Source organism: Notamacropus eugenii, chromosome 5, assembly GCF_028372415.1.
Source record: "Notamacropus eugenii isolate mMacEug1 chromosome 5, mMacEug1.pri_v2, whole genome shotgun sequence".
NCBI lineage: Eukaryota > Metazoa > Chordata > Mammalia > Diprotodontia > Macropodidae > Notamacropus > Notamacropus eugenii.
The window spans coordinates 38,727,639-39,848,764 of NC_092876.1; the positions used below are offsets into that span (position 1 = coordinate 38,727,639).

General features: G+C 43.0%; 3 protein-coding genes, 2 long non-coding RNA genes and 1 pseudogene across 15 annotated transcripts; 3 read left to right on the plus strand and 3 right to left on the minus strand.

The window, feature by feature from the left end:
- Window positions 1-11,453: 11,453 nt before the first annotated feature.
- Window positions 11,454-13,724, minus strand: LOC140504085 (uncharacterized). Its single transcript, XR_011966958.1, has 2 exons — window positions 13,393-13,724; window positions 11,454-12,658 (listed from the first exon to the last, which is right to left on the minus strand). It is a non-coding gene; the product is annotated as an uncharacterized lncRNA (long non-coding RNA).
- Window positions 13,725-18,293: 4,569 nt separating this feature from the next.
- PRDM16 (PR/SET domain 16) lies at window positions 18,294-653,369 on the plus strand. 7 transcript variants are annotated; one of them, XM_072608625.1, is made up of 17 exons: window positions 18,294-18,469; window positions 233,711-234,060; window positions 337,742-337,792; window positions 560,407-560,541; window positions 582,118-582,220; window positions 594,168-594,366; window positions 597,554-597,701; window positions 600,383-600,536; window positions 606,940-608,341; window positions 615,808-615,895; window positions 620,381-620,550; window positions 622,052-622,129; window positions 634,294-634,463; window positions 635,969-636,143; window positions 641,861-642,091; window positions 644,491-644,665; window positions 647,239-653,369. In XM_072608625.1, exons 1-17 carry the CDS (start codon window positions 18,433-18,435, stop codon window positions 647,371-647,373), a joined length of 3,801 nt encoding a protein of 1,266 aa, XP_072464726.1. In that variant the 5' UTR covers window positions 18,294-18,432; the 3' UTR covers window positions 647,374-653,369. The 7 variants fall into 7 exon arrangements, with proteins under 7 accessions (XP_072464726.1, XP_072464727.1, XP_072464730.1 ...); XM_072608626.1 differs by having other exon boundaries at window positions 615,811-615,895; XM_072608628.1 differs by lacking the exon at window positions 18,294-18,469 and adding an exon at window positions 155,459-176,414.
- A 15,741-nt stretch (window positions 653,370-669,110) lies between these two features.
- On the plus strand, window positions 669,111-741,335 carry ARHGEF16 (Rho guanine nucleotide exchange factor 16). Its single transcript, XM_072608638.1, has 15 exons — window positions 669,111-669,213; window positions 688,147-688,717; window positions 699,266-699,311; window positions 701,677-701,846; window positions 708,765-708,821; window positions 710,422-710,582; window positions 719,144-719,296; window positions 722,220-722,349; window positions 725,224-725,298; window positions 726,207-726,299; window positions 731,855-732,006; window positions 733,134-733,322; window positions 737,337-737,410; window positions 739,783-739,884; window positions 740,387-741,335. The coding sequence occupies exons 2-15, from the start codon at window positions 688,178-688,180 to the stop codon at window positions 740,524-740,526; spliced, it is 2,082 nt and encodes a 693-aa protein (XP_072464739.1). The 5' UTR covers window positions 669,111-669,213; window positions 688,147-688,177; the 3' UTR covers window positions 740,527-741,335.
- LOC140504093 (uncharacterized) lies at window positions 694,066-699,192 on the minus strand. Its single transcript, XR_011966960.1, has 2 exons — window positions 699,102-699,192; window positions 694,066-694,251 (listed from the first exon to the last, which is right to left on the minus strand). It is a non-coding gene; the product is annotated as an uncharacterized lncRNA (long non-coding RNA).
- LOC140504090 (septin-7 pseudogene) lies at window positions 696,492-697,891 on the plus strand (annotated as a pseudogene).
- Window positions 741,336-742,057: 722 nt separating the features above from the next.
- On the minus strand, window positions 742,058-1,102,378 carry MEGF6 (multiple EGF like domains 6). Of its 5 annotated transcripts, none has more exons than XM_072608633.1 (38): window positions 1,101,858-1,102,378; window positions 1,078,629-1,078,763; window positions 1,053,867-1,053,976; window positions 1,019,427-1,019,531; window positions 918,753-918,875; window positions 836,794-836,916; window positions 803,565-803,687; window positions 799,754-799,876; window positions 798,721-798,858; window positions 798,475-798,594; window positions 797,756-797,878; window positions 795,823-795,993; window positions 794,220-794,351; window positions 791,496-791,624; window positions 790,403-790,531; window positions 788,588-788,722; window positions 788,316-788,450; window positions 777,418-777,543; window positions 776,378-776,509; window positions 776,130-776,258; window positions 775,211-775,342; window positions 773,954-774,082; window positions 770,746-770,874; window positions 770,039-770,167; window positions 769,692-769,820; window positions 768,350-768,478; window positions 765,657-765,788; window positions 764,851-764,979; window positions 762,859-762,990; window positions 762,516-762,644; window positions 758,483-758,611; window positions 754,400-754,528; window positions 752,510-752,638; window positions 751,449-751,577; window positions 750,256-750,384; window positions 748,626-748,754; window positions 744,089-744,136; window positions 742,058-743,069 (listed from the first exon to the last, which is right to left on the minus strand). In XM_072608633.1, exons 1-38 carry the CDS (start codon window positions 1,101,947-1,101,949, stop codon window positions 743,005-743,007), a joined length of 4,719 nt encoding a protein of 1,572 aa, XP_072464734.1. In that variant the 5' UTR covers window positions 1,101,950-1,102,378; the 3' UTR covers window positions 742,058-743,004. The 5 variants fall into 5 exon arrangements, with proteins under 5 accessions (XP_072464734.1, XP_072464736.1, XP_072464735.1 ...); XM_072608635.1 differs by lacking the exon at window positions 1,101,858-1,102,378 and adding an exon at window positions 1,081,232-1,081,294; XM_072608634.1 differs by lacking the exon at window positions 773,954-774,082.
- Window positions 1,102,379-1,121,126: the final 18,748 nt, after the last annotated feature.

Sequence of the window (1,121,126 nt, forward strand, 5' to 3'; positions counted from 1 at the left end):
ACCAGTGAAAAAGTCAGAAATTCTGTGATTATCTTTTTGCATGAAGGATTCCTTTTCTCTGATCTTGGTGCCTGAGACCGAAATCCTCTTCTAGATGTAGTGTATATGTTGTGGAAGCCACATTCCCTTTTCCTTTGTCCATATCTCTATCCTTGGTGACTTCACAGGGATTGGGATTAGATTTGTCATTTCACTGTTTCAGGGAAACTTCTCTCACCAATTTAGGGTCTCACTTCTTCTGTAACTTAGAATCTCAGGGCACTGAGAGTTTAGGTTACTTACCCAGGGTCACACATCTAGGATGTATTAGAAGGTTAGATTTGAACCTCAGCCTTCTTGACTCAAGAGCCAAATCTCTGACCTCTACTCCACACTGTTTTATTCCAGCAAGGAATTTATGGAGCCCTTTCCCCAAGCACAGGGACAATCATGGGTCCAGATCTAGTTATGGAGAAAGGTATGAATTGTGAGCTAAATGACTTTTAAATTTAACCATAAAATGTTACCTACATCATTACTATTATTTAATCTCCTCTTTACAACTGTAAGGGTCCTTAAAGGGCTTGTAGCCCAACTCCTCTCATTGTATAGATGAGAAAACAGACTTAGAGTGGGATAAGCCTTAAAGTGAACTAAGGAGTGCAAGAGACAGCAAAACAAGCAAAGAATATTTATTAAGCACCTTCTATGTGTCAGGCAGGAGGCAGCTGGGTAGTAGAGTGGATAGAGCACTGGACTTGGAATCACAAAGACTCATGAACTCAAATCTGGCCTCAGACCCTTACTAGCTGGGTGACCCTGGGCAAACCATCTAACCCTATTTGCCTCAGTTTTCTCATCTCTAAAATGATCCAGAGAAGGAAATAACAAACCACTGCAGGATCTTTGCCAAGAAAACTCCAATCCTGGGATCAGGAAGACTCAACAGTAACATAATGCCAGACACTATGCTAAGCACCAGAAACCAATCCTTAAATCCTATGTCAGGCACTTCTACAGACTCTGCAATTTGAAGTCTTCCCTACCTCCTCATATTGCTTTAGAAGACTTCATCTGGATCTGTCCTTTATCCCACTATACTCTATCATGTCTAGTACATGAAGTGTGTCCTCTCTAGTAGATTATAATCTTCTTGAAGGCAGTAACTCTGCCATTTTCCCATTTTTACATCCCTACAATAACCTGTGGATTGCTACCATGATATGTGTTGAGTTGAATGGACTTGTTTGATCTTGTCAAGGAAGGAGGAAAATGAAAAAGTAGAAAGAATGCTGGACTTTGAGTCTGAGGACAAGGGTTCGAATTCCAGCTTTGCCACTTAGTGGCATTGTGTTCTTGATCAAGTGATCGACACACACACCCCCCTCCGTGGGTCTCAACTTCCTCATCTCTTAAATCAGGGGATTGTCATAGATTAAGTGCTCTTAACTTGAGTCCTATGAGTTCCCAAGGGGTGAAGTTGGATATGGGGAAAAAATACATCTTTATTTTAATAAACCTGTGATTTCCTTTGTAATCATAAGTGATTTATTTTATGTATTTAAGAATATTATTCAGAGTAGGGCTTTATAGATTCTGACAAGCTGCCAGAAAGGTTCAAGATACAGAAAAAGATTAAGTATCCCTTCCAAAGATGATCCCTAAAGTATCTAGTCAGCAGGTTCACTAAGAACCCTGCCTGCTTCCATTGGCATTGCAATAAACTTTGTCACTTGACTGGAAGATGGTTTGAATGTGTGAATTCATTCCAAATGGATGCCACCCTGTACCCTAACATTCTGGGGTTCTTAACAATCCCAAACCATATAAAACTTTGTCACTTAGAAAGAGGACTTTTCCTGAGAAACTGAGTTGAGATTTTGACTCTCTCCTCAACCTAAAACTTCTAATTCTAACCCTTGACCATCTCTGGGGCCTGCCATACAAGAAGCTGATGATCCACCCATACATTGGAATTTGATCAGCATGTACAATGACCATAGGCTACAACCCTAACTTACCACCAGTTTATAGTTGAAATGGACAGAAACTGGTCTGGCTGACAGAGAAGTCAGACTTTCTCCTTCTTGTGCTCCCTGCAAGCTATGGCCTCTTTGAGAATCTCATAAAGAAATGACAAAAGTCTACTAAGATTGACTCCACAGTGTTTACACCTTGTCTTATGTTAGACACACAGTGTCTGCTCTGTCCTGATATGAACATGCAATCCCAGTTCCTTCTGTCTGCCTCCAGTGAGCTATCTTGCCCATCCTTTAGACAACTGCTATTTTTCCTAGAGGGGCAGCTAGGTGGTGCAGTGGATAGAGCACCAGTGCAGGAGTTAGGAGGACCTGAGTTCAAATCTCACCTCAGACACTTGACACTCGGCACTCACTAGTTGTGTGACCTTGGGCAAGTCACAACCCCAATTGCCTCATCCTGAGCCATCTCCAGTTGTCCTGATGAATATCTGGTCACTGGATTCAGATGGCTCTGGAGGAGAAGTGAGGCTGGTGACCTGCACAGCCTTCCCTCAACTCAAAACAAAGTCAAGTGCAAGTCATGCCATTATTTCTCTCATGGCGTGGTCTTCTAAGCAACGAAGGACAAACACACATTTTCCCTAGACTAGGTAAAATAAGACCAAGCAATCAGAACATCTTCAAGTTCCAAGGACAATAAATGAGAGAAGCAAGAATGATGGCATCTCCCTTCCCCTACTGGCACACTTGCGTAGCTATAACATGCCAGGATACACTGCACAAAATCTAGGGGATGCTCCCAACATTTGGCCTGTATCTTTGGAAGATAGAATTGTCTCCTCCCAACTGTAGGATGCTCTTCCCTTATTTTCCACAATTAAACGTGTATGGAACTACTTTTTAAAATATGTCTAGTCCTTAAATTCTACCTGGGGCCAGATTGAAGTTGTAGGATGAAGAAGGATGAGTTTGGTCACGTGATTCAATCAAGCATTTTTTGAGTGCCTACTATGTTCTAGGTCCTGTATTGGGCACAAAAAGAATGAAACCATCCCTACTTTTGGGAAACTTTCTTTCTAATGGAGGGGGGCACAAGCATATGCAGACATATTTGCATACTTATGTACATGTGTGTATATATGTGTATATGTATATATAGTATAACCTATATATTTATTTATAATTAATAAATATAAGGAAAATAAATACAAATCAATATGTTGTTATTTAATCACTTTGTGACCTCATGGACCATGGCACACCAATCCTGTGCATGGGATATTCCAGGTAAAGATACTGGAGTGGTTTACATTCCATTCTCCAGTGGATTAAGGCAAACAGAGGTTAAGTGACATGCCCAGGGTCACACAGCTAGTGAGTGTTTAATGCCAGGTTTGAACGCAGGTCTTCTTGATTCAAGTCTTACTGACTCCAAGTCTGGCACTCTATCCAACCCCATCATCTATCTTCTCTCTGTGTCTCTCTCCATATTTATACATATGTATTATATATACATATACATATATATGTGGATATATCTACATATATATGATGTGGGTACATATGAGTATATATATATTTACAGAATAAATATAAAGAGAATAAAAACAAATCAATAAGCATTTACTAAATGCCTACTATGTACCGGACACTGTCTTAGGCACTGGAAATAAGACAAAATGAAACAATCCCTGCCTTCAAAGGGTTTATGTTCTAACAGGGGAGAATAAATGTATAGGAACATTTGGAATAAACATAAAGAAATAAACATTTATTATGTGCTTATTATCAGGTACTGGGAATACAAAAACAAAATGAAATAATCCCTGCTTCCTTACATTTTCACAGTAGAAACAAGTAGTGCACATATAAGTATATACAGAGTAAATGTAAAAAGAATAGATACAAGTAAACATAAATAATCATTTATTAAATGCCACTTGTGTGCCATGCATTGTACTGGATACTGGGATATAAAGACAGAATAGTGTCTGTCCTCAAAGAGGTTACATCCTGAAAGATAATAATTTGCAAAGTCAAGTTCCTAGAATTGTTCTAGATAAAGGGGACAGAGGGAAAATGGCAGGCTACAGATCACAGAAGCTAGCTGAAGCCTTGAAGGATAGATGCCTACCTCTTTTATTTTCTCCCTGAGGCATCCAGGATCCAACGGATAAAGTATTTGACAAGAAAAACAGTAAGGGAAACTTGCCCCCTCCCCCTCCTTCACCAGTGAAGTTGCGCAAGGTTATAGTTTGTTGAATGAATGATTAACCAGCCATATCCTGCTCAGTCCCTGGCCCAAGGGTCTTGAACATTTTCAGTCCTTAATGCTTCTCTCATTTGTGTCATGTCTCCAGATCCAGGAACACGGATTGTCTCAGCTCTTTTTAGTTCAATGAAACAGCACGTCTAGGAGGTTAAGATCTATACAAATAACAGTAAAGCAAAGTAGAATGTGTGAGTAAACGCAAACTGACATTCCTGTCGTGCTTTAGAGTGGTCAGACTCTTTTACTACCATTATCTCATTTGGCCCTCAAAACAACCTTCTGGGGTGCCTGCTATAGATAATATCATACATATATTGCTGTTGTTTGGTCATTTCAGCTGTGTCTGACTCTTCGTAATTCCATTTGGGGTTTTCTTGGCAAAGATACTGGAGGGGGTTGTCATTTCCTTCTCTAACTCATTTTACAGAAGAGGAAACTGAGGCAAACAGGGTTAAATGACTTGCCCAGGGTCACATAACTAGTCACACACATATATATGATATAATATATATATATAAGATATATCTCATGTAGAAGGTATATTTTCTATAAGGCATACAATATTTTATAATGTAGATATAGAGTAGGTAGACAGATATAGGAGATGCATGTGTGTATACATGTATGTATGTATAAATACATTATTTCTTTATTAATTAGTTCATTTATTTGCTTATCTATCTGTTATTTATTTATTCAATTATTCATTTATTTGTTTGTTTGTTTATGGGAAATGGAGGTGAGAAGGGTTAGGTCTCTTGTTCATGGTCTGAGTAGCTAAGAAATGTCAGAGGTAGAATTCGATCCTAGGGCTCCCTGACTCCAGATTCAGCACTCTACTGTATCACACATGGGAGCTCATGAAGAGAGAATCCTGTGGGTTGGGGGCAATCAGAGAAGGCTTCACCGAGGGAGTAGAATTTGAACCAGGCCTTGAGGAATGAGGTAGGAAGAAATGCTTACAATGGAGAGAGGATGACTAGGGAGGGCAGCTTGAACAGAAAATTAGAAGAGAAAGAGAAGCATTTGGAAGGTTGCTTGTGTAAAATAAGACTTCAAGCAGTTTGGTGTCCAGAATTAGCGTGAGCTTCAGACATTTACTTGTGAGACTTTGGGTAAATCATAGGAACCATAGCTCTACAGCTGGAAAGGACCTCAGAGGTCGTGTAACCCAATCTCCTCATTTTACAGTTGAGGAAACTGAGGCCTGGAAAGGTTAAATGACTAGCCCAGACTCAAGAAGGTAGATGGGACTTGAACTCAGGGGTTCCTCCGACTTCAGAAGGAGAGTTGTTTCCCAGGCATCTGGCTGCCCTCCGATTGACCTCTCAGCCCCTCAGTTTCCTCAACCTTAAAATGAGGATTATCGTATCTTCACCTAGATCAGGCTTATCTCAAGGAAAGTGCTTTTATCTGGAGGAAAGTGCCTTAATGCCCTACAGAAATGGAAGTAATTATGATTGTTAACCTTACAACCCTTTGGGGGAGGAGAGGAGAATCAAGCCTTTGTAGTTGGGGGTGGGGGTAAAGAGGATTTGGTAGAGATAGCGGCAGGGGTAGAAGGGCACCCTAGAATACTGGAACTGTGCTCTTCGGTGGCACTGGGGTTCCGGAAGGCAGTGGGTTCTTGGCTGCCCACGAGTTAAAATCCCCTCGTCGCGGCTGGTTTCCCTTCTGGGCCAAGATCTCTCTTTCTCTTTCCCCTCCCCTCCTCTTCTGTCCCCCAAAGACCTAGAGAAGCCCACGGTTGATTAAATCACCTTAAGGTCATGGAAAGGAGAGGTAATTTTTTTCCCTGCCCGGGGCAGCCCTGGTCTCTGCCCTTTTTCTGCTGGCTCGACGGATCCGCCTTTCCCATCGTCCCCTGCCTCAGGCAGGTACTGATTTAACATCCACCCAAGCTAGACTTGCAACCTGGCGGCCCGAACACGGTGTCGACGCGCCTGCCCCCTCTCCGAACCTGAACCTAAGGTTCAGGCAGCTCTGGCAGCGGGAGAGAGTGAAAGAGAAGAGGGGAGGGGGAAGCGGAGGAGGGTGAGAAGGAGGAAGAGGGGAGGGGGAAGAGAAAGGGGAGAAAGAGAAAGGAGGAGGAGAAGAAGGTAGGAGAGGAGGGGGACGGAGGATGGGAAGAAGAAGAGGGAGGAAGAGAATGGGGATGCGGAGGAGGAGAGGGAGAAAGAGGAAGGAGAGGGAGAAGGAGGGAGGAAAAGGGGAGGAGGAGGGAGGGAAAGGGGAGGAAGAAGGGAGAAGAGGAGAAGGAGGAGGTCCCCTGGGAAGGAAGGCCCAGAAATCTGCTCTCTGCAGAGCCTCTCTAGAGAGAGAATACTAGGCTGGGACGTTAGCGAGCATTTTAGCTGCAACAGGGACTTCGGGGCTGCAGGAGCTTTGAAGCGTTGAGGAGACCTGGCTTACTCCTTTATAGTGCTCCCATTGAAGTCGGGTAGGGGGTGAACTTGCGCCAGGGTAACCTAGTTCGGAAGGCGGAGATATCCGCGTATAGACACACATTTGCACTTGCACACAGAGACATGCACATACGCGCGCTAACACACACTCACCGGCTTGGAGTCGCGTACATAGACGCCACACACAGACTCATATTCACACTCAACACACTCATACAACTTGCTCTGAAACTAGACAGAATAGCACAGAGCACACAAACAAGAGCACACATTCACAGAAACCAACATTCGGAATAGAAATATACTGAAGCCAGAGACATGCAAAATACACACGCAGATACACAGGCGTGCACATTTTCGGAAAGCAGAGACTACAGAGAAACATGAACACGCTGATAGACATGATCAGAGAAAATATGCACCCAACACACACACACACACACACACACACACACACACACCCTGCACTTGAACAGGTCCATACATACACCTAATCTGTCACTCAAGTTCATACATGAACATAGACAATGCTCAGGAACATTTGAGGAGGCCAGATCGTGGTTCAGTCTTGGGAAATGAACCTAGAGTTAGTGGATCTGAGTTCAAATGCTTTCTGTCATTTATAGCGTCTGATGTCTTCCAGAGAGTGCTTGTAGGTGTCGGGTGTGTGTGCGTGCGTGTGTGTGTTTGTCTGTCTGTCTGGATATTGTCTGGATATCGTCTGGATATCTGGATAAGTGCTCCCGCTTGCCAGTATGGTGGGTTGTCCTGTTGGCAGCACCTGCCTCACTCTTGAGGCGCCACATCCAGCAGCAGCCCGAGGATTTCCGGGCTTGCAACTCGGAGACTCTGTTCACCTTATCTGACTCCCGGGGCTGCGCTCCTCCCACCTGGGCTTCTGGAGAAAGACGCAGCCTCACCTGGGTCCTGCCTAGAGCGAAGGGCGTCACTGGAGGAGAGCTGGGTGGGAGGGGCCGGAGCTGGGCCGGGCGAACTGGAAAGTGGGCGGGCCCAGCTCCCAGGGGCCACCTGCGGGAAGAATCAATCTTGGGGCCCTGAGACCGCGCGCAACGCATGGGCCCCGCCCCACCAAATGCTGGGTGGCATTTAACTCTCGAACTGCTTCCAGAACCCTCCTAGGGATGCCAGGACTTCCGCTAGGGACTTACATGGAGAAAACTGGCTGAGCTCCACTGAAGGCCAGAGCAGAGTCCTGTCTTGGTTCTGAGAAGCGATTTGGGAGCGACCTCACGGGCTCCCAGGTCCTTGGGCCAGAGAGGACAGGTTTTCCTGGGAAGGGAGTTGACAGTAGCAAGGGTTCTTGAACCCACTCATTCTTCAATCTCTCTCAGTTGATCGCTAGGCTTCAGTACGTCTCCTTCCTGGCCAGACACTGAGCTATAAGGTGAAGTGCTTTGAATTGGGTGGCCTGTTCTAGCTCTGAGCCCATGGCCCTGATTCCGTTTTACCGCCTCTCCTCGCCCCTTACCACCGCCCCTACAACATCTAAAAGTAAAACACGTAGCCGGGGGAAAGGGGGAAGACAAAAATCAAGATAACCAGATGCCAAGGTAGAAATCTAGTTTCTCCTGATCGAAATCCGTTTACTAGGAGCAAGGAGCAGGAGATGTGAGCCAGAGGCCTCTCTGTACCCAGGGCTACCTGGTTCACCCATACTCAAGATTAATGGATACCAAGGAGTATAGATGTCTCTGGAGCTCGTTTCCAGCTCCCTTTACACTAACTCCCGACACACACCAACTCCTTGTGGAAAGCGCTTTGCAAACATAAACAGCAGCCTAATATGTTTTGTTGTTGTTATGAGTGTCCAATGGAAATAGTGTTTTATCGTCTTACTATTATCATGACTGTTGACCATCAGGACAATCGCTTCCCCTTTGCAGGTGTAGACCACCTTCCTGGTCGTTTGACATCCCGCTGGACTGTCCATCTGGCTGAAGCTTCTGGTTCTCGATCAAGCTAGATTCCCTACACTAATGGGGCTAGTAGGCTTTCTGCTTCCAGCGTGAAATCGTGATCTTGGGCTCCAGAGTGATTATTGGAGCAGGCAAAATCGTGAATGACTGTCTGCTAAAGGAAAGAGGAAGAGGATGAAATCTGCCCCCTGGCTCTGTCTACTTACTCCTGCTTTTGACAACTTTTCCTCCCACTAGAACTTCATCTACATACACCACACCTCAAGATAACTAAACAGGAACGCATAAAGAGCTCGCCTTCCCTCCCTCCCCTTACTAGACTCCAGGATTCCCTGAGTTCTTCTGGTGACCCAAGTGGCTTCTCACCAGGCTCCTGGGGGTCCGAGAAGATAATGGTCAGGCTGAGGTGGGGATGGTAGGACTAAGAATAACTCACCCGAGTCTCAGCCTCTTTTCGATTCCAGAAGAGGCAAAGATGCACCTTATGTGTGATCTCTCTCCTTTGCGTAAAAGAGTAGAGGCAGGTGGAAAGGCAGGTGGTGTTGTTTCCCCTAGTATCCTACCACCACCACGTGCACTCACACGACCTCTCCAGGGGAACCAGTCATCAATTAAAGTTGCTTCTGTATATTGAAAAGGAACCAAAAGAGAAACGGAGAATATATACTGGATTTAGTGCCAGACCGACCTGGTTCGAATGTCAAGAATCTTTCACTTGCTCTCTGGCTAACCTCTCCGGACCTCTGTTTCCTCATCTGTAAAATGAGGGGCTTGGTCTAGACGATTTCTTAAGTCCCTTGAAGCTCTAACCTTTTTTATTTCAATTTAAATTCTCTTCCTGGCTCCATTACTAACTTGTAACCTTAAGCAAATCAGGTCTCCTCTGGGCCTCAGTTTTCTTAACTGCCAAATGGGGAACATAATTTCTGCCCTTCCCTGTCAGCCCCAGGATATGGGGAGGCTCAGCTGAGGTCATGGTTGCAAGGTGCTCTGGGAGCTGACCTGGACTGGGCTGGTCACAAGCAGAGGCTAAGTCATTCTCTCGGGTGGTTATTGTCAAAATTGAACTTGAAGACTTGGCCGGACTTTGCTTGCAGGCACTGGCGCCTGCGCACGCGGCCCAGCCCTCCAGGTTCTGGAAAGACTTTGGAGACTAAGATAATACGCGCCACAGGAGAGGCATTTGGTCTCGCCTGCGATAAACAAAGAAATGCAGGATAGAAGCCGCTGCCTTGCGAGGGCTCAGAAAATTCCACGGGGGAGAAGAGCAGAGGCGCCAATGCTCTTTGGTTGGCGGGCTTTGAGTGAGCTCTCTAGGAAAAGTTGGACGTGGGCATCTACTGGGGAGGGGAGATATGGGAAAGAGGAAGGAAGAGATCCAGTATCTAACCGGGGATCCAGAGGAGATAGATAGAAGGAGTTCTGGTCCTAGACCTAGAGTTCTACCTACAGCTGTGGATCCTCTGTGTTTTTGTTTTTTAAACGCTTCTGTTATTAAAGATTGGAGGGCGCGTGGTGCCTCCTGGATAGACTCAACCCCAGGCTCTAGAAACACAAGCAAACGAAATGTTGTAAAAAATAAAATAAAATAGCTCCGTCCAATTCAATTGCTCTCTGAATTGGAAAGTCACGCATTCGACTGGCTTTGGGCAGCCCACTCGATTGGAGAGGAGGTCGATCGATCTTTGGACAATAACTGGCTTTTCCATTAATGCTTTAAGATTTACAAAGAGCTTGACAGTCATGACTGCGTTTGAGCCTCACAACCACGTTGTTAAATGGGTGTTATAAATATCAGCCCCATTTTAGCGAGGAGGAAACTGAGGCTTGCTCACAATTATAAAGGTAGGTATCAGGGCCGGAATGCAGATCCAGAGGGCTCTTTCCATTACCACACCGCGCTTCTTCTGTAGCTCTTTCTGGTCAGTCTGAACCACTTCAAAAACTGTTTTTGCTAAGCCTGAGAAAGGGAAGATTTTCCGAGCGTGGAGAACCAAGCCTCCTTTTTAGGGTGTAAGGAAAATAGATTCGATTGGATTCACATTCCTTAGGGATAGAGGCGCTATAGGAACGTACCCCACAAAATGAGGCTCACGGTGACCCGAGAGGAAGAGGTTAAAGGAAGAGCTGGGTGGACAGGATTGCGGAGTGGGTTGAGTGTATGAGACCCGGGCTCCACAGAGAGCTGTCCAACCCTTTTCTTCCAAGTTCCGAAGAGAGACATAGCCGGAGGCAAGACTTCGCTTAAATCTCTCAAGAGAGAAATTCAAATGTGCTTCTGTTGTGTGTGCGTGTTGCTATGAGTGTGGGCGTGTCTTTGAGAAGTTGCATGTATGTAGTGTGCATGTTTGTAGTGGGTGCGTGTCTACTGTGTATCAATTTGTGTTGTGTAGTCACGGTATATCTATGGTAACAATGTTTGTGGTATGTATATAGCTTGCTTGATCGTCCGTATATCAATCTGTCAATGTGTGCGTGCGGAGTTGTGTGTTCTTCAGGTGTGTGTGTGCCTGTTGTATATTAGTGATGCATTTCTGTACTGTGCATCTGTATGCCTAAAGCGTGTGTTTCTGCGTATGTCTGTCGAATATGTGTATGTGTGCGGTGTGTCTCTAGTGTCTCTGGCGGTGTCCTTGGTGTGTGTGACCTTATTGTATATATGTGTATATATGTATATTGTACAATGCGTTTCTGCAGCCTTTGCCTCTGTCTTTGTAAAACGTCTGTATCTGCGTGCCTCAACCTGGGTCAGTATTTCTTCAAGGTTCTGATGATTCCATCCATCCCTCCTCAATTCCCCTCCCCCGTCCACACAGTTGTCCCCAGAGCGGTGGTTTCTCCACACTTTCCCCAAACCGGACGACCCCCCCAGAATGCATAGGAGAAATCTTTTCTCACTTTATTTTTTGCCTTTGCTGCTTGCTCTCTCTAACCAGACAGACTGGCAGAGCTTAACATCTTCGTCGTCGTTATCATCAACGTCACTATCATCATCCCTCGGGTGGGGATAAATGGTCAGAATTCCCCGTTTTCATCTGCCTAAACCCACTCGTGGCTCGTCAACTAATCAACCCAATACAATTTGCACTGGGCCAGGAGAAATGGGCCCTAGGAAGACTCAACCCGGCGTCCAGTCTTTGGGGAAAAGAGGAGCAGAAGAGTCCAGTCTTTTAAGCCCCCAGAGGAGAGTGAATGTCAAAGGCAGCAGGGCTCGTTCCTTCCCCTATAGTAGATAGAGCCTTGCTTGCTTCCAGGCCCCGAAGTCTCCCCAGTTCCTCTGCACACTCTGACTGGTCCATGAGGCTGGTGCCCTCTCCGAGGCATCTAGGTCTTTGGGGTGCTGGCCTTTAACCTTGGAGCATGTCGCTTCGGGGCTAATCCTGGGAGTCGGAGAACGCGCCGGCACAGTGCTACGCTCCCGGAAGAAGCTCCTACCACGTGCCGACCGAGAGGCTCTCCCCGAGAGCAGTTTGGGAGGGCGCGTTGTCCCTCTGGCTCACACCTGCTCTCATCCCCATATCACGTCCTGGGGCAGCTAGAGGGGAGCGGGAGAACACAGCAACCAGAGAATAGAGGGGAAGCAGCGGGCGCCATCCGAGACAGATTTCTCGGAGAGTAAACTGAGCAAGGAGTATCTCGCTCCGCGTCTCCTTGCACCGACTGCAGGTGGGCTCGGATGGGTGGCTTAGCATAGGTTCTCCCTGGGTCTAAAAACAGCTATGTCATTCCTTCGCTTTTTCCTGGTTTCTGACTTCCCACTCCAGCGAGAAGCCCCTAAATCGTTTGAAGGCAGAAATGGACGTCTCTGGTTTTTTTCTCGTTCTCTATAAAAATGGTAACTGCCAAACCTCTCCCTCAGGTTCCAGAGACTCTTAAAGACACGAAAAGTGGGGGTATGCAATAATTCCTGCAACCTAGTTAGCTCTGTCCTTGGCCACGAAGGCCGCGTCCGCCGGGACCACGGTTCCTTTCTCTGACCCTCTGGTTCTTGGAATCATAGAGGCTTGAAGACCCTGGCCAACATTCCCCGGACAGAGTTGGTACATCCAAAAAGTTTGGGGGGAGAGCACTGGAGTCCAGGGGCTGGGAATAAAAGGCAGCCGGAGCTAATTAAAAGGGCAAGGCTGCTGAAGCTCTATGCCGCCTCTCTAAGATTCGGCCAGGCTGTACATCCCCTCCCCTTGACCCCCACTCTGAGGAAAGAAGGGAAGCTGACTCCTATTCTATCCTGTCCTGTGCTTCTTTTCTGGCTACTGGGACCACTTCGCACGGGAGATATGCCGGGGAGACACAGAAAAGAGTTTTACCACTCACCCACCCCTAAATTAATCAAGTCTTCAGACTCTTGGGCCCTTGTTGCCGGGCATAGCCAGACTGGGTCATGCCTGAAATACTCATTTTGGTTTTTGCTCATTAAAAAACAAGTCTCCTTTGGCAGAATTACTGTTACAAAGCTCTTGTAGAACGCGGTAAGCTGAGGGTCTCCAGGTCTCATAGCAGGTGGGTGCATTATCCTGCGGAGAGGTACTGGGGCCGGCCTGAAGCCCAGGTCCTTGGTATCTCGCCTCTCGCAAATTGGTTTATTTGCATTAAGTAGGTCTGGTCCAGGAACCTATCGCGAGGTTTTCAAAGAAGAGTGTACTGTTCTTGGAGAAACTGTGGCTATTGGGGGGGTCGGGGGGGGGTGTCATTCTCTGATTCTCCTGTCCCTTCCCGCCCCTCCCCTTTCTTACGCCCAGGCAAAGCACCTAGAAGCCGGTCTTCACAGCCGTTTGAAAGGCAATTAATTACATTCCCAAGGGAAGTCGGATATTTACCGGGTTTTTTCTATGGCAGGTTTTTGCTGCCACCACAGACTTATGGCTCCGTCTGCTGGCATCCCAGGAGGAGAAGAGGGAGAAAGAAGAGAAGGGGAAATTTTGGGGAACCTTGTGAGGATATTAATGGTCTCCAACAAGGCCAGTGGGTTCCTGACCCTTAGACACTTTGGCAATGGCAGTTACGCCTTTTGGAGTCAGAGAAACTAAAACTCTTCATCCGCTTCTTACTCTGCTTCCTCACTCCCACCCAAGTCGTCCAGAACCCTAGAAGGGGAGTCACCACAACGAATTTTGGTATTGTGGAGGATGGGAAACACGTGGGGGCGGTTGCCCTACCTGAGTCTTCCTTTCTCTCCTGCTTCTTGTCCACCAGCAACCCTCTCCTTTCTCCTCCTTTGCCAAAGTGAGCTGATAACAGGACTGGAGCTCAGCCTCCTACCTTATCGGACAGGTCCCAAAGGGACACTTTGGTTAAGACTCTGTTTCCCTTCTGGATTCAGAGAAGCTATCCCCCGCCAGACTAAGCAAAAACTCAACCTTGCCTTCGCCCAGCCAGCATCCTAAGGACCCATTCTGTTAAGGATTTCCCCCCAAATCCCAGGACTCCGGGGATCCCTTGCACTGCTTCCCTGGAAAGGTCCCAGACTGATGCCGAGAACCAGAAATCCAAAGAGTCTGAATTCACCCCACAAGATTTCTCTCTCCCCAAAATCAAAGCCGCACACCAGTTTACACTTAAGCACAGTAGTCTCAAGGGGGTAATCGTGGCCTCTCAACCACCTTGACCCTGCTAGGCAAAGTTGGAGGACAGAGGCACCGAACTGCAGAATGCTCACTCCCCTGAATATAAGACTGCCCTTCTTTTCCTTCTTCTCCAGAAAGAGAAATCAGAGAAATAGATGGGGAGATCTGGGGACTGGTCTGCCTCTGGTCTGACTTGTCACTCTTGCTTCCTGCCCTACTGGCCTCCGGCTGGGCTTGGCCCCATTGGGGTCAGGGAGCCCACAGATGGCTTAGATCTCTGCCCTCAAGCTGCTCCCTCTCCCTGTTTTGCTCCATTAGCATATCCTAAGTCTGTCCCCCGAGTGAACTGATCTGGGCTACACTTCCCAGGGCACCGGGACGTTGAATACACGGGGGTAGGGGGGAAGGTGAAGAGGGGGGGTAAATTTACTAATAGCAGAAGAGCTGGTTAGAAATGGAGCTTGACTTTTCTTGGGTCAACCTCTGGGGCCTCTAGGCTCAGAGCAGACAAGAAATTCTGCCCGATGGGGCCACTTTCTTCAAGGGGGAGCCAGAGGACCCAGTCCAACCTCCGGAAATTTTCTCCTCAATCACCCGGCTCCTCCGAAATCCGGGCCTCTTCGATACCTGCTTGTCTCCTGCCCATGTCAGGCCTTTCCCTTTCTAGAGTAAAACTAAAAAACCAAAAGCTCGGAATTTCTGGGCACTGGGGGACATTTTCGTTCCTCACTGGTATTGTGAAGCTGTCTGAGGAAAGAACATTAGTGAGGGTCGTAGGGTAGGGGTCAGTTTTCCCTGGAAGAGATGACCCCCTTCCCTCATCCCCTCCGGGAGTCATCTTTGCAGGGATCAGGCGACCCTGATCATACCAGTTCAGACAACCCAAAATCTGGTCATCTGACTGAGGAGCTGCACCCCTGGTCCAGTGGGAGCCTCAAGCATGGGGGGAGGGGGGCAAGCAAAAGGGCTACTTTCTCCTTACTTTCCCTACCTCTACTCCCAGCTTCTTTCTTCTTTTCTTATGTGCATTTCTTCCTCCTCATTGTCAACAATAATTACTTTTATTTTCTTTTGTGTGTGTATGTGTATGTTTTGGGAGGGGGAGGACAGGTGGAGAGAAAACTGTAGTTTCCTCTCCCCTTCTCCTTTATCCCTGTCTTTCTGTTTCCCGTGGCTCCTGAGGTTTCTGCCAGGGTGAGGGTCAAAGACAGGGCTGACAGAGAGTGAGACCCGAGGCGCTGACAGGCTTTGGGTGGGGGTAAAGGCTGCTGACATGGAGCAGAAAAAAAAGGTGAAGGCCGCTTAGTCCAGGCTAAGAGCAGGCCCCAGAGGCCAGGTCCAAAATTAGACGCCTTTGGAAGGAGGCTTTCTCAGCCCCCAAACCCTCTTCCTTTATGCCTGGGGCTAGAAATCCCAGGGTCCTTTCAGGAGAAAAGTGCCAAATGTCTATCTGCGGTTACCTTTCTCCCAAGACCCCTTAGGCCAGTCCCCATTCACTCATCCTCCCTCTGAGGGCCTGATCTTGAGGGAGGATTAGGAGAACAGGGCGTCTGCCTGGTTTCAGACCTCAGTTCCACTTGCCTTAAGGAGTGGGCTCAGTTATTTCCTCTGCCCTCCCCAGTTTATGTACTCCCGAGGACCTGGAGGTTGTTGCCTGGAGGAAAGAGTAAAGAGAAGGAAGGAAAGGCAGAGCGGACAAGAGCGAAGGTGGCCCTGATTGTCAGCAGCCCACACCATCAGGGCCCTCCACCCTCCTTTCCCCTGAGCCCACCTCGTGCCCGGAACCTAGCGCCCCCGCTATTCGTTTGCCTGGGCTGTCGTGAGCCGTCTCTGATCTGGGGAGTGAACTCTGTGTCCAGGAGTAGGGGCTTTAGTTTGACATCTATTTGGTTCTCCGTGATTAAAACTGAGCAGGATTTGGAAGAAGGGGTAGCTTTAGTTCCTGGCACAACAAATGGGACAGCGCGGATGGGGAAGATCCTGGTTTCTGTGGGTTTAGGGTTTGGGGGATTGAGGGTGGTTTGATGGGCGGCGTATAAACCCGCTGAGCCTGGAGAGAAAAGTGCCCTAGTGTACAGTGTCTGTATCGCGGTTCCCTTGGGAGATCGGCCTCTCCTGACCTAGGAAGCTGGGGTGAAAGGAGCAGGAGGAGGAGGAAGGCCGGGAGCCCTTAAGGCTTCACAGACCGAAGTCTGTTCCAGACTAACTCCCTTTTATTCCCAGTTCCTTCCCCTAGGAGCATTTCCAACAAGGGAATACCAGGTCAGGACATACGTCTCTTCCATTCAGGCCAAGACCCACGCTCAGCTCGCCTAGACTGGCTACCGAAACCACCGAAACCCAGCTGATGCCGGCGGGACCGAACCAGGCCCTCCCACCGCCCACCACCTCCTCTCTGAGGCAGCCCGCCTCGGGCCCAGCTGGGCTCTCGGCGCCGGCAAGAATTAGGGACTGAGAGAGTAGGAAGAAACACAATTAAGACAAATCCACCCACCTTCCTGTGGGAGCCCTCCACCTGCTGGCCTAGCGGGGAGACCCCCTCTTCTTCGTTCCTCAGCTCGCCCTGGACGAGTCCCCTAACCTTACCGGTTCTCTGCCCCACAGCCTCCAGCTCCTTGCTTCCCCTGAGCAGGTGTGTGTGTATGGGGGGAAGGGGGGGAGGGTAGAGTGCTCCCGCATCTACACACTTGCCAAACTGACCCTTGCCCAGAGCTTCTCCACAGATTTGTCCTCTCCTAAACACCGCCGCCCCCCACTCCCACCCCCTAGTCTGGTGCTCACCTCCGCTGGATAACCCCAGCAGAGAAGCCGCAAGGTTTCGGAATAGTTGTGGAAGAAAGAATGAGGAGGACTGGGGCAGTCCCTTCCTTCCCGCCTTGGTCCCAGTCACCGCCAAGAAGCAAAGGTGCTAGGGAGAGCTGGATCTGAAGCCCTGAGGCACCTGGAATCAGAGCTGGGCGGTGTAGAAGGGTCCCAGAGTACCGGGGGGCAAACAAGAGCTTTCAACCAACGACAACCCTTTCTCACCCCAGACTTCTCTGAGCTTTGCTGATGCATCCCTTCGGTGTCCCCCCAGGTCCTCGGCGCACCAGAGGTTCTCCAACGATTCTCGCCCCTTTCTCGTCCCGGTCCCTGTCTCCCCTCTCCCCAAAAGACCTCCGCCCGGGCCTGGGGTGGCAAGCTCAGCAGCCTGGAGACTAACAAAGTAGAGTCGTTCTGTTTATGTTTATAACGCTGAGGAAGGAAGGGGGGCGTCCCAGTTAGGGACCACTGGGGTTGAGGAGGAAAGGAGGAGATTAGGCAAGGCTTGTGGGGCCAGCCGATGTTGGACGGAGTTGATGCCGGCACGCAGCAAACCAGCAGCGGGAAGGTAGAGAAGAGGGGTTCGAACTACCCGGGTTGTGAAAAGGACGGGGTAAGACAGGGCAGGAGAGGACAATCGGGCAAGGCAGGACGCAGCAGGACTACCCTCTAGGCTGGGAGTGGGTGGAAGTACAGATTCTTAGGCACCCGCCGGGGAGTGGGGCGTCCTCCAAGAACCGGAGCCCTAAGAGAAGAAAGGTGGCGAAAGCCGTGGTGGAGAAAGATCATTGTAACATTTTTAATTAGGAGGGGGAAAAAAATCACATCAACAAGCCCGCGTTTGCAGAAAGACAGGGGGAGGGAGAAGCTGGGGGCCAGCCGGCGTTTATTCTCCCTTCACCCCACCCACCCACAACCCACGAGAGGTCCCTTGACTAGAACGAGTCCCGCGGGAGCAAGCCCCGAAGGGATCCAGTCTGGTGGCCCCATCGTTAGTCGGAGTCACCTCGATCCCGGGACAGTACCTTGATCCGGTGAAAGCGCGTCCAGGCTGTGGGGCCGGCCGGGGGCAGGAGCGCGGAGAGAGGACGGAATATCCTCTTAAAGGGCCAGTCGTGAGAGGCTCCGAGGTGGTTGCGAAGGAGGGGGAGGGGGAAGAGGGGAGGAGGAAGGGGGGGGAGATAAGTGAGGTGAAGAAGAGGAGAGCACCCCCCCCAAAAAGAAAGAAAAAAGAAAATGTCCCCCCAAAGCAATCCCACCTCCAGCCCGTGCTCAGCGCCTCCGCCGCCAATGATGATGATGGTGATGATGGTGATGGTGATGATGGTGAATACATTGGAAAGTTTTTTTGGCCCCGGCGAGGGGTGTCAGATTGAAGGCTCTGTGCGCATGTGCGAAGGTGTCCGGAATTGACAATGCTGGGGAGATGAAGATAGCGTGTAGCAGCTTCGGGAGTCAAGGAGGAGGAGAGGGATTCAGCAAGCCGACAACATGAGATCCAAGGCGAGGGCCAGAAAGCTAGCCAAAAGTAGGTCTCTACCGTTCCGCGCTTCCGCCCCCGGGGCTCCGGGCCCGCGCTCCCGGCCTGGTCTCCCCCTCGACCGTCCGTGCTGGACTTGGGGGCACAGGGGAGGGGGGTGAGGGGCTTCCAGAGGAGTGGGGTGTTGTGCGTGTGCCCCGCAACCCAACGCGCTGCTAGCTCCCAGGCCACCTTGTTGGGGACTGCAGAAGGGTGGACTGGGAGGGCTGGGGGGGGGGGGGTCGTCTCTCTTCCTCTTTCTCTGCTCTCTTTGCTAGTTCCCCCCACACACCCCCCGCCCTGGTTCCCTGCCGAGGAGCCGGGGCACCGGGATTGTGCTGTCCCCGAGGGTTAGTCGTCCCCCCCCGATAAAACCCACCCCCCAAAAACCTTCCCAGTGTCAGGCGTTCCTCCGGCTGAACTCAAGACGCGGGGGAATGGCCGGGGAGGGAGGGGGTGAAGAGGAGGGCGAGGGGGTGGAGGGGAGAGAAAAGCGAAAGTTAACCAAAAGTTGACGAAAGGGGAGAACAACTTTTTTTCCTTCCTCACTCACTTACACACATACACACTCCCTCTCCCTCTTCCTTCGCCTCTCCCTCTCTCTCTCCCTCTCCCTCTTCCTATCCCTCTCCCTCTCTCCCTCTCCCTCTCTCCCTCTCCTTCTCCCTCCCTCTCCCTCTCCCTCTCTCCCTCTCTCTCCTCCAGTGGTTCTCAGTCCTGGTCAAATCCTATACCGGGCTTTTGAAATAGTGGGCGCTAGAGCACCGCCTTTGGCATCCAACAGACTCAAGAGGGGAGAGTTAAGGCTGAGAAGGGTGGGGGGGAAGGGAGACCGAGAGGGGAGGGAGACGGAGAGAAAGAAACAATCCTCCAGCAAGTCCTCCAGCAGGACAATTATTAAGGAAAGTTGGGGGGGGGGGGTGCAGAGAACTGGTTAGGAAAAAATGGAGACGTTTGCTTTAGGTTGGAATTTTTTGTTATGTTTATTCCCAAATATAAAGAGAGTGAGGCTTGTAGAGTGAAAATTTGGTAGTTCTGGTGAAGAAGGAATGGGAATTATTTTGGGGGTGGTGAGATTTCGATTTAGTCCTATGTATTCCTCCCCCATTTCTCTGGACTCTCTCTCTCCATTCTTTCTCTTCTCTCTAGCATATGCCCTCACCCCTGCCTGTCGCGATCCAGCCGTGCAAAGAGTCCGGGAGCCTGACTAGTTAGGTTGTTGGAACTTGGGATAGAGGCTGAGAGTTCTGCTGTCAAAGCGCCCTTACTTTCTGTTTCGCTCTGCCTTAGGGAAATGTCCCAAGATTTCAACCGGGAACCCTGCCCGCGGGTCCTTCAGTGCCCCCCACCCCTCCCAGTTTAACTCAAGTTTCCGCCGACAAGTTTTTGGCGTTTCTGTGGAGAAACCTATTTCTCTCCCTTCTCCGCCATCTCTTTACAGCCACTCTGCTCCCTAGCCCGGAAGTTTGGGACGCAGTTGGAACAAAGCTGGGCTTGGTATTTCTGTGTTATCCGTACATAGACAAGTCCTCCCACGGCTGGAGGGCCGAGGAGTGGGAAAGTAGGGCAGGTGCGAGGGGCAGAAGGGCCGGGGCCAGGTGAGTCCGGCTCCTGCAGTCTGGGCTGTACGCCCGGTTGGGGCGAAGGAGGCCCGGAGTTCTCGCTTCGGCGCTGACGCTTTCCCCAGCTGCTCTGGCCGGCTGCGATGTCCCTGGTTTCGGCTTCTTTTCCAGCTACTCTGCCCGCGTGAAAGGGAGGCAGGTCCTTTCTGCTTTAGTCTTCCCCCTTGCCCTGGTCCTAGGGTCCTAGCCCTGGCGGCTGCCTTCTCCTCCGGCAGCATGGCCTTGGAGGTTGCTCATCTCCTCCGACTGAGCTCCGACCCGTGTCTGATGGGGGCTTCCATTTGGATTTTTCTCGCTCTTCTCTTGATTCCTCCAGGGGTCCGAGACCAGTAGGCGAAGCTCTAGGCAGGGAGCCCGGGGGCCCTTGGACACGGTGCTGATTCGGGCGCGCTTCACCCTGCTCTTTCTTCGTACCTTTTTTCTCTGACAAGCCCCATTCTCTGCCCTAGGGTGGGCAGAGCTCTGGGCCCTTGGATCCTCCATTTATAAGAAGCGGGCTTTAAAGAGGTCGCTGCTTTTGTAGGCACAGGGGCCGACCTGGAGACCCAAGCACGCTGGCCCCCGAAAGTCCCTAGCCCAGCTCCGGGAATGAGCGGCCCCGGCTTGGACGTAGCTGCAGAAGGCAGTAACTGCAGCTGTGGAAAAGACCTTGGGTTTAAAGACAGTCTAATGAATGTTCCTTCTACCTCACACACTATTCCTGAATAGGGTGCTGAGGCTGAAGAATGACCCTGGTCAGCCTGCAGCTTGGCTGCAGCGGAGGCTGTTGCTGTTGCCTCCGCGGATCCGGGCCTGGGGCTTAGGGCTGCAAGTGTCCGAGTGTAACAAGCCGCCAAGAGACGGCCTACCTAGACCCGGCCACCCGGCGAGAGGCCGGGTTTATGGCGCCTGCTCGAACTCCCTGGAGCCACTGGAACTCTTTGGCCCTTTTCTATGCTCATTGACCAGCACCAGAGAAGGTGTGCTGAGAGTTTCTGACTCTGATAGAAGCAAGGTGTATGTTCTCGTGAGTTTGTGTGTATATATGCGGGCGCGCCTGTTTCCGTGTGCATAATCTGCTTCGAGGGGACATTCTCAAGATTTTTCCACTACAGAAAAACCCAAATACTCCCCCAACTCAGATTCGTAAAAAGTGACTGAAAAGATGGACAAGTCAGCGAGAAGCCTACGGGGTTCTTTGGAAATATGCTCAAGGCGCAGTCAATGTCCTCCCTAGAAAGGGGGTCTGGTGTCCAGGCAGGCGGCAGAGGTCTGAGTCTGAGTACACTCTCCAAGTTGGCTGCAGCTAGCCACTGAACCAAGAGGGAAGGCGTTCTTCTTCGCCGGTAACTTTAACTTGAGTCTCTGTCTGCTCTGCTGGGCCCAGGACAGGAGTTTCTCTTGTCTCTGTCTCTGTCTGCCTCTCTCTCTCTTTCTCTCTGTCTCTGTCTTTCCCCCCTACCCCAACACATACGTATAGCACACACAGTGGAAGTACTGTCTCTCTTTGGTGGGACTAAGGTCTGATTAAGATCAGGTGTTTCATACAAGGCAAAAACTCGCCGGTTTATGGGGTCTCTGCTGAGGATTTCAGGGATAGCTATTGCGAACAGTAGCTCAGAGCGAAGGTTCCCCTCTCCCAGGAGTATTTCTGTGAACAAGCAGACTGGCCGCGTGTGCGCCTCTGTAGCGAGGGATACATTACCCAGACGTACGAACACACATCCCAGTTTCCCGATGCACACTCGCGCAAGCAGCGTGCCGGCTCCTAGCGTCCCAGACCAGGCCCCCTACTTCTACTCCTACTTGGACACTGATACAGCCTTTGGGGGTTCCACCTGAGCTGTGCTTGGGACACGGAGAGAAACAAGGTGGTAGAGGCTAAGGCAGGAATGTGGGGAGATTGGTGGCCGCGTTCAGTTTATACCCTACCGTAGAAATCCAATTCATTGGACACTATTTTGAGCAGATGTGGAGGTCCCCAGGGACCTGGCTCCATTATCTGATTTGGAGAGGGTTGAGCTAGGTAACTGGAAAAAGGAAAGAGAGCAGCTTGCCCTCCCCGTGCTCCTATTGCTTCCTCTCCCCTTGCGCCCCCCACCCTCCACTCTGTACCGCCACTTCTTGATCCTCGACCTCTACCCAAGTTGGTGGAACTGACCCGGTAGGAGTTGGAGAAAGAAGGAAGGGGGAAGCAGGGACGTGCATCACGAGTGGATGGCGACTGCCGTCGTGGCAAAATCCACAGCTTCGGCAGCTGCCTGTGCAGATAGAGGAGAGTTTCTGGGTGTGTGTGCTGGGCCTGGGCCTACACCATCCAGGTCTCCTTGACCCCACTGACCTTTAGGACTTCTTTGGCGTACTCAGATCTCGGTTTCCCTAAGGGTTTTCCAAAACGTCACCTCCAACCCCAATTTCTTTCTCCAGGAGAAAGAATTGAGGGAGTTTTTTTCCCCTATCATTTTTATTATTATTTTAAGTGAAGGCTCCATTTGCAGCAACCGAAAGGTTCTGGACAACCTCAAGAGACAGTAGCATCTGCGTGCTGAGGCCAAGAGACCCGCGGGAGGGGGAGGGGGGGAGAGAACACAGGGGGATGGGCTCCAGTAGCTGGAATTTCGTTTCTGTTTCCGAGAGGGGGACCCCATCTCCTGCAGAGTTTATTTCTCAGGGGTCTCCGTGGCTTCCAAGGAGTCCTTTTGTCCAAAGGCTGAGCTCTTGGCCCCCAAGGGTGAAAACTCCACTCGGTTCCCCACCTTTGACACCTCCTCATCCCTTTGAAATCATTTAGTCCAAGCTGAAAATTTATTCCTTCCAACTTCCAAAGCTGACCCATTTCACCCAACCCAGAGCTGGGACTTAGCTTCTTCTTCCTTGCGACCTCCAGGGTGGGGATAAGAATACAAGTCGCTCACTTCCTGGGGCTGTTTCATAACTGACCTGTCCATATCAGTCCCCAGCTCCCAGTCACAATCACAGTAACTCTGCCTGGTGGATCGTCTCTTTGGGGGTGGTTAGGGGAAGAAGAAAAGGAAGAAAGCCCCACTTTGGGTGTCTTCTATCCGAATCTTTCTGATAGTGCTTAGTTGGAGATTCCGGTTCCATATCCCTTGTTAGGAGAGCTGGGGTCCTGAGACTCTAGCCCGAGCCCACATTCCCACGGGGCTAACCTTCTCCCCCTCCCCAACAGGCCTTTTCCAGACATTGCAGGCCTGGGTGGGCTCCGGGGGAAAGGGTTTCCGAGGGCTCCACCGTCTCCTCTCCCTCCTCCTCTGGGTCCTTAGGACTGGCTGGCTCCTTGGGGCTCTTTCTAAACATTCGCTGCCGCCCTGCTGGTCTCCTAGCACTTCCTCCAAAGCTATTAGAACCTGGGGGCCAGGGAACAGGCAAAAAGGAGAGAGAGTTGTAGACAGAGCTCGTGTGCGTGTGGAAACACCAGCCAACGTTAGAAAACTTGGTAGCAGACTCCTTGGGTCCCAGGCACCAGGGATGCAAAGATGTGCCTTCTCCGGGAAAACTCTCCGAGCTACCTCCCTCTTAGCCAGGAACCCAGAGTTGATTTGAATTGGGCACCTTGTTCACTCAGGAATGCTGGGGTCACAACGGTTCCCTCAACTCAGTGGAACTGCCTGGTCGCCTGTTCCAGCGGGTCCGCACGTTGCCCCCTCTTCTCCCAATCTCATTTCTCTTTCTTTGCACCGAGTCTCTGAATAAACTGCCCCTTGGCGGCGCCCCCCACTCCGCCTTGTTCCCTCCAGGAGACAGCCAGGTCAGGGGGAACTGCTGTCTGGCGTTGGTGGGCTGTGTCCCTCGGAGCCCGGTTAGCCCCGCTTGGGACGAAAGGACTCGCGTTCAGCGAGACAAGCTGGGGGAATGGGACCCAGGACCAGGGGCCAGTGCAGGGGAAAGGAAGGAGAAACCGATCAAGGTCTCTGCCAGCGTGCGATCCAACGCTTTAAGTTACTTCTCCACGGTCTCTGCCCAGCTCCTAACGTGAGACTGCAGTCACAGGACTCGTTTTTAACAATCGCGACAAGATCCGTCAATCTTTTTAGTTAAGAAAGATTCCTCCAGGCTTGGCAGTAGAGTGAATGATTCCAGGAGAGCCCCTTTTAGGGTATCAGCGGACTTCGAGGGTCAATATTTTCCCTTCTATTAACTTCCTCTCCAGGTGGTATGGGAGAGCCCCAATGAGACACTGACCCACATGTTTCTAGGGAAGTATATAGGAGTAACCCCTCTGAGTCAGGGTGTAGGGAAGTTAGAGCTTATGTAGGGGCAACCATCGGGGGTTCCTTAGGATCCGGAATCTCCACCTCCTGGAACCCCAAACAAGTCAGGCGCTTGCTTCTGAATAAGAAGTTAGTAGAAACGATAACCCTTCTTTCTGAGGTTTTGTAGTAGAAAGATTTTTGTGCGGAGGGGAAAGCAAAAACGATTCCGGGGGTTCTCTCTTCAGCTGGAAGCATGCAAGGATAATTGGGCAGGTGTCTGACCCTTGAGACATTTTGAGGTTGTCTTTCAGTCTCCCTAGTTCCTATTCTTCCGCTGGAGGGCACGGGACCTGGTCCCGCACCCAAACCCAGCTCGGACCGTTCCCCTAGGGATAACCTTTCTAGTCTTCTGCCAGGAAACCCCATTCTTGACCACCCCAAGAAGGAATGGGGTCCCATTTGAATCTGGGAGCTCTAGAGAGTAACCTAGATCAATGGGACTGAGGGATGTGATAGCGAAATATTTCTTCTCTTGTGTGTTTCTCTCCTGGTGTGGTAGGTGAAGGAACTGGTGGCCAAGCGAATTTCTGTCCCTTTCAAAGAAAAGCCCCCAATTCCCCATTATACAAGCATGGTGGCGTTTCCGCACTTTAGATATTAGGTTTTTTTTTTTTTCTCGAATTAGGTTCAGTTGACCGTTGTTCTCCGTAAACTACAGTTTTCTGAAGGCCGCTGGGTTGGGTGGGGGGGGCCAACGGCGAAAAGAGACTGGTTTGGGAGGGGGGAGTTCTACCCTTAGGACTGGGGCCGGAATTAGCTTTGTGAATCGAGACTAAACCTCTTTCTTTCCTCCCTCGCCCCAGCACCAGCACCAGCTTTCCCCCACCCCACCTCTAATCAGCCCCCTCGAGGGAGACCTGGCCAATATCTTTCCCTTTCTATTCGGTGCCTGGCCGCTATTAACCCCCTGTTTTATTCAATTAGGCAATTAAGGATCCTTGGGGGGCTCTGATCTGGTAATTAAGGTGATGTATAATTAGAGTTTCAACAAAAATTATCCAGGATTAAAAATCTTTTGAACAATTTAGGTGTTTTTTTTTAAATTTATTTCAAATAGCTCTAAATACAATTTATTAGGTTTTGACTCAATCTTGCTCAAGAAGTCAGGGGCAGCATCCCGATGACAGGCAAAGAAAAACAGAAACAACTACAGTCTCTTTTATCCTTTTTTCCCCTTTTTTCTTTTCTTTTTTCTTCTTCCAATCCAAGAAAGGAACTTTCGAAAGTTAAGGAAATCTGGGTTATCGGGCGACCCTGTGTTTCTCAGCATTTGTTCTCCCTCTGGCGGGTGGGCAGGCCAGGCGTCACCTGCCCGGAAAAGGAGACCCAGAATGGAAACTGTTCATTGTGCGATCGAGAGGAGGGAGTTCGGAAAGGTGTAGACTAGGACTGAGCTTTAGGATTTCACCAAAACGGACGTTTAAAACCGAGAGCCGATAGAGGCCAGTGAGAGCATCCTGATCCGTCTTGTTGGGCCCTGAGGCTCACATAATGCTGATCCCTGGGACTGGTAGGGTGTGGGAGTGGTGGGAACATGGATTCACCGATCCACAGACACGAGCGCACACACAGAGGAATGGGCACACGCGCACACAAGTCTACACTTCTACACGTCTAAGTCCTTCGGGAATACAAGCAAAGTGAGCCGGGATGGAGAAACTTTTTAATGTAACTAAAGAATCAGCACTCAGTCTCAGTTTAGACTTACCGAGAGGAAGAAAAAGAAAGAGGCAGTGCTAGATCCCCCAATCCTCCCTCACTCCGTCACACACACACACACACACACACACACACACACACACACACACACACATCTAGTTAGGGGTTCTGGCCTCCTCCTGCCTCCAGCTATTCTCCAGGATCAGAGAAAAGATGTCAGTCCCCAAGGTCCCCTCCCGCCAATTCAGTTCCTCAGACCCGACGGGGCGGACTTGGGCTAGGCTTCTGCTTTGATTCTGTCAAAGCAGCTCATCCGAGAGTCCCAAGTCGGTCCCGGAGCCCGGCGGAGTTTTGCTTGCCCTCGGTTGCTGCAGAGATTGACTCAGAGCATCTGGGTCAGAACATGCAGCCCAGGACGCAGGGCTCGAGGTCCCGAAGCCTGAGCGCAGGCAGCTCAGGCTAAGCCAGCGGCCACCGCCCGCAGACTCCCGGCTTAGCCTGGCTCCTAGCTCGCAGGGATGCAGGAATGCGGCGCGCACAGTCCACACCTGCTCGTCCAGAGCCGTAGGTCTCCAGCTCGCTTGATTCCTTGCTCACTTTCTAGCACCCAGGGTCCAAGCGGACTCTGGATCTCTCCTTAGGAAAGAGTCCATAGAGAACGCTGGGTACAGGGAAGTCTGCTTGCTTTGGATCTAGCAAATAAATCTACGCGGTTTTACGCTTCACACCGATTCGGCCCGTACAGCACCAGTTCTTCTAGGACTGGAGACTTCCCCCTGCCAGGCCTAAAGGGTAGGGAAGGGATGGGCGCCACAGGACCTGGGCGAAGAACCCAGTCTACAGGATGGGGGTGGGGTAGGGGAGTGGGAGCAGCTAGGCAGGCAGTCGGTTCTGAGAGATCAGGTGAGGCGCTAACCCCCGAAGGCAACAATAACTTGCCTGTACCCTGTGCCAAATACCAATCTCAAAGCTCGTGGATCTTGCAGTCTGTGCAGGTCAGAGTAGAGGGGGCTCGAGAGGTGAATGTGACTGAATGAGTCCCAGGTTCAGTCTGCAGTCTCCTCTCGGTGAGAGCTTCCAGTTCATTACCACCAGGGCAGCTTTCTCCTTCTACCCTCGAGCAGACATGATCTCAGTCTTCCCCACAATATCATCAGAAAACGTTGAAGGCAGCCATCTCCCGGTTTTCAAGGTGAGAAAATTCAGAAACAGAGAAGTTAAGTAAGTTGTCCAAGGCCACACAGCGAGTCAATGGGAAAACCGGGTGTGTCAAATAAAGAAAGACCTCCAAAGGGCTTTTTACCCACAAACACATCAAGGCCTTCCCCTAAGGCCCTTGGGGCAACTTTCAGACATCATTTCTGGTGTTTCACACTTCCAAGTTCAAACACATTTACCAACTCAAATTCCCTTCATGTATTAGGTCTGCCTTAACTGCACCCCCCCCCCCAACACCTTCTAAAAGGGGAAAAAACAATCCCTGACTGAAACATAATTGCAAAACTTGAGTGAACTGTATTTTGCAGATTGAAATACTAGACCAACCTCTGGCATAGTCTTGAGTCTTTGAGATGCCCCTGGCCTTTCTTTCTATCCCCTTTCAGAACAAAGGCGAGCAGATTGGGAACCCTCTCCCCTCATCCTACATGAATTTCCCTCCCTTTTCTTCTTTAATTCTCAAACTGCCACCTAGAATAAAAGAAGTCTGCTCTTGCTAGGTAGGAAAAGTGAAAGTGACCTTTAACCAGGGTTAGGTCTCTTGGGTTGGAATTTTTTCTCCCCTTGCTTAATGGTTGGCATGATGTATGGGGAGGGGGGGCGGCAGGGAATCAAAAGTATTGGAGACTTTTGTAGCCCATTTACCCTGATCTTTTTCTCTTAATGGTCTGGCATTCTTTCTATCCCTTTTGCCTTGAGCGTTGTACTCGGGAAAACTTGGTCAGGATTGGGAGCTCACTGCTAACATTTCGACTTTGGGTCACACAGACAGAAGGTGCTATGGCTGGCACCCGGGAAATCAGCTATTAGCTACTCATGGCTGATTTTCCATCCCTCCAATTAGAGTAACTTCCAAAGGCCTTCTTAAGGTCATTTCTGGCCCCATGTGTGTGAATGTCCATCATCTCTCTGGACTGTCATTTCTACTCTCTCCACCATTGCTGTCTTTCAAATGAGACATTGACAGGGTATCTCTCCAATCCCAAGGAACTTTGAAACCAAAAGTCCCTGAAGAATCACAGAACATTCTAGAGGGTGCTTTCTTTCCCCCTGCCCCCTGTCAATTCTCTTACCAAGATTCCAAGAGACAATACCCTGGCATTGGAGTTATATGCCAATTTCATCATCATTCTCAGATAAAACTGTCAGTTCCATATTTGTATAATAGTTAAGATTCTGTGGGGGAAAGGGGGGGGCATAGGGGAGGGAAAGTCCAAGTCTGGTGAATGCTCTGCTTACTTTATATCCACTATAACTATTTCTGTCCATGAAAATTGGCTTAATTATATCAATGGAATGTTTCTTTTTCAATTCTGTATGCAATTAGTCCATCTTGCCGGCTGCAATTTATTTTAATAAAAAAATAAACCAGTGGTGTGTCGAGTTCCTCGTCCCCTGGGGACAAATGCGATTGGTGTGTTTAATTTCATTAGCTACAATGCGGCCTACTGGAAAAATGTATAAAATCAGCTTTCTACAGCTTAAACACTGGCATTTGGGACAAATCATTATTGCATTAGCTGTCACACTGGTAATTCTAGAATCTAAGGGAAAAAAATATATTATGGCTGTTTTTATAACCCTTTTGCAAACGCCCTGCTCGAATAATTCATAATCATTTTGAAACATGACTTGGTCCGGGAGAATATTTTATCTCCTCTAAATAAGGTTATACATTATCACATGGCCATTCTGCATCTTGATTCATAAGCTGTTTTCAATTCTGAAAACAACTGCTTTCCAAAGTTGAGACAGAGAAAGTCTGTCTTCAGACAAATGTGATTAGTAGAGGGCCATGCTTTCTATTGACAGAGAACTCATGCCTGTCCAAGGTGGAAGGGCCAATAAGGTAAAAGGTAGAGGTATCTTTGGGAGAAGCTGAGCCACTGAGAGCTTGACATTGAAGGTGAACTTTGCAAGGTACCATTATAGAAACCATTCTGTTAATAAATGTACGATTGTTATAGGATTGAGAAGGGGTGGGGTAACATCAGGGGAGGAAAAACATTTCCAAAGGAAATATCAGAGAAAGAAACACCAAACTCCAAGTGAACAGAAGTAATTAGCCTGCACACACACATTTTATCTCTGTTAAATCTCTGATTTTTATTATGGTGGTTAACTTGAGCTGATAATTTTGAGTTCCGAAGTTATGGTTGATTTTTGTCATGTAGGAGTTTTTCATTGGAAATAAGGGAACATTGCACTTCAGCCAAATGTGAGGAAGAGCAAAGGAAAATAAGCCTTAGAAAATCCTATCATTCTTAGACAGGCATTTTCCCCTAGGAGCAAAATATTTCTTTATGTCTTTTCAATAAAAGCTAGTACACCTAAATTGAATTCTGAGTTATTGTAAAAAAAAAAAAAAATTCTGGATCTGAACTGATGATTTCAGATTCTGTGCAGCGAGGAGTTTATGTTTACCCTGGATTTGTGATGATTTACTTTTAAATATTCTTCAAATCACATACTCAACTTCCAGCACCCCTGACTGACGTCTTTGATTGACCAAATGAGTTTGCTGTCTGAAAGGATCCCACACTCTTTGGAGAGGAATCAGTGTGGAAAGGGAAATATTGTTCTCCAACCCTCAGCCACAGGACCCTCAGCCACAGGACCCTAAATGACAATCTCTTTCGTCTCCCTTGGATTAAGGTTCTATTATAGGAAGAAGTGGCTCTACACATAGTCCTCTGCTATTTCCTGAGGCATAGCCAGAGGAAGGTGGTCATAGATACATCATGGAGATACCTAAGATCACTGTCTTCATGAATCCCAAAATAACCAGATGGGATGGATAATTGAGGTAGAGAGAATTACCTGGTTAATTCAGAGGAAACAGTTTTACTCACCCCCTCCCTTCAGTACACTTTGGGCATTTCAGGCCCAAATTAACATGTCCTCATGCTTCCAGGAGCCCTCCCTACCCTCATCCTAATCCTTTTCCCCTACGTATATTACTACAGTTGTATAGACAGCCTTACAAGTTTTTTCTGTCTGATGAAAATATTATGCACCTTAAAAATGTGTGGTTGCTGATGGCTAGTAGCAAGGGACAGTGCGCAGAATGTCTCTCTGACATTAACTTAGCTGTGTGACATTGGACAGGTCAGTTTTCTGGGCCTTGCCTTCTTCCATGAAAGGTTTGGGTTAGATTGGATTCTAAAGTCTCTCTCAATTCTAAAAACAAAACAAAAACTCTGTGATACTGTGGGATTAGAGGAGGAAGACAGAATATGAAGGTGGAGGAAGGCATCTCTCCAAGGCTCTCCCAAAGCAGGCTCATTTTGTTTGTGTTCCTGAAGACAAGCCAGGCCAGCCGGGCTAGTTGGAAGGTAGTAGCTCACATTAGGGAGGAAGGTCTGCTTTTCATATGTTCAACATCCTTCACTTCAGTCAGAGGGAAGGGGCAGGATGGGGAGGGATGCTGGTCATCAAATTGTTGCCCTTTTATGAAGTCTGGTGTCACCAGCTTCCAGGGTCCATGGAGTCAGGTGTCATGTTGAGGACGTCAGCTCTCTGGACCTGTTAGTTTGCCTTTTAATCTCCTTTGCCCATGGCATGAGGAGTGAAGCAGCTTTTGTCATGTTTCCTACTTGAGAAAGAATAACAGTGCTAGAAAGGCCATGGAGACATCAAGTCCCTGCCTGCAACTATCTGAGGAAGGAAAAAAATAGCTTCCAATGGAGATCTCTGTAGAAATGGGATGTCAACTTGGGAAGGACTCCAGAAGAGGCCCTTTTTTACAGTCTGAACCCACACCAACCATTAGGAAAAATCATCAAAGACCAATCCTAGTCAAAGCAAGAATTTTTTTTTACCTGTTTAGTCATATACATACATATATATATGTACATATATATATGTATATATATATATATATATACATATATATATATATATATATATATATATATATATATATATATATATATATATATATATATATCTTGTTTTTTAAACAGTCCTCCTAAATGCGTAGGCATCCCTAGCAAAACCCTGAGTCTTTAGCCCTTTCCCTGTTGCCTCAGTTCTGGGCCTTCTGGGTGATCAACTGAAGGCTGGAGGGCCTGACGTTCTCTACCTGTGGGCACCAAGGGTAGACTTCTTTTTTCCTCTGGAGGAGAGAACTAATAGACATCAAAGAATCAGAGTAATAGGATAAATAATGAAATCATCTGCCAAGGTTATAAAGGACTTTAAGGTATGCAAAGTACCTTGTGTATGTTATTTTATTTGACCCTTAAAACAGCCCTGTGAAATAGGTGTTATTACCCCACTTTACAGATAAAGAAACTGAGATTAAGTGATTGAGACAGGATACGAATTCAAACTTTCTTGAATCCAAATTCCTCTATCAGAAGTGGTTAGTTAGCACAGTGCCAAGAATCAGGAAAATCTGAGTGTAAATTTGGCTTCAAAGACTTACTAGCTTTGTGACCCTGGGTGAGTCACTTAACCTTTATCTGCCTCATTTTCCACAACTGTAAATGAGAGTGATAATAACACCTCCCTCCCAGGTTAATTGTGAGGGTCAAATATAATAATATTTCTTTATAAAATATCTGGAACACAATAGGTGTTTCATAAATGCCTGTATTCTTCCTTCCTTATCTAATCTCATTTCTAGAGCTGGAAGGGATCTTGATGACCCTAGTATTATAGAGTAGATTTAGAACTGAAAGAGGCTTTTAAAGTCATTGAAATCCAACCTCTTCATTTCACAGAGAAGTTGACAGAGATTGAGAGAGGTTGTTACTGGTTCAAGGTCACACAGGTAGGAAGGGATAGTCAAACTTAGTTGTTTCCTGATTCCAAGTTTTATACATAGGTTTGTTCTTGCATGAATCTGCCTGGGTATGCATATGCAATCTGTTCTGTGTGTATCTGTATGTTTATGTTCTCTTTATACTACCCCAGCCTCAAGCTAGGACTGAGCAGGGTCTGAGAGGCAGGTATACTTTTAAAATGAAAGTGAGGCAGCAGGATGGTCAAGGGTTGGGAGCTGGAAACTAGTGAGGAATCTATCACTCTACTCTCTCTGATGGGTAGTCCCACGTTTCAGTCACTGGTGTTGGAGGGGAGAAGCAAACAGGCCTAGAAATCTTTGGGTCATTCTTGGAGTTTTCTTGCCTTCCTTACTCTCCGATATCTCTCTGAATCAATCTTGTTTGGGTGGGTTGGGTTGGGTTTTGTTCTCTAACATTTACCTTCATTACAACTTTCTGGAGCTCAAGGAGCCTTTGTGATCAGGCCTTTAGGGCTCTCCCATGCGATCCAAGTTCAGTAAATCACACAAATTGCAGTAGTTAAGGTTCCTACCATGTCATAAAACAGCTTTAGCAAAAAAGAAAAAAAAAGAAAAGAAAGAAAATCCAGTTCTGTTCTCAAAAAGTACCAGTTTTATTTTGTACTCTGTAGCCAGAACATGACATAAAGGACACGGTCGTGTGCTCATTATGTCATTTCATTTGAAAATTAGAAAATCGGAATGCAATGATCTATTTTAAATCCCATTATGACATAAATGCAGGGACATAAAGGCAGTGGCTGGGGATCTGTGTTTAAAGAGCAGTTAATGGTTTATGCAGACTTCAGACCACTTCAGCTGAGATAACTGTTTTTGTAGCACTCAATATTAGCTATTTTCCCCTTGCCTCTTTTGACTTCCCTTCTCTCTTCTTTCTCTTCCCCTCCTTCTCCTCTCTTCTTTCTCATTCCTTTTCCCTTTCTCACCCCTTCTCCTCTCCTTGCTTTTCTCCTTTTTCTCCACTATTCCTCCCTTTCTTCTTCCATCTCTGTTTTCTCTCACCTCTCTTTTTTACTCTTTCCTTCCATCTCCTTTTTCTTCCTTCTTCCTGCTCTTTCTTTCCTCTCTCTCCTCCTAACCTCTCATTCCTCTCTCTCTTTTCTTTTCATTTTTTCTCTACCTCCATTCTCCATTATATTGCTCATTTTCCTTCCTTCCTCTCTCTTCCTCTCCTCCTCATTACTCCTCCTTCCTTCCTTCTTTCTTTCTTTCCTTCCTTCCTTCCTTTCTTTCCTTCTTCTTCTTTCATAAAACTTTTGCTATTTATATTAAAGGAACTCTTGATTTGTCAGGGGGTTAGCTTCTGCTTTTAGGGGAAGCAATAGGTATCTATGTTTCCCTCAGAGCTGAGTTAGTCCTACTGAACACAGGTAAGAAAAAAGAATTGTGCACTCAGATATGTGGGTGGGGCAATGAAAGAGAAGAAGCCCCTGGCCTGGAATGAAGTTTCTCTGAGAGAGACAATTGCTTGGGCCACTCAGTGAGAAAGAAAGCTGGCTGGCCTAAAAACATCAGGCAGCTTTTGGATGGCCAAGTATGGGACATGGGCTTAACATCTTCTTAATAGAGCCATCCATCCAAACCTCCTCATCAAACCCCATATATAGGGGTTAGTGGTGGGTCTCTCCAGCCAAACTGCTCCAGCTTGAGGATCTGCAAAGGCAGAGCACATTTCTTTCAGACCCCTGAGTTAGAGAAAGCTGATTCTTGCTCATTAAATAAAATAATATTCATAAAGTGCTTAGCACTGTTCCTGGCACAAGGGAGTCATTACATAAATGCTTATTGTCTTCTCCATCCCCTCCTCTTCCTTCCTCTTATGTTACCAGAGTCAGGCATTCAGAGGACCCTCTGTTCTGTTTTTGCCCAATTAGCAGAGCCAAGCCAGGGGAAGAGAGGCTTACTTATCTGTTCAGTGATTCTAAAAAAAAGTTTGGGACTTCTTAATTTTTCAATGCTGTAACAGGACAGAGTGGACTGTGGAATGAGTTCAGTAACTCTTTCTGGTGACATACTCCCATTCACATATCTATATTCAAGAGATGAAAGGTAGGTTATAGTCTATCTGAATGTGAATTTACATAATAGACTCTGAATGCCCTCTTCCATTTCGACCTCTGAGGGAAAGGGTCCTACATTTTAAAATATATTTATTAATGGGTATCTGACCAATGGAGCAGAACTGCCTTTTCAGAGGGATCCAGGCATATCAAAGCTATAAAACCTTTAGACCAAATCTGAAAATCACATCCACTAGAGAAGCTCAAATGATTCTCTTAGGAAGGCCACTGAAGTCAAATGGGCATCTTTATAAGTCTCTGAGAAAGCAAGAAACATTTTTCATCCTGCTCTTATCCCCTATCACTTAAGAACAAAGATTTAGAGCTAGCAGGAATGGAAGGTCATCTAGTTCAATGTCCTCATTTATTGGAGAAAGAATCTGAGATTCAAAGAGAAGAGGAAGTGACTTACTCAAAGTTATTCACTTAGAACTGAGTAATCGAGTCAGGATTTGAACCTGGTCCCTTTGACCTCAAACCCAGCACTGTTACCACTGTTCCATGCTTCCTTCCCCTAGGTGGGTAAGTGGCAACTTGAGTAAGTGACTTCAGGTCTCAGTTTAGTCATCTGTTAAAGGGGTTGGATCAGATGGCTGTTGAATACCCTTTCTAGCCCTACTTTCATTTCTACCCTGGAAGTACCCCCTCCAAGCGAGGATGCTCCAGAAGGAACACCCATACAGAAGCAAGTCTTCAACTTTAAAGGGTCCCCACACCCCTACAGCACTTAGAGAATCTTCTTCAATCTCTGGAAGAGCAAGCTTGAAATGACCTTCAGTCATTGAATTGAGGGACTCAGGACCTCAAATTGGAAAAGGGACAGCTGATGCACCTTCCTTTCCTGACACATTTTTTGTATATGCCCATGTAATGGTGCAGGAATTAGCCCATTTAGCTCTGCATTTCTGGGTCTTTTGTTTGTTTATACGGCATATTTCATGCTACTTAAATGTTAAATCACAGGGGTTTCATATGTAACATATCTGACTATTAGCATGGAATAGAGTGCCATGCTGCTAGGGGTGCTGGGGAAGCTCCTTTTGTGAAGGGAGACTGTAAACTAAGTATGGTAGATTAGTTGATGCCATCAAAAGTTGTTCTTGTTTAGTCATTTTTTACCTGTGTCTGACTCTTTATGACACCCTTTGGTGTTTTCTTTGCAAAGATACTGGAGTGGTTTGCCATTTCCTTCTCATTTTACAGATGAGGAAATTGAGGCAAACAAGGTGAAGTGACTTGCCCAAGGTCACACAGCTAGAAAGTGTCTGAGGCCACATTTGAGCTCATGAAGTTGAGTCTTCCCTGACTCCAGGCCTGTTCCTCTACCCAGAGCACCCAGGGTGTTTAATCTTCAGCTGTGTGTAGACTAGTATCCAGGATGCACTCACTGAAATATACATACATACTCAAATGTCCATTATCATGAACACGTTTGAAAAGGACCACTGCTCCAGTAGGTGGCCCCCACCACTCTGAGGTCCTGAGTGGGGCTGCTAAGGGTCTTGCTAGAGAATCTGTAGACTCTGCTGCGCCTGGTCCCAGGACACAGTCAAGTGAATCTGATTCTCCTTTTTTTTCTTTTTTTGCCAGTGAAATATTTTAGTTTATGTCATGAGAAAGTGAGAAGTGTGAGAGGGATCTATTATTGAGTTCACTTTGGGGAGATTTCAGGATTGATCCTGGTGGAGTTCTATCACACAGTGGTATTTTCACTCCCATGTGAACACACACAGATAATGAATACAGTCTGAATGATAGGATCATCCTTCATTTCATTTTCTTAAACTACATAAGGCCCAGCCCACTTGTACTTCTCAAACAAACAGCAACAATCTTTTTCTTTCTCTTTCTCTCCCCTCTTTCCTTTCCTTTCTTCTCTTTTCTCCTCCCTTCCTGCCTCCCTTTCTCTCTTCTCTCCTTTCCACTCCTCTTCTCTCCTTTCCTCTCTTTTTCTTTCCTTATAAAGTCCCTTGGAACAAAACACAAACAACACAAATAACCTATAAAAAGTCCATGTCTGATACTGTATGCAAAGTCTGTCCCCATAGTTCCCTGGGCAAGTCACTTAACCCTGTTTGCCTCAGTATCCTCATCTGTAAAATGAGCTGGAGAAAGAAATGACAAACCACTCCAGTATCTTTGCCAAGAAAACTCCAAATGGGATCACAGAGAGTTGGGCAAAACTGAAAAATGATAAAAACATTGATATAGCACTTTAAGGTTTGCAAAACTCCTAAGAAATATTATCTCATTTTATCCTTACAACAATCCCAGAAGGTAGATGCTAATAGTATCCCCATTTTACAGCTGAAGGAACTGAGTGTGACTTCCTTAGATTCATGCAATTAGTAACTGTTTGAGATTAGATTTGAACTCAAGTCTTTCTGCCTAAAAGTCCAGGGCTGTGTCCCCAGTAGCACCTAACTAGTTATTATTCATTTACCATTTGGCTTCCATTTTTTTTTTTTTGTGGTCATTATTAGGAGGATAATTATGTACTATGTATGTATCGTTTTGTTTCTTCTTATTTTGCTTTGTGTTAGGACAACTGAGCCTGTAGAAGAAAGAGAGCTGAATTTGGCCTTGCCCTTATAGTCACTACCTCAATACCCTAGGCAAATCACTTGAACTTCTCTCAGCCTCAGTTTCCTTATCTGAAAAAAGGAGAATGTTGGACTGGCTGAATTCTAAGATGTCTCTCCTTTTAAAATCTATGATCTTAAGTCTTTCCATACTTCTCAGATTTCCTCATTTCCCACTTCTTAGGATTCTTCTTAGGGTACAATAATATCTCATTTCAGTTGTACATCATCATTTATTCAACCATTTCCCAACTGATGGGTACCTATTTGTTTTCTAGTTCTTTGGGATCACCAAATTATATATACATACATATGTATACACACATACATATGTATGCATATATACATGTATATGTGTGTACATATGTATATATGTATGCATGCATACATATACATACATTAAATATGCATATATGCATTTACATAGGCAAACATTTTTATATGGACATATATGTAGACATATAAACACATACGCATACATACACACATATATTTTATATATATACATTCTCTCTATATCTATATCTATATATATGTGTGTGTGTGTGTGTGTGTGTGTGTGTGTGTGTGTGTGTGTGTGTAGAATATATATATAGCCCTTTATGTGCAGAAGGGTCTGAGGCAGGATGGGAATTTAGTTCTTCCAAATTGCAGGTCTAATGCTTTATATAGATAGCTATGGTGCCTAGCAGCATGCTGGTAATACCACTTGGCTTCAGGCCATGGCTAAAATGGTGGTTCATATCATATCATATCATGCCGATGCTGACATCAAGCCCCAATCTCAGCCAAAACTGCAGTGGGCTGGCCAAGGATATTCTCTACTTATAGGAATTGGAGAGTAAAGGGTTAATAATAATAGCTGATATTGATGTTGCAAAGCACTTTACCTATGTTATCTCATTTGATTTTTATAATCGCTCTATGAGGTAGGGGCTATTTTACAGCTTAAAGAAACTGAGGCTAAGAGATGATGAAGTAATTTCCCTAGGGTTATACAGCTCAGAAGTATCAAAAGTTTGATTCAAGCCTATGTCTTTCTGACTCCAAGTCCAGGGAGCTAACCATTGTATCTCACTGACATTCATGAATGTCTATTGTCTTTAATAGACAACCTCTGAAACAAGAAATGAAGTGGACTGGGGGAAGGGGTACTGTTTGGATAATCTTGTGCCCCAGCGATCATGTTTAGAAAAAAAAATAGGCCTTCTTGAAAACTTACAGAATTATCGTCCTGGTGTCAGATTCCCAGATAATGATGTGTCTGTGTGTGAAAATATTAAATTGCAATAACATTTAGGGTGACTGCCTTTCTGAATAGAGTATTCAGTTCCCAGCCTGGGCTAAGGAGAAAGCTAGTGAGTGACGGATTACAAATGGTGTCAAAGCACATTGGGAGAATTTACAACCAGACTTTGTCTTCCCCATCTCCTGATCTATCTCCATATAGCTAGTCACTTGCCCTCTCCCCTTTATTAAGGAAACACCTCAACAGTAAAGCTGTATCAGAAGAAAGGGCTATCAAAATTGGATATTTTTTTAACCTGAAAGAACTTTAGTCCCTGAGAAGATCTTGTTTTCATAAGGGACTTTAAAAAAATGAGATCTATTGGAATACCTTGGGAGACATTTTGCTTTTCACCAAATCTTTCATTTTTCAGCAAAAGAATTGAAGCAAACAAAAAGGAAAATGATTTGACCAAGGTCACACAGCTACAGTTAGGATTTGAACCCAGGATCTCTGACTCTGAATTCTTGAAAACCTAGATCCAAATGCTTCTTTAGCATTGTTTGAGGGAGCTAGCAGATCTTGATTGCAAACTAGTTTCTGTCATCTGCGTGATCTCAAACAATGCATTCACTTGACCTCCTTGTACTCAGTTTCCTTGTGACATAAAATTGAGGATAGTAGACTAAATGATCTATTACTAGATGTTCTATTACCCCTACTGTGCATGACCCTGGACAAGCAATCCCTTAGTGCCTCAGGTAACACTAAATTAAGAGTGAATCACCTGCAAAGATTAATAGAGAAAGTTTCCAAACTTAGGAGGTATCCATAGCGATAAAATCAGATGTCTGTCCCTGCTTCTCACAAAGTAGAATATGTTAGATTCTCTTTCCAAAGCTCTTGGTTTTTTCATATGTCCTCAAACCTTAGCCTCATGTGTAAGAAGTTTTCCTTAATGTATTGCTGGACCCTGTGAAAGTGAGGTGGTGGCATCTTCTAGGTAGAAAAATGGTTACGCTGACTGCTTTTACTTTGCATCCCCAAATCTTGACGTAGTTAGTTGTTGTGGGCAAGTGGGATGGGTCGTTGTGGGCAAGTGGGATGGGTCATTGTGGGAAGACAAACGAGAGACAGGTTACTTGCTTGGGATGGGGAAAGTGACTTCTTGTATATTCTCAGACAGAGGGATGTGTTCTATTGCCTCATCTAAGCCACAGTAAACTGAGCACTTAGGATTCCATTTGTGATGGGGATATAACATACATACACATGAACATATACATTATATATGTTTTGTATTATGACAAAACACAAGGTAACTTGACAACTCTGAAATGGAATTTCTGAGAGGGTGCGGGATATCTTTTCCCTAAATACTCAAAAAACATTCTAGTGTGTGTGTGTGTGTGTGTGTGTGTTTAGTGGCTACATAATCTCCTGTCCATCCTAGTGGACAAAAGATAGAAAGAAAGAAGGGGAAAAAAACTTTATAGTAGAAAAAATGAAAGTGTATAGAAATTCCCAGCTTGAGCAGAGAGTCTACCTAGGAGTGGCTCTCCTGTTTCATAGATGGGAATTCCAGAATCACCAAGCCAAAAGGGGCCTCTGGGTTCTAAATTTTCCCCCATCGAGGTGTTAATCTTACCCTCCAAAGGTTAGGTTGAGCTGCTAAAAGCTCCTGTTTGTTACTGAATCTCATCTGCTAATTACTGGGCTAGACGTGGTGTTCTGGGGCCATCCCTACCACACCACCTGAGACCTCTCTGCTGGCAGCTTTGATAAGGAATCATTCTCCCAACCCCCAAGCCCCCATCTCTTTTAACTTCTCCCTTTACCAAGGGGTTTTAAGTTGCCTCCCGACCCTGACAGACTAGCCTCGTTCAAAGGGAATCAAGGAGGAGGTTGGGGGCTAGAGTGGGTATCAGAAGTGCATTACCAGGGGCCTGAATTCTGCCAGCCCCCTAGAGAAATCCCCCTCCTTGGCCCACCAAACAGAGTGTTACATTGTAAGAGAGACTGGGCGCGAGAAAAGAATTCTGCCTCACTCCCTTGGACAAAGAATTCTCAATCCTTGATCCACCAGAAAATGGAATAATATTTCTTCTCAACTTGGGGGTTGACCTGAAAGCCAGTTTCCCTACCTCCACCCCCACCTCAGCTATCTTAGACAGGAGACTTTTCTGATGGCTTTCCCATTCAATCTAGTCCCACAGTATTTATTAAATTGACTCTGGACTAGGCTGTTAGAGATACAAAGACAAAATGAAATTTTTTAAAAAAATGATATACCCTTTACCCTCAAAGAGCTTAAATTTTACTAGGCTTTCTGTTTTAGGAGAAGCAATTAAGAAAGTAGTGAGAAGAACTGGAGTTGACTTACCAGGCATTGGCTGCTACTATCTAGATACTGGGCAAGATAAAACTATGAGCCAAAGGAATGATTGTGAAAGGATTATAGTCCCAGCCCTGAAAGCGTCGTTGGAAGCTACTTAGTCCAAACTCTTCATTTTACAGATGAGGAAACTGAGGCCCAAGAATGAAGTCACTTGCCCACGGTTACACAGTTAGCTAATGGAGGAAACTGGAGGCAATCAGACACAGATAATCCAAGAGGAGGAGCTTCCACCATCATCTTGGAGAACTATCTGGCTTCATTTCCCAGAGTTGAACCTGAGTCCCCTTAACTCAGTTTAGTCTATACCACTGATACCTTATGAATCCAATTCCAAAGGACCAACTTTCCTCTAGTTTTCAAATACTGACTGGGATGATATGGGGAGAAGCAGTCTGGGGCGGAGGTGGGTGGGGTATGAGGTCTTTTGGAACCCTCTTTTTAATGTAATCAGCCCTCTGGGTTTAGTGTGGGTAGAAATTCCAAGGTGGTCTTTTAGGGGAGCTCAGAATTTCTAAGGTCATGACATCATGGGAAATTCTGATATATCCCCACCTGCACTCCTTGGCAAGAGGAGGGATCATACCTCCCATAAGTAAGGGATGATGGAAGCAAGGTACTGTTTTAGCCCCTGGGTTTCCAGGAGCAAGTAGGTTCCTTAAATGTCTGTCTGGGAATGAAGAGTCTAGATTGAAGAGGAGAATTTAGCTCAGTGCCTTCAATCATTGTGTATCTATCCACTGCATTTTATTCCAGGTTTCAGAAACCTGCAGTAGGGGTAAAGAGATGTTGGTCTGTTCTGTGGACAGAGCCTCTGACCTGAGATGGGAGAGGAATCTTGGGGCAGTGAGAGACTGGACACCCAGAGAGCCCTGAAGCTTATCTCACTGAACTGGCCAGGGCATGTAGAAAAATGTAATCCTAGGCTGAGGCTGGACTTGGGGATTAGTGAGGCTGTAATTCTTGTTCATTCCCAATCTTTCCAGTGGAAACTGAACTTTGACCTTGCTGAATTCCCTATCTTAGGGTCACAAGGAAAATGGATAGTGCCAGTGACCTTGTCCAGCTCTTACCATCTGTCACTGAGAGTTTCCTTTATATCTGGGCAGTAGCAAAAGAAGCAAGCCCCTTTGGAAATCTCTTCTTTCTTCATTCTCCTAGAATAACCTTTCTGAAACGGCTTTAGATCTAAGAGAAAGCGAAGAGACCCAGACACCTGGTGATGAAGAGTCGAAAGTCTCCCCAGAGGATAGAGAGCTGAGTTTTGACTATTAATAGAATGTTAAGTCTCTTGTCTTTCCATTCCCAGCAATGGCTGATATGAAGAATCAACTTAATAATTGTCAATTGCATTGAACAGACATGAGTCCACCTCATGTCTCAAGTCTGAAACTAGGGTTGGAACTGGTTTGCCCATATGAAGAGGTAATGTTAGAGAGGCAACTAGGGTATGGTGGAATATAAGCCAGCCTTGAAGTCAGGAAGTCCAGGGTTCAAATCCTAACTCAGTTGTTGACTAGGTCCATAAAGGCTGGACATACCACTTAGCCTTCCTGGGCCTCAGTTTCCTTATCTGTAAAATGAAGGGGTTGGACTAGCTGGCCTTTGAGGTTCCCTCCAGCCCTTGATCAATGAGTCTATTGATTTGGTGATGCATACCCAAGGGCATTCAGAGTAGGTGGACCAGGGTATCCAGTTGGGCTATGCCTGTCATTTGAGGACATTCACTATTGTGTATGTACATGTCATGTGCAAACACACAGCAGTTGTTCCATGGGTTTTGTGTGTACACAGATAGGGAACTGAAGGCCTTGGCAGCTCCTTGACTCTCCTTGAGTGCAAGGCTGCATTTAGCATTGACAGGAAACCATATTCTGCCTCGAACTGGACCTGATTGTCTGAGGGCTTGACTGGTGGAGCTGAGCTATTTTTATGACCTATGCAAATATTTTTATTGGATTGGGGGGAAGGGGGGCTTGGGAGGTATAACAGCCTGGATTTCCTCACCAAGTTTCCATGAAGAGACCCAGAACAAATAGTCATGGCCCTCTCCTTATTAGTAATAGCCCTAGGTTGTGTGTGTGTGTGTGTGTGTGTGTGTGTGCTTGCGCATGTGTGCACATGTGTGAATAGGGGGGGTGTATCCTGGCATTCCCAATGACATGACCTTCTCCAATGGCAACAGGGATGGAAGGAAATTGCTCAGGCAGAACCTTCAGTGTGTGTGTGTGTGTGTGTGTGTGTGTGTGTGTGTGTGTGTGTGTTTTTACTTGTATATGTGTGTATATATATATGCATATACACATGTATATGTTTCAGGGTTTGGGGGGAGGGTTTTGAAATAACTTTGGCTAGAGAGCTGTTCAATAGGGAGAGTCCAGAGAGAGATACACTTGGGCAGTTAATGGAACTCAGGAGATAATCTAGATAGGTCATTTTTGTCTCCCCATCTTCTAATCTATCATTTTTTCCTGGGAATCATAAATTTAGAGCTGGTAGTTACCATAGAGATGAGCAGTGTCCATTGAAGCCCCTCAGTACCATCTTTTTACATGCATGATATAAAATACATAAGATTATAAAGGAAAACAAATGCATTCAAATAGTTACTTATGCACTTATCTATGTATCTATCTATCCACCTATCTGTCTATCTGCCTATCCATCCATCTATCCACCACCCATCTATCCATCCTTCTATTATGTATTTGAATAGGACGAATACAATGTATTTGAAGTCAATCCCTCCTTAGCTGAACTTCCAACTGAAGAAAAGGTTTTGAGGACCATTAGGCTCCTTCCTTGTAGCAAAGCACCTGGTGCTGATTCTATTCCAGTTGAGATTTACAAGGTGAGGGATCATTGCTCATACAAAAGCTGATGGAAATTTTCCAGGTTATATGGCAAGAGGAGGTTATCCCTTAGGAGTTCAAAGATGCCTCCATTGTCCATCTTTATAAAGATAAAAAAAATAGTTGTCCTGCGACAATCATAGGCGGGTCTCTCTCTTAATCATTGCTGGCATGATTCTTGCTAGAGTCCTCCGTAATAGGCTGATCCTTTACCTGAAAGATGGTCATCTACCTGAGAACCAGTGTGGCTTCAGAAAGGACTGAGGAACAGTCAATATGATGTTTGCTGCCTGTCAGCTCCAGGAGAAATGCCAAGGGGCAGAACAGAGGTCTGTACGCAACGTCTGTAGATCGGACCAAGGCCTTTGACACTGTTAGTCGTGAAGGCTTACGAACAATTACGTCAAAATTTGGTGCCTGGAGAAGTTCATCAGAATTGTATGTCAGCGTCATGATAGCATGTTTGCCCAGGTGGACAAAGCTCTCGTGCCTTCTCAGTTACCAGTGGAGTGAAACAGGGCTGTGTGCTTGCTCCCATGCTTTTTAGCATGATGTTTTCAGCCATGTTGTCAAATGCTTTTCAATGAGGATTAACCAAGCATCAAAGTCAGCTACCATACTGATGGTAAATTCTTCAATGTGAAAAGGTTACAAGCCAAGACCAAAGTGGAGGGAGTGTTGGTGCATGATTTTCTGTTCGCAGATGATTGTGCACTCAATGCAGCCTCTGAAGCTGAGATGCAACAAAGTATGGATCAATTCTCTGCTGCCTGTGCTAATTTTGGCCTAATAATTAAGGCCAAGAAAATACAGGTGCTCCATCAGCCACCACCACACCACATATACACGGAACCATCTGTACAACAAATGCAGAAGTTTTGAATGCTGTGGATAAGTTCACTTACCTTGGTAGTATGCTTTCCAGGGGATGTACACATTGACAAGAAGGTTGATGCATGGATTGCCAGAGCTAGCTCAGTGTATGGAAGAGAAGAGATATTAGACGGACTACCAAACTGAAAGTCTACAGAGCTGTTGTGCTGACCTCATTGTTGCATACCTGTGAAACATGGACAATCTATCAGTGCCACGCTTCCATTTGAACTGTCTTAGGAAGATTCTGAAGATCATATGGCAGGATAATGTACCAGACACTGAAGTCCTTACTCTAACTAAACTGCCAAGTATTCAAACTATGCTTCATAGAGTGCAACTCTGATGGGCTGTCCACATTGTCCGAATGCAAAATGTATGCTTGCCAAAAAGACTATTTTATGGAGAAATCTCATGGAGCAGGCAATCACATGGTGGCCAGAAGAAGCAATACAAAGATACACTCAAGGTCTCTCTCAAGAACTTTGGATTTGATTGTGCGACATGGGAAACATTGGCACAGGGTGGCTCAGCATGGTGTGCCCACATCAGAAAGGGTGCTGTGCCTTATAAGCAAAGCAGAATTGAGACAGCACAAAGTATACGTAAGATGAGCAAATTTGGAGTATCCACCCCAAATGTTCACATAGACTATCTGTACCCAACCCATGGTAGAGCATTCCGAGCTCATATTGGTCGGATCGACCACAGTTGGACACAATGAAACTTGAGTTTATCATGGTGATGTCATTTTGATCCTCTTTGAAAATGAAGGACAACAATCAATAAATCTACCTGTCCATCCATTTATCTATCCATCCATTATCTATATATCTATCCATTCATCCATCTATCCATCGATCATCTATTTATCAATATATCCCAAGTTCGGAGAATCCAGGGTAAGAACCCTTCTTGTAGAGGGACACTTTCTGAAAAGATCTTAGTTGTCATGTTATACCATAGACTCCTAGAATAAAGAACCTTAAAGTTCAACTAGTCCAATATTTTCATTTTACAGAGAAAGAAACTAAGGTGTAGATTAAGGTCATGCATATAAGGGGTGGAGGTAGGTTTTGAACTCAGATTCTCTTACTTCAAATCTCACTACACCATGTGGAGGGAAACTAGGTAGAGTTGAATCCTGATTTTTTGTTTTGCTTTGGTTTATTGTTCTTGTATCATAGCAATTTTCCAAAATAATCACCACACTCCACCTCTGCCCCAGAAATGAAACCTATTAGGAAACAAAGAAAAAACAGTTAAGCAAAACCAAGTGACAGCTTGGCAGCCAAACAGATTGACTGAGTTTTGCTTATTGTGGAAAAAAACAAAAACAACGGATGCAGCAACCAAATCCAACAGTATATTCTGCATCAACAGATCCCCACCTTTCTTCCAAAAGGAAGGAGGCATTGTAGTAATTACATCTTTTCCAGAAACATGCTCATGGCAGGAGAATAAAAACCTGCCAGCAGTGATGCTAGCAGTATATCCTAGTTCTGCGTGGTGTTGCAGAATGTGGAGCAATGTTCTCCAAGGTTGCATTGTGTATTGCTGTCCTGATTTCCTCTGATGCATAAAGCAGTGGCTTCTCTTTCTACTTGATGCAGTTCCAAAAGATTTGGGATGATGAGGATGATGATGATGAGAATGGTAATGATGATGGTGGTGATGACTGTCTCGCTTCTATGGTGCTTTAAGGTTTGCAAAAGAGTTTCCTCCTAACAACTCACCGATTTGGTGAAAGTATTCTAATTCTCATTTTTAAAGATGAAGAAATTATGCCCTGAGAGGATTAGGTGGCATCCCTATGATAATAATTCCTAGCATAAATCCAGCATCTTAAGTTTACCAAAGCTCTTAGATGACTTGAAAGGCATGTTGGCACATGGGAAAGAGCAATGAATTTGGGAATTGAATCTGCGGATTCAAATCCTGACTGTCATTTATTAACTATGTGACCTTCAGTAAGTCCTCTCTGTAAAATGAGAGTTGGATTAAATGATCCCTTCCAGCTTTAGATACAAGACCCTATGACCTTCGACAAGTGACTTCTCTGTGGATCTCACTTTCCTTCTCTGCACAGCAAGGGGGTTGGAATAGACTAACGCTGAGATCCTTCAAAGCTCCAAATCCTATGATTCTCATAATTCCTTGGAGGTCTTAGTGTTATCCTTATTCTAGAGATGAGCAAACCAAGGCTGTAAGGGGCTAAGTTACTTATGATCATGTAGTTTTGGAAGTATCTGAAGGGAGATTTGAACCCAACTCTCCTGCCTCCTAGTCTTGACCTCCCACTGCATTTGGATGGAGTACGGTACCTTGAATCAGACTCAGATGTAGGAGGAGACAAGGACAGCTTAGAGCTTTTTCAAAGCAATATCTAATCTGAACCTCCTCACATCCCTTACACACACACACACGCACGCACGCACAGACACACACACACGCACGCGCACACACATGCACGCGCACACACACACACACGTGCAACAAAATCAGCTCATATAAGCTCAGGAGAGATGATTGTTAAATTGTTATTGTGATCACTTATACTGCCAAAATAAGCAAAGAATACACATCAGGGCATGATATATTGTATTGATTATCTAGATGAAAGGAAGTGATAGAAAAATGTTAATGAGGCAGATTAAGCATAAAAATGCATTACACAAGTCGTATATATTCTCATGCACATAGTGAAACACATGGATGCATATATACATGGGCACATAAATACATGTGTACATGCATGCAGACACATTGGATATATGTATCTATGATACACAGATACATACATGTATACAAATAGATTTATGTATGCCTGCATGTATGTGTAAAATATCTATTAGTTGTACATGTAATATGTGTGTTTTAATATGTATGTTTAATCCTCAGTGTGTTGGCTCAGACCATAGACAATATTAGAGGGTGTCTAATAATAAATACAATCTTTCTATATGTATATATAGTTATGTATTATGTGCATGAAATTACATCAGTAGTAAGTGACAGAGCCATCAATGGAAGCCTGGTCTCTAGATTGATTTGAAACAGGACACGTATTCTTTACCCCCTAAATCCGGTTCAAGGGACTGATACATAGAGATGCATGGCTCCTATTTGTCCACTCAGAGGGTTTGGAACAGTAACTAAACAAACCAGGAGCACATCAAAATCAAATCCTCAGTCTTAGGAAGGCTGGAATCCAGTTCTCCCCTTTTTAGCTGGCTCTTTTCTATGGCTTCTTGCTTTCTAAGATGTCCTATTTGAAGGAACAAATGATCCTCATCTTAATTTGCTTGTGATTGTCTAATTACGTACATGCTTCATAAAAGCAGTAAATGGTTTGAAAAAATGTACTCCTCGAGATTCATGCAAAAATCGAGAACCCTACTGAAATTTCCAGTAGCGAGACAATTAAGTTGCGGAATTCCACAATCTAAAGGCAGCATAATTCACCTCCTTATAAAGGGGAGGGAGGAGGCAAGGGATATGTCAGCAGGGCAAATGAGCGAGATCCCAGAGCCCAAGGCTGTAGAGATCCCAAGCTCAATCGCCTCAGTGAGAATGCAGTGGGCTTCTGCTGTCAGTGATCCCACTCTGTTTTCCAAAATGTATTTAGGATCTCCTGTTCCTCCTCGTTACTGAGCTGTGTGACCATGAGAGTCCTTTTCCCTTGCCTCTTACATATACCCTGACCTGAAGACCCATCATGATCCAGCTTCAACCTGTTCAGGTCTCATACACGACCTTCTGACCCTTTTTTTGTCCTTTCCACACTGTTCTAACTTTCTGTTCTTCAGATATGAGAAGCACGTTTCCTGTTATACCCCCTCTCTCTCCACAGCACACACCTGGCATTTTCTCATACTCTTTCTCAGTGCTGAGGAAAGAGTGATGGATTCAGATCCAGAATCAGAGGACTTGGTTTCAAATCTTATCATTGTCAGGTATTCCCGGGTAAATCCCTGAACTTCTGTGGGCCTCAGTTTCCCCCCTGTAAAGACAAGCAGGTTGGACTATAGGATATCTGGGGTCCCTTCCAGCTCTATATACCCTTCCAGCTCGATATACCCTCATCCTATAGACTCTTGTGATCTACCAAATGAGAAGATTGAACTAGATGACTGCCCTTCCTCCTAGTTCTTTTTATTATTATATTATTTTATTTGTTTTCAGTGTTCTACAACCACTTTCAAATGTCTTAGATTTTTCCCCTCCCTCCTCCTCTTCCTCCTCCCATTCCCTCCCTGAGATGGCATACAGTTTTATATAGGTTCTACACATACATTCCTATTAAATACATTTTCACCTTAGTCATGTTGCATAGAAGAATTAAAATGAATAAGAGAAATCATAAAACAAAACATAAAACAAAAGAAAATGGTCTGCTTCATTCTGCGATCAAATTCCATAGTTCTTTCTCTGGATGTGGAAGGTGTTTTGCCTCAAGAATCCATTGGGAATTTTTTAAGTCCTTGAATTGCAATGAAGTACTAAGTCCACTAGAAAAATTCCTCGCACACTGTGGTTGTTGCTGTGTACCAAGTTCTCCTGGTTCTGCTCCTTTCACTCAGCATCAGATCATTTAAGTCTTTCCAGGTCTCTCTGAAGTTTTCCTGCTCATCATTTCTTATAGCACGACAGTATTCCATTACATTTATATACCACAATTTATCCAGCCACTCTCCAATTGATGGACATCCCCTTGATTTCCAGTTTTTGGCCACCACAAAGAGAGCTGCTATAAATATTTTTGTACATGTGGGACCCTTTCTCATTTTTGTGATCTCTTGCCTCCCTCCTAGTTCTAAGGCTATAACCCTATGAAGCAATGACCTCTATGGTTTCTTATAGCTCTGAGACTCTATGGTGGATCAGATACATGGGGTTCTAAGTTGGATTATTATAATCTTATCTATGTATGTGTATATATATGTATTTGTATACATATTCATATATACACATCTATTATAAAATGTATAGATAACCCCTTATTATGCATGCATATATATACAGATATACATGTGTGATACATACACATACATGCATATGTGTGTGTGTGTGTGTGTGTGTAGTAGAAAGAGAACTGGCCTCAGACACTTCCTACTATGTCATTTGACCTCTGTTTGTCTCAGTTTTCTCATGGGCAAAATGTGAATAATAAGAATACCTAATAATATCTACCTTGCAGGGTTGATGTGAGGGTCAAATGAGGTGATAACTGTAACGTGTTTAGCATAGAGTAGGTGCTATCTAAATATTAGCTAATAGTAACAGTAGATAGCAGTCATCATCATAGAAGTAGTAGTAGTAGTAGTGGTGGTGGTGGTGGTGGTGGTGGTGGTGGTAGTAGTAGTAGTAGTAGTAGTAGTAGTAGTAGTAGTAGTAGTAGTAGTAGTAGCAGTAGTAGTAGTAGTAGTAGTAAAATCCTCCATAGGATAAATATGCACATATAAATATATGTTCATAGAAAAGCAGACTGGTATAGTAGAAAGAGAGCTAGTCTTGAAGTCAGAAAGTCCTGGGTTCAAATTCAGTCACAAATTGACATTATATTGGCCATGCGACCTTAGGCAAGTTAATTAACTGTTCAGTACTCTAGGCAACTAATCATAAATTGCAAAGAAAGTGTTAAACTTTATTGGTAAAGGTAGTTTTCTCACCTCAGAGTTCTCATTACTGATAATTTCATAGGCTTAATCCCTGTGTCTGAATGTATGTGTATACACATAGGCATATGTACACAAGCCTGTATCTGTAGCTATTCACACATATATGTGTATATACACATATATAAGTATACATACAGAAGTATATCTATGTATATCTACATACTTTGGGGGCATCATTTATACGCATATATATATACATATGTGTGTATGATATACATTATTACTAATACATATGTTTAATCCTCAGTTTATCCTCAAACTACAGACAAGATTAAACGGTTCTGAATAACAAATACAATTTTTATTATATTATTAGCAATACCAATAATAGAAGCACATTTAAGTAATGCTTCAAAGTTCACAAGTGTGTCTTATATTCTTTATCTCATCTCATTTTCACAACAGCCTTGTGAGGTCGGTATTATATCACATCCATTTTACAGATAGGGAAAATAGAGGGTGAAAGAGATGAAGTGACATGTCCAGGGTCACAAAGGTACTACGGGTTCAAGGTAGATGCTGAACCCACATCTTCTGGCTTCCTCCAGAACTCTGAAGTTTAAAGGGTCAAAATTCAAGGGCTTTGGAGTCCGTGGAAGCTGAAAATCTAAAATCAAGTTTCTTACTTTCCATTTTCTGTTATTGAAAAAAAAAACCCTTGCTGGATAACCAATCCCTTCTGAACAATAAGAAATCTTGTATTTGAAATTATATCAGCAGTACTCAGTCTTGGTCAACATTCTGTCATCTCTCCTAGTGTTTGGTTGAACAGTAAGCAACAGAATAAGCAGACAGGGGCCCTTTCTGGGCTGATTCTATTATTCTTATAGACAGAAAGCTTCCTGAATTAGGCGAAAGTTATCTCAAATTAAGGTCAAAGGGTAGGGTGTCAGTTCTTTGCAAACAGTTTAATTCCTAATAATAATATTTCATATTCTTCTCAGAACCTTCTGAGCTAGTTTTTACTAGCTCAGTTTTTACTATTAATCCTATTTTGCAGAAGAGGGAAATGAGGTTCAGAGAGGGTAAAGGATTTGCCCAATCATAGCTTGTACATGTGTGAGGCGGAATTTGAACTTTGTTCTTTCTGACTCCAATTCCTGTGTTCTGTTCCCTATGCCTAACCTTAAGAGGGAATCTACACATTTTTTTTAAATGTTGGGAAGTAGATGATTTCCAATAAACAAAGAAAAAATTCTAAATAAATTCAGAATTGTGTGTATGTGTATGTGGGGCAGCTAGGTGCAACAGAGAAAAGAGGTTTAGGCTGGCATCAGGAAGACCTGTATTCAAATCCAGCCTCAGACGCTTGCTAGCTGCGTGACCTTAGGAAAGTCACTTAACCTCATTTGCCTGTTTCCTTATTTGTAAAATGAGCTGGAGAAGGAAATGGTAAGCCCCTGCTGTAATTTTGTGTGACCCAGGGCAAGTCATTTCACCCCATTTGCCTCGATTTTCTCATCTGTAGAATGAACTGGAGAAGGAAATGGCAAACCACTCCAGTGTCTCTGCCAAAAAAGACCCCAAATGGGGTCATGGAGAGTTGGACACAAATAAACAACAATGGTGGGTGTATGTATCACTGATATCCTGCCATGACAGACTTGCTTTTTTTTCCTTTTAATCACCCTTGAGATGATTTTGGAAATCAAATTCCAGGTCATGAACACATCAGTTTTCTGGGGAGCAGCCCGAGCACTATATAAATGCTAGCTAGCCTTTCTCCAAGTTTAGAGCACCAGAGTACATTTGGCCATTTCTGGTTGTGCAAAGATCCAGCTAGTATTTCTCTCCAGTTTGGATTTTGCTCCAGCCCCCTGGGGGATTTCACTGCCCTCTGGCCTTCATCCTGCTCTTTTTCTTCTTTCCTTATCCCTCTCTGTCAAGTTATTTCTGCCACCTCTTTATGCCAGATGACATGAGCAGAGTGAGGGATTATAATGTTTCAACTTCAGCGTTACTCTGGCATTCACGTATTCATAGCATCCTTTTGACTGGGGACGTTCCTCCCTGCTTTTCTCTTCCCAAGGTGTATAATCTGTTAGCTGCATTTAAAGTTACTTTTGGTTTATTTTCATCTGTATTAATACTCTCCCCTCCCAATCACTTTTGAGCATCACCTCCATGTCCTAATAATCCCTCCCTCTCCTCTATCCAATAAGCCTTCCCTTGTAACAAGCATTAAATGTTTTTTAAAAGATGAGTCAGTCAAGTCAGCCAACACAACGACTGTGTCTGATGGTGTTTACAATATTCCACATCCACAGTCCCCAGTGTCTACAACAAAGGATGGGAGGTGCGTTTTTTTCTTTTCATTTTTTTTTTAAATTGGGTCCTCCTGAATTTAACAAACACCAAGAGACATGATCATTTCCACAAAGAACAGAAAAAGACATTTGCTAGGGAAAAAAACAAATAAAAACAATCCACCTAAACTCCCACTACATGAAGCTTGCTTTTCATAAGTATACATCTGATACATTAGATTCAAAGTGTCTTGCTGGTCTGTGTCTCTTTCTGAATTTCCTTCTGTTTTCTTCTGTGCATAAAAAATGTTTCTATGATCCTCCTTTCTTTGTTTTCTACATTTTGAGACTAGGATTTTGAGAAAGGTCTGAGAGGTAAGAGGGACAGAAAGAAAAGAAATTGTTTCTAAAATTTGTTTTATTAGAAATTAGGTGTCCAGCAGGACAATTATGAGTATGAGAAAATGAAAATTCACCATTCCACATACAACTATATTTTTGAGTTTGTATGTATGTTTATATATTTTTTTGATGTTTAAATTCAGGATAAAATATTTTTTTAAAAGAAAAATAAAGAAATTAATGGTCCTTAGGCTTTAGAAGGGATTATCTGGTCTAATTCATATTCCATTTTACAGACGAGGAAACTGAGGCCCCAAGTAGGGAATGGTCTTGCTCACAGTAAACACAATTTCAAAAACCTAGGAATATTATACTTTTGATCTAACATGTCAGAGGAAGGGACTTTAGAACAGGGAATTTCCAAACTGGGAGGGCCCTAGAACATAAAATGTGAGATCTACAAGGAATCATCAGCTCTACCTTCCTCATTTCTTTAAGAATTTGGGTGTTAGGAGGACTTGCCCAAGATGCCCCAGGCTGACAAGTAGAGCAGGGATTGCAGCCCAGATCAACCTTTCTGCATCCAGACCCCATGTTCTCCTCTTGAAGCCTAGATCCCTCTTGGTTCTACTTAGAAGATCAAGCTTTTTAAAACCCCAGAAAGGCAACCCACCCCACCTTACCTCCATGCGTTTTCTCGACCTTCTGAATTTAATTCCCATTCACTCCATTCACCCACCACCAGTCTCTCCTTTTGTTTAAGGAACAAATGTTTTTAACTTCTAACCCTGCCTCTGTATCAGAGAGAATAGGGACAGGAGAATAGGTTGTACCTGGAGTCAGGAAGGTTTAGTTCCAAATCTTGCTTCAGATACTAGTTGCATGACCCTTGTGAATCACTTCCCTTTTCTGGCGCTATGTTTCCTCACCTGTAAAATAGGAAGTTGAATTACATGACTTCTAGGTCCTTTCCAGCTCTGGATCCATGACCCTATGTCCATCTGAGCCTTAGTTTTCTCATCTATAAAATGGAAAGATTTGACTCAGTTGCCTCTAGGGTCTCTCTCCATCTCCTACAAATGCATTTGGCAGGCTGTGTATGGGGAATACAAGAATTAAAATAAAGCCTCAGCCCCTGCCTTCAAGGAAGATATAGTCCAAGCCTCTGGTCCTTCCTTTCTTGCATTTGATCCTTGTACCTTACTTGAATGCAGTGAATAGGCACTGAGACATACATGTGGTCTTCCCCTGGTTACTGTTGTTCTTGTGGATGAGAATTCTCCAAAAGGTTCTATGGCTACAGTAGCTCATCATGGAAGATTTAATTATATCTAGACAAAGACCATTCTTTTTGTGGAGATGGGGATGCTTCTGATCACAATGTTCACACATCTATTTCCAGTGGTAGATTTTTTTCAGTAGAAGGTGAGGCAATCCTATTAGGAACCAAGAATTCGACTCAACTAGAAATTGTAGGCTGGTTTATAAAATTGGTGGTATTTATTTTTTTGTACTCAGGACTCATTCTTCTAGAAAGCAACAGCACAGTGACTTAAGAGCTGAGAACTGATTTTTAGACTTGACTTTGCTATGTAAAGTCGCCCCTAGGAGACCTTGGGCAAGTTCATTCCCTTCTCTTCGGAACCACATTGCTCATACCTAAAATGAGGATATTGAAGCTGATGATTCCTGGTAAAGCTTATATTTTGTGTTATAGTGCTTTCTCAGCTCTGACAATCCCTGTTCTAAAGCTCCTCTCAGCTGTGGCATGACATTCTAAATTCTCATCAAGCTCTCTGTCTCATGGACCTCTCAGGCTTGGTTTTCTAGGAAAGATCTTCATTCTAAGACCTGTTCCAAGCTCAACATGTTCCATATTCAGTGTCCTTCCATTCATCTTTGCATCATAGGGCTATTGATGGAGATTTGGGGGATCTGATCTGAAAAGACAATTCCTTCAGGAGCAAAGTTGTATGCTTTGGGGTGAGTGGGCATTCTGGCTGAAGTAACTGGAAAGGGGAAAAAATAGTTCTGAGTCATGTTTGGAGGACATGTGTTTTCAGCCTCCTAACATATCCTGGGCCATAAAATGTGTATTGTTCAATCGCCGCTGTTCTGCATGGAGATTTCCTAATTCAAACAGAAGCACACCTGGGATAGGACGTGGGTGACAGATTGTCCTTTCTTTATCTGAGACTCTGTGTTTGGTCTGGGGCTCATTTGCATAGAGGAAAGAAAAATAGGAGGGAGCATGGCTTCTGACGTCCTGCAAAATCCCCCTTTCATTGTGGTTCCACTGAGCTATGTATAACCCCTGGAAATTTTACCTTTTGGTTTTGTTTTATTTTGGTTTAATGAGCTACAAATAGGAACTCCCTAAAACTATTCAGTTTGCCTTACCTGAGTCTACCTTCACCTGGTCAGAAAACACTCCAGGGCTGGTAGAGAAAAGGGCACAAGTGAGGTCTTGGATTCATTTAACAAGACTTTATTAATAACCTACTATATGCAATGTCATAAATGGGAAGTTAACCTCTAAGTCAGGAAGACAAAAGTTAAAAAAAGTTCTGCCTTTGGCACGCACTAGTAGAGTGACCCTGGGCAAGTCACCGCTCCTGTAATAACTAAGACTATAAATTGGAGAGAAGGCTCTGACCTGTGTTAGTGGTAGGAGTTTTCTCAGGGAAAATTCCCACACTAAAGAAATAACAGGTCTGGTTTAAAAAAATTTTCCAAACATTATGCAAGTTATACCAGACACTGGTTATTCCAAGAAAAAAATGATATGGTTGTACCCTCAAAGAGACTACACACTTTTTGGATGAGGAATTATGTTGAACTTACCAAGCAAAGGAGAGAAAAGTAGATTAATATAAATAATTGTAATATTAGCACTTTAATGGATTCATATAATTTATATTTATAGCATTTATTGATTCATATACTGTTATTTATATACTTACTAATTTACTCAAAGATTTATCAATTTATTCATTTTATCCTCATATTCATTAATTTCATTCATCCAAAAACACTTCTCAAGTGCCTACTATCTTCTAAGGTTTGTAGTAAGTACTAGGAGAGATGCAAAGTTTAGATATAGCATGGTTCCTGCTCTCATGCAACTTTTGCAGTAGGCTTAGTAGAGGAAGGTTTGCTTAGTCATTTCTAATCCTGTCTGACTCTTCTTGATTCCATTTGGGGTTTTCTTGGCAGAGATACTGGAGTGGTTTGCCCTTTTGTTTTCTGGTTCATTTTTACAGAGGAGGAAACTGAGGTAAACAGGGTGAAATGACTTGCCCAGGGTCATGCAGCTAGTAAGTGTCTGAGGCTAAATTTGAACTCAGGTCCTTCTGACTCTAGGTCTGGCACTCTGTTTTCTATACCACCACCTAGCTGCCCAGCAGAGGAATAAGATAGATGAGAGATGACGAGAGAGAGAGAGAGAGAGAGAGAGAGAGAGAGAGAGAGAGAGAGAGAGAGAGAGAGAGAATACCAATAAATCATAATGTTACATGATATGTGCCCCGGCTACTTTCAAAAGCAAGTACTAAATGATATCCAAAGGGCAAAGCCATTGCTTACCCAGGGGATTAACAGAAGTGTCACCAGAGAGGTGATATTTGAACGCTAGCTTCCTCACCTGTAACATGAGGGAATTGGACCAAATGGACCCTAAGGGTCCCTTCCAGCTTTAAATGCTAAGATTTAAAGGACTGTTAGGTAAGACAGGTGGATGCTAGTGGAGGGAGAGTATTTCTGGCAATTATCGAAGGGTGAGCAAAGCTAGGGAGATAAGAGAGAATAATGAGTTCAGGGAGGCAGGAATGTCTATTGCTTGGAGCCAGATAATGACAGGCTTTAAATGATGAATTGAGGGACTTAGGTGTTTTATACTAGAGGCAACAGGGAGCCTTGGAAGGTTCTTGAGTTGAGGGGTGTCAGGATCAGACTTAGGCTTTGGGAAGCTTTATTCTTTTTTTATTTTTAAAAATTTTTTTTATTAATTTTACTTATTTTCAGTGTTCTGCAATCACTACCACATAACTTAGATTTTTCCCCCTACCTCCCCTTTCCCTCCCCTAGACAGCATACAATTTTATATAGGTTCTACACATACAGTCCTATTAAATATATTTTCACCTTAGTCATGTTGCATGGAAGAATTAAAATGAATGGGAGAAACCATAAAATAAAACAAAACGTAATACAAAAGAAAATGGTCTGCTACATTCTGCGACTGAATTCCACAGTTCTTTCTCTGGATGTGGAGGGCATTCTGCCTTAAAAGACCATTGGGAAATTTTTTAAGTCCTTGCATTGCAATGAAGTTCCATGTCTATCAGGAAAAACTCTCGCACACTGTGGTTGTTGCTGTGCACAAAGTTCTCCTGGTTCTGCTCCTTTCGCTCAGCATCAGATCATATAAGTCTTTCCAGGCCTCTCTGAAGTCTTCCTGTTCATCATTTCTTATAGTGCAATAGTATTCCATTACATTCATACACCATAATTTATTCAACCATTCCCCAGTTGATGGGCATTCCCTTGATTTCCAGTTTTTGGCCACCACAAAGAGAGCTGCTATAAATATTTTTGTTCATGTGGGACCCTTTCCCATTTTTAACTCTTGGGGATACAGTCCCAGAAGCGATATTTCTGGGTCAAAGGATATGCACATTTTTGTAGCCCTTTGGGTGTAGTTCCAAATTGCTCTCCAGAATGGTTGGATCAGCTCACAGCTCCACCAATAATGAGCTAGTGTTCCAACTCTCCCACATCCTCTCCACATTTATCATCTTCCTGTTCTGTCATGCTACCCAATCTGATAAGTGTGATTTGTTACCTCAGAGTTGTTTTGATTTGCATATCTCTAATCAATAGTGATTTAGAGCATTTTTTCATATGACTATAGATATCTTTAATTTCTTCCTCTGAAAACTGCCTGTTCATATGCTTTGGCCATTTATCAGTTGGGGAATGACTTGTATTCTTGTTCCCCTCTTAAGAAGGGGAACACACACCCCCTCTTAAGAATGCATTTTCTAGACTTTCTTCAACAATCTCAGGGCACATTTTCTCCTGTAGGCAAAACCTCCTCCTTTAGCCCATATTTTGCTGAGAGATCCAAACAGAAACCCTCATGGATCAGTCAATCAATCAATCATCAAGAATGTTTAAATACCTGCTTTGTGCCAGGCACTGAGAATACAAATGTAGAACAGAAACAGTCTTAGCTCTTGAAGGGTTTGCCATCCCTTAGTATCATTGGATCGTTGATTTAAAGTGGGAAAGAACCTCAGATATTACAGAACTCAACCTTATTTTATAGACCCTGGATATAAAGGGGGAAGATATCGCAGAAGCCATTTAGTTCAAGCCCTTTATTTAACAGATGAGGAAACCAAGGACTAGACAATCTAAGTGACTTGTCCAGCATTACAAAACTGTATCAGATGCAGATACATCATGTATCAGATGTGAGATTTGATCTCAGGTCTCACTGATTTTAAATTCAGGACTCTATCAATTATTTCAACAGACCTCTTTAGAAAGAATTTCCCTTTAGGTAGGCCTAAGGGTACATGGCTGTACCCTTCCAAGAAGACTAGAGAACACCCTCTTCTTAGCCACATGAGAGTTTCAAATATTGTCTCCTAAGACGGTTCCTTGATCCCCAATCACCTAGGGGGCCCAGGGTGTCTTCAGGCAGTACAGCTTCCTAAATGGGAGCTTGCTGCCTGGGATTTGGGTCAGGAGCCTGTGGTTATCACCCAGTCACCTCCTGTGCTATCATTCTGTTTTACTAGTGTTTATCCAATTCTCTCCTGAAATCCTTTACTGGCCTTTTGAGCACAGGATATCTCCACCCCCAATTAAAAGATGATGGGTGCTTCCCTTCACACAACACCATGCCTCTGAAGAGAACCCTTCACATCTGACTTCAGTTTACTGAAATAACAACAGATGTTTATCTTATATTGTATGGCACAAGACACTGGAGCCTATAAATTGCCTCCTGGAGCTGAAAGTAGAATTTCTCTGCCTTCCTTTAGACACTTGCCGGCTTCGGGTTCTCTGAGGAGTGTTTTCCTTTTTCTGGGGTTTAATTGGTTACCAAAGTATTTAAAAGTCTTGCACTGTGACATGAGGATGAGCTTTGGAGGTTACAGGCCTTCCTTTTAGCCACCCATTGGGCAGGATGCAAAGCATGGTCCTTGCTGGGAATCCTGGTTCTTGAGAACATAGAGTCAGTGGGCTAGAAGGGGCCTTGGAGGTTACACACTGCAACTCTTGGATTTAAGAGATGAGAAAACAGAAGCTCCAGGAACTGAGATGATTTGCCCAACAGTCATATGACCAAAGATTAGGAGCAGGAAGGAACTTTAGAAGCCACCTAGTCTGACCTTCTCTCTTATTTTATAGAAGAAAAATTGAACACCAGGGAGGTCAAGAGGTCCCATAGGTGGTACATATCAGAGCTGGGATTTGAACCCCTAGCTCCTGACTCCGAATCTCATGCTCTGCACCATGCTGATTCTCTTCCAGTCATGTGGGTCAGCTGCCATGGATTTCTGCACTAACAAGAAGTAAGGTAGTCAATAGAATATACACATATATATATACATATATTATACATACATATGTATATTATATATATTGCTTTTACATAATTTTTATTTCTGAATATCAGAATATGACCCTTTCCCCACTGGTTACCCAACCAGTAACAAAGAACCCCCTCAAAATAATTATTTTTTTAAAAAAGCATTTTAGGCTCAGATTCAATCTAGCTTAGATTCTATCTGACCCACTTGTCAATACAAGTGTCACAAATGACTAGGCTCCTTAAAAGTCAACCCAATATGGTGGATCTTTAATAAACTTTGCTTTCACTTTGGCTAAAAGAAAAAAAAGAATTTTCGAAAAACCATCCAACTTGGTAGAAGTAATGACTCATGTCCATAGTCCCCCACCTCTGCACTGATGGGAGGACGGTGAATTTTCTCATCTCTTCTTCATGACCATCATAACTACACAGCATTCTTTGGATTGTTGCTATTGCCATCATCATCTTTTCCCTTTATGTTTTTGTAGCCATGGAATATCTTCTCATCCCACCTCTGTGCTTCTGCTTTCTTTCCTTTGTAACGGTTTACATAAAACTGTCTATGAAACGATGTTCATAAGCTCCATGTTTGTTGTTTCTGACAACACAGTAATATTTCCCTATCTCCATGTGTTGAAATTTGTTTAGCCATTCTCCAGCAAATAGGTATCTACTTTGTTTCTAATTAAAATGCTGACATGAACATTTTGATATCTTTGAGCCCTTTCCCTGTCTTCTACCTTCTTGGGGCATATACCTAGAAGGGCAAACCACTCATTTCATAGATAAGGAAACTGAGGCACAGAGAGATTGTGAATTGCCCAAGGTTATACCTCAGGTAAGTGGAAGGACCAGGATTCAAACCCAGATCCTCTGATTTCAAATTCAACACTCTTTATTACTCTACTAAACTGAAATCAGCTGAGGATAAAATGTAACCTGCATATTGATAGAATAATAAAAGACTCTTCTTGACAGGCAGAAGAAGACAAATCCTGATACATCACTAAATGTTTCTTTAATTGAATTGCCCCCAGATTCACAACACAGGCCTCTCTTCGATTGGGATTGGTCCCTGAACTGGGGATGCTGTATGAGAATTACAATCGATCTAAAGGGAATTCATTGGTGGTAGGGCTGTGGATAAACAGGTACAATCATTCATTGCAGAATTATAGACTTGCAGGATATTTCCAGAAAACTTAGGATGAATCAAGAGTTGACAATGTTAAATTTTGCCTGGTTTCAAAGTTGAATAACTCCACAAAGTTCAGAACCACAATGAGACAGAGAGAAGAAGTGTTTATCTAGAAAGTAAACTGATTAGTTAGAAAGAATGATGACTTAGAATCAGATGAAACTGGGGTTCATATTCAGAGGCCAAGTCACATGACCCTTCTCAGCCTCATTTTACTCATCTATAAAATGGGAATGATGGTATTTGTAATACCAAGTCTCATAGGGCTATTGTGAGGACTGAATGAGTACTTCACAAAGGTTAAAACACTCTATTAGAGTTGTCATTTGCTACTGTTTGATTGGCATTTCTCTCCTTTATAAAACATGTTTCAGGCTATTTTGTTCTGTTATTAATATCAATAGTTTCCCAACATATACTCAATATCCCCATGGATCTGTGATCTCCTTCATTTCAATGTTGCCTCCAATGATTCACATTTCAATCCATCCATACTGGCCCATCCTTTGAGACCACTGACCATCTCTTAAAACAAGTACTCCATAGGGACTGTCTCCACCCAAGGAGCCGGAGCCCTTCCTGTATTTCCTAATACATGTCCTTCCTCCCTCCCCCAACCCTCATTTAATACTCTCTTGTAGCAAAGTAAAAACAGTTAACTGCAAGGGATGTACAATGATCTGCAAATGCTCTGTATATACTATGCCACACCAGTAGTCCCCCATGTCTCTGCTGAAAGGATGAAAATGTGTTTCACCATCTCTCCTCAGGGTTCAGGTCCGATTATTCTGACGGCTATTTTCTCTTATTCTAATTCATGTCAGGGTTATAGTTTTGCCAATAACCTTGAAGGATTGTGTTGTTTCTTTCCCCTGTAGTTTGGTTGTACTTTATTCTCCATTTCCAGATTTATTCTCTATTGTTTCCCAAATGTTTTTAAATTCAGAAAATACATGCACCTCAGCAAGGATCGGTAAACATGAGACAGAAACCAAATGCAGATCCCTGAAAGGAAGGATTGTGTTTTCCTTGTTTTAAGCTCTCACTTATTCCTTTAAGATGCTGGAGCCAGCACGTCCAGGCTCCAGTAGTTCCCAGGCCTGCCTTTGGCAAACCTGTTGCCCATTATTAAGTGCAGCCTTTCCCTTTGCCTCTTGTAGGGAGTTGCCCAATGCAGGATTTCCAAACTCCAGGGGGTAAGGGTGGGGAGAAGGGTTGGAACTTTTGCAAGAGGCTCTTCTCTGGATTGGTTTCAGGAGTCAGGGTGATAGAGCGGATAACACACTGATGTTGGAGTTTAAAAAAACACTGGAGATCAAAACCTTCCTCTGATCCATACCCCTCTGTAAGTACCAAGGAAGATCTCTGAGCCTTAGTTTATTCATCTGTGAAATGGGAACAATGATGCCTCTAGTATTCTCACAGAATTGTTGTGAAGCTGTAATGACATGATGCATGATAAATCACTTTTCAGCACAGCTGTGGGGGCATGCTATATTGGGACCTGGGTTTAAATTCTGCCTTTGCTAACTTGGGCAAATTCTCTGGGCCTCAGTTCTTTTTTTTTTTTATTTGTAAAATTAAATGGGCTGGCCTAGTAGACCTCTAAGGTCCCTTCCGATTCTAGACTTATGGTCTTTAAAATCCTAGAGAAATATTGGATGCTATTATTATTGGAGAGCAGGTGCTCTCAAAGTGGTTGAAGTTGGGTTGATTTGGCAAAAATCAACTGGTGGGTCTCCACATTTGGTGATCTGGGCAAATTGTAGTTTAGATTTAATTCAATTAAATCTAACGATATTTATTAAATACTTTCTAGATGATAGACACTATACAGGGTGCTGGGATGCAAAGACAAATACAAAAAAATCTCTGGCCTCCCTGCATTTATATTCTCCTGGAGAAAGAAGCTTGTTAAAATTGTGAGCTCAAATGAAAATGGATCTGTATGATCTTGGAAAAGTCCCTTCTCCTCTCTGGACTTCAGTTTCCTCAAGTTGAAAATGAGATGAACTAATGATCTCTATGGTTTCTATCAGCTCAAATCTTCTAATTCTTTGGGGTCAGAAGTTCCTGAGGGGTATTTATTGTTGTTGTTTAATAATTAGACAATTGATAAGCATTTATTAAATGCTTTCTATGCTTCAGTCACCATGCCAAGCACTGAAACAGAACTCTACACTTTACAGGCTCTGTTCCATTCTCCTTTTTGAGAACGTAGATGACGTTTGCCCTTCAACAGGCTTGTGGTATCTTCCTAACAGTTGGAGCCATCCACAATTAAAATAGGTTGCTTTGGGAGGTGGTGGGGTGCCCCTTATTGGACGTTCTAGTATAGAATCTGTCAGGTATGTCATGGGGAAAATTTCTATCCTTCTATTCCACTTTATGGAAATATTCTATTTCCATCTGGATGCTATGCCTTGGACCCAATTGGAAACAAAATCTGCAACCACCTGGCCACCAAGAAGGGTCTACACTCATTAATATATATAGATGTTGGGTGAGCACTGATACCCCCGTCCAGCTCTGAAATTCTTTGGGGCCTAGAGAGGAGCAATAGGTCATATAGAATCAAATACTTGGAGTAAATTACTATATAGACCTGAGAATAAAGGATCCTAGATGTACAACTAGAAGGGACCTCCAACGTCATCTAGTTTTATACTCTCATTTGTAGATGAGGAAGGTGAGGCAAAGTATTGCCACCCACAGGTAGTGTGACATAAGAGACTGGATTTGAATCCATGTTCTCTGATTCCATCTCTTTCCATTATACAATACAATTCCCCAAAACTATTTGGTCATATTTCCAAGGTGACCTTAATGGTTTTCAAGGGTTCCCTGATATTTCCAGAAAAAATTCTGGAGACAACATTAATTTTAATTGTGAATGAGAAAGCATGCCACAAAATTCTTTGATTTCTCTGACCCTCCTGTCTTCCCACATGCCACATCCATTCTCCACTTTCCCCAACGTTAGAATTCCCTATTAATCAGAATCAACCCTGAAAGATTCCTTACTATAGATCCTTATGTACTTCTCTTTGAACTATATAGGGAAATCTTTTTGGCCTCCAGGAAATTCATAATGGCTAACAGAGAGCTAAGGAATGATTTAATTAAGATCTAAGGATACTTGCATTCCTGTAGTTCATCACTTATCACTCCAGAAGTGTCACAAGGAGAACCCTGTTCAACAGGGAGGAACTCCCCCTCCTTGCCTTTTTAGTGTCCCCACTCTCAACTGAATATAAGAAACAAGCAGAATCTAATGGCTCTTCAAAAAGATTGATGTCTAATACTAATGCCAGAACATTAAGATGTTTGTCAACATCTGGGTGACTGACAGATTTCCCCACTTTCCATCTGGATGCTATGCCTGTCATGTAGACCTGCAGCCTTGGACCCAATTGGAAACAAAATCTGCAACCATCTGGCCACCAAGAAAAGTCTACACTCATTAACTAATTGATTAATTAATGTTTCCAAAGCCCTTGGGGATCCTTGAATGAAGTGGTCTATAGAAGTACAAAGCATTATTGTTAGAATAATCACCATTTTATTCCCCCATTCACCACTTCAGACCCTACAGAATACCCTAAAACAAACGCCACTGGGCCCCGAGGCATTGCGGTAATTTGTCAATGCCATTTGTTCATGCCATGGAAGATGGTGATCACAGTGCCCATCAAAAATATTCTTTAGATTGAAGAGTCCATAGGAATGTGTGTGTTTCATATATATATATATATACATATATATATACACACACACACACACACACATATGTACACACACATATATGTATATATTTTTCATATATATAAAACTACTATAAGAAGGGGAAGGACAAGGTCTAGGCTTGTAAGCTGGGTAGCAAAACAGAAACCTTAGATTGAATAACATTCAAGACTTGCAAGGTGATTGTTCCACAATCCTTTACCCTGTTTAGACCTCATCTTGAGAGTTGTGTTTACCCCTTCCTCCCACATTTTAGGGAAGTTTTTTTAAACTGGAGGGCACCCAAGAAAGGATAACTAGCATTTGAGCTTTGAGATCATAATCTATAAGGATCATTTGAGGGAATGGGTCATGTTTATCCTGGAAAAGAAATGACTTGGAGGAGTAGGGCATGGGAGTTATCTTCAAGTATTTGAAGGGATACCACATAGAAGAGGGACAGAACTTTGCTTGTCTTCCACAGGGAAGATCTAGAAGATCTAGAAGATCTAGAACGGGGAAGAAGAGTGGGAATCGCAGGTTTAGTGGAAGGAAAACTTCCAAAAAATGATAAAATAGACTGTCTCAGGAGACAATGGGCTTCTGTTTATTTGAAGTGTTCAAGTCAAGGCTAAAGGAGCCCTTCTTGGATATTTAGGAAAATAGATTCTTATTCAGATATGGGTTAGAATACATGGTCTCTTCCAGTTTTGTGTTGTTAGTGCTTAGATGGTGCTAACACAGAGCTTGGAACATAGTAGGTGTTTAATAAATGTTTCTTGATTAGTGACTTAGAGATTCTGTATCCTAGAAACCTTCATTTACTTAATAGAGAGGTCTATGTAGAATTTGGAGAAGTCCAAATATCAGGGAGGTGGAATTTAGTTTAATTCAGTTCAATTAAATTTCTTCTATCATCTACCTTCTCCCGTAAAAAAAAAAAACATTTATAGATAACATGCATATTAAAAACATATATATTAAATGTGTACATATATAGGTATGTATGCATATTTTTTAAAATCTCCATATTCTTTCATTCATTCTGTACTATGAGTCCACGATTTCTCTTTCAGAAGGTGGGTAACTTGCTTCATCATGTCATTTGTAATTTTGGTTGGACTCTGCATTAATCAGAGTTATTAAGTCTTTGATAATTTAACTTTATAAATGTTGTTATGTAACGTTTGTAAAATATTCCCCTAGTTCTGTTCACTACATTCTGCATCTGTTCACATAAATCTTCCCAGGTTTCTCCGAAATCATATATGCAATTAATTTTAGTCGTTCTTCTGTCGTTTCATCCATCCCACTTCAGAACCATCAAAAAACCAGAATGAGGTTTCCGAATTTACACAGTTTAATGGACCAGTGTAGATAAGCTTATAAACATAATTAAGATTTGGGAATAGGGGACAATCTCTCATGGGTATGGAGATAGTGATGATGGGGCTAGGATCGGGGTAGGGGCTTTTATTAGCCAGTAACAAAGCTTCTACTGAGAAAAGAGCAAAGCAAAATGAAATACATTTTGACCCAGATAGAGAAATGATAAGAATGTGTGTGTGTGTGTGTGTGTGTGTGTGTGTGTGCCCAAGCACACGCTCATGCTTAAAAATCCCCGTGGGAGTATGAACTTCTGTGATTCTGTGGCATTGTATGTGGTTAGGTGTTTAGGGAAGTTTTAAGTAGAAGTGGTAAAGGTGGAATTGCCTAGAAGATCAAAGGGTGATAAAAAATAAGAGCACATCTCAATGGAGGTAAAAGGAGAGTTCTCCCTCAGGCCAATACTATGGCAGTCAAGGAGGTGCTGAGGGTTCTGTTCAATTTAACCCAGTGATTAGGTGCCAGGCATTGAGCTAAATTCTGGGACTACAAAGATAACAAAAGAAATAGTCTCTACTGTCTAGGAACTTACTTATTGGGTTGCATAATCATTTGATGAATTTAGAAAAGTGTAGACCGATGTGTATAAACTTTGATTGCTCCCAAACATCCCAAACTCTCAAAACATCATCTGTATTTTTGTTGAAAAAGTATTAATTGGGGGGATTATATCACCTTAAATTAAGTATATATGCTGCATGTGTACATACTACATAGATGTGTATGTATATGCATAAATTTATGTGTGAATGCATGCATGTAAATGCACATAAATACATAAATGTATATATGCACACATACATATACTACCTTCTCCAAAGAGTTATCCCTTGGAACAAAGCATAAGACAGAAAAAAAGCAACTCAACAAAATTTATCAACACATTAGTTGAAACCAACAGTAATGTGCAATGTTCCATACCCACAGTCTCATGGAGAGGAGAGAAAAGAAGGAAAGAGAAAGGGAGGGGAAAGGAGAGCAGAGGAGAGGAAAGGGAGGTACCTACTGAATTCCTGACTCAAAAGTGGCTCTCTATCCACTACTATGCCATGCTGCCTTTCTCTAAGAACATATTGTTTTGAATAGATTCATAGTTTCAGACCAAGTCATTGAATGGAAAACATCAGATATCTCAGCGTCTAGGACTTAATAAACAAACATTTGGATGCATTTGTCTTCTTTGAAAAGCTAAATACTTTTTCCTGTGCTCATTCAGACGAGCAAAGTCCAATTTGGAATCTTTCCCCTGATTTCAATATTTTTCTTTACCTACAATAGGGAACAACTAGCTTGGAAACACCCTCAACCAATACTGATGGGCATCTCCATCTCATGGCTTTAGAGAATTGACTAGGGTCATTGAAAGCTTATGTGACTTAATAAATACTTGTTGATTGACTATCTGACTTGCTCCTGGTCTGATAGCCCATTTGTCAGAGATAAGACTTGCTCCCAGGTCTTCTGCCCTGCTACCCTCCATCTCTCAGAGCCACTAGCTTCCTTTACAGCTCAGCTCATGCCACTTTCTTCCTGCAGGGGACTTTCTTTCACCCTCCCCACTCATATTTCTGTGTTTATTTCTCTTTTCAAAAGTTATTTTCCTAAGTTGAGTGGAAGCCCCTTGAGGGTAGGGATTGTTTCATCTTTGCCTTTTCATCCCCAGCACCGTCACACAGCACTTGGCACATAAAGTGCACATATTTTAAGTGAAGGGTTAGACTGAGTAATTTTCAATGTTCTTTCTAATTCTATGGGACAGTAAGCATTCTGGGCTTGGACTCTGGAAGATTCATCTTCCTGAGTTCAAATATGACCTCAGACACTTACTAGCTAGCTAGGTGACCCTGGGCAAGTCACTTCATGCTGTTTACCTCAGTTTCCTCATCCATAAAATGATCCAGAGAAGGAAATGGCAAGCACTCCAGTATCTTTGCCAAGAAAACCCCACATGGAAACAATTTAACAACAACTAGTTCTAAAGCTATGGTCCCCTGGAAAGACTTTGATACATGCTTGTGGAACTGAATTGAATTTCCAATTCTATGGTCAGCCCTCGACAAACCACTGCTTCTCTTTACTCTATTTTGCAAGACCTACATTCTAGTTATTAATAGGCTGTGGTGCTTAAACAGAAGTCGGATATTTCAAGGAGTAACTTCTCCCCTTATCCTTGTCTCAGGTAAAGGGTCAGTATGCCCATAAAGATGAGGAGAGTGAATTTCCTTATCTAAGGATTCCGGCATGATGTCCAGACTGGTTGAACACAGGTAGTTAGACTTGACAATTTGGAGAGATTCCCTAACCATCAGATGCTTCTCCTCTAATCTAAGCATCTTGGATAATTCTTTGAAGACCAGTTTATTCTACCAGTCCAACTATCCTATGAATCAACACTCAACTATACTTTTCTCATTAAAATCTTCTTTTCTTCTCTAAAAATTCAAGAAACATGTTTTAAGCCCCTGCTATGCAACAAACACTACTCTAGGCAAAGAAGGGGGATACATAGATTACAACATAATAGTCCCTTCCCTCAGGAGGCTTCCATTTTACTGAAATAGAATCTCAGTTCTTCCTCTCCACAAGTCTCTCACTTTGCCTCCATCAATAACTGGACTCCTGCATTGATCAATGGTTGTTCATAGAAGTCTGTAAACCTCTGAGTCTAGTGAATCCCCAAGTCACCTGCTCAAAACACATAGGAAGATTCATAACTAAGGTGGATTAGATAGGTCTCTGTCTCAAGGTATTGATATATAGAGTAATAATACATATACTGTATTAATATGTAGTACCTACATTCCTTCAAGAACATTGAAACCATTGGACATAGCATTTGGCAAGCAAAAATAATTAGCTAAAGTAAGAGGCTACCAGATGATTCATCCCTGCATCCTATGTGAGCTCATCTCTGGTCTATTCCCAGCTGTACCCTGCACCTATTCCTTTCCCTACCACATACTATCCTTAGGGAAATCCTCCCCTTGGTGACCTCCAGGTGTCCTATAATCTGTCTATACCACAGCTTTCAATCCCAGGCATATTCTATGCTGCGTGTCTAGGTCGCGCAAATAGAGCCACTGGTTATAAAGTGTAATGACAGGGTTGCTTACTGGGAGAATCTGTGAATATATACATACATAACACATACACATACATATATGAATGAATGTATATAATACCTATAGCTAATACCTGGGAGAGTGTATACATATAGAAATGCATGGATGTATGTATACATACATATACATTATATTTTGACTGGAAAATATGAAGCTTTCTGATTAGGGATGGAAATCAGTATTTTCCACCTAGTCTGTGGCCAGACTATTGCATATGTCTCTGTTTTTCTAGATATGTTTTTAGTAGGGGAGGGAAGGCAAAGGATTAAACATTTATAGTGACCTTACTATGTACCAGGCACTGAGCTAAGAGCTTTTACATGTTATCTCAGCATAATGACTCCCCTATGTCATTAACTTATCAGATGTAATACTAGGTAGAGAAAGGTATGTGGTAAATACAGAGGTGACCCTGTAATCATACCATCTTTATGGAAATGTATGACCATAGTCTTGTAGGAAAGCCAAAATATCTTCCAAGTATTAGCAGAAAGAGAGAGAAAGAGGCTTTACCACATAGAAGTGAGGTAAAAATGGACCATGCTTTCTTGACTAAATCCCAGTATGGAGGGGCTCCATAATTATCACGTGGGGGTATAGTAGGTCCCAGAAAACCAAGGGCCATTGAATAACTTACAAGAGAAGTAAACCTGAGAGGCAGTGTATGGAGGGGAAAGCGTACTTAATTGGGACTTCTTTGTCGTTGTTGTGTCTGATTTTTCATGATCCCACTTGGTTTTGTTTGGTTGTTTGGTTTTTGTTTTTTGGCAAATATGCCAGAATGGTTTGTCATTTTCTTCTCCAGTTCATCTTAGAAATGAGGAAACTGAGGCAAACAGTGTTAAGTGACTTGCCCAGGGTCACACTGCTAGTATCTGAGGCCAGATTTGAACTCAAGAATATGTGTCTAGACTTAATGAAGGCTCAATTGGAGTCATAAAGCCTGAGTTCCCATTCCAGATTTTCCACTGACTCAGTATGATCTCAAGCATATCACTTAGCCTCTCCAAGCCTGTTAGAGGGGGCTAGACACAGTGACCTCCAGGGCCTCTTCCAACTCTAATTAATCTGTGACAATCCAATGGTGACAATAATAATGAAGATGCAAGTCTCTGCTCTCTTAGGCATGTGGCCTTGGGCAAATCATTCACCTTTCTTGGCATCAGCACCTTCGTACGGATAGGGGTTGGGCACATATATATGGTAGAGCAGAAGTGCTGGCGGTGGAGTCAGAGGACTTGGGTTCAAGTCTTCGTCATTTCTTAACTGTGTATCATTGGTCAAGCAATTTTCCTTCTCTGGGTGTCAGTTTCTCTGTTTGAAAAATAAAGAATTGCACTAGAAATTCTAAGTTTCCTTCCATTTCTAAGTCAATGATCCACTGGATGGGGTATTTATTTTAGTGATAAAGACAAACATCGCAAACCTGACTTAATGGCTTTCTTAAAATCTAGAGTTACAAGGGACACAAGCACCATTTAAGTCAATAACCATCTCCTTCAGCAAGTTTTTATTCCAATAATTTATATTTTTTTGTGTCTCCTCTCCATTTAGTCATATGTTCAAAGGACCTGTTCATATTTTGAAGCAGGATAAGCTGGGACCAGTTGACAGTGAACTCAGATTACCCTCAAAAAGGGCAGCTCTGGACCCGATGCCAGGGAATAACAGTAAGGATGGAGACGGAGAGGGCTTAGTGTTGAGTTTGGGGTCTTCACAGGGATGACTTGTGTAGCAGTTAAGTGAGGGATCTACAAGACAAAAGGAAAAAATTCTGACAATTGAAGAAAACATGAGAAAATAAAATGGTTGATAGGATGACAGTGTGTTCATGTCAACCTCAGATGGGCAGTTCAGCATTTCCTTGACTACAGTGTCTTAAGATGAAAAAACATACAGGAAGTTTCAGTATATATCGTTCTATGACCCATTTTTGTCTCTTTCTGTTTGTTTCTCATTCTTATCTTTTCTCTCTCTCCCCTTTCTGTCTGTCTTTCTGCTTCTCACTCTATTTCTCTTTGTTTCTAAAGCTCTCTGCCTCTATCTTTGCCTCTATCTCTGTCTCTCCCCCTCTCCTTCCTGTCTCTGTCTCTTTCATTCTATCTGTTTGTCTTCATCTCTATCTCTCTCTTCCCTTTTCTGTTTCCCTGTCTCTGCCTGTCTCTATCTCTCCTTTTCTCTCCCCCTTTCTGTGTCTGTCTTTCTGCTTCTCACCCTGTCTCTGTTTCTCTATTTCTGCATCTATCTCTATGTCTCTACCTCTATCTCCGTCTGTCTCTTCCCTCTCCTTCCTGTCTTTGCCCATTCTACTTTTTTCTTTGTCTCCATCTCTATCTTCCCTTTCTGTCTATCTGCTTCTCTTCTATCCCTATTCTCTCTCTGCCTCTGTCTCCCTCCCTCCCCCACCCAACTCCTTCAACCTCTCCCCCTTTCTGTCTTACTTGATATGTTGTACTTTCCTGAATGGGAATGCAATTTACTATCTCAGTTCAACAGACATTTATCAAGTGACCACTATGAGTGAGGCTCAATGCTGGAGACACAAAGATTAAACGTGTCCCAGTCCCTGTCCTTGAGGACCCTAATCTATTAGGTAGGAAAACAACACCTACACAAACTAGTTTAATACGAAGTTGAATATGATGGGGGGAGGGAAGGGAAAGAGAGGAGAGAAGGGAACAGTACAGACAGTGACCTAGGAAAATGCAAGGAGGACAAGAATAGTTTTTAGCTGGAAGGTCAGTGCAGACTTCTTCAAAAATGTAGAATCTAAACTGTACCTTAAGAAGGAGAAAACATTTAACTGATGGAGAGGAGAAATGATTGAATTCCTGAGATAGGAAATTAACCTCCATTGATTCACATAGACCTAACACAGAAGAACATAGCTGAGCAACAGCTAAGAGTAGACTTTGGCTGAAATGCCTGACACAGAAAAAGGGGTGAGGAATGAAATCAGACTAGATTGGTCTTTGGGAGCCAGGAAGTGGAGAATCTGGATTACCAGGCTGACGAGTTTGCTTTTTATCCTGCCGGCCATGGGGAGCCAATGTAGATTCTGAGCAGGGAGGTAATGAAGTCACCCACACTTGGACTTTAGGAAAAGTATGTGGGGGATATAAGAAGGCTGGATTTGAGAGGGAAAAGACTAGAATCAAGGAGCCCAGTTAGGAGAAAAGAGCAACAGTCCAGACAGGGGCAGAGGAGTGGGTCTTGGGAAGTGACCTTGTGAGTGGACAGAGAGGGGGCGGAAGGGAGAAGAAATGTTATGGTAGTTGAATCAATAAGACTTGACAACTGGTTGAACACAGGGTTATGTGCAGAGAGCAAAGAGTTAAGGATGACTCCAGGATTTTTGAGCCTGTATATCCAGTTCACCCTGTCAGTCTTGTGGTCCCAAACACCTCCAAAGAGTGAGAGAACCTTTTCTCCTCCGAACTTGTCTCTGCCAAGCAGAGTCTGGGCAGCAGTGCCATACTGTGTCTGTGCCACATGATGCCATGTTCCCTGTCTATTTGAGGCGTGGAGGACACTGAAGGCTTAGAATGTCCTGGAATCACCGCCAAGGGTGTCTCTCCTGAGCCAACAAGTGAAAAATGCCTTGGTTTGTTTTTGTTGTTTCCATATGTGTTCCCTGCCAAAAAAGTAGACTGTTCTCCTTTCTGATTGCATTATTTCCTTTCTCCTTCCATCTTCCCCCTCATCCTCTCCAATCAATCCTTGTCTAATAGAATTTTCACTTCTTAGAGACAAATGGTTTCTGCCTGTTCAGTTGAGAGTAGGGGAGGAGGGAAGGAAGAAGGTTGTAGAAACAGCCTTGGAGGCCAGGATTTGCTAAATTCCGTTCAATGACAGTCCATCAGTGAATCAACAAGCATTTCTTAAGTGTCTACTATGTGCATGGCAAGATGCAGCTAGGTGGCTAGGGCCTGGAATCAGGGAGACTCCTATTTCTGAGTTCAAATCTGACCTTATGTGACCCTGGGCAAGTCACTTTACCTTGTTTGCCTCAGTTTCCTTATCTGAAAAATGAGCTGGAGAATGAAATAACAAACCATTCCAGTACCTTTGACAAGAAAACCCCAAATGGGGTCATGAAAAGTCAAATATGCCTGAAATGACTGAACAACATATCCTTGGCACTATACTAGTCCCTGGAAATATGAATACAAAATTGAAGGAGTCCCTGCTTTTAGCAAGCTTACATTTGATCAGAGGGGATAACATGTACATACAAAGGCATATACAAAATAGATTCAAGGATATTAATTGGGAGGGGGAGGGCGCTAGTGCCTGAGAGTGTCAGAAAAGGCTGCAGGCAGATGGTGTAGGCACATTTTTAGGAGGGCCTATTCCGTGCCAGGCTCAGGGGATATAAAGACAAAAAAATGAAACAGTCTCTGTCTACAAGAAGTTTACATTCAATTGGATGCATATCACTCTGTGACTTTGGGTAAGTGAGTTTCCTTCTTTGAGACTCAATTTTCCTACCTGTTAAAAAATGGAGTAGGACCACATGATGTTGAAAATCCTTTCCATTTCTCCCATTCTGAGCTTCCATTATTTTCCCCTTATTTTTCTCCCTTCCAGCCTCTTTCTCTTACCTGTCTTGTTCCTTCTTTATTTTAACTCCATAGCTGGCCATTGCCTCCAGCTGGATCTTCCCCAGCCTATTGCTTCATTTTTCTTATGCACACGACCCCTTCTCTCCTATACTGCCCCCACCCTCAAGATTTTCCCCCTCTTTTAAACTTTTCTGGACAAGCTGGAACCTGTGTTTGAGAAGAACAAGCTCATAGAAAGAGGAACAAGCTTAGATGGAGGGGTAGTGGGAAAGAAAATGGGAGATTCTGTTTTTTAGAAGCCAGACTCCTCAGTTAAGGTATGAAAAGTACTTCATCAAAGGACTGCACTTCCCCTACCTTTCATTCCTTCCCCTCTTCCTCTTTAAACAAATCTCTAGCAACAATCTCCCCTTCCCTTCCCACAATACCAGAGTTGGGTGAAGACTATGTCATTCTGAAATTTTGCAAACTGATCAGAACCTTCCAAGAGGTTAAGCTTTGACCAAAAGGTACAATTGTTTACTAAGAAAGGAGAAGGTTGGGATAGAGTTCTTCCTCTTCGGTGAAACTCCATCTAACTTCACTTGCCTTCTTGGTGGGGGAAGTTAGGAGAGAACTTTAAGACAAAGAACTCCTGAGATCCTCAGGTTCTCAGCAAGCCACTGAAAATCTTCTCAGATCACCGAAACCGATTGTCCTTTGTCTCTGATTAGATATTGGATCTGGTAAGTAGATTCTCCCTTACCCTTCCATTTTGATGAGGAATTGAGTTTTGCCAGGACCAGGTGTAGTCCAGTAGGAAGTATCCTGGTTTTTAGAGCTAAAGAGCATGAATTCAACACCCAGTTCTGATTTTTGCTAGTTGTGTGTCCTTGGGCAAGTCCTTAGTAATCTCATAAAGGGAATTGGATTAAACAATTCTGAAGATCCCTCCTTGCTCTAAATCTACCATCTTTTAATTCTCCACTGGTGGATGACTCCTTCCTCTGTATCTCCTGAGATGTTTGGACAGAGTGATTGCTTCAGGGGAGGAGAAAATAGGGGGAACTAAATTTTAATCAATTCTGAGTTAGCTGGAAACCCAGTGACAGACAATTTTTTCCAGAAAAAAAACAAAAGAAGCACGAGGAGGTCATTCAACTAATCATTGATGCCTTTGGACATCCTCCCCACCCCCACCCCTGCCTGCCTGTGAGAGGCATTTCTCAGAGGGCACTGTCTGGAGTTTCTCTCAGGCATAGAGACGTTCAATGTCATACCGAATTGAATTGAAGGCAAGGTTCAGAGGAGTGCTTGAGTTTCTTTTAATGAGCACTTGGAAGAGCCACACCTCCAGGGGATCTCTGCAAGGTAACCTGGATTTCCCCACTTCTGAGATTACTTTGTAAATATATAAGGTGTCTATGATACAAATATTGCATCCACATATGTATATGTGTGTATATGTATAGATCTATGCATGTGTGTATGCATCCATGTTTAGATTTATATGTAGTGTCCCTCCCTCCTAATTCAGTGGAAAATAATCTCTTTGAGGTCAGGGGCTGTTTCTTTTTTTTCTCTTGATTTCCTCCACATCTACCAGAGTGTCTGGAAAATAGTAGGTACTTAATAAACACTTGTTGGATTGGGTTGGAGTGAACTTTCACTGGAGTCTAAGCTGTAGTAAGCAGTGACTCTGATGATAAGTAGTCAATAGTATGTTCCCTTGCTCAGTATCTCAAATGTAGACAGAACCATGGAAGTTAATATTCTTTACATACCAACCAGCTCCCTCTGCCTTCTCTTTTCCTAGAAACTTTTCAAACTAATTCTCTTGAAAATCCATTTATCTTAATCCCCTCTGATGCCTCTGAATGACTCCCATGAGCTGAGCTCCTCTGCCCATGGAAACATCCAAAGTAACCTGGATCAGACCATTTGTTTGACATGAGGACAGTCTGAGCCCCCATAGCTGACCTGCCAGGCCCTTTGACGGATCAAGATGTTGAGGGCTTTTGGACAGGGTAAAATGAAACTATGGAAATACAGGAGCCTGGCATAAAGAATGGAGGAGGTCAGAAACATGGGCCCTTTGAATGCATGATTTCAGTTTATTTAACTGCTGTCCTTTCAAATGAATTGTTTCTGTGAAATCAGGTCCTCCATGAAAAGCTAGTGAACCCCAGCATGCAGCGAAGATATTAAGTGGAAGGATGGATGTCTTGGTAATAGCTCCCATCGCTTCACCTGAGGGTGAGAAGCTAAAGATGCTTGTGAAGAAAATCCATTAGGAAAAACACGGGTGACTGTCTGTAACAGTCATCATGTCATTGAGTAGCTCTGGGCAAAGACTGGTGAAGGGCAACTGGCTTTTTATTTCCTCTGAAAGGGCTTGCAGACTTCTGTCCCCTCCTTCCCCATTAACAGGGATGGGCTGCAGATGCTGACCATGTAAGGCCCAGCTTTTTATAAGGCAGAGACAAGTCAGAATGGGGGAATCATAGACCTGAGTCCCAAATGAGTGAGGCCTGCATGGCCTGTTTGAAACAATTCAGCTACATCCTCTTCTTTAAAAAAGAGATGTTTTCTCAAAGGGAATGTATCTCCATGCAGAGTCGAATCCTTAAGGGCACTCTTGGGAGCAGGATCCCAGTAAAGAGAGCAGGGTCTTAGTCGAAGTCCCTTATTTTATAGAGTGCAGCATCATAGATTGAAAGCTGGCAGAGACTTTCAGGATTCTTAACCTGGAGACCATGAACCTTTAAGACATATTTTGATAACTATAATTCAATAAAATCAATTTCCTTTATAAACTTATTAATTTCATTTTATGTAACTAAAAACACTTTCTCCCTGTGAAATAGGATCTAAAACACAAAAAAGGTGAAGAACTCCTGATCTAGTCCCATACCCTCATTTTGTAAACCACAAAATGGAGGACAAGGGAGTTTCTGGAATCCACTCAAGGCATCATTCACAGCTAACAAGTGGCAGAGTGGAAATTCGAACCCAGATCTTCTCATTCTAACCTCAATAATCTTTCCACTGCATCACAGAGCCTTTCTAGCCCAATGCCCTCATTTTAGAGATTGCGAGATTAAGTTTAGAATCGGAAGTATTTTGGCAATCATCTTGTTGAATTCCATCCTTCAAAAAATATAAAAACTGAGATTCAGAAAGGGGAATTGGACTTCACCAAAGTTATATAAATTGTAAGTAACAAAGCCAGGAAACACACTTGGGTCTTATAGTTACAACCTATCTGTCTTTCTACTGGTGCATGGTACTGTCTCTGGTTGCCTGCCTGAGAGTTGATTTCTTTCCTAGGAGTAAACCTTCTGTAGATTGTCTCCCTAGGACTCATCTAGAGCATGGTGAAAAACATTGACTGTGGGAACATCTGAAGGTATATGCCTGAATTTCAAGACCCCCGACCTTCATGGCACAAAACTCTTTCTTTCATTATTTGAAGTAGCTCTCGGCAATTTCTCTTTTGCATCCCTCTCCTAGTTAATGTATCGTCTGAAACTAGGCAACTTTCCGGTTCTTAAATGGACAGACTATAGTCGTTGAATGTCAATATTTTGTGGGCTTAGCTCTAGCCTTCATTACCCTGACATCTTCAAGCCTCCTGAACAAGCGGTCCTTGAGCCGGTTAAGTGCAGCTGCTGAATTGCTTAGGAATAGGCGTTCTAAAGCAAGCTCCCCTCAACAAAAGGACACTTGGCCCAGAGCTGGCAAATACCTTTTCCAAGTTCCCTCTCTCTCTCCCTCCTTCCTAACAGAGGAATCCATTTCTGTGTCTGCCCTTCCAACACAAAGAGGAAAATGGGGTTGGGCTGGTGAGCCTATGATGTTGCTTCATTCTTCCCAAAACCTCCATGTCATTTTCCATTGTGTCAGGATAGTTGCTGCCTTAAATGTGGACTCCACTGGAGTTACAGAATTATAACTTAGATGTGTGTTATAACCTAATCTGTGTGTGCATGTGAGTCTGTGTGTATGTGTGTGTATGTGTGTGTGTGTTTGTGTATATATACATATATGTATGTGTATCTATGAGAGAGAGAAAGAGAGAGAGAGATGAACAAGGAACATGTCATCAAAGCACCCAGAGTCCATTGGGCGTCCTCTAAATGGATCTTGCTCTATTTCTGAATTCCATGGGATAACAGTAATGTTAGCCAATGTTTGTATAATGCTTTAAGGTTTGCAAAGCATTTCAGAGGTATTATCTCACTTAGTTTTCGAAGTGACCCTAAGGAATAGGTGCTATTATAAGCCCCATTTTATAGATGGAAAGATACTAGGGACATTAGAGGTCATGTAGTCCAAACCCCTCATGTCCAAGAAAAGAAAAAAGGTATAAAAAGGGGGAAGTAGGTGGCAGAGACTACAACGTACCAGCATTTATTCTCTCTGTGCCTTTCTCCGTCTCACTATTTCTCTGTCTCCCTCTCTTTCTTCATCTCCATGTCTTTCTTTCATGTTTTTGAAGCAATCAGGGTTGGGTGACTTGCCCAGAGTTACACAACTAGGAAGTGTCTGAGGCTGAATTTGAGCTTGAGTCCTCCTGACTCCAGGTCCTCAGTGACACCTACCTGCCCCATTTCTATCTCTCCATCTCTGCCTTGTTCTGCCTCAATTGCCTTTCTTTGTCATCATGCACCATCTCCACTGAGTGACAGGCATGACTGCATTAAACCCACTAGACCTGACCCACATTTTGCTGAGTTTCTGACCACAGTTGGTGGCTTGTCCCTTATTCAGATCCCCCTGACCTAGAAACCTCTGTTCTTCCCTCTTCCCTTTCAACCTTAATAATTCACATTTATAGGGATCACTTTAAGGTTTACAGAGCATATTCCTAACCGCTGTCTATATCCCTGTTTTGCAAATTGCAAATATAGAAACTGAGGCTCAGATTACAACTAAGTGTTGGAGCCATGCATGATTTGTATGGAGAAATATAATGCTTCCCTTGTACTCTTCTCTGTCTTGTACTATGCTCAACATGTTAGTAGCTACCTTTTCTTCCCCCTCCTCTCACACCTGTAAAAAAATATCCTCTGTCTTGAATGGACTGTGAGATCCCAACAGAGAAGGCAGAAGTAAGAACAGTAGACTGAGGGTCCTCACTCCTGGCCTCTCCCTGAAGACGTAGCTTGTGCACGAGCCAGGATCACTTAAAGGCTTTCCCAACAATCGCTATTTCATTTGGGATAAATGGACACCACTTTGGGGGCATATCTTGCCAAGGCTCAGTTATCAAGTACAAATAACCCAGCTTTTACTGGGGATGTTGAACACCACACCAAACCACATACGTGAGGGTTACCTGTCAAGCAGAGGAAAGTGAGAGGCTTGATCATAGCTTTGGAAAAAAAAATCCTAAGGAGACTTTTGTGAGAAGATAACAACCACTTCTCTTGAGGGTTGAGCTATGGGATTCCCAAAAATATAGAATAACCTATAAAAATGCTATGATGTAACAGATCAAAGATCCAAGTTACAATAGTGCAGTATAGTTGATATAGACTGCTAGATTTGGAGGCAGGAAGATAGGTTCAGATCTGTCTTCTAGAGTTCACTGTGTACTGGGCAAGTCATCTCCCATCTGTAAAAGGAAGGGGTGGGGTACACACAGCTAAGTGGTGCACTGCATAGAGCATCAGTCCTGGAATCAGGAGGACCTGAGTTCAAATCCAGTCTCAGACACTTACAGATGGGGAAACTAAGAGCCAGAGAGGTTAAGTGACTTGCCTACAGTAATACAAATACTATCCTACTATGCTATTACAGGGATATAGTCTGTGGATAGGAATATGCTCTGTAAACCTTAAATTGATCCCTATAAATGTGAATTATTAAGGCTGAAAGAGCAGAGGGAAGAACAGAGGTTTCTAGGTCAGGGGGATGTGAATAAGGGACAAGCCACCAACTGTGGTCAGAAACTCAGCAAAATGTGGGTCAGCTGTGTGACCCTGGGCAAGTCATTTAACCTTGATTGACTCCAAGGTCCTTAGTAGCTCTAAATCTACAATCCATGACATTCCTAGATCTCTGTTTGTTCACTTATAAAACAAGGGGGTTGAAAAATAATGACTTCCAAGATCCCTTCCAACTTTAATCCTATGAACTCTATAGCCTCAGTTGCCTCATCAGTAAAATAAAGAAAGTGGACTAAACCATCTCTAGGATCCTATGACCATCTATTAATAAGAATTCATAAGCAGTTAGAAAAGCTGGAGGAACTAAGTAGCTTGTACCTTGGAATAACAAAGTCTTAAAGAGGATCAGATACTTATCTCTAAGTACTAAAAGTACGCCATGGGTGCAGATGAAGAGATAAGGTTTGTTCTGCTTGTCCCCAAAGAATAAATTTAGGAGCCATGGATGGAAGTTATGATCTAACAATTAGAGCATTCTGAAAAAGCCATGGGCTCTCTTGGGAGGCCATTGGAGGTATTCAGAAGGAGGTAGGAAACCCTTTGGGGATGCTGTTGAGAGGATTCTGGACCAAGGACCAGGAGAGCTAAATGCGCTCTGAGGTTTCCCTTTCAACCTCCATGTAATTGTGGCCTGTCTGTCTCAAGGTCTTGAACTGGGTCAGGTCATAGCAAGCGTATCTTAAGTTCCTCTCTCCCCCTTACTGTTCAAAAAAGGGAAATGGAAGCATTTGGGAAATTCTGGGTCACCTCTGCCTCGTTTCCTCATCTCTCTAATGAGAACATTCCTGAAGAATTTCCAAGGATTAGCTAGGGTTTCAGGGAATATTGAAATCTTCGGCAACTTGAGGTCAGTGCTGAAGCCGACCTGATCCCGGGTGGAAGACTGTCACTCCCAGGGGCATAGTCAATTATAATTCTTTTTAAATAGGGATAGACAGAAAGGACCTCCCATAGTTTGAAATGAGACCACAGACCAAACAGAGCACTATTTCTGAAGATACTCACTCTCTTTTTCAGTACAGTAGAAAGGGTGCTGAATTTTGAGTTGATGAATCTGGGTTCAAATATCAAATCTGCTATTTAGTACTTGTATGACTGTGGGCAAGTCACTTAACCTCTCTGGCTCTCAGTTTCCCCATCTGTAAAATGAGGGATGGGGGTCTAGATGGCCTGTGAGGACCCTTTCAACTTTAGATCTAAGAAGAAACATTTTTTCATTCCTAATAATAACTGTTACATAGTATTTTGTGTTAAGATTCATAATAACCCTTCTAGAGAGGCACTAAAATTATTTTATCTCCATTTTATACATGAACAAATGCAGACCTAGAGCTTAGGTGATCTGCCCAGGGTCTCATAGCTACTATTACAGAATAGATTGGAAATCAGGTCTACCAAATTTCAGTGGCAGTGATTTATCCTCTGTGCCTACTTCTGAGAGTATACTTCTGAGAAAGGTATGAGACAGTTAGTGGTTGATAATGCTTATTTATTACAAAAGAAGCCTCCTTCCTATTTTATTTACTGAGAAACTGAGGCCCGGAAAGGACTGGTGACTTGCCTATTATCCAATAGATAGTAAATAACAGATCCTAAATTTCACTCCAGTTTTATTTTAGATCAGATCAAGCAATTCTTTTTCCTATAACACACTGCCTTTCCTATGTGTTTTGTTGGTCACAAAGAATATCCACTCCAAGAAGAAAAAAAGGATATTCAGAGCATCCATTTGGCATTGGCCAAAGGAGCAGGTAATAGGCTAAAATAATATAGGAAGAACAATCTGTTTATCAAACTCACCAAATCCAAGATGTTTATGGATGTGGTTGATGTGGAGATCAGCTAATATCTATGTTCATCACAGTTTGGATTTCAAAGTCACGTAGATGAAGACGTAGTATATCTACAAAAGTATAACCACATTCTGTCGATAGAGTGATTAGCACAGTACTAGGCATTTAGTAGATGCTCAAAAATTCTCATGAAGTGAGTGATTAATAAACCTAGGGAGGCATCTTGGTTTCTGTACTGTCTGTCAGTGTTATCTTCTGCTTGGTGACTAGGGATTTTATTTGCCTAAATTTATCATACTGAAAAATGGAACCTCAAAAGGCAAGTTGGCTATTTATGGTATCAGGAATGTTGAAAATGTAATCTCAGATTGTGTTTTCAAAAAGAAAAAAAGCCTACACACACACACACACACACACACACACACACACACACACACACACACACACACACACACCCCAAACCCTTGAGCTACTAAAGTGTGAGCAATTGATGGAGAAGTGGGTCTGATGGGATCTTGACCTTTCTTTCAGCAACTCCTTCCAAATCAGGCTGACTGAATAACCAGAAAGCACCTATAAAATAAAAAAAAAGTCAACAGGAATTAAAGGAGGAAGATTATTTTTAGACAAACAAAAGGTATTGGTTTTTCTCCCTTTCTTATTTATTTTAACTCCTCGGCTCTGGAAAGGATTAGCTGGAAACACCTGCAAGGCCATTGGAAACACTGATAAAGGCATGTCAGGAACCAGCCAGAGGTACCCTGGGAGAGAAGAATTCTCCTCTCATGCTATACAGAACCACAGATCTAGGGACCTAAGAGGTCTGACTCTCACTTTAGAGAGGAGAAAAATGAGCCTGGAAGAGGGGAAGAGATTTGCTCAGGGCTATAGAGGCAGAAAGTTACAGAGTTGGAATTTAATCAAAGTTATTTGAGCTTAAATATAGCACTTACCAGGCTGAAAGACAGTGTTTCCTGGGATAGAAGGTGAGGACACTTCTGCCTGTGTTTGTGAGTCCATTCAAATCCGTTCATTTTTTTAGGTAAAAAAAAAAATTCTGACAGGTGCCCAGTGAAATTTCCTCATGACTGTCAATAAAGATGTAGGAAAGTATTGGGTTGTCTTTTCTTTCTTCCTTTTTTTTTTCCTTCTAAGAACCCTGTTATTAAGCAAGGCTATCAGATCTCCTGGGCCACCTATCTATGGTTTCAATCACAGACAGGATGGGGCGTTACTCTATTATCCCTCGATTTACCAAGGATTAGTCCAGGCCTTGGGACTCCTTCCATTCTAGCCCCTCTTTTTTCTCCCCGCCCCCCAGCTCACCCCCTTTATACCATGGCAGTTCACAGTGGGGATGGTCCTGAAGAATGATGGGAGAGGGGGAGGAAATGGGGACTGATTTAGGGTTGAGGGTCGTAGTCTTCATTTTGTGTTTTTAAATGTGTCTGGTTATCTCATTTTTTACATTAGTCTTTTAGCTAACTCCCTCCCCCTGACCAGTTATCACCCTCCATCCCCACCCCATACACACATAGTAAGTAAATCTTCCCTCAAAGAATAACAGTTAAGCAAAAGGGACTGATTCAGAGATCCCGTCTGATCATACGTGCAACATTCCACATCCATAGCCCCCCACCTCTTCAATAATAGAAGTGCATTTCTTCCTCTTTCTCTTAGGCCAAGTTAGCTTCTTTTGCTTGATCTGTTCTGTCATTGATGCAGTCCCTGGATATATTCTTTCTCCCCTCTCTCCACTCCTTCTTACAATATTTTCAATATGTGTTTCTTCCATCACCTTTCTCAGAATTGTTCATATCAATCAATCAATCAATCAACAAGCATTGCCAAGCACAAAAAAACTTAAATTCTACCAAGATGATGTATGTTCATAGATAAATATAAGACAACAAAATAAACATACTTTGATTTATGGGGGTAGGGGGAGGCAGAAAAACCTGGATTAAAATCCTGCTTTAGACACTTGCCAGCTAGTACAAGTCACTAAAATATTCTGTGCCTCTATTTCAGAGGTGGCACAGTAAATAGAGCACTAGCCTGGAGGAAGACCAGCTTTACCAGCTGTGTGACCTTGGGCAAGTTACTTAGCCTTTAGCTACCTCAGTTTCCTCATCTGAAAAATGAAGATAAAAAATAACATTTACCTCCCAAGGCTGTTGGGATATTTGTATATAGTGCTTGGCAAACCTTAACACAGTATCTAAATGCTACTATTATTATCTGTAAAATGAGAGGGCTGAACTATAAAGCATCTAAGACTCCTCCTGGCTTTGGAGCTATAATCCTAGGATTGATTGATTAGGGTATATGATCAGGAGAGAGCAGTTTTCACTTTAATTCCCCCTTCCTTTTTATTGCCACAATATGGGGCAACAGCATCTTTTCCTCCAAAGTATGTGTGTGTGTGTACAAGGATTTTTAGGATGTTCTCTGACTTAAGTAAAGGAGGGAGAGAAGCAAAGGGATTGGATCCTACCCCTGTGTTTGTAACTTGGCACCTGTTCCAACTTGATTGTCATATTATGATTTTGTAGGGGGAAGACGAAGGCTAATGTAGCTTAGGTTGGCTTTAAATTGGATAATCTTGGGCAGCTAAATTTCAGGAATTAGCACAGGATACCTTGGAGAGAGAAAGGAGGCCCAAGCCAGAAGTAAGTAATCTCTTCTCACCTTTTGTTAATTATTGACATAGCGATCCCTTCCCCAAACAGAAACCTCTATGGCTCTACTCCCCCTCAGCCATCAGGGCTCTCAAATCTACCAACTGAAAGCCAGTTTAGGGAGAGGGACTGTCCCTGTGGATGGTTGGGTGAATGGTGAAGATGTTTGCTTTTGTGCGGTCTGACGGGCCAGTGAAGGATTGATTCACCTCCTTTCTCTCATCCTCTCTCTTTCCCTTGTCTCCATCCAAAAGCACTTTTTAAAAAAGAAATCCTATTTCTCTAGTGTCTCCATGGGTGTTGTTCACGTGGATAGTTCTGGCGGCATGTATGTGTGTGTGTGTGTGTTACCTGTCTCTGTAATTAATATTCCACAGAGAAACTGGGAATCCTGACAGTTAAACTCAAAGGTGTGACTATCCATCTCCAAAAGGGTGCAAAATGTTGAAGAGGGCAATATGGGGAGGGGAGGAATGATGTATGAAGTCCAAATTTGTTATGATTTTTCAACTGGTTTGTCTTTCTCATCAACGACTTGTGGAATGTGGATAAGCAGAGATCTGTAGAGTAAGAGGCTAATGGTGGTGGGGTGGGGGAGATGGAGGCAGCCATTTCAAGGAGAAAGCATGCCACTTGAAAGTCAGCACTTGAGACAAAGTCCCATTTGCCACACCCTCGTTAAGGTACTGGCAAACTACCTTTCCTAACCTGTTGAAATAAACAGGGGTTCTATCGGTGACATGAAAGCTAGTCCTGAAATGGAAGTCTTGCTGCCCAGGAGAGAGATTTCACTCACACATGGACTAGAGGCTTAGAGTCTTGTTTTCATTATAATCGAATTCCTGGGCTGTAACAGACACAAATACCTTTTTAGTGCATCCAAGGCTTCACTGCTAAGTATACTGATAAAGCAGGAGGTGATTTAAGATTAGGTTCTTGTAACTAGAGAGGCAGCAATGGTAATGGTAACGGTACCGGGGAGAGTGGAAAACGTGTTTTATTTGGAGTCAGAAAGAACAGAGTTCTAATCCAGTCTTTTCTATTTACTACCTTTGTGACCTTAATTTCATGAGTCTTAGGTTTCCGTATCTGTAAAAAATCAAGAGTTGGGCAAAACATACTCTCCAAAGGTCCCTTCGAGATCTAAATTTATATTCCTGTGATTATAACCTATCAGGGCTGAGCCGTACTTCTACTTTTCATTAATTGGAGATACTCAAAATTATTTTGTTTGTAAGCCAAAAAAAAGCAAACAACAGTTCTTTTAAGGTGGTAAGACTACCTTGACACATCTGGAAAGAAGAACTAAGACATCCCAGCAATCTCCCTAGGAACTGGTCCCAGGGAAAGGATGTCCTTTCTTTAAGGCTCAGTTTTCCCATCTGTAAAATGAGGGGATTGGACAAAATGATTTCTCAAGTGTTCTCTTACCTAGGCCTTGCGACTCTGATGATTATGTTATATAAATATTAAACCTTATCCACTACGTCTGGAACCTTTTCCAAAATGTTTGAGCCAGTACATGCAGTCTTAAAATTCTAGAAGGGAGTAGTGTCCTTTAGGGCAAGATATGGAACAGAGGTCATATCTGTTGTTTCTTCTGGCTATAGTTGGCTCCACTACTTTCTACATGTACTACCTTGGGCAAGTCTCTTTTTCTCTGTGTGCCTCAGTTTCCATATCTGTAAAGTGAGTTGATTGTCCCGTTGAGTTCTAAATATGCTCATATTCTCATATATACTGAATAGCCATCTCACAGTTAACAATATTCTATGATTCAATTCCTCTATTCCCCACTAGAAGGATAAGATGGCCTGCCCTTAGAATATGAGGGAGTCTAGAGGGATGAGGGAAAGGAAAAATTCTGTACCAAATTCCCTTATAAACCTGAAGAATTTGTTCACTTATTCATTCATTCACTTATCCACTCCCAAAACAAACATTTTAAAGCACTTATTATGTGCTAAGCAATGATGATACAAAAATAAAAGTGGAAGCTCCCATTCCATACAAAGTAATATTGGCCCGCGGGAGGGAGGAGCATCTAACTGGAGGAATTGGACTTCCTTACTCTTGGTGTCTTTAACCCAGTTACTCCTCTCTAGATTTGGGTTACTTTTTGCCTTGGAAGTGAGGAGAGCGCCACAGTGCCCCCCACACCCAACCCACCAGGATCACTCATCCAAGCTGTACAAATGTCCCACTGCCTGAAGGATAAAATATTCCAAACTCCACCACCTTCATTGCCCCAGTAGGGATAGGAATAGTCCAGCCCAGGTGAGCTTGGAGGATGTAGGGAAACAGTTAAGGGGCTTAAGGGTTTATACTGATTCACACATTCATTATCCATTCTATGGGTCATAGAGTATGAGTTTTTTCTATTCCAACTCTTTCACTGGCATTTTTTTTTGTCTCTGACAGAAAGGGATTTGACAGCATTTTCCTTTAGTTCAATCAAATTGACCTCCCACCCACCCCACCCCCCAACAACACAACAAAATACCTATTAAGGGAAGAGTGTGCTCTTCTCCCATCTCTGCAGAAACCGGGATGGGAGTTCTTGGCTTTCTTCAAGGCTCAGCTTATGTGGAAGCCCTCCTTGGTCTTAGTTGTTAGGGATCTCTCTCTCTTCTTAAATATCTTGAATTTCCTTCTCTGTGTAAATGTCCCCCAGTAGAACATAAGTGTCTTGATGACAGGTTTGTTTGTTTGTTTTCTCCTTTTTATCCGCATTGCCTAGCATGGTGCCTTATGTATAGTAGGTACTTAACAAGTGTTTATTGAACTGAATTGGATTGAATGAAGAAACTGAGACCCTGAGGAGAAGAACAGATCTGAATAAAGTCATGCAGGTAGAGCCCCAATGTCCATAGACTCTGAAGTCAAGGATCCCAGGCAGGTAGCCTTCCCTCTCCAATGCTCAATCTGGACTTGTTCCTTTTACTTTGGAGAAGATTTGATTGCTAAAATGGCATTAGTCATTTTCACCTAAGTGTGAAAGAGTTTAAGACAACCTGATTCAAAGATACTTGTATTTACATTTTAATAGGGGGCTTTGTCTAATCCAAAGGAATGAATAGTGACCTTTCAGGTAAAAGGAATAAGCCTCGGTTAAGTATTGGAGGGCAGGATTTGAAAGCTGTAAACACCGAGAGAAGTGAAAGTAAAGGTGGGGTGATGCTGAAGGTAATTTTAGGATTTATTGGGGGCAATTTTAGAATTTATTGGATTGTCTTCATTCAGCAAACATTTGTCAATGTTGAAGGCATTGTGCCACTGTATTTAAAGGACAGTCTAGAAGAAATATGCATAGATGACTAAAATTGATTATCTTAGGAAGGGGGGAAGGGATAGATAAGAAGTAGACATATAACAACAATTCCCACCAGCGTGCTTGCCAGAAACATCAGGACACCAATACAAAAATTCAGGGGAAGGAGGGTTACCTCTGCCTGGGTGGACTCAATTGAGTTTAAAACAAAGAGGATTTATTAAGTGCCTATTATGTGCCAGGCACTCGATCAGGAGATATAAAGGCAGAGTAATGCCCCCCCAAGGAGACCCCTGGATGGGTTTCTCCCCAAGTTAAGAAGACAGAAGGCAGGTGTCCTTTAGGGAGAGGAGGCTTCCTAGCTTGGCAAGAGGCCACTTCTAGCTTTCATAGGCTCATTCTTAGTAAGATCAGACGTTCTTGAAATGAATGGTGTCTCCTCTACAGGCTCTCACTGGGAGCTTCCTGGGTGACTCTCGGGATGCTTCAGGTCAAGTTGGCTGCTGGGCCATCCCCAAATCAAGGCCTCTTTGGCAGGCGGCTTCTCTCAGGCAAATAGACATTTTGCTCAGATGAACTCAAGTCTTCCCTCCTCTCCTCTTCTTCCCAACTCCCTCCCTCCTTAGCCCTTGACAGAAGCACAAACATTCTTCAATGGGAGATAGTGGCTTCTCTCCAATGCAACCTCGGCTAATCACCACACATCGTGGGAAAAGCACAAGATGAGGGCCGAGAAACAGCCCATTGTCTGGGCAAGATTAAAGCCCCAAAAGCCGTATTGTCTAGTGAGGGGATAAATCTTCCTGCCGTCACTCAAACACTGAATTACATTCCCCTTCATTTCTAAAGGGGCTTATCTGTACTGAATAGGCTGTTGCGCCACAAGCGTAAGGGGCCGTATTAAGTGAGCTCCTGTCTTAGGCACCTCCAAAAATAGATGGAAAAAAAAAAAAACAGGAGCAGATCTGGAATAAGGGGGGGAAAAGAGAGAGAAGAGAGAAGAGGGCCATGGACTTGGGAAATGAGACATCTATTGTGGCAGATGGGTGTTGTAAGTTAGGGAAAAGAAGTGGTCTGATGGCTCCTATGGCCAACTGGTCATAGTTGAATAAATAGTATTTGGGAGCATTTTCTTTATTTTCTTTTAGGGCCTGAGAGAAACTTTTGCAAGGTCCAAGGCAATTTGAGAAATGATCCAAGGAAACTCTGTTAAGTCACAGAGCTGTGAAATATCAGAGCTGAAATGGGTCTTAGAACATGGAATGTCAGAGTTGGATGGAGCCTTAGATCATAAAATGTCTGAGCTAAGAAGGGAGCATAGAACACAGTGTTAGAGCTGAGATGGACCTTAGTAAAGAGATGAAAGGACCCATAAAACACAGAATACAAATGGTTAGAGTTGGGAGGGAGAACAGAATGTAGAACCGAGACAAGCTGGAGAAGCCCTTGGAACACGGAATGCCAAAGTTAGAAGGGAACATAGGAGACAGAAAGGAGAATATCAGAGCTGGAAGAAACTTTACAGATGATTTATTCCCATCACCTTCATTCCATGGAGAAGGAAAAGGACATCCTTTGAGCAAAGTCCTTATTCAAGTGAGTGACAGAGATGGGATTAGAATGGGAGAAGTTTGATCACAGGCCAACATAGGATATGAAGCCTTATGAAATTCATCTAGTCTAACATCTGGTCCTTATAGTTAAGCCAAAAGCAGAAGAAACTTGGGACAGAGTCACACAATTAATATAGATCAAGCATAACCAGGGCTTGGGAACAGATAATTTTCTATCACACCCCTTGTCTACCAGTCATCACTGGCCCACAGTTATGACCTTATCATAAGGTTGTCAGATGAGCTTGGTGACTCCTCCCATCCATGGAGTTCCATGCTTTCAAAGTGTTTGAAACACCCCATGGCCATAACGCAACCCTGTCTTTGTGTAGCCCATAAAACAGAAGACTGATGATGGAGGTACAGCCAAGACAACCCAGGCACCCCAAGGCAATTTCCTCCAGGAAGAAAGAGGCAGACAATCAGCCAAAGTCCATCCTATTAAAGTAGGGGCTTGATACTGTCCTCAGATCTAACCATCTGCACAGGGAGTGCAAAATGGCCCCATATCTTCCTAATTTTGACATGGAAGAGAAACAAGACTCTCTAACTAAAGAAAGAGAGCAGCCCTTTGTACCTGTGAAAACTTTCACATAGGCAACGTCCAGCCACCAAACTGATGCATGCCCAGAGGATGGAAGAAGTCCCACAGCAGATGGGTTTTTCTGGCACTGTTCTATAATTGGTAATATTGTGCTCATAGGGAGCTAGAGTGGGTGGAGTGACAGACTTGGATCAGGAAAAGACTTAGGCTTGAATCCTGCCTTGGACACGAAACATAAGCTATGTGATCCTGGGCAAATTGCTTGATCTTTCTGAGTCTTATTTTAGTCACCTGCCATAACTAGATGACCACTTGCTGAAGATGAGTATGCCATCCATCAGTGGTATCAAGTGCAAATAGGTAGTAGGTGGTGAAGTGGACAGAGCTCTGGACCCAGAGTCAGAAAGACCTAAGTTTAAATTTAACCTCAAACACTAGTCATGTGAACCTGGGCAAGTCACTTAACTTGTCTGCTTCATCTGTAAAAATGGGGATAATAATAGCTCTCATTGTTGTTCTGAAGGTCAAATGAGAAAATATTTGCAAAGCACTTGGCACAGTACCCAACACATAGGAGGTGCTTTATTAATGTTAGTTATTATTATTAGCTACTAAATAGAAATGGGAGCAGCTAAGCAGTATATAAGGATCTCTGCAGTGATATAGTGACTTAGAAAACCACATATTAACATTATCTATGTTCCATTACATTTTTATTTATTTTATTAAAATATTTTACAATTGCATTTTAGTCTAGTTCAGCCCCCACTTGAGAGTGCTACCTGCTCAGCATTCTTTTATATAGAAGGGAACCTTTTTTAGGGAGAGATTGGAGTAAGTGGGTTTCTGTGATTCCTTCCGGATCTGGGATTCAGAGACTCTAAAATTCTGGACTCTCTATAAGCTGTTCTTCCTTCTATAGTAATTGGTGAATTCCAAGTGCATCCATGCCAGTCCATTCAAAGAATCTGGCTTTTCATTTTCCTCATCAGAATCATTTCTGGCACTCACCATTCTTAGAATTTCACCCTTGAGAACTTCCCATTCAACTCATTCTGGGCAACCTCAGCACTTGGAACATAATTGCGATAGGGCATCAAAGTTGATAAACTGATTTCCTTATGATAACACTTTGAGGGATGGACTTAGGGAATGATTATTCCTATTTTTCAGATGAAATTTGTCAAGGGCGATAGATTTGCCCATGGTCAGAAAATTAGTAACTTTGGGCAACAGGATTTGAACCTTGGTCTCCTTTACTCCAACTCTTGTGCTCTTACTGCTGTACACAGTGCTTTGCTGAATGACTGACTCACTGAATGAATGAATCAATCAATCAATCCACAAATGAATGAATCTCTGAATGAGGCATCTTATAGCCAGATGAAATGAAGATGATTGAGTATAATGCTATTGTTGATGAAGTACGTACTTCTCTAACTCCAAAACTTTAAATCCAGAGATATCTGGAGTTACAAGTCAGAGGAAGGAGGCTCCTTCTGATAATCTGTTTACTGCCTGAAGCTATGAAAATGATCAGTACTAATTACACCCAGCATAAAGCCACCAGTTATTGCCAGGGTTAGGGGCCATGAAGAGGATGTTTCCTTTGGACCTAGTCTATTGGATTAATCGGATACTGCTTTTAGGATCTGGGACATTTTAGGAGGGAATCGCTAAACAGGATTTTCTGCATCATATGTGAAGTTTCCCCCTTGTTGGTGGGGTCTTAATACGCTCTTCTACAAGCCTCTGGCTGTGCAAATACCTCCCATCTCCCCCTTTAGCTTCCCAAACCATTGCTTAAACAAGTGAGCTTACACCTTCTTACCAGATTAATTTAATTAGCTGAAAATAGAATGAAAAGACTGGCTTGAAAACAATAGCATAGAAAGACAATCCCCTAGCCCTCTCTCCACCGTCATACCCCAATCTGGATGGAATGGGTCAATGGAGCCTGGTTTAGAAGAGTTCTTTTTTTTTACATTTCAGGGAATACATTTTAATTGCTTCTACTTCCCTTTTTAAAAGGGAATCGGCAACAAAAAAAAAATGTGAATCAAAGTAATCATATTTTATACTTTAGCAAAAATATATTTTTTAAGTATTTTTTTAAATCATCAAACAACTAATATATTTTAGAGGCACGTTTTGAACACAGGTTTTCCTGATCTCAAGGCTGGCTCTTTATCAGCTCCCATGATCATTGTTGCCATGACCACCATAAAACATAGATAGATAGATAGATAGATAGATGATAGATAGATAGATAGATAATATATATTCACAGTCTCCAGTCACATTAAACCCTAATTGTATATCACTCAGACTAGCATCACTCTCCTTTTGCCATTGCCCTCCCTCATTTGAAGTAGTTGGTGGTTTTGAATTTAAGGGGTTGTCATTAATGTAAGTGTAAACTCATTATCTTTTCCAAAGGGGTTCAAAGAGAGATGGTCTTGGGATGAGTCAATATTTGTCTATTACTCTTTTCTATTTAGCATTGATACAAATAGATAAAACACTGCTTTCTGTAGATCCCATAAAGTACTGGGCTTTAAATTCATCTTCAGCAGTTGTACTAAAAGCCTTCTTGGTACAACTCCAAAAGAAGGACAGCAGGGATGGCTCATGGGACTCATCCTATTCCCATATGAATGTGATCTCCTCTGCTATGTCTCTCAATTTTAAAAGCCATATAGCTTAAAGAATATAATCACTTGTTATAATTTGAATTTTTCTATTGTGGATAGAATTATTATTATATTATTAATATAATAACATTATATTAATATTATTAACTATACATGACCCTGGGAAAGTCACTGAACCTCTCAATGCTTTAATTCTCTAAGACTATAGGTTGGAGTTGGATTTCTAGTTTGTGATTGGGGAAGGAGTGTGCACGTTAGGAGTTCCCAGTCCCAACAAAATCACAGGTGTGGACTTAGAAAAATAAAAATCATCCCCAAATCCCATTCATTTGCATTCTGATTTCCTATTTTATGAAAGCAAACTGTTCATGGCTTGTCCAATGGCATGAATAAATATGTATGAATCTCGATGTCTGGGTCAAAATTAACCTATGAAAGCAGAATTACCTGCCCTGGGTTCTGACAACCTCCACTGGCTAGCATGTTGCCAAGTTGTAATCAACCAAGGGAAAATTCCCCATCAGGACCATTGCCTTTATTTGTTACTGACACTTTGAGTATTTAAGAAGCAAAATATTGCCAGGATTGTTTTCTGATATGCTCTTCTAAACATGATGTTGGAAAGTACCCGATCACCTCACATTTCATTGAAGGTAAGATGGGAAATAGCTCTCTGGGGAAGCAGAGCTATCAATCCAGAGGGGGAAAAAAAGAAAACAATTTGGAAATTATGATCAGTATGTCATGAAGTGAATTATACAGAGAATGGAAGATGATATTCAATTAGCATGAAGACCTGTCTCTGAAAGACCAGGTTGGCACCAAGAAAGAATTCTTGCATTCTGATTTCTGGGACCCTGCTCAGGTTGCATGAAGCTGAGGAGGGGCTGTGCAGGAGGAACCATGGAAGTGAGCCCCCTTTGCACAACTAGACCTCCTCAAGATGATTCCAATGAATTCACACAAAAGGGTCCCTTGGCAATCTGCAGAGGGCTACTTTCAAATCAATTTCACTTTTTAAAAAAATAAATAAACACCTCCATATATTTCCAGATTCAAGGGGCCATAGCTACCCTGGGATATTTAATGCTTTACAGATTTACAGTATTTAAAGGGGGAAAAACACCAGCAGTTTTCCATAACAAAAGGGGAAATTCACAAACAAATTGCCTTCTTCCTCGGGAAGTCTGTGCTCCTTGGCCTAAGTGCAGGTTTGTTGATAACACAGGAATAGTTTGGTCACCATTGAACTCTAACTTCCCATGGAGAAGCAGGTCTATCGGAGCCATAGGGAACAGCAGGGCTCTGGGACCCCCATGCCTACAGATTGGTGCTCACCATCCTGACTAGCCTTTTAGGATAGCAGCTTACAGTTGCATTGTGGGAAATCAGGGAGGCAGTTTTTAAGAAAAGAAAAAAAGGAAGAAAGGAATATGCAGAGGTGACTTAATGAATATCCTCAGCAGTTAGAAAGCTGACACCTTCGCTTGAAATGCTGCTGGCAGTTTTAATGGAAAATATTGAGAATTATATTTTAATAGTGCCTTCTCAGGGACTCGAACAAGAAATGAGGTATGAAGGTTGGAGGGTTGAGGGAAGTCACACAGGAATCTATGATCACAAATGCCCCTGCTTTTTTTTTTTTTTCCACTTATTTTTATTTACTGTAGGACCCGCTGGATAATGGGATGGGGAGGGGAGAGGAGGCTGTATTTAAATTTCTGTAGGCTCTTTAAGCTTCTGAAACCTTTCCCCCAAGAGAATGTAAGCCCCTTGAAGACAGGGACTGTTTTCACTTTTTACTTTGTATTCTCAGCACCAAGCACTTAGGGCTTGTTCACAGTCAATCAATAGGCATTAGATAAAACTTTGTTGGGCTGAACAGAACTGTGAGGTCTTTGCTTGTTGATACAGCTCGGGGCTCAGTAGGAGCCCGGGTAGTGAAGGCTAGCTTCTTTGGTAAAGTGTTGTCCCCTGACTAGTGGGTAGGTGAGATCACATTCTCCATTTTAGCTGCCAGAGTTCTGTGTCTTGGGGAAGGGTTGTATGACTTCCTGGGAATTCTATCAACAAACAACCTTGTCCTAACTACTTTTCCCTTCTATTTTGTTAACCGTTACTCTCCTCACTGGCCCCTCACCCCAGGCAAATAGCTAGAACTGGATGGAATTCTCCTGGAAAGAGTCTGAGAGGTATCCAGCTTTGTCAATTTTAACAACAGCTGAAATTAATGTGGTGTTTTTTTCATAGGTGATACAATTTGAACTCCGCAACAACCCCTGATATATTAATGTCTAATGCTACAAGCATTATTATCTCCATGCACTGAGTCCCAGTGTGCAAGGTCACATGGGAAATAAGTAATAGAGACAGAATTGGAACCCATCTCCCCCTGGCAGCAAAGTAGAAGCTTTCCCTTTCTGTCATTTTGTTTTGTTAATCATTTCACTGGTATCTGACTCTCCGTGACCCCATTTTGGCTTTTCTTGGCAAATGTAATAGAATGATTTGTCATTTCCTTTGCTGGCTCATTTTACAGATGAGGAAACTGAGGCAAACAGTATTAAGTGACTTGTCCAGGGTCACATAAGTACTAAGTATCTGAGACCAGATTTGAATTCAGGTATTCCCGACTCTAGGCTTTCTATCCACCATGCTACTACCTGCTTTTCAAAAATGAAAGGGACTTTAGAGATCATGTTTGCCTGATAAATAGATCCTTCATGCAATTACTAAGGATTCACATTTCTACATTGCTTTAAGGCTGAAAAAATTTCTAGCAGTTCTGGGAGACAGGCAGCACAAATATGACTATTCCCACTTTACAGATGATAAAACCGAGGCTAATTACAAGTTAATTGACTTATCCAAGGTCACAAAATTAGCAAGCATCAGAAGAGGGATACAAATGTCAAATCTTCTGGCTACAGAACCCCTATTTTTTTTTTTTTTTTGGTAACCAATTGTCAATTGTAGCTTTTTTTATTATTTTTTTTTATTTTTAATGTTCTACAATCACTACCATAAAACTTAGATTTCTTTCCCCCCTACCTATGCCTCACCACCCCCCTCCATTCCCAAGACAGCATACAGTTATACATAGGATCTACACATACTTTCCTATTAAATACTTTTTCACTATAGTCATGCTGTGTAGACAAACTAAAATAAATGGAAGAAATCATATAACAAATCAAAACATAATACACACACACACACAAATGATCTACTACATTCTGCGATTGAATTCCATATTTCTTTCTCTGAGTATGGAAGGCATTTTCCCTTAGAAAACCATTGGGAATTTTTTTTTTTAAGTTCTTGCGTTGTTAAGAAGTTCCAAATCTACCAGAAAAAAAACTCTCACATACTGTGGTCGTTGTTGTGCACAAAGTTCTCCTGGTTCTGCTCCTTTTGCTCAGCATCAGATCATATAAGTCCTTCCATATAAGTCTGAAGCCTTCTTGTTCATCATTTCTTATAGCACAATAGTATTCCATTACATTCACATACCATAATTTATTCAGCCATTCCCCAATTGATGGGCATCCCCTTGATTTCCAGTTTTTGGCAACTACAAAGAGTGCTGCTATCAATATTTTTGTACATGTGAGACTCTTTCCCATTTTTATGATCTCCTGGGGATACAGTCCTAGAAGCAATATTTCTGGGTCAAAGGGTATGCACATTTTTGTAGCCCTTTGGGCATAGTTCCAAACCGCTCTCCAGACTGGTTGGATGAGCTCACAGCTCCACCAACAATGAATTAGTGCAGAACCCCTATTCTTTCCATGACACCATGGGATGGACATATTTCTTGTGGTTTCTCTTCTGCCCTGAAATGTCACCAACAAGCTCCCCTAGAAATAATGTTTTCATTTTAGACTCAGAAAAAAAAAGATCTTTCAAAAATTCCTTGTTGGAGAGAAAGAAGGAGTTGAGACTCTGAGTTCTGTGGTTGGGTCACAAGCTTGCATAGAGAGGGACGGTTCTAATCATTTGCCTGAAATTTTCCTCAGAAATTTTCCAGGTCTTTGGACCTGAAACCAAAGAACCTGACTTTGAATTTGAGCTTTGCTTCCCATTACCTATTGGATCCTGGGCAAACCATTTTCACTTCTTTGAGCTTCTGGGTCTCGTAATTGAACTCTATGCTAAAAAGAAACAGCATTTTTACGATGCTTGGAGATTGCCCTCTCCCTTCACATACTATCTATTCTTGAAACAGCTCTGCTGGTGGAGTGGATATTAGAAGTGTTATTATATTATCCCTATTTACTGATGCAGAAGCCAAGATTCAGAAAAGTGAATTAACTTGTCTCTGGTCACAAGGTAGGACAGTATATATGGCAGCATTTGAACTCAGGCTTTTCCTGACTCTCCATTCAATTGTGTGTTTTAGTCATGCCTGACTCTTGTGACCCAATTTGGAGTTTTCTTGGCAAAGATACTGGAGTAGTTTACCATTTCCTTCTCCAGATCATTTAATAGATGAGGAAACTGAGGCAAACAGGGTTAGGTGACTTGGCCAGGGTCACACAGCTAGCTAGTGTCTGGGGCCAGATTTGAATCTAAGAAGATGAGTCTTCCTGACTCCAGGCACCACCAGGCTGCCAAGTACATTTTCCACTAGAACACGCTATGCTTCAATGAACATGAAGGTCCTTTCCAGCACTAAATTCCTTTAACTTTATCTTGTGAACTGACATTTCAGCAGTCAGACAAAGGAGGATTAGAGGAGGAGACTGTGTTCTGGTGCAAGGAGACCCTCAGTCAATCAGAGAAAAGAGGGACCTCTCTGGGCTGATTAGGACTAGCACTTTAGATCTGACCATTAGAACCTCCAGTGGGTCTGAGTCTAGCAATCAGTGGGCTGCCTTTGGTCTTCAAGTGGTTTACTTTGTCTTCAAGTAAAGGGGGAGAGAAAGGGGGAGAAAGAAAGATAGAAGAGGGACACACAGAGAGAAGAACAAAGAGAGAAATACACACTGACAAAGAGGGCACAACACAGTGGAGATACAGAGATACACAGAATGAGATGAGAGAGGCATAGGGAGAAGAGGAACTGAGAGAAATAGAGAGATGTATAGACAGAAAGGTGAAAAACAGAAGAGAAAGGGAGAAAGGGAAATAGCAGGAGAGACAGAGGCAGGGAGAGAGAGACAGAGAAGAGAAGAGAGAGATATGCACACAGAAAAGAGACACAAAGAAAGACACACAAAGAGAGAGGAGATAAGAGATATAGAAATAGAATGAGATGAGAGACAGAGGAAGAAAGAGAGATAGAGAAATATATATATATATATATATATATATATATATAATTTTGTATACATACACTGAAGAGAGGAGGGAGAGAGTACAAAAGACAGGGACAGAGACAAAAGACAGAGAAACAGATATAAAGCAAGTGATAAAACAAACATGAAGTGACAAACAGAGAGACAGAAGAGAGAAAAGAGAAAGGAAGGGGAAGACAGAATCAGGGAGTGACTCGAGAAAGGAACAGTCCCACCAGAGAGAAGCAAAGAGATTAAGAATGAGAGAGAGAGAGAGAGAGAGAGAGAGAGAGAGAGAGAGATGGAGATAAATAAAGAGAATGACAAAAACATGAAGAGACAAAGAAACAGGGGGATAGAGAGAGGACAGAGCTGACTGAGAAAAGAGAGGAGGGAAGAAGACAGAAAACAAAGAGGCAAAAAGAGATTGAAGAGAGAGAAAAACAGAGGCAAAACCAGAGAGATGCAAAGAAATTGAGAATGAGACGGACAGAGAGGAGAAAGTCACAAAGAAAGTGAGACACATACAGAGAAAGAGGAGAGAGAAAGAGAGCTTGCTAGTTTGAGTTCTTTAGACAGGTCACCATACTTCATCTGGTCTCCAAAGGGTTAAAAAGCAAACTCCAGAAATGCCTTTGTTCACTGGAAATCTAATCAGATGTTAACCTACAGTCTATATCCAAGCAAGCAATCCTTTCCTTATGATGGCGATTAGAATTACTCTGAGAATGAATAGGCTGAGTCGAGATTCCTATGGTAACCTTCAAAATGCATTCCTCCGGCCGGCTATGCCTACTCACAATAATTACATTCTTAACTCCTCTAACAAACAGCATGCTAATTAGCTGCTTAACCAGCCTCAGCTCATTATTACTAGAGTTGGCCTGCTTGAGAATAGTGAACGGTGGGGAACAGACGCATTGCTTCAAACCCATCCTCTTTATCATGGGCCAGAGGAAGTTCGTCAAATATCCTGGGGGTAGCCTGGGCTATCCAGAAACTCAGGGAAAAACAAGTAAGGTCAGAGAGATTGGGGCATCTCCAAAACCCAGCCAGCAGGTGGATTCTGCTTTTGGTTTCTTTTCCTTTTCCAAGTGGACCATGTCCTTTGGGCACTTGACCTTCCTCTGTTCCAGTTCTGAGAATCACATGCCTCTGTTTGGTTGGGGAGCTGCATCATCAGCCAAAAGGCACGTGGGCTAGGATCATAGATTGGAGCTGAGAAGGACCTGTGAGTTCATCTAGTCCAAAGGCCTTGGTTGACAGTGAAGGAAACAGAGCCAGAGAGATAACATTCCATCTTGAATGGTCTCCTAGCTTTGTACACATTTCTATCCTCCAATTTACTTCCTCAGCTCTGCCTCATAGAACCGCTCCCTTCCAATAAAGCTCATGTTGTTACCTAGTACATAAGACCTTTCCTGAGTCCTCTGGTTCTTAGCAAACTTTCCCTCTTGGGACTATACTTTATATATTCTTTTACTTGTGGGCATGTTGTCTCTCCCATTAGAGGAAAATGTGTGGAAGGCAGAGACTATGGTATTTTTTTTTCTTTCTTTCTTTTTTCTTTCTTCTTTGCAACCTCAGCACCTAGTAGAGTCCTTGGTATATAAGAGGTACTTGATAACTATTTCAGTCATTGCTTTTATTGGGCCAAGACTACACTGCAGTAAGTTACAGAATCTAGTTTCCAACTCTAGTCTTTAGACTCCAGACCTAATGCTCTTGTCCATGGTACCACTAGAAAGAACCAGCCATTGGCTGGCAAGAATCACTTCATGTATTAAGCTGACAATTGGTTTCTCCCCATCCTGGGTCCTCAATGGCAGTACCAGCCCCCTTGACAATACTGGACAGGTGTGTAATACACAGTAAGGTCTCCACGCAGGTGGAGTGTCTAATGACCACAAGCTATGCAGATGCTTTTGTCCTGGCCCCATTATAGGGAAGAAAAAGGGCAGAGCCTTATGTATTATCTGCCTGCGTCCTGGGCCGTTTCTCCTTTCAGAGTTAGTATTGAAGGAAAGTAAATTGTAAGTAAGGAGCACCTGAGAGGGCAGGTGTGGCCCCTGTTCCCAGGGTTATTGGAGTTCACCTCAGGATGCTGACGAGCTCAGGTGCACAAGCTAGGTCCAAGATGATGAGGTCCCATGGGCTGGGGCTGAATTTTGACTGAGTTGGTTAGATGGCATCCATGAATGGGACCTCCTGGTTCACTGCCTTATAAGTGAGGTCTTTAATGGAGAGGGACGTTGAGTCATCCTGTTTCTTGGGATCTTTCTTTCCAGATGGATTTCCCATCTTCACTCTCCCCACCTCCTGCTCACACTTTACATCCCTTGTGGTTGCCTGTGTACAATATTCTTTCTCTGGCTTCATGACTCTTCACAGTCTCTACCTTGTAACTGGAATGCCTTTTCTCCTCAGCTCCACCTTGTAGAGCTCCTGGCATCATTCAGGGCCCATATCAGGTACTGCCTTCTATACGAGGCCTTTCCTGTCTTCCTTCATTAGTATTCCTCATTCATTCACCCCAGCCCCCAAATGATTTTATATACACTGTATATATATTTTAATTGACTTATCAAGGTACATATGATCACAGATTTCGACTCAGGAGAGAAGTTATGTTGGGCAACCTTCTCATAGTGCAGAAGAGGACTCTGAGGCCAAGGAAAGCTAAGTGACTTGCCCAAGGTTCATTTCCCCGCAGTAGAATATAAGCTCTCTGAGAAATAAGGAATTTTATATGCTTATTATAATATGCTAGCCTAAAACCATACTTAGCACATAAGGCTGCACCTAGAATCTACCAAATACATGTCATTGCATTGAAGTGACTCAAGGAATACACAGGCATGTGTATGCTATGCCAAGGAAGTTATCTAACTCAATTCAACAGTTATTAAGGACCTAATATGTGCTTGAGAGGCAGTGTGACATTGTGGACCAGAACTGGGCTGAAATCCAAGAAGACCAGGATTACAGTAATGCCCCCAATCCCCCCCCCCCCCCCCCCCACCTTCTGTGACCCTGAACAAACAAGCTCTTAACGTCTCAATGGTTTAGAAAGTTCTGTAAGTTGTAAAGAAAGTGCTGACTGGCATTGGAGGAAGGAGTTTCCTCACTTGGGAGTTCCCTAAAAGCTCCAGTCCTTACTCCTCTCCCTATATATAAGGCACTGTGCTAGGCTGTGGGAGGAATGTATAAAGAGTAAAATTTACAAAGGCACAAGACTACAGAATTCCAGCATCTCAGGATTGGCAGGGATCTTAGAGGCCAACTAGTCCAACCTAGACTTCATCAATAATTCCCTCTATAATATCCCTGATGGGCATCCAGCCTTTTCTTGAACATCCATGGCTGAGGAGGACCCACAGCTTTCCTGAGAGAACCCATTGCACTTATGAGTAGCACTGATTGTTAGGGAGCTACATCAGATTCTCAGGTTAAGGGAAACTCCCTTCGATGTTGCCAGCTAAGACCTTCTCTACAACTTACAGGCTTAAAGAGCTACTTAGAGCTGAAGTGACTTGCTTGTGCAGGGTCATAAAAAGCAGATATGTGCCAGGAGGAAGATTTGAACCCAGATCTTTCTGACTTTGAGGACATTTCTACAACCACAATGCCACATAGCCTCTCAAGTGTAGAGTAGGTCCTTAACAACTGCTTGGTGAATTAAACTGAATTGATTTTTGCATCTCCTCCAATACCTACTCAGGCACACAGTAAGTACCCAAGGAATGCTAGGGGAATTGTTCAATTCAATCTCTTGCTGCCTCTCCATTTCTTCCACAAATCAGCAGGTTGACCTTGAAGGCCTCTCAAGGTCACTTGGCCTGACTTCCTCCACAATGCCTGCCTTGTACTTTATCAGCCGCCTCTAATGACAAGTTCTCAATGGCTCACTGGTCTGGTGGGACCCACCCCCTTCCTCAGCTCTTCTAGATTCAGTGTTTGTATTTGGCCTTGGGGCAAGTTGATGTCCCAGAGTTTTAAGGGCCCAGAGTAGGAGCTGAGAGCTGGTAGAAAGGTTCCTAACGAGAAAACCTACCTGGCTTCCCGTCCTGGCTCTTCTCCTTAACACCTCTGGCTGACTTCCAGAACTTAACCTCTTAACCTTCCCCTCACCTGGAAAAGGAGGGGACTGGACTCTGATGTCCCTCAAAATCTATGCTCCTGGGCAGGGTTCCCTTTACCCATGTCCACACAAGATCCCAAAGAGCCCATTGGAGCTTGGATGATTATTTCACCCAGGTGAGCTTACACTGTTTTGAATGCTTAGTGAAGGATTACCAAAGCTGGGGATTTGGAAGCCCATAGTTCCTGGGTGTCAGTCTGAAAAACTAATTCCTATGTAAATAGAACAATCCTTTAAGTATATATCATTTAATGCCCAACAGTGATACTGCTGCTCTGCTAACACAGAGAGGGGTCTCTTCGATTACCTTCTCTTTTCTTAGCCCAGCTGGAAGGTGAATCCCATTTCACTGATGGCCTGGTATAGGTGACATAGTCTCTTGGGGTATTGTGCCAATGATCGGAAACAACCCTCATTGGATTTAAGCCCTCACACCCCACACACACCATTGTCTCCTGCTGCTGCCCAGAAAACCTTGGAGCCAACTTCTCTCCTGAGTAAATGCCTATGCAGGCACACAAGTTAGCTACTTTATAAATGCTTGCTGATGGATGAAAGGGAGATTGGCAGGAAGGATTGGAAGCTGGTCTTAAGAGTCCTAGGTTCAAATCCCCTTCTGACACATGGTGGTTGTATGGCCTTGAGTAAACCCCTTAACCCCTGAGGACCTCAGCTAACTCTTTAATATTAAAAGATACAGAGTGTTTGGTGATTTGCTTTGGTAGAGTCATTTCCCTGGGATTTCTCTGAATCAGTGTCATCACAAGTTTACCCATCTCCCTGAATATTCAGAGCATTGTAGAAAATGCCAATAATAGTCATATTTATGTTGCGTTTTAGGGTTTACAAAGCACTTTATGCTTATTCTCTCATTGTATTTTTAAAATCAGAAGCTGCTGAACCTGGCATCAGGAAGACCTGAGTTCAAATTCAGCTTCAGACATTTCCTAGCTGTGTAGCCCTGGGGAAACCACTCAACCTTATTTGCCTCAGTTTCCTCATCTATAAAATCATCTGGAGAAAGAAATAACAAACAACTCCAGTATCTTTGCCAAGAAAACCCCATACCGGGTCGTGAAGAGTTGAATATGACTGAACAACAATCCTGAAAACAAGCAGAAAAGAATACTTGGACTATGATCCCAGAGTTCAAATTTTGGTTCTGCCCCATGCTTACTGGGTAACCTTGGGCAAGTCATTTGACTCTGAGTTTTAGGTTCTTTCTTCATTTTTTTGTAAAGCGAGGAGGTATGGACCTTGTTCAGGTAAAGATTATAGCTTTTCTTTTAGGGCTGGAAAGCAATTTTTAGAGGTCACCCATTCCAAAGTCGTCATTTTACAGATGGGAAAACTAAGGCCTAAAAAGTTTAAGGAATTTGCTCAAAGTCACACATAGTAAGTGGCAGAAGTAAATTTGAACCCAGGTCTTATAACTGACCTGTCTGTATTCTCTTTTGGACATTACTCACCTGTGTTTTTTAAAAACCATCTCAGTTCAACTCAACAGATGTTTGGGGTTGTTTTTATTTTTTTCCGTATAAAGCCATAGAGTACTCGATATTTTAAGTCTGAAGACAGAAAATGATGTAGTCCCTGTCCTAGGATAACTTACAATCTCCTGAGGGAGAACTGTGTCCACAGAGGGGAATGATGAATGGTAGGGTGCGAGGGAGACAGAAGACAAACCATAGTACTCCAGGAACTCTTGAGAGAGAAGGAGCAAGTTCACTTGGGGATCAAAGGAAGCTTCTTGAGAGTAGTGGCATATGAGCTGAGACCCAAAAGAATTCAAAGATTCCAGCAGATGATAAAGGAGTGCATTCTGGGCATGGCGTCCAACCATGAGCACACAGAACTGAAGGAGTCTAGGGAGCAGCTATTGGGCCACATGTCTAGCAGGCAGATTTTAGAGATGGCAATAATGTGAGATAGGGCTGGAAATACAACTTGGAGCCAGATTGCAGAGGGTCTCAAATGCCAAGCTAAGGACTTCATAGTGTCCTAGCAATAGGAGGTCAGTAAAGGTTTTTGAGTAAGGAAATCACAAGGTCGGATCTGGGCATTAAAGCTAGTGTTTTGTAGCTGGGCTAAGAGGTTGGATTGACTGGGAGAGGTGGGCGACTACAGGTGCATAAAATCCATACACTGTCCAATGAGGTGGCATGATTTACATGGAACCCAATAAGTGTGGGAGTTGCTACAGCAATGCTCACTAACTCAGCTGGCTCACTCCCATGGTAGGAGGGGAGCAATTCTCCCTTCCAGGATCCATTTTCTCTACTGTCAGCTTCTGAGGGTTCAGTCAGGTTGCCCCAATCCCTGTCTGCCCTTTGCGTACCCCACCTTGCAGCTGAAACCCATCTAACATCCGTGGGATAACATCTTTGTTTTTCTCACCATCTCTCTGTAGAAGTCCCAACACAAGTCATCTCCAGTGGCTTCTTTGTGTTTCTAGTTCCTGAACGTGTTTGCATAGATTATTTGCTGCATTGCTTTCTGACCAGATGTGAAAACAATTAGGCTGCCCAGAATCTCACAAAGTCCAGCATCTTTGAATAGCAACAATGATACTGCATGTTCTCAGAATTCTCTACAGGCAGGTCTATTGAAGAACCAAATATTATTGGGCTAGAAGATGTTGCCAAAAAAAATTAATTGAGCAGTGATTAAGGAATGGCTACACCCTTGGGCCATGTGCTTTTATTTCCATGTAGAACTTGAGGTTGGGAATAAGACAATACTGTGAAACAGGTGCTACCTAGGAATCTGATTGTCCCCATTGTACAGATAAGGAAAACTGAGGCTCAGAGAAATTCATAAGATCCTAGATTTAGACTTTTAAAGGACCTTAGGAGTCATCTAGTCCAATTCCCTAATTTGACAGGTGAGGAAACTGAGGCTCAATTTAAGGGATTCACTAAAGATCACACAGCAAAGAAGTAGCAGAGATAGAATCTGAACCCAGGGCTTCTTAACTCCCAGTCCAGTGCTCTTTGTATGACAATACGATGGAACACTTATCAGGAGCAGAGAATTCATTTGGGGGCTGAAAACAATCAGTTCTGGGAGAAATCAAGTTAGGATGGGACACCAAACAAACATTTGGGATTTAGTTAAGTTAAAAAGGAACAAATCAGAAAATCCAATTCCCAAATGCTGTTTAAAAAAGCAGAAGTCTCCAAATATATTTCACTCATGATTTAGATGCTTCAAGTGTCTGTGGAAACATTTTGTTGGGTCCAAGACTCCCCTTGTTACAAGCTGGTAATCAGTAGTGAGATTCTATCCTCATGGGCCCGATTCAATACAATCCATCTGGTTTCTGCTCCATGAAAACCTCCACCAGGCTGGGGAAGCCTTTTGCCTAGAGAGTGATTTATTTCACTTTGAATTGGTCTTCACATTCACAAACTCAGCTGGCTAGCTCCCACGGTAGGAGGAGAGCACTTCTACCTTCCAGGCTGGCCAGCTTTGTCTCTATTGCTATCTCCAAGTTCCCTCAGAGAACTTAGGGTCAAGACCCTACAATGGAATGAGATGATTCCTGGGGAGGAGGGGGACAGAGAGAGGACTTTGTCTTCTTGGCACAGAGAAGGAAGTCCTAGGTGCACTGGGTGGACTTTCAGCTATACCAAAAGGGAGTAGGCTGCTTCAGTGATGATGGGTTATCTCCCATTAGAACACAGATCAGATGGCTAATTGTTGGGTTGTGTGTGTGTGTGTGTGTGTGTGTGTGTGTGCCTGCCACATAGGTATGGTCAATGGATTCTTGTTCAGGTGCAGCCTGGACTATATTCCCATTGAGGTCCCTTCCAACTCTGAATTTCTGGAATTCTATGACTTCAGAAGACATCTGACCTTACCCATCCTGGCACCAGAGGATCTGACTTTAACTCCTAGCTCTGTCATTTGCTACCTTTGTGATCTTTAGGCTGGCGAAGAGAAAACTGGGGTGGGAGGGCAGTGAAGAGGGTGATAATTATCTTCCAATAGAGAGCTACTGGACTTTTTTTTCTTTGTTCTGGAGGGCAAAAAAAGAACCAATGGGTGGAAATTATAAAGAGATAAGTTGAGACTTGATGTCAGAGGAAGCTCCCTATAACAATTAGAGCATTTCCAATGTAGAAGGGTCTGCCTCAGGGAGGTGATGGGTTCCCTTTCTTTGAAAGTCAAGGTTGGAAAACCTCTTGTCCAAGATGTGGGGCTGAAATGTTGGGAGAAGGCATTTATTGTTCAACCACCAAGGTCCCTTCTAACTCTGAAATTCTGTAATTCTATAGATGTTATAGATGTTAAGAAGGAATGAGAGAAAATATGGAAAGAGTCATTGTCCAGAGTAGATTTCTCTGACCATGACTTCATATCCTCAGACAGGGCCAGTGTCCATTTGTTCTACAGGTAAATGATAAGTTCCGCTTAGCAGTCAGTACACAATGTATTGCTGGTCAGTCATTTTTCATTCAGGTCTGACTCTTCATGACCCCATTTGGGGTTTTCTCGACAAAGATACTGGAGTAATTTGCCATTTCCTTTTCCAGTTCATTTTGTAGATGAGGAAACTGAGGCAAACAGAGTGAAGTGACTTGCCCAGGGTCACGCAACTAGGAAGTGTCTGAGACCAGATTTGAACTCATGAAAATAAATCTTCCTGATTCCAAGCCCGGGGCTCATAGTGTATTCATGAGCATTTAATGCTGATGATTTTATATGTAGTTAGCTTATTCAGTATAGTGGATCCTAGATTCAGGAAAAACATATTCACTGGGTAGCCCTATACAAGTCACCCACCTCTCTGAGTAGCCCTATACAAGTCACCCACCTCTCTGAGCCCCAATTTGCTCCTTAGTATAATAGCATAATGGCACTGACCTCACAGGGTTGTTGTGAGAGCCAGATAAATAATTTTTTTAAAACATTAAAGCCCTTTACAGGTGCTAGCTTCTGTTATTTTCTTGTTCTCATCTTTTTCAGTGGGATTCAGAGAGAAACAGCCCTGGGACAATTCATTATCCCAAAGAACTATTGTTCGTTGATATTTAATAGTCTCCTTACCATTGCACAGGTGAATAAAACTACCACTCTGTTTTATCATCATCTATATTTCTCTAGCCCAGCCTAGCTATAATATCCAAATAAATGAGTATCTAGCCAATAAGGCTGTGAAACTGCAAAACTGGGTCTGGACATCTTCCTTCAAAGTCAAACAAATTGGAATTTGTTTCTTGAATATTCAAAATTAGCTTAGTGGCTGTTTCCTTTCCTGTCTGCTAGGTGGACGTCTGTGAGTACTAACGTCCTAAAAGTGACTGATTTCATGACAGTACTCCCTTGGTGCTTGCCTGCTTGGCTGGCATCCCAGCATCAGTGAGGCAGAATTGAACAAAAACTGGAGAGACTGTTATAGGGCCTTGATCATTCCATCAATAATTGGCAAACATTTATAGAAACAAGAGGCAGCTCTGGGGTAGTAGACAGCAAGCCAGTCTTAGACCCCGGAAGACTTGAGTCCAATACATATGAGCCTAGACAAGACATTTAATCTCTCAATGGCTCCAGGAACCTTTCTAATACTTGAAGTTACAAAAGAGGGGCTTTAAACACCAGGCTAAGAATTTTGTGTTTTATTCTAAGGGCGATAAGGAGCCATTGAATATTTTTGAGCAGAGGAGCAACATGAAAAATGGAGAGGCTAGATCACAGACTATGTGGAAAGAAATGAGATGAAAGAAAACAAACAGAGTAGGAAGGGGGCAGTTATTAAGTATTTTCAAAGCCAAACGGAGAATTTTATATTTGATCCTAAAATGTTTAAAATGGGGTAAGATGGTAGCACAGAACTTGATTGTAGCAATATGACACAGCAAAAAGAACACCAGAATTAAAGTCAGAGGACTTATGTTAGCAACAAACCCCATGATTAATAAGAATTATAAATAATATTAATACTAATCAATTAATAAGACTTACATAGAGCTTGAAGCCTTGTAAAGTGCTTTTCACATATTATCTCAGTTGATGCATACAATAATCCTGTGAGGGAGGTGTTATTATTATACCCATTTCACAGAAGAGGACATAGAAATTGAGAGAGATTAATGAACTTGACCAGAGTCACAACCAGTGAGTGCCTGAGGCAGGATTCATGCAGATTAAAAGCTTTTTCTGTTACTTACTGAGCAATATTGGCCCCCTCTGTTTTCTGATCTGTAAAGGAGAGATGTCAGTCTTTATACTATGGACCCACAAAGTGGTTTAGGAGAAATGGGCTGAGCTCTTGTTTGTAGAATGACTAGGAAACTAGAAATGGCAGAGATTCTGAGACAGCCTGATTTCTCCTGAGGTTTTTTTGGTGCAACTCTGCAGGCTGCCAGAAAGCAGTTAAGGGTTTCTATGCCTTTTCCCAGAGTGGTTCTGAGGCCCAAATGGGGCCCCCTCTCACTTAGCCTGGTCTCCCAGCAGCTTTGGGGATTGGATGCTCCGATCAAGGACCAAGAGAAGCCAGAGAAAAATGTGACTCTTCTGGCTCTGTGAAAGATTGTCATTCTCCTCCCCAGATGGGAGCAGCTGTGATATTGAACCAACCCTGGCTGCCTGCAGCCTGGGCCAAGTATGTGCTTGGAGAGACTGTGTGTGCCCTTCACAAATATAAGTTTCATTGTTAACTGGGAATGGGCCCAATTCATTCCCAGATGGAGGAAAGTCCCTGAGCTTCCCTGTATCTCTCTCTCTCTCTCTCTCTCTCTCTCTCTTTCTCTCTCTCTCTCTCTGTATGTATGTATGTTTGATCTATGTATGTGTGTACATATGTATGTGTATGTATGCATGTATGTATTTTATCTATAAAGAGGGAAGAGAGAAGTAGAAAGCTACAGAAGACAGAGATAGAGAAAGAAAGATGGAGGAGAGAGAAATAAAGGAGAGGGAGAAATGCAGGACAGAAGGAAGGAAGGAAGAAAGGAAGGAAGAAAGGAAGGGAAAAGAGAGAGACAAAGAGGGGAAGGAGATACAAAAGAGAAAAGAGGAGGGAGAGAAAAACTTGATAGTACACAGGAGAGGAGAGAGGAAGGAGAGATGAGGGTGGAGAGAGACAGATACAGAGACAAGAAGGGTGAGAGAGACAGAAGGAGGGGGCATAGTGAAATAGAGACTGAGATGGACAAAGAGGGGGAGTGTGTGTGTGTGTGTGAGAGAGAGAGAGAGAGAGAGAGAGAGAGAGAGGCAAAGACAGAGAGACACACAGAAACATAGAGAGAGAGAGAGAGAGAGAGAGAGAGAGAGAGAGGCAAAGACAGAGAGACACACAGAAACATAGAGAGAGAGAGAGAGAGAGAGAGAGAGAGAGAGAGAGAGGCAAAATAGGAAGGAGAGCAAGAATGGAGTAGCAAGAGACTGAATGAATGAAGTTGTAGCAGAGACAAGATAAAGAGGGAGAGAACCAGGGAAAGGGGAGAGAGTAAAGGAGAGATAAGACAGAGAAAGAACTTGGCATGTTTACCCTGGAGAAAGGAAGCCTTAGTGGGACATGCTTCAAGTTGGTCTTCAAGTATTTGAAAGGCTATCTGTCATGGGGAAGGACTGCCTTGCCCTGCTTGAGGAAAGAAGATAAGAGGTAGGGGTGATGGATAGAAGGGGCTCAATGTAAAGAGAACTGGATAGAGTATTGAGTCAGAATCACTACCACTTTTCACTTGTGTGATCCTGAGCAAGTCCCTTCCTGTTCCTGTGACTCAGTTTCCTCATCTGTAAATTGAAGGGTTTGAGTAGATAGTTTCTGGGATTCCTTCCAGTTCTCAATGTATGATTCTATGGAAGGATGACAGGAGTGAAAGAGAGAAAGAGAGGGCGGATGGGGTGAGAGGAGGAAGAATGAAATGAAAAGAATAGAGGGAAAAGGAAGGGAAGAAAAAGGAGGGAGAGAAGGTAAAAATGGCGAGAGAGAAGAAGGAAGGGAGATGTGGGATGAAAAGAGGAGGGAGGGGGAAGAAAGAGAGAAGAGGAAAAGAAGGGAAAGAAGGGAGGGAGAAGAGAAGGAAAAATGGAGAGAGGAGGAAGGATGAGATGAAAAGAGGGAGAAAGGGACAAAGAGGCAGTGAGAGCCCTCTCTAACTTGGGGAAAAGGGGGCTATGCCCTGGCAGCCTCGAGGAGTGCCGAGCCCTGTCCCGAAGGCGAGCCCTGGCTGCGGGTCTTTCCCCCAAGCTTCCCGGCGCGCTCCTCCCCGCAGGACGCATCTCCAGGGCGCACGGGAGGCCGAGCTCGGGCTGACCAGGGCTGCGGGGGTAGGGGGGAAGCCTGGCCGAGGGGAGGGCATGGGAGAGAAGAGGAGGGCAGAGGTGGCCGCGCCGGCATGTCAGTGAAGGGCCGGGCTGAGGTCAGTGCGTGGTGGCGGTGTCCAGCACCTCGCCTCCATCTCCCCCGAGTCTTCCTTTCAGGTATCCGGCCCTTTGTCTGCTGATATAACGCTTGCCTGTCAGGCCCGCGGTCAGAGGCCTAATCTTTTTTTCTTCCCCGGCTGAAAAGGCCCCAGCATCACACCAGGGCAACACACTGGCTGCCTATTCTCTCTCCCGGCTGAACGCAATCACTGGACAGCTCAGCTATAATTCACTCCCCGGCCGCGCTTTGAAAAGGTGGGCTGCCTCGGCGCTGTTAGCCCAGCGAGATAAATCACGTCCTCGAAATTAACTTCCATTGAAAGGCCGGGCAGGAAGAAAGCGGCCGGGCCAGGCGGAGCCCGAGGAGAAAAGATGGCTAAGGTTGATAAATGTCAAGGCGGACCATTTGGGGGCTGTGATTAAGATCTTATCTAGGTAGGAAGTAAATAGAAAAGACTTAATAAAACTCCGACAGGGCATCCATGTTTATGAACTTGCGAAGGTGGGGTCCTTTTTTTTTCTTTTCTTTTTCTAAAATAGGAATACCAGAAAGATCTTGGTTAAAGGAAAGTTAGATTTAAGGCGTCACTTAAAAGGATTAAAGAGCCTCTGGTGAAAATCAAGAGGGTTTGCTTGGGGATGGGGAGGGTGGCACAAAAAGTAGAGGCAGGGGCATGGAGGGGACCAGGCTTTGTCTCCAGATTCCCTCCTAAAAATAGTGGTGGCGGTGGTTTAAATCCCGTGTTCGGGACAGATCGGCTATCCCCACCTATTCCTACTCGCTCCCACCCTGAACCTTGTTTCTCTTTTATTTGGTCACGAACATTATTTTGCTGTTGTAAAGTTTTCTTCACATAAAATGCGACCTAATCCGCCTTGGGTACCTGGGAGAATGGGGAGGCCTGCTAGCTCGTAAAAGAACACAGACTTACTAGGGAGGCATAAACTGCCCCTTTGGCTCACCAAGTGTATGTGGGGGGTGGGGGGAACCATCCATCCATCCATTCATACATACATACATACATACATACATACATACATACATACATACATAGTCATTCATTTATTTATTTGCAACCAGTGACTTCAGCCCGAAAGGAAAGAAGTAGAAAAACTGTTTCCAACTTAGCTAACTTCGGTGAGTTTGAGGACAGGGATCTGACAGTCTTTGAATGAATTTTCCACCTTTGTACAGTGGACTCCCTCCCCTGCTCCCCACTCTTCACCTCACCACCTAACTTCTAACCAATTGGTACAATAATGTACCAAGTTCATTTCCAGCTTGAAAGGCACACAGACTCCTTAACAGCCGTGCAGCTGTATGGACTTCTGTTGGTTAATGAGAATATGTACAGTTTTTATGGAGGGACATATCCTGAGATCTAGAGTGAACCTAATCCAAATCTGCATGGGGATGAGGGAGCTCGCTGGTGGGGTTTCATGAGCTCTTGTCCCTGACAACTCTTAAATTGTCCTTTGCCCAGTCCCCTCCTAACCTCCAAAGCAACTGGATGGGATATCTGTCTAGAAAGTAGGTCCCTACAAACACATTGGCTGGTCTGTCTAACCCAAGCTGGTCATACGTAACCAGGCTGAATTTGGGACAGATAATTTTTGTTGTTTGTTTTGTCTTTCCTTGTATCCCCAATGCTTAGCACAATATCTTGGCATATAGTAGGTACTTAATGATCCTTTGATGATTTCACTTGGGGGGAACAGGAATCAATTATTTCATATTTATTTACTGGTAAAGTGGGAGTTTTGTGGCAGAAAGGCTCAATTCTCAATAAATAATATTTTATAGGATCTCATACACTTTTAGCTGCAAAAGTCTATCTGATCCAACTCCCTGATCAGAGAGCTGGGGAAACTGAGGTCCAGATAGTTTAAGTGATTATGCATGCAGTAAATAGCAGAGCTAGAATTCCAGTCCAGGTCCTCTGACTCTTTCTACTTTGTCTCTCTGGTCACTTGAACACCAGTTTCCTCACCTATAAAGTAGAGATAGTAGTGCACTGTGTCCCCTGTTATGATGACAGAGAATTTTACATGTAACAGCCACTTAATTTTTAAAAATTGAATTGTAAAGAACTATAGAAATGTGAAGTGATCATGACAAAGAGAGTAATGATGAGTTCATATCTAGACTCAGACACTTCTAAGCTGTGTGACCCTGAGCAAGTCACTTAACCTTGTTGCCTCAGTTTCCTCAAATGTAAATTTGAGATAATGACAACTTCTTTGTACTTAGGGATTGAGGAAGGAAGGAAGGAAGGAAGGAAGGAAGGAAGGAAGGAAGGAAGGAAGGAAGGAAGAAAAAACAAAGTTTGCTCTTTCATTCTTTTTGTCTGTGAAAACGTTTCTTTCCCTTTCATTTCCCTTTCTTACATCTTTCTCTTTTTTCTCTATTCTTCTTTATTTTTCTCTCTTTGTTTCTCATTTCCCTCCTTCTTCCTTCCTTCCTTCCTGTAAAGCCTTCTAGGAAGGGCAAATACAAGCATATTCCAAAGTGTGAACCCTCATTTGGCTGGTTCCCCTACCACAATAGGACTATAGATTTAAAGCTAGAAAGGGAAAGAGAATAATTGCTTATTAAACACCTACTATATGCCAGACACTGTGCTAAGTGCTTTACAAATAGTATCTTATTTGACCTTCACAATATGGGTGATTGTTTTTATCTCCAATTTACAGTTTAGGAAATTTACAGTTTAGGAAACTGAGGCAAATTCAGGTTCAGTGACTTGTCCAGGATCACACAGCTAGGAAATATCTGAGTCCAGATTTGAATTCGTCATCCTAACTCCAGGTTCAATCCTCTATCCACTACATCATTTAGCTACCTAGGGTGGGAGGTAGTTGGGAGGAGGTGATTCCCAGAGAGTTCCTTAGGAATTCAGGGAGTATTATGGAGACTAGAACTCTGGAGCCCTTGTTGGGGTCCAGGAGACAAATAATGAGGTGAAGTTTGACTACCATCCTTCCTGGGAATGCGAATGGTAGAGGTGATAATGGAAGAAGGAATGCTTTTACAGTCAAGAAGATCTGAGTTTTAGCCCTCTACCCCAACCCCTCTACCCCACCCCTCCCCAGGACATACAAGGTTTTGGATTCTTGGGCAAGTCACTTAAACTCTCAGCATTACCAGACAACTAAGACCATGAGGTGTAAATGACTAATTTCCATCATTGGCCAGAGACTTTTCCTCCTCAGGAAATCATAGATTTATACAAAATAGCTATACTGTCTATTCTTAATTATGGTATAAGAGAAATGGAAATAAATCAAAAGACTTGGCTTTAGATCCTGATGCTGCCACCTACTATCTGTGTAACCTTGCAGAAATCGGTTAATCTTTTGAACTTCAGTTTCCTCATCTATTTAATGAGGGGGTTGGACCAGATTATCTCTATGGTCCGTTTTAGCTCTAAATCTATGCACCCATGATCTTTTCAATGAAAGACATTGTGACATAATAAATGGACATTGCCCTGGCTTTGGAGTTTAGAAGACACAAAGTCAAGTCTTTCATTTTATATACCATTGGTGACAATGGGCAGGTGACTTCATCCCTCAGTAGCCCCACATAACTCTTTCAGACTAGGTTGCAGACAAGTTTCAGAAACACACTAGGAGTTCCCTACAGTGGTGAAATCCCAGGTGCCAGTGATAACTTCCAGAAACAAATGAGCTGCCAATAAGTCTTATTTTTTAATTTGAGAGTATTCAAATTGAGTGAAACATCAGGGGGAAAAAGAAATAAACTCTCAGCCCCTTTGGAAGGGCCTCAGCCTTCTCTCGTATGCCACCAGCCAGGTGTAATCCCACCTTAATGGCTATGAGAGAACGGTGGGGCCCACAGCCTTCCCACTGGAAAAAAAAAAAAAGACTATAGCGAAGATTGGAAAGTGACAGATAAGGCAAATAAACGCTGGCTCCTAAGTAAACACCGTAGGACAGGAGAAGATGACGAATGATGGGATTGTGTCAGCTTGAGAACAGATTGGACTAATGGCACGCTGGACTTTGCTCTCTGGGGGATCAATATTCTATCAGGCAGGAGAGCCTGAGACCTTGTGAATAGCATTTATGTGGACAAAAGAGAGATCTGGCCTGATAGTCTAGGCAGACAGGGCCACGGGAGCCTGGCCTTTACTGTAAACTTTAAGTGAAGACGAGGGAGGGAGGCAGAGGGAGTTGGAACAATGGCCCGGGGTAGGGTTCAGTCATTAGGTGGGAGCAGGCACTGTGGGCATTAGCAGAGGGAAGTCAGAAGAGAAGACTCATCAAGGCACGGAACTGACTGGCCTCATGGGGTGACACAGCACTTGCTACAAACCTTTTTCCCAAGATGCAGGCCTGAACTAGGGTCTTTGAATTTAAAAAATATATTTAAATAACTATATTACACATATAAGCCTTTGAATATTTATGCAAATATATAATGTCGAACATATAATATATAAATTGAGTTATATGTTTATAAATAAATTTTAGACATTTCAGTGTAGTTTGTCTACTTTGTAATCCTGTGTGTTTTATTTTATGCTTCTAAAAACATAATTCTGAGAAGAGGTCTATAGGCTTTACCATACTGTTACATAGGGTCCATGATACACATACAAATTTGATTTAGGTTAAATCTTAAACTTTCTGATAATATCCATATATATGGGAGTTATTAATCTTTCTAGTCATAATTTGTATTAATCCCTTTTATTCATTCTCAATTCTGATCAAACTGGCCTCCTAGATGTTCCTTGTTCTATTTCCCTTCTCTGTGCCTTTGTCCAAGCTGTTTTCCTGTCCTGGAATGCCCTCCCTGTCCACTTCTTAGAATCTCAAGCTTCCTTCAAAGCCCTAAAGGGCCATATCCTGCACTAGACCTTTGAAGATTCCAATCCATGTAGTGTCGTCTTCTTCTCCTTCTCCTACTTCTTCTCCTCCTCCTCCTTCTCCTCCTACTCATCTTTCTCCATCTCCTTCTCCTTTTTCCTTAACAATCTTAAGAAGTAGTTCATACAATTATTATTGTCCTCATTTTAGAATTAGAGAAATTGATGCCCAGAGAGGTCAAGCAAATATCCTGAGATCACACAGTAAGTAATGTCGGTTCAGGGTCTCTCCTGGTTTCAGGTCCACTATTCTTCTCATTAAACTATACTGCCTCTCAAAAATAGAAATATGCCTTCCTCCAAAAGTGATATTAATTTATTTTATCTTAGATCTTTATTTAGGGGTGTCTATGTATGTGTGTGTAATTAACAAAGAGGAAAGATTGGAGTGAAGTTACTTGGACACACACACACACAAACACACACACACCCTATATACATTTGACATTTCAGAGAATTTATTAGTATAACTGGCATATACACACACATATATATGCATACATATATGTAAATACAATCCTACATGCACATAGTATGCACAGACATGTATTGTACCTATACATATATACCTGGACCCTGTGCATATATGCATATATGTATATATTGTGTGTATATACACACATGTGCATATATATGCCATGGTTATATTAATAAACTCTCTGATATGTGTGTTATCCCTAAGCTCTACATATGGACCTTTCTTTTAAAACTGAAATTTGCTGATTCTTGAGGATCACAAATGCTACCTTGTCTCTGGACTGTCTTGTTTGGCTAGTGCATACTACCCTCTTTCTCCTCCCTCCATCTTATAGATTATCCTATGAAGAGTTACAGAGTTCTGAGGCTTCTGGATGTTATTCTAGGCTTTGCCTTTCCTTCCTTCCTTTAACAGGGCGGTCACTTCCCCATGGCTGATAAAGACCATGCATGGGAGGCATGGCACCAAGGGTGGAGGGCATATCAGTATCAGTGACTCTCTGGTCCAGCCAGCTACAGAACTCTCAAGATCATCAGTTTAGAGCTAGAAGAAGCCTGGAAAGTTGCGTGCCCTTTATTTTACAGTTGACAAAACTGAGGATGAATGAGGAGAAATGACTTGCCTAAGGTCACATTGCTACTAAGTGTCTGAGGTGGAATCTGATGGATTAGTAGAGTTTGGCCTTCCTGATTCCAAGCTGAATCTTCTCCCCTCTAAACCACACTATTTTAGTATGGAGTTCTAAGGATTGGCCAGCCTCATGCTAACCATTACCTGGATCTCAGCCAGACCATAGTGAGGAGTAGGCTGAAATAATGCTAATACCTGTAATTTAGAGATTGTTTTAAGGTTTGCAAGGTATTTTTCTAGAAATTATCTCATTTGAATCTCAGACTATGAGACAGGGTCTAGAGATATTCCCATTTTGCTGGTGGATAAACTGATTCCTAGGGAAATTAAATGAGTTGCCTGTTGCCTGTGCTTTGCCTGTATGAGCTCCATGCTATTTCACCTCTCTGGACCTCATCTGTAAATTGAGGTCCCTTTCAGTCCTTAATTAAACTAATAAGATGACTATGAGCATTAGTGGTTCTAAGATCCAGAGTTCTTCCTGCAATCAAGAATATGGGTTCAAATCCTATCTCTTCTACTTTCTATCTTTTTGACCTTAGACTTGTTGCTCAGTCATTTCCGTTGTGTCTAACTCTTTTGTGACCCTATTTGGAGTTCTCTTGGCAGAGATATTGAAGTGGTTTGCCATTTCCCTAGTAAGCGTGTGTGGCCAAATTTGAACCCTCATCTTGCCGAGTAGAAACAGAGTGCTCTGTTCACTGCACCACCTAGCTGCCCCAAGTAACTTGATCAAGTGACTTCATATCTGGGCCTCAGTTTCTTTATCTGTACAAAATAAAGAGGTGGAAATGCATGACCTCTCAAATTTCTCCTAAATGGAGGTCTAAAATCCTCTAAGGAAAGATCTGAACCCAGGTCTTCCAGACACTGCATCTAGCATTCAGTCCAGTAGATTGCTTCCCTTTCTGCTGAGCCTTTGCCCCTTCCATCTGGTTCCAAGGAGCGGACCAGACAAACACCATGCCTCCCCATCTCCATTTCCCTGCTCCCCACCTCTATAGTTCCTGAAGCTAGAAACTTTTTCTGGACTCAGTTCTGTTCTTTTCCTCACCTTGTATTTGTTCACTGCACTCAGTGCCAAGTGAATGTTACCTATGGATGTCCATGAGATTTTATCTCCTGGAATTGAAGAAGAAGAAAAAGAGTTTATTTCTTTCAGATTAAATCTTAACACCAATCCATAGTAACCAGGCACTCTCTACCAGTGCATTTTAGAAATAAAAATAATGACTAGGTAATAGAATACAATAGATGGAGAACCATTCATCTTGGCCAAAGAAGGAGGGGGGACAAACCCAGACTAGAATTTTGGACTCTCTATTTCAGCATCACTTATACTAAAGGAGGGATCAAGTGATCGGGGACATTTTCTAGTAGAAGAGTATAGAGGGCGAGTTTGAAATGCCCCACTTTGTAGTCAGTGGAGACCTGCCCTACCTGAAATACATACTCTGGGTAATTTAAGTTGGTTCACAGGCCCCAGTGGACAAGTGGACAGGTAGGGTCGAGATGCTTGCTCTGTGTACTGATTCAGCATTAAAGCCTTTTCAGGGAGAAGGGAAGGGGGGCTGAGAAAAATGTTTGCGAGCCCTCTATGGTTTTCTGCCATGACTTTTCTCAACCCTTCAAGTCCCCCTGCTAAAACAGCTGGAAGCTTAAACAGTGCTGGGGGCAGGAGGTCCAAAGAGTGAAAAGCTTCTGAGAGGTGATTGTGAATCCTGCGTGGAGCCCGATTGCCAAGAGGACTTTAAGGCAACCTTTTTGCAGAAAATCAGGGAAATAAGATGCAAAGTGTCCACGGGGTAGAATAGGAAAATAAAGCCAGGAGGAGAATAACACTCGGTAAACAACTTATCAAATACAGCTTTGGGGGAAAGTGGGTGATTTCCATTTAAATTAAGTGCCCTGAGTTTTTCCTGGTAAGAACAGTTGGGTGGATGGTTATGCTCTCCAGTCCTTCATGGTAATTCCATTTAATCCAACAAATGTTTATGAAGCTCCTACTAAGTGCAATGCCTCATAGTCAGTGCTGGAAAGAGAAAGACAAAGGATTCCATTGCATTAAAAAAAATTATTTCTTACGAGCCTCTATAGAGTCACTGAATTTGAGAATTGAGAGGGATTCAGTGGTATCTGATCTCACCCATACACATCAGGACTTGTTCAAGGCACTATAGTCCTTAGTGCCAGGACAGAGATACAAACAAAACAGTCCCTACCTTCAAACAGTTTACGGCTGTAGATTTAGAGATGAGTGGGCCCATTGAGTTCATTAGATCCGCCCCTCTCATTTTACCATTGAGGAAACCGAGGTCCATGTAACTTGTACAGGGTTACATGGTAATGGTTAGAAACAGGATTAGAACATGGGTCTTCCTGACTCCAAATTCAGTACCTTATCCAATAGACCACACTGCCTCCTGTAATTCAATAAGAAAGAAATACAAATGAAATATAAAGGAGATACGAAGAAATACAAAGGAGATAGATACAAAGTAATATGAGAAATAGAAGGTGCCAACAATTTAAGGGCTGTGCTCACAATCCAGAAAGGCTTCTTTCAGGAGGTGGCACCTGAGTTACGCTTTGAAATAGGTTAGGGATTCTATTGGGTATAGACGAGGAAAGATTACATTTCAGGACCAGAAGAGCTCTTGTGGATTGGCAGAACAAGAGGCTGTGTACAGGAAACAGCAGGCCACAGTGACTGAACCGGAGAATAAAATGGAAAGGAAGGTGGCAGTCAGAGTGGATGCTCGAAAGGCCAGACTGAGGAATTTGTATTTTTATTTCTATAACTATAGAGACAGTATGGAAGAGTGGAGAGAAAATAGTGGATAGAAAAAAGCTACCCCACTTCCTGACAGAGAGGTTATGGAGAATAAGATGCAAAATTTTTAAATGCATTTTTGGGTGTAATCAAGGTGGGGGTTTGTTTTACTTGACTGCTTATACGAAACAAGTATTCTTGCTTTTTTCTTTCTTTTCCTTTCTTCTTTTCCTTTCTCCCTTCCTTCTTTCCTTCCATTTGTTCTTCTTTCCATTCATCCCTCCTTCTTCTCCCTCTCTCCCTCTTTCTCTTTCTCACTGCTTTCTTGTTTTTCTCCTCCCTCCTTCCTTTCCTCCCTCCCTCTCTTCCTTTATTTCTTTTTTCTTTCTTTCCTTCTTTCTCTTCCTCTCATTTCTCTTTCTCTCTCTTTCTCTCTCCCTCTCTGTCTTTCTTACCAGTATGGGATGGGGGGAGAGAAAGGAAGGAAAGAAACAAGTATTTATTAAGCACCTACAATGTGCCGGCCACTCACGTTAAACACTTTACGTATGCCCTCTCATTTGATCTTCCCTCCAACTCTGGGAGGTAGATGCTATATTATTCCTATTTTATAGTTAAAGATGCTGTGGCAAAAAGACATGAAGTGAATTTCCCAGGGCTACACAGCTGGTAAGTATATAAAGTAGTTTTTGAACTCGGGTTTCCCTGACTCCCAGTCCAATGCACCACTCTGTCACCTAACTGCCTTTATGAATGTTTCATAATTGACTTCTTTTTTTATTTAAATAGTGCGTAAAGACCTGACCTTGGAGTCAGAAACTTTGGGCTCAAGGTTTACTCTGACAAGTGATGGCTGTGTGACCCTGGGCAAGTCACTTAACCTCTTAGTTTCCTATAACAGTGATCTAAAACAAGTCACAAAGGTAACAACTGGCCTTGGTAGAGAGAGAGTTCAGGAGGCCCCTCCATCAATGAGACCACAGATCCAATCCTTATCACCTAACACAGTGCCTTGAATGCAGTAGGTACTTATAAATAAATTGAGTTCAATTAGATGTGAAGCACAATTGTGGGTTTATGTTTTACATTTAGGACCCAAGGCTAAGTCCAGGGAAGTATAAGTATTTAGATTCTGATATGGAGGTGGGGATGGGGGCAGGGTGGGGCATTCAATCTTCTCCCTGTCTGCTCTCATCAGAAGGCTTTCTTTGCCTTCAATTTTTATCTGAACCAATGCTGACTTTAGAAGAATTTTAAATGACTTTACACACTTACTTTTTTGTGTGTGGTTTTTAGATGTTTGCCAAAAAGTGCTCCATATTTACCCTTCATATGTCTTTAGATTCACAAATCTTAGGAGATCATCAGTGCTTCCCCATCATCAAGGCCATGACTAGGCCAAAACAAATGGGGCTTGGCCATAGGGTGTCACAATTTAGAGGATTCTGGCAGGGAAGCTTCCAAACAGCACTCTAACTGTGAGTTGTGAGCATTGTGAACCCTCTGAAGGTGAGCTCTTCTGCCCACTACCCAACTTTCATGCCTTTGGAACTTTGCCCAGTAGTATTTGGGAATGAATCTCCTGCTGCTTACCTGGACTCATTTTATACTACTTTCTCCAGTTAGAAAAATGCCTAGCTTTGTAATCTATCTCTGTCGAGATTTAAATATTTGAGCTAAGTAGGGTTGTGAATATTCACACATACACAAATATATATGGGCACTCCTCATTATGAACTTATGTTGAGTTATAATGAACTCTGTTGAACTCATAGGGTTATTAGAACTCTATTGAGATAATCTATCTGTATAAAGTACTTTACAAAATTTAAATAGTCATATAAATGAATTATATATGTATATACAAAATGCCTTATACATATACATGCACATTATCTAATACAATATGCCTGTATGTACAATGTATATATATGTGTGTGCACAACACACTGTACACATAAGTATACAGACATATGTATGTACATGCACGTGCATTCAATATAGAATGCATATGGCACACATACATGCATGCACACACAACACACATGCATATACCCATGTGTATACATGCATGTGCATGTACTTTCATATATACATATCTGCATGCATGTACATGCACTTTCATATATATGTGTGCATGCATGTGGATGCACTTTCACATGTTCATATATACTGAGTGCATGACTATTCTCTAGTTAGAAACAGTCCATATTTTAAATGACTGACTAGCCATTCTTGCATGCCTGATTTTCTATCTCCCACATGTAGACCTTTTCCCAGGTTGTCTGGAATATTCTCCCTGTTCTCCTCCATCTCTGAGTTCTGATTTTCTTTTGCTGCACTGCACAGGAGCCTCCACCTGCACAAAGGCCTTCCTGGCTCTGTCTCACAATTGTATCACCTCCAACAAGATCTCCTCTCTGTACACTAGGTCCATTCCGGCTGCTTTTCCTGTCTTTGTTCTAGTTCATTCATCTCCCCCCTCCACAAGCACCATGGGGATGGTGATGTCAGGGTCCAAATGAGGTGGTGCCAGCCATTAGCAGTCTCTACCCCCTGGAGAATATTCTGTCAAACTCTGCACATGCTTCCTGCATAGTTAGTGGCACACAAGCCATCTCCCCTCCAGCCCCGACTTCACAAAACCTCCTCAGACTTAGAGACTGACCTATTGTTATCTTCATATGTCCAGTGTCTCGAACACACTAGGTACTTAAAATAAATGCTTGTCAAATTGAATTGAGTCTATCTGTAACTATCGATCTGCTGTGGATTCAAGGGAATCAGGTAGAACAACTCCATAGCACAGAGAAAATGCAGCCCTCCTGAAAAGCAAGTTTAAACTTGATCCCCATGCCAAAAAAAAAAAAAAAAGTCATCTAGAAGGTAAAATAACATGGGAATTGTGGCTGTCCCCAAAGAAAACAATTTAGGTTTCTGATCATGTGGCCACCTCCTACCACCTCCCCTTTCCACTTGAGTGAAGGCCTAAAAGAATGGTCTCCAGGAGAGAAATTTCCACCTTAGAGGCGGCTGCTGCCCTTGGTATTTTTGGATACTTTCACAGCTGCTTTTTGGGAGCCAAGTTGGAGCTAAATCAGATAGGGGGTGGGGTGGGGAAGCAGCTTGGCCTCAGTGGTGTCTGGTGAAGGGAACGTTTGGGTATGACGTCACTCCCATTCTGGGTTGTCAAGCCTGCTGAACTCTGAGGATAATGAAACTGACATGGGCAGACCCAGGGAGGAGGATGGGGCTGGGGGGGTGGGGGTGGGGGTGGGGGAATGGAGAGGAGGCAGCAATGAAACACGCTGTTAAGAGAATAGTTTTAACATTTTGTTCTCAGCCAGGGTATCTTTAATGTCATCAGTTTTTGGAAGGTTCTCAATTTCCCCCCTTTATCATAATTTTGTATAATGTGTCCACTGAAATTAAAGGGATATAAGATGAGTTGGGAGGGGGGGAACAGATCATCTCCTCTAAGACCTGCCCCTTCCCTTCCAATTCTTCCTTGGCCTGGCTGCCTCTGTGTCACATAGGCTGAGGTTCTGGGGCTGAGGGGTTTGAACTTTTCAAAGATCAAGGAATGTTCACTGTTTTGTTTTTGTGTGTGTGTGTGTGGTTGTGTGTGTGTGTGTGTGTGTGTGTGTGTGTACACACTTACTCAAGCACTTACACTCTTCCAAAGGGGGAGGAAGGAAGAGATATGTTCACTGCAGTATATATATCTACTGTCCATATTGGGTATTACCATCCTTAAAGTCTGCAAGTGGCTTTTCAATTCACTTATTAATGAGGAACTGCTAAACTCATTTTGTGGATCGATTATAAATGCATTGGCAAAGTCACCTGTGTGACTTTGAACAAATTACTTCACTTTTTGGATGAATATAAAATCCCCTCTTTGGCATTCAGAACCCTCATCACCTGGTCCCTTCCTACCTTGCCAATTGTCTTACATCTTACACACACACACACACACACACACACACACACACACACACACACACACACACACACACATCATGTACTCAGCTATCCAATTGACAATGACCTCCATACTGTTTCTCAAACAAGACACTCAATCTCCTGACTCCAAGAATTTTCCCTAACTGCTCCCACGCCTGGAGCTCCTTCCTTCCTCATCTCTACCTCTTGGCTTCCTTCAAATCTCAACTAAGGTCCCACTCTCTGCAGGAAGTCTCTCCCTCCCCTCTTTAGTTCCCGTACCTTCTCTTGGAGATTAGCTCCAATGATCTGGTCTATATCTCTTTTGTTGTTGTTTTTGCTTTTCTTTGCATCATCCGTAATGTGTAGCATGTGCCTGGCACAACATAAGTAAATAATAAATTCTATATTACTGACTGATAATTGGGCTTCAGTTCTTCATCTGTTAAATGAGGGGGCTGGATTTAGATGGATTTCAGCTCTGGGTCTGTGATCCCATAATTCTAAGTGAGAGGCAGTGATGTTGTTGGCATGGGTTCAAATCTCACTTCCAATACTTCCTCACTCGGTGATCCCTTACAAGCTAGCTTGCATCCTTGAGCCTCAATGTTCCTACAAAATGCGTGAATTAATGCGTGCGTTTACCTTTTCTTCTAGTGTTATTAGAAGGATAAAATAGGGTAATATCTGTAAAGCATTTTGTAAACCTTTAAGCACTATATAAATGATATATTATATAAACACCAGCTATCAGCATCCACTTCTCAGAGAAGGATCCAATGAGTTTTCCATATGTGACCACTGGCCAGATAGTGTACTTTCCTGAGCCCCAGTTGCCTCACTTATAGAATGAGGGTATCGATATCACCTACCTCATAGGGAAAGACCAATAGATACTTTGCAAAAAGAAGCTTAAAGCACTCCCTAAGTATTAGCACTTATTTTATAGGTGCATTAAAAGCATTTCTTCTATGGCAGCAAGAAGTAGAAATACACCAGGGTAAGACCAACTCTTTTCCTCCTTTCCAAAGAAAGAAACCCTGGAAAAGAGACTTCAGTGTATTGTCCCACTGCTTACCTGCAGACCAAGCCCAATTACCTTATTACCTTAAAAGTCTTCTCTCCGTGAAGGAATCTGAGGCCACTGGATTTGACAAAAAGACAGTGGATGAGTGCATCCCAGTCATTTATCTTTATTGTGGTTCTAATTGGAGTGGAATCGGGAGCAGCTGAAGGGATGAGGTGCCTAGAAGAGAAAAGTGAGGGATGCATGGAAATGCCCACCTTGGTTTAGTCTACCCTATTAAACCCAAGCCATAGAGTTCCCTACCCACAGTGAGCACCAGTTGGTACAGTAAGTACTGTTCCATGCCTTGGTTCTCTATCTCCTCCTGGTTTCTAGTGCCCCCATCTTATCAAAGTCAACTTGCCTCATGTATTTTATCCATTTTATAGGTGAGAAAATTGAGGTTTGGGTCTTGAATTGTCCTGCTTGTATCTCCAAGTACCTTGTTTAATGAAAGAATGAATAAATTGATGTCCCCGTGGTCACAGAGCTAGTAAGGATGAAAGGAAAGGTGGTTCAGTGGAAAGGGTCCTAGATTTGGCGTTGAAGAACCTAAGTTCAAATCCTATGTGTACTGCTTACTATCTATGTTATCTTGGACAACTCATTTAAAACTCTCTGGGCCTCTGTTTCCTCATCTATAAGAGGAAGGAGTTAAATTGGTCATCCTCTATTGTCCCTTTCAGGTATAAATCAATGGGCCCATCAGAGGAAGGATTTAAATGAAAATCTTTTCTGACTTCAAAGTCAGTGTCCTTTCCACTGGGCTGCATGGTTTTCCTCTTACTTTACCAGGATTCTGCTCTTTGACTAATTCTGAGGATTATACAGTGGGTTGGGTAGGGTTGGGGGAGAGTGTCATGATTTCTCTAGATATCAACCAGGAGAGAGAAGTGTTTATTTTTTAAAAAAAGAGGAAATTAGGATGCTGGAAATGCTTTATTTCATATGTGGAAACAACTCTCTGTGCCAAATGTTTGCTCTAGGACAGGTAGCAGACTTTTTTTTAAGTCCTGGAGTTAAGTGTTTGAAAATTGTCCCAGAAGTTCAGAGAGTCTTACAATTCTGGACATTTGGCTCATCTCTGATTAAGCATCTGACAGGGCCCAGCTGTATAATGCAAAGGAGGAAGGCAGCACAGAAACCCTTTTGGCACCCAACTGAGCTCTAGTGTGTGAAGACAAAGAGAGAGGCGGTTTCTCTTGGGGTCTGTGGGGATCTGTGTCTGAGAAAGGTAACTTAGAGGGGTGCCTCCAACCAAATTCCCATAATTCCTTGGGTTCATCCCCCATAGCACCTTCTCTTCTCTGATCAGAGAGAATAAGAGGATGGCTCTATTTATATGTATTGTCTTCATTATTAGAATATAAACTGCTTGAGGACAGGCACTATTTTGTCTTATTTTTGTCTTTCTGGCCCTTAGCACAATGCCTGGCACATAAAGTTTTCTAAAAAGATTGTTGCTTGATTAATTAGTTGGTTGCTTAGCTCCCCTTCCTAGTCTTATTATCCTGTTTTAGAGAAGCTTCTAGTTAATCTGGATTTGGGACCCTCCTGAGTAATCACTTCATCTCCCCTTTGTGATTTAGCCAAGTATCCTCTAGAGTTGTAAGTATGTTCTGGAGTCAGCTCACATCAGCTCTCAGAAGCTGATTGTAAAATTTTCAGTTTGAGCACCTACAACTCAGAAATTGGCAAATGCTATAAAGCAGGACTTGGTTTTTTTGTTTTGTTGAATGTCTAGAATTAAGAAAATGATGGAGGAAAAAATGTTAATTCAGTATAATATTAAACTATGTAAGAACTTTTTGTGGGGGTTGGGGGGCAGCCACTTGTTAAACATTTACAAGAACATCAGTGCAGCTAGAGCCTAAACTTGTTTGGAATTAACCTCAGAAGTCATATAATCCAACCTATAATTTTTTTTCTTGCTAATGAGGAAACTGAGGTCTAAAGAGATGATATGACTTGCTCAAAGTCATGGAGTTGGTAAATATCAGCAGTGAGATTTGAATTCAGCTCCTTTCATTCTAGAGTCAGTGTTTTTAACTTAATCCTAGGATCATGGGATCATATATTTATAGTTTAAAGGGATCTCAGAGACCTTCCAGTTTGTCTCCTGTCTGCCATCTCCAGCACCTAGCCCAGTGCTTTGCACACAATAGGTGCTTAATTAAGGACTGTCAAATGAATGAGTGGAATTTGAATCTTGGCCTATGGGATTGTGTCAGATAGAGGGATTTTAAAATTCTACTTCTTTGGTCAGCTTAAGAACCCTCTTGACCATTAAGAGGGAGAAGGAAAGGCTAGAACCAACCAGGACTATGCTGAGTTATCATTTTGAAACATGAAAACCGAGTAATTAAGGAGAGGGATTCAATCTGCCAGACATATCTTGCTTGTCCCAATGTGTCTGATTCTATAAATATCAAATGTCCATCCCTTCTCTCCCTCCCCCCATTAACCACACCTCCCTTAAGAATCCAGGAGTAAGGCAGGGAAGGAAGTCTTCCAATACACAAAAAGTCTCAGTAATCTTCTCAATTGATCATATTAACTTATGGGCTTTTGATGAATGAAAAGGGACTAAATATGAAACTAGCCCAGGCAACTCTTCAAAATTCTGCAGTTCTTAAAGGACACTCTTGATGTTGAGCAAAAGTTTAGACAAAAGTGGGATAGCAAACACGTGTCAGGGCCATACAGGAGGGATGCTCCTGACATTTGTTTTTAAGGGTTCCAGGCATAGCTGTTTGGATGTAGGGACGTACAGCAGCATCATTTTGGAATAGGGAACAGGGTGAGTAGAGAAGGCTTAGCAGTGTCCCTCTCCCCCAATAACTTAGTTTCACAGAGCCAGGAGACTAGGGTTAGAGAATGTCCCTTTTCAGGTCATAGACCAAATGGTTATGTTTAGGACTGACTTGAGAATCCAAAGCAAAGGTTTCTTTATCAGCTGCATCTTTTCTTTTAAAAAAATCCCCTTTTCTTGCCCCATTCTCTTCCCTCCTCCCTTATCCCTGAGAATGCAGTTCACCATGTGGTTTCTGGCTTGGTCTCTTTGGTTGGTATTACTTTGAATATAAAGCTGAAAAGGTCCCCTAAACCAAGGGTTTTCGTACAACCATCAATTTTTAATGAAGGAATGAGGAAGCATCTCCAATATCAATATAAAAGATACTATTAAACAACTGTACTGATATGTTACATACATTATAAAACATATGCAGAAAATAGAAATGAAAGAGAAAAAATGAAATATTTTAAAGTGGTCAAAAATAAATGAAAATAAATATTCTAATATTTTCTTCCTATATGCCAGTCAATCATTTTACAAACTCCCTCCTTCCCTATCTCAGGGTGCAAGCAGACCACTTTAAAGACCACTAACCTTCACAAGTAGCTCTTCTCTCCAGTACCCTATTTGATTCAGCTTCATATTTTGAGCATTTTGCTGTAAAAGAGGATCTTATGCTATTGTGAGGTTTGCTTCTTTTTTTGTAATTTTATTTTTAAATTCTGAAATTATCAAAAAACAAATTAAATGAACATTTCCATAAATTAAAAGAGAGAAAGAGAATTATATCGCTCTTATTAAATATAGTTTGCTTTTCCTTTAAAATATGTAATAATTCAATAGGTAACTTTCAAAACTATCCTGCTTGTCTGTGTTTCCTTCTCTTCTGTACATTAAAAAAAGTTTCAATGATACTTTTCTTTTTCCTTCTTTTCTCTCTTCCTTCTCTTTTTCTTTTTTCTTTCCTCTCTTGTTTTCTTCCCTTTTCTTTCCTTTCTGTGTCTCTTGCCAATCTATCTCTAGTTTTATTCCATCCCACCTGAATTAGAAAAAAAAAAAAAGAAAATTAAAAAAAAACCCTTGAGACACATATATAGTCAAGAAAAAAAAACATTCCCACAATAGCAAGTTAGGTAACTTCCTCCTCCTAATTTATGTGTGATCTCATTTGCATCTCGCAGCAAGTCAATGAAGTAGGGGTAGCCTCATTTTATAGAAGAGAAAACTGAGATGCACAGAAGTGAATTGATCTGTCTGTGGTCATAAGCATCAGGCATAGGATGTAAACCTGGGTCTTCCTAACTCAAATAATCTAATTCCCTAATAATAATCTATCTAATAATCTACCCCCTATAAAACACTACCTCTCAACCTGGAGATCCCCAACTCGTATTGGGGGTGCTACACAAAAAATACCCCGAAATGCAAAAAACAAAAACCAAACAAACAAAACACCAAGGCCATAACTAGCTGAAGGCTGTGGGCATTTGAGAATGAATAAATCCAGCCCTAAGAGAAACAGGTTTACTGGCCCCTTCAGCCAGGCCTGCGAGAAGTTGATTTTCTGTGTCGTGTGTTTAGATTAGAAACAGGATATAAGAAACTTGTTAACATGTCAGACTCTTGTGTTGGGACAACATAAGTGGGTGTTTTCTCTTCTCTCATTTCTCTCTTGTGCAGTAAAATGCTGTAATTAGTGCGTTGCCTCTTGAGGAAATGCTGGAGGGGAGCGAAGCCGAGCAGACATAGCAGTGGATGCCCAGGGCGGCCTCTTCCTAATCGCTAGGCCGGCTTGCCTCCCCCTAGAAATTCAATTTTCCACAGTGTGTTTGTGGTTTTCATTTTCAAGTGGGTAAAATACTGGGGATTTTAAAACCCAGGTAAACATACGATGCCAAGAGGTTGTCCAGGCTTAGAGCAGAAAATGGAGATGTTTGGGTGCGAATTCTGGCAGGGAGAGTATAAGCTGCTGCCCATCATGAACTGCCCCCTCCCTGCCAAGCCTATAAACATGAAAGTTCCATAGAATGTAGTTGTCACAAATTAAATTTATCTTTGGGTGGGGGTGGGGGGGAAGTAGAGAAGTTGTTCGTTAAACAAAGTCCTTTATTTGGAAAAAAAAAATACTCCATGGCTCAGAGAAAGCTAAAAGAACTATTTACAGTAACTAGTTTAAGAAAAAAAAAATCAGATCCTAATTAAAACAAAACAAAAACAACCAATACAGGAGAAAAGGGGTGTGTGTGTGGGGAGCTCTCCAATCCCAGGGAACAAAAACATTTCTGTTGGGAACTCCAGAGAAGTTGGAGTCCTGTCCCCCAGCTCCCTCCGTCTGTATAGCCTCTAACTTATTCAATAAGTGAAATGAAGCCCTTGGCGTACAGCTAGGAAGTGTAGGACAAAGGGCAGCGGTGAAAAATGAACACCGATTCCAAAGGCTGAGAAACAGATGTGAATCCACACTAGTGAAGAAGGAAGGGAAGGTTATTATGGAGACCCAGGGCAGAACCTAAAGCTGCAAGACATTAAACCAAATTGGGAATAGGGAGGGGGCCAGTGGTGACCAGCGGTGACTCCATTTTATGGGGCTGACCGTGGACCCGTTTACAGAAAGCGCCTCTTTATTATCGATAATAGGATGGGGAGTGGAGAAGGGGGGCTGCCATGCATCAACTGATTCCTCAGAGGAGTTTGGAGGCACACTGAGGGTTCTGCCAGAGGGTGAAGAGGAAGAGGAGGAAAGAGGGGGGATATCAGTTGTGCCCCCAGACTCCAGTGATGTATGGAGTGAAACATTGTGAAGAATGAAAGCAAATCCCACTCTAATCTCCCCTGAACAAAAGGCTTTCAGTTAGAGCCGAAAAAACGCGAGGCAGCGGGTATCAGACATATCTTTTGTATTAAAAGTGTACTGGGCAGAATATGGATCTTATTAGAGGAAACACCATTCCCCTGAAAGTCACTTTCCACCCATCACCTCCAGGTTCCACTGGGGAAAGTCAGGCAGGAGAATGGCCCCCATCTCTTCCCACCGGGACCTAGGGCTAGGCCTCGTTGGCCTGAGCTCTGCCTGGGAACTCTCAGGCTGCTGGGCTGCTTGCCCACTCCGGGGCAGGTTTTACCCACTGGGCCGCAGCGTAAGTCACTTCCCTTGGCATTCCTCCTTTCTAGGAGAAGTTAACCTCAGGTACGGCTGTTTTTGTAATTTTTAATACTCACTCTTTCTAATCGACTGATAGAATACATCGGCCCTGTCACTCTTTATCTTTGAAGATAATGACCTATGGTCTAACTGTGGCAACCTTGGTTCCCTGAAACCGTAAAATATGGACCAGGAGGTTAGCTTGCCCTGAGCCAAACTCAAATAGGCAGGAGGAAAATAAAACTCAAGACTGGTTTTTTTCCTCCCAAACTTTAGCTGTCTGACAAGATACATCATTTTTCTTTTATTTGTGTGAGTTAGCTTAAGTATAAAATGATGTCTTTAAAAATCAACACTCTGTTCACAAACAACAGCAAAAAACAACCAAAAGACATCTTTAGCACATAGAGTTTGGCATGGTGGTGGGGGGGGGGGGGGTGCTTTTGCAGTCAGGAGCAGTTCTATCTGGGAACTTAGAGCTTGGATAGCATAAATAAAACTCAAAAGCCTGGAGTTGGGGAGCTAGGGAAGGGGTTAGGGGAAATACACAAGGGAAGGATCATTATATGAGCAGAAAAAAAGAAATTAAACGTCTTCATTCAACAAATGCTACAAATCCTTCCTTTCACCCGTCTCTCCAGTTACTGACAGCAGTGCATGAAAGGAAATCAAATGTAAGGGTTTCCATTAATGACCTATTTTTTTTAATTTAATAAGGGATGGAAAGTTGCTTGATTTTTATTTTATTTCTACTTTGAGCAGGTTGAATCCTTCCTGTAAGTCTATAGGAATACGGATGCTTAGGAATGAATACCAGCCCTGTAAGGGCAAATTCAAACCAGGAGTCCAAGAGACTTAGAGGATTTAGTTTGAGAGAAAGAGGGAGGGAGGGAGAGAGAGAAGCAGAAAAGGGGGTGGAAGAGAGACAGACGCAGAGACAGTAAGAGAAAGACAGAGACAGAAAGACAGAGAGACAGAGACAGAAAGGCAGAGATAAGGACAAACAGACAGATACAGAAAGAGAGGGACAGACAGATACAGAAAGAGAAAGTAAGACTTTAGGCAATAGAGAGAAAGAAGGGAAGATGAAAGGAAAGCAAGAAAGAAAAGAAGAAAGGAAGGGAGAAAGAGAAAGAAATAAAAGAAAGAGAAAGAATGAAAAAGAAGAGAAAAAGAAAGAGAAAATGGAAGAAGGGAGGAAGAAAAGAAAATTGAAAGAAGAAAAGATAGAACAATGGATGAAAAGAAAAATAATAGAAGAAAAAAGGGGGGAAAAGAAAGAAATCAGAGGAGTTTGTGCACTGTTTAAAATGTGTGTCAAAGTGTATTGGTTAGTCTGGTACAAAATAATCAGAGCTGATCTGAGGGAAAAGATTTCTCTATCAATCTTGTTATGTCACTTCAGATAAATCAACAAATCTTAATTAATTGCATTCTTTTCATGCTGAGACTTTAAAATTGATGGGGGTGTGTTTTTGCCTGTGTATTGCTCATTAGCTGCCGGACTGTGCACTGAATCCTCCCTCCATACTTTCTTTCTAAACTCCAAGAAATGCTCTTTGCCTGTGGTCGGGCTGCTGGAGCTGATGCTAGGGCTAAGACTGAAGTAGAGACTGTTGCCAGATGAAGAGTTAATGCTCCGAAAATGCATATGAGTGAAATCACACACATGTCAATTCATTCATGCGAAGATAATAATCATGAGCAACCGTAATGTAGCGCTTTGTGACTGGTAAAAAAAAAAAAAACAGCCTACATACATCATCTCATTTGAACCTCAAGGCAACCCCGTAGTAAGCTCTGCAGATTGACTCTCCCCCCATTTTATGGATGAGGCAGCTGAGGACACTGTGCTGTGTTTGGTCAGAATTTCAAGTAATTATGTAAATAGAAGTAGTTGGGGTTTTGATTGAAAGTTGTATAGGGCTTTTCAGAAAAATGGGGATAATTTGAGTGTTGCTTTATGTTTCAAAAGCTGGGATATTCATGTTCAGTGTCACATCAGTTTAGATGTAGCCCATGCTGATAATGTCATTCATGGGTTTGATATCCATGCCTTCAACAAACACGGACATTCAACAATTTTTTTTTTTAAAGTAAAGGTCTTCTGCTAGGCTGTGGAGAGGGAAGTCTGTCATAGGATCTAAGTTCTACTTTCTAGCACAGTGCATGGCCCATAAAAAGCACATGATAAAATGTTTTTTTTTTCTTTCTCTCTTCCTTCCTTCCTTCCTTCCTTCCTTCCTTCCTTCCTTCCTTCCTTCCTTCCTTCCTTCCTTCCTTTCTTTCTCTCTCTCTCTCTCTTCCTTCCTTCCTTCCTTCCTTCCTTCCTTCCTTCCTTCCTTCCTTCCTTCCTTCCTTTCTTTCTTTCTTTCTTTCTTTCTTTCTTTCTTTCTTTCTTTCTTTCTTTCTTTCTTTCTTTCTTTCTTTCTTTCCCTCTTCCTTCCTTCCCTTCTCTTATTTAAGTAAAAGTAGAGACAGCTTGGTAGTGAAGTGAATGGAGTACCAGGCCAGGATTCAGGAAGATCTTAGTTCAAATATGGCCACAGAAACTCACTAGCTGTGGGCAACTCACTTCATGCTGTTTGCTTCAGTTTCCTCATCGTAAAATAAGCTAGAGAAGGAAATGGCAAACCACACCAGGAGCTTTTTCCAAGAAAACCCCAAATGGGGTCATGACTGAAAGGAATGAACAATTCTAAGGTTGGCAAATTTTCTGTAGGCACATTGAAGCTGTCCTGGTTACAAATGCAGGAGCATGTAGGATAAGGGGGATAATATGAGTCTGTCTACTTTGCTCCCACATAATTTTTTAACCTTCTCTGTTAGATTTCTATATTTTAATAGCTTTTCATTGCCTGTACCTTGAAGATTGTTAGTACTTGATATGGTGTCATCTATTTTTAATTTTTTCTTTATGTTTTTATTAAGCAATGTTATATTCATTTTGTCTGTGATGAGAGTTGTTTTCCAAGGCAGCGTCTTGTTTGAATTCATGAGGCTATTTTGAGGTCTGTATTGGTTGCATGGGGATTTGTTATCTGTCAGGGTAGGAAATACAAGGAGATCATTATCACCATCATCACCATCATCCTCCTCCTCCTCCTCCTCATCATATGGTTAACAAATGTTTGTTGAATGACTGACTGGATGAATACTGAAATAAATAAAGTGAAGGTCTCTGCCCTCATTGGGTCACATTCTATCATTAGAATATAATCCCTATACAAGTAACCTGTGTGTATGACCTTGAACAATTCACTTTTCCCTCTGGACATTAGTTATAAAATGAGATATTTGTAAAGTGCTTAGCACAGTCCCTTTCTCACACCTTCCCCTTAGTCTCCTCATCTGTAAAATGAAAAGATTAAACTAGATAATAGAATGAAATTTCTTTTCCTTTACCATTTTTCATGTCTATCTTTATATCCTCAGTACCTGGATGAGCCTTTTCACTTTAAGTGCTTGTTGATTGGTTGATTTTGAGTGAGAACAATTCCATATATTTTCCATGTTTTTCTTTCCTTTTTTTCTGGTCATTGATGTGCAGTTTTGTCCAGGACTTCTAGGCATCCATCATGTCTGTGGGCTGAGTGGTGCCCCTCAGTCTCTCCTCTCTCTTTCTTCCATTGGCTTCTGAGTTTTCTTAGCATTGACTAGCAGAACTTTTAATAAGACCCGAGGATAACTCAGGATGTTAATATCTCTCTTGGTGTCCTATGACCTTCCACAAGCACTAAGAGATCCAATCTGTAATTCTCTTCCTGCTTCTTTGGGGGAAGAGGGGAGGGACCAAAGTCAACACAAGTTTTGGTTACTCCTGGACTTTGGGTTTTTGTTTTGCAAAGGTATTGTGTGTGTCTGATTCATGAAACTGAGGTCTCCAAAGGCAACAAAATGCCTAGTGATGAGGAAATTCCTAGAGGCTGCAGCTAATTGAGGAGGGGGAAGCCTCAAGTTCTCATGTCTCCCTGTGTCCTGCCTACCAGAATCACCCTTTTGCTGGGTTCTCACTTTCTTCCATCAACAATCTAAGGTACTTATAAATTAGTTTCTTTTTACAAACAGTCAGCATAATGCAGTGGATGGAGAGATAGTCCTGAGGCCAGGAAGATCTTAGTTCAAACCTTCCCCCCAGACTTGCAGAAGCAGTGACCAGGGACAAGCTAATTCATCCCTCTGGACCTTGGTTTTTTTTTCCATCTGCAAAATGGATTGGATTCAATGATCTTTATGCTCTAGGTGTATGATTCTATTTTAGTATGAGGTATAAATAGCACAGTTTACTATCTTGAAAAGAGAGAAATAGTGTAACTGAAAGGCATATATACACACATACATATAAATATATACAGGCATATGTCTGGCATATATGTGGGGGATGGGGGGGTGTATACATACTTACATAGATGTGTATGTATATATGGGTATGTGTATATACATATATGTATGTATATATGGTACCTTAATGTTTGCAAAGCATTTCACCTGGAGCATCATTTCCTACTTATAAATGAGGTAACTGAGGTTCAGGGCAGCTAGATGGCACAGTGGATAGACTGCCAGGCCCAGAGTCAGGAAAACTCAACTTCCTGAGTTCCAATTCAGTCTCAGACACTTATTAGTCCAGACCCTGGACAAGCCTCAATTTCCTCATCTGCAAAATGAGCTGGAGAAGGAAATGGAAATCCATCCCAGTATCTTCGTCCAAATGGAATGACAAAGAGTCAGAGACATAACAGAAAAATGATTAAACCACAAAACTGAACATCTAAATGGTTAAGTGATTTCCTCGTCTGCATCACACAGCTAATAATTATCTGAGGCAAGAATTGAACTCAGACTTTTAGCTTCCAGTTCTAATACTTTATCTTACTATGGCACAATCATACCAGTGACTTCTTAGAAACCTAAAATGTCAGACCTGGAAGGTTTTAAGACCACCTTCCCATTTCCCCTTTCCCCTCCTTGTGGAAGGCGTTTTTGACAAATCACCGTAGTTTCAGTAGTGATTGGATCAAAGACTTAAGAGAGCAAAACCTTATAGGTCATTTCATCCAAATGCCTCATTTCACAGAAAGGGAAACTGAGGCCCAGGGTATACTCAGACATCAGGATAGTAGTGATGAAATTGGAACTGTAAACTAGATCTGACATTCAACATTAGACTCTTTCCATTATTTTTCTACTACCGAGGCAACTAGGTGATGCAGTGAAGAGAATGTTGTACTTGAAGTCAGGAAAACCACACACACTGACTAGCAGTATGAATCTGGGCAAGTTATTTGTCCTGTCTGCATCAGTTTCCTCTTCTGTAAAATAAGGATAATAATAGCACCTCCTAGGATTCTTGTAAGGATCAAGTGAAATAGTCTGTATTCAGTACAAACTTTAAAAGGCTATATAAATACCATTTATCATCATCATTATTAATATTGTAATGATTTTTATTTTTACTATGTCTGGTCACTAGTCATCTAGGAAGTATTTTGGGCAGGGGAGAAAATGATGTATTTTTCACTGGTTTTACTCTCTTGGGATTTCCATGAAGGGGAGTGAGCTGGCTTGCAAGAAATGAGTCAACACTAGGTTAAATCAGTCAAGAAAGCTGATGAATGCTTAGACTACACTAAATAAAGAGGCGTGTCCAGGAGTAAGTGGATAGTTGGGATGGTGGTTCTATCAAACTCTCTCTACATCTAGAATATCATATCCATTTATGAGTACTACATTTCAAGAGGAATGTTAATAAAATGGAATTTGTCCAGAGAAGGCGAAAAAAATAGGGAGAGGACTGGACTGTCTAGTATCATGCCTGGCATATGGAAGGAGCTTGATCCATTAGATTATAAGTTACTTGAAGGCAGGCACTATTTTCTCCTTTCTCTATATTTAGGCACTTAGGAGACACTTCATGAATCCTTCTTGATTTATCGATTGGTGGATTGGAAGCTCTGCAGCACTGACATCAGTTAAAGCAACTAAATCAGAGATTTAGTGAGGGGAGTGGGGCACAAAGGTGGGGCATGAGATCTGTCTTCCATCATCTCAAGGACTACCATGGAGAAAAGACTTCTTTTGTTTGGACCTAGAGGGCAAAACTCAGATCAGTGGGGAATGTTGAAAAAAGCAAAATTAACATAACACAAAGAACGCAATTAAGGATACCCCAAAGTGGAATGGATTGCCTCAGAAGGTGCTATGTGAAGACCTGACTGGAGGTCTTATAGTTGGGACTGGATGCTCACTGGTTGAGATAGTTCAGAGAAGACTGAGGAAGCCACATTGTCCATTGATTATGGTGCCTAGAGATGGGATAAAAAGGATCCATGGAGATAAAAATGGATGAGGCAAGGCATGGTTGGAGGGTTCTAGAGTCAGCTAGGAATCTCATTGATCAAAACAGCTCAGCTCTAGGAAACAGAAGCTCAGAGAAGACTGACCCAAGGTCACATGGAAAGTAAGCATCAGAAGCAGGATTGGAACCCCAGGCTTCAGACTCCTGAGCCAGTCTTCTTTCTACTGCACTCCAAGGCTGAATCAAGTGCCTCAGTCTGGTGGTTCTAGGCTGCTTAAGTCCCGCTTTGCAAAGGCCTACTTGACCTGATGCAATTCAGTTCAATGCAGACCCACACTCAATCAGTCAACCAGTATTTAAGCACTACAACATGCCAGACATTGTGCTAAAAGCTGAGGATATAAAGGTAAAACACACACACACACACACACACACACACACATTCCCTGCCCTCAAGGAGCTCACAATCCAATGAGGACATCAAACATGTAAACAACTAAGAGTATGTGTGATGATTTGAGGAGGGAAAAGACCATGGCCCCAGGCAGGGCTGGTAACATGGCAGCCCAGGAGTGGAGAAAAGTCTAGGGCCTCCCAGCATTGGCTTTGCGGCTGCGGAAGGAGGAACCCAGGGGCTGGGGCAGAGGTCAGGCTACAGGCCATTTTTCAGTGGCCTGGTACATTCCAGGGGCTGGCTTGCAAGGAAGGGGCCTTTCTATGCCAGGTTTCCACATCAGGACCCAGTTAAACAGGGCTGATCTGAGGAAGAAATTGGAGTAACATGTGGGGAAGTGGGAGAGACAGACAGACAGACAGACAGAGAAAGAGACAGAAAGAGACAAAAAGAGACATACAAAGACAGAAACAGAGACCTAGAGACAGAAAAAAATAAATTTAAAAAAGATAGAGATAGAGACAGACTCGGGGGAGGGAAAAAGAGAGAGAACAAGGAAGGAGAGAAGAGAAAAGGGAGGGAGAAAAAAGAAAGAGAGAGAGAGAAAGGAAAGAAGGAAGGACAAAAGAAAGAGAGAGGGAAAGGAATGAAGGAAGACAAGAAAGAAAGAAAGAAAGAAAGAAAGAAAGAAAGAAAGAAAGAAAGAAAGAAAGAAAGAAAGAAAGAAAGAAAGAAAGAAAGAAAGAAAGAGAAAGAAAGAAAGGAGTCATCTGAAGTTAAACAAGAGAAAGACTAATTATAGCCCGTCTTGTCCCTCCCAGGATGGTGGTGAATCTCCCCCTCTACTCCCCACCACTTGCAGTCTCTGGAAACCCACCCTCTGGGGGCTCTCAACTCCTCATCGTGCAACACCTTGGAAATCTGGCCACATTCTCCAAGCTCTGTCCGTTGCCTAAGGACCTTTGGCATAATCCACATCGGATTTTTCTTAGAAAAACAATACTCTCAACTCAAGAATCTTGCCGCAGAGGCCGGTAGGGGGAGAAGGGGGAGTAAGACGAATTCCAAACCAATGAGTTGCTCAGCTTGGCCAAAGTGGTTAGAGAGGCAGAGTCAGAGTCAGGAAGATAAGTGTTCAAATTCTGCCTCTGATTCCTCCTAGCTGTGTGTCCCTGGGCAAATCTCAGGGTTCAAGGCCATTTTCTGAGAGTTGCTGAGTAAGCACCAGACTGTTGGTGAAAGATTCTTCCTCTTTGGGGCCTTCTCCCATTGCTTCCACAGGTTCCATGTTTAAAAAAATAATTCCTGAAGCTTGTGATCCATTAGATTGTAGGTTCCTTGAAGGTAAAGACTGTATTCTTTCTGTCTCTGTCTGTCTCTCTGTCTCACTCTCTCATACACACAAACACACACACTCTCTCTCACACACACACATCTTTAGCCCTTCATAAGGTACCTAGTAGGAGCTTAGTATATGTTGACTGACTGATTAATGGATAGAAAATAGTCATGTTTACTTAACTGTTCTTTTCCCATATTATTGAAAGAGGTTTGAACATGTTTTTATGCTCTGGAAGATTTAGGATCAAAGATTTAGAACTGACAAAGACCTCAGAGGTCATAACTTTCAACTGCCTCATTTTACAAAGAAGGAAACTGAGGGCCAGAGAGGCTAGGTGACTTGGTCATTGTCACAAAGATCAAGAAGGAGCAGTTCCCCCGGTCCTCTGATTTCAGATCTCATGACCTTTCCCATTTGATCACACTAGAGCATGGGTAGATCAATGTAATCTGTTTTCCCCAAGATCACACAGGTAATTAAGTAACAAAAACTAGAATATGAACTCAGGATGTTCTGATTTGAAGTCCACTGCTCTTTCCATCCTATTCTGCTTCCTCCAAAGAGATATGAATACTTTTATATCAATGAAAGACCAGACAGAGGGCCTGCTTGTTTTTCTTCCTCAGGCAAAAAACTAGCCTCCCCCTGCCCTTTGGCACAATCCTTCTCCCTCCCAGAGATACACAATCTGCCACTTAACTATAATGACCAGGAGATTCTTTTGGGGGGAATGGGGTGGAGGGAAAGAAACTAGATCTCTCAACTAAGTCTTTATACTCAACTTCTGGAACTATGAAGACCAATTCTAAAAACTGGAGGTGAAGGTCAGCTAGGTGGCTCAGTGGATACAGCACCAGCCCTGGAGGACCTGAGTTCAAATCTGACCTCAGATATTTATTAGCTGTGTGACCCTGGGCAAGTCGCTTAACCCTGATTGCCTCCATCCCCCCAAAAAAAGAAACTGGGGGGGACTGGAGGGAGTCGGGGCAATGCTTACCCTAAAGAAGAGTAGACTTGAGCAGGGAGCAAGACATGATATCTGTCTTCAAGTATTCAAAGAGATGCTACAGAGAAGAGGATAATATTAGACTTGTTTTGCTTGGACCCAGAGGGCAGAACTGGGAGCCATGTAGGGAATTTGCTAAGAGGCACATTTAGGCTGGATGTCAGGAAAAGACTTCTGAACGATGAGAGTTGTCCAAAAATGAAACAAGCTGGTTGGGGAGATGGTGAAGTCCCCATAACTGGCGGTCTTTAAGCAAAGACTGGACAACACCTTCATCAGGGATGTTGGAGAGGAGATTTGTTATTCAGACCTGGCTTGGCCCCCAAGCTCCCTTCCAGTTCAGACATTCTGTGACTCAGGGAAAGAAGGAGGAAGAAGGGAAGAAATCTACATTTCACGACTGTTTTCTGGGGGCAGGTACTCAGGAGGTAGGATCAGATGCTAAAGTTGGGGAAGTCACATTTTGGAAGGATTTAGACTATTGAGGTAGAGCTGATGGAGCATTGTATTTGGAGACACCAGACCTGAGTTCAATCCTGGTTTAGCTAATGTAGTTGTTCAGTCATTTCAGTAATGTCCAACTCTTTCATTTTGGGGTTTTCTCTGCAAAGATACTGAAGTGGTTTTGCCCTCCTCCAGCTCATTTTATGGATGAGGAAACCGAGGCAAACAGGGTGAAATGACTTGCCCAGGGTCACACAGCTAGTATTGGAGGCCATATTTGACCTGATGTTTTCATCATTTCAAGCCTGGATCTCTATCCATTGCACCTAACTACCCCCTTGCTAATGTAGATCTTTGAATAAATCATTTATTCTCTTTTGGACTTATTCTCTTCTGTTTAATGACAGGATTACATGACTTCTAAGGTCCCTTCCAACTCAAAATCCTGTGAACTACTAACTCAGTAACTCTCCTTCAAAAAAAGAATCCATAGAACTGAAGGATCTGGGTTCCAATAAATCTTCTGCTCTTTATTGTATGATCCCAAGCCACTCACTTCCGTTCCCTGGGCCTCAGTCTCCCCCTCTGTCAAATGAGTGGCTGACATGACATGACAAGAATTGATCCTTTCTAGCCCTCAGTTTCCTTTTATTGAAAGCACTGGCCTCGATGTTCTCCCAGGTCTCTTCCAGCTCTAATCTAGAATATGACCTCACTCCTCCTTTCTGAGCCTTAGGTTCTCCTTTAAAATGAAACGCATGGTTAAAATGACCTCCAGCCTTAATCTTCCTTCAGTTCCCTTCTCTGAACTTCTGAATCTTCCTCTGCCGAGTCCAATATGTTGGACTTCAGCTTCCAAGGTCCTTCAAAGCTCTAACTCCTAAACTCCATCAAAATGTCCCCAGCAGCCTAGGCGCCCTTGCCTGCATCCCCACCCCCAACTCCAGCCTCCAATCCCACCCCCAGCCCGGCCAATCCAGGCTTTGAATGACTGACAAGGATCACGTCAAAGGGACTTGAGAACCCAGGGACTGAGGCTTCTAAAGGTTGTGAGGATGTTCTGTTGGAGGAAGCAATTATGCGAGCCCCTTTGACTAGGGCCCACATTCAAAGCCAGGGCAGAAGAAAAGGGAGAGAAAAAACTTAGCTCTCCATTCAGTACTTTTGCTGTCTCTTGTAGTAAGTGTTGAATATTTGTAACTTGCTTCTCCCCCCCTCCCCTTTCCCTCTCTGTGTTCCCCCCACTGAAAGATTATGAAATGATCCCACGAAATCCCTCACTCTTAAGGCGCCGGGCCAATGGCCAGTTCGAATACCCGGCATTAAGCTAATTCATTAAGTGCTGGCTGGAGTCTTTGTTTAGGGGGAACTTGAAGCCCCATGGCTGTCAGGGAGGCTGTTAAAAAGCATAATGACATGGCATTAGAGACCCGAGAGCAATTAACAGGCTGCTTAATTAGCAAAAGGAATTAGAATTTGAGTGGGTGATCTTTGCTTAAAGACTTGTAAAAAAGCCGGAGCAGTTATCTGATTATGCATCGATCAGAGCCCAGGCCAAACCGTGCTCTTTAGGTAATTCTCCCCCCCACCCCCATCCCCACTTCACACACACACACACACACTCACACACACACACACACACACACACACACACACACACACACACACACACACACACACTCCCACCCCCACCCCCCTTGGAAGCTTTGAATATACAACTGTTTAAATATTCCGGACCGTCTCAATAAACAAGACCAGAAAAGCAACCCATTGTGACCCAGGCTCGTACAGCCCAGTCTCTCTTTCCTGTTCTTTTGCTCCTAGCCTGTGAGTCCTCTCCCCGTCCCGCCCCCCCCCCCCCAACTCTTCCCTCCCAGCAGCAGGTACCCGGGGGCCTTTACAAGTTCATTTTCCAAATGGTCAGCCTCAGCCTAGAGCAGAACAATACCCTTTCCAGGGACACCGTCAGCCTAGTTAGAACCTGCAGTGTGCTTTCCCAGTGTACAAATGATACTTTGTACTCTTTCCTCTTTTTGGGGGGCGGGGGGCGCTCTCTGCAGCTCTGGGCAAAATTTAGAGACACTGAAGGGAAGGACTGGGAGGCAAGACTGCAAAGCTCCCACTGAACAGATGGGTGCACTGAGGCTCTGAAGGAACACATTGGATCTAGCTTCAGGGAAAAAAGTTCCGGAAGTTAGATGTCAGTTTCAGAGCATCCACTAGGAAGCAGACTGTAAGCATCCAAGATGCCAGGGTGGTTGGAATGTGTGGTCCTATCCACAACATTTATCCATTCACTCATTCTACAAAGCATGTATTAAATGTTATCTATACCTACCAGGAACAGGACTGGGTGCCCGTGGTATAAAGACAAAAAAAATCAGACAAACAACAGATATGGATGTAAAACAAACAAGCAGAAAGAAAACCAGTTCCTTGACTTCAGGGAGTTTACTTTCTGTGGCGGAGGAGACAATTTGTAGATTGAGCATCTGAGACAGAGAAAGCTGCTAGGTGGCGCAGTAGATAGAGCATGGAGTTTGGATATTGGAAAGAATCATCTCCATGAGTTCAAATCCAGCCTCAGCCACTTGTTAACTGTGTGACCCTGGAGAAGTCACTTAACCCTGTTTGTCTCAGTTTCCTCATCTGTAAAATGGAAAAGGAAATGGTGAACCACTCCAGAATCTTCCAAGAAAGTTCCCCAAAAAGGCATCACAAAGAGTTGGACATTACTGAAACAAGTGAACAACAACAAGGAGAGGGAGGGAGACAGAGACATAAAGACACAGGAGACAGAGATAGAGGCAGGGGAGATAAAGGGAGACAGAGAGGGACCTACAGAGCATAAAAAAGAAAAATGAGTCAGCAACAGTCCTCTAGGAAACTTACTTTCCATACAAAAATTGTGGAAAATCTGTTCTGAAAGAATGTTGAGGGGAAGAGAGTGTCTCAGCGTCAGGAGAGGAATAACTTCAGAGACCTTTTGGCCCTGGGGAGAGGTATCAGAGAGTTTGGAAAATTCTCAGATTGCAGACATTTATGAAATGCCTACTTTGGGCAACGTAGTATGGTATAGTGACTAGTGAGCAGGCCTCAAAGTTCAGAGGACTTGAGTTCAAGTCTTATCAACATACTAACTATGTGATCCTGGGTAATCACTTGACCTCTCAGTGTCCCAAGCAACTCTCTAAGACTATAAAGTAGAGGGAAGGAATCTTTTCCCCACTCCCTTCCCCAGCATAGATGAAGTTTCAGCTCATAGGACCATCACCTAGTCCGACACCTCCATCAGGTTACAGATGATGAAACTGAGGCCCAGAGAGGTCAGATGACTTGGGATGCCTCTTCATTGTCTAAGAAGGTGGTCCCTCTCTCCCTGCCTATTAAATCCAACCAGCAGTGACTTTCTCCCAAACAATAAACAGTGCTAGATGTGTTGGTGCCCATGATGGTCCCGGTGAGGGACGGAAACCCTGTCTTGTGACAATAAGGCTTGGACCTTGGAGGAAGAGTGGGAGAAGATTTATCTGCTTAAAAAATAAGAAAGAAAAAGGAAAGGAAAGAAGAAAGGGGGAGGGGGAAAGAGGCCCAGACAGTCTCTTGTTTTTTCAAAACTCAAAATAGACTTCAATCCTGGGCTTTTTAAAGCAGCATCTCTGAGCTCACAGTCCGATCCTGGCTTGACCTCTCGTGGATTTTGGCAAGGGGGCCTTGTTACTATTTGGCATCAAGTTATGTAAAACGCATAACAGTGGGGCGAAGAGTTTGCCAAAAGCTGATATATGTTTGTCTCTTGAACTTTGCTGTCTCTGTGTGCTACATCAGATATCATCTTACCCAGACGATGCACTTGGGAGAGCTTTCCCCTGCATCCCGATCCATCGCCCCCAGCCCCTACCCCCACTTCCACTATCACTCCTGCCATAACTTTTGGGGGGGGATTGTTTTATGTTCTAATATTATTTTTCTTATATAGCAAATTTCTTTCATTTTATTACTGGCATAATCTGTGTGACTGGGGGAAAAGAAAAGGGTGGAGGGAGGAGAGGAAACTTCATTACCAGAACTGAAACAAGTCTGGCTTCCACAGTTACTTAAAGAATCTTTATCTTAGCCCAAGTTGATTATGCCTGGTTTATGATTTCATTTTGGAAGCTTTGCTGCTAAACACATCCATTCAACTTGTAAAATGATACAGATGCTGAAGGCCACCATTGTTTACTCTAGGGTTTCTCTCTCTCTCTCTCTCTCTCTCTCACCCCTCCCTCCCACTGCCCTACAACATTAGATCACCCTGGGTTGGGTTGAGTAATGGAGGCTTCCTCCTGGGACACTGTTCACCTATTTAGAGTTAGGGTACTCATGTGAGGATGCAGCTAAAGAGACAAGGAAAAAAGCAAGAATCATTTCAAGGTTGGGCTTCTATGGGTGAGTTATCCAGAAGATGTCTGCGAATTATTCTTAAGTTGTATTCCTGAGTGTAACAGGCCACTCAATACCATGCCAACAGGTCAATTTATTAGTAGTGATTTTATAGGGAGTTGTTTCCTTTTGGAACAACATTGCACTCTTGGCCAAGGAGCATTTCTCTAAGTTGGGTTGTGCCTACTGTATAACACTAAACATAGCATAGAACTAATGTGATTAAAGATAGTGGAAGCCTCAGGGCTGGAGCAGGGTCAGACTGTACTGGGCTTTCCTTACAAAGCCCCTGGCATCTGCAAGCACTTCCTCATCACCTTCCTGTTTTCATTATTTATTCCTGTGGGAGTGAGTATTGGGGCGAAGGGACAACAAGCCAAAAAAAAAAAAAAGACAGGAGGAAGGAAAGAAGAAAGAAAAAAGGAAAGAAGGAAGAAATAAAGAAAGTAAGAAAGAAAGAGAAGAAAAAAATCTGAAACTTGTCCAGAAACTTCTGAAGTGGGTTCGAATGAGAATTCTTTTCCTCTTGGGGCTCTTCCACTGTCCAGATTATCCCAGGGACAGATTAGAATATTTAGAGAGGTATACTTGAAAGGCATACTGGCGTGGTGGATAATTAGCATCTGAGGCAAAAGAAATGGGGTTCAAGAAGTATATATAGACATGCTGTGACCCTAAGCAAGTCATTCAGTGTCCCAGGTGACTAATTCCCTAAATTGAAGGGATATTCTACATTGGTGAAGGGACTTTTCTCACTGGGATTTCCTCAAATAAATCACAAATCTGAATAAGTTTGTCTGTCTATACATCTATCACCTATCTACTATGTGTCTCCTATTCATCCATCCATTCATCCATCTGTCCATAAGTCTATCTATCTTCTATATGTCTCTTTCCTTCCATCCATTCATCTATTCATCCATCGATCTGTCTGTTTATCCTTCTGGGGGTACTGAGAAGTTACATGACTTAGGCACAGAGTCAATATGTGTCAGAGTTATATCTGTATCATCTATATTTATACACAGGCACATACATTTGTACCTACACACATATGTGTACATATTTACAAAGCCATTTTTACAAATGGTTCTGTTTTGCTTTTTCATTCATTCATTACTATGGTATATGACAAGAAAGAGAGAAAGTGATCAAGAAGGAAAAGAAAAATTGAAAGACAGAACTAATCAAGAAAAAAAGATCTAGAAAGTGATAGAAAGGAAAGAGAAAAGAGAACAAAAGAAAGAAACAGAGAAAGACAGATGCAAAAGAAAGTAAAGAAAAAGAAAGAAAATATGAATGTTACTCTTTGGGGGCATCAATAGAAATATTCACTGATGTGGAAAGAATGTCCACTGCTTTCAACTTTCTGCTTCATGTCTTTTGCGATTTAACTCCAATCAAATCAACTTTTGCTCCGTATTTTAATCCCAATTAAAATGGAATTAAAAATATTTTTAGTTTGTTAATGAACAGAAAAGCTGAATACAATAATTCACATGCAGCCTATTGGAAAATGAAAGGAATGTTATCAGGCAGGACAAGTCCCTAGGAAGTGTTTCTCTTTTAATTAAGTTTTCTTTTCTCTCGTGGCTCTGGCAACACCTGGAGAGCTTCCCCTTGGGCTTTGGGGCCGAGTCCTGGAAGATTCCACTGAGTAGAAGCTGAGTGACATTGACCAAGTGCAGTGTGGGTTGAGTGGCCCTACAGAGCCTAACCATGAGCTAAAAGTGACAGAGGAAAGCACATCATGACTCTATAGACCAAAGAACCTCACATGGCTGGAAATATGGCGTATGGGAGAGAGTGCTGAGCATGGACTCAGGAAAAACTGAATTCCAGTCCCTTTGTCCCTTACTAGCTGTGCCCCTGGGCAAAAATGACCTTGACTTTTATTTTCTTTTTGGTTTTTTGGGGGGAGGCAATTGGGGTTAAGTGACATGAGCTAGTAAGTGTCAGGACAAATTTGAACTCAGGTCTTCCTGACTCCAGAGGCTGGTGCTCCATTCAGTGCTCTACCTAGCTGCCCTAACCTTCACTTTTCACCTAGGTTCCCCAATCTTTTTACAACGTTTGCCAGGTCCTCATGGGGTGTAATGAGATTCCAATGAGATAATATATGCAAAACGCTATACGAATGTCAGGTGTTTTTAATGGGAAGCAGTGAAGACTTCTCTCCCACTCGAAAGAGTCCTTGTGGTACCCTGGCAAGAGCACTGGGTCTAGGAGTCGGGGGACCTGGGTTCAAATCTGATTCTCCCATGTACTAGCTGTGTGACCATTTCCCTTCTCAGCTTCCATACTTGACCTCTGGGGTCTCTTCTAACTCTATGTTGATGATTCCTCGATTCAGTGAAGCAGGGGCTGGACTTAGCTCTGCTGATTTCAAGCCCAAGGCTCTTTTTTCTACTATGAATAAGCAGCTTCTCTGAAAGTAGGTGAAGATCAAAGATAATTCAATTCAACAGGCATTTATTAAATACCTACTATATTGCAGGCACTGTATTAGGTGCTTGGCTATTATTTTATTCTCGATAGCCTTTAGAAGACACGATTTCATTTGATTCTCACAATACCCACGTGAGAAAAGTACTTTAAATTCAAATGTATTTTAATCTTATTTTATTTATATCTTTGTTTTCAAGCTACCTTCATTTCTGAATATCTTCCACACACTGCCCTCCCCAGTGAGCCATTTCTTATAATGAAGAGTTTTCTAAAAAAAAGTGATGGGGGGAGGAGAGAGGGAAGTAGTTCAACATAATGCATCAGGACAAATCAACAAAAGCCTATTGGATGATGTATGTGATATTCCAGGGCACTAGAGCTTCACCTCTATAAAGAGGAGAGTTGGGAGATGACATTATTGTCTGTTTTACAGATAAGGTCAGGTGACTTGTTCATGATCACACAGCTAGTAGATGGCACTGGCAACAGAAATGACGAACTACCAATCAACCAATCAACAAACCAATGAACATTATTAAGCACCTACTGTGTGTCAGACATTGGGCTAGTCCAGGAGTGGAGACCTGTGGCCTCAAGGTTATATGTGGCCCTCTAGGTCCTCAAGTGCAGCACTTTGGCTGAATCCAAACTTTACAGAACAAATTCCCTTAATAAAAGGATTTGTTCTATAAAATTTGAACTCAGTCAAAAGGTCACACCCAAAGACCTAGAAGACCACATGTGACCTCGAGGCCACAGGTTCCCTTTCCCTGACCTAGAGCATTGAGCTGTTAAGTGACTTGCCCAAGATTACACAAGCAGTATGTGTCAGAGGCAGTCTAGTTTAGCAGGAACTGGGTTGACCTGGAAAGCCAGGAAGACTTGAGTCTGCATCCTTCCTCTTGAAATTATTGATTAGGCTTTTTAGATGAAGAGGCTGAAGAATCTTTAAATGTTTAAAGGTATAAATATATGAATAGGTTTTTTTCTTTAAAGGCAATTAACACATACAGAGAGAGAGAGGGAGAGAGAGAGAGAGAGAGAGAGAGAGAGAGAGAGACAGAGAGACAGAGAGACAGAGAGAGAGACAGAGAGAGAGACAGAGAGAGACAGAGAGAGAGAGACAGAGAGAGAGAGCACCTTTCACAACCACTTCCCACACTATTATTTGTCAATATCACTTGGCTAGTCTATTTCTTTATAGACCAGAAAGCAATGCTGTCCTCTGATTGCTTGTGCCCCTAACCATCCACTCTGTCCTCAATTCCTACAACACTCTCCCATCAAATTGCCTCTTCCTGGCTTCCCAGTCTTCCCCGTTTTCCTTTGAATCTCCGCTAAAGTACCATCTTCTAGAAAAAGGCCTTTCCCAGATCTCCTTAATCCTATCACCTTCCCTCTGAGACTATCTCCAGCTTAGATTATCTTTATTTTGTCTTTACGTAGTTGTTTACATGTTATTTCCTCCATTAGACTATGAACTTCTTGCTAGCCACCAATATGCATGTATGTATGTATGATATGTGTATATATATATGCATATATACATATACAGGAGAGAAAAGAAGAAAGGAAAAAAAGAGAAAAAAGAAAAATAGGGAGGGAGGGAGGGAGAGAGAGAGAGAGAGAGAGAGAGAGAGAGAGAGAGAGAGAGAGAGAGAGACCTTTTTTTTAATCCCCAGCACTTAGCACAGTAGCTGGCACACAGTAGGTGCTTAATTAAAGCTAGCTAACTGACGGATGGATGGACTGACAGGCTGACTGGCTCTTCTCCTCCCAGCCTCCTGCAATCCAAGAGCTGGCTGTAGGATGTGATGTAACTTCCCTCCCACAACATGCAAGTTTAGTGGGTGTAATTATGCGATTAGCATGGCTGAGTTTCAAAGATTGAGGCTACTGTGTGGGGAATTTCCGAGGTGGGGCCTAGAGAGTTCTCTGCTCTCTTCTTTTTCCAACGATGCCACCCCCATCCTTTTCTGTTGTGCTTCTCATCTTGTGCGTTGATAGACATAATTAGCTGAAACCTCAGCCCAGTGTTGAAGGATGGGCTGATAACCACGGGATAAGGCTCACCATAACCTACAGGCATCAGAAGCATTATTTGATTTTTTTTCCTATTCCTATAACCTTTCAGCAGGCACCTGTGGCCAGGTTGTGCTATTATCATAAGGACGATGGGAATGACAAGCAGCTTGGAAAGAAAATCTTGTCCCAGGCACTTACTAGCCAGATGACCCTGGGCAAGTCCTTCCTCCTAGCTTAGCCTCAGTTTCCTCATCTGCAAAGTTGTCACAATAATAGTGGCTATCTCATGGTGGGAATAAAATGGAATAATATAGTTAAGGCTTAGAGCCCTATTCAAAGACGGTCGCAAGTGGATAGCTGCAGAGCCAGAAGCAACCTCACAGGCCAACTCATCCATTCCGAGGCCCAGGGAAGTTTAAGTGATTTGCCCTAGGTCAGGTAAATACTTAGAAATACTAAGAATCAGAAACAAGATGTTAGCTCAGGTCCTTTGACTCTAGGATTAATGTTCTCTCTTCTTTGCTGCATGTTTCCTTCAGGAGATTGAGGGACTGTTCTCAAGGCTGACATATTTTAGCAGTAGGTACCAGCCATCCCCTAATATGGTCAGGGTAATCCTTTCTGTAATATAGTGGGAGTACAGGATTGGGAATCAGGAGCCCTGGTTTTGAAAATTCACTCTGCCGCTTTTCAGCTATATGGGTAAAACATTTCACCTTTCTCAGCCTCAGTTTCCTTATTTGTAAAATAGGGATATTGATCTATGCACTTAACAGAGTTGTTGTGAAAAAAAACTGTTTTGTACTTAAAAGGAATATAGAAATAGGTGATGTCATTATAATTAAAAGTCATGTTAACTACCTGGCAGCATCTTCTATTACTAACCTTTCTCTTGTCATAGAGATTCGTCATCTCTTGCTTATCCATGACACAGTTAGATGTCTATGAATAGGCTCTTCTAAAAGTATATAGACATTTTAATTATTTTTAAAAACCAAGTAATTCCAAATTGCTTTGCAGAACATTTGGATTAATACACAGTTTCACCAATACTGTATTAGTGCATCTGTCTTTCCTCAAACATGAATTATTTCCATCTTTTTTTGATCTTTTGCTAGTTTGATGAATGTGATGTATAGTTCTCCATCTCTGTCTCTTCCTCTCTTTCTCTCCCTCTCTCTCTCACTCCCCCTCCTCTCTCTCAAACATTGTTATTGATTTAGATTTTTTTCCAAATGGTTATTAAGAGATTAAATCTTTGGAGAACTGTTTGTTCACTTTGGCTACTTATCCATTGGGGAAAGCTCTTGGTCTTACATATTTGTTTTAATTCCCTACATATCTTGTGTATATATCTTGGGCCTTTTTCAGAGAGATTTTGATGCAAAGATTTTCTTTTCCACCATCAATAACTTCCCTTTTTATGCTAGCCATACTGACTTTTTTGCAAAAGCTTTTCAATTTCAGGTTGAAATGATCTATCTTATCTTTTGCATTTGTCTCTGTCCTTTGTGTTAATTTAAAATGCTATTGTAAGCATATCTGTGAGAGGGAACTCATTTACTCCTCTTTTCAATGAGTATTTTTTTAAAACATAATTTAATTTAAAGAAAAACAATTGACAATATGAAACAACAATTGAAGGTCTTTAGTTACTACTCCTATTCTTTGTTTGATGGGGGTTGGGAGAGAAAAGGAATGATATATTAAGTTGACCATTTTGTGGCTTTTATTTACATAGGTAGTTTACATCCACTCAAGTGTAGAGAGAATATTGGACCGGGAGTCAGGAATCAGAGATCATGGGTTCTAGTCTTCTCTCTGCCATACTAGCTAGGCATGTTTTTCCTTTCTCTAGACCTCAGTTTGCTTCCCGGTAAAATGAAAGGTTGGGACCAAAAGATATTGAAAGTCCCTTCCAAGTTTTCCCTTTGAGTGTCTATTTGACTTCAGGGGGACTTTTTGAGATAATGGAAGGTAGCTCTTTTGTGCTTAGGTGCTTTCCCATCCATAAAACTCTAGTGCCTAGTGGTCTAAGAGTGCTTGATATCCTGGTACATCCCGAGGCCAAGACTGCCATTATTTTTCCCCTTTCCCTTCCTCTTTCTTCTGTCATTGTTATGGTAGGGTGTGTACCTAGGGCATCTTTCCAGGCTCACATATGCTCACCTGGTCAACCTGTTATCAGCAATTTTGGCACCTGTGGCAAGCAGAATATAGCATATCCTCAAAGCAACTTAACACTGATTCATTTTGAGGTGGGGACACAAGTCTTTATTGATAAAGGGACCTTGAGTCACAGCTAGACTTCTGAAGAGGCCACTCTGGGAGTGGGAGAATAGCATGTTGGCTCAAACTAGGAAGGATCTCACCTGGAACAACAGCTGCCAGGTGAGGAAGCCCCATTTGCCATCTTTCTGTTTTAACTGATTATTTTTAACTAGATGCTATAACCAGTTGTCTCTAAGGAGCTGGGAGAAATGTGTTGTCAGTGACCTCCATATTTTTGCACCCTAGTATATAGCCCTTTCCACTCCACCTTAGGTATGTTCATGCCTCGAACCAGGCAAGTCTCTCTCTGTCTCTCTGTTTCTCTGTCTCTGTCTCTCTCTGTCTCTCTGTCTCTCTCTCTGTCTCTCTGTCTCTGTCTCTATCTCTGTCTCTCTCTCTCTTTCATTCTAATCTCATCTGGAAAATTCTACTTTGCCTAATTCTAAACAGAACTAAGCAATTCATTAGGATGCTAAAAACAAAACCAACATTTCTTCTTGTGGCCCCATCCCCAAAAGATCAGTCAGGAAAGGGAATAGTAGGGTTTGGCTGAAGTTTAGAGTATGTGCTAGGCAGTAATTTGAGATGAGTCTAGAAAGGTAAGGAGGCATCTGGTGGAAAGGGTCTTAAATCCTAGCACTGCTTGCACATACATACTTTACCAGCTGAGTCATATTGGGCATCCTCTGAACCTCAATTTTCTCATCTCTAAAATTAGGATAATGACACCTGCTCCACCTACCTCCCAGAACTATGAGAAACATATTCTCTTCTCCTGGTGAGACAAAGTCCCCTGGGAACTGCCAAGACTTTGTTCAACAACCACCCTCCCTCATGGGCTTCTGTTCTTGGGTCCTACACTTGCAGATAAGCCAGCAAAATTAGTTCCTAATGCTTAAAATGCTACTCAGTTTAACAGATAAACAATGACAATTTTTCCCCCTAAGGGTTTAGTATTGAAATGAGTTTAAAAAAAAAAACCAGCCAATTACCCCCATTTAATTTGGAGGAGAGAGTCCTTTATGTGCTAATTATATAGCTGGGAAATGAACAATCACCCGCACAATAGAAGCATTAGAGGCACTTTTTTTTTTTAAGGTTTCAACTTATTTATATTAGTTTGGGATTGGGAGTTATTTTTTTTAAAGTCTGTGCAGTCTGAGCAAATTGGCCAATGCAAAGGCATGTGCAATGTGGTTTCTGGAATAAAGACAAGGGAAGCATGGCAGACCAGTTGGAGAGGGGAAAGGGATCATTCTGTCATTTTATTATTACAATTAATATTTATGAAGTGTCCGTAACTAGAAATGGGCAGATTACTCACAAGCTCAGAAAAAGGACAGGGGAAGGCAATTAAGAGAGGGAAACACTGGAAGACCCAGCCAATATTTTACCAGTGAGCAGCCAAGGGCCATGGTCAGATTGGAAGAGGCTTCCAGTAGCCTTCTTGGACTAGGAGCCCCATGTCAGTGACTCAGTCTTGCAAATAATCACCAAATGGTTGTCAGCGCCAAAGATGATCATTCCAGTTCCCCACCCCTCCTCTCTGGGGATTTACGACTAGGAAAACTGTATGACTAGAGTGACTGTAGAATCTCAGAGCTGGAAAGGACCCCGAAATCTATCTAGTACACCCAGAATGGAAGCAGGAATGCCTCTCTGCTTGAAGACCCCTAAAAAAGGATCTAGATCTAGAGGTAGAAGCCAGCAAATCCAACTTTTTCATTTTACAGAGTAGGAAGTTGAGGTCCAGAGTTGGAAGGGGTCTCAGAAGACAGTTGGACCAACCCCATTATTTTACAAATGGGGAAACTGAGGCAGCTCCTCATGTATAAGATGATTGGATTAAGTAACCTCTGAGTTATATTCCCGCCCAAAACCAGTGATACTTAGGCACTCCTGGCATGGCCTATTCCATTTTAGATGGCCCTCATCCATTGGAAGGATTCCCTTTGCCTCACTTCTGCCCCAGAATCTAAAACTAATTGATTACAACTTTATCCTTTTAACTCCTCATATTGCCTTCTGGGACCAGGCAAAAGGAGTCTGGTCTTCTATGACAACTCTTAAGATATTTGGAGACAGCAACTTTTTATGGACCTACTCTTGTGACACTCTCCTTTTCTCTGGGAGAACAGCAGGTTTCAAGGTCAGATTCAAAGGAAGCTGAATGATCAGTTAGCCAGGTTCTCCCATTCCATCTCCCTGTTTGGGATGTCTGTTCCTGTCTATTGTGAGAGGATTAAAAATAAAGAATCTGTGTGGAGTCTTGGCTGACTGCAAAGGCCTCTTCACCCAGCCTTGGGAAGCCTGGCTTCTTTCCCTTCCTTCATTCCCCGTTAAGCTCGATGGATGGCCCCCTTCATCTCATGCCCAGCAACTGGGAGGAGAAGAGGGCAGAGCTGAGTGTGGGTATTTCATTGGCAGAGCTGCCCTGAGAGCTTTTCTGGGCAGGGGGAAGGCCCTGGATATTCCAGGAGGGGTGTAGAAAGTGGGCATTTCTTAAAGCATTCTGTTTGGGCTCACTTTCCTTGACTTTCATTTTTTTCTGTTTACCAATGTTGTATCAGAAAGTAAACACCTCTCATTTCCTACTGGGCAAGAGCTCTTGCTTTAAAAAAAAAAAAAAAGAACTTGATTTGGGGCCTGTTGAAAGACTGTTTGACTTCACCCAAAAAATGCAAGGGGGCCCCACAGCCATCATGGGGAAGCTTCAACTCTCCAATGAGTTTCTTTCAGAAGGTTGGACAGACAGAGGGTGAATTCTAGGAGAAAGGAGAGGAGGCTGGAGTGCTTGGTGGAGCTGTGTGGTTTGAAGTGGAGCCAAAGAAACATTTTGGAAACCCTCAGCCTCTTTCAAACACAAATACTGCACTTCCTTCTTCGCCCACCCCCAAACCTATAGAAAACGTGTCTGTATATTAACACCAAACTGCATTTAACTGCTAAGGGAAAGCAAATATTGACTCAAAAACTACAGCGTGTTAGCTAGAGAAGGGTCAGGAGCAAGATAGGAGCAGAAGGTGAAATGGACTTCCTAGCACCAGAGGCTTAACGATAATATATGTGATAGATTTTTTTTTTTATCACTCATAAAAGAGGCAGTGGGGCATGGTGGATAGGGATAGCCAGCCTTGAAGCTAAAATGGTCTGGGTTCCAGTTCTGCCACTGGCCAGTTAAGCTTTCCTCCCCAACACTCTGACATTCTGTTCAGAGAAGGTCAATTCCAAATTGGAAGAGGGAGTTTCTCCTCTGAGAGTTTCCTAAAACAATGGAATCATGGATCCAGGCCCTTCCTTTGTCCTTGCCCTGATGAGAAATAGACAGTATAATAACAACTGGAAGATGAAGGGCTGGCCTTAGGTTCAAATTCAACCGCTGACGCATGCCAAGTATGTGACTTGGCCTCTCAATACCCCTAGCCAACAGAGGAGGTGCTGCTGCATAGCAGAGGAAGAATTTTCCAAAAGAGGAGTTCTTTCATAAATGAAAACATGGGTCACTTGACCTTTACCTCAGTTTCCCCATATGTAAAATGGAAGTAATTATAACCCCTATCTCTGAATGTTTGTTGTGAGATGATATCTGCCATCTGATATCTGGTAAACAGTAAGAGTTATGTACATGTTATCATTAGAATTATTATGGAATAATTTTATGAAACTACTGAAGATTTTTATTCAGTAAAATTGCATATTTAGAGAATCAGAGTTGAAGAGTACCTCAAAGGCCATTTGGTCCCATCTGTTCCTGACTGCAATATTCCTAAGAAGTGGGCCACCAGTCTTTGCTTGAAGATCTCGAGGAATAAGGAGTACTCTCTCTCCCAAGGCATTCCATTCCACTTTGGGGTAATTCTACTTATTAGGAAGTATTTCCCAACATCAAGCCTAAATTTTCCTCTTTCCTTCTTCCACTTGGTGTGGTTCCTAGTTCTTCTGGTTATGGCCAAGTGGAATAAGTTTAATTCTTCTCACAACAGCTCAGCAAATACTTGAAAGCAGCAACCTCCCAACATTCACCCCTCTCTAGCCCCCAACTTTCTTTTCTACAATTTAAACATCTTCAGTTCCTTTCAGTCATCCTTACATATCATCACCACTCATCATCCCACTTTCTCTTCTCTGAAGTCTCCAGCTTGTTAATTTCCTTCCTCAAAAAATGGCATCCAGAATTGACTTTCTTTTTTTCTCCTCCTGTATGATGGGGACAACAGAGTTTATAGGCATGAGGAACAAGAAAGAATCCTGAAAGAGTGAGAGGACTTGATTTAGAGGTAAAAGCCCCAAAGGACTGCTTTCTAAACTGCTAACAGATTGGAAAAATTACTAAGGGGGAATCAAGCTGTTTTAGGACTGAATTCCTTGATTCCTAAGTGGGAGCTATATAGGGAACTCAAAGAAAGCTGTTGTTGCCTTCTGGAGCTTTGCTGGAAGAGGAAATCATGGGGTTTAGAGCTAGAGGAAGCCTTGGGAGCCATCTCTCCCAACCACCTCATTTTATTATAAAGGAAACAGTCCCAGAAAAGTGAAATCACTTGCCTGCATCACATAGGTAGTAACTGGGAGAGCCAGGATTTGAACTTATGTTTTCTGACCCAAACTTCAGGGTTCTTTCTATTTCACCAAGAGTTTCTTTTAGTGGTTAGATCAGAATAGGGTCCATATTATAGTGGATTCCATGCTGTACTTGAAGTTATAAAGATCACAGATCTGAAAAGGAACTCAGAGTCCAGTTAGCTCAACCCTCTCATTTTACGAATGAAGAAAACTGAAGCCCAGGAAAGGGAAGGAACTTACTTAAGGTCTCAAGGTAATGCCAGAGGCAGGATTCAAACTCAAGGCTTCTAAATCACTATGTCCCAAGGCCTTCTTAAATGAGGAAAACCTGGGTTCCAATTTCAGATCAGTTATTACTATCTGAATCAACATGGGGAAGTTATTTAACTCCTCTGTACCTCCATGTCCTCATCTGTAAAATGAGGTTACAATACCTATAGTTCCCATCTCATAGGATTGTTGTGTGGTTTAAATTAGATAATTGTATAAATGCATTATAAAATTCAAAGTGGTTTAAGAATGTCAGCCATTGTTATTATTATTAATGCTACTTTATTATTATTAGTGCTACTTTCTGAAGGAGAATCTTTGGAATCTGAGAGACTTGTCCCAAAGGAACTTTCCATCACATAAAAGAACCAGTCATGTTGACGTGGGTCCATGGTCATGATTATCTCCAGAGACCAAGGCATTTCTCCAGGGAGGGTGTCAGGAGATGTCCTGTTTGCCTTTATATAGACAAGTCTCCCTGGACAAATACCTCAGTCCCCGAAAGGAATGATCCATCGAGATGGGGTGGTCTGGAGACCATGGAGAGACTATTATATGTTTACCAACACAAATGTGAGTTATTCACTAAGACCCAACTCCAAGGTCTTAGTGAAGGATCATATATATCACCACATCCACAGGACACCTAACTTTACACCCAAGAAAAGAAAAGCAAAAAGAATTTTCAAAAGCTAGTAGGGTCCCACTGTTCAAAGTAATCTTGACCTCATTAATCTAATAGAACAATCTGCATCTCGGCCTGGAATTTTCAAAAACCAAAGATTAAACTTGAAGAGATTAGACAACTTTTTTAAAAATTTCTTTTTTCCTCCCCCTATCCTCCACTGCACCCCCTTCCATGATATTAGCTGTTTAAAAATGACAAAAATGTCCTTAAGCCTCTCTGAAGGCAGGGCAAGCAAACAGACAGTCTTTTGTTTGGCAATGGGGCTTGGCCACCAGAGACTCTGCTCAGCACCCAGAAACCCAACTCTCCAAACGCTAGCTAAGCAAATCACGATGAGGCATTGGTGGGGGGGGGGGGGTTAAAAGTCAAGATTTCTGGGGCAGCAGGCAAACATCTGGCCACCCACAAGGTGTCCTGAAATCAGAAGTTACCTATTCTCTTGGTGGGAGACAAGACAATTCTAGGAGAGCCTAGGTCTATTGTGGGGTGGTGTTTCCATGAAATGGAATTTCCCATCCCTTTCTTCCCTTGTATTGTCTAATTTTCCAGACAGTAAATGGGAGGCAGGTGGAAGTGGATTTAATTTCCTTAGGCCTCAGTGTCCCCATCTGTAAAATAAGAGCATTGATGGTCTAATGGGTAGGGTCCTCGTCTTGGAGTTAGGACGACCTGGAGTCAAATCCTTCCACAGCCTCTTATTAACTGTATGATGTTGAACAAGTAATTTTAACTTTACTGTGCCTCAGTTTCTTCATCTGTAAAATGTGGGAGTTGGGCTTTATAACCTCCAAGGTCCCTTCTAGTCTACATCTAGAAACCTAGAATGTGTGAACTATCCAACAGTTCTAAATCAACGATGACTTTCTTGCTTCCTGGAGGCTTTGAGGTAGGTAGCTTTTAGTTCTAAGTACAATTCAATTTTATTCAATAAACACTGATTACACAGCTAATATGTGTAGTGGGGATACAAGAACAAGACAGTTCCTACCCTCAAGGAGTTTATAGTCTAATTGGAGGATGTAACAAAATAGAAGTTACATAAACTAAAGAATGAGAAGGAACATGAAGAGGAGGGGCCCAGTCAAGGTATTCTGGAAGGAGGCTGAAGCTACCCTGGGCTTGGGAGGAATGTAGAGATCTGAGGAGGTCAAAGTGAGGATGGAGTCCACAACAGGAGGAACGTTGGGAGAAGGCAGTGGAGATGCAAGAAGTGGTGGTAAGAACTCAGAAAAGCTGCCTTTCCCTCCCTCAGCTGTCTAAATTCTTCCCATGTTCTACACCTGGAGAGAGGGCTTTCCAGTGCCTCTGCATTTTCTCAAGAAACAAAAGCTAAAACCCTGCTTTTCTTATCTTAGAAAAAAAATGATGATGTTTTAAATACACATCCAGTGAAGACCTTTTCCCTATCATGTTCAAAAGGTGTTTGGGTAGTTAAGTGTCTGAGGGCAGTTATAGAACAAGGCCTGAAGTAGACCACTGGGCTATTAGTTTTCCGTTGGTCCAGGTTTCGTCCTGGAAACTTGGCTGATCTCTGTTCACTTGTATTGGGATTCCTTTCCCATAGTAGGTCTCCAGGATGACCCCAGCTCCCTTCTACCAGCCATTGTGGCCCACAGGTGACATGACAGCTGTGAGATCCTGTAACCTGAACTGATTTGATGCAATGGGCCATGGGGGATAGGAATAGCCATGAAAGGGTCTTGTCAGCCCCATTTCCTAGTTTTCTCATTGTAGGGATGGAGCACACCCACCTGGGTGCTTATGCATAATTATAGGGTCATATTACCCAAGAGGAACAGGTATTTTCATTGTTTGGACAAAACACCCATCCAAAAAGCCAAGGCCTTCTAAGTCCACTATAGGACTTCTGTTTTCCATTATCACTGTTTCTTCCATGTTATTTTTCCCTCGGACCTTTCCAAGAGAGCTTGTCCCTTCTCCCCTCGCCCCCTGCCAGGGACCTGGGGCCAGGGAGCTTGGGTGATGCTTGCCATCCGCTGGCACCATAATTCAGAACCTTTTTCCTCTTCATTTTTTTTTCCACTGTCTGAGACTCAAAGACCAGGTGTGCCAGGATTGTTTTGTTTCCATTGTCCTGAAGTCATAATATCCTTGGATTCTGGGGGAGGCCAGATGGAGGGGAGGGGGTGATTTCTCAGCAAACAACAGGGAAACAGCCCTGGGAAGAGAACATTCTTGGTTTGCCTGACGAGCTGAGAGTTTAGTTTAAGGGAGACCCTCAGTCAATGGTACTGGTTTTTAACTAAGAATTGTAATTCATGTAGGGGAATTGGGCTTTGTCCCTGGACACCAGTGGGGACAAGTAACATTCCTTCCTACTGCTATCTGGGAGCTTCTATAAGTCTTCACTTCAGTGTAGAACAATTATCCTTGGACTCCACTGTCTGCAATAGATGTGAGACAAAATGTCAGACAAATGAAAACATTACTAATTATGAATCTAGTTCAAGTAAGCAATTAAGCAATTTTTAAAAAGAGGGTCGTTGATGGTTTAATTTCTCTCTTTCAACCCAATTCCTATGTTTTCTCAACCATTGATCCTAGAACTGGAAGCACTACCTAGAACCTACTATGTACCAGGCACTGTGCTGCACACTTTTACAAATACTATCTCATTTCATCTTCTGAACAATTTTGGAAGGTAGGTGCTATTATTATCCCCATTTTACAGATATGGAAACTTCCTTTTCCAGCTCATTTTACAAATGAAGAAACTGAAGCAAATAGGGTTAAGTGACTTGCCCAGGGTCACACAGTAAGTAAGTGCTGTACTCAAGATTTGAACTCTGGTCTTCCCAACTCCAGGTTCTATCCACTGTGTCACCTAGTTATCTCAATCTCACCTCTTCTTTTGGCAGATAAGGAAACTGAGGTTCAGAAAGGAGACATGTCTTTCTTGAGGTAGGCAACATCAGAGGCAGAATTTGAAAGAGAAGAGAGTTGCTTCCCTCCCATTAATAAGTAAGATAATGTTGGTGTTTATCAACAGTATCGTCATCGTTAAATAATAGTGATAAAACAGCTGACATTTATGTAGCACTTCAAAGTTTGTATTATGTTATATTATCTCATTTGAGCCCCACAACAACTTTGTGAGCTAGATGCTAATATTATACCATTTTTCAGATGAGGAAACGGAAAACCAGAGAGGTAAACTATTAACACGCTCTCGATCTCCTCAATCTCTCTTATATTATTTGTGATCCTTCACCTCTACTCCATTCCCTCCTTTTGAATATTAGCTTCTTGAGGGTGGGAACTGTCTCATTTTTAGTCAGCACCTGATGAGGTTGGCCCTTATGTTTACGAAATGTACTGTAATGGAAAAGAATTGGCTTCAAAATCCAGGGCAGAGAAGTCCCTTTGCTCAGGTCCCTGTGGGGATTTGGTATTTTTCTTTTCTTATTCAGATTTCAATGGCCAAGAGGAAGATGGAGCTGCTCACCCCAGTTGCTGAGTATCTGCAAATGTGTTTGCTTACTGGTGATTAGCTGGGGAGCCCCCTCCTTCCAGATTTCTATGCTCTGAGTAAACACACACCTCGTACTGCAGGTGACCTGGTAGGATTTTATACACTCGCACACACCCAAACACACCCTTTTTTGGTTGAAAACTTTCCATCTTCATTCCTCCCCAGATTCTAGGGAAGTATGCTTGTTAGCAGGCAGCTCAGTTGATACCCCCAAATCTTGGACTTAGCCTGTTTTCATGTCCTGTTTCCACTAGTCTCCCAGCTTGAGCCCAAAATCCTATGCTAAAATGGGGTACTTGTTTGCATTTTCACTTTGGAAGCCAACACCACTAAAGTCTGGGCATCAAGAATTTTGGGGTCCAAGAATCAGAGCTGAAAGGGACCTTAGAGGTGGCCAAGGATGCTCCCCTCACTTTTCAGACAAGGACTGAGGCTCAATTCAGTGAGGGGACTTATTCAGGGTCACAGGTCTTCCTGGATCCAAGACCAGAATTCTAGACATTGTAACATGACATGTCTCTAGTCAGTGGTGATGATGATCTTGATCATTCAATGCAGGAATCTGGTGCTTTTAGATAGCATTTGAATTGCTTAGTGAATTAAAATAACCAACATTTATAAAGCCCATTTGGTTTTGTATCTGTCCCATAGTGTCCAGCCCATAGTAGGTAGTTGTGGAATGAATGAATGAATAGTGCTTTAAAAAGTGCAAGGTACACAACAGATGTTGCTATCTTAGCTTCATAGTAACAGTCTGAGAGAGGTATGATAGCATTATGTCCATTTTATTTTTTTCATTATCCCCATTTTATAGAGAAGGAAACTGAGCCTTAGTGGAGTTAGTGAGGTGACTCACCCAAAGTCTACCAAGGATGGGATTCAAATCCCAACCATCCTGACTCCAAGCCTTACCCCCTATGCCATACTTCATAGCCCTGCAGAGTTCTTCCCATTTCCAAGGAATCAGGGATGAAATCTCTCTCTCCAAACTGAGACACACTCACTCTCCTTTACCTAGTCAGGTCAGACAAACCAAACAAAAATACCAACAGAGGGGGTTTTGCAACCTGCCAGAAAGGGGCCACATTAACCCTGTTCTCTTACTTTCCCACTTCTACCCTCTTTGACCTTCCCAAGGGCCCAGGCCAGACAACCAGCAAGCATGTGAGGTGGGTCATATGGAACAGATTTAGATAGAAGCCCCTATCATCCTGGGAGAGGAATGCAAAGTCCCCCTCATTCCTCTCACAAAGCCGCATCATGTGTGTGAGATAAACGCTGGGGACAGAAAGGGGGGCCACCAGACAGGTTGGGAGGGACAACACCCTTGCTATCTCCAACCACAGAGCCCCTGAACAGGGATCTGCCACTTCTCAGCATCCCTACCACGTGCCTTAGGTCAGCCCTGCTAGCTAATAATCAAAATTGCACCTTTCCCTGGGTCCCAGAATTTTTTTTTGAGTAATCACAGAGGATGCTGTTTTTGGGGGGGAGCTAATGGTCATAAGTCACTTTCAAGTTCACAAAGCACTTCCCATACATTCTCTCTAGGCTGACAGGACAAGCACTCTTGGTGTTAAACCCATTTAACAGATTGAAGATCTAAAACTAGAAAGAACCTCAGGCTGAACCCTCTGATTTGACCAATAAGAACAGTGATGCTTGGAGAGATTATATCTTGCCATAGTCACACAGCACATTATCAGAGCTGGAATTCAAACTCAGGTTGTCCTGGTTACAAATCTACTTACCATGTCATTGGCTGGTGTCCCATTAGTTTGCTTTCTATAAAGCCCTGTACTAAGTTCATTTGGGCACATTAAAAACAAAAATTAAAAGGACCTGAAGAGAATGTACAGTGTAGTTGGAGAGATTTGAACAGACACACAGGCATTAACACATGGAATGGGAGAATATTTACAAAACACCTTGTAAACACATGTGGATTAAGCATAGTAAATCCTAAAAGGGAAAGGATTGGGGCAAGTAGAGAAAATGCCTGTGTAAAAAGAGATTAATGGAAGCATCTGTTCATACAAGTCTTCCCACGATTCTCTTAATTCTGCCTATTTGTTGTTTCTTTGTTGACAATAATATTCCAGTCTTTTCAGAGACCACAGTTTGTTCAGCAATTCCTCAATCTATGGGCATCTGTTCAATTTCCAGCTTTTGTCTTTGTTTTCTTTTGCTGTTGGGCTCTGTCCAGAAAGACCAGGCTTTCCTGTTTCGATTTGTCTTAGGGAGGAATCAAGCCCTCACTTAGCCCTAACTTGAGTCCTAAAGTGAATGCAAGGAAAAACGTCTCGAGGAGGTGTGGTTATAGTGGATGAAAGACTAGATCTGGAGTTAAAAAGAACCGGGTTCAAAATTCCTCTTGGGACACTAGCTGTATAACCCTGGGCAAGTCGCTTAATTTCTGTCTACCTCGGTTTCTTCATCTGGAAAATAGGTATAAAATAGCACCTATCTCCCAGGATTGTTGTGAAGATAAAAGTGAGATAATATTTGTAAAACATTTTGTAAAGCCTCAAAGTGCTATATAAATTTCTCTATCTGTTATTATTTGCTGCATATAAGATTTTTAAAAACCAATCGACAATTATTTCTTAAATATTTATTTTGTGCCAGGGTGTACAGAGAAAAGGAAAAGAATACAATTTCTGCCCTCAAGGAACTTATATTCTATCAGACAGACTATAGGTATACTATTTAGGTATGGAAACTACTACTACTACTACTGCTGCTGCTACTACTGCTGCTACTACTAGAAGCAAACATTTATTTAGCACTTACTGTATGCCAAACAAAAAGAGTGAATGAATAAATGAATGAAATGAAATTTCTTGTGTACTTACTATATACCAAGAAGATATGCCTGCACAGTCAGAATTGGTGACAGCCAAAAGACATATTGACCTTTGTCATGGAAAAGATACGCCCTCCTTTCAGTCTCTGTCTGGAACTTCTTCCATGGGCCACTCTTGATTTTCAGTGATACTCATAACCAGTTTGTCATCTTCTGGGAAAGAAAAGAGAAAAAACTAATGAAAAACCCACCATCTGCATTTTTCTGTGTTTCCTAGAGTGTGCTCCTACTCTCGTCCTTATAGACATCCCCTGACTTAGGATGAAAGAAGCCTTCATTCCCCAGACCTTTGAAGGAGCTAGGGGGAAAGCATGGAATTATATTCTTCCTAATCAATTAGTATTTATTAAATGCCTACTGTGTGCCAGGAACTGTGCACAGTAATGAAAATGTAAATGATTAATGAAATTAATTAATTAATGAAAATGATTAGATGAGATTTTGTAGAATAATGCAAAGGCTAGTTATAAGTTCAACAATATCGACAATTTGGTTTTCCTCTTCCCCTAATCCATCTTCTGGAGAACTAAAATTTAGTTATATCCAGGAGCCATTTATTTAAGGAAATACTACAGTGTGCATTGAGACTAGAAGTCTTAAAGGCATATCACTTGCATGCATGCATATATATAGTTCACCTTACATAGCACTTTAAGGTATGCAAAGTACGTGACATCCATTATCTCATTTGAGTCTCGCAATGACCCTGTGACACAGATACAACAGATACCCTAATTTTCTCCCCATTTTACAAATGAGGAAACTGAGGCTCTGAAGTTAAATGATTAACCCAGACACACACAGTTAGGAAAACATTTGGAGCAGGATTCTAACTCACATCTCTCCTGCCTCCAACTCCTGAACACTTCTCATCATCCCATGCTACTTTTCTATTGAACTTTACAGTTTACAAAGTGTTTTATGGGCATGCTTTCATTTTGGCTACACAATGGTGGGAATCTGTACTTGGACTCATGATTTCATTTTATTTTCATCTTGTCTCTTCCTAGATAGGATTTTCCTTTCTGCCAAGGAGATGTTCAACTCTGACCTTTATTATGAGGTCAGATGGTCTAAATTCTCTCTTGTGCTAGTAGGTATCTGAGAGAGGATTTGAACTCGGGTCTTTGGCCGCCAGTTTCAGTATTTTTTTGATCACTGTTCACTCAAAGAAAGTAACAAATTTCTCAAGTGTATTTTTTTTTTTTAGCTGAGAAGGAGAAAGGAGTATAGTGATGGATTTAAGTTGGAAGGGATCTTAGCGATTATCTACCTTAACCCTCTCATTTTTTAAGGAGGAGGCAACGGAAGTCCAGGTAACACAGGTAGAATTCAGCAGAGGCCAGGAGTACAGTTTCTCTTTCTCTGTTCTCTTCATGGGCACAGGATGTCTTGGAAAGCACTTGGGAGGTTTGATGCATTTTCACTTAGGAGCATAATCCTTAGAGCTGGAAGGAACCTTAGACACCATCTAGACTAATTCCCTTATTTTACAGATAAGGAAACTGAGGCCCACAAAAAAGTGGCTTCCTCAGTGTTATAGAGTTACTAAGTGTTACAGGCATGTGTAACCCGAAGCCAGACACTCTGCCTCCCTAACGCAGTATTCTTTTCCACTGACTGGCAAAGTTTCTTAGAAGGATCAGAGCCTCCTTCGTCTTTTTTCCCCCTACCCATAAAAACACAAATTATCATTATAATAAAAAGTTATAGACTAATGCAGTCCAAGGAACACCTACCCTGCGAGGTGAAGGTGGGGGATGTGAAGAGCTTTTGTAATCACTGCCAGTGTTTTACACTAGATAATATTTAAAATCTCTTTCAGCTACAATCACATCTTCCAGAGTGAGGGGGCCATGAACTTTCATCAGGCTCATTCCATTAGAATGGGAGCTCCTCAAGCACAGGGACTTGCATTTTGTTTTAGTATCGATCAGCACTGGGCACCTTGCCTGGCACATAGGACACCTGATTCTTTTAGCAGTCAACCAACAAGCATTTACTAAGTACTTACGAGGTGAGATATACCATGATAATTTCAAAGGACAATAATGGTACTGCCTTCATCCAAAGAGAAAAGCAGAATAACCAAGATGCAGAGAGATATAGAAGGAGAGATAGCTGGATGGATGGACAATAGATGGAGAGGTGGATAGAGATAGAGAAGGATGGAGAGAGGGAAGAGATAGAGAGATGGAGTGACACAGAAACAGAGAAAGGTAAGATAGAGAAAAGAAGAGATGGGAAGACATTAGAGAAGGAGAGAGAGAGAGACAGACAGACAGACAGAGAGAGAAAGAGACAAAGAGAGACAGAGAGAGAGACAGAGAGAGAGACAGAGAGACAAAGACAGGGAGAGACAGAGATTTTGCCGATGAGGGTATCCAAGCCCCCAGAGGGGACAAAGCTTCATATTTTCAGCTGAAAAGGTACAAGAGCCTTCCGACGCTACTCATTCTTCATTCCTTTCGTTTGGTGCCAGGTTCCTCCTGCTGCTTTTGCCTTAGGATTGCACAACTCTGACCTCTAACATCTGTGCTGTGCCTTTAATTCTGACTGCTAGACAAATATGTCAACTCCCACTTACTTTAGCTAACAGACACTATGAATCTCTCTGCGCAAATGGACAGGGAGCTACTGAGTTTTGACAAAGTCATTAGCCTGAGCAGTACCTTTTTTTCTTTTTCTTTTTAAGTTGCACCATTATAAAATATTCTCTGGAAGGTGTCATGTTGTATTTTTATTTTTTTCTTCAATTGGACTCCAGCAGCCCTCCAAGTGGCTTTCCTATGGCCTTGGTGACTCTCTAAAGCTGTTACATGGACCCATATATCTTTGTTTAGGGACCCTGGTTTTTATTAAATGCAATTGCTTCCTTATCTAGCCTTAAATCAAGACTGACTTCAAAACAAGGACAGCCTCAATTTAATTTAATTATGCTCCACTGTGGCTCGCTCCGTCAGAGATAACGGCTCAAATTGGGAAGCACCATAGACAGGATCAGAGATTTGAGACCTTACAAAGGCCCTTCCAAAGTCCCGAGCAGGGTGGAGGTGAGGGGGGTGAGGTCAAGGAAAAAAGGCGGGACATCGGAGGCATCCCAGGAGGGTTCCCATTTTCCCTGTCTCTGGATCAAGGTCAAAGAACTCTCTATTTGCTATCCATTTCCCTTTTAGGCCTCTGTAGGCGCTGGGTGGGTGCCTAAGCTTTCCCCATCGATCTGTTTATTTTTCATTTGCCATTAAGACTACACTCCCTACCCATAGGAGGGGGCTATTCATTAAGGTCCACTTGCATTATGAGGGTAATATATTTGTAGAAAATCTAGTGCAAGGAATCAGTCAGACAACTCAGCTACGTAGAGAAACAGGGATACATTTGTCTATTGGTGATTTCTATACCTTGGGTGAGGGGAGAAAGAGATTCTTAAAAGGTGCAGATGTTAAGATCTGCACCCCACCTTTGAGGCTTTAGCCAAGTAGGCCCTGCATCACCTCCGTAAAAATGTACTTGACCATGAACAAAAGAAAAACCCAAGCCAGACGGAGATGGTAAGGCCCAAATGAGGGAGTTTAAGCTCAGGCCTTTTCTCTGAATATTTATCCTCTTTCTCTCCCCTGGCCCACCCCACCCATGGAAAGTCTGCGACAAAGGCCCCATTCCCTTCACATGTTTTATTAAACACCACTGATGGTGAGAGCGAAAAGAAGAAATCCGTCCTGGATGTCTCCGCTTGCTGGGACGTCTGAGTAAAAACATGAAGACGGATTCCAATGATTTGTTAAATAATAGAAAGTGTTTTCCATTTTCTGATTTCCAGTTCTTGCTAAAACCATCTTCTAGCTGCCGCTTCTCATTCCTTAATATTTAGACTTATGGGCCAATTTGAGAGTATTTTCTCTTTCTTCCATGATTAATGTTTCTATGACGCCATGTCATCGCCAGTCACCTACCTGCCTTGTCAGTTTGGCATCAATCTCAGCTGGGCTGGGCGGTAATTTATGACTGGCTCCCATAATTTGCAAACCTAATGTCGAGGAGAGTATGAGGATCTGAGATTTGAATGCTTTCTTCTGATTTAGTAAGTCTCTCCCCATTAGCAAAACAAATGGCACTGCGATCCGACATCATCTCCAAGGCTCAATAAATATTTTATCAGCCATAATGGAAATTGTCAAATTGTCTAATTGTACAATACGTTATCAGCCAGATATCAAAGCAGAATTGTGCGGCCTCTGCCCTGGTCACGGGGTGGTCGGGGGCGGGTTTTGTCCCTGGGAGAAGAAGTCAGAAAGTGCAGAGTTGATGACAAAATCATGTAAATAATACCCTCGAAAAATAGTCACTCAGAAGATGATGAATTTTGCAGGAATAAATAGCCAGATGCCAGGGTGCTTTGTCATTCTTGGTTTGTAGATGCATTTTCAAGCCTTTGTGTTTATTTGTGTGCTCGCACATGCACAGTGTTCATTTATATATGTGTGTGTCCACGTGTGTACACACACACGTGGACACATTCCTGCGTGTCTGAGTACACATGTATGTAAGGGAGAACAGGAATGGATTAGTTCCTAATATTTTGACACTGAAGGGTCAGATTCTTTCCTTGAGTCAATTTCACAGGATATATGGATTCCAAGCAGAAGACCAAATGGACCTTTGGTCTTCCATGGAAACATATGCCAGTATATTGAAGAGGGCATTGTTTTTCTGGCCCTTAGTGTCAATGAATGAATGAATGAGTCGGTAAAGGTCTATTAAGTGACTGCTGTATGCCAGATACTGTGCTAAGTGCTGTCAGGTACCAAAAAAAAAAAAAAAAAAGGTAGAAGACAGTCCCTGCTCTCAATCTAACAAACCCAAAGGTGTAAGGCTATGTCTAGGGTGAGAGGGATGAGTGATATTTCCCACCTCAAGCCACCTATTTTTAAAACATCCAGAAACATAGCCTCCATGGGCCACCCAGAGGTTGTACCATCTTCTGGGATGGAAGGTGATTGGAAGAATGTCACTGGGACAGAAAAAGTGGAGGCTCTGATGGCTAGAATGATGACCTCTTCATGGTGGTTATGTCCTGAGGGAGGACCCTTTGATTTCTAGTATAAATATTATTCGCTTTGAATCTCTTGCTTAGCTGGAAGTGGGAACAGCTGTGAGCATACTTAATGCACTTCAAATGAGGAGGGCCAGGTGGCTAATAGGTGTGACCTTTTCAGTCATTTGTCTATATGTATTTCTCAGGGACATACTGAAGTATATCCACCATATAGAGGTTCATCAGTTTGTAGCTGGGACTTCCGAGACCATCTTATCCAACCCTCCTCATTTTACAGATGAGGACACTAAGGCCCCAAAAAGTCATGTGAACTTCCCAGTTACACATATAGAAACATAAAATCATAGCTCTAGAGATGGAAGGGACTTCAGGGGTCATCTAAGTCCACCCCTTCATTTTACATATGAAGCAACTGAGGCACAAGGAGGTGAGATGACTTGCCCAAAGTCATACGACTAGTATGCAGTCAAGCCAGGAGCATGGGCCCTTAAGTTCAGCTCCTTCTTCAGGGTTCCTTTTAACCTTTGTAGAGTTATTCTCTAACTGTACTTTTATAGAAGACATGATTTGATTTATCACTGGGCAAGTCAAATAGACTTGATAAACTCATAGAATTAAAGGAAGACTCAGATATGTGGAAGAATTAATGTGAAACCAAATAAAGATCTTCTATCCTTTAAAAAAACACCTTGGGCCTCCCTGGACCTCAATTACTTCATCTGTAAAAGGGAGTTGGACCAGACCTCTAAGGTCCTTCCCAGTTCTAAATCTTTAACTGTAGAATATTCTTTCCACTGTTATCACATTGACTTTGTCTTCCAATTTTCTATAATCCAGCAACATTGACCTATTTATCATTTTTCTAACATGACTCTTCATCTCCCACCTGCGGGCCTTTACATGGCTGTCCTCCATGCCTGGAATACTATCTTTACTCACCTCTGCTTTCTAACTTCCCTGAGTTTCTTTAAACTTCAGCTCAGATTCCACTTTCTACAGGAGACCTTTTCTGGTTCCCCCCTCTCCTTACTTTATCTCCCTCAGCTCCTAACATCTACCCTTTCAGACTGTTTGTGATTTGCTGCAGTCATGTCTGACTTTCCATGACCCCATTTGGGAGTTTTCTTGGCAAAGATACTGGAGTGGTTTGCTATTTTCTTCTTAAGCTCATTTTATAGATGAGCAAACTGAGGCAAACAGGGTTAATTGACTTGCCCAGGGTCACACAGGTAGTAAGAGTCTGTAGTTGGATTTGAACTCGGATCTACTGCACCACTTAGCTGCACGTGAGCTTTGCCTAGGACCCTCATTGGGTAGCATATATGCTAGAAACCAACCCAGACAGGAAGGATGCACCTTGGTGCCCTTGGATCCATGTATCAGAACAGATTGGAGATGGAAGGTCCCTTAGGGACCATCGAGTTCATTGTGATGTGAAGAAAAGATCACTAGAATTAAGTCAGGGGTCTGGGTTTGGGCAAGACCCTTACCCAAGCTTCCTATTTCATTGTGTGAAAGAATTGGATAAGATGTCCTCCTGGATCTCTGATCCACCTTCACCCCCATTTTATAGACATAAAGTAGAGAGACTGAAAGAATGAGTAAATGAAGAGATAAATGAAAAAGACATGAATAAAAAGGTTAAACATCTACTACGTGCCACACTTACTATGTGCCAAGGCTTGAGAATATGATAAGAAAGCATAGACAGCCCCTGCCCTCAAGGACCTTCCATTCTAATGAATGAGACAATACATCTAACGCATGCAAGGCAGATGTAAAGGACCCCTTGTAATCCTGCTACAAGGCAATTGATGGACAGTGAAATTACACAGAATCTAGAGTCACAGGACTTGAAGAGGTACAGGTTAAATGGTGCCTCAGAGGAAAGCACTTGATCAAAGTTCTACCAAGGTCCATATGCCGTGAGATCCTCCCACCTGGAGGAACCCCTCTCCAGACGCACTACTACTTCTCTTTCTTCATCCTAAAGGAGGCTGCAAGTCTGTCAGCATCATTTTCCTGTTAGGGAATCCTAAACATTTTTGTTGTGGGTATTGTCAACTTCACGCTGATCTCATTAGATCACATGGGTCCTGGAAACACATACAGATATGCCCACTAGAAAGCCCAAGTGAGATATTTATGGTTTTCTGTCATTTGAAAGGAAACATGAGGATGGAAGATGTAGGGTCTCAATGGGGGTGTGGAGAGAAGCCTTCTGTTAGTGAGTACCCTACCAGAGGGCATGTTTAGTGCAAAAGTGAATCAGTCTTGTCTTCTATAACGCAATTTCTGTATTATGATAACATAATAATATTAACTATAAATAATGCATCCCTTCCCAGCTCTGTTATTCTCTGTTCTGACTTTCTATGATTCTGTGACCCTTGAGTGCTAATGATAAGGCATAGAGGTCATGGAGTTCCATTTTCTTTCTTTTTTTAAAAAAATGAATTTTTATTTATTTTGTTAAACATTTCCCAATTACGTTTTAATCTTCTTCTAGTTTAACTTGGGAGTTGTATGTTCTAAAAATTAGATCTAGACCAACCCCTCCAAAGATCCAAAGAATTTGAATAATTTCTATAAGGACTAAGTCTGAGTTTCCAAATTTGAACCCAGGTTTTTGGTTTTTTCTCCAGAGTGTTATTTTCTAAGGAGAGGAAATTATACCCCTTCCCCAGATTCACATATCTGTATCTCTATATAGAAGATATAAAGTCTCTGTATCTAACAGGTTAGGAAATAGGGCTTCATGCTCTAGGTATGCTTACTTATGTTTATATTTGGAAATAATTATGTTATATTTTAAAATATTTATACATTCAACAATGAAAAGGACAGATACCTCATGATTTGCTACTGCTTGTTTTTAGGAAGGTCAGCAATTTAGCCATTCATCCTGATCCCCGCAATCCAAGTCTCTTGTATATAGGCATTTGGCAGGAAGCACCCCGGATAAATTCAACATCCCTTTCTTTGGCTTGGTTTTCCTGGTTACCATATAGGCACTACTAAGTGTAATGTTGAAATTTTCATGCACAGACTTAGGGGATTTGAAATAAAAGTATAAATTACAAATCGGACAATGGCCCACAAAACCACAGCTCTCAAAATTCTAGCCTTCCTTGACATGGGATGGCGGAGAGGCTTTTCAGTTTATTGTATCTGAATGGACTGTCTTCCGAAAGCTGAAATCCCAGGATCAGGAAAGCCCGGCCCCCTGGATCCTGGGAGTTTCAGGTGGTTAGCTAAGAGGCTCATGTTTGCAGTAATCACTGATGTCTGTGATGTCACTGGCTCTGAAACATTAGAAATGAAAAGTAAAAAAAAGTGGAAATTGATTTTAACAATTCTTTTTTTCTGGGGTGGGGGAGAGGAAATCCCTGGAGGGTTTAAACACAGGGGCTAGGCATAGATCCTTAAATGAAACCCTGTTCCCTTCTAGTAACAACCCCTGGCATTTATATTGCCCTTCAAAGTTGGCAGAGGACTTGATATACATTATCTCGTTTGACTTTTGCCATGACCCTGGGGCCTATTATTACTCCTGTTTTCCAAATACAGAAACTAAGACTCAGAAACATTTAATGATTGCCTGTAGTCAAAGGACCATCAGGCAACCAGCGTTTATTAAGTACCTACTATGTGCCAAGCACTGTGATAAACGATGATGATACAAAGAAAGGCAAAAAATCTCTGTTCTTGAGGAGCTCACAGTTTAAGGAGGGAGATAGCATGCAAATAGCTGTGCCCGAATAAGATTTTATCTGTATATGTGTGTCTACATACATATATGCCTATTCACACAAATATATAAATTTATATTAATGTTTGTTTATGTATATATGTCTAGGGAAGCTAGGTGGCACAGTGGATTGAAGTGAGAGGCCTGGAGTCAGGAAGAGCTAAGTTCAAATCTGGCTTCAGACCCTAGCTGGGTAACCCTGGACAAATCATTTAACCCTGTTTGCCTCAGTTTCCTCATCTATAAAGTGAGCTGGAGAAGGAAATAGCAAAGCACTCCAGTGTTTTTACCAAGAAAATCCCAGATGGGGTCATGAAGGGTTGGACATGACTGAAAACAACCAAGCAGCAACAACAAATATACATGCGTGTGTGTACATATATACATACACACATATATAAGTTTATGTATATACACATACATACATATGTATGTATACACATATAAATAAGAATTATATAATACAATATTATATATGCATCTAGACATACAAGATTATATACACACACGAGGGTTAAAAGATGGATGGAAGGCCATTTGGTGCAACACTCCTCTCCCATTTTACAGATGAAAAAATTAAGTTGAACTGACTTCCCTGGGTCACCTCGGGAATTGGCATCAAGGGCAAAATTTGAACTCAGTTCCTCTGATTGTGCTTTCTCCTATGGCATGGTGATTGGGAATAGTAATGGGGGGAAAGGGGATGAGGGTTTGAAGGGGTGAGCCCAGGCCTAAAGAACCATCGCAAAATCTAGAAAAGTTTGTTTGTGTTATTCCGGCCAGCTTGTTAGAAACAAGTGTCAGAAGTGACTTATTAGCTTCATACTGGAGATTTGCAGTTGGTAGTCGCCTGGACGTCAGCTTGTTGTGAAGAAGAAAGGCATTTATACCAAGCTAGGTCTTTTCTTTCCCACTCCCCCCAAGCCTTGCCTCCCTCCCTCCTCCCGAGACTCCCTCCCTTTCTTTCCCCACAAGATTTTTATCTATTAACAACACTCGGTCTTAAACCCCCCCCCACACAGTGTTGTTAGGAAGTGTTGAGTGTCTGGACCAACAATAGCCCAGTCCTAGACAAGTTACTCCCTCCTCTCTCTTATAGAAAGGAGAGGTAGACTACACAGACAGTGAGGTCATTTTTATCCACTCTGGTTTCCTGATAACCTAATTAAGAAAGTGCAATTTATCTAGCTTGGTTCCATTTAATTATCTAATTTGTCTGACTTGAGTGGGGACTCGCTATGTCCTCCTGATACCTGGGAGTTCTCTCACCCTCAGGACTGGTTCCTGCTCACACACCCTCCAGGTGAGGTTCATTCTTTTGACCTATAGATGCAGAGATAGATCAATCTAGACGGTGTGGGAGTAGCCTTATTGAATTCCTATATTTCATCATCTCCAGGATTTAGAGTCAGAGCTGGAGTGCCCTGTGAGTAATCAGAAACCAAACTTTATTAATAATAATGAAGGTTAAAGAATAGGATGCCACTTAGCATAATTTCTACCTTCCATTCAGCTCCCCTCTCCCTACATTCACCCAGATTATCCATTTTGCAGATAATGACCATTTTGCAATTCTGGTTTGTCTGACAAAATAATTTCCCTTACCCTCTGTGGGGAATGCCAAAAGATAAAGGTAAAAAAAAAAAAACAATAACTTGGACTTACTATGTGCAATGAGAGTCCTCTTTCTAACCAATACCCAGCTGGAACACGTTACGGGGTATGTTTTAGTGAGAATCTCTTCTGAGTTTGTGCTAGACTAGATGGTTTGTGAGGTCCCTTCCAACTTTAAAATTCTGTGTGTGCTAGATAGATAGTTGGCAGATGCATTTAGGATGAACTGAGTTCTAGTTTCGCCTCCAATACCTAAGGCTGTGTGGCTCTGGGCAAGTCGCATAAAGTCTCAACTTTCTATGACTACGAAGTATAGAGAGAGCAGTTTCTGATTCACTTTGATCAGTCAGGATTTCCTGACTTGGAGTTTCCTGCAACAATGAAATCACAGGTTTTTCTGGGGGAAAAAAATCAATATAAACAAGAAGAACCAGCAAATATATCATTGAAAGCATTTGAAAGCAAAACATAAGTGATTTTAAGGTGTTTGACTCCTGGCTATGATTCTGGTCTCAACTCACCATCACTGTAGCATGAATAGTATACACAGGATAAAGGTTTAGAGCTAGAAGGGATAGTAGAAGCCATTGACCTCAACCCTCCTCCCCAACATACACCATTTGACAGATGAGGAAACTGAAGTCCAGAGAAAGCCAATGACACACTTGAGGTTACAAAGATAATGAGTCCGATACCAGGAATTCAAACTCAGCTCATAGGGATAGACACTAACCAATTTCATTAGTACTTGCAGAGCGCCTTCCTTCCTTGGGCCAGGGAACTCCCTCTCCCAAAGAAGACTGGCCCAGTCTTTCCAACACTTAATTTTAGAGAGTTGCCTAGAGCATCAATGAAGAGGTTAAGTGGCTTGCTTTGGGTCACACCCTCTGTTTGTGTCTGAAGCAAGACTTTCATGCTGGATGTAGAGTAAGGAAGACCTGAGTTCCAATCCAGACTCAGAGGCTTTCTAATTATGTGACCCCAGTGAAGTCATTTAACCTCTGTCTGCCTCAGTTGCCTATAAAATGGGGATGGTGATAGCATCCATCTCCTAGGATTATTGTGAGGAAAACGAAGTAATATTTGCAAAGTACTTTGCAAACCTTAAATGACTATGTTGTTGTGGTTCAGTAATATTTGACTTTTCATGAGCCTATTTGGAGTTTTCTTGGCAGAAATACTGGAGTGGTTTGCTATTTCCTTCTCCAGGCTCATTTTACAAATGAGGAAACTGAGGCAAACAGATTTGTCCAGGGTCACACGGCTAGTAAGTGTTTGATTTGAACTCAAGTCCTTGTGATTTCAAGCCTGGGACTCTATCCACTGGGCTGCCTAGTTGCCCTTCTATGTAAAAACTAATTATCATTGTTTAATCATTATCATCTTCATCATCATTGTTATTAGCTGACTTCGGGGTCAGCTCCCAGTTATGCCACACTGCTTTCTTATATAATACATAGAGACTTTGTTGCAGTAGCTATTTCTTTTATCTCTGTCTTGAATAATGAGGGTCTGAGTATTCACAAATAGAAAGGAAATAACAATGCTACATTTTTTTCATAAAAATATTAGACCTAAACACTTGTTTTAGAAAGAGAGACATCCAGCAAGGAGTAGACTAAATCCACTCTGGCCCAGGTACCTTGCCCTCATAATGCTGGACAGTAGAATTTGATGCAATTGAGATTGACTAATATTTTATAGGGTCCCTATTGCTAGCAAGGCCCTGAGCTTGGAGTGAAAGAAGAAGCAATGACCTAGCTTCTACATTCAAAGAGGTTAGAGTCAAATGGGGACCATCCCAGAAGAAGGATTGCAACCCACTGAATAGAATGATAGATCTAAAATCAGTAAGGCCAAGGTTTAATTCCTACCTGCAACACTAAGGTACGTGACCACCGAAGCTTAATTTTCTCATCTGTAAAATGAGAATAAGAAGATCTGTAGCCTCTCCCCTCGAAGGGTTCTTGTGTGGTCAAAAAGAGATAATTTATATCATGTACTTTACAAAACCAAATGCCACCAAGATTATATCTAACAGCGTACAAACAGTTCAATGTTGTAGCCTCACACCTCTTTATTGAAAGGTTGGGGACGAGGATTGTATCTCATCAATTGTTTTCTGGGCTTCCCTGTCAGTTTGAATTTGAATAAAATAACATTATTTATGGATTATGACCAAAGAATGGAGGGAGGGAATTCAACCAGCAGCACATAGGTAAGAGAGCCTAGAAGCATGATTTGTCAGAGGTTATCTATCTCTCCCCATGACAGATAGAATTCTGGTCCATATTTCCTGGCCTCAAACAGAACTTCAAATGGTAGGCATGGGATGAGTAGGCATGTGTGACTTCAGTGAAGTAAATCTATCAATTTAAAAAATCTGGACATTCTCACTCTGCCACCACCACCCCCTCATCCTCTTGTGAAATCTCATTAGACCATAGTTGCCAAGACACACCCAATGCTTAGGTTCTGCCCTTATGTAAGACCTTTCTGCAGCCCAGTCTCAAAGTCCTGGAGCAGTCAGGCAGGAAGCAACATTGATCTCAGAAGTCCCCTAGTCCAATCTTCTCATTTTACAAAGGAGGAAACTGAGGCCCGGGGAGGTTTAGTTGACTTTGGATGATTAATCTAGAGCAGACAGGGACCTCAGAGACCATCTGGTTCAATCTTCTTATTTTACAGAGCAGGAAATTGAGGGACTTGCCCTGGGTGGGTAACCTATGTAGCAAATATCAGAAGATATTTGAACCCTAGTTCTCTGAGTGTGTCACCTACATCCTTATTATTATCTTTTCTATTGATTTTATATTTTTTTCTTTTGAAGGCAGTTTTAGTTTCAAAATTGTCATGGCAACTGATGAGTTAAAAGTCAATGATAGGACTTAGAATTTCCATCAAAGACACCAGAAAGAAAAATAGTCTGAGGATAAACTATTCCAAGCCCATAACTGGCTGGAACATCCTTCTCTTCTTTCACTTCAGTGATCTGTATTTGGAATAAAACCCAACAAATGGTGGAAATGCAGGAGGAAAGTGAGAGATCGAGCAGACTGTTGGACCAGTGAGCCTTTAAGGGAAGGAAAAAACCCATCTTCAGTGCAGTCTTCCATATCCCAAGGGTCAATTTCACTCTCTCTCTTTCTCATATCATTTCACCCAACTTGTCCTCCATGGATGCCTGTGCCAGCCCTTTACTAAGTAAGGCATGTGCTTTGCATCTTTGGCAGAGAGGGATCAGAGCAGCTTCATTTAACCATGACCCTACCCTGGGGTTATTTTCTTTGTTTGTGCTCTCTTGGAGAATGGAGCAGGTGGAAGAATACCAAAGAAGGACATGGTTCTGTCCCTCAGTTCTCCTCTCCCTCCTCCCAGAGGAGAGAGAGATGGGCCATTCTCGGGTATTTGGTAGGGTCTGCCCATCCAGCTCCCACGGCAAGATGAGTTTGGCGGTCCACCCACCTTCCAGAAACCTACTAGTCCAAGGAACAAGAACTGTTTGTTTTACTTCTAAAGCCAAAACTGTCTACAAAGATATCTGGACCCCACATCTCACCATCTCTTGGGCCAAGAAGCCTGGTCTTGAAACAACAAGGGAAAAAAAAGTACTTCTCTATAACAGTAATTATTTCCACACGTCCTGCTATTCTTTCTCACTTCTGGTTGTGTGAAAAGGTGGAGGAGATAGGGTTAGGGCACCTTGGATTGATGCCCACCAAATAATTTGGGTGTCACAAATCTGTAATGCCTTTTAAAAAGAATTTTAAGAGGAGAGAAGCTAGCCAGGATTTGCAAGCACAAGAGAGGATATAAAGTCTTTTCGTTCAAAAATTTTTCTTCCAATGATCTTGAGAAAATTAAAAAAATAAACATGCTATATAAACCTTAACTATTATTACTATTAATTTCTGTCATTATCGTTACAGTGGGAAAGGACCTCAAAAGTCTAACTCATTCATTTGACAGATGAGCAACTAAAATATAAACAAATTAAGTGACTTGCCCAAAATCATACAACTATTAAGAGGCAGACTCCAAATGCAGATATCTTTTCACAACCCGCTGTGACTTCAAGCTAAGCCAGAGCTCTGAGAACTCTGAGTCATTACAGTTCCTTCTTAGTCCAGACATGGAAATTTTGGTCTCTCTACACACCCATCCTGATAGGGACCAGGAGGATAAAGAGTTTTTGGAAGAATGCCCTATAGATACTCTCTGCTAGCTTCCATTGTTGCAAAAGACAAAACATTTAGAATACCTTGGAAGCCATCTCTGTATTACTCAACGCTTCTCAAAACAAGGCAAGAAAAGGCGACAGTGGAGAGAATACTGGGTCTGGAGTCAAAGAACTGCAGAGGCCTCTGAGCTAGGAAAACCTGGATTCGAGTCTTGCCTCTGAAACAAACTGGATGGTCCTCTAACCCGACTGTTTCAATATTTAGGAATCACAGGATTCTCCTGAAGCCAGACTTAAACAGATAGGTGGCACAGTGGATAGAGCATCAGGCTTACAACCAGGAAGACCTGAGTTTGAATCCAGTTCAGATACTTTCTAGCTGTGTGACCTTGGGTAAGTCACTTGACTTCTGTCTTTCCTCAATGTAAAATTGGGATACCAGCACCTACCTGGAGTAGTTGTAGTGAAAATCAAGTGAGGTAATATTTGCAAAGAGCTTAGCTCGCAGTAGGTACTATATACATGCATATTCCCTAGTCCTTCCATCTTTCCTCTCCCCTCCCCACTCCCAAACAGGGAATTTGAGTTTAAATGACTTTAAAACTAAGAATGCTGCCCTGGACCACATGTCACCTGAGCCGCCTGTACTTGGGAAATTACACAATTTTATGGCAAGTATGTTTGCAGTTAATGTCAGTGACTTGGTTACATGTGACTGTCAGAAAGTCATGCTCTGAAAAAAAAACATGCTGGAGACTTATCGGTGAGATCTCAGGGAAAACGAGTTAGAGCCTTGGCAGGCTGAAAACACAGAGGAAATCGAAACTGTCTCTCCGAATTGAAAGAGGGTTTTCTCTTTAACATCTTTGAAAGGCGAGACCATTATTTGTTATGGTTAAATCGACCACTCACCCATTGGTGCACATCATCTCCTACAAAGTTTATTGCTGGATTCCATTTCCCTGGAAATGGAGAAATGGAGACGTTGCCTTATCGGTTATCTTGCCTCATCCAATTAAATCATTCCTAGGGAGACAGGGGGCAAGGGGGAGTTCCTTAGGGTTCAAGTCACAACATTGTCATCTGGCTGACTGCAGCCAGGTTTCCCCTGTCCTGGACCCCTCTATCACCTCTCTGGGCTATCGGAGCTTTCTTGACACTTACTTCCAGGCTTTTGCAAAATGCCTTCCTTGCCCATGGGTTCAGACTCCAGCATTCTTTGGAGTCAGAAGCTTGGCTCTCCCAAGCAATGTATGGGCTTTTGTTATTGGACCTTGGTACAGGTTGGTGCTTCTTCTGGGAAGAAAAGAGGCCCACAATTTGTTCATGGAGGACTCAGAGGGCAGAACTAGAAGTTTCAGGTGGATGTATAATGTCATGCTGGAATGGCTTTAAAAAAAAGGCCCTATCTACAGACTACAGTTCAAATCCCAGATCAGCCTGCTGTCAAATGAATTCTCTGAGCCTCAGTTTCCTCTCTTGTTACATGACAGTGTTGGATTAGATGATCTGTGAGGTTTCCTTGGTCTAAGATCCATGAGCCTCTGGTTCCTTCCATATTTAAGCCTTCCAAGGGTTTCAAGGGTTCAGGGAGAAGGGGACAGGGGCAGAGGTATCATTGTAGAGGATGCTGAAGGAATCTGACTCTTACAATTCTGGTTACATACACATGCTTATTATCAAAAATCCAGAGAATTACAAGTGAATGAGAAAAATGTCACCTTCTGTCTTTACCCAAGTGTCAAGGTGTCAAGAATACCCTTTGAACTTGAAATGCTTTAGTCTGACTTTGGAGAGACTGAGAAAAATTAAGAGACAAGTTTGGGAGAGATTTGGAGGGGGAAAAAATTCCCTAGGAAAATTTTAGTTTCAACTTGCCTGTTTTTTTTCTCTCAACTGATAAATTAGGGGGCTTATTTAGATGTCAGAGCATAAATGGGGAGATAACAGAGACAAAGGAGGTCCCTCTCTCATGTTACATGAAAAGTTACCCCCAGGTAAAGTGATTCAGTTGTTCAGAAGTTGACCCCCTGACCCTCTAATCACTGGGCTTTTTCTATCGTTTTCATTATGCACTGTTACTAAACAGCCTAATTTCCTCTTTACTGGGATGGCGGCCGATGGAAATGGCCAAATCGTCCCTTTTCATCAGCCTTGATGAGGGCCGTGGAAGTGTGTCCTCTGTACATGTGGCTGAGATGTGGAGATGGGGAAACTTCTGGTGAGGGATTGGGTCTGTCCCTTTTAAAGAGTCACAGAACTTTAAAAATATATTAAGACTGAGGGGACACTTCAGCATTGCATTTGGGTTTTTCTTGTCATGTTGGAACAGTCTCTGCTTGGCCACTAATTTGCTGTGTTAACATCAGGCAGGTTACTCCCTTTCTAGTCATCACTTTTCTCTCCTATAACATAGGAAGGTTGAAATAACTAATGTTTATAGAGCACTGTAAAAGTCACATACAACAGAATGATTCCCTGTTTTTTCTTTTGTCTAAACCTATAATTTCATAGGAACAAGGTGAGGGAAATTCCAATAAGGAAACTCTTCTATAAATACAGATTAGTTAGTAACTGTTCTGGCAATTAAAGTCTGTTTGGGGGAGCTGAGAACTTAAATGACTCGTCCAGAGTTGGAGGACACCTCTATCTATTATGCCACACTTTCTCTCCTCCTCATCTGCCTCAGTTTTCTCATGTGTAAAATGAAGGGGTTGGATTCGTTACTGATCTAGGACTTAAAGGGGCCTCTACTAACCTCAGAGTCAGAATTTTGGGGCAGGATCATGTTCCTACACCACCACTTAAGAACTGTATGCCCTTGGTCTATTCACTTACCTTTGTAAGCCTGAGTTTCATCTCAGTAAAATAAGAATAATAGCTCGTAGAGTTGTTGTGAGACTCAATACAGAAAGGATTTTCCCATAGACGGATTTCTGATGGCTGGACCCAGAGTCAGAGAAGCAGGATTCACATCTATCATTCTCTCTCTGTTAAGTTAAACAAATTAAGTCCCTTAAGCTCTCCATTCCCCAGTTTCCTCAAGCCCTAAGGACCTTGAGCTAGATGCCTCTGAAGTCCAATACAGGTTGGCACCATTTCTAAAATGGAAACTTAGAGACTGCCCAGGGCTCCAACTTGCCCAGAATCCTTCAGGCAGGTCAGAGATGGGACTTATGCATACTAAATGTCATTGTTTCCACCTTTGCCTTTTAGCTTTCATGCTGCATAGGACAGTTCTAACCAGGGGTTGAAGCCAGGTTCGGTGTGAGGACCGCAAATGAGTTTGGAAGGAGATAAAGCACTGGGGCTGGGAAAAGGGCCAGAAGTCAGGGTGGGGCTGACAAGAGGTCACCAGAGCCCAGGCAGGGGTGTTTTGTTAGGGGTTTTTTTCTCCTCCCTCTAAACTGCTGGGTTGCCTGTTCTAAGTTCCATTCCATCGCCTTTCAAGGTTGGTCAACATACATTCAGGTGAATGGAATGTTACAGCAGGGACAGAGGAAGGACAGCCTTGTTGGAGTCAGATACAGAGCTTCCACTCGTGCTTAGCCGAGGCTGCAGATGACAGCGTGCAGTGTATGTGAGTCTGGTTGAGTATCTCAGACTCTCCCCACTAGTCCCCAAAGTCTGTGCTGGCATGGAAATACACCTTCCACTGAAGTGAAGTATGAAGGACAAGGATCATCAGGAGAGAGAGGGTGGCTGAAAACTGTTTTAGTGGAAAGAGGACCATAGTTTGAATTCCAGCTCTGCTAGTAAGCTACCTGTGTGACCTGTGCAAGTCATTTCCCTTTTCAAGGTCTCAGTTTCCTTATCTGCAAATAAAGGAATAGGGTAGCTTGGTGGTAAAGTGGATGGAGCATTAGGCTTGGAGTTGAAAGGGTTCAAATCTGGCCTCAGACACTTATTAGCTGTGTGATCCTAGGCAAGTCACTTCACCCTGTTTGCCTCAATTCCTCATCTGTGAAAAGGGCTAGAGAAGGAAACGACAAATCACTCCAGTTATCTTTGCCAAGAAAACCCCAAATAGGGTCACAAAAAGTCAGACAAAACTGTAGTGATTGAACAACAACAAAAAAGGTAATTTAGATAGAGAGATTGTATGGTGTAAGTAAAAAGGAATTGTATTTGATGTCAGAGACTAGGGTCCAAATCTTAGCTTCACTTTCTGGACCTTGGGCAAGCTATAGAAACTCTCTGGCTGTCACTTTCCTCATCTGTAAAATGGGGGTTGATATAAATAACCTCTGAAGACTCTTCTCAGATTCTTTGAGAAGGAGCTATGCCCTCATGGTTATGGTGAGGTGTATTCGTCCTTCGTTACCAAAGAAGACCATGCCATTACAGAAGAATGACATGACTTCCACTTGACTTTGTTTTGAGTGAGGGAGGGCTGTGCAGGTCACCAGCCTCACTTCTCCAGCCATCTGAATCCAGTGAGCAGATATTCCTCAGGGTGACTGGAGATGACCCAGGATGAGGCAATTAGGGTTAAATACTTGCCCAAGGTCACACAGCTAGAGAGTGTCAAGTGTCTGAGGTGAGATTTGAATTCAGGTCCTCCTGACTCCTGCACTGGTGCTCTATCCACTGCACCATCTAGTTGCCCTTATGGTGAGGTGCAAATGAGTTGAATGTCTCTAAAGCACTTAGCAAACTATAATGTGTTGTATAAATGGCAGCCCTCAGTTGATGAGAGATAGCACGGTATAAAGAGTACAGAGTTGTCTTTGGAGTCAGAAACTTCTAGCTTCGACTTCTTCCTCTGACAGGTCCTGGCTGTTGGGCCCTGAGCATCTCAAGTGCTGGTCCACTTGTAGGGGGGATTTTCTTCTCTGGGAATGTGGACAAAAAATAATAATAATTATTATCTCATTCTTCTTATCTTGTTATATGGACTTCAGATAGTTCAGATCATACAGAAGTGGTGCAGTCACAAGTTACTATCCTATTATTATGTTTAATCTTGTTATTCAGTCATTTTCAACTGTTTTCAGTTATGTCCGACTCTCTGTGACCCCATTTGGGGTTTTCCTGGCAGTGGTTTGCCATTTCCTTCTCCATCTCATTTTACAGATGAGGAAACTGAGGCAAACAGGGAAAAGTGACTTTCCCAGGGTCACACAGTTAGCAAGTGTCTGAGGCTGGATTTCAACTCAGGTTCTCCTGACTCTAGGCAGAGCACTCTATCCACTGTGCCACCTCATTGCCATACTTAATCTATTGTGCGTTTTTGTGAAAGTGAATAAAATGATGTTTTTTTGGTAGCTGGATAACCATTGGGAACAAGACTAAGAACTCTTCCTCTGAAGGATTGTGGGAAGCTCTGTGAGGACAATTTTAGCAGGAGGAAGTGGTTAGAGATGGCATGTACAGAATCTTCTTCCCAAATGGCTTTGACTTCTGCTCTGCTTCTACCTCCTCCTTCCTCCTCCTCCTCTGTTTTCTCATTCTTCTTATCCTCCTCTTCCTCCTTCTCTTCCTCTTCCTTTCCTCCCCTTCTCCTTTTTTCTACTCCTCCTCTTTCTTTCTCCTTCTTCTCCTTTTTCTTCTCCTTCTCTTTCTTCTCCTCCTCTTTCTTTTCCTCCTTCTTCATTACTCTTACTATTCTTTTATGATTTAGATGATTTCACTCTGAGAACCCTAGCATGTCAGTAACTCTGTTTCTACAACCAAGCTCTAGTACTGAGCAATACGGCATTTTCTCTCTCAGACATGACTTCTTGAGGAACCCTGATGCACCATTTTTGAAAAGGCAGCCCTGTTTAGATTAAAAGAAAAAAAAAACAGCCAACCTCCTGAGTAGGGCTTTAAGTAAGGGTTTCAAGTACAGATTTAATTTCTAGCGATTAACAATCATCCGCTAAGTCAACACCAGCTGAATATTAAACTCATGCCATTGAGAAGCATGAAATGCCGGTAATATAGAAAACTCAATAAATATAATGTTGCCACAACTGGTAATTATATTAATAACATGCAACACTTGTCTTATGGAATCGAAATTAATATGTGCACATGGGCCCTGAGATCCCTAGTTGGGAACTTTTAATTTAACATATTAGCAGGGAGTTTTCTTTTACAAGACTGACTTTGATGCAAACAGCAGCTCTGAAGGCAATTATGCTGATAAACAGGAAAAAAATAATGACAATAAAATAAATCCAGTAATATACACATATATATTTTCCTCCAGTTACAATCCAGTCTCTCAATTTATGAATCTCTTTTGTTTGCAAGAATTTTTAAAATATATTTTATAGCATCTGTGCCTCACTGGGATCTGCCACTGTTTGCCATGATGTGCCACTTACTGTTGTCACAGTGAACTGCCCCCACTTCCCAGTGATGGGCCATTATAATCTGTCACCGAGATCCACCACTGTTTCTCTCAAATGTGCCAATTCGATCTGTCACCTTACATTGCATCAAGGGAGAATGACACATCCTGATGGCTCTCATCATGGTGTGGTGGATGGTTACTATTTGCTTTAAAAAAACACAGGGAAGGGGATCTCCATCTAATCCCTGTTAAAAATGAGAACCAGTAGAAATTTTGCAGCCTCAGAGACAGAGCTGAAAGAGATAGTAGAAACTAAGTCTCTGACACTAACTAACAATATGGCCTTAGGTGAATAACTTAGGTTCTGAGGTTTAGAATCAGAAGGGACCTTAGAAGGCAATTGAGCCCAATTCTTATGTTTTTACAGGTTAGGAAACTGAGTCACAGAAAGTCAGGGTCATAGAGCTAGTAAAAATGTCTGAGGTGAGATTTGAACACGGGCCTTTCTGACTCCAAGTCTAGTGTTCTTTTCACTATATTACACAACCTATCAAATTAGTTAACTTCTTCAGTTTCCCTCAACTGTATACTGAGGAGTTAGATTAGATGTTTCTGACAGCCTGTGGTCCCACTGAGCTTACATACTCAGTTTCAGGCTTATCCTCAATGACTGTTTCCCTAATTTGGAAGCACTTTCCTTCCTTCTTTCCTATTCCTCTCCTGCCCCCTCCCCCATGGCTCCAGCTATGGTGCTGAGTCTCTAAGTATTGGCATACCAATTAGGGTCTATTGGGCTAATTGCTAGATCATTCATTACCAATATGAGGGAAGGGGGTTGGGGTGTGACTGGTTGATGGATGAACCCATTGAGTCATGGGAGCTGAAGTTAAGATGTTCACCTCTCCCTTTACAGACCCCCAGGATCTCTGGGAGGGTATTTTTGATTGGCAAAAATTAGCAAAAACAACCTCTCAGGGGGAGAGCTAATAGACTCTGCTGTTGATCCATTCTGGGTATATCGAAAGTGCAGGGACTTCTTTCTCAGTGCTAGTTAAATGGCATGAGTCATAGGTCTGATTTTCGAAGGGACATTTGAAGCTATGTTATATTCCATGGAAGGGAGTGGACATGGCCTCAGTCACTTATTGATCACAAATTAGATTTGGAAGGGATCTTAGAGATCATCAATTTCAAACTGCCTCATTTTACAGAGAAAGAAACTGAGGTCTGAAAATTTGCCCAAGGCCATCTCACTGTAAGTAGCAGAGCTGGACCTTAAATTTCTGACTTCAAATTCAGTACTCTTTCCAATGCAGCATATTGCATCTCAATTACTTTTCTTTTTATTAATGCCTTTTTTGCATCATATCCATTTCTTTGTACACTCCGCCATTTCTACGCAAGCCATTCCTTGTGACAAAGATTTTAAGAAGGGGCTGGGGGGGAAGTAGTTCACCAGAGCAACCTATTCTTCTACTGCATCTGACCAGATATGTAATATTCCACTCCCATAGATTCCCACTTCTGTAGTGAAGGGACAGAGATGTTCTTCCTCACTCTCCTTTAGGGTTATGCTTGATCTTCGTGATTAGGTAATACTAAGTTTAATGTTCTTGTTCTTTCTTTTTAACATTGTAATAAATGTGGACATGGTTTTCCTGGTTCTGCTTACTTCAATGAATCAGTTCATATTCTTTTTTCCTGTGATGTTCTGAATTCTTTCTATTCTTAATTTCTTCTGTTTTAGTAACATCCTATCACATTCATATGACACAATTTGGCCATTTCTCAGGTAATGGACACCCATGTAGGTCTTTATTCTTTGCTCCCACCAAAAAGTGCCACAATGCATATTTTGGTCTATAGAGATCTTTTTTTTTTTTTTTATCTTTCTTGTATCATATGCCTAACAATGAAATCTTGAGATCAAAGGTCAAAGGGAAAAGGATATTATAGTCATTTTTTGAGTACAATTCCAACTAGTCACATATCAGTGAGCCTGTCTTCTGACAGCTTCTTCAGCATCTGCAATTTCTATATTTTGTCATCTTTGCCAATTTGCAGGGTGAGAGGCAGAACCTCCTGCTTTTTTCATCAACAAATCTCTTACTAGTGATTTGGAGTGATCTTTGATGTGGTAATTAATAGTTTGTAATCTTTCTTCTGTCCATATCCTTTGACCTAAATTATTTTTTAAATGATTATAGTATTGTAAGAAAGAAAAAAATATTTTAGAACTGATCGAGTTTGTATTTTAGGGGAAGGCTTGATTTTGTTTGAGTTGACTGATGCATTCTGGTCTAATCTGAATTATAGTAAGCATTTATAGAGCACTTTAAGGGATGCAAAGTACTTTGCAGATATTATCTCATTTTTTCTCCTTACAACCCTGAGAACTAGGTGTTATTATTATCCCCATTTTACAGATAAGGAAACGGAGGCAGGCAGAATTGAAGTGACTTGCCCAGTCTCATATAACTAGTAAGTGTCTAAGGCAGGATTTTAAGTTCTTGACTCCAGGTCCAGCGCTCTATCCACTGCTACTTAGATGTCTGCTATACTCAAGATGGTATTTCTGTCATCTGTGAGTTTCTGAAGGAAAGCAGCAGTTCTCATACTCCACTGAGTTTTCCTGTCACTTGGGTAACATCATCTGTAAGGACTGCTGTGTGGATCCAGCTAGAAGAACTCTGACTTTTGTACCACTCAAGTCTCAGAAGAAAAAAAACAGGTTGTGGGATATTCAAGTCCTTTCAAGCCACTCAGGGGACTTAAAAATAAACGAAATAAAACAAAGGTGAATAAAATAAAAACCAATCGTTTGCACTATTGGGGCTATACCAGCGACTGACTGATTAACATCTATTATGGAGAGGGCTCTTGGTCTGGGTTCACAGAATTTTTTCCCTGTTTTCTTTGTTGTGTGTATGATGTCGTAGATGGATTTTCACGGTGGTGTTCTGTTATTTTGAAGAAAGAGGACCTGCTACATTGTTTCAAATGCACTTGTTCCAATTCTAAACACTTTCCATCTGTTTCCCTTTTTCCTTTCCTTTCTGTATAAGTAGTGTTTCCTCTACTTCTTATTTCACTGGGGAGGGAAGGTCAAGGGTGGGGGGGGGGGAGAAGGATACAGAGCAAGAACAGAAAAAAAGCATCTCTCTGCTACCATATCACAGATCATGGGCTAAGACGTAATCCTGGGTCACCGGGCTGCAATAATGAAGTCTCAGCAACTACGTCTTTTCTTCTCAGTGTAAAGTGTGGCTTGGAGAGCAAACATTGTGCCTTGTGTATATCGTGTGTGGTTGTTGCTGTTTTTTAAAGGATATTAAAAGAAAATGTCCATACTTGAAAGACTTAAATGATGTGGGAAACCCAATCCCCAATTCAAATTGATGAAGCGAGTTTTTTTTTTCTTCTTTTCTTTCCCTGACCCTCAAGTCCCATAAGCATGCCTGTGATATCCTTGTCTTCCTCTTCAGAGCTGTATGGGGTAATGGATTTCTTTAAATTAATAATGCGTAGAAAGAGATTTACAATGCCTCGCTAAAATATTGTCTGCCTCTTATTCGTGCATTTGTCACTGTAGTCTCTAATAGAGGTGCTCTGAGAAGGGATAAATAATCAAGGGGGGTGAGAAAATTCTGTCATAATCCTAGACCATTTGCAAATTCATCACCAATATTCTTTAGGAAGGAAAGACAGAGAAATGAAAAATACGCAGCCACACTAATATATCTCATTGATTTCCCTCTCCCATTTATTCCCGAGAACCTACTTTGAGTGGTGATAGAATGAGACCCAAGATTCAGTCATTCCTTTCTAAAGACAAGCTGGAGCTGCCCTCCAAGCAACAGATGGAAATGTGGCAGGCAGGGCTCAGCAAGAGGGCGTTTCAATGTAGGTGCAAGGCACTAGCCTTACGTTTTATTATGATGGATTTGGATTTCGGTTACTTTGGGGCAAAAAATTATGGCTAAGAGGTGGGGAAAGAGAAGGGAAGTACTCACATAACTCCCTGGCCGACAAACTTCATGAGTTTTTCTTTAGTGAAAGAAAATAGAGCTTAGTATATTGTTCTCCTAGCTGGATTTTAATGAGGATGACTGTAATAGTAATATATGTAATCTATATACACATATATTCTCCATATATTATAATAATGAAAGATTCACAGCAGCCCATAAGCAATTTATAGAATTCTCCTTTCCTTTCCTGAGAGTCTCACCTTTTACCCTGGGTACCTTTACATACCTCTAACCTTATAGTACTAGTTCACCACCGAGGGTGTAGATTCCCCAGAAGGAAAATGAATTTGGGGTTGCTAAAAAGTTAATCTTTCCATTCTAGCAATTCCCATTTTCCAACCTTGTGATCCACATAGGCCTCCAGCCTTATGAGACTACTCTATAGGTTTGGAAATTCCCCAGAAAGAAAACAAATTTTGGACTGCCAAAGAGGCAGCCCTCAAGTCTGGCCTTCCAGTGAGTCCCACCTTCACCCAAGGGACTTATATACAGGACGACAGCCTTATACTTTTACCCTAAAGGTTTGGATTTTTTCCAGAAGGTCAGCAAACATGGGGTTGCTACATGCAAGCATACATTTATGATTGCATCTATATAGTATTTTTTTCATTACATGAAACTCATTTCATTATGGTCAAATGCAACCTGACACACTCCCAAGGAAAATTCTTTTTAAAGTAATTTTCTAGACCACTCTCAAAGACTATAAAATACCAGCCTGTTTTGGTAAAGGGATTTTTTTTACCCCCAAATTCCCTATACCAAAAAAAACATAGTCACAGTCCCTAACACATAAAATACCAATGGTAATGATATTAATAATATAGCATTGATCCATAAAAATTTAAGAACAATATTTTTAAAATTGTGTTGTATTTTGTTTTTACTATCACCTTTATCTCCTTCCCACTTCTCCCAAAGAATCATCCTTTATTCATAGCATAAAAAAGAGAGGGGAAAGAAGTTCAGTAAAAAACTCAACATATAAAAAAAGTCTGAAATGATATACAGAAATAAAAATATTTTTGAAGTATGATGCCATGCCAGATTACTCGAATCTCCAAGCTACATAGATTGAAAAGCTTTCCCAACAGAGAGAGACCTAGTAGAGAAGGTCAAGGTCATGTGGAAACAGGATGACAAACACATCATCTTGTCACTTTGGTTGCTATTTAGAATCATATGGAGGATTCTCAGTGAATTTGGACAAGATAAGCTCACATTTCAGATTTTTATTCAGTGAATAAATGCAATTATTCTGTTTAAGCAGGTGGTAGTTCAAGGAGTGTAAAAAATGAAAATCATCAGGATAGCATTTTAATCCAAGACCATCTCTATTAGAATCTCTTCCAAAAAGATGAGAATAAAATGATGATAATAATTCAGCTTGATGAGAATTAGGTAACGATAATGGTACTAATGATGATAATGCTAGCTGTCAATTATAGAATGCTTCAAAGTTACAAAGTGCTATATGTGTATGTGTACATTTACATATATGTATGCATGTATACATACACATGTGGATGTACATATATCTATATCTACCCATACCCATGTCTATACCTATATATATATGTATATATGTGTGTATATTTATCTATGTGCATACATATACTTTTAGCTCTTTTGATCCTTACAACAACACTTTGATCTAGGCACTGTAAGTAATGTTCTCCTCATTTGACAGATGAGGAAACTGAGGATCGGAAATGTATAATGGCCACATAGCCAGTAAAATTTGGACATGCAGTCTGAGACCAGCTCTTTCTAGATTCCAGGTCAAGCTTTCTTTCCACTATGTGGAAGCAAAAGTCCAGATCTATGGTATTTTTGTTTTGTTTTTGTATTTTTTTTCCCATACTGAGTAGGGGTTTTTAACTTGGGGTTCTCTGATTTTTATAAAATATTTTGATAAATATATTTCAGTATAATTAGTTTTCCTTTTAATTCCATATATTAATGTCAGGGCATTTAAAAACTTGATTCTGAGAAGGGGTCCCTAGACTTCACCAGACTGAGAAAGGGGTTGCTCCTTGACAAACAAAACAAGGTTAAGAACCCCTGTCTTCGAGCATATGTCTCTCTCCCTGGGAAGCGGTTAAAGAAATGGCAACTAAGTGAACATAATGTACCTGTAGCATTGTCTATCCTGGCAGAAAGTGGAATTTTTTGTGGAAAAGTAAAAACAACTGTCCTCAGGAGATATCCAGACCAAAGAGGTTTGGATCCATTCAGAGAATCCTAGTTCCTTAGCCTTCTGCAGGAGTTTTGGGTGACCACACGGGTCTCTGCCAAGCCCAGGAAACACAGTCAACAAACCAGAAAGTTTACCTAGCCTTTGAGAAGGCAGTGGGGAAGAGATGATCATTTTCTGGCTGTGAAAGAAAACCCCTGGCAGCATGTACAGGTTGGAGCCTATGCCCACTAATGCACTGACCTCCCACAACAATCAACCGAGGATACATATGAATACTGGTGGCTGGTTTTATTCTGTCTGGTCCTGCTAGCTTTGGAAAAATCTAGGCATTCTTGGTTGCAATGCCAACTGCCTTGGTCAATTTCCAGCCTGCCCCAGCCTCTGGATCAGAATAGCAACAGAGTGAGTGCCCTTGGGATCCCAGCAGACTTTGAATTAACTGGTAGTTAAAAAAACAGGGCAAACAATAAGAGCTAACATGTATATAGTATTTTGAGGTAACAAAGTATCGTGATAAAGAGCTGTCCTTGAAGCCAAGAAGACCTGGGTTCAGTCCCACTCTGATATAAACTGACTATGTACCCCCAGGCAAACTAGTTAACCTCTGAGTGCTCTAGGAAACTCAAAAGATGAGAAGTTTCACAAAAATTTCTGGTAGAGAGCATTTCCTGGCACTGATACTGATGAAATTATGGTCCTAGGTTCTAGCCTTAGCTTTGAGATTGGCAAAATGTTTTTACTGTGTTAGTGTGTTTGATATTCACGAGGTACTGTTATCCCCATTTTAAAGATGAAGAAACCAGAGCTGATGAGGATAATTAAATGATTTTCCCCAAGGTCACACAATCGCTAAGTTATTTAGGTAGAATTAGATGTCAGGTCTTCCTGATCCCAAATCCTACATTCCATCCATTATGGAATCCATCCACCTCCATACAATGATGGGACTTGAAACTAATCGCAACATGGAATTGGTACAAAGTATGCGATCCTGGCTGGGGATGTAGGAGGTATAATAGGATCCTAGCTCCAGAGCTAGAAGCAATTGAGAGGCCATATAGTTTGATTCCCTTATTTTATAGAGGAGGAAACTAAAGCCCAGGGATATGCCTTATTCAAGTTCACACACACACACACACACACACACACACAGATATCTTGGTGCCAGACATGGGATTTGGGCTTGTGTCCTCTGATTCTTTTCCCACTAATCATATCGTACACACATACACGCACATACACACACATCTATATATACATACACACATGTGAATATATGTGTGTATGTATATGTATATGTATATGTATATATATATATATATATATATATATATATATATATATATATGATCTTAAAGTTTGCAAAGTCCATCATGTTATCTCCTTTGAACTTCACAACTACTTTCTAAGTTGGAAACTATGAATGTTTTCATAACCATTTACAGATGAGGAAAATGAGGCTTAAAGGTGAATTAATTTGCGTGTGGTCCCCTAGCTGGTAAGGTTCAAAGGTTGGATTTGAACCCAATGCTTCTGAGTCCAGCATGCTATCTAATGCACCATGCTGCCTTACTGAGGAGATGGGAGAAAAGAACTGCTCCTGAGATTGACTATTAACACTCTTATAGAATCTTAGAATTGGAAATGATCTAGGTGGCCAACTAACCCATTTTATTGATGACGTAATTGAAGTCCCAAGATAGAAAGAACCTTGACTAAGGTCACACCCATAGTATCCATAGTAATGTCAAGGTTGGGACCCTGGTTTGTTGACACCTAGTCAGCTATACTTACTCTCCATCATACCATCTAGTTCCATGCTGTAGGACCATGTGATGAGAGGAATCATGTCCTTGTGTGAAATTGCCCATATCCTCCTCTACCCTTCTCTACCCTCCTCTGAGAAGGACCTTGCTTTTATAGGAAATTCTTGCTGTGGTAGAGAATTGTAGCAAGGCTCTGGTGTAGATATATTAAATATTCAACCCAATTCTCCAACCCACAGATTGGAGGCCAGGTTGGTCCATATGGGGGAGTCCTCTGAAGGTCTATGTAGGGTGGTGAATTTTGGCTTTCATTCCCCATGAAAACAGAAGCAGATGGAGGATTCTGGAGGGCATGTACCCAGCAGCCAGGAATGAAAGTTTGGGTCTGATTGATGTACATGACATATTATTAAAGAACAAAGATATTTTTCTTTTAAAGTTGCCATGTTTTGATAGCACTAAATGAAGATTCTGATGGCTGAGTAAGCAGAATCCAAATTCAACAAGATGTCTCTCTGGATAGGACTTTGGAATTACAAGAGTTAGCTAATAAAGACAAATGCCAGTATTTGTAGATCCTGGTACCAACTTAGAGAGTATCTTACCAGGTTATTCATGTGATACTTGCCCAGTTCTTCTTCAGCCCCATCCCAAAGGGATCATTTTCTCAGAGTTCAGGGCCTACCTTAGGTACTAGCTATGGGATGTGGGGCAAGTCAATAACCAATTTGATGAACAATTTCTTCATCTGTAGCACCTACATCACAAGGTTACTGAGAGGTTTAAAGGAGATAGTGTATAAAGAGTACTTTGTAATCCTTAGAACGATTTACATATGTCACTTATTGTTATTGTAATAATGGTTATTTGCTACCTGTTGATAAGTATTCTGAATCATTTATAGTCTTCTACTATTACTAATCCAGTCCAATAAACATTCATTAAGCACGTATGTGCTTAATAATAAGGCACTGTGCTAAGTGCTGGGGATATAATTAATAAAAAGGAAGACAGTGTCTGACCTCAAGGAGCTTACTATCTTAAGGTGGAGGCAACATACAAAAGAAGGCAGGAAGCACTGGGGGAGAAATGCAAAACGTACCCAGTATGGAGGCGTCTTGGTTTGTGGAGTTGAAACCCAGGAAAGCACAAGATGCAAAGAGTAGTGAGCAGAAAATCCAGTTTCTTCCCTCCCTGAAGGAAGGCACCGGGAGGAGTTTGGTCCTCTACTCTCCAGCCCTCCAATTAGAAGGCAGTGGAGTTGAGGGAGATGGTGTCAATCAAGACTTGAGTTAGTGTGGTGATGACATTAGAGGTGATAAACTTCACCTGGAAGCTGAAACCAGGTGGAGTAGTAAGTAGATGCAAAGTGGAGATAAATCAATTACAAACAGGGCTTAAGGATGTACTATAGGACAGGCAGAGGCAGCTTGGTGACTTAGCAGATAGAGCTGGACACTTGCAGCTGTGTGACCCTGGGCACGTCATTTAATCTCTGTTTTTTTCAGTTTCCTCAACAGTAAAATGGGTATAATAGCAGTGCCTACCTCCCAGACTTGTTGTGAGGATTAAATGAGATAATATCTTCTAAGTTATTAGCACGGTGCCTGACATACAGTAGGCTCTGTATAAATACCTGTTCCCTTCCCTTTCTCCTTCTTCCCTTTCTGTATTAGTAATTAGTAGTAGCAGTAATAGTAGTAGCAATTTTATTATTAAACTGAGCCTTTAGCTAGACTTAAAACTCTAACTTATAACTAGACCACTTACTACTTTGTGCTCTTTTTTTCTGAAGAAAATAAGTGAATAGGTCACTAAAATTTAGGCTTTTTTTCCTTCTTTCTTTTTCATCCTTCCTTCCTTCCTTTCCACATTTCTTTCCTTCCTTCTTTCCTTCCTTTCTCCCTCTCTCCCTTCCTTCCTTCCTTCTTTCCTTCCTTCCTTCCTCTCTCTCTTCGTCTTCTTATCTTCCTTGTACTTTTTCATACCTACCTGGGGCCATTGACTCGTTTATGTAAGTCTGAGTGCTTCCTTTTAAATTCTTTTTTATTTTAAGAGTGAAAAAATTCCATATTTTTGAACTTCAGAAAAGACTATGACTCAGATAGAAGATTCATTTTATAGGATTCAACTGACTCCTTCAGCTTGATAAAGACTGATTAATTTTTTCGTCTTCATTTTTCTTTTTCTAAATGATCCTGAGAGCCAGTCTCTCCATTTCCCACGATATGGATGGGAAGGGAGAAGGCTGGCTAGCTAGAAAAAATCCACAGGATAAAGTGTGAAGGGCCCCTATCTGCAGCCATACCAAACCTCTAGCCCAAGTCAATGTGGAAACAGGGATTGGAGAGAGAGAGAGAGCCCAGTAGCAACAGTAGAAGAGCGAGAAGGAGGATGAAATGTATCAAAAGATAATAAGAAAATAAACCATTAAAATGCTCTGTTTCCTATTATCATGTGGTTTTATGTTAATGAGGTTGTTCCAGGCCTGCTTGAGCTTAACTCAAGCAGGGGAACATAAGTAATGGGAAAAGTATGTGGGGATGAAGCCCCTAAGTTAAAAAGTCTGTTCCGTGCGTTTCCCCAGTGGGTTACAGAATCTCTCTTCAGCAGAAGAAGGGATATGTGGGCAATCTGGTGGCTTTAGATGCTGCCCTGGAGAGCTGCAGCAGGAAACATGGGTCTGAGGCCTTCACAAAGGGGTAGAGAGAGGACCAGATCCTGAGATTTGGACACAAGTCAGAAAGGGCCAGTGGGGGATGTTTTCTTAGCAAAAATGTTTTGAATTGAAAATTTCAGAAACAGGACAAGACCCTCAAAGGGGTCAGATTTTAAAATGGGGCTATCATGTTAGATTGGTGGTCACCTAACATTAAAACAAGTTCTCTGGAGTTATTAGGAGTCTACCCATCAAAAATGGTCATTTGGGGTTTTTTTGGCCCCATCCAAAGGCAAGTTCTTTTAAAAGCATGCTTGAATTATGAAGGTTATGATACTTATATAACATTCTAGTAATAATGCCACTTGTATATAAAATATATATATATATATATATATATATATATATACATAATAACAAGGTTTTCAATGACACCTACAGATGGTGAATTAACATCCTAAAACTTAGTCAACTGCAAAAAAATCAGTTTATCCATTTATGCAAGAGGCCATAGGATGTTAAATACAGAACAATAAAGACCTTCTTCTGTTCCTCATTGACAGCAATTTCCCATGCCCATGCCTTTTTACCAGACATCTATCCCATGTAATGGGAAGGCATTGAACTCCCTCCAACCTTAGCTTCCCAGAATCCTTCTTTTCCTTCCTCCACCTACTTTTTCATCACCCTTTATAGGAAGCCTCCCTTATTCCCCCCCCCCCCAACCATTAGAGTTCTCCCTCTCAAACTACCACATGTTCCATTTATTTTCTTTATATTCATACCACAGATACTTACAGGTATGGGTCATCTCTCCAATCAGAACGTAAGTTCATTGAAAATACTGATTGTTTCATTCTTTGTACTTGCATCTCCAGTACCTAGTCAGTGCCTGGCACATAGTAGGTCCTCGACTGATCATCTCATTGATTAAGAGTAGGAATTGTCTTATCTTTCTCTTCCTATCCCTGGGGTTTAGCACAGCATTTTGCACATAGTAAAAAGTTTTTAACTAAGTCATGCCATAGAGATTTGTTTCAGGACTAAAATCTTTTATCTGAACACTATTGAAAAACATGAGTATGAGTTCAGTAACAGAGAGAATAGCAATAGCTAACTCACATTTCTTTGGATGGTATCTTCAAGTAAATTATCTCACCTGGCCCTCAGAATAGTTCTGCAAGGTAAGCACTACTATTCTTAAGATTCCCATTTTACAGTTGAGGTTACTGAGACTGAGAAGTCAAATGACTTTGTCCATGGTCACAAAACTAGAGTTCAATTTGTTGTTGTTCAGTCATGTCCAACTCTTTTGGATCCCATTTGGGTTTTCTTGGCAAAGATGCTGGGGTAGTTTTCCATTTCCATCTCCAGTTCATTTGACCCCATTGGGTTTTCTTGGCAAAGACACTGAAGAAGTTTTCCATTTCCATCTCCAGTTCATTTGACATATGAGGAAACTGAGGAAAATAGGGTGAAGTGACTTGCCCAGGGTCATACAGCTGAGGTCACATTTGAACTCAAGTCTTCTTGACTCCAGGCCCAGTTTTCTATCCACTGTACCATCTACTTGTCCCTAGTGTCCAAGGAATGTGTCAAACCCCGGCCTCTCCCAACTCCTGGTGATCAGGTGATCCTGGTGATCTTTCCAATACTCCATAATCCCTCTCTGAATTTGTAACAACTTTTATTCAGTGATGTAGTTTCTCAATCAATGGATCAGAGAGTATAGTTTCTATCATGTTAGGTTAGAAAAAGTTGTTGACATTCAAAAGGGGGACATCATCTTGGAAAACGTTGATTCCCTCTAGCCATCTGTGACAAGTAGTCATCCAGTCTTTGCTTGAAGTCATCTATTGAGATAGAGGAACTCAACATCTTCCAAAAAAGGTTCTTCCACTTTGGGATGGCTCTTTTCACTAGGAAGTGGTTATTTTTTTATATATTGATCCTAAGCTTTTCTCTTAGCAGTTTCCTACCCTTTCATTCCCAAATTAGTCCTGGTTCTAACCTAGGAGGCTAAACCCACACAGAATGAAACTAGTCCCTCTTCCATGTGGTTGATGTTATTTCTCATGTATATCCCAAGTCATCTCTTCTCTAAGCTAAATACTCACTACTCAGGGTCCCCACCCTTCATATTTTGTGGCAGCCTATGTGTTTTCAGCAAGGACCTCCACTTACTATGCCAGTTGAATGTGGATTTGAAAACTGAGTGTGGTCACATCTTCTCTGTCTTGACAAGAAGCTGACCTCTCTAAAGGCAGAGGCCTAGAGGGCTTCCCCCACTCTTTCTCTGACAATTTAGTTTCTCCAAGCACTTAAGTGCCTTTTGCCTCAGTTATACCAATAGGCCTCAAATTGTCAGATTATGCTTCAGGCCTGGACTTAGGAAGAACTAACCTATTGGATAAGAGATTCAGATCCAAGAAAAGTCTCAAAAGTCTGGCATGTTGGGAAAGAGAAAAGCAACATAGTCCAATGGAAAGAACATAAAACTAGGTGGTATCAGACTTAAACTCAAAAATAAGCTCTATGTAATTTTGGGGGCAAATCTCTTCACCTCATTGGGTCTCAGTTTCCTCCTGTGTAAGATGACAGAGTTGCACTACATGACTTTGGAGATCCCTTACAGCTTTATGTCTTTAAGCCTAGGATCTTAAAATGAATAGAAATGAAATTCAATAATGATTAATGTAAAGTCCTACAACTGGGTTCAAATAATAGCTTACAGAAATTACATAATAGGGGTTATTGTCAAAAGTAGCATATGTGCAAAAGATTGAGGGATAACTAAATATTCTAGAACCTTCAACATTAGAAGAACTAGGTTCACCAAATTACACAAATTTTTTCTTGGTCCTTTGATATATTCTAAAATTTCAATCATTCTTAAGAATGAGGAACATCTCATCCAACCTCCCATCCCATCCTGTGACTTCATGCCTTCATGAGCAGCACAGTAGCAGAAAAATAAGGCAATTAGATGGCGCATCTTCCTATGTTCAAATATGATCTCAGACACATTTGCCCCAGTTTCCTCATCTGTAAAATGAGCTGAAGAAGGAAATGGCAAACCACTCCAGTATCTCTGCCAAGAAAACTCCAAACAGGGTCACAAAGAGTCAGATACAAACAAAACAGCAAAACAAACCTCGAAAATGTTGATGCCGCAACTGAGCAGGCTGGGTTTTGGTAGACCATTGGTAGACATGAGCTCTGTTAGCCAACAGTAGTTTCTAGTGAAGTATTGACAGGCAAAGGAGGGCTATCTATGTTATCAGGGTGGAATTCCCTGATTTATCTTTTTCTTTCTTTCTTTTTAAGAGATGATTATCGCTCTCTTTTGTTTCTGCATCCCATCCTCTCCCCTAGTCAGTGAGCCATCCCCTCAAAGTAAAGAATCAAGAAGAAAGTGAGAAAAGGTAGTTAAGCAAACTGATACCTCAACCAAGATCTAGAGTATATGCAATGTCCCACCCCTGTTAGGAGCCTGCCCTGAGCCTCCCTCACACACCTCTGCAAAAAAAGGGATAGAGTTTCATTTTCTCATTTGTTTTTCTACAGAGATTAGCTTAGTCACCTCTCCTCAAACTGCAGTTTAGAAAAAATCTATTTTATTATTTTAAAAATCAGCAGGGATTGGCAACAGAACTGCCCAGATCCATAGAAGAAAAATACCTAGAAATAAGTTATTTAAAAGTTTATTTTGTTTTATGTGAAAAAACCATAAGCATGGGTCCACTCACTGTCCTTTGCTTGCTGGTCGCTGCCACTCTGAGGGAAAAGTTTCCCTGCTTTTTTGTACATCTTAGCAAAAAGGGTTTACTTATCCCTTTTTTCTCTCCAAGTCCATCCGAAGGTCAGGGCTCAAAAGTAAAGAGATGTGGATGGGAGGTGACGATAGTAATCATGAAAATCATAACAATAATAAAAGATCGAGGTCAATTTGGAGAACCTCTTTGTGGATGGATTGGGAATTGGAAGAAAATGAATAGTTATAAGCTCATTTCCATAGAAACTGTCTCATTACCATGCAGGCTGCAGGGAACGGACAAAGTGAGGCTTCTTGCCAGCTAAGGATGGGGAGGTGGGGAGGGGCTACAATCAACTGTCCCCTCTGCTTGTCTGACTGCAGGAAATAATCAGGTCAAGAAAGATGGGCTCTGCATCGCACCAAGCCCCAGGCAAAGAACGCACCGTCAATATATCTTCCCCTCCTTGAAATATCCGACATCTGTGTAGGGATTTTATTTAGCAATAAAAGGAAAACTCAGAGAAGGAACCACGTACTTTTATTTTTTAAGTAAGTGTGGAGGAAGAATTTGCGCCTGTATTTGTAAATGTGTTCTATGTTCTCACACGTGTGGATATATGGATCGTATAAGTATACGTGTATACAAGTGTGTGTATGTACACAGCACAAATATGTGTGTGTATAGGTATATGTGTAGAGATAGAGATAACGATAAAGAGAGATAGAGGTAGTGATAGTGATGAAAACCGAGAGAGAGGTAGATATAAAGATAGAGATAGAGGTATGAGTATAGTTATAAATATCCATATCGATGGAGACTTCTATGAATTTGGGGTTATGAAATATTGGCAGACCAACCCTGGGCTGCCTCGACAACAGATAACAAAAGAAATGGGAACAATTAATTTAATCTAAAATCACTTCCTGAACCTTTCCCTATTGTATTTAGAGTTGCCCAGCCGAGCCTTTCAGCTCCCGTAAAGCAATTTGTCACCGAAGCTTCCAGCTTCCCAGATTTATTTGAATGCTCTTAAAAATATTGTTTGTTGCTTTCAAGGCTGGACTCCAGTGGCGTTTCAGCATCCCAAGTCGCTCCCTTTCCTCCCTTTCTCTGAGTTTACAGGAGGGGATTGGTTGACTCTCTTTTTTCCCAGGGCAAAGATTTTTTTTGTTTCTGGATTTTTTTTTTTTTTTGGTGGTGATGGTGGTGGGGAAATACTGGATAAATCACCATGAAGGGTTATACAGCAGGGTTGGAATGCCCCTCAAAAAGTGAAAGCAGGTGTCTAACCTGAACTAAGAAGAGAGAATCTTTTTTTTTTTTTGAATGTAGAAAAATACAAATAAAAGATAAGATGAAATACTTACGGAATTTACCAAGAATCCTTGAATGAATCAAGCACTTAGGGTTTTAAGATATTTCTGGGCCTTGAACTCAGATTGTATGGGTCATTTGAAGAATTTGAGGGATACTTAGCCAGGACCAGAGAAGACTGGAGGAAGGGGAAAGGATGATGGAATGATGTGTCTTCAAGTATGTAAAGGAACCTCTTGTGGGAGAAGGAGGATTACTGGTGCTCTCCTTGACCCTGGAGAACAGAACTGTAGAAATTTTGAAGAGACAGGGTGGATGTTAGGAACATTCTTTCTGATGTTTTTAGAGCTTCCCCCAAATGGAAGGGTTTGTCCTGTGTTGGAAAGGACTGGGTTTTCTCTCACTGGAAGTCTCTAGGCCAAAACAGGAGGTAGGGATGGTTGAAAAAGGATTCTTGCTCAAGGAGAGACTGGACTCCCTTGGAAGTTGCTTCTAGCTCTGAGACTATGATTCTAGGGATCTGGGCTAAATTCAACTTCCTTCTTTTCAGTGATATCCTTGCCCTTTTTGACATGCAGAGAAAAGTAACACAGATGCCCTTTTCTCCCACCATCTTTCTTGCCTTCTTCATTGTCACTATGAAACACTTCATCTGGACCTACTGACCTAGAGTTTTTGAACTCATCTTACATGATAGTTAAGAAGCTCTGGGGTATGGTAGCTAGAGAACAAGCCTGGATGTCAGAAAGACCTGGCTGTCTGACACATGCTGACACTTCTGACACATGCTGATTGTGTGACCCTAGGCAGATCATTAAATCTCTCTGTTCCCAAGGCAATTCTCTAAAACTAAGTTCAAGAGCAGAGGCTCACCTGCACCAATAGACAGAGTTTCTTTATCCAGGGGTTACTTAAATTAAAGAAATCACATCTCTATCCCTCTCCCTGTGCAGCACAGAGGGGGGCATAGTACAAATGGTCCCTGACCTTTGACATTTGATGATGATAATAGTAATACAGTGCATTCATATGGTGCTACAGGGTTTTCAAAGTGGTATACAAATATTTCATTTGACCCTCACAACAATTCTGGGAGATGCATGCTACTATTATCCCCATTTTACAAATGAAGAAACTGAGGCTAATAGAGTTCAAGTAACTTGCCCAAAGCCACACAGCTAAGACATCTGAGGCTGAACTTGAACTTGAGTCTTCCTGATTCCAGAATCAGCATACTCAGCACTCCTTATGTGGCTAAACATGCAGCTGAAAGGGAAGGAAAGAAAAGTATTGATCAACCTTGGAGATCATAATGTTTAGATGGGAAACAATTAAAATTTAAGGAATCAAAATCATGATCTTGGGAGTCAATCCAATTAATTCAGTTCAATTCAAGAAAAATTTAGTAAGGTACAAAGCACTGTATTGAATCATGCTGGCACAAAGATAAAAATGAAACAGGCTCTGTCTTCAAAAAGGTTACTTTTTCTTGGGGGTGGGGCAGAGTAAGCTAGGATACATCCATGGATAAACTAACACCAAGAAAATGTGAAACATTTTCAAGAAGTAGTAAGTATTAAAGCACTTGTGTGAAACTTGCAATGAAATTGGGGTCACTAAGACATATAGAAGGATACCTGTTGAGCATGTATTGAGTTTTTTTTTTATCACATATTAACATTATCTACATCCTTTTATGTTTTTTTTTTTAAATATTTCCCAATTACATTTTCCTTTGGTTCTGAGTTACACATAACTCAGGGTGGTGATTCTGGTCCTGGTGGTGGTGGTAGTTCTGGAGTTGAGGATCAGAGATGACTTTATGTTAATTGAGGTGAACTTTGAAGTAAGCTAGGAATTCTATAAGATAAAGGTGAGGATTAAATTCATTCTAAAATGAAGGACCAATTTAATAAAGGAATGGTGGCAAGAAGAGGAACCACTTGTAGGCCATTTTAGGCTACAATGGAAAAGGTAAATAAAATAAAATAATGAAACAAGACTGGAAAGGCAATTGAAAGTCAGATGGTTGATGGTCTTAGATTTGAGGCTGAGGATTTTGAATTTTACCCATTGAATATTTTTGACTACAGGAGCGACATGGTAAAATCTTTGTTTTAGGAATATCAGTTTGGCAGTTGGATGAAAGATGAATTGGAGCCAGGAGACACTGGAAGCCAGGACACCAACCATAGCATGAGTTTATATATCCCTTGAAGTTTTGCAAGGCAGTTTACAAATGTCAACTCATATGATGTGCTGATAGTATCATGGATGAGAAGTGATGAGATTCTGAATTAGAGTGGTAGCCATATGAGTGGACAAATGGGGATGGATGTGAAGGATGTTCTGGATGTTGACGTCGACAACACTTGGCAGCTGGTTGGCCACTAATGAGAGAGAGGGAAGAGTCATTCTTGACTCCAAAGTTGTGAGCCTGGGTTATTGGAAGGATGCCCTGCCTCAGCTTCCTTAAGGCCTGATTGAGTTACTGTTGGGATGCTTACATCATCTCCAGGCCCTGGAGGTTTGATGATCATTATTCTTGGTGAATAATACCCGTTGGCTCTGACTGCATTATGTAAATTTCCCTGGGGATTCAGCAGTCCTCTGCCCTGAGTGATCGTATTTGTATGTCTAGCTTGGTCAGATTAACCTGTTAATTGGGGAAATTCTCCATCATTTTTTTCTTATGTACAAATGACCATGTCTTACAGAACCTCTGAGATGGGAGAGACCTCAGTGGTTACTTAGCCCACCCCAAATGTAACCAAGAATTCCTTCTACAGGGTCTCATAAGTTCACATTCATCTACCGTCTGAAGACCCCCAGAACTCTATCAAAAGGGAATCTATTCCTTCCAAAGGCAAATTACTTCACTTTGGGACATCTCCAATTGTTAGGATTCCCCCCCTCCTAATGATTTAGAGCCCTTTAATCTGCTACTCTGCAGCTCCTATCTACTGCTCCCCATTCTTCCCTTTGGGGATAGAAGAATGAAGTTATAGGGCAGAGTTCTTGAGTTGCAAAATCAAAGAATTAGAGCTAGAAGAGAATGTAAATATAATAAAGTTTAGCCCTCTCATTTTACAGATGAGAAGACTGAGTCTCAGGGAAATTAAGTGACTTGCCCAGGGTCTAAGTTTTATAAGTGACTGGGACAAGATTTGAACTCAGTTCTTCCTGACTCCAAGTCTACCCTTCTATCCACTATGAGTCTTGGGTTTGCATCTTGCTTCATACGCTTACCTTTGAAAATGAAGGTCAAACAACAACAACCATGATAAAAAGGAACATTTATCTAGAATTTTAAGGTTTTCAAGTGCTTTACAAGCCATCTCAATCAATTTTCACAATTACCTTGTGAGATAGATGCTACTGTATATGATCTTGGGCAATCATTGAACCTTTTGGAACCTCAGTTTCCTCATCTGTAAAACTGAAGGTAATTTTGGCACTTACAAAGTAACTATGTGCATCAAATTAGATGTGTTATTGTTTTCATTGCTGTTTATTGTTTCAGCAGTATCCAACTCTTCATAACTCAATTTGGGATTTTCTTGGCAGAGATACTGGAGTGGTTTGCCATCTCCTTCTCCAGCTCATTTTATAGATGAGGAAACTCAGGCAAAGAGGGTGAAGTGACTTGCCCAGTGTCACACAACTAACAAATGTCTGAGGTCAAATTTGAATTCAGGTATTCTTGACTCCAGGCCCCTCTATTCGGTGCACCAACCTAGCTGTTGGGAAAGAAAAACCTATAAAATGCTTCTCTTCTTTAGTCTAACAACTTTAGTTCTTCAATAAAACCTAACTGGTGTTCCCACTTCTCTCATCAACCTTGTTACCCTCCTCTGAGCATACACAAGTCAGGAGATCTGACTGTCAGGGTCCTACTCTGGACTCTTCTATACTGGTTCTCTGACCTTGGGGAGGTTGCTTTCCTTTCTCCCTCTTAGAAATAACTTCAGCATTACATTGCTGGCCCCACATTCTCTTGGCTTCAGTATGCTTGGAGAGAATTCAATCCCCTTACCTACTCCCATATAGGAAGCCAGCAGGGAGGAAGAGCGGTGAGCCTAGGCACATTGGGGCTTTCTAGCTAGACTTTTCTCTTCTCACTCATGGTGCTCCTACAGGTTACCCTGAAGTTTGCTTTCAGCTCTCAGCGCTCAGCTGACTCACACACCGACCTATGAATTATATCCCACTTAGAGATCTGGCCAACAGCTTAAGTATAATGTATAATAAACAGAGGAAATCATTCCGTTTTAGTGGTTTTCTAAGGTTTGAAAAGTGATTTAAAATAATTTTAGGTTGTCCGGGAGTTGGTGAACAGTGTAATAGGCAATCTAAGAGGACCAAATTTTTCATCTAAGGCATTTTGTCTTTTTCTTTCTAATTTTTAGAAACCCGATTGGTGTCAAGGGGTGGCGTTTCCAGGCCAAAGGGATGGCTGTCATTGTTTTCACGTGGGCCAGGGGACAGGTTGAAGGCTTAGGCAGGTTGTGGGCAACAGGGTTTTTGAGCACCATGCTTGTATGAGTGAGGCTTTCCTAAATTGGAAACCTACGAGTCAGCTTTGGTTTTGCAAACACTTAATCCCATAAGTGATGGGGAGTTGTTGCTGATTGGACAGAAAACTTTTTTTGATGTGTGTTTCTGCTAAGAGTGCTTGCAGGCAGTGGATCTGAAGGATGAGAAATTGCTGGTTAAGTGCTGTGGGCAGCTGGATAGCTTGGAGAGGTACGGTCAAGCAAAGGGACCTGCAGAGAAATGAGGTCGCTGACAGCTTTACATTTTCTCCTGAAATGGAAGGGCTTCTTTAACTGACATAATTCGGGAAGTAGGGGTAGTGGTAGTAGTGGAGAACTGGGATAATGGAAGAAATTCCCTTTTTGCAACTCGACAGCTCCCTGTCGGCCACTGGTGACCTCCCACCTCTATACCTTTGTCTGTATCTGGCAAGCATACCTTCCTCACCTCTGCCTTGCACAAATCCCTAAATTTCGTTAAAGGTTCAGCTGAAGCACTACCTCCAACATGAGACCTTTCTCAATCTTTGCACCTAGTAACTCGTTCTCTTTATTGAAATAACATTGTATTGTTTTTCATATACGTTTCATTTACCTATCACTGTATTACCTACCTATACCTATCAAGTCACTGCATTCCGTTGGAGATCCTTGCCCCAGAATAGGGACTAGACCTATAATTTCATTTGTGTGCAGTACTCCAGGAAGAAGAAACTCCCTCTACACAAAACTGATCAGAATTAGGAGTTGGACCCAGGTCTTCCTGGCTTTGAGGCAGGGTCTCTGTCTACTGCACAACCTTGCAGTAGACATCTTTGCAGTCCTAGTGCCTTGCCTGGATTTTATTGTTTGTTGGATCTGGATCAGCGAATTCATTGGTATAAAAATTCTGGGTCAGGAAACTCCTTCTACTAACAGTTTAATTTTGTTATTGTTGTCCAGATATTTCAGTCATTTCCAACTTTTTGTGACGCCATCTGGGGTTTTCTGGGCAAAGAACTACCTAATGCTTACTAATCTAAGGCAGAACAGCAACTACTCTATACCTTAGAGTAGTCTTACTACGCTAGTTTTAGAGGGCTCTCTGGGATTTGAGAGATGAAATTACTTGTCTAGGGTCATATCTCTAATACATGGCAGAGGTTGGACTCAAGTCTTTTTCACTCATAAGCTGGCTTCTCTCTTCACTATTCCATGTTGCCTTTCACCTTACATATAGTAGGTGCTTAATAGATATTTATCCAATTTAATATAGACTCATTTAAAAAGGGGTAGACTTGGGAATGCCATAGTATAGTGCCAGCTAGAACTGTAATAGCTAACAGTTTGCATTTATATAGCATCTACTATATCTTAAGTACTTAATACATGTGTATTGACTGACTGACTGTTATGTGCCAGGAACTGTGTTAAGCATTTTTCAAAAACCTCATTTGGTCTTCACAACAACCTTAGGAGGTAAGAGCTAATATTATCCCCATTTTACAATTAAGGAAACTGAGGCAAGCAGAGGTTAAAGCACTTGCCCAAGGTCACACTGCTCGAAAGTGTCTGAAGATGGATTTGAACTCAGGTCTTCTTGACTCCAGGCCCAGGATTCTGTCTATTCTATCCACTGTACCTCCTAGCTACATTTACCTACCTCATGATTTAACATTCCTCTGAAATGGATTGCTTTTTTTATGGGGAGTCTGGCATCTCTCTTGACTTGGCAAATGATGCTAAAACTAAGGGCAATCATTTTCAAATTCAAGCCAAGCTTTAAGGAAGACATGCTTGAGACCTAATTTTTTCAAAGGAGAAAAAAAGAGAAAAACATTTTGCGGGGAGGTGGAGGATAATTTTTCCCACTTTACCATGTGTCCCAAGTCACAGATGTATTCCATTTCCATCTTGCTATGGTGTCAGGCTTGTTTAAAGTGAACCACTGAGAGCCAATGACCTTGCAATGAATAGTCTCCCTTTCTCTCTGAGTTCTACCCATAACTCTCCTTCATCTGACACAAATTCAAGTTTTCAGATTTCTTTTTGGAAACAATTAAATGAGCTGCCATTTATTGAGGGTTATGCCATACTATATATGGCAGGAAATAACAGACAAAAAAGCTAACTTTATATGTTTGGTGCTTTTTTAGTCCAATTCAATTCAACAAACATTTATTAGTCACCTACTGTATGCAACATCAACAGCTAAGAAAAAAAAACAATGTCACTTGCTGGGATGACAAAGATCAAATGGAAAACAGCTCCTGCTCTCAAGGGATTTCTATTCTACTGGATTACAAACACATAAACAGATACTTGTATGCAAAATGATTTGAGGATGTGTAACAGTCCATTACAAGTCAGAGGTCCACAGTTTGAATCGTGGCTTCTATGGTCTTGAGCAAATCATTTCATCTCCCTGCATCATAGTGCCTTTATCGACATAGGGTTGTTATAAGAATTCAGAGATTTGCAAAGTGCCTTGTATCTATTGTCCCATTTGATTCTCACAACAGCCCTTCAGGGTGGGTGCCATTATCACCCTCCATTTTACAGATGTGGGAACTGAGGCACAGACCAGTTTTATAGTGTAGAGGGGAAGGTACTGAACTGGAAATGACGAAGACTTGAATTCAAATCCTACCTCATTGACTTAATAGCCACACGACCATCACTTTACTTCTGTGTACCTTAGTTTCCTCCTCTTTTAAAATGAGAGGATTAGATGTTCCCCAAAGTGGCTTCTCACTGTAAACATATGATTTTATGATCCACTATACCATCTAGCTGCCCATATAGGTCTAGAATCATAGATGTCAAGTTAGATGGGGCCTTAGAAGCCATCCCTGTCAAATCTCTCGACCCCATTTTTAGTTGAGGAACCTGAAGCCTTGCTGCTGCTGTTAGATCCTTCCAGACTCTCCATGTTCCTCTTTGGGGACTATTAAGCATCTGAGGTCAGGATTTGAACTCAGGTCCTCCTGATTTCAGGGCCAGTGCTCTATCCACTTCACCATCAGGCTGCTCCAGTTGAAGCCTGGGGAGGTTCATTGACTTGCCCAAGACCATTCTGCTAGTAAGCCTAAGATTTGAATCTACAAGCTCTGCCTCCAGAATCCCTCTTCTTTCCACTGTTCTAGATCCCTCTACATCTCATGGTTACTGAATCAGTTCAGTTCTAGGTTCTGGGGAAGCAAAGCACAAATGATGAAAAAATGCTGGTCTTCAATGAACTTAATTTGTGGGCAGTAGTTAAAAATAATAAAAACAAAACTGAAATACATAGAAAGTAAATATGAAGAAATGGGATCAATGCTAATTACTCTAGGCCAGGCCAGTGCTTTCCAGTATACCTCTACTGGATCAATCAATTAATCAATAACCATTTATTAAGTGGGAATTATGTAGTGAGGCAGCTGGGTGATGAAGTGTATAGGACTCCAGGTCTGTTAGGAACACTTCTCTTCCTGAGTTCAAATCCATCCTCAGACACTTACTAGCTGTGTCCCCCTGGGCAAGTCACTTCACTCTGTTTGCCTCAGTTTCCTTATCTGTCAAATGAACTGAAGAAAGAAATGTCCCAACCCTCCTGTATTTTTACCAAGAAAACCCTAAATGGAGTCACAGAGAATCAGACACAACTGGACAAACTGAACAACAGCAGCAAATTACATGCTAAGTAGTGTGCTGGAAATTCAAAGACAAAAAGAAAATAATTCCTGTTCTCACCGTGCTTATATTCTATCAGGTACTGGAGTGGGGGTACGGAAGAAAATATATAAATATATACAAGATATATGTGAAATAAATGGAGGTAATTTAGGGGATAGAGGAAAGTACTAACAGCTAGAGGAAATCAACCAACTTTTCTTGGGAAGGAAATTCAAATGGAATTTTGCCTAAACCATGTTTGAAGAAGTGCTGTTTTTTTTTTTATTGTTGTTGTCATAGTCATTGTTGTTGCGTATGTGTTTTAAAACCAGACCCCAAAGAACTCTAAATGTTAGGAGAATCCCCTTCCTCTCTTTGGGGAGGATTGTGTTTTGACAAGACAGAAACAGACAGGCATGACATTCTGCAGAGCAACTCTCTGCCTCTCTCGGGAATTCCGACCCCACCGTGAAGATTGAAGATCATCCTTTGGCTCCAAGAAGTTTCTGAAAGGCATCCCAACATTGGGGTACATTTAAATCCCAACCGTGGCCTTGAACGTTTAAGCGGTTTCCCCAGTAATGGCCCGAGCCCAAAGCGACTGCTAACTCTCTGGGAAATCAGTCTTCCCGAGACTTTGAGACTGATCTTAAAACCAATGTGGTTTGGGCCAGCTTTGGAACGAATGAGGAAGGCACCAGTTTCAAGGAGCCCAAAACAAGAGGAGATAAAGCTATTTATCATGAGACGAGTTTTTCATACATCAGAGATTTCAAGTTGGAGAGGGCACTAAGAGTAATATAGTTCCAAACCTTTTTATTTTTACAGATAAGGAAACTAAGGCAAAGAGCTGTGATATAACTTGGCCAGTAACAGGTATTAGCCAGCAGAGAAAGGATTTGAATCCATTTCCAAACCAGAATTCTTTCCACCGACATGCTTAGTTGTTCAATAAAGACTAGAAATACAGAAAGTCTTGTAAGCAGCAGCAAAAACCATAGAAAGTGACATCTTTCTCTACTTCCCTGTGGAAAAACTGGTACTCAGATGACAATGGTATCTTTTCCTTTGTTGAAAATATGTAGCCCCCAGTATCAGGCAGTCATGCTAAGTGCCTTTTCCTACCTGAATGGAAGAAACAAGAGGCAAGAGTGGAGTAACTTATAAATCAGTCACTAATTAGTAAAATGAGAAAATTTCCATTGGCCCAGAAAATTGGAAAGAATACCGAAGGAGAGGAAAACTAGCTGAGTTTCTTCACATGTACACGCCACCTCCACCCTCTTATTGGCCTCTTTTACCCTGGATTAAACTGTCTTCCCAAGCCCCTACTTTTCCCATTTCCTCGAGCTGACCACAGGTTTAATATGTGTGAGAAAGGGAAAGATGCCAGCAAAGAGTTAAAATATGTGAAGCAAAATATGTCAAATATGTCAAACAAATGAACATGTCAGTATGTCATCTGTATCCACGGTGTTATTCGATATTATACATATATACATATAAATGTATATAATATAATATAATACATATCCAAGTGGTTGGAAACTTACATATGTAGAGTTTCAATGAACCACTGAGCCCAAGAGAGGACAATATTATTTTGTCTGCATCCCCCAGGTCAGTGGTCCATCCCATCAGACCAATTCTTTCAAAAAGAACTAGTACCTTGGTCTACAGACTGGGAATGAGCTGAAAACACAGCGGGGGCGCGGGGGGGGGGGGTGAGGGGGGGGAAGGGCACAAGAAAATGTGGCTCATGTTTGTGGGTCTTGGAAGGAAGAGCTGGCCCTGTCAGAGTCACACTAAGGAAAAGAGGGTCTTCCTTTAGCATAAAGAATGATCCACAAAGTAGTTTTACTGGTCCTTTGAATGGTTGATGGTTTCTGGTCCAGTTTTAAAAGTGAAGAAGCGGAGGGGGGCTTGAGGTGCTAGAAGGATAAAGTAAATAAAGAGGGAAACTCTCTTCTCCTCTTCTCTCCTGCTCTCCCTTCCCCTCCTGTTTTCTCTTCTTTGTCTTTTCTCTCTCTCTTTCCCTTCTCTCTTCTCTCTCTCTCTTTCTGTCTCTGTCTCTCTTTCTGTCTCTGTCTCTGTCTCTCTGTCTCTGTGTGTGTCTCTCTCTCTCTCTCTCTCTCTCTCTCTCTCTCTCTCTCTCTCTCTCTCTCTCTCTCTCTCCTATCTCTTCTTCCCTCCCTCTATTCCTCCCCCCCCCCCGAATTCCACACCGTTTTTAAAATAAGAAGGGCGGGGGCATGGTTACCTGCACCTCCCTCTCCCCGGCCCCCCAGCCCAAGGCTGCGCTGCACCGGCCGGCCGGGCCGAGCCGGGCCGCGCTCGGGTCAGCCGCCGCCGCTGCGGCTCCTGGCAGGGTGATTAATAGCGCTGGGGATTGTCGTTAATTCACTGGCTAATGACTGCAGCACTGGCCGCTCTCGGAGTAATCGGGTGATGTATGTGGGGAGCGCGCACCTCGTGGCAGAGGTGAAAATCATTTCGACAAGTCAAATATTGTCACAGGGAACAAATGGCTCTCCCTGTTAATAAAAATTAATGCATTTTTTTCCCTCTTCTTACCACCACTGGCCTGCTAAATGAAGCTGGCTAGCGGCCGGCCGAGCGCAGGGGACAAGCCTGGCCGACTTAAGCACTTTATTTCACGGTTAAAACGATACACGTCTTTATTAGGGTACAGTGGCCCGGGGTAAGGGTTTTGTGGGAGCCTGGGAACCAGAGGCAAGGGGATGCCTCGGTCCTCGGAGTGCGTAGAGGGAACGCTCCCGGGAGAGAGCAGGCAGAAAGAGCATGGGGGTGGGCGAGAGTGGGGACTTCCCTCCCACCCACCCCCACCCCATCCCACCCCAGAGGGTTTCAGAGTAAAGATTCCTGCCTGTAGACTCAGAGAACCTAAGTTCAGATCCTTTCTCTGACATTTACTCCCGGTCTCATCCGGGGCAAATCATTTCAACATCCTGGATCTCCGTTTACTCTTATGTAAAATGAGGGAGACCGAATAGTATGTCCTCTGAGGTTTCTTCTAGTTCTTAATTTAGGAATTTATGAAAAAGATAAGGATGATGATGATGATGATGATGATGATGGCCAAATTGCTGGGTGCTCCCAAAGTCTTTAGTTCGGTTTCATTAAAACCTTCAAGAGTTTTTGATAAAAGTCATTAAAGAGAACACCTTTCATTCACCTTTGCACTATCAATAGAACGCTAATTTTGGAAATTCAGGAAAACCTGGGTTCATACCTTGCCTCTGACAATCGCCAGCGATGTGACTAGGGCAAGATCCTTCAGCACTTTAAAGCCTCAGTCTCTTCCGTCTGGAAAATGGGCATAACAATATCTCCTAGAATTGTTGCATTCTAGTGGATCTGTGATTTCCATGTGAGGATGCCCTCCATGGATGCAAAACTCCATCTTCTAATAGCCAAACTGTACCTTCTTATGTTGTATTACCCTAAATAGGTTTTAAAGCTATGTGATTATTGGCAACCTCTGCCTCCTATGTGGCCACCTTCACTCCAAAAGCTGAAAGGGACCACTCAGTACTGAGAGCCTTTATTTTTTCTTATTCAGTATTGTCCTGTATCATCCTGGTCTAACCTCTATGAACTTCAGTTCTTTAAGATATAACAGAGATTTCTAGGCTGTAGAATGATGGCACCATACTTTGCCTCAGCTTCCTCACTTGTAAAATGGGGAAGGGGTGTTGGACCAGATGGTCTTTAAATCAATCGTGCTATGATATCTAGGCACTGGTGGGAAAAGAATAAAATTGAATTTTGTTTTCTTCATTTTATGGACTCTTCTGGGCCTCTAAAAATAATGTATGCAAAACTTTTTGCAAACTAGAGAAAGAGACAGAAATGTCAGATGTCATCATTATGAGACCTAACTTTGAGATAAGGGAATTGGTGGGATCTCATAGCTAGGGATTATAGAGCAAGATTTGAATCTAGAGCTTCCTGACCTCAAGACCAGATTTCTATCTGCTCTTGCATGATTCATCTCCAAAAACAAAAGTAATGGCTGGTGGAAGCCACTCAAGATTCAGTCAGCACAGGTTTTTGAATCACATGCAGCGCAGAGAGAATTGTACCTAGACCTTTGTGCCCCTGACAAGGAGCCAAACATTGCCACCCACTTACCTATTCCATGGAAACATTAGTAGAAAGGATTTCTTTTTCTCCTTTGCCTTCATCTCTCTGGTAGCTTTTTTAGACTCTGGAGATATTAACCCATTGGCCTAGCAACAAGGAAGGGAGGAGGGAAGAGGATTTTCAGCAGCATCTCAGTGGGGGAAGATGTTCTAAAGTCTGTGTGAATATATCTGTCTAAAGTGATCAGTCAGCTCTGGCGTAGTGTGACATTCTGGGTCGATTTTGGCTGGAGGGGATCCACAACCCTTCATCTGAGTAATTGGGTGATGTATGGGGAAAGCTCAGACCTCAAGGCTAAAACTCACAGGTCCTTCCAACAGTGTCTTAGGTGAAAAGCGAGGCTAAACCCTTCTGTTGTTCAGGCTCATGGAGTTAGAGATAGAAGGGACCTAAGAGGTCATATAGTATCCAACTTTCTTATTTCAGAAATAAGAAATTGAGATCCAGAGATATTACATGATTTGCCCAAAGTTGTAAGAGCTTAGATTTGAACCCAAATCCTACTGGGTTCAATTGAAATTTCCTCTGTTGATTGTAGCAAATTTATTCTGTCTGTATCTTTTCTGTATATAGTTATTTACATGATGTCTCCTGATTAGATCGTGAGTTCTTTGAGAGCAGGGACTGTCTTTTATATTTCCTTGTATCCCCAGTCCTTAGCCTAGTGCCAGGCACCTGGTGTGTGCTTGTTGACTTGTCTTGAGGCATTCTTGATTCTTTGCTAATGCTGCTTTAGCTCAATCCAAAATGTGAGCTGCTGTCTTTTGTTTTTTCCAACATTTCATAAACTCCTCCTCTATGCAAGGGCAGAAGGAAAAGACTATACAGGAACAATACAGACACTTGTAGAATAAATGAAGGATGAAAGATTACTCCCTAACCCACTCTCCACACTTCTGGCTGTATTCTGAAGCCAAAATGAGAATGGGAAAGCTCCAAGTTCTGGTTCAAGGAATCATATTAATGTGAGATTTAGAGCAGAAAGAGACCTCAGATATTATCTAATTCTTATCCTTTCTTTCACAGCTTAAGGGAACTGAGACATAGAGATGTGACTCAACTTAGCTGTGGTCATACAAGTAACATAGCCAGGATTTCCAACATCAAATCTAGTGCTTCTCTACCTCAAATCTTTTCCTCTCTGAAGGATCTTTGGTGATCAATATTTCAATCAAGACCCATTATTTATTAAGTGCTTAATATGTGCAACACACTGTGCTAGGAGCAGGCAATTAAAAAGACAAAAACGCAAGAGTCCCTGACCTCAAGGAAATTACATTCTAACACATACAAAGCATGTATAAGGGAACCCTACAGGAGAAGACAGTGGTAGTATTAGGGGGGCAGGAAAGGTCTTCTGAGTGGCGCTTGAACTGATTCTTAATTCTGAGACTCAGGATTCTGAGACAGAGGTGAGAAAGGAGAGTATTCCAGGTCTTGGAGAACAGTCAAAGCAAAAATATGAGATGGAGGGGCATGTAAAAGAAAAAGTATGTGGAGGAGAGTAGAATACAAGTAGCCTGTGATAGGACCAGGTAGCAAAGAGCTTAAAAATGCCATACAAAAGTGTTTACATTTGATCCTAGAAGTGGTAGGATACAACTGAAATTCATTGAGTTGCGATGGATGTATGGATATACTGGGGAACTGAGAGGAGTGATACTGTCAGACTTGTACCTGAAAAAAAATTCCTTTGAAAGTTGAATGGAGGATAGATTGGAGTGGGGAGAATCAGGGATAGGAGAATGATTAGGAACGTTACAGTAGTCCACTCAAGACATTATAAGTGCCTGAACGAGAGTTCTAGGCTGTGTGATTGGAGAGAAAGGGTGTTCATGAGGGATGCTGTGAAGATCAAAGGATTTGTCCAGTAATTGAATTTGTAGGATGAATAAGAGGGAAAAGTTGAAGATGACACATAGCTGGGGACTGGGATAGTGATGGTGCCCTCGATTGAAATAGGGAGGTTTGGTAGAATGGGAAGTTTGAGGGGATAGATGAGCTCTGTCTTGGTTATGTTGAGTTTCAGCTATCTTGGTCATTCAATTTAAAATGTATAACAGGCGTTGCAGGTTAAAGTTCAGGAGGAGAAACTAGAACTGAATATAGAGATCTGGGAGTCATCTGTCTGAGATACTAATTAAACCCACAGGAGTTGAAGGAGTCATCAAGTCAAAGAGGATAGAGAGAAAAGGGAAGAGCACCTAGGACAGAGCCTTAGGGGACTCCCTCAGTTAATGGGAGGGAAATGTAGGGATAGGAAATGGAAAACAGAGAGAAAAAAAATTTAATGCAAAAAGAGTACTCTAATGAACTGGACCTCAAGGGCTGTTATTCCCCAGCCTCTGCACTTTCTCCCTGTGCTCAGAAAAGAATGGTCAAGCCTTTTCTCAGCCCCTCCCTTGTTGTGACCACCATCAGATACCCCTGGACATATAGCCTCAGTTCAGCTCTCCTAAAGCTAAAGCAAATGAATGAGAGAATCAAGCCCCATACAAAGCAACTTTCACTGTTCTCCTAAAGGCAAAAATTTCTTCCCCTCAAACTTCCTTAATGCCCTTTAGCCCCAGGATGAAGCTAAAGATGGAGTCTTTTCTTGTTTTTGCTTTTCCATCCTCTATCTCTTCTCCTATTGTGATTTGAATATATGGGAAGGGAACAGACCTAGTATATTTGGCTGGTGGTTTTCTCTTCCACTGCTAGAGCCATCAGTGGTGGCCACAGATCCAGTTGGTATGAACTGAAAAGATTAATATGTCTATACATAGTTGAGGGGTGGTTATGTGCATGTTTGCATAGTTTTTAACCCTCTGACTTGCACTAAATAGAACTGCCTCCCAACAATGAGAGTCCATTTTCTTTCCCATAACGCAGCCTGGCTTGAAGCAAGCTTCTCATCTTGGAGATTAGGTTTGGAATGTGAGCCTGGTGGATTGGCTGGCAAAGTGTGCTTTGGTAGACTCTAAGTGGTTGTCTTGTCTGCCTAGCCCTCTCCGCATCTTGGGGCCATCTATGCCCAGAGGGTACTTCATGGTTTGGGGCTTGCCCACTGATCAGTAGCAGGACATCCTCCTACTGTATCCTCAGAGTGTAATCAGACATTCTGCTGATTCCTATAAGACCCAAAGGGAAGGCTCCCAAAGTCTAGTCTCAAGAAGTTGCGTGTTTTTCCCCAAATTGGCACAGAATCCATGCTGGGCTTGTATCTGGCCCTAGCTCTCTTTTCCTAGTCTGTTTCCAAACCTCAGCACCAAGTGGAGTCAATGTTCTCACCACATCCTTATCTCTCTTGCATCTTCCGCACATATGTTTTCTTGTTCAACTCAGCATCTCTGAGCCTTCCCTTCAACTTTGGCCCAAGGGTCCTGGTATGGAAGGAGCCCAAAGCTCCATATTGTCCCATTTCCTTCATGAAATGAGGAGGGAGATCAGAGGAAAAAGGGATGACCCTACCACCAAAGCCTCCATCATGAGACCAAGTTTTCATTCATGTGAAAGTTATAGAGATACAAGTAGCCTGAATAACCCATCGATGGTCAAGCACTTTTTGTCTTTCTAATCTCCAGAGACTGAATGGAGGTGCAGTAGGAAAAGCCTTCTACTGGTAAACTAGAGGGGCATTCAAATACTGACTTCTGTGAGTCTCCAAATTAGATATTTTTAGAGATAGAAGGAGCCGCAATGACCTATACTCAAAAAAGAATGTTCACTCCTCCATTCCCAACAAGCAGTCATCTAATCTTTGCTTAAAGACTTGAAAGCAGGGGAAATGTCCTCCACATGCAACTCCTTCTACTTATCATAATTCAAATTGTGGTTATATTTTTCCTTACTTTCAGCTACAATTTGCCTCTTTCCTCTCTGACCCATTGCTCCTGCTTTTGCCTCTCTCTGGGGCTAAGCAAGATAAATCTCTTTACTTCATTAAGGCCCTTAAAATATATGAATAAACAGGATAAACATTCCCAATTCCTTTAACCAATTCTCAAATAACATAGACTCAAGGCCGTTTACCATTCTAGTTGCCCGCCTCTGGGCACTCTACAGTTTATCAATGTCCTTTCTCAATTGTGGTTTTTAAAACTGAACATAATATTTTTAGATTTTATCTGAGTAGGACAAAGTACACAGAGAGACTATGGACTCCATTTTTCAATCAGTAAATTAATAAACATTTGTTAAGACCTACTACTAAGACACTAAGAGTGTAACAACCCCCCCATCTTTCTCTCTCCTCTCTCACTCTCTCTCACTCTCTCTCTTTCTCTCTCTCTCTCTCTCTCTCTCTCTCTCTCTCTCTCTCTCTCTCTCTCTCTCTCTTTCTCTCTCTCTCTGTTTCTATCTCGCTCTCAGCTATGCATCTTAATGTATCTCAATATCCCATAACTTCTCTGGAACTCAGTTTCCTCACATATAAAACAAAAAACTAAATTAAACTAATTAGCCTCTGAGGTCGACACAGAGAGATGATATGAAATATCCATTGTCTAGAGCTAGTCAGTGTCAGAAGCAGTATTCAAACCCATCTTCCAGACTGTTCTTCTTCCGCCCTCCTCCTCCTCCTTCTCCTCTTCACTTCTGCCAGGTATACTCCTTCAAACAATGCACATTCACAATTATTTTGCAACTTATAGCCTTAATGAGTTGCTTGGGCCACTGAGAAATAACGTTGCTTGGGCAGGGTCACACAATCAGTAGTCAGGTCTCCTGACTCTTAGCCAGTTCTCTCTTCATTTGTCCATATTGCCTCTCGTGTTTATGTTTAAAGACCTAACTCAAATCCTATCTTTTCACAGGACTGACCTAGGCCACAGTGTTCTAAGGGCACTAACTGGCCCCTTAGTCTATCCTGCCATCCATTGCTAGTCACTCATTTGTGCATTTTTCTGGTCTCCCCAAGCACATCACCAGCCTGTTAATGGCAAGGATCACATCTTCTAGATCTTTGCCATAGACTTAGAAAAAATAACAACAATTATGATAATAACAATTGAGTGGGGAGGGAGAGAATTTGGTGTTCAAAATTTTTTAAAATGAATGTTAGAAATGTTTATGCATATAATTGGGGAAAATAAAATATTTGAAAATTTAAAAAAGAATATGATGGAAAAATGTTAATTATTCAGATGAAATTTACAAAAAATAATATAAAAGAAAAATAATAATGATGCTAATAGCTAGCATTTATACCAAACTTTAAAGTGTGCAGAATTCTTAATGAAATATTATCTATCTCACTTGATCACATGCGGTACTCAATGTGTATCTGAAGATGATGATTTAATTTTCAGCAAGTTTATACACAGGCTGGATGCTATCCTTGCTCTCTCCACTGAAATCAGTCAGAAGATCCTTGGAACTATTCTGCTTTCTCTTTCAGTGAATTTTGAATTAGGAGGTACGCAGACATACAAAGCTAAAATCAATCCCGATTCTGACCAAAGCTAAGTGCCCTTGGTTTTCCTAGAACCCTGAAATACTATGGGTAACTAGGGCTGTTTATAGGAAACAAATGTCATTGTATTGGAGTTCTTGGCTGGGAAAGCTTGACTTATGTTGCTTCTATCCTTGGTTTCATGATGGGTTCACACTGAAGCCTAGGAGGCGGTGCAGGTTTCCTGCATCAGCTCTGTCTCTTCACTGATAAGAACTGATCCTAACACAAATACTTTCCATCATTAGCATCTTGTCACAGTGGAAAAGGGGCTAGTCTTGGAGTCAGAGGATTCACATCCTGGCTCCACCACTTAATGTCTGTGTGACCTTGAACAAATTGCTTCACCTCCTTGAGTCTCAGTTTCTCAATCTGTAAAATGAGGGGGTTGAACCAGAAGACTTCTAAGATTCAATCCAGCTCTAAATCCATGACCCTAGGCTATGAAGAATTCAGGAAACAAAGGGTTAATGTGGAAATTAAACCTCCAGTCCAGACTGCCAGCTTAGATAGTGCTTTTGCATGGGTCGAGGAAAAAAGTCAGTTGTGATTTAGAAGAAAAACAGTGAGATTCGAGCAATTCCATGGAATACCTTGCTTTCCCTCAGGGCACGTGGAAGTGGTATATTAACCAAGGAATCGAGGAGAGGAAGAAAAAAGGCCAAATCGCATTTCTTTGAAACAAAGAGGCTTTTTACCAGGAACAAGCCTTGATAAAAATTGCAGTGGCATCGCAAGGCATTCACCCGCAGCGCCTGGGGCTATATTAAGGGAGGGAGGAAATCGGGGATGCAGCAGCCCAGAAATACAAATACTGCTGTCCCAGGAGCATTTTACATATAAATAATCCTTCTTAGAATAATGGATTGGCTTTAAATAGGGCCAGGTGGTGTGTGCAGCACCTAAGAGCTCTCCAATGGTGGTGTCAGAGATGTGGGCTCCCAGGGGGCTTTGGATACCCCAGCAGCGTGCCTGGTGGCTGATTTCGAGGGGAAGTGGGACTCCTCAGTCCTCAATGCTCCCCCAGACAACTGACAAAAGGCGTCTTAGGGCCTCTGCCTGCAGAGAATTACAAGAATGTCTTGAATGGGTGGCAGGGGTGGGAAGGATGAGAGGCCAAGATGAGAAGGGAAGGGGATACGCATTTCTACAGGGACTACCATGTACCAGGGACTATGTTAAGCTCTCTTACAAATATGATCTCATTTGTAAAACCCTGGGAAGGAGATAATATTTTTAGTTCTATTTCACAGTTGAGGAAACTGAGGCAGAGGTAAAATGACTTGCCCAGAATCATGCAGCCAGAAAAGTATCTGAGGATGGATTTGAACTCAAGGCTTCCTAACTTCAGGCTCTGAGTCCCACCTACTGTACCAGCAGCTGCCTTTTGAAAGGACTCCATTCCAAGATTAAGCTGAGACTTAATTACTTGGCATGCATGTGGCAAGGTTTGGGACCCAACTCTAACATCATTCTGGGCTGGGAAGTTTCCCCTGGAACCCACAAGCAGAAATCATCCCTGGTTCCACCACTATTCATTTTAAGTTTGAGATTTTTTTCAGTCGGTTTGCTTCATATTTGGACTAACTTGTATTTTGAAGATTTCCTTATGGTTCCTGTTTGTTTCGTCCAAGGCTCTGAAGCCCCAAGAATATCTGAATCTGGCTCATTATTAGCTCTTCTCTTGATATCTCAGGATAAGCTAACAAATTGTAGAACCCAAAACAACTTTATTACAAGCACCAAAGGAGAGTTAAGGAATTTGTACTTGCATTCATAGAAAGTCAAGGAATTTTTTTCCTTTAGGGACCCACACACCTTCTCCAGGAAGACTTACTCACATTCCAAAGCTTGTCAGGATAATTATAATCCAACACAGCAAAGATTAGTAATTGCTTCAGTGTGGATATCCTTTCTATCAACGTAAATCACAATTTCTCGATGGTTTTGTTAGAGAGTCTTCTCTTTTGATAGGGCAAATGTGAGATAGTATTTGTAAAGCATTTAGCCTACTATCTGGCACATAGTAGATACTTAACAAATATCTCTTCTCTTCCCCCCTTAAGAAATTTATGCTCTCCTCCCAACTTCACTATCCCGGGCTATATGGTCATTCCACCACCAGGTCCTTTCCAGCTTGGTGGGGATTCCTTGTGTCCTGTCTAATTACCTCCCACTCATGGAGAAACCTCAGAAAAGGACTTTTATGGAGGAATGCCACCACCAACATGAGCAGCTGACATTTACACAGAAAACAGCTTTGCAAAGAACTTTTTACATGGTTTGAACCAGCTGAGGATTGGAAGATTCACTGGCAAGAGATTCCTCGCAATACATTTGCTATCACTCTCGTTGCCCTGTTCTGAAGGTTGGACTGTGTTTCTGTAATCTCAAAGTTCAGAATCATTTCTCTGAAATCACCCCCTGCCTTCATCTTCCGAGTTGTCCTTTGTCCTTGGTTGACAGTGAAATAGGCAAGGACTCAATTCTAAGGGGCAGACAGGAATTAAGAAATTCTCGTGTCAGATGATAGGGTTTTTTCTTAATCTGGCTTGGATAAGACCGGCTGAAATTAGATTTGGGACTATTTACTCCATTAAGAATAAGTATCCAATGTTTCTGCAGCCTTCGTAGGCTTTCCCTCAGTTGTGTGTGGTAGCTGTAAAATTTGGGAGCTGAGATATGATCTGAGGCCAGCCCAGAACTTCTGTCTCCTTTTGGCAGTCTGTCCCTTCTTCTGAAGACGTCTTTCCTGAGGCTGAATCTCAGGCCCTGAGCTCAATTCCCTTCTCTCCGCTTTGCAGCTGATGCCCCTTCCTTCACTAGTCCCCGGGGGTCATGTCCCAGGTTCGTATTAGGAACTATAAACTGTTATTGATTATTATTAATATTTAGCATGTTTGTGAAAATGTCTTTCCCCCAGTGTTATTAATCTGCTGTGTTAATAATACCCAGTCTCCTGTTCCAAGCTCTGGGGAGTGTCAGTGAGTGGAATGACAATGAGACCTGAGGCCTGAGCGGGCTAGCATTTGTCAGGAGATGAGAATGTGGAATTCAAGGCGTCTTTTTGGAGTCCTTTCTCTGTGTTACCCATGCTTTATTTTCATCTTGCTGCCAAGGTCCAGGTTTTCAGTAAGACCTGACTTGGTGGGTTTATTGGGGACCCAACTTTAGTATGATTTTTATTAGAAATCAAACAATAAGGATATGAAGAAAGGAAAAATACAAGCAATAGTGACCAAATTTCTCTTTCTAACAAAACTTTCTATTTTATTTTTTTCAAGAATTAGGTCTGTAGGTTGGACCCTTCTGCATTTCCATGAAAAAAAATTTCCATTGACTTAGGAAGTTTTTCCATGCTTTATCAAACTTGACAGCAAAGTATTTGTACAGAAAATACTTGGCTAGAAGAAAAAAGGCAATTATACGTTTCTTTTTTTCTGGGAATCTGGGCTCTGCAAGATGTTGTCTGGGTTGACTTTTGTCATGACAGTGAACTGGGAGCAAACCAAGGCAGTTGACTCTTCCAAAGGGGAGTCCAAATCCTTGGGGCAGTACTATAAGCCTGGAGGCCCACATAAGACCCCATGCAGGAAAGGTGAAACTCACTGAAAGGTTGGAGAATTGCCTTTCTAGCCATTTCAAGTTCATTTTCCATTTAGGGGAGCCCAAACCCTTAGGCCAGGAGACTAGTAGACAGGTCTATGGGGTGGCAGGTGGGATTCAGCTAAATGTGTGGGCAGGAGAATTGTCATTTCCTCTGAGGAATTTTCCTTTTTCAGAAATCTATTATCCTATGATCCAATTTTTGTTCAAGGGCTACTACGAGCCCTTTGTGTTGTTTTCACTCTTTCTGTGGGCTGAAATAAAGGCTATCCTGTATTTAAGATATATTGTGAGCTGAGAGTCTGCCCAAGAATGGAAGGCCCTTTGAATCATATCTGCAGACACCAAGACACAGGCCATAGCCTCACTTTCTCAGAGGAAATTCGTGGTAGGGGAAAATGAGCCAAATTCTGAGGTTCCCAGGGAAACCTGAGTGGGGGCAAAATGATGCAGGGAATAGTTTTTGTTTTTGCTATTTTTTTTTTAAAGAAACCACTCAAATTGAACCTGTTCCATGTAAGCCTAGAGTCTGAGATTCTGGATTATGGATTATATATTTCTTCAATAGGTTTCATTTGTGTTTTTTCATAACTTATTTGGCATCTCCTTTCCCCGTCCCTTCCTCCCATTCCCACTCACCATTTCCTCTACCAAACTTCCATATGTTCAGTGACTTAGATGGTCTTTGTGAAATTCTCATGAGCTATAGATTTCTATGTGTTTCTTTGGAGGGGTTTGCCATTGAGAATTACCTTCAGCCAAAGTCTGTCTATCTTTTATCTGAAAAACGTAAAAGGCATAGCTATCCTCCAGGACTGACCTTTTTTTAGCTGCTTTTACTATATAAGAAGAACATTGATTCTGTGTCTTTTCATTGGTCATAGGGCCCCTTAAAAAACCATTCCGAGCTTGACTGGACTCTCAGACTCCACCTTTTTCTGTCTCCTCAAAGTATTGGGCATTGTGATTGGCTCAAAAGTGAACCAAATATTGCTTCCGGAATGTTTTAATAACTAATTACAGATGCTAGGGATTCCTAAATTCAGTTAGATACCACAAATATTTATTAATTAGCTACAATATATAAGGGGTTGTGTTGAGCACAGTGGATACATGAATGAAAAATAATATTGTACCAGCCCTTAAGTAGCTTACATAATAAAAGATAAAATAATAACATAATAAGTATACTATAATAAACATAATATAGGAGATATGAGCCTGTGTGACACATTACATTCAGGTTTGCATCCAGGGGATTCTTTTTAATTTAAGGTGAACACCTATTATTATTCATTTAATTATAACTATCTTAATTATAAATGACATTTTTTATCTATCAAACTAAATGAAATTTTTTATTCCTCAAACAAACTAAATAAATAAAAGCTTGGTTATAACTATTCTTACTTTAAATTGACTACGTAAAGATTGAGAAACAAACCATCAAAAAATTTTAAGACATTAGGTCATACTCTAATATACAAGACTGGATTTCAGTCCCATCTCTGTTCTATACTATTTGGGATTTGATGTTAGATTTTTATGACTCCATGTTCAGCTAGCTAACCACTGTACCACACTGCCTGCTCGAAAGGGCTATCATGAGAGGTGGTGGACTCTCCCTGAATGGGAATCCTGTAGCAAATGCTTAATAATCACATGCAGGTAACTCTGAGATTCTGTGATTTTGTGACATGGACAAAAAGCAGACGGGTATCAAAGTAGAATGTGATGAGGACAAAGGGCAGGCCAGGCAAGGTTCTCTAGAAACATTTGAAGAGCTGAGGATGTCAGGGAAGGCTCCATGGTGGAGGAGGAATGTGACTTGAGCCTTGCCATGTACTATGGTGTCTTGGGTTTTGTGCGACTTTTCTCTTCCTTTGCTATAAGTCCTTCTTGCTCCCTAACCCTCTCCCATAAATGATAAAATAGCACAGTGCCTGGCACATAGTAGATACTTAATAAATGCTTATTCCTTTTCCCTCCCTTCTCTAAGACTCAGTGAGAAAACTTGGAGTACTGTGAGATGGAGCTGATTCAGTCACTACCAAGGACAAGGAGTGTGCTAGAGGCAGCTCGAATTAGTCCCTGAGAGACATTTGGTAAATTTTCAGAGTGAGCATTTTCACCCTGGAAATCAGCAAATGCTGTCAGTCAGGGTTTGATTTGTTGTTTACTTGATTACCTAGACTTTAAAAGGTGATTAAACTTAGAAATGTACTGTGCTTTTTTCCTTTTTTTGTTTTCCTTTCTTTCTCTTTCTTTCTTTCTTTCTTTCTTTCTTTCTTTCTTTCTTTCTTTCTTTCTTTCTTTCTTTCTTTCTTTCCTTCTGTCTTTCTGTTTCTTTCCTCCCTCCGTCCTCCCTCCTTTCTTTCTCTCTCTCTCTTTTTCTTTCTCTCTTTCTCCCTCTTTCTCTCTCTCTCTCTCTTTCTTTTTTTTGGTGGAGAGCTGTTTGTTAAACATTTACTAACACATCCCAACCTCAGTCATATCTGCACAGTGCACAGAGCCCTAGGTTGCCACTCAGTCACTGCTACTATTTAACTAGAAACCTCTCCAAGGACTGTTATCCTTAATGAAATAGTGCAAGTGAGAAACCCATTCAGAGAAGTCAAGCTAGCTGTGGACAGCAACCTCCTCATTGTAAGTCTGATGCTAATAGACTGTTTTGTGAAAATATTTCTGGAGCTCACCCCGCTAACCTTTACTTTTGCGGGAAATATGACACATGAATTGAATAAAGAGCTACTTGGACATAGCTTTTATTAAGGGAAAGACATGTTAAGAAACATTTTGAAATGTTTCCCTAGGCGTTATTTTTTCGTTCACCCAAAGAAATCCTTTGTTAAAAGAGAGCAGCTAATTGTAAATCTAAAAAGAAAGGTCCTTTCCAGCCTATAAGTCTACATAGGGAAAAGGCAAGTGGAAAATTAACCAGGTGAATTCAATCAGTTTGGTCAGTCAATTTAAATAATTCATGTTTTTGTTTTCCTTTCAAGTGACTTTTTGAAACCTTGTTTGGATAGCTGAGGCATCTAGGTGACATAAGTACTGAACTGGGGAGTCAACAAGATGTGAGTTTGAATCTTGTTTAGACACTCATTTGCTTTGAGACCCTGGGCAAATCATGTAACTTCAGTCTGCCTCATTTTCCTTGTCTGTAAAATGGGAATAATAAAAGGTGGGGAGGTGAGAATAAAAGCACTCACCTCCCAGGTCTACTGTGAGGATACATGAAATAATATATGTAGACCTTAAAATGTCATATAAATATTGTTATTTTTATTAGACAGTTTAATTTCTCTGAAACAGGAAATAACAGAAAAGAGCTTTAGACTTGGAGGTAGGAGAGATCTGTGTTATTAGCTGATGGGTAAAGTTACTTAACTTCTCTGAGATGTATGTCCTAAACAGAAATAAAATGGTAGACCTAGCATTTAGAAAACCTCAGGTTCAAATCCTAATTCTGCCACTTACTAGCTGTTTGGTTTCAAGCAAGTCATTTCATCTCTCAGAGCCTCAGTTTTCCTCATCCATAAAGTGAGGACTCGATGAATACTAAGGTCACTTCTGCTTCTAGAATATCTCTAGCATGCATTGCCTATCTCATTGGATAGTTGGAAGGTGATGCCGAACCCTGTAAGTTGTGGTTATTACTATTGTTAATAGTAGTAGGCATAAGTAGTCATCGTCGTCATCGTCATCATCATCATCTTTGTCATCATAGTAGTATAGATGCACCATAATGTTTATCTTGGAGAGGAGCTTTCCATTCAAGTTCCCTAGAGGTCCATTTTCTTTCAGAAAGATATTTTGAAAAGTCATTTTCCAATTAATTTTTTTTAAATTAATATGAAGCTCTCTCTGTCTGTCTCTCTTTTTGTGTGTCTCTGTCTCTGTCTGTCTCTGTCTGTCTCTGTCTCTGTCTGTCTCTGTCTCTGTCTCTGTCTGTCTCTGTCTCTGTCTCTGTCTCTCTTTCTCTCTCTCTCTCTCTCTCTCTCTCTCTCTCTCTCTCTCTCTCTCTCTCTCTCTCTCTCTCTCTCTCAGATCAGCCATAAATTGTGGTGGATTTTTATCTTTGGTCACAGGACAAATTAATGAGTTGGTTTTAAATTCTTGTGACTAATGTGAGCTACAGCTCCATTGAGAAATAATCTCCAAATTTTCAGTTTCTTCTATAAAAAACAAGTTCCTTTGGTTGTTTTTTTAAAAAAACTAGTATTGATTCTCCTCTTTGGCATCCTTATCACAGATGCCAAAGTTTCTGGTGGGGGTAAGATGGGAGAAGTGACATAATGTTATATAAAACTAATTTATAATTATATAATTATATAAGAGTAACTAAGGAAATGAAATAGGTTGTGCAGTCCAGAGGAAATAGTTCAGATTCTATTAGATTAGAGGACATGAATTCAAATACTCCCTCTAGCGCATACTACCTGTATAACTTTGAGCAAGTCTCCTCATTTCCCTGAGCCTCAGTTTCCCTCACTTGTAAAGTGAGAGAGTAACACTAGATGTTCCCTGGGGTCTCTTCTACCTCTGAATCTGGGACCACTGGTTGATGATGCTGTTAGAAGTCTAAATGAGTTTCATCACAGGCAATGCTTCTCTATAGGTTCATGGCTAGGCAGAATGGCTTGTGGGAGCCAAAGGTATCTAAGTTAAAGGGATCCTTGTTCAGGGAGAGATTGGACCAGACGGCTCTTCTGATCTCTTCCAACGCCAGCATTTGGTGATGTTGTGATTCTGTTTGGTAGCAAGGCAGGGACTTCTTATCCTTCCTTCCAAACTTTTATTGTTTTTCTTTGGTGGGATGGTAGCATGTGCCTGATTTCTAGCCCACAATTATAAACCAATCCAAACAAGAGTCTGACCCAAAATAAGCCAGGAATACTTCAGGGAATTTGGTCACATTCCATAAAGTTGGAAAGAGAATTGTTGTGTTTTCTTACTAGTTACAAATGAAGATTGTTTATTTTCTTCTTGTTGTCCTTCTCTGGAACAACACACAGCATTTTCACTTGTACTTACAGAGGAGGTAACATTGCCTAGCAGAGAGTGGGCTGGACTTGCAATTAGGAAACTTGGGTTGAATCCCACTTCATTTACTAACTTGTGACCCTGGGCAAACCCCTTAAATTCTCTAAAGCTCAGCTTCCTCATCTGTGAAATGGAGACAATAAGACCTGATAGGGTTGTTGTGAGGAAAGTGTTTTACAAACCTACAAGTGCATTAGAAATGCAGTCCCCATTATTATGATTCCTTCAGTGGTTCCTGTGGGTTTGGTTGATGCCACTCATTCTTGGCTGTTTGATTCCTCATTTCATTTAGATTCTTGTTCTCCTCAGTTATTAAAGGCAAATTGATAAGCTAGCTGCTTTCCCCAAATCTTCCTGTATGGCTTTAGGGAGATTTCAGGCATGGGGCTGTTCAGAGGCATGTGAAAGGCACCACTCCAGGTAATATAATGATGTCCACTGGCACCTTGCTGACCAGCATAAAGAACTCCTGATGATTGCCTGACTACAGCTCAGAAGGGACACTTGTCAGAGGTGCTTCCCCCTCTCCATAGACTGACATGCCAGTTGGCCCTCCCTGGGACTGGAATGGTTACCATGGGGTAGGAAGCTGCCCTGAAACTTCTGAGCAAGTTAAAGATGTTCTTGAGAGTAGACTTCCCCAGCTTAAGAACTGTACATTACAGGTACTTTATGGAGACTTCAGGCACTTCGAGGTGAGGCAGGATAAAGAAGAAATCAGCCCTCTTGGGTTAGACCTCCAGAAACAATCCTGAGAACCCAGAGCCATGGGAAGGGAGAAAGTTTTTGGCCACAAGCTCCAATAGTAATAGCTTTCACTTCTGTATTGCTTTGAAACCTATAAAGTTCTGGACTTTTGCATCTGACTTGCTGCTAAAACTTTCAATATACAGTGTCTGTGAAAAAGGTGAAATGATTTGTCAAACAGGTAGTAAATAACCTGAGGCAAGATTTGAATTCAGGTCTTCCTAATTCCAAGTCCAGTGCTCTGAACATCACTATGATACAATATCCTTGTGAAGCAGGTTAGGTAGTGATAGAAGAATGATTTTTTTTCTCATTATACACAGCACTAGCAACGTGGCCAGTATAGTTGAATAGAGTTTTTAGAAATGGACTAAGAAAGACGACTTCAAATCCTGCTTCTCACTAGCTGTGAGACTAAGGGTTACAGTTAGGGTCCAGTACTTTATAGATTTCAAAGTAATACAGAAATGTAAGCTAATGTTATTGGAGCCCATGATCTAAAACCTGGAGGTTCAGGTCACTCTCATAGACTTAGCAATAAAGTTTAAGATAGATCAGAATCTGTTTTTGTATTTCATTCATTTACTCATGGACTTGGTATACTGACATGAAGACTGCTGAGTTAAATGACCACATAGCTAATAAGTGTCAGAGGCTTGACTCAAATGCAGGTCCCTCCAAGTTAAGTCAAGTCAAAGAGCAGTTATGAAGTACCTACCACATGCCAGGACTTGTGCCTCTACCCTACCTCTCAGAGAGCCCTTTTACATTTCACTCCACCAAAAAGAAAGCCCCAAATTCACATTTGGACAAGATGCCATGGAAGGTTCCTCAGTGTTCCCTTCTGTTGTCATTCCCCCACCCACAGTTCATGGAAGTCAGGCGGAAACAACCAGCATCTTGTACCTACATCTGGTAGCAGCAGCTCTGTCGCCTAGCTAGCTCAGAGCCCTTTCTCAACTCCTCCGTTGGAATTAAGAGGCTAATCAGACGGCATGCAGCAAAGCATCTGACTTGCTAATACCAGAAGAGAGCACATTTACAGTAACCACAAGTAGTTTCAGGATTATGGCCTATAATACTTAGGAAAGCTTGTTTCTGGGGTCATGTTTGCGTAAGGAACCCGCTGTACTTTTTACTAGAGGAAACATGTGTAAGTTACAGCAGACAGGCGCTTGTAAGTTACAGCAGGCACTTGTGAGTTATAGCAGAGAATATGGGGGAAAAATTGGAAGAGGAAAATTTGAGGAAAGCAAGATTCCTCCTGGAATAAATTAGTTTTCTTTGGGGAAGGGGTATAAGAAAAATCTCTCTGAACTTTGGAGTAAGACATGAAGGATATAGCTAATGTTATTAACTAATTTCTTGGCTTTGGCCATGAGAAATGTGTTTCATGATGAAAATGGTCGTTTTTGTGGGGTGCTATCCCCCCATTACATCACAGGTCACTCATTAATATGCACTGTGGGAGACCCTCTCAGTTCACTGGGACCCACAATGGATCGTTTGTTGTCTTTATTACGATGGAACATCTAGGGCTTTACTCCTCAGTCATATTGTAGTGCATTTAACTGCGAAATCAGGTCCCAAAATTCTGCTCAGGAGGCTTGGGGAATGGGAAATGTGCTTTTCTGTCCTCCTCTTAATCTCAGGGGGCCCATGAGAGTAGTAGGGGACTGAGAGATATCTCTACACCACCCTGCAAGGGTCGAATCTCGGATGAAGATTTTCCACTACTGGTTCTTTGTCGATGAATTCAATTTAATGAGCATTCATGAAGAGCCTAAGGCATCATGCTAAGGTAAAGACAGATTAAACGAAAACGTAAACAATCCCTACCTTCAAGGAGTTTATAATCCACATTCTTGCTTTTTTTTTTTTTTTTTTTGCAAGGGCCTAAGGAGACAAGCATTTCTTAAATACTTACTGTGTTTCTTAGATACCTGCTACAGGATGCTATTGCGTTCTGAACTGTCTCTGTAAAGCCACTAAGAGAAAGGTTCTTCATCTAGTTTGTCATGGACCCTTTGGCAGTTAGTCTGGCGGGACCTCCCGATCCTTTCTCAGAATCATATTTTAAATGCAGAAGATAAAATAAATAGGACTTCAAAGGAAACCAATTATTTTGAAATAGTTTTATATATATTAATATATACTTACCTAAATACAGTACATGCACATATACATGCATATAGGTATATTCATACATATACATGTGATGTACATGTGTCTCTGTATAGATACATACTCACACATATGTATATGTGTGGTTACACATACATATACATGCATACATATGCATATACACACATACACATGCATACACACACCTGCCCCTCCTCCATATCTATCTCCCCAAGTTCACAGACTCCAGTTTATGAACCTTGGCAGACAATAAATAAAGAAATACAATAAGTTAGAGGCTAACTCAAAACAAACAAGCCAATAGCAACCAAAAAAACCCTTCCTGCCTTGGTGACTCAAGATCACAGGTTTAGTGGAGTCTATGCTTTGTTCGAGTAACAGCCATAGAGATGACAAGTTCAAAAGGCAATGCATTGAATTTCCTCTCCGTTTTCAGCTTCCTCATCTCTAAAATGAGGACAGTTATAATATTATACACATATATTACATGCACAAATATATCATGCGTAACATTTGTACTATATCATTGATATATCACACGCAGAGACATATATGTTTATATTTGTATATGATATCATATATAAACTATAGGATAGATACTATATGTGATATAATATGAAATCATATTTATTATCACACACATTATATAATAATATATACATAACACAATACATATTATATAAAACATATCTACATGTAATATAATGTTTACATGTTATACATAATGATATATTATGTTATGTTATGTTATATTACCATCATATAATACCATATTATTTATTATATTATATAATGAAATTATATTTTATATTATAATTATAATATACGTTATATTACATTGTTATATTACATTGCATTACATTATATTGTATTGTATTACATTACATTATATTATGCATACACAATATAACACATAACACTATATTATATACATATAATTATACATATGCATACATGTATGTTTGTATAATTATACATATATAATAAGTGTGTGTAAATATATCTATACATATCTGCATATACAGGCAAACATATATTATATATGCACAAATGCATATTCACATATACATGTATCATTTGTCAAAGTGAGCTGGCTTTTGAGTTGGGAAGATCTGCATTCAAATTTTTCTGTTAACTCATACAGACTTTATGAGTCTGAGCAAGTCACAAAACCTCTTGGTGCTCAGAGAGAAGGTGCCAATCTCTCTTGGTAGAAGAGACTGCCTTAACTGGGAGAGGATCAAATAAGTTGATATGTAAAGAGTTTTGCAAACCTTAAAGCGTCATATAAATACAGTTACTATTATTTATACCAATGAAATTATCGGTCTAGCTCCTCTTCACCTATGTATGTCAGTATATACATACATAAATCCCCTCAAATTTATAATATGTAATATAAAGTATATGTATATACATATATGCCCTTATACAATTTTTTCTCATCATAGAATGAGATTTTCTCTCATATTTTTTTTATCTCATACTTCACAGACATCATCTGGTTTGAGCCCCCAAACAACCATACGATGTAGGTATGATAGGGATTATTCCCAGAGATTCAGAGTTGAAGCTGCTTGTCCATGATAATCCAGGTAATAAATATGAAAGGGAAGACTTGAACCCAGGTTTCTCTAGTGCACCCCAGCAGCCACTCTGATACAGTAGCTCCTGTTAACTCTTGATAAGTAGCTCTCCAGATACCCCTTTGCTGACCTGGTTACATTCACCCTGATGGTCAGAAATATCACTTTGATCCTTGCCTAAGCATGACACTGGGTAGGATTTGGAACTGGGTACCTCTTGGTGGAGTTGGCCAGGGTATGGGAAGGAAGCAGACAGAGACCCTGAAACATTAATCCAAAGATTCTTTGTGAATGTAAAAATCCATTATCACCTTAAGCTGGAGGTATAGAAGACCCTCAAAGAGAAAGGCAAGGCTATGTGGTCAGTCACTGAGAAGGAACTGTAGAGACATAATGGAAACAGTGATTAAAAAAAAAAAAGACAGGCTGTTGCAGTAAATAGTGTGGTGGCTGTGGGATTAGGAAGATCTCCATCTGAATCCTGCCTCAGACACTTACTGGCTATGTGATCACGGCTAGTCTCTGAATCTCAGGTTTCTCATCTGCAATATGACTTCCATAGTCCCTTTCAGCTCTGAAGCTATTATCTTAGAATATTATAGAGGAGAAGGTGCCCAGTTGAGTTGAGATGGCTGAAAAGGAGTCTGGAACAGGACTTTAGTTATAGCATCTCTCAGGGGATGAATGTATAAATGAATCAGTCAATCAATGGATGAATCAATGGATAGATGAATTAATGAACAGCCTACGCATTGCGGATCCAGTTGGATTTCTTAACTTCCAAGCTCTGTGCATTGACTGCTAACAATTTGGGCTGTCTATGACACATTTCCCAACAGAAATTCAGCCTGAACTTAATAAACCAAACAAAGAATGGGTCAGAGGATTCTCCCACAGGAGGAAAGTCTTATAGGGTGGGTTATTGCTAATAAGAAATGAAGAAGGTTGGTATTTCCTGGCAAGAGTCTGGTTACGGTTTCTCCTCTTCTTCCTCTTACCCCTTCCCTTTCTATTTCCTCCCCAGCAACTTTATTTTTCTTCTATGGGCAGGCCTCCCTGAAGGATTCTTGGGAAATGGCCCACACAACCATGATCCCATAACCTGAAACAACCACAAAACCCAAATAAAAAATTTCAGGTTTCCTTACAAGTAAATAACATAGAATTGTATCATGATGATTTCTAAAGTTGTAAAGAGAGAGCGGGAGGAGGGAAAGACACAAAACCTGATGTTGTTGGCACTACCTTCTGCTGTGCCAGAGAATAGTGACCGGGGATACTCCGGCCATAATTGAAGGCTGGTTAGCAGTGATTGTAGGCCTGCCTTGGTATTGCAAGCTCTAGTGGTACTTTAACAAATTACTCTGAACTTAGTCTGTCCACGTGCTGAAAATTTCCAACCAGCCTTGTTTTAAAGAGGTGTCTATTTGGGGGTGATGCCCCATATGCCTCTCCAAAAGAGTCTGATTTGGGTTCTTTCACTGAAAGAAACCAGTCTTTTAAACCTAAACCTTACTGGTAGGCATACCTGTCTATGCCAGAACTGCAGCCTGGACGTGGGGTATCTGACCCATTTCCTTCTGCCTTACCTGATTACTAAACTGTGTTTTTCCTAGTGTTGTTTGTTACACCCAAAATTCAACCATACTAATTAAGCATCTCAGCCAATCTAGGGAGTAAAGCTGATTTCTCACCACAATTACAGGGGATGAGATGGAGATGCAGAGAGGATAAGCGTACCCCACCAGCCAGTCAGGAGAGCTAATGGAGGGACCATGCTTTAATCAGCAGAAAATCCTTCCTCCCTCCCACGAATCCTTTAGTTGCTTGGCTCATAGATTAAACATACCCCCCTACCTCACTCCCCCAAAAGTGCTGACTTTTCAACACTCAGTGATAATTTTATTTTATTTTATTTTTGCAAGTCAAATCAAGAAACAAAGAAAATTTAAAAGCTCTGAGAAGACTCTAGGCTCAGAGATTTAGCTCAGTCAGAGACATCAGAAGTCATCAAACCCCCTCATTTTATAGAAGGAAGATACTGACATTGGTCCCTGGGATGTGCCTTGCCCTACATCACACAGGCAGAAAACAGAAGAGACAAGATTTAAACCCCGTTCTTCAGACATCAAAATACAGCCATTGTTCTACTGAACCATAATGCCTTTTACTCAACTTTTGGGAAAGTTTCCTGACTTTTAATTCTAGCCTTAGCTCTCAGAAATAATCACACATTCCCTAATTGTACTGGAAAGGGGAGAAAAAAAGGGGGTCCACACCCTTCAGGATCTGAAGGAAGTGCATTGTACAGACAGCGAGTTCCCCAGCCTCATTTTGTTTGTTAGCTCAGTGCAGTTACCAATTCCAGATAATAAGGTGGCATGTTAATTACCCCCTCTCATAATTTACCTCTATTCTGCAGGCATTCCGTGGGGATGTTTTATGGGGGTGTTCTTTGAAACCTAAACAACTCCAGATCCTTAGGGTGGAGGGAAGCAACAGCTGTAGTTTTTGTTGTCGAATTTCTGAAAGGATCCTAGGAGTCAATTAAAAAGGAACCGTTGGCCACTTAAAATGTAATAATTACTTCTGTGAATGCCGCTAAATTAAATAAGTGTTATCCCCATGATTCCCCCCCCCCCCCCAAGACTTTGGTTGCTTTTGAAAGAAAACATTTTGCTAGTCTTTGAGTGAATCTGTTAGCAGCCAGTGTGTGAAAATATTAAATCTGTTTTTTTTTCTTTTTTTTTTTCACTCTGGGGCATGAAAATCATCTTTTCCCTGGGACTTTGCTTTCCACAGTTTTGTATGAACTAGGACACAGGGAATACACCATTGGCAGTAGGGTGGTGGATGGGGAGAAAGAGGGTCAAACTGATTATGTCTTTGGATTATTAACTAGGCTAAAGTGATTTAGGCAGGAATGAAAGTGAAGTGAATGTCCCTCCTTTAATTTAGTACCTCGTTCTCCAAGTTCTCCCTTTTCCTAATTCTTTCCTTTTCCTCTATCCAGTCCTATCATCCCTGCTTTCTTCTCCTCATAGTTTGCTAGCTTCTTCAATCAATTTATACACAGTCTTTCTTAAGCCCCTTTAAGGGCAGGCACTGGGCTAAGTGGTGGGGATACACCAAGGAAAAAAATGTAACTGCCTCTGTCCTCAGAGTTTTCATTCAATTAGTTTGGCACAACATATGACTATGTATAAAATACATGTAAGATAATTGTGAAGGAAGCACTAGAAACTGGGGGGGGGGGTGAGGAAAGGCTCCCAGTTACTGAGGTGAGCTTTGGAAAAAGTGAGTTTTGGTTAACATGGAGATTTATCTCACTTGCTTACATGTTTGTAATGAGGTTGTTTTTTTTTTAATTTTTCACATGGGGAGGGCAAGGGAAAGGTGCGTATGTGTGTTGGGGGAGAAAAGTAATAGCTAAAAATAAAATAAAATTTAATTTAAATAAAAGAGAGTGTCTACAAGGCAGAAGTCAGGAAGGAACACATTCTGGGCATGGGGAAACATCTCTGTGAGAAAGGATGTTGTGGGTGCCTTCCAGTGGGATATCAAGGTCTAGCTTGAAAAGAATCTATCTCTTTGGCATCTGGGCCTCAGAAGTTGATGAAATATATGGCCAAAAAATGTTTAGAAGTTAAATGAGTATTGGGTTTCCCATCATACACATGATTTCACCTTCTGTCTCCAAGGCCATGAATAGTCAGAAGCTTTTATTTAACTTCTTTTAGGATCAGATAAGAGGAAGTGAGCCTTAATTACAGTGTGAAGGCTTTACATTAGATAGAAGGAAGAACTTGTGCATAGTGATGGTTGAAAAGTCTCGATAACAGGAAGAAGTTTTAGAACCCCATACTTGGAGACCTTTAAAAATAGGCTAGATTTTCCTTTGTCCAGAAAGATTTAGGTGTGGTATTGCCAGGAGACAAAAGGATATGTGAGATGATGACCTTTGACTTCCCTACAAACTCAATGAAATCCTTCCCTTTCCGTCTCATGTGCCACTCCCCCTGGTAGACTTCCTCATTCCTCCCAAGAATAAAAAATGATCTGATGTCAGGAAAAAGTTCTGCCTCCACAGCCAGAGGACCTGGGTTCAAACCTTGCTACTTTTATGACCTTAGACAAGCCACAACCTTCCTAGGCCTCCATTTCCTCATTTGTAGAATGAAAGGGCTGAACAAGATGACCTCTAAAGGTCTTTTGAGACTTTGAGCATCCCAGATTCTGACATTTAAAGTTACCCCATGATGGGATGGGATACCTCCAGAAGTGGTGAGCACTACACTTCAATGGAAGTCTTCAAGCAAAGACTGGATGACTACTGATTCAGTATGATGTAATAGAATCCTTTATGAAATATGTGTTGGACAAGATATCTCTTGTGTCCCTTCCATTTCTGCTGTTCCATGATCCTTCCTTCCCTTCCAGGATTTCCTTATAGCCTTGTCCCGAAGGTTTTCCTCTACACTCTCCCCCCCTCCCCCCACACACACTCTCTCATATTTACTTAGAAATGGATTTCTCCACTCTCAAGTGGTAAAGGGAAGATAGAGCTGGTGTTCGATCTACCTTTCATCCACACCATCTGAAGTGGTACCTTGTAGATAACAGGTACTTAATAAATGGTTACAGCACTGAATTAAGACCTAGTTTTTTTTTTTCCATTTTGTTGATAATCCTTCCTTTCCCCAACTCATTTCATGACTTCTCATGTTGTGGGAAGGGTTTACTACTCAGCCTAAAACCCTTCTTTATTTTCTCTAGGTGACAGCGATATTGTAAATAATATGTATGAGACAGACCCGGACCTCTTGGCTGGTGAAAGTGCAGAGGAAGAGACCGAGGACAGCATCATGTCTCCCATCCCCATGGGACCACCTTCCCCCTTTCCCACCAGTGAGGATTTTACCCCAAAGGAGGGTTCACCTTATGAGGCCCCTGTCTACATTCCAGATGACATTCCAATCCCACCAGACTTTGAGCTCCGAGAGTCCTCAATTCCAGGAGCCGGACTTGGAATCTGGGCCAAGAGGAAGATGGAAGTCGGGGAACGTCTGGGGCCTTTCATGACAGTGCCCAGGACCACGCTGAAGGAGACAAACTTTGGATGGGAGGTGAGAACTCTGAGTATGATTGATCACCCTCATTTGTCTTGCGCTCAATCTATTTATAAATCGGGGGATCGAGCCCACTCGGCTGCCCTGAGGCGGGAGGCCGTGGGTAAAATAAGTTGGCTAATGTCACATTTCTCTGGCTTATTTTATACCCTAGCTTCATGACGCCATTCAGAAAACATCAGAGTTTCTCATGGGTTGCTCTGGGCCCCAGAAGGTTGTACTTTTTCTCCTCCAAGAAATGTATCTTTAATGACCTCATGTCTTAAAGAATCCCATGCTTCCCGTATGGCTCATAGGTGGTAAGGCTATATGGTCAAAGTAGTGTACAAAAGATTAATCAGATGACCTATGGATGAGAGTTAGTACCATTTGGAAATGTTTCTGTAGCTAAGAAACTTGAATCTCCTCTAGCCCAAATGGAAGCTAGCCGTTAAAAAAAATCTAGTAGCCCATAACATTCCCCAAATACTTGACAGCCATGAGCTATAAAAAGAAAGCTGTAGCTCCTTCATCCCCCAATTATCAAAGGCTTTGGGGTTTTTATAGGTGTCTGGAATGCCCAATTCCCAGATTAACATTGAGCAGAAAAGAATGAGAATTTCTACCTCCTACTCACCCCCCACCTCCAGAGCATGTTTGTCTTTAAAAAAATCACTAATGAGGTCCAGCCAGAGGTGGTCTACGGAACAGAAGGACACTGGGGCAGGAAGTTGGCTCAAATTTGAGGGATGCAAACTATAGTTACCTGCTGGGATAACTGGAAGGTAGAAGCAATCAGAAAGTCTATAGACAAGGATCTACTGGGGGCTTGACCTAGATCTTCTGAGATTTGCAAGGTAAAAACTCAGGGAAGGGGAAAAATTCTCATAAAACAGTTTTCTTTTCAATTGTCGCTGGCCTTTACACTGTACACAGAAACTAGGATTTAGGCAATTTTTTTTTCAGTAATGATCTTTCCCAAAGAGAAAAGAGGGAATTAAATCTTTGGTTGTTTTATAGCCTCTGCAAGGGTTGGAATGAAGGAAGCTCCTGGAGGAGAGACATAGAATGGAGAAGAAGGAGAGGGAATCCAAAGGAATGGCTACCCCTTTTGGAAACAACCAGGGTAGAGAACCGAGTTAGAGGAATGAGGTCAGAAACAAGTTATACAGTCTCATTTTATCTCTGCTCTCAGCTCTTGGATCAATAGACATTTATTAAGTACTTAATATATGCTAGGCATAGTGCTAGATCCTTATCAAAAAAAGGCAAAAAATAGTCCCTGCCCTCAAGGAGCTCTGGTCTCATCACTTCTGAAATATCAGAGTTTAGTTCTGATGCCATATCTTAGAAAGAACATTGATAAGATTGAGATTGTCCAGAGGAGAGATATCAGACTAGTAAAGGACCTTGAGTCTGTACCTTGTTGTTGGGTTATTTCAGTCATGTCTGACTCTTTATGACCCTATTTGGGAGTTTTCTTGACCAAGATACTGGAGTGGTCTGCCATTTCCAGGTTAAAAGGATGAAGATGGTTAACCAGGAGAAGACTCAGAGAAGAACTAATACCTGTGTTTTGATATCTGAAAGATCTTCATGTGGAAGAGGAATTTGACTATTTGGATCCAGAGGGCAGAACCAGGAGCAATGGGTGTTGGAGTAGGGGTGCCATTTGTAGAGAAACAAATATAGGCTTTTCTTAAGGAAAAGAAAATAAAAGAATCTTCTAACATCTTGAACTTTACTATAGTAGAGTGGACTTCCTGGGAGGGAATGAATTTCCTCTCAATGGAGGTCAACAGAAGCCAATCAATTAAGCATCTATTAAGCACCTACTATGTTCCAAGCACTGGTCTAAACCCTGAGGTAGCAATGTTGTAAAAGGGATGACTTTTTCAGGTATGTGTTGGACTAGATGTCCTGAGGTCCCTTCCAGCTCAGAGATTCTGAGAATGAAATGCCTCCAGTTCACCACTTCTCGATCAAGGGGAGTTTTTGGGAGAGGTATGCCTAAGTCACTCCTTGGTGATGTCAGCAGCTTTGCTACAGGGATGTTGCTTCTTTCAGGAGATTCAGGAGCATGTTTTATGATCTTAACCTTACTATGCCTTTTGCCATGTGTGACTGATTCAAGTGTATTAAAGTCACCCTCTTGGCCCTAAAGAGTTAATATGCTTTGCAAGTATGCTTTGGAGTCACTCAGGTCCTGGAAGACTGACTTATAATTTCTTTCAGAAGGCATTGCCTCCTAAAGAGAGGATATGTCTCCCATTAGAATACTGGGAAATAGTCAAGATTCTTTAGCATTATCAACAGTCATGGTGAAATGTAGCCCCATGATCCCAGATTGTGCTTTGGGTATGTTGCTGCGAAATAGAACAAAGCAAAAAAAAAATGTCAATACAAAAGATGATTTTCTCAAAGAACAGTAAATAGTCAAAAAGCATTTATGAGTCTCTTACTCTATGCTAGGAACTCTGCTAAGTGCTAGAGATATAAAGGAAAAAAAAACCCCATAATCCCTGTCCTCAAGAATCTCTCAGTTTAATGGGGATGGGAGGTGGGGAGAGAAATACCATGAAAGAACTCTACATATACAAGCTTCCTGCATCCAGGACACACTTCAGAGGAAAGTCACCAACATTGAGGGGTATCAGGAAAGGCTTCCTATGCAAGGTGGAATTTTAACTGGAATTTGAAGTCAGCATTGAGAGATGAGCAGCAAGCATTCCAGACATGGGGAAATACAATGTGCAAAGACAGAGTTGGGACATGGAGCATCATGTGCTTGGTTCAAAATGATGTGAGTCACTGTAGGATTTTAATGTGAGAACCTAGATGAATGAATGAGTATTAAGCTGAGTGAATCAGATTTATTTATCCTAGAAGATATTAGAATTCATTTTGTCCTGAGTTTATAATAGAAGTGGATTTTCATCTATTCCTTCTTTCTCATCGACAATATTTATTGAGCTCCCAGTATGTACAAGGTGGATTATGGGTCATACAATAGACCTAGAAGGTACCTTAGAGGTCATTTAGACCAATCTCTTCATGAATGGTTACATATGAAGAAACTAAGGTCTAGGGGAAGTGACTTATCTAAGGTCACACAACTAGAGTCTAAAGCAAGATATGAATTCAGGTTCTGTGACTTCCAGTTTGCACACTCTTTCCACTTTATATAAAGAAAAAAGCTTCCTGACAATTAAAGTTAACACTACCATGAAGATATCTGCAATATATTTCATCCAATGCAACATGAGCTGGTGGAAGGATCAAGGTGAAGGAAAGAGGAGGCAGGAGTTTAGGGGATCACAAGAATTCTGATAGTACGTTAAATGTTTTTCTAGGAGGTGGCAGACAGCATCATATTCAGCGAAGGCATATATTTTTCCAATGAATTAGATATTTGCAATAAATCAAGCACTTGTTGTTCACTCATTTCAGTCTTGACCCTATTTAGGGTTTTCTTGACAAAGACTGAAATGGTTTGCCATTTCCTTCTCTGGCTCATTTTACAGATAAAAAAAACTAACGCAAAGAGGGTTAAGTGACTTGCCCAGGGTCCTATGGCAAGTCTGAGGTCAGATTTGAACTCAAGAAGGTGAGTCTTCCTGACTTCAAGCCTGGCACTCTGCACAATGGCACCTCCACATGAGGCTGCCCCCTCATGTGCCAGTCATCATATGTACTAAGTTCTGGGCACAGAAAGGAAATATTAGAAATCCAGCCTGGGAGTCAAGAAGACCAGAGTTAGAGTCCAGTTTCTGATAGATTTCAGCTGTGTGACCTGGGCACTCAGTATCCCCCTAAGGATGATAAGCTGAAAAACAGATGCCCCTCTGTCTCGGCAGAAACGGCTACCTCACTGGGAGCAAACACCAATGAAATCATAAGCCTGGACCCCAAATGAAAAAGGCACATGATTTTTTGGCTGTGAAATGATATTGACTTGGGTAGAAGCTATTTGCCCTGCCCTTCCATGCCTGGCATTGGGACAAGTAGAATCAAAGGACAGATAGGTCAGGAGCCCTCCCATGAGTAGGTGGATTGGGGATGATGAAGGGTATGTGAATCTGACGATAATCTTTCTCAAGACCTTCAGGGGACTTTGTTCTCATCTACTGTGTCCTGATACAAGTTTCTATTTGCTTATTTTTAAGAAATGGTCCATATCTACATTACTCATTGAATGCCAGAGCTGGTACGAGCCGTTTCTGTTATCGGCCCTATGTGTTGACTCTGTGATATTATTTATTTTGGGTCGGACGTGCGAGAACGTTCTCCTCGGATTTCTGCCCCAGTCTTTTGTTCCCTGAGCATGACCCGACAGCTACCTTTCATGCCAGCAGTTGGAAATATTTGCCCTCAATCCAACGTCCTCAAACAGAGCTGCAGACGCACCCCGGCATTATCTCTTCTGACCTTGTTTTCTTTGAGAGTTCAGCCCTGATTACCTACCCTTCGTGATCCATCTTGTGCCTTTGTTACCATGTGGCCATCCATTAAAGGGGCGAGTCATTGCTGTCATGGGGTGGAGAGGCCCATTTGGAACTGGAGAGGGAGCATCTACACATAGCAACGAAAGGGGAAATTGGAGTTAATAATCCAGATAATGAAGACCAAGCCAACTTTCACTTGAAATAGTTAATTAAATTATGGAAGGGTAGGGCTTTTTTTTTTTTTTTTGAGGGAGAATTAGGCGAGTCACTTAACTGTTTAGATAGAGACTTTAATTCTCCACACCTGGGTTGTGTTCATATAAATAGTTTAATTTGCCAAGTTCACCAGAAGGCTTTCATGTTTATACCACTGATCATCAAATAAGTGTTGACTATTACTTTCATTAGTACTACTAATAGCACCTAACATTTATGTAGCCTTTGAAGTTTGCAAAGCACCTTACAAATATTATCTCACTTAATCCCCACAACAATTTTGGGAGGTGTTATGATTATCCCCATTTTACAGATGAGGAAAACAAGGCCAACAGGGCTTGTGACTTGTCCAGGGTCACATGGCTAGCAGGTATTGGAGGAAGGATTTAGACTCAAGTCTTCCTGACTCCATCCAGGGGCAGCTACGTGACTTAGTGGATAGAGTGTTGGGCCTGGAGTCAGAAAGACCTGATTTCAAATCCAGCCTCAGACACTTACTAGTTGTGTGACCTTAGGCAAATCACTTAGCCCTGTTTGCCTCAGTTTCCTCATCTGTTAAATGAACTGGAGAAACAAATAGCAAAGCATGCCAATATCTTTGCCAAGAAGACCCCAAATAGTGTCATACCTAGTCAGACATGACTGAAATGCCTCTCCAATAGCATCTGTGAGCTAGTGCAGTCAATAACTGTTGGACTTAATCCTTCGGTGACTGTGTGGTCATAGATAAGTCACCTAACCTCTATGACCTTTAACTTCATCTTTAAATGGGGCTTTCTGTAGTTCTGATCTTACTACAGGCACATTATGGGGATCAAATGGGAACATTTTGTAAATCTAAAACATCTGAAATGGTAGCTATGATCATCAACATGATTATAATAAGTTGAACTTTTAGATTTTACAAAGTACTGGGGATGTGATTTAGGGTTTACAAGGTACTTTTCTCACAAAACCCTCTTGATGTGAAAGTGTGGGTTCAAATCCTTCCTCAGACACTTATTAACTCTGTGGCTCTGGGCAGGTCACTTATGATTTCTGTGCCTTGGTGTCGTTATCTGTAAAAACGAAGGAGTTGGATTTGCTGTGCTCTTTATCAATCTGGTGATTGAATTACTTACCGTAAGAATCACCAACTTGATAAATCCCAGGGCTGGGAATGTTCAGTTCTCACCCACTGCAAGCAGACAGGTGCTTGAGGATTGCCTGATCATATATCCTCCTTTGCCCTCCACTAATGACTTTTTTTAATTCATGGGTTTTCTCACAACTTGATCCATCAGCATTTCACTCCATAATAGAAAATATTGAAATATAAAAATGTAAAATGAAGATATGAGAAGTTATAGTCCTATTTCAGAGGTAATAGGATTACAATTTAAATAGAGAGTTAATTTCAGAACCAGAAAGACCTGGGTTCAGGCCCTGCCCCTCATATATGCTGGCTACATGACTCTGGATAAGTCATGTGACCCTTTATCCTATCTGCCCCCTTCCCTAAATCTCTAAGATTCTAAATCCCCATCAGAGATTTATATTCCTAGAAGGGAGTTTTCTCACTGGGGTTATCTACAGCAAGGAAATTACAGGTCTCAGAAAAAAAAAGAAAAGAAAAAGTTTCATTGAATTTTCCATGAGTCACTGCTCAGAAGAATGAAGTTGGAGGCAGGGCAGTGACAATACTGTGTATAGAGCATAGGATGAAGAGGGAGGTGATTTCTCAAACTCTGTCTACTTTAGAGTATGACCTTGTAGAGATCAGAAGAGGTCCTAGGCCTTAGAGACAAATTTATTTGAAGATATCATATTCCTTGAGTGTGTTTGGAATATGTGGATCCACCCTCACTGGTAGTGTTCACGCAGAGGCTGCGTGCCCATTGGTCAGGGGCTTCGTAGTGTATCCCGTTGTTCAGCTAAGGTTGTGCCCATTGGACTCTGGGGTCCCTACTCACACTGAGATTCCATAATAATAGTAAGAAGATTTTTTTATTCTGCTCCATCATCATCAGATTATTTACTTAAACTAGATTTTTGTGCAGCATGGACAAAGGGTGAGTCTTGGAGTCAAAAAGATAGGGGTTAAGGCCTGTTTCTTACATATAGGGTGTGGGTGACCCTAGACAAACCACTTAATCCTCTGTTACCCTCAGTTTCATCATCTATGAAATGGGTGTACTGATAGCACCAAATTCTCAAAGGGTTGTCTATGAGGATAAAAATTTCTGTGAGACTTTCCTTCCACTTCACCTTTGACCTAACTGAAAGCACGGTGCCCAAATGAATTCAAACTGAATTTCAGGTGGAGCCTGTTCCCTGATTTCCAGTCTAATAGAAACCATGTCTCATTTGAGGACATTCAAACATCCCATTCACCAAAACGTAAGGCTTGCTCATTATAACTCAAATAGCTTAAAAGATCAAATAAGACTCATAGAAGGCTACCCAGGACCTTGAAATCAAAGACAGTGCACAATTATTTACTCTGAAAACTTTTCCTTGAGCCAAACAGGAAGAATCATGCTTGCCTCATTTACAAAATTCTCCTTTTAGCTAATTTATTGCCTTTGCATGCTGGCTTCCCTACACAAACTGCAGACTTCTTTTTTTTTTTTTTTTTTGAGTCTTATCTACCCAAACTCTGCTTTAAAATACAGGGAAAATATTCAGACCACACTTCCATTCCATTCCATGGTTGGGTCAGGGTGGTATTTTTTTAGGGGTCGTGGTCCACAGGCAAAGTTATTCACCCCTGTTTCAAAGGGGGAAAACGTATCAGAGTGTTTCCTATATGGGGGAACATATGTGGGCATTTGTGTGTGTGTACTGAGTGTTAGTCTGCGAAGTGAATTTCTTTGAATTCTTGGCTTTTGCTTCTCCTCTTTGGAAGAGGATGCTTCTGAGAGGTCCTTCCATGGATACTTTCACTAGAAGCAACAGAAAAAAATCACAGAATATTGGAGCTGGAACCTTAAGAATCATCTAGTACATACCAACCTAAGCAGAAGTCCCTTCTCTAATATCCTCCAAAGTGGGTCATCTACCCTCCTCTTGAATACTCCAAGATTTGGAGGATATTAGATATTGGGGGATTCACTACCCCCCCAACAAGGTGTCCATACCATTTTTTTGGAATGCTGTAGTGGTTAGGAAGTTATTGTTATTGTTTTTCCATATATTGATCATAAATTTGCTTTTTCCTCCTTAACATGCCTAATTCTATCCCCCAGAATGAAACAAAACACATCTAGTTCTTCTGAATAGCAGCTATGTACAATACAGTGAGACCTGGGTTCAATGAAGCCCCTTTGACAGTTACAAGCTGTGTGGCCTCAGGCAAGTCATTTAACTCTATAAGCCTTGGCTTCTCCACCTGTTAAAAGAAGAGGCTAGTTTGATGATGATGATGATAACTAATATTTATTTTTATATATTTTATCTATGATATATTTTATATACTTATATATTATGTATATTTATATATCTTATGTAACATTTATTACATGCCAGACACTGTGCTAAACCCTTTACAAATATTATCTCTTTTGATCCTCACAACCACCCTAGGAGGCTGGTACTATTATCCCCATTTTACAGTTGAGGAATCTGAGGCAAACAGGGTTAAATGATTTGCCCAGAGTTACACAACTGGTCAGTATCTGAGGTTGGATTTGAATTCATGGTTTCCCTACTCCTGGCCCAAATCTCTGTGCACTGTGAAGCCCTCTAGCTGCCCCACCTTGGTCCTACAAAAGGAGGCATTCTGGCACAGAAAATCATTTTTGATCCATATTGTCTGTGTGACTTGGGGGAAATCATTTCACCTTCACAAATCTCTGTTGATTCTTCTTTAAGAAGAGAATGCTGAACTAAGTGGCCTCCAAGGTTCCTTCCAAACTTAAAGCTATAATCCTATGATGAAGACCAAATTCTTCTTGGGTTTCACTTTCCTGAACTGTAAAATGAAGCGATAAGGTTTGATGACCCCCTAGAACCCCTTTGTACTGTACAACTATGACCTTGAGTGTTGGTGGTAGAGTCAAAGGACAAGATGGATTTTCATCCTGGGCTCTGCCATTTTATTCCTTTGGTGAGCCTAGGCCTCAGTTCCCTATCTGTAATTTAATGTCATTGCACTAGATGGACTCTAGCTACCTTTATTAGTATTACAAAGGGAAAGCTGAGATGAGGACTTTGGGGTTCTGAGTCCTCCTCCAGCAAATTTGGCAGCGTGCCAATCTCTGATCGGGGAAACACTGTTGTCTGACTCAGCGCAGGTAATGGAGACAGGGGAAAGGAATAGATGACCTCTCTCTCGACCTCTCTCTCTCTCTCTCTCTCTCTCTCTCTCTCTCTCTCTCTCTCTCTCTCTCTCTCTCTCTGAAGGTTTCTTTCACCTCCCTGATTCTGAGAGTCTGCAAATCCCATGGGGATCCTTTCCCAATACACTTCTTGTTTTAAGAAAGAAAAGTGATTAAGACATGAATAAAAAATATGTCGTATACCAAAACGTTTTATTATTGAGTTTTCAGAAAATCATATCATCTTTTCTCCTTGTCCCAACCCACAACCAGAGAAGATTCTGGATAAAATAAATGTGGAGGTATCTTCATAGTGAGAAGGAACAGAATCCAATTCCAACCAAGGGGGACTCAGCTGGTGTCTGAATTTCTGAGATGCTCTGCCATGCTAGAGTAAACCCTAATGGCCCCTGGGAGGGGGTGTTTAAAGGATTTTACAAAGAAGCTATGATGCAGAGAGAAATACACGGTTCGTAAGAACTAGCTGAAAGGCCTCAGAAAACATTCAGGAGTCCCAGGGGTTGAAATGGAATTGAGTCAAATTGGATGAAGGATTGGAAGAGACTTGGTCTAGAAATCATGTCTGGGCCCAGGCTCAATGAGCCACCTTATATCATGGAAGGAATGAGGATCCCATCCCTATTGCTGCAGTAGAAAGAGAACTGGACCTAAAGTCAGCAGAGACCTGGGTTCAAATTCCAACTCCAATGCTTATGACTACTGTTATCCTTTGCAAAGTTTTCTCAACCTTCTTGGTCTGAATTTTACCATCCGTAAAATGGGTACGGTAATATTTGTACTTCCTACCATCCAAGGCTACTGTGAAGATTGTAATTCATAGGATAAAGAAACAAAGGAAGGAAGGAAGGAAAGAAGGAAAAAAAGGGAGGCAGGAAGGAAGGAAGGAAAAAAGGGAGGCAGGAAGGAAGGAAAGAGAAAGAACCATTTTATCACATAAGTACAGTCATGCAAAACATGTTCTCACATTGGTCATGTCTAAAATACTATAATAGAGTCAGGATATCCTTGTTTATATCTTGGCCCTGACACTTAATGGTCCTATGTTGCCCTGACCAAGTCAGTGAAATAATATTTTTAAAGTGCTTAGTATAGTGACTGGAATATAGTAAATGCTTAATAAGTGTGTTTCTTTCTTTCCTTCCTTCCTTCCCTCCTTCCTTCCTTCCTTCTTTTAGCTATTCATCTATAAAATATGGATAAGAACATTGGCACAGTCTATCTCACGGGTTATCAGTTGACCCAACCCATTTCTGGAGCAGGAAAAAAACCAACTAGAGCCCACCAAATGGGTTCCTCGTTCATGGGACTTGGGAGAGTCAAAAGGATCTCACAAGAGGATGCTTCCCACCCATCTTTCGTTTATTTAGTTTTAGATTTCTTTATTTATTTTTCCCTCCATCATTTGTTTGAGAAAAGAATGCCATAATCGTTAAAGTGCTACGTAAATGTAAGTTATCAGAAGGATGGTGGGGGAAGAGAGAGAAGAGGGCAAGAGTAAGGGAGAGAAGGAGAGATGGAAGGAGGAAGAGAGAGAAGAGGTACTGATCTCCGTTGGTAGAAGGTATTTTCTCATTGGGAGTTCCCTATATCAATGAAATCATATATCTGGTCTAAGAAAAAAAAAGTCATCCCTCCTCACACTTTCTCTATTCTTATATTTCCTTTTCCTTCTTGTACATTCTGTTAGATCAGTCCTCAATGGATCCCTAACTGAGAACACCAGTAAATGCAGGGGTGTGATCCCTTGCCCCTGATCATTAGTCATGGGTGTGGTACGGCACAAAATAGCTAATATTTCTTCTAAACCTTTTCACCATCTCCCCAAACCTTCCATGGTTCCCCTTACCCCACCTTTTTACCTGAGATCTTGACTTCATATTTCACTGAAAAAATGGAGGGCATTCATCAAGAGCTCTCTCTTCTCCCCTCTTTCTTATTTCTTATCACTGATATGGCTTCTGCCACTCTTACCCTTGTCCTCACATGAGGAGGTGGCCTTACTTCTTACCAAGGCTAACCTCTCTAGGGGCTCAAGCTATCCCATTACATCTTGTCTCTTCCAATAGATTGCCCCCTCTGCCATCCTCACTTTATCACTTATTTTCAATCTCTCTTTGTCTACTGAATCCTTCCCTACTATCTACAAAGAAGACCATGTCCACCCCCCATCCTCAAAAAGCCTTCGCTTGCTCTTCATCCTGTAAACTGTCCTCATATTTCTTCTGACTTTTGAGGCTAAACTTCTTGAGAAAGCTGTCTATAAAAGGTGTATACACTTTCTCTCTGATCACTTTCATCTTAATCTCGTATAAAACCTGGCTTCTAACTTCACCATTCCACCAAAATTACTTTCTCCCAAGCTATCAATGATCCCCTAATTGTCAAATCTGCTCACCTAGATATCTGTTAGTTAATATGCATTTATTAAGCACTTGCTGTGTGTCAGGCACTCTGTTAAGTGTTAGAGATACAAAGAAAGACAAAAAGAAAACCACATTGTCGGCCCTGAGGGAGCTCATTATCTAATGGGGAGGAGATGACATGCAAAGGAACATGTTCAAACAAGATATATGCAGGGTAAGTTGGAGGTAATCTCTGAGGGAAGGTACTAAGCTGTAAGGTTAAGGAAGAGTGGGAAAGGCTTTTTGCAAGAGGTGAGACTTTTGCGGATTCTTGAAGGAGCCAGGGAAGCCATGAGGTAGACCATCACTGTCTACCACATTTATGCACTCACTGAGAGGGCCAAGAAGAGGCCAAAGAAAACACCAGCTGAGGAAGAGCCCAAGATCAACAGGGCAACCTCATGGCTCAATGTGTCAGGAAGGAAACCAGTATCCTCCAGGAAAAACAAAAACAGTGCTGCTGAATTGGTTTTGGACAGTCAGGTGTTTCATCTTGCTACTAGGACGCTAAAGAGTGGGGGAAGACCTGGAAGGCATTGGGTTCATTTGGTAAACTGGCCATGGGGACCTTCCTGGAGAGGCTAACTCAACTCCTCCAGAGCTGTTAATAGCCACCGATGTCATGGCCTTTTCCATTCCTTTGCCATTAAAATGAGCATGTCTTGCCCCAGGATAAAGCCTGGCTAGGAAAAACTTGGCACTGAGCAGAAGAATAAGCCCTTCCCTGAAAAACAGGGCTGAGGATGGCTCTTCCCAAGTTGTTAGAGTTCTAGCGATGCTTAGAGTCAGGGAAGCTGAATCTAGCCTTCACCATTTATTTATTAATTCTATGACCTCAGGACAAGTCACTTCATATAAAATGAAGGGGATGGATTAGGTTCACTCTAAAGCCCCTGCCAGATCTAAATCTAACATCCTATTTCTTCTGATTCTAAATATCCATAGGAAGTTGGGGAAATATCCACATTAACAAACTACTAAGAAGTTCTTCCTCCCTGTTCATCCTATCCCCTTGACAGTTACAGACCAGAAAGTCAGATTAAAAATATTTTTAGATACATGAGTGAGTTTCTAAGAGTTTGAGATTATAATTCTGAAGGGAAAAATTTTGGGAAAACAACTTTGAAATAGACTGCCTCCTTCACCTGGAGACTCTGAGTTGGAAGAGAGGTTAATGGATTATGGATTATGGAAAAAAACAAGGGTCTCCCCAGCTTTCCTTCCATTAGCCATCAGCTCTTGGGGAGTTAGGCCCAGGAGACACAGACACAGACATTGTTTAACATAGTCAAGGATAGATGGAACATAAATTTCAACTTTATGAGAATTATTTTTTTCCTCCTATCTTGAACTTGGTTCCAATAGCTTTTGTCATATCCTTGGACTGCTCATCTACTGCAGAATAGCTCTTGGTCTTGTATGGTTGTATCAGCTCCCTCTACATCTATATATCTTAGATATCACATTTTTATCAGATACATTTTCTCCAAGTTTTTTCCTAGTTAATGTTTTCTTTCTCATCCTAATTGCATTAATTTTAGTTGTGCTGAAATTTTCCAGCATTCATTGACTTCCTTTATCTAGCACGCACGTATGAGTGCATACCCATATCCAATTCTCCTCTGAATTTGGGGCTTTCATACATAAAGGATCTTTGCAGGATGGAGGTAGTATTAATAATGTTAACATCTCCTTTCTGTCTTTCATTTTCCCCATCCCCACTGAGAGCTCAGAGTTGCAGAGACATCTGACTACAGAATATTCTTATGGATAGAATGATCTTTGATACTAAGTGGCCAACCATCTTATTTTTATTTATTTTTCTAATTAAAAATCAGGAAAAAATAAGAGGAACACGTGGGGGTGTTGGTGGGAACCACAGATCTGAGTAGTGGGGGGCAGAGGAAGGAGAATAACTCTAAAGATATATCTGTAGTCTGGTTCTGCTGCCATCACTGATGTGTACGAGTTATTTGAAAAGCTTTTTCAAAGACTTTTAAATCTAACAGCAGGATTTCCCCTCCTTCATTCTCCCCACACAAAGTATTATACTTGGGAGAAAAACCTTTCATGATCCACTGTTCACCCACATAAATTCTCTATCTTAGGGAGTCCTTATACCATATGGTCCTTTGCTACTTTTCCCCTCTAAGGCAAAGACAAGCTTGATTTCAGCAGCTCAGCTTGGTTCCTTGCTCCCCGACTGCCTAGAAAGGTTTATTTTAGGCTGAAGACAGCCATGGGCCTGTTCCCTAATGAGACCCCGATAGCCCTCTCTCCTTGCCATCTTATCTGAATGGTGATGTTGGAAGAAGGGAAATCAGAGGCGGGGGGGAGGTCACTGATGAGATATTATCCAATGAGCCATCAAGATAGGCTTCTTTTTTCTCTAGCATTTTAATTAAACAAAACCAAATCCCAGACACTTTTCTTTATTTCCCCAAAAATGTCCCCTGACATCAGGTTAGACTTTTTTAGACCACAAATACCATGAAATCCTGTACTATCTTAGGCCTAGCTCTGAAACATGGGTATATAAGGAATTTATTTTTTTTTTAAGGAGAGAGAGGGAGAGAGTGACTAAGAATACCTCACTGATATTTCTCCTTTATTTCCTTAAGGGGCAATAACCCAGTTGCAATGCGGCAGAGGGTACTTTCTTTAAATAGAACATTCTGATTCACAAGCACAAGAAGGAAATAAATATTTTCTTTTCATTTTCAAGAGACATCCACGAATAACCCCGTTTTTTAAATAGTATTTTATCATCCACATTTTTTTTAAAAAGAAAAAAAACTCATAGGAACCATAAGAAACCCACCCTTCAACCCAAGAATGGTTTACTTGTGACCTAGATATTTGAAAAATAGCATTAGGTTTGTCAGAAAGGATGGAGGGAGGCAGCCTACTGTCTTCCTCTGGAATGCGAGCTGGCTCCCAGCTCCTCCCCAGGCTGCCTCTGGGAACGGAGGGGCTCAAGAGACTTCTTTTCGAGGAAACTGATCAATGAGGATTATACATTAAGGGAATGTAACAAAGCCACCTTTAATCCTTCTGGCTCACCCCCTTGTTGAGTCTGGGCCTGGATGGGGCCGGGATGGCCTTGTCCCCCGGCTCCCCTACCTAGCTAAGGAGACTCAGGATTTAAAGGGCCATTGGGCCAGGGTTTTCCATTAGGCTCTCTGCTCAACGCCCTGAATCAGTGAAAAGAACAGGAACCCCTCCCCTCTCTCCCCTCAACACATGAGAAGTGGTCTGAATAGGGAGTATCTGGGGTTGGTAAAACCTATCTCCTGCCCTAGAAACTCTCTAACTTGGGTAATGTCCTGGGCAAGTCCCTTATGGCTATGTCTCCCCCACCCCAATCCCCTTAGAATACAAGTTCTTGTTTTAGTTTATTCGTTGTTTTCTCCATCTTACAGATGAAAAAAACTGACATAAATGAACATGTTATGTGATATAGTATATGTGGGATATATATACAATGAAGATGAGGTATTTCCAGAGGGATGGTCCTGTAAACACTAATGGGGGCATCAGAGAAGGTCTCTTGTAGAATGTGGTATTTGAGTTGGGTTCTGAGAGATAGAAGTCCTAGGCATGAGGGAGAGCTTGTGCTGCCCTTTGGATCCAAATAGAAGAAGTCTATGACAATCCTTCAAATAATTAATGGTAGCTATCATATTCATAGGGCTTCCATCTAGTCATTTAACCTCTTGGAGCCTCAGTTTCCATATCTGTTCAATGGGTTTAATAAGATAATTGCCTCATATACCTTAAAGTACTAGGTGTGTGTGTGTGTGTGTGTGTGTGTGTGTGTGTGTGTGTGTGTGTGTGGTACATCAGTTATTTCATGGGTGGGAACCTAATAGTAATCAAAGGCCCTCTACCAAAGAAGTTCAACTGAAACTTACAGGCTTGAAGAGTTGTTTGAAAGGCATCAAGAGGTTGACCGACTTACCCAGAGTCACACAATTGGTACATGGTACAAGGCAAGACCCAGATCCAGGTCCCCCTGCCTCCAATGCTGTCGCTTGAGTTATTATTAATGCTAAATGTGGGTTGTATTACATTCTGTCTGTTTCTTGCTGTTTAGTTGTTTCAAGTCTGACTCTTCATGACCTCACTGGAGGTTTTCTTGGCAGAGAAGCTGGAGTGGTTTGCCATTTCCTTCTCCAGCTCATTTTAAAGATAAGGAAACTGAGGCAAACAAGTTAAAGTGACTGATCCAGAGTCACCCAGATAGTAAATACCTGAGGCTGGATTTGACCTCTCAAAGATGAGTCTTCCTGACTCTTGACCCAGTATTCTATCCACTTAGCACCTATTCAGTTGCTCCATCCTCATAGAGGTTAGGTGAGTGTAGTCATAAGACCTGGGTTTAAATTCCCTCTCAGCCACTTTCTCTCTCTGGGCCTCAGTTTCCTCATCTGTAAAATGAGAGAGTTGAACTACATGACCCATTCCAATCTATGTTCCTATCACCCCTAAGCTGACACTAGTAGCTACAATCATTTTGGTGGATCAGATAAGTCGTCCATACTTTCCAGGCCAACTCAGGGCTCATTAAGTAATTGTCCAAAGGTCTGAATTGCAGCTCTTCCTTAAGCAGAGACCAAATTCCACCTCTCTCCTCTTCCCTCCCTCCACCCACTCCCAACACCAGTCCATGCTTATCAGAAATTCTTTTCTGTACAGAAGTTTTATGATCTGTCACCTTCAAAACTCATAACTTGCCGCGAGTGTATTACAAATCACAGTGTAGTGGAAAGAGTTCAAGATTTTGACTCAAAAGACCTGGGTTTGAATCCCAGCTTTGCTCCTTATTCCCTGTGTGACTTGGATGATCTGTTTATGATCATTCATTCTGTTTTTCTAAATCAAATTCACAGGCTCATCAGATCATAGATTTTGAGTTGGAAGGGACCTTAACAGTCATCATTTTCTCTCATTTTACAGATGAGGAAACTGAGGTAAACAGAGTTAAATGACTTACCCAGAGTCATCTAAGAAGTGTCTGAGACAGGAGTCAAGCCTAAATTTTCCTGGCTCCAGGCTCCATTCTTCCATATGCCTTCTCTGAATCTTGGTTCCCTTATCTATAAAACAAAGAAACTGCGGTAAATGATACCTAAGGCCCCTTCAGCTTGAAATTCTAGAATACTAGAGAATATTTCTATAGCACTTGCAAGTTTACAAAATCCTTTCTCTGCATTATCTCTCTCGAGCCTCATGACACTGCAGTGAGGCGGCAGATAATAGTAATCTCATTTTACAGATGACAACGCCAAATCACAAAGAGGTTTTCCACAACTAGGATACGTCAGAGGCAGGATTTGAACCCATATAATTCAGATTTCAATTCTGGCATGCTATTGATTACACTCTGCCATACTGCCTCACCCAGTGTAAGTTTCTATGTCCGCATTAGTAAAGGGTGGGGGAAAGGGAGGAGGAGAGGAGGTATGAGAGAGAGAAAAAGACAGAGAGAAACAGGAAGAGACAGAGACAGATGGAGACAGAGAGAGAGACAGAAGAGGAGGAGAGATGAGAGTACATTCCTATATGGTATCCAAAAGCCAGTTTTCACTAACCAACCAATGACTCTCCAGAGGTATCTTTGCATCTTCCTGCTGATTTTCTGTGTTTCATTCTCTTGGAGTCTCAGTTTCTTCATCTGTTAAATGGGCATAATAATAGCTACACTTTGGGACTGTTGTGAGGAAACAGTTTGATACACACTTTAAAGCATTGTAAATATATAGGATTCTGTATGTTTTGCATCTGCATATATGTGTGTATATATACATCCATGCTCACAACATACATATGCACACACACATGTGCTTATGTGTGTGTTTAATATATCTGTTATTTCATTTGTGGGTTACTTCCTAGTATCCAAGTCCCTCTATCAAAACAACTCAGGTTTCCCAGATTTCCCAGGAAGCAAGCAGGTCCCAGGACTAGTGGGAAAAGTCAGGGTAGAAGGTATGCAATTGGAACAGGAGAGATAGAAGAAATTCCCAAATGGGAACCATCCTGAAGAGTTTCCTTCCCTTTGAGGTTCCCTTTAGGAATCTTGAGGCCAGATACTGTGTTTTGTCATTCTTTTTTATCACCTGGCACTTAGCCCAGGGCTTAAACATGTAAACACTTAAAAGATGCTTGTTGACTGACCGACAAACAGACTTCAGTGTGATTAGATTGACAGACTCAAGTAGTGTGTGGAAGTTAAGAAGGAGCATGTTTCCTAGACAGAAATCCGCTTATGTGTACAATATAAGACACAGAATAGGTTCATCAGTCAGTCAATTGCCTAGCATGGTAGTGTACTCCTGGAAGGCTTGCTACTGAGGACATTGAGGCTGGTAGATCTCTCGAGCTTGGGAGTTCTGAGCTACAATACAGATAAACTAATCGGTCATCCTAAATCTGGACTATGGGGAGCCTCTGGAAGCAGGGGACTATCAGGCTACCTGAGGAAGGATGTATAAAATGAGGTTGGAAAAAGAGCAAGGAAAAGCTGCCACAAAGATCAGTACTGGGATTCAACCAGTCGGGGTGAGGTAGGAACACGTAGTCTAAAAAAAAAAAAAAAACCCTCAGTCAATAAACATTACTTCTTATCATCGTACTAGGTACTAGGATACAAAGATGAGATCTTGCCTTCAAGGAATTCACCTTCTACTGAGGGAACAAGTCAACACTTTCTGTGGCCCCTGGAGGGCAGGAATTAGACAGGTACAAGAATTATGATAATCCCATCTACTGCCTCTTAAATCACCCCTGGGAAAGCCATTGTTTTAATTCTGTGCAAAATATTTTTGAAATGCATTTACAAGCCAGAGTAATTCCAAAACCCACAAATGGAAGTGGGACAAACAGCATTAGCCTACGTTGTTTATTCTATCTCTTGCTCCTCAGCTGAGAATTTCTCCAAAGGGTGTCTCCCAAACTTCCCCTTTGAAACTCAGAGCACATTGTTTGGAATAACACAATACAGAAGAAATCGAGTCAGATCCCATCAGCAATGACCTGTGTTTTGCTGCTTTATAACCCTTGAGCTCATGGGTGAGGCTTGACTCTGGGAAGATAACCATTGGATTTTCCCCAGCCATGGTCAGGCTGGGGTGGGCAGAACTTTTCTTTCTTCCTCAGCTGATCTGGAGAGGCATGTTTCTCCACTCCGAGATAATGCCGGCTTTAATTGTACATCTCATTGTGTCATCCCTGCTCAGTCTTGTTCAAAAATACCTACATCCACTCCTTTCCCATTTAGGTCTTACTAAAGTCCTTTCGAGCTTATCAGCACAGTAATTTCATGAGCAGAGCTAAGATTTCTCCCATTTAGACCCAGGGCATTGTCTGTCGCAGCTGCTGCTGAGATAAACCCTCACCCAGAACAAAGTCGAAATGACCTTTTACAAGTAGAATCGGCCTTGTTTCCCTCCAGACTAATTTATCAGCCTTCATTTCAGCCCAGGAGCTCAGCGGAGGCCTGAAAGAACATTATAAAGACCGTGAATGGACAGAAGGATTAAGATGCTTGCCTAGTTTCCTCTTTTTTTTTCTTCTTCAACAGACACCTTCTGGATTTACTGAGATGTAAGCTTTAAATGACCCTAAGTAGGGACCCGACATAAACTTGGGGGGGCAGTGGGGAGAGAAGAAAACAACCCAATATCTTCCACTCGGGAGAAGATCTGGCAAAAGCCCACGAGGGCTCCTCCTATGCCAACCTACATCCGGATACCACAGCAGCACTCCCTCCTCTCTTACAACTTCTCAGCTCATCCTTGCCTCCTTGGCAGCAGACAGTGCTCAAGCAATCTCTGGGAGCAAGCAGGAAAGCTCCACTGACAGAGGAGCATGCTCCCCTCAACAGAGAGAGATAGGTAGAGACAGGGAGCCAAAAGAGATAGAGACAGAGAGACAAGAGAAAGACAAAGAGAGAGAACTGGGGGATGGAGGGAGAGAAAACTAGATAAAAACACCTAGAGAAAAATAGACAGAAACAGAGAGAGAGAGACAGAGACAGAGAGAGACAAGAGAAAGACAAAGAGAGAGAACTGGAGGAGAGAGGAAGAGACAACTAGAAAAAAACACCTAGAGATAGAGGGACAGACAGACAGAGATAGAGAGACAGAGAGAGACAGAGACAGATAGACATAGACACAAAGAGAGACACACAGACAAAGACATATTAGGAAAAGGAGACAGAGGAGAGGAAAAGAGAGGAGAGGAAAAGAAAGGAAAGGAGAAGAGAAGGGAGAAATAGGGAAGAAGGAAGTAAGAGAGTAGGGAGGGAAAAACAGGTAGAACTTGTGAAGAGGTAGAATTTAGGTTTGATGTCAGGCAAAACTTTCTAAGAATTAATGCTTCTTTAATAAGTACTTTTTGACTTAAGTAACACTAAACTGAATTAGAACCATCCCAGATTGTAATGAGATATGATTCAGGAAGTAGGGCCCCCCCCTTTGAAGGTCTTCCCAGGAGCGCTAAGCAACAATTTGTTGGGGATACTGTAGAGGGAATTGCTTTTCTGTTCAGACTGCTAAGGTCTAAAATTCTGTGATAATGACTTCTGGAAATTGTAGCCTAGTCCCAAGCTTGGTTCACATTGGAATGAGCTGTTCTCTTTAATTGCCAATTGGAAACACTTGCATCTTAGGGAAAGACACACACTTATATGACTGGCATTTCATGAATTATGATGTTCAGGGAGGATGCTGGGCAGAATATTTTTCAGTTTGGGTTAATTTCTTTTCTTGCTTCCAGGTGAATTAGCTAACTACTGCCCCATGTCACACTGCTATATGATCCTACCACCCTGTTCTTTCATAATTTATTGAACATGGGGGAAAAGGAGGAAGGAAGTCTTTCTAATACTGACTTATTTATGCCATGTCATTTCTCAGAAATTCAGTAAATAATTATTACTCATGCCTTGACTTTTAAACAAGAGCTCAGAAGACATAGAAATTACTTGAATGATATAATTACAGATGTAAAGATGGACAGAACCATGATACACGTCATCACACAGCCTCATTTTACAGCTATGGAAACTGAGACCCAGAGAAGTTAAACAAGAGTAAAATGTGAGCTCCTCCAGGTCAGGGGACTGTTTCTGATTTTGTTTGTGTGTCCTCAGCACTTTCACGGTCCCTTGCACATAGTATGTGCTTAATAAATGTTGTCTTGACTCAGATGACTTAGCTAAGATTCTATATCATAGAGAAGAAAGAATGCTATAGTGAAGGAAGCACTGGCCCTTCAATTAAAGAACCTGGATTTAAATACCATCTTCATTGCTTACTATTTGTGTGACCTCAGGCAAATCTCTTAAACTGCCTGGGCCTTAGTTTATTAGAAAATTGAAGGGATTTGATTAGATGCCTCTCTGGTCCCTTCCAACTTTAGCTATGGGATCCCATGGGCTGGGCCTCAGTTTCCTCATCTGTAAAATGAGGGGATTAGTCAAGATGGCCTCTGAGGGCCCTTCTAGCTTCAGATCAGTTGTTCTTAATCTGGGGTTCACTGATTCCCCAGGGGTCTATGAACTTGGGATTTTTAAACATGTTTTGATAACTATATTTCAATGTCATTGGCTTCCCTTATAATCCTATTTATTTTAAATTCTATATATTTAAAAACATAGGGGTCCATGGACTTCTCCAGACTGCCCAAAAGACTGAAGAAAGGGCTGAGATATCCTGCTATTTATCTATGATCTTATGATTTGGGGCTGGGAGGAACCTTCAAGGTAATCTAATCCAAATCCCATATTTCAATTGACAATACTGAGTTCATGAGGGGTTAAGAAACTTGCCCAAGGTCTCACAGATAATAAGGTTTTGAAGGATTTGAACCCAGAACATCCTTCTTCAAATCCATCATCTTTCCATTACACCACACCAGCAACAATAGCTTGTATTTTTCTGTTTTCAAAATTACTCCGTGCTTTTACCTAAATCACTCCCAAGGGAAAGTCTGTATCAGGATTATTATACCCGTTTTAAAGAAGAGGGAATTGAGGTCTAGTGAGGTGATCCACACTTGAGTGTGTGATTCAACTAGTCTGCAGAAAGAGAGACTTCATATCTCCTCCGTTGATGGCCTTCCTTGTCAGAGTCAGGTAACTGAAAACCTTTAAGACTTTCTGCAGCTGTCTGATCAAAAGTGCTGCCCCAGTCTCCCAAATCTCCTCCATCTGCAGAAGGAGATGATGAGAAAAAGGCATTGTGCCAGACTGTCTTCCCCCTAAATGAAAGATGGAAGCATTGCTGTGTTTATCTCCTTTGGAGATTCCTGACTGTCTCTTAGTCTAGCTGAGTTCAGAGACCACACAGTGAAGACAGCACACTGTCTGAGGTTTCCATGTGTCTCCCTGAGATGCCTTTGGAGGCAGATCCATATAAACACGGTGAAGGTTCATTTTCAGGGTGGAATGAACAAAACAGCTAAAGGAATTCTGTGCTCCTTCTGGGACTGTTGCTTGAGGGAAATACTAGTTAAGGAGATCATGGTATCTTAAGTCTAAATTTAAGAAGGGACCTTGGATGACATTTTACAAAGATAGAGACTGAGATCTGGGAAGATGGAATCACTTGCTGAAGGTCATAGAATCATAAATCTAGGGCTAGAAAGAATCTTTGTTCCATCCGTCGGTCGTCTGACTCTTTGGGACCCTGTGGAGTTTTCTTGACAAAGGTATTGAAGTGGTTTGCCATTTCATCTCCAGTGGATTAAGGCAAATACAGGTTGAGTGATTTTGCCCAGAGTCACACAGCTAATAACTGTAGGATTCATATCTAGGTGTTATTGACTCCAAAACCTTCCTATTATATCTGCCCTGGTCCCTATCTGTCATAGAATCATTGATTTAGAGCTGGAAGAAAACTTAGCTTCCATTTGATCCAACCCCCTTCTCGAACATATACCTACCTACATAGAAATTTATCCCCTTTTTCCCACTCCAACTGTCACAGTCCTAGAATATGAGATTTAGAGACATTAGGAACATAAGGTCATAAATTTAGAGGGTGGGGAGTACTTTAGAAGTCACCTAGTCCAATCCTCCTGATTTTATGGGTGAAGAAACTAAGGGTCAGGGAGACTGAGGGACTTGCCCAAGATCATCCTGGTAGCATCATAGGACCAGAGTTAGACCTTGAACCAAGATTCTCTGAACCCAGAGCCAACATATGTTCTGGGTTATTATTCTTTCAATTGCCAATGAGCAAAGTCAATGAAATCCAGATTCTTCCCAGCTCCTTTGGGAAGGAATCTTATTTACTGCGGCTCTTCTGATGGATGGTATCTATATGACACCAGATGGATCACACCTGGCAGGAGCATGTGATGAAACTTATACACACCTCTAAATCTCAAGAGAGCTGAGACCCATCGAAGCAAATTCTTGCATTTTAATTATCCTAGGTTAATGCCTCATGCTATCAGTCTGGGTGGGGGGCAGTTTACATGGTATGATTCATGAAAAATATCCGTGTCCATACTACAAATCCCAGGTGAGTTTTTTGAAGGTTTTTATCCTCCTCCTCCTCCTCCTCCTCCTCCTCCTCATCATCATCATCATCATCATCTTCCTCCTCCTCATCATCATCTCATTCTAATTATCTTGTTCTATGGAATTCAGATAGAAACAGACCCTGGGTAAGTTGCTTTCCTGCTGTTATTAAATTATATTTAATATTCTACAGACTATTGAACTAGTAGGCAAAAACTAGAAGTCTTTGTGGGGAATTGAATAAAATATCAACATCTAAGCTTATCCTCTGAAAGGTCACAGAAAGCATCCTTGGTGCCACTATAGGAGCAGTAGCTAGGACGACAAGGAGAGCATGCAGGTGCTTCTTGCTTCCACATGATCTTGACTCTGCAAGTTCTCTGTATTTTGAAACTTTTCATTCTCTATAGCATGGAAGTTAAGAATATTTGATTTTTCTATTTTGGCTAATCTGTTTAAAAAACATTGGTTTTTTTCTTTCAAATGTAGTTATTTATTTTCAATTTTCAACAGTCACTTCCATAAGTTTTAAGTTTTCTCCCCTTGCCTCCCCAAAATGACAAGTAATCTTTTGTAAAATTATTTTATTTGTTTTCAGTTTTCTAAATCACTTCCAAATAGCTTAGATATTTTCTCCCTTCCCCCCTTCCTTAACCAAGACAGCATGCAATCACATATAGGTTCTACACATACATTCTTATTAAATACATTTTCACCTTAGTCATATTGTGTAGAAGAATTAAAATGAATGAAAATAAAATGAAACCATAAGCAAAACAAAACCAAACCTAACACAAGAGAAAATGGTCTGCTTCATTCTGCAATCAATTCCATAGTTCTTTCTCTGGGAAATGGCTGAACAAGTTGTGGTATATGAATGTAATGGAATACTGTTGTGCTATAAGAAATGATGAGCAGGAGGACTTCAGAGAGGTCTGGGAGGACTTATATGAACTGATGCTGAGTGAAAGGAGCAGAACCAGGAGAACTTTGTACATAGCAACAACCACAGTGTGCGAGAAATTTTTCTGGTAGACTTAGCCCTTCACAGCAATGCAAGGACCTAAATAATTCCCAATGGACTCTTGATGGCAAGTAATCTTATATGGGCTCTACACATATATTATTATTAATCACATTTTCACATTACTCATGTTGCATAGAAGAATTAAAACAAATGGGAGAAAGCATGAGAGAAGCAAAATAAAACCAAGCATCACAAAAGAGAAAATAGTTGCTTCATTCTGCCTTCTGACTGCATATTTCTTTCTATGGATGCGGATGGCATTTTGCATCATGAGTCTTTTGGAAATGTTTTAGGCAAAAAAAAAAAAAAAACCACCAACGTTGTTTTAAAATTTTATAGACCAGTGAGAAATATAGCCAACTGTTCTGTCTGGGATGATGCTCTGGTTCTGAATCAGGTTTATTTTTTGAATTCTTAAGGGTATTTGGAGTTAATTGTAATTAATATGAACATTATATAGGGGAAAAGGTATATCTTTTATTTCTGCCTTGAAAGATACAATACCATGGAAACAACACTGAATTGAGGCATCACGAGTCCTGAATTCTAGTTCATTTACATGCTGTGTGACCTTGGACAGCTCCCTTCCCCTTTCTGGGAAATTTCTAAGGACGCTCTAGATAGCTGTGAGACCTTGAACAAGTCACTTGCATTTCTGATTTTCAGTCTCCTTATCTCTTAAGTGAGGGGCTACATGGAGTGATGCGCACCTACAATCCCTACTATTGTGAGCCAAGCTGCAGCCTTGAGGGCACATAGGACCCCCTAGGTCCTCAAGCATGGCTCTTTGATTGAAGCCAAACCTCACAGAATACAGAATTTTACTCTGTGAAGTTTGGACTCCTCATCCCTGGTGTAGACTAAAGCTATTAGATTGCATGAACCTGGAAGTTCTGAACGGCTGTAGGCTAAGCTGATCAAGTGTCCATACTAAGTCCAGCATCAATATGGGTCAGAGAGGCCTAAGGAGAAATGAATTAACACAGATCAGAAATATAATGGGTCAAAGCTCTATCAATAGTGAGAGAGACTGAGAGCTCCTTGAGGGTGGGGAGCCTTCCTTTGCACATAGTAGGTATTTAATAAATGTTTATTTATAGACTGACAGATTGGACCTGTGAGTGGTCACTGCACTCAGTGAAAGAGGGAAACCTAGTCTCCAAAAACAAACAAAAATCTCTAAATTGAGAAGTTCAAATGATATCATCCCTAAAGTCACTTCCAGTTTTGACATTCAGTGGTTTTATATGAACACTGAATAATGTTTAAGGTCACTTGGAGGAGTAAGCAATGGAGAGCTCATATGAATTTAACTGAGGACAAAAGGGTATTTCTCTTCCAACCATTAACAGTTTTCTGATTTATTCTCGTCTATCAGCCTAAATATTCTACAAAAGCCTTTCCTGGCTGCCCCATCCGTGCTAGTGCCTTCTCTCTGCTAACCATCTACCATTTATCCTATATATATCTTGTACATAGTTCTTTTTGCATCCCGTCTCCATCCTTGAGAGCAAAAGGGGACTGCCTCTTGGCAGTGTTTTTTTTTTTCTTCTAATTTCATTGCTTAGTACAATGACAAGCACATGGTAGTCACTTAATAGATGCTTGTTGATTAATTGATCAGTTAATTGAAACATTGAGTAAAATTTAATGCTTGTTCTCTTCTGTCTCAGGGTTTTTCTAACATCAAATAATGTTTTTATGGGGACCTAGCACTGTCCTCTCCCCATCCCTCACAAATCTCTCTTTGAAAAAGACATGTTTGTGAATACATTCCAAACAACCAGAAAATGGATACTGTGTAGTCACCAGGGCAAGGTCTGAAGGAGCTTTGATTCCATATATTCCTTTATAAGAGTAGTGCCAATTTAGCAGAGAGGGTGGCAGCACCCAGATGGTAAAACTGGGATCACATGGATTATAATTTATTACCTGTGTTAGTCATACAGATAATTTATCCACACTCTACATTTTCCATACTGCTCTCTCTCCTTTCTGGGCTATGTTTTCACTAGACTGGCATTTTCCTACTCTGATGAATTAACTGTCAATTGAAGTTACTGAGATAAATCAAAACAAATGGATAGTGTGCTCCATATTGACTTTCTCCCCCCAATGATTCTCAAAGCCACTTTCTGAGACCGGGGCTGCGGATGGTGCCTTCCCAGGGTTCTAAAGACATTTATAAAGAAGAGGGAGGGACTGTGGGACATAGCCATCAGGGTGGTAGGCACTTATTAAATAATTTGGCTTTAACTATCACATCATTTGAGTAGCCAATATTTGAGGGAACTTTTCATTTCTGTAAGGGTTTTCTAATGGACTGCATTTGAGGGAGGTGGCAAATATTGGGCAAGTGCATAATGAAAGAGTTATAAATCCAAGTCACCAAACCAATGACAAGAGCTATTTCCCCTGCTTAAAGTGTTTTAAGTTATTAGCCCTCAGAGATCAAATATATGCACATAGTTTATTACAGGTAGGTTGGAGAAGAATCAGAGAACTTTGGAATTTCCAAGTTGGAAGGGCCCTTGGACACCATGGAACCCTGCCTATTCTTGAAAAAAGAATTCCCCTATCGAAATAGGACATACAGGCAATGGGGTATAGAAATCTATCTTTCCCTACAAGAAAATAGAGGAGAAGGGGATGAGAGAAGGGAGGGGTGTGATAGAAGGGAGGAAAGATTGGGGGAAAGGGTAATCAGAATGCATGATGCCTTGGAGTGGCCAGAGGGGAGAGATGGGGAGAATACTTGGAACTCAAAGTCTTGTGGAAATGAATGTTGAAAACTAAAAATAAATAAATTCATTAATTTTTTAAAAAAAGAATTCCCCTATGCAACATGTCTGAGGTCATTTAGCCTTTGCTCAAGGATTTTGAATGAAGGGAAATTCCCAAAATTTTGAAGAAAGTCTTCTCCTTTGAGTGAAGTTCTAATTATTTGGAATCTTTTCTTTATATATCAAGCCCAAAATGCACCTATTTGCAAGTTCTCCCTGGTTCTGCCTCTTTGCGGCCATGCAGAACTAGTCAAATCTCTCTTTCATAAGAAAATGGTGATACTTAAGGACAGCTGCCATATCCCCCTCAAATTCTTCTCTTCTTTAAGACAGCTAGGATAGAACACTGTACCTGGAGTCAGAAAGACTTGAGTTCAGATCTGACCCCAGACACTTATTGGTTCTGTGACCCTAGGCTCTGTTTGCTTCAGTTTTCTCAACTGTGAAACAGAGATAATGATAATAGCGAAGATCAAATGAGATCATATTTGTAAAGTGCTTAACATGATGCATGGCACATAGCAGGCTCTTAATAAATGCTTGTTTTCTTCCCTTGTTCCCACTAGGTTGAACAATTCCAATTCTTTTCATGTGTCCCCATATGAAATAAATGTAAAGCCTTTTACTCTCCTGGATGCCTTCTTGCAGATGAGTTTCCACATTGATAAATTTTGTTTGTCCAGTTGTGTTAGTCATGTGTGACACTGTGATTTCATTTGGGGTTTTCTTGACAAAGATATTTGAGTGACCTGTCATTTCCTTCTCCAGCTCATTTTACAAATGAGGAAACTGAGGCAAACAGGATTAAGTAACTTGCCTAGGGTCACACAGCTAGTAAGTGTCTGAAGCCAGATGGAGTCCAGGCCTGGCAATCTATCCACTGTGCCACATGGCTGCCCAAATTAATTAATGTCTATCTTCAACTGTATTGCCTAGAACTGAACCCAGTGCTCCAGATTTGGTAAGCCCAAATGCCACCTTGTAAGGGATGCTTTTCTTTATTATCCCAGGTGTTCAAACCTCTCTTTAAAGGTTATCTTCCTCCTATTCTGTCTGGATTCTTGATGTACCTGGTTGTTTATTGCCTTTCCAGTTCAAAAGTGAGTTCCTTAAGGCATTAGGCTAATTTTTTTTTTGTAGCTCCCATGCTTAGCACAGTGCACAGCACATGACAGATACTTAACACGTTATTGAATTGTGTTGGATTAGATGGGACGACCAGCTCTTTGCTTCAGGGTGCTAAATGCTGACCTTCAGTAGTTTAGTTTTCTTGACTGTCACATCATACTGTTGACTCTCTTATATTTGTAACCCTCAAAAGTTGATTTAGATTGGGAGGTTCTGAAATCAAATCATGACTCCTCTACTTATTATCTGTGAAAATTTGGCCAAATCATTAAAATTTCTCTGGATTTCTTTTCTATCTTTTTCTCTTTCTTTTTCTCTTTCTTTCTTCTCCTCCTCCTTCTCCTTCTCCTTCCCCTTCTCCTCCTCCTTCTCCTCCTCCTCCTCCTTTTTTCTCCTTCTTCTTCTTCTCCTCCTCCTCCTCCTTTCCTCCTCCTTCTCCTTTTTTTTCTCCTTCTCCTCCTTCTCCTTCTTCTCCTTCTCCTTCTCCTTCCTCTTCCTCTCCTCCTCCTCCTCCTCCTCCTCCTCCTCCTCCTCCTCCTCCTCCTCCTCCTTCTTCTTCTTCTTCTTCTTCTTCTTCTTCTTCTTCTTCTTCACTTTTGTTTAAGTTGTGCCTTCCCCATCTTGTACATGTGAATTGACTGAAGTAGACAGAGGATTGAGGATGCCTGATATTGTGATTAGAAAAGAGAGCCCTTTGAAATGTAAATGTAGCAGATGGATTCTCTTTGCAGGAATCATTATTTCCAAGGTCCACTGGTTCAGTCCATTCATTGGACCAAGTCGAGGATAGCTACTGGACCAGAAGCAGTGACATAGGACAAGAGAATAACTAGTCCAAATTCCATATGCAGACATATGTATTAAAAATAGAGCTAATAAAAATGTGCCAGAGGATTTTTTTTGTTATGGTTAGCATTTTTGTCAACCCCAAAAGGGACCCTTCCAGAATCACAGAGATGGATTCCAATTTGACCTGAGCACAATCTCCCCATTTTGATTTCATACAGACAGAATTTCCCATTTATCCTGTCCTCCATGGCCTCTGTGGTGTATGCAATACAGTAAACCTCTCAATTAAAAGAAGGGTTGGCAAGGAAGAACAGGATTGGATGTTTACTCTACATGCGTTGGGAAGGGTTTTTTTTTTTTTTTGGTTGCTGTTGCTCTTTTTTATAATTGTGTGTTAACCAAGGGAAAATGATTTGAAGATTAAACAATATAGTTTTTCCATTTTGACAGGGGAAAAAACTATCAGTTCCCAAGCAAGACCCCAAAACAAAGGAACTTGAATAAACATGTTACAGTGAAACAAGTTCCATTTGGGATTAAAGGGCTTGAGCCCAGAACCTTTCTCTGTCACTTACTACCTGTGTGATTTAATTAAGTGACAATTTCTCAATGCCTCAGTATCCTCATCTGTAAAATGGGAGAGTTAGACTAAAAGGTCCTCTCCATCTCTAGATCTACAAAACTGGGGCATATAAATAGATGACCTGCTTAGATCCTCTTGCTTTAAAGCTATTATCTTAGGAAATTTCCAAACTAGTAGGGTTTTTTATGGAGAAGAACGGGGAAGTAGAGCATAGTCTAATTAGAAAAATAAATTCCAGTTGTCATATCATTATCAAAATGTATTTGCAAAACACCCACTATATGTCAGGCACTGTGCTAGACAGTGGGCGTTCAAATATCAAAAAACAAGCAAACAAATAAACAAATAAATGCAATCCTTACTCTCATTTACATCAGTAATATTTCTGTATGTTACTGGTTATTAAACTCTAGTTCTGAGGCAGAACAATCATAGATTTAAGGCTGGCGTGGACCTTTAGGGCCTCGTTTTACAGAATTTGAGTCCGGTTTGAGTTTCTGTTCAGCCTGTGACATATATGAATTTGTGACCCTGGACAAGTCACAACCTCTCATTGCCTCAGTTGTCCAGGATCACACAGCTAATAAGTATGAGGAATGGGAGTCACACCCAGGAATTCCCCACTCCAAAAACCAGCCATCTGTGACATATTTGAAGTAAGCCCTATCTATCATGGGATCATACGGGTAGACAGGTTGGGGACTAGGTGACCCCAAAGATTCCTCCCAGTTCTATGCCTCTGATCTTCATTAATGCCTTTGTGCTCCTAGCTCTCAGCCCCATGCCCGGCAGAAAAGTGCTGACTGAATTGAATTTCAGAAGAATCCTAGGCCAACCTGGTATTTTTGGTTAGTGCCTGGGGGTTGCAGTCCCCAAAGCCAGACTCAGTGACCTCTGACACTGATGCCGCCTCACCTTGAACAGCCTGAAGAAAGTTCCATTTGAAAAATAAAAGGTTAAAAAAGGAAGGGAGGGTGTCTAGGGAAAGCGGATAGAGAAGGCCAGCCTGCTCAGCAGTAGGTTAATTGGAGAAAGGAATACCAGTGTCTGTGCAAGACTACAGTTCCTTGGGACAATGTCCTAAAGAGGTCCCAGACCAGGATTGTTAGTGAATTAGCTGAAGTCAGAAACCCCCTGAATGAAGTAAAGTGGAGGGGAAATGAAGGTTAGGGTATAATTCAGTCTCAATTAGGTGGGCCATTCACTGGGGCTGAAAGGTCTCCGAGCTTCCTTTCTTGAAGAATGGGGAGGGAAGAAAACTTTTGTTTGCCTAGGGGGTGAATGGCTGATTTTTTTTCAGGGATAGATTTACCTACATCCAGTGACATTAGGAGAGGTGGGAAAGGCAGAATTGAAATAATCCCCATGTCATGAGCAGGAATGACAGCAGACACAATGCGGGGCAGTGTTGGCAAGATCCAAGTCTCCTGCTGCAAATGCCTTAGGGACTCTTGGAATATTTCAGTACTATGGAGTTAGTCCTCTAGATTTAGTTTATATGTTACATATGGAAGCTGCCGTATGTGTGCACACATATACAAATACATGCAAGTATACATACACATGTGCATATGTGTGTATGGACACAAAGATTTGTCTATACACATGTATATCTGTATATAAGCATACATGCAAATATACATTGTGTATGTATGTGTACAAATGCATATATGTGCATGTATCCAGCCTTTGCTTGAAGATTTTCAATAAGGGAGAAACTATCACTTCTCATATACACATGTGTGTGTATACGCAGACAAAATGTATAGATAAACACATATTAAATACATATATAATATTTAACCCCAAATTTACGTGTGTGCAGTATTTATATAGTACATATGACATGCAATCTCTACGTGCATTCAGGTTTATGGACGAATTATAGAAACATTATGTATTACCAATATATTATCAAAAACATAGACATGCTTGTCTTTGCCAAATAGTACTAGTGCTCCCTTCTACAATGAAGCCCTTCCTGCCCCTACCCCCCAAGGTATTAGTGCTCTCCCATCTTCACCAAACTATTGGCAATATTTTACACTGTATATGTATGTATGTATGTGTGTATGTATACATATATATGTGCGTATATATGTATATGTATTTTGTATTACCCTGGGTTCATGTTGTGTTCAGTGTGACTCACTTGGAAGATCTGAGTATAAATCCTGCCTCTGACACTTACCAGCTGTATCACCTTGGATATTACCTTATTAGCTTAGTATTACCTTACTCACTGTGTTACCTTGGACCAATCACTTAGTTTTCTGATGATGACTTGCCAGGAACCCTGAGGTTTGGAAGGTGCGACAGGGAACTGGGTTGAACTAGAGGGCTGCTGAGGTCTCTCTCAATTCTAAAATTCTGTGATTTGGGGAGTCAATGAGTGAACTGATCAAAATCAAGCTCGGTTAATCCATTAAAACACATAAACACACATAGATACACTTACCCATGTAAACACACATACATGCACAAATGAACTCATATACACACACACCACACAGATGCAACAATGACAACATGAATCAAAACATCCTGAATCCCCTGTAGTGCTATTTCTCTGCAGTCACTGACAAGGCTGCCCAACATAGCTCACTGAGTATCCCCAGCCCTCCAGCCCCTCCTTCAATGACGTGGGGCAGGAAGGGTGAGAAATGAGTAAGTAACTCCCTGAGTGGAAAGGTTTGGATACCGTCCTGAAATGGCCAGCCCAGAGTATCTGATTTACTATTTCTTAAAAAATCACCTACTCTGAGGAAAAATCACTTTCTCGTCTCTGCTCCTCCCCATGAACCAGAAGCCAAACCACGGGGGACTTCCCATAAGTCAGTCAATCAGCAAACATTCAGTAAGCGACTACTATATGCTCTCCCACTCTGACTCCCAGACACAATCAGAATTAAGCCTTTAGCAGGCTCCCAAGATCCAAAACCATTCTGTAATTCACCCCCTCTAGTGCTGTGCCTTTTTATTTGGTTTTCTCCTGTGCTTTTCTGCTCCCAACTGAACTCTCTAATCTGGAAGTATAATTATAATCCAGATCTGAGATGAGATACTAGTTGGGGGCTTGGTCTGTGTCTGAACAAAGAAATCTAACTGAATTTACTTATTTCGCCTGGGTCTGAGGAGATCGGCAGAGACAGAGACAGAGTTATAACCAGGGTAGGGTGATTGGTATCTGTCCCAGAGTGCCAGCATTTGCAGTGGCCCAACGGTATTCTACTCCTTCAGTGGATAGACCCAGCTGAGTTTATCATGCAGTTAGCGAGAACAATTAGTTAAAATAGGAAGCTACCAGATGGAGAATTTCCTCCTTTCCTTATGTCGATGTGAATCATTGTTGTCGTTTCTCATCTCTCTGTGTGATGAGATTCAGAAAGAAATGGTCCTGCACAAGTCACTATCCCATTATTGTTTTATGTTTAATGTTCTGCTTAATATTGCGCTGATAGATTAAATGCCTGCTTTCTGGAATTGAGTGAAAATTTAGGGATGTAAGCCCATCTTCTATAGATTTTCTCCATGCTTTTCTGGGACAGTTCCAGCAGCTGATGGAACCATGGAGATCCTTAGCTACTCCCTACAGTTCTCACGTGGTTTTGATTTCTTCTGCTAGATCACTGAAAGCTTTTCCTTCTACCTAGTTTGGAGGTACAGAATGTGTGGCATGACAGAATCTGTTAAAAATGTTGTTTTTAAATTTTTTGTAGATCTATGTTTTATTTTACTATTATCACCTTTATCTCAGTTTTCTCATCTTTTTAGATGGAGTTCAGATACTGTAGAAATAGGACCAGGACAAGTGACTTTCCTGTTGTTTTTTTCTCTTATATTTAGTGTTCTATTGGTCATTTCACAGGTAGAAAAAAATAGCAGCTTTTTTGCAGTTGCATAAAAGTGTTAGGATCTAAGATCCATCTCTGCTGGCTCCCTGAAAGCCTTTTTGGTACGGCTCTAACAGCAGACAAGGCAATAGGGAAGACACATACCTAAATTCTGACCCCAATTGATATTGATCTCTTTTAGTTGGGGTAGCCAGGTGGCTCGATGGACAAAGCACTAGGCTGGAGTCAGGAAGAGCTGAGATCAAATCCAGCCTCAGACAATTCCTAGCTGTGTGACCTTGGGTAAGTCACTTAACCCTGTTTGCCTCAGTTTCCTCATTTGTAAAATGAGCTGGAGAAGGAAATAGCAAACCACTCCAGGATCTTTGCCAATAAAACTCCAAATGGGGTCATAAAGAGTTATTAATGACTGAAAAATGACTAAAAAAAATCTAATGTTCCATGTAATTTGGAGACTATTTGTCACAGTGGTATTATTATTATCTATGTTATTATTTTTGGAATAAGGAGATGGCCTTAGAGTCAGAAAGACCTGGATTCAAGTCCTAACTCTGATACCTGATGGTTGTGTGACTCTAGGCCAGGCACTTAGCTTCTCAGACCTCCCCCAGGAAACTCTTTTAAGACTCTAAGGTACAGGAAAGATGCCTGCCTTGAGATACCCACCCAGTATTAGATCACCCACTTCAGATACAACATAAACCAACAGCGATGACATCAACAGCATGGTGATAAATATTTAACCACCTGATCTCCGGGAAAAAAATTATTCACAGTCCACACTTGTAAGTTTAATCTACATTACTAAAACATTCTCCATCACTTTCTTAAATCTAGATAATCAACAAAACAACAAACAAAGCCCTGGTTTGTAGAATTTGTGTGTTTCTGAGGTGTAAATGCTCATATTTTAATAATCAGCTCTTAGAAGCCAATTCCAGATGTCTCCAGCACAGCCCTGAATGATATATCTGTATTTTTAAAGTTCCATGGAATCTGGAATATGAGTATTTGTTAAAGCAACTAGTAGAGTGAGTGTCTGAGTCAGGATGCAACCTAAAGTCACCCTGGAACAAAGTATAGCCACTATATTCACAGCATGAGATGTGATTTTGTAGTCAACGGATATCTGGGTTTAAATCCTACCTCTGATACTAATTTACTGTCACATCATGTCTCAAATGCTCAGTTTTCTCCTTTGTAAAAGGGAATAAGAACTCTAGTTTCTACCTGACAAGGATTTTTTGAGAATAAAATGAGATTGTGGATGTATTTTAAAGTGGCATATACCTGCCTCCTTTCCTCTCTCTCCTCTTTCCCCTTCCTTTTCTTCCTTCCTCCCTCTCTTCCTTACTTTTTTCTTTTTTTCTTCCTTTTCTTTTCTTTCTTCCTGCTTCCTTTCTTTATTTCCTTCCTTCCTTTTGTTCTGCCTTCTTTCCTTCCTTCCATCATTTTTCATTCAAATAATTATTAAGACCCTACTAAGTATAATGCCCTATGCTAGTCACCTTGGGTAGGTGGTTATATGCTAGATGACTTCTAACATGTCCTTTTTATTCTAAGATTCTCTGGTCCAATGACTCCAGTGCACTTTAGACTCCTCACTCCTAGGTACTAGACTGATCAGAATGATGGGTATGTTTGCTTCAGAAATCAGAGAGGTGGGATTTAGGGTGGGGTTGGAGGTGGGCAGTAGAGAAATTGTTCCAGGTTTGGGCATTTGCTATGGAGGAGCATCACGCAGAGGATTCTTATCCAGCATGCATCGGACTCAATGGCTTCTTCAAACCCTTACAGTTCTAGGATTCTGTGGTTCTAGATAAGAAGGAAGGCAAAGGAGCCAAAATATGATTTCAGGGTCAACAGCTTTTGGCTCAAAACAAGCTGGATGATGCAAACTTTTTTATTCTTCAGTCATTTTTCAGTTGTTTACACCTCTTCATGATCCCATTTGAGGTTTTCTTGGCAAAGATACTGGAGTCATTTGCCATTTCCTATTCCAGCTCATTTCACAGATCAGGAAACTAAGGCAAACAGAGTTAAGTGACTTGCCCAGGGTCATACAGCTAGGAAGTGTCTGAGGTCAGATTTGAACTCAAGAAGATGAATCTTCCTGCCTCCAGGCCTGGTACTCTATCCACTGCATCACCTCGATGCAAGTGTTAAGTTTCTTTAACATGGAATTTCCACAGCACAGTGGAAAGGATGCTGAATTTGGTGTCAGAAGACCTGAGTTGAGTTCCAACTACAACACTTAACTAGCCACAAGACCTTGGGCAAGGTGCCTTCACTACAGGGGCCTCAGCATTCCTGATATGATTATCAAGACTTTGGAGATTTCCAGTGAGGGAGAACCTATCACCTCTCAAGCAGCTCAGTCCACTTGGAAAGAACTTCCATTCTTATAAAGTTTTTTCTGACATCAACCATCCATTTTCCTCTTTGTAATTTCCATTCCTTATTTCTTCTTCTGCTCTCTGAAGTCAAGCAGGACAAGACTAACTCTGTTTCTACATGATAGTCATTTATGTGGATATGGAGATGGCTATCATGTCCCTCCCACATAGCCTTGGGCAGCCCTCATACCCTCCAGTAAGTTATTTAACCTGTTTAGATTTCCATTTCCTCATCTATAAAATAAGAGACTTGGAAAAAATGACCTCTATGTTCCCGTCCTCCTCTAAGGTTCCTGTGATCCTAAATCTCCAGGCTTAGGAGCTCCTCAACTCTTTTCACCAATCTTTATGCAGCTCTGCCTCACTTAACTCCAATGCAGGCACAAGTCAAGCCATCACTCTCATGATGTCATTGGTCATATTGCTTGGACTAAAGGCTCTTTATCATCCTGGCTGCCCTCCTCTGATTCCCTCCAGTTAGTGAATGCCCTTTCTAAATTTGTGGCTTTCAGAACTGAAACTCCAGAAGTGGTCTGACTGGGACAATCAATCAATTAATTCATGAACATTCACTAAGTTCCTACTATGCTCCAGGCACTGTGCTAAGAATTGGAAATACAAACAAACAAAAAAGGTAAAAGACAGTCCCTGCCCTCAAAGAGCTTATAATCTAACATGGGAGAGAATATAAAAACAAATATATACAAAGCCAGCTGTAAAATAGGAATATATGGTAAGAAATAGGATAAACAGGAAGTGATTAACAGAGGGAAGGCACTAGAATTAAGAGGGGACATAGAGCAGAGGGAGGGGGACCATCACCTTCCTCAGCTATACACTGGAGCCTCTCTTAATGCTGCTGGAGACCACATGACTTTTCTTGGCTGCTGTTCTACAGAGTTGATTTACTTATTGACTCTGCACACTGTACACATTCTCGGGCTGACTTGAAGCCAGACCAAAGCCAATTTCTTAGAACACATTTTATGGACCTCCGTAAATTTGGCCTCGATTTGTAGCAATGATAACTTAAGTTATTGCGTTATAAAACACCCCTAAAGAGTTTAAATCAACAGATTTATATTGAAACAAAATATATTTGTAATAAAACATTCCCAGGCCAGAACTAATAAACCAGATGATGCTATTCTCAAATATTCGCTGTGAAATTCATAATTTATACATTTGTGGGCAGCACCTGGGCACTGTTTGACTCTAGCTCACTTTCTTGGCAACCACCCATCCTGCTAAAATAATATGTTGTCTATTCCATCATCATTAAATGTTTGAATCACCAATTAATATCAGTTGAGCCTGATATTCCCATAGCATAAAAGTGAGACTTTGTGCACATGTCCCCTAATCCAACCAATTATTAGCTACTGACCTGCTATGGAAGAACTGGATTCCCCAGTAGTTTGAAATTCAATGTGATCTCAGGTTATATTTGGAGAGGTGGTGACTCTGGAGGTAATAATCCCATTACACTTTATCATGGTCACACAGTACATGAAATAATATATTCACTTCTGGTCATCACATGTTAGGAAGATGATACACTGGAGGCCATTCAGAGGATGGCAACCAGGAAGAAGTTTGTCAATTTCAGACCATATGAAGTTGAAGGAACTGGTGATGTTTAATTTGAAGTAGAGAAGAGTTGGGGGAGGGTGGGCAGGGTCTTGATAGCTGTCCTTGAGCATGTGAAAGGCTGATATACAGACGAGAGATTCAGCTTGGTCTGCTTGGTCCTAGAGGGTACACCAAAGGGCAATGGGCACAAAAGAGATATCATTTAAGGAAATATTCTCAAATAATCAAGACAGGAATTGAACCTGGGATTTTATTGGTATTGGGAACTCCAAGATGAGAAAACCCCTTCAATGTAGGTCAGAACCTTCTCAGCAACTTATACTGTCATATAAGACTATAAGTTATGTGTCTTATAAGATATATATACACATATATAGTCTTACATAAGTTACATATATAGTCTTACATAAGACATATAAATAACTTATAAGTTATGTCATATGTATAGTCTTATGTAAGTTATATAACTTATAAGTTATATATATAGTCTTACATAAGACTACAAGTTATATGTCTTATAAGTTATATATAGTCTTATGTAAGTTATATAACATGTTATATATGTAGTCTTATGTAAGTTATATTAGTCTTATACGTTATATATATAATCTTATATATGCTATATAACATAAATTATATAGTCTTATATGTTATATAAGTTATAAATTATATATATTATGTTACATAACTTATAAGATATATAATATAGTACATATGTATACATATATATAGTCTTATATAAGACCATAAGTTATATAATCCTTATATAAGACTATAAGCTTATGGTTAGGATACTGAGAAATTAAATGGTCGGCCTAGAGTCATACAACCAGGCTAACCAGTACATATCAGAGACAGCTCTTGAATCCAGATCTTCTTGGCTTCAACTCTGGCTGCATCCCCATTATTACATACTGCGAAAAAATATCATTGGTTATTGACTAAAATGTCCCTAAATGTTTCCCTGGAACATCGTAACTATAGCTGCATTAAGATAGTCAAACTAGTTAGACCAGTTTGGGAGCATGTGTAAGTGTGTGTGTGTGCATGTGTGTGTGTGTGTGTGTGTGTGTGTGTGTCTTTTCCCTCCCTGCTCCTACCTACCCCACCCACCCCACAAGTCTAGTCTCCTGTGTTATCTGATTGGCAGATAGAAAGAAGACTGATGTCTCTGAGTTTAACTTTAATCACCCATCAATTAACCCTAACCATGCACTAGGATATACTACTAAGGGTGAACCCTCAGAGGAAATGAGACTCCACTCTCCATTTTTAGCCTTTTTAAGGGCTCAACCACAAACCACCTTATTACTCTTATTTTTGCCATAGGCAAAATTGTGTGACTCCAGAGGGATCATGGACTCCTTAAGATGTAGAAATGGAGGTGGAAGGGATATTGGATGACTTGGAGGTGAGGTGGGGCTAGGGAACCTCCAAAGTCAATTTCATCTCTAAGATGCCAAGTTTCTAACATTCTTGGATTCTGAGTAAATATAGTACTCTATCTTTTTTTTCCCCTTCATCCTCTTTCCTTCACATACCTCCTCTTTCTTCCCTTTCCCCAAACTACCACTTCCTCAAGGCAAACAGTGGTTTGCCCCCCAAAGAGAATATAGGTTCTTTAAGGTTAGGGATTTTTTTCTTGCTTTGTCTTGTTTTGGTTTGTCTTTGTGCCCTGCCCCCAGCTTAGTGCAATGCAGATACTCAAAGAATGCTGATTAGATTAGTGATAGAGTTGCCAGTGAATAATAACTGGCATTTGTATGGCCTTTAAAGTCTGCAAAGTTTTTTGGGGTTTTTTTTTTTATGATTTGCCCAGTGTACCCAACTAATATATGTGCAAAAGAGGATTCAAACTCAGGTCTCTTTGACTCTATCCACTATGCCTCACCATTTCTTCTAGCCCTTAATGATTAGGTCCTTGTCTTATGACAGAAGTATACAGTTCTTCCTCATATGTCTTGTTAAATCTCTGTGGAATATATATATATATATATATATATATATATATATATATATATATATATATATATATATATATATATATATGTGTGTGTGTGTGTGTGTGTGTATATATACATGTATATATATACACATATATATATACACACAAATATATATGTATGTATATATAGAAATATATGTGTATATATAGAAAGATGAACATAGATGATACAGACAAGTATAATAATAGCATTCATATAGAGTTGTAAGGTTTGTAAAGCACTAAACAACTAGGAGTACTTTTAATACAACAACTCTAGAAGGTAGGGGATATTATTCCGATTTTACTGTTGAGGAAACTGAGGCACAGTTATATGAGGTTATATATGGTATTCTCCCAAGTATTATGCTGTCTGTCTGAGCTTCCCCATTGGTAAAACGAGGATAATAACAGCACCTACCTGCCAGGGTTGTTGTGCGGATCAAATAGATCCTACTTATAAAGCACTTTACAAATCTTAAAAGTGCTATATAAATGCTAGTTATAGTTACCATTGTCATTAGATATTATTCTTTCCCAAATGGAACCTTCCCTAGTCTCCTAAATTATTAATAACTCTGTGGTTATTGAAACACTTGGTTTTCACTTATAAGAGTACATGTTGCATCCTTCCCACCAATTCCCTTCCTGTTCTATAAAATGAAAGTTCTTGAAGAGATTTTTGGTCTTTGTCTCCACATCCTCATCACCTAGCACACTGCTTTTAGAGTAGCATGTACTTAATGAATGTTTACTGAACTGAATCGAATAAGTGACATTTTAATTACATTTTCAGGTTGGCAAAGCAGTATACATTATCTATTTTGAACCACACAATGACTTTGTGAGGTAGGCACTATTGCTAGTATTATTTCCATTTTATAGATAAGAAAACTGAGGTGCAGACATGGTAGCTGATTTGTCTAGGATCACACAGGTCTTAAGTGTCATGAAGGGTCATGATTTGAACTCAGGTCTTTCTAGTCCTAAGTACAACACCATACATCTTAATTTTTTAGTCATCTGCCACTCTTAGAATTCAGAACTCTACCAGCAACACAGACCCAACTTTTTTTTCTGGAGGCTTTGGCAAAATGGTAAAATGACTATTCCCTATAACAATGCATAGCTCTGATATGCAATGTATCCTCCAAGGGGATGCTTACTCTTGGTTTCTGCCTCTCGTGGTTCTTCTACAAGTCTGAAGTCAAAGGACGTAGGTTCAAATGCTGCCTCTGATTCTTATTACCTGTGTAATCATGGGATAGTCACTGAATCTCTTTGGTCCTTGGTTACCCCATATATCATTGGATTAAATGGCCTCTGAGGGTGCTTTCAGAGTTAGATTTAGGAAATTTTCATCTCTTTCAATTGGTCCTACAAAGAAGGTGAGGTCCTTGAGAGCAGGAAGATACTTAGTAAATGGCTTACCAACAGATTGATTTGTATCCCTAGAGACTAGTACATAGTAGCTGCTTAAGAAAAGTTTGTTGACAGACTGATTTGTATCCCCAGTGACTAGTACATAGTAGGTGCTTAACAAAGTTTGTTGACAGATTGATTTGCATCCTCAGTGATTAGCACAGCCCTGGCACATAGTAGGACCTTCATAAATGTTTATCAACTGAGTGACTTGGGAAACACCCCAGCCTCCCCCTTCTCTGCCCCATGGATACACAGCCTAGCCTGCCCACTTCAACTTGGTCGAGCCAGGACTGAGTGAGCGGAGTGAGTGAGTGTGTTGTTTCATTCTTCTCGAAATGCTTCACCACAGTAGGCAAAATGGATGAAACATGAAAAAAGGGGGAACGATAAATAGTTTCCTAACCTTGCTTTGATAATGGAGAAAGTTCTTTAGACTTATTAATCCTCATTTTGCTTTTGGACTGTCAGCTTGGGAGTGACAGTGAAAAAGCTTCTGACGACTTCGCCTAATTTGCACTCCATTCACTTTCCCATGGAAGCCCATCAGGGCTGGCGAGGAACAGCCCTGCAATTGAGCTCATTCAATGGCAGAGTGATATACTGGGAAGCGGGCCAGTTTTTACAATGCCCAAAAGAGCAAATTGGACGCAAGCTTTGTTCTTCTCTTTTCTCTCTTTCCTTTTTCATTCCAGTCTTGCACCAGTTAAGCTCCTCATTTGCTCCCTCCAGAGCTCTGGGGCTCAGGTCACCCTCGGGGGCGCCTTTTCAGGTGATCTCCATGAACTGGCTGCCCTGGCCAAAGCGAGGGATGCTGGGGGTAGAAGAGCTCTGGAAGACCTTGGGGTGCTGATGACCCAAAGGGGGACTGGGGGAGGGGGTCCCTGGAGCTAGCGGACCAAATGCTGATGGGAAACACTCATTTAATTTGGGAATGGATATAGAGGCTAACTGGAGAGTACAACAATTTAGCAAGCTGGGGTTGAGGGTGCAGAAAGAAAAGAAGGGCTAGCCCAAAAGACAGTTTCCTTGGGCAGCTTTCTCTTTCTTTCTTTCTTTCTTTCTTTCTTTCTTTCTTTCTTTCTTTCTTTCTTTCTTTCTTTCTCTCTTTCTCTTTCTTTCTTTCTTGTTTTCTTTCTTTCCCTCCTTCCTTCTCTCCCTCTCTCCTTTTCTTCCCTCCCTCCTTACTTCCTTGAAAAGTAACTTTTATCAATGCTTTTAAAAGCAAATAAACAAAAACAAGACAGTAATTTCAGGACATTAAAATTTTGAACCCTCCCTTTTAATGGAGAGAGAGAATAAAAATAATCCATTCAGTAATTATGTGCTGCAATGTATACACTATTCTAACCCTGCCATCCCTTCCCTGTTTGCTGACAGGAGTGATGTATGTTTCATCTGCTTTTCAGGACCCATAGTGGCTCTTATAAGTATTCAGACTTTGGCTTCCTCGAGCTCCTTTTCTATCCAAAAAGAGTAAGAAGCAGTGTGTAGGGATTAGGTAACTAAACATAAGACACTCTAGGTTGGGAGTTCATCTGTCTTCTCAGGGCATTGCAAATCTGTTCAGTGGAGGATACAAAGCTATACTTGGAGGTTTTCTTCCCCACCCACCTCTATTTCTTTGTTGTTTTATTAGAGATTTACAAAAAATAATGAAACAAATGCCCTTTGGGCCCCCATCCAAAATCTCTCTTCTACCGCCCCCCCCCCCAATACATTGCTACTCATGTTTAACAATATCTTATTTCCTCTCTTCTCCATGTCTAATTTCCTGCTTGCTCCCTTTAAACAGCAGTATCAAAGAAAGAAAGAACCTTTTTCAGGTGCATCCCACTTAATTTTTAAAAAAGTAGAACTAACAACTTTTTCCAGGGAGGAGTAGGGAGGTGAGAGGGGTAGGAAGCCTCTGTTCAATGACTTTTTCTGTAAAACTGTACATCCATTACGTAATACTGGCTGATATTTGTCAAGAGTGCTTTCAGGTTTACATCATCTCATTGGATTCACACAACAACTCTCTGAGCTAAAGGTATTATTCTCCCCATTTTATAGATGAGGTTCAGACAGCTTAGGTGAATGACCTCCCACAGCTAGTCTAAGTTTCAGAGATGAGATTCTAACTAAAGTTTCTCCTGATACCAGATCCAGAACTCAAAAAAAGATTTTTATTGACATGTGTATGTGTTTTCTACATTGTAATCCTTTGCCAATTATCCTCCCCTGACCCTACTCCAACCCTCCCTAGCAACAAAGTACAGTTAGGGTGAGGTGAGAAATCATCTTTTATAATGATCTATCATTTTTTATGGAGTATACTTAATTCAGCACCTGTACTACATCACTTATCTTGAGAAAAGAGAGGTAATTTTTATCATTAATCCTCTAGAATCAACATTAGTTATTGCACCAACAAAATTCCCTTTTTTCAGTATTGTATTGCTTTCTCTTGTGGTCAATGGGTATATGGTTCTTTTGGTACTTTGCTCTGTATCAGCTCATACAAGTCTTGGATCACTCAACCAGTCAGTGAGCATTTATTAAACCCCAGGCATTATGTTAGGCTTTAAGTGATCTTACCATCACTTCAACTTTCCTTCCAACATGGACCTTTTCATTGACTGGTGGCAAAACTCTTCATAGTCGTGAATTTCCACCGCTGGATAGGGAGGTCTTCCCATATAATTCTCTATCCCAAGGAAAGTCCAACACAAGGAGCTGGGCTCTGACTTGTTAGGCAAAATTCAAATACACATATGTGGAAAGAGATCCTCATTCTGCAGGTGGTCCCTTCCACTGCAGCCATTTAGGACTCACTGAAGTTCCTGTAGATCATGTTATATATCCTAAAACATGTTACCAAAGGAATTCTATTGATTTTTAAAGATAGCAATCCTCTTCCCCTTGTCCCAAATGAATAACTAGTTGTGGTGTCTCTATTATCAGTGTTGTTGCTTGTCTTTCATTTTTTAAGAGGACCAATGACATCACAACATATCCTACACATTGAAGGAAAGGGATGGGGTATCATTTCTCAACTCTCAAGGAATTAACATAGGAAGTTCTTTCCATCAGAGATGAAATGATTTTGATTTCTTGGAATGGCAAGCCCTAATTGTGTGTGGATATGTGTGTATGTGTGTGTGTGTGACATAAAGAGAGAGAGAGAGAGAGAGAGAGAGAGAGAGAGAGAGAGAGAGAGAGAGAGAGAGAGAGAGAGAGAGAGAGAGAGAGAGAATATTGCAGAGACGTGGTTAAGGTCCTTTTGTTCTCTTGCTGTAATTAGAGACACTCCAGAGAGCTGTAATTTGTCACTCAACTTTGTCACTGGTATAGTGTTGTTGCTTGTGTTATGTTTGTTAGTTGTATTGTATTCCAACTTTGGAAAGTTAATTGCACATGACAGGTTCGTGTGTGTGTGTTTTTAAGGACAAAAAAAATCTGTTTTCGTTTAATTTGGGGCTCAGGTGTCTGGAAGCTGTTTTCTGTAGGCATCTCTACGGTGCATTATTGTTGTGGAAAATGGCATGTGTTAATAGAACTTGGAATTGAGAAAGTGTTTCTTCCTGAGAGTTCAAAGTAGCTATGTTCTTGTACAGAGGATCATTGTAGGACTCAGATTGGGATGGTGGTCATGGATCCACGCTATCTTTGAGTTGTAAGAGACCTCAGAGGCCATCTGGTTCCAACTGTACATGATACCTCCAGCAAATAGTCATTCAGGCTTCGCTTGAATATCTTCAGTGATGGGGACCCAGTTACCTCCCGAAATAGCTCCATTCTACTTTTGGATAGTTCTATTTGTTGAGCAACAAATACATTTATCTTTCTGCAGTTTCCATTCCTTGGCTCAAGAGTTTCAAATCCTTGAAGACTATATCATGTGTCCACTCCTATGCTCTGCCCCTATGCTTTTTCTTCTCCAAGATCATAACCCTTCATCTTTCAATTGGTCCTTCTATGGCATAATTTTAAGGTCTGATTCTGTGTTATCCTGGTTCCTCATCACTGATGCTGTCCATCATTTCAGTACCTTCCATATATGTATATGTAAATGTATGAGTGATGTCTTTGGTCTTTTGATGTCTTTTGATTTGCGCATAAATTGGATTTTAGTAAGGCAGAGTTGCAAGAAGTCGTCAGCCTCACTCTCTCCTCCAGAGTCATCATAGTCCAGTGGCAGGACAGAGTCAAGGTGGCTGGCAATGGCTCAGGATGCAGTGGATGACCTTGGCATCTTCCGTGTCTAACCAAGCTCTAAGCATTCTGCATTGCCTGCTTCATCTCCCTTCATGGCCATTGGAACAAATTGTTCTCATCTGCCCATTCCACCAGAGGAAGTCTTCACATGCTTGAGGTAGACACCCCCCAACTCACCAATGGGTTTGAGAACCCTTGGTTACCCTGAACCCAGCCTGTCTGCTGAAATGGTTTACCAGGGTGTGGCCACTGCCCATGCTGCAGCTTCTTGGAGCCACAGGTGAGAGAGTTAGGTGGAACAGGTGGACACTAAAGGTGGAAAGAGCCCCCAAAAGGGCTCAGCAGCCATTACACCAAAGGTACTGGTCCTCCCTGAACACACCCTACACCCTTATATATATGTAAATGTATATGTATGTGTATGTGTATATGCATATATGTGCATATACATATATGTGCATGTACATGCCTATACATATATTGTGTATATATATACACATATTTGCGTGTGTATAGGTGTATGTATATGTGTATATGAATGCATATTATATTGTATGTATGTATGTATATGTATGTATGCATGTATGCATACATCCCTAGCACTTGGCACATGATTGCTAATTGATTGATTTATCTAAATCTGTAGTACCCTGAACATACTTCTGATCTCAGAAAAAGAAAGAAAAATTAGGGCTGAGCTTGGATAGTGCTGGGATGGAAGAGCACTTGGGAGTCCCCATACTATAGGCTCTTACTGACTGTTTAAACCTGGGCCTCAGTTTCCACATCTATAAAATGAGAAAGATGGACTTGTTGATTTCTAAGGTTCCTTTCAGTTTCAAAATCTATGATTCTATTATTGATTGATTCCTGAAACAGAGTGTGACAAAAGAGGACATCCATTCCAGTTTGGGATGGCTCTCCATTTTAGGCCACTGTGAACAGCACTCCATTCTGCATATTTCCCTTCTCTAGGTGGGATAGTCGAAGCACAGAGGCAAATATGCCACTGTCCAAGGTCATCCAAGAAGCCAAGGGCATTGGCAGAACAATATCACCCCAGGTTTTGCATTATGAGGCTAGGCTTTCTTCCATCAGACCACACCACCTTCCATGAAATCTGTCATTCCAGATCATTATCGATGTAACAAGGTCTGGACCATTAACTCACAAACATGCCTGTGGAGAAGGCCACTGGTCAGTGAACCCAAGGAAATTGCACAGGTGGGCAGTGACCAAACATACATATGTCTGATTTTCATTTGACCGCTAGGTCAAGTCCATCTGGAGTTCCACAGGTCTTGCTGTATAGAACTGCCATTGTTTTCTGGAGAGGACGAGCTCCCTCCAAGGAGATCAGTGTTTCTCTGTGGAATGTGTGTTTTTGCCATTAAAAGGAAAAAAAAAACATTTATGGCATCTAGCTGAATGAAACAAGGAAAACATTTTCCTTTTCTAAACAGGCATCCGTTTTGTTGTCTGCTTTTTAAAAGTCCTTCTTATATACTAAACCTAGGATCATAGATTTAGAGCTAGAGAGGACCTTATAGGGTCCAACACTCACATTTTACAAGTGAAGGAACTGAGGAGAGAGAAATAACTTAACCCAGGGTCACACAGATAGTAAATGTCAGAGGGGGGATTTGAACGCAGATATTACTGACTGCAAATCCAGAGCTCTACATTGCCTCTCTATAAACTTGCTCTCTCTCTCGATTCCCTTAGAAATGTAGGATCTGCATTTCTAAATCACAATGCCAATTGGCCGAGCAAATACATACCAGCAACATATGTTTCAGAAATAGTCATGATAATAGCTTGGATATCTAGAGTGCTTCAGGAATGGTTTTATAACAACATTTCCTCACAGGACCCTTGGGAGGAACATAATAGGTGATGTTTAGTATAATTTAGCATTACTGTTCTCATTGTACAGATGAGAAAACTGAAATGACTTGACCATAGTAACACAGCTTAATTCCAAGTCTAGGGCCTTTCAAATGCTGACTTTTCATACTCTTTGGCCAACAAATACTTGGACAGCATTTTGAAGGAAAAGTTAAAATACATCTTATAGAGCAAAGCATATTAATAAGAATAAAAGCAATAATAAATGACATTTCTATAGAGTTTTAAGGTTTGCAACAAATTCTGTGTTATCACATTTGCATCTCACTACAATAAAGTGTGTAAAGTAGATTAGCACCAGCATTATTCTCCCCATTATAGAGATGAGGGTGCTGAGCCTGAGAGATGAAGTGATTTGACAAGGAGCCCAGAGTTAATAGGTATCTGAGGCAGGACTCAAACCCAGGTCTTCCTGATTCCAATTCCAGAATTTCATCCATTAAACCACACTGCCTTTTATGAGGATAATTTGGATTCAGGGCTTGTTTGTAGCTCTCATGTCTTAGAAGCTTGATATGTAAGACATACAAAGCATGGTCCTCCCAACTACTGTGGGAAGGAGGCAGCCCAAATATTATCACTCCCATTTCATAGCACAGACTTTCATAGCCATAGAGTTAGAGAAGTGACTTTATTATTTGAGGAGAAAGTGAGACGTGAAAAAATGATAATAAAATAATTATTGATGGATAACACCTTAATATTTTCCAAGTGCCTTCTTATATTTACATACATACATATGTATGTATAGATATAAGTATATATGCATATGTAAACATATACACATACATATATAAACATATATACATACATACACACATAAAGAACAGCCCTTTGAAGTAGACTATTCAGCTTTATTGTCCCTACGTGATAGATGGTGAAACTGACATTTGGAGAGTGTAACTCACCTGCTCAGAGGTAGTTAGCACAGAGGTTATGAAAGAGGCAGGATTCAAACCCAGATACTTCTGGGTTTGGGTCCATCACAATATTCTTTAAGCCATGCTAACTAGGTGGCATAGTGGACAGAGTGCTGGCCCTGGAGTCAGGATGATCTGAGTTCAAATCCAGCCTCAGATATTTATTAGCTGTATGACCCTGGACAAGTCACTTCACCTTGTTTGCCTCAGTTTCCTCATTTGTAAAATGAGCTGGAGGAGGAAATGGCAAATCACTCCAGTATCTCTGCCTAGAAAATCCCAAAGAGGGTCGTGGAGAGTCAGACACAATTGAAATGACTCAATAACAATAACTTGATTAGTCACAGTGACTGAAAAAAATGTAGAAATTAGACACTGACAAAGTGGGTCCTAATAGGGTTCAACCGAAAAGCCTCTTTCTTGCTCTGTCCTCTTTTCTGTAACCTTCTTTCTCTAGGAGAGGCATCATGGCCAGGTGGAGAACAGCATTGTATAAACAGACATCAAACTTAGAGTCAGAGGAGCAGGATTCAAATTCCTCTTTCAATATTTGCCCATTGGGCAGGTATTTCAGGTAAATCACTGGGGGAAAGTCAGTGGTAGAGATGAGCATTGACTGGGCAGCCCACTAGGTTGTCTCTCAAGAGAATCCCCAAATTTCAGAGAATGGGAAAAGAAGTCAAAAGATCATAGAGTCCTACTTAGACCTGGCTTCAACATTATCAACAATTCTCTATCAAAATACCTGCCAGGAAGCAAGCCCACCCCTCATATGCTAACAGATTTTCCTTTTGGGTTCTCTCTCTCTCTGCCTCTGTTTCTCCCTCTTCTTTTCAATATTTGTATGCTTGTATGTCAATATAATCAGTTTGCTTTGTAATCCTATGCGTTTTATTTTATGCACTTGGAAACACGATTCTGAGAATCAATCCCTAGGCTCTACCAGACTGCCCAAAAGGATCCAGTACACAAAACACTAGATTTTCAGTGCTGGCATAGTGTCTCTAGGACTTAGAATAAAAAGAAACTTACTCAAACCCTATCTCTGATGTTACTCACTTCATGACCCTCGAAAAGTCAGTTTGCCTCAGTTTCCTCATTTGTATAAAGGGATGATAATCAGTCCAGCAGTAAGCAAGCATTCATTAAGCATTTATTCTGTGTAGGTGCTATCCTGAGCACTAGGGGATATAAAGAAAGGCCCAAATATGATCCCTGCCCTTGGGAGTTCACTTTCTAACAGGAGAGATAACATGTAAAAATTGTACATGCACATAGTATAACTAGAATATAATACACATGGTACTTTCCCCACAAGCTAGTGAGATGATATTTGTGAAGTGTTCTGTAAATCTGTAATTTTCTCTGGACAGCTAGGTGGTACAGTGGATAGAGCACCAGTGCAGGAGTCAGGAGGACCTGAGTTCAAATCTCACCTCAGACACTTGTCACTCACTAGCTGTGTGACCTTGGGCAACCCCAATTGCCTCATCCTGATGAATATCTGGTCACTGGATTCAGATGGCTGTGGAGGAGAAGTGAGGCTGGTGATCTGTGTAGCCCTCTTTCACTCAAAACAAAGTCAAGTGCAAGTCATGTCATTATTTCTCTGATGGCATGGTCTTCTTCGGCAATGAAGGAAAAACACAATTTTCTCTGCTAAGAAAGAGTTGAATTGAGTTTCCTGATCTCAGTAGTGTTTATTCTTTGTTGAAATTAAGTCCTATTTACTTCTCTGTGAACAGATTAAAGGTGTGGAATTTCCTTCTCCTAGTGAGGAGGATGTAAGTTCCTTGAGGGTTCCTTTTGTTTATTTTCCCTTTGTGTTCCCATTGCTTAACAAAGTGGTAGACATGTGGTAGGCACTTTCACTAAGTGTATAACTAACTCACAGGTCATTAGCTACTTTGGAGGAAGCCTTACATAGGAGAGACACCAAGATGCCTGCCAGACTGGGAGTCAGGAAAAAACTAGGTTTCATCATATTTGAGTAGCTCACTAGCTCTATGGACCTCAGTTTCCTTGTCTATAAAATAATAAGAGCTGGCATTTATATAACACTTTAAAATTTGCAAAGTACTTTACGCATATTTTCTCATTTGATCCTCACAATAATCCCATGAGGTAGGTGCAATTATTATCCCCATTTTACGATGAGAAAACAGAGAGAGATTAAATAAATTGCTCAAGGTCGCACTGTGTTAGTAAGGGTCACAGGATGGATTTAAACTCAGGTCTTCCTGACTCATTGGATTCGGTATTCTATCCACTGCACCACGTAGCTGCCTCTGTTTGAGAATAATGCCTGTGTTACCTAACTCACAAAGTGAGATAGGTATAATTCATATAAATTGTTTTGATACCTTAAGCACCATATAAATCTGTTTCCATGTACTGACCATATTGTGAGTGGCCAAGGGAGACAGGGATGATTATTGAGAAAATTTCAAAACTTATCCAACTCAACAACCATTTATTGAATGTTGGTAATATGCCATGCACTGGGCTAGGCCATGGGGACACAAAGGCAAAACAAAAATCATCCCTACCCTCAGGGAACTTCCGTTCAGGTAATCAGAATATAGATAGAGATATAGATAGTCTTTGGAGAATCTTAAAGATCCAGAGCAGTCACCTATACTCACTGAATTCTCTCAATATACTGAGCTCTGTATTTCTCCTCTTCTGTGTATTAATCAATCAGCAATTATTTATTAAGCTCCAACTGTATGCCAAACACGCTCCTGTGTCCTGGGGGCACAGAAAGGAAACAGACGTTTCCTTTTGATAGTTTACATGTATTAAATAGAAGATGATTTTGTGGAGTGGGCACCAGAAATCTGGGATATCAATACTGATCTTACAAAACAGGTGGCTTTTGAGTCAAGCATTTAAGGAACTTAAGAATTCTAAGGGAGCAAGAATGAGGAATGAGCATATTTCAGGCATGGGAAGTAAGAAGGATGGCCTATGCAAAGTCCCAGAGAGCAGCTGGAACGCTGTGTGGGGAGACAGCAAGATGGCTACTATGACTGGAGAGTCCTGTGTGAAAGGGGTTAGCATGTAATACACCAGGAAAAGTGGGTTGATTCAGGTTGTTAAGGCTTTAAATGCAAAATGGATTTGGTATTTGGTCCTAGAGGCAGTAGCTAGCCAACAAATCGTCCTGAACCAGGTAGTAACACAGCTCTGTAATCGGGAAACATCACTTGAGTAGCAGAACTCATTTTGCCTCTGCCAGAACTCTTCTGACCCGCAATGGACAACAAGTCCCTCCCATTCTTCCGTCCCTGCCACCCCAAGAAGCCCCGCGTCCATATTATCCAGTGCCCGCCTCGGGTGGATGGCCCCAAGTGACTGCACTTCCTCTCCGTGTCCTCTCCCTGTCTGACACAGAGTCGCTGGCATCGCCGTGGCCTCCCTTCTGTGATCTTTCTGCCCTCCTTCTTCGGGTGCCCTCAGGTCTTCCAATTTCCCCTCCTCTCTCACAGATTCTGCCCAAGTCCGCACCCTCATTAATCAACGTCAAGGCACGGAGTGCACAACAAGGCCGGCTTTCTTCGGCTGCCCCCTCCAGCCCTCTTACATCCCATTGTTCCTCACGCTGATTCACATGGCCAGAAACAGCCGAGGCAGCACATAAAAGAGATGAGACAAAAATGAAAAGAATCGAGGGAGAAAAAAGAGGAGGCATTTTTCCCCCTGAAACACTCGAATAAATACTCGGCAATGATAATTTAAATTATTCATACATTTATGAAAACATCCATTGAAGAGTGGACTGTGTGATGGTCTTTGTCTCCTTCTTCTTGTCTCTTGTTTGGGATTAACCTTTACTGTAACTTGGGCCGGCCGGCCCCGCTCACAAAGACCACACTTTCTTTCCATGGGAAAAATGTTTCATCATATCCAAAGGAAAAGTTAAGGGGAGGTATTTGTGCTGATGCGGCACTTACAAAGCATTAGCGATGCAGACCGATCCATGTCCCAAATAGTGTCTGTTCAACAGAAATGTACAAAGCCTGCTCTCAAATGGTCCATCGCCTTGACGTACCCATGGACCACTATGGCACCATCAAGTTGGGAGATGCCAAAAAGCCTTTGTTGTACTCCTTTCTACAAACCACACTATTCTTCTACAGACAGGAATCCAATGGGGCGTCCACAGACCCCGAATGACCTGCTTCCCTCTTGTTGCCTATTTTCCATCCTAGTTTTAGTCATTTGCTTGCAGTTGTATTTCTAGCATTAAGTGCAGTGTCTAACACATAGTGGGCACTCATAAATCAAGGCTCCTTGGACTAAGTTGGATTAGACTTATAAATAACGGCTCACTGGACTAAATTGGATTGGACTGGATTAAATGGAAATTATTTTTAAAATGAAAATTGTTCTCAGCCCTGGGCAGGTGGGAAGAAAATGTCCTGACATTTGACTGAAAAAATGTGTGACTGAAATCAGTTTGGTATCCAACATGGCTAAACCCCACATGGGTTTCCGTGCAATTGAAAAAAAAACACCTACTGTGTGCAAGGTCCTGGTGGTACAAAGGCAAAACCAAAACAAACCCTAGAAGTAAGAATTTTATATTCTAAGAGGGAAGAGGGGATACAATAAAAACACAGATAAGTCAATACAAAGTATATAGGAAGTAGTTTGGAGGGGAGCATAATTAAAACAGAGTTGGATCAGGAAAGGTAATTCATTGAAAATGTATTACGCTTGTGTTAGGCACTGGGCTAGGAGCCAGTAATATAAAGACAAAAAGCAGTCTCTCCTCAGGGAGTTTATATTCTACTCCAAAAGGGTCATACATTAGAATACGAACTTAGATTAGCAGTTACAAAATATGTATGAAGTAATTGTTTTTCTTTTTATCTCCAACACTTAGCACATTGTTTGACACATAGTCAGCACTTAAAAACGTTGACTGATTAGCTGATCATTATTGGGAGAACATTAATAAATGGAAAGATCAGGAAATCTTATTCAACTAATCTTATATATATTACATAATAAACATATTAAACAATATTTCAAGTAGAATTTCTTAATCAGTAAACACATACTAAGCACTTACTACATGTCAGGCACTGTACTAGGAGCTAGGGACAAAGACAAGACTGTCCCTGCCCTGGAGGAGCTTATATTGTAACAGATGAGACAATGTGCAAATATAAATATATATATGTAATATATGTATGTGTATATATACATATATAGTTAAAGAAAATACATACGAAGCATATTCAGGGTAATCACCAGGATTGAGGAAGGCATTAGGAGATGGGAGACTAGGAAAAGGTGATGTACCTCCCCTACCTCTTGTGAAAGGTGAAGCTTCAATTTGAACCAGAGATTCTAAGAAATGGGGACAAAGAGGGTGAGCATTCCAGCTCCCAGGCTCTATGCCAGGTGGCTGGAGATAAGAAGACATTCTCCCCCTGCTCCCCCCAAAAATATGATACTTACTATCAGGGAAAGATTTTGATTGGGAGAAACCTCATGGTACTATGGGCAGCTGGGTGGCACCATAGAGTACCAGGCCTGGAGTCAGAAAGACTCATCTTTTTGAGTTCAAATCCAGCCTGAGACACTTACTAGCTCTGTGATCCTGGGCAAGTCACTTTACCCTGTTTGCCTCCATTTTCTTATCTGCAAAATGAACTGGAAAAGGAAATGGCAAACCACTGTAGTATCTCTGCCATGAAATACTCAAATGGGGTCACAAAGAGGCATACACAACTGAACAACAAAAAACCATGGTAAAGTGGATATTTACCATCAGTGTGACCTTGGACAACTACTATCACTTCCATGAGTCTCAGTTTCTTTATCTGTCAAATAAAGTAGTTGGATTAAAATTGCACATTTAGTAGCCCACAACACTTCCAAGAGTGGCCTGAATCAGATTAAAATGTATTTGTGATGTATTTGACAAAACATATTAAAATACAATAAAACACAGATAATATTACACTTTAAAACTAAATCAATATGCAAGCCTCAGAGATCTTTATATATGGTTTAGTGCCCCCCCTTCTATTGTCTCTTAATTAAATGACACAAAGTAAAGTCAAGCAAAGTAACTTCCAAAGAAAATACACTGAAAACTGGGGAGGGGGAGGGGGTTGAAAGGCTTCATGTAGGAGGTGGTAACCTGCATTGGCTGTGGTTCCTATCTTTGTTCCCAATTGCCATCCTCCCTCCATGTTCCAGGGGTGCAAGGATGCATCAGTTTGAACTTTCTCAAGTGTGTTTCAGAGGGAAAGAACATGTATTTGCAATTGGAAGATCTAGGTTCAAACCCTACCTCTGTCACTTACTGGTGTGACCATGTCTCAACTTCTCTGTGCCTCAGTTTCCTCATCTGTAACATGACAGGGGTGACCTAAATGGCCTCTGAGGTCATTTTCAGCTACAAATCTAGAATCCCTCATTCAATGGATCTATATTGGTTTGTTTGTTTTTATAAGGGCTAGACAAAGTTTGGTAACCTACAAAGCAGATTGTTGGACAGTTATTTTTCTGCACCTTCCTTGTCATTCTTCTGAACTGGCTCAAAGCTAAAGTGACATATTATAAGCCACTCTCACTTTATTTCCTATAACCAAAAATCCAGGTCAGATTTTTAAGGAGAACGAGATTCCAAACCGTAGGGATACTTTGGAGGACTGTGTTTTTGAAACATTTCACCATCAGTTCTGCCCCCAAAGATCTCTTACCTCTCTCTACTTTGCCATTTCTGCTTTCATCTTCCTTCATCACACTCACTCACCCTGCCTCCACCACTACCCCTCTTTCCATTTCCGCCTCATTGTCTCCCTAGCCATTTCTTTGACAAAATACAGCCGAAAACTGGGTATTATTTTAAGTCCCCCACCATTTAATGAGGCCTGGTTTGCAGCAGTGTTCCTGTTTGGAATGTTACAAGGGCAGAAGAAAAAAAATACATCCAGACTTGTGTCAGAAATGTCATTTTTAGAAAGTATTTTCCCCTCCCTCCTCCCTCTCTCTGATCAAAGGGGTGTTGTATGTGTTTTTAAGGTGCCCTCATTCCAAAGGAGGGAGGGAAAGCCCAAATTCACATTCCCCATCCAATCTCAGGACTGGATAAGGATTTGGGGGACCTGAGTTTAATCCTTCTGCAGAGATTTTTTTTTGAAAGACCCCAGACTTGTTTTGGCTTTCAAATCTATGGTGCCAGTAAGCCAGAATGGGTTCTTTAAACGCTTGGAGAATAGCAACTGTAGGAAATGGAGAAAAGAGAATGCTCCAAGATACTGTTTAGTTAGGGAAGGTATCCAGGGACATTTTTTTTTGGATGTTTCATCAAATTCATCCTAACTTATTTGGTCTGGGAGAAGAGTTGAGAATCCCATGAGAGTAGCTTTTCTTGTTGGATTTACGAGCCTTCGTGGTTCTGTCTAGGTCAAAACCCAGTGAGGAAAAGGAAGAAAAAAGCAACAAACCTCTTTCTCTCTCTCTTTTTCTGCTTCTGATCCCAAAGGGAAATGAGAGTTAAAAAGTAAACCCAGAGACCAGAAATATACACTTTGGGGAATGAGATGAAAATTTGGTTTGGGTCAACGAAAGTTTGGGGATGAGAATTTCATGTGATCCAAACAAAAGTTATTCATCTATCCCTAAAGGGAACCCAGAACCTTTAAAAATGAGCCCTGCCCCCTCCCTGGGCTGGTCACATGGGTTTGATCTGTCACTGGTTCCCCATTCAGGGCACCCCTGGCACTGAATTTTTAAAAGCCTTCTTTTTTTTTTCTTCTACAATTAAAAAAAAAAAACAACCTCTCAGACTGAGTCATCGACCAGATTTTCAGAGAGCTCTTGGGGACTGTAGCCCTTCTGTGTACCACCAGATTTTGGGGGGACAGTTGTGAGATTTCTGTCACATCTCCTTCCATCCTTCCTTGCCCATACAAGGGAGTGAGATGCCTCAGTGATGCTGTAACCTCCCTCCTCTTCCTCCTCCTCCTCCTCTTCCTCCTCCTCCCTCCTCTGCCACTGATGCTGGGGTCTGGGAAGGTAGCCAAATGCCACGGAGGACACTGGAGTAATAAATCATGCCTCTCCAACATCTGCAGGCCCCGAGGGCTAGCCCCTTGCTGCTGCTGATCTGCCCACCCCCAGCCCCCCACCCAGACCCTCTCTGACAAAACACCTTTTGTCGTGGCCTGAGTGAAGAAGACTCCTTTTTCCCTTACAAAGGCTTTCTGAAGCCAAGTCGTGGACTACTGAAGAAGATGCCTATATCTCTGCAGGGAGCCTAAAGCTCACTCTTTTTTCCCCCTCTGGTTCATACTTTTCCTCTCTCACGGGGGTCACCCAAAGCCTTTCATTCTGGCTTCATATTCACATAAAGACATCAAGAAAAAAAAAACTCAGCAGAAAGAATTATTAGGCATGCCTGTCAAATGCTTTATCAGAAAAAAAAAAAAAAGACTGAGGGAGGAGGTGGGGGGAGCATAGTAACTCTTTCTGTGCTGACTTTATCATCAGAGCTCATGTACAGCTGAGGCGATCCTGCCCAGGACCAAACCATAGCCCTCCAGAACAAGGGGGAAAGAGGGATCCAGCTGAGTTCATTTAGACCACAGGGCTGGCAGGTACTGTCCCTAGCCCTCTGCCTGGCACATAGAAGAAAACAGTCCACCACCATCTCAAACATGAGAAAATATTTTTAATTGAAGGTGGTTGTTGTTGTTTTAATTGACGGGGCTTATTTATAAGCTGTTTTTGAAAATGCTCAATGAAGCAAAGGGACAGCTGTATGCGAAGGTCACTGGGAACACTTTTGCTTACTTACAGATATTTTGCTTCTTGGTTTCTTGCAGTTTGAGGGTCTTTTTTCCTTTTTCCCTTGGTTATTGATGATGATACTTTTTCTTCTTCTAATTCATAGGAGTTAGCTCTGTCTTCTCTTGGGGAGGGGGACCTAGGAACCCCTTGGTGCCATCTCTTTCAGGTGCAAGGGATGGGAAGGGGAATCTTTGGTCTAGCTCCTCCCCATCCTGGGCCTGAGGATGAAACCAGCAGCAGGAAGTAGCAGAAAGGGTTCTGCTGACATGGAACTGCACTGGGAGGGGGTAGCAAGTGGCTCCTAGGTCACAACCAAATCAGGTGGCATTTGGAGAGGCAGCTTAGGGTGCAGATGAGGGTGGGCTGACCTCCTTGTTCACCTCTCTCCTGACTTTCTGTATCCTTCTTACTAGCAGAAGTCTGGCCTGTCATGTTTCTCAAGTCTCTCTTGGGACTCGCTGATGACTCTGAGGAAGCAAAAAATGAGCCTGCCCAGATGACCAGGTCCTTCCCCAGTCCTCTCCCCACCCCCTGTTGTTGAGGATCTTCTCCATCTTTTTGTTTCATTTTTAAAATTTCATATATACATATTAATTTCATACATACATATTTTTAAATTTCATATATACATATTTATGCATATCTATTTCCACATACACAAATAAATGCAAACTAGAGATATATTTATATATTAATATGATAAGACATAATAGGAAAACATAATATTATAAATACACACACACACATATACATACACATAAGTTTATATGATTTCTGTGTACATGCTGTTTCCCTGCAGTAGAAAGCAAGCTCCTTAGCTTATCTCTTTCTCTCCATCCAGCACTAAGAGCAACACCTAGCACATAGGAGATATTTAATACATACTTGTCAAATTTCCAAATTGCATTACTTATAGGATCCTAGATTTAGAGCTAGAAGAGATCTCAGAAGCTAACAAGTCTAATTACCTCATCTTACATATAAGGAAACTGAGGTACAGAGAAGTTAAGTGACTTGCTCAAGGTCACACAGCTAGCAAATGAACCAAAGTCTTCTCCTCCTTCCTCCTTTCTTTTCCTCCTACTTCTTCTTCCTTCTTCCTCTATATTCCCAGTGCCTAGTCCAGTGCCTGGCACACAGTAGGTGTGTAATGCATGCTTAATGCAATGGAATGATCCGGTCCCCACCCCTACCTCAAGGGAAGTTGTCTGGGAATTCTAAGCTCCCAGCTGTACCTTTGGGGGAGGACGGCTAGGGAGATGCTACTGCCAAGTTCACGCCCTGTAAACAAGTCGTTAACTTTACAGCGAGGGAGCATCGAAAGGCGGGAAGTGCCGGTGGACAAAGTTTAAAGCATCCTCGGAGAAGCTCAGGAAACCCGAAGGCTGCATTCCGACAAACGAGTCCCTCGGCAAACATTTTTATTTCCAATTAGCAAAAGAAAAATTGCTAATTTGCTGCAGTTGGACCCGGCTGACGTCTCAATCTGCAGAGTGTCACCACAGTGAAAGGAGATGTTTCACACTGCGCTGGAGAGAGCGAGCTGCTCTAAAGAGGGTCAGGGCAGCGGGCCCAGAAACCAGATTGACTGGCCATAGCGCTAAATTACTCACACAAGACACACATTGTCTATAGTGCCAGCCCGGGAGGACTTGCCTTCTCATTCTTCCCTCTTTGAGTCGGGGGCTTCTGGGAGGGACCGGGGGAGGAGGGGAGGAAGGGAGAGAGTGTGAAGGAAGGGGAAAGGATGGGAGGGGGGGTCTGGGGGCGGGGGCGGGGGCTTGGCATGCGTTTAGTATGCAGCCTCCTCCTCTGCCATGGGCTGAAAGCTGAAGCTTCTACTTTGCTGAAGCCAGGTTAAACATTACCCAGCCTCGTCTGCTGCGTTCAGGCACCGGCAGGTCACAGCCACTCGGGATTGCACCCCGCAGATTCAGTGTGAGATAATGTCTCTACAGGAGTTAATAACTGAACAGGCATGTAAAGAGGGTCACATTCAAAAGTGGTGGCCCAAACCAGAGGAGTTGCCGTATACTATTTGAAAGCCAGCATGGCAATGTGGGAGAGCATCATTCCAAGTAACTTGGAATCCTGCCTCTGACACCGACTAGCCCTGTGACCTGTGAGTAAGTCACTCAACCATTCTGAAACTCAGTCTCTTCATCTGTGAAATAGGAACAGTAATACCACTAATAACTAATTCGCAAGGTTGTTAAGAGGCGGAGAAAAGACCGTCCATATACCGTTAAACACTGTAAAACTTTAAATAGATGAGTTGGATCATAAGTTTAGAGCTGGAAAATACATTTGAAATGACACCTTTATTTTACAGATGAGGAAACTGAGGTCCTGAGAGATTGAATGACTTGAATAGTACCTAACAATTGTTATTGTTATTTATCATCTGGAATAAGTCAGAGCACGTGGGTTCAAATCAATCAATCAACAGGTATTTAAGTGCTTGCTATTTTCTGCATAGGAAAAAGCCCTGTGCTAACTCTCTCTCTCTCTCTCTCTCTCTCTCTCTCTCTCTCTCTCTCTCTCTCTCTCTCTCTGTCTCTCTCTCTGTCTCTCTCTCTCTCTCTGTCTCTCTGTCTCTCTCTCTGTCTCTCTCTCTCTGTCTCTCTGTCTCTGTCTCTCTGTCTCTCTGTCTCTCTCTCTGTCTCTCTGTCTCTCTCTCTCTCTGTCTCTCTCTCTCTCTCTCTCACACACACACACACACACACACACACACACACACACACACACACACACACACACACACACACACACGGTTTTGCCATTTGCTGCTTAGATTACCAGAGCTACACAAGCTCAGAGATCTAAACTTCAGTCTCTTCGCCTGTAACCTAGACATACTGGTAGCATCAAGTTAACGGGATTGTTACAAGGTTCAGATTAGTTGGTCTCAAGAACTCTGTAAAACATTAAAGGCTAAATACTAGAATAACAGATTTAATACTGAAAGGATCCTCAGATGTCAGTCTGCCTACCTCATTTCATAGATGAGAAGACTGAGGCAAAGTCAGTCAGTTATATTAATATTATTACTATAATTATTAATTATAACAATATTATGCTTACTACTTATTAATGTAATGAGTGAGAAGCCCTGGATTCAGATTCTGACTTTACCTTTTATTGCCTATGGGACTTTTGTGAAGTCACAGACCCTCTGGGCCTTGATGTCCCCCTGTGTCAAATAAGAGAGCTAAAATAGATGACTTTCAAAGTTCACTTTCATGCTGAATCAATTACCTCGTACCTGATAGAGTGCCAGAATGATGAGCATCTTCATTTTGATCAGTTTTCAGGTTCTTTTAAATCAAATGTGTGGGGGCCCATCATTCACAATAAGAATTGGGTTCTGGTCTTCTTTGGTGTAAGCTATACAGAGGAAGCACCCCCAAACTAGGATACTTGCTTAGCACGGAGCAGATGTTTTTGCTAGAGGTACAATGTGCCTTAGAATACTTAGCTCTTCATCCCACCCTACCCCCAACCCACTCATCATCTCTTCTGAAACCAGGAAGTGGTAGAGAGGGAAGAAATACTAATGATAAGTCTTTTGAAAACTTAACCAAACATTTCCAGACTTCAAAAGCCATCAGAGTGGGTGCTTAGTCTATCCAAACAGGTCCTCCAACAAACACAGACATAATTTTCCTTTTAAAGCAGACATTAATTATTAGAGAACTAGGTGGCCCCCAGGGTCAACCCTAGCTAAAACAAGGAGATGACCCTGAATTCACAAAATTTCAGAATTGGAAGGGACCTCTGAGACTATTTAGTTCAGTTGTAACTAAGGGGAAATCTCACCTCTAACATTGTCGATTACATAGGAGCCATCCATCTTATGCCTAAAGGACCCTGTGATGAGGAGCTCATTTCTACTTCTTCCTGTTGTTAGTCATTTCTGACTCTACCTGACCCCATGGACTTTGGCATATAGGGTTTTCTTGTCAAAGATAGTGGATGGTTTGTCATTTCTTTCTTCAGTGTGTCCCTATTTTACAGAAGAGAAATTGAGACAAAAAAAGATGGGGTTAAATGTCTTGTCCACTACATGCAAGGCACAGCAAGTAAACCCAGCCTCAATCTGTCTCTGCTACTTCTGCCCACTGTTTCTAGTTATACCCTTTGGAGCCAAGCAGACTTCCTTCCACGTGATGATCCTTCAAAGACGTGGAGGTGGCTGTTATGTCCTCTTTTCTTGGCTACTCATCCTCAGTTCTTTGAACTGACTGCTCGTTTTTTAGGCTTCTCACTATCCTGGTCACTCTCCTCTGGATGGTCTCCAGTTTGTCATCATTCTTCCTGAGATTTGGAACCTAAAGTATAGTGTTTCAGATTTGGTGTGACCAACAGTGGAATTGCTGCCTCCCTTCTTTTCCATGCCAATCCTCTCTTAATGCAGCCAAAGATTACATTGGTTTTCTTCATGGCCACATCACACTACTAAAGTCCATCAACAACTCTTGATGGTTTGGATTTTTGGACAAAGTGTCATTTAGCCATGGTTAACCTGTGCTGTACTCATGAGGTTGATTTTTTCAAATCCAAGTATAAGGCTTCATAGGACAGCTAGAAGGGACAGTGGATAGAGTACCTAACCTAGAGTCAGGAAGATCTGAATTCAAATCTGGCCTCAGACACTTCCTAGCTGTGTGACCTTAAGCAAGTTACACAGCACGATGCCTCAGTTTCCTTATTTTTAAAATGAGCTGTGCCTTTGCCACTCCAGTACCTTTGCCAAGCAAAGTCCAAATGGAGTTCCTAAGAGTCAGACATGACTGAAACAATTAAACAAACAAATGTTGTTCAGTCATTCTCCAACTCTTTTTTACAGATGAGGAAACTGAGGCAAACAGGACTGAATAATTTGCTAAAATTGAGTCAGAAAGAGTTGGACATAACGGAATGACTGAACCCCAAACAACTTTGAGATAGCACTTTAAGTAATGTGTTTCCCATATATTATCTCATTTGGATTATTTCATTTCAATGAAGTACCTAGAGTCCATGCCACACGAGGATCAATTGAAAGAATAGGGAACTGGGTTGTTTAGCCTGGAGAAGAGAAGATGTGAAGGTTATCTTAAAATATCTGAAAGACTGCCATGAAGCAGAAGGCTTATCTCTATGCTGCTTCACCCCAGAAGCTAGAACTAGGAGCAATGAACAGAAGTTCCAAAGTCTGATTTAAGCTGGGTATTAGGAAGACCTTACTAACAAAAGCTACCCCCAAAATGGAGTGGGTCATCTTAGAAGGTCATAGAGTACCCGTCCTTGGAGGTCTCCTAGCAAAAGCTGGCTGACCGCTCAGTCCAGATGATAGAGAGGAGATTCCTGTTGGTATAGATTGGACTGGGTAGTCACTGAGGGTGACTTCCAGCTCTGAACATCTATGATTCTGTAGATGTCTCCAAGCACTGGATGATTTTGTTTTTCCATTCAAGCCTTCACTCTGTGCAAGAACCTGGACCTAGATAGATTAGGTGATGGGGGTGAGGAGAGGAGGCCACACAGTATAGCCAGAGAGTGATGGGCACCCAGTGCCAGAGTAGAAGGAGCTCGCCAGGGCCCTTACCTCATCAGACAGCTTCTGGGTTTCTTCTGACTGATAGTCCCATCAGACCTCTGTCTGCCGATAAAGCTGGATTCCAAAGAAGAAATCTAAACACATTAGGGGCTCCCCTGCATCTTCCTATCCTCTCTGGAGCCCTTAAACACTGCTTAGTGTTTCCTGTGCATTAACCAGAGCAGATTCCTGCCCTACCCCTCAGTGGAGGGACCCTTCCAACCATCACAAATAGAACTGATAGGAGGTCAGAACTGCCATGATAACACCATTAACATTTTCAATGTGTCTCCCTCCCTCCATCCTCCCCATCCCTAGACATCTACACCTCTTGCCTGGGATAAAATAAATTGCTTTCAAATGCCATTTTGCTATATTACAGGGTCAATTAAGACCTACACTACGTATTCTGGCTTCAGTGCTGACGCCCAGGTATAGTCCTGACTGGCATCTCTTAGCTTGTTCCTGCCATCCTCCATCCATCAGCACTGCTTTACCCTATTTGAAAGGGGAGAGAGGGGAAAGAAACAGGGAATGCAGAGATAAAGAAACTTTAGATTCCTGTGCAAAAATGGACTAGCTGGACTCTGAGATGCTTCCCAAATCTGAGAGCCAACACAATCCCAGCTTGTATAAGGAAGGGCAGGATATGGGTGGTGATGATCCTGATGTATTATGCCCTGGGCAGGTCTTACATGGAGTAGTGTGTAGGTTGTGGGTGCCACATTGTATGGTGGAGACTGATAAATCAGTTATTAAGTATTCACATTGTGCTGGGCTAGGTATTGGGCTGTACTAGGTATTGAACATACAAAGGGAAAAAAGTCACATAACAGTTATTTCTTCCACATCACAGCTTTCCCCATGAATATATGGTGGGTCGGTATAAGAAACTACATGGGAATTTGGGGGGAGTTTTGTAGAAGTCGTAGATGACCTGGGAAGGTTAGCAGATGACACAGAAAAGATTTAGAAACTCAGAAATGTATGAAATATATGTATAGTATTGTAGAATATCAGCCCAAATTTTATAATAAACATCCCATAAAAGAAAAAGGAAAAAATCAGGCTAACTTTGGTTTGAAGGGGGGCCAAAAAGATTTACACAGATTTTCCAGATCATGGGGGCTGGGGATGGGTACCATGCCCCTAACCCTTTCAATGTGGAACGAATAACTGTAGAAGACCATACGTTTAGAGCTGCATGTGACTATTTTGTCCAATCCCCTCATTTGCAAAAAAAAAAAAAAAAAAAAAAAAGTACTGACTTTCCTTTAAAAAAAACTTCAAATTTTATTTTTTATTAATTAAAAAGCACTAATTATTTCTTCCTCCCACCTTCGCCCCACTGGGGGTAAAAAAAAAAATAACTCTAGTAATAATTAAGCAAAATAAACTCTTTACATAGACCATGTTGCTCTCATTCTGTCTCTTGATTCTATAACGTCTCTGTCAGGACAACCCCCTCACTTCACAGATGAGAAAACTGAAGGTCAAGGAGATACAGTAACTTGCCCAAGGTCACCCACAATCTTTCCCCCTTAGGGAACTTACATAGCATCAGGAAAGTATAGATTTGAATCCTGCCTCAAATACTCAAGAACTGTATGACTTTATCTCTCTGAAACTTAGTTTCCTCATTTCCCGTTCCAAATCTTTGAGTCTGTGAAACAATATCTATACATCTATATATATATATATATATATGTATGTATATATATATATATATATATATACATATATGATTCACATACATATAAACAAGTTTCCTCTAGGAAAAAAAGTAAATGATTCTCCCCCATAGATTTTTTTTAATGCAAAACCAAAAGTTTTAGGAAGAATGTTATGAGAAATGTCCTTGAGATGGATGATGGTCATATGCTTTTTTTTTGCATGGAACTGACCAGACCATATGACAAGGCAGGCAGTTTCCATGATATGTGCATATACATATATATGTGATTCACTCCCCCCTTTTGGGTGCCCAGAGCCACTCCTGAAACCAATCTAAGAAAACATGAAGAGATTGTGATGTATATCAGGCAGGAAATGCCATATAGTGATCCATTCTTGTATCCCTTCACCATCCCACCACATCTGTCTAGATTCTTAGTCATATTCTGCTGAGGTCCAGCATACTTTGACCGCGCAGGATCCAAAAATAAGTTGGAATGGCATATCCCAACAAGGTGAATCACCCATGTCCACATGTTGTGAATGGTACTAGAAAAGGATGCCCGAACTTGGAGTTGAGACTCAGGTTTAAGTCATATGGCTGGCACCCGTTGTGGTGTTATGTTGTATATATATTTTATTTTTTTATTGGGGTGTGTGTGTGTATATTTGTATACTATATCACCTCTAATAGAGAATAATCTCCTTGTAGGGAAAAATTGTTTCATTTTGTCTTGTTATCCAGTACTTAGCACTGTGCCTGACCCAGAGCAGGCACTTGGTAAGTGTTTATTTACTTACAACTTAATTGAGTTGAATGCAGATTGTTTCCAGAAAAGCTTGCCTGGCATGGAGCCCCAGGTTGGGCGTGATCACTTCCTGCGTGTTTGTTGTTCAGCAGTTTTTCATCCATGTCCTACTCTTCAAGACCCCTTTTGGGGTTTTCTTCTCTTAATGTACAGGGCAGCAAAAGCTTAGCTGGAGATGTACCCAACTTGGCTTGGAATACACTCAAGTTATCTGTGAAAGCAACACCTTTGGGGAGACTATAGAATGGGCACTGTGCCCCGAGTCCCAGGTTTGCTGGGTTAAAAAGCACAGTGGCTTCCTGGGATGCCATGGGAATTCTCTTTCCACACACCTGGCCAGCCATCTATCCTTGGTTCCAAGATGACTTTGTAAATTCCAAATCTCCCTGGGGGGGTAGGAGATGGGGGTGGAGGGAGTGAGCTCCCTTTGAGGGTAGGAGGAGAGAATTCTGCAAAGAGGGGGCTGATTGGTTTAAGGAGTGTTCTGAAGAAAAGCTTAGGAGACTGGACTGGGCTAATTTTAACCTTGACACAGCTCATAAAAGGCACTGATTAGCAAGAGACTGCCGTCTCTCATTGGTGAAGAAATGTCTCATGGCTTTAGAAACCCTGTTATCTAGGAGTAATAAAAATGCAACCAGCGATGATGAGTGGAAGTTCATCTTTTGTCTCTACTGTTGAGGTGGTGTTCAGAGATGCTATCCCTTTGGCTGTGGGGTAGACGTATTGTGGCGATGTATCGATCGGGGCATGTGCACAGCATAAGAACACAATCCCTCCAGGATACGGGCACACAAGGCTTTTCTTTGTCACGCTTTAAGAAATAATGATGAGAATAACAGGGAGACATCAAAATGTGAAAGTCTGGACAAAAATGTTCTTCTTGTTTCCTCTGAATTAAATTTATAGGATCATAGGGTTTAGAACTGGAAAAGACTTAAGATTATCTAGTTTCACCCCCTGATTTGACAGAGGAAAAAGAGGCCTAGTGAGAGACTTGCCCCCAAGGTCACACAGGTAATATAATCAGCAGACCTAGGTCTTCTGACTCCAGATCGAGTGCTCATTCCACTTCATCATCAGAATAATTTCACATCCTGAGTGGAAAGGGATCTCATAGATCACCTAGTCCAAATCCACCTCCATTTTCCAGATGTGGAAACTGAGGTTTAAAGAGAGGAAGTGATTCGCCCGAGTTCACACTGATAACTGGGTCTTCAACCAAAGGCATCCAACTTCAGGTCCAACATTCTTTTCACTGCAAAAAGGAATTTGATCATTCCTAATATTATTTGAGACTACCCCAGGAGGTAGACAGGACAGATCCCAGATAATGTAATTCCCATCATCCTAAGGAAGAAACAGATTCGGGCTTAATGACTCACCAAGGTCACATAGCTAATCCATAATAACCAACATTTACATGGCTCTTTAAAGTTTGCAAAACCCCTTATAAACATTATCTCATTTAAGCCTCACAATGACCCTGTAAAGCAGGTGTTGGAAGTATTATTATCACCATTTTAGAGATGAGGATACTGAGGCCAACAAGGTCACATGACTTGTCCAAGGACATACAGCTATTGAGTGTCAGGAATGAAATATGAACCCCAGATCTTTCTGCCTCCAAGTTCTGCTCTTTCTCTGTCTCTCTCTGTCTCTCTCCCTGTCTCTCTGTCTCTCCCTCTTCTCCCCCACCCCCTCTCTCTTCTCTCTCCTCCACCACCTTGGTGTCTCATCACAGAAGTCAGAGTTAAGATGAAAATTAGAAGCAGGGCATCTCAGATATTCTTCTGTAGCCTGGTAGTCCTGCCATAAAGCCAAATAGTGAAGAGCTGTTAATATCAGATATCAAGGTCATAGCACTGTATGCTGCGTGATTACTATACTGCTGCTGTAACTTGGTCTTTTTCTATGTCCCAGATAAGTAATTCTTCCATAGTAGTAGCAGTAGCAGCAGTAATAGCATTAGCAGCAGCAGCAGTTACATAGCACTTCAAATCTGTAAAGTGCTCTACACATATTAGCTCATTTAATCTTGCCACAAACCTATTATTAACCCCAGCTCGGTAATACAGTGGATAGAGCTCTGGACCTGGAGTCAAGAAGACCTCATTTCAAATCCCATCTCAGCCATTTACTAGCAGTATGACCCTTGGCAAGTCACTTAACTTCTTCTGCCTCAGTTTCCCCAACTGTAAAATGGAATAACAGTAGTTATTTTGCAAAGAGCAAAGGAGGAATAATATTCATACAGTATTTTGCCAGCCTTAAAGCAATATATGAATACTAGCTATTATGAGAAGGATGAGATAATGAGATAGCATTATTATTCTGAAGGACCATGGCATACTTTGTACATATCTGTCTATATGTCACTCCCTTTCAGTAGAACATAAGCTTCTTAAGGGCAGGGACCATTTTCCATTTGGTTTTTCAGTGCCAGGCTCTAAGGAAGCATGGTATCTTACCCAAAGCAGGTGCTCCACAACTGCATGTCATCTTGAATTGTTGGAGCAGATCAGGATTGTTTACCTTTTGAAATCATGGTGTCCTATGGCTCTCTGGTGAAGCCAACAGACCCCTTCTCAAAATACTTTTGTTATTTTCATTCATAATTATAGGAAATGATAAATTTCAGTTAAAGGCTAGTAAAAATAAAAGCCATAACCATTTTTCTTGTCTAAAGTCGTGGATCCTCCAAAATCTATCCACAGGAGGTGCATGGACTCCATGGGGTCAAAGGTCAGGAAGACCCGAATTCAAGACTTGTCTCTGACTTCTACTAGGTGACCTTGAATAAGTCATTTAACATATTAGTGTGATATAATGGAGAGAACATTACATTTATAGCTAGAGGTCCTGGGTTCAAATCCACTTAATGCCTGTGTGACTTTGGACAAGTTACCTAACATCTCTAGGCTCCGTTTTCCATGTTTGCAAATACGGAGGTTGGAGTAGATATCCTATAAGATTCCATCTACCTGTAAGTACATAATCCTGTGATCCTTTTGTGCCTCAGTTTCCTTATCCATAAAATGGATATAAGATGTTGTATGGTATAATGGGATAGTGTTGGCATAGAGACAGAAAAACTGGTTGTGGAACTATGGGTCATTCATCTATAAATTATATTAAAATAAGTATAAATTACAAAAGAGGTGGTAAACTGTATCAGTGAAGGGAATTTCCATTAAGGAAGCTCCCCACTCTAATGAAATCATCACCCTGTACCCAAATAAAAAGCAAAAAGAAAAGGGACACATTGTTACCCATGTGCACTCCTGTTGATCTTACAAAGAATATTTCAAACCATCTCAGGAGACAAAAATGTTAGGAAGGGTATATCTTAATTCAAAATGTCAGCTCAGAATATATGTCAGATGCTGACTCTTTCTGCTTTACTCATTACCCCTCACTCTGATCTTCTGAATTTCCCTCTTTGAAGTCTTGGCAACATCCCCATCAGAAGCAATCCTGATTTTGGATAAACATGTATCACTTTGGAAAATTTGAAATTTAATAGAAAATCCATCCCGCCAATCAAAGGATTTATCTTTCAGGGAAGCTATTGTGCTCGGTAAAGAGACAGCAATAAATCACCCTGCTCTGCCCCTCCAATAGATAATCAATTTCAGTGGAAACATCAATAATCAGAGCTGGACATTTATTGCCCTGCGGATGGTTTATCTTTGGGAGTAGGGGACAGCAGGGCCAATGATAAATACCAAATCTGCCAAGGAACACAATTAAATGCGGCGAGGATAAAGGATTTTATATCGGGCCCCCAAAAGCAATCAAATTCATAATTGAATGCTATTGCCTGGAATGGGTCAGAAATAAATATCACACCCAAATGCATATGATGTGAGAGCTGAGTGTTATAGGTGAGCGGATAATGTAGCAAGTGGTCCATTTGTTTATTCTCCTTTCGAGGCCTTCTCTTGCTATTCTCACAAGTGAACAATGGGGCAAGTCTGCCTCTACTTGGTTCCTCTCCACTGCTCAGGATTTCTCTTTTTCTCTTTCTCCTAACAAAAGAGAAAATATTTTTAAAGGGCTGAATTGCTCCGGGGCTCAGTTAGCTAGAATTGTGTGTTCACCTGGTCCCTGGCCTGATACATTCCCCATATGTTAGACCAGCTCTAAGCCAATGGGAAAAAACGCAGGATCTCAGAAGAGGCATAGCCATGTACCTCTCCAGAAGGGACAGAGTTCCTTTCTTGGCTGGAGTCGTAACATGAAGTTGTCCAGGGAGGGCAGAGAAGAATCCCTGGCTCTTTGGGGCTACTTCTGGTATCACAGTGGTGGATGACGACGGCTCTGGAAGCAGTTCAATAAGGTCAGATATCCAACCTTGAACATATCTTGACATGAACTCTTCAAACTTATTAGAGAAGGGGGCAAAGAAGCTATAGCACCTCACTGGAGAGTAGAACAGAACCACCCTAGGATAAGGCCATCGAGGCTCTGACCCAGGGGACTAAAATTAAGAGGCATAACAATAGCACTTTTAGTCCACAGATCTAGATTTGAGATGGACTATTGAGGTTATCTCCTCAACTCCCTCATTTTACAAATTAGGAAACTGAGGCCCAGAGAAGTTAAGCAAGTAGCTCAAGATCACATAGGTATTAGTGGTTGTTAATTTATTGCAGTTAGGTGGTATAGTGGAGTTGGAGAGACCTGAACTCAAAACCAGTCTCAGACACTTACGGACTGTGTGACCCCGAGCAAGTCACTTAACCTGCCTCAGTTTCCTCATCTGTAAAAGGAGGATGATCACAATGTCACCTACCTCCCAGGGTTGTTTTGAGGGTCAAATGCAATGATGTTTATAAACTATTTGACAAACTTTAAATCATTCTGTAAATTCTAGTTAAGATCATTACAGTCAAGTACCTGTGAGTCTGTATTCAGTGTTCTTCTATTACGCCATACTGCTTCCTAGATCTCAGTGCTCCAGTCTTTTCTCTAAAGTAATAAGGTACAGTTGAGTGGTTTACCACAGGGTCCTGGTTCTGGAGTTGAAAGGGACCTCAGTGACTGTCATCTAGTCCAACTCCCTCATTTAACATAGGAGGGAACTGAGGTCCAAATTCACACAGGTAGCTGGTATTTGAACCCATCGTAAACATAGGACCATAGATTTCAAGCTGGAAGGGACCTTAGAGACCACTGAGTATGATCCCATCACTTTACAGATAAATAATCTAAGAGGATAAGGAACTTGCCCAGGGTGATAGAGCTACTAAGTGTCTGAAGCAGGATTTAGACTCTCTGACCCCAAGTGCAGGATTTACCGTTCCAGATCTGACTCCAGATCCAGTGTTTGTTCCACTGTCTCATTAAAAAATAAAACAAAATAACAGTCCTGAACTTATCATCTACTTAATAGGAATTATTACGGTTGTTAAATAGGAAGTCATTAAATGGTAGTCCCTTCTCTACTGGTGACCAGGACCCTAGGCAGCTGTTGTTCAGTCCTTTTCAGTCATGTCTAGCTCTTTGTGACCTCATTTGGGATACTGGAGTGGTTGGCCATTTCTTTCTTCAGCTTATTATACAGCTAAGGAAACTGAGGCAAACAGAGTTAAATGACTTGCCCAAGGTCACAACCCTAGGAAGCGTTTGAGGCTGGATTTGAACTCATGTCTTCCTGATTCCAAGACAAAAACTCCGTCTGATGCACCACCTAGCTGCTTCTATTTTGTTGCATGAGAAGGAACACCGTTGGTTGCATTTTAGATCCACTGGGACCACATCAAGTTGAATTTTTTTAAACAAACTTGAAACTTTCAGGGTTTAAGTTCATTGAAGCTTGGCAAAAGAAGGCCTTCCATTTCTAAGAAAAAAGGCATAAAAGGGGGGCATTTTGGACACCAAATAGCTCTTTAAAAACAGCATTTTGATGAGTTAAGTATAAATAAATCAGAAACACACGGATTTCATTTCCTTTAAAATACCCATGGGCTTAAACACTAACGGAAAATGTGCCTGGCAAAAGGTGGTTTGGGATCGTGACAAACCCAAATATTTTGAGAAGGTTTCTGAGATGTTTGCACCCAGGTTCTCCTCTCCCTTACATTTTATTCTCCCTGATTCCTTTAGGGAAATAATCGAGCTTTTTGTCTTTTGGTAAAGACACCAGTTCAGAGGGGGTCTTCATCCTGTCTGGTAATCTGCTCACCAAATTATAATGGGAGGGGAGGAAGCAATGAAGTGATAAGGGGCAGGGGATGGGGAGAGGGAGAGTAAGAAGAGAAGCGGAGAAAGAAAACAACTCTCAGATAGTAGGTCGGGTTTTCTGAACCTCCTGATTCTAATCTTAGCCTGGATTTTATTGCAAAAAGCCAAGTGAGAATTCAAATGGAGAGAAGTTAGGGTCGAGAAGGAGGTTGGGGGGGTGGAGCTTAACCTTGATTCCACTTCAACCTTAGCTTTAGGCTGTGTCTACAGGGTACCCAAACATACAGATGTGCCAGACCAAGAGAAAACCCATAAGCTACTCATCCAGATGTTTGGCACAGGGATGACAAAACATCTGGATGGGTGCACCATGCCAAAACATCTGGAGATGTTTGTCAGTCAGACATAGCCTTTGGTACAGATGGTGTTGGACCCAGACAGACTTCTAGTTGGAGAGTTGGTATTCCCCTTTCATGTACAGGTCAGAATCTTTTATCATTGAGCATCTTTATCTTTTTCTTTCCTTCCTTTCTTCTTTCCTTCTTTTCTTCCTTCCTCTCTCTCCTTCTTCTTCTTCTTCTTCTTCCTTTCCTCTTCCTCCTTTTTCACTTTCACTTCTGCTGCTGCTATGTCCTTTAAGGCATAACTCTTGCACAAAGAGCCCATCCCACATCCCAGTTGTTTGTAGTCACTACATCCCAGAACTTCTTTCTAATTACTTTTGTTTTTATTTCTCTGGGTCCATGTTATCCTTCTGTCCTTCCCTTAGTAAAATATAAGCTCAATGAGTGCAGAGACTGCTTCATTTCTCATACTTGTGTTCCCCTGTACCTAGCACAGTGCCTTTTATGTTGTAGGTGTCGGATGAATTTTTGGTGAATTTGTCCTTGAAATTAATGGGTCTATTTCTAAGATTGAGACTTGCCTTGGAGAATGTCAGGAGAAGAAAATGGGACATGTTTTCTGATGGAGATAAATATAGGGGCAGGGGGAAGTAATGAAATACAGGCTCCCTTATTAATAGCTTAGGAAGTCTCCAGAAGAGAGACTTTTGAACTAGGGACTCATTAGAACAGATGCTCTCACAGGCATAATTAGCAATTCTGGTGGCACTCAGGGTAAAACTCAGTAAGACATTATGAGACAAGACTGTGTAAGGATGTTGCTGGGAAGGCCACCAATCAATAAATTAACAAACATTTATATTGCATCTCTTGTATGCCCAAACTGAAAAGCATGGCATAATGGATAGAGTCAGAAGGTCTCAGAGTCTGGAAGACCTGAATTCAAGTCTAGCCTCTGATGTATACTAGCTATGTTACTCTGGACAAATCACCTAGCCTCTTGGTACTCTATAACACTCTCTAAGACTATCAACTGGAAAGAAGGTGACAACCCACACTGAGAGAAATCATTTCCTCATATGGAATTTCTTTATGTCAATAAAATCACATTCCAACCCCAGCCCAACGTGCCAGGTCCCATGCTAGGGACTGGAGATAGCAAGTCAAGATCAAAATGGCCTGTGTCCTCAAGGAGAATGCAATCTATTTGCAGAAGGCACGAACATACAAAGGCATGCATAGTATAGACACAAAATTGAAATTAAGTGGTCTTAAAAGGGAAAATATTAGCAGCTAGGGGAAATCAGATTAGCCTTTATGGAGAAGGTGCTGAGCTGAGCCTTGAAAAAAAATGAGAGATTCTAAGAGCTGATGAGAGAATAAATCCTCAGCATGGGGGAATATCAGAATACAGTAGTCTGGAAAGGAAAGAGTTTATCTGGAGTATAGCCATTGTGGAGAAGAAGAAGCTGACAACTTAAGCATTCTAGCTAAACAATGCTGAGTTCAGTTTTTACTAACATTCTGACTGCAAGTTTCTTCATCATCTGTAATTATTATTGCCCTAAACCAAAGGCCTGATTGCCCTGCCCTGGTTATACCTCTGGGTCATGGGGAAACAAACGTGCTTTACTGTCTCAGAAAAAGGGAAGAGAGAGAGAGAGAGAGAGAGAGAGAGAGAGAGAGAGAGAGAGAGAGAGAGAGAGAGAGAGAGAGAGCTCATTAGTTTTGATGAGCCAAAAAGCTGATCCCAGTAAGTGCTAGAAAATTTGATTCATTTCCATGAGCTGAATTGCCATTTCCCAAAGTTATATGACATAGGAAATTCATGGGAGGGGTTGGGGGGAGGGAGAGACAGTTTTAGTAACTCAGAGGAACATATGACTCTAAGAGATGGACTTGCTGAGCCCTCCTCCCTGCCTAATCACACAATACCAAGTACTGGTTCTGTCCAAAGCCAGATGTTACTTGCCTTGGGCTGGCAGAAGAAATTTGCTCTTTGTTAGCCAGCTCTTAGAAACAGTTTCAGGAAACTTCATCAGCAGCATCTGGGCCCACTCTGGCCTTCTTGGGGTCTCAGAAACACCACGGTCATTTAGAGACATAAACAGAAATGTTGTTTGGCAAGTACCGGCATGGAGACATCTTTCACCCACAATGTTCCTCTTGGCCTCTGATGAAAAAGAAAGGGCTTGCAATCAGGATCCAAAGTTGGATTTCCCGAGCGTTTCTGCAGAATTGGGCTTGGAGTACTTAATAACAAGTATCACTGCTGATCTGTCTCTAAATTTATAATAAAAATAAATATTCTCCCCTTTTGATGTGGAAGGGCATGCCAGCTTCCAAAACGAGCTGGGATGGAAGAGGGCATGATTAGGTTAAATTCCCTTAAATGCCATGAACTTAAGGTCTTCTACATCGCAGCAAGGCTCCCAGTTCCTCATTCTCCATTTGCTAATTCTGGGGAATGGATTCGTTGGGGGCTAACCTCCAGGATCCCTTTCTAATTGTACAGAGACCCAATCCAATCAACGTGGGAAGCAGTTGTTGTCTCCCCCTCCCCCACCTTGAAAATCAAAACAAAACTGGAATTGCTAATTACACAGATGTGGCATCTTGGGTTAATTAGACTGGTTAATGTTAGCTCATAAAGCACTTTCCAGGATACCCAAATGTGAGATGAAAGGGGCAATTCATAAGTCTGAAAATAGGATAATAACTGCTATTAATTAATAAGAAGGAGTTCCTGCCTCCTGTAGTCTGTAGTCCTCAAATTTCCAGCTCTTTTTTGAAGAGAACGATAAATGAATGCTTTGGAAACAGCCAACTGGCGCCCTCCGCTCTCGATCCGCCGCAGACACTTTGCCTTTAGCGTTGGCTCTTCTGTACATGTGTAGAAACCAGGAACAGAAATCGTTTGCTTCTCTACTGCCTGTTTGAAGACTTCCGTCGCAGGCAGGCAGCACTCGGCATAATGCACAAGACAGCCTTGGAGTCAGGAAGACCCAGATTGAAGTCCTCCCGCCACTGGCGTGTATGGGCTTTGGGGCCCTGGGCAAACCCCCGAGGCTGGAAAATATATTTAGGATCATATATTTGTAGCTGGAAGGGGCCTGACAGGCCATCTAATCCAAATCTCTCACTTTACAGATGAGGAAACTGTGGGGCAGAGTGTCTCTTGCCCTGAAACTCAAAAGTGGTTTGATAGGGAGGGAAAAGAGAGTTGAGGGGAGAAGGAAGACAGTCAGAGAGGAAGGAAGCACACATTACATAGTATACATATGTGTACTATGTGCCATGCATTCTGCTAAGTTTAGATAATAAGCTTGACCTATTCTGGTAGATAGAGTTCCCCACACTGATGGAGAAACAATCACAGTGAGTGGTTGTTCAGTTAAGTCCAATTCTTCGTGACCCCATTTGGGGTTCACTGATGTGAGTGTCATTTCCTTCTCCAGCTCATTTTAGAGATGAGGAAACTGAGGCAAACAGGGTTAAGGGACTCAGCCAGGGTCACATAGCTAGGAAGTGTCAGAGGTCAAATTTGAACTCGGGTCTTCCTGACTCCTGGTCTGGGCCTCTAGCCACTGGACTACCTAATCACAGCAGGAGAGATCCCTATATGCTTTAGATAAGAACCAGGACCTGGCCTTCTAATTTGGAAATCAAAATATGGATACTATTTATACTGGTGTTGGTGGGCAAGTCACTCCCACTCAACTCAAATGGAAAAGCTATGAAAAAGCTGCAGCCTCTCAGAATTCAGATGAGACCATGCAACCAGGATAGGACCGAATCATTTTCATTTCTCATTCCCTCTAAGAAGTATGGAGCCAGGGCATGGAAAAGGCTGAAAAAATTATTACCTTGTTTTCCTAAATGCCTTTGAGGAAATATACCCCTGAACAATGGATGGATCTAGGGTCAGTGCCTCCCTTGACTGAGGTTTAGCAGAAAAGGTTTCTGGGCTTGAGCTTAACTGACCAGTGAGGAATGGCCAGTTGCCAGTCACCAACAGTTCATTTTCTTTGGCACTGTGTTAACATGGCAGTAAAGTCTCTGATGAGAGGCATCCCAGCTTAATGGACATAGCTCTAGACTTGGAGTTGGAAAGTCCTGGGTTCAAATCCCTCCCAATTTTTACTAGTCATGTGATCATGGACAAATCACGTAATGTCTCTGAATCCCCTGTTCCCTCATCGTGACCCTGGTCCTCATTTCTTCTACCTGTCTCATAGATTCCCTGACTTTTCTCAAGGCTTGGTTCAGGTACCACCTCCTTCAAAAACACTTTGTAGGATCAGAGGGATCAGATTTAGAGCTATACAAGATCTTAGAGACCATATAATAGAATGCCTTTCTTTTTACAGATGAGTCCCAAAGAGGTTAAACGACTTGTCTGGTATCTTTAAGTGGCAGATTCAGGTTCTTTGAATCCTACCATAACATTATTTCCACTCTACCATCTACCACCTGCCCTGATCTCCTCCCAGCTATTACTATTCTCTCCCTCTTGAAATCACTACTTTTTTCTATGTACATTCATTTTATTGACTTACTTTTGTACATGCTGTATTCCCTACCCCTCGAAATATAAGCATCTTGAGAACAGAAACTTTCTTTTTCTTCCTTCCTTCCTTCCTTCCCTCCCTCTCTCTCTCTTCTTTCTTTCCTTCCTCCCTTCTTTTCCCTCCTTTCTTTTTTCCCTCCTTCCTTCCTTCCTTCCTTCCTTCCTTCCTTTCTTTCTTTCTTTCTTTCTTTCTTTCTTCCTTCCTTCCTTCCTTCCTTCCTTCCTTCCTTCCTTCCTTCCTTCCTTCCTTTCTTTCTTTCTTTCTTTCTTTCTTTCTTTCTTTCTTTCTATCTTTCTTTCTTTCTTTCTTTCTTCCTTTCTTTCTTTCTTTCTTTCTTTCTTTTTTCTTTCTTTCTCTTCCCTTTTGAACCTCACAGTTGCCCTGTGAGCTTAGTACTGTAGATACTATTGCCTCCATTTTATAGATGGAAACTAGGTCCCAGAGGGATTAAATTATTTACCCAGGTTGAACTGGGAATTGAATCCAGAGCCTGCACCAGTCTGTAATCCATGGAAACATTAGGGAATTATCTGGAGGGACTGAGAAGTTAAATGACTTGCCCAGGGTGACATTGACACATTTGTCACTGTAGAGAACATTTGCCTCATATTGTCTCCCAATCAGTGACCAAATGGGTTAAGTAAAACACTTTGTAAACCTTAAAGTGCTATAGAATTGCCAGCTATTATCATTACTTATTGTCACTAATGCTATTATTAATAAAAAATAAAATTACGATGCAATTATATTGTAATTACATTAGAATATACTTCGATCGCAATTACATATTACAATGTCATAATACGATGTAGTTATAATGATCTAGTTATAACATATTAATATAATTATAATATTATTAAAATAGTAATGATAGTAGTAATAAACCATAGGGAGGGCTTTTTGCTGTTCAGACATGTCCGATGCTTCATGACCCCAAGGATTCTTGCATGCTCCACTATCTCTTAAAGTCTGTCATTTTTGTTCATCTTTGTTGTTTCCATAGCCCCATAGGCAGGTGCTTCTTGGCATTCCTTCCTATACCCTCCCCCCTTTCTCCTGCAGCACACTGTACCTTCAGATTCACTTGTGAGTTAAGAAAACACAAACCCAAGGTCCTGCTTTTGAGTTTTGCCCCTGGAATGCAGAGAGAAAATTGCAGAGTCAGGGAAAGGCCACCCATCCAGGCTGTGTCCCACAGGCTAGGCTGAGTCCTCATTTGAGAGAGAAGGCACATAGAGCATCATCTAAGACACTCGTCACACAACCTCCCTCCATTTTATTGTCTCTGCTCAGCCCTGGGGAAGCTCACTCACACATCTGCTAGCCTCCTGCACTAATGGGGGTCATTTTTCTCACTCCATCACATGGACAGATGGCGACCCTGTCATATTAAAGTGACAGTCCTGCTATGTCCCTGTGACGAGTTCCAAACTGCCATCTCCCATCTCTGCCATTAGGGACTTCAGGCAGAGGTAAAATCCAGGCACCAGCATCAGAGGATGCATCCCAGCTCAGTTCAATCCATTCACCCTGTGGAGAGCTGAACTCAGTTGTTCATTCCAGTGCTGCATTTTCCTTTTCAAAGCCCTAGAGAAAATCCAAAAAGGGCTGGCTAGCCCATTCCTAATTCTTAAAAGAATAAGAGCCAACGGTTGTTCAAATGTATCCTGAGATATTTACCAGAAAGTTCATACATACTGGACCGGGGCAATGTTTTTGTCTCCCTCCCTGATTTCTGGATTCCTCCCAAAAAACATTGACGAAATCTTGGGGGAAAATATTAGGGAAAATTTTGGACTCCATAAGTATGTTAGGAAACCATAAATGATACTTCTAACAGTATAAAAGAGCATTATATTTGGAGGCAGAAAAAACAGGTTCAAATCCTGGCTCTTCCACTCACTACCTATGTGACTACACAAGTCAGTTCGCTTCTTAGACCTCAGTGTCCTCATCTGTATCATGTGGTGGTTGGATTAAATGACCTTTGGGGTAATTTCTAACTCAATCTATGACCCTGCAATCTGATCCTGGAACTGGACCAAAAGGAGTCATATTTTGGTGGATAGGAAGACCTTTCTTGGGGTAAGAAAGAACCTGGATTGAAGCCCTTCCTCTGATACACACATTGTGAATGTCACCCTGGGCAAGTCATTTAATTTCTCAGAACCTCTTCCCCATAATTTCCCAAGTTTTTTGTTGTGTGTGTTGAGGTAGAGGAAGTGAATGACCTTGGATTTTGCTTATTTGGGCAGGAAAAGAACCCAAGCAATCTAATGCTATCTAGAGTTGCATTAAGAGAGCCATACATAGCTCCTAGGTATAAGGTGGTGACATGATCCTCTTACTTACTCCTACCCAAATCACAGCCAAAGTATTGTGTTTAATTCTCAATACCCCAATAGAAAGCTGGAGGATCTTCCCAATAAGAAGATGAAGGAACGTCCTCCAGTTTACTCATGCCCATTTTAACTAGGATGTTCATTTCTGTACATGATACCGCAGAAGGGTAAAGTATCTCAAAATCCTGCCTCATATACTTATATGAGGAAGGAACTGGGAATAGCTATCATGGAGAAGAAAAGACTGAAGCATGGGGTGGAGGATGGGGGAATGATTATGGCTGCCGTAGGATCATAAAATCACAGATTTCCAACTGGAATATGCCTCTAAGTCCAGACGCTCCCTCCCTCATTTCAAAGATGAGATGACTTGCCCAAGTTCATCCAGCTAACAACAAAAATAGGAGTTTTTGCCTCAGTTTCTGACTCTGAAGTCAAAGTTCTTACCACTGTACCACACTGTCTCTTGCCCAAGCCCTGAAAAGCTTTCTCAAAAGAAGGACTAGACATTTTCCACTTGGCCCCAGAAGCAGAACCAGGTTTGATGTATGGAATTTATAAAGAGGTTACTACATATTTCCTACCAGGAAAATTTAAAAAAAAAAAACAAAAAAGTTTTGTTGGCTTGCCTCTGGAGATAGTGGGCTCCTTTTCCCTGGAGATTTTTAAGCAGGGGGCTCTAGCTTTGCAGGTGGTTCCTATGAAAGGTGATAGGATAGGGGCATTTTGGATTTCTGAGGTTTGATGCCTAATTGAAGCCTTCATACATGAGTGTGTGAACTGTCATTGGGTATATAGGAAAGATCTACCTTCACAGACACAGAGAGAGACAGAGAGAGAGAAATAGAGAGAGGGAGAGAGAGAGGGAGAGAGAGAGAGAGAGAGAGAGAGAGAGAGAGAGAGAGAGAGAGAGAGAGAGAGAGAGATTAGAGGTAATTTAAGAGGAAAAAGCACACGAGAAAATTCTACTCTAATTGCATAAAAAAGCGGTTGGGGGATTGGGAGAAGGGGAGTGTTGTTTTTATTAACATTCTCTCCAATTCCCTAGAAATGTCCTCTCTTGGTATTTTGTCTCTGAACTAAGGCTCTGATTCAAATCTCCCTCCAGCTGTCTAGGATTCTTGGATGGCTGATATACAGTCACAAAATGCAATCAATAGAGGGTTGACATCATCAAGAAAGGGGGTAAAGGCAGAAACCAGCTCAGTCTAAAGGCAGATTCTTGGCATGGAACTCTTTTGTAGAGGGCCTGGAGAGGAAAATCTCCACTTCATTGATCTTTGCTCTCTGATTTCTGGCTTTGCAGCTGGTTCCTATGAAAGGTGATGGGGTAGGGGCATTTTTTATTTCTGAGGTTTGGGGCCTAATTGAAGCTTTCACACATGAGGACATTGGTTTCCTGACCTCCTTAGGCTTGCCTTGGTCCAGGGTTCAATTACCACTGCATTCCATTGACATTCGGGGTCAAAGACAGAATGATTGGGTGGACAGCTCTGTTGTCAAACAGGGGTAGCTATCAAATCATTCATTTCAGACCAGGAGAAAAAGGCTTCCTGCCTTCTCTAAGGCGATGGGGTTGGGGGGAGGAATACGCAAATAGAAAAGATATTCTGGCTAAGAGACAAATAAGGGATTTTGAGGTTACTTCAGTGGACCCTTTCTGATGTTCACTTTCATTGGGAAAATTAGGAACACAAGAATATAGCTCTTTTACAGGTCCTCTCACCTACCCCTTTGTTTTACAGGAAAGGAAACTGAGACCCAAAGAAGGGGATCATAGGCATAGAACTGGACGGGACTTTATAGGTCACCTAGTCTGGCCATCTCCTTTTATAGAACAGGAAACTGAGGCAGATAAAACCCTAGATCGCACAGATTATGTCAGAAACAGAATCCAAATTTCCTCCTTCCCAATCCTTCCTTTTATCTAAAGCAGATTCCAACTGATAGGTCCTTTGTTAATGGGCTTGGGGGTCTACTCAATCAATCAATAAAGCATTTATTATGCCTATTATGTGCCAGGCACTATGGTAGGCACTGGGGACAGAAAGATTAAAAAGAAGAGGGAATGGCCCCTCAAGGAATTTAATGTTACAGGGGACAAAGCATACACTATACAGAAGGCGGTTAGTTTGGACAATAGATAAAACACTTGATCTGGAGTCAGGAAAACCTGAGTTCTAATCTAACCTCAGACACTCACTAGCTGTGTGAGCCTGGGCAAATCAGTTAACCTCTGCCTGCCTCAGTTTCCTCAGCTGTAAAGTGGAGATAATAATAGCAGTGCTCTCCTAGAGTTGTGAGAATGAAGATAGATAGCATTTGTAAAGGGCTTTTCAAACTTTAAAGTGCTATTTGAATACTATCTATTGTTATATCTGGATTTATCCATATTTATACATGTTTTCTGCTCATTAGAATTTAAGCTCCCTGAGGGCCGGTACTATGCCTATCTCCAATGCCTAGCACACTTGTTGAAACACAGTAGGCCCTTAGTAAATGCTGGTTGGTTAATCCCGACCACTCCAGGGGCTGCTGCCATTCCTGTTATGTCTTGATGAGCCAGGTGGTGTGTCCATTTCCTAGATAGGCAATGGTTTGCCGACAAAGATACCCTTCACTCTCTCTCTGCTAAGGTTAAGAGGCTCTGCCTTGTGCTACTAACTGCTAAGTGTGCCCATATGATGTAAGCTTCTTGAGGTCAGGATTTCATTTTTGTCTTTAGGTCCTTGATACTTACTACAATACCTGGCACACAGCAGGTATTTAATAAATGCTTGTTGATTTATTCATTGCAGGGCTACAATAGAAAAAAAAATAGCCACTTGGGACTCAGGAGATTGGGGTTTTATACTGGTTCTGCCTGTAACATATTTTATGACCTCTCTGGAATTTTATTTCTCTCTCTGTAAAGTGAGGGTAGTAGCTGTTGTTCAGTTGTTTCAGTTGTGTCTGACTCTTTGTGACCCCATTTGGGATTTCTTGTCAAAGATATTGGAGTGGTTTGCCGTTTCCTCCTCTGGCTCATTTCACAGATAAGGAAACTGCGTGAAGGTAGAGGGAAGCTAAATGAGATAATTCCTAAGGTCCCCTCCAGCTTTAACATTCAAAGTGTCCAGGATTATTCCATGAACAGGCTGATGTCAAGAGAGTAAGAGTTTGGGTAGCTTTTGGCAAATGCTAATTTCTTAGCAGACAACTTTAAAGATGTTCCAGGAAGCATGTACATCTCCAGAAGGCTCAGATGTCTCCTTTGACTCCTTCCTTCAATATCTTCAGTCCATTTTCTCCTTCTATTCAGTCTTCCCCCAGAAAAAGATAAATTGTAGCATCCAGTATTTGGTTTATGGAATGGAGCAAGAATTGAGGGGGGAGGCATTGGATGTGGGGTATAAAATAAGTTATAAGTTAGAGACCCCAAATAGGCAGTGATCTAAGTGTCCCTATGATTCCTGCCATACCCTGAGAGCTAAAATCCATGAAGTGGACATGCCAGGTTTAAACTACAATCCCATGGATGTTGTGGGATTCTGAGCCAGGCAGATTTTCACAGTGGATGGATCAGTGTGGAATTCCTCAGCACAGATGTTTGTGTAATCGGGGCCCATTAGGAAAGTGTGCAGGCCTGCTCAGCAACTCCCCTCCTCTTGTCTCTGTCACTCCACGGGGGTCTTGGGTTACTACAAACAACTGTAATCAAAACTGAGGAGCACTGATCTAGACACCCCCTCCAATGTGAAGTTGTCCTACCCCTCAGACTGGAAACAACATTTCTGAGAGATGAGGCAGATCAGTTTCCATCTTTCTGTCTTCTCTGTCTCACTGTCAAGTTCTCCAAATGGGTCCATTAGTTTCTATGGGATTGGTCTGATGACGAGTGGCTACAATATTGACACACTGACCTCATTTGGTTTCACTGCATTGCAACCAGTTGTCTTAACATTTGTCCTGCCTCTGGACTTCGATGACTCTGGAAGAGAGAGTGAGGCTGATGATTTTGTGCTACTCTGCCTCACTTAAATCCATTTCATGCACAAGGCAAGATATCACCCCAGTGAAGTCACTGGTTCTCTGTGCAAATGTAGGACAAACAACTATAACAACTTTAAAGTCTGTAGAAGCTAAATATTAGGCATTTACTAACTATTTTAGCACATGGATGAGTGAATGATTCAGTGAGGAAAGAAAGAAATGAATGAGCAAGAGAATGTTTATTGATTAACAGGCAGTGTTCATTAGCAAACAGCGATTAACAGTAGAAAGAACAAAATTCCTCAAGTCAGGGGACCTGTGTTCAAATCCTCTTTCTGATACCTGCTTTTCTTAGTATAGCCTACGCTTAGCACAGTACCTGGCACATAGTAGGCACTTAAGAAGTGTTTAGTGCCTATAGTTGCATGACTTTAGGTTAGCAATTTAAACCTTTCTGGTCCTCAGTTTCCTCATATGTAAAATGAGAAATTTGGGCTCCATGGCCTCTGATAAGTCTAGATCTGTGAGCCTATGGTTGGCCCTTACAGCATCCTTTTCTCACTCTCAAAGTGCTACATGACCTTGTTGAGTTTTTTTAAGTGAATTAAGATAATTGCATTTTAAGAATTTTGGTGAGAATTTTATGAGCCCCCTGAGATGACTGGGACACCCCAGGGTCACCAGACCAATGCTAGGGACCATTGCAGAGGAAGATGAATGATAACCCCGGTGGGATTGAATTCCATCTCTGAGTATTGTTTCTTCCTGCTGAATCATGAGGCTTTAATACTTTCAAACTCGTGTATGCCAGCATGGCCATTACTGGGATATTTATGGACCCTCCTTATCCACTTACGATATTAAGGATCATCTTAACAAACCAGTTATCAATACATAAGGTCAAGCTGAAGTGCATTTATATTATTCTGTCAATAGGGAGGTCACTTCTATAACTTAAAAGGGTTGGGGATCAAAGGTAGATGTGCATAGAAGACAAATCATTGACTGAAGTGATTTATTTGCCCTACTATGGAAAGCTCACTTCCTTCTCAGGGGAGGCAGAATTATATAGCCAACTTCTGCTCTTGTGAGCTCTCTTAAGTAGACATTAGCTGAACATTTCAGGTTAGGACCCTCTGTGTTTAAAGTGTCCTATGCTATTTCTCATTCCCAGGATCAGAGTTATTGATTGATTGCATATTGTGCTTAGGAAGATGTCTCACATTCAGTTCCACTGAGCAAGCATTTTCTTTTTTAAGGGTTTGTTACATTGAACTCTGGGATGAATGGAAATGGCTTCTGATTCTGTTTTTCACTCCTTGATTTTGGGATATTGTGGAGTAGCATTTATAGTAACGAAGGGAGTGCTTGGCATCAATAATGAAGGAGTGAATGAAAAAGGATTTATTAAATGCTTTCTGTGTGCAACTTACTGTCCTTGGTGCTAAGAATACAAATAGAAAAAAACAGAAAAGCAAAAGTCCCAGCTCTCAAGAAGCTCCCATTCTAAAAGAAGAACTCAATGTATATGAGTCGTTTTAACTGCAAGACAGATGGAAAAGCTCCATGATCCTTAGGGTGCAGATGCAAAGCAGATGGGAATGTCCTTTTTTTTAATGTCATTTCCATTAATAAAAATAGATCAGCTTCTTGTATTGAATCAACAGTGCCAAGTCCTTATGTCACAAACTTTCTTTTGTGGGTTTGAAGTATGAAGTCAACAATTCAACAAGCCTTTATTAAGCACCTACTACGTGCAAGGCAGCGTGCTAAGCACTAGGGATATAAAGAAAGGGAAAACAACCATCTCTGACTTCAAGGAGTCTGACCTACAAGGAAAGACAGCATTCAAACAACTGCACAAAGAATTTATATGAGATAAATTGCGGATAATATGAGAGGAAAGACATTGGGATTAAGGAGGATTGGCAAAGGCTTCTTGCAGAAGTTGGGGTTTCAAGAAGGTAGAGATGAGGAGGGAGGTTCCAGGAAAGAAGGACAGCCAGTGTAAATACTCAGACAGGGTATGTCAGCAGACCAGAAAAACTAAAGAACATATGAGTTCAAATCTTGCCTCTGGTACTTACTTGCTTTGTGAATCTAGGCAAGTCACTTAGTCACCATGTGCCTCCAAGGAACCCTTCAGGACTTATTTAGAATCAAAGGATCTGAGTTCAAATGTCAGCTCTAATACTCCCTTACCTATGTGACTTTGGGCCAGTCACTTAACTTCATTTCTTCTCTGCAGAATTAAGAGGTTTAGCTAGGTAGCAGCTGACATCCCTTGTATGGGTTTCCATGTTCATACTTTGCATGGACTGGACCCCCTTCCTGAATAGCCCTCCCTCCTTACCTCTTCCTCTTTGGAGGCCACTTCAAGCCTCAGCTTGAATATCACTACATCCAAGTTACCTTCCTGATTCCACCAGTAATTTATATTAAATTAGTTTGTATTTATTTGTATTCATTTAGTTGCACATGTAACCTTTCCCCAGCTCCTGTGGAATATAAGCTTCTTGAGGAGAGGGACTACTTGTTCTTGTCTGTTTCCAATCTGGCACCTGGCACAGAATCTGGAATGTAGCCAGTGCTTCATACATCCTTGCTGAAGGAATCAAATTGTTTCCAGCATTGCTACACTGTAGGCATGCTATGACCCACCAGGAGTGGAAACACTTCCTGAACAGGAGATCCAGACACTCACAAAATCAGCGATGCTTCGAAGATGCCCTTGAATGGACAAAGGGGTTATCTGCCTGCCAATGGTCTCTTCTCTGAAATCATTACTTTGCATTAGTCGTTTCTTGGGTGAATTGTCAGATCTTGGTCTATTGCCCAACCATAGGAGAGCAAGCAGTGTTTTTTGTAAAAATACTCAAGGGATGGAGATTTAGAGTTCCTCTGTACCAAAAGACATCCTTAAAACAGAGCAGAAAATGAGAGAGATTTACTGATGCCCAGTCCAACTTCTTGGGGGTAAAGAGGTCTTGATGACTTTGCTTCAAAAAGGTTTAAGACTTACACATTGGGGGAGGGGGGTAATGTTGAGAAGAATTCTTTCCATCCATTAATCCATCAACAAGGATTTATTCATTATCTACTTTCCATCAAACCCACTACAAGATTCTAGGGATACAAAGATAACTGTGAAAATCCCTGCCTTCAAGAAGTTCACAGTCTAGAAGGGAGAGACAATATTGATATATACAGGTTTATACAAAATAGATTGAGGCAATTGGGGGAAGGAAGGAAGCACTAGCAAGTGGAGGAATCAGAGAAGGCTTTAAGTGAAAGTTGATATTTGAGCTGAGCCTTTCTTGAAGGAAACTAGGGATTTTAAGAGGTAGAAGGGAGTGCAAAGGCATGGAAGCTGGAAATGGGGTGTTGAGTATGAGGAGCTATAAGGTCAGTTTGGCTGGAGTCTATTATATGAGAAAGGGAATAACATGTAATAAGGCTGGCATCAGGTTGTGAAGGGCTTTAATGCCAACAAAGGAATTTTAAGTGTCTGCTATGTGCCGTTACAGGTGGTTAGGTGGATAGAGTGCCATGTCTACAGTCAGGAACATTCTTCTTTGTGAGTTTAAATCCAACTTCAGATACTTACTTGCTGTGTGAACCTGGACAAGTCACTTATCCCTGTTTGCCTCAGTTTCCTTACCTAAAATGAGCCAGAAAATGGAATGGCAAACCATTCTAGTATCCTTGGCAAGAGAAAAACCCAGAATGATCCCAAAGAGTTTGAAATGACCCAGGAACAATAAGAACAAAAGAGGTCTGCCACTTTACAAATACCTCCTTTTATCCTCACAACAACCCTGGGAGGTAGGTGTTATTATTGTACCCATTTTACAGATGAAGAAAACTAGGCAAACAAAAAAGCAGGTTGCCTAAGGTCATATAGTGAGTAAGGGCCTAAGGCTAGATTTGAATTCAGGTCTTTTCAACCCCATGTCCAATACTATACACTGCACCTTCTAGCTGCCTCAGGAGCTAGGTAAGGCTTCCTGTAGAAGCTGTCATACTTAGACTGTGCTTTGAAATAAGTGAGGAGTTCTATGAGATAGATGAGAGACAAAAAATAAAAGAGGAAAGGATTGCAATAGTGGTTGCAGCCAACACCTAGGAACAGCCTTCAAGTGAGAGACATTCTCTATCTTTCTGGATGACCTAGAAAATGAATGAAAAATGAAAAATGAATGAAAAGTATTTTGGGGGAGGGTTTTGTTTACAACTTAGCCCAAATCTTAAGAGCATATTTTTGGGATCCTTACTGTGAGACTTCCAGGAGATAATAAGAATATAAGAGAAAAATCCAACAGTCCTGAATACTGTGAGTTCCCAAGCAAAGCCTTCCTATGCCAGTCTCCAAGGGACTGATAGGAGAAAAGGTGACCGCTAGTCAGCCCCCTCTTTTATTTGTCTTGGCAAAGAATCTCAGGTTCTTGATTCATGGAAATCATGACCTGTACTCCCTTTCAGTGGGGTTCTTCTACTTGTTCGCATTTGTCCTTGAATTGTATCACGATGTTATGGAGACAGATTCTATCATGAAAAGTGATCCTGACGTCCAGATATTTTACACGCACCTTCTCTGTTTATTTGCTCTCATGCTATCCCTGTCACATTTGTCTCCTCCCAGGATGACCTTGACCCCTGCACTTCCCCCTTATGACCTTGCAGCTACCGGAGGTGTCTCCTTGCACAGCATACTCTCCATTTGCTGCCAACAGTGAGACCTATTTTTTCCTTTACTCCCAAGTTTCTCTTAAATGGAGAATAGAATTTACTGAGACAGCATTGTATGGTGGCAAGAAGAGGGTTTTTGGAATTACATAGTGGTTGTTGAGTTGTTTCAGTTGACTCTCTGTGACCCCATTTAGGGTTTTCTTGGCAAAGATACCAGAGTGGGTTACCATTTCCTTTTCCAGCTCATTTTAGAAGGAAGCCTTAGGAGAAATGAGACTTTGAACACCTGCATTCCAGGTAAGCGGGGCAGCCTCCCTGCATGCATAGAGGCTAAAGTCAGTGGACTAGAATTAGTCAACAAATAGCCAATAGTTTTAGTTTGGCTGATAAGAAAGAGGATGTGGAGGCCTTAAAGGGCAGGCCAAAGTGTTTGTGCTTTAGCCTATGAGTCGGAAATAGGGAGCCATGGGAGATTTTTGAGTAGGGGAGGGACATGGTCAGACCGGTATATTAGGAAAACTATTTTGCCTGTGATGGGAAAGATGAATTAAAGGAAAATGACTGAAAGCTGAGGGATCACTTAAGAGGCTCTTACTGTTTCCCTAGGACTATATAAATGGAACACTCACATTTCTTGGAATGCCTGGAGCTATACTGGAAGTCCCCAGTGGAACATCAGGCCTCGGTGTTGTGGCCACACTGCACTCTTTTGACTTTTATTTAGGGAGTACGGCTAGATGGGAGGGTGTGGTAGTTGTGGTCAGGGCTACTGCATAAGTCTAGCTAGTAGCTTAACCTCAAAGGAATAGTCCAGACCTACTTTACAAAAGGCATCCTGTTCTGGACTCCATCCCCCTGAGAAAGGCCTTGGTCCCCAGAGGACAGACAGGTGGGGGATCCTCATCAGGCTTTCAGGGTCCATGTCACCAAAGTTATACTTAAGGCAATAAGATGTGACATTTTCATTTTTAGTAATAGATTTAATTGGTATATTACTTTTTATATTGTCTAGATTTCTCCCTGCATACTTCCCCCTTCCCAGAAAGTCCTTGGAATGGAATTTTTTTAAAGGGGATAAAGAGGCAGGGAGCGGGGAGAGAGATCCGCAAAACTGATCAACCACATTGAACAACAACAACAAAAAACGCTGATGTTCTATGTGATATTACTATGCAAGCAGCAGGAAAGTGGAGCCTAATGGTGAGTGCTGAATTCTACATAAGGAAGACCTCTGTTTAAATCTGTCTCCTGACGTTTACTAGCTGTGTGACTAAGTCGCTTAGTCTCTCTCAAGCTCAGTTTCCTCATCTGTAAAATGAACAAGAGGATTGCACGCGTCAGATGACATAGGATGGAAGCCTGCCACCATTAATATTATTCCTTAAGCCTGTCTCTGGAGCCAAAGGTGCTTTCCTTGGGTTCGCATGATGAAGCGACAAAATGAGGCTCTCCTCTCCCTTTTGAAGGAGCCCAGCTGACTGCACACCTAGGAGAGAAGCGAAGAAATCCAGCTCTGCCCAAATAGGGGGAACAAGAGTGTTGAGAGCCTGTCAGGACAGTGACTGTCCGGTGTGTCCAGGGCATGGTGGCCAGGACCAAGGGAACCCAAGGACTTCCCTCTGGGTGCCCCACCATGGCTTAGTGGAGAGGACATTTCCTGAGGTGTGAGGACTCTCACAAAACAATGGAAAACCTAGAGACCATTTGACACAATCATAGGAGAAATTTGGAGAGAAGAAATAAATTGAAGAAAAAATCATGCAATCAAGGCAATAAGCGTTTATCAATTGCTTATCGTGTGTCAGGCACTGGGCTGAATGCTAAGCAGCCAATGAAAGAGATCCTCTATTGCTCTGCCTCAAAACTCCATTGTCCCTTTCTTAAAGAAACTTGCAATCTGATTGCAAACAGCTCTGGGCAGACCAAATGTAGACAGAATGAAAGGGGGGATAATCGAGAGAGGAAAGGCACTCAGATTAAGGGGAACTGAGAAAGATTTCATGCAGTCAGGGAGGAATGATGACAATCCCCTTCCTTGTCTAAGGTTACTGGCATGGCTGGATAGAAAGGATCATATATTTCAAGCTGGGAGGCACCTAAGAGGTCATTGAGACTATTTGACAGATGAGCACTGAGACATAGAGAGGCTTGAGACATTGCGTCAAGAGGTACAAGTTCAAATCCATCCTTATATGTTCATTATCTATGTGACCGTGAACAAACCACTTAACCTTTGTCTGCCTCAGTTTCCTCATTTGTAAAATGAAGGAAGTAATAGCACTTACCTCCCAGGATTATTGTGAGGAATGATGTAATATTTATAAAATGCTTACTAAATCTTAGGGTGATATTTGAACAAATGTCATTGGTAATAGTAGTAGTAGTAGTAGTAGTAGTCACAGCTAATAAAAAATCTGAGGCAAGATTTGAACACAGATCCTCGGGTGATCTACTCATTCTATCATGCTGCCTCCTACTGTATTCCTCTATCTTAAGGAAAGAGCACCAGTTCTCCTCAAAAAAATTAGGTAAATCACTTAGTCTGTCTTAGCCTTTGTTTCCTCCTCTGTACTAAGTCCTCAGATGATCTGTAAAGCCCCCTTTATCTTGAGTTTTTATAATGTGGCCCCTCCTGTTTGCACTGGGGCAGGGTTTAAGAATGTGAGTCAGTATTATTGATCTGTTCTATCTCATTAAGTCTAAATGAGCTATCGGCTTGTTAACATTAATATCATCATTTTTAATTGCCAATCTGGCTTTTGTAAGAGAGAAATGAAATGTCGTTTTCTCAGCCCTCTGCTTTTCTTATCTACTACCCAAGAGTCAGAGGAGACCAAAGGTTAATGTGTTACTTAGGTCTTTTTCATATCTTCAATGTCCCAAGTACCTAACTTTTCCCTTTGCTTCAAGCTAGGGTGACAAACCCAGGTCAAGAAGTGTACCATGCACTGTGCTAAGCATGGAATTAAATGAATAATTTCAATTCAGGAACATTTATTCAGCATCAACAAGGCTTGGAGTTGGTACAGCAGAGATGGTGTGATGAACAGGAAATTGATGATTGCTGCTGTTCAGCCTCTTTGTGACCCCATTTGGGATTTTCTTGGCAGATACTGGAATGGTTTGCCATTTCCTTCTCCAGCTCATTTTACAGATGAGGAAACTGAGGCAAACAGGGTTAAATGACTTGCCCAGGGTCACGCAGCTAGAAAGTGTCTGAGAATGGATTTGAATTCAGGTCTTCCTAACTCCAGGAGCTCTATCCACTGTGCTGTAAGACCAAATTCTACCATAGGTAGGAAACTCATAACGTTGTGACTCTGGGAAGGCCATTCAACCTCTCAGCATTAATTGCCTCACCTGCAAAAAAAAGGGAATAATAGTGCCTATTCCACAAGGTGTGTTGTGAAGATCAAATGTTCTAATATTTGTCAGATTCTTTGCTAACTTTGCTTACAGCACTACATAAATGCTAAATATTATTGTTCCCTGCCCACAAGGAGCTCACATTTTCCTTGGAAAACCAAAATGTTCACAAATGTATATAATTATTACAAGGTAATTTAAGTAAGGAAATTGATGAGAATTCCCCTAAAGCTCACTTTTGGTAAGGAATGTCCATAAAGGAGTAAATTATCTTGATAATGATCTGTTTCACTTTAAAGGATGGAATGTTAATGAGACTCCATAGCATATGCAAAACTAAAGGAGGGAGGGAGCGAAGGAGATAGAGCCTATTATTATTTTTATCCTGACTTATTAGTTCCTCTAAGAAAAGAGTGATTTAGGATCAACCAACAAAGAATAAAAAATGCAAATGAAAAATCTGACCAAGTAAAAAGAAAATGTTCCAATCACTCTGAATCTGGAATATGGGAGGATGACAGGTCCATGTTTCTGTTGAAGCATGAGTTGAAAGTGGGGGTGGGCAGGATGTGAACTGGATAGCTTTTTATATTGTGAATATACATGCTGCGGATTTGCAATGTGCATTTTAGAAAAGGAATCATGCCCTTGCTATACTCAACTGGGTAAATATTTTTCTTAGGAGAGAAGAAATAGACTTCATACATTTGGTAAATTTCACTGGAAAGAACTGAGAATTGTCTGTTTCATTATAAAAGCTTAAAAACAGTGTCGAAATCATTTTGAAAATTCATTTCTCTAGCCCAAAACAGACTGTCTTGTATGTGCATGTATGTGTATGTTTTTTAAATAAATGGCCATAACTAAATAAATATTATCCCACTCCTGGTTGACACTCAAAGAGGTTGTGTCAATACCAATAGTCCTTTCCTGGGGCAGCAATGGTATTTCAGCCTCTTAAATAATGGCCTTTCATGTTTCAAGTTAATACTAACAATGAGATACATCTCAGACTCATGATAAAGCTGTTTTTCAGACCCAGACATTCTGAATGCTATGGTTCTGACTGAGTAATAGAGAAAGCAGTAGTACTGGGTTCCAAAAGTCCTTGGTGGTGAGAGATGTCTGTCCTGGCCCCAAAGATCTATTTAATCGAATTCATTGAAATGTATACTATGTGCTTTCTCTGTGTCAGGCACTGTACAAGGAGTTGGGAATGCAAAAGGAAAAACAATTCCTTTCCTCAAGGAGCTCATGTTGTACTTGGGGAGGGGAGTAACAGGGGAGGAGAGAAGACAGCTTACATACAGATAAAGAAATATAGAGTAATCTCAGTAGGGAGAACTCTCTTAAAGTTTGAGATTATTTTTTTTAACTTCAGTACCTAGTTCACAAGCCCCCATCGGTGTGGTTCTCCATGACCGTTGGTGGTATCAATTAGTCAGCCAGGCTTAATTAGTTTTAGAAAGGGGTATTTACCAAGATGGTAGAATAGGAACAATACATATAAGACATCCCCACCAAAAAAAAAAATTATGGCACACTCACTCTTATGTACATTTTCAAGCTTAAAGCATACATGGCAAAGAGGTATACAACTCTTGGAAGTCCTTTTGTCGCTGACTTCAAGATATTTCCCTTAGGGATAATGTAGCTTTTTTCTAATAACTTTGAATCTACCTGTCTCCATCATGTCTACTCTGTCCTTGGATCCCAATTTAGACATAGCTATCAGTGGTTCTGAGGATATTGCTAGGATGCCATTGGAAAGTTCAAGCTCATTTGGACTCTTTGAATCTCTCAAAGTACTTTTCTGGCTGAGAGGAATAGGAGAAGAAGTCTGAAATAGAGGCCAAGAACAAGGCTCTTCTCCACCATCACAAAAAATTCCTTTTCAGGGCTTTCTCTGGAGGCTTCCACCACTGTGTCAGATTCTTGAATCCTCTGGTCCTGAACTGGCTTTTTACTTATGGAAAACTGACATAGAAGGACCAAATCTCCTCCAGCAATGTGGGTACCCTGTAAAATACCCAGTGAACGCCTCTCCAGTTCATCTATTGACTTTTGAGGATTTTTTGCATCTAGTAAAGGCTTTGACTGACTGATTGATTGATTGATTGATTGGAGATGTTCTCAACTGATTAGGTCATTACTCTTAAGTGTAGGTGGAATGATTGATTGATTGATAGATTGATTTAATGGACCCTACCTTTACATTTGCTTGATTGGAATGGATTGAATTGAGAGTTGAAAACTTTGTCCTAGTTATACCTCTCTAATAATAAGGCCAGTATGATCCACCAGAATCTTTCTTCACAATAAAATAGAACACAAATAATTTGTGTTAGAAGACCATTTTAGTGGTCACCTTGCTTCTAGTGGGTAAGCCAAGGTAAGTAACAGACCAGGATCAAGCCTTAGAATGATTTTCCTGGAGAAGAGGAGATGTAGTGGGACCATAACAATAGTCTTTAAGTATTTGAAGAGTTGACATATGGAAGAGAGATCTGATTTCTTCTCCTTGGCCATAGAGGGCAGAATTAGGAGGCAGAGACAGATTTTTGCCTTAATGAAAGGAAACTTTCCAAAGAGACATGTCTGAAAGTAGACTATGATGCTTTGAGAAGTGATGGGTTATCACTTCCTGGGGAATGTGGGATAGAGAATTCCTGTTCAGGTATGAGTTTGGCTAGATGGCCTTGAAGGCTGACTTTGTGATCCCATATAGATATTTCCCTTTGCTTCTTCTTAAGGTCCTTATCTATAAAATGAAATGCTTGGAAATGCTTTATATTTGGACACATTGTGGTTTTACATAGCTCAAGATTTTTTTTTTTTAAATCTCAAACTCTGCAGAAGCAAGATCAATCATAAAGTAGTCGTGCTATTTTCATGAAGTGAAAACTTTTTTTAAAGAGCTCAATGAAGTATGGTTACTGGGAGAAAGTTAATCCTACAGAAAATCTATTTCTTGGATCAGCTTCTAGCCAAAATGTAAGAGATTCCCAGGTATGTAGGATGAAGGTCTGACCACAGAGGGAACAGAAGCCAACCCATGACCCAAGATGAGCTGTTCTATTGACTTTTAGTCATCGCTTCTTCGTGCTCCCAGGCAGAAATGATTAATGCCCTGGGCCAATATGTTTTACAGTATGCCACCCTTACCAAGGAGAAAGGTGGATTTCAGACTTGACAAATGTTTCTTCCCACTTGATCAGACAAGCTTGCCTTCTTCTCTGTCTGGGCCACTTGGTGACCTAGAGGAATAATTTGTCCTTCCCAAATGTTGGTTTTGGGAATGAGAAGCCTGGAGATCCTCTGTGGGAACACTCTCCTTTGCTATCCCATGTACTTTACTCATGGATAAAAGCAGTGACTCAGGAGCCAGAAGACTTAGATATACTATCACCTTACTGTGTCATCTTGGAGAAATCATTTTCCTTTTCCCACCCTTAGTTTCCACAGCTACATAAAAAGGAAGTCAGACTGCATTATATTTTTTTTCTTTTTTTAATCTGTGACTGTTTAGGCAGAGGCTACAGGGGACTGTTTTATTCATTTTACCTAGCATAGCACATTAAAGTGTATATAGTAGGTGCTTAATAAATACTTCTTGATTTCGGTCTTCTTAAATTAGGTCTGTGGCTTTCTGGAGAAGAATAACCAAATAAAAAATTAAAAAACAAACCTGACTTTCAGATAGCTGGATGCTATAGAACCTAAATATAAGTCCCAAGTCAGTAAGACTTCGGTTTCAAGCCCACCTCAAACACTTACTTAACTGTGTGCACTAGCATAAGTTTCAGCCTCAGTTTTCCCATTTCTATGAGGATCAAAGGAGATAACAGAGAAAGCTTTGCCAACCTTTAAGAGCTACTTAAGCATTAATGATTATTGTAATGTTCATTAAAGAGAAGTATTTGAAAGGCTACCACATGGAAGAGCATATCAGCCTTGTCCTGTTTGGCTCTGGGAGTAGGAGTGTGGAAATAGAATCATGGGATTGTAGGTCCCGTGGAGTTACCTGCTGGGAAAAGTCAAAAGCCAAGTCTCAAAGGTGGGCTGGCATGAAAGAATGACAATCTGCATCTTTAGAGGTAACCCTACCATGAAACATATATCTATGTCTATACACACATACATAGACATATACATACATTCACATATATGTGCACATGTATGCACAATATACACACACATATAACACATACATATTCAGTATGTAATATTCTATCGGTAATGTATTATACACTAATATATAATATAATTATATATTATAATATTGTGATCTAACATAATTGCATATCATAATGTGCTATGATATATAATTATATATTGTATTCTATATTATGTATACTTCTGACAATATGGGGAGACTAGGTTTTAAAGTATTGATGGTCTTTGCCAGCAAATGGTAAGCCAGCCAGTGCTGGTGCCAAGGGGCTAAGCTAGAGATCATAAAGTGGTATTTCAGAAAACAAACCGCATTGGCCTGGTTTGAAGCTGAGACAGAGAGCCTACAGAAGCAGGGGTGTATTTGTGTATGTATATGTGTGTGTCTGAGGGGAGCAAGTGTTTTTTCACCTGAGGTCAATGCTAGGTGAGGAAGCTCTGTTAAAGATATCCACACCAAGAGACTCTCAGGCCCCCAGCACAGTGTGGGTGCCCAGAACAGCAACTAGCCCACCATAACTCAAGTAGGCTATTAAAATGGCCACTTCCCCAGGTACTTTTTTTAAAATTTAATTAATTTATTCTTTTGTTCCATTTTAAGTTCTAAACTCTCCCCCCCACCCCAAATTCTTGAAGGTGGTCAGTTCTTGAAAATCTCATGCATACGATAAGATATGAAGTAGTGAGCTCATTTTAAAAAATAGTTTTTCTTAATATCTTTTGTTTTTCCATTACCCATATTTTCATTTCTCTTTTCTGGGAGCCATCCCTTGAAACAATGAATTTTTTAAAAGGAGTTTTTCATTGTTGTTTTTTTAAAAGCAATTTAGGAAAATGAGCCAATATATTAGAAACCTCTAATAGTATGGGTAGTATCCCACATCCATGTTTCTTCCACCTCTGTGAAAAAGTGATGGGCAGTATCTCCTTATAACTCTTTTCTGGGATTGAATTTCGTCTTAATGCTTTGATAGCATTGGATTTCCTCTGCTTTGTTGTTTGCCTTTGACTGTTTTTCTGCTTCTGTTTATTTTACTCTGCATCTGTTCTATAAATCTTTCCATACTTCTGTGACTTCATTTTGTTGGGAACAAATAACATGATGAAGGGTAGCTAGGTGACTCAGTGGATAGAATGCCAGCACTGGAGTCAGGAAGACCTGAGATAAAAGTCAGCTTTAGACACTTCTTAGCTGTGTGACCCTGGGCAAGTCATTTAACCCTTTTTGCCTCCGTTTCCTCATTTGTAAAATGATCTGGAGAAGGAAATGGCAAATGGCTACAATTTTTTTTTGCCAGCAATGGAGTCACAAAGAATCGGACGTAACGGAAATGTCTGAACAGCAATGAAACATGATGTAGCAGATAAGGACATCAAAGATGGTATCGATTCAGCTTCCACATTGGGATGAGGCAGCATGGTGTCCTGGAAAGAAGCCTGAACCTGGTGATCACAGGACCTGAGTTTGAATCCTGGCTTTTGCTGTTTACCAGATTCATGACTTTAAGTAAGCTCTCTAGGTCTCAGGTTTTTCATCTGTAAAATGGGGATAATAATAGTGTCTACTTCACAAGGTTGTTATGAGGATTAAGTGAGATCATAATTGTAAGATACTTGCTAGAGTGCCTGGCACATAGTAAGCACCATATAAATCTTAGCTATTATGGTATTATTACAAGATTATAGTGTAGAAGCCATGGCCAATTTGTTGTTTCCTGAAGTAATAATTCAGTAACAGAGAACATAGCACAGGAAGGGAGCTAGGAATCCCTCTTCTTCCAATCTCTTCATTTTATGGAGTTTGAAAGTGATTTAAACAACTTACTAGTAAATGTCTGAGGTAGGATTTGAACCCAGGTCTTCTTAACTCTAGGTTCATGCCCCCATCTGCTGCACCAAGATACTTATAACAAGTGCCAAACTAATTGCCTTATTCTAAGTGTGCGCCTACCCAAGACCACATTTCCAGGATCAATGACAACTGAGGCCATGTTTGGGGATCATGGGATCATAAATTTAGAGATGGAAAGGAACACGGTTGGTACCTAGTGGAATCGCCTCACTTCACAGGTTAAGTGACTTGCCCAGAATCACAGAGCTAGTGAATGATTTTGAAAGACTAAGCAATTCCTTTGGAAAGCAGGTATGCTCTTACTGGAGACCTGGAGGAGCTAGTGAGGATCATGGGATCTTGGATTTGGAACTGGAAAGTACTAGGGAGATCAGCTAGTCCAAATCCCTAATTTTGTAAAAGGAAATGAGGTCCAGAGCAGAGAAGTGGCCATCAGAATTGGGATAGGAGCCCAGATCATCTAACTATTGGTTTCAGTTTCATGGTTTACCCAGGGTTATCCTCATGGCCCTGGGATGTGGTTGTTGTAACTCTGGTTATCCCCATTATGGTGACTAATTAATAATAACTGAGGAAACAATGCAAGCTACATGATGTATTAGCAAAGCAGGCAAAATAAAGGAGGTTTTGGACTGACTGAGAAGTCCATTGACCTATTTATTATGCCTATTTTGTTAATAAATCATATAGGTCATGTCGTACCATTTAACAGATGAAGAAACCAAGTCTCAGAGCCACATGTCCTCAATACCTTTCAGTGTTAGGGATACACTTATCGTCATTCTGAACATTCACCCAAAGGACAGACATTGAGTTCTAGCCCGTGTTCGTTCCTGCTAGTCCCAGGGAACCATAGGGACCTGAGCCATCCTGGGCACTGTGCCCTGTGGATTGACCCCATGAGGATGAGCCCAGCCTGTTGTCAGGCAAGCAAGGAGCTGGGCAGATTGTCCAGGCCTATGAATGAAAAAAAGAAGATATTTTATTTGAATTGAAGAAAAAAGCTGGCTTGCTCATGACAGACAAGCCCTTTGTTTTGATCAATGCATAGAGAACACCACTGACCTTCTCTCCAGCCGGAGATGATCTATGCAATTCTCACATCAGAATAGAGGGAGCCTGGAGCCTGACTCATCTCCCACAAGAATAGAAAGTGGCCTCTATTTGAAAGGAAAAGATGATCACTCAGAGATGAGGAAAAAACAGCCTCAGAAACTTTCCATTCTCAGGATATTTCGTGCCTCATGCCCTCTGGCACAGCGGGTTAGAAAACACATGAGCCAGGGTTTCTGAGACCTGGATTCTACTCCTGGTTCTACCACTCAATTCACTATATGACCTTGGTCGAGTTACTTTGTGTGACCTTGGGAAGCTTACTTGACTTCTCTCTGCCTTAATTTCTTCACTACCAAAATGAGAAAGTTGCACTAGGTGATGACAGTTAATCCTTATTGGTGTTTTAAGGTCTGCAAAGCATGTATTTAATTTGATCCTGGAAATAACCTGGGAAGAGAGGTGTTATTACTGTGTCTGTTTTACAGAACAAGAAACTGTTGTTCAGTTGCATCTGCCTTTTTGCGATCCCATTTGGGGTTTTCTTGGCAGAGATACTGTAGTTGTTTGCCATTTCCTTCTCTAGCTCATTTTACCGATGAAGAAACTGAGGCAAATAGGGTTAAGTGACTTGTCCAGGGTCACACAGCTAATAAGTGTCTGAAGCTAGATTTAAACTCAGGTCTTCCTGTCTCCAAACCCAAGACTCTATCCACTGCACCACCTTGCTGCCTCTTACAGACAACAAAGGCTCAGTTAATTTAAGTGACTTGTTCAGAAGTGCTTAAGGTAAGATTTGAACCCAGTACTTTCTGATTCCAAATCCAGCATTCTAGATATAATTCCAACATTGTTTTCCTGACCTCTATGGTCCTTTCTGTTGTTTCTTGAAGGTCACTTGGAACATTCTGGGAGTCTAAACATATATGCCCTCAGGAGATGTCAAATCCTATACATGGGTATGTGTGTGTGTTCACTGTCCACGAGTTGCTAAGCTGTGACAAACTGGTAACTTTCTCCATCACCCCCACTCCAGAACAACTGTAAGCCTGGAAATCCTGTTTATAGAACCACAGGATCATGGGGGATCTTAGATTTAGATCTGGAAAGAACTATAGAAACCAGTTAGTCCAACCTCTTCATTTTAGAGATGGGAAAACTAAGACCCATCAAAATTAAGTGACTAAAGCTCATGAGATCTTAGATTTCAAGTTGGAAGAGATCTTAGAAACCATCTATCAACTACTCTCATTTTACAAATGGGAAAGTTTATGACTTGCCCTGTACAAAGGCAGGATTTGAACCCAGGTGTTTGGACTCCAAATCCACAGTTCTTTCTACCATACCACATTGTCTCTCTTTTTGCGTCATCTTTACTCTAGTTGGCTCTAGAAAATCCCAAATCCCCAGGAAGACTGAGTCAAGAGAGAGAGAGCAGGAGCAGATTCAGTCAGGCCAGCCTGCTCAGTAGTCTAATGTTGTCACACTGTTTCGTTGACCGTTCTGTTCCATCTGGATTCAGGGCATTACCCTAGTTTCCAAGGTCAGTTTAGATCTGCTGGAACTTCCTGGTGTTCTGTATGCCTTGGAGAAGAGACCAGTCTGGAGGTACCGGTCATTGGTTGGATAAGTCATAGTGCTAAGGAGGCTTTATACCATTCCAGGGGCTATTTGGAGTAGAGAAGAAGGTAATCCAAGAAAGTAATAGAAAACAAAATGTTTGAATGAAAACAGTAGGCTACCATATGTCAACCAAGAAGAATTTATGATCTCTAGTATGGATTAGGCATTGTTCTAAATGTTTATAGATAGAGACACAAGGAAACAACCCTTTCTCTTAAGGAGTTAATAGTCTATCAATATGAATCAATTCAATAAGGATGATACTATGTGTCCGGTCACAAAGACAATCATCAAAGATTCAACAAGTTCACAAATTGCCCAATATGGAATAATGTATAGAAAACATTCACAATGTTGCTGAGGTAGGTGGTGGCAGGTGAGGGAAGTAAAGAACTGGGGGAAATCAAACTGTGAAGGGGGCTAGGGATATTTGTTTTGGGATGCATTGGGCAGCTAAGTGACACAGTTATTAGAGTTGCTGGACTTGGATTTAGGAAGTCTTAAGAATGAATGCTGCAGACACATCCTATCTGGGTGATCCCAGGAAAAAGTCACGAGACCTCTCAATATCTTCCACATCTGCAAAATGGTAATAATAATAGCAATAAATAATAATACTTTCTTTCTAGGGTTGTTGTGAGAATTAAAGGAGATAACAGGAAAAGTGTTTTGCAAATCACAGAGAGATAGAGAGATACATGGATGGAGAGATGAATAAGAGACTAGACAGATAGATAGATAGATGATATGTAGATAGATAGATTGACAGATCAATGGCTGGATGACTGCATAGAAAGAGAGAATAGAGAGATAGAGCAACAGATATGGATATATAAACATACAAACAATGATTATTATTTAAACCCAACAAGCTCTTCGATCTTTCCCCTACCTCCTCCCAATTCCCATGATAGTTTATCTGGGCTCATACAATAAATGGGTAACATTACTATTTATGTAAGCTCTTTGTGATCTGTCTGAGTAATATAATCAGTTTGGGGTTAGCTACAGCTGGAGCATGCCAGTTTGTAAACTGTGTCTCAAAAAGATTCACATGGTGTCCCTTGAAATATTCAGTATTTTGTCATTTGAGGCTTTGCAAAGATTTTTATTCATTCCCATGCCCTGGCCTGATTGAGGTTCTCTGACCACTTTTAGGGGTGTGGCTTTTGGTGTGTGTGGGGGTGGGGGGAGTATTTTTTGGAGAGGTTCCAGAAAACAAGACTCAACTGAGTTCCTCCTTAATTGGAAACCACTGATCTCCAACCAGCTCTTCAAAACGCACAGGTCTCTCTATAGTTGCTAATGGAGTGATTACTTTCTCTTAGCTGAAAGCAACGTGACAGGTTAAAAAATATATACAGTACAAAATCGGATGATACCCGAAAGTATCTGAGGCAGTAGCAGGGCTGTGGGATGAGCTGTTCAGCCCTGCATTCCATCCTTCCATGGCATTGCAAAGGGCACGGGGCACAGCCCAAGTGAGAGTCCTCAAACAAGAGAATTCTTTCTAATGAATGCTCTCCCTTTGTATCTCTGTTTAGTTTCTCGAGAGGCTTCAGAATGCTGCATTGCAGCCCCCTTGGGGATTTGCAGCAACCACTTGTTTCTAAACAGCTAAAACTGTTCATGGGGTCCAGGAATAATACGTAGAAATCATGGGTCTTTGCTTAAGCCAGACGAAAGGGTCCTTGTGGTACTGGCTCCCATCATCACCAGTTATTATCAATTTATTTTTTAAAAATAAATGTTATTCCTATCTTTTGTTTTTCTATTAGAGTCATTTCTGGATACAGAGCCCACACATGCCTGACCTTAGTCTCACTAATGTCAAAAATCTCTTCTTGTGACAAAAGAAAACAGTTAATCAAAGTCAGTGACCAAGTCTGACAGCATGTACAATATTCTTCACACTCAATTCCCCATCTCTCTGCTAAGAGGAGGGAAGTGTGTTTCATTCTTTCTTCTCAGGGTTCAAATAGTTCATCATAGTTTGGTCCAATTATAATGGTCTTTTAATGCATATGATTGTAGTCATTGTGGAACTTGGGGGAATGGGAGAAGTTAGATCAGATGGCCGCTGAGATCCCAGTCAGTCTAAAAATCTATGGTTTAGTGATTCTTCTTTTAGTTCTCTTTACATCCCTCTGTATCAGTTCAAATAAATCTTCTCAATGCTTCTCTGAATTCCTCTAAGACTCATCTCTCTAGTCCATAATGATGATGATGATGATGATGATGATGATGATGATGATGACAATGAGGATGATAAATAAATACTCATAGTCTCCAAATTACATGGAACATGAGTTTTTTGAATCATTTTTAAAGTTATACCTGATTTTTTGTGACCCCATGTGTGGTTTTCTTGGCAAAGATACTGAAATGGTTTGCCATTTCCTTCTCCAGCTCATTTTACAGATCAGGAAATGGAGGCAAATAGAATTAAGTGACTTGCCTAGACTTACACTGCTAGTAACTGTTTGAGGCCACATTTGAACTCAGGAAAATGAGTCTTCTTAACTTCAGGTTGGCACTCTATCCACTGTGCCACCTTGCTGCCCCTTGGTACAGATGACTCCTTCCTTTTTTAACATCTTAAAAAAACATATATGACCATGAGTGGGATCTCTTAGTCAAAGCATGCATTTGATCACTTCACTCACATAATTCCATTTTCTTCCTTATGGTTCCATCCGCATTGTCATAGTGTGCCAGCTTTCCCAGGGTCCTATCAACATTAAATGTTTTGGGTTTTGCCCTTACTATTTAATATAAATGGAAAGTTTTCTTCTTCATGACTCCATCCTAGGTGCCATGCCTTAGGGTACTAGATTAAAAGCTTTCGTATGAAAGTTTTCACCTCAGTTTGATGTCCTAATATTCCTCTTGGATCTTCACAAATGCAGCCATTTCTTTGACCCTTGAAGGAGTGGTATCTGGGTTCCAGGATTAGATAATAGGCAGAGTTCTCTGAGAGGCCGGGTGGCCAGGCTCATTCTCCTTTCAGAAGCCCAGAAATTTACCAAGCATTCATCCAGGATTCTCTGGCTTTTTATTTAAAAAACGAAAAGTGGCAGTGACCTATCTGGGTGGGGGCCAGGGGACAGGGTTGGGAAGTAGCTTGCTGAATTAAGGGTCACTGGAGTTATTGCCTCTGGTTTTGTCTCTAAAAACTCAGCAACTCCACCACCCACCTCCACCAAGGCTGACCAATAAAAATTGCATGGAATAGTTTATTATGAACTACTTAACCTCCTTCATCTCTTGCTGTTTTCCCTGCAGAAAATGTTCCTGTTTCACTGCTCAGGGTGTTCACCTTTCCTTCTCTGTTTGCTTTCAGATACTTTCCAAACCGCAATTTCGGGATCTATTAAAAGAAACATAAAATACCAAATTGGTTAGAATTCTTAACATTTAAAATATGACTTATTGTTATTACAGCTGAGCTAAGACCAATTAGACGACATTTTGGAATTTGGTCTTTCGGACCATTTCACCCGGCCTCTGTGGGTATTGGCCGTCTCTTTTAAAAGTGTGGTTTTCAGGGGAGAAAGAAAAAAGAGGGACCCCTGAATTTGCCAGGATTTTCTCATTTTGTTTTCTTAATCTTAGTTTCAAGCCCTGGTTTTTATTCTTACAGTAACAACTTGACAATTTATGCGTATGTGTGTATACATAGCACCTTTAATCCAAATGGGCCTGAAAGTGCTTTATAAGCTAAGCAAACTGACAAATTAACTGTATAAATTGGATTTGCCCATCACAGAAATGCACCAATCCACCTTTACAGTGGATTGGTAGGGGTAGTGTGGAATGGAGGATAGAGCATCGGACTTAGATGCCAGGTCAAACTGGACTCAAATTCTGCCTGTGGCACTTGCTAGAACTTTGACCCCCAAGCAAACTACTTAAACTCTCTAAGCCTTAGTTTCCTCATCTGTAAATGCTCATAATAATCCTCCTATTGCTTCTCTCCTAAAAGTATTATGAGATTCAAGAGATTGTTTGTGAAAGGTTTTATATATTTTGAAGTGCTATGTAAATGTTAGGTATCATTATTAATTATAATTGTCAACATTATATTTTAATTATTAATAAGTATATTATATAATACATAATGTCATAATATAATTATTACATTTATAATTAACAAGAACCACTAGCTACATCATGCCTTATTTTAACTGAAGACTTAAGCTTGAAATGGCTGTTTCTAGGTAGAATAAGAAATGAGATATTTGAAATTAAAGATTCAGTCAGAGCTCTTCTTAATTACCTTTAATGAACTGTCACACTGAGGTACTGGTCTAATCTAAAAGGCGCATTTAAGGTAAAATAGTTTAGCTCCATTATTTTACAGATGAGGAAACTGAGGCACAGAGAACTGAATCAGTCAATCAACAAGCATTTATTAGGGACCTATTATGTGCCAAGCACTGTGGGAGGTGCTGAGGATATAGAAAAATAAAACAACTAACCCCTGTCTTCTAAGAGCTTTTCCTCTTTTAAGGGTCTTAACCTGGAGTTTATGGACTCCCAAGCAGTCCTTAGCAGATAGATCTCAAGGGGTCTGTGAAGTTGAATGAGAAAAAAAAAAAAGCTTACATTCATTAACCTCTAAATATAATTTAGCTTTTGCTTCATTCATAAAAAGCATGATTCTGAGAAGGGCTCTCTAATTTATCCTGACAAGGGAGTCTATGACACAAGAAAGGTAAGAAGCATCTGTTCACTTTCTATCAAGGGTAACAATTTATGAACCTATGAGTTTACATAAAATATGTGCAAGGTAATGAATGGGGAAAAGTGATCTCTCCAAGATCATGCAGGTAATCAGTGACAGAACCCATTCTTAATACTGGCAATGACTCTAGTGTTTTTTCTACAGAACCACACTAATTGTCTGGATACACAGAAAGGTTAAGTAACTTGTCCAGGTTCACAGAGCTAGTAGGGATCATCCCAAGTCCAGCATACAATCCACCTCACCACATTTCCCCTATAACAACCCTGGTGGAGGCTTGCCCTCCAGCCACAAAGCAAAACCTTTCCAAGATGGCATTCAAGGTCATTATGAGCCATGAGTCATTAAATCTCAAACTAATATTCTTTTTTGTCATTTTTTTTTTTTTTTTGCAGCAAGTGCTGACTGATTCTGATGTGGTGTCTCCAGAAGGCTGCATCAAAAAGGTAGGAGTTTTTCCTCTGATGTGTCACTGTATGGTACTGTACTGCCTGGGCTCTTGGTGGTTCTAGAATCTTGTGAGCCCCAGGCCTATATTTGTGCTGGACGTTAAGTCTAGCATATGGATGTTATGCGCATGTCCCAGGCAGATGGGATGCAGACAAGGGAAGCCTGACGTGCGTGTGGGTCAACAGAGCCAAAATGTGGATGTATTTATGGTACTTTCAGTTTGAGAAGCCAAGGGCACTGTGAGCAGGTAGGGGAGACATTTATTGTGTGACCCTGATTCATCCAAGTCAAAGAGGGGTTCTTTGAGAGGTGGTGACTATTAGATTATTTTATAATAATTATTGCTATTTTTATGTATAGATAATGGTCTATATTTCAATAGATCTGTCGATGATTCATATCCATCCATCTCTATAATATGCCTGTATTCATGTACCTAAATGTACCCTTCTGAGGGACCTGTAGCAACGGGGATAAACTTTTTACCTTCTTGTCTCCATATCTCATTTATATACATAGAACAACATATTTTAGTTTATAAACCTGTTTGCGTTAGATCTGCAAGCGCATTCAAGGGAATATATAAACATGCCTATATATGTGTGCATATATACCGAACATGAATAGATACATAAAATACTTCAGTTTATCAATTTATCTCCTTTAGAAATACAAGTTGCATTCAAAGGATTGTACATGTACATATAGACATACATGTCTATGTGTGTAAATGTACACGTATATAAACAAACATATATGTGTATATACACACATAAGTGCATTATGAATTTTTAATCACCCTCCAGTAACTTTAAAAACAAATGAGTGGGCATAGTCATCATTTGTGACTGGAAATTCAACAACAGGGTTGGCTAATGAGTTTTAATATAGGAAGAAGCCATCAGTTAAATAAAGCAGCTATTAAATTCAGAACCAAAGTTCCTATCCAGTAACTGGCCCTGTGCTTGGTACACTGTTAACCCACTACCACAGATTGACTTACGTGGACAGAGAGACATCCCTCTAATGGAAGGGATTGTGTAATAGCAACAGATGTTGAGTGGTTTTTGTAATTAAGTAGTAGGATAGACCTTTCATCCAGCTGTTATTCTATTTCATTAAGCAGGGAAGAGAGGGTTGTCTCTTATTTTGGATTTTCCTTTAAGGTAAAAATGTCAGGCTTCCTGTTGGTGTCTTTGGTTAAAAATATCCCCAGAATAAACCATAGCAAGTTTCATCCAGATAGTTCTTATCCAGATCCCCACTGGGAAGAGTAATATGGTCTTATTTGCATTAGTAGATTGACTTTTTGTAATCAAATTCCCATCAAGGGCTATTTTCTCAATGTGAGAATGACTATTGGATTTCTCCTGGTCAAAATGCATGCTTCAGAAATGCTGTCACATATTTTTGAGTTGGCAACGCTGTCATATATTTTGAATTCAGGCCGAGGACCTAATATAGGGATGTGGGAGCCATCTTATTCGCCATTTCTGAACTTTGAGAGTTAAAAGAAAACACTCTTAGGATTCTGCCAAATATGATGAAACCCTATCCCTGTCCGGCTCCGCAGCTAGCTGGAGACACAATCTTTAGACATATCTATCTTCAGTGGGGAGAACCAGTCTCCTCTTACGAGATTGATTCCAATAGGCCTTTATTTTGGAAATCAAGTTTCCCATTGGACTCAGTTTCTGACCATGCCGTGACCTTCTGAGGGACCTCTAGCAACGGGGATGAACTTTTTACCTTCTTATCTCCATAACTCATTTGGCAGTGTTCGTGCCTCAGTGGGGTCTTTTTGTCTGAGTAGACATGGGTGAGAAGGTGACCGAATAAGTTATTCTGATTCTCATAACCCATGTTTCAGAATGAAGTAAATCCTCCCAGTCCAATGAGCACTGAGGCCTTTTTTAAGCCCTTGAAATTATCAGGATTTCATCATAATACAAAATGAGCCAATCTCTCTCTCTCTCTCTCTCTCTCTCTCTCTCTCTCTCTCTCTCTCTCTCTCTCTCTCTCTCTTCTCTCTCTCTCTCTCTCTCTCTCTCTCTCTCTTTCTCTCTCTCTCTCTCTCGACCAAGACAGTAAGAATTATTAAATAAGTATTTTTTTTATTTTAAAAAATACACAATTTGACTGCTTTTTTACTTTCTTCTAGAAGGGGACCTAATTCTACACACTTTAAATGTACATCCACCCTTCCACCTCCAAACAAAATATTGACTTTCCTTACCCTTCACAGTCTAGAACAGAGCCATTCAGTCACTTGGAGCAAGGATCCACTCAGGGACATTATGTCGCTGAAGGGTATTGTCGTGAAGCAGTAGCAGGGGTTTATGAGGTGGCAAATTTATGGAGAAATGGGCAGTAGGGTTTTACAGCCAGGCTAAGAAAGGTCAGACCTGTAAGGTAAAGAGTTCAAGTCAAAATGTAATGGTTTGTGAAGAAACAGCTTTTCAACTCAAAAAAAAAAATTTCTAAGCATAAAATCAGGAAAAATTTTCTCCTCCTCCCCCCCTTGAATTTTATGGTAGTGGTTTATTTCTGAGAACATCGAGCATGTGAGGTTTTGTCCTCAGCTTTCCAAAAGCATAACCTGAAGAAATTGTTTTCTTGCAACAACAGAAAGGCACATTTGAGAACATCTCGGTGTCTCCTTCCTTGCTCTATACACAATCATAAATGCCTAGGGTACAGACAACTACTTCCAAGTAGTTGACTTGAAAGTCTGGCTGCCACTGAATTCAGGCCCTAGAGGAGTTGGGTCTGAATGAAGAACGTTCTTTCCTCCCATACCACCCGGCAATCAGGGCAGACGCTATTTTTAGGGACAATGAGCCAATGGAGTAGGAGATTTCAGAGACATGAAATGTAAATGTCTGAGGAAAACCAGGTGGCACAGTGGATAGAGCTCTTGACCTGAGTTCAAATTTAACCTCAGACACTTATTAGCTGTGCAAGCCTGGTAATTTGCTTGATCTATTTTGCTTCACTGCTAGGTAGTAGTAGTAGTAGTGGTGGTGGTAGTAGTAGTAGTAGCAGCAGTAGTAGTAGTAGTAAGTAGTAGTAGTGACATAACTAGGAATAGAACTCAGGTCTACTGATTATCGTTAGTCTAGAAATTTTTGTCTCCTCTAATTAATTTTTTAAGCAAAGAATTCCTTGCAACATTTCTTTTATAATTTTGAAAATGTCTTCTCAGGGTTTTCTTGAAGTAATACAAACTTATCTCCATGCCATCTTATATGTGGGGAGGAATGGCATGAAGTTAGCCTAATGTATGAAATTTAGGATTCAGGAAATCTAAAATCTCTCTTTACCCTTAGTATGACCTTGAGCAAGTCAGTCAAATTCTCTAGACTTCAGACATCATTCTGAAAAATGTGAAAAAGCAGTTCTCCACAGATTCTAATGAAGGTTTGCAGGGATAACTGAGGTCCATCCAGGAGCCTATTGATTGATAAATGAAACCATGATTAACAGAAAGTATCCATGAGTTTTTGTGAGAAAGTTTCTCTCATGAATGGGAAACATTAGGACTCTTCTATCATAAGATTGAGTATGTGCCATGGATTAGTGATGGATAGGTGGCATCCTCCAGTAGTATCTTTTAAATTTCAAGATATTTAGAGGTAGCTCTCCTCCCTCCCTCCTAGAAGCCCCCAGGATATTGGGTGGAACCCTTCACTTTTTGTGTCCTGGACAAGAATCATACAAGATAAAAAAGGTGTGGCTGAACTGGAATCTGTACCCTCGGAGGGATTGACTGAATCAATAAGATCATGAAGTAATTGACATATTCCTAGGATCTGTTTTTTTTTTAAACTGAATCTGTAAGAGAATCTCCCTCTACCAATGAGGATCAACACCTACTCTATCACTCAGAGTAACAGAGGTGGCTGGGGAAGTTGGAGGATATGACATTCATAAAGACAGCATGTCTGAGACAGGGCTTCAACCTAGGTCTTCATAACTAATCAGCCAGACTTCTAATCTACTACAAAACTAGAATTACCACATAGTAGTGATAGAGTTCTAGTTATAACAAAAAATTAGTAGAATTATAGCATGGCAGTTGTAATGACATAGAAGAATCATAGACTAGAGTTATCCTTTCCACATCATGGGGGTTAGGGGTGCAGCACCCTCACAATCAGGAAAATCCAAGTAAAAATTTTTGTTCTTCCCTTCATATCAGAGAAGAAGTTTGAATTATTATGCTGTTAAAAATGAAATCTGTTGATGTTTTACAATACTATAAATTTATTTTATCCTTTTCTGAATTTGAAAACTTTTTCCTGTGTCATCTGTTGGTCTTTGCATGTTGTTTTCAGCTTCTGCAAAACTCTCCCAAAATTCCCTTTTAATTTCTTATGCCAACTTGTGAAATATCGAAACCATGATAGAGCAAGAAACAATGTGTAAAGGATAAGCATACTAGCAAAACAGAGTGAGAACGTAGTCATAGGGCAGGTAGGTGACACCATAGTGGGTAGAGCACTGGCCCTGGAGCCAGAAAGACCTGAGTTCAAATCTGGCTTCACATACTTACTAGCTGTGTGACATTGGGCTAATCACTTCACCCTGTTTGCCTCTATTTCCTTATCTGCAAAATGAGCTGAAGACAGAAATGCAAACCACTCCAGTATCTTTGCCAAGGAAATCCCAGATGAAGAGTTGGACAGTACTGAAGAATAATAATTGTACTGTAGAATACGGTTATGAAGTCATGGCAGTAATAAAAGAGCAGACTATAGCTATGTATTCTTTAGTATTTCAAGGGTCACCAATTTCAACGATGTGAGTTGACTGCCATTGTTACCAAGAGAAATGTGTCTATGATGGAGTAGGTGTAATTGAGGGTTATGGTTGAAAAAAATAACAATAGATCCTTCAGCCCATGACCAGTACACTAATGAGCCCCTCTGACTATGACACTTTCTTGATTTCCCTTAATGCTAGTGCCTTCCCTTTGCCAGTTGTGTCCAATTTACCCTACCTATATCTTGTTTGTACACATTGTTTGGACATTTGTCTCTCCCAGTAGTCTATAAGCTCCTTGAGGGCACTGTCTTTTGCCTTTCTTTGTATCCCTGACACTGGGCACAGTAACCAGCACATAGGATGTGCTTAATAAATGCTCATTGATATGATTGAGAGAGACTTATCCTTAAATCAGATGACATAATCTATCTCAGATCCCAGATTCAGAGGTTTCCCAGTTTGGGTAGGATTCACCAATGTTATTATCTCACTACCACAGCACCACCCAGGTACAAAGCTTTGGAAGAGGCAATGGAAGGCCAAGGTATTTCCCCTCTCTAAGCCTCAATTTCCTCATCTGTAAATTCAGAGTCAGTCAACAAGCTGTTATTAAGCACTTACTATATACTAGGTACTGTGATAAATGCTAGGGATAAAAATAAAGCCAAATACATAGTTCCTGTCCTCAGTGGAGCTCATGGGTTGGACTAAAGAATGGCCTTTATAGCTTCTTCCAGCTCTAGACCTATCATCCTATAAAATATGAAGTTATTTAGATTATATATTATTCTGATATATAATGATAGTACACATGTTGCATAATTCTATTTTTATATTGTATATTTTTATTATTTGAATTTTAATATTTGGGTTAGAAAAGAATTTAGAGGATAAAAAACAAAGCTGATGCCAGTAAGGAAGGGTGAGGAGAAATGCCAGACTATTTCTGAAAACTTCTAGCCGCCCAGCCCCCTGCCTATCAATCATCGGTGACTTCATTCTTTCTTTCCAAGGGGCACCAGGGTTGGGGGGGGGGGGGAGGGCGGTGGAAGGAAGGCGGGTTGGCCTCTGCCTCTCTGCCTCCTCTCTCCCTCCCTGCAGCTCCTGCAAGTAACTGCAAAGTAACCCAAGCTCAACAGCTCTCTGATTTGGCCTTATGGGAGAGCTGAAGGATGGAAAGTCTCTGGCCCGATTGGAAATGTTCTCATTTCCCCCTGCATGATGTCTTCTGTGGGATAACCTGGAGTGTCTTTAGCTTTTCCTTAAAAGTCACTTTGGATGAATGTCAGGGATTCAGGCTGGGGAGGGCTGGGGGTGGGGGGTGGCAGAGAGAAGGAAGGCCTTTACAAAAACCCTTCTTCAGGATGTACGAGTTTTTCTGAGTGTGGTGACAGGAGACCTCAGGGACTTTTCTCTTCAGTAGACTCTCTATTTAGTCTCTGTTTACTTAGAGGGAATAGCCTAGGGGCTACTGGAGAGAAAACATCTGTGGGAGATAATCTATAGAGTTATCTATCCATCACTCTTGTCCACTCTGTCTCCCTTGAGAGTAAGCTGAGAAACTTGTAATGAAAAGAGCTGGTGAAGAGGCTTCAGGGACAAATAAAAAAGACATGTTAAGGGCCAGCTAAAAATGGATAGACGGCATCATTAAGGCTCAATAGCCCTCTTATCAAAATCCAATAGGATAGACATTTGGCAAAAGGCTGTAAATTTATTCTTTGACTCTCTCCAGAGCTAGAATTTTATCTGTTAACATGAATATCCTGCACAGAGGGAGATAATATCACAGAAAGAAAGTTAGATTCAGTCTCTGGGTTGATATGAAAGGGTGGAAGGAAGGAAGGGGGGGGAGAAAAAACACGTCAAACAGTCTTTCTCTTTGTCCAATTTTTGTTTATTTTCTTTTTACGGCTTGAAATGTAAGGAAGTGTTAATACAGTATGACTAGGGAGAAAATGAAAAGCAAAGCTGATTTTTTTCTCCTCCTGCCCTCCCTCCCCTTAAAAATAAATAACCATGAATTTGCTCTCATAGACCTAAGACTGTGGGGGTGAACAGAAAAGAAAGGGGACCCCACTGGGGCTTCCCAAACCTTGGTTCTTATTAGAGCATTGCCCCAAGGCAGCATCAAGACCGCTAAAATGCAATGCTCAGGAGGAGAGTCCCAAATAAATTAGAGCTAATAAAGTTGTATGCTTGAGAGAGAGAGAGAGAGAGAGAGAGAGAGAGAGAGAGAGATGGATAGACTCATAAATCTATCCAAGTTTATTATGATGTACAAAATGCTACAGGTCATAAAGTCATCTGATTCTTGCACCAGGCTTTGTCAAAACTGGATGATTGGTTCATAATTATGATAATTTGTGAAATGATTATTTGGATATTATAACCATAGCTTGTCCCACTGGGCTGTTGTGAAGACATTTTCTATAGTCTGGACCATCAGAAATGGCCTCTGGTAATGGGGGATGTCGAAAGGTCTCCGAGGGCCTCTCCCAATGGGATGGCTGGAGCTTGATAAAGGATGGCTCCAAGGAGCCAGAAATCAGACTTCAATAAGCAGGCAGGAAGGTATCAAGAGAAGACGGAGGGAACTGCTAACTGTCTTTTGTGAAGCAATTACTTGGGGGAGGCCACACACCCTGAGGCCTAACCAGGGTCTATCATCATACCAGACACCACACACACACACACACACACACACACACACACACACACACACACACACACACTCACGGACTGACTTTAAGATTTAACTTGAGCTGTTTAGAGAGCAAGGAGTCCTTGTAATACCTGGCTTCCTGAACTGAACCTTAGTTAGGGTTATTGGGCAGGGGGGGAGGGGCGAGGGGGAGCTTTTTCTTATTAAAAGTGGAACTTGACTCTGTGTGTGTGTGTGAGTGTGTGTTAGATGAGGGAGAGTGAGGAAACAAGAAAACCTAATCATATTGTAGAAAAGAAGCTAGAACTGGAGTCTGTATCTCCGTTAAATCAGCAGGAAGAGATTTGGCTCAATAGTCAAAGGATCTGGGTTCAATTTTTGGCTCTGACTTTCAAACCACGACTTCTTTCATAGGTCCAGCCCAGGATCTCCTTCTCCTGTTCTAACATACTGGTTTAATGAACCATGATGTTCCCTTGACTTCCTCTAACACACTCACACACACACACGTACACCAAACTCAAAACTCTTCCTACCTGGGTGATTTCTATCTTTCAAGGCTTCAATTTCCTCATTTGTCAAATGAAAGTTTATACTAGATGAATTCTAAAGGTTCCTTTAGGTTCCAAATCTAGCATTGATTCACATAACAGCTGTATCCTTTCAAGTGGTGGCAATGGCAAGCAACTGGAGAGAAATTGGACAAGAACTGGGGTGGGAATTATACTATTTCCCCATTAACGATGTCTGAGGGTTAAAGAGCTCTGTTTTTCATGATCTATAATATGTATGATATAGGGGAAAGAACGCTGGTTCTGGGGTCAGAAAACCTGGATTCGAATCCTGCCTATAATGCTTGCTAATTGTGTGCCTCTGAGAGAGTCACTTTTATTTTCCCCTGGGTCTTAATTCCTTCCTAGTTAGATAAATGAGTTGTACAAAATGACCTGTGATATTTTGTAGGAGTAGAGAGTGCTGAAGATCAGAAACTTTTGTCCAATGATCGGATGCCAGACTGGGTTCTCAGTGTCCCAGTACCTACAACACATTGTAAACCTCCTTAGCAATGAGAGAGGGTTCTGCAACCATTCCCAACCCCTAGTGGACAAAGGAAGAAACCCTTCAGTCATAAGCTTGAGTTCTTTAGCTCAATGGTGAGAAACTCCTCTATTTGGTTCATTTAGTTATTTCCTTCTGTTGTCTCCCCCACACACACCTTCCCCCACCACCAACTTCCCCCAGATCGTGGCTCTCTGGGCTCACCAAACTTGTCACTGGAATTGGCAAGAGAGATCCTTAATATTCACGATCCAGTCCTCCTGGGGTCTCTTTCATCGATCCAGCCATTTCTTAGAAGGCTCTAATTTGCTTGTTATTTCAGTTATGTCTTTATGAAATCAAAGTATACTTAGCTGCTGCAAACAGAGGCAGCCCCGAGTTGGTTTTGATAATCTTTGGCTGAATAGGCTTGCTTCATTCCAGTAAGCCTCGGACAAAGGGCCGGACAGTTGGGGGAGAGGGCCTTTTTTTTTTTTTTTTTTTTTTACAACATGTCTCTCTTGCCATTGTGAGCCAGCTGCTAATAAAAGAACCAGGAGTCCATTAATTCAGTGAATGAACATAGAGTAAAGTCAGTCCCCTCTCGAGAACAATAATAAGGGAGGTCAGCTCTGGTTGCCATGGAAACTAAGTACTCCTAAGAAGTTTGCATCCTTGATTTTGCTGAATCAAAGCCCCCAAAGTGAAGAGGGGCCAATGCATCGAGAGCTAGGACCGGAAAGTCAGAAAGTCCAACCTTGACTGGGCCAACTCTGCCCCCCACCCTCAACTGATTTTTTTTTTTGATAGCTGCCTTTGATGGGTTTTCCTCTGGTTTGCCCTTTGGCATTATTGACAGGTTGCTGTTTCTTCCTCCTCCTATCTTCCACTCAACCCTTCCTCAGCCCTGCCCCGCATCAGCCTATTTAGGGGCGTGTGGGGGAACCTGTTGACATATGCTTATCTGAAGAGTCTTTCTTTGGAGGCCCTCGGGAGCATAAATCAGAGGACGATGCCCTATCGAGGGCTGCCACCACCCAGATGAACTCTAAACTTGCCTGCAGCCAGCAGTGCCTGAACTTGGCACTGTGGGATGAGTTTCAGTTCTCAATATTGTCAATATCCCTGACTGATAAGGTTGATTAATGACACATTAGTGTGTCCCTGATCTGGGAGTTATGGCCAATCCAAGACTAGGTGACGACTTCCGGGTTTCATTAGGTGACCTTTTATCATTCTCTCCCCCACCCCCCAACACCTCCCTTCTAAATGAAGTTCATTCTCCACCCCCCACTCCCCCTTCCTTTATCTAAGTTTTCATTAAACCAGTTTTAAACCACCAGATTAGTCCAGGGAGCAAGGAAACTAATTAATTTTCTTCTCATTAATTTATAACCTGCTGCTTCTGTTGTCATCTTTAAATGATCTGCATGTCCAAGGGCCCGATTCCTGTTCTGAAGCTGCTTTTGGGGGTCACTGAAGGGAGACCCCTTTGGGAAAAAAGACTCTAGACGACTCCTCCTCACAGGATTTTTGCTTCTAAGTTAACCACTCTGAAATTCCTCCTGAAAGGAAAAGAGATTTGGAAAATGCTCACCCCCTTAATTTTTAAATTTTGATTTGTTTGATTCTTGAGCAAAAGAAAAAAGAAAAAAAGAACATGGAGGGGATGTTTCTCACCCTCTCTGAGAAAAGCGGCCAGACCAGCTTATAAAATATATCTGGGAGGGTGGGGGAGGGGGAGGATGACTAGGAGGCAGGGCAGCAGCCTCCAGTTAGTTTAAGAATGCCAGAATGCCCTGGGGGACCCCAGACTGCCCCTGCCAGCCGGCCCCTGTCAGAGCCAGGGCCTGTCCTGTCTGGAGCCCCAAATCAGCTTTAGGAAGGTCATGTGAAAGAAAATCCTCAATCATGAGGAAGCCCTTGCCCTCCTGGCCCCACTGACATTTTCTGACAAAGCTGGAATCAGAAAAGCAGACAAAACATCCCCAGTTTGGAAGTGGTAGCCTCTGAGATGTTAACCTCGAAGGTAAACAAATGGACCTTGACTTCCCCCTCCCCTGGTGTCTAAGTCCCACAGGGAGGGGAGCAGGTACCCTGGGATCAGATCAGAAAGGTTACACAAATTCCACCAGAACACTCAGAGCCCAACTGATCAGTTCAACAAAGTAAATTCAACAAGCATTTATTAGATGCCTACTGTATTCAAGGTGCTGGGGGTACACCGGCAAAAAATAAGGGAATCCTCCGTCTTCAAGGATCTTACATTCTGCCTATCATATGCAGACAAGTAGATACAAATAAAGACAAAGTAATTTAAAAAAAAATTAAGGAGACAGCTAACAACTTGGGAGATTGTGTAGGTGGTTAACGTTTAACCTGAACTTTGAAGAAAATTAAGAAATTCTAAGAGGAAGAAGTGAAGAGGGGGGGCAGATGGAAGCCAGATTGTGGAAAGATTTAAATACCAGGCTGAAGAGTTTGTATCTTATAAAAAGAGGCAATCGCTTACCGTTTATTGATATTACTCCAGAAAAGGGGAACAAGGTCAAATATGGGGTTTAGAAACTGCCATTTGGCATCTATGCATTGGCAAATGCAGGGACAGAAAGCCCAAAGGACATTTAGGAGACAGTAGTCTGAGTGTCAGATCAGGACTTGACCTAAATTAGAAGCTCTGTGAGTGGGAAGGAGGAGATAAATGGTAGAGATGCTTTGGGGATAGAAATGACAAGATCTGATAACTTGGTAACTGTATAGATCTTTGTAGACGGAATAGAAGAGAACAGAATAGAAAGAGAATGGGAAACCATAGGATAATCCATTTAGAACTGAAAGGAGCCTTAGGAACCATTTACTAGTTTAACCCCTTTATTTTATGGAGAATAAAAACCAAAATACAGAGAGGTTCCCCAACGCCATGCAGCCAGTTTGAAGCAAAGGGAAAATTTGAACCCAGGTCTTTTGAATCCCAACCCAGTGCCCTTTTGACTTCAGAGGGAAATACTTGCTCTTAAAATAAAGCAGGATTTTAAAAATAAACAGGCTCCCGGCACTCCCCAATGTGTGAGGCTCTCCAGCTACTAATGATTTCCACAGTCTCTCTCTATGAGTGCTGTTAAGGAAGATGACATCAAGCCGGACGGCTCTCTTAGCCAGAATTAAGTTCTGAAGCAGGATTTATTGTGTACATAACTGGCGTTATAAAAGCCAGATGGGAGAGCCAATAAAATCTCCAATCTTCAGGTGTGTGCGAGATGGAGTTAATTAAGTTGGGCAGCGCTATTAGGAGGAGGAGAAATATATCAGTTAAGGAGCCCATTTAGCATTTTCAGCCTTAAAACACACACAAACACACACACACACACACACACACACACACACACACGCACGAGTCACAGATCCATATGGTCATTGTATTGGGTGTCAGAAACAAGTCAGGAATTAGCTCCTGATCTGGGTAGCCTTCATTAAATTCCCATGGCAAACTGTGATTATCATCATTTTAAAAGCTGAAATATAGACTCCTGTTCATTTTAGTCTAAATGTGTGGGAGTGCTGATATTTTCCCCCAAGACTTAAAAGTTTCTGTGTGTGTGTGTGTGTGTGTATGTGTTTTACCCTTTCAGATTACAGTGATATAATGGAAAGAGGACTGGCCTTGGAATCTTGTGACCTGAGTTTAACTAGAAGTATTGAGGTGCAGGGGAAAAATCCCTAGATTAGAGCTTTATGAGCCAGAATATGAATCAGGCTTTGTTGACTAATACCTGTGTGATCTTGGGCAAGTCAACCTTTTCGGCGCCTCAGTTTCCTCCTTTGTAAAATGAGACAGTGGGATCTATGTGGTCTCTAAATTTCCTTTCATCTCATTCTCTCTCTCTCTCTCTCTCTCTCTCTCTCTCTCTCTCTCTCTCTCTCTCTCCTCTCATATATAACAGAATTATGTATATATTTATAATATATAGAAAGGATTTTATATATATTTTATAGATAACCCTATTACATGTATATGTATAGACATATATATATGTATAGATAGATGGATGGATGGATAGAAGATAGATACAGACAGACAGACAGACAGACAGACAGATAGATAGATAGATAGATAGATAGATAGATAGATAGATAGATAGATAGAAAGATAGATAGATAGATAAATTCCTAACTAGGCGACCATGGGCAAACTATCTTTTCTCTCACGGTCTCAATTTCCCTTCTTTAAAAGGGAGATCATGACCCAAACTCTTTCCTCATAGAATCATAGGGTGCCAGAGGTCATCTAGTCTAACCCTCTCATTTTATAATTGAGTAAACTGAGTCCTAGAGACACTAAGTGACCTACTTGCTCAGGATAATACAGTGAATGAGAGGCAGGATTTTTAACTCAGGTCTTCTTGGGCTTTGTAAACGTTGAAAGTTTATAAGGGATGTGGGGTGGGGGGGTAATCAATGTCACTTAATCCCTTGCCTTAAGGAATTTGTACAGACTAATAAATACAATCAGGGGTTGCTCATTTGATACATGTTTTGAATGGTATATTTGGAGATGGCTTTGCTGTATCTTGTCTTTGGCTTTATCCCAAGCACTCCTTGCCTCTAATTTGGCATTCCAAGTCGAATGCCAAATTTCCACCCATCCTTGAAGTGATCTCTTAAATCCAAGTTCATAGGATCATAGATTCATTCAACAAACATTTAATTAAGAGATTTATCAGTGTCGAGTGTTGGTGTTGGAGATACAAGAACAAAAAAATGTCCCTGCCCTCAACTAGTTTACATTCTGCAGGAGGAAAGAATAGGCTCACAGATAAGTCAATACAAAATATTTGTAGAGTAAATAACAAATAGTTTCAGGGAGAGTTAGTTTTAAAACTATGAGAGACCTTACAGGTCATCACCACCTGTGTTAAACTCAGATAGAAACAAGATTCCTGCCAGCTTCATGCTGGGAAGACCACAAATTAACATTATCTATGTTATGTTGCATTTTTTATTCATTTTAGTTAAATATTTCTCAAATACATTTTAATCTAGTTCAAGGAACTCTAGAGGTTTGCAGATTTGACCTCTCTAATCTAGTCAACTTCCTTCATTTTGTTTATTCCTTTAAAGTTTAGATGATGCCTTTAGTTTTTTGTGTGTGCTTTTCTGATGTGTTGCCAACACACACAAGAATCTCCCCTGAAACAAACTAAATCAATTGAAGCAAAACTAATCAGCATAACAGCACATGCAGAATTCCACATCCATGAGATCCACCTCCCTACCTAGAGGAGGATAATGTATTTCACCATCTCTGGGACCAAGAGCAACCACTGCTTTTTAAAGCCAGTTGCCTTTTAAAAGTATCACTGTTTTCAGAACTGTAGTGATTGTGTGTATTTTTCTTTTATTTCCACTTTCTTTTTCCGCATCAGTTCATATAAGTCTCCTTACGTTTCTTTGAATCCCTCATGTCTTTGTTTCTTATACTGTAATCAATTGCCTTCATAGACATACAGTGTGTCCCATAGGTGGTCCCATGGTACACAGAACACCAGACCTGGAGTCAGGAAGACTCACCTTCCTGAATTCAAATCTGATCTCAGATACTTACTAGCTGTGTGACCCCAAACAAGTCACTTAACCCTGTTTTCCTTAATTTCCTCATCTGTAAAATGATCTGGAGAAGAAAATGGCAAACCACTTCAGTTTCCTTGCCAAGAAAACTCCATATGGGATTGTGAAGAGTTGGACATGACTGAAAAATGACTGAGCAACATTTTGACATATCCATGGACATGGGTTCTAGCATGTCAGATTCTTGAGGGCAGGAAGTATTTCATTTTTGTCTTTGGATCTAGCATTGTTCCTGGTACACAGGAGGAATATGATAAATTTTTGACTGGCTCATGCTATCCATATCTTCTCTTACTGAGTCATTCTCGCCTTTGCTCTTCCACAAATCCACATGGGGGACCCTAGAAGCCTCTCTGTTGTTGTTATTGTCTTTTTAATGCAACCTCCAGGTTGTCTGCTTGTTATACCTCACTCTGGATACACTATCAACTCCCTTTTTCTTCTAGTCATATATGTCTTTGATGTTGTATGGAGCAGCATAGCAAATTCTGACTTTGAAGTCCAAAGACCTGGATACATGTCTGGTAGTTTAGTACCCCTGCGCTTCAGTTTCTTTATTTATAAAGCAAAGCAACTAGACTAAATGCAATCCCATCCAGTAAACATTTATGAAATGCCTCCTGTGTGCCAGGCACTTGCTAAGTGTTGGAGATACAACTAAAAAAGAGATAGCCCCTCCCCTCAAGGGTTTACTATCTAATGGATGACCTCTGAAGTCACTTCCAGTTCTAGAGCTATGAGCTTCTGTTTTTTAAATTACTTCTAGGTATAAAGTCATACTTGTAAATGTCCCGCCATCTATTTCCACCCACTATGACTTTCCTATTGCTCTCTGAGTTGACAGAGATTTTGATTCACAGTATATGGAATCTATAACTTAATGCACTAAGGAAGAAAGAAATAAGTTTCCTCATGTTCCATTCTCCATGAATTCTTAACATTTACTGTACTTGTCAAGTTTTGGAAAGTGATACTGGTTGTAAATAAGGACTCCCTCCTTCCCACAAAGACGACAGGGTTACAATTCTGTAAGCCCATGTCTTTCCTATTGAAATTCTCTGGGAGACCAAATAGAGCCCTATGGAATTGGGTTTTGTCCTAACGGAGAATTCACCTGCTTTCAGAGAATTAATCTACCTCCAGAGAGAGGAACAGAGTTTGGGGTGGGATAAATGTGGAAGGAATGGGAATCATCTGTAGCTTTCTAACGTGGATGACAGAGCTGAGATTCAAACCCAGGACCTCTGACTCCAAACTCACAGAGTAAAGGATACTTTAGTCTGTTAAAAAAATCTCCTAAAGTATTAGTCCCCAGATGATCTCACCCAGGCAACATCCATCACCCACCATCTGTCACCAACATCATTAACACCTGTCCTTATTCATAGGGCCATGGTCCATCTTTCCTGGATATATTTACTAAGAATTTCCCCCCTCCCACAACCACCACTACCTCTAAACACAGGTTTCTATGGAAACCAAACAGACTGGTGATTTAGGAGATATTAAATTTCTCTGTGAGGTCTGGCTCATCTTCAGAATCACAGAATCTCAGAGTCGAGAGACACCTCAGGGGCCACAGAGTCCGAGAATCTCCTCTTCCAGAGACGGAGAACTCACCACCATGAAGGGCAACCCCTTACACTTTGCACAGTTTCTAACTTCAAAGAAAGTTTTCCTTAAATCAAGCCTAAATCTTCCTCTTTTCAAATTTCATCGGGTCCAGGGCCTGATTTAGAACTGCTCTGATTTCTCTTTTGCCCACTCGGACAATGAACACTTACTTATTAAATGCTTTTTACGTGCCAGACACTGTCCTAAGGGCTGGAGATACAAAGAAAGGCAAAAGCAGCAACCACCCCTAACTGTGCCGCCTACATTCTATTGGGGGAGACTACATGTAAATAATTGTGTACTTAAAAGATTTTTACAGAATTGTTAGGAACTCATCTCAGAGAGGAGACTCAAGCAGTGGTAGGAACCAGGGCAGGGAGTGGGGGTGGGAATTGGACCAAGAAACATCACCTGCAGAAGGTAGGATCTGATCTGAGTCTTGAAATAAATTAGGAAAGCCAAGGAGTGAAACATTTTAAACATTGGGGACAGTTAGAGGAAAAACCTTTGACAGGGAAGTGGTTTGGTGGATAGAGTGACTGTCCACCCTGGAGTCAGGAGGACCTGAGTTCAAATCTAGCCTCAGACACTTTCCAGCAGTGTGACCCTGGGCAAGTCACTTAACACTGTTTTCCTCAGTTTCCTCATCTGTAAAATGAGCTGAAGAAGGAAATAGTAAAACCACTCCAGTCTCTGCCAAGAAACTCGCAAATGGGGTCACAAAGTTGTCAACTAAATAATGACCACAAGGGAAAAAAGATGTAATTAAATACTGTGGATTCACTCGCTATTTTTTTTTTCTCTCAAATAAAATAATCACTTCCATTTCTGCTTAATTCATCCTTGGTCTTAATACTTCACATTCAAGTGAGCTGCATGAAGAGTCAGAGGACCTGGGCAGGAATCCTAGTTCTGTACTTTGCTACTTGTGTGATCTTGGACAAGTCTCTAGGCTGGTGTTGGGGGAAGGGAGGGAACTGGACAAGACAAGCTCTGTGGTCCCTTCCATATGTAAATCTGTCATTCTGTGATTGTCAGCTGTTAACAGTTCTTTCAGTAGAATATTAGCTCCTTGAGGTCAGGGACTGTTTCACTTTCTTTTTTTGGATCCTCGGTATTTAGTCCTACACCTGGCAAATTGTAAGGCATTCATTCCCAGCCGCAGCTTTCTCATCTGTAAAATGGAGGCAATTTTAGCAGAATCTTTGCAGGTGTAGAGTGAAGATCAGATGAGATGATAAAGGCAAATCACTTTGTAAATCTTAAAGCTCTTGTAAATGTTAGCTATTATTATTAAAAGTTTCTTAAATTGGATAGTTGGAAATAATAAACAGCTAAGGAAAAAACTGGGCATTTCCAGGCATTTATAGGATCAAAGATTAGAACCTGAGGAAACCCAGGATGAGTGAGATTAAGTGATTTAACCAAGGTTTGAAAGGTAGAAAATGTCAAGATTTGAACCCAAATCCAGTCTCCAAAGCTAGTGGTTTTACCATTGTTTATTTCTGATCCCAGAAGTCACAGGGATTTTCTGCCCTCTGGGATCAAGCAGAATAATATTTACCCCTCTTCTATAACCAGAACGCTTCAAATACTTAAAGACAGTCCCCAATTCCCACCCTAAGTCTTTGGTCTTCTGAGACCACAGTATCTTCAGTTTCTGCACCTGATCATCATATGCACATGAACTTGGTGCCCTTCCCACTTCTGGCTGCCCTGCTCTGGACTTTCCCCAGATTGGGATTTTTGTGAGGTTGGTGAGCTGAGCTGTGCTGGAATGTTGGAGGACTCTGGGACTGAAAGACTCTATGTTAGCATAAAGCATTGCTATTTAACTCCATTCCCCTGTCTGAATGATGTCGTCCTCTAGCTGCTGCTGCTTCTGACGGTAACAGGATTCATTACTCTGCCTGACATTTGTTTCCATCAGCCAGTGCTGGACTGGGGAACACAGTTTCTTCTTATCCAGTTAACAAGATGTTTTTCCAGTAGAGTGTTGATAAATTAAGTAATAAAAAGCAAGGCTTATTATTTTCTGTTGGAACAGTGCCTCTGTTATTTCTGAGTCCCAGCCAACATCTAAGCATTATCCCCAGAAATGTTTGCATTGCTGGGGATGGAAAATTGTATCATAAAAAGAGACTGGTACAATGCTAGTCGGTGCAATCTAACAAGGATTTATAAAATACCTACTATGTGCCAGGTACTATGATGCTAGGTGCTAAGTACATAATGACAAAATGAACAATGCCTGACCCTGGGAGCTTATATTCTGCTAGGAGGAGGGAAGACACAAAGTACACACAGACAGAGAAATATGAAGTTTATGCAAAGTAATCGAAAGTAGTTTCAAGAGGGAGAAAAAACTAACCACCAGAGGGCAAGGAAGACCTTGTGTAGGAAATAGCATCTGAGCTGTTCTTTAGAAGATAGTTGGGGTTCCACCCAGCAAGGAAAGAATGGTTTAATGGGGTGGGGGGAGAAATTATTTATTAACTGCCCACTATATGCCAGACACTGTACTTTTACAAATACCTCATTTGATATTCACAACAATCCTGGGAGGTAAGTGCTATGATTTTACAACAAAGAGACTGAGGCAAACAGAGATTAAGTGACTTGCTTGGGGTCACACTGCTAAGAACTTGAGATAGAATTTGAACTCTGTTCTTCCTGACTCCAGATCCAGTCCTCTCTCCACTATTCCACCTAGCTGCCTCTACTGCTAAATTTCTACAGTGCCTCTTACTTGAACGTTCTGGTCTATCCTAAAAGTCCTCGGTCTGCCTCAGTTTCCTCAACTGTAAAATAGTAGCACCTACTTCACAGGGTTGTTGTGAAGGTCATAGAAGCACCTCTATGATCAGCAGAAAACATTTTTACTTTTGGTCTTCCAGTGTTTATCACAGTGCCTGATATACAGCAGGTGTTTAATAAGTGTTTATTGACTATTACTATTGATTATTCTGCTCATGAATTGCAATGACCAGTGTGAAAAGAAAAGAGCAATCAATCAATAAGCATTTATTAACCACCAACTGCATTCAAGGTGCTCTATTAGGTGCCAAGAATGTAGCTATTTAACTGAATTTCTTTTATTATAAATTATTGAAATCACATTAAAGGATCTACAGAGGGCACCTGCTGGTCTTTGACATAGCTATTGTAGGTCCCATTGGCCATAATTCAGGACATGCCAAGGCAACAGGGCTAGTTCAATCTGGAACTGGTCACCTCTGCATGTAACTGAATTTGGCTTCTGTATGCATTCATTTGGTGGGAGAAAGGAAAGAGTGGATATAGCTTAGCTCTACCCTTGCCCCATGCCTGATGCTGTTTAGAATGACTGACAGGGTTTTGAAATAGCCTCGGGCCAGGACAGGAAAAGGCCTTGACAGGCTGTTGAACTGGCCAAGTCGAGTGGGTCAGCTATTGTTTTTCATGGTAGACAAGTATTCTCTGGATCTTTCTTTCTGAGCTACAACTCATGAGCGATGGTCTGCTTGTTGGACTGTGTGTTCAAGTCTGCGAAAGTCAAATCAATTTAGGAGTTGGATCCTTGGTAATTACAATGGTAATTCAAAACCAGGCAGTTTTCCTGCCTGTGGGAATCAAATGAAGGAGTTGGCATGGGTCAATGGAAAGAGCAATGGGTTTGAAGGCAGAAGACCTGGGTTCAAATTCCATCTCTATGTGATGGGCTCAATCTCTCTAGGGTTCCATTTTCTCATCTATAAAATAAGAAGGTTGAATTGGATGGTTTCTGAGGTCCTTTTCAGCTATAAATTCACCAGCCTTAAGAGCCCATGAAACAATGTTTCCCTTACCACAGTTCCTGATATACAGTAAGTATTTAATAAATGCTTGTTGATTCATTTCTCATGAGTCATCTGTTTATCAAGGTTAAATAGTAAGGATATTTACTCATTATTTACCTCATTTAAAAAAAAAATCAAACCCTCATTAGGCATATATATATATATATATGTTATGCATAGCACCAAGTCAGATAAAGGTAAAATTTAGATAACATATGCCCTTAGGGAGTTCTTGCCCTCAAGGGTCTTACTATCTATTCAAGGGAATAAGACATTATGATACATAATAGCATATGAAATGTACATTAGAGAACTGTGAAACAAAATATCATGTGAGGTCCAGGAGAAGTTTCTTAACAATACAGAGGTTTGTTGTTATTCAGTCATGTCTGACTCTCCTTGACCCCATTTAAGGTTTCCTTGGTAAAGACACTGGAGTGGTTTGCCATTTCCTTCTCTAGCTCTTTTTACAGATGGGGATACTGAGAAAAATGGGAAAGTGACTTGCCCCAAATTACAACCAAATCCAAAACTTCTGATTTCAAATCCAAGGCTTGGAGGTCTCTTCCATCTCTGAATGCACGATGTTCTAATTAAGATAGTTGCTTTTTTCTAATATGTCATCGTACACAATGACATTTAAAATATACTTGAATAAAAGTAGACAATTCCAATCTTAAAATATCACTTCACTTACATACTGGTGACAAAGTGTCAGGATTATTACAGAAAACCTCCCCTCCCCAGCTCTCCTCCCCTCCCAAGATAATACTGAGAGACACCCTGGAACGGAGTCAGATGACATAGTTTTTATGTCAAGACTCTCACAGTGTTAGTCTTGGAGAAGGCAGGAAAGAATATCCACAGAACTCCAGCATATTTCAACTTGGATGGTAAGCTTTTAGAGTTCCTGAAAAATGCACTTAATCCCCCAGCTGTCTGACAATTTCATTTCCCCAGATGGAAATCCCTGGACCTCACATGGGGCATCTTTCTTACCCTGGCAATGCTCATTTTCATAGTACAATTCTAGTATTGCACGCTTGTGTATGTGGCATATCTTTTCTCAACCCACACCCCCTGCCCACCAGACTGTCAGTTTCTTGAGGGTAAGAGCCAAATCTCAATTAAATTTTCATCTCCCTCAGTGTCTAGGGTGATGTTTTACACAAGGTAGGCTTTCCATAAGCGTTTGCTGAATGAATCAATGAATGAATGAATGGTGTTACATGAGCTAGTGTTTTCTCCATATTATTCCACATCACTTCTCATTCCCCACCTTTTCCTCCTTTTTTGTTTTCTTCAGGGTAAATATTCCTAGTTTCCCTCACCTGGTAGGATCTTTAGGCCCTTTGCCATCCTACTTGTTATCTAGTTTATCAATATTATCTCTTTTTCAGGCTAAAAGTCTTTAGAGAAGAAGTATGATGTCAAGGATTGATTGTTGGACTTAGACTCAGGAATCCTAGGTTTGAATCCCTCCTCCAGAGTCCTGGAGTGGAAGTCGATGTTTACAACTGGCTCTCTGGGGGGAAAATGTACTAATGTCATATTTTTAAGTTTAACCTATATTCTTAATGCTTTATTAAAGCTAGACAGTCAATAAAACAAAAAAATCAAGTCATGATCACTTATTTCTAAGATATAAATGATCAAACTGAAAATTGAACAAGCAGCTCTCTAGCTCTCAGGGTTGGCTCCAGCCCACCCCTGTTGCAAAATTTGTTAACTGCAGGAGCCAGAACAAAGCCCTTACCTTCTAAGAGTCTTTGTTCCCTCATCTTGTATGATATGATCTCAGGTCCAACACTTTATTTAGGGAAGGGAAATTTTTTTTGGGGGGGGGGGGGATGGTTCTTGAAAGGTAGAGGACTGTATTAGTTAATCTGAGGGCCTCTTCCAGATCCAAGGAAGAGTGAATACTAGGATTGGACACAAGCATTCTCATGGGAGAAAGTTATCATGGCATAACAGAAAGAACTTGGAATCAGCTATGTGTCCCAGTTCCATCTGTCCTTAGCTGTGAGATCAGGGACTAGTCCCTGAAGCCCTAGGAATGTCATTTCCTTGTAAACTGAGGAGAAAGAATCTTCTACTATTAAATTCCAAAATGTTTTGAGGCTCAAAGGGGATCACAGACTTAGAGCTGGAAGTGACTCGAGTAGCCATGGAGTCTAACCCCCTCATTTTAGAGAGGAGGAAATTTAGACCCAGGATAGGTGACCTCTCCAAGGTAGTAAATGAGAAAAGCAAGATAATATATGTAACTTGTTATGTAACTGTATTATGGTCTATTACTTAAAGCAAACAATAGAATCTGAAGACACAAGAAAGCACAAAATGAAATGTTAAAAACATTTGTCAAATATATTAAAGCCTCATAATAAACTAAAGACATCTCTTCCAATACTTCCTGGTGGCATGAGATCTCAAAAGCTATGCCCACAGCATAATGTAAGACTCTGAAGGGAAGTAACTGCTTTGTTTTTGACATCCATCAATACTTGTTATGTGGAATGAGATTAAATTGAATGGCAGTGGAAGCCCACTTCTGGCAGAGCTCACCAAGCTAGGAAGGATAGGCCTCAGTTTCCTCAACTGTAAAATAGACTGGAGAAGGAAATGGCAAACCACTCTAGGATTGCTGCTAAGAAAACCTCAAATGGAGTCGCGGTCAGATTCACCAACAATATGTATGTGTATGTGCGTGTGTTCTTGTGTATATACACACATATGTATATGTATATTCATATACGTCCATCTATATGTATATACACAAATAGATGGACATATAGAAATATACGATTGTGTGCATGTGCGTGTGTGTGTGTGTGTGTGTGTGTGCTGGACCTGGAGTCAGGAAGATGAATTCAAATCTAAACTCAGACACTTACTATGACCCTAATCAGTCACTTAACTTCCATCCGTCTTGATATCCCCACCCATAAAATGGGGATAATTATAGCACCTGCCCCCCTCATTGTTGTGAGGATCAAATAAGATAACATCTGTAAAGCACTTTGCAAACCTTAAAGCTCTATTTAAATGTCAGCTTTTACTGTTATTATAGTTATCCATTAAATTAATTTTATAATAGAGTTAGGTCTGAAGGGGGATATCAAAAGCCACTCAGTGCAGTCACCTTGTTTTGAACACTAACATGAATGCCTTTGGTCTGATGAGTAACAAGGGGCAGAGTCAGAATTTGAACCCCTGACATCTAAAGTCAAATCTAGTGTTGGTTTGTTAGTATCCTAGTCATCTTGCTCCCCCCACCAGAGAGAGAAGAAGAAGAAGAGAGGAGCGAGAGAGAGACAGACAGAGACAGACAGAGAGACAGAGACAGAGAGAGAGGGGGAGAGGGAGAGAGAGACAGAGAGAGACAGACAGAGAGTGAGATCAGGGAAAGCATTAACACCTGGAGACAGGAAAGGCTATGGAAAGGATGACCCTGGAACTGAAACTCAAAAGGAGCAAAGGAGAAGCTGGGGTGAGAAGGGAGAATGCTGCAGACATAGTATGTGACCCAAGCTAAGGTGCAAAGTCTGAAGACGGCACAAAAAAAAAAAAAAAAGAAGAAGAAGAAGAAGAAGAAATGTCCCAGACTGAGGGTCATCTTTCATGACCTCTCCTCCTGGAGAAGAAGCTGCCTTGGGAAGTTCTAAGAAATGTCGAATTTCCTGTGAGATGGAGAAATCACTGAGTGACGAATTTTCCTTTCACCCTTGGAAGGTTGTTGTAGCCGTCCGAAGTCAACTTATTTCAGCATTTCAGTCACTCGCCTCTCTTTCGTCCATGTGCTGGACATTGTTCAGTTTCTATGTAGCCCACAATACTGGAACCATGTCCTGCCTGCCTGCCAGACAGCTCTTACTGATAAGCCGGCCAATTAATAATGTTGATTTGAAAAGCCCAAGAATCAGCCGAGGAAGCAAAGTCCTTCGGCAAGTCATATTTACACAGCATTAAGAGTGCCTTTCTGTCCAAGCTGGTAAACAGTTAAGAGTTAGAGGTGGCTGGGATTAAACTGTAGGGCGATCAGTCCCAGGCTCCACCCTCTCCCAGTCTTTTGTCCAGCAAATTCTCTGTCCTTTTGACAAGAGCCAGCTCAAGGTCTGGGGCTGCCCCTGGGGGTGATGGGCTGATGCCCCCAAGGTCCAGGATAACTGGACCTGCCCCAGTGGGGAAGGGAAGAGAGGAGAGAGCTGGCATTTTCCTTCCAAGATCTATCTGCCCAGTCCCCATTCCAGCACTGGCTTAGAAATACTGTATCTGGGCTGTTTGTATAGTTGAGGTAGCCGGAACTCCTTTGCAGACACAACGCAGTTAAAGGTGGCCTCAGGCACTTAGTAACTTCATGATCCTGGCTAAGTCCCTTTCCCTATCTCAGTCTTAGTCTCCTCAGCTGTGAAATGGGGATATTTATGACTCTACCTTCCAGAGCTGTTATGAGGATTAAATGAGATAGTATATCTGAAATACTTTGCAAACCTCAAATCACCATATAAATGTTAGCTATTATTATTTTTCATAATAGCAGCAGTAACAGTAATAGTAGTAGTAGTAATAGTAGTAGCAGCAGCAGCAGCAGCAGCAGTAGTAGTGGCAATGGTGGTGGTAGTAGTAGAATTATCATTCTAAGCTAACTCACTCCCCTCCACACACACCATCACCACCTCCAGCTTTCACTGAATCTGGAGGGTCAGAGAATCTCAGAATCTCAGAGCATGATAGAGCCTTATGAATCCAAATGAATTAATTAATATTTATTAATTACTTACTATTGCAATAGACTTCTGAAGAGTTTACCTGTCTTCAGTCTCTCTCCACTCTAATCCTTCCATTCAACTATTAAGGTGTGTGTGTGTGTGTGTGTGTGTGTTTGTATAGGTAGACCCTTGTCCTCTCACTGCTCAATAAACATCAGTGACTCCCTAGTACCTCCAGGATCAAATATAAAATCCTCTGGTTTTTAAAACTCTTCTGAACCTGACCCCTTTCTACCTTTCCACTCTTCTTTTATTTTACTTTCCTCTATGATCCAGCATCACTTATCTATTTTCTGTTCATTGCATATGACACACTGTTTCCAGACTGGGAACCTTTGCCCCAGCTGCCCCCATGTCTGGAATACTCTGCCCCACCTCAGAGTTTTGTTGTTTCTTTCAAGACTCAATTCGAATCCCACGTTCAACAGGAGACCTCTCCCAGTCCCACTAGGAGGTGCCTTGCCCTTTTGGATTACTCCCCTCTATTCTGAACACACTTTGTCAGAAGCATCCAGGTAGCTCAGTGGATAAAGCACTGAATTTAGAGTTAAGAAGTGCAGTGTTTAAATCCAGCCACAGACACTTAGTAACTGTGAGACCCTGGGCAGGTTACTTAACCACTGCCTCCCTCAGTTTCCTCATTTGTAAATTTGGGGTAATGATAGTGCCTACTTCATAAGGTTGTTGAGAAAATAAAATGAGATATTTGTAAAGCACTCTGCAAATTGTTGAGCATTATATAAATGGTAATTATTATCATTCATTCAAAGAAAATATGACAGAGTCCCTGCATTCTCTCTGCACAGATAGACTGAATTCTCTCATCCAGGATTTCCCTAGACCTTAAATCACTCTTTCTGTCTATGGAAATCACCAATTGAATTTGTGACAGAGTGTAGTCCTGCCTCTGGATTCAGAAGACCAGGGTGAAAATCCTGCTTCTTATGCTTAATACTTGTATGTAAATTTGGACAAGGCACTCTACCTCCCCTGGAACTCAGTTTCCTTTTCTGTAAAACAAGGCGAGTGAACTAGATGACTTCTGAGGTCCCTTCCAGTTCTGGAATTTATAATCCTATATTATCTTAAGTCCCTTCACTTCCTGAGGCCTCAGTTTCTCTATCTGTAAAACTAGGAGGTTGGATTTGAAGGCCTCTGAGATCCCCTCCAGTTCTAAGTCTATGGGCCTATCAAAGGTTCATTGCTGCTAGAAGACAAACCAAGGGACCACAGAGAGCCTAAGTTAGTCTTTGATCTTGACCCAACTGCTCCTCCAGGTTTTTCAAGGCTGAGATCTTAGAGCTTCTCTGCCCTCCCAGCAAATGTTATAAGATCCTGTTTCTACAATGTTCAGAGGTCATCTAATCTCTCTCCCTCATTTTACCGAAGAGAAAGTCAAGAACTAGGAAAGTCAAATGACTTCTCCAAGGTCATACCCATTAGAAGAAGAATTCAAACCCAGGTCCTTGAACTCCAGAACTAGTGCCATGAAGGTGCCTCAGGAACTCGTCACCATTTTGTGACAGAATAATAGCAAATCCCATTGCTAAAAGAGAAATGTAGTTTGACACAGAAAAATCCAGTCCAAAAAAGTGAAACAAAACAAAAGCCCAAGTATGCTTAACAAGGCTGCTTTTTGCCAATGTCCCAGAACTTGATTGATAGAGCTTCATGAGAAATGAACTCAAAACCCAAACATCAGAGAAGAAAACAGAATCCAAAATACTTCAGGGTGTTCAGAATAGTTTTTCCCCCGAGATTTTGTGAGCTTTGTGCCCCTGGAAAAGGTAGACTCACCATGCTGGGGGGCTTGCCTCCTTTCTTGACCACCTACATATATGAGACACCGCTTCTGCTCTCTCTGCATCAGTTTTTAATCTCTGGAAATAGGAAGTAAAGTTGACCTCCCTTCTGAGGGATCAGGAGGATGAAACTCATCTTATACTCTTTGAAAAAAGTTTATATGTATGTAGGTATGTATGTGTGTGTGTATATATATACATACATTAAGTATACAGGAAGTATATTTCACTTCAAAGGAGGGAAATAATTCAGAGATGCAGAAGAAGGAGAAGAAGAAGAAGAAGAAGAAGAAGAAGAAGAAGAAGAAGAAAGAGGAGAAGAAGAAGAAAGAGGAGAAGAAGAAGGAGAGGAGAAGAAGAAGAAGAAGAAGAAGAAGAAGAAGGAGGAGGAGGAGGAGGAGGAGGAGGAGGAAGAGGAGGAGGAGGAGAAGGAGTAAGACATATTTATGAGTTTCTTTTTTGTTAAAGCAGAAAACTAAATCTAAAAACTGTCTGTCCCAGTTCGCTCTGCAGAGATCCTCAAAAGCTATGACAAGATCTGGCAAAAGTAGGAAAAGATCTGAGTGTCTGGATAGAAACAGCACAAGTAGTAGGCAGCTTTGGAGGATAGACTTGTCTGTAATTTCATGTAATAGCCAATCAATAAATGGGCAGGAATGGCCAAGTGACACGTTTATGCTTGATGTCAGGAAAGCACCTTTCCATAATAAGACTTGTCCTACCATGAAGCAGGCTGCCTCTGGAGGCAGTGGGCTCCCCATCACTGGAGCCTGGAAGGCCACTTCTTTGGGAAGGTGTAGCTGGGACTCTTGCTCAGACATAGGTTGGACTAGGTGGCCTCTGAAGTCAATTCAATTTAATTCAGAAAACACATATGTACCTATTATGTGTCAAATGATATCTCAGAATGGAAGTCAAGAAATATTAAGCAATCTGCCTGTGGTCACGGAGTGAGAATCAGAAGCAGGGCTTGAACTCAGGTCTTTCTAACTTCAATTACAGCCATCTTGCAAGGCAGAGAGGTGGCTCAGTAGATAAGGTGCTAGAACTGGAGTTAGGGAGATCTGAGTTCAAATCCAGCCTCAGACTCTCACTAGCTGAGACAAGCTAGGCAAGTCACTTCACCTCTGTTTGCCTTAATCCATTGGAGAAGGAAATAGCAAGCCACTCCAGCGTCTTTACCAAGCAAACCTCACGGATACATCTTGTCAGGAAGAGTTGAACGTGACCAAACAATAGCATTCTCACCCTTAAAGATCTTATATGCTATTTAGGAGATAGAATATCAATATCAATACACTGATAGAATATCAATCAATCAACCAGTAAACATTTATTTGTCCTTTGTTCTCAAAGAGGACCATGACATCAGGGAGATGATGCCACAACATGCAAGTAAATTGGATTGAAGTGAGGAAGGACTGTGCAAAGTCAGCAGCCTCATTTTCTCGTCTAGAGCCATTTGGTTCCAGTGGCCAGATATAGATCAGAATCTATTGGAGATGGCCCCCAATAAGTATTTATTAAGTACTGGAGACACAGAGACAAAAGCAAACCTGTATCTCCCCTCATGAAGGTTATACTCTACTGGGGGTAGGAGGGGAGGTAAAATAAGTGAAATATGTAGAAAGTGATTTCTTGAGGAAGAAGACACGAACAACTTGGAGGATGGCCATTTGGAGGTGTTGTCCTTCAAACACCGCCCCCATCTCCTGTTTCTTTCACTTTATTGTTTCTTTTTCATAGCTTGGGAAAGTCAGGCTGAGACCTGAGGCTTTCAGACAATTCTGAAATATGTAGCTGAGTCTTCCTTCCCTTCTGGTTCCCATCATCAACTGACACCAGACGGGACCATCTGTTGTGGGAAATGCTATTTCTGTGGTATTTGGGGTATCCATGTCAGGACGGACCTCCCGGCCATGTGGGCTGCTTTGAAGATGGGTCTAGGGATGCACTGATCTTTTGGAACTCAGCCTGGATCTCAGGAGGCCCTTTTTGGCTGGTTTTGAACAACCCAGCTTGATGATGTTCCCATCCCAAACGGAAGGGGTCTCTCCATAGTGTTCCATCCATCTCAGGTCAGGGATATGGTAGCTGGGCCAACAGGGGACAAGGAAATTCCTCCACGTTGGTGTGAGAATGAGTCTACCCTCTGTGTCTCAGGAAACATTAGGGCCAATCTGATCCTGAGCACAGGACAGAGAAATCCATCTTCCACCTTGTTGTCAGCACCCTCCCTCCTCTGTCTTGTTAAAGCTGGTGTCTCACTGTTCCCGCCAATTACTACGAACATTCTTCCTTCCTTCCCTCCTTCATCCACCACAGCCATTTTGCTCAGTGCCTCGTGCCAACTGCTTCCCTCTCCAAACAGACTGTCGGGAGAGCCCTGTCCTTGAAGAATTTTTCACTATTAAATATTTTAAATTCATTCTGGAGAAACTCTCAGAAATTCCTCACCGAAGTGGCCACACTGCAAAAAAAGCAATGGCATTTTTTCCCACATGTCAACTGGCATGTTCTTTGCCCTCACCTTATCTCTATCTTCCTGCCTCTATCTTTGATTCATTCTCTGTCTTCCCCCTGTGTAGCTCCCCCTTCTCTCTCCTATCTCTCTATAGTTTTATTTTACTTTAAAAACTATGTTTTTGATAGTCTTTGTTTTTTTAAACGTCTCGAATATTTCTGACTATATCCCATCCCTACTACCAATGACCCTTCCCTTTTAACAAAGAAAGCCAGTTTAAAACAATTAAACAAAACACTGACACAACAGTTACATCTGATAATGTATTCAACATCTCACATCCATATTCACCCACCTCTCTGCAGAAAGGAGAAAGTACATTTCTTCATCTTTTCTTTGGAACCAAGATTAGGCATAATGATTATTTAGCCTTTGCCTTCATTTTAATTTGTTTTTTATCTATTGATCAACAAGCATTTCTATGCCTAGACTATTGCAATATCTTTCTGGTTGGTCTCCCTGCCTCAAATCTTTCCCTACTGCAAGCCATCCTACATTCTGCCATCAAATCAACCTGCCTAAAGTCTCTCTCTCTCTCTCTCTCTCTCTCTCTCTCTCTCTCTCTCTCTCTCTCTCTCTCTCTCTCTCTCTCTCTCTCTCTCACACACACACACACACACACACACACACACACACACACACACACACCACACACACACATCATTCATTCAATCCTGATGGCTCCCTGTCATTTCAGGATCAAATCTTCTGTTTGCCATTAAAATCTCTTTGCAGTCTTCTTCTACTTAACTCACCCCCCCCCCATCCCCCCACCCCGCCCCAGATAGTCTACCAACCAGTGATACTGGACTCCTTTCTTTTTTTCAAACCAGACATTTCCTCTCTTGATTCTGGGCATTTTTACTGACTGTTCCCCATGCCTGGAATGTTCCCCTTCCTCTTCATCTCAGCCTTCTGGCCTCCTTCAAGTCCCAGCTAAAAGTTTACCTTCTACAAGGAGCCTTTCTTGATCCCTTCTAATACTAGTACCTTTCCTCTGAGATTATCCCCAATTTTTCTTTGTATATACTTGTATGGAAAGATTTTGTGTGTGTGTGTTGTCTCCCCGATTAGTCTATGAGCTCCCTGATAGCATGGACTGGGTTTTTCTTTTGTCTTTCTTTGTATCTTCAGCTTTTAGCACAGTGCCTGGCACATAGAAGTCACTTAAAATGCTTGTTGACTTGACTTGAACTACTTACTCTGCATCATGATACATTGGGCTAGCCTATTACTGTTGTACTCATTGGGAGTATTTTTCATGTGCTTGCTTTTCTCTGCAGCAGGTTCTATGGATCTTCCCATCTTTCCTACAGCACCATGATAAAATATGATCTTCAAATATAGCAGTTTGTCATATCATGACCCAAGCAATGGATTTTAGCATTGGTTCTGGTTCTCTGGAGTTGCATGTGTATTTCAAATGTTAATAACAAAAAATATTCTTACTCATATTTTGGTATCAATAGAATCTTCTTTCTTTTTTTGTCTACCCTAGGACATACACCCAGTAGTAGGGGCTCTAGTCCAAAGGGCTCTCCATACCTTTCATTTCCTAGTTAACAGACTGCTTTTTGTCCCAATGTCGGCCTATGGGTGCTGAAGTTGGCTGTTAACTCAGACCCATTCATCTTAGTCAGTTGCTGCCTAGGAGGAACTGGGGAGGCTCAGGGTGGAAGTTAATTATCTCCATTTCTGACCTGTTGTGGACTTTGAATTCTTTTTGTGATCAGTTTTCATGATTACAAGGTAGAGAGCCCTGATCCTGGTACAATCTTGCCATTTGCTGACTTGGCATCTCACTCTGGAGAGAATTCACTGAGTCAGAGCTAGGTCATGCGGAGTGTGCCCTCTGCTTGGGGGTACCATAGGCTGAATTTGTGCTCCTGTTTTCCCCTTCCTTCCTGATTCCTCCCCTCCAAATATAGTAAAGTAAGTCCCTTTGGTCACCATTTTCATTAAAACTCTATTGTCTCCTACCCCATCCATGTGGCATACAGCCCATTTGTTAACCAGCAGGGGAACACCATGACCTTCAGTCATCATAAATGCATATTTAATAACTATTTTCTTTTCCAAGAAAACACACCCCTCCTTCAGAAGTTCAGAAACGTGCAGCGTTCTTTAGCGGATGATGAGAAGTTAATAAAATTGGGATTTTGTACAATGCCGGCCCTCTGACATCTTAATCTTTATTAAAGAGACTTAAACTGCCTGGGAGCTGTGGGTGCCGAGTAGCACAGCCAGACGTCAGAAACTCTGGTAAAAAGCAGTCCAACCAAAGGCAGCTTAAACAATCCCTCCTAATCCATCAGCCAGAAAGAATGGCTGCCGGAAACAGCTGTTTACCATGCATCCATCATGCTTACCTAAGCAAATTCTAATTAATTAAGCTCTCCGTTCCATCGTCCCAAAGAGGCCAATTTTCTGCAGCTACAACAACGGGGGGAAATTGTTTGCCTTATAAACAAAAGAAAAAATCTACCCTCTTTTGGTCATCTGGTTGATTACCTTGTCTGACACAATGATCAGGGAAATTGTCATATATATTTCTTTTTCCAGACTCACTAAATACATGCCTTTATATATTTTTTTCAATTCTGATTTCTTTACAGACTAGAAATACTGTTCAGCTCTTTAAATTGATCGTGTTAGTCAATTGAAAACTTGCCCCTCCAATAAAATGCATGCTTTCAGAAGCTGAGGCATAATGTCTTGATTTTCTGAAAACCAAATGCTGATTCTTTGCTCTTTGATGTTTTTTTAAAAGTTTAAAGTTATTCAGACAATTCACAAGCCTATGTGTCAATGTAATAAAAGCTGAGTGTCCAAATGTAGGATTGTTTTCTTCTCCTGACCCAGACAGACCGTGATCAAATGCCACCCACTTCTCTCTCTCTCTCTCTCTCTCTCTCTCTCTCTCTCTCTCTCTCTCTCTCTCTCTCTCTCTCTCTCTCTCTCTCTCTCTCTCTCTTCCCCCCCCTCTGTTCTTCTCTCTTGATTCCCTAATTTGAGAAATGAAACAGAAAGACTTCTTGTCTTTGCTTTTCTCCTTTATAATTCTTCATACTCTTAATCTCGGACCCTATCAATCAGCCAAACAACAAGCATTTATTAAGCACCTATTGGGTTCCAGGCACTGTGCTAGGGAGTAGGAATGAAGTGATATAATGTCAACTATGCATGTTGACTCTGAGACCATCTCCCACACCTTGACTATTTTCTGTTTCATTTATACCAATCCCACCAACAAGCTTTCTGAAAACAAAGTTCCTGTGGTGTTACATAATACAGATAGTATAAATATCCCCCATAGAATGTTTAAATAAAGTCCTGCAATCTGGAAAGTTGTTGTCTTGGGGTCTTACTCTAGACTCTAGTAGAAACAACATTGATTCCACTAGCCATTTCTAGCCAAATACAAATATAGAAATCATTGTGCATATACCTCTATGCAGGTGTCCATGACAAGAAGACAGGAGCAAATCCGAGAGTGTGTGTGTTTAAGTCAAGGTACATGGATGTCCCCATGGAATGAACCTACTGTCTGGTGGTATGCAGGCATGCATGTGCGTGTGTGAGAGTGTGTTCGTCATTTGCTAATCCACTGAGGGAAAGGAGAAGGGTAGAGTCTTTGTCAGGATCCAAGCAATTAGGATAATTAAAAAAGAAAGCTTATTGGGTAAACATGCTCTCAGATTGTGACCCCTTAATTAATGGACTACAGGGAGAAATTACAGCAGTGGCAAGATAATTAACACATGCATTTAAAAGAGACCAGTTAGACAAGGGTATTATAGGATAGTAAGAGAGAGAGTTGAATCAGGGAAGGTCTATGGAGGAACACTGAGCTAAATTAGGGACGGCATGTCGAGGTAATGGGGAGGGAGGGGGGAAATACACGTTAGGTTAACTTTGGGATCATCTCTGGTTAGCCTATAGAGATCCTTTCCCTTCATTTCCAAAGTCTGCTGAGTTTTTTTTTTCTTTTTTTCTCCTTACTATCTTCAGCAGAAGTAGTCATCTGCCGTTGAACATACGCTACTCCTTCCAATGACATTAAACATTACCAACAAAGCTCTTCCAACCTGGTTGTCTTTCTTAACAAAAAGGTTTGATAGTTTAGGAATTACCAAGACAGTCCTTCCAATCTGGTGGTCTTTCTTAGCAAAAGGCTGCGATGGTTTGGGAATGCCAGAAGTTTCTCCATTATCCATACTTCCCCATCCCCTCCCTCTTTCCCAACCTACCTTACTATCCTCTGACTTCATCAGAGTCTGAGTACCTACTTTTGCTATGATGGCATCTTAAAATGCCAGATCTGGAAGGGACCTTAATGATCGTTTATGGGAACAAGCACCCTGGATGCCTTGAAAGCATGACATAAATGTCCATTAATATAGCTAATAAAAATTCTTATCTACACCAACACTTATGTACCACACAAGACAAGCAAGGACCAGGAATATCTACAATTAGATCCAGGTCCTCATTTTTCAAGATTGGGTGTTCTCAGAATAGAATCATTAGACCCTTATTTTATTCAATGAGTATTCTCGGAGTACATTTGAGCAGTTTACCACAGGGTTCTCGAAGACAATAGATGTCGCCTTAGACATCTCTGTATCTTCACCGTGCTTAGCCCTGTGTGTGTTCATCCTTTACTAATCCACTGAGGAAAAGGAGAAAACACCAACAACAAACATTCACATACTGCTTCAATTGTCAGAATCTTTCATAGCCTTTATTTCATTTGAGTCTTACAACAGCCCTGTGAAACGTTGTGGATATTCTCATTTTAGAGATGAAAAAAAAATGAGATTCAGAGTGATATAGACTGTTCATGGCCATATTCCTAGGAAAAATCAGAAGCAGAATTTAAACCCAGGTTCTCCTAACTTCAGGTCAAGTCATCTAACCACTGCTCTGTATAGCCTTTCAAAATATTTGTTCAACATGTCTAAGAGAAAACACAAGTGAAGTAATGGCAACTGAAATTCCCAGCTTAGAATGGGATCTGGGTCACATAAATGAAGAGTCCCACATGACTGAAACAACAACAGCAACTACTGCTACTGCTGTTGCTGCTGCTACTACTACTACTACTACCAGTACTTCTACTACTACTACTACTATGACTCTGTCAAATAATTTAAAAAAGGGACTGTGATTTCATCGGTAGCCCTCAACATACATTCTCTGTAATTTATAGTCTGAGAGAATTGCCTATCAGAGATGTTAAACTAGGCAACACTCCTGACAGGGGTCTGAATTCGATTAAAATATAACTGGGAAATGTTTAACAAAATAAATGAAAATACGATAAATAAAAAATGCTAATCTGGTGTTTTCTAAGTGAATTTTCCAGTTCAGGGAGTCATTTCTATTGGAATTTGACACTGTTGGCTTACAGCTCTGAGAGGTCTATAGCTGGAAAAGACCTTAGAGTCTATCAAATCCAATTGCCTCATTTTACAGATAGGGAAACTGAGGCCCAGAGAGGGACATTGACTTACTTAGAGTCATACAGATAGTAAGTGGAATTTGAACTCAGGTTTCCTGACTCCTCTATCCATTGTATTTCCCAGTTGCCTCTAGGTTAAGTGACATACGTGATGACACACAGCCAATATGTATCAGAGACAGTACTTCAATCTCTATCTTCCTGGATCTAAGACCAGCAAAGCAGGAGAAAAACAATCCAGCATCTAAGTGGGATACCCAACTCTTTTTAAAAAAATACTCTTTAGAAAATAATTATATTCAAATAATTTTGTTCCCCTTCCCCCATCTCCATATTTAAAATTAAAAAGTCCAAATTCCTCTGTCATTGAATTTTGAAACTCAGTTGAAAGTCTTTCCAAAATACTTTAGCTCGCCTTGAAAAATAGAACAGAAAGTATGACTCTTTCCTACTGTGTACTCCAGTCACAGCTATGTATCCAAGGACCTCATCAGAAATCCTGGCCCTGGAGAGTCCCTGCCCAGCTCTGCAAAGGGCCTCTAGCAGACACTTGGGTTGTGATTGGATTACTTAATGGAATGAACATTAGTGTCCAGCTGGGACCCAAAGGTGTTGTAAAGTAGAGGGGAGAGACAAGGGAAAGCATTGGGTTAAAAAATTCACTTTTTCCTATGTTATCAATCAGCCTAAAACCAAAACTCCCCCTGGAAAAAAATTAAAAACCAGGGGGATGAAAACAATATTAGAACTTCAGACTTAGAAGAGACTTCAGAGATCATTCTAGTAGGATCCTATCATTTTGCAAAGGGGGAAACTGAGGTCCCCAAGAAAGGAAATGGTGTGGCTAAGATCATATAGTCAATCAATGGTCAAATTTATGGAAAGTTATGCCTAAAGCAGGGAGATGAGGGCACGTAGGGTCAGAGATTTAGAGAAAGGAACCTCAAAATCCAATGTTCTCATTTTGCAAGTGAGGAAACTGAGGTCCTAGAAGATTTGTGACTTACCCAATATCACAGAAGTAGAAAACTTCAAAAGCGGGGTTACAGCCTAGGTCCTCTGAGCCCTGGGTGAATGTTCTTCTCATATATTAGAACGAATCTTGGACTAGAAATTTCTGTCAGGGGCCTGCATATGAGTACTAACTCAGTCATTTATAACTCGTATGACCTTGTTCAAGTCACACTCCTCCCTAGGAATCCATATAATTCTTTCTACAATTAAAGTTTTAAAAAGTAAAATAAATTAAGATAAGATAAAATTAGATAAAATCAAAATAAAACTAAATAAGTTAAAACTAAGTTAAATACAATGAAATGAAGTAAATTAAAATTAAATAAGATGAAAAAAAGCAAGAAGATCTTTTCTATCCCTTTCGGTTCTAAATTCTGTGATATTTTTCTACCTTAATGTTCACTTAGGTACTTGTGTTTCTTACCACCTTTCACTGGTTTTCTCAACATTCCAAAGATGTCATATTTTAGACAAAATAGGCAAAATTCCCAGATGTGCTCCTGGCCTGGGGCTCTATTCCAAACATCTGCCCTCTCTGCCTAGAGTTTGCTGTGATTCCCAAAAATGTGACGCTGGCCAAGTGTAGAATTGGCCTGAAGTCTGGGGTCATGAAAGACCCAAAAACAGTGGTCTTTCAGAGTCTACAAGACTGCTTGGGTAACTTTGTACTACAGTGAGAGTTGATCAGGTCCTGCAGGGAATAATGGGCTGCTAGATTTGGAATGAGAGAATCCCGCTTTCGACACTCACTAACTTGGTGACTCAGAACAAATCCCTTCCCCTTCGAGAACCATGAACATGTATTAAGTGCCTAGTATGTGCTGGACCCTGCAGATAGGAAGGCAAAAGCAAGAGAATCCTTGATCTTGCTATGAGTGACTCTGAGGGAGTCACTTGACCTTTCAGAAACTCACCTTGTTTCTCTGTAAAATGGACATGATAATAAGACTTCACACAAAATTGTGGTCAAGACAGTCTTTCAAAGGTTTTGAAGTGAGATGAAAATGTGAGGGATGGGTTCTTCTTTTCCTTCCAAGTGCAGCTCATACTCTATCATCTACCTTAGGTCTCTCCTGATTCCCTCCAGCTGCTAGTGCCTGCAGTGCCAAAATCATTTGTAGTTTTGTTTTTAGAACCTCTTCTGTATAGCCTAGTGGATAGAGATCTTGCCTTGGAGCCAAGAAGACTTGGGTTCAGTCTCTGTCTCTGACATGTGATGACTGTGTGACCCTGGATAAGTCACTTGTGTTAGGGTAAGTTGCTCTAGGCAACTCTCTAAAATGAAAAATTACAGAGATAGTACTCTTCTGCACTGGTGAAGGGAGTTTCCTTACCTGGGAGTTCATTATACTAATGAAATCACAAGTCTAGACCCTGTCTCCCTTTGTACATAGTTATATACTTACATGTTGTCTTCTCCAGCAGACTAAAAGCTCCCAAGGGCAAGGACTACTTCACTTTGGTCTTTGCATTCAAAGTATTTCCACAGTAGGAGCTTTATAAATGTTTGCTGAATTTCGGAAATTCATGGTCACTGCTATTGAGCATTAGAAGGAAGTTTCGAACTCAGGTCTCACTGATTCCAAGGCTAGCCCACTGATTGGTTGATTAATGTCAATTCTAGTGAAAAGTTGAGACAGTTATCTGGATTGCTCCTGTTTTTCTGGGACAGGCTGCTTGTTTTATGTTTTTTTAAACCCCTTTCCCTGAATTATTCTTGCCTAGTTAAAGGTATGTATAGAGATAGACACACCTTAAAATGAGTCAAGACCATCCCAGGGGCACCTCCAAAATCATGTCTTTTACCCCCAAATCCTAAGATGACCACACATACTAGCATCAGGTCCTCTGGGCTCTGACTAATCAGCTGTATGACCTTGGGCAGTCACTTCATCTCTGAGAGCTTCATTTTTTCCACCTGTAAAATGGGTACAATAATTGTGGTACTACTCCCAACCTCTAAAGATTGGGAGGCAAGCATGCGGTAACCCTTAAAGAGTTATAGAAAGGGGAACTCTTTTTGTTGTAACTGGTTTTTGGAAAGGGACTAAAAACCTATTTCTGGTGGAAACCTCCAGGATGCAAACAGCCTCGACCCAAGCATATTGATGGTTCAGCCATAACTTGGAGGGTTGTCTGTCAGATGATGCCATCTGTCCAAACTCACAGCTAGTATGTGTTAGCAGCTAAAATTGTGCCCAGTTCTTTCTGCTTCTATGGTTGACTCTCTGTCCACTCTACCATGCTGGCTCAAATGAATAATCATACAAATAATATTAACTAATTATTATTATTTTTAATATATTATATTGATAATTTTTATTTGTTTTAATTTGTTTCTTATTTTATTTATTTTTATAATTTATACATTATTTTATTTTATTTTAATTTATTATTAAATAAAACAGTTATAAATTATAATTTTAATGAAATATTATCATTATAATATTATCAATTATGATTTTGATGTAATATAATTATATTATAAATTATGATTTTAATGTAATATTATAAATTATAATTTTAGTATAATATTATAACTATAGTATTATAAATTATAGTTTTAGTGTGATATAAATTGTAATTTTAATATATTACTATAATTAACTAATAATAAATAAGAAGAATAACTAACATTCAAATAGCTTACTATGTACTAAGCACGTCACAATTATCTCATTTAATTATAATTATAATAATAAGTATTTTAAATAACTATAATTATAATAATATCTGATATTTACATAGTCCTTCAAAGTTTTCAAAGTTAAATACCACTTTGTCTTTGTGGTTCAAACTAGAAGGGTTTTTCAGGGTAGAGAGTATGCATCACACAACAAACACATAATGAAAATGGGTTGTTGTTTAACAACACGTATGTTTTATTTTCTATTCATGAATTACTTCTATTCACGTAGATTGGGAGTTGGGTGGGACCTTGGAAGTCAACTTGTCAAGCCTCCTTACTTAATAGAGGAGTTAATTGAAGTTTTAAGTGACTTGCCCAAGGTCACGTGGTCAGAGGCAGAATTTGAATCCAGTTCCAAGGACTTGAAATCCAGTACCTTTTCCACTGTACCACATGAACTCAAAGGAACAGTTCTGTGAGTTCTACTGGACATGAATTATTGCTCTCAATTTACAGAGTAGGATACTGAGACTCAGAGGATTTAAGTGGCTCATCCAGTGTCCTACAATGCATGAGTGTTAGGATTTATGTGAGAACTGATGTCTTTGGACTCTGGGTCCAGCGCTCTTCCCACAAGGCCACACCACCTTTCAATGACTGTTTTGCTTTCCTCCCTACGATCAGAGTCAAGAAGATGCCAGAGGATTTGTGGGAGTGTACCCTGCACTTAACTGTCCTTCTTTTCCTGAGGATGGAGAGGGAACCAGCCCTGATTCTTGGGTCTTTTCCAGGCCCACAGAGACACAGCATGTCAGAGCTAAAAGGGAACTCAGAGATCACTTATTCCAACAGAGAAAGAATCCCTCTCTTCCTTATGGAGAGCGCTGAGACTCAGATGGGCAAAGTCACCTAACCGGCATGTTTTGGTGCTAAGATTTGAACTTGGGTCTTTTGTCTCTAAATTTTGTACTTGTTCTCCTACATCTGAGCTTTATAAATAGCAAATGCTCAATAATTACCTGTTAATTGGTTATATGAGTTTTTAGTATCTACTAAAGCCTCAATTTAGGCCCAGATACACAGTAGGCAGTTAATATATATGTTTTTTGGCCTCAATAAGCATTTATTAAGTGTCCATTGTATACCAGGTTCTGTGTTAGGGATTCAAAAGAAAAAAATAGTCCCTGTCCTCAAGAGCTTCACATTCTATACAAATTATATAGAGAGTAAAGAAATCCAAAGTAAAGTCAAGATAAAGAAGTGTAGCAATAACTAGAGGAATCAGGAACATGCTCTTGTTGGAGGGATTCCTTGAGATGAGCTTTGAAGAAAGTTCCAGATGTCAGAGATGAGGAAATAAAGCAATTTTTAGAAATGGCAGCCAGCCTATGCAAAGGCATGGAGGCTGGAGATGGAATGTGGATGAATGAGGACAGCGAGTAAGCATTTGGCAGACTGGATAAGAGCCTGATGGGGAGTGATATAATATTAGGCTGGAAAGGTAGGTCAGGTCAGATTGGAAGGGTTTAAATCTCTAGGTATTTTATCCTAGAGATAATAAGAAGCTGTTAAGGAGCAGTGGAATAAGCTGGTCTGATCTCACTTTTTCCACTGGTAGGACAGAGGGAAGAGGGGAGAGACTGGAGGCTATGGCAGGAGCATAGGTGAGAAATGAAAAGGAATAGCACCAAGATGGCAGCTGTGAAAGTGTAGAGAAGACATAGACATGAGACAATTTGTCCAGGTAGAACCCGGAAGATTAGTCAGCTGATTGGATTGTCAATTTCCCTCCCTCCCCCATCACCTCCTCAGCTTTCCAGATACCATTCAGGGATCCCCTTGTTCTGCCCTAGTCTCTGGAAAAAGGACTGGGTGTGACCCTTATGCTTTGATAATCAATCATTCACATTTCTGAAACCTTGTAGATGTGTTGTCTCACCCCTTAGGATATTGGGGCTAGAACTGCCTTATTTTTCTCTTAATATTCCTACCCTTGGTCAGCGAGGTGGTGCCATGAATACAGTGCCATACCTGGAGTCAGGAAGACCTGAGTTCAAATCTGGCCTCATACTGCCTAGCTGTGTGACCTTGGGCAAGCCATTTCACCTTATTTGTCTCAGATTCTTCATTTGCAAAATGAACCAGAGAGAGAAATAGAAAACTACTCCAGTGTCTCTGCTGAGAAAACCCCAAATGGAGTCATGAAAAGTCAGACATGAGAGGAAAAAAATTACAAAAACCCTTACCCCTTAGCACAGTGTTTTACTCATGTTAAGTATTTGAAAAAAGCTTTTTCGTTTACTCACTAATTTCTCTGGATTTCAAAAAGCTGTGTAGATGTAGTCTCATTTGAGCCTCACAACTAAGGAAGGTTAGGACTGCATGCATTATTATACCCATTTTACAAATGAGACAACTGAGGTTCATTGGAATTGTTTTGTCCAAATCCTACAGATGATTAGTGGCAGAAATGAAAGGTGAAACGTACCTGTTATTCCACAGAACATCCTACCAGTCCATTTCCATAGCCTAATATGAGAATGATGAAAGGATGATGATGAAAATGATAATGGGAGCTAATATTCATAATGCTTTTTAGGTTGGTAAAGCATTTAATTATATAAGTTTATCCTCACAACCGCCCCGGGAGTTTTAAACTGAGGAATCAAAGTAAAGTCATTTTACATGGAGGAAATTTTAGATTTTCATTTACATATCCTCATTGGAGAAACTGAGGCAAATAGGGGTTAAGGGGCTCACCCTGTATCACAGAGTTAGTAAGTGTCTAAAGCAGGATTTGAATCCTGGTCTCCCTAACTTGAGATGCAACAATATATCCATTGTAGGAAAATTTGTATTTACAAAGGGTTAATGCCAGCTAGCTTCCATGTGATCTCACAGAAATGGTGCAGTTCCTAGCCCACTCTGCCTCAGCCCATCAAGCTTAGGGTAAGCAAGTGAAGCCACAGAGAAAGAAGGGTCTTGAACCTACTCAAAGGGAGCACCAAGGGCAGAGGAGTATAGACTATAAATTTGTGTTTGTTTCTTCATACAGATTGAGCCGAAGTAGACTTCAGAAAGGTGTCTTCCTTGCCTCCTTCACCACACACAAACACACACGCACACACACATATCCAGGATGGATAGCTATCAAATACATAAAATGTACCTAACTCCATACTAGGTCTCAGCCAGAATTAGGAAAATCTGAATTTAAAACAAAACACCCCCCCCCCCAAATAAAACAACATAGCCATAATGTGTCATAAAAGAGACTTCTGCAATGACATTCTAGCCTTGCTCATGAAATACCAACTTTTTGGCACCCCTGCATGTACCAGTCCTGGGCATCATTTTATTTTCTGAATCTTTTGCCTCTCTTGTCTATTCCATGGGACGGAGAAAAAAAACACATGTTAAAATAGGTTCTCAGGACTAATGACACAGAGAGAAATGATGCAGACAGATATCCAAAGCAGACATCTCAAAGAGGGGGCTGAAGCCAGAATCTCTGGATTTCTCCCTTCTCCTTACCAGCATATTTGGTACCTACCTCCTCCTGAGCCAAATCCTTATGGCTTTTAACTCAATTTACATTTCCTATTTAAAAGAGTGAGCCGGGCCACTGAAAAGGGAGATTTAGATTTTGTGGGAGGTTAAATGAAAGGAAATATGGAGAAGAGGGATAAAAAGCAACCTCTCCTTTCACCATTGGATAACCCCAAAATGTCAAGTCTGGAAGGGAGGGACCTCAGAGACCTTGTAGCTCAACCTGTACCTGAACCAAGAAGCCTCTGTTCCTCATTCAGGCCCCATTTGAAAATCTCCAGCCACCTCCCCAGTCAGTTCATCTTGAACTTTAGGACATCTGTAATTGCTAGGAAAATTTTCCTGGCATCAAATCTAAAGATGCTTCTTTGCAGCTCCCACCCATGGCTCCTAGTTTTATCCTTTGAGTCCAAACAGAAAAAATCTAATCTTTCTTCCACTCAAGAGCCTTTCAGAAAGTCAGAGATAACTCTCATGCCCCCCTGAGTTTTCTCTTCTCCCACTAGACAGGCTCATTTCCTTCAATTGACGTCCACATGCAATATTACCTCTCAAACTTAAATCTATGATCTCTTCTTGGCATTTCTATTGATGTCCTTTTAGCTAAGGACGCAGGGAAAAGTGAATGGGTACCCTCATTAGACTTGTTTTCATTGGGGGCAACCCTGGAGCACTCATGTGCGTGAGCGCGCACACACACACAGAAACAGAGAGATAGACAGACAGACAGATAGACAGATGGGGGAGGGGAGGACAGGAGGCAGAGGCTTCCTAGATAGTGCATATGCCTAAATGAACAAAGGATGCTCATGCAGGCTTGAGCTATATTTATTCTCTAAACTTTCCCTTTCCTCTCTCATCCCTCATCCTTTAATGACCCTGCCTGTGGCATCCTACCCATTTTCCTTTATAATATGTGTGCATATACCTGTTCCATACCACCTATTCCCACCAATTGTTAAGGCTCCCCCCAAATTCATTCTTGAAATTACTTGGCACGTATTTTTTTTTTAATTTTACTTCCCTGTTTGTGTGTTATTTCCCCCAGTATAATGTAGACTCCTTGAGGTCAGGACCCTCTTCCCCTTTAATTTATGTATTCTCAATGCCTCCCACAGTGCCTGACACTTAGTAGGAGCATTAAAATCTTTTGAATGGAGTTTAATTTTGCGTGTGTGTGCGTGTGTGTGTGTGTGTGTGAGCGTGTGCCTCCATATGTGAGACAAGCAGCTCTACTTTACAAATAAGAAAGATCTATACGGGGGGTGGGAAAAGGAAGGGAATAGAAGAAGGGAAAGAGGAGGGAGTGAAGAATGGAAAAAGGGGGGTACAAAGTGTAACAGTCACATTCATTTTTGATTAATGAATGTGGATCCAAATTTTTAACTAATTGAGTACATTAAATAGAATATCCTTTAAAGAATGAGCCTAATACCAGACACTTTTCAAAGCTTCTTTAATATAACTTGTATTTAGGATTGGACCATAATGGCTAGCCTCGCTTGCCAAAACCTGACGACTTAGCAGGTGACTTTCATCAAGGATATCTGAAATGGTACCTAAATGAATTAGCAATAAAATGGACTTAGGCTTAGCAGTGGGAACTCTCCATTAATCCCGCGTTAATCACTGGAGAGATGCCATTCACTTCCTTAAGAAGTCACATTTTTCTCCCCTTGCTGGCGACCAGATTTCATAAAGTAACATATTTCTAATGAAAGGTCTCTGCTTGAATTAAAAAACCCTGAAGGTTTATGCAGATTTTACGTTTGATTACTGCTGGCATGGGCTCTTAGCAGACTCCGGAAGGAAGGTCCATACTGAAAGAGCCCCAGCGTGCAATTCATAATATTCTTTGGAATAAAATAGTGCATTTGTACTTAGTGGCTTTAATCAGCTCTGACTTTTGATAGTCAAACAATAGCTAATTACAGTAACACCTGCCTTCCAAGTCCTGTCATGTGGGGTCTTGCCAGAAAGAGGCCTTGTATCTTAGCTGTGTGATTATTAGTCTCTCTGTGACACATAGGAACACGGCTGTCATTGGACAAGTTTGGTGGCCATTAGGAATGGTTAATTTCGTTTTCTTCTGTCACATCCCTAACTTCTCTATTGCATTCTTTGCCCTCTGGGGTGGTGATGATGGAGGTGGTAGTGGAGAAGATCCTTTGGCATGATGATGGCAGGTGGGGACTTGCGGGGGGAGTGGGGGAGAAAAAGGAGAGGAGAGTGGGTGTCTGGGGCCCTAGTATCAGAGTGGAAAATCAGACCCACCCAGCAATCCTTACACTGCAAATTTGGGATCCATAGATGCTTGGTAAATTTGTCGATCTCTAAATGATATTTGAAAACAAGCATTTCAAACGCTCCAGACATTTAAGAATGCACCACTTATAGACACTGGAGAGCAAATTGGAAGGCCCCTGAGGCCAGAAGTTCCTTGGTCCTAAGCCAGGAGCAAACTGGCTTCCACAGCCAATGCAGGGCCAAGTCAATTTCATGTCCTTTAAGCATAGCATTATTTTCCAAAAAGGGGGGAAAAGAAAAAAAAAGAAAAACACATCACTCCACAAGGGGAAGAAGGCCGGCCACAGTGGAAGTCATAAATTACTATCTCGTTTAAGTCTTTCTTTTCTCATTAATTTTGCCTTGCAAATAAGCCTGAGTTTCCAAGAATCCATTCAAGTGAGTAACATGGGTTTGTTGACTGTGCGCTTGACAGACCCTGTAACAAGTTCCTGGGAATTAACAACAGAGATGCCTATAATGGTAAAGAAGGAGAATTCTGAAAACACAGCAAATGAAGCTCATCTCTTCGTCCTTAGCTCGTGCTCCCCGTCCCGACCACCAAAAGGGAATGGGGGCAAAGAGAGCCACGGATGTAAAGGAGCTAAATGTTGTCTGGATTCCCGAGATCTGTGTGATGTAGAATTCATTCAGAGCGTACACCAAGCTGTCCAGCAGATTCTTTGTGCTAGCCCATGGGACTCTCTCCCTTGTGACAGAACTCTCCTCTCATCCAATCTGGGTTCACGCAAGGGAGATGAAGTGAGAAGGGAGTTTGGAGTCCACACGAACACAGACTTAGAACTTCAGAGGTCAATATAGATAGCACTAAAGTGTCATAGTTATAGAATTACAGCTAGGAAGGATGCAGCCTTCTTAGACTGGCTCATGAGAGATGACTGTTAAATTTTCATTATGACTATTTGCACCTCAGAAACCAACAAATACTATCAATCAGGACTTGACATTATTTTGCTGATTGTCTAGATTTGAGAAAGCAATGTAGAAAATGTGGGCTTTTTTTTTTAATATAGATTAAACTTGAAAGTATCTCTTGTGTACTCCCTCCCTGCTCCCTGCACCACCACCACCCCCCCCCCCCAGAGCTGGTTGTTAAATATTTATCCTGGGTAGAAGAGACCACAGGTAGTAAGTAGCAGGGGTGAGATTGGAACCCAGCTCCTCTGATGCCAGTGCCAGTGTCCTTTCCCCTTCCTCTTCAGCTCCTGGGGAGAATGTTATGCCAACTATGAAAATGATCATGGGACTCTTCTGTCAGGGAAGAAAGCAGACAACAGGTCTGGAGGTGATGCCTCTCTGTTTTTCTAAGACCTCTCTACTAGAAGAATGTTGCCTATATGTTGAGAATGGGATGCAATGTGGCCCAGTGGGGAAAGCTCTGGTCATGGAGTCAGAGGACCTGAGTTTGAATCCTGTCTCTGTAACTTTAGGCAAGTGACTTACCCTTCCTAGATGTCAGTGCACTAGATGGCCTCTGAACTCCTTTCCAGCTATGAAACTGAGATTTTTCTGATGAGGAAATGTGATTCTTATGAGGAAGAAATAAAATCATAAAGTAGGTCAGAAGGCTTCTGCAATTAATTTCTACTCCAATCTATTGAACATTTATTTATCATTTATTGTGTATAAAACAGTTCTAGGTGCTAGAGATAGTAGACATTCTTTAAAGCAGTCCTTGACCTGAAGGAACGTGCATCCTGTTGGAGTTGGGGGCAGGAGAGAACACAACATAAGTATATCCATGAAAACTCAAATTAGAAGGAGAGGACTCCAATGACTAAGGGACCCAAGAAAGGTTTCTTCTAGGATACAGCATATGGGCTGAGGCTTGAGAAAGAGCCAGGAACTATTCTAACACACAGAGGAAAGGATTGGGAGCATTCCAAGCATCAGGAACAGGGGCAGAATGTGGAATTTTTTAAATCGTCCAGTTTGGCTGGAACATAGAACATCCTTCTTAAAAGCTTGAAGTGCCATGATGAAGGATTTGTGCTTTATTCTAGCAATAGGGAGCCACAGGAGGCTCTTGATGAGACAATTGACATGGTCAGGCTTGAGTTTTCTGGAGACTCTTGGCAGCTGGGTAGGAAAGATTGGGGAGGGGAGAGGCAGGTAGTTGAGAGTACAATTATGGGGCTGTTCTAATAGTGCAGGAGAGAACTGATGAGGTTCCACGCTAGTATGGTGGTTGTGTGAGTTGAGGGAAGGGGACAGACGGGGAAACTACCGTGCATTTCACATGAGGGAGATTCAGGTTTGGAAAGTGTTCTTCTCAAATACATGTGTGTATGCACATATTTTGAAAGGCTCAGCTGTTCTTTTTGGGGGAGATGGAGGTAGATTATGGCCTCAGAGGTAATCTCTCAATTCTACTTGCACCAGAGCCAAAATCAGATTTCCTTTTGCCTGAGATTGGGTCTCGGACAGGCTGGGGTGGAAGATGAACTGCCAGCAAAAGAGACCATCAGGTCCCTTTAATAACAGAGGGTGACAGTTCCCCACACTAGCTTCCATCTCTGGACTACTCTTCATGTTGATAATTCCCCCCACCCAGGCCTTGCCAAACCCTTAAGTGGAAGAGGCTTTGAGAAAGGCAAAAAACCCAACAACTCAGAAAGCTGTTTTCTGTTAAAGCCAGTATATTTTCCCTTCCAATTATGTCTGACTCAAACGTCCTTTTGTGGAAGCCGCTTCCCCAAGAAAGGTCTGATTCATCCTGATTCATCAACACCAACAGCGGGAGGAAAGCGGGAGCCTTCCATCCAGGAGCTGACAGAGCAGCGAGGCTCTGAGCAGCTGGCATTCAGGGCCTTTCTGGCATGGCCCTGGCCGGGATGCTGCCGAAAACAAGCAATCAGAGATGCAGAATTTCAGCATTGAATGGAACTTCTGTGGCCGATGTAGTTCAACCCAGATACGAACAAAAATTCCCATTAAAACACATCCTAGGAGTGTTCATCCATCTGGCTTTTTGCTTGGAGAACTTCATTGAGGAGGAATCACTGTTACTAGAAATAGTCTTTCCATTTGTGGATGGTTTTAATTGTTAGGAAGTTTTCCCTTAACGTAAACTAAAATCTGCCACTCTGTAGCTTTTGCTCATCACTCCTAGACATCGAGGTTTCCCCTCTAGGAGCAGCCAGGACATATCAGATCTCTCCCACATGGCAGGTTTTCAGATCCCTTGGAGATCATGTTCCTTCCACAGCCTCCTCTTCTGTCCCTTTAGTGGGTTGTGATATGGCTTGCACTCAATGCCCTTCCCTAACCAGGTACTCTCCTTTTATCTAAAATCCTTTCTCAAATGTGGTGCCCAGAACTGAACTGTGTACTTCAGATGTGATCTGACCAGAAGAGAAGCCGAAGAGATTCTTCCTCCCTGAGCTTCTCTTAGCAAAGTTGGCCATAGAAGAGAGCCTTCCATCATGTGGAAGGGCTGATGAAGGGCTGGTTTTGTGCAAGCCTTTCAATAAGGAGTTCTTTAGGTATGAGCCGGCAGTTCATGAATTGTGGGCAAAGCCAAGTCTGCTGGCTCAACCCTGGCTCAACCCCTGAATGAAGAAAAGGAGCCATTATAGAATGCTTGGGATACACCTGAGTCCCACACTGTATGGCAGAACACAGAGCCCCCAAGGGTGCCTTCAGGGACCGGATACCAAGAGTTGAGATGCTAATTGGCCTGGGGTATGGAATTGGTGGCACAGTCTCCTTGGCCCCGGCTTGTGCCCAAGCACCCAACCTTTGCTCCCTACTCATGTAATGTGAGAATGGAGTAGGTTCAAAGAATGGCCCTTCTTTTAGACTTCAGATCAGAGCCCCCAAATAAGGACTGGGGCTTGAAGGTGTCTTGTTACTCCGTAGTGGACTGAGCTCCCCTCTACCCCGTGTGAAACCCTCCCTGCCGATCCTCAGGTTTTTCATTGCTCCTACCTCTCTGCCTTCCCCATCCCCCCTCAGTCTCAGCAATGCACCTGGGGCCTGTTTGATGAATGGAAAGAGAGTGTTCTCAGCATTAAAGGGTATCGATGTTAACGGGAGATCCCCAAGCTGCGTTCAAGTTCACCACTTAATATGCTATCTCTTTCTCCCTGCCTGGCTCTCCCACCCCATCCTCCCATTTGTCATGTTAACCTCGAGTCCTGGCGGTCAGACACCGGCCTGGGATCAGTTACAGCGTTTGCCATATCTGATCAGTCTGATTGATCATCGCCTCAGCCACAGGTGGGTAATAAGTCGTTTGGAGAGACTCTCGCATTTCCCTGGGGACACCGCGGGCATGACAGGATTCTAAACCGGCCATTTGTCAACTTCGCTCCCCAGTGGCCAATGAGGGAGGGCTGTTAGGCAGTCCAATGTGCTAGCCATTGAATAACCAGATGCTGGTGGAGAATGCCCCCAGGAATGGGGCTGGTCCTTTCCAGGAGGAGGAGGATGGGACAAGCAAACCCACTTTGGAATTAGTATGAGATTAGCATGGTTCTCCCTGAGAGGGGAACTGAGAGTAGTGGATAGAAGTTGAAAAGAGGTCTATGTAGTCTTGATGAATATGTCTTCCTAACAAACATTCCAAAATGTGTCCTACCTCTGACCTCCAAGCAGAGGTTAGCTGAACACTTACCAGGTGGATTATCAAAGGTACTATTTCTCAGGTACTAGACCTAAGAAGCACAGATTTCAAGTGGGAGGAGTCTTCTGAGACCATCTAGTCATTGAAGCCCAGAGACATTTAGGTATTTGCTGGAGCTAATAGGTCACAGACCTGGGGATCTGCGTCTTTTGATGGCAAATCCAAGGTCCCAGAAGATTCTGGACTGGACACAGAGGCCCTGGGAGTCCCTTCTGATTCTGTGATTCCATGATATAATATTAAAAAAAGGCAATTCCTCCCTGTAGACCTGGCGGGGACAGCAATTGGTTGCCTTATCACCTTCCAAAAGCCAGTTGAAGAGTCCATGGCACAATATTGTGCAGTTGTCCCCAGCCCATGAGCCTTGGATCCTTGGGGAAGTCAAAGCATTCTACCAAGGTGTTCAAGAAACTATAAATGATCTGAAGCTAGGAAGAGACCCCAGACACCATCTAATCTACCTCTTTCCCCATTTTACAGATGAAGAAACTGAGGCCTATGGTGTGTCTTGTTCCTGGGCAAACAGATAATGGGTGTTAGAACAGGGATTTGAATCCGGGTATACTAATTCCAGGGTCCAGTGCTCTTTCCGCTGTACCGAGAAGCACCAAATATTGTCATTTTGTGATTATGCATTTTCTCAAGGGAATGTTAAGATTGTAGATTTAAAACATGGGGGCACCAGGGGGGCTACCTTGCCCACAACTCTTATTTTGCCCCACCTGTATTTTCTCTTCTCCTCCTGATCATGTTCATCTCCATGGACCATCTCCCCCAGAGTCGGGATAAAGAGATTTTTCTCTCTAGGGCCCACTACAAAATGATTCCCATCTTGCATAGCCTGGCCTCTTGAGACCTTCTGCTATTTGGCTGACAGGCATTTACAGGCCAGGACCAATCCATCCAATCTGCATTGTTGAGAGGAAGGGAGAGGCAGCAGATTTTTTCTGCCTTTTGCCTCCATCCGAATGTTTTCATCACTCACAGCTTTTATTAGCAAGCCGAGCACTGTTGGCATTTCAAGTTTCTCTCCATAGCACCAACATGAAACACATCCCTCAAACAACCGCCACGCAGCAGTAAACATGGCTCTCACGGCCAGCGAATTCCTCCCACGTTGAATCTGTTCCCTAAACACGCTGGTAAGGCCCCAAGACAGTGTGGAGAAGGTGTTAGACGTGGCCAACCAGGAAGACTTGAGTTCAGATCTCTCCTCTGATGCTTGCTAGATGTATGGCCCTTGGGCAGGTATCTTCATCTCAGAACCTCATCTGTATCATGGCAATTTCAAGCCTTATCTTCCAAGGGTATTGAGATGGCCAAGTGTGACCCTGTATGTAAAAATACTGTGTAAATTTAAAGATGTTATATAAATGTCATGGCTGTAGAATTAGAGTCAGGGGTCATTCAGTCATTTTCAACCCCATCTGACTCTCCATGATTCCATGGTTTTCTTGACAAAGAGACTAGAATGGTTTGCCATTTCCCTCTCTAGCTCACTTTACAGATGAGGAAACTGAGGCAAACAAGGTTAAGTGCCTTGTCTAAGGTTCATACAACTAGTATGTATCTGAGGCCAAATTTGAACTCGGGTCTTCCTGACTATAGGCTTAGCACACTATCCACTGAGCCACTTAGCTGCTGGAGTCAAGGGTCCCAGATTCCAATGTTGCCTCTGAAACTTACTACTCTGTCCTTTGGCAAGTTATTTACCTTAATTAGACCTTATTTCTCTGCTCTGTAAAATGAGAAAATTGGACTAGGTGATCTCTAATTTCCTTTCTGATTCTAAATATACGATCCTAATAAACAACCATTCTTTTTTTTACTTAAAAAGATGTTACTTTTATTACTTACTGTGTTTTAGTGTTTTTTCTAATATGGTCTCCCCTTTCTTACCTACCCAATGAACCATCCCTTATAACAAAAATATAAGAAAAAGAGGGGAAAAAATTTCAGCAAAACTAACCAAGACATTAACTGTGCTTGATAGTATATGCACCATGTAGCATCCTTAGGCCCCCACCACCACCACCACCATCTCTGTAATGGAGGCCAGGAGGTATATTTTCACAATTCTTCTCCAAGGCTTGTTTTATTGTGATTATTCAGCTTCCCATTTCATCTTCTTTTTCTTCTTTCCATTCACCTCATTGGAGTCATTGTATGTACTTTTTCCTGGTTCTACTTAACTTTGTGCAATACTGAGTCACTTCAAAAAAGAGAGTGGGGGGTTATGTCCAACCCCTCATTTCACAAAGAAATTGAAAGTCAGAAGGTAAGATTTGAACCCAAGTTCTCTGCCTCCAAATCCAGGGTTCTTTTCACTGAACTTTAAAATTTTATGAAACCTAAGCAGTCTGCCTCTGAGACTGGGAAATGCCTTTCCTTTGCTGAAGGGCAATTGAGAAACTCCCTGTTATCATGAGCACCCCCTTCTTACCCTGTTCTGAGCTCAAGTGGATACGCACCAAAGACTGAAATGTTTGCGCAGCCTGGCTCACCTCCCTGAGCTGCACCTGGGATTCCTGTATCTTCTAGACACTTAATGCTTAGAAAAACCAACCCACCCTGCTCTGTGGTGACGCATGTTGAGGTCAGCCTTGAGTCCCAGCTGGTTTTTTGGGGTAAATGTGGTCAGATCAAAGCTTGAAGAAAAAAGAACCTTGCATTCAGATTATGGGAGGCCCCAACCTCCTAGAAGCAGCAGAAGCCTTGACAGATAGTGGGTGGCCCAGCCTGAAGCTCTGCAGAGGTGAGGGGAGGCCCTGACATGGCCCTCTCACTAAGGGGCAATGAGAAGGAAAGTCATGGAGGGGTGCCTGCTACCTTGAAAGAAGGAGACACTGAGGCATTCTCTTCTCACAGCCCAGCCCCTGTACAACAGAGTCATCTACCCTGCTCAAGCCCCCTCTGACTGCTCGACTGCCTGGGACCCAAAGGTGCCATGTCTATTTGCTGGCTTGTTTGTCTGATCTCTAGTGGTGTTGGGTTTCCTCTCTTCTAGGTTTGAAGGGAAAAGAGTAGAGAGAGAATGCAGAGTACCTAGGTGGAAAAGGATGTGATTTGTCAGCTGTTTGTTAATCAGAGACCAAGCTGATTACAGAGATGACCTCAAGAAGAGGAGAGGAGAGGGGAGGGGAGGGGAGGAGAGGGGAGGGGAGGGGAGGGGAGGACCGGGAAAATTTTTAAAGGGCAAAGAAATAGAGGAAGCATAAGAAGAATAAAGAAAGGAGGAGGAAGGAAAGGAAAGAGAAATAGAGAGAAAGAAAGGAGGAGAGCAGAGAAGGGAGACAGGAGAGGAGAAAAGGGAGGATATGTAGAGAATAGAAGGAATAACAGAAGAGAGAGAAAAAGAAGAAAGAAAGATAGAGGAGGAAGGAAGAACAGAAAAGAGAGGAAAAGATCACCTTTTAGGAAATAGTAACAGGAAAGGAACCTTGAGAAATTGTTTTCTCCCCCAAAATGGTGTACTTAGCACCAAGCTAACGTGTGTGTTCGTCCTTCACTGCCGAAGAAGACCATGCCATCAGAGAAATAATGACATGACTTGCACTTGACTCTTTTGAGTGAGGGAGGGCTGTGCAGGTCATCAGACTTACTTCTCCAGAGCCATCTGAATGCAGCGACCAGATATTCATCAGGATGACTGGAGATGACTCAGGATGAGGCAATTGGGGTTAAGTGACTTGCCCAAGGTCACACAGCTAGTGAGTGTCAAGTGTCTGAGGTGAGATTTGAACTCAGGTCACAGCACCATCTAGCTGCCCCAGGTTAAGCTAATGGTGTAAGGACAAAGGAAAGACTCTTGGGACACCTTCCCCAGAGAAGGATAGAAGACAATTTCTTGCTTTGGGAAGTCTTCAGGAGTGAGGAGTGACTTCCCCCTCACTCACTCCTACCCTCCCCTCAGGAGTAAGGTCATTGGAGGAGATATGGCTAAGGTTAGCCTCAAAAGCAGACACAGAGAGGAGGCAGATCTAGAGCATTGGAGAAATTTACAGAGAGAGGACCATCCCTGGGGCTCCCACTGTCTTTGAGGGTCTGGGACTCTTCCACTCATGAATAAGGGCTTTGCAGCAGAACTATAAGATCATAGACCACATGTACAGAATATACATGTTACCATACTCACAGATACTCCATTTATACATACATGCTTACCCACATACTTAGCTCACATCCTCCACAACAGGTGCATTCACACCTGGAACACACAAGCTGAGATACAGATGACCCCATACACATGTGCACGTGCGTGCACACCCAAGCACCCCACACCTAGACACACACACACACACACACACACACACACACAATTGATACAAGCTAACATTCTGCTGCGATTTTCAAAACCAAATCAAGAAGGCAAAAAACAATTCCTAGAAGTCGTTTGCATGTCCTGTGAGGTAGTGATAAGGGTCTGTGGTGAAAGCTAGGAATGGGGCCGTGCGGAAGTCCCAGCATGCTGCTGGGTCACCCGAGAGAGAAGCAGGACCTCAACTGAAGTATTTGGGGGGCATGGGGATGGAGGGGGCTGGGACCCTGAGCCATCTCTGAAGGCTTGCCATGGCGGAGTGCCCATTTATGAAGCCCAGGATAGGAAGCTGATGGCTGTAGATCTTAGACTATCAAGAGCAAGTGACATGGGGACATTGTCAGGCAGAATAAAGAAAGGGCTGTGTGCAGTAGTATGCATCTACTCACAGAGGTTTGTCAAGTCTGACTGGATACAGAGAGAGTGGTTTTCAGCTAATCTCTGGCAAAGTCAGAGTGCCATAGTGGAAAGAGTCTTGGACTTGTAGGCAGGAGAGCCCTGGGTTTGAATTTTGCCTCCAACATGGACTGAGTGGCCATGAAAAAGTTATGTAACTCTGGTCCCCCATTTCCTCATCTCTGAAAAGAGGACCTTAGAGTTTGTAGTGATGGCTTCACAAGGTTGTTGGGAGGATGAAATAGGATCATATTTGTAAAGAGCTTGGCACAGAACCTGGTACAAAGTATAAAAAGTGCTAGCTATTGCTGTTGCCTTTGTTGCTGATAACTAGCCTTTATATAGCACGTTCACATTGGCCAAATGCTTTACATATGCTCTCTTGGTTAATAATAATAACTAGCATTTATATAGTGCTGCTATGTGCCAAGCAACATGCTCAGCACTTTATAATTATTATCTCATGTGATCCTCACAACATCCCTGGAAGGCAGGTGCTATTTTACAGATGAGAAAACTGAGACAAACAGACATAAGATGGCTTAGCCAGAATCACAGAGTGATATGTGTATGAGGCCAGGGCGAACGCAGGTCTTTGCTCTAACCATTGTCCCAGCTATTGTTGTTCAGTCATGCCCAACTCTTCACGAATCTGTGGATCTCTGTGCATAGGGTTTTCTTGAAAAAGATACTGGAGTGGTTTGTCATTTCCTTCTCCAGTGGCAAACAAAATTTAAGTGACTTACCCAAGGTCACAGAATTTCTGAGGCTCGATTCAATCTCAGGTCTTCCTGACTCCAAGTGCAACACTCATCCCACTTAGCCAACTAGCTGCCTCTTAATGATCCGTGCAAAACACTTTGTAAACCTTAAATAACAGTGTGAATTTTAGTTATTTTATTTGTGATGTGTTTTGCAAGCCTTAAAACAATAGATATAGGTTCATTTATATTAGATATGTAATGGCCCAATAGTGATCCAGGCCAGCAATCCCTGCTACTGGAGTAGCTGAAGGGGACAGATCTCTTGAGACCAGGAGTTTTGATCAGCTGTAGCAGATGTCAATCAGGTGTCTATAGGCTGCCTAAGAAGCAACAACCAGCCCACATCTGACACCTAGCGTGTCAAATCTTTCTTATCAGTCAGCAGTGGGATGGAGACCATGAGGAACCGCTGCATTTACAGCCTGGGTGAGATAGATCTTTCAAAAATCAAAAAAAAGGAAAACATTTTGAAAACCTTAAAGCCCTACATAATGTTGATTGGGGGCAGGTAGGTGGCGCAGCAGATAGAGAATCAGGCAAAGACCTGAGTTCAAATAGATACTCGCTAGTTGTGTGACCCTAGGCAAGTCATTTAACATTGTTTGCCTCGGTTTCTTCATCTGTAAAATAAGGTGGAGAAGGAAATAGCAAACCTCTCTCCTATCCTTGCCAAAAAAAAAAAACCCAAGTGGGGTTACAGAGAGTCATACATGACTGAAACAACTCAGCATCAAAGAAAATAAAGTACTTGGCAAACCTTATAGCACTATATATATGGCATTATTATATAGTGTTTTGTCAGTGTTAGCTATTATAGATGTGTAGTGTTTTGTGAATTTCAAGATGTTGTATGCACAGCATTGGTGCCAGTCTACCTGGGTAAAGAGAGTTTCCTCCCTCACAATTCCCCATACCAGTGAAATCATAGATCTGTCTTCAAATACATGATGCCAGCAATTATCAGTAATAGCACCCACATAACTACTCTTCCATGTAGTGGTCAGTTATTGCAAAAAGCTTCTATGGTCTTGGCTGGCTAGAACTTAATACAAGAAAGCTGAGCCAAGGTTTGATCCCCAGAGGATCCAGAAAGAAGAAAACGCCCAAAGAGATTCTGTTGTCAAATCCAGCCAGCAGGACAAGAAAGCGTGGCTGACTCATCTGAACCCATCCCGACTGCTAGTAAGACCATTCCAATGGGTACATACCTATAGACAGTTCTAATTTGAAACATTGTTATTCCCTACTTTGAAGTTACTGCTTTGAGGAGCAATGGGTGACTTTTTCTCAAGAAAGCATCATCTATCTTGCTCTTGATGTGTATTCCTGATTAGGATGGGGTTCACTGAAACAACTCAGCTGAACCCTGGGTAGACCAATGGCTCCTCAGAACAGACAAGTAGACAAGAAATAAGCAGTTTAAGGCCACATGTGATTTAGGAATGACTTGAGCTTAGGTCTCAGTTTCCTCATCCATTAAAAAAGAGATTTGTACTGCAGGATGTCCAAGGTCCCTCCTGGGTCTCATATTTTGTGTTCTACGATCTTTGCCATCTCCGTCATTCTATGAATCCTACCTCTAATAAGTTACAAGGATTTAAGAACTTAGGAGTATATGAGTACGGAAGCTTAAAGAGATTTCGTCTAATCCACCCTCCTCCATTTTACAAATAAGGAAACTGAGGCCCAGGTAGGGAAAATGCCTCCTCCTCAACTTTCTTTCTGAATGATCTCAGTTCTCTTTTAATTAAGACTTAAGATCCCTGTTTCTGTGCCTGCTGAGCTGGCTGGTTTCCTGTATCTTCATTCACCCGATCAAATGAGATAAAATCTGTGAAGGGTTTGGCACCAGTGCCCAGCACTTAGTAGGTGCTTAATGAATGCTTATTCCTTTTTCCCTGATCCTCATACTTAAGATAACAAACACCAAGTAGTACAAGGTGAAAGGCAAAAGGTTTTCGAGTTGATGTTCTCTGGGATTCCTTCTGTTTTGAGAAGATTCTGTCCTACAGCTCACAGAACAGTTAAAGCAACAACTACGACAACCTTCTTGACTGATTAGAGAAGATAACACAATGGAGGAAATGCTTTTCTCCATACAATGGTGGGTTAGTTAGACTGACTGACTTTCTCCCATGCTATAATATGTTCCTTAACTTAAAGGGATGGCTAAGAATTCGGTGTGCAAACAGGAAGAGGGAAGGCATTCCAGGCACCCATGAGTAAAGGCATAGAGGTGGGAAAGTGCTGCAGTCTATTTATAGAAGAAAGTGAGTAAGGCAATTTGGGTGCAATGTATAATACATGGAGAGAAGTCGAAGTTATGTCTTTCAGTGATATTAGCTTTCTTTAATTAGGAGGGTTCTGATACACAGGAAGATGGTCAAAGTGAAATATGGTTAAGAGTCGGTTCTGTTTGTTTGGATATGTCCACCCCATCATTCTTTCTTATCTGTGTCATGGATCATCATGAATGAATGAGTCAATAGTGACTAGCCTAATGCTGAGGAGCCCTTCCCTCCTTGACCAAAATGGTTCTTGAACAACAGGCACAATCAATCTGTCTGTCTCTGTCTGTCTCTCAGTCTCTGTCTCTCTGTCTCTCTGTCTCTCTGTCTCTCTCTCTGTCTCTCTCTGTCTCTCTCTCTCTCTCTGTCTCTCTCTCTCTCTCTGTCTCTCTCTCTCTCTCTCTCTCTCTCTCTCTCTCTCTCTCTCTCTCTCTCTCCATCTATCCTATGGCTAGGTATGCGTGAACACTCTTCCCTGCATCCCAGCCTCTGGCTCTGGGGACTATAATGAAGTCCATACTGTCATTGCTACTAGAAAGGATGAAATGATCAAGTTCCCCATGGCCCCATTCATTATCCCTGTGATTTCTGAGACCAAAACCCTTCTCCTTAGCCACCACTCCCCTACTGTATTTACTGTTTTTCCCTATTAAAATGTAAGCTCCATCAAGGCAGGGACTGTCTCACTTTTGTGTTTCTATCCCTAACACTCAGCATAGTGCTTGGCACAAAGCAAACACTTAATAAATCTTTTATTAATTCACCAGTTTATTCTACCATATCATTCTATGAATCACAGAATCTCAGAGCTGGAAGGAACCTCAGTGATCATTTAGTTTGACTCATATCTGAAGAAAAATCCTTTCTAAAATGCCCCTCGTAAGTGATCATTCAGCCTTCATTTGGGAACCTCTGATGAGGGGAATTGTTCAGGAACTGAGCTGAATTCGTGCAAAAGACCTTGGCTGAATATACTGTAGTGGGGATTCCTTTTCAGAAATGGGTAGGATTAGATAGTCCCTTCCAACCCAAAGATACTGAGACTTTGAAATCTAAAAAAATGGCTTATGTAGACACTACAAAGAACCCACCCACCCCTGTAATTGATTAGAGTTTTGTTGCCCCACCCAGTGAAGAATGTTCTGAAGTGATGCAAAGAGAGAGAATGCATATGGATTATTTGGAGTCAGAGGACTGGGTTTCAAATTTGAACTCTATATCCTATGACCTGTGTGACCTTGGACATGTACTTTCCCCTCTCTCAGCCTTAGTGGCCTTTTTTGTAAAGTGAGAGAATTGAATTAGATAAGGTCCCTTCTACCTCTAAATCCTATGATCTCTCAAGTCCCTCTATGGTACACAAATAATGTCAACTCCAAACATATACAGTGTACAGACCTGAAGTGAAATGCGTGTTGCCAGTGGAGTGCGGAATTCAGAGCAGGGCTCAGGCCTTTGTGGAGCCTTCTTAGCGGTAGTCAGACTCTGAAAGTTGGCCAACTAGATCATTCCACTTAAGACTGGGAGTCTGTTTTCCAAATAAATTCACTGGGTTGTTATTGCTAACACATATTCTATTCTCACCTCCTCCCTCACACCCAATTCTGCTGAATTACCTAAGCAACCCATTGTCTGGATTATCCGTTGCTAACTTTCCAAAAGCATCTGAAACCACTCACCAACTTGGCTTTTCTTTTCATACCTATAAAAATGTCTGATCCATTTGTTTTCAAAAAAATGTTCTCAGGAATAAGAATGCGCTTGAGGGTGGATATGTCCAAACTTTTGACTGGAGACACATTTCAATGGAGAGGTCAGCAAGCTCTGAACCCAGACATTTACCCTGGAAATGCTACTTGACCCTGCCCTGGGCCATTGATGACATAATGTGTTGTTCTGCCAAGGTATTGGGTACCTCAGAAGGCATATGAGATGTCAGAGCGATAGTCTGGGTAGTTGGCATTCAAGGAGTTCATGGACGGTGCTTAGCTTTGGGTTCCAACCCCTCTGGCGCCCTGAATCCTGGGCCCTGGTAGTCCCTGTCTACTCTCCATCTGCCTCAGACAAAGCTCTAAAGAGCCATCTGCAATCCCTCCTCTGCTTCTGGGAGCTACTGAGGGACCTGGGAAATGCCCATTCTTGGAAAATTAATGAAAAAATCTCTGTCTCCAACCTCCAAGCACAAAGGTGGCTCTCCCAGCTTCCTTCTTTAGAAGACCCAGTTCAGAAGTCATTTATGTTATCCACTTGTTTATACTGCGATCATTCGGGTTGTGTTTAGCTATTGTGAATGTCACCGAATCATAGACTTAAAACTAGAAGGCACCTTACAGGTATATCAAGCCCTATGCCTTCATTTTACAGAAGAGGAAACTGAGGCACAGAGAGGTTGAATGGGATTTTTTGGATCCTGGTCCAGTGCACTGGGGAAAAAATATCACTTCAGGATTCCATAACATAACATTCCTCTTGCACCATCAGAAATCTATCTGATCAGAAGCTTGGGATGTTATTGTCTATAATAATAACCTTGGGCTGCTTTTTTTGTTTGTTTTTTGGAGGAGTTTTTGTCTTTGTTTTTACCGGCACTCAGCACAGTGCCTGGCACATAGGATGTGTTTAATAATTGCTTGCTTGACTTATGGTTTGGTTTTTTGTTTTTTAATTCTCTGAAAGGTTGGCTTTTTTCCCCGGAAACTGAGGCTGTTTCTGCCCTGTGGAAGGGAAGCATTTTATCGGCCCCAAGGCTGCAGAATACAGAATTGTCTGCGTTGGCTTGGTGGGGTTTCTGCCAAAAAGAGTGGGACGGACAAGCGTGTCCTTGCAGCGGGCCACTCCTGCTGGGGAAAGAGGATCTCCATTCTCCTGAGTTCTGTCCCCTGCTAGGACCAGCATAGGCAGAAATACAGGTTCTTTGAGGGTGCTCGGCGGGTCGAACAAGCTAGAATCACTTTTAAGACCTGTTAAGGCTCACTAAGAATAGAACTGAATTACTAGGACAATGCAAGTTAGAAAATGGGCACACCCTTGACTTTGGCAGGCATTGTGCTATCGTCCCTCCTCCTCCCTTGTATTCCCTGGGGGGCAGGGGGAGGTGAACTTGATCAGGTGGCCCAGGCACAGACTGAGCTATTGAAAGGACTCAGCCCTAAAGTTCCATCTCCTCTGTTCTATATTTCAGTAAGCTCTCACTGCCTCCCCCATTATTATTTCAGCTTGTCATGCCTTCCCCTGTAGGAAATCCATTCCCATTTCTGGGATGGGAAAACTAAGACTCAGAGAGAATTAAGTACTTGCCCAGGTTCTGATCAATTGGGTATTTTGCCCAGAGAAAAGAAAACTGTTGCACACAATTTTTGCTTATTTACCCATTAAAAATATTTTTTTTTCCTCAAAATGTCTATTTTTGCTCGTGGGGGCCATTTCCAGTCATCCTGATCTATATCTTGCCACTGGACCCAGTTGGCTCGGGAGGAGAGAGTAAGGCTAGTGACTTTGCACAGCCCTGCCTCACTTAAACCCAATCCACTCACAAGTTATGGCATCACCTCCTTGATGTCGTAGTCCTCTTAATAATGAAGGACAAACAACATTATTGCTATTAATATATTTATTAAACTGTATTACTATAATAATAGCTTATGTCTATGCAACATTTGTAAAAAGTTTTATTGATGTTATTTTTTTTTTTTTGGTCCTGACAATAATCCCACAAGGGGGCTGCTATTATTATCCCCCTTTTAAAGAAGAGGAAACTGAGACAGAGAGGTTAAGTGATTTATCCAGGGTCACAGAGCCAGTATGTCTAAGGCAGGATTTGAACTTAGCTCTTAGTGTGACTTTTGATCCTCTATGCCTCTCTTAATTTGTCTGAGCCTGTCCTTGGCTACCATCACATCCTATCATGTACTTTGTATAACTGAAATTATTATGTACCTTACCCCCCAGCACCCTGTAATATTTTTTTTTTGTCTGTATTCTGTGCACTGAGAATAGACCTCATCGTATACATGACACTGGATAGCAAGTGTTGAAAGGCACTTTCAATTTCTCTTTTGTCTCAGTATTTCCAGCATTCAACACAGTAAATGCTTAATAAATGTTTAATTGCAAACTGCCAGTATGGAGATTCTTTCCACCCATGAATATTATTGGATTTATCTATCACTTAACAGACTTAGAGAGGTGCCCAGGCATTGAATAGTTAGGGGGACTTACCCAAAGTCAAATGCCTAGGAAGTGTTAAAGGCAGAATCTGAATCAAGGTCTTTCTGAGTCCAAAACCAACCCTCTATCCACCACTCCACACTGCGTAAGTATATTAAGTGCACAAAAAATGATTAAAATAATGAATACCTAAGTCTGTCTTAGAGAATTGTTATTTGGGGACACTTTTTGCCAGTGTGCTTATCATAACAGTCAACAAGTCAGTCAACAGTCAGTCAACAAGCATTTATTAAGCACCTACTATGTGCCAGTTAGTCAACACACACCAAGTACCTACTATGTGCCAGCCAGTCAACATCCATTTATTAAGCACCTGCAATGTGCCAGGCACTGTGCTAACCAGTAAGGTACAGAGAAAGGCAAGAAAACAATCCCCGTCATCAAGGAGCTCACAGACTAAGTACAAGCAGGAAATATCACAGATTCAGGGACCAAAGGATTAAATTGGCATCAGAGGACAGGGAAGGGATGAGAGCAGGATAGAATGGGAAGATTTGTGGTTGACTTCCTTGAACAGAAAGGAGAAGCAACTTCTGGGAATGGTGTAACAGTAAAGAAGCATTTATTTTAGAGTACAAATAGATGGTTCTGGGAAAATGTCAAACTTCCCAGAGTTTGAAAAATATATTGAGATTCCTAGGGAAAGACACTTGAGACCATTATCTGTCTTCAGGACTGTTACTGCTCACATCTGGCACAGTAGAGAGGCCCAGGAGGATAGAAGTTCAAGTCTCCTCTCTAACTCAATATAGCCATATGCCCGTGTCACTAAATTTCTGTGTGCCTCAGTTTATTTGTGTGAAAAATAAAGATAAGAATAATTATGGTACTTACTTCTCAGTGCTGTTGCAAAGACAATTCGAGATAATGTATATAAAATGTTTTGCAGACTTTAACGAGTTATATAAATGTCAAGTATTATTATCATCAAACAAAGGTAAACCATTTAGAGTACTCGCAAGGAACAAGGAAAAAAAAAACCGTGAAGACAGTGGGAGGGGGAAGGGGACATTTGACACAAATGAAATCCATATGAGGTTAGGAAATGCAATTGGTACCATGGAAAGAGCCCTGTATCTATATTCAGAGGACCTAAGTTTAAATCTCCACTTCCTCTGTTACCTTGGGCACCTCCCTGGGTCTCATTTCCTCACCTATGTAATACGGCAGCTGGACTACATGGCCTCTGAGGTCCTTTCCCTATGATTCTGTAATTCTCAGACATATCAGAGCTATGATTCTCAGGACCAGGAAGAACAATTATGTAAACGTATTTGGAACAAGAACAGGGAAAGAAAATCTATCTTTACTGTAGCAATCAGGAGACAGGAGTGATTTGCAGTGTGTTTTCCCCTCCCTGGGAGTCAAGTTTTATAATCTTCTGTTTTGTAAGCAACAGACTTAGGCCAGGACCTTTGGAAGGACTGGTCAGAAAGATATTCAGACAACTCAGAGCCCAGGTCTTCAGAGCCAGAGGAGTGTTGGACTCTGCCATCTGGGGTGGGAACTCAGTGTGAAGGCGCCCTCTATCGCCCAGATCCAAAATCCCACTCTCCCCAATGAAAACACACTTGGAGATCGCCTTGCAAGACTTTTTTCTCCAACCGACCTGAAATGTCCCAATTTCTGCAAACATTATTTGTCTTTGGGGAACCTTTAAGAGCAAGAGTCAAGCATTTTCAACTCTTGCCTGACTTCTAATGTAAACTTTGTGGTTCTTGAAGGGTGCACTGGGGGAAAAAAAATAAGGTTTTGATTTTTTTTTTAAGGAAGTATTTACCTGAAGGAAGCAAAAAAAAAAAAAAAATCAGGTTTTCATGTATAAAATTTCTTTTTTTAAGGCATTAGAGGTGGGATTGAAATGAATTGCTCTCTTTCTGATGAGCTGGTGATGTAGTGACAGGTTTTAAAATTCATTTTTAAATGCTGTTTATTAAGAGAGATAGCTCATGTGCCCTTTGGGCCCTCAGGGCTCCTTGAGCATTCATGGTTAAATTGTTTTTGAGGGAACAGCTAGAAATTTCACTGCCATGCTCAGAAGGCTGGCATAATAGTCCTGGCCCTATCACTAGTCTTTGGAGTAATACTCTCTAGGGAAACGGGGTGGGGCCACCTCCCTGTTCCCTGGACTACTCTTAACTCCTTCAGGGCTGCTCTCCAGCCGGGAATATGTACCAAGCTTCATTCATTGTGTGCCCATCCACAACTGCAACTCGATGTGTGTTTGCAACCAGTCTTTGAAATTCACCTTCAGCCTCTGCCCTAGAGCAAAGCTTGGCAGCCAACTTCATTTCCATCAATTCAGAGTGAATGCACACAGAACTATAGGGAGATGAGGGGAGAGGCAGAGAAGAATAATCTGAGTTTTAGTTTATACTACTAACTATTAGCTTCACTTTGGACTCTGGGCCTCAGTTTCCCCATGTGTAAAATGAAAAGATTTGGACTTGAAAGTTCCTTACTGCTTTAAATCTGTGATCTTTTGTTGTCTCTTCTGGCCTCAGTTTCTCCATCTGTAAAATGAAGGGGCTGGACCAAGTGACTTCAAAGGTTTTTTCCTGATTTGAGTCTATGATCTTGTCTTCTAAACTAACCAAAGAAGGGGAAGCAGGGGGAGGGAATGGGGACATCATCATTAGACAGCCTCAAATGCGCCATCGTGCTAACTTTCTCTTAGGACTCCAGGACCCAAAAGCAGAACTTCTTAACTAGAGGTCCACGAACTTTGCTGTTGTTAACATTTGGAAAATGCATTTCAATATAATTTCGTTTTCTTAATCCTATGAATTTCATTTTATGCATGTAAAAGTTTGCTTCAGAGAAGAGGTCTCTGGGCTTCCCCAGGTTGCCCAAGGGGGTCTATGACAGACACCCAAAATGATAAAAACATTGTTCCCTTCTCCAGTCACACTTCTCACAGTAAGATGGGAGAAGACAGACAGCCTTTAACTCATATGCCTCTAGTCAATGGAGCTGTTCCTGAAGAAGAAAGCACCTCGAATTAAAAGCCCTAAAAAAGACCCAGTTCTATGATTTAAAAAGCACAGTTAATGGAGTTCTGTAGAAATGCAAGAGGAAGGAAGAAAATTCAGACTCCATGCTTTAATTTTTCTTTGATATTTGACAGAAAGAGGGCAGCGGCTATGGAGTAATAGAGGGATCTAGCTTCTCGTTAAAAGACCTGGATTCAAATCCCACAACTGACCCTGACGACTTACTGACTTAGAACGTGTCACTTCAACAACCTGGATCCTTTCTGTGGAAGGATAGGTGGATTCTGAGGGCTCTTCTTCCAGTGCTTAAAGCTGGGGCAGCTAGGTGGTGCAGTGGATAGAGCACCAGTGTAGGAGTCAGGAGGACTTGAATTCAAATCTCACCTCAGATACTTGATACTCACTAGCTGTGTGACCTTGGGCAAGTCACTTAACCCCAATTGCCTTATCCTGGGTCATCTCCAGTCATCCTGATGAATATCTGGTCACTAGATTCAGATGGCTCTGGAGGAGAAGTGAGGCTGGTGACCTGCACAGCCCTCCCTCACTCAAAACAAAGTCAAGTGCAAGTCATGTCATTATTTCTCTGATGACATGGTCTTCTTCAGCAATGAAGGATGAATACACACATACATCCATGTGATCTTATTAACTTTTCACACTCAGGATTTAAAAGAAGTCTAAGACAAATGGTCTCCAAAGTGGGGGAAGGGGGAAGAACTCACCCTAAATGGGGAGAGCATGATATCAACCAATCAGAAGATGGGAATATGGGAGATATCCCATCCTCCCAACAATAGCTAGTGATAGGGCTTGGCTCCAACACAATTATATCCATCCCTTATCTCCCAACACTTCCCCATTCTGTCCACTGGCTCCTGCAAGTTGTCAACCTTTCCCACTTCTAAATTATATGGTTCCCTCTAGATGATTCTAGTTCGATCACTGCTTGAGGACCCATGGTAGCATCTGTGTATGTGCCTTTGGGAAAGTCTCCCAAATCTTCAGTATAGGAGCCCTCTAACCCCTAATGATCTCAGCAGTCACTCCTTGGAGGATTAGGTATGCACGCCAGGTCAGTGACTGGTAAGACAGCCCCTCTTTCTCACTCCAAATCTTGTCCTTGCTGCCTCTCTAGAATTTCTTACATCTGTCCCTTTCTCTCCATTCAGACAATCTCTGCTTAAGTACGAGCCTTACCTCCCAACAGTATTTCAATGGTCTCTTCATTGTTCTTTCTTTTCCCTTCAAACCTCTACCCACACCAACCCATCATCTACAAAACCACCAAAAAAATTTCCTAAATTGTGAATCTAACCATATCACTCCCCTTGGGGTAAACTCTAGTTTACCTCTAGTATCAAAGAGTATTTCATCTTTTTTTCTCATTCTTTAAAAAAATTATTTTGTTTTATAATGTATATAATTATTAGTATAATAGTACATGTATATATTTTATATGTGCATATATTAAGACTGCATAAAGTTTATGAATAAATTATTGCTGCTGAGTCTTTTCAGATGTGTCCAACTCTTTGTGACCTCATTTGGGATTTTCTTGGTGAAGATACTAGAGTGCTTCACCATTTCCTTTTCCAGCTCGTGTTACAGATGAGAAAACTGAGGCAAACAGGGTGAAGTGACTTGCCCAGGGTTACACAGCTACACAGAGTCTGAGGCTATATTTGAACACAGGTCTTACTGACTCCAGGTTCAGTTCCCTATGCACTGAGCCACCTAGCATTCCCTCATGTGTATAAATATACACATATATGCAATTTTTAAAAAATGTATAGATAAGATCACACAATCAACAAACTTTGTAGACCATTACTTTAGGTCAAGGTTAAGAAAGAGGTGCTATGTCTTTTGAAGCTTCTTGTTAATGTGGAAGTTTTCCACCTAGAGGTAAATGGATGATTATTTTCTTCCCCTTTAGGGTTGTTTATTTATCATTTTTCTGGTTCACAAGTTGGGACAGTTTTACCCTGGAGCTTTTCTGTCCAAGCCCATAGACCATGCCAGTTTTCACCCATGGGCCCTAGCACCAATGGAGTCAGGGAGGTGTGTGAAAACCCCCTTGGGGCACCTCTGGCTTTGCAGGAGGGCAGGACTCTTTCCAGAACACTGGTCCTATTGAGGACATCTCCTTTGACCCAGGACTGAGTGCCTGACTCCCATCAGGAAGGGGAATTCAGCTCCAGCACAGAGGATACTTCCAGGCAGTGGGATATTAACAGGGTTTAAGGGGGAGTAGGAATAAAAGAGGAAAAACATTATGGTCATTAAAGAAAGAAAGAAAAAAAAAATCTGGCACTTTGCATAGCAATGGCTTTCTCCTGAAACTCTAGATTGATTTCTCAAGACATTAGAGCCTCTGGTCTTACGGGAAGTCCTCCAGCTCCTGAGAACGTCGAGACATTGTTAGACATGTTCTGAATTTGTGGTTAGCACTGAGCAGCTTGAACCTTTGCTTTAAAACTGTGTGGATCCCTTTAACCTCTGGACCACATCAGAATCGGGCCCAGAGCTAACCAAACAGCAAGGCAGAGCACAGCTCTGCTCTGTGGTATGGACTGGGAACCATCATGAAGGAAATCTGTCCACCCCGTGCATGTGCTTCCAATACTGTTGGTATTTTTTTTTTATTTTTAGTCTCATAATCAAGAATATTTACAAAAGACAAACATAGCAAAGGACTATATCCTGGAGGCTGACCTGTCTTGAGTAGATGCACCCTAGGAAAGCAATGGAAAAGTGAATGGCATCTTCTTCCAAACTTAAGAAAGATAGAGCATTATTTAAAAAGAAACAGTAATTATTGGCCTGAGATTAAGGGATCTTAAGTGGAGAGGTAAAGGAATATATGTTGATATATACCTACTGTATGCCAGGAACTGAACTAAGTACTTTCCAAATATTATTTCACTTGAATCCTGAGAAATAAGTGTTATTTATTCCTGTTTTACAGTTGAGAAAACCGAGGCAGACAGAGGTTAAGTGATTTGCTCAGGATCCCACAGCTCACAAGTGTCTGAAGCTAGATTTGAACTTCTATCTTCCTGACCCCAATTCCTATATTCCATCTCTAGACCACCAGCTGCCTCCCTTAACCTTTGTGTTAACCTGAGTGACGCCGAACAATTATTTAAGTAACTCATGGCTAAGATACAGGTATTTGCTTAGTGCTGGTTTGACTGTAATAACTTAACTTATTGGTTTATTGAGGCCCCTTTGGCAATCTGATGAAACTTATGGAGTTCTCAGAATGTTTAAATGCATAATAAAATTACAAAGGATTACAAAGGAAATTGATTATATTAAAATATTATAGAGGAATGCAGTCCATAGACAGGAAGACTTCAATCATGTGTGATCTGGTCTAATAACCACAGTAAAACCCTGTAATTTAGTCATTTAGAACAGTAAACAGAAGAAAGATAACAACAGTATAGAAAATATCTTTGATTCTATTGGTAACAAAGTCACAAGTACTGCTAATACTACCTTGGTACATTCATAGATTAAAGAAATGCTAAATTGCCTTTAGAAGTTAGTGAAAATGAAGATATCTTTTCCCCATCTGAGTCCCTGGGTCCCCTGAAATCTATCCACAGACTCCCTTTTGTAGGGAGTTAGGAGGTCCATAAACTCTAGATTAAATTCAGAGGTCTACAGCTGGAAAGGGCTCCAGCCACCTTTTAAACCAATTTCTTCATTCTACAGGTGAGGAAACTGATTCCCAGAGAGGTTAAGTGATTTCTTCAAGATTACATCGTTAACAAATGTCAGGGACAGAATCTGGACCCTTGTCTTCTTACTCTAAACCCAACTCTATTTCCACTACACCAGCTTTAGACCCTCTCTCCCACCCTTTACAGAATGAGACCCTCTGTTCAGGCTCTAGAACATAGGTATATGCAAACCAATAAAACAGGCTATCACAATGAAACTGACATTAAGAAAGCACCTATATTTTAGCAATAATTTATTTAAATGAGTTATTCTGCTCCACTCAATTCAGCTAAGACTTATTAAATGCCTACTATGTGCCATGCACCATGCTAAACCTAGGGATACAATGACAAAGATGGAATGTTCCCAGCCTCCAAGTGACTGACATTGTACTACTTATGTAGCTTTTTAGCTTCAAAACTGCTGGATACAGGGGCTCTCAGACAGAGAGAGAGAGAGAGAGAGAGAGAGAGAGAGAGAGAGAGAGAGAGAGAGAGAGAGAGAGAGAGAGAGAGAGAGAGAGAGAGAGAGAGAGAGAGAGAGAGAGAGAGAGAGAGAGAGAGAGAAAGAGAGAGAAAGAACTCCCCCAAAGCGTGTCTTCAGAGGTTACACTTCAGGCTGGTGGCGGAGAGAACTTATTATGTTTGTGGCAGCTGTTAGAAGGTCTCTGAGTTCAGCTACCATGTCTTACTTATCTATCTTAGTGTGGCCAAACAGAAGCATTACTGATCTTGAAGTCAAATCACTTAGTTCAAGTACCAACTCTGACACTCAGGAGCAGGGTGACCTTGAACTCTGGGCCTGTATTTCTTCATCTGTCACTTGGAAGTGATATTCCTTGCATTGTACGTCTCCTAGGCTTGCTGTGAATGAAACATTAAAAAAAGATAGTAGCAACAAGGAAAATAAATCACTGTTTAAATGTGAATTCTCATTTTTATTATGGTTATAGAGATGGTACGCTTGGGTAATGGGGAGAACCATGGATTGTGTATGCTCAAATCATAGCTTTGCTACTTACTAATCTGTGTGACCTCCGCCAGCCAGTAAGCATTTATCAAGCATTTGCTGTGTGCTAGACACTGTGATAAGTACTGCAGATACAAAGAAAGGCAAAAGACAGTCTCTGTTCTCTGAGTTCACAGTTCAATGGGGGAGACAAATTGCAAACAGCTAGACACAAAAAAGATATAGGCAGTATAATTAAAAAAAAAAACCAGCAAAGGGAAGGCACTTGCATTAAGGGTGATCAGGAAAGGCTTCCTTCTAAATGTGAGATTTTAAAGGAAGCCAGAGAAATCAGAAGGGAGAGCACAAGGATGGTGGGGGTGGGGGGCGACAGTCAGCGAAAATACCAGAGCCAGGAAAAGGAGAGTCTTGTTTGAGGAACAGCCAGGCAGATAAGGTCACTAGATTGCAGAGTACAGGTAAAGTAGTATTGTATAAGAACATTGAAAAGATAGGAAGGGATAGGTTATGAAGAACTTTGTGTAACATGGTCAGAGATCAGTTGGACAGATGAGTGGAGGATGTATTGGAATGGGGAAAGATGAGATGGGGAAAGACTTGAGGTGGGGAGACCCACCAGTTATTGAAATAGTCCAGGCATGAGGTGATGGGGTCCTGGATCAAAGTGGTGGCAGTGTCAGAGGAGAGAAGGGGGTGTATATAGGAGATGACACAAAGGTCAAATCAACAGGACGTGACAAAATGTTGAATACGAGAGATGAGAGAATGTGTGTGTGTGTGTGTGTGAGTGTGGGGGGCGAAAAGAGGGAAAAAGAGAGGGAGAAGAAGAAGAATCAAGGATGACACATAAAGTGTGATGGTAGTACCCCCCAAGTTTGGGGGTACTTCCCCAAGTTTGGAAGAGGGGAAGGGTCTTGGAGAAAAGATCATGAGGTCAGTTTTGGACAAGTTGACATCCAGTTCAAGATGTCTAAAAGGCAACTGGAGAAGCCAAGAGAGGAGTTGGGGCTGGACAAATAATAATTGAATCCACAGGAGTCAGTGAGATCACAAAACGAAATAGCACAGAGAAGGGAGCCCAGAACATAGCATTATGGGACACATACTATTAATGGGAATGACTTGGGTGAAGATCCAGCAAAGGAGACTGAAAGAGAATGGATAGATGGATAGGAGGAGGATGAGGAGAAAACTGTGTCCAGAAAATCTAGAGAAAACAGGGTATGGAGAGGAAGGTGTTCAACTACATCAAAGGCTGCCAAGAGGTCTTGAAGGCTGAGTATTGAGAAAAAGATATTAGATTTGGCAATTAAGAGATTATTGGTAACCTTGGAGAGGAGTTTCAGTTGAATAATGAGATTGGAAACCAGGCTGTAAAGAGTTGGGAAGAGAGTGAGGAGAAAGGAAGTGGAGACACTGATTATAGATAGTCTCCCCAGGAGAGTACATGTTTAGGAGCAAAGGCCATGGGTGGTGAGAGTAATCCAGTACTAAAGCTTGGCAGAGCACAATCAGCAATGTAAGGGACTCAAGAGAATGAACTGGTTCCCCAAAGGGTCAAGATAGGGAAGGAAAGAGAATGTAGCCATTGGAGAGATGATAGCCCTGAGGGCTTGAAAGTCATGGTATATAGACAAAGAACAGGGTTTCAGGATGAACAGGAGGAGAGGTAGAATGTCAATAGACTATAATCTGATGAGGGAATTTCAGAATTCATGAACATGGAAGTGGAGTATTTGGGAGTGATGGCTAAAGAAAGATGCTGACCATCTTTGTATATAGCTGAGATGGGGTGGAGGAGAAGGTCAGGGGACACAACTAGCTCAAGAACTTGGAGGTTAGAGTGCTAGAGAGTGCCAATGTCCAAGCTGAGGTCCATTAGTATGGCAGCAGGAGTTGGAAGGAGAGAAAGACTATGAGTCAGGCACTGAACTCATTGAAGAATGGAGACTGTCCTAGTGACTAGCATCTACCAGAATCTTGATTGGGTGAGTCATAGGGATTGAGTGAATGCCAAAAGGAGTGAAAGTGGAAGGGGGAGAACCAAGAAGTGGTCATGGGGAGCAAAGAAATGGGGAGCAAATCTGGTCTGCATGGAAACACTGTCAATGCTAGAAAGGGTGGGCAAGAAGGCTGGGTCGTCCCTTTTCCACACACCCCATGGCCTCATTTATTCATCCATAAAAGGAAGAACCACGATGACAAGGACTTGGAAATCTCTTCCAGCTTGGAATCTTTTATTTATTATCCTCAGGGCTCCCCTGACACCCGGCACAGCATCCTAATCTTAGTTGGTATTCAACAAATAAATATTTGTGCAATAAACAAATGAAAATGGGCCTCAATGTTTAAGATGTCCTACGTGCTTGATTGACAATCATCCTAACAAGGATAATAATATGACGATTCAGTGAAAAGAGCTTTGGATTTGTCAGGTCAGAAGACCTGGGTTCAATTCCTAGCTGTGCTACTCACTGTGATGCTTCAGGCAAGTCACTTAACCTCTTTGCTCCTCAGTTTGCCCATCTGCAAAATAAGAGGGTTGTATTTAATGATTTCTAAAGTCCTTTCCAAGGCTTAATATAAACTAAGAAATGACATTTGGATGGGGAGTCCCCAAAATCTCCTTGTAGTTTTAGGCTAACAGCACTAAGACTTTTGGGGACACCTTGTATAGCATTTTGGATGTTTGCAGAGCTTTAGATATACTGACTCATTTGATCTTCACAACCCTCTGACATAATAGCTACAGCTAATATTGATCCCATTTTACAGATTTTTAAATTTTTTCTTATTTTTATTGCTATCTTTTTTTCTACTTTGCATACATTTCCAAATAAATCTCTCTTCCCCTTTCCAGTAAGTCATCCATTGTCATTGATTTTTTTAAAAGAAGAGAGGAAATCACTTTGATAAACCTAACCAACATATCAACCTTGTCTGACAACATATGCAATATTCCACACCCATTATTTCTCGCTTATGCAATGAAAAGAAAGAGGTATCCCCATTTTGCAGATGAAGAAACTAAGAATGAGAGCGGTTAAGTACCCAGGGTCACCCAGTTATCTAAGTGCTGGGGGTGGAATTTGCACCCAAATCTTTCTGACTGCCTGTCCAGTTCTCTCTGTCTCTGTCTCTCTGTGTGTCTCTCTTTGTCTCTGTCTGTGTGTGTGTATATGTGTCTCTCTCTGTCTCTTTCTCTCCCTCTGTCTCTCTAACCCTCATCCAGTTAAGGAGAGGTTTATTATCCTTATTCCAGGTGATCTTTATAATTCTCTTTATGCTGCAGAGGCCTAATCAAAGCTCGGAGTGTGCCCCCTCCTTGGAGGGGCTCCCGAAAGCCCCTCCAGCATGACAACCACCACCAAAAATAAATATAAAAGAACATTTGAAGAGCTCGATAAATTGATCATATTCCTCTGAACCCTCACCCTCATAACGATAGGACCATTTAAATGCTAATGTCATTTTTTAAAAAGTCAATTACAGGAGTTTAAAAGTAATGGAGTCAGCATTCCCCATGTAAATCTGTTCTATTACTGTTCGGTGTGCCCTGGATCCATGGGCACTGAAGCATTTACCCCACTTTTCCCTGGAGGTAATATTCCCTCACACGGGTCCCAGTAATTGAATCAAGTTGATACAGACACCAAAAATATTGTAAGTCTTGTAGGTAATAGAAAGCATATGTTGATTTAAAAAAAAAAGAAAGAAAGAACCTCATGGCTATATTTGGGGAGGAAGGTATATTGACGTTGGGAAGGGGTAGAGGTTCTGAAATGGCAGTTAACCCTTGGGAAGATATAATGGGATTCACGACTGGATGCTCTGGCTGTGGCCCCTGCCCCAGGTCTCCATCCTCATTCTGGCTCTTCTCCAAGATCCAAATTTTTCCTATAAGTGGAGTTAGCTTCTGCTAACTGTGCAACAACATAGAGACAAGAAGATCCCAAGTTTTCCAGAGACTATACCCTTTGTCTTAGGTGCAATAAAAGTCGTAATTCTTTGGTAGAGTGAAAGGTGATTGTGGATATGCAGCCAGAGGGCTGAGGTTCAGATCACAACCCTGCTGGTTACTAACTGTGAGACATTTACCTCTATGAGGCCTCAATTTCCTCATCTGTAAAATAAAGGAATTGGATGAGATGACCTCTAAGGTCTTGCTCTCAAAGTCCTAGATCTATGATCTCATGATTCTACTTATTCTGATTCCTTGATGTTCCTCAATTTCTGTAAATGGAGGCAACTCCATTCTACACTGAGACTATCAGAATCTCAGAGATGGCAAGTGACACTGTTAGAAGGCAGCTACCTGGACCTGAACAGGAAACCCTTCCACTGCATTCCTAAAAAGTGGTCATTCAGCCTCAGCCTTTCCATGAAGACCCCAGGCAGCAGGGAACACATGACCTTCAGTCAATCCCATGAGGAAGTGCTTCTGGTTGTTTGGCAGCTGTTCTGAGATTTGCCTTTTTGAACGCATTAGTGGTGAGAGCACAGGACTGAGAGTCAGGGAGACCTGAATTCAAATCCAGCCACAGACACTTAGAGCTGTATGACTCTGGAAAAGTCATGGAGATTCAGATTCCTCATCTGTAAAATAAGAATGAGAAGATTACACAAGATTGTTGTGAGCATCAGATGAGATCACATATATAAAGTACTCTGCAAACCTTAAAATCCTATTGGTATCATCATCGTCATCATCATTTTCATTGTTGGAAACTCCCTCCAATTCATTTGTCAATTCATCTGTGATCATGGTCTTAAAAACTGCCTGGGATTCTGAGAGACTAAACAGCTTGCCAGAGGTCATCCACTTAGTATGTGCCAGAGGTGAGACTGGAACCCAGGTCTTCTTGACTGACCAGCCCTCTACTGGATCACAGTCTCTGTGACTCCATGTTCTCTCTTCTCTTTCTCTCCTTCCCTCTCCTCCCCTTTTCCTCTCCTCTCCTCTCCTCCCTTCCCCTTTCCTTCCTTCCCCTCCCCTCCCCTCCCTTTCTCTCTCTCTCTCTCTCTCTCTCTCTCTCTCTCTCTCTCTCTCTCTCTCTCTCTCTCTCTCCCATTGATTGTATATACTTATTATATAAATAATATCTGCTTATTGTTAATTATAACAATCATTTCAATTATGTGATCACCGTTGTTGAGAAAGGAGCCTGGCTGGAGATGGGGATACTAAAGATAAATAGAAGATAATAAGAAATTATACTGCTGAAACTTCTCTCTTCCATCAAAATCCAATTCAATTACCACCTCCTTCACGATATCTCAGTTATGTACCTCCCAACCCCACTGCAATGAAATTGATCTCTTCATTCTCAAATTTCTCAGCGAAACTACCCTGAACCTCTCCTTGGTCATCTCAACATCTCTTCTATCCTAACAATTTCTGCACGTCACTCTCTCCTATTAGACTATAGACTATTGAGTATTCCATCCTATCTTATCTTTGAATGTCCAACACCTAGCATGGCACCCTGCCCTTGTAGAAGGAAAAAAAGGAAGAAAGGAAGGAAGGAAGGAAGGAAGGAAGGAAGGAAGGAAGGAAGGAAGGAAGGAAGGAAGGAAGGAAGGAAGGAAAAGTCAGGTCTTGAAATTAGGCCCAATGAAATTATGCCCCTCCAAGACTTAGGCCCTCTATTCTCTCCATGTTCTCCAGGGTGGTTCCTGGCTGGGTAGGGATCACTCCAATCTATATATTGCAATAAGTCATTTGGTATCTAGCTGAGGAACCTTGGCTTCTAGCTAGAGGAAGAAATATAGCCTGTAGCCTGGGCCAGAAGAACTCAGAGGGTAAAAGAACAGTGTCCACTGTTTTCTCCCATCCACATCTAAACCATCTTCTCACAACCTCATAGGAGTCCTGCCAGCTCTTTGACCTTACCTTTTGCAGGATGCTGCTCAATTGCTAATAATCACATTCCAGATGGCAGGAATTTGGACACTATCCAGGCATGGGGGTGGAGGGTGAGGGAGATCAACTATTTCCCCCTGTCTTTGCTGCCATCTTGGGCAGGGGAAGGTGGCCAGGTGGTGACAGCATCACTGAAGGGTACTGTGATTGGCTGTGACACAGGAATGTTCCCTGGGATACATGTGAGTTCTTACATATGCACCTGTCCCGTTTAATATAAAATGACCGGCTCTGATCTGTGAAAGAGACATGTGACAGAGTTCCAGTTTTCAGAAAGCTGAAATGAATGTAATGTGGTTTCTTTTAATTTTAAAAAATGTTTTTGTGCCTTGGTTTTCGTATCACAATCATTTCTCCCATGCTTGGAACTCTGCCCCTCCTCCATCCCAACTCTTGACGTCCCTGGCTTCCTTGAAGTTCCAACTAAAATCCCACCTTCTCCAAGAAGCCTTCCCCATCCCTCTTCATTCCAGTGCCTTCCCTCTGTTACTGATTTCGCATTTATCCTATGTGTGACTTGCTTTGCATATGTTTATTTGCATGTTGTCTCCTGCATTGTACTGTGAGCCCCTTAAGGTCAGGGACTGGTTTTTTGTATCCCCAGCACTTAGCAGAGTGCCTAGCACATAGTAGGCACTTAATAAATGTTTATTGTTTGACTGATTTCTGAATTTCCTTTCAAACTGTCCCATCTTCCCAAAATTGAACTGTTTCAAAGAAAAACAATTAAACAAAACAACTGAAAAACTGATACAATGATCCAATCTGACAGTCTGTGTAGCATTCTGTCCCTATATTCCCTGCCTCTCCAGATAGATACATTGATACATAGATCTAGCTCTTTAGAGAGCTGAGGGATGATGGGGATGACATGTTGTATGTATTGTCAGATTTAGTTATTGTAGCAGTTATTTTACATATTTTTATGTATTGATTTAATGCCTGAATATGACATCAGAAAGAGGTGGGGAACTCAAAGAATACTTTCACATTTGGTCATTTAATTGGTAATTATATAGAGATATATGAATATATGTATAAATACATAATATGTTATATAATATAATATATAATGTGGTATATATTTTGCATACTCTTGAATGTGTTTATCTTGTCTCCTCTTGTAGAATCCTCGAGGGCAGATGGTTCCATTTTTATATCCTTGATTTCATAATCCTTTTTGATATCCTTAAGGAGTCATTGGTGAGGGCACTCTCTCCAGCAAGGCTGGTCACAAACTATCTCATCCTGACCACTCCTTGCCCTTATGGAGGTCTAGTATGCTTGAAGTCTTCAGGGGTTCTCAAAGACTACACCAGCAGAGCACAAAGTTTGGCAGCTCTTGCTGGAAGAGCTGAAAAGATGGTCCCATAGCAAACTCTGCTCACTTTTTAAGAACCAACCTAACTAATTATTCAAAGGCTCACAACCAATTAGCCCTCAACTGGTGATCAAGTCATAGGATCTTACATCTAGAGCTGGAAGGGACCTCAGAAATCACTTACTCCAATCTACTCATTTTACAGAAGAGAGCACTGAGGCCCAGAGAGATTAAGTAATTTGTCCAAGGTCACACAGCTAGTCTGTGATAAAACTTGTGAATTCCTTACCCATGGCAACCCAGTAAACAAAGAAAAAAATGATTTCAATAAAGTCAATTCATTCTTGAGAAAAGAAAATCATTTTGTCCACACTGAGCACATTTTCCACCATTAGCTGGGTTACCTTGTCTCTGATGTTTTACTTTCTCTAGTCATCCTTTCCCATCCCTGGCTTCACTACTCCAACTCAAGTAGTCCCAGCCTCCCAGTATCTCTTCTCAAAGCTGCAAATTTGGAATCCCTGTCCTGGACTCATACAGTCAGAGAAGGAGGCCAAGTCTTGTCCTAATCACATCCAAAGACAGTTAATAAGGCTCCTGATGAATGATTAGTATGGATTTCTGCACGGCTAATTTCCGTAACTATCACTCTTTGAAAGATCGCTAAGGGGATTTTCAGGTCCTTGAGTGCCTCTGTCTCTTCCCAAACAGTGCTGCATTATTTAGCCCAAGTTCAAATTGGCATATCCCATTTCTGTGCTGTAATGGAGGCTGCCTCTTAAAATTCTACAGTATTCTGAGACACACAGCTTCCATCCCAATGGCCTCTCTGGATATCAGTCTTGGCAGAGAACCATTCGTTCACACCTTCGCACCTTTTTATTTGTAGAAAAATATCACAGTTAGCCAGGGCTGTTGTTCATCAAACATGAAGGTATTGGAGGGCTTAGTGACCTTACCAACTACAAGAGGAGGGATTTTTTTTCCTCAACTTCTTGTCCTTGTTTGCCTATTACAGCTATAAGTTAAGTGCAGTCACCATAACCCTGAGGTTTTCAAGAGCACAGCCAAGAGTATGACCACAATACATAAGACATGCCAATCAAAAATAGGCAGCCTAAACTCCAGGTATGGAAATAGTGTACTCAGTAGTGACTTGGAGGGAAAGAACCATTGTCAGGTTATTTCAGTCATGTTGATTCTTCATGACCCCATTTAGAATTTTCTTGGCAAAGACACTGGAGTAATTTGCCATTTCATTCTCCAGCTCCTTTTACAACTGAGGAAACTGAAGCAAACAGGGTGAAGAGACTTGTCCAGGGTCACACAGTTAGTAAGTGTGTAAGACACTTGAACTCAAGAAGATGAGTCTTCCTGACTCCAGGACTGGCTCTCTTTCCATTGCACCCCTTAGCTGTCCCAAAGAGAAGTAACTACAACAAACTGTGTGAAGAATTAATCATAATTTAAGAGATGTAGCATGGTACTTTGTAAAGACCACTGGATTTAAATCATAGACCTAGAATTGGAAGGTACCTGAGAGTCATTAAATTCAGTTTCTCAGTTTTACAAATAAGGAAACTGAGACTCAGAAAAATGAAGTGACTTATTTACAGTCACATAGATACCAAGTAGAAGAGGTGCTTAATAAATAATAATTAATAGTGATAAATAAATAAAATGAAAGGTACTTAATAAATAAAATGGGTACTTAATAAGATTTAAACTCGGGTCTTACGATTCTGTATCCAGGATCCTAGAGTTAAACCACAGCAGAGCCTTGGCTTCAGGTCCTGACTCCCACACTTACTCATCACAGACAAGTCACTTCTGACATTCCCAAACTTCAGTTGCCTCATCTATAAAATGGGAATGGTAATAATTATATTAATTACATATAAGGCTGTTGTGAGGAAGACATTTTGTCAATCTGGAGGTGTCACAGAAATGCTACTTATTGTTATTATCTTCATGCTTAAGAATACATCAGAGGTTAGACTTTGTCTTCACTTTCTTCAAAAAAAAGTTATTTCTTTTCCTGAAAACACACGCACACACACATACAGACACAAATTCAACCTTAAAAATAATTAAAAATTTGAAAGTATTTTGCAAGGAAAAACAAACTAGAATGAGTCATTTTGCAAGTGCATCTTTATCTGTTTGCCAGTGGGTAGAGGTTCCATTCTGGTGCCCAAAGATATTTCTACATGGCCTTAACTGAAGGAGGTCATTTGTGGAAATCAGGATCCAAGACCATTGTCCACCCTGGACTCAGCGATGAAAATGAATAAGCAACATCCTCCTTCCCTCTTAAGTAGGACATGAAATAATGAATGAGACAGTGCTTTAATGATGACTTTAAGACTTGGCTAACTTTTTTCCTTCTCCCATTTAAAGTAGTGGTGGGCTGGGAAGGAAGCATTTGGGCTTGGGAAGCCTTTGAAAATTTGACTCCTGTCTGTAAAATTTCCCAACTAAGGAGAAATAAAGAGCATAAAAAAAAAGATAAATAACCCTCCCCAAATACAAGACCATTACTAACTGCTCCTTTATCTGTAGGCTGACAGTGTTCCCTTGGTGTTGAAAATAATACTTTCTTGGCAAGAGTGATACATATAACCTTCACCCTTGACTGCACTGTCTAAAAACAACTAAAAACTGAGGGATGTTGAGGAAGAAAAAAGGGAAGTAAGGACAATATATATCAGTTCCCGTTAAAAGGAAAATAAAAGACAGGATGGAGCAGAAAGCACCAAGATATCTTGTAAGATCACGGAGAGAAAACAGGATCACTGAAATTTCAGCATTCCACCTCCACTTCTCAGACCTTCCCCTCTTCACCCCACTTTATCTCCATTTGTTTGGGATCCTTCTTGCCTTTTAAAATGACTCCTTTGTATTACTTTGTATCGACTGTCCTGTATATATGCTACATCCCACTGCCCCTCTCCAATAGACACAGAATGGAAGTTTCATGAGAACAGGGATTCTTTCTTTTTTGTTTGCCGGTTGTCCTGGTTTTTTCTCGCCTCTGTATTTTGATGACTCTAGAAGAAAGTCCAACAGCTTTGTGCAACTCCTCCTTGCTTAAATCCAATTCACTAGCAAGTCAAAACATCACCCTTAATGTCACTGGTCCACTTCAAAATTGAATCATATGAGATTATACTGAAGTGAATTCAGATCCTCAGTCTCCAAATCCACCTCTATTTCCAAATAATTTCCTTGTGATCGAACAGTTAAAATGTGTTACTTAAAATGTCTTCCTGTCTCCAAAGTTGGCTACTTATCCTGTACTCAGGGGAATCTACCTATAAGAACTTGGGGAAATCATAGTCTTCCAGGACTGCAAAAAGGTTAGATTTATCTTCAAGATCCCTTCTAGTTCTAAGTTTAGACACCTATATTTAGATATGTAATAGACGTTAGATGTACATCTATATGCTCCTTAAATTTAGTTGCTTTTGTCAGAGATTATCTCTAATTTATCTCAAAATTATATCTTGTTTATACAGTTGTTTGCATATCATTTCCCTCAATAGACTGAGAATTGCTTGAAAGCAGGGTATTTTTTTTTTTTTAATTTGCCTTTCTTGTAACCCCGGTACTAGCACACAAAATAGGTGCTTAATAAATGCTTGCTAACTTCAGTAGATACAGCCAATCCCCTATCCCTCTTTAGCTCAGGCTAAGATTCTTCAGTTAATCTTTCTTCAACTGTCTTTTCATATGTAATGTACTGTATTTCTGTTGAAGGAAATTTATGTTTGGGTACGTAAAACTCAGTTTGGCCACTGAGAGGACGGTTTAAAAAAAATAAGACCACTCAAGGAAAACAGAAAAGGAGGGAGGGAAGCCATATTGGTGTGGGTCTTAGTGAGTTGGGAGAAAGCCTTGCTTGGATGGGAGAGGTAAGCCAGCCTTGGTGCCAAGAATTGGCCCAAAGCAATCATATTCCCCATTAGAATTGTTATAGTGAAAAGCATTCAGGGGATCTGGGGATGAAATTATGGTAATCAGGGCAAATATTTGCATCTCAAACCAAAGCCTGTCCCTAGCATCGTAATGAAACCTTTGAAAATTGCCATGGACACTGGTTTTGATAATAATGCATGGGTAAAGGTTGTATTGATATCTGTAGAGTGATTCATCCATCTATGAACCAGGACAAGGCATTAATAGGAAGGATTGTATCGCCCGGGGCAAAGTTAGAGCGCAAACTTATCAGAGGCAGTGAACTTTGGTGTTGCGCTGTTAAATATAATTCCATTACTGCTTCATAAATAAAGAGGTTAAAGTACCCAGGCCATGAACTGATGATCAGAGGGGAGCGCACTGGAGCCCAACTCATGAATAGTATTTGTTTTGAGTAAGTGGTTGTCTCCACTGATATTAGGGGTTTTATTTTATTTTTAAGAGCTTGTTGGATGGGATTTATGGGAGAGAGCAGAGGAGCTATTTGTGTATCACGAATGGTAATAAGCACTTTAGTCTGGCCCCCATTTTTCCTTCTTTGTCCCACACTGGCTCACTCTTCCTCAGCTAGAGAGTGGGCTTCTCTCCATCCTTGTCAGTAATTCCGAGGCTTCTGGGATTGAACCAAATTGCTCTCTAGAGAAGTGGCAAAGTCCAGCAGAAAGAGTACTGAGCTTGGAGTAGAGATAGCCCTGGGCTGAAATCTTAACCCCTGCATTATGTGACTGTGGAGAGCTGTCACCTCACTAGGTCTCAGTTTCTTCATTTGTTACATGGGGATGATAATGCCTACCTCTTCAGGTTGTGATAAGAGCCAAATAAGATGCTGCATATATACCATAAAGTGTTATTTACAAAGAGCAGTTATTTTTATTATTATTTCACTGTTTTTTATGTATAGTTTTATGGTTATTTGTTTTCTCTTGGTTTTTGTTTGCTTTTTGCTGAAGACTTATTTTCATTGGCATAGAAAATTATCAGTGAGAAAATCCTCTGTGCTCTAGGATGGGCAACTTCTATGCATCTTAGAAGCTGCCTGGGCACAAAGAGGTAAAAGTGACTTATCCAGGGTCACTAAGCTAGTAGTATGTGTCAGAGATAAGACTTTGAACCCAGGTCTCGATGACTTCCACATGAGTTTTCTATTTATTATACCCTATTACTTCTCTTCCTTGATGGTAGTCGGAACTTCATAAATATTAACCCCTTGACTCTTCCTGATTTCCAAGTGAAGCCTCTACACATGCCACTTATCAGTAATTTTATTTGGTGTTATTAGCAAATGAGATAATACATGCAAAGCACTTTGTAAACTCTAGAGTATTATTCAAATATTAACGAATATTATCACTATTATTCTTCCTAAAAGCTCAAACACTGCCTTGATCAAACAAGGTGCTGACAATGTCTGAAAATATTTTCAGATAATGAAAAACAAGGTAGATACATACATACATATATGCATATATATCCACAGTACATATGCATGTGAATGTGTGTGTACCTGTGTATAGGATGTCCCAAAAGTCTTAGCTTAGGCTAAGATTAAACCTGCAGACTTCTGGAAAACATTGAATATATTATATGCATTTAAATCCAAGCCTGTGATTTTATCATACTCTGGAACTTCTAGAGTGGAAAATTCCCTCCACCAATGCAATCACAATTCTGCAACTTAGAATCTTAGCTTGGGGAACTGAGACGTTAAATGACTTGCTTGGGGTCACAAGTCCAGGATGTGTCAGAGGAAGAATTTGACCTCAGATCTTCTTGGCTTCAAGGTCAGACCTCCATCCACTACACCACGATTCTTCACCAAAACAAAGGCAACTCATCTCTTTATAGATTGGAGTTGAAGCACGTTTTTCCACACAACAACCTTAGGAGGAGAAAGTGATATTATCACCTCCATTTTACAACTGAAGAAAGTAAGACACAGAGATCATTACCTAGTAGATGGAAGATTCACTTGAACGCAGGTCTTGGATTCCAAGTCCTCTGTCTTTCACTATCTTTTGTTTACAGGTTTCTAGCCATCGGACTAAAAGATTCCTTAAAGGTCACCTAGCGTAAAATCTTCACTTTATAGATGAGGAAAATGAGGCACAGAGTGGAAGTATCTTACACAAAGTCATGCAGGTAATGTGGCCATGCCTAGTTTATCACCAAGTAGACAGCAAAAGTTCACATTTCTTGATTGGATTGATTATCACAAGTGGCATTGCCAGCCTTATCCTTGACCTTGCTCCAGGTGTAAAGGACTCTGTATTCCCTGACTCTTAAGTGTCATGGGAGACAGAGTGCTGGACTGGTGTTCTGGAAGATCAGGGTTCGAATCTTGCTTCAGATGCTTACCAGCTCTACAGCCCTGGGCAAGTTACTTAACCTCTGTCTGCCTCAGATTCTTCATATCTAAAATGAGGATAATGACAGAATCTACCTCACAGGGTTGTTATGGGTTTTAATTGAGATGTTATTGTTACATTCTTTGCCATCTTTAGAATTATAAGAAACATTAGGTAGGGGTTCCTCTGCTTCACTGGGATAGCATTGGTTCTACCCTGTCTCCTCTCAGCTGTAATAACAATAACTAGTATCTTTATGGACTTTTAAGGTTTACAAAGTGCTTTAGATAGAATATAGGCTTCTTGAGAATATGAATTCCTTCTTTTTCCTTCCCTCCTTCCCTTTTTTCTTCCTTCCTTCCTTCCTTTCTTCCTTCTTTCCTACCTTCCTTCCTTTCTTCCTTCCTTTCTTCCTCAATAGCTAGCATGCCTTTTGTCACAAAATAGGCTTTTTATAAATAATTAGTGATTGATTGACCCTCATAACACCGCTGTGAAGAAAGGGATATTATCCCCTTCCATTTGACAGATTAGGAAGCAGTCTTCGATTGGTTCTGTGACTTACGCAGCATTATATAACTAGGGCATGTCAGAAATGAGATTTGAACCCAACTTGTCTTCTGTCTATGCTACCACACCAACTCAGCCTCCATTCTTCAGGAAAAGGGATGTCATCCTGCCCTATGACCCCAAATGCTTCTCTTCCCCAGGGCTAACGTGGGATGGTAAGTCAGTGTGTGAGTGTCTGAGGACAGGATCTGAACCAAGAGATATTTACACTATATTTCTGTAAGATAAATAAGTGAAATTTTTGTTGGTTGAAAAAACTTCCTCTGCTCAGTGTCTGGGTAGGAAGAGCTGTGGTGTGTGGGTGAGGAAATGAATGTCTGTGTGTGCATGGATGTGGTGGGCACCAAAGCAGATGGAGGATGGAGTGGAGTGTTCTCTCTTTTGTGGGGACAGTGTAGTAAGAGTGAATAATTTCATTATTTTCACCCATGGTCATTCTCCTGACCAGTTATAATTGTTTTTAAAACAGTTTCATAGGTTTTCTCCCTGCTCAGTTATTCTACCAAACCTAGTTGAAGGTGGTCGCAGGAACTGAAAGGACCCCAAGAGTCCATTTGTTAAATAATCCAACACAATGTAATAGCTGTAGGGAGCTAGGTGGCACAGTGGATAGAGGGCTAGACCTGAAGTGCTAAATTTGTGACCCTGGGCAAGTCACTTAAACCTCTCTCTGCCTGCCTCAGTTTCCTCATCTATCAAGTGGGTTATCCCCATTTAGTAGCACCTATCCTATTTTAAGAATAAAATGAGGTAACAGTTGTAAAGTGCTTTGGCTCTTTAGCTGTAATTATTATTAGCTGTTAATAATTATTATTAAGTAGTTATTATCAGGTGTTATTATTATCTCCAGAGCTCCCTTCCCTAAAATCAGAACCAGCAACATTCATTCATTCATTCATTCATTCATTCATTCATTCAACAAGCATTTAAGTGTCTACAATATGCCAGGAATTACGCTAGATGATGGGAATAGAAGGAAAAAGGAAATCTCCCCTGCCCTCAGAGAACTTATAGTCTATCTGAGGAAGCAATATATACTCAGATAAGTGGATGTAAAATATACAAAATATATGTAAGACAAATACAAAATTATTTCATTAGAGAAGGGGCACCGGTAATTGCGGGGATCAGGAAAGAGCTTGTTTAGACAACAGCTCTTGAGCTCTGCCCAGAAGAATGCTGGGTGCCAAGAAGTTGAGGAGAAGATGAGAGAATCCAGTCAACAGTACTTAGACTGGCAGCTCCACACTCAATTGGCTCTTCCCAATGTGATCACAGGTTGCTATGCTGCCAAGAGATAAGCCCCAAATTTGGGATCAGAGGATCTGGGTTTGAAACCCAGCTCTGTCACTTCTTCTATTTGCAAGACCTTGGACAAGTCACTTCACCCACTCCGGGCATGTTTCCTCCTCCGTGAAATGAAGAGTGAGACTGGATCAATCATCATTAAGTATTTATTAAGCACCAGCTGTATGCCAGACACTGTACTAGATGCTCAGGATAGAAATGCAAGAAAGAAACAAACCCTGGCCTTGAAGAGTTTACATCTATAAGGGTAGACAAATACGCATATGTATAGCTATAGATACAAATATTTAACAAATAAATAAAAGGTATTTTTTGGAGGGTGAGTCCAGGGTTTGGCATCAGGAGATTCCTGGGTAAAATTATCCCTCTTCTAGGGATGAGGACACTGGAGCTTAACTTTAATGACCATAAGAGTTGTTCCTTGGTTACATTGTCAATAAGCACTAGAGGTAAGATTTGTATCTAAGTTTTCCTAAGTCCATGTTCAGATCTTTATTTCTTCCCTTCCCTTCTCTTCCCTTCCCTTTTCTTCCTTTCTCTTCCCTTTCCTTCCTTTCCCTTTTCTCTTCCCTTCCCTTCCCTTTCTCTTCAATAAGGTATTTCATCTCTCTTGGTCTCTGTTTCCTCATTTGTGTAATGAATGGGTTGGACTAGACCATCTCTGAGGTTCCTTCTAAGTCTAATCAAGGATTCTATGATTCCATGACTTTCAGTTCTAAAAAATCTCTAATTCTGATGGGAGGAGGACTAGCCGTGTACAGCTTATGAGAAGTGAGGTCATTTTAATCATTCCCTGCCCCCCTTTCCTCAATGGAACTGTGAATTGATCCTTGTCCTTGTCTCTGCCTTTGCTCAGTCCTGGACTCCTAGAAGCATCAATGGCAAATTGGAGGGAGGGGGTAGAGGAGGGCCCCATCCCTTGCTGCAGGTGGCCCATCTCCCCTTCGCAAGGGGAGCAATGCACGTGGGGGCAGGCATACACAATGAGCTCCTTCACTGTCACCTTCCTGAGCAGGCATTCCCAGGCCATGGAGCCCAGTAACCTGAGAGGTGGGCAACATCCTCTCCTCCAAGCAGATGCAATTGTTGGGCTTCTGAGGATCATATACCACAGCTTTCCCACTGCTCTTTTTGTTTAGTCTGGGGGAAGCTTGGTTTACAGGGGTTCTGGGAGTTGGTTGTATTTGTGTGGTTTTTTTTACTCCCCCTAATTCTTCCCAAACTCTGTAGGCAGAAGATGCCTCCAGATCAGACAGATTGAGAGAGAGAGAGAGAGAGAGAGAGAGAGAGAGAGAGAGAGAGAGAGAGAGAGAGAGAGAGAGAGAGAGAGAGGAAGGGAGGGAGGGAGGGAGAATAGCATCCCTCTGTCCCTCTGTGGATAAGTTCCTGTCCTTCCTCAGGGCAGATAGCTCAGACAGATTTTCACAGGGCAGACACTTGGGAGGCACCCAACCCAGTCTTCCTCTGGAAAGCTATCAGGACAGTGCCTGCCTCTCTTTGAGCAATGGGATGAAGAGTAAAAGGGGGAGAATTTCCAAACCTATAGCCAGGTTATTCAAGAACCAAACCTTTCAAGGAAAGAAGGAAAAAAAGGGAACAAAGAAAAGTTAGCATAATGTCTACCTTTAGTTTTCTCTCCCTTGGCGAAAGTTTACCAGAGAGACCCATTTAGTCTCCATGAAACTTTCTAGTATTTAGATCCATCCCAAAGGAGGATGGGCTCCTTCAGGAGGTTCTTCCTCACTGGAAGTCTTCAAAGCCTTCCAGAAACAGAAGACAGCCAGTGCAAAGATATGAAGATAAGGAACGGAGTAAGATGCACATATCACTGGACTATAGTATAGAGTCGTTCCTTTGAACAAGATGTTCCATCTTTCAACTCTCAAAATTTTTACCTACTGTTCCCCATGTTTGAAACGCTCTCCCTCCTTATCTCCATTTCCTGACTTCCTTGGGATCTTTCAAGTTCCCACTAAAATCCCACCTTCTATAGGTAGCCTTCCCTGATCTCCCTTAATTTGGATACCTTCTCATTGTTGGTCAGTTCCTATTTTTATTGTATATAGCTTGGCCATTGTCTCCCCCATTAGATTATAAGCTCCTCCGAGCAGGGGCTGGCTTTTGCCCTTTGCCCTTTCCCCTGTGTTTGGCACAATGCCTGGCACATAGGAGATACTTAATAAATGTTTAATAACTGATTTCTAAAGTCCCAAAAGACTGAAATGGCAGGAAGATGCCAAATTGTGAACTTTAAAGTCCAAACAGAAGAATGTGCATTTGATCTGAGAGGTAATAGGAAGGAACCAGAGTTTACTGAGTAAGGAAGAAATGATGGGATCAGACATTCACCTTAGGAATATCACTTGGGCAGCAGTGTGAGAAGTGAATTTGAGTGGTGGGACACTCGAGGCAATAGTTCAGATAAGAGGCAATTCAGGACTGCAGGAGAGTGGTGTCTGTTTGCATGGAGAGAATGAGATCCATCAGTCACTCAAAAGACATTTATTAAGCATTTACTGTGTGCTGGGCACTCTGCTAAGCCCTAAGGATACAAATAAGAGACAAAAGACAACCCCTTCCCCTCAAGGAGTTCACAATCAGTGGAATAAATATGAGATTTCAGGAAGGCAGAAACAAGATTTAGCCACTGATTGGATATGTGGGAGTCATCCCACCTTGAACATTTAATAGCCAATAGAGATATATCTCTTCACTTCTGAAATCTGCATTCTACATCAATAAGATATGTATTATATGTACTTATTTCTTATTATATATATGCACATATTTCTTACAGAATACTATTTCCACAAAACAATAAAATGAGATGACGTACCGTATAGGGATTTGCAAACCTTAACATAGTACATCCTTGTCCAGTAATCATAAACTGCTTAAGGTGATTAAGTTTCCATTTTTGTCTTTGAACTTACTAAGTATTTAAGAAATGCTTCTGGAATTGAACACATTTTGTTTTGCACCAAAATTTCATGGTTGTGGGGAACTCCAGATGAGGAAATTCCTTTCACAAATGCAGATCTCCATCTGCTCTGCAACTTAAAGCTTAAGAACATTGTCTTGGACACTGAAGATGAAATACTTTGTTTAGGATCACAAGGCCAGAGTGTGGGAGGGGTGAGTCTTGCACTCAAGTCTTTCTGACTTGGAAGCTAGTTCTCTATTCATTCTCCATGATTCGTCTTATAAATTTGTTGGGTTTTTAAACCGGACTTGCAATTTTATTGATATTGCCCCAAACCACACAATCAGGATGAATTAGAGGTATGACTTCAACCAAAGTCATCCTAATCCTAAAGCCAGCTGTGTTTCCCTCCTAGTCTTTACAGTATCTCTAGTATCTGTTAGTATCCTCATCACCATCATCACCATCATCAATCAGTTTGTGCTTATTATTATTATTTGTGACTTAGTTTCCCATTAATGGAAAAACTCCTTCCAGTTAGTGCTATAAGGAGGTCAAAGACTAGAGTTTAGGATCTAGGCTGAAAGTCCCCACCCCCAGGAGAAACATACCTAATAATGAGGTCCTTCTGGCCTTCCAGTAACTAAACCCCCTTGGATGTAGTCCAAAGCTGACCTGTTGAATCTTGATTTCCGCTCTCTGGTGAATGGTGTTATACCAAAATTCCCAGGTAGTTTGTAAAAGCATATGGCAGAAGGGGATGTCAGAGAAACGCTCGGGTGTTGGGGGGAGCCAGAGTGAAGGGAAGTCCTTTCACGCCTCTCTGGTTTAATTTGAATGAAAAGTAATTATGCTGGAGGGATGCTGTAAGCATTTTTTTTTTTCTGTAGCTCTGCCTTGTCTCTCCCTGCAGTGAAAACAGAGTTGTGTAACAGTCAGGATGAAGCCCCATAAATCTAAGGAAGGGCTGGCTTTGCAGACCTGACAAAGTGAGGCTTGAAGGAAAGAAAACTAATCTTAAACCAGCAGAACCTGGGGACTCCAGTCTCCCGGAAGTTCTCCCTTGCTCATTCTCACACATGTACACATGGTGCATTCTCCTATGCTCTCCTAGGACACTAAATGGTCCCATTGCAAAAGCTGAATTAGGACCCTGAAGATTTCAGATCCTAATCATCATACAACTTCCTCTTCCATGGTGTTTATGGGATAATTATATATCAGGGGCCCTCTACATTCAGGAAATGGACTATTGTGGGAAGCTTGTTACATCCATGTCTGATTAATCCAAGGTCTGTGTGCACTTCCTCTGGTTCATGGTTTAGTTATTATTTATTATTTCTATTTTTCTACCCTAGATTTATCTTTTATTGAATATACACATTCACTTTCCCCAATTGGTAATGACCTCCCCATCCTGATTCCCCTATTTCTGTCAAGTCTAACATCTTTCCCATCACTCAGACTCACAATAGTCTCATAGTCATCCTTAAATCTTCTCTCTCTCTCCTTCAATTCTCAGCCAATAAGTTGCCAAGTCTTATAATGCTATCTCTGGATTTTTCCTGAATCTGTCTCCTCTCCACTCACACAGTCATCATCTTAGTTCAGGTCCTCATCACCTCTTGTCTGGACTAGGTACAGCAGCCTCCTAATTGGTCTCTCTGCTTCCAGTCTCTACCTTTCTAATCCCTCCTCTTCAGAGCTTCCAAAATAACCTTCCTCAAACACATCTGTCTCTCCCGTGCTTGAGAACCTTCACTCTCCTCTTATTGTGTCTAAGATGCAAATTCCCTTTTTTGGCATTCAAAGTCCTCTACAACATGACCCCAGCCTACATTTTCAGACTTTACCTGCTCCCCCATCATATCTACACTCTGTGATCCAGCCCAACTGGTGTAAATTCTGTTCCTTCAAAATTTAGATATGGTATTTACATTCAATGCAATATATGTGTGTGTACATATACAGACGTATGTGTGTTATATGTGTGTGATGTATATGAAGCCAAAGGAAGGAAGGAAGAAAGGAAGGAAGGAAGGAAGGAAGGAAGGAAGGAAGGAAGGAAGGAAGGAAGGAAGGAAGGAAGGAAGGAAGGAGGAAAGAGAGGGAGAATCTTCTGGTTCCTCTTCAAAAGGAGGGGAAATATGTATTCTAGAGAAACTAAATTAAAAAGTGGCTCTTGAATCACTGAGATGTGATTTGTTTTTCCTTTGGTTATTTTCAAAGGACAAGCTGTCATTTTCTCTGGTGTTAGGGACAGGAACTGTCTCATTTTTGTCTTTGTATCTCCAGAGCCTAGAACAGTGCCTGGCACTTAATCATTATTGTTAATTGACTAATCAGTACTCCTACTCAGAACCCTATAAGCTACAAAATAAAATTTCTTTCTGACCTCGGGCCAAGTCACTCACACCTCTGGGCGTCAGTTTCTTCATTTGTCAAATCTCCCAGAGCTGTTGCAAGGACATTCTTTTTGCATAGCATCTTGTATGCAGTAGGAGATTACTTACTAAACTGAAATTTCTCTTAATGATATTGAGCATGTAGGGTGTAACAAGGAGTCTAACAAGGAGTCTACAAGACAAAATGCATTGAAAAGTCTCTTAGAGATCAAACATTTCTGGTGACCAGAAAACATTCAGGAAGAAAAACAATATCAGTTTAAGCCCTGCTTATCTTCCTTCTACATGTGATCTAAATTATTTATCCTGGAATATTAAGATTGCAGAGTCAGAAAGATCACTAGTTCAACCACCTAGTCCAATTCTCACCTAAAAGTATCCTTACTATAAATATGCCCAGTAAACCCTAATCCATGCCCTTCCTGAAGCCCTCCATGGAGTAGAGTGTTATGGATCTCTCAGGGCAGCCCATCCCCTTTTAGCCAGCTCATTTAGTTAAAAAGTTTTGCTTTACCTCAAACCTTTGCAGCTGCCCCTATTCTACCTAATTCAGTCCTGCAAGGCCAAGCAAAATACGTCTGATCCCTGTTCCGTATCTAAACCCTCATTCAAAATATTTGAAGCCAACTGTGATGTCCCTCATGATTTTTCTCTTCTCCAGGCTAGAAATTTCCAGTTCCTTCAATCAATTCTCATATATCATGGACTCAAAGCTCTCCATTCCACTGTTTGCCCTCCTCTGGGCACCAAACCTAAATGCACCTTTACCTCTTCCTCCCACTACTCCCAGTTCTACTCTCTGGAGTCAAGCAGACTAAAGTCAATCCCTTTCCATATGGCAGTCCTTCAAAGACTTGATGTAGGGATCTGCATCCCTGAAATCTTCTCTTTTTCAAGTTAAACATCTTCTATTCCTTCAACTAATTCACATATGGGGAAGATGGATGTCTCTTTACCATCCTGGTTAAGTAAATTCCTACAGGCACACTCCAATAAAAGGATCAATGTACTTCCAAAACTAAGGAGTCCAGAAGTGAACAATACTCAAAATGTGGTCTGATTAAGGCCAAAGAGTGGGACTTTTACCTCCCTATTCTTGGACTTCTGTGTCTCTCTTCATGCAGCCTATCTTGTTAGCAATTTGTTCTATCATATCATTGGCCAAAAACAGTGCTAAAAATCAGTATTCCTTCTGGTGACACCTCTGCACCACATCTTCTCCCTTAATCCATTCAACATGACCCTATTGTAGACAGAGCCTGGTTCCCTCACTTGTCACTTATCACCCTAACCTCCCCCTCCATCCTATTTTTGCCAATTATAAATGAATTTGTTCAGCAGTGGTTGAGAACCATGGGTGTGTTTGGAGGTTTTCCAACCCAAACGTCCTGTAGGAATGTAACATGACTTTTCCCAATTTTAGACTGCTCACGTGGGAATCGGTGATACACATGCTTGGACTGTGGGTGCGGGTGGATTTCACATGCCCAAATTCGGCGAGGGCTTCAGCACTGGTTGGGGCTGGGGAAGTGCGAGGTCACAGACGGAGACCAAACTCTTTGCATAGTTTGAGGATGAGGAAATGTACACCCCTAGGAGGAAGGAGACCAGCCAAGCACTATCTTACCCCAAGGGTGGCCATGTCCTTATAAATTATTCCTAGTCTGAAAATTGGCATCCTCCAACCATGACAGAGAGATGTGATTTTGTGGTGGGTTTTTCTCAGGGGCTAATTGTCTTAGTCAATTGGAGCCAAATTTGTAGCCCAACTCATTTTTCTCCGTTTTTCCTCTGAACAAAACAAAATAATTTTTCTTTTACATCTCTTCATCCTCTGACAGATTCCATGCCCCTGTCTGCCCTTCAAGGCTCTCAGAACCTGGCATTATGGTAACATCTCTGCTTTTTCTCCTCTTCCACTCTTCCACATACTTTCATTATGTTGGACAGCTCTCTGTCCCTCAATTGCAACCTATCCTCGCCCATGTCTTGATCTTTACTGACTCCATTGCCTATACCTGTCGTATCCTCCTTACTTTCCTTTTGCCTCCGAAATTTCTGCCATCTTTTCCAAGAAACCTTTCTGATCCTGTCTCATACAGTAAGGATTTTACTTGCATATCTTATGGTGCAGAAAATAGAGTTATTTCTGTTTCTGCCTTATCTTCCTATTGTATTATAAGCTCCTTGAGGACAGGATTTCAGTCTTACATAAACTTTGTTTACCTTCCACCCTATGCCTATACAGTGATGGGTACACAGCAGGCACTCAATAAGTTTTAGTATGGTATATTGGGTTTAGAGGAAAAGAATCAAAGTTCTAATACTAACTTTGATTCTCACTGATATGTATGTCTGTGGGAAAGTCATTTTTACCTTCTGAACCTCAGTCTCTTCATCTGTAAAATGAAGGAATTTTGACTGGATAATAAGAGTCAACATTTATATGGTATCTTAAAGTTTGCATATATTACCTCACTTGATTCTTATGGCAGTCTTTTAAATTAGGTTCTATTCTGACTATCATTTTACTTGTGAAGAAAATGTACAGAGAGGTGACCTTCCCTGAGTCACACAGCAAGTAATCCTCTCAGACCAGATGCAGCAATCTGTTCATCATGTTACTGAGCTGCCTCTGGGCAGTCTGGGAGGCTCCTTCTAAGATCCTGTATTAGTCTGTGTATAGGTTTCATTTTCCCTCCACTAGGCTGGAAACTTCATGAGGACAGAGGCTATGCCTTATCTGTGCTTTTTCAATCCCTTAATTTAAGTACTGCAGATAAGCTCTGCAGTCAGTACTTACAGAATTCAAGAATGAATAAATGAGTGAGTGAATGAATGAGTGAATTTTTACCAACATTTCAATTTGGTTCAAATTCCCAAGCTAAGTATTAAAAAATAAAAGTTTATTAGTTTGGGGAGTATATTGTGAAACAATTATATCTTTGACCAAAGATCAGGAAACTCCCATATTTAACTGAGATTTGACTGGCTGGATGCTATCATGCAATCTTAGACTTGGAACTGGAAGAGACCACAGCAGTCATCTAGTCATATATCTAAAATAACGGGTCAGCTAGACCAACCTTTCATATTACAGATGAGGAAACTGTAGGCTCAGGGAGGTGAGTGACTTACTCAGGTTTCCTCAACTGGTATTGTCAGAGTTAGAATCTGAGCCTAGGTCCTAGTCCAACCTAATTCTTTTACAGAGGGAATCGCTGAGGACCCATGAGACAAGGTGACTTGTCCAAAGTCATCCAGGTAGTAGTAAGCTGCTGTAGGTTGGTTGGAGAGCACACCATACAACAATGAAGCATCATGATCCTTCCCATTCCAATCTGCAAAGAATTTGCCCTTAGTTGACCAGGAAGCCTTCACAAAGCACAAAGGGGAAGATGCTTCAGTAGAAGGATGATCCTTGCTGATAAATTCTTGGATGACAGGGTCAAAGAATGTCAGAGTTAGAAAGGATCTCAGTAGCCATTTTTTTCCTTTTCCAATGCAGGGTAAGGATGGGAGGGAAAGACAAAAGTGCTTGATAACTGGAAAAAATAGAAATTAACATTTTTAAACTGCCAGAAGGGTGACTTTGCTGGGTCTTAATTTTTCCGTTCTCAAATCCATCCTCCACTTCAGAGCTGTGGTAAACTCACAGGAGAAAAGAGACAACCCCCTACCCCTGACCCTACTTAAATAGACCTCAAGAGCCTCTTTAGAGCAAGGAGTATTAACAAACTCTATCACAGAAGGAGACCTCCCCTCTAAAAAGTAAGAATCTGCTGGTTACCTGGCATTTGTCTCATCCAGGAAATGCTAATAGACTCAGAGAAACAAATGCTTGGAAAGCAGGAAATATGGCACCCCAAAAAGGAAAAAAAGAATGTTCACAGGTGATTTCTTTAAAAAAAAATCATAAAATCATCTTAGAAATAATATAAAGGTCTTTGAGTCTTTGAAACACCCTGGGAAAATCACGGGTTTGTGTGTATGTATGTGTGTCTGTAGGAGACTGTGTATTTTTAAGTGCCCTCTCCCTGGGTCTCATGAAATCTTGGCTGTTCCCGTCAAATGATACTTCCCAAGCTAAATGTGTCACTATGAGATTCCTCTAGGGAGCCAAAATCATTCAAGCCCTTGTGGTAGCCATGGGACCCTATTCATGAGGTCTTAACTGCTCTCTCCAGAGCCCCAAAATTCTAACACACCTCATCCGCTTTCTGTGTCTGGAATTTATAGCCCATGCTGTGTGGTCCCTGGCCTGGCTTTCTAGGGAATCTGAGAAAAAAGTCATTCCTGCAAAATTAATAGATTGGAATCAATGCTCTGAGGTCCCTGTTGGCTCCAGATCCAAAATTCTATGATCTTGTCCTTGGATGTATATTCTAGTAAATTTGGAGTCCCAGGACCTGGATTTGAATCCTAACTCTTGAAAAAGCATTGGCTCTCAAGACAGAGGACCTGGCTTTGAATCTTGTCTTTAATACTTGCTTTTCGTGTTGATGCCAGGAAAAATCATTTCATCTCCCTGAATCTATCTCCTCATCTGTCATATGAGAGGGTTGGACAAGATGGCTTCTGAGGTCCTATTATGACTTTGGGCAATTCATTTCCCCTCTCTAGCCTCAGTTTCCTCAATTGTAGAAAGGGAGGAGGGGAAGAGGGGTGAGATTAGATGGTCTTTTAAGACTTTTCTAGATCTACATTGGAATTGCATCACCTTCTGTTGAGTCCAATTTATTTCTATAGTTTGTTGATTCATAGTTGTTGTCTTCCCCAATAGACCTTGAGCAACTTGACAGCAAGGATTGCCTTTTGCCTTTCTTTGTATTCCTAGTATTCCAGTAATCACTTAATAAATGCTCATTGACTCGATTTGACCTGACTGTATTTAGGATCATTGGGTATCTAAAGTCCTTCCCAGCTCTAAAAACCTATGATGCTATGAGGAAAAGAGTTAGGCTGCAGAGTAATCCAGTTACATCTTGGCCATTCCCCCTCCATATTTCTCCTCCACCTTCATTCCCCTCCTCACTAGAAGCAGCACACCCTTCTCCTTCTGGGGGCATCATTGAGGCAGCAGGTTCCCATGTGCATCCCATCTCCATTCCCTTGTGTCCAAGCCTCTCGTCACCCTCCCAACCTGCCTTCCCTGCCAAAATGATGTGTAAACCAGAAGAGTGAATGAAGCAATCATCCTGGCTCAGCTCATCTACCTCGGAACAGGACACACAGAATGAGTCCCATCTGTAGGCCACCAAGGGGTCCCAGCAGACCCTCAGAGGGTCTGAATCCCTGCTCCTGGCTCCCTGAGACCCAGATTTTCCCTCTGCTCTTCCCAGCTGCCTGAGAAGCCCTTCCAAGAGGAACAGAACCTTCTCCAATGGTTTGTTTATTCTTTGGCCATCATAAGACACAACACAGCGTTCTGGGAAAGTTCCCTAGGAAACTGTGAGGGCTGAGGTTTCTGAGACCCATTCCACGGGACTGGGGAGAGCTTTAGTGGCCTGATAGCCTTTCAACATTCAATAATGTTATTTAGGGAGGACCTTTTCTATGGATACTGCAGAAATGTTATTGTTCAGAACCTGTGATTTCATCGATGTGGGGAACTAGCCTCCGGTGTGGAAATCTCTTCATAGCAACTCCTCTGTGTAATGGATTTACTCTCAGACAGTTGCCTGGGATATCAAGAGATGAATTGATTTGCTTAGCGTCACACAGCTAAGGTGTGTCAGATGAAGAAACTACATCTTCCTAACACTAAAGTCTACTCTCTTCCCACTGTGTCTCACCCAGAGAAATAATCCTAGGCAGAACTCACTTTGATTTTCTATTTCTTAAATTAGGTTTTACTGAAAAAAATTTTTCTTTTCCAACATTTACATTTGCCATTGAGTGAATTCCTCCCCTCCTCCACCTTCCAGAGGGCCATCTCTTATAATGAAGGAAAGAGAAGGAGGGAAAAGAGAGGTGAGAGAAATAAACAGTTCACAAAACTAACATACCAAAAAATGTCCAAGGTTCCTTCCAATATTCCACATTCATAGCTTTCCACTTTTGCAAAAAAATGGGGGGAGATGCCTTTTTACATTTCTTCTTCGAGTCCCTCATAATTCACAGCATTTACAGTTGTAGTTGTTGCATTTGCTCTTTTCCTGGTTCTGCTTAATTTACTCTGCATCAATGCATAGAATCTTCCTATGTTTCTCTGTATTTAGCATTTTTATCATTTCTTTTTGCAGAGTAGCATTTTGTTCTATTCAGGTACCATAATTCATTAAGTTATAAATTTTCTTCATATATGGACCCTTTTTATGGGCCAACATTTATCATATCATCATGTTCATCATCATCAGTCATGTAGTAATAATAACAACAGGTATTTGTGCAATGTTTTAAAGCTTGAAAAGCACTTTATAGGCATGACTTTACAAGTAGCAACAACACTGGAAGTTAGGTCTTACTCAATTAAATATAACAACTATTTATTAAGCACTCACTCTGTCTAGGGGCATGTGTAATTATTCCCTACCTTATCAGTTTTATTGATCCAGACATTCATACATTTGATTCACTTCAATTGAGGTGAACCTGTAGGTCCAAAGACTTTAGGCTCAACGGAGTGTCTTCCTCATGATTCTTGCCAGTGAATGGCAAGATTCTAAAAGGAGCACCCATTTAGAAGACTTCAACTTCTGGAGGGAGATATGGAAGAAATGGTGTGGAGGTGGAGGAATGGTGGTTGTTTCACATCTGGTCAGGCTCAGGAACCACTCAGAGTGGACTCTCTACTCAGCATTTTTGGACACTGGCACCTCTACCCCAGGAGTAAGTCCATAAGTTGATTCCATGACTCTTGACCTCAGCAGAAAGGGTAATGAATAGAAAGACTGAGCAAACTCTCTGAGGATTGCTGCTTCTCAAGATGCCAAATAGAGCCAGCCCATTGGACCCTTCCATTTTCCCACCCAAGGGTATCATCAATATCCCACAGTCATCGAGGAATAAACCAAGTCCTATTTCTAGCCCTTGAAACAACAATGCATTCATACAGATTAACCCCCTCCCTTGACTCCGTGTGCCCACCCTGCACCCCTGGGCTCCCAGGAAACTCTGAACACAGCTCCCACATTCTTTACTTCTTACTGTCACCAAGTATACATTCTGACACAGATAGAAACACAGAGACAAAAGACTGACAAGACAATAACAACTTTCTAGATGTGGGATCTTGGCCAGACCCCAGAAAGCTAGAGACCAACCACCAACCTAAACTGGATAAATTCCATTTCCAATCTACCTTTCTGCATGATGCTAGGGCAAACTTTGTTGGGTCTGCTGGGCTCACCATCCTCTATCCCCTTGCATTTGTGAGTTTTGCCTCATTTTTGCCAACAGTAGACTTATTTCCTACATCCCCTGACCTGGAGTGGTGCTCCAAAATTGGATGATTTGTGTCCTTTTTTTTATCCACTTATTCATTTTCCCTCCAGCCCTTCTCTTATTTTTAAATTATTTTTCATCATGAGTCCGTTGCATCATCTGGGGATTAAGCGTTTTGGTCTCTGATCCAGCCATATTTTTATACCTTGGTACTTTGGATACCTTGATACCTCAAGGGTCTTGATACCTCTAGGTCCTCAAGTGTAACCCTTTGACTGAATCCAAACTTCACAGAACAAATCCCGTCCCTCAAGGAGGTAATGGAAGAGACAAGTATGTTCAACTAAGTATAGATGCAATAGAGACTAGAAGCAACATTCCTTCTAAACATACAGATCTAGAGCTGCATTTGGTTAGAATAGGAGATTCTCACCCTGGGGCCATCCTGGTGGGGACTCACACCAAATATAGCTAGGTAGGTCTGCACTTGGCCAACAGATATATTCCATCCTGAGACCTTTCCTACTTGGCAGCACCTTCTAGTGTTTGTGTTCTAGTAACCTAGACTTCAAGAGTCCAAGGTCATAGTGCCATGAAGGAGAGATTGACTTTCCATTGACGACACCATTTGAGGTTTGAATGTAAGGGGATGGAGAAATGACTGTTTTTTTGTCTCTATTCTAAGCTTCTGGAAGAATTCTTGGAATTCCTTTCCCTTCCTTCAGTCTCCATGAGGGTAGAAGAAACCAGTGGGGGAAGTTACCAAATGGTGCATCATACCTCAAAACACTCAACATCCCTGGACCTCAGCTTCCTAATTGCTAATAGTTGTAATGTCTCAAGGTATGCAACATGCTTTATAAACACTATCTCATTTGATCTTCACAACAACCCCAGGAGTTAGGCACTATCTCTCTCCCCATTTTATAGATGAGGAAACTGAGACTCAGAGAAATGTGTTGTGTGTGTGAGAGAGTGATTTGTGGTGTCATGATAGATCGAATTCTGAGTTCAAATCCAGCCTCAGACACTTACTAACAATAGAACTTTCCTTAAATGTAAAATGGGGATGATAATAGTACCTATCTCACAAAGTTGTTTTGCAAATTAAATGAGATAATATCTGCAAAGAGTTTACCACAGTGCCTAGCATCTGGTATTTGTTTTTGTTTAATCATTTTCAGTTACTCTTAGTGACCCCATTTGGGGTTCTTTTGGCAAAGATACTGGAGGGGCTGGCCATTTCCTTTTCCAATTCATTTTACAGATGAGGAAACTGAGGCAAATAGGGTAAAATGACTTGCCTAGAATTACACAGCTGGTAAGTATCTGAGGCCAGATTTGAACTCAGGGAGATGAGTCTTCCTGACTGCAGGCTTGGTGCTCTGAGCACAGTGGCATCACCTAGCTACTCTATGTAGTAAGAAAAATGTAAAAACATTACTATCACTGCTACTGTTATTATTATCATCACTATTATTGTATCACAGGTAATAAACTCTGGAGATGTGATTTGAACTCAGATTTTGACTCCAAATACAATATTTTATCCCCATACCATGCTATCTTTTGATTCCCAGAAGGTAAATTGAGATTATTCTCCAATGACTCAGCACATAACTATATATATATGTATATATACACATATACATACACACATATACGTATGTATGTATGTATGTATGTATGCATGTATGTATTACATACAGTGATGGAACTGGAATCAGGAGAGACCTTGGTTAAAATTCTGCTTCTCACATTTACTAACTGTGTGACCCTAGAGTAGTCACTTAATTTCTTCAAGGCTCAGTTTCCTCCTATACAAAATAGGGGTGTTGGGTATGATGACCCCTCAGGTCCCTTCCACCTCTAAATGATCTTATGATTTTTATTTTATCTTGATCCAAAGGGAAATCTTAAGGGATAAGGACTGAACCTGTGATTTCACTGGTGTAGGAGTCTCCCTCTAAGGATTCAGGTTGGTACCTTCTCACAAACTGAAGTCTTAGTGAGTTGCATAGAGTCTTGAGGACTTGAGACCTGGCAGGCATTGCCCAGATGCCATCCAGGACTTCCTAGTTTCAAGAATGGTGGTTCTCTAGCCTTCCACAAGAATCTTAAATGAGTTTACTATCCAGGGGAATAGGACTTCACAACCTCTTCAAGATATGGCTCTACAGTCCACTAAACCCCATTGGGAAACAGTTTTTAATGCCATCTAGACTTATCTTACTCTCCATCCCATTACTCATAGTTACAAGCCCTCCATAAATCTCAACAATTCCCTTGTCCAGAGTGGTGTTTCCACCCTTCAGAACTTTGCAGACAGCCATGACAACCCCCATCCTCTCCCTTGGCCACATTCTGTGTTCTCCTTGGCTTTCATCTTCCCTCCCAGTAAGTCATTTGCTCCTGCCCTTTTAACAAGGATTTCCATTCCTCTGCACTAACTTTCCTAGGAGTTGGAGTCCATAGATATGTTTGATCTAACCCATTCTGGTAGTGCCCCAGTGGAGTCTTCTTGGCTATGAGACATGCCCTGACCTGCAGATGGTGCCCCAGTCTAGGAGAGGAAGAGAAGGTGGGGAAGGGGTTAACTAGCAGCATATACACCAAACAGGGAGACCAGAGCCCTGAGTCCTGTGCAGAAATTGGGCCCATCATTCCTACTAATGAAAACCAGATTGGCCTTGCAACAATCACTCCAGTGTTACAAGATACTGGGCCTGCTTGGAAAGAAGCATCTTTCTTGTTTTTCCTTAAAAAAAAATAGGTCCTACGTGTCTCAGTTTGGTATTTTCCTTTCCTCCTCTTCTGGAAACACATGCAGGCAGCCAAGTTTGGGAAGTGCATCTTCCTTCAGAATTGAGGATGAGGGGCATTTGCTGTTTCCCAAACGGCTCTCTGGAAAGGGAACTTGTGGGGTCTCAACCTTTCCTCTAATTCACCACTGCTATCTATGGACCACCTGGCTGCTGAAGGAATCCCTTGAAGCTAAGTAGCCCTCCAATGACTGTGAGGGTCCGACAGGCTAAAGGAATGGAAGCCAGTATCATTGTAATATCCTCAATGAAGCTTCAGAGGGGAGATGGGCTAGCAGCCAGACCCTCTCAGTGACTTTTATCCAACTTCTGAGCATCATCCATTACCCCTCTCTCCTTTTCCCTCTCCTCATCTCTTCCTCTTCTCAACTCTCTCCTCCTTACCTTTCCCTGTTCTTTTCTTTCCTTCCCTTCCTTCTTCCCCTTCTCCACCCTTTTGTTTTTCCCTTTTCTCCCTCCTGTTCCTCTCTCCTTTCCCCTCTTTCCCCTTCTCTCACTCCCTTGCCTCCTTTTTCCTCCCTTCTTTCCCTTTTCCCCTCCCTCTTTCTCTTTCTTTTTCTCTTCATTCTTTCCTTTTTACTTTCCCCTCCTCGCTTTTCCCTACCCCTTTTCTCCTCTTTATTCCTCTCCTCTCCTTCATTGTATTCTTTTCTCTTGCTCCATTCTCTTTCCCTCTCCTCTTTTCTCTTCTTTTCTTTCCCTTTCCCCACTCCCCCTTCTTTTTTGGTGGCAAAAATTAATATCTGACATTTATGTAGTATTTTAAGGTTTGCAAAGAAAGCATTTATTTCATCCTTGCATGAGGGTCATAGATCAGAGCTGGAAGGGACCTCAGAGGTCTAGTCCAATCCCTTACGCCTCACAAACACACCCATTTACATCTTAGTTAAATAACTTTCCCAAGGTCACACAGGTAGTGAGCATTTCTGATACCAGAGGCACTTTTCTTAATTTCACTTGTTAGACATAGGAGTAGAATTCAGGTTTCTCCCAACTCCCAAGACTAGATAGTTAGGGATTGCAAAGAGATGAATTTACTCCAGTTCCATTTCTTACAAAGATATCCATTTCCCAGTCCCAGGTGAAGTTTGATTTGAGCATTTATTTCTATCACTAAAGGCTGGGTCTTAATCTGACCTCCCTGACAGACAAAAAAGACTAGATGCCTCCATCTTAGCCCTGCTGTTTCTCAGAAGTGAGGGCCAGGCACCATCCGGCCATCCAGATGGAGCCTGACTTTCCTTGAGTAAAAGTTGTTGGGTTTCATATTTGGTAGATTCCACTGAATTTAGAGCTGGAGGGTTTCATTACCAATCCCAGCTGGCTCTGTGACCTCAAGCAAGTTATTTCCTATCTCTGAGATTTAGTCTCCTCATCTCCAAAAGGAAAGCACTGGACCAGTTCATGGCCTCTTGTTCTGAATCCTGTGATGTCATACCACTTTCGGCTGTAAGGAGCGACAGAAAATGTGTGTGTGTGTGTGTGCGTTTCCTTATGACCTTTTGTGTTTGTACATCAGATGCCACCCAACTGTCTAGTGGAATATCAGTTTTTAGAGGGAAAGAATCGTTACATCTCTGACTTTGAATTCTCAGTGATTAACACAGGTAGTAACAGTAAGTATCTGGTTCAGAGTAGGTGCTTAATAACTATTTATCAAATTAGGTTTAAATCATAAAAAAGCAGCTTTAGGCTTGATATTAGAAAAGATTTCCTAACAATTAAAGCTGTCTCAAAGTAGAATGTGCTGCCTTGGGAGGTGATGGGTTCCTTCTCTTTGGAACTCTTCTAGAAGTATCTGGACCACCATTCACTGGGTCTGTTATAGTGGGGATTCCTTTTCGGGTATGGGCTACACTAAATGGTTACTAAGGTTCCTTCCAACTCTGAAAATTTTTGATTCTTTGAGATGAATTAGATTCTGTGAGATTCTGCCCAGAGCTTCAGCCCAGATATGTCCTGGATCTCTTTGAGAAACCCAGTAAACAACTTAAGAGCATCCAACCCTCAGCCTTAAGACCTCTTGTTTGCGGTGAGGCTGCCTTTTTATGCGCCACCTCCTGCTGTGTTTCCTGTGGATTGGTTGGAAGCTATCAGTCTCTGGTTCTGTTATACCAGACCCTGATAAAGCAGGTTCACCAGGTCCTCTGCATTTTCTCTTGTCCATCTCTTGTCCATCCAGACTCAACTTCTTCAGAGAGGACCTTTTGAAATTCATTGGTCATGTAGTGTCTTTTGAAAATGTTTTGGAGGCCATCATCCAGATTACGTGATTTTCCCAAAGCCCCCAAATTGAATTTAGCTAGTCTACCTCCGCACACACCCCCAACCTCCCACGCTTGCCAGATCAAATTTATTAACTAGGCAAACCAAGGGAGAAGCTTCCAGAAATGTATCCTTCTCCGAGATATCTATCAACGGCCAAGTTGTTCTTCTCCAAAGGTTGGAATTTCAAACTTATACAAATATTCCGACGCTTTTGAAACACAGTCCAAAGAGACATTTATTTTGGCCTCTGCCATATTTTCCTTTTTATTGCTGTTATGAGATTCAACATTTTCCAGAAATAACTTCTGAAAAGTGCACATGGGTTGGAACATGTGTGATCTTAATATGTGGGAGGAAGCCTATTAAAATATAATATTAATAATGGTGATGGTAATGATAGTAATCATCCTAACACCCAGTGTGTCCCCACCATGCAGATGACCGAAGCGATGAGTACATTTATCATCGTGAAAGGTTTCAGGCGGCGTCTGGGTTTATTTATCAAGGGGCCATCTTCCTTCCTGGAAGCTCGGAACCCAGGCTCCAGGAAAGCACAACCAACCATGCTTTCCTCCGAGTCTCGTCTGTGAGTTAGAACAAGTCTAATGACCCGGGTTGTTATTCTGCATTCGCCTCACAGTGATTATATGATGAATAGGATGTGGTTACCGCTCGTCTGTTGTGCAGGACGCCTGCCCATTAGAGGTTAGACAGAAAGGGGAGGGAGCGATTGTTGCAATCTAATTTAACTGCTAGTGGTGGAAGGAGCTGGGGTGGGGACGACCAGCCCGGAGTTCTGTTCATCCATCCTTTGGAATCTCCAGTGTCGATACATGCTTGCCTGTAATTATTAGTCAGAACTGAAGAAATGAGTCAGAAAGTTGAACGATTGGGTTCGGTTTCACATCCAAATATTTCAAGTTGGATTTACCAGAAATCTTGGCCTAAAAAGTAGAGCCAGACAGAAAAACTCAGAGAATTTCCATTTGTTCCAAATTTCAGGTAGGTTAGGAATGAAAAAAAAAAAAAGCTTTTTTTCTTTCCCCCTTGATCACCAGTCCCTGTCTCTGCTGCTACCTCCAAGTCAGTGTCTGAAAGGGGTAAGAGGGCCATCCAAACATTTCTGTACAGGAGAAAGACTACTGTGTGAAAGCTGAAGTAAACTGACCAAGGTACTTACTTACTACTTGAGGGGGCAAGTCACTTTCTCTTCCTGAATCTCAGTTTCCTTTTCTGTAAAATGAAGGAGATGGACTAGATGCCAAGGTTTCCTCCCAGCTCCGAAAGTCTATAAGCCTATGACTAGTGACCCAAAGCAAATTACTTGATCACTCTGAGACTCAGTTTCCTCATTTATAAGAAGAGATGCTTGGACTAAATGCCTTTTAAGGTACCTATCGGCTGTAATTCTATGATCCTATGACCTTGAACAAGCTACTTTGCCCTCTGTAGACCTCAGTTTCCCTATCTATAAAAATGAGGGTATTGTACCAGGTGACTTCCAAAGAAGGCTTCCTCCACCTCCAGATCCATGATCAAAGAACTGTAGAGAGGGAAGGTTCTTCAGTGGCAAACTAATCTGGCACCTATGACCAAATGGTTATTAAAGTGAATAGAGCTTGGGACCTGGAGTCTGGAAGACCTGAGTTCAAATCTGACCTCACCCTGGGCAAGTCACCTCACCCTGTTTGCCTTAGTTTTCTCCTCTGTAAAATGAACTGGAGAAGGAAATGAGAAACCCCTTCAGTATCTATTCCTAGAAAATCCCAATTGGAGTCATAAAAAGTCAGATACAACTGAGCTGACTTAACAAAAATGACTAGCTGAGTTTCCTTCTGGCTATACCCCATGAAAGAACATCCTATTTCTGAAACTACCAATGTAACATTGGGCAGCTCAGTTAATTTTTCCGGGTCTGAGTTTCCTCATATGTAAATTGAGAGGGGTGAATACATCATCTCCATTTTTGTAACTATAAATCTGTGATTCTAGGCTTTTTCTAGACTGGCTCCTTCATCGTTAAAACAAGGGCCTCTAAGGATCCTTCTAGATTTAGATCCCTGATCCCAAAAATTAAAATGTGAATGGACATTTTCAGCCAAGTTAAGGAATGACTTGGAGCTAGTTTTCATCCCTTGAGCCCCTCATTCCCAAGACGATATAGTTTTAGGTTAAGGACTGGTCAGTGATTTCATTGCTATAGAAGATTCCCAGGAAAGGAAGCTTCCTGTCCTAATAATGCAGGTCAAGACCCCCTCTTATCACAGAGGTGTCAAACTCACTGGAGTAGGGCTTCTGAGTGTGGCCTCACTTAGATTAAAATATGATTGGAAAATGCTTAACAAAATAAATGAAAATGCAATACAACATAAGTAATGTTAATTTGTGGTTTTCTAAGGCAATCTATATCCTTAGGGATTCCTTTGTATTTGCATTTAGAGTACTGAGACCTTAAGTGAATTGATCTGGGTCCCAAAGCCAAGGATGTCTGAAACAGGATTTGAACTCAAGCCTCTCTGGCTTCCTGTTCCTCTGTTCCTCTTCAGATAGGAAGCATGTGTACCTTGTTATTCCACCCTCTTTTCCTTCTCCCTCCCTTTTGAAATGGTTCAGGTCCAGTGGCATGTATATTCAGAGCTGGGAGGGCATCCACCTCTCTGAAGAGGCTGCTCTGTTAAAGCCCCTGCTTAGAGGTTGAATCTTTTCCCATTCATTCCTGTAACACTCCAAAATCTGCTGACCCAAGCCAAAACCTCTGGGCCCTCTTCTGCTCTCTGGGAGAAGTTAGGGATTTGTGAATGTGTGAAAGCCTTCGCTGCCAGTTATAACTGGAACGGAGCCTAGAGGAACCCAAATCCTTCAGCAGGAAGGCTTGTAATACATTATCTCTGGAAGGGGCCCAGCTTGCAAAAACAGGAAGCATTACTAGGAATAAATGCGAACACTATTAGCACTCCCAAAGTTACGATTTATGACCCTTTTTTTTGGGGGGGGGGGTGGAGGGTAAAAACATTGTTTTGTTGCAGAATTTCGTCCGTTTGGATATAAAATGTAATTAATGAGTCACTGTCAGAGTAGGGGAAAAAAAATCTGCATGAGCCAGGAGGCTTCCCCTGGCATCGGCTTGCAGTGATGCTCTGCCCCACTGGGGCCCTCTGTTCCGTGTTCCTGACCCCTATGCCCACCCCCAGGAGCTAGCTGTCTGGAAACCTAAACCTGCCCCCTGATAGAAAATAGGACCCCTTTGTATGTTTTAGCTTAAATCTAAGCAAATAAACTTTGGTTGTGTGAGGACGCTGGGGCAAAGATCCTGGGAGCAAAAGGTCAAGTGTGGATGTCCAGGGTGTGTGCTCTCTCTCCTGTCTTCCAAGGACAGGCCTGGGAGAAGGGGATGGTGACAGCACAAGGGAGGGAAGGATTAGTGAGGGATTACTGCATTACCCTCCCCCCCCACACACACACATACACAGAGTTTCCCCCACAGGAGTTCAAGCCTTGGTTGAAATGGTTACCAAGAGAAACAAGGTGGCTGCTTTCAGACCTTGGGTCAGGCTTGAGAGATACTACTTTGCAAGGAATTGTCAATAGCTTGAAGGTCCTCTCTCCCACCAGGACAGAGCTCGCTCCCTAGGCCAGAGTGAACAACGTGGGCTGTTATTGTTGTTTCTTTGACACTTTGTAATCTTGGCATTCTCTATGGTGCTTCTAAATCTTGTAGCAGATTTACTCGGGAAGGAAGGAAGAAAGGGAGAGAAGAAGGAACAAAGGAGAAAAGAGGGGAAAAAAGAAAGAAACAAGGAAGGAAAAAAGTAGAGGAGGGCAGGAAGGAAGAGAGATAGAGAAAAGAAAGAGAAGGAAAAAAGAGGGAGATAAGAGAAAAAAAGAAAAAAGTAAAAGAGGGAGAGAAGAAAATAAGTGAAATAATAAAAAGAAAGAAATAGGGAAAGGGAAATGGAAAGGGTTTGGAAGATGTGTTTGTTTGTGTTACTAATGACCTGGCCAAAAATAATATTAAAAAAAAAAAAAAAGGGAGCCTACTGGTGATTAAAAGTACTGGGACAGCACCAAGTTTTAACCCCCAACAGCTGTGACCCTCCTTATCTAGCTCTGACACACATTATAGCATTCCTCGCTCCTCCCCATCAGGGTCTTTTTGGTTAACAAGAGAACATTTCGGCCCCCACCCCCCCCCACCCCAATGGACTTCACCCTCCCTCCCACCCTGCTCTTCTCCGCCCCCCCCCCCCCCACCTCCTCCATCTCCTTCTCCTCTACTCCTTTAATTCTTTGATCTTCTGGTTAGGGTTCAGTTGTTTCGTCTTTGGCAATTACCAGTCTGGAGGGAGGATGCCCCTGACCTGGAGCAGTGGTCTGGCAGACATGTGGGACAGGAAACAGGGAATTTATTTCAGCCTTCTCCCCTATTCATCCTGGGATAGATTACAACAGTAGCAGCTCCAACTGTCTTCATCCCCTATTTATGATAAAGCTTGGGTAACATTGCCCAAGAAGAGAAATGTGCAGATTAGGGAGATCCGGTAGGAGATGGACTGGACAGATCCATGCTATGTTGTCTTAAAGGAAACCCTCCACAGTACTGTGAACTCAGAGCAGGAATCCCCTGACAGAAAGGGCAGGCAACTGGGCTGGATTCTCTTTTCTGAATGCTAGAAAAATAAGATAGGCACATCTGTTAAAAGGAGAAGAGAGGGAATCTCTCCTCTTTTTCTCTTTCATCTCTCACTCCTTTTTATTTCTCTTAATCTTTCTATAACTTTTTCTCCACTTTTTTCTTCTATCCTCTGTCCTCCATGCTCACTTATTCTCTCTCTCTTTCTTCACTGCTCTCCTCACCACTCTGCCATTCTCTTCTTTTTTTCTTCCCTTTCTCACCCTTTTCACTTCTCACTTTTTTTTGTGCCATCACTCCTGCTACCTTCCTGTCTCTCTCTTTTCACCCTTTTTTGCCTTCTCTCCATCTCTCTAGCTTTCCCTTACTCACTCACTTTTCCCTTTTTTCTCTCTCACTTTGCCTTCTTTCTTCCTCTTTCTCCTTTTTCTTTCTCTCCCTCCCCTCCTCTCTCTCTCTCTGTCTCTCTCTCTCTCTCTCTCTCTCTCTCTCTCTCTCTCTCTCTCTCTCTCTCTCTGTCTCTCTCTCTCTGTCTCTCTCTCTCTCTGTCTCTCTCTCTCTGTCTCTCTCTGTCTCTCTCTCTCTGTCTCTCTCTCTCTCTCTCTCACACACACACACACACACACACACACACACATACACACACACACACACATTCTTTAGCTTTCTAAGTTTTGAAAGTCTACAGGGCAACTTCTCCAGAGCCAGAATGCGTAAATCATCTGCCATGGCTACTTTGCAGAAGACTGGGGGATTTATATTTGAATTTCAGGAAGAGGGGGAAATCCATCATCCAGGAATGCCGCTGCATCGATAGCTTTTAAAGTTTGCCTAAATTATTATTGCATAGGGGAAATATGGGGGTGGGGTGGCAGGAAGAGCAGGGATGGTGAAAAGCTTGTCCCTGAAGGACATATATATATATATATATATACACACACATATACATATACATATGCATATACATATACATATGCATATGCATATACATATACATATACATATTATATGTAGAGAGAGAGAGATTTAGATATATAGATATATAATTCATCATCAGTAAGATCCCATCCAAAGTGGGAACTTTCTCTTTGTTCTAAGAGGAAATACTTAACAAGTTGTTTTTGTTTGTTTGGTGGTGCTGGTTATTTAATAAGTCTCAAAACTGAGACCAGCCTGCATCCCTCCTGCAGGCTGAAGCTGGAGGACTCACCCCCACTCCCAATTGTCCCCTGCATTTGTCATCTCTCTGATTTACATGGAAACTGACAAGAAATCCCCCCATGAAGGAAAACTTGATCCCGTTCGGGCTCATTTCAAAGAGCTCCAATTTATAGCCTAACCGGTGCATTTATTTCTAATCATGCTTTAACTTTCCCTGGGCTACCAATAGGAGACCTGGTTCCCCCCAGGTCACTCTAATTTTTATTGATTAGAGGCTGTCCCGGCTCTGGGATAAGACAGGAGCCTGAGATGAATGGGGCAGGGGGGGAGCCGAAGGGGGAAGCCAAGAGATGAGTCTTCGAAGTGACATTCGCCCTGCTGGTAGAATGTATCTGTGGATTTGAATGACATCTCAGGGGACAGTATCAGGCTTCCAAATTCCTTTCATCCATCAGATGAGAGAACAAGACTTGGCTTTCAGGCGGACAGGGGCTGGGTTTTTCTCCTGGAGTAAATGAGCTCAGACCACACAGATAAAGAACGTCTTCTGTTCCATTTAAAAATGTTTCAGGGAAGAATCATCTGTCACTGGGCTATGGGCCGGGGAGGGGGGCTCCTTTCAGCTCTGATTAAAGTAGAGAGTTCAGGACAACACTGCAGCTTTGGAAACCCTGGCCAATCCTTCTAGCCATCTTAACTTCCCGGGTTTGCTTCACAGTCTCTGGACTTTAAAGCAAACAGCCCACTGTTCAGAAGCCATGGATAGCATTTTAATCCCACTCTGTCTTCTAGGGGAGAGGTGGGGGCTCTCTCATAGGTAGGGCAGCTTCACAAGGGCCCCTGCTGTCACCAACCCACCAGGTTTCCCCTAAAAAAAAATTTGCTGCTGCTGTTTAATAAGAACCCAGGACAATGTAAGTTTCTGGAGAACAGGGGTTTGTTTCAGTTTTTGCCATTTTACCCCCAGCCCCAAAACCAAGACCAAGAACATAAGCTTAATAAATCCATCCATCCATCCATCCATCCATTCATTTGGCATTTGGTTAATCAACCAATATATTCCAAGCACTGTGTTTATGCACTGGGTAAGCAAAGACAAAAATGAATTAGTCCCTAACCTCAATGAACTTACATTCTACTGAGGAGGAAATAGATGAGGAAATGCAATTTATATAATAAATACAAAGTAATAGAGGGTGGGGTGACTAACAATTAGGGGACTCAGAAGAGGACTTTTTAAGATAAAGTATTTGTGCTAAAGCTTTAAGGGAGCTAGTAAGTCCAAAAGGCAGGAATGAGGTAGGAATGCCTTCCACGTAAGGGAGACACCCTATATGCAAAGGTATGGAAACTGGAAATGAAGTGTTAGATATGTAGCAAGTAGAATAATTGGGCTGAAGGGGAATAATGTGATCAACCTGGAAAGACTAGCTAGTACCAGATTGGAAAGGACTTTAAATGAGGATTTCTATTTTGTCCTAGAAGTAATAGGGAGTTAATGAAATATTTTGAGCAGATGAGTATAATAGAGACCTATATTTTTAAAAAATCACTTTGGCAGCTGTGTGTAAGATGGATTAGAAAAATAAATGCTGCTGTTTGTCATTCTCTCTCTCTCTCTCTCTCTCTCTCTTTCTCTCTCTCTTTCTCCCTCCTGTGTGTGTGTGTGTGTGTGTGTGTGTGTGTGTGTGTGTGTGTGTGTGTGTGTGTGTGTTTAAAAGGACCCAGGAGAATATAAGTTCCTTGAGGGTAGGGGTTACTCAATTTCTTGTTTTCCCTTCCCAGGGCTCAACACTCTACCTGGCTGCTTAATAAAATGGATGTTGAAGAGACCAAAATAAAGAGCCCTCAGTTTTAGAGTCCAAACCTGAGTTCATAAATCTTAGATCTATGGCTCAAAGGGACCCCAGAGACCATCCCAGTTATTCATACCATCTCAAGTTATTCATTTAATCAAAAAGGAAACAGATCTAGTTGAATCAACTCACCCAAGGTCACAAAGCTGATAAATATCAGAGAAGCATTTTTCCCTCAACATCAAAGTCCTTTCTAGGTAGGAAACTGTGAGCCCTGTCATTGATTAGCTCTAAGCTTCATCTGCAAAATGAGAGTGATGATACTTAGAACCCCCTACCTCACAAAACTGTTGGGAGAAAAGCCATGAGTGAAACTTAAAAGTATTATTGAAATGTAAGGAGCATGCAGCAGTAGCTAGACTCTCATCTGCACTCCCGCAGACAGCTTGTTGGCCACCCCTCAATCTAAGGTGATTGTTCCTTTTCAGTCTTTGCCTTCCCCTTCAGGTAGCTTATTGAGACTGACCCCCATGTTGAGCACCAGGATAGAAGCATCCTTCCTTCTCATGGTATCAGAATCCCAACTAGAAGGGACCTCAGTGGCCAGCTAATCCAACTCTTATCTGACCTATGATGTCCTCAGACATCCAACCTTTCCTTAAAGATCTCAGTGAAAGGGAAATTCATCACCTGGGGAGGGGGAGCCCCCAAGAAGTTTTTTTTTTCCTGACATCAAGCCTAAATTGGCTTTTTTTACATCTTCCACCCTAGATTTTACTGCTTCTGCCCACTGGGGCCAAGCAGAACAAGGGTAATCCCTCTTCCACTAGACAGTCTTTCAAACACTTGGGAACTGCTACTAATTCCCTTGTCCCAATGTTTTTTTCTCCAGGCTAAATATCCCCATTTCCTTCACATGTTGCCCACAGGCAATGACTACAAGGCCTTGGACATCCTCTTCTGGACACTCTCTGGCTTACCGACATCCTTCCTATTAGAGGGGCTTCCTAGCTTAGTGAATAGAGCACAAGAGTCAGGGAGACCTGGAATCAAATCTCATCCTTCAGATACTTGCTGTGTCTTATCTAGGCAAGTCACTTCACCTCCTGGAGCCTTGCTTTCCTCATCTCTAAAATGGGTCTAATAATAGTAGCATCTCTCTCACAAGGTTTCTGTGAAAATCAAATGAAATAATTTATGTAAAGTTCTCTGCAAACCTTAAAGCAGTATATTCACATTCTTATTCCTAATTCCTGGATTCCAGCATTGAAAAGAAAACTCTAGATGTGAGCTGTCCAGGACAGGATACAAAGAGACTATCATCCTTCCCTAAGTCTCTTTTAAAGCAAACAAAAATCAAATGTGTACGTTTCTGAGGAGGGAGCATTTCTTAAGGCATGGCTAAGTACTTTGTGCAGTGGAATTGAAGTTAGGGTCAGAGGGTCTGGCTTTGGTACCTACAAACTGTATAATCATGGGCAAAGCACCTCTCTGAGCCTCTGCCTTAGTATCCTTAAAAATGAAGGAATTTGGCTATGTAACTTCTGAAATCCTTTCCTGTTCTAAAATCACAATGCCCAAATCTATGATCACAGTTCCCAGTAAAGACTCACTCCAGTTAAGATTCTCTCATTAGAAATGAAAGAGGCTTTAGAAGAAATAGGATTGTTGATACATGGCAGAAAACAAATAGACCTCAGGGGCCATCTAGTCCAAAAGCCACATTTTACAGAGGAGAAAACTGAAGCCTGGGATAGTTAAGTGATTTGTCCAAAGTCAATGAGGTAGCAAGTGTCAGAGGTGGGATTTAAAACCAAGGTCACCTGGCTCTAAAGTCAATAATCTGACTAATGTACCACACCAGTCCCATCCCCTTTTAGAGATGAGGAAACCAAAGCCCAGAGTGAAAATGTCTTTTGTGAGCCCCCCACCCCGACCCCAGGTAGTAAGTGAAAGCGCTAGGTTTTGAACCCAGGTTCTTGAACGTCCAATCCAGTCTCATGTTAAATATGACCAACTTGGTCTACCATCTTATTGTCAGAACACTACCATATGCCCCCGGGTCCATCCCCATCTTCCCCAAAACAGGATGCCCCATTTTCCTATCATCATTTCATTTTTATGAGGACTCCCCAAAAAAGTTTCCCAAGTGTCCCCCCCCACCCCCCGCCATGCCAGGCTAGTTAACTGGAACCTCCCCACTCCAGTAAAGATACATTTTCATCTCTCCAACTTGGGGCTCGTTAGTGGTTCCTGGCGCATTGCATTAACTAATTTGAGATCGAATTATCAAATTTGCTCGTTGCTGCTAGCGTTCACTTGAAACCTTACAATAAAGAAAGACTTGAGAGGCACATGAAAGCTTTACCACCCACAGAGACCCCAAGACCTGTCCCTGGTGTATCGCAGCAAGGTTCGGAAAGGGTTTGGGGTAATTACAGTCATGAGCTTCCTTTGATTGAAGAAAATTATACCCCGGTTTTTTACTACAAGTTTTTTTTTTTTCGTGTGTGGCTTTTTCTGAAATTATGTGGTGAAACTCAATTACAAGGGAAGACACAGAACAGCATTTTTAATAACTTTATTAAGAGGGCCTTGAAAGCGCATTTCTGCTTTAAAAATTTCTTATCAGGGCTTTAAAAAGAAAACAGTTGTTCCTACTCCTAAAGACTTTTTTTTCTTTTTCTTAAAGAAAACAATTATCTACTTCAAATGCATTTCTCTTCCCCATCCAACCCCCATATTCTTTTTCTTCTCCTTTGTCAATAGTTTTAAACCAAAAAAGAAAAAAAAAAGGAAACTTTAAGGTTTAAGGGGGGAAATCTTAGATAATTAATTTTGAGCTGGAAGGGACGTCAGAATTCATTTAGTCCAATCTTGCCACTTAACAGATGAGGACACTGAGTCCAAGAGAAATACAGTAACTTAATCAAATCTCGAGTAGGTGGGAAGAAAATATTTCTTTTCAATCTAATGAACTTTTTCCAGTGGCTGACAGGTAAGCACTGATATCCCATAAGTTTCCCTTGGGGGAGGTCATTTCAAATACTATTTCCACTCTGACCCATGCAAAGATGATCATGAGAAATAAAAATTAGATTCCAAAAAAAGATAAAAGCTTTCTCCCTACCCACATTATTGAAAGAATTTTAACAACAAAAATCTGAATTCCCTGATACCCAACCAACTTGTGGAAAAGTGCAACCACAAATGAAAGATTCAGGAGCAGGGGCTCTATTATTAATTAACTTGCAAGTTTTAAAAAACTAGAATTGAAAATTAAATAAAATTTAATTTGAAAAATAATTTTTAAAAATGATAATCTATAAAAATATAATCTATAAACTCTAGACTATAGAGAGAGATTATAATCTAGAAACTATGAACTATAAAAATGATCCCACATTTGGAGAGACAGCCTGGGATTCTGACCAAAGGTGGACAGTTTAATTCTCTTATTGGGAACCAGCAGCATCCAGAGGGAAGTAGACACAGACAGCATGGTGTATATAGTGCAAAGGAAAGTTGGGTCTTGGCTTTAGGAGAGAGCTACGCTTAAATACTCCTATTAATTTATGATGTTACCTGGTGCAAGTCACTTAATCCTTCTGAATTTCCATCTGTAAAATGGGGATAATAATTCCTGCAGCTGGCTTACTTCACAGGCTTGTGGTAAGGAATGAATGAGATATGGTGTGTAAAAAGTGCTTTGGAAACCTTAAAGCAGCTGTATTCAATTTAATTTACCCCACATTTATTAAGCACCTGCTATGAGCTGGGCACTGTGTTTGGCGGTGGGGAAAAACATTTTTTTTTTAAACTTGACCTGGGATTTTATGGATTTGAGGAGTTCCCCAATGAGGAAAGTCCTTCCACCAATTCAGACTGGCAACTTGTCTGCGCATTTATAATATCAGAATACATCCTAGAACACAGCTACTTAAGTGATAGCACAGCTTCACATGGCCAATGTGTGTCAGAAGTGGGAACTTGAAACTGGCTCTCTCCAACTCTGAGACAAGCTCTCTAGACTCCATACTATGGTGCTTCTCTGGGTGTTTAGGATACAAAGAGAAAAAAGAGTAATGATGCCTGCCCTCAGGGAGCTTGTATTCTACTCTATCACTATTGCCATTCTTTCTTTGATCCACAGGGACTTCATAGGTTGTGCTTATGGTATATGGCGATTGGAAATTATGGATAATACCTCTTTCTCAGAGTTCAAGGAGAGGTTGATTTGTCATCAAGGATGAAAACACAAAGAACTTATAAATGAATCCAAGAATTAGGTACTGGTAATTAGGACCATAGAGTTGACCCAGACCTTAGGGGCCATCTGCTTCTCCCATTTGACAGGTGAAAAAACTGAAGGAAGTCCAGAAAAAAAAGACATAGTCCCTTGGTTATTCATTCCCAAACAGCTTCTTCTTGACACTGTTGGTCCAAAATGTCAAATTGGCAGTGGTTAGAGCTGAACCAGATTAAAATGTAAAAAAATAAATAAAAATACTACAGAATGTAATTAATGTTAACATGTGGTTTTCTAAGTCAATATGTGAAATCCTTGTGTATGATTGTGTGGCCCCTGTTTCTATGTGAGTTTGACACCCTGGAATAAATGATCACCACCACCAATGCTTTTGTATCCAGTTGTGTCAAAGTGATACTTTCTCAGTTCACACAGAGATACCCGCCACCTCTAGACTCAGAGGTCAGAAGGACAACTTGAAAAGTACCAGAGAAATCATACTTTTCTAGTAACAGGCAACAACTAATTTTATGTTCAGGTAGCATCAAGCTAAATTCCAGTCTGGCCTCAGATATGTTCCAGCTATGTGAATCTTGGCTAGTCATTTCACCCTGTTTGCCTCAGTTTCTCATCTTTAAAATGAGCTGGAGAAGGAAATGGCAATCCACTCCAGTATCTTTGCCAAGAAAACCCCAAATGGGGTCACCAAGAGTAAGACACAAGTAAAAAATGATTGAGAAACAATACAAGTGTCTGCTAGAACTTAAACTTCTAAAAGTCTTGGACATTTTTTGTTTTGTTGCTGGATCGCCAGAACTTAACACAATGCCAGCTACCTAATAGATGCTTAACAACTGCTTGCTGGAATGGAGCAGAGTGAAGTAGAGATGAATGGGATAGCATGAAACAGAATAAAATGGGGTGACTTGGAATGGGATGGGATGGGATGGGATGGGATGAGATGGAGGGGAATTTAATGAAAATTACCTGGGCAGAGAAGTGTGCCAGGTAGCAACGTGCTACCATCCATGAGTGGAGACGTTCTATCCACTGTGTGTCAGTCCTTTGGAGGAATATTCCTTCTTCTTAGGTGCTTAGTTTGATTTTCCAATATGTCATTTTGGAGATTTATATTTTTATAGAGAATCTTCTTCTGTGCTATGCTGTGTGACTGTGGTCAAGTCCCTTCTCCCTTCTTGTGCCTCACTTTCCCCATCTGTAAAATGAGAAGATTGGGCATAAGGATGTCAAGGTACTTTCTAATTCTGCCATTGTGTACTTCTGGGTGCTTATTCAGAACCACTTCTGATCTTTCCAGGTTATTCCTGACTCCTAGACAGTAATTAGTGCAGAGATGTTTGACCTTCCTTAGGGTATCAAAGGTACATGTGTGCTGTGTTTTTATACAAATAAATATACACATGCACATATGGTATAATATATGCCTTCAGCACAATATACATACAGGTCCATGTGCAAATGCAGCATACATGTACACAGATACAATACATTATGCAGTGTATTTTATATATGTGCATATACAGAGTGCATACAAATATATGTGCATGTACATAAAATGTGCAATATATACAAATATGTATATATATGTGTGTTTATGTGGATGTATGCAAACATATTCACACACACACATATATATCTCCACACACACAAATGGGCAAATGCACATGAACCTGCCTGCACAGCACAATACATAGACATGTATATAAATATATGTGCTTATACACAGACACACGTACACTGGTGCATGTGTATACCAATACAATTTACATATACACCTATATTGCAGTAGATATGAATGTATATGTATATACATACATTCATATAACTGCCCATGCATATTGTATACTCACAGTGCATATACTTCTCTATTCACACCTAGACATACTCTTACATTTCACACTTCTGCAGCCATTATCCACTGATGGATCTGTAAGTGCCCTCTGGCCCCTGACTACAGCAGTCCAGCAGAGGAGGGTTTCCCCTCATCCCCGCCTCCTCCCTAGTTCTGTATAAGGGTTTAGACTCTAGCATTCTACTGATTGAGCAGACCAGTAGCTAGCACCCAGAAAACTGGGGCAGATTGTTATATGATGAAAGCATAAAGAAATCCGAAGGCATTAAAACTAGTGAGGGCAGGGAGGTTCCCAATACCACATATTTCTACAAAGATATCTGTAGTGTGTGTAGTGGGGAGGGGGGGCAGGGTAGACAGTGTCTTGTGTGTGTGTGTGTGTGTGAGCATGCACGTGTGTGCACACAAGTGTGCTAAGGCAGAGAGTGCTCCAGGGCTAAATCCAGAGCTCAATGACAGAAAGGAAACAGGGCCAGAAATAAATGGCCTGTTGATTTACTCAAGTTACATCATTTTCTTCCCCTCAAGAGCCTATAAATCTCACACTCCTTGTAAAAACAGAATTTAAAAACAATTGAGACACCCCCTCTGGAAAGGGACCTGCCTTTCATGGGAGGCCAGGGCTTGTTTCACATCAGACACTCGAGGGGAGCCCCCCTAACCCCCCACCTCTCCAGCCAAGCAACAGAAAACTCTTCAATGATTTTCCCGTTCTCTTCGTGGTTTAGATAAGGTTCTCCTTGGACACAGAACATGCTTCCTGGCTTTGCTATCAAGCATCCAGGGTCATTAATTCACACATTTCAGGTTTCCTCCTCCCCAAATCATATTTTTTATCAAAGGCCCCTAGAAAGACAGAGGTGAGATGGTTCTATGAGAGTTCCCTGGGTTATCTGGGAATTTATCACCCTGGGGTCCACTGGGCATTCCATCTTGTTTTTTTCCTCTGTCTATTTTAAAATGATTCCACTGCTCAGGTCACTGCCACAGCCTGTTAATTTTCCCTATGTGTCATGACTGAGGTGCAATTAAGGGGAACTTTACATGTTGTTAAAGAATTTATTGCTGTTATCCTAACAGAAGGTGACCCACCCGTGGTCTTCTAAGAAATGACTAGGGCTTTCTCCAGGAATGAGCCAGGCTTGGACCTGCTCAGGGAGAGGAAGGAGATCAAAGCAGAAGGGGAAGGGGAGGGAGGGAGTGGACCATGGGGAGTGGACCATGTGGCCGAGCTGCTGGGCTTTCCACACCTGGAAAGCCACAGGCCTGCAGGAATGGAGGCCTCAGGAGCACCCCAGGACTGAAAACTAAGCATTCATAGTCATAAAAAGTGCTTACAGAGGGGAAGGGGAGGTGGGGGGGGGGAACTCCTGTAGACTTTATTGGGACCAGTTGTACTTTCCAAAAAGTCTGATTGGCCCTTAATCCAGAGCCATAAAAACTACAAGCCCCCAATATTCAACTACCTTGCCCACAATAAGGACTTATCTCAGGGTATTTATAACCTTTGGTTAGGTATGTCTACAATGTGACAGCTTATGTAATGATGTCAGAGGGGATTTTTTTTTTAGTAGCTTAATCCAAGTTTTCTGATGGTTATGATCTAAGAGTGCTTCAACTCTCACAGAGCTCAAGATCTCTCTGAAAAAGCTAATAAACTCTGAAGATTTCTATCAGGCTGGATTGTCCAGGTTACAGAGATATAGCTAGGAATTTGGATGCCTACTGCAAGTTCTACAAACCCAACCCACAGGCAAAGAGCACAGAACTTCCTTCAAGACTCAACTCAAGTGGAAAGAAAATGAACATTTATTAAACATCGACTGTGTGCCAAGCACTGTGCTAAGATCAAATATGATCTCACTTGATCCTCACAACAACCCCAGGAGGTAGGGGTGGTTTTGATTCCCCATTTCACAGCTGAGGTTAAGTGACTGCCCCAAGGTCTTCTAGTAAGAGTCTGGGACAAGATTTGAATTCAGGTACTTGATTTCCTACTACAGAATATCTTTCTTAATTTCCTCCCCAGTAGTTTTCTTTCTTCATTATCCTACCCCCAATACCCTGCAATTACTTTCCATATTCTGTGCTTTTGTTTATCTGAGTACACAGGAAACATAAGGTGCTTAAGGGCTAAGGGCCGGGACTGGTATTGCTTTGGATGTCTGGAACACAATAGGTGATTAATAAATGTTTGTAGGAGGAACGCATGGATGAATGAGGAATGCCTTCCAATGTAATGGAGGAGATGAGGGCATGCTGTCCTATAAAGAAAGAAAAAATCACGGGGATCCTATTTACTATTTTAACCAATCATTCTTGCTAACTAGATAGATATAATAAGATGACCACTGAGACTCCCACTGGCAGATACCCAATTCCCTCAGTCTACCCCAGTGCCCCTATCCGGGTCGGTCCTACTAACCCTGAGGAAATGCCCCATTCTCTAGAGGTTCTGAGCTAAAATTCTAAGGTGTCAAAGCCCTTTCCTACTCTGCTTCCTGATAGAGGCTAATTCACACTAAGGTGTAAATGGCTGACATCAAGCTTCAATGAGTAATCCTTCCTAGATTGCTTGCATTTTAGCAAAGAATTGGCCTCAACCCATGGAATATATCTCTAACGGCAGGCTTCCAAGTGTCATGATAGATAGAGGGGAAAGTTAGTGAGGGTAAGTATCAGAGGATCTTCAAATTTCAGAGTCCAACTCATACTAGTCCAACAGTCATGTATTAAGCCCCTACTATGTGCAAGGCAGTGATGGCATGGTAGAAAGAAAACTGACCGGAGAGTCAGGAAGGGGCTTCTGTGACCCTGGACATTCTCTAAGAGATGTTAAGTTGGAGATGATGTACCAATCTATATTGATGGAGGGAGTTTCTTCACTGAGGTTCTTTTTAACCAATGAAGTCATCTGTCCAAAAAACATGGGAAAGGTACTGCAGTAAGCATTAGGAGTTAAAAGGAACAGAAAAAAAGTCCCAGTCTCTGCCTTCTAGAAGCTTACATTAGCTCACATTCGATGGCAGTAAGATGGAAGTAGGATGTGAGGGAATTCTAACAATGAATGAGAGCTGGACATCAGTCAATAAATCAATAACATTTTTAAGCCCTGCCTTCTGCCAGGCACTGGGCTAAGCACTGAAGTTGAAAAAAAAAAAAAGAGGCAAAAGATAGTCCCTGCCCTCCGGGAGTTTACAATATAAGGGAGGAAACAGTGAGCAAACAACTACATGTACCTGATGTTTGTCCTTCGTTCTTGAAAAGGACCAATGACATCATGAGGTGATGTCCATGTCCTGACTTGTGCATTCATTGGATTTAAATGAGACAGAGCTGCTCAGTCATAGCCTCACTCTCTCCTCCAGAGTCATTTTAGACCAGTGGCAAGAAGAAAAGTCAAGAATGACTAAATAGAAACTGTTTTCTGTTCTGGCCAGACACTGAGTATCTTCCCCTCCCAGACTGATACTTTTGTGACGGTAAATCTTTTGTCTCAAGTCTTACAAACAAGCGATATAAAAGAGAAACGGAAAATAAGAAAAGAAAGGGACTAGAATGAAGAGTTGGGAAAGGCTACCTATAGAAGATGGGAATTTAGTTGAGACTAGAAGGAAGTCAGTGGGTAGACAACAGGAGGAACTACCTGAGCAAATGCCCAGAGATGAGAGGTGGAATGTCTTGTTCATGGAACAACCAGGAGGTCAGTGTCACTGGATCAAAGAGTACCAGCTGGGAACTGGAAAGGGAGAAAGGGGTTGAGTTATGAAGGGCTTTAAACAACAAACCAAGGATTTTGCTTTTGATACTGGAGGCAATAAGGAAGTTTGATCTAGTAATGACTAGGCTACCCTAGGAGACAGTGATATCAGAAGGCTTTCAGGCTTAGCAGAGGTTGGAGGACCACTTGTATATGTGGTGTAAGGAAAAGAGCGTTTGATCTGGATAGAAGGAGAGACCCAGGTTTGAATCCTACCTTGGAAACTAGCTTGTACCTTGGATAAATCACTTCACATCCTTAACCTTAGGCTAGAATATCTCTTCAAAGTTTGAACCACTAAGGTCCTAATTCTGTAAACTGAGCACTAAAGAAAAAGCTCTTGGCTTGGACCACATCCAGGAGCTCTAAGACTTCAAATTTAGATCTTCCTGGGAGGAAGTTAGTGACCTAGGCTAGTGTTTCCTCCAAAGCATAGAGTCCATAGCCCAAAGCAATAGAAGGATCCTAAAGTCACAGATTCAAAGTTGAAACGGATCTGAGAGGTCATTCCATTTCTGAATAGGATGTTTTTAATGTTTTAAATGAATGTCTAAATGTTTTAAACAAAATTTTACAGATATATTTTATTTTTTACATAACCTAAATTTACTCCAGTATCTTTTTCCCCCATCCTGCCCATAAAGTCATCCTATATAAAGAATAAAAGTTTTCAGCAAAAAGGAAAAGTAGAAAGAGGGGAAAATCAGCAACACATTGAAAAAACCTGATAATACATGCAATGTTCCACAATGGTAGGCCTCTTCCCTTCTGCCTCTGAAAAGTAGCGGGAAGAAGATGGGAGGCAACGGCATGTTGGTAAATGTTTAACAATCAACCCTAAACAAAGAAAAAATATACATTCACGTGGCATGCTTTTAAATTTAATTTTCATCATTAACATTTTCCCCTTCACTTCCTTGAGATCAGACAATCAAGAAAACAATAAATTAAGTTCTGATAAGGAGAATTTGCAACTTCTGAGGTGGAAATGCTCACATTGAAAATTAAGCAATCAGTTTTTGGAAGACAGTACAAGTAGGCTCTAGCACATCCCTGGGAGGAGGCGTCTCTTGGACCTCTTCTTTATCAACGCATTTATTTTACAGATGAGGAAACTGAGGCCCAGAGAGGTTAATGGATTTTTCAGTCACATAGTTAATAAGTGTCTGAGGCAGGATTTGAACCCAGGTGTTCCTGACTCCAAGGCCAGCAATCTGGGATCACTCCACTCTTTTCTGGAAAGGAGACCTCATACTGAGACCCCTCTTCTTAAGAGCCAGACAATCATCCAAAAAGCTACTGAAATGGATTTATCACAGGGTAACTGAGCCCTGAGAAGGTAATCCTTTTCGAAGTCAGGATTCCTCTTCAATGTTTTTTTTCCCTTTCACCTAGGGAAAAAAATCTCCCCTTGAAGTGGTTATCTCAGAGTCCCTCCACCTCATCTTGAGGACCTGGGGAAACCCTCAGAGGAAACCTCATCCTGCCTTTGGCCCGCACAAGCCTCTTTTGAATGAATAGTCCTACAGAGACAGAGTGGGAAACTGTCGATGTAAGGAGATACTTAAAATATGATGCTCTCTCTGGCGATCTGGAGCCTCTGGAGAGGATTAAAGCCGCTCCTAGTGTGGGGTTGGTCACAGGGAGGGGGCCTCAGGCCTGGTTCACCTGGATGTTCAATGGCTTCCTGCTGAGGGACAGAGCATGGGGAAGACCTATATATATATGTACATACATACATATATACACATACATACACATACATTATATATAATGTACATGTATGTGTATGTATGTATGCATATGTGTGTGTATTTTATATATAGTGTGTGTGTATGTATATTATATATATACATGTATATATGCATATGCATCTGTACAAGGGCAGGTAGGTGACTCAGTGGGTAGAGCACAGGGCCTGAAGTAAGGAAGACCCAAATTCAAATCCAACCCCGGACCATTACTGGTTGTATGATCCTGGGCAAGTCAAACCTGTTTGCCTTAATCCACTAGAGAAGAAAAAGGCAGACCACTCTGATATCTTTGCCAAGAAAACCCCTTGGGCAGTATTGGTGTGATATGGTCCACGGATCCTGAAGAGTCAGAAACAACTGACCAACACCATGTGTGTGGGATACCTTGCTCCTGGGTAAATCTCATTTGACCCTGCCAACACTTCTTTGAGGGATGCCCTTTCCAGACAATAGGCATCACCTATATATACAACTATAGTTGTATAGTCCGATTTCCTAGCAGGCAGTGCAGAGGATGGTGTGGTGGGGGTTCCATGATCTTAGAAAAGACTGAATCTAGTAGGAAAGGACATGGACAGATGCATAAAACGAGAATTAGCCTTCAAGCGTGGGTGGAGGATCTCATTCTTTTCTTTCTCCCTTGGTGAAAGCCCACAATGTTGCTGAGGCCCCAGAAAACACTTAGCACAGCCCAACTCCCCCCCCCCACACACACACACCCATGAACTCCACAGATGAGCTGAACAAGGTCCTGTGAATTTCCCTGATGTCTGTAACCTTCCCTTTCACCAGGGAATTAGAGGAGGTTAGGGTAGAGGTGTAGCGGGGAGGGAAGACCTCACAGATGCCAAGAGCTGGTGAGCCCCAAGTTGTCCTTTGGATGGTGGCTGGGCCTGTCTACCCATTGAGATAGGCAGGGGTTTTCATGCTGTTTGACAGTTATCTTTTACTGGATTTCCCCCTGTGCTTTCAGCAGCCCCAGATAGACCCGACAGCAGAAGCATTCTGTTTTGTCTCAGGGAAGGAATGGGGGGAGGCAGGGGGAAGAAGGTGGTCTCTGGCAGTCGCCAAGGCCACACTCAGCCACCGTGGGCACAATGTCTCCTCTGTCTCAGGGAGAAAATAGCTTCTGACAGGAATCAGTTTTCAGTCAACGGCCAGGCATCTCCCATTATGGGGGGCCCGACCTGCAGGCTGTTGTGTAGATAACCTGTTATCCTAGGAGGCTGAATGCAGAGTGGGGCAGCTGTGGGTGGGGCTTCCAGGGCTCCCAGAGAACCAGGGCAAGGGGCCTCTCAATCGCCTGGCAGGAAGGGTCCAATTATTGTAACTGCAGAGAATTTCTGTATCTACAGAGTTTTCTGAAAAAGGCATGGAGGCGGAGAGGGGGGTGACGGATTGGGACAAAAAGGGACAAAGGAGATGGGGAAAAGGAGAAGGATTCATTTGTCCCTTTTCTGACTTAATTAGTTTTTTTCTTACTCAGAAAATATACCTTCATTCCAATCGTCTTATTTTCTCGTGAGACAAAAAATAAAAAAGAGACCATGAAACGTCATCTGGTTCTGTTCTGAGACCATCGTCATACCTCACCATGATATCGACTTCATGGTTTACAAGGTGCTTAATTTTTATCTCCTTGGAGACCACTGGTGAGATGGAGTCTTTTATTATTCACCCATTTTGCAGATGAGGAAACTGAGACCCAGAGAGGTTACATTGCTGACCCAAGATCACATAGGTAGTAAGGGAGGATTTGAATCCAAGTCTTCTGACTTCAGAGTCAATGTCCTTTCTGCCAATACCACATCACCTCTTTGTTATAGAGTCCAATTCTAAAGCTTTGACATTTGACTATTTTATAGTTACAAAAATAGCTACATTTCTAGGGAGGTATTAAAACACCACCTCAGTAAAATGCCTGGGAAGGAGGATGCTCCTCAAATATTTGAGACTGACCCAAGAATCGATGAATCGTCGGTTTCGAGTTGGAAGGGATCTTGGATGTCCTCTAGCAGGCTGTAAGCTCTTCAAAGATAGGCAGGCATCCTCTCCCTTATGGAGGGGTAGCCCCAAGAATGATTGGACTGCTTGGCGCATGGTAGGCACATAATAAATGTTTCCTGCTAATTGAGTGGACTCTCTTCTCCTCTTTGCATTTTTACAAATAAGGGAACTGAGGTCCAGAGAACTTAAATGGCTCGCTCAAATTCACACAAGTAGCAGAAGTAGTATTTGAATATACAGCAGCATTTTCTCTGTCTACACATGCTGTCTTCTCTCTTCTTTTCCTTTTTGAGATTACTTTTACTGCCCAAGATCACACAGGAAGTAACACCCAAGCATCTCTGAATCTTCATTTCCTACTCTGTCAAACGGGGATGATCACACTTGCCAGACCCTTTGCCAGATAACACTTCCCACGGTTGTCAGCGGAAAGAGATTTGCAAACTCTACCCCACCAGGGCAATGTAAGCTCCCTGAAGTGAAAGGACTAACTCATTTTTAGTTTCTTTCTCATCAAGAACCATGCAGTGCTCCATGAAGAATGAGCACCTAAGAAAGGTGTATTGATTGATTGATGTGAGCAATTATGAATATCTCATTCTAGCATAACAGTAGAGAAACTGAATTATCCCAGAAGGGTGAAAGTAGACCATGGTCATACTATCTCTTCCTCCTTTTTTTTAAGAGCCCTAAATAACAAAGACTTTGTTTCATCCCCAACTTCTCAAATCATCTTTTTTTTGTCTCCTTCTAATTGGAGGTCTTCAAGAAGAGTCTGGATGACCATTTTTCAGATGTTATAAAAAGAATTCTTTTTCCAGTATGGGTTGGAATAAAGATCCCCAAGTCCTTTTTTCACTTTGAAATTCTGGAATTCTGTAACACTCATCATCCCTCCCCATAACTTCCATAAAGACATATGTCATATATGCATACATACACATACATGCACTCATACATGCATGAAGAATGACTTTTCAGTAAGACCGTATATGATTAGGACTACCAAATTAAGAGAGATTCACCATAGCAATTTTGTTTATACCAACAATAAAGTTATTTGACCCCCTGAGCTGATCAGGTTACTGATACTTTGAAGGCTAAGGTCAAAGGGACAGAGAGAGAAGAGCCAGGGGCAAGAAGGAATTGGATATGATGGGGATCAAAGGTTCCCTGACAATTTGCTCTTGGTGGAATGAAGGTACCCTAGCTGAAAGCAAGGACCTAGCCTATTGGAGAAAATCCACTCAGTTCAGGTGTGAGCATACAGAAACTGCTATGACTGATAAATTTGGAGATGCTGAATGATTTTCTAATTCCTTTTCAGATCCCTCTGTAGCAACATCTAGGTTGTCCATAGTACACTTTCCCTCCTTGAAATGTACCTTTTCTTTAGTTATTTGTTTGTATTTGTTTATTTCTCTCTGTTTGAACTATATTCCATCCCTTTTTCCCCCTGGTAAGTAAAGCATAAGCTCTTTGAGGGCAAGGACTTTTTTGTCTTTATGTCCTCAGTGCCTGGCATTTTGATAGGACCTGTGATTCCATTGATGTGGGAAACTGCCAGTGAGAAGACTGTGCACTAATTCAGATTAACTTTGGCTCCACAGTTTACAGTCTTAGAGAGCTGCTTGAGGCACTGAGAAGTCAAGTGATCTACCCAGGCTCCCATAGCCAGTTTGTGTCCAAAGTGAGACCTGAATATGACTTTTCCTTACTCTGAGGCCAGTTCTCTGTCCATTATCCCAGTGCTTTTTGAAATGTGGTCTTGGAACTCCTAGGGTTCTCCAAGACCATTTCAGTGTTCTAAACTTTTTATAACTTTATCAAAAGTTTTTCAATTCTAATATAGTAAACATTTCTAACAGTAAAACCTTTAAATTTCTAATTCAGTAAATATTACCTATTATAAACAAAATCACTTTAGGGGAAGGGTGTCTCAATAATTTTTTATTAATGTAAAGGGGCTCTGAGACTCAAAGGTTTGAGAACAGCTACATTCTACCACACTGACTCTTATACCTTGCATATAGATGGAGCAAGAAGCACAGATTTTTATTGTGTCAGATTGGACTGGATTGGATAGAACTGAATTGAAATGAAGTATCCAGGTTATTAGGAATAACTCTTAGTCCCAACTCAACTAGGCACCAAATTCAATGCTGCCTTAAGAGAGGTAGATTTTCCAAACTGAATGAGGAAGTAGTCCTACTGGCCTCTTCTCGTGCTCAGTTCTGATCTCACCTTTCAGGAAGGACGTTGATAAACTGAAAAGCATCCACAGCAAGACAACTATGTTAAGTGTGAAGGGGTGGGGAACCTTTGACCTTGAGGCCACATGTGGCCCCCTAGGCCCTCAAGTGCTGTCCTATGTCCTTGAGGCCATGCATTTAAATAAAATTATAAATTAAAATAAAATAAACAGATACAACAAATAAATAAATAAGTTTTAATTAATTAGATTATAAATGTGCTCTTAAGCTTCCCACCCTGGAAGGTTTTCACTTCGTGCCATACGAGGATCAATTAAAAGGGTTGAGAGTATTTAGGTTGGAGAAGAAAAGACTTTGGGGGAGGGGAAGGGCATGAACACACACGATACCTGCCTTCAGGTATTTAAAGGATTGTCATGAGGTAAAGGGTTTAGCTTTTTTCTACTTGGCCCCAGAGCAGAGAATTAAAAATAATAAACAGACATTGCAGAGGGGCATGTTTTGGCTCATTGTAGGGAAAAAACATCTGAGTAATTTTTGTCATCCCAAGCAGAATGGGCTAAGAGGCCATGGAAATGAATGAGCTTCCCCTCACTAAAACCCTTCAAATAGCCAGTATTTATATAGCCCTTTAAGGTTTGCAAAGTACTTTACAAATATTCCCTCATGGATCTTGGGAGGGAAGTGCTAATATACTCTACATTTTACAGATGAGGAAGGTGAGAATCAGAGAGGTTAAGTGAATTGCCAGCATCACACAGCTAGGGAGTTTTGGGTGCCAGATTTGAACTCAGATCTTCTTAATCCCAAGCCCAGCTCTCTGTCCACTGTACTCCCTAACTGTCTCTGAATGCAATGAAGCTTGAATACCTATTGATCAGACATGTAGAGGGAATGTTTGATCAGGTAGACCTAATGGCAGATAAAGTCCCTTCTGGTTCTGGCATTCTGGGGGGGAATTTTGTATGTGATTCATTTGCAAAGCTGAAGTCAGACCAAAGGAAGGCCACTTCACTTGATGAAACTGAGTCATTATGTAATGGGGAGAAGAATGAAATCCAGATCCACCTTGACTCCAAACCTTGGATCTACTGTCTGTTCCCACTAAGGGAATTAAATCAAAAAGGACATAATGAGATCCCAGGGGAGAACTAGGCTCATTCCTGAAGATTTGTGGAATGCAAAGCTCAGAAGCAGTATGGTGTAATGAAAAGAGTTCTGTTCCTGGAAGAGCTGAGTTCAAATCTCACCTCCCACCTTTACTGCTTATATAGCTGGACAAGTCACTCCATTCGTTATTTTGCAAAATAATCTATGCAAATACTCTGTCTATATTAATTATTATTATTATAAATATGTAAAACTTAAATACTAGGGATGCCAAAATAAAACCCAATTGATAAGTGTCTATTATGTCATAAAAATAACAGAATCCCTGACTTAAAGAAGCTTATGTTCTCCTAAAGGGTTGATAATATAGGATATATATATATATATATATATATATATATATATGTATATATATACACATACAAATAAATGTAGCATCAATCAACAAACATTTCTTTTTTTAATAACTAATTTATTTGTTTTCAGTTTTCAACGATCACTTCTATAAGTTTTAAATTTTCGCCCTCTTCCTCCCTGCTTCCTCCCCAAGACAACATGCAATCTTATATGGGTTCTATACATGCATTCTTATTAAACACATTTTCACGTTAGTCATTCAACAAACATCTATTAAACAGCCTCTAGGAGACATGCTAGACAGTGAGTATACAAAGATAAAGCTTGAGAGAGAGAAAAACCTACTGCCAAGGAGGGCTCATTCTATCAGGAGAGACAGCATGTTCATAGATAAGTATTTACAGAATCAATAGAAGGGCATAAGAGAGGGAGGGCACTGATACTGAGGGAATCAGGGAAGGAAGGCTCTGTATAGAAAAACGTGGCACAGGATAGAAGACAGGAATTCTATGAGGTAGATTTGAGAAGGGGGAGCATCCAAGGCATAGAACACATAGCCTGGTCAAAGATACGAAGGCAGGCCATTGGACTGTCATGTTTGAGAAACAAGAGAAGAAGGAAGTTTGACTGGAACATAAAAGGCAAGAAAAATGGTATAAAGTATAAAGGAACTCCTAGCACTTAGCACAAATTTTGGCACATTTGTTGTTGAGTTCTTTCAGTCATGTCTGAGTCTTTGTGACCACATTTGGGGTTTTCTTGGCAGAGATGCTAAAGTAGTTTTTGCCATTTTCTTCTTCAGTTCATTTTACAGATGAAGAAACTGAGGAAAACAGGATTAAGTGACTTACCTAGGGTCACACAACTAGTGTCTGAGGACAGATTTGACTCAGGAAGGTAAAGTGTTCCTGATTACCAAGCCCCAATGCTCTATCCACTGCGCCACATCACTGACCTTGGCACATTATAAGTGCTTAATAAATGCTTATTGATTGGCTGGAAAGATGCGTTTGAGACCGGGTTGTGATGTGCTTTAAAAGACAAAAAGTAATATATATTTTGTGCTAGAGGCAATAGGGAACCACTGGAGTTTGTTAAGTGGTTAAGTGGTTAAGTCAGATCAGCACATTAGAAAAATCACTACTGAGGCAACGTGGGTGGGGCAAACCTTGAGGGAAGGAGACCAGTTAGAAGGCTATTGTAATCATCCTGGCCAGAAGTGATGGGGATTTGAAGTAAGGTTTTGGACCTGATGGGGTAAAAGGAGAAGCCCCAGTGTTCTAAGACTATGCAAAGATAGAGGAGACTTGAGTTGAAACACCTGGGCTTATTCTGGAACTGGGAGACTCTTTGGTAACAGGAGAAGGCAGCTTCTTGGGTCCTCAGAGGAATTCTTCCATCCAATTGGAGAAGTCAATCTCTCTAGTAGAGGGAGGGGGAAGGCATTAAACCTCTCTTCTGTGAAGGGGTTCACCTCTAGAGTCGCTTCCAGTTTTACATCTAACTCTGTGAGTGGGTGTCTCGGGCAGAGAAGAAGTAAGAAGGTTTTAGTTGATCTGAAAGATCGCCAACCTTTTCCCGATTTCATTACTTCACAGCTCAATGAAATGGTATTAGTTTGGGTCTCAGAGATGTGAACTCTGCAAGGCATAGAGTGGTATATCTCATCCATATTCTGAAGCCCATGAAGGGAGCTTGTTTCCTGGAACATCTCTTGTTTCTCTATCCTTTTCAATGCCATCTTAGTGGGGTTTAGGAGAAGAGATGGAAGTGGAAGGTGTTGAAAGTGTCATCTGTGTTTTATGCCCCTTCCCTTTCCAGAATGATCAGACAGCTCCTCCTAACCATGGGGCTTTGCTTATTTGTTTCGATAATGGGGGGCCTCCTCATCTCTTACTACTTCCTCTCCTTCTAATGCCTCCTCCCCACTGGGCTGGGATGACTTCTGTCACTCCTGGAACTTTCATCACCCCATGAGCTGGAGTTCTTACAACAGCAAATCAGAACACATCGAAACTCATCACAGGTTCAAAGGGGCTGAAACACTTTGTCAGAACAGAACCCGGGGGCTATCTGATGCACTGCATAGCTACCAAACACTCCAGACCCTAGTGTCCTGTCAGATAGGGGCCTCCCTTCTCTGGGACAAAGGGGTTTGGGGATCTAGAGACTCTTTTATGTCAAGATTCTTTTTTATCTGACGTTGGAACAAGCTGTTGTGATCTGTTTTTAGCCTCCCCTTCCATTGAAGAAGGCTTTGTTGAAGAACCAGACAGTATGATCTGCCTCTGGGTTCCTGCTAGCCCCCCTCTTCCAAGCCGTGAGAAAACATTGAAGGTGACACCCACACCCTGCCATGTCAAAGCCCCCTTCTGATGAATGGGTTCAGTCTTAGGGAGGGAATTGGGAAGAGTCATGGAAAGAATTTTGAACTTAGAGTCAGAAATCTTGGATTCACATTCATAAGATTATAGAAAGAGAGCTGCAAGAAACTTTAGGGGTCAGGTTCAACTCCCTTGACTTTATTCTAGAAAAGGATCCTGAGGTGATTTGCCTAAGGACACAGTTCTGCCACTCTCACTTATTAGCCACCTGACTGGCCAATTACCTCACCTCCCTGAGACTCTGGTCCCTCACCTGCACTATCAGAGGCAGGGCTGGAACTGGGCGGTCCATGGCTCCGAAGCTATCTTGCTCCCTAGGCCACACTGCCTCTCTAGAGAGGAAAACAAAATGAACTTGACTTTGGAAGGCTGACATGGTAAAAATGAGTCCTCCTCTTCTTGGCAAAGGGGTTGTGGACTTTAATGCATCCCATGGTTTATTTGGTTTAACTATACTGTGTTACAAAGAGGAGGAACTCTATGGTGTGGGGCTAGGGGTTGGGAGGAGAGATTGGTTTAAGAAAAAACATCAATTATACATTTTAAATGAATGAAAGAACAAATGATTAAACAAACGAATAAATGGATGAATGAAGAAAAAATCTTTGTTTGCGATGACTAGGTCTCTACCCTCTAGAAGTATCCCATCCAGTTAGAGTTAACAATAACATGGTTCTCAAAGTGCACTGAAAAAGAAATTCTAGCAAGCATGTGAGTTAGCTACTATAAATTATCCCCATTTTACAGATGCTGAGAGTGAGGCTCTTATGAAGAAAGAGGCTTACCCCTGTCACACAGATGTGGGATTTGAGCCCATGTCATTGAATCAGAGATGTATAGCTGAAAGCGACCTCCAGTGTTGGTTAGTCCAAACATGTTGTTTTTACATTTGAGGAGCAGAGAATCTGAGAGACCTTCTCAAGGTTAGATGAGATGGTAGAAAAGAGCAGAGCCAAGAACTCAATCCAAATCTTCTAATCCCATCACTTGTTTCTTGTCCCTTTTGATTCATATCCCCAGCACTCAGCACAATGCTTGTATAGAGAAAACTCTTAGCAAATGCTTCTTACATTCATTTCCTAACTCAAAAGTCCAGCCATTAGCCATCTTATCATCCTTCCTGTGCATCATTTGTCAATTGACCTAAGATTGTTCTAAGGCAAAAATAAAGAGCAGAGGAATATATTTTTAAAAGAACAAAAAATTAAAAATAAAAAGGAAGAAATAATGAAAAAGAAATGAAGGAATGAAGAATAAGGAAATTCAATTTTTTTTTTTTAAGCAGCCCATGAAGTCTCTCCATAAAGTCAGAACTCCCCAGCTGCCTGGAGGGAGGAAGCATTGTAGTGGCCTAAGGAGAAGGGTCAAGATGCTGTGGGAAGCCTTGAGCAAGGAACCTAAGCTGACACTCTCTGCATTTTGGTGGTGGACTTGAGGCCTAGGGCTTCTGTAAGCAAAACCAGGCACAATACACAGGAGCTAAATGCTGTCTGGTCTTCAGCCCCCAAATCATCACCCTACCCCAAAACCTTTGGGGAGGAAGGTGGTTTCACCTAAATCATATTCAAGTTCCCAAGGAAAAATTTGGGCAAAACTGTCCCAGGCCCAGACTTTGACCTCCTTCAAGGATATCTAAAAACCTGTGTAATGCGAAGAGGGAGAAAGTGGCAACCAGGCAGCTAGCTGAAGAAGGACCTAGGTTGCCAAAGGGAACTCAGAGTCCATTTAAATGGAGTGCTGCGTGTGACATTAGACAAGGTGCTGCTTCTCTTTGGGCCTCTGATGGTCTGGCCAAAGGACTGAGAATGTAAGACCCAATCTTCTATTTTCACCACTTGCAAGTGACACCTCTACGTCAGGGGTCCTTAAACTACATTTTAGGGGGAATATTTTAATAACTTTATTTCAATATCATAGGTCTCCTTTTGCAATTAGATGTATCTTATTTTATGAATTTTAAAAATTTTATGAATTTAAAAAGATATTTTTCTGAGATAGATTTCATCAGACTGTTTGAAGGATATATAACACCAGAAAGATGAAAAGCTCACACTTCTGGGGATCTCTGATCTCCTGGAGTCCCAAACCATCCATGAGACCCTTGTCTGAACCCTCTTTCTTGCCAATGTCAGACAAACTTCTAAAGGAATCGAACAAAAAGAATTAAGTAAAAAATGGAAATGTGGTTACCCCAGGGATCAAAGTCTAGAGCTAGAAGTACCGTAAAGACCATCTCCCTACACACACACACACACACACACACACACACACACACACACACACACACACACACATTCTACAGATGTAGAAACAGAAAGGTTCAGGGATATGTCCCAAGTCACGCAGCTAATAAGTGACAAAGCTGAGGTATAATTGTCTGCTACCACCGTCACAAGCGTACCTATATATTTGTGTACCATGAATGCAAATATAGTATGTAGTGTACGTATATTTCTATATCTATTGGACATACATGTGTAGATATGTATATGGTGAAGATTGTCTATCTATCTATCTAAAATGATGCATCTATGTATGTGTAATGTTGTGGTGTGTATATATGCAGTATATGCGTGTACATGTGTGTGTATGCATACATGCATTATGTGTGCATGTGCATATATGCACATGTGTATGTCTAGCTATTTGTGTGTATGCAAATTCATGTGTGCGTATGTATATTGGAAGCATTGAATGTTCAGTGTATACCGTGGCACATGCAAATGTCTAGATTTAAAGGTATATGGAAACATATGTGTAGATATGTGTATGGTGTGTGGTGTTTGTAACTCTATGCATATGTATGTACAGTATTGTGGTGTAGGGCTATATTACTATTTGTGCATATACAAATACATGTATATATATGTACAAAGAGCATGATACATGTATGCATATGTATGTATATGTATGTGTGTGACATGTATGTATATGTGTATGCATATTGTGGTATATGCACCTATATTTAAATGTGCACAGTATGTATCCATATATATATATACATACACACATATCACATGAATTACAAATATACACACAAATCCATTTAAATATGTCTTTAATAATAACAGCCAATGCTTACATAGTTCTTTAAGGTTTGCAAAGAGCTTTATATGTGTTCTCTCATTTGAACCGCATAACCCTGGGAGCTAGAGGCTATAACTATTCCTACTTACAGATGAGGAATCTGAGGTAAACAGAAGTTAAGTCACTTGCTCAAGGTCACAGAACTAGTAAGCTTCCAAGCCAGGATTTGCACCCAAGCCCTCCTTTCTGAAAGTCCAACATTATCTGCAGTATCACCTAGCTGCCCGTGTCATGAATTTTCTTGTGAAGTAAAAATTGTCTGGAATATAAAAATAGAATGGGATCCTATGCAAAAACTTTGGTCTGAGGGTTTTGATTCATACTCCATCTGTGCCACTTCTTAAATATGTGACCTTGGACAAATCATTTTCCAGCTTTGTGACTCAGTTTCCTCATTTGTCAAATGAGGGAGGTGGGAGTGGACTAGATGATCTCTGAGGTCCTTTCCAGCCCTAAATCTCTGTTCCTATGGTCCTTTTCCTTCCGTCCTGCAAAGGGATGCTGCCTCAGTTATGGAGAAAGGGGGAATGGGGATGGTAAAAAGGCCCTGCAGTTGGGAGGTTCCCCGCTAGCTTGATGTGTAGGTTGCGGCAGGGAGGTACACAGAGCTTGGGGGCTGCAGCTGCCACAGGCGTAGATTGGCCCTCCCGCTCCCTCCTCTCCTCCTCCTCCTCCGTCTCCTCCTCGGGTTCCCAGCCTAACCTCGTCTCTTTTGATCGACATCCCACTTTAAGATAATAAACAGAGGGATGGAGAAGATGAGCAGCTGATCCGTCACTCTGTGTAAATGTTTTGAGCTGTATGTTACTGTCAGAAGGACAGCAAACAGGCAGCACCATTAGAAACTGGGAAAAAGAAAAAAGGAGACGGCGGAGGGATGGGGGAACGAAGAAATGAATTGCTTCCCATTCATTGGATGAGTCTTCTGCTGGGAGATGAAGGAGGGGGCTGTCAGGAAGGGAGCTGGAAGGGGAGAGTAAAACCTCTTAAAGAAACCCCTCCTCTCTAGTGGGGAGGGATGACTTTGGAATCTTTGTCCCTTTAAGAAGGAAAGTCTTCCCCACCATCTTACCCCCTAACCTCCTGCCCCTGCTAACTCATTCCTGATTCTTATCGACAAGTGATGATGGGAAGCTCTCCATCCGCCCGCATTCCCGGCCAAGAGGGGTTAAGGATGCCTTTGAGACTCCTCTGGCCACCCACTTCACCTTGTACTTGTCAAACAGCTAGACAGCTCTTAACTCTTCGATAGCCAGAACTCGCTGTGGACAACCCCCTTCCAGAAATGGTACCCAAAACCGGTTATTATTTTCACACCAAAAGGAAAAAGAGGAGCTTGTTTGACCATCACAGAGCTGAACGGAATGAGGATGAACATGCATGGACACGTATACCTTTGTCTGCTAATCTATGCATAATAGAGAAGTGTAGATGAAGACCTAGCAGAGACTTTAGACACTCACTAGTCTAGTCCAACGTCCTTATTTTATAGAAGAAAACATCTATTATAGATTAGCACAGTGCTTGGCTCTTAGAAAATGCTTGTAGCCTTACTTTGTATAAAAGTGCTGTATAATCCTTAAAGTTCCATATAGCTATGAGAGTTCCTTCTTATGACCTTTATTTTATTTCATTGACTTAAATTTGAATGGGACCAAAGTGATATTTAGCACAGTACCTGGTACATTAGAAGTACTTAATAAATATTTATTGAGTGATGGATTGAAAGTCCAGGGTTCTTAACCTGGAGTCCTTGAGCTTGGTTTATTAAAAAAAATTTTGATAATTATTTTTCAATATAGTTCATTTCCTTTATAACTCTGTGTATTTTATTTTATTCATTTAAAAACATTATACTGAGAAGGGGTCCAAAGGCTTCACCAGACTGGTCAAGGTGTCAATGACAAAAAAGGGTAAGAATCTATAATCCAGTCCCACCCCATCATTTTACAGAAGAGGAAACAGACTCAAAGAGGGAGGGAGGGAGGGACTTACCGAAGGCCATACTTGAAATAAGTAAATGGAACCTTTGAGTTAAGAGAAGATTGATTATGGGGAGGAGCAGATTATAACTATTTTCAAATATCTGAAGACATGGAAAAGGATGTGCTTTGTTCTGATTGGTCCCAGAGGGAAGAACAGTGAGTGAGAGGATGCTGAGAAACAGATGAAGGGTTGAGATAAAGGGATCCCACAATTTAGAGTTATCTTCACATGGAACAGGCTATATTGCAGGTCTTTGAACAGTAGCTTCATGATCCTTGTCATAGGGATTCCTATGAGCTCATCATCATTTCATTGTCCAGATCAAAGTTTCCAGTTAAAAGAAAGCAAGCCACCAAAGTAGTGTTTGGAGCCCTTGGGTGTCCTTGTTCAGGAATAGGACTCAAAGGTGTGAAAGCTGGCTTTGATTTGGCAGCTGAGCTCTCAACCTTTAAGATTCCTGAGCCCCTGTTTCTTCTGAAGGCCCCTCGGGTGGCTGGGGCCTCTGGAGATATCAGCCTCAAGAGATAGCTGAGCAGCTGAGTGTCCTTTTTCCTTCTTCTCCAAGGCTCAGGAGCCAAAGACTCTCACCTGCTCACTCACTCCTTGGCAGAAATGAAACCCTAGCCTTGCAGCGTGACTCAGGGTCAGGAGGTAAGGAGATAAGCCCAGGGTTTTTTTGTGAATGGGGGTCTTGCCTTTCAGCTTACAGGAAGTCAGCATGAATGTAAGAATGGCTGGAGTCAGTGTGTTGAAACAGCAGCCTGATTCTGGCTGATAAGGAACAGACAGTAAATTTAACACTGGGAGGATGCCTCCCTCTGCTACTGGGCTCTAGGGCCTGGGGGTGGGGAGAGAGTTGTCATCCTTCCTTTGTCTGGGAGGAAGCTAGAAAGCTGCCCCACACCTAAGCCAATGTGGCCCTCCCTCCACCCAGCACATCTGCAGCAGTTTCCTTCCCCAATCACCCAGCTCTGGCCTCCTTCCCCAGACTAACTTCAGCCTTGGGGCTTAGCAAAATCCCTTCAGTTCTCATCTCTTTCCACTAACTGGCTCAGACTGAATGCTTAAGAGCATAGAGCTCAGGCAGGAGCCCGGAGGTCAAGGCTCCTCCCCATGGTCACAGCGTAACAGGAAAAGGACCTAACCTGGGAGAGGTATAGATGTGAGAAACAAGAGGAGGAGGAGGGGCAATTAATATAACCTTTTAGGCTTATCATTACCTCATCTTTAAAAACGAAATGCAGGATTTGGTCTAGTTGAACTATGAGGTCCCTTTGCGGCTCTTAAATCTATGATCTTAAATCACCTAAGTGAGAGTTGTTAGGTGTCACAGTAGATAAAGCACCAGGCCTGGAGTCAGGAAAACCTGGGTTCAAATCTGGCCTCAGATACTTTCTAGCTGTGTGACCCTGGGCTAGCTGCTTCACGCTGCTTACCTCAGTTTCCTCATCTGTAAAATGAGCTGGAGAAGGAAATGGCAAACCACTCTAGTATCAATGCCAAGAAAACCCCAAATGGGGTCATGAAGAGTTGGACACAACTGAATAACAAGTCACTTCACCTCCCTGGGCCTCAGTTTCCTCATTTGCAAAATGAGAAGATTGGACTATGACCTCTGAGGTCCTTCTAGCTGTAGATCTTCTACCCTCTGGTGTTTTTTCTCTTCATCCTAGGCTCCAATAGCAGATCCAACTACAACTAAAAAGACAAAAAAAAACAAGCCTTAATGGAGGTTGTTAGAGTGGAAGGAGGGAAAAAGAAGAAAGAAGAGGGAACAGAATGCTTCTGCCTCATTATTTAAGCAAATTCTGAAAGCAAAATGCCTAGTTAACCATTGGGTGGCATCTCATGTGTGACCAGGACCACTAATGAAGTCTGAGTCCAGTGAAAGTAAGCAAAGACAGACTGACTCCCAGGAAGAGATTTCTTCCTTTGTCTCTCCTTGGTCTCCTTGGCCCAGCTGTAAGGGAGTTCTTAGCTGGGGTGTGGGGGGGAGGGGGGAATGAGGGAGGTTGTTGTACAGCTCAGGACTTGGCAGGGAGATGCAAAGGTCTTCACCTCTGGATCCCACTTCCTCTCTGTTGGCTGTGAGCTCCTCTACCCACTAAGCTGTGGTTTGTTTGGTGCTGATTGGGCCTCTTGTTAGCAGTCTCAGCACAGGATCTGAACTCGGCAATTGAGAAGAAGCTTCCCTAACACACACACTCCTTCCAAGCCCCCAGTACAGAGATGCAGCAAGAGTGAGATTCGGTGAAGATGGATTGTGCCACCAAGGGTAGTCATGGGAGGTGGGCTTAGGGACGTGGGGAAAGGTCAGCTGAGTGTCTTTGGTCCAGCAGCCCTCAATGCTGGGATTCAGGGGGTATTTAAAAAATAAAAATAATGCAGCCAATGTAGCTCTGTGAAACGTACAGTGGTTTCCCCACCTGCAGAGAGGTGCTAGGCCTGAATGACACTTCGGCCCTATTACATTACATTCAACAAGGAGAGTCTCCCATGTGCAAAGACGCTGGGCTAGATACCAAAGATGCAGGAAAACAGTCCCTGTCTTCTAGAAACTTATATTCTACTAAGGGAAAGCAACATGAGAAGTTTCATACATACATACGTACATACACACACACACACACACACACACACACACACATACACATATATACAACAGAGAGAGAGAGAGAGAGAGAGAGAGAGAGAGAGAGAGAGAGAGAGAGAGAGAGAGAGAGAGAGAGAGAGAGAGACTATACAAAGAACACTCAGGATTGGAGATGTTAGAGGAGGATGGGGGATGGTTCAGAAAATTTGTGAGTGGTCCTTTGAAGCTAGCTAGGGATATTTTTAGGGGTGGAGGGACTGAGTCTCTCTATCTCACTCAGCCTGGAAGTCCAGGGGCTACTCATGGCTCTGGTCCCACTCTGATCAGTTTTGACTTGCTAGAATTTCGACCTGGGCTACGTTGTTCCTCCTTAGGCAACCTGGTGGTCCCCCACTCCTGAGGATTCACTATATCAATGCTAAACTAAGTGAAATCACTCAGACTAGCCCACTCAAGATTGGAACTACTAAACTCAAGAGATCAGCCAGCCTCAGCCTCCCCTATAATTTGGATTAAAGGGTATGTGCAATCATCCCAAGCCTAATCTAGGATTCTTAGAGGCACAGGAGAGAAAGGAGTGAATTTCTGGGATGGTGGAGGAAGGGGGAGGTACAACATTGGACAAAGGCATGGAGGTAGAAAATGGCAATGCCACATAAAAGCAACAAGTAGTTACAGCTCATTTTGACTAGACTGGAAAGTGCTCTGATGTCCTTTCAATTATACTACATTTTCTGTTCCAACACTTCATTCCCTTTCATCTGTGATCCCCTTATTGTCAATTGTCCCTTCATGGTTTCAGATCGCAACTTTTCCATCCCATCATGCCCTGAGCCATTCTTGTCTCTTTCACTAAATCTTTGATCAGAGTTGGGGGATGTGGGGATGTTGCATTAAGTCTGTTCATCTATTATTTCTCACGTTCAATACAATTCCATACATGGCTAGCCCTCTGCATGCCTGCTTTATTGATAATCTATGTCTTGGGTGATTTTTTTATAACATTTTTTCACAAACATGGTACCATAGATCTAAAGCTGAAGGAGAGATTGGAGATCCAACACTTTCATTCTACAAATGAGAAATTTGAAGTCTAGAGAAGGGGAAGGAATTTGCCCAAGGTCATATCAGTATGAAGCAGTGTCATAAGTCATAGGCAAACAGACCAATGCTGTCTCCAGGAAGCACTTTTCTCATGTCTTTTATCACCAGGGGCACTGGTTCTCCCCTCAGGGTTTGTGGGCTCCAATACTACTTCCTGGTTCTCAGTTTCTTATTTTGTAAAATGCGAGGATTGGACTAGGTAGGTTCTGAAGTCCCTTCAAGTTTTGAGGATGGGCACCTTAATGCTAACCATTCCCATTGGCGGTGGGATGCCCATTACTGAAGCCATATTACTCTAGGTCCAGGACCATACAACTTTGGAAATACAAGGAGTTGGAAGGCAGACTTAGACTGGAAAGTCTAGAGAGGTTAAGATCAGAGTGGCAGAGAAGGGATTTGAAAATGATTTCTTTAATTCCAGCAACTGCACTCTTTCTGTTGTATCTCATGACTTTTTTCATTAGTGTTATTGAATCATTTCAGTCATGTTCACCTCTCTGTGACCCCATTTGGGGTTTTCTTGGCAGAGATTCTGGAGTAGTTTACCATTCCCTTCTCCAGCTCATTTTACAAATGGGGAAATAGAGGCAAACAGGGTGAAACAACTTGCCTAGGGTCACACAGTGTCTGAGGACAGATTTGAACTCAGGAAGAGATTACAAAGTTTAGTGCTCTATCCACTGCACCACCTAACTGCCAATCTCACCAATATCCTTCATGAAAGAATGTGATCTGATGGATAAAGTACTGAATCTGGAGCAAGGAAGGCCAAGTTCTGAAATCACCTAACACCACTGCCCCAAACACACACACACACACACACACACACACACACACACACACACACACTCACTCACTCACTCACTCTCTCACTCACTATGTTGCTTACTAAGAACTCACTAGGCAAATCATTTCCCCTCTTTGGGCCTCAGTTTCCCCATCTGTCAAATGTCTTTGGGCCAGAAACCTGCTCAAATGGCTAAGTCTATAACCCTACATGAATGTAGGGGTGTTTCCTTCTTGTGGTCGGCTCTTATTCACTGAGATCACAGTGCTGAAAAAGGGACCTTAGAGGTCTAGTACAACTTTCATATTTTCACAGATGAGGAAATTGAGGTCAAGGGAAGAGGGGGAGGGGGAAGTGACCTGCCCAAGGTAAATTGTTGGGAAACAATGTGGTTGTGTGGTTATGGTTAAGATTCCCTAAAGAGGAAGTTGAGAGAATGACAGCCCATCCCTTTAGCAAATTCCTACCCAGGTCTTTGGGCTCAAAATTCCCTTTCTTAGTCTCTCAGGCAGTTCTCCACTTGGAGAGTTTTCTGTGTCATTTCTAAATCCATAACCTGATTTCATAGGACTGGGGTTGGGGGAGAGGGAGAGGAATGACTCACGCGCTGGGAAAATGTCATTAGACTTTGCTGCACATTGTGTACGCCGTCCCAAGAAAATCATCTATTAATTGATCGCAATTACCCTTAATTGTTTCTCATACATTTCAATTAGGGCTCTGTTGTCAGAAGTTGCAGCTCTAAATTACTTACCAAATCCCCAGGGAGCTGTAAGAACAAGGAAGATCCCACTAAAGGGAGAATACTGAGTGGGCTTTGGAGGATGAGACCCCATGAGCCCTGCAGTTGCCCAACAGGGCGAGTCACTTCCCAGAAACAGATGTTTTCTCATCTGTAAAATGATGGGGTTGTATGAGATCATGTTCAAAGCAATTTTTCAAAAAGCATCCTATAAATACCTGCCAACTTGACTAGCCACCATAGCTTTAGAGCTGAAAGGGATCTCAGAGGTTACTTAGTCCAATTTTCCCATTTTACAGAGGAGGAAACTTAGTAACAGGGAAGCTCAATGACTGTCCGCACAGAGAGTGAGTAGCAGAGCTGGGATCTTGGCTTTGGCACTAGAGGGGTTCTCAGATGCATTTGTAGTAATAAAGCTTGAGTTGAAAGGGACCTTGGAGACCCTCTACCCCAACCTCTCATTTTACAGTTAAAGGAACAGAGATCACCTACCCCAACCTTCCCCATTATTATTACTGTTGTTATTTTAATGAATAAGAAAGGGAAACCCAGAGGGTTGAAGTGATTTGTCCAAGGTCACACAAGGGGCATCAGAGATGGCATTTGACTTTGAACCCTTTGACTCTGAATTCAATGTCCTGTCTACCACCGCACCATGCTAATTCAGGGTTCAGGTGGACGAATCCCATTGGGAAATCCAGCTGGGCAACTGGGGATAGTCGAGCCCACAAAGCTGTGTGTTGTCTCCCAGGTGTCGGTGGGGAGGAGATTGTCCTAGACATGAGTCCAAACACAGACCTAGCCCTAGCTCCACCTAAATGTTTACCAAAGTCTGAAATTGCCCAGGTTCTCCTGGGCCTGCCCTGCTTTGTGGCAAATGAGAGTTGGCAGGACCCTATCTTTCATTAGTTCCCAATATCATTTTTCTTCTCTTTGTGTTTGTATTAGAAAAGTGAATGAAGTCATCTAGACAGATAAAAGGGGGGAAATAATTAAGCATGAAAGCCACATCTGAACATTTTCCAAATGCCTTTTGGGCACCATAGTGACCTCTGGAGGGGAGATCTCTCTGGGTCACCTCAGAAGCCTGCCCCCGGGTAGCAAGTGCATCTCCTGCCTTCACGACAACAAATAACCATGGGTCCATCACAGGTCAGTCTCAGTGATCTCAATGTGCCCAGTGCCAACGCATAAGTGACGTGACCAACACACATAACTGCATAAAATAAGCCAAGGAGTATACCACCCAGCGGCAAGTGGGACAACAGCACTCCCTGGAGACGGCTGCTCTGATGCATATTATAAGAAAGCCCAGCATGCAATAGATAGTACACCATCCCCTTTTCCTCCCTAGTTCAACAATTGTGCTAACTCTTTCTCTTGGATCTTTGGTAACCCCTGGCTTTAGCGCAATGCCTGCATGTAGTAGGTAATTAATAAATGCTTATTCCCTTGCTTCCCCTTCCTTCCCCATCTGCTAGTGCCTTGAAATAACCTGTGCTGATTTGGTAGAAGAAGACAGAAAAGTAGCAGCCTATAGAGTTGGCCTATGAGTCACATGAACTGGTTTAAGCTCTGTCTCAGAAATATGAACTTTGTGACCTCAGGGGAGTTGTCAAAAGGCTCAGGCTACCAGACACCTCCAAAGACTATGTTTTATAGCAGAACCTGAATATATGTATACAAATTATATATATATACAGTGTGTGTATGTGGATATATATGGATATATGTATGGATATAATTATACTTAATATAATACGCATTAGAATATAGTTATTAATATGAGAATAGAATTGCATTGCATTATATTGTATATCATACATAGTATATCAATATAACATGCATGTAGATGTGTGTATATTGTTAATGTGTATATATGTGCACATATACACATGTACATGTATGTGTATATTTATGTATCTAGAATGCCAGATCTGGAGTCAGGAGGATCTGAGTTCAAATTTGGCCTCTACTGTGTGATCCTGAGCAAGTCATATAGACTCTGATTGCTTCAGTTTTCTCACCTTTAAAACAGCGAAAATAGCAACATCCACTTCTCCAAAGACTTAATATTTATAGAGTCCTTTGTAAGCCTCTAAAATGCTACGCAAATTATCATCGTACATACTGTATACTTCTATGAGTACCTCCTTTTCTCCCTGTAGAATATAAGCCCTTGGAGGTCAAGGATTTTTTTTATTTAGAAAGGAAGACGTGTGTATTTTGCAGGGGATGGGGGGGTCTTTGTATCCCTGCCACATAATAGACATTTAACAAATGCTTGTTGAGGGATGGATAGATAGTTGTAAAACTTCAAGACTATGTATAACCAAACCAAAGATCAGAAGAAAATTGGTTAATTTTTTGAGACAAAAAAACCCTTCTGATTCGACTCTCTTGTCATTAGTACTATTGATAATAATAATAATTTATTTTTATTCATTTATGTATTTTTGCTGAACGATAAACTGAGCCAAAGTGACGTTTGTATATGTATGTGTATTCCCCGCATAAAGCACATGAACACTAACTGAACCACTATATTCTAAATGCTTTGAACCAGAACCATGACATGGAAATTGTAGAGGTCATAGATTTAGAACTAGAAAGAATGGTATAGCTTACTTAGTCCAATCCCTTCATTTTCCAGACAAGGAAACTGAGGTCCAGAGAGGATGTCACACGGTAAGTGGCAGAGTCTTGTTTTGAACCCAGATCGAGTCCAGAATTCCACCTATTGAAATATACTCAATTATTAGTGTTGTTGCAGTAACAATCGAGCAATGATTTGATTATTCCAACAGCAGAGCTCAGTTCCTCCAGCGGACAGTCACTGAAGAGGGTGTGACTTTTGGATCTTTTCAAAAGAACGCTAATGTTTTTATTCCACGCATTGTTTAAATTTTGCCTTTGTCTCTGAAGTGCCTAGTATGGTGCATTTAGGCCAGCCTGACACAACTGAGATCATGATGACAGTCATGTGCTCCCCCTGTGGAAGCTGTCCCCATTTCCCTATGATTGCCAGGGCAATTCCATATTCGAATGACCTTCCAGAAGCCAGACAGAAGCAGATTTTGTTGACTTTGTTGGGTGAGTTAGCAATTAGGCCCCTTGGACTAAATGATTTCTAAGCCTTCCAGCTCTTAACAGTCTAGGGTATATGGGAGTGTAAACTGATCCTTGCCCCAATGAAAACGGAGCTATGAAAAGAACTTCCCAAGTCAAATCAGAATTAGCAGGCAGCATGTCTTAAAATGTGTTTAACAAGAATCGAGAAGGAGCAGAGTTGATTTATTTTAGTTTAAGGTGGCCAATCCAAACAGAGAAATAGGACTTCAAACAGGCAGAGCGAATCAGGGGACGTTTGGAATGTAACCTTTTGCTTTGGGTTAAAAAAAATAATAACCCTTGGACCTTATTCCAGAAGCTTATTCCCAAAGAAAAATATCCACCCATTTTCAAACTCCTCCTTGCTTCCATGTGTCCTTGCAGCATGATAGGGAGAGACAGTGTGGGGCCAAGCTCAGATCCTCCTGTGGAAGTCCTCCCCTCCATTTCCAGGGGATGCAGTTAAGCTGTCTTTTTGTGTTTTCTTTAAGGCTTTAGCAGGGGGTTGGTCTGCTGCCTTCTTAAGTATCCACTCGTGCACTAACCATGGCCCACACTGGATTCCTTGGCCATGATGTTGAATTCACACGAAACCATCCGTGTGTGTGTGTGTGTGTGTGTGTGTGTGTGTGTGTGTGACTTTTCTAGTGACCTTGAGCTCAGTTTCACTCCCCATTATCATTAGAAATGGGTTTTGCTAATCACCTGCCCTCTGTTTCAAATATTGCATAACTGCCAAGCAGCCCTACTCAGTCCAGCTGTAATGTCTCTATCCTTACTCATCACAGAGTGTTACTAAGGTCATCATATGGAAGCCCCCAGCTTAGGTGGTTGTGGTTTCTGAAAGATGAGAGTCTAGGGCAGGAGTTCTTAACCTTTTTTTGAGTGTTTTGGACCCCTTTGGCAGTCTGTTGACGCCCATAGACCCCTTCTCAGAATTGTGTTATTAAATGCATAATATAAAACACATAAGATTACAAAGAAAACTAAATGCTAATGAAATAAAGGGATATTTTTTCCCTTCTTAGTTCATGGGTACCCTGAAAAACCTATGTACATACCCTTTGGGGTTCTGTGGACCCCAAGTTAAGAATCCCGGATCTGGAGCTGTGATAGCTAAACAAAATCATCAGGAGTGCGTGTGTGTGTGTATATGTGTGATATGTGTGTGATGCGTGTTCATGTACAGAAAAAGAAAAACCAAAAAGGTTAGGAAATCATGGGTGATAGGTGTGTTTCTGTACAGCTACCTTTATGAGTTCAAATGCAGTGAGCTTTCAGAAGAATTCTCTGAGCCTGTGGTATCCCTTGCTTTTCTGGGAAAATAACCCCTTCCCAAAAATGAATTCTCAGTCATATCCCCAGTTTCTGAAAGAATGAGTTTCAGAATATCTCTAGGAGACCTCAAGATCCTGATGGAGGTTGTGGAGAAGTCAGCAACCTCCAGGAGTTTATTATTTCTGTATGAAATGAAGCTTATTTATTTCATACGCCTGCAGCCAGAGCCAGAGGAGAAGGATGGGCCAACATTACATAAAGAGCTCTTTGGCTGACTGTCCCCACGATGGGCTGTCATTGGCATTGCTGGGCCAGGACTCTGCCAGAGCTCTGGATCAACACCGGGCTGTCTGAGTCCCTGTTCTTTGTTGGACTCACTCAGGCATCCTTTCATGTCATTCTTTTTAAATTTTCTAGTCCCTTTCAAATGAGTTGGGTTTCTCCTTCTTTGGGTTTCTCCAATCAGAGATGCTCAGGTGGCACTGGAGATAGAATTTCAACATGTTTTGTATTTCCAATCCATGGTGATGGAGACTTTGATAGTTTCTGTCCCTTTGTTTGAGAGAGAGAGAGGAGTCAAGGAGGTGGGAAACAGCTTGAACTGCCGTGTGGACTGTTTCATTGGGTACCATGTCTGTCTTCAAGATGGGACATCTTGAATGGATCCAAGGAGAAGACATTTTCTAGGGAGGTATTTGTCTGGAGAGGGTGTGTAGGATTTGGAGTGGAAGAAAAAGCAAAGAAATTCTTAGACTGGGAGTCAGGAGATCTGGGTTCCTTCAAGTCCCAGCCCTACTGTGTGAAGAGGGGTGGGGAGGATCCTCTTGGACTCACTCTTCTCACCTATATAATTAGAATTTGGATGAATTGACCTCTCACTTCCCTTCTAGCTCAAAATCCATGATCCATTGACCTCTTAGGAACAAAATTCTCCAGATCAAAATGTAATTGGGAAATATTTAACTAAATACATTTTTAAAAAGGATAAAGCATGGATAGCATTACACTTTAAAACTAAGGAAGTTGCCTGCAGAGATACTTATGAATGGATTAATCCTGCCCTGCCCTTCCTGTTTCTATTTGAGTTTGGTAGCACTGGACTATTCCTTCCAGTTGGATTATCTATGACTCTGTAGTCTTTCTGTGACCCTAATAGTGCTCTGTGAGCCTTAGTTACCCAAACTACAAAGTGATATTGGACTAAATGACCTCTAAAGTCCCTCCCAGACTGAAATCTATGATCCTCTGGTCATTTGGGTTCCCTTCAGCTCTCAGGTACAGAGCCATCCCTGTTGTGCTTCCCCATTGGATCTGATAGATGCATGGACAAGATATTTGAGTCACTCTCTCTAGTCAAAGAAGGAAGGTTTTATTATTATTTTTTTTTTTTTGAAATTAGAGGAGGGGACAGGAGGAGGACAGAGACAAGGCCACCTGGACTTCAGACCCATATCTTATCACTGACTCATTGTATGGCCCCAAGGAGCCACTTAACCTCTGCTTGTGATTGTGTGGTCCAAGGAGGAGCCCTGGGGGCCCCTGCCCAGGTCCCTGACTCACTTCCTCCAACCTTAGCCAGCTGCTATCAAAAATAGGTGTGGCCCCTGGGTCTGGATCTGTCTGGCTCTATCATTTCTTTGTTGAGGAGCTGAGGAGCGGCAGAAAATGGAAAGGGAAGGAGCTGACCCTGGGATTGATGAGGGACCACATCTGATCTGGGCTCAGCTCCCAAAGGTTCTTTAAGATTTACACTCTAGCCTCTGGCCCACACTCCTTCCAGACCTCACAGCTGCACCATTCAGCAGGGAGGGAGTAAACCTATCTGAAACTCAATGACTCGGGACCATCAGTGGCATCCCAGGCCCCATTCAGACACAGTCGTGATGGAGAATTAAATGAGAGCTGGAGGTCAGGAGGTGAAGGACTATCTCTGGAGAGAGGTACTCGGTTACAGACCAGACAGAGGGGCCAGTTTGGGTTTCAGCAGGGGGAAGCTTATATCAGTAGAAGTGGGAATCAGCCCCACATGTGGTATCTTTCAAAAAAGCAGCAGCTGACAGATTCCCCCAGTCACTTCTGTGAGTCCACATTGAGCTTGGAGGAGTTGACAGAGGCCAGGGGGCCCAGCTGGTACTGAGACCAAGCTAGAGAGATGGAGTCTTAGTTAGAAAGCTGCATTCATTGGGGGCCCCATCCCCCCAGGGAGCTAGGCAGCCTTGCTCAGGACTCTGGCTGTAAAATGAGGAGGAGGAAGAGGATGTAATTAATAAAAATAATCATCGTGACAATCATACTAGAGGCAGCTGTGGCATAGTCCATATGGAACTAGCTTTAAAACCAGAGAGCTGAGTTCAGGTTCTGTCTCTGACACTTTCTGACTGTGTGACCCTAGACAAGACTCTTCACGTAGGCAGCCCTTAAAGACTTGCTTCTAAAGAGGTTCTGACCTGCATTGGTAAAGGGATTTGAGAGTTGCCTATACCAATGAAATCACAAGTTCAGTCACTAGTCTTAGTCTTGGATTATAAGTTCCTTTAAGGTAAGAATTGTTTTCTTTTTCTTTTTTGCCTTTTTTTGTATCTTCATGGCTTAGCACAGGGTCTAACACATAGTAGACTCCTTAATAAATCTTGATTGATTGGATCATTAAAACATTTAATTAGTGTTTTAATACTTTCCTTACAACTGAGTATATTCTAGTAGAAAGCTAGGATTCAGAATCAAAGGACCTGGGTTCAATTAAATGAGGAAACTGGGTTAGATGAAAGGCAATAAGTCACAGTGGATAGAGTGCTGGACTAGAAAGGAGAAAGCCTTGGATTCAAATACTACCTCTGACACTTACCAGCACTGTTGACTTTGGGCAAAGCACTATACCTCAGTTTCCTTATCTATAAAATGAGAGAGAGACCTCTAAAGTCCCTTCCCATTCTAGAACTATGAATCTGTATTCTAGGAGGTCCCTTCCATCTCTGATGGGGCTCAGAAAGTTAAAGTGATTTACTCCCATGTCCACACAGCAAATAAGTATCAGAGCCAAGCTCTAGTCTAATTCAACAAACATTTATTAAGCATCTACTACGTGCAAGATAATGTACCCAGAGTTGGACAATCCAAAGAAAAAACAAAAAACAAAAACCCTATTTTCCATTTCTAGCTGGGCAGGGAGAGAAGCAAGAAGGAAAAAGATACAACTTTTACGTAGATGAGTATGTACATGAGGATTCCCATTCAGGCATCCTAGCCCTGAGGCTCATGCCCTCTTTCTTTTTTCTGAAGTCAGATAAGAGTGGTTTGAATTACTCTCTCGTGAAGTGTCTAGATAATGGAGAAGACAGTTAATTTATCTGTGGGGTGGGTGGGAATAAAAGCAGCTATTTCCTAAATTTGGTGTCTCTGAATGAGAGCTTGGTGAACTGCCTTGTAATGCACTTAATGCACTATATTAATGAAGCACTTTAAAAATATCTGGCCTGCAATTTCACTAGTAAAGGGAAACATTGAGAACTCCCTCTGCCTATGCATGGTGGCATCTTTTATGCCATTTACAGGCTTAGAAAGTTGCCTAGGACACCAAGAGCTTAAACTACACATCTAGAAAGCATCTGAGGTTGTATTTGAACTCAGGTCTTCCTGGATCCACCTTGCTGCTAGAGTGGGAGGGAATGGGAGTTGTGAAGAGACAAATTTAGGTTCTGATGTCAGGAAAAACTGTTAGAGCTGTCCCAAGGTGGAATGAGGTACCGGGGAGGTGGATGGTTTTCCCTTCATCTATTCAAGCAATGGCTGTTTGACCACTTGCCAGCTAGGTCAGGGATTCCATTCATGTATGGTTTGGAGGTCACCTCCAACTCTCAAATTCTGGGATTGCCATAGTTTATTTACTTAACTTAGCCTGGACTTTCATCCCTTTGAAGGATGCTTCCTTACCCTTCCATCCCCCTTGACAGTTTAAATATGAGCGGGTAGCAAAGAAATACTACAATTGCTTAGCAGAGAATGGTCCACAAGGTCAAGTGCATTATCTCTGCCTCTGACACATACTACATGGGCAGATCATTTGATTTCTCAGTGTTATGGGTATCTCTCTTAAGACTAAGGCACAGAAAAGTGCTGACTTATATGGGTGAAGGGAGTTCCCTATGCCAATAAAAACAAAGGCTTAAAAGAAAGAGGGAGCAAGGTATTTGGGTGTACAGACACCTCCAACAATAACAAATACTAGGTTCCTGCCCTCAAGGAGTTTGTATTCGATTCAATTTGAGGCAGTGGTAGGGGAAGAAAGTGGAATTAGAGAGAGCCAAATGAAATCCCAAAATTCAGTCCCTAACCTTCTCTGTAGCAAAAGTGCCCTCCAGTCATTGGTGTGATCTAAGCTGTTCAAAGGTACTGAGTTTCCCTGAGAAATGGGCTACATGGAACCTACCAAAGACTGTGACGCACCCACCACCCCCATCGCTGCCAGCTGTTACCAGAAGCATCCAAGAATGTAATGGTCCTGCAAGGAAAGAGAAGCAAAGAAAGAAGGCATTCAGGACTGGGGTGGGAGAGTCGGGGCAGGGGGTTGGGGAGAGGATGCTTGCCACAATTTGTCATTCATTTCACAGAAAAGCTCTTCCGTTGGACTGGTTGATTTTGGAAAGACTATTTTTCCAGGAGAGACATATATCCATTCTTAAGGTCCTCTTTGCTGCTAGAAGAGGAATGGTGTGTGTGTGTGTGTGTGTGTGTGTGTGTGTGTGTGTGTGTGTGTGTGTGTGTGTGTGTGTGTTAGCTTTGTTGGAAGCCTGAGTCTGCCAAACATGGGGATGTTTTCTCTATATGTCTATCAAGCAAACCTCAACCTTTGGAATCTAAGACAAAATGTTCTCTTCAAGCCAGGCTCCTCCTGATCCTACCCAACTCCCAACCTCCACTTGCTCTTTTTGTAGAAAAATGGATCAAGGAAACTTAAATAGGGAGTGGATATACTCAGTTGGGGGGGTGGGCATTAGCAATAGGCATCATAGCGGTTGGGAAGGCTTTTAAGTGACCCAAACTGTAGAGAAGCATATTGGAGACAGTGTGGAATAATTGAGATAGTGTTGGACCTGGAGTTGGGAAATGTGACCTTAAAGTACCCTTTCTTGTTGCCTCTCCCCACCCCCACTACCACCTCCAGTTCTAGAAAATGGACCGAGATCATATCAACGTTTTCATTGTTCCAGCAAGGAACGAGTCAATTTGTTTTCCTGTCACTACAGTCATTGCTAATTGCAGGGAGGTAGCACAGTAGATAGAGCTAAGGACCTGGATTCAGGAAGCCCTGAGTTCAAATTTGGTCCAGATACTTAATGACTTCACCTCTGTTTGCTCATCTATAAAATGAGAATAAATATAGCACCTAACTCCCAGGGTTGTTTTGAGGGACAAATGACACAGTAGTTGTAAAGTACTTAGCATGGTGCCTGGCACATAGTAGACATGTGAATGTTAGCTGTTATTATCCCTAAACCTCCTGGACCAAAGTATCTGTCCCTCATCATGAACTCCAGATTTGTGCTATTACCCCCTCATTATAACGTAAACCCCTTGAAAGCAGAAATTCTTTTGTATTTGTATGCACAGTATTTAGCTCATAATAATTGTTTTTTCCTTCATAATTGCTTTTTCCCTTATTTTTCATTCACTCACGCTTACTAGTGGTGTGACCCTGATTAAGTCACTTGTTCTCTCTATGCCTCAGTTTTCTTCTTCTGAAAAAGAAGGAAGCTAGACTTGATGGTCTCTAAAATACCTTCCTACTCTTCATCTGTGACCTCTGAATCCTGATCCTGATTCATAGATAGGCTTTTGTTTAAGTGAATTATACTGAAGTCTCTTCTGTTTACATCCCAATCACTTCTGGAAATTATATCCCTTCCCTGCTTCTCATCTCTTGAATTCAACCCCTCATAAGCAAGAAAAACAGTTAAGCCAAAACCCTTGATACTGTTAAGCCAGACTGACCTTGTATGCAACGTTCTGTCCCTGAAGTCCCCCACTTCTTTGCTAGGAGGAAAGAACTGTTTCATAATTCCATTACTGGTTTTTCATTTACTTAAGAGTTCATCATTCCTTTAATGATCGTTTCATTTACAGCATGCCTATTTTTAATCTCATCTTGGTTTATTTCATTCAGCATCAATTCATATAAATCTTTGCAGCTGTGTTTGTAAAACACTCTTCTAAGTGATTCTAACCATGCCCCTAAGAGAGATGCTATGGTGGCCTAGTAGATCCCTAGGGGGCTCAGCTTGGAGTCAGAAAAACCTGGATTCACACCCCACTTCTGACACATATTTAGCAGTATGACCTTGGGCAAGTGACTTGAAATTTCTGAACCTCAGTTTACTTATCTATAAAAGTGGTGATGATAACCTGCATCATAGGGTCGTTATGTGACTCAAGGAAGACAATGACTTTAAAACTGATTTATTAACCTATGATTTTCCCAAGGAGAATGACTTGCCCCTGCTGGGATTGCTATAAAACTCTCCCACAAACCCCTGCTGCAGGAATATTTGCTGGATGGGACATCAGGAGGCTATCCTGGGTTCAAAGGTTTTTAATCCTACCTTTGACTGTTCCCAGTGGGGTGACCTGAAGCAAGTGGTTTAACTCCTCTAAGCCTCTGTTACCTCAGCTGCAAAATGGAAGTGGTAGTCCCTATCTCCTAATCTCACCTGAGAAAAAATACTTCAAGAATTTTGCAGACTTTAAAGCCATTATAGCTGTTATCAAAAGAATGTGACCAGTGATACTTCTCCACTTGGGTCAAAAATTTCTCAGCAAACTGAAGCATGGAAGTAATCAATCAGAAGGGAAGCGCAGGACCTATTCCTTTTTTATTTACTTATTTGTTATTTCATTTTCCCTCCTGCACGCTCTGAGACAATTTTAGCTTAACAGGTTCAGGAAGCAAATGCAGTTCTCTGATAAAACCTCCTAAGGCCCTGAAAATCCCCAACAAATGCCAAACTCCCTACACTTGTCCACAGTGTGTTTCATGGATCAGTGCATCGGATCATCGGATAATATCTCAACTATTCCCTGGGAAAATAAAACAATTATTTTTTGACAATGTGCGTCAATATCATCTCATTTCCTTGTTCTCCCCCCCACTTCCACAGTACTTCCCATCCCCCCTCCACCATGGCCATCTCTTTGCACTCTCAACTGTGTCTTCAGGAAATGGAGGCCCGGAAACTCAATAAACCAATTGTTTGCTCCATCGATCTTATTTGGGGCCTGAAAATTCAGCAGACAGCCCAGCGTTAAATTATTAACTAAATGTTACCGCTCACTGGGGACATGTTTCTGTAAAGATCATCTCGATGAACAATGCTCTCTTTATGAAATTAACAGCCCAAGGAAGCAGCAAGACGGGGAGGGAGCCGGATTTCGGCAAACGCCGAAAGGAACAGATCCTCCTCCCCCCATTCTCCTCCCCAAGCCTTTTCCTTCTTCCTTGGGACAGCTGGAATCAAGAAAGAGTTGGGAGTACCCTTCCAGCCCTCAGAGTCCACTCCAATAAGAAACAGAGGCCATAGCTAGACTTTGGATACTTTTTTAAATGGCCAAGTACCTACCTAAGTTGACCAGGAAGATCTTATTATAGGGTACCAGGCTAGTGAGGGAGAATGGAGGGACCTTCTCATAAAAGGCCAACATTGTTTTAGCAATCTGACTCAATCTGGCAAACATTTATTTATCTAAAACAAATTTATATTAGCTGGAGAGGTGAGGGGCTGTGGGTGCAGAATATCATATATACTGCCGGACACAGTTGCTGGGTGAGTGTTTTGGTGAACCACTGTTTTCTTTACAGAAGACGGTTTACTAGGCAATATGCAAATGACCATAACAGAACAGCAAAATGCTTGTCATAAAACCTTTCTCATGAGGAAAAAATAAAACAAATTTGTTTATAGATTTTTCTTTTGTTTTACCTTCTTTTCCAAATATATCCTTCCCCCTCCCTGGCCCAGAGACCCATCCCTTTAGACAAAGAATTCAAGAGACTGGGGTGGGGGAAAGCAGTCCAGTAAAACTAGCACGTTAACCTAAGCCTAGAATTATATACAGTATTCCTCTTCCAGAGTCCCCCACCTCTGCAAAGGAGGGAGGGAAGGAAGTTCCCTCTTCTGTCTCCTCTTTGAGGCCAAGTCTGGTCATTCTAGACACAGAATTCAGTTCCAGTTCCATGTCCTTGTTCTGTTTCCATTGTTGTGGACATTGTGTAGGGGGCACCTAGGCAGCACCATAGTGCATACAACTCTGGGCTTGGAGCCAGGAACATTCAGCTTTGTGAAATCAAATCTGACCTCAGACACTTACTAGCTGTGTGACCCTGGGTAAGTCACTTTTACCTGTTTACCTCACTTCCTCATTTATAAAATGAGCTGGAGAAGGAAACGGCAAGCCATGGCAGCATCTTTGTCAAGAAAACCCCAAATGGGATCATAGGGAAGTGGACACAACTGAACAGCAAAGGCATTGTCTATGTTGTTTTCCTGGTTTTGGTTACTTTTCTTTTCATCTATTCATGTAAATCTTGTTATGCTTCTCTGAATTACTCCCACTCATTATTCCTTAAAACAAAGTAGTATTCCATGACCTTCAATGTATCATAGTTTTAAAAATCAATCAAGCAGCAAGTATTTATTAAGCATCTACCAAGTGCTAGGTACATTTTGCCTATATGTACTATATCATGAAAAAGATAGTATGTAGATGGATAAGTATTTATTCAGCACCTACTGAATGCATGGCCATCTGCTTCAATCTGAGGATGATAAAACAAAGCATACAGATTTTTTGCTGTGGATTAAATCTCAATCTAATGGGAAAAAGTTGAAGCACACTGATTATGAATGTAAACTGCTTGAGGATGGGCACTGATGAATTAGTCACATGGCAAGATCAAGGAAAAAGCATGAGATAACCATTGGATGGCTCAAATGTTCTACTGATATACTTACAAGATCAAAAAAAACTGAAGAAAGCCTCTAGCCATTGGATGGACCCTTCTGACAAACTTGTGGGCATACATAGACAGGAGGACAGAATGGGTTGGCATAGATGAGTTGTATGATGCCTCTAAATTAATGAGAACCACTAGGATATTTGTATACTAAATACCTTTAGCATCTATCAAGGTACACCTAGTAGGCACTTAATGTTTGTTGAATTAAATTGAACTCTGACTCAAGGGGGGAGAGAGAAAGCTAGATTGAATGACAGATGATAAATGGACAGAAGGGTAGATGAATAAACAAATGATAGAAAGACAGATAAATAAAAGATGAATGGATAGGATGGATAGATAGATAAATGGTTAAATGCTTATTATGTACCAGGCACTTTGATAAGCCCTGAGGCTGCAAATATAAGCAAACAATTCATACCTGCCTCTCTGGGGTAACCATTGTCCATATGCCCTTATAAATTGCCATAGAAGGTTCTGAAAGTTCTCATGACCTCCAAAGAAGCCTGTGGAACATGTGGACTGTCTATCAGTTGCCCCTGGCTTTCCCCACATGACCAGCCTTCCCTCCTCTTGCCAGATGCATATCTCTGTTGTATCCTTTTTTCTGCTTCCCCTTTATAATTCCTCATTCTAAATGTGTTGCTATGCCCCACCTTGAGCCACGCCACTCACTGCACTCAGTGCTTTCCGGGAAAAATGAAACAACAAATTTCAGAATCTCCTTTCCTAAAAAAAAATCCTTTTCTTTCCAGGAGGAAAAGAAATGAAAGGCCTAAGCAAGGCTTCTCTTCTGCCAAAACAGAAATTAGTAAATTTCCATCCATTCATTTGATAAGCATTTGTAAATACCTTCTCTTGGTGCTGGGGATCAGGACAGAACCTAGGATTTCATGGGTCTCGGTGAGGAAGCATCTATCCTTTGATTTACAGGCTCAGAGAGTTTCCCAGATCCCTGAAAATCTAAGTGGACTTTCCTGGGTCACACAACCAGTATGTGTCAGAAGAGGACTGGAACTCAGATCTCCTAGCTCCAAGACTAACTCTGTCACATTTACCTACCCTGGGGATACAAAGGCAAAAATGAAATGAAAGATTTTGCTCTCAAGGAGCTCATATTCTAGTGGAAGAGACAACATATACAGTTATAGTTGTGTACATGATACATGCAAAGTGAATACAAGGTAATTTTCAAGGGAAATTAATTTAAACACCCATTTATTTATTAAGCACCCACTACATGCCTGCCATTGTGCTGAGCACATAGATACAGAGAAAAACAAAATAATCCTTGCACTCAAAGTTTACATTCTACTGGGTAGAAATAGACACTTCAACTAAAATTTACCAATAAGTAAGCTTTTTTTTAGTCCAATAAAAACAAGCATGATAACTTTTTTTTTTTTTATGGACTCTGATTTTTCTCATTTGTACTCAACCAGAAGTGGACTTTGAAAGAGTCCTTTACTGTGGTCAGCTTGCATCTGGAGTACAGTGTAGTCACATTTTAATAAGGACATTGGCCAAGTAGAGTATATCCAGGGGACAATGAAAGTCCTTGAGTTCATGTTAAATGAGGTTCAACTAGGTGGCTAGGCAGAGTAGTGGTTAGAGCTCTGAACTGAGAGTCAAGGAGATCTGAGTTCAAATCTTGCAGCAGATACCTACTACTAACTGGATGGCCCTAGGCAAGTCACTTAAATGGTTTGTCTGTAAAATGAGAGGGTTGACTGGGTGGTCCCTTCTAACTCTAGAACTAGGATCTTAGGAAGTATAGATGTTTAACCTGGGAAAGAGAAAACTTGTTTTTGGAAGGGGAATATAAGGCTATCTTGAAATATATTAAATACCATTAAGTGAGAAAGGGATTAGGCTTGCTCCACTTCACAGAACCAAGAGCAATAGGTGGAAGTCCTCATCATGGGATGATGACTTTAAAGGAAAGACTGGGTGAGATTCTTGCTGAGTTATATTACTTATAGTTATATTAGATGAGATGGCCTTTGAGCACCTTCCAAGCTCTGGAATTGTGGGAGTCTAGGATTCCATGTACTTCCATGAGTGGGAAATTTTTCCAAGGCAGAAATGAATGGCCTATTTGGGCTGGAAACGGAATGATATTTCACATCAGTACCAAAGCAATAGCTTCATGAAGTGAGTTTGTTTGTTTTTCATTGAGAAAACTTTATTCTGTAATATTGTGAAATGCATGCTTTCAAAGGGGGTGGGGGTGGAAGAACTAAACTCATTTTCTTAGTAGAGAGAGACTTGGTGTCTGTCCATTGTCTCAGATTTCCTAGGTAAGGATTATGAACCGAGAGAGCTAGAAAACCCCAACTAAACCTATCTGGGCCCTTTATTTTATGTGATCATGCAGTGAGAAAAAAAATTCAGACAGATCAGACCCTTGGCAACCTTAAGGACAAGACCAGCCCACTAGCATTCATTGTATTAAGTTTCCTATTCTTCAGTGGGCTAATTTTGAGGATTTTATTGAGGAAGCTTTAACTTCTGCTCAGGTGTCAATTCCTTGACCTTAGAAGGAGGACCCTGGGCATTAGGCTGCTCATCTATGAGCAGTGTAACCAAGCTCCATGCTGGCTGGCTAGGTCCTAGGGTTGTGAGACCTTTTGCACTCAATCCAAAGCAGGAGGCTTCCCCCCCTTTCCCGATTTCTGGGAGCTGACAAGATCATAGAGAGAAGTAGTATGGCGAGGGGCCAGTCTCTCCATTATGAAGGGGCAGTGTGCTAAGCAGGACTATGTGTGAGGATATAAAAAGGGGCATTGAATGGACGTACTTAGAAGATGCTTATTTTCCATAAGAGTTGTACAATATGGGCTTTGTAAGAGGGACCTGGCATGGTTAGTACTGAAAAAGAATCTTTTTTTTCCCTTTTTTCCCTTCCCCACCCCCTTCGGGAAGAGATTATTTAATTTAAAAATAATTGAATGTGGAAAATCTTGGATATGGAAACTGTTTATCAGTTTCCCATTTTTTGCTCCTACAGCTTGGGTTTGGGATCATGGTGGCGACTAGCTGGCTTCATCCTCACCCAACAACACGTCAGCCCAAAGTGTTTATGCTTTGGTTCTGGGTGAGGCAAGATTACTTCGTCCAGAAGGCAAGGCTCTACTTACAACTCCAGCTCTGACCAGGTTCACCCCACAATGGAGGAGAGGTAGAGGGTGGGATTTACATTGGAAAGGATTAAAAGAACACATTCCCCCTTGCCTCAGTTTCTCATCCATAAAATGATAATGTTGGACTAAATAGACTTCAAGCGGTCTTCCAGCTCTACTTACATAGATAGATAGATAGATAGATAGATAGATAGATAGATAGATAGATAGATAGATAGATAGGTAGATAGATAGATAGATGGATGGATGGATGGATGGATGGATATCTTGTTAAGATATGCCCTTCACTTGTACCACTGAAACATCCTCCAGGTTGATTGGGTCTAACTAAGGGCTGAGGTTCTAATTCTGGTTCTGTAATCTATATGACCTTGTCATCTTCAAATGCTTAATTTTTTAGGTCTCAGTTTTCTCTTGTGTAAAATGAGGTTGTCAGACTAAAATGAATCAACCTATCAATTAATCAATAAAAGGCAATTATTATATGCCAATGTTATAATTCTACCAGTGAAGAGTAAGCCCTTGAGGACAGGAACTGCTTTCATTTTTGTCTTTGGACCCCTAGAACCTTGAACAGTGTCTAATGTCAGCTGAATTGTTGGCACGTAAGATCCAAGCTCTTCCCAAAAGGATCTTACAGTCTAGTTGGAGCAATAAGCAACACACACACACACATGAAATCAAGGATGCCTTTCATTTACCAGGAAGGGATGTGAAGTACCACATGCTCACATAAATGAGCAGGGCAAAATTCATGGAAGGACAAGATCTACAAATTCCTCTTCTGGCTGTAGCCTTCTCAGAGAAAAAGTATGTCCAAAGCTTAATATCAATGAAAAGCCAGAAAGACTCTTTGAGACTAGTCATAGAAAATTTATTTCCCCTGAGAGACAATCCAGGCTGAACAGAGAAATAGGTTGAAAAAATATTTAGATGAATTAGGATCATAAATTTGGAGCAGGCGGGAGACTTAAAGATGATCTCATCTGACCCTTGATTTGAGGGGGTGGGGGAGGTGGGCAGAGTTGGGGTGGAATGACTCTATCCAGCTGGGTTTGAATCCTAGCTATCATGCTGACCTTCCTTTTTGAGCGTCAGTTTCCTTAGCAATCGAAGGAGGAAGTTAGAATGGGTGATTTCTAAGGTGCTTCCTGCCTCTGAATCCTATGACATCACACACACACATACACACACACACACACACACACACACACACACACACACACATACAACACACAAGTCTTGACTTCTTCAATGATCTAAATGCCCTCAGAATTTGGGGACTTAGCTTATATGAACTCTGATTTTGACTTGTGTGGACACTGGTCATTTTCATGCCTCCTAAAGTCAAACTGAAGATTAAAAGTTCCCTGAAGGCAGAAATTGGTCCTTCTATTTCATTTCTCTATCTCGGTCTCTCTTTGTCTCTCTCTCTGTCTCCACAGTGCTTTTCCATTGACTGCCTCCACTGCCCCACTCCAAAATACTCTCCTTTCTCACTTCCACCTCTTGGAATTCCTTGCTTTTTTCAAAACTCAGCTGAAATCCCACTTTCTGCAAGGAAGCCTTTCCTAGACACCCCACCTCTCCCAGTAGCTAGCCTAGTTTCTTCAACTGTGAAATGGGAGTCATAGCATCCACATCATAGGATTGTTGTAAGGATCAAATAAGATAATATCTGTAAAAATGTTTAGTATAGTCCCTGGTCCATAATGGGTGTTTAATAAATGTTTATTATCTTCCCTCTTCCTCCTAAGGTCACCTTCTATCTACTCTGGATATATTTTGTATGTATCTAGTTACCTACTTGTTGTCTCCTCTTATCTCCCCTCCCTCCTCATTCAATTATACGCTCCTTGAGGTCAGGGACCATGTTTTTGCCTTTTTCTGTATCCCCCACAGTTAGTGCAGTATTTGGCATACAGTTAGAGTCTAAAAAATGCTTATTTAATGATCAGCACCCACTACGGTGCCTTCAATATGACAGATGCTGAATTTCCATTTGTAAAATGAATATTGACTGAAAGGGGAGTTTTAGGGTGAGCAAATGAAACCTGCTTCACAGCCAGACATAACCAGCTGCTGGAGGAGCCCGAGGCTGGAACCATACTGGGCTGAAATATCAGTGAACAGGGGAAACATTGCAAGGACAGAGCCTCTTCCAGACCCCCATCTGGTTTAAGAAATGAGATTAATAAACAGGCCTGGATGTAAGATAGAGAAATGCCACCCTGAGGACCCATTTGGAACCCAAAGAAATGGCATCTTCTTTTTAGATCCCCCTCCCCAACCCTTCTCCTTAACGGGACTGCTCCAAATTCCTCCCAGCTTCCCCAAAGAAAGAGAACAGTCTTTTGAGAGTTTCAGGGCAAGGAGAAGGAGGGGGCAAAAAGAGATACCCACTGCTAGAGATGATTTTTTGAAAGAAACGACAGGCATAAATTCAGACAGTTGCTGCCACCTCCAACCTATTCCCACCCTGTTGCTTTTGAGGGCCAAAAATCAGAATATGTGCCATTTCCCTGAAGAAATCTGAAAGGAAGATTCAGCTAAGAAACAACCACCTCCTGCTTCCCCCCTCTCCTTCCCGCCCTTGGGCTTTGGCATCTTGAGCTGTATTTCTCACTGGTTTGTCCTGTCTCCTGCCAGGGTCAGGTCTGAATCCGAAGTGACGCGGACTAGGCCCTTTCATGCTGTTGCTGTAGGAACAGGCCCTCTTAGAAATGAAAATGTTGGTCATTCTCCCTTCTCTCCCACTCACCCACTCTATTATCCCTTCCCTCTGAATTCTCATCCCCTAGGAAAGGTGGACAAACCATTCTGTGAATACCCTTCCCTTGGAGGTGACAGGCACCTCTTGGCACTCGAGCTCCTGCTGAACGAGCTGCCCCCAGAGTGGATGCCAGGGGCAGAGCCCAAGTGGCAGCATCTCAGCTGTTTTGCTCCAGCTTCCAGCGCAAACAAGCCGCTTGTTCTCTTTCCCCTTTGGTTCCTGGCCGACTCAGATCCTGGCAGCCCGAGAGGCTCCCTCCAGCCAGCTACTTTCACCCCCTGGATGTTGTATCCCATTCACTTCCCTTTATTTCTGGGCCCTTTGACGTGGTTCCAGGAAGCTTGAAACAGACTTGTTTGATTCAAGGGACCTTTAGTTATTCTCCTCTGAGGTTCCAGGATTGTAAATTAGAAAAGCTTCAAAATTTTGAGGCTTCTTAATGTAGGTCAGGGCACATTCTCCTTCTACCAATCCAGACTGAACCTTCATCCTCTCCTCCCTCGCAACAGCTTGGCAGATGACCTTGAAGAGGGGCCATGGCTGAAGATGTCAGCCCTCTCTGGCCCATCTGTTCACACGTCATGCATGACATAGAGTAGGTGCTTAATAAGCTCTTGTTCTATTGAATTGGCCTTTTCCAAGCTGATCTAGGCTGGTCCTTAGACAGGAGACAGACAGTCCATCAGAGGGCCTGCCACTGAAACCTTTCAAGGTGAACAGAACCTGCTTAGTCTTATTGTCCATTGGCATAGCTTTCAATGAGTTGAGGACATATGAGCTATTGAGATGGGGCTTTAGTGGGGGAAAAGGAATGCTAATAAGAAACAAGAAAATGAAGATGGAGAGAGAGGAGATAGAAAAGATGAAGCAGAAGTAAAAGAAAAAAGAGGGAATTGAAAAAGGAGGAGGAGGAGAAGAAGGAGAAGGAGAAGGAGGAGGAGGAGGAGAAGAAGGAAGTGGAGAAAATGTTCAAGATGAAGATGGGAAGAAGAGAAAAGTAAAATCAAAGAGGAGGATGGAGTCAAAGTGGAAAAACAAAAAGTAGAGGAGTAATCATAAGAGGAGAGAGTCAAAGAGGAAAATGAAGAGGAAAAAGTTGAAGAGAAAGACAAGGAAGTAAAAAATGCAGATCAGGAGAGAGTCAAAGCAGAAAATGAAAGAGAAGAGGAAGAAATGAAAAACTAAAAAGAGGAAGAAAGAGAAAGAGGTGATGATTGATAATGGTGATGATGAAGGAGAAAGATTAAACATTCCAAAAATATGTCTGTTAATGATATGAGGACCAAATTTACAATTAAGACCCCTATCCACTTGACCATCTTTGTTTCCATCCACTGCATCCAAGTAACAGGTTTCTGCTATTATTAATGATCAGCTGAATATGCTTGGTAGGGAGAGGTGAAAATGTTTTCTAACCCACCCCTTTGTGAGAAATGTGGGCATCCTGGAATACTCAAATGTAGGACTCTCCTCTTTGAAAACTTACAACTTACATTTAAATGACCATCAACCAGTGGTACCAGAAAGATCACAGGGACACATCTTATCCTGATGCATAATATTTTATTCTGCCCAAAGAAAGACCCTGTTTCTCCCAAGCCCCAGCCTTGCCCATGAGTGCTTTGGTCAAAAGAGGGAAAGTATAGACAGCACTATGGGCTCTATTCAGTCATTTTTTAGTCAAGTCCAACTCTTCATGACCCCATTTGGGGTTTTCTTGGAAGAGGTACTGGAGTGATTTGCCGTTTCCTTCTCCAGCTTATTTAACAGATGAGGAAACTGAGGCAAACAGGGTTAAATTACTTGCCCTGTGTCCCACAGCTAGGAAGTGTCTGAGGCCAGATTTAAACTCAGGAAGAGGAGTCTTCCTGACTCCAGTCCCAGTGCTCTAACCACCTACCCACCTAAATGCCCTTACTGGAAGATCATTCAAAATGCATATCCTACTTCTACCTCTTCCTCTCAGTTCTTCTCTCTGGTGCCAAGCAGAGCAAAGTTAATCTTCTTACTTCTGAGAGCCCTTCTTACAGTTATAGTCTGTCTTCTTTTCTCCAGACTAAATATCTTCAGTTCCCTAAACAATTATCTGTAGGGCCTATCTTCATCCCAATCATCCTTTCTATATACTTTCTAGTTTATCCGTGTGCTTCCTAAAATGGGGTGCCCATAATCCCCCTGTCCTGGAAGACAACACATTATCAATAGGTGTACTGGGTTGAGACAGCGTGGAGAAAGCAGCCAGACCTGAAGTAGAGAGTCACTTGGAAGAAGTTTTGCCCTGTGAGAACCATCTAGCCCCCAGGAGAAGGTTGACATTAAGGGTCCCACAAGGACTCGCTTCCTTCCATGTAGTTTGGCACTGTTCAAACAGTGGGAAGGCTTGGGAGTGAATGTAGCCTGTGTATTTTTGAAGCATAATTATCATAATGGTTCTTGAATTATAGACACCAGAAGTTAATCCATTTCTTCTCACTTTTGTCAGCAACGAACCCAAGTCCATTCATTCTCATCACCCACCCCCTTCCCTCCACACACACACAATCTCCCAGCCTCCCCCTCCTCTTACCCCCCATGTGGACAGGGCTTTTTGAGAATTCATCCCATGACAACTACTGCTGGTGAACTTGTCTGAAGACCGCATTCCTCAATCTGCTCTCTGGCTCCTCATGCAGATCCCAGCCCTGCAGGAGATAAGATACAAGTCGGTGTTTACAAGGAGGTGTCAGCCCCGCTACACCAGGACACACTGATGAGTGATTAAAAAAAAGAAAAAGAGGCAAGCAGAAGGTGCTGACATGGCCATATCACTTAATGAGGTCATCAGCTAAAGCTACCACCCTGCTGATAACCTGTGAACCCCAACCTAAATGCCAAGGGGTCTGGAACCCCAGCTCAGCATTCTGTCCCTGTCAATCAGAACCTAGCACCCAGTCCCAGCAGGACAGGCAGTCAAAGATTCCTTCTCAGTCGTTGCTGGCTGCCCATACCAGCCCAAACCCTGAGAAAGCACATGCTCTGGACCACTGTATTTCAGAGCTGTCACTCTCGGGCCAGCATGGAGAGTAATGAGCTCCCTGTCCTCAAGCCCTTTCCCTGGAAGCCATCAGACAACTCTTCCTATGTGAGGGGGCAGTTCTCCTGGGTAGAAGGCAACTGTTAGGATGCCACGCACTGTACCGGGCAGTGGCTTCTCTGTCTCAAGTCATCTCGCTTGTCCAATTCCCTTCAGTGTAGGGGCCTCGCCTTCCTCGTGTCTGTGTACTATTAGTAAGTCCCTTCTTTCACTGTGCCTGGGATGCCCTCTTTTCTCACCCTGGCTTCTTGGAAGCCAGAGCTTCCTTCAAAGCACAACTCAAGGGCAGCCCCTTGAATGAGGCCACTCCTCACTGGTAGTGCCTTCCCTGCCAAAAATGAATAAATATTAATTTTATATATTTAAAAATAATTGTGTAATTTAATAATATACAATAATGTATGTAGCACAATAATTAGAACAGAATACTCATAATATAACATTCTAATAATATATAATTCAGATATCATATATGTATATATGCTTATCTATATAATATATTATGTAAATATGTGTATATACATATCTATATATGTGTATGTGGTTTTCTGTGTGTATATACACACATGTATACATGCATATACATATACATATGTTCTGTGTTAATTTATCTGGGTATGCATTATTTTCTCCCTGGTGAGTTACCTTCTAGATCTACTTCTCTAATTCTATGACACTGGCCTTGTGGTCTTTGCATAAAAATTTTTAGGGAATGAAGAACGTACAAGAATGTCCCCAAGACCCTAAAACCTCTGCCAGATAACTTAGTTTCCTGAGAATTTCTCATTCTGCTTAGTGAAAAGCAGACACCCCAACTTAGAGTAGGAGTTTAGTTAAAGTGAACATGGATGAAAGAAGTGTTAACAGGAAGAGATAGATCTAGCTGTGAAGAGAGACGATTACATTCATTGGTATAAATGGGACCTTTCTATTTTTTTCACCTCTTTAGAGTATCTCTGAGTCAAAGGACATGGGCATTTTAGTCACTTTCTCAACATAATTTCAAATTGCTTTCCAGTATGGTTGAGTCAATTGCTAGGTCTACCAATAGTTTGTTAGAGTGCCTATCTTTCCATAGCCCCTCCACCATTGACTATCCCCATGTTATGTCATATTTTTAGCCAATTTTGGGGGTATAAGATAAAATCTCAGCATTATTTCAACTTTCCTTTCTCTTATAACTACAACTTTGGAGCAGCCTTTATTTGATTGTTAATAGTTTGCAATTCTTTTTATGAGAACTATTTGTCCACATGCTTTGGGGAAACGAACTTTTCCATGGAGGAATGACTTGTTGTCATATATTTTTGTTAGTTCCTTAAATGTCTTGAATGTCAAACCTTTATCAAAGATATTTGATGCCAGGACTCAGGGAAAAGGAGAAGCTAAATGAAGACTAGGAAGCAGCAATCAACCTCACATTCCAACATGAAAATCCCAAGACCATGGAAGCCATTTTGATTTAGATGTCCAAACAGTGGGTGCCTTAGTTACATCTTAAATAGTTAGCATGGAAGTCCCTAGTGAGCAGAGAACATGAACTAGGTATGTTCAACAGTCAAAATGACAGCTCACATTTATATAGCACTTTGCCAAGGGCTTTCGCTTCCTTATCTCATTTGATGCTCACAATAACCTTGGAAGGTAGAAGCTATTTTTCTTATTAGGAAACTGATGTTAAGAGGGAGAGACAGACAGACAGAAGCAGAGAGACAGAGAGAGAGAGAGAGAGACAGACAGACAGAGAGAGAGAGAGAGAGAGAGAATGAGAATTTAGTGGGGAACTGGAAAGTGGAGGAAGGAGCCAGGAGTGAGGTGGAGACTCTCTGGGGGCCCTCCTCACATGGTGGTCTTAGCAGTCACCAAACACCAGGGTCTAAACTTGAACCAAGCACTCCCTAAGGCTAAGTCCAGTCCTCCATCCATTCTAACACCCTCCCTGAGAATGCCAACAAATGCAAAGCAAATAATCACTGCATGTCCTATGTGAAACATCACCTCTAAAGGTTTTTTAAAAATCAAAAGACCAGACCATGTTTTTTCAGCTTAATGTCCCATTTCCTCTCAGAAAACAAGGGTTTTGTCCTTCTTTCAGTTTTCACTTGGGCCTGTGCCCATTCCCCTTCTCTTCTGGGGCATTCCAAGCTTCATTTCTCCATTGAAGGAGAGCCTCAGCCCTTTATTCACACATCTTGGGATGTACCACCCCAAACTTTCGTGGAGCCAGATCAAAAGAGGGCAGTTGTGCTTTCCTGAGTACTCCTTTATTTTCAAAATCTCAAAACATAAGAACTTCAAACGAGCTCCAAAAATAACAAACTGGAAGATTGAGGAGTGTTTTGCCGGCAACTGATTTTGGCATCTCTGGCTCCATGGGCAAGACCCCCCTAGGGATGAGTTGGCAGGTTGGGAGTTGACAAGAACCTTCTCCCAGGCTCCCATGGAACCTGGCTGGTCACACACCCTGCCCGGAGCGCCTGGCATCCTGGGATTACTCATCAGTGCCAGACGTCACAGCTACATCATTGGTATGTCTCCGTCTGTCAGGAGCCTTCCCTTGGGCCAAGGCGTACCTAGGAGAAGTGCCTCTTTTTGTTTTAATATGGGCCCAGCTAACCTGGGACCTGACTGGGATCCAACATCCATCCTTCATTCTGTATTCAGGAAGGGAGACAGACTTCTACAACAAATGTTGGAAGGCTCCGTGGTCAGTATGAGGGATACGATGCCCCTTTGTTCTCCTCCTGAGAAGAAAGCGTACTTTATGTCTAAGTACTTTTAAATATGTCTATATATGTGTCTGTATGTATATATAGACACAGAGAGAGAGAGAGAGAGAGATGTGAATGAATCACTTTTCTCTGGGCCTCAGTTTCCCAGATGTAAAAATAGAGGGTTTAGGCTAGCTGGCCTCTAAGACCACTTTCAGCTCTAAATCATTGCATGGGATGCAATGATTAACTCCAAAAATGCACCCTTTCCATCATTCCACAACATGTACCAAGGGAGATACCCTGAACTAGAGTTAATCCATTGTCCAAAGTGCTTCTGACTCCAGGACACAAGGCTGCTTTGGGAAGTCAGGGTCTATGGTTTTTTACTGAAGTTGCTGTTATTTTAATTTCTTGTGAATTTGACCTAGGTCCAGGTGAATTGAGAAATCTGTCCTGTAACAATTTTTTTCCCAAGGGTCCAGTTTTTTCACCCATTGGAGAAGATGCTAGCCTTACAACTCAGAAATGGAGATGCAGCTAGCATTTTACACAGGTTGGGGAAGGGTCTCTAACTCTGTGAACTCTTATAGCTCTCCCAGCAGGATACAGTTCCCTCACCAGAGCCACGCTCTTGCCAGGAGACCAGTGTGAAAAGGCATGACAGAGGATGGGGCCAGAAGGGGCTCAGGAATGTTTTTTGATAGGGTGTCATTACCCATTGTAAGCAATTCCTATTAGGGAAAAGTTAGTGGGCCAGCTGTCCCCATGGTGTATCTCCAGCCTGAGAAATGCTCGAGCGTAGACTGAGTGATTTTTTAGCCCTGTGCTGGGAGTTTTCCCAGCCTAAAGAGACACCACCTGGCTTTTAATTTTTCCTTAGCATCAGTGACTTGTCATTAGGAGAAATTACCTTTTTCTATCTTACTTTCTTCTTTCTTTTCCTTCCCTTCTTTCATTTTTTCTTTCTCTTCTTTCCTTTCTTTCCATCTTCCTTTCTCTTCTTTTCTTTTCCTTCCATCCTTCTTTCTTCTCTCCTTTCTTCATTTATTTTTGTCTTCTTTCCTTCCTTTTTTCTCTGTTTCTTTCTTCTTTCTGTCCTTTCTTCTTCTCTTTCTTTTCCTTTTTCTTCCTTTTTTCTTTCTCTTCTTCCTTTCTTCCTTTCTTTCTTTTTCTTCTTCTTCCTTCCTTTCCTTTTCCCTCCTTCCTTCCTTCTTTTCCTTTCTTTTGATCTTCACTTTTCCTTTCCTCCTTTTTTCTTTCCTACTTCTTTTCCTTTCTTGCCTTTTTTCACATTTACTTTTTTCATTTTTCTCTCTCCATTCTTTCCTTTCTTTATTTCCATCCCCCTCTTACCTTGTCTCTTTCTCATTCTTTCTCCCATCTTTCCTTTCTTTAACTCTTTTTCTCTTTACTTAATTCATTTTTTCTTTCTCTCCACTTCTTGTTTTATTTCTTTCTCATTTTCATCTTTTCTTTTTCCTTGCTTTTCTTTCTTTCTTTTTCAAGACCTTTTTCTTTCTCCTTCCCATTTTTCTTTCCTTTGCTCCTTTGTTTCTTCTTTCTTTCCTCTTATGCTTTCCTATTGTCTTCTTCTCTTCCTTCCTTTCCTTCTTTCTTTCCTTTATACTTTTCTCTCACTCTTTTCTCTCATTTCCCCTTCCTTCATTTACTTTTTTCCTCCCTTCTTTCTTTTTTCTCTTTCTCTATCAACTTTTCTTTCTTCCTTTCTGTTTCTTTTTCTTTTCCCTTGTCTTTCATCTTTAATGTGGTTTTTTATCTTTCTTTTCTTTGTTTATTTCTCCCTTCATTGTTCTCTCCTTTTGTATTTGTTTGTTTTTCTTTATCTTTTTATTTCCTTCCTTCTCTTCCTGTTTCCTTTTCTTTCTCTCTCCTCTTCTCATCATCCAATCTTTATCTGTCCCAGCTTTTCTCCCCTCCTTCCTTCTTTTATTTCTTTTCTTTCTTCTTTATTCCTCTATTTCTTTTTTCATTCTTCCACTTGTTCTCTCTGTCCTTGCTTTTTCTTTCTCCCTCTCTTTTCTTTATTTTTCTTTTGCTCTTTTCCTTTTTCTCTCATTTTTTCTCCCCTCTTTTTTCTTTCATGTTTCTCCTCTCCCTTCCTCTTTTCTTTTCTACCTTCTACTTCTCTTTGCTTCCTCCTCTTCTTCTCTTTTCTTTTCTCTGCTTTGTGATTGGCTGGGTAGTTTTTTCCCTCCTGATTCCACGTAGAGTAGTATTCAAATGGGTACTCAGATATCAATATAGATCATGAGTCAATGATCTCAGTTTGTTTGGTTGAGTAGATCCTAGTGGGGGGAAAATGCTATAGGAATGAATTGAGCAGATTGGGAAAAGCTTTTGTATTGAGAACAGGCACCCCATTTCTCCTAGAATATGCTGCAGGCTAGAAGAATCTTTTGAATCACAGGCTTCTCAGTACAGGAAAATACATGGCAAACAATAAACATTTATTAAACTTCCACTGTATGCCAGGTTCTGCACTAGTTACCAGAGATATGAATATTAAATAAAGAAATAATCCCTATTTACAGGGATCATACTTTTTCCCCCAGAAACCAATATATACACATATAAGCACTTACAAAGTAAATATATACGGAATAAATACAAATTAGTCAAATGCCAAGTAGTTTGGGGGGAGGGAATTATCAGTTGGGGGAGATCAGCAAAGGCTTAGTGTAGAAGGTAGCATTTGAGCTGCACTGTGAAGTAAAAGAAGGATCCAAAGGGGAGGTGAGGAGATAGTGTATTCTAGGCATGAGGAGTGGCCAGTTCTGAGACCAGGAGATGGAAGCTGGGGTGTTAAGTGTGAGGAACAGAGAGAAAGCCAGTTTGTAGGAAAGGTAGTAACAATGAGTCTGTAAGGATAGGTTATTACCAGGTTATGGAAATGCCAGAAGTATTTATGTTTTATCCTAGAGCCAAAGAGGAACCAGTGGTGTTAGATATGGAAATCATATAGTTAGCTCTGTCCTTAAGGACGATTACCTTGACATCTAAAGTAATTCCAAAGTCGTCTTGATTTAGAAAGCCTCAGAGTAAAGAGCTTTCCCAAGTTCTGTTCCCTGTCTCCCATTTCGTGCAAATATCTGTCTTTATATGCTAACTCCACTTTAGGCCTCTATGATCTCCCCCACCATCCCTTTTGTTCTTTTAACACCTCAGGAATCTGGCATGTTGAAGCTTTGGGGTGTGTTTGTTCCATAAGTTTTCTTCCTTTATATTGTGTTCCCTGCCGCCTCCCAATATCACATCCTTCAAAGCACTGCTTATTTCAAATTTCCAAGTCATTGTCCTTGGGGTTGGGTTTTCTTTTTCATTTTTTTGGTTGTTTTTTTTTCATTTTCAGTCACAAACTTTTCTTCACACTGGTTCTTGCCCCCCTCCCTTCCCCTTCCCAGTGCTCACATTGTGTGTGCGTGTGTGTATATGTATGTGTGTGCCCCCGCTTTGGGGAGGGGAGGGAAGGATTTAAATAGCATTTTTGTAGATTTCTGCTCTATCATTTTATTTGTTCTCTTTTTCTTTTTTATCTCTCCCTGCTTCCCTCCATGGGCCCAGCCTCTGTGATTAAGTCTGCAGCTCTCCTGCTGTTTTTAATAGGCCTGTAGGCTTGACCATCTGATGAAAACCAAAAGGCACAGCTTGGCCTGAATACTTTCACTGGAGTCTCCTAATGCACAGTATTAATCATTACTGTCAAACCATTCAGCCTCTAAATACATCCACCCAGTATAAAATTATACTAAACAGAAAAAAAAACACCCATGATTGGCCTCATATTAAAAACAGACATTAGATAGTCACCCCCTCTGCCCCCCCACCTTTTCGGGGCTCTGACCAAGGACACTAGTCAGCTTAATGAACAATAGATAATTCTGGGCGCGCTCTCACACTTGATATTCATAAAAGTTTCGTAATGCTGCAACCACCACATTGAAAGGAAACATCGGAAGGTGTGGCTTCCTCTGTCCTCTGCCCCTGCCCATGCCCTTGTGGCATGGCCCTGGGGTTCTCACTCCGGTCCCTGGCTTTGTCACCGGGGTAGAGGGTCTTAGCGTGTGGTGTCTTGGGGCTGCGGGAGGTCGGGGTTCCATGGGCTCCGGGACACAGGGGCCATGCTACTCAGCCTGCCTTCTGCAGGCTCTGAAATGGAGTTGGACAAGGTCACAGGAGAGCATGCTAAGTGAGACATGGGGGTCCAGGTCGCTGGAAGGGGAAAGGTAAGGTAACAGAACTAATCTACCAGCTCTCCCAGCTTAGTGCAAACCTGGGTTCCTTGCAATCCTTCCTTCCTAAGCCCCCTGGGAATACAGTCTCTTGTAATTACAATTATTTTTTTTCCAGTGGACTGTTTCTAATTCTCACCAGCAAGAATCCCTTTATTCTCTGGAGTTTGTAATAAAAGTTAATCGGGTGTAAAATAAAAGTTACATAAGGTGAGTGGTAAAATTTTATTACTACTGATGCTCAGCTCACTGATGACTTCATTCAGCATCGTGAGCATTAGCAGCCTCCTTACCCCAACCCACATGCCTTCCTGCTCATTAAGTAAGTCCAGCTCTCTGGTCAGCTGCACCCTTCCCCAATTTCAGCAATATGTCCCAAAGAGGAAGCATGATTTGATTTGGTGTTGCACCTTTAAGATGGGCCTGGCTCTGGCAATGCTAGTAGCTGAATGTGTCCAGCTGTTTTCTATATTTGTCCTTGGACAAATGTAGAAATGCTTTTATTCGAGGAAGCTTGGCCAAGCAGAGTTTGTTCTACTACCAGGAAGAGAGTGCAACTGAGGAAGGGGCTGGGGACTGGCTTCCCCAGCTTCTCCCAGATGATCCCACTCTTTTAGCAGCCACACAGGTGAGTCTGTCCCCTTTGACAACGTCACATCCCACCCTTCTACTCCAGTGCTCAAGATCCCTGGAGGCATCACTGCAGGCAGACATTTCAGGGCAGCCCACACTGATGGAATCATCCAAGGAAAACTTTAATGGCTCTGCAAATATCTTGTTCCAGGTCCCACTTTGTGGGCACAAAGGGTCGCCGATGAGATAAATACAGGCGCCATCAAGGCAAGCTTGCCCCTGCCTTCCACCTGCCTACAGTTCTCCCAAGGGCCTAATGGCAGCCTTATTGTGATTTGGTTATTCTGCCCTTGTAACTTAGTTTTCATGATGGAGAGAGGTGAAATAATGTAGGATTTTTATGGGAGCAACCCTCTTCCTCCTGAAGGATAAACCTTTTTGCTTTTGGCAGTTTTGTTTTTTCTTCTTCCCAATAGATCTATAGCAAAAACTCCTTGATTCGGGTACATGGAGTAAATATTTGTTTAAAGTAGGACTGTGTGAGATTTGTAAAATAATTTTAAAAGAAATGCAGGTGTCTTTTCTCCTTCCCTATGTGAGGTTGGAGCTATGGATACAGAATGCTGCATATGTTACCTTACAAAGAAATTCAGGTGGACTTGCCATTTTCCTGTTAGTATTAGGGATAAAATTAGACATGGTCTCTTGTCAGTTGGTTTTGCTCAAGCATTTTTCTTTTTTTATAAGGATAGGATGGCTTGCTGGGTGGTAGTATATATCTAGAAATGACTGTAATATAAAAATGAAAGGCATCCATCAAATTTTAACTTCCAAAAAAAAGAAGAAAAATGCAAGTTTGTACTTCTGAGTTCCCAGCATAACTCAAACTAAAACTAGCAGGTTTATTTTATATATAAGGTTTATTTTTTATATTTGTATACAAGGTTTATTTTAGTAGAAACCTTTGAGGGACTTACTTTAAGGGACAGAGAAGTATGCTTTATCATTAGCACCCCAGGTATAAATCTAAACAGGCACTGCTCACATGTTAGAAAATCCCTTCTTCTCATACAGTTGGAACAGTCCATCTGAAATCTTGCCTGCTTTATTTATTTGCTAGGCAAACTCATTCTCTAGGTAGTGGAAACTAACCAAATGTAAGCCCAAGATCTGTCTCAGTTAATCTCAAGTTCCAGATAGTGCGGTCCAAATCAATGGGTCAGTTATCTATGGACCACTCCATGAAAGGCGTGCTGGCCTTGTGAAGGAAGTGGAAGGGATCATCCTCGCCTTCAGGAAACAAAGTCTAGCTGAGGAAGAGATTCTGTATAGTGCCTAGAGAAGCAGGGAGAGCTGGATTCAAATCCTACCTCTCATGCTTATTAGCAGCCTGACTATTCTTGACTGTGTGTTTGTCTTTCGTTGCCGAAGAAGATCATGCCATCAGAGAAATAATGACATGACTTGTACTTGACTTTGCTTTGAGCAAGGGAGGGCTGTGCAGGTCACCAGCCTCACTTCTCCTCCAGAGCCATCTGAATCCAGTGACCAGATACTCATCAGGATGACTGGAGATGACCCAGGATGAGGCAATTGGGGTTAAGTGACTTGCCCAAGGTCACACAGCTAGTGAGTGTCAAGTGTCTGAGATGAGATTTGAACTCAAGTCCTCCTGACTCCTGCACTGGTGCTCTATCCACTGCACCACCTAGCTACCCCTATTCTTCATCTGCAAAATGGGTAAAAAAAGAACACCTGTTTCACAGGGTTGTTGTGAAACTCAATGAAGGTGAGGTTCATAAAGCACTTTGCAAATGTTTTTGTTGTTCAGTCATGTCTGACTCTTTGTGATCCCATTTGGGGTTCTCTTAGCAGAGATACTGGAATGGTTTGCCATTCCCTTCTCCAGATCATTTTTACAAATGAAGAAACTGAGGCAAACAGGCTGAAGTGACTTGTCCAGGGTCATGCAGCTAGTTTCTAAGGCTAGATTTGAATTTAGGTCTTTCTTACTCCAGATCTGGCACTCTATCTGCTACATCATCTAGCTGCCCTTTGCAAATGTTAAATGGTTATTATTATCAGAGGGGTATGAATTAAAAGATAACTAGGAACCAAGTCTCTATATTCTGGGTGCCAAATAGATAACAAATGTTACAGAAGGTTAGGAGAGAGAGGGGGATGAATCACCTTGGACTGAGACTGCTTCATGAAGAAAGTGAGGCTGGAGGTGAGCTTGAAGAATAAATAAGTCACACTGAGATCATGGAAAGAGGAAGGAAGAAGGCATTCTACTGCAGGATAGGGGAGGAATGAGAGGGAGGAAATGGCAAAGTGAATAGACCCATCTGTCTGGAGATGATTGTGTAGGGAAATAATGGGTGATAGTGCTGGGAAAGTTGGTTGGGGAGATCTGAGTTCAAACCTATCATCTATTGCTCAGTAGCTCTCCAGGAAGGGTGAATGTGAGGAGTCTGGATACTTCTGAGTTTCTCTGCAGGACTCACTGGTGAGGGAGTGAACCACACACGAGATAATGGGTGTATAAAACAATGAGCAAACCTTAAGTTTCTAGATAAATGTCCACTAACATTATTAACTATGTATTGTGACACTTAATTCCTGCTCTTAAGACAAATGCAAACTCAATCAGTTGGCAGCAACTAGACATACTCCAGACAAGGAGCATGGGAGAATGAAGAACATGTTGGTGTTGGATTCGAAAGACAGATTCAAGCTACTCTCCTTTATCAACTATTTGAGATTCTAATTTTTCTCATCTTACAGTGTCAGACTAACAAGGGAAATTACAGTGAAAATAATATGTGAATATAGAATAAAAACTCCTTGAGAGCAGGGATTGTTACTGTAATTCATCTATCTATCTATCTATCTATCTATCTATCTATCTATCTATCTATCCCTCTACCTATCCATCTATCTACCTAATCATACATCCCCCTATCCATGAATCTATTTAATCATTTACTTGTTTATTCATCTATCTTCCCTTTATTTGTTTAATTATTAATTTCTTTATTCATTCATCTATATTTCCATTCATTTATTTATTTTATCATTCACTTATTCATTCATCTATATTTCCATTCATTTATTTAATCATTCATGTATTTATTCAGTCATTCACCTATTTTGTCATTTCTTTATTTATTTATCCATTTATTCAACTATGTATGACATTGTATTGCTCAGCACATAGTAGATCCATCATAAAAATCTGTTGAATTGAATCTTATTATATAAACTAAGAACAATTTCTAAGTTAGAAAGTTAAAGTTAGAAACTTATATAAACTTATATAAAACTTAGAAACTTGTAAAGCTAGAAACTTATATAAACTAAGAACAATTTCTAAGTTAGAAAGTTAAAAATTTTGGCTTGATATTTGTTTCGAAAATTTTTCTTATCAATTCAGTCAATCCAAAAACAGATGGAATGGGAAGTTTCTGGAGGCATCTACCTCATTCTGGCTCTTTAAGCAAAGGCTGGATGGTCATTTGCCAGGGGTGGTACAGAGAAGATTATTGATTAAGCTTGAGTTGGATTTGATGGCCCCTGAGATCCATTCCCATCTGAGAGTCTGTGATTTTGTATGTGATTCTATAATAACAGGTCAAGTGTAAGGGATGAGAGTGGTAGTGATTGCTGCTGCCAGTGATGATGGATGATGATGATGATTCCACCTAGTATTTGATATTGAAAGATAAATGATACATAGAAATGGACTTGATTCTAGGCACAATAGATTATGACCCACATGTTCTGTCCACAGAAGAAATCTGCCTGATCCCTAAAGCCTGGAATATTTTTTCCACAATGAAGGCTTCATTCTTTTCTAAAATACAAACACTCCTGGAAGAGGTCACCTTTTACATTTTTATTAGTGATTTACACTCAAGTGCGATATGCATGAAGTGCAAGCTACCACAAGGGAAAAAGAGAGCATAGCTGGGAAGTCTTCAGCCAGACATGGGGAGATTCAGCAGCATTTCTTGTAGAGTGGAAGCTGACGTCTAATCCACTTTTGCATTTCCTTCAATGTTGGTGTTTTCATTGGTCACAATCTTCCATTCTTTTTTCAAGACCCATACATAGACCTTGTATCTATGGAGTGGAGGAGGGAGGGGGGAGGACACAGTGAAGACTCTGAGAAGCTTCTTGGGGCTTCACTGATGGCCTGCTCTTTCCTTTCCCATCTATTTGGAAAAATGGCCCTGGTTGTGGTATCACTGGGGAAGGATGTCAAGGATTTGAGGGGCATACCTGACATAGTGTGTGGATGAACCAGGACATTGAGTACATACTAGAGGGCAGTGGTAGTGACCTGTCTTGAAAGGCTGCACTGAGAGCTGTGAATCTTGTCTATTCTCCATCACTGGGGGGACATTCCCGGGGAGGAAGTGGGGGACCTGAAGCCAATCTTTGCCGAATTGGAGTTTTGCTCATGTCATAAAGTATGATCACCCTCCCTCCCAAAAAGTCTCATATATAAAAAACTTTATGTTGTTCAGTCACTTTTCAGTGTGTTTGACTCTTCGTGACCCCATTTAGGGTTTTCTTGGCAGAGATACTGAAATGGTTTGCCATTTCCTTCCCCAGCTCATTTTGCAGATGAGGAAACTGAGGCCAACAGGGTTAAGTGACTTGCCCAGGGTCACACTGCTAGTGTCAGAGGTCAAATTTAAACTCAGGATTCCAGGCCCAGCACTCTATCCACTGCACCAAGTAGCTACCTTATTCCTTATCCTTATTCCTATCAAGTTATCCCATGGAATCTGTCTTTACAATCACAGAGGCATATTTGTTGTAGATAATTTGAACACTAGCTTTGCCAGTGTTAAATTTCTTCCCCATTGTAGCTATTGTTACATATATGAGAAGACATATGATCATGCCTAGGTCATAGATTGAAAGATTGAAATGACACTAGAGGGCATAATCCAACCCCTTTATTTTTCTGATGAGGAAACCTGAAGCCCAAAAGCCTAAATAGATTTGGTGAATTGCCCAAGGCCATGTAACTATTAAGTGGCCAAGTAAGGATTTGAACTCGGGTCATGTGAATCAAGTTGTTGTCTTCTCAGAGCGCCATCCTTCCCCTCCCCCCACCCCAGTATAGATAAATTAAAGGACATTTCTATTTGTTTGTTTTTGTCAGGAGCAAGATTCTCCACCACATTCTCCCCCAACACAAGTCCGTTTACTTTTCCCATCGTTCCCACTATGACATTAACAACAACAACAACAAAATAAAAAAATCCTTCTAATCTAAAACAAATACTTTCCTTCCCTACATAAGTATGAGATCTCTGGCATGAGCTGTTGAAACAAACTCCTAAAAGGTGATTGGCCTTTTAGGCCCCACACATGTTGAATATAGGTGGAAGTCTTCCAAGAGAACTCCCCCAACCCCTCACCACTGAGTTATCATCTCATGGAAGAGAAGGCTGTCATGGCTTGGAGCTGGAGGTGAGGCAGCCTTGATGCCAAAAGGAAACCAGATTTGGCGAGAGCCTAAATGGAGGTCTGTTTTTATGAAGTGCGAAGGCTTTCTGATCACTTCGGAGGCTGAAGTGAAACTTCGGTTTGTTCACACTTCCAGACTCCTCCCTCTCCCCCAAAAAAGGATTGTAAGGAGTCATGAAAAGGTGATGCTTGAAATCACAGAAATAATCTGGGGGAAAAAGTGTGGAGAAATTCCTTGCCATACTGTTTGCTTCGGCTTGTTTTTAGGAGATCTTTTTTTTGTTTTTATTATCTTTGGGGTTTTTTTTATTTTTAAATTATGGAATAAAACAGGCATTTCCATAACATAGCATAATTTTAAAAGAAGATAGAAGATTTAAATTTAAAAATTTAAGGAAATAAGAAAAGGGTACTGATCGGAATATGTACAAGATCATGGAAGAGGACACTCCAGAGTCCATTAGCACCTCCCGCCCCTAGTTGGAGAAAAGAAAAAATTGAGTTACTCCTCCCCTTTTCCAAAGACTTGTCTAAGAGCGGGATTGGGGATGGTGTTTAGTGAATGCCATCAGTTGAGGGACCAGGAATCTCCTAGAGTGTGAAACTTTGCTTTTAATTTCTGCACCCACTGTGCCTTGTTTGAAAGGGGAAGATCAGAAACTGCTGAGCTCCTCAGTGTGGGGACCTCTCAAGAATCCCTCTTCCCCACTGGCTCCCCTCAAAGGTTCATGGCACGGGAGCAAGTTTCCCAAGAAAGAAGTCGCTGGCACGAAATCGCATCCCAAAAACACTCCCTCTCCCTTCCCCTTCTCCCACCAGCATCCCCAGTGGGGAGATGCTAAAGCTTCTGTTACTTCACAGCCAAGGACCAGGCACAAGGACCTGCCTGAAGGTCTCGGTCCATCTGGTGGACAGATTCGTGCTGTGTCCCGCCCGACCGACCAGCTACAGCCATGTGGATATGAATGGGAATCCTTGTAGTCAAAGCACAGCTGCCTTCTTGGCCAACTCAGTAGAAAGTTAGCTAAACTCACCTTAGTGAGAAGCTGCTTTATTGGCTGGCCATCCATATTGAACTCATTAAGGGAACTGAAATGTGTTTTTGTTTTATTTTGTATTTTTTAAAAAGAACCTGTGCCATCTAGACACTATTTGTGGAAGTATCTTGCCTTTTCCTAAACGATCCAGAGATCACAAAGAGAGCTCAGGAAAACTATTACCTATTCTGACCTGCTAGTAGCTAGAAAGACATCTTGCCTTTTACCCAATATCAAGCTTCCTATCTCCATGCCTTTGTCCAGCCTGTTGCTCCTCCTCTTCTTAAAATGCCTAGCTTCCTTCAAGGTCTTTCCTGATTTTCCTAATTGTTAGTGTTCCCACCATCATACCCCCTATATTACTTTAAGTCTACTTTATTCAAATTGTGTATTTCGTTTGTAAGTGTAAGAGACAGCAAAGTATACTGACCTTGGAGCATCAAGTCCCACTTTTAACACATACACTTTGGGCAAGTCACTTAGCAATGAGCAGATAATTGTTCTCTTAAGTCACATAGAAGATGCTTGCCTTTACAAGAAGAGAGAATTTCATGTACCAATGAGATTCAAGAGCTAGACGCTAGACCCTGTCTCTTTCTTATTGCTATATACGTCTGATGGAATGTAAGCTCTTCGGGGACTGGAATTGTTTTGGTTTTGACCTGGCATCGCCAATACCTGGAGCAGTGGTCCATTAACTAATGCTCCTTGGGTTAGCAGGACAGGATAATCCCCTAAAGATGTTCCTGGGCAGATCTCCATGGTACATATTTCTTGTAGAATAAAAACTTCCTGAGGGTAGAAACAATTTTGTTTTTTGTCTTTGAATTCCCAGCATCTAAGACAGATCAATATATTTTGCTGATTTGAACACTTAAATATCATGTAAATATTCCAAGGACATTGGGTTCTTAACATTCCTTCTTTCCTCCCCCATCCCTGCAAAAAAGACAATGCACCATCCAATTCTGAGGTTCCAAGAATGGTGGCTGCTTATACTAAGCACATATACTTTGGAAGCGTCTGAGAATCAGAGAATTAGAACTGGAAGGGACTTTAGAAGCCACTAAATCTGACTTCCTAATTTTACAGATAAGGAAACTGAGGCACAAGGCGATTAAGCCATTTACCCAGCTAGTGTCTGATATGGGAGTGGGACCCAGATCTTCCTGAATCCCAATCCTACACCTTATCCTCTATATCAGAGGTTCTCAAAGTGTGGTTTGCAGATCCCTCGAAGTCTCTGAAACTCTTTCAAGGGGTCTGTGAGGTTAAAAGCATTCCCATGAAACTAAAATGTGCTATATAAATGTATATTGCATATAAACTATACAATTATAAATAGTAAGTATATTACGCATGTAATGTGAATGTTACATATATATCGTATACAATTTTTGTGTATATTGTTTTTTATTTTGTATACGTTTCTTGTATATCATCATATACAGTAAATACATTATGTATATAATATGTCTAAATATATGATATTTTCTGCATGTATCATACATGATATATGATACATAACGTAGGTTATATGTGTGTATATACTATATGCATAAACACAATAATTTATTGTGCATAATTACATATTTATGTGATATGTTTATAGCATATTATATACACAATATTTGTGTGCATATTGTGTATAATTATGTGTTTTATAATATGTTATCACATATAGTATATCTACATGTATTACACATACCATATATTGTATACATACTCTATTTTATGTGGAACATGTACTTAATATATAACTATATTATATATGTATGTTTACATATAACTGACCTAAACAAAAGCTCTTTGAGATCCTCAATAATTTTTAAGAGCGTAAAGATTTCCTGAGACCAAAAGTTTGGGAACTACTGATCTATATATATCTATGTTTCATCATAGATTCTTACAAGGTCAGGATAGACTCCTTGCAATGATCTAATGAGATAATATGAATGAGAGTCGCATAAGGTGGGCAGACATGAATGTGTTGCTATCTGCATCATAGAAGGGAATACCCACAATGGTGAGATCCCAGAACCATTAGAGTCTTCGAATATTAGCATCACTGTTCATTAGTGTCATCTTTCACTGGGGAGACTTGTAAAATGTTCATTGATCAACTGGAGCCAGGGTTTTTTTGTTTCTTTGATTTTTGTTTTGTTTTGTTTTAAGAAGGAAAGTACAAGCAGGAAAAAAGTGTCCCAAGGTAAAAATGAAAATAAAATTCTGAGCCACAAATTAATTCCGTGTTTCAGACTTTCCAGCCTCTTACTCAGGGAAAGGATACCTTCATTTTCGCCATTCCCATTAAAATGAGTTTTTCTCCCAAACACCCTATTTATCAATCTCTTTCCCTTTCGGGGTCTTTGGCATACCAAGTGAGGCGCCATATTTAAGGGGTCTTGGTATCAGCATCCTTGAAATAGACTTTAAAACCTTTGTCTTCATTTTGTCCAGCCTGCAGGGAGAGGTGGCGCTGTAGCAGGCATCCCAATGTTTTACCCTATTAAAACCATCTGGGACAAATCTTTATTTGCACTTACTTTGGGGTTCAAGTTTCAGCCTCTACTCCACCTGTCAGCAGTGTTTATCCTCATAAAATTTCACAGCTTCTTCTATTCTGGCTCTTCTTTAAGGAACCCTTTAGAAGACTGTTGGCAATCAGACTTATATTCCCCTCCTCCCCCTTTCCCTTCTACCAAAAAAAAAATTGTCCTCTGTGTGAATGAAGAAAAGACATCCATTTAATCAATCAGTATCCACCAGACCTGGCAAAGAATGGAAAATGGCTTTTGATGTGATCTTGAATGGAAAAATAGCACCCTTGCTAAAAGTGATATTTATTTAGAAGTTGGCATAGGATAATGACTTGAAAGATGTTTAATAGTTAATGGGCCTCTCAAACCAATGGGGGTATAGGACAAGCATGCCTTTGTTTGAGCTTTAGTAAATAATTTTGTTCACACTCACACACAGACGTGGTGGGGAAGGGGGAGGGGAGAATGTTGATAGGTTGTCAAAGAAGACTCCATCAGACTTGTTCCCTAAGAGAGGGGCTTCCTTTGGCCAGGCATCTTAGAATTTGTTCATGTTGGTCGGAAACCAATGAGTAAAAGCAGTAAGGCAGTCTGGTTCATGGGTGTCATTTAGATTAGCTGAGCCATAAAGATATTGGCCCAGGGCAGTCTTACATTAGGATTCATTGGTTACTGAAACCAATAGCTCACTTCTTCCACCATTGAATCATTGATTGGGAGCTGGGAGGGACCTTAGCCACCACTCTTATTACTGCTGTTCAGTCATTTGGGTCATGTCCAACACTGTGTGACCCTATTTGGAGTTTTCTTAGCAAAGATACCAGAGTGGTTTGCCATTTCCTTCTCTAACTCATTTTACAGATGAGGAAACTGAGACAAACAGAATTAAGTGACTTGCCGAGGGTCACATAGCTAATAAGTGTCTAAGGCCACATTTATACTGAGGAAGATGAACCTACCTGATTCCAACCCCTTTCTCTATCCCCTGAACCACCCAGCTGCTGTTAGGGACCACTACCTGGACCAAAGTCAAGCTCTTTCATTTTATATCTGAGGAAGCTTAGGTCTGGAAAAGACAAGTAACCTGTTCAAGGTCACAAAGCAGAGCTGGGAAATGAACCCATAACTTTTGATTTCAAGATCAGTATTCTTTGCACAATGCAACCCTGCCTCTCATTCTATCCTAAAAATCATCCTGAGCATTAATGACATAAGCTTAGGATTATTTCTATAGGTAGAACTATAGTCAGGGTAGATTTATATGCTATGTTCATTGATGACATTTCCATATCTGGAAATATTATCTCCAATGCCTGCAATGCTCTCTCTCTTCCATCTCTGTCTCTTAGAATCCCTAGCTAAGGGATTCATCTTAAGTGACACTTCCTTGCTTGAGGTCTTTCCTAATCCTTTTAGCTACTGGTACTTCCCTAACTGTCCACAGTATTTCTTTTTATATGCCTTATGTATGAGTATTTGTGTACATATTGTATCTCCTAGTACATTGTAAAGTCTTTGAGGCAGAGTGGCACAAAGCAGATGCTTAATAAATACTTAGGGTCATTACAGTAAATGAAATTTGAGAAAAGTATACACGGTCATGTCAAAGATGAATCCCTTGATACTGACAACTAAAATAAATGAGTATAAAGTCTGCCTGTCAAAAAGGGAGCGGTCTTTCTAACTTGGACCCCATTTGGATGTTTGCCTTTGGAGGTCTTCAAAACCTCTCCAAGGAGGAAGGTTCAGGCAAGTGGCGAGGACCTTGTCAGAAGCAGGGTCCCTTTATGGTCTGTGCCAAAGATAGTCTTGTGGAAGGGACCAGAGAACAGCTTGCTGCAGTCTGGAGTGGAGAGAGGGGATGCCCCCCAGGGCTAACACACAGGAGCAGCCCGTTCTGCCTCAGCTCCTCAGCAGAAGCCCCCATTGGTGATCGGTTTGGGGAGCCTCCATTTTTTCCAAAGGGGAATATCTCTAGTAAGTCATAAAGTGGTACCAGATGGGCCAATGCTGCCCTGCAATGCGGAGAAGGGAAATGGCTACAAAAACATGAGCTGACTTTTCCATACACTTTTATTTTCTCCAGAAAAACCATTTCCGTTGATTTAGTGATGACATAGACTTAACAACCAGGGTAGTGTCCGTGAAACGACATTACGCCAAGATGGATGAAAAGCCTTTTTTGATGTGGGAGACAGTTTTAGGGGAAGGCATTTCATGTTCTGTGTACAGATCTAAGCTATAGTGGACCAGTAGTGCCTCAGACCCTCTTTCAAAAGCCTTTCTTTCCTCTGAACTACCGATAGGATATTAACTATTTAGCCCCCTAACCACCAGCTCCACTGAAACCACCCACATGGCCTGGCTTTTGCAAACTGGCCCTCCTCATCTGGTCTGGTTTCCCCCATGGCCAAATGGAAGAGGACTGGGTGAATGAACATTCAGGGATTTTTGATTTGGGTAGAAAATTGCTCCTTGTTATTTTCAGACCCACTTTCTCTGCTGGGTCTTGGATTAATTCAATTTAATCCATCAGGAAGTACCTTCTCTATAAGAAGCCCCGTGCTAGGTATTAAGGATCTAAAAACAGAGGGCAAACCCTGGCCTCAAGAAGGGCCATGTTTGAGGAGCAGCAGTCTGGGCAGTATGGCTAGACCACAGAGAGAATGGAAGGGATGCAATGTATTTTAAGTATGTTGTGTAGATAAATATTTTTCTTTATATCCCCCTTATTATACATATGCATGTATAATGTATATATATACAAAGATATAGTGCATATATGCATATATATGTATTCTTTCTATGTTTTTTCTTTACTTTCTGTGTGCCTAGCACTCAATAAATACTTGTTTTTACTGTGGCTGAAGAGGATGCATAGTGTGGGTCTATACCATCCACTTTTCACTAACCCAGAACTCTGGTTCACAGATTTTAAAAGGATCATTTATTTAATGCTTGTATTTAAAGTATTTCTTTAAGGTTAAATACATTTAAAGCAATTATTAAATGCCTCCTATATGCCCAGCACTGTGCTGGGCAAACATTATCTCATTTGATACTCACAATTACCCTTGGGTGTTAAGTGTTATAATGATCTCCATTACACAGATGGGGAAACTGAGGTGGATAGGGTTGAAGAGATTTGCCCAGGGTCATTGTTATTCAGTCGTTTTTCAGTCATGTCCCATTTGGGGTTTTCTTGGCAGAGATACTAGAATGGTTTACCATTTCCTTCTCTAGCTCATTATATAGATGAAGAAACTGAGGCAAACAGGGTTAAATGCATGACTCAAGGTCCTACAGTTAGTAAGTCTGAGTAGTCTGAAGCTGATTTTGAACTAAGGTCTTCCTGACTCCAGGTCCAGCATTCTATCCACTTTGACACCAACTGTTTCCCTTAACCTTTGTGGCATGAATGAACCCCTTTGTTAGATATGCTAGAGTGGGGATTCTTTCTCAGGTATGAATTGGTCCCAGTGGCCTCAGAGATTCCTTTCTATAATGAAACTTTCTGAGATTCTGCAGTGACCTTGGGAAAGCCCCTTCCTCTCCCTGAATGCTGAAATATTTGAAATGATACGCTTGAACCAGTCCACCTCTGAGGTCCCTTCCCATTCTGGGTCTAGTTTCCTACTTTTCCCTTTTCAGATCATAGACTAAGATCATAGGGTCCAGAGAATGACAACCAGGATGGTGAAGGACCTTGAGGCCATTGGATATAAGAACTGGTGGGAGGAAGTTGGAATGTTTGTCCTGGAGAAAAGAAGATAAGGTAGAGGAGAATGGAAATGATAGCTATCTTCAGGTATCTGAAGAGTCATCACTTGGGGAAGAAACAGTTAAATGTGGTCTTTGAAGCCCTAAAGAGGAGAATGAGAAACAATATGGAAAAGTCGCAAAGAGTCAGATTCAGGCTTGATATCAAGAAAAACATTTTAAAAATTAGAGCGATCAAAACTGCTAAGAATACTAGAGAGGAATCTGGCAGAAATTAGATTTAGATCAACATCTTATACTGTATACCACAATAAGCTCCAAAAGAACATAGGACTTGGATATAAAATGTCACTTCATAAACAAATTCTAGGAGAACAGATGAAGATGATCTTTCACAACTATGGAGAAGGAAAGTAGGCAAATATATTATGGAGCTAGATGAACAATTTTGGTTACATAAAATTGAGATGTTTTTGCCCAAACAAAATTAAAGTAATTAGGACTAAAAGGAAATAATGAATTGGGGGGAAAAACCTTTCTAGCATATTTGTTTGATAAAGGTCTGCTATATGAGACGTATAGGAAACTGATCCAAACATATAAAAACAAGCACTATCTCCAACAGATAAATGACCAAAGGATATGAAAAGGCATTTCTCAAAGGAAGAAATCCAAGTTATCAACAACTATAGGAAACAATGCTCCAAACGACTACTAAGAGAAATTTAAATTAAAACAATTCTGAGTTTCCACTTCACTCCCATTAGATTTTCCTAAAGATGACAGAAAGGGAAAATGACAAAAAGTAGAGACAATGAAGGAGTATAGACACACTAATGTACTGTTGGTGCCTTTGCTTGGCCTTCAATGAATTTGGAACTCTACTCCAAAAGTCACTAAACTGAGTATATACCCTTTGACCCAGTGATACCAAGTCTACTTGTGTCCCAAAGATATGAAAGAGGGAAAGGACCCATATGTATAAATATATTCAGAGTAACACTTTATTGTGTAACAAAGAACTAGAAGCCTTAGTTTCTTAGTTTCCCTTAGGAGTACTTAACAATTTAGTAAAGACTGAACAAATTAGGATCTGTGAATGTAGTGAACTTTTATGTACCATAAGAAATGGTGACGAGATGGATTCAGAGAGAATTGGGAAGACTTATATGGACAATTTCAGAGAGTGAAGTGAGTAGAACCCAGTTTCCACCATGATTACAACACCATAAAGATAACCAACCTAATCAATGATCTACCAGAATTCCAGAGGACCAATGATGAAACACGTTCCCTACTTTATCAAAGTTAATAGACAACAGGTATAGAATGAAATGTGTATTTTCAGACATGGCAGAGAAAAGCAATGAGGATTTTTCCAAAGCAGAATGTGCTGCCTTTGAAGGTAGCTGTTTCTGTCTCACTGGTGGTTTTCAAATTGATACTGGATGACCATTTGTCAGGTGGGTTGTAGAGAGGGCATGGGTTGGACTAGAAGGTTGGTTACAATTCTGAGATTCTGCAATTCTCATCGTTGTTCATGTAAGGTATGAGTCCTGGGTTCCAGAGAACCCTTGAGACATTAGCCCCAGATGACAATGGCGGGAAAACCAGGACAGTCAGGGGCCTGACATTTGACAGACATCTCATACATAAGTCAGATGAAAGAGACAGCCTCCAATCTCACACTATCTCTGTTTCAGGGGGAAAAAATGCAAACACACAGCAGGCGGCTGATCATTTTCCCTCACTCGGGGGTAAATCGCTTATCGTTTTCTGACAACATAGAAGAGTAGAAGTTAGTTTCAGAAGGGGCTGCCTAGCAGGCCTTGTTTGGGGCTTAATTGTTCTGTCCATCCACTGTAATTATCCTTTGACGTCTGGTTCTACGACAACAGAAACCTACATGAAGTGGACATGCTTACACCGTCCATAATTAAAAATTCCATGGGAAGGTATTCATTTCTTTGCAGCTCCTGGTGGAGTAAGGCGAGGGGTCAGGCTGGCTCAGAAACACTGACGGACTGGGTGGAATGCATGTGATAAACACAAGTAAATGTGATTTTTCATCCTGTTCCCAAGCCACACACAAGGCCTTTGACAACAACTATAATTCGGATTAATTTTCCCTGATGCATACTGAGTGTAATTCTTAGATTTTCCTGTGGCAGAGGGGGCATGATTAAGCCTTTATTTTAAAAGTATGAAATTCATAATAACCACCTCCCATCTCTCCTCTACTCCCTCCTCTCTACCCCACCCCCAGTCTGATTTCCAAATAACTTTACACACCAGGCTCTGTGTGTGCTCACGTTGGGGGAAAAAACACAGCCTTTTGGGTGTATCTACTCAGCTGCCTACTTGTTTGTCATATTTCAAAGTGATTACAGCCACCCACAAGTAAATACTTATGAAACTGAAATGTTAAGACCAAAATCTTTTTCTTGAAGAAGGGGGGAAAAAAAAAACACCCAAAACAAAACAAAACACAGTTACACCACAACTCCCACTTCTAATGAAAACAGCCCAAACTGAAAGCAGATGGTTCCTAAATAGGGGAGAGGAAAGTCAGTTTGAATGGAGCTACAGCCTACCCCAATCTTTCCCCTGAACCTGAATCAACCCCCAAAGCTCTTTTGAAATTGCAATGACTCTCTCTCTCTCTCTCTCTCTCTCTCTCTCTCTCTCTCTCTCTCTCTCTCTCTCTCTCTCTCTCTCTCCCTTCATCATGGCAGAGAGTCAAGATTTAGATTCTTATTCTCACTGATGTCTCAGATGCATATGTGGCCTTAAACACAAAAATTCGTAAATGGAATATGCAAAGGCCTGCCCTCCTGAATGATCTTGTTCCAGCCAACTTCCAAATGTCATCCAAGGTCTACATCTCATAAGGTACTTTCCCAAAAGATGAATACCTGGCATGACTTGAACTAGCCTTTGAATTTTAGGATGAGGAGGGATGTCAGAGGCAACCAATCTAACTCAGACCTAAATGAGAATCTTACCTGAGAGAGAAGCGGTCATCTGGTTTCTGCTTGAAGAGCCCTAGCCAGGACCTCACATGTCAGCCAGTTCTATCGTAGAATGGTTCTCAAGGTTAGCAAGTTATCTGTTTTTTCTCCACTATCAAGGCTGTATCCTGTCTCTTCATCCACCCAAAGCTCTTTGTTCCGACCTCTGGGACCAAGCATAGCAAAGCTCATTTTTCTGATTGATACTGAGTTCATATCATAGTTCTCCATTTTGAAAAATTGTCTAAGAATGCAAGTATTAGGAAAAATCATAAATCCCTAGTTTCTTTCAAAACACAGTTCAGGTCTTATTTCCTATAAGGAGTCTTTCCTGATTTCCTCTTTATCTCCTATACTTTGAATCTATTTGGTATTTACTTATATTGATGTTTTACTGTACCTGATAGAATATAAATTCTTGGAAGGAAAATTCTATTTTTTTTTTAATTTCTGCTTCATATACCGAGCCTCACATGGTGCTTTGCACATAGTAGGCCAATTGGTGCATTGGAAGCACTAATGGAGTGGGGCAGCTAGATGGCAGAGTGAATAGAGCACTGAGTCATGAGGACCTGAGTTCAAATCCAGCCTCAGATATTTACTGGCTGTGTGACCCTGGGCAAGTCACTTAACCCTGATTGCTTCCAAGGGGGAAAAAAATGAAAGAATGATAGGTTTGGAGTCCAAGGTTCAAATCTGCCACTTACCTTATCTTTAAAATGAAACTTTTGGATTAGCGAGTCTTTATATCTCTTTCAGGTCTAAATCTAGGACCCATGATATCAATCTGGGAACACTGATTAAGTACCTACTATGTGCCAGGCACTATGCAAAGCCCTGGGAAATGCAAAGAAAATGCAAAAATATTACCTGCCTTCCATTCTAATGGGGGAGATAACACAAAGTAGATATAAGGTAGATATAAGATATAAAGTAGAAATAAGGGAGCCTGGTGGGTTAATCATTTAAAAAAAAATGTTTGCTGCATTTAGGTGAATTGTTAAACAAAGCTAGATGTGTCAGGAGACCTGGGTTCAAATACTACAGCTTAATACACTTGCTAAGATGGGAGGTAGGTGGGACAGTGGATAAAGTGCTGGGTCAACTAGCTATGTGACCCTAAACAAGTCACATCACCCTGTTTGCCTCAGTTTCCTCATCTGTAAAATGAGTTGAAGAAGGAAGTGGCAAATCACTTCAGTTTCTCTGCCAAGAAAATCCCAAATGGGGTCATAGAGAATCAGGCAGGACTAAAAAACAACTCAACAACAAAGACAATCGTGGGCAAGTCACTTCATCCCTAGCTACCTCAGTTTCCTCATCTGTTCCATGGAGATCATAATAACACTTATCTTCCACGGGTAAGGGTGAAAAGACTGACAGCAACAATCCAGCTGGGAAGTCCTGAATTCAAATTCTGCCTTGGCTGTGTGACCTTAGGCAAGATGTTTCCCCTGTTCAGCTTTAATTTCCACATCTGTAAAATGAGTGTAATAATAGCACCTTCCCTCCATCGTTATTACGAGGATCAATGAGATCATATACGTAAAATACTTTGGAAGCTTTACAGTACTGTGTAAATGCTAGCTGGCATTAGCTGTAGAGAGAAAAGGGGTAAGTCATTTCAGCTCTCAACTGTCTCATCAGTGAAATGGGACAGTAACCCTTGCATTGCTGCCTCCTAGAGTTGTCATGAGGAAAACAGCCAACAAACCTTAAAATTCAACAGAAAGACAGGAAAGATGAGGATGGTGAGATCTAGAGGATTTTCTTTCTCCCTGCTCCCTTCCCCCCATCCAAAAGCATCATGATCTTTTAACCATCACCATAAAGTGTCCAGAAAACAAGGCTGCATCCTAGGCAAGATCATTAAAGCCCAGAAGAGTCAATGAGTTATGGAATTTTTTAATCTCCTTGACCTTATCCAGGAGGAGGCTAGAAGGAATTTGTGACCCACACCAGCCCCCTCACCCCCTTTAATGCTAGGATCCTCACTGCCTCAAGGGCCCTAAGGGTTAATGTTGTAGTGGAAAGCCCTTGAATTCTCCCCACCCCATCCCCCAATCTCGTGGGCGATTCCAAATAATCCCCTGATAATAGACCCTTTTTCTGTGGAGAGCACCTCACCCAGGCATTCACGAGGCTGTCGATGTCAAGTATTTCAACAAATATGGGGCAGCCTGCAGCCCCCATCCTGGCCCCCCGGCCTTTGCCAGCAAAGACACGTTAATGATCTTCTGCCCCTCGGACCCGGCTCCCCGCTGCCAGGACAAAATTAAACCAGGCTGGAGAGCTAACTAGTGCTTTGCTGGCCAGGCAATTATATCCTTCCCAAACTCTTTCCCCCAGAAAGCCAGATGGGCTTTATAGAAACCAGACCCAGCCCACAGTTTTAATTATCATGGTCCCGTCAGAAATGAGTGAAATTATGAATGACCAAAAGCCTTCAGCATTAGGTCCTGGGCCTCCCCTCCCCAATAAAATTTGATTGCCCCTTAAGGAAACAACATCCATATATTTCAGGGAGGCCTCAAGCATTTGTTCATACCGGCATGGGTACACCTGTGTCCTAAGCGAGGCATTGAAGGAATTGCTTCTCCTTTGCCACACTGGGGACTGCAGATTCCCCATCTGAAGGGAAGAGGAGGAGGGAGGAAATTGGACTTGTTTAAATTAACCCCCTGGGAGTTGAAACATAGCATCCTGGATTAAGGTAGTGGTAAACCCGTCCTCCTCTGCCCCAGTCAGACCACATCTAGGGGACTGCGCTTGGCTCTGGGCTCCCCCTTTTAGGAAAGACATTGAAAAACTGGGCAGTGTCCAGAGGAGGGCAAGAACAATGAGGAAGAATCTTGAGAGCTAGTGTCATCAGAGGATGGGTAGAAGGACCTGTAGGTGTTCAGTCTGGAAGAGAACAAGACTCAAGGGGGAGCCTGGTAGCTGTTTTTTAGTATCTAAAGGCAGAAGAGAGAAATTCAGTTCATTGTCTTTGTCCCCAGAAAGCAGAAAGAGGAGGAATGGGTGGATGACAATGAGGCAAATTTAGGCTACTGATTCAAAGTGTCTAAAAGGGGCCTGGATTGTCTCTGGAGGGAATGGGTTCCTTCCCCACTCCCCATCCCCTCCATCCCAATGTCAGTCTCCACTTGTTAGCAGATCATGGTGGGAATTCTGTCATTACAGATTTGACTAAGTAGTCTGGAGATTTTATGATTATTTAATTAACAGATCTATAACTAGAAGAAACTAATTAGAGCTAGCCTAACCCTCTCACTTTACAGATGGGGAAACTGAGGACCTGAGACATTAGGTGACTTGCCCATGGTCACAAAAGTACAAAGTAAAAGAGTCAGAATTGGAACCTATGGTCTCTGTGCTTTTAAACCCATCACTACCTGGGTGACAGTGGGTAAATCCCTTCCCCTCTATGGGCCTCAGTTTCCTCCTCTGTAACATAAGCAAGTTGGACTAAGTGACCTTGAAGGTCCCTTCCAGCCCAAAATATATGATCCTATTTAGAGTTTGGGACTTGGAGTCAGGAATGACTGAGTTCAAATCCTGCCAATGACATTTAACTGTGTAACCCTGTGACCCTCTCTCACCCTCAGTTTCCTCATGTGTGAAATGAGAATCGTATTAGCACCTACCCCAAAGGATTGTTGTAAGGATCAAATGAGATATTTGTAAAGTACTTCGTAGAACTTAAAGTGCCATATAGATGTTAGCTGTCAAAATTATTACTATTATTAATTGGAAATGTCATAATATAGCATTTTAAGATCTATAAAACTCTTTGCATACATTATTTCGTTTTATCTGCTAGATTATACATGTCCTGAGGGAACAGACCATGGATTATCTTAACTTTGTATATAGCCCAATGTACCCTGAAACATTTGCAATCTGTTTCCTTATGCATATAATAGGGATAATAAAAAGATTTGCTTGGGAAAAATATTTTTAAATAATTAAAAAAAAGATTTACTTGAATTACCCACCCCTCAAGGCTGTTTTCAAGGAAAGGGTTTTTGCAATCTATAAAGAGATCTGTGCATCTCTGTTGTGCTCTGCATCAAAGGTTTAAAAAAAGTATAGAACAAAGGCCGGGGTGAAGCATGAGGGGGAAGGTCATTACCAACGGTAGCTTCGTGTGGTTTTGGGGGGTGGGTAGGGATTAGTCTAGATTTGAGATCTTCATTGTGGTATATTGGGGAAAAGGAGGAGTTGTGATGCCTTCTCCCTGTTCTCCCTTTCATGATGGTATCAAGCAATATTCTATATAAGTCTGATAAACAATTGGACTAACCTCAAAAAGAAGGAAAAGCTTTGAATCATGTGGTCAGATTGTGTTTGATTTGAGATCAACAAAATTCACAAACATCTATTCCCAGAGTACAAGATGCTTTGTGCCTGCTCTATAAGTGTCTACCCGTGTGTGTGTCTGTGTATATGTATACGTGTATATGTACATGTATGCATATATAGATACACATACATATATGTACAAATGTATATGTTGTTTCCTCCTTTAAAATATAAGCTTCTTGAGGGCAAGAGATATCTTGGTTCAGATTTTGTATTTCTAATGCCACCAGGCAGCTGATAGTACAGTGGATAGAGGGCTGGATTCTGGAGTCTGGAAGATATCAGTTTAAATCCAGCCTCAGGAACTTAGAAGCTGTATGACCCTGGGTAAATCACTTAGCCGCTGTTTGCCTCAGTTTCCTCCATGGAAGTAATAACAGCACCTGCCTCCCAGGATTGTTGTGAGAATCAAATGAGATGATATTTGTAAAGTGATTGGCACATAGTAGGTACTGTATACATGCTTATTCCCAACGCTTAGCATGGTGCTTCATACAATTAATGCTTGTCGTAGATCTTAAAGTTGGACAGTACCTCGGAGATCATTCAAGCTTGACCTGTTTGTTTTACAAAGGAAGAAACTGAGACCCATAGAAGAGATATCATGGGATCATAAGACAATTGATTTAGTATCAAAAAGGGACTTTTGAGGTCTTCAAGTGCAGCTCCTTCATTTCAAAAACCCAAGGACCAGAAAAGGGAATGACTTGTCCAGTATCAAACAGGTAGTGAGAGAGAGCCAAGATTTGAACAGGTTCCAAATTCAGTTTGCTTTCCAGGGAAGAAAAGCTGATGGGCCCCTTTCTGAGGGACATGGACAAGGTGGAATCAATCTGATGCTCTACTGAAATTTCAACTCTCCACCACTCCTAGCATATGAGAAGCTGAGTGCAGAACTCTGAAGGTCATAATGTCTGCTGGAAGGATAGAACTCCCCTCTTTTCTGGTGGAGATGTCCACCTACCCCCTTGATCTTTTCACCAGAGCCCAAAATGTCTTCCTTGTTTGGAATTAACAGGTCGAAAAGACAGAATTATACAGAATTGTATAACCTTATTCTCTCTTTCCTCCCTTGCAAGTTGGGGTCTCCTTTGCTAGCCACAAGGAAAATTCAAGATTTATCATCCACTAATTAATAAATATCTTGCGCAGAAATAAAACACACACACAATACCACAAAGTTCCCTTTGTGCGTGAGCAGACAGACCGTGCTTTCCAGAGGAGACACAGTTCCAGCTCACTCTTATGCAATAGGATGTTAACTTCACATTCTAATAAAAAAAATAAAATGAAAAATAATAAACATTTGCCCAAGAGTCAAGATCTTTCAGGAGACCCCCTCATCATTTTTCTTTCCCGACCTCCGTTTTTACTGGACCCCATCCAGTGATCCTATGGCGGGGCATGGCCTTTTTTCTCCCAGGCAACAAAAAGTCTTTTGTCGATCTAAAAGGCTGTCAAGTTTATCCAAATATTCTCAGCTTACGACTAGCCCTTTTCTGAATTGATATTTCCTATAAAGGGACACTTTGTATCTTTAAGAAGGACCGGGACGGGGGGTGGATGGAGTTGAGGGGAAGCAGCCTTGACTGAGACTGAAGATGAAAAAAATAAAAGGGGAAGGGTAGCCCCAGAACAACGGACATAAAGGTGAGGGGCAGGAGATCAGTGATCATGGCAGATGGCTCCAGGAGAGGAGAAAACGAATCCAGGAGTGACCTCCCTCCCCTCCTCGCCTCCCTCGCTCTGGCGCCCTCGCCAATCAGGGCCTTGGAAACTGCGAATTGTCTTTTCCATGTTTCTGCATCAGTTCTAATTTTGGCTAAGCTTGTCCAGTCTGTTAGCAGCTGCCAAGTGCATGAAGTAATGAGAACGCCCGCTTCGGCGGGTGAAAGCCGAATTCCTTCCAGCCGCGCAGAGCCGGGCCGTCCATGTGTGCGGCTGCTTTCAGCACTCAGCTGAAGTGGACCTCATTACAGAGTCTGGCTCTGCCGGGGGTGGGGGAGCCCGGGCAGAGCCTGGGCATCACCTCCTTGGGGCTGCTCCCCAGGCTCAGCGCCCCAGAAGCACCGGCTAATTTAGCGTGTGTGTGTGTGTGTGTGTGTGTGTGTGTGTGTGTGTGTGTGTGTGTGTGTGTGTGTGTGTGTGTGTGTGCAGCTACTTTAGCGTTACAAAGAAGCGTGGAAAGAAGCAAGGGGGAAAAAAAAGAAAGAATGAGGGAAGAGGGGAGACAGAAGGAGAAGGAAAAGGAAAAAAGAGGAAAGGAGGACCGTAAGGAGAAAAGGAAGAAAGAAAAAAGAAAGAAAAAAAAGACAAACATGAAAAAGAGGTGGAAAAACAAGAAGAAGGAGAGAAAGGGAAGGAACAAAAAAGAGGAAGAAGAGGAAGAAAAGGGGGGGAAGAAGATGAGGAAGGTAAGCAAGAATAAAAAGAAGAGAAAAGAGGAGAGAAGAGAAGAAGGAAGAAAAACAGGAGAAAAGAGTAAAGAAGCCCACATTTCTGTGGCACAGAATGCTTTGTAAAGTATGTCATATACATTGTCTTCTTAACTGATTCTCTTGAAAGCCCATGAATTACATCCTATTTTTAATCCCCATTTGAGAGATGAGGGAACAGTCTCACAGACATTCTATGACCGTCCCAGTGTTGGCCAGCTATTATGTCGAGGGTGGGGGTTCAACCCACCTCTTCCTGATTCCAAGTCCAGCATCCTACCCTGAACATTGGGGTCCGTGAACTGGGGTTCTTGAGCAACTTGTTTTGATAACTATATTCCCGTATTTCAGTTTCCTTTATAATTTCTATATTTTATTGTTTTATGTTGTTCCCAACACTTCCTGACCCCATTTGGGGTTTTCTTGGCAAAGATACTGGAGGGGTTTGCCATGTCCTTTGTCAGTTCTTTTCACAGATAAGGAAACTGAGGCAAAAAGGGTTAAGTGACTTTGCCAGGGTCATAGAGCTAGTAAGTGTCTGTGGCCAGATTTGAACTCACAATGATGAGTCTGACTCTAAACACTGCACCACCGAGGAAGGGTGGTCCAGAAGCCTCACTAAAGGAGTCCATGACCCAAAAAAGGTTAAGGACCCCTGCTCTATACTAATGGTCTCTAAAATGGGGCCATGGTCCCCTAGGGAGCTATGATTTGATCCCAAGTCATTCATTGGATAGTGAGCATCCCAAACTCCCCCAAAGAGAGGATTGGGAGGGAGGCTTGTCTCCAACATAGCTATACCCATCATTAGTCCCAATATTCCCTCATCCACCCCCTCTTTCCACTGGGCAAGTTCCAAATCTCTGTCCTTCTGAGGCAGGTCTCAGCATCCTCGAACCATAGCCTTCATTTTATAACCTGTTCATTTGACAATCAGTCAACAAGCATTTATTAAGTACAGACTATAGACATGCCAGGTACTTGGAACAGAAAGACAAGAATGAAATGTCTTGCACAGGTGTCAATGAGAAAACTCCCTCCTTGCTCAAAATAACCACCTCTTGTCCGCCATGTGACCTCTCTCCCTCCAGCTCCGCCAGACCCGGGGTGGGATAGAGCAGTCAGAGCTCATTCCATTCTTTCTCCCCCCCAACCCACAGCACTTCCCAAACTTTCCTATTATTATCAGATACTTCCATCCTTCTGGTGTCTCCCATTCACAGTACTGGGGTCTCCTTCAAGTCCTCACTCACTGTCATTTAGGATTTGTACCAAGTCATCAAATCTTGTCATTTCTACCTCCACAAACTTTCTTCTATGTCGTCTACCCTATCCTCCTACAGTCTCCACCTTATTTCAGTCAACAGGCACTTATTAAGCACCTACTTTGTGCTTAGCACCATGTTAAGCTCTATATTAAGGGGTTACAAAGAAAGTCAAGAAACAGTCTTTGTTCTTAAAGAGCTCAGTTTAAAGAGGGAGACGATGCAAACAGTACAAGCAAAATGTGCATGTATATGGATACATAAATATATATATGAATACAAGTACTTATATATAGATATGAACAGAAGTACTTATGATACATACAAACAAGATATATATGTATATATATACATGTGTATATATATAATGTGTACATAAATATATGTGTGTACATGGATTTTTTATTATTTTAATATATTTAATATTTATTAATTACTAATATTAATATATCATTAAATATATTATATATAATAAAATATTATGTATTATACTATGCATGTTATATTATATAACATAATATGTATTAAATATATAATATTAACATATTAATATAATATATTAAATATGAATATATTATAAATATATTACATATAGTAACATATTTATTAAAATATATTTTAATATATTTTCCCCAATTACATTGAAACAATTTTTAACATTTTTTTAAACTTTTGAGTTCCAAATTTTATCCTTCCTTCCCTCCTTCCCCTCCCAACCCTACAGTAAACAATCCAATATAGGTTAATACATATGCAATCATGTAAAACATTATGGATGTTTTCATATTATCTTCTTCACTGGACCCCATTAGTTCCTCAAGAGCAGGGGTTATTTTCTATATAGACACACACAAACACACATATATACATATATGTACACATGTATATCTAGGTACAGGACAAGTTGGAAATAATTAATCAACATTTATTAAGTGCCTACTGTGTGCCTGGCATTGTGCTAAGTGCAGGGTCCCAGATGAGAGGCACTAGCATTAGGAGGGGTCAGGAAAGACTTCTTGTAGAAGGTGGAATTTCTTTCATAGCTTCTTGCCTTCTAAATGGTCTCCCTGCCTCTAATCTCTCCCAACTGCAAAGTGATTTCCCCAAAGCCCAGGTCTGACCATGTCAATCCCCTACTCAATAAACCTCAAGGGCTCACTACTAGTATCAAATATTATTTCATATTTATCCAATCATTTTTCCATTTATATTTTGACCTAATAGTTATGGTAGAACCACAGATTTAGATCTGAAAAGGAACTTTTGAGGCTGAGTCCAATCTCTTCATTCGTTTCTTTTGGATTTTTTTTTTTTAGCAGATGAGGAAACTGAGACTTGGAGAGCTTGAGTGACTTGTCCAACCAAAATCACACAGCTGGTCAGTGTAGCAGGCAGATTTTGAACTCAAGTCTTCCTAGCTCCAGGTCTATCCTACTTTCCTTCACGCTGTTCTCCCATAGCAGGTCATGGAAATAGCCCTGGAGTCAAAGGACCTGGGTTGAAATCCTACCTTTGCCAATGACTATCTGTATGATGTTTTCACTTCTTTCTGGACCTCAGTTTCCCATTGTGTACAATGAAAGGGGTTGGACTAGACAACCTCTAAGATCTATGATTCCATTGCTAATTGGCAATGCCTGGACTTTGCCCCCCCCCCCCCAATAATAATCACTGGTGATATTCACATAACTTGATTAAGATTTGGGAGGCACTTTACAAATATTCTCTGATTATACCCAATAGATTATGAACTCCATAAGAAGAGGGTCCATGCCTCATCTAAATTTAGCATATCCCTCAATGCCCAAGAACATAGTTTTGAAAAGAAACAGTCAATGTCTGTAGATTAGAGAAATGTGAACATTTCTCCTTCATGCTGCCATAGTGCAAGGCTCACCGAGGAGGGTGAATTCAGCCTGAGTATGAGCAGATGTCATGATGATAGATGACTTTGAGCTGGCAAATATTTTGACTTGAAGTTACTTTTTTTTCTTTTTTTGCTTAAAGAAACTCTAATTGCCCCTCTGGAGTCTAGCCACTAATTGGATATTGTGCAACTCTTCTCCATACCCTCACATTCAGAATCCTTCCCACTGACCCCCATCACCATAGTCAGGAGAGTTGCTTCCAACCAATTCCACAGTCTTGAAATAGTGTTCATTCCACCATTTTGCAAAGACTTCGTCCCTGAACGTCAAGCCAGGGGAAAGCGTCACTAACCGAACTCTAGGCATTTCTTCCTTGTCTCCTCAGGAGGGGACCTGAGTCAGGTTCTGAGCTCTTAATTAATATTGTGATTAGCAATGAAAAGTCCAAAAGGAATGAGAGACAACAAGCTATAGTTGGTAGTGAGTCAGACATTAAACCAACAAGCATGTATCAAGAGGTTTGACGCTATGCCAAGTGCTGGGTAAGCAGAGAAAGGTACAAAGTAGTCCATGCTCTCAGGGAGCTCACATTCTAAAGGAGGGGGACAACAGAAAAACAACTTGGTAAGCATGAAATATATAGTAGGTAATCTCAAGAGAGTCAAGACCCAGCAGGACACATATTGGCTGAGTGACCCTAAACAAGTCATTTAGCCTTGAAATTCCCCAGAAAGCTTTTTAAATAAGGTTGTAAATTTCAGATGATTTGCTTCTCTGCATCAGTAAAGGATGTTGCTCTCTGAGGATACCCTGTAACTGGTCTGGTTTCAAAAGAGAAACAGGCATCTTACCTGTGGGTTCTCATTCATATGCCACTTAGAAGCTTAGTCAAGTCACTATGAATCCCATTCTGACCCCAAGAGATGAACTAGTCCCAGAAGCTGCTAAAGATAAAATAATTGATGATTACAAAGTGAGGATGTCTGTGTATAGATGCTGTGTTATGGACTAAAACAAAATTAATTGAGCAACACCAAATCATTCTAGAGGAAAAGCTTAGAATTATGGGGATATCTTCTCCAATATAGCATTGAGAAAGAACTGTGGTATTTGTTTCTTAAACAAAAATAATAATATAAAAATAAATACTGTGCTTGTGAAGCAGGAGAGAAACTAAAGACTTGGGGGGGGGGGCACTTGATTTATAGAAGGTATGTGTACCAGCATATAGAGCTAGAGAGTTCATTCTAAGAGTTTCGACTTCCTCTAAAGAGGGAAGAGAGAAAGAGGAAAGGAGAGGACAGGAAAAGAGGAGAGAAAGAGAGAGAGGAGAAGAAGAAGAAAGAGAAGCAGGAGAAGGAGGAAAAGAAGGAGGAGAAGGAGGAGGAGGAGAGGGAGAGAAGGAAAGAAAAGAGGAGGAACCAAAGAGTGAGGGAGAGCGCGAAAAGAGGAGAGCAAGAAGAGAGGAGAAATAAAGAGGAAAAAGAAAGAAGGAAGGAGGGGGGAGAGAGAAAAAGACAGAGAGAAGAGAGAAAAGAAGGAGAGAAGGAGAGGGGAAAGAGAGAGGAAAGAGGAGAAAGGAGGGAGGAAAATCATTTCAATATAGACTAAATGAAAGGTCTAGGCATCAAGTTATAGGATCATACTAGACCTGAAGCTGCTTAATTAACATGCTGCCTTGCCTAACAAGCTTTCTGAGTCTAGTGTACTAGTCATTTAGTAGAGTCCCTTCATTTTACAGAAGACAAAACTGAGGTCCAAAGTCATGCAAATCATAAAGGGTAGCAGGGATTCAAACTCGGATCCTTTCCGTCCAAATCTAGCACTCTTTGCAATGCACATGCTGACTCCGATTTCTTAAGAACATGATTTTAAGCTGCAAGGAAGGTCAGACATCTTCAAGGCCCAATGGAAAGAGCTCCAGATTTAGGGTCACAGGACCTGAGTTTAAATATAAGATCTGCTACATACTCCTCACATAACCTAGGACAATTTATTTAACGACCCTGAGCCTCAGTTTTCCCATTTTAAAATAAGGAAGATTGGAGTAACTGGTCTCTGAGCTTCATTTCTGCTTGAGATCTGTGGTCACCCAATCCTACAGGAAAGTACTTGGGTTCTTTCAAGGATGGACTCTGGCTGAGATAATACATTATGACAGGAAAGGCGCTGAGCCTGGAGAATGGCTTTATGTCATGGCTTCGAGGCAGGAGTGCTGAGTTTCAATCTTGTCTTAATAGGATTCCAATCCAGTGCTTGCTGGTTGATTAACTGATTGATCAGGTCACCATTTCTCCTTTGGTAGAAAGTTCTCTCCTTGAGAGCAAGGCCAGTTACCTTTGTATGTCTTTGGTTTCCCAATGCCTAGTTCAGAGCCTGGCACAAAATAGATAATTAACAACTGCTTGCTGACTGATTAACTTATTGACTAGAGTATAAACTTGAGGATAGAAGAACAGTTTTATTATTTTCTCTATTCCTGGCATACAGTAGGTATTTAATAAATGCTTGCTGATTAATTATAAAATGAAGGGGTTGGATTAATATTGGAAGCAACATCTTGCAGTCAAAATCTCTTCTTTTGAGTGTGTTTCTCTCCAGGCACCTGAGATCTGGGGGTTTTTTCTTTTTGTTTTCCAAACCAGTACACTAGACCCAGAAAGCATGTTAGGAAGGGAGGCAAAATAATTAAGCCAGTTTTGTTTCCTGATTTTTAATTCACAGTCTGACAATATCAGTGCAAACATCTGCTGGAGTAATTAATATCTGTTCCCAAGAGGAAGGCCTTATAGATGGTGGCATCTTTGGAGGCCCTGCTCTTATACATTTTTTGTGGTTTTAAGAAAGAAGTAAATAGAAAGTCCAAGAAATACTCCAATTAAAATGTTCCTCACTTCTCCTACCCCCGAGTTTCAATCCTGGATAATTGTGTTCCCAGGCCTTTGAGAGCCCACGGGGGTGTCAGGTACAACCACAGATCATTCCTGTCATCTAAATACCGTATGATTAGATTTTTAATAAACCGTTTCAGCAGCATTTCCTGGGCATGAATAGACCTTTGAATGGGTTTTCTCGGGTCTTTGAAAGGGAGCTGGGTAACATCATTGTGGGGGATGCACTTTCAGTCCCCTTAAAATATTTTGTCAAAAAGTGAGCAACCCTATGTACCAGTATGGCGCAATAGTGAAAGGGTGGGGAGTAGCTCAAGAGCATCACTTAAGAGATGGCTCAGGCTGCTGCTCTGTGGGTTTTGCTAATGGTTTCTGAAATTGCTTTTGAGTTTAGGGGGTTGGGGCGGACACCGAACACAGGCTCTAAGATAGAAATCTCCAAATGGGCAACATTCAGAAAACCTCTGTTGGTCCGGGCGTACCCAGCCCTTATGAGTTTCAAGGGCTTCGGCACATTTCCAGGGTAGATAGTTTAGGATCAGAGTTCTAGATGTGGACGTTCCAAGAGGCCTTGGTTTACACATGAGGCCCTGAGAGACTTAGGGATTTGTCCTTGGCTCTGGGCATTTTCTCTGACTGTCCCCCATACCCTCCTCTTCTTCAGCTACTGATCAACTGGGCTTCCTTCAAGTCCCAACTAAAATCACACCTTCTGCAGGAAGCACTCCCCTTCATTCCAGTTCCCTCTCTCTCTTTATTATTTCCCATGTGTCCTGTGTGTAGCTTGCTTTGTATACAGCTGTTTACATTCTGTCTCCAGCATTAGATTATAAGTTACTTTAGGTCTTCTGCCTCTTTTTATATCCCCAGTGCTTAGCACTGGCACACAGTAGCTTAATAAATATTGATTGTTTGATTGTCCCAAGGTCACACAGGCCTTAGGTTATGGAGAGGACATAAACTCAAGTCTTCTGACTCAAGCCAGTGTTCTTGGCATTGTACCTCACTGATTATCACCTGGGGATAACTGAGATACTTAGGCTCAGATTTCATTGCAACCCACAAGCTATGGTGTCGTTTGCTTGCTGGTTACTCCTGATCAGACAGACTGAGTATTTCAAGTCGGGGAGATAAATACCTATCATTTCTAAAACACTTCATATGGCCTCCAATTCATACTGACTGTGAGACCCTGGACAAGTCAATTAACCTCTCAATCCTTCAACCAGCTTTCTAGATTATAAAATTTCACTTGTTATCATCTTGTATTAATGGATGGAAACAGCTTCCCCTAGCAGCATATTTATCATGTGTTAACATTTTCTTATAGTGTTCTAGAGGCAGTCTCTGAAGCAGGGAGCTCTGGGTTCAAGTTCTGCCTCTGACACTTATTAGCAACATGACCATGAGGAAGACATTTAACCACTTATATCCCTTGGGCAACTACCTTGATGGGGTTCACAAGGCAAGTTATAAAAGGATTTTAATCTGTGTTGGTGAAGAGACTTCCCCCATTCCCTTTCCCCTTCGCTTCCTTCACCATGCTGATGAAACCTAGATTATCTGCACATTGATACCAACTTGGATTGATATTGATCTACACATTGATACCAATGGGTTGAAAAGAATGGGTTTATAAGGTCCTAACTTAGAACTAGAAGGAACCTCAGAGTCCATCTGGTCCAACCATTCATTTTACAGATGGGGATGTTGAGTCAAAGAAGGTTGAGTAGGATAAAACCAAGACTCAAACCCAGACCCTCAGGCTGTATGGAAATCCAGTCCCCTTTCTACTAGGTCATCCTTCCTTGTTTTCTCTAAAGCAAAAGTGAGGATGATAACTAATCCCAAGTATTATAGGGTCATAGATTTAGAGATTAGAGGGCTCTCAGAGTCTGGCCCTCTTATTTTTATAGATAAGATTAAGGAACTTGCCAAAGGAAATATAACTGGTAAGTCATGGGGGCACCTGGACATATCCATGAGAAACACTGAAACAAGTGGCTTGTGGGGCATTTAAACAGAAAAGAAGATGGAAAACCGTATTTTAAAAGACAATTTCCACCAGAAGTCATGTTTTCGTTTCTTTATGGCCGTATACTTTTAGAAGACTGGCAAGCTACGTGCTTAATGTTAGCATGGAGATTTCAAACCAAGGAGTTCATCAGAAAGGATTCGAGGATTCCAAGATTCAGAGTTGGAATTAGGGCTGATCTAGCATCACCCATCTTACAGATAAGGAAACCAAGCTCTAGAAAGAGATGGACCTGAAGGGTCCAAACTCAGAAATTTATTGTGAAATTCCCCTTTATTTTCTCAGGCCTTCCATGGGGCAAAGGTTAAGAAAATATCAGAGCTGGAATTAGAATGCACCACCTCTAACTTCCAAAGCAGCATGCTTCTGCCTGTACCCCATTTTCTTCTTCCTTTTCCCCAGAAGTGAGAGTTTCCCCCAATAGCCTATCTGGGACTCCTACGCTATCTGTGGTGAGGTTCCCATTTTCTTCCTTCAGGGCAAAAAGGTCTTATCCTTATTTGCACCTAATGGGTCATTTGGGGGCAGAGTTGTTGAGGTGGGAGAAAGAAGCATGCATTTTTCTTCTTCAGAGAGTGCCAAGTTCACAAACCCAACTGTTTCTCACCATCTCAAGCCCAAATACAGCACCCAGCAGGGGCTGTCTTACTCATATCTATCTGTTGAGAAAGGTTATGAATCTGACAGTTTGCCAGAAGCCTTTCTAGTGACTGGGGGGCAGGAGAGGGGAGGAAGGGGGCTTCCTGTGGTGGTGGGGGGTACACTGGGGCTCACACTCTCACAGCTACTTCAGCTGTATTAGGGAATCTGCTTGAGGTGAGTTGTTTATATTATTATTATTTCTAATGATTAAAAAAATAGTTCACACTTCAGAATTCAGAAGGTCACAGCCAACTCTGGTAACATGCAACCTTTAGGCCTATGATCTCCTGCTGCTTCTGCTGTGGCCAAGCCAATTTCAAATTAGTCACTGTATAGATGAAGCGATGGGTTTGCTCTTTGGTGATTATATTATTAACCGCTTCAGGTCCTGCCCCACTCACTGATGGGCTGGAGAAGAGGCAAATCAGTAAGGAGGGTTAGGGAAAGACTCTTGTACTATAGGCGCCTGGAGGAATGGTGGGTTTGTTAGGGGTGGGGGTGGGGGCGGTGTTCTCAAGACAGTCACTCAATGGATTGGAGTGCTCCGAGTGAATCTGACTTCAGGAAACCTCTGTCCTCTCAGTCTGAGGATGCGAGAAGAGGAGGAAGGAATGCATGGGTATCAAGGCAGAGAAACAATGACTGGGGTAAGTCTGGAGCGGCCAGGGCAAGCAGCAAGACACTTAAAACTTAACCAGGCTGGCTTTGGAATTTCTTTATTAAGTAGACTTCATCCCATGGTTGGTCTACACCAGCAAAGAGCAGCTACTCAGGAGATGGTAAGGAAAAGAGACTTCAAGTCAGAAAGTTCAATTTTGGCTCCTGGCTCTCACCTCTATTCTCTCCATTGAAAATGATGTAAATTTTTTTCCTGAGCCTCAGTTTCCTCATCTATAAAATGGGGTACCTAATGCTCTTAGGCCTCAAAAGGCCATGAAGAAGGCAATTGGTGAAACTTTGTGGTACAGCTGAATACAAGGAGAGTGTGCTAGGCTTGGAGTTGGGAAAGCTGGATTCTGAATCCCCCTTCTGACATCTAACTGTGCGACCCCAGGTGAATTATTTAATCTCTCAGCCTCAGTGTCCATATCTGTGAAATGGGGAAGAATAGGTACACTTCTGAGGTTCTTTCAGTCTCTGATCCTATTTCCCCTAAAAAGCTATAGAAATGTGAATTATTCTATTTTAGCCCTTGACATTTTTATCGTGCCTATATGGTATAAGCAGACCTCAAAGGATCATGGATTTAGAGCTGGAAAGGACCTTTAGAAACCATGGGGTCCAGTTGCCCTTATGACTTGTTCTGGATCCCACAGAGCAAGATTCAAACCCAAGACTTCTATCTGTACTGCCTGGCTGCTGCCCTTGGTTCCTTTTAGGTAACCCACCGTCCTGTGTGGTGTGTAATGGTTAGGGCTAGGAATGACTTGTCAGGAGCTTCAGATCCCATCTCCTGCCTTTGTGTGAGTTATGTGCCTGCTCCATCATTTGCTTCAATCTCCCTAGCTCTCTTCAAGGTTCAGCACAAATGTGACCTCCTATATGAGGCTTGTCCTGACTCCCCAGGTGATTGTGTTTTCTCATTCCCTTACAAACGGCTTTGTATTTTACATATGTGTTTATGTGCAAGAAGAGAAAAACAGAGATGGAGGCAGAGAGGAGAAGAGAGAATGAGAAAATAATAGATACAGGGGAAAAATGAGAGACAATAATACATAGAAGGGAAGAGAAAGAGAGAGAGCAAGAAAAATGGAAGGAAAGAGAAAGAATAATAGAAAAGAGAGAAAGAATGAAAAAGAAAAAGAATAGAGACAGAGAGAAAGAGAAAGAAAGAATAAGATAAAGGGGGAGAGAGTGACAGGCATACTTAAAAGAAGAAGAAAGGGAGGAATAGACAACGAGGGAGACAGAGAGAAAGGGAGAAAGGGAAAGAAAGAGTGAGGGAGAATAGGAGAAAGAGACACAGAGACAGACAGACAGATACACAAAGAGAATGAGAGTGACAGATAAAAAGAAAAAATGACAAAAATAGTAGATACAGAGAAAGGAGAATTAAGACTGAAAATGCAGAGAGAGAAAGAATAAAAGAGAGGCAGAGAAAGGAGAGAAAAAGAATAATGCAGACAGAAAAATGAGAGAAAGAATAAGAGGAACAGGGAGATATAGAAAGAGGGAGAAAGGGAGAGATAGAGAATGAGAGAGACAGAGAGATGGAGAAAGGGACAGAAAGGGATGGAAGGGGAGAAAGAGAGAGAGAGAGAGAGAGAGAGAGAGAGAGAGAGAGAGAGAGAGAGAGAGAGAGAGAGAGAGAGAGAGAAATCATATGGTTTCTTCCTAAAAGAGCAAAAACCTCATGAGGGTAGAAACTGTTTCCGTTTCAATCTGTATCTTCAGCATCGAGTACAGTGTCTAGAACATAGTAGATAATAAATAAATGCCCGATGAATGAATGAATCCTGCAATTGCAACTGCTCCTCAGAATATATGAGAGGCAATTCACGGTGCTAATCGCGCGGTCCCATTTAGCAGGTTGTAAGATTGGCTACAAGTAGAGTGCTAGCCTTCTCACAGAAGCATCATGGTAACTACAGATGGTGCCAACTTTTAGGAAAAGAAATATTAACAAGTCACAGAATTCTAAACCAGGAAGGCTTTCTAGTTCAAACCCCTCATTTTATGGATGAGGAGACTGGAACCCAGGGAAGGGAAATGATCTCACCAAAGTCACACACAGAATCATTCAAGCTAATTTTTAAAAAAGAGATATCATAAGGGAAAAGAGAGATTATTCACTTTGGGAGAACTGAAGATTTTTATAAAATGAAGAATAATTTAGAAGAAAATTCATTTACTGCATTGAGGGATATATCATATATATATATAAAAATTATGTAATAATAAAGATATTTTATATTATATATAATATAATTAGTGGAATATCAGTGTACCCCACTTTTCAGTACTCTGACGAAGATACAGGCAAGGAAACAAGGCCAAAGATGCAAGTGAAATGATTTGCCCTCAAGTTAGTGAGTATTAGAACCTAGAATCAAAACCTGGTACCTTCTGTCCAACATCCTTTCTAGCCTTTCTGGACTCCTTTCTCTTAGCAAAATTCATTGCTTTTCCCAGACTTCTAGAAACATCTCCACAGCACTGCTATTATAATCTACAAGAGTGGTAACCCAGCCACCCCAAAAAGAATGACTTTTCCAGTAGAATATAATGGGGGAATTGGATTGGATCATAGCAATGAGGAGAGAAGAAGAAGATAACTTTGGACCAACTTTTACTGAGGTGTTCCAGGTTCCCAAGGTCCCATTCAGCAAATGCCTCCTCTTATCAGGACAAAGCAGGCCCTCATGCTGTTTTCATAAATTTCTTTAGATGATCAGAAGAAAGCCCCAACCCATAATGACTCTCAAAATGTGAGAAGGGAATTGTTGAAGGTTGGCACAAAGGTTGGCCCCTTGTTTGCAAATCCTGTGTCTGCTGAGGTATTGAGCAGAACTACTTGTTTCTTCATTCATTTGTTTTTGCTTCTGCTGCCAAGAGAAATTACCTTTAGACTGGGAAAGTCAGAACAAAAATGGCCAGGAAGGAGTAGATACCCAAGATAAGTAAGGAGTGAGTGAGACAAACCCAGCTGCCCTCCATGAATGTCAATGACCTGATCCAGAGGAACTAGATTATCAGGAACTAGAATAACTGAAAGATAGGATAGCTAAGCCATCATGAATTTATATTTGAAAGTCTGTGGAGAATAGGACTGGAGAAAGAACATATCTCAATTTTCAAAAAAGAGAACAGAACAGAGTCAGTAAGCCATAGGTCAGGGATCTTCATTTCTATTCTGGGGAAATTCTAAAATCGGTTATTAAAGTATCATTATTATATATCAAATATTTAATTTATATAGTATACAAACATATATTAGACAACATGTAATATATAACATATAATAAATAATATATTTACTAGCATATTCTAGAATAGGATTTTAGTGTTATCAAATATACAATTTCTGTATTACATAAACATATATACATATAATATATGGCATATGATAAAGATATTAACATATACTAAATAATATAGTTATTATATTGTAATATTATTATATTGCATTATTATATATTAAATATATAATTTATATATCATACAAACACAATATACATTTTATAATATGTAGTTATAACATATAATAATAAATATATCAGATAATGTAATTGATCCTATCTCCTAGAATGGGTTATTAAAGTGTTATATATAAATATATAATTTACATGTTATATAAGCATGCAATGTGTAGTATGATAATAGATAATAATAAATATACTAAAATATATTAATATAGTTACTAGTACATTCTAAAATGGACTAGTGAACATCCAAAAAGGTCAGCAGAGAGTCAGCATGGATTTATCAAAAACAGCTCACACTATCCTTGTTTCATTTTTTGGCAAGGTCAGGCAAATCATTAAATCAGGGCAAAGCTATAGAATGTTTACAGACCAGTGGCACAGTGGATAAAGTGCTGAATCTGGAGTCAGGAAGACTGAGTTCAAAATCATCCTTAGTTACATACAAGTTGTGGGACTCTGGGCAAGTCACTTAACCTCTAGCTGCCTCAGTTTCCTCAACTGTAAAATAGGCATATTAATAGCACCTACCTCCCAGTGTTGTTGTAAGGATCCAATGAGATAATATCTTTAAAATACTTAGTATAGTACCTGGCACATAGTAGGTACTTAGTAAATATTTGTACCCTTCCCTCCCCCCACTTTAAAAATCTGTGCTTGGCTTCATACTCCTTAACACTTTTCTCAATGATTTGGATAAAGGCATAAAAGACATATTTATCAAATGTCACAAAGCTGGGAGACATAACTGACACACAGGACATTAGAGTCAGGATCGAAACAGACTGTGAAAGGCTAGGGCTTGGACTGAATCTAATAAGGTGGGATTTAAAAGGGATCAATGTAAAGTCTTACACTTGGGTCTAAGAAATCAACTTCACAAGAGCAATATGGGGGAAGCATGATTCAACACAAGTTTATCTGATGAGGCTATGGGATCTTTGGTGAACACAAGCTCAATATGAGTCCACACTGGGGCCTGACAGCCAACCAAAAATGCTAATGGGTTCTTAGATAATGTTAAGAGAGGTATAGCTCCCCAGAACAAGGAGCTGAGTGTGTTTTTGTGATCTGACCTTCTCAGACTATTTTTGGAGTATTGTATTCTTCTTGGGGCACCATTTTTTTAAGGAAGGAAATTGATAAGAGAGGTCCAGAAGGATGGTGACAATAATGGTGATGGGTCTCAAGGCGATGTCATATTAGGACTGGTTGAAGGAACCAGGAATATCACCAAGGACTAAGACACAGATTGTCATCTAGTAGACAATGCAGTCAGTTTATATACATCAAATGAATTACAAATAAGACCAGCTCCAAAGCAGCCCATTGAGAGCAAAGGAAGATTCAGAGGGCTCCTTCCACTCTAGTTGTGTGTTCTTGGGCAAGGGTCTATTCTCTTCTCTGAATTTTACTTTCTCCTTCTGTAAAATGGACTGATCTAAATCATCACTCAGGCTTTGATTGAGAAAGCAAATCAGCCTCCATGCTAGAAATCTCAGAGCTAGAAAGGACCTTTGAAGATATTTGGGCCCTAGTACCGAAAACCCTTGGACAAAGGGATTAATAACTTGGCTAAGGCCACAGAGATAGTAGATAGGAGAGATGGAAATTGAACATAAATCTTCTTCTTCCAAATCTTTCCATGGTCCCAGTCATGTTACCTCTCTTAGGATACCTTGACTGACAGGGAGTTCACTATTTGATAAAGGAGTCCACCATCTTCCCATCTTCACCACCATCTTCTCATCTCCACCACCATCTTCTCATCTCCGTTCCTGAGTCTCCTAGGATATGTGCAGTCTAATACAATTCTTCTCAGCTCTCAGATCCTTTCAAACTGGTCTACTAACTAAATTTAACTCTCCATCTCCTACTTCTGTGTATTTGCCCAAGCTGTCCCCCATTCCTGGAATGCCTTCCCTCTTCATCACTGCTGAGACCCTGGGGGTTAGGCTGGTCTAACAGAATCCATTTCTCTGGGATTCAGGAAATTCTGGATTGATTGATTCCTTCATTTGCTTCTGGATGCAAGAGCCTCTGTTTTGATCACCAATTTTCCAATTTATTCCTGATGGGTCAGGGCTCCAGATGGTGGCTGTTGATGAATGCCTAAGTAGGAGACAAATAGCAGATGTTGCCAGCGCCGGACTAGACACATTTTTAGGAGAAAATTCAGCCTGATTGGGATCTGCTGAAGGAGAATGGAGGAAAGTTTGGATATCGGGGTGTGCACGTGTCTGTATTCAGGTTACACAAAAGGTCAAGTGACCTCGTTTCTGATGGAGGCAGGCAGTGGACCACATCTGACATGGCTCTGTGATTTTCTTGTAACTTTTTCTCTTTTTTGGTTCCACTGTCTACTGTTTAATTTAAATCAGCAAAGTATAAGTTACATTCGAGGGGGGAACATGAGAGGTGGCTGAGATAGATGCTTGCCATCAACCCCAAACTCGTCTTCTGTTTTGACATTTTAACTCTCTGGCATTCTGTAGAGTGATTAGACATTACTATAAGCACTCCCAATCCACCACCCCCCTCCACCCCTGCCCTTTTAAAGCACAGGAAATAGTGAAAGAGGAAAAGAGAGAGAGAGGTAGGGAAGGAAGAGTAGAAAAAGAGAAGAGAAGAGGGAAATAGATACAGAAACAGCAGAGGGGACCAGAGGAAAAGGAAAGAGGGAGAGAGCGATGAAGAGAGAGAAACAGGAATATATGAGAGAAAGAGAAAAGTCAAGGAGAAGTGAGGAGACAGAGGGATGGGGAGAAAAATGAGAAAAGAAGAGAGAGGAGAGGAGAAGAGAGAGAAAGAATGAGAATGGCAGAAAAATGGGGAAAGGAGAAAAAGAGATGAGAGACGAGCAGAGGAAAGGAGAGGTTTGGGGAAAGCATAGAAGAAGAGGAAGGAAGGAGCAGGTTAGAGATAGGAGGGAAAGATCGAAACAAGAACAAAGCAGATGAGAATAAGTCAGATAGAGGCAAAGTACGAAAAAAGGGAGAAAGACAGGAGACAGGAGTAGAAAACAAAAAGAGGTGGAGGAACAGAGAGAGAGGAAACCATAAGAAAGGAGGAGGGAAAATGATCAGACAGTGAAAGATACAGAGGAAAAACAACTAAAGGAAAATCTTTCCACCAGGGTAATTGAGTGACTCTTTAAAAATGTGATCTTATACCCAGGGCTGGTACATGATAGGTCTACACCTTTGAGCAAGGAAATAATTGCTATTTTCCCCATCTCCACCCCTCACTGGAACCACAGTGGAGATAGATTTTTATCAAGAGACTTAAATTTCTCTTCCTTGTTTTTCCATCCATGTTGTTCTGTCATGTGCATCCCCTTGAACTTCTCTGGCAGCATTTCCATCCTGACTGGTTGGCTGCTCCAGAGCTGTTGATGGTCACTGCCCACTTTACCCTACCCTGCCCCACCTCAGCTGCTACTCACTCTTATGTCAGAGGAGTTAGATGGTGAAATAGGATGCTGATATGACTCGATTCCTTTAATTTACTAAACAGACACAGCCCAACAAGAAAACAGGATCTGGGGCCCAGGCTGGCTATGGCAAGCTCCCACACTCTGTCACCAACTCAATAAAAATGCTGGAATGGGAAGCTCAGAACAGAGGAAGGAGGTAGTTGGTAATCCCTGAACCCTCATCCCACCCCAGGCTTGGACATTCTCCTGGGCTTATCAGCTTCAGCTACACCTCACATGAATCTGAAGGAAATCTAAAGTTAGCCCTCCAGCCTGTACTCCCCACCAGAGATGCCATCAGAGCAGGTTCACATCTGACCTTGCCCCCTTTCCAGGCAAAAGCCCTGGCCATAGTAAGGCTCTACATCTTTCTGAAAATACTTTTGGCTGAAGGTGGAGAGGGGAGAGAAGACTTGGAGAGTTGGGCTAACCTTTATGAGCCCTCTTTGAAGGACATTGGGCAGGCTAGAGAGGAAAGGGGAAGACCTTTATTAATCAGTTCCCATTCCCCTCAGTTCCCATTTCCTTCCCCTCCATACATACAAACTCTATCCTATTGTCATGTTTGGGATGAGTATATAACTCTCCTCCTCCTGCGTCTCTCTCAAGGGGCTAATAGCATTTGGTTTTGTCTTTTTTTCTTTGATTTTCTTTTGTTCTGGGACTATAATTTCATCCATGTAGGAAGTTTCCAGTGTGGAAAAGTCCTTCCACAGATATAGATTGGTAACTCTTCTTAAGCTTACAGTCATCAAGGATTGCCCAGTGGCACATAGAGTTTAAGACTAGAAGGACTAGCTGGCCTCTGGGATTACATCTTGGGTCCTAAAGTCCTAGGCTGCAAAGGCTTCCAGTCTGGCTGAGTGTACCAAAGCTCATCCTGGGATTGGCCATTGGGTGATGCCTCTTTCGACCACAACTCCTCTAAGTGACCATCAAGAGGTCATGCATACCCTACATGGGTGGGAAAGGAGAGAGTGCCCACCCCAAACAGTATAGACTTTCGATGGATGGAAAGCAGTTTCAGTTAGAGCTCTCTCAAAACAGCTTTCTTCTCTCTCCCTCACTTACCAATAACTATTGGGGAACAGCAGGCAGACCTTGTATGTCAGGGAACTGGCTTCAGTCAAGGGAGTTGTTTTTGTAAAAGTCCCTTTGTGACCCCCCATCCCCCCTCTCTCTTGCTCATTCTCTCTCTTTCTCTCTCCTTCTCTCTCTCTGTCTCTGTCTCTGTCTCTGTGTGTCTCTCTGTCTCTCTCTCTGTGTCTCTCTCTCTGTGTCTCTGTGTCTCTCTCTGTGTCTCTGTGTCTCTGTCTCTCTGTCTCTGTCTCTCTGTCTCTGTCTCTGTCTGTCTCTGTCTCTCTCTGTCTCTCTGTCTCTCTCTCTCTCTCTCTCTCTCTCTCTCTCTCTCTCTCTCTCTCTCTCTCTCTCTCTCTCTCTCTCTCTCTCTCTCTCTCCCTCTCCCTCTCTCGCCTTCACCCACCCTCTCCTCCCCCCACCAAGCAGGTGAGGATCTAACCTCAGTGGCCAGCCTTACCATGCCCCCCTCATCCACTTGGCACTACGATGACCCCTTTCTACTCCTCCACGTTTCTCATTAGCTCTTGACCAGATCACCAGGAAGCCCCCTTAATGAAGGCAGGAGGCTAGATTTATGAGTTCACCCAGGCTCCGTGTCCGCACATGGACTGAGGTGTTTCTCTAGATGCCTTCTTTCCCCCCACCTCATTCTGTTACAAGAATGGACTTTCTGTTTCAGCTACTTGTGAAAGTCATAAATTGTAGGGTTTTTTTATGGAGGGGGGAGGAGGGAAAGAAACACAAAACTTCATGCCTCCAGCTTATTGCTCTAAATCAGCTCGTGGGTCATTAAGAAGAAGGGGGTCGAGGATGGAAGGGAGGGCAAAGGGAGGGAAATCTCCCTCTGGCTCCTGCCAAATAAAATTCATATGTTGGCCAAGTTGTCAGAGACCGATCCTTGCAAAGTTTGGGATGAGAAGGTTTATGGCACTCTCAGCTTCTGGGGAATGGTGTTAGAGCAAAAGGACTCTGCGCTGGCCCATGATGGCCAATTCCTGGCTGGTCTGTTTCCCCGAGCGAGCGCACTAGGAATCCATTAGGCTAACTGACGACAGATCCCTCAGCATTCCAGCCTGTACAGCACACCTCTGATGAGGCCAAACGCTGGACTGGGCCCATGAATATGTGAAAGAAACAGCCCAGTGCAGCGGCCACAAATGAGAAGAGCAGGAAACCTCAAATGATGTGCAAAAAAATCGTAAAGGTTAAGATAATTTTTCCATCACTTGAGCTTCATAACTCAGCATTTCTGATGTTGGTGAATTATGAGGCTGGGGGAACTGGGGGAGGGAAGGAAGAAAAGGGAGGGGGGACAGGGTGGGGAAGGGGTGGTTGTCTGTCCAAGATCAGTGAGGCCTTTGGGATCCAAACTGGCACACGGTTCAGCCAAACAGAGGAGAGAGAGGAAACATGAGCCCCCGAACAGGCCAGCAATTTCCTCTGACTGCCATTGGAAGCCAGCCCTTGGAACCCAGAGTCTTCCTCTCAGGGCAGTTCACTGAGTGCTGGTCACCAAGGAAAACGGAGCTGGGCTGTCCATTCTACAGCCCTCCAGGACTCAGCTTTGAGCTCAGGGCAGGAGGGGACTGGTTGTACTCAAGCTAATTCAAGCCTCAGTTCTTGCAAACACATTTACCCACTGCAAAGAAGGGATGAGGCAAAAATCCTCCAAAGGGAAGGAGCTGACAGTGGGAATACAGCATTAAGTAGTCTGAATTTAGTGTCAGAAGCCCTGCATTTGATTTCTGGGCTGGTGATTACTATCTGCATGACTTTGGGCAAAGCACTTGAGATCTCAGGGTCTCAGCTTCTTTATTTGTAAAATGAAGATGGACTCTGAGGTCTCAAGCCTTTGACCTAACTCCCCAGGTAGTACAGTATCCTTACTAGTTGTGTGATCCTGGGCAAACCACTAACCACTATGTGCCTCAGTTTCCCCATCTATAAAAAGAGCAGGTTGAACTAGCTGCCATCTAAGGTACTTTCAGTTCTGAATTGGGGTCCAGTATTAAACAGAGATGGATGTTTAGTGTAAGTGGCTTTAGGCGCTGTGGGGTGTGATCCTCAAAATTCAATATGTGGAAACCAAACCAGGACATGTAGATTTGGTTCGCTTATCCTTTCTTCCTTCCAGGGTTCAATTCAATTCATTAAACATTTATTAAGCACCTACTATGTGCCAGGCGAGGGAAACTAGGTGGAGCAGTGGATAGAGCTCTGAGCCTTGAGTCAGGAAGATTCATTTTCCTGAGTTCAAATTTAACCTCAGACATTAGCTGTGTGTCTCTGCACAAATCACTTCACCCTGTATGCCTCAGGTTCCCCATCTGTAAAAATGAGCTGGAGAAGGAAAAGGAAAACCACTCCAGGGTTTTTGCCAAGAAAACCCCTATTGGGGTCAGAAAGAGTCAGACATGATTGAAATAACTGAACAAAAATGTGTCAGGCTCTGTGCTAAGTACAGTTTGATTTACAAGGCAAATGTATGGTCACCTCTGGCATCTATAACCTTTAGATGTGGTGCAGTCTGGGTGCCCTGAACAGCATATACAGAAGACCACTTGATACAGTGAATTTGGAGTCAGAAGAGTGCAAAACTCTTCTGACAATCTCAGGCAAGTTACTTATCTCTGGATCTCATTTTCCTCATTTGTAAAATGAGGGCATTGGGCTTGCTACCACCTGAGCTCCCTTCCTTCTAGCTCCAAGTCCATAATCCTGTGAATCTGACACAGTAGCAAGAGATACATTTATTCAGCTGATCAGGAAGGGCTTCACCCTCCACAGGGCTCCCCATGTAGTTTTTGCCTTTGGATTATAGTTTTTTCCCTCCCTTCCACTGACCACAAGTAGGTGATAGCATCTGAGCACCAGAAGAGCCAGGGTCAGTCACGGGTCTGGCATGCCTCAGTCTCCTCAGCCTTGACCTTGCTGTGCCCTTCAAGAGTCTGGGATGAAAGAACTAGGGGGACCAGTTTGTGATCAGTAGGAAATTGCCTACACATTTGCTCAAAGTCCTGATGCAATTTTTGCATGGTCCAAATCATTTTTGTGGATTTCTCTTCTTCCGACCATTCAAGAATTCCATTTGATAAATATTTGCTAGGCACTTACTCTACTCAGATACTCCACTTTTCACTTGGCACACGTTGTGCCTAAGCCTGGAATGCTCTCCCTCCTTGAGTCTACCTCAAAGAATCCCGAACTTCTTTCCAAAAGACCTCCTCCTACTCAAGCCCTTTCCTGACCTCTCCAGTTCCTAGTGCCGTCTCCTAAACTGGACTAGCAGTCCGGAAGTACTGGGTTCAAATTCTATCTCCATTATCAGTATCTCTAGTCAAATTACCTCACTCCTTCCAACCTCGGTTTCATCATCAGTAATATCAGAGCCATCATAGTACCTCCATCACAAGATCATTGTAAGAATTAAATAAGATCATTCCAGACTTTGGTCATTGTGGTAGTTCTTTGTATATATCAAGCAATCAACAGGTATTTATTAAGTGCCTACAATGTACCAAGCACTTTTCTAGGTGCTGGACAAAGATAAAAATGAAGTAACCCCTACCTTCAAAAAGCTTACATTATAGTGGAGGAAACTACATGTACGCATGTAAATACATAATAACCTGATGGGGAGAAACTCACAATTGGCTGGGGGATGAGGGAGGGATTAAGACAGGTCTTGTGTAAGAGGTGATATTTGATTTTCTTCTCATTTATTTATGGACATACACAATAATAGCTAATGTTTATATAGTACACTAAGTAGTTTACATTCTACTTGGGGAGAGGGAAGGCATAGACACTGTGTGCTCCAGCACAAAAGACAAAAATAGAGAGAAGGAACAGTCTCTACTTCTGAATATTTAGGATACACAGCATGAGAGGTGTGAGACCAGAGACCAGACTGGAGAGAGGAGGACAGACTGAACAGTTCATTATATGCATTGATTACTCAAGAGGATGGTGATGCCAGTGTAGACTTTGGAAAGGACCGATAGGGCTGGAAGAAGGGAAGCCTCATCATGGTCCCCATTTCTAAATCAGTGAGAAGTGAAGGAGTCTTGTGAAATCCCAAATTCCGTATTGTAGAATTAACCTCTGTAGAATGCCAGTGGCAATGGGGGAATCTTGAAGTAGGAAGAACCCTAGCGAGGCCAGTCATGGTCCTTGGCCCAGAAGTAGGGGAGGGGAATCACAAAATCCTTGTGGCAGAATGGAGAGAACCAGGATGACTTTGAGAACCTCCTCCAGCCAGAGAACCTGTTTCAAGTCCCACCTGAGTGATCCTTTGACCTAGAGTAAATCATTTAAGCAAGTTAACTTGTGCCTCAGTTTCCTCATAAAGAAGTTGAAGATAATATTTGTATTGACAACCCCATAGAACTGAGTTATAGAAATGTGAATTGGGATTAATTAGATCAAATGAGACCACATGTATAAAGCACTTTGTAACTTCTAAAGCATTACGTAAATGTCTGTTTTTGTTAGTTTCATCATCACTATTTTCTCATTTTTTCATCTTCCTCTGTGGGGTCTAAATACAAATGGGCTGAAGACAAGTATCTGTCCTGCTATGATTTTTAACTGATCTGTGGACTATTGAGCCAATGGATGACATGATTGTGTTTGAATGACAGTATCAGGATATAAGCAATTCTTCGTCTTTGAGATAACTCCTGGAACCTAGAGAAGGATGGGGGTGATGGGTATCAGACCCTGTTTCCATGCAATTTCATTTCTTCTACTAACTCTCTCTATTTGGGGACTGCCCCGTTGCATGTAGTTTGGTGATTACGAGTATTCATTGTGACAACAATTATTTAAAACATCATCCTTACCTTCTTCTGCCTCTCTGTTATGACCAGGGGACTGAAGGTCACGGTTGTCTGCTTTGGTTCTCTGGTTCAAGTAGTCTTATCTGTGAAAATCTCATGGATATTTTAACATGTCTTTGGAGTGAAGGGATTTGTTATCAATTACTTTAGAAAGGGTAGCAAAAGATGGTTGTATACTTCTGGCCACTGATTGCATCTTTATAGATCTCTAATAGATACTAAATGTTATCCCCACAGGAATGTATTGCAATTTCTACCATTTCCTAGAATAATATTTATCAGTCAACAAGTGGGTCCTTGATGATAACTTTTTCTGTAATTTCTAGTAATTCTGAATCTGACATAAAACTCTCCATGTCTATAAAGCACAAACAAATAATAAGAATAACAATAGGACAGAGACTAGATATAGTTTAGTCTCTGTCCTATTCTTATTCTCATTATTTTATTTATTTATATTTTATAAAATATAATATATACAATATAAATATATTATTAAATATATATAAATGAAATATATCTTTTATTAAATATTACTTATATTAAATATATAATATATATCTATATAATAAATAAATTATTTATATTAAATATTATTGTTATATTAAAATTAAATATATAAAAAATTTAAAAATATATAAAATATATTATTATTATTCATTAGCATAGGGGATTCCTTATATAGAAATGCCTTTTACCAATACAAGTTATTATCTTGTTGTGCAACATAAAGACTTAGCCACTTGCCCAGAACTGTACCTGGTGTAAGGAAGACCTGAACTTAAATCCTGCCCCAGGCACATACTGGCCACATGACCCTAGGCAAGTCATTTCACTTTTGTGTGTCTCAGTTTTCTCTTCTGGAAGATGGGAGTAATCTTAGCAACTACCTCCCAGGGTTGTGTTGAGGATGATAAAGTATTTATAAAGTTGATTGCAAACCTTCAAGTTCTATATAAATTCTAGCTATCATCATCATCATCATCATGTGACTTGTCCAGTCACATAGCTAGCATGTATCAGAAGTGTGACTTGAATGTAGTTGACCTGACTCTAAGGTCAACTATGCCATATGGCCTCTCTCATTATTACTTTTGTTATATTAAATTGTAAAATATAAGGGGCAGTTAGGTGGTTCAGTGGATAGAGCACTGGACTTGGAATCAGGAAGATTCATCTTCCTGAGTTCAAATCCAACCTCAGACACTAACTGTGTGACCCTAGGCAAGTCACTTCATCCTGTTTGCCTCAATTCCTTCATCTGTAAAAAGAGTTGGAGATGGAAATGACAAACCACTCCAGTATCTCTGCCAAGAAAACCCCAAATGGAACCACAAAGAGTAGGCATGGCTGACACTACACACTAACAATACAATATAAGGTTATGTGATCACTATAAAATTATATTGTAATACATCACATGTCTATATTGCTTTCAGATCTCAAAACTTTTTGTACACAGTATCTCATCTGATCCTCCAGACAACCTTGTGAATTTGACACCATTCTTATCCCCATTTTTCTCCTTTTGGACCAAGTTTAAGATTTCATTGATGTAGTAAACTCCCAGGGAGGAAATTCATTTTACAAGTGCAGATTTGCACCTACTCTACCACCTTAGTCTCAGAGAATTTCCTCTCTATGCATTGAAAATGATTTGGCTGGGTTTGGACAGCACCTGTGTTACGAACAAGTATTGAGCCTGGGGTTTCCTGGCACCAAGGTCAGCTCTTTACACATTACACCATTTTATACCCCCATTCTACAGTTGGGAGAACTAAGACTTAGAGAGATTAAGTGACTTCCTCAAGGTCATACCACTAAGAAGTGTCTGAATGAGAATTTGAACACGAGTTTTCTTGATTCAAGTCCAGAGCTCTATCCACTCTATGATAGGATAGAATCAGTGAAGAGGGTGGCAGAGAGGAGAGGAGAGGAGAGGAGAGGACAGGACAGGACAGGACAGGACAGGACAGGACAGGAAAGGAGAGGACAGGAGACGAGAGGAGAGGAGATGGGAGGGGAGGGGAGGGGAGGAGTGGGGAGGAGAGCAAAAGGGAGGGGAGGGGAGGGGAGAAGAGGACCATGAGGAGGAGTGGAGATAGGAAAGGAGAAGAGAGGGAAGAAAAGAAAAGGAGGAGGAGAGGAAGAGGGGAAGAGGGGAAGAGGGACGAGTACTCTTTTTTTTTTGGAGGGGGCTAGATGGACTAAATTGGACTAGATGTCCTCTGAGGTCCTTCTCAACTCAAGAAATCTAGGCATTGGGATCCCTGTGATTGCAGAATGCTGGATTCAGAGCCAGAGAACCTAGGTTCAAATTCTGACCATACTACTTCCTACCTGTGAGACCTTTGGCAAATGACTTCCCTAATCTGAACCTCAGTTTTCTCACCTGTCAAATGGGCATAATAATAGCACTCACCTCCTAGGATTGCTGTAAGGACCAAATGAGACAGTTACTTAAAGTGAATTGCAAACTTTAAAGCACAATTATTATCATTATTTATTATTATCTGTCTAACCTTGGACAAGTCACTGACTCTCTGGAGCTCAAGTTGATTGAAATAATCCTTAAGGTCCCTACAAGATCTATGATCCTATGATCCCTTGTGCATTTTGGAAGGATGTCACAGAGTGAGAGCGCTGGAGAGCCTCTGCTTTCTTGGAGGGAGTAAAAGAAAATAACCAGACCTGGACCACAGAAGGAAGCTTAAGCTGCCATGTCACTGCAATCTGGATTTGAAGCATGCTGTCTGCTTGACCATCTTTCCAGTAGCCAGTTCTCCTACAGGAGACAAAGAAGGGCCTAAGGCCTGGCCAAGAGTCCCTCAGGAAAGTCACGAGTGATGCTGAGAATTCATAAGTTGCAGTTTTCAGATTTTTTCCTTCCAGCTCACGCTGGTCGGAAACCCTTGGGGGCCTGCTGTGACTCTTGGGGTTAAGCTCCCCTTTCATCCTGGCCTCCCCCTGGCAAAGGAACACTGCCTGTGTGTGAGCGCATCAGTTCAAGGTGAAACCAACCACAGGTCTTTGTTGATATTTTCGGCTGATTTCCTGCACAGCCTCGGCACTGAGTGTAGGAGGGAGGGTGGGTCCTATAAAGAGGTGTCAGCCACAGAGTACATGGGCCGAAGGGACACCTCAGCTGCACAGCTGGTAAATTCAGGACTTGCCTCACTGGAAGGAAGTGCCTTCTGACCGCCCGCCCCCCCCATCACTCCCCCAGCTGTGTGAACTCTTGCTCATCACACCCAAGCACAGCCATCACATTCTCATCTAGTCTAGGCTCCCCCATCACCTCGTGTTGTGACAATGAACTGAAGGATCATAAATCTCAAGCTGGAGAGGACTTTAGACTTCATGGAGCCCAACCCCATTCTCCATGAAGCACAGAGGTTAAGTGACTTACCCAGAGCCACAGCTAACAAGTATTTGAATTGGGATTGGAAATCAGGTCCTCCTGACTCCATGTCAAGTACTCTACCCACTGAAACATGCAGCTTCTCAGAAGAATCCCCCTAACCAAACTTCCACAGCTTCTGAATTCCTACCATTTGTTCCTTTGGATACTAAGCCTTATCCTCTCTCCAGATTCCACTTTTAAAATGCAAGTGTTCCTAAAAAGAGGTGGGGCTGGAGAAAATGGGGGAAATTTCCCTTGAGAGCAGGGAAATTTTGTTATCTTTATTTCCTCCACACTGAACCCAGTACCAAAAACAGATTAAATGCTTAATACATTCTTGTTGGTTGCTGGATGGATTTTCTAAGTCCCCAATATCACCATATGGATACATGTATCAGTATTTCTACAAGGGACTTGGAGACTCATGAGGGGATCTGCCATCTGGGGATAAAGGGGAATGGGCATTGAAGTCATTCACTTGGTTTCAATAAATCAACTTCATATAATTCGGGAGAGGAAAAGCATTACTAGACAGCAGTTCCTCTGAAAAGGTTCTGAGGGTTTCAATGGATCACAAACTCAATATCAATCCAATATCTGACATGATGGTAAAGAAATTTATTCCCAACTTAAGCTATTGTAGGAGTTGCAGGGTTCAGGATTAGGGAGGTTATTACAGTCTCACTCTCCATAACTCCATTCAGTCAGTGTTTGCCTCCTTTATTCAGTTCTGGGTCCTTCAAGGAAGGATGTGGATCAGATTGAAGATCTCAGGAGGGAGTGATCATGAAGGTGAAAGGTCTTGGGATCACGTCAGGTAAAGACCACTTGAAAAACTGGAGGATGTTAAACTGGAGAAGGGGAGACTGAGGGCCACGTCATCCAAGACTGTCGAACATCTGATGAGCTGTCCATAGGAAAGAGATAAGATTTATTTTTCTCTTGGCCACAGAGAGAGACCAAGTAGAGGTGGTGGGTGGGAGTTGCAAGGAGATGAAGTTAGACTTAATATAAGGAACAGCATCCTAAGAACTGGCACTATCTGAAAGTGGAAAGGGCTGACAGGAGCCAATAGGATCTTTCTCATTTGAGATCTTCCATTGGGGTGACCACTCATTGGATAGGAGGACCTGAGTTCCAATCCTGCCTCAAACACTTCCTGGCTGGGCAGTGCTGGAAACAGCTTCTGTTTGCTCATCTCCAAAATTAAGTAATAGTAGCACCTACTTTCCAGGGCTGTTGGAAGGATCAAATGAATTCTGTCTTCAAACTTTAAAGTATTGTAGAAACAAGAACTATTTCTGTACCCTCTGAGGTCCTTTCAGACTCTTGAGATTCTGGGATTTGGGGAAAAGAGGAAAGGAAGCAGAAAGGTGAGATGAAGAGCACTGAAGACAAAGATTTTAAGTGTGAAGATTTTTCCATCCACGGGTCACTGCTGAACCAGATTTCCCCCAAGCTCTTCATTTCTCTGGTTTTGGCATCAGGGTGTCTGACTTGTTTGGAAGAAGCCTCCTCCATCCCTCTTTCCCCACCCCCACCCTGGCCTACAATTGGCTTCACAGTTATATTGAACACATGCCCCCTCCATCCTGTTCAAATTGAGGTTTCTGTGGTTCCCAGATGTTTCTGCTTTAAGGAAGTGTGTCCTGATCAAAAGAGGGCGAGCCCTAACTCCCTGTAAGCACAGGACATGTAGATCAGAAATACTCTTTCTGGGCCGATTGAAATAGTGGTCGAGATCTTTCCCAGTCTGATAGATGCTTGCCTCATCTCCATCCTGCAGAAGGATTGAATCCAGGTGGGATTGCAACTGGAACCTGAAATGGATATGGCTGCCAATTCTAAATATGGGAACATATCTGTCATGTAGCAAGGCATTAGAGTAACAAAATGGTGTGGTAGATAGAACACTGGACTTGGAGTCCAGAAGACTCAGGGTTCAAACCTCACCTCCAACACACTTACAAGCTGTGCTATCATGAAAAGGTCACTCAGCCTCTCTGATCTCTAGCTTTTTCACTTATACAATGGAGATAGTGATTTGGGGCAGCAACCGCAGGCAAAAGCAAGACGGGAGTAAATTTCAGCTCAATGGAAGGATTTTCTGTTAGCACTGTCCAACAGCATCATAGACTATCTTCTAGGGTTGTGAGTCCCTTGTCCCTAGAAGCAAGTCACAGATTTAGAGCAAGGAAGGACTTTGCAAGTCAATTCCAATCCTTGGCGTTCAAGCAGAATCTAAATGACCTCTTGGTAAAGTTACCTTAGAAGTGATTCCAGCTTGTGAAGTGGATGGGTTGGATTAGAAGGTGGGTCCTTTACAACTCTGAGAATTAGGATTCCACATCCACAATTATACATCCAGATAGATGGATTAAATGGCCATGGGTGGAGTTATTTCTCTAAAAGGTCATTTAGTTTACGTCTCTGCTCCTAAATCAGTGGCTCTCAAATGTAACATGTTGGGTTTAATGGTCTTTGGGAAGTCACAGCTATCTTTTATCATTGTTTTCATCATTAATCAATCAATAAACATTTATTAAGGACCTACTATGTGTCAAATGCTTTTAAGCTCTGGAGATGCAAATATAAAAATGAAGATAGTCTTTGCCCTCAAGGAACTTACGATCTAATGGAGGGAAAAAACACATAAAAGGAAACTAAAGGCAGGAGGGAGGAATGGATAGTGAATATACCCAGGAGTCTAATGGGAAGGCAGAGGAGTCAAAAAGTAGTGAAGCCATGTGAGAAATGAGATTTTCTGAACTGCACTCCCTCCTTAAATGGAGGTTTTGAAGTCCATGGTTCCACCCTCCAACCAGAAAGATTAAGGGTAAAGATGAGGAGTACCAAGGCTGATGGGTTCATCATCATTATCTCCACCATCATCTTCATCTTCATCACCAGTTTATTGTTATTATCAGCACTATTATTAATTATTAATAATTATTAGTTGTTGATCATCAGTACTATTGTATGTTTCTGGAAATTTCATCCTTATTATTTTGCCCTGGTAATGACATTCCAAGAATTACATCTCAAAGGTGTCTGGAAACATTTCTCTCCAAGGCATCTCAAAACTAAAAATAACAATAATAGCAATCCCATGGGATGTGTTGCAAATATGGAAGAACAATTGAATAAGTAGTTAGGACACACAAAGTCCATGCCTTCAAGGAGTCAACTTAAAGTCCCCTACCATGACTGAAGAAATAGAACATCAAAACCAAATTCTCATAGACCTTCCAAGTCATTTCCTAATAAGCAGCTCTATCTCCAGTAGAACTGAAGCACCTTGAGGGCAGGAACTATTTAGGTTTTTGTCTTTGTATTCCCCAGAACCTAGCACATAGTAGGCTTTTAAGGAATGCCTTAAAATGTCAGAGGATAGTCATTCCACAGATGATGTTTCTGTATTTGCTGATATTTCTCTAATTCTGTCACCTAACCATCAGTTTCCTACATGAGGTGTCTTCTCTATATGAGGTGTCTTTCCCTAATAGGATGTTAGTTGTTCAGTGCAAGAATAACATACTTTGCCTGTATTTGTATTTCCAGTGCTTAACATAGTATACATACTGTACTTAATAAATGCTTTCCTCATCATTCCCCTTCCTGGGATAGTGTAGAAGAAGGGACACCGGATTTGGAGTCAGGAAGATCTGAGTTCAAATCCCGGCTCAGACACTTATTAGCTGTGGGACACGCTAAGCAAGTCAGTTAATCATTCTGTGCCTCAGTTCCCTCATCTATCAAATGAAGGGTTCGTTTTGATGGCCTCTAAAGTTCTTTCTAGCTCTTGATCTACAATTCTATAATGCAAGTCACTTCACCAACCTCTAATTAACAATGTGGTCTGAACCCTTGGTCATTGAGTCAAGGAAGCAGCCACTTCCCTGAGCCCATCCATCCTCTTCTCCTCCCCTGTCTATGGAGTTTCTCACTTCTGCTAAGATTGATCACTGCTCTCTGGACTTTCTTCCTCAGAATATTTCTGCTATACCTGATTAGGGAAACAAAAATAGTCAAGAAAGGACCCAAATGGGGAAGAGAAAATATGGGAGATGTGAGCCTAGCCCACTGTGGGCTGCAACTTCCATTTCACGAGAGAGCAAATCCGATGGAAATCCTGCCCTGTGAGCAGAGGGGAGAGGTGAGGTTTTTTGACTCTCAAATCAGGCAGATTCTCGTAAATGGGGTGGCTCAGAGTTCCGGTTCTTACCCTGGCTGAGAAAGCTAGAACTTTGCCATTCTCCCTGTTCCAGTTCCTTTAGAAGCCTGGTGTGAAAGGTTGAGCCTTTTCATGCCCCTGGGGTGTCAAACGGTGACTTTCCTGTTTTAAGAAAATAAAAGTAATCATCCCAGTGCTTGGCTCACACACCTTCTCACCTCAAACCCTCCTAGAGCCACAGAGAAATACCTCCAGCCTTTGATATGTAGACACCTTTACCTTCAGATCCTTTTTTAGCCATCTTATTGGTACACCATGTTTGTGAGGTCAATGTGCTTTTAGAAAAGATTAGCCCAAGGCTGTAATCACTTGCAACCATTTTACTGGGGACTTGAGGTGATTGTGGTTATTACCCTCCCCAGTACAGTAATCTTTGTTTAGTTGTGGGAAATCATCATGGGTTCTTCAGCTTTCAGTCCCCTCTACTCCCCCATTCAACCCCAAGTCTTGAATAGCCAAATCAGATTTCCTATGGTTTCTACCGGATTAATGTGTGAATGGAAAGGCTAGACAGGATCTGGGTGCCACATTATAGGATGAAATGGAGGTGGGGAGAATCATCCATTAATCCTTCTGCCTGCCCTCATACTTCCCTTCAATCCTAGACCTTATATAATCATTTCCACTGGATTTAATAATCCACTGGACTGGTAAGGGATTCTTTGGGATCTGGGTACCACATTTTAGGAAGAATATGGATAAGCTAGACAACAGTTTCAAACAAGATGGTGAAAGGTCTTGGTTTTGCCAGTGCTTGGTACAGTACCTGGTACAAAGTAAGTACTCAATTAATGCTGGTAGACCAACTGACTCAAACTCATTCCACCTTAGGATTGATTAAATGAATGAGAAGGTATTAAGGTTAGAGAAAAGAAGGTGAGGGACAAGAGAGGACATGATTGCTGCCTTCAGGTACTTGGAAGGCTGTCATCTACAAAAGGGAATGGACACATTATGTGTAGTCCCAAAGGACAGAACCAAGAATAATGTATTGAAGTTGCTGCTAAAAAGATTTTAAACCTTAAGCATGATACCATGAAAATTTACAACGAGAGCTGTCTCAAAATGGAATGATCTATGGTGGGAGGAGAGATGAGGAGGGGGAAGAAGCCCTCATTGAGGGTCTGCAGGCAAAAGCTAGTTGACCCCCTATTAGAGATATCATAGAATGGATTCTTGGTCAATCATGGGTTGGATTCATTGGCCCCTGAGGGCCCATCAAACTCTGAAATTTGGTGGTCTGTTCATAGATCCCTGGCTGATGATGGCTCACCCTATTACCTCCTCCTCCACTACCACCCAACCAAGTCATTGGGCTTTTGGTTCAGAGCAATGTTGTACATGAGAATTCTGTCAAGATCTCTGGGCATATTTTCCTACCCTTGGTGGGCCATCACCTCTAATAACCACTATCTTTTTTCTCTCCTTGGTCCTCTCTTCCCCTTCCCTCTCCCCCCATCCCACCCCCAACAGATTGCTGATGATCTGGGCAGTGAGAAATTCTGTGTGGAAGCTAACCAGACTGGAAATGGGAACTGGCTGAAGTATATCCGGGTGGCCTGCTCCCGAGATGACCAGAATCTAGCTGTGTGTCAAATTAATGAGCAGGTAGGCCCATGTGGGATGAGGAAACTCATGGGGGAAATCTGTGTCCTTTGTTATAACTCTTTGAAATCGAAGTATAGTAATTTGAGTGTATTCTGTATCAACTCTCTGATCCTTTGTGATAACTAGATTCCACAGAGCTGTAAATTATCTGTCAACCAATGATTTCACCAAGTGATTCCAACATCTCCTCATATGGATTCTAGTCCTGACTTTGCATCTCACTAGCACCATATCGGCTGAACCTTCACTAGGGTGAGGTGACTAGGACTTTTCCCCAGAATCCCAAAACAAGGATAAGACAACAATGTAAACTTGTGCGTTCTGCTTACTAACCTATGAAGAGATTGTTGCTAAGCCTTGAAGCAGATAGAATTAAATGGTTCCAAAATGAAATATGTTTATTCCAGGGAAGACAAATTGGTCAGGGTGGTTGAGAACCTAAACCTCAAGTTGTTTTCCTACAATGACACTGTCAAATGAGAAATCTGAAGTAGATTTTATTAGATGGGCCATTAGATGGACCCTCCCAGATGACATTCTGTATTCTAAGGCCCCTCTCAGCTCTGACATTTTCTATTTTAAGGGCCCTTCCAGGTCTGATATTCCATGTTCTAAGGTCCCAAAGTGGGATGGGTTACCATGGGAGAGGGTGGAATCCCCCTCCTGGAAGTCTCTGAGCAGACTGGACAACCATAAAATGCCAGATGTGTTGCAGTAGATTCTTTTTAGGGTCATGGGTTGAGTTAAATGACTCCCAACATGAACTCAAATGCTCTGAGTCTGTAACTCCTTTCCCTAACATTCAATACTTAATATCCTGTTCTCTAAAGGACTTTTCAGTTCTTCGTCTTGTGCCTGCTGGTTATTGCATGGGTAGTATTCACTTACGTTCAGAGGTCTGGTGGTAAATGTTTAACACTCAACTCTCCAGGGAGGAAAAATTTACTCAAACTTTAACTTTTTATGCATTTAACTTTAATATGCATTATTGCCATTTCCTCTATCACTTTCTTAAGTTTAGGCAATCAACAACATGATAAATCAGGCCCTGATCAAAAGCATTTGCCACTGCCAAGTTGTAAATGCTCACCTTGCACATTGAACAATCAGGTCTCAGGAGCCAATACAAGTTGGCTCCTGCCCATCCCTGTTTGTAATCTATATGTGAGTCTCATCTCTACAAAAGCAAGGACAATATTTCCTTGGAAACATCTGGAGTCCTGTTCTCTGTTTTGGGCACCATGTTTCAGGAAGGACGTTGAAAGACTAGAGAGGACCTAGAAAATATCAGTTAGAATAGGGTAGGGTCCTGAGATCATGCTGTAAATAGAGGGGACAGAAGAAGGAACAAGACGCGATTAGCCTGGACAAGAGAAGGCTAAGTTGAGATGATACCTGATAGTTGTCTTCAAGGGTTTGAAAGGTGTCTATTTGGAAGAGCATTGACCTTTTTCTGCTGGGTTTGGCCCAAAGGAAAGAATTAGGAAACATGAGGGAAAGGTGCAGAGCGGCAGACTTCAGGGAAAGCCTTAGGGAAAACTCCAAATGAATTAGAAACATCCTCACATGGTATGGGCTGCCCTAGGTGGTGCAAGAAGGGGCTGCAAGACCAGTATTATAGAATGTTGTAGCACAATGCCTGGCACACAGTAGATACTTAATAAGTACTTGTTGAAGGAATGAATGAAAGAACCTAAGGATAGGAAATGTCTTTGGGAAAATAGTTTCTAAATGGCTGCGTTTCACCAAGTTCTCAAGAAGGGCTTGTCTATTCTCCAGCAAAGTCACTGCTTTAGAAGGGTTTGAAATGCTTTAGGAGTTTTTACATTTCTTCTCTTTAGCAGGGAGCAGAGAGAACCAACCCATAGGTAGTCCAGAACCTTCAGAAGTTCAATAGACTCTCTGAACAGGCTACTAAAGGGGATTGGAGTTATTTTGTCCGCATGATCTGAACCCTTGTGGTAATGAAATGATAGAATCCTTACAACACCATAAATTCAACTCATGAGAGTCCAAAGTCTCATTCAAAACTTCAACAGTGTCCCAGGACAGAATGGAGCCATTCAAAGCCTGACAAACTCTCCTACGGACCCTCAAAATCCTCATTTCTCTCTCTTTTTCTGTCTCTGTCTTTCTGTGTGTTTCTGTCTCTCTGTATCTCTCTCTGTCTCTGTCTCTGTCTATCTGTGAGTCCCTCTCTCCCTCATTGTTTGCTTATTTTTGTTAAAAACAAAAACTGGGCTGTAAATTATCTGTCAATCAATGATTTCACCAAGTGATTCCAACATCTCCTCCTCTGGATTCTAGCCCTGACTTTGCATCTCAACTAGCCCCATGTTGCCTGAACCTTCTCTAGACTGAGGTGACTAGGACTTTTCCCCAGGGCCCCAAAATAAGGATAAGACAACAATGTAACTTGTGCATTCAACTGATCCCCTACTTAGCAAGAATATAATTCATTAAAAATAGGAAGCCACCATTGTTAATAAGACCTATCTTGAGCACCTCTGTTAATTCCCCTTTCCAATCAAAGGTCTTCGTCTTAGTCATTTATAGTATTGTTCATATCTGCTTCTTTCCTGAGATGCTGAATTTGTTGGGTCTGGTTTTGCACTGAACCATATCTGAGCCTCAGTTTCCTCATTTTTTTTAAATCAGTATGAAAACTCTTGGGCTACCAGGATCAAAGGCTTCTTCAGAGGAGTTCAATGAAATTTAATGGATTAGGAAAAATGTCTTTCCTGATTCCCTCTAACCCTCTAGAGTCAAACAGAAGAAATGTAATTCTTCCACGTACAAATCAAAGTGTAAAAAACAGCCATCACCTCCTATTCAAATCATCTCTGCCCTCCCCAATAAAAAATTCTTCTCCAGAACTTTTCAGCAAAGCTTGGTATGTATAGTTTCAAGTCATTTCAACATTCTAGTCTCCCTCTATGGCATACACTTCAGGTTGTTAATATTCAGAGGTGTGCTGGTAAATATTTAACAACCAGCTCTCTGAAAATGTGCGACACACTTTTAAGTTTAATGCATATTATCAACATTTTCCCATTACTTTCTTAAATCTAGATGATCAACAAAGCAATAAATCAAGCCCTGACTTATAACATTTGACAATTTCCAAGGCATAAAGGCTCACTCTGAAGATTTAACAATAAGCTTTCAGAGCCTCTAAGAGATGGCTCCAGTCTACCCCAGTCAATAGCCTTCCTGAAGTATGAGAATGAGAAATGAGCACAAAATTCCAGATAGTCAATAATCAAGAAACATTTATTAACCTACTATGTACCAGGAACTGGAAATACTGGAAATACAAATACAAAAAACCAAAAGGAACCCTGTCTTCCAGAAGCTTCCAGCTTAATGGAGGATGACAATAGGGGAAGTTCCCTTTCGGAAGCATGATGGAGAAGTTAGAGAGAAGCAAAGGAGTACAGCCAGGTAAGAAATGAGGAGATGGCTTAGGAGTTCATGGTCCTACCCTCCAATCAGGAGAGGGGATAGTGATGAGGTGAAGAAGCAAGGCTAATGAGATCTTACGAGATGATAATAAGCTTCCTAGGGTGGAGAAGTCAGATATAATCTAATAAGAGGCAAAATCCAGCAAAAATTCTACCTTTCTGAATGGTCTGCTTCTGTTAATGGCTCTTATAATCACATTAACATTTTTCCCCCCTCCACCCTCTCCTCTTAACCATGTTTCCCAGTTGACTCATATCTAGTTTATAGTCCACTCACACCCTCAGATCTATTTTTTTATGAACTTTAATCTACCCACAACTACCCTCGTCCTGTATTTATGCCATTGGTTAAGAAAAAAAACATACATAGAACTCTATCTTCATCTCTACTAATTTTTTTAATTTAGATTGAGCACAGCATTCTAAACCTGTCGGGGTCTTTTTGGATTTTGTCATTCATCACATTAGGTATCTTTCTAGCTTTGTTCCTTTGCAAAGTTGATAAGTAAGCCACAGATGACTTCATCCTGATTCATTCATAAAGCTGGAGACCAGAGCAGGACACAGGACAGAAATCTGTGGCACTCCAAATAAACAAAGACCAATTAATCTCCATTCTGGAGACTTGGTCATTAAGCCAGTAGCAGATCTATCTAAATGTAGTCATTCCATCTATCTATCTCCACTTTGTGAGCTATTTATAACTTCTTGTCACTAGTTTAAAAAAATGAATGTATGACAGCAGGAATACAGAATTTCAAAGTTGGAAGGAGCTTCAGTGATAGTCAGCTAAACCAGTCCCCCCCTAAACAAGGGAGCATAGAGTCATGACCTTGGAGTCACAGGTTTTGAGTCTAAATTCTGGTTATGCCACTTTTTTCACTCTGTGATGTTGGATGTCTGGGATTCATACCTCACCTGTAAAATGGGAGAATTGGATTAGATGGCAACTGAAGTCCATCCCAGCTCTAAATATAGGAATTTATGAGACTAGGAGTGGGAAAGTTAAGTTGTTCAAGGAGTAAAGAAATGACTTAAACCCAGGTCCTCCGTATTGCCTTATTGTTCACTGGTTTCAGTCATGTCTGACTCTCCATGACCTGATATTCTCCTGGCAGAGATCCAGAGTGTTTTGCCATTTCCTTCTCCAGCACATTTTAAGAAGAAACTGAGGCAAATGGGGTTAAGTGACGTGCCCAAGGTCACACAGCTACAAGTATCTGAGTTCAGATTTGAATGAAGGAAGATGAATCTTTCTGACTCCGAGTCCAGTGTACTATGTACTATGGTACCCACTAGCTGCTCACACCATGTTGACCCGTACCCCAAAAAGAATCCTCTCTGCAAATTCCCCAAAGTGGATTATCCAGCCTTTGTGTGAAGATCACCACCACCCCCAACCCTCCCAAACCTATTCCACTTTTGAAAAGCTTGAATCTTTAGGGACATTTTCCTAACATCCAGTCTTGTTACAACTTCTGCCTAATGCAACAAATAGCATAGTGGTTGTGGTTGTTGTTAATAGCAAGTATGTAGCACTTTAAGGTTTGCCTTTACACATTATCTAATTTTATGATCAAGCAGTCAAGCAGATAATTCTAGGAACACAGGAGTTATTTATTCCAGCTCTTTCCATTCTCCATTTTACAGATCAGGAAACTGAGGCTGATGGTAGGGAAATGGCATTAATAAGGTTCCAGGAAACATTTGAAATTTGGACTCGAGTCCCTCAAGTCTAGATACAACCATCCCCCTTCCCCTGCACCACCTCTGCTGATAGGTGGCTCAATGTCTAGAGAAATGGGCCTGGAGTTAGGAAACACTGGAGTTCAAATCTGACCTCAGACAGTTACTAGCCATGTGACCCTGGGCAAATCACTTCGCTGCTCTCTGCCTCAGTGTCCTCATCTTCAAAATGGGAATAATCATAGCTTCTACTACCCCCCTCCAGGATTGTTGTGAGGAGCAAATAGAAAGATTTATAAAGCTCTTTACCTGGCACGTAGTAGACACACTACTGCTGTTATTGTCACACCATGCCTCCCGTGATCTCACTATTCCCTTCCACATTACAGATCGCAGCCATCCATACCTTTCTTTTCAATACCGCTCTTCATCTCTATCCTATCCCTTTCCATGTCCTGCATGCTTCGTAGATTTAGAACTGGAAAAGGACCCTAGAGATCATCTAGATTCTATACCAGAGAGAGATAATATATATTATATATATATATATAATATTACAGATATATTACAGAGAGATAAACAGGAGACTCGGGCAGGTGAAGAAGAGGTTGCATAGCTAACAAGGAGCAAAGCTGGGACCACAGCCAAGATCTGAAGGTGCCCAAGTGGCACCAACCACAGAGTTGTGAGCTTAATCCCTGGTCCTTCTCGCCAGTCCCATTAATTTTGTAAGAACAGGCCATTTACTGAAACCAAGAGCTCAAAGACAGGCTTGAGAAGCCGGATGGAGAATAACAGTTGTGATCCCAAATCTTCCCTGAGAAGTGGTTAGCTGAGAGGAGCCTGAGTGTTAGGGAGCCCTGGGCATCTCCCCAGCCAAGCACCTTGGGACACTTTGGAAGAACCTATATATCTTCACTTCAAGCTGGTGACAGGGTAAAGATCTGAGGGCCAGCTGCCTTTCCCTATGGCTATCATTCAGATGTTTACAATCCTTTGCTCCTTGCAGGATATAGTGGTCTCCAGACAAGTTGCTAATGGCCAGACATCACCCTGGTGTGTCCCCAGATTATTAGCTGAAGTTATTGGTTTCTTGAACCATATCTTTGGGGACTCCCAGAAGATTTGGCCTCCCTCTCTTGTTGGCATTAACATGAACTGTAGTTTACTCTCTGCTACTCACCTTACTTCCCTGAACTGAGATTAAATTCTCTTTTTTTATCTCTGTATCCCTAGTGCCTAGAACAGGCCCTGGTACATAATAAGCACTTAATAGATGCTTGTTGATTGATTACCTTGGGGAGGGAACTGCTGAAATAACCACTCCTCCTCCTCTGTTTTCATCCACCCCTCCTGCCCCCCCCCACACACCCATCCCAGCCACTGCCTCCTCCCACCTCTATCATACACTAATCCCATTCAGAGCAGTAGCCTACTATAGTGGCTAGGGTTCTGGGTCTGAAGTCACAGGATACATGTTCAAATCTCACATTTGCAACCTTCTACCTGTGAGACCTTGTGAAGTCACTTAACCTCAAAGGACTTTAACCTCTATAAAATAAGGGGCCTCTAATGTCTCTTAAAGCTCTAATGATTTAGAAAATGATCCATATCCTTGGCTGGGCAGACCCTTCATTTCTGAATATAGCTTTCCTACCTCTTGGGTCACCCCTTGTACCAAAAGAAAAAAGAAAAACTAACCAACCTATTAACCAAGTCCTACTGTGTGTGTACACGTACACATACTATAGATATACTACACATGTTATGCTATATTAATACACAAATATATACCACTATATATACTGTATACACCTACTATGTACACCATATTATATATACACATATACTAATATAGACACACTATATATGTTCTATACATACATACCATATCTATATCTATACATACTACGTTATCAATAAATAAACGTTGCTTAAACACCTACTATGTGCCAGGCAGTGTGCTGAGCACTGGGGATACAAAAAGAGGCAAAGGATAGTCCCTGCCCTCAAGGAGCTCATGATCTAATGGGGGGGCAACATGCTAACAAATATATACAGAGCAAGCTATATACAGGATTAAAAGGAAATAATTAGCAGAGGAAAAGCACTGGAATTAAGAGGAGTTGGGGAACATATATACATTTATATGTATGTTTGTATATATAAAAGATATACAGCATATATGTATGTGATATTAAAGTTTATCATTACCTTTTATATTTACTTATATTATAATAACATATTTATTTTATTTTAATAATAATTTTATATCCTTATAAATTTCTACCCCCATTGCATACAGTACAACATTACACAATTTGTCTTGGTTATTACCCACCCCTCCAGAAAAAGACTCAACCCATCCTAACATCTATCCATATCTTTTTCTTACCCTAAAACATGTTCATCCCATTCTGAATAGCTTCATTTTAATAGCCTCATTGCTTCCTCTTACAAATACCCCTTCTCTTCTGGAGTCAGAGGCCCTGTGTTCAAATTCTGCCTCCCGTGCTTACTAGCTATGTGACACTGGGCAAGTCGCTTAATTTCCCTGAGTCTCCGTTTCCTTACCTGTAAAATGAAGGGGGTGATCCCTGAAGTGTTCCCTAGGTCCAACCCATTTGGTAGCTAGGTAACAAAGTAGAGAAAGCGTCACACCAGGAATCAGGAAGACCTGATTTTCAATCCAGCCTCCAATACTTTCTAGCTGTGCAAACCCTGGACAAGTCACTTAACCTCTGCCTGCCTCAGTCTCCTCATTTGTAAAGTGAGGATAGTAATAACACCGGCCACCAAGATTAATTCCACCACCACCACAGCCCCAAAAAAGAGAAAACTGGAGTCACTGGGACACCAAATGACTTTTATTATAAAACATACATTTGTCACAGGTTTCATTATAAAATATAGATTTTTAATAGTCTTTCAACTTCTCCCTTCTTGGGTATTATGGAGATGGGGAGCCAATGCCTTTGGATTAGAAAACCACGTCTTCTTTCCTGTCCTGCCCCCTGCCCCAGTGTTCGGAAAATAAGCATACTCTTTGTCCTGGGTGACTCCCTCCTGCCCCTCTCAAAAACAAAAAAAAACAAAAAAAAAAAACAAAAAAAAAAAACCACCATCCCATCCTAAGATCTGCATCATTTTTTTTTTGCCCTTTATATCCTGAACAACTTATACCCTACTCTTCCACCTCTTTCCCAATCAATAGATTTCCTTTAAAAAATAAAATCTAAAAAGACTGAGATCCATCACTGAGAAGGGTCTTTTGTAGTTTCTCTCCATCTACCTTTCTCTTCCTTTCCAAAGTAAGAGAGACTTGCAGACAGCCCAACTGGTCTAAATGAAAAGATCCGATATCCAAGAGGCCAAAGACAGCCATCAAACACAAAATTAATACCAATGTGATGCAGCCGCTTAATGTTAGAACAACAGGCCTGGCCTCTCCAGGGCCAGCCCAGGATGAAACCTTCTTTCCTGTACCCCACGTCCCACCCTAAGCCCCCCTCGCCTCCCCTTGGCTGAACTGTCTGACAGTGTGCAATTGTGTGCCTCTCATTATTACCAATTCTCACTAGGGTTTTAGAAGCAGTCTTTAATTTACCCATTTTTTTTTTCATTTTAGCATTGAAAGGGGAAAAAGAAAAAAAAATCCATCAGGTATTCTATATATACGTTCACTTTGGGCGGTGACGAAAAGACCCTTCATCTGCCCCACATCTCCTGCTTCTGCTTTCCCTCTCCCCACAATCCTTTCCTTTTTGGAAAATTCAAGACATTAGCCTCACCCCTGGGTGGCTCTTTTGCCTGCAATTAGGAGCAAACGAGTTGGTTTGAAAGGTTTCGAGAGACACAGACAGGGTCTGTTCCTGAATTTATTTTAATGTTAAGAAAAAAACCAAAACTTGGAAATAAGTTGGCCACAGAAGGAGGAAGGGGGTGGAGAGTATATCCTATTCAGCACTGCTCTGGTTTTTTTTCTTATTCTTCATTTTAGCCTTCTTTTACTTCTGTTTTTGAAATATAGCCCTAATAGCTTTTGAAGGTTGGCGGCAAGATGTTAATGGTCATCGGTGCCTTTTAGATCAGAGTGGAGGCCACATTTAGAGCCTTGGCCCATCCAGGCTCCCAAGGAACCATGGTAAAAGTGAAGAAAGAAATCCAAATTCGGGGGGCATGCAGCCGTCATGGGTCTAGCTGTAGCAGGCAGGCCTTAAATGTCACCAAGCCCCTTTGAGAGGAAATAAGGCTAGCAAAAGTAGAGTCTGTCCTTGGTTAAAAGTCATCATTTTCTATGCAGAAGAAGTCGTGAAAATACGCCCAGATAGTTCTCTCTCTCTCTCTCTCTCTCTCTCTCTCTCTCTCTCTCTCTCTCTCTCTCTCTCTCTCTCTCTCAACAGAAATAAACGAATACATTCCATTGACCAGAAGCAGTTCTAAACAGAGATGTGGTCTTTGTGAAGAGACTTTTGGGTTCTGGCCTCTCCCTCACCAACCTTAGCCTGAGCCCATGCTTGACCATAGGTCTGGCACACGGGCGATGTATTATTAATCCCTTTGGCCTCAGTGCTTTACAAATTCTTCCTAGGGATTGGCTGCTCTCAGGATGGACATAAAGGGCCCCGTCTCCCCAAAGTCGAGGCAGACAAAGGTTAATCTCTTCCTTTAGGCCCGTTAAGCAAAGACATTTTAATAAAAGATTAGCCTTACAATCACCAACCAGCATTGTGTTGATGAGAGCCAGGGCTGCTTTTTAATCAAAACCTGGTGCCTCCCAGACCAAAATAATTTGCTTTTGATGGAGGGTTCTTTTCTTCTGGTTTCGTTTCCGATGTCCTGTGGTGGAGTCTCCGTCTGTGTGTATCTGAGTGTCCAGCCCGTGGATGGGTCCTGGGCTCCATCCACCCATCATACAGACCATTCCATCTAGAGTCTGCTCCCCAGGAAAAGTTCTCTCATTTGAATGTCATTTTTAATTCCCTGCAATTTAAAATTAACCATTCAGCATAAACGTGCCATTTTCCAATGGGCGCTTAAAACAATGGATTATTATTTTTCCTTGGAAAGTGACACTGAAATAAACCCCCTGCTCACAATTTCAGCTGCTTTGCAAAATGCCTTTAAAGACGTAATCAACTCCTTTCTCAGAAGGCTCAGGAACCAAACCAAACAAGCCAGTTTGTTGTTTAAAAAAAAAAACAAAAACAATGTTTTCTTCATTTCCTTTCCAAAAATGAAGACCGCTTCTCCCCAAGGCATGAATGAAAGCCACTAACTATGGGGATCTGACAGCTTTGAGAATTCACTTTCTATGTCATCTAGGTATACATCTAATACGTATAGATATCACATGGATGTATATATTTCATACTGATATACATATGGACCTATCACACTGTGTTGTTTGGAGGATCAGATGAGATCATGTATGAAAATTACTTGGTAATTCTTAACGTGTAATATGCAAATGTTAAATGTGTACATGTTTTCTATCTACAATTTTTATATATATATATATATATACATATATATATATATATAATATGTAATTGGGGATATTTCTTCACCAGAAATTCCCCGAATGGATAAAGTCACAGATCCAGTAAAAAAAAAATTTATTTGTCTCTAACTCTCTCTATATAAATGTGATGTGTAAATAAGATATGTTTTTTGTATGTATATATATATGCACATATGACTGGCATATACTAAGGGCTTAGTAAATGTTTGAATTAAATTTAATGCTATGTAATATATAAGTATTTATACACATAAACATATATACGGAGAAAGTTTCGTTACCAGGTGTTGCCTATACTTATGAAAGCATAGATCTAACCCTAAAATGTTATATCTGCCTCTCGATGTAACTCTTGCCTCTCTGTATATAAATAAGTGTTAGGTAGATTAATAGGTAGATAGATGGATAGACAGATAAGCAATGTGCATATTTATCTATCTGGAACATAGAAACTTAATAAATGTTTGGTGAATTGAATATATTATATGTTATATAGTCTACATTATACATAGTAGAAGATATCAATTATATGTTTATTTAGTGATGATTTGTTCCAAAGAATGATTTAATAACAATTAGAGTAATCTTTCAGCAGACTAAAATTTTGGACATAAAAACATTATGAGATTCAAAGAACATAACTAGAAAATAGATTATTTTTATATTTAAACACATTCCAAACTTAATAGACTGTGATAAATTATAATAATGAAGACCAGAGGCAGAAATAAAAATCAGAGCATTTGGTAGAGGTGTAGAGACAGGAGGGAAAAAGGCAGGGAAGAAGCAGAACATCCCCCTTCCACTCTACGCTGGAGAATTGTGTTTTGGTTCTCATTTTTAGCCTGGTAGATTTTACTAGACCTACCTGAAAAACTTCAAAAACCTTTTCAAAATCCTTTTTTCAAAAACCCAAACCAGTGTACTCACCACCACCACCACCTCCCACCTCCCACCCAGGGACCAGGAGCAGCTAACTAAGACAAGGGGGCCAGTAGAGATTTTGATCTTAACTCCAGTGAAGTGTCTCAGTTTCCGAACCGTCTCCCTTTCGCCCACTGAGTTGTACGCTGTGGTACTGTTATTCTCTGAGTTCGCTGATGCTTGTATTACTTTCCTAAAGCAAAATTGAGCTTACGGGACTTTGGCTGGAAGAAGGGTAAACACTTCCCAAAGAAAGGCACACACTGCTGTTCCTACTTCAGGGCACTGGGGTCATGGATGGAGGTATTTGACCCTGACCTCCTGAATTTGTTGTTCCTCTTATCTCCTTTCTGTTCAGGCAGCTTAAAAACTGGGAAGTGCCTCATGGCTCTGGTACTGTCAGCCTTGTTAGTGTTCAGTCATAGGAGAGAGAGCAACATCCAGACAGAGACAAAGACAGACAGACAGAGAGAAGAGGATCGAGAGACAGAGACAGAAAGATGGCGATGAAAGAAACCTACAAGAGTTGAGACTGCATTGAAACAAATGACCAAATAGGTCCACAGTCAACTAGTTTCTGATCAGAAATGGAGCTGGAACCATTCAGCCTCCATGATCCCAATGTGTGTGTGTCTGTCCTCTTCTGAGAACAGACCTCCAGCACCACATTGTGAAGACTGAAACCTTGACAAATTTAGGCACGGCTGAATCCAGAAATGCAGGGAGATAAAGACAGACAGAGAGAGAAAGAGAGAGAGAGAGAGAGAGAGAGAGAGAGAGAGAGAGAGAGAGAGAGAGAGAGAGAGAGAGAGAGAGAGAGAGAGAGAGAGACTGTTTAGACAATTTGAAGAAATCAACATCCTGATAGAGAAGGCCACTTTTTGTTATCATCAGTTTCTGAGCAGCCTGGGAAACTTAGAAGCAAAAGAAAGGCCCAGAGCTCTTTAGCATGCTGATGAATTTCGGAGAGAATTGTTCATTCAAAAAAAAAAGTACAGTGTATTGCTTACTTGTTAACTTGATTTCTAGTTCCCAGCTTTAGCATGGTTTCAACTTTGAGAAATTGGAAAGGCATTTTCTTCTGGTGTGAATCTAAGACTTCTAAGGTTTAGCGGCCATGGAAATTGTGGGATCTGCAATACCATTTCTGAAACATCTTCCCAGGAAATTTATTTCATGTTTAAAAAAAAAATACTTAACTAGTGAAAATGAAAAAGAATATATTTTCCTGAAATAATGGCTTTCAACTTTTTTTTTACCAGTTGAAAAAATGAACTTGTTGGAAAACGGTGTTTTAAGAAAAGAGCTCGGTCACAGTGAACGTGAGCTGGTTAAAAATCTAAGTTTTCTGAGGCAGCAACTCAGCCTCAAAAGGAGAACGACGTCCTCGGTTTAGTTCTGAAGTTGGTTTACCTACAATTAAACCTTTCCTTTTATTGAGGAGAAGAAAACTTAGCAGGGGCTAGCCAGAGACAGAAGGATTTGTGTGTGTGTGTGTGTGTGTGTGTGTGTGTGTGTGTGTGTGTGTGTGGTGTGTGTGTGTGTGTGTGTGGTGTGTGTGTGAGAGAGAGACAGAGACAGAGACAGAGAGAGACAGAGAGAGAAAGAGAGATGGACAGACAGATAAATCCCCTGTGTTCAATAAACCCACTAGAGTCCCACAGGGGAAAAGGACACCGGATTAAGTCACTCAGCAATTTTTTCAATGCTTAGTACTTTAGAATTAGCATTTATTAAATAGCCAGGAAGCTCTGTTGTTGACTGTTGGTTATTTTTTCCAGCAAATCTTTGATCAAGAAAAATCACAATTAGACCATCCCTACCCCAAATATAGGGTGTCCCAAGGTCTTCACGAGCTCAGTCTTGAACCCTTACAACAATATTTGAAACAATATTTGATATATCTACTTATGACTATCTAAAGACATCTATAATTATACATGCGTGCACGTCCAAAGATCTATGCCTATCTATATGTTTCTGTGCATCTGTATACATCTACAATTGTGTATATTTATAGCTTCCTATAACTATGTACATTCAAATCTGTCTACCTATAGATATTTCTATGCGTATATAACTATATCTATATAGCTGTATTTAAGTAGATTTATTTCTACATTTATGCCCATCTTTATGGATCTCTATGGCTAGTTATATATTTCTATATCTGTGGCTGTATCTATATATTTTATATCTGTATTTGCATCTCTCTCATCTGTCTCACCTAGATCTAGATCTCTAGGGTTATGAAAAGGGGGAAGAATATCTGCTTTGATCTCCCAGGATTGTTGTGGGGATCAAATGAGAATATGTATAGATAGCTTTGCAAACCTTAAATGCTGCATTAATTATTATATCTAGTGATATATCTACATTTAAGGCTTTATATTACCATATCCATATATTTTTAAGTTTATAAATGTAGATATATGTATTTCTGTACACAGATGCCCCTAAACAACACAAACATTATAACAGAAACAATTGTTTTGAAACAGGACACAGGAAAGGAGGAAAAAATGTGTATTATTTTTAAGCTGCAGCATATAAAGCTGAATGCCTTCCTCCAGGGTTATTGTGTGTGTGTGTGTGTGTGTGTGTGTGTGTGTGTGTGTGTGTGTGGAGAGAGAGAGAGAGAGAGAGAGAGAGAGAGAGAGAGAGAGAGAGAGAAAGTAGTCGAACAGATTCTTTCTTGAAAAACAAAAGTTTGATCTCTGGTTAAAGAGCAAAATTATCTTGTATCTGTCCATCAATAATGAGGAGGACTTCTCATTGCCTGGATCCTTGTCCAATCAGGGATGTCACCAACCTAGAAATGGAAAATGAGAAGAAGGGTTATAAAAACGCGTTGAGGAATTTTTATGAGGTTTCTCTAATAATTTATTTCTGGCACCAGCTAGAAGCAGTCGAGGTGCATTACAGTGAATGGTGGGGTTGTAATGCCTCCTGTAATGTCAGGGAAGGGCCAGGCGCCCCACTGCCTGGGCAAAGCGGGTTTCCACTGAAATCTACTCACCCATCCCCCTCCCTGTCCCCATTCTTTTCCTCCACCTTTGAGTCTGAAGGTTCTGCCTGTATGTCTCTTTCTGTCTCTCTGTCTTTCTATCTCTCTGCCCCAGGAGGCAACAATTGGTCTCATTTCATATGGGGCACTAATTTCACCAAGAGGATATTTTTTTTAATGGCATATTCAAAATGAAACAAAAGATCAACCCAGTTTTTGTGTCAGAGGGAGCTGAGCATTAGAATTGTTTTAGTCTGGGTGCCACTAGGGGAACTGTCAAATTAAGAACCAGCTGAGTTTGGAAAAGTTTTAACTCTCTCTCTCTCTCTCTCTCTCTCTCTCTCTCTCTCTCTCTCTCTCTCTCTCTCTCTCTCTCTCTCTCTTTCTCTTTCTCTCTCTCTCCCCGGGATTCCTCTTTCCATTCCCCCCCCAGCCACTTAGCCTCTGTAATGCCAGTTTGAAAACGTTAAAGTCAAGTAAACTTCTCCTACTCCCCTCCCCCAGTCTCACTATATGTATGTATGTATACTTACATGATTAGCATTATTGCTAATCCTATGTGTCGAGCCTCAAAATCCACCTACCCCTTTAGTTGCTGTGCCCCTTTGTCATTACCCTACTATGGGCATCTAAGTCTCCAGGAAAGTCTCCTCCTAGACTCTGTACTGGGACTAAACCCAGCTTGGGTTCCTAGGCAAGGGAGGAAAGAAAGTTCCAGTTTGCAAAAGAAACAAAATAAATTACTTAAGAGCTCATTTCAGACTTGGAAACTTGAAGCTTCCCTTTCCTCTGCTTTCCATGAAGGGAGCAGGATAGCTGAGAAAGGGAGAGAAGGAGAGAGAGAGAGAGAGAGAGAGAGAGAGAGAGAGAGAGAGAGAGAGAGAGAGAGAGAGAGAGAGAGAGAGAGAGGAGGGTCTCCCGAGAGAGGACAGATTAGGGGGAGTGTCTGAGCTCTGCATCTTAGATCAGTGAGGAAGGATCGACTGTAACCACCCCTCCTCTAGACACATGAAGAGAGAGAGAGAAAGCAAGGATGCCGGCTCCAGGACAGGGACTGAGCTAGGGAGGACCAGCTCTGGCTGGCGCTGGGGCTCCCCGCCTCTGCAGATCCCCCTCCCCCCTCCCTCCCTCTTCCCCTCCCTTCTTCCCTCTCCCTCCCAAGGGCCAGAGGATGGTGTTTGCCATCGTCTCTGCTCAGCCCGGACTCCCTCTCTGGCACACTCTAAACTTAACTCAGATTGCTGAGCAGAGCCAACAATCACAGCCAAACAAGGTTAGACTGCTTTTGTCCTCCCACCCCTGCTTGTTTGCTGCCTGGTATCTCTGCCTTTCCTCTACCTTTCTCCCTCTCTCTTCCCCTTCTCTTTTCCCACGGGGGTCTCCTCTGTCCCAGTGGAGGCTGGTCTGACATAGAACTTGGTAGTTCTCACTCAAGTCGGGGACCAGGGAGGGATGGGAGAGGTGGTTCTTTGGGGATGGTCCTGCAGGATTTGGGGTGGGGGAGGTGCAGACAGAGGACCTCGTTTCCTGCCTGCCCCTCATTATTCCCAGCCCTTCAGAGTGCAAGGGCCCGAAGCATAGCTCTGAAATCAAAGCAGGCACAGAGTGAGATAGGGGCAGGCCAGTGGCATGAGAGGGAGGGAGGGAGGGAGGATGTGAACATGAACCGAAAACTTGGGGAATGGGGAGCAGGTAACTGAGGAAAGACTGCCCCCTGATGGGGGCTTGAGGGAGCCCCAAAGGAAGAGTTCTTTAACTTCCATTCCATTCAAGGCGCCATTATCAAGCTCCTACTATGTGTTGAGCATAGGCTTTGGGTTTTTTTTTTTCCCCAAGAAAAACTTGGAAGTCAGAGCTGAGACATTTTTTTATAATCTGGCAGTTCATCACGGAGAAAGATAATGTCACCAGCTAACAAAGAGACTCCCTTTTGCCTTTGTGTGTACTTAGTCGTGTTTTATTTTAATGTTGGGATGTGTGTGAGAGACAGACAGACAGACAAGACAGAGACAGAGAGAAGAGATAGAAAATCGGAGACACAAATAGAGTGAGAAAAAGCAAGAAAGAGAGGAGAGGGAGAGAGAGAGAGAGAGAGAAAGAGGGGGGGGGAGAGGGAGAGGGAGAGAGGGAGAGAAGGGCATAGGGAGAATTTGCCCGCTTGGGTGCTAGTTGAGTAAGCAAAACAAAACTTATGGACATAGGTGATGAGAACAGCTTGACAGAAGTAATAATAAAAATGAAATACATCAGGACAGCAGGGAAACATTTATTTACATGTACTGTACGTGTACATATAAGCTTGTGTGTTGTACGCACACGTATTATATGTATATACACTTGTATGTGTGTTGTAGATACATGCATGTATATGTGCACGTATATTATGAACTTACGTGTGCATATTTATTTCTGCATATGGGTATGTTGTATTGCATACATAGATATATGCATACATGCATATCTGTGTATGCAGGTGTATATTGTATAAGTGTGCCCATGTGTATACACACATGTCATTGCATTGTGTAGATATGTGTGCATACATGTGTCTGTTTATATGTGCCTATACTCCTGTAAACATATTATATTTAGTTATTGTGTGTATATCTGTATATATCTAGCTAGCTATAGGGACATAGACCTAGACGTAGGCATGATGGGGAAAGGTTAAGTGACTTATCCAGACCTGTGGTTTTCTACTTATAAAAAACTCTTGGTGAGAAAACTCCAATACAGATGAACACCAGCTTGATAGTCAGTCTTACAGAGTTGCCTGGGAATGCTGAAAGGTTTATTAACAGTTAACATTTCCGTAGAACATTAAGGCTTGCAAAAATGCTTTTGACATATCATCTCATCAGATCCTCACAACAACTCATTTTTAGTATGAGGAAATTTGAACTAAAATGTGAATCAACTTGCCTAGGTTCACATAGCCAATTGACAGATCTGATGCCATCAGAGGCAGAGTTTGAATCCATGTCTCCCTGGCTCATTGGGCTACTCTCTATCTGCTATGCCATATTGCTTCTACACAGGAGATAGGAGGCACTCATTTACTTAGGTCGACTTCTTTTATGACCCAGGTAAAGCCTAAATTCTGTCTGCTTATTAAAATCTGTTTATTAAGGTAATATTAATATTTATTTATTAATATCTCCTGTTCTAAACATGGTCAACTCTACCCTGGGGAATCTCTCCATGAACCCTAGCTTTTACCCACTTATAGCCAAATAGCAAAATACACATGGTTATCACTCTGGCTTGCTATTGATAACTTCCCTTTTGGAAGCTGGCATCCCTGAGTGTATACCCTAGAGACCTAGACTGTTATGTTCATTATAGGTACATACACACACACAAAATAAAACTTAGGCAATCTCATTTGCTATGGAGTTTAATTAATCTAATGCACCATGGCTAATCCACACAATCTCTTCATATTTGTGACTGGCTTAGTGGAGAGTTTACTTTAAATCAGTCAATGGCTATTGCCTGGGTTTCTGATGCTATATTCTTGTATATAGTGATGAATTTCTTTCTTTTTTTTTATCTCTTTGATCGTGTCTTATGTGGGATCATGAAAACATGGGTTTCCTATTATGCTAAGGTATTGTGTGAGTGGTCAATTAATAATTCTCTGACTTCATTCTGAGTGTCAGAGAAGTTTCCTCACCACAGTAAAATGGGAAAAAAAACTGAAGGGAGTATGACTTAGGGGGATAAGTTGTCACACTTGGGAAGGGGGTCACTCCAAGATGCGATTTCTCAGGAACACGTGGCCACATAAAAAGAACTCCTCTTCCTCCCATTCAAAAATGTCCTTGCCTAGTGTCACACCATCATCATCATCATCATCATTATAGGCAGCTCGGTGATGATGTGGTTAGAAACTTGACAGGGTCAGGAAGACCTGAATTCAATCAGTTTCCTCATCTGTAAAATTGGGAGAAATACGAACACTTACCTCCCTGGGAGCTGGGAGGATCAAATTAAATCTCAAACCCTAGGGTATTATATAAATGCTAGATTTTATTATTAACAATAATAATATTCTTATTATTTCATGGGTTTAGAGAGCTTCCATCATGGAAAACTCTTCTCTAATACCAATCCAGCAATATGTTTATAATTTAGAGCCTGGGGCATGGAGAGGTTGAGTGATTTGATGTGGGTCCCCAATTAGTATAGGTCAGAAGTAGGGCATGCACCCACATCTTCCTGACTCCAAGTCAGGTCCTCAAAATTCACTGAAAGAACCAACAGAGAAACAAACACTCAAGAGAGTTCTAAGGTAGACCACCCATTTTCTACAGACACCCAAAGTGAACCACCAAATGCCCTCATGAGCTTCCCACCACATTCTCATTTCCTTATAGAGTTCAAGACCCTGAGTGAAGGTCTTTTTTTTAGTCCGGGGATTCATGCACAGGCCATGACAGAGAACTATAATCTTTCTCTCACCTCTTGAAAATACTCTTTTCACATAGTTGTGGGTTCAGCCTATTACTTTGGAGTGTATTCCTTGCCCTTTCATCTCCCTCAAGAACAATTCAGATTTATTGTCTTGGCTTTGACCACATGTCTTCTGGCAGGTGCTTAGACCCAAGTGGCATTTAGACTGGGGGATTTCCAGTCATGAGGTTTGTCTGAATGGGATATTGATCAACAGGTCTTTCCACAACCTCCAAACCAGCAAATCCTTAATGCCCTAGGCTTCTTGTGTATAGGATCCCCAAAAGTACATAATTATTTTAAAAAATTATACAAGGGTCCATGTTATTGGGACAGAAATTGGAAACTCAGTTAGGAAAAAGGGTTTGTATTCACTGCATCTCATACCTAGAATTGGAGGGTCAAAATCACCTGGTGTTAGTCTAGTTTGTCCCCAGGGGACAAATCACTTTCTATGACATCCAACCACCACCACCACCACCACCACCACCCCCACCCCCACCCCCCACCCCACACACACACACACTTGGCTTTAAAGGATGATTGGACTTGGGAGGAAGAAGGAGTGCCTGTGGGATGAAAGCGATTATACTTGAAGTGTCAGATTTTTAACCTGTATGCTTACAAAGCGAGTCCAGGAGTTCAGGGTACCATGCTGGGTTCATAAGGGTCCCCTTCTACTAGAATACCTCCTCTATATTCCTCAGCCTGGATGGTAGGAAAGAAACTAATGTTTCTTGGTCCTTGGGATTTTGGGAAGTTGGGTCGGGGCAAGGTAGCTTATAGGGAATCATTTCATGAGTTTGTCAGATTTTGAAATGGAAAAGGGCTCTAGAGATCATAAAATTAAGTCCCCTCATTTTATAGATGAGGAAGCTGAGGTTCAGAGATTAATCACCTTGCCCAAGGCCACACAGAGAGTAAGTGTCACAGGTAGGGATTTCAATGGCCATCTTCAAAATCCAATTTCTCCCTCTGATCAAGTTACCCAAGAACCTTTTAATAACTTTTCTATTCCTTCTTCATTTCCAAGCTCTTGTAAACCTAGTCATTTGCAATATAAAAATACTTTCTCAGTATTTCATTTAACCATCCTCCCTCACAATTTCATTTGCTTTCAAAGAGGTTGTCTTTTTGCTTCGTATGGACTTCACACCAAAGATATCAGTTTTTCTTGGTGTTAATCAGTCATGTCAGTCATGTCTGACTATTCACAACCCCATTTGGGGGTTTTCTTACCAAAGATACTAGAGTGGTTTGACATTTCCTACTCTAGTTTATTTTGCAGATAAGGAAACTGAGGCAAAAAGGGTCAAATGACTTGCCTAGCGTCACACAGCTAGTAAGTGTCTGAGGCTGAGATGAAACTCAGAAAGATGAGTCTTCTTGATTCCAAACCCAGTGCTCTATCCACTGGGCCACCTGGCTGCCCCTAAAGACATTAGTAATGTGGACCATATTTTTCAAAATATCACCATGGTAGCAGTACTATGCTAACTTTCTCAATGAGGAATTCAGAAACCACCAGTGCCTGTGGATATGATTTTGGGGGTGATCTAAAGGGTGCCTAGATGTCTTTGAGATTGCCATCTCCCTTTCCGTAGGCCAACCTAGATCCTTCTTGTCTGAAACTCACTAGATATTAAGGATTCCAGCATTCACCTGGGGAAGATGCATTCGGTCATAGAACACTGAATGTTAGAGCCTGGAAGCATTTTAGATTAAGGAATGTCAGAGCTGGAAGGGACTCTAGAACTGAGAATGTTAGAGTTAGGAAGGAACCTAAGGTTTGATACAAGCCTTCAGTTTTTAAGTGGACAAACCTGAAACCCTGTAGAAGCCCAAATGAAAGAGTGGAAAGCTGAGGGTATTTGGTTTCTCCGTAGGCCCTTGGCCTGATTTCTTTGAAGCTTTGGACATTTTAAGTTGGTGATTATTTACCCAATGGCTTTAGGTTTTGTTTATAAACATCCAGGTTCACCTCCGAGTCCTAGGGGCCCCACCAAAGCAATACCAAGTCACAATGACAGTCAAACAAGTTAACAAAACTGAGAGGAACAGCTCATGGCCATTGTCTTAATCAAAGCCCAGAAGAGTCTCCATAATCTACTCCTGCCCCACACAAACACACCCAGAATGGAAATTCAGTGTTTTCTCTTGCATTTGTTTCATTTTTAATTCCTTTTAGAAAAATATCTGGAAATGGGATAGAATTAAAAGAACTGGTGTATATACATACGTATATGAATTCCTTATTTGTTCTAAGGTCCAAGTCATAATGTGATTTTTGAGTTCCTCGAAATGCAACATATTCTACAAAAAAGTCCCAGCCTAAGAACTCTCTCAGCAGCAATTAGAAATCCAATCAAGGGGCAAACAAACCAGCCTCCTTGATTAACTTGAGGGGGGTTGGGGAGTGAGGGGCAGCAGGAAATGCATAGGAGTTTAAATATGTAATAATTGGCTTTCACCAAAGAAAAGATACTTTATATGTGTCTCTGCTTTCTCCATCCTAGATTTATTATAAAGTCATTAAGAACATTGAACCTGGAGAAGAGCTGCTATTATACATGAAGGAAGGGGCTTATTCACTTGGGACTATGCCACCCAATCTGGAAGGTAAGTCCTCAACCACCCTGAATCTGTTGTTCTATGCCCCCTTTCCTTGCCTCATTGGGGAAGAACCAGACAACAGCCTTTATCCTAGGTACCATGCACTATCCAGGGCTAGTTAACCAAAGGACCTGCATCCTGAACATATCCATCCTAGATTCTCTGGTTTTCCCACAGTCCATACTTGCTATCCAGATTAACCATTCTTTCAATGACCTTTTGAAAGAAGCAATTCAAGGTTTTCTTTCTTATAGGATGCATTTAAAGACAAACTTACAAATGAGAGAAGGGAGGTATGGTTGGGTTGAACACTATATAAGATATTATCCTATTCCTGGAGCCCCATTTTTGTCTTTTTTTCCTCACTTATTTTTAAGGAATCATCCAACGAAGTTTCTTGGTTTTGAGGTGTTTCCTCTTAGTGGACTTCGAGTCACACAGTTAATCTTAACCATCCTAAACAGGAGAGGATTGTGCTTTATAACATGTATAAACCTCTGCCAAATCATCACATCCTAAGCAAAATGGTGGTAGGGGAAGTCCAAAAAGGGAAGAATATTCTTAAGCTAAGAGCGTTGGAGGAAAAAAAGAAAAACCCTAGAATTTGAGAACAGAGACAGTGACTATCGATACTGCGATATTGATGATAACGGTAAAAATCATCTGATAGAAATGTTCTATGGTTTTCTACTCTTTCCTCTTGGTTCTTTTAATACTGTGTTTTTCATCCTCACCATATTCAGAATTTGTTTCCCTTTGCTTCTGAAATGGGAATTTCCGTTTCCAGTTCACCTATCATCCAACCGTAACTATATCAGGTTTCAGAATGTAACAGAGAAAAGTCAAAATTTTAAACCATTTTTGGACAGAATATATATATTTTTTTCTCTTCACATTACAAAAAGTCAATGAGCCTTTGCGATATTTTAAATCAATACACCAATACTCTCATTTTTAACCAATAATAGGAAAGTGACCTGGATAATTCTGAGTCTAGAGGGTCAATGAATTTGTTGGGAATGTTTTAGAAGAGATTTCTGACCGTTGGACCAGATGCACTGAGGTTCTATCCAGCTTGTAGATCCTGTGATTTCAGTGATCAAATCTTGTAGTGCAAACCAGACCAAGCCTTTGTCTCCAGGGTTAATAACCCAGCTGATTTTTCCCTACTGAGCAAGACCTCAAGCGCAAGCTGGAATATAGCATCTCCCACAATGAAATCTTAGGCTTTATCTCTTCTGCCCTCTACCCCTCAATACAACTTAGACTAGAGAAGGAAGGGGGGAGATTTTATTTGTCTTGTTTTTTTTTTTCCCCAAAACCCACTAAAGTTTTATAATTAATATACTGAACTTCATAATCCTCTAAGGATCATTACGGTTCCACATTCAAGGACATTGAGATCCTGACAGACAGGAGGCTCATTGTCAGAATCTCAAGGAGGCCATGGGGACCATGCAGGCGAACCTCACTTTCTCTCTCTGCCCAAGTTCCCCCCTCCTGAATGCCAGCAGGATCATGGGGCAACCACCCACAGCTTTCAGGAAATTTCCTTCATTCCCCATTGCTAAGTGCCCTATGCCCTTGTCAAAAAAAAAATGCAGCAGAGGGGGCAACGTTTCGATTCTGATCCTATCTGGGCTCTTTGCTGGGGTTTGGTATTAATTAGGCAGTGGGGGAGAGAAAAAATAAATTTCTAGGACCTTGTACAGCACGGGGAAGCTCTCATTTTCCTTAAAATAAGTGTTGAAAACTGAATAGGTCTTTGATAGCACAGGGGGGAGGGAGAAGCAGACTGAAAAAGATAAATCTACTTAACTTTTGGGGCAGCAGGGCCTGACAATGGAGTTTCATTTGTGTATTGAATGTTCATTCTTGCAAAAGGTGCCAAGGAGGGGAAAAGCCCACCCCAGCCCCTGGTCCCCTCCACCTTCAGCATTAAATAACCTGTAGCTACATTCTCCTAATAAATTTTCCAACATTTGAGGACTAATTGCTTTTGAAATATAATAGCCCAACATCAAATATTTGACTTTTTAATACTCTTTCTCCCCCCACTTTGCCTAATGTTCCTCTGCCCTCCCCAGCCTTGCCCCCCCAGTTAAACTCTGAATTGCACAAGAAAGAAAATGCAAAAATGTTCCATACAAAGATAATTATCATAAAAATCTTTTTCTGCAAACCCCAGTTACACACATACAGCCGCCCCTTATCACTGCAGGAATTTGGAGTAGGGCTCTTGAGAGCCTTTGAGACTCAAGTCTGCCAGATTAGCATGTAGATGCCACATAATTGAGTTCCCCTTGGCTTCTCTGAAAGCCATTAGGCCCTGATTTATTTTTCTGTTACATTCCTGCTTTGTCATGAGAGTTGCTGATGGAACTTTAGATAGAGGAGTGTAAGCCCCGCAGATCTGACAAACAAGACAGGGCGTGCTGACTGCAATCAGCAGAGTTGGTGTGGTGTGGTGTGGTGTGGTGTGGTGTGGTGTGGTGTGGTGTGGTGTGGTGTGGTGTGGGGTGGTGTGGGGTGGTGTGTGTGTGTGTGTGTGTGTGTGTGTGTGTTGTGTGTGTGTGTGTTTATAGCTCTACACAAACTCCCTCTCCCAAAGGCATAGCCCATCTGCAACAGGGAATTTGGTGACCTTGCTGAAGGAAAACTGTAGGCCACAGACTTCCTTGACATATGCCCAGAACAGAAGAAGAGTGTCTCCACTTGGACTCGGGGTATCTTGGGTGAAGTTCTTGACAAACAGGGTTCCTCCTTACTTCTCTCTCTCTCTCTCTCTCTCTCTCTCTCTCTCTCTCTCTCTCTCTCTCTCTCTCTCTCTCTCTTTGCTGTAGAAGCATGCCTGTTGCTCAGGGTCACATAACAGGCAGGTCTTTCTGACTATGAGGTCAGCTCTCTCTGTTGGCTCTCACTGGTTTTCATGCTCTGCTCCTACAAACGGTAGGAATGGGTAAATACATAGAGTGAATGACTGAATCATAGTCTTCAGTGCCAAAAGGAACCTTCAAGTCCACCTCCCTTAGTGAAGAAGAAAGTGGTACCCAGAGAAGTCCAGAGCAGAGCCAAGATGAGAACACAAATTTTCTGACTTTCAATCAAATAAATTGATCAACAAGCATATATTAAGCATAAGTTACATGCCAGGCACCGTGTTGAGGGCTAAGAAAACAAAAACAAAGAGGAACCTGTCCCTGCTTCATATAGCTTATGTTCTATCAGGAAAACCAACCGAGAGAAATCTAGCCCTCTGTCATCTTCAGCCTGCAATTCCTAAATGATGTCAAAGTTTTAAAAAAATCAATGGAAAAAAGTCCTAGTCCCTTAAAATATATTTATTATACAAAATATTGAATCAGAGCCATTATTTTCTTTCCCAAATATGGGTTAAAGACTATATTCTAAAGAGAGTTTAACTCTTTACATACTAACTCAGGATTATGAGAATCCTGTGCTATCTAGGTTTTTTTCTTCGTGTTCATATCCTCTTGTCTCCACTTTCTTCGATATTTATGTATTGTTCTGATGAACCCAAGGAGGGAGTAGCAAACGGACAGTCCAGAGAAGGAAAGCTCCAGTATATTTTCCCAAATACAGAATCTTCTTACACATCGAATTTGGATGGGATGGCCAGCAGCATCTCTTGGAGCTCTCTGTAGAGCAGCCTGATTCTGGGATGAGAACACCCAGTGGAGGTGGGGAGGGAGGCAGGGAATGTTCATTAAGGTCATCCCTGTGGCCAATTTCATTTTGCTCCAGATGTTATCAAATCGAGTCAGGCAGAACCAGAAGCAAACTGAGTCCTCTAGCTTGGGCGGGTGCAGCCCACGAAGACCTCTGGTTGGTTCCTTGGTTCTCCTTGGTCTTCTGTTCTGTCCTGTTTGTCTGCAGCTGTCAAATTTTATTTTATGCAGAAATTGTAGAGGAAAAATGATGGGAGATGGATGGAATTTGTGACCTTTATTGGATGCTGGGGGGTGGGTGGAGAAAGAGAGGAAAAGAGGAAAGGAGGAGCGAGAAAAAGAGGGAGAGAAAGAGAGAGAGAGAGAGAATAAATAGAAATGTCTCATCTCAGAAAGATTCCAGCCCAGGATGTTGGAATAAACTCCTGAGATGATCTCAAATGCTAAGCATCTTCACATAGCCCACAGGGGCGATAACCTCTGATCAAGCTGCCCAGGAAACAGTCATTGAGACAGTTAGGGAGCCCAAGGAGATGGGATGAGGACAGTGAGCTGGTCAAAAACTCTCTCCTGCCTTCTTAGTTACATTTCTTCCAGCCCCAAAGGAGCAAATGGGCTGTGTAAAAATGAATTCCCCAAAATGTAGATATGAAGGAATCTTATTCATCATAGACAGGCAGCATGGTATAATGAAGGGAAATGTACTAAACCTATACCCATGCTGCAATCAAAATTTTAAAAATTTAAATTTAAAAACTTTTAAAATTTAGGGTTGGAATGGGGAGGGGGAGGTCTGTATTAAAGGCTTTCCTGTTCTATTACTAACTTATGTGACTTTTAGGTAATTGCTTTTCCTCTCTGGGTCTCAGTTTCCCTTTCTGTAAGATGATGGCATTGGATTAAATAACCCCTAAGGGCCTATTGAACTCTAAATCCAGCCCTAAACCAATCATTATATACTCTGTGGACCACAATTCTCTTCTTTTCTTTTCTTTATTTTATTTTTAATTTATAAAAACCTTACTTTACAAAAGGAACCTCCCCTAGAAGCTTGCAAATTGAATTTTTAATCATATTTTAAATGACATGAAGAGAGTTTGATGTTTTCAGAAATCTCAGGGTGAATTATGCCTCTCACATAAGCAAAATCCATCACAATTTTTTCCCATTTAGTTTGTCTAAAATGAAGCATATCTGTATAGCAGACATTATTGCTGAGTAAAAAGAAAACTTTCTTTAATATACTTTATGAGAAAAAACCCAAACTTCCTACATACTCCATGATTTTTGGTAAATCCTGGAGACCCTTGATATATTTTTTTCATAGGTCATATTTCTAGGACTGGAAAGGTTAGTAGAGGTGACCTAACAAACTCTTCATTACACATATGTAAAAATTAAGGTATTTAGAGAAAACAAGATATTTAAGAAAGAAAAATAAAATGTCCAAGGTCACCGGGAAAGGCAGAAAGAGTCCATATCTGTGTATTCTCCACTGAGCCACACTGCCTCTCCATCAATTTAATATTTCAGCAAAGTCACGACTGTTTTCTAGTTCATTCTCTTCTGAAATGTTCTAGAGTGTAGAAGCACAAGAGACAAATGGGAGAGACTTTAGAGAGTATTTGATCTAGCACTGTACCTTTCATTTTACAGAGAGGAAGCCAAAGGCTCGGGAATGTCCACAGGTAGTAGTAAGTAGTAGGGTTGGAACATGGACCTAGATCTTCAGAGTCCAAACCTATGTTCTTTCTGCAACATCATGTTGCCACCCCCAAGGACTTACAAGTGTGTTCTAAAGAAGTGAAGGAGAGGGGCACAAATCAGAACTGGATAAAAAATCTTGAAGATCCCTAACAGCTCTTCATAAGAGAAATCCAAACATAGAATTTCTACAAAGCAGAACATCTCTTTCTGTTGCTAGACTTTCATGGTTCTGTCTCCTCAGACCAGAGTTGTATTAAGCCAACATTACTGAACAAATTAAAATGGAAGATGGAAGAGGAGAGACTTTGGTCCTCTAGATGCAAAGCTGAAGAGTGAGGGAAAACCTTGGCTACTGCCTCAAGGGAGTGGGAGGGGAATAAAGACCCCAGGACCCTGTGAGGCAGCTGCTGGGAACAGAAACAAGTCATCTGGTCCCTCTGTGTCTTAATGAGTTTCATGACAACTAAGTGCTAAGTTCAATTGTTTCCACTTACGTAGGTGGAAGGGACCTTAACTGAGGCACAGAAGAAGTGATTTTTCCAGTGTCATATAACTATTAAGTATCTGAGGCAGAATTTGAACCTGGGTCTTCCTGACTCCAAAGACATGTCAAATCAAGTCAAATTAAGGCATCGTCAACTTCTCATTCTCATTCACCTGACACATTCAGTCCATTGCCACATCTTATCATTTTGACTTTCACAACATTTCTTGTATTCATCCCCTTCTCTCCACTCACATAGCCATAATCCTAGTCTAGGTCTTCATCATTCTTGCCTGGACCATTCTAATAGACTCCTAACTAGTCACCTGGATTCAGGTCTCGACTCAGCTTCCAGTATTTTTTAATAATAATCAATAATAATAACTAACATGGATGTAACACCTACTATGTGCTAAGTGCTTTACAATTGTCATCTCATTTGATTCTCACAATATCCCTGGGAGACGGAGGTGCTATTAAGATCCCCTTCTCCTAAAATGATAGATGGTCTAACCATGTCATCTCAGTGAGCTCAGGCCCTCCAGATTATTATATTCCTTTATATACTCAATATAAACTCCTTTGACATTAAAAGTCCTTCACACCATAGCCCTTTCCTTCCTTCCCACTCTCTTCTCCACCAAACACACACACATTCTAGAATCCAGCCTCACTGACTTTCTTGCAGTCCCTCACACCCGACACTCCATCTCCTCATCTTTGCATTGGTTATCCCCCGTGCCTGGAACACTCTACCTCCTCACTCTGCCTCTTAATTTCCCTGGCTTCCTTCGAGAACCAGCTGAAAACCTACCTTCTACAAGAGGTAGAGTCCCTGGATGCCAAGTCCTTTCACCTCTGAGATCACCTTCCATCCATTCAGTATGTATCTTGGCTCTACCTGTTTATTTATATATTATCTCCCCTCTCTCATTAGAATGTACGTGCCTTGAATTCAGGGACTAAGTTTTCTATGTTAGCCTAGCACTTAGCACAGATTGTAAGTACTTAATGAATGCTGATTGATTGACTAATGGACTACCCATTACATCATGCTGAAGCAGGACAGGGCTGTCCATAATCTTAGTCACTTTGTTCCAGTTATGTCTCTGCCCTCTAACAGCCTCATTTTGTGGAGAAGGGCACAGGATCCCATGGCAATGTTGGCCCTTTCAGTAGACTTTGACTAGAGTCGTTCCCTCGATGGTCCAGAATTCACCGGATGGACATTTCAGTCCTAGACATTGAGATGCAGAATCTTGCTGAAAAGGGGCACTAAAGGTCATTTAATATAAGTACAAAAGTTGATGCTACCCCCAAAAAATAAAGGTTACTCAACCCCAAAAGTCAGGGGAACGAAAGGGAAAGGGAACAAAGAAGGTCCCTTTGCCCTCAATTTTGAATCAAGGCAGACCAGAGGTTGCTCCCCAACTCTGCCAGTCATTCTATATGAGTCTTTTTTATCTGAGCCTGGGCTCTCCCACCGTAAAATGGAAGTGCTGATATCTGTAGGAAAGGAAAGTGCTTTTGGAAAGCACTCTGCATGCAGTGGGGTACAGTGGCCAGGGAACAGGACTTGAAGCCAGAGGGTCTGGGTCCCAACCCTGGTTCTACATGTACTTTCCATGTGCCCGCTGACAGATCACTTAAGCACAGTTCTGTCTGTGGTCATTCCCTTGCTTAGCAAGCTCCTGTGGTTCCCTACTATCTCTAGGACTGAATGCAAACTTCTTTGTCAGGGAAAGCCCTTCAAAGCTGGCTCTAAACTTTTTCATTTTTCCTCACCCATGACCCCCTCATCTCTTGTCTCTCTATCTTCACATAGACTGCTCCAGGGTCTGAAATCCTCCCCAATTCACTTAATAGTTCAACTAAAGCACCAACTCTTTATTTGAAACCTTTCCTGAAGTCTTCTAGAAGTTAATGTTTCTCCTGCCCCTCCCAAAAAAACAACAAAACCTGTATTTCTCATGTTGTACACTTACATATGTATATGTTCTTATCCCCTAAAGAATCTATTTCTAATCTGCCTTTGAGTCTCTAGTGCCTAACACAGTACCAGAAGCAGAGCAGCTTAATTGTTGATAAATGGATTCATTGAATTTACCCTTCTGTGCCTCAGTTTCCTTATCTGCAAAATATAGGAGTTGAACTAGATGACCACTAAGGTCCCTTCTAGATCTAAATTTATGATCCTGTGATCATATGAGTCTTAAAACAGCACTGTGAGGTAGGACGTTTCATTATCCCCAGCTAAGAGGCGTAAAGGATAGAGAAGTGGAGACTTGCAGTTAGGAAGACAGAAATTCTAATCCTGCCTCAAGCATTTGCTAACAGTGTGACCCTGGGCAAGTCACTTAACCCTTTGTGCCTCAGTTTCCTCATCTGTAAAATAGGGATAATAATAGCACGTAGCTCCTAGAGTTGTTGCAAAGAACAAATGAGATTATATTAAAAGCACTTTGCAAACCTTAAGGTGTTGTGTAAATGCAAGCTATTATTTCTTTTTAACTTTTAGAACCTTAAAGCAACCCTATGACATTGGCTTATTATCACCAGCAGGTTCCCATAGTGGATAAAACACTAGACTTGGTATTAGGAACACTTAGGAGTCAATCCTACCTCAGACATTTACTCTGGGCAAGTCTATTAATCTCTGATCCTGAATTTCCCCATCTGTAAAGTGGGAATATTTGATAGCATTGTTGTAAAGACCAAATGAGATAATATGATTAAAAAAAAAAAACTTTGCAATCCCTAAAACGCTATGATAATATTTTTCTTACTGATCAATCATTTCAGTTATGTCTGACTCGTGTTCTCATTTGGAGTTTTCTTGGCAAAGATACTAGAGTGGCTTGCCATTTCCTTCTCTAACTCATTTGACAGATGAGGAAACTGAGGCAAATAGGGTAGAGTGAGCTGCCCAGTTATAAAGCTAGTAGTGTCTGAAGGGGGACAGCTAGTTTATATAAATGTACAGTATAAATGTTAGCTATCATTATTTGACAGATAAGGAAACTGAGGCACAGATGAAGTCCGTGGACTTTCCCATACCTAATAAATCCCTTTGGTGCCTACTTCAGAGGGTTGCTTCAGGCTCCAAAGGGATGATATCTAGAAAGTCTTTTGCAAATATTCAGGTAACTTTATAAATATCCAGTCTTTTTATCTTCCAGGATCCAGCCCTGTCTGGGTCCCTTTTCCCCACACCATCTACAAATGCTCATTGCCAACCTCCAAGACAATGCCTAGGACATATCAGTAGAAACCAAAAACCTCAAAATAGAAATCTGCCCCCTCCCCCAAAGTGAATAACCCCAGGTCCCAGTCTTTGGTTCCCAGCAGCTGGGGCTATAAAAAAGTTGAATTGAAGAATGGTTTCCAGAGCAAGGTTGTGGGACAGGGGGGTCTTGAGCTGGGAGGGGGCCAGAACCTCAGTTCAATGGAAGGAAGGCTTCTCTTTCTAGAGTAGCCCGCCGGCCAGGCTGCTGAGCTGGAGACGCTGTGGATGGACCCAGGCCCCCTGGCAGAAGTCACTCTGCTGGAAAATTTACAGCTCCATGTCGATTGTTTGGTTTGGCACGGGGCTCAGGATGCTGCCTTGTAAATGTAATAATAGCTGCCCCCTTTTTAATTTGTTTGACCTTGGTGACAATAATTTATTATATGCATTAGATCTCTGTTGGGTTTTTTCTTTCTTTTTTTTTTTTAATTCCCAAACAAAGTGCTTGGCTTGGTTTTTCTCGCCGTGTTCCCTGGCCATGGGTTTGCTGCCGTTGGAGGCAGGAGGGAGGGAGAGCTGAAAAGACCCAGACATCTTTCAGCCTGTGTTTGAAAAGGCAATGAAGGAGACTTCCTTTCACACTTATCAGGCTTCCCTCTCAGGCTGTTGGCCTGCCTGCCTGCCTGCTGAAGGGGAGGCTGAGTTTGAAAGGATCTCATCTGGGGGACAACACAAACCACAGGCGTCCTCGGGGTGCCGAGAGAGCCATGGGGGCAGAGATTAGGAGTTGGATGGGTCATTGAGGCCAACCTGCTCGTTCGACAGATGAGGTCTCACATACACGCGCACACACACACACACACACACACACACACACACACACACACACATGCACACACACATCTGACAGATAAAGGGGTAAAAAGAGTCAGCTCTGGAAACCAGGTGCTCTGACTACTGTGCCCTTTTCATGAGATGGCATTGCCTAGATCCTAGACTATTAGGGCTTGTCCTTTGCTCTCAGAAATAATCTATGACATCAGGAGAGTGATGTCTTGACTTACAAAGTGAATTGGATTTGAGTGAGGCAGGGCTGCTCCAAGTGGTCAACCTTGCTCTTTCCTCCAGAGTCATCAAGTCCAGTGGCAGGACAAATGTCAAGATGACTGAAGATGGCCCCTGCTAGATCAGACTGGTAAAGAGTAGGGTAGAGCCATAGACAAACTGCCTAAGTATGTACTGGGTAGCCCCCTCATTGGAAGGCTTACAGGATATAGTAAAGGGAATTCTTGGTCAGCTTGTGTGGGTTGAATTCAATAGCCAATGGGCTCCCTTCTATCCTTGAAATTCAGTATCTATGGAGAATCTATTCACTGGAACTCAACAAACATGTATTATGCACTTACTGTGTGCTAGGCAGAATGGTATCATGTATAGACAGTGGGTCTCAAATCCAGGAACACCTCAGATCAGATCCTGCCTTGGTCACCTGTTGGGTGAGGGACCCTGGGCACTGACAGTTCTCTAAGACTGAAGGGTTCAGAACAGGCAGTGGGTACTTGCCTCAGTAAAGGAAGTTTCCTCACCAATAAAATAGCAAAGTCAGCTCCCTCCCCACAAAAGAGGTTAGTGCTGGGGCCCCCAAAACAAAGAAAGAAGCATTGCCTGACCTCAGAGGCCTTCTGTTCTACTGTTCCAACTCCCTTCTTTTTAGAGAGAATGAAACTAAGACGTTAGGAGGGCACAGCCAAGTATCACACCAAGATGCTTGGAGTTGGGATTTAATCCAACAGTCCTGACTCCAGGGCTGTTCTTTTTCAATCATGCTCAGCAGTTCAAGTCAACATTATGAACAACCATTTAGTAAACGTCAACAGGCACTGGAAGTAGAAAGAGAAAGTGCACAGAAAGTCCCTGCCCTCAGGAGACTTCAGTTTTGTCAGAACTCACTCCTTCAAAGAGCCAGTTCCTTCCTTGAAGAATGAGATATAAGAGGGGGAGAAGAAGGAGGAGGAGGACAAGGAGGAGGAGAGGAAGGAGAAGAAGAGAGAAGGAAAGAGAGAGATGTAGATAAATATAAGCTCAGATATAATAGCTAACATTTGACAAACCACTTTGTCAAGAAGTAACAAAGTTGGACACAAATGAAAAACAATATAGCACCTACTCTATGCCAGGCATTATTACGGTAAACACTTATTACAAATATTATCTCATCTGATCTTCACAACACTGGGAGACAGACACGATCATTTTCCTCATTTTATAGATGAGGAAACTGAGGCATCCATGGGGTGAGTGACTTGCCCAGGGTCATAGAACTAGTAAGTATCTGAGGCTGGATTTGATCTCAGGTCTTCCTGACTTCAGGCCTGGCACTCTATCCACTGAACCATCTAGCTGCTCTATTTGTATCTATGTATCTGTATGTGTATATCTGAGTGCAAATATGTATATATGTGTATATAAAACTATCTATAGACACATCCATAGGTATACCTGTATCTATATCATCTTTGGCATATAATACATATATGAATACATCTTCATATAGACATAATATACATGTGTATGTATATATAGACAGGTGTTTAAATATACATGTACACATGTACATACATACATATATATTTGTATATCAGTTTCCTATTTCTGTTGTAGGTATTTTTATAGATACTTGTCTCCCCTGTTACAATGGAGGCTCACTGCAAGTAGGGATTCTTTCATTCTCTGTACCAGTGTCCCCAGACCTGGAGCAGAGGAGGCATTTAATATTCATTGAATCGATTGGGTAATTGATCATCCGAATGAGTGAGTTTTCCCAGAATGCTGTGTTTTTTCTTGCAGAGGATCGTACATTCCGCTGTGAGGAATGTGACGAACTCTTCCAGTCGAAGCTGGACCTCCGGCGGCATAAGAAATATACCTGCAACTCTGTCAACACCCTCTATGAAACCCTGAATGAGGAGATCAAACAGGAGGGGGTCAGCGATGGGCAGATCCATGAATGCAAAGACTGCGAGAGGATGTTTCCCAATAAGTACAGGTACCATCTCTCTGCTGGCCCTAAAGGGAGGGAAGTGTTTAAAGTCTTCCTTCAGGGTTCCCCATCTCCAACTGGGCCTTCCTACTGTTGCCCAAATGGGCCTTCCTACTGTTGGCCAACTGGGCCACTTTCATGGTATCCCTTCCTGGGAGCTGGGCCAGGAAGATCATACAGTGAGAGCTGGGGGGGGGGGGGGGGGGGGGGAGATCTTCAGCTCCTAATGGCTCATTGTACAGAGGATAAAACCAAAATCCAATGACTGATATTTATGAAGTACCTACTATGTGCCAGGCACTGTGCCAAGTCCTGAGGATACAAAGAAAGGCCAAAATGGTTCTTGCTTTCAAGGTCCTCACAGTTTAATAGGAGAGACAATATGCAGATAACTGAGGCAGATACAAAAATGAATTGACCAAGGTCTCCCAGTGGCAGGAATCAAACTGAGACCCTCTGTCTCAAAATGCAGTGTCCTTTCCATCCATCCCTCTTCATGCCACACACCCAAAAAGAAATAGATTAATATAGGACTTCTTCACTTTTTGGAGTGTCATGGACCTGTTGGACAGAAAGGTTAGTAAAGCCTTTGGACCCCTTCTCAGAATTATGTTTTTAATGTATAATATTAAACATGGAGGATAACAAAGGGAACTGATTATAGTAAGATATGGTTATTGAGATATATATACATATACATACATATACACATACATATATATTTATTTATATAAATCTGGGACAGGTAGGTGGGGCAGTGGATAGAGCATCAGTCCTGGAGTCAGGAGGACTCAAGTTCAAATCTGGCTTCACATACTTATTATCTGTGCAACCTGAGCAAGTAACTTAACCCCAATTGCCTCCAAAAAATAATAAATAAAAAATAAACCTAAGTTTATGGACCCCAAAGGAATTAGAAACCCCTTCATTAACAGGACCTAACTAACAGGCTGATGGAGACATCTCTGGTAGACTGTGATTCTCAAGAAAGTAGAGAAATAAAAATTTTAGTACTGTCCATGGCAGAGTAATTGTGGTAGAAGTAGCTCCCGTGTATTTATTGGGCTTTGATGTTCACTAAATATTTTTCTCACAACAACCCTGTGAAGTAAGTCAGGGAAGAATCATCCCCATTTTACAGATGGGGAAACTGAGACAGAGTTTTATACAATTAATATGGACCTGATGCAGGATTTGGATTCAAGACTTCCTGACTCCAGAGTCAGTGATCTATCCATTGCATTACCCAGCTCCCTTGATATATCAGGGAAATATTAGAATATCTCTTTCCTGGGTCCTTCCTAGAGCTTTGAAATAGATAAATAATTCCTCAGAATTTTATGCAGATCTCATCAAGGGTCTCACTTGAGAACACAAACTTTCCACCTTTAACAGATGACTGAGAAAATAAATGTTTCACCAAATCCCCCAAGATGCTTTCCTAGTAAGCAGTATTCAAGAGTGTCTGTGTTTTCTTTGAATAAACACATAAATCACAATTACCAATGGGGTGAGGAGGGGGGAAAGACACAATTTCCTGATGCTAAAATGCCCAGAGTTTCTATATCAGAATGGATTATTAGTCTTTGTAATTAACGGACCATGATGTATTACTGTGTTACTCGTGAAGATTAACAGTCATAACACACTAGCAAAGGAGGATGTCCCAGGAGATCGAGTGGATTAGAAACCACTCATTTATCCAAACAGGACTTGGCCATTGTGGGCAGCTGTGTTCTCTCCACCTTATCAAGTCTCATTTTTAAAGGTGCTCATTTGCTACTAACTTTTATGAGCAGCCCCAACACATGGGAGCACCCAGATCTTTCTATGCCTTGATCTGTTCCTTAGAGCCTAGTAATTAAGGAATATGACATGAGACAAGAAACCTAGATTCTAGTGCCAACCTTGTCTTCTCTTTGGGGGACCCCACCATCAGTCAACATTTCTTATTTCCAGGTTCCTGTATCTACCTCATGGGAGCAAACAAGAGATAGCAGGGCATAATAAATGGCTTTGGAGTCAGAAAGAGCTGAGTTCAAGTCCTGCCTATAACACTTCTTGACTATATGACCTTGGGCAAGTCACTTAAACTCTTAAAGCCTTAATCAGTTCTCTAGGACTATAAATTACAGAGAAGGTATAGAGCAGTATTGGTAAAGGGATTTTCCTCACCTGGGAGTTCTCTACACCCTCGAAATCACAGATATTTGTAAAGCAGCATATCATAGAGGAAAGATGGACTTGGACTTAGAAAGACTTGGGTTCATATCCTGCCTCAGACACTTATTGGCTGTGTGACCTTGGAAAGTCACTTGATTCCTGGGTGCCTCAGTTTCATATTCTGTAAAATGAGGGAGTTGTATTTGATGGCTTCTGAGGTCCTTTCCAGTTCTTAGATCTATTATTAGAAGGAAGGAAGGAAGGAAGGAAGGAAGGAAGGAAGGAAGGAAGGAAGGAAGGAAGGAAGGAAGGAAGGATGGAAGGAAAGTCATAGATAAAATAGATTGTTAAAAACACTATATTTGAGGACATGAGACTTGGTTTCTTATCTTAATTATCTTACCATCTGTGATACCATAGGCAAGTCATTTCCTCTGTTTTGGTCTCAGTTTCCTTGTCTGTAATATGAGGGGGGTGGAGTAAATGATGTCTAGGTTACCCTATTCTCCCTCCTCCTTCCTTCTAACAAAGGAAGGTGGGAAGATACTAAATGTTCTCTGAACTATGGGTTAGGTGAAATGACCTCAGAGATAGATAACCCTTCTAATTCTAAAATTCCGAGATTCTGTGAATTTCTCATTGCAATACAATTTAATTCAGTTCAGTTTAGCAAGCCTGTATAAGGTTTCTGCTGTTTGCAGGGACTCTACCAGATATTGGGATTACAAAGACAAAAGTGAAAGTGTCACCAACCCTCAAGCTCTCATACATGATCTGCTGAAAACAGCAAGACTATGACGGTATCTCTAAAGATGCCTGGGCTTCTGCACCCCAGGGGCTTCATCTGGATTTGATGGCAACCCTGAGAACAGTATTCCCATCCCACAGTCACTGACTGTGACTGGTCAGTCCTGGTAAGCACCAGGTTGGGCAGTCAAGGGACCATTAGGCTAGCAGAAGTTCTTCTCCCGAAGGGAGAACTCCAGGTTGGTGACCCCTGCTCCACCCCTCCCTTTTCTCCAATGCCCAGCTTAGAACAACACATGATCATCCACACGGAGGAGCGGGAGTACAAGTGTGACCAGTGCCCCAAGGCCTTCAACTGGAAATCCAATCTGATTCGCCACCAGATGTCCCATGACAGTGGCAAGCGGTTTGAATGTGAAAACTGTGTGAAGGTAAGTTTGATGAAAGGAATCTTAGAATGGGGGAGGCCGGGGGACCATCCCATCCTGTGACCATCCTTTCATCTCCTCAGTGAAAAGAAATGGAGTCAGAACTCCATTGAGGACCTGCTCTGGGCCCAAGCCAGGGCCAGGCTCATGAGGTGATGTATAAAACAGCATCCCTGCAATCAGGAAGCTTATAGTAGAGTTGGGGAATGTGTGTTCATTGAAAACACCATATGAACACAGTATCAAGAGGCATCGAGGTGTAGCTGATAGAGGTCTGAGTCCAAATCCTTCTCCTTTCGGATGGGTGATAGACCCAGGCCTACATTCAAGTGGATCCATGAGCTCATCAATTTGGAAGTTCCTTCCAATTAATGATGGCGATCAATCAATCAGTCAGTCAATAAGCCTTTAGTAAATATCGACCACGTAGCTCTGAGGAGACAAAGACAAAATGGTACTTTGCTCTCAAAGGACTCACATTCTAACATGTGCATTGTGAACACAGATGAGATAGATACATAGCATAGACCATAATCTCAGGCACTAGCAGCTGGGTGTACTCAAAAAGGCTTCTTCGAGAAGATGATATTTGAGCTAAGTATTGAAAGAGAACAGGGAAATCAGGAGGTGGAGGTGAGGAAGAAGGATGAAAACCCACCCCATGCCTGCACACATGCAGAAATTGCTACTAGAGGCTCGTTGAAGCCAGGTCTCAGCCACATCTCACTCTTCATGACCCCATTTGGGGTTTTCTTGGCACAGATACTGGAGTGGTTTGCCATTTCCTTCTCCAGTTCATTTTACAGATGAGGAAACTAAAGCAAACAGGGTGAAGTGATTTGCCCAGGGTCACACAGCTGTGAAGTGTCTGAGGGTAGATTTGAACTCAGGAAGACGGGTCTTCATTACTCCAAGCCCAGCACTCTATCCACTGCCCCAAAACTGCATTCCCTGACCAGGAACTGAACTCAGGCCACAGCAGTGAGAGTTCTGAAACCTAATCACTCAACCACCAGGGATCATTAGGGTAAACTGATTGTTACATTTTCAGTGTGAGGATTTACACCTTGAAAATCAGCAAATGCTAGAAGGTGGAATATAATTTATTGTTTTATTAATTGACTAAAGTTAAGAAAGTGATAGAGAAAATTTTAATAATGTAGATCAGACTCACAAGTATATAATTTTATTCTGGTAAGCTGGTTGTTAAACATTTACCTGCATAATACAAAACTAAATAATGGCTTGAAAGTCTAGGAAAAGGACAGTTTGGGATTTCCCAGAATCTCAGAGTTGCAGAGTCCAACCCATATTTTAAATGAGAATTTTCTTTGCAACCTTCCACACAAACAGTCATACAGCCTTTGCCCAAAGGTCTCCAACTTGGGGGGGGGGGGTTGGAGGGGCACTCACTACCTCCAGAGGTGGACCTTTCCACTCATGGACAGCTCTCTTTGTTAGGATGTCAAAATCTGCCTCCCTACAACACCAACCTGTCGGGCCCTCCAGGCCTAGCAGAGGAAAACTAACCCCTCTTCTGAGCGACAGCCTTCCAGTGAAGCACAGGGACAATCAGTCTATGCCAAAGGAATTCAGAGAAGTCTTCATAGGGAGGCTGGCATCTGAGCTGGGCCTTGAACAGTGGGGAGGGTTTAAAAGGTCAGATTACAGGCCACCATGTTGGAAAGAATCATGAGGACAATGAGATGTTCCCTCTGAACTCCATGGTCCAGGTTTCCACTAGAGGCCATTAACCCGATAATGGCTGTTGTCTTGAGGGAGACACTGAATTCCCTCTGAATTCACTTGGTCTCCTGGCTAGTCATGAAAGCTTCCATCTTCTATTCTGCCAATTGGGAGCATGTGCCAATGACCTGATCTTCCCTGAGCTCCAGCATCCCCAGGGTCAGAAGCCTCTTACCGATGGGCCCTCCTGGGTTTCCCAGTACTTCTCTAGGCTTGTATCTTCCTGTCTCCTGGGGAAGACTGAGCCAGAGACTTTAGACCTTCCGCCTCTGATGAATGGCAGGCTTGGGCCAGGAGAGTCTCCATCTGTCTGGAAATCACAGTGGGCTATTTGATTTTTTATGACAGGCTAACACAGAGCTCACCACAGTTGGTCCACCCACAGAGAGCGGGTAGGCCTGCCAGTCTGGGTTTCCTTCCCCAGGAAATTGGGTCATTAGATTGGAATGGGGATGGGGGAAGGGGAAAAGAGAGGCTGATGGATTCTCATACCACCCTGTTTGTACCCAGTTTTTAATGGATGACTTTTAGCATAGTCTATGAATTCAGATCTGGGTTCAAATCTGAACAAAGCAAATATTCTCTGAGTCCTCGGGCAATTCGCTTAATTCAATTTGAATTCAATTTGATTCATCAAGACATTTGTTAATCATTTATATTGTGCACAGCACTTAGCCTCAGTTTACCCATTTGTTAAAATAGGGACAGTAGTCCTGGCAGTTCCTGATTTATAGAGCTTCTAGGAGCACATGGCCTTTGAAACTACCTGGGGACAGAGCAGGGGATGATACTACACAGAGAACAGATTATTAGATTGGTGTGCCGCCCCCCCCATCCATGGGGTAAGCAAGAAGAATCGAAAAAGACCTCCTTGCTCCCCCTTCCCTCAATCCACTCACCTTTCAGGGGCCCTAGACTAAAAGAGCTTCCTCCCTCAGGTCTTTACGGACCCCAGTAACTTGCAGCGGCACATCCGGTCCCAGCATGTGGGTGCCAGGGCTCATGCCTGCCCGGACTGTGGGAAGACCTTCGCCACCTCATCTGGCCTCAAACAGCACAAGCACATCCACAGCACGGTGAAACCTTTCATATGTAAGTTGTCATGGGGGTGACTGGCTGGTCAACCAGCAGGGTAATTGCATTCATCCTGAGAGCTCTCTGGCCGGGGGTCCCATCAGACTCTGGCTCCTTCTCTCTCTCCCAAGTGAGCCAGGGCTATAATTGTGGAGGTCAGAGAACAAGATGAAATTCCTAGCGACACCCACCCCCTCTCCTGCCCACTACCTCTTTCTTTCCCAGCTCCCCTTCCTCCCCCTTCTCCTTTGCAGTATCCCTGTTTTTTCAGAAAACATTCATAGCAATTTCTGAGTTTTCCGACAAGTTAAAAGCCCCATCTCCCAGAAGCCTTGTGGTGCCACAGTGCCCTCTCCTCTCTTCCTCTCTCACCACCCCCCACCTCTCCTCTTGCCCTGCTAGCCTCTTGATTGGTCCTCTCCCTTTCTATCCCCCCACCCACACTACTTTGCTTGTTCTCCCTGAGGCTTTATACCTCAGTAAAGACTCCCAGGAGGTTAGGTTCTCCTACATCTTGTCCTAGTCCTCCTCTTTCTTGGCTCCCCCCACAAACAGAACTCTGAAAAGGATCAGGACCCTTCATGTGTGGATGAATGAATGAATGAAAACAAGCCTTTATGAAGTGCTCACTATGTGCCAAACCCTGTGTTAAATGTTTAAGTGTTAAATGCTTAAATGTTAAATACAAATAGAGAAGTAAAGAGTCTCTTCTCTTAGAGAGCATAGGTTGTAACAGGGGAAATGAGCATGCACCCACACCCATACACACACACACACACACACACACACACACACACACGAGAAGGATGGCCAGGGAGGCCACCTCCAGGGATGGAGCATGGAGCCATCCTGTGAGAACAAAGGTGAGAGACAGTAGAACAGAACATGCGTGGGACCCCCAGTTACTCAGGAAGGTGCCCTCTGCTTTAGGTGCCAGATTCTGAGAGGGACCTCACAGAGAGTCTGTTTCTTACACTTTTTTCATTCTTATGTTAAGTGAGACCCATTGAGTTCTGTTTTTCTGGCAATTGGTTCAAAAATTATTTCACTTACTTATTCTTTCATTCATTCCATAAACACTTATTAACTGCCTACTATATTCAGTCAATGGAACTTGCCAGAGAGTACATGACTCAGGGCCGGTGGGGGTATCTTACCTTACAGTCATGTTGGGTGGATAGGCAGAGAGCTCTCGGATGAGAGAAATATTAGACATTTCTTAGGTACCTACTGTGTACCAGGCACTGGGCTAAACCCTGGACAGTGGGCCAATCCACCATCATCAGGGCAATGGGTGTTGGCCTCGGCATTCCCACTTCCCCATGCTATGGCGTTTCTCCTCCATCCTAGTTGCCCTGGGATATCCACTCTCTCCTGAGGTCACTAGGGGCACAGAGTGTTTTTGGCCCCCAGGTCTTTCCTCAATGCTTCCAAAACTGCCCTAATTCCCAACCAGCCCAGGGCCTAAATCAGGTTTACGGATAAGCATCAACACATTTCTGGCCTACAGTTTTGTTTTTTAAACTAGCAGCCAAGCCTTCTCCTGGGCAGGACATAGGTAAGAAAATAAACAAAATCCACTGACAAGCTCCCTCATAGACCTTGGGAAAAGGCATCAGCTCTCAATGAGCCACAGTCCCCTGCTGGGAGAGTCTATTTCCTCTGGGATAGATGCCCAGGGCAGAGGTGGGGGTGGGGGTTGGTGACAGGGAAGAGGAGGAACCAGGGTGTCTGGTTTTGGGGGGAGACAAGTGGACTGTCTTAGAAGAGATCTTTGACTTTTGGAAGGGAAGCTGTTTTTTAAGCACTGATAGCTATTATATGGGGATGGAGGTCAGAACAGGGAAGGGTATCTGTATAAGTTTAAGAGAGCACCACAGAAAAATTTTCTAAGTATGCCCCCAAAACAAGATCATGCATGACATTCTAAAGTGAGTACTTTTCTGGCTCCCCCTCCCTCCCTTCCTAGTCCTGTTCAGATTATATTAACATTAAGTCTCAGAATCTCTGGCTTTCCAAGAGCACCCAAGGCCTACTGCTTTCCTAGCACTGAAAAAACACCCTGATAGATCAAGGGGGGTGGGGGAAGAGAGGGGAACAGAGGAGAAAATCTACGCTGAGGAGTCTGTGTCCTGTTCCCCTTCCCCCCACCCCAACTCCTTGGCATGCTACCCCACTTACATGCCATCTGACCTTGGTTTCTTGCTAAGGGAATCAAGCTAATGAGAAAACCCCCAACTTGGCCTGGCTGATGTTTATACAAATTTCTTCCAGTTAGGAAGACACAGTTGTAGAAGATTAGATTAGATGTGTATAATAAACCTTTATTTATCTTCCAAACCACTCTATAGCATCCTCTGGTCCAGGCCAAAGGAATTAGAGGAAGGTTTAAGAAAAGGGGAGGGGGGTGTTTGGCCCCACCCCCTTGAAAAGAAAAATACACGAAGAGCTCTAAAATAAATCCAAAGTGTGGAACTCTTCTGAAAGGATCAAGTCTTTGATGGGCAATAATCTATCCTGACACAGCACCCTGAAGGGAGAGATGCCCCATTCAACTTGCAAGCTTTCATATAAGGCCACTCTGTTATGGAACATGATGACATACCACACATAAAAAACATGAATGGATACATGGAGAGAGTCATAGAGGCCCCCACCCCCACCCCGGCCACTGCAAAGGTCCATTAGTTCCGTGTCTCGCCGAGCACAGGGGGCCCCAGCAACTATGGTTACCTGATCATGGTCCCAGAAGATGAAAGCATATGGAGGATGTATGTATTTGTACAAGGCTGTATGGGCCTTTGTGGACATGGGTACACGTGTGCTTGTAAGAGGTGTAGGTGGGAGTGGTCTTTCATCTCAGTTTGTGGCTGTTTTTAAAATGAGAACAGAGGGTAGGAATCATTGAAGTTATGAGCAAGTAAAGAAATCTGCCAGCCTTTGTGTTGGAGCCCTCAATGAATGTGGAAACTTTTCCTCCCCTTTTGCAAAAGGCAGAGAATAGGAGACCCTTGGAAGAGGAAACAGCAGCCCAGATGTGATATCTGTGAACAGGCAGTGCGGACTGATAAGGAGACACAGTGAGAGAGCTTGTCACAGGAAGGTTGAGCTGGAGGGAAATGGGGGCCTCTAAGAGCCTAACTTGGGGGGGAGAATATGTCCAGACCCTCAGGGCATCTGCCATCCCCCTCTGCTTCCCACAGATGGGGCTGCCTGGAAGCAAGCCGCCACCCTAAAGCAAACTTGACATCTGTGTTGGGCTAAGTGGATATAACCCTGTTCTTCCACAGCATTCATCTCAAACCTCCAGGACTTCACCCTCCTTAAAGAGTTGTCTTTGGAAGGACCACAAGGCCCCTGGGGGCCTCTCCCAGGGCCTTCAGTCTCCTTCATGCCCACATGCCTAACTAAGCCTCACTTGTTTGAGAAAATATGCCTTGGGATGTGGCAAGGGAAGGCACAAATAAGCCTCTGCCCAGGCAGGGTTTTAAGCACCAAATGCTAGGCCCCCTCTTAAGGCTTTTGGCCCCAGGCACAGAATTCAGCTCCAAGCCTCATTTTCAGAGCAAATCTCTAATGAGACACTGACAGAGGGCTAAGTGTAGACCTGCAAGTGTGCACAGCAAGAGTGTCGGTGCACATTTGGCCAATTACTTATTGAGATAGAAGGTCTGGCCTTGTTCCTTGCTAAAAGCAAAGGCTGGTCTCAGGCATATTTATAGAACTATCCCTATGGAGGGGTGACTCACTGTTAGCAGCAGAGAGAGAGAGAGAGAGAGAGAGAGAGAGAGAGAGAGAGAGGGAGGGAGGGAGGGAGGGAGGGAGGGAGGGAGAGAGAGAGAGAGAGAGAGAGAGAGAGAGAGAGAGAGAGAGAGAGAGAGAGATCTGATTAAATGAGGCAGAGTTCTCCCTTCAGCCTTGAAAACTTCCTGCAAGGCCAGACTACCAGGAAAGGAAACCAGTTAATATAAGTAGATATTATGATTAAAGAACATGATAATGAGAGAGAGAGAGAGAGAGAGAGAGAGAGAGAGAGAGAGAGAGAGAGAGAGAGAATGTCCATGAAAATGAGAGGCAGTATGTAAAAGGAATGAGAATAAGAAAGAGCATGAGAAAGAAACAGAATAAGAAAGATGACCGTAGACGACAGATAATTAGAAAGAGAGAATTGAAAGAAATGAGAATGAGAAAGAAAAAGTGAGGGAGATATGAGTCTGAGAAAGAATACATGAATGAGAAAAAGGATGAGTTGGGAATGAGTGAGTGAAGAAAACATTTAAGAAAGGGAATAAGGAAGAGAAGGAATGAGAAAAAAGATAGAGAAAGGGAATGAAAAGAAAGGAGAAATAAGAAAGAGGGCATATAAGTGGAAAGGAGGAGAAAGAGAATTGAGTATATATTTTGTTTTTAACAGCCTTCCTCATTTTAGAAAAACAAGAGGAAAAGGAAAATAAAATATGCTTGTAGACAGGTTCATTTCACAGGTCAGTGGGAAAAGAACAGAAAGATAAAATCTGGTCTCAGCTACTTTGTCCTGATGTCTTACATTTTATCTGATGCTGACCTTTCCTGTTGAAAGAGCAGGCAAAGTCATGCCTGAGCCCTGAAGTGGCTCAATGTGCCTGTGGTGACTTTCCTGGTTCACTTAGGGCCTCCGACACTGCACACTCATCAGATGCTTTTTAGCGATCAACTCACCTACCCCATCTCCTATCAGCTTCCCACCCCCTATTCCTATGACCTCTTCTGTTTCCTACTGCTTCCTTTACCAGCTCTACTCAGTCTGTTTTCCCTCAGTCACCAATTAGCAAAAGTGCTTAGCTCCCCAGACTTTGAGACGGAGTAAGAAAGGATGGAAAGAAAGGAAGACAGAAAAAGAGAGAGAAAAGAGGGAAGGAAAAAGAAAAGAAGAGAGGAAGGAAAGAAAAAGATAAGAGATAGGAGAGAGGTAGGGTGTGACTCTCCTGTGGCTGCTCTTATATTCAGACATTAAAGGGAGAAATGGGATAATAGAAACATTTGGGGAAATAAATTATTAGAAAGTATCCAGTCCAATCTTATCACCAATAGTGTCAACAGCTACAATTCAAACAAAAAGTGGGACAGGACACAGCTTCAACCTGGAATATTGGTTCTCCACATTGGATCTCCAGTCCTTTGGGGATGATGGAGCCATGCATGATCTCCTCAAGAACATGTTCCATTGGTTTCATCTCTCTCTCTCTCTCTCTCTCTCTCTCTCTCTCTCTCTCTCTCTCTCTCTCTCTCTCTCTCTCTCTCTCTTCCCCCCACTCCTTTTACTCAAAAGTCCATGTGAGTCCACAAACACAGTCCATTCTTGACACCAGCATTTCTTGGGGGCAGAAAGTTTGGAGTTAGCAAGTAACACTACCTCTATTTTCCAATGGGGAAAATTGAAGTGCAAAAAATTATGCAGCTTGGAAATGGAAACCCAGGGAGTCTCTAGGTAGAACAGAAATAAATAAATCCAATTCCAGGTCCAGCATGATCGTACTCAGTCCTTCCTATCTCACCTTGCCTCTGAGGATCTGCTCCCCCGTTCTTCAGCCTGGAACCCCCACATCTGGATCCAATCTCAGGAAGCCAAGCCATAGAGACAGTTATCCAGAAGATGAAATCAGTGCCCTTCTTTTTCCATGAATGTCAAGATAACATAACATAGTGCATAGAATGCTGGAATTTTAAATCAAAAAAGCCTGGGTTCCAATCCTATTTCTCATACTTCCTAGTTATGTGAACCCTAGGCAAGTTGCTTAACCCTCCCCAGCCTCAGTTTTCTCATCTGTAAAATGAGGATAATAATAAGCACCTACCTCATAGGCTCCTTGTGAAATTTGAAAGAGGTTTTGGTAAAGCAACTGCAAGTATCCAAGGACCTATTTAAATGCGGGAGTTAATGCCATTATTTTTACACAAAGGATCTGTGATTTCATCAGTATATAGGGAACTCCCATTGTGGGATTCTTTCCACCAAAGAAGATCATAATGTACCTGTGACTTAATAACATATAATGATTTCAGTTTTTGCAAGGAATGTTACCTATATAATAGTAATAATAGCATTTCTATAGTGACCTATACTATCTCATTTATTCCCCATCCACCTGTGTGGAAGCAGGTATCCCCATTTTACAGAGGAGGCAGCTGAGGGTCAGAAGTGATTTTTCCAGGATCACACGGCTAGGAAGTGTCTGAGGTAGAATTCGAACCAGAGTCTCCATGACTTCAAGTCCACTGCCCGACCCTCGAAGGAAGACAAGTGGTCTATCCCCTAGTCAGCTCACTGAGTCCGGGTGGCCCCTGAATCCTGAAGTTGTGCCCACTCCCAGCCCACTCCCCTGCAGAGATTTTCACGGTAATTTCATATTGCTTTTGTCTTTGGTTTCTGCTGATGTTTTAGGTGAGGTCTGCCACAAATCCTACACACAGTTCTCCAATCTCTGTCGCCACAAACGGATGCACGCGGACTGCCGGACCCAAATCAAGTGCAAAGACTGTGGACAGATGTTCAGCACTACCTCCTCTCTCAACAAACATCGTCGCTTCTGCGAGGGCAAGAATCATTACAACCCCGGGGGCATCTTCGCCCCGGCCTTACCTTTGACGCCGAGTTCCATGATGGACAAGTCCAAACCGGCTCCCAACCTCAACCACGGCCTCGGCTTCAATGACTACTTCCCCTCCAGACCACATCCCGGGGGGCTGCCCTTCTCCACGGCCCCTCCAGCCTTCCCCGCCCTCACTCCAGGATTCCCGGGGATTTTCCCTCCGTCCTTGTACCCCAGACCTCCTTTGCTACCTCCCACCCCGCTGCTCAAGAGCCCTCTCAACCACACCCAAGATGCTAAGCTCCCGAGCCCCCTGGGCAACCCGGCGCTGCCCCTGATCTCAGCGGTCAGCAATAACAGCCAGGGCGTGTCTGTGGAGGAGAAATTCGAGGGAGGCCTGGAGAACTCCTACCTGGAAAAGCTTAAGGCGAGAAACAGCGACATGTCAGACGGCAGCGACTTCGAGGACGTGAACACCACCACAGGGACGGACCTGGACACCACCACGGGGACCGGTTCCGACCTGGACAGCGACGTGGACAGTGACCGGGACAAGACCAAGGACAAGAGCAAGCCTGCTGAGAGCAAAGTGGATTTTGTCAGCGGCTCTGGGGCTCCCGGGGCCCCTAACAGCATCAACGAGGTCCCCGTCTTCTACTCTCAGCATTCCTTCTTCCCTTCTCCAGAAGAGCAACTGCTCCCTACATCCGGAGCGGCCAATGACTCCATCAAGGCCATCGCCTCTATTGCGGAGAAATACTTTGGCCCAGGCTTCATGGGAATGCAGGAGAAAAAGATGGGCTCTCTCCCATATCATTCCATGTTCCCCTTTCAGTTCCTCCCCAACTTCCCCCACTCTCTCTATCCCTTCACGGACCGCACCCTGAACCATAATTTGCTGGTCAAAGCGGAACCAAAGTCGCCCCGAGATCTCCACAAGGTGGGCAGCACCAGCTCCGAGTCCCCTTTCGATCTCACCACCAAACCAAAAGAGATGAAACCCATCTTGCCCACCCCCAAGATCCTCCCCCAAGCCCAAACTTCTGGAGAGGAGCAGCCTTTAGACTTGAGCATTGGAAACCGAATCCGGGCCAGTCAGAACGGAGGAAGAGAACCCCGGAAAAATCACATTTATGGGGAGAGGAAACTCCTTCCTAGTGAAATGTTGCCCAAGATCTCCCCATCCCAGCTCCCTCAACAGCCTTCCCTGCACTACGCCAAGCCGTCACCTTTTTTCATGGACCCAATATACAGGTATTAACATACCCTGCCCTCACCCTGTCCACATGGGGTGGGTGGTACACACAGTGAGGGAGGTGGGCTTGGGAGGAGAAGAATTGGCAATGGGATGGAAAGGCTCCTGAGCCTCATTTTCACTTGAGGTGACCCCAAGATAACTCAAAAGTTGTTTCCCAAATAACTTCAGTTTCCTAACAAATCTCTTAGATGTGGCTACCTCCAAATAGCAAAAGGTCTGATTTCTGGTTGTCAGTCATTCATTCATTCAACATGTACGTCAGGCCCTGTGCTAGGTGCTGAGGACAAAAAGTATGAAAATCCCCACCCTCGATAATCTTACATTCTACCATAGAAAAACACAGATAAGTAAGTACAAACTATAGATACGAAGGAAATACAAATTATTTAGATGAGGGAGACACCCAGAGTTTATTTGGAAGGTCTGCGTTCTTCAGTGTAATGAGGCAGTCCTTTCTCAGGATGAGGGAGGATCGGAGATCTGACTACCTCTCAATAATTATTTGAATGCAACAAGCATTTTATAAATTCCTACTAGCCAACATAGGCAACATAGGCTTACTCTCAAGGTGTCTAGATTCTAATGAAGGGAGTAGATACAGCTAGATAGATAGAGAGATATAGACATGTACAGATATACACACACACGTATATGTATCTCCAGATGTATATATATATATATATATATATACACATATAAATATGCATATATGTGCATATGTATGTACATATGTATATATTTTTATATGAGTGTGTGTATACATACATATTAGGTTCAATATAGAGAGAGAATAATTTTAAGGACAGCATCACAACTGGGGTGGGTCATGAAAGGCTTTTGGAAGAGGGTGGCTCTTGATTGCAAAAAGCCAAAGTGAGAAAACTGAGACACTTTTGTGTCCGAGTCATGTGCAAAGGCTTAGACTCAGGAAGACTTGAGTTTGAATCCAGTCTCTGACACTTACTAGCTGTGTGACCCTGGGCAAGTCACTTCACTTCTGCCTGCCTCAGTTTCTTTATCTGTATCATGGGGGTAATAATAGGACCTTGCTCCCAAGATGGTCAAGAGGATTAAATGAGATAATAAAGTGGTTAGCACAGTGCCTAGCATGCAGTTAGTGCTATATGAATGTTAGCTATTATTAATAATATGAAGTGATCAGTTTGGGTTTGTCCTTTGTTGTCGAAGAGGACCATGATATCAGGAAGATCATAGGTTGGGGCCAGATTGTGAAGGACTCTGAATGTCTAGCAGAGGCTTCTTTGTTTTCACCCAGAGGGAATAAGAAGTTTAGGTAGCTGTTAGAGAGTGCATTAGAAAGGGAGGCTGGAGGCAAGGACAGCAAACCAGAGGCTGCTTATATAGTCCAGGCCTGAGTGAGGGGTGGAGGCTGAGGGAGGATTGGGGGGGGGGGGAGGGTCACACAGGAAGTTGAGAAGACCCTGGCCCAACATATTACAAACATTTTTGGAGCCTGCCTGGGACCTTTTCCAAGTGTTCTTCCTTCTCACCTCCCCATGAACCAGGCTTTTTTAAGCTTTTCCAGCTCCTTCTCCTATTAGTTCTTTTACTTCCCCAAAAAGGGGCTAGACTCTGCTCCTCCCACCCCTCAGGGCCTCTTTCATTCCCTGCCTTGTCTCGTCCCCTGAATTCTACCCATCTCTCCTCATTGTGCTCCCTTGGACAGCAGTATCTAACCCCAGGCCCTGGAAATACACCGCTCCATCTTTCTTGTTATCTTCCAAACGGATTCCCCTTTCCCTGACAAGCAATCACCAGCCAATAGCCCTCACTCTGCATTTTCTTTCCATTGCCCGACCCAGAAAGAAGGCAAAGTCATTTAGTCAAGACCGCAAGGGAGCTAGACAGAGTTGAGTGAAAATATTGCCTTATTCCTTGGGTCCTTTGTAGTTCTCTCTTCTCCCTTCTCAGTTTCCTACTCTCCTATTAACTTCTTCCCCTTTCCAAAGCCCAGGATAACAGGTGGATTGGGGGGAAGATCATAGATTTAAAATGGGAAGGCTCCTCAGAAGCCAGCTAGTCCAACTCTCATTTTACAGAGGAAGAAACGGAAGCCCAGAGAAAGTGATTTGCCCATGTCACACAGGTAGTTAGTGGTAGAATTCAAAATGATATCTACCTACTTCAAAACCAATGTTCTTGACACTGTTCTGGTTGAGAATGGGTAGAAGGGACCCAGATACTTTTATTTAATCCTAACCCACCTTGAATCCTGCTTGAATTCCAGGGAGTGATGGAACAGTAATAAAGAAGGTGGATTTGGAGTAAGTTTCTTCCTCTATAAAATGAGGAACATGACTTCTAGAAACCCTTCCAACTCTAAACCCATAAACCTTTGCTCTGACTCATCTTTAATGGTTGCAATCCTAGAGGCTACTAAGAGTGGATTCCCAGGTTGAGATGGTCCTCTCCATGGACAAGCTGAGATTTCATCTCAGTCTGAAGTCACTGAGCCCTCTGACTCTTGGGAACTCTGTTCCCCAAAATAACCTGTACAACTTCCTCAGTTACTGTTTTCCTGCTTGCTTTGATAAGTAGGTTTAGCCTCTTAAAAAATGTATGGGGAGGGGAGAGGAGAGTAAGAAGAATAGACCATGGCAGTTTAGGATTGAGAAAATGATTCTCAGGGAAATTTAAACTGAGAGTCAAGAACCCAGCCTTCTTCCTGAAGGTAGCCAGCATGGGCAACTAATGTAAACGTCCAACCATCAGCAGACAGAGGGGACCGGGGCTCCAGGAAACAAGACAGGTGAGGACCCCACACCTGCCCTGTCCCAGGTTCCCTGCTATTGTGTGGTTCATAAATGTGGGAAAAGGAATTATGTCAGTGCCTAACCAAGCCAAGGAGCTGTCAATTTCAACAAAGATTAGTGAGGGTCTCATTTGGTCCGCCAGCTCCTCCACCAAAGTGTCCCTTCTCACTTGCTTACAAGCGCACCATCTGTGGTCCCTTCAGGCTGGCCTCTGTCTTCAGACAGATCATGCTTTCTGGCCAGTGCCTGACATTGTTAGCGTTGGAAATGTAAAAGGAAATGGGGGTGGGGTGCAGGAGAGAGAGGGAGAGGGAATATCGCTCCATTTGGGTCGCTCTCCAAATATACCCTCTGTGTTGTTTGAGAAAGCCAGGCAAAGGAAGGAGATGGGAAGAGACACAGAGGGAAGACAAGGGAAATTATTTTCAGTTGTCCACCCCTGTGGATTTTCATGACAAATGTTACCATAACAAGGCTAAGTCAGACTTTGCCAATTCAAACAAGAGGACCTGGATTCTTGGGCAAAGTCAGGAGACAGATGTGAGATGAGGGAATGAAGGAAGAAGCATCATTTGTCTGCATTCTGCCAGGCTCCAGCAGCTCAGGACAGCCAGAGTCAGGGGTGGGATGTTTGCAAACCAAATTGTGTAACATATACCATGGTCAGACTCCCAAACATGAGCCAAAAGACCTGGGTTGGGGGGGAGGCAGAACTCTATATTTAAAGCTGGATTCCACTCCAGCCACAGGCATTTACTAGCAAACATTTTACTTTCTCAGAGACTTACTGTCCTCATCTGTATAATGGACATCATAATATTGGCATTTTCTACCCCCCACCATAGGGTGATGGTGAGAGAAGCACTTTGTGGTGTGAGGGAAAGACCTCTGAATTTGGAGTCAGAAGTCCAAGGTTTGAAATCCAGCTATTCCATTTAATATCTGTGTGACCTGGGGAAAGTCACTTCAGTTTGGATCTCTTTAAAATGGAATTGGATGAACTGGTCTCTAAGGTCCCTTACAGCTCTATCTAACCCCTAACTTTATGAAAGACCTCTCCTGGGGAAAGGACCTGCCCAAGGTCACACAGTCAATGATAGCCAGTATTGGAACCCAGATCTCACTGCTTCTCCCTCCTTTCATAGGGAAGAAAACCCATTTCTCTAAACTCCCATTTCCTCTTCCATCAAATGAGGATGACAGTAATAATTCCCATGTTGCAGAGTTGTCCTGGGGATCGAATTAGATAAAGTGCTTTGCAGACCTGAGTGGAGTCTAGAAACTTGAGCAAATATCATCTGAAGCTCTGGACAGGGGCACATTTACCAAAAGGAGCACAAGGAGGAAAATGCAGGGGGTCAAAATCGTGTATGTAAAACATAGGTGAGCACTGAGGAAGGGGGAAGGGATACAGTGGAAAGATCCTTGCTCTAATCCTGCCTCTGACACTTGCCACTTGTATGACCTTGGACCAATTCATTAAACTCCCTAGACCTCAGTTTCCTGGTCTATAAAAGGAGGGCCTTGGGCTAGATGATGTCTAAGAAGCCTTAGATTTAGAGTCCTATGAATTTTCCAATGGTGAAAGCCGAATCACCAGGGCAATGGCTGTAAATTCTACCTACCTCAGCAGCCCCTGCATTTCAGGAAGGCTTAGTGAAGAAATAATGGTCTCTTACAAATGTGGGGTAGTTTATACTGTGCAAAGCTGTTTTGCACAGCTCATCTCTCATGTGCTCCATATGATCATGCCCTGAGGCAGCTACAGGGAAAGAAGCTGAGATCTACAGAGCGGAAGTGACTTACTTATCCAAGATCCCTCAGCTAGTAAATGACAGTTCTGGGATGTGAACCTCAGGACTCTGACTCCCCGTTCAGCAGGAATTCCAATGCATCCCACTCCCTTTTGCTCCAGGAAGGCAGGCTTTCTTCACTGGAGATCTGTTTATTTTACAATTAACAAAATTAACTGAAATTTGGCTGTGGGCAAAGAAATTTAACCTCTTGCCAGTGTCTGAAGGGTTTTGTTTAAATGACATATTTTCTTGTCTGAGATGATTTAGGTGAGTCTCTGCCTTGAGGCAGGGAAACTGGAAGGCCGACCTCACAAGGTCAGACAGGCCATCCATCAGCAGCAGCGTTTTGTTGAATGCTTACACAGTAGTCTGCCACACTATGGTCTATACGGGTGGGAATGAAAAAAGAAAATCTACGCCTGCCCTAAATGAGCTTCTAGTCTAGTCTATTAGCCAACAAGTAACAGCTTTAACACTACTAGTTTGTGTGGCTCTAGGCAGACCACTTAACTCCCTAAACCTCATGTGTAAAATTAGGGAAATCGTCCCTATTATTTTCTTCTACAGAGGGTGATTGTGAGAAAAATGCATTTATATTACTATGCATATGTATGAATGTATATATGTATAGAGAATGTATTATATAATATATTTGCATGTTATGTATTATAATATATTATATACAGCATATATAAGAACAGTATATAAGAATGTATCATATATTTAAGAATGCATTATATATTATATAGAAGAATGCATCATGCATAACATATAAGAATGTATTACATGTAGAATGTAAGACTATATTAGATTATATTATATGTAATACATAAGAAAACATAATAAGAATATACTATATATGAAACATAAGAATGCCTTATAATGATATCTAAGAATGTAGAAGAAGGCATTGTATATAATACATAATACAGTAATGATAAGAATGCATTTTATGTAATACATAATGCAATAAGAAGAAGAATGCATTATATATTAAGGTATTATGTATACATATATGCCTCAACATCCTATAGAAATGGAAAAAATTATGATTTAACACTGTGCTGGCTGCCTTAGAGATACAGAAATATAGAAAATAGTCTCTGCCCTAAAGCATCTAGTAGCCAAGTTCAATCAATTAGCAAAGATTTATTCATTAAGCATCTACTGCGTGAAGATGGGGCATTGTGCTCAGACTTGGGGGAAATACAGAGGTTAGATAAGATTCGCAGAAACTCACCATTGGAAGGAACATCAGAAGCCTCCTAAGCCATCCTGTATCTCTTCTGAAACATACAGCCTTGGTCAAAGAACTTCAATGAGAGGGATCCCATTCCCTCTCAACCCATTAGGCTTTGGATGTCTCTGATTGTTAGGTGGTGGTGATAATTGTTTCCTGAAGCAGAACCTAAACATGCCTATAGGTGGCTCAGTGAATCTAGAGCATGAACCTTGAAGACAGAAAGAACCTAAGTGCAAAGTTGGCCCCAGATACTTCCTAGCTGTGTGACCAAGTCACTTGACCTCTGTTTGCCAGTTTCCTCAACCGTAAAACAAGAATAATAATATCACCTACATCCCCAGTTCCTTCATTTGATCCTTCCATGGCACAGACTCAAGGTTCTCAACATTCCTCATTGCCCTGTATCCTCTCCAAGTTGCCAATGTCCTACCTGAAATGTGGCATCCAGAATGAAACATATAATCTATAAACCTGGACTTTATCACAGAGGAATCATCACATCTTTATTGCTAGATCCTGGGAGTCCCTTCAGAAAAAGGGTCCCTGCCTTCATGGAGCTCAGTCAAGTACAGAAGACAAGACTCTTCTACATAGAGAGTGTCCCAAAAGTCTTAGCGCAACTGGCACCGAGACTTTGGGGACATCCTGCCTATACACACATATGCAGAACAGATTGTTTAAACCTATTGCATATACTTTAAATGTGGAACAAATTTAAAGGAGAAGGAAAACAGGAATGTTGGAACAGGTAGTTTCTAAGCTCTCTTCTCTCTTGCCCATTTTATGATTCCATGAGATCCATAAGCACTGGAGAGATGGACTTTCAGGAGAAGGTGGAATGGGAGAACGTCATGAATGGGTAGGATTTGGATAGGCAGATGGGAAGGGGAAGGGCATTCTAAGGGAGGGGAGCAGCCTGAAGGAAGGCAGGGAGATGGAAATAAGGCAGGTTCACAGAATAGCCTGACTCTATCCCAAGACAACACCAAAAAACTGGGCAGAATGGAGTAGAGGAAAGAACATTGAATTTGGAGTCGAATGAAGGGGCTCAAATTTCATCTTGGCTATTTACTGCCTATGGGACTCAGACAAACCAGTTTCCTCTTCTAGAAAATGAGAGATTTTGACTAGGTGAGTTCTATGATCTCCTTTCAGATCCATGATCTTAAGCAGCAGAGAGTACTTGTTAGGAAAAAAAAGCTAACTATTCCAGGCAGATAGTGGAGAGCCCTGAATGCCAAGTTTGGGGGTCTAGTAGTAATAGTAACCACTAATTTATACAGCATGTTAAAACTTTCAAAGCACTTTACTTATATAATCTCCCTTGAGCCTTGCAATGACACTGTGAGGTTAAGTACTACTGATATTATTTGCCCCATTTGCAGATGAGAAAATTGTCTCCTAGCTAGAAGAACACAAGGGTTCTAGACTTGAGGTCCAGCCCTCTAAAATTTTAGGAAATAGGGAGCCATTGATAATTCTTGAGTAGGGAAATGAGGGTGATACTTTGGGAAGGTAATTCTATCGTCAGGCTCTGTCCAGTATTTTTCAGACACGTTGATTGACTCAGTGGGCTATTTATTAAGTGAACTCTCCAGTAGCCTTTACAGCCCTGTAGGGTATATGTAACCCTCTGTATTGTTGTCCAGCAGGGTGGAGAAGCGGAAGGTGACTGACCCTGTGGGAGCCCTAAAGGAGAAGTACCTACGACCATCTCCCCTGCTGTTTCACCCCCAGGTAAAATCAGTGGGAACAGGAGGGAGCGTCTGGGAGACTGGCTAAGCCAGACTTGGTTCTGGTCTCTAGATATAGGCTACGCTCAGCCTTGGCATTACTCTTATTGCCAACAATAATAATACTCCTACACCATATAAAGTGTTTTGCAGTCTGCAGATCATCATCATATACATTCCTTTATTGCATAGCTTCCTGGTAAGGTAGGCAGGGCAGGTCTTATATCCCCATTGCACAGATATAAAAACTGAGGCTGAAACTAGGTCTTCTGAATCTGCATTTTATGCTCTTTCCACAGTTCTTGTTAGGCCTGCTGAGAAATCTAAATGTTCTATTTCTCTGGATAATTTAAAAGTCTCTCTAAACAGAGTCTACTCTCCCTGGTTGGTTCACAGGCTAGGTAGTTTTATTCTTTCCTGGGGAGGTTAATGGGAGACAAAGGGGAAAGAACACTGGATTTAGAGTCAAAGCCTCTATGTGATATTGAGCATTCATTCTTCCCAAGCCTCCATTTCCTCATCTGGAAAATAAGGAGAGTTGGATAAAATGACTTTTAAGGTAACTTCCAGCTAAGGAACTATGATTATCTTATATGCCTTAGCTTTCCCATGCTCGGTAACCGGGAAACGTCTTCAAGTATTTCTATTAGACTGTGGCCCTTCAGCACAGTTTTTTAAAGTAATATTTTATTTTTCCCTAATTACATGTTAGTACAATTTTTACCATTGAAAAAAGTTTTGATTTCCAAATTCTATCCTACCCTCCTCTCCCCTCTTCACTCCTTGAGATGGCAAGCAATTCAATATAGTTTTTACATGCCGTCAGCACAGTTTCTAAAGGAATTAGATTATTTCTTCCCTCTTCCAAAAAGAGTTGCCAAAGTCCAAATTCACCCACCAACCACTAAGTATGTACCCCATAGCCCAGTAGGAGTGATCCCTCTGTATCTAATAGAAGTCTATGAAAGCCATCAATCTACATGACACCTCTTTATTAATTCCCTACTATGTGTCTAACCCTGTACTGTACCCTGTGGAAGCCTTTATAGATATGCAGCCAGACTGAGCTGTTCTCTCCCATAGGGCAAGATTTCAAGTCAGAGATCCAAACCTCCCAGCCTTTGCTATTTTCTACCTGAAGGACATAGCATGGAAGAGAGCAGGAACCTGAAAATGCACATTGACTTGACTTGGCTCCTTTTCCCCATTTACCTTCCTCCCTCAGACCTGCCTCAGAGGCCCCCTTGTGGGCCACAGCCCAGGCCCTCAATATCCCATCTATTGTTCCCTTTTTATAGCTGTTCCCACCTTGGATAAATAACCCTCGGGTTTGTGAAACCTGGGCCCAGCCCCAGTTCACATCTAAACTTCTTGTCCCTCATTGTTTCTCTGAGCCCAGAGAGTTTGGTTAATAACTTCCCCTGATTTTCCTCAGAATGGGCTGGGAAAAACCGACAAGCCAGCCAGGCACATCCTGTGTTTGTGTCAGTGAGAATGGTGAGGGGTTCCTGTACAGAATGTGATAGAGAGGATCAGGCTGGGACCAGGGAGCCGGTGAGAAACTCTCCAGAGTGGGCCCAGAGACAGGAGGGTGGGAGGGTTCCCATTGTTCAGACAATGAAAACCTCAGGAGTGGGTGAGCCCTAGTCCCCAAAGAAACCTCCCCCCACCCTCTCTCCTGCCGCCTCCTCATGTAAAGAGGCAGCCTGAGGGTGGGGGACAGGAAGGAGAGAGATTGGGAAGCCTGGTGATCGCCAATAACTTATTACATCAAATAGGCTGAGAGCGAGATGGCAAGCAGTCAAAAACCACCTGGTAACTGATGGCATTTGCAAAGTACCATGTCACTCTCTGGAGGAAATTGATCTGAGAGCTGGAAATTTATCCCCATTGAAGAGAATGAAATGACCCTCTTGTGACTGAATAGGGGTCCTTCCCAGAGATGTGCCTGTCTCAGGTGGAGAGGCAGGCACAGGAGACCTTGTCCTGCTCACTGGACCTTGCTCAGCTTCACAGCCCTCGTGGGCTGAGAAGCCCATCTGACTTGGCGTGGCTTTCCTTCTATGGGAAAACAAGAAAATCTGACAAGGTGGGGGTGATGATAATAGCCAACATTTCTATAGTGCTCTGAGGAACTTGACATCATCTCATTCGATTCTCACAATAACTTCATGAAGCAGGCTCTCTTATCACCCTCATTTTACAGATGAGGAAACTGAGCCTAAGAGAGGTCAGGCAGCTTGTCCAAGGTTGAACAGTTAGTAAGAATCTGAGGCATGTCTTAAGTCCAACTCTTTCGGGCTCCCAAGTCTAGCGATGCAGCCATTGTCTCAGGATCTAGCCTCCTTCAGACTCTGGCCAGGATGGCTAAGCTGCCCTTTTTGTTTTCCAAGAGACTTTTTCTACCTGAGCCCAATCCAAGTGACCCAGGCCCCTTTGTGGTGCTATTTTTTGTTGTTTGTTTGTTTTTAAGATGAGAATAAGATTCAAGCTTTGCTTCCCACCCTTTCCATTTTCCTCTCCGCTATAAAGTTGTTTGTTGAGAGAGTTTAGCTGGGTTGCTGCCTATACTCCACCATCTTCACATAATAGGCATTTCATGAGTGTTTATTGACTTAGATTGCACAGGCCCAAGAAGAGGTCATAGGCTGAGAATGGAGGTGACCTTGGGAACCATTCTAGTCCAAGCTTTTCATCTTAAAGGGAAGGAAACTCAAACTCAGATACAGGAAAGTTGGACTTTGGAAGATGAGTAGTAGCTCATGGGAGTCACTGGGAAATGGCACTGTCCAGCATCATCTGTCCCAGATACACCTCCCAACAAAAGCCCAGGTACCAGGTTCCTCTCTGAGATTAAAGACAGGCCCACCTCTGGTCCATTCCCACCTTTCTTTAATTTCCTCCTCTCTCCTCACCTTACTTTCCCTCTCTTTCCACCATTTCTTATTCATCATCATTCTCTTCTTTCTTCTTTTTTCTCCTTCTGCTCTCTTCTTCTCCCTCCCCTTTCTTCTATCCTTCTTCCTTCTCCCTTTCCCTCCTCTTCCTTTTCTGTCTTATCCCCTTCTTCCATTTTCTCCTTTTTCTTTTGCTACTTCTATTTCCTTCTCTTCTTGTTTTCTTTTTTTTTCCTTTTTTACTCCTTCTTCTTCCTCCTTCTCCTCAGAATCTAAAGAAAAAATTATAACTAGTCAGTGATTCTCTAAATATAACAAAACATGCCTCTGTCCCCAGGACAGCCTGTGGCCTCTGCTTAGAGTTTTTAAAATCCCCTTAACCTCCCTGCCAGCTGCTGTCTCTGACAAAGCAGGAGTGACACCAGGAACAATACAGGCTGTCTCCAGGTGTTCTGACAAAGGACTCCAACTTGGGCACCTGAGTGCCTGCGTTTAGTTAAGTGATGGGAAGCTATGCCAAAAGCTTTGCCACCAATGATGAAATAAGCTTTTCAAGTGAATGGGGCTAAATGTTTCTTACTGTATATTCTTTAAATAAGGAGCCTGGGTCACCCAAAGATAGGACTGGGATGAGGGGGTAGGGGAGAAGAAAGGGATTGCTTGATTCCCTGCCTTCTCACCCTTTTTTAAAGTTTATTTAGAGTGGTTATCACACTGTGAAAGATTTAGCTGCTTTAATTAATACAATGATCCAAGACAATTCTGAAGGACTCTTGATGGAAAATGCTATCCATTTCCAGAGAGAGAGAATTGATGACCTCTGAATGCAAACTGAAGCATACTTTTTTCACCTTCTTATTCTCACATCTGAGGTTTCTTCTAATTCTTAGATCTATGATCCTTTGATCCACTCTCCAACCAGAAAGAGAGAGACAGAGAGAGAGAGAGACAGACAGAGACAGAGACAGAGACAGACAGAGACGGAGACAGAGACAGAGACAGAGACAGAGAGACAGAGGAAGGAAGGAAGGAAGGAAGGAAGGAAGGAAGGAAGGAAGGAAGGAAGGAAGGAAGGAAGGAAGGAAGGAAGAAAGAAAGAGAGAGAGAGAGAGAAAGAAACATCCTTGTCCTCCAAGACAGATAGATGAGTTGCTCTATCACATATATAGTACATGGAAAAGCCAGGATTCAATCTCAGGTCCACCTCATCTCATCTGAAGCCCTTGTCTCAGACCTTTTCCAAAGCCAAGTGACCCCAAGGTCTTTTAAACCTACCCTCCTTTCTTCCCAGTCTCTTGTTTTTTCTGCAATCCCGTAACCAAACAGTTGAGAAAGCAGCATGAGCCATAACTAAGAACTATAATGCTTTATCTTCAAAGCATCCTCCATATATTAACTCATCTGAGCCTTCGCTCTGAGAAAGGTATTATAGAGCTTATCTTTATTTCCATTTTATAGATGGTGAAACTAAGGTTAAGGGGTTTTATCCATAGTCCCATAGCCAGTAAGCACCAGAGCCAGATTTTGAACCCAGACCTTGCTGCAACTTGCTGCCTTCTCCCTAACATCATTTCTTTCTTGTGTGAGAGCAGATGTCAGCCATTGAAACTATGACGGAGAAGCTGGAGGGTTTTGCGGGCATGAAGACCGACACGGGCAGCTCCCTGCAGCCCCTCCCCCACCACCCCTTCAGTTTCCGATCCCCGCCCCCAACGCTGTCAGACCCTATCCTTCGGAAGGGCAAGGAACGTTACACGTGCAGGTAACTTTCAGGCTGGCCCAGTCATTGGGCATTCTTCAGAAAAGGCAGGAGAGATGTTCAGGAGATGAACTCCACAAGATTCGAGGCAGCTGCATTTACAGCATTCTGTCTGATATTTTTGGGAATTGACACCTGGGTTTTATATTTGTTTATTTGTTTTGCTCTTGGTTTGGTTTTTGGTAAAGATCTCCCAAAGACCCTTGGCCTTTTTGGCCAAGATCTGGTGCTCAGAAGACTAGAAGTTATCACCTTTGGTTAAAATTGGCTGAAAAATCCTGCTCCAATTCAGCCCCAGACCCTAATCTATTGAGCTTCCTCTCAATTAAACTCAAGAAGTATTTAAGTGCCTACTGTATGTCAGGCTTGGGGGACACAAAGACAAAAATCAAATCATTGTTGCTCTCAGCGAGATTCCGTTCTGCCAGGGAGAAAGTCATTATCCACTTGAGAACCAGGTAGAAATCATGAGTGGCATGATCCTTTCCCAATTCCAATTATGATAAGGTCTAAACATGTGCTAGTGATGATATCCATAGTGTAGGCCCTGTGAAAAAGCCCTGACTCTGGGATCAAAGGACAAGGGTCCAGATCTTGGCTGTAACACTTAGTATACAACCTTGGGAAAGTACTTAACATCACCCTCCCTCTCCCCAGTTGATATGTGGGACAAAACCTCCCATCTTAAATTTATGCCAGTGGGCAGAGACCCTGTAACAGACAGAGAGAGAGAGAGAGAGAGAGGGAGAGAGAGAGAGAGAGAGAGTGTTCAGGGAGTCTATCTAGAAGTGAAAGATACTTATTGAGTGAGTACTACGTGTCAAGCACTGTGCTAAGCAAAAGTGTTCTGTCCTTGGCCTTAAAAAGTTTACATTCTAGTTAGTGAGCTGCTACATACGAAGGAATGATGGCCAGGGAAAAGAGTTATGGGATGGAGTAGGGCAATGGGAGAGGATCCATTGTTTCTTTGCTGCTACAGGACCGCAAATGCTGTCAGTGCCCTTTAAATGCCCATTATACGAAGTCCCAGTTGCCCCACCCTAGTTATGGTTCTAATGTAATTAAAGAATAGTGGAACACCACAGAATCCCCAAACCACAGTTGTGTGTCTCCTTCACCACCTCATAAGTAACTTGAGGGATTTAGGAAGGGTGATTTCTGGCTGGGGTGAGGACATAGTGAAGTAGAATAATACCCCAAGTGGTTCATTGTGGTCACTGATCTAGCCTGAGCTAATAAGGATTATGAAAGAAGATCTTCTCTGGGCTGAGGGAGTGGGGAAATCATAAAATGCATTTTTAATCCATCTGGAAAACATTTGAGAATTATTGGCTATTGAGGATTATCTGTACCAATGGTCCCCTCCATGGGTGGATGAGCTAATTTTAACTTTGGAAATGAGATCCTAGGAAAAGGCCACATCAAAAGAACCTTACCAGAGCTTACAGGAATGGGGTTTTATGGTATTTGGGGACTCAGGGTGATGGTGTGTTCATTCCCCCAGGTACTGTGGTAAGATCTTCCCTCGATCAGCAAATCTCACTCGACACCTTCGAACACATACTGGGGAGCAGCCATACAGGTAAGGTATTTTCCTGTTCCAGAAAAAGCTACTTTTTAAAAATGTAATTAAATTTTTGTTGATACATTTGGTTTTAAATTACTTACATGTCCCAATGTAACCCTTCCTCTTCCCTCTGCCAGAGATCCATCCCTTCCAACAAAAAATGAGAAAGAGGAGAAAAATAATTCAAACAAATTAACCGACATTAGAAAAAGCTTAATGCTAATTCTGTGATCTTTATTCACAGCCCGCACCTCGCCAAGAAGCTGGGGGAGAGAGGCAGTCATTTTTATGGGTGAATCCAATCCTTTTTGTTTGCTTTTTTCCTACAGAGTGTAAGTTGTATGTGTGGCCAGATTAAGCATCCACCCACATGGTGTGAGATGCTGCAATTCCCCCACCAGATTCACTCCTTTGACTTTCATTGAAGGCCTCTACTTAGGTACCAATTTCTTGCCAGGGGAGGGTGAGCTTTACTATCAGGTAACTTCAAGCATCTGCAGGATCCTAAAGCTGGAAGGGACCTCAGAATTCCAACCCTCTCACTTTACAAAGAAAGAAACAGAGGCTTACCTTATCACTTAGGTAGTAAGTGCTACAATTGGAACTCAGGACCTTTGAATGCAAATCTAGCACATGTTCCTATGCCTAGCTGCCTCCCTAATGAGCAGACCTTAACAATGTGTAAAACCCTAAGGTAGGTTTTGAGATTACTGTGATAAATATGACCTTGAGCCTGTCCTCAAGAAGTTTAAATTCTAAAGGGGGGTGGGGCTGGGTAGAAGGAATCAAGACCTCAGTAAATGTTAAGGGTTTGGGGTCCCCTAAGGAATCTGTGGAGTTAACAACTACCTGAAACACCTAGGAAGCCAGGCTGGCATGTCATGGGCCCAGTAACAGAGAACTGGAAAGGACCTTAAAAGTCATCTTATCTAACCCACTCATTTTCAGAACCTGAGGCCCAGAGACACAAAAGATTTAGGCTGGAAGACACCTAAGAAATCATCAAGTCCATCCCCCTCATTTTACAGATGAGGAAACTGAGGCTTAGGAGAAGTGACTTTCCCAAGAGCTGAGAGATTCAAACCCAGATGTTCCCATTCCAAGCTTAGCACCATCCCCTGTCTAGTGCACAACAGAAGACAGAAAATTCAAGAGACATTGCTGAAAACTAAAAACAAATTAATTAATTTTTAGAAAACTAAAAAGAAGAAAAGAGAAGGAAAAAAGAAAAAAAGAAAACTCAAAAGATAACAGTTAGATGAGTGTAAACAGAGGAAGGAGAGGAGATTCAATGAATCAACCAGCATTTATTAAGCACCTTGTAGGTGCCAGTCACTGGGAGTCCCTGCCTTTACATTCTAATTAGAGGAGACAATAAACTGGGAAGTGGGGAATGGGAGTGGGAAAGAAGAGATGAAGAGGGGATATAGGATGGTTTTAGAGATTAGAATTCCAGGTGTAGGGTCCAGATTACCAACAGGAAAGAAGTGGAGATAATAGTCTATAGGGGAAGAGGAAAGGGGGATCCTCTAGCCTCCAAACGTTGTGTGGATTCCAGTGCAGCACACAGGATAGCCACCTGTCATCCCTTGTTCTTGCTACATGACTGTCCTTCATCACTCTGACGGCATCATTTACATAGCATTGGAGTCAACCCAAGGGTCCTCAGACGTTATGTCAGTGGATGATAGACTTGAAAGCCTTCAAATAGAATCCTGACCCAAATTTCCATTAGCTTTCTCAGAATTGACTGAGCTAAGAACAGAGATGCTCATTACCAGAAGGTTCCACTTGGTGGAGGCAACTAGATGTCACCACGATGCATAGAGTGCCAGACCTAGAGTCAGGAAGACTCATCTTCCTGAGTTGAAATCCAACCTCAGACATTTCCTAACTGTGTGACCCTGGGCAAGTCACTTAATCCTATTTGCCTTAGTTTCACCACCTATGAAATGAGCTGGAGAAGAACATGATAAACCACTTCAGTATCTCTGCTAAGAAAACTCCAAAATGGGGTCATGAAAAGTTGGATATGACTGAAAATAATAACAATCACTTGGTGATAGATTCTTTCATCATAACAATCCATTCTTAAGAATTATAGACTTAGAGCTAGAAGGGACCTTAGTGGCATCTAATCCAATGCCCTTATTTTGTAGATGAGGAAAGTGAGGGTCAAAGAAGGACCCAGGTCCTCTGATGCCCAGTCCAGTCTTCTTTCCACCACATGGGGACCAGTTCTTTTTTTTTTCTTGTATCTCCAGACCTTAGTCCAGTGCATGGTATAGGATCCACTTAATAAATGCTTGCTGATTTGTTGATTTGCATGTTAATTGAATTAAGACATCTGGTTGCTCTCTGAAGTCCTCAGTACCTTGGGGGAGAGGTTAAATCCTGCTGGTAAGAGCCTCTTACCACTATTGAATCTGTCCACTCACAAACCCTCCTCTTCTCTCCCTGTGAAACGGGTGCATGTGGTCCACAATATGTCCAGCCAGATTGCTACAATCCTGGATTTTGCCCTCCCGTGATCAATGAAAGCTCAAGATTACTCATCATTTGGTTGTTTTAGGCTCCTCCTCCCCCTCCAAAAGAGGGGGACACACAGCTTAACAAAGGTTAGGGAAGCAAAGATTGATTTGGTGTGTTCTTCTCCCAGAAAATGAGTTGGGTGTTTTTCATGTAATAGAGAACTGACTTCTGGATGACATTTAGCTGAAATAGCCCTCCAGAGAGCCAAGGCCATGTTTCTAGAAGAATTTAATTATCATTGATTTTTTTTTTTGTTTTCTCCAAATTGTGACATCCAACTTAGCTTACAATAATTGTTTTTAAAGTTTTTCAAGTTTGTATTTTTGTTTTTGCATATCCTGGTTTCATCAGAGAAGCATTGCGCCGTGACAAAAAGAGTATTGAATCTGGGATTAGGAAGGGCCTGGGTTCAAATTCTATTTTGTAACGTGTGCCACTCTCCCTCCTTACCTCTGCTGCATCTCAGAAGCCCTTGCCTCCTCCAAAGCATTTATCTCTGCTTAATAAATGCTTGTTAATTGATTGAACTCCGAGCACTCTGCCAAATTACCTTGCTTATTAACATTAATAATAAATAATGATTGCTAGCATTGATATAAATCTAAGACTGGCACAGGGCTTTATGTATATTATCTCAATAATCTACTTATATTGTTTTCTCCAGTAGGACGTATATATTTTGTATACAATTGTATAAGTAAGTTGATATATTTTGTATCAATGTATGTGTATACATGTTGGTTTCACTAAAGGAATATATGCTCCTTGAGGCCAGAAACTGTTTTCTTTGTCTCCCCAGTAATTAGTGCAGTGCTTGGCAATGGTAGGCACTTTATTAAATGGTTGTCACTCAAAGAATCATGTGACTGCCCGAAGTCTGAAAGATCAGAGAGGAAGCCAAGCTAGAATTTGAACCCAAATCCTTTGACACCCTACCCACTACTCTTTCTTTCATGTTTCCTCTCAAAGGAAGTCGAGAAATGGGGGTTGGATAGGAGTGAGTGGGTGGGAATAACTGTTTAATTCTGTTCCCTGGAAGGTCAAAATCAGTTTGGTTCTTTCTGAAATTATATGGACCATCTCTGATGCTAAGAGCTCTCCTTTCCTCATTCATTAAGAAACGATGGTTTTAATGACACTTCTATTTTGTAAAACCTCACAGCTTCAGCCTTGAAAAGACATAAACCCTGACCTGTGAAGGAAAGAAGAGACAGGTTTGCCCCAGGCAGCCTGAGTGCTTAGCATCAGGAGTATGCCCATCACATGACTTGTAAAGTACACCCAGGGTTCTAATCGCAGCCAGGGGAGCCTCAGACAGGCTCGATCCACTGTGATTCCATACAGAAGGATGGGCTGCTTCTCAGCATCTGTCTAGGCTGTGTTTTGCTTTCATTTCCTTTCAAGAGCCCTGGCCCTTTTACCAGCATCAAGCTGAAACCTCCAAGCAGAGCGGGCATTTAACATACGGCTGAAGTCTACGTGAGGTCACTTTTTAATGGTCCTCCTATGGGTGGATCTTTTTATTTTTGTAATCCAGCTTGGCTGATAGCTCAGTGATGTTTTTAATTCTGGCCTACATCCTCTTGCCCTCATACTTTATCCCTTCTTTCATTTTCCTTAGTCATAGATCATAGAACTGTATCTAGAAGGGACCTCAGAGGCCATCTAAGCTACATATGGGGAAACTGAGGCCTTGGAGAAATTGAATGAAATGCCCAAGGTGCCAGGTAGTAGATGGTAGAACTAAGCACTGGATTTAAACACAGAAATATGTGGGTTCAGCTCCCCCCTCCAGCACTAACTAGCTGTTTGACCATTGACATCTCACTGGTATTCCCTGACCTCTGTTTTCTCATCTGTGAAAGGGGAAATAAAAATAATAGCACCTACCCCAGAGCGTTCTTATAAGACTAAATGAGTGTATGCAAAGCACCTTGCTGAGTTCCACCCTACTGGCCTAGTGAACTGAAATGTTAAGTTACTTCTCCAGGTTGAAAAGTCATTATGTGTCATAGGTGGGTGATTGTGGTTGTTCAGCCATATTTCAGTGACCCCATTTGGGGTTTTCTTGGCTACTGGAGTAGCTTGCCATTTCCTTCTCCAGCTCATTTTATTGATGAGGAAACTGAGGTAAACAAGGTTAAGTGACTTGCCCAGGGTCACATAGCTAGGAAGTGTCTGAGGCCAGATTTAAACTCAGGAAGATGACTCCACGCCTGATGCACTATCCACTTTGACATCTAGCTGCCTCAGCTAAAAATGGGACTTGAACCCAGTTCTCCCTGGATTTGAGGTCAACTCTCTGCTATTTCTTCATCATCATCATCATCCTCTTTTCCTTGTTCTACTCTTTCTTCTCTTTTCTTCCTCTCCTTCTTCTTTCCTCCCTTCCTTTTTCTCTCTTCTTTCCCTTTCTCTCCACCTCTCTCTCTCTTTCCTTCATTTCTTTCTCCTTTCTCCCCTCCTTTTAAAAATCCCCTCCCTACCTCCCCATCCTCCTGTGGTCATTCTCATCTCATCCCCTTAGAACCAACATGAAGCCAGCAGTATCAGTCCCCTGGTTCTAAGTGCTAGGGAGGGCCACCTCTTACCAGGGACCCTCAGGACCCTTAGCCCAGACAAGTCCCACCCCCACTAGTGACTTTCCTTCAGACCTGTGGCAAGTGGCTTCTCTCTTTACCTGCCCCCCATCCCATTTGCTACCCTTTAAAACCACCTCCCCATTTCCTAGAGCTGTTCTTTGGGGATGCCCCTGATTATTCCAAGGTCCTTCTGAAAGTCCTTCCATTATAGCTCATTGCTATGCACTGTTTGCTCTGGCTTATTAGCTTTTGGAGCTTAGTGCTGTATTATTTTTGACTGCTCCACAGTAAATTCCACTAGCCATTTGTCAGTCAATTCACAAAGCAAATCCCAGCTGCCTGAATAGTTGGACTTCCCGGCAGCCCCTCTGTTCACTGCTCCCCTAAATTTTAAGTCAGCATCTCTGCCTGGGTCATTTATTTAGATTAAGTCCAGGAGAGATGTAGGATCTGAGCTTTTGGAGGCCAAATTTAATACAGGTTCCCTCTTCCCACTCTCTCCTGACCTCAGAGACATGAGACAGAGTGCCTTTCACAAGTCCTTCTGTTTCGCGTTTTTATTTTAACAAGCCCATGATCCACTTCCCATATCTGATTCTGGCTCCCCATATCTAAGCAGGAGACAGCAGGTGGAACTTTTCAAAGATTTCCTAACCATCTCAGCACATACAGCTGCTTCTAAGTACTACAGCCTCTGCCTGGCCTGAGTAGCCAACGGGGATGGGGATAGGATGGAAATGGGAATGGGGACCAAACCTATGATTTCATGGACATAGAGAACTCCCAAGTAAGCAGATTCCCTCTACCAATGTAAGTCAGCACCATCTCTGAAGTTTTCATCTTAGAGAGTGGCCTTCAGCACTGAGTGAAGTGACCTACCCAGGGTCATGCAGCCACTATGTGTCAAAGGCAGGATTGGAATCCATATCTTTTACTACCATGAAATAATATTCGCAAAATGTTTTGCAACCCATAAAGTTCATTGTTACACTACATCTGTTCTGAAATGTCCAGATTTGGTCATTAAAGGGCCAGTTCAAAGAACCACAAAATTTTAGAGTTAGAAGGGACCATCTAGTCCAGGGTTCCTTAAACTAGGTACAATGAATTTGTTCTTTTAATATTTTGATAACTACATTTCAATATATTCTTTTCCTGATTTTGTGCATTTAACAATTTCTGAGAAAGGTATAGCCTTCACCAGACTGTCCAAAGGGTTTATCACACACACACACACACACACACACACACACACACACACACACACACCGAACCCTTGGTCAAGTCCAAACTGTACCTGAATAAGAATCTTCTCTATGACATCTTTGATGAGTGGCCAACCAGTCTTTGCTGGAAGACCTCCAGTAAAAGAAAGTCACCTCCTCCATCTCCACCAAGATAGCCCATTCCACTTTTTGGACAGCTCCCATCATTGGGAATTTCTTTGATGAAGCTGATGAATGATTAAGATGAAATTGGCCTCTCAGGATCTTCCACCCAATACCCCTGCTTCTTATTTCCTCTGGAACCAAACAGAACCAGTCTAAACCCTTCTTCATGGGTCACAACTTCCAGCTATTGCCTTCCCACTGGGCTAACCATGTCTGAATTGTCTCCCCTCTGTGCTAAATATCCCCAGTTCCCTCACAGAACTTTGTGTGACGTACTCCAACCCCTTCACCATCCTGGATGCACCCTCTCCATTTTATCAATGCCATTCCCCAAAAGGCTCATCCAGAATGAAACACAATGTTCCAAATGTGGTCTGCCGAGGGCGGAGGACTTGCCCACTGATTACTTCTCTTCATGCAGATCCAGATCTCAATAGCTTTTCTGGGGGCTGTCATATCACACTATTGACTTTTCTTGGGATGATAGCACCTCCATCCCTTCCTCTAATCTTTTTTCAGACACACTGTTGTCCTACCATGACCCTTCTTGTGAAGTAGATTCCAGTGTAAGACTTTACATGGATCCTGATTAATTTACTTTGATTTTCCAGTCTGACAAGACTTTTTTTAGGACCAATTACCTATCTTCCTCCACCCACCCAAAACTTGGTGTCATCTGCAGATCTGCTCAGCACTCGCAAAGGCTTTTCATGCAAGAGCTAGATTTACCTGCAAATGATTTCCTTGGGCACTTGATTTGAGATTGAATTAATATGTTGTTCTCTTGCTGGGTTGCCCACATGCTCCTGCATAGCTCTAGGTGAATAAGCTAATGGGTGGGAGGCACCTCAGGGCTCTCCCCAATGCTTTTTAAATTCAATTCAACATTTATTGGCTGCTGCCTCCATGTTTCTCCTGTCTCACCTCTGTTCATATGTATGCTTCCCCCATTAGATTTTGAGCTTCTTCTGTTTTTGCCTTTCTTTATATCAGTAGAGAGTTTTCAATAAATGTTTAGGAAAGGAAGGAAAGAAGGAAGGAAGGAAGGAAGGAAGGAAGGAAGGAAGGAAGGAAGGAAGGAAGGAATGAAGGAAGGAAGGAAGGAAGGAAGGAAGGAAGGAAGGAAGGAAGGAAGGAAGAAGTCTGTGGAATTTGTAAAACTAGACTAACACTGAATCTCCATCAGAAACCACAGGAGGAATTTGAGAGAGAACAAAACCTTGTTTCTCTCCACTGGAGTAGATGCATTGCTTCCAGAGGCAAAAGAATGGACAAAATGACTCTAGGATCAAAATTACTTCCAGTATAATCAACACCCTCCCCCTTTCAGTCTGTCTTCTATGAGTCTCCAAACCTTCTAGACTTTACTAAGCAACATTTAGAGTGGGGAACACGGAAACTATAAGCATCTCTGAAGGGTGTTTCATAAAGCTCTCCCTGTTTCTTCTCCAAATAATGGGCTTATGTTGCTGAGATCAAATCCTCAGCACAGCTGTAGCACATCTGGAAGGTGCGTGCATGTGGCACCTAATAGTCTCAGACGTCAGCCACCCCTCCCTCCCTGCCAAAGGGAATTCTTGATGTGTTGGGAAAACCACCCGACAGACTCTCTGATGGGCTGAGCAGAGTACCCACAGAGTGGTGGGTACTTTCCAGGACCCCAGTCATCCAGGACCATGCCTCCTCCAATGATCTGCAGAGTCCCTAAACCAGGGCTGAGTTAGCCTGCTGGACATAGCAAAGGAAGAGCCCAGCATATGTCCTGAAAGGTTCTGGACCTGATCAGACCTATGTTTTAGAAAAATAACTTTGACAGTTGGGTGGAGAAAGAATTGGACAGGGGAGAGCCTGGAGGCAGGGAAGATAATTGGGAGCCTACTGTAATAGTCCATTTGAGAGGTCAGAGTTAGGATAGCCACTATGGGAGTGGAGAGAAGAGAAGGGATGCATCAGAGGATGTTTTAGATGTAGAAAAGGCACAGTTTGGCACTGATTGGATACTTACAGCTGCCAAAGTTATTTTTTCCAAAGCGTAGGTCTGACCGTGTAACTTCTATACTCAACAGATTCTAATGACTATTAGCTTTTGTTTCAAATATAAACTGCTCTATTTGGTTTGTAAAGTCTTCATAGCCTGGCCTCTATCTCACTTTCCAATTTTTTATATATCATGCATCTTTCTGCCCCACCCACCCCCACAGTTTTCCATCTCCCACGTTTCTGTCTTTGCATTGGTTGCCTATCTTCCTCTCTCTCATGCGATCCCTCTCTTTCTCCAAGAATACGCAGCTCCAGAACCATCTTTTGCATGAAGTCTTTCCTTATCCCTCTCTAGCCCAGCTGCTCCTCCACCAGTTGCCTTGAATTGATTTTATATTAATGCTGCAAACACTTATGTATAGACCTTTTCGAGTTTGTCTAAGACACACTCTATGTCCTCTTGCAGAACATAAGCTCCTTGAAGGGACTGTTTCATTCCTTGTCTGTGCACCCCCAACACTCAGAACACTCTCTGACATGTAATGGTTACTTAATCAGTGCTTGTTGGCTAATTGCTAAGCATTCCCCCACATCCTTGAAATCTCCGGAAACAAAAAATTACTTGTACTATCAGTCTCATAGGGTTGTTGTGAGAAAAAAAATATTATAAACACTATTCTCTGCTTATCTGTCTACTTGCCTACCTATCTACCTGTCTGTCTGTCTCTAAATATCTGTCTATCCATCTCCCATCCATGTATCCATTTATCATCTGTCTATCCTTCTATTTATCTGTCATCTATCTACCTACCTATTTATCTCCCAAGATCTCGCTGGCCCTCATTTTCCCTTCCTGAGAAATGGTAGAAATGGTCCCTCAGCCTTCGCTCTTGAAAAATAGGAGAAATAGTCCTTGCATGTCTTATATGACAAAAGTAATATACTACATTGCTAACTGATAAAAGGGGTGGGGGGAACCTGAGAGCAAAAGAATGTTTGATCTATGATCTGGTGCCATCATCCATGGAAACTGCCGATTGTCATCAGACCAGAGCTAGTACTAGGGAACCCTCGGCCCCCTTAACACATTCAAAGTCCTTGTTTAGCTAGGTGGTGGATTCAAATCCTGCCTCAGATACTCAGGGGCTGTGTGAGCCTCCCTTCCCTCCCTAGACCTCAATTTCCTCATCTATAAAATAAAGGCCCAGGCTATATGACCTCTTAGGTCCCTTCTAGGTCTAGGGTCCCAGGCTTTTGGAGTTACAAAGCACATGAGGAATCCGCATATCACTGAGGTCCCAACCTACACATTAAAGACTGAACCTATGGAATCCAGGTGCCCTGATACCCAGGCCATTGGGCCACATTGCTTCAAAGATTAATATGGAGTTATTTTAATTTTTTCAGAGGCCTCCCTAAAGCAATCCCAGATCCATGAATTTTTTCAGCTCTAGAACTGGTCCCTTATCAGTGGAAATTAGAGGATCTGGGTTTGAATTCTGACTTTGCCTCTCTTTATCTTCATGAACTTGGGCAAGTCACACACGCACATACACACACATACCAGACCTCAATGTCCCCTTCTGTAAAAAGATGATCTATAAGGTTCCTTCCAGCTCTCTACACTACTATGAGATTCTGAGTTGTCAAGACTGTTCAGCCCTGGAAGACCAGGTCCTGTTCTCATTACAAAGCCTCAGCCTGTGGCTTTTTCCATGGCTCGCTGCTGCCCTCTTCAGGTCTCCTACAACACTGCTTCCAGTCACTTCTGAAGGACCCTCAGACTGAGCTTCAGATTGACTGAGGTCGGGGGGAAGATTGGGCCTTTAGGAAACACTCAGTATTGACACTATGTACACACTGTGGGGTGATACATAAAGAAGTGGGTCTGGAATTCAAGGGGAGAGAGGCCATATCATCTGAGCATTCATTTGGAATCACTCACCTGGAAGCAATAGGAAAAGTGTAGTCCCATCAAACACCTCGGGGCCAGAGAATAGGGACAGTGGTCTTTGTGACTTAGGGGAGGTCGAGGAGGGAGCTAGGCAGGAACCCTTGGGAGGACAACATGTGAGCTTTGCTCTGACTAGGTTCGTTGATCTAGAGTGTGAACTGACCTCATCATCCAATCCAATCCTCTCATTTTATAGATGAGGAAAAGGAGGCATGGGGGAAGGGGGGTGACGACCAAATTCACGCAGGTAGCAAGTAAGAGAGGTGAGATTTCAACCCAGGGTCCCTGAGTTTGTTCATCCAGTGCTCAGTCCAGAGCCCAGCACATAGTAGGCATTTTATCAATGCTTGTTGCCTTTACTTTTCCCAATGAATTTTGGGAAGGGGATGCCAGCAGCTTTAAAAAAAAAAAAAACACCCAAGTCTTACAAGGGAAGAGCATTAGTGACTGATTGTTCATTTTCCAAACGTTTTTATTCTTTGAGTAGCAGCCTGACCTCATGGATGGGGTTCCAAGCTTAAACTGAAGGTAGGAAGCCATGGGTTTAAATCTAGCCTGAGATACTTCCTAACTGTGTGACTTTGGGCAAGTCACTGAACCACTGTTTGCCTCAGTTTCTTCCATTGTAAAGTGAGGATGAGAATAGCCCCTACCTCTCAGGGCTGTTGTGAGTATTGAGTGAGAAAATTATAAAGGGCTTAGCAGAGCACCTGGCACATAGTAGGTTCTATATAAATGTTAGCTATTGTTATAGCATTACATTTATAATATGCAGAAATTATACTTTTTTTTACCTTTCAGTATATGCTTTCTCTACTGCCCATCTCCCCTTGTATCAAGGAAACACCTTTTTTCCATCAACCTTTTCTAATGGGGAAGAGGGAGGATCCCCAGAGCCATGGTTATTGACCTTCTCAGCCGAGGCAAAGAGCATGTTCTTGTGGCATGAGATGTGCCATCAAATCTTGTTGTGGGAGCAGATGTCCATGTCAGGGAATATGTAGGGAGATGGGCTAGTAGGTCCTGCAGCAGGGTCACCATCAAGCCATGAAATCTATATGAAAAAATTATTCTTGTTCAATAGTTTCAAAGTCATATTGTTCTTATACTACAGAAGGCCCTCAAGTGTTGTTAACACTCTCTAAATTCTGGCACCTTGGATCAAAGCCCCAGGATCTTGGGCCTAGTTACAGGTCTGGGCATCCCCATAATCCCCCATTAGCAGTTTGATTTTTCTATGTCTCCATAACAAATTCATGAATTCCAATCTTCACTGATGTCATGGAAGATAGTAATAATAATAGGGTTTCTATAGTGCCTACTATGTGCCAGGTACTATCTAAGAGCTTTATAAATATCTCATTTAATCCTCTCAACAACCCTGGGAGGTAGGTACCATTATCTTCTCCATTTTACAGATGAGGCAACTAAGGCAAACAGAGGTTAAGAGACTTGCCCAGGGCCACACAGCTAGGAAGGATCTGAGGCCAGATTTGAACACAGGTTTACCTGACTCTAGCCCAGAGCTCTATCCAATGAGCCACCCAGCTGATCCTTCTCATTTGTATGATGGTTTATCAATACTTCCCCACAAAAACTGAATGGGTTCTAGAATCCCTTCCAGCTGACTGCCTTTAAGCCTGAACTGCAGGGTACTTCCCACCTTCCTGGAGTCTGGTCCCTAATGAAGGTGTTTATTCTCTCCCCTTTAACTCATGGGACTTGGGGCGTGTCTTGCAGGTGTAAATACTGCGACCGGTCATTCAGCATTTCTTCCAATCTCCAGCGGCACGTGAGAAATATTCACAACAAGGAGAAACCCTTTAAATGCCACCTGTGTAATCGGTGTTTTGGACAACAGACCAACTTGGACAGACACCTGAAGAAGCATGAACATGAGAATGTTCCAGGTAGACTGTTTGGGCATTTCCTTTGGTTGTTCAGTCATTTTTAGTCTGTCTCTTCATGACCCCATTTGGGGTTTTCTTAGCAGAGATATCGGAGGGATTTGCCATTTCCTTCCCCAGCTCATTTTACAGATGAAGAAACTGAGACAAACAGGGTCAAGTCATTTGCCCAAGCTCACACAACTAGGAAGTATCTGAGGCCAGATTTGAGCTCACATCTTCCTGAGTCTGGGTCCAGCACATTATTCATCTAGCTGCCTAGACCAAGGGTTAACAAACTGCAGCCCGAGGGACAAATCCAGCCCAGTGCCTGTTTTTGTATGGCCCAAACACTCACACTGGTTTTTATATTTCAGACCATTCTGAGTTCGAGTCCTACAAAAACAGGCAGCCCAGCTTGTCACAGTCCTACAGTCAGAGCATCAGAGGGGAAAATGAGAAATAGGAAGAGGGGAAGAAGAGAAAAGTTAGAGAGGGCAGGAGAAGGAAAGAGAGGAGGAGGGAGAAGCAGGGTAAGCGTAGACAATAAGCAGGTCTACCTTGTTCCAGGCATTGAGCACAGCAGTTCTAGGGGATAGAGTGAGACAAAAGCAAAGTTGTCCCTGTCCCCAGGAAGCATTCTGTCAAAGAGAACATATATACATGTAATTAAATACAAAATAAAGACTGGATTAATGATTTCACTGAAATAGGAACTACCTTGTGAAGAAAGTCCCTCCAACAATGCAGGTCAGCGCCTCCTCTGCAAGTTTTCTAGAGCATTGAGGAATCAAGCGATACGTTCAGGGTCACACACCCAGACTGGATCGCGAGCAGAACTTGAACCCAGGTCTCCAAGATCATTTCTCTATCCCTAAGCCACATGACATCTTAGAGAGTGAAAAGGGCACTGGTTCTGGAATCAGAGGACCTGAGTTCAGATCTTGCCCCTCATTTATCTGTGAGACTGTCGGCAAGTCATGTTTCCTCACTTTTCCTCAGTTTCCTCATCTGTAAAATGAGGGGGTTGTCTTAGGTGATCTCTAAGGTCCTTTTCACCTCTAAATCGATACCTAACTAGCCCAGATATTTAAGACTACAGAATTGAAGGCTATTGATTTTTAAAAAAACATACCAAACAAATAAATACATAAAAGGTCAATTCAAAGTAATTTCGGGGAGGTATCAGGAACTGACATCTCATGTGAGAGATGGCCCTTGAGCTCAGATAGGAAGAGAGGGGAGTGGAGGCAAGGAGGGGGTTGTAGCAGAGAGGGTGAAAGGTGATCAATGCCATAAGAATTCCTTTGTTGACCCCAGAATAGTGTTTTCATTAAAGTAAAACATACAATCTGAGATTTTTCCAAATATTTAAAAAGAAATACCCCAAGTTTGTGGTCAGCACTGCTTCCACATTTGGCCCCGGAATGGCTGGGCTGGGCTGGCTGATTCAGAGCCTCCAAGACAGCCAGAGCAATGAAGGGTATTGTTCCTAATGGTTTTCTCCCCCACCCATGATTCCTTCTCAGTGAGCCAGCACGCCGGAGTCATTACGAATCACCTTGGGACCAGCGCTTCCTCCCCCAACTCAGAATCAGACAACCATGCACTTTTAGATGAAAAAGAGGACTCATATTTCTCTGAAATCAGAAACTTTATTGCAAATAGCGAGCTGAACCAAGCATCAACTCTAACGGATAAAAGGTAAGAAATGTAATAATAAGTATTATCATATGAATGATCCAAAGGACCCAATTCACATTATAAAAAACCAATGCCAAGAATTGATATGTGTGTGCACCCATGGATGCTTTACCCAGCCCTGGCTGGGTCCAAAAAAAAGAAGTATTTATTTGAATTCAGTTTCCGTTTATTCTTCTGTGATGGAGAAACATTAGTTTGTTTTCTTTGTTTTTTAGATTAAGTATTATTATCTCTTCTATTAGAATATAAGCGCTCTGAGGGTAAGGGCTATATTTGTTTTTGTATTTGTATCCCCAGAACGTGGCATTTAGTAAGTGCCTAATAACTATTTTTTCATTCATTCATTCATCTTTCATTGGTCATACTAATACAAGAAAGTATTGACCAAACTGGTGTCTCTCCTAGGAAATTCAAACTTAGGCTCCAATTCACAAATATTTTCATTTACTCCCAGACAGTAATGACTTTAAAACAAGCAAGTAATTAGCCTTAGCAAAAGTATTCTATAGACAGGGCATCAGTTTAAGAATTTGCTAATTGTTCTTCTAGGCACCAGAACACCATTCTCTGTCACTGGCTGAGCTGATTCTGTGACTGCAATTCTTAGCCATATGTTATGGTAGTGGATGTGATTTCCTGCCATGTGTGTGGCCGTGGTAGTGAAGGCCAGTTACTGACCAGCTACCCAAGGCACACCACACATTTCTCTATTACGGGGCAGCCCTGTTTCTGGATCTTTGGAGCTACCAGATCTCTTGACTGTCATTATTTTTTAAATCTCCCTTGTAATCTAGCTTACCTTATTCTTTGCTTAGATCTGAGATTTTATTCCTAGTGCTTCTGTTTCAGATTATGTTTTGCTTTTTTTTTAAAACAAGTATAGCATTACCAGAAATTTATTATACCCCCCCTTCCCCCCAAAGCACTGGTTTTTTCATAGTACACTAATATATCAAGGATCAATAACTTCATCTCTCCTCATCAATGCAGATAGCAGCCTGTCTACGATTTAGTAGGTAAGCCTTGGAAAGTTTTCTGAGGCTCAGGGGGATTTGGCAACCTGTTCCTTGGTCACCTAATTATCAAAGAAAGGTCTGGTCTTCCAATCCTCAGTCCTGGCTCTCTCCCCACCACACACACAAATCATTTGGATTTTCTTGAAGTTCAGGAGTTTTCTACTGATTCTATGCTTTTCAGGACTCAGATGCAATGAATTGTTATGTTCCCAGAACACCCTCAATATGCTGCCAAGTCCAAGTCTTGACAAAGTCATAATTCACAGTCCTGTGATGAAGCGAGCTATGAAGGAATCCACAACTGGGAGACTTTATTGGGTCTCCTGACACATTTGGCCCAATGACTTCCCAAAGGAACGAGTGGCTAAAACCCACCAGTGAACCAGTTAACTTTGTCGTGTCTTTGTCCCTCCTCTTCACAACAGCTCCCTTACATTCAATTAAGTTCAACTCAATCCCACAAACATTATAAAGTGCCTACTATGTGTCAGGCACTGCTTGTCAACCAGGCACAAAGAATTTATTAAGCACCTACTTTGTGCCAGAAACTGGGCTAAATACTGAGGATATAAAGACAAAACAATCCTTGTCCTCAAGAAGTTTATATTCTAATGAGAAGAAAATTTATATGCAAATAAGTGAATGAAAAATATAGCTAAAGCAAATACAATAATTTTTTTTGGCTGGAGAGAAACATTAAAAATGGGGATATCGAAGGGTCTTGAAAGAGGTAGTGCTTATGCTGCAAAAAGAGCCCAGGGCTCCAAGAGATGAGGAAGGAAAGCATTCTAAGCTTGAAAAGGCCCAGGGACAGGAGATGGAACAGCAGGACAGAAAGATGGAAGTCATCTTGTGAAAGCCTTTAAATTTCCAACAATAAAGGTTGTATTTTATCATGGAGTCCATAGGGAGACCCTGAAGTTTCATGAGCAAAGGAGTAATGTGATTAAGTAAGTTTTGGCTTTGCCGTCTAAGTATATGGCCTTGGTCATTTCATCTCTCTAGTATCCAGCTTCCTAACTTGTAAAAAGAGCATGATAGACCCTAAAAATTCATTACAGTTCAAAAAATATAATCATACATTATATGTGTATGTATTTATATAATACATATAATTCTATGTTCTGTAAAATTACATTAATAAATATATAATATGAATATATTACCTTAAAATATAATTATAAGATTCCATAACTGATGATGAGATTACAAGGTACTTGAGTGTTTACTCATTTTTGTATCTCTCTAGTACCCAGCAGAATGCATTCTACATAGTAGGTGTTTTTAAATATGAGTTGACTGAAGAAATTGACTGAAATAATGTACAGCAGCACATAGTAGGTGTTTTAAAAATATATGTTGACTATAAGAATTGATTGAAATAACATGCAGTAGCACATAGTAGGTGTATGTATACACACATGCATACACACACACATATATATGTATATATGCATATATATATACACATATATATATGTTGACTGAAGGAATTGATTGAAATAATATACAGTAGCAGGGTCAGAAATATGGATAAGGTCAATATGAACCAGCCGGCCCAGACAGCTACCACAAGCATTCTGGGAATCAGAAGTTCTATGTTTAAACAGCTGATATCAACGTTAGTTTCTTGGGTTATTAACATTATCCAGGAAACATGCTTTCTTCAAGTGATCAGAATCTTAGCTGTTTAAAAAAGAAAAAGACCAAGTGTTGGCTAATTAATGCAGGAGGAAAAATAATTGACAAACCCATCAATTATCCTCTTGTTTGTTTAGTTAAGAGGCTGTGTCTCCATTATGTCCATAGGTGGTCATTAATAAAGATGAAACTGTTGAGATTTCAAAAGTGGCTTGAATTTTATAGTTTTGCATTTCATCAGAAAGTCATTATCAGCCAGCGATTTCCTGTGGAAACACCTGTGATCAGGACCACAACCCTAATTTAAACTAACATTTAGCTTCAAGAATTGGAGTGTGGAGACGGCTCATTCATTAACAGGCAGATTTTTCCCTCTCTGCTGCAGACATTAGACAGTGTTCGGTCTTCTGACATAAATCTGGGGGCACAAACAAACATAAGCTCATATAAGCATACATACATACATACACACACACACACACACACACTACCAAGTTTAACGGCAAAGGGCTGCCACCCACCCCCACCCCCTTCATGAAGCCGTCCATACTATTTCAATTATTTAACAGATGAATTGTCAGATAAGGGGGATTGAGAGCACAACTCTGAACAAAAGATGCTTTCTTTTTCTCCCTGAGTTATTCCATCAGTGTGGGATGTACTCCACAGAGTGACGACTGAAACCCTGCCCCCGACATGCTGTCAGAATACAGGGCAGCCCTGAGTGCTGAGTCCAGGGCCAAATTTCACCTATTATCCTCAGCCCAACATTCTCAGGGAGCATTCTCTGACTTAGCTTCTCTTGAGTCTCCAGCTGCATCGTGCCCAATGGCACATTTAAAAATAAAGGTTCTTAACCCTGGGGGTTTATGAACTTGTGCTGTTAATATTTAATATTTCAATGTAATCAGTTTCCTTTGTAATCCTATATAGTTTATTTTATTCATTTAAAAACATTATTCTAAGAAGGAATCCAGAGACTTCACCAGAATGATAGAAAAAAACATCAAGAATTCCTGTTTTTGAACCCTTCTTTTTCTTTTCTAGGTAGTTCCTTCCAAAATACACACACACACACACACACACACACACACACACACAAATACACACATGGAGTAGCTGAGACCTCTTGCTCAAGCTGAGTATCAGAGTCATGTAAGGGCAGGAACTGAGTCTTCAATGTAGTTTTTAGGCTACAGTAAAACAACCCCTCAAGTGGCATTTCCTGGAGGAAATGAGGAATCTTTCAACTTTGACTGATGTAGGTTTGGAGGAAAAAAAAAAATCTAGCCCAAATGCAAGGACTCTCACCCAGACTGGCTACAGAAAACCAGAGGGAGAGTTCGGCCATCCTCTGGAGGAAAATCAATCACAATTCTCTAAAACAAACACACTCCTGATATGTTTAGACTAGGTGACAAAAGGCAGCCTTCAGAAGAAAGGCCTCTTGGTTTGGTTTGGGTTTTTTTTTAATGCTTCTTTTGCACCGGAAATTTACCCACTGAATAACCAATCAGGATACCCTCTATTGTCCCTTATCCTTGGCACTCTAGTATTAAAAATATCCCTTTGTTGTTGACACTTTAAGGTTTACTGAGTCCTTTCCTTGACATCCCTTTGAGGGAGGATGAGTTACCTTGAGACTTCAATCTCACAGGCAGGTGATGACTATGAAAGAAATTTGGATCCATAGAGTGTAACCCCAAGACCAGATTCTTCATTCCCTGCCCCAGATGTATTTTTCTTTAGGGGACACTAAGGCTGTGTCTATACACTGTGAGAAGCATTGGTATAAATAAGACTGGAGTGGACAGCTTCAGAGTCCCTTTCAGGGCTAATGTTCTGTGTAGTAAGGTCCATTCTACCTCTGACATTTTATTTTCTAAATTCTGTGCCTCCTTCTAACTCTGATAATTTATATTCTAAGGCCATTCTATGATCTAACCTAAAAACTACGTTGTTTTAACCTAAACAGAACTATACTGAAGACTCGGTTCATGCTCTTGCATGACTATATCTGATACTCAGTATGATCTACGATCCCCTCCCAGCTCTGACATTCTCTGTTGTAAGATCCCTCCCATCTCTGACCTTCTCTATTCTCAGGTTTCTCAAAGAACATTCTCTATTCTAAGCATCTACAGCCCAGCTCTAACATTCTCTGTTCTAAGTTCCCCTGCAGCTCTGATATTCTAGGTTCTATGTTCCAAGCCACCTTCCAGCACTTGTATATTGTGGGACCCCTAGTGACACCTTCTGACTCTTATATTCTACAATTGTGTGACCTGAATGGAAAGTCAAAGATTCTGTCAGGAGTCAGTCACCCAGAGGCATTGTCCACATGCCACCAAACCATCCGATATTTACAATAGTAGACTTCCAGATAATGAACTGAATTTCTTGCACCTCTTCTCTAGAAATGGTTTAGGTCATACAAATACACCCTGACCATAGGAACTGAGCTGGGTACATCAGGTATAGTGGCAAAAACACTGGATAAAAGATCTCAGACTGTAAGAGACTTCAAAGGCCATTCAGTAAGCCTCTCTTTGTACAGAAAAAAGAGCTTGAAGATGATGTATGTGAGGGGACTGGAGGAAAATATATAATTACACATAACCATTCCCCAGAGAATTTCGCCTATGGGGAAACCCACATCACTTCTACCCTCTTCATATTCCTTAAAACAGCACAATGTTGTCTCTCCCCCTTCCAAAAAAATTTTTAATAAAAGTTGTGTCTTCTATGCACATCTGGCTAAAACATTTTAACATTCTCATTGAGTAGAATGCATACCATTTGCCAGTTTCACTCATTAGTATATGTTTTCTGTTCCTGTCACAATAATCCATTAACTTGAAGAAACAGTACTGTGTCAAACAGCTTAGACCACATCCTCAGAATACCCTGACGAGACATGGATTGGATTTGCTAGGAATGGGGTAGAGAGAAGGTCCTAAAGGGACTAGTCCATCTGGTCTGATCATGGGACCAGTTTAGAGGGCCGTGGCTAATGCCCCTCCTCTGGAAATGGCCTGTTTTTTGTCCCTGTCCTTTCAGGCCAGAAATTCAGGACATCGATAGCAATTCTCAGTGCCATGGGTTAGCCAACGAAAAGTCAGAGGACGTAGATGAAGAGGAAGAAGAGTTGGAGGAGGAAGATGATGACAGTCTGACAGGGAAGTCCCAGGATGAGACAGTCTCCCCCACAACAGAAGCCCAAGGAGCCTATGAGGATGAGGAGGATGAAGAGCCCACATCACTCAGCATGAGCTTTGATCACACAAGAAGGTGGGTGCTGCCATTCTTCTGGACTTACCCAGGGTGTGTTGGTGGGCTCTGAACTCCATCCAGGGTGGCTGGGAGGATGATGGTAGAGGAGGGGGAACAAAGACTTGATTGGCAAGCCACAGGGGCTGAACTCACCTTATTTTATTTTATTTTTTTGGACTATGAATCAATTTAAGCCTTCATTTCAAGCATAGTTTCTATCCCCCCTCCAAAGGTCACCTTCAGGGCAGAGTTAAGAGCTACTGCCACAGAAGGAAAATCCAAAGACTGATGGCCCAGCCAACTACATGGGGACATGGGATTGGAGGTGAAAGGGACCTTAGACAGCACTGAGTTCAACCCTCTCTTCTTATTGGAAAGAAACTTGAAAGTCAGAGAACGGAAGTGATTGAATTAAGTCCCCATAAATAATAGTTGGCAGTCAAGACTATAATTATTATAGTCATATTATTAATATAATTATATTATATGTCACATGTAATATAATTACATAATACGATAGCAATGGCCAACACTGATATAGTACTTTTAAGATTTGCAAAACACTTTACACAGATTGTCTCATTTAATCCTTACACCTACCTTGTGATGAAGGGCTATTATGACCCTCATTTTAAAGAGGAGAAAACTGAGGTTAAGTGAGCTGTTTAAGGTCACACTGTCAGTGTCTTAGGTAGAATTCAAACACAGATCTTCCTGACTCCAAATCTAGTTCTTTATCCACTGTAGCATGCATGTTCCCTCTAGCTGTGGTATTCTTTCCCTACTGTGTGCATGCACAGAAAAAGTCTCCCTTGGTCCTTGGCCCAGTTCAGGGAGGAGGAAGGTGGTAAGTACATCATAGTAGCATATGAGAGTAAGAGTTATCTGATGGCCCCTGTCTGTACTCTCTTCTGCCTCCTGCTGGTGGAATGCTGGCAAAGCTAGGAACATTCGGCAGGTCCCTAGAAGGGCCAGAGGAGTTAGCTGAGATCACCAAGGAGGCATAAAACCTCTGCAAGGTGGACATTTTCAGTTGTTGCAGGCAAAACACAGAGTTAGAAAACCCCTGGATACCCACCTCCCATCCACTGCCTTGGTCTCTGGATAATGTCCAAGAACTCGGGCCACTAGAGGACCAGTCACAAAGTCAGGAAGGTCTGGATTCAAACCTGCCTCAGACACTCTAGCTTCATGACCTTGGGAAAGTCATTTCACTTTCCTCCTCTGTAAAATTAAAGGGTTAGATCTGATGACTTCAGAGTCCCTTCCAGCACTAAATGGATAAATCTCTGATCCAGTGACCTATTTCCAAGCTTATTCATCAGTCATCCCCTGTAGTGGTCCGATTCCAGTTATATGTGTATGCTAATGAACAAAATGTCTAAACAGCTCTCTGGAGACTGAGTTCAATGCCAGGAGCCTCTTGATTTGAGATGAAGCCCTACGCATATGGGGTTGGTCAGAAAAATGAAACTGATCCAGTTGTAGAAAGAGCTACCCTGGAATGACAGGGGTTCCTCTTCACTGGAGGTCTTTGAGTAAAAGCTTAAAGTAACCACTTGTCAAGATTCTGTAGGGATTCCTGTTCCAGATATGGGTTGGACTAGCTGGCCCATGAGGTCCCTTCCAATGTTGAGATTCTTCTATTCTGGGTTTCTGAGTTATCAAAATGCCTCCCTGAATAAGAATCCTTCCAGTGACTTAGAACTGAAGCTTAGAGACTGTCAAGCGTGGGAAGGGAAGGGACTCCCCATGAGTCGGGGCTCATTATAGCACCCTTCTAAAAAGGTTTGTGACAAGTCACAAAGCCAAGGGAATCTAGGGGAAGAGCATGGGCTCTGCAGATTCTCAAAGAGGGTGAGGACAGACAGAGTCTGTTTCTGCCATCTCCTTTGGCATCATCCCCTGCCACCATCACCCCAAGGGCCATTCCAGGGGCTTCCATCAGGAAACTCTGGGAATAGATTCCATTTCCCAGTGAATCACACCAGAATCCCCAAGCCCTGGGAATGCACATCCCAGGCCTCCATTAATAACTACATTAGGTTCCTGAAGTAATTAAGGACTGGTTATCCATCAACCAGCCTGGCCAGATATCAGCCATCTCAACCCAAGCTCTCAGGCAATCTGAGGGCATGGTCCTGGCAGTGGCAGTGTGTAGGCCCAAGACCGCCCATTCTTCTTTCCTTTGGATTTCTGTCCTGCATCCAGTTTCTGTCTATGTGCGTGTATGTGTGTGTAGCTTCCTATCTGTGTGTGTCTGTGTGTCCATCTCTTTGTGCATGTGGCTTGTGGAGGCTCTGCGGGGCATGCATGCAGGCACCAAGTCAGCCATGTGGGCATCAGTAAAAGCCCTCCGAGGCCAGACCAGCTAACAAACAGGTCACCCCCTTCCCTCCCCCTGGTCCTTGGTACAGGTGTATGGAGGAGGAAGAAGCCGGCCTGTTAGATTTGGAGCAGATGCCGAATTTTGGGAAGGGGCTGGATCTCCGCAAAGCAGCTGAGGAAGCATTTGAAGTTAAAGATGTGTTTAATTCCACCTTAGACTCTGAGGCAATAAAACAAACCTTGTACAGGCAGGCTAAAAACCAGGTAGGTATCTCTCTCTCTGAGCATCATGCCTGCCTCCTCCCCTCCCCTCCCACTGGGTCACCAACAGCCTCTGGGGTCCACAGCTAGACAGCTCTTTGGTTCCCACCAGACTGTCCCTTCCAGGCAGAGCTGCCTTGAGACCCATGCCCACCTTGTTGCCAGTTTAAAACTTGGAAATTTTCCAGGGTTTGGTCACTTTTTTTGAACCCAGACCTTTGGCTAGATAGTCATGGGGCAGTTTCCTTGCCCCATTATTTTTAGTGACCCTGGAATGTAACATAGGGACTGAAGTTATGATTTTATTGGTATGCAGACCTGTCAGAGGAGAATATTCCCTCTGCCAATTCAAGTTGGCACTTTTCCCTGAGACTTACAGTCTTAAGCCCTTACGTAGGATGACAAGTCAGAGCTTGCCTAGAATCACATAGCAAGTATATGACAGAGACAGGACTTGAACCCAGGTCTTCCTGATTCTAAGGCCTGCCAACCCCCTGACCAAATTACCATGCTGCTTTTTCTTGAATCTGCTCAGATAAAATTGAATCCTGAATTCAACCTGCACCTGTGTTGTAGTTGAGTGATGGATCTAATGATCTCCTCAATTCTTGAGTTCTCTCCATCCATGGCCTGGTGTGATTTTCATTGTACAACGGGGATCAAAATTAGGTCTGTAGATGGTCTAAAAATGATGTGTCCTGTGCCTCTGTCTACCATTCTGCGAGTCTCACCATAGTGATTTGGGGGGGGTTGCTTTTTGTTTTAAATTTGTCCCTGTTTCATGGATTACCATGCCCAAAGAAGTTTCATCACTTAGTGGGCAACCAGCTCTTCATGACTGGTTAGGCCAGTCTTCAGAAAACGGACTTGGTCTTCCAAATAAAAATTTGGATATTTTAGAAGTTTTCCTTTTATCCTATTTCTGCCTTTCTTTTCCTTTCTTTCTCTTTCTTTTGTTCTTAAAAAACCAACAACAACCAGTAAGTGTTTTGGTTGTAGGAATGCCTTCTTTGTGACCAGCTGCAATTTGTTTATGTCCATTTGGACCAGCCTCAGATTAGCACTGAGACCAGAGTTTGTCCCATTTCCAGGAAAGGGGACAATTGTCAGCAGCCCCTTAACCTTAAATTGTACAGAACCTTTCCTGAAAAGAAGTTCCAAATGTCTTCTCATTCAGTCCTACTTTAAAAGCTAATGCATAGGCATCCTATGGGTCCCAGAGATAAGAAAAAAAAAAAACAGAACAGGGTTAGAGCAAATGTCTTTAATGTTCTGTTTTCTTAAGAAAGAAACAGTTTGAGAAACATAATAGAGTACTAGGCTTACAGTCAGAAAGATTTGGGTTCAATTCTTTTCTCTGATACCATCTATATGATGTGGGCAAGTTCTCTAAGACTCAATCCACTCACTAAGTCACTAGGCAATAGGTGGGTCACGAGGTACATCAACAGGAGTTCCCACATCAACAAACTTACATGTTCTTGAGGTATTGACCTAAGGGATATTATTTTCCAAACATATTTCCTATGTTTGGAACTTTACTCGGTATCTCAGATCCTAGAAAGTGGCGTTGATTTCTTTTCCATGTTCTATGAAAGACCCAACCAAGGACAGGTGCTAACTAAATGTCAAGCTTAAGCTACCTTGTCTGTCTAGATAGGTTGAGAGAATCACACTGATGGGGGCTCGGCACAAGCCATTTGCATGTCTCTGTCTTTTGTCTTTTTACTAACTCTGGGAAGGGCGTCCCCTGTAGGAGTGGACCGAAAATGCTTTGTTTTGGTTTTCCCTATAAGTACAATCATGTCCAACAAGAAGGTATTTATAAAAATCACTCTGAGTGCTCTGATGGAAACATTTCATATTGACTCAGTCAGTCAATCAATAAACATGTATAAGCATCTATTATGTGCCAGGCACTGTGTTAAGCTCAGACCTTTGAAATTATAAAAAGTAGGAAAAAATGCACTTCTCTGCACCCTGGATTTGGATTATTTAACTGATGATTTAAGGCAACCAAGTATGGGGGTATTTCTCTCATCATTTTGTCAGCCCAGGGCAATCATGGCACTCCATTCCTGTGAACTTGGCTTTGATGGGAGTCCCTACAGAATTAAGATAGGCAGACCCTATTCCCACCCTCCCACTTAATACCCAGACCCAATGTCACCCGACGGAGTGGGCTTTGTTCATCCTTGCTGACAACTAGAAACTATTTTCCTATGTCAAGGATTGTATAATTCTCACCCTGGGGAGATATAATCATTCCAGGGCCCCTGCCCTCAAGAAGATTATAGTCTAGTAGGAGGCTAAGACCAAATCACAGATGTCCATAATATACAATATGGTAGATGAGTGTCTTGAAGAAATGCATAACAAAATGCTCTGTGAGCATGGAAGGGGAAGATCATGACCTACATTGCTACTCCTCCTTGTAAATGTGAGGCTGCCTGGGTGGTGTTCCAGGGTGGTCTCCAAGGGACTAACTGGGTGACTTGCCAGGGATTTCTCCAAGTCATATTCACTCATCTTCTTTTGCTGTTTGTCTGTGTTGTGGTCTTTTTCCTTTCCACCAGGCTTATGCAATGATGCTTTCTCTCTCTGAGAACGCTCCTCTTCACGCTTCCTCCCAGAATTCTCTGGACGCTTGGTTGAACATGACGGGAGCAGCCTCAGAGACGGGGGCCTTCAACTCTATTAACCACCTCTGAGAGGTCACGGAGGCACTGGGGACAGAGTCCAGAGTGAAAAGACTACCATGCTATAAATGCCCCCTTGCAGAAATTCTGGACAACCGCAAGACAGAGCAGAGATCCTCAGAGAAGTCTCTAGGCTTTGGGCTGGGGAAACATAACTCTTCACCTGTGATCTGCAACGCCTGATTTTTTGGGTTGTTTTGTTTTTTTAATCTACCCCACTGTAGTTTGTCTCTGATTTCTCAAACTGAACCTCAGAACCCAGAGAATCCCTGAAGCAGTCCCAGAATTTCACCATCTCTAAGAATAGTTTTTGGAAACACGGCTAATCTGTGGTACAATAATAGCACGTTAACAGCAATCAAAACCTAGTTCATTAGAGCTGTGAGACAGCACACACACCCCCCTCCTCTCCCCAACCCAGACCAGCTAATGTAGAATTTTCAATCTGAAATTAAAGCCATTTGGCCATTTCAGGGGACCTGAATGGCATTTCTTAAGGGAAAAAGACCTAGTTGGGCTCTAAAGAGATAGATCACTTTTAAGTTGTGAGGTTGTTGCTGGGGTTTTTTTCATATATAATGAAAAGGACAGAAATAACTTTTAATAATCTTGTTACAGATTCTCTTTGAGCTCATGAATTTTTAAAAGTATTTTTTAAAAATCTGAAACTACTTGCAAATTGTTTTTGTTTTTAAACTAGTTTTGCATTGATTTGAACTATCATCTCCCTCCTGGACATTAACTAGTCTCAAGCACAGCACAGGGATTGCATGTGCTTTTTTAAATCCTTTAGGACAACGTGGACTTTCTTTTGTCCCCTCCCCCTTTATTTTCTCTCTCTCTGATTCTGTTTGTCCACTTGGAAAAGTGAAAATGAAGGCTCATGGAGACCTTACATAAGAATCCTACTAGAATAAAAATTAAGGACTTTCCTGAGCCATTCTTAGACATGGTGTCATTACAGATAGGACTGCCCCATGGTTGGGACTAAGAAATGTGCCTGCCACTAAGTGACTTGTAGCTCGAGCTAGGGAACCCCTAATTTTGCCCAGTGGGAGGGGTCTACTGGCAAAGCATCCATGGCGCCTAAATTTCATGAGTTTGGGCTGACGTGAGCCACCTAGGACACAGAAGAGCAACTGAGGCAGGAGACTAAAAAGGGGGCCTTCGGTTCCTTACATGCCGAGTTCCCCCGAGATTCAAGGCGTCTTGCTTCTGTTGTCCCTGGATTCCCACCTCCCTATTCAAGATTCGGGGCCTGTTGGCCATTCTTGGGTCGCCCTAGAATTGTGCCCTGCTCCCTCCCACCTTGATCCTCAACCCTCTATGATGTGGACTGGAAAAACAGTAGCCACTTCACTTTGCTCTCTCCGTGGCTCCCCAAGGGGGTCAGAGACTTCTAAGCCAACAAGTTCATATGTGTGCCTCGGACTCCGGATTCACAAGACACTATTTAACTCCCGTTTCCAATGTTTGCACAAGATCTTGGCAAGACACGACTCAAGAACCGAACTGTGTGTCCACCATCGTTAGCCAGGCTCTAAGAGTTTAAGCTAGAACATTCCTTTCCTGGAAACATTCACCCGTCCTCCAGCACCATAGTACTTGCCCATTCGAATGGGTTTTAAATTATTCCCATAGGGGCCAATTTAAAATAATAATTTTTTTTCCTCATGGAATTTACCTTAATCTGTATATAACTTGTAATTTTTTTCTAATTCTTTTCTTTTTCATTTCCTCATTAACAGTATTTTTTTTTTTTTGGCATTAGATAGCCTCATTGTGAAAAAAATAATGTTAATATAAGTATCTAGTGAAGGACCAAAATCGTGTATTAAGGTTGCGTGTTGTATGATTGATAACCAGGGAGTAGGACAATTTTTTTTAAATTAATGTGCCAAAAACCCCCTAATTGATCCCGCTGTCATTGCTGCCAGTTTTCCAGACAATCATATGTTGTGTTAAATTTGATTTTCGATTACAGTCACATTTAGGATAAGTGTTCTATTTATTTCTTTTATTGTTTGGAAGGAAAGGAAAGAGAAAAAAACTCAATGACCCAACAAGAAGAGAGATGTGGGGGAGGGGAAAGGGGAAGGGGGGACAAAGACCTCACCTAAGTTACTCTTAAAAAGAAAAATTTCTAGTGTAAATAGAGACAACTGTGAACCAAGGTGTTTTTAGCCAGGGCAGCTTCCGAGGTAAAAGTGCCATATTGTCAAGAACTTTACAGTGTTTATTTATAGAAAGGAATGGGAAAAGAAAAAAAAAACACTCGATCAGGTTGATCCCTGTTATTATTTTTAAGTACAGCTGATGCATTCGCAAAGACCATTGATGATAGCTGTAAATAGTCAAAATTTGAACTTCAGTGATCGAAATATCTATTGGTCAGGATGGTAGCTACCAGAAGAGGGGATCCTAGGGTTTGAGTTAACGATCAATTTACTTTGATAGATCAGAATCTAAATGATTCTGCTTTCTGTCTTTTTCTTTCCTTTTTCTTTCTCTCAAGTACAATAACGAGCCTCTGCTTTTCTCCTTTTTTTGTCTAAGTTTACCTGTCAACAGCTCAAGCCGCTCCTCCAAGTATTAAGTATTTGTGGGTAGGTCTTTTTTGCACAGTTTAGCAGGTTGGGGATAATCCTTCTTTTGGGAAAGCAGCTGGGGAGGGTTGATTAGAAAAAGATGTCAGTGAGGCAGGCTGGCCTTATCAACACTGAGCAAAGCTTGCAGATCAAAATGTTCACCTCTACATGTGTGTATCTGCTGAGTTTCCTTTTCTGTTAGATGTTGTAGAGGAATTTCTCCGCTCAAGATAGGACTCTCCTTTTGAGTCCCTCTTTCTGCACATTCTGATTGTAATCTTTTCCCTTTAAAAGGTAAAGGTAGAGGGTGGAGGCTGAAGAGGGAAGCTTATTTCTCTGTTCTTTATGGAGGACTTTCTCAAACTAGGCAAGTTGAGACTATCAGAATATATATTAAACACACACATTGACAACATTAAAAAAAGATGAGAGTTAGCATTTTTCATTACCACTTAATTCTTCCTGCTTTCTGTTAAGAGACTAAAATACTCAACTTTTCTGCTGATCCCTAGATCTCAAAGGTCATCTGGTCTAACCTGTAGCCAAAACATGACTCTCCTCTTTGGCATCCTGAACAAGTAATTATCCAGTCCTTTTTTGAAAGAACTTGTTATCCACCCTTTCAGTCTCCTTCAGCCTACCAAAAGGCAGCCTCATTCCAATTTTCCACGGATCTAATTGTTAGGACTTCTTTTTCCTTTTATGTAGAGATGAAATATGCCTCTCTGTAACTCCCATCCCCTGGTCCTGGTTCCGTCCTTTGGGGCTAATCAAAATGAGTAAAATCTTTCATCTATGTGACAACTCCATGTGTCTGCACAATGTCTCTTCTTCACTTCCCCCAAAGAATCCCTCTTATACACTTACCTCCTGAACTAATTGTTTAGTTTCATTGCAAGACATTTAGAGCTCATGAGATTTCTGTTTAGTGTGCCTCCATGGAGAAGAGTTCATCATTTTTAGTTCAGATCTTTGAAAAAGAAAGCACTTAATTCCTATGATTTGCCTGTCCCTAGAATGTTTTTTTTTTTCTAAAAAATGTTGGATTCCCCCAAACTGAAGTGAGGGTTTATCTTTACTACACAGAAGCCTAGGCATCAAGTTTTCCTCCTCAGTTCAGATCGTGTACACAAAAAACCAGTAAGAGCCACCAAGGATTCTGGTGGAATCGTGAAGGCGCTGGGAATCCCCAGGACACCATTCTGGGAGCAGCAGAAAGTTCAAGGACCTTGTTGATCTCTTTCAATCTCTTTTAAATTCCATGTTGTTTCCTTCACTGGTAGCCATAGTGCCATTGCCACAAAGCAAAGAAATGGCATGACTGGCACAGGGACTAAGTTACTGTGTGCCCTAGTGGAATGAAGGAGGATAATGGTGAGTGGAGGCCACCTTGCTGCCCTGGTTCATATTGCAGTCATACCATTATGTTGAATGAGTGGAGATGATGAGTCTATTTCCCTCAACCACCAGATAGGTGCATCAGATTTAAACCCTGCCAAATCCAATGAATGCCATCAGCCATACCAGTGGATTGTCTGAACTGACCAGTTGTTGTATCTGACCATCTAGGTCAGTTGGCCCCTTTCCCCAGGGAAGATGTAGCTTAATCTTTAGTCTTGTCCCAGGACCCAAGATTCCAGGGAAATGAGAAGGGACAGTTGACCATGTAGGAGATGGCAGGCCAAAATGAGAAGAAATAGACATAAGAAAGGAAATCATTTCAGAGGAAGAGACAAAAAACTACTTTCCTTGATGTGCCAGCTGAGGATCCAGAAGTTTGCCCCCTTTATCTTTGTCCTCCTTGTATATGCTTAAGTTGGTATACCCTTTTTTTAGACTCTAAGCACCAGAGTTTTAGGTATCTTTTCCCACTCCTACCCAGGTGGCTTCAAAATGCTCAACCCTAGTGTGTTTGCTGAATCTGAGGGAAGAAAAGAAAGGGGGGACTGGGGTAGCCAAATGGGAGAAGGGTACCCCTCACTTAGCTGCCTGTTAAAGACCTAACAGGGAATGAGTTGACAAAAGCTCTGATCTCAGTTAGGAATATGAAGGCAAAACTGTTCCTGGTTGGTGGCAGGCAGTTCTCCCAAAGCCATGAAATTCTTTCTCTCTTGAGCTGAGTGATACTGTGATGAAAGCATCCTTACATTATTCTGAGGACTTAATTTTTTTTTTTTCTGAGTGGCAGAACTGGACCAGTAGAAAGAATGCTGGCTCTAAGTCAGAGGACCTGGCTTCAAATACCAGTTATGCCACTTAATAGCTCTGTGACCTTGGGCAAGTCACCAAACCTCTCTGGGCCTCAGTTTCCTCATCTGCAAAATGAGGAGGGTTGGATGAGTTGACCTCAAAGGTCCCTTCCAGCTCCAGATGCTATGATCCCATTCCCCTTCTTTTCATTCCCCTCTCTCTCACCCTCCCTCATCTATTTTTCAATAATTGTTATTGTTTATTATTATATTATTATTATTTTGTCTATCATGGATTCTTATGATTACCACTTTTGGAAAAAGATGAAGATGGCAGCTCAAGTTTCCAAATGTGTAATTCACTAGTGAAAGGTTTCTTTTGGCGATATTTTCCACTATTGCCACTCTTCCAAGCAAGAAATGCTTTGGCCAGACTTCTCCAGCCTGCAGAAAAAAAGAAAGAAATAAACAAAAACGTAATTTAAAAACCTAGTTATGTCACGCTTTGTAAGAATCCTGAACTTAGGCATTTTCTGTTGTTTCTTTCCCCGTTGTTACGAGACCGGTTTGATTTAAGATTCTTCGTTGTTGTTTCTGTTTTGGGTTTTGTTTTGTTTTTTTTCTTTTAGGGCTGTATAGTATTGGGGAAAAAAAATCAAATTGTAAATGTCTGGTTCTCATATAATGTTTCAAAACCATTGAGAAAGCGGATGGTGCTTGTCCCGTTTCACTTCGGAGTGTACATTGCTTCGGTTATGTTTATAAGTAAACTGTGCATGACTCGTGTTTAGCGGTCACTATCGTGTCTGTTTGTGAAATTTTTATTAAAAACAGAAAAAAAAATTCCGTAGATGCACTTATGTATATGTGATTAGGTTCAACGTCCAGGACTAGAAATCGGGAACTGCTCAGATGACAAGGGGGGAGGGCAGTTCTTCATTAATTAATATGAAAATCGCTTGTGGGAGAATAAATGAGACTTTACGAAAAGATATGAAGTGTAGAAAATAATTAAAATGAGCGATTTTTTTTTTGCAAAATTTCATTTTGATGCTTGTGATAAAGACAAATGTACTTGTGTAGAGAAATTCTTTTAAAATAATGACTAGGAAAAGCTGATTTTGAGGGTAATGCTGTAGATTAGGAATGTATACCAAATGTAATCTTTCCAATGCTATGATGAATTTATACATGAGATTGATATGCAATAAACCTGTGTGCTTTTCTAAGACCAGTGCTGATGACTGTTATTGGGCTGGACCCCCAATACTTGCTGTGGAAGGAAGGGAGGAGTGGGTCAGGGATCCTCACCCAGGAAGTGAGTGAAAAAAATGCTTTCTGACAGAGCTATAACTAGCCACTTTAGTGCCTGGAGCAAGTGTACTCCAGACCTCAGGACAACACCATGTGGTGAAGACAGAAAAATTCTGGGACAAAGAGAAGTTGGGGATAGGAATTGGGGAGAGGGGGAGAGCTCTCACGTAAGGTGCCTTTCTGTCAGTTTCTGAATTAAATTTACTATTTTTTAATAACAGTATTATAGTACAATACAAATATAGTATAATATAATAGTATAACAGTAAATATTTAATTTACTATTCTTGCTAACTGAGCTTGAGGTTGAGTTGTATCAAGTGCCATCAGCAGCCTATAAGCTTCAGTGCCCTAGGGCACATCCCTTATCACACTGCCCTCGTTGTAGTTTTGGTATTAACATTAGTTTAAAAAGAAACAATGCTCTTCACTCTTCTCATCCATTCCTTCACTTCCCTCTGGGCATGAAATAGAATTCCTCCCATCCCTTTCCCTTATCCTCTGGCGAAGGCACCCCCTTTCTTTCAAGATCCATCTCAAGGGTCACCCTTTCCACGATTGTTCCATCCTTTAACACTTCTCACTCTCCCTTGAATCATGGTTATCTTGTATATATCTCATTCTCTCCCTCTCATGCCAGTTAGAATGTAAGCTGCCTGTTTCACAGTTTTTTCACTATATCTCTTCCCTTTCTACTAGATCCCTGAGGGAAAGGTCTCTGTCATTAGAGCCCTAACTAGCAATGTTGGAGCCTGGATCAGAAACGGAATTACACTCTTGGCAAGTAGTAGGTATCATGCCCTGGAATCAGCTTTGTGACGTGTATGTATGTATATATGCACGCACACAAAACACACATATATATGTGTGTATATATACATATGCTTATGAAAAGGATAAATACACTTGTGTAGAGAATTTCTCTAAATAATGACTAGGAAAAGCTGATTTTGAGGATGATGCATAGCTTTGGAATGTATATGGAATGGAATATTTCTGTTGCTATGAGGAATTTATACGCAAGACTGTATGCGTGTATGCATACACATATGTGTATGTATATTATAAATAAGGGAGAAAGAGGAAGAGGGAGAGAGACAGACAAACAGAGAGAAACCCCAATTTCATCTATCTTAAAAACTCCTATTGAACACTTTCTCAAGTGTAATCTCTTCATTTTATAGATTAAGACCCAAGACACAAAATGACTAAGCAACTTGCCCATGGTCATACAATTAATTCAATGCCTGGAGTAGGATATGAACCCAGTTCTTCCTGACTTCTAAGGCAATTCTTGAACCACTATCCAGAGGTGTCAGACTTGCCACTGAACATCTGGTCCACAACTCAATTAGAACATAATTGGCAAATATTTTTAAACAAATAAAAATACAATACAACATAATGTTAATTTGTGGTTTTCTAAGTCAATAGGCAGCTATCAAGAAATCTTATGTATGGTTTAGTGGCCCTATTTCTGCTTGAGTTTAACACTGATATTTGCTGTGGTGCCTTCCATCATTCTATACATCTCTTAAAAGCAGCATGGTTACTGAGGAGTTGCTGATTTGCATCAGAAAACAGAATTTCTCTCTCTCTCTCAATCTTTCTTTCTTTCTCTTTCTTTCTGTCCTTCCTCCCTTCTTTCTTTTCTGTTTCTTTTCCTGTCTCTTTTTGTTTCTCAATATCTGTTTTTGTCTGTCTCTCTCCCTTTCATCTTCTTCTTTCCTTCTCTGTCTGTATTTGACTGGCTCTTCCTCACTCCTCCTCCTCCCCTTCCCCCCTGTTCAATTACTCTGTGTCTCTGTCTCCTTCTCTCAATCCCTCCATCTCTCTGTCTGCTGCTCTGTGTCTCTCTGGCTCTCTCTGAGCATATCTCTGTCTCTGTCTCTCTCTCACACACACAAGCTCCATGAGGACAATGTTTCACTTTTTGTCTTTGTATCAGCCTGAAACAGTGCCTGGTATCTAGCAGGCCCTTTAAAAAATGCTTGTTAAATCTAATAGAGCTGAAGATTCAAGTCCCTCTCTGCTGCTTCTCGCCCATGCAATCTTGAATGAGGCATTGGACATCTCTCAGCCTCAGTTTTCTCACCTCTAAAATGGAAATAATGGTACTTGGCTATCTGGCGGAAAACTCTGCTCTGCATGGGGGACCCGCATGCCTTTGTTTATTTTTTTGTAGCCAGTGGACCCCCACCTCCATTCCTAATCCCTTGGGTTTTCCACCCCTGTCTCAGCCTAATCAAAGAAAAAAACACATGTGGTCTGTGCCCCCACCAGCAAGTAATTTAAGTACGCGATCTCAGACAATGAGGGGCTTTTCCACACATACCAAGATATTCAGTTGCATCCCCAGTATGAGCTGTCATGGGAGATGGTTGCAGAAGTCATGCCTGGCTGCTTCACCATCCTAGAGAAGCCCCTCCCTGTCTACTAGACTGTCCAGCCCTCCAGTTGGGCAATGGTTCCTTCCACCGACTTCTTCCCCAAGACATAGGGACCCCTTGAGCAAAGGATGCAGACAATCCATCTCCATCCAGGTCACCCCACTGAGAACTGACTTGTCAGGTACACTTGGGCATGTTGAAAGTGAGTGGTCAAAAGGCCAGTCTTCTGAGTTCTGGTCCTGATTCTGCTACATCCTATCTGGGAGACCCCTGGCAAATTATTTCCCCTATCAGAAATCCCAGGAAATTTCTTTAAAAGTAGAAGAGTTGTTGGTCTGCTTCAGTTGAAGAGAATTTTCACACACTGCTGAAATCACAGTCTAGACACCTTCTCCCAACCCTCCCAAAATCACTCCAGGTGAGATGTTGGGGATATAGGGACAAAAATGAAATACAGCCCCTAATCTCAATGAACTGACATTCTATAGGAAGATTTTTTTTTTTCTTTTGGATCTGATGTGTGATTTCAATGATAAAGGGAAATCCTGCTTGAGGAAGCTTTGAGTCATGCAGACAAGCACCTGCCTCGTAATGTATAGTCTCATAGAGGTTTTGTCCAGGGTCACACAGCCAGACTCTCATGAAGATAAGTCTCAAACCCATGTCTTCCTGACTCTGGTAACTAGCTTGTTACCACCCTGCCCCCTTACCCTACACAGATTTTAACTAGGGAAGCTACCACAAAGTAAATTGGACAAAAGCAAGACGATTGGAGGAGAAACCAGGTGTTAACAACTACAGGAAATCAGGAAAGTCTTCTGGCTGGTGGTGGTGCTTGAGCTGAACCTTAACAGAAGCTAAGATTCCTAAGAGGCTAAGGTGAGAAGAGAGAACTTGGGTGGGTAGGTGGGTGATATGGGCAAAGGTATGGAGGTGGGAAATTAAATTCTGAGTTCAGAGAAGTCACTTAAATTTCTACTACTTCTGTTTCTTCATCTTTAAAATAGGGAAAGGGGACTGGACACAATGTTCCCTTCCTGCTCTTAAATTTCTGATTCTAGGTCCAAAATCTAGGGAGTTGTGACTTTAAAAAAAAATCTGTCTCAAAGAAAAGCACGTCTCCATGGGGAGATGTTAAGGTGGGAGGGGGTTGGGGGAAAGAGGTGGCTAGGGGGTGGGGAGTGGAGAGAGTGAAGAAAGCATTTGAATATTTCAAGATTATTTTTCCTCCTGATGTGACTAACAAAGAACCAGGCACAGTCTCAAGCTATGATGGTCAGACATGCTGCTTTCAGAGGGAGCGCGAGGTACAAAAATGACTTGAAAGCCTTCTCTCTGGGAAATATGTTTCCCTTCTCTTAGGACAAATGATGTGAATTACAAAACTGATGAATGGCCCGTGTTTCAAGAAGTCATTCAGAGTGATCAGATGACAGGATCCGACGTCCCACACAATAGCACCTCCCCGGAGTTCGGCGTGTTAGGGTTTTAGTCTTAGCTGAATGACTGCAAGTGAAAATCCTCCCACCTTTGTTCGGCCTGGCAACCTTTCTCCTTATTAGCCCTGGAGGGGAGAGGGAAAATCTATTGGATAAGAGAACTATCTGATAATAGAGCTATTGTAAGGGGGACCCCAGAGGAAAAAAAAGGAACAGAGACTTTAAGAGAATATTGCTGACAAGTGGACTTTGTCTGCCCCAGCCCTAGTGGCTCACCAGAGAGTGATGAGAAAAAGGCTTCATTTGGGAAAAGGGGAAGGGGGTGGGGGGAGAGGAGGGAAATCAATGAGGGCGGGATTGGGGAGGAGGGGAGGCTCAGAGAAATGGGTGAAAGAAAGATCTGTTTTCTATTTTTTCAAAATGGTTTTAAAATTACCCGATGAGATTCATCTGGGGCCTGGTCAGTCTACCCATTCTTGACAGAGATGGCTGTTTTCGGTGTTGATGATGATATTTCGGCCAGATGTAGGACTTGTCAGCCATCCATATGGGGTATTGCCAAGGAGAGAGGCAAGATGGCCCCTGAGGACCTTTTCACCTCCAGATTTGGGGTCTTATGAACCTCTGATATGTATGTGACCTTGGACAAATGACCCCCTGGTGTCTCATTATCCTCCTTTGTAAAATGAGGCTTTCCCTACCATATGAACTGTAATTCTGAAATCTGAGGAGCACTTACAAAAGCACAGAAATGAGGGTGGAGAGGACTTTTCTGGATGAATCCCAATGCAAGGACATGCAGGTAGGGAGATGGTCCTAGACCATAGTGAAATGATCAGGAGATGGGAGACCTGAAGCAACTGGCAAGAGCCACACCTCCCCAGGATATCAAAGCACTCCAGGAACATAGATTGAGAGCTGGAACATGATCCTCTTATTCTACCCTCCTCATCTGACAAATTAGGAAACTGAGGACCAGAGATTAGTTGACTCCCTAAGAGTACAGAGATATTGTGACCAAGCTGGAATTCAAGCTCAGACCCAATGACTCCAGTCTAACGCCCTGTCTTCCTTACTATGAGCCATTATCGGGATTAAGGCAGAAGGAACCCCAAGAATTGTTTTGTTGTGACCCCATTTGGAATTCTCTTGGCAAAGATGCTGAAGTGATTTGCCATTTACTTACCCATTTCATTTTACAGATGAGGAAATTGAGGCAAATGGGGTGAAGTGACTTGCCCAGGGTCACACAACTAGTAAATGTCTGAGGCTGGATTTGAACTCAGGAAGTTTTCCTGATACTAAACCCAATGTTCTACACACTATGGCGCCATCTAGCTGCCCCTTTATTCCTTACCATGAACCATTATCAGGATTAAGGAACCCCAGACATTTTAGTATAGGCAAGGCTCTGGAGTCAGAGAACCCAGGTTCCAAACTACCTATGTGATTTTAGGGGGAAATCACTTCAGCACCCTTGGCCTCTGCTTTCTTCCCTGACATCTCTAGAGCTGATCTCTAATTATCAATAATGAAAATTAAATCACTCAAACACAGTCCAGTGTCACATAACTGTCACAACCTACCTGGTCCTTGGGGAAGAGATGAGGAAAGGAATCTCCCTCTTTTCCTTATAGAGGTGGGAGCTGAGGACTACACATCTTGTCGACTGAGGTGCATCTGGTGGTCTGACTCCCTTGGAGGCAAGGGAAGTGGAATGGGGATGTGGCTATCTGGAATGACAGTGATATCAATAAAATTTAAAAATAAAGTAGAGAGAGGTCATAGATTCAGAGCCAAGAGAGACCTAGGGACCACCTAGTCCAATTCTCTTACTTTATACATGAGGAAACTAAGACCCAAGAAGTTGAATGATTTGTCCAAGGTCACATAAGTAAAAATGTTAGAATTTGAACCCAGATCAATGAATCTTTCTACTGTACTTTGCTTTCATCTAGTTCACTCTCTCATTTTATGAATGAAGAAACTGAGGCCCAGAGAGGAGTGAGTTGCCCAAGGTCACCCAGGAAATCAAAAACAAAGCCAGGATTCCAAGTCTGCTATTCTGCCTCCAAATGGAGTACTTGTGCAGACTCTCAGCCTCCCTTCAGTCCAAGAGTAGAAGTACTTTCCATCTATATATGGCCATCAGAGACCTATAGACCTCCCTAGGAAAACTGGGGACCATAAAAAATCACTTTTCCCACCCTTAGTGATGCTTCCATACTTTTCTGGTTCTAAAGCAGAAGTTAACACTCCATTTCCTCCCTCCATGCCTTTGTACAGGCTGGCCTCCTCCTTGGAATGCCCTCCCTCACCTCAGCCTCTTAGAACCCCTGGCTTCCTTTAGAATATATCTTAGATGCTGCTTCCTACTAGTGCTGTTTCTGATCCCCTCTGTGCCCCCCCATACTCTGGAAATTACCTTGTATGGATTTTTATTTACTTAGCTGAGTATGAACCCCCCCCCAATAGTCTCAAATTTTAATGGTGTTCTCTTTTCCCAATTCAACATTTGCTAAGTACCAGCATGTGCAGATTATCTCCAACTTTTCCTGTTTCTTCTTTATATTCTGTCATACATAGAGAGTGCTTAATAAATGTGGGTGGGTGGAAGGAAGGAAGGAAAGAAGGAAGAAAGAGAAGGAAAGAAAAGAAAGGAAAGGAAAGAGGGAAGACGAAAGGAAAAAAGAGAGAGGGAAGGAGAAAAGAAGGAAGAAAGAGAGGGAAGGAAGGAAGGAAGGAAGGAAGGGAGAGAAGAAAGGAGGGAGGAAGGGAGAGAAGAAAGGAGGGAGGAAGGGAGGAAGAAAGAGAGGGAGGAAAGGGAGAGCCCCAAGAAGCAGTCATATTTACAGGAAGTAGCTAATGAGATGCCTTTGAACTTTGGAGAAGACTCTGTGCCAAGCTGGTTGGGCATCTGGCGGGAAGCTTGGCCCTGGGCTTGTCAGCAAGGTCACTCTGCATGCCAGCCAGGGTCTTCCTGCTGCCAAAGGGATGAGTCTCCAGCCCCCACCTCACAAAGGGGAACAGACATCCCCTGTTTGGCTGCTGTCCTCTCCACCCACTGGTGCTTCTCCACTTCAGAGCTGAGACATAAAAGTTCCTGTCAACAAGCTAATAACTCCACTGCATCATATTAAGGTCACCTCAGAGACCTCTCCTGGCCTGGTCCCAAGGCGGGAAAATGCCCAAGTAAAGCCTGGAATTATGTAATAGGTCAAAGAAATAAACTGAAAAGAGGATGACAAGGGGTCCCGTTGTGGGCAAGAGACCTCCCACTTCAAACGTTTCTTCAAGGAAAACGGGCTGCTTGCTGCCCTCTTGGACAGAGACAATACAAGGCAATCTCCTGCTGGCAGGTGCAAGTTTTAAGCCTGGGATGAGGGGGAGGGGCAGGATCAGATTAAAAAAAACAAATTGGGGAAGTCAGAGTTAGGTGGATGGGAAGGAGGGGCTTGAGCTAAAGCCCAGAAGAGCTTCAGAGCCTTCCCCAGAATCCCCAACAAATTCAGAGAATCCGTTTATGTAATAAATCCTAGCAGGAGATGAATGTCTGTCCATTGAGGATGTTGTGCAAGGGGGTCTTGTTCCAGTGTGGGTTGAACTAGCTGGCCTCTAACACACACACATGGAGAGAGAGAGAGAGAGAGAGAGAGAGAGCTCTAGGAGGATAACACAGTGAAAATCAAAGAATTCTCAGGCTAAGAACCAGCAGGCAGGATCTGAGTTTTCTCCCATACTCTTGGCCCTTAAACCAGGCTTCATTCTCTGAGATGGAAGAAAGGGAGTCAAAACATAGTTTCACTGCCCTTCCAGTCGTGGGACTGGCAGATGATATGGACATTGACTAGACATATAAAGATCTGGGGTGGTTGGGGGTTGGGGGACAGGGGGAGAAAGCAAAGAGATCACTGGACTCAAAAAAACTTGCAGCTGACAGCTGGTGCTGCTGACCAGCCCTGGACCTTGAGGAAATCACTTATCTTTCGGTCTCAGTTTCTCCTCCTGTAAAATGAGAGAGTTGAAACCTAACTCTAATTCCCACTCTGGCAGAAAAGATTCTATAACTTTTTGATTCTTTTCTGTCAAGGCTTCATTGTTCCCAGGAGGAACAGATCATTAACAGAACTTTGAATCACAGAGTAGGGATGCAAACCTCCATCTTCCTGGCAGATATCAGAGGGGCTCCTGGGACAGAATATATAGGATCTCTGAAGAAAATACTTAGACTTAAATGTTTAAGTTTAAAGGTACCACCAGGAAGGAGTCAAGACAAAAATCAGCGAAATATATATTTTTAGAAATTTATGGGAGAAATCTTAGACAAAAAGAAAAAACAGTCTCTCTTTCCCTTCCTATAAAAGCTCCTCCTCCTTTTCCTTATATATAATTTCATTTTATCTTTATATATAACTTTATCCTTATATTTAATTGTTCTTATGTGTAATTTTCATTTTCATTATATGTAATGCAACAGTAGCCTGCCATGGAACATTTATGAGGAATAACCTCTGATACAAATAAAGTTGAGATGGTTAGATGGTATAATACTTGGGTGGCAGGTGGGTCAGATATCAACTTAAAAAACCACCAATTAACATTATCTGTGCTGTATTGTATTTTAAACTTATTTTTGTTAAACATTTCCCAGTGACATTTTAATCTGGTTCTGCATTCAGGAGTGTTGGGGCATGGGCACATCACTCTTGGGTAGAGGATAGAAGTTCTGGACCTGGAGTCAAGAAGATATCAGTTCAAATCCAGCCTCGAACTAACGACTGCCTACCTCAGTTTCTCCATTTACCTCCCAGGGGTGTTATGAAGGTCAAATCAGATATTTGTAAGTCTTAAAGAACTCCATATATACTAGCCATAGATGTGTATCTAACGTGAAGGGGTTGGATCAGAAGGCCCATACCCATATCCCCTAGATTCTGTGGTATCTGTAGATGTACCCTGACTGCTCCCTCCTTTAGGGGAGAGCGAGACAGGAGAAAATTCTCTTTCTCTGCGGAGGTCTGGTGGCGGGTGTGCTATACCAGAGAGCGGCCATCAGAGGGCAGAGTGTCCCCAGAATTCCGTAGATTTAATACTAACTGACCTCTTGATGCTTTCAGGTTTGCAAAGGGTTTTGCATACATGATAACATCTATGCATGTTCAGTTGTTGCACAATCGAAAGAAAAATGACACTGGAGGCAAAGAACCCAGGTTCCAATCTTACCTCTAATTCTTCCTCACGGTGCATCCTCTCTGGGTTTCAGTGTCTCCCTGGTCTGGAGGGTGTCTCTCTCTCTGTATAGACTGTGAGGTTCCAGGAGGCAGTGCTAAGACATGGGGTGGGGGAGTGGAAGAAAGGAAGGAAAAAAGCCTTTATTAAACGCTTACTGTGTGCCTAGCACTGGGCTAAATACTTTTACAAATGTTATTTCATTTTATCATTACCCCATTTTACAGTTGAGGAAATTGAGGCAGATGGGAAATAGCAACAAAAATTAACGTTTGTTATGTGCTAAGCACTTTACAATCATCCTATTTGGTCCTCACAATAATCCTGGGAGGGAGGTGCTGTTATTATTCCCATTTTACAGATGAGGAAACTGAGGCAGAGGTTGTGACTTGCCCAGGATCACATAGAAGATAAGGCTGGATTTGAACTTGGGTCTTCTTGACTTCAAATCCAACACTCCAGGCACTGTGCCATCTAGAGCCATATGTCTTCCTTAATCATACTCGTTCAAGGACTGATGATTTTCATATCATTATCCCCAGTTTTATGGATGAGGAAACTGAGGTTCTTCATAGGAATAGCGTTTCCTCCACTAGATAGTCATTGGGTGGTGGTGGTGGTGGTGATGTGGGGGGAGGGGGAGAGTCAAGAAAAGAAAATGGATGGAAAGCATTTTGTACAGGGTCCTACAGTTAGTAATCCATCAATCAACAAATATTTATTAAGCATTGACTCTATGCCAGGGGAGCTGGGCAGTACAGTGGATAGAGCTCCAGACCTTAAGTCAGGAACACTCAACTTTGAGTTCAAATCTGGCCTCAGACAGTTATTAGCTGTGTGACCCTGGACAAGTCACTTAACCCTGTTTGCCTCAGTTTGATCATCCTTAATATGAATCAGAGAAGGAAAGGTCTGCAGTCACTGCCAATTCTAGATCTATGAATTTCACAGTTTAGTGATTAATAGCAAGGACCTGGGGTCATGAGAGACCTGGGGTGACTCAATCTTCCTAAACCACAATGTTCTCAAGTGCAAAATGGTCAGATATAGATAAATTGTTGTCAGGCATAGTGCATAGAGAGGAGGCAGAAAGACCTGGGTTTGAATTCTGCCTCTGTCACCTACTGGTTTTGTGACCCTGGACAACCCATCCTCTCAGTGTCCTGGTTAGTTACAGAAGACTGAAAACTTGAAAACAGGTGCTAATCTGCATTGATGGGGGAATTTCTTGCTGGAAGTTCCTTATACCAATGAAATCACAGGTCAGGTCCCCCTAAAAGTCTAACATGGTTGTGTGAGAATTAAACAATATGATTTATATAAAATGTTCTTGCTAAGTCATGCTTGATGACTCCGTTTGGGGTTTTCTTGGCAGAGATAACGAAGTCTCCTATCTCTTCCCATTTTACAGTGGGAAACTGAGACAAACAGGGTGAAGTGACTTGCCCGGGAACATTTGGAGTATTCTTGGAAGAGATATTGCAGTGATTTGTCATTTCCTTCTCCAGATGAGATAACTGAGGCAAACAGAGTAAAGTGACTTGTCCAAGGTCATCTAGCTAGGAAGTGTCTGAAGCCAGATTTGAACTCAGGGAGATGAGTCTCCCTGACTCCAGACTACACCTTTATCCATTACCCCACCCAGATGCCCCTGCTATGAAAACATTTAAACACTATATAAACGTTTTCATTATTATTGTTATAGCAATAGCAGAAATTTAAGGCTACAAAAAAGCTAAAACAATTTATGTGAAGTATTCTGTAAACATTTAGGCACTATAAATTATTATTTTTGTAATAGCAGTTGTTGCATTTGTCCTTTTTTGAAGAGGATCATGACAGGGAGATAATGACATGACTTGCAGTTAACTTTGTTTTGAGAGAGGGAGGGCTGTGCAAGGTCACCAGCCTCACTTTCTCCTCCAGCGCCATCTGAATCCAATGACCAGATGTTCATCAGGATAATTGGAGATGGCCCAGGATGCAATGAAGACCCTGGTCCTTTTAGGCTAAGGCCTTTTCAGGTATTCTTAGAGTGAGGTAAGGCCTCTTTAATAAGTGTGTCAAGGGATGGCCCCTTCAATTTGAAAAAAAAAGAGAAAGAAAAAAAATCAAGGTGGGAGGGGAAGACTCTCAGGATTGCTATTCCAGAGAGAAACAGTTACTACTGGCATTCACTGTAAGCCAGAAGGGCCCAAAATACAGCCCTTAAGTGGAGTTTGGGCAGGGATCTGTTGTGCAGTCTATGGGCTTCAAAGTGAACTGGGTTTAAGGTTTTGTGAAAAAAGAAAGGAAGGAAGGAAGGAAGGAAGGAAGGAAGGAAGGAAGGAAGGAAGGAAGAAAGAAAGAAAGAAAGAAAGAAAGAAAGAAAGAAAGAAAGAAAGAAAGAAAGAAAGAAAGAAAGAAAGAAAGAAAGAAAGAAAGAAAGAAAGAAAGAGAAGGAAATCCAACCTGTATACCCCAAGTTAACCGGGAAGCTTCTCACCATCAAAATTTACCTTCCTTTGGAGAGGAGAAGCAGAGGGACAGGGAGAGGGAGAGGATGAGTTGAGTTACTCAACTGGCTGGGTCCCAATTTAGGCAGCTCAGTCTAGTGGTAGTAGCAGTAATAGTGGTGGTGGTAGTAGTAGCAGTAGTAGTAGTGGTAGTGGTAGTAATAGTAGTGATAGTATCCACCCCAAAAGTTCACACCGACTATTTGTGCCTGACCTGTGGTAGTGCATTCCAATTTGTATTGGTCTGATCAGCCGCAGTCAGACACATTGAAACTTGACTTTAGCACAGTGATGTCATTTGGGTCGTCTTCCCGAATGAAGGACAACAACCAGCCAAGGAGGTGGTGGTAGTAGTAGTAGTAGTAGTGGTGGTAGTAGTAGTAGTAGTAGTAGTAGTAGTAGTAGTAGTAGTAGTAGTAGTAGTAGTAGTAGTAGAAATAGAAGAGAGAATTTTAGAGCTAGAAAGCAGCAGCAGACTCGAATGAAAAGCAGTCTCTGTTTCCAGCTACTGAACATGTTTTCTCATCATCCCAAGTGCCCTTTCAGACACCCTGAAGCTGAGGGGTCTCAGAGGAGGCCGAAGGCGATCGCGTGGCTCCAGAACATGAACACCTGTCGTTGAAACCCAGAATTAAGCACATCTACCTGGCCAGTGTTGGCATAGCCACTGGGACCTGCAATGCCCTTCCCGAAACAGCAGAGGGCACACAGAGCCCCCATTCAGCAGAAAGAGGCTGGACCATTTGGGCAGAAAGAGGCTGGACCAGGAGTGATGGATGGGGAATCCAGAGGGAGAGAGCATTCTTCCATGTCTGATATCAGAAAATGAGATCTCTAACTTTCCATGCATGGAGAGGAAAAGCCCCAGAGGGGCAGCTGCAGAAAGAGCACTGGCCTCTTGGGTCAGCAGACCCCCTTCAGAAGCAACAGCTCTGTGTAATTAATGGGAAGGATGCTGGATTTGGGAAATGCAGAATCTAGGATCAATCCTAATTCTTGGTCCTTGTTCTTTGTGACTTCCAATGAGTCATTCCCCCCTGGACCTCAGTTTCCCCATCTGTAAAATGAGAAGTGTCCTCTAAGGTTCTTTCCAGCTCTGAGTCTAGGATCTAATGGTAGAGCAGGGACTCATATGCCTTGCAGAGCTGTAAGAAAGTGGAGATCCACTCTTGGTTGAGGGTTGGAGGGGACCTCAGCCACCATGATCCAAAATAGATTCCTACTGTCGCATACCCATTGCTTGGGTATCTAGGTGTCTGCTCGGAGACCTCCAGGGCAGGAGAGACCACCATCTCTCCCGAGTGTCCAGTTCACTTTTGGATGACTCGAAATTGTTGGAAATTTATTTTTTTCCTCCTAACATCAAGCCAATATGTACTTCTTTATAATTTTTACCCTTTACTCTGCTCTGCCCTCTGGGACCAAGATGAATAGATCTAATCCCTTCTCCAGGACAGCCCTTCAGATACTGGAGGCTGGCCAACTATCTTGTCCCGATGGAGGCTTATCTTCTCCAGGTTAAACATTCCAGGTCCTTCCCACAGATCCTCCTGTGGCTTGGACTTGGGGGAGGCCCTTCACCGCTTTGACTGACCACCCTCCCCCAACATGCTGCCTAGCTTATCAATGGGAAGCACCAGCAGAGGCTAAGGGGGGGGAGGGGGGGGAAGGAGGCAGGGGTTAATTAAAAGGATAGTCGATCAATCAATGAAAAGACAACCAGCTGCACACAGTCCTGATTGGATGCTGTGGAAGGCAGCAAATTAATTGGAATCAGGAGATCAGTGCTGCCCTTTCCTTTTCTAAGCCTCCCTTTCATCCTCCAGAGCATTAGATTATAACCTCCTTGAGGGCAGTGACTGTCTTGTGCCTCTTTTTGTATCCCTACTGCTTAGTACTTGGCACCTAGTAGGTGCTTAATAAATGTTTATCAATGACCAGAGCTTAGCACAGCACCCAGCACATAGTAGGGACTTTACAAATGCTTATTTATTGATAGACTGAAAGAGTTGAACTCTGTAACCTTTAGGGTCCTTTCCAGCTATAAATCTAGGATCCTAAATATGAAGCCTCCTCCTCAAAGCTAACATGGCCCCTGATTGCATGAATTGAAGGGTGAAGGTGTCCACAGTTCTGGGAGATATGGTGCAGAGGACCTAGCCAGCAGCAGCAGAGTCAGGACAACCTGGATTCCAGTCCCACCTCTGAGGCAGACTAGCTGTGTGACCTTGGTCAATCCCTTCAGCCCTCAGTGACCAGACCCCACTCCCAAGGCAGCTCTTTAAGAGGATCTAATTTGCTTTGGCAGATTGAATTCCCTCCCCCAGGAGCTCCTTCCAATAAGGAAATCACAAGTCTCAATAAAAGAAACCAATCCAGTGTTTTCTGCCCTAGCATTTAGAACAGGGTCCCCAATTCTTGGCACCATATTTCATGAAGGAACATGGACTAGTGAACTTGTTAAAATTACAGGGACTGCTAATTTCATAGCCTAGGGAACGTTTAAGGGGAGAGAAAAAGATTAAATTTCCATCACATGGAAAAAATAACCAGAAAGACCCTACTGGTCCACAACATGGAGAGATGGGGGAAGGAAGCTTTGGATACAGAGAGGGGCTCAGAGAAATGCACAGCTATCAGAGATGTTCAGAGAAGGTTAGGAAACTTGGGGAAGGATTGATAAGAACTGGGTTGGGGGGAGGGGGTGGAAGAGAGAGCAGATGAGAGGAAAGGAAATCACAGATTCGCATTGAAAGACAACAACCATAGACTTTTATTGAGGACCTACTAAGTTAGTGGTTCTTACTTAACCTTCCTCTGAAAACTTATTTTTTTAAAAATATGTTTTATTAACTATTTCAATTCAATTGGTTTTCTTGGCAACCTTATGTATTTAGTTATATGCATTTAAAAACTTCTGGGAAGGGGTCCATAGGCTTTCTCAGACTGCCAAAGGAGTCCAGGACACAGAAAAAATTAAGAATCCCTGGTCTAGGTTCAATACAATGGGTCCTACAGAGAAAAAGGTACAGTGCAGAAATGTCCATATGTAAACTTAGCCAGACATGTGCAAGGATATAGAAAGGGGTAAGTTGGAAGAGATACACATATGCAGGCATGCATACACATGCACATATGAACCAGGCAAGTATACACACGTAAACACACACAAAACTGGCAAACTTAGGCATGCAAGGAAGAACATATGCATAAGCCACCTTTGCATAAGGCACCCAGGCATGCATGTGAATTCCCGTGCAGAGATGCGAACACAAATCTGTATACACATTTAGATCTACATGCATTGACCCTGGCATGTTTACATGGGTGTAAACACATTCAAATCAACAAGGCACACTCAGACATGGATTCTTGCAGACAGACAGACAGACAGACACAGACACAGACACAGACACAGACACACACACACACACACACACACACTCATTCTTAACGCGTCCTCGGAAGTTTCCCACGACTTTGTAGAAGACAGACTGGAGGCACCTAAACCGAGCTGGAGAGCTGAGGGGGCCCCACGAAACGACCAATCCGGGCGCCTCCTAATTCCGGGGGAGGAAAGGGGAGGGGGCTCGCTGGGCGGAGAGAAGGGCCGAGCTAGCGCGTGCGGTGCGTGAGCCGCGGTCTCCGGCTGCGGACTTTGCCCCAGGAGGTGGCCCGGAGGTCCGCAGTCACGCGGACTCGTCGCTACCTGGCGCAGCAGGTAAGCCGGGAGGCGGGGCGCTGACGCAGCGCTCCGGGCCTTTGGACCTCGGCCTGCCCTTTCGCTGCCTCCGCTTGCGGTCTGGGCTGACAGCTCCCCCTCCCGGGCCAAGACAGGTGAGCCCCGCCCCGCCCCGCCGCCAGGTAGGCAGGTGCGGCCGCGCCGGCTCCGCCCCCTCCTCTCTGCCCCCGGGCCCGCCCGGCCCAGGCTTGGCGGACTCCCGGCTGCCGGGCCAGCCCCGTCCCGCCGGCCACAAGCGATTCCCTGGCCCTGCCGCCGGCCACTCCTGCAGCCCTCGGACAGCCCCAGCCCCGCGATCCCGGGCGGGCGGACAGGAAGTGGGAGGGGAGGGGAGGGGAGGGGAGAGCAGAGCAGAGCGGGGGAGGGGAGGGCCGGGCGGCGCTGCCAGGACTGGACCGGACCGGACGCCACTGGAGCCGCTCGGCGCTGGACGTTCCGCTTCCCCGGGGGCTGCGCCGGGGCGCAGGTGAGAGGCGCGGCGGGGCTGGGCATGGGGCAGCCGGCCCGGCACTGCTTCCGAAGCTCCCTTTTTATTCTTTAACAACTTTTTCAGGACTTTTTTTCTTGCCCCTTTTAGGAGAGGGGCGCTGCGGCAGCGGGGCACGCCTGGGAGGGGGCTTGAGGAGGGAAATCGACTCTGGGGACCCCAGAAGATGGCGCGCGCAGGGTCTGAGCAGGACGGTGGGGAACCCACGGGAAGGGAAGGTGCTCTGCCTTGGAGAAAGCGGCAGGACCAGGGAGATCCTAGGAGCTAGTCTCCCCCTCTCCCCCAGGCTGCCTTTCTACTCTCCTCCCCAGGATTGTGCCTTGGTCCTGGCCGGCCCATAGGTGCCTCCTCTAGGGGAGGCCTGGCCCCTGCCACCTGGCTTTGGATTTGGATGCACCTCCTTGGCTCTTGCGCCCCTTCCCTGCACCTACTTTGTTCATTTTCTGGGGGCCGGATCGGGGTGGGCGGAGATGAGACTTGTGGAAGGACTTCCTTCTCGGCTGGGCTGAGTCCCGGCGATGGGCTGGGGAGAGTTAATCTGTTACCGAAATGAACTGAAAGACTTGGAGAGACCGCCTCTCCCATAAGAGCGGGTGGAGATGGGGAGCTAGACCTATCCTGACCTCCAGCAGAGCTTCTCCGAGTCTTGGAGAGGGGGAACCTTGTGTCCAGATCCTTCAAATAGCCATCCCACCACCCTGCATTGGCAAAGTACTCAATACTTTCCCATGCAAATTGCTGCCGTTTCCGTCCCCCTTCCTACGTTTATTATCCGGTGAAGTAGATGATATGATTTTTTCCCTTTTTTATAGATTAGGAAAATGAGGCCCAGAGCCATTTCTGTCTAAATCACAGATCTTTTGGGTGAGCTCCAGAATCCAACGTCTTTATTTGGCATTCAGAGCTCTTCCTATCGCGGCCTCTTCCTGCTTTTCCAGTCATTATTTCTCCTTGGGATTCAGCTGCGATAGCCAGGTCCTTCTCCTTAACCTGGAATAGTTGACCTTCCTCACCTTTGCTTTTTAACTTTCCTGGCTTACTTCTTCACAGATCTCAAATTCCACCTTCTCTCTGAAGGTTTTTCCTTTCTGGATAGATCTTGTATGTATCTGGTTGTTTACCTGCTTTTCCCCCCTCCTCTCTCCCCATCCGCTCCACGAGGTAAGAGATTATTTTTATTTTTGCAATTCTTTGTAATCCCACAGATTAGGAAAATTCCTGGCACATTTTTATTCAGTCTCTTCAGTCATGTCTGACCCTGTGACCCCATTTGGGATTTTCTTGGCAAAGATGCTGGAGTGGTTTGCCATTTTCTTCTCCAGATCATTTTACAAATGAGGAAACTGAGGCAAACAGGGTCAAGTGACTTGCCCAGGGTCACACAGCTAGTAAGTGTCTGAGGTTAGATTTGTACTCAGGTCAAGTGGCCCACTGTAATCACCTAATCTACTTCACTGATTTCTTTGGTATTGAGGTACTGTCACTACCTGTTAGAGTCTTAAGACTTTACCTGGAGTGTGGAGAAAGCCTGGGACTTGTCTAAAAAACATTTACTAGACTTATCTAATTTGATCTTCATATCAGCTCTTTGAGGTGGGTGGGGTTCTCCATCTTCCTTTGTAGAAAATGAAACTCAGATTGTGACTAGCCTACAGACCTCCACCTATTTACTCTTACTGGTGGAATTCAAACTCAGATCTTTCTGAATGAAGTACTACATTCTGTCCGGTGGGCCACTCAGCCCCTCTCCTTCCCTTTCTCTTCTATTCTGGCCAAGCCACAGAAAGGCACCCGGAGATATTTCAAACCCAATTCTCTCAGCCTTTGGTCAACATTCCCTTTTCGTGTTCTTTATAGCCCATGAGGGTCTAGGGGATTGAGGACCCAAGATTACGTAATGGAGAGGCAGTCCTCACTGCACCCTCCTTTGTGGACCTTTGGGGAGGGTGAGTGGCTTCATCTGAACTCTGGCTGTTTCTATTTCTAGCTGGCTGTTAGAGACTGGCCTTATAACTTACATCTTTATCTCCTTCCTATAAGAAATGCTTTGTGTGGTGGTGATAATACATTGCCTTGTATCTACAGTGCCTGTTGCAGGGGGATCTCTGGGGGTTGGGTTCCTTTCTGTTCACAAGTAGAGAGGGAGTCAGGGAATCCCATCATTTTCCCCACCCTTTCCAGGGAGATGGGAAGGGGAAATTGTGGTCTAGCGCAGTGATTCTTAAACTATGGGTTGTGACCCCATATGGGGATATGAAAAATCTGGCAACAGAAAAGGTTTCTGAACATACAACGACCAAAAATTAGTTAAAAATCAAATGTGGAATGAATCCGAGGTGTTTCTGGCAGTGCTTACCAGTGTTACATCCTACAGCTTTACCACAGCCTTGATTCTGAACATAAAGCATGCACAATTTGCCCTGTGCCTGCCCTCAGGCCATGCAATGCCAACAGACTGCCCAAATGTGAAAAGGGGTCACAAGTGGAAAAAGCTTAAGAAGCCCTGGTCTGGTGGAAAGAACACAGAACTTTCTACTGGATTCTAGACCCAGCTCTTTCACTGACCAGCAGAGCGACCTTAGGTCACTTAGGAACCCAGACTAGACCTCAGTTTCCTTTTCTACCAAATGGGGACAACAGCTATTTCATGGAGCACAGGGAAAATCAAATAGATAATCTATGTGAAAATATTTTTAAAAGTCAGAAGTACTTAAATACATGAAAGATAGCAGGTATATCAGTATTGTCTCCATTCAACACTTAAGGAAATATGGGGGTCAGGTGCAGAGTTTAGGGGAAAAATCGACACAGGGTCACTAAGCAAATAGGAATGACGTGTCCAGATTCCCAGGCTGGGTCTTCCCTGAGAAGGTAGCGTATTGTTGTGACTTCTGTTGGGTGTCGGGGTCCTCTGGTTACTGACTGCCCAGGTCCTCAATCGCTGGTACAGGCTCACCTAGGCAAACAGAAAGTTGTCAAGGGCGTGGATGTCCAGAATGGTGACAGACTTTGTCTATGCCATACAGCAGGTGATTAATGGACTATTGAAGGGGTAACAAGATAGCTAGCTTTAAGCATTTGAAGAGCTATGAGGTGAAGGAGTTACTAGGGCAGGATGAATAGCGTTGGATAGAAGTTAAATTGAAGCAGATTTAGGCTCCACATAAGGAAAATCTTTCTGAAGAGAGCTGCCTATAAATGGAACAGGCCACCTTGGGACATAGTGAGTTCCCCATTTCTGAATGATGACTCCTTGTCAGTGGTCAGTGAGACAAGCATTTATTTGGCACCTGCTGTATGCCAGTGCTGGGCACTGGGGCTAAAAATACAAAGAGTGAGACAACACACTCTTAAGGACCTTACGGCCTAATGGGGGAGACAAGTTCATGCATGTTTTTTAAGGTGTTCTTGTCCCAGTGTGGACTAGACCAGACGGTCTTGAAGGTCCCTTCCATATCTGACCTCAGGACTTAGAATCGTCACTGTGCAGGTAGGTGGTATAGTGGATAGAGTGCTGAGTCTGGAGTCAGGAAGACCTGAGTTCAGATCCAGCCTCAGACACTTATTAGCTGTGTGACCCTGGACAAGTCACTTAACCTTTTTGCTTCAGTTTCCTCATCTGTAAAATGGGGATCTTACCAGCACCTATGTTCCAGGGTTGTTGTGAGGATCAAATAAGATATTTGTAAAGCACTTAGCATAGTGCCTGGCATATAGTAGGTGTTTAATAAATGCATATTCCTTTCTCTTTCTTCTTGTACAGACATTTGATCTGTTTCTGAGCCCAGACTTTGGGCAGTTCAAACACACACATAGTCCAACACAAGGCCTCCGCAGGGACAGATCCACCTTCCCAATCACTCACATTTAAGCTCTGCAGAATCTTTTCCTTCCACCAACCCTGAGATGCCAGGACACTATAATGGTCCCCCTTTAGCAGATGGCGATAATGGGAGTCAGTGCTTTGCTCAGGGTCCCCGGGACTTGAAGTCCATTCTTTATGGGTCTTTATAGGCAGCATTGTTTCCACTCACACAAGAAAAGCCATCCAGGAACAAACAGACCTCCAGAAACACCCGCTGTGTATCACCCAGAGATCTTGGTTGGCGATCACAGGCTCTTTCTCCTTTCCAAACAAACAGTCTTTGCAGGCGCAGCCTGACAGGCCCATCTCTCATAACCCTCAGCTCTCCTGGCTGATCCTGGCTCTTCCTGCTTTTTTATCTGTTGTTTACATTGGGGTTCAGAGGAGGAGAGGCTGGTGTCCTGCCGATCACTGGCAGCAGCTGCTGCCTCTGTCCTATCGAAGGTCACCTGCCTTGGCTCCCTGACTATTAGTTGCTGGGGGACTTGAAATCAGGAAGGGGCATTTAGGGCATCTAGCCCTCTCCCGTCTTCATTTTACTGATGAGGATATGGAAGTTCTCAGAGGTTGCTGCACTTAGCTGTAGCCACACAGGTAGTCGGTTGCAGAGCTGCAATTTGAACCTCGAACTGAAAATCCCAGCACTCTGTTCACTATAGCACACTGGGAAAGGGAGAAACAAGCATTTATTGAGCACCTAACAACCTTGGGAGGTGGGTGCTATTATTACCCTCATCTTTCATTTAAGGAGACTGAGGCAGACAAGAGGTTAAGTAACTTGCCTTGGGTTATAGTGTGCGGCCAAAGCCCTCTCTCCCTCTGCTTTCCTCTCCCACTTTCTCCCCTTCTCCTTTCCTCTCTCTCTCTCCCCCTTCTTTGTCTGTTTCTCTCTTCCCTCTTTTCTCCTTCCATCCCCCCTCCTTGCTTCCCTCTTTCTCCTTCTCTCTTTCCCTCTCCTCCCTTCCCTCCCTTTCTCCCCCTCCCTACATCCTTCTCTCTCTCTGCCCATCCCTCTTACTCTCCCTCTCTCCATCTCTTCCTCTCCTCTCTCTCCTCCCTGTGTCCCTTCCCCCCTCTCTCTCTTTCTCTCTCTCTCTCCCCACCTCCTGTGTTGACCAGAGCCACCCCCTCCCTGCCCTCCCCAGGCATTCCATCACAGAGGCAGCTTCCTGGAGTAGAAAATGCAGCAAACAGTAATGTCAGTGGCTCTGGGTTCAAATTCCAGCTCTTCACACTTAATCATTGTAGCCTAGCATTTAAAGCACCCTAGAATGTCAGAGCTGGAAGACACCATGAAAGTAGTCAAGCCCAACCCCCTCATTTCACCAAAGTGGAAGCAGAAGCTTTCCACAGAGAGGCTGACTTGTCCAAGGTCACTCACCAACCAGGGCAGAGCAAGACTCTGGCCTCCAGACTTAGAGGCTCGGTGGCTTGTGGGGAGTCATCCAGTCTCTTTGGTTCTTAGTCTACTCCTCTGTAAATTGGAGATAATGAGATACAAGAAGGCAGGGACTGGCTTTATATCTGCTTGTATTAATATACCCAGCCTTAGCTGACATACTTAATAAATGCTTGTTAATATATTGATGAAAACCTCACTGGGATTGTTGGGGGGAAATAACACCGGAAAGAACCCATGTTTTCACATCGGAGACTCTGGGTTCAAATCCTCTCTCTGACATTTACTACATGGGTAACCCTGAGCATGTCATCTTCCCTTCCATAGTCCTCAGTTTCCTCATCTGTAAAATAGGGGCGTGGGAGTTGGTTTAGATGGCCTCAGAGGTCCCTTCCAGCTACAGATCTATCCTCTTATAACTTTAAGCAGGTCCCTTCACCACCTTGGCTCTCAATATCCTTATCTGTAAAATGGGGAGGGGGGTGGGGTTAGATAGCATCAGAAGCCTATCATCTTATAACTTTAGGCAGGTCCCTTCACCACCCTGGGTCTCAGTTTCCTCATCTGTAAAATGGGAGGGAGTGCAGAGTAGCCTCTGAGGTCCTTTGGAGTTCTAGCTCCTGGAGCTTATGCTGTGGTAGTATTCTCTGAATTCCTCCTAGATGCAAAAGCCTTCTCGTTGGTCCTGATTACTCAGTATTTCAAGAGCCTGCGATTTATTCAGACTACTCCCCATTCCACTGATGCAGACTTAGGAAACAGCCTTTGAGAGGAGACTTGGCATACTTTGGCCAACCTGGAGATGTGGCTCTCAGAATTTGGCCAGACTGACCCTCAGGTGGCAGCCAGCATCCAGCCTGTGTTAGATGCCTGACTTGGTGGCCCTTCTTGGAGCTACTGTACTCTCTCTCCAGACTTCTGGACCCTGGGAAGAGTCACCTCCATAACCCAGTGGGACATCAGAGAGGGACCTTGGGGATGGTACAGGGGTGACTATCCCATATTCATTTGTGGCAGAGGAGAGGAAACCCATGCAGTGACCAGGGCTCCTCTTGTTTGCTGGGCACCCTAAGTCCTAGGAGTATTCAGTCCTTGTCATGATGACCCTTAGTGTGGCAGGGGATTCAGAGGAGGGGTAGATAGTATCCAGTGTCCTCACATTCTAGAGGGGAGGTGCTCAAAAGGGAAATCCCTAAGATGCAGAGAAACAGCCTGAAAGAGGAGGGACAGTGATAGGTGTGGATGCACCAGCCATTCACCAACCAACTTTGTGATGTTGTTTTTGAGAAGGTAAGCAAGGGCAGATAGCAGAGTGAATACAAACGTGTGCCATGATCCAATAAAAATAGGGTCAATAAAGAAATAGGGAGACCTAAAGCAGTTGCCGCTATTTGCCCTTCACTCTCAAAGAGGACCATGACATCAGGGAGGTGGTGCCATGACATGCAAATAAACTGGGTTACAGTGAGGCAAGGCTGTGCAAAGTCATCAGCCTCACTGTCTCCTCTGGAGCCAGCTGGGTCCAGTGACCAGATACAGATCAGGATGACTGGAGATGGTCCTCAGAGAAAGCTAAGGACAACAAAGCTATTGAAGAGGGGGAGAGGCGAAGGAAAGGATTAACTCTTCAGAGGGGAAGGAATAGGATCATAGAGAATGGAGAACACTGTTGTTGTGGGTGGTACTGGAGGCTCTACCTCTTGGTTATGTCCATAGCATCTTCTCAGAAAAAAATTGTAAACCCCTGGAGGGCAGGGAGAGTTTGATTTCTGTCTTCCATATAACACCTACTGTAGGCCAGGCTTAATAAATGCTTGTTTGATGGATAAAACCAAACTGACCACAGAGAGAAGACAGAGCTGCCCAATGGTGATTTTGCTTTAGGTTTCTCTGCCAGAAAGAATCCCCTTTGGACTAGTAAAGTTCAGAACAAAGCTACTAATTAGGGAGTTGATACCACCACTACTCCCTACCCCCCCCCAAAAATTAAAGAGAGAGAAAACACCTGGCTGCCCTGGACCAATTCAAGTCACCTGGCCCAGGTGAATGTCCTCCTCAGGTACTGAAAGAACGAACTGATATGGTTCTTGAACCACTATCAGCGATATTTGAAAGATAATAAAGAATAGGAGAGATAATTCAGGGCTTATAAAGGGCAACCAGTTTTCAAAAACCAAGGAGCTTGGTTTGAACTCTAAGGTAATTCCAGAAGTTGGAAGTGTGGAGCTGTCCCATGAATGCCTGGGAAAGGAAGGGATGGTCACAGAGAGCCAGCATAGGTCTCCTAATGGAACATGGGTCATGTCAGAGAAACCAGATTCCCTTTTTTGCCAGTTACCCAGCTACATTCACCTATATTTCCAGCCAAGTGCTCAATACAAGATCTCCTGCTAACCTCATGGAATATATGGAGAGAAGTGAGCTAGACAACAGTTCATAGATTTACTCCTGGCTGGTGGAATGATTAGACCCACAGAGTAATCGCTGATGATGGGTCCATGTCATTTGGGAAGGAGGTCTATAGTGAAATGCCTCAGGGATCTGTGCTCAGCCCTTATTTGTCTAATATAATTATTAGTGCCTTGGATAAAGATAAAAGATCACAGGTTTGCAAGATGAAAGGAACTTCAGAGGCCAAATAGTTCAGCCCCACCATTTTTCAGAATTGGAAGCTATGGCCCAAGAAGGTCACACATACCAGACCTGGGATCTGAACCCAGTACCATATTTTGGGAAGGATGTTGGTTATTTAGAAAATGTTTATGGGGTCAGGTTGGTGAAGGGCCTGGAGTGTGTGGCATATGAGGGAAGGAACTGGCCATATTTTGCCTAGCAATGGGGATATGATAGGTGGGTTCAAGTATTTGAAGGACTCTCATGGCAGAGCCATGTTGGCCCCAGAGAGCAGAACCAGGACCAATGAGGGAAGAATTAAGAGACAGATGTTGGTTTTGTGTTGGGGAAGACTTGTCAACAATTAGATCTCTCCCAGAGTGCAGTGGGGAGAGGACCCGTTCACTATGGATCTAAAAATGATGGTGGCTTATCCCACATATGTTAGGAGAACTTTTCCATTTTGGGGTGAGATCATTGTAGCTAAAAGGTATACTCTGCTGGTCTCAGAATCAGCAAGATGGTCCAAATCTTTCCTCAGATACTGATTGTGAGACATCTGAGCAAATGGTATAACCTCTTTCTGCCCTCAGATAAAATGGGGGTAACACCACCCCACCTCACTGGGACCAATTGAGATAATTCTTTGCAAACCTTATAGTGCCATAAAAATGTTAATAATTATTATTGGCAACTGGTGTCAATAGACAGTCACAGTGCCTGGAGTCATGAAGACATGAGCTCAAATTCAGACTCAGTCCCTACTAGTTGTGTGACCCTGGACAAAAAGGTAGCCTCTGTTTGCCCCAGTTTCCTCATCTGTAAAGTGGGGGTGATAATAAAGCACACACCTCCCAGGGTTGTTGCAAGGATCAAATGAGATGATTGTAAAACAGTTGGCACAGTGCCTAATGTATTATAGGTGCCAGATAAATTATTATTTTTATTATAGGTGGCTGATGAAATTCTGTGATTCTTTGTTCACTGGAGGATTGTTTTGTCCTCATTTATAAAGGAGGCACATTTTTTGGTGTGTGTGTGTGTGTGTGCCCCAAATTAATTTTCCTTGACTCAGTACAATGTGCTAGGATTTGAATCAGTGGACCCAGCTTCAAATCCTGGGAAAGCTAGATTTTTCAGGTCTGTGTGACCTTAGCTAAGTCATATGTCTTCTCTGGTCCTCTGGAAAACAAGGTTAGATGACATGATCCCTAAGTTACCTTTCCAGCTCTGGGGATTTTCCACCTATATTTAAGAGCCTCCCTTTCATTTGGGGGCTTGAGTTAGCAAAATGCAGTGGAGTCATAGATGTCATCCTAGGAATGTTTGAAGGCCTGAAGGAGGTGACTCCCTGGAGGAGGGGGCACAGAGACGAGGGGAAAGGACTGCCTTCACCCCCAAAGTACCAGAAATTTGACAGAATTGCCAAAGGACAGAAAGGGATTAAGGATTGTCATCAGTTCCCACCCCATTTTATTACAGACAAGGCAATTGAGGCCCAGAGAGATTCCAGCTTGTTATGGGGGATCAGGACTGGAATTCATATCCCCTTCCTCATTTACAGGGAGACCCAGACTCTCCCATGTTCACCCAGCCCCAGGATTACAGTCCAGGTCTGCCCCCCAAGTCCCTGGCTGTTTCTTTGGCCCTGCCCAGCCAATGTTGTACCTTTTCCCTGTTTCCCATGCCTGAAAGGCCCTCCCTCCTCACCTCTCCCTGTCAAGAATCCCTGGCTTCCTTTCTGAGCTCAGATCTGGGGCCACCTTTTATGTGAAGCCTTTCTGGATGTCCCCAGTTGCTAGAGCCTGCCCCCCAGTTACTTTGTTTTGTTTTAGTATCTTTTGTGTTTGTACATGTTGCCTCCATCCCTCTCAAAATAGAATGTAAGATCATTAAACACAAAGACTGTTTCATTGTGTGCTTGATGCGCCAGTGTCTAGTACATAGTAGGCCCTTAATAAACATTAAGTGCCTAATGTGTTCCAGGTACTGTGCTAATCTCACAATAAATTCTTGTTTGGGGTGAGGAGAATTGCTCCCATGGATTCCCCTAGAGGGGCTCATAGTCCTTGCTTGGGGTTACAGCTGAGTACGTCCCCTGCACCCCTCACTTGGGACCAGAACATCCTAGAAAGGGGCCCTCATTCACCTCTTAGGTGTGTGCCCAGATAGGTGGAGCTGGGCAGGTGCTATGGGACCGCTGACTGATTTCCTAAGGCCAGTGGGGTGTGACTGGGCACTGAGGGTACAGCCTGGTTCTGCTTGGCCCCACCTCTGGGCAGAGCTGCTTACAGACTTGGAACGACTGCTCGCCAAACAGGTTCCCATTGGGGCATCTCTGACCCCAGAGCAAATGTAGGCCGCCTTCAAGAGGGGAATGGAAACCTGAACAGCCCCAGTAGACCTCACCAGAGCAGAGGAGGGCTCAGGAGAGAGGTTCTGGGGCCATGGCAAAGGGAGTGCAAGAAGGACACTGGGACCCTGGACAGGAGCAGGAAGAACAGGGACGAGCACTCACATGTATGGAAGGGGATCTGTGGAGGGATGGGCCAGAAGGGCATGGTGCCCACCAGGAAGTAGAAGGAATGTGACCAGGTGAAAGGCGGAATGAGCCAGGAGCCATTTCATTCTGGTGCAAGTCTTTGGTCAGTTTGTTGTTTGGGGGTGGGAGGGGAGGCGGGAAATTGGTGAGCGTGCCCAAGTCTCCCTCAGCAGAGTCAGTAGAGATCTCAGATGGAATTCCACCCATAACACTTCCTAACTGAGTGACTCTGGGCAAGCTGTTGAACCTCTGGGGCTCATCATACCTGCGGTACCCACCTCAGCAGGATAGTTTCAAGCAAATGGGAGGCTGTAGGGAAAGTATTTTGCAAACTTTCAAGTGCTCTATAGGGACAGGGCCTGCACCTGTGATTTCCTTGGAATAGGTCCTCTGGGGTGAGGAAGCTCCATTTCCCAATGCAGTTCACTCCCTTCCCTATACATTAATCAGGGTTCTTAACCCGGGAAGTGTGAATTTACTTTGAAAAAGATTTTCCTAACTGTATTTCCTTGAATTGGTTTCCTCTGTAATCCTCTCCTTTTATATCATGCGTTTAAAAACATGGTTCTTAGAAGAATCCATAGGCTTCCCCAGGTCCTGCCAAAAGTGGGACAGGGCACGGAAAAGGAGAAGAACCCCAGAAGTTAAAGTCTGAGAGACTTTGACTAGAGCATCAGGAAGTTGTGGGGCTTACCCAGGGTCACACAGACACACACAAATGTTAACAACTGTTATTAATACCCTGGGCGAGTCCCAGTCCTCATCTGTTGTGATGACTGAATTTTGCAAACCCATCGTCAAGGTGGGTAATATTAGAACCTATCCCTGCACTGGGTGTGTGTGTGTGTGTGTGTGTGTGTGTGTGTGTGTGTGTGTGTGTGTGTGTGTGTGTGTGTGTGTGTGTACACATCTGTACATATGTATAGCATGTGCACACACATTTAAATACATATATACAGACAGACACATGTAATTCAGTGCAGAGAGAGCCAGGCCTGGATTCAGGAAGACTCATCTTAAGTTCAAATCTGGCCTCAGACACTTACTAGCTGTGTGACTCTGCGCAAGTCTCACACACACACACACACACACACACACATGCATGTGCACACACATAAATACATATGTGTGTCACATAATGCAGTGTGCGCATACACATGTGTATGTTGTATATATCCATATGTGTATATATTTACATATGAGTGCATGTACACTCATATATAATAATCGAATGCATCCATATATGTATATATACATGTATATGTGGAGAGAGAGAGAAAGAGGAGAGAGGAAGGAGAGTGTCCAATGGCCAATCCCAGAGTTTGGGCTGAGCCTGGGGTGGCTGTGAGATGTTGGAGAGAAGCAGGGACTCTGCCCATGAATTGTTATGGCGTCCTAATTGTGCAGGATGTGTTTATAACCTCGTTACAAAGATATATCTGAAGCATCAGTATTTATTATATAAATATTTGGGGATGTGCAGGATGTCCCGATGCCTTTTAGGTTCTAATACCATATTCACAAAGAAGCTGTAATGCCTTGAAAGGCACAGACCCAGACCATCTATCGGCACTGAATAATAGTACTTAAATGGGCCCGGTGTAAGGTCAGAACCAGCCAGTCCTTATGGACCACGTTTGTCATCATCACCTCTTGTTGGGATTGAATTCTATGATCATTCTTGTCATCGGCACGTCCTGACTGGTCAGGCCTGGCCTTCACAAAGATGTCTCCAGCCCTGTGGGACAGTACCTCCCCGCTCCCTCCGAGATTCAGCCAAAATAGCCTTCTCTCTGTTCCTCATCCCCCTCCAGTCCCCATCTCTGCACTGGCCATCTGCCATGCCTGGAATGCATTTCCTCTTCCCCTCTGACCTCTTCTCAGACCTCCTAGACTATGCCAGAGACCTAAGCAGGGTGATTTTGCCCCAGGGCCACTCCCCATTTGCATCAGAGTTGTCCCCTAGAAACCACAGATGTGTGTGAACTTACGTCTACAACTGAGGGGGTGAGTTGGGGGGATGAGGCGATTACTTTAGGTGACCCAGTAGTTAGTGCTCTGAATAGTAGGGTGGCGGAGGGCAAGATACCTTACCTTTCCTGGCTTCTGTAAAATGGGCGTATTCATAGCTCCTCCCTCCTGGGATTATTAACAATAATCAAATGAAATACGTAAAGCATTTTCTAAAACTTAAAATGGTGTAAATATTGATGCTGAGGATAAAAAAGAGAGTAGGTCCCGATGTGGAAAACTCCCTCCGCCCACGCAGATCACCACCTTCTCAGCAACTGAAGGCTGTAAGATCACACAGACAATACGTGTAAAAGGCAGGTCTTGAACCCAGGTCTCCCTGAATCCAAGGATGGTTCCACATCTACTTTGTCACTTTGACTTTCATATCATGATCATCATCGTTACCACCACCATTATCATCATAATTAATTGTTGTTCTTTCATTAAGATCACTGATGGGGGAGGCAAGAAGGACCTGTGTTCAGGTGTGAACGCTGTCACTTCCTGGACATGTGACATTGGGCTCTATTTATGTATGTATGTTTTCTTGTTTTGAAATGATGGTAGGTCCCTTGAAGGTGGAGATTATTTCTTTCTTTTCTTTAATTTTTTAAAATCTTTTCATTCCCAGCACCTGTCACCTAGCAGTCCCTCAGTTAATGCCTGTTGAATGAGTGTTGAAATGAGCAAGACACTTGAAATGCGTCTCAGTGTTACCTTCCCTGAAATGGGGATAAGAAGAGTTTTGCTGTAACATCAAGGGGTCGTTGCAAGAAAGGAGTTAAGGACATTTAAGAGATTTCCAACTGGAAAAGGGAGCAAAGAAATCATTAATTCTGTCCTCCTGGGAGAAACCGAGACCTGCCGGGAGGAACTTCCCCCAGATGGCATGAGTGTCCTAGAGCCCAGTCTGAGTCTGATGTGTGGCAGTTTGAGTCAGTCTCTCATCAATGGGTGTTTCTGGCCCAGTTTTGGCCTCTAAACAGAGAGATGTATGCATGCAGCAGCAGCTTGGAGCCTGGGGCCTCTCAGGGAAATAATAGGCATGAATGGTGGGCACTGTCTCACGATGCCAGAGGTCTGTCCTTGCCAGCATCTGCCATCAGAGAGCATCCGAGCTGGGAAGGACTTAAGACATTTGTAGACCTAATTAGTGCAGTGGGAAGAGCCTGGCGGAATTTCTCTCCCTTTTGTAACTTTCTCCGGAGGGCAAATTGTTTCATTTTTAGTTACTGTATCCCTAGCGGAGTACCCTGGAAAAATTTAATTAGCCATAATTGGTTGATTGATTTTGTGTCCCTAGGCTTAGTGCTGTGCCTTGCACACAGTAGGCAGTTAATAAATGGTATGCCCTCTGTCCTCAATTAAGCCTCATAGAACTGTTGCCTTTCTTACAGGATCTATTCAAGCACCATCTTCTATATGAAGCTGCTAGTGCCCTCCCTCCCAAACTACCCAGTTTTGATTTTGTATTTATTCACTCTACTTACTTGTCAGCAGATCAACAAGTATCTGGTAACCCCTTATGGTGTGCCAAGCCCTGACTATGCTTGTTTCACATAGGAAAGAAGCCCTACTCCCCAGGAGATTGAGCATATAGCCTCCCTTAGTAAAATAAAAGTTCCTTGAAGGCAGGAACTATTTCACTCTTGTCAGGTTCCCTGGCACCTAACACAGGGTCCAATCAGGAACTGAAAAAATGCAACTTAATTTATTGATCACTCGTCTCTAACCCAGTGGGTGGGGCAGATGGGGCTTGGAAAATGCTGGTGGGCAGTCTTGTTCTACAGATGCTTAGGGCAGTAGGCACGCAGTGGGCCCATCCCTGGAGGGCTTTCAGCATCAGCGAGGTAAGCAGCCGCCCTTCCTGAGTGCTGGAGGAGGGGGCCGTCTTCCTTCTCAGGAGGTTCCTTCCCAAGCTGATACTCTGAGACTTGCCCAGGGTGGTTTGGGAGAGAATTAGGAGCCAATGCCAAGTCTCCTCACTCCCTGCCCCCATCATCTTGTTTGAAGGGAAAGTAAATGACTAAGTTTTACCACACCTCTCAGGGGGTCATCCCCATGTTACAGATGGGTAAATAAAGTCACAGAGATTAATTCTGAGGTAGAGCTTGGTCTTTTAGCCCTGCTATTCACCAGTGTATTCCTTTACCATACACTTACTAAGTATCTACTGTGTGCCAGGCACCGAGGACGAAAGACATATATCCCTGGAAATTATTTATAAAGCATACAATAAGTGCCCAATGTATGCTTGTTGATTGATTGAAATAGCCCCTGCCCTCTAGGAGGGAGGAGAAACAGCCTGTACAGAAATAAGTCAAAGTGGATAGAATGCCAGGCCGAAGTTAGAAAGAGCTGAGTTCAAATCCAGCCTCACACTTAACTAGCTGTGTGACTCTGGGCAAGTCACCTCACCTCTCTGTGCTTCAGGTTCCTTCACTGTAAAATAGAGATAATAGTAGCACCAACCTCCCAGGGTTGTTATGAGGATCAAATGAGAGAATATTTATAGAGCATTTAGCCCAGGACCTGGCACATGGTAAGTGTTAAATAAATGCGAGCTATTATAATATTATTATTATACACATATGTAATTATTACGTACACATGCTTATTAATATATAATAAAGTACTAAAATGTATCAAAATTTAATTAAATGAACATAAATTAATGTATGTCATAATATATTCGTGTGTGTATATATACACACACGCATACACGTACACACACATATAATTTCAGTGTGGAGGCAAGGCTATAGTAGCAAGGAGGATAGCACCTGAGCTTGAGCCTTGATGGAATGTACGGATGGACCAGGGGAGGTGGGAATCATGTTTGGGGAACATCTTCCAGAGTGCAAGAGAGGAAGGGGGTGACAGGCCTGTGGCCCTTCCTGACCTGTCCTGCTTTCCAGTAAATCCCCTTGGATTTATCCCTTTCACTTTCCATCTCAGGTTGTCAGTCTGAGTCTCCCCCGGGTCACAGCCCTGAGTCAGGCCTGGTGTAGGCGCCAGGAGGAGACAGCTGCAGCCTTGGTCCCTTTCTGGGAAGCTGGGGCGTGGTTCCTGTAAGCCAGGGGTGCCAGGGATGGGTGACTCTCTCACAGATGTGTTTCAGTGGTCCCAGCAGCCCAGTGGGAGAAGGGGGTGCCCCAGGCAGGCTGAGTCACAGAGGGAGGAGAGACAGTATCTTAACTGTGTGTGACCTTGGCCCTCTTGCGTGGTCTGAGGACGACCCATCCTGGGCAACATCAGTCACCTCTTCCTTCTGACCGTTTTCAGCTAGCTCATTGATGAGGAGGAGCCAGAAAAGGGCCAGAGTTATGGAAGTTCAGCGTTCAAAGGGGAGACAGGGTGGATCAGTGGAAAGAGCCCTGATTCTGGGTTCATATCTCAGCTCTGCCTCTGTTCCCTTTACTGCTATGCTCTAGTGAGCCTCACTTTCCCCTTCTGTCAAATTAGTCTTTTTAAACATCAGGGCCTTTTCAACTCTGACTCACCCTCCACATGAGGCTGATAAATGACCTGCCCACCCATCCTCTGCTGGGAAGGGTTGTGGTTGGTCCTGAGTTCTTGAAGAGAAGTTCTTGACATCAGGGACGTGATGCCATGACTTGCGAGGGAATTGGATTGAAGGGGCATACACGATGAGGTATAACTCCTGTCCTGGAGGAGCTCCCCATCGAGTCAGTATGGTGGAAGGGGCAAGGGGCTGGGCATCAGGAGATCTGGGTTCCATGCCCCTGACTCACTCACTGTCCAGCCTCTGGCAGAGCCCTTAACTGTGGGCTTCAGTCTCTCCCTCTGATACCGGGATCTCCAAGGCCCATTTTAGCTTCATTGATCTGAGATTCTGAGACCATACCCTGGTGGATCTGGCACACACTGTACTGTACCACATTGGAAGCAGGGTGAGAGGTTTGGTACCAGCGAGTTGGGTGTGGAGAGCAGTGGGAGGGGAAAAGATATCGGATTAGGGGAGTCCACCAGCTTGCAGAGTAGCCTGGTCTGAATCCTTTGGACTAGAAGATCCCTGAAGGACTTCATTCCTCCCCCAAGCCACAGTTAGGTCCCCCAATCATGCTGTCCCAAACATGTTCTTCCTCCCATGATCAGTGCTCCCTCCTACTCACCCACAGCAGAAGCCCTGCAGAGACTATCTTTATTCATTGCATCCCCAGCCCTTAGTCAGCACTGTACCTGGTACACAGTAGGCACTTAAGAAATGCTGATTGGATTGGTCATAGGGGCAGGAATGAGGAGATCTGAGATTTTTTCCTATTGGGACGGAACTTGGGGGAGTAGGGCTTGCTAGACAAAACCTGAACAGCCACTAGGTTTAGGGGAGAAGCAGATAAGAAGGTGGAGAGCATGGGGAAAGGAAATGGCATGTAGGAGAAAACCAGAACTAAGTGGAGGGACTGTGATGAGGCCAAGGACAGAATGAGTCAACACTGAGAGCACTTGACTTTCAGTTAAATCCACCAAACAAACCTTATTCACTCCCTTTGTCCCATCTGTCTCTCTAGGACACAGAAAACAGCCCTGTTCTCAAGGCATTTATATTCTGCGGGTGGGTGGGTGCTACCAAAAGACTGAGTACCTGAGTTATGCTTCCAAGAGGGAGAGGCTCCAGCAAAGGTAGAGGAAAGATCTCCCTTAGAAGGTGGTACCCTATGCCTTGAGGGAGGGAGCAGGGATTCTGGGGGGATTCTAGGAGAAAAGAGGGCATCCCTGCAGATGCCTTAGCGTCTCCCAACATGGCCTCCTTATCCTTTGGATACACCCAGCAAGCTGGGGCATTGTTTTGGATTTTATGAGGATCAGAGCAGAACTTGGACCATCCAGCTGATGTTCGCCCCCACCCAATATCTCTCCATCAGTTTTTCTAATCACATGTGCCCTTCTGAGATGGAGGTAGAATAAGTGCTGGATTTGGGATAATCAGAGGACCTCTGACTGCCTTGGAGACCTTGGGCAAGTCACTTCACCCTGAACCTCAGTTTCCTCAGATGTAAAATGAAGGAGGAAAGCTCAATGATCCGCTCTGTAGACATCTCTGCCTTCCTACTCCCTTTTGGGATCTCATGCCCTGGTTACCCTTGTGAGATGGTGACATTCAGCCACCTGTAGCTACGCAACCAGGAAGACAGTGATTGCTTCCTTGGACCTTGTGTTCATTGATGGAAGGAACTCCCAGTGAGTGAACTCCCTCCACTGATACAATTGTGCAATTTAGACTCAGGATTGCCTGGGACATTAAAGGGTTAATGACTTGACTAGGGTCATTGTAGTCACTGTGTGTCAGAGAGAGGATGTGAGTTCAAGTCTTGACTCTGAGCTAAGCTCTTTCTGTGTTGTTACCACTTTAATAATAGTAACAATATTAAGAAGAGGAAAGTCATTGATTTAGACTTGGAAGGGACCCTAGAGGTCACAGAGTCCTCATTTTTACAGAACAGGAAACTGAGAGAAGGGTATGAAGTGATTTTCCCAGAGTGCTACAGCTCAGAAGTGTCTGAGGGAAAACTCAGACCCATGTCTTTGTATACATCCAGTACTCTAACAGGACACCACACCATATCCCCTTCCCTTGAGAAGATCTGTATTTAAAACATTGTTGGCAGTGAGCAGCTGGGCTTCCTTGGCATGGCTTTTCAATCATTTTTAGTTATGTCCAACTCTTCATGACCCATTGAGGGTTTTCTTGGCAAAGATCCCAGAGTGGTTTGCCATTTCCTTTTCTAGCTCATTGTGTAGGTAAGGAAACTGAGGCAAACAGGGTAAAGTGACTTGCCCAGGATCACACAGCTAGGAAGTATCTGAGGCCAGATTTGAACTTGGGTCTTCCTGACTCCACACCTGGTGCTCTGTGCACTATGGTGCCACCCAGCTGACATCACTACCCTTCCCTGAATGATCTTGGGCAAATGATTTCCTCTCACTGGGCCCCAGTTTCCTCATTTTTTAAAATGAAATTGAACCACGTGGCTGTGAAAGTCCATTCCATGTGTGATGCCATGGTACCTTTCATATCCTCCCCCCTCCACAATAGATAACTTGGCAAATAAAAGGAGTTGGGCTCTTTTTGAGATACAGTGTCTTGGGCCCCATACCTCAGTTTCCCCAGCCTGATTTTTTTCCCCAGAGAAGCCAACTCCATGCCTAGCTTGGTTTTATCCCTGACCCAAGTATCAGCTGGAGCCCCTCTATTCCTCCCGCCTCGGGGAGGATTGCTCACTAATTATGTCATTGTATTAATTATGTTTAATAATGGTGCTAGAATCATAGTCCTCTGTGTGTGGTTTGGCAGCTGAGGGGAGCCCAGAGATAAGAGAAAGGAGGGATGTGGAGGTGGGAGGGAAGGCCTGCTCTGCCAGGTGGCAGGGTGCATCCCCTCAGAGGAGATACCCCTTGTTAGGGGGGGCCCCAGCTAAGATGACCTTGTGTTTCAATCTCATATGTTGTCTCTTTCAGCCCACCAGGTTCCACCCCAGTTGGAAGCACCATGTCTCAAAGGCATTCAGATGGTTCGTTGGATGAGAAGTCCAAGCTGCTGGAATATCGTTTTCACTCTGAGCTGTGTCTTGATAAGGATGGCAACCCAGTCTCCGGGCTCCCTGCATCCCGGAGCTCCCTGAGGTCCTTCCAGGAGGAACATCCACCAGGCGAGCCCCACTCCATCATCTTGAGCACGGAGAGTCCTGCTGCTCTCAAGATGGGCACTCAGCAGCTGATCCCCAAGAGCCTGGCCGTGTCCACCAAGGCTAAGACACCTACCCGACACCAGAGCTTTGCAGTGTCCATGCTGAGCAAGGACCTTTCCCAGCAGAACCTCAAGAGGATGTCTGTCCCCAGCTTTTCCCGGGATGATCTAGACATGGATGTGACCTCAGAAGGGACGCTGAAACGGAACCTCCGGAACCAGTCCTACCGTGCTGCTATGAAGGGATTCCAGAGCCCTGCCGAGGCCAAGCGTGTGAACACCCTCAAACCTCTGGCTGAGGAATCAACCCAGGGGCGAGCGCGGAGCCCAGGCAGGAGCAAGGTAAAAAGTGTGGGGAAATGGCCAGCCCTGGGTGGGCTGAGGCACCCCTCAACTGGACACTGACTCTCCCTCCACTTTGAGGATGCTGGCCTCTAATGGATCATAGGAAACCACTAACTATAGTAGTAATAATAACTAAAATAGCATTCACATTGTGTGTGTTATCTCCTTTGAACCCCTAGTAAGTAGATTCTAGCATTCTCCCTATTTTACAGCGGAGAAAACTGAGGCAGAAAGACTGACTTGTCTGGAGCCAAGCTGCCAGCATGGCAGTAATAAGAGGGATTCTAATGACAACAGCTAGTGATTTTAGAGCACTCAAAGGTTTGCAGACACACTTTCTGTGTGTTAATCCTACAACTGTTCTGGGAGATGGGCACTGGTTCTTCCCACTTTTCAGGAGAGGAAACAGAGGCAGAGATTGGCTAAGGGACTCACCAGGGTCACCCTGCCAGTAAATTTCTGAGGCTGGATTCAAACTTGGATCTTCTTGACTCCAAATCCAGCTCTCTTTACTGGGCCAGTCAGCCTCCTCTGGAAGCCGAGGAGCTCATGCCTCCCTCCTTTACACACTCTTTGTATCAGTCAGGCCTGGGGACTGTTCTTCTCCCTCCATGGGCCCTGGCACCTGCTGTCCTCCATGCCTGGGATGTCCTCCCTCTCCAGTGCCCTCTTCAGAACTCCCAGTTTTCTTTGAGGCCTCTCCTCCTCCTCCATGCGGTCATCTCTGTACCTGTCTCTGTCTCATCTCCTACTCGTCGTCTCTCTCTCTAATTGACCCTGTCTTTCCTCATTCTTGTTCTCTCTCTCTCTCTCTCTCTCTCTCTCTCTCGCTCCCTCCCTCCCTCCCCCTCTCTTTCTCCCCTCCCTCCCTTTCCCTTCCTCTTCTGTTTTTCCCTCTCTCTCCCCCTCTCTCTTCCCCTCCCTCTCTCTCCCTCCCTGTCTCTCCCTCTCTCTGTTTCTGTATCTCTCCCTTTCTCTGTCTCTCCCTCCCCACACCCACAACACAGGTGGTATTTTTCATCATTGTCTTTTTCTGTCTCATGCCTCGCACAAGGCTTTAAAAATGAGGGAGCTGGACAACATCACCAGTCTGTCAAACTCAGATAGAAGCATGATCCCCTAAACTGTACAGAGATATCCCCGAGGGCCTCGTGACTTAGAAAACCACAAATTAACTATCAGTTTTTATTGTATTTTTATTTGTCTGGTTAACTACTTCCCATTTACTTTTTAATCTGGTGCAGGCCACTCTTCACTAGTGTTTGACACTGCACCCAGTGACTGTCAGGGTCTCTCCCAGCTGTAAATCTCATTGTCAGTATATTTCTTATTTGTACTATATGAATTCCTAGTAAGTGGTAGAGCCAAGTGACTCCTGTTTTAATTCAGTTTAGCATTTATTAATACTGTGACTGTGCTCAGTTTTGGAAAATAGCAAGACTCATTAAGCAGGGGAGGGTCATTCGTAGTAGAAGGTGGGGTGCATTGTATAGCCAAGTAATAGCCAATCAGTCATCAAGGATGTCCTGGGCACAACCGTGGTACTAGGCACCGCGTCAGCTGCTGGGGATTCAAAGAACTCCCCAAAATATAGCCCGCCCTCAAGGAGATGACATTCTACTACGTTCACCCAAAGTATGTGTATGTATGTGTGTGTGAGTGTCTCTGTATACACACACCTACATATAGACATAAGTATACATATATGTATATACACACACGTAGTAATTACTAGGTTATCAGAGCTGGGCAGGGGAGCCAATACCAGCTAGAGGGATGGAGGTGGGGTCTAAGCTAAGCACTGAAGGAAATTAGGGATTCTTCAAGGAGGCTGGGGGTGGGGAGAGAACTCTCTCAAGGCAGAGGGATAGGCTGTGCTTGCCAGTTAGAAGGCTGGAGGTATGGGTTTCCTGGCTAGGAGAGAATCATTTAGCATTACTCTCTAATTATATATACATGGATGCTTAGTTCTTGGAAAGACTCTTTTTTCTCTTGGGGCCCCAGTTATGATGCAAATATGCTTATTAGGAGACCCTGTTTTTATTTGAGAAGGCAAAGGATGACAGAGCATAAAATCAGAGTTAGAGGGAGACAGGATAGTGGAGCAAGTCCAGAGCCAGCTTCTCCCAGGCCACCATGTCACTTTCACTGTGTGTCAGCTTCCTCTTTGAAGAGTCCCAGCCTCCGTTCACGCTAGTACCATCCAGAAGAGCTTATTGCCAGTTCATCCTGTCGGTGTCTTGTTTGAACATCTCTTTGCATGTCATCCCTTCGTTAGACTGGAAACTTCTTGAGAGCAGTCTGTTTTTTTATTTCTTTATATCCCTAGCACTTAGCTCAGTGCCTGGCACATAGTAGGCACTTAATAAAAGTTCATGGATTGTTAACTGACTAAATTCCCTTTATCAATTATCTCCCATTTACCTTGTACATACCTTATTTGTACATATATTCCCTCCTCCCCTACCGCCATTAGATTGTAATGATTATTTTTGATGGCAAAGATTATTGTTTACTTTGTGTCCTCAGAGCTTAAGCACATAGTAGGTGCTTAATAAGTGCTAGTTGATTGACTGAATTAGATCATCTCTTAGGTCTTAAAATCTTCTGATTCCTGTGACTTCACCAGGCTGTCAAGATTCCTGGGAAAATAGTGCGTGTGTATGTATGTATGTATTGTATGCATGTATTTGTTCCCTGCTTTTCCCTTCAATTTTTTTCTTTCCTGACCTGCAGTTTTATAGAACATGCATATCTATATGTTTATATCCATACAGCACACATGTAAGTGAAAACATAGCATTTTTCCAGGAATCTTGCCCATCTGGTAAAGTCGCAGGAATCAAGATTTTAAGACCCGAGAGATGATCTCATTGGTCAGTTAGTCACTCAACTAGCATTTAATTAAACACCTACTATGTGCTTAAGCACTGGGGATACATAAAAAGGTTTAAAACTTTAAGTGGGAAATGCTTCTAAGGAAAAAACCTTATAGCAATGCACATCCACCACCAGACAACTGTTCTGATGCTTAGACCCCAAGAATTGTTGGGAACAATAGAAGGGAGAATGATTTGCCCAAGGTCACACAACCAGTACGTGTCAGAATCCAGACTTGTCTTCCTGACTCCAAGGCCAGGTCTGCCAAGCTGCCTCCCATTCATTCATAAATTTGTTACATCTCAGAGTTGATTTAAGAGCTGGAATGTAGTTCAGCTTTCCCACTGTACAGATGAGAAAACTGAAGTCCAAGCAATATTTATGAAGCACCTACTATGTGCCGGGCACTGCATTAGGTGTAGGGGAAGCAAATACAAAGAATGTCTATTCTCACGGAGATTGCTTTCTAATGGGAAAGATAAGTGCATCTACAGTTATATACCAAATAAATATAAAGGGAATAAATACTGGTATATTCAAGGTCGTTGTATGCAAGGTTGTTGGTGTTTGTCATTCTTGGAGAAGGCGGTAGCATCAGGGAGGGGCCGAGCAGTTCTGGGTGAGAGGTGGTTCAGAAAATGAAGGTGATAAAAGATAGTGTTTGGACATGAAGGAGGAGCAGACTCCCAGGCAGAGCTAAGGAAGGAGGGTGTTCTAGGCAGGGAGCTTGAGCCGTGGCACTGGTGGATGGAATGTTGAGTGTGAGTGAGGAGGGAGAGCTGATGGCCAGGGAACCTGGGGACAGGCTGGGGGGTGCTTTAAAAGCTAACCTGAGCAGTTTCTGATATCCTGTAGATAATAAGAAGCCTCTGAAATTGGTTGAGTAAGAGAATCACATGATCAGATCTGGGCTTAATGAAAGAAAATCATTGCTGTGGTGTAGAGGGTGGACCAGAGTAGGGGACACTTGTTGAGGAGGCTAGATAGGAGAAGAGGTCTTGCTGGTCTACCAGGAAGCACCTTGGCCACACAGGTGTGCTTGGGGCTTCAGAATGGGAGGCACCATTAGCACCCAGGCTCCCATCTCTGAAAAAGTTAGGGGTAGCAGTGAGGTCAAGCACAAAACCAGTGAAAAGAGGACAGGAAAGCTGTGAGGGGAAGGAGGGAGCTGTATGGTTTTACTTAAGCACATCTTTCTGCCTGCTTGACAAATTGAAAGTTGAACTTTAATGGAATTAGGCAGGGACCTGGATTGTCCCCATTTGTTTGTTTGCCTTTGAGGTCCTGGGCCCAGAAGGTGCCCTGGGCCTTGTGGTCAATTGAATTAGCTCTGGTGAGAGAGTGGAGGTCTTTGTTGGGTGGGGCATGATGATCTGTACTGGACTTAACAAACATCTGCAATGAGGAACCTGAGCCTGTGTGTTCAGTCCATTCTAACCTGTTGGCTGCTTTATTAATCCTTGGAAAGGACTCTTGGCATAGCAGAAAGGGGTGTTTTAGTTTTTTTTAAGTGATATTTGGCTAATCCTTACAACTGAGGGAGACTGAGGCTGGGGGGGGGGGTGTCTCTTGAGTGTGGGCATTCCAAGTTGCTGTGGGCTAAGCTTGTCCTCACCAAGTCCAGCACCAACCTGAATGTATCTCCCAGATTGGGGTGAGGGGTGTCACCAGGCTGTCCAAAGTGGGGCAAACCAATCCAGGTAGAAAACGCAGGTTAATATCTTTTGTGATGGTCAGCAACGGGCTTGTCCCTGGACTTCCAGCCCAGGCTAAGCACTGGGGATACAAAGAAAGGCAAAAATATGGTCCTTGCACTAAAAGAATTCACATTTTGAATGGAGGAGATAGCAGGCTCTCAGATAAATATATACAGAATCCCTGGAAGGTCATCTCAGGGAAGCATTAGCAGCCAGGATGATGGCGAGGGAATTCTTGCAGAAGGTGGGATTCCAGCTGAGTCTTGACAGAAACCAGGAGACAGAGGTGAAAAGCAGGTGTATTCTACACATGGCGGAACACCAATGCAAGGCCATGGGGTACCCCATGAGGTAAGCAAGCAAGCGGCTGTTCCTGAGTGTCTTAGAGTAAGTGGAAGGAGGTCAAATGTAACACTAGTAAGGTGGGAATGGGCCAGGCACCATCCTGAACCAGACTGAGACTCAAAGATAGAAATAAAACACCCCCCTCTGCCCTCAGGGAGTTTATATTCTATTGGGGGAATATGGCTGAGATGAGTAAGAATGAAGTGGGGCAGGTGGGGACTCGAACCTTGCAGGGAACTAAGAGAAATTCTAAGGGGCAGAGATGAGGAGGCACAGGGACAGCTAGGGGAAGGCACTGGAAAGTCAGATGAAATAAATATGGCAATGCCAGTCGAAATTGTGGGTATCTTTTAAAGCTAAGGCGAAAGGGGGCCCCCAGAGCATCACTAGCTTGAGAGTCAAAGAATACTGGACCAGATATAATGATGTGCCAAGGGCCCAGTAGATGTGAGCCATCCTTTATGTACAAACAGCAATGGGGCTGTGTTTCGTTTAGTTCCATGCTTGGTTTTCTGATAACTCGTTCAAACCAGCAGCAGATGCAACTCCAGAAACTAAGTGCCTTGGGAATTTCAGATGTCTCAGATGGAAATTATTACAGCCACTGTTCTGTACAGGCAGAGAGAGAACAGAAAGGTCAGAGCAGTGAGCAAAGTTAACCCTGTGCTTTTCAGTCTCTGGCCTACTGAAGGAATTGAGCTTATCTTATTGGTCAGCTTTATGTTATTATATGTATATTATATTATATACAGTCCTGAGCTTGGGGACTTCTCAGGACCACCTGGCTTCTGCAGATCTCCTGCCTGAACAGATAGAATTTCCCCATTGAAAGGACTAAGAAATATATCATAGTACATATTACCATTATGATAGCAGTATATGCTAATACATAATCACAGAATGTATATCGCACCTACTATGTGCTATATACACTTGTGATAAGCATTTTACAGCTATCCTCACAACATCCCCAGGAGGCAAGTGTTAATTTAATGCTTATTTTACAGTTGAGGAAACTGAGGCAGACAGAGATTGTCTTGCCCAGGATCACATAGCTAGGAAGTGTCTTAGGCAGGATTTGAAATAAGCAAACAGAAGGTAATTTGAGCTCCTCCTCTTCTTGAGAACTGCCAGTGGCTCCCTAGTACTCAGCATTGTGACCTGTATTCTTTTCATTTTTATTTTTGTGAGGTTGGAGAGTGTCTCTCAACCTGTGATTTCATGGATATCTGGAATTCCCAGTGGAGAAAAGTCCCCAGGTGCAGGTCAGCAGCCTCTCTGTCATGGAAAGCCTTAGGAAGCCGCTGGGTGCTTGGCACAGAGTAGGTAGAAGATCCAGGTCAGAGAATGAAGACCCAGATCTCACCTCTGACTTCTTAACTCCCCATCTGACTATGGTTGTTATTTATCCTCCTTTGACTCTGTTTCCTCATCTGCAAAATGAGGGGGTCAGGGTAGGTGTCCCTTGAGGTCCCTTCTGGCTCTAAATTTGTGATCCTAATAAATGCTGATTGATAGAACATTAATTAAGGCCATTAGGCTCCCTTTTTTGCAGTTGTTCAGTTTCAGTCCTGTCCAACTTTTTGTCACCCTATCTGGGGTTTTCTTGGCAAAAATACTGGAGTGATTTGCTCTTTCTTTCTCCAACTCATTTTGCAGATGAGAAAATTGAGGCAAACAGGGTGAAGTGACTTGCCCAACGTCACACAGCTAGGAGGTATCTGAGGCCATATTTGAACTCAGGTCCTCCTGACTCCAGGGCTGGTAATCTATCTATTGCACCACCTAGAAGCCCTTTGTTCCCTACTAGATTAAAGCAAACAGGTTGGGGCAGCTGGGTGGTGCAGTGGATAGAGCACCAGTGCAAGAGTCAGGAGGACCTGAGTTTGAATCTCACCTCAGACACTTGATACTCACTAACTGTGTGACCTTGGGCAAGTCACTTCACCCCAATTGCCTCATCTTGGGTCATCTTCAGTCATCCTGATGACTATCTGGTCACTGGATTCAGATGACTCTGGAGGAGAAGTGAGGCTGGTGACCTGCACAGCCCTCCCTCACTCAAAACAAAGTCAAGTGCAAGTCATGTCATCATTTCTCTGATAGCATGGTCTTACGAACACACATAAGGCAAACAGGTTAAGTGACTTGCCCAGGGTCACACAGCTAGTAAGTATCTGAGACTGAATTTAAGCTCAGGTCTTCCCCACTCCAGGCCCTCTCTCTATCCACTGCACCACCTAGCTGCCCTCCCCAGTGCAAAGCAAGTAATGATGAGTTTTACTGGATTGTTCTGGCATCACCTGAATGTCCCATACAGGGACAGCTAGAGCATATGTTGGGGAGAGACCCCTCCAGGCAAAGCACTTAAAAATTTTGATCTCAGAACTAGGGGCTGGCAAACTGGATCTGGGTCTCCTATGGGCTTCCCTCTGAATGTGTCCATCTAGGTCCCCACTGTTTCTTTTCTCTGCTTTTAGCACCAGGAGAAGGTTTGCTTTAAGCCAAGTAGCTGGGAAGGTTTCTGGTCCCTGCTTGTTCTGATGAAATCCAGCCTGGTCCTCTCCCAGAACAGGGAAGGGCAGGTGCTCACAGAGGAAGGGGTCTCTTAAAGGAATGGCTAGCTCACTGCAAGGAAGGAGAGTCATCACTTCTGGGGCCCTGGAGGGGAAGGAGAATGGTCCCCATGATACAGTAACTGGACCCAGGGAGTATTCATTGAACCTCAGCTTTGTGCCAGGTGCTTGGGCTCCCCAAACTGCCCTGCCCTCCTGAAGCTGCCATTCTAGGGAGGAAATTGCAGGGGAGGCGCAGGCGGCGTTGGAGAATCGGGGGGCGGGCAGGCAGCCGCGCCGGGGGAGGGGATGTCGGTCAGTGAGCGAGCGGCTGAGGAGAGGAGCGGCGGCGGCGCCATGGTAGCTCAACAGAAAAACCTTGAAGGCTACGTGGGATTTGCGAATCTCCCAAATCAAGTATACAGAAAATCTGTGAAGAGAGGATTTGAGTTCACGCTTATGGTAGTAGGAGAATCTGGATTGGGGAAGTCGACGTTAATCAACTCATTATTCCTAACAGACTTGTATTCTTCAGAGTACCCAGGTCCCTCACATAGAATTAAAAAGACCGTACAGGTGGAGCAAGCCAAAGTTTTAATCAAAGAAGGTGGCGTTCAGTTATTGCTCACGATAGTGGACACTCCTGGATTCAGTGATGCGGTGGACAATAGTAATTGTTGGCAGCCTGTTATTGACTACATTGATAGCAAATTTGAGGATTATCTGAACGCGGAGTCTCGGGTGAACAGACAGCAAATGCCAGACAACAGGGTGCAGTGTTGCTTGTACTTCATCACCCCATCAGGACATGGCCTCAAGCCCCTGGACATCGAGTTTATGAAACGCTTGCATGACAAGGTGAACGTCATCCCCCTCATCGCCAAAGCGGATACGCTGACCCCTGAGGAGTGCCAGCAGTTCAAGAAGCAGATAATGAAAGAAATTCAGGAGCATAAAATTAAAATATATGAATTTCCAGAAACAGATGATGAAGAAGAAAACAAGCTTGTTAAAAAGATTAAGGACCGTTTACCTCTTGCTGTGGTTGGTAGTAACACAATCATTGAAGTTAATGGCAAGAGGGTCCGAGGAAGGCAGTACCCTTGGGGTGTGGCGGAAGTTGAAAATGGTGATCATTGTGATTTCACAATTCTAAGAAACATGTTGATAAGAACCCACATGCAGGACCTGAAGGATGTGACGAACAACGTGCTCTATGAGAATTACAGGAGCTGCAAGCTGGCGGCTGTGACATACAACGGTGTGGACAACAAGAACAAGGGACAGCTGACCAAGAGCCCCCTGGCCCAAATGGAGGAAGAGAGAAGGGAGCACGTGGCTAAGATGAAGAAAATGGAGATGGAGATGGAGCAGGTGTTTGAGATGAAAGTCAAAGAGAAGGTGCAGAAGCTGAAAGACTCGGAAGCTGAGCTCCAGCGGCGTCATGAGCAAATGAAAAAGAACTTTAGAGGCGCAGCACAAGGAATTAGAGGAAAAACGGCGTCAGTTTGAGGATGACAAGGCCAGCTGGGAAGCGCAGCAGCGCATCTTGGAGCAGCAGAACTCTTCCAGAACTTTGGAGAAAAACAAGAAGAAAGGAAAGATCTTTTAAGCCCGTCAGTGACCACCAGTATGTGCCGTCCTGGACGTCAGTGTTTGTTGGATCCGTTTAACCAGTTTTGCACCATTTCTATCCGTAATGATGGATTTAACAGCATGACAAAGTTTTTTTTTTTTTTTTTTTTTTTCCGGTTGATGGAGATTAAGATGCCTTGAATTGCATAGCGGTGTCATGTACTTGGAAGGGAACATCTCTAAGTACTTTCCAATTTTTTTTTTTTAAACAGATGTCTTCACTTTAATGCAAGAGAACATTTTACTGTTGTACAATCATGTTCTGGTGGTTTGATTGTTTACAGGATATTCCAAAATAAAAGGACTCTGGAAGGTTTGTGTGGAGGAGAAATCGCCATGCTCTGATACAAACTATGCTTGTCTCTCCCTCCATCTCTTTCCTCTCTCTCCCTCTCTCTCTGTCTCTCAGAATTCTCTGCAGATGAGAACATGACCTAGGCTAACACAGCTGACCCTCTTTTTTTTTGACACTTCCATTGTTAAAAATACACATGGGAAAAAACTTATAAGCTTCCAGTGCACCTAAAGCTTTTTACAACAGCCCTTTCTTGTTTTGGATTCTTTAAATATATGCTCTTCTCAATTTGTGACTTCTTTAGCCAGAAGACTCTCATTACTGCTTCATTTTTGTAATAACATTTAAATTTAGATATTTTCCGTATATTGGCCCTGCTAAAATAGAATATAGCGTCTTTCATATGGTAGGAACCAGTGAGTAAAACTTTCCTTTAACTCCCTTTTTACACTTTATGGTAAGTAGCCGGAAAAATGCATTAATAGGTCATTTCTAGACAAAAATGTGGAGTTAACTACCAGCTTGTTTCTACCTGTGTGCAGTCTCTTCTTTATTTTACTAGAAATGGGAATCATGGCCTCTTGAAGAGAAAAAAGTCACCGTTCTGCATTTAGCTGTATTCATATATTGCATTTCTGTATTTTTTTGTTTGTATTGTAAAAAGTCACATAATAAACAATATTGTGATGTAAAAAAAAAAAAAAAAAGAAAAAAAAAGAAATTGCAGGGGAGATGCCAGCATTTCAGAGCAAAGCACCAACAGCTAGAAGAGATCTGGAAGGGCCTCAGAGAAGAGGCCATCCCCAAGCTCTGCCTGGGAGGACAATTGGTATTCCCAAGGGTAGCGGGGAGAGAAGACTGCCTAGCTAGCCTCATCAGACCTTGGTGGTGGAGAGGCTCAAAGCAGGCTGGGCTCCAGATCCCCAGTGGGGACTGGCAAGGGGAAGCGCAGATTATGTTTGGTGTAGACTCACGATCCAGGCTCTGGCACAGGGTAGACCAGCAGAGGGGCATCCGTTAACCCACTGTCCATCTAGAGAAGGCGAAGGCAGGAGCGAAAGGGAAGGATGAGAAGAAAACCAAGATGGGCCACCTTCTTTTAACCGATTGCCTTTCTGTCTTTCTCTCATTGCTACAGAAAAGTCTGGGGAGGAAGCGTGCACACAAGGGCTCTTTCAAGGATGGTGAGTCTGGCCTTGGCTCCTCCAGTCATCGGTCACCAGCTTCCCTGCTGGGGTGGTCAGTCCAGCCTCCATGGGGGTGTTGTTGTTTTCTAAGATGCTCTGGGCCCTCTGGGGAGCAGGGAAATTGGGGGGGTGGGGAACCACCTCCATCCTGGCCCTCAGGGCAGGATAGCAGTTAAACTGTCTTGGAACAAAGGGGAAAGAAACAAGGAAGGAATTTTCAAGAAGGCATTTGCACTTCAAACAGAATGTTACTGGACTCCTCCCTTGCTGTCCCCCAGGGCTGCACTGGAGCCAAATCAACTGTAAATTCCAATTTGGTTGATGAAACTCCATTTCCCTAAAGGATTTGGTTTCAAAATGATCATCTTTAAAGTGGGAGTCTGTGGGAGAATAAGCTCTCTCTTTTTCTCTGTTTCTCTGTTTCTCTCTCTCTCTGTTTCTCTGTTTCTCTCTCTCTCTGTTTCTCTCTCTCTCTCTCTCTCTTTTCTCCTTCTTCTCTCTCCCCTCTTTCTCTTTTCTCTCTCTCTTTCCTCCCTCCTCTCGTCTCTTTCCTCCCTCTTCTCTCTCTCTCTTTCTCCTTCTCCCCTTCCCTCCCCCTTCCTTCCTTCCTCCCTTTCATCCTTCCCTTCTTCTTTCCTTTCTTTCTTCCTTCCCTCCATCGTCCCCACCTGTGGCTGTTTCTGTAGCATCTTGGAAGACGGAATCTGGGGAGAGGGGGTATGTGAAAGTCCTCATCTCTGAGGGGCCCTCTGGAGACATGGTAACTATAACCATGATTCATTAGGCTTTAGGATTTACAACGAAAAGAGCACTGGCTTTGGACTTTTACAAACACCAAAACTGAAAGTGATTAAATGACCTGCCATGGGTCACACACTTATCATCTCAGAGCCAGGACTTCAACACGTTGCTCATCTCTCAAATCAACGCTCTGTCCTCTGTACTGTGTTGAGCCCTGCCTCCATTTCCACCTCAGAAGGTCATGATGAGGACCAAATGAGATAACATAGGGACAGTGCTTTGTAGGCATAAAAGCATTCTATACATATTAACCACTGTTACTTTAGAAGAAAGTCGGGATGAGACAGGTAAAGCAGCTTTGTCCAGGGTCTCACAGGTAATGAATATTAAAGGCAGAATTTGAGCCCAGGTCTTCCTGATTCCAAGTCTAGCTCTCAGGACATTATCTTCTCTACCTCTTCCCCCCCACCCCAATCAATCAACAAACATTAAGTCCCTACTGTGTGCTGCCCTTTCTTGCCTCCCTCCCCCTAGGAATCAATAACTCAGTCAACAAACATTAAGCCCCTACTTTGTACTAAGTGCCTCAATGAGAATGCAAAAACAGAAGTAGACAGTCTGTATCTACTTTATGTGTTCATGCCGTTTATCTTTATATGTGTACACATCATCTCCTGCCTGATAGAATGTAAGCTGCCTTGAGGATAGGAATTGTTTGATTTTTTAAAATATTTGCAATCCCCTGTGCCTGGCACCAAGCTTGGCACATAGTAGGCATGGAGTGTTTAATGACTGAAGCAGCTTACCTTCTCTTAGGGACTGTCTCTTCTGCTGCTACCAAAAAGTGCCACAGAATTAGGAGGAGGATATTCCCCATTGCTGTGGTCCTCCAGATTTCCAGAAAAAAAAATGTTTAGGAGGATTCAAGGGTCTAGCTGCTGATGAGAGGAGGAAGAATTATTTATAGGCCTTCTCATGTTTGCAAAATGCTTTCCCAACATTAGCCCAGGAGCCTTTGAATCCTGGGGGTGGAGGTAGGGGGTGATTCTCTGACTCTGAAGGGTCTTTGAAGGGGCCTCAGAGGTGCCTCCAGAGTGAGCCCCTGCAGCTATGCTGCGGCTGAGAGCCCTAGGGTGGTCCTGTGGCCCGTTCCTCTTGCCTGCCTTGTCTGGGTTGAAGAATATAGTCTACAATTAGTAAGTCTGTTGAAAAGTGGATTTAGGGGAGGGGGCATTCTTTGGTAGGGATCCCCCAGTCCAATCTTGTGGCATTCTGGGACTCTGGTGAGACTACATGTGCCTGTGCTTGGTGGTCCCTCCCTCCCCAGGTCCTTGCCTTGCCTTCCCTTTTCTGGGGGCCACGATCACCAGCCAGGACCCTGGTCCTGAAGGTGTCACATTCTACACTGGGATGCTGCCCTTCTCTAGAGCTCTCCAACAAATTGGCTGAGCCCTGTGTAGTCATGGGAGACAGCCCGTTCTGGGGGGCTCTCCACTGCCTGTCAATTTCGGGGTCTCACCACCCCCCAGGGTCTTGGCAAAAGATGCTGCCTCAGAGGCACAGGACAGGGAGATCTCCTTAGAGTCCCTGTATCAGCTTGTGGCTCGCCTTCTGTCCCCAGATCCAAGGTTCTACCAGGAAATCCGCGAGAGGGGCCTTAACACCAGCCACGAATCAGACGATGATCAGCTGGAAGATTGCTCTAGCCCAGAGGGACCTCGAAAAGCAGACACCACAATTGTGGTGAAGAGCTACCGGCCTGCCCAGGTCACCTGGAGCCAGCTCCCTGAGGTGAGTACTCTGTGAAGGGACCAGGGACCCCAACTCCCTCATGGCCATGCCCTCCTCCTGTAATTTTTCAGATCCATCTGCAGATTCTCAGAAAAGTCTTACTCAAAAAAAAAAAAAAAAGGGTGTCTATGTCCTTGTTTGAGACTTTTCTTTGTGTGTTGTTTTTTCTTAATTTAATTTTATTTTTCAACTATCAAACATTCATTTTTTGTTTCTGACTGATTAAAAAAAATTCTCTTATCATGTAAGCACAATTAAAAAAAAAACCATTCCCACATTGGTCATTTTCAAAAATGTGTTTCTTATTCTGCACATTGGCCTTGATGTGGGCAGTGTTCTTTGTCAGTCCTCCCACTTATGGTTGGTCATTTCAATAATCAGAGTTCTTAAGATCAACCAGTCAACATTTATTAAGCACCTACTAGATGCCAGGCACAAAATGCTTTGGGGATGCAAAAAAAGGTAAATCACAGTTCCTGCCTTCAAGGAGTTTACTGTTAATGGGAAAGAAAACAGCTAGGTTACAAACAGACTGTGGATAGAATCAATACAGAGGGAGATGGGAACGAGGCTTTCAGAAATGTGTATTTTTTACATCCCTGATTTAACAGTAGGAATTATTGTCCTGATTCCTCTTCACTCTGCATCAGTTTATCCAAGTCTTTCCATGTCTCTGAAATCTATTTCCTCTTCTCTCACAGCACAATAGTGTTCCATCACATTCACAGACCTTGGCTTGATTACCCAATTAACAGGCATCTCTCCCATTTCTAGTTCTTTGTCTTCCCCAAAAGAGCTGCTATAAATATTTTTGTACATATGGGATCTTTTTCCTCTTTCTTGGGTCTCTTTGGTATGGCTAGGTCAAAGGGCATGTACTTATTAGTAACTTTTTATGCATAATTCAAAATTGCTTTCTGGAATTGTCATATTCAGAGCTCTACTAATAGGGTATCAATGTCTTCCTACAACTCTTCCAACATTGGTCATTTCTGGTTTTTTGGTTATCTTTCCAAATCTGATGAGTCTGAGTTGGAACTTCAGAATTCATTCATTTCATTTCTCTAGTAGTGATTTGGAGCATTTTTTTTCATATGGCTATAGATAGCCTGGATTTTTTTCCCATGAGAACTGGCTGTTCATATGTTTGGACCATATGGGAAATGACTCTCATTCTTATAAATCTGAATTAGCAGTTTGTATGTCTTGGAAAAGAGACTTTTACCAGAGAACCTTGCTGCAAATATTTTTCTCCCAGCAAATTATTTCCCTTCTAATCTTACCTGTATTGGATTTGCACAAATATATGTGTGTGTATATATATATGTATGTATGTATGTATGCATATATACTTTAATTGTACAATATACCTTAATGCTGTCCAGTTTTCACATCAGTTTTTGGTTTCTTATTCAAATACTGAGTCCTTACCCCAATAGCTAGGGTCTTTGAGTTTATTGAATGCTAGTTTTCTAGTTTTCTTTGCTTCTGAGTATTGTGTGCCTAACCTACTCCACTTATCAGTCTCTCAACTTTGTAACCAATACCAAATTGTTTTGAGAACTGCTGCTTTGTAGACACTGCTAGGGCCCCCTTCCTTCTCATTTTTATTATAGTGACTCAACCTATCCATAAGCAATGAATATTTCTCCAGTTATTTGGTTCTATCTATAAACTGTAGCTTGTAATTATATTTATGTAATTCTTGTGTATATCTTGGTAGTTAGATTCTCAAGTATTTTATGCATTCTCTAGTCATTTTGAATGGAATTTCTCTGTCTTTCTTGCTGGGTTTTATTGGTGTTATAAAGAAATGCTGATGATTTGTGTGGATTTATTGTATGTCCTACAGTTTTATTGAAGTTATTATTTCAGTTAATTTTTAGTAGACTCCCTAGGGATCTTTAAGTAAACCATCATCTCACTGGCAAAAAAGAGGTAATTTGGTTTCTTCCTTGTCTCTGCTTATTTCTTCCACTTCTTTTTCTTATCTTATTATAATAGCTAGTTTTTCTAATATTTTGTCAAGTAGAAGTGGTGGCAATGGATACCTTTGTTTTATCCCTGACCTTAATGGAAAACATTAAGTTTGTCCTGGCTCTGTGATGGCTCTTGGTTTTAGATATGTGAAATTTATCAAGTTTGTTCCTATATTTTCTAGTTGGTGTTGTTTTTTTAATAGAAGGGGTGGCTGTATTTTATCAAGATCTCTTTCAGCATCTATTGATAATATAATTTTTATTGTTTTATCATTAACATGATTAAATTTGTTTAAATCAATATGGTTAAATTTGTTTTCTTGTAAAACCAGCTCTGCATTCCTGGTATAAATCCAGCTTGGTGATTCATTGTCATAAAGTCTTTGCTAATATTTGATTTAAAGTTTTTGCATCAATATTGATTAGAGATAGTGGTCCTTGGCTTTTGTTTTTTTCTGTTTTAACTCTTGTTGGCTTAGGCATCAAGACCATAATTTTGTCTTAGAAGGAATTTGGTAAGATCCTTTTTGCTATTCTGGTAAACAGTCAAATATTGCAGTTAATTTGGGATTTTTGGAATGTTGATAGAATCCATATGGTGCTGGAATTGGTTCTTTTTTTTCCCCTTTGGGAGTTCATTTCTGATTTGTTTAGTTTCTTTTTCTGAGGTTTGCTTACTTAAATTCTCTCTTTTTCTGCTGATTTTATTTTTTACTCATTTTTTCATCATTTCAATATTTTTTCCAGTAATTTCAATATTTTTATTCACTTACATCATATAAATTGTTGCTTGTATCATCATGTAGTTGGGCAGAAGTTCTGAATAATATCCTTTCTTTCTTCTTTATGTATTATAACCACTCCTTTTTCATTTTTGATAGTGGCAGTTTGGTTTTCCTCTTTGCTTTTTTCCATCAAATTAGCTAATGCTTTATATGTTTTACTGCTTCCAGTTTATTTACTAATTCAGTGATCCTCTTGCTCTTTTAACCGCCTGCTCAGGGGAGCCTTGGTGGCAGCTGAAGGTTAATTGTCCGGGGAAAAGGAGTTGACTCTGGGTGGTTTTGAGAGCAGAGAGCCAGAGAGCCAGAGAGAGAATGTGATTCATAGATTCACAGCTTGAAGGGACCTTCAAGGTCATCTAGAGTGACCACCTCAATTTTATAGATGGGGAAACTGAGGCTCAGAGACATGAAGGGATTATAGATTTGGAACTAGAAGGAAACTTGGATCCAATTCAGTTTGAATTCCTAATTTTTACAGAGGGGAAACTGTCCCAGAGAAGTAAATGTGCTGCTTTACTCCAAGAAAGGCAGTCTGGTCTATTAAAAGAGAGAGCAGTGTAGCCAGTGATTAGAGTGCCACATGTGGAGTTAGAAATACCTGAGTTTGGGGCATTTAGGTGCTGCAGTAGATACAGCACCAACCTTGGAGTCAGGAGGACCCGAGTTCAAGACGCTGACTAACTGTGTGACCTTAGGCAAGTCACTTAACCCCAGTTGCCTCAAAAAAAAAAAACAAACCCATAAAACAAAACTTGGGTTCAAATCCTACCTCGGACACTTCTGGATCAATAACCCTGAGTAAGTCGCTTAACTTTCTTCAGCATCGGTTTCCTCACCTGGAAAATGGGGATAGAATTAACCATTACCTCCTAGGGTAGTTGTGAAACTCAAAGTGCCTTAAAAACTTCAGATGATTTTTGATATCTGGCAGGTCCCCAAAGCCTTAGGATACTCTCCCTCTTCATGTCTGTCTGCCTCTTGGTTTCCTTCAGGTCCCAGATAAAATCCCACCTTTTATAGGAAGTTTATTCCAGTCTCCCTTAATGCTAATGTCTTCCCTGTTAGATTTTTTTCCCGTTTATAATTTGCTCAGACATACGTGTCTGCTTGTTTTCTCCCCCATTAGACTATGAACTTCTTGAGGGCAAGGACTCTCTTTTGCCTTTCTTTATATCCCCAGTATTTAAATAAGTGCCCAGCACATAGTAAGCGCTTAATAAAATGTTTGTTGATGACTGTACTTGTCTGCTGTTCATGATGAGAGACCCTGCTCAAGTCACTTCCCCTGGTCTGGAGATCATTTTTCCCATCTGTAAAATGAGGAGGTTGGGTATATATGTCCTTGAAGGCCTATCTCCAGGCCCAACAGGCATACACCTTATTCCATGCATGGCTTGTTATATTAACCTTTGAGGCTTACAGAAAAGCTTCATGCTCGTGATCACCTTGCAGGGTACACATGGCAGGCCGCTAGCCCCGTGTTATAGGCAGAAAGCTGGAGCTCAGAGATATTGGCTGATAGGGCCAGTGTTACCCATCTAATATGTGTGAAAAGTGGAATTTGAATCACTCAATCATTAAACATTTATAAAGTATCTTAGTGTCAAATGGTGTAGGTTCAAATCCTGTCTCTGCCTCTGTTTCCCCCCTCTGTAAAAATAAAGGGATTATTTGGACTGGATGACCTCCAACGTCCCTTCTGCCTCCAAATACATGATTTTGTGATGGAAGGCTTTGTGGGAAAGTTTTTAAACTTTCTCTGTCGGACAAAAAAGAGAGAATTTAATTCAATTCAACAAACATTTATTAAGTACCAACTGTGTTCCAGACACTGCCAAACATTGGGTTGAAAAAAAGGCAAAAGACAGTTCCTGTCCTCAAGGAGCTTATAACCTAATGACCAAAACAGCATGTAATCAATATGTACAAAGCAGAGGATAAATAAGAAATGATGAGCAGAGGTAAGGGGATGGGAAAGGCTTCCTTAAAAATGAGATTTTAGCTGGCACTTTCGTATGGCTGACTGCAGTCCCAATGACTTGGGTCTGGAACTCCTGGGCTCTCCTTCCCTGGCAGCCTGGCTCCTGTCCTGATTCACCAAATATGGCCAAGGAGCTAGGTAGTCTGCTGGTGTTTCCCCCAGCTGCCCCTCTTCCTTCTTTCTCCCATGCCATCACAGGCAGGAAGCTGTGAGTAAATACCGCTGGGCAGTGAAGGAGTTTCCCATGCCATCACCGGAAGCCCCCCACCCCACTCCCTTAGCTTGGCTGACTCAGTCCCCCCAAGGGCTGGGTATGTGTGCCAAGTCACGAGCCAAGCTAGGTAGGCAGTCACTCCACTTCCAAGACAGCCTGAGGACAGAGAGAGCAGCTATGTGGCTGCAGCCTGTACAGGGTGGGGCAGACTGGGGTGGGACCATCCTTGGGCAGCTTTGGAGATGCCCTGAGAGGCACTGACTCACCTGGGAGTTCGGGAAAGCCAGTGGGGGAGGGCTGGTCAGTGATTGGGCCCTACAGTAGCCTCACTGGTATTACCAGAGGAAAGGGGATTTCTGCTTTGGCTTGCCTTTCCCCACCTCCAGCTTCCTTCAGTCTCTAATAACAAAGGAGAAAATGTAGCCAGAATCAGGGACAACCCCTCAAAATCTTCCCCACGTCTCACTGCCTGGTTTCAGTTTTTTTTCACACCATCTATCTCTGCCTTTCTCTTTTTGAGTTTCCCTTTCTTGCCCCTTTCTCTCCTTCTCATTTTCCCCTTCCCCCTTCCCTCCTTCCTTCTCTCCTTCCCCTTTCCCTTCTCCCCTCCCCTCTTCCCTCCTTTTCTTTCCTTTCTCTCTTCTTCCCCGTGCTGTAGCAGAAGGTCCACTGAATGATCTGAGGGCCTGGGTTCAAATCTCAGCTCTGACGCTAAGTCACTCCGTTTGTCTGGACCCCAATTTCCTCATTGGGGGTTTTGCCATCTCTCCACTCTCTGCCCTTTCCAGATCTTGTCTGATGACCAGGGGTGGGGGACAAGGGGAAGAGCGTTCTGGGTGGGCAGTGCCCACAGGGGTGCTCAGCCTGAGCAAGGAATGTGTAGCAGCAGAGTTTTATGAGCACCCAAGTGCTGACTCAGCCCTTTGGATCTGGGCAATCATCCCACCTGCAGCTGCTGGTGGGCGGGCCAGCCCAGGAGGACTCGTTCAGGGAGGCATTGTGCTGCCTCCGCAGGGAGACCAGGGTGCCAAGCTGGCCTGGTCTGCATTTGGGCTTCCTTTGTTCTTACTTTCTGCCCCTCATGAGCTGGGAGGGGTCTCCGGGGCCAGTCGTTCCCAGACTGGTGTGTGGGCTGTTTCAGGAGCACCTTGGTGTAGGGGCTTCCTATAAATTCAACCTCCTCCTAACATCCCTCTGGCAACCTGCCGGGCACTCAGGTTGGCAGCCTCCTGGGCTTTTGTGACTCTAGTCAACAGATGTGGAGTAGTGAGTATACTCAGTGGAGTAGTTTTTAGGAGGATAGAGCCAGACTTAACAGCTAGCTTTTATTAAGTGCCTACTGTGTGCCAGATACTGTGAAAGGTGAAGGAGATACACATACAAAAATGAGAGTCCCTGACTTCAGAGATCTTTTAGTCTATCACAGACACAGATAAGGAAATGAAGCCAGCTTCTGATTGGTGTGAATAATGAATCCCCAGAAGTGGTCACATATATTCAAATGTGCACTGTTTGAGGTTAAAATTGTATAAAATATGGTCATTGGTTCCATCCCAATGGAAATACGAGTACGCATTCAAATAATGCAGTCTCTTCAGGAAATTCATCATTCATATGGAACTGAGCCAAATTACAAAGAAATTTGAGGGAGAGATTGCTGGTGATGGGAGGTATTGGGAAAGACGTATTGAGATTGACATTTGAGAGGCAGGATTGAGGAGGGAGAGCATGAGATTAGCAAAGGTCCAGAGATCAGAAATGGAATTTTAGGGATAGGAATGTTAGAATGTCGAGTGTGTGAGGAGGAATAATGGGAAATCCGCTGGGAAAGGGGAGGGTTAGCCAGACTGTGAAGGCTTTTTCCCCAGGAAGTCCTGGTCCTGGCCTTACCTCCAGCCTTCATTCTTGATTCTGGAATCTGTACAGAGTTCATATTATTTGTGCCTGTGTATTCCTCAGGTTGTGGAATCTGGGATACTGGACCAGCTGTCCCCCGAGGAGCGAAAGCGGCAAGAGGTAAGGGCCACCCTGGCAGCTGTTTCCTGCATCCTCCCCAGATGAAAGCTAACACACACTGGATGTTCCTTTGTTGCGTAATTGCTTTCTGCCTCCAAGAGGAAAGATGACCTCTGTCTCATTTGTCCATCTGAGAGAGACAGGGAGAGAGGGAGAGATGAAAGAGAAATAAGGAGAGAGAGAAAGAGAAAAAAGGAGAAGGAGAAGAAGGGAGGGAGGGAGGAGGAGAGAGACAGAGAGAGATTGAGATGGGGGGAGAGATAGAGAAGAAAGAAGGAAGAGGAGGGAGGGGGAGAGAGAAAGAGAGATTAGCAGGGAGAGACTGGAGGAGAGAAAGATGGGGGAAGGAAGAGAGATGGAGTAGGGGTGGGGAGAGATGAACCAGGCCAGGGCTCTAGCCAGCCTCAAATTGCTGCTTCGGAATCCTATCAGCTGCCTGTGAGTGCGTTTTATTAATAACATGGAGTCAAGTAGCGTGATGTAGTGCGTGGAAGGTCTAGGCTCAGCGTCAGGTCGACCTAGGTTCCATTCCTTGTTTCTGACTTATACTTTGCTGTGACACTGGACAGGCCATTTAAATCCTTCAGAAGCTTAGGTTTTTTTCCCAAGACTGATCTGCTAAGTCACAGATGGGTTGTGATCTGTTTTAGCAAATGGTATTTCCCATTTGAATTCTCTGTGCTGAGGTCATTACAGATCCTGGGCTTGTTCCCTCAATAATGTTGAATCCTGATTCTCTCCTCTACCATCCCTGAGTCTCCCGGAAAGAGGAGATGAGAGAGGCCAGATTTCGTCATCGTCGGTAGCTAAGATTTATAAATCACTTTAAGGTCTGCAAATCAATTTACAATCATTATCTCATTTGACTTCACAGCAACCCTGGGAAGTAGATACTGTTATTACTATTGCTTTACAGATGAGGAAATTGAGGCAGAAGACAGTTGAAGGATTGCTAGCCGTGGTAGCAAATGTCTGAAAATGGATTTGTACCTGCCTCCACTTTTCTCCACACTTGGGCTTTCCTGGATGAAAGCTTCCCTTGGCTTTCTCTCCTCATCATGAGTTGCCTTTACCTTTCCTTTGAGAATGGGGATTCCCTTCCTCAGCATTTTTATCCCTCCCAGAGGAGCTCTCCCCACTTCCCTTCCACCATGGACAGTGACCCACAGTGGACTCAGTGTCCTGTCTTGTGCTGAGTGTGGCGAGGAGGGACCTTTTCCAGGCCCTGCCTAATGTTCCTGGTCCTGTCCCCATGATATTTGACCAACTGACTGATGGGCTTTCTCTGTGTCTCTCTGTGTCTGTATGTGGCATCTCTCTCTACTTCTTACCTTGACTCTCCATCCTTGTCTCTTCCCCCTTCCTCTTGACTGTCTCCCACTCCATCTCTCTTTCCCATATCTTCCCATCTGTCTTTCCCTCCCATCTCTCTCTCCCTCCATTCTCTCTCTCCTTCCCCATCTTCTCTTTCTCTCACTCCTCATCTCATCCCTTTCTCCACCATCTTGTCTCTCCCTCTCTCATTCCTTATCTCCCCCCCCCATCCTTCCCCCTTCCCTCATCTCTCTTTCTCCCTCTCCCCCCACCCCCATGAGCACAGGCAATTTTTGAGATCATCACTTCAGAGTTCTCCTACCTGCACAGCCTGAAGATCCTTGTGTCCGAGTTCCTGAGGTCCAAGGAGCTGAGGGAGACCATGACCCAGATGGAGCATCACCATCTCTTCTCTAACATCGTGGATGTCCAGGGGGCCAGCCAGAAGTGAGTTCCTGTCCTCCTGCCCTCAGAATGCCTGCAGACTGCCCAGCAGGGCCATGGTGCCCTTTGGGGGGTTCTAGAGAGGTTAGGGTGACCTAAGCTGCAAGGCTTGGAATGCCTTCTTGGGGTCGGTGCTGACCAGTGACCTCCTGAGAAAGGATCAGGTCAGAGGAGAGTCTAAGAAAGTCCTAGGACCCTTCTCCTTCTCAGTAGAGATGGAGAATTGGAAGGAACTCCAGAATTCATCAGGTCTTAGCCTGGAGTCCATGGACCCCCAAGAGTGGACTAGGACAGATTCTTGGGGGGCTGGGAAATCTATTTTAAAATTTCTTTCAATTATTTTAAAACATTATTCACTTCACCAGAGTAAATAAGGACTCAAAAAAAAAGATTAAGACTCACCCCCCCCAATCTGGTCCAATGCCTGCATTTTACAAAGGAGGAAGCCATGACCCACAAAGGTTAAGTGACTTGTCCAGGGTCCTACGAGTACTAACTGGTGTAAAATTCAAACCCAGACCCTCTGAAACACCTCAGCTCCCTCTGACAGGGAACCAGTAACCAGCATATCTAAAGTCCTATATCCTAAGAGATCCTGGTGGGAAACAGCTTGGCCTGGGGGAAGAATTCAGAACTCTGGAGTCACAGGCTTGGGGTGCTCTTGAACTCCTGGGTGACTTTGAACAAACTACATCCCCTCCTGGGCCTCAATTTCCTTAGCTGTAAAATAAAGGGGTGGACTAAATGAGTTCTGAAACCTCTTCCAGGTTACTCAGAGATCTGGGGCCAGTCTTAGGCGCCCCCACTTTGCCACCCCCTCCATCCTCGGGACCTGTTTGTTCATCTGTTAAAAGAGGAGATTGGACTAGACCAGGGATCCTTAACCTTTTCTGGGTCATGGACCCCTTTGGCAGATGGTGCATCCTGGGGATCCCTCCTCCCAATCAGGTTTTCGTTTTGTTTTGGGTTTTTTTGGATGCTGTCAGGGTGAAGTGAGTTGCCCAGGGTCACACAGCTAGTAAGTGTCTGAGGTCAGATTTGAACTCAGATCCCTCTGACTCTAGGCCTGGAGCTCTATGCCCTACACCACCTAGCTTCTACTCAATCATGCTTTTTTAATCAGTTGAAGGAAGTGTTCAACTTCAGGTAGAAGTTAGTGAGAATAGCAGATGTAACTTTCTCCCATCCAAGTTCACAGACCCCTGTGAAGTGGTCAGTACAGGCCCCTCCTCACACCCCAGCTCAGTGCTCATTGACCACTCCCTCCCTCCAGTCCTCTGGGATTGTCGATGATGGTCACTTAGAACCTCAGCATTCTCCTAACCCAATGGGAACAAGGCTCGGGGGCTGGGGGAGCTTTGTGGAGGGTGGGCAGACCTGAACAGGGCATGTGGCATGGCAGAGTTTGGAGGGTGAAAGCACCTTCATGTTGCCCATCCCTTTGGGGCAGTCAGTTCTTTGCAGCCTGGGGGGAACACTCAACTTCAGGTGACTTTGGAATGGCTTGACTTTGTTGGCTGTACAGTGCCAGGTGTCACTTGGCTTGTGAGCTTTGGCCACCTTAGAAAGTACTCCCGGTTCCTTTTAATAATAAACAAGATGCTAGCACACCTTTCCAAAGAGCTCAAGACCTTCTCTGGACTGCTCCTCCTCTGTCCTCCCAGAGTCTGGAGAGAGAGGGAAGGAAAGAAGGAGGTGCAGAGCAGGGAAGCTGAGGCACGGAGGGTGGGCTGGAGGGTCAGCCACTGCCAGGGACAGTCTGCTAGGTAAGATAGTAGTTGGCTCTCTTGAAGCAGGCCAGCTTCAAGTTACAGCCCTGGGGTCAGGTTTAGCCCAGGCCTGGTGTCCGGTGGCCCCCAGACCTGCCCAGGCTCGGCTCAGTTTGCATCCTTAAGAAGGAGGGCTCTCTTAGCCTCTGTGCCAACCTTTGCAGGAGGCCAGATGACTGAGATGCTCCCTGTGTCCAGAAGTATTCCCTGCTTCCTGCTGGGGCTGGCAGGCCTCAAGGAAGTATTTAACAAATGTCTGCTATGTACTGGACTAATACCTTGAGATACAGAGAAATGCAAAAACACAGTACCTAGCCTCAGGGACTTTATGGTCTAATGGGACAAGCATGCAGACAACTAGGTACAGACAAGATCTAGGCTGTGTAAATTGGAGGTCATCTCAGAGGAAGGTGCCAGCATTAAGGGACACTAGGGAAGGCCTCCTGTAGGAGGCTTGAAGGAAGCCAGATAGGGGAGACAAGGAGGAAGAGCATACCAAGCATGGGGAACAGCCAGTGCAAAGGTGTGGAGATGGGAGGTAGTGTGAGGAGAACAGCAAGAATGCCAGGATTGCTGGATTGTAGAAAGTGGGGAAGAGAGTTAAGAGGTTATAAGATAGCAGGAATAGGAATAAGCCACTTTATAAGAGGTTTTGGTTTGTTTTCAGAATACAATTAGATCATAAGCCCCTTGAGGGCAGGGACCGTCTTTTGCCTCCTTTTGTATCCCCAAGTGCCTGGCACAGAGTAGGCACTCAATCAATGTTTATTGATTGATTTTAAAAGCCAAACAGGATTTTATGATTAATCATGGGGTAATAGGGAGCCATTGGAGTTTAATAAGAAGAAGGTAATGTTCAGACTTGGACTTTAGGAAAATCATTTTGGGTAGGGGAGACTTGGGGGTAAAAACTGGTACCTGGTTACACAGCTTCTGAGTATCTGAGCCAGGCTTTGATCTCGGGCCCTTTGACTCCCAGGTTCAGGGCTTTCCTTCCCTCCCTCCCCCTGGCCTCTCCAGTAAAACCCTAAAGGGCTAAGATTCCTTCTCTGTGCTCCCTTCCTGGCCTCTGTCCTATGATCTGATGGGGGCTCGAGTTTCAATTATTAAGCACCTACTGGTGCCCAGCTCCACACCAGGCCCTGGAGATGAAAAGGCAAACAGAACAGTCCCTGCCCTCCACAGACACACATTCTCCTAGAAGGAAATAGCAAATTTGTAAATGAAGGAATTTTAAAATACCTCTCAGATAAATGTCTATCTAGATATCTATGTGTATTATACACAGGTACATATACATACCTTTGTGCATATATATGCATGTGTATATATGCATACACATACATGTATACAAATGCACACACATATAGACATACACACTTACACATGTGTATGTATAACTGCATATATATATACACAGATATATATGCATATATACAGATACATATATACAGTCATATATACAGATACATACATACAGGCATATATACAGATACCTATATACACCATTACACATATATATACAGATACATACACGCTTACATATATATGCAGATACATATGTACACAGTTACACACATATATAGATATATATACATATATACACACATTTATATTCAGATACACATATACAGTTACATATACATATATATGGATACATATATACACAGTTATATACATATAGATACATATATAGACACATACACACATATATAGATGCATATATACAGATACACATACACACAAATATATATAAATATAGAGAGAGAGGTATAGACTAAATACCAATTGGAACTGAAGGGCTGGCACCTGGGAGAAACAGGAAAAGCCTCTTGTAGAACATTAGCCCTTGAGCTGACCTCTCAAGGAGTGAGGGTTTCCAGTAGTTGGAGGGAAGCATGCAAAGATGTGGAGGTGGGAAATGGGGTGTCCACCACAGGCGGCCAGGAGCTGGTCAGTTTTGAGAGGAACATGGAGAATAGAGGGAGCCGGCGGGAAGGCCCAGGAGAGAGGAGGAGTTTGTAACTGATCCTAGAAGCCTTTGGGAGATTGTTGTGTAGGGGGGTGACGCAGTCAGCACCAAGTTTTGGAATACTGTTTGACGGCAGCGGGGAGGATGGATGGGCTGCAGGCAGGGACATCTGGAGGGCAGGACACAGGGAGAGGCTAAGGTCACCATTCCAAACTTCAGCCTCCAAAATTGGCCCATCCCTCAAATAGCCCGAGTGTCTCCAGAATTCCCCTAAAGCATTAGAGTGGAAAAATGAGCGGAGCCTGCCGCCACTCTGGCCTTGTCCTCTGTGCCCAAGGGAGCTCTGGGGAGATGGAGAGGATGGGAATTGAATCGTTGGCTGAGGCCTTTCATTCTTGGATAGACATTGTAATAACTGCGACAGCAGCATCGTTAGTAATAATGATGATCTTAAAAGAACGGTTCAGCCTTCCATGATGCCTAAAGGTTTGTAAACATGACAGCCCCCTCAGGGAGAAGGTATAAGAATTCTTAGACCCATTTTACAGTTAAGGAAACTAAGATCCAGAGAGAGAAAATAAGGGTAAGTGGAAAGATCCCTAGAATTGGGATTCAGAAGGCCTGGGGCTGAGTCCCCAGCTCTGATCTGGCTCTGTGATCCTTGGACCTCTCTGGGCCTCAGTTTCTTCCTCTGTAAAATGTTCTCTGAGGTCCCTTCCCATTCTAAATCTAGGATGCCTCTGGGCCTGTTTCTTCTGTAAGTGGGGGGTGGAGAGAAGCTAGGTGGCACAGTGGATAGAGTGTTGGGCCTGGAGTCAGGAAGACCCGAGTTCATATCCAACCCCAGACACGCACTAATTGAGTGACAAGTCACATCACCCATTTTGGCCTGTTTCCCCATCTGTAAAATGAGCTGTTGAAGGAAATGGCAAACCCCTCCAGAGGCTTGTCCCAGCAGGGTTTTGTTTCTGGATCACCTGTGAGTAAACTGCCTGGGCCAAGGCGTATCTTCCCCACGCCAGCCTGAGGAATCACTTTATTGTTATCAATAAACATAATAGTCCATTTTAACATTTACTAATTGCCTACCATGCAAAGGTGCTGTTCGTGGTTTTGAGGATGCAGAAATGGAGACGGTTTCTGCCCTCCCAGAGTTTATATGCAATAATAACCTCGAGCATTGAGTCTTTAAGTGTGGCAGAATTCTTTACAATTATCTCATTTGGTCCTCTTGACAAATCTAAGCTGTTTTACATTTTTATATTACATTATTATCCCATTTAACAGATGAGGAGACTGAGTTAAACAGGGGTTAAGTGATTTGCCTGGGGTCACAGAGCTAGAAATTGTTTGAGGGCAGATTTGAATTCTGGTCCTCCTGACTTTAGACGTGGTGCTGTATCCACTGCACCCATAGAAATGTTTTAATACCCCCAAAGGTGCCTGGTACATAGTAGATATTTTAGGAAATCCTCACTGATTAATTCTGATGGTTTTGGAGTGAGGGTTAGGGTTATAGTGAGATCACAGAGCTGGTAGCATCCCTACAGCCATCTGACCAACCCTCCAAGGAGGAGACAGCACATTGCCCAGGCAGGGTTAAACCCAGGTCCTCTGAATCTCGATACAGCATTATTTTCACCATGCCCTGGCAGCAGGTGCGGCCTTTGGACCCACTCCTCTGCTGGCGCCGCTCTGACGCTTGGTGTCCATGCAATCTATCCTGTATCCAGGAGCCAGCAGGACCATTGCCCGCCTTGTGGATCAGGGGCTGTTCCCCAAGACAGACTGACCCATTGTATGCCTGAGATCTGCAGCTTTACTTGATGGACAGTAGAGGCAGCTTCAGGGTTCAGCTGTTCTGGCCCTTCCTTCCCTCTCTCCCTCTCTCCCTCCCTTCCTTCCTTCCTTCCTTCTTTCCTTCCTTCCTTCCTTCCTTCCTTCCTTCCTCCCTCCCTCCTTCCCTCCCTCCCTTCCTTCCTCATTCTCTTTTTCCCTCCTTCCTTTTCTCTTCCCTCTCTCCCTCCCTCATCCCCCCTTCCTTCCCTCCCTCATCCCCCTTCTTTCCTTCCCTCCCTTCCCTCCCTCATTTGTCCTCTCTTCCTTCCCTCCCTCATCCCCTCTTCCTTCCCTCCCTCATCCCTCTTCCTTCCCTTCCCTCATCCTCTCCCTCCCTCAGTATCAGTGTTCAGATGACTGAGAAGCAGACCCTCTTTCTGAGGCCTCAGGCCAAGGCTGACCTTTGCTCCCCTCGCCCCCCCACTCCCAGAGCAGCCTTTCCCTCTCTCCCTCCAGCCTTGTCATCCTTAATCTGGTATTTGTTCTGGAGCCTTGTTTGCTCAGGGTGGGGCGGGACACACCAGGGCAGGAAGAGTTTCAAATTCCAGTTCTCTGGTTTCCCTGCCACACCCACAGGGGACAGAAGAGGGTTTGCCTTAGCCTTGTAAATGACAGAGTGGGAAAAGAAAACCCTGAGCTTCCAGGGTCTGGCAAGGGCTGGTCTGGGTAGTACCTCTGAGACCACCCCACCAAAGAGTGTGGCTGCACTCCCCAGAGGAGGAGGCCTTGGTGGACCAGGGGCTTTCCCTCACTGACTTGGGATGGCCATGAAGGAAGGACAGGGGAGGCAGAGAGCACCAGCGGGAAGAACCCTGGCTTTGGCATCCTGGGACCTGGGTTCAAATCCTGACAGGGTTGCATCCTCATACTCTGGGGCTCAGTTTCTCCAAATTTAAAGTGAGGGGACAGGACTCTATGACCTCGAAAGTTTCCTTCCACCTCTAGACAGTACTGTCACCCATGGCTCACAGTTACTGTAGCACCAAAGTGTTCCCGGAGACACTGGAAAGCATCTTTGTTTTCTTTTAATAGAAAACCATAAAGTTATATGATGTCAGAGCTGGGAGGGCCCTAGAAATAATCTTGTCCCGCTGCTTCATTACAGAAAGGAAATGACTTTTCCTGGGTCACACTCAAGGTTCTAAGAAGACCAGGAAAGACAAAAATTCTTCCTTAAAATAATAATAATGCATTTTGTCCCATTTAATCATATCTAACTCTTCATGACCCCATTTGGGGTTTCCTTGGCAAAGATCCTGAAGTGTTTTGCCATTTTCTTCTCAATGTCATTTTACAGAAGAGGAAACTGAGGCAAACAGAGTGAAGTGACTTGCCCAGGGTCACACAGCTGCGTTTGAGCTCAGTTCTTCTGACTTCAGGCCCCATGCTTTACCTACTGGGCCAGAACCCTTCAAATATCCTCTTCACTAAGCTAATCTGATTTCACCTGAGTATGATGAATCCTTCTTGACTCCATCACCATCCTCTGGATTTTCCAGCTTATCAATTGGCAAACATTTCTGAAGCACCTACTACATTCTAGTCTAGGCACTGTGCTAAGTTCTAGGGATTCAGTCAGTTCCTACCCGCAGGGAGAGCTCCTCTTTCTGAAATGCTTAACTCGAACCCATGCTCCCTCCATCCTTAGTCATGCCTGGCACCTCAGCGTTCCTGGGTTCTGTGTCTCTCTTAGGGCTTAAAGAGCATCTGGGGTCTGGGTGATGCCTGGATTCCACTCCCATCTTTGCTACTTGGTAACTGTGTGACCTTGGGCAAAGCCAAGAAGGATGCACAGGCATGACCTTCCTTGGCTGTGGCTGTGCTTGGGTGTGGCACGCAGTGGGGCAGACTCCAGCTGAATCTGCCAAAGACCCTCTCCCTAATCCACTCTGGCCATAACCAGCTGGGCAAATGATCCTCATTGCAGTGGTCGTTGATTAGGCATGTGCAGGGAGGCTTTTGCTGGGCACTAGAGTTAGGAAACAGAAGCAATAGTCCTTCCTCATAAGGAGCACATGAATGAATGAATGAATGAATGAATGAGTGAATGAAAACGAGCCTTTAATTCAGTTCAGTTCGATAAAGATTTATTATGCACCTACTATGTGCCCAGTACCTTGCTAAGTGCTGGAATACAAATTTTTTAAAAAGGGGGAGACCTTGCCCTCTGGGACCTTCCAATCTCTTGGGGGAAGACAGTACACAGAAGGAAGCTTTATTAAGCACATACTAAGTGACAGATCCTTTGCACTGGGAATATATGCAGGTCCTTCCCTGAAGCAATTTTCATTGTAATAGGAGAAGATGATGAGTAAATGGGAGTTAGACGGAGGGAGGAAGAGGAGGCCAGGAGTTGGTTCCTGGACATTCTGCTCATTTTAAACTTGACACCTGGTGAGGGGAACCATCATAGCAGTCCCTTCACTGTTGTCTGCCTCAGTTTCCTCATCTGTAAAGTGGAGATAATAGTAGCACCTATCCCCTCAGGATTGTACTCCAATGAGATATGGTTTGTGTAAAGCTCTTTGCAAACCTTGAAAGCACTAATCAAACAGTATTATTAATGAATAAATAATTCTCTCCCTGACCCTGGACTATCTCCTTCTGTCCTCTGAGCTTCTGTTTCCTCCATGTAAAAGGGATTCAGTGACATCTTTTTCAGATGTTGGTTGAACTGGCCCCTTGTGTCTCTAAGAGGCATCTAGGTGGTTCAGAACATTGGGACTAGACTCCAGAAGACCTGAGTGCAAATCCAGCCTCAAACACTAGCTGTGTGACTCTGGACAGGTCATTGAACCTCTGCCTCAGTTTCCCCATCTATAAAATGGGGATCGTAATAGTGCTTTCTCCCCAAGGCCATTGTGAGGATCAGCATTTGTAAAGCATTTAGCATAGGCTAGAAGACAACTCCCCAAGTTTTCTCTTCCCAAGTTAAACTTCGGCTAATCCTTGACCATCCATCTGTGACTTCTCTTATCCCCTAGGTTTTTTGAAGACCTGGAGAAGAGACACAAAGAGCACGTTTGCGTCACTGACATTAGTGATATCCTAGAAGAACATGCCCTACAGCACTTCCATCCCTATGTGGTGTACTGCTCCAATGAGGTCTACCAGCAGAGAACCCTGCAAAAGCTGATGTGAGCATACAGCAGTGCCTCCCCACTCCCCCACCTCCTCAGTCCACCCTCCAAACAGCCAACCCCTCATGACGTCTGAGCTGAGGGAAACGCTCAGGCGCCCCTTATCCAGAATGCTTGTGCCAGGGGGAGTACTGGTAAACTGAGGCAGAGGGGTACACCATACAGGGCCATGGAGCTAGGAGTGAGGATAGCTGGCCTGGGGTAGGGAGGCCGTTCCCCTCTCTTACATGGCTGAACCAGGTGGATGTCTAAGGGTGACTTCTCATGCTAGCATCCTTGAGATTGGCAACCTTTTGAGTTAATTGAATATCATGTTATAAACATTATTATAATAATATTGAGTATTATAAATGAGCAGTTCTTAACCTGAGGTCTAAACCTTGGGTTTTCATTGTATTTTGACTTCAGTAGTTTCTTTTGCAAACCTGTAGATTTTATTCTGTGCATTTAAAACCATGATTCTGAGGAGGGGGCCATAGTCTTCATTAGCCTGACTACCCAAGATGCACAGGGTGCACATGTCTTCACACATGTGCTCATAAACATGCCGGTGGAGAACCCAAGGGCACTCACATATGTTTGTGAATGTGTGTAGGGATTTGTGTGTATATGATGTAACTACATATAAGGAATATGTGTACATAGGCATGTTAAGTATGTGTGTTCATATACACACATGTACATGTGTATTGCATTGTATGCATATGAATACGTATTCTTAGCTTTAATTTATTTCTATCTATAACTTGGATAAATTTAGGACCAGAAAGTTTTCTGGTTTAACCCCCTTGTTTTGCAGATGAGGAGTTGAGACCCAGAGAGTTTTCAGTGACTTGCCCAAGGTCAGAGAGTAAGTGGCCAGTCTGGGACTCAAAACCTTGGGCCCTAAATCCATCACACTTCCCAACATGCCATTGTGTGTCTAAGTTTGTGTATTTATGTCCACTTTGGTGTTTCAAGGATTCGTGTTTTGTCTTTGTGGGCAGTCTTTTGACCAGTGCCTATCCTGAACCCTCTACAGATTAGTACATGACCTTTGAACTGCTGTGGCTGGAAATTGTATAGCCCTTGAGCCAACCTGGGGACGAACTCCTCAGGATTCAGCCAGGCGGGCCATTGACTGACCAGCAGACAGTCCATGCTTGGCTCTGTGTGGCTTGCATTAGAATGTCAGCCAGAGTCCGTACTCTCCTGGCATGGGAGAGCCCAGGCCCACCTCCATGCCACCATGAGGCAGCAGGAGACCTGGATTCAAATCCTGCTTCTTTGCCCAGGTGCCAGTCTAGCTTGGCTGCAAACAGCTCTCTTTATAGATGGATGACGTGAAACAATCTTGTCCTTATTCTTATCCAGTTTTTAGGTTTGAAAACCACACATTGGAGAAACTTGGCCCTGCTTCTGCTACCTTGTTTTTAATGACCTCTTAGGTTGTTTGTTTGATCTTTATATTAAATTAAAAGGAGAGGAAGAGAAATCACAACAGAAATTATAGCTGGATTATGATCTGAGTTGGTGGAGGGAGTTCCCACATGGAGGAAATCCCAGGTCCCTGATCTAAAAACATGTAGAGATACCCACATTCCTGGTATGCACTTTCTTTTTGGCATGGTGATCTATAAAGGAAGAATGTGGGTGGAAATCCAGTGATGAGAAATGCTGATGGTTTGGATCCTGAGTATGTGTACTAATGATCTATAAGGATAAAGACCTGGGTCCGAGATTGCAATCGATTAGGGTATTCCCAGGTCAGGAAACATCATCTCCCAGGTTGGCACCTTCTCAACAATATATAGTCTGGAGAGAACTGAGAAGCGAGTTCAGTGGCTTTCCCAGGGTCATACAGCCAGTGTGTTTCAGAAACAGGACCTGAATTAAACCCCAGTCTTTCTGGCCACTGTGCCATACTCCCTTAATGAATTCCAAAGCTGTTGCCCAAGAGAAGTCCCTGTGGCTGGCTTAGAGTGTGAGTTTCTCCTGAAGTCTGTCCTTTGCCTCTACCTCTCTGTCTTCAGTGGGTGGAGAAAACCCCAAAGGCCCCTGTAAAGAAGACCTGCCTGCTGGGAAATAATGTGATTATCTCACCAGGGTTTTGGTCTGGTGGGAAGACCCCAGGTGCGCAGGGCTTCCTTTTTCTTCGAAGCTGAAAAAGGTAAAAATACTCATTCATGAAAAGCTCCAAGCCTCCAGGTAATCTATTGATTGATAAGCAGAGAGTGTGAATTTAACTCTGCAATCCACGGGTTTCCCTTCCTCTTCTCACACATTTTCCCCCCAAACTTAATTATTTTAAAAATTCTTTTTTTTAAATTTTGAGTTCCAAATTCTCTCTAACCCACTGTAGCAAAAACACGTACTTGGGATATAGTTTTAAAAATTATATTTATCTAGCAAATATCATGGCTAAAAATGTACATAGGCAGTAAGCACAATTTTTTAATACCAAAGAAGCCTTTAGCAGCAAGCCTTACATGTGGCAATAAAAACAAAAGGAAGAAACAGTGGAGGAAATTTATCCTTGTTCTACCAGTTTCTCTAAGAAATTAGAATTCAGTCACCCTCTGTTAGATTCTCTTAAATGAGTCAAACTGTGAACCAGGGAAAGGATAAGATTCCGACCTCTACAAGGTTTAGAGTCAATTTCTCCACATCTGTTGCTGTTTCTATTTCTTTGCTACCTTCCATCTGCCCCTCAGTCTTGACCCTGTGATAAGAGTTCTCAGTTCTGGCAGAAATATAAGGACCAGGGTCCTTAGTGACTTAGATCCCCTCACAAGGCAGCCAGTTCATATTTTTCTGCCCATGCCTGATGTCTTTTCTTCTGTCGGTGATATATTTATTCCAAATGCCATAGGCCTGCCTAATGTCTGTAGCACCACAAATGAATGTGTTCTTGAGAAGGGTTTTTGTCTTAAATTTCCAGGAACTCCAGCTCAGCCTTCCGAGATGTCCTGAAGGAGATTGAAAGGAAACCAGCCTGCGGGGGCCTACCCATGATCTCCTTCCTCATCCTCCCCATGCAGAGAGTGACCCGGCTCCCTCTTCTGATGGATGTGAGTGAGAGGCCAATAAGAACAGTAATGATATATATGCATGGATAATCTTTATTTTCTCAAGAGTTGGAGGAGGAGCAAGAGGGAGGGAAAGAATTTAGAACTCAAATATTTTTTAAAGAATTAATTTTTTTAATGTAATTGGGAAATATTTAATGAAATAAAATTTTTTAAAAGAAGAGTCATTATAGTTAGAATTATGAGTCCAGAGCTGGAAGGAACCTTAAAGAGCATCTAGGTGAGGAGTCTAAGACCTGGGGATATCAAGTGACTACTACAATGTCATAAAAGTAATAGACTCAAGAAGTGAGATTTGAACTCAGGTCCTCTGACTCTAGATTCCTATACTCTGTTCATTCTTCCCCTGTGCCTAGTGTTAGCTTTCTCTTTTAAGCTGTCAATCTCATGTCATGGACCTAGAGTTGGACCTAAGACCTAAGAAGTCATTAGAGCTAACCCTCTAATTTTACAAATGGGGAAACGGAAGCAGGTAGCAGTTAAGTGACTTGCCCAGGGTTATACAACTGGTATGTCTTGACTAGAATTTGAACTCAGGTCTTCCTGACTCCAGTCCATGGTCCTATCTACTTATATCATTCTGGAAGGTCTACACTCTAAGCCCCTAAAATCTTAAGTGTATATAAGATGAGATTTTTTTTTTATTTGAATTTGAATCCTGCCTCAGATGCTTAGAAGCTGTGTGACTTTGGACAAATTACTTCACTTCTGTCTGCCTCAGTTTCCTCAACCGTAAAATAGAGATAATAATAGAATCTACTTCCCAGGGTGGTCATGAGGATCAGTGGAGATAATGACTTGTAAACTTTAAAGCGCTATGTAATTCCTAGCTACTTATCATTTGTTATTTATTTTAGGTCTCTTTCTAGATCTGGGGAAGAGGCCCTCTTAGAGGGCAGGTTGGGGATGGGATTTGTTGGAAGGACTCAGGGAGCAATGCCAGGGCTCCTGCTTACAATCTATTTATGACTCTCCTGCCCTGGGTCAGCAGGACCCATGGCGGGGGGGTGAGGGCTGCAGCTGGCTGGGCAGCCAGTGGGAGGTTGTATCTCATTGCCCCTTTGTGGACACACAAGCACCAATTATTCTCCAAAGCCGGGTGGGCTGGAGAGCAGGGTGTAATGAGCTCTGTCCCCTGCCTGGGCATCGGTGGTATCTGCCTACCCGCCAGGGAGGGCACGTCTGTGCCGAACAGAGAGTTCCCAAGCCCTTACAGGCCATGTCTAGAGGCAGTGTGTGTCCTCCAGATAACAGTCCTGGGGACCTCTCACAGAAATGGTCAGCCCTCCTGGACTGCATCCACTTGAAGAGACCTCTGTACTCATGTAGCTCAGGCCTCACCTGGATCATTATAATAGCTTTGCTTCCAGTGTCTCTGATCTCTTCTAAGGTCCAGGCTGGACTGTGACATTGCCCTCTTCAGTCTTCAGTGGTTCTCCATTGCTTGAGATAAAACGCAGACTTTTCGGTCTGGAATGTAAAGGTCTGGCCAGTTTCTGCTTTTCCAGACCTATTTCTTACTCCATGTTGCAGCCAAAATGGGCTTCCTGCTCTTCTCTGAATTTGACATCCTGCACCAGCTCTAGGCTGCCTTGTCTGAAATTCACTTCCACCTCCCCTCCACACAGCTCATCTCCCATGGCCTTTTCCTGATAGGCCCAATCATGAGGGGCCTGTGGCTCTTAAAGTACTTTCATTTATTTATCAGAGAATCATCTACCACTACCTGTTTAATAGAAACTCCCTGAGGGAAAAGACTGTTGCCTTGTTTTGTCTGTTTTCCCTATTCCTGGCACATACAGTTGGTGTTTAATAAATGTTTGTTGAATGAATGAATGTGAATGAGAATTATATATGTTGGTATGGAAATGAAAAAAAGCAAATTTAAGGGGATTTGATGCCATGACATTAAGCTGTCTGTTAGTGAGGGAGATGTCTTATATGTGTCCTCTCTGCAGGGTCATGATGTGACCCACAGGGTGACCAAACTTATCCTAGTGCTAATGCCTAACATGATGTCTAGCATGTGGAGGGAGGGAGGAAGAAGGGAGGAAAGGAAAGAATGAAGGAGGAAAGGAAAGAAGGAAGGAGGGAAGGTAGGAAGGAAAGAGGAAAGGAAAGAAGGAAGGAGGGAAGGTAGGAAGGAAGGAAAGGAGGGAGGAAAGGAAGGAAAGAAAGAAGTAAGGAAGGTAAGAAAAGAGGAAGGGAGAAAGGAAAGAAGGAGGAAAAGAAGGAAAGAAGGTGGAAAGGAAAAAGAGTAGGAAAGAAGGAAGACTGTCTTCGTTAAGCACTTACCATGTGTGAGGCAGTGGACCAAACCCAGGGGCTACAAAGACCAGTAACCAAGAAAATCCCTGCCCTCAGGGCCCTTACATTCCCGTGAGGAAGGCCTTGTATATAGAGGTGCTGGAATGTCTGGATTAAGAATGTTTTTCCTCTATGGAGGTACCAGCAGTATGTGCTGAACTCAAAGACCTGCTTGTTAAATTTTCAGGGTGAACATTTATCATAGAAATGAGCAAACTTACGTATCAGGACTTGATCTGTTGTTTTGTTGGTTGTTTAGATTTAAGAAAATGATGGAGAAAAAATGAACAACACAAATTAAATTTAAAATGTGGGTCAAGTATTTGGAGACTCAGTTATTAAACATTTGCCTCAGTTCTGTATTTGGAGCTGGTTATTAAACCTTCACCAGCATACTCCTGGGCCTTCTTCAGGCTTGGTAGTGATGAAGTGCTTGTGAATTGATTGGACTGTGTTGGGAGGCTCAGAGTCTGGGTTCCCTGTGTGTGATTCAGACCTCAAATTTCTGGGGTGAGAACTTATATCTCTTTGCTTTTGTATCCTTTCCAGACTCTCTGCCTGAAGACCCAGGGCCACCCAGACCGATGTAAAGTTGCTAACCGAGCTCTGAAAGCCATCAGCAAGGTGAGGCGTGGCTCCTCCCCATTTTTCCTTCTCCTTGGAATTATTTCCCTTTGGATTTTCAGAGTTCCATTCTGGAGCATCTCCCGTCTCTCCTAGGCTGGCTTACCTAAAGCATTTTACTCAGTGGGATCCTCCCTGCCTTTTCTCCAGTCTCTTTGAAATCTATTTTGCCCAAGTCTAGGGAGTGTATCAGACCAGGTTCTCATTTCCACCCCTTCTTCAACATAGACTCAAGGGCGGGGGGAGGTCAGTCGCCATCCCTGTCCTCCAGGCTCCCATCACTGCTGACCCAGCAGCTTTCCCCTCCCTGTTAGGGAGAATCAGATCCACAATGGGATTTCCCATGTTGGTTCTTCTTTCCTTTGAAAGATAAAATAATCACTAAGGCAAACCAAGAAGTGATTATCTGCTCTGAGAGGGAGAGAGAAGAGGAGGGGAGAGAGGGAGCGAGAGAAGAGAAGAGAGGAGGGTTGCTTTTGCAGCAGCTATCTGAGTAATTGAAGTGTGCCCCCCCACCCACTCCCATAGACTGATGTATTGTGCCTTTTTGAGATTTGGTATCTGGGATGTTTCCCAAACTCCTTTTCTCTTTCTTCTTTCCGCCCAGGTGATCGAAAGAAAAAATTACTTCAATTTCTGCCTCTTTTGACTTTCACTCAAATATTTTGCGCCTTGCTTTGTCCCTCTGGTTTCTGCATTTTTTTGCGTGAATATATCTTCTTCATGTACAATGCCAACCCCTTTCCTTTCGATGAAGTATATCCATCCAGAACCATGGTTTCATGGTTTGAGTTTCATCCCACCTAGGCTCCATTGGGTCATAGCTGAGGGGCACCTGGGGAATGTTGAGCCTACAAGGTCATCAACCTGGCTTTGACTCACCTCCTGTGCCTATGTTTTATTGACAGCTGGTGAAGCAGTGTAATGAGGGGGCTCACAAGATGGAGAGGACAGAACAGATGTACAACCTGCAAACCCAACTGGACTTTAGCAAAATCAAGGTAAAGGCCTCATGCTCGACTGGGCTGGTCTGGGGTAATATACCCTGGGTTTCCCTGCTCTACTCCAACCTAATTTTTGTAATGTCCTAAATTGAGCAAACATATTAACAAATGTTGAAGTAAATAAATAAAAATCTTAAATCATGGTACCCAAAACTGAGAACTACAAAACATTTAGAGATTGTTGAAAAAGCACGTATTAACTTAAAGTAATGAGGACAATTTTGTCTTCACCTTTCCGTGACCTTGGGTGCCAACATTGGTGACCATGGGGTTTACAAAGAGCGTCTTAAAGAGAAGCAAATGAAGGCCTTTCTCCTCATTGCTTTTTGCAGTGGGGAGTATAGATCTGGGGGTGTAGATCTTCCTGGGAACTGGGGTCAGTCACTTCAGGTCACTTAGAAGCCTGGGAGTCAGGAGACCTGGGTTAGAACCCCACCTTGCACACTGATTAATTGTGTGACTGTGGCCAAGTCACTACTCCTCTGTGAATCTCAATTTCCTCTTCTATAAAATTGGGATACTAATACCTTTAGCAGCTATATCATTGGGGCAGCTCGATGCTACAGTGGTTAAAGCAGTGGATCTGGAATTGAGAAGACCTGAGTTCATATCCAGCCTCAGACACTTAGTAACTGTGTGGCCCTGGGCCAGTCACTTATCTTCTGTCTGCCTCAGTTTCCTCATCTATAAAATAGAGATAATAACTTCACTGGCTTATTGTGAGGCTCAAATAAGATAATACTTATAGGGTGCTTTACACACCTTAAAATAATATGTAAATACTGGTTATTATTTGTAAACTTTAAAGCATTATCCTCCGTTATCATTGCTACCATCCTTGGTGATAATGGAAACAAAAACGGTGTGTATGATTGCTGAGCAATTTAAATTTTACTTTTCAACTTGTTAGCACTAATGATCTCTCCCTCCTACCCCAGTCCCATTAAATAAGGACTCTAGAATCTTTGCCTGATGACCAATAAATAAATATGAAATAAAGGGCCTTCTTTTGCTTAAATAAAAAGCAAAGCACGTTCCCACATTGACCATGTCCCAGAATGCGGGTGTCTCTCTTTCTGTGCCCCAAGTCCATCCCCTCAGTGTCAGGAGGTAGGGAGCATGCTTCCTCATCAGTCCTCTGAAGTCATGATGGGTCACAGGATTGATCTCATCTTGAATGTTTCAAAGTCGTTTTGACTTTAAAAATGTAGTTGTTGTTATATAAATTATCCCCCTGATTCGTCTCACTTCATCCCCTCCATAATCCTTGGAAGATCCCAGAGAAGGTAGGACAGGCCTGGGCCAGGTACAGGATCAATGACTTTGACTTCCATCCCTGACAAAACTTGAGAACTTATCATTAAAGGGGTGGTGAGTGAACGTTTAGAAAAGGAAGCAGTAATCCCAGGGCTTCAGCAAGAGTGGACCAAGCCAGACTAACCTTATTTGCTTTTTTGACAGTCAGGCAGTGCTAGAGATAGAATTTACCAAGATTTTAACAAATTACTTGATAAAGTCTCTCATGTGATTCTTGTAGGGAAGATGAAGAGATATGGATTATAGTTCAGTTATATGGATCCAGAACTGGCTGAATAACCGAACTCAAGGAATTAATGACTGATGAATTCCTGATCCCATTAATGCTAGGGCCTTATTTCCCAAGTATTCTGTCTGTGGCTTGTTGGTACCTGGTTGTTTGTACCCTGTCCCCCCTATTGTACCTTGAGCTCAGGGACCATTTGCTTGTTTTTTGTCTTTTACTCAGCCTGGTACCTTGTAGGTGTTTAATAAGTGCTTGTTGACTTGACAATTGAGAGTGGGGAAGCCTTGAGTTCAGTCTCCTCTTCCCCTGTGACTTTGAACAAGCTGTTCCCCTTCTGTGGGGCTCATTTTCTTCCTCTGTCCATAAAGCAGAATTACAGAATTTCAGTTAGAATAGGCCTCAGAGAACATACAGGAGTCCAAGCCCCATGGAAAATGGCACACCAACCCTAAGAAGTGGTGGTCCAACCTTGGCCCCAAGAATTCCAGGGAAGGCAAATGCACTGTCCCTGGAACCAATCAGTACTCCCAGTGCTCGAAAGCTTTCCCAGAACCCAGACTGGCCCCTTTACAGCTTCCTCTGCCCTTTGTCTTTCTGCCCTCTGGGGCTAAGCATATCTGGTGTTCTCCCATAGGGAGCAGTCAGGTCAGCCGGCATTTATTAAGTGCCTACTATGGGTAGAAGTTACAGGGAGACAAATTAAGACTTGACATGAGCAACATCTTCCTAATTCTGCTGCCCCCAAGTGCTAATGTGTGTGAGGGGGGTGTGTTTGGAATATAGTCCTCCCTCACTGGAATCTTCTAGGCATCAGTTAAGAAGGATGTATTAATCACCTACTCTTTGTTAAATTCTAGGAGTACAGAAACCAAAATTAAATCGTCCCTGCCCTCAGAAAACTTACACGCTATTTGTGGGAGAGGGTCTGAGGATGTGGATGTCTATTAACATACAAAATCTATACAGAACCAGTACTGGGGTGAGAACAGTGTTGAGAGAATCTATTTTGAGGGGTGGGTTGGATTAGATAAGCCCTTTGGATCCAGCCCCCTGGAGGGTCTGTGATTTGTTGATCCCCAAAGTCCCCTCCCCTCCAGCCGAGGCACTTTGTTTCTGGCTGAAATCCTCAGGTCCCCTGGTCCCCGAGCTTAGCTCTTGGCAGTCCAGGCAGGCCCCCGCGGCTCCCCTGATTAGGTCTGGGCTGATCTGCTAGCATATTGATCTCCATGGCAAAGGTATCCATGGAGAGAAGGAGGGGTAGGTGGGGTGGGACGGGGCTACAGAGGTAAGAGGGCCTGACTCAGAGACCCCAATTCACAATCAGGATTTACAGCGTCAAGTAGTTAGAACACACTACATTTTGGGGGTTTTTCCCCTAAAAACAGTATACAACATTTCCACTATATTAATTTAAGCAAATTATTTCAGTTTGGATGGATTTGGATTCTGGTTTTGGTACATCCATCTTCCTGGCTCTTTACATTCCAAACGAACCCGGGGTTGGCATTGTGCCCGGAACACCAGCTTCTTCTTCTTATTACCCATGTACCCTGGTGGGGTGTTTGGCTTAAGGGGGCTCTAAGCTGTTCTTCAGCCCTAAATCCTGGTGTCCTCATACCTCGCAAGCTTAGGAATGTCTCCTTTCCAATTTTGAAATCAGATTCTGAAATCTGATTTTCTTCACCTTTAAAATATGGGTTCAGAGATTCTGAACTTCTTTTTCTATCATGGACCCCTCTAGCAGTCTGGTAAAGCCAGAGACTCTTCACCTGCCCCAGTCCTTCCAGCCTTCAAGGGCCACCTTTAGGGGCGTGGGGGGGGGGGGGCACTCCTTCCACATGGCTCTATCTCCTTTCCCTGAACTCATTCCAAGGAGTGCTTGATGATGTTTATTTAACAAATATTTTTTGGACATCACAATATTGAGTGAACCAAGCACTGAGGTTTTAGAAAACCTCAGTATTTTTACAAAAGGAAACCAGTTATATTAAGATGTAATTGTTAAGATAGTAAAATCGAAGGGCAGGGGGAACCAATCTTTCCTGTAACATTTATTCCCTGGCGCAAGACCCTTCTAGACCTGAACCTCCTTTGATCCTTGCCCCTTCACCATGGTAATTTCACTTGAGAGATGAATAAATGGATGTTTCTTTCTCACACCCACCCAGGCTGATGTAGGACTACCCCCAGCCCCTGTGGCCCACCCCCTCACTCCCTAACCCAGGAGGCTTGTCCTGGTTCCTCTCCGCACCTCATCACTTTCCATTTAAACTGTCTGTGTTTTATATGTGCACAGATACTTACCTGTTGTCTCCCCATCATTATGTGAGTTGGGTGAGTGGGGATGGGAAGGGGCAATGAACAGGGTAGGGATCATATTTTTTTCCTGTCTTTATTTCCCCAGCTCCCAGCACACAGTAAATGATGGTTGACAACTGTCAACCTGAATCACAGCTTTAGCTGCGCCCCCATGCTCACCCCTTTTGTGTATGACACCCCCAGATGACCCCTTTCATCTTGTGACTTCCCCTGCTCGCCAGCCCTCAGTGGCTCCCTTTGGCCTTTTCAAGAATTAAATTCACATTCCTCTACCTAGTTTTCAAGGCCTGGTCTCTACCATATTCCCCACTTTCTCCCCTTTCAAACCAGCTAGTATCTTCATTGTCCTCTAAAACCAACAGCTTCCTTCCCTCCACTGTGTCTCTGCCCATGCTGGTTCCTTTACCAGGAATGTTCTCCCCACTCCCCCTCACCCTCCCCAGTCCTGCCAACCTTTGGGGGCCACTTTTAGGCCCATCGCCTTCATGAAGCTGCCCCAGGGAGACCACACCATCCACATGGCTCGATCCCCTTCCTCTGAACTCATTCTAAAGAGTACTTGATCACATTCGTTTATTTAACTGATATTTTACTGGCACCTGTTGCATTAGTGGACCAACAAACCCTGGGCTTCAAATCTAAAGTGCCCTGGGTTCAAATCATGTCTCTGCCACTTACTAATTGCATAACCTCAGGTAAGTCCCTTAGTTTGGAGTTTTATTTCCTTTGCCTGTTAATAAGGGTTAGGTGATTTCTGAGGGCTCCCGAAGCTCTAACATTCTGTGATTTTATGTATAATGTGCTGGGAGGAAACCGGGAAGACTAAAATGAAACCCTTGCCCAGACCCCTGTAGTTGGAGCTGAAGGTGAAAGTGTAATCTGACAGTTTTTACACAGGGCAGAGAGAGGGATCATCCCTAGCTCAGGGGAGCAGAGAAGGGTCAGGGGACAGTATTATCGATTTGAGAATCTTGGATATCCTCTGGTCCAAATTCCTCATTTTACAGATACAGGAGATTTGAGATTTGAACTCGGGTCCTCTCCACCTCCAGATCCATCCATCTTCCTACTGCGCTGCTTATTTGCCTGTTCATAGTTCCCCTGCTGTTTGGGGTCTGAGTGACTGATTTCTCTGCCATCCAAGACTAAAAGTTCCCTTGACTCATAGGTAGACCTAGAAGGGATCTCCTAGTCCAGCCCCCTCATTTCAGAGAGAAGAAAATGGTGGCCTACGTCGAGACTTCAGTGAAGTGATGTTGAACCGTGTCTCCTGCCACTTCACTGGGAGGTGGTGGACCATGGGTGCAGAATGGGGCATATGTTTTCTGATGTGGCCACTATGTTAATTTGTTTTGTTCAGCTGAGCTTCTTTGTCATATGGGGGTTTCCCACTGAGGAGCAGGAATGAGTCTTGGTGACTGATGTTAAAAAAAATGATTGAGAGAAGAAAGAAAGGGGGAGAGAGAATTTAAAAAGAAAAAAAAATGCAGGTTCTGAGTTTCATTGACTTGCCCAAGGTCACCGAGCCAGTAAGTATAAGATCAATCCTTGCTTAGCCCCCAGCCCCTCACCCAGGGAAGCAGCCCTGTAGAGCAGGTATCTATCCCCATTTTGCAGATTAAGAAGTTGAGGTACAAGTACCTTGCTCAGGGTCTCTTGGATGGTAATGTCTGGCTCTACTTCCCCCTAGGCCTTTCCTCTGATCTCCGCCTCTAGGTGGCTGCTGAAGAGAGGGGAGCTCTTCTTGGTGGAGGAGCCCAGCCTCTTCCGGAAAATCTCCAGCCGGCCAACTTGCTACCTCTTCCTGTTTAATGATGCCCTGATGGTCACCAAGAAGAAGAGGTACCCCTCTACCCCCCTCCTTTACTCCATGACCCCTGGAGACTGCAGGAGGGCCATTGTGGGAGATGGAGACGTAGGGACAGCTGGCTGACTCAGTGAGAGTGAACAGCAAACCGAGTTCTCTGGTTCTCCTTGATTGCCGAGAGCTCCCCAGCCTCGATCAAAAGTCTCATGTGCAAGTCTCTCCCTTTTGTCTGGCTTCCTAAGACATAATGTCTATGCAGGGTTTACATGGCTAACACTTCCAGGCCCATCTGAGAGCCTACCCTAGATCAGGCCAAAGGGGAGGGCATTCAGGGATTCCAGGAACTTAATGCAGACACCCAGTTCGCTTTAGCTCACTGTGGCTCAGAACACCCAAACTCAAGAACTCCACTGATCTCTGCCTCTGCATAACAATAATAAAAATAATAGTAGCCAGCATTTAAATAGTGACACTTATTACAGATAATATCTCACAGCAATCCTGAGAGGTAGAGACTATAATTATTCCTGTTTTCAGATGAGTAAAGTGAGGCAGACAGATCAAGCAATTCAAATCTAGTTCTTCTGCCTCTCAGTCCAACACTTTTGTCCCTGAATCAAGGAGAGTACAAAGGAAGGAAGGAAACAAGGATTTATTAAGCACTTACTATATACCGAGCTCTGTGCTAAGCCTGGGGATACAAATATGCACAAAAGATAGACAGGTCCTTCCTCAAGGACCTTACATTCTAATGCAGTACTTGGCACCATAGCATGTTTGAAGTCTAGGAAAACAGGAATGAAGGCAGCCCAATGTGCAGACTCCAGGAGGAACTCCCTTCTTTCCCTCCCTTCTTTCCTCCTTTCCTTCCTTCCCTCCCTCCTTCTCACCTTACTTCCTCCTCCTCCTCTTCTTTCTTCTTCCCTGTTTCCCACCTTCCTCTCTCTCTCTCTCTCTCTTTCCCTCTTTCTCTCTCTTCCTTCCTCCTCCCTCTTTCCCTCTTTTCTTTCCTCCCTCCCTCCTGGCAAGTGCCAGATGTGGGGTCTGTAGGTAGGTGACCCATGCCACTTGAGAACTCTTCATTCAGGAACAAGACTCATGGTGGGAGCAGCGATGGAGAGTGAGATGCTGCCCAGCCTGAGATCTCTTTGCCTTTTGGCAGTGAGGAACATTATGTGGTGATGGATTACGCCAAGATGGACCATATTCAAGTCAAGAAGGTTGAGCCTGATGAAATCTCGTTGCCAGGAGGGAGCAACCGCAGCTCGTCCATCCCTTACCCCTTCCAAGTGACCATGCTGAAAAACAGCGAAGGGAAGCAGGAGCAGATCCTGTTGTCTTCTGATTCTTCGTAAGTAGATGGTGGGCACAAGCTCCTTCTGGGAGCATTGGAGGGTGGGGGCAGGAGAGGGCAGATGCAGCATTGGGGTTAGAGGGGGGTAGCCACTGACCCTTTGGGCTGGTCTGATGGATGTCATGGGTTGCTTATATACTGTGACCTTTAGATCATCGATAGGGTCATGGATTTAGAACTAGGAAGGTCATCCAGTGCAAAGGAACTGAGATACAAAGCAGTTAAGTGTATTACCTAGGACTGTACAATCTGGCTTCTGACTCCAAAGGCAGGGCTCTTGCATAATGCAGGATTATGCATAAATAGCTTTCTTCTCCTGTAAGAGATTAGAACTGTTACACATGCATGTGTGTGCGCGCGCGCACACACCCCCCCACACACACCTATCCAAGAATGGGGGTGGAGTACAATAATTAATACCCCCCCATTTTCGGGAAGAATTTGACGAGTCAGATTTTGGACACGTTATGTTCGTGGTGCGGTCCCAACAACTAAGGGGAGATGTCCTTTCATGATTTAATGATTTCATCTAGAGATGTGTTTTAAGATGTCATTTTGAGTGGACCTGTGATTATACTGGTATAGACAACTTCCAGTGAAGATGTTCCCTCTGCCAGTATACCTGGATGTGTTTAAAAGGCAGTTGCTTACAGCCAGTGCTCATCAACACCAGCTTGGACAAGCATCTGGGATAGCAAAGGATGCAGTTAATAAACAAAAATATTTTATTGTATTTGTCTTTAGTTATCCAGGGAATTGGGGAGGGGGTGGAGGGGCATCATGTCTTTCTTTACAAAACTCTCATCCGGGTCTTTGGATTCCTTGGCTAAGATGTTGTATTTGGCAGAAAAGTCTCCAGGAGGCATTTTCTGTTGAAAATTCTAAGCATCACAGGTAGAGGACTTTTCCAGCATAATATCGTCATCTCTTATTCCTGGTAAAACATAGTCTATTTTCCTCTGATTCTCAAATTCATAATTGCTGTAAGTCCCTGCACTTTGATTTGTTTTCAATGTATGAGACCTTTTACCAATTTTTTCAGCACTTTGTAGTTTGCATATTTGTAATTTCATAATTTAATATAGCCTTTGTTTCTGCTATCAGATTCTATTACAATACCATTTCAAAAGTAAAAATCTTTTGAGAAACAAACAAAAAAAATGACAATTGAATTGTTGCCCTAAGAATTTCAGATCAGAAAACTAAGGTAGATACGTTGTGACTCTGTTGAGATCTTGTACAACAGTAGTGTCAAATTCAAATAGAAAAGGGGGAGGCCACTAAACGGTCCATAAGGATGTCTATGGGCTGCATATTGACTTAGGAAACCACAAATTTATGTTATCTATGTTCTGTTTATTTATTTTATTCGGTATTTCCCAATTACACTGTAATGTGGTTTGGGCCACACTAGGACTCCTTCTGAGGCCACTCCCTCAATGTTCACTCAGAGTCACAGGTTTGAGTCCTCAGAAGAGCAGCTGCTACTTTTCAAGGTTTTAGAGGAAACTCTTGAAGGGCTGGGGTTTTCATACTATAGCTCATGAGCCCCTACCAGTGTACTTCCTGTTAGTGTTAGTAAGACAGACTTGATCATTTCTCTGATGTCCTGGTCTTCTTCAAAAACGAAGGACGAACACAAACCTGTCAATAGACCAAGCTGCCTTAATGAGGACCCAGCTAGCTGGGTAACTCAGCTCATCCTCTCCCTTTTGTTCCACCCCGCTTGTCCTCTCCCTTCTGTTCCGCCCTGCTTCTTCTCTCCTAAGAAAGGTAAATTTGGATGGTCAGAGGATCCCCAGTTAACTTGGGGTTTACTGGCTAGATTTCTTCTTTTTCTTTCCTTTCCTCTCCTCTCCTCTCTTTTCCTTTCCTTTCTCCTTTTTTCCTTTGCTTTCTCCTTTTTTTCCTTTTTCCTTTCCTTTCCCAGTGCACTCTGAAGCCCATAGATTGCACACCAATAGGACCCTGCCCAAACTCCACTTAATGGCTGTTTTCTGGACACTCTTGGCTAAAGAGTTGTTATCAATAGTAACTGTTGCTCTTTCCCTCCCAGCTTGATTTACTTATATATTTTTTTCTTTTGCTCATTAAAAGGACCATTCCCTGATTACTTCTGAAAGAGGCCTATTCACCGAATGGCTGTCACCTCACTTTAAGTGAGCACCTCAATAGAGCTTAAAAGACCAAGGTCTCCCTTTCCATCCTGGGCTGTCTCCAGTCATTCTGATGAATATCTGGTCACTGGACCCCGATGGCTCAGGAGGAGAAAGTGAGGCTGGTGACCTTGCACAACACTCCCTCACTCAAAACAAAGTCAAGTGCAAGTCATGTCATCATTTCTCTCATGTCATGGTCTTCTTCAAAAACGAAGGACAAACACAAAAAGTAAAACAGACTAGGTTTTTAGAAAGGGCATTTACTAAGATGGCAGAGTAAATACGGTTGGTACTTTTGGGATTGGTACATGGTCATGAGCCACATATGTAGAGAACATGTGTGTCCAAAGGGTAAATCCATAACTCTTAGTTGCTGGAAGTCTTTTCATGAGTCTTTTTCATTGTCCAATAGAAGGGGTAGCATTCCTTAAAGCTGCTTCCTTATTTGGGTGATTATCTTTTTTCAATCTGTCTTTATTCATGTTTGTTTTTAGTGTGTCTTAGATTCCACATCAAACCCCTGTTTTTGGAGATGAGTAGCTGTTTGCCGTCAGCATGATACCCTATTTCATACAGTCCCTTTCTTTGTGATATGATCAGTGGAAGTGGGAGGAAAGATACACACACACACACACACACACACACACACACACACACACACACACACACACACACACACACACACACACACACCTTTCCCTACCAAGAATGCTTCTTTCTGAACATGGAGTCTTTCACCATTGGGCTGGCTTACTCCTGAAATTCCTCCATTGTCTCAAACCCCTGCAAAGATCCCAAGCCACTTTGGTTAGCAGATGTGACCACTCATTGGGTATGTCATACAGGACTCTTGGTTCAGTCTGTGTTGGCCAGGGCTGGGGAACCTGTGGATTTCTATGTCCTCAGGTACAGCCTTTTGATTGAGTCCAAGTTTTACAAAACAAATCCTTTTATTAGGGAATTTGTTCTGTGAACTTTGGATTCTGTACTTGAGGACCTAGAGGGCCACATATATCCTTGAGGCCACAGGTTCCCCATCCCTGGCTTCTAGGGTCTCTTTCAACTTGGACCCTGAATAACTACAAGCTTGACTATGTTGGACACATAGAAATATAATATTTTTGAGGCTCCAAAGCCCAAAAGTTACATCATGGGATTTAGAACTGGAAGACACATTCGAGACCTACTAGTACAACTCCCTCATTTTACAGATAAGGAAACTGAGGTCCAGGTAACACAGGTGTCAGAGCAGGATTTGAATTCAGGTTCTTGGACTCCAAAACCAGCCTTATTTCCTTGTCTTCCTAGTCCTATCATCAAATAGAGTCAGGCCCCAGTTAGTGCCAATAACGAACCCTTGAAGTGGTCACATGTATTTGAATTCTGTTATTCCAAGTATTTATTTAATAGTTATAATTAAGTAAAATATGGTCATTGGTTCCTGCCCAGTGGAAATATGCAGTATGATTTGAAATGACGTGACCACCGCGGGGAATTCACTATTGGCACTAAGCAGGACCTTGCTATAATTCGAGTGATTCCAGAGTCATCACGTACTCCGGGCCCACCTCCAGCCCAGAAGGGTTCCAGATTGGAGTTCAGGTCTCAACTCCAAAGCCAGCTCTTTCTGAATGGGCCAGAGTCCCAACCTTGCCGTTTGTTGTCTGTATGACCCTGGGCAAGTGTCCCTCTGTCTCTGTCGCTTCCTCCATCTTCCTCACTCTTTTTCTCTAGTTCTCTCTTGTCTCTCTCCCTGATTCATCCTCTGTAAGATGAAAGGTTGGACCCAGTGTCCTCTGAGGTTTGCCCTGGGATCTCCAGGCTCTCATCTTGTTTTCTCTTGTATCCACAGGAGTGACCGGGCCCGGTGGATCACTGCCCTGGAGCATAAGGAGAACCAGGAGCAAGGCCTAGCCAGTAAAGGAGGTAAGGCTCCGGCTGGGGAGAGAGGACAAAGCCAGATAGGGGCGGGCTGCTCGGCCTCCTCGGTGCAGCTGGAGTGCATAACTCTGGCTCTTGCTGATGGGAGCTTTCAGCAGGTGGGAGTTAGGGAGTGGAGGAGCTCAGATTCTTCCGAGATGAAGCAGAGGGCAGGATGCTTGTGTTGGAGCTGGAGTCTGGAGAGCTGACCGCCTGGGGGGTGAAGGCCTCTTAGCTTCCCTCTTCCCTTAGTTCTGAAGGCCTCAGCTGTAAAGGAAACAGAGATTCCCCTTTCCCCCTTGCCACACCTCAGCTGGATCTGAGAACATCTGCCACTGTGCCTTGCCCTTGGTTAGGCCTCCCCAGAGAGAGCTGTGGTTTAACTTTGCTCAGATCCTGAGGGGTTGGTCTGTCTGTAAACACACCTGTTTGTGTCTGTGAATGCGGGGGAGGGCACAAGGCAGGTCTGTCAGCAGGCATTAAACACTATTAACCACTTTCTCCCCCTAGATGCTCTCTCTTCTCTGCATTACTGTGACTGTGGGTTCTCACCCATCCTGTCTGACCTCTCCATCTCTTTTCCTGAATCTTCATGCCACACCCACTAACTGTGAGGTCAGGGACCCCCTATAAGGGATTCCATCCTTAGGTCCCGCTTTGCTTTTCTGTCTATAATCTCTCACTTGGCGATCCCATCAGCTCCCATGGGACCCAGAGGACTCCCCAGTCCAGCCAGTTCTAGTCTCTTGGGTCTGAGTTCCAGTCTATCACCGACTGCTGACCGGGTGTTTCAAATTGGATGTCTTGAACATGTCTCAAATTCCACTTATCCTGAGCAAGACCCTTCCCCTCCAAACCCACTTGTCTTTCACACACCCCTATTTCTACCAAAGACCCCGCCATCCTCCTAGTTATCTATATACACACAACCTCAAGGTCCTCTTCAACTTCCCACTCTCTCCCTCACCCCACATGCCCACTCAGTTGCCCCATCTCTTGTATGTTTTCCCTTCTATCTATTCACATAGCTATTTCAGGCCCTTATTTTCCACCTGAACTATTGTAATATCTTGCTACTTGGTATCCATACCTTCCATCCTAACACAGAGCAATCTGACCATTGATCCCTGCTCAGTAAATTCCAATGATTCAGATCAAGACTCTCTTGTTTGGCATTTAAAGTTCTTAACAACCTGGACCCAACTTACATTTCCAGCCTAATCGCACAACTCCCCTCCATGTACACTATGGTCCTGCCAAACTGCTCTTAATGTGCCTCTTACATGATGCTTCATCTCCCACCTCGGTGCCTTTGCATGGGCTGTTCCCTAACCCAGGAGTTAGGGAACATTCCCCCTCACTTAGCTTCCCTGAGGGCTCAGCTCAACCACCACCTTCTCCAGGCAGCCTTGCCTGATCCCCCAAGAGAGCCACATCCCCATTTTGTATATACTTATCCGTGTATGTATTGTCTGCTTCAGTGAGAATATAAGGGGTGGGGACTGTTTGCATTTTATTTCTGCCACCTTCTCACCCAGTACCCAGATCATGCTGGGACAATAGTAGGTGCTTAATAAGTGCTTATTAGTGGAACGATTGACAGTCATGAGTCTGTGCGTGACTGTGTCCCTGTTTTAAATCGAAGGTCTTTCTTGGCCTCCCCTCTGCATAGGGTTAGACAGAAGGAGGCCTTTCCAAAGTGAGAAATTGGAGGTGAAGCAAGGAAAGGAGCTCTAGGCTTGTGAGAGCTGTCAGTAAGCTGGGAGATGCTCCCTGGGCGCCCTCTGCCGGCCCTGTAGTGTGGCACATGTCCCAGAGTCCAGCCCCTGTCCTCCCACCTCTACTGGAAACCCCAGGTGACCAGAAGGGGCTGGGGGGAAGCATGTAAACCCCGGCTGAGCGATATTAGAATCTCCCTTTGCAGCAGGCTTGCTGTCTCCTCTGGGTTCCAGCTTGAGGGCTCAGACCCCAGCCTCCCAACGGGCAGCCCCCTTGGTACCAAAACCCCCAACATTCTTTGCTCCAAGGTGGGGGTGAGCGGAATGGGGATGCTACCTCTCCTCTCCCATAGACCCTCCCCTAGGCAGGGCGTGGGACAGGAAGACCTGTAAAAAAAATCCCTTCTTTTTCTCCTGTGATGGTTTTTTCCTCCCTCCTCTTCCACCTCCCTCCTTGTCCCATTTGCCTCTCCCTCTTCCTCACTCTTCTCCCTGCCATCTCTGCCCTCCTCGACCTCTTCCCTCCCTGGTTACTGGTCCTCTCTGCCCCCTCCAGTTTTCTGGCAGAAGAGCCCCATCCCCGAGGCTCAGGGAAGCTCTGACCCCCTTCTCGTCTCTGTCTACACAACCTGAGTGACACATCTCCCTCCTTGCCCTCAGAGCTGCACCAGGTGGAGATCACCAAGGCCTATTTTGCCAAACAGGCTGATGAGATCACCCTCCAGCAGGCAGACGTTGTCCTGATCCAGAAGCAGGAGGATGGTGAGTGTCTAACGGATAAGCCCCAATGGGCCAGCTTAGGAAAACTTCACAGAATTGTCATGAAGCCAGCTAAGTGTGCCTCTCCACACAGCAGCCGCACAGTGGGGCAAACACAGTGTCGATTGGATCCTAGAGAAAGTTATTGATAATTGCCCACACTTCTATAGGACTTGGGGTTTATAGCTTTTCTTACAATAAACCTGTGAGATAGTGCAAGTGTTACTGTCCCCATTTTGTAGATGGGGAAACTGAGGTTGAGAGAGATAACTTGTCCAAGGTCACATTTGGGAACTTGAAACTACACTCAATCATTCTCTGATCCCATTTCTGAAAGGTCTTGAGTAAGGAAGACCCTGGAGTCCCTAATTCATATGGGGACCCCAAGCATTTTAGAGTGGTACCAAGAGTAGACCCACCCAGCCAGAGGCCTCCCCATTAGCTGCCTCTGCTTTGTCCAAATACTCAGGAATGACTCCTCCTTTCTACCATTTTTTTTAAACAGGCTGGTTTTATGGAGAGCGTCTGCGTGATGGGGAGATTGGCTGGTTCCCTGAGGACTATGCCCGAGCTATCACCAGCAGAGTGGCTGTGGAGGGCAACGTGCGCAGGTTGGAACGACTTAGGGTGGAGACGGACGTGTAGGTGACTCCTCAGAGCCTTCTCAGGCTTTCCAAGTTTCTCATCTGGATGCAAGGGTTTCACAACAGACCATGGATCCATATCAGAGTTTGTAAATGATACCTGTGAGCCTGTGAAGCCTTTCCAGGGGAATCTTTGGGGTTCCAGTCAGGCCTCTTTTGACCAGTAATAGGAACGAGGGCACCCCTTCCCATTACCCTTTTCCCTGGGCCAATTTTTGTTCCAACTTTGGGAAGCCTGAGCATGTCTGGTCCTGGAATTGACCCCCTTCTGTTGATTTTTTCCCTTCTCTGAGCTCCAGGCTGCCCCAAATTAATGGGAGGTGAGGCCACTTTGGGTGGACCCAAAGGTACCCCAATAGGTACATCCCATAACAATGCACCTGTCTTCTTAACAGTACCACAGTGGCGTAACAAAGGAAATACTTAATCCTTTCCCAGGCATTTTCATTTGAGTAGAAGCCAAGCAGGAGTGGACCAGGATTAATCTGAGAAAATGATAGGAAGGGGAGACAGCTAGAGGTTGGAAGGACAGGGGATCCTTAGGCCAGCCCTGCCCTTCTTAAGGCTTTTCAACCCAGCCCCGCTCTCTGCTGTCACCTGCATCCCCATTTTCATCGGCCCAGCAGTGATCTGCCTTTGTCCCTCCTTGTCTTGGTCTTTGGGTCTTACTAGGTGTGTGTGGAGGCACCAAAGGACTTGAAAACCCCAACCCCGACCCTGAGGGACCAGGGGAGGAGCACTGGACTGTATATTGTTGTATACTGTGTTTTTCTGAAAAATGTAAAAGTCATTAAAATTATTTCATTAAAACTCATCGTTTCTTTCCTGAAGGAAGGGGTCTTGCGTCCTGAGGTTCCATAAATTTCAATCGCTCCCCAAGTGCCTGAATTCCAGGATTCTCGGCTCTGTCATCTCAGAGTACAGAACCACTGACCTGCATCTCAAATTAGAATGTCTAGAGTTTTTTGAATCTGAGACTCCTAAGTCTAGAATTCTAGATCCATGTAGCCATCTACCTTTTAATGATACAGAATCCTGCCCAATCTTCCCATGACCTAGAACCATCCTATCATCCCAGAGCCTGGAAATTTAGAACTCTGAGATACTACCACCTTAGCATCTAGAACCTTTGGGAGCCCAGTTTGGGCCCAGAGTTGATGCTCTGAAGGTTCTGAATTCCCAAAGGACCTAGGATGCTAAGTATCAGTTTCCTCAACAGTAAAACAAGTGGTCTGGCCTACGTGGCCTCTGGAGACCCTCAGCTCTGGACCTATGAGTGCATGAACCAGAGCGTCTTAGAGATGGAACCTGAGGTCCCCTACAACCACCTTCATTTTATTGATGAGGAAATTGAGGCTTGGAGAGGTAAAATGAATTCCCCAAGGTCATGTAACATGGTAACAGAGCTGGGATTAGAAGCCAAGTCTACTACTCCCTCCCCTTACCCTCTAATTTCAAGGTTCTAGGCTCACAAGGATTTGACTTTTCCACCAGCAAAAGTTCCCTCATGAAAATCACAGTGAACAAACCAGAAAGTTTCATTCCTTTAACTTAATGAGTTTTACACAGTGCTGGGCCCCCTTTTGCTATGGAACCCTTACAGTACACATCGGTTGGCTGGTTGATATATAAAGGGAGGACACATTGGTTGTGCCCACTCAGCTGAAAACAGAACACTCAATCCCCCTCCCCAGGATGGAGTCGGGGAGATGCCTTTAGCACAGAGGAGAAGCAAAGAGGCCACTGTCTGGGGTTGTATACATCCCTTCCAGTGCCTCCTAGGAGCACCAGGGCTGCTCCCCGCCCCCACCCAGAACCTGACTTTGTACAGCTGCCCATAAATATCTTTACATAAATACATATTGGACTATATTTCCAGGTAAACAAGGAATCGCCCCCAGATCAGGACAAGGTGGGGCTGGAACTGTCCAATAACCATCAGTCCCATTGGTTAGCACCAGGTGAAGTCTGCTGGTAGATTGCAGGGAAAAGTTAGAAACAAACACACCAAGCCCAGAAGCTGTGTCCTTGTTCCTGGAGCACCCTTTACGGGCTGTGGCCGGTGGGAATTGATGGGTGTTCCTTAGAACATAGTTGTTCCTGGTTGAGTCAGTGCCTTTGGAATTGTCCTGTCCACCAGCCCGATCCAGGGAGCTTAAGATGGACCTGTCTGCGGCCATCTCTCTTTGGCCTGAGCCTGAGAGGCTGTCAGTCCATCATCAGGCCTTTTGGCGGAGGGCAGAGGGGGAGAACTGAGACCCCAGGAGTGGCGAGTTATATAGCATTGTAGTCACCACGGCCTCACCAGCAGCATCCGAGAAAACACTGGTTCAAAAAAATACATGATGGCCAAGGTGGAAGTCTTATGTTGACCGGTGGTATCCCGAGGATTTTTCGTCACTTACGTACAGTAACACTGGAAGGATGGGCAGGACCAGGGGAGGAAGGGTGGGTAGGAATGGAAAACAGAGATTGGGGGCTAATGTTTTGCTGGCTGTGGGCTGAACCTGGGAGGCGATCTGTAGGATGAAGGACGTGAAGCCACTATCAACAGGAGAAAGAAAAGACAAAATGAATGAGTAGTGATCAAGAAACCTCTAGGTGTTTAGTGGTATGGGGAAGTAATAGAGCCAGATGAAAGGCTCATTTCCTGCCCATAGCAACTTAACCGCAGTCGGATGGTGCACAAGTCCTGAAAGTAAGACAACATTAACAGCTTTCTCTACAGAAAACACATCTGCAGTGGAGCTAAAGAGCTTAGACTGTATGGGGGTTTGGTTGGGCTACAACATGTCAATGGTAAGTATATGTACACTTGGTATTTGAGGAATGAGCAAGCTGTACCAGCTAAGGGTATCAGGAGATGGCAGCGTGGCTGGGCTGATGTCTTAATGAACCATATTTAAACACCTTATTTTAAACACTTTAAAAACCCTATTAAACCCCTTACTCTACTAGCAGTGGCCGAGCCAGACATGGGGGCTACATGAATGTGATCAAGGAGGATTGCTGTGATGACTCCATCAGACTCAAAGATCAGATTTAGAATTAGAAGCTCTGGAGTCTTCTACATTTTACAAATGGGAAAAATGAGGCTGATACGTCCAGAATCAAGCGTCTGAGTCTGGCCTCAAGCTCAGGTCTTCTCAGGTCTAAGGCTGGCACTCAATTCATTGAACCACATAGCTGCTACTCAGTAGATTTAGGGTGATTGAACAGTATTATCTGGCTGAGGGGCATGCAGGAGAATTGGCAGAGGGAAGCCCCATCTCCAATATGTGCTCAATATAGCCTGTATATCGCTTGCCTTTTTAACAATAACATCAGCTTCTTTGGTTCGAGGACAGCAGGAACTTGGGGCACCTTGGAATCTAAAACCTCCCCTGCCTGGCTCATTCTGCACGTGCATTGATTCTAACAGATTCTCAGAGTTCCGAAGCTTGACAAGCTTTCCCTCAGCCTTCACCCTCTTCCCACAGTCCCTGAGTAGACAGACCCAGTGACCAGAGCATCTGGAGTTCATTTTGAGAGACACAGAAGAGGCCTGACGCAGATCCCCTTACCTGAGTCAAAGACTTGAGACTTGCTAGCCGGGAGCTGTGGGGGGCCACCTGAAAGATTACCACAACAGAAAGAGTGTGTGCTATGATCACTCCCAGTCTGGACAGACCAGCCTAAAATGGGCTGAGGAGGGCATGGGCCAACCCCTGAACTGGCAAACATCGCCACATCACCAAACTCTGCCTAGATCCCCAGGTCATTTCACCTTTGCCTCTCCTCTCCTCCTCTCCCCCCTCTCTTTTTTAGTCAATGTGAGTGATTCAGCCACGTAATGCTTGCATGACCTTCACCCCATCACAACCTTCCTGGGCCTGTTTCTACATTAAATGAAGGGGCTGGATGCAGTGGATTCTGAGGGTCTCTTCCAGCTTACAATCCCATGAGTCTTCTCTTTGCCTCAGTTTCCTCATTTGTAAAATGAGGGATTGAACTCAATGGCCTCTAGATCTAAGTCCATGACCAATGACCAGATTCTCTTAATGGACTCTAGGTCCAGCCACCATGACTGGAATTCTCTCCCTTCTCCTCTCTGCCTTCTGGCTTCCTTCAAATCTCCATGAACATCCTGAGTACAGGAGGCCTTACCCGGTCCTCCTGGCTCTCAGTGGCTGCCCACTACATTATCTTCAGTCCATTCTGACCCTGCGTTGTCTGCATCTGGCTGTTTGCGTGTTAAATTGCAGGATCCTTTAGAGCAGGAGCTGCCTTTTTTTTTTTTATTAACTTTTTTTTGGATTCTAAACACTGTCCAGTGCACAGTATGTAGTAGGTGCCTACTAAATGCTTGTTGATTTGACTACTGTTTCCTCTTCAGAAATTGAGCAGGTTGGACAATCAGGGCTTCTTAAACTGTTTCCACTCTCAACCCTGACCTGGGGTTGTGACCCATGGCCTCTTGAGTTCCTACAGCCTTAGATCTGTGATGCTTTGAAGTCCATCCAGGGGCAGGGATTAGGGAAGAAGGGGAAGGGAGCATTCATTATGCACCTACTAAGTACCAATATCCCGCTAAGCACTTTATGAATACTCTTATTTTCCCTAGGAGGTAGGTGCTGTCATTATCCACATTTTACAATTGAAGAAACAGAGGTAGGCAGGTTAATTGACTTCTCTGGGGTCCCATAGCTAGTAAGTGTCTGAGGCTGGATCTGAACGAGGGCCTTCCTGATTCCAGACCCAGTATTTTGTCCACGGTGCCTTCATTTATGAGATGATGACCCATATTACTGAGGCAGTTTAAGAGGGTGACTTGTCCAGGGTCACACGGTTACTAAGTATCAGAGGTGAGATTAGAACCCTTGTCTTCCTCAACCTTAAGTTCAGCACTCCATATGCTATACTACATTATCTCTGTATATGTCTGTGTGTTTATTGCAAATATACACATGTACATACCTTGTGCTCACCCGACTATTTAATCCCTTCCCTTTTCTTCAATTCCTGTGTCCAATTAAATTTATCAGCCAGGGCGCACAGTGCATAGAGTGCTGGGGCTTGGAGTCAGAAAGACCTGAATTCAAATCTGGCCTCAGATACTTTTTAGCTGTATGACCCTGAGCAAGTCATTTAACTTCTGCCTCAGTTTCCTCATCTGTAAAATGGGGATAATACTAGCTCCTACCTCCCAGGGTAGTTGTGACGATCACATGAGATAATAATGGTAAAGCTCTTAGCACACAGTGTGGTGCTAGATAGAGGTCAGATAATACTACTACTACTACTATTCTGAGGCATTCCTACCATGGAGAGATCACATGCCTACTCAAAGGGCATAATTATGTATGCCTCTTAATGTGATACATGTATACTTCACAGACCTAACTCACAAACTGGCCCTTCGTAAACCTTCAGAAATGACAATTACCCTGTTTTCTGTTTGTCTTTGCTTGGAGTCCAATAGATTGTGACTGCAATACCAGAAATGACCAGTCGATGTCGCTGCTTTAACATATGATTTCTGTTCATATCACTACTGAAAAAACTAAAAGCCCCAACAGATTCCAATCTCACCTTGCCCTTTACAGTTACAGCAGGGGTTCTTCTTAACCTTTTTTGGTGTCATGGACCCCTTTGGCCAATGGTGAAGGCTACGGGCCCCTGCTCAGAACCATGGTTTCAAATGCATAAAATAAAATGAGTTTACAAAGGAAACCGATTATATTCTGACGTTTGTTGACTTGAACAAGTGTTTGTTAACTATGTGCCAAGCACCAGGGATACAAATACAACTCAGTACAACAACTACTCAAAGACTTTGCCCTCTAATGGGGAAGACAGTACGTAATAGGGCTGAATGGTTCGCGTAGCTCAGGTGATTTGTCTGAGCTCACACAGGTAAGAATCTAAGGCAGACTTTGAATCCAGGTGGTTTTGACTCCAAGTCTACTGTCTGCTACACCAGGATGTCTCCTAATAAGGCCAGGAGCTCACTGGTGTGTTGGTTATATGCTAACTACTTACTAGTTGTGTGACCCTAGGCATGTCACTTAAACCCCATTGCCATATGAAGCCAGATTCCATTCCCAGAGTCGTTGAATACATTGACTAGCAGTGTCTGATCAATTTGCTGCCCTCTGGTCTGGTGGGTAGAGCTCTGGATTCGGGAATGTGAAGACCAGTGTTCAAATATCACCCAGTTGGGACCATTTACTAGCTGTGTGATCAAGACTTTTTATCTTCTCCTCTAAGGCTCCCTTTCATCTACTCTCTGTACCTTGGGTATATGTACCTATTAACATAAAGTACTTTGCAAACCTTAAAACGCTATATAAGTATGAGATATTGGCGTTACTTTTATTATTATCCAGATGTGCTCCAAATGGGGGCTCCATCAGTGCCCAGCCCGGCCTTGCCTTCACAGGCTCTTGAGTAAGGAAGGTCTCCCATGCTGAGATGAGTCCATGGGGCCCGGCTAAGGGGAGATAGGGTGGAACACTAGCAAATCTATCCAAATGGCTGTAAAATTCACATCTTGTCCAAATCAAAGCCCATCTGCTGTTGTGGGTATTGGCAAGACAGTTCACATTTGCCATACAGTACACACAACCCAAGCCAGCTGTTTACAGGCTGGGCTCGAGGCTGGGGAGGGAAGGGCCTAGGGTTCCAGCTTCTGCCAAAGTGTACCTCCCAGCTCTGCAGCTGGGGCGAAGGAGGGCAGGACCAAGAAGACAGAACCAGGCCTTTAGGCCTCATTATATGAAAAGAGAGCGGTGATATAGGGGCACCACTGGATGTGGGAGTCAGAGGATCTGCTATTTACTGCTGGTGTGACTTTAGCCAGGTTTATTTCTCCTTGATCCTCAGTTTTCTCATCTCTAAAATGGGGTGGTTGGACTCAAACTCTTAAGTCCCTTCCAGTTCTAAAGCTATGATCCTTTGAACCTTAATTTGGTTTGGTGCTTACTAGCCACATGACCCTGGTTCTACAAGTCTATGAAGTGATGAATTCTGAGCTGGGGGAGACCGATCCTAGCCAGGAATCATAGGGTCAGGTTTAGGGGACTTAAGTCCAAACTTCTCATTTTAGAGATGGGAAAACTGAGGGACAGAGAGGTTAAAGTCATGTCTATGCCTAGAGTCATATATCCTTGATAGAATTTAGCCTTAAATCTTCTCGACCCCAAGTTCAGGGATCTCTAAGTTCCCTTCATGTTATATTCTGAACAATCATGACCCAGAATCTGGAGACCTGGGTTTGAATTTCGAGGAGAGACACTAGCTCTGTGACCATGAGCAGGTCACTTGTATCCCTGGTGCCTGGCATTTAGTAGGTGCTTAATAAATGCTTGTTAATAAATAGTACATTCCTTTACCTCTCTGAGCCCGTTTTCTCATTTGTAAATGTGTTAGTAATACTTAAGATTAGAAACAGAGCTGGAAGAGACCTTAGAAATCTTCTAGTCCATTTTAGAGATGAGAAAACTGAGGCTTAGTGACTTTGCCCCAAGGCACACAGGGTGGCAGAGATGGGATTTGAACTCAGATCCTTAGATACCAAATCCAGCATGCTGTTACCCATTTCACAGAGTTCTTGTGAGAAAAGCCCTGCACAGAATTTAAGCAGCCATCAGGCCCTGGGCATTGGGACACTAGGGTTCTAGGCTCTGTCACTGACCTGCTATGTGACTATAGGTAATTCCCCTCCTTCTCTGTGCCTCAGTTTCCTCATTGATAAAATGATACTTAAAGAAGGGACCAGTCTACAGTGATCATCAATCATTCATTTTGTCAGCCTTTATTAATTAAACACTTTGTGTCAAATGTTGGGCTAGGTGAGAAATGAAAAATCCTGAGTTCTAAGAACCCATGCTAAAGGGTTCCAGTATAAGTCCCAGAGCCAACTCCCCCTGACTCTCCCTTGGGGAAACCCTTCATCTCTGGAGGCCTCAGTTTCCTTCTCTGTAAAATAAGGGAGTCAGAACAAGTGACTTGACCTCTGAGGTCCCTTAAAGCTTCAGATCTTTAACTCTCTGATCTTGAACCTGGAACAAAGGAGGGAGGCTATCTGTTTATGACCATGATAATAGTAAACAGACTCACCCTCTCGACATGTGGGCCCAAGGTAGCCTCCCATGCAGACACACTGGCCATTGAGGGCATTACAGTGGGAACTCCCTTCACAGCCACAGCTCAGGGTGCAGTCAGGGCCAAAGCGATTTCCCCTGCATTCTGGAGAGGCAAGCGCAGAAAGTACTCAAACCCTGGAGGCTTTAGAGCTCATTTTCCGCCTTGCCAATGATCTGTTCTAAACCATATCTAGGAATTTTTGTACCAGGGGAAACCCAAACCAGGCAGAGGAGGATGGAGAGGTACATGGTGGGCACACACAGGCTGCCAAGGTGGGACCACAGAAGAGAAGGAGAACAAAGAATGAAGTTGAATAAACAAGCAATTGCAAAAGAGGATGGATTGATAAAGGAGACATTCATTGATTAAGAAAGAGTTGCAGGAACAGAAGGAATGTCATGGTGTTGTAAGAAGCAACCACCTTGGATACAAAGAAGGCTAGGAAGACTTGTATGAACTGATTCAAAGGGAAGTAAACAAAACCAGGAAACAATGCCAACAGAAATAAGAGAAACCATGAAAGCACTGACATCGAATGCCATGAAATTAAAATGATAAAACATGATTTGGAAGAAGTGGTTGGAGAAGACCCCTCCTTTGCTTCTTGGCAGAGGTGCAGGCTACAAGGGTAGGACCCTGCATATGTCATCAATCTTTTTCAATAAGGGGATATGTTTCACTAAATTTTTTCTTTTTTTCTTTATTTTAAGGGATTGTTTTATGGGTGTGGGTGGGGAGATCAATGCCATGGAAAAGGTAAATGATGTAAAAATAAACATTATCAATAAGATTTTTATTTTTTAAAGAAAAATGAGCCAGTCGGGGTGAAAGTGAAGGATGACCAATGGATAATCATTGTTATCTTTTCACTCTCAAGGGAAATCAAGGCAAAGAAAACAGTCCATTTTGGGAAGACCTAGGCAAGAGTGGCATATGACTGGCAGGCATGTAATCTGTAACCCTTGAGGGACGAGCACAAATTCAGACAAGTAATTCTGTCTTCTTACCAAGTGGGTGCTAAGCACTAACATTTCACTATTGCTAAAGGAATGCAGGTCCTAATTCTGTACCTTCTAAATTTGGCACCATGGGACAAAGGCTTGGTGACCCTGCCCTAGTTATGGCCCTGCATGCCTAGGAATTCTGAGTCCAAAAATAGAGGGCCCAACTACAAAGAGCTGCTTGAGCCTAAAGATCTTAATAGAGACTAAAGGGATCCAGTATAAAAGCCTGTTTCTGGGTCTACTGGGAAAAAATGGGGAAGACAGTCAAAAGACAGGGTTCTAGGCATGGTTCTCCCACTGACCATGTGTCTTTGGGCAAGTTACTTCATTTCTATACCTCTAGTTTCATATCTGTAAAATGGGGCTATTCACACTCACCTGACCTACCTCAGGAAGACAGTGTGGGCAGTAAAGAGAAAACTGGAGAACAGGGGGTGTGAAAAGTGGTCAGTACTAATAAAAACATCTACCTAGACCAGGGGACCCAGATCTAAGGGTCCATGGTTGAAGCAGCCGTGTGCTAGAGACTTCCACCCCTAACACTCCCACACTGTGGGATGCATTCCCTCCCTGTGTTTGTCCCCAACCCCTACACTTACCCAGGTCACACTTGGCTCCCATCCTCCCTGGTGGGCACAGGCACTGGCCAGTGGCTGGGTCGCATGGCCCGTGCCCCTCACAGTCACAAGTCTGGTGGCAGCCAACTCCAAACATCCCTGGCTCACATCCTGCCAGGGGAGGAGAAACAGAGGGCTGAGGGGTTGGTCCAGGCAGCCTGAAGGATGATGTCCAATAAATGCCCCCAGTGGAGAGTAGGTCCAGCTAACGCCACAATGCGTATGGGGCTAGGTGGGCCTATGGTCAAAGGGCACACTTTCACAATTTTTGCTGTTGTTTTAGAGGGAAAGGCAAGGTAATACAGACAGTGACAACCAAGGAATCCCATTGAATTAGATCTGAGGAACATTTATGAAGTGTTTACCAGATGCCAGGACCTGTGCTATCTACAGAGGATACAAAAATGACCTAGCCCCTGCCTCTGTCAAGGATTTTACATTCTACTCCAGCAAAATCAGTTGTAAAGTGTTTTGGAAACCCTTAGGGAGATGGATTGACTTAATCCAACAAGGATTTATTCATTGTAATAATTTACTCCTTTACTCTGCGCCAGGTGAGAGGCAGCATGGAGCAGTAGCCATGAGGAAGTCCTGGGCTCAAGACCAACCTCTGACGAATACAGGTTGTGTGACCCTAGGCAAGTCACTTGTCTTCTCAGTTCCAGCGTCAACATCAAACAACAATAGTAGTAGCTAACACTTATAAAGTATTTAGTATGTGCCAAGGACTGGGGAAAGTGCTTTACAAATAGCTGTCTCTTAATCCTAGGAGGTAGAGGCTGCTATTACTCCCATTTTGCAGATGCAAGAACTGAAGCAAACAGATTAGGTGACTCATCCAGGGTCATACAACTAGTGCCTTGAGGCTGCATTTGAATCAGGTCTGCCTGACTCAAGGCCTGAACTCTGGGGCCCCCTACCTGCCTAAATAGTTCTTTCTTTTTTGTCTTTGCATCCCTGGTACCCAGTAGAGCACCTGGCACACAGTAAGCGTTCAATCAATGCTTGTGGGTTGGTTGATTGACTTCAACAGACTTAGGGTTACTAGAGTTGTTACCAATTGAGCCTACATTAAATGGGCCAAGCAGAGAGTCAGGAGAACAGGGCTGCCAGGGCCCCCTTACGGCATCTGGGGCCTAGGATGCAGGAGGCTGAGCCTCAGAAGGGCTACTTACCTTTCTCACAGAACTGACCCTGGAAGCCAGCGGGGCACAGACATTGGCCAGTGAGTGGGTGGCACAGGGCTCCTTGATGACAGTCACAAACCTCCTGGCAGCCAGCCCCGTGGAAGCCGGGGGGACATGCTGAGGAAAGAGGCCACCCCAGATGGGTCCAAAGCAGTTAAAATGGGCCATGTGTACACAATCCTCTCCTGCACTGTTGGGGCCAGGAGAGTTCCCCAACCAGCCCTCTGCCCTGGCAAAGTTCTCCCAGACCAGGCCTGTCTGATGAAGACGGTAATATTGGCTGACACATCTGAAGTGGTCCCTACTTAACCGTATGTAGGATTCATTGGAGACATGAGACTTTCTGCTGCTGCTAGTTTCATGAACAGCAGCCCCCAAATTCCAGACCTACTGTTGCTGAGCTCAGTCTGGGCTTCCCTGAAGAGGATCTCCAACTAACCTTCTTAGCCTAGTACGGATGACACTGTGTGATAAAGATGAGGCCAAGAACTAAAAGACAGACTCTTGGAGGGTAGGAACCTCAGCAGCCACCTGGTATGATCCATATCTAAACAAAAATCCCCTCCACAACATCCCTAACTAGAGGGAATCCAACCTCGGCTTTCAAGGGATTCAAGAAGGGAGAGAGGGTGCTTAGATCCCCCATGGGCCGGTGACATCTGCCTGCACCTGTTATAAAACATCCAGTCACTGCTCTGGCATGTGCTCACTGTTCAGAGGTAGGCTGGGGAGAATCCAGCCCCAACCATTTCAGAAAAAAATCAGAATGCTTGTCCTACCTGGGAGTGGAGGGGGTGGGAGGTACCCTGATTACCATGACAGATCTAAACTCAGTCTCCCTCCCTCTTCCTGCCTCCACCTGGAGGGGCAGATTATATTCTCTAAATCTTTTCTCCAGACTGAACATCCCCAGTTCCTTGAACTAATCCTTGCACAACCTAGCTTCTAGTCCCCTAGCTGGCCTCCTTGGAACACAATCTAGCAGGTCAAAATTTCTGTGGCATCCCAGATCCCAGAAGGAGTCCCAAGAGGTCCCCTGTAGAACTCACTGTGTTCACAGGCCTGACCAAAATGGCCAGGGGAACATTGACAGGCACCAGTCACTCGATCACAGGTCCCATTGTTGAGACAGGTACATTCCAGGAGGCAGTCAGCACCATACTTCCCAGGCGGGCAGGCTGAAGAGAGAATGACAGAATGCTCCTAACCAAACCAGGGTGGACAGGGGGAAGACTGAGTCTCCAATGAGGAGGGGTAAGTCAGAGAAGACAGCCTCATGGGATGACTCCAGACATTGTGGCTGGAGCAAGACAGCTCCAGAGTATGAGTCCTCACCTATATGAGGCACCAAGTGGCACAATGGATAGAGCTCTGAGCCTGGAGTCAGGAAGACCTGAGTTCAAATCCAGCCTCAGACACTTACTAGCTGTGGAACCCTGGACAATTCACTTAATCTCTGTCTGCTTCAGTTTCTTCAATTGCTAAACAGGTGAAATAAAAACACTTCCCCAGGTTGTTGTGAAGATGAAATGAGATATCTTTAAAGCTCTTAACCTGGCACATAGTAGGAGCTTATTAAATGTTTCCTCCCTTCTTTCTTTCCTTCTGAATCCAAGAGTAACATCTGAGTAAAAGCAGTATGCCCTCACACACTCACCTTAGCCCCCAATCACCTCCATAACACACACACACACCTACCAGCAGCATTCTCTTCCTTGGGTATCAGCCCCTCCTCTCACCTAGGTCACCCTGGGCTCCCATGTGTAAGAGATCTTTGTACAATCCTATCTCTGCTGATCAATAGATAAGTTGTTGATGGGAATTGTTGCAAGGAATTTCCACACTGGGAACTCATCACACCAATGAAATCCCAGGTCCCTTACACCCACCCTCCAAAAATTAGCAATAAGAACCATTCTAGTTCCAAATACTCAGATGCAATGCAGCTTGGCATAATGAGTGAAGATTTAGCCTTGGAGTCAGAAAGATCTGGGTTCAAATCCTGCCTCTTATGGACATATTTATGGACAAACCAGTCAAATATAAGCTCCAGGAAGCCAGGACTGTTATATTCCATTTTTGTATCTCAGATCTGCCCATTCAGCCTCAGACACCCAGGAGCTGTGTGACCCAGGACAAGTCACTTAACCTTACTGAGCCCCAATCTTCTCTGCAAAATGAGGGGGTTGGACTCATGACCTCGTAGGTCTCTTCTGGCCCTAAATCCATGGTCAGGATGTGGAGGGAATCAAATTGTTGAGTCCAATTTCATGAATTCAATCCATCCACCTAGCATGAGCACTATGGGTGAGGATTCTTCCCCATGAACAGCTCTGACAGTAAACTCTGCCATCTCCATCACCAAATGACGCGACAGACATCTGGCCTAAAATACATGAGCACCGTTAATTCCCAAGTCAAAATAAAGTGAACGTGGTGGCTAAGACCAAACACAATGGCCGATAGATGTTTGTGTTTCCCTTTGGGGCAATGGCGGGATCCTCTCCCTGGAGCAATGGACAAGGACTTTTTTTGAGAAAAATTTTGAGAATGGCTGTAATAGAAAATTGTGTGCCCAGGGTCACACATGCAGCGTGGGTCAAAGGCAAAACCTGAACAGTTTTTCCTGGTTGTGAGACCAATAACCATATTCATATGACACATTGGCAATGGATTTTATATGTATGCACACACAGGCATAATGTGTGTACCTATAAATACATTGTACGTACACGTACAATATGCACATGGACATAACTATATAGACATATGTGTGTGAATATTCACATTCACAATGTGTGTATATGTACACACACATGCACACACATAAATCTTATTTGATCCTTGCCAACAACATTGTGAATGAGGTGTCATTGTTAGACCATGTTACAAATGAAGAGACTGGAAGGGTGGTGTTGGAGGGAAGGAAGGACACTTACCTAGCTCACAGTGCTTTCCCATCCATCCCAGGCTGCAGGAACAGGAGCCATTGGTGGGATGACAGAAGCCTCCGTTCCTACAGGGACACACCAGCTCACAGCCCAAGCCGAATCGATCCCGGGGGCAGCCTGAGGAGGGACCTCAAGTCTATCAGTGATGAGTCAAGCAAAAAAGTTCCCAACCTCAGAATGAAGTCCAGGGTCTTTATAAGGGGTGGTCAATGGATGAAAACAGGGTTTGCGGAGCCAGGCAGAAGGATATATGTGTTAATGCATGGAGCTGAGAGAGGGATGGGAAGAGGGATGGGGGGCCCCTCAACAAAATTTGAAGGTTTGTTCTCCTGGGGTATTCAGTCAGATGTGGGCTTGATAATGGACCAAGGGTCCATCATCCAAGGAGCAGCCAGGACAAATGCGGAGAGACTCATCCCAAGAAGGTTGATCCTGGCAACTCAAGAAACTAAGGAATAGCTGCATTCTATGTTGGAGGAGAGAGTTCCCACAGAGATGCTACTGTGTTGTCTTCAAATAGTGCAGTAAGGTCGTTTAAGCCAGCGGGATAGAGCATGGACCAGGAGATGGAAGAATGTCTTTGGAGGCTGGAAGACCAGGGTTGAAATCCCGCCTCTGATATACTGGGCAATATACTGATATACACTCTAGTTATGCAGCCCCAGACATATCTCTGAAACTAGAAATAGAAAAAGCACTGGCTCTTGGTTTAGACAACCTGGGTTCAATTCAATCAACATTTATTAAGCACCTACTGTGTGCCAGGCACTATGCTAATGGCTAGAGATGCAAAAAGAGGTAAAATATAGTTCCTGCCCTCAAGGTGCTTCCTTTCTAATGGAGGAGAGAACCAATATATACAAACTAGCTATATACAGGAAAAACAGGAAATAATTAGCAGAGGGAAGGCACCGGAATTAAGGGAGGTTGGGGAAACCTCTGATGCTTTCCACCTGTGTGGTCTTGCAAAGCAAGTCACTGAGCTGTATTGGTCCTCAGTTTCCCCACCCACAAAATGAGAGAGGTGGGTTAGAAGTCCCTAATAGCTCTAGATATATGAGGATCTCTAATCCTAATTTACAGAGGAGTTGCTAATTTGTATTAGAGCATGGACTTTCCACACTGGGAGTTCAAAATATCCATAAAATCAGAGACACAGACCTTTGCCCTCTCTTCCCCAAAAATGACCCCAGGAAGTCCTATGCAGGTCCTAAGTGGCTGAGGGGGAGGGGGCGAGGCAGCATGGGGGTAAATGCAGAACTGGCCTTGGAGTCAAGTCAGGAAGACCTCAGTTCAAGTCCTGCCTCAGACATACCCTGGATATAAAGGCAAGAAGTTCTGGGAGCTTCAGACCACTCCCTAAAACACCTCTTTTGCACTGGTGGGAGTTCCCCCACCAAGAAAATCAAAAGTCTTTCACAAAATGCAATTTTTATAATACTTCATGGCTAACAAAGAGATTTGTACCCTTTATCCCATCTAGTCCTTAAAGCACAGGGCATTTATTCCTCATTTTACAGAGGAGGAAACTGAGGCTGAGAGCTTCAGTGACTTCACCCACAGTCAAACCAGCTGGGAAAGTGGGAACCCTGATCCCAGCTCATCTGCCATTTCTAAGCCTGCACATCCAGTCCCACAGCTGGGGATGACCTTGCTCCTTCATTCTCTGCCAAAATTCATAAATAAAGTTCATAAAAGGCTTTGTGGCTTCCTTCTGTTTCAGTAAAAGATAGAGCTCATCTGGGGTGAGGGTGGTGGAGAGGAATCAATGTCTCGGGACGGTAAATCCTGCCCATGATGGGGGGATCCAATGAGCTACTGGGTGGGAAAACATGTGGGACCTCTAACATGGGACACACATGTGAAGGACGGTTATCATCACCATCCCACATCAACTGGGTGTGCGCTGAAACCATCAGAGAAGGATTTGAAAGTCTATTTGGAGCATGGGAGTGTTAAAGGGAGTGTTAAAATGCCAGAGGCATGATAGTCTAATAAATGTCCCATGTGTTTATTAGCTCTGCTAAGAAGGTCTCCATAATCCCAGGAGGGATTTAATTACAAAATCAGATTGAAACAACACAAGCCACATTATCATGGAGAGAAGACCCAGCCCAGCCCTGCCACTGTTTGACCTTGGTCAAGTCATATCAATCTGGGACTCATTTTCCTCCTCTATAAAGTGGGGAGAATATCAATCCTCCCTTCCTTACCTAGGATTTGGGTAACTTTTTGAAAGAGGGGCTTCCCATCTTATATTCCACAAATGAATATGAAGATAAAATTGTACAAGAGCTAAGAAAGCAAAATCATTACAAACTATGAAGAATGTTAGGAAGATCTGTTCCAAATCATTGATAATCAAAGAAATACAAGTCAAAACAACAAACCCATACCCAGAAAACTGGCCAAGATGACAAAAGATGGGAGTCATCAATGGTGGAGGGGCTATGGAATGGGAGGGACCTACATCATTGGAATAAGTATCAATTAATCCAAACATTCTGGAAAACAATTTGGAAATTAAGAGAATGACTAAAATGTCCATGCCCTTGGACCCAGAGACTCAGCTGCTGGGCATATGCCCCAAGGAGATAAAATATTGAAAAGTCTTGTGATACTAACCAGAATATATGTCTTATAGCAGAAAAAAATGGAAACAAAATAGATCCTGTTGATTAAAGGATTGCTAAACAGAGGCAGCTGAGTGGTTCAGTATGCCTGAAGTCAGGAGGACCTGAGTTCAAATCTGACCTCAGACACTTACTAGTTGTGTGACCCTGGACAAGTCACTTTACTCTATTTGCCTTAATCCACTGCAGAAGGAAATGGCAAACCACTCTAGTATCTTTGCCAAGAAAACCCCATGGACAGCATTGGGGAGCTATGGTCCATAGGGTCACAAAGACAGTACCATGAACATAATGGCATATTATTGTGTTGTTTAAAAAATGAATTTTAAAAATTTAGAAGAGCACAAGAAGACTATTTAATTGATGCAAAATGGAATAAGAAAAACCAGAGAAACAATGTACAAACTGACTACAATGTAAATGAAAGGAACAACCCAAAAAGAAACTGAACACTATGTAATTATAAGGATTAAGTTTGTCCAGAAAAAAAGAGATAAATAAAAATGAATCTTCCTCCTTTCAGTGAGAAGTGGGGGCCCATGGATACGATATACTGTACATATGATCAGACTCTGCTGATGAGCTATTTTGTTTAATTAACTTTTTTTAAGCTTCCTTTTTAACTCGTTATTATAAAGTATAAAAGAATGAATCTGAAAATGGAAGTGACTCAGAGGAGGCTCCCAGCTCAGCTTCCATATGGTTCCTTTGTGGTTTTTCATGATAGAATTCCCAAAGTGGTTTGAAGAGCCAAAGGAAAGCAGAGCAATGATTGGGGATTTGATGGGAAACTATCTAACCCTAAGAGAGCTGGCTGGAGCCAAGGATATTTGGTGAGAGTAGGGGATGTGCTGTCAAAAGCATAGACCCTACCCAAATTTGAGGGCTTCTGCTGGGTTTTGTTGACTATCCAGAAACTCAGGAAACAACCCCATTGGGACACAACACCTATTTGGAGAGCAGAGGAGCTCAGAAGAGATGCTGTATCACTGAGCAGAAAGGGTACACCAACAGAGAGCAGCATGAAGGCACCCCAAAGGATGTGAGCAGTTCTACAACATCAAGGGTGTGAGATGTCCCAGCCATACGTGTGTCCTGACCATGTGCTCACTATCTGTGTGTTTATTCTTGTGTGGTCCCACAGAATGTGGGCTTGGCACACAATAGGCATTTAAATACATGGTAAGTAAATGATTCTCTAAATGTATGGACCCCACCTCCCCCTCACTCCCACCCATACACACGTGGAGATGTGGTAGCCTCCCACTGAATGTATCCCTCATGGTTGTGAAGGGGAATCTTTTCATTTAATTTTCTAAGTTCCCTGAGGGCTGGGGCTGTTTCTGAGGTCTCTGTACCCCCTAACATCCAGTAGGTGCCAAAGGCCATGACGGGGAGGACAGATGCTGAACGTTGAACCCCTCCTTGGATTCCATACCTTGTTCACAGTGGGGACCAGTTCTCCCAGCTGGACAGATACAGGTCCCTCTCACAGGGTCGCAGGTTGCTCCCTCACCACAGGGGCACACGTGGGCACAGTCTATGCCATATCTCCCATCTGGGCAGGCTGCAAAAGATGAAGCAAAAGAAGGACCCCCCTTCCACCAACTCTTTGGTGGCCAATGAGTCAGGCTCCCTGTTATGTCCTGGGGATCTGTCACTTGGACATCTTATATTCTACAAACCAGATTGAGGTGATGTTGTCAGGTTGGGGTTGAGCAGGGGACAGCTCCACTACCTAATCCCTGCCTTGGGGGGCTGTTTCATCTATGGGACCTTTAGAACAGCCCCCCACTTCAGTACCTGAGTAGGCAGGGCTGCTCTTGGTGATACTGGGGTGAGTCTGAGCCTCTGTTTCCTCATCTGTAAAATGATGATTGGGGGGTACCCAAGATCCCTTTAGATCTCTAAGTTATGATCTTATGACCTTATATGGGTCATGGAACCTCCTTGGGCTTCATAAAATGAGGGGTTGGCTTAGATGCCCCCTGGGACCCTTTCTAGCATCCTGTCTGTGTTCTAAACCTCAGACCAGACCACTGAGTAATCAGGAAATAATGTCCATAGGAAAATGGAGTTGAGGGAAGGGCCTAGGGGGAAGGTTTTTCCTTGCTACACCCAAAGCTCTGGCTATTTCCAGGAAAACTCCCTCACAGGCAGCTCCCTCTCTCCATCCACCCCAGCTTCAGTGTCCTTTGTAAAGTTATTCAAATTCTCCTTGAGTGCTCAGCTTAAGCAAGCTTGCTCACTGTACTGATAAGGGAATATTCCCCACATGATTCAGATGAAAACCCCTTCCACAGAAGTATTTTTGGCTGGGGAGACTCACCCTATCCCTACCCCTACCTCCGCCTTCACCCCCTCCTTCTCTCCAGACCTTGGACTTGGACAGAAAACATTGTGTGGGGGCAGCCAAGGGCCTCCTGGTTGGACCCTTCAAAGGATCCTCTGCCCTGGGGAGTTAGTAAGGGTCCTGGGCTGTTGTGACGGAATGTTCCCAGCTTCTTCCAGGTCTCTGCCCCAGGGAAGGGGGACTGCATAGAGGTCCTGAGCCAGGTTGGCCAGGCTCCATTAATGACCCAGGTGTCTTTCCCCTAACAGAGAAGGACGTCCAGGGGAGTGTGTCCCCTTCATGCACTCTGTGTTCGAGACAAACAGGACCTCCAGCTGTTCCCTGCGCTCCCTTTCCTGCTTCAGACCAGGGACACATTCCTCCTTATCTCTACTCAGTGAAATAAGCCCCAGACTGGGTACCACGTCCTTCCAGGAGCCTTCTCAAATTCTAACCCTCTTAGAAGAGGCTTTTCCTCATTTCTCCTAACTACTAGCAATTCCTTCCCCAAAAGTCCTTCATAGATATTTTTTATTTGCTCCACAGAATCAATGATTTTTAAGAGCAGGAAAGAACTCAGAGGCCATCTGTCCAACTCACGCACAAAAGGAATTTCCATGATAACATGTCTGACAAGTGACCATCCGGTTTCAGCTTAAAATCCTCCAAAGGGGAGGGGGGCATCTTATTTGTACACTCATCTGCATCCATATTATTTCCCTTAATAGACTAAAAAGTTTCCTGAGGGCAAAACTTTCATTTGTTTTCTTGTATTCCTAGAACTCAGCACAGTGCCTGATATACAATAGGGACTTAATATGTGCTTGGTGATTAATCATGCACCTGGAAACGTGTCCTAGGGTATGATGTTTGATCAGATACCATTCTGGGCCAGGACTCAGTCTCTGAGTCCTCCAACCTCCCAACCCTCACCTCCCATTCTTGGCCCTTAGCCCTCTTCTTGGGGATGTAGGCATCTTCAAAGCATTTCCAATAAAGCTGTGAAAAGATCAGAAGAGACGGATATCCAGCCGTAGCTGCCATTACCAGCCCTGAACACTCCAGATTCAGCAAATCTGTACGTCCCCAAAAGGGTAGAACCCCTAATTATTATAAAAGAGAGAGGTAGTATAGAAGACTGGAAAGAGGTCTGGCTTGGGAGCCAAGGACCTGGTTTCAAATCCCACCTGGGATTCTTACTAGCTCTTTGAACTTTGGAGAAACATTCAAAACCTCTAGGCCTTAGTTTCCTCATCTGTAAGAGAGAGGGTTGATCTCAAAGGTCCAGCTTCAGCTTCTATGATTCTAAGTAGCCTTCTTATTAATAAACAGGGCTGGGGTGGAGTGTTTGAGTCCCAACCCTCTTCTCCACTCACTTGTCCTCACTTGGAAAATGAGACCTGTAGGGTCTGCCCTTTCCTGCTCTGAATCGACACACCTAGGGTGATATAAATGTGTCCCTTTTGGCTCATTTTGGGACCAGAGATGAAACTATACCGTTGCTTTCTTTCTCTTTTAATAGCTAACCACTGAAAATAAAGATTTCTCTTTCTCTTTTAAAAGTCAAGAAAACAATTCGAAATAGGAGCTCATCTCATGCCGTGTGTTTCCTGGCCTCTGAAACAGCGCCTGAAGCATTGGTATTTTTGACACCGTTGATACGTTTTGTTTTTTTCTGGAAAATTTTGGCTGCTTTGCTAATTAGGTCATGGCAGCAGAGACTTCGAGCTGGAAGCGACCCTGGAAGTCATGGTGTCTGACTCCCCGGTTTTATAGTGTCCACCTCTAAAGTGCAGAGGGCAGAAGGAGCCAAGGTTACAGAGGAAACAAGCCATGGAGCCAGGATTCAAACCCACATCCTCTGACACCAAGACTAGGATTCTACTCTACTGGGCCACACTGCCTTCTGTGGCCACAGTGGATCCCAAAGACCTAAGTTCAAATCCAGCCTCCTAGATGTTCTGGTTGTGTAACCCTGGGTAAATCATTGTGCTGCTGTCTGCCTCAGTTTCCTCATTTGTAAACTAGGGATAATAGCAGCACCCAGCTCCCAGGGTTGTTGAGAAGATTAGATGGGAAAATAACTATAAAAGCTGTTGTTTTATAGCTAACAAAAAAGCTATAAATTCTAGCTATTATTATTTGCTTCAGTGAATGGACTGATGACCCCTGAGGGTTCCTTCCGACATCGGGGCAGTGGAGGAAAGTGGACAGAGGACTGGTTCTGAAGTCAGAGGACCAAGCATCCAACCTCAGCTTTGCTACTTAATGCTCTAAGTACTTAATACAATTAGGATCTTTCTCTCTGCCGCAGTTCTTCATCTCTAAAATGAAAGGGGACGGTATGGAATAGCAAAGTGTTCACTGCCTCAGACCCTTATGTGATCTCAGTAAGGGAAGGAAGGAAGGAAGGAAGGAAGGAAGGAAGGAAGGAAGGAAGGAAGGAAGGAAGGAAGGAAGGAAGGAAGGAAGGAAGGAAGGAAAGAAGGAAGGAAGGAAGGAAGGAAGGAAGGAAGGAAGGAAGGAAGGAAGGAAGGAAGGAAGGAAGGAAGGGAGGGAGGGAGGGAGGGAGGGAGGGAGGGAGGGAGGGAGGACACTTATTAAGTGTGCCAGGCACTGTGCCAAGCACTTCACCAATATCACCTCATTTGATCCTTACAACAAACCTGGGGGGCAGGGGCTGTTATTAAACTCATTTTACAGATGGCCAAACCAAGGTCAAATGATTCACCAAGGGTCACATAGCTAGAAAGTATCTGAGACCAGACTGGAACTTAGGTCTTTCTGACTCCAGGCCCAGCACTCTGTGCCCTGTGGTGCCACCTATCCACCTCTAGGTTGTCTCTTCACTTTCCTGGGACTCAGTTCCCTCACCTGCAGAATGAAAGGAGTTTTCTAGGTAGAACCTAAGAGCTTCTTCCTTGCAGATCTAAATCTGTGACATCCTCAGGCTCTAAGCCATAGGCTCTTACACAATTCAGAGTCTGTGATCCTGCCCTTCCCCTGGCCATATCCAGGAGCATGTTTTATCCTTGTGAGGGGCTGGCTCTGCTCCTTCCCAGTCCCAGCAGGAGGCAGAGATGGGCTTGTCTTGTTGTATCCCTAACCCCCAGTGGCCAGTCTAGGCTCCCCAACTCACCCAAGCCACAGTCAGCACCAACATAGCCAGGAGGACAGTGGCAGGTGCCCGTGCTGGCATCACAGGAGCCTCCGTTCTGACAAGCACACAGGAGCTCACAGCTGGGGCCGTAGCGCCCAGGGGGGCACCCTACAGAGAAGAGAGGGAAGGGCAATCAGTGGGAAACACCTGCCCAGCCTTATCCCCCAGACTATCCTAGAGACTAGCCCTAGCTAGGCCCCCAGCTTTCCAAAGCTCCAAGTCCTTCATGTTGCAGGGAGGTGAGAGGGGAAGAATACAGGTGAGACAAGGGTGGAGATGCTACTGCCAAGGGGGTGCCCAGGCCCCAGAGGGTGGTACTCACGGAGTCGGCAGCCACTACCATAGAAGCCAGCAGCACACATGCATTCCCCTGTCACCGGGTGGCAGTCCTGGTTTTCACCAGAGCATTTGCACACCTGGCCACAGTTCACACCAAAGGTCCCAGGCCGACAGACTGGTGGGAGAAAACCCCAACAGAAGTGTCAAACTTCCCTAATCCTACTCCGCAAATTTAGTTCAATTGTTTGTTATATGGGAAGCACTTAATAAATGATTTTGTGTTCATTTTCATTCATAGTTTCACTCCAGATGAATAATATTTGCCCTTGATGAACGTAGAATGCTGGGCTAAGCACCTGGGATACAAAAACGACAAACGACACAATCTCTGCCCATAAGGAACTTAGCACCTACTGCTTAGGGGTGGGGGGTAGAGATAGAAATCTGTAAATAACTATAATCCAGTGCTGGGCATGATGGAAAGATCCAGAGAAAGGTCCTCTGGGAAATAAGATAGGGCCCAGTCAGTGACAACGGGGAGGGAGAAGGAAGGTTCCAAGTAGGAGGTCTCTTCAGAGCCAATCCTTGAAGGCAGGAGGGAGGGACTTCAGTGGAGTCAGAGAAGGGGGACTCTGTTTCAGATACAGACACTTACTAGATGTGTAACTCTGCGTGAGTCATGTTTGTCTCAGTTTCCTCAAATGTAAAATGTGGAGAATAATACCACCTACAGCCCAGGGTTGTGGTGAAAATCAATGAGATATTATTTGTAAAATGCTTAGCACTGTACTCTGTTGGCACATAGTAGGCTCTATATCAATGTTATGTTTCATCATCCCATCACCATTGTCATTGGTGGCGTTGGGGTTTGGGGTATTATTTTTTGATATTTGGTATCCAAACCAGCCTGGCAGGCAGGCTGCAAAGACCGGAACAGGAACCTATATTATTTGGTATTATTTTTAGATATAGAGAGTAATATCAACCAGGATACAGAGGTAAGAAGATCCATGAGGATGGGGGACAGAGTCTAGCTAGCCTTGAATATTGAATAGAGAGGCAGCCGTGGTGTGGCAGTGAGGAAGACCTGAGTTTGAGTCCTGCCTATGACCCATTCTGTCTTTGTGTGGACAAGTCACTTAACCTCTCAATGGTCTAGGCAACTTCCCAAGACAACAATTTTCAAAGAAGGTTGAGATCTGCATCATTAGGGGGAGTCTGCTCTTCTAGGAGTTCCCACTGTCAGTCCAATCGTAGGTCCATTTCCTAATCCTACCAAATATGTGAAGGTTGGACAAGAAAGAAGGGGCCAAGTTAGACTGTTGAAGGCGTTGAATGTCTTCGGCAAGAGAAGGGATTTTAATTTATTTGGTAGGCAAACTTAACAGGAGGTTGTTAAACAGAGGAGAAAACTGAGTTATTTCTGTGGACGATGGATTAGGGAAAGGACCAGTTGGAGACAGGGGGACAAGATGGGGGCTGTTACAATAGTCTAAGGAAGACTGATGTTGGGAAAGATTGAAGGCAAAAGGAGAAGGGGATGGCAGAGGATGAGATGGAGACATGGTGTCATGGGAGCAAGGACTGTGAGCTTGGACAGAAGTCAAAGACAGAATGGTCTGGTGCGCTATGGTTCACGGGGTCACAAAGAGTAGGGTATGTCCAAGTCAACAGCAACAAGTGAGATAAAATACAACAAATGAAAAGAAATTTAAACTCTTTGAAAGCAGGGATCATTCCTCCTTATCCAGCTTTGTATCCCCTTAGAACCAAGTACAGAAACTTGCAAATAGAAAATCAAGTGTTTGTAGACAGCTTAAAATGTCTTATTTATAGACTTTCTATATCAAGAGGCGCTATGATATAGCAGAGAAGGCACTGGGCTTGAAGACATTTATTGAGGTATTCACTTGCTGTGTGTGACTTTGGACAAGTCACTTACCTATTTTGTGCCTCAGTTTCCCCATCTGTAAAATGAGGTGACTGATCTGGAAGTCCCTATCCTCTCACACACCCACACTGTCCTGGTGCTTACCTTGCTCACAGCCAAGGCCCGTGAAGCCGAGGGGACAGCCGCACTCTCCAGTGATGTGGTTACAGGGAATGCCAGGGGCACAGGTACAGCGCTGGGTACAGGCCTCTCCAAACCAGCTTGGCAGGCAGGCTGCAGAGACCAGAGTAGGAACCTATGAGGGCCCCTTTGGGGAGGGGACCATGCAGGGCCAGGGCCAGGGACAAGGAGGCAGGCGGGGGCAGGACGGAGCTGTCAGATACAGGGTCCCCCAGTCCTCCTTGGTTAGAGCAGGAGAGGATTCAGGTACTGGGGTTCCTAGCAGATGGCCCAAAGGGCTCGATCTGCTCGATGCACAGTCCCCCAAGAACTGCCTTCTCTCTTCCCTTCCATGCAGGCTTAAATTTTGGGGGAGAAGAGGAAAAGGCAAAGAGAGAGGATGAAAATGGAGGTGGATGGGAGATGTTAGGAGGTAAGAGAAGGGAAGGAAGGGATCATGGTCCTTCTGGGAGGCCCCAGGCTAAACCTCTCCTTTAACAGATGAGGAGACTGAAGCTGGCAAGGTCACCAGCGTATAATAGGTGAAGGAGAGGGGAACCCAGAATCAGGGTTCTGTAACAGACAGCAGGAGAGGGAAGCGAAGGGGAGAGAGAAGGAAAGCAAGAGGCTGGTGGGAGGAGAAGCTAGAGGAGGAAGGGGAGGACAGGGGGAGGAGGAGAGAGGAAACAAAGGAGGAGGGACCAGGGGGCCAGGGAATAAAGGGATCCCCTCCTGCTCGTGGCCCCTTTGGCTCCTCCAAGAACGCAGTCATCCCTTCCTCCATCTTTCACCTTTTTCACATCGCTGGCCCCGCCAGCCTGGTGGACAGAGGCAGGTACCCGTGACAGGGTGGCAGGTTGGCACGCCAGGTCGACAGTCACACTGCTGGGCACAGTGCAGGCCAAATGTGCCCTCCGGACAAGCTGTAGCAAAGCAGACAGACAAGGGGTGTGGAGGGTGGGGCAGGGGGAGGACTGGGGCTGGTGGAGATGGTGGAGGCTCTGTCTGCTCCCAGGGCTTCCTGGGCTAATCCAAACCTCCCTCTCTATACAGAAGGAATAAGCTCTGTGGTTTGTGTTTGCTTAAACCCCCAGGCAAGAGGTCAGGTTTCTGTCTGGGGCACCATCACTGGGCCAGAGCCAGTAAGCAGGCTTAGGGAGCCCAGGTTGAAGTCAGGGTGTGTGGAGGGCAGGGGGCCCAGCCAGGCCCCCCACAGGCCCCACCATGGTCATAGTCTAGGCTTGGGGCTGAGACCTGTCATCTTTCCTAAGCCTCTGCATAACTTAAATACGTCCAGGCCTGCCTGCCTCATCATCCTGAAGCCGGACCTTCCCATACATGTACTGGGACTGACCAGCCTCAGGAAAGGCAGCAGAAAGGAAGGGAGGCCTCCATAGAACAGAGGAGAGGGACACTCAACTCTGAAGAACTCCAAACTCAGCTCCACTCCTCTGAGGTTGGTTTGGTTGGCTGGGCAGCTGGTCCGAACAACGCCCTCCCCCTGCCTCTCACAGCTGGGATGGAGCAAATGCTCTCAGCTGGTTTCCTGTACCTGCACTCACAGTGCAAGGACACTCAACACTGGCCGTGGGCCGAGAACCGAGGCCCTGAGGCATCCAGGAAGCTGGCAGGTCCAGCACGCCCGATGACCTGGGCTGGGGACCAAGTCACCAGGAAGGATGGGTCACGGTGCCAGAAGAGGTTTGCTCTGAACACACACACGCTGGCCAGGCTGAACTAATGAAAGGGGAGGCAGGGACAATACATGCAATTCTGCGTATATGACTGGGGGCAGACACACCTACCTCAAGTGTGGACGTGTTCATGCATCTATGACTAAGACTGTGTCTAGGCCTGCGTCCATATAGTTGAGGGGCACCCATGGAAGGCAGACAGATATGTATGGAAGGGAAATCTGCTTCTGGATGCGCATGTGAGTTAGGCATGACGGTGCGTGTCCCTTCAAGTGTGTATGTCTGGGCTTCTGTGACTTGGTGTGGCTTCAGGTAGAAGCCTGTGTGGGTGCACAGAGCTGTGCTTGCATTTGTGACTTTCATCTGTGCTCAGGAGCAGCAGGCAGCCCAGTGGCCAGAGCACTACACCTGGAGTCAGGAAGACCTGAGTTCAAATTCAGCCTCGGGCACTTACTAGCTGTGTGACCCTGGGTAAGTCATCTGCCTTCCAGGGTTTTTGTGAGGATCAAATGAGAAAATGACAGAAAAGCACAGGACCTGGCTAATAAATACTTAATAAAGAAAGCACTTAATAAATACCCCTCCCTCCCTCCTTCTTTTCTTCCTTCCTTCTTTCTGTCCTTCATTCTTTTCTTTCTCCCTCCCTCCCTTCCTTCCTTCCTCCTCCCTCCCTTCCTTTCTCCTTTCCTTCCCTCTCTCTCTCCTTTCCTCCTTCCTTCCTTCCCCTTTTCCTTTCTTCCTTCCTTTCCTCCACCCTCACTCCCTCTTTCCCTCCCTCCCCTTCCTTCTTTCCTGACTTATGTGACTGTGTACACACATGTTCACGTCTATTTATGGAGGACTAGTGTGGCAAAGGGCAAAGAGCACTGACTGAAGCTCACACTCCACCTCTGATGCTGTCTCTACTACCTGGGCAAAGTCATTCACCTCCCTGGGCCTCAGTTTCCTCATCTGTAAAAGGAAGGGGCTGGAATAAGTGGCATTTGCCTAGCATTCTTCCAACTCTATATTCATGGTTACTTCTGCCTCTAGACTCAAATGAATATATACTTTTAAATATAAATTGATAATAAAATAATTCACAAAAGCAAAACTCCTGCTTAGTTTTGGAGCTGTATATGCCCTGGCCCCACCCTGTCCTTCTAACCTCACTGCACATTCTTCCTCCTCCAGCCCTCTCTGACTCAGTCTGACAGGTCCGGTTCTCTGCTCCTCACACACAACCCTCCATCTCCCATCTCCACACCTTTGCACTGACCATTCCCCATGCCTCCTGACCCCCGCTCACAGATGAGCCATGTCTCCTGTCTGGGTGTCCTGCTCAGCCATCACCATGGACACAAAGACTTTCTGGATTTCCTTGAGTGGGAGTGCCCTCCTTCCCTAACCACCTGAGATTTATAGTCTCCTTTTACACATACTGTATATATGTCTTCTTGTCTCCCCCACTGGAATGTAAGCTCCTTTGAGTAGGGGCTCCTTCATTGATTATATTTCTATCTCCCTATGTTTGGTACACAGTAGGTGCTCAATAATGGCTCTTATCTGTTAGATTGTAAACTTCTTGAGGGCAGGGACTATCTTTTGCTTTTTTTAAATCCCTGGTGCTTGGCACATAGTAGGTGCTTAATGTTTATTGAATTGAAAACATATCTGTATGTCTATGTTCATTTGTACATGTACATGTTGACTGCATGTGCGCACACACATTTGTGTTTCTGCACGTGCTGTTCTGGGATGGTGTATCTGACAATACGGCTTGTGTGGGTGTCCGGGTGAGGGTCACTTACGGCTCTGACACTTGTCTCCAGTCCAACCAGCCCAGCAGGTGCACTGCCCTGTGCGCCGGTCACAGTGGCCCCCATTCAAGCAGTTGCAGCTCTGCCGACAGTCAGCCCCAAATTTCCCAGGGAGGCACTCTAGGGAAGCCAAGAACAGTAAGAGAATTCTCTGTGTCTCTAGGAGGACAGCTGGCCAGGAAGAAACCCCTGCTGGGGCTGGCCATCATTCCTGGTCAGGAGGGTGTCAGAGCCCATGTATTTCCTTCCATTCCTCTTTGTTTGAAAGCTAACACAGAGAAAGGTGTGGCAATGCAGAGTCCCATAGTGGGAAAAGGCAGAAATGCAAATTGGTCTCACATGAACCTCCTTCCCTTTGCAAACTACAAAGCTCTCCCTGTCCTAAGGACCAGGAGGGGTGACTTTGATTGGTAGACTCCTGCTTGGAAAAAATGAAGCTGTCTAAGGACAGACGGCCTTCCAGAAGGAGAAGAAAGGGTTTTGGAGTGAGGGCATCTGACTTCCAGGCACAATCCTAGTTGCTTTCTGTAGTCACTCTACATCCTAGCTAGGTCTCAATGTTGTCTTCTATACAATGGGAAGATTGGATGGGATGACCTCTGGCTCTGAATTCTACATGTCTCAGATCCCCTGGGGGTCATTAGAGCCTTGGGCAGGCAGCTGGCATGTCCCCTCTCTGCCCCTCCTCCCCTTCTCTACCATTCCCTTTCCTGAAGTTTGCCAGGATCCCCAGTGGAAGGAGGAGTACAAGAAGCTATTTACTCCCTGTGTAATCTCACTCTCTCTGGGCCTCAGTTTCTCCACCTACAGAATGGGGGATGAGGTGGAAAGAGATGGCGTCTGAGACTTTTTCAAGCTTGCACTAGATTCCAGGATCTCAGACCAGTCCCTGTTGATGTCAGGCGTATCACCATCAGCCCTCTGGTCAACCTGATTCCCAGTAATAACTGGGGCATCACTTTCAGCCTCCTGACCAACCCGATTCCCAATATAATCCCATAATTATTGCTTGTATTTTTATGGTGCTTTAAGGGATATAAAATGCCTTCCCTACATTGACCCCATGGGATAGGAAGTCCTAATATTATCCCTCAGGAAAACTGAAACTGGCCCCTGGTCACAAAGCTAGCAAATGTCAGAGCTGGAATTTGGATAGAGGCCTCTCCTTACTCCACGGCCAAGGCTGTCACCTACGTACATGCACATGAGTAACACACACACACACACACACATACATGGCATGAAACTGCATGTGAGGCTTTGGGGAGACCCACCTGACCCTCAGGATGCACACCCTCTATCCCTCCCGATAGCCCTTTTGTTTTAGACTCACCTTGCTCACAGGCCAGACCAACCCACCCCTCTGGACACAAGCAATGGCCCGAGACAGGGTCACAGGTCCCGCCATTTCGACAAAGGCAATGTTGGTGGCAGTTTGATCCATATAGGCCCACTGGACAAGCTGGAGGGAAGAAGAGAGAAATTTGGTTGGGGTTGGCACCATCCCCTCCAGAGGGCAGGTGGGTAAACAAGAGAAAAATGGGGGAGATCTGAATGGAAAGACTTTCATGAAGAGGATGAGGTGGGAAGTCACCTACTCCCCCGCTCCTCGAGCCCCTAGGACCCACTGCTCCAGTGAACAGTGAGCATGAGGAGGGCGGCCAGAGACCCAGGATTTACCTTGTTGGCAGGTGGGCCCCATCCAGCCAGGGGCACACAGGCACTGACCACTGACTGGGTTGCAGGATGCCCCATGAAAGCAGCTGCAGGACAGGCTACAGTTGTCCCCATAGGTGTGAGCTGGGCAGGCTGCAAGGGAAGAAGTAGGCTTGGGTGCTGACCAGACAAGACTGGGAGTAGAAACCCCCAAAGTAGGAGGGAGGAAGAGGAAGAGGGGGCAGAGAAACAGGACCTGGCAGCAAAGTAGCTGTAAGAGCCTATGTTTGCTTAGGCCCTGAGGCCTGCCCGTCCTCATCTGTTTAACAACCCTCCCTCCCTTCTTTCCAAGCCCAACTCAAGACAATTCAACAGGCATTTCTTAAGTGACTACTAAGTGCCAGGTGCTAGACACTGGAGATAAAAGGACATAAAGGTCCTACTTTAAAGGCACCTCCATTTTACCAAGATCCATGCCATGTACCCCAGACAGTACATGACAAGGAAAAGCAAGGCCAGTGGAGGAGTTGATCAGCCAAGTCCTTACAGGTTACTCTCCTATATCCAGCTCGTGGGCAGTCCTAGCCAGCATTTTAGCCCTGGGCTGACTTCTCCTGCTCCCCTGCTGCCTGACACCCTCTCCACTCCTCATCTCCCCCAATGTGTCAGGGATATAGGGCTCCCCTATTCCCTGAGCTAAACCCAAGGGGGCAGCTAGGACCATGACTCACTCTGGTTGCAGCTGGGGCCGATCCAGCCAGCGGGGCAGAGGCAGCTGCCGTTCACGTGATCACAGGGGGCCCCGTTGGCACACTGGCAAGCGCCTCGGCACTCCAGGCCAAAAAAGCCAGCAGGGCATTCTGTACAGGACACAGTCACCAGGCAGTGAGGAAGGAGACCCTGCTCTCGTGCTTTCCCCTAGTTGGGCTGGGGGTGTGAGGGAGGGATTTTGATGGAGTGCTGAATGAATCAGAGGATTTCATTTCAAATCTGGCTGCTGGCACATCCCCTGTGAGGTCTCAGACTAGTCACTTTTCTTTTCTGAGCCTCAGTTTCCTTGTCTGTAAAATCAAGGGGTTGACCAAGATGGCTTCTAAATTTCCTTCCATCTCTCAGTCAATGACCTATCCTGACCTTGGGCATGGTATTTTACCACTCTTGTACTCAATTTGCTAAAATCTGAGGGTTAGACATACACGGTCTCTTCTAGCTTTAAATCTAATTTTTACAGTCTTTGAAGATTAGCCTCTAACCAGCTCAGAACAGCATAGGTTAGCCAAGTCCTGACCTCTTCCTTTCCTCCCTGCCGCCCCAGACAGACAAACTCCCACCCAATTACACATTGGCCAATTTTCCAGGCCTCTCTCCTTCTCCTGCTAAGCCACAGAATGAGTTTTTCTTAGGAAAACCTCAGTGGCTTGGTTTCCATGGTGTCTAGAGATGTGAAGAAAGCCTGCTGCCAAGAGTTCTGGGAAAGCTTTGTCACTCGCTGCTGTCCCCTTGACAAAACAGGGATGTAGTCTTGCTTAGAAGGGCACACCTCCACTCTTCTGATATTCAAAACCCAGAGGGGTCACTGAAATGATGTCTCAATGATACAGGAAGGCGGTATGTAAGTAACAGGAAAGGATCTAGCAAAAGGGGGAGAGAAGAAAGATAGGGTTCAGAGAGATCCCGTCCTACAGGCTTTGAACCAGAGTAAATTATGGCCCAAGCCTTACCTGGGCCTCCTGGGGCTGGGAAGGGTCAGGGGTTTGGGGGAATCCTGGAGCCACAGAAGGGGCCCAGGGTCCCACCTCTGGAGAGTGGGGTTAACAGAGGCCTCTTGGGTAGCAGCCATCCCTTTTCCCTTGGCTCCTCTCAAGGTATCTGCTTATGGCACGCTACCCTGGAAGCTCAAGGTATTTGACGGATGCCAACAGGATTGGCAGGAGGGTAAGTTATCAACAGCCAAACCCCTGAGGGAGCAAAGCACCAACTTGTGAACTGCAGTCTGGATGGCTTCCTCAGCCTGGCAGCGCTTCCCCCTCCCCCTTTGGTGGGCTGAGGCAGGGGGTCCATTCCTTTGCCCTGGGCCAGGCCAGGAAAGGAACAGGGATGTCCCACTGCCCAAGAACACACTGCTTTTGGCAAACTGGAAGCTAAGAGCACGGGGATTTTTCTCCAAGATTCCTAACCTGCTTAAGCCACATGCATCCCACTTGTGACCACCCTTCTCACCCTCCCTGATGAAAGAGCATCATACATGTGGTAAAGAGGACCAAGATTGGGATTATTTCATTCTCCATGAAATAACAGCTCAGATCCTTTGTTCTGAGGGTTTGCTGGCTGTTTTCCAGCCCTTACCTCTCTCTCCAGGAAGGAGGACTCCCTTAGTTTCCAGGAAGGAAAAAAACAATCCCACTGACCTTTATGGACACCCAGACAGAGTTCAAATGAACAAGGGAGGGAAAATGTTGGGCACAGGGATCAAGGAGTGTGGGGAGCAGACAGGAGACGGCAGAGGAAAGCATGCTTTGCCATGGAGAAGAGTGGAGTTGTGAGGGCCTTGAGTTCACTCCCAGTGGGCCAGGGAGACCAAATGCCCCTCTCCTGGAAGAGTGAGAAGACTGAGCTCAATCAGGACATCTTTGGGTCAGAGATTGAAAGCTGAAAAGGGCCATTCAAGGCCAACTCCCTCATTTTACAAATGAAGAACCAGAGGCACAGAGTGGTTAACTATAATGCTTAGGATCACTCAGCTGGAAATATCTAAGGTGACATTTGAACAAGAGTCTTCCTGGCTTTCAGTTAGGTTCTCTATCCACTAGAGAAGGAATCACCTTGCTGCTAGAGGAGAGGCTTTGTGATACAATGAGAAAAACAGCTCCAGACTTGGAAGAAAGAGAGACCAGAAGAGAAAATCTGGCTCTGATATATCCTTGCCTTATGACGACAGGAAACCCATTCAGTCTCAAGCTCTTTACCTCTAAAATGGGAACAATGACATGTGTACTATATACCTCGCAAGACTGTTAGGAGATAATGGCTTTTAAAAACGCAAAGCACCAAAGAAATGCATTATTATAATTATCTGCTGTAATGAGAGAAAGCCTGGGGTAGAGAGTACATTCAACCATCTCCCCCCCACCCCCATGCCCACTTAACTCCAGCTGTGGAGTCAAAGAAGTTCCTGCCCTTCCTCTGACACATCCTGGCTGCATGACCCTGAGTAAGTCACTTAACTTCTAAGTGGCCATAAGTTGTGGAGAAGTTGTTCACCCTGCATTAGTAAAGTCTCTATCAATAATAACTCAGGATAGCTAACATTTACACAGCTCTTACTATGTGCAAGGCACTGTGCTAAACACTTTACAGCTGTTATCTCTTTTGATCCTTATAACTATCCCAGGAAGTAGGTGCTATTATGATTCTCATTTTACAGTTAAGGTGAGGCAAACAGGTTAAGTGACTTGCCCAGGGTCACATAGCTAGCAAGTGTCTAAGGCTGGATTTGAACTCAGGTCTTCCCAACTCCAGGCCTGGCACTCTATCCACTGGGGCACCTACTGTTATCATTGTCATCATCAGTGACCCTAGACAAGTCCCTCTCAGCCCTCTAGGCCATTATGAAGATGATAAATTGCAGAGAAGATGCTCATCTGCATTGGGAGGGAGTTTCTTCATTGGAAATCCTCTACGTGGATAAAGGCTAATGGAAAATCTCCCAGCTTCCCCCTCACCTACCTGTCTGTGGTCTGTCCCCAGCACACCAGGACCCCTGTGGACTTTTCAGGATTATCCCTGGAAGAGTGCCCCTCTCCCTGGCATGTTCCTGTTTCCAGAACTGGTTATACTCCCAACATCAGTAGGGCTGGGCTAGGACTCAGTGCCCTTGTTTTCAGTCCCAGCTTCTCAGCTCCCTGGGGAGGGTGGTAGAGGGGACCCTGCCAGACTCACCCCGCTCACAGAAGGTTCCCCTCCAGCCAGCCCCGCAGGTACAGGCCCCACTGACGTGGTCACAGGCTGCTCCATGGTCACACTGGCACCGCCGGCTGCAGCTCAGCCCAAACCAGCCCTGTGGACACTCTGAGACATGCAGACAGCTGGGTTAAGGCCTAGGGTGGGCTCCTTATGTCCCCAGGCCTGCCTCCTTCCCTTCACTGATGGGGGGCAGGGAGAGAAGCACAGAAATCATACCAGATGGGCCTCTTTCCATGACCACTGTTGGGGTGGGTTATGGCCTGTTAAAAGCCTCAATAAAGTCTTCCAAAGACAAAGGGAGAGCCCTCTGGCCTCCCACTGGGCCTCCTCAGCCAAGTCCAGACAGAGCCTGGAGTCAGAGTCGTGAGACCAGTGCGGAATGAGGCAGAGTGGCCCAGGAGGCCCCCACCCCCACCCCCATGGCCTGGGAAGGCATGCCTGGGTTCACTTTTAGCCAAGATCACCTTGATCCAGTTACTAAGCTCAACTTCAGATGGGTTCAGATCATACATTTAGAGATGGATTATAGATCACCTAGTCCAGTGCCCTCATTTTACAGTACAGGAGACGAGTGACTTGCCTAAAGTCTCACAGATAAATGGGGAGAAGAGGCATTTGAACCAGCTCCTCTGACTTGAAAGCCAGCTGCCTTTCCACAGCAACCTGGCCCTTGCTACATGTTCACAGAGTCTTCTGATGTAAGGCAAAAAGAGTCTGGCACAGGAGAAAGAGTACTGACTTTAGTAGAGGGGTCTGGGTTCAAAATCTGCCCCAATGCTAACTTCTGGTGTGACTTTGGACAAGCTGCTTAACCTCTGCTGGCCTCAGTTTCCTTCAATGTAAAATGAGGGGCTTCAGAGGTCCCTTTTAGCTCTAAATCTATTAACCTTCTTATAAAAACTCCCTTTTTAGTAAGATAATATTTTGTCAAACTATTCTCTGTTTTAACAATGGTTATAGAAATAGAGAGGCCATGATGGAATTTCCCCTCCCAGCCCCAAACATCGGTCTAGATGAGTTCAGAGTAGAAGGATCCCACTCAACACGCTGGAAAGAGGCAGATCTGACCAGAATTCTGAAGCTCCCCTCCCCCATCAGTGAGGGGAAGGGAGTGGACCTGGGGAGATATGGACAGCAGAAGGGAGCTCCCAAGAGGGTACCTGGTGGGTCACTGTGACCCAGGAGACCTTTCCCCATTGATCAGAGGACCACCCCACCATGGGTGGCACTCACTTTGGTCACAGCGCACACCAGTGTAGCCGGCCTCACAGATGCACTGTCCGCTCACTGGATCACAGCTCCCGTGGGTGTAGCTACAATTGCAGAAATGCCTGCAGTCTGGGCCCCAGCGCCCCACGTCACAAGCTGAAACGGAGCCTCAAGTCACCACTCTGCCCCACCGAGAAGCCTCCCAAACAGGGATTAGCTGGTGACAAAGAGAGTCTGGGAGACACTCTCTAGGTGGTAGGAGGAAGGGTAGGGAGCTGAGCCATGCAGGGGTCAAGAGGAGGGGCAAGGAACAGGGAAGGCACAATGGAAGAAAGCATCCAGAGAGCAAGCTAGGGCGATGGTGGGCATGGGATGCTCTCCTTTATTCCAACTCCAAGGAACCAATCTTAAGACACCCTCAAGGAGCGGAGTCCCTGGCAGACACGAATGGAACAGAGACAGCGGAAGCCTCCTGTGTGAGTAAGGGATATAGATCTTATAGGGACCTCAGGATACAGAATATCAAGCTGGGGTGGGGAAGGGTGTGCTTTAGAACACAGAATGTCAGAACTGGGCAGGGGACTTAGAACATGGGATGTCAGAGCTGGGGGAACCTTAGGGACAGAGGATGTCAGAGCTAGGAGGTCTTAGAACTTAGAAATGGGATATCAGAGCTGGTGGATCTTAGAACAGAGAATGTTAGAGCTGGGATGACTTAGAAATTGTCTAGTCCCAAAGCCTGCTTTCACAGATGAAAAAGTTGAAGCCCATAGAGATTAAGAGACTTGCCCAAGGCCACACAGGTGGTAAGGAACAGAGCACAGAAAGCATGGGAATGGTGCCCTAGTTCACAAGATGGGGAGAAGGTGACTGACCAGAGGCCGAAGGATTCCCATTTTCAAGGCATGGCTTTGGTCTGCCCTGATCACTACCTGCTACTTACCTCTTCTACAGTTGATGCCAGTCCAACCAGGAGCACAGCTACAGTGCCCAGTCACAGGGTGGCAGTGCCCATCATTACCACAGGAGCATCGGAGCTGGCAGCCTGGCCCAAATGAGCCTGCTGGGCACACTGCAGCAAAGAGGGGAGAGGAGTGCAATGAGCCCCTGGCACAGGAGGCAGGCCATGTGGGTGTCTGTGCCATGTATCTCTGGTCAATCCCCCAGTGGGAATGAGGAGGGGACACTCACGGTCCTGGCAGTGACTGCCGATGTATCCAGGGAGGCACAGGCAGACTCCGGTCACCGGGTCACAGCCAATGCTATTGTCACAGGCAGGGCAGATCTCTTGGCATCCAGGACCCCAGCGCCCATCAGGACAATCTAAACCCCCAGCCCAGCAAAGTGAGGTCAGCATGTGCTCAGACCAGACTTCCTTTCTTCCTCAAAAATTCACACAGGTATTTGATGCTTTGGAAAGGCTAAAAACACTATATCCTGGGGCAGTTAATAGCTAATACTGAACCTGGGAAGGGAGTCTGGTCTCCATAGGATCTACTGTGGATTTATTTGGGCACATGTCAGGTCTGTAGGTTGTGTGTATGCGTGTGCATATGCACATGTAAATATGTGTGTATGAGCAACTCAAAGGCACTGAAAAAGCGCTCAGAAAAGTGGTCTACTATAGAGAGTAATAATATTATTACACTAACTTATTATATTAATATAGCACATGATATATTTATATAATAAATAACACATACTGACATACCAATAATATGACAACCGCTCATTAAAAGCGGTTTACAGTAAAGACAGTGAGGATGGTCATTTTAATAATGTTAGTGATAATAAGGATAGAGATGAGCCTAGACTTGTGAATTCGTTGATACAGAAAGGTCTTAGATGAGAAAATTCTCTTCACTAATGCTAATGCCCTTTCCTCTGAAATCGGGATCCAAATCTCTCTGGGAAGTGAATCCCCAGTACCATAGGATCACTGCCACTGCAATGTATGGTCTTCGAGAGTTTCCTCATCCACTCCGAAGTTAAGTGGCTTGTCCAGGGACACACAACCAATATGCGTCAGATGTGGGAATTGAAGCTAGCCCATATTCTTTCTGCTAGTTATACCAACTTCCCCTCCAGAACATATGGAGAAGTCGTTCCCTCAAAATGGCAGAGAGAAGAGGTGACGGGCACGAGGCTGCCAGCTCCTCTGGAGATGGCTGGAAGAGCAGGCAGATGCCCAGGCCTCAGACACCGACTCTAGCTCCTGCTCAGTCTCTCACCTTTACTGCACTCATCCCCAGTCCTCCCTGCAGGACACAAACACTGTCCTGTGACCTGATCACAGGGGGCCCCTCCGCAGGAACAGGATCCAAAACAATTACTGCCAAATTTTCCTGCAGGACATTCTGTGGGATGGAAACAAAAAGCAAAGGGTTAATTGGCTTTGTTCAGGAAATCAGCCCCATGCGTCTGAAAACTGTCTCCCAGACACATTTTAGGATCCTACTTCCTAGAATAAGAAGTAGAAGGGACCTGAGAGGTCACCTAGACAAATACCCTATGTGGTAGATGAGGCCCACAGAAACCAGGTGAGATTAGCAGGGAAACAGGTAGAAGGTGATGGACTTGTGATACTTATACTATTTTTCCAACTTTGGCTATGCCAAACAAAGTTCTCCCATTCTGCAATCCAACACAGAGTAGATCCTCTAACTCTGCAGGCTCTGTCAGGAACTGGGTCTGAGGTATGAGTTGAAGAATAAAGTGGCACTGAGGATAGGCAGGCAGGGGTCAGAGTCAAGTGTCAAAAGTAGTCAGATGTGATCAAAGCCAAAAGGCCAGAGTTGGTCCATGAGTGTCATAGGCTAGGCACAGATATTGAGGGCTCTGTCCAGCACCCTGGATAGCTCCCTAGGATGGAAGAGGCATGGGAGAAGTCTAAGAGTGAGATACAGACCTACTTGGTTGATTCCACCCCTTTGATCTCTGGTTATTAAAGGGAACTTATCCATATATGCCCAATTTGTTCCCTATGGTACTGGGGATTCATTTCCCAGAGAGATTTTGGTCTTCATTTCAGAGGGAAGGTCATTGTATTTGGTGAGACTTGAGGCTCCAGGAGAGTGCCCTTATTCCTTATTCAGGAAAACAAGTCAAGGTGAGGGGGAAAGGAATAATTACTAAACCATTCAGCTTCTAAATGCCCCATCACTTAAGGATCACATGCTCCATTCCATGGACCCCCCAGTATCCCAGAGGACAATGGCTGGTAGATTAAATATAAGCAACTCAATGAAAGAATTGATCTGATGGGGAGAAATTTTCTTCCTTCATATCAAAGGTTCATTTTAAGCATGAATCAGTCCACTGGACCCAGATGGCTCTGGAGGAGAAAGTGAGGTTGGTGACCTTGCACAGGTCTCCCTCACTCAAATCAAAGTCAACTGTGAGTCATGTCATCATCTTGATGTCACAGTCCTCTTCGAGAACAAAGGACAAACACAACAGGATGGCCCTAGAAAGCAAAGGGGTATTTATCCTCTCTGCCACACTTTTGGGTTCTTTTTTTTGGAAGGAGGAACTAAGGAGGTAAAAGACATACACGTTGATGATGGACAAATATACTGTTCTTTAGCTCTGTGGAAACTTCCTATTCCAAAAACACTGCCTTTCCCTTACACTATTTGTGGGAGACCTGGGGCCTGAGATACCTTCAGATACCCCTGTCCTCCAAGTAGGAGGAATGGAAGCAGAAATAGACAACAATGCCAGGGAGTCAGCCGTCACCAAGTCACTTAATCCAGTATCCAGCTAGACAAGGACTAGGGTCTTTTGCAGGAAGGTGATCATAGAATGTTGGAGCTAGAAAGAACTTTGAGATAATGTAGTCCAATCCTCTCATCTTGCCTATGAGGATGCTGGGGTTCAGGATGCCTAAATAGCATGTTCCTTCTCACCTGGTTGGTATCAGAGTCAGAAATGGGATCTAAGTCTCCAGACTCACAGTCCAGTGCTCTTTCTACTATATACTGGGAAACAAGGAGGCACCCAGGAAATCCTTGTTGACTTGACTTGTTAGGGTGCTATCTGTACATTCAAGTGCAAATCATGACTGGACACACCTGGAACTTCCTGAACTATGAAGCTAGGATTGAGACACTGTCATCCTTTAGGCACTCACCCAGTTTCAAAATTTTAGACTCAGCCTTGACGCCTCCCTCTCTTTCACACCCACATCTAATCAGTCCCCAAGTCTTGTTTCTACTTTCAAAACATCTCTTGCAATCATCCCTTTCTCACCACTGCCACAGCTACCACCCCAGTTCACTTCTCATTTGGACTGTTACAAGGGCATTCCAATTGGTGTCCCTGCCTCTCCCCTCACCAATCTGCCCTCCACACAGCTGCCAAAGTGATAGGCCTGAGGCCCAGGTGTCATTATGTCACTGGCCTGCTCAAGGAACACCAATGGCTCCCTTTCATCTCTGGGACAAAATACAAACCACTCTCAGGTATAATCTGGCTCCTATCTAGCTTTCCCAGTTTCTATCATTCAGTACTCCCTTCCAGTTATTGGCCTCCCAGCTATTCCTCATACTTGACAGTCCATTTCCTATTGCCATGCCCTTGGGGTTGATGGTCTCCAGTGTCTAGTATGCACTCCCTTCTGACCTCCACTTCTCAGAATTCTCAAATCCTTTCAAGGCTCAGCTCAAACCCTGCCTCTCACATAGGGTCTTCCCTAATGCCCCCCATTTGCTATTGCCTCTCTTCCCACCCATTATATTGTCTATATATTGGATTTACTTCTCTGTGTATGGAATGGTTTTCCCCCAATGGAACAAAGGCAGGAATTGTTTTAATTCTGTCCTTGTATCTCCAGGGCTTAAGACAGGTCCAACTATTTTTTAGATATTTACTAAATGCTTATAGGACGAATGAATGAATGAACCAGCTCCCTGGATTTAGTCTAAATTTCGTTTCATTTCTCCATCATTCTAGATGGGAACCTGTGAACCACAGCCCTTTCCTCAGCTAAGCTATGAAAAGAAAGCCGAAGGCTCGTGATTTGCAGGGGAATTCCTCCATCTCCAAATATATTGCTTCATGCCTCTGGCCTGCCTTGCCCACAGTCATCCAGCCTCAATACTTCCATCCCTTCAAAGGCTAGAAAACCCAGAATAGTGCTCAAGGGCCAGAGGCCAAAGAAGAAAAGGCCAGCCTCTCCCATGTGCCCACAACTCTCTGGCTCCTACTGGAAGAAAAATGACCAAGCATCTATTATGAGATGGGAATAAGAGTCTCTCCAGCCCTGGGGCTGTTTGTCTAGCGAGAGGCCTAAAGATGGCACAGCTTCCTCAGTCCTCTGCATTCCAGCAGCTTAGGGGAAACACAAAACCACTACTGATTTTAAAGTTTAAACAGCCAGGTCTAAGATGGAAACTGGATCCCACCAGTCCAACTGACTCATAATGAGTGACGAGCAAACTTCAGAGTGTTTGGCAGGGCCTGGGAAATCATGTGGGCCAGAATGTTTATCTGAGACTTTATGCAAACAGCTCTGCCTTCAAAATAGGTCTAGAAAACTCATAGGATTCCCAATGCTTCTTAATTTGGCTCACCACAAGCGGGGTCTCACTTAGCCGGCCTCTGTCCTTGCACTGAACCAACGGTCCAGAGAGGTTTGCAAACATCAGCTCACACAGACACACAAACTCACGCAACTTGATCATTAAGCTGCAGGAAGCCCATACGTACTTCCAACATGAGGGAGTTGGGGTGAGCTACAGTCTGGTGACTCAACAGCTTCTGAACTGTAGTAGGGATAGCTCAATCTTTCTTCCAGGGACATGGGGCACAGCAGATGGTCACTTACAACAGTAGGCCCTCTCTGCAAATCCTTCTACTTTATACGTGTCTTCTATGGACCTAGTTACTTCACTGTCTTCCCCAGTAGAAATGATAAGTTTATCAAGGGCAAGAATAGAGTTTTTTTTGCTTTTCTTTATATCTCACAGTGTCTGGAATACAGTAGGTATTTAATAAACACATCTTGACTGCCTGACAATCCCTATCATCTGTTTGGAATGATTTAGGTGTGGTCCTTCCTAGAGACAGGATATTAATGAAAGGAGGTCATATTCTGTCCTCAGATCTATGATTCCAAATTCCATTTTCTGCTCCTTGACTATGGCCAAGAAACCTAACATCTACATATGTCAATCAATCAATCAACATATGAAGTGCCTACTATGTGCCAGGCGCTGGGCTAAGTACTGGGGATACAAAAAGAGATTAAAGACAGGTCCTGCCCTCAAGGAGTTTACAATCTAATGTGGAGAATGATTAGCATTCCAAAGAGCTTTAAAGTCTGCAAGCATTTTAAAAATATCACCTTGTTTTATTCTCACAATGCCTTTGGAGGTAGGTACCATTATTACCTACACTTGACAGATGAGAAAACTGAGGTGAACGGCAAATGACCCACCTAGGGTCACACAGCGAATAAGTGTCTAAGGCAAGATTTGAACCCAAGTCTTATTAACATCAGGCCCAGAGCTCTATCCACCACAGCACTGGGCCATCTCAGCTTTCTTACCAGCAAAACGAAACTAGTTGATCTTCTATCTTGCAAATGCAAGGCAATCTATAGAAAGAGAGCCTTAGATTTAAAACCAAAGGATCTGTGTCACCTTGTGTCAGTCAATTAACCTCTGTGGGCCTCAGTTTCCTCATCTGTAAAAAAGAGCTAAACCAAATTATCTCTGAGATCCCTTCCAGCTCCAGACATGAGTCAGTCAAGTAGTACTTATTAAGTACCTACTATGTGCAAGGCATTATTCTAAGTGCTGATCTTAAGAAAGATGAATGAATGAATGAATGACTTTGACAGTTCACATGCTACTTTGTCCCAAGAGGATTGGTGCCATGCTGATGTGATTATTTCTGTCAATAGTAATCAGTAAATTGGCATTCTCAAAGGACTGAGATTTGCCTAGCACCCTGATCCTCACAAAATCTCTATTAGGGACAGTAAACCCTAGTTATTAGTGACCCCATTTGGAAACTCAGGATCAGTCAAGTGACTTAACCACAGACACGCACTAATACATACATGGAGTAGAATATGAATCCAGGCTTTTCTGTCTCCAAGTTCAACCCACTGGTGCCTCCATGTCTGCCATTTTAAAAGGTCAAGTCTACTCACAGAAGGTTACCATCCCTAATGCCGCAGGGCCCTCTGAAGTCCTGAGAAGGGCCCCAGGATGACAGTGGTTTGTGACTAAGCCCTGCTGATCTCCTGTTGTGAAGCAATCATTGTATGCACACATAGAGCCCCCCAGGAAAGAGGGAAAGGGGTGGGGGAGAAGAGAAAGGCCCCTGCTTTGAGCTTTATAACAACATAAGAGAATTTTCCTTTCATTCCTTGTCTCCACTAATTGGGGGCAGATGCACAGCATGCTTACTAATAGTTTCCAGAATCAAACAACAGTCAAGAGCCCCCCAATTCTATAAAAATGTCTGTGTTATTTCCTGTGACTCTGTCCTGAAGGATTTTAGGCCCTGAAAGAAAAAAACACAGTAGGGGGAGAGTTGGAATTGAAGTTTTCTCTTCCCTTCTGGTCTCCAGAGGTGATGCTATTGACTTCAGAGAGGCAAGGGAGCGTGTGAGGAACTGGTGATGAGAATGGGTTGCTGGGTGGGGCCTTGCTCTGTGGATGACGACAGGCCCACCCCTCACCCCAACAGGGAAGGCATCACATATGAACCAGATGGAACAAAGAAAAGAATCCGAGGATCCTGGAATGTTGAGATTGGAAGGGACTTCAGAAGCTGTTTAGCCTAACCCATACTTGAACCAGAATTCTTTCTACTGCATCTCTGACAAGTGCTCATCCATCTCTGTTTAAAGACTCACAAGGAACCTATTGCCTCCCCAGGAAGTCCATTCTACTTCTGGAAAGCCCTCTCACCATTAGGAAGTTTTTCCTAATGTCAAGCCTAAATTTAAATTTGCCTCCTTGGAACATTTATCCTTTATTGCTGTTTCTCTCTTCTGGGGCCAAAGAAAATAAAGCAGAAAATTGCCTCGTAAGCTCCAGAGAGCAACGGACTAACCAGTCTTTGCTATATCTGGTCACTCACTCTGTTAGTGAGGTTTTAGTCATGAACCATAAAGCTGGGCTTAAAGTAGTGCCCTGCCTATGCTGCCTCCAGTTTCCAATTCCAACTCTCCTCCTACCATGTTTTTTTTTTTCTTTCAGGGCCTGAAATCCCTCAGGAAAGAGTCACAGAAAATAACACAAGTCCATCATCCCCAAGAGTCACCAGATGTCAATGAGAAACCTACAAGGTGCTGGATGCCTTTCTGGGGTGGCTTGAAATTACGGCCGTTAGAGATATATTTTGGAAGGTTAAGGCATTGCCTCTCTTTAGGTGAAAAACTCTCTGGCAGCCATTACAAATTAATCTATTGGCTGGAATAGCATGGCAGAACATAAAGAATTCTTAGCTCAGTATCAGGAGATCTAAAATTCCAGACCCAGTCCTGCCCCTAGCTAGTTGGATGTCCTTGAGGCAACACACTTGCCCTCAGGTAACCTATGTTTAAAATGATGAGCTCCAAGGTCTCTCCCAGCTTTAACAGGGATGTCGTTCCAGGGATCTGCCCTTCATAAGGGCTTAGACTGACAGAACTTGGATTTGAACCCAGGCCATCTGACTCTGAACCCAGCATCCTTTTCCCTTTTCACACTACCTCCCAGGTGCCAGACACACTTTGCTTCCTTTGGAGTCATACTGGGACTACAAGCCTATCTGCCAGGTAGTAGACAGAGAACTCCTAAGGAGACTTCTCTGAAGCAGCTGTTTACAAGTTACTTTTTGGGCATGTCGTATTGTTTGCTTTTTCAAAGGATTGGGGAGGGATTGGAGGGAGGGAGAGAATTTAGAACTCAAAAAATTAAATAAATGCTTGAAATAAATAGATGAACAAATGAATGAATAGATAAATGAAGAAAGGAAGGAAAGAAAGAAGGAAGGAAGAAAAGAGAAAGAGAAAGAAAGGAAGGAAAAAAGAAAAAAGAAAGGAGGGAGAAAATGAAGGAGGGAGGAAGGGAAGAAGGAGAAAGGAAGGAAAGAAAGGAAGAAAGAAGGGCAGGAGGGAAGAAAGGAAGGAAAAAAGGAAGGAAGAAGAAAGAAGGGAGCAAAGAAAGAAGGGAGGAGGGAAAGAAAGAAAGAAGGAAACAAGGAAAGAAAGAAGAGGGAGGAAAGGAAGAATGAGAGGAAGGAAAATAAAATGAAAGAGCAAAAGGGAGATAAATCAATGCAAATTATTCCTGGATAAGGGAGAAAGATCCTCACTTATCTAAGTGATTTTCCTTAGCTCTAGCTGGCAGGGACCTTAGAGTCCATATAACCCAATGCCCCATCATTTTATAGAGGAGGAAACAGTCCTAGAGAAATAATTTGCACAAGGTCTCACTCAGTTTTCTCCTCCATAAAAATGAGGGAAGGGATTGGACTACGTAGATTGAAGATCCTTAACCTATGGTCCCAGAAGCTAGTTTTTTAAAAACACATTTTGATAACTTCAATATAATTGGTTTCCTTTGTAATTCTATGTATTTTATTTTGTGCATTTGAAAACATGACTCTGAGAATGGGGCCCATGGGAGTCACCACGCTGCCCAAGGGATTCGAGACATATAAAAATGGTTAAGAAGTCCTAAAGTCCATGAACTCTAGGGTCCCTTCCACTCTCAGTCTCTGGTCCTATCCCCCTATAAGGAGGATTAGACCTCAGGTCCTTATCCTCCATCTCCAACCCTCTCTTCATTGAGTCCCACTGTTGCCCCTCTTAAGCACATGGCATTTGGTCCAGCCTGGCCTGGCTGATGCCTCTAGCCAAAAAGGATCCTGTCTATCCTGCCTCTCACTAGGGATAGGAGTCAGGGGCACCCAGGCATAGTCCCAGCATCAAGACTCCCTCTCCCCCAGCCCCGGGCTTTGGCTGGGAGCAGAAGTGGCCAAACCTCTCTATCATTCTCTTGGCCTGGGGCCCCGACTGGTGAAAGCTTCTCTCCAGAGCCTTCCAAGGGATATTAATGCTTCCCTGTTTCCTGCCTTGTTCTCAATCCCCTACTATAACCACGAACCTAATTAGAATCTCATTTGTCTCCGGCTGAGTGGGTGTAGATGAAGAAGGACATAGAAGCCAAGAGAAAGTTCAGACCTGCCTGTGGTTACCACAGGCAGCTGGAGCCCAAGCAGGGCCCCCAGTTATTCATGTTGTGGGTTTTCATTTTTCGCTTTTTTCCATCCCTATCTGATGATGATGGCATTTAGGTATTTCCTATCAGTCATGAGAAGGAAAGATACTTTGAAGGATGAAAGCATCATGAAAAAATAAATCTAAAAGTCCATATTCCCTTGGTGTTCAAAGCCCAGGGGGGAAAATGGATTATTTATCCAACTCTTCAATAATTCAAAACCACTAAAACCTCACATAGGTAAATGGGGATGTGGAAAAGGATATGCTACCTATTTGCTTGTCAGAGTGCCAGCTTCAAGGAGTTGGCATGAGCACTTGGATGGGGAGTCGAGAGGATCTGAGTTCAAATCCCAGTTCTGTCCCTGGCTCACTGGGTGGTCTTGGGAAAGTCGATTTCCCACTCTGGGCTTTGGTTTCCTCATCCATAGGATGAGGGAGGTTGGACCAGATCTCAAAGGGCCCTTATGAGCCCAGGGGCCAACCCCAAATCACATGGCTCTTCACCTAATCATCTACCGTGGCATGCTACTCAATTTATACTGTCTCTGGAGAATCAGGCTGGGAATTAGGCAGGGGGCTAGGAGGCTCCCTGCCTGATAGAGGGGGAGAATCTATGAGTCAGGAAATCAGGCTTCTGTTGTAAACCAAGAAATGCTTGCTGACTGACCAACTTCTGCTGGGGGATCTGTCCTTACTCACTGCATGACTTCACCTCAGCTGTCTGAAAAAGGGGGAAGGAAGGAATGACGCGGGCTTTGTGGTTCCCCAGGACACTCCTTAGGAGCAAGGATTGTTTCAGGCTTTCTATTTATATACCTAATACCTGACCAGTGCCCCACACCAAGCAGGCACTTAATAACTGTTTGTGGATTGATGGGTGTTATCTCCCACCTCTGGGCTTTGGTCTCTCCTTCCTCAAATGCTTTTCCTTTTCACCTTTGCCTTTCAGGACCCCTAATTTCCTTCAAAGCATGGCTTAGCTTTATACTAGGCTTTTTCTAATCTCCTCAGTCATTAGTAATTTCTGACATTTTGTATTTAATTTGGTGTGTTTGTATATGCATGTATGTATGTATACATGTCACATTTCTACATGTATTGTATGCATATTTATATATGGTATATGTAATCGAATATATCACACATCTGCAGTATATGCTACACATAATCCCAATATATACACATATACATAGCACATAAATAGAGTATGTAGGTATATATAGTATATATATAACGTATGCGTGTAACATATACGTATATAGAGTATTTTGTTGTTATTCAGTCATTTCAGTTACATCCAGTCTTCATGACTCCATTTGGGGTTTTCTTGGCAAAGATACTAGAAAGGTTTGCCATTTCTTTCTCCAGTTCATTTTGCAGATGAGGAAACTGAGGCAAACAGGTTAAGTGACTTGTCCAGGGTCACACAGCTAGTATCTGAGGCCAAATGATAACTCAGGAGGATGAGTTTTCCTGACTCCAGATCCGAGACTCTATCCTCTGTACCACCTAGCTGCACATGTGTGTACATGTATATACATATATAACACACAGGTGTGTGTATATATGTATGCATGTAGTATTGTGTGCATGTGTGCGTGTACATACACACATTTTTTATATTTGCCACCTAGCTGCATATATATGCTATAGATCTGCTTCATACATATATTTTACATATACACATATACTTGTATATTCATGTACAGTGTGCATCTACCTGCATGTGTGCATATGTATAGATAGGATGTGCATGTGTGTATGTTATATATATGAGAAAAGAGAGACGGGACCCCAGAGAACAAAATGCACAAGGCACAGAAGTCTCAAACTCAAACTAAACCATACATAAGGATTCCTGCAGGTCCCATGTCAACTCAGAAAACCACATAGTAATATTACCTATGTTCTACTACATTTTTATTATATCGTATTTATTTTTTACTTTGTCACCAGTTCTGAACCCCATTTTCCTCTGGTCCTAGATCCAACATGGGGGTGAGGGATGATGCATATGTGAGTGACCAGAGACTTGGCCTCTCATGCTTCCTGGCTTGGGGTAACCTCAGGGAAGTCCCTTAACCTCCCACTGTTCTTGGCTCTGCTCTAGGACTAATGTGTCAGGGTGCCAATCTGAACCAGTAGAGGGAGTTTCCTTTCCCTGGGAGTTACCTGGACTCCAGGTTCAATCCCTGGTCCCTTTCATGGGGAATGGTCTGTCTTCTCTTCCTCCTCAGTCATTCCTTTCCGGATACAAGAGGACAAAACCCAGCCCCTGCCATCTAGCTCATCATTTTGCCTGGTGCCTTTCTCCGGCCTCACTGCAGTGACACAGCTACAACGCCAGGAGGATTTCTCTGTCGGGCACACTGCAGTCACACTGGCTTCCTTTCTGTTCTCCTTATGGCATGTCCTACCATCCACCTCTGTCCATCTGAGTGGGCTGTGCCCTGGACCTGGAAAGCTCTCTTTCCTCCCCTCCACAGCACAGCTTGGGTGCTGCCCCTCCCACTCCCGATGGCTGGTATTGAAATGACCCTGGATGTATTTGGTGTCCACCCATCTGTGTCCAGATATTGTTTCTCCATTTGCATCCCTCGCACTTAGCTCAGAGTGTGGCACCCAGGGAGACCTGAATGAATGCTTACACATTCTTTTCCACCTCCATTCACACATGCTGCTTCCCCAGAGTAGAATGTAGGCCCTTGGAGAGCAGAATCTGTTTCCTTGTCTTTTATCCCCAGTGTCTAGCTCAGAGCCGGCACATAACAGGGGGGTTAATAAATACTTGCTGAGTTGAATGTGATTGAGGCACAGAAACAGCTGGGGGAGTACATGCGAGCATCTTCTCCCTCCTCCTCCCAGCAGGATGCCTGGTCTTTGCTCCCTCCACAGCCCCCTCACCTTGGTCACAGGCCTCCCCCTGGTAGCCTTCTGGGCACTGTTGTTGGCATTCACCATTCAGGGGGCTGCAAGCTACACCCGGGGGGCAGGTGCACGTCTGTTGACAGCCAGGGCCGAAGGAGCCAGGGTCACATTCTTTTCATCATCCCCATCGATGGGAAAACAGAGAGAAAGGAGGAATTGAGCCATTGGGGGTGGAAAGAGGGAGGCCCCTGCCCCTCCCCTCCTCTTGCCAGCCCCACCACTCACCCCCCAGGACCCAGGCTGCTCACCATGCTCACACCTCTTGCCCCGGTAGCCCGCCTTGCACAAGCAGCTACCATCCTTCTTGTCACACTCTCGGGTGTTCTGCTGGACACAGTGACATTCCTCAGAGCAGCCCGGCCCGTAGGCCCACTTGGGGCATGCTGACCACAGAGAAGAATCAGGGAGGGAGCAGGCTGGAGGCTCTTTCACTGTCCCCCTATGTCCTCATTCAGCTTCAGAATCTTCTAAACCACCCTCCCCCAAGCCACTCTTGGTCCTCAGTGCACATCAGCAATTTAAACAACCATGTTCCTAGCAGAGAGAGGCACAGTCTGGTGGATAGAAAGCTGGCCTTCAAACCACAAGACCTGGGTTTGAGTCTTGTCAGTGATATATACTGGCCATAGGATGCTAAGGAAGTTACTTCAGCTTTCAGTGGTCCAGCCAGCTACAAGTTACAGAGGAGGGGCCAAGCCTTACTGGTACAGGTTTTCCTCACCTGAGAGTTCCCTAAGCCAGTGAAATCAGTTACAGGCTCTTATCCCTCCCTATCTGTCATCTTGTCTGCCTCATCTCCCACCATGTCAGTTCTCCAACACAATCATGCCTCCATAGAGCAAGGATTATAATTTCTTCAATGTGGGTGCTCCATCCACTGAGACAGGCAGCGACCCCTTATGACTTATTCAATGGTTTTCAAGAGTTTGCTATGGGCAGCCAAGCTGGGAGCGATCCCCTCTCTGCCTATCTAGGCCAGTCCTTGGACAACAGGGGTACGTACAGTCTGTTACTAGACTTGCTGGTTTGATAAGTCCTACTGGAGTTGACTCTGAATGTCCTTGTTGCCTCCCCCATTAGGACTAGCCCAGACCCTAGCACAAAGTAGGTGCTTAATAAATACCAATAAAGTTAATAAATGTAGATTCAGTTTGAATTTCACAGAATCCCAGAATCTTAGTGTTTGGATTGGACCTCAGTCGCCATATAGTCTGAGCTGTAGTTCAACAAGAAATATTCAAAAAACATCCATCCAACCCCTTGTGAATACTTCCTATGATGGGAAACTTCCTACCTGTTAAAGGATTGCATTCCACCTTGGGACTTTTCTAAATGTTAGGAAGATTTCCTGGACATCAAGCCTCAACCTGCCCATCTGCAAACTTCCACCCATTCATTGGTCCTGGGTGTTCTTCTGAAGCTAAGTATAGCATGGACATTATTGGCCCTTCATTAGAGCACCCATTTGGTACCATCCATGCCATGCACCAAAGGGGGATGACATCGGTGAAGACGGCCTAAGAACACCACCCACAACTTCCATAAACACAGAAACTCTGAAATGATCTTTCATATTTGTTTGATTTTATACTTACAAGAGTCCAATCTTATCATCCCCTGTCACCATTTTTAAAGACCTGTGACTGTCTCAGTATAAGAAGCTCCCAGGTCATAAAACTCTACCCCGCCCCCAGTTCAAGGCATCTCCTGTTCTGTGTCTATTGTAGTCTTGGAGACTTACCAGGGCACTCAGAAAAGGGATATGTAGATGGCAGCTATTATTCTGGGGGAAAGAAGTCTTTGGGATCAATGGAAAGCTCCTTACAGCTAGGAGATCTAGGTTCATGTCTTCCCATTGACTCTTCCCGATGGTGTGACCCTAGACCAGTCACAACCATTGAGAGTCTCATTTTCCCCACCTTGAAAACAGGGAAAATGACACAGCTCACAGCGCTATGAGAAAAGTGCTCTGCAAACCTTAAAATAATGTAGAAGTGTGAACTGCTATTGTCATTATTAATATGGTAAAGGTTGGACCTAGCTGCCTGCAGATCCTGACTCACCCAAGTGGCAGTAGCGTCCGTATAGCCCAGCATCACACAGACAAGCCCCATAGATGCGATGGCACCGTCCTCGGTTGGCACATTGGCACTTCTTTCTACAGTGTTTACCATAGAAGCCTTTGGGGCAACCTAGAGAGAGGGGAATGGACAGAAATATAAAAGGGGGGAGGGAGAAATAGTCAGGGGAGAGAGGGGAGGGGAATCCCCCTCCCCAGGTCAGAATAAAGCTAGACAAGTGGAAATTCTGAATCTGAAAAATGATGACCTCCCCCAAGGCCCCAGGTTCAGGGAATGGTCCACTGAGGTCCTCAAAACCTACACCCTTCAGAGAGAGGCCCCATGACATCATTGTTTGCTCCAGGAGAGAGTGCCCAGGCACAAGTGTCTTAACTAGTCTTCCCTTAGGGCAGGGCAATTTGGCTGAGATTCATGCTATATTTGGAGCATCAAGGACAATTTACCAGGAGGCTCAGTCATCAATACTGGGGTCAGGAGGATTCAAATCCTGGGTTTAAATCCTGCCACTGACACCGACTGCGTGGCTATTAGAAACAAATTGAACCTTTCTAAGCCTCTGTTTCCTCAGTTGTAAAATGGGAGTAATGACAGTAAATACTTCACAGGCCTAGTTGGACATAAGGCCTTTAGAAGCTTGAACATGCATTAAAAATGTCCCTTGTTCATAGTGTTTTTATGAACTGATCCTTAGAATATAAACTCCTTGAGGGCAGGCACTATCAGCCTCTAACCACTAGTGAGTGGTTAATCAACGATAGATGATGATTGTAGGGATGGTCATTCTCCCATAGACAAAAGCGACTGAGACCAAGGTTTAGTTTGCGGAATCAACAGTGGGATTCTAATGGGCTCCAAGGACTACCCCCCCACTTCCAGCTTCCCTCTCTCCCTGGCCTGAAGCTCCTCATTATCTTTTATGACATTGCCCTGCCCTTACCCTCAGGGAAAGTGTGAGCCAAGGAGACCACAGGGATGGCAGGGGAGAGAGCAGCAGGAGAGTGTTGTCCATCGTTAGCAGGGAGTGGGGAGATGCTGGGGGAAGGGAGCAACAGGAGCGTGGAGAAGATCAGCTTACCGTCCTCACAGTGGGCTCCAACAACGCCAGGTGGACAGCGGCAAGTCCCAGTCACAGCGTCACAGGTGCCACCATTTTGACAGCTGCAAGTAGAGTTGCAGTTTTTCCCAAAGGTGCCCTGGGGACAAGCTGCAGAGGGGATGGGAGAGACAGCTCACTGTCTGCATGGAGGCCACCACACCCAGCAGGCTCAGAGCCCACAGCACCGGGAGGATGGTGAGGCCCTCGCCCCGACCATTGTGTCACAAGGACCCTGGCCATCCTCACTTCACTCTCAGCCCAACTCGAAAATTCTCCAGTCTTCTCAGCCTTCTCCCTGGGGCACCATTTATCCCCATGTCCTGCCCTTCTCCAAACCTACTCTATGTATTGTCTCCTCTCATTAAAATGAAGGCAGGGATAGACTGGGGTCCTTGTAGGTATGTTTATCACCAGCTCTTAGCACAGTGCCTGATATGTAATAAGTACTTAATAAATGTTCTATCTCTCTATCCATCCATCCATCTCCATTCATCTATCTAGCAATCCATCTAGTCATCCATCCATCTGTCCTATCTATTAATCTATCTATCATTTATCTAGCCATCCACCCATCTACCCATCCATTCATCCACCTGTTATCCATCCACCATTCATCTGTCATCTATCTATCCATTCATCATCATCTGTCATCTATCTATCCATCCATCATCTATTATCTATCTATCCATTCATCCACCATCCATCCATTCTGTCCTATCTATTCATCTCTTTATCCATCTATCTACCCATTCATTCATCCATCTGTCCATTTTCTATCCATCCATCTATTCATATATCAATTCATCTCTTTCTATCCCCATCTCTAGCTATCCATATCTTTATCCATCCATCTAGCTATCTGTCTACCTACTATCCATCCATGCATCTATCTACACAGCTATTCACCTATCCATCTGTCTATTCATCTATCTATTCATTGAGCTATTTATCTATCCATCTATCTGTCCAGACAGGCATCTATTCATCTGTCTATCTATCTACCTACTACCCACCTGCCTACCAAGAGGTCTTGATTTTCCCTACCAAGTCTATCTCATTAAGGTATTAAGAGGATAAAATGCAATTCTATGTAAGAAATAACAAAGAGCACTAGACTGGGAGTCCAAGGACCTGAGTTCAAATCTCTCCTCTATGTGACTTCAGGAAATTTTCTTCACTTCCCTGGGCCTCAGTTTCCTCATCTGTAAAATGAGGGGGCTCCAACAGATGGTTTCTCAGGTCCCTTCTGGTCTTAAATCCTTTAATCCTATAGCATGACATAGTAAAAAGACCACCGGACTTGGAAGCAGGAGAACTCAGTTCACATTCTGTCTCCTGTATCAATTCCATGACCCCAGAAAATTTTTTTACCACCCAGAACCTCAGTTTCTTCATCTATAAAAATGGAACTGATAATACTTATATTTCTACAACCACACAGGACTGTTAAGTCATTTTTAAAGTTTTAAGTACTATACAAATGGGATATTATTATTAATATCATCCTCTTCCTAAATAGAAGGGCTAGTACAATAGAATTTTCCATTAGATTCCATCTCTTGCCCTTGTCTAAAATGGTGAGAAGAGTTCCCAGACCTGCTGGGTGTCTCTTCTCCTCTCTTCTCGCTATATCCATCCCTCCATCCCATCACATTCAGAAAGATCAGCAGGAATAGGGACCATGGTGCGCCCTCAATCCAATCCAGATGGTCCAGCAGGAGCAACAGTTCTGGGGAGTCTTTTGTCTCTATATTCCAACTATCTCCCCCGCCCCTGTTTCTTTTCTCCACTCCTGCCTGGACACTGACATCCCTGAAGGACAAAATCCAGAATCCCTATTCTATTCCAATTCTTGGACACATTCCTTATTTCCCAAATATGTTGGCTCAGGTCCTGGCAGCCTCCCCCAACATTGCTGGACAGACATGGCCACCCATACATCTTAGAAGAGCAGGAAATCATCAACTACCACCACGCATTAGTTACTGTTTTCCCTACCACTACACCCTAAGGTCCACTCAACCTTCGCATGTGACCTGCCAAAGTATCCTAAAGACCCTCGACTTTGCCATCCACACGGATGCTAAACATTTTTTTAGTTTTTTAATCTATATTTACTTATTTCATCAAACATTTCCCAATTACATCTAAACTTTAAACACTCATTTAAAAAATTTTGAGTTTCAAATTCTCACCCTTTTCCTCACCCCTTGAGAAGAAAAGCTATGGGATATCAATTATTCATGTGAAGTCATTCAAAACATATTTCTATATTAGCCATGTTGCAAAAGAAAACACACAAAAAAAGCAAGAAAAATAAAGAAAGTGAAAAATTAAACTTCAATTTTCACTCAGAGTTCATCAGTTCTCTCTCTGGAGGTGGAGAGCATTTTTCATCATGGGTCCTTTGGAATTGTCTTGGATCATGGTCTTGGTCAGAGCAGCCAAGTCTTTCACAGTTGATCACTGGTCCTGTTCACTTCACTTTGCTGGTGCTGAACTTGGAACACACAGCGCCTTTCCAGACCCCTCTGGCTGAACTCTACATATGCTATCCTCCCTGATCAGAATGAGAATTCCTTGAGGTAGGGACTGCCTGCCTCACTTTTCTATTGCTATCCCCAAATCTTGGCACAGTAAGGGCTTAGTGAATACTTTTTCATTCATTCATTCACTCATTCGTTTATTGAATCCACAACTTACTTTGGTTGCAGATGATACCAGTCCAGCCCTCAGGGCAGTCACAGCCATCCAGCTCAAAGCGGCAGGTGCCCCCATTCCTACAATCATCACACGTCAGGCTGCAGTCATGGCCAAAGGTGTCATCCAAACAGACTGTGATGATCAGGAAAGGGAAAAAGAGAGCAGGTCTCTGAGGGGGTGGTTGGTTAATTCACAATCTGGCTCTGATCTCTTATTCCAGACTTCTTTTGTATAACCCCATCCCCACCTCCAGCCAAACTGTGCTCCAGCCAAACTGGCCTATTTTCTGTTTCCCAGAATCTCAACTGCCATCTCCAGGCCTTTGTAATAGCTGTCCCTCATGCCTGGACTGCTCTTCCTCTTTTTTCAAAGCTGTTTCTTAGAATCCCAGGTCCCTTTAGGGCTCTCACCTTAAATGTCATCTCCTACAAGAGGACTTTCCTGATCCCCACCAATTAATTATTTATCAATTAATACAAAAAGATTTTGCATAGATTCTACCTTCATGTTTAAAAGTCAACACTGATTCCTCCAATAGAAGGTAATCTTCTTGAGGGTAGGGGCTGTTTTCCTTTTTTCTTTGTATCCTGGCACCCAGCCTGGAATATTGCTATTGTACAGTTTGACTCTCTGGGTCCCCATTTGGGGTTTTCTTGGCACAGATACTAGAGTAGCTTGGCATTTCTTTCTCTAAGGTATATAATAGTTGCTGGTATATAGGAGGTGCTTAATAAATGCTTGGTGATTTGGCCTGAAGGGAGACACTTTCTGCTAAGGACTTTCTCTAGGTAACTGGGCCAAGATATCCAATGTCTATGCGAGCTCTGTGCTTCAGTGCCCTGGACATGGGGGAAAACAAGGCCTGGCTGAGTGGAAAGACTTGGCGGGTACTGGGCTTGTGCTTCTCAGCCCCACTACTGAGGCCCCTCCCAACCCTCAGATTCTATGATTCTGGGATGACTCATTCATTTCTGTTCCCTCCTTCCGTAACATCATTCCACCAAGTGACCATTCATTATAACCCCTTCTAATGTGTAACATGAGGTAGCTGGGGGATGCCACAATTCATAGAGCAAGGAGACTTATCTTTCTGAGTTCAAATCTGGCCTACAGACACTTCCTAGCTGTGTGACCCTGGGCAAGTCACTTCACCTTGTCTCCCTCAGTTTCCTCATCTGTAAAATGAGGGAGTTGCACTTGCTGGTCTCTGGGGTGCCCTTCTGGCTCTGGATTTGTGATCCTATGATTCTGGATAAGCTGCTTTACTTCTCTGGGCCTTAGTTTCCTCATTTACAAAATGAGGGAGTTGTACTCAGTGGCCTCTGAGGTCCCCTTCTGGCTCTGGATTTGTGATCCTATGATTCTGTCTAAGCTGTTTAATTTTTCTGGGCCTCAGTTTCTTTGTTTATAAAATGCAAGGCATTTTACAAGGCTGAGGGGGAGGGTCTGAAGTCTGGGCCAGCTCTAATTCTGAGATCTTGCAGAAATGGGGCCTTTATGAGGAAAAGGATTCGCTATCCCTTGGTGTCTATAGGCCAGGAAAGACCCAGGTCCCGAGGTCCAGAGTCAATAGGGCCTGCTCCCCAGAGAGGCTGATTCTCACCAAATTTCTCTGACAGCGTGTGCTCTCCTCTGACCTCCAGATCTTCCTCATCCCCCGCCTCATATTCCTCTTCAAAGAGCTGGGTCAGCTCATCACGCAGCACAGAGATGTGGGGAATTGGCCGTACAAAGGGCTGTCGCCCATCCAAGGTGTCAATTGAGTCATCCAGGGCTAGGAAAGGACCACAGAGAAACGCTCAGAACCTCTCCTCCTCCCTAAAACCTGTGAGGACAAGAAGGCATCTGGGGTCCTCCAGGTCACTTGGATGAGCAGATGGTGTGCTGGACTTGACATCAAGATCAAGTTTCAAATGCAGCCTCAGACATTTATCAACTGTAGATATCAAACACTGAATTTGAACTTAGGTCTTCCTGGTTGAGGCCAACTACTCCTACACTTTAGTAATCCAAGCCTCAGTTTTCTTACCTGTAGAATAATGGGGTTAAACTTGATGTCCTATAAGAACTCTCCTAATTCTAAATCTTTGATCCTGTGATCACCCCACCATCTCTAGGCTGAGAGTCCTTGTCTCCTCTCTAAACCACCAACATCTATCCCAAGGATGTCCAGGGTTCTTGGAGTATGAATCCTCTTTTCTCCTGTCCCAGTCACCCCTGAACCTGAGTCTCCCTTAGAAAAATGACAACAACATTGCTAAGATCTTATAACCAACTCTGCCAATTCACCAAGACCCTTGATGGCATCATCCAATCTGGTGCCCTTCGATAACATTGTTCCTATGGCCCTTTGTAATGTTGTTTCACCTAATGTGGCAGGTTTAGGGAGCACTAAAAAACAGGGTACTGTTTTTATAGGACCCTTTTCCACCACAAGGATTTGAGTCTGGAAGCAGGAGACTCTGGAGGGCATCCAGTCCAGATGGAATGTGTTAGCCCAAGAGATGCTGCAGGCCAGAAAATATAAACAAATTCAAGGGCTTATACCAATTTTCCTGGAAAGGTTTAGATAAATGAAACCATTTGGATTTAGGGACGTCAACATCTCCTCTCACTTTCTGAACAATAAGGAGGTTGGAGTGAATGACGTGAAAGGGCTTTTCCAGTAAGGAGATTCTATGAGCATAAATGAATGGCAGAGCCATCATGGACTTCCAAGGAAGTCAGAGATGCTTAGACAAAGATGTTGGTGAGGAATCATGCCCCCTCTGATGATATCAGACAAATGGCATCCTAAGTAAGAGGGACCAGCTATTACTGGAAGGACAGTTAATGCAATATTAGACTGGAGTAAGAAAAGCAGAGGGTCCAGACCAGTGAGATGATACAGCCCCACTATCCTGTGCCTGGTCAGACCATATGTGATCTTGGATATTTTGAGGAAGGATGTTGACAAGCTGGGGATTGTCCAGAGAAGGGTGATTAGGGTGGGGAAGGGCCTCAAAATCATGTCATATAAGGACCTGGGGAGCCTGAAGGAAACTTGGGGAAGACATGAGAGCTGTCATCAAGGACCCAAAACAGGGTCACTAGAAAATTGGAGGGGGTTTCTTCTGCTTGGCCCCTGAAAGGGGCAATGGATGGAAGCAGTGGGAAGGCAGATTTTGAGTAGATGTGAGGAAAACCTTTCTAACAAATTGAGCTTGCCCAGCACAGAACTTCCCAAGTTGCCTTGGGAAGTGATAGATTCCCTTTCACTAAAGAGGGAGACTGAGTTGAAGTTGGGTGAACATTTTGGGAGCATATGGGACTCTTGCTCAAGGACAGTTTGGACAAGGTGGTATGTGAGGCCTCTTCTCTGAGATTCTCTGAGCGTCTTGGGATGACTGGCACCAAGCCAGGACGATCACAGAAGCTACCCCTTTTCTTAGCCAATGAAAGGCCATTGTGGTCTGGGTGCCACTGCTTCCCCTGGATCACAGATGGCAGGGAAGGGAGAAGGAATCCCTGTGGCCAAGGACCACTGGGGTACTCACGGGTACAGCTCCGCCGATCCTCCTCCAGCTTGTAACCAATTTCACAGGTGCACTGGAAGGAGCCCACAAGGTTCTCACAAATGTGCTCACAACCACCATTGCTGGAGGAACACTCATCCACATCTATGGAAAGCCAAAAAAGAGAGTGCTAGAACCCCAGAACTCCCCATGGCCTTGCAGAGTCACAGGGAATTGGGGGTAACTTGTGTTGGTACAAATTTCTATCACTCTGGACTGAGTACCCAAGGAAGCAGATCAGTCCCTGGTGGGCTGTGGGCAACTCAGGTCAGTTCTGATGCTACTAACCATACAAGCCACACTCACAGACCATCTCAGGATAGTGGAATCAAATCTGCCTACTACTTATGTTACCTTGGGCAAGCCACAATCTTAAAAAAATTACAATCAACCTCTCCCCACCCCCAGGATATTCAACAGGAACTCTGAGATAGGAAAAATGAGGTTCAAACCCCATCTCTGACATTCATAGACAAGTCATTTCACCCATATGAGACTGTTTCCTCATCTGTAAACTGGGGATAACATATCACAGCATCTGTTTCCCAGTGTGAGGTTCAAATGAAATTGTCTCAGCCTCCAAGTCCAAGATGAAACCAAGAGGGATGCCACTACCCCAGGGGGAGGTGGGAAGGGGCCCTACTGAGCATACTTTCCCATTTCTCCATGTTGATCCACCCCCTCCCCCACCCAGTACTCACCATCACACCCGCAGCCATCTGTGCTAAGTCGGTATCCCGCATAGCAGCCACACTCATACCCTCCTGGGTTGTTGGTGCAGACCTGGGCACAGCAGGGGCTGGCTGCGCAATCATCAATATCTACAGGGATGGTAATTAACACCTCTTGTTGTAGGGTGGAAGGGAGGACACACAGATCCTCACTCCCCAACCCATGCTGTCCCTGCCTTCAGGAGGCCGAGTACCCTTCTGCTTCTGTTGGCTCACCAATGCAAGTTTTCTGGTCTGTGTCTAGCTCGTAACCTTGATGGCAGGTACAGAGGGGGCCGGCACTGGTGTGGCTGCAGCCGTGGGAGCAGCCTCCGTTGTTGACCTCACAGCTGTTCACAATCTCCATCTCAATCCCTGGAGAGGAAATGGAAGGTGCTAGAGGGCAGGGATCACTTTTCCTCCTTTCTTTGTATACTCCAGACTTAGTGCAGTGTCTGGCTATGATGCTTATTGAAGAGGAGGGGAGCAGAAAGGGAAGGCAAATACTTGCCCAAGGCAGCGTGGCATAAGGAATGGACTGTTGGAGTCAGAAAAGGCTGGGTTCAAATTCTGTCTTTAATATTTCCTAGCTGGGTGACCTTTGGTAGGTCATTTAACCTCTGTGCCTCAGTGTCCTCATCTGTGAAAAGAGGGGTGGGAGATGGACCAGATGGGCTCTAAGGTCTCTCCCAGCTCTCAGTTTGCACCCTTTTCTGAGTCATCTGAGGGGACAATCTTACCCAGCCTCGATGGAAAATTCCCATACACAGCAACGTGGCCCTGGAACCCCCAGGAGGACATAAAGCTTCATGTTCCAGGAAGGCTTGGCCGTTTGGGGGAGAAGCTATGAGAACCAAGGTTCCTCTCAAAGGGAACACTTCATAGAAGCTCTTTTCAAATATCTTTGCACAAATTCCAGGCTTATCTTACTCCTTTACCCACAAAGCTTTACTTCCCTGGGAGAGAGGAAAAGAGGCTCATAGATTTAGAGCAGGAAAAGAGGATATCTAATCCAACCCCTCCATTTTACAGATGAGGAAACTGAGGCCCAGAGAGTTTACAGTGACTTGTCCAAGGTCATACAAGTAGGATGAGGCAGGGCTGCGATGTCAATGTAGGTCTTCTGATTCAAAAGCCAGCTCCCTTTCCACCATCTCACTGCCCCTGCCTACAAGACCCTGCCCAGGATGCCAGTACACATGGACCTGGGGCCTGCTTAGGAGATAGGGAAGACCCAGTCCCCTGGGAATTAGGCAGGGTTCATACATACGGTAGCACTGTTTGCTGTCTGATCCCAGCTCATAGCCTGGATTGCAGACACACTTGAAGGAGCCGCGCGTGTTGAGGCAGCCGTGTGAGCACGTGGCCAGTCCCAGGGCACATTCATTCACATCTGGAAAGCAGACAAAAAATTGAGGCCCCATGGATGGACAAGTCAGTGACCGGCGTTCCCAAGTGACCTGGTGCCCTAGCAAGTCAACTTAATTCAACTCGCAAACATTCACCAAACAGGAAAAATACATCTGCCAGGCAGGGACTATGAGGAAGAGAGAGAGAGAGAGAGAAATACAAAGGAGAAGATCAAGCAGATTCTAGGAGAAATCTAAGGAGGAAGAGTAGATTTCCACCCAGGATAGGAAGGAAGGGAACAAACGTTCATTGAATTATTTAATATATTATTGTTAAGTTATTAGCCCATCTGCTATGTGTCTGGCACCGGGTAAAGCCTTTACAAATATCATTTCATTAGATCCTCACAGCAAACCAGGGGGGGAGCTGCTGTTATTACACACACACACACACACACACACACATACACACACACACACACACACACACACGAACATATTTGCTCCTATGTTGTCTCTTCCATTAGATTGGAAGCTCCTTGAGGGCAAGAACTGCTTTGTTTTGTCTCTTTTTTTATCCCCAACATTTAGCTCAGTGTCTGACACATATTAGGTACATAATAAATGTTGATTGGATTGAATTAAATTAATATCTGAGTCCTAGGTAGTTGCCCAATGCACACAGATGCGAAATGACTTACCTAGGACTCAGATAATAATTTAATTCAATCCGATGTGTATATGTGCATATATATGTGTATATACATGCATGCATACACACACACACACTTATATACATACAGGATCATTAGGAAATAATTGCAAGGGAAGGCACTAGAATTAAGAAGTGTTAGGGAAGGCTTCCTGTAGAAGGTGGAACTACAAGACTACTTGTGATCTGTCCTAGTGCAGGATATTTCCATACCTGGAGTTCCCCACCCAGATGAAAGCACAGGCTATTCAGATCATTCACATCATCTTGTAGGAAGAACCCTAAGCTGGGATTGACCATAGGAAAGTCATTGACTCTGTGTAGACCTCAGTTTCCTCATTGGTCAATTTACTGTGACATCTGAACTCATTAATGGCCATAATCTCTCCAATAGTGCAGAGTGCCACCCACTGACTTTTCCAGTCTTACATGTGTCTGAGGATGGCAAATGAGTTAGCATATGTAAAGCATTGTGAATCTCACTGCACAAGTTCTGTAGTGCTCCAGGGCTCAAGGCAAGGGGTACAAAAGCATCCACAGAGAGGAACATCTGGAGAACTTCACTATCTAAAGGGGCTCCCTCTGCTAGCTGGGCTTCACACAGGACACAGACAACTTATTAATGACTTTCTACATGAAAACTTTGCATAGCTAGGTGGTACGGTGGATAGAGCATCAAGCCATGAATCAGGAAGACTCCTCTACTCGAGTTCAAATCCAGCCTCAGACACTTGCTAACTGTGTGACTCTGGGCAAGTTACTTCACCCTGTTTGCCTTAGTTTCCTCATCTGTCAAATGAGTTGGAGAAGGAAATGACAAGTGGCTCTATTATCTTTGCCCAGAATGGGGTCATGAAGAGTCAGGCATAACTGAACAACATGAAGCCTTTCCTTATTTCCTGGCTACTAGCCACCCCCTCTCTGAAAATTATGTTGGATTTATTCTGTATACTCCCCTATGTCTATATGTCTTCTACATCTCCTCTAATACAATGTAACCTCTTTGAGGGCAAGGAACGCTTCATTTTTGGCTCCGTATCTTCACTGCCTAGCACAGTGCTTGGTTACATAGCAGGATGTTTGTCCTTCATTCTCAAAGGCGCCAATAACATAATGAGGATAATGTTTTCTTTATTTGAAATTTAAAAAGAAAATCAAAAAGCTGGTACAATTTACTTTTTGTCTTACGAAGTTTTCGTTTATGATTTCTTGAAATATAGCTCTGGAAAAAAAACAGGCTTTAAAAAAGCCCACTGGGTTCCAATGGAGCTTCTTGACTAAGCCTTTAAATCCAAATCATTCTGGCTTTCATTCAATGGCCAATAAGAGCCCCCAGCCCAAGCCTCTGTGGCACAGGGTACTTAATAAAGGCTTCATGATTAAGTGATCAAAATAAAGTCCTCACATCCCATTCCCTATGACTCTTTCTGAAGAGAGTACAGAAATCCCTTCCACATTGCAACTTTCCCCATCCCAGTTTCAACATATTGGGGTTGGCATAAAACATTAAATGGGAATTTGGGGGAAGTTTTGCAAAAGCCATAGATGACACACTAGGGCCATCAGACGACACAGAGCCTATGACTAAATCTTAAGCCCAGTTATACAACAGAATGCTATAAACACCCTGTAAAACAAAAAGAAAAAAATTCATACTTCTTCTCTGGTACAAAGGGAGGATCAAAAATTTGATGCACATTTTCCAGATGGCAGATGGTGTCTTGCCCCTAAGCCCTGTGATACAGAAGGGATAACTGTATTCATAATGTACAGACATTAGCCTTTGAGTATTCTACAAGCCTTTAGCATTTCTTACATCTTAATAAACCGAATTGTATATTCTAACATGGCTATCTCCATCTTGCCTTGTTCCTGCTTTTGCAATGAAATCACTGAATGTCAGTTATGATTTCTATGATTTTTTTCATTCTAGGTAACTGCCAGGAAGGAAAACCCCCCTTTTCCAATGCAGACTGACCCTTCTCTGCAACTTATAGTCTTAGAAGAGTGGCCGAGAATGCCACAAGGTGAAGTGATTTGCCCAGGGTCACACAGACAGTGCATGCCAGGGGTAGCCCTTAAATCTAGGTTTTCCTGCTCTGATGCCCACTATCCACCTCATCATGCTGCATTTCAACTAAGTTATATATGATTTTAAAATAATAATAATAGCTCATACTTCCTTCCCTAGTCCCGGGAGTAGCAGCTGGGTCGGGGAATTAGATAGTAAGGAAATTACAGGTCTAGACAATAATGATAATATTAATAATCCATATTTCTTTCCCTCTAGGAAGAACAACTAGGTTTGCTAATTATGATAACAATGATAATGATGATCCTCATTTACGTGAGAAGCAGAAGAGAATGGCTCATCTTGCAGATGAGGAAACTGAAGCAAACAGGGTTAAATGTCTTGCCCAGGGTCAAACAGCTAATAAGGGTCTGAGGCCACATTTGAACTTAGGGCTTCCTGACTCTGGGCTTGATCCTCTATCTACATGTGCCAGTCCAGATTCAGAAAAACTTAGGTTCACATCCCGCCTCTGACACATTCTGGCTGTGCAGCCCTGCTCTGAGGCTCAGGCAAATCCCTAAGACCCTACGTCGCAGAATAGTGATTGATCTGCATTGGTAAAGGGGCTTTTCTTACTGGGAATCCCCCACTCCAGTGAAATTGCAGGTTCAGACCAAAATAACAATGACGACAGTCATGATGAGCCATGTTTACTTCCCTAGACTTGAGGAGCATCTTCTTTCCCTCTGTGGACTATCCCCTCTTGATCCTGTCTATAACTTATCTGTACGTGGTTGTTTGAATGTTATCTCCTCCATGAAATTGAAAGCTCTTCTAGGACAAGGACTATCTTTTGCTTTTCTTGTATCCCCAGCTCTTAGCACAATGCTTGGCACACAGTAGGTACTTAATAAATGTGCACTGAATTGAAAGTGGCAGGTGGTATCAATATCAATCCAGGGCCACTCACCCCCGGAATGGAAGAGGAAGCCTCCAGGCAGCTTACCTTCACACGTCTTGTGGTCAGCTGCCAGTTGATATCCAGCATGACACTCACAGTGGGCGACCCCTCGGCGAGCTTGGCACCTGTGCATGCAGCCCCCATTCCTGTCTGCACATGGGTTCCGTACTAGAAAGGGAGAAGGCCAAAATCATCATTGTCTTGATGAGCGGGGAGTGGATAGGGAAGAAACAGATGGGAAAGAGTCCATTGTAACAGCTAGACAGGAGAGAGGGGATGCCAGGTTATAAGGAGGATTTTGTCCAGTACAAGGGAGGCTAGACAGTAGTTGGTGCAAAGATCAGGAGGTTTCAGTAGACCACAAGTCTGATAGTTTTAAGAGAGGCAAAGAATTAGGGATCTGGAGGGATGATGTTCCCTCTGTCTTCTGCCCTGATCAGACCACTTCTGGGGTACTGGGCTCAATTCTAGGCCTCCTAGTTCAGGACAAGCTTCAGGCATTAGTGGAAAGAGTCCAGGATCTGAAATTAGAGGATCTGGGATCAAAACTTGCCTCTTCTGTGTGATCTGGGCAAGTTTCTAAACCTCCCCAGGCCTCCAAGACTTCTTTCATAAAGTGAGACTAGACTAGGTTCCCTTTGAGGCTCCTTCCAGCCCTAGACCTATGTCCATAGATCATCTATGTCCAAAAGATGATGGTGTGGGGATCAAGCCATACGAAGATCCAGTCAAGGGACTGGGAAGGTTTGGCCCAGAGAAAAGAGGCCTGGGAAAGGTTAGGAGTCCTCTCTTCTATGTACCTGAAGGGCTGTCTGGGAGAGAGAGACTGGACTTGGCCTGCTTGGTCCCACAGGACAGAACAGGGGCTGATGGGCAAAAATTATACATGGGCAGAATTCATGCCCACATAGGAAAAACTTCCTGGTCTCTAGAAGAATCCAAAAATTGAATGGAGCTCCTCAGGAAGTCTTGTGCCTATCATCACTGAAGGTCTTCAAGCAGAGACAGATAACCCTTGGTTTTTGTTCAAATATGGTACCTGTTAGTTAGATTGGATGACATCTGAAATCCCTTCCAACTCTAAGATTCTTGAGTCAGTCTTTCCCCTCTCTGTTGGAGAGATTGGGAGCACAGTCCCCTTCCCTTTCTGATGGGGAAGGAGAAAGAACACCGACAGCATCGCATTCTCCTCACCCCTATGGGAAATAAATATGGCAGAGAAAGAAATGCCAGAGATAGAAAGGGTCAGGAGTTCCTCATATTGGTTCTCACCTAGACTGGCCCTTTCTGCTAATATTCTCAGAGGAATGCCTGAAGGACATATATTATCTCAAGTCTGGTTTCCCAGATAATCTCCCAGAGCTGATGGACACAGGATACATTTACTAGAAAATCAATATGGGAGCTGATTGGAACATTTCCAGCAGAAACCTGGCACATTCTCATCCCTAAACAAGTCAAGGGTGGAAGGAGGAGACCAACCTCTTATTGGGTTCTTAATTTCTCCCTGGTGCTGACCTACTCTTGAATCCAGCCTGACCAGCAGCAAAGATCATCCCTCCTGCTCTCCATACTTGGTGCTATGCAATTGTTAAATGCTCCCACTTTCTGTCCTCCCAGGCCAACAAAACTGGAGTCACTTTGTACCCACTAGGAACCTCTGTCCGTGGCTGGAAAGGGCTTCATCAAGTTGAATTTGTACATGTTGGTGCAAGTATTGGTCATTGGCCAGGGTAACACAGAGTGAAGTTAGGGGACAAAACACTTCTTGCCAGTAGTACCTGCTTAAAGGACCATCTCACCTGAACCCACAAGGAATGGAAAAAATGAATTTTAGGCCTTTCCCTCCTCGGCCCTTGAAGTCCAGTGTCGCACACTTAAGAATCACAGAATTTCAGAGCCACATGTCTAGCTGAGTCAGCAAACATTGCCTAAGCACCTACTATGTGCCAGGGACTATGCTAAGATTAGTGATGACCTCAGAAGTCATCTAGTCAGATCCACAGGATGCTCTCTACAAATTCTCTGACAAACATCGCCCAGCCTCAGCTTGAAAATCTCCAGTGATGGGGAACTCATCACCTTTAGAGATAATCTAGTCTATTTCTCCCAGGAAAATGGGAAGGATTGTCACAGTGGACAAGGGTAATATTACACTGGTTTGACTTGGTCCTAGAAAGGAGAATTAAAGAGTATTGGGTGGAAATTACAAAGAAGTATATTTTCTAACTCAATGTAAATGAAAATTTCCTAACTCTCCAAGAGCTGATTACTGGTTTGGGAGATAGTGAGTTCTCCCTTAATGGAGGGATCTCAAGGCAAAGGCTGGATCTTTATTTGTCAAGTGTGTTGGAGAGGGTTGATGTTTTCCCCCAGTCACTTAGCTTTCCTGTGTATCAGTTTCCTCATTGGTAAAATGAGGGGGTTAAATTAGACAGTTTCTGAGGTCCATTCCAGTTCTAGGCCTGGAAGGCTATGATTCTGTAACTTGATGGTCCCTCAGAACTCTACCACCACTGAAATTCTTCTGTTCTGAAACCTGTACTGCAGAAGAGAGGCAACTAGCAGGTGCAATGGATAGAGAACTGGACCCAAAGTCAGGAAGACCCAAGTTCAAATGCAGCCTTGGGCACTCACTTTTGTTTGCCTCAGTTTCCTCAACTGTAAAATGGTAGTGATAATTATTAATTAATTAACCTATTTTGCAGGGTTATTATGAGGATCAAATGAGATGGTATTTGTAAAAAATAAAATAAAATAAAATCACTTAGCAAAGGGCCTGGCACATAGTAGGTGCTCAGAAAGTATTTATTCTCTCCCTTTCCTCCCCCTGTCATTCCATACTCCAAGGACAAAAATTAAAAAATCCCCAAACCACAACTTAGTAATTTTTTCCACCCAGTCCCACCCTTGTACTCAGGTAAGTTGATTCCTAAACCAGTTTCCACATGGAAAAAGCTAACACATTTTCTGGTTTTTCCCCCATTCTCTTTCTGTTTCACGCATTCCAGTATCCCAAATTTTTCACTGTTGGGAAATTTTTGCTGGACCTATCCTAAATCCCACATGCTGCTGCTTAAGACTATGTAGCTACACTTTTTTCTGGCTGTATCTATTTTGGGGTTTGAGAAAACAAAAGAAAGGGAGAAAGTATGAACTTTGGGGGCTCTGAACCTTTGAGTGGGAAGAGACAGGCAGGCAGACTCCCAGATATCATTTCTGCCATCCTCCTGCAGCTGATAATGGAGCTGGCACTGCTGTGAGCTGGGCACAGTCATGTTGGCATCCACCATTGTTGATGATGTAGGAACTTATGACTGGGAGAGCCACAGGACTAAGCCTAGGGTCAGCAAATGTCACCCAACGTCACATAATACACAACTGAGGCTAATACTCAGGACTCCTGTCTCCTGGTCCAGGGCATTTCCCAGGATTCTACTACATTAAAAATCTAGCCTAATTATAAATTAAATTTCTTTTTTTTTTTTTAGGCAGTTGGAGTTAAGTGACTTCCCCAGGGTCACACAGCTAGTAAGTGTCAGGCTGCAGTTGAACTCAGGTCTCACTGAGTTCAGGGCCAGTGCTTTATCCACTGTGCCACTTAGCTGCCCCATAAATTATATTTCTACAGCACTTTACATTGTAAGACGATAAGGCACAATGGATAGAGAACTGGCCTCAGAGACTGGAAGAACTAGATTCAGGTCCTCCCTCACTTAATGTCTCTGAATCCATGTCGCAGGGCTGTCAAGAAGCGCAAATATTTGTAAAGCAATATAAATTTTAACTGACTGTAGAAATAATGTGCCATTAGTATCTCTTGATATTATTGTCAACAAAATGCATCCCTCACAAAAACTCTAAGATGAAGTAGAGCTAATAATAAGATTATTCCCATTTTTCAGATGAGAAGGTAGAGTCCCAGACTTATCCACTAGCTCTCTCCATGGAGCCTAAGAGGGCTGAGCTTGCCCTCCACTAAAAATAACAAAACCCATGAACTGCTTTGCATGAACTACTATTTAGGCACATCTTTGTACCCTATAGTAGGTGCTCAATAATTCAATGTTTTACTAAATCAGAACACAGTATATTATCAAGATTTTTTAATATGCAATAGACCATGATTAAGTACTATGAGAAATTAACTCAACATATCCAAAACAGAAATCAATGCTTAGTCTTCTGAAACACCATAACCATTCACACTGAGGTGGTTCACTATGGTGGAGAATAATCTCTCCTCTCTCCAGCTCTCCATGGGTTTGGCTCACTCACTCCATCCTGTCCTCACCCTAGTCGTCAGAGATCGACCACCACCCTCTGGTTACGTTCAAAATGATGCCAGGAGTGACCCCCTTGAGGGGAAGCACACTTCTCTGAGCACCACCCTCTGGGTCCTGAGCCCCCATCCAGGGGGCTTCCTTCCTATAACTGCCAGTCATTCACGAGATAACTCACCCATACAGATGTGCTATTTATACACCTGGTCACTGAAAATCCCAACTTAAAATTCTAAACAGAGCCATTTCCTTAGCAAGAAAGCAAAAGAAACAATAATATTCTACATAATAATGTATTAAGGCATAAAAAATAAAATTCATGACAATACACATGTAAACCCCGATCATGTTATTCCACCCGTGCGCTCTTTATCTGTGATGAAGAGGAGGCACACACAGAGGCGAGGAAACACAGGAGAGAAACTCACAGCTCTGCATTTTGGGCTTCAATGTTGCCGGTCCATTAAGCAGCATCTGCATAGTGTAACAATGTGTCTCTGCTTGCTGCTTGGCTACTGATGCTCACCGCTTCAGCTGCACAAGTCTTCTGTCCTCTTCCTCTGCTCCAAAGCTCATCACCCTGGCCACCTGTGGGCAGTCCCACCACTCACTCACTCGCTCTCAGCCAGATGCTAGCTTGTCCAATCAGGACAGAGTTCACCCACCTGGCTGAGGCCAGTTCAAGCTCACTGGGCTATCAAAGCAGCTACAAAGCTCCTTCTGCTTTTCCGTTTCACGCCACAGGTGGCAGCAGAGAGCAACAGGCTCAGGAGCGGCTTTATCTTTTCCCATCTCTAGGTGGCCCTAAAGAGCAAGAGTTCACTGGCGCTCTTGACCAATGACGTTAGTTCTCTCTCCAGCCAATCAGGGCCTACTCAGATACATCCATCAACTGATTGCTTCTCAGTCCCAACTTTTTCATTCTTCACCTCAGTTTCCTCCCTTCAATGGCTTAATTAAATGAGAGCCGCCTGACTTTCAGCTACTTACCTTTCACTTAAAAAGTCACAACTGCCCAAAATTCCTCCATCAAATGGGCAGTGCTTTTAAAATGATAACCATCTCCAAATAGTTATGATTTCTCACATTAGACATAAAATTTGCCTATGCAAAGTAGAGGAGATGCCCAGCTGCTTTGCAGCTCTGATGTCCTCAACAGGGTCTTCAATCTCTTTGGTACCTTTGAGACTGCTTCTCTCAGGTTTCTCTAGTTTTTAATAAATGAAAGATCTCTTTCTGCCCCTTTGTAACATTAGTTTATTTCCCCACAAGAGACTCATCACTCCACAATGTTGACAGAGATGAGGGTCCTCACAGATTATTCCCTGTCTAAAATGTCCAAATTCAGTCTGAAAGCTGCATTTCTTCATACACATATATTAGCATTGTATATGGAAACAGTCATTTTTCTATTCCTACTAGGCATGAAGATATTCATATACAACACTGGCCATATTTCATCCTTTGGCAATGAATGGAAATCTCCTTTACACAAACATACTTTTTTCTGCCTTTTTTTTTTATCATTAACCCTTTCTTAGGAAAACAGTCTTAAAAGGAGAGTGTACTTTACACAGCCAGATCCTTCCCTCTTTTGCATTTCCTTATTAGGATGGAGAGGACTGCTATCTTCCCCATCATTGAGGCTCATTGACTAGATGTCGCCAACTGACCCTTCACTGGCACCCACCCCACACATTTCATACATGTTGCCTGCCACCTTGGAGCATAACCTCATCCACAGACTATTTCGATAGCCCCAGAGCTGATCTCTTACCTTAGGTTTCTCCCCACTCCAATCTGTCCTCTTCCTCAAATCAGACTGATTTTCCTGAAGTGCAGTTATGACCATGTCAAACTCCACCCATCCAATCAACTCTAAAGGCTCTCTATTATCTCCAGTTTCAAATGTAAAATCTCTGGGTTTTAAAGTAATCCAGAACCTGGCTCAGGTTCAGTATCAAATCTCTGACTTTTAAAGCCATTCATAAGTTGGCTCCTTCCTACTTTTTCAATCTTTTTCACCATATTCTTTCCTGTATACTCTATGATCCAACAACACAGGTTTTTTTTATTGTTCTATATGACACTCCATTGCCTGACTCTGTGTCTTTGTCCTGGCTGTGCCCCATGCTTGGCATGCTCTCCCTCCTCATTTCTGTCTCCTGGTTTTCTCTAAGACAGTTAAAATCCTGCCTTCTACAGGTAGCTTTCCCCAGAACCCTCCTATTCCTAGCACCTTCTGTCCATGATTATCTATATTTACACTGTAAATCTTGTACATAGGATTGTATGTACGTTGATCTTACATATACAATTTTCCATGTTGTCTCCATCATTAGAATATAAGCTCCTTGAGGGCAGGGGATGTGTTTTGGTTTTCTTTGTATCACCAGCACATAACACAATGGCTAGCACATAGTAAGCATTGAATTAATTATTTTAACTGTTAACTGGCTTTCCATTATGCAAAGAGGATGTTGAAATAAGGAAAAATGAGGAAGGAGAAAGCATTGATCGTGGGGAATGTTGGAAGAAATCATAGAGAAAGCAACATCTGAGTGACCTTGAAAGGAGGGAGTTCTGGGAAAGTCAGTAGACCGCTTAAGTTTCCATAGCATTTCATTGTATTTAGAGGCAGCTAGATGGCTGGGCCTTGAGTCAGGAAGACCTGAGTTCAAATCCAATTCAGTCACTTACTGGTTTTGTGACCCTGGGCAAGTCACTTAGCCTCTGTTTGCCTAGGAGGCAGCTAGGTGGCTCAGTGGATAGAGTGCTGAATCTGGAGTCAGATAGACCTGAGTTCAACTCTAGCCTCAGACTTTTCCTAGCTAGGTGACCCTGGGCAAGTCATTTAACCTCTGTTTGCCTCAACCAACTAGAGAAGGAAATGGCAAACTACTCCAGTGTCACTGCCAAGAAAATCCCATGGACAGTGTGGATTACAAAGAGTGACTGAACAACAAAGTGTTTCCATGGTAGGAGGCAAACTACAGCCCCGTTTCTGTCCCAGTGCTCTACGTCATCTCTCTCTCCACCCTCAGCAGAAGCTGGAGATAGGCCTCCCAAGGGGCTCTGGCTCCAATCCATCTGAGCCACTGTGGTTAGAGAGATGCTCAGTCTAGCACTGGTGACAAAAGCCACAAGAATGTGGAGTCTGTCCTACAAATGGCTTGCTTCCCCCAGATTCCTGCCCTGGGCACTCGAGAGCCACCCTAAGCATGAAGTGCTGGCCCCTCTGGCCAGCTGAATTAAATTGGCCCTTGGGGGAAGAAGGAGCAGGAAATCAAGAGGCCAACACTGGATTCAGGTTGGTCCTGCAGTGATCCATGGGAGCCTAGGTGGAGTCTGGAAGGGCTTTTTTGAAAATTCTCTTCCAAAGGGGGCTCTGGAAGAATCATTCTGAATGTTTGCTGAGCTAGGCACTTGACAGGACTCAGGGAAGGTTGACCCTGCCCATATTGCTCAGGCTTTCCAAAAACTGGGCAATAGTTACATTCTGGGGACTCTCATACAAGAAAGAGGGTTGTTGGGGCTTCAAGGGGTGTGTTTTATTGTTATTAACTTTATTCAGAGCCTCTCTGGGCAAGGAAACTTGGAAGGAGGTCTCTTCCTTTAATCCATACTTCAGGAATCATGTCAATGAAATGTGCTCTCCTAAAATTTCCCAGATAGAGTCAGGAAGTCATGTGATACAGGGGAAAGAGGACTGACTCTGAGACCAGAGACCAGAGGATGCTTCCTATCTTCCTTCTTTGGATCTCAGTCTCTTCATCTATAAGATGACCTATGAGGTCTCTCCTACTCTTAGATCTATGATTACCTACTGCTTTCCTTTCCTACTTCTCAGATCCAGTATCCCAGTGGCTCTGCCAACCAGAGGGAGGTTACCAGCTACCCTTGCATTAGCAGTGCCCCACTCTGGAGCCATTAACAGTCCGAGAGGCACACTAACAATCCGTCTATTCCATGTGTCATCTCCACATTCCTGGGGTCTCTGTTTATTTGTGTTAACAACACTATACACATTCCATCTCAGAACACATAATAGGAACCAGAAGCCCTTTTCTGGCAGGGGCTGGTGGGCATGGGGAAAATGTAGGGGGAGGGGGCAACCCAGAGGCCCAGCACAAGAGCACTGGGTTGTGTTGGCACCAGCGGCCATGGAGGACAAAGAAGTAGAGAAGGCTGAAGGCTGGGCTGCAAGGAGGGTTTCCTTGTCAGGGTCGGGGTCAGTGGCAGGCTGAGCTGGGGATGGTCTCCTAAGTGTAGATGGGCCACCATACCTTCAAACAGTTCTAGGAGACTGCCTTATGGAGAGGTGGCCAGGCCAGGGTGCTCTGAGGAAGGAAACAGAGGAGCTCACCATTATTGCCCTGGGGGACATTTTTCTTCTTTAAACTCCTCAACAACGAGGCATCATCCTGCTTCCAGATGCTTGAAAGCTGAGTGTGCACATGGGCTGCCAAGCCCATTGTCAGCTGGTGCATCCCTGTGATGTGGATTCCCAGAAAGCCAAGCAAGGCAGATTTTTTTCCAGCACGGGGTTTTTGTGGGCTTGGTGAAGAGGCCAATCGTTGCATGTGAACTTTGAGCTAGGGACAGTGGCTAAAATCCAGCCTTGGACCCCGAGTCTTCAGATGGTTTGGGCAGTACAGGAAAGATCTCCTGTTCTGAGGTTGGAGAAACTGGGTTCAAATTCTGCTTCTAGCACCTACTGCTTGTGTGATTTTGTATCAGTTAGCTCATTTTGCTAGAACTCAGTTTATAAAATGAGGGGATTCGACTAGATGGTCTCTAAGGTCCTATCCAGCTCTAAATCTATGATTCTATGACCACTCTGGAGGCTGTTTTTCTTTTTAAATTATTCAATGATCTCTCTGGGCCTCAGTTTCCTCACCTGTAAAATGAGGAGGTTGGATTCAGAGGTTTCTAAGGTCCCTTCCATCCCCCAAATCTATGACTGTGATTCTGAGTCTAACCACAACAAAGTATTTCCTTCCCAATCTCTATCCATGGCCAACATGTTCATGCAACCTAGCCAAAGCAAGGCATTAGGCAAATCCTCTGCCAAAAAGAAACTGGATAGGACTGCAAGAAGAAAACGAGGCTGCGAGAAATTAAAGAATTTCCACCCAAATAGAAATCACACCCCCAAAATGCCCTGTGAATGAATAAGTATTCCATACTTTACACAATTTAAGCATTCTAACCAAGTTGGTCATAAAATGAGTCCCCTTGAACCTCCTGAGTTCAATTTAGATAAAGAATCATATAATATGGTAGCCAGACCGGTGGGTCTCCAAGACATCAAAAGTTCCAGAGGAGTTTCTGCTAAATTTTTCTAATTCTAGAATCTCCTTTTCACCACCGACCCCACCCTCTTCATCCTCTGTCCTTCTTCTGAACAAAAGGAATGGCTCTCAAGAGACCCCTTGACTCCCTACAACCACTATTTAAGGAAGTAGCTCCCTCTCTTCTCTCTTCCTACCCAAGATTTATCAGAGTTCGGATGTAACCCAATCCTTTGCCCACAGACAACAGCAGCTGTGACCCTGCGGGACAGCTCCTTGGTTTTCCATTTAACTCTGTTTACCTCAGTTTCCTCATCTGTAAAATGACCTGGAAAAGCAAATCACAAACCATGCTTATATCTTTGCCAAGAAAACCCCAAATGGGGTCATAGTCAGACATGACTGAAATGACTGAACAGCAAAATTCCAAACTTGCAAAATAGAGATTAAGAAAAATTCTCACTCCCTTGCTCAAAGGTTATGGTGAAGAAAGCATTTTGTAAATTGTAAAGTACTGAAGAAATGTGATTTGGAATCAGAGAAGGTAAGAGATCAAATGGAGGGAACAAGCATTTATTAAGCACCTACTGTGTGCCCAGGCATGGTACTAAGGCATTTTACAAATATTATATCATTTAATCATCACAACTATCTTGTGAGACAGGTGCTATTATGATCATCACTTTACAATCCAAGAAACTGAGGCAAACAAAGGTTAAGTAACTTGCTCAGCTAGTAAGTGTCTGACAGGATTTGAATTCAGGTCTTCCAAATCCAGTGCTCACTTAGCTTGCCTTGGGAGCTAAAAGGTTACCTTGTCCAACCTGCACCTGGTTCAGGACCCTGTTCTATAATATCCCAGTCATCATCCAACTACCATTTAAATACTTTTAATGACAGGGAGCTCCCTTTTCTAGTTTGTTCTTAATTCTGTCCTCTTGATATCATAAGATCATAGACCTAGAAGGAACCTCAGAGGTTCATCTTGTCCAAATCCTAGGTGATTTACCCAAGGCTGCATAGCTAGTGAGCTTAAGAGGTATGATTAGAACCCAGGTCTGGTGAACACAAAGTCAATACTCTTTTCTATGAAGTCATGTTTGAATCTTTGTGACCCCATGGACCTCTGTCCATCAGGTTTTCTTGGCAAAAACTTTGGACTGGTTTGCCATTTCCTTCTCCAGTGGCTTGCCCAAGGTTACACAGCTAGGAAGTTTCTGAGACTGGATTTGAATTCAGGTCTTCCTGACTCCAAGCCCAGTGCTCTGTGGATCACAATCATTTCCATCCATCATCTCTGAGTCTTCTCTTTTGAGACTAAACAACTCTCCTTCCTTTTCCTGAGCCCCTCAGAGGTTTCCCTGAGCTCAGGTCTACATTTCCCACCACATAGAGCATGTTTTCTGATCCCCCCCCTCTCAACCAAGGGCTGGGCCTTCCTGCACTCATCCCATGAACTCCAACTCAACACAAAGCTAACACCTACTGATAACTTCTGGACAATGTGGAAGTTGACATAAACTCCCCTCTTCTGTGCACTTTAGACCTGACAAAAGAGCTGCTGATGGAACTTGGCCATTGTCTTCATTATTTTCTCAAGCATAATTTATTCTCCTTTGAGACATGGTTTTTAACTTGAAGACTAGATGTGGGTTTTTTAAAAATATATTTTGGTAACTATTGCAATAGAATTGATTTTCTTGGTAATCCTATGCATTAAAAACATTATTCTAAGAAAGAGTCTTTGACACACAAAAAATGTAAGAACCTCTGATCTGTCAGATTCCTTAAATTTGAGGCTTCAGAACCTTAAAAATGAATTGACGCTCTTGGCCTGTGAAAAAGAAATTTTAAAAATCACATCCCTTGGTGTTTTACGGAAGTGAGGGACTGTGGGTAAGAAACCTTGCATAAACTGGCAAACAGAGTTGGTGGGCTGGTCATTTTCCTAACTTGTCTTTCTTCTTTCTCTTTTTTTAAAACTCTTTGTTACAAGTGATGGCTCACAGGATACCTCTGAGGGAAAGATACATTCAGAAATGAGATGGTACAAAAATAAAAGCTATCTCAATAAAAAAAAAATAGCAAAATAAATCAGTGTTCTGTCTTATCAGAAATGTGGAAATTCCATAAAACATGTTTACTGAGATCTGAGGAGGAGCAGCACCCTGAGTTTCCGCCACAGGGTGTGGGGCGGGGTGGAGAGGCACAGGATTTGTAGTCTGTGGGTCTGGGTTCAAATCTTAGCTTATTTCCTTGGGCAAGTGACTTAGCATCTCTGAGTTCCATTTCCTTCCTCTATAAAACATTGTGGTTGTACTGTGTGGACTCTAAGGTTCCCGTTAGCTCTAACCCTGTTATACAATAATTCTGTTATTATACAATGCTGTAATTATTTTAGAGCCATAAAGTGTCTTACATTTTGTCCTTCAATCCCTCATGAATAACCTAGGTATTATAGGTATCATGACTCCCATTTAACTGATGAGAAGGCTGAGGCTGAGAAAGGATAAATGCCCATTTTCTACAGGAAGGCTTTCCCAGTTCCTTCTCCCCCCACCAACACCAATGTCTTCTCCTTTATCTGCTCTGTGTTCATCTTGTAAGTACATGGTCCATCAATAAGTATTTATTAAGTGCCTACTGTGTACACTATGCTAAGCACTGGAGATACAAAGATGGCAAAAGGCAATAATCTAGTTACTTATTTGTTGGCTCTGCCATTGGACTGTGAGTTTCTTGGGGGCAGGGCTATTTTTGCCTTCTTTTGTATCTCTAGCACTTAGCCCAGTTCCTGGCATTTGGAAGCATTTAATAATTGCTTGCTGATGGCTAGTGACTTAGCCAGGGTCATATAGATAACCAGCAGCATTAGATGCAGGTCATTTTGTCTCCAAGGCCAGGCCTCTATCCCCTATACCTCCTCACCTTGGTAAGGCAGAAGTGTCATAGGGTCAACAATATGCCCGAATGCTGTTGAACCAGATTAAAATGTAATCAGAAAGCATTTGAGAAAATAACTAAAAGTATAATATAACAGATAATGTCAATATTGGGAGGCTAGATAGAGAGGCAGGCTAAGGAGGACCTGAGTTCAAATCCAGTCTCAGATATTTACTAGCTGTGTGACCTTGGGCAAGTCATTTCACTTTGTTTGCCTTAGTTTCCTCATCTGTAAAATGAGCTGGAGAAGAAAATGGCACACCACTCTAATACCTCTGCCAAGAAAACCCCCAAAGGGGTCGCAGAGCATTGGATATGACTGAAAAATGACTGAATAATGATTTTAATATGTGGTTTTCTAAGTCACAATGTGGCCTACAGGGTAGTAGTTCTGACTTCTATTTGAATTTGACACCATCACCCAAAGATGACCTTGGGGCACTGTTTCTAGGCTCCTTGGAGGCCATTGCTTGGCAGTGGCTGTGGCTTAGGGTTGGATCCAGGCTGGATGCCAAGGCTTTTGGTGATCAAGTATCTCCCTTGTGCCAAGAAGTGAACCTCAACCCTCTGAGTGAGAACTAACTATGGTGTCTGGTGACTCCATGCCATGCGGGTCTGGCATCACCTCCAGTGCTCCAGGAGCTGTAGTGATGTCACTACCCTGACCGAGCGGTGAAATGTCAAGACCGCTAACTCTGCCCCCTCAGCTTGAGAACCCCCACGTAGAACACTGGAGTCAGTTTTGGCCTCATGAGGTTGGGAAGTTCTTTCTTGAATAACCTGGTATTCCATTTCTCACTGGGCTGAAACCATCCGAGGAGCAGTGTTATATATTGGAGAAGTCACAGGGCTTGGAGTTAGTGAGAGCTGGGTTCAGGTCTTATACTAGCTGACCAAGTCCCTTCACCTCTGTTTGCCTCAGTTTCCTCATCTGTAAAATGGGAGGGGGGTTTGCACCACCTGACCTCTGAGGTCCCTTCAAGCTCTCAATCTAAGGCTCTATGACTTTCCTTCAGCCTGTTTCCTTACCTGAAAAATGGGGATAACAATAATTATAGCACCTACCTCATAGGACTGTTTCAAGGTTCAAATGAGATAAAAATACAAGGGGTTTCACAAAGACCAAAGTGCTATCTAGTTTCTATTTATTATCCTTAAGTTGGCATCTGCCAACTGTTCCAAGAGAAATACTCAAATCAATCCACAAATTGGTTTTGTTTTGTGAGGCAGTCGGGGCTAAGTGACTTGCCCAGGGTCATACAGCTAGTAAGAGTCAAGCATCTGAGGTTGGATTTGAACTCAGGTTCTCCTGATTCGGGGGCTGGTGCTCTATCTACTACACCACCTAACTGCCCCTCAGAATTAGGATTGTAACCCAGATCCTGGGAATTTATTACTCTTTCCTCAGCCAGTCCAGAGCAAGCCGTGCTTCCAAAAACATGAAGGTGATCAGGAGTCTTCCCTCCTTTCCCATACAGAGGAGGCTCATAGATATTAAGCTGGAAGGGACCCAGAGTAACCCTCCCATTTTACAGATAAGTAAATTGAGGCCCAGAAAAGAGAAATGACTTATAAAAGGTCATAGGGATCCAAATTTAGGCTTTCTGGCTCCAAATCCAAGCTGCACATAAGTTTGGACCAAAGGAAGGGCATTCTACTGACAAATATCAGCAGAATGTAAACTAAGAATAGGGACTTGCTTCACTCTTGTCTTTCTATCCAGCACCTGGTTCACAACACATACCAGGTTTCCTGGCTAAATGAATGAAGTTTAAGAGGGGAACTCTAGCATCACCTACCCTAAGGGTCCAGCATTCTAGCCTCCAAGCCATGAGCCACCCTCATCCTTCTGAATGGGTGAACCCATTGATCCTGAAGGGTCCCTTCTGGCTTCCAGGATTCCATGACTTGTGATTCACATACAAAGGATAAAATGATACACATTCCTGAAGCATTCAGCTGTCTGTGGAAAGAGGGCCTGGTAGAACCAGCACTGGGTCATGTTAACTACAAGGCTGAGGCAGGGTATGGATGCGGCCAGGGCACAATCAGCTACACCTCTTGTCTTGGCTCTCACTAGTGTGAAGAGTCAGCTGGGATGCTTCTGATCAGACCCTGATCACAGTTAAAGCAGGCACATTGGAAAATGTCAGTGGTCCAACTATAAGCCATTTCAGGATGGTTGTTATGGGTTGTTTTTATTCCCCAAAGAATCAAATCTGTAGCTTTTGAAACAATTCACCTTATAGCAAAGAGTCTCTTAAGCTCTCCAAAATATTTTTGTGGAATTGGTTCTCCACGTTTGTGTGTTACCAAGTGGCTTTTTAGTCAATATAACAGCACTACTCAATGGTTACTCAGGCTCTGGGGTCACTAAAGGAAGCCTGGGTTCCAGGGAATTCCAACAGACATCTTCCTAACATGTCAGCTCAGAGGCAAGACCTCATCAAGCAAAGAGGTCACTGTGTGGAGAAGGACGCATCTGAATCCTGGGAGTCAAAGGAATGATAGTATGATATGGGCCCTGATAAAGTGAATCCAACTCAGGCAGTATTGGTCCAAAAAAGAAAATGAAAAGAATGGAGAAAAAAGGAAAAAAACAAACCTAGCTTTCTCTCATCTAAGCTTCACTGATCCAAAAGCCAGGGCTGACTCCTCCAAGAGAATGTTGAGCGTGAACTCTAGTTCTGAGGCCCAGACCTGAAATCCATACAAAGGCCCAATGGACCAGGGTCACAGTCAGAGGACTCCTTTGTTGAGTTGCTCCCTCACGCCATGCACTCAGGGATGATAAAGCCTTTCATTATGGTGTCTAGATCTACTTTACCAGGCTCTTCCTTGAAAACCAAGAAGTCAGGGTATAAATGAGGAGTAAGAATCAATGGAAAAAATCAAGGATATTTGCCAAATACCAGGTTTAGACTAACCTTCTGCAGCATATACCATAATAAACTGAAAATGGATAGGGGACTAGAATGTTAAAGGTCATACCATGAAATAACTAGAAGCGAAAAGGTCAAGTCCTGTCACTGTTATAGCTGGGGGGGAGTGTGTTCAACTAGATCAAGTATAGAGACTCCCACAAAAGGACAAACTCATTTTGATTATATGAAAAGGAAAAGCATTCACACCAACATAAGATAATAGGATAAGAGAAGGGAAAATCAAATATCATTGATAACAATCTAATAGCCAAATGTATAGAAAGAATTAATGCAATTCTATCAGACCAAGAGCCATTCTCCAATGGATAAGGATAGGAACAATTATTTCTCAAAAGAATTGCAACCGGCTAACATCTCTATGAAAGATTGCTTCTCATGAAAAAAACAGAAATCAAAACAATTCTGAGGTTTCACTTCACACCTAGGGGATCAACAAAAATGACAAAAGATGGAAATAATCAGTGTTGGAGGGGCTGTGGAAAGACAGGCACATTAACACAGAGTTGGTAGAACTGTGAATACATCCAATCATTCTGGAAAGCAATTTGGGAATTATACTAAGAAAGCAACTAACATGCCCATATCCTTTGACCCAGAGATACAACTTCTGGCTTATACTCTGAGGTGGTCAAAGACAGAAAGAAAACTCCCATACATGCCAAGATATCTAAAGCAACATTTTTAGAAGAAGCCAAGAATTAGAAATAAAGTAGATGTCTAGGGACTGGGGAGTGGCTAACCGAGTCTAGGAATGAAATGCTACTGAACTTTGAGAAATAATGAATACAAAAATATAGAGCAAAGCAAGAGAAAATGTATATATACTCATGGCAAGGAAAGTAAGCAGAACTAAGAAATTAATATATATAATCACAATAAAGTAAGGGGGAACATTTTTAAAGATGAAATCATGTAATAACCAACTGTGTACTCCAAGAAGATGAGAAAATGGACCCTCCTCTCTTCTTTGCAGAGGTGAGTGACTCTTACTATACAGAGTTGTATATACTATCTATCAAATTTAGTTGGGACATCAGCTAGTTTTGCTGAACACTTTTTTCCTCTTTCTTTTACATTCTTTCTTACAAGGTATGGCTCTCTGGTTGGGGGATGGATATGCTTAGAAATGGAAGAGATATAAATGCAAAAGATAGGAATAAAAGCTTTTCTAAATAGATCAGTCCCACAAAGTTCTTTCTCCTCCATTTTACTCCCTCACCCCTGACTAGTGTGAGACAACCAGTAATGTAAAAGGGTAAAGCACTCTACTGCCCAGAACTCCACAAAGAACCATGCTCTGCCATTGCCAAAGGGCAGATTTCACCACTAAGAAGAAGTGGAAAGTGTGCCTTGATGGGGTGAAGAATTATGGAGCCAAGAATGATTAAGCTCATTACCTTTCTTGGCAGGATGATTTGACTAGAGGCAACTGGCATAGTGGTTGGAGAACTGACCTTGGAATGAGGATAACATACTGACATATATGGCTATATGGTAGATAAATTATTTAACCTCTAAGGGCTCCAGATAATAATAATAATAACTATAATTACAACCAGAATTTTTATAGTGCTTTTAGGTTTAAAAGTGTTTTCCATAAGACAATTCATTTAAGTAATAATAAGGGAAAATATGACTAGAGATCAAGGGAATGGTATGAAACTAAATGTCAGCAAAACATCTGGAAAAGTCTTACCATTTATTCTTGCAGGTAAGATGGATAGATGTCAATTAAAAAGCATTTATTAAGCACCAACTATGTGCCAGGCACACAAGCACTGGTATAGAGCTACATGGAATTAGAATTAGTTGAATGACTAGATCCAAAAAGTAATCACTAATGGTCCAAGGTGAGCTTGAAGACAGATGTCTAGTAGAATGTCCCAGGGATCTGTCCTTGGTCCTAAGCTGTTCAGTGTCTTTGTCAGTGACTTGGATTAAGACATTGTTAGGATACCTGTTAAGTCTGTCAAAGCTGTTATCTTAGGAGGGATAATTTACGTTTTGACTGGCAAGATAGAGGAGTCAAGATCCAAAAAGATGTCAATAACTAAAATGACGGGCCAAATCCAAGAAGGCAAAACTTAATCAGGATAAATGCAAAGTTTTATATTTGGATTCAAAAAATCAATTTCACAAATATGAGATGGGGGAGACATATCTAGACAGCATCCCCTGTGGAAATTTATCTGGAGAGGGATTGTTTATTAAACTACAGGTTCAAGGTGAAAAGCTAATACGATCCTGGATTGCATTAGAAAGAGGAAGAATGAGTCTCACTGAACTTTATTTTGTCAGATCATATATTTGGAATATTCTGCTTGTTTCTGGCTTCCACATTTTAGGAAGGATACTGACAAACTGAGCCATGACCAGAGAGAAATAATCAAGAGGGTGAGGAAACTGAAGGAACCAGAGATGTTTAGCCTGGGGAAAAAATTTAAGGGGTGATTGTCCCATGAAGGGCAGCTGGGTGGTATTGTGGATAGAGTGCCAGTGTCAGGAAGATGTGGGTTCAAATCTAGCCTGAGATACTTATTAACTGTGTGACACTGGTCAAGTCACTTCACCCTGTTTGTCTCAGTTTCTTCATCTGTAAAATGAGCTAGAGAAGGAAATGGCAAACCGCTCCAGTATCTGCCAAGAAAACCCCAAATGGGGTTACAAATATCAAAAAAGTCTGAAACTACTGAACAAGAAGTCCCATGAAGAGCCTGCCATGGGGAAGGAAGATTTGCTTGGCCCCAGAGAACAGAGCTAGGACTAATGAGTAAAAGCTACAGAGTGGGCAGATTTTAGCTCAGTGGAAAGAAAAACTTCTTAATAGCATGGCCCACAAGAAGAACTGGCTGCTTCAGGAGATAATGGACATGTCCATCACTAAAGACCTTCAGACAGAGGGTGGATGAGCGCTTCTCAACAATATGATAGAGGGCATTCTTGGTCTGTAAGGTTGGACTAAACCTCTGAGGATGTCCTTTCAGCTTCGAGATTCTAGTCTTCCATCTGAGATGAGGAGTAGGACGGATGCCACCAGAGAAGGATTCTGAGAAGGCTGCCCACGGGGGTTCCAGGGAATCCTGCAGAGGTTTCCAGATAAGGGCCATAAAGAGGCATAAAAGACAGGATCAGGAAGTTGAGTTTTGTTCAGGAGAAAATCTTTGGAGGAAACCCTGAGCATTCATACTTCTTGGACCCCACAGAGTTTGTCTTTCAGAAAGGAGCTGTGCCAATTCTAGATCAAATCTTCAAGGAGGATCCCAGGATGGTCCCTGTACCTACTGAGTCTTTTTATGTTTAAACATTTAGCTACATGAAACTGGGCCTCAATGTCTTTTATGATGTGTTCTTTACCTAGGTCTGCCATGTTGAGCCATCCCAACTCAGATGATTCCTCCAGGAGCCTGGGATGTGTCTCCCCCATTGAACTGAGGTTCAATAAGGATATGTCAGCTTTGGGATTGTTTTAAAGCCAGACCTGTGTTCTGATCCTTATAGAAAGGAAACTCCCTCTACCAATGTTCATCCATCAAAGGATCAAGGTGTTATAAAATTTATAGTCTTAGAATATGTGTGTGTACATGTGTGTACATGTGTGTATGTGTGTTTGTGTGTGTGTGTGTCTTGGACACTTCTGACTGTCTGGTAAAGCCTATGGACCCCTTCTCTGAACAATGATTTTAAATATATAACATAGAGTACATAGGGTTATAAGAAAAAGCAATTATATTAAAATATAGTTATCAAAATATTTTTTCAAAGTATATGGTGGCTTAAGAACACACTTGTCTTAGGGAATCTTCCGGAGGCATTGAGATATTAAGTAACTTGTCCAGGGTCACATTCTTAGTATGGTGAGAGTTGTGACTTGAACTCAGATTTTTCTGGTTTTGAGGCTAAATCTCCCTCCACTATACTGGGCTATCCCTCTTCCCATAATGGAAGGCACCAATAGAACAGACAAAGAGAAAACAATCTTTTACCCTCAGTCTTTTTTTTTTAGGTATGAAAAAGAGCTTCTTGCATGACAAGGAATTCTATCAGGGCAAGATATATGTCTCCTTCTCATCCCACTCCTCAAAACCATCCTCCCTCTCCAAGTAGGGGCTCCAGCATCCACGACTTTGCGTGCTGAAATTAGAGACACAGAAGCCGAGTTCTAATCTTGGCTTGGAACCACACAGACACTGCGTATCTGTGTGACCATGGGTGAGTCTCTCACAGTTACCTCATCCATAAAATGAGGTAGTTGGACTAGATAACTAGGGTTAGACTAGGTCCCTTCTGGCTAGTGACATGGCTACTGATTGGGACCATCTTTCCTCCTTTCTTTTGTATCTTTCCAGAGTTGCTGGTATACAACCCTAGGTACACTGGGATAGTTCAACATATGGCATTGACCAACATAACTACTCTACAGTCATAACTTTGGTGATTTGTTGGGACTCTTCCATCCAGATGCAATTCAGATGTTCTTCCAAATCTTTGTCTTGGGCAATCCCTTAAACTCCCAATGGGAGACAGAGGACACCTGCAGCCTTTAGCACCCAGGAGGGAGCATCCAGCTGAAAGCCTGCCATAGTGAGGAGCCAGAAGGGTAATGGAAATATCCCAAGGGTTTACAGGAGGCACTGATGATTCCCCTCCTCCTCTTATCCTCACATGGCTCTGAGACTGCTGGGGGCACACACTCTTCCTGGCATTTCTCCGTTACATTCCTGAGAGCTCACCACATTCCCCTCCACAGCTGGGACCCCCAGCAAAGCTCTCCAGGCTGGCTCACATCCAGATGTGGCTAGGTTAATCTCCTCAAGCCTGGGGCTGACAGGCAGTGGTGCCAAGGAGGTGAACAAGCCTTTCTGCAGATCTTCTGTATCCTCATCACCCCTCTTCAGAGCCAGGCTAGATTAGATGTCACATAGATCAAACAATAACTAAAAAGATTCAATACTCAATCTGAAATCAGAGAGTGTGAATGGTCTAGAGGAACATCCTTCCATGGTTCCAAGTGACTTTCCATGCTTCTAAACAACATTCTGAATCTCTAGTGTCTCCATATCCACCAATAACAGTCACTGACTCCAGTGCTATCCTGGCTCCTTGACATCTCCCTAGCTGACCACGCTGACAGCAAATTCAAGGCAATTCTTGTTAAGAATGGACTTTGAGCAGGGACCACATGAGCCTTGGAATGATGCATGTTCCCTGGTCACACCTCATATACTACCTTCCAACACCTACTCTGGGGTCATGTGAGTCTTCCGTCAGTGAGTGTAATATAACAGAGACTCAGCTAAAACCCGTGGAAATCACAGGTGACAATAAGCCTTTTCCATACCTTGGGACCCTAAACCTCAACCTGGGATATCATCTCCCTCCTTGGGAAACACCCCAAGATCTTGGCTTGATGATTAACTCCTGATGACCATAGAGCTGAGTAAATTCTGGTGGCAGAGACAGAAGCCAAGGAGCTTCCTGGGGCCAGTGGCAAAGACCATCCAGGAATCTGGGCATTCCTGAGAGTCAGTTTTACAAGTGCTGGGTCCTCTTACTTGGACATGGGTGGCCTTTCCCTAACTGGATGGGATTTCAATGGGTTTCTAAGAAGCAAGGGTGGGTCTCCTTGGGGAGAAGGTGTTTACTAGCTAAAGGATGGCTGCTCTGGAATTAATTATCCAGGAATATGCTGAGCATTGGTTGAAATCACAAGATACACTTTCTAGTTCACAGGAGTTCTTTGTAGGTCCCCAGGCCTAAAGTAGAACAGGTGGCAGGTGAATCTGCTCCATTAGTAGATCCCAGGAGATCCAATATGATCCCAGGAAGGGAGGATCCAAGGAGAAGACATCTCTCAATCATTGCTTTCTTAGCCTCTTGGCAAGGATCTGGAACCACATGCAAGTAAGTGTATCTCCAGAAGAATTCCACAGATTGAATCAGGGGGATTAAGGGGATTTACCGTGGTTGGGTGGGGATGTGGAGATACAGCAGTTGAGCCAGAAATGCCAGAGGCAACCATGCTGAGTCCCAAGCATCTCCATCCAGAATCACAGTATTTTTTAACAGTTGGAATGGACCTCAGCTGTTGATCAGAATTTGAGCTCTAGTGTTCCAAGGGCCCTCAGAGGACATCAGCCCAAGGTCAAGCAAGTAGTGAGAGGAGAATTTAGGCCCTCTAACCCCACACCACAATGTCTCCTATTGACTGATTGATCTAACCCAACCCAAATCTATAATAAGGGACTCCCCTCTACAACCTACTTGAAAAATAATCTTCTGACTTCTACCTCAGGACCTCCAATAAGGAAGAACCCATTACCTCCTGAGATAGGCCCATCCCATCTTCTGCAGGAGGCCCCTCCCAGATCCCACACTGCTAGTGCCTTGTTATTTATACATGTTGTTCTCCCCCTCCCCATTAGAATGCGGGCTCCTTGGAGGTAGGCAAACTGTATCTTTCTCTTTCTTTTTTTCGCTATTCAGTTGTTTTCAGTCATGTCCGACTCTTCATGACCCCTTTTGGGATTTTGTTAGCAAAGATACTGGAATTGATTTGTCATTTTCTTCTCCAGCTCATTTTACAGATGAAGAAACCGAAGGAAATGGGGTTAAGTGACTTGTCCAGGATCACACAACTAGTGACTGTGGGAGACCAGATTTGAACTCAGTAAGATGTGTCTTCCTGACTCCAGACCTGACGTTATCCACTGTGCCAAAGCTGCCACTTTGTACAGTCTGGTGCTCTACCATCTAGTTGCCCTGAACAAAACACAGACAGGTTAAATGGAAGGTAATCTCAGAAGGAAAACACTAAGATTAAGGGTGGATGGGAAAGGTTTCTTGCAGAAGGTGGGACTTTAGCTGACCCTTGAAGGAAGCCAGGGAAACCAGGGGGCAGAGATGAGGAGGGAGGTACTTCAGACACAAAGAAAGTTAGTGAAAATGCCCAAAGCTGGGAAATGTCAACATCCTTCTTCAACTGAGACATGAAGAGCTGAAGGCCACCTTCCACATGCAGATTGAGCAAAGTAGGAAGAAAGACATCTTCATCCACAGCAAGCCACATGGGAGTCTGGACAAGGGGGCTCATGGGTCTGCAGGGGAGCAACTGCTTTCTCTCTATCCAAGGTGGGTAGAGACTGTAAACCATAAACCAGAGCTATGGGAAATTGGATCCACTGGTAAGTAATGAGCAAAAGGACAAGAATCCTTCCCACTACACTTGTGACCAGTAGTCACCCACCCTCTGCTTTCGCTTCCTACTCACTTTAACTGCTCAAAATCCTCACCTCCTTCAAGACATTCACACTCCAATACCACCTTCTAGAGCCGTGGGGTTCTTAACCCGGGGTCCACAGATGCCCAAGGATCAATTTGGGAAAGGGGGGCTGATTCTGTGAGTTTGGAAGGGGGAACAACTTTCCCAGTATCACTGGTTTCCTTTACATTCTGTTCATTTAAAAACGTAATTCTGAGAAGGGACAGATGGGCTTCACCAGACTACTCAATGGGACCCTGCTAAGAAGCCTTGCTCTAGATAAAAAGCCTTCCAATCCCCTCAGCTGATAGTGCACCCCTCCGTAAAGGCCTTGTATTTATTCTGTGTGCATGTATATGGATATGCATGCATCATCCCCTCTCCTCCCCATAGTATGTAAATTTTTTGAGAATAGGCATGATTTCTTTATCTTTGTATCACCAGTACTTCCTGGCAGCACATAGTAGGTACTTAATAAAGACTTGTAATCAGCTGATTATGTCACAGGATCATAAACTTAGTCCTGTAAGAAACTTCAGAGGTCCTTTCCTCAGAGAGAATCCAACTGCCTCATTTTACTGATAGGGGAACCGAGGCCCAGAAAAGTAAAGTGGCAAGGTCAGAAAGAGACCAATAGGCATAGTGTGGATTTGATCTCTGGTATTCCACCCCCAAACCCAGACTTCATTACCCTACCCTACATTTATGGAATTTCTCATCCTAGTACCATGAGGCCAGAGCTTGGTAAGACAGGGCCATGCACAGGGTAGGTAGTGAAGGGATGCTTGGTTAACTGAATCCTCCACCTGAGTTTCCTTCTCAGTAGAGGCAAGAGAGATGCACATTTACAGTTAAATCTTATTTTCCTAGAAGCAAACACAACATTCCAGCAGATGTTTCTACTTCCAGCCTCACTTAAACTTTATGGAGCTGCTGCCTCCCATCCAACCACCAGACAGCCGTGGGACATGTGAGGGCCTGAGGAGCTCGTTGACATTTGGTATGAAACAACTCTGGCCAGCGGCCCTGCCACATGGAAGGAAGGCATCCAGGAGGAAGCCGTTCCATATCTTCCTTTTGGTGGAGGGGAGTAAAACCCATGAGAGAAAGATGGAAGAGAATGGGAGAGCAATCCAGGCGAAGGAATCCCAGTCTGAGGCCAATGTACCCTGGTTCTATTGTGTTATGATGAATAAACTGTATGGCCTCCCCCACTATCCTTGCAAAATGGGGAAGGATTATCCTGGGAGCTGTTGCCCTTCATTCTTAGAGAGCACTCAAATGACATCACAATGTTGGAGTCAAGGTACAAATATGCTTGGCAGAGAGTAACATGGGAACAAAGGAACAATCTTGACCCTGTGCCATCTGTTGCTCTGCTAAGCTCCTGCATCCAAAGTCTGTTGTAATGGTGACAGAAAGGACAGTGCATGTAACCCAGATTGAGAGCAAATGGTGTTCTGAAAGTATTCCTTACATTCCGTACCAAGATGGTGCCACTGATCCACCATGAGCTCAGCAAGGAATGTGAGCTCTTCCTCCAATACTGAAGATGGGATGAGCTAAGTTATCCAACCTTACTCATTCTTCTTGTGGCCAAAGTCACTTTGAACTAGGCTGAGGATGGATTTCAGAATTCCAGAACCTGAACTTGAAAGGGACCTCAGGGCTGTCTCGTCCAACAAGCACTTGAATGTGAATCCCCTCTACATCACTGCCAACAAGAAGTGGTCACCCAAATCTTACCTCCTACGAGGGGAAACCCTCATGCCACCTGAGGCAGATTCTTCTGCTTTTGGACAGTTCTACTTGTTACAAAGTAGAGGCAGTCAGATGGCACCATAGTGCATAGAGCCCTGGGCCTAGAGTCAGGAAGACTCATCTTCATGAGTTCAAACCCACCCTCAGATACTTATTAGCTGTGTAACTGGTTAAATCACTTAATCCTATTTGCCTCAGTTTTCTCATCTGTAAAATGAGCTGGAGAAAGAAATGGCAAACCACTCCATTACCTTTGCCAAGAAAACCCCAAATGGAGTCATGAAGAGTGGGACACAATTGAAACAACTGAACAATTTGTTACAAAAAATTTCTTTACATTAAAAATGAAATCAATTCTTTGAGACTTCCACTCATTGCCTTCCCCTAGTTCTGCCCCCCTGGGCCCAAGAAGAACAAGGATAATCCTTCCTCCACAAGGCAACCCTTTAAATACTCAAAGGCAGCTATCATCTCCATCTCCACGCTTCTTCCATCCATCTATAACCAGCTACCATTCTAGCTGCCATCTTGTAGATACTTCTCAATTTATGTGTGCCCTTCCTGAACCGTATCAGTCAGAATTGGTCACAAAAGTCCATCTGTGGCCTAGGCAGGGCAGATTATACTGGGATACGTGTTTTCCTGCTTCCAAATACTCTTTCTTTCTAACAGCCTAATTTTGCATTGGCTTTAGAATGAAAAGAAGGCTGAATTTGGAGTCCAAGAACCCTGGCTCAAACCTGGCTAGACCCATGAGACCTTGGACAAGTCATCTGGCTTTTAAATTTAATTGCTCAAGCATCCAAACAATAATGTTTCAGCCCTGTAATCTCATTCTAAGTTATTTGCCATATGTATGTATTTGTAAGAGCTATTTTCAAGCAAAATGTTTAATTTTTTTAAACTAAGTCTCAGTTTTCTCATCGAACAAGGAAGTGAATCAAATTGGAGCCAGTGTTTCTAGGAGTTTGCAGTTCATTGAAACACCCTCCTCCCCAATGTTTTTTATACAAGCTTCTATGGTAGCCACATTTTCCTCATATTGTACTTGTGAAATAGATGTTTTTAAAACTCAGTGGTAAGGTTTTCTTAATTTTATGTTCTTAGATTGGGCCCAATGTTCTTCCACCTGTCAAAGCCTTTCTGCATCTTAACCCTGTCATCCACCGAATTTGCTGACTCTCCCACCTTTGTGTCAGATACAAATTTGATAGATATTCAACCTATGACTTTATCTAAGTTATTGATAATGATGGTGGTGATAATAATAATAACTATTATTTATTTTTAACTTATAAGTTGCAAAGAGCTTTAGACAACGTCTGGCATACAGTCGGTGCTTAATAGATGCTTCTTGACTAACTGATCTCCTTTAACCTCAAGACAACCCTGGGAGGCAGGTACTATTAACACTATTATTATTATCATTCCCATTTTACAGATTAGGAGGTTGAAGCATAGAGGTGAAGTGATTTCCCAAAGTCACAAGGCCATGGGAAGGACAAGTTGGAGGTAAGATCTGAAGCTAGTTTTGACTCCTAATCTAGCATCCTATCTACTAAGACCCAAATCCTGGGATTGGTAAAATTCACTCTGTTACGGGAGCTAAGGGTCAGCCTCAGGCCAGAGTTAGGGTTCAGTCTGTGACTATAGTCGGAGATCAGTCTGTGGTCAAGGTCAATAGCTAGTCTCTGGCAGAAGCTAGAGGTGAATGTGGAGCCAGAAATGGAGTTCAACACTTGACTGTAGTTAGTCCGGGGGTTCACTCAGGCTGCAATCTGAGCACAGACACAGACCAGAGCTTTTCTCCATGTCTCTTTAGTCAGTCCAGATAAGACACAAACCTGGGACCGTGGTCTTATTAACATTGTGCTCTATCCCACTGAGCTGCCTGGCACATGGCCACTGAAGGCTCTGGGCCTTGGCTCAGGCTGACCCCTCAGCCACTCTCTTTCCACCAGTCATCTGGGCCCTTCCCAAGCTCGGCATATCTGCCGTGACTGTAGCACTCACTAAGAGAGCCCTTGGGGCAGATATTACCCTGGCCTTTCCATCTCTTCTTTGAGTGTATTGCCAAGCCTGAACTGCAGAGCCACAGGAAAGAGAAGGAAATATTAAGAAAGTTACGAGTGAGTAGAAAGGCCAGTAAGGGCTCCAGGGTCTGGGGCCTGTATCCAAAGGGCCATTCATCTCAACCCATCTATGGAGGATCATGGATGGGACCCTGGACAATCCTGCCCAAAGTTACTAATTTATAGCTAGGTCTGATTTAAGGCTCTGGAGAACCAACTCCCCTTCTCACCCCTGCTTGACAGAGGGAGGGATGCTGGGGAAACTGACTTTTTTTCAGAGGCATCTACAAAGTTTGCCTTCATTGCCCTGTGCTAACTTTCATCCACCTACCCCTGACCCTACCCAGGGCTTACTGAATTCTACTAGATCACTGACCACCACCATCACTGCCACCACTGCCAGCTACAAGGAGCTTCTATCTGCCTCTTAATTAAGAAATATATGCCGAACCCAGAGAAATGGAATCTCAGGAATGGTTAGTAAAAGGTGGATATTTTGAGCCAAAGACCTTGCAGGAGGACTTCAGATTGTACCATCCTGTGTGGAAGGCTGGCTGTGGGATAGGGGAGGTGAAAGAGATCAAAGATGTTAAACAGCAAAGGCTGCAGCCTTCTTCCTCTCCCATGCAGGCAGCAGGCACCAACACAGCTCTTCTCCTCCTCTTCCTGCCCTGAAGGCACAAAGAAAGTCAAGAAAGGAAGAACGCACATCTGGTTCTCTGAGGGAGAGAGGTAAGCCAGCTGGGCTTTTCTTTCCATCTTCTCCCCTTATTACCTTCTCTCTCTCTGTGGCTCTGTGTGTCTCTTTGTTCCCTCTCTTTCCTTCCCACCCACCCTCCTTCTTTCCTTCTCTCTCTCTCTCTCTCTCTCTCTCTCTCTCTCTCTCTCTCTCTCTCTCTCTCTCTCTCTCTCTCTCTCTCTCTCTCTCCTCTCCCCTCTCTCTCTCTCCCTCCTTCTTGTATCCTGTCTCCCTCTATATCTGTTTCCCTTCTCTTTTCCCCTCTTTTCTCTCCTTTTCCTCTTTCCTCCTCCTGTCTTCTCTCTTTCTCCCTCCTCCCTATCCTTTTCCCTCCTTGTCTCTCCTCTCACTTCTCACATTCCTTATCACACTAGGGGATATGTGTGAACCTGCATATGTGTGAAGTATTCATAATCTCATTCATTTCTGAGATTACACTTTCTAATTCCGTCCTCAATGGCAAGCCAGTGACACAACTTCATGGCCACTCTTAGCAATGGCTGCAATTTTTAGTTTTAATCTGCTGCCCCCTTCTCTCACCTCCACCCTTGAGCCACATCAGGGACCTCGGGGGTTGTCCCCATCTTGAAGAAGAGTGCTGGGCCAAGCCCCTACCCTTCCCCTCCTCCATGTTCTCCTTGGCCCACTATCTTTCTGTTTCCAATTCTCCTCTGGCTGGTCCAAAAACATCTCATTAATCCCTGGCTGAGAAGATACCCTAATAGGAAGTAGCAAATGCACCCAGCTTTGCAACACATGGTTAATTGGGTAAGATTAGGAGGAAAAATGAAGATGTTCCAGTGAGGAAGGAAGTTTACTCCAAGTATAAGACGTCAATTACACAGTATTGGCTGAGAAGTAGGCAGTCTGGAGCCACTGAGGCACATGGTTTGAGGACTGTGAACTCCCAGATAGTAGGAACCACCTTAATCATCTCTACCCCCAAAGTCCTAGTCACAAGACCCTGCACATGATCAATGAACAATAACTAAGTGCTGAATAATGAATGAATGAGTTCTAACCACAGCCATCCTGTTACATCCTAGATTCGCCACAATGCAGACATCCCCAAATCTCAGAGCTGGAAGGGACCTCAGAGGACCTCTAACCCAATTCAGACCTCAAGAATTCCTTCTAATCTAATAAACATCTATTAAGTACCTACTATGCTCCAGGCACTGTGCTAAGAACTACAGAGGCAATAAAAAAACATAGCATATTAATATTATACTTAGCAAGTGTTCATCCATCTTCTGCTTTAAGACCCTGCCCTTCCAGCCCTCCTATGTGTAATGAAGGGAACCCCTCCCTTCCTCCCTCCCAGGGCAGCCCAGGCCACCTTGGGGCAACTCTAATTGTCAGGGAGCTTGTGAAGTCGACATTGGCCTTTCGGCAACTTTCTGCCATCGCTCTTCATTCTTGCCCTCTGGGCTCAAACAGAACATGTAATCCCTCTTCTGAGCTTAATCCCTCTTGCACGTGGATAGTTTTTCAAATTCTTGAAGACAGCTCTCATGTTCTCTCTATGCCTTCTTGTCTCCAGGCTAAACAACTTCAGTTCCTTCCACTGATCATTGCATGGCATGAACTCAATTCACACATTAGAATTCCCCTTCTCTGGATACTGCCCAGCTTACCAATGCCCTACTTAAAATGGAGTACCCAGAAATGAACACAGTGCTCCTAACATTGTCTGAGCAAGGCAGAGCACAGGAGGACTATCACCTCTTTAATGACTCATAATGAGGTGTTTTTGGCCTACTAAAACACTGACCTTGTTTTTGGAGGAGCTGCTTTCCAGCCAGGCCTTTCCCTCCCCACTCTTCCCCACCATCTTGTACTTGTGAAGTTCATTTTTTTTATTCTAAGTGTAAGAATTGACTTTTATTCCCACTGGATTTCATCTTCTTGGATTCAGCCCAACACTCCAATCCATTCAAGATCACTTTGGTTCCTGACTCTGTCATCTAGTATCTTGGCTGTCTCTCTCAGCTCGGCATCATCTGCAAATTGGATGAGGCCACCACCAATATTTCATCCAGGAATCTCACTCTGTCCACCCATAGACTCCTCAGGTGGGAAGCACCCTCCACCTTTGCAGCCTCTTCCTCTGGGTTCATTGATTTCTTCCATTTTAAGAAGGACACTCAAGTTAAAGTCTTCATTCCTCTCCAGACACTCTGGACTTTCAATGCTATGCTCCTGACCACACACTCCCTCCCTCCACCCCATTCTTTTGCGGCTCCCTTCTATGTGTTGTCCTCAGTCATTAGAATATGAACTCCTTGAGAGTGGGCACTCTTTCTTTTTCACTTGTAGTTGTGTTTCCAGTGCTTAGCACCATTCCTTTCCCATAGTAAGTGTTTAGTAAATGCTTCCTGACAGCCTTACCTGTCTGAATTATTGACAAACATGTTGTATAGTACAGGATTACATAGAGATCCCTAGAGACCACTGGAGACCTCCTGCCCACCTGTTATAGAGTCGTTAAAGACTACATGGGTTCTTGAGGATTGTTGTAAAATTTAAATGAGCTAATATAGTGTTTTGAAAGCGCTGCTACTACTACTACTACTACTACTACTACTACTACTACTACTACTACTACTACTACTACTACTACTACTATTACTAGTACTGCTGCTACAACTACACCATGATATATCAGATAGAAAGGTGACCTCAGAGTCAGAAAGGCCTGGATTCCAATCCTGCCTCTGACACATACTGACTATGTGTCCCTGGGCCTGTCCCTTAGTTCCTCAGCTGTCTAAGAAACTCCCTAAGACTACAAATTCCAGAGAAAGTTTTGGCTTACATTGAGAGAGCTTCCTCACCCAGAGTTCCTTATACCAAGTGAAACAGAAGTCTAGTCCAAAAACCAAAATGATTGTTATCTCACTATCACCTACCAGCCTACATGGGACAGAAGGAGAGGCAGAATTTGGAGCCTTTCTAAGCTCATTTTATGGCCTTGATCTCGACCATATGGCTTGCTGGTGGTAGTTTCCCATCAAACCTGAGCCCTGTCAGGTAGAAACAAGTAAGTGTGCGCACTCTGTCCTGAGCCAGAGTTAAAAGTCTAATTAATTATCCCCAAAGAAATGCTAAGAATTGGGAATACAGGAAACAAACTGGGGAATCCACCCCTTCCCTACCTTTGGTAAGAGGCCTTTTTTGGTCCTCCTTAATCTTAGTGCCTTTCCCCTGAGCTTACCTCCAACTTATCCTGTCTATATCATGTTTATATAGAAATTTCAACATGATATAAGTAAAAACTTTCTAATAACAAGGGTTATCCATAAATGGACTGGGGTGCCTTGGGGTGTGGTAGGATTCCTATCTATAAATCGTGAGTCAAAGATCATAGATTTAGAGCTAGAAGGGACCTTTAAGTTTTCCTAGATTTTACACATGAAGAAACTGAGGAAAAAGAGAGGGAAACAGATCATCCAAGGTCCCAGAGGCATTAAGAAAATGTGAACACAGAATTAAATCCAGGAGTCCTCCCAATGCCTTGAGACCACTTGTCTGGAGTGTTGTACAGTAGCTGGGAATCATCGTTTCACTATCTGTGAAACCAGATGCTTCTGCAATTCTATGGATAGAAGTGTGAATTGTTGCTCTGAAGAGACTGCTGGGTTTGGAGCCAGGGAGATGGGTTCAAACCCCATCTCTGACCCATTAGCTTTGCAACAATGGATAAGTCACTCTCTGAGCCTTGATTTCCTTAACTGTAAAATGGGGATAAAAACAGCACCTGTCACACAGGACTATATCAAATGAGATATAAGTAATGTGCTTTGCAAATCATAAATCCCTTAAAAATTGTAGCTATTATCATTATATTCTGTCTGTCTCTCCCTCTCTTTCTGTTTGTCTGTCTGTCTCTGTTTCTCCATCTCTGTCTCTCTCCCTGATTCATTCATTCATCATCTCAGGCTTTGGCCCTGAAATCCAGGGACCAAAGGCCAGGTGGGCCTAAATCTTGAGTCAATCAGTCTTCATCAATGGACTGAGAGCCTTAATACTAGGCACCATCAGGAAGATGGAGGAAGGAGACTGTACAGTCTCTGCCTTCAGGGAGCTTACCGTGTGATTGGATAGATAAAGAAGCAAGGATTTCCCCAAACTCTTATGAAGAAAGCATAAAGACAATCCAAACAAGTACAATATTGGGTGCCAAATGTGCCCACAAGAAGGAGGGTGCTGGGTGGGGTAAGGACCTGCTGACGGATTGTCTTGGGCCTCATTGCCCATCCCTAGGGGAACTTGGGCCCTGCCAATTTTCCTTGTAGCCTTCTCTCTCCACCCTGCCCCACCCAAGCTAGACCTACCATCAATTCTTCAAGGATCTGTATGGAGAAGAAGGGTTGCCAGGCTCTGCTATTATCTTTCCCTCCTAGCACCTCTGGCAAAAACAAAATCAAAAACAAACTAGGACTGTTTGAAGAAAGGACTAGCTTCCAAAAAGGAAACAGTCTTGCTGGCTGCCTCTTCCCTAGTCAGATTTCATCAGGAGTATCCATTGCTCCATTCTATACTCTACCATTCAGGGAGGCTATGAACAAAATGGAGAGGGTCCAGGGGATGGCGAAAGGCCTTGAGGTCATGTCACATGATGATCCATTAAAGGAGCTGAGGATGATTATCCTGGGGAAGAGAAGACTGGGGGACTGGAGGGGAGACATGATAGATAGATATTTGAAAGGTGATCATGTGGAAGAGAAAATTAGAACTAGAAGCAAAGAGTAGTAGTTACAAAGAGGCGGGTATAGCCTTGATAAAATAAAAACTTCCTAACCCTCTTAGAATTATCCAAAAGGGGAATGAATGGGAGTGAGTTTCCATTCCCTGAAAGTCTTTGAGCAAAGCCTGGATGACCATTTGGGGCAGAGAGGGTAGAGTGCTGGACCTGGACTCAGGAAGATTTGGATTCAGATCCTGACTCTGAGTGACCCTGGATAAGTCACTCTTGAGTGAGTTCAGTTTTTTCTTCTGTAGAATTAAGGAATTGGATTTAGTGCCCTCTAAAGGGTCCTGTGAATGTAGGTTGTACAGATTGGACAAGATGTTGACTGAGATCCCTCCTAATTCTCAGGTCTTGTGATTCCCTAACATGTCACTCTCCTTGTACAGATAGCAGCCCACACCTCTTAGCAGAGGTCTTCAAACATGTTCCCATTCCCTGAGATGTTACAGAGATCTGCAGGCTTCAGATTTACAGCTGGAAAGGATCTCAGAGGGCATCCTAGGCCCACCTCCACATTTTACAGATGAGGAAATTAAGACCCAGAGAGGTTTAATTGGAGACTCCCTGAGGACAGGGACCATCTTTTGCCTCTTTCTGTGTTCCCAGCCCTTAACACAATGCCTGGCACACAGTAGGTGCTTAATAAATGTTTGCTGAATTGAACTGAATTAAGTGACTTGCCAAGGTCATACAGGTAATGGGGTCTTTCATGATTCTTTAGCGTGGAGGGATCTCCGTCTCAGTAGACTTGACTCAGCCACAAATGCATGGGGTCAGACCCAGAGGACCAGAGGAACCTGGTATGGTTGTTGACTTCCCAGTTCCACAGAGCTCCAGATTCCTGGAGATTCTATACTTCTAACCTGTATTAAGAATATGTTTCTGGTATAGGAAAACATCCCTAATTCATTTAAGTAAAGGGCTATCCAAGAAGCCAATCAATCTCTGATCCCTTTCCTTCAGACCCAAAGAACACAAGGTCAGGCTCGTCCTCTCCCCATGGTGTGTCAGAGAGGTGGATGGCAATGGGAGGGAGGCTTGTCAGTCCCACAGGCACCCATTATCCACAACAGCCCTCTCCACATGTGGATGAGGGCCTTGGCACAGGGCCTGGGAAGGAAACCTGCTTTGGGACCTGAGCCCAGTTCCCCGGAGGCCTGCAGGGTGGCTCAGCCATATGGGGGGGAAGGGATGGAGATGAGGGGAAGGAGGTGCCATCTGCTCACCGATACAGGTCCTGCCATCAGTATGGAGTCTGAAGCCAGTCTGGCATTCGCAGTAGTAAGAGCCTGCAGTATTCACACATCTGTGCTGGCAGCCACCGTTGTGAACCTGGCACTCATCAGTGTCTGAAAAGAAATGGAGGAGAGAAGAATGGAGGATGAGTTGCAAGGCAGAATTAAAGGAGATGAACTCCCCCCCATGCCCTGGCACCACTCTCATGAGCAACCCAGGTCAATGTCCCAGGAGGGCAGCAATACCCACCTTTCCCCATCCCTCCCTGTGCCAGTCTCCTTCCTGGGCATCCCCGCTCTCTACCGTGCCTGATCCTGCCTTGTATGTTACATCCCCACCCAAATCTTACTCATCCTTTAATATTCATAATAACTGACATTTTTATAGTTCCTTAGAGTTGGCCAAGTTCTTTGCATCTTGCTTGAACCTCATGACAACCCCTTGAGGTGGGTAATTCAGGGATTATTATCCCTATTTCACAGATGAGTAAAGGCTTCATGTGAGGGATTTGGAGCCAAAGGACCTGGATTCAAATCCCACCTCTGCCACTTATAGCCTGTGGGACCTTAGATAAATTATTTCAAGTCTCTGGGCCTCTGTTTTCTCTTCTGTAAAATTAAGGGCTCAGACTAGACAGCCTCTGTGGGCCCTTCCCACTTTAATTCTACAGTCCTGTAATCTTTGATCTGTAATATATAATATCATCAGATTAATGTACTGGTAGATGCAAAGCCAAGTCCATCAACAAGCATTTATTAAACACCAATCATGTACCAGGCTTTGTGATAGAAAGAAAAAAATACCATACCATAAAGAGATTATGTTCCAGTGGGGAAATCAACACAGAAATAAATAGGAACAAATTAGATATGGAGCTGGGGGCTAGGTGATGTCAGAATGGCAGTAGGTAGAGTGCAGGACTGGGTTCTTTGGGGACAATCAGGGGTAGGATTACCTTCACCTGCCTCTTCCCACCTCGTGGAAAGGCATAGTGCATTATATTCCCTCATGCCTTTTTGTAAAGCCATCTAGATCCTATCAGGAAGGAAAGCTTGACCTCTGAGTAGGGAAGATCTAAATATAAATCCAACCCCAGACACTTACTATCGATGTGACCCTGAACAAGTCACTTAACCCTGTTTGCCTCGGTTTCCTCATCTATAAAATGAGATGAAGAAGGAAAAAACCAACAACTCCAGTGTCTTTGCCAAGAAAACCCCAGGTGGGATCACTGCACCAATGGGCTGCTGCAACATGTAGTATAAGTACACACATGTGCATACCTATATAAATATTAAATGAAGCATGCTTATTTTACAAATTTAAGTCTAAAGGAAGTGAAATGACTTGCTCATGGTCACCTCGCTATACACACATATATATATATGTATGTATGTATGTATGTATGTATTATGTAACACAACACACTTACATGTGCATGCACATATACATTTATTGTTGAGTTGTTTTTGTTTGGTTTTGTTTTTTTCTTAGTCATGTCTGGCTCTCCATGACCCCATTTGGGTTTATCTGGACAGAGATATTAGAATGGATTGTCATTTCCTTCTCCAGCTCATTTTACAGATGAGGAAACTGAGGCAAACAGAGTGAAGTGACTTGCCCAGGGTCACACAGCTACTTAGTAGACCAGATTTGAACTCCAGGCCTGACTCCAAGTCCAGCACTCTATCCAATGTGCCACATAGCTGCTCAAGCTGTACTACAAATTACAAAAAGGTTATAAAATAGATTTCAGTGGAAATGGAAAAAAGTACTAACTCTGAAATTAGAGGTCCTGCATTCAAATCTTGCCCCTATCTCTTAAAATTGGCAGTCATTTAACTTATGGGCTTCAATTTCCTTACCTATAAAATGAGAGGTGGTATCTACGATCATATGCTCATTAGATCATAAAAAAACAAATATTTTAAAATAAAACAAATATATACATTGAAATAAATACAAATAGCTTACTAAAATAATATGGTTGGCTACAGTGGTTGAACCAGTGGTTTCGTTGCTATAGTGAACTTTCAGGTGATGAAACTCCCTCTAGCAATGCCAGTGGTCAACAGCTGTGTAACTTATCATCATAGAGAGGTGGGTGGAGGTCCAAGAAGTCAGGTGACTTTTCCAAGGTCCCAAACGGCTGGGATTCAACCCCAGGTCCTGTTGCTCCAAATCCAGTCCATGGTACCTCAGTGACTTCCCAATATAAAAAGGATAAACCAAACCCATCTCATCCTTACAGGGAACAGTCATACTGATTCTAGAAGTATTAAGGAGGCTTTCAGAGAATGCTGCTAGGGACAAGGGGAGATGGAGTGTAGAAAAATGAGTTGTTTAAACACAGACACACACACACACACACACACACACACACACACACACACACACACACACACACCTTAAGAGGAAGAAACAAGAAAAGGAAAAAAAGCATGCCAGGGTGTTGGCAGGTTAATGCAACTCTAGTCCTTGAGCAGCTGCCCGTTGGCCACCAAGCTGGAAAGTTGAGAAATATTAACTGCCATAGATCTAGGGATACTAGATGATGATTCCAGTAATAGGGATTCACACTGGGACCACACAGTGGAAAAGGAAGATTACTGGAGGACTAAAGCTTGAATTCTGGTTCTAATGTTCATTCGCTGTCAGCTGATACACATTTATAGATTATTACTTCGTTTATTATATAATAACATAATTTATTATTATTTACGGGTGCTCACACTTATCATGTGCCAGGCACTGTGTTAAAAGGATAAGGATACAAAGAAGGCAAAAGACAGTCCCCACCCTCAAGGAACTCACAGTCCAATGAGGAGACAACACACAAATAATTACGTGTGTACAGGATCTAGACAGGATAAGAACCAACGGGAGAAGGCAGTGAGTCAGACAGTCAATAAGGTGATGGCATTATTGGGGATTGGGAAAGATTTCTTACTCAAGATGGCATTTTAATTGGGACTTGAAGGAAAGCCAATAGGAGATGAGTCTTTGTTATTGTTTGTTCTTCATTATAGAAGAGGATCAATGAGGGCAGATAGGTGGTGCAGTGGATAGAACACCAGTGCAGGAGTCAGGAGGACCTGGGTTCAAATCTCACCTCAGGCATTTGACACTCACTAGCTGTGTGACCTTGGGCAAGTCACTTCACCCCAACTGCCTAATCCTGGGTCATCTCCAGTCATCCTGATGAATATCTGGTCACTGGATTCAGATGGCTCTGGAGGAGAAGTGAGGCTGGTGACCGGCACAGCCCTCCCTCACTCAAAACAAAGTCAAGGGCAAGTCATGTCATTACTTCTCTGATGGCATGGTCTTCTTCAGCAATGAAGGACAAACACACACACAGAAGAGAATCAATGACACCACAGGTTGATGTTGACTTCCGCATGTGAATTGGATTGAAGTGAGGCAGAGTTGCACAAAGTTGTCAGTCTCACTCTCTCTTCCAAAATCAATGAAGTCCAGCGGCAAGACAAAAATCAGGATGGATAATAGCCTATAATGCAGTGACCTTGGCATCTTTGACATCTGAGCAAGCTCTTAGCACTCCACACTGTCTGATTCAGCCACCTTCATGGCCATTGGAACAGACTGTTTTCATCTGACCATTTCTGCAAAGAAAAGTCTTTACATGTTTGGGGGTAGAATCTTCCTAAGTTATCAATGGGCTTGGTTTCAGCCCATCTGCTAAGATGGTTTTACCAAGGTGTGACCACTGCTCACGTTCCACCTTCATGGAGTCTCGGGTGAGAGTTGGATGAAGATGGACACTAAAGGTGGATGAGAAGCCCTGAAAAGTGCTCAGCAGGCCCTAACACCAGAGGAGCTAGTCCTTCTGAATATTCCATACTCCCCAGTCACACATCTATTAAATTTCTGAGGCAGATTTCAAACCCAGGGTTTTCCTGATGCCCAATCCAATGCCAACCCACTATGCCAAGAAAAACCAATCCTGCCCTGAAGGAGATCCTTTTTTTCTCCTGGAGGGAAATTTCTAAAGATGAATATAAAAGTCTGGATAAATTGGCAACCTAATCAGTCTGAGGGAGAAGGGAGGGAAGAGAGGGAAGTGGAAGAAGGAAACTCTAGAGAAGCAGGGAATAGAGATCTCTGGGAGTAAAAGCAGTGCATGTCTAGCCTTATCAAAGAACTGAGCCAAGGCACCTAACCCTTTGGAATGCATCTGCATTTCCTGCCCCTCCCATCTGAAATCTATCACCTCTTTTTCCAGTAGATGAATTCCTCTGTGCCTCCTCCCCTAAGCAAAGAAAAACCCAAGAAAGCACATAAGGAAAGGAAAGGAGGCAAAAGGAAAAAGCCAAATTCATGGTGAAAGCTACTCGAGACATGTCCTCAGCAGCTTCTGAAGGAATGATGGATTACTGAGACAGAGGGGAGGCAGGGCACATTGCTAGAGGGCCCCCAAAGCTGCCAAACCCCAAAAAGAATGGATTTAGCAGAAGTAAGAATGGGATGTTCTCCTTTTTCAGCCCCCACTCTGCCCAGAAATCTTAATAAGACTTTGTTAGAGGACGTATGGGACAATGAAGAAACCACTGGCGATTTAGAGATTTAGGACCTGGGTTCAAATCTCAGTTCTGATATTTTGGGCAAACGATTTCCCTCTTCTGAGACTCAGTTTTCTCAACTGCAAAATGAGGGAAGCTGGACCAAATGACCTCTAAGGCTTCTTCCAACTCAAAACTTGTGATTCCATGAACACATGCACTCAAGGAATATTTCTTTCTGGGCCTCAGTTTCCTCACCTGAAAATTTACGGTGTTGGATGAGATCCCCTCCTAGCTCCAATTTGATGATCTCTCAGCAGTCCACCACCAAGCCTCCATGATGGGGCAGAAATCAAAGAATCCATCAATCTAACCACACGCATTTATAGATGCCTACTGTGTTCCAGGCAATGTACTAAGTGCTGGAGATACACTTAAGAAACTTACATTGTAATGGATGGGGAGGCGTAGCTAGGTGGCACAGTGGTTGGAGCATCAGCCCCAGAATCAAGAGGACCTGAGTTCAAATGTGACCTCAGACACTTACTAGTCTTATGGGCAAGTCATTTAACCCCAATTACCTCCAAAACAAAAAAGTAATGGATGGAGAATCATGGAATTTTATCCCAAAGGAAACTTAGAGACAATTTAATCCAACCCCATTCTTGGACAAAGGAGGATACTAAGGTCCTTATCTTCTGATGAGGTTCAAGTATCAACCTCCAGAGACAGTATAATAGTAGTTAAGTTACTGAATATTCTTCTCAAATTGTTCCATTAATGCAGCTGTAATTCTCATGTCCATTAACATTTTTGTGCTGGAAATAAATGCCTGTCCCACGTGTGACTCACATACTATGGTGAGGGGAGCCCACAAGCATGAGTCCAAGCCTAAAGTATAACTAAATCATTCTTGGGCATCAGTGTTGGGTATAATGAGCAGCCTAGGTTCATTCTCCATTGTGGGAGAAGGTCCCCCAGGACTGAACCCAATTAAGTCTGTGGTTTGTTGGCCCAGAATGGAGAAAAGCCTCTCAAGAAGAGACAGTAGCTGATGAAATGTCCCATACCCCTGCAATACGAAATGTGAAAGGAGCTTCAGCAAAGCTTTGAAAGATTGACCTCAAAGGATTATTCCTTTGGGACCCCACATGCATTTGGGGTTCCATAGGCTTTGAGTTCTTTGAGAACTGAGCCAGCTTGTCCCATTGTCAGGTAAGATGGACAATGTATTTGGATGGTCCTACATGCTGGCAGGGAGTCATTGGGGAAACTGGATGCCCTAGATATGCCAAGACCCAGAGATTTTTTTTCATCTTGGTCTCCAAGAGGATAACCCCATGTACACAATCATCCTTGGAAAAATTTTGGTGTGCCCTGTGAACACTTAGAAATTTTGTTCGGACTTTTAGTCAGATCCCTCTGTGTTCTGAACAGAATCTTGGAAGAATTTTGACCCATGACAGTTTGATTTCTCACCTGAAGATACAGTAGTGGAGAGAATCCTATATATTCTGGGAACTCAGAACTAGCATTTTTCTCTCTTTAAGGAAAAATGTGTTTTTCCCCCATTTTCTTTTCTCTTTTTCTCTTTCATTGCCCTATTCTAATTTTCAATTTTTTCTCTATTTTCTTGGGTTTTGAGAAGCCTTTTTAAGTACTAAGCAAGCAGTGGCTTCTGATAAGATTTATAAAACACTGTTTGTTGAATTTGCATAACTTTGTATTTGAAGGTGATAGTGTTTATGCTTCATTCTAGAAAAGGACCAATGATACCAGCAGGGTGATAGCTTGACTTGCGAGTGAACTGAATTTAAGTGAGGGCTGTGCAAAGTCATCAGCCTCGTTCTCTCCTCCAGAGTCACTGGAGTCCAGTGACAATACATAGGTCAGGGCAACTGGCAATGGTCTTGATGCACTGGGAGACCCTGGTCTTTTTAAGCTAAGGTCTTTCCCAGGTCTCCGTTTGTCTGAGGCAAAGCCCATTCAATAGTTAAAGGCTAGGTAAGAACTGAGGCAAAAGATGACCTAATTTGCTTTCATAAAAGAATCAAGCTGAGAGGGGATGACCCTCAGAGTTTCTGGCCAGAACAGAAACAATTGCTATTTAAACTCACTCTGAGACCTGAAGGTGATTATGGGCTCTAAGACCCACCAGCTGTGGTAGGTTTAGTTTCTCCCTGAAGACTATAAATTTTGGGGGGGAGGGAGGGCAGCTCAAGAACTGTGCCATATGGATTGTATGAAACTCATTAGTACAAGACCCTGGCGCTCAAAAGCAAAATGCTTGAGCCTTCCCAGGACCCTGGGATTGGAGATATTCAACCCAATGGATATTTATTAAGCACCTACTATGTGTCAGGCACAGTGCAGAATACTGGGAATAAAACTGATTAAAAGAAAAAGTTTCCACCCTCAGGGAGCTTGTAATCTGATGAACAAATACACCAAATGCATTCTTGCTGATTTGCTGAAGACAGCAAACATTTTACTTGGGGAAAAAATGTAATGAGGGCCATCTCATGGGATATATTCAGAGTTGCCCTTCCTGGTTCTGGCTCACCGTGCACTGGGTAAGCGCTTGTGTGAATCAAATAAGATGGTGACCCCTGGCCATGTGGTGGCTCAGATCTTAAGACTGTGAGTTCTTTCAAAGGGTGACACAGTCTAACAGCAGTAGCTTAGCTGGAGAAGGTAATGGTTCAGTGGCTCTTTCAAAAAGAGGGATAGCTTCTAGCTCAGGCTCTTCCTTTGACTCTAATATAGGGCAGATGGTACAATCTGATTCTCCATACACCCATAAAGGGGATGGGTGGGTAGTGCTCTTTCCTCCTCACCTGGACACCATTCTCACATGGTGCACAGACTAAATTAGCTGAGCTTGATTAGCTGAGCTTTCACGTGATCCCCTTGCTACCTTTCCTGCTTTGTGATTCCTTTCTTGAGTAGGTGACTCAGTGTCTTTCTTGAACAGACATGCCTAGGCTTGGAGGATACCTTGTGAATGAACACAGGAGGTCCGAGGGTCCTCCAGAGGACTCTTCATTGGAGCCAGCTTCCAGCAAGGGGATTGCCAAAAAGAGAACTAGCCCAAGCCTGGACTGTTTTAACAGAAGAGTTGAATCAGGAGTTGTTTGGACAATGCAAAAATGAAATGAGATGTAAATTGTTTAATTAGTAGGCCTGTAAACTGCTTTATGTTCTGATGAGGTTAAAGAGAATGTAATAGTAGTTATAAGCTAAGCTGCTGAATCCTGTTTTAAGTCGACCTGTCAATGTATGCTGTGTCTCTTAACATTTATTTCCTGTGTGTATATGAAATAAATACCTGTCCCATACCTGATTCATATTATACAGAGTATCTTTTTATTTCTACTTCTGAGGAGACCAAGACATGAGCCACCATCTGTTAGATGTGGGGAATTTATCCACGATCAAATGTGATAATACATGCCAAAGCATTTTAAATCTCTTTAAATATTAGCTATTTATTATTAGTTATTATTAAGTGACTTGGCTGAAAGTCACCCAGGTAGTGAGAAGGGGCAGCTAGGTGATACAATGAACAGAGTACCAAGTATAGAGTCAGGAAGACTCATCTGGCAGAGTTCAAATCCAGCTTCAGATACTTACTAACTGTGTGACCCTGGGCAAATCACTTCATGCTGTTTGTCTCAGTTTCCTCATCTGTAAAATAAGCTCGGGGAGGCAATGACAAACCACCCCAGTATCTTTGCCAAGAAATCCCAAATGGGGTCATGAAGTGTCAGGCATGACTGAAATGACTGAACAAAGAAGAGGTAAGTAGAGAAGACAGACTTTAAATTCACCCCCTCAATCTTGTGGGGTTTTTTTGTTTACTATACCAGCAATTATCAAGCTTTTTGGTCTCAGGATCCCTTTACACTCTTAAAAATTATTTAGGACTTTCCCCCAAGAACTTTTTGTTTATGTAGATCATCTCTATTGACATTTACCATCTTAGAACTTAAAATATTTTAGTATTATTGTAAAAATAGCTTTGACCTTGCAGACCTCATGAAAGGGTTTTGGGAACTCCCAAGTCTGCAGACCACACTCAGGACTGCTGGTCAGCATCCCACAATCTTACTAAGAAAGCTATTCCTATGCCTGAAGTGATCACCTTTCCCTCTCTTTACCTGGTGAATTCCTCCTCCTCCTTTGAAACAGCTTTGAAGTAAACCCTTGCTACTCCCCCTTGACCCCCCTCCCCTTGGTAATGGCTCTTTTCTGACTGCCCATAAAGCTTCATCTTTCCCTCCTGAATGCATTTATCCTGTGACATTGTAGATTCTAGCTATCTGTTTGTATCTCATTCCCCCTTCCAGGCTCTGCAAGGCAATTTATCTTATCTAAACATTGTATCTTCCTCAGGTCTAACAGAGTAAAGAGATTCTTTGACTGAGTGAATGAAAAGGAGGCTGGTCACCTGTAGTAGATGGTAAGATACCCAGAGTTACACCTGGACTCAACATCTCTAGGGAGCCGGGTGATCAGGCTCAGACACTCACATGTTGAGCTGTCTTATTTAATGGGATATAATACCACTCCATTGGACTGTACACCCACAGGAAGGCAGAGGAATCCCACTCAGCCAACATCAACATCTTCATTATCCCTATTATGGCTGGCAGCTATTTTCAGCTTGGAAAAGTCTAATTCTAATGTGAAATCCAGACTCTTCTAGGACTATAGATCCAGAGCTGTGAGAGACCTCAGAGGTCCCTCTCTCCCTTCCCTTTCCTTTTTACAGATGAGGAAACTGAGCTCTAGAAGAGTTAAAAATTAAGCTCCCTCACTAGTAGCAACCAAGTCCCTAAGGCTAGGAAGGGATCCTGGTGGTAGAAACCAAGCTGAGGACAGATCAGATCATGAAAAGAAATTCCTACTAACCCTTCCTTCTACCACCAAATTTCCTTTCTGCAGTATAGTCCCACCCCCAAACCCCACTGTAGTAAGCTGGAGAATTTCCCTGGAGCAGAAAATGTCACCAAGCTACCAACCAAGTACATGACCACCTTGCTGGTACCACTGAGACAGAGCAAACAATCTCAGGGTTTGGAAGGAACCACCAAAACCCTAGTCTAACTCCCTACCCCCCCTTCCCAATTTTATAGGATGAAAAAACTGAGTCCTATGGAGATAAAATGACTTGTTTGTTTACTATCACACAGATAGTAAACATTGGAGGTGAGACATGAACTCAGGTCTTCTGATCCCAGAGTCATCACTCTTTCCACTGGACCATGCAGCATCCTATGGTTCATCAGTCTTACCATTCCCACCAAAAAACCCCCCCAAATTGTTGTCAGTGCCACTGATCCTAAAAATAAGTGAAAAAAGATCTATAATTATTGTAAGAAGACCTATAATCAAATCTTACCTCTCCTCCCTGCCTGTGTGACCTTCAGAAAGTTACCACCCTCTCTGATGTTGAGCTAAATAACCTCGGAGGTTATTTCTACCCTAAATCTATGACCTTGTTATTCCGTGACTGTCTCCTAGCATTCTCTTTACATCTTTGGTCATATTCAAAGGAGTTAGTTGGGAGGTAGGTGGGACTTACTGCAACACTCCAGTAAAATGAAATGGGGGATCTGTCACTCTTCCCCTTTAACCCAAATGCTACATCCAATGAGAAGCTTTTCCTCCTCTGCTTCCCCCTTTCCCCCAATGACCTTAATTCTGTCCCTCTCTAATCTCCCATAATGCATTTATTGTAGAATCTGATCCAATTCCACTAGCATTTGTTAAAGGGCCTACTTCATAAGAAGTAGGTATAACAGTGGATAAAAAGTTGAACTTTAAGAAGACGTAGGTCAAAGGCCCGCCACTGCCACATACAGGCTGTGTCACCTTAGCCAAGACATTTAGCCTCCAGGTACCCTAGACAACTCTAACAGTTGCAAAGATTTTTCTATAATCAATAAACTTTCAGGCCCATACCCTATCCCCCAGTACAAAATGCAGTACTGGGCTATGGGGGGATACAGAGACAAGAAGGCCTGCCCTAAGGATCTTGGATTCTACTGAGGAGTTAGACCACATTAGGAGAATGAGGCAAGCCTTTCCACAGGAAGTGATACCTTAGAAAAACCTTAGAGAAAGCAAATGTGTCCAAGAGTTAGAGCTGAAGAAAGGGTACACTCTAGACATGGAGGACAGCCTAGGCAAAGGGATGGTGAGAAGGCATGCTGAGTTTGGGGAACAATATGTTCATAGGATCATAAATTCAGACTCAAGTGTCCTTAGAGGCCATTGAATAAGTGAACAAGTTGGTTGTAATTTAAGAGTGTATGAAGGGGAGTATGGTGAAATGGGGCTGATTGAGACTTTAAATGCCCAACTGGGAAGTTCTCTTTTTTTTGTCCCAGGAGCAAAAGGGAGCCCCTGAGGTTTCTTGAGTAAGATAGTGGCAATTCAGACTGGAAGATTCTTTTACCAGCACTGTGGACAATGAATTGGAGAGGAAAGTGGCTGGTATCTAGGAGATGAACTCAACAAAAACTGCAATAGTGCAGAGAGGTGATGAGGGTCTGGACAAGGGTACTAGTCATGTGAGTGGAGAGAAGGGGATTGGACAGTGAAGTGGTAAAAGAGGGAAGAGGAAAAGTAAAGGTACAGCATTGAGTTCATAAATATGAGTGATGACAGGTGAAAGAGAGAGAAGTTTGAAAGAGAGTAGGACTGATATGATATATGTTATATTCATTTTCATATGAGGGGGTCTCTCATATATACTAGGAGGTCCCTGGCCTCATGGAAGTTACAGGAACATAGGCATGATAGATAGATCGATAGATAGATAGATAGATCGATAGATAGAGGATAATACAGGAGCATTGATAGGTGGACTGAACAAGACCTGTGCCTAGGGGTGGCATTCTAATGTGGAGTGGTTTTAGGTTATATACTAAGCAAGGAGCAAGTTTAGAAGTAAGGGACCCAAAAATAAACAGGGCAGGAATTCCAAACTAAAGGAGAACCTTCAGTTCTTTCACTCTGAACCTGCCGAGCTTTCTACCTAGCTGGTAGTGGCTAAGCCCAGCAGCAATCCACTGCTCCACAACTCCAATTAGGGGTGAGCCAACAGGTGAACTGTTCAGACCCAAACCCAAGTCAGGAATTTGCAGAGCTGAGTCCAAGAGACCAATACAATCAAGTGACTGAACTAAATAACCTCTTAGGTCCATTCTAGCTCAAAATCATTGAGCTTATGATTTTGTGATTTTTTTTTCCTATTAGTGGCTGGAACAGTTTCCTCAACTGTAAAATGAAGGTGTTTGTCTAAATGATCTCTGTAGTTCCTAGCTCTAACTCCCAAATCCAACACTCTTTCCGTGACTTCAATAGTCATTTGATGAAAAAAATGAGAACAGAGATCTGTGGCTCATCTGAACCCTGAAACTCTCATCCCAAAGCACAGTGCTCTGCACACAGCAGAAACTTAATAAAAGTTTGCTTTCATTCTACCCTGAGGCTGGATTGGCACGGAGGGTGTTATAGCAGGGGCTTGATATTCAGAACACTTAACTCTGTGGTCTGACTTTCTGCGGGCCAGCCTGAGCTTTTTCACAGAAGTCATCCCTCCCAGGCTGGGAGCCCAAAGTCTCCCACACAGAAGAATTCAGGGACAGACCACCACATGTCTGGGGAGAAGGCTTTGTGTCATTTCCCCCACACACACCCCAAATCTCCCACAAACCAAGCCTTTTACTAGGAGGCCAAACAGCAATGTTTCTAAATGAGGTAGAGAAGCTGAGGAGCCTGGAAGGCTGAGCAACCATCTCCCTCCTGTGGGTCCAGTGGTGCCGAAGGCAGGCCTGTGGCTAACCACGTTGGGATCTGGCCCAGAGAGCCCAGGCTGGCGCCATCATGTAGGAGAAGGGGGTAGATAGTAGGCGAGCTCTTCCACCAATGCCACCATCAGAGCACATTATTTTATGGTTTACCCTAACGAGTTCTGTCAAACCAGTGGAGAAGATGAGACATTTTTGCCAATCCCATGTCCCAGCTAGCCAGATGCCAGAGTCTCGTCACCATAGCTGAGCTCCTCTACGGGGTTCCATGTCACTGTCTCTGGAGTCAGGGGAGACTTTTAAGGACATCAGAAGGCTGCTTGGGATCACTGATCCCCCACTGCAAGGAATTATGGGAAAACATCGTAGTTGAATTTCCAACACAGGCAAACAGTAATCAAGGACAGGCTCCAGAAGACAACCCTAAAGTTGCTAGCAATTTTCTCCATTAACTTTGATGAGGATTCAGTGTCGAAAGGTGTCGTCAAAACTAATCCCCTTAATTTTGAAGATGAAAAACTGAGGCCCTGAGAAGTTGTGAGTTGCCTAGGGTCTCATGGTTAATACTCAATCAAAAAACTCAATCAAAAAAGCATCTGCTATGGGCCAAGGAAGCGCTGGGAATTCAAAAAAGACAAAAGAATGACCCCCAATCCAACATTCTACCCCTCACACCAAGCTTCCTCAAGGATTGCTAGCTATGACTAAGGACGCTGTAATTCAAATGAACAAACGTTTATGGACTACTATGGACAAGGTGCTGAGATGGAGTATGCCAGACAGGAGCTAGTTTACACCATAATGCAGGGAAAGATGAGCTTAGCTATAAAGACCGTATGAAAAAAAACACTATCTGCTTCTAAAGTAACAGCTGATAAATAGAAGCGTGTATAGAATAATCGTACATAAATATGTTTGTGTACATATATATACACACACAAGCATGTGTGTATATGTATACACATATATGTATATATATATATATACATATATGTGTATATATATAAAACACCTTGTGGTATACTTGTGAAACCTGGACAGTCTACTACCTCTATGCCAGGAAACTGAATCATTTCCATCTGAACTGTGTTAGGAAAATTTCGAAGATCATCTGGCAGGATAAAGTACCAGATACCAAGGTCCTTACTCGAGCTAAAATGCCAAGCATTCAAACTGTACTGCAGAGAGCGCAGCTCCAATGGACTGACCATGTTGTTTGAATGCCAAATGTATACTTGCCTAAAAAACGATTTTATGGAGAACTCACACAGGGCAAGTGATCACATGGAGGTCAGAAGCCATACTAGTACACTCTCAAGGTCTCTCAAGAACTTTGGAATTGTGTGACATGGGAGACACTGGCACAGGACTGCCCACCATGGAGTGCCCGCTCTATGAGCAAAGAAGAATTGAAATGGCTCAAAAGAAATGCAAGATGGGCAAATTCAGAGAATCCACCCCAAATGTTCACATAGACTTTTTGTGGCTGACCTGTGGTGGAGCATTCTGAGTTCGTATTGGTCTGATCAGCCATAGTCGGACACACTGAAACTTTAAGAATGTAGGACAACTAGATATAGATATAGATATGTATGTATGCATGTATGTGTACACACACCCTCACACCCCTACAAAACTATTTATGTATAATAGCCATCTCTAGGGCAAGGGGGAGGGAAGGGAAAAAAAAAGAAATTTACATGATAACTGTTGTATATTTAAAAGCAAATTGTACATAGTAGATCTGCACTTTCATGTGCAATCATCTTTTTTTTTATCATACTATGTTATGGAAATGTTTGTTTTATTCCACGAATTAAAAATAAAGTAAAATTTAAAAACCTAGAATAGGGAGAATGAGATGAATGCAAAGGAGACGTCAATTTCAGACTAGGGGACGTTGGTCCAACACACTTGATATGTCTTAAGGCCATCAGCGTCAGAGCAGAGCTGCAGAGGGGACAGAGCCATCAACCAAGGAAGGTTTGAGTTTGAATCTCACCTCAGACCCTCACAAACAGTGTAATGCCAGGCAAGTCAGCTCATTATTTGGGAGGCTCCATTTCCTCATTCCCAAAATGAGGGGGAGAGGGTGTAGACAATGAAAGCACCTGCCTCATAGGGTTCAGATGATCTGAGGGCTGTAGAAATGTCAGCTCTGATGGTCAGGGAGCTGGTCCAGAGAGGTCTCCATAATGCCTAGTGTCCTCTACCAAAGAGGAGAGGGAAGGAGGATAATGTATTTCAGAAAGAATTCCATTCAAAAGGATTGAGTTTTTTTCTTTTAAAAGAAAAGGAAAAAAAAAAAACACTTTTGCTGTTTCAAGGGCTCTTTGAAAACTTAGTTCCAAACTAACTTACGCCCTGGGAGTTCCTGAAACCTGCAGTTTTCTCTCCATTCTTTTTGATAATCAGAGCAAACAACAGCTTTGTTTGCAAAGCCTCCCTGGGTCTTGGCCCTCTTAGTACCACTAAAAAGGAATGGGAATTCCCCAGTATCAGCAATGTCTTCCGTGGATCACTGCTCTACGGCTGGGGTGGGGGTGAGGGTACCTCAGAGCTATCTGATCCAGGGGTGTCAAACCCAAATAGAAAGAAGGACCAATACATAAGAATCTTCATGGGAACCCCAAATGCTTATATATTTCTCTTTTTAATATATCAATGCCCTGAAATCCAGACAGGAAATAAATTTTAATCTTGTTCCGACCACGTATGAGAGTGTTATGGGCTGACATTTTGTAGATTAAGAAATTGAAACCGCAAATTGAAAAATTGAAAACTAGTGACTTGCTCAATGCCATGGCAGTAGTAAGTGAGGGATTTGAACCCAAACCCTCTGATTTCAGAGCTAATGATAATGATGATAAAAAATAAAAGTGCTTTAAGTTTTGCTGAGCGCATCACATATTATTTACCTCACTTGATCCTCACAACAACCCTGTAAAGTAGGAGTTATTAATATCCCCATTTTACAAATGAGGAAAGTGAGGCAGATAAGTGACTTACCCAGAATCACATAGGGTTACTGAGTGTCTGAGGAAGAATTTTAAGTCCACTTTTGTCCTAGGATCATAGATCACAGATGATAGATTTAGAGTTGTAAGGGGCCTTTGAAGTCATCAAGTTAAAATCCCTCATTTTACAGATGAGGAAACTGAGGAACAGAGATGTTAAATGACTTGCCCACAACCACACAGCTAATAAGTGTCTGAGATAGGATTTGAACTCAGGACTTCCTGACTCTTTAGTCCAACATTCTATCCATAGCACCACCTAACTACTGATGCTCTTTTCACTGTACTACATTGTCTCCTGATGGATGACAGTGAAAAGAAGGTAGACCATGCATGTGATTCAGTGGTATCCATCCAATGTCAAGGGTGCCAGGAACAGTTTGGGTGGAGCTCCTGGCTAACTAAAGGGCATGGAGAAGGGTTACTCAGTTTGGGTAGGACTAGAAGAATTGTGATCTGCATCTCACCTCCATGATACCCTTCCAAGAAAAGTTCACTTATAGAGTACCACCCAAAGTATCTTTGATTGCCAGATCTGTCGTAAATCCAAATCCTTGACCCAAAAGACTTGGCAAGAAAGAGGGAGAAGAGGTTAGGGAAAAATACTGGGAATCCTACAATCTAACAAAGCAGTATGGTATCGTGGAGAAAACACTGTACTTGGAGTCAAGAAGACCTGGGTTGTTCAATCCTATTTCTGATGCTTATTAGTTGTGTGTGCCCCTGGGCAAGTCCGCCAACACTCTATGTGCTTCAGTTTCCTCATTTGTAAAATGAGGGGGTTGGACTAGAAGGCCTCTGATGTCTGAATCTATGATCTTGTGACCTGGCTGGGTCACCTCCCTTCTCAGGACTTCAGTCTCCTCATCTGTAAAATGAGCAAGATGGTCTCTAAGATCTCTTCCAGCTTTAGATCTATGATCCCATGACACCTCCCCTCTCTCTAATCCTACGGAGGCTCATTGGCTTTTCTCCTAGCTTGACTTTTCTTCCAAAAGAGGATGTGCCTCACCTTGCTGGAGCCCATTTTACACACCATTCATCACTCCCCACCCCTTCCTCATTGCTTTCCCGCTGGAAGATCCTGTGGAGACACCTCACCCAGATGCTCCCTCCTCATCTCTCTCAACACTTGGTTTGTATCTTTCAGACAATCTCCCTGCCTCCTCCTAAAGAACAGTGCCAGGGCCTCGGGAATACAACCAGAGACCTGTTGCTCTCAGAGAGCGCTTTCTCCCACACATCAGAAAGGTGCTTGGCTCAGCTAGGTATTCCCACCAGAGAGTTTTCTGCAGGGACTTACAGACCGGCCACTGAATCCAAATGTCCACCCCACTCATGACTAACAGTGAACTTGGCTTATGAACCCAGACACAATTAGAAGAGCACTTGAGAATTCCCTTTGGAGAGTAAAAGTCATTGTAAGAGCAATATGGACTGGATCTTTTGTTGTACTGGTCAGCATAGCAGACTCCCAGGTCAATAAAATAGTAACCAAACATTTCTTAAGTGTCAGGCAATGTGCTAAATGTTAGGGATTAAAAAAAAAAAAAAAAAAAGACAGTCCCTGCCCTCAAGAAGTTTATAATCTAATGGAAAAACTCCCTTCACCAATGCAGGTCATCTCCTTCTCTTCAACTTCTTTAGTCTCATAGGGCTGTCTAGAGCAAGAACTGTAGTTTGCTGACTTAGAGTCCAGAGTACTGAGGCGTTTAGTGTCATGCCTTGTTTCACACAGCCAGATAAGTCAGATGCAAGACTTGAACCTCTCTTTAACTTTACCCACTACACCATACTGCCTCCATCTAATAATGCCAATAATAGGGATGAGGTACATGTATCTTGTCCGCTGGAGGTGCTTTCAGTAAGCCTATAGAAATCGGTGCTTCTATAGATTTCAGCAGAATGAGATTCCTTTTTTCAGAAAAAGCCAGAATGGAGCCAAAGGGACCAAGATGAGCATGTATCATAACACTTTTAGTCATTTACAAAAAGCAGCGATTTTATTCATCTGGGGATAAATGTGTAAAACTCATAGTGTGATAATATCTGATATGAATAATCTAGTCCCTGGACTAGATCTATCTGAACACCAGAGAGGAAGATGAGATTAGGGGAATAACAATAGTAGGGGATAGAGATGGCCTGTGATTTCATAGGGGTAGGAGTGGGGAACCTGCAGTCTCAAGGTCACAAGACCCTCTAGGTCCTCAAGTGTGACCCTCTGAATGAATAGGGCTGCACTTGAGGACCTAGAGGGTCATGTTTTTGGCAATTTAAAGATTTCTTTTTCTCTTTCTGGCAATTTAAAGAGTTGCCCAAAGCTCTGAGAGGTGAAGGGTTTTATTTCCTTGCCCAGGGTGAAAGACAAGACTTGTTCCTGGATCTTCCTAACTCTGGGGCCAGTTATCTGTCCATTAAGCTACCCTGCTTCTCAATAATAATGACAGTGGTTGACACAGCACACTTTAAGGTTTAAAAGTCAGTCTGGATACACCCAGGATCATAGGTTTCCTCTTCTGTAAAATGAGGGGCTGGATTAGAAGATTTCTACCTTCTCTTCCAGCTTGTAATCTATGAACTTTGAGTCCTACAGCTGTCCCTGTCCTCAGAAGTCAGGTTTTCCAGTTCTAATGTCTCCTTCACTGGACAAACAAAGATAAAAGGAGAATGAATACAAGCTCTTCAGGGCAGGGACAACATCACTTCTGAATCTGGATCTCTCATGCTTAGCACAGTGCCAGGCACATGGTCGTGTTTGTCCTTTGGTGCAGAAGAAGACCATGTCATCAGAGAAATGATGACATGACTTGCACCGGACTTTGTTTTGAGTGAGGGAGGGCTGTGAAGGTCACCAGCCTCACTTCTCCTCCAGAGTCATTTGAATCCAGTGACCTGATATTCCTCAGTATGACTAGAGATGGCCCAGGATGCACTGGGAGACCTTGGGCCCTGTGGGCCAAGGTCTTTGCAGGTACTCACTATAGAAGGAGTTAAATGGAGACTTGCTTATTGACTGGTAAATAGCCCCTAACTTCAAAGAGCATATATTCTCTTGGGCAGATAGAACATGGACGTAAAATTTGAGGGAGGACAATTATAACTAGGGAGGGGATTAAGACAAAAACCTTCTTTTAGGACATAGCATATGAACCAAGTTTCCAGGTAAGTGTGATATTCCAAATGTGGAGGAGGAGTCTCTAAAGTTGAAGGAAGTACAGGTCATCTGTGGCACGAACGCTGAATGATCAGAAGTTGGACTGGCACTCGAGATCAAGGACTTGGAGCTGGCAGGGATCTCAGACACCATCCAGCCTAGTCCCTTCATTGTACAGATAAGGGAAACTGAGGCCCAGGGAGAAGTTACTTACCTACTAAAGGACTGGTGCAGAATGCACCCTTAGCCTTCTGCTTCTGAAGTCAGCATGTATTCTACAGTATGTAGCACATTGGGCTGCAATCCTTTAATTTGTAGAAGGCATATATGTCTTACAAATGTTAAGTGGAAACTTGCCCAGACTCTAGCTTGGGGAGAAGAATATTAGTCCAAGGCCAGAGAACTATTTAGGGCTAACACTAATTAATACTAATTCTAATGTCAAACTGCTTTGAACTTGAATCCCACAGAATACAACAATGAACCTATTGGAAAGTTCGTGGTGAAAGGCAGGTAGGTGGGGCCACAGAGCACCTGGAGTAGGGAGGATCTGAGTTTAAATCTGGCCTCAGACACTTAGCTAGATGTGTGACTATGGGTAAGTCACTTAATCCCTGAATGCCTGCAAGAAGGAAGGAAGGGAGGGAGAGAGAGAAGAAAGAGCTAGGCTGGATTAGTTAGGCCACTGGACAGTGGGGTCAGCTTGGACCATGAACAGGAACTGGGAACACACATGAACATACATATGCACACACACACACACACACACTTTCATCTCATTAGGAGGAGCCCCTCCCAGAGTATCATGGGTATATTACTGGAGTCTCTTCTATTCCAAAATCCTCACTTACAAAGTGGGAGTGCCACTAGTCCTTCCCAGAAATAACTGTGTCAAGACTGGCTCCCATTCCTAAGGGAAACAAAACACCCCAAAGCTGGGCAGAAGCAGCTGGCCAGAAACATCTGGGGGAGAAGCATACTTTTATTCCTCAGAGAAATGTCCAAAAATAAATCTTTCCTGACACACCAAAATTGAGATGGAAGGATGCCATTTTTAGGTCTACCCAAAGAGTTCCTCTTGGGTTCAATTTTGTTATTGTTCAGTCATTTCAGTCATGTCTGACTCTTTGTGACCCCATCTGAGATTTTCTTGGCAAAGATACTGGAGAGCTTTGCCATTTTTCTCCAGCCCATTTCACAGACAAGGAAACTGAAATAAACAAGGTGAAGTGATTTGCCCAACGTCACACAGCTAGTGTCTAAGGTCAGATTTGAACTCAGGTTTTCCTGACTTCAGGCTCAGCACTTTATCCACTGTGCCACCTAGCTACCCCTGGGTTCAATTTAGTAACCATTTATTAAGTGACTAATATGAACAAGGCAGTTTTTTCTAGCATTTGGGCTATGAAAGGGAGGAGAGACAAAGGACGATAACTTGAGGGGATGGTATGATCAAGAGAGGGTCAAAGTGAGGATGAGAGAACCATGGATAAGATTTGTGAGTAGAATGACCAGGTCACAGTCATATAAAAATTTAATGGATCTGGCAGTGGATGTGGAAGGCTGGAAGAATGAATACAGAAAACTGGATCATCTACCTACTGATTGGATAGGTAGGACAGCTCACTCCCCTTGGCACCTGCTGCCCTGCCTGGTTTCAGCTCCACAGAACAATACATGCTGGTGTCCCATCCCTTCCCCCCTCCCTCTATGTCCTATCTTCTTTTGTGTATTGTCTACCCCTTTAGAGTATAAGCTCCTTGAGAGTAGGGACTAACTTTTTTTTTATTCAGTGTGTCCCCAGTTCTTAGCACAGTGCCTGCCTGGCACATGGCACATGCTTAATAAGTGGTAATTGAACTAGATTACCAGAGGGCCAAAAAAAAAAAAGAAAACAAACCACAAGTAAACTCCACAACCAGCAACAAGAATTCCAGCCAATCTACCAAGACCACACAAGTGGAAATCCAACAAAGCCACCAAAATTCTAATTCTGTTCACATCCTTTTTGAAACACCTTATAACCTAAAAATAGAAGGCATCTAGGTGTCTCAGTGGACAGAGTGATGGGCCTGGAGTCAAGAAGACCCACATTCAAATCCAGTCTCAGACACTCGCTAGCTGTGTGTTCCTGGGCAAGTCACTGAACCTCTGTTTGCCTTACTGCACTGGAGAAAGAAATGACAAAGCACTCCAGTGTCACCACCCCAAGGACAGTATGGTCCACAGGGTCACAAAGAATGACTAAACAGCAACAAAAAAATAACCTAAAAATACACACACACATACACACACACACACACACACACACACACACACACACACACACACACACACACACACACCAGAGCAGTACTATAGTAGGCAACGTGGTGTAGTTGCTGACCTCAGGAAAATCCAGATTCCAAGTGTATTTATATGACCCAGGGCAGATCAGTTTAGCCATAGGGCTCTCAGAGATCCAAGCAACTCTCTTAGAGTAGGAATCTATTAAGCACCTACCCTGTGCTAGGCTGTGAGAATACAACTACAAAGAATGACTCTATCTCCATCACCAAGAAGCCAATATGTGACTAGGGAGAATAACATATATACACATGCACAGAACCCAAGTATTATCAAATAGTTGTAAGAGGCAACTGGGCAGTGCCAGCTGTGGGGAAGAGGGGGATCAGGAGTTGCTGACACCTGTGATGTACTTGGAACCCAGAGCCTTTTCACCTACTGAGTGCGATACCATTCATGGAAAGAGGGTCCACACCCAAACCCCACAGAAATGGCAGCTTGGGGTTGAGGGGATTATTAATAAGGTTAACCAAGGACAGAGAATCCTGCCCCACCCTGCCCAGTCCTTCATCCTTGCCCTCTCCCACCCCCAGCTCCTGCTCAGGCCAAACCAAATTTTAGACCTGGAATGTTCTCAGGGCACAGGGCAATGTAAATATCTTCCAACTCAGAGCATCCTCCTGTGCCAGCCCCAGCAGCACACCCTGGTGTGAGATCAATCCATGACTTTTATCCAAAAGAGGGTAATATGATGATGATGATGACGACATTAGTTGGCATTTTTATAACACTTTAAGGCTTGCAAAGTGCTTTAAAAATATCTTATTTGATCCTCACAATAAATCTGCAAGGGAATTACTATTATTAATTATCTCCATTTTACAGATGAGGAAACCTTGAGGCAGACAGAGGTTAAGTGACTAGCCTAGGATCACACAGCTAGTAAGTATCTGTGGCTGGATTTGAATTCAGGTCTTCCCAGTTACAAATGGAACCAAATGGATTGCCCCAGAGACTGAATTCCCCACCAGCTGTTCCACACCCCCTCCTTGAAGGATAGTCTGTGTACCCAAGATACTTCTGATTGTTGGCTGACAGATATTCAGGAAAGAGACCCACCAGGATCTTCAGCACAGAGAGTGGGGAGTAGTCATGGTCCATTCCTCTGGGCTATTCCAGTGAGGCTGGGGAGTCACTATGGCCACATTCTACTCATTTATGACACTGAAGGAATAGAGAAGTTGTGACCCATCTTCTCCAGGTTTTCTCACTAAGGGTGGGAACCAACTGGGAATTATCTTCACTAGTCTTTCAGTCACTCAGAGGAGTGGTTGAGGTCCATCCTCACTGGGCTTTCACACTGAGATCAGGAAAGAGTTACAGTCCATTCTACTGGGCTATCACATAGAAGGTAGGACCAACTATGGTTCCCTCCTTTTTGGATTATGCCAATGAATATGGAAAGCAACTCTGATCTAAGATACCTAGGTTTTCAATCACTCAGAGGATGAAGAATAGTTGAGGTCCATCCTCACTGGACTCTCACATTAAGATTGGGAAAGAGTTGTGATCCATTCCACTGGACTATCACATGGAATGTAAAGACCAGCTGTGATCCATCATCAGTCAATTAGTCACTGCGTTATCACATTGGGTAGAACCCAACTATGTTCCACCATCACTAAGCTATATCACAGCTGAGGTTAGGGAATGGCTGCAGTCCATTCCACTGATCTGTCACAGATGGGCAATCACAGTCATAGACATAGACATAAAAGGGCTTTAGAGTTCATCTAGTACAATCCATTTCATAGATTATGAAACTAAGTCTTATAAAGACTAAGGGATGAGGGTGGAGGAGGGAAAAGGAAGGAAAGGGAATAAACATTTATGTACCACCACTAAGTTCTTGACAAATCTCTCATTTGACTTAGGATCATAAAATCTTAGATCTTGAGCTGGAAGAGACCTTACAGTCCACACAGTCCAAGAATTCTCCTTTTACAGATGAGAAAACTGAGGTTCAGAGAGATCTGGTGACTTGCCCAGAGTCACACAGCCAGAATGTGTCAGAGACAGAATTTAAACCCAAATCTTCCTAACATCCAAAGGCCAGCTCTCTTTTCCACTCTGCCGTATTTCCTCTCAGATAAGGTATGTAAAGCATTTATCAATCAGTCCTTTGGATCTAGATTGAATTTTGGCTTCCCTACTCACTACCTCTGGAACCTTTGGCAAGCTTTCTACCACCCCTGGGTCACAGTTTCCTCATCTGCATAATGAAGGGCATAATCTCTAAAGTAGCTTAGGGGCAGTAGGGAGTAGTAGAAACATAGATGGCTAGGCTTGGAGTCAGTAAGAACTCGGTTCGAGTTCTACCTTAGACACTTACTAGCTGTGACCCTGGGAAAATCACTTCTCCTGTCTGCCTCAATTTCCTTGTCTGCAAAATGGCTGGGTTGGATTCAGTGGCCTCTAAGGTACCTCCTGGCTCTACATGATCTAAGGATCTTTCCAGCCACAGTACCTGAAGGCCCAGAAAAGGACGCTTTCAAAATCCTCAGCATCAGCAAATGGTTTAACATCAGAAGAGACGTTGTTTTGTCAATGACAATGTCATTAAAACTATGTCAAATGGAAATGTCCATTACATTCAGTCTTTATGTTCATAATTCAAAAAGAAATGACAATAAAGAAGATGCATTGCCATCTGGCTTCACTCTTGGGACCACTGGGCCATTGGCTGCTAAAATCGCCTATGTGTATTGTGTCCCTCACTCCTCTCCCCCATTAGAATGGGAATTCCTTGAGATCAGGGATTGTCTGGTTTTTGTATTTGGAACCCAGAGCTTAGCACAATGCTTTGCATGTAAGCATTTAATAGGTACTTTTCATTCATTTATTCTTTCTTTTTTTCTTTATTTCCTAGCCTCAGATAGTACCAGGGGGTGATCAGAAAAAAACCTATTCCATACCTCTAGCTCATAGATTCCTTGAAATGTTCTCTATAATACAAGAGAGCCTACATTTGGAAGGGGGCAAAGAGGAGGGAGGAGTTCAAAAGAGCTTTGATGCCAGATCTTAGTGGCTTTGGAAGAGTAGAAATCCTCAAGGATCAAGGTCCAGGTATAATCTGTCAATAGGAATCAAAACCCAAATGTGTCTTTAAACATGCATCTCTGAACAAGGCTCAGGATCACGGATTGGGGAGCCCCCCAGCACACCTCCTCATTTTACAGATCAGGACACTGAAGCTCAAAGAGATGAAATGTCTTGCCTAAGGTCACACAGATAGAAGTAGCAGAGATGGGTCATCTGACTATAAAGCCACCCTTCTTACCACTGCTTCTCTAATTCACAGAAGCTGGGGTGGGGATGGAGGGAGCTCAGGGAGTACAATTCGTGCAGACTTTGGATCATGGTCTTCCCACAGTTCTGGCTAGAGTTTTCCCTCTCTGGGATAGGTGGTGGCACCACAGTCCTGGGGAGCGTGCTCAAATCGCTGAGTTTAAATGTGATCTTAAAAGGTTCGTTTTAGAGCAGCCTCAGGAAAGATGGAAACCCAGAACCAGAACTTACAAAGGACTGCCTGGGTAGCAGCTGTGATAGCCAAACAGCCTGAAGACAGTTACTGGGATTGCTCGATTACTTCAGTTCCATTCAGCAAATAATACTGGCCTTTTCTCTGTGCTTCACACCTGATAGCCATCTCTCTGACTTTTCACATTTTTCTTCCATGCCTGGAATACTGCCCCTCCTCATTTTTACCTTTTGAAGTCCCTTCAACACCTAATTTGAGAGTCACATTCTGCAGAAGGTTGTTTCTGATCTGAGTTTGAGTCTAGCTTCAGACACTCACTTGTTGTGTGATCCTGGACAAGTTACTTCACCCTATTTGCCTCAGTTTCCTTATCTGTAAAATGAGCTAAAGAAGGAAATGGCAAACCACTCCAGAATCTTTGCCAAGAAAAAACCCACATAGAGTCATGAAGAGTAGGACATGACTGAAAAATGCCTGAACAAGTGTTACATACATTTATATATTGTCTTCCCAATACAGTTCATGCTACTTGAGAGCAGAAACTGTTCCTTTGTAGTTTCAGTACCTAGAATAGTGACTCACCCATACTAAGTACCTAACAAGTGCTTGTTAGCATGAAGGGAAAAAAAGAAGCTTACATTTTATGAGGGGAACATCACATATGTTATTCTGGAAGGGAGCCCCAGAAAACACTCTGGCTATACAGCTTCTTCCACTCTGAAACCATCGGAGGCAAATCCCCTTTTGTCTCCATTGATTGCCCCACCATGGGATCCAGACCCCAGCTTTTGTTTAGCTGTTTCAATAGGGTCTTTGTGATCCCATTTGGACTTTTGGGTGGTTGCAAAGATCCTGGAGTGGTTTGCTGTTTCCTCCCCCAGTTCATTTTACAGATGAGGAAACTGAGGCAAACGGTGAAGTGACTTGCCCAGGGTCACACAGCTAAGAAGTGTCTGAGATCAAATTTGAAATCAGGTTTTCTGGACTCCAGAACTGGCGCTCTACCCATTGCACCAGCTAGCTGCCTCCCAGGCCCAAGAGAGCCAGGCAGGATCACAGAAGATTATCCAGCAAAAAACCCTGCTATTTTAGAAATGAGGAAACTATGAGGTAATACAGGGAAAGTGCTAGAAAGACCTCTGGATTGGGAGTTGGAGGCCCTGGCTCTATGAAGTACTTAATACCTATGTGGCTTTTTCCCCTCTCTGGGCTTCAATTTCCTGATCTGATCAAAACTCCACCAATAATGCATTTCTACACCCCTTCCAATACTGACTTTTCCCATTTCTTGTCATTTCTGCCATTTATTGGATATGAACTGAAACCTTCATTTTACAGAGGAGTAAACTGAGGCCCAGAGAGGGGACATGATTGGCCCAAGGTCACAAAGTCAATAAATTTCAGAGGCATGATTCAAACTGAGGTCCTCTGTGATTTTTTTTCATTACACTTCACAGAGAATAATCTCTCCCAGCATCATCATTTCTAATAACCTAGCCTTCCTCTGGACTTAATGGCCTCTAATGTCCATTCCAGGTCTAAAGTGACGATCCTAAGATCTCTTCTCATTGTTCACCTTGCCCTGCCTTGTATAATAGAGCCTGGCTTTTCTAGACTAAACTGGTTTTACCCAAGCTCTTGCCCATAAAAATTAGCTTCTTCTTCGCCTCTGAATGCTGCTGAGAGAAGGTTTTTGTTATCTCCCCTTATCTAATGACCAGTAATTATTGTCAATAATAACTCTGGCATGGGGAGCTGAGGCTAGGGACAAAGAGGAGGGATGCTGAATTATTCACATCACAAGACTTCATAACCATTTAAAAGACAAATACGCCTTGCTCCTTGCTGAGCTGACTAAGTGACAGGGGGAGTGAGAGAGAGAAAACAAGAAATTTCCACTGAGCTTATTCCCTCTGCTTAAATCTCTGCTGACAGGAGAGACCAGGATGTGTAGAAATTTGAAAAAATAAAAATTCACGTTTCAAGCAACAGCATGGATTACTGGAGACACTTTGTGCAAACTCCAAATTAGAGGGAAGCTATGGGGTAGCTGGCTGCTGGTTCTACTGGCTGCACTCAGACACAAGGCACCCAGGGACACCAGTCCCCGAGGGGGCCACCATCCTCCGGAGCTCTTAGGAAAATGAAAGTGCCCAGAGACTCCGAGGGTGTTCCCCTAAGCCCCAAGCCGCCACCTGAGACGCAAACTATCCATCGATTCACAAGTTCGGAGCTGGAATGAACTTTCAAATTCATCCCAGTCCAACCCCTTCATTTTTACAGATGAGGATACTGAGTCCCAGGAAAGCCAAATGACTTGCCCAAGATCACACAGGTTGTACGGGGCAGAATTGGGATTCGAAACTAGATTCTGTGACTGCAAACCCAGCACTCTTGGCCACTGTGACTGAGAAAGATGAACAGCTCCCTCTCGGCTCACGTCTGCTTTTCCAGGGCTTCCAAGGAGCAAAGATTGGTAGCCCAGAAGGTTTGGGGGGCAGAGTAGCCTTCTCCCACTCTATCACTGAGGCCAAGGAGGCTAGCTGGAGGGACCCACACTTACCTGCCCTCCGCTCCACAGGGCTCACAGCATAGCCCGCCTGGCCCAGGTAACAGGGATAGCAGTTTCTCCAGAGGTAGCGGTAGTGGGTGGTGGCTACACCCCTCAGAGTCCCCAGCACCCCAACGCACCACACAACAACCCGACACCAGCTGTAGCCTGGCCCCATGGCCAGGCGGGCAGCCGGTCCTCCCGCAGGCAAAGGGTGGGGTGGGGGTGGGGGTAAGGGAGAAGGAGGCGGGGGTGAAGAATCAGAGCCAGACGTGGAAGCTTCTTTCCACGGGGCAGAAAAAGGCGAGAAAGGGAGGATGGGGAGGCGGCGAGAGGAGCGCTCCTCCCCGGGCAGTCCGCGGCGGGAAGCGCCTGCCCCAAGCGAACAGCAAGGATGCACCGACTAACCCTCAGGCAGGCGGGCAGGCAGCCGCTGGGCACCCACCGACTGGCCGGGGCCAGACCCGAGCTCTCTCTGGGAGCCGTCCAGCTCCTCCTCCCTTATGTTCTCAACTTTCCACCCGCCCCCTGCAGGTAAAGGCCAAACCCCAGCAAAGGCCCCCGCCCACCCCTCTGGCCCCCGCCCCCGCCTCCTCCGCCCCCCCTTCCCCCATTTGTGGTTTCTGAGAGCTGGCCAGCGCCAGTGTGTGCGTGACATCACATTCCTTTTCAGAAAGAGAGGAAAGAAAAAGGAAGAGGGAAGAAAGAAGAGAGGCCACAGAGATAGAGACGTAGAAAAAGAGAGAGCAGAGGGGAGATAAGAGAAAGAATGAGACTCAGAGTAAGAGACAAGGGAGCTGTGTGGAGAAAAAGAATATGAAAGGAACCCAGAAAAGGGGAGAGGCCCAGAAAAGAAAAGAAAAAATCCTGGCAAATGTCTGCAGGCATTATGTGTGGAAGGAGATTTGGGGCCAGGATCTATTTCAATAATTGGTCAGACTAACAAAGAGAAGGAGGAGTGAGGGGGACCTTTTAAATCAGCACCATATTTTGGAAACCCCACCTAGGCTGGATGCTGAGGACCTCTGAAGCCCCTGTCCAGCACCAGGAAAGTGCCTTGACAAAGCAATCAGTACCGCACCGGGTCAGGCGTCTCGACAAAGAGAGTCTGGGAGAGATCGGTACAAAGAAATAGGAGAGAGGGCAAGGGGGTGGTTGTAGGCAGAGCCATGGAGGGGGGTTCCAGGTATCCCCAAAGCAGGAAGGAGAGCCAGACAACAGAGAGCCAACGGAAGGGGCACCTAGAGGGGCAACCTAGTCTCCTAGGAATTTTTCCCCCGGGGGATTATTTAGAATATCAAGAGCGAACTTGAAGTTGGAGGACATGAAATCAAATCTTCCCTCAGACACTTGTTAGCTGTGTGACCCTGGGCAAGTCCTCTAACTTTTCTGAGCCTCCAGCTCCCTGAAGAGAAAGTAAGGCTGATGACTTTGCAGAGCCTTGTCTCACTTAAATCCAATTCACTTGCAAGTCAAGACATCACCTTCCTGATGTCCTTCCAGAATAATGAACAACAATAATGTGGTGGCAATAACTTCAGTCAGTAATGCCTAATTATAACAGCTGGAATTTTGTAGCACTTTAAGATTTACAAAGGGTGTTACTTGTACATCATCTTATTTGATCTCACCAACCCAGTGAGTTGGGAGCTCTTATTATCCCCATTTTACAGAGGAGGAAACTGACTTGAAGACAGGTTAGGTGACTAGTCCAGAGGCACACTGAGGAGTGTCTGAAGCAGGATTTGAACCTGACTCCAAGACCAGTATTCTTTCTAAGATATCTAGGATAGAGAGCCAGTTTTGAAGTCAAGAAGTGTGTTCAGATCTTACCTGGGATCCACACAGTGATTCCCCAGAACTCCCATCCACTGCAGTTCACTTAACTTTAACTTCTTAGAGGCTCCTTTTCCTCACCTGTCTAATGGGAACAGTGAGACACTCTAGCTTCCTGGCTAGTCAGCCTTGTTATCTGGAAGTCCTGGGTTCAAGTTCTGCCTCCAATGTATTCTAGCTAAATGGCCATGGTCAGATCCCATCCTCTTAGTGCACCCCCCATTCCCCAATGTTGCCAGTTCAAATCACTGGATGACGTTCTCATGCCAGGGGCAGACCTACATTGGCAGAGAATGTTTGCACAACAGGAGTTTCTCCCAGGGGTGAAATCACAAGTCTGGATTTTTAAAAATGAGAACAATAATACCTCTAGCTTTCTGGGCTTTTGTAAGGATCAGAGGAGATAATGTGCAGAAAGCACTTGGCATCCTTTAAAAGCTATAGAAATGTCTGCTCTTCTGACCCTCCTTCATCCTCAGAGCACAAAAAGGTGAGCTGGGATAGAGCCTATGGGGAGGAGCTGGGCTCCTGAGACAAGTTCCCCGCACCCTCCCCTGAGGCAGTGAATAAAGTAGAACTCAGTCCCAATCCACTCCCAAATCTTTATACCAGGGTGGGTGAGCGGGGCAGCCAGCTACTCTGGGCACGGCAATCTAGAGGGCAGCACTCAAGGGACTATTATAGACCAAGCACAAAGATGTTTCTTTCCAGTGATGGAGGGCTATGCCTCATGGGGGAGGGGATTGCCATTTACGATGAACTTTGAAATTTACAAAGCACTTTATCTACATTAACTGATCAATCAATAAACATTTATTAAGTGCCTACTATGCGGCAGGGAAGTTCCCTACAGCCCTAGGAGGAAGGATTTTAGAAATGAGCCTACTGAGATGAATTGACTCTTTCAAGGTCACCATTATAAAGTCTTAGGCTTCCTGAGTCATCATGTGTATTGGAAATAATATAGGAATTCCAATTTAGGAACTGGAAGAATCAATTCAAGCTCTCCCTAGTTTTGTGAGTCTAGCCAAATTCCTATACTTTTTTCTCTCTAAGCTTTGCTTTTCTTATCTGTAAAATGGAAAAGAATAATGCTAGGCAGCCCAGGTCAATGGAAAAAACTCTGAAGACCTGGGTTCTAATCCTAATTCTATTACTGCCTAAATGACCATGAGCAAGTTACTATCCTGAACCTTAGTTTCTTCATCTGTAAAATGGCCAGGGTGGAACAAAATTACTTTACCAAGCTAAATCAAAGTCCTATGATTTTACTGTAACATTTGTATAATGCTTTAAGATTTGCAAGGTGAGATATAAAATTCCTATATTACCATTACAGACCCCATTACAGGCTCCTTTCTATCACACTGTGCTCCCCACGGTGTAACAGAAGAATGAGGCCACTGGTTTCAAGGATTCAAGAGCTGTCATGGGGGAGTAAGATTACACCATGGAACCCCAAGCAAAGTACTTAGAGTCTCTGGTCCCCAGTTTTCTCATCTATAGAATGGGAGGGTTGACCTAGAAGATCATCTTTCCAACTCTACATCTATGATGCTACTTCTCAAAATCTCTTCCCATTCTAGACTCTGATCCTATGAATGTTTACCCTGCGTGGCTCCAGTGGGCAGAATCAGGAGGAAGTCATGAAGAGGCACATTTAGGCCTAAGGTCAGCTCCAAGTTCCTGACAGGAATGGTTACCCTGAGAGAGAATGGGTTCCATTTTGAAGGTGATCTTCAAGCAGAGACTGTTATTTAGTTGTTTTCAGTTGTGTCTGACTCTGGGATTTTCTTGATAGAAATTCTGGGATGGTTTGCCATTTCCTTCTCCAGCTTATTTTACAAATGAGGAAACTGAGGCAAACAGAGGTTAAGTGACTTGTCCAGGGTCACACAGCCAGTAAGTATTTGAGGCTGGATTTGAACTCACATCTTTCTAACTCCTGGCCCAGACCTCTAAGCACTTTGCCCCTCAAGCTGAGATTAGATGACCACTAGATGTCAGTCATATTGTATAGGGGATTCCCCCCCCCCCCACCCCGGTTTGGATTGGACTGGTTGGTTGCTGAGGTCTCTTGTATCATGAGATTGATATGCATACAGTGACTCTCACTGCCTCCTTCACAGGAAGTCATGAGAAAAATCCATTACAAACCTTGAAGAGCTGGAGACAAATGTGTCATTAATGATATAATAAAGGTCAGCTGGGTGGTGGAGGGGAGAGAGCACTGATCCTAGAGTCAGGAAGACCTGAGTTCAAATCCAGCCTCAGACACTTAATAGCTGTGTGGCCCTAGGCAAGTCACTTAACCCTGTTTGCCTCGATTTCCTCATCTGTAAAATGAGCCAGAGAAGGAAATGGCAAACCACTCCAGTATCTTTGCCAAGAAAACCCCAAATGGACTCATGGAGAGTCAGACACAACTGAACAACAACTATGTTAATACAATGCTGAAGCCTGTTGGAGGAATTCACAGTTAACAGAAAAGAGCTGCATCTGGCTGGATAGAATCTACAGTCAAACTCATCGGGCTTTTAGATTTAGCTCTATAAGGGACCTTAGAGGCCACACAATTCAATCCTTTCATGAGAGATGAGAAAACCAAGGCTCAGCAAGGTCCTATGCATCCATGAGAGAGTGGAGGTGGAAGGGGAGAGTGGGGTATCCTCTTTTGGGTGTTCTGCTTTGTCTGTGATGACAAAATGGGCAGAAGGGAAAGGGTGGTAGCTTCATACCCATGGGAGAAGCACACTGCTTCCATCTGCTGAAGACAAAGGCTGATCTTGTTCCAACCTGTCTCTGTAATTAAATGGCCAACCCTCCCCTGCCTCTCTGGCAATGGACAGGTTTATGAATATAGCAAGAGAATGAGACTGCCTGGAATCCAGAAAAAAGGCAGAATATTTTCAAGTGGTCTCTGTAAGCCCAGGAGTCACTACTAATCACTCCAAGGACATTTTATTTAATTGCAAACAAATGTATTTATTCCTGACATTCACATAGATTGGGTCTCCAGAAATCTCATTAACTCACAGACCTTCCCATCCCTCTGCGGAATGTGCCTTCAATATCAAACCAACATTTTATTATCCCAATATGTATTTCTTTTGTTTATTATTCATACACAACTACTAACAGAAGCCTACATGCTACACCCAGTGAAGCCTCCAGCCAACAGCCAGCATAGCCACAAAGGCCTCCAGGCTACCCCTTCCCTTGGTGTTGGAAGGAAAGACGAGGGAGGGTGATGGCTCTGGGGACCAGGGACCTCGAGGGGGCTTAGAACTGCCACCAACACCACCGCAAACATGTGACACATGGTGGGGGTTCAAAGTGAGCTCAGCCCACCAAAAACCTCTGCTGGGGTCATACAACTAGCAAACTCCAATCCTACCTTCTGAAGGAGGACTTTCCGGACCGTTCCCCTCTAAAATGACCTTGTAACCTCTCTGCATCCACCTTCCAGGTACCAATTGGTTCACATGTTGCCTTCCCCATTAGAATGTAAGATCCATGAAGGCAGGGACAGAATTTTTGCCTTTTCTTTGTATTTAGCAGAGGTCTGGAACATAAGCACTCATTTAATGCTTGCTGACTGACTAAACATGGTTTGTGGGATCCAAACATAGGTATCTCCCAACACCAAGTCATAGTGTTACACATACATTGAGTACTACAATGGAGGCCTTCTTGTCTAACCACCTCATTCTAGAGATGAATAAACTGAGGCTCAGAGAAGTGATGTGACTTTCCTCTAGTCCAATCTTTTTTATATTCTAGATCCCCAGTGAAGCCCATGGACTCCTGAAAATAATGATTTTCTAAAAAGTCCATAATAGAAGGAAATACTAAATTTCAATTAGAAGTCAGGGAAAATAAAGATTTAATTTTTTCACATCCAAGTTCATATACCCCCTGAAATCTGTTGGGGATTTTTGGTCCCCAGGTTAAGAACCTCTAGTCTGATTCAACCTTCTCATTTGACAGAAAAGGAAACTGAGGTCCATAGTGGGAAAATGACATGCCCAAGGTCATACAAGTAGTAAGTACCATCCTTGGACTTTGAACCCAGGTCCAAATCTAGGATCATTCTGCTTCTCTCAACTCTCTGAACAAGAATGCCAAATGCAGTTTTAATTCACACTGAGAGAGTAAAAATGAGAGTAGAGTGATGGAGGAGATAGCCCAGCTTTGCTCAAATCTGGTCAGTCCACATTTGGAGTACAGTGTTTCGTTCTGCACATCCCATATTGGGAAGGACATTGAGAAGATGGTGAAAGTCCACCAGAGGGCAGCTGGGGTGGCAAAGGCCCTTGTCTTTGTGAACTAAGGCTTGGTTGAAGGAATAGGAATTTTTAGCCTGGAGAACAGATGACGACGATGATGACGACAATGGACGATGATGATAATGATGATAATGATAACAATGTTGGGGGGAAGGATATGGGAGAGTGAGAGGTGACTTCAGGTATTAGAAGGACTGTCATATAGAAGACTTGTGAGACTCGGGGCTCGTGGCCCCAGTTTGTGAACTCAAGGAGCATCGCAGTTTCAAGGACAAAGTACAAGCTCAATCCATTTGGCTTTTTAAGACCCTCCACAGTCTGGCTACTGACTGTGACCTGATTTTCCATGATTGTGCACATGATTCACGTTCCATCTCCCCTCTGTGTCTTTGCAGAGACATGTCAGAGGTGTCCATTTTTGACTTGATGTCAGGATAACCATTCTAACAATTAGCTGAATGGGCAGTAGTGAGCTCCTCAATGCTGGAGGTTTTCATGCAGAGGACAGATAACCACTTGTTGGGTATGTGGTAGAGGAGGCTCCTGTTAAGGTCATTTAGTCAATCAAAAACATGGATAGATAGATAGATAGATAGATAGATAGATAGATAGATAGATGGATGGATGGATGGATGGATGGATGGATGGATGGATGGATGGATGGATGGATGGATGGATGGATGGATGGATGGATGGATGGATGGATGGATGGATGGATGGATGGATGGATAGATAGATAGATAGATAGATAGATAGATAGATAGATAGATAGATAGATAGATAGATAGATAGATGGATGGATAGAGGGATAGAGGGATAGATAGATGATAGAGAGATTAGTGGATAGATGGATGGATAGATTAATACAGACAGATAGATGAATAGATACATTAATAGAAATAGATGAGAGACAGAGACAGAGAGACAGAGAGAGAGAGAAAGAGAGTATTTATTAGGTGTTTTCTTAGAAAAAAATTAAACATTCCCTGGTCTCTAGGGGCTTACCTTCTAAACCCATTTAGTAAACATGAAGTGAGTTTAAGTTGGACTAGATGATCTCTGAAGTCCCTTCCAAGGCATTCTCTGAGCCTCAGTTTCTTTGCTTTGAAAATGGAGATAACAATACCCTCATTACTTACCTTCCAACGCTATTGCAAAGGAAACCATCTGAGTGCTAAAGCATTCTACATGTCAGCTGAGAATTACACCTCGTGCCCCATGATCCTTGTGTTGCACTGCAGCCTTGCATGGTGAATGATCTCAGAGCCATTACTGCACAAACCAGCCTGGGCCAGGATGACTCATGTGGTAACCTCTAAGCCCCAGAATGCCTGCTGCCAACCGTTGTCCCATCCCAAAATATCTATTCAAGCCTCGCTGCATTCTAGTCTGGGGATGGGCCTGGCCCTCTCCCCTGCTACCTTCACAAGTAGTAACCAAATAAAGTTCTGCTCCCTGCCCCCTCCATGTGCTCTCCCTATAACAGTGTTCTTGGGCGTGGTGGGTAGGGAGGGGAAAAGGGAGGGGGGTTTCCATACCTTCTCTTGGTGCCTCACACCTCAGCTCCAACCTAGACCTAAGTAAGCATCAGGGGCCCAGAAAACAGATCATACCTTTAAACTTCAGTCTAAGTTCCAATTTGAGGCTGGGGCTATTTCTGAGTTCCCAAGGGTTAGATTCCTGCCTCCCCTGCCCCCCCACACACATGCAAACACACTATACATCCCCCTTTTGTGTACAGTCCCTTTGTCCCTACATTCTCTGAAGCATTTCCAAGTTACTCCTGGGTAAGAGATAAGTCAGCCTAGGAGAGGTAACACCTCCACATCTCCTCCACCCAGGCAATGCAGCCCTGGGATGGATGGAGCTTTTTCATTTTTCCCCAGTCAAAAGTACGGGTGACGCTCACCTTGTGTCTGAATCAATCTAATAGCCATTTATGGAGTGCCCACCATGGGCTATGGGCTGCCCTAGGTGCTAGACATACAGAAGACAGTTCTTGTCTTCAAAGAACTTGCATTCTATTGGAAGGCAATGATATGTATACAATGAAATAAATACAATTTTTTGTCTGAACCTATGATTTTATTAGTATAGGGAGACCTGGTGAAAGAACTCCCTTTACTAAGGCAGGTTGGCACCTCATGTAAAACGTAGTCTTATTAGTGGGTTGCCAGAGAGATGAAGGAACTTGGCTAGAGCACAGTCAATGTATGTCAAGAGAGAGACTGGAGCCCAAGTCTTCTGGACTCTGAGGCACTATTTTGGGTTGGGGAGGGGGCAGGGAGAACACTAACACCTGGGAATCCCTAAAGGGGTGCCATGGGAATTGGTACCTAAGCTGTGGTTTGATGGAAGGCAGGGATCTCAGGAGATGAAGGTGAAGAAGGAACGCTGATAGTCAGACTATAGATATAGAGAAGCAGGTAATATAATATCCAGTAAAGGAAGAAACAAGAGGTTAACTTGACTGGAACAAGGACTAAGTTAAGGGTAGTAATGACTGTTCATTCAGAAAAGGAGTGTAAGCGGTAACCACCAGATATGGAGGAAATGGAGCCTGAGGTAGGGTAGGGCCCCTGGGCTCTTCCTCCTAAGGCAAGAGGCACTTGGCGGTTAGTGGGTACTGGGTTCTCTTTCTCTTCAAGCAGTCACATGAGACATTTTAGGGGAGATTCTTATATGAGCAGGAGTTGGCATCTCTGAGCTCTGAGGTCCCTTCTGATTTGGAAAAGCTGCAATTTGCTAGGTGGTTCTAATTTGAAAACAGATAACTCATGTCTCAGGAAGTAGCAGCCTTGATTCATCCAAAAGTTTAAAAATAAAAAAAATGAAACCACAAAAAGAAAAGACATCAGGGACTGAACAACCACTCTGCATTTTCTTTTCCAGAGGCCAGCTCATAAAAATCAATTAACACTCTGGAATGTTTCCTACCAACAAGTCAAGGCAAAAGGAACTTTGCTCTCTCTGCACTGGAGACACTTAAGGGCTATTAGCCAACTCCTGATTATTCAGGGGTTGGTCAGGAATTGGATTACCCAGGCCTCAGGATTTTCCCTTACTTCTCACTCACTTTTCATAACTGCCTCCCCAGTCTGGAGAAAAGATGTCTTTGGGAGGACCTGAGGGAGAAAGAATCAGGCCTGTTTTTCTTGGCCCCAGGGACAGAACCAGGAGCAAGGAGAAGTTTCAAAGAGGCAAATTTTCGGCTCTGTGTCAGGAAAATATTTCCTAACGTTTAAGAGTGTTCCAAAGTGGAATGGAACAGGTGGTGGGTTCCTGCTCATTAGAAATCTTCAAGCAGACCCTGGCTGACCATATGTGGACGATGTTATGGGACAGTCTCCTTCTGCACAGGGGCTGGATTTGGTGGCTGCTGAGATCTCACCCAGCCCTCTCTGCTAGCTATGTGGTCCCACATACCTGCCACCTTCCCCAAACACAGCCACTGAAAAAGAAGGAAGTCCCAACTCCTTAAGTTTCATTCCCTAATATTCTTTTGCCTAACCAAGCCAGTGTCCTCATTGTCTTGACTACCCATCAGGATCCAAACTCCATGCCTTTGTTCATTCTGGGCATGACTGCTGGGAAAGTATTCACTCATTTGACAAATATTACATGCCTACGGTGAGCAGAGCTCCAGGCTGGGCAGAGGAGGAGCTGTCTATCTATCTACCTGTGTCTGTCTAACTAACCATCTCTATATGTCTGTCTGTCTCTATTAATCCATCCATCCATTAATCCATCCTTCTATCTATCTGTCTATCCATTGTGTGTACATAATTGTTTGCATGTTGCCTTTTCCATTAGACTGTGATCTCTTTGAGAAAAGGGATGTCTTTACCTTTCTTTGTATCCCTGGAAGTTAGCAAGTGCCTGGTATACAGTGGATGCTTAATAAAGGCTTGTTGACTGACTATATTTGGAGTCAGAGGACCAGGGTCCACATCCTGGCTCTGTCACTCACTACTCATGGGACATGCACCAGATCTTTAACCTTTCTGAGTCTCAAGGTGTCAAGTTCCTCATCTGTAATTTGAGATCAGGGTTGGGTTACATGAACTCTAATGTCCCTTCCAGAGTGAGGATTCCTGACCATTTAAATCAAAATAGCAGCATCCTGGATACCATTTAGAACTGGAAGAACCTCCAAAGTCACCTAGTCAAACCCCTCTCATCTGACACATGAAGGACAAATAAGCAAAAATTGCCCTTGCACGCTCTCTCTCTCTCTCTCTCTCACTCTCTCTCTCTCTCTCTCTCTCTCTCTCTCTCTCTCTCTCTCTCTCTCTCTCTCTCTCTCCTCCTATCCCTCTCTCTCTTTTCCCTTCTCTCTCTCATTGTCTCTCTGTCTCTCTCCCTTTCCATCCCTCTCTCCCTCCTCCCTTTCCTGGTAGTGACAAAATCAAGAACTGCTGTAATCTTCTAGATGAGAAGAGAGAGGGGACATTAGCAACTTCCATTTCTCCCTTGGGTAGACAGGGCTGTGATCAGCTCCTTTAGGGCAGGGACCGTCTTTTACCTCTTTTTGTATCACAGTACTTAACACAGTGCCTGGCTACACGGTAGGTGCTTATAAAGGTATACTGCTCACTGACTGAACACATAGCATCTTTTTCTTTGTCTCTTTGCATCTGTCTTTTTTGTGCTCCTAGGTAAAAGACTGTTTCAAAAGTCTGCTGGTGGGTCTGCCCTCCTTGGGTCTCTTCCCATTCCAATTCATTCTCCATTCAACCCCTAAAGTAATTTTTCTAAAACACAGGTGTGATCATGTCACCACCACCCTTATTCAATAATCTTTAGTGACTCCCTATTGCCTCTGGAATCAAATACAAAATGCTCTGGCATTCAGAGTCCTTCATGACTTTCCCCAGACCTTCCTGCCTTTCCAGTCTTCTTACACCTTACTCCCTAGCATGTACTCTTCCATCCAGGGACACTGGCCTCCTGGCTCTTCCATGAACAAAACACTTCCCTCCAAGCCATTTTCTTTGGTTCTCCCCCATGCCTAGAATGTTCTCCCTCCTCTGCTCCACCTACTGACCTCCCTGGCTTCCTTTAAATCCCAACTAAAATCCCACCTTCTTCAGGAAGTCTCCCCCAAGCCCTCTTCATTCCAGTGCCTTCACTCTGTTCATTATTTACTATTTATCCAGAATAGAGCTTGTCTGTATACATTTGTTCGTATGTCGCATCTCTCCCAATAGAATGGAAGCTCCTTGCTGCCTCTTTCTGTATCCCCAGTGCTTAACACAATGTCTGGCATGCAGTAAATGCTTAGTAAATATTTACTGAATTGAATCGAATATCTGAGATGCATCAGCCCTGAATGCAACCTTGTGAGCTTTGAAAGATCAGGAAATCCACTAGGAGTTCAGCTGCCAAGCCCTGAAGAGTCACCTACTTGACCTAGCCTAGCAGTGGATTGACTTAGCACTATGTTCCATAAGCAAGGATGTCTGCCACCTCTGCCACACACACACAGAAAGGAACTTGGTGGTGGAAAGGTTTTGTAGTGACCACATTTAGTTTGCATCTATTCTCCCTAGAGGCTGAGGGGATATATAGTCACACATATATATATATATATATATATATGTACACACATATATACATATAAATGTAATGATGTGTGTATGAGTACATAGATAGATAGATGTATAGATATATGTGTATGGGGCAAGAGAGAGGGAGGGAGGGAGAGAGAGGGAGAGAGGGAGAAGGAGAGAGAGAGAGAGAGAGAGAGAGAGAGAGAGAGAGAGAGAGATGGTTGGTCTTCATTCTCAAAAAGATGTGTGTGTGTGTGTGTGTGTGTGTGTGTGTGTGTGTGTGGTTGGCTGTTGTCCTTCATTCTCAAAGAGGATCAGAATGATGTCACTATGTTAGAGTCCAGTCACAGTGGGTCCCACTGTGTCTGATCAGACCAATACAAGCTTCCAATGTTCTACCACAGGTTGGGCACAAACAGCCCATGTGAGTACTTAGTGTGGATTCTCTAAATCTGCACATCTTGCATTTATTCTGAACCACCGCAAATCTGCAACCAATTCCAAAATTCATAAGAGAGACCTTGACAGTGATCTTGCATCGCTTCTTCCGACCTCCACGTGAGAGCTTGCCCTGCATGAGTTCTCCAGAAAACAGTCTTTTAGGCAAATAGACTTTGGCATTTGAACAACATGACCAACCCATGGGAGCTGCACTCTCTGCAGTAAAGGTTGAATGCTTGGCAGTTTAGTTCAAGTAAGGACCTCAGTGCCTGGTACCTTATCCTGCCAGGTGATCTTCAGAATCTTCCTAAGACAGTTCAAATGGAAGAGATTCAGTTTCCCGGCATGGCGCTGGTAGACTGTCCATGTTTGACAGGCATACAACAATGAAGTCAGCAAAACAGCTCCATAGAGCTTCACTTTGGCAATCAGTCTAATGCTTCTTATCTCCCACACTTTCCTTCAGAGATGAGAGAGAATACACCTCCCTCCTTTTCTTTGAAAGACTGAAGACAATGAACACAGAATGTTGCATGCACTATCAGTTAAGGTCAAAGTCACTGTTCTGGTTGGTTTTCTTTACCTGCTTCTTTAAGGGAAGCTTTGCAGAATAGATAGAAAGAGACAGGTTGGGATATATCTAGAAGTGACTGAGATGTTAATCAGTCAATTTGAGATGTCAATTATTCTTTCATTTAAAAGGAGGATGGAAAGAGGAAAAGAAATCAGTGGGAAAGGAGGAAAGAAAAGTCCCAGTCTAGCCATGTTAAAGCTGAGGATGCTTTCCTAAAGGCAGAGGCCACGAGTCTCCCCCCCCTTCGTTGCCTGCCCCTACTTCATAAATCTTGTTTATAGAGTAGAGAGGGAAGGCGGTTTCTGTAACTACAACAGTTCCTTCCTGTTTCCATGACTGATGAATGGCACAGCCCAAAGTCTATTCATCCTGGAATCTAACTCTGCTAAAATTGAGACAATGACTAGTTACTAGTTCAGTTTCCCCAGAGCCCACCCACCCTTCCCTCCTTTTCAAAGCCCCGCATATATCAATGTCTAAATTAAAGGAGTAACTCATAGCCTATTGAGCCAAGATCTGGGGTTTCCAAGGAGTACTTTTGGGGGACATGGTGGTGAAAGGCTCACCATCACAAGTTCAGAAGCAGGCCTGGATCCCTTCTCAAAATGGAGGTTCCAGGAAGAAATCACCAACAGGAAAAGGGGACTTCAGGGGCAAAGAGATGTTCCAGGGTGAGAAGGTCACACATCAATAAAACTTTTTTAAATACACAAGTTAAAAAATTTTTTAAATGCAGAAGAGGACACAAGTGGGCATTTTGTTTTGTTTAACCACCTTCTTAAATGACAGATTTAGAGATGATTTCATATGAATAATCAATATCTTACTGCTTGCCTTCTCAAGGCATGGAAGGAGAGAATTTGGAACACCAAAATTTTTTAAATGAATGTTAAAAAATGTTTTACATGTAATTGGGAAATAATGAAATAAATTAAAATATTTTTAAACAAAAAATTATTTGTGAGATCATGTAGCAGAGTGGATTAAAAGCTGGTGTCCAAGCCCAAAAGACCTGATTTCAAATCCAATATGACTTAGTGATCCAGAGCAAGTCACTTAACTGCTTAGTGTGAGAGGAAAGTAAGACTGCAAATTGCAGAGAAAAAACTGACCTGATTTGGTAGAGGGAGTTCCCTTATCTGGGAATTCCCTTTACCCATGAAATCACAAGTCTAGTCTTCTCAGTCTCTCTCTCTCTCTCTCTCTCTCTCTCTCTCTCTCTCTCTCTCTCCATACATATGTATATATACATATATGTGTATATATATCTCTTTATGTATATATACATATACGTGTATATATCTCTTTATGTATATATACATATATCTTTTTATGTATATATACATAAAGAGAGAGAGAGATATAGATATCTTGTATTTTTACTAGTACATGTATGTACATGCATAAATATATATTTCTTTAAAATATATTGTACCTAACAGTTCAGAGTTTCTTGCATGCCATGCTGTAGCTTAGGTCTTCCACATGGATGGTCCTCTTCTGTTCATGAGGTTGAATTTTCTTGTTAGAAGGCTACATGCTAGCATCCTCTTTTTGAGAGGATTAACGAGGGGGACCCCTCCTCTCTTTGCTAAGAGGCCAGATCCCAGAACTCTTGAACTTGGGATGGCTAGAAAAGCAATCCTGAGGCTAGGATTACCCCTGCCATTCCCCCACCCTCTTTGCTCTATCCAGGAGGCAGGAATTTCCTTCCAGGGCACCTGTGGGTGATAGCACATACCTCTTCCCAACTAATCCATTGATCAAGAAAGAAAAGAAGGAAATAAACAAGTGTTTCTACAGAGCCTCCTCTGTGCCAGACACTGTGCTAATAAAGCTTAAACTTATGACTTCAACATATAATCTCATTTGATCCTAATCTTACCTCACCTATGAGGTAGATCCTCATTTTATAGTTGAGGAAACTGAGGAAGACAGAGGTTAAGTGACTTGCCCAGGGTCAGAGATCTAGCAAGTGTCTGAGACCAGACAGTCAAAAAATACTTATTAAGTCTCTACTATGTGCCAGGTTCCATGTGCTAGGGATATGAAGACCATTGGTAAAGCAATCCCTTTTCCAAAGGAGGTAGCAGCCCCTAGGCACAAGGGGAGGGAGGCTGTGGGTGTGCAGAAGCTCACCCCTATACACACACAACATCCCCCCTTCCTTATAGGCCAACGTAAACAATTGCTCGAACTCACAGTGGTCCTAATTCATCCCCAGTGATTCCATTCAAAGCTTCAAACAAAGGTTCACCACCACAAATTCAACAAGTTAATCAGGGAACTTCCTTGGTTAAGGCTCTACAAATAGAAACCATAAGGTCATAGGAATTAGAGCAGAAAGGGACCTTAGCCCAATTGCTTTATTTTAATGAAAATATGAGGAAACTGAGGCTTAGAGCTGATGGGACTTAGTGGATAGGACACAGGGAGGTCCTTTCTCTAAGTCCAAAGTCTAGTTCTCTGCTAGATCCTGCTGCCCCCTCCTCGAGGAGGGGCATGGCCACGCCAGGCTGAAGACCCCAAAGGTCTCGTCACCTGTCTCTCCGTAAGACAGGTGTGTGTGGGGGAAGGACCAAGCCCCCCAGACTGCTAGGAAAAACAGCAGCTGGAGGGTCCACCAGAGAGAAGGCTGGGGTTCTCACCCAGACAGCAACCACCATCTGCTGGGATGCTCCAGGCCCCAGCAGAGAACACACAGGCACCTCTCCCCCAAGTTCCCTTTCAAGGGGCCCATGTGTCTGAAATGAATGGCGTTGGCCACGGGAATCTGGAAGCTGTTTTGCAAATGCTTTCCCGATGCGGAAATGTAATGCTGGGTTTCTCAGCTTGGATTCCATTATCCTTTTGCCGGGAGGAATGTCTCTGCGTCAGCAGAATGAGCTGTTCTCCATCTGACAGGCTGGCTCCAGCATTCCTACCCAGGCTGACCCCACGGGGCTCAGCGGGATCCCTCCACTCGGAACCAGCCTGCCTTTGACCTGTGAGGATTCCAGAGTACCAGAGCATCACGGGGCACCAAATCAATGCTGGAAGGGATCTTGGAGGCTGTCTGGTCCAATGCCCTCATTTTCCAAAGGAAGAAACCAAGGTCCGAGAGGCAGAGAGGCATTTTCAGGGCCAGAATTTGAACTCAGGCCCTCTGATTCCAAATCCAGGGTTCTTTCCACTGGATTTTAGTTGATTCATCTTGGATTGAATTAGATTTGGTTCTGGGTGTTTGGAACAGCTCATCATAGCAGAGCAGCGATGATGGCACTGACCTTTGAGCCATGAAAACCTCAGCTGACCTGAACAAGCCCCTGAAACTCTCAGAACCTTGAGTGACCTCCAAGACTCAAAATAATGGGAAGGTTGGGGGGAAAAGTTTCCTTACAGAAGCTTCTCCATACTGATGACTTCAAAGGAGGAGAAAGAAGAAAGAGAAAGAGGAAAGGATGGATACAATGATAATATGAATATACCTTCCCACTTTGGGCAGAAAGGTGGTAGAATACAGGTACAGAGTGCTGGATATACTGTCAGACAGGAATATTGTATGAGTTTTACTTCATTGGTTTTCCTCATTATAAGGAGGATGGAAGTATTCTATCTGCAAATACCTGTGGTTGTAAAAACTAAAGGCATCAATAAAATTTAGTTCTTTTAAAAATAATGATGAAGATGATAACTAGCATTTATATACCATTTTAAGACTTGCAAAGAGCTTTACAACTATTATCTCATTTGATCTTCATAATAACTCTGTGAGGCAGAGGGTATTATGATTCCAGTTTTACAGATGAGGAAACCAAGGCAAGCGATTTGCTCTGTGTCACCCAGCAAGGGAGCATCTGAGATAGTATTTGAATTCAGGTCTTTCAGACTCCCAAATCCTAAATTCTCCATCTGTCTGTAGGAGGAGGGTGGAGAAGGATGGAGGATGATAAAGATCAAAGTTTATATCATAGGAATTTATGATTTACAAAGTGTTTCATATATTATCTCATTTGATCACAACATAGAGAAGCAGGTGGTCCAGAGATGATTATCCTCATTTACAGAAAAGGAAAGCAGGGTTTTAGAAAAGTCAAGTTATTTTCCATTGGTCACACAGCTAATAATCAATCAACAAACATTTATTAAGCACCTACTATGTGCCAGACACCGTGCTAAGCTTTGAAGATACAAAAAGAAGCAAGAGTAGGAAGTGAGTTGGCCTCCGGTCTTGCTGACTCGGATGTCCCTAGATACACACCTTTCACCTTCTTCTGATGTCATTCTTCTGCAAGAATGGCTGCCATATGTTGACCTCCTCTGTTCAGGCCTGTAGGACATCAAGACCTCCTCCTGGAGGCAAGTTGAATGACAAAGGGAGAGGTATGATATGCCACTTGGTATGTTAGAGTCTACGCATACTCCCCAGTCACATAATTCATTCCAGGGGCATCACAGTGGGGGAGACAGCTGGGGAGCCCACATTCCAAACACTGCCAGATCATCCTTATTCCACAAGATGGTCCTCACTCCTCAGGGGACAAGGATGCTGAAGGATCTGGAGGCCCACAGGAATGCGGTTTTTTCGTTGTTAAGTAATTCATTTAATCCTTTGGGAATGCTAAGACACTGGCTATTACTTAGGGGGAAAAGGAGGGCATATCCAGGGCCCAAGAAAGGGACATGTGGAGCTCTTTCTTTCAATTCTCTGGACTACTCCTGAGAGAAGTTGGGCAGCCATGATTCTGAAGGTATATCTGGAAGGTCTGGGGTCTGGTTCTGAAGATCTAGCTTTCCTGCTCCTAGGTGCCTTTCTGCATCTCACCCAGGATCTTGAATCTTTAGATCATAGGGAAAAGAAATCATATACCTCCAACAGAGTAAAGGGAGCTCCAAAACCTACAAAGTAAATGAAGGGCAAGTATTTTGGGGTCATGATTAGCATCAATCATCTTTTTTACAGATGACAAAACTGATATCTAGGGAAGAAAAATGATTTGTCCAAGCATCAGAGGCAAGGTTTGAACCCAAGCCCTGTTATTTCAAAGTCACTGGAGAGCTCAGAGCATTTATAGACAGATGCCTAAGGGAGTTTTCCATCTCCTGCTGCAGATGTCCTCTGAGGGAAGGCAGCAAGGGGCCAGCTGATGTCCACCTGCTCAGTACAAAGGCAATTTCCCCCTCCTGTTTCATCCATTAGCCTGATCTCCCATAAGAGGGGCAAAAAGAAGCAACTTTCTGTTTGACTTCAGGCTTTCCATCTCTTGCAGTGCCTGACCCTTCAGAGAAGAGTGAGAGGAAAGAGCTTCTATCTCCTGCTGTATTGTTTCCTGCCTAATCTCCTGCCTTTAGAGGGAAGAAGGGTAGTAAAATGGGACCTACCATCTGATGGTGTATTCAACTTGACCTGAAGCCTCTTCCACTTAGTGATGAACATTCTCATTCCTGGTCATTCCAGTGATTCTGAATCCCTCTAGGTCATCAATTAAACCCTACTCCCAACCCCCTACCACCCAATTCCTTATTCCCATCCCTCTCAACCCTCCCACCCCCAAGTCCCAAACAAACACCACCCATCCTCTGGAATGCTTGCTTCTTTGGCAACAAGCTTCCCTCCATCTTAAATCTTTTCTTCTTTACTCCTTCCATCTTCTAGCAATCACTGAAACCTGGATCCCTTCCCTCTGCCCACCGGACATTGACATAGCCTCCTTAGTTTCCTGTCCTAATGCCAGCTGCACCTTTACTCATTTGCCTCAGCTTACTGGTCAAGGTAAGGGAACTAGATTCTTCTTTATTCCTCATTGCCACTTACACATTCTCCGTCTATCTCTATCACTCCACAACCTCTCCTCTTTTGAGGTTCGCTCAATTCATATTTACCAACCAATCAAAATCCTGGTACCTGTCGTCTACATATCTCTAGGTCACTCCCCTTCCTTCCTCAATGGGTTTGGTACATGGTTCTCAATTTTTTTCTCCTTCCCAACTCCTGTCCTCCTACTTCAGCATATATATTGACTATCCCTCAAACAAACTAACCATTCAGTCCCTCAACCTACTTGTTTCCTGTGACCTACACTTCTGCCCTACCTTAGTCATACATAAAGATGGTCACACCCTTGATCCCACCATCATTCGTGATGCACCACCTCCATGATGAAGAATTCTGGAATCCTCTCATCTGACCATAATCCCGTTGTATTTATCTTTCCTTACCAAATCCTACATTTTGTCCACATGGTGACCTTGAATCTCTCAACTCCTCAATTCTCTCCTAGATCATGTCTTCACTAGCCACTCTCTCCTTTTTTCCCTTTGACCTCTAGTTCAATCCTTCACTGTCCTCTTCTTTTGAATCCCTAGCTCCCTAGCATATCACCATTTTTACCTTACCACGCCTCAGCCTTGGATCATTCCTACTATCCTCCTAGGACTATATTAGGTTATTGCTACAATCCTACTAGGAGCCTTTGCTCCTACATATGCCATGGAATGAAGATGGAGAAAAACTGTGTTGACAGGGTCTGCTAAAAATAATTTATGTTACACAACCTTAACTGGATCCCCACTGCTGCCAGGCAATCCTTCTCCATCTCGCTAACCAACACGCAATCCCACTTTCCATAGAAGCTTTTCCAAATCTTTTTAATTGTCCTCAAACCTCCCATAGCTCCCTTTACCCCATCCCCTCAGCCGAGAACCTTGACTCATATTTTACAGAAAAAATTTAGGCCATTGGCTGTGAGCTCCCTCTTTCTCCTCTCCCATCATTCATCCATCTCCTCCTTCACTTCTGTATCATGAATGATCAAGTGATCCCCTTCCATCCCATTTCTGCCAACAGACTGACCTTCTGTGAGCCCCACACAATCTTCAGTCTTTCTGTCGACTGGCTCCTTTCCTATTGTCTAAAAGCAATCCAAATCTCCCCTATGCTCTAAAACCTCTCATTTGATCCTTTTATCCCTATTAACTACCATCCTGTATTTCTTCTGCCCTTCATGGCTAAACTCCTAATAAAGACCATCTATGATGAGTGATTGCACTTTATCTCCTTTCATTCTCTTCTTAACCCTTTACAATCTGACTTCTGACCTCATCGTTCATCTGAAACTGCTCTCCTCGAAGTTCCTAATGATCTCTTAGGGGCCAAATCCATCATTATTCTCATTGACCTCTCTGTAGCCTTTGACACCTTTCATCACTCTGTCTTCCTTGATTCTCTCTTCTCTCTAGGTTTTCAGGACATTCCTCTATCCTGGTACTCCTTCAGGAATCTGACCATTCCTTCTCAATCTCCTCTGCTGGATCATCCTCCAGATCTTACCCTCTAACCCTCAGTGTCCAACAGGGTTTTGGCTTGGTCCTTCTGGCCTCTTCTCTCTCTATCCTACATTTCTTGGTGATCTCTTCAGATCATGTAGGTTTAATTGTCTTCTCTATGCTAATGATTCTCATTCTATCTATTTTGCCCTAATCTCTCGCTGATCTCTAATCTCATATCTCCAGCTGCCTTTCAGACATCTTAAACTCAATATGTCCAAAATGGAACTCACTATCTTTCCCTCTAAACCCTCCCTTCCAACCTCCACCAATTTCCTCCATTACTGTAGATGACACCACAGGTCCAACTATGTCACCTCCTACTCTATAAACTCCAGCGGTTCCCTATCACCTCTAGAAGCAAATACAAAATCCTCTGTTTTGGCATTCAAATCCCTTCATGACTCAGCCCTTTCTTATCTTTCCAGTCATGTTACAGTTTATTCCCCCGTTCAAGGAGAACTAGTGCCTCTGGTGTGAGGACTGCTGATCCCCTTTCAAGGCTGCTAATCTACCTTTGGTAACCACTTGGCATCCAACTCTCACCTGTGACTGCAAGAAGCTGTATCATGCACAATGGCCACATCATGGTAAACCATCTTTGAGGCTGAGGGTAACTCATGGGCTTCCAACCTGTTGGTGAGTTAGTGGAGTGTCTACTCCAAGCATGTAAAGACTTCTTCTAGCAGATGGGTGGATGAGAACAATTTGTTCCAACAGCCATGAAGGCGACTGAAGCAGGTACAGTGGAGCACTGAGAGCTAAGTCAGACATCAAAAATACCAAAGTCATCCACTGCATGTCAGACCATTACCAGTCATCTTTTGTCCTACTTCTGGACTTTGATGACTCAGGAAGAGAGAGTGAGGTTGAGGACTTTGTGCAACTCTGCCTCACTTAAATTCAATCCATCAAGTCAATACATCACCCCATGATACCAGCTGTCATCTTCAAAATGAAGGACAAAAAATACCACCTCATTTCCCAACACATATTCTTTGATCTAGTGACACTGGCCTTTTAGCTCTTCCATAAACAAGACAAGCCATTTCTTGACTCCCTGCATTTTCTCTGACTGTCCTACATACCTGGAGGGTTCTTCCTCCTCTTCTCTGACTGCTGACCAACTTTCAGTCCCAACTAAAACCCCACATCCCACCTCTTCCTTACGCTACCTTCCCTCCTTTAATTTTCTCCCATTTATCCTGCATCTAACTTGTTGGTACATATATGTTTACTTGTCTCTCCCAATAGAATTCAAGCTCCATTGAGGGCAGTAAGTGCCTTTTGGTTTTCTCTTCATCCCTGTCCCTCAGAACAATGCCTGGCATATACAGGATGTTTAGTAAATGCTTATTGACTGACCAGGAGGCAGGTAGGTGGTGCAGTGAATAGAGAACCAGTACAGGAGTCAGGAGGACCTGAGTTCAAATCTCATCTCAGACACTTGACACTCACTAGCTATGTGACCTTGGGCAAGTCAATTAACCCCAACTACCTCATCCTGGGTCATCTCCAGTCATCCTGATGAATATCTGGTCACTGGATTCAGATGGCTCTGGAGGAGAAGTGAGGCTGGTGACCTACACAGCCCTCCCTCACTCAAAACAAAGTCAAGGGCAAGTCATGTCATTATTTCTCCGATGGCATGGTCTTCTTCAGCACAGAAGGACAAACACACACGTTGACTGACCAAGGTAGAGGAGGCAGAAGTATAACACCTACATTGCAAAGCCAGGAAAAACTGAAGTCAAGATAGTCTTTTATCAGTGATACCAGACTTCAGAAAAGCAGATCCCCAATGAGTACCCCACTCTACTGATGCAAATAAAAGTTCCATGTGTCTCAAGAGATGAAGGTCTCATAAAAAGAACCTTGGATCTAGAGACACAGAACTTGGTTTAGAAACCCAGCTTAGTTACCTGCTTCTTGTGTGACCATGACAGTGCCCTGGGTAAGCTGACCATGGTGCTATGATGAAGAGATAGAAAATACAACACTGGAACTGGAGTCAGAAAGAACAGAGTTCAAATCCCACATCAGATAATTCCTAGCTGTGTGACATTGGGCAAGTCACTTAACTTCTGTCTGCCTCAGTTTCTTCATCTGTAAAATTGGGATAATAATAATAATACCTATTTCCCAGTGATGTAAGGATCAAATGAGATAATATCTGTAAAGCTCATAACACATAGTAGGTGCTAAATAATTCCTCCCTCTCCCTTCCTTTCTTCTATCCTCTCTTTTTTCCTTTGTTTTTTCATTCCTTACTCTTTTATTTCCTTCTTCCCTTCCTTCCTATTCATTTTATAGATGAAGAAACTGGAACCAGAGAAGGGAAGAGACTTGCCCAAGGTCACACAACTAGTAAGTAACATCGCAGGGATTTGAACCAAGGTCTCTGATTAAATCCATCATTCACTGCAGTAACACCACTGACATCTTTGACCTCAAGGTATATATCTATAAATTAAGGCAGCTGGCGTACATCAGTGATTTCATATCTTTTTTTCTTGTTGTTGTCCCACAAACTCTTTTCAAAACAAGAATAAAAATGTCTTGAGAACCTTCATGGTAATTTACTATACTGCTCACAACATTATGCAATTAATTACTGCTTACGATTTTTTTAAAGAATTTTTAGAGCAAACCCCTTGAACTATGGTCATGAACCCCTAAATGGGAAACTTTTTATAAGGGTCCTTCCAACATAAATCCTAGACAGAAGTGGTAGCACCATGATATAACTCATTTCAAACCGGTTGCCCTAGAGTCATGCCTCTCCCTACCCTGTTTATAGCAGGCTACATGGAGTCTCAGAGTTGGAGAAGAGAGCTGAGAAGCATTGTAGCCCAACTTATACCTGAACCAAAATTCCAATTTCAATCCTCCCAACAAGAAGCCATCAAGTATTGGTTTAGAGGCCTCCAGGGACACAGGACTGACTACCTCCCAAGACAGCCTAGTCTCCTTTGGGGACACGTATGATGGTCAGGAAGGTTTTCCTACATCCAACCAAAATCTGCCTCTTTGCACCTCCTACTTCTGCTCTCTGGGGCCAAGCAAAGTCTAATCCCTTTTTCACATGACAGTCCTTTAAAACATTGCGTGTCCTTTAAATCATGTCCCCCTTAAATCTTCTCTTTTTCAGGCTCAACATCCCAATTTCTTCCAACTGATCCTCCTACAGCATGAAGTCTAGTGCCTTCACCATTTCAGATGTCCTCCTCTGGAGGCTTTCCAGCTAGTCAATGTCCATTCCAAAATGTGGTACCCAGATCTGAACCCAATACTCCTGAAATGGGAGCCAAGCCTGCCTGCAAGGAGTGAGGGCCCTGACTCTGGGAGATACATAACCTTCACTTCCAGCCACATGGTAAGTCCATTACCTTCTGCTCCCTATCCAGAACCAAAAGCAAGAAAAACAAAACCCACCATTGTTTCCACACATACTTGAGGCTACTGCTGCCATGACCAAAGCCCAGGGCTGGGAAAAGCCCAGCCAAAACACGGGGTCCAATGGACCTCACCCTGTAAGCAAGAGGGGAAACAACAAGCCGTTTGTGCATTTTCAAAAGCCCAGCACTAAGCATGGGAAAAGTTCCCACTCACATAATGTTGCCACGCACCCCTGGCAAGAGCCAGAGTCGTTGCTGGCTTAGGGGGGAGGGGCGGGGAACACTCAGACTTCCTGGATGCTTGCTAAAAGAAACCCAAGCACAAGGATGTCCAGAGGCTCTCGCTGCCCAACCAGACACTTAGCCACAATGGGGGCCTGCCTGCACACGTGTGCACATGGATCTGCATGTGAGCCAGTGGAAGTGGCTAGACGTGGTGAGTGGTGTTTACCGTGTCACAGAAACATAGGAATATTGGAATTGAAAGGGTCCTCAGAAACTATTCAATCCAAGCCATATCTGACCAACTCATAAAAGTCAAACTTTCCCTTATATTTGTTCAAACTCCCCAAATCAATGTCAGAATTGATCCACACAAAGAGTAACATGGGAATATGGGGTTGGACGTTTTTTGTCGGTTTGTTTTGTTTTGTTTTGTTTTTTTTACCAATTTTAAGAAACAGCATGATGCTGGGCAAGAGACCTCAATTTGGTAACAGAGGATCTGGGTTCAAGTTCTACCTCTAACACTCCCTAGTTTTGTGAGTTAGGGCAAAAATTAAAGTCACTGGGCTTCAGTTTCTTTCTCTGTAAAACAAGGGACAGGGTCAAACTAGATGACGTCTGACATCTCATCCAGTTCTAGATCTGTAATTAAAAATGCCTACCTTGTGCTCAACACAGTGTTAAGGAATATAGGAAAATATCAGAGTTATGTAAAATATAGTCCCTGCCCTCAAGAAGTTGATGTGTCTAGTAAGAGAGTCAGGGATATGAAACAGATAAAGACAAAATAAAAACATAACATGTGCTACAGTATTGGTACATTATTTTGGATTATTTAATTTTATGTCAAAATTATTATATTATGTAGAAAAGTTAAACAATGCAAAATAGTGTATGTATATTGTAGCACATGGTATATATATATTTTGTCTTTATCTATTCTGATGCCGTTCTCCTCAGCTGAATGTAAGCACCTTGAAGTCAGAGACTATTCTGGTTTTTGCTTTTGTATCCTCAGCACCCAGGACAGTGTTCGGTATACAGTAGATGCATAATAAATATTTGCTGAACTTTTTAGAGTACTAAAGAAACTGGAAACCAGAGGATACCCATTAGTCAGAGAATGGTTAAACCAAATATGGTACCTGAATGTAATTGAATATTTTAAGAAATTATGAATATGAAAAACACAGAGAAGTCTAGGAAAACTGAATAGATACAGAATGAAGTAAACAGATTTAGGAAAATAGCATAAAGAACTACAACGATCTGAACGGAAAAAACAAAGCAATGCTGTGAAATTATATTAACCAAGGTTGGTACCAAAAAAGAGACAGAAGTGCCTTCCCCATCTTTGCAGAGGTAGGGGACTATGGATGTGGGACACTGAATATGTCAAGACTTTTTTCATATGTTGTTTAGATTTATTGGACTATTTATCCCATACTTTTTAAATATTGTATTATCCTTATGGGATAATATTATTCTTATGGGAAGGGAGGCAGCTAGTTGGCAGAGTGGATAGAGAAGTGGGCTTGGAATCAGGAAGATTCAACTTCATGAGTTCAAATCCAGCCTAAGACACTTACTAGCTATGTGTCCTTCACCCTGTTTGCCTCAGTTTCCTCTTCTGTAGAATGAGCTGGAGAAGGAAATGACAAATGGCTCCAGTAGCTTTGCCAAGAAAACCCCAAAATGGGGTCACAAAGAATAGGATGTGACTGAAACAACTAAAGTGAAGGATCTCTGAAAGAGAGAGATCAAAGAGAGAGCTATTGGGAAATGTAGGGGATGAAAAACGAAAGTTTTCAATAAAATGATTTTTTTGAAAAATTAAGTGCTTGCTGAATTTAATTGGTAGTAGGTAGGTAATGTACTAATGTACGTGCATTGAATGTCATAGATCATGTGGAGAGATCACAAAGGACTGGAGTCAAGGAAAGGTTCCTAGAGGATCGCTGATTTAAGATGGAGCTTTGAACATAGATACGATTTGGTATGTGCAGAGGACAGAGAAAAGGAGGGGAATGTTATAAGCAAAGATCTAGAGGTGGGAATCGCATCTTCAGAGGATAAGTCTGGCTAGAGAAAAGGGTTCCTACAGGGGAACAATAAAAAAATGAAACTAGAAAGGTAGGTCGGAGATCACAATTGACTGGAAAGCATTAATTAAGTATCTCCTTTGTGCCTAGCACTGTGCTAAACTGTGCTGGGAATGCAAAGAAAGGTAAAAGATGGTCCCTGTCCTTAGGAAGCTTATTTTCTAATGGAAAAGAGAACATGCAAATAACTGAGCACATAAAAGATATATCCAAAGTAGATAGAAGCTCATTTTAAAGGGGAAGGCACTGGGTGGGGCAGTGGGGTAAGGAGAGGCCTCTTGCAGAGCAGAGTTCTTTTTATAAAAAAAGATTTATTTATTTTTAGTTTATAACATTCAGATCCACAAGCTTTTGAGTTTTAAATTTTCTTCTCCTCTCTCCCCTTTCCCCAAGACAGCATACAATCTGATATAGGCTCTACATATACATTCATATTAAATATATTTTCACATTAGTCATGTTATAAAAAAGAAGTAAAACCAATGGAATGAACCATGAGAAAGAAAAAAATAAAACAAAACCAAAAAAAGAGACAGCAAATCTGCATTCATACCCTCTAATTCTTTCTCTGGATGTGAATATCATTTTCCATCATGAGTCTTTTGGAGTTGTCTTAGAACCTTGCATTGCTGAGAAGAGCCAAGTCTATCAAAGTTAGTCAGCACACAATGTGGCTGTTTCTGTGTACAGTGTTCTCCTGGTTCTGCTCCCCTCACTCAACATCAGTTCATGTAAGTCTTTCTAGGTTTTTCTGAAATCTGCCTGCTCATTATTTCTTATAGCACATTAGCATTCTATAATATTCATTTACCACAACTTGTTCAGTCATTCCTCAACTAATGGGCTTCTCTGAGTTGAGTTCTGAAGGAAACTCAGGAATCTAAGAGATGGATATTAGGAAACAGAACATTCTAGAGCAGGTGGACTACCACTGCAAAGGCATGACATCAGGAAATGAATTGTCTTGTATACCAACAGTCAGCAGACCAATGTTGTTGGATCACAGAAAATACAGAAGAGAGTAAAGCAGAGGACTAGACAAGTAAGGTTGTGGAGAGTTTCAACTGCCAAATGGAGCACTAATAAAGATCTTCAAGGCCAGACCAAAGAGTAAAAACTTGCCAGGAACTGAGTTTGGAAGCGTAATACTGCTTAGAAGTACAACTCCTTTGGGTTGACCAGCGGGCCAACTAAGGACATCAATTTTCTTCTCTTTTTTCAGTTTTTTCCATCCTTTTTATTTTTAGACCATAGTTATTTCCCAGTATATCCTCCCACCACCACAGCTCATCACCCACCTTTCTGATAAACAATGAGTAAACCAAACCAATCAACATGGAATCTAGATACTGATGAAGCCCATTTTCAATCATCTCCATTTCCCTGCTGAGATCCCTGTCTCCTTTTTCACAATCTCTTATCTCTTAGCACCAGCTTACAACAGATGCATTTGGGGTCTAACCAAAAACAACTAAAAAGTCTATCATGGTTAAAGAGGGTTGCATTAGGAGGCTAAAAAGATGTCACCACCTGATTTCCATTATGGTCTGTCCTCATTTCTTTTGGACCCTGGAGGAAAGGCTTAATGCTTCCTTTTTTATGACCCATTTAACAAGCACAGGGATAGGGAACTGATAGCTAACAGAAACAGCAAGGCAGATTATTCTCTCCCTTTCCTCATAACCAAAAAGCTAATCAAACTTCCCTGTCCTGAAGAGGTTGTTCCAAGGTCAGAGGACCAGAGGGCCATAGATTGAGCGTTGGAAGGGACCTTAAGGATCCATTAAGTCCAAAGGATCTTAATGGGGTCCATGGACTTTCTTAAGGGGTTGATTGGGGGAGGGAGTTCTGTGAACTTGGAAGGGAAAAAAATTACATGTGAATTTTCACTAACCTCTAACTGAAATCTGGTATTTCCTTCAATAAAAATGATCCTGAGAAGGGATCCATAGGCTTCACCAGACTGCCCAAGGGATGTATGACTTAACAAAGATTGAGACCTCCTGAATTAGTCCAACTCCTTAGTTTTATAGCAGAAAAAACTGAGCCCAAAGAAGTTAGGAGACCTGACCAGTGTCGCACAGTAGTGAACCAAATTGATCTGAGATCACAGCTAACTGGCACAGTGACAGAAGGTCAGGCCTGGAGTCAGGAAGACTCATCATCTTGAATTCAAATATAGCCTCAGACATTTCCTAGCTGTGTGACCCTGGGCAAGTCACTTAATCCTGTTTGCCCTAGTTTCCTCATCTATAAAATGAGCTGGAGAAGGAAATGGCAAACTACTCTAATATCTCTGCCAAGAAAACCCCAAATGGGGTCACAAAGAGTCAGACATGACTGAAATAATTGAACAACAACAAACCTTTGACTTCAAACACAATACTCTCATCCATTCATGCTTGTGAAGGATCAGTGTTAAAAAGTGTTAATCACAAAGACCCCATACATGGTTCATAAGTGCAGTAATTTCCTACCAACTTTTGGCCACTCAATGCCAGGTACTATTCCAGCATCAAAGACTGCCACCACGGTCAACCTTCACCTCTAAAAAAACACCTTGAGAGAGATAATCTATTCAATTTTAGATTGAGCCATGAAGCAGAGCAGACCTGCTTGAGAATTGAAGGGTGAGTGCCTCAAACACACCTCACTCCTCTAAAATTCCTAAGCTAGATCTCAAATTTTGCCAACAACTTTCCTGGTCTTCAAATGGGATAAGAAACTCATCATCTCTCCTGAGGCATCCCCCTTTCCCACTCACCTCCCACCTCTGTCCCAGGGAATGATAATCAGATCAATGTTGACCCTGCTACCATGGAAGGATGGGACGATTTACTGACCTGTGGCTCTGCTCAGAAGCCCTGTGACCCAGAGTCACAATCTGCCTAAGTCAAAGTTTTCTTCCCTGATCACCTCTCTTCATTACTTCGTTCCCACTCATGAATGACCCATCCTGCTTGGGTTCTACTCCACTCTGACCTCCCCATCATTGTGCCTATATCCCATCATTAACAAACCGCCCTTGGTCTTGAGTTTGTACCCTCCCCTCTAAAGTCACTTTGTATAATATTTGCATTCAGTCATGTTGTTTCTTTCCAATAGAATAGAAACTCCCCAAGAACAGGAATGATGTATTTCTCTTTATATCTCCAGCACCTGGCACAGTGTGTGGAACTTAGTGGATCATTAATAAATGCTCATCAAGTTTAACTGAATCGTACAATATCAAGACCTCTCCTGAAACAAACAAAGAAGCTGAGAATCTATTTTTACATCTTATAAAGCTTCATAACCTTAAGAGTCACCTCGGCATGTAAATCTTCCCATTGTTTCCAAAATGAAAACTCAATGGTTTATCATCTTTTCATTGGCGCTTGGACAACCCAAGTAAGGGCCATGTTATTTCAAGAATTTCACAGGGACCTTTTCAATTGTTCCCCCGTGGGGAGGATGGAAAAGCTGCCTCTTCACTCCTGCATTCTTGTGGCTGATTCCGGCCCAGCTGCCTCTTGTCCAGACCCCCCAGGAGGAAAGATTAGAAGGCAAGCAGCCACTGAGGATACTAAACGGGGAGGAATTGTAAACATGGGGACTTGGCTGCAAACCACAAAGGCTTTCCGTAAAGCTCATGGGGTGGGAAGAATCCAGGAGGGAAATCCGATGACAGGAAGAGATAATCCGGGAGAGCTGCCCCAGCAGGAGAATGGAAAGCTTGGAGGACAGCACTCTGAGGATGGGGAGAAGGCTGGAGGCATGATGAAATGATTGTCTGGGGCTTAGAGAGATGGGGGCAGGGGCTAGAGGGTGGAGAGCAGGACCAGAGGACTGGAGTTCCCAAGGTTTGAGCCTTGGCTATGCTCCTGGCAGCATCATGGGGCACTGGAGGAAGGCCTGGGCTTGGAGGCAGAGCGATCCATGACTTATTTACAAAAGCCTCTTATTTAACTTTGTGACACTTGACAAGTCAAGGTCTCTCTGGCCCTTCCTTTCTTCATCTGTAAAATGCATATAATATTGGTACTTATCGCCCAGGGCTATTTAGAAAATTAAACCAAGATAATATCTGTACAGCACATTGCCAAACTTAAGGCCTTATATGAGCATGAATTATTATTATATACATATATATACATATGTGCATATATTTGTAAACCTTGGATAAGGATATGTGCGTGTGACATTATGTATGTATGACCTTGGGATATATATGTATATATATGTGTGTGTGTGTGAACGCGCGCGCATGTGAGCGTATTACCTTTGGCAAGGATATATATGTATGTGTGTATTACCCTGGGTAAGGATATATATGTATGTGTATATATATATGTACATACACATTTATAATAGGTATAGGTATGCATGTATATATGTATGTGTATATATTCTATCTTGGGTAAGAATTTACATATATATGTACGTATATGTGTGTATGTGTGTGTGTGTGTATTACCTTGGGAAAGGATTTATCTCCCTTTTATATTTTTTCTTGGAATCTAACAGTGGCCAACACAGCGCATCTGGTTCATAACTGCTTACTGCTTGAATGAGTGATATTTTTCTCTAGGCCTCAGTTTCCTCATCTGTAAAAAGGTGTGGACTTGATCACCTCTGAGTTCTCTCGCTCTAAATCCTACCAAGTCACTAATTCTCTGCATGACTTTGGAGAGTCACTGAACCCCTCTTGTTATCAGGAGGTACTGGACAATATCAAGAGATTTGGCTCATAGTCCAAAGGTATAGATTCAAATAGCACGTCGGAGACCCTCTGCCTTTGAGATCTGGGGCAAGTACCTTTCTCTTCTGGAGTTCTGCATCCCTCTTTCTAAAGTGAGAGAGCTGGACTTTGAAGTGATATAATGGAGAGAATACTGCCTCTTGGTCAGAGGACCTAGGTTCAGATATTGCCTCTGATGTTTATTACCTGTTTGGCCTTGAGTTCCCATCCCCAGGTCTACACTTACTATTCTGTAAGAGGGACAGCGAGACGGTGTATTGGATAGAGCACCAAGCCTGGAGTCAGGAGGACCCTGAGTTCAAATCTGGCCTCAGACACTTCCTACCTATGTGACCCTGGGCAAGTCACTTCACCCTGTTTGCCTCAGTTTCCTCATCTACAAAATGAGCTACAGAAGGAAAGGGCAAACTACTCCAGTATCTTTGCTAAGAAAATCCCAAATGGGACAAGGAAGAGTCAGACATGACTGAAAAATCAAACAAACAAACAACTGAAAAAGGATGCTTTTTAATAATCTTGTTTGATCCTCACAACAATCCTGGGAGGTAGGTGCTATTCTTATCTCTATCATAGATTAGAAAACTGAGGCAAATAGGGTGAAGTGACTTGCCCCAGGTCACACAGCTGGTGTCTGAGACCAGATTTGAACTCAGTTCTTCCTGACTCCAGGCCCAGCACTCTATCTACTGCACCACTTAGTGCCAATGTGCATATTTGGATTAACTGATCAAACTATTACAAATGGTCTCGAGGTGTTCACACCAGATCAACCCCAAGGGTACAGAAAGAACATGAGCTTAGATGGGGGATTAAAAATAGAGAGAGTCCTCTTTTTTCTGCAAGTGACTGGTGCTAGTTATGGTTACCCTTTTTTCTTAGATCACACGCACTATCATGGGCTTCAAAGTTTTCAGGACATCCATGGGTCCCCAGCACCTCAGTGACTTTCTGATGGATAAGGGTATCATTGAAAAAGGATACACCATCCCAGACTGACATGGCAGTATGTGTCTGTACAAGTCTGCTGACTGGTACCATGCTCTCCACTGGTGTAACCACATTAAGTCTCATGGGAAGCAAAAGGTAAGCCAACAAGACTTTGGGCAAGAATAGATCTCCTGACATAGGAGATATCACAGGCAGAGAACAATGATGATAACATTATCAACCTCTTTGGATCCAAGAAGGAAAAAAGCAAAGAAACAAAGAAACTGAGAAAAGAATGTCCCATTCAGAAGGAATCAAAGAATTTTTACAAGTCTGCCATGGTGGCCGAGTCTTCCCTCTTACTGGACATAAAACCTAGGGATGATGAGACCAATATGGCAAAATTGGAGGAATGTGCCAGAAAGTTTCAGGCAGATGGCTCTGTCTGGGGATTGTCTAAACCAGAGGTGTCGGACACGCATCCCAAATGTGGCCTGGAGGGTAATTGGAAACTTAAAAAAAAAAAAAAAGAAAGAAATTCAGTACATCTTAGATAATGTTAATTTGTGGTTTCCTAAGCCAATATGCAGCCTGCAGGGATCTGTTTCTCTTTTTGAGTTTGAACCACTGATCTAAACTACCTCCAGTGGGATGTGACATTGAGAACTTTCAAATACAATATGGAGCTGAGGATAATAAAGTCCAGACAGAAAGGCTGGAGGAACCGCCTTTGAACACTCTGTGAGATCCATGGTTTCTACTGCTAAGATCTGAAACCTACCATCCTCAAGTACTCATTTGAATGAAAGCTTCTGCAAGCAAGATGGGCTTCTGATTTTCAAGTCTTCTTAACAGAATAAGTAGATAGGATTGCATTCTGTTTTCCCAATCTGTTAAGCAATTTTTAAATATTACCTTCCTTTCCTCCAGCCTCCTTTAATCTCCCATTCCTACAAGATTCAAGATCAGACTCTTTTGTCCAATAAAACAATACATCAACCCCACTGTATTCTATCTCTCTGCCAATCTCTGTTACTGTCTCTTGTCTCTCTTTCTCTCCCACCCCCCCCCCTTCTCATTGGGTCTCTCTATCTGGCCCAGACTGGAAGTATTGGATCTATTTACAGACTCAATCTCACTTTAATTGGCCTGGGAGCGTTAACTTGCCAGCTGAAGTCTAGATCACCCCTCATAACACAATCTGGTGGTCCCCTGCTCCCAGGACCTCACTGTATTAATGTCAAACTTAGCGTAGTCCAGTGCATCTCAGAACTCAAGCTCAGGAGACACTCCAGCCTCAGCCTACCAAGCAGCAAGAATTACAGGCGCACCACAGTATCTGGTCCATTATTCACTTTTAAAAGGTAGTAGAAGGAATTTATAAAAAGAAGCATTTAAATGATTACAATGTGGAAGTTGGAGATTATGTGGTGTAATGGATAGGGCATTAGGCTGAGAGCTTCTCACACTTCCTACCTCCCAAGTAATTCCCTAGGGCTTACATACTAAGTCATAGAGGGCTTACAATCTACATTGATGGAGGAAGTGTCCATGCTGGGAGTATCCCCACTGACAAAAATCACAGATCCTTTGGGCATCATGTGGAAGAGAAATGCCCTGCTTGGAGCCAGAGGGAAGAATTAGAAGTTGCAAAAAGACAGTGGAAGTTACAAAAGGGTACATTTAGGATTGATATCAAGAGAAACTTCTCATACCTAGAGCTGCCCGAGAGTCCAGATACCTTCACTGGAGGTCTTCAGGTGAATGGTGGAAGGCTGGATATCAGTAGTATATATGTGTCAAATATATGAGCATCAAACCATTATTGATGATCCTTTGGATTGAACCAATTGATCAGTTCAAAATCTAAGCTGTACTTTATCTAGTCCATATCCTTCTATCTTGTCCAGAACAGATGAAGAAACCATGTTAAATGCTTTGCTAAAATAGAGGTAAGCCACTTTTATTAAATTGCTTGCCTTCTCAATGAGGGAGGAAAGGAGGGAGAATAAGAGAAAAATTTGGAACTCAAAATTGTAAAAAAAATAAAGGTTAAAATTATTTTGATATACAATTGGGAAAAAATAAAATTAAAATATAGATAAGTGAAATTGATCCTCTCATTTATTAATCTGTTCAAAAGAGGCATCTAGGCAGCGCAGCGCCCAGAGCTCTGGGCCTGGAGTCAGGAAGACGAGTTCAAATGCTTCCTTAGTCACTGGCTAACTATGCGACCCTGGGAAAGTCACTTAACCATTCTCAGTTTCAGTTTCTTCATCCATCATATTAGCACCTGCCTCACAGATGAGGATCAATATGAGATAATATTGGGAAAGAATTTTCAAAACCTTAAGGTACTAGTTTAAATAATACTATTACTTCAAAATAATAATGTAAATACTAAAATTATTTTTAAAATTAATGATAGCTGTTATTTAAAAAGGAGACAGGATCTGCTTTGGATGAGGCAATATTTTTATTATTATTGCTAACACAGAAATGATACATTTTAGAATTTTGCCAAGCGTCAAAAATCAAGCTCATTGGCTTATACTCTGCAGACTTTCTTCCTTTTCTGAAGAACAGGGCAACATTTGGCCATGTCCAGTCTGGGGCAATTCAGCAATCACCTCTCCTTTAGGTATCCTGAGATGCTGTTTCCTGGGCCTGGTGATTTGAACTTATCCAGAATAATTAGATGCCCTCTTAACATCTCCCTACTTTGAAGAAATGCCTTCCCACTAGGAGGAAATAAAGGCGGAATTTGGGAAACACATCACAAGCCTGGAAGGGAAACATGATATGGTAATAGTGGGGGGACTTCAATAGTCCAGACATCTGCTGGCGTGATCTCTCTCTGTCTCTCTGTCTGTCTCTCTCTCCCCCTTCTCCCTCCCTTCCCTGTCTCCCTTTTCCTCTCTGTCTCTGTCTTCTTCTCTGTCTCTTTCTCACTTTCTCTCTCTCTTCCTCCCTCTTTTCCTCTCTTTCTGTCTCTGTCTCTCGCTGTCTCTGTCTCTCTGTCTCTGTCTCTCTGTCTCTCTCTCTGTCTGTCTCTCTCTCTGTCTCTGTCTCTGTCTGTCTCTGTCTCTGTCTCTGTCTCTCTCTCTCTCTCTGCCAAAAGCCAAACAGATAATAAATGACTCCTTGATCTGTGTTAATGAAAATGTCATTCTTCAAAAGGTGGAGCAACTTGTAAGAGAAAATTGTGCACTGAATCTTATTCTCATTAACAGGAAAGAATGAGGTGCTAGGGGTGAAAAGGATGGGAATACTGAAGGGAAAATATCCACTGGCACTTCAACTTTGTGATGGAGCCAAAGAATATAATCTAATAAAAACAACTGTGACCTTGGGTTGCATTCAGAGGGGCATTATTTCTAGGAATAAGGAGGTGGCAGTCCAGCAGGGATCTGCCCTTCTCAGAAGACGTGTGGAATATTATTCAGCCCTGAGCACCACAGAAGGAAGAACACGGATCAGCTGTTTGTGTTCTGAACAGCATCCTCGAGGACACAGCCATTCACCATCCTGGGTGGCCTCCCCTGGACACAAACAGCTGATCAGCTGAAGGAAATGGAGCTAGGTAGCCCAGAGGAGTCTCCAGTTCAATGAGAGCTGACTTCACGTGTCTGAAGGAGAATGATGTAGAAAAAGGAGGGGGTCATCTTGATGAGCCCCAGAGGAACAATAATGAAAATCATACATCTGGATAAGCCACCAGCATGGGATGGGCTGCTTTAGGCCCCTGTCGATGCAGGTCTGGATGACCACTTGTTGAGTATTTTGGTGGGAGAAGTGGGTCCTTTTGACTGTGGATTAGATTAGATAACCACTAAGAACCCTTCCAACTCTCAAATTCAATGATATTTTTCTTAGGTTTCAATTTCTTATTAATCTTATTAATTATTAATTCATTTATTATTATGTATTACATAAGATATAAAATTAAATGTATATAGAATATAATACACAATATATTATGTAATATATAATTAGATAAACTAAATTTATGATGCATTATAAATGATTAATTATTAAACTTATTAATTATTTTTATTCTGTCCTATTCAGGTAAAAAATTATTCCCCTTGGAAAAGAAACACTGAAAATAATGATAGATTGGTCTTTCTCTCCACTTGTCAGTTTTCATCTTCCCACTTACCCTGAATGGGGGTCCCATTCCTTCTTTAGATCTGGTTTTCCCCAAAATAGTTTTAAAAAAGACAAACCCTTTTCTCTGTCCTTATGGCATTTCTTAGTTCATTCTGAAGTTTAGCATTGGATCCTCTTCTTATAAGATTATGTGATGCTTTCATATTTATCTTCTGTTCCCATACCTTGTTTCTACATTTGACCGATCTCTTCCTAAATTCAAATTGGTCAGCCGGTTCTCTGTGCCTCTTTTCACATCCGTCTCATTAGAGAAGTAATCCCCCCTTTTCCTCTGTGTGCATCTGTTCCTATCCTGTCTCATTAGACAATTAATCCCCCCTTTTCCTTCATCAGAGAGAGAATTATTCCTCATTGTCTTCAAAATTTCCCTCTTATGAGAATTACATCCTTTCTGGGTGTATTTCCCCTATAAAATGCTAATCAGGGGATGGAAGGGAAAGTCATTATTAGTGATTACTGTGCTAAGCCCAGAGGATACAATTAGAAAAGAGATACGCATAAGAAGTAGCAGCCTGAGGGAAGATGGGAAAGACAGGTGGTCCTTATAGGGCAGGAGATGAGTGATTAGGGCACAATGGTGGGCTAGATTTTTTTTTAACGTCCAGGAGTTTGGAGGACAAAATGCAGAACAGATGATGTGGCCTTGCTGAACCTAAGGAGAAATGAGAAGTAGGGTTGAGTGTTTCCAACCAGTAATTTTTGGGAAATCAAGAGTGAGCCCAAAGGTCATATGGAAGAGAATTCTGGGTTAGAGTTTATGATGAGTCAGTATCTAGATGGTAAGGGATCTGTCCAGCACCTCCTGGGAGCAGGGCATTTGAGGTTAGGGTTTGTGTTTGTCCTTCGTTCTCGAAGAGGACCATGACATCAAGATGATGATATGACTTGCAGTTAGGTTAGGGCAGGGGAAGGGGAGGTCCCTACTACATTTCTCTGAACCTTTTGAAGCCAGCTTTCCTAAAAACCTCCAGTAAATGACATTTTACATCTAGCTTTAGTCTCCTCTATCAAAGAGGAAATAGGACAGTCACTCACTAGGTGACAAGCACTCTGCCAAGTGTTGGGGATATAAAGAAAGGGGAAAGCAATGTCCCTGCTTTCAGGGAGCTTATACTCTAATAGAAGAAAGAGTATGTGAATAACTATATACAAAGTATATACAGGGTGAATGGAAATTAATTTTGGAGAGAAGACTCTAGCAGGAGGGGGAACCTCTTACAGAAGATGAAGCTTAAGCTGAGTCTTGGACCAATCTAAGGAAGCCAGGAGGTGGAGATGAGACAAGAATCCAGGATGGCCAGTGAGAAAACTCTTGGGACAGAGGAATCAGGAAATGGAGTACTTTGTGAAGAAGAAGGCCAATGTCACTGGGTCATGGAGAATATAAAATAAAATAAGACTGGAAAGGTAGGAAGGGGCCAGGGTATAAAGGGTTTTAAATTCTAGAGGATTTAAAATTTGATCCTGAACATAAGGAGCCAGTGGAGATTATTGAAGAGGAGAGTCTAACCTGAACTTCAGGAAAATGACTTTGGTGGCTGAACAGAGGATGGATTGGAGTAGGGAGAGGCTTGAGGCAGGTAGACCCACCAGCACCTATCACAATGGTCCAGGTCTGAGGGGATGAGGGTCTGGATCTGGAGGGGGGCAGAGTCAGGGGAGAGATGCTGCAAAGGTGAACTAGACAGGCCTCGGCAACAGTGGGTGAGACACAGTGAGAATTCCAGGGTGTTACTGAAATTATGTGCTTGAATGACTGGTCATGTCCTTTCATCTCCACTCTCCCTAACCCCCATCAACTTCTTTCCTGGTGAGAAATGTGACCCTGAACAAGTACCTTCTCCCATCTGAACCTCAGTTTCCTTCTCTGTATAAAGCATATGTGAAAACCTTAAAATGCCTTATTAATACTAATTCTTCTTCTTGTTGTGACTATTAGTACTATTGGTGATGATAATCATGGTTTCTCCAACTTTTGAATCAGGCAATTATCATTAAGGTTGAGCCAAGAAATTTTTGGTTGCTCTGCTTCTAGAAGAGAGAAAATGCCAAAGGATATTGGAATAAAGTACCTCTCTACCCCTCCCCCCCACTCTCATCTAATATTGACCAGACTGTCTCTATGACAGGCTTGTGATCTATTTATTGAACTCCTCATCCATTTCTTCTTTCCGCCTGGGAGGTCTGTAGGACACTCTCATTGACAATATCATTTCTGTCTCTGACTCTTGATCTTTATCTGGATATTCTCCATCATATTTTCCCCCCCACCAATCTGAGGATTTTCTTATATTATTCTCTTAAAATAAAATGATACTCTCCCCCACTCCCTCATTCCCCATTCCTTTTTATATACCCTTTTCCTTTTGAATATATTATACCCTTCTAAATCCATGCCATCAAGTCCCAGTGCTAACTCTGAGGTCTTGAGGATATCTAATTCACCTTGCTTGTTACCCATTCTTAGTGCATTTCCATGTAGAAATCAGTAGCCATACTTGTTAAGACTAGTTTCTTTCTTGAATTTTCTCTCTTGTGACTTTCTAAGTCTAAGAATAAAAATGAAAATAATAAGAGCTAACATTTATAAAATTCCAACTATATTCCAGGCACTGTGATAAGCTCTTTATAATTATAATCCCATTTGATCCTCCCAACAACTCTGGGAGGTATCCCAATTTTGCAGGTGAGGAAACTGAGGCAAATTGAGGTTAAGTGGCTTGTTCAGGGTCACATTGTTAGTAAATATCTGAAGCCATATTTGAACGGGAGTCTTTCTGTAACCTAGTAATTATTCTTTGTGGTGTCTCAGTTTGATTTTCTTTTGATCATATTTTCAAAACTCCAGGTACATAAAAATTTTACCAGCCCTCATTAGGTTCACTTGGTCCGAAGCCAAACCCTATGATATTCTTCACATTCTCGAGCTCATTACTTTGGGTCATACTTCAGCCTTTCAGAAGGTCTTTAAACCTTAATTCATTCCAGGACGCAGTGGGTAAGCTGCACTCAGTTCTTCCTTCACCCTTTGGAGAAGCAACCTTGGGCTAGAATCATATCTCTGACTCTCAATAGCCATGTCACCCTATGGAAGCCCTATCACCTTTCAGTGCCTGTTACTTCTCAGAGCAGTAGACTTTAACTAACTCCTTGACCCTTTCCTCCATGGAAAGAAGACCAGGATTCCACATTACAGACCTAGATCTTGAAGCAACTTAGAGGTCACCTAATCTAATGTATCATACTCAAAACAGAAACAGGTCCTGGCAGGTACTTTCTGGCTTAGAAAACCATGAATTAACATTATCCATGTTTACTTGTATTTTTATTTGGTTAAAGATATCTCAATTACATTTTAATCAGTTTGGATGCCCAGTTTGACACCTCTGACAACCTCCTCATTTTCTCTGAAGGTCAGAGAAGATGTGTCCTCCCTTAGTTAGTAAGTTTCCAAGGTGGGATTTGAACCTTGGCATAGAATCGTATATCTAGAACTACAATGGATCTTAGATCCACCCAATCCAACATCCCCATTCTACAGAGTAAAAAATTGAGGCCTGGAAAAGTGAAATGACTCACCCAAGGTCACATAAGTTATAAGGTACAAGAAGCAGGATTAGAACCCAGGTCTTTGGACTGCCATTCCAATATTCTTGCTATTGTACCATAGTATAGATTAGAAATATATTCTGTTTTGGTGTTGGTGCAGAAGGCATTATTTCTGGATAGCGAGTATTCTAAACTCTTAGGAATCATGCTCTTGGAATTAGAAGGAGTCTTGAGAGAAAGTCAAGGAATTCCTATATCTTTTTAAAATTTAGTTTTTAAATTATGAACTAGACTATCAAATACACACAAAGTAAATTACATTCTTGGAACAGAACATTTATTGGAAATTGTATTTCCTTTTCCTTTATTAAAAATCCTGAATGAATCCAACCCAGAAATTCACTTCTTCTCTCTGTACAGAAGGGGGCTCATGGCTGCTAGTTTTCTGAAGTTGTTCATGCTTACTGGTCAGGTTTACCTCATACCAGTCCCTTTGCCTCCTCATATCCTGATGGGTATTAGGGCATAGTGGCATCCTGCAGGGATTCCCATTTTAATGAAACCACAAGTTGCTGAGGCATGGTTAAGCCACATTAATGTAGTAGGATGCCTCCAGTTAGAAATGCTGACAAATACCCAGCTACCACAAGGTTTTCAGGCAAAATGACTTGTCTGTTAATCAGAGAGCTGGTCATTGTCTAAGCTAGAATTTGAACCCTGGTTTCCTTGACTTGGATTCTATCCACTATGCCTCACTTATGTGGCTACCTGAGTTACTGGATACTTCTCAGTGACTTGGGGATGGTATCTAACATTGAGGCTCTCAGGGCTCAAAAGACCCTCAGAAACCATCTAACTTAATTCTTTCATTTTTCAAAGGAAAATTAAAGTCCAGAGAGGTTAAATGATTTGCCTATGGTCACACAGCGAGTAAGTTATCAGATGTAGGACTGGAACCCAGATCTTGCTATGTATTATAGTACACTGAAGAGTTTCTGGAATCAGAGGGCCTGGGTTGGAGTCCCACTTCTGAAGCTTTCTAACCTTGTGACCTTGAGCAAGTCACTCAAGTTCTCTGGACCTCAGTTTCCTTATCTGTAAAAAGATGGAATTGAATTGGATGGCCTTTGAAGCCCCTTCCAGTCTTCTACCTATGATCCCATGACTCCAAGTTCAGCAATCTTTTCACTACCCCATCTAGCTGCTGATGCATGACTTAAAGAGACAGGTGAAAGGCTGGATACCATTGGCCAAGCTCTCTATTTCAATCCATAGGCCCTTCATGAGAAAAACAACAGATGGCCCAAGATCACTGAAAAGATAGTGCACTCATGGCGGGAGTCACATAGGGGTTTTATAAGTAGCTCATAAGTCATCTGTGTTCAGGACAGCTAGCTACTTCCCCAAATTCCTCTCCTCTCCCTTGAGGCCTCGGAAAATCTAAATCCTGCTTTAAACTAGTTATCTTCTTCCCAGATGAAGCTGAATGGGGTGTGAAGGCAAAGGAATCATTTGGGGTTGCATTTCCCATCTGTTCTCTCTTGGATGTAGACAAGGGAAAACAAGGCCCAAGGAGTGGGGGCAGGGTGGGAAGGAGAGAGAGGGAACAGAGGAAGAGGAGGCAGGAGGTATACCAGCAACCCCCTCTCTTGGAAGGAACATCCATCCTGAGTCCAAGACAGAGGCCCATTATGGACGTTGGGGACATTAAAATCATCTTTGTGTCATTTTTGATCCCGAAAATAAAGGAGGGGGCCTGCAAGATGTAGCCGCCTCTCCTCCTTGACAAAGGGTCCTATGTCAGTTGTTACTGCAATCCTCTGTTTAGTGAGCATATCAAAGCCCCCAGTGGAGTCTGTGATAGTGACAGCCCCCTAAACCCCAGTCCATCCATCAAGGAGCCCACTGAGTTGTGACCAGCACGGGGTGGGCCGCTCCCTGATTGAGTGTGAAGAGTTTGATGTAGGTAATACCGATGGCTGTCCTAGAAGCCCCCACAGCTGGCAGGGAATCAACAGAAGGGTCAGATTGTTTAACCTCTCTGGGGCAAGAGCCAACATAGTTTTATATTAGGTCAAGTGGGACTTCTGTGAAGACAGTCAAAGGTGTCGGTAACACTGGTTCTCTAGGGACTTTCCACTACCCAGTCTCTTCAAGGGCAGACCCTCTGGTCTTTCCTTCCCATGCTTTGCTTCTTGAATGCTGAGGAGACTTGACAGTACCCAAGAGAGCAGCAGGGGAAAAGAATGTAGTACTATGTGAAAAGACCATAGGCTGGTTTGGGCATCAGAGGAATTGAATGAGAAATCTGTTCTGCAGAGGTTCCTAGTATGGGACTGTGGTTGTGAAAGCTAGAAACCAGAAAAAAGCCCAAGGGAATGAAGACCAACATGAGCCTCTGAACAAAATGGCAGCTCCAAGAGGAATCACCAGTGGGAGAAGGGGATGATCCTTCCAGCGGGATTCTCCAGATTGAACAAGAAGAACTATTAAGTGTATATGGGTGCCTTTCCATCAATGATCTGCTTGGGATGTAGGTCTAGAATTTGTAGGTCAAAGGCATGGACGTTTTAACCACTTTATTTGCACAATTCCACATTGTTTTCCTAAATGGTTGTACTAATTCAAAACTCCACCAATAATGCATTTCCACACCCTTCCAACACTAACTATTCCCATTTCTTGTCATCTCTATTAATTTGTCAGGTGTGAGGGGAAACTTAAGGGCAGCTCCCTTATTTTATAGATAAAATAACTGAGGCCCATAGAAGTCAGGTGACTTGCCCAAGGTCACCTAAGCAGGAAGTAGCAAAGCTGGGACTTGGAGCTATGTCCTTAGAGTCCAAATTCATTTACAGAGCTAGAGCTGAAAGGAGCTTATTAACCCCCTTGTTTTGCAGATGAGGAAAATCAGGCCCAGAGAATATAAACAGCCACACAGGGAGTGACAGAGGTAGCATTTGAACTCAGATCCTGACTCCAGCATTTATGTTTTGTACCATCTGCCTCCTCTTCAGCTTTAGATCTTAAAAAAGGAAACTTGCTTCCTCATCAATTCCAGGGTAACTGGTTCGAATCCTGCCTTAGATACTAATGAGTGGCACAGACACAAGACGTGAATATGTCATAACCTCTCTGAACCTTCTCTTCCTAATTTGTAAAATGAGAAAAATGCCATTTTTACTCTATACCTTTCAGGAAAAGGAAGGTTCTTTGCAATCCCTGTGTGGTACAGTGGAAAGAGCAGGAGGATATGATGTTACTAGCTCTGATGCTACCTGTGTGACCTTGGACAAGTCACTTCCGCCTTAGGGCTTCAGTTTCTCCATGTGTAAAAAGAAGATGGGAGTTTGGGGAAGGGGTGGGGAAGGAGAGCCTCGCAGCCTTTCTGGCTCTAAGTCTATGAGCCTATAGAAATGTGAGTTATAATGATAGCTACCATTCACATCCTCCAGAGGGAGGAATTATAAAAATCCCCCACTTAATGTCTCCATCCTGGTTTCTGGGCCAGAAAAGCAGTAAAATATAAATAAATATAGTATCACCCTCATTTTCCAGATGGGAGTATCTGACTTGCCTAAAGCCACAGTACCAGACAGTAGTGGAAATGAACCCCTAAGCTCAGGCTCCTGACTCCCAGGCCAGAACACTGCTCACCCCACACTGTCTAACTTCCAGCCTGGAGAGTGAGGAAAAGATCACACCCAAGTCCTTTTTCATGGCAGTCTTCTTACTTGTCCCACTCTGGGCCAGGCTAAAGAGGGGAGAATCCTAGGAGAGCCTTGAATGACAGGTTCATGCCCCCAGCCATAGTTCTGCATGAGGAAGGAGGGACAGCCTATAGCAGTGAGGAGTACAAGGTGAGGGGGAGCCCCAGTTAGGTTGGTATAATGCTAATCTCCAGCTTTTATATTGCACTTTCAAATTTACAAACGGTTTTCCAAATACTTTCTCAGTTGACCCTCACAAAAACTCTGGGAAGTAGGTACTTGTATTATTAACCTGCATTTTAGAGGTGAGAAATAGGAGCGGACCAAGGTTTAAATGATTTACTGACACTTGGATGGCTAGCTAAGTAACTGAGGAAGGATTTGAACTCAGGTCTTCCTGACTCTGGGTCCAGCCCTCTATAGCCATTACACTAGATGCCTGGTGTGGAAACAAAAGATGCTGGACACTGTTGCTTTTTGTCCCTCATTCCATTCCATTTATGAAGCATTTATTAAGCACCTACTATTTTTTATTCACCAAATGATGTGCTAGGCATACAAAGACAAGAACAAAACAGCCCCAGCCTTCAAAGACTTTCCTTCCTTCCTTCCTTCCTTCCTCTTCCTTCCTTCCTTTCTCTTCCTTTCTTCCTCCCTCCCTTCTTCCTTACCTCCCTCTCTCTTTCTGTCCCTTCCTTCCTTCCTTTTCTTCTCCATCCCTCTCTCTCTCTCTCCTTTCCTTCAGTCCTTCTTTCCTCTCTCCACCTCTCTCTCTTTCCCTTCCTTCCTTCCTTCCTTCCTTCCTTCCCTTTCCTTTACTTTCCCTGATTTAAAATTTTGTCAAGATACGGAAATCCTGGTAAGAAAACTCCCTTCACCAATGCAGATCAGTACTAGCTCTGTGGCTTAAAGACTCCAAGACTTGCCCAGAGTCACATATCCAGGATGTGTCAGAGACACAAATCATATCTTAATGATTCCAAGGCCTGCTCTCCCTCAAATGGGTCATGGCTTCCTCTACCTTACTTTTTTGCAAATGAGGCTGTGACAAACCTTGACCAAAGGAGTTGAGAACATCCAGGATTGGAAGGGGGTGGTAAGTGGAGATTAAATGAAAAAGCTAGGTTGTTCCAAGAAGATCCATTCATCAACCCCAGCATTCCCTGCTCTGATGGGTTTGTAAGCCCAAGATCATTGGATGAAATGGAGTGAGGAAACAGTCCAACAACTATAAGTACCCGTGGGGTCTTGGGTTTTGACAACTTCATTCCCCATAATGCTGAAGGCCCAAACTCACTGGACCTTTAGAATCCACCAGAAAGACATGTTCCTTCCCGAAGCTACTCCTTGTCTAGGAAGCCCGGGGAGTAAGAAGCTGCCAAACTCAGCCTGTAGGAGGGAACTGGATTCCTGTCCCCAGCACAGAGGAGCACCAAACTCCAGCCCTCTTGCCTGTCTCACAAAACATGACAAATGCACCATCCTGGAGAAGTTACCCAAGCCTGGGCCAAAAGGTCCCTCTGTCCAGGTTTCCTGAGGCCAAACCTAGCACAATTTTATAGCATCGATCCATCACAGGGAGCGTTTTCTGGGCTCACCCCCATGGCCTGACACGGACCATAAAGCCCACATACTTCAGCTTCTACCTCTCTCCCAAGCCGGTGACCAAGCAGATCCACATTTTCCTCCCTCTCACATCTTGATATCATATCAACCCTTCTTGCATAGCCCCAGAAGGCCCGCTCGCTTCTGTGACGCCGGCAAAGCTGGGGCCGGCCTGGAACCATGACAGAGAAAACAAATCAGGCTCTTGGCTCCAGAGAACACATAACCTCTCCCCGTGTTGTGTCTCTGAGCTTGGGCCATTCCAAACATGAATGGTGTGGAGAACTCGGGTTGGGGGGAGAACGGAGCGGGGAAACTGGTCACTGTTCCATGAAAACAAGGAGACACAAGAGGAAGAAAAAGAGGAGGCCACCACAAATACCAGGAATATCAGGCAAGTTGGGCAAGACTGTCTAGAAGGGAACATTTTTCTTCCCTTAATAATAGAGGAAGGAATCATTTATTAAGCACCTACTATGTGCCAAGCACTTAACAAATATTATCTCATTTGATCTCCACAACCACCCTGGGAAGGAGATGCTGTTATCTTCTCCATTTTATAGCTGGGGAAACCAAGACACACAGGTTAAGTGACTTGCCCTGGGTCACACAGCTAGTAAACGTCTGAGGCTAGATTTGAACTCAGGTCTTCCTGACTCCAGGGTCAATATAACTACATCAAGCTGCTGCTTCTTGGATATACAACTACAATCTGAGAGGTAGAAAGGATACTAGGAGAAGACAGGACAGAGAGAAATCTGTTCATCCATTTATCCCCTCCATACCCATCCCCTGCTACCTCTAGGCAGTAAGTCAACTTGACAAGCATTTATAAAGTTCCTACTATGTGCCCAAAAAGTTCCTTCTCTCAAGGAGTTCACAGTTCAGTGGGTTCACAACACTGGGTCAAACAATTTTGAAAACAGAGAATCCTTTTGAGAGGCAGTATGATGTCCTAGAATAAACAGGAGTCAGAAGAATTAGCCCTGCTTCCAATGATGCCTAGGAGTATCTCTGAGCCTCAGTTTCCCCATATAGAGATTTTATTAGCCAAAAAAAACTGGGCACAATAATAGTGCCCACTTCCACAGGGCTATCAGGGCAATCTGATGAGGAGTGTGTTTTGTAAACCTTAAATCACAGTCTACGCGTGAGTTAAAATGATTCTTCCCTCTGGCCTTCAGAGCTGAGATTTCCCAGCTTCCAAAGGAAATTCTACAGCCAAGCTAAATGCCAGGCATGTTTGTCTGTTCCCTGGCTAATAGGCCAGACCTCTCAAACCTGAAAAAATCATGCCAGTGGATTTGGATTTCAATTCAACTCGATGACATACAATCCATATTTATAACGTACTATTTCAAGACATCGTCTGGTGAGAAAAGAGGAGAAATCACTAACACCCTCCTGGCAACGTCTGGCTGGCCTCCAAGAATCCCCCAGTGGGTTAAAAGCAGCTTTAGCATAGAGACAAATGTTTGTTCAAACTGGATCAGCTTTGGAGAAAGGCCAGGCTGACCCAGGCAAAAGAACTTGGTAACTGATGAGATGGGAGAGGTGAGGGAGCGATATCTGTCCCAAGCACCCCTCCAGCTCTCTGGACTCATTCTCTGCTGCCCTGGGCCTGCTCTTCCTCCAAATTTCCCTGCTGCTTCCAGGTCTGAAACCCTGGAGTCCACCTGTGCTCTTCCTGACTCCAGGCCTGGTGCTCTATCCATCGAGCCACACAGCTGCCCACTGAGTATGGTGACATCGTCACCTTCAGAGACCGTCAGACTTTCAGAAAAATGACTTTGTGGTGAGGAGAACAATGGGTAGAGTGTTACAACGGCCCAGGTGAGTGATGACGAGGACATTAATCAAAGTGTGACATGGAGAGAAATGGCAGATTTCAGGAACTGATTGGATACATGAATGAGAGGAAACAATGGAGAAGGAATCTGAAGTCTAGAACCCAGGTAATTGAAAGGATGGTGGGACCTTTGACAAAAAATAGGGATATAATAAAGCTAAGAAGAATGAGTCTAAAACCACTTTCATCAAACTCTTTCAAATATTCAAAAACACCTATTATTCCCTGCTTTATGTTGTCTCTTCTACCGGTGAAACAAACCCAGTTCCTTCAATTGATCTTTGCATGACATGGTTTCCAGGCCTGTCTTAGATACCTTCCTTTAGGGATGTCCTAATGGAACTTAGAACAACAGTTCTGGCACATAGTAGGTGCTTAATTAATGTTTATTGTTTGATTGATTGGATAATCCTAAGTCTACCCTTCTAAAGATGACTGGGTCCATTCAACCAGGTCTTCATTTCCCAGGAGGCTGGTACATGGGACAAAGGGTATTCTGTCATGGGGAAGAGACAAATCCTTGGGGGAAGGAGAAAACTCAGGAGAACCATGTGAGAAAAACTTAAAGTAGGTGACTGGGAGTGATGACCTGCAAAGAGTGGAGAGGTAACATTCTGGAGCACAATCTGAAACTATGCCCAAAGGGCAACCAAACTGTGCATACCCTTTGATCTAGCAATATCACTACTAGGTCTGTATCCCAAAGAGATCAAAGAAAAGGGGAAAAGATCCATATGTACAAAAATATCTATAATGATTCTTTTTTGTGGTGGCAAAAAATTAGAAGTTGGGGAATCATCAAGTGGGGAATGGTTGAAGAAGTTGTGGTAGATGAATGAAATAGAATACTATTGTGCTATGGGAAATGGTGAGTGGGTGGATTTCTGAGAAACCTGGAAAGATTTACATGAACTTTACTGAGTGAAGTGAGCAGAACCAGGAGAACACTGTACAAAGTAACAGCCACACTGTATGATAATCAGCTTCGATACTTAGCTCCTCTCAGCAACACAATGATCCAAGACAATTCCAAAAGACTCATGATGGAAAATGCTGTCCACATCCAGAATTTGAATGCAGATCGACGCATATTATTTTCACTGTCTGGTTTTTTCATGTTTTTTCCTTTCGGTTCTGTTTCTTCTTTCACAACATGACTAATGTGGAAATATGTTTTACATGACTGCACATGTATAATCCATATCAAATTGTTTGCTGTCTTGGGGAGAGAGGAGGGGACGGAGGGAGAAAAATTTAGAACTCAATCTTATCAAAAATAAATGTTGAAAATTGTCTTTATGTTGTAATTGGAAAAAATAAAATACTCTTTATATTTTTAAAAAAAGAGTAGAGAGTTAAGTTTGGGAAGAGACATGGTCTGCATTGATTGACCTTGGGGCAACCACCTCTAGGAGGTGAAGCAATATTGCTGTGGACTGCTACAGTCTTCTGGTGGTGTATGGAGAAGCAGGACCAGAAGGTCAATCAGTGGCGGCACTGGAAGGAGTGACTGGCTCACAGTGGCCAAGGCATTGTCTCATTTTCCCAGTTTGTAGGGGAGAACCTGGATGGGGGATCAGTTTTCCTCAAGGATAGACTATTAAAAAGAGCAGCAATACATTCATTCTGGGGATAGCTGCTGAGAACTTTTCTAATGCCTTTCATTTGCTTTTCTGTTCTCCTTGAATGTTTTTGCTGATTCTACACTACTATTGTTTGTGTAAGGTTCTGTGGGCCCCATAATATCTAAATATCTAAACCTGAGTTGACTTTAAGGGTCTCCGGTTGACCCACAATGGGGATGAGGGATCAAGCCATAACCCAGGGGAAAAAAATCATCAAGACAAGCTTAAGTCTGTGATGAGTTACAATGCCCATAGATGCCACTAAAATGTTACGTGTGTGTGTTTGTCCTTTGTTGCAGAAAAAGACCATACCATCAGAGAAATGATGACATGACTTGTACTTCACTTTGTTTTGAGCGAGGAAGGACTGTGCAGGTCACCAGCCTCACTTCCCCTCCAGTGCCATCTGAATCCAGTGACCAGATATTCATCAGGATTACTGGAGATGACCCAGGATGAGGCAATTGGGAGTAAGTGACTTGCCCACATAGCTAGTGAGTGTCAAGTGTCTGAGGTGAGATTTGAACTCAGGTCCTCCTGACTCCTGCACTGGTGCTCTATCCACTGCACCACCTGCCCCAAAATGTTACAGGTAGAACTGAATACAACACTCCACATGTGATCCCACCTGAGTAGAGCTGGGCAATCAACATTTATGACGGCCTTTGGTTGTTCAGTCATTTTCAGTCATGTCTGACTCTGTGACCCCATCTGGGGTTTTCTTGGCAGAGATACTGGAGTGGTTTGCCATTTCCCTCTCCAGTTCATTTTATAGATGTAGAAACTGAGGCAAACAGAGTCAAATGACTTGCCCAGCTAGTAAGTGTCTGAGGTTGGATTTGAACTCAAGTCTTCTTGATTCCACTAAGTCAATTAGCTTCCTCTACAAAAAGATAATAGACATGTTTCTATGACCAGAAACAGGATCACACACACGCACGCGCACACACACACACACACACACACACACACACACACACACACACACACACACACACACACACCACAAGGATAAAGAGAAGGCAAAGGCTTTTGTCAGAAAGAGGTTATTTCTTAGTAGACAGCTGACTTTGAAGTCAGGAAGACCTATTTTCAAACTTTGCCTCTGGTGCTTACTAGCTATATGAACTTGGTCAAGTCAGCCTGTCCAAGGCTGAGATGATTCATCTAAAAAAAATAAGAAAGCTGGACAAGATAACTATTTGAGGTCTTATCTTCCTGAGTTCAAATATAGTCTTGGACATTTCCTAGCTGTGTGGCCCTGAGCAAATCATTTAACCCTGTTTGCTTTAGTTTCCTCATCTGTAAAATGGGCTGGAAAAGGAAATGGCAAATCACTCCAAAATCTTTGCCAGGAAAACCTCAAATGAGATTACAAAGAGTCGGACATGACTGAACAAATCAATAAGTCAGTAAACATTTATTAAGCACCTTCTGTGTGTACTACATACATTGGGGTATGTGCTAGGAATAAAAAACCGTAAAACACAGTCCATGTTCTCAAGGAGTTTATAATCTGATGGGGAGATAATATGTGAATAACCAAGTATAATGAAGATATAGGCAGAATAAACTGAAGATAACAGAGAGAAGGCACTAGAATTAATAAGGATTGGGAAATGCTTCCTGCATTTCTCTGGGACTTGAAGAAAGTTCCTCTAGACATGAGGGCAGGCCTTGGAGTCCATTATCTGGATGGTGAGCTTATCACAAATGGGGAGGCAGTGGAGAAGGCTTGAGCTCAAACTTCCTGACAGGAGCTGTTTCAAAGTGACTTGGGCTGCCTTGAGGGTGCTGGGCATCTCCCTCCTTGGAAGTCTTCAAGCGGAGGCTGGTTGATCACTTGGCAGGTATATTCTAATAGCAATTTCTTCATTTATAGGGTGAACTAGATGTTGGTTGAGTTCCTTCAAATTCTATAATTCAGTGATCTTTTTAAAATTTATTGTGTCTTCCCATCTCACCTGGGTAGGAAGTGCAGGGGCTCGCCTCAATCTGACCAGTGTGATAGAGGTGATGTGCTCGTTTCCCAATACAGTGGCATTCTCTGGAGTCTTTCCCATATTAATGCCCACCTTAATAAATGCAAGCACCCATTGTAACTCAGAACTCCCAAGCTCAACCCACTGAAAATAGGAATCATAGGTGCGTACCATCACACCTGACAATCCTGGGATCATTTGAAGGAGTCTAGAGAATCATTCCACTGCAGAGGTGAAACATTGATGTTGGCAGTCATCAAGTCCAAAACCCCCTTCCTCATTTTACACAGGAGGAAACTGTGGCCCAGAGAGAAGACATGATTTGTCACAGCTTACACAGGTAGCTAAGATGTAACGGTAACAAAAAACCAGGTGTCCTGACTCCTGGTCCAGCACCCTTTCTGCTCAATCCTACTCTATTAGCAGTGTGTTTGTATAGGAGTGTACTCATGCTGGGATGATATAATGAGGATGTCATAGAGGATATGAAGAGGACCCATAGTAAGAGAGAGAGAGACAGAGACAGACAGAGACAGAGACAGACAGAGACAGAGAGACAGAGACAGAGACAGACAGAGACAGAGAGAGACAAAGACAGAGAGAGACAAAGACAGAGACAGAGAGAAACACAGAGACAGAGAGACTGAGACAGAGAGAGAGACAGACAGAGACAGAGAAAGACAGAGACAGAGAGAGACAGAGAGACAGAGACAGAGAGAGACAGAGAGACAGAGACAGAGAGAGACACAGAGACAGAGACAGAGAGAGACAGAGACAGAGAGACACAGAGACAGAGAGACACAGAGAGACAGAGAGACTGAGACAGAGAGAGAGACAGACAGAGACAGAGAGAGACAGAGACAGAGAGAAAGAGAGAGAGACAGAGAGAGAGAGACAGAGAGAGAGAGAGAGACAGAGAGAGAGAGAGGATACTATAAGGGAAATACAAGCAGGGACATGAGAGGATGAGGACACTTTGATAGAGAGAGAAGTGTGTGTGTTAGGGAGTGTTGTATATTATGAGGGAAAAATAGGGGACTGAGTCTCCAACGTGGAGAGAGTTGGGGTCTCTCAGAAACCCTAGTTTCCCTCAAGGTTTGGCATGCATGAGGCTGTCCCTAACACCCCTCCCTCTCAGGTTGCTAGTGCCTTCCTCCCCAAATCACCTTGTATCTATTTCTACATGCCTCTGTAATGGGGGCCTGGCCAGTGGAACTCCATCCTCAGAGCAATCTAGTGTACACTTAGATACAAATGCATTCTCTCCCATAGCTAGACTATCAGCTCCTTGGAGCAGGACTCGTTTGACTTTTGTCAAAAAGATCTTGCCACCCACATTTCTCCAGATAAGGAAACTGAGGCTTGGACAAATGAAGGGACTTGCATACATCTCAGAGGCAGGATCATCCTGAGTGCCAGAGCAGCACTCTGTCTGCAGCCTCTCCCATAAATAAAATACCCAGTGACCACAAATCCTCCGTTCTGCTCCATTTCAGCCCAGTGTTTCCTCTGGCACCTGGGATCCTGTCCCCACGTCTTTTTACGTCTCTTTTTATTTTTAAACATGAAGGTGTTGGCTGATTTAGGGCTCTCTTACTGGCATCTGGATTTGAAGTCAGCAAGCTGGAGGTGTCTGCCTCCATTGGCATAACCATCCCAGGCCCTTCCGGATGGCCCCTGCTCAAAGTTCTGTGCCACATGGCTCCCGGGATAATTAATTGGCAGAGGAAAAGGGAGATCAATATTTAAACAGTAGCTCTTCCATGACAGCTCCTGTTTCCATCCTTCCCTACTGCCCCATTTCACTTAGGTTCACAATGTCCCTACAAGGAGGAGTAGGAGGGGATAGAGCTTAAGTCCTATTGCCCCATTTTCCACATAGGGAAACTGAGGCAAGAAGGAGAGCCATGTGACTTGGCTTATGAGTACAGAGGGAGCCAGTGGCTTCTGGGAGAATTTCCTAAATCGTAATGGATGTTCTTCCTTTTTAATTATTCAATGTTCTTATTTCCTACCTTTATACCAAGCTAGCATACCCAGGTGGTACAGTACATAGAGTGCCAGGCCTGGAGTCAGGGAGACTCATCTTCTGAGTTCAAATCTGGCCTCAGACACTTACTAGCTGTGTGACCCTGGGCAAGTCATTTCACCCTGTTTGCCTCAGTTCCCCCATCTGTAAAATCAGCTGGAGAAGGAAATGGCAAACCACTCTAATATCTTGGCCAATAAAACCCCAAAGAGAGTCAGAAATGACTGAAGGACAGCAGTGTTCCCAGAGAATTCCAGAAGGTGAAGGGACCTCAGAGGCCAGATAGTCTAACAAGGCAATTTAATTCAATTCAACAAATGTTTGTGAAGCAGTTAGCACCCAGTGTGTTCTAGACACTGTACTAGGAGCTGCAGCCTAGCATCAACAAACAGGCCCTACCCTCAGGGAGCTCAGACGCTTCCTTGGAGTAGGCCAGACAGCAGAGTCCACTGAGCTCTGGGTTCTCTCTCACATATGATGGCCCTTAAAGTACTGGAAAAAGGCTACCCCCTTTCCCCCACCAGGTCCTCTCTTATTCGGTTACTTTTTCTAGGGCTCATACAGTGAACTCTCCCATGGAAGGTGGGTGTGGGGAGGCTCAGTTTTAAAGAGGAGAAAACGGACACCCAGAGAGGCCTGCTCAGCTTCCTCCTGCCAAGCAGTCCCCTCACTCCCTGATAGAAAAGGCGGCCCAGGGAGAAGTTCTGAGGGTCATTGATATCAGCCTGCTTCTACCTCCTGTCTCTTAATCACCTTTTCTACAGATTTGAGTTTACATGACCTTGGTTTCCAGATACAATTCTCCCCTCCCTCTCCCAGGAAGCTCTTCCTTATGACAAAGGATAAGAAAGAGAAAAACAAAATAATTCAGCAACATCGACCAACACGTTAAATCAGGTCGACACTGTACGCAGGGCTACATACCCGTCATCCCCCACCTGTCTTCCAGTCATGTCTGGAGATCTAAGTGAAACAGGTCACAGTTGGAGACAAAGCAAAGGGTCACATCTCTCTGCCCTTCCCTCGCCTTCCCCAGCCCTCCAGAAGATGGGTTTAGCCTCGCTCCCAGACTGTGTTAGGGGCTCGTGGTCCCCTCTGACAGACAACTCCCAGCTGTCAATGGATACAGATGGAGCCATTACATTCCTAGGGTGAGAACATTGGTCCAGTTCACTTTCAGAAGGGAAGTCTGGGAAAGATGAGATAATCACAAATTATCTGACAGGAGGGGAGAAGGAAACCAGATGCCCTTGCCCTCATCAAGATCCCCCCCGTCTCTGGAGCTCTCCACAAGTGGGGTCTGGGGTCCACCCGGCCCAGGGCAGCAGGTGACAGAATCCCAGAAATGCTGGTGAGGAATGTGCTACTGGGCCCACAGGGGACCTTCTTAGGTGTTTGGTGACCGGCTCCCATAATCAGACCCTTTCTGGGGGCATCCCCTCATCCTTCACTCCATCTGTTTTCTCCTTCTTAGGAGACACTTTCTCATTCTTCGTTCTAGACCTGCCTGAAGTGTGATGAGAACACAACAAGGGCCCTAACAAGTATGGTCTGCCCTGAACTGGCAAATGCCTGTCCCCTAGGGCCACAAAGGATAGAGCACACACAGGTTCATACACATGCATATACAATCATGTACATAATGCATGCACACACAAAATATACATGCAGACATAAACACACATGTACATATATCGTGCACACCAGCACACATGCAATTCAAACACGGGAACCCTAGGAGATCCTCTAGTCCAACAGTCTCATTTTACAGAGAAGGAAACTGAGGCCCAGAGTTAAGGGGCTCACCCAGGATCACTGCAGTAGCAGGTGAGAGATTCAACGTGTCACCACGTCTAAGACAGAAGGGATTTTATAGGTCATCTAGTCCAACCAGAAAACTGAGATCCAGACACAAAGCATCAGTGCAGGGGTAGAATTGGAACCCAGCTCCCCTGCCTGCAGAGTGTGACTCCTTATACAGGGCCTTGCTGCTCCAATGAAGTCGACTCCGTTACTTTCCTCCGAGTCCCCTGGGCCACCCCCCATCTGCATCCCGCTCCTCACCCATCCCTCCCAATGCACCACGACCTTGTTATAGTTCTGTCATGCACACATACGTGACATGCAGCAGCCTCCCCACACCACACTCCATCTCTCCCACCACTCATCCCTCTGTCCTCCCCTTCCAGGCCTCAATAAAAGTCATTCTTGCTGACTCTGCCGACCCAGCACCATTCCCATCTCTCTCCTCTCCTCTCTTTCAAGTTAAGGTTGGCCTAGATGCTAGGGAGACTCTTTCCAGGTCTAAATTTGTGATCTTACAACTCTGGTCCATCTATGGAAAACATGTCTGTGTCCTGGACCCCTGGGGCAGGCTGGGGAGGCTGGGACAACCTTCTCAGGACCATATTTTAATAACAGAAAATAATAAAGAAAACCAAAAAGGAAACAGTTGTGTTGACAGACACCCAAGTATTTTTTTAAATGTTCACAGATCCTACGTTAAGAATTCCAGATAGACTCTCCAATTTAATTCAATTTATTTTACACTTACCTTTCCCCCCAGGTCCTGGTATGCCTGGCACACAGTAGGCACATAATAAGTGCTAATTGACTGGTGCCTCCTCCCTCTGAAATTACATTTTATTTTACATACTTTCAATGGATTTTGTGTCTCTTTATTTATTTGTGTACACAGTAATTCCAGCCACTACACATAAGCATCTCACGGGCAGAAGACGCTTTGTTTTTGTCTACATAGCGCCATTAACCCTCACCGTCTGGCATACGGTAGGTACTTAATAAAAGCTGATTTGATTGATTAACTGAATTCAATTCAACAAACATTTAACAAGACTCTGCTATGTACAAGGGGAGGTAACATATCATAGAAGAGACAGCAGCAGCATGAGAGAGTGGTTAGAAAGCTAGGAAGACTTGAGTTCAAGTCTTGACTCTCCTACAAGTCACTTAATCTCTCAGTGAGAATCAGCTCTCTTAGGATCCGATTATAAGGTGGGATCTGTCAGGGAATAACCTCCATTTCTTGAAGAAAATGGGTGATGAGTCATTGCTGAGCCGCTCAGACCTCTGCCCTCCAGGTGTGGACAGGAGCTGCCCAAGCTCAAAGCAACAGTCCTACCTTCACAGGCCTTCCTATCCTCCCGTAGCTTCTGGCCATCTGGACATTTGCAGTAGAAGCTGCCGATGGTGTTACAACACTGAGACTCGCAGCCTCCGTTCTTGGCTTCACATTCGTTCACGTCTGCAGAAGGCAAGGGAGTCAGCAGTGACTTGGGGCTCTGGACCCTGACCCGCCTAGCATGATCCCAGGTCCCTGTGTACCCCAAAAGAGTCCCCACCCCTCAGCCCACCACAGCTGCAAACTCACTTCTGATTACCTTCCCCAAACCTCTCTCTCCTGGCCTCTTTGAGGACTGTGTAAACATGTGGACACCTACGACCAAATCTTGCTCTTGGAAAATCCAACAGGATTGCAGATTTAGAGGGGGAGGGCATGAGCTCATAGATAAGGTGCCAGAAAGGACTTCAGAACCCATCCAGTCTAACTCCTTCATTTTACAGATGAGAAAACTGAAGCCTGAGAGGTGACGTGATTTGCCCATGGTTACACAGATAATAAGTATGATATGCAGAATTTGAATTAGGCTCTGCTGTTTTCTTTCCAATGTACCATGGTCTTTCCCAAAAGTCATCTGGAGGCTCATTTTCTCCCTTCTTCTTAATTCAATTTTATTTTCAGCTCTGAATTCTTTCCCTTCCCCTCACCCCATTAGAAAAGCAAAATCCATTTTACAGATGAAGAAACTGAGACTCAAATAAGGAATGTGATTTTCTCAGGGTCACATAGATAGCAAATAGTAGAGCCTGAATTTGAACCCAGATCTTCTGACAGCAAACTCATTTAGGTACCTGAAAATCTAGATATTTAAAGTCAATAAATGAGACTGAGAGGGAGGAGAGAGGTGGGGAGGAAATATCATATTTTTTTTCCATTCAGTAGAGATCCTCTAATGGTCTCTTTAATGAGGGAGGTATCAAAGCATAGAAACTGCAATTAGGAGACTGGAACTGAATTCTGGCTGCAACACTTGCTATCTGTGTGCCTGAGGCTGAGTCATGGATCTTCTCTGAACGTCAGAGTCCTCATGTATAAAATAAGAATAACGATGCTCATGCCCCTACATATTATCACACACTTAAATATAAGAAGAACACAGAAAAGCATGAGAAGATTTATATGAACTGATACAAAGTAAGGAAAGTAAATCCAGGAAAATAATACTCATAATGATCATACCTGTGTAAAATAGAACAAGAAAAAAAATGAAAACAGAACACTGTGTAATTATGACCAAATTCTCCCTTGAAGAAGAGATGAGAAAGAAAATAAAATTGAATTTTTAAAAAATGAAAATGCTTTTCTTGCTTTTCCAATGGGGTGGGGGAAAGGGAAAGAATTCAGACTGGAAAGTAAAATTGAATGAAGAAGAAAGGAGAAAATTAGCCTCCTTCTTTTCTTGGCACAGGGGGAGAGTTATGTGTGTGGAATGTTGCATGTGCTGTCAGATTTGAGTTCTTTCCTTTTTCATTCTTTTTTTTTCTCCAAGGGATTCCTCACTGGTAGAGAAGGGAAAAGACATATCTGGAGATGAAGGTGTTGAAAAATAAAAACTATCTGCACAAATTAAGCTAGAGGTGATAAAGGTGAGGAAAAGATAAGACCGTAGAAAGCACCACAGAAATGGGAAGCATCCTATAGAAAGCCTGACTATTTCAAATATGACTCAATTTACCAAAATGTGATGAACACCAAACTTGTCAGGAATGCATCAACTGCATGTGCTGAGATATTTGTAAATATGGTTCTAGATCCCCTACAGAAACAATAAGTGTACACATGGGTGTGCTTGCACAATCATCTTACCCTTCCCCCATTTGCCTGTTGTTTTCCTCATGTCTCTACAGAAATGTAAGACAGAATTTATCCCATTTCCATTCAGAATGGAAAGACTCCCCCCTGGTTTTGGACCAAGGGAAATCATAATTATCCCTTACTCAATACGGTTGACCCAAACAGGTTCTAAGCCAGTGAATTTCAGCCTCAGAGCTTTAGGACTACATTGCTTTGAACATGGCCAGGTTTTTAACCCCTCAATTCAAGGTCAGCCTTGCTTTATGTCTTGCACGCCTTCATTTTTTCAACATTCTTTGAACCCATAATCCTAGACAGAGTGATGAAGCATCCTCAGGATCATGTGATGTTGTCTAGAGTGCTAGAATGTCCCAGGGGAAAGGGACCCCAGTGGCTCTATCCAGTACCACCCACATCTGAGCAAGCATCCCCTCTCCATTGTACCTAGTTAGGGATCATTCCACCTCTGCTTTAATCGTTCCATTGAGGGAAAACTTAACCCCTCCAAAGGTGGCCCTTTGGAATAACTCAAATGGTTAAGAAGGTTTGTACTTAAATCAAGTCTGGAACTACAAACCTATTGAAATGGGTGAAAGGTGAATAATCAATTGAATCTTATGTACTGGAAGGAGCTAGGGATTTTTTTATAGTAAAAGGAGAAGGCATAGGAGAGGCATGGGCCCTGGGTGGGAAGTGTAAGGAAGCAGATTTCAACCCATATGAGGAAGAGCACTCTAACCATTAGTGCCATCTCAAAGTAGAATGAGTAAACTTGAGAAAAAAATGGGGTTCCCTTCCCTGGATGTCTTTGAGCAAAAACTGGATGACCTTTTTTGCATGAGAATACTGTAGAAGAGAGTCTTGCTCTCTTGGGCACAGGTTAGACTAGGTATGTCTACAGTCTTGTCCAATGCTCACATTCTACAGTTTGGGAACAGAGCAAAGACAGAAAACCAATCCCATCTGTCATAACCCTGTGAGTTAGTGGCTGCCAGAGTTGCATGAGGCATTAAAGGCTGGTGGCAAGGTTACTATATTTGCAGTCATGAGAATCTGGGTTCAAATCTTAGATTCACCACTTTACACTAGTGTGACCATGTAGTCCCTTAGCTTCTCTGAGACTCAGTTTCTCCATCTGCCAAATGAAGGAATTAGACTAAATGATCTCTAAGGTCCCTTCCAAATCTAAATCTCTGATCTTCTGTTGCACATACAACTCTAATGTGAACCAATTTGTACCAGAAACAAGCCCACAGAAATCCTAAAAAGACCACTTAAAGCTAAACCAGGACAGTGACATATTTTCCCCAGAAAGGTGTCTCATTTGAATTTCATTGAAAAGGCAAAGTCTCTTGAGAAGGTCCCAAGAGGCTTTCCTCACTCCCAAGGCTCTGTGTCCACAGTCCTGAGACAAAGGCCATCTTGCTGGACTGAGCCCCTTTTCCATAATCTCTACTAGAGCCCTTGGAATGCAAACCCAATTCCAGACTTTTGAAGGTTAATGATGGGAATTTTCTGGGAATTCCTAGAGAATTACATAGGGTGAGAATCTGGCCCAGGGTTTATGAGATGAGGACACAGGGTTTGGCTTCCAAGCCTGGAGAAGAAAGAGTTGCCAGTTCTCAAGAAAAGAGAGGGTAAAAAACCACCTGGGGTCTCCAGGGCCCAAGCTGGCGATCCCCAGCAGAGTCTGAAATAGGGGTCTGAGAGGAAGGCCCCACTTCCAACCTCCTCTGCTGGGGGGAGGAAGAAAACAGGCCTTTGCTTTCACAGCCCACTCACTGGCAGGGGACAGGCCTCTGGCTGCCCAGAGGGGGAACATGCCAATGACAGGATTGCAAGGCCTAGTAAGTGTGGCCCTGGGGCACACCTCTGCTAGCAAAAGCAGTCTCAGGCCCTCCACCCAGTCCAATATCACCATTTGCCAATGCCTCCCTCCACGCCAGGGCAGTAGCACCCATGGACTTGGCTGAGAAACCCAAGAACTGCCCCCTGCCCTTACTCGTGAATCACCTTATAGATCTATAGGGACTTGGGGCAGTCAACCGGGCAGCAGGACTGAATGGACAATCTTTTCTATCCACACTGCTTTTTGTTTGGTTTTCTGGGGACCTTGAGAACAGAGATTATATCCTGCCCCTGTCTGCAGCACACTTACTTTCAATCATCCATCTATCCATTCATTCATTTAACAGTCACAACTAACATCTTCCTTCATTGGCTCTTAGTGGTATCAATTATTTTGATGACCATGAATGAAAGAAAAAAACCATTAAGTGTTTACTGTGTGCAAGGCACTGTTCTAAGTGCAGGGAACGCAAAAATAAGAAAGTGAGACAGACCCTGCCCTCAAATAGGAGAAGGGCAGCACGTGGAGGGGGCGCTAGAACTGGAGGGAAGGGCAGCATGGGGGGCCTGGGGCAGGGCAGAAGAAAATGACAGCTTACCGATCAGAGCCTGGGGTCCTAAGGACCCCAGCCTAAAGAACACCCCCAACACTAACATTCCTGTGGCACATCAGGGTTTACAAAGTGATCCATCTAGGTCAGGAGTTCCCAAATTTATCTGGCCTACAGCCCCTTTTCCCCCCAAAAAAAATTACTCAGTGCCACCCTGGGAATCTACTTTCTTTAATTTTTTTTAAATTTGTGTCATTTCAAAAAAACATATAAAATACTCGAAATTTAATAATTTATTGTAAATTTCTGGGAAGTTTTCCTACATTGAAATTTTGATGACACAATAGTATTATATTATAAACAAGTCATTACAAGCACATATTACTGGACTTCCTGACATGGTTGCCTGACAACACTTGCTTGTTAAGACCTGTTAGTAAACTTGACCACTGATCAGTTATAACTTGTATTTAGTGTGTTTATTTGGAAAATAATGTAATCACCATGACTTTGACTCTGTTACACAACAGATGAAACATGTACAGATTGTTTTTCAAAATTTTCTTCTCTTCCTTTCTTTCCTTATGCTTCCACCATCCCCTTATCTTTATTCAATGCCCCCTAATTGCACCTGAGGCTACTACCACCCCCCTGGATTGTTCCAGCACCTGGGAGGATGGTATGACCCACTTTGGGAACCTATGGTCTAGGCTATCTTACTGGAATCCTACAACAATCCTAAGGAGAGGGTTGAGTGAATAGACCTAGACTTTGAGTCAGGAAGACCTGAGTTCAAATCCAGTCTCAGATACTTCCTAGCTATGTGACCAGGGGAAAGTCATTTAACTCCTGAGAGAAAAGACAGTCAACCCCCTGAGGACAGAGCCTAATGCATTTCTGCCTTTATATGCCCAGTACCTAGTACAGTACCTGCAACATAGAGGGACCTTAACAAACATTTATCGAATGCTAGTTGAATTTATTAAACAAAGGATGAGAACTAAGACAAAGGATGAACTAACCCCTGCCCTCAAGGATAATAACAAGTACACAGGTAAGAATAGTATAGTTGGCCACAGCTGTTTGTATGCCCATAAAACTGTTTTCTTCCTTTTTCATAGTTTTTGGCACACAGTAGGTGCCTAATATGTGCTTGCTGACTTAATGACTGACTGGCTGGCCCCAACAGGCACTGGATAATTATCAGACATTTCATTAAGATTCATATTACAGCTGAAAATGAAACCTGGATCAAAGTTCAAGCAGACTGTTCCCCTACCTCCCCCTGCCCCCACCCCAACTTTAGCTGCAGCAGCTGGTTGCTCCCCCTTTGACAATCATTTCAACACCCCTTTGTGACATGTTGGGAGGAATTTAACTTTGCAGCTCTGTGGAATAAAAACCCACCCCTCTCACCGGAATTTAGATAAATTGCTTCTTCTCATGGTCAGTACCTGACTGGGCGTTCAGGAGAGGGCAGACTCGGTGGGGGAGGGGAGGAGAGGTTCGGGGGTCCTGGGTTGGTGGTCCAGTCAGGTATGAGGTCTCCTTTGGGCCTCTAGGGGGGCAGAAAAGCAGACATTTATCCTTGACTGTGATGGGGCAGGCCTGCTGCACCTCTAGACCCAAGTCATCCCCCAAACCCAGTATCTTCTCTTGGGCCTACAGAAACCCCATCTGGAAGCCATTAGACCTCTGCACTGGCTGCTCCTCAAGTAAGTGCCTGAAATGCTTTTGTCAGACAGGCATTCTCTGGCTCCCTGAAATGCATGCCTCCCCCTTAATTAGTCCAGAGGACTTGGCTCCCCACAAGAAGGCTGCTACTCCCTCTTGGCTGGTCTTCTGGATGCCTGGAGGGCCTTGCCAATTGCTCTGGATGGGATGTGGCCACTTTTCCTAGGGGAGCAGCTGTCTTGCTCCCATTTTTCTGAGGGGAAGGCTGAGGGGGTAGAGCTGTATCACATTCACAATTCAAACCCAGAGGGACCCCAGGATAGAATTTATCCAGCATAGGGTTGGGGTGGGGAAGAGGAGGTGTTGAAAATGCTGAATCAGAGACAACCTCCAAAACACACACCCATGTTCCAGGGACCTTGTTCTCCCCAAACCCACAGGTGATGACAGAAGCCATCCCAGAGGTAAGGAGCCACATGGGATGACCGGGGGGGGGGGGGGCAGCGAGGGGGAGTGCCCAGGCTGGGGGGAAGGTTTCTCAGCCATTAACCGTGCTCCCAGAATCTGGCAGGAAGGATACAGTCTTAGGAGGGGGACCTCAGATCTAAAGACTCCGTCTCTCTTTCAGAAAATTTTCATTCTGTCAACAAAGAATAATTTCAGGCCAGATGACTAGACTCCCATCCTTCCTATGATTTTTGGTGCACAAAGAACTTGGTGACCTAGTCCAGAGCTAGCCGAAATCCAACGAGTACACTTCTGCCCTGGGGACAGACACTTGACAGCGCTCCTCTGCCATGGGCCCCTTCTTCTCCCTTTCTCTTCATCTCAGAACCTCCCACACACAAATACCAGTCCTCCATCCTTCCCTCTTCTCTCCTCTACCCCAGTGTGTGAGAGTGAGGTCACCCTTCTCCCTCCCAAAGTCAAGCCCAAAACATGCACCTACCTTCTCCAGCTGCCTGCCGCCTCTATCACTCCCCCTCTCTCTTCCTCTTCTCTCCCTCTCCTCTTCTTTTTCTCCTCCCTCTTTTCTCTCTCTTTCCTCTCTCTCTTTCTTTCCCTCTCTCCTCTCTCTTCTCTTCTCTCTTTCTTTCCCTCCCTCTCTTCCTCCCTCTCTTTTTCTCCCCCTCATTCCTCCCTAGGTACCTACAAACACACCTAAGTCTTCCCCATCTTTGGGAGACTTCCCTCAGATCCTACCATCACTCTCCTCCCTTTCATAGCCAAACTCCCAGAAGACACTCAATGCCTCCGTTTCCTCTTCTCTATATTCAATACACACAGTATATATGTATTTAATAAGTATGTAGAAATTCAGTATAAAAAAAATCTGTTTGTTTCAGTTTCCTCAACTGTAAAATGAGGATAATAATAGCACCTGTGTCCTAGGGTTGTTGAGAGACTTCATCCTTGGGATGTCCAGAGCCAATAAACAGCTGATAATGTGGGACTGAACAAAATGGAACTTTGATGTGTGTGCGTGTGCGTGTGTGTGTATGTGTGTGTGTGTACACACAGAGTCCGATCTGGGGCCTATGAGGATATGATCATTAAAGCCCTGACAAAGTTACCAAATAGAGCAGAGAGAAAGAAAACAGAAGAGCCTTAAGTCAGACTGGAGAGAGAGAGAGAGAGAGAGAGAGAGAGAGAGAGAGAGAGAGAGAGAGAGAGACAGAGAGAGAGACAGAGAGAGAGACAGAGAGAGAGACAGAGAGAGAGAGAGATTCAATCAGCTGTCTAGTCCCAGAGATTTTATCTTCTTAATATCCCATATATATATATATATATATATATATATATATATATATATATATACACCCCTTTCTCTCCAACCGCACAGCCAACACCCTCATCACTTGACCTCTGGACTATTGCAAGAGCCTTCTGGTTGATCTAACCTGCCACTCCATTTATCCTCCACATGGCTGACCTTCCTAAGGCTCAGGTCTGGAGATGTCACTCCCCTACTCAATAAATTCCATTGGTTCCCTATTAATTTCCATAATCAAAGATCAAATCCTCTGTTTGGCTTTCAAAGCTCTTCATAACCCCATGCCTTCCTTACTTATCTTGGATTCCTATACCTCACACTCTTCCACTCATTCTATGAAACAGACACTGGCTTCGTTGCTGTTATTAGCATGTTACCACATGAAACTCCATCTTCTGATTCTAGGCACTTTCTGTCATTGAAATATATTCCAGATTCCCTCCTACCCAACTTACAAAGAGTCTTCTCTTTGGATTGTACCAAAGAGTCTTCTCTTTGGATTGTACCATGGGTGGCCACTGGTCCAAACCTCTCATTCTACAGAAAAAGAAATAAGCCCAGAGAGGGGAGGTGATGAGTTACAAAGAGTGAGATTGGAGTCAAATCTGAACCCAGTTCCTCAGATTCCAAATTGGCCCCAGAACCTGTCTCATTCTTTCAAAATGAAATTTAATGGAAGGAAGGATGAAGCAGGGGTAGGTGAGAATAATCTTCTAGTCAGAGCATGGCCAGGTCCTCAGGGTTACAAAGTCCATGCCCCCAGATGATGACCAGATCCCTCTCTTCCTCTCTCCCTACCTCAGTGGCTCCCAACCAAGGCTTTGAAAGGAGAAGGAGGAAAATGTTGCTCTTGTCACTATGGAATGTGGCTCAGAAATAGAGTTGCTAATCAAGCTCTCCAAGAGTATTTTTCATAACAAACCCCCCGCAAAAATTACTTTCCTACAGACTGGAGAGACACAGGGTCATGGCTCTAAAGCTGAAAAGTACCCCAGGGGCCCCTTAGGTGACCTCCATCATTTTACAGCAGAGAAAATTGAGGAAAACAAGGTTAAATGACTTGCCCAAGGCCACACAGGTAGTAAGTATCACAGGCAGAAATGGACTTCGAAACCAGTGCTGTTTCTATTTTAGTTAGGACAATGCCGGTGTAGACTATTCTCAAATCTGATAGTCATCAATCCAGGCCACCACTAAGGTACTAGAGTGGAAAGAGGACTGGGCTTTGAAGCAATGAGATCTGAGTTCAAATTCTGTTTAGGACTCATACTGGCTGTATGACCCTGGGTAAGTCACTTAACTTCTCCAAGGCTCAGTTTCCTCATCTGTAAAATGGGGATCACTAACAGCACCTGCCTCATGGAGTTATTTTGAAGATAAAATGAAAGAACATATATAAAGCACTTTACAAACATGAAAGCCCTATGTAAATGCTAGTTAGTGTTGCAGAAAATACACAAAAAGTCTGACTGGGAAGACAGGTACCCTAATCCTCATTACTTTTCCTATCCCAATATCAGCACTGAAACCCACATCAGAGGCTAACAGTGTCATAACAAAGGCAGAGAGTGCTATAATTAGAGACAGAGACAGGGAGACGGGGGGGGGGGGGGGGGGGGGAGAGAGAGAGAGAGAGAGAGAGAGAGAGATATTAGGAAGACTCAGGTCCAAATCACACCTTTGACACTTGTTAGCTGCTTAACAACAGGCAAGTCACCTTTAGCCCCTGAGTCTCAACTCCCTCATCTGTAAAATGGGGAAAAAATACCCATGAGGTTCCAAGGAGACAACACACACAAAGCATTTTGCAAACCTAAAGGCTTATGCCAAAGAAATATCTGTTCCCATCATACCAGGCTTTTATCAGCTGGCCTGCCATTTCTGGGAATAAGTAGGACAGGCTGTATCCAAAGCCAGGCCATAAGGAACTGCATCAGAATGGGATTCCATTAAGTCCCTTCTCTCTGGGCCCCAGGCACAGACTCCTCTGTAAAAGGCAGAGGCTAGACTAAATGATTCCAAAGTGCTTTCCAAGCTCTAAAGACCATATATTTATCTCCTAGCACAGTGCATGGAAATAGTCAGTGCTTAATAAATGCTTGTTGACTTGACAATTTCAATTCCATTTGACAAATACCTGCTAAGTACCTAAGGTGTTCAAGACAATATGGATGCAGAAATTAAGGTATGATCTTACGCAAAGATGATCACAGGATCATAGATTAACCATGAGAAAAGACCACAAAGTCTTTCTAGTACAAACCCCCCACACATCATGTTACACAAATTAGGAAACTGAGGGCCAGAGAAGCTGAATAACTTACCTGAGGTCACTGGTTAGAAAGTGAGAGAGGCAGAATTTGAACTCAGGTCATCTGATTCCAAAGATGGTGCTGCAAGTACTATACTATAGTCCAAAGCACAACCCAAGAGAGGAAATAAATCAGGTATTAGACTGAGTCAGAAACCAGAGGTTCTTAGAAATGCTCAAGTCCAAGAAACAGGAAGGAAATAGGAACGACCTGTGGGTTACTAGACAAGAATATCTTAATAGATTCAGGAGGCCAAGAGAACGTGGCTCTTCCATGGTGGCAGTGGGTGATTCCCCAATCCCTGTGTTCTGACACACCCATAAGCCAATGGGCATACCACATTCTCTCCTTGTTCTTCTGTATCAATGAGTAAGATCTAATGCCTGCTTTTATAAGTAGAGACATGTCATGTCATTAACTCCTATTCAATAATCTGAAGTGACTGCCTATTGTCTCTAAGAGAAAATGTAAAATTCTGAGCTTGGCAATTAAAGCTCCCTCATGCCCCGCTCTGGCTAGCATCTATCTTTTCTAAGTTACTTCTTAACACTCCCCTTCAAGCATATTTACTTGCCCAGTTCTAATCTTTAAGGAATTATTTTCTTCAGTGAGCATTTGTTCTTCTCTTATCCTTTGGCCAATTATGCTTTTTAAGAAGCTATTTTCATCAACGAACTTTTGTGTCAGTTTTTCCATTTGGCTGTTTTATTTTCTTCAGTATTTCTGTGCCTCTTTTACAAAGCTATTAATTGTCTTTTCATTATTTTCTTCTTTGCTTTCATTTCTTTACTTAGTTTTTCCTTTACCACTTACTCTTATTTGATTTTGAATATAATCTTTAGCTCTTCCAGGAATTCTTGTTGGGCTTGTGTCCAATTCACATTTTTTCCTTTGAGGCTTTGCTTGTAGCTGTTTTGACTTCTTTGACTTCATTGTCTTCTTTTCTGAGTCTGTGTTTTGATCTTCCTTGTCACCATAGTAATTTTTATGATAAGTCCTTTTCGTTTTGCTATTTGTTCATTTTCCACCCTATTTCTTGATTTGGAATTTTATGCTAACGTTGGGCTCTGTTCCTGGAATGAAAGAAGAGAGGCACTGTCCCAAGCTCCAGGCTTTTTCACACTGCTGTTTTGAGGACTAGTCCTAGGGGTTTGAAAGTTTTCAGTGATTCCAAGGTGGTATGATCTGGGAAGAGGTATGTTCACTGTTCTCTTGGTCTTCATTCTGCTCCTTATCCAGGAAAGGAACCTAATCTCTTGGGATTGCACTAGATACTGCTCCTCAAGGCCCCTGGACCTTGAAATGATACTGTTCTCCAATGTCCCTGATCTCTTGGGGCTGAAAGTGATACTGTCCCTCAGGGCTTCTAATTCCTCTTGACCAAAAGTGCTACTCTCCACCCTTGAGCCATGACCCAGAAGTGAGTAAAGGCAATGGAGCTGTCCAACAGCATCTGGTCCTGAGCTCAGTGCTAGCACAAGGGTCCCCCTGTAAATCTCTTTCTGACCAGCCACAAGGCTCCCTTACCATCTTTGGCTTGAGAGCTCCCAAAGCTGCAGCTACTTCTGGCACTGGCACTGATCACACCACTGGTGTTTCATCCATGTGGGCTCCATGTTAGCCTCCTCCCCTGCATCACAGATCTCTTTTTTTAACCTCCTATGTTGTCTTGGGTTAGGAAAACACCTCATTTTGACCTTTTGCTGGCTCTGTTGGTCCAGAATTCCATTTAAGGCATTATTTTAAAGGTGTCTGGGGGAAATGTTGGGAGAAGTCAGCCAGCTGTTTTCTCTATTCAACCAACTTGTCTCCACTCCCAGAAGTCCCACATATGTAGCATTCTAATCATATTGGCCTATTGGCATCTTATAGTATTTTATCTGCAACTTCCATGCTCATATCTAGAATGTCCTCCTCCTCACTTCCATATCTGTTATCTCGAGTTCTTTCAAAGAACAGTTCAGGTACCTCCTTCCATATGAGAGGTCTTTTCTGGTCTACCCGTTATAACTGGTCTCTTTCTCTTGCAATTACTTTATATATATAATATATATATATATAGTCTTTTTTATTATCCATCATTATTGTTTCCTAGATGTTTTTTTGCAAATAGATATCCCTACCTCACTCAGATTAGAAGTTCAGTGAACCCAATCCCACTCCTGATTGACACTGAAGACTTGACCTTCTCTGTTTCTGACCTGGAATAGCTCTCCTCTCCTTAAGCAGTCACTGGCCACTTAATGTGGAGGTGAATGCTTTGGGAGATCCGCCATATTGGTTCCAGACTCAGAGCTGACACCCAATAAATAGGCTTTAGCCCCACAGTAGCTCAGAATTCCCAAGCCCGAGCAATCTACCAATGTCAGTCTCCACCATAGCAGCAATCACAGGAGTTGCTACCATGCTTGGCCTCTTTCAGATTTTAGAAATAAGTTTATATTCTAAGACAGTGTTGTCTTTGGCAGTCACCTCCTTCTTTCTGGCAAGTTAAATAAGATGTTTGTTGACAAAGGTGCTTTCTAGGCTCCTTGTTGTAGCAACCAATTTACATTGGCTAAACTTCTGAAAAAAATTATTATAATTGGTGTGGCTGTCACTCTCAGGGTCCAGTGTATGATAATGACTACTCCCCTCTCATAAAGCAGAGAGAAGTGGCAGAAGGTAAAACCAATTTATGGAAAGTTTGGCCAACTAAGAAAAGTAATCCCAAGAACATTCAAGGATGAAAATGGAAGGACTACAAACAGAAGAAAAATGGAAACAATTCGTAAAAAGCATTTTAATACACTGTTTTCTCCATTAAGGAGAGTGGAACCTACACACTTAGATCCCAACATCCCAGGCCAAATATACTTATGAAAGAGATGGAAATGTCACTAGAGAGAACAAAAATGGGAAAAACAGTCAGAGGACATCAAGTGAGCATAGAGGATATCTGAACAAGGGATGATGGGGTGATCAAATTGGGAGGACATCGCAGAACTGAGAGACAAGGTGTCTGAAGGAGGGAAAAATGTCATAGGCATGGGGGAAAAATCTCAGATAAGACAATATCAACTAAGACAATATCAACCACTATCAATCTGTGTGTCTATTCTCCCCTATATACACACTCTTTTACAGACCAGTTGAGGGCATCATTGATGAGGATATCAGTAGGGAATAAGCAGGCTTTCACAAGCAACTTTCAACAATAGACCACATCTTTCTCATTTCACTATTAACTTAAATAGGTCAAAGGTATAAGATTCCATTGTGTTTGACAACGCGTTACCCCCAAAAAAGAAACAAAACAAAAATGACTCATTAGAACAAAATGCCACAGTGCAGACTCTGTTACAACAAGGTAACTTCCATCCACACATCAGAATCATTTTAAATCCCTTGAAAGATCGAACTTGTTCTATCCTTTCCAACATTCCAGGATGCCCTTCTGCCTCTTCGGTCTTTATCCTGGAGGTTCACTCCATCCTTGGACTTCTTACACTGGGTAACAGTCACAACCCCTGGGGCCTCTCCCTCTGATTGGCTGCTTCCTCCCAGAATCTCTATTTCATGGAGGATGCTCAGGGCAGCCATATCTTTATTCCTCTGCAGGCTGTTCACCTATCAGGACTTTCTCTATCATGTCCCTTAGACTGGTACCTTCATCTCCGTCCCCCTCCACTTTGTCTTTCTTTTATGTTGTCTTCCCCCATTAGAATATAAGCTCTTTGAGGAAGGAAGAGGAAAAAAGGAAGGAAACAAATACCTACTATGTGCCAGATACCTACTATGCTAAGTGCTTTACAAATATTATCTTATTGGATCTTTACAACAACCCCAGGGGGTAGGTGCTATCTTAGAGCTAAGGAAACTGAGGCAGACAAAGGTTCAGTGACCTACTCAGGAAGGAGGAGGAGAAGGAAGATGAAATGAAGGGAGAAGAGAGGAAAAGGAGAAAATAGGGATGAGGAAGAAAAATATAATCAGAGAATTATATGATAGGAAGAGAATAGGGGTTGGTCACATGGCAAGAGGGACAGGTAGTCATTCAGAGTGCTCCACTGGTCTCCTCAAAGCCAGGTGGCACAATAGATAGAACTCAAGAGTTGGAGTAAACAAAGACCCAAGTTCATATCCTTCCTTGGGCACCCCCTAGTTATGTGACCTCAGGCAAGTCATTTACCTTCTTGGTGCCTCAGTATCTTTATTTATACAATGGAGATATAACTCACAGAGTTGTTGTGAGGATTGAATGAGATAACATATACAAAAGCTTTGCAGTCCTTAAAAGTACCATATAAATGCCATGATGATGATGGTGATGACAATGTCAAGATAAAGAAGGAAGCCCTCTGACACATTGGATGGACACCCATGAAGAAACTATGGGAGGGCTAAGAGATGCTCAAGCTGGGCAAGCATAGATGGATTGTGATCATCATTGCTGGAGGGGATGCCTACATTGATAAGATTACACATCTATTGGAATATTTGAGATGATCCATTATATTTGCCTGATAGAATATAAGCTCTTTGAAGCCAGGGATGGTGGATTTTTCTTTCCTTCTTCTTATCCCTAGTGTCTAATACAAGGCTCTGTATGGATTAAGCACATGATGAATGTCTGTTCAATGGAATTCTCTTACCATGGCAATAAATAAGCACAGTACAGAGTGCACGAGAAGATAATAAGGCATTAAGGAAGCTCTGACAAGATTACTCTGTCACAGGTTTGGAAACTGGTCATTTTTCTAGAAATCTATGATAAAGTAACTGTTAAGGAACAGCAGCAATGGGACAGGTCCCAAGTGGACTGGCCCCCAGCCGAGGGGATGGACAGCAACCCCCACTGCAGCATCACCTGGAAAGGCCATGAGTAATCACACTTTGGGGGTGTGCGGGAGCATCAAAGTCCCGTTGAGATGGGAAGCATCAGATATGGGAGGAGCAGCCTCCAGGGAACAGTCCTGGTTTCTGTCATGATGTTGTTCAATTACCCGGCATGAATGATGGGCTGAGATCACAGTCCAGACTCGGGGTCTGCCTGCTCCCATCCCTTTCCTTGTCTCTTCTTCTCCAACCAGATGCAAGTTGCGTGATTTACAAAGCTCCTAGATGGAATGGCTGTGAATTCTTCCTTCTGTTTGACTGACCCAAGCTGGAAGAGGAGGAGAGGAGACAGACTCCCCTCTATTACACATATGCTAAGGGTCCCTGAACATTAGCCATGCAAAAGAAAAAAAGAAAAAGATTGACTTTGAACATGTTGGAGATTCTAAACATGGCAGATACGTGGCTTTGGTAAGTCACTGCCTCCATTCTCCAGCCTATGGTCATCATGGAGCCAGTACTGGCCACACAACTGTAAGATACTCTTGATGATATGGTTATAGCTGAGGTGAGGGGAGTCTCACACATGAAGCTATGAGGCTGGCTCCTCTGACAAGGATAGAGGAGATCTCTGATGACCAGGTGACTCAAGGGGTTCTGTCTCTTTCTCAAGTGTACTCCTGAAAGAAATTCCCTATAGTAAGAGAAGGTTCTTTAGGGAATAGCAGAAGATTCTACCACAGATTCTTGCTTATCCATCAATATGCCACTACACCCATAGTTCACACATCAGGCTCAGAGAGTCACAAGGGACCTCAGGGACCACCTGGTCCAATTCATACATCTGAGCTCCTTTGGACCTAGGCTCAATCTTTCTTGGTCCTGAGATGACCTTAGTTACCCTGTTGCAAAGCTATGAAGATTGTTGTTTGGTGCAACAGACCTGTGAAATTTTCCTTCTTAACCCCAACCTTCCCTTGGGCAGGTGACTTTTCGAACTCAAGTCTACAACATTACATTTGTCTGATTAGATTTCATCTCATTAGATTCAGTCCATTGGTCAAGCCCGTTGAGTCCCTAATTCTGTTGTGTTTCCTTTCAGCTTCTGGCCACCCACAAGTTCATAAAGCATGTCCACAAACCTCCAATGAGTCAGTCACTAATGGCAAATTACTGAGAAAGGGAGAAAGATGAGACATGATGCCTGTTCTCAAAGAGCTTTTAGGGCCAGTAGGGGAAACAACACCCATAGCTTTACTGTAGAGAAGGTGTGATCATCACTAATAAAAGTGAAAACAAGGCTTCACTCTTTCCCATTACAGTATAAACTCCTTGAGGACAGGGACTGTATCTTTTTCTGATTTATATCTCTAATGCTTAATACAATGCCCAGTACACAGTAGGCATTTAATCAATGTTTACGGAATTGAATTCACTGGGGTCCAAAGAAAGAAACAACCAGTATTGGACAGGGAAATTGGAGAGATCTCATAAAGGAAGTAATTCACTCTAAGTCCATTCAATCCAGGAAGTAGATTTCCAAAACATATAAAAAACAACAACAAATCCCCACCACTGCCTTCTACGTTAGAAGCAAAACCTTATGTTATCTGATCCCATTTCACCCCCACTTCTGCTCCATTTGCCCAAATCAAACACTGCCCATCAGAATTCCTCTAGGTAAAGATTACTTCTCTGTGTCCATGAAATTACAGGACTAAGAGCTGGAATGGACCTTCCAGAAATAGTCTACTCCAACCTTTCATTTTACAGATGGGGAAACTGAGGTCCAAAGAAGTTAAAGTAACTTGCCCAAGGTCAGGAAGTAAGCTGGAATTTGAGCCTCCTGTTGATTTTCCATGGCCCAAGGAATTTGGCACCAGTGTTGAAGACATAGTATGAAGTTCCAGTACATCATACCACAGTGGGAACATGAAGACATAAACTCCATGAAAAATGAGGGAGTTTATGTAAAAAACTGGGGAGGGGTGGGAAATTAAGTATAGCAGACGTCAGAAAATCCTTCCCAGAACTGGAGGTTTAGAACCTGAAGAAAGCTTAGTGTTAACCAGCCTATTCATCCCTCCTGCCACCATTTTATAGATAAAGCACACAGATGTGTTCTGTTCTGGGCACTCCAGTTTGAAAATAACATTGATAAACAGGAGAATGTCCACCACAAGGCAATAAGGGCTGCAAGTGTCCCATTGACAATTGACTGAAGAAATTATGAATGTTTAGACTAGAGGGTAAAAGACTGTGGTGGACAGAGAGAAATGGTGACTTCCTTCCAACATCTGAAGAGCTGCTGGTTGGAAGACGGATTCAATTTGTTCCATTTGGCCCCAGAGGGCAAAACCAAAAATAATGGGTGGAATTTGCAAAGAGGCAGATTTGGGCTTGATGTCAGGAAAAACTTCCTAAGAATTAGAGCTGGCCAAATGTAGAATGAGCTGCCATGGGAAGCAATAGGTCGTCCCTCTGAGATCTTCAGGAACAGGCTAGAAGAACCACTTTCAGTGATGGCATCCATCTCCCATTTCCATGCCTTTGCAGATGGCCCTCCATGCCATAAATGCTCCCTACCTCTGCCTCTTAAAGAATTCCTAATTTCTTTCAAAGCTACGTTCAAACTCCAAACCTTCCCTGAGCACCAAGCCCCCAGACGTTAGTTCCTCGTCCCGCCCCCCCCCCCCATATAACCCTGAATTTACTTTGTATATGCTTATATGAAGGTGTATTGGCTGGAGCCAGCCCATTTTAACAATGAACCAATGTTCAGGGTGAGTTTTTATTTACACCTCTGAAATCACAAATGCTACAGATCAGGGCTTGATTTTTTGTTTTGCTGATTGTCTAGACTGAAGAAAGTACTGGAGAGAATGTTAATCAGTCAGATTGTGCTTTTTTCCTGAGAACTGATTGTTAAACATTTACCAGACTAAGTGTATACTGAGCATCTCTACCAATAGAACAGAAGCCCTCTGAGGGCAGAGACTGTTTCATTTTTGTCTTTGTGTCCTCCAGACCTAGAACAGTGCCTGTCATCGAGGAGACGCTTAAATGCTTGTTTAGTTCATGCTATAGTATAGATGCTTTTTCAACTATGGGTTGGCCTAGGAAATCACTGATGCCCCTTCCCACTCTGGAATTCTCTGCTTCTAAGTTCCAGCAAGGTGAATTACCCAGAACTCCACAACAAGAAATAGCAAAGCCTGGGAATGCACCCAGGGATGCTGACTCCAGATCTCCAGTTCCTTCCTCTCACTTCACAAAGAGATTGCTGCTTCTGCTGCCTCACCTTCCCCTCTGGGATATGGCAAAGCCCAGAAAGATCTGAGGGATCCGAGAAATCCCTGGATGCTTCTGAAAAGTCTGGGAGACTCCTGGATAGGGGTTTGCAGCTGCAAGGCAACTCTCCTGCTGGAACTGACTTGAAAGGGAAAACTCCTTTATTTACATGAACAGGGAGAGAGTTGGCTCCCCAGCACTGCTCCACCCAAAGCCTTTCTTCTGACCTCCAGGGGCCCAGCACCCAACCGCCATATCCACTTATCTCCTCCTTGGCTTTGAATCTTCAGAGCCTTCCAACCCCAGCTGCATACCAGTCCCTATTCCCAACTGCCAAACACCAACCCAATACCAGAGACATGGAGAAGTCTCTTTCTCCCAAGGGTGCAACACCTGGGTGGCTAAGAAAGTTCTTTCCATCATTCATTCAACCATTTTTTCATTCCTTCCTTCCTTCCTTTATTATACAGTACCATTATGTGGTAGGTATTGGGGGTACGAAACCAAGAAAAAATAAAGTAAATCCTGCCTTCAAGGAGCTTATAGTCAACTGGAGCAGAACCTACAGGATTAAATCAGTACAAACTAGGTACAAAGGAAACACAAAATAATCATATTTGTCATGTGTGTGGATCTCATACATACATGTGTATATGTGTATATAGAGTTCATATGTCTATGTATATGTGTATATATGGAATTTATATGTGTGTATACACACACATATGTATGTATGTTTATATACATAGATACACACAAGACGGAAGATTCCAATGGCCCCATGCAAGGATGATATTCAAATTCATGAAGTGTGAAGTGTTAAGTGTGTGTGTGTGTGTGTGTGTGTGTGTGTGTTAGAGGAAGTGTGGTTCAGTGAAAAGAAGCCTGGAGTTGGGATCAGAGGACCTAGGCTGAAATCCTGACCTCCATTTAAGATCTGTGTAATCTCTGGGCCTCAGTTTCCCCATCTGTAAAGTGAGTCTGTTGGGTTAGCTGCCTGAGAGGGTCCTTCCCAAGTCTGAAGCCATCATACTATAATGTTGGCAGAGGGAAGGGGAAGGTTCCTAGAGAGACAGTGGGGCAGAGCATGTACTAAGGGCTTTCTGTGGGTCAGGCTAACTGAGAATGGTTCAGATAAAAGCCAGTAACATCTTCGCTGCCCTCAGGGACTTTACATTCTAACTGGAGGAGAAAACACATAAAAGAAGCTGAAGGGGGATGAGGGGGTCAGGAAGAGAAGATGATGTCAGGTTCAGGGCTGGTGCCTGGAAAGCCAGATGAAGGTCTGGTTCTGGCAATGAGATGATGTCAAAGTGACTTTATGAAGGTGAGAAGCCACTATCAGAGCCCTGGATGGTTCCAGGGGCAGGGGCTCAGCCTCTGGGCTGGAGGGCAGGAAGCATGACTGGGGAAGGGTGGCCAGGAGATCACCGCCAACTAGAAGGATGGAGAGAGGCCTGAGGAGGATCTGTCCCTCAGTTAGAAGGATAACTTTCCATTTCAAGACTCATGGAGTAAGACTGAGGTCACAGAGATCCTTAACCCCTCTGGACATCAGTTTCCTCAACTGAAAGCATAGATCTAGAACAGACAGACAGATGAGCTCAAAAGTCCCTTATAATTCCAAATCCTAGAACCCTATGTTTTCTCTCTTCTGTTGTTTAGTCATTTCTGATTCTCCATGAATGACCCCATTTGAGGTTTTCTTGATGGAGATACTGGAGTAGTTTGCCATTTCCATCTCCAGTTCATTTACAGATGAAGAAACTGAGGACAACAGAGGGAAGTGACTTGCCCAGGGCACACAACTAGGAAGTGTCTGAGGTCAGATTTGACCTCAGGTCTTCCTGACTCCAGGCCCAGCGCTCTGTCCATTGCACCACCTAGCTGCCCTTCTCTCTCTTCTACCTACAAGAATAAAGAGGTCACTACATTCATAGACTGAAGCCTGACCTTACCTTGCCTCCACCCTGGCTAGTGCCCTAGATACTGAGGGCCAGATGGAAAGAGGATCCCAAGCCAGGGGTTCCCCAAAGTAGTTATAGATGGGGTTCTCCTCCCTGGTTCATTTACAGGTGCCTAGAAAACTCCTCTCCTCCTTGCAAATATGTCTCTTAATGTGGATTGGAGGGGTGGGGGAGTGGCCTGAACCCTAGGGAAACTATAATGAGCCTAGGGATGGGGGAGGGGGAAAAGAACCGAATCATTTTCAAGGCCACATTTTAAATGCTTAAGGGAAGGGACTGTTCTGCCTGGCTAGTGTCCCCAGAGAATCCTGGGAGCTAGCCAGCGCCAGCCAGTCCTAAAGCCCAGGCTGGGAGATTTATGAGCTCCTGCCAAGTTCCCTGGCTGTGAATCAGCTGTCACCGTTAGCCAGGTGTCACCTACAAAAGGAAGGGGTCGGGGGCCAGTCCCTAAATCACTTCCTGGAGCCAGTAAAGCAGGGCTAATGAGAAGCAGCTGTGCTGGCGGCTAGCCCTAGACCTGACAGGAGTCTTTGAGGCTGAGGTCGGAAAAAGCTTCAGGGTTTCCCCAGGGTCTTTGAACAGCAGGTTCAAGTTTTATAAAGGTAAGGCAGCCGCCAGGTTTTCCTCATTGAGTTGGCTTGGAGTTTATTTATGGAAAGCACTTAGAGCGGTGGGGGTACTGCCCAGGGCGCCAGAGTCAAGTCACGGGTCAGGAGACCTGGGTTAGAAACCTGGCTCGGCCCCCATCCACTGGCTGGGGGACTTGGGTCCAGCTGTTTGCTCCCTGAGAGGGTGGCTGGGAGCAACCCTATAGAAGAAACCCTGGATCTGGAGGCAGAAGGCCTGTGTTAGAATCCTCTCTGCCATGCCTGTACAACTCAGGACAAGTCACTCAACCAACCTCGAGTCTCAGTTCCCACATCTACAAAAGGAGGGGGTTGGATTCACTGACCTCTAAGGTCCCTATAGGAGAACCATCACTGGGCTGGATCAGATGCTTATTAGCTGAATGGTCTTAGAAAAAAAATTATTTCATTTCTCTGGTTCTCAGTTTGCTCATCTGTAAAATGAGGATAGATAACACTTGACCTGGTAGGATCTCATCACAAGAGACTTCAGAGGTCACAGAATTCAGCTCCCTCCTTTTACAAATGAGAAAACTGAGGCATGCAGCACTAAGATGATTTGCTCTGGGTCATACCAGTGCTAAGTAGAAGAACATGATTAAAATCCAGATTTTCTAACTCCAAATCCAGAGTTCTTTCCACTGTCTCTTTGTATCCCCAGCACCTAGAATAGTGAGAGAGGGGCAGCTAGGTGGTGCAGTGGGTGGAGCATCCGTCCTGAAGTCAGGAGGAATTGTGTTCAAATTAAACATCAGACATAGGCACTTACTAGCTGTGTGACACTGAGCAAGTCACTTAAGCCCAATTTCCTCACCACTAACCCCCAAAAAATCAGAAAAAGAAAGAAAAAACCATTGGGTACATAAAAGACAATTAATAACTGTTTGCTAAATAAAACATCCTGACATTTTGAAAATCATTAGGTAGTTCAATGTCAGCTAAGATTATCTTGCTAGACCTCAGTCACTCAGTTTTAGAAGCAGTGAAAAAAGTCAAGGACCAGGAAAGAAAGGAGGAAGGAAGAATGGAAGGGAAGGAAGGAGAAAGGGATGGGGAGGAGAAGAAGAATCTTCAGGAAGGAAAGAAGGAAGAAAAAAAGGAAGGATAGACAGAAGGAAGGAAAGATAGGAGAGAGAAGAAAGGAAAGAAAGAAGGAAGGAAGAAAAAGAAAGGAAAGAAAAGAAAAGAAAGGAAAAAAGAAAGGAGGGAAGGAGGGAGGAAGGAGGAGGAGAAGAAATAACTTCAATAAGGAAGGAAGCATTTCTTAAGTACCTACTACGTGCCAAGTACTGTACTAAGGACTTTACAAATAATATTTCAGTTGATCCTCACAACAGCCCTGGGAAGTGACTCCATTTCTTAGTTGAGGACGCAGGTTAAGTGCCCAAGACCACACAGTCATTCAGCATCTGAGGGCAGATTTGATCTTAAGTCTTCCTGACTCCAGGCTCTATCCATTGCCCTACCTAGCTGCCTCCTACTGAGAGTCTGCAGACCTGTTCACATCCCAAATCTACCACTCACTGACTGGTTGGAAATCACCAGGTCTCTCTTGGCATCAATTTGATCATCTGGAAAATGAAGAGATTGTACTGGATGGTTTCAGAGGGCCCTTCTCTCTCTAAATCTATGGGTCTGTGATCCATGGGATCCATGGCCCAGGATGCTCCTGCTCTAACGGCCTCTGAATCTCTGCCTCCACCATGAGCCCTGCTCCTCCAGCATCCCAGAACAAGCAGAGAAGCCGAATTTCTTTGTTTGCAGCTGACTCTCTGGTAGGAGGCTGAGTGGGTAAGAGCTAGAAGGCATTCAATGGATATTAATGAAACATCAAAGAATCGTCTGCCTGGAGCAGTGATAGTGCCTGACAGGCCAGGCTGCCAATCATCCCCCAGCAATAATCCACTGACATCAGAGAGGATTGGCTGACAAGGGGAAAGAGCCCTGGGCCCAACAGAGCCATCACCCAGGGCACACTTTCCCAAGAGCAGAAGCCAAGGAGAAGGTCTGAGCTTCCAAGGAGAGCCTGCTTGGCACTGGGGCCATGATGGAATTGTACATCTTCTCCAGGACAGCCTTCCCACACCCAGCTCCAACCCACATTACTCACTCAGCCTCCCACTAAAAGAAGCAGCTTGGGACAGCAGAATGATCACAAACTCTAGAGACCGAGGACCTGGGTTCAGATCTCACTATGGATGCCTACAATCTGTACAATTTTACACGTGAGTACAGATCCAGTCTCCAACACTTACTAGTGGGCATTCTGTGTTCTAAGGGCCCTCCCAGCTCTGACATTCTCTGTTCTAAGCTCCCTCCCAGCTCTGACATTCTCTGTTCTAAGCTCCCTCCCAGCTCTGACATTTTGTGTTCTCAGGCCCTCCCAGCTCTGACATATTATTCCTCTTCCTGCACCACAGGAGCTGTGCAGACCCCGCCTCCAGATGTGATTACACGTTTCAGTTCTGTACAATTCGGGAAGATTTCCCTTTCATGCTTTTTGCCTCTTTTGAGAACCACTGTAGGAGGCCAAAGAGCCAAGAGTAAATCGAGTCTCTCCTCAGACTGGAATGAATCAGGAAATAGTAGTGGGGGGGGGGGGGGGGTCTTCGGGGATGGGGCTTCCTGGAAGAATGAGGCATTTAGCCCAGTGACAGAATCTCAGAATGTCAGACCTGGAAGGTCCCAAAGCAATCACCCTAAATCAGCAAGCCTGAGTTAGACCCTACTCCATACCAGGCAATGTGTCAAACAGCTGGGAAATCAGATACATGCAAAAGGCCATCTCTCCCCTCAAGGACCATCCATTCTAATGAAGGTGGCCAGAGCCTGAGAGGGAGCTGGGGGCAGGGGGAGGAGAAAGGATGCATGTATTTGGGGTCAGGTGGCTGAAGCCCAGAGACTGGGGAGCAGAGAGGGAGAGGAATAAAGGCCCAAGAAAAAATGACCAATGGGAAAAGGGGCCCAAGGGTCACAGGGCTCTTCCAGCTGAGCAGAGCAAGGGGAGATTCCAATCGCCTCACTTTATATGTGAGGAATCTCAGGAAGGGCCAGCACTTTAGCAGAGTTCTCGGGGCTGATTTCCAAAGAGGGCTAGCGAGCACAAAGAGGGCAGGGACATACTACAATGGAGCAAGATAAGTGAAAAGAACATGGGATTTGGAGCCAAAAGACCCAGCTTAGAAACTTGACTCATCCACTAACCAGCTGGATGATTTCAGGCATATGACTTAGATCACAGGACCTTAGAGCTGGAAGAGACCTCTGAGGTGCCCCCTCATTTTACAGATAAAGAAACTGAGACTTGGAAAGCTTATGAGTTGCCCATATCTCACAGGTAGTAAATATCAGAGGGAGGATTTGAACTCAGGTCCTCAGACTCCAGAATCAATGCTCTTTTCCCTGTGCTATGACTGGGTTCCAATTACCTTATTTGTAAGAGGAGATGACCTCTAAGATCCCTTTCATATCTCTAGGCATGATCTCATCACATGGATGGACAGAAAAATGATCACATCCGTTCCAGTTGAGGGAACAGGATGCCACTGGCCAAGTCCATGCTATTGGGGGGAGATCACTGAATCAGGAAACAAAGTAGGCTCTCCTGATCATCTGTGCATTGATTTGGTTTATACTTGTGAAAGGAAATCGATAAAGTCAGAGACAGATGGCCAATGGTACAGTAGGAGGCGTGGTCCAACCTAAGGCCTGCGGGGATGACCTTAGCCCAGTCACTTGTCACAATGGACCAAACCCCAGACCTGATGGTGCATCCCAGCTGGGCTACTCCTGTGAACAGATCGATCAACTTCTCTGGGCCTCCATTTCCTCATTGATAAAAATCTGGGAATGAATTACTTGAGAAGGAAGAAAAGTTCTCATCCAAAGGATTAGCAGAAGCAGTGGATAGATGACTGGATTTGGATTTGGGAAAACCCGGGTTAAAATCTGACCCCAGACACTTACTAGCTGCATGAACTTGGGCAAGTCACTTCACCCTGTTTGCCTCAGTTTCCTCATCTGTCAAATGAGATGGAGAAGGAAATGGCAAAAATCACTCCAGTTTCTTTGCCAAGAAAACCCCAATGGGGTCACAAAGAGTTGGACACTGCGACAATAATAACCTACCTCCCAGGGTGGTTGTCAGGACCAATGGTGATAGTGTTTATAAAACGCTATCAGAGAAATGCCAAGTGCTGTTATTATTAGCATCACACCAGCAGCCAGAACAGCTATTGGTGGGGATTACTAGAAGGCCCTGGGGGGGAGGGAGGGGATAGAACAGAGGACTGAATAAGTCTAGAAAGTGACATCAGGACAGCAGATGAGACTAGGGCATCACTGACTCAGAGCCAGACAACACTTCAAAGACCATTTAGTCCCATACCCTTTATTCTACAGAGGAAAAGAGTTAAAAGGTTTCCAGGCAGTCATTCAGTCAATAAACCTTTATTGCATACCTACTATGTGCCAGGCACTATGCTAAGTACTAGGGATATAAAGAAAGGCAAAAGGCAGCCCCTGCCTTCAAGGGACTTACAGTCTAAGGGGGGGAAATGATAAGCAAAAAACAAGTTATAGACAGACTAAAATTAATGATAAGCAACAGAGGGGAGGCACTAGCTTTAAGGGGGAATAAGGGAAGGCTTCCTGCAGAAGGTGGGATTTAAAGGAAACCAGAACATTCAAGAGGCAGAGAATTTCAGGCATGGGTAAGAAACAACCTACATCTGGAGGTTGGGCCCAGAGTCCAGCAAGAAAAGCAAAAGTCTCTAAGAATGGAGCTAAGAGCCTAGAGATGGTAATGGTCAGAAATGTCTTAAATGGGGCCCCAAAGGGGTGGGAGGCAGGGGAGGTTCAGTGACTACACTGTGCACCTGTGATTTACCCAGCTAGAGAGAATCTGGATTCAAAGATCCCTCTTATGGCAGCAAAGACATTCCAAATGCTAGAGATGATTGACTGAGGGGATGGTGTGTTCTGGTGAGCCACCGTGGAGGACCTGGTACATGATAGGAACATGGGACGAAGAAGCTTCCATCCCAAGATCACCAGAATGGAAGCAGTCAGTGGCAAACAAAGGGTAGGGAGGAGGGGCTTTCTGTTTCAAAATGCCACAAGCAATTCTTTGCCCCAGAAACAAATTACTTTCCCTGGACCAGGACAACTTCAAACCCCTTTCTCCTAGCATCAGTTCTTTGATGGATACAACCAAAGACTCATCTTCCTACGTTTAAATCTGGTTGCGTGACCCTGGACAAATCACTGCATTTGTTTGCCTCAGTTTCCTCATCTGCAAAATGAGCTGAGAAGGAAATGATGAACCACTCTAGAATCTCTGCCAAGAAAACCTCAGATGGGGTCAGGAAGAGTCAGACAAGACTGAACAACAACTTAAGTGCCATTTTAAAGCCAGGGTGTTTTACCCACCTCATCATCACCCTAGCATGAATAATAATAAAGCTAATATGTCAGGAGGGAACTTTCTATTGATTAGAGGAGCCCCAGAGTGGAATAAGCTGCTTTAGTTGGCAATGCAGGTCTTTAAGCCAAGGCTGGAGGATCGCATGTTTGTAGAGTGACTTCTTCAAGTACGGGTCAAACACTGGCCTCTAAAACCTGATACAATACAAAGAAAGTCAGAGGACACAAGTTCAAATCTTGATTTTGTCACTAATTTTGTGGTCTTGGGCAAGTCACAATCTTTTGGGGTCTCAGTTTCCACATCTGCTGGGAAAAAAAAAATCTTTTCCACCTCTGAGATTCTAGGATTCTGGGATGAAATTGTCAAAGCTATTATCCATGAGTGTGTTCGTCCTTCGTTGCCTAAGAAGATCATGCCGTCAGAGAAATGATGACATGACTTGCACTTTGACTTTGTTCTGAGTGAGGGAGGGCTGTGCAGGTCAACAGCCTCACTTCTCCTCCAGAGCCTTCTGAATCCAGTGACCAGATATTCATCAGGATGACTGGAGATGACCCAGGATGAGGCAATTGGGGTTAAGTGACTTGTCCAAGGTCACACAGCTAGTGAGTGTCAAGTGTCTGAGGTGAGATTTGAACTCAGGTCCTCCTGACTCCTGCACTGGTTCTCTATCCACTGCACCAGCAAACTGCCCACTATGAAGAATACTAGAAAAATTTTATATAAGCTAATTCAAAGCAAACAGAACCAGAAAAAAATTACTTCAACAACGTAAAGAATAACGAAACTGAATTCTGTGAAATTAAAATGACCAAGTTTGGCACCAAAGAAAAGATTGAAGGTACAGCCCCTCCTTTAGCAAGTGGGAGCCCATGAGTGTGGAGCACTGCATGTCAGGTTAGGTCTGGGGGGGTGCTGGGTTAGTTTTGCTAATTGTTTTTTCCTTTTTTCTCCTTTTATGGGATGGCTCTCTGGGAGGTACTTTGGGAGGGATTTATTGGGAAACCAAAGGAATATAAAATCAGGATAGCAATAAAAATTTATTTTAAAAAGTTAATTCTTTTGCTACTTAAATATGTAAAACTATGATGTCAACAGGCACTTGGGAACTATGTAGAGGTAGACACCATTTTAACAAGTAAATCTCAAACATTACAGAAAAGACCCAATTCCCAGGCTTGAGATGCCACCTATTTCTTACGTTAGTTGAGCAACGCCAGCACCAGGAAATTCAGAGCTATTATCTATGCATAGGGAAGCCTCCAGAAACCACTCCCACCCCACTCTGACCCTTGCTGCCAGTAGCCTAGTAAGTACTAGAATTTCAGGTCTCTGCGGTCTCAGGTAACACTTGGTAACTGAACTGAGCCAAGCTCTTAAGCCCTAAGGCCCAAAATGGGACTCTTCCTTCCCTCTGACAAGGGTGAGGACCCCACAGTTTGCACGGAAGGAGCGATCAAGAGCCAAGTGCACATCTAAGATGTAAGGAATGTAAGAGCAGAGCCCAGCCCTCAGTAACAAGAACCCAGGGCAGTCCAAGGAAGTGTGGGAGCAAGCATGGGCCGGGCATGAATCCTGGGCACCTGCAAGGGTGGAGATGGAGCAGACAAGAGCAAGCTCATCTGCCTCGATCTGGCCTGAACCCCCTTGCCCATATCCACAAAACAAAAGTTGAGTGGGAAATACCAGCTCATGTCTGAACTCACCTGGCAATAAACCTTCTTTATGCATGAAGCACAGAATTGAATTCATGCCAAGAGCCTCACCTGGGAGACCACAATACCTCCTCTGCCCCTTGAAAACAGTCTGATGAACTTTGAGTGCCAGCTCAGAGCCCCCAGGTAGGGCTGGTCCTTGGCAAAATCAGTGAAATTAGTGAATAGAAGAGTGAAGCTGTCCAGCAATGGAATGGGGTGCTAATGAGATGGTGAACTTCCTGTCACTAGAAGTATTAAAGTAGAGGTAAGATGGCCCCCAGTACAGAGGGGATTCGTGGATCCAGATATGGATTAGATAGATCTGGTCCTTTCAGCTCTGGGGATCTAAAATTCTAGAATTCTAGGAAGCTCATTTTCAATAGAAGATTATAGATTTCAAGCTGGGCGCTGAAGGTCATTCAGTCTAACCTCCTTCTTTTACAGATGAGGAAACAAATCCAGAGGTTAAGTAATTTGCCCAAGGTCATATAGCTAGCAAGTGTCAGAAAATCCTAGATATGAAATTGAAAGGGAATATATGTGCCCATTTTACAGATGAGGAAACTGAGGGCCAATGAACTGAAGCGATTTGCCCAGGGTCACAGAACTAGTAAGTATCTGAGGCCAGATTTGAACTGAGGAAGATGGTCTTCCTGACTCCAGACTGGGCACTCAATCCACTACACCACCTACAAACAATCTTGTTGTTCAGTTAGTTTCCAGTGGCATCTGACTCTTCCTGACCCCATTTGGGGTTTTCTTGGCATAGATACTGGAATGGTTTGCTCTTTCTTTCTCCAGTTCATTTTACAGATGAGGACACTGAGGCAAGCAGGATAAAGTGACTTGCCTAGGATCACACAGGTAATAAGTGTCAGAGGCCAGATTTGAATTCAGGTTCTCCCAATTCTAGACCTGGGCGTTCTATCACTTTGCCACCTACAAACAAGTTATAGACGTGATAAACTCGAGACAAATAACAGACGGAAGGTGCTAGCTTTGAGGGGGGACAGGAAAGGTTTCCTGGTATTTTAGCTGAGACCTGAAGAAAGCCAAGAGGAACAGGAGGCAGAGATGAGGAGGGAGGTAATGGCAGACAACCAGTGAAAATGCCCTCCACCATAGTCAGGAGATGGAACGTCTTGTGTGACAAACAGCAGGTCAGGCCAATGTCCCTCTCTCCAATATTTTCACTTTATGAATTCACTCATATTAATTAGAACATAAGCTGATTTCATTTATACCGAGATAGATGATGGATGGATGGATAGATAGATAGATAGATAGATAGATAGATAGATAGATAGATGATAGAGGGAGAGGGATGGATGGATGGAATGGATAGACAGATAGACAGACAAATGGATGGACAGATGGATGGACAGATGGATGGATGGATGGATAGATGGATAGATGGATAATAGCCAGAGAGAGATGGAAAGATAGATGGAGAGATATATAGATAGATGATAAATTAATGGATGGATAGATAGATAGAGATAGAAAGATGATGGATGGATAGAAGGGAGAGATAGATGGAGAGACTGATTAGGTGGAACAGGTGGCTGCCTAGTGTCCTGTTCTCTGTCTCCACATAGGGGATGAGTCTGATCAGGAGACAATGGCTGGCAGGGAGAGATTGCTTTTAGGAGGCTGATCCCCATTGTGTTACTAGTTGCCTTTTCCCTCAGTTACTTTCCACTTATATTGTATCTGCTTTATTATCTATCTAACTGTTATTTCCCCTTCAATAGAACATAAACTTCCTGCGGGCACAATCATAAATTCTAGATGAATCGATGAATGAATAACCTTGGATATTCCTGTCTGTCCCAGGGACAGAACCAGCCACAGGGGGAACAGGTGGCCATGTGGCTGTAACTTGAAATGTAGCAGGAAGGTTCTCGTTAAAAAGTGTCTCCTCCAGGGAGGCTTGAAATCCCACCATTTGAGAGGCATTACTTTGGGTGTAGGGTATGTTCAGGGAGGACCAGTACCTTTGGTGTGATAGCTGCCAAGTCCTGTTCAGGGCTCTTTCCACCTTTGGTGTTCACCTGTTCCACCTAACTCTCACCTGTGGCTCCAAGAAGTTGCAGCGTGTGCAGTGGCCACACCCTGGTAAACCATTTTGGCAGATGAGCCGAACCAGGTTGAGGGTAACCAAGGATTCTCAAACCCATGGTGAGTTAGGGGGGGTGTCTACCCCAAGCATGTGAAGATTTCATCTGGTGGAACGGGTGGATAAGAACAATTTGTGCTACGGCCATGAAGGCAGATGAAGTAGGATCAACTGGCCTTCACCAGTGTCTCTTCACCTCCTTCACCCCATCTCCTCCCTAGAATTCCCACCAGCTGCGTGTGCTGACATGATGCCAACTGCCTCTTTGGTTTAGAAATCAGCTTTAATTTCAGAGTAATAGTGGACTGAGGGTATGAGAGTCATTAGGAGCCAGTGAAAAGAATCATGTCCTTCCATCTCTGGAGGAAGCAGAAAAATCCAGTTCCCCAGAAAGGGAAGGAAGGTCCTAAAACCCCTGACTGGGAAATGTGGTGGTGGGTGAGGGTTGGGAGGAAAGAACTGAGTTCACAGAACCTCACTTGGGCTCCATAAACTGGATTTATCTGCCTTCGATCACTCTTGCCAAAGCCTCCACTGACTCATTGTATAGAGTATTGGACATGATGTCAAGAGAATCTAGGTTCAAATCCTACCTCAGACACTTACTAGCTGCATAACCCTGAGTAAGAACCTTTATTTCTCAGAGCCTCAGTTTCTTCATCTGTCAAAAAGGAATCAGAATAGTACGTAGTATTATTAGGTTACTGTGAGGCTAGAAGGGTGCAGATAATGCACTCTTACAGACCTAAGGATGATGTAAATACAAGCTCTGATTTATTATTATTATTATTATTATTATTATTATTATTATTATTATTATTATTATTATTTTCCATTCTGGCTGACCCACAAAATTGGTTTTGGTCATGAGGAGGTTGGGGGGAGGCAGAGAAAACCAGTTTCCACTCCAAAATATTCCTGGGCACTCATGGAATAAATTTATACATAGTCCTTTCATTTGCCCCAGTTTATGAATGCTTATTGGCATCTCCCCCATCTCCCCCATCACACTGGAGCTCTCCAAGGGATGACAGAATCCCAGATGAGGAGCTGGAAGGGACCTAAAAGGCCATCTACTCCAACCCCCCTTCGTTTGTTTTACAGAGATCAAGAGGCTGAGATGAAATAACTTTCTCCAGGTCATAGGTAACATGCATGAGATACAGGATTTGAACCCAGGTTCTCTGCCTTCAGAGATGGCACTCCTTAATCTGGACTATGCTGGATCCCTGCAGGTTCCTGCATCAGGAGGATGGTGAATAAATGGTGCTATAGCTTTCTCTACATCCCAGTGCCCAGTACTCTGAGTTTTGCAAGTCACTTAGGGATGTTTGTTCTGTGTTGAACAGGAGATGTCTCCATTGCAAGTGGTTTGAATTAGTGGCAAAATGGCAGCAGTATCCCTGACCTCTGGGCTCAGCTTGGCCATTGGCTTAGTTTGTGATGCTGAGAGTTTCCTAGCATGGCTAGGTTTTCTTTTCACCATATGTAAAATGGTGGGTGAACAAGAAAGACTCCATAGTCTCTTCCAGTTTGAAGATTTAATTATTCCAAGTCTCTGCAAGATAGGATTGTCCTTCATTCTTGGAGGACCAAAATGGCATCATTATGTTAGAGTCAGGTTATAGTGTGTCTGGCGGTGGCTGATTAGACCAATATGAGCTTGGAATACTCTACCACAGGTCAGGCACAAATGGTCCATGTGAATATTTGGGGTGGATGCTCTAAATTGCACATCTCATGTTTCTTTTGAGCTACTTCAATTCTGTTTTGCTCATAGAGCACAGAGTCTTCTCTGATGAAGGCATGCCATGTTGGGTGGTACTATAAATGGGGAAGTGAAATGTGGATCATAGATCTTCACCTTCTACCCCTCCTCACTCAAAAATAAATCATCAATGGCTCCCTACTACCTCTAGGACAAACTCAGCACCCTAGCTCCTCAAACCCCTCCACAATGTGATTCCAACCTAACTTTCCAGGCTCACTTAATATCACTCCCCTTCATGCATTTTTTGATCCCAGTCAAACTGACTTGCTGGTTGTAGTTATAACTTACAATTCCATCCTCTTGGCTCATGTGGTTGCCCACTCACTCCTCACCTCCATTTCAAAGAATGCCTAGCTTCCTTCAAAGCATAACTCATTCTCCCCTACTATATGATGCCTTTTCTGACTCTAATACAACCCAGTTCAATGCAGTGAACATTCATTAAGCTCCTACTATGTGCCAGGTACTGTAACTAAGCTCTGGAGATCCAACTGATAAAAAAATATAAACAGCCCTTACCGTCATGGAACTTGCAATCTAATAGAGGGGAAGTGAGAAGATGATACACACACAAGGAGACAAGAAATGGTGAGAGAGGGTGGACCACCAAGGGGTACCCAGCATAGGAACATCTTGTTCCATGGAGTTGAAAACAGGTAAAGTAGAAGATGCAGAGAGGAGTAAACCCCAAAGTCAAGATTCTACTGTCCCTAAAGGAAGACATTGAGAGGAACCTGCTATTCCACCCTCCAATCAGAGAGGAGAGGAGGCTGAGGGAAGCCGTAGCAGTCAAGGCTGGAGTCAGCAGCATAGTGATGAGATCAGCAGAGGTGAGGAACTCCCCCAGTTCTTAGCACTCTCTGTAGAAATATTCTGCATTACTTTGTCCATACTTTGCATTTTCTTCCTCGAGGGGCCCCTTATAGAATGTAAGCTTCTTGTGGGTAGGGCCCATTTTTTCATTTTTATCTTTGAATCCCCTATGTCTAACACAGTGCTTAGAATGCAGTGGAAATTTCATAAATGTTACATGAATTGAACAGTAACTCATAATTCTATAGCTCTTCCCCCTTACTAACTGTGTGGCCTTGCACAGGTCATTTAACATCTCTGGGTCTCAGTTTACTCATCTGTAAAATGAGGTGGTTGGACCAGTTGACCTCTAAGATCCCTTCTGACTCTAAATGAATCTGTATACATGTTCTCCTCCTCCAACAGAATATAAGTTCCTTGAGGACAAGACTGTTCAATTTCTATATTTCTATTCCAAAAGTCTAACAAAATACTTGGCATATAGGTGCTTAATTTATTTTACATATATTCTGTCTATACTTAGAAATATAGAGGTTGTTTCCACCAACAAATTTCTTGTAGAATAGGGGCTGTTTCCTTTTTTTGTCTCTGTATACTCAGTATTTTGTATATAGTGGGTACTTAAATGCCTATGGAAGGATTGATTGGATTCATTTACCTGTGAATATTGTGTATCTCCCTATTACAGGGGGTCTTAAATTCTGTCTCTTGAACCCTCTTTTGGGCAGTATGGCGAAGCCTATGGACCGTTCCTCATAATCATTTTTCCCCATCCAAAGGTGCCTTGAAATCTATCCATGGACTCATTTGGACTCCATGCTTCTCAGGTTAAGAACTCCTGCCTAATAGATGAAACCTTCCTAAGCTAAGGGCAGGGATTGTTCCATTTTGGCCTTTATGTTTTCAACACCCAGCATGATATCTGGCACATAGTAGGTCAGTCTCTCAACTAGCATTTATTAAGGTCCTAATATGTGCCAGGCACTGGACTAAGCACTAGAAAGAAAGGCTGAGGACAGTTCCTGCTCTCAAGGAACTTACTGATGGAGAAAAAAGCCAGGGTGGAGGGAGAATGAAAGTACTCAAATACATGTTCTTTGGTTGGTTGATTGGTTGGATGGTTGGTTCCAAAGATGGATCCTCACAACATCTTTGTGAAGGAAGCAAGGCAAGTAGCATCATTCCTTTGCAGCCAAAGAAACTGAGGCTCAGAAATACGATATGTTTTGGCCAAAATCAAGTAGCTAAGAAGTGGAAGCACCAGGATTGAAACTCAGGTCTTCTGAGTCCAAATCTAGGGCTCTTTATAGAATGTCAAGTCTGGAAAGGCTTGAAGCGACGGGATTTGAACTGGGCCTGGAACCAGAGAGACTTGAGTTCAAATCCTCCCTCAGATACTTCCTACCTAGGTGACCTTGACTAGAAAAGGTACTTACCCTCTGACTGCCTCAGTTTCCTCATCTGCAAAATAAGGATAATACCTATTTCCCAGAGCTGCTGTAAGACTCAAATGAGATATTTATAAAACACTATATAAATGCTAGCTAATAGTGCATGCAGCTAGGTGGTACAGTGGGTAGAGCACCAGGTCTGGAGTCAGGAAGACCTGAATTCAAATTTGACCTCAAGTACTTACTTGCTGGTGACCCTGGGCAAGTCACTTACACTTGTTTGCCTCAGTTTCCTCATCTATACAACAACCTGGAGAAGGAAATGGAAAACCATCCCTGTCTCTTTGCCAAGAAAGAATCAGACACAACTGAACAACAACAGTGTTGTTATTGTTAAAATTATTATCGATGTAGATGAGATTTGAGGAGCAGGTAGAAGCACTGTAGGCAGAAGGAACAGTTGGACATGATAGAGAGGTTGCCAAAGCTCATCCCTGCCTGGTGATCTCTGCTAGGATGGGTCCTCCAGCTTGAAAGGTGGCAGTCATGAGATCCCTGAGCCATCATGACCAGCCCTGATGGGTCCCTCAACAGATTCCTCCCCACCCTCCTCACCCATCTTCTCCTCTCCTCCTGGTGGGCTGCCTGCCTAGTTCCACAGTCACCACTCATGGCAAAGAGCTCATCTGATGACAGAATTCTGGAGTTTGTTCCATCTCCTGACACATGAACACCTCCCCTCCTTAACTCATTTTTATGGGTTGACCACGTTCCTGACGAGACTGATAATCTTCCCAGCGATGGACAAGGAGCACGTTTCCAGGTTTCATTCTCTCCAAGCATTGACAGCCTGGCCCTCTCCCACAGTCTCTTCTGTCTGGTCCCACCCATCCTTTATTCAGACCGGCTGCTGAAACAACCTGATGAACCCAAAGATTGCACAGTCCCCAGGCACAATAGGACGACTATTTCTGGTGGACTCCAAATCCAGTCTCCAATCCCAACTCTGTGATCACAATGACAGGCATGGAAGGAGAGAGGCTAGTGTGTGTGAAGACCATTCCCCGCCCCAGTCCACCCCTAATTCCATTCCACAAGACAGTGAAGGGGCCAAAGTCAGCCTTCAAAATTGGGCCTCAGCAGGCTCTCATTAGGTTATTTAGCAGACAGTGTGAACAAGGAGGGGCCCACAGTCTCTGGTAAGGGTGGGAATATTTGGAGAAGTTGATGTATGATCCAGAGGTCCATGTCAAGGGGAGCTGACTCTGTAAGGCAGGCAGCACAGAGTGGTAGAAAGCCCTTACCCAGAAACAGGAGACCCTGGCTTTGAACCAGACCAGCCACAGAAGAAAGAACCCCAACCCCTGGGGGGTAAAGATTTAAGCAGAAACTGAGATTCAGAACTGAAAAGGACCTTCCAATGAGGGAGTCAATCCCTCATCACTAAGAGGTGCAGTGACTTGGCCAATTTGTAAAAAATCCTCAGGTTTCAGACCCAGTATTCTTTCTACTGTACAAAGAAAGAGAGAGAAAGAGGGGGGGAGGGGGAAAGAGAGAGAGAGACAGAGAGACAGAGAGAAAGAGAAAGACAGAGACAGAGAGAGAGAGAGATGAGAGACAGAAAGAGAGACAGACAGAGACAGAGAGAGAGAGAGAGAGAGATTTTGGTAAGTCATTTTGTCCATCTAAGTGTCAGTTGTCATAAATTGGCTAGAGCACTATTGTTTTGGGGAAAAGAAGTGTCGCACAGGTATTAAGTAGAAAAACCTGGACTGAAATCAATCAGTCAACATTTATTAAGCACCTACTTTGTGTCAGACACTGTAGTGGGCACCAGAAATACAAAAAGAGGTAAAAGACAACCCCTGCCCTCAAGGAGCTCCCAGTCTAAAGGAGACAACATGCAAACAAATAGATACAAAGCCAGCTGCATACAGGATAAATAGGAAATAATGAACAGAGGGGAGGCACTGGAATTAGGAGGGGTTGGGAAGGGTTCCCAAGTGCTCCAATTCCAAGTCCAGTACCATTTGTGCACGTAAGTAAATGCTTATTTTGCAAATGAGGAAATAGGGAGAATTTTGATTTTACAGGTTTCCCAGTCTCAGAGTTGGAAGCAACCTCAAAGGCCATCTAATCCAATATATACCTTGCCAAGGATTCTTCTTCAGGACTTGCACAAAAACACATGAAATTAGCAAGGGTAAAGGCTAGGATTTGAACTTGAGTCTTTTCTGACCCCAAGTCCGGCTCTCTTTTCACCTAGTAGCCTGTAAGAATGGAGTTCAACTACCTTGAGTCATCCATTCTCTCTCTCCAGGTCCAGTCTATGACCTACAATGGTTGACCAAAGACATGCACCTATAATGATGGTTGCCCAGGGTTAGGGGCATTGTCTGTCACCATAGGGTAGAGCACCTCCTTGTAAGAAACTATCTGGTCCATTCAGGACTTGAACCTCCAACCTCCAACTCAGGAGACTAAAACAGCAGAGATTAGTAGGGCGAGTTCTAGCTTTGGATTCAAGGGAGACATGAGCTTCAATCTCAGATCTAACCCTTCCTTGTGTCTAGGCAAGCTACCCCACCATCCTCATAGAACATACTTGTCAACTTGTAAAATGAGATCAAGAATACCTGTACCCCTTTTGATCATGGGGTTATAAAGGTTCTGCTGGGAATAGGATGAATCATTGGAAAGTGCTGACAATATAATAAATAGCATTAATAAAAGTTTTAAAAATACATTATCTCATCTGATCGACAGTGATCTCCAAGGACCCTTCCAACTCAAGGAGTTAATTATGTAGTCTACATTGTCTTTAACTGAGTCAGGAGACTCCTAACTCTTGACAGTACCTCTCCCTGCTGGGTCTCCACTGACCTGGTGCTCCAAATCCATGGTATCTCATAAAGGAAATTCTCTCTAAACAAGTCTCAGCTTCCAACGTGCACACCCAAATTTCTGGGTGGTTATCTCACATCCCCTACCCATCCCCCCTGATCTCAGGAGCCCTGCTAGCCAGGTTCAGCCAGTCTGCATTCCACTCCTCATCCCTCCCAGCCTGATCCCCTCATCCATCATAGCCCACCGTGAGCCAGTCCTTAAAGAAAAGTTGGTTGGGTCGACTTTTTCCAGCCTTTCTTGTTCCAAGGTGTGGTTACAGTACGGTGTTCATCCCAAACTCTTCACAAACAGAACTCTAGATAAAAAGACTTGCTCAATCATTGGAACGTTGCAAGGGTACCCACCCTCAAGAGTGTACCCACACTTAACACTCTCAAAAATCATCATCAAGGATCAAAGGAATTATTTAGCCTGGAAAAGAAAGACTATGGATGTGATAGCTCTCTTCTAGTATGGAAGGGCTATCATTTAGAAAAGGGATGACCCTTGTTCTGTTGGGTCCAAGAGGGCAGAATCAGGTGGGAGCTACAAAGAGACAAATTTGGGTGTGATATCAGGGGGAATGTGCCTGACAATCAGAGCCATCCACAAAAGAAACAAACTTCTCAGGGAGATGGTGAGTCCCTGCCCTGAAGGTCTTCAAGCCCAGGCGCGATTTGTTTGGGGCTAGGCGGGCATGAAGCGCCTCCCCGTCTCTCTCTTTTGTCTTAGAGGCAAGAACAAGCTCTAATAATCCCTGACAAACATGCAAGGCAACCAAGGAAGTAGCTAGAGTGCTGGACTTAGAGTCAGGAAGGCCTAAGTTTGAATTCCACCTCAGATATTTCCCAGCTGTTCCATCCTGAACATCTTGGTTTCTTTCAGTCTCAGATTTCTCATCTGTAAAGTCAGAATAACCATAGCACCTATTTCCCAGGGTCTATGAGGATCAAACAATGTTTTTAAAGCACTAGTACGTGGAGATTGATAAAGAAGGAACTGGACCCATGATCTTAGTAGTGTGGAGATACCCTCTCTAATGCAAGTTGGCACCTTCTCTGCAACTTAAACTCTTAGGGGCATTGAGAGCTTTGCCCAGAGTCACACAGCCAGTATGTGTCGGAGGCTCCATGTGAACCCAGGTCCTTTTGGCTTCAAGACCAACCTTCTATTCAGTGTGTCAATGACCTCTCATGATGATATGGAGATAAATATCATTTGTAAACTGCTAAAGTGGAAAATTCTTTACAGACATTATTCCATTCTGGCTTCTGACATTTACCTCCCTCATTTCAGCCAGGATTTGAACTCAGGTCATCTGACACCAGATCCATTTCCTTTGAACCATATTGCCATGATGCAATTTCATTGGAAGAGGGAATTTCTGTAAGAGGAAACTCCCTCTATCGATGAAGGTGGGGATCTTCTCTGCAACTTACAGACTTCAAGGATAGCCTAGACAGTATCAAGGCATTAAGCGACTTGTCCAGGGTAACAGAACCAGCAGGTATCAGAGATAAATCTTGAATCCAGGTTTCTCTGGCTCTTCTCTGAACTACAATGTACCCACACCAAGTGCCTTCTATGTGCATTGTACTGTGGTAGGCACTGGAGACACAAAGACAAAAGGAAAAGAAAGTGGCTCCTGCCCCCGAAGGGTGTACCTCCTATCCAGGATGAGAAAAAGTCAGGATCACTGAATCTCAGAGGCGCAGAAAGGCCCACTGAGGCTGTATTTGCCCACCAGTGTCTGACTTCGAACCCCCTCTGCCCCAAGCCCTGATAAATGGGTGCCCAGACTCTGCTTGAACCAGTACATTCCAAGCATCCCACTCTCCATTGGGATAGTTTTCATCACCAACATTCCACACATCAGGCCAAACTGCCTTTCTCAGACTCCAACCCACTATTCCTAATTCAGCTTCTGGGACCAAATAGAATAGACCACCCTGAAAATACCCGAAGACATGGATCCTGCCCCATCTCCCCCAGTTTTTTCTTCTTCAGTTCCTTCACCCTGCTATAGGATGCCACAGTCTCCAGCCCCCTTACCATCCTGGCTGCCCTGCTCCAGATGCATTCCAGATCATCGATACCCATCCTAGACCCTGGACACCTAGAACTGAATGCCATGCCCTAGATGGGGTCTGACCAGGGCACAATATAGTAGGATTGACTCTGTTAATGCCTTGCATTATCCTAACTCTCCCACCTCTTTCCAACTTCCCTCTTACTGTCAAGGGCATCACCATCCTCTCAGGCACCCTGGCACAACATCAATGTCCTGCCTGCACCCACCTTACATGTCCAGTCTGTTCTTAAATCTTATCATCTTTACCTTCATAATGTCTCTCAGATGAATCCCCTTTTCTCTTCTTATATAGCTGCTACCCTTGTTCAGACCTACATCATCTCTCCTGAATTACTGTAGTAACCTGCCTCATATCTCTCTCCACTTTAATCCACCCTTCACTCAGCTGCAAAAGCATTTGTCTTTAAAGTAAAGATCTTACTATCATTCTGCCTCCCTCCTCTCTCTCTCTCTCTCTCTCTCTCTCTCTCTCTCTCTCTCTCTCTCTCTCTCTCTCTCTCTCTCTCTCTCCCTCTCTCTCTCTCTGTCTCTCCCTGTCTCTGTCTCTGTCTCTCTTTTTCTCTCTCTCTCTCTGTCTCTGTCTCTCTCTCTGTCTCTGTCTCTCTCTCTGTCTCTGTGTTTCTCTCTCTGTCTCTGTCTCTCTCTCTCCCTCCCTCTCCCCACCGCCTCTCTCTCATATATAAAATTGTCTGACTGACTATGTCATCCCCCAACACAAGATGAAATTTAGCAAGGATACACACGTATAGTCAGTCAACAAGCATTGATTAAGGGCTTACTACATACCAGGCATTGTACTAAATGCAAGGAATAAAGATAAAAATAGTTGCTGTCTTCAAGGAGCTCACATCCCACTGGAGGAGACAGTATACAAATAATTAGTTACACATATATGACATAAACAGAAGGCATGAGGCATAGGCTGCGCAAGGGACAGGGATCTTAGAGAAGGTGGGATCTGAGTGGGGTCTTAAAGGAGCCAGGTGAGTCAAAGGCAGAGGTGAAGAAGGCTTGCATCCAAGACCCAGGGGAGGTGGGGCAGAGAAATAGGACACTCAGACACTACATTCAAGGAGTGTCTAAAACAATGAGGGAGAAGAGTATGCAAGAAAGAAAGGTAACACCACAGTGAGCAACCCATATTCCAGAGGACTGATAATAAAATATGGCGCCCACCTCCTGACAAAGAGATGCAGAATGATACACACATTTGGGGATATGTCCAGCATGGGAATCTGTTTTACTTGATTAGGTTTATTTGTGACAAGGAGTTTGTGAGCTTCACTCCTCCGTATGGAGGAGGTGGAAGGGAGAAAAAACATGCTTGAAAATTGGAGGAAAACCTACCAAAAATCAAACATTTCAGTGTATACATGACTGGTTAACTCTCTGACGCCAAATTATTTGAACTCAGCTTGGCTCACCCCCTATCTGAATATCCAAGAATATCTTGTTGCTTAAAAATGCCTTTCATCTGAGGCATGTATTCATATTTTTAAAAATAATAATATTAAAATTCTTTTCACATAATAAAAAAGAAGAGATAAGGACCCAGGCAAAAATGAGTGTAGATAAATGTATAGAGTGGGGGTGTGAAGGCTCTGAAAGGGAGGGACGAAGGGGGAAGGATTGATGGAAGGAGGCTACTGGGGTAAATGGGGATGTAGAAAGCCTCTAAGTTTTCCAAGCAGACTGCAGAGTGGAGCATCAGACACCTCCCTGGCCAGTTCCAACCCCCATTCAGAGCTAGGTCTGAAGCTGAGATGGAGAGTCAGCCAGGTCCAGCCAATGTGTTCCCTGAGGGCACCAGGCTCCCCTGATTAAAATGCCATGCCCCATCAAAGGCAACCGTGCTTATTTGCGGTTTCCATGGCAACCCTTGAAACCAAGAATGGGTCGCCTAGAAACTGTCCAACAGGCTCCACCCCTTCTGGATTTCCAGGGTCAACAGTGGGAATCTCTGAAGAAAGAAGCAGCATTGCCTAATGCCAGCCAGGAAGCCCCACAGGTGGGCAAGGTAGATGCCAAGGGTCCCGGGTAAAGGCCAGTTCCCTGTGTGGTCCAAAGAAAAGGAGACAACACCCTGTTAAGTAGGTTTGGCTAAATCCCAGTGAACCAAGTTTCCATTCCATTTAACATGCATTTCTTAAGAATACTATGGGTCAGGGTCCTAACCAAACAACACCCCTTCCTATGAACTACAGATCATGGGATGGAAAGCTGGCAGGGACCCTTGAGGTTATCTGACCTAATCTTATTTTACAGATGAGGAATCAGGAAGGTTATTAATTGTCTGTCCCAAGATCACACGGGGAGGAAGTACACAGCCAGAATCCGAACCCAGATCCTCTGTCTCATCATCATAAAACCCTGAGTGTCAGTTTCCATTTCTGTAGAATGAAAATGTTGCATTAAATGACCCCCTAAGTTCCCTTCCAGCTTCAAATGACTTTGACAAGGTCATATTTCCTAAAATTCATTGATACATTAAACAAGCGTCCGTTAAGGCCCTATATGTAGAAATAGGGGAAAAAAGACAAAAAGTAAACAGCACCTGTCCTGGAAGAGCTTACATTCTACTGGATGGCAAACATGTATCAACATATAAATGCACAGTACTGAGATTTGCATTCAAGTCCTCTAACTCCAGAGTCAGGGCTCTTTCCCCCTCTATCATTATATCTCTTCCAAAGTCAGTGGCTCAGTCAGAGCTTGGATGGCAAGGCCAACTGGCCCCTTTCTGCTCTTCACATATAACACTCCCAGTACTCCCAGCTCTATGCCTTTGCACAGACCATCCCCTACATCTGGAATGCACTCCCTTTTTCACTTCTCCCTTTCAAAATCCCCAATTCTCCTCAAAGCTCAGCTCAAGAAGCTACCATCTTCTAAATGAGGCCTTGGATGATTTCCCACCATCCCTAATTACTTTGTATTAATTCTCTACAATTTTTAGAAATACGTATGTTGTACATATAGGTGTGCATGTATATAAACATACATGCACATACATGTTTAAAATAAAACCATTTATGTCCTCAAGGACATGATCTCATCTCCCTTGACAGTATATCCTTGAGGACAGAAACTATTTTGTTTCATTGGCTTAAAAGCTGCTTGAAAGCAGGGACTGCCTTTGGCCTCTTTTTGTATTCCCAACATGTAAGCACAGTGCCCGGCACATAGTAGGTGCTTAATAAAATGCTGACTGATTGATTGTTTTTTCTTTGTATCCTGGGCACTAAATTCCCTTACGATAGAAGCTGTGTTGTTCTTGTTTTTGGAGGGAGGGGGCATGGATAGATGGATAGACACTGAGACAGACAGACAGACAGACAGACAGATAGATAGATAATCTTGGCTGCCTAGCACATTGCCTGACTCCATCTATTGCACAAAGCAGGGCTGCATAACCTATGACCTGTAGATGATTTCCTCCATGTTTTTCACAACCTGCCTAAAATCCTTTGGCGGGCTGTAGGCTGTGCAGACCTGGTATAAAGAGTAGCTGACTGATCGACTGATTGATTGAATTCAAGGAGTATTAACAAGCATCCCTTCTGCTATCTTCCAGATACATTCCTCAGCCAGAAGCATCATAGAAATGGGCCCTTCCCCCAAGCATTGTGTCCAAAAGCCTTAAGCAGGTTTCTTTTGAGGGCCCAGGCAGGTGCTTGGCACTGTGGCAGAATAGAGATATGTAACTCAACAGGCATTTACAATGTGGAGGTATGCTCTCTACCCTGAAGACGCTTATGATCTAACATGAAGGAAGAAACAATGAGAAAACCCTTAAGTGTTAAACTGGTGAAAGAGGCAGTTGGGGAAGGCTTACTGGAGAAAGTGGAATGGGCTAGGCTTTGGAGGAGAGGAAAAATCTATATGGTTGATTGCAGGGGAGAAAATCTTCCTATAATGATTAAAGGCAAAGATCAGAGGCTTATGGGTCAAGACCATCTAGGCCACCTCCTTCAATTTACAGATGAGGAAACTGAAACCCAGAAGAGTGGACAACACCCATTCTGAAGCTAATCTCCCAACTCACACTGATAGTAGCAGGCAGGGTCCCTATAGGGCAGCTGCTGCCTCTCTTTGGGGTATCTAATTTGTCCCCATTTTCCAAGGGAAAGTACAAAATTCTCTGACCCAACCAAATTCACAAGGTCCCTCTTTGATTAAAGGAAGGCAAAGAAGTGACCAGGCAGGGAAGGATATTGTGACCAAGGTTCCTTTCCTTCCCCTCAAACCATTCCTTCTCAGAGGGCTTGGATGGAACTGCTCTCCTTGAGGTTGGCAGACTCTCCAATGTCCTCGGTTCTGAACCTACAGCTCAAGACCAAGTCTTCTTAGCCAATAGCAATGTATCCCCTAGGGAGCTCCCTGGCTACTGAGAAATCTACCCCTCATCTAAAGCCCTTGTTTGATTTCAAAAGAAATCCCAAGCCTTCTCCTCGTCTTGTCCATAGTTAATTTAAGTGGGATAGGGTGATTGAATGATTAATTCAAAAGCCTTCTCATCTGACATCAGGGCTAAGTGGAATGGGAAGCAATTGACTGATTGACTCAGTCAATGTCCCCTCTTATAAGTGAATTGCCCACAGTCACATGAGTGAAAAATAGAGCCAGCATTCAAACCCAGGACCACTGACTTCAAATGTAGTGTTCTTCCCACTGGGCCAAGTATGGAGTTACTTGGTGTTCCACACACATCACCCAGAAGACATATCTATACCATAAGCAATAGCCCCCAGAACCAAGAAGCATTAAAGAAAACTGACAGTGCTTTGGAACATTTCAGAAAGAGAAAAGAATGCCGCTGGTGGCATCTTCAGAGATCATTCATCAACAGGCAGAGAATGGGGAGATGAGAAAATTCAAATCAGTCCCCAAATACCTGAGCTGGTACAGAAGCAGGAAAAAGGAATTGAGTTATGTTTGCAAGGACTCTAATACTGCAGGAAGGGAAAGGCTGATGAGGAATTCTTGTCAAGAAATGCAAGAGATGAATGAAATGCAAGAAGTGCAATTCTTCTAAAGGATGCAGAGATGAGCCCTAAAGGATGGTTGACCAAGAAGAGTCTAGATTCCGTTGGCTTCCTATTATCTCCAGAATCAAAAAAAAAGTCCAGTTTGGCTCATAAAGCTCTTCACAACCCTTCCATCACTTCTGCTTTACTCTCCTCTGTGTTTTCTACACACAAGCTTCACTGGGCCTCCTTACAGTTCTTCTCATACCCCCTTCACCTCTTGTCCCTATGGCTTTGGACTGGAAGGCCACCATGTTTTGAATATTCTTCTACAATTCAGCCTCATTGGCCTCACTATTCTCATACCCCTTCCACCTCCTGTCCTTACTCCTTTGGAATATGAGGCCACCATGTTTTGAATATTCTTTCTCCACATCTCTGCCCTCCATACTTAGCTCAAACATTACCTTCTACAGGAGACCTTTTTCTAGTTCTGCAAGATTCTCCATCCTCCATCTCCATGCCTCTGGCTGCTAGTTGCTTCCAGTCTGAGGTTTAGTTCTAAAGGTACCTCACTATTTTCAAGTTTATCTCCCCTATTAGAAGGTGAGCTTCTTGAGGACAGGGACCGTTTTTGCCTTTCTTTGTGTCTCTAGCAATTAGCACAGTCCCTGGCACAGAGTAAGCCCTTAATGAATGTTTATTAACTGACTGGCCTCTAATACACTGCCCATGGCACTGAAAGCCTGCCAAGCAAAGGAAGCACGGAACTGACTGGGAGGGAGCTTCAAGAAGGAGAAACTTCCCTAGTTGAATTAGCAAGAAATACTAAAGCACCTACATGTGTTGCTCATATCTGGATTAAAGTATGGAACCCAGAATGGAGGGTGACTTGTTTCCCATAGCTGGAGTCCTGGATTCTGTTCTGGGAGCCCTGTTTTAGGAAGGACATGGATAACCTGGGACATTTCCAGAGGCATCCGGGTCTTTGAAGGACCATGAAACATTGATGCCATATGAGGGTCAATGGAAGGTACTGGGAATGTTTTGTCTGGAGAAGGAAAGAATTGGAGGGGTGGAGGTAAAGAGGAGTGATAGCTACCTTTGAGAACTGGCAAGACCCATCCCACAGCAAGATTCCCCTCCACAATATATCCATTAAAGCCAGTGGTCCTTCAGCCTCCACTTGAAGTCCAACCTATTATAATGGACAGGGTGCTGGAACAGGAATCGGGAATCCAGTTCCAACACTGCCTCAGATACTTCCTAGTTCTCAGATACTTTATCTCTAGAGACCTCACTGGTTAAGAGAAAGAAGTTGGATCCAATGCCTTCTCAGGTCCTGCCTTGGCTTTTAGTCAAGGATCCTGGGACCTCCAAAGAGAAGTAACTGACTGCTACCCAAAGCAGCCCATTCCACTTCAGGACATCTCTAACTGTCTTTTACCCTGACATCCAATCTCAATCTGTCCTTAATTTTCACCTACAGCTCTTTGTTCTGACCTCTAGGGCCAAATAGGACAAGACTAATCATTCTTCCATTACATAGCCCTTCAAATACCTGGAGAAGACTATCATATCTGAGGTCCCACCTCCTTATTTTCTTTGTTTACATTCCTAGTTGCTTCCACCAATTCTCATATGGTAGGAACTTGAGGACAGCTAGGTGGTGCCATAGTTCATAGAATGCCAGGCCTAGAGTTGGGAAGACTCATCTTCCTCAGTTCAAATCAGACCTCAGACACTTAGTAGCTGTGTGACCTTGGGCAAGTCACTTAACCCTATTTGCCTCAGTTTCCTCACCTGTCAAATGAGGGAAGGAAATAACAAACCATTCCAGTATCTCTGCTAAGAAAACCCCAAATGGGGGCACAAAGAGTCAGACATGACTGAAAACCACCGAATAACAACAACAAATGAATTTGAGATTCTTACCCATCCTAGCTGTTCCCTTTCTGGACATTCTCCAGCTTTTCAATGCCCTTTTTAAACTATAGGGCCCAGAACTGAACACAACATTACAAATGTGTTTTAGCCATATGGTCAGGTCCAGACTGACAATCGCCTTCCTGGTATTGGACACAGTACCTTTCTTAATGTGGCTGGAGAATTTATTTTTGTGTTGCCATATCTCACAATGGTCTGCAATTCACTAAGACCTCTAGATCTTCTTCAAATGTGCTGCCATCTAACCATGCCTACAATACACTTCTTTCTTTATTTGTGAACCTAATTTTCTTAACCCAAGCATATGACATTATGCATTTAACTATCAATTCATGGTATTAGGTTCACCCAAATTTTAAGTGCTGTACTATTAGGCAGGCTCTAGGCTCCGTGGCAATGCTAAGATCTGATGACTCCATTCAATCAACCCTACTCCCTCACCTGCCCTCTCCATGATAATGGCATATAGCTGTCAGATTAAGTTAGAGAGCAAGGCAGACAAGACGTCAGAACCATGAGCACGCCCACTGTGCCCCAGCTGGTCCCTCGAACAGAAGCCAAGGCCTAACATCTGGACCTCAGAATGTCCAGACGGATGGTCCTGAGACCAGGTGGCTGCCTTCTTTTCTCTAAAAACCATGATGCTTTTCTTTTCTGCCTTTTTGTCTTTTTCTGTTTCTGAGCCAAAATTCAATAAGACATGGGAAACTCACTTTAAAAAAAAAAAAAACTCTGGGAGCATCACTCTGTCAACAGTTTGTACTAGGGCCAACCCCCTGGCTGGTGTTCTTGGTATCCAAATGACTTGTCTGGTCTTGGGGGGTGAGGGGAGCAGGCTGTCTGTTCACCCCGGCCAAATGTCCTCCTTGGGGAGACGTCAGGGTTTGGCTGGGCCCTGGATCTCTCTTGAATTAATCTGTTCTGAAAACCCAGGAGCCAAGGGCCTTTCTGCCAATAAGTCTCTGCCACCATCTAATTCAGGTCCTCTCATTTGGAGGTTTGCCCACTGAAGGACTGGGAAAGAAACCAGGTACTGGCCCTGATGCCAGGGAAGTCTTCTCACTAAAGAAATTGCTGCTTTGAGCAATAGTCCGGTGTGATTCCTAACAATGAGAATATCCAAGAGGTAGTTGGTTAGACAAACACAGAATTTCAGAAGAGAAAGGGAAATCAGTGGCTATCTAGGTCCCCCCAAAAAGGAAACCTCATAAGCACATACCCAATGAGTGGACAACCTGGCCTCAGCTTGAAGACCTCGGAGGAGGGGAAAAAGGCATTAATCCCTCTTCCACGGGACAGCCTTTCAAATACTTGAATATGTCTATCATGTTTTCCTTAAGTCTACTTTTCTTCAGGCTAAAGGGCAATTCCTGCAAAGGATCTTCAAATCACATGGATTTTCAATTCTAGAAGGCTTACGTTGGCCTTCACAGTCCTTAACTCTAGCTACATGACCAATTATGTATATATGATCAACAGCCATTTTCTCTACCACCCGTCCACTACAAATTCCTAACTACCTGTTCCTTCTAGCTCTGGAGCCATCATCTATCAATACTACCATTACTATTGGGAAGTATATTTCAATCTTCTTTAAAAAAAAAAAAAACTGACACTCATCCATGGACATCATTTCCCTATAAATATTGTCAATTCCTATTAGAACATAAGCTCCTTAAGATACTCATTTTTTGGATGTGGTTGATAAGAGAATTTATTTTCCTTGTAAAGCCTGGGGCTCAAGTCTGGCATTTGGGTAAGACTTGCTTCATTGGTGGAGCGAATGATGATTGGAGCTCTATGTCTATATGAGCGGAGGAGTTGGTGAGAGCTTGGGAGAAGAGGGATTCTTCTAATTTCAAGAGAGGCCCCACTTGGTTCCAGGCTCTCTCCAGACAATACACAGAGTAAATGAGTCTTCCGACTGGGCAGGAGTTATCTCAGTTCTATTAAGAGAGAGTATCCCCATCTTACCCAAATGAAATTTTTAGTGTGACAAGCTGGGAATAGAGAAATGCCTGCCATCCTAGTGTCTCTACTTCTTAGAGTCTTTCTCTCTCTTCCTGAGACCTCACCCTGAAGAACCATGGATCTGTGTGAGTCTGCTCTCCTAGAGATGGAAGCCAGAAGATTAAAGTTATTTCCAAGTTCTTATCAACCCCACTCTTCATTCAAGCACATCAACCCTTCTCTCTACAAATGGAAAAAGTCTTATGTAAATGGGGGTGGAGGGGTTATACATTATATATATATATATATGTATATGTATGTATATATGTATGTATGTATGTATTCGTGTGAACATTTGTAAATAAAATAATTGAGGAGGAGAAAGGAAAAATTTAAATAAAAGTTTGGTTCCACTAAAAAAAAAAAAAAAAAGAAACGTAAACCATCCTGAGGGCAAAAACCTTGATTTTTTTTCTCTCCAGTGCTTAGCACAGTACTTTGCACATAAACTGCACCAAGACTTTTGGAACATACTGTTCAGCATAACAAATATTTGTTGCTTTAGTGGCTATTTTCAGTTTTATTCACTCATAGACATTCAAAGGCAGTAGGTGGTGCAGCACCATGTGAAATGGACCTGCAGTCGGAAAGAGTTGAGTGCAAATCTGGCCTCAGCCTTAGACACTTAGTAACTGTATGATCCTGGTCAAGTCACTTCACTGATGTCTACCTCAGTTTCCTCATGTGGAAAATGGCTATGAGAGCAGCATCTATCTTGTTTATAAAGCACTTTGCAAACCTTAAAGTATTACGTAACATTATTATTATCTCAAGATCCTTCACCATCCCAGACACTTCTTAGCTTATTGATGTTCTTGCCAAACTATGGCACCCAGAGTTGGCTTCTCATCGAGCAAGGGCTGTTGGGTAAGGTGTAGAGGGAATTCTTCCTTGGGCGTGGGTTGGCTGCTGAGGGCCCTTTCAGGTTCCTGATGATTAATCCCATCATTAACACCTCAACACTTGAAGAAGCCGTCCATCAGCATGAGTACTCTCTCCAGGAACCCACAAGGGACTCCATCTATGAAGAGGTCAGGAGCCTCTGAGAGCTCCTGGGAGAGAGGAATTCATCTCCTTGAAGGTGCTGGGTCTTTCCAAACTTAGGGCCATAAGGTCCATTGCCAGTATAGTCAGTCAATAAAACACTAAGTGCTACTATGTGTCCAGCACTCTGCTAAGCATTAGGGATACAAACAAAGGCAAAAGACAGTCCATGCCTGGGTGGAACTCACAGTCTGATGAGGGAGACAACAGAAGTGGGGGATAATAGGTACAGGAAATTATTCCTATTATATGTTGGGGTTTTCTTATTGGGTTATTTCGATCTTGTCTGACTCTGTGACCCCATTTGGGGTTTTCTTGGCAAAGATACCGTTTGTCACTCTCTTCTCCAACTCATTTGACAGATGAGGCAACTGAGGCACATAGGATTAAGTGGCTTGCCCAAGGTCACCTAGCTAGGAAATATCGGAGGCTGGATTTGAACTCAGAAAGGTGAGAACTCTTGACTACAGGCCTGGTGCTCTATGAACTATGGCGCCACCTAGCTGCCTATGTAGTTATTTAGTTTTACTTAAGTTTTTTGTTGCAAGGGAAGAAGTTTGGAGGGAAGGAGGCTTTAGTGTATGTTAGGAAATGGATATGTTTTTAAAGGCATCAATAAAACTTTAAAAATTAGTAAATTCAGAATTTAAAGTCAGATCCTTTAGCGACAGTTCTGGGGTTCTTGCCATTTTGCCATAATGCTTTTTTGAAACGAACCGTTTAAAATCTCTCCCTGGCATCTGTTGGGGATACCAAATATCCCCACACTGGGATATTTGAACGGAATGAACAGAACCGTGTCATTGGAAATGATGATTCTGTGGAAGACAGAAAACACATGGGAAGACGTAAGATGCAGAGGGAAGGAAGCAAAGCCTGCAAACAACATAGGTAATGCCTACCACAACAGGAATGAAACAAAATATTCACAAGGCAATCCAAAAAGAATGCTGTGAAATTACAATGATCAAGTGTGGCCCCAAAGAAAGGAGATGAGAAGCGCGTCCTCCTCCCCCTTCTTTGTAAAGGTGAGGGGCCACGGGGGTGGAATACGGTATAGAAGATCAGTTTTTTCTATGGCAGTTTGTTTTGCTGAATTATTTTTTGTTCTTTATTATAGTGGCTGATTCCATGGGAAGGGGTGAAGGGAAGTGATAACAGTAGAAAATATAGATAGTATAAATGAAAATGATATCAATAAAAATTTATTTTTAAATGTGTGCATGTAGGTATTTAATAAATATTTGTTGAATTAAAGATTAGGAGAGTTTATAAACTTTTTGGTTTAGGGTTGAGAAGGAAGAAAAGGAGAGGGAGGAAAAGAGAAGGGAGGGAGGAAAGAAGGAGGGAAAGAAGGAAGGAAGGAAGGAAGAAAGGAAGGAAGGAAGGAAGGAAGGAGGGAGAAAGGGGAAGGAGGAAAGAAGAGAGGGAGGGAAAAGGAAAGAAAAAAGGAAAGGAAGGCTAGAAAGGAAAGAGGGAGGGGGAAGGGTGGGAAGAAGGAAGGAAATAAGCATCTATTAGACACTTACTATGTACCAGACACTGCACTAAGTGTTTTACAAACACTGTCTCCATGGATCGTCACAAACCTGGAAAGCAGGTACCAGGCAGGATGAGGTAGGGGTGCTTGTTGGGTTTTGGTTTTTTCCTAAAGGTGGGGTTCTGTGGGAGCAGAATGCTGCTAATACACTCTTGAGCTGGGTGGACAGATTTTCTCATTCTCCTTTTATTACCAAGTAATCACTAGTTGTCTTCTCAAGCCTGAAAACATCTCATGTTAGGATGGTGTAGATCTCAAAGTGACTGTAATATGAAAACAAAAAAATTCACAAGACTTCAGTAAAAATACAGCAGTCCCCAAGCCTTGGCCTGGAAGGCGGTTTGAACCTATGGGTTGTTGTGCTACTGGATGCACCACATGCCACGGCACGGGCCTGGACCAGGGAACTAGAGCATCTGACCACCACTTCTCCAACCTGGGAAAAGACTGAAGCATGTGGTTCCCTAGGGCCCAAACGCAACAGAGCAACACAACACAAATGCCCCCCTCCTGAGCAGTCACTCACTTTTACAGCTGCAAAGGATCCAAAATTTGCTTTGCATATGGCTCATCACCTCCCTATACCTACTCATGTCTTCTGTTTATTGACGTAGTTTCTTTCCTTTGCCTTAATTTCCAAATATATCTATATCTACCTATCATCTATCTATCCATGCATCCATCCATCTGTCCGTCAATCTATCTGTCCATCCATCTATCTATCTATCTATCTATCTATCTATCTATCTATCTATCTATCTATCTATCTATCTATCTATCTATCTAATCTACCTGTCCCTATGTTTATCTATCTATCTATCAGTCTGTCCATCCATCTATCTATCTAAACTACCTGTCTCTGTTTATCTATCTATCTCTCTGTATGTCTGTCTATCCCTCTTCTCTCTCTCATCCCCACCCCTCCTCAGTCAGCCTCCTTTGGAACAAAGAATGTAAAAGAAAAATGGAGGGGGAGAGCACTCCACAAAAGTAGGCACATCAGCCCAGTCTGAGCACGTTGAGAAAGCTCCATGTCTGCTGTTTCCCATCTCTCTACAAAGAAAGGAGGGAAATGCATTCTCTCATACCCTCTCCCGGACACGCTCAGGTCGCATCATCACTGCAGTGTCCGAGTTTTGTGGTCACTGCTGTTCTTCTCATTTACATAGTTTTCCTTGTTGTCCATATCACTATCCTAGTGCGACTCACTTCACTCTGTGTTCCTAGACTTCATCGTGTTCTTCACATTGGTGGCACAGAGGATAGAGCACCGAGTCTGCCTGAGTTCAAATCTAGCCTCAGATACTTACTAGCTGGGAGAGTCACTTAACCCTGTCTGCCTCAGTTTCCTCCTCCATAAAATGAGCTGGAGAAGGAAATGACAAACCATTCCAGTATCTTTGCCAAGAAAACCCCAAATGGGATCTTGGAGAGTTGGACATAACTGAAAAACAACAAGTTTGAACTGTCTTGAAGGAATAATCAGAAGACTTGAGTTCGAATCCTGACTCTGCCAATGACTCGCTCAGTGATACTCTTGGCCATGCTATTTTGTTTTCTCTGAGCCTCAGTTTCTTTCTATGTAAAAAGAGGAGTTGGGCTGCCTGATCTCTGAGTTTCACTCTAGCACTAAAGCTGCCATCCCATGATCCCTGCCCTTGGAGGGGTCAGGGTGACCCCTGCTCCCTGTCCAGTCTCCAGCTCTGGGCACAGTCAGACCCTCCTTAGGTCGATCCTTCTCTCCCTCACAAGAACCAGAGAACTCCAGCACCTCCCCAACCCCCAAACACTTTGGAGAAGTTTGTTTTGTTTTGTTTTTTTCCATTTCCCCTTCTGGGGTAAAACAATAAAGCTATTGACCATAATGGAGGGCTTTCCCTTAGCAATTTTATGGGATACCACCAGGGGGCACCAGTCCCCCTTCTCTACCAAGGAAGGACAGGATGAATTTGGATAATTAGATGTGAAGATTCTGGAATATGATTCATTTTCAATGGTTTCTTGTCTCGCCACACTCCACAGATAGCTCTCACCTGCCTGGAGGGATATCTCACTCACTCAGAGAGGGAGCTCAGAGTTCTTTACCAGGAATTAGTCCAGGTTGCAGGAGGCTGATGGGGCGCTGGCCCCAGGGTCACTTGGAGGGGCGAGTTGTACCCAGTGCAAAGGACCCTGGGAGTCACAGGATTACAGAACTACAGACGGTGGACACCCTGATCTCTCCAATGGCTTGTATTTACTCCACCCCACCATCCCCCAAAAATAAACTTTATTACTTTGTACAGACTTATCTGAATAAGTGTGACTTCCCTCTAGTAGGGTGTGAAGTCTCTGAGGGAAAGGGATGTTTCATTTTCCCAGAAGCTTTCAGATCCTGTGGATTCCCAGCAGCCAGAACCCCTCCTGCTGGGGCAGTTTTCAAAGCACATTATCTTATCAAGCTCTCACCTCAGCCAGGTAATGCATTACTATAACTAAATTTTACTATTTAATATTTGCATATCATTTTATATTATTTTATATTACAATATTTAAATTATTATGATAGCTATTTATTATCGTGATTTCATAGCTGTAGAACCTCACACTTCAAAACCACAGCACAGCCTGGAAGAGATCCAAGCGAGTCTTAGCTGGTCATTACCAAGGAGACCAAGGTTCAAGTACCAACCCAGGCAATGGGTAATGTGTCTTTGGCCAAGGGCCACAGTCTGGTTCCCCTCTCCCTTTCTTAGCTTTTTTTGCCTGCGCCCGACCCTGTTATGCATTTCATAACTGAATCTCCATTCTAGTCAAACTGACCTCTATATAATCTGCATGTACAATATTCCATCTCCCACCTCCATGCTTTTGCACAAGTGCCTTCCACCATGCCCTTCTCAAGTCCATCTCTAATGGTCTCTAGCTTTCTTAAACGCATAGTACCTTCTACAAGAAGTGTAGGTTTTCCATCAGAAATCTTTCCTAACTTAAAATTACTTTGCCTTTACTTGTATATTTATCATGCAACCCCAGTTTATTATACAACCCCTGACCAAAAAAAGGTAGGTTTCTTGCTGGCAAGAACTATTGTGTTGTATTTCATGTGCCTGGCACATTTGGAAGGGGATAGTGGAATTGGACCTTTGATTTCATCAGGATAGGGAACTTTGAACAAGGAAATCCTCCCATCGGATAAGATATGGCATCTGCCCTATTTCTGGGTCTATGACACATGTTCTAGGGCTTAGACAGGTTGTGCTTTATTGACAGTGCGTGTCAAAGGCAGGACTTGTCCTCAGGTCTTCCTAATTCTGAGGCTGGCTCTCTGATATACCTCACCTTCTGGTACACAGGAGATATTTAATAAATGCATGTTCAGAAGCTCACAGAGATACAAGGGACTTCAAAAGTCGTCTCATCCAAAACTTTCATTTTACAGACGGGTACTGAGGCCCTCAGGAGGTAGAGGTATGGCTAAGATTTGAACCTACAAATCCAGAGCTTTCTCCAATGGGATTCAAGAGAACTGACCAGCCTAGGTGGGTAATGGGTGGATTATCCATGGGTTGACACAAGAGAATAACTTGCTTGGTTGCAGTGACTCTCAAAGGCTGTCTTGGAAAGCATGAGATGGTGAGGGTATCCACACAAATGACTGAAGGAAGGACAAGTGGAAAATGAGAGCTTAGTTCAGAAAGGGAAATGAACCTTGCAAACATCCCCCAGTGCCCTTCTCTCCACCCTTCTCACTCACTTCCCTGGAGGGTTGTGAAAGTCTGGTGAGATGCCAAGAAGAAAACCAGAGCTGGTCTGAAAAGGCAACGCATTCGAGAAGGTGAGGGATGGGTTTGCCAGGGCTCGCCTCCTCCAGAGAGGGGTGTCTGGCTGGGCAGATTCATCAAGCTCCCTCCTTGTTTCTCTCAGGCCACAGCTGCCAGGAGGCATCCCAGAGGCAACTTGGTGCCAAGCATGGGCACCCAAGCACAGAAGGAGGCCCTGGCTGCTCTATCTCAGGGGTTGGGTCCCATGTGGGCAGCTGCCTCTCCATCCCCATTCCTCTCACTCCTGCCTTCTCAGGGAGAACAGAGAGAGGGCAGAAAATTCAGATGTCATGCTCTGGCTTTGGGAACTGATGGGAGACTGAGAGAAGGTGCCAGTGCTGCCACAGGAACAGAGAAGTGCCAGACCTAGGACTCTGCCATGGATTCTGTTCAGAGGCTCAGGCGCAGCCTATTAAGTCCCTATCCTACCAAAGAGAAGAAGCCATCTATTCTCTCCCCATTTGCTATGGTTCAATTGTTTCTGTCATTTCTGACTCTTCATGACCTCGTTTAGGGTTTTCTTGGCAAAGATACTAGAGTGGTTTGCCACTTCCTTCTCCAGTTCATTTTTACAGATGAGGAAACTGAGACACATAGGTTTAAGTGACTTGCCCAGGGTCACACAGCTAGTAAGTGTCTGAAGCCAGATTTGAATTCAGGTCTTTCTGATTCCAGGCCCAGCACTCTATTTACTTTTCTGTCTAGCTTTTCCATCCTCTCCTCTCCTCAGCCTACTCCTAAATGCACAGTAGATCAGAAATCACACAGAATCTGGAGAATGAAACCTGGGTTCAAATCCCACCCCAGCCGCTTCCTCCCTGGGCAAACATAGGCGAATCATTTCCCTTCCCCAGGCCTCAGTTACCTCATCTGTCACATGAGAAGGACAGGCTTAATCATTTCGAAGATCCCCTCCAATTTTAAATCCTACAAGCTCTCCCTAGAGAATCTACCTGGGTGAAGTCTAGTTGGATGAATCCATCTTTTCCATTGTCACTTTCCTAAAGGCTTAGTGGGGCTGTGAGCAACCCTGTGCTCATGGGGACTCCAATGACGGGAGCCCCTTAAAGGGCCTGGCTTCCTTTCCTATCCTTGTGCTCCTCCTCTCTCCAACTCCTTCCCACCTCCTCCAAACAAGTTTTTCTTCCAACCGATTTGAAGATTACAAGGTTGAGACACACACCCCACTGCTGCTCCCCCCCCGGCTGGTGAAGATTGATCACCCCAGATACTAACAGCAGGAAGACAATTGGCACCAGACGCTTGGTTTCCTTCAAGAGCTCACTGGATCATGAAGCCCTTAGAGATCACCTAGACCAACTCTTTTATTTTACAAATGAGGAAACTGAGACCCATGGACGTTGGGACTTGCCCATGGTCCCCTGCACTGGGAGTGACAGAGACGGTTGGATCTTGGGTTCTCTAACTCCAAATGTAACATTCTTTCTAGAGCATCTCGAGTGTGAGTGAAGTTATTCCAAGGTGTTCAAAAGTCTTAGTGCGGTTTTAGCTATCCATAACTTATGGTTGCACTAAGACATTTGCGACAGCCTATACAAGTAGAAGAAAGCTGTCCATTGACCAGAATGACCTTTAGGGTCTCTTTTAACCCTAAGTTTAAGGTCTACATAGTCTTCGGGGTTTGCAAGAATAAAGTCCTTGAGGGAAGGGAATACTAGTTGTTTCGTCTTTTTATCTGGCATCTAGTACTTAATTAATGCTCGTTAATTGAGTGATTGGGGTGATACCCGAAACAAAGTCAGAAGTGTCTAATCACAATAATTGGGTAACCAGATGTCCCAGTGGACATCGGACAGCTGGACTTCGGAGTCAGAAATATTACCCTTTAGTTATATTGAAACAGTTCTACTTTAAAAACCATGTTTTATAATATTTTGATAGGATATTTAAATACTTGGAGTTGTATTATGAATTGTACTGTTGTTTTATGGTACGAAAGTTTATGCATTTTTGAAACACAGTATCTGCAATGACTACAGTCATTGCACTATTTTTTTAAAAAAAGACTTGAGTTCAAATTCAGCCTCAGATACTAGCTGTGTGACCTGAGGCAAGTCACTTAACCTCTGTTTGCCTCAGTTTCCTCATCTATAAAATGGGAATAATAACCTCCCAGGGTTGCTATGAGGATCAAATGAGATAACACGTGGAAAGAGCTTTGCAAACAATTAAACGCTATATAAAAGTCATTCTTGCTCATTGACGGTAATGAAAATAAGGAATAGAGCTTATTAACTCACGCTAATATCATTATTATTGACTGACACTGACATGGTGCAGAGGTTACAAAGCCCCTTCCCTACATAACCTCACTGGAGACTCAGCATAACACTAAGAGGTAGGCATCCCCATTATACAGATGAGGAAACTGAGCTTCATCGAAGCAGTCACTCCAGTTAGTCCCTTGTCCCAGATTATGAGAGCTGTGCTCACTCACTCCCAAGATTCCTGAGAACCCATGACATACAAAGTACTGCTTCCATATGCCCCCTTTTTCTGACATCTCAGGGACATTTAAAAAAAACTTTCCAAATAGTTGACAGCCGAGGACACAGTCTGGGTTTCCAGCCTCGGGACAGTCCCCCACTGCCCCTGGCCCACAGCCGTGTCTGCAGGAGCCCCACCCTCAACGTCTCCTTGGCTGGAGTCCCTCCTCTGAGCAGCCTCCAGGGAGCCCCTCTTGATACGTTCAGGAAAGAAAGGGCTTCCTGGTTCACCTCTGCGTGTAAACCAGTGAGCTCAGCCAAACAAAAATGCCAGTCCAGTGACCCCATCTGATCAAGCTCAGGACTTCCTAATCCTCCTCCCTTGGTCCCTGCAGAGATGTCCATCTGACCCAATCCCATTCATTAGAAAGGAGGCAGGCCCTGGCTCTGGCCCAGCGATGGGGGGACATCAGGACAAAAGGAAACCACATTGGTGACAATCATTCCATGGCAAGAGCCCCAACTGCCCACAACACATGCGCTGGAGGCCTCATGATCTACTACAGACTCTATCTTCTCTGTGGGCTCTGGACCCTTCTGGCAATCTGGGGAAACCTATGGACCCCTTCCCAGAATCATGTTTTCAAATGGAATATATAAAATACATAGATTATATAGGAAATAATTACATTGAAAAAAGGAAATAATTATTTTGAAATACAGTGATCACAAGTGTATAAAGTGTATAAATTTAAAAAATAAAACCAAGTCCCCTGTCCCAGTCGAGAAAGTTTTGGACTTGAGGTCAAAAGGATTCAGGGTTCAAATTCCACTTTTAACATTCATTTGCTATGTGACCCTGAGCAATCTACATTGCCTCTCTGAACCCGATTCTTCCCCTGTTAAATGGGGGTGAGGATACTTGAACTAATTCACAGGATTTTTGTGAAATCTTGTGAAAGCTTGACGTGCAATGGAAATGTGAATTGTTGTAACGATTTCCCCTGGCTCCGATCCTTGAGCTCAGAGTGACATCTCAGTTCACGACAGGAAGCTTCAAGTCCCTGCTTTGATCAAATTGAACTAGACACAGAGATCTGAGCATCCCAACTCTAACCCTGAATAGCAAAAGAGAAGAGTAATGAAAAGACAGTGACAGAAAGATATATAGAGATAAATGGAGAGCTAGATGACGGGTAGGTGAAAAGATGGAGAAATAGACTTTTGTTGTTGATCAGTCACGTCCAACTCTTTGTGACCCCATTTTGGGAGTTTTCCTGGCAAAGATACTGTAGTGCTTTGCCATTTCATTCTCCAGCTCATTTTACAGATGAGGAAACTGAGGCAAATCGAGTGAAGTGACTTGTCCAGGGTCACCCAACTAGTAAGAGTCTGGGGCTAGATTTGAACTCATGAAGAGCAGTCTTCCTGACTCCAGGCTCCCACCCCAACCCACCCTATTCTGTGCACTGTGGCTCACCTAGCTGCCCCAGATGGATAGAGAGATGAAGCATTTATTACACGCTTATGATATACCAGACACCATGCTGTATTGGGCATACAAATGCAGATAAACCCTGCCTTCAAAGAGGGGGGGGAAGACAACACATACTGGCACCTGGAAAGGTAGGGGGCAGCTGGGATGTAGCAAGAAGGTATAGACTGGGTCAGATTCAAGTGGGAGCTCACGTATCAGAGCCTGGTATTCCAGGGGCAGAATCCAAGGGTTGGTTTTGTTTTATTTTTGCTTGCTTTTTGGGGGTGGGGGAGGAGGAGAGATGATAGTCTCACCTTATTCTGCCCTGGTCAGACTCCTGCAGGAGTATTGTGTTCTACACTGGGGCCATAGTTTAGAAAGGGTTTTGATAAGCTCCAGAGAAGCCATAGAAGGGCAGCCATGATGCAGAAGGGCCTTGGGTCCTTCCCATATGAAATTGGGTCAAAGGACTTGGGCTTGTTTAGCCTAGACTGGGGGGTGGGGGGCGCCCTAGGGACATGATGGTTGTCTTCAAGTACCTAAGAGGTTGTCATGAGGAAGAAGGAAGAGATTAGTCTTGTCTGCTTGACCTCAGAGGGCAGGACTGCTAGCAATGAATGTTGACTACAAAGAAGCCAGTTTAGTCCACGAGGACTAAACCCCTTAACCATTGGAGCCATCCCAAAGTGGAGTGAGTTGTCTTGGGAGGTAGTTGGGTTCTACTTCTTCAGCTAGCAAACGCTAGAGGACCACTTCATAGGGATTCCTTGAAAGGATTCTTATTCAGGTATGAGTTGGGCTAGGTGGTTTTTATAAACTTCCTTCCTACTCTGAGATTCTATGAACCTGATTCCACAACTCTGCAAAAAACTCCTCTATCCCAGAGGAGAAAACACAGGAATGTCTCACATGTATTCTTTGGTCACACACTGAATTCAATTGCACTAGTATTTATTACGCACCTACTATGTGCAAAAGAGAAGAGGAAATCCTAATCTTGGCTAGGCCAGGATTTGGCACAGCTATTGCAGACTGATGATATAAAGGACAGTCACCATCAGTAGCTAGCTCTGTCAACGTGAGTTACCCCATGTAATGGCTCTGTGGAGATGGACATTAACAGGAGTTTTAGGATATCAGAAGAAATCCTTGATGCTCTCTCTCTGCCTTCTAAACTCCATGCCTCTTATCCAAAGCTTTTCACATGAGCCCCTGGAGTTTGAGGAAGCTCTCTTCCCACTCTTCCCACTCTAAACAAAGGGAATGCAAGAAAATCTCCCTTGGCCACAGCTTGGAAGGCAGGGCCTGTCTGAGTTACAGCCGCCATCTTAATCAGTGTGGAGGAGAAACCTGATTCTGCCTATGATGGAGGATCTCATCAGCTGTCAAGGAGAGTCCCAGTTGATAAATCCCATCTCTCCAAGCCTCTTCCAGGGAGATAATCCTCACTCATCCTCCCTTGTTTCTACTTCTCTTTCCCAGACAAGGCTGATTCCACCTTGGCCTTGCCTCCAGTCTTCAAGGCCAGCTGGGCTTCTGCAGACCTACAGAGAACAAAGGTCCTCCTTGAGACTCTGGAGTGGCCCAGCCAGAACTCCCTTCCGTGTGAGGCAGAGTATTTGCTGCTAGCCTCTTCAAGTATTCAGTCTCTCAGAGAGACTGGAGGCTCCTTTGGCACAGCCTCTGGGGATCAGCGGGGGACAGGCCAGTACTCCTCCTTGCAGCTTCTCTGCCTCTTGGCTGCCCTCATTCTCCCTATCCTCCCCTTGTCAAGATGTCCTGGCTACAAAGTCTCCAGCCAAGGCTCATTTTCTTCTCCAGGAAGGCCCAGAGATGTCCCAGCTTCTTGAGTTCTCCCAGTGCCTTCAAGGCATCCTGTGACTTGGGCTCAGGGAGCCTGACAACAGGGAGGAGAGGTCCAGGAAGGGGTCAATGGCAAAGCTTAAGGAGGAGAACCCCAGACATGAGCCTCTTAAGGGAACAAGTCCCGTGTACCATCCCAGAGAGCCCTGTGGCTACAGCCACATCAGATTCACTAATGTTTCTAGCTTTCAGTGAGCGGTGTACTACAATGGAAAGATTAGGGACCTGGGCTCCAATTCCTTTGATGTTTAATAACTATGCAATCTTGGATAAGAAGGTTTACTTCCCTGAGCTTCAATTTCCTCATGTAAAATGGGGAGGGGTGGGTTATATGGCCTCTGAGGTCCCTTCTAGCTATTTAAGATCCTATGACTTTGGCCAAGTCACAACCTTCCTGGGCCTTAGTTTCCCCTTCTGTAAAATGATCTTGGACTAGATGGCCTCTGAGGTCTGTCACAGATCCCTGAGGCTGGAATCAGGAGCCAAGCTCTCCTGGGCACAATTCCTTCTGTATTATGTTAGCAGCCCCAAAGGGAGAGAGATTCTCTGATTCCAAAATGCTAGAATTTGTAGAATGTCTTCAAGGTGCAAGTCTTTGGAGTCTGTAACACTCCATCCCACAATCCTGTGAGGGGATTTTTCCAGCAGAGATATCTCTGGCCTTCTTGGGGGTGGTGGGGGAGGAAGAGTAAGAAACAGCTGCTATTCAAGACAGAAAGATCAAAGGGAATTTGCTAAGAAGGAAATTATGGGGTAGTGGACAGGAATCGGGACCAAAGTCTTGTCTGTGAAATTCCTCTAGAGTGACCTAGCAAAGTAGGAGGTGACCCCTGCTGAGGCCTAGGGGCCAGGCTACAGGAGAGGAAGGAGGAGGTGTAAAAGTCTGGAAAGAGCCCTAGACACCTGCCTAGAAACCTGTAGAAAGTCCTGGTGTGTTTTCCCAAACACTCATGGCCTGGGCAGCTAGACAAGAATTAGCCCTTGGGTTGTGGGGAATCAGTCACCCAGAAAGAATGACTCTACCCATTATCCTTAAGTGTGACCTTTTGACTGAATTCAACTTTTACAGAACAAATCCTTCCTTAAGGAGGCAGGTTCCCTATCCCTGGTTCTACCACATGTGGCTGTCCTCCAAGTTACAGAGTGAGACCCTAACAGATTCAACAGCCTTCTCCCTGCCCCAACTTGAAATGACCTCTGCAGCTACAAAACTACATCCTGGGCCTTGAAGATCTCCTTGACCTCCTAGGGAGGCAACAGTGTCTGTGGGACAAATGGGGACAAGACTGGGGAAGGGAAGCAAGAGGAGAAAAAGCACAGCGGGATGGAAAGGTCGTCAGTGATTCGGCTCACCCACACCCTCTAAACTGCCGCCCAAGCTGAATCTTAAACCTAGAATACCCCTGTCTCATTCTGCTCTCTCCTTCCAAGTCCTCAGCAAACAGTCCCCAGACTTCCATGGAGTCCACATCTTCCATGGAGGGTACCCAACTAAAGTAAACCTGGGCTACACCCAGAGAAGCCTAGCTTCTGGAAGCAAGGAGGCAGTATCCATGCTGTCCTCTGCCCTATACAGAATTCTCTTCTCCAGGTTAAACATCCCCAGTTCCTTCAACTGATCATCTTATGACATGGACTCAAGGACCCACCCCAACTACCTTCCTCTGCACCTTCTCCAACTTGCAATGCCCTTCCTACACCGGGTGCCCAGAACTGAATCCAATATTCCCAGTGGCTTCTGGTCACCACGGAGTACAGCCAGATAGTCAGATCCCCAGCATTTCAACTCCTCTCACCTTTAAACTTCTTTTTATGTGTTATCTACCCCATAAAACTGTAAGGTCCTTGAGAGCAGGGACTTTCTTTTGTCTTTCTTTGTATCCTCTGTACTTGGCACATAGTAGGGGCTTAATAAATAGTAGGGGCAGCAAAGTCATAGGATCTCAGATTTAGAGCTAGCCTGGAACCCAGAAATCAAGTGGTCCAGCACTCTTACTTTTAAAATGAAAAAACAGGTTCAGAAAGCTTTTTCAGAAGGCTCACCCAGAGTCATACGGATAGCAAGCAGCAGAGCCAGAATCTGCCACTGTAAGGCCAATTCAAGGTTTAACAGAGAAAAGGAAAATCTGAATTAATCAGTTCCCTAGAAATCGGCTAGCTCTTTGGGGAAACTAAAATGAAGTGAGAGAGAATAGCTGTCAGTTCTACAGATCAGAGGGATGCCCAGAGCAGGCCTGCTCAGCTTTGTAAATCTGATTTAATCTGACAGGCTGGTGTGGGTTTATTCCCCTGGCCCCTTCTTCCCTCCCCCCATCCTCCTCTCTTGGGCAGAACTGAGCAGATCTCTCCACTGTAAGAGCTAGTCAAACCAGGCAGTTATTTACTTCAAGCTTGAAGCAGGACTGATTGGCTATTATGAGGTCCTTTCCATTTCACCTCTGTCCTCCGATCCTGTATAGCACTCCCTCCCGCTCCTCTGCCCCATCCCACCCTGTTCCTGCCCAGGACTATTTCCTGTCTTGCTCTCCTCTAAAGACCAGAACAGCAACAGCCCTCACTCATTTCCAAGATAATAGGTCACAATCATTAAACAACAGACTTTGAGTGTCTGGGGGGAGGCCAGGCCAATTGAAACCTGCCTTTTAGCCTCTGTGTTTGGAAGATGAAGTTGTAAGACCAGGCTCTAGGTAAAGCATATTCCAGGTATCCATTATCAGTACACCCCATTGATGGCCTCCAACATAAAAACCTGAACTTTCTGTCTTCTGGGAACCAGTGGCTCTCACAGACTTTCTCTCCCAAACTGCCCTTAGAGAACACCTTAGGGTCACAGTAGCTTTAGAACTGAGAGGGATCTTCAAGATCACCTAATTCAATCTCCTCATTTTACAGGCCCAGAATAGTTAAATGACTTAATAACATAGATTTAGAACTAGAAAGAACCTCAGAGCCCAAAGCTCTCATTTTACAGTGCAGGAAATTGAGGCCCACAGAGTTAAGTGACTTACCCAAATAATAAGTGTGAGAGGAGTCAGGATTTGAATTCAGGTCTTTCCAATTGCCAATTCAATGTTCTAAGCCAGAGCTATCAAACTTGGGCCAGGCCCAAATAGCCCACAAAACTTTCTAGTGCAGCCAGAACCAGATTAAAATGTAGTTGGAGAATAAATTAAAATACAATATAACATAGATAACATTAATTTTTGCTTTTCTAAGTCAATATGCATCCTATTTGAGGCTGAAGCCACTGCTCTTGAGACCTCTAGGTGGCAAATTAGATAGAGCACCGGGTCTGAAATCAGACCATTCTGAGTCCAGACAATTACTAGCTATGTGACCTTGGGCAAGTTACTTAATCTTGGCCTGCCTCGGTTTCCCCAACTATGAAATAGAGATAATAGGTGCTTCATAAATGTTTCTTCCCTTCCATCACATTTTCATTACAGTTTACGACAACAAGAGCTTGGGATGAGGAATTGTCTTCTTGGGTCGGGGAGCAGACTCGCATGGAAAGCTTCCAGCTCCTTAACTCAGGCCTGGGCCTGCTTTTGTAGTTCTCTCACCCCTGCTCAAAGCCCTTCAAATTTCCACGGCTGAATGAACCAAAAGAACTTCCCAATCCTGTTTAGGATAATAGACCATCATCAGCCACAATCCCCTCCTACCCTGATTTAGCTCAGGCATTAGTCCTAGCTTCTAATTTGACTTAGCTCAGGGGCTGTTATCTGTCCCTATTAGAATGGAAGTTGCTTGCTACTAGGTCTGGATCCCAAAGAGATCATTAAAAAGGGGGAAAGGACTCACATGGACAAAAATATTTATAGCAGCTCTTTTTATGGTGGTCCAGCATTGGAAATTATGAGGATGCCCATCCATTGAGCAATGACTGAACAAGTTGTGGTAGATGAATGGAATGGAATACTGTTGTTGCATTAAAAAAAATGGTGAGCAGGCAGACTTCGGAAAAACCTGGAAAGACTTACATGAACTGATGTTGAGTGAAATAAGCAGAACCAGGAGAATACTGTATACACTGTGCAATGACTAACTTTCATAGACTTGGCTCTTCTCAGCAACGCAAGGATCTAAGACAATTCCAAAAGACTCATGATGGAAAATGCTAAACCCAGCCAGAGAAAGAACTCTGGAGTCTGAATGCAGATGGAAGCAGATTATTTTCTCTTTTTTTTCTTTCTGGTGGTTTTCCCCTTTTGTTCGGATTCTTCTTTCACAACATGACTGATGTGGAAATATGTTTAATATGATTGTAAAAAAAAAAAGTATGTAAGTTGTTTGAGGGTAGGGACTATCTTTCTTTCTGCCGGTATATTTGTGTATTAACCCAATACAGGGCCTGGCACGTAGTAATAGTTTAATAAACAGTAACTAACTCATTGACTTGACTTAATAAAGGGAGATAGCACACATAGAAGGGTGCAGGCACCATTCAAATGGAAGAACCCATGGTACTTAAGGAACTGTTTGCTTTAGCAAAGCAGGTGGTAATGGATTTCTTTAATGGCAATTATGCTGATAAACCCTTATCCATTTGAGAATACCAAAGACTTTGGGAATGAAAATTGTCTTTTCCTGGCCTTTAGGAGCTGTCCCTGCTACACAGCGAGTCTGTAGCATCTCTGAAGGGTTTTTACCCCTTTAGAACAGATGTGGGGACTAGGCTGGAAGTAAGGCAGGAGAAAGGAGAGGGGAGTGGGAAAAGAGCCCTGGACTCCTGGGCTGCTGTACCTGAGTTGTCCCCACTAGATCTTTGAGGAGGTAGTGGCAATGGTTCCACTCCATAGAACACCCTACTGCTCTGGCTAGGCTGACTCATCTGCCCCTTCGGCAGATGATCAGCAGCTAGTGCTGGTGGTGGGGATGGTGGACCCAACTCAACAGAGGTCACTCCCCTTCATGTTGGCTGTGGGGGTTGGGCAGAAGCAGCCCCAGAAGTATTTACTAGATCTTCCGTTGAACGGATATGGTAATGGAGACTCAGAGAAGTAGAGGTTATTCCCCCAAGGTCTCCAAATTATTAAGTGGTAGAATCCAGATTTGACCTTGGGTCTCTAAAGTAAAGGGCAGCTACACAAAACAGTGGACAGAGCAGCAGAACTAGTCAAGAAGACCCAAGTTCAAATCCAGCCTCAGACACTTACTCGCTTGTGACCCCGGACAAATCACTTAACCCTCTTTGCCTCAGTTTCCACATCTGTAAATGAGCTGGAGAAGAAAATGGCAAACCACCCTAGCACGTGTGCCAAAAAAAACCCCACAAATGGGGTCAGACAAGCACCAAAATGACTTAAGAACAACATAAAAAACTCGAAGGTAAAAGCCTATTTTCCACTAAAGTGGATTTTTATGCTCTCCCAACCTTCAAACCAAACAATCCTTCTGAAATAAGTGTGTGCTGTTTTGAGAGCTTGCAAGCAGGGATTAATTCATTCTTTATACTTGTATTTCCAGCTCCTTAATAAGTACCTGATACCTAGTAGGCACTAAATACTTGTTGATTGAATGAAAACATCTTCATCACCATCTCAGAATTCCAGAGGTGGGAGGGGCCTGGGGCACCACCTAGGATGATCTGTCCCTCAACAAGAGTCCCCTCTGTGACACATCTGACAAGTATTCTCCACTTGAACCTCTTCAAGGAGGAGAAGCTCACTGTGTCCCCAGGCAGACTCTTCCACCTTTGGAGCAGGCTCATGGTCAGGAAGGTTTTCGTGTTATCCAACCTGAATCTGCCTCTCTGTAACTGACCCCCACTGATAAGAGCTCATGCTTAACCAGTATCTGAAAGCTTGCAAATCACTTTTCTCATCTAGTCTAGTTTTATCTCCATACCTCTGGGAAGCCTTCACCGACCTCCTGGTGAGCCCTCTCTCCTCTGGGCTCCCATGTACCACACATGCAGCCTTGATCACATGGAGATCTGTACCATGTTATTATCTTCTAAAAGGAACATATTCCTGTCCTAACTCTCTGGCTGGATTGAAAGTTTACCCTTAGAAAAGCTATAGAAAGATCCCACAATTAGAGTCAGGAGACATGAATCCCAGTTCAAGTAATGCTACTTACTAGTAGTGACTGATGAGTTTCCTCATTTATAAAGTGAGAAGACCCATTTTGACAGTGAAGTTCATGTGTAAGGTAAGTGGCTCTATGGGTAGAGCACTGGACATGGAGTCAGGAAGACCTGAGTCTCAGATACCTACCAGCTGTGTGACCCTAGGCAAATCACTTAACCCTGTTTTTCTCAGTTTCTCCATCTATAAAATGAGCTGGAGAAGGAAATGGCAAACCACTCCAGTATCTCCACCAAGAAAATCCCAAATGGGGTCATGAAGAGTCAGGCATGAATGAAATAACTGAAAAACAACACCAACTCCTCAATTCACCCATGTTGACTCATATGTCAATGGAATGTAAGTGAATCAAGTTGCATCCATTTGGAAGGGCATTTTTCATGGGATAATAATGTCCCCTTTGGTTTCCTTAGAGGTGGCAGATGGGCTTGTGTATCTTAACGTGTGCCTGCCACATTTTCCAGTCCTGGGCTTTGTCACTCATGTGTCAAATGTTTCTGCCCACCCCAAACAGGTGGCCTCTGGGAACTGAATAAGACAGGATATAGATGGTCCATTACTAACCTTCTCTGCTCCTCTCAAGAAATCTATTTTACAACAGAACTGCAGAATCTCTACCCTGGGCTTTGGGTAGAGCCATGAAGAGTCAGCATAGCTTTGATAAATGCTTGTGGAAGCTGAACTGTTATGGAAGGCAGGACAGGACAAGGTAAGGAGTAGGAGCATTCAGAATCAGGGAACACAGGGTCAAATCTCAGCTCTAAGTACCCATGTTAAATGGAAGTCATCTTTAACAGCCTCAAGATCTCCAGCCATAAAATGATGGGACTGAGCCAGATGAACTCTAAAGGCCTTTCCAATCCTTGACCTATGATCCTATAGGGGTATTGTGAGGGAAATCAATTGCCCTCCAAGATATTCCATAGTCTGTTAATATTTCTTACTTTAGGAGAAAGAACCAGAAGAATCGGGGAAGCTGGGTGGCACACTGAATAGAACGCCAGGCTTGCAGTCAGGAAGACCTGAGTTCAAATCTGACCTCAGACGCTTCCTAGTTGTGTGACCCTGGGCAAGTCAATTCACCCTATTTGTCTCAGTTTCCTCATGTGGAGAAGGAAATGGCAAACCACTCTAGTATCCTTGCCAAGAAAACCCCAAATGGGGTCATAGAAAGTAGGACATGACTGAAAAATGACTGGACAAAGACATTGGCTGTTATTATTATTGGTAGAGTTTAAACAGGTGATACCTAGCTTAGTGCCAGGCATAAAGGCCTTTTCACAAGTGTTTTCTGGTTATACTATTAGCAACCTGCCCATGTAACCAGAGAAGTTATTGAAGGTCATTTTTAGAGCCCTCTACAACTGGTCTCACACCTCCCTTTCCAGACTCAGTTCATTTAACCTAAATCTGCCTCTCCATCTCAGTCTCCATGATTCTGCTCTGCTTTCCACCCCACCCTCATATGCATGCCTCCTCCTGTCAAGAGCACCATGACCATTTCAGTAAGAGAAGATGGTGGCCCAGACCATGGTTGTCCCTAACCCTTCCTTCCCTCCCAGACATCCATATCCAATCAGGACTTGAGTTTCATTCATTCTTCCCCCACAGCTACTCTCCTATCTGTCCTCCATCTGTCCCCTTACCCAGCTACTTCTCCTGGGATACAAGTGCTTGATTTCCAGCCTCTTGCTTCTAAACCATGCTCCACACAAGGCCCAAGCCACTATCCTTAAAAAACAGGATCATACTGCTTCTTACTCAAACGTCTTCAGTAGCTAGCCCCCTGTCATCTCCAGAAAACAGTATGACCTCCTCAGTCTAGCTTCTCAGAAGCTCTCCACAATATGATCCTTACTTACCTTTTAAGTTTGCTTTCACCCTTTCATGTACTTAATGTTGTCATCAAACTGACCTGATTGCTGTTCATCTCCCACTTCCATGTATTTGCATAGACAGTCCCCTATGCTTGACAAGCCCCCCCTCCTCACCTCCACCTCTTAGAATCCCTACCTTCTTCTATAGTGTTTCTTTCCACATGGATTCATAATTCCCTGCCTCACCTCAGGCTAAATATTTTTTTTTCTTTCTTCCTCAATTTTTCTCATACAGCACTACATGTATCATGGTAGAGTGAGGTGTCTGGACTAGATGAGGCAGTTAGTGTTGTAGAAAGAATGCCAGACTTACAATCAAGAAGACCTGGGTTCAGATCCCACCTCAGACATTTACCCATCATTTAACCTTTGTCTGTTTCCTTATAAAATGGAAATATCAATAACATCCTTTCATAGGGTTGCTGTGAGGACTGAGTGACATGACATATGCAAAGTGTTTTGCAAATCTTAAAGCCCTTAATAAATACTTGCTGTTGGGCAGCTAAAGGTCTAGGATCTTATATTCCTCCAATAGGATGTATGATCCTCGAAGGTAGGAACTGTCAAGGTCATCCCTAGTGCTTAGCATTTAATAAACCTTTGTTGGGTTGGGTTTAATAAGGGTGGACACTTGGATGCCAACAACACCTGATGATTGACTAAGGTGAGGCAGGCCTTCCTGGTCTCTTCAGAGTCTTTGAACTATCACAGCACTGAGCTCCCTAGAATACAGGCCCAGAGCCTTCCAGGTGCGACAATGACATTAAGAGGCTACAGAGAACCATCTGTTACAGACCTAGATAGTGTTCCATGGTTCCAGCTGCAAAAAAAGGCCCCAGAATCCTGTTTCTGGGGCCAGACCAAGCCCATGCTGAGCCCACACACAGCACACAAATAGAATAGTCATCCCTCTTTATAATCTTGCAGCAGAGAGGGAGTGCACCACACATCACTTTGCAGGAAGGGAAGGCTGCTGGGCCAATGGGCGGCTAACGAGTGGGCTTTGTGTATCTTCAGCAGATTTGCTACAAAACCTCACCCTTCCTCTTCCTGGAGCCCTGAAGGTCACTGCTACTTCTGAGTTCCATCCACAAGCGACTGACTCAGGATGTCTTCCATGCTTGGCTCATGAACTCCACCAGCAAGAGTTCACACCCATCGGGCAGCAGAGTTTGTCTGCCTTGGCAAAACCCAACTCTGGAGTTCCCGTGGCTGCCGTGGTTTGGAAACAGGAAGGCACATTATGGGATTAAGTAAAAAGTAAAAATAAAATAAACAAAAAGAAAGGTATATGTGTATATATGTGTGTGCCCATGTACATCACACATACACACACCCCCACCTCAAAGAGATCAAATATCTTATGGAAAAACTGGGCAATGCCATACACTCAGGAGCCTTTCCTAGGCCCTTCTACTGTTTGCATCTTCTCTTCCAAGGTTACTTATCTATTCTACATTTGCTCTAGATCTTGTATTTTCTGGTTTTATATATGTACATATATGCATATACATGCATGTATATGTATGTGCATGTATATGCATATACATACATGCGTATGTGCATATACACATGTTTTATATACGTAGAAAGAGAGTGTGTGTATGTAAGTATGAATGCATCATACATACAGATATTGTGGGCATGAGTATATTTGTATATATGTATGTATGTATGTGTATCTATGCATAGTCTCCTCCATTAGAATAAAGTTCCCTGAGGGCAGGAGCAGTTTTGATTTTCCTTTGTATCCCCATCACTTAGCACAGCTTCAGGCACACAGTCAGTCTTTAATAAAGGCTTTAGGGGTTGACTGATACGGTTATTGAGTACTGTGATATTTAGAGATTCTAGGACCTAGGAACTTGGAACAGGAAGGGACCATGGTTAGAAGTAATCCATGCCAACTCCTTCATTTTCTCAAGATGGGGAAACTGAGGCCCTGAGGGTGACTCACTCCAAGGTACATAGCTGTTAAGTATTAGAGTTAATGAAAGCATAGGCTGCCATAAGAGGAGTGTAGTATCCAAGCCTGGGGAGGACCACAGAAACACAAATTAAAGCTGAGAGGGACCCCAAATCCAGAAGACACCTGGTGCAAACCCTACATTTTGCAGGGAAGGGAAGGGATGTTCAGAAATTTGCTCAAAGTCATATAGGAAGGTAATAGTCTGACTGTGAGCTTCCTGGTCTAGATCACATCAATCAATTAATAAGCATTTATGGAGCACTTACTGTGTGGCACTGGGAATACTTAGAAGGTCCCTGACCTCAGAGAGCTTGTATCCTATTATCAGAGACCACTTGTCCATAAATAAATATGTCCTGAGTACATATAACAAATAAATACCAGGTGATACAAGGAAGGAAGGCACTGACATTGGGGTAGCAGGAATCAGGAAAGGCCTCAGGCAGAGAGTGGTGAGTTTCCAAGGAAGCCAGGTATGCTAAGAGGCCAAAGGTGAGGAGAGTGTTCCAGGCATGTAAAGGCACAGAAAGAGGACACGGGGTGTCATTTGTGAGAAACAGTAAGAAAGCAAAGTTTTAGAATGAGAGGAATGTATGGTAAGGTTAGAAAAGTAGACACTGTGTTCCTAAACATCTGGAGTGGTAAGGTGTTTGATTTCAGATGCCCTGGGGTTGGGAAGGACATTGATGGGTTGGAGAGTGTACCAAGATGGTAGAAAAGCTGATGGAAGAGAGCTGAGTTAAAGGTATTGGGGTCAGGCAGCCTGAACATGGCAGTGGTCTTCAGGTACTTGAAGGACTGTCACATGGAAGACAGACTAGCCCTGCTCCACTTGGCTCCAGGGCAGTAATTCCATGAGTAATGGGTGGACATTTGGACAAGATGGCCTCAAAGGTCCCTTCTGAGTCAGATTCTGTGACTCAAGGAAGCAAAATGGTCCATTGAAAAGGATCATAGACCCACAGATTTTGAGAGGGGGAGAGGGACCTGGCAACTAGCTACTGTTTCATCTATCTACGATGGAATTCCCACCAGAACATGCTCTGGCCCACTGCATTTGAGGTCAGAGCATTTGCTCCCCAGCTCTATCACTTACTATCTCTGTAACCACAGGCAAGTAATTTTACTCTGAGCCTCAGTTTCCTGTTCTATAAAATGAGGGTCTCTGGGTTCCCTTTAACCCCTAGACCCTAAGTTCCTAAGTTACCCTTAAGAACCTCAGTTTCCTCTTCCATAAAATGAGAGGGTGAGATTAGATTGCCTCTAGGGTCCCTTTTAACTTAGATCTACAATGCTCTAGATTCTAACTCCTGTGGGGTCTTGTGCTTAGGCTGATTATCAAAAGGGCAAGGGGTATCGAGGGACCTCATCCTCCAATCCTCAGCCAGGCCAGTGGTGTCCCTACGGCTCACTCCAATATCAAAGAGATTTTCTGGGGTGGTGAGAGGTGAATCATTGATTGTAGACTAATTGATACTCTCATCATCTCTCAAGTAGACTATCAGAATGGCTTCTTGGTCTCCAGGTAATCAGAGACTTATCTGGCCACATGCTTCCAGAGTAATCTCCCTAATGCAGACATGTCATTTCTCTGTGCCAAAATTTCCAATGGCTCCTTAATACATCCAAGCATTTAATGCCCACCACAATCTGGTTCCAACCTACCTTCTGAGTCTTAATCCATATTAGTTCCCTCCACATATTCTGGACTCCTAGCTATTCCCATCCCAGGCTCATCCTGCTGTCACTTCAATGTAGAGACTGTCCCCCATGCCTGGATTACCCTTCTTATTAAGTTCTACCTTCTGAATGAAATCTGTGTCTCTTGTTAGAGAGCTAAGAAGCATCTAAGGCAGGATGTATACTCATGTCTTTCAGACTCCAAGTCCAGTGCTCTAACCACTGGACCACCCAGATAGAGATGGAGCAGCTCACAAGATGCAACAGGATTTGAGCAGCTCAAAATTCAACCTCTGTGGTACAACCTGCAAAAACACAGGCTCCAGGGAGAGAGGACTCAACCATCTGGTCTTCCCCTCTCTCCATGCAGAGCTTATTCAGGAACCAGCCTGAAGGGGGTCTCTCATAGGAATGTCCTTCAAAATACATGCTGTCTCAGACTCACTCACACCTCTGTTCCTGGATCCACAATTGAACAGATGTTGGGCCATAAACCATAGCTTCCCTATGTTAATGAGGGCGGCCGATGCCAACAGCTGCCTCAACTTCATCCTTGGGCTAACATCAAGGGATTGCTATCAGTCAGCTTGGCCCTAGGTATATCTGCCCAGGCCCTGGGGCTCACCGTTTAGCAGAGGGGCTGGGCCCCCTGCTCTGGAATGCCCGGGAGCCCGCCAAGGCCTTGAAAAGGAATCCAAGATATTGGGAAAGCCAGCCCCCCTTCCCTTGAAAACATCTCATTAATTATCCTGTTGGAAGCCAGAGGCCCTCGGTGTCCCAGGAATCTGGGCTATGTGTAATGAGCATCCAAGCAGGGGATGGACTTGGCCCTGAAGCTGCTTGCCATCATCACTTACTCTAGCCATCAGGCTATAATAGAATGAGGTAGACCAGTATTCCCACTGAGCCTATGAGAAAATGATTTCCAGTTTTGTTCTGAGACAGATGAAAGTAGCTCTCCCCCAAATCCTCATATTCTTGACTGGACAGTCTGTCCTTCACTGGAAGGGATCACCAAGTCCAGAGTCAGGAAGATGAGGGTTCAAACTCCATCTCAGTCACTAGTTGTAGGGCTGGGCAAGTCATTTAATCACTTTGAGGCTCCTCACCTGTAAAATGAGGAGGTTGGAGGCAGCAAGTTGGGGAGAGCAGCATGTCTGAATTCTCTTTTATGGTCGGAAGAGAAATACAATGGTTGGAATTGTTGTTCAGTCATGTCCATCTCTTCCTGACTTCATATGGGATTCTCTTAACAGAAAGACTGGAGTGGTTTACCATTTTCTTCTCCAGCTCATCTTACAGATGAGGAAACTGAGGCAAACAGGGTAAAGGGACTTGCCCAGGCTCCCACAGCCCTCAAGGACTTCACATTCTATTGCCCCAAACTAAGAAAGAAAAGAAAGATTTGGAAAGGTGAAGAGGAAGAAGAGGGACTACATTCCTGAAATGCAACTCCCCTGGCTCCTTCCTTCTCTCTAACCTACATCGCCACCCTGCCCAAATGCACACAGGTGGGAGACATCCCCACAGAGTTTGAGGAAAGCATAGCGTTCTTCAATAAAACTTGTCCAGTTCTCCCCTGCCACGAGGGTCAAGTAGAGGAGGAAGCAAATGCACAAGAAGCGAAAGATGGGTCAGAGGCCCACATAGCCTGACTATGGTAACCACAGGAAGAGACATGTGGACTGGCAGACCAGTGGTCACACATTCCTGAAGCCTTTGGAGGTATCCCACACTCTCCCCCTCCCTACTTGGGATTCTTTATCTCTTCCATCTGATGTAGGACTCTTACTGCTGTTTGAATGGTCCCAAACCAATGAAGCACGCAAGTGGGCATTTGTAAAGTACCTACCCCTATACAAATACAAACTCCCATTCTAAGGAGGGAGATAACACGTACATTTATATACACAAAATAAATATGTACAGAATAAACACAGGATATTTAAATACAAGATAGGTAAGATAGGGGAGTATTGGGAGTTGGAAAGATAAGGAATGGTTTTATTTTAGAAGGTGGTGCTCAAACTCTCAGAAGCTAGATGGTGTGGTGGATGGAGCACTGGTGGATGGAGCACTGAGCCTGGAATTGGGAAAACTTGAGTTCAAATCTGGCCTCAGACACTTAACCAGCTGTGTGACTCTGGGCAAGTCATTTCACCCTGTTTGCCTCAGTTTCCTTATCTGCAAAATGAGCTGGAGAATAAAATAGCAAACCACTCCAGTATCCTTGCCAAGGAAACCCCAAAAGGGGTCTCAAAGAATTGGACATGACTGAAAAACAACAAGTTTGAACTGTGTCTTGAAAGAATAGAAAGATTCCATGAGGAAGAGAGGGGGAGAGAATGCATGCCAAGCCCAGGAAATGGTCAGTGCAAAGGTGTGGAGATGGGAGATAGGGTGCCATGTGAGAACAAAACATTCCATATTTTAATGCAAGGTCTACCTTCCTGAAATCAATTCATTTACAGTTGTGTACCATGAACCTTCTTGAAAGTCTTAACTGTTTTTCCCTTGTGACCCAGTGTACAATTGTATAATAAATCATCTCTCCTTTTTTGGTTGGAAAAAGACAAAACAAAGAAAGTGAACAGCACAGTTTGGCTGGAATATAGACCATGATAAAAAAAATAATATAAGATTGCAAAGGTATAAATGGAACCAGATTGTGGAATGTCAAAAAAGGCAATCTTGAGAGTTTATCCTAGAAGTGATAAGGAGTCACAGAAGGATTTCATCTTTTTGGTGGGGGAGGAGTAGGACATAGTTAAACTTGTGTTTTAGGGAGATTATTTTGGGAGCTACATAGAGGATGGAAGGGGGAAGCTAGAGACAGGGAAGCTAGTTAGGAAGTTGTTCTAATAATTCAGGTGAGAGGCCATGAGGATCTGAACTAGGGTATTCTCTATAAGGGTAGGGAGAAGGGAGAGTGGAAGGATGCTACGAAGGCAGAATCTATAGGACAAGGCAACTGGTCAGAATCAAAGATGGGTCTAATATCATGCACCACCTCAAACTGACTTTATCAATTTTGGCAAATCCTAGATCAACAATTTGATAGGACCTTCAAGGTCAACTAGCCCAATCCCCTCACTTGACAGAAGAGAAAATGAAAGACAAGAAAGCTGAAGGTCCTTGGTCAAGTGATAAGCCCCACAGGTCACTCTGACTCTCGGTCCTGGGCTCCTTCCATCTCACCTCGATGCCTCTGAATAAAGCTTCCGAGATATGTGTGTGTCTCTTTTTGTTTGTTTTGCTTGTAATTCTATTGGAATTAGAGAACTAACAGAGAGAATGTGTTTCTTCTACCAACACGTATTGGCAAATAAGTCTCAGAGTTGCCTTGGGACCACAGATAGTGTTTACATGATTTCATCTGTCCTATGTAGACACAGCCCCTAGGGAGAATGGAAAAAGTGTTGGATTAGGAGTTTGGAGACTTGAGTTCAAATCCTGACTCTGCCACTATCTTGGACAAGTCATTGTACCTTTTTAGGTACAGTTTCCCCATGTTTAAAATGAAAGCAATAGACAAGAGGCTTTCTGAGATCAATTTGGGCAAGTTAAATCTTGTAATAAAAGTTTACAAGTCAGGTCCAACTCTACATGACCCAATTTGGGGTTTTCTTGGCAAATATACTGAAGTGATTTGTCATTTCCTTCTCCAGCTCATTCTACAGATGAGGCAACTGAGGCAAACAGGATTAAGTGACTTGCCCAGGGTCACACAACTAGTAAGTGTCTGAGGCCGAATTTAAACTGATGAACAGGAATCAAGCCCTATAAGTTATAAGAATCACCAAAGCTGCTCAGAATATGTCTTCCAAAGACCTTTGAGAGAGTTGGTTTGTGCATTACGTCTGTAAAGTGTTATATGAGGCCACCTACAGGGAGGTACTCAGATATCCACAGAGGGCTCAGTGAGAAGAAAGAAATCACAAATCTGGAAAATAAGTTCCTAGATCTACAGTTGGACAGGATCTTGGCCACCCAGTCCAAGCCTCTCATTTTACAGATGAGATAACTGAAGCTCAGGGAGGTCACTCAGCTATTATCAGAGGCGAGATCTAAACCCAGGTCCTCTGAGTCCATAATCCTGCCACTTAACTGCCCTATAGGTCCCACTGCGTGGCTATACCCCTGACTTACTGGTTGGCTGCGGCCAACCAGTCTCAACAACACCAGTATGTGAGAGGAAGTCAACACTCCTTGTGTTGGGGGTGGAAGTCTTGGTAACAGAAACACTTGTTTGTCAATGTACCCTTGGAACATCAAGGATGCTCCAAGTCCCCTCCCTCTCTTAGTTGCACCTTTGGGAGGGGTCCAAGTGCTCTCTCCGTCTCAAAAGCTGCCTGTAAATATTTGCTCTTTCACCTCCTGGAGACCTGGTTCTCTCCTCAACAAAATGCCTCCCTGTTCCCAGAATTCCCATCTGTAAGGGGAAGCAAGGGTGGATGAACCACCCCAGGCTAACATCCTAGGGTGGGGAGGAGAGAGCTGGTTGATTGAAGGGAGATCCCCACTGATCTCGGCCCAACCAGAGAACCTAATGCGTTGGAAGTAATAGGAAAGCCAAGTCAGGGTAAGCAACCCTTTGGAGCTAGAAGAATGCATTCCTTCCTTCAAGTGGAGAACTTGAAACTTTTGTTTGGTCACCTGAGTCTCCTCCTCCCCAGAAACACCGAAACACCAGAGACATGCCAGCGTGTTAGGTCACCATATACAGTCTCCAATAGCCCAGGTGTGGGTCCTCCCCTCATGCAGTAACTCCAGGAGCTCAGCTCCATGTTTCATGGCTGACCTCTGTCCCCATCCGCAGAGGGTTAGGACCCCTCTGGAGACTCATAGTTGACCTTCATTGTTTTTCTGCTGCTTGGCAGCAAATGAAGCACCATCTTGGTGAGAGGGCTCCCAAGCCACTCATTACCACAGGCTGAATGACCAAGGCAGATGGTTTATAGGAATGGGACATATTTGTCCACTGCTTACAGATCAGAAGGGCAGCTGGGTGATAGAGCACTGGGCTTGGAGTCAGGAAGACATCATCAAATCCAACCTCAGACACTTAGTAGATGTGTGACCCTGGGCAAGTCACTTCATGTTGTTTGCCTCAGTTTCCTCATCTGTAAAATGAGCAAATGAAATGAAGGAAATGGCAAATCACTCCAGTACCCTTGCCAAGAAAACCCCAAATAGGGTCACAAAGGGTCAGACACAACTGAAACAACTGAACAAGAATGAGACAGATCAGAAAAGGAACCTGGGAGGGATTTAAACACAAAATTTCCAAGGACCTTCCACTTAGATGTTAGAAAGGGAGCAGATTTGGGGTAATTTAAGCCAACAAAGCAGATATAGAAGTAGCATGGTAAAACACAAAGAAGGCTTGGCTTTTCAGTCAGAGAAGGACCTGAGTTCAGATCCTGTTTTGTTTTTCATTTACTCTCTGCTCCTAAGACCTTAATTTTGTTCCCTGTAAAATGAGAGGATTCTACTAGATAGCCTCAGACGGCCCACCCAGTTCTAAGCCTATGATACTATAATCCTACTATGTGAGTGGGGACATTAGCAGAGGGGCTGCAGGTAGCCCCCCCTTTATTGTTTCCAGGTCTCTCCTCATCTGGGTTTGGTTCCTTGCTCAGAGTCATGGATAAGGAATGAACGAATCACTGATTTCAGATGGAGGATGGCCAGATGCCAGTGGTTTGGTTCATTCTCTATCTTGTTTCCATCCAAAGTCTCCTGGATGATGTGAAATCAATAAGAGCGGGGCAGTCATGCTGACCTCCCCAGCTGCTGTGTCCTTAGCCCAGAGATGAGCCACAATGCCTGCCTCACTAGTGCCCTCCTAGCCAGCTTGCATCCCTTCCCAAGTTGACTATGGCTTCTATTAGCCCCTGACAGAGAAGGATTTTCAGTGACTTTCTAAATGGCTTTTGAACAGGTTTCCTGGTCCACTGCCAGGAATCTCAGAAGGATAGAACATAACTGGGAAAGAGGGATGATCATAGGAGCATCTACTTAGACCTGGAAGGGACTTCAGCAGCCATCTAGCCTAATGCCTTCATTTTACAGATGAGGAAACTGAAGCCCAGGGAAGGGAAATGTGACCACCCAAGGTCACATGGGTCATTAGTGTCAGAGGCAGAACTTGAACCCAGGCCCACTAAGTCTAGATCCAGCTTTCTTTCCGTCATCCTAGGCTGCCTCTGCATCTGTTCAGGCTGAAGTCTTCAAGTATTTGAAAGGCTGTCCCATGAAAGAGGGAGCTGATTGTCCCTGCTTGGCCTCCTATGGGCCAAGAATTTCATAACAATTAGAGCTTCCCCATAGTGAAAGGCACTGGAGGTGTAGAACACCCCTACACTGGAGGAATTCGAGCCAAGGCTAGAAGACCATTTGTCAGAGATAGGGTAGGTCTACAAGGGGGAAGAGACTGTCTTGTTTGCTTGTATCTGTATCCCCAGACTAGCAGAATGGCTGGTATATGGCAAACAGTAAGTGCCTAGTAAATGCACACTCTCTCTCTCTTTTCTTCTCTCCTTTCTTCTTCTCCTTCTCTCTCTCTCTCTCTCTCTCTGTCTCTCTCTTTCTGTCTCTCTGTCTCTGTCTCTCTCTCTCTGTCTCTCTCTTTCTGTCTCTCTGTCTCTGTCTCTCTGTCTCTCTGTCTCTCTCTCTCTCTCTCCCTCCCTCCCTCCCTTCCTCCCCTTACCTCCCTCCCTCCCCTTCCCTCCCTCTCTTTCTCTTGGATTCTTACTTAAGTACCCATTGAACTATGTGACCTTTGAGGTCTCTTCCAATTGAAAATTCTATGACTCAATTCTATAAAGAACCTGGGCCCAGGAACCAGAGCAGGACTGTTAAAGAGAGTGAGTGCTGTGCTTTCTGAAGATTCTAGCTGAGTTCTCTTAGCCATGTCCCACATTTGGCTCTCAAATTTTCATTTAAAAAACTATCCTATTGTGAAGTCTGACTTCCTGAAATAGCTTGCCCCATCTACTCCTGAAAGACTTGGTCAAGACAGCACCCAGAGTGGCAGGGCAGGACCAGACCAGCCTGGGAGAGAGGGATACACAGTATTTGTTCCTTTACAGACAAAAAGGCTTAGAGGGATTGGGGGGGGAGGGAGTTCATCAAAGAGAGAGAGAGACAGAGAGAGAGAAAGAGAGACAGAGAGAACACAAATAAGGAGAAGAATGAAACAAGGGAGTGGGAAAGAAAGGAAAAGGATGCAAGCCAGCAGGTCTGTGTTAGCTGTGATTCATCCGTCTTCATATCTTTTCCCTTTTCCACTGAGATTATAAAAAGCCATCCGGGAAGGCTTCTACAAAACACTGGGGATGTTTGTAAATAAAGCCATTGTAACTTCTGGCCTGTGGGGAGGGAGGGCCTGCCTCACTGGGAGCAGGGTAGTTATTTCGGGAGAAGTGCAGGCCTCCAGAAAAGGCAGTGACCCAGTGACATGGCCTGTCAGGCCCACCAGCAAATGGGGGGATTGTAGGGCCCTGTGCAACCTTCTGAACTCAAGACTCTGCTCTAGAAAACTGATGGCATCTTATCCCTTTCCCTCCACAATCTAGACCTCCTCCACTACGTCTCCATAGTTTCAAAGCTTTGCATTCTCTAGTTTGGAGGTTATGAGTATTTGGCCTGGTGGTATCTCGAAATCGTTCTTATTCCATAGGATGCCGGATTTTTTCAATATCTTCATTAGTTTGCGTGAACTGAATTTTTCTTTACTTTTGAAAAAAAAATCCTTTATTTTAAAAGAGAACTCTGTAGGAAGGTAAGTAGGGAAGGCTATACTGGAAAATGGAGGTGGTATAAAAACAAAAATCAAAAATTTATTTGAGGGGGAAAACTATTCTTAAAGTTTTAAGGATCCATTGATTGTATAAATCATTGTGGGCCACAGTTTGGTTTGAGATGATAATCCAGGAGCCATGTGCTCGTCGTTAGCAGAAATAATAATTACAATATTATTTATATACCATTTCTATTCCATGGCTTGCAAAGCGTTTTACACATTACTTCATTTAATCCTCGAAACAGCTGGGGTAGGGGCTATTATTATCATCATCCCCTTTTTATGGATGAGGACACTAAGGACGAGGAAGATGAAATGCACTTGATTAAGTTCTCTAGGGTATTTGATCTCCGTAACGGCACAATGATGATGACGGCAGTGAAGGTTATGTGACAGTAACGGGACAGATTTTTCCAGAGCCCCATGTGATAGATGTGTCATGTCAAAATTAACCCAAGTCAAAAAAATGAAAACTTGTTGGTGACCCAGAGGTAGCCACAAGGTTAGACCTGCCGCAAGGTCAGGATGGAGGGTCAGCGTCCTCCCTATCCTTCAGTTGTCCAGAGGTGAGTCTGCGGCCTAAATTACCCATCTCATTCCACTCCTTCTCCCTCCCCTCTTCCAAATGGACAGGAATCCCCTCTATACCACTTGCAAGTGAGCAGCTGGAAGGACATGGTGAATTAACCCCATCAGGTCTGAGAAGAAGTGAGGGCTAAGGCAAAGAAACAGACAATGGGGACCCAGGGAGGAAAGACCCAGGGGCGACACACACACACACACACCACACACACACACACACACACACACTCAGCACTTGGAAACAAGTCCTGAGAATCCTTGAAATTCCAAGCTGTGTTCAGCAGCCTACATCACAAAACTAGAAGATACAGTCTCTGCCTTCAAGGAGTTTCCTGTGTATCAGGGGATGCAGAAAAGACAGATAAGGGAACTTTTTTTCTCACTAAAATGTAATGAAAAAGGATGTAAATTCCTAAAGCTTTAAAAGTTGTTTTGTTTTTTTTTTTTAAAGAAAGAAAGGAAGGAAGGCATATGTCAGAAGCTGGTGTCTAGGGGCCTCTTGTTTGCCATTCAAAATTCAGATCCTCTCTTTCCTTGTTTCTTGTACCTCTCAGTTTCTCTTAGAAATCTTTCTACCAACCAAAAGTCACATATCCCAGTCTGTAACCAGGGTCACCTGAATACCCTTGAGAGGACCACCAGACTATAATATGTTTGTGAAGCATTCTGTCAACTTCCAAGCGCTTTGTAAATGTGACCTATTAATCAAATATCATGATTAAAGGTAGAAGGGTGAGCCAGCCTTGAAGCTAGAAAGTCCTGAGTTCAAATCTCACCTGATACACAAAGTCAGCTTTTAGACTGTTTCAGAGAAGGTGCTACCCTGCATTGGTAAAAGGTGATTGGTCACTTGGGAATTCCCTTCAGTAGTGAGATCATGGGTCCAGTCTCAATCCTTTATCCCTAGCCTAATTATTACTCAGCATCTAAGGTATCTCCAAAGAGCTGCCTAGAAGCTAGACAGACATGGAGAGGAATAATCTTTAGGAAGGTTCACTTGAAAGTGGTATGGGGGGATTCCTAGCCATTTGGATGAAAGAAGGGGGAAGACTGGAATGACACATGTAATTTAGGCAACAGATTCCCCTCTAGATAATAGAAAAATGGAGAGAACACCCTAACTTTGGGATAGGGCTGTAACCTTCTGGCTGCTATTGGGTTACCAACAAGTTTTCATTTTTCTCATTTGAATTAATTTAGACATGACACATCAGTGAGCTTGGAGATCTATCAGAGTCCATCCTCCCCACAATGGTGTAGGGATAGGGAGAGAAATATATTGGGAAAGGAAAGGGAAAAGAAGGAGCATTCCAGGCAGGAAGCACAGGGTATCCAAAGGTTCTGCTCCTTCCTCAAGTCATCTTCTCCTCCGGTCCCAGGGGGATCAGCCCAACCTTGTGCCAATAAGGGGTCCATTCCTCAAAGAGATTTTCCAGGAAGATTCTGAGAACTCCATATACACTAGGGAGGCCTGCAGGGTGGAAGAAAGATGTCCCTGTCCCATATTTAGAACTTTAGATTTATAATTAAGAAAACCCTTTTATTTTATTAACAAGGACACAAATGTTCAAAGAGGATGAGGGATAAATCTAAATCTATGATATTAAAATCTTAAACCATGTCTCCTCCTAGGCCTCAGTTTCCTTATCTATAAAATGAGTGGTTAGAGGCTAGATGACCTCATTATTTAAACCCTAGGACATGACCTGTAGGCTTCCTCCCAGTTCTAAGAAGATAGGCCCTGGCCAACATCACACCCACACCAGTCCCTGGGAAACTCTGACCTCCTTCCTCCAAGCATCCCTGTGACTTCCTGGCAGGCTGGACAGTGGGAGCGTGCAGGAGAAGCTCTCCATCCCTGTGCAGAGCGTGCTTTGAGTTGTCCTGATGTAATTATGTCATTAGTGGCCAACCCCTCCCTGCACCCCAACCTCAATGTAAAAAGGGCTAAACAGTTCCCATTGTGCAGGAACAGGGCTGATTTGAGAAGATCTAATCATCCTAGGGAAAAGACAAAGCTGCTTTTGTAGAGTATTGGGCTAGGAGGGGAAAAGGAAAAAAAACCACCCTGGTAATTAAATGATTCACTGAGTGAACATAAATATCCTTCCCACAAAGTAAGCCGCTTTGAAAGATTGGTCTGAATTACACAGAACATTCTCCGCGGCTGTCACTCAGAGCCTCCTCCTGTAAATGCAGCAGGACTGACTGAGAGAGCCTTGGTGTACACCTTAATGATGAGCTGAAAGCAACCTGGCTCCCTCCTGCCAGAGCTGGGGGATACCAATCCATTTCAACAAAAAACAATTCAACAAATATGTGCCTAGCATTTACTACGTGCATGTCCCTGTGCTGGCTATTAGGAGCTGGAGGCTACAAAGAGATTGGTAACTTATTCCCTCATCAGCAAAGAACTATATCCATTCAACTCAATTCACCTAATTATTATTAAGCACCTACTATGTACTGAGTGTTTGGACCCCGGAGGGCAAAAAAAAAGAGAAAGATGTGCCATGATCCCTACCATCAAGGAGTCTCACTTCATGAGAGTGACAGCAAAAGGTCTAACATGAAGGGTGGTTTGTTAACAATGAAACAGGCATTCCAGAGGGCACAACGGAAGGGAGAGAACAGGAAGAGGAGAGAAGGAAAGGGACATGAAGAAAGTGGGCCTGACATGAATGAGGATGAGTCTATTAATACAGAAAGTGTTTAATAAATGCTTGTTAAATTAGATAGAGCTGAATTAGCCTGATACGAGATAAAATAAAAGTTATGCTTTGGCTAGAAACTCTTTCCTAGGTGGGAACGAATTCCAGCTCATGGGCATTCCTGAGCCTTAAGACAAAATTGGGTTCTCATCTGAAGATGAAACTGTAGCCAGCTGGGAAGGTAAGTGAGAGGGCAGCCACAGAGGCTGAAATTCCAAGGGAGCGAGAGCCCCTAAAGGAGACTGAGGTCACCTAGGAGGAGAATGCCCTTGAGAAAATGCTAGAACTAGGCATGCCTCTGGGAAGAAAACTATAGGTATCTGATAAATACTATTCCCCTGTTCATTCATTTCCAAGCAGTTGGATTTGGGTTTGAGGTCTAGGGAGAAAACAAACTCCCTAACCATTAGAGTTATCCCAAGGAGGAAAGCCCCAGGAAAAAAGAGGGTCCTCCTCTTTTCCAGTTGTATTTGTGAGGTATATTGTAGGGGCAATGGCCATCCTGATACTAGACTAGATACTTGTCTGAGCTCTGGCCAACTCTGAGAGTCTAGGATTCTAGCACAGAATCTCTGAGTCACAATTTGCTCACCTGTAAAACGGAATTGAGGATGTCTGCTGTGCCTAACTCACAGGGTATTGGAAAGGTTGAGTGGTAGAATGTCTGTAACGTATTATGGCAACATTTAAACATTATACAAATGTTTTTATCATCATTATTGAAGGAAGAAAAAATATGTAAATATACATACAGAGGCAGAGAGAGAGAGGGAGAGAGAGAGAGAGAGAGAGAGGGAGGGAGGAAGAGAAGGTGGAAGGGACAGACAAAGAGACAGATACAGAGAGACACAGAGAAGAGAGACAGAGACATAGAGAGGACTGTTGAATTGCATTCCAGGGAAGAGTCCAAGTTCACCCACAGCAAGGGTTCTGAATCCTTGCAATGTCTTGGACCCCCTTGACAATCTATGGGCCCCTTCTCAGAATCATGTCTTTAAATGCATAAAATAGAATACATCGGATCACAAAGGAAACCAAAGGCTAATGAAAATAAATATCTTTTCCCACACAAATTCACAATGTCCCTGAAATCTATCCCCAGATGCCTTTGCTGGTCCATGGACCCCACATTAAAAGCCCCTGATCTAAAGGTTCTATGGCAGAGAGGACAGCATGCTTGCCTTAAAGTCAGTAAGACCTGGATTCAAATCCTCCTTCTGATGATAGTAAGTGAAGGGTAGCTAGGTAGCACAGTAGAGAGAGCACTGGCCCTGCAGTCAGGACAACCGAGTTCAAATCCAGCCTCAGACACTTACTATGTGACCCTCGGCAAGTCATTTAACCTGGTTTGTCTCACTTTCCTTGTTTGGAAAATGAGTTGCAGAAGGAAATGGCAAACCACCCCAGTATCTCTGTCAACAAAACCTCCTCAAAAAAGCGGTCACAAAGAGTCAAACATGATTGAACAACAAGAAATGATGTGCTGGGCACTTAACCCCCAGAAACTTCATTTTGCTAATATACAAAATGTTAACCAAAGATCAAATGAGAGAATGTTTGTAAAGCTCTTTGCACACCTAAAAGGACTAAATAAAATAGCAACTTTTAATTGTTGAAAATGTGTACAGATTCATTAGAGAGGAAGCCAGGTTTACCTCAGAGAGACTCAGGAAGACTTGAGTTCAAGTTCCACCCCTGAAGTAAACTGGCTGTGTGAAGCCAAGCAAATCACCAAACCTCTCAATGGCCCAGGCAGCTTTCTAAGGCTAAGCTGCTGGGCAGCTGCAGATAAGCCTTGTCAGAAAGTGTTTTCTCTCTGGGAGCTCCTTATGCCAAGGAAATATGAGATATGGATCATTGCGTTTCCCAATCCTCATCACAACTCTATGAGATAGACAGGGAAAGAATTCTTGTCTCTATCTAACAGATGAGGAAACTGAAGCACAGAGGGCCCAAGGGGTCTCTCTAGGCCCTTCCAGTTCTCAAATTCTGGGACTTATCCAAGGTCTTATAGCCAGTTAACAGCAGAGCTGGGACCACAGCCTAGGTCTCCTGAACTCAGCTCTTAGTTCCTTCTCCCAAGTTCATCCCACTCTGGAGATTAAAAAAAATTCCACAAAGCAAAGCATAGAGACCCTCAATGCCAGGCTGGAGGGAGGAGAGTCCAGCAGCTCATGCCAATGGTGCGTCTTTAAAAAGGTGAACAGGATAGGGCTACTCCACAAAGCTGGATGATTCCTCAGGAGCATCCAACCCGGCCCACTCATTGACCCCAGCGATCCCTAAAGCATAAGCCTTATACTCCTGAAGGCTCCAGGTCTTGATCCCTCCCCCTGGCCAACTCCCTCCCAGCAAAGTACCAGGTACCGGTGGGTCCTGGCAGCTCACTTTGCTCCACATACCAAGCCCAGAGGTAATTAATCATGAACATCACCAGTGACTTTCTAATGAGAAGCACGTGCCTGCAAATACCAGCCTGGTCCACGTACCTCTCTCCCCCTGTTTCAAGTAATAGGGGATGGTATGCATTTATGAACCTATGGTGACTTTTTTCAAGTCTCCCCATCCTCTTCAAGGCAAAAAATGAAAGCTAAGTACTGAGGAGGAGTGTCTTTGTTAGCTGTGATCGTGGGGCCCCCAAACTGAGTTTTTCTAACCTCTACCCCAACTCATTTTAGCAGCTACCTCCTTCATTATCAAATACCTCTGTGTTCCCCAAGGGCTTCCAGAACATGGTAATTATTTATAAAAGCAAAGACAGCCATCACTCTACGGCCCAGCATTTCCACACATGCAGTATAAGAACCCAAGAATATATTACTAACTCCCACAGGATGAGATTGGAGAGTTAAAAGAGAAGGATTTAGTCTAGAAGGGGCAGAGAGGCCTCAGGGCCCTGCTGTTGTCACCTAGACCTCAATGTCACAGGGCTTCCCTCTGACTCAGCCTACCTGTATTTCCTCAAACACATTCATGTCTCATCTCCTTGAGTTTGTACTGGCAATCCCCCATGCCTAGAATGCTCTGCGCTCTCACCTCTGCCTCAGTTTCCCTGTCTTCCTTCAAGATTCCACATACCATCTTCTACAAGAGATCTTTCCCAGCTATCCAAACCTACAGCTGCTAATGCTTCCCTGCTGTTGCCTTCAGTCTACACTATATCTATCTTGTCTATATCGAGTTCTTTCCATCTTTCTGTATACCTAGTTATTTTCATCTTGGTCTCTACCATTCAAATATAAGCTTCTTGAGGGCAGGGAGCAGTTTTTCCCCCTTTCTTTGTAGATATGTACTGCAGTCATATGTGCAGTGAGCACTTATAAATACCTGTTGATGACCTAAATATGGCACAAGGAGAACAGTAACGTTTTGATTGGAAAAGAGAGTAAACTTCCAGACAAACTTATTGGACTTTGAAACCCAAGATAAGAAGGAATAGGGTAGGAGTACATAGTTTCCCTTGATGGATTCAAGAATCAAAGCCTGATGGAGACTGTGGTATCAGCAAGACAAAGCAAAAAGCATTTATTACGTATTTCTTATGTGTCAGGCACTGCACTAAATGACAGTCCTTGACTTCCAAGAGCTTATATTCTAACAGAGGGAAACAACATAAGAAAGGGGATCTTCATGCAAATACCAGCATGAAGAAAAGGAAGATGGGTAAGAAGGTATGAAGCGCAGAAACTTGATTCTGAAGCCAGAAAAAGTGGAAAGTCAGGAGCGGTCCTGGAAGGGCTGACCTGGGCCACTCCACCACATGGAAACGCTAGGAAGAACTCACCAATGGGAAAAGTAGGGTGGCCTAGTACAGGAATATTCCAGGGTGAGAGGAATGAGTGTTCCAGGGGGATGAGGTCCCAGGCCCTGAGGGAAATTCCAGAATGAGACAGAGGCTGAGACATAGTTTTGGAATCTCAGAAAGTGAGGAGTGTTTGAAGGGCCGTTATGTGGCAAGAGGTCTTCTAGCCCACCTCCTCTCCTTTGTTAACTGAGGGCCGACAAGTCAACAAACATTTAATGTATGCCAGGCACCATGCTAAGTGTTGAGGATACAAAGAAAGGTAAAAGAATGATGGTTGCCCTCAACGTGCTTCCAATCCAGTGGGGAAACAATATGCAAATTACCTAGGTGTATCCAAGAAACAGAGAAAGTCAATGGAGGCTCCCCTCAGAAAAAAGGAGTTAGCAACTGGTCTCTTACAAAGGGTGGGATCTGTGACTTATCCAAGGTCACACAGATCCTAAGAGGCAGGCTCAACACCATTTTGCATGACCTCAGAGGAAAGAGCAAAGATAAGTTACCAAAAGATAAGGAGCAGTTTCAAAAGTAGAAGGGTAGTCTTGGAAAAGAGTGGGTCCCCCTCTCTCTTGAGTCCCCAAGAAAAGGATGAATGAGTACTTGCTGTGCTTGTAGAATAGAACAGAAGTTACCTAAGGGCTGGGACTATTTTATTTGTTTTTTTTCTTTGTATCCCCAATGGCTGGTTCATAGGAGATGTTTAAATATTTGTGGAATTAAGCTGATTCTTTTTTAGGTCTTTCTAAGACTAGGTGGACTTGGGGGGCCCTTCAAACACTCAGATTCTGTGATTCTGAGAAAAGCAGAGATGCAATTCGTTACCTAGGAAACAGGTCCAAAGAGATACCGATTATCTAAATGCCACCATCAAAGTACAACTGGGGGGCCTGAAGCTCCCCATAAGGGATGGAAAACACTCAGAATGGAATGTTAAAAACAGTTTCATTCTGGTCTGAATAAAAACACATCAAAGGTTAGCAAAAGTATGATTGAAAGCAGAATTTCTCTGAATGGTGAGGAAACTTGGCAAGCATCCACTCCCTAAACTCTGACCAGTTTCTTTGCATTCATTAACATGGCTATACTACCAGAAAGTGTGATACAGTGGAAAGTGCAGGCAATGGAGTCAGGGGACCTGGTTTTGAACCCCTCCTTTAACGCTTTCTACCTGGGTGACCTCAGGCCAATCACTGAGCCTCTCTACACCTCAGTAACTTCATCTATAACAGGAGAGGGGCTCGAGGCTGTGACTTCAAAGGTTCCTTTCAGCACAAAATCTACAGTCCAACAAGATCAGCAGGATGAGCTTGGGATGTTAATATGGAAGAAGAAGTTTCGGAGAAACTTGATAAGCATCTTCAAGGAGCTATGATCTTGGAGAGGATTAGACTTATTCTGTCAGGTCCCAGCAGACCATTCAAGGAGCAATGAATGAATGAATGAGACATACCAAGGATTTATCCTTGATGAAAAGGAAAAGCTAACAGACAGAGCTGTCCAAAGTGGAACTGAGTTTCTCTTACAGCAGTGGCACAGGGATGAAACAGTGAGGTACTAGCAAGTCCAGAAGATCTAGGTTTGAATCCCTCCTTGTTCTCCTACTGGACGTGTAGCAAGGCACTTAATCTCTTTGAGTTCATTTCCCCATCGGTAAAATGGGAATTTTATGGGAATAAATCAATAATACAAATCAATAAAATGGGAATAAATGCTACTTATTATTTATAATTATCTTCATACACATGAGATAATGAAAAATAATAATAGCTAGCATTTAGGTTCCTTGTTAAAGTTTCAAAATATTTCATAGACACATATATAGTCAGATATGTACATATGTTGTAAGTGCAGGTACAGTAGCTATATGCAAACAAGCTACTTAAACTCTCTTGTGCCTCAGTTTACTCATTTGCAAAATAAGGATAATAATAAAACCCTATCTCACAGGGTTTTTGTAAGGATCAAATGAGATTTGATAGATAATGTGTAGATTATACATAATCTATATTATATGTGTAATCTCTTTTTATATAGATCATATAACCCATATTTTATCTCTAGATTATTAAATCTATATTTTATCTATAGATTACATCTCTATATTTTAGCTATAAATTATATATATATCTATAGATTATATATCATCTATGCTTCATGGATTATATAAGCATTCTAGCTATACTTCATACATATTTTATGTATGTTATATATAATGATCAATTATATATAACCCATATTTATATAGATAATATATAAAATATATTAAATGCAATCCATATTTTATATGGAGATATTATAAATCATATAATAATTTCTAAAATCTACTGTATGATAGAATATTATATTATATATAATAATAGGATATGGTGAATATTATATATGTTAATAAATATTATGAATATTATATATTATGTATCTATATTTTATATATACTATATGGATTTATACATATTTTATATAGCTATATAGAGGTTATATTATATACTGTATATAAAAATTTATATAATCTATATTTTAATATAAATAAAATCTTATTTGATTCTCACAATCCCGTGAGGTAAGTTTTATTACTGTCCCCATTTTGCAAATGAGCAAACTGACACATGAGAGGTTAAGTGGTCTGCTTACATACAGATGCTAAGTGTCTAGGACAGCTAGGAGATAGGATAGGGTGTGGAACTTAGAGTGGGGAAGACCTGGGTCTGAATCCTGCCTCAGACTGAATACTGAGTTTCCCTCTATCTCCATACTTCAGCCCACTGTGTCCACCTAAAATTCTGCTGCTAAAAGTGTGGGAAGTATTTCTACAGGAGAGGTCGGGGAACCTTGTCTCAAGAGGCTGATGATTCCAGGTTAGAAACAAGGTGTCTCTCTGAACCACAGCTGGAAACCAAAGCCCTAGTCCTGCCACATTCTGTTGCCATCCACCTTTGGCCAAAAGCCTGTTTGATCTTAGGAAAGTCATTTGGTCTCTCTTAAGCCTCAGTTCCCTCCTCTGGAGATGGTCTATGAAGACTTTTCTAGCTCTTATGCTTATATGTTCCTAAATCAAGGGGCAGCTAGGTGGAGCGGTGTATAGAGCGCCAAGTCTGGAGTCTAGAAGACTCATCTTACTGAGTTCAAAACAGGCGTGAGACACTAGCTAGCTAGCTGACCCAGGGCAAGTCACTCACCCTCTTTGCCTCCATTTCCTCATTTGTAAAATAAGCTAGAGAAGGAAATGGCAAACCACTCCAGTTTCTCTGCCAAGAAAATCCCAAATTGGGTCATGGAGAGTCAATAACGGTTGAATGCAAAATCTAGGGCAAGAGAAAAGTGTCTCCATCTTTGAAAGGTGAGAGATTGGGCAGAAGCCTACCTTTTATCCATTTTCTATGACTTCCTAGTCAAGGCACAAAGTCAAGGGAAACTCTATTAATTCAAGACACAGCCCATGTTAGAAGATTCTAGATTCCTTGAGAGATGTCCTGGTATAGTGCAAGAGTCCTAGGAGACCTTGACTTGAAGTGTGCCCCCAACCCTTATTGGCTGTGTGTAACCATAAGCAAATTCTTGGGGCTTCAATTTTCTGCTGGTAGGAGTTTGGGCTCAATGTCCTCTAAGATGCCGTCCCACTCTATATCTATGATCCCCTGAAGTGGGAGTACTTTGGTTGAGGACAAACTCCCCAAATTCCCAATTCCCCTGTTCTTTTTCAGGAAAGCCCCCAGGCTGTGGGGAGACATACTTTCCATTGATTCTCCCAGGGACTGATTCACAGACTGATACACCCACCCAGTTTCCTGCCAGAAACTTGTTCCCACAGAGGGTGATAAGGGGACATTTCACTCTAGTTTGGCTCCATCTCACCCCAAGCTGGGCAAGGCTGGGTCCTCCTCCCTCACAGGACTTCAAAGAGACCCAGGTTTAACAAAGGGAAGCCACAACAGAAAAAACTGAGGCAGCCTCCTCTGCCTGGAAAAAATAGGTAGGGAGGTACATGAACACAGGAGCAGTGTTTTAATAAACCCAGGACTAGAGGGTCCCAGAGGGTCCTTCCAACTTCAGATTTATCATCTTAAGAGCTGATGAAGTCAGAGGAAGGAACAAGCATGGAAATATAGGACCATAAATTTACAGTTGGAAGAGACTTTGGAAGTCACCGAGAGCAACACCACTGGGGAAGCTGAGGCCCAGAAGGTAAAGTTGCTTCCTAAGTAAGCAACTGAGGGTCACACAACTAGTAGGCGTCTGATATGGGACTTGAATCCATTTTCCTGACTTCAAACCTGGCATTTCTTGCCAACGCATAAATTGCCGGACTTGGAATCAGAACACCGGGGTTTCCATCTTGACTGTGTTATTTATGTACAATGTAGATACAGATAAGTCACTTCCCTTTTTCTTGAAGCCCCAGTGTCTTTATGTACAAAATGAGAAGGATAATCTGGAATTTAAAGAATTAGGAATGGAAACTCCTAATATGGTCAGATTTTACAAGGATTTGAGTCCTGGAACCCTGTTTCCAAAGGTGGTGTTGGATCAGATGTCATAGGTCATCAGTCAATCAATGGCCCCAGTTATCTCTCCACACACCACCAAAACTGCCTCTACAGGTAATTTGGAGGCCCAGGTAAAGAGGAAAATGAAAAGGAGAGAGAGGAGGGAGCAGAGAGGAGGCTTGTGGAGACAAAATGACTTGTCTGAAATGGGGGGAGGAAATGTACCTTCCTCAAATGAGAGCTCTACATCCCAGTCTTTAAGTCCACAGGCCTCTGGAATACAATGCTTCCTTTCTGCTGAAGGAGGCAGGCAAGACTGCTCAGCCCTTGTCATCTTCTCACCAAGTCTGGCTCGTGCCCATGCTTTTTCCTCCATTATGGGCAGGAGCTGTTCTCAGAATATGGGGGGACGGGGCAGTCAAAGGAGGGCAGCATAGGCAGAGGAGGAAGCCAAATCCTCTGCAAAGAACAGAGCCTGCCCCTATCTTATATCATAGCTCCAGAGCTGGAAGGGTCCTTGGAAACCCTCAATCAGTAAACATTTATTAAATTCTTACTATGTGCCAGGGGCAACTAGGTGGCATAGTGGATAGAGCGCCAGGCCTGGAGTTGGTAAGACTCATCTTCCCAACTTCAAATCTGGCCTCAGACACTTACTTAGCTGTGTGACCCTAAGCAAGTCACTTATCCCTCTTTGCCTCAGTTTCCTCATCAGCAAAATGAGCTGGAGAAGGAAATGGCAAAGCACTCCAGCCAAGAAAACTCTAAATGAGGTCATGGAGAGTCAACTGAATGACTGAACCACAGTTATGTGCCAGGCATTGTGCTAAGCACTAGGGATACAAAAAGAGGCAAAAGACTAATTTTGTAACTAACTCTCATTCTGACTCATTTTACAGATGAGAAAACCACATTTAAGGCTGAGAGGGAACTAAAAGGTCATTGAGTCCAACCATTTTACAGAGGTTAAGGTGACCTGTCCAAATCTGGAAGAAATAAGATTTGAACTCAGGCCTTGTGGATCCAGGTTCAGCATTCTCACCAGTGAACCAAACTGCAAGTTCACACTGGTGGTTATAACTGATCTGGGGTTCAGACTCCAGTCCTCTGACCCCGAATCTGGTGCACTTTTCACCATCCCACACTAAGAGGCAGGATGGTGCCATCTGGTCTGGAGTCAAAAAATCCCAGAATTTCCAAGCTGGCCACAACTTCCAAAGTCAACCCATGATTGAGCAAGAATACCGTCTACCTCAACAAGTGGTCAACCAAAGGACTTAAAGATGGAAGGAAAAGCACCATCTCTCTGGAAACAGACCACAGCTCTCTGTTACTCATATCAAGCCTACATCCGTCTGTCGGCCACAGCTTCTGGTGTTATCCATTGGGGTCAAGCAAATGAATCATTCAAACAATCAAACATTCACCAAGTATTTATTAAATATCTATTATGTGCCAGATCGTAATCTCTGTTCCACAGGAAAGTCCTTCAAATACTGGAAAACCAGCTATCATGTTCTCCCGGGGCCTTCCTCTCTCCAGGCCAAACACCCCAGTTCCTTGAACCTAGCCTAGTTGGGCACCCTTCCAACATGTTAAAACTCCTTCTTAAACTGTGGTGCCTGCAGCCAAGCACCATTTACGGGCCACAGCAACTCAGAGAGATGGTCTACTAAGACATGGAGGAGCTTGCCATCTGCATGTGCAAAGGAAACGCCCATTTCTTAGGGTGGAACCACAGATCTTTGGAAGGACTGACGTATGCGCTGATATAATTGATCTGCCTTATCACACAGTCCATTCTCACATGTCAGAGAGAGCAGACCTGGGCCTGAACCCTGGCTCTAACTGCTAGCTGTATGACCCTAACCAAGTCTTCTTTGTGAGTCAGTTTCCTTACTTGTAAAATGGGACTGAATTTTAAAAAAAGCATTTATTAAGTGTGTCCTAAGTGCCAAGCACTGTACTATATGCTAGGGACAGAAATACAAAGGATCTGCCTTACAGGATTGTGAGAAAGCCTTCAAATGATCTGTTAGCCATAGAATCCTAGATCTACCTCTGTAGTATGCTTTAAGGGCCCCCTAATCCAACCCCCTCATTCTACAGATGTGGAAAATGAGACCCAGGGAGGTACAGTGATTTGCAAAGATTCACGGGTAGAATCCTAGGTTCATAGATTTCAAGCTGGGAGGGACTTCCAGGGCCATCTAGAACAATCCCCCCACTCTACAGATAAGGAAACGGAGACTATGAGTGGTCAAGAGACTTGCCCAAGGTTATACATGGACACAGGTAGGAAAGGGGAGAATCAGAAGCTGTAAACCAAGCCCTTTAACTCCCAATCCAGCACATTTTCAACAGCATGGCAGACCCCAACTCTTAGCCTGGCATTCAAAGCCCTTGATAATCCTGTCTAGTATTATCTGGCAGAATCCTCTATATAAATCCTCCACTCCCAACCGTTCCCCCAAGGAAACAATAATAACAAAAACAACAATTTCGATGGTGACTTTCATTCTATTCAGTTCCACAATACACATTTATTAAGCCCCTCCTATATGCACTGAATCATGCTAAGTGCTTAAGATCTAACATTTTTTTGAAGATGAAGCAGTCCAATAGAACATCTACTCCAAGAAGCCAATTCAAATTCATTTGAGGAGGGAGAGCCAGTGCCTAGGAGGCTCAGGGTAGGCTTCACCAAAAGGGGGATGTGGAAGGTAAGAATTTTGACCAGCTGATGAAGAAGGAGAATATTCCAGGCACAGGGATCCACTGATGCCAATGCTTGGAGGTTGAAGAATGGAATTCTGAGTTCAAGAAACAGCTTCCAGTTTGACTGGAAGAGTCTTCTCCCTGGTTTCTTTTCTGAGTAGGCTTGTCCCACAAAATGGCAGAGTCAGAAGGGACCTTGGAGAGGATCTAATCCAAGTTGCTTCACCAGATGAAGAAAAGGAGGTTCTGGGGAGAAGCCCTACTAAGCTTAGGCTTGTAGATTTGGAGCTGAAAAACACCTCAGGGGCCTTGAGTTCAACCCATTCTTTTTTCTTTTTTTTTTTTTTTACAGATGAGGACACTGAGATAAGCAGAGGTTAGGTGATTTGCCCAGGGTCAAACAGCTAGACAACAGCATAACCAAGATTTGAACCCAGGTTCACGGCTCATCAATTTGGAGCAAAAAGGAACTATAGAGATCACTTTAAAAAGAATACGAGAGAAGGTGAAGGGTTGAGAGGCAAGACAACTGGGGCAACTCTCCGGTTTTGAACTGGGCATGGGAGTCTGGCTGCAAATTCCACCTAGGGCCCCCTGCTCATCCCATGAAGTAGAGAATTCCAAGTTAGTGACTTGGGTTGGGTTGGAGAGGCCTAAATGGCCTTTATTATCTGTCCTGGAAAGCTTTATTCCCCCTAGGGTGGCGTGAGGCAACTGTGGGGGTCAAACTTCTCATTTTACAAACTAGGAAACTGAGGCCTAAAAAAAGTTAGGTGACATGGGGGTAAGTAAGAGGCAGAGATGGGATTTGAACCTGGGTTCTTGGACACCACACATCGCCTCCCTCCAGTCTTCTGGCCTCACCCCAGCACTCTCTTGTCATTATGGTGCAGAGCTTTCCACAAGAGGTAAGGGCCAGCTTCTCCCCCCCACCCAACTACATCCTGATAGCCAGAACCCCTGCCCCACATCCTCCTGGGGATGACAGAGTGAGCCTGAGGTCACAGCACTCCCCTCAACCACCTTTAGTTTTGGGGGCTTCGTACTGGCTAGACTTAGATTTCCTGACTCCCTTCCCACAGCCACTCTCAGGCACTCAGTGGCATTCATTTTGAACGTGGTACCACATGAACCTTACTTGGCCCCCATCACTGCCTCATGCCACCCCAAGGGGGAAAAAATTTCTAGGCCAGACAGTAAAGGCCATTTAGGACCAAACCTCTCTAATCCAAGGCACTAACTTGGGATTCTCTACTTCATGGACAGGGGAGGGCCCCTAGGTTGAATCTGCAGCCAGACTCCCATTCCCAGTTCAAAACCAGATGGTTCCCCCAGTTCTCTTGCCCCTCTGCCCTTCCCCCTCTGCCATTCTCTTTTTAAAGTGAAAGAATTTGGGGGAAACAAAAAATATGTTCCTTATTTTCAAAGCTGCAATCAATTATAATTGGGGGGTTAGCTAAATATTCCCAAATGTGCTCAGGGTCTGTAGCGCCCAAATCCCACCATCTAGAAAGGAAAAGGAAGTTTACTTTAGGATGCTATAGGAAGGGGAGCATGAAGAATTAAAATGGACTCTATAAGGAAAAGAAAACAGGATTTCTCTCTCTCTCTCTCTCTCTCTCACGCACACACACACACACACACACACACACACACATATTGTCTCTGCTTCCATACACAACATATTCACACATAGACACACACATATCTTCTCTCTGTCTCCTTCCACATTCACACACACACATATCTTCTCTCTCTGTCTCTCTCCTTACACACACACACACTCATTCACACATACACTCACATATATCTTCTCTCTATCTCTGTCTCCTTCCACATTCACACACACACACACACACACACACATATATCTTCTCTGTCTCTCTCTGTCTCCCTCCTTACAGACACACACTTATATATCCCTTCTGTCTCTCTCCTTCCACTCACACACACACACATATTCACACACAGACGCACACTCACATATATCTTCTCTCTGTTTCTGTCTTCTTCCACATTCACACATACATACACACACATATCTTCTCTCTCTGTCTCTCTCCTTCCACTCACACACACATACACACTCACACACATATATTCACGCACAGATGCACACTCACATATCTCTTCTTTCTGTCTCTGTCTCCTTCCATATTCACACACACATATCTTCTCTCTCTGTCTCTCTCCTTACACACACACACACACACACACACACACTCATTCACACATACACTCACATATATCTTCTCTCTATCTCTGTCTCCTTCCACATTCACACACACACACACACACACACCTTCTCTCTTTTTCTTTCTCTGTTTCTCTCCTTATACATACACATGCACACAGCACATTCATATATACAGTCACATATATCTTCTCTCTGTCTGTCTCTCTCCTTCCACTCATACACACATATTCACACACACACTCACATATATCTTCTCTCTCTGTCTTTCTGTCTCTCCTTACACACACACACACACACACACACACACACACACACCCACAGCAGCAGCAGTTCCAGCACATGAGAAGCCCTCAGTACATCAAAATCTCACATGCAGAAGTCTGATCTTACAGAATTTAATTAAGCAGAAAATGCTTCAGTGATGTCACCTAAAGGATTACAGTCATAGAAGTCAGATTTCTGGACTCACCCATTCCATTCTACAGTAGGAGCCAGAGAGGGGACTTCAACTTCACACTCCCCCAGACATGAGCACAGTAGGAAGGATATCCCCTAAATCTCTGCACTTGGGTGAAACGCATTTCCCATTTTAAAATGTGATCACTCGGGCCCTCCACAAATCAATCAGCAACCATTTGTAAAGCACCTACTATGTGCCAGGTACTGTGCTAAGTGCTAGGAATATAAGGACAAAATGAAATCCTCCCTGCCCTCAAAAAGTTTGCATTCCATTGCATTCTAGGGAGTGCTTGTGTACTACCTACTATGTGCTGGGCACCATGCCAGGTGCACTGACAGGACATGCCCATCTCCCATCTCTGTACTTTTGTATCAGCCATCCTCCACACTGGGAACGCATTTCCTCTCCTCCTCCAAGACCCAGCTCAAGCGCCATCTTGTGCAGGAAGCCGACTGCTGGTGCCCTCCTTCCCAGACCACCCTGGATTTCTCTGCTTTGTACATATCTGTAGTTTCTTTCTATTGACCTGTGTGCTGATACTCTGTCCACATTTATATATGCATGTATACTCCATCTTCCTCAGTAGAAGATGAATCACTTGAGATAGGGATCATTTTATCCATTGTCTTTGTCTTTCCAATGGCTAACCCAGAGCCTGAAACAAAGCCAGTGAAGATGGCTGGATCTGGGTTCAGAATGCCTGGGTTTGTACCCCAACTCTGCCACTTCTTATCCAAGTCATTGATCCTCTCTGGACCTCAATTTCCTTATCTGTAAAACGAGGGGATTGAACTAGATCAATATCCAAGACCCCCTTCAGTTCTACAGATACAGAAGTCTAAGATCCAGGCTGAAGAGACTTCTCAGGTCAGGGGATTGCTCAGCATTCCCCACCCCACCCCACCCATACATTATGGTCCCAACCCCTCTGATGCATCCTTAGTGTCCATATATGCCTGGCCTCTTAAATTTACTTCCATCCTCCATGGACATTAAAACCAACCCAGCCAAAAACCCAGGCAAAAAGTGACATTTTCAACTACCCCCATGGTGGCAGGGGGAAGGGAGGAAAGGGGGAAAAGGAGCCAGAATCTATCGAGTTTGGGAAGGAGCGGGGGAGGGAGAGGCTACCTATCTGTCTGTAATGAAACCCAGAAGGGAAGTATTTCCATGAAGTACATACTATTAGCTCAGCCCTCACTCCACAAACCACCACTCCCTTCAGTTCAGAAATCCATGTGCCCTGAAGGGAAGTCTGTTTCAATTAGAGGAAGGAGTATGGATGTAAATGGGTCGAGGGGATACCCTGCAGGTGAAAGGTCAGTCATTTGTCAGGGGCCCATCTGCAAATCCTGGGGAAAGTCAAGGGTTCTGAGACTGAGGAATCAGGAGGCGTCTGTGCTTAGATCTATTATTATTACTTATTTATTAATAATTATTATATAGCCATAGAAAATATATATAATTATTAAATTTAGATTTATTAGTAATTATATAAATATGTAAGATAATTGCCATTAATTAGATTTATTATTTTATTATGTCCCCAAAGAGACCAGGTGGCATCTGCTTATGATTACCCTGATGGGAAACCCCCAAAGTTTACTCAGAGCCCTCATGTGAGAGCCCTGACTACCATGTCTATGGGAGTGACTACTCTGGCCCTGAAAATTCCATCCTGGAAACACCCTGAGCTACACAGCAGCTGGGACCTCCACCAGCCTCCGCTTGGGCCTTGATTCCTGAATGGAATCCAGGAGCAGATCCCTGGGTATCTCAAAAGGATTAGCCAAATGAGATGTAATGGCCCTTTAAGCATCTCTTAATTTCCACCTGTAGGTGTAATTAAAGTTCCTCAGGGGAGACTGGCCATGAAGAAATTGGCAATGGACCATGGACCGCTTGACTCAGCAAAGCCACTGGGGTGAGGTGGGGAGACAGCTGCCATTCTCCCAGGAGATCAGAGGAACTGGCCTCCATCCCTGGGCTCTCCATCCTGAGATGAGTCTGCCAGAGGATCAAACCCCCACAATGTCTAACCCCCTACATCAATACCAGCCATCTGATCCTTCAACAGCCACAACAATCCAAGCTCTGGGACTCCCTCAAGATCAAGGCCGTTTCCAATTCAATGATCATTTATGAGCACTCACTGTGTACAGGTCACAGCACTAGGCATTTATTAAGCTCCTACTATGTGCTTTATGAATATTATCTCATGTAATCCTCTTAACCCTGGGAGGGAGGTGCTATTGTTATCCCCCATTTTAAAGAAGAGGAAACTGAGTCAAATGGAGGAGAAATGACTAGCCCAAGGTCACACAGTTATAACCTCAGGTCATCCAGACGCCAAATATTGAGTTCAAATCCTGCCTGAGACACTTCCTAACTGTATGACTCTGGGCTAGTCACGCTCCCTGTTTGCAGTTTCCTCAATTGTAAAATGATAACTATAACACCTCCCTCAAAGGGTTGTCATGAGGACTAGTAGGCTACCTTTCGATACATATTTACCAAATTAAATGTGAAAACAGATGGAAAGTTTTTGCAAACCTTAGAAATGTTAGTTATTTCTATGTCTAGACAAGTCAAGGACTTTACAATCAACCACAACCGCTAGTTCTTTAATGATCACAAGAGCACAGAGCACCAGGTGTGTAGTCAGGAAGACCTGAGTTCAAATTTAGCCTCAGAGATGTACTAGCTGTGTGACCTTGGGCAAGTCACTTCACCTGTTTGTCTCAGTTTCCTCATGTGTAAAATGAGTTGGAGAAGGAAATGGCAAACCGCTCCAGTATTTCTGCCAAGAAAACCTCAAATGGGGTCACAAAAAATCAGACGTGACTAAAAATGATCACTATTCCTCTTCACCCCTGTGAAATTACTTGGTATGCGAAAATGACTGGATCTGTGTTTCTATTCTGGGAGGCTAGATCTGTGATTCTATTAGTATAGGAACCTCTCAGGTGAGGAAAGACCCTCTACTGATGCAGGTCAGCACCTTCTCGTCACTTTAGAGTCTTAGATAGTGGCTTACAGAGCTGAAAGGTCAGTGACTTGTTTAGGGTTACACAGCCAGTATGTATCAGAGGTAGGATTTGCACCTAGGTCTTCCTGGCTTTGAGGATGACCCTTGATCCACTACACCATATGGTCTCGTGCTGCTTTCTAATCCCAGGGTTTCCTCGATCTTTCAGACCCAGTCTCAAATCAGTCTGAGCTGTCTGTCCCAGCAAAAGGACAAATGAATGAATGAATGAATGAATGAATGAATTCAGAAGGATGGAACTACTAGATTCTGACCTTTCCCAAACCTCTGCAAGGTCCCTTTTTCACTCCTAACTGCCATGGCTCCCTGAGTTTAGGTAGCAGAAAAAAAAAAGCATCTCTCAATTTCCATCAGAACTCTCCTCCTTCCAAAGCTCAGGGTCCACAAGGGTTATCACTGTGCATTGACTGCTGCCATCATAAAAGCAGCCGGCCCATTTTCCTGTGGAGCTGGTACCAAGGCATCTCTGGTCTCCTCCTTCACCTGTGTGCCTGACAGATGCACAAGCAGGAAAGATTTTCATTTCAGCTGCTGCAAATTCAGACTCCCATTTACCTGAGAGGAACTGATTGATGTGCTCAGAGGCAAGGCCAGTTAAAAGAAAATGAGATATCAAAGAAGCAGAGAGTCCTGAGGGGTCAACCATCATTTTAAAGATAAAGAAACTGAGGCCTACAGAGAGGCATCAACTTTCGCAAGGTCACAGAGCTGGATAGTGATACAACTGGCTTTTGAACCCAAATCCTCAGACTCCAAAGCCACCATTTTTCCCCCTGCACTCAAAAGGCACCAGGATGAATCAAACAGGAACCGGCCTTGGAGTCAGAAAGACCTGGGATCAATTCCTGTCTGTGACACATACTAGCTGCGTGACCTTGGACCAGTCACCCAAGCCCTCCCAGACTGAACTGCAGAACTTTCTACACCAATGAAATCAAAAGCATGGTGCCCCAAAAACCCAGCCAAACCAAAAAGGATGGTAATATATTTGACTTTGCATAGGAAGATCCATTTAATATCAGAAGCATTTCATAATAACTCACACTTCTATCATGCTTCCAAGTTTCAGACAACACTGTAAGACAGGGGTGCAACTGTGACTGCACCAGGTTTTCAGAGAGGAAAGTGTCAGCCCAGGCACACACAGCTAGCCAAGGGATTCTGGACAGGAGCAAAGGAACAGGGCCCAGCCCCCAGGAACCTGGGTCTGGACAGAAGGATAAGGGCCATGCTGCTCTTCATTCAGGAGCCCTCCCCACTCTACACAGGATTGGGGGAGGCGCAGGCCTGGATTATACTCACCGTACTGACAGCGGGGGCCCTGGAAGCCAGAGGGACAGTGACACGGTTGAGTTGACCCTTCAACGCAGTTCCCTCCATTGAAACAGACTGCGTAACTGCAGACAGCTGGAGGCGGGAGAGAGAGAGGAGAGCATGAGACCGGGAATGGGAGCCCTTGGGGCAGGTCACTGGCAGTCAGGGGGACATCACATTCCACAGTTCCTCTGCTCCTGGAGATGTCGGTCAAGGGGGCAGCCTGACAAAGGAAGGGGGGCCAGGGAGGGGGCTGAGAAACAGCTCAGAGGAAGCGGGGGGAGAGACATAGAAAAGCAGGAGGCCTGGGGTGCCCTAAGGAGAGGGGAGCTCAGAGATAGATATGGGGGTTTGGAGGGGGGAGAGACAGAGACATAGGCAAAGAAGCAGGAGGCCTAGAGAGGTGGGGGGCTCCAAGAGGCATTGCTCTTCCTGGGCCTGACCCAAGCTTCTCTGTTGGACTCAGGCCCTGGGGGCCATCCAGGAAGGAGGGGAAGGCTGGGAGAGAGAACACCCTAGGACAACAAGGAGAATAATTTCTACAATAACAGTACTTTAAGGAAAAAACAACTCTGAAAGACTTCATAATTCTGATCATTGCAATGACCAATCCCAAATCCAGAGGACTGATGATGAAAACGGCACCCAGCCCCTGGCAGAGAGGTGATGGACACAGGATGCAGTAGGAGGCCGGTGCAGGTCTGGGCGTGGCTGATGGCGGACTCGGCATAATTATGCCTATTTGTTACAAGGCTTTTGGTTTCCTTTTTCTAATGGGGAGTGTAGGGGGGAGAGAAAAATCAATATCTGTTAAACAAAATATAAGAAAATAAAAGTTTTGTTGTTGTTTTAAATTAAGAAAATTCCTCCCCCAAATCCTGCTTTTTTATGCTTACTATCTGTGTAACCCAAATAAATCCTTTGAATACCCCTAGGACTTAGTTTCCTCATCAAAAAAATTACAGAGTAAGGCTAGAAGGCTTATGAACTATGACCTATGACCACTTACTTCCTATACAACCTTGGGCAAGTCCTTTCCTTTCTCTGAGACTCAGTTTCTTCATCTGTAAAATGGAGGAGTTGGATTCTAGGACCTCTGAAGTTGTTTCCAGCTCTGGATCTATGACCTAAGACTCCCTTTGGTATGGTGGTCTGGTAGACGTTGACCCGACAGGAAATGAAGTCATGTGCTTTCTATCCTCACTGTGGAGTCTCATTTGCTGTTTACTAAGCCCTTGATTTCCTATTTGGGGTGTCCATCTCTCCATCAGGAACATTCCAAATAATGACTTTGAGCCTCTTACAGGAGGGAGGGGCAAAGTAGGACAGCGATAGAAGGGGAAAAGCACTGACCTCAAAGTCAAGAAGACTTGGGTTCAAACATCTGCTCTAATGACAGTTCTGTGTCTATAGGCAAGTATCTTCTCAGTGTCTACATCTACAAAGTGATACTTGTAGTACCTAATTCATCACTCTATTGTAAGAAGAGTCTTTTGTAAATTCAAAGGCGATTTATAAACTTTAGCTACTATGGTATTAGCTGCAAGTAAGCAAAAGGGCTTACTATGTCTGGAGACTTGGTTGGTGATGGTGTTGGTATAAGTGTTGGTGATGGCAGTGATGGTACTGGGCATAGCATTACTGTTGGTGTTTGGGATAGTGTTGTGATAGTGTTGGCAGTAGTAGTGGTGATGGTGGCAGTGATGGTATTAGTGTTGTTAGCATTGGTATTGGTAATGGAACTGGTGTAGGTGATGGTGGCAATGATGGTGATGGTGGTCTTGGTGGTGGTGGTGATGTTGGTGATAGTGGAGATGATGGTGGTGCTTGAGACTTCAGAATCAAGAAGACCTAGGTTCAAGTCCCCCTTCTGACTCATATGCCTATGTGATCCTGGGTAAGTCATCTATCCCCTATACCAAAGGCTGTTCTCTAAATTGTGGGGCAGACATCCATCCGCCTTGATGGAAGGAGTTTCCTCAATGAGAATGTCAAGTAAATCACAGAGCCAGTTCCTCTTCTCTTCCCTCAAAGTTCTGTGAATGGGCGGTTACTCTGTAACTGAAAGTCTAAGCTGCCTGGGGCATTTTGAGATTAAAAGGTTTACCCAAGGTTGCCCAACCAGTGTGGGGTTTACCCCAGGTCTTCCTGTCTCAGTCTAATACTCCACCCATTATTTGCCACACATGGTGTTTCATTCTCACACAAGGAGACACACTTTCCATTGCAGCTACAGAGCCCTTCCCCCATGCTCCAATAACCAACTCCTTTCTGAAATTAATTCCCACCATGGAAGAGTGCTGAGGCTCATCTTCCCTTCCCATTGGCTTCTTCTTCCCAGCTCATCACCGCCCTCTGTGACCACTGCCAAAGGAAGCAGGAAATGCTTCTCTGGGTCCCCCCAAACTCCAGCTTATTCAGAGGTCGCTCAGGGATGTGGGCCTCATTTGCAAGAAGACACCTGCCAGGAAGGATCTACCCCCTGCCCAAAAATACCTCATCCACCATTAGCATCCATTCCCTTGGGCTAAGCTTGGCCCTGTGCAGACTCCTAATTTCACAGGATTCAGAACAAGAGAGGAACGTAGAAATCCTCTAAAAGAAAACATTCCTTTTTACAAAGGAGGATATTGAGGCCCAAGGTAGCTCCCCACAATCATATGAACTCATCTGGCTGTCTCAGCCCATAGTTAAGTCAAATTACTCCTGCTATCCACCCGAACTTCTAGAGATGGTTTTAGCTAGTAAATAGCACAACCAGGAGTGCAATTTTTGGTTTCTGACTCCAAATACAGTATCCTTCCCATCCAAAATGCCAACCCCCTAAACAGGGCACATACGTACATGCATTTAACAGAAAGAAGGTGGGGAGTAGCTACAGAAAGTGGAGAAAGAGAACAGGGGCAAGAGAACAAAGGATGATGGGAGGAGATGGTAAATTTCAAGATGGCAGATGGGGAGGAGGACAACGGCAAAATGCTTCAATGACAAAGCATCATGAACCCTACTGAATTCCTGTTCCATTCCTGGAAGGGGCCTGACTCAGTACAAACCCTGGGCAAAAATGAATTCTGACTACCTCCACCATTCTTCCATTTAAAATACTATATAATTTCACTCTCCTCTGTCTCCATTCCCCAGGGCAAGGAAAAGTCTTATGCTTGAAGGAGCCAAGTGTTTAGGTTTGGGAGGAAGCAGGCCTTGCCCAGAACCAGAGAAAGTGTCTACCCAAAGAAATTTCCATTTGACCTATTTTAAAGATGAGAAAAGTGAGGCAGGTAGAGGTTGAGTAACTTGCCCAGTTACACAGCTAGTAAGTGTCTGAGGCCAGATCTGAACTGAAGTCTTCCTGATTCTAAGTCTTGAGTGGCTCTCTATTATATTTATCAATTATAAAATCCTATCTGGCTTGTAAAGTGCTTTATTACCTGATCCTTCCCCATCTCTTCTTACAATCTAACCTCACTGGCCTCTTTATTTCTCTCACAATACATTCTATCTCTCAACCCTGTCAGTCAGTCAACTAGCATTTATTAATCACCTCCTATGTGCCAGGCACTAAGTTCTGGGGCTACAAAGAAAGGTAAGTTCGCAATAAGTAAGCATCCAAAGCTGGATTTGAACTCAGATCTTCCTGGCTCCAGGTTGTGTACTCTAAAGTTCTATACCACCTCCAAGGCTCTAGCTCTTAAAGTCTTTCTCATACAAACTTCATTTGAAACCTACATCCCCTGTCCTATACTTGTGATGATGATGCCTTGAACCAAAGGGTTGGACTTTACATTTATCCCTATTCAATTCCATCTAATTAGATTCAGCCCAATGCTCTAGCCCTGTCAAGATCTTTTCAGACCTTTTCTGTCAACCAACATGTTAGTGATTGATCCTAGCTTTGGGCCTTCTGCCAAATTAGGTAAGCATTCCATCTAATGCTTTCCCTTCAACCAAGACATTAATTAAAAAAAAAAAGAAAACAAGATGGCGCTCAGTGTCTCTTAGCCATGATGCTATGCTGATCAGGGATAACGATAGCTCCCCAAGGAATCCCACTGGAGACCTTCCTCCAAGCAGACCAATTCATGACCAATTATTGGCTCTGTTCAATCCACCAGTTTCAAATACACCAAACTGCATTATCAGCTAGTCCAGATCTCTCCATCTTGTCCCCAGGGAAAGCATCATCAATGACTTTAACAAATGTCTTGTTGAAATCCAAGTAGGGACTTCAATAAATCTCTGTTGAAAGAATAAAGGAAAGTTTCATGCTTGGCCCCAGTTACTTATCTCCAGTTGGGAGAAAAGAAAGCCTAAAAGGGCCCCATAGTCTCCAGATCTTCTCCATGCCCTATAGCTCTACCTCCACCCAAGAGCCATATGTTCCCTCCTTCTGAGATAAATTACATTTCCCCTGTTTCCTTTCTGGCTGGGCCTACTTTCCAGATTTGGAGTCTACTAATGTCTGGCATTTCTCCTTCATTGCCACACCTGAGGAAGCCTCTATCTGATTTTGGCATTTATTGGCCTTTGGAATATGGAAGACAGCCTTCTGGCCTTCTTGGAAGATGAAAATTAAAAAGAAAGGATTGATTATTTTCTTGAAAGAAAAAAAAAACCTTGATTATCTCTTCTCTTTCCTTTGAATTGAGGGTATGGAGCCTTCTGTAGCTCCCAGGGCCATTTATTTATCCTATCACTTCTAAGATAAAATACAGACTTCCTAGTCTGACATTTTAGTTTCTCCACATCCTGGCTCCTACCCACTTCTGAGTCTAAATTCAGTTAGTCTCCTTCACCCATGTTACATTCTGGCCAAACTGTTCGTCTCCCTGCATTTGAGCAGGCTGCCCCCTACACTTGGAGCTGGAAGGAACTTCAAAGGACAGCAACTTATGCTGTTCCCTACCAGGAATCCCCCTATAACCCTCCACTCCTGAGAGGGCCTCTGAGGACCTTCAGTGACGAGCTCACTACCCCCCTGAAGGGAGTAGTTGCGAAAGAATAGGCTCTGAAGTCAGAAGGATAGCTAGGGTGTACCATAGTGGACAGAGTGTGGGACGTAGAGTCAGGAAGACTCATCTTCCTGAGTTCAGACCAGCCTCAGATACTTACTAACTGTGTGACCCTGGACAAGTCACTTTACCCTGTTTACCTCAGTTTCCACATCTGTAAAATGAGAGAAGTTGGACTAGCTGGTTCCTATAAGACCTATTAAACGGTGACTGCCATGATTCATTTCAGGGTCTCTTTGGTGGGTTCTCCCAACCTTTTTTATTATGTGCATGAGGAAATGTTAACTTCTTAGAATGCTCTTTTGATAAGTATCATTCTTCCTCCCTCTGAGAATACAAGTGACCTGCTATTGTTTGCTGCAACAAACACACACTTTTACATAGCTATATTCCTAAGTAAGACCCTTCTTCCCTTGTTGGGATATATATAGGTACTAGAAGTTTATTCTTTCTTCCCTTGTGGCATCTAAGTTAGGATTTATGTAAAATAGTAAGATAAAAAAAAAAGATTAGCACTTCTATCAGAGATCTGTGATCCTCCTCAGAGAACAAACCAAGGCCATCCTTCTTGGCATGGACAACTCAAAATCAGAACTTCCTTGGGGAAAGCATGGGACCACAGAGTCAGACTCACGCTCTTGTGAAAAGGTCATTATAGATAGGGTTCTAATTATGGGTTGCATTCTTTTACTTTCACACCTGAAAATAGCTTGTCTCCTCAAGCATGTCTTCATAAGCAAGTGTCCATCTAGACCCCAAAGCCCCATTGCACTGAGATTATAATCAAACTCTCCACACTCCCTTTGCTTTCTTGAGGAAATATTCTAATCACATACGCTCATCTTTCCTTACCCAATCACAGCTCTCGAAGACTCCAAAATAGAGACTGGGAAGCAGAGGTGACAGATAACAGTAATGACCATCCTGAAAACCCTGAATGTCTGAGGGCAGCTCTAATACACATCAGGGATGAAACTCTACCAAAATGAGAAGGGAAAACAGGGAAGTCATCTTTGGAAGAGCTGCCTCATTAATACACCCCCTCCCCCACTAAAATCTGGACACTGATTTGGAGGACCATAATGCTTTCTTCCCTTGTCCAGTCAACTAGAAAGACTATCTTCTAATAAGATAGAATTAATAAAATTAATTAAGAAAGAAAGAATTTATAAAAATTCTGTTTTAGACATATAGGTCTCCTGGAAGGGCTTTCTCCTTTTCTCCTCTCTAGTGTGGATGCTGAGGATGATTCTGGTCAAAAGAGCATTTTAAGAAGTAAACATATCCTTATTCACATAATCACTCATTAGGAGAAATTACCCCTACTCATCACAGAAAATTGGATCACAACGCCTCATCCCCACCTAGGAATAAAGTTCAGTGAAGAAAGCCTCGACTGAAGTTGGAGGATGGGGATTCTAAGCCTAATTCTGATCAGAGTTTTTTGGCCTCAGTTTTCACATCTGTAAAATGAGGAGGATTGGGTCCTTTCAGCCTTCTGATCCCATCCCTTCAACTGACTGCTTTTGTTCTAGAGCTTGTGGAAACCTTGACAGCCATCTAATCCAATGTCTTCATTTTACGGAAAACGGACTGATCAAGATCATTGGATCACAGACTTAGAGCTGAAAAGGCACTCCAAAGACATCTCTGGACAATGAGACTTAGAGAGATAGAAGAGCACAGCCCAGGGGCCACAGGCATTTGCCTCCAGATGGAGGAGCTGGGATGGGTGAGAGAAACTGATCACATTCTAAAACTCCTCAAACTCACCCAGAGAGCCTTCAATCCACATGCACCTGAGATCAGCCCAAAGTTAGCCAGGCAGCCCATTCTACATGGGGGCAGCTCCCAAGGGCCAGAAGGGATTCCTTAAATCAAGCCAAAACCTGCCCCATGCTTGTATTGAGCCAAGAGCTGCTTCTTCCTTTTTAATTTTTTTCCCATAAAAATTCTATTTTTTTTTTCCATTTTCTGCTGCTCCTTTTAAAGGATATTGGCTATGAAGAACACCCAAGTCAAGGCATAGGCAGGAACTTCTCTGGCCCAGGTCAGCTGCCACTTCCTACAGGAAGCTGTGCCTGATTCATTTGATTAAAAATGATCTTTAAAAGCTAAAGTAACATTGTGGATCAGGCAGTGGACTTGGAGTCAGGGACACATGGGTTCAAATCCCCCTTTGGCTACATACTGGCTGTGTGTCTCTGGGCAAATCCCATAACTTCTCTGTGATTCCATTTACTTACCTATAAAATGAAAAGATTAAAGCCAGTCACTTCTATGGTCTCTTCTGGCTCTGGATCTAAGAACCTATGACTTCTCTGGGCCTCAGTTTCCTCATCTGCAAAATTAAAGGACTGGCCTAAATGACCTCTGATCTTCGTTTCGGCTCTGGACCAAGGTTTGCCCATGACTTTGGGTAAGTGATAACCTCTCTGGGCCTCAGTTTCTTCATCTATAAGATGAGAGAGTTGAGCCAGATGCCCTTGGTGTCCTTTCCAACCCCAGATCTGTGAGTCTACAAGTGTCAAAATGGCCCAGTGAAGCAGGCATCATTCTCCTCATTTTAAAGAAAAGGGAACTAGAGTTCAGAGAGGTTAGAAGTTAATTCCTCAGGATGGAGTCAGAAGCACCTCACAATCTAGCTCCCATTCACTTTTTCATTTTATTTGATATTATCACCCTTTAACTCCTCTCCTTTTTGGTAAAACTGGCCTACTCACTACTCTCCCGGGTGCCACCCCATCACCCACATCCCAGTCTTTATCCAAGTGATCTCCCTGTATCCAGAATATCCCCTCATAAACTCCATGCCCTGGAATCCCTAGCTTCCTTCAAAGGAAAGCTCAGGGACTACTCCAGCACAAGACCTTTCCCGAGCCCCACCTCCCAAGCTGTTAGTGCTCTCTCCTCCTTTTTGTAATTATTTCTTATACATTTGTCTTTGTAGTTTTTGTTGTTAGTCATTTATCAGTTGTGTCCAACTCTCCGTGACATCATTTGGGGTTTTCTTGGCACAGATGCTAGAGTGGTTTGCCCTTTCCTTCTCCAGCTCATTTGACAGAGGAGGAAACTGAGGCAAACAGGGTGAAGTGACTTGCCTAGGGTTACACAGCTGAGGCCAGATTTGAATTCAGGAAGATGAGTCTCATTGATTCCCCCACCAGCACCCTTGGCACTTATGGCACCCCTAGCTGCCCTTTTATATTTTTCGGTGCTCAGACACATGTTATTTCTCCACCGAAGAACATATGCTCTCTGAGGGCAGGGAATATCCCAGTTTTGTCTTTGTATCCCCATGGCTTAGCATAGTGCCTGACACAGAAAAGATGCTGAAGAATGGTTTGTTGAACTGAATCGCATGGCCCCAGGTAACTAGAACCTGGCTGTCCAATAAGCAGAGGACAGGGATGGAGACTGGCCACTTCTTTCCATTTCCAAGTAAACACGAGGAAGGGTTAACTTTGCAAACCACATATTTACATTCTTCCTCTCGGGGGGCCAGGCTTCCCACAACTACAGGAGTGGAGCCATTTATTCTGGAATTGCTGATTGGACTGAAACCACCAACTCATTCCAAATGTTGTCCCTCCTGACCAGCCGCCCATCTGGTGGAGACGAAACAGTCGACAGGACAGATGTGAGTGGGGCGGGGGAAGTCCTTTTCAGCTCAGCCCCCTGCAAACCTCATCTTGCAGAGGGAGGGGGTAGGAGGGAAGTAGCTGAGGTCACCAAATCCTAATCCACCTTAGAGTCACCCTGCCAAGACTGTGATCCCTGTAGAGTGATTGTTCCAAAGTCGAATTAGAAAGACTGTTCCACATCTACTTGCCGGGTTGTTTGGGGCCTGATGTCCTTTTTCTTGAAAATCAGATTCAAAATTCAACTAATTCCTTCCCCTCTCATTTTATTTTTTTTTCCCATTGCAGAGAGGCCATAGGTTTATAGATTTAGAGTTTGAAGGGAACTCAGATCATCAAATCTAATTCCCTTATTTGACAGATAAAGAAACTGAGGCCCCTCAAGGGGAAGTAACCCTGACTCCAATGACCCAGTTCTCAGTGGCTGTACTAGCATTTCTTATAGCCATGCTGCATTTAAGTCAAGTCAACAAGCATTTTATCAAGCACCTACTATATACATGTCTAATAGCTGATTCTCCAAAACATATGTACACACTTTAAATTGAATCTGAATTATTAACATTTTCTTCATCACTTTCTTAAAACAAGACAACCAACAAAACAATAGATCAATCGTCAATTTGGGCTTTGCTGATTTCTGAGGTGTAACTGCTTATACTGAAAATTTAACAATCGACTCTCCTGAAACTACTGGTGCTGACCCCTAGCACGTCCCAAATGAAGAGGACCAAGTTCCTTTGTCTCCCTGGCACCTGGCACAGGAGTAAGCTCTTCATAAATGTTTATTGATTGATTATGGCAGTCAAGCTGAAAGGGATTTTAAAGATTATCTGATCCAGTCTCATTTTACAATCAAGGAAAAATGATGTCTAGAGACCTGCCCAAGGTAACACAGGAGGGCATGAGAAGAGCCAAGCCTTCTACATCTAAAACCAATCCTCTTTTCTGGTGGCCTCCCTCATGCATTCAGGACCTGGAGACAAGCCTGAGTCACTATTGCCTGAGTGCGGGCATGGACTTTATTCCCAGACAGGCTAACACTGTTATGTGCTTTACACAGATTACCCCAGTGGATTCTCCCAACTATGAATGAGTGAACAAGTGTAGGAGGGAGTGAATGAATCAATGAAAAAGCATTCATGAAATGCCTACCATTTGCCAAGCACTGTGCTAATTGCTGTAAATACAAACACAAAAAGCTAGACAGGACCTGTCCTTGGCTGATTGGATTACTGTTCTCAGAGCCACAGGCAGAAAGTGGGGTGGGACGATGAAGGAAATACTCTTGGCCTCCCATCTGCATGGCATGGAGATGACCAGGGAGCAGAGCCTAGACGGCATTAGACACTGTGAATGCTCATCAATCAGAAGTCCAGGGTAGAAGCTGAAGTGTCTGCTCATGGGTGGAAGTATAATGAAATCAATACCCCCATTTTACAGATGAGTAGACTGAGACTCAGAGAGGAGAACTGACTAACCAGGGTGACACAAGTAATGTCAGAGACAAGATGTGAGCCTAGGTCTCTTGAGACTCCAAATCAAGTACTCTTTCCATCATAACATATTGCTTCTCCTGTGCATTGGTATAGTAGGAGCCAGAGACTGACTGGCAGACAGGACCCAGAGAGCCATAAAAATTAGTGCTGTGGAATAGAAAGATCAGATCTCTGATGAAGTTTGCAAAACCATTTTGCCAGATGAATGAAAAGAAATCCCACTCTTGTAGGGGTCCATGGGAATCCCTTGGTTATGAGGCAGCACTGATGGTCTAATGTCCCTACAGTCTGAGACCTGGGGATCCTGGAACACAGTGGTGGTCTGGTTGGGTGGAGTTTAACAAAAGGCTGTGGCAGATTAGGAGGGCCAAGCTCTGTCTCATCCCCCTCCTTAAATTCTCAGACAGATGCACGTTATAACACTCATAAATCTGGTAACCAAGTCCCCAGATGGGGTGTCCACAATGGAAGCCAGCAGGGAGGCATTTCAGGCAAGGGCCCGGGAGCCAAACGGTTCTCAAAGATGGTAAAGCTTCCAGAAATGGAGATGGGGAAAAACTGCTGGGGGTACAGGCTGTGGGTGTATCCCACAAAGCATTGGTGATTCCCAATGGTCATTGAAGCTCATGCCTCTCTCCCCTAGGCAGTAAGACATGACCTCCTGACATACATGCACCCCAAGCAGGAATATGCTGCAGTTGCCCCTCCCTAACTGGAGGTACTGGAGGCCCCTCCTGTCTCATTGATACAATTTATGGGTCCAGTGGTTGTAATTATTTCAAGTAGCTGAAATTAGAGGAGTCAGGGAAGCTTGTCCAAAAACCATTGGCTCAATGATCCCATTATGACCAGGAATATAGCCGAACAAGTGAATGGTTTGGGGTTTACCCAAACCAGCAGCGGATAGTGGGGAGAGGTGAGCACAGAATTTATAGTAGCCAGTAGGACTGAAGTAGTCTTAGGGAATTCTTCTAGGGTCCAAAGTCAACACAGAAATATGTAAGGTTCAGTCTTACTCTCTCTCTCTCTCTCACACACACACACACACACACACACACATAAGTGCATACATACACACAGTGCAAAGCACAGTCTTCAATTCCTGAGCAAATTCCACCCAGAAACGCTGCAGACAACATATATAAGAGAAAGAAGGATGGATGAAGATTCCAAAGTTCTAGATTCTAGGGATGGCTCTGAATTAAATCATTCATTGTTTGCTCATGCATTCACACATTCACTGATTCTTTCTGCCTGTCCATCCAATCAATCAGTCAAAGCCACATTTATTAATTGCTTATGATAGACCCATTATTGTACAAAGTCTTGGGTATAAAAAAATAAAAATAAAAAAAGCAAAAATAGCCCCTGGTCTTAGAAAGCTTAAAATTCTACTAGGAAATTACATATATATATATCAGAACATAAAAAATAAATATAGAGTAGATGGAAGCTAACTTTAGAGGCATTTTTCAAGGAGTGACATAGTCAGGTCTATGTTTTGGTGATATTGGGGCTGGCCACTCCTGTCTACCTTGCCATTGGGAAGAAAAGGTTCATACTTGGAAAATACCAATGGCTGATACACGACAGCATGAAATGGTGTATTTGATATTAAATCCTAGGAGTACAACAATGCAGGCTAGAATAGCCTGGAAGGGAGAGCAGAATCTGGATTCATAAAAACCATGACAGTCTAGGATGTCAGGGTGAATCTAAGATGATGATCATAGGATAATAGGATAAATGTAAAATCTCACACCTGGATTAAAAAAAAATTCAACCAGTATAGGATGTGAAGGGCATAGCAAGAAAGCAATTCATCTGCTGGCTCCATGGACCTCTGTCCACTGGGTTTAGAATCAAGAAGACATGAATTCAAATCCAGCCTTAAACACTAACTAGCTGTGAGAGCCTGAGCAAGTCACTTCACCCTGTTTGCCTCAGTTGCCTCATTCATAAAATGAACTGGAGAAGGAAATAGCAAACCACATCAGTATTTTTGTCAAGAAAACTCCCCCAAAAAGGAGTCACCGAGTCAGACATGACTGAAATGACTAAACCACAACAAAGGTGTAATTGCGTGTGATCTCACCTCTGAGTTTACCCCTCTTCATCTACAAGGTATATATATTTTATATGTTCATAGTTATTTCTGTGTTGTTTCTTCCATTAGAATATGAGTTCTTGGGGTCAGGAAATGGGTTTTTGTATGAGTTTGTGGGATTGCTTTTGATCAGAGGAGGGGGAGTTGACCAACAAACATTTATTAAGTATTTAATATACAAAGGTGGTTATCCTTCATTCTCAAAGAGGACCAAAATGGCATCACCATGTCAGAGTCAAGTCACAACATATTGTCACAACATAGACTGTGGCTGATCAGATCAATACATGCTTGGAATGCTCTACCAATATATGTCAACCACTGTAGTAAACTCTGGAGATACTAAGACAAAAACCTGGTCACAGTCCGCTAGAAGTTCAAGGAGCACATTCTAATGGAGGAAACAGACATGAAAATAACTGAGTAGACGTTAGATACATCCAGAGTAAATAAAAGGTAATCTCAGCGGGGAAAGAAACAGCAGCTGTAGGTGTGGGGGAAAGTCTCCTGCAGAAGGTTAAATTCTCTGAGCTGACAGGTCTTGAAAAAAACCAGGGAAGTGAACAGGGAGAGCATTCCTGTATAGAAGGATATAAAATATAAGACAAGAAAGATAAGAAGGGGCAGGTTGTGATAGACTTAAAATGCAAAATAGAAGATTTAAAATTGGATCTTGGAGGTAATAGGGAAGGAGGCAGGAGGTGACGGTTAGAATTTCACTTTAGGAAAACCACTTAGGCAGCTAGAAGGGGAAGAGACTTGAGGCAGGGAGACATAGTTAAAAAAAGATGGGGTGAGGGCAATACCTAAAGTGGGTAGTGACTATAAAAAGAAATAGGGGGGTACACAGAGAAGGGATGATGCCTAGTGCTAGGATAGTGAAAGAATGGGACCAACCCTGTCAACTGTTCATTCATGTGGGAAAGATCTATTTTGAAAAGGTGTGGAGAGGGATGGAGAAGAGAATGTCAGTCTGTGCTCCAGATTCCCACACTGACACTCCCTCTATTTGAGAATGTTCAAACAGAAAGGGAAAAAAAAGGAAAGGGAAATTGCAGAGGAAGGAAACCAGAGCAAAAACCAGGGCCCAGGTTTAATGGATCTCTTTTCCTGAAGCCTGATCCCTAGCTCCCTGGTGGAGGCCCCCAGGGCACAGAGCCAGGCATCTCCCAGAGCTGGAGTGTGCAGCCACCAAGCTCTAGGGCCAGCCTCAGTCGACCCAGTTCCACAAGGCAAGACACAGCTGTTTTCCCCTTTTTAAACTCCCCTTTCCCAAGCCTCCACTTCATTCACAGTGCTTGGCATCTGGAATAATGCCTCCTGGCAGGGTGTTAGCTGAGAGGGCTAGCTAGCACACTAGACAACAGAGACAGAATCCAAAAATATCTCAGCAGGCCAAAATACTGGGCTAAACTAAGAAGAGGAAATTCAATAGGGATCGATGCAAAGTCTTAAATTTGGGTCTAGAAAATGAACTTTACAAGATGAGGGAGGGGTAGATAAACAACAGTTTCTCTGAAAAAGATCTGGGGTTTCTAGTAGACCACCAGGTCAGTATGAGCAATATGTTAGTCCACCCTTCGTTTCCCCCCAAAACAGCTGAGATCTTCAACTGATTTAAAGAAACCTATATTCCAGGGAAAGGAAGGTAAGAGCCTTCATATCTGAGATTAAGCCCCATCTACTTTGTACATATCTTGCATGTAGAGTTATTTTATGTTATTTCCTCCATTAAAATATGAGCTCCTTGGCAGCAGGAAGTGGGTTTTTGTCTTTCTTCATATGCCCAGCACTCAGTAGAGTGCCTGGCACACAGCAAACATCAAAATGTTTGTTGATGGACTAATTTCCTCTGATAAAGCCATCCACTGATGTTCCATTGAGAATTCTCTACGTCCAACTTTTCTCTGCATCTGCTCTCATCTTCTTTCCCTTCTCACACAACTGTCACAATCTGCCATATGTTAAGGGCTCTCCGTATCTACGCCTGGCTTTCCTGATTAAACTGTAAGTTCCATCCTTAAGGACAAAGACTTTGTCTTGTTCATATTCATACCCTTGACAACACGTAACACTGGTCCTTTTGATGAGGAAACTGAATCATAGCAGATTTGAAGCTGAAAGACCTGAGTTCAAATCCCAGCTCTACCAGTTAGTGGTTTGGAAAACTGGGCAAGTCACTTAACATTGCCTAGCCTCAATTCGCTCATCTGTAAAATAAGAGTTGAAGTTACTTTCTGTACACACTGGATATGATTCATATATACATGTATCTATTGGCACTCTGTCTTCCCCATTGGATGGTGAATTCCTAGAGGACAGAAGCCTGGCATATAATTAATCCTTAACAAATGCTTCTTGACTGACCAACTAGATGACCTTTGGTGAAGAACTCTTCCAATTCCAAAGTCATGATTCTATGACCTCAAGGACCTTGTCAGCACTAATGGGCTGTGATGCCATAGGACACCTCACAGGCTAGGAGATTCCCTCTTGTTAGAGATGTTCAAACAAAGATGGACCACTTGGATGCCAAGGAGAAGAGTCTTGCTTGGAGCCTGGATGGTGTCTGAGTGCCTTTTCATCTCAGATATTATTTGATGAATTTCAGCAGAAGATGTGCCAAGTTGTGCATGTGGGGTGGGGAGAATGGTCACAGTAACAGCAAGGCTCCCATCTCCAGTGCTCAGGCAGTATTCTACAGGCCTAGTGTTTTAGGATTTTTTTTTCCATTTTAATTCCCGTGCACTCCTATTATGAGGTAACCGAATCATAGAGAAATAACAACCATTACCAAGTTTCCTGTCATTCTCTTTCTTTAGGTGTTAAATATTAACTCCTTTCCTCTACAAACACAATCGGGCTCCCCTAACCCACCCACACTCTCTGAACTCCTGACATGGTCCTCCTGCTACGCCACTCCCACTTGAGAGGAGCATGGGAAGTTTTACAAGGTTTGTAGGGTGACTTTGTAGCAGCTGGGAGCCAAGGACTGGCATCTCAGCAGTGGAGAGAAGGTTGGCTTTGGTGGTGGGTTCAAATCCTAGCTCTGCCATCTGCATCAAATTGGCCAAGTCAATCTGAGCCTTAGTTTCTTCTGCTGTAGAATTGAGGGGGTTGGACTAGATCACCTCTGAGGTTTTTGCTAGTCCTAGTTCTGTTTTCCTATGATTAGTCAGAGGACCTGGATTCCAATCCAAGCTCTGAAGCTTATGAGTTATGTTGCTTAGGCAAGCCACATTATTTCCCTGGGCCTCTGTTTCCTCATGTATAAAATGAGAGATTTGAATTAGATGGTCTCTGAGGTCACTTCCAACTGTAGATGTATGAGTCTATGACACTTTGGAGGCAGAGACTGGGTTATTCAGTCTCTTTTCAGCCACATCTGACTCTTACCCCATTTTGGGGTTTTCTTTAGCAGAGATAACTGAAGAGGTTTGCCATTTCCTTCTCTAGCTTTTCTTATAGGAAAGGAAACTGAGGCAAACAGGGTTAAGTGATTTGCCTAGGGTCACACAGCTAGGAAGTGTCTAAGGTCTGATTTGAACTCAGGTCTTCCTTACTCCAGGCCAGGAGCTCTATCCACTGCAGCGCCACCTAACTGCCACGAACTTTACCAATAGGGACCAAATTCTGTTTTTAGAAACTTGTGACCCAGTGACCTGAAATGATCTGAATTCCATTTTAGGGTAGAGGGGATGAGAAGTCTCAAATCACCAGGCATTTATTAAGTACCTACTATGTGCCAGGAGTTGTGTTAATCTTTGCAGATACAAATAAAGGTAAAAAACAGCCCCTGTTTTCAAGACAACATGTCCAGAGTTTGGGGACTACAGTGTCTCATTCAACAATGAGCCCAGAGACCAGGTTCACTGGATCAAAGACTAATAATACACAGCGTATATAAGGTGTAAGAACTCTGCAAAGGCAGGTGCTAAGGGGCTCTGAAAGCCAAATCAAGGATCTGAAATTTGGTCCTGGAGGAGATAGGGAACCACAAGAGTGGAATGAATATCAGAACTTTGTTTAGGAAGATCACTTTGGCTTCTGAGTGTAGCGGGGAGAGACCTGAGGCAGGAAGACCCACCAGCAGGCCTGGGGGGAAGGGTGAAAAGGCAGGTCAGACAGCATCCCCAGACGCTGACCACCCTAAGGCTGTGAATATACTGAACGACACGCTCTCGGAACCTCAGGATGACAAAGGGGGCATTGACATTCCATTCCTTATTCAGGGAACCTAATCAGAATGTGATGAAAAGCATCTTCTCAAATCCAATTTGTCCCTGTTAGCCCAAGTTTAGCCTCTTCTAGGAATCAGGTAACCTGGGGTGGAATGGGGGAGGGGAGAAAGCAGGCCACTGACCCCAGCCCCCCTTCCCCTCCCCCACACACACAGAAAAGGGGTTCAGTCGCCACTGTCTTATAATGGTTTTGTCTGGTGTTAACTGACACCTGAGACTGGAAGAGGTATACAGAAAAGGGATTCACACCCCAAAGAGAACTTCCTGTCCAGTTCAAATTACAAGCTTTCATCCCTCAGGAAAGGGGGAAAGGGATGTTGTGCAGGCAATGTCCCTGGATGGAAAGAATATTTGCCTGGGGGAGGTCCTGGTGGGGATTCTGGATATGTGCAGAGGTTAGTCCTGGAATTCAGAAAGGGACAGCTCTCCACCAGTTTTCCTGGCGGCATTCAGCTCCAGGAATGAAGAGGGGGTAGGGTGGGAAGGGGTGTGTATGAATACCTAACTTTCTCCTATCTGATGGAACAGAGGCCAGGGCTTCCTCCCTGAGAGAGGCCAGGCTGCTGAGAGTATTTCCCTGCCAAAGAGTTAAGGATCTTTGTTGGAAGCCAGACGTGGAGTTTCAAGGGAGTCTGGACCCCAAGAAGCAAAGAAATCAACACCTTTGTGTCTTTATCCAGGAACTGAGGTGTGCAACTGTCAGAGTTGCAATAGTACCTGTGGGCAGGCTCTGGGCCCCATCCCCTGACTGTCACCCAGGTGAGATGGGGAAAGCAGGTTTTCACAGATGTCCTCTGGTCATTACCCCTAAGAAAAAGCTCCTGACACTGTCCAAAGCTACAAGTAGTGATGGAAACATGGAAGAAGGAAGGGAGAATGGGGCTCACTGATGTTCTCCAGTCACTGACCCTAAGGAAAAGCTCCTAAGACTGTCCAAAGCTACAAGGAGTGATGGAAACAAAGGAGATTGAAGGAAGAAGTCATCCTCCTCTTATCATCATCATAATAACAGAAATAAAGATAGACCTTATAAAGTTTGCAAAGCCTTTACATACATGATCTTGAATCTCACAAAAGTTCTGTGATGCTGCAGGCCGTAGAGATCTTATTATTCCCATTTTACAGGTGAGAAGGCTGAGCCTCAGAGCAGTCACATAGGTTTGCCCACAGTCATTGAGCTAGTCTTGGTCACAAGCATTGTATCTGATAAGCTGAAACTTAAAAGAAGGAGGAAAAAAAAGTATTAAGGAAGGAGGCATAACTAAGCAGATGTCCAAGGCCAGCAGATGTCTACATGAGGGACTCTCTGATCCAGAAACATAATCAATAACTTGCATTTACAGAGGGCTTTGGGGTTTACAAGTATTTTCTTCACAACAAATCCAGGAAGGCAAGACTTGAATGAACAGATGCAAAGTGAAGGAAGCAGAACCAGGAGAGCCATTTATACCATGAAAATAACATTGTAAAAATAATGAACTTTGAGAGATTCCATAGCTCTGGTCCACATCAACCCATAAAAATTCCAAAGGACTCATGATGAAACATGCAACTCCCCTCCAGGGAGAGACCTGAAGAACTTGGAGTACAGATTGAAGCATCTTTTCTTTCTTTTTATTTTTTTTGTTTGGATGTAGTTAACGCAGGAATTTGTTATGCATAACTATATATATGTGTGATAGTACTTGGATTTCTTGCCTTCTCAAAGGATAAGAGAAAGGAAGGATGAAGGGGGAGAATTTGAAACTGAACATGAAATTGAATTTTTAAAAAGAACCAGGAAGTAGGTGTCATAAGATTATCTCCATCTTACAAGAGTCTAAGTGACTTATTATAACTTGAACGTACAAAGTGGGACTTGAACTCAGGTCTTCCTGGGGACCAAGCCCAGCATTCTATCTACTAGATAGAATAATGTCATACTCAAATAGAAATGGGAACCACCGAACTATTTGTAAGTATCCCTGTGGGTCATATAGTAACTGAGTTATAAAATGTAATAATACCTATGTTTTACTGCAATTTTATTTGTTTTGCTTAATATTTTCCAATTACATTTCATTCTGGTTCAGGTCACACCAGAGCATCACAGGTCACAGGGTTGTGTGTTTGAAGTCTCTGTATTAGAACATGCTGCCTTCCATGTTCAAGTTAGAGTAGAGGTGTGTCCTAGACCAGACAAAAGTTTCAGAAACTGTCCCAACTGTGCCCTCCCACACAACCTTGGAATTCTACACCTCCAGAAGAAGAGGGATGGTAAAGATGACAATAACAACAACCTTTCTAGGTCAAAATGGAGGAAGACGATTGACAAATGTCTATGGATGACATGAGAAATGAACCAAAACCTTACAGAAATATACTTTTGGAACAAAGAGATAGCATTTCACAGGTCAGTTGTGAAGACCAATGATCAATAAATATACACTGAGGGTCTTAGGGAATGTCTTCAATTTACTTCCAGATGGAGTCCATGAAATAGCTAAGATACAAGCATGGAACCAAAAAGCCCTCTGTGGTCCACAGCCACATGGACTCAACCAATGATATAACAAGTCAGTCAACAAAGGAGCCTCCAACAAAGAGATGTATCAAGTGGATTTGTTTACAGAAATGGAGCCACTTGTGACAAGGATATAAAACCTGTCCCTGCTAACTTTATCCTCATGTGAAAATGCACAAATTAAACCAGTGAAGAAATGCTTTTTTTTTTTCAAGAAAGAACCTATGTCATCAATATATCTGATACTTAGATATGGATCTTATCTTTTGAAATGCTACTTTTAAGTGCTTTAAAAAATAAAATATTTAAATTTGTTAATTAATATTTATGTTTTAAGCCTGAACTAATAAAAAATCATGTGTATATATTTCATACACACACACACACACACATACAGAGAAAGAGAAAGAGAAAGAGAGAAATCTATATATATAGAAAAATCATTGTTAAGGTGCTGTAGTGGACTTGGAATAAGAGTGACTTGGGTTCAAATCTTGATTCAGAAACTCACCAGCTGTCTGACACTGGGCAAGTTCTTTTAAAAAAAAAATCTCTCTTTGAGAGAATTGGATTTGATGGCTTCCAAGGATGCTTCCATCTCTAAATCTATGATCTTAAGGAACCCAAACTAACCAACTTGATGTAATTTTTGCAAGGAAATAGTAGAAACTACATATCACTGCAGAGTGCAAAAATTTGGCACCTACTATATACTTAGGAAAATACCTTCAAGTAAACAGAATCACATGACACAAGTTTTCTCTCCTTCATGAATCAACAGATCCCTGTACTACAAATACAAACTCCAATAGAATTCTTGAAAAGTCAACAAATAAATCAAATGGGGCAAAAGCACTGTAGAAGACAAGCTAAGGCCAGCAGTCACCCAGACATAACATGGACCTGTAAAAAACACAAGAGGGAGGTTCAGTTAGTAGATACCACCCTACCTAATGCCAGAAATCTCCAAATGAATGAAGTATGCAATGAAAAACTCTCCAAACAGAGCCGCAGTGAAAGAAATCAAAACCAGGTGGGGATAAGATGAAATTTAACCATCCTCCCTTCAGTCTAGTCCACTAGGAGAGCTTTACCGAGGATGCTTTCAGTGAGAATTCAGATGATGCACTGAAATCCAAGTATTTTTATTCAACTAGAAAAAGCAGTTCTCTTACTCACCCAAGTTACAGTCTGCTGTATGTTAAACATACAAGAAAAATTAAAGAATAAGATAAAATAATAATATCAGGGCTAGGAACCTGCCTTAGGACCATCTCTAATGAAAAGGCAACATAGCCAGACAGGATAAGGCACTGGACTATGGAGTCAGGAAAACCTGGATTTGAATCCTTTCTTGGGCACAGGGTCTCGTGTGATCCTAAGCAAGTTTTTCAGGTTTTTTTTTAATCTCTGGGCCTTAGTTTCATCATCTATAATATGGAGGATTTGGACTTGATGCTCTCAGAGGTAACTTCCAGCTACAAACCTACTTTCCTATGAATAGCTTGGTGGTTCAGCGGACAGAGAGTTGGACCTGGATTCAGGAATATTTGAGTTCAAATCCAACCTCAGACACTTGCTAACTGTGTGACCCTGGGTAGGTCACTTCATTACTGTCTGCCTCAGTTTCCTCATCTGTAAAATGTACTAATAATAGTACCTACCTCCCAGGGTTATCATGAGGATCAAACGAAGAAATATTTGTAAAGTGCTCCACATAGTTCCTGGCACATAGTAGGTGCTTAATAAATGTTTATTTCCTTTCTCTATGAACTCTATCTCACAAAATGAAAAGAGTAAATGGGAAACAGATGAGGAGAATGAGATAATCATACTTATAGTAGCCCACATGAAGCTTGAAACTTTAAAAGAGAATTTCCCCTCACACCAATCCTGTGATTTAGTTAGTAGGAGCATTATTCCCATTTAACACATTAGAAACTGAGCTTCAGGGAGATCAAGTGCCTTACTTAGAGTCACAAAGTTAGTAACTTGTCAGGGTCAAGATTCACACTGCCTCTCAGTGAATGCTCTTTCTGATATACCAAAGGATGACCCAATTGCCTTTCTGTCTAAGACAAGATTGGCCTGGTCCATGAGGAGCCAGAGAGCTCTCTACAGACTGTGAGGACATCTAGCCAAAGGGCCGGCAGTCCCTATGTCCACAAGGGCCTGCAATACCAAGATCCAAGAAACTGTCTTGACTTTCCATTTCCCTGCTCCTTCCCTCACATGAGATTCAGCAGAAGGTAAGCACCCTGAGGGCAGAGATTTACTCACTTTTGTCACTGTTATTTCCAAGTTCACTAAATTCTGGTTGTTTGATCAAAGATGATGGAAAAAAAATATAAGAGAATGGTAGAAGAAGGCAAGCATTTAGCAGCTGGGTATGTGAGGGGAAGCCTTTCTTAGGAGGAACCTAAGAGGAAATTAGAGATTCTAAGGTTTATCAAATAAAAAAAAATTCTTGAAATCAAATCAATAAATGAACATTGCCTACCTTCCACAGGAGACCATGCAGCTTAATGCAGGGATCGATAGATTTGGACTCAGGAAATCCAGGTCTGAATCTTAGCACTAGTGCTTACTGGCCACTAGTGCTTACTGATCTGTCCCTTCTCTCTCTGGGACTCAATTTTTTATCTGTAAAGTGAGAAGTTTGGTTAGGGCCCTTCTAGCCCTACACCTAAACTTCTACGAAAAGTCAGAAAACAGAAGACCTGAGAGTCCACACAACCTGAAAAGTCAGCTGTCTGCCTTTCTCAGGTAAGTGAGGGATGCCAGGGGCAGAAGGATGGGAGTTATCCCAAGAGACACTTGTTGAATGTGATGTTCACAGATCAGATCAGCGTAGCTTTGGAGACAGAGGGTATTCTGTGTTCTTTCCCCCTTCCCCAGAAGAAGAAGACACAGTCCAGGGCCATCTTCCAAGCCCATGCTCCTGTCAGCCCCTGAAACCTCACTACCGGACTACAAACTCCATCAGAGCAGGGACTATGTTTTATAATAACTGGCACCTACCTAGTTCTCTAAAGTTTCCATCCATTTTCTATTATCCAAATCTGTATTCATTTCATTCCATAATTTTACTATCTCATCTAACAACCTTGTGAGAAAGGTACTACCACCATCTCCATTTTCCAGATGAGTAAACCAAAGCTCAGAAAAGTACAGCCAGAAAGTATTAGAAGCAAAACTTGAATCCCGGTCATCCTCACTCCAAGCCTCACACGCTATCTATTCACTGACTACACCATGCTGCCTAGTACTTCCCTCCTCTGGGCCCAGCCCAGGCCTCTGAACACAGAAGGTGTTTGGCACATGTTTGCTGGCATACAGCAACTAGACAGACAGCAAAAGCCACACGTCCACACCTCCCCCAGCCCTTGTCCATGGAGAATAAGGCGGATGGCTGGAAGGCGATGAAATCCAACCCTGCAGGAAGCCACATGCTGAGGCAGGGCCAGAGACCACCAAATGAAATTTTCATGTATGAAAATGACCTTCCTGGAGGTTTTCCCACCCTTGTGCATGTGTGCACATGCCTATGTGCACATGCACAAACACACACACACATACATGCCCACCATGAGGTGTGCACAGACAAGAACACAAGAGATCACAGGTACACACATGCCCACACAGGCATTTTCTCTGTGCCCTGGTAGGCCCCACTTTCCACTTTCTCCAAGAATGCATCTGGCACCGGGGCGGCCAGTCCTGTAGTCAGGTGGAGAGATTCCACGCTGAACAAACCTGGAATTTATCAGCTATAGAAAAGATAGAATAACTGGATCCCTGCCTGGCTCTAAACTGATCCACCCCACCAAACAAACAGTTGGGCTCTAGCCCTCTGGCACGCATCTCAGTGAGAAATGGAACCAAAATTGTCATCGCTTAGAAGACAGGTCTATGCAGCTGTCTTTGTATAGTGTCCAGGTTACAGGGCAAAATACTGCATAAGGAATCTTTGATGAGAAGGTGGGGTGGGGGAAGAAAAGAGGGAGGGAAGGAAGGAGGAAAGAAATGAGGGAAGGAAAGAAACAAGGAAAAAAAGAAAAGAAGGAAGGAAAGAAGGGAGAGAAAAGAGAGGGAAGGATAGAAAGAAAGATGGAGGGAGAGAAGAAGCGTTTATTAAGGGCCTACTATGTGTGAGACACTGTGCTAAGCACTTTACAAATTTTAGTTTATTTGAACCTCATAATAACCCTGGGAGGCAGGTGCCATTATTGTCACCTCCATTTTACAGTTGAGAAAACTGAGACAGAGAGCAGTTAAGTCACTGGCCCAGGGTCACATAGCTAGTAAGTGTCTGTGGTCAAATCTGAACTCAGGTCCTCCTGATTCCAAGCTCAGAGCTCTATCCACTCTACCAGCTGTCAGAGTCAAGAAGTGGCAGTACCCAAGAAGAGACAATAATTTTGGTTGTGAAGTTAGAATTGTGATTTCATTGGTCTAGGGAATTCCTGGTGGGAAATTCTGTCTCTCGGTGCAGGTTGGCACCTTCTCTGTAATTTATAGTCATAGAGAGTTAGTACTAGCCTAGGGTCACACAGATAGTAGGTATCAGTGGGAGAATTTGAACTCAAGTCTCTCACCTCCCCCCCAATTCAATAAATTCCAGTGGCTCCCTATTACCTTCAGGATCAGATACAAAATGGTAAATAGTCCCCTCCCATCTTTCCAGTCTTCTTATACCTTTCTCCCCAACATGTCCTTTTCAATCCAGTGACAGCGGTCCCCAGGCGGTCCCATGAACAAGATACTTTATCTCTACTCCAGGCATTTTCCCAGACTGTCCCCCCATGCCTGCAATGCTCTTTCTCCAACTCTCCCCCTTACAGCTTCCCTGGCTTCCTTCAAACCCCAACTAAAATCCCACCTTCCACAGGAAGTCCTTCCCAACCCCTCTTAGTTCCAGAGCCTTCTTTCTCTTAATTACTTCCTATTTATTCTCTACATATTCTCTTTTACCCATATTTGTTTGCTTGCAGTCTCTTCCATTAGTTGTCTCCTTGAGGGGCAGGGCCTGTCTTTTGCCTCTTTTTTAATTTCCAGGGCTTAGTAGGTGTTTAATAAATGTTTATTAGCTTACCAATTCTTTCAACAAATCCTTATTAAGCATCTGCTATGTACAAGAGGCCCAAAGATTTCAAAAAGACTGTCCCTGCCCTCAAATAGTTTATAGTTTAGCAAGCTCTGTTGTCTTCTACATGAACAGCTAAGCTAATGAGAGAAAGTGAATCCCAGGTTTAGTCAGGGTATCCTGGATTTGAAGCAGGATAAGGTCATCTAGTCCAAACCACTCATTTTACAAATGAGGAAACTGAGACCCAGACAGTTTGAGTAATTTGCCCAGGGAAGGACTTTTAACTAGAGTTTGTTCTTTCATTTTCCAGATGTGTTTAAAATGCTGAAATGGTTTGCCATTTCCTTCTCTAGTTCGTTTTACAAATGAGGAAACTAAGGCAAATAGGATGGAGTGACTTGCACAGGGTCACACAGCTAGTAAGTTTCTGAAGCCAGATTTGAACTCAGGTCTTTCTGCCTCTAGGTCAGGCACTCTATTCACTGTTCCCCAAGCTGCCCTATTCCCAAGTTCTCCCAGAGTATCCTGGGCCATCTCCAGTCATCCTGAGGAATATCAGGTCACTGGATTCAGACGGCTCTGGAGGAGCCACCACCACTGGTGACCTGCACAGCCCTCCCTCACTCAAAAAAAGTCAAGTGCAAGTCATGTCATCATTTCTCTGATGGCATGGTCTTCTTCGGCAACAAAGGACAAACACAAGCTGCCCTATTTAACTCAGGTTAAATGGCAATTAATGTTCTTTCCACTCTATTGTATTGTCTCCTTTCATTCTAACAAAGAAAGGCCCACCCAGCCCAAGTACTTTTTGGTCTATAGCAGAGCTCAGATTCAAGTCCATTTCCCTATCCACCCAAAGGCTCATGAGATTTGTCAAGAGGGACCACTAGATTTCATACCCTCCATTTTTGAGGTAAAAAGTCTGGGGTCCAGAAGTCTTCATAAGGTCATAGATTTAGTCTTCTAGTCTAGTTTTCTTTAAATCTAGTCTTCTAGATCATAGAAACCACGTAGGATTTGGCAAGGATTCTTAACTTTTTAAATATCATTCCACATGGATTGTCTGGTGAAGCCTATCGACCCCATTCTCAGAATCATGTTTTTAAGTGCATAAAATAAAATACACAGGATTGCAAAAGAAACCAATGTTATTGAAATACAGTTATCAAAATTAAAAAAAAAAAAGTTCATGAACTGCAGATTAAGAAGCCCTAATCTAGTTGATTCTGGTAGAATGGAAATCCCAGAGAGGACTTGGTAGGAATTCTTCATTGGCTACTCAAATGGTCACTTTGGTCATATACACAACAAAGACAAACAAGTGTATAGGTTCACGGAGTGTGACCAAATAGTGTTTCTGGAATGAAAACGTTTTGGTAAACCAGACTTGAGCTGAAACCAAAATTTAATGAAAAGCCAATGGAAAAAAAATCAAGCATCAAGTCCAGGAAATATACATGGAGACTCCCTAGACGTGGTCCTACTCTTCTCACTCACTCCAGATGTGATCCAGGAAAACTGAGCACAACTGTCTTTAGGTATGTGAAATGGTGTCTTATGGAAGGGGGGAAGGAGGGAAAGAGAGCAGACACTTTCTGCTCAGCCCCAGAGGGCAGAATCAGGAGCTACAACAACAGGCACATGGAAAAGAGGAAGATTGGGACTTGGTGCCAGGATTTCCTAACAACTTGAGTTAGCCCAGAGAAGCTGCTCCCTTCCAACCCCCCAGAGGCCTTCAGCAAAGGCTGGACAACTACCTGTCAAGTGAGCATTCTTTAACAAGTATGGGTTAGACTAGATGGCCAACTCCAAAACTTTGTTGGGTCTGGGAATCAAAATATTCCCAGCCTACAAGGCAACAAAGGGTCTGACACTGGAGTCCTAGTCTGGAGCTAGAGGAGCTGTATTTGAAGACTGTTTGCTCTATTAAATATTTGTGGCCTTGGGCTCTCAGAGCCTCAGTTTCTTCCTCTGTAAAATGAGTAGGGTTGCGCTGGATCAACAACTGGAATTCACCCACACCCCCAAGAGGACCATGGATAGAGTTCAGAGGATTTCTGAACTTGGATAGGAAAAGAAATTACATATTTATTTCCACTAACCTCCAACTAAAATTTAACAATTCCTTCAGTTATTTAAAAACTTTATTCTGAGAAGGCTGTCAAAAGGTGTCCATGATACAATAAAGGTTAAGAAATTTTGATTTGATATTTTACATGATTGCACAGATATAACCTATATCAAATTGCTTACCATTTTAGGAATGGGGAGGGAGAAAATGTGGAACTCAAAATTTTATTTAATTTTTTTAAAAATTATTTAAATGCATTTACGCATTTTATTTTTTTAAATGAACAAAATATAAATATATATAAATTATAAGTAAAAATATTTAAAATTATCTTTATATGTAATTAGAACTAATAAAATGCTATTTTTTAAAGAAATTTAAAGAAATTTTAAAGAAATTTTTTTAAAGAAATACAGAGATGTCACAGTGCTGGAGATGGACAGACATACTTGGTTCATTGTTGATCACATGATCAAAGTGATCATTTGATTGGTTCACTGCCAGAGCCAAAGATGCTCTGGTTGGATGGTAGGAAGATCAAAAGTCACTTGCAAGGAGTATAGTGGAAGAGACCTGCATATGGAAATGAGGCATGCTGAGCTGAAATTGAAGATTTGCTAATTTCCTGTCAGGTCATTTAACCTCTCTAGGCCTCAGTTTACTCATCAATTTAAAAAAAGGGGGGGAGAATTGGAGTAGATAGCTTCAAAGGTCCATTCCAGCTTTCTGTTTATGATCCTATGACAGCTCAAAGCCTCAATTTCTTCTTTTGTAAAGAGAGGGGGTTGGACTATCTCAGGGATTCTTACTGGGGTCAATGAATTTTATTTCAACATGATTGTTTTCCTTTGGACTCTTCTTTGGTTAATTGTATGTACTTAGAACCATGAATCTGAGAAGAGGCCCATAGGCTTCACCAGATTGCCCAACACCAAGATTGTCCATGAACTCCCAGACTAATTGGTTTTCCAGTTATAGGCCTGTGGCCCCATAGCTTGAGGTATCTTCTTCCATCATCAAGGTATCCCCTTTCTGAGCTAAGATTCTCTACTCATTTTGAGTTTATCCCTCCCATGCTCAGTTGTTCATTTCGTTGTTTAGCTATTTCCTTCATGACCAACTCTTCTTGACCCCATTTGGGGTTTTCTTGGCAAAGATACAAGAGTGGTTTGTCATTTCCTTCTGCTCATTTTACAGATGAGGAAACAGAGGTAAACAGAGTGAAATGACTTACCTAGGGTCACACAGCTAGTAAGTATCTGAGGCCAGATTTGAACTCAGGTTTTCCTGACTCCAGGCCCAGAACTCTATCCACTGTATCACCTAGCTGCCCATCTAGGCCAAAGATAAAACCTCACAAAGGCACTCTCTTCCAACAAGATAAGGCAGAGTCTCCCATTCTTGTTGCTAAGGAATTCAACATTATGAGAATGATTCTATACCTTTATCCTCTTCCTTTCCTCTCATTTTCCCAGTTTCTGGGGCAGTTGGGGCTAACAATTTGACCTGGAGGGATGCCCATAGGCTACATAAAGCTTGCCCAGAAATTGTTTAGATATGAATTCACTCAGGGTTAGCCAAATGAGAGACAACTTAGATTGCAAGTATTAGGGCGCCATCTTCCATGGCTCCACTGTAGGGTCCAATACACCCCAAACAAGTCTTGATAATGTGACCCACCCACATTTCCCCAATGAGGCATCATGAGAGAGTGGTTAGAGGTTTAGACTAACTTCCCCATGGTCACACAGCTCAGTGAGGGTTGGAGCTGGAATTTGAAATCAAGTCTCTCAAATCCCTATCCATCAGACCCAACCAAGCACTTTTCAGACATGTTTCAGTAGAGATACCTTCTGTACATGGCTTGCTGCTACCTTCCAACTCTCAGTCTGTGATTAAATCAATCAACAGCATTAATTAAGCACCCAGTGTGTACCTGGGACTTTGCTACGGATACAAGACAAAAAAAAAAAATCAGTTCCTACCCTTTAAAACCTTACTGTCAACTAGAGGAAATAACATGTGCCCATAGAAGCATATGTAAAGTAAATACAAGCTAATTGGGAGGAAGGGAGCAGAGGTGAGCTGAAGCCCGCTCTTAAGAGTTGACTGTTAAGTTTTCAGTGTGAGTGTTTATACACGGGAAATCAGCAAACTCTACAAATCAGGGCTTGATTGTTAGTTAAAGCTAGGGTCTCTGAAAGGCAGAAGCACGTTCGCCCCATGGGAGGACAACCTGGGCCAAGACACAGAGATGGGAAATGGGACGTCACATGGAAGGAACCGCTGTACTAGGCTACCTCTCACCAAGAAGATTCCTGATCTTCTTAGACATAACTAACACTTCCTCTCCCTCTTGGTCTCCCCTCCCCCTCCCCCTCCACAGTTCTCACCTCCCCCCTACTTGAACCCAAATTTTTATTTTGAACTGGTTATATGATCCACCTTTGGCCCAACACTGGAATCCCTGGCCACCCAACAGAAATGACAGGCTTTGATGTCTGCTCTTCCCCATCCCCACTCCTCCCCCAACTAAACACGACTCCTTTTGTTCCCTCTCAGACACCCTATGCAAAAAAAAAACAACAGAGGAAGTATTAGGGGCACTGAGATCCAAGCAGAATAAAGGGGCAAAGCACCCGTTCTCACAGCTCATCAGCAGCGGACCTATTGGGAAGGTCTAAATACGCACTAAGCTTTGTTTGCAGGGGCCCCTGAGACTTCCCTGGGCAGAAGAGACTGGGGCTGTCTGGGAATGGATTCCACAGCAATTCACTAACCCCAAACTCATCATTTCTGCAGAGATAGACAAAAACTAGTCAGCACTCTGCTAAAAATTCATTCCCCCATGGCAGTTCCCTAGACCCAGTCACTGAAGGGTTCTCTCATCTCTGCTTTCTCCCTCCCTGGACAGAATTATTTCCTTTACTGGAAAGCAATCACTCCTATTTGTTTGGTTTTTTTTGCCTCCTCTCCATCACTCCAAGTCAACTCAAAAGAATTTAGACAAGAAGATATCTGTTGATTTCCCTGGATGCGTTCAGTGTCCTTATCACCACCATCAGCACCCCTACAACCTCCACAAGTTACCTTTTGCATGGAGGGGTCCTCTCTCTTCCATCTGACAAATGAAAAACAAAAAGAGAAGAAACATATCCATTTTTCTGGTCTGAGCCCAGACAAGAGGTAAAAGAGCCCGATGCACCCCCAGGCAAGCTGGGCTCTGAGTCTTAGCACCAGCTACAGCAATCACCAGCATCAGGTCAGAAAGAGAACCAAATATCCTTGACTTTCCCCAAGAGGAGGTGCCAATTGGCAAATCCCTGGCTTAGGGTCTTTGTCTTCTATATGCACAGCCCTGACTGTCACAGCTATAATCCACCCCTTTATGTGTCACATCTCCTAATTCTAATTAAAAAATGAGCTAAAGCATCATTTCCTAACCATGAAATTAGCCCGAATTGGGAGGCCTCCATCCAGCTGGGCCATTTCTGGTCATTTCTTCCAGAGAGTAGGAGCATAGTTTGGTAAAAGCTGAGTGAATAATTTCCAGGCTTCCAGTTATCTTTATGCCCTGCTCAAGCTCACTTTACATAATGTGGAGTAATTAATTTCACAGGCAGGTCTACCACTCAATTGGCTCAGCGGGGGAACAGTCCCATTGACATGTGTGCTGAGTTCTTGAATGCAGCAGGATGCTGCTTCCATCTTCCCTAGTCCCTTCACCTGGACCTACTAATGTGTCACTCCTCTCTGTGTAAGCTGGGAAGAGGAACCTCCAAAAGATACCTCCACCTATCAGAAGAGGGAATGGAACTCAGATAGCCAGACCCCTGTAAGAACCATGCTATCATCTATGACATTATTAAGATTTTCATGTTATATGAGGTAGGCAGAAAATCGATCATAGGAACACAGACTTAAAACTGGAGGGGACCTTAGAAGGCATCAAGTCCAATTGCTCTCCATTTACATTTGGGGAAAATGAGACCCACAGATGTTAAGTGATTTGACCAAGGTCACACAGATTTTAAGTGTATAAGGCAGGATTTGCACCCAGATTTCCTAGTGCCCTATGGAGTACACCAGGTTGATTTTCTTTATTTGACAAGGAAGGAAACTGAAGACAAGAGAATCACAAAATCTTGGGTATCCTAGAATTTCAGAGTAGGAAGAGAGCTCTAAAGATAGCTCTTCTGCAATGTATCCAACAGCATCCCTGGCAAGTGGTCATCCAGCCTCTGCCTGAGGCCACTAGATGGGTAAGGGATGGCTCTTTGAGTAGGGGAGAAAGGTGGATACATTTGAAATTGAAGACAAGGAGAAAATAAAAGATATTTTTTAATTTTTAAAAATTGCTTCATAAACTTAAAGCCAGAAGGGGATCTTAGAGACCTCTCATCTTACAGATAAATAAACTTAAGCTCAGGGATTAAGTGACTCACACAAGGTCACACAAGCAGTAAGGAGCAGAGTCAGGTCTTTTGATTCCAAAGCCAACACTCTTTCCATTAGACCAAACTGTCTCCCCAACTTTAGAGGACAACACAGGAGAGGTCTGGCTATTCAGGTTCAATACAAGTCAAAAATACAAGATGGTGGTCAAAAAAAAACCATGTAGATTCTTAGGTTGCATTAAAAGAGACATAGTGTCCAAAAGGAATGAGATAGTACAGTTATCCTCTGCCTCAGTCACAGAATCGCTGTGTTCTGGTCCAAGTACCAGATTTTAAGAAAGATATTGGCAAACTGGAGAATGTTCAGAGATGGAGAAGGGCCTTCATGCTACATAAGGACCTGTTGAAGCAAGTGAGGATTAAGGTTAGCTTGGAGAAGAGAAAATACAGGGAGGGTCATGACAGTTCTCTTCAAGTATCTAAAGAAGTATTTTGTGGAAGAAGCATTAGCTTTGCACTTGGTCCCAGGGGCAGAAGCCCGAGCAAGGGGTGGAAGCCGGAGTCACTATCAGGAAGAATTCTCTAACAATCAGGGATGCCAAAAATGTGGAATGAGAGGTTGGTGGTTTTCCATGAGTAACTGAGGCTCCTCTCTCTTCCTCAGCCTCTCCATAGCACATCTCTCACACCTGCCTCATTTTTTTCTTCTTGACTACCTGGACTGCTGCATTGACTTCCTAATTGATCTCCCTGCCTGGGGTCTTCCCCTTTTCTAATCCATCCTCCATACAGTGTTCATAATGATGCTCCAAAAGCATGTCTCACAGCGTCATTTCCCTGCTCAATAAACTCTGACCATTCTGTTACCTCAAAGATTTTTTTAAACTTCTATTTGGCATTTAATGTCCTAATAACTGAGTCCAGCCTTCCTTACCCACCTGACTTAATGCCCTTTCTTGCATGCTAATTCTAGCTAGATGGTCCTGCTTGCTATTTCTCACACCCAACATTTGATCTCTGTGTCTCTGCACCAACTGACCCTCACTCCGTGCCTGGAATGCCCTCCATCCTCACCTCTGCTTCTTAGAAAACCTAGTGTCTCTTGAATCACACCTCCTCCATGTGGCCTTTCCTGATTCATCCCTCTGCTAGTGCTTCCCCACCAAAAATCACCCAAATTTAGTTTGCATGTACTTTAGTGTGCGTATATTTTCTCACTAATGGAATATCAGCTCTTTGAAGTCAGGAAGTATTTCTCTTTTATCTTTGTCAAGCAGAGTGCCTGGCATACAGTAGACATTTAACACATATTGATTCCATCTTTAGGGCTCTTTAGTAGCAGGCCTAATGACCCCTGGCATCCTAGAAGGGACTCATGTTGGAGCTGTGAATTAGTCTAGAAGACCTCTGAGGTCCCTGCTAGAGCTGAGATTGTTTTAAATATTGTTGTCAGTTGCAGAAGGAAGATTGCAGAGGCCAGAGAGAAGGAAATTCTGAAGCAGGACCAGGTGGAGATAGAAAATTTCCACAGGGCAGGAATCAGGTCTGTACAACATTATCCGCCATTAACAGATGAGCGATTAATGCATGCTTCCACTGCTGGGGGCATTTAAGTCCTAAAACAGTGTTTACCAGAAATAAGAACTTGAGGGGAGATGGGTAGGAGAGAAGACATGCATTTTGGGGGGACTTTTCCAAGGGCCGGAGTACACTCAAATAAGCAACGCCAAGCTCAAGTTTCTTACATCCATCCCAGTCCATAACCAGAAACAGATTCTACAATAATCAGAAACTAGGGCTCCAATCTCCTACTTTTCATGGCCTCTCAGCTGTCCCTAGCACAAAAAAGACACTCAGCTCTGGGTGTTTGCATTGGCAGTTCCCAGGCCTGGAATGCTCTCGCTCCTCATCCCTATGTCCTGGCTTCTTTGGCTCTCTTCAAGTCTCAGCTAAAATCCCACCTTCCCTAGGAAGCCTTTCCAAATCTTTCTTAAGTCTATATCTTCTTTCTGTTGCTTATTTCCTATTTATCCTACGCTTAGCTTATTTGTATAATATTTGGTTTTTTGTTTTTGTTATCTCCCCAATTAGACTGTAAGCTCCTGGTGGGTAAGGATCATTTTTTGTCTTTCTTTTTGCTTCGTGCTTAGTGCTTAGCCCAGAGCCTGAAACATTCTTGCTGTTACTAGAGTGATTTGTCATTTCCTTCTCCAGCTCATTTTCCAGATGAGGAAACTGGGGTTTGCTTCCTCAAACTGAGTGAAGTGATTTTCCCAGGGTCACATAGGTAATAAGTGTCTGAGGCCAGATTTGAACTCAAACAAAAACTGTTTCTACAACTGTTCAATTGTTTCAGTTGCATTTAACTCTTCATGTCCCTATTTGAGGTTTCTTGGGAAAGATACTAGAGTGGTTTGCCATTTCCTTCTCCAGTTCATTTTGCAGGTCAGGAAACTGAGACAAACAGGGTTAAGTGACTTGCCCAGGGTCACACAGCTATTAAGTTTATGAGGCCAGATTTGAACTCATGAAGATGAGTCTTTCCTGTGCACTACAGTGCCACCTTCCTCTAACAATGGAGTCAGAAAGAGACAACTTTTAAGGTCCCTTCCTAGGGAGGCAGGTAGGTGACATAGCAGATAGAGTTCTAGGCCTGGAATCACATACTTACTGGATCTGGATTCACATACTTACTAGTCTGTGTGGCTCTGGGCAATAGACAAATCTCTATCTGCCTCAGTTTCCTCAACTGTAAAGTAGGGAGCACTTACTTCCCAGGATTGCTGTAAAGATTAAATGACATAATATCTATAAAACTGCTTAGCAAAGTACCTGGTACACAGAAGGCACTTAATACTTGCTTTCTTCATTAGTAAGTGTTTAACGTATATTTATTTCCTTCCTTGCTCTTAAGGTCACATAGATCTTAAATGGCAGAATTGGAATTTAAACCCAGATCCTCCACTCCAAATCCAATCTTCTTTACCACTCCAATGCACTGCCTTATGGGAGACCCATACCTGAGGGTCCCTGCAGTAACCTTTCTAAAGAACTGAGCCCAAGAAAATCAAAGAAGGACCTTTAGAATATTTTTCATCTTATGGAGTAATATAGGCAGCATCTTGGCTCCCAAACTATAAGGGGAGCTGATCACACTGTCCTGCACTAGACTCAAGGGTTACTTAGGGGAAATAGAGGGCAAACTCCAAGAAATAACTGGGGACCTGGGTCCTGGGTGCAAGACCAAGGCAGGGGCCTGTGTGATGGAATGGGGACTGCTTCCAGGCCAAGTCTGCCCTGTCACAACAGGTTGCCCAGCTCAGGGAGGCCAGAGTCCTGGTGCCATCTGAAAGACGTGAAGAGAATAAGGAAAAACGGGAATGAGCAAGCCTGTTGGCCAAGATGGAATCCCATCCACTGAGTCCCTCCGTTCACAGCCAACAAGTCATGTTCTACATGGTGACAGCTCTGATCACAGCCCAGCTTACTCTTTCCACAGCTTCTGCCAGCAATGGGTGTTTGGGGAATTTATGAGGTTTTCTCTTTTACTCCTGTGTTTTATTATTTTATTTTTAATAGTTTTTGGCAAACTGAGTCGGCGAGTGAACAGATCCTGGAAACCTTTTCATGTTGGAGTGAGGAAGTTCTATAAAGCCCAGGGAAAAAAATATCTGACCGTGTCTGGAGAGGCTGGAGAGAATGTTTCCCGCCCCCCCCCCCCTTCCCCATTAGAAATTCCCTTTTATGAGATGGAGATTTATAGTGTCTGCTGCAGCTGCGAGGTGGAGGAGGTGGGGGCACAATGGAGAAGGAGGGGAAGGGGTAATATGAACCAGATCCCAGGGCAGGCAGCAGGGGCCGGGAGACTTACGGTAAAGGCAGCCCTCGTCATTGCTGAGCCGGTACCATCCTGGGCAGCACTTATACACAGTCTGGTACTCCATGCTGTATACCTGCCGATAGTCTGTGTAATAAGCAGTCCTGGAAAAAAAAAGCAAATAAGTGGGGGAGGGGAGTTAATGAGGGAGAGAGGAGAGAAATATTACCTTGCATAGGGCAGCTGGACTCAAAAGGCAGAGGCAAGAGAGTAGATAAAACTGCCAAAACTGGCATCAGAAAGTCCTGAGTTTGAATTCTGCCTCAGACACTACTAGACGTATGACCCTGGGCAAGTCTCTTAACCTATCCAGACCTCAAGTTTGGGGCTAGACTCCTTAGTTACAAGATCCTTTCCAGTTCTGAATCTTTGATGAGTCCCAGCTCTGCCCTTCACTGCTCCTGTGTAACCTTGGAACCAAGTCTCCCCTCCATGTCACAGGGTGATAGATTTCATGCTGGGAGATTACTTAGAACTCATCTAATTTAATTCCTCCACTTTAACGTCGAGTAATTAGAGGCCTAGATGAATTAAATGACATGCCCATCATCCCACAGTTAGTGAGTGGCGGAGTCCGGATTTGGCCTCAGTTCGTTTCAACTCCAAATCCAGTAGTCTTTTCATAATGAGCCAGGCTGCATTGTCCTCAGCTCCAAAGACCTTGATGACCCATTAAGCACTGCTATATTTTTTTTATTCTACCCTGAAATCTGTCTGGCCTACTCAGAATGTATTATTTACTTGGATCTAGAGTTTGCTTCCAGGTGTTGGAGATCTGTTTTTTGGTTTTCTGCTTGCTTGTTTTACAAAAAGCCTGGACTCTTGTGGGTACATCACATTCCACTCCATCTGAGGGTCTGATAAGTCCACTCTTCCATTCTGTTTCATTACGATTGGACTAGATGGCTACTAGAAGTTATTCAGGCTCTAAATCTATGGTCCTGTGCTCTCAGAACCTGCCACTTCTAGAGTGGGACAAGGAAGGCACATGGTTTGGGTCTCACCATATTAGTCCCACAGAGGCTCCAGTGTTCTGGATAGAATAAGCCCCTAGCCCACAGTCATGGTTTCCTCTGTCTGGGTCTGTGCACCTACCTTAGATTTAAAAGTCCCCAAAGATGGAAGCGAAGTATGCCTCATCCTCTCTGGACAACCTCCACTAAAGAACCAACCACCAGAGGCATAATTAAGACAGGGTTTTGAACAGAATTGCCCCTGTTCTTTGTTGAACACCTAGATGTCTGCAGGCTTGTGGGAGGATAAAGAAGACCTGTGAGGCGCAATTCTGGCCTCTGGGGAACATACAAGCCTTCTGGGTGACAAGATCATCACATATGAAGCAACATGATAAGTAACAGAAGCACTAAATGCCAGAGCACAGACGATGGAAGGATTAGATGAGCAGCGTGGCATGAAGATAGCTCTGGACCCATGCTCAAGAGCCCTGGGACAAAGTCCTGACTCTCACCCTTCCCAGGCAGTGGGCCTAGGCAACTGACTTCACTTCTCTGGGACTCTATTTCCTCCATCATAAAATGGAGATCATGATAGCACCTAGCAAGGAGAAGAGGGTGGGGTCTGACATCCTGTGTTCTAAGGGCCCTCCCAGCCCTGACACTCCGTGTTCTAAGGGCCCTCCCAGCCCTGACATTCCATGTTCTAAGGGTCCTCCCAGCTCAGACATCCTGGGTTCTAAGGGCACTCCCAGCCCTGACACTCTGTGTTCTAAGGGCCCTCCCGGCCCTGACACTCTGTGTTCTAAGGGCCCTCCCGGCCCTGACACTCTGTGTTCTAAGGGCCCTCCCGGCCCTGACACTCTGTGTTCTAAGGGTCCTCCCAGCTCAGACATCCTGTGTTCTAAGGGCCCTCCCAGCCCTGACACTGTGTGTTCTAAGGGCCCTCCCGGCCCTGACACTCTGTGTTCTAAGGGCCCTCCCAGCCCTGACACTATGTGTTCTAAGGGCCCTCCCAGCCCTGACATTCCATGTTCTAAGGGCCCTCCTAGCTCTGACATTGTCTGTCCTAAGGGCTCTTCCAGCTCTGACATTCTCTGCTCAGTTCCCTTCTAGCTCTGATACTGTCTGTGCTAAGGTCCCTTTAGAATGTGATGTTCTGGGATTCTACAACTCCCTGGGGCTGCTACAGTTGAGAAAGTGAGGGAACCAGTGTGGTTTGTGTGGTCACAGAAGACCTCAGGAGAGGGAGGGTGGGGAGTAACTGGAGCTGGTCTTTGAAGGAACAGAGAGGCTAAGCAACAGTAGGAAGCCAGAGAACGTTCCCTCTAAGGACCAACTGGACAGACTGGCTATCTCCAAATCTATCAGAGGGAAGGGGCACTTCATTGTGGAGGCCCAGGGATGGGCTAAATCATCCTTCCTGCCCAAGATTCCAATCTGTGTGAATTCCAAGGGTAAAAGAGTAACTCCAGGCCAGTTTCATTGCTACTTTTCCATACTACAGTTTCCATTCTTGTAGGAAAGAGGAGGGGAGCCTGAGTTTGGAAAGTCAAAAGCCAAGCCTCATTGACAACCACATGTTACTGTCAGCTACTATTATTAATTAAAATTTCTTTGCCCCATGTGGTGAATCCCACTTATCCCTATACAATCCTCCCCACATCTCCCAAACAGCTCTGGAAAAATCCTTCTCCATCCCCCATCCATCAGTTCCCCACCCCCAGAAAATATTTCCATCATAAGTCCTTTCTTTGAGGTTTCCATGGTCTTGTGCTCTGCTTATGAGCCATGAGTTCAAGGAACTACTTCCCCTCTCAAAAAAACTGCAAAGCCAGGATGTGACAAGAGTCAGGAGACCCTAGAGATTGGAGAAGGGGTTTAGAGGGAGGCAAGGGGCTAAGTGTGGCTGGAAAGAAAATCTTCAGAAAGCATCATCTCTCTGTCTCTGTCTCAGTTTTCTCACATTCTTCTGCCTCTGTCTCTTTTCTCATATTTTCCTATGTTCCTAAGTAAGGAACATGCCGAGAGCCCCCAAGGCATGAAGGTTCAGAAGGAAATAGGGGCAACCATTTCTCTCCAAAAATTAGAGAGGTTTTCCTTGGAGTGGGGTGGAGGAGGCAGCAAGCTCCCCCAGAGGGCACTAAGATATCAGTCAGGGCTGCAGCGGGCTTCCATGTATTACCTCCTGGAAACTCTGCCCAAGTGCTCGGCACAGTGGGCATTTGTCATTTCAATTAGACTGGCATATTGTCAAAAAGATCACCAGCATCATCAGATTATATTTTCCAGTTTGAGCATAGAATATCGATTTAAAGCTAGAGGAAGCCTTAGAAATCACTGAGCTCAACCCCATGATTCTACAAATAAGAACATCTAAAGTCATTTTCCCTAAGTCAAAAAGAAGCAGGATTCTAATGGAGGTCCTCGCCTTTCCAAATCCAATAGTTTTCCCACTGTTCTGTACCATCTGACCTTCCTTTAAGGATTTTCATTTTGTAGAATCCTTTCCCAGAAGAGATGATGGAACTCTTGGTCCCAAGGACCACTGGATTTGTAGAATGTGAAAGTTGGAAGGACCTTGGAAATCACTTAAGAAACCATGGACATCATCAAGTCCCATCTTCCCACTCCTCCTCCATCAGGAAGGGGAACCCAGGGAAAGGAAGTGACTTAACCAAATTCACACTGGTTTGAGAGGCTGGTATTTGAACTCAGGTCATCCTATGCCAAGTCCAGGACTCCTTCCACTCTTCCAGAATGCCCCTAATCAACTGTCCTGGTGGTACTTGGGGACATTAGACAGTTCCAACAGTACCCTGTGATAAGCATGAATGGTAGACATACCACGCTGCCTCAGAATGGAAGCTTAGGGGAGGACGGCAGCCAGTCCACATGAGCATTTGCCCTGTGCCAAGCAGGTTAGGGGGGGCCTGCTGGAGATGGAATTTTAGGTGCTCATAAAATCCTACCTGTAGAATATTGGGGAGAAAATCTGTTTCATGAGGTTGGCACTCACCTCAATGAAGTCTGACTTCCTTTAGAATAGTGCTGGACACTTCTGAAACCAGGCCAATCCAGTCTTGCCTAGGGCTATTTATTTGTTTGGAAGGGAGACTTTTGGGGCTGAGTCTTCCTTCTTGCCCCTGTGCAAGGGTCTCTGAGAAAGCAGCTACCCATCCCATCAGTCAGCTAATTGCCAAATGAAACTACAATTCAGGGGTTAAATTTAGACTCTTCGAAAACTGGCCCCTAACTACATATCCACCTTCCTTATTCCTCAATCTGCTTCCCACACTCTTACGGTCCAACAAGACTAGAGTCTTTATTGTTCCAAACACTATCTCCTATTTCTGCAAACAGAATGTCACCCATTCAAGAAATGTGCTGTGTTTAAGAATCCCAAGTATCCATAAAAGCTCAGACCAGACAGTATCCTCTACATGAAGCCTTTCCTGAATCCCACCTGTGCACCTGCCTCCAAATGTTAATGGTTCCTTCCAAAATAACCTGGTGCAGTATTTATTTTGCACATGGTTCCATAGAAGAGGTTGGAGAGCTGCATAGAGAATCAATCTTGTAGTAGGAAAACTACAGGAAAGACCTAGATTCAAGTCCTGTCACTGATGCATACTGGCTATATGACTGTAGGTAAGTCACTTAACTCTCTTGTAACAGGTAAATTGCAGATCAGCAATGGTGTAGATAAGTGGTGTCCAAAAGAAACAGATCCCTGAAGCCTGCATAATGACTTAGAAAACCACAAAACAACATCTATATTGTATTGTACCTTTCTTAATTTTGTTAAGCATTTCCCAATTACATTTAATCTGGTTGGGGACTCTCAAGCAACAAATTTGACACATCTGGTATACAGAGCTGAAACCCCCTACATAAAAGAAATTATGGGTCCAGACCAAAACAAAAGATACTTATATATGTACACCTTGTCTTCCCCTACAGAATGTAAGGTCCCTGAAGACAAAAGACTGTCCTATTTCTTTTTTTTTTTGTCTTTGTGTAGCACTTGTTCTCTCTCTCTCTCTCTCTCTCTCTCTCTCTCTCTCTCTCTCTCTCTCTCTCTCTCTCTCTCTCTCCAACCCCCTTCCTCTTCCCCCTCCCCCCAGCTCTATCACTTGAACCTGCGTGAATACCAATAGGTCTGGTGAGGTTTTTCCAAAGGAGAGGCTGGCCATAATCACCATGCTGCTACAACTCACCCTCAGGATTCTAGGCATAATCCTCAAGCAACAGAAAATCTATCCTCATAGCTACAGCTCTTGAGCCCCCGCCAGTGTACTTTCTGTTTACACAAATTAGTCACAATGATACCATTAACCCAAACATGAAACATTTACAAAACAAGGAGGGAAAAGCAAGAATAATCACCACAAAGAATTTACTAAATAGAAGGCAAAATGAGTAATATACAAAGCATGGCTTTCCATCCATAAACTTGGACCGCAATCTCCCAACCGCTGTATCCATGGGTGGAGAGTGAGCACAAAACACCCAAGGAGAGAATTCCATATATCAGAGGCAATTCACAACTCTAGACTACAGGTCTGGATGCTGGTGACGTCTTTAAGGCACAGCATACCACCCATCACCTGCTAGATGAAATTACTTCTCTTCTGAGTCTGTCTTCTCTTCTGCTAAACAAAGTCACTTCTCTCCTACTCTTGAGCCTATGAAGCATAGTTAAGTTCTTTTGAATAACAGCCACCTTCATCCCAGGGTCTTCAGCCCTATCCAGGTCTGTCCATGAGGCAGTAGGACCTTCTTTCAAAAGTGATTATAAATAATAACTGTTGCTGTTTCCATCCCTGCCTGATGTCCTTTTTTTCTTTGCCTCATTAAAGGGGCCATCCCCTGGTTACTTCTTAAAGAGATCTATTCACTGAATGGGCATTACCTCACCTTAAGTGAGGTCCTGAATAGACCTTGGCCTCAAGGGGCCAAGGTCTCCCATTGCATCCTGGGTCATCTCCAGTCATCCTGATGAATATCTGGTCACTGGATTCAGATGGCTCCAGAGGAGAAGTGAGGCTGGTAACCTTGCACAGCTCTCCCTCACTCAAAACAAAGTCAAGTGCAAATCATGTCATCATTTCTCTGATTGCGTGGTCTTCTTCGGCAACAAAGGACGAACACAACAACCCTATAGGCTTTAAGATAAAGGCCACAGAAGGAAGTGGAGAGCAACATAGACAAGCCTTTAAGAGTTTTTCTTCTCTCCAGAGCTAGATGGCACAAGAGAGCATCTTTTCCTCCAATCAGCTCTTTCCAGTGGAACTTTCCAGATCAGATCAACTCCCCACATCAAAAACTGAGCCTCTTTGCCAGCTGTGCCCACCTCCTGTCAGTCTACCATTTCTGTTGGCTTCTATGACATTTCTCCAGTACTCCACTTCCAAAGTACTTAGAATCAATGTCATAGGTTTAAAATTAGAGATTATCTCATACTACTCTCTACACAATTCATATCACTTAAGCAATTATTTATTGTTTTCTGGTTTTAAGCTTTGTGTATAAGGATTAGTTTTGTTTCTCCACCTCCACTAGAATGTAAACAACTTGGGGGAACAGATCATTTCTTATATGTCTCCTGTATCAATTCAATTCAATGGAAATTTACCAAGACCCTGCTGTATTCAAAGGTCCTGCCCACACCCATAAACCTATCACACTAAAGCCCACCTCTAATCCTTTATCATGGCAAGAAAGAGAACCTGGGCTTGGCAAAGCCGTTTCACCAGAGTTCTGGCCAATTCCATTGAGTTAGAAAGACTTTGGAAACAGGATGAGAAATGGACTTTGAATTTTTTATTGAAAAGGCTCTTTCCACCTCTGGTACCACCTCTGATACTATCTTTGTGATTTTGACTAGTTACCTCACCTCCCTGGGCCTCAGTTTCTTCATCTGTAAAATAAGGAGAGTGGATAAAATGGCCTCAGAGGTCCCTTCCAGCTCCATCTAGGATTCTGTTATCTCATGACTATGAATAAGAATTATAAACTCCTTGAGGTCAGGGAATATTTCAGGTTCTTCCTTTGTCTCCGGGTCACCTAGCATGTATAGGGTCAGACCTTAATTAATAAAGGACTATTGAGTGAGCAAGAATTGGCTGAAGAATTTAGAGATATTGACCCAGTAGGAGAAGACAAAAGAGGGGTAGGATAATAGTCTTCTAGTATTTGAAAGGCTATCTCATGGTGGAAGGATGAACTCTGCTCTGCTCAGTCACAAAGAAAAGATCAAGAACCAGCAAAGAAGGTAAATGTCTTGGTGGGGGGTGGCAAGGAACCACTTCCCAACACTTAGTTTTCCAAAAAAAGTCTGGTCTGAAGTAGGTAATAAGTAGTGAGATCTCTCCTCATTTCAAGTCTTCAAGCAAAAAAAAATTATTTGATTTTAAAATAGTTTGTGTATATTTAAATATAGGCACACTTGCCTGATAGAATATAAGCCCTTTAGGGGAGAGACTGTCTCCTTTCTTTCTTTGTATCCTTAGCACCTACCACAGTGCCTGGCACATTACCAGCTCTTAATAAATACTACTAGTTGATTGAAAGGCTGGATGAACATTTCTTGAGTATGTTGTGGTACCAATTATTTTGGGGAGTATGGGTTAGATAATGTGGCTGAGATGAATTTGTCTAATTTATTACCTCCCAAACATACTAATACCCATGAAGTCATAGGGCCTTGAAGTATTGGCAAGGTTGTGTAGATATCAAGCACAGAGCCTGGAACATGCTTGGTGCTCAATCCAAACCCACTGATGACATAACTGACCTCCCTGAATAACAAGTTGTACTGTGCATGCGTGCATGTGTGCGTGCATGTGTGCATGTGTGTGTGCGTGTGTGTGTGTGTGTGTGTGTGTGTGTGTGTAGTTTACAGGGTTCTATTTGAAGACAGAGGAGAAAGAAGAAGGAAAGGAGAAAGAATTGAGAGAGAGAGCGAGGAGAAGGATGAAGAGAGAAAGATGAAGAGAAGAGGAGAAGGGAGAGAGAGAAAGAGAGAGAGGCAGGGAGAGAGAGAGAGGGAGAGAATGGAAATGACCTCTGTCTGCTACCACTGAAACTCAGGGCACCTTAGGATCAAGGAAGCCTTTTCAAGTGGTAGAAGAGTATTGTCAATAAGCAAAGCACTCCAGTCAACAGTCAGACGTTTCCAGGAGTCCTTATTTGTCTGATAAAAGGGCCAGGAGCTGTAGCCCTGGGAGCGATTGCACACGTCCGTCTTTGTCTGCCCAGGACTGTGTTTCCAGAACAGCATGTCTCCAGGTAACAAAACAGTAAAACAAGTACACAACCCACCACCCTCCCCTAACTTCCTAAGGAAAGGAAGCCAAAGGGATAGTTGCTTTGGGCTCTGCTAGGGAGTGGCCACCGATGGAAACCGAGTCCCTTTAACAGGCAAGAGCCCTAAACCCCAGGAGGACACAGGAGAGAAGGACCAAGATCCCTTCCCACAGGACAGTGAACCAACAAACAAATAAGTAAATTCATGAGTCGCGAGTGAGTCTCTTTCCTGGAAGTGTGTGTGTGCACGCACAGCCACACAAGTGTAAACAGAGAAACTTTGAAAAGGGATTTTAAAAATACCACTTTGGCAAGACATGAAACCACTCGCCCAGAACGCAACTGACACAGCAGCTAAAAACGTTTGGCAGAGTTACGAATATCAGGTCCTTCCCACCACAAATATTTATCCTCACTTTTCCTGATCATATGACCAGAGCTACGTGCAACTCTGGAGACCCTTGGTGACCATCTCAGCCCACAGAAACATCTACCTAGCCACACAAAGTGCTTAAAGGGCAGAAGGAACAAATTGGTTCCACTTCCATGTGGAGAAGCAATTGGACACTTCATGGTTATCCCTGCTGGCAACCATCAGAGCTTCCTGGCAGCACCAACCCTATTTTCTTCTGCTGAAAGCTAACATCTAACCTTGGTCCTCATGAATTGGGAAAGCCCCAGACACTTGCTGGGTCTCGAGCTTTCCTGAGCCAACCTCAGACAAAGGCCAAAGGCAGATGCCAGGACCTGGAGCCCTGTAGAGTTGCCCAGTGCCTGCCATCCATTCACAGGATGGAACCTGCCTTGCCTGGGTCACATTTGCTCAAACTGTCTGGTTCTCTGAGAACATGTGGGGATTTGAGCACCAGGAGTGTGTCCCAACGAAAACAAAACAATAACAATGAAATTGGAGTCAGGAAACCTTGGTTTAAATAACACTTCTGCAATTCAACCTTACATCAAGACCTTTCCCTACCCACCAGGCAGCCCAATCCACTTTTGGCCAAATGTAAGTGTTGGGAAGTTTTGTCCTGACATGAAACTTACCTCTGTCTCTCTATCTTCTGTCCATTCTTAGTCTTGCCCTCTATGGACAAGTCTAATCCCTGTTCCAAAGGACAGTCTTCCAAATATCTGAAGAGACTCTGAACCAGCTAATCCTGAATTCTGGTCCAATTTGAGGTTTCTAGGATTCTATATTCTAGGGATTCATGGACTTATCGAGTCAGAGTGGGAGGAGACCTCAGAAGGTGCCTAGAAAACGGAGTCCCAGAGACATTAAGCAACCTGTCCATGGTCACACAGCTGATTAACATCAGAACCAGGATTAGAACCCAGATTCTCTGTCTCTAAACCCAATGATCTTTCCACCATCATGCCATTTCCTTGAGCATCTCTGAGATGATACTGTCTCCTCAACCCCCTGACAGGTCCCCAGCCTCCTCATTCATATCCAATCAGCCTGTTGTGCCCTTCCAGGCCCCACCATTCCCACCCAGGGCAGAAAGCCAGATCAAGGAGGAGGGGAGAAGAGTCAACCAACGATTCTGGGACCAAAAAAGGGTGAAATGGGGTTTCTAAGTACATGAATATGTCTGTTGTGTTGGAATCAAGACTGAAATCATGACTGAGCCTTCAGGTTTGCGTAACACCTCATATAGATTAGCCTTGATCCTCACAATAGCCCTGTGAGGTAGGTGCTATTATTAGTCCCGTTTTATAGACAAAGAATTCAGACATTTTAAGTGATTTGCCCAGGTTCAGTTGTGTCTGACTCTTCATGACCCCATTTGGGGTTTTCTTGGCAAGAAACTGGAATGGTTTGCCATTTCTTTCTCCAGCTCATTTTGCAGATGAGGAAACTGAGGCAAATAGAGTTAAGTGACTTGTCCAGGGTCACACAGCTACTTAGTAGACCAGATTTGAACTCCAGGCCTGGCTCTATGCACTGTGCCACTTAGCTGCCCAGGTAAGTACCTAAAGAAAGGATATGAACCTGGGTCAGCCCAGCGGCATGTCTAACTAATGCTCTATCCACTACTCCATATGAGCTTTTTAATGTCTCTTCTGACTCTAAACTGAATGCCCCTAAGATCCTGGGTCAGAACCCTGCCAAGTGGGAGGTGCTGATGAGAGCAACTTCCCTCACCTGAATTAGTCCTAGAGAGGCAAGGAAGTCCTCCGAGGGCAATAGCGTATGTGCTCACTGTCCTGAGTTCTTGGACACCCAGCCCCATATCCTACCTCCCTGGGGAAGGGCCCATGTTTCTTTGTGAAGAGGGATTCTAGCATGGGACAATGGAAAGAGGGTGTATTTGGAGTCTGAGGACCAGGGTTAGAATCCTGCCTCTGCCACTTACCACAGCCTTGGTGACCCCAGGCATATTTCCAGGCTTCTCAGATATTAGCACCTTTCATGCACACTCAAATCCAGCTATGGTAACCTGCTTGCTGCTTCTCACCCATAACCCGCCATCACCCATTTCAGGGCCAATGGTCTGGCTGCCCTCCATGCCTGGAACACCCTCCCTCTTCACCTCCACCTTCAAAAATCCCTGGCTTCCTTCAAGATTCACTCAAATGGAAAAGACAGACAGCTCAAATACAATGAATAGCATTGACTATGCAGGCTTTCTTGAAACGGAAATTATTGTTTTATGTTGAATCCTCTCCCATGTTCTGCTGTGTACAAAGCAATATTAATTTTTCTTATTTTGTATTTATTTAATATCAAAATTTAAAAATTATATTAAAATAATATATATTTAAATATATCAAAATAATGTCAAAATAGAAATATTTATAATATAATAATAAATATAATAAAATATAATTTTTAAAATTTATATTAAAAACAAATATTCATTTTAAATACTGAAAGAGGCTTCTCCCAGATCTCTGCAGCTGCTGTCCTTTCCACTTACTCTGTATGTTTTCATATATATGTGTGTGTGCATGTATGTATGCACGTATGTTGTATATAAATATATACACATATACTGTATCTGTATATCTATATGTATGTATAAAAATATATACACACATATATACTTTATCTGTATTATACGTGTGTATGTACATAAATATATACACACATATACACTAAATCTGTATTATATGTATGTATATATACATACCCCTTTAGACACCTATTGCCCCTCCCATTAGAATTATAAGTTCTTTTAGGGAAAGGAGTGATTTTGGGTTTTTTTGTAGCGTTAACACTTAGCAGAGTGCCAGATGCAAACGAAGTATTTAATAATTGCTCATTGATTGAGTGATTTGGCATCAGTTGCCTCATCTGCAAAAGGACTGGCTGGACTAGTCCCATCCTGGGGATTCCCTTGCTAGTTCCCTTGCCGGCTGTGATCTGGGAGCTGCCCACTGCAGGGCTGGTAGCCCAGAGGCAGAAAAGACCCAAGGGTGCTATCTTGGACCTAAGCTATGGGCACTGAAGGTGTTCCTGGCAGAGGACATGGGGAATCTCGTTTGGAGTGAGGGCTGCGCTGCTCGGCACATTCCTTGGAGTTCGGTTACTAAAAGTCAAGACAGACTCAACTTCCAGTGAACTTAGCCAGGCCAAGGAAAAATACCCCCTGGAGACTCTAACTTCAGCACAGTCACTATGCAGAAGAAACTGAGAGAACCGTTCATTCCCTGGGAAATCCCCCAAGGTCTTCTCCCCACAACATCCAAGTTCTAAAGCCCCCATAAGCGGAGTCAATCAGCAGTTAAAAGAATAAATGAATGAATGAAAGCAGGATTAGCAAAATGAGAAGTCAGAATTAATGCTGAACTTACAATGGAATCAAAATGACTGGCTGTCTTTCCCCAATATTCAAGGAAAAATTCCCCTACAATTAGAGCCATGAAAACAGACTAGAGGCATTGTGGAATAGTGGATAGAATGCTGGACTTGAAGGAAGGCCTGAGTTCAAATTCTGCCTCAGAGACTTATTAGCTGGGTGACCTTGGGCAAATCACTGAGGCGAGTGTGCCTCAGTTTCCTCAACTGTAAAATGAGCGTGATAATAGCACCTACCTGCCTGAGTTGTTATGAGCATCAAATCAGATAATTGTAAAGCAGTTAGCACAGAGCCTGGCATATGGTAAACATTTAATAAATGCTTTTCTTCTCTCCCTCCTTCCTGTATAAGTTCACTGACCAAGTTACAGATTCAGGCAGAGGTTAGACAGTAGACAACAATGGGGGTCTTTCCCATGTCCCACAAACTCCTTGGCAGCAACTGAGAGGTCCACAAAGAAAGGGAGGTTATACCCCATTTTAACAAGTGCTATGAAGAACAAAGGTTTTTGTTAAATAGGACTTTCTAGTTACAGTCAGGAGCCCACAGATATATGTAGTAATACCACAGAAGCTCTAACCTAACAAAAGGGGACACCCTGTTTAGCACAGGGTCCACTACCTTGGCCAATGCCTTGTACACAGTAAGCATTTAATAAATGCTCATTGAACTGAGTGAAAGCAGATTCCCTGGAGTATGATCTATATTGGCAAATCCATGCATCTGCCCAGTCCCACTTCTCTGGGCCTCAGTTTCCTCATCTGTAAAATGAAGGTACTGGAACAGATGAATTCAGTCCTTTCCAGTTCTACACCCATGATGCCATGCCATTCATGTTTAGCTACAGAACTGTTGTCTACCTCAGTTCTCCATGAAACTCAGATCTTTAGGGTTAGGCAAGTAAACTCGAATTAACAAGGAAGAGAAGCTTAGCTTTCAAAGGATATTAGAGGAATCTAGTGCAACCCATACCCTAACAGGAATCTCTTCTACAATATACTCAACAAAGGGTAACGCTGTAGGTTAGATTACAGAATTAGAACTGAAAGGTGCCTGTTTTAATAACCGTTGAGTCCAGTCTCCTATCTTTACAAATAAGGAAACTGAGGCACAGTGACTAAGGATAAGTGACTAGCATAGGATCACATAGCTAGTTACTATCAGAGGTAGGATTTGAACGCAGGTCTCCCTAACTCCAAGCCCAGCATTCTGTCCATTCCTGGTTCCCCAACCTTTGCCTTAATGCTTCTCCCTTTTTACATGGCTCTTCTGGAAATGGGCCAGTTTGACTCTATCCTTTCTAAAATGTGGAGCCCAAGCCTGAACAGAGCACACTCCAGTTGTGGCCCAACCAGGGCAGGGTGGCAGAGGACCAGTATCTTCTTCACTCTGGATGCTGTGTAACAAAATCACAGGATCTTGGCCCTAGAGGGAGAAGGGACTCCAGAGGCCATCTCTTCCAAAGTCCTCATTTCACAGATGGGGAAACTGAAGCCCAGGCAGATGATGTGACCTTCCCAAGATGGTAGTAAGTGGCAGGGCCAGGATTTAAAGCCAGTTCCTCTAACTCCAACTCTGAAAATCTTCCCATATACTTCTCAGCCTCTCCTCTCTCTTATTAAACACCAAGGAAAATAGCATTTGTTCTTCTGGCCGCAGTGTCTCCCCATTCAATCAAATCACCAAGCATTTAGCAAACCCTAACCATGTGTCATGCACTGTGTGGGTGCTAGAGACTCAAAGACAAAAGGAAAACTGTTCTAAGATCATGAGCATAGCTTTAGAGCTGGAAGCAACCGTAGCCGAAGCCACTGGATCCAACCCCTCCCCCTTCACTTTACAGATGAAGAAACCGAGACCCCAAGAAGTGAAACAACTCACCCAGTATCACAAAGGAAGCAACTATCAGAGGCAAGATTTGAACTCAGGTCCTTGACCTCAGGATAAATAAGTCAATGAGCATTTATTAAGCACCTCCTGTGTGTCAGGCATTTTCTTAAGTTGCTGAGGATACAAAGAAAGGCAAATGACAGTCCCTGTCCTCAAGGAGCTCCCAGTCTAATGGGGCAGATGATGTGCACACAACTATGTACGAAGTATAGATGAGATAAAATGGAAATAATCAGCGGAAAGAAGGCATTAACATTAAGGGGGATTGGGAAAGACTTCTTGGAGAAGGTATGCTTTCGGTTGAGAACTGACGGAAGCCAGGAGGTGGAGATGAACATTCTTTTCCCACTATGTTCCCGGTCTCAGAGAGTTTATGGTCTATTCATTCACAATGACTCCTACTGGTCTTGTAGTCCACTAAGATCTTTTTCATCAGAATTGTTTGCCTAGCTGTATCTTCCCTAACTTATCTCCCATTACTATGACTTGGAACATTAAAGCCATAACTTACCAAATACATGCTTTTTCTTAAAATTAATCAAGCAAAGAAACAAACATGAGGGTCATCAGATGTGATAGATAGATAGATAGATAGATAGATAGCCAGATAAATAGATAAGTAAGTAGGAGAGAGAGGAATGGAGAGATAGAGGGAGAGATGGATGGCTAGATAGACAGACAGATATTTCTTCCAGTGGGCACTGCTCTGAAGGCTTGGTGAACCCAGCAGAAGGGCTATGAATGGTTCTGTTGACTAAAAGAAAACAGAAGGACATTTAATTACCATTAACCCCTCTCCTTCTGCTCATGCCAAGCCCTCAGAGGTTCTGCCAGGGAGGAAATGATGCTCCCAGCTGCATCAAATGGCACCATATGTGAGCAATCTACCCGAATAACTGATACCCCTCCCCCACAGACTTTTCCTCTCTCTCCAGTCAATCCTATGATAAATATCTGCTGAAAAGGGTGGGGTAGGGTGGGAATGTGTGAGTAAATACAGTAGCTTGGGGCCAGGAATGAAATGAAGTTCAGAATATTTGGGACAGTCCATAAAATGGCAATTGAAGTGTGAAATGATGGGTTTGCCAAGGATCAGTGAGTGACCCATAGAGAATGCCCTGACTAATCAGCTGCAGCAGGCATGGGGATATGCCGGATTTCCTAGAGCCCAGCTTGGAGACTGAGCCAGGGTTCTCAGGGGCTGGCTCAGCATCCATGGCACAGCCAATCCCCCAGGCTCCCCTAGCTTTGGTACTGCTGGCCGCTGCTGCCAGAGAGGTCACTGCACCTGTGGACTGGGGAGGAAATGCAGATGCCGTGACTTCCTCCAGTCTAGCCCAGGGTCTTTGCCAACTTCAGTCCAGGACTGGACTAAGCCAGATGCTGAGCTGCTCAGTCCATTTCCTGAACCGGGTGTCCCAGCTCAGTTTGTAAGTCAGTCAGTTGACAATAATTAAGTCCTTTGGTGCTGCAATAGATAGAGCACTTGGTCTGGAGTCAAGTTCAAATCCAGCCTCAGACACTTCCTAGCTGTATAATCCTGGGCAAGTCACTTTACCCTGTTTGCCTCAGTCTCCTCATTTGTAAAATGAGCTGGAGAAGGAAATGGCAAACTGCTCCAGGATCTCTGCCAAGAAAACCCCAAATGGGCTCAGGAAAAGTCAGACACAACTGACATAGCTGAACAACAATTGCGTTCGTCCTTCATTGCCGAAGAAGACTATGCCATCAGAGAACTGACTTGCACTTGACTTTGTTTTGAATGAGGGAGGGCTGTGCAGGTCACCAGTCTCACTTCTCCTCCAGAGCCATCTGAATCCAGTGACCTGATATTCCTCAGGATGACTGGAGATGGCTGAGGATGCACTGGGAGACCTTGACCTCTTTAGGCCAAGGTCTATGCAGGTACTCACTTGGGGTGAGGCAACACCCATTCATTGAATAGGCCTGTCTAAGAAGTAGCCAGGGCATGGTCCCTTTAATGAGGTCAAGAAAAAGAAAGATATCAGGTAGAGCGGAAAGCAGCAACAGTTGCTGCTGATAATCACTCTAAAGCTAGGAGGGTCCAGAAGAGCTCTTAGGCAGGGGCCCATGCATGGAGGCTGGAGATGAAAGGCCAACTTCAGGAAATCATCCACCTTGGCCAGAAAGTACAGTGTATGAAATGGTTGGAAAGCTAGACCAGAGCCAGACAGCACACAGCCTCAACAGTAAGCCTGAAATCAAAACTGAATACTGTATAATGATAATGACCAAACTCAGCTCCAGAAGTGGGGCCCTCTGGGGCGTAGAACATTGCAATTAGAGCCCATGGATTCATTGATTAGTTTTACTCGACTGCCTTTATTTCACTCCATCCTCGTCTCTTCTTTACTAGGTTTCATTTTGGCCTTGGTATGCCTAGATCTTGGCATAATGCTAGAACTTAACCAACACTTCTTGGATGGTTGATTGTTGATTATTTTTTGTTACAAAGAGTGCCTCTCTGGCTCAGGGAGGGAGAGGGATCTATTTGGGAAATGCATGAGTGACATAAAAACAAAAGACTATTGATTTTTAATTTTTTAAGGAAACTGAGGCACTTGAAAGAAAGAGGACATTGTTGACCATGAAAAGGACATGGTCATCTATGACTTAGGTAGATTATTTGATCCATGTCATGGAGGGAAGAGACTGGAGGAAGGGGACCAATTGGAAGACTACTGGGAATTCCAGGTTTGGGACTTTATCCAATGGTGATGAGGCCCAGAATTAAGGTTGGTAGTTGAGTGAGTAGAGAAAAAGGGCAGAGGAGGAAAGTTTGTGGATTTGGAAGCAATGGAATTTGGCAACAATCCCATGCTGCCCTGTGCTCCAGTCAAACTGGATGACTCCACACTCTGTGATCAAGCCCTGCCATTTTCTGCCTCCAAGAGCCTTGGAGCATAAGTCTTCCTATTCCTGGAATGCCCCTGGATGTCCTCCCTATCAGCTGGGGGTTCTCTCTTCTGGTCTTAATGTTGGTTGACTGACTGATCTCATCCTATCAGTCTTGTCCTACACTGCCTTCCATCCCAGTGATCCCTGGCCAAGGTTCATCTTCTCACCTGACCTGATGGACAAGTTTTCATCTGTATATCTTTCCACCATCACTGGCATAGTCTAAGAGCTCAGAAAGTATTGGGTGAGGAAAATCCACTATGCGAAGTACTCCTCAAAGGGAAAGGATGGGACCAGTCTACAAGAAAGTGTGTTGACCTGCACTGGTATAGGGAATTTCCTTATCTAAAAATTCTCTATGCTCATGAAATCATGTTACGCAGGGGGAGGGGAGAAAATATACTTAACTTCTCTGTGCCTCAATTTCTTCATCTGCAAAAGGGGAGTGAAAACACCTGTGATACCCAACTCACAGGTGTTTGAGGCTGAAGTGAAATAATGAGGGAAAAGCGTCCAATACTTCAAAACTCAATGGCAGTTATTATTAATAATTAATAATGGTTGATTTGGAGATAACATAGCCCATAATAACAGCAGTGCCAGCTCTTCTGAAAACCGCTTGTCTTCATGACTCCCTGAGTTCTCTCCCCCAATATGGCTTTTAAACCTTTTGGGTGTTATGGACCCCTCTGGGGAAGCCTACGAACTCCTTCTCAGAAGTATGTTTTTAAATGCACAAAATAAAATTCAGACAATGTCAAAGGAAATCAATGATATTAAAATACAGTTATTAAAATATTTTGAAAAATTCAAACTCTCGGCTAAAAAGCACTGCCCTTCTACCATGTCCCCATTTTACAGATGAAGATCTAAGGCTCTCCTAGAGACAGAGCAAACTTTCCACAGTAATATGGTGGAGCTAAGAGTCAAATCCAGGTTACCTCACTCTGAACCTAGGGTCCCTCCCTACTATACTGGGCTCCTACTCAAGACAGATAGAGTTAGTTTTCATTTCAGACAATTTTCAGGTCCCCCAGGACCATATGGTATCCTGAAGCCTTAAGAACACCTGGAAAGCATGTATGGTCACCATGAGAAAATGGGCTGTTATCATCCCAACCTCTCCTACCACCAAGGGTCATCACGGAGAATATCCAGACTCTGGCCAGATCTTTTTGTTTATTATCAGCCAGAACTGACCACAATGAGAGTGCTAACCCAGAAGTGACCAAAGGAATATGCCACAAGGACAATGTCTCTGCAGAAAAGCATTTGTTATCTAATCCTTTCAAGGCCGCATGAACTCATCAATGTGCAGCTCAGCCTCATCCCCTGCAATTCCTATCCATGCCCTCCACTCAATGCCCTGGAGGCATTTTAATATCTCTCTTTTAATATTTCCCAGCTACCCAGGCATTACTCGGGTTGTTATCCCTCCCTCTCACTCCATGACAGCAAACAAACTCTAGATGGATTGACTTAATCTCCCAGTTGGAAGGGAGCTCTGATCAACGCTGAGTCCAACCCATCCTGGACCCAGAAATCACCTCTATGACATACCCCACAAGAGACCATCTGGCCTGTGCTGAAAAGCCTCCAAGAACAGGGATCCTGTTATCTTCCAAGGCAATCCATGTCACTGCAGAATAGTTTTAAGGGTTACCTCCTTGTGGCAAGCCTCTTTGTAACTCGTACCCCAAGGGGTCTCTGACCTTTTCCCTTCCTAATATGTGGATAACTATTCCTGCTAGGAGGCACCATAGTGCATAGAGATCCATAGAGAAGTCAGCAAGGCTCTTCTTTCTGAGTTCAAATCCAACCTCAGACACTATGGGACCCTGGACAAGTCACTTAACCCTATCTTCCTCAGTTTCTTCATCTGTAAAATGAGTTGGAGAAGGAAATGACAAACCACTCCAATATCTTTACCAAGAAAACCCCAAAAGGGGTCAGAAAGAGTCAGACATGACTGAACAACAACCTGAAAACTTTCCTCACAGCCTAGCTACTAGCACGCCTTCCAAAAATGATCTGTTTGTTTTGTATATCCATCTTTGTCTATGGCACAATGCTTGGCAAACTTTTATTTCTTGTGACAAATTTTCCAGGGAACCGGGCTAAAGATCGGAACCCCAGGGAGCTACAAAGACTAACCCTTATAAGCCATCTTCTCAAAAGTCCTCTTTTATATGTGAAGGAAACTCAAACCTAGAAAAGACAAGAGATTTTCCTAGGGCCCAAGGACTAGAAACTCAGGCCCCCTGCTGCCCTGTCTAGGGTTCTTTCCAATTCTTAGAAAACTCCAGACCTGAGGGGAAATATTTGTCCCTAATATACTTAGTATTTTCATCATTACCATTGGGATGTTGCTAAAAATAGCCAGAATGTGGAGGAAGTTGAGAATGTGCTCTTCTGCCCTTTGGCTGACCAAGGAGGGAAAAAAGCAGGACTCTGCAGCTGAGAAAACAAACAAGGAATCAGTTTCATCTCTCTGGACCTCACTTTCCTCAAAAACTAAAATAAATGGGGTCATACTACATAGCCAGGCCCCTGGAGTCCCTTCCAACTGTAGATTTAGGACCCTATGACCTTGGGCAGCTCATCCGACCTCAGTTTCTACATTTGGTTTCTGCACCTCAGTTTCCCCTTTTGTAAAATAGGAAGATTGGACCAGATAACCCTTCCAGCTCAGGATCTCCCACTCTATGAGCTTAAAACTGAGTCCCACCTTTAAATATTCACCTATCTCTACTGCTACATTCAATCAGGGCTCTGTATGCAAAATAAAGTGGATAGCACAGTCTCCTCCACCACCCAGAGCTGTATGTAGAAGCTCTAGCTGCCTGCCTATCCCCAACCTCAGTAGATTGTCGATCACACAGAACCACTGGGAAGCCTTACCTTAACCATCCACCCCCCAAACACCAGCTCCCAGTTTCCTGGCAGCTGGACCCCAACTGCTGTTCATAGCTTACGAGAAGAGCTACACCCCCAAAGCCTTTGCACATTGGAACCAAATCCCAACATAAAATGTCTAGACGGGGAACACTCTTATGACCAAAACAGAAACAGGTTTAAAGGTCCCCATTTTGTAGCATCATCTGCTCAGCAAGTCATGTCTGTGCCAAGAAAAGTGAGCTGGGGCTTTTCAGGTTCCTGTCTGAAGTCTCCTGACACTGGAAACCAGCAGCATCTGGGGCTGCTTAAGCCTGGCCCCACGTTCCTCAGCCGAGGTCATGTCCCACCTACCCCGGCCATGGGTCCTCTTTGAGAACGAAGGACGAACACCAATACCCCTGGCTATGCCTGTTATGGGGTGGGGGTGGAGGACATTTCCTCAGTCTTTGCCCAGGGGAGATAAAAGGAAAAGGAGAACCCACCAAAAAAAATCCTTCCAACAGGAGCAAATTTCTTTGGTCAGCCAAAATATTTGGAGGCACTGCCAGAAACACCCACTCCCTTGTGCTCACCTGCGCCTCCTCTGCCCACCTGAGCCCAGTGGCATCCAACAGCTTAGCCACTTCAAATAAAGCAGCCACTTTCTGCCCTGTCACACATATAATACTCTTGCACTGGAGAGCAAGAAAAAACATTTTTAATTTGGTACCTCTGAAGCCAAGCTTGGTGGTGCAGTAGATAGAGCACTGACCCTAGAGTCAAGAGGACCTGAGTTCAAATTCAGCCTCAGACACTTCCCAGCTGTGTGACTGGATGAGTCACTTAACCCTGATTGCCTCAAAAAAAAAAAAAATAGTGATGCCCAGAATTCAGGGCTATCAGTCATAGAAAAAAAAAAAAAAAGACACGCTTGAAGTCTCCCCAGCCAATGGCAAAACTGAATTCCTACCATACCTTGTATCATTGGGTGTCTATTCATTCACCTCCCCTTTATCCCTAGTCTCCCAGCCTATTTTTCCCCTCTTTATGAGTTGGACTAGATGGTTGTCGAGCAATTTTCCAGCTCTGAGATCCTGGGATGGAGTAGAATCAGTCTGTCCTTAAACAAATATTTCTTGAGCACTTCAGTGTGTTCCAAGCACTATGCTAGATATTGTGATGGAATATAAGCTCCCTGGAGATGGGGACTGTTTTTCAGATTGCTTTTGTACCTCTAGCCTCCAGTACAGTGGCATGCAAACAGAAGACACTTAGTAAATGCTTGTTTGGGGTTTGGTTTTTGTTGTTTTGTGGGGGGAGGGAGGTTAAGCCTCATTTCACAGAGAAGGAAACTACTGGCCAGTCTCACACAGCCAGTGTCTGAGGTGGGATTCAAACCCAGGATCTTCCTGCCTCTCCACACTGCCCCAGAATGCCCTGGCCTGTTAGGAGCAGACTCTCAGCCCAGTTTTACACTCTGGCCTGGCTTTCTCACTTGTGTGGAGGAGTCATTTTGGAAAACTTTTTTTTAAAAGGCTTGACGTCTCCGAGCTTGGTACCGGCTTACAAGGAATAAAATATGAAAAATAAACAAGGGATTTAACACGGAATTTGAAATATACTCAACTAATGCCAAGAGACATAAATCAGGAAAATGAATCCATGATTTTCCATAACACATGCTGTGTTAATTACAGTAAATGACATCGATAATGGCTGGTCACTTAAAGCGGACCACGTCAGGCATGTTTTTATCTGCAGACAAAGGATGGATCAAATGTTGAGCTCATACAACTGGAAGGAGCCAACCCTATCATTTTACAGAATAGGAAACTGAGTCTCAGAAAAACTCAAGTAACTTGCCCATGGTCACACAGGGGGAGAGTATGGCAGGTACAGGATTTGAACCCAGGCCTTTGGAGGTCCTTTCAAGATTTACTTTCATTTTCTTAAGCGTCTGGGGGAAGGGAAAAGACTGAAGATAGAGAAAAGCTGATTTATGACACTAAAGGCTGACATCTGCTATTGTCCAAGGTCAGGTCAGCATCAACAGCTGTCCATCTACCAAAGTCTTTACTAAACTGCTTTCTCTTGACCTCCTGGTAGGAAACTGAACTGGTATATCCATCAAACTTCAGAGCAGCTGACAGGGTGTACCAACACACACTTTGCTTTTGTTTAAGGACTGGGTATTTTTTTTTTTTTGGTCTGGTCCTACAATTTCATTAGTATTACAAAAGTGCAGTAAGAAGACTCCCTCTACCAGTGCAGATCACCTGATGTTCTGCAACCTAATGGTCTTGGAGAAATATCTGAAACATGGAGAGATGAAATTACTTGTCCAAGGTCACACATCGACAACTTGGACCAGACAAACCTTTGAAAATCTAAACCCAATTCAGCTTTCTGCTTCAAGATAAAAACACTTGGAATCAGCTTTGTCCCCATCATCCCCAGCTCAGAGACCTCCAGTGGATCCCAGGAGCTTGCAGGGTCAAGGGTAACCTCCTGAGTTTGCTATTCAAGGCCCTCTACCACCTGTTTCCACCCAGTGCTAACATTAAATGATTCCCTCTCTCCTTTTCTTACCTCCTCTGGGTTCTCTCCTCCACTGCAGGCCCCTCCAGTATCTTCACGTTCCTCTCTTCAGCCCCTTTATAAACTCTGCTCACAGGAAAGCATGGCAGAAGGGAAATGCGCTACATGTATTCGCTGAACAAGGGAGACTGTGGAACCCAGGTTCAAATCTTAGTTCTGACACTTGCTACCTGGGTAGCCCTGGGACAAGTGAATGGAGCACCCAGTCTGCAGTCAGGAAGACTGAGTTCAAATCTGACCTCAGACACTTATTCGCTGTGTGACCCTGGGCAAGTCACTTAATCTCTGCTTGCCTCAGTTTCCTTATGTGTAGCATGAGGGGATCCAACTTTAAGTCCATGATCCTATGAAAGTGAATGCCACCATGCATTGATGCCTTAGTGATAATTCAAGACCCTGGCTACTCTGGACATGTGCTGTCCTGCCTAGAACTCAGCCCTTCACTCTCCAACTTCCATTCTTCATTCAGACCATTTCCCCCTTCCTGGAATGCTCATCTTCCCCGCCTCCTCCTACTGACTTCCTACCCTTCCTGGAGAGACCAACCTGCCTACTGTCTTCTCCAGGGAACCAAAGGATCTCCAGGGGATCACAGGATCTCCATGGGAATTATAGAATTTTTAGAAGATCTTCAGGAAATCCAAGGATCTCTAGGGGATCATAGGATCTCTAGAAGATCTCCAAGAAATCAAAGGGTCTCCAATGGATCTCCAGGGAATCAAAGGGTCTCCAGGGGATCATAGGATCTCTAGAAGATCTCCAAGGAATAAAACAATCTCCAGAGGAGTTGTAGGATCTTTAGAAGATCTCCAGGGAATCAAAGGATCTTGGCTATGGAGCTGGGAGCTCAGACTCCTCTAGTCTAATCCCCCTCATTTCATAGATGAGAAAATTAAGGCCACCTTTAGGTTGTAAAGTGACTCTTTCCAAAGTCACCCTTTCCTGATTTCAGCCCACTCCTGCCTCCAGTCTTCAATCACCTTCCTCCCATCGAATCTCTCCCCTCTCCAACTCATCTTCATTCATCCACTAAAGTGACTTTCCAAAAGCACAGATCACCCTCTACCCAATAGACTCCAGCAAACACTGAGACTGTTCTATGAATAAGACTCTCCCATCTCTCAGCTCAAGATATCATTTCCGACTGGCCCCTCCCCCCCATACCTGGAGCACTCTCCCTCCTTAGCTCTGACTGACTCCTGAGCTCCTTGGCATCCTTTAAGTCCCAACTAAAATGACCCATTCTACAGGAAGCCTTCCCCACCCCCTCTTCATTCCAGTGCCTTCTCTTTGCTAATTATTCCCTATTTGTCCTGTATACAGCTGGCTTTGTGTATAGCTGTCGCCTCCCCATTAGACTGTGAGATCCTTGAGGCCAGTACTGTCTTTTGCCTCTTTCTGTATTTCCAACACTTAGCACAGTGAAGGGCATATAGTAGGCGCTTAATGTTTACTGAATTGAATTGGAAAAGGGATCACATAACAGCAGGATTGTCATTCTGGGGCTAAAAAGGTCCTTAGTCATCATTTAATCCAACCTTTTCATTGTATAGAGGAGGAAACCAAGTCCTGGGAAAATAAAGAGAGCTAAGTAACACAGTGGATAGAGTGCTGGGCCTGGAGTCAGGAAGTCCTGAGTTCAAATCCAGCCTCAGCCACTTCCTAGCTGTGGGATCCTGGACAGATTACTTAACCTCTGTTTGTCTCAGTTTCCTAAATTGTAAAATGGACATAATAACAGCACCTACCTCCTAGGGCTGTTGTGAAGATCAAATGCAATCCCATTTATAAAGCACTTTGAAAACCTTAAAAGGCTGTATAAATGCCAGTTATTATCATTGCCCAACACTTCATTTTGTTCCTCTCTGACACATTTATCATATAATATTTTTTATTTTCATTATCTGTTCTTGCTCTTATTCCTTCTAACAGACTAGAATCTGGAGGGTAAGGAACAAGTGATAACTGAACTCTGCACCTCTCCTAGCACTGCGAGCTGCAAACCACAGGGGCTTAATAAATACTTGTTGTATTATCTTTCTCAGGAGTCCTCACATGTTTGGCTTCATCTCTCCTTGTGAAATTAAGGACTTGACCCACCCCAACCTAACTGGAGGGATTCCAAGCATCTACGAGTAAGGAGAGAACATCTGGGGGCAGGAGGAAAGTCCCAGCATTCTTTGAAATCAGTAAGGCTGACCCCATCTACAATACTAGCAAGAGAGTCAATTGATGCCTCCCCTTCCCAGCCTCAGGCTTGACCGTGGTGAAGGAGAAGAGGAGGAATACACTCTAGGACATACATCTTCCTCCCCCACTCTCACATTCAGCAGTATCTCATATCAACAGATGGCATTAGACCTTTTTAAAGAGGTGACCCCACCCTAGGAGAAGGCACATACCTCCGCTCATACCCGACACACCACATCTGTCGGCCACAGCCCTGCTTCCATACTTTGACCATCCGAGTGAAGGCCTGGACACAAGGCTGCCGGCGGCCCACGATGGTCAGCTCCCTCACAGCACACACGTTGGGCCTGGTAGAGACAGAGAGACAGATTTATTTAGCTTGTTTGACAAAACTAGTCACAGAATGGTAGACATGAAAAAAAGTTAGAATGGGAAGGGACCCTAGTGACCAAATCTCTTCAAGTGTCAAGGAAGGAAAGTAAGACTCAGTCAGAAGAAAGGATTTGCAAAAGATGCCCTAAGTAATGAGGAACAGTAGTATTCTTAAACAATCCTTACATGTAATTGGAAAAAAATAAAACACTATTAAATGTTTTGAAAAATCTATCCCAGGTAGACTTGCAGGAACCATTGCAGAGTAAAGAGAGCCAAAGCAGGAAAATAATATACATGGTGACTGTAAAGGAAAATATTTTTTGTAAAAGATTTAAGAACTCTGATCAATTCAATGACCAATCAAGAATACAGAAGGCTGACAGTGAGTCTCCTACATCTTGACAGAAGTGGAGGGTGACAGGTACAGAATGAGACATACGTTTTCAGATATGGCCAACACAGGGATTTGTTTTCCTCACCTATACCAATGCGATACAATGGAAAGAATGTCAATGCAATCAGAAAACTTATATTCAATTTTCAGCCCTGCTTTTAGCAAATCGTACAAGGGAAAAATAAATCAACAAACCCCAAAGATGCATTAAAAGAAGAAAATTTTAAAATCAAAGGAGAAATAGATAAATTAGAAAACATAGACCAGAGCTGATAAGCTATGTGTGCAGCCTTCAGCAAATCATCTCTTTAGGATTTGGTGCCTTCATTTATTAAAAAAAAAAAGAGAGAGAGAGAGAGAGTTTACAGTAGACTACAGTTACCACTTCCAAATTGCAGGGGTTAGGAGTATGGTGCCCCATAATCTGGAAAATCTGCATAAAATTTTTGGCCCTCCCTTCATACCAGATAAGAAGTCTGAATTATTATGGAATCAAAATATAAAATATGTTGATATTATACAATATCATACACACATTTTATGTATTTCTGAGTTTCTAAATTTTTTTCTGTGTCTTCTGCAGGCCTTTGCGTGTTATCTGCAACTTCTGTACAACTCCTAAAACATTTCCATTTAATTTCTTATGACAATCTTCAATATACTGAAACCATGATAGGGAAAATTACAATATGAAGGGATAACTATATCTCTAAAGTTGTTTCCAGCTTGAAATCTATGATCTCATGAAGGAAAAATGGAAGGATATTTGTCAAGATCTAGCTCTAACACCTCTTCTTACAGAATCAGAAGGGATCCCCTGAGCCTTCTAGTCTAACCCTTAGCTAAAATGTAAAATGTATTCCAATTATAATAATTGTGATGATGATAAATAGCTAGAGTTTATACAGCACTTTAAGGTTTGCGAAAATGGTTTACATGTTATCTTACTTGTTCCTCACAATAACCCTTGTAAGGTGGATGCTACCTTATTTTACCAATGAGGAAACAGATTCATTTCATAGTGTTTGGTCTGCAGCTTCAAGGACCCTCTCTCGATGTATGTAAACATAAATGTGCTGCTTAGAATTCAATAACTACAAAGGCCTTCCTTCTTCTGGGAAAAGCAAATAAACTCATTCACTCAGTAGAAAATACAGGCGTACTAAGAGTTAGACACAGCTGTATTCATAATGAAAGCCTTTCCTTAGGAGGACTTCTGCTTATTGGAAGTTTATTCACCCTTCCCTAACAGAATATGAGTTAACATTCTGAACGTGGAAAACCCAAGGGGAAAAACATAATCACTTTCCATCAGAGGCCTTTGATCCTGGATAGAGAGAACAACCCAAGGCCATCCTCCTAATACTAGTAGAGCAATTCTGAGGCAGAAATTCCTGCGAAGACTCATGCCCATGTTAATTAGCTACCTCTATGGTCTCGATTACTTCTTGCTTTCACCCCTGAAGCCAGCTGAGATCTCCCCCCTCTCTCCCCCAAGCACAACTTCTTGGATAATGTCTGTTTGGGCCCAAATGCACCACCACAACTGGGATTACAGATAAGACTCTCCACATTCCCCTTGCCAGCTACCCTTGGGTAAATGAGAGAACATTCTAATCCTGTGCTCTCATGTCCCTCAACTAATTATTGTACTGAAAGATCCCAAAACCGATCTGAAAGCAGAGGTAATGGATGAAACCCAGCTCTTCACCAATCAGCATCTTAGAAAAAGGAGGAAGAGTGGGGCAGAGCATCTCTATAGTGGTTCCATCAGAGATAGGACTTTTTCTAGACAAAAGGGAAAGATGAGAAGCCATCTTGGAGGCAGCTATCCCCACTCCCAATCTGGACACATATCTAGAGGAGCATAGCATCCCACTCCACTCTTAGCTCACTGTGAAAATATCCTCCAATAAGTCTCTTTGGGACATGTAAGCATTGTACATAGGCTTTCTCCTGTTTCCCTTGTCTGGTGCTTATCAATCTCCAAGCATTTGCTAGACACAAAGACAAAAGTGAACCAGTTCCTGCTCTCAAGAAACTTACCTTGTAATTAGGGAAGCGATATAACATAGATGAAATGTCTACAAGGTAGCCTTGGGACATCTTGGTCAGGTGACATTAGCATGTCCCACAGCCAAAGTAGTGTAAAAAACCCAATGCTTCATTGAAAGAGTCACAAGATAGGAACATTTGTTTAAATAAAAAGTCAGGTCTTTTCCATGGTAGTTGGATAAGAAGAAGCCCTTCCTGGAACAAAGAACAACAATCAATAACGTATGTGATGTCCCTGCCTCCGCCTCTTGGCTCCACCTTTCCTAGCCTATCCCAGACAGTTCTGGCAGGACAACCCACCCCGTGCAAGATGCTCATACAGCTGAACCCTTTATTTCTATTACATTAAAGCTTTCCATGTCCCTTTTCAATTTTTGAACCCCTAGCCTGAGTAAGTTGGGCACCCCAGTCAAGTGATTTGGGGAAATTCAAATAAGCCAGCAGCTAGGACAGAGGAAAACTCCACAAAACCATCAATAATTCACAAGGGATGGCAAAAGCAGAGCTTATGCCAGAGTACTGTAGCTAATTAACTGGGAGATTAAAATGCTCCAGCTTCCACGTTGATAATAAATAATAAACTGTATAATCCTTCTGCAAGCATCTGGGGGCCCCCAAGCTGGGCATCTTGCACATAAAGCTTGGTCTCCATTGTAGTGGGCTGCCTTACTACGGAGCCCTCCCACAGATTCAGTGATTCTTCACTTCCTAAACCACTGCTCCCAAGCCAAGGTGGAATCATGCCTTCTCAGCGAGAAGATGCACATGGGGTACTATGAGGGCAAAATGTTACCTGCATCCTCAGACTTAGTCTCCATATTGGTTATTTTTGCTTAACTCTTTTCCTTTTTTTCAATGGAGGGATTCATTGGGAGGGATGGATAGGAAACTAGACATATGCAGAAATAACTATAACATCCAAAAGGCAGAAATAAAACTTTAAAAATTTTTAGTAAATGAATAGTTCAGGGTAATAGAGAAGCAGGAAATCTGAACAAGGCACTTTCCTTCCCTGAGCCTCAGTTTCCTTCTCTGTAAAATTGGAAGGGAACATGGAATACAAGATATTCTCTGAGATCTATTCCAGTTCTAAAGCCTGTGAAGTCAGCTATCTAAGTTTATCCAAATGATTAGCCTTCTTTTGGTTGATTTCAGATTCCTTCTCCTCCATTTTATTTGTCTACCAACCAGTAAGACAGCTCAGGGCTCCTTCCAAAGGACTGAAAACCCAACGCACATCTATGGAACACTGCACTAGGATCTCTTGACATGACCTCTCAGGACTCTGCTGTGGATTTTGCTGATCCTTAATTGTCTCATGACAGTCACAATTCTAATTCTGGGGTTTGGCCATAGAAGACAGATGCATAGGAACATGTTTCTCCAGTTGGCTAAACTAGAGATGACAAAGATTAGGCTGTGTACCCCTTGAAATCAAGGACTGTCTTTTGGCATCTTTTGTACCCAGCATGGTATCCAACACTTAATAGTAGGCATTGAATAAATATTCGTTGACAAAGCTAAGGTCACAAAATCATTCATGGAGAGGGAGAAGAGACTTTAGAGGTCATTTACTCTGAGGCCTTCATCTTTACAGAGATCACAGATGTAGAGCCAGAAGGAGCCTTCCAACCTCTTCATTCTAGAGTAAAGGGTACTAAGACTGAGACGTTAAATGACTTTCCCAGAGTCACATGGAGGATTTGAACCCATCTCATGGGATCAAAGGATCACTGTCAGAGTTTGAAGGGATCTCAGAAGTCACCTAGTCCAACACTTCCCCATCCCCAGCCCCATACTTGTCTGACGTAGGATCAGAACTCAGATCCAAGAGTGATTTACACAGAAATGAGAAGTGAGCACAAGGAAGCTGAGGAGATTGCCAAGGGAAAGATAATAATAGGTAACTAACAGGAGACAATAATAACAAGACAGACACTAACAGCACAATCACACAAAACAACACAGTACAGCAACATAACAGAGATAATAGACAACAGGTTTCAATTTTGCAAAGTGCTTCTTGAGGATTATTTCATTCAAGCATCACAACAACCCTGGCAGGTAGGGATTATAGGCATTCTAGTTCCCCATTCATAGATGAGGAAACTAAGGCTTTAAGAATTACATGACTTGCCCAAGGTCACCTAACTAAGCCAGTGTCAAGAGAGGGAGTTGAAGCAAGACTTTCCTAACTTTGGGTGCAGCACTCTCATTGTATATAGCACTGTAGAGAATAGGACTGAGGACAGCACTTTAGGGAAAACCCAATGAAGTCAGAAGTTAGGGAGTTGGTGATGAATGATCAATCACCCACCAAACTAAGCCTCAGGGAAGACCTGTCTCCTTCCCTGCAAGGGGGATCCCCCTCCTCACTTCACCGCTCATGTAACTTCCAATGACATGGAGAGCTACCTAGCCTTACTCTCTGTCACAGAGATGAATTTTCTTTTGAGTGGCAGCTAGGTGACAGACTGGATAGAGAGCTTGGCCTCAAGTCATACAGACCTGAATTCAAATCCAGGTTCGGAGAGTTATTATCTGTACAACCTTGTGCAAGTCACTTAACTTTTGCTTGCCTCAGTTTCTTCAATTGTAAAATGGGGATCATAATAGTACCTACCTCCTAGGGTTGTTATGAGAATCAAAAGAGAAAATGTTTGAAAAAAGCTTAGTATCTGGCACATAGTAGGTACTTTTAAAATGCTTACTTTCTCCCTTGCTGATGTGTTTTCTCCCCCAGTTAGAGTATGAGCTCCTTGAGGGTATGGACTGTCAAAGTAGAGTCATAATGGCAGAGCAGAGGAAGCACTCAGCCGAGCTCTCCTAACATTTCCCTCTAAACAACTTGTAAGAAACAACTTCAAAAAAAACTTTTAAAAAAACCTTCAGATCGAATTCTGAAGGAGCAGAGTCAATAAAAGATCAGGTGAGACATTCTTCCAGACCAAGATAGAAGAGATTTATGACCTAAGGGGTCACAGAAGAAGAGATTTGCTACATGGTGGGGAGGGAGCCCATGTGGATGTCACCCCCAGTGAGAAGAGCAGGTGGTAGAAACAGAAGCAGCAGCAGTTTCAGGGACTCTCAGGCCAGCGATGATAAAGGGACCTGGGGATTGATCAGGAAGAGATTACAGGAGATCCCTTTGCTAGCACAGGACACAAGACTGGACGCTGTTGGACAACTCTATTGCCTATACCCACTTCTAAGTCACAGTCCAAGGATAGATAGAAGCACTTGGTCACAAGGAGAACAGACAATTAACAGCTTGATAAAAGAGGAACAAAAATACTGAAGAAAATAACCAAAATTTTTCTACAAAAATAGAACTGACCAAATGGGAGAAAGAGGTACAAAAATTTACTGAAGAAAATCTTTAAAAATAAGAATTGGGCCATTAGAAGGTCATAGTGACTCCATGAGACATCAAGAAACAATAGAACAAAAATCAAAGGAATGAAAAAAAATTGAAGAAAAAGCGAAATATCTTATCAGAAAAACAACTGAACTGGAAAATAGATTGAGAAGAGATCATTTAAGAATTTTTAGACTGCTTGAAAGCCATAATCAAAGAACAAGCAAAGACAGCATATTTCTGAAATTATAAAGGAAAACCACCCCAATATCCTAGAACTAAAGGGCTAAATAGAAAGAGTCTACATATCACCATCTGAAAGAAATCCAAAAATGAGAGTAGACACTATCTCAATTTTTTTCTTTTTCCACCTGTAGTACCGAGCACAGAGCTTGGCACATCATGTTTACTTTTTCATGTATTCAGTGTCCCAGAAATCAAAAGAAGGGACAACATCCAAGAGTGGGGTGGTAAGTAGTGTTTTGAAAGTTGAAGAAATATCAAGGAGGATGGATACTGAGGAACAGCTATTGAATTGGGCAGTTAAAAGATCATAAGTTACCTTGAAAAAAGTCAGTCAATGAAAATTTACTAAGTGCCTACTATGTGCCAGGCATTCTGCTAAGCAGTAGGAATAGAAAGGGAGACATCTCTAGTCATCCTAATCTATATCTTACCACTGGACCCAAGAGGGCTCTGGAGAAGAGTGAGACTGGTGTCTTTGTACAGCCCTCCCTCAATTAAATCCAATTCACTTGGCATCGTCTTCCTGATGTCCTGGTCCTCTTCCAGAACAAAGGACAAAAAACAAAAGATATACAAAGGAAGGCAAAAGGCAGATTCTACTCTCAAAGAGCTCACAATCTTTTGAGGAAAATAATATACAAACAACTAAAATTAGAAATAATCAACAGAGGGAAGGCACTAGAATTAAGGGAGATCAGAAACAGCTTTCTGTAGGATTTTGAAGGAAGCCAGGGAAGGCAAGAGTCAGAGATAAAGTGGAAAAGCATTCCCAGTCAGGGGAGTGAAAATGCCCAGAGTCAGGAGCTGGAGCTTCTCCTTTTAGGAACAGCAAAGATACCAGTGTTGCTGGAACAGAGAGAGCACAGGGTGGAAAGAATAAAAAGACAGGAAAAGCCTGGAGTAGGGGGTGGAGAGGCTTAAGGGGAAGTAGTTCAGTAGATCACTAGGATCAAAATCCAGATGGTAAAAGTTTGAAACAGGTGCAGGCAATGAGGAAATAGAAGCAATGAATACAGATAATTCCCTCTAGGACTGGAGTTCTAATTCTTTCTGGTGTTTAGGAACCCTCTGCTAGTCTGGTAAAGTCTGTGGACCCCTTATCAGAATAATGTTTTCAAATGCATAAAATGATAAAATTTTATTTTTATTTGTTTAAAATCTTAAAATCAGATTATAAAAGAAATCAATCATATTGAAATACACTTATTAAAAAAATTTACATTCATGGGTCCCAGATATAGGATAATAGGATAAAGTGAAGGGGTTTTTTTATAAGGATGGTGGAGACTGAAGCATGTTTGCAGAAAGTGAGAAAGGAGCCAGTAGGTAGGGAAAGATGGAAGATAAGACAGAGGTAGACTGATCAAAGGGCTAAACTCTCAGAGGAGACAGGAGGGGATAGGATCAAGGGCACACAAAGAGGACCTGACCTTGGAGAAAAGGGTCACCTCATCCTCAAAAATTGCAGATTGGCACTAGAAGAGAGATTCTGACCAAGCAGCACTAGTGGATGGGGGGAGGCAAGATGGTACATATTTTTAGACAAGAAGAGGCAAGAGTCGGAGATTGGACTCATAAAATCTTTTCTTTACTTAAAGAACCTAGACTTTTAAAGTTTTAGGGTTGCAGACTAATTTTTGTATACATACACTTATATGTATATGTACATATTACATATATATATAGGGAGAGATAAATATATATTCAATTTGAGAGGTATTCTTCTGAACTGGACAAGCAATAGCAAATTTGAGCATTTCCATATTCTAGATTAGATTCAAAAATACCTCCCCATTCTCCAGTAATCCAATCAGAAGTTTTCTATACCCTTCTCCTCCACTAACAACAGACACTTAAATTTCCATAGTGCTTTATCATTTACAAAGCCCTTTCCTTACTTGTGAGCTAGGTAGTTAAGGCATTGACATTTTACACCTGGAAAAAATCGAGTTTCAGAAAAGCTAAATAACTGGCCTGAGGTCACATGGTTCCTAAATGTCATAGCCAGGATTCAAACCCAGGCTTCTGATCTCAAGGTGAAGGCTCCTTTCACTAAGAAGACCATTCCTCTGAACTTCTGCTAAATTCCAGTGCAGTTCTGTATTCCACACCCCTCAACAAGTTTGGTGGTGAGATGGATGTAGCATTTTTTTTTTTTGCTTTATACAGCTTTCTAAGGTTTGCAAAATGCTGTACAAACATCCCATTTTACCCTCATAACAACCCTGGAAGGTAAGTGTTATTATCATCCTCATTTTACAGATAGGGAAACTGAGGCAGGCAGAGTTTGGTTGTTTTTTTTAAAAGTAGCTTGTCCAAGGTTACACAGCTAGTGAGTATCCCAGACTGGACTTGAATTCAGGTCTTCCTAAATCCAGGTTTAGAGTTCTGTCTACTGAGTCACCTAGCTGCTACATTTCCTGTGGAAAGAAATCCCTTGCTGAGGGTCAAAATGCTGGCTTGGAGAACTCAGAGTCTAGTGTTTGTCTTCTAAAAGCCTACCACCAAGAGGGGGATTACACTTGTTCTCTTTAGTTGCAAAGGCCAGTTTAGGAACAACATGGGGAAGCGGCCAAGAAGTTAAGTTAGCCTTGACGTCAGGAAAAACATTCTAATGATCCCAGCTGGCCCAAAGTGGATAGCGCTGCCTCAGTAGGTGGTAAGTCTTCCCGTCCTCGGAGCTCTATAAGCAGAGGCTGGATAATCATTCTTAGAGAGGGTATGGAACTCTTCAAGCATGAGTTGGACATGAGGAGGACTGAGCCTCCTCTTGAGGAGGATCCAGAGTCAGAAGGACCTGAGGGTGGATCCTCCCTTTGTCTTTGATGTTATGAATTTAAAACAGGATTCTGAGAAGGGGTTCATATACCTCCCCACACTACCAACCAAGTAAAGAACCCATCCTGGAGCACAAAGTGTGACCTATCTCTTTAGGGCCGAGTACACAGCAGCAGTGACTGTAACTTGATGAGCAACTCTCTAGGGGCCACATCTTTCTCCAAGTTTCTGTGATTGAGGAATTCAGAATTAGCTATAGGAGCTAATCTGTTTGAGACAGTTGAGTGGTAAAGTGGATACCTTGTTAGATGTGCAATCAAGGACATGAGAGTCTGAATCCTGCTTTAGACATTTCCTAGCAGGATCACCCTGGGTTAGTCACTTCTCTTCCTGTAGCCTCAGTTTCCACATCTGTAAAATGGGAATAATTAACAGCACTGGTGCTATTAATTATCTCCATTTTACAAAGGCCACAGGAGATGTGAATGATAATATATGTAAATCTTAAAGCACTATAGGAATACTAACTTTATTGTTATTTAACATTGGATAAATAACAGTACTCTAGAAATGTTAGTTATTATAATTTATCATTGAATAAATAGCATACTATAAATGTTAACTGTTATTATTATTTATCATTGGATAATGAACATAGAGTTGGAAGGAATCTTGTAGGCCATGGGATCCAAATCCCTCATTTTATAGATGGGGAAACTGAGGCACAGCAGGTTAAATCATAGAGGTTAAGGAGATAGGAGTTAAGTCCTAACCAAGCTCATTTGCCTAGGAAGACTGGCATAGGATGTGACTTGTTTAGGGAATTCAGCATTTCCTTTTTTGACCTGGAAGTTCTGAAAAACACCTGGAACTGGGGAAAGCCTGTGCACTCTGCACACCCCCTTCTCTCTCCATGGGTCCCAAACGTGAGTCTTCTCTTTCCCTCCAGTAATGCAGGAGGACAATTACCACCCAAGGCTGAACAAGTTTTCTCTAGAACCATTTTGGGAACCAAGCCCTGAATTTAGGAACTGAATATATTATTAACTTTCAAAGAAAAATATCAAAAGAGAAAAATGTTTTAAATTAGTAGGAAAGCATGAATTCCCCACCTCTGGGCAAAACTCCAATCGGGGCCACTACTGGTCTGCAAAAGGAACTCCAAGGATTCTCAAAATAGACCAGAGAAAAAGTGAAGCATTCTATCTATCTTGTGCTCTCTGAAATCATGTCCACCTCTGAGAATCTCTAACCACTGCCTACAGGAGGCCCTTTAGGACCACCACCCCTCCCAGTCGTTAGTGCTCTCCCCGTTTTACTTTGTAGTTTATTCATTCCATCATGTCTGATCCTCATGACCTCATGGACCATGGCACATGAGGCTCTTCTCTCCTCCACAACGTCCTCAAGTCTGTCTATGCTCATATTCATTGCTTCCATGACACCATCTGTCCATCTCCTTCTCTGCTGTCCCCTTTTCCTTTTGCCTTCAATATTTCAAACCATCAAGGTCTTGTCCAAAGAATCCCACCTTCTCATTATGTGGCCAAAGTATTTAAGCTTCAGCATTTGACCTTCCAATGAGTGATCTGAACTAATTTCCTTAAGTATTTTATACATTTTGTAATTACTTATCTATGAACTTGTCATCTCCCTCCCCTAGTAGAAAACAAGGTCCCTGAGAACAGTCTTTTTATTCTTTTTTTTTTTTTTTTATCTTCCTCGACAAGTACATGGCAGACACTTAATAAATCCTTGCTGTATTGAATTGAATTTGTATTTTCCCCCACAGGGAATTATTCTCCCTGACGCTAGTGTTGATCCTAACAAAGGAAACACACCACAGACTTTCTTTCTCTGTGTATTTGGGGAAAAGAATGAAGAAGCTGAATCAAAACCCAGAACCAGAAGAACTGGGAAAGACCCAAAGACCAGTTTGATTCCATCAAACTTCCCTTAGTCTCAATATTTTTGTTTGGGATAGAACATGTTGGAAAACACAAGGGCTGCAAGGTGCCTTGGATGTGATGTAGAAGTGCCAAAGGTCCCATGGAAACTCAGAAGGCTCCAAAAATGACCGTGTGGGTGCCATGTCCATCATCCTCCCCAGTGATGATGTTCAACCTGCTCTGAAGCCCGTCCTTCTCCATTGCCTCAGAACCTAATGTCTCTCACAAGTCAAGGATCATAGCCACAGTCATGAGCACTAAACAGACTGTAGGATCCATATCTCAACACCACCCTGCTTCTGTTAAGGCTCACCCAAGGGAAGAGTTCCATGAAGTGAATTGAAATGAGCAGAACCAGGAAAAACCAAGTTACAGGATGACTGCCATTATGTAAAGAAAAGAGCACTGAAAGACTGCCAAACTCTGATCAATGAGATGTCCAGGAAGGACCCCAAGGGAGCGACTACTTCTCTCCTCTCCGGAGAGAGGTGCCTGCTAATAAGCTAGCAAAAGGGAAGGAAAAGGCATGAAATTTAGAATCTAAGAATTAGACTTTGAATTCTTTCAAATTAATTTACCATCTTATGACCTTTTGGTTAAGTAACTTCCCCTCAACGGGCTAAGTTTCTTCCTTTATAAAATGAAGATGTTGGACCTCTAAGGTTTCTTTGGTCCTATTAGTCGTCCTAAGATTCAATTTATTTATTAGTAAAAGAGATAAGCAGCAGTCAGATGGCTCAGTGGATAGAGTACAGGCCTGAAGTCCAGAAAACTCATCTTCCTGAGTTCAAATCCAGCCCTAGACACTTAATAGTTGAGTTCTCTAAAATGAACAGGAGAGGGAAATGGCAAACCACTCTAGTATCTCTGCCAAGAAAATCCCAAATGGGGTCACGGAGAGTTGGACATGACTGAAACAACTGAACATCATCCAACTTCTACAAGAAGTCATTCCTGATCCCCTGAATTTCAAGGGCCTTCCCTCTGCTGATTACCTCCAATTATCCTGGCTGGTCCTTGTTTGAACATAGTTGTTTGCCTGATGTCTCTTCCCTGTTAGAATGTGAGCTTCTTGAAAGCAGAGCCTGAGGTTTGTTTTTTGCGGTGGAATTGCATTTCTTTGTATCCCTAGTGCTTAACACAGTGCCTGGCACATAGTAGGCCCTTGATAAATGCTTTTTGACTTGACTTTGTGTACCTCATATATGTATATATATATATATACATATATGTATGTATATATATATACACACACACATACATACACACATTATGTATAATGTATATAAATATTTGTGTATATGTATACATCTTACATATAAGCATATATATGTGTGTGTATATATATTTATCTCACATATAAGCACATATGCATATATATATGTATGTGTGTGTATACACACATTATTTTCATTCATCCTTCATTCTTGAAGAGGACCAAGGTCATCAGGACCAGGTCATGTCTTGACTTGCAATGAATTGGATTTAAGTGAGGCAGAGATGTGCCAAGCCATCAGCCTCACTCTCTCTCTCACAGTCATCAAAGTCCAGTAGCCGGGCAAAAGTCAAGATGACCGGCGATGGCCCAGAATACAATGGATGATCTTGGTGTCTTTCATGTCTGACCAAGCTCTAAGCACTCCATGGCTCCTGCTTCAGCACCTTCAAGACAAGTGGAATAAATTGTTCTCTTCCATCCATTTTAAGAAAGGAAGTCTTCACATGCTTGGGGTAGACACCCCCCCTAATTCACCAACACGTTTTAAGCCTGTCAGTTACCCTCAACCTGGTTTAACCTGTCTACCAAGACAGTTTTAGTGGGATGTAGCCACTGTGTATGCTACAGCCACTAATTGCACATACATGCATACACACACATATATGTGTATGTATGTATATATATGCACACATATATGCATATATATGCTTATATGTGTTATCTCCCCAAATAAAATGGGAGCTCCTTGAGAAAAGGGATGTTTTCTGCCTTTTCTCTGTTAATTCAGAGAGTTAATTCATGTTAATAACAGAGAGTTAATTCATGATCCCTGGCACAATGAGAGCTTAATAAATGCTTGCTGACTTGCCATATGTTTTATGGACCCTTATCCATGTTGTTTCCCCAAATGGACTGGAAGTTTTTTGAGGGAAGGCACTGTTTTGACCTTTTCTTTATCATCCCAGTGAGTCATACTGGCTGACTGGTAATAAGTAGAAATGAAAACACACATAAAGCACTTTGGAAACATTAAAATGACTCATCAATGGGAATGATGAGAACTATTCTGGAAGATTCTAGTTCTCAAGCCTAAGAAACTAAGACACTTTCTGAGTTCCTCATCTCTGGACCACAAGGAGCCCCTGCCTGCTCCCTCCCTTTCCCCTAACAAAGTTCTAGTTTTAAGGGAGAAGAGAAAGAGAAATGTGGGCCAACTTTCTGCCCTGGCAGCCTGCAAGGAAGTTTTCTGCACCTCAAAAGGCCAATTCTAACTGATTTTTCCATTTGAGGATTGGGGGGATGTGGTTGGCAGGGAAAACAAGGAATGAAAGGAAAACCGGACTGCTGTAAACCTGACCAATCTAAGTGGGTCCTTGTGGAGAAAGGGAAATTAAAGTATTTATATCATCTTAAAAAAAAAAAAAAAGAAAAGAAAAACCCTCTAATATAGCCAGACCTCTCTGTTCTGTACAATTGAGTCCTGCTTTTCATTTGGGGGAATAGGGGAGAGAATAGGCAAGTTCCAAACTATAAAGTGAACGGAATGTAATCTGAAGGCGAATTCTTCCTAACAGTCAGAGCATCTGGTCCTCCAGACTGGAGCTTAGCTCATAGTTGAACTAATGATCTTTACGTGAACCTAGAGGCAAGGTAAACCAAAGAGATCCCCCATAAAGAGACAGCAATTACCAGCCAGCCAGGCTTTCTCCCCCAAAGACCTCTTTTCCACCCAGGGACTTTGGGAAAGAAAGACAAGAAAGTGTCATACTCTATGAATGAGGAGTTTAAAAGGTGGAAAAGTCCAACATCCTCAATGGCTGAGAATATAAGGTCTGGGGGGGAGGGACAGATAAAAGTCAGAGAAAGAATTGGCCAACTGCCACCATCAGCACTTGGTGTGGTATAGGTGAAACAGCCTTGGAGTGGAGGGGTTAGGTTAAAACTCAGAGTTTTGCTACTTACTGGAGTATGGGCAAGTCACTTAATCTCTCGGCCTCAGTTTCCTCATCTGTTAAATAATGACTTTTACATAAAATAATAATATTTATGTAATACTGAGAGTCCTTTAAATTCATAATGCCTTGGATCCTCACAAGAGCCCTTGTTAAGCAGATGTTTGTATTAGCCCTATTTTGTGTTTCTTTGTTTTTCTGATGCTCAGAGACTTGCCCAAGGTCACATGGTTAATAAGAATTCGAGGCAGAATGTGGACCCAGGTCTCTCCTGACTTTCCAAGTCTTCCTTGGCTACACCAGGCTGAACTGAATGATCCCTAAGACTCCCTTCTACTGCTAAATCTTGCAAACAGAAAAATAGCATTCAAATCTTGCCTCTGATACCTATCACCGTATGACCTTGGGAGAGATGGTTAACATCCCCAAGCCTCAGTTTCCCCATATGTAAAATAAGGGAGGTCCCTCCCATCTCTAGTTCTATGATCCTATGGTTTTAGGAATGCAATTAATTCAATGAATATTTAATTGAGCCCCTTGTATGCAAGGCCTCAGGCACCAGATGGAGGTGTCTATGTTGCATTTGGAGTTCTCATTATTTTTATGATTACTTAATCCTTCCCCATGTCACCTACAGTGGCTACTTGCCTTTGAAACACTTTTCTTTTATCCATTAACTCCTTTTATCCATCAAGAGTAGGTGAAAGTCCTTCCTTCCAGTAAAGAGCAGGGAACTGCGGGTGCAGAATACTACTTACACAGTCAGACACAGAAAGATTGTTTCATTTAGTTCTTTCCCTCTTACAAAGAAAGGCAATGTGAAAGGATATACCTTAAATAATAGTCATTTAAGGTGTTGGGGGGGGTCGTTTAATCGATAACATTTTTTTTTAAGTGAGGCAGAGGCAACAGGGTAGCACCAACTTCAGCTTCAAAGACTGGGATTTATCTCTCCTCTGACACAAACTAGCTCTGTGAATAGGACCAGGCACTTAATGCCTCAGTACCTTCTGGCCTCCATCTACAACTACCATTTACTAAGCAGAACCAACAGCAAAGGCGGCCTTGTCCTCACTGATGGCCTCTTAACCCAATGAAATCACAGATTTGACCCAAAAACTTTGATGCAGATGTGCATGGTCTTACGAGGCTCTGGATAAACCGCAAAGTGCTATTATCATGGTCCTGCTGATTTTTTAAAAATCAACTTCTGATAATAATGGCTTTAAAGACTGCAAGGTCCCTGCCCCATTGTCGGTGATGTCTTGGTGGACCCTATACATCATCAGATTGTGGGAAGACAATTGCCAATGTTTGTTGGTTGAAAGTAAACAAGGAGTAAGGGTGATACTGTAGAATGATCAGCCTTGAGTGACTTAGCTATATTCCTAGCAATACAAAAATCCAAGACCATTCTGAAGGACTCCTGATGAAAACTGCTATCCATCTCCAGAGATGAAGTCTGGATGCAGCTCGAAGCATTCTTTTTAAAATGTTTCTTTTATGATTCTTGTTTGTTTTTGGTCTGTATTTTCTTTTGCGACGTGGCTAATATGAAAAAGTTTTACATGACTGTACATGTATAATCTCTATCAAATTGCTTGCCTTCTCAAGAAAGGGGGAGGGGAAGGAAGAAGGGAGGGAGGAAGGAAGGAAGGAAGGAAGGAAGGAAGGAAGGAAGGAAGGAAGGAAGGAAGGAAGGAAGGAAGGAAGGAAGGAAGGGAGGGAGGGAGGGAGGGAGGGAGGAAGGGGTGGCCTTGGCTTTTCTAAATTAAGATCTTTCCCATGTCTTAGTTTGTGTAAGGCCATGCCCATTCAATGACTAAGGGTTCAATAAGAACTGAAAAATAAGATGGTTCAATTTACCATCACAGAGATATCAAGAGAAGCCTCTCAGAGTTTCTGGCCAGAACAGAAAACAATTACTATTTATAATGAGTATCTGTACAAACACTCAGAAGCTGGAGATGATACATGCAATTTAGGGCACAGCCAATAGTCCAGTTTGGCTGGAATATAAGTGTGTGAGGGGGAATAATGTGAAATAAGGGAAGATAGATTGGAACCAGACTCCAGAGGGCCTTAAATTCCAAGCTGAAGAGCTTTCTTTTATCCTAGAGGCACCAGGGAGACTCTGAAGTTTCCTGAACAAGGGGTGTAATAGGATGAGACCTGTGCCTCAGGAAAATTTCCTTGACAGATTTGAGGAAGATGAATTGGAAAGTGGAGAGCCTGGAATCGGGGAAACCAATGAGAAAGCTATTGCTGTAGCCCAGGCAGGAGGTGATGAGGATCTGTATTAATGAGAGCCTTCTCTGCAGTCTGGCAGAGCAGAAACCTACAAATCCAGTCATTTGGGGAGCATTTCAACACCCACTATATGATAAGATCTGTTCATACAAGGCACTTGTGGAGGGTAGTTAGGGAAAAGTATCCAAGAGCACATTTCCTGCCTTCTTGGTCTGATTGTAGAGGCAGCACTGGGGTGGAGAGGAGGAGAAGGGTGTCAGTATTCCAGACTTAGAGTTCAGATTCTAGACCTGGATTCATACCTGTGTAACCTTGGGCCAGGCACATGACCACTCTAAACCTCAGTTTCCTCATCTGTAAAAGGAGGATAATAACCTACCTACTAGGACCATTGGGAGCATTTTGCAAACTTAAAGTGTTTCAGACATGAGTGATGATGAGGATGATAATGTTCAGCATTAGAATACTGACAAGAGCCAGAGATTGATTGAGACAGACAAACCCAGTAAGAGGCCCTCATAAAGAGAAGAAAGAAGTTCTGGGTAGAAGACTTCATGGAGAAGATGGGACTAGACTTGGAAAGAGCCATAGACTTTACATAAGTGGAGATGAAAGGGAAGAAGATAATATGGTTGGAGATTTGGTGGCAGGGAAGCAGCAGCAGCAATGGAAAGGGTAGGAATGAATTGAACTGGTCAGTTTTCAAAGTTCCAAGTCCCTTAAACTCACCAGCTGCCCATTCAAACTGCTCCTTCTCAGACTCTTGAAAGTGAGAGGATCTTAAACTGGGGTTCATGAACTTGATTTTTCTTTTTTTAATAGTATTTTATTTTTCTCAATTACACATAAAAACAATTTTAACATTTCTTTTTTTCATTTTGAGTTCCAAATTTTCTTCTCCCCTCCCCAAGACAGTGAGCAATTTTATATAGGTTATATATGCAATCAAGTAAAACATATTTCCATATTAGTGATATTGTGAAAGAAGAAACAAACCGAAATAAAATAAAATAAAATACAAACAAATAAAGGAAGTGAAAAACACTACGCTTCAATCTGCCTTCAGACCCCATCAAGTCTTTTCTCTGGATGCGGATAGTGTTTTTCATCTAGTCCTTTGGAATTGTCTTAGATCACTGTGTTGCTGAGAATGGCTAAGTTTATTCACAGTAGATCATCAAATATTGCTGTTACTGTGTATAATGTTCTTCTGGTTCTGCTCACTCCACTTTGCATCAGTTCATGTAAGTCTTTCCAGGTTTTTCTGAAATGACCCTGCTTGTCATCTTACAGAAATTATTCCATTACAATAATATACCACAACTTGTTCAGTCATTCCCCAATTGATGGGCATCTCTTCAATTTCTAATTCTTCACCGACACACACACACACGCACACGCACACACATACACACACACACACACAGAAAGCTGCTATAAATATTTCTGTACAGATAGGTCTTTTTCATCTCTTTGGGATACAGACCTAGTAGTGATGTTCCCAGATCAAGGGTATTTGAAGGATATAATCAAGTTCAATTGTCCTTTGGGCATAATAAACTTGTTTTTTCAAAAATGTTCTGGTAGCTATATTTCACCATAATTGATTTTCTTTATAACCCTCTGTATTTAATTCTATGCATTTAAAAAGGCTACTCTCAGAAGAAGGCTTCACCAAACTACCAAAGGAATCTATGATCCAGAAAAAGTTAAGGAATCCTTACTCTAAAGCATTCTCTCAAGAAGAATCACACAGAAAAGAGAACGCCAAAGAAATCTAGGAAGCAGAGTGGATGATGGTACAATAATTGGGTAACAATAGTGATACCGTAATGGGAATAGTGAGCAGACTACTGGAACAGGAGGAAGAAATAGATGAGGAGCTGGAGAAATAGTTCACATGCCTGGAGGCACGCCAGACATGGATGGGGGTTTCAATCACCTAGGCATCTGTTGGAGCAACCTCACTGCCAAAAGCCAAGTAGCTAATAATTCTTAGCCTGCCCTAATGGCAATCACATCCTGCAGAAAGACCAGCAAGGAGGAACTGGTTACTGATATAGAAATGATGGGAACCATATATATATCAAAATATTTATTGCATCCCTTTTTTGGGGCATCCAGGAAACTGGAAATAAAGTATCCACCCATTATTTGGGGAATGACTAAGCAAACTGTGATACATAAAGTCCACAGAAATGATTGCAATTTAAGAAATGAAAATTATAAGGAATACAGAGAAGAACTAGAAAACTTCTGAACCGATGCATCTAGGTGGTGCAGGATAGAGTGCTGAGCCTGAAGTCAGGAATATTTGAGCTCAAATTCAGCCTCCAAAAACCTGGGCAAGTCACTTAACTCCATTTGCCTCAGTTTCCTCACCTGTAAAATGAGCTGGAGAAGGAAATAGCCAACCACTCTAGTATCTCTGCCAAGAAGATCCCAAATGGCATCAAGGGGAATCAGACAACTAAAAAATGACTCACCAACAACAATAATATTACCTCAGGGCAGCTAAGTGGTGAAGTATTGATCCTGGAGTCAGGAAGACCAGAGTTCAAATCAGGACTCAGACACTTGACCCTTACTAGCTGTGTGACCTTGGGTAAGTCACTTAACCCCATTACCTTGCCTCTTCCCTCCAAAATAACAAACAACAACAAAAATCCAGTAACATTACCTTACAGGGTTGTTGTGAGGATCAAATGAGATCATTTTTGTAAAGCACCTGGCAAATAGTAGGCTCTATATCAATGTTTATTCCCTTCTCCTCTTTGCCCCCCGCCATGTAAAATGAAGTAAGCAGACCCATACACAACGGCTACAAGTTTGTGAAAAGAAAGAACAAAAATTAACAGGGATAAGTCTTACTCTTTACCCAGTAGGGAAACTATGGGTACAAAACATGGCATGTTCTGCCCAATTCAGTTGTTTTTACCAAACTGCATTTTCTCTCCCTTTTTTCATTCCTTGCTACAAGGGAGGACTTTCTGACAAAATATTTTATTTGGAAATTAGGATTATATAACAACAAAAGACACTGATAATTTTTTAAAATACTAATAATAAAGAAATTATGGGAACCACGTGGGGAAGTAATAACATTACCTTAGAAATGTGATAGAGAAAGGGAAGACAGCTGGCCACAGTCTGACAGCAGAACCCAGTGTTTATTCCCACAGGATGGGCAGAACTATAAATAAGTGTGTAAGTCTGGGGGAGACAATGTGGTACAACAGAAATAGGGCTGACCCAAGTGCACTATCCTATCTTTGCCACTTACTACCTCTGTGATCTTGGGCAAGTCATTAGCTACCTGGGCCTCAATTTTCTCATCTATAAAATGATGGGAGGGATGGGATTAGGTCCCTTTCAGTTCTAATTCTATGATATGATTCCTTTTGCAGAAAGCTTTCGAGATAGGGGTAGGAAGCAAAAAACAAGGTAGGAAGCTGGCCAAGGGTGCCCTCAAGAACATTTACTTCCGGTTTCCAAACTAGAATTCCAAAAGGGAATCTTTCCAAATTGGGGCTTCAGTGCCATTCCAAGTAATCTCATCCCACTTGGGAGCACAGAGAGGAAGTATTTCTTGATAGAACAACTTTGGAATAGGAAGCTCCAGCAGACACCCAAAGAGTAATTCCCTCAGTTCAGGGCAGCTGAAGCAGCGGGGCTCTGTTTCTAGAAAGAATGAGAAGTAGATTTTCCAGAAACTTGAGTCTCAGAGCTCAAGGAATTATTGTTTTAAAACTGTGCGACTGTAACTGTCCTTCTAAGACTTCTGTAACAAGCCTGCTACTAACTGTGATATGAACAAGCTAGCTTTTTTCAATCTTTATTTCCTCCTCTATTAAAAGGAGCTCCTAGCTCAGAGGGTCATTGTGAAGATGAAATGAGATAACATACGTAAGGCACTTTGCACATCTTAAAGAGACATAGATATTTTAGCTAATCGTCTTCTCTCCCCTTCCCTTAGACCCCCCAGATAAGAGCAGTTTAAGAAGCATATGGTAGTGGGAGACATGTTTGTATAGAAGACTCTAAGGCTGCATCCCCAGCCACTTTCTTCTGCTTTTTTTTCCCTTTTATGAGGCCAGGTCTGTGACCAGTGACCTTAAGAAATGGACCCTTCCAGATCTGGCGTTAACTCCCTAAGTAAGAGTCCCTGAGTTTGGGATTCAGGCATCACTCAAAGATTTAGAATCAGATGAGCAACAATCAAATCCCTGAACAGCCATTAGTAATCTGTGTAACCTCAAACAACTCACTCTGCTTCTCGGTCTCAATCTCCTCATCTGTAAAATGGAGAGAAGGGTATTCTAACTCCTCCATATTTTACAGATGAGGAGACTCTAGGATGACCTTTAAAGTTCTTTCCATACCTACATCTATAATCTCATGATCCAATCTTCTCTCTAGCATGTAGATGAAATCAAACCTAGTGAGGGTTCTGGAAGTGCCCTCCACCTTGGAGGACAGGAACCATTCTGTGTTTCATCAAAATCTTTTTAGGTCAAGGTTTCCTCCCAAAAACTTTTCCTATCCTTTCCCATGGGCCCTGCTGAGTAACAATTAAACCAGAATAGGACAATCAGGGTCAAATTGTCACCTCCCATGTGCTTGTCTCTCAGCACCAGAGTCATTTGAAAGTTGGTCAAGAGAAAGGGCAAATACGTACTCCAAGCAATGAATGCTGCTATCAGCAGACATCATGGGATTTAGGGCTAGTATGACTTTACTGGACTTCTAGTTCAGAGGCATCAAACATTCAAGTCAACAACACTCCCAAAGGCATTCAAACCAAATTAAAATGTATTTCCATCTAGCATTAATGTATTGATATATTCATTTTTTAAAGAAACACACAAACATCTGACTTTCTAAGCCAGTTTGTAGCCCCCAAGTACCCTTATGTACAATCCAGCTGCACCTGCTTCTTTTTGGATTTGACACCACTGAAAAGTCAGTCTCCTTCATTGGGCAACTGGAGAAACTGAGGACCACCAGTGCAGGGAAGCCATCTGCAGGAGGTCGCAAAGGTAGGTAGTAGGTAAGAGTTGGGATCTGAACCAGGTTCTCTTCCTCCAAAGCCACTGAAGTAGTCTTTCCTCAAGAGGCCCAGTTGTCCTAAAGAATACTTTTATATAGCACTTTAAAGATTGTACACCATTTTTACTCACACAACATTAAGAGAGTAGAGAGCACTGGTATTATCTCCATCTTACAGTTCTAGAAACTGAGAATCTGAGAGGGTCAGTGATTTGATGAGGAATACATTGCTAGAAAGGAGGCTGTGGAGAGTGGGCTGCATTTGGAGTCAAAGGTCATTCTTTCTAATCCCCCACACTGCTACTTAACAACTTGTTAAGTCAAATGGACAAACATTCATTAAGTGCCTATGCTTGGGGCACTGAGATAAGCCCTGTGCAACTTTGGACGAGTGAATTTTTCTGCAGGAAACCTCGGTTTCTTCCTTTGTAAAATAAGGGAAGGGTTCCCTTCCCTCCCAGCTCTAAAGGGATGGTTCCTGTTAAGTAGCAGAGGAGTTCAGGTCCCTCCTTCCTCGGAGACCTGCCCTTTTTCTAGTCCACCAAGCAGCTTCCCTTTAAGGAGGGTGGCTGGCTGGAACCCTCCCTCTAGGACTTCTTCAAATGTCTGTCTGCCACTGTGGTGACGGATGTGCCCAACGTGGAAAGGATGGGTCAGCTGGAGAGGCAACTTCCCTGCAAAGGCTTGGTGGTTTGGGAAGGCCTGCCAGCCAGGCCTCCTGGGGGATCATCTGGCTGAATTCAGTTCTGTCATTCAGCTCCCTGGGGCTGCGTTTCCTGTTCGAGATGCTCCTGAATCCCATCTCTAGCCTCAGCCTCAGTAACCGTACCTACAATGCAAGCGTTTGATAAAGCAACTTGCAAAGGCGCAACCGAACCGTCAGGGGAACCGTGGCGAATAGGATGAAGGAAGATGGCATTTCTTCCCTTTGTGGCTTTGCATCCCCCAAGCCAAGGCGTGGGGGGTGGGGAGATGTGGGGGGGCAAGGAGTCTGAGCCTGGAGTCACTCAGCAACCCCTTCCGTACTCCCAGTTCCTCATCCCCAATCCTAGCTCCGTCTCGCCAGGGTTTGGGGTAGGGGGAGAAGAAGGGGGGAAGGGTCAAAGCTCTCCTGCAATTTGTGTTTTAAAGTATGCACACCAGCTACGGGAGAGCTGGCTGAGACCTCCGAGCTCCCGCTGAATGCCTGGAGAAGGGCACAGCATTCACACACGCCCCTCGCCCCCCCCCCCTCCCCCGATTGCTCGGCTGGATGCCGCAACAGACAAACTAGGGGCAGATCGACGATATAAGGGAAGGGGCCCAGTAGAAGAGGAGGAAGTGAACCCCAGTATATCCCAGGAGAGCGAGCGCGCCAAGGCTGAAACTCTGACTCTCGTCCGCTGCGACTAGGGCAGAGCAAAAAAGCCCCTTGTTCTTAGTGCAGTCGGAGAGGCCAAACTTTTCTGGGTTCGCTTCTCCCGGAGCTGGGCAACGCTAACCGAGTAGGTCGGGGAGCAGCCCGCTGCGTTCCCTGAGGCTACGGAAAGCAAGGGGCGGAGAGCTGTCCCTTGGGACCACTGGACTGCGGGGCGCGCCCTCCCCCACTCAGGTCCACCCCGAGATCCCAATTTCAGTCCTAGCTGGGGAGTCGGGGAGCATCCCCTTCCTTCCTGGGGCCCGGGAACGACGGGCACTATAGTGCAGCCCTCCGGGAAAACTGAGTAGCCAGTACAAGGACAGAGGCGGGGCGCGCCGGCTCCTACCCCAGCCCCTGCCCGATCCCGATCTCGGCTCCCGAGCCCTCTACCTCAACCTCTGCCAGGTTCCTACTCACATGAGGGGCTGAAGCTGGCTTCCTGAGGACGGAGGAAAGGTCGCTGCGGCCAGTAGTAGGGCCAGGGCCAAGACAGGGGCGGCTAACTCCATGGTTGGCCCGCTCGGGTTAAGGGGATGCTCCGAGTCCTCCGGAGCTCGCTCGAGGAAGCTTGGGCTCCTTTAGAAGGTAGGCATCCCGTCCAACTTCTTGCCTCCTCTGGTCAGCTCCTACAGAGGGATCGCTGAGTTTGGGGGGGAACCAGGACCCTGCACGTGCGCCCTTGGCCGGAGGCGCGTCTGCTGCTGGGCCAGGCGCACTGGCAGAGGACCGTTGCGCAGTGCCCGCTCCGCAGTGGACTTCCTCGGGCAGCCCGCTGGGCCACCTCCCACCGACTTCAGCCGGGAACTCTTCCGAGCCAAGCTTGGGACGGAATCTCCGGGGCCCGGGGCTCAGAAGAGGCCGCCAATGCCTCCGGGCTGCAGGTGAGAACGGTTCCGGCTGGCCACCCGAGACGCAAACGCAAGCAGCTGCTTGCCGCCAACCCTTTAAGGGAGATTGGGGTGGGGGGCGTACTCCGGAGACCTGCGCGCCAGATCCGCCCCCGATAAGAGGCGCTACTCCCACCAGAGTCAGAGAGAGGTTCCCATTAACCCTCAGTGCACCATCTGGCTGCCTCCTTCCCTCCGCTCCCCACCCCGATAGTGCAGCCAGTAGGTTTGGCCACACCCCCAGCCCCACCCCACCCTCGAATTTCAGGGAGCCTGGGGCACCCGCTCACCCCCAACCTCTGTAGCTTTTCTCCAGGTCAACTACAAGCTGACAGCCAGAATACTGGGCGAGCTGTGCCCAGTCCAGCAGGCTGGACGGAAAGAAGCAAAGCATCCTCCTTTCACCCCCACCCCCACCCCACTCATATGAAGCAGGCAGTTAGTTTCGGGAGTGATACAGGATTTGGCAAATGTACTGAGAGTGGCTTGCAGACCCCAGACTCGTCCGCCTTCAGGGAGAAGCCGGCCAGTACCACCTCACCTACTTTCCCCCTTTAGACAAAAACCAGACTGGTTTCTCCCCACATTCAAGTGTACTGAGAACTTGTGACCTATGTTATTGAAAGACAACCTTGGACCTCAGACCTCACCTTCTAACCTCAGGGGTTTCCCAGCCCTTCGACAGCCCAACCTGACCCCTGGCTGCCCCTCTGCTGGTCGCTCCTGCCCCTCCCCCCAAAAAATCCCATTTCTTTCTCTTTCCCATATCACAAATGTGGTTCAAAGCCAAGTACACCATAGGCATTTTTGTGATTCTGTTCTGACTTTTCTTGGCAACTTGTAGCTTGGGGGGTTGGAGGGAAGAGGGGAGCCCCACCTGCAACAGACATTATATCAGCCTGGGCCAGAGCAGATGCACATACTCCCAGCCAGAAGTCTGTTTCTAGTTTATTAATTCCTCTCCTTTTAAATCGGTTTTGGGGGTGCTGTTGGTTTTTTAAGGAGGAGCAAGGTGGGAAGGTCTGGGCAGTTTGGAACTGAGCCTTCTGCAGCCTGAGTGAGAGCAGGGACTGTTACATTTTTGTCTTTGTATTACCAATGCCAAATACACAGTAGTACTTAATAAATGTCTGATTGATGAGTCCCAAATCCAGGTGTCTGTAATCTCCGGTAATGGCAGTTCACCTAGCCAGTCTAAAACCATAGGTAAATCAACAATCGTTTATATTTGTCTTTCAAATACACTGCATGACTTTTAAAGACCTCATTCAACAAACCTCAGTTAAACTGCGCTTGGCCCTGGGGGAGTTAGCTGAGCTTAGATAAAATGTGGTCCCTGCCCTCTTGGAGTTCGAGGTAGGAGAAAGATAAGACACAGGCAGATAACTGTAATATATAACATGACATTAGAGTAAATTGAGAAAGGCAACCAAAAAATAAAAATAAAAAATCAAATTCAGTCACAGATTCCATTAAAGAGAAGCAGAGATTTGGGAACTAGAGAGGTGTTGGGTCCCCTACCCACTTCCCTGGGCAAGAAGCATCTGGAACATGTATTCCCTAAAAGGAAAGCTAGCTCTAAAATCAGAGGACCTGCTTGTGCCTCGAGGCAAACCACTTTCCTGCATCTAGGTTTCCTCATCTGTAAATACAGGAGGGGGTTGGACTAGCTAGCCTCTGAGAGCCCTTTCAGCTGCACAACTAGGGAACTTTTGCATCCAGTTCTGGGTAACATGTTTTAGGAAAGACACTAATAGATTGAAAAATGTCCAGAGGATAGTAACCAGAGTCGGAAATTGGGTTCGTGTTCCATCCCATAAGAGTTAAAGGAACCCTAGGGATATTTAGCTTGGGAAGGAGGAGAAGTGAGAGCTGCCTTCAGCCATTGGAAGGGCTATTCCTGGGAAGAGGTATCAGCCTTGTCTTGCTTAACCACAGAGGCCAGAACAAAGAGCAGCCAGTGATTCAAAAGATTTGTTGTAAAGAAAACTTCCTAATTTCAAAGTAGAATGGGATGCATGGCGTAAGGAAGAGTGAGGTCTTCAAGTAGACAGTGGATGGCCACTTACCAGGTATTTTGTGGAGAGGATATCTTTTCGCTTCTAGGTTGGATTAGATGGTCCCTCAATGTGAAATTAAGAGGTGCAAAACAAAATGTTATGGGAGGATCAAAGGAAAAGATCTTTATTGGAGCATGGAGAGCAATCAGGGAAGACTTCCTGTAAGAGGTGGCATTTTAGTTGGACTTTAAAGATGACTGAGATTTTAACAACCATGGAGAGAAGGGGAGGACATTCCAGACATAGGGAATAGCCAGAGGAAAGTTGGTAGAACACAGTACACGTTCAGAAAGCCAAGCAGGGCTGGAGCATGGAATGAATGTATGGAGACGAGGGAAAAAAGTGAGGATGGTATCAGATTATTGAGAACATTAAATTAGACTTTACTCCATGGCCAATGAAGATCTCTGAGCAGAGGAATGGTGTAACCAAGTCTACAAGCTTCACTCCTTCTCCCCAAGAAGAAGCCAGAGAATGTATCCCTATCTTCTTGGAAGAGGTGGGAGGCTATGGGTGAGGAACTCTGCATATACCATCAGAATCAGTTCATATAGCCTGGCTAATTTTGCTGGGGGAGTGGAGGAAACACATCGAGAAATAACAGTGTGGTGAAACAAAAGATGGGGCAACTAGATGACTCTGTGTATAGAGCTCTGGGCCTAGAGTCGGAAAGACCTGAATTCAAATCTGGCCTCAGACACTTACTAGTTATGTGACCCTGGGCAAGTCATTTAACCTCTTTTTGCCTTCATCCACTGGAGTCAGAAATGAGAAACCACTCCAGTATCTTTGCCAAGAAAACCCCACAGACAGTACTGGCATGCTAGGGTCCATGGGTCATGAGATATGACTGACCAACAGCAAAAACAAAAGATAGCAACACCAACTTATCATTTTAAAGAGATTCATCTAGCAGAAAGAGAAGATGCAATGGGACAGAAGGTAAAGCGTGAAAGACATGCTAAGCTCATGTAATGGTCCACACTGGTGGTATTAAGGATAAAGGGAGAAAGGAATAGATGCTAGAGAGATGTTGTAGAGAGAGATCAGCCCAATTTGGGAACGATTGGGGTGAAAGGCCTGGAAAGGGTCAGAAAGACCTCCAGGGTGGTAAACATGGAAGGCCAGGTGAATGGTGGCTCCAGAGATGGAGCAGCAGCTCAGGCACAGACTAAGATCAATGAGCCTGTCCAACCACAGGTATTTATTAAGGGTCTGGTGTATGACAGACATTATGCGAAGAGCTGAAAGTGCAGTTCTAAGTAAAGAAAAAGCAAAAGAGTCGCTCGAGGAACTGCCCCAGAGGGACAAAACTTGTAAATTACATGTTGGTACAAGATCCATACAAAGCAGATACAAGGTAAGCCTTTAAGTGAAGACACTAGCAGCCATGAAAATATTTGTACAGGGCCCAAAGTAGGCACTTAATACATGCTTGTTCTCTATCCACCTTTCCCCCTCCCTGATAAAAGTAGAAAATCTAGGCCTAGAATCAGAAAGGACCAACCAGAAAGGACTCTAACAGCTTCATCTTACAGATGAAGGGACTTGGGCCAGGTCCAGACAGGTCACGTGATTTGCCCACAGTTGTACAGTTATGTGACAGAGTCAGAATTTGAACTCAGGTCCATTGATTCCCAATTCTGGCCCATTCCCTATTGTACCAGCACTGGAACAGAGATCTTCAGAAAAATGGCTAATATTTCTGCAGTACTCTAAGGTCTGCAAGTGGTTTACAAATATCTCATTTTATTCTCACACCTTGTGAGGCGGGTGCTATTATTATCCCCATTTCACAGGTGAGGAAATGGAGGCAGAGGATAAATGACTTGCCTGTGGTCACACAGCTAGTATCTGAGGCAGAATTTGAACTCTGGTCTTAGCAACTCCAAGTCCAGCATTATGTCCAGTGCGCCACCTAGCTGTCGTTCCTATAGTACATTAATGTGTCCAAAGAGATTTATAGCTATTTCATTTCAGCCTCACAACAACCTTATCTGGCAGGTGCTATTACTGTCTCCATTTTACAGATGAGAAAAATGAGACTTAACAAGGTTGTGACAATCAAAAACTAACGTCACATGGCTAGTTTCTGAAGGAGATTGGAGCCCAGGTCTTCTGGGGAATTTACCTCTCGGATCCCCTCCCCCTCTCTGTCTCTGTCTCTTGTCTGTGTGTGTGTATATATATATATACACATAAATACATATATAGTGTGTGTACAGACACGTGTACATATATGCACATATGTGTATACATATATACATAAATATACACGTGTGTAGACACATGTGTGCACATGTATGTATATGCACACATATCCCAGGATGGTGAGGATGAAGAGAGATGCACATATATGTGAAATGCTTTGATTAGAGCACTGTATAAATGTGAGATATGATTATAATCTCAATTATCATAGAAAAAGTATATACATATACCATACCAGCAGTGTGATTTTGGGCAAGTCACTTTACCTCTGTCTGCCTCGGTTTCCTTAACTGTAAAATGGTGGTAATAACAACACCTACCTACCTTCCAGGGTGCTTGTGAGGAGCAAATGAGATAATATTTGTAAAGCATTTAGCATAATGAGAGGCAGCTAGTTGGATCAGTAAACAGAGAGTCAGATCTAGAGTTAGGAGGACCTGGGTTCAAATCTAGCCTCAGGCACTTACTAGCTGTGTGATCCTGGGCAAGTCACTAAAACTTGTTTGCCTCAGTTTCCTCATCTGTAACATAAACTGGAAAAGGAAATGGAGAACCACTCCAGAGTCTTTGACAAAATGGGGTCAGAGAGAGTCGGACACAACCGAACAACAAAAATTTAGCACAGTGATGAGGTGCTATATAAATGCTAGATATTATTATTCTACCTGGAAATAAAGGTTGACCCTTCTTCTTGAGCCTGATCCCCACTTCGCTTCTCCCGCCCCTTAATCTCAGCCTCTGTCCCAGGTAGGAATGATGAGAACCAGAAAACACAGCAGAGCAGAAGGCAGCAGGGATGTTGTTGGGGATATTGGAAGAAGGCCCATTGGAGGAAGAGGTGTCCACACAGAGAGACTCCAGGAGACATCCTGGCAGTAGAGAAGGGCCCAATTTGGAGAACAAAGGAACCATTCCTCTTTGGTTTACTACATTTGTGACTTTGGTCAAATGTTTCTCTTTTCTGGGCTTCACTTTCCTCACCTAGAAAGTTAGCTTAGGTTAGATGACCTCTAACTTCCCCTCTACTTCCTAGGAGGCTACAGACTCCAGGAGTGTTGAATCCTAGAATCCTCAAGCTGGCAGAGCCTTGGAGATCACCTTGAGCAGACCAAAGACTGCTACCATCTTGGACTAGAAGGCTCTCATAAGAAAGAGGAAACAGCCCTATTTCTTTGGGGACCCAGAGGGTAGGAGCAGGAGGGATGAGTGGGAGTGGAGAGACCAGTCCGGACTGCCCCAGAGTGAGATGGGCTATCTAGGGAGGCAAAGCTCTTTCCATGAAGACTTACCCAATGACTATTTACCAGGGATACTGTAGGTGTGATTCTTGTCTAGATATAAATGGCATATGTGGAAATAGATGGTATCTAAGGTCACTTTAAACCTAGTGATTCTAGGATCTGCCCTGGTGTTTTTTCATCCTAGAGGCAAGAAGTCCTTGCTTTGAGTGACAAGGGGTGCATGACACTCCTCAACCATGAGAAGGTACATTATAGCCTTTCTTCCCAAAGGAAAAGAAGGGAAGGGGCTCCAAATAAGGCACCATGATATAGTGGAGAGGATGCTGGATCTGGGTCAGGAGACCTTGAGTTTCAATCCCACCTCCACTAGGCACTAGTTTCGTTACCCTGGACAAATCATTTTATCCTTCAGCGTACATTCCCCAGTGGAACATGAGCTCCTTGAGACCAGGATTGAAGCTTTATCCCAGAAGGCAATCGTAGTGCCTGGCATATAGCAGGCACTTAATAAAAGTTTGTTGAATACCAAGTTGAAGAAGATCTGTTAGCTCTGTTGGAAAGAGGGAATTCCCAACAACTATGAAATCATAGGTCAGGGCTGGGAAAATAGTGCCTGTCCTAAAGGAGCACAAAACAATGCTTGTCCTAAAGGAGCTTACTCTATTAGGGAGAAGCACAGAGTGGACAGAGCACATGTTGAAAAGAATTGCTTTCCAGCTAAGGAAGACAAAACCTTCCTTTCCTGGGAACAGCCTGGGAAGCCTAGCAGGGCTGGACACAGGTTCCCCCAGGGAACTCATGACACTGTCTCCATCTGTTTAGTAAATATGGGCTGCAGCTTGGGAGGAGGGAGTCCTGTGGTCGCCTCCTTGTCTCCTCCAAATACAGCCATGACTCCTCTCCACATGGGGCTCCCCTCACACAGGAGAAGCCACAGTGGGACTGGTGATAGAAGAGGGTCCTTTGGATGATGTGGCCCCTGCCAGCTGGCCAGGCTGCCAGGGTACCTCGGAGTGCCTCCTCCCCTAGGCAGCCTGAAACCATATGGAAAAGGCCACTAAACAAAACCACATGTGGAGAAACTGTCAACCTGCTTAGGTCCTCGGATTTGTTTTCTTTAAGGGGCAAGCAGTTCTGGCAACCTACCAGAAAGAGGCTTCTTAAGAAAATAAAATGTCTTAAGAAAAAAAAAAATCAGACCACACCGAGAACCAAGGGAATGTATTTTCACTGGAAACTTTTTAGGGTATATTGAAAAGAGCACAGTATCCGGAGGATTGGAGAACACATCTTCAAATCCCTGCTCTTTCTACCTGAAAATGAGTCATCTCCATTTTCCCAACTTCAGTTACCTCATGTAGAAAAATGAGAGGGCTGGACCCATTGACTTCTTAGGTCCCTGACAGGTCTAAGCCCTGAAATTCAGGAATAATTTTGCATTTTCCCTCTTTCTGATATAGAAAGAGAGAACTGCCTGACCATCTATCTCACTGTCCCTTAGATATTTTAAACTGTGCAAAAAATTCACCTAAGATGCAGGGAGAGAGTGCTGGTGATGACTTGGTTCCTAGGGCAAGCTGGAGGAGACCATATCCCCCAGCTCCCATTTGTCTCCTATCCTCAGAACATCAGAGTTTGGAAAATGAAAGTGGAAGAGTTAGCTTTCAGACCTAACTCTGCCCCTCTCTAAGCCTCTATAAAAGGAAGGTCCTTTCCAGCTCTAAATTTTGCAGCTCTATCATGGAGATAACAGCACCAGCTGATCAGGAATCAAAGGTTACTGATCTTAGGGATGAGCAGCCCATCCAGGAGACTGTCATTTGTCTTCTCCCCCAGGTTCACCATCAGGGTTCACATAACATGCTGGGAAATGCACCTCCATTTCTCCTGGCATAGGAGAGGTGCCAGAGGAGCATTCAGTCCAGCAGTTAAACCTCACCTGCATCCTATGACCAGCCCATCTTCTTCATTTGCACATGTTCCTAGTGAGTTTCAATGAACTAATTCACCGCAAGCATTCTATAAATATAAACCACAATTACTATGTGCTCCATGGATTAGTACCACACCCTCCTAATGGCTCATAAAACAAGCCACTCTCTCTCACTTCTCCAAATCCCCAGATTTTATGTGGTGAGAGTTATATTACCCAGCATTCTTTTTGACGTGTGCCTCCATACATCTGCCCCACAGTCATCACTGCTCTTCATTACTCTGACCCCAAGGCACTGATTAAATTACATTTGGAAAGCTCTTAGTATTAAATGTATTGTAATCTAATGCTTTGGAAATGGGTGATAGCTGAATGGGGTTACTCTCAGTTAACCAGAAGGTTGATCTGACCAGAGTGCTCTATTTTCTGATTCTACCAACACAACATGTTTCCTGATTCTCCCATGCTAATTTAAATCACTTAAGGAAAACATTATTGGGTAATTCTCTATTGGTAGTAAATGCACCAACCTCCCCACACTCTTGTACACATTACCGATATAGGCTCTGAGCTCACTCTCTCAACCCCCATAGGCATTAGCAGGTTGAGTCCCCAAACGGCAGCTACCCCATTTCCAGTTCTCCTGACCTAGGTCTTGCCACTGAACTCCAGTGACTCTGGAGGAGAGAATGAGGCTGATGACTTTGCACAGCCCTACCTCACTTAAATTCAATTCACTTGCAAGTCAAGATATCCCCTTCCTGATGTCCTTGGTCCTTTTTGAGAATGAAACAACAGCTATGTCTCCCCTTTCAAGTTCTAGGGATAGCCCTGAGGGTTGTGAGGTGGTTTATCTAATGCTGTGTTTCTTGATATGCTACCCTACTGATATGCTTTCCCCCAATTATCCATTATTATTAATTAGCCAGGTTTAATTAGCTTTCAGAAATGAGTATTTAGTATAGTGGTATAATTGGTATAAAACATCTTCCCAAACCAGGGCACACCTCCCACAAGCACAGAGAGTCCAGGGGACAGTAGGCTCAAGCATGGAGAACACATGTGAGACCAAGGAGTAACAACTTCCCCAAGTCTTTGTGCCCTTAGACATGTGGACACTTTTCTGCTGGGCTCCTAGAGTCTTAAATCTGCCTCTTCTCACTGAATCCAGTCTGTGCTTAGTTCCCACTGTGCACACCTTCTCTAGGTGCTGCTCTCCTAAAGATTCCAGTAGGACAGCAGCGCAAAATATCCAGATCCTCTCTCCTTCAGCCTCAAGAGTGGGGAAGGTAGAAGGCAACGAGTGATTCTTCCTTAAGGACTTGGTTAGAACTGCTCTCTCCTGGCTCAACACTCACACATCTCTCTGTTCTAGACCTGGATTGATATCAGTGACTCACTGGGTGTGACAGTCTTTGATTGACTGACTGGTTGAAATCTACTGTCCCAAGGTTATAGCATAGCCTTACTTTAAGTGAAGTGTGACTAATCGATTGACCAACTCAATAACATCCCACGCAGGGATATAGCCTTATACAGTGGAAAGAGTACTTGACTTGGAGACAGAAGAAACCTGGGTTCAAATTTTGTTCCAATCACATACTAGCTATGTGACCACAGAAAAATCCCCTAATTTCTCTGACATTCAATTTCCTCATTAGTAAAATTGCAATAATAATAGCCCCTACCCTGTAAGATCATCCTGAGACTCAGAAGGAGTCAATCAATCAAAATAGTTTTTGGGGCTGCCTACTGTATGCCAGGCACTCTCTGGGTATTAAAGTTTTCAGTTATTTTCATGTCCGACTCTTCATGATCCCATGTGGGGTTTTCTTGACAAAGTAACTGGAGTGATTTGTCATTTCCTTCTCCCATTCATTTTACAGATGAGAAAATTAAGGCGAACAGGGTTAGGTGACTTGCCCAGAGTCACACAGCTAGTAAATGTCTAAGGCTGGATTTGAACTCATGAAGATTGAATCTTCCTGATTCCAAGTCTGATCCTCTATCCACTAAACCACCTCGATGCTCCCCCCTCCAAAAAATTACAAAGACATAAATGAAACAGCCTCAGCCCCTGAGCTGATGCATGTAAAGTGCTTGTGAATATGAAAATGTCACCAGGTTGGGACATGGGGAGGCCAAACCTGTGATTTCATCCATGGAGGAATCCACTAGGGAGAAATCTTTCTCCACTAACACCAATTAGTAATCTCTCTGCAATTTATCCTCTTAATGGGTTGACTGAGGCTGAGGATACTGAGAGGGAGATCCTTTCCAACCCTCTCATTACTCAAATGAGGAAGCTGTAGTCCTTCTGCCTCCACCCCACCCTGAGATAAAGTGATTTGTCCAAGGTGGCCCAGAGGCTACCAGGAGACCAGGAACTCTGACTTTAAAGTCAGCACTCATTCCATTGCACCAAGTCACCAAGCTCAACAAGCCTGAGACCCCACTTCCCATTTTGCAGATGGGGAAACCCCAACCTCCAGAATTCAGCCACAGAATTCAACCCTGCTTTTCAGTTCCTTTTTGTGGGTTGTTAGAATATAACCTCCTTGAAGGCAGGGGACTGTCTTTCTTTTTGCTTTCTTTTAAAATTTTCATCTCCAGAGCTTAGCAAGGTGCCTGGCACATAGTAAGCCCTTAATTAGTATTTGCTGACTAGTGACTGCCTAGTACGTACCAATCGATGTGCTAGAGTGCTGGAGATAGGAAAAAAGACAAGATTGTCACTTCTCTCAAAGAGCTCACAAATTAATAATGTTTAGTACGGGACAGAACCAAAATTTGAACTCAGGACCTCTGACTTCAAAATCACTGCATCACCCTGCCATCTTTAAATAGTCTAGTCTCTTCATTTTGACAGATGGGGAAACCGAGGCCCAGAAAACAGAAACAACTTGCCCCAAATCACACAGGTGATAAAGTAGCAGAGTCAGGATTACAACTCTGACACCAAATACCAGGTGGACTCCACTGAACCACGTTGCTTCAATTAATCGATGGGCATCCAGGGACCTTCAGGAGAGTTTTTGGTACTTAGATCAGTATAGAACATGGACAGGGATTCACAAAAGGAGAAGGCACAGGCAAGATGAGCTTGGAAGAAGTTACCCCAATGGGGAAACCACAGAGCCACTCAAGTGGGACCATGTTAGAACTTAAAAGGTGGTAACAGATTGCGGCCAACATGCTGTGTTTGCTGCCTCGGTTTTACTTCAAAACAAGTAAAAGGGTGAATTTTAGTTTAAAAAACAACCAAACAATGCATACTTTCTGTCCATTAGAAACACGCACAGCTCAGAGGGGTAGGCAAGGGTTCATGGCACCTGAACCTGGACTGGTGCTGCCCTCTTGTGTAGAGTAAGTGTATTTGAATCCCAAGACCCCCTTTCTTGCCCATCGCTAAGACCACGGAGCAGTATTTTTCTTTCTTCCATGTCTTACTCTGAAAACATCTTAGCCTTAAAGGGCCAGAGTCTCCCATTGCATCCTGGGCTATCTCTAGTCATCCTGATGAATATCTGGCCACTGGACCCAGATGGTTCTGGAGAAGAAAGTGAGGCCTCCCAACTGAATTATAAATGGTAGGGAAGGTCATTCCCACCACCTCTCCGCATCCCATCCTCACTCTTCCAGCCTGAACAACTGAGGGAAGGAAGGGTATCTTCTGCATCTCAACTTGACTATCACCATCTTGGTGATCTTGGACAAGTCCATTTTCCCTGTACCTCAGTTTCCTCATCTTACAAAATGAGAGGATTGGACTAGATGACCCCTCAGGTCCCTTCTAGAACTAAAGCATCTGATTTTCTGGCTCTATGACTCTAACTCTCTGAGAAGGCTAAGGCCCCCACACTTTGCCTTATACCTCTCTCCAGCTACAGAATAGATGAGACTGAAAACATACGCCTAGATGTCAGCAAGGAGGGAAGGAACTCTGTGTCACATACGGATACAATTTGGCTATCCTAATCTCAAGGATCACTGAATTTACAGGGCAAACAATGAGACCAGAGAACTAGACAGTTTTGGCAGAGGTATCCCTGAGGGGGAGGCAGGGCAAAGGGTGATGTCACCACATCCTCCTTTCTCCTGTCTCCATCTTATACACCTCCTTCTCCTCTGACCTCATTTCTTTATCTTCTCTCTTCCCTCTCTCAGGAAAGTGTGCAAGTCCCTAGGGCTTGGGTTCAAATCCCTCTGAGCCTCAGTTTCCTGAGGATTACACTAGATGCCACCCTCTCTTGGGGTGTGCTTCTATCATCCTAAGTGACTTCCCCTCTCTGGGTCTCAGTTTTCCCATCTGTAAAACAAATGGGCTGGACTAGATTGCCTCTGAGGTCTTTTTCAGCTCTAGGCCTAGCCTCAGGCCTGCCAGGTGAGGGCTCACAGACCAGGGTTTGATTTGATATCCCTATGGCAAGTGAGACAAGGTGGCATGCTGTATCTATTTTTACATTTAGCAAACACCCTACCTAAATCTGAAAAGATTTTATCTTCCCCCCCACCTCCCCCACCAACTTAAGCCATTAACTTTTCGATATTTTCATCTCATTCTCTGCTGGAAATAAAGAAAACACCCTCTGGCCTAAGGAAAAATAATGTGGCTAGCCTGTTAGCCCCAACTCTCCAGCCTGAGCTGATAATTAGGGGGAGCCCATGTCCAAAGCAAACACTGGCTTTTTCTTTTCCTGGAGAGCAGGCTGCTTGGCCTCTCCCCCTCTGCATACTTATTTCATTGCTACTGAGATTAGGGAAGATAGTCCCACCTAGCTGGGAGGCATTTTTTAAAGACTTCCTGACCTAATGTTTTTTCTCTTTTAAATCAAGCCGGGAGAAAGCATTTGGAGGCCTCTCTAAAGTTTTGAGACATTCCTCATTAACAGGAGAGCAACTGAGTTAATTACTGCTCAGGAGGCACTTTTCAGAGGTTCAGATGAAAGGGGATAGGGTTAGCTGGGATGAGGAGGGTATCAATGCAGCTTCTTGCCAGTTCCTTCTAAATCTGCTCCACAGAGAGATAAGCTTGAGCCCAGCCACATGTCTGACTATTAATGGGGAGGGAACAGAGCCTCTCACTCCAAAGCTAAAACATCTGAGTCATCTAGCCTTGCTTAGGAGTATTCTCTCTCAGTGGGTAAGCTGCTAGTCTCCTGCCTGGAGAGACCCTGAAATGAAGGTGTCCATTTAGGAAGCTACTGCTACCCCATTCATCTTAGAAAATCAGCTTCCCTCAAAACCACCCTGCTTTCTCCCCTGAGCTCAAATCCAGCCTCAGACACTTACTAGCTGTGTAACCTTGGGCAAGTCACTCCACCTCCGTCTGCCTCAGTTTCTTCCGCTGTCAAAGAGGGATAATAATACTTCCCAAGGTTGTTGTGAAAATCAAACAAAATATTTGTAAAATGCTCAGCTTAGTGCCTGGCACATAGTATGCTTGCTTGCTTTCTTTGCTTACCTCCCCAAAGTGGATTTGTATATATTTCTATTTCTGGAGAGGCCATGTGCCCAGTGGATAGAAAGCTAGGTGATGGGGATACAGGAAAGGAAACAATCACAAAATCAATCTCCACCCTCAAGGAGGTTAGGTGCAAATGGAAGAGGCAACATGTAAATAACTGGAACCATACAAGAAATGCCCACATGGGAGGAAGGTAAGGGATTGAGCCATCCTGGAAGTTAAGAAGATTTAGACTGAAGTCCAACCTTTGACATACTGGCTTTGTGAAGGACCCCTCACAAGCTCTCAGGGCTCTACATAAGCCACCAGGATGGCAGCTGGCAGCCAGGGCTAATCTGGATTGGCAGAGGGAGACCTCTCAGCCAGGGGCTCCGGATGTTGATGAGAACCCAGGCCCAGGTCCTATCTGTGTGTTTCCGTACCCCCAATATCATATAAGCCCTTGAGGGCAGGCATTGTTCCCCACCCCATTGTATCCCGAGGGCTTAGTAGAGTGCCTGGCATATGGCAGGATGTCCTTTGGTGGTGGAAAGAAAGCTTCACTTGGAGTCTCTGGCCCTGGAATTCAATCCTGCCTTTGCTGCTTGCTACCCTGAGAAAGTCATTCAGTTCTCTGACTCCCAGTTACCTCACTGGTAAAATGAGAGTGCTGGACAAGAGACAATGTCTGAAGTCCACTGTAAGCTCTAGTTCCTAAGATCCTGATTCCCAAGCTCTTGATTTGGAGTCAGAGGACTCAGTTTCCATCCCATCTCTATCACTTGGAGGAAATCACTTCAACAGACTGTTCCTCCCACCCCTGCCTCAGTTTCCTCATTGGTAAAATGAAGGCTTTGGACCAGATGCCTTCTAAGGTTCTTTCCAGTCCTAGTTTTGTAACCTTGTGATTTAAGAATGTATGTGTGTGTTGCACACACACACACACACACACACACACACACACACACACACACACTCCTAGTGTCTTTGCTCATGCTCCCAGGCAACATCCAGTCTAAGTAGAGAGAGAATAAGTGAGAGGAAGGTCCCTCTAGATAAGATTGTCATGGGACCATTGACCTTTAGACCTGAAAGGACCTCAGAGATCACTTCAATGAAACCATCCCTTTGCATTTTCCAGAAAAGGAAATGGAGGCCCAAGATCATACAAGTTTAGGATAATGAAGGAGTTATTAATGAAGGGATAATTAGGGATAATGAAGCAAAAATTGGGGCTTAGCAGAAAGTCTTGCATCCAGCAGGCACTCAAAATATGATTGACTATGAGTATGGAAGCAGCAGGAGCACTGGCCTCATGTCCAGCCTGGCCACCAACCTTGGGGGTGACCTTGGGGGAATGTCTTCCTAGTTTCTATTTCCTCCTGATCCATCACTGTGACCTGTCCCTCATTTGTCATGCTCCCCAATTGGGATTCCCACTACCCCATGGAAGGATCAAAGCATATAGGGCTGGAAGAGACCTGGAGGCAGTGTGGTAGAGGGGGAAGAGCTCTGGAATCAAAGGATGGAGGCAACTGGGTGATGCAGTGGTTACAGCATGGGGCCTGGAGTTAGGAAATCCTAAATTCACATCCTGGCCTCAGATACTTACCAATTTTGAGACCCTGAGCAAGTCTCTTAACCTCTGTCTGCCTCAGTTTCCTAACTGTAAAACGGGAGTGATAATAATAGTACCTACTTCCCAGTGTTGCTGTGAGGATCAAAGGAGATATTTGTAAATGGCTTTGCAAGTCTTAGAGCACTATTTAAATACTAACTGTTACTATTAAATCCCACCTCTGACACTAGCTGGGTAGCCTTGGTTAAAGTCAGTTAACCTCCATAAACCTTAGCTTTCTCATCTATAAAATTGGAAGAGGGGGGACCAGCTGGTTTCTAAAGTCCCTTATTGTTTTGTAATCCTAAGACTTCCAAGTTCAAGCCTTCATTTTACAGATGAAGAAACTGAGGCCCTAGAGGTTGAGACTTGCCCAAAGTCACAGGTGACTGGGGAGATGCTAGGGAGCTCTCTTGGGAATGGAATCTAGTCTGTTTCTGTAGAACCTCCCATCTATGTCAGGCTCATCACCAGATCCCAAACCCCAAAGAGGTTCTCAGCCAGATTGTGTGTGTGTGTGTGTGTGTGTTTGATGATTAAAATAATAATTAAAATAATATTTCCAAATTGTTTCAATGCCAAATGATTAAAATAATAATTAAAATAACATTTCCAAATTGTTTCAATGCCAAATCTTCTTGGCCATGCCAAAGAGCCATTCCATGCAAAATCATTCGGTTTCACTCTTGGCCTGTAAACGCTAAGGTTCAATGAGGTCTAGGGAAGTGTCTGCTCAAACTGACTATGCTTCTTTTGCAAGGGAGGATATTTCTCCTGCTGCAGCACACATCAGTGCCTCTCTTCCCCTGTGAGTTACAGAAGTGAAAAGCTCTAGGCAACCTCTAAAACATAACACTCATTAGATCTTAGAAGGCATCTCAAGGTGAATCACTGAGTCAAAATATTATGGAATCTCAGAGCTGGGAGGCACCTCCACATATTCCCTAGTTCAGAGATTAGGAAACTTTTTATGTGTCCTAGACTCCTTGGGCAGGGTATTCTGGTGATTCCCATAGACCCTTTCTCACAATTCTGTTTTTAAATGCATAAAATAGGAAGAAATAAAAAGGAAGCCAAAGGCAGTTGAAAATAAAGATGCTATTTTTTTCTGTTCAAGTCCATAGACCCCTTGACATCTATACATGGACCCCAGATTAACAACCCCTGATCTAGTTCAACCCATATCTGACCAAGAATCCCCTGATGAATGGTCATCAAACAGTGGCTTGAAGACCTTTCATGACAGGGAGATCACTACCTACTGAGTGTGTGTGTGTGTGTGTGTGTGTGTGTGTGTGTTTAGGTATCCTTTATGGTCAAGCTCAAATCCTATTTCCTCCAGGAAGCCTTCCTTGACTACTTCAGACCATACAGACCACTCCTTTCTCTAGACTCCTACTTCTAATCTTTAACACACACAAAATCATAGAATGTCAGGGGTGCCTTGGAAGCTACCTCATCCTAGCTGCATGTGATCTATATTCCCCCTACAACATACAATAATAATAATAGCTAACATTTTTAGAGTATATACTATGTGTCAGGAGCTTCACTAAGTGCTTTATAATTATCTCATTTGATCGTCACAACAATTCTGCAAGGAAGGTACAATTATTAGCCCTATCTCACAGTTGAGGAAACGGAGGCAAATGTAGATGAAGTGCCCAAGATCACACAGCTAAGTAGTATCTGAGGTTAGATTTGAACTGAGATCCTCTTGACTCCAGACCCCTATAAACTACCCACTGAGACACCTAGCTCCCCTGAGATGTGGCTCTACTGCCTCTGCTTGAAGATGTCCAATGAGGAGAAGCCAGAGATGTTTTTGGATACAGCCTGAACTGGAGAGCCAAATGTTAAATTTTCAAAGTAAGCAATGTTACTAATCCAGGCTCGATTTATTTACTTAAGAAAGTGATGGAGAAAATGTTAATGGTGCCCATGAAACATTGAAGTGTACAATAATTCTCCCCCCTCCCCCCAGTTGGTTGTTAAATACCTACCAGCATAACCCCTGGGGGAAGCCCACTGTTTCTAGGAATGGCTCATTCCACTTTGGGAAAGTTCTCATTATCAGGAGGATTTTCTTGACTTGCCCAGCCTAAATCTGTGCTTTTCCCCATCTGCTCATTATTTTTTATTCTGCCTTCTAGGGCAAAGGAAAACAAGCCTAATGTTTCCCATTCATGTGCCAAAGGTCAGCCACCTTGTTTCCCCCAAGTCATCTCCTCCAGGCTTCAGATGACCAGACTTCCTTCGTTATCTTAGATGCTTCCCTCTCTAGCTTATCAATGTCCCTCCTAAAGTATGCACTGCCCCCCAAACACCGACCTCAATCCTCTATTATGTTACCTCATTATCCTTGGAAGGCAAGACCTCTGATTGTAGCATAGGGTCACATTAGCTATCGAAGTTTACATCTCTCACATTTGACTCATATTGGACTTGTGGTCCACTAAGACAGAGGCATCAAATAGCCAGCAGGTAGGCTGAATGCAACCTGTAATGGTCTCAAATGCAACTGATCAAACTGAAATATAATTGGGAAATATTTAACAAAATAAATGAAAATACAATGAAACATAGATAGTGTTAATTTGTGGTTTTCTAAGTCAATATGATGGCCACAGGGATTGGCTTCTTTAAATGAAAACCACTCCAAATCTTTTTCAGATAAACTGGTATCTAACCTCCCCTCCCTGTCTTGGACTTGGGAAGTTGATTTTCTTTTAACTGAAGTGTGACGGCTTATACATCATCCCTGCTAAATTTCAACTTGTCGAGATATTTTTGGATCTAAACTCTGTCATGTTGACTATCCCTCCTCGGCTTAAGGTTATTGGAAAATATAAAAAGGATGCCATCTATGCCTTTATCCAAGTTGCTGATTAAAATTCAATAGTGCTATATCCAGTAGGCTGGGTTCTTTAACTTTGTCCTAGAAGCTTCCTGTTCCAAGTTGACACAGAACCGTTTGTTAGAGGCCTCACAGGAGCTGATCATTCAGCCAATTACAAATCCACCTAAGTGTTCTGTTCTCTGATCTGTCCATCTTTTCCACAGGAATAGCACAACAGACTTGGTCAAATGCTTTATACTAAGATCCAGGCAAACGTTATCTATTGTATTTCCCTTTAAACTACCAATTGAGTAAACCCATCAAAAAAGGAAATGAGGTTAGCTTGGCATGACCAGTTCTTGAGGAAGCCATGCCAAGGGACAGATCCTGAAGCATGGAGAAAGTTACAGAAGCAGTCCTGGCGCCAAAAATCTCTATACAAGTTGACTCAGAGACTCAGATTAGAAGTCAGGAGACACAAAGTCTACTCTGAGCTCTGTGATTAATTAAGCTGGGTCTCAGTTTCCTCTTCCTCATCTGTTGGATGTGATGGTTTCCATGGTCTTTCCCAGTTCTAATGATCTATGGTTCTCTGGGTTTATCAGATACAGAGAAACAAAGAAACTCAAGAACTCACACACTTCCCCTAAGGAGAATGCTCCCACAGCTGGGTCACCTCTGAAAAGTCAGTTTTACCCACTGTGTCCTGTGGGAAGAAAATATTCTCCAGTCAAATGAGAAATGACTTTGACAAGCAGGGTGATTCAATTCAGATAAGACAACCCATCCAGCAGTCTCACACAACAGAGAGAGGTTGCAGGATATTTATTGAATGTCAACATTGTGCTTGACGATCAGAGGAAGCCAAGCACCGGGATTGACTTGGCTAGCTCCTATTCCATTTTTCACTCCTTGTCCTTATTTAATATCACCCTGCCAGGGCTAGTTCACAGGCTTGGCTCCCCAGCTGCCAGTGGCTCAAAATGACAGATATCAAAGTTATGGACACATTAATTCTTGAAAGACTGAACCAGGACGCCTGGAAGTGAAGGTAAGCATCCAAACTTTCCATCTGGGAATTTCAATATTCTTCCACAAGATGATAAGAGAAGTAATCGTTCCACTGGGCAACCCTGGTGAATGAGATGGCAGAGCCCAATTTTAATGTTGAATAAAGACATCGGACTTGGTTGGTTGGCGATAAATGATGATCCTGCCACCTACTGGTTGGAACCAAAATGACAACCTAATAAAATCATGGATACACCTTCTGTTTGCAGAAACAAGAGTTAGAAAGTAGGGCTATTGATGTGAAATTGGAAGCAACCTCAGGGGTTATGCAGTCCAGAATGACCTAGACTCAAAGTAGCAATAATAATTAATAATCGTAGTTGGCATTTGTATAGCTCTTTAAGGTTTGCCAAGCACTTGACAAATACCTCATTTTATTT

Bases quoted from the DNA above. Each gene is read 5' to 3' on its own strand.
- ARHGEF16 (XM_072608638.1), top strand. From the start codon at position 688,178: ATGTCTCAAAGGCATTCAGATGGTTCGTTGGATGAGAAGTCCAAGCTG. The intron at 722,350-725,223 runs GTGAGTGAGAGG...TATCCTTTCCAG, and splicing joins GGCTCCCTCTTCTGATGGAT to ACTCTCTGCCTGAAGACCCA. The intron at 739,885-740,386 runs GTGAGTGTCTAA...TTTTTTAAACAG, and splicing joins GATCCAGAAGCAGGAGGATG to GCTGGTTTTATGGAGAGCGT.
- PRDM16 (XM_072608625.1), top strand. From the start codon at position 18,433: ATGAGATCCAAGGCGAGGGCCAGAAAGCTAGCCAAAA. The intron at 634,464-635,968 runs GTAGACTGTTTG...ATTCCTTCTCAG, and splicing joins TGAACATGAGAATGTTCCAG to TGAGCCAGCACGCCGGAGTC. The intron at 644,666-647,238 runs GTAGGTATCTCT...CCTTTCCACCAG, and splicing joins ACAGGCAGGCTAAAAACCAG to GCTTATGCAATGATGCTTTC.
- MEGF6 (XM_072608633.1), bottom strand. From the start codon at position 1,101,949: ATGGAGTTAGCCGCCCCTGTCTTGGCCCTGGCCCTACTACTGGCCGCA. The intron at 797,879-798,474 runs GTGAGTACTGGG...GGCTTTCCATAG, and splicing joins AGATGGCTGCGGGTGTGATG to ATGTGGATGAGTGTTCCTCC. The intron at 768,479-769,691 runs GTGAGTCTAAAA...TGGCTTCCCTAG, and splicing joins TGGTCTGGCCTGTGAGCAAG to AGTGCCTCCCTGGGAAATTT.